Below are 1,153,433 nucleotides of genomic sequence, written 5' to 3' on the forward strand. Positions count from 1 at the left end.
ATGGTCAGAACAGGAAACCAAAAGAAGACAACTCCAGAAATCAAACAAGTGTTCCGAAGGAATCCAAATCAAATCTTGATGGCACTACCTATAGATAAGGGTCTGGGGCATGGTAGTTGGGCTCACGGAATCAGTCAGGAGCACAAAGGACTCCAGCTGGCTCATTCCCGGGGTGGAATGGAGATCTGCAGGTGAGGTCCAATTCTGCCCAATCATTACACCCAACTGGGAGTGCCCTTATTTACAGGGAGAATATGGGAAGAAAGGGGACCTAGTCAGCACAAATGTCTGAAGGAAATTGGCCCAAATGCCGTGAGATGACCAAGAGCATGGTCACATCGGGATTCAAATCATGGATCCACCACTTATGTGACTTTGGAAAGCGATTTTACCTTCCCAAGTCTCCATCTTTTCGTACACAACATTGGAGATAACAGTAGCTACCACATAGTGTGATTGCAAAGATTAGCATTCCACGTACAAGAACGCTCCAGAGACCAGCTTTTAATACTTGACTCAAAACTTTCACTGTATACCTCCAACTTCTCCTGTTTTTATCTTTACCCTCTGACATTTACCTCCTACTTTAGGGCAATGCTTCTCCAATTTTATGTGCAACAGAATTACCTGTAAGGTTTGCCAAAAATGAACATCCTGAGGTCACAAACCCCAGGAACGATGATCTAGTACATGGCGGGACCCAGAAAACTTCATTTGAGCAGGTCTCCGAGTGGTTCCGATGTTGGCGTCCTTCACATTATAATTGAAAAAAAGGTTACGTTAGCTGTTCCTCACTCTGACTGCGAGCTTTCTCTGTCCCAGGTTTTTGGATACTGCTTCCTCAGAGCGGAATGGCCTTTTTTCACGGTTCTGCTGGTGAAATTTTTATTTATTCTTCAAGACTCCCTTCAAATGTTTTCTATTGTATGAGGTCTTCCTGGACTCCTCAAGGCAAAAGGGCTTTGCTGTCTCTACTCTGGTATTTGTTTACACATCTCATTCCCCACTTGACAGTGAATTCTTGTAGGGGAGGGACTGGGTGTTACTTATCTCTGTGTCTTCAACATAGAGAAAAGGCACTCTTTCAGTGTCTGGTAATTGAAATGACAATCCCAAACCTGTATTTTGGGGAAAATGATTGGAATCTCTCCCACCCTTGACTTTAAACTCCTCTATAAACCTGAACGGAGAATCAATACAAAGGTTCAGTCCAGAAGACAGTAAGGTCTGTCAAGCTGCAGAATGGGAAAAAATAATTTTTTTTTGCCCTAAATGTATGATATAAAAGACTGGGCATCTCTGTGGGGTACCAATCTCTAAGAAAACCGGTGCTAACACATCACTGCAATTAACCAGAAAAACAGTGCTCATTAACTCAGGTTCCCACCAGCCTCTCCTTTCATCACTGGCAAAACAGAATTTTGTTCTGCTTCTGCTAAAGTAGATAGCGCCCTTCAGTAGAAATAAAGACCTTCCTAGCCTCAACCTATCTCTGCTATTTTTGTGCATGAAACATGTTCCTCGGGCAATGACAGATCGCTAACAGCCTCTGAGTCCAGCCACCTGGCAATCACCCGAGCTCAGCAGTGACAGGCAGCCGACATTCTGAACCCAAAGAAGGCACGATGAGGTGCTCTTTCCAGGGAACACTGCTTCATCATTACATGCGTGTCGCAGACCTCTGCTGAGGAATGTGAATAAAAATTGCTCTCCAACTCTGGGCAACAAAAGAAGCCATGAAATGAAAGATGATTCAGAGTCAGTTGAAATGATAAATTTGGTAATACGGTCACATAAGGAGCTTTACAAGCTCATGAATTTAAAAAAGGAGTTTCAGTGCTAGAAGTCAAGAAAGTCACTCCCTTTGGTTGCGGGGGGTGGGGGGGCAGGGGGTGGCCACAACTAGCGGAGCCTGAGGGACTTCTGATGCTCCATTTCCTGGTCTGGGTGCTGAAAACATGGGTGTGTTCCCTTTGTTGGAATTCTTGGAGCTGTGCATTATGATCTATGTTGTGTGTGTGCTATATTTCAAGAAAGTGTACCTCCTCCTCCCAAATAGCATTTTTGTCCCCTTCCTTCACTAAATAAATGCTAAACAAATATGTAGAGAATAATCATCTGAAGGAGTGCCAGAATTATAACACGCCTCCAGGAGCCTTATATGTCTTAGTTCGGCCTGGGCATCAAGTGTGCATTTTTTTTTTAAAGATTTTATTTATTTATTTGACAGAGAGAGATCACAAGTAGACAGAGAGGCAAGCAGAATTAAAGGGGGGGGGGGAAGCAGGCTCGCTGCTGAGCAGAGAGCCCGATGTGGGGCTCAATCCCAGGACCCTGGGATCATGACCTGAGCTGAAGGCAGAGGCTTTAACTCACTGAGCCACCCAGGAGCCCCAGGTGTGCATCTTTACTCCCCGCAGTTCACGTCATTGTTCCAAAACCTAGCTTTCTTCTTCAGGGCCAAGGCCTCCTGCACACTTTTCCCACATAAGGTCCCCATCTCAGCTGCACATGGAAGGCTTCTCCAGAGCCACCATCCTGCCTCAGATTCGCTTCCTTGTGCATGTTGCCCGGCTTTGTCAGGTCTTGACGCCATCCTGAAGACGGTAAAATGAGCCAAGTGATTTCATCTCTCATGGCACACCTTGAGGACATTACTTGGGCACAAGCCAATGTACTGCTCACAGCTTGAGAGACGTTTTTTTCCCACGAGCTAGCTCACCTCCCCCTCTTTCACAAAGAACTTCCTCCATGGGAAAAGACACATCAGAGAATACAGAGCATTGTAGCAGTGGGAAATATGCTTGACATGGGAGATGCTGTCCCCACTCCCTCCTTCCCCACCCACTCCACACCGATGTGTCAACTCTAATTTCTTACTAATGCTTGGGTTTCACTTGAAGCTTTCTTTCCTTGCTCAGGCCCATCAACAAATACATCGAGGGAAAGAGAGAGCATCAAGAAAGACTGGCCTGGGTGTAAGCAATTCTTTGTTGCTGATTGGCCTTGAGCCGCTTGGAGAATTTGACTCCCTGAACTCTTTGACAGAAGTAGGTGCCCTGTAAGTATGTTTCCCTCCACTTGTGACTGGAACTAAAGGCAATGATGAGCCTCAATGGGCAGTATGTGTTTGTTGATTGACACTTGACTTCAAGACCAGCTGAGCATTCACACTCTCTTGGTTAATTCCACTGGTCTTTCTACTTGGTCAGTTTCATGACTCTGATCCAGGGATTCTGAACTAGAATCTCTACTCAACTAGACACAACTGTAGTACCAAAAGGCTTGTGCCAAAAGGTAGAGGGAGTAGATGCAAAGAATCACGCTTTCGTTGGTTTGTAACAGTGTCGTGGCCAGTGGATTTCAGGAAGTTTTTGTTTTGTGTTTCTCCAAACAATATCTTCAGAGATTTTGCCTTTCATTTTTCAAGCAGCTTTATAAATTTTGCATCTTTTATACTTAAAAAATTTTATAAAGTCTAATTTTTATGCAGTAAGATTGGTGGGATTGGACAACTCTATAGACTTATCCAAACCAAGGTGTAGAACATCTCCTGGAGAAATAAATCATGTCCTTTTGCAGTCACTTAAACTCCCCACCCCTGCAACAAATGCACACTCTTTCTGACTCCACCCTACCTTCTGATGGAACTTAGAGGAAATTATTATTCTGATTTGTCTCACCATAAATTAGTTTTGCCTTTATAAACCGGAGGCATACAATATGTCTTCTTCTGGGTCTGGGTGATTTCGTTCAACATGATGTTTCTTCAGGGTTGTCCGTGACATTGTTGGCATCAGAAGTTGGTTCCACATTATTCCTCTGTAGTATTCCATTGTATAAATACGTTGTAAGCTCATCAGCTCTCCTCTGTGGGTACTATCGGACTGCCTTCCATCTACAGATATTAGTAAGATGGCTATGGATACTGTTGTAAAAGTCTTGGTGCACTCATTTTTTTTCCATTTCTCTCGTGTAAGTAGACTTGTAGGACCATAAGCAGATATGTGGTAACTTTATAAACAACTTCCAAAATTTCTCCCAAGTGTTCTTACCATTTTACACGTTTATTAGCAATACCTAAGAGTTTCAATTGCTTCACATAGGGAATCGCCAATATTTTAATTTTACTTAGGCCCACATTGGCATTTTCACTTTTTATTATTTCAGCTCTCTTGATTTATGTGAAACGATATCCTTTTGTGGTGTCAGTGGGAAGGCCCCTATGATCTGTGATGCTGAGTGCTTTTTCTCGAGCTTATCGGCAATTTTTTCTTTTGTTACGGGTCTGTTCAAATCTTTTGACTATTTTTATAAATTGGGCTTTTTAAAAAATTTTGGGTTTTTAAGAATCTTATATATGCTCTGGATATAATCCTTTATCAAATGTATGTATTGCATAGATGTTTTTCCCATCTGTGGTTTGATAATTCATTTTTTTATCATGACCTTTGATGAATAAATTATTAATTTTCATGCAGTTTGACTTAGCAATTTCTTCTTCTTTTTTTTTTTTACACTTCTGTGATTATTTATTTATAATGAATTTCTAGAATAAAAGATTCTAGGGCAGAATACATGTTTTTTTTTGGTTTGTTTTGTTTTGTTTAAATTTTTTTTATTTAATTTCTTTTCAGTGTAACAGAATTCATTGTTTATACTCCACATCCAGTGCTCCATGCAATACATGCCCTCCATAATACCCACCACCAGGCTCCCCCAGCAATTTCTTCTATTATGATTAATGCTTGTTATACCTTGTTCAAGAAACCCTTTGCCTTTCCAATGGTGATGATACCCTCATGCATTTTCACAAAGAAGTTTTATATTTTGTTTTGACATTCAGGTCTATGATCCATATCAAATTAATTTTTGTGTATGATATGAAATGGAAAGTCAATTAATTTTGTATGGTATGAAATAGAAAGTCAAGATTAATTTTCCCCCAAACACTCAGCAGTTCAAAAGTTGTGTTCAAAGTCTAATTTTCTTATTAGAATGACTTGGTCCTTTGGTTGAAAATCAGTTGGCTTATAGAGTAAATCAGTCTTCTGTTCTGTTCTATTGATCTAGATCTGGACCCCCTTCAGTTCCACAGACTATGATCTCATTTCCTACAGAATAAGTCTTAAAATTGGCTAATGTAGAGGCACCTGTGTGGTTCAGTTGGTTAAATGTCAGCGCTTGGCTCAGGTCATGAATCCCAGAGTCCTGGAATTGAGTCCTACATGGGGCTCTCCACTCACTGCGGAGTCTGCTTTTCCCTCTATCCCTCCGCCCACTTTCACACTCTTCAAAAATAAATGAATAAATTTTTTTAAAAAAATTGGTTAATGTAAGTCTTCCAACTTTATTAAAATTGTTTTGGTTATTCCAAATCCCCTGGATTTCTATATTTATTTTAGATTTGGCTTGTCATTTTCTTTAAAAGGGTCAGCTGGATTTTTTAATAAAATTAGATTGAATTTATCATCAGTTTAGGGAGAATGGACAACTTTATATGTTGAGTCTACCCGCTTATAAAAATAATATTTCTTCTCATTTATTTAGGTTTCATTTGTCTTGACAATATTTTTTAGTTTTCCAAGTATAGAGATCTGGCACACCTTTCACTATATGTATTCCTACTTATTTAACTTTTTGGATGTTATCATGAGTAATGTCTTAAAGATTACATTTGCCAATTTTCTAGGCATAGGGTATGCCCTAGGCATAGTGACTTTGTATCCTGAAGCTTTGCTAAATTTACTTCTTAGTATTAATATTTATGCAGATTCCATTGCATTTTCTATGCACAAAATTGTTTTCATTGATAAGTTTGATTCCCTCCTCTGGAATCTTTACACTTTTTATTGCATTTACTTTTCTTACAGAATTGCCACAACTTCTAGAATATTACAAAATAAAAGTAAGAGCCGATGTTCTTGCCTTAATCTCCATCCTAGAGGAAAAGCATTTGGTGTCATTAGTTTGAAGAATAGCTCGCAATTAGATGGAAAAAGGTTTCTTCTATTTCCATTTGCTGATAGTTTTTGTCATGAATGGGTGTTGAATTTCATCTAGTGCACTTTCTGCATTTATTGAAATAATTGTTTTCTTTGTTCTCCTAATAAATTCACTCATTCAAATCACATTGATTTATTTTCACACATTAAACTAATTTTGCATTTCTGGATAAATCGTACTTGGTCATGAGTTTTATTTATTAATCATGACTTTTTGTGTGTTATTGGATTTTAACTGCTAATCTCTTATTAAGGATTATATACATATATCTGTATATAATTTTAAAGACTCTTTCTGAAAATACCAATACATCTTGAGCTCTGGTTATATTAACTATTTTTCTTTGATAATTTTTTTGATAATTTTTTTCATATGTTCCTTAATTTTAGATTTTCAGTGTTTCTTTATTTTAGATTTAATGCCAGACAACATGCATTAATAGAAACACTGAAGACCCAGACCAATTCTTCTACACCGAGAAGAGGGCATGTCTCCTCTTCTGTCAAACTTTTAGTGTAGAGCTTTGATCAGTAAACTTTGTAGTGGAGATGGGCAAGAGACCCTGTTGTTACTTTAGTTCTTCTGTCCTGATCCCAGCCTTCACCTCTTAGTGAAATCTTAGCGTATCTCACAGGTACACCTTGCAGTTCTTCTACTCTGCCTCCAGCAGAAGCCTAGAGACCCTTGTTGAGATTTCCATCAGCTTTCTACCCCTTCTGCAGCCTTTGACAGCTTCTGCCTTGCACTTAACAAAGGCGCCATGTATCTCGTATCTCCCAGGATTTTCTTGTCCCCACTCTTCAGTGTATCACCTTGTGTGCAGATGACAGCCCAATGATCTTTTACTCCTTTTTACATTCTAACAGGAAGCAAATGTTTAAAGGTGGTGGTAAAAAAAAAATCACTAGGTAAGTGAAATTCTATACCATGCATTAAAATACACACACACACACACACACACACACACACACACACACACACACACTGTCCATTCCCTAATTTCTCTTAACGCTTGCCCTACTCAGCCATCCACACCACTTCCTGTTGTCCGCCTCTGATAAGTCGGTGGCTCTCCATTAAGATGCTTTTGCTCCTCCCACCCCTCCAGGGGACACTTCTGATTGTTACAGCTGGGGAGAGAGTGCTATTGGCATACAGTGGGTGGAAACCAGGGTTGCTGTTAAACATCCAACAATGAATAGGACAGCCTTCAACAACAAAGAATTATCTGGTCCAAAATGCTAATGGTGCTGAAATTGAAAAACCCTCTTCTAAGGGAACATGAAAAAATGCCCACAGCAGGTTCAGTTTTCTCCTTCTTCTTCTCCTTCTCCTCCTACTCCTTCTTCTTCCTCTTCTTCTCCCCCTCCTCCTCCCCTTTCCCCTCCCCCTCCCTCTCCTCCTCCTTCTTCTTCTTCATCAGCATCATCAACAAATTCTGGTGGTTACCAAGCCGATCTCAAAGGAATGGAAGGAAAAGGAAGAATATATGTATTATCTTCCTAATCCTGGGAAGGCAGTGCCTTCCATTGCCCCATGTCCCCTCCCTGTGACGTACCATGGTAGTCTCTGGAATAAATGTCACTGAATGAATACGTGGATGGAAGAGAAGTATTGGTGCCACCTGGTATCTGATAGGACTCTTTTACAAAGCCTTTCCCTGAGCCCCCAGTCCTTGTCAAAGGACAAGGGGATTTGAAATGTGTGTCCCCAAAATTATAATATACAGTGATATTCTGCTTTTTGAAGTTAGCTAGTTCAGCCATTAATTATTTACTTTGGATATTCTTTCAAAACTATCCTTCCATTTCTACATTTGTGACTGGCCACTGCCATGGGACACTGTGCTCAGCCCTTGGGTAACACAGTGAGGACTGCATGGGCTTTGGCTCTGCAGGATCCTTCTCAGCATATGCTCCACAGAAAAGCACGAACCCCTGAGTCACCAAAGTCATGCTCATGATGGCTATTTTGAAGACATGGCCTCAAATTGGGTTTAAAAGTCTGAAAAGATGAAGTGAGAGAATTGAGTACGTTATAGTCTTGATGCATAAATTTAATTTGGGGCTTCTTGGGCGGCTCAGTCAGCTAAAAATCCTACTCTTGGTTTCCACTCAGATCACGATCTCAGGGTGGTGAGATTGAGCCCTGCCTTGGGCTCCGTGCTTATTCGGGAGTCTGCTTCCTCTCTCACTCTCACTCTCTCTCAAATAAATAAAACTATCTTAAAAAAATTTATATATGAAACTCAGTTTGTTTGTTTTTTTTTTAAGCAATTATCAGTAGAAAATTGTGTCTTCCAAAATCACTTTGGGGACAGGATGCAAGGCTTACAACCAATTTACCCAGACAGGGAAGTACTACGAGTTAGACTAATGTGGGTTACTGGCATTTATTTTTGTTATTTTTGCTCTAGTTGTCTGATGCAAATATTTGGATGGATGATTTATAACCATGCTTGAGTCCTGAGGCTTTTTCACTGAGGCTTGAGTAGTCAGTGAGGAAATGTTTTTTAAATATATTCCAATTCAAATGATTTAAATAAATTATGAGTGTATGTGTGGGCATGTATATCTGTGCTCTGCACTGTACAAGAGAGTCCCAGCAGCTTTCAGTTTTCCTTTAAAAAGCTTTCAGATTCATAAATTATGAAAACCTTGCGTGCGGATGGAATACAATTTCTTCATCTTTTTTGATAATCTTTTAAATTTTTTTCTCCTTAAATTTTCATTTGATTTTTTTTTTTTTTTTTCTGTAGATATCCTAGGTTTGGGAGATTTAGAACTCTTACTATGACCGGGGTCTTAAGAGTTCTGGTTGAACCAGGGGTAAGGATAGGGCATGACTAGATCCCAGGCACAGGTGTGTATCCGGAACACACACCTGGCTCCAAACCCACCCGAAGACAGGGCCCCAGCTCGTAGTCATACCTTCACATATCTGCCTCCCAGCTGGGTTACTGTGAATGAAGTCCTCTTAGAGACTTGAAGTTAAAGAGGGGAAACCCATCTCAGATGAAGAGGTCAGTCTGTGCAAAGAAGCACGGAAGGGTGAAAGGCAGTACCTAGTGACTTGCTTCTACGGGGCTCGGGCTCGGGAACTCGGCACTAGGCGTGTCCCAGGTGTGATTCACGAGCGGGGAATTTATTAAATTAGCTCAGGGAGGCCACAGACAGTATTTGCTATGCTAGTCTCACCCTTCGCTCAGCCGAGAGCCCAGCTTGCCAGACGGGACTGCGTGACTCTCAACTGGAAAGAAACGATCTGTAAACGAAAAGGCTGGAGACTTTGTGTACCTTGGTGTACGTGCTCTGTGCTCAATCAGAGGGGAATCTTTCCCTTTTTACTTCTCCCAAGATCTGGACTTAGGAATGCGGATCTCCTCACTAGGGAGTGAAGCCCAGATCCTTGGTCTCCTTTTCCCTCCCTACTGGTGTCTTTTCCTGCACTCCAGCAAAGGAGATGGGGGCAGCGGTGGGGGGGGGGGGGTGGTTGGGAATCTACCCTCCCAGCTGTTACTGTGAAATTATCATAAAGATAAGGTCAGCAGATACACGCTGAGTGCATATGGTGACTAATTGCGACTCCACGTCTTTTTGCTTCTTCACTAGGGAAGCGGTTAGGAAACCCAGGGACAGGGAGGACGGGTTATCTCACTCCTCTGGAGGAGGCCCTGTCTTTGTCTTTCTCGGTTCCCGGCACCCTAAGGGCAAGACCTCTGCCCGTGGGCTTGTCTGTCACTTTCTGGGTGGTAGGAGCCGGGCCAGCTCTGGGTGGGAGAGTCAGAGCTGAGGAGGGACCTTGTCAACATCCTGGAGGGTGTGCGGTAACAACGGCTCTCTCATTACACCTTGAAGATCCAAGCACGTAATTAGGATTTTGCTGGTAGAATTAGAGGTATTTCTTCTCTGAAGTGGTTTAAGAAAAAGGAATGGAAATGGGATCACTGGTTTTAGGGCTTTGATGTGAAGACAAGAATATCGCGAGATTCGATTCCCTTGCTGTCTTGAAAAACATGAGGAAGCATGATTTCTCAGCGATTAGCAACAGGGAGCCAGCCTGGAGGAGGCACACAGGGCTGTGTGGTTCACGGAAGCTAACTGAGCACCCTCTGAGACAGGCAGTGTGCAAGAATGTTCTGGGGAATCCCGATTGGACCCAGCCTTCAACCCTCATGTAGCTCAGAATCTACCTATCATAGAATTTAATGATTTATTCAGGCTCCTTGTTTCTTATGTAGTGTAGAAAACCATGCAGAGTCATATTGAGACACTAGATTTTTAATGGTTGGCATTATATCGAGCAGGCTAGATGCCACAGATCTGATAAGCTTTGCAGTTTGCTTTCTTTAAGATCTGGTTCACAATGAGCATATGTGTTAAACCCAGTTCAGCTCTTTGGCTCACGGGGCTGCTGCCTCGTGACCACCCGCCATTCCCAGCTACATCCAGAGAGCTGGTGACAGGGAACGGTGAAGTAGAACACGCGACAGCCAGTCCTCAGTCATTACGGGGCACCCTTCGCACCCAGCTCTGTAACCAGACGCTGAAGGTCAGAGGGACCTACTGAATTAAGCAATTCATCTGTAGTCTGCTCAGTGTGATTAGACAAATTGCAATGGAAAGTGTATATCCTGGAGAGGTACCAAGAACAACACATCCCAGGTGCTGGACAGCACATGGAGAGATGAGATCCCCACCCTTGAGAAGTTTCCATTCTCCATGGAACACTGATATTCCTTCCCCTTGCCCCCCAGAATACTGCAGATGATTTAATTGGCAAAGCAAGAGGAAGGCTCTGAAACCATGCAAACTATCCAGGAATGAAGAGGAAAGAAGGAAGAAGGGAGGTGAGGACTTTATTACTATCTCTGGCAAGAACTACTCATCCTTAAATTTCTGTGCTTCCCTTTGAGATAATGGTTTATTAGTTTTCATACAGTTTATAAAATGCAGAAAAAACATTGACTCATCAGCCTTCCCCATCTGTATTGTGTGGTTCGTCACAAGAGAGTAAGATCAAGATTTCTGCCTGATCAGTTCTATTTCCCCAATATTTGCTAAGTGACAGATGGTATTATTAATGCCAAGGGTGTGGTGATATGCCTTAAGAAGTGTGGGTCTGCTGGAGGAAATCCTCACGAGCAAACAGAATCACTGACATTAGACACAATGAAAATTTGCTAAAAATGGGCATGATGAGATGTAGAAAATTTCAACTGGCAGAATTCTTTTTGGAGAAAACAGTACAGATGAATTCTTTGGAGTAAGGAGATAGATTGCAAAAACATACTCAAGAACAATGGATGGTTTCAACAACACCTTAAGGGGAGAGTAGATCTCGTCAATGGAAAGACAATTTATTTTTCAAACACTATGGGGATATTGGTTATGTGCTTTCTGGGACTAGAAGCTGGGGAAGTGATGGGTATCTTTGCATGGTAGGGAGAAAAGAAACCTTCACTGTATGGGAAGCAGGGATTTGGAAGGGAAAGGTGAGCTGTCTACCAGGCAGGAGCACGGGAGGGTGTAATGGTCACATGACACTGTCAGCATGGCTTTGCTGTGGGTGATTGAGATATAAATTGTCCCCCATCTACAGGCCTTGCAGAGGAATCTTCAGTAAAATAGAAGATGGTTAATATGGCCTCATGTATTTTTTTTGAAGAACTGGAAACCCCACTTAAAGTTCTGTCTGGATTGGTGGGAGGAGACGGTGAAAAATGAGCCTGCATGGACTTCCCAATCGCTAATGACCTCCCACGTTGTCAATTGTCTCAGCTGTAGAAACAGGCTCCCAACTGGTCTCACTCTCCCAGCCTTGCTCTCCAACGGCCTTTTCTCCCCCACCTAGTCCAAATGGTCCTTTTAAAACATAAGTCAGATTGCATCCAGCCTCTGTTCAATATTCTATAATAGCATCCATTTCCTTTAAAACAAACCCACTTTCCTAATCATGCCGATGTGTCCCCACTTGACAGGTCCTTGGCTCCTTGCTGCTCTCCTCGTTCTTACCCTCCCTCCTGCAGTCTCATTTTCTTCCCCTTGTCATTTGAACACTTGAAGCCCTTTTTTTCATTCAATGTTTACTTTGCTGCAATGGTCTTCCTACAGAAGTTCACCTAACTCATCTTCCCTTTCTTTAATGTCTTTTCTCAAGGGTCATCATCTTTGTTGGTAACATCCCTGTTTCCCCTTTTTACTGAGCATTCCTTCACTGTCACCCCCATCCCTGATCCGCCACTCTTTAACTTACAGAATTTATATGTTTGTTTATGATTTGCCCCCACCTCCTGTTAGAGTGTAAATCTGATGGGGGCATGGGCTTTGTCAGCAATGTCATGCTATGTCTCCAAAGCCTCCAATGGTGCCTGGCACAGGGAAGGTAACTAATGAGGAAGTATTGAAGGGATGGATGGAAGGATGGATGGATGGATGGATGGATGGAAGGATGGATGTATGGATGGATGAGGTTGTACAGGGAGAGACTTTAGAGTACGAAGAGAAACCTGAAAGAGTGAAAACCTCACCCGCAACTAGAGTTTCCTTCAAGGATTCATAACAACTGCGGTGGGAGATTATTTCTAAATAGTCTTTGTCCATTTTCTTTTATTTTTGGCTTGGTATGTGATACATCAGTGATGTGCTTTCTTTTATCAAATAAGCCTTTCTCAGGGAGGCATAAGGGAGAGGGTGGGTCAGAGGATGCAGGAGTGGCATCTAGACAATGGAACTCCTGGCCAGGCATCCCTGGAAAGGCAATGCAGGCAAGTGTGTCTCCACAAGGCCTGCTTATCCTTCTGTGCTTGGGATTCAGGTAGCTCTCTCCTCAGGTGCCTGACTAAGGTTCTTTAGGCTGGGAGCATAGAGAAGAAATTGTAGTTGTGATAACTCCTGAAGCAGAGCAGAGAATGAGGGAGAGGGAGAGGAAAAAAGGAAAGAAAGTAAGTGGAATTAAGAAAGGATTTTGGAATAAGTATGACATACTTAAAAAAAAAAAAAAAGCAGCCAGGTGGGCTGGTAATGTGGACCTAGAATTCACTCATTTTTTTTCTGCCCTGGGGGATGCTCCTAGCTCCCTTCTCTCTTGCTCCTCCTATTTTGTATCCCCAGCTAGGAGAAAAAGCACAGCCGTGGCTTGGACCACCTTTTCTTTTTTAGGATCGAAGATACTTGGGCTACAAAATAAATTGTGAAGAATAAGGTACTACAAATGACATATGTGACCATGATAATAATGTCTACCGGTTGTTGAGTACCTCTACTTGCTCAAATAAATAGAAGGTCCTTTTCATCAGTTACCCCCGTTCTTACACAGCATTGTAAACTGGAGATGATCCCCATTGTACTTCTGAAGAAACTGAGGCTTGAGAAACAGAAAGTAAATCTAGACCTTTGGCAGCTTAGGGTTGATAGTCCAAGCAGTAATGAATTGAAAGAGAGTAGAAAGCCATCCAGAACAAGATTCTAATTATCTTTGACAATTGTAAGAGTGCACGACACTGTACCTCAACAAATGTTTGGCAGACTGGAGCTAAGGGATTAAATGAAAATGTCAAAGATTGATGAGAACAGACAGGGTAGCAACAGGAAAGGCTCATGTGCCTACATCATCCCCTCCAACCTCACCCCAACCCCCATGTCAGAATGACAATATTATTGGATAAAAATGCAAATTTTTAAACACTAAGGGAGTTATTTCTTTGGGGGTAGGAAGGTCAAGTGTTAGGGCTGCAAAGGAGACCTTACACAGCAAGCTTTGGAGCAGTTGCTGGGGAAAAGAAGGATGTAAGAGACCATCTTGAGGGTGTTGTGAAGAAGCAAAGATCTGCTCTGAAATCAACTCTTGATTACCATTATTAGGGGCTCAGAGGGGAGGAGGAAACAACCAACCCAAAACCCAATATCAAAGCCTCTTCTTCGTTTTCTTCAGGAGACCTGTTTGGGAGACTGTTGAAAAGTGGCTGATTTCATCATTTGCTTTTTGCTTTCCTTCTCTCTCCTCTCCATTTCCTAATATGAGAATGGACAGACAGACAGAGCCCTGATCACTCTAAGATTTTTTATCACAGAATGACCAGGATTTGGTTGCTTGCAGATTGGGGAGCTTATTTTCCAGTTTTTTGGTGTGTGGCTGAAAGCTGTCTGACCTATCAGGGACCACAGAAGAAGCTAGCTAATTCGTCCATTAAAAGATTTGTCAGCTAAGCAGCTCCCCACACAAGAGCTGCCTTAGGCTTCAGGGCAAAGAAGCCAAAATAAACATCAGTGGGGCCCATGGGTTTGGGTCACTGGGATAAAAGGAAAGGAAATTTCTAAGGTGCCTGGCTTGTGTTATCTCTTCCCAGGCTGCTGCTCTTGGCGTTGACTGCTGTGAGGCCCAGTGACCCCAGGCAGTTCCTGGTTGAGAGAAGATCATTCACTCACCCCTTCCTTCTTTCAGTTCTTCCAGCCATGTGTTCATCCATTCATTCATCAACCTCAGCTGGCTTCCTCTGGAGCTCTCAGGGGTGGGTCTGGAGGGCGTTGAGAGCGACACTGAAGGGTCTCAGGGGACCTGGACTACAATCAGAATTGCTGTGACTTTGAATATTTTAACCAAAGACATGCTTTGGCTAAAATACCCGATAAGTCCTTGGCAGGTGGTGATGAATAAGCCAGAAAGCCATAACGTCTGAGGCCTGAGTTTTCACCCATTTGAGTTCTAGCCCACTGAAGTGTCACCACCTCTATCTGTCTGCCTTCCGCTCGGTGGTCAGCTTCTGGAGCTCTCGTGTCCCAGCACCCAGTGCAGTTCTTGGCAAACAGTAGGAGCTTAACAAATATTTGTTGAGTAAATTGAATGAGATGGGGCAGGTTCCCATGATGTCAGCCCATGAGGTCTTTTTCAAGAGGTAGGTGTACTCAGAGGTTTCTCTGGAGCATTCTAGAAGGGCGAGGGAGTACCTTGGGGGCAGGGACTGCCTCTCATTCATCCCTGTATCTGGAGTGCTGTGTTTGCTTAAGGAATGAGTAAATGTCTGTATTGCTCAAGGGGTGGGCATGTAAAAATCTATGGGGAGAGTTGCACCCTATCCTCAGCCTGGAAGGTCCTCAGGCCAACAACAAAGGGATGGGCCAGACGGATGCCTGACTGTTGCTACGCCAGAGGGACCTGAATGGGGGCACTTTCTACAGGCCATGCTTTCAGTTTGTAAGCTCTTAACAACCGCTCAAAAATTCAAGGAGGTGGCTTGGGATGGGAGGCAATGGGCAAGGCCCTGGTACCCAGTTTGGGGACACAAATAACAAGAGCCAGAAGGAATGGCTTTAGCAGTAGTACATTGTTTTGACTGTAGGAAAACCACCCAGGAAACGCATGCCCTACTTTTGATAACTACAAAAACAGGAAATGAACAAAAGCGATGACAAGATGAAGGAATGAGTAGGTCAACAGGGGAAAAAAAAAAAAAAGTAAGGCTCATAAATGTACCATGGCTTTACCTTTCTTAAGACCATTCATAAAAATAAATTCAATGTGGATTGGCATTTAATATGAAAGCTAAAAACAGATTTGAAAGTTAGAAGAAAATAGAAGAGAATCACTGGTACCCGATCTTAGAAGGGAAACCATTTCTAACCACAAAGGCAAAAACAGAAAGCCAATTACAAAAGACCAACTTACATGCATTAAATTAGAATACACACAGAAAATTTTAAGGCCTTCTTTAAGGCTTCATTTCCATATTAAACACAATAAATGTATGACTCTTGAAATCAGAAAAAAATAAAAGTGTGTGTCTAATAATTAAACCAAAATGAAAAAAATAGGCGTTTGTTCCATAACATCTCACACCAGCCCAAATACCACCCTTACCCCACCCCACCCCTGCTTGCCACTTAGGTTGACTTTATGCTTGTTAAATTTCTAATCTGGCTTCAAAAACTTGCATGAATACATCTGTGGAGGGAAGGTAGAGAAAGCAAACAGTGTGATTTTTTTCTGGTCTTGGAACACATGAAGGAATGATCTGCAGTATGGGAGGTCCCTTCTCTCCTTATCCACTGTCCCAGTACTTTTGTCTTGAGAGACATCACTCTTTCACTGGACCTAAAGCTTCCCCTCTTCAATTCAACATACATTTCTTCCTCTTCCTTAGCATGGCATTCCAAACTTCTCACGGCAGATTCCAGGTACCCATATTTCCAGCCCCATCTCTCATCTGGGACACACACATACCATGCTTCATCTAGCATTGTTATACTTGGGACATCTATGACATGCGACACTTTCACATTGTTCTCTCTAGATGGATTTTTTTTTTCTCTTTTCCACCTAACAAACACCACTTATTCTTTAAGAATCAAATCAAACATGATTTCAAGCATTATTAACCTCCTCTCCCCTCCACTGTCACAACAGACTACCCACATACCCTTGTCTGGCTTTATCACATTGAGTCCACTAGCATGTATAGCTTTATGCCCCTGATCCCACCACAGGCTCCTTGAGGGCATAAACCATGTCTAATTCCTGTCTCATACAGCTTCATATCCATAACTTTCCTTATGGTGCCAGAGACAGAGTGTTTGTTTGATAATGAATGAATGAATGAATGAATTATATTATAAGTGGTAAAATACAAACTAGTTTTAGTTTCTTAAGGCAAAGTATCAAGTTTGGCCTATAGGGTAAATAATTTCCCCTTTAAGCCATATTTGTTGTGTGTTTTATTTTTCAGCTTCTTCTGTATTGGAACCTGATATGTTGAGTCTGAAACACAAGATTTTACCATCAAGTGTCCATAAAGAAGGTCAAGGAAAATTCTAGCTTCTGGATTCTACTTCTTCTTATACATTTATTTATTATTTTTAAAGATTTTATTTATTTATTTGACAGACAGAGATCACAAGTAGGCAGAGAGAGAGGGAGAAGCAGGCTCCCCACTGAGCAGAGAGCCCGAAGCAGGCCTCGATTCCAGGACCCTGGGATCATGACCTGAGCTGAAGGCAGAGGTTTAACCCACTGAGCCATCCGGGTGCCCCTCTTCCTATATATTTAAAGGTTTAAGTGTTTCAAGTTATTTGTAAGTGAATAATGAGATCCTAGAGCCTGCACATATCTGTCCAGATTGGTATGTTTATTCCTATGACAATGACTCTATTATTTCATAGTTGCAGACAGCAACCCAAAAGCTCCTGGAGCAGGCATCATGTTTTCAGTGATTAACTTATTGACTTGACCACAGAAACTGGACCACTGTATGCTGACAGGCCACTAGTTTTCTTCCTTTCTGGAAGGCCATGTGGGAAGGCCAGTCGGAAGTTCTTGCAAGTCTAGGGGCATTTGAGGTGGAGGGCTAGGCAGAAAGTGTCCATTTATTAATTGGTGATCGACAGGTGAATTTATTGCGAGTTAACCCAAGCCCCATACACTATCATCTGTTCTCTCAGGGTCAGTGTTCACAATAGCCTTGCATCACACAGTATTATGATTATTTTTAATGATTATTATCATTATTATTTACAGGTAATGAAAGAGAGCCTATGAGAACTTAAGTCCTCTGCCACAGCTCATGGAACTAGTAAATCAGACAGCGACACAGACCAAACTCTGCAGATTCCAAGCCTTCTTCTCTTTGCTAGGCCTGGTATCTCCTAGCAATAGAAATTTGGTAGGTCATCAGGAGTGACCTGTTTTGTTTTGTTTTTGTTTTTATCAGAGTCCTTCCAGGGCTCCTTACAACACAGCACTCCCAATGAAAGAGCACGCCCTCTGGATTTCCAGGGCGTTCCTTAGCCTGGGAGAGAGCCTGCAGGAGATGGCGTGAGCCAGTGCCAATCCCATTGGGGGTGACCTGTCCTATTCTGCCAATGACTCAAGGGCTTCCATTTTTCTCCATAGCCAGATTTTCCAACTGCCCCATTGTCATAGCCTTTCTGCTGCTTTCGAAAGTTCCTTATTTTCGTTTGTTTCTTCCCTTTTTGCTTATTTGGGCAGGAACGAGGAAGGGCCATGCACATCCAGACACCCCAGGTGGCTCAGAAGTGGTCAAGTGACCCCTTTCCTTGCAAAGGCCTTCCGGGCAGAGATTGGTGACATGACAGCTGACATGATCTCGCCTACCTTCTGACAAATAAACAGAGGAGGAGTTTTTATTAGTAACCAGGACAAAAGAGCAAACAGAGAAGCAGCAGTAAGTGAAGAACTCACCACAAAAGGCTTCTGCAGTCACACAGCCCCACTGGTCTTCAACCTGGGAGACTCTAGAACTCATCCTTGAAGCTATTACCGGCAATTACCGGCAACCAAATCTCACCTGCTCAGCCGAAGGCCATAAAGATGGTTCCCAGCACAGCCAGGAAGAACCTAGGGTTTGTGTCCGGACCTTGGTCCCACACCCCTCACGTCAGCAGGGTTGTGGGGTATGTCCATTGCCAGCTGATAAGGGCTTTCCTGTGTCACTCTCCTATGGGGACAATTTGCCTTTTGACACGTGGAATGGGGAATCTGTCATTACTAATTTAGGGTTGAATGTTTATTTCCTCTTGGGTGGTTCTCTTCCATACATCTTTTTCTTCCCAATTAGGATTGATGAATTATTTAACCAAGCAAGACCTTGAAGGGATCTCTTCCATCCAGACACCTTCTCAGATAAGCTCCTGTTGCCGGTGCCTGTTTTACTCAGGTAGGTTGCTTCTGGAGGGATTCAGACAACACTGAGAGATTCACGGGTCATTTGGACTCAAAGGAACTCAAATGGCAACAATAGTATTGATAATGACTAGTGTGTCCTTGCTATAGGCCAAGACTTTTGCTAAATTTTTACGTTTTACTATTTTTTTGAAAACTTGGAAGAGCTCCAATGATCTCAACTTAAAGGAGAAATGAGCTGAAACAAAGGGTGGTAAAAACTTTCCCAAGTCCACTTTTTTTATGGCCCCTTCTGGCAGAATCACGGTGTCATCCTTCCTCACGCTGTCCTGCCCTCCTTAAGTGAAGCAGGGTCACACAGAGGGTGACTAGCCCTCTTGCTTCCATTGTTAGTGGCCTGAATGAAGTCCGTAAGTCTCTGAGAGTCAAAGCAATGAAGGTGTATATCTAGAATGATGGATCTTAAGGTTGCTATTTAGAAGTTAGGGAAGGGGCACCTAGGTGGCTTAGTTGGTTAAGTTTCTGACTCTTGACTTTGGCTCAGGTCATGATCTCAGGGTCCTGGGATCAAGCCCCACCTTGAGCTCCATGCTGAGTGAGAGGTCTGCTTGACATTCTCTCTTCTCTTCTGCCTCCCCCAATCCCATTTGCGCACATGCTTTCTCATTCTCTCTAGGAAAGAAAAGAAGAAAGAAGAAAGAAAGATGGAAGGAAGGAAGGAAGGATGGATAGAAGGAAGGAAGAAGGGAGGAAGGGAAGAAGGGAGGAAGGGAGAAGGAACCCAAAAAGCAGGGGCCAGAGGAGGCCATGTCCTTGCAGAGGGCAGGAACAGTGTGTTTCAAGAGGAGGTTCAAGGGTTCATGAGCAGCAGCAGGTGTGGAAGGAGATGGAGAAAAGAGGATGGGAGTTTTAAGAAGAATTTCTCAGGGTTGTGAATTAGACCTCCTTCCTTGAAAGTGTCTCAAGGGATACAGTAATAATTGCAATTACTGTTACATTTTTATTGGTGGGCACGCAGTGTTTCTGAGTGGACTGGCAAATCAGGAACAGACCACATGGAGCCCTAATTCTCAGATGGGTTGCACATCCATTTTTTTAAGCATGTATTGACAGGTGTATTGTCCTAAGGATGTAAAGATAATAAGGTAAGAGTTTTAAGATTAAGAATCTCACCAATGAGTGTCTACCCTTCTGTCTGGAATGACTGTTCGACCTTTGTCTTTCTTGGCTGTGTGCTCATTGTATCTGCACCCAAGAGGAAACAAAACAAAGTCAAGGTCTTGGGAGCTTGGGCTTGGGAGGGGTGGACTGTAACTCACAATGCCGGAAGTGACCCAAAAGGCAACTTAATTCAAACATTTCGTTTGACAAATAAGAAACCTGAAGCCCAGAGGATGAAGTGGCTGCCCAGGCTCTTGGTGCAACAGGACCCCAACAGAGACCAGAGACCCCTGACTGTCTCTTCTCACTGTGGGCTCTCGGGTGTTACTAGGATGAATCTGGGGCCCTCAGCCTGCAATTCCATCTCACTTACCCTTTTTTTTGGAGTGGACAAGACTTGTCAGGGACTGCAAGAGGGGCTGTATGGAAGCTGGAGGCCAGAGGGCCCTTCCACATTGCCATGGTAAATGTCTGTGATGCAAGTCACAGCTCTGGCCCAAGCAAGTCTTCCCAGCTGCTCTCAAGTCTTGTTTCCCCTGGGATTCTGGTCTTGACACCACTTCCAAGAAGGTCGGAGGACTCTGGTCATTCAGTTTTACCTTTCACTGAGGGGAGAGGGTGAGAGGGCTATGAGACCCTGTTCTTTTCTGGAGGGTGTTGACTTCCTGCCTCTCTCCACAACCTCATAGATGGGAGGCCCACACATCAGAGATAAATTAATACTTGGAAAGATCAAAGGTTCATCAGGAAGGCAATTCATTCCAGTGATCTATCAGCTGTTTGGGGTTGTCTAGGTGGGGAAAGAGATGACAGTTCTGCTTGAGGGACCACAAATATGCTGCACACGTGGCAGCATTGGAGCCACGGAGGAGGCTGGGAGGCTGGATGGGCCTCAGCCTTGTCACTTGTTAATGGTGTCAGCCATCCCAGCACCTGATTCCCTTGCTTGTTTGTCAAATGGGGAGGAGACATTCTCCTGGGCCTAATGTTATGAGGACTAATCTTTCTCTCTCAGCCCAGTGGAGAGCCAGCCATCCTCCCATGGAGTAGCTCGGTCCCTGAAATTCACTGTCAAGACAGGGGAAGAATTAGGGTGGGGACAAATTTTTGTGTCTCCAATGAGTCCTCAAGGCTCTGGGTCTGCCATCGTCTGGAGGCTGGAAGGGCAAGTGGGTGCTTCCTCAATTTCTCTCAGACACACAGAGGCCCCAGAGCTCTGAAGTGGGGTGTTGTCTTAGAGATGCTGTGCCCTGGGGTCTGTGGACACCCCCCAGTAGGCCAGTGTAAATGACTGTGTTCCTGACCTTGCCAGTTCCTCTCCCAGAAATGTAAGCCATGCCATGAATTTACTGGGTGATCTTGAATGAGCCCCTCGACATCTCTGGGCCTTGGTTTCCCCATCTATCAGTAATGATCTCTGTCCAACCATAACTGACCCTATGTTTTCTAAAGTGTGGTTTGTGCCAACCCCTGCTCCACTTCCTATCAGACTTCTGGGGACATCTGTCTAAAATATGTGTTCCTGGATCTCATGCCAAGGAATGCCAATTTAATGGCATTGGGGTTGGCACAGGTATCTGCATTGTTAACAGACCCCAAAGGTGACATTCTAATGCCTTTCACTTCCATAAATTCATGTCCTGGTAGCAAACTGAGCCATTGCATGTAGTACTGGATCACGTCACTCACAGTGTTGATTTGCAAGTATTTTCATCACATAACACAGCCTACTTTGATCATGCAAGCTCCAGGACAACCAACATTTTAGTCTTTTTTTTCTCCTTTTTCAAAATTTCCCTACAGTGCAGATTGATTAGAATGGAGTGGAAAGGAACTTTCTAGGGTGACAGAAATATGAGGGGTAGAGGTTACTCTGGTGTATTCATTTGTCAAAGACCTGAATTATAACACGGAGAATTTGAATTTCACCGTATCTACGTTGTACCTCAATTAAATAAATTAAATCAATTAACATTGAAAAGAGCAACAAAAATGTTGACTCAAAAGTCCCATATAGTTAACACAGAGGCTGCCAGCATGAATCAGAAATGCCTCGGCAACGTTTGAAAAGGCTCTGCGGCCAACAGTTTCTTTCTAAACTGAGCCCTTTCCCACCCTGACCACCAAAGGGACGGCAAAGCCAATCGTAGGGTTAGCCCTTAGAGTGGGGACCGGCAGGGACTCTGGAGTGACTCAGGGGAGCTTGTGGAGAAGGAGGAGTGTCCTGTCCACATCAAGAGGGCCTGAGGCATATGCAATCAGCCCCAGCTTCTGTCCTCTGCCTCTCCTGCCACAGTTACCAGGATGAAGCTGTGAAGGCTGCCCAGCTTCATTCCAGACATTTCTCTGGGGCTGCTTTCCTACATGAAAATGTGCATTCTTTCCTTCCTTCAGTCCACACCGAGCATCCCCGGAGCAATTACCGGGCTGGGTGCCACAGTCGCTAAAATGAGCAAGAAGCTGTGTTGGTCCTCAAGCCCTCACAGTCCAGGGGTTCAGGCTGGGAAACGTGCAATCTGAGGGCAGGATGCGGGGACACCTGGGGGGCTCAGTCGGTGAAGTGTCTGTTCAGCTCAGGTCATGATCCCAGGGATCTGGGATGGAGTCCCCCATTGTTGGTGGGGAAGGGTCCCTGCTCAGCAGGGAGTCGGCTTCTCCCTCTCCTCCTGCCCAAGCACGCCCCCACCACCTCACGCGCCGGCTTGTGCTTCATCTTGCAAGCTCTCTCTCTCAAATAAATAAATAAAAATCTTAAAACAAAAAAATCTGAGGGCAGGATGTGACCCATGCTCACAGGTCGTCTGAGCCTTGACCCCAGAGGAGGAACTCGTCACCAAGGGTGACGCCTGGGGCACAGAGGAAGGGATTAATGGTGAACCAGGAGGGTGTTCTGGAGAGGGAGATGGCATCGTTTAGCTGGGGGAGTGGTGAAAAGGGAGGCCTGGGAAGGGGCTACATCACAGATTTTCTCTGAGTTTGGACTTTATGCTGAAGGTGCCAAGCCATTGGTTGTTGTTTTGTTTTTGAGGGTTTTGTTGTTGTTGTTATTGTTGTTTGTTTGTTTGTTTTTATTTCCTTCCCCTTTTAACCTAAGGGAACACAGAGTAAATTTCTGCCACTCTGGTCTCCACCCCACAGTGAACGACCCTGAACTCTGACAGCTGGACCTCATCCTTGGGGTCCTCTTCCTTCACCACTTCTCTTCCAGTCATGAGGAAACCCAGAAGCACAGCTTGTGGACCTCAGGTTCTCCAAACTCCAGCTGAATATCCAAATCTTGATCTTCTATGACTGTACCTGGGACTCTTATACCTCGTGTGACTTCCACTCTGGCTTGTTAAATAACCGGTTCCACCAATTTCACCAGCGGGAATGCACGGACCATCTCATTCATCCCAAGGTGTCCTGTCTGGTAACCTTGACAACACCAAAGAGAGCTGGGGAGAAGAACATTTCCAAAAGTATAAAGTCAATGCCATTGCTGGTACGTATTCAGTCACCCAGTCCTTTATCTGGAGACTCATCTGTTCCTGTTAAACACAATCGGGGGACACCTGGGTGGCTCAGAGGGTTAAAGTTTTTGCTTCCAGCTCAGGTCATGACCCAGGGTCCTGGGATCAAGCCCCACATAGGGCTCTCTGCTAGGCAGGGAGCCCGCTTCCTCCTCTTCTCTCTCTGCCTGCCTCTCTGCCTACTTGTGATCTTTCTCTCTGTCAAATAAATAAATAAAATTAAAACACACACACACACACACAATTGGGACAAGCCTAGCATTTTCCATTTCCAGCCCAGGGCAGATGAAAAGCAGCAGCTCACAGTGAGGGCAAGATCCAGTTCCAGAGCAAGCAGGTGAAAGGGAGAATTTAAAAGGCACAACCACCTGCAGCAAAGGAAGAAGAGAGAGAGAGAAAAGTTCTCATAATTCCCTTTGGGGGAGCGTGGTGGGGGGGGCATTTTTTCCAGTAGCAAACATTTTCACTGTTGCAATGAAACAATTCTTTTAACAGCCACCATGTAAAGGCTACTCAGGTTTGCTGGGCTCTGTTTAATAAGGCAGGGACAGGTACAATAGACATCAGAAAAAATACCATGAAAATGATTATAATATAAAAATGTTAGTGTTTCAGGGAACACATTTCAGTTATCTGGGAATTCCATTTGTGGGGACTGCGTCACTCTCCGGTGGTACAAATGAATGAAGCATTTCCGTGTTTGTAAATTACATCCAGGGACTCTCCGGTCATGGACCCACAACAGGCTTTACAGGTAACCTTACAAACAGAACTCTAAGCCTTTCTTTTCCCACAGTATCAGCCTGCTTCCGTGCATAACAAAGTGCTTTAAAAAAGGACTCCTTTACCCCTTTTTAAGATAGCAGGCAGTGAAACTCCCTGGTTCCGACTCAAGAGTCTTTTCCAAACTTGCAAGAGCAGGAAGACGCCATTTCCCCTCTGCCTCTTAGACGGGCACTGGGAATGGTGGTTGTTCCCGTGCACAGCACTCCCTGTTCTTCAGTCTGGGGACCAATGAATCATATAGGTCAGATGCAGTCCACAGCCGGCAAGATTCTGCTACCATCAATAAAACTTTGCGCAGGAGAGCTTTTGGGGCAGTGTTTGGTGGAGGTGAGATTTTGACCCCCTCAAGGCTGGGTTTTGTGATCCTTGGTTGAAAGCATCCAGGCTTGAAAGACATGGTTGGGTGGAGCTCTTAGGAAAAAATTTAGGAGCTATCATTTAGGTTTTTGATAATACTTCACGCTGGCGAAAAGCTCTCAAATTCAATTTCCTGCAGCAATTATTCTTTTCAATTTACAAAATGGTTTCGAATGTACTACCTTATCCCTTACATTCTGACCAATGTTTCCCAAAACTCCTTTCTTCTGACACTGGCTCCTTAGTTAGGGGGGAAAAAAAATAGTACGCAGTCAGAGGAATAGCCGGTCCGGGTTTCTGTTAACTAAGTTAATGAAATTAACTCATTGCGTAACTTGGGGTTTTCTGACATCCCCTTTTCCTGAAAAATTAGCAAAACCAAAAGGGGAAGATAAAAGCATTATTTTCTTTCTTCACATTTCACTGGTATTTTCCGAATCTCGGCGGTGCTGCTCCTGAAAAAGGGTTTGGTTGGGGAGGTCCAAACTCTTGTGCTGGCTCGAGTCAGGGTTTGGGGTTACTTGTGTTCGGTGACACCCCACGTTTTCCTACCTTGCTTTGAATGAAATCCTAGCGGCCTGAACAGGGACGAACACAAGGCCATCGACCAAGAGAACTACGCTCAGGCCATTTATTACTTCCAGTTTTGCCTTCCTGGGCTACAGCATGAGACTAACAAGCCCTCCCCACCCCCACCCCCCACCCCCACCGCTCACCCACCTCCACCTGGCCTGGCTCACAGTTGGTGTGTGGGCAGTGGGAAAGTGCACAAGAAGCATTTTTTTTTTTTTTTTAGATTTTATTTATTCATTTGACAGACGGAGACTACAAGTAGGCAGAGAGGCAGGCAGAGAGAGAGGAGGAAGCAGGCTTCTGGCTCAGCAGACAGCCCAACGTGGGGCTCCATCCCAGGACCTTGAGATCATGACCTGAGCCAAAGGTAGAGGCTTTAACCCACTGAGCCACCCAGGCACCCCAGACGAGAAGCACTTTTAAAGGACAGACCTTTACATGGCACAAGATTGTATTATCCCTGGAACAGAACAGCCTATTTCTAGCTCTTTGGGAAATGGTGACAGTGAACTTCCAAACCAGAAAACCCGTGGAGGTCATCCATGTGGTTTCTGGTTAAACTGTCAAGTTCCGTGCTTCTTATCATTTTATTCGAAAGCAGATCTCTTGAGAAAGAGTTGGCATGATTCGAATTATTGGACGCATTGCCTTAGACATCACACCCCACCTCGGGGGCGGGGAGGTGCTGTCAGAAGCAAGTGTAAGGAGAGTATCAGGAAGGTCCCCCGACATTTACTCCTCACCTGGCATATTTTCTCTGTTCAGGTTTTCTGATTTCAGTGTGTTTGCAAAAGGCTAGTGAGACAGCCAGCTGCTTCTGGCAGAAACTCCTATGGGCATCTCTGCAATCAGACCCATTGTGCACAGTGGTATATTTGGTCATAGTTCTTGTCCCTGTGCAAATCGCAGTTGCTAACATACTCCCAGCAGGGCAGAGAGGGTCTGTGGGGTGAATTTAGCCTTCCTGGCACCCAGAACCTGGAGAGGCTGCAGATTTGGGTGGATGCTTTCCTTTGCCCTATTTGTCCGCCTCTCACCTGCTTTACCAGCCAGCTGGCATTTCCACCGACTCCCTGGTGTTGACTGGAACTGGGGATGTGTTTGGCTTTTCACAGGCTGTAAGTAATTATTAACTCTGTGGGGGAGGTTATCGTTTTAGGTGCATAACATCGCAGGGGGCTTTGAGATGCCGCAGTCTGATAAGACCTTCAGAGGCTGTTCTCCTGGGGGGTTCCTGGGAACCCGCAGATGGTGCCATGGCCCCACACTAGGACTGACCCAGTTTCCTGAGGAGGAAGTGCTTTGTGCTGGAGGGCAGGGAGCGCGTTCCATCCCCAGCCTGGCTCCCCGATCTCATACCAGGAACCCGAAGCAGTAAAATCCTTTAAACAACAAGGTTTGGGTTTCGCATAAAGCTGTCTGGTTTGGTGAAAGCAAGCAGCCGGTTCACATACAGTTTGGACCTTTCCTCTGCATTGCCCAAGAGCACCTTTCAGGCTGTCGTGCCACCTGTTTGTGACGGAGAGAAGACTGGTTCCAGAAAGGTGCCCACAGTCCCTGGGGGGGGGGACCATAAATTGAGAGTTCTCTTGGGGCGGATACCTTGTGACAGGGAGACAGGAGACTGGCCAGCGGATCACAAGGAGAGGGAGATGTGGACCAGGCAAGAACGAAAGTGAGACAGCTGCCCGCCGCTCTTGCCCTCGAGGAGTGAGAGCTCCAGCACGGGGACCACACCTTTGCCCACGGAGCAGTACCAAAATGTCTTGCTTCATCCCCAGCTGTGAATGTCACATGCAGTCTGAGAGAGACAATCAGGACTTAACCCTTTCCCAGGAAGCCCGGTGCCCGCCAATGTACGTGGCACTTTGCAACTACAAGCAGACACCCTTGTTTAGTTAACAGCCACTTGCTCAGGATTTCTAAGCATTCCGTGCTAAATGATATGAAAGCCAGTATACCAGTGATAGACACTCGTGGGAAACTGGCTCACCCTTTTCTCTGGCCTAGGCCCCACACTGTGCATCAGTTGCCCCTTCTGGTCAGTTCTCCACCCACCTCCGCAGCTGCTCAGGGGCCTTCTGAGCAGCCTCCACCTCCAATCAAAGCCTGCTCACAGGAAGAGAGCCTAAACTAAGTCCATTCACACTAAAAAGGCCAGTATGTTACCGCTTCCAGTGATACTGGCACGATTATTATCCTTACCGGGAGAAAGAAGCTTCAGCCAAAGGAAAACATATCTAACTGTAAAGTTTTGAGAATAGAGGAACAAGTACTTATTGAGTGTCTACTCTATCCCTGGTATGCGACAACACAATCTAGTTTAATCTGTAAAACAACTCTCTGAGGAGGCAGTTTTCTATTCATTTCCTCAAGGAGTAAAATATGAGTAACCTCTTTAAGGGTACATAATGGCTTCAACCTGAAATGGCTTCTGGATTTCATTGTTAGGTCTCTAGTTCATTAGGATCCAGGTTTCTGGAAGAACCTCAGAGCTGCTACGGGGAAAGGGGAAGCTGAGTAAGTGAGAATGAAGAATAGAGGCGTTTCCCCTCAGCTTTGGCCAGAGCAGCATCATGTGCATACATTTTAAATCTTGAATTTCAGGAAAGTTTCTGCATTGAGAGTTCAACTAAAATATAAAATTTGAAAATAACTTATTTGGCAAAGTGGCACTTTCTGAAGGGATTGAGGCAGGGATGTACATAGCTATATTCCCTTTTTAAGCCATCACCCTGGGCCGGTGTGGAGAACGGATTCAGCCTAGAACTAGTTGTGCCGAGGGCAGGCATGGAGGACCTGAACTAAGGCTTATGAGGTTTGCAAAGACAAGAGGACAGATGTGAGAGATGCCAAGGAGATTGGCTTTCCAGCCCCTGGTGACTCCAAGCCTGGTGTTTGGACCAGTGGCCTCGGCACCACTTGGGAGATGGGGAGAAAGGCAGGCTCCACTCCCCCAGAGCAACTTCTTTCAAGATATGTCTCCAAAGACAAAGGAAACAAAAGCGAAGATGAACTTTTGGGACTTCATCAAGATCAAAAGCTTCTGCAGCAAAGGAAACAGTCAAGAAAACAAAGAGGCAACCCACGGAATGGGAGAAGATATTTGCAAATGACAGTACAGACAAAAGGTTGATATCCAGGATCTATAATGAACTCCTCAAACTCAACACACACAAAACAGACAATCATATCAAAAAATGGGCAGAAGATATGGACAGACACTTCTCCAATGAAGACATACAAATGGCTATAAGACACATGAAAAAATGTTCATCATCACTAGCCATCAGGGAGATTCAAATTAAAACTACATTGAGATATCACCTTACACCAGTTAGAATGGCCAAAATTAGCAAGACAGGAAACATGTGTTGGAGTGGATGTGGAGAAAGGGGAACCCTCTTCCACTGTTGGTGGGAATGCAGGTTGGTGCAGCCTCTTTGGAGAACAGTGTGGAGATTCCTCAAGAAATTAAAAATAGAACTACCCTATGACCCTGCCATTGCACTCCTGGGTATTTACCCCAAAGATACAGATGTCGTGAAAAGAAAGGCCATCTATACCCCAATGTTTATAGCAGCAATGGCCACGGTCACCAAACTGTGGAAAGAACCAAGATGTCCTTCAACGGATGAATGGATAAGGAAGATGTGGTCCATATACACTATGGAGTATTATGCCTCCATCAGAAAGGACGGATATCCAACTTTTGTAGCAACATGGATGGGACTGGAAGAGATTATGCTGAGTGAAATAAGTCAAGCAGAGAGAGTCAATTATCATATGGTTTCACTTATTTGTGGAGCATAACAAATAGCATGGAGGACATGGGGAGATAGAGAGGAGAAGGGAGTTGGGGGAAATTGGAAGGGGAAGTGAACCATGAGAGACTACGGACTCTGAAAAACAATCTGAGGGGTTTGAAGGGGCAGGGGGTGGGATGTTTGGGTACCAGGTGGTGGGTATTATAGAGGGCACAGATTGCATGGAGCACTGGGTGTGGTGAAAAAATAATGATACTGTTATGCTGAAAATAAATAAATTAAAAAAAAAAAAGGAAACAGAATCTGCATTTTGACTGGATTACCCAGGTGATCCCTATGCCCCCTTCAAGTGTTAGAAGCACTGCTTTAGGATTGTTTGCTTTGCAAGGGGAAATGAGGAAAGACTAAAGATGACTTTGACCTTCTGTTCAGGCATCCCAAATCTGGGGAATGTTAGAAGAGCAATTCACCTCAGCAGCCCAGTTAGAGCAAGGGCTTCGGGTACCAAGACCTCTATTTAACTGAGCTGGCATGGAATGACCCTAGTTAAGGACCCAGTTGCTCTCTTCCCATATTCTTCCTTTCTCTGCAGGTACAGATTTCTTCAGGAATCAGGACCATCTCTCCAGATTTGAAGTATGCTACTGCACTAGTTCATAGTAAACCTTTGATGCCTAGACTCTTCTTGACTTTTTTTTAATTCTCCCCCCACATTTCCTTGTCCAGTGTTTTTTTTGTTTTTTTTTGTTTTTTTTTTTTTTTTTGCTCTGGGCTTGCTAATTTAAACTCAAATGCCGGTGGCCAGGTATCATACATCTTCAAAGAAATATTTCAGTGTTCTCTGAGTCTTAATACACTGCCGTGAGAGAGGAGACTACTTGAAGCATGGAGTTAATGGGGTCACATTTGGGGGCACAGGGGTCTTTAAGACCTGCTAACCTAGACGGCCCCATCTCCCGTGGCTCCTCTACAGATAACTTGTACTCCTGAAATTCTTGATCTCAAGGGACTATGTTCATTCCTACTTGGAATGCAATTCCCCAGCTTTCCGGCAGGCTCTGGGCTGAGATAGGTACCCCCCACCTGTGTGGTCTCCTTGGGCGTATCTCCTTCAGGGTGTGCTATCACACTATGCCTTGTTGATTTACCTGTCCCTCCCACCCTTGATTCTGTGTCTTTTCATCTTTACACCCTCAAAGCATAGCAGAGTGCCTAGCTCATACCGGAGGCACAATAAATATTTGTTAAATGAGTCAATGAAAGAATGTGTGACTGTGGATGAGGCTGGTTTGGGGGGTAGGATAGATCTGGGGAGTCAGAACTGTAGTTCATTGAACCATTTGGGGTTAGACTCATGATCTTCTTGACCTATGCTAAGGTCAGGAGCTACTCTGTATTCTTACATGGGTTTTTGAACATCTCTGAATTACTCTTAATATCCTCATGGGCCCTTCTGGTGAACAATAATCTAGAACATTCTTCCCCACCTTAAATTTACAAGCAAACATCAAAACCTGCTGCTCGGTTATTTTGCCTAAGAAACACATACCTCTGACTTTGAAGTGGGTTTGGGTTTGCTCACTTATTTTTACTTTTATGGGTGTTTTATTCTTAGTTGCAGAGGTATTTTTAGTAAGTTTTTACTCATTGAACACTTACAGCCCAAGAAACAATAGGCTTGCTTAAGTTGACCCTGGCCAACTCTGTTTGTGGGGGAATTCCTGGCCTTAATAAGTGATGCACTCCTACCCAGTCTAGCTACCCCAAACAAATTCCAGGACAATACAAAGAATGTCAAGAATAGCCAAGCAAGAAAATACTTCTGTTGCAGCTTCAAGCTTCGAGGATGCATTCCTCCCCACCTTAACTAAAGAATCTCCCCACAGAAGGAGGAAACAAAAATCCCTGGGAGCCAAGAATGACAGAGTGTGTGTCTACATGAATGGACACTATTTTGTGTTTTGTTGTCACTATTGTCATCAATGATCCTCTGTTGTTGCGCAAAGACCATAATATTATCTTGATGGGCAAGCTGGCATTTTCATTTATCTTGTAATTATTCTCTACTAACAATCCTCTGAACATAGTCTACCAATCCTTTTTTCTCTGCCTTTCATTCTTTATCCTAATACCTCTGAAATGTAGTGCTCATTCTGCATGCTCCCAACCTCCATGGTGGCCATTTCTTCTTCAAGGTTCCATTTTCCCATAGCTCCACTCAAGGTTACAGAGTCCTATGTGGACATAATTGCTCTTTTCTGGTCACTACCGCATGTATATTACATAAGAGCATCAAGAGTATCTTTGGAAATGAACCCCAAGCTTATTTTGAGCTGTTTCTTTCCTGTGCTATGGTAACATCAATTGGCTTATTACATATCACAGATGAGCCACCCATATGGACAAAGATCATTCTCTTGCCCTCCAGCAGAAGGACGGCAGCGGGCTCCTCTTCCAACGTTGGAGAGAAATGCCTTGATTTCATGTTCCGATCATCAAAGTTAGATGGCATGCACATGGTCAAGACTCAGACAATGTGAAGATGAGTGGAGGTCCTGGAAATGATGCCGGCTGAGAAGAGAGAAGCACCAAAGGCCTCCTTTGCCTCTTTTCAACATTTCTTAGAGCCAGTCCCAACTTGATACACTACTTCTAATTTAAGAGACTTCACTGGATTTCCTCTTGTGTCTGCCATAGTTTTGTTGATCCCCAAAACAATATTGTTTCAACTCTAACAGCATTTTTGACTAGGCAGAAAATTGACTAATGCAGGCAAAGTATACTTGAAATGATTAATATTTTTTCAAGTTTCTATGTTGCATGTCTAAGGTTAAAATGAAAGATTCAGAATCCATTGTCAATGGAACTTACCACTGCCATCTAACCAAAAACATTGACCAAACTAGCTTTTGATATGCAAATGGGTGCCTGGCTCTGGCACCATCATGGGAAAGCAACAACTTTTCACTATGCGAACAATTTATATGTTCTATGAAATAGCCAAGGAAAGAAAGAAAGAAGAAAAGCAAGAAACGAAAAGAAAGAAAAAGAAAGGAAGAAAAGAAAACTGAAACACCATGTCCAAACTAAAAATGCTTTCATCGATCTTAGTGACAATAAGAGATTTTTCTTTTTTAACATCTCTGGAATGGACAAGAGAACATAGGGGTAAACTGTGTTTAAAGTCCCATACAGCAGGAGGCTTTCAGCTCAGGTTATGATCTCAGGGTGATGAGATGGAGCCCTGCATTGGGCTCCCCACTCAAAGGCATCTGCTTGTGATTCTTTCTTTCTCTCTTCCTCTGCCCCTCCCCCTACAGGCACACAGGCTCTCTCTCAAAAAAAAAAAAAAAAAGTCCCATATTGCAGGGAATATTATTTTAGGTTCTAATTCAGTTATTTTATTTCCTTTCTTCTTCTTCTTTATGTATTTAGTTGGGTGTTTTTTTTTTTTTTTTTTTTTGGTTTTTGCTTTGTTTTTGTTTTGTTTTGTTTTGTATGTGCATGTTTTGTGTTTTGCTCTCTGGAAGATGACAAATTGTATAGTTCAGTGACATAAATTACCTGAACAATTTACTGGAGAAGTTCTTGGCAGAAAAGGCCTGCTAGCGCCTGTGTTCCCTTCCTTGCTGCTGTGGGAACGCTATGTACCCTCCAGAGCCTGGGGCGGCCTGATTGGGCTCTATTATTTTCATATGCACAGTCTGCTGCTGAGAGGCTTAAGAAGCAGGGCACATTGTCCTACTCTGTCTAAGAAGGGTCGGGCCAGACCTTATTATTGCCCCTTCTGTTCTGCTCCTCTGCCTCCAGTAATGCTCAGGATTTGGTAATTCAGGGAAAAGGCGATGCCAGTTATGCCTCTGGACAGCTATGACATAATTGCTGTCCAAGGCATGCCAGGATTTTATAAATTCCAGCCTGTGATCGGTTCCTACCCTGAAGAATGTGTTCTGATGGTGTCTACCAGTGCTGGCATATCTACAAATAAGATCTAAGCACCATTGTTAATCATCTGGCACCTTTTAAAAAGACAGGATCGTCGTGCTGTCTAGCTTTTGGTGCTATTATGGTCTGATATGCAATTGCGAGACGTGTTAGTGCTTTCCTCTATTGGCTCCAAATCAGGGATGATCAAAATGTTTGCAGATCAGGGCTCAGCCAGACCCTTGAGCTGCAAAGGCTCCTTTAACCTGGCCCGAAAGTGGTGGCTCCCCAGTCTCTCCAGGCTTACCCAAGCTTTCATACTTCTTCTGGAGGGCACAGGTATAAATACATTAAATGTATCCAGAAGACAGCAAGTGTACATAAAATAGTCTCAACTTTAGGTGGTAGTGAGCCTTACTGATTCAAGATATCCTCGGCCAGAGAATGAAATGGGATGGGCCACCTTTTTCCTTCTCTTTCCTTTCTCACATTCCAAAGGTGAGTTTGGTGCTGCCCAAACACCAGACATAGAACGTGCCCAACCCCAAAAGAAGAGCCAGTTAAAACCATCAGTTTCTCCCCTGAGGTGGTCACCCAGTCCCTAAGTTCCCATGTCTGGGGTTAACACCTGTATCCCCTGTGTGTTGTTGAACACCTGACTTTCTGCACCTGCTGAAGGCTTGGGCATGTCTTCCTCATGATCGCCAATGCTAACCCTCGCAACCCGGCTCACATCTGGGTAGTGGAAACAGCTCCTAATCCGTGTACCTGCATTCAGCCTTTCTCTCTACCCGCCGCCGCCATGACTGCCAGAATGAGCATCCACAGGTGCTCTTGGCAGTGCCATTTGGTGACACAGTACAAGGTTTTGGCAATTACCTTAGACGTCCAACAACAGGCTTTATTGTAACATTTCTCCTTCCTCTCTTATTTCTCCTCAACACTGCCCATTTCCAACTCAGACAATGTGCTTGTTTTTCACTTCACAAGACTGGCTAGATATTTGCCCTGAAGGCATTGTTCAAATCTTTCCACTAATCTGGGACTCTCTCTCTCCTACTCTCCTTGCTCCTCTCAAGACCCGAGTTTGTTATCCAGGAGCCCACTGTTGTTAACCAGGGGCTCTCTCGGGTGGCCTCTTCACTCTGCTTCCTCTGTTCCCTGGAAGGTTTTAGTCTATTGATGCTTCAGTCAATAGCAAATCATTTTGACCTGATGATCTTTCGTTTTATAATGACTCACAAGGCACTCCTGGTATTTGGAGCGTACCTGCACCAAACCCTCCCCAACCCACCTACATCACAGAAAAGTTTTTGAAGTCAGGAGCATGTCTCCTCTTGTTTGGATGCCGTCCCCCCAACAAAGTCATGTATCTATTCAGCATTCTTTCAACAAATGCCCATCAGCATATAAGGGCTGCAGGCATAAGGTGTGAGGAAGACAGACCCAGTCCTTGGCCTTAAGAGCCAGTGTGGAGTGGGCTTATAGAGCCAATATCCTGGGACATAAAAGGAAACAAGGCATATATTTTCCGAAGGAAGAAAAAAAGCATATGTGATAACTTCATGAATGGTGGCAAGAGAGTTGGGAGAATCACATCTAATGATATATTTCATGACACAATGATGTAGGTGAAGAATACCAAGGCAGGTGGTGAACACAGCCCATCTGCCAGATTCTGCAGACTTTCTACGTCCTCTCGAAATAGTAGGACCAGTCTTCAGGGGTTTCTGGAAGTATTCTATATCTTGGTCTGCGTGATGGCTACACAGGTGTATACATAGATAAAAATGCATCAAGCTGTCCTTATTTCATAACTCCATAAAAAAGGTCTTGTGTGTCTGTGTATGCTTAAAGAAAAACGGCGAGAAGGAAAGCAAAGTGAAACACCTGACTGCTGGTGTGACCTCTTATTCCCATAAAAATACTCCCAGATCAGTCCTGCCTGGATCCCAAGGACACAAGCTGGAGATGTTTTTTGGCCATAAAGTGCAGAGCCACCCAAATGGGTTCTTGATGCATTCCATGGGAGCCTTGGAGGGAGTCAATGTTCTCACATGCTGGAGGATTAGTACTGAACCTGAAGATCAGGGCAACGTTTCTGAACTCTGGCAGCACATTAGGACCACCTGAGCATTCTTAACAAAACCCCAGTGCCTGGACCCCGCCCTCTGAGACTCTGATTCAGTTGGCCTTGGATGGGCCTCCTGTACCACTATTTTTAAAAAGGTGCCATTTTTAATGTGCAACAAGAATTCCTAATCCCTAGTCAATCCCATGTCTTCTTCAGAGCGTTAAGGAAATGGGATTTCACAAAGTTTAAGTGATTTGCCTCAAGCAGTGCTCCTGGGTACACGTCTCAATTATCGGAAGAGCTTGTGGAGTGTATCCATGCCTGAGAAGAACCACTGGCTCAAGGTTACAAAGGACTGAGTGGTCAGAGCCAGGAATCCTATCCAAGTGCTTTGATTCTTAACCTCTAGTTTGTTCCACTTCATCTCCCCTAAAGGGAGACATCATTATTGGCAAAAGCTTTTGAAATAAAAATTGTAGCTATGGCTTTAATCTCAATTTGAACTCATTAGAGCAACCCCACTGACTGGAAACATTAGAAGCAATCTAGGAAGGTGGAATTCACTCTTTAAAATCCTTCTTGATGGGAATAAACAATGCCAATGGCTCTCCTAGGTCTTAGTTCTCACTTCGCTTCTCACCAGCCTCCCCCTTCCCAGCCCCCACTGATAGATTCTGTCGGCTCAGTTAATACATTTGACATAACACACTTTGTGCCATCACTCTGGCACACCTCCACATTAAAACACAGTAACTCGAGAAATCAGAAAAATGAGGTGGGGATAGTTAGAAAAAGACTAATGTAGAAGCTGATGTATCTTGAAACATCTGAGAAAGAGCATTAATGAGATCTTCACAAGCTAACTTAAAACTTCCAGCAATAAATGAGCTGCCCAACGAAAATGACTTCCCAACTCTATAACGATAACTTGAAATCTTCAAGCAGTTGCTTAAGACATTGACTACAATGTCTGTTTTTAATTCGCTAGTGAGATCAGCATCTAGAAGCAAATGCGAAAGACTTTCTCAGAAATCCATCAATCAGATGAGTTGAAAATAGCTCATCTCCCTACAGCTTTTTATCAGTGCCTTCCTTTGAGGTAATCAAGGCCATTTCTGCCTTCACATGTGATGATGCTCTTTTCTCCATTTTATCACTTTCATCTGGATAGTGATGTACATTTTTGCGAGGGGATCATTATGTTTTTAACAAGGGTACAGAGTACATTCAAACATGAAAGAAAGATTCCTCTATTAGACTGTGTCAGTGTGGTTGGACAAGTGCATGTTAGATGAGAGATTGGTTTAGATCAGATCTAGCTTGTCTTCAGGGCTGGCAAATGTAGAAAATAAGGTCTGGTGGAGCCCTGGTGCCGAGTAGCACTGAATTCAGCTGCAATCTGGCATGGGGAGGACAGCACGGGGATTTTTCCAGATGCTCTCATCCTTCCTTTCTTTTTCTTAGTAAATTTTTTAAAATTTTAATTTCAGTGTAGTTAACATACAGTATTATCCTAGTTTCAGGTGTACAGTCTAGAGATTCAACAACTCTATACGTGACTCAGTGTTCATCATATAAAGTGCCCTCTTAATTCCCTTCATCTGTTTCATCCACCTCCCATCCACTGCCCCTCTGGGAACCACCAGTTTGTTCTCTCTTAAAGAGTCTGCTTTGTGGTTTGTCTTTTTTCATTTGTTGGTTTGTTTGATTTATTAAATTCCACATGTGAGTTAAATTATAGGGTATTTGTCTTTCTCAGGCTTATTTCACTGAGCATTATATTTTCTAGCCCCATCCAGGTTGTGGCAAATGGCAAGATTTCATTCTTTTTTTTTTTTTTTAAGATTTTATTTATATATTTATTTGAGAAGGAGAGCAGAGGGAGGAGCAGAAGGAGAGGGACAAGCAGATTCTGTGCTGTGCATGGAGCCGGATGAGGGGTTAAATCCCAGGACCTTGAGATCATGATCTGAGCTGAAACTGAGTCAGATGCTTTAACTGACTGAGTGACCCAGATGCCCCAAGATTTCGTTCTTTTTTTTTAATGACTGAGTAATATTCCAATGTGTGTGTATGTGTATGTGTATGTGTATGTGTATGTGTATGTGTGTGTACATGTGTGCATGTGTGTGTGTGTACCACCTCTTCTTTATCCATTCATCTATCGGTGGACATTTGGGTTGCTTCCATAATTTGGTTATTGCAAATAATAATGCTGTAAATATACTGGGTATATTTACTGGCATGTATATACTATACTATAAATATACTGGGTATATTTACTGGCATGTATCCTTTCAAATTAGGGTTTTGATCTTCTTTGGGTAAATCCTGGGTCATGAAGTTACTGGGGCATAGGGTAGCTCTATTTTCAATTTTCTAAACCTCCATACTGTTTTCCAGAGTGGCTGCACCATCTTGCATTCCCACCAATGGAGCACAAGGATTTTTCTTTCTCTGCATCCTTGTCAACACCTGTTGTCATGTTTTTTTTCTGACTTAGAGGAAGTGTTGCTTCACAGATATTCAATAAATGTTTGTTCATCCATTCATTCATTCATCCAACCAATTATCATAAAGTTGCCAACTGTTTAACAAGTGCTGCTAGGTGTTAGAGTATACATGTGAATAAAACACAGTTCATGACTATAAAGTTTTTATGGATTCCTTACTGAATGAATGAATATAAGGAGGAAAGGGGAAAAAAAAGTGTTTTCAAGGGGCACCTGGGTGGCTCAGTTAGTTAAGAGTCTGACTCTTGATTTTGGTTCATGTCATGATCTCAGGGTTGTGAGATCAAACCCTGTGTCAGGGTTCCACACTCAGCATGGAGTCTGCTTGAGATTCTCTCTCTCCCTCTGCCTCAGGCCCTCCCCCTGCTCTAAATAAATAAATAAATAAAATCTTCTAAAAACCAGCAACAAAAAAAGTGTCTAGGGGAATAACAATACTAGAACAGTGTTAAGAAAGTATGAAGTTTTGAATCAGGCAGATGCTGGTTCAAATCTAAAAATCCCTTCTTATCAGCTCTTCATGCCTAATGTCAAGAATTCAGAGTAACAGAAGCATTTGGTCAAGAATACTTTGGGATCCTTTGAGAATCAAAATGCAAAATAAGACTAGACGTGACAGATTTATTGAAGAAAACACCTGTGAAGGGAAAGGAAGGAGGAAGAAGGAATATGTAGGAAGATGCCTCAGACCATGATGCAGGTCTGATTCCTGGGAAGCAGAAAGGGAAGGGAGGAGGGTTGGATAAAGAGAATCTGAGATTCCAGTGCAGTTGCAAGAAAGTTTTAGCCGAGTTGATGGGAGTCTTTGAGCTAAAGTCACTCATTGGAGGAAGCCTGCATCTTATGGAGGAAGCCTTGGCATCTATGCTTAGCCATTACAGAATAGCAATTTACTTGAAGTGTGGCTTCTGAGAATGTGGTCACGGATCCAGAGGGTAGCATGGATCTGGGGTTGCTGTTCACTTATGCCATTTCCACAGCATGACATCCAAGTAGCCCATGACTATCATAGTCGTTTTCACTGGAAAAATAAAAAAGAAAATTCAATTAATGTTTGGCTAAATCAAGAGTTGAGAAGATTTAAAAAAGAAAGAGAGAGAGAGAAGATAGTAAATCTTACAAGCTTTGTGGCCATACAACTCTTTTGCAGTTAAGAGAAGCCATAGACATTATGTTAATTTGGAGGTGTTCCAATAAAACTTTATTTACAAAAACAAGCAGGAGGACTGTTGGACTGTGGAGCATAGTTTGTGGATACCTGGTTTGCGTGGATAAGGTACTATTTCCTCACATTATGTCTAGAGATAAGATTGCAGGTGATGCTTCAGGGACTCAGCATGACATAAGACTTTTCCATCTTTTGCTCTTTTATTTTCAGCATCATTTTAAGGCTATCAGCTGATTTTCAACAGAAATATTCTCAGCAGTTTTAAAGATAGCAAATGACTTCTCAAGGGATGCCTATCCCTTATATAAGGGAGGAAATGACATCTTCTAAATTCCCTAGCAACAATGAACTCATTAATTAATCACAGATTTATTGAGCAGTTACTTCAGATCAGGTATTATTCTAGGTGTTCCCATAGTTAACAAAATAGAACAACTCTGTCCAAATGAAGCTGACATCCTAGTGGAGATGGAGGGGGTGATGGAGGATAAACAAGATAAGTAAAATATGTAGTAGTAGATGGTAGGAGATGCTATGGACAAAATAAAGCCAGGAAAAGGGAAGGATACTCCATGTGGTGGCAGTAAGGAGAAATTGCATTTTAAGTGAGGTGGATCAAAAAAGATGTCATTGAGTGGGTAATATTTGCAGAAAGATAAGGTAGTGTTAAATTATGAAAATAAATTATGGAAAAATTTTCCAGGGGAGGGGAATCTATCCAGTGCAATGTTCTAATGCCAGATCTATGTAGCTGGAGTAGAGAGAAAGGGGAGAGGGGGAGACTTGAAGAAAAACAGGTCAGGAGGCCAGGTCACGTGGTGGGGACTTCTGGGGCTCTGTGATGACTTTGGCTTCTATTCCGAGGGAGATGAGAAGCCATGGGACCATTGTGAGCTGAGGGAAGAACACAATTTACATATTAACAGAGCCACTGTGGACGCTGTATTGCGACTACATGGAAGGAAGCGGCAAGATGGAAGCATGGCGTCCCATTAGGAGGCTTCAAAGCTAAGAGTTGCTGGTGATTTGGAGCAGCACAGCAGCAGCAGAGGTAAGGAGAAGCCTAGAGTTGCAGAATCTGTGGATTGACTGGATATGGACGGACCGTGAGAGGAAGAGGAAGCAGTGATGACTAAGCTGGCAGACTTGCACACTGGGGACACTAGGGTTGACATTTAGTTAGATGGCGAACACGGAGCAGGCAGAGACACTGGAAAGGCCAAGAGGATGAGTTGGACCAGTTGGACTGAGAATCTTATCAGCTCACTGGCTAAAGATGCTGAATAGGCAGTTGGTTATGTAAGTCTCTGCATTTAGACTTGAAGTCTACCCTGGGAATCTTCCGCAGATGCTTCCCTATCATTGCCTGGAATTTTGTCATATAGGCAGCTTATCCCTAGCTGCAGGGAAAGTAGAGATGTCCATGTTCACCTTTTCCATCTTCCACAGAGAAAGATAGCAAGAGAGAAAGGGATTGGTATTTCAATGAGCAACATCTGACTTATTGTCTCTTAGCTCTTTCTATCAGGGATAATGAAATCTACTTTACATGATTATGGCAACAACTCACCAGAGCTAATCTATAGAAGGCTCCGGGCATACATAATGTGTTCTTTAAATACCCGAGTTCCCCTCCCTTCCCTTCCCTTCCAGTGACCTGAGATGTCCTGGTAAGTTGTTAACTCTGTCAATAATACTTATTTTTGGACTTCCTCATTTAATGAAGCAGTGACACCACTATTTTTATAATCACTGCTGTGGCAGAAGAAAGGAACTTTTCCTTCCCCATGTTTCCGCCCCCCACAGCCACATACTTTCAAGAGCTGGATCGGTGAAGCTGGTTTTCTTCCTCTCAGTGACTCTTCCTTCTCATTTCTCAGAGGGTTTCGTTTTCACTTTTACGTTTTAGTTTCTGTGCGTAATGATGGTCAGAGAATCTACAAATTCTTAGTAATGATCAACCATCATGAGACAGGCACAACTCTCCCCCAGTCTGAGACTTGATTGAAGAGTGTCTGGGAAGAACATTCACAAATAAAAAGAAGTCCAAAGCAACATGAAGGGTGTCTCGTTCAAGGCCAGGTGGAGGCATGTGTTCGGGCCACTTGGTGGGACAAAGTCAGAGCGAACCCAATGGCTGTCAGAGGAAAATAACTCTAGAGACATTATTCTCCACTCCCACATCTGGCAGAAAACTATGTAGGAGCATTCCGAAGCCCTGTGTCAGCCTTATCTGTCCATTTTATATTTGCTTTATATCCCTTTCTCTCTCCCAGTGCAGGGAGAAGGCAAAATGTTTGTGTGTGTTTCTACCTATACAGGATGGCCATAAAGTCTTGACTCTAAAATAATATCGTTTTATCCTTTACTGTAGTGTGATAACAGTAAATCTTTTACAATGTGTTTGTCTGCTTTTCCAGACTTTGTGGCCACCGTGTGTGTGTGTGTGTGTGTGTGTGTGTGTGTGTGTGTGTGTGCGTGTACACGTACACATGCATGTGTGTGTTATGTATTGGTTACTAGGGCTGCCCTAACAAAATACCACAGAGTGGACGGCTTACACAACAAAAATTTATTTTTTCACAATTCTTGGAGGCTAGAAGTCTGAGATCAAACCTTCAGCAGGGTTGGTTTCTTCTGAGAGCTCTCTCTTTGTTTTACAGATGGCTGCCTTCTCCCGTGTTCCCATACAGTCTCCCCTCTGTGCATTGACTGTGTCCTAATCTCTTCTTTTAAGAACACAAGTCATAGTGTGTTAGGATCCATCCTTGTGGTTTCATTTTAACTTAATCATCTCTTCAAATATAGGTACATTCTGAGGTACTGAGGGTTAGGACCTCAAGATATGAATCCTGGAGCTACATAATATACAGCTCATAACGGTATATATTTATATGTAAATATAAAATGTTACATATAAAATACATATATAAAGCACATATTATGTCTTATATAATGCATTATATTTATACCTTTTATACATATACATACATGTATCTGTGCACATGCATTATACACACAAAGATTTTGAGATATTGTCCAATTTGTGCTTGAAACTTCCTCCTGTCTGTAGAAATGCCAGTCCCCTGACTGCCTAGGGCAGCTTTCCCCTGTAACTGTAGATGTCTGCCAGAGGCTCATTGTCCAGATCTGTTAATCTTTATAAGATGCTCTGAAGGGCAGGATACCTTAACCTTCTAACCTCACCATGCCTGTTAAGTAGGAAAGACGGTGCTCTGCTCCTGGGGCAACTTCACCTGTGGTGTTCATGAGCAGAATCTCAAAGTAGAAAAGCCTCTTGGATGGGGGATAAAGGGAGGGGGGTGGGGTGCGTGCTCCCTGCTTTTGTTTCCCTAAAATTCCTTTAGCAGCAGGCAGGAAAAGTGACCACAGCAGGGTAGGCTTCTGTTTAGGCTGAGGAAGCAGGGAGCCAGCCAAAGACCAGGAAAAGACCCATGCTTCTGGGTTAAAGATAAACTGAAAAGGTATTTTAAGAGCTAGCTGTTGGTCCAGTGGGAACAATAGATAAGTTAAAGGCCTGGGTATTAAGCCAATTTCATCTCTGAGTAATATTTTTTAGGAAACTATGAATGACATTGAGATTGGCAACCATTGTTCACTTGAAAGGAGATTTTTCAAGAATCTTGACTTTTCCCGTGATGTATGGTCAAAATGGGGAGAAGAAGCTAAGATTTCCCTGCCGCTCAACTTCAGTCCTTTGGGGTTGACTTCTCTACTTGTCAGTTACAGATTGGTCAATTTTATTTTCAATCATGTATAGGCACTAATTTGTCCAATTTCTTTACTACTCAAATTAACAAGTCTGGACCAGCAAAGTTCACACCTCCTGGGAGTTGTGAGACATAGAGTCTCTGGCCCCTCCCAGACCTACAGAATCAGAATCTGCATTTTAAAAAGATCCCCAGTTGATCTCTATTCATATTTAAGTTTAAGAAACAGCGGTCTAAGGGCCTAACATCCTAGTTGCAACCTTTTCTGGAAGGTAGAGACCATATACAAAAGTATAATACTCTATTAGGAAACATTTCCTATAGTACCCCATCTTGAGTAGGCAATAAACAACCGGTGTGCTCTGATGATCGACAGGTGATCATTAATAGAAGAAACAAGTGAACAGTAAGAGATGTTCTTTCAAGACTCCAACAAACTGACACCTGCCTATTCCTTGGTACATTGGTAACTTTATTATTCATCTAATTACAGTATTTTTATGCTGTGTTATCTTGAGTCACTTACTTGACCTTCTGTGACTTAGTTTCTCTTCTACAAAATGGGGTTTAAAATTATACTTATCAGGGCGCCTGGGTGGCTCAGTGGTTAAGACTCTGTTGGGCTCAGGTCATGTTCTCAGGGTCCTGGGATAGAGCCCAGCATTGGGCTATCTGCTCAGCAGGGAGCCTGCTTCCTCCTCTCTCATCATCTCTCTGCCTACTTGTGATCTCTCCCTCTCTGTCAAATAAATAAATAAAAGCCTTATAAATAAATAAGTTTATACCTGTGAAGCACTCATATTGGCATATTGTATCTGGCATATGGTAAGAGCCAAATAAGTGTTAGTTAAAAATACAATACAGCAGGACCTGTATAAATGTTTATGTCTCAAAATCTTCCCATGTGTGAATTGTTATGATTTTTTTTAATGTATTATCTGGTTTCTCCCTATATATTTGCATACTACTTTTCCTGTTGTTCTTTAGGTTTCTTGAAGGAAGGAATAAAAGACGGTTACCATCTTCCCATAAAAGTATATAGCACAGTGCTCAGCACACAGTAGACTCTTAGTTTTGCAGAACTATGTATGTTCAGGTGCACAACCATTTTGAGAGTGAGAGCTGATTTGACTAGTTTGATGTTTTTCCACTGCATTGATGACAACATTGGCTATAGTTCACATATTCATTCATTCCCTCATTTGACAAAGGTTTGAGCACCTACTGTGGTCTAGATTCTGTCCTAGGTGTTCAAGATATGCAGGAACAGATCTTTTAAAAATTCTTTGAGGAGTTTTGCTCTAAAGAGAAGCAGAGAAACTAGGTATTCATGAAGGGAGAAGGGGGGTGGGCAAGAGAAGTTAAAAAATGGATGATGTGGGGCGCCTGGGTGGCTCAGTGGGTTAAAGCCTCTGCCTTCGGCTCAAGTCATGATCCCAGAGTCCTGGGATGGAGCCCCACATCGGGCTCTCTGCTCGGCAGGGAGCCTGCTTTCTCCTCTCTCTCTGCCTGCCTCTCTGCCTACTTGTGATCTCTGTCTGTCAAATAAATAAATAAACAAAATCTTAAAAAAAAATGGATGATGTTACAGCATGTGCATACTCATGGAAATTGAGACAAGATGATGAGAGAGAGATAGGGGGGCAGTTCCTTCCTTGGGATAACAAGAGAGGATGAGCTCTAATGCACCAGTGTTGCAACTGACCTTGGCTGGCAGCAATGACAACTTCACCATAAAGAAAGGAGAGAAAGCAGAAATACATGGATGGCACAGATGCTGGGTAGATGTGACAAGAGGGAGAATGGGGAATTTCTCATCTAATTGTTACTTAAAAAAAAAAGTGACATAGGAAACAAGGTAGGTATCAGCTCTATCAGGAGACAGTCAAGGGGAGAAATTGGAATTTTCAGGAGAGAGAAGGTGGGCAGTAGTCCTTAAGGACAGCGGGAGAAGTAATAGGGTCTGCACACACAGAATACCTGCCCGATAGTGGTAAGGTCCATTGTCCACTGTGGTCATGAGTTTAAGGGAAGACCAGGAAGCACATTGGCGTGTTTTTCTTTGGTCCCTTCTAGCTCCCCGGGTGCAGGTGTGGAATAGGCCAAGAGCTGCTCCTCACCAGATTGTACTCATGATTTGGCACCACAAGTACATAGCCACTGGAAAGACTAGATGCGCCAGTTCCTTAGGAAACTCACAGAACAAGTACCCTGGATATGAATTATTTGCATAATAAGAAATCATTTACTCCCAAGGACTATGCCATATCCCCTGGTATTATTCTGTTTGTGTTGGGTTTTTATATTCCTCTTATCAAAGGCTTTCATTTCTGGAGAAGTGACTGATATTCCCATAATCTTTCACCTGTATAATTCCTTGCCTTCACTTGGACCCCACTTGGACCCCAAGTTTACCTATGCCTTCTTATGACCCTTAAAATATAGTGACCTTATTTAGTACCTCTGCCTTAGAATGGGCAACCCACAACTGGAAATGTGTTTGCTCTGCTGACTCAGTAGTTTGTTGAACAGCCTGAAAGCATTAATGCAGCTCTTTCCGGGATTTGGGGTATCTCTTCTATGTCAGGACCTTGCTTTTTTCTTTTACATTCAGAATGGAAATTTTTTTTTTCTTACAGATAGATTTGTGTCACCCAAATTTCCTTTTTCATCCCTTCCTCCATGTCAACTTACGTTATTACCCAACTTCCATGATTGTCCTTTACCTGAAACAGCAAGGCTCCAGAATAGCTCTTAAAACTTTGCTGCCCCAACAAGGAGGAAATAATGAGCTTTTTTCTCTTGAAAATCTTTTGTAACCTCCTGTGGTGAGTGCAGGGGTTGCTCTGTGCATTCTCAATTCTCTCTGGCTCCTGGGCCACTCTAGGGCAATGGGAAGCTGACTGTGCTCTGGTCACTAAATTGTCCTTGACTTGGGGGTTGCATTGTGCTCTCTAATGTAAGCATTGTTGGCTGCATATTTCTTACCATGCACAGGTGCAAAAAGTACCCAGGGGGCTTCCCCACAGCTCTGGATCATGCATATCCTTCCCTTGATTACATTCTGTACCCTCTTCACACCTCCCCTCCCTCGAGTCTTCCCTGATAATGCCAGGGTAGGGACATTCTGTTCCAAGCTCATTAGTCAAGAATGTTACCAGACTGCCCTGAAGATTTTTTTTTTCCTCCCTGGTGTGGGTTCTCCCCAGTTCTGCAGGAAATCTGAAAATCATGCTGTCTTTATACTGAATTCAACTCAGGATCACATTTCCTCACCTGTGCCCGGGCATTATAGAGATGTTCTCTTAAGACCCCAACAAACTGACAAAGATGTTCAAATTAACAGTTCTTCTGCATGTGGAAGAATTCGATGACTCCCTGGGATAGTCATTCCTGAACTCGTTCTTCCAAATGGTGCAGCTTTTGGCTTCAACTTGCTGGGAAGAATAGCCCTTCTGAAACACTAAGAGCAGGGTAACATTTGTGTCTGCCTACAGCCACTTTGTGGGGATCTCTGGGAAAGCTAGAGAGCCAAGCATTTGATTCATGAATATTTATCAAGTGCCTACTATGTGGCAGGTGCTGTACTTTGAGAATCACAGAAGTGATTCTAAAATTTTGCCACATTTCAGAATCTCCTGACAAGCTTAAAAATAATACTGATGCTTATGTTAAAGCCCATATCAAATAAATCAAATCAAGACAGCAGAATTTTTTGAAGCTCCTAGCAGATTTTTGGGACACCTGTGTGGCTCAGTAGGTTAAGCATCTGCTTTTGGCTTAGGTCATGATCCGAGGGGCCCTGGGATCAAGTCCCTGTCTGCTTCTCACTCTCCTTCTGCTCCCCACCCCTCACCCCATGCTCTCTCTCTCTCTTTCTCTCTCAAATAGATAAATAAAAGAAAAAGAAAAAAGCTCCTAGCCAATTCCAATGTGCAGTCAGGGTTGGAACCAGTGTTTTTGACAGTGCTCTTCAGCTTTAATATGAAAATGAGACCCCGGGACATTTTGTTAAAAATGCAGAATTTGATTCAGTAGGCCAGGGTAGGGCCTGGGCTTCTACATTTTCTTAAAGTTCCTCGGAAATACTGATGCTGCTGGTCTGCAGACCACACTTTGAGTAGCAAGCAATAAAGTTCCTTTATCCCTTGATGTGTCAAACTTTCCTGCCCTTGAGTCTTCACGTAGGCTCTTCCTTTTTCTCTGAAATCACCTCTCTGGAAATCCCCAGAAAAATGCTTTCTCATCTTTTGGTCCTTCAGGTTTCCCCTGACCACCCAATAGAGAGTAATCTCTACCTTCTTTCTCCATATATCTCTATTTCTTGTTTTCTCAAGGGTTCTTCTGACACTAGTGCAAGTGCCAAGAAGCCAGGAGCCACCTCCATTTTGTTCTAGACAAATTATATTCAGCATTTAGTGGATGTCTAACACAGAAAAAGCAGCTGATAAATGCTTGTTGAATGAATGACAACAGGGGTGCCTGGACAATTTCACCTATTTTTCTATTTCAGGTGAGACAAGAAGAAGTGAGAATAGTCCAGCCTTTTCTGTGAAATAGAAGAGAGTATCTTTGAGCATGTCTTATCTGGCCCTTTAAAAAAAAAAAAAAAAAAGAAAGAAAGAACTTTGACTAAAAAAGTATGGGCAATCTCAAGAAACTCAAGAGCCATTCCTAAAAACAGAGCTTGAGGAAAAACACTAGGACAACCTCTTGCATTGCTTAGTGAATACCTTCAAAACGCTAAATCATCAGTTTGACAGTATTATCTTTTCAGGTCACTGCAGCTCACTAAGATAGCACCGAGTTGAATAATCAACAGGGAAATACCATAAACATCTCAGAAACTGAAGTGACCTTGGGGCTGGTTCATTACTAAACTAAGATCATATCAGAGCCCTTAATTCACCATAGGCAGTCTCATCCTTGCCATATCTGGGCTTAAGATGGCAAGTAGACTGAGAATCACATGTAACTCCTCATTTCAGATTTAACTTGTGAAAAATAGAAATTTGTATTGCTTTCTCATGGATGGTGCAGTGGTCAGAGATAGTACCAAGGCTGTGGGTGCCCCCATATAAAGGACCGTGGAAAGTCAAAGTAAAGTTATTTGATAGGATTAAGAGATACAAAATTTATCCAGTCTCACAAAATGGGAGGAGAGGGCTATTACTCTTGAGAGAACTAAGGCACAAAAGAACTAATTATTTACTTGAAGTTGTTCAGCAACGGGATAGAGGAATAGGACCAAGTCATCTGTCTTCCCAATGGAAGCCGGTCTACTCAGTGACACAGTTTCCCTCTTCCTAAATTCATGACACAAAAGATTTATGTATTATGTTTTCTTTAATTTTTCTGAATGGGGCACTACAGAATCTCAGCCTTTTTCAAGCATACAGATTCTAAGGGTAATGAATTTTTGTATTTGCCTTTAGTGTTTATTTAGTTTTTCATTTTGAAAAAGTTGACTGTTACCATTGACCTTTTCCTTCATACTGAGAATGCCCATGGGCTGTGTATGCTGGTGAGTGTTTGTTAGTGACGCTACCTTTCTACATTATAGAAAAATAAACAGGGAAATGCCCAGAAGGAGCTGAAGTAGTATTTAGGGACAGGACACAGGACACATTCCATCTATGAGTCTCGTGATACTGCCTGAATCAGTGCCACAGTATTATTTAGTCTGATCCCCATGTGGAAAAGGAAACTTTTGGTAGGATTGTCCATCTCTCGTGCACATTTCCAAGGTCTGAATGTCTCTAAAATGCATGGAACTGAAATATTTTGTGTAATTACAGCCTGTAGAGGCCTCTACAGCAAAAGATATAAATCAGTAGGAGTACGTGTATTCCAAGGGAAGTTTCTCTGTTTGTCCTTCAGCCATTCAGTTCTAAATTCTATGAGAAGAGAATGAAATTCATTCTGTTGTGGGCTCCAGGAAATCTTTGGAGAACAAGCATGTGATCAGCATACATCTCACATTGCTAGCAAAGCTGAAGAAGCTGCCTTGAGAGATTATAGAAATCATAGGATCTCAGCCCTGGATACCAAGTGGATGGGTCTCACCTAAGTAGAGAACATCCTCTAGGCCTGGTGAAGAACAAAGAGCTCAGAACTTTGGGGAAAGTTTTTCTTTGTTGGATTTAATTTTAAAACACGTCTTCCTTAATTTAAGCCTATGTCTGTATCACTCTATCTTCTACACATCTATCATAGTTCTCACCTCTTAAGCAATATATGTAAGATCAATTCTTTTTCTGGCCATTTTACATCCTTTATAGGAATGGTTTTATTTATAAGTTTAAAAATGAAAATGTCTTTCCAACAATAATCCTTTGAACATTTAAACAAAGATATGAAGACCTGTCTTACTTAATGTCCTCTACTACACTTGAAATGAAAATGATTGATTGTTATGTATGGCTCTAGGCCCCTCATGCCAGATGGTCTTCATGCACTCATTTATTCACCAGGCAATCACATATTCATACAATACACCGTATTGTATGAAATATACAGAGTGCAGGAGGACCATTATTTACCTGTGCCTTCAAGAAAGTAGGTTTATTGGGGGTTAGTTTCTTTTTTTATTTTTTTTAAAGATTTTATTTATTTATTTATTTGACAGACAGAGATTACAAGCAGATAGAGAGGCAGGCAGAGAGCCTGAGCAGAGAGCCTGATGCGGGGCTTGATCCCAGGACCCTGAGATCATGACTTGAGCTGAAGGCAGAGGCTTAACCTACTGAGCCACCCACGCGTTCCAGGTGTTTCTTTATTAGCATCTTTTTCACATAGTGATCTGCCTCTAGCTAAGTCCATCTACTTCTGTCTGTGTCTGGGAAGATGTTTGTCAAAAGATTCATGATAAATATCTTCAAATTCGTGTTAAAATGGTCTTGAGAGAGAGTGGAACTATACCACACAATAGATAGTTTAAAGAGACAGGTAACTAGAAGGAAACATAGACAAGAAACTAGAGTCTAAAACAGGTAGTGAATTGTCTTGTGAGTAGCAACTTTCCCTTCACTAGAATCTTCTCAGATGTTGTCAAGGGGCATCCTGCCACTAACACCAAACTAGAGAATTTGATTTAATTACTGGAGTTGTGATTTCAACTGTCTTTAGACTTCTCCACTTTTTTCTCCCAATTATTTGGCTTTGTTTTGTTTTGTTTTGTTTTTAAACATTTCATTTATTTGACAGACAGAGATCACAAGTAGGCAGAGAGGCAGGCAGAGAGAGCGGGAGGAAGCAGCCTCCCCTGCTGAGCAGAGAGCCCCGATGTGTGGCTTGGCTTTGTTTTTAAGGAGTGTAGAGAATAAACCCTCCCTCTGCTGAACTGCTGAAAACTAGCCCACGCTTTGCCCCATGGAGCCATCCATGCATGACCCAGGCAAAGGTTGTATCATTTACCCAGTTCCAGGCATGGCTCAAAGAGCTTCACATGCATTTAATCTCACTATTCTCCTAACAGTTTTATAGTTTTAGCCTCTGCATTTAGGTGTTTCATCCATTTTGAATCAGTTTTTGTATGTGGTGTGAGGTAAGGGTCCAACTTTATTCTTGTGCATGTAGATATCCAGTTTTCTCAGTATCAGTTGTTGAAGAGATTTCTTTTCCCCATTGAATGGTCTTGGCACCCTTGTCAAAAATCATTTGACCTTATATTCCAGGGATTATTTTTAGGCTTTCTACTTGATTCCATTGCTTTAAATGTCTGTCTTTATGCCACTACCATGCTCTTTTGATTACTGTAGCTCTGGGGTTAAGTTTTGAAATTAAGAAGTGTGAGACCTCCAACTTCATTCTTTTTCAAAATTGTTTTGGCTATTTGGGGTCCCCGGAGGGTCCATAAGAGTTTTAGGATAAATTTTTCTATTTCTGCAAAAAATGCCAGTAGGATTTTGATGGGAATAACATTGAATTTGTGGGTCATTTTAATATCATTATGTCTTCTGATCCATGAACACAGGATATCCTTCCATTTATTTGTGTCTTTAATTTCTTTCAACAATGTTTTATAGTTTTTAGTGTACAAGTCTTTTCTTCATCCTTGGTTAAGTTTATTCTTCTGTGTTTTATTCTTCTTGATGCTATTGTAAATGGAATTGTTTTCTAATCTTTCCATTAATAACCCATTTTATAGATGATGACACTGGGGCACAGAGACATTAAGTCACCTGTTCCATGAGTAGTAGTACTGACAGGACCACCAAATTGTGAAATCAGGATTTGAACTCAGTTTGCTTGATCCCAGAGTTGACTTCTTCAGTGCCCCACTGCACTGTCGTTGCAGAAATAGGAATGGACCTTCAAGGGCTCTCAAGATGGTGATTTACAGTGGAAAAGCAGGATTTCTGTGGTTTCTGACCACTCCTCCCTGTCCTTCCTTCACCCTTCCAAACTCTCTTTCCAACAGTTCATTGCAAAAGGGAGACAAATTGTAAACAAGAGACCTTCAACTTTCAAACTTTAGAAGCTTGATGAAGATTTATAGCCCATTCTCTTTAGAGTGCCCCTTTTCCTTCCTTAGCTGGACTGTGAATAATTCTTATCTACTTATGTGTTCTTATTTTTTTTTACAGTTTACTCCAATTTCCCAGAATAATTTCAATAAATGATTAGAAACTGGTTTGAACACATAGCAATAAATTTTTTTAATGAGCTTTGTAGTAAAGCCTTTGTCATTTTCCTTATTATGGATTTGTCTGGATTGAACAAGGATCCCTTTGTATAACCAACCTCAATAAACCAATACACCAAAGAGAGGCTTCATTTATCTCTGGTACAGTAGCACTAACCTAATTCAGGTGGCTGACTTGAATTAGTATGATAATCTCTCTCACAAACCCAGATATCAAAGGCTTGAAAATACATGTGGAAATACCCCAATGTTTCACCTGTTTTATTAGGGCCATGTTCGAAGAACTCAATGGAGAGCCCCCAGATGAAAGTACTGGAAAAATGTCTATTCTGTAACATCCTCTATGCAATCAAATGAGGAAATAATGGAGAAAAGGGTGGTGATTCTTCATTCCTTTGTCTCTCTTTCCATCCAAATAACCACCAAATTCTACCCATCCTTATTCCTACATATCTCTCCAGTCCATTCACTCCCTATTCCCACTGCCACTGTCTTCGATCAGGCTCCCATTCTCATTGCCCCAGATTGTTACTGCAGTGTCCTCACTGGACCTCTACTTTCAGTCTCCCCCCAGGGTGATCCTCCAGAAAATAAGTCTCATCAATGGATCTCCTCACCTGAAAACACTTGATTTTAAGTCATCCCTCTTTCTTTTTCTTACCCCTTCCTCTATCATACTACTTTATTTCTTCTTCTCTAGCTAGACTTGTATATTTTAGGACATGCTATTCTCTCTTTCTGGAGCACTAGCCTTGCTTATCTTATATATCAGTCCAGGTCCACGCAGGAAAATGAAAACCACTGTAGTTTAGACAGAAAGAAATTTAGTAGAAGGCATTGGTCACATAGATAACTGAAGAACTGAGAAAGCAAGCAGAAGAGGTGATACAATGCCAACTGCCAAAACAGGAAATAGTTACCATTCTTTGGCCTGGAGGGATAAAGAGAGAGAATGGTGTTATTTGATCCCAAGGTCAGATAGACACTAAACTCAGAGTAGAAGCTGGAGCCATGGAGAGAGAGGGTATCTTATGAGAACTGGAGCCATTGAGAAGATGCAGCCATTGCTTGAGACCCTAATGAAAGAAAAAGGAAGAAGGGACAAATACCCAGCCTTTTTTCTCCTCACATCATCCAGAATCCCACAGTGCTTCTCATTGGCTGAATTTACATTGAAGCTATAAAAGAAGAGTCTGAGTCCTTCCTATACACAGCAAGAAAGAGAAGGGTAGGAAAGTGATCTGTATATTTAACTAATTCCGTCTTTTCAGAATTCAACTTAAATGTCATTTCTTCTGGAATATTTTTCCTGATGCTGTCATGATATCCAATTATGGCCCTCTCTTTAAATTAATTTTATTATTCTTACCTTTTACTTTTTAATATTTTTACCTTTTAACGTTTTATTATTATTACCTTTTATTATAGATGCTCATGTCATTATTGATTTCTGATTTAATCCATGAGGTCTTTCGGAATATCCGTAGTCCCAATAACATAGTTTCATAATAATAAATATTGGTTAAATGAGAAAATGATTTTGGTAATTGCTTTCCCTAGAAATTGTACCAGTTTGCACTGGCCAAAACAATAAAAGTGCTTATTTTTGACATCTTCACCAGACTGTATGCAAGTAAACTGCTTGATCCTTGTGGACCTGAGAGTTGAAAATTGTATGTCAATGAAATTTATATTTGCATTCTTTTTATTGCAAGTGAAGATAAGCATCTTTTCATACATCTAAGAATCTACAGTGACTATTTATATCTTTTGTCTTTTTTTCCATTTGGTTGTTGATCTTGGTAATACTGATTTATAGGAGTTTATATATTAGGAGAATTAGCCCTTTGCCTCATGTGAGCTATGAATGCTTTTTCTTAACTTATTATTCATTATGAGACTTGGGTTCTTATGGTTTTACCATATAAAAATTTTCTGATTTGTTAATATTTTCCTTTAAGGGTTTGAATTCAATATGGCTTTTGACTTACACTTAGGTCTTCCCTAAAGGATTATATTTTTTTAAACTCCCAATTTTCTTTTAATATTTTACCATTTTATTATAAAAATTTTTATGCTTAAATCTGTGATCAGTCTGAAATTTATTTCGATATATGGTAAAAGACTTGGATAAAGCTTTATTTTTTCCCCTAAATATATTTTTAGTTGTCAAAACAACATTGCTTAATATTTTTTTCCTCACAAACACAAAAGGTTAGTTTTATCACATACTAAACATGGATGTCTCTTTGGGTTTGTTTCTGTACTTTCCATTATGATCCACTGATTTGTCTATTGATGCAACAGTTCCATAATGATTTAATAACTATACATTGAATTTTGATTGCAATATTCAGATGTTCTGGTTAAATGCCTATTGAAAATGTATGACAAATAATGAATCAGAAATAATAGTAGTGACAAAGTTTCCTGTTAGAGATTCCAAACTAAACCATGAAGAGACATATAAAATTAAATAAGCAAGACTTCTGCATTCAGTTTGCATATAGGCTAATCTTTCCACTGCAAGAAAATCTGGATCAATTACAAACACATTGTATTTTTTTTTTTTAAGATTTTATTTATTTATTTGACAGACAAGATCACAAGCAGGCAGAGAGGCAGGCAGAGAGAGAGAGAGAGGAGGGAGCAGGCTCCCTGCTGAGCAGAGAGCCCGATGCGGGACTCGATCCCAGGACTCTGAGATCATGACCTGAGCCGAAGGCAGCAGCTTAACCCACTGAGCCACCCAGGCGCCCCAACACATTGTATTTTTAAAGATGCCAGGATACTGCAGAAACTAGAAGGACTGGATATACTAATTTTTAGTAAAGACAAAATGTTTCTGAGGAACATTGATATCATTCAGACATCTTTTTTTTTTTTTTTTTTAAACCTTAGGGGCATTTGTTAACTATGAGCGTAGCTTCGGCATTGGGTTTACCCAAGCAAAGAGACTCTAGTGGAATGAAAACCAGCAAAGCTGCAGCAGTCATGAAGAGTTGGTGTGACAGGATGAAAACTCACAGGGACCTAAATGCACCATCAGATTCCCATAGAAATTTTCCTTGGTTCTGGTGTTATGTGGAAGACAGGGGATCTAAGATGGAAGATTCTAAAAGGCAGAATAAAACCTCTCTCAGACTTGTGTGCTTGGGAACCAAAAAAAAATTCTAGGATAACATTGACTTCGATACATAGCCACTCTCCCCCTCAAGATACCTTCCAGAGTGTGAATACACATGGATATGAAGCTGCCTATTCGATCCCTTGATCTTTCAGTACTGAGGAGATGGAGACTCTTCAGGCTTTCAGTCAGAAGATCAGATATCCATGCCCTAAGGGCAGAATTAAACCAGAGAGAGATAATTCTCACTACATTTCAACCCAACAGGGCCCCAGCTCAATTTCTGATTGAACCGAGTTGTTCAGAACCTCACCTTGTTTGCCCAGCAGAGAAGAAAAGGAATATCCTCTGTTGTAAGAAAACATCTTGTAGAATGGTCCTTTAGTACACAATATCTGGAGAAAAATTAAAAGTTATTAGTCATGCAAAGAAATAAAACTGGCTGATAAACAACAGAAAAATAATATAATAGCTATAGACCCACAGATGATCAATGTATTGGAGTTAGCAGATGAAGGCTTTAGTAAAACTGTGATTACTATGCTAAAGAAAACAGAGCAGGAAGAACAAAGTAGATCAAAGTGTGGATAATTTTAATAGATAAATCAAATCTACAAAAAAGAAATTAAGTGGATATTTTAAAACTGAAAAACAGGATAAACATAAAGAGAACCTCAACAAGGCAAATTGTAGTCAGATTGCTTAAAATCAAAGTCTTAAAAATATCCAGAGGAAAAATAAGCACATTACCTTTACAGGAACAACAGTAACACTGAGAGCTCTATCTCAACAGTAGTGATTAAAGCCAGAGGTAAGTAAATAATACTTTTTAAGGACTGAAAAAAATTAAGAACTAATTCATATCCAGTAAAAACATATCATTTATATCCAGTAAGAACATCCTCAAAAATTAAGGTGGAATACATATGTTTTCAAAGGCAGAGTTAGAGAATTAGTTTAAAACAGACTATACTAAAGGAAAAACTAAAGAACATATAACCAAATCCTTCAGATTAAAAAAGTGATTCCAGATGGAAACATAGAAATATTGGAGGAAATAAAGAATAGTATAATGGGAAAAATATAAACAAATGCTAACCATATAAAAGAATAATCTTAATGTCTAGTGAAACAAATTATATGCAGAACTCGAAATGCATGGCAATGGTAACACAACAGTGATTGGAAGTAAACGGAACATAAAGACTCCTACCAATGTCAGGAAAGTAGTAGAAGTAGTAATTTATATTAGTACTATAATAAGCTGAGAATGCCTATTATAATCACTAACAGAATAATAAGGTAATTTAAAACTAACAAGTTAATAGAAGGAAAAATTAAGTAATAAAAAAACTGACTACCTCAAAAGAAAGTAAGAAAAGAAGAACAAAATAGAAATATAAATAAGCCAAATGGAAAACAAAAGGTAGCCAATACATACTGTAATGTATCCACGATTACATAAAATATAAATGAACAAAAAGTTCCTAGTAAAAGAATATTTTTGTTAGACTCAAAAAAAAAATATGATACTCAGAAGAGCCTAAGTTTGAAGTAAAAGAATAGAAAAAGATACACAATATAAGCATCAATCAAAAGAAAGTTGGTAAATCTGTACTAATATCAGATGTTATATTTTAAGATAAAAAAACATTACTAAAGATAGAGGGACACTTCACCATGATAGTGCCAAATCAATCAGGAAGAAATCACAACACATTGATACATCAGTATAAAAACATTCTTCAAAATACATAAAGCAAAAGTGAAAAACACAAATCTAAAATCATAGTGGGATACTAAAGATCCTCTTTTAGTACACAATAGAAAAAACAAAAAAATCAGTAAAGATATAGATTATGTGGATAAGAATATTAACTAAACTGATTTAATTGACAATAGAGAATATTGCATTGAAAAGTGATTAACACTTTTAAGGGCACAAGTACATTTTCTGAAACTGACCATATGCTGGGTTATAAAGAAAGCATCAACAAATTTCGAAAGATTGAAACCATTCAGTTTGTTTCTTCACTATAATGGAATTAAACCAGACGTCAATAACAAAAGGATAAATAGAAAAATCTAAATGCATGGAAATTAAACATATGTTTTGAAATTATTCATGAGTTAGAGAAAAGATCTAAATGAAATTATAAAACATGTTAAATGAATAGTAATAAAGACACAACACAGCAAACTTACAGAAATCCAGCTAAAGCAGTTAGTGGAGGAAAAGAACTCCCTGAAGGACATATATGAGGGGAAAACATGAAAATTTAAGTTTCTATCTCAAGAAACTATAAAAAGAATAGCAAATCAAAGATTAGGGAATTTGAGGAAAATAAATAAAAGAGATACTAATGAATAAGAATAAAACAGGAAAGAAACAAACAACCGAGAAAATCAACAAAGCCAAAATTGGTTCTTTGAGAAAAACCAAAAATACTCTAGAATTAACAAACCCATAATAAAAATGATCAAGTAAAAGAAAACACAAATTGCTACTGTCAGTGATGAGAAAGAAACACTACTTTAGATCTAGAGACAGCCAAAAAATAAGAAAATGTTATATACAATTTTACTAAAATAATGTGTTAATTTAAATGAAATATATAAAAATCCTCAAAAAATAAAACTTATATAAGAACAAAGAGAAAATATGAATGTTACATACCTATTGGAAAGATTGAATTCTTTATTAAAAACCATCTCACAAGAAAACCCAGGCCCAGATGGCTTCGTCTTTGAATTTCTCAAAATATTAAGGATGAAATAATACTATTTTTCACATAGTATTCCAGGGAGTTAAAAAAAAAAAAAAGAAAGAAAGAAAAGAAAAAGAAAAGGAAGAGTAAGGAAAGCTTTCTTAGAATGCAAAGAATATCTTAACTGAAACAGAAAAAAAGATAAATAGGGTTTTATCAAAATGTAAACTCTGTTCAGCACAAGAAACACTAAGAAAGTGAATACCAAGGCAGCATCCAAGAAGAAAATATTCACAATACATACATCTGACAAAGGTCATGTATTTTATCCAGAACATTATTTTAAATGAAGTCACCTAGGGCTCTTACTGTTCCCTGCCAGCCAGGTCCAATAGGCATAACGACACCAAATATCTGTGCCAGCATGATGTTTGGAGGCCTACCAGGTATCAGGTTCCTTCTGGACGATATTATGACAAATAACAGAATTGACACTGCCCAAAGCAAAACAGTTAAACTGCAGTATACTCCTTGTTTCTTCCATGTGAATACAAATGATTTCTTCTGGAGCTCTAGATGAATTCATAAACACAAACATGCCCAAAGGTGAGAGAAGATAACCGCAACATTTCAGGGCCTTGAATGTATTGGTGAAGTCTCCAGGGGTCTAGTTTTGGGGACACTTGGGATATCCCTTTACACTACTCACCAAAGAAAAAAAGCACAAGATGGACAGTTCTCTTTGAATTATAAAGGCAGAATATACCATATTTAAACATGCTGCTCCAATCCATTTATCAGCTAACCCACAAGGATATTAGTTTTGAATGGATCAGAAGAGAAGCCTCTGAAGCAGGTTCATGCCACATGGCAAGCTGTTCTGGCCATTGGGTCATAGGCTGCACCACAACCAACTGTATTAGAAACTGGTTCTTAGAAGTCACCGGAAAACCTTGAGAGAGCATTCAGAGAACAAGGTGTAAGTTTTAGAGTATGGGCATGTTCTCTTCTGCCAATAATTCTCCATTTGAAAAGTAGCTCCAGGGATGCCTGGGTGGCTCAGTTGGCTGAGTGGCTGCCTTCAGCTCAGGTCATGATTCCAGCGTCCTGGAATCGAGTCCTGCATCAGGCTCCTTGCTCAGCAGGGAGCCTGCTTCTCCCTCTGCCTCTGCCTGCCTCTCTGTCTGCCTGTGCTCACTCTCTCTGACAAATAAATAAATAAAATCTTAAAAAAAGAAAGAAAGAAAGAAAGAAAGAAAGAAAGAAAGAAAGAAAGAAAGAAAGAAAGAAAGAAAGAAAAGAAAAGAAAAAGTAGCTCCAGATTATGCCTGATCATGGGAAGTGAAATGACTCTGCAATTCTAACTTCTCTTAATGAAATGAGTATTATCTGATCCACTATGAATCCTAGCATCCCATTGTAAAAAGAAGATGGTATACACAAAACTGGACCTGAGTAGGTCCAGAAAACACAAGTACAGTGTATAAGAGAACAACACAGACTCACATAGCAGCTGTTCCTACTACTTCGTAGTAGTAGGGTCTGCCTTGACCCAGTCCCATGCCACATGGAAGATTCTTATGACCAGGCAATGAAGGAGGAGATAATGTGAGCCTGGTTTACAGATGTTATCCACACAGCATCTACCTTATAGTCTTATGTGGGGCTCTCCTTGAATAGTAGGGGTGTAGGGACAGTCCCCCAGAGGTCCTAACTTCGTACACTATATTTAGTTGCCCACTTTGCGTGGAAGGAGGGATGATTTTCTATGGATCTACATTAATTCATGGAAGGTGCCGAGGAGCTGACCTGCTGGATAGGGACTTGTAAAATTGACTATTTTATTCCGGAAATTCTGTGGGGGGTGGGACTAGGAAGTGGATGAGCTTTTGGAATGGGCATACAGTATGTAAATATTTGTGTCCCACATAAATGTCCGGACAGTATCCACTTCAGAGACTTTCAATAATCAAGTTGTCAAGACAAGTCACTTTGTGGATCTCAGTCTGCCTTTTTCTCCCACCATCCTGCATTGATGAACACTGGGGGCAGGAAGGGTTAAGCTTGGAACTTGGTGGATTCACTGGGACATCTCTGAGTGCTGCTCTCTTGCCCAAACCTCTGGTAAAAGGAAAACCATGACAACCCAATAAGCATAGGATGGCCAAACACTCATAGCCTATAGAAATGAAGGTCCAGCTATACCCTCATAGAGAACCATGCCAGGCCAAGATGAGTGTAGGGAAATTTGTGATGGGTGGTAAAACAAGGTTTGTCTGATTATACATTTAGTCTTGTGACCATCTAAGTAAGTAGAACTACACTTTGTATTAGTTGATTCTTTTTGCTCCTGCTATCTTATACCTTACATGGAGAGGACTAAGAGTGACTAATGTTTTAAGTTTTTGAAGGCAGTGTGACTGAGTTTATCCTGAAAGGATACAACATTTGATCGGATTTTGTGTGTCTCCTGTGTTGGGAATCATAATAGTTTTCATCCAAAGTATAAGAACAGATGCCAAGGGGCAAAGACGTGGACTGAATATTTTCTTTGGCCCATTGAACCTACTCTCCATCCTTCTCCAATTTACTCCGTGTCCAAAAAATCCACTTTTTTTAAAAATAAAGATTTTATTTATTTATTTGACAGATAGAGCTCACACAAGTAGGCAGAGAGGCAGGCAGAGAGAGAGGGGGAAGCAGGCTCCCTGCTGAGCAGAGAGCCCCAAGCGGGGCTCGATCCAAGGACCCTGGGATCATGACCTGGGCTGAAGGCAGAGGCTTAACCCACTGAGCCATCCAGGCGCCCCCAGAAAATCCACTTTTATGGATTATATTAATGGGCATTTTCACTTGCCTTCTTGTTGGGTTTGACCAAAAGAAGTCCCAAGCAGGGATCTAGACGGCAAGAGCAGAGAGAGAATTCAGGGTATTTATTTCTCTAGTTACCATCCTGGAGGTGGGTCACATCATTCTATTTAAGGATTAGTTCCTAATGGAGACCTTCTGGCTTCTGGTAACTACTCCTTCTTTGACTCCTTCAGGTTTAGTAGTGGGAATAGCACTACCCCTTGCTGACTTCCCTAAACCCTACACATACCTTTGTAATGGGCTCTCTACTAAATTCCCCTTAATTACTCATTTGGGTGTGCCATATTTTCCACTTGATGTACTATCATTTTATATCTCCTCTTTAAAACCCTTCTTATTCATGCATTCCTAATATTAACAGATGACATTACCACCTACCCAGTTATCCAAGACAAATATCCATGTAAATAACATCCTGGTGTGTTCTTTTCTCCTCAGTCCTCATGGCTCATTCACAACCAACTCTTCTTCAACATTTTTTTAGGGGCATCTGAGTGGCTCAGTTGGTTAACCGTCCAATTCTTGGTTGAGGCTCAGGTCATGGTCCTGAAGTTATGGTATCTCCCTCTCTGGGCCTCCTCCCTGCTTGCTTACATGCTCTCTCTCTCTCACTGTCTCAAATAAATAAATAAATAAATAATCTTTTACACTTACCATGCCTACTGCTACAGCTTTACAACTCAATACTTGCAAGTCTTCTAATATAAATTCCCTTTTTAAAAATTAACATATAATGTATTATTAGCCCCAGGGGTACAGGTCAGTGAATCACCAGGTTTACACACTTCGCAGCACTCACCATAGCACATAGCTTCCCCAATGTCCATAACCCCACTCCCCTCTCCCTCCCCCACTCCCCTTGGTGACCCTCAGTTTGTTTTGTGAGATTAAGATTCTCTTATAGTTTGTCTCCCTCCCAATCCCATCTTGTTTCATTTATTCTTTTCCTACACCCCAAACCTCCCACGTTGCATCTAACTTCCTCATATCAGGGAGATCATAAGATAATTGTCTTTCTCTGATTGACTTATTCAACCCAGCATAATACCCTCAAGTTCCATCCACGTCATCGCAAATGGCAAGATTTCATTTCTTTTGATGACTGCATAGTATATCCATTCATCTGTTGATGGACATTTAGGTTCTTTCCATAGTTTGGCTATTGTGGACTTTGCTTCTATAAACATTTGGGTGCATGTGCCCCTTCAGATCACTTTATTTGTATCTTTAGGGTAAATATCCAGTAGTGCAATTGCTGGGTCATAGGGTAGCTCCATTTTCAACTTTTTGAGGAACCTCCATGCTGTTTTCCAGAGTGGTTACACCAGCCTGCATCCCCACCAACAGTGTAAGAGGATTCCCCTTTCTCTGCATCCTCACCAGCATCTGTCATTTCCTGACTTGTTAATTTTAGCAATTCTGACTGATGTGAGATGTTATCTCATTGTGGTTTTGATTTGTATCTGCCTGATGCTGAGTGATGTGGAGCACTTTTTCATGTGTCTGTTGGCCATCTGGATGTTTTCTTTGCAAAAATGTCTGCCCATTTCCTGATTGGATTATTTGTTCTTTGGGTGTTGAGTTTGATAAGTTCTTTATAGATTTTGGATACTAGCCCTTTATCTGATATGTCATTTGCAAATCTCTTCTCCCATTCTGTCAGTTGTCTTTTGGTTTTGTATAACTTCCCTTTTGAGTTCTCTGCCTACCTATCCATCCTACATGCTATTGCTTTTCAAAAATGCGTAATCGAGCACATCCCATTACTGCTTAAACCTTTTGATGTTGCTTCCTCATTCACAGTCTCAGTCCAAAGCCCTGAGAATGATATGGAGGTTCTTCAAGCTCTAGAGCTCCCTATTTCTCTCTTCTTTGCCTCACACAGTTTGCTTTGGACATACTGAATTGTCTGACTTTCTGAGAACTGATTAGGCTTGTTCGTGTCATCATGCCTTTGTGCATACTGATTATTCTGCTTGGCAGGCCCTTCTTGATCTTGTCTACCTGGGAAATATGAAATCATTTTTTTAAGACACGACTCAAATATCACCTTCTGTAGGTACACTTTCTTTTTTTCTTTCCTCTTTTTTAAATTAACATATAATGTATAATTTGTTTCAGGGGTACAGGTCTGTGATTCATCAGTATTACACAATACATAGCACTCACCACAACACATACCCTCCCCAGTGTCCATCACCCAGCCACCCACCCCTCCCAACCCCCTTCCCTCTAGCAACCCTCTCAGTTTATTTCCTGAGATTAAGAATCTCTTGTGGTTTGTCTCCCTCTCCAGTTTTATCTCTTTTCATTTTTCCTTCCATTCCCTTATGATCCTTTGTCTTGTTTCTCAAATTCCTCTTATCAGTAAGATCATATGATAACTGTCTTTCTCTACAAAATAAGTCACTTACACTTTCTTGACTTACTTGAAAATCATGTAACATTTATTTTCTTACTTTACATTAACTCCTTTAGTAAATATTTATAAACACCTAATACCACATACTTAATCTATCATCAGAGATATAGTGCTGAATGAAATATGGTCCCTATTCTCTTGGAGCCGGTAATCTAGCAGAGAGATAAAGATAAATAAAAACAGGTAAATATATAGTATATACATTTGTGATTCAGGCTAGGAATAACATCAAGTAAGTTGAGAAGCTTGGAATTCCCATAAGGAAGGCTATTTTATAGAGGATCATCAGGGCAGGTCTCATGGATAAGGTGATATTTGAACAAGGGCCAGAATGAAATAAGACAGCAAGCCTTGTGGGTAACTGAAAGAACACTGTGCTAGGCAGAGAACCCTACGATCTCAAAAGTCCAGTGGCAAGTATGCACTTAACCTTTCAAAGGATCAGCGAGGTGGCCAGTGGAGCAGAAAGCTATGAGTGAGGTAGAGAATTGCAGGACATGAGATGAAAGAGCTCTAAAACTTGGAAGAATATTCGATTTTTCTCAAGGAATGATGGGAAGATGTTGGGGAGTTTTAAATGGGAATATTAATGTGATCTGACAGAGTCATTTTTTAAAATGATTCTGTGGGCACCTGGGTGGTGCAGGGGGTTCAGCGTCCAACTCTTGATTTCTGCTCAGGACATGATTTCAGGGTCATGAGATCAAGCTCCCAATTAAGCCCTGCTTCAAGCTCCATGCTCAGCATGGAGCTTGCTTAAGATTCTCTCTCTCCCTCTCTCTCTCTGCCCCTCCCCACTCTCTTTCTCTTCAAAAACAAAAAGAAAATTCTGCTGGCAGTAATCTGTAACTCAGCTAGGGCAGAGTCAAAGAGGTCAGATAGGAGGCTGTTGTAGTGATCCAGAAGGTGGTGGTGATATAAACCAGGGTAGTGGCAGTGGATGTGATGAGAGATGCTTAAATTCAAGATATAGCCTGCAAGGAGAGCCAATAGATATACTGAGGGATTAGATGTGAAGGAGGCACACACATACACACACACAGAAAGAGAGAGAGAAGAGAGTTAAGAATGACTTCAAGGTTTTTGCTTCAGCAGCTGAGAAGGTGGGTTTGCTCTTTCCTGCCCTGTGGAGTCCAGCAGCAGGTGCAGCTCCTCGTGGGGTGGGAGGGAGAGGCAGATGAGGAGTATGTATTAAATTCAAGCTATACACTAGACGTCTCTGCGGAGATCTCAAGTAGACAGCTGGATATATATGCCCGGAGTCAGAGGGGTGGGATAAAGATCTACTTATGATCTACTTAGTTCTCTGTAATAATACCCATGACATCCTGTTGGATTTCTTTTGTTTGCACATTTGCACCCCTAAGTAAACCATAGGCCTTCTAAGTAAACCATAAGCTCCTTAAGGCCAGCAACTATGTCTGATTCAACTTTGTGTGCATAGCAGCTAGACCAATGCTTAATAAATACATATTGAATAACATGAATGTGTGCATGACCCTCCTTTGGCCTCCTCTTCTTCTGCCTTGCATACCTGTTCTCCTAATTCTCATCCCCGTGGAGGAAGAGATACTCTGGACACATCTATTTACTCTTAACACCCAGTACACCATATATATTTGCTACGTTGAATTAATTATCCTGTACTCTATTTACACCTGTATTTTGGATACACTTTTGGATTAACAAGCACAATTATAATTTTGAGATGAGCTTCTCATCTCAATACCTCTCCCATCTCTAGTCACCTTTTCAGTGTCAGGCAAAACTCAACATAAGTGGGAAAAAATAAAGGAATTTATCCCATAGTCAAATACAATTGACTTTAGCATGCTCAACTCTTATCTCTATTAATATATTCCTCCACTTTGTGGTGTCCTATAATTTTAAAGACCTTTTGCACACATTTTTTCCTATAATTCTTAAAACCAATACATCACCAGTGAGGACACTACTTGCCAAGTACTGCACTCTTATTGAATGACAGGGCTTAGATTCAAACCTGTTGTTCTTGTTTGTTTGTTTTTGTGGGGTTTTGTGTGTGTGCATAATTCTAATTTCCAGACTCCTTTCCTCACACCATTTTATCTTCCTGGTGGTCTCTATATTTTTAGCACAAAATGTTGAGTTTTGAAACTCAGTTTTCTACTGAAGACTATTGCAAGATGTGAGGAGGAAGAAAGATAAGTGTTGGTGAAGATGTGGAGAAATTAACCGTCATGCACCATTGGTGGGAATGCACACTGCTGCAGCCACTTTGGAAAACAGTATGGCGGCTCCTCAAAGAAACAAAAATAGAACTATCATCTGATCCAAGAAACCCAGTCTGGGGTATTTATCTCCAAGGGATCCCAAAGAGATACGTTCACTCCCGTGTTCATTACTGTGCTATTCACAATAGTCAAGTTGTAAAAACAACCTAAATGTCCACATATGGATGAATGAATAAAGAAAATGTCTCTCTCACACACACACACACACACACACACACACACACACACACACACACACGAAGATTATTCAGCCATTAAAAAAAAAAGAAGAAGAAGAGGGGCGCCTGGGTGGCTCAGTGGGTTAAGCCTCTACCTTCGGCTCAGGTCATGATCCCAGGGGCCTGGGATCGTGTCCCGAATCGGGCTCTCTGCTCAGCAGGGAGCCTGCTTCTCCTCATCTCTCTCTCTGTCTGTCTCTCTGCCTATTTGTGACCTCTCTCTCTGTCAAATAAATAAATAAAATCTTTAAAAAAAGAAAAAAGAAGAAGAAGAAAATTCTGTCACATACTACATGGGTGAACTTGGGAGGACATTATGCTAAGTGAAACAAGCCTGTCACAGAAGGACAAAGAAGACACGATTCCTTTTATATGAGTCTCCAAAATGGTTAGAATCAGAACAAGAGAGAGTAGCGTGGTGATTGCCAGGGCCTGGCAGGAGATGGAAATGGTGGGGGTAGGGGAAGTTGCTGTTCAAATGAGTACAAAGTTTCACTAATATAATATGACTAAGTTCTAGAAATCTGTTGTACAACATTCTTACTTAACAGCAGCATGTTGTGCACTTAAAATTTTGTTAAAAGCGTCTCTCTTCAGTGGTGTTCTTTCCACAATGCAAGAAATTGGAGATGATCTGTTGCCTAGAAGAGAGAAGATAGGCTGCCACTGTGCTGGCAAGATGTTGAAAAGGTCACACTGATTGGCAACGCAGGTCGTAGGCATTTACCTTAGCAGTGGGGTGACCCTGGTGCAGACCCTGTCTTGTGAAGAAAAGGACACTTTATGGTCATAATTGGTGATTTCTGTTTGCGCATTTTCAGTTGTCACTTTTTTATTTTTATTTTTTTAACACAGAGAGAGAGAGAGATCTCAAGTAGGCAGAGAGGCGGCAGAGAGAGAGAGAGGAGGAAGCAGGCTCCCCGCTGAGCAGCAAGCCTGATGAGGTGCTCGATCCCAGGACCCTGAGATCATAATCTGTACCAAAGGCAATGGTTTAACCCACTGAGCCATGCAGGTGCCACTTTTCAAGGCAAGTCCTGAAATAGAAGACAAGCTTCTGCTTGCTGAGTTCTATACTCCAAAATGTGAAGCAAATGTCATGTTTTCTCCTCATTTTACAGTTTCATTTTGCTCTCTCTTGCAGGGACCTCTGCATCTTCCCTGCCCAGCCAAAGTTCCTTGACATTCCTTCCATCAATATTTCTGTTTCATATCTAGAACAAGCTCTGGAAAAGAGGTGAGGTTAACACCATGACCTTCTCCTTGTCTCAGACACCTGTGTGTTCAGACCCAACATATGGAGTATTTCTGTCTCTTTTAAATTCCCCGTCATGCCAGACAGACATCAAAGGAGACCATCTGGATCGTTTACAAGATGCAGACAACATACCATCCACATAGGACATGGATATAGCGAATGTTGAAACACCCAGACCTTCCCCCTTCTCTCTGAGGGGGTCCTTCGTGAGTGTTTTCACTCTCTGAGGCGAGGAAGACACAAAGGGGTCTCTGTGTAAAGCGTGACCAGCCTTCACACATCTGGAATGCTCCCACGATCTGTCTGCACCAAGTTTCTGGAGGAGGACCAACAGACCCTGGCAATGTACCTCGTGCTACCAGGGCACGTCACAGACTCTGTCCTAGGACATGGGCTGAGCTGTCTGCTGCCACTGCCACAGCCTTACTCCACTAGGTTGATGGAGATGTGTCCACTGACTCCCAACACATCCTTCTTCTCCTGCTGCTCCCTAGGCTGGTCTGGGTTCGGGATGTGACACCAAATCATTCTGGGAGCTGGGTCCCTGGTTGCAGTTACATGGGCACCCACTCTCCCCCACTCCACCCCTTCCCCCGTTCTTCATGGGCATGGGCGTGTCCACATTTGACAGCCAACTGGCCAGTCCGAATGATGTCATCTGCCTTGTTGTCAGTGTTATGCTTCTGTCTGATAGTTTGCCTCACTGGCTCCTTTCACTGACCTGTTCAGGTCAAGGTCATTTAGAAAGTACAGAGCTGAAAGAACATGCACCGTTAGGAAACCTCTGCATTTTCACAAAAAAGCCTTCATTCAATTTTCCCTTCTCCTGGAGCCTTGGTTATTGAGGTCAGGCTAGGAATGGTGTTCGTTATGAGGCAGCCTCAGTATCTATAATCACGTGATCGATGTTTACATGCTTTCATGGACCAAGCTCAAATATAGAACTATACATTTCTACTGCCGTGTTCATTCGATGTGCCAGTATTTCGTGGAGATCCCGGGGTGGCAAGTTATTTTTATCTCGGTTTTTACAGAATATAAAAATTCTATGCATCTGATGACAACTTGTCTTTTTTTAAAAAAACTATTTAATTATTTGACACAGAGAGAGAGAAAGTGAGAGAGAGCATGAGAGGAGAGAAGTTCAGAGGGAGAAGCAGACTCCCTGTGGAGTTGGGAGCCGGTTGTGGGACTCAATCCTAGGACTCTGGGATCATGACCTGAGCGGAAGGTAGTTGTTCAACCAACTGAGCAACCCAGGTGCCTCCAATAACAAATTATCTTAGTCCTCTCTTTAACTTTTATGGGTATGACCAGTTCTCACTTCGGTCAGTATAAAAATTTTTTGAGGGGCATCTGGTTGGCTCAAATGGTTAAGCGTCTGCCTTCATCTCAATTCATGATCTCCAGGTCCTGGGATCGAGCCCCAAGTCCAGCTCCCAACTCAGCGGGGAGCCTGCTTCTCCTTCTCCACTGACTCTCCCCCTGCCTGTTCTCTCTGCCTGTCTCTCTCTCAAATGAATAAATAAAATCTTCCAAAAAAAAAAAAAAACTATTTTGGAAGCAATAAAGAGAGAAGGAGGTGTTATAAATTGTTGGGACCTTTGTAAATTATGCTCTGTAGTAGCGGGCCACACACTAACAAGAATTTAGGTCCTGTCATGGTCTCTTTCTTTATAACTGGTCAAAAAAAAGAATTCTGTACTGTTATGGTTCTCCAAACTGCGTTTTTAAACTTACTCTGACTTTTAGGAAAGCCCTCTTCTGGTTTCTTTCAGGACCTGTACCTTCGTCCCAGAGGAAATTTGAGGAAAAACAAGCTTGTGATTCTACTAGCTCTGAGAATTCACCAAAGGAGGTGGTGGGACACACAGCCTCCTTGCAGAATGCTAACTCATATGTATTTTGAAGAATCCAGTGTAACCAGGAGTATTTTTCAGTTGGCCCCCTTTAAATTTTTTTGGAAGATTTTATTTATTCATCTGACAGAGACAGATCACAAGAAGGCAGAGAGAGAGAGAGGAGGAAGCAGACCCCCCGCTGAGCAGAGAGTCTACATGGGACCCAATCCCTTGACCCTGGGACCACGACCCTAGCTAAAGGCAGAGGCCCAACCCACTGAGCCACCCAGGCACCCTAAATTTGTTTTTTTTTTTTTTTTTAAGTGCATTCAAATTTGTATACTTATTCCAGAGCATGTGGAAGGCAAGAGCCTGCTGGGTTGAGCTGGGGTCTTTAAAATGACCAAGGACTCCTCACTGTTCCACGCACACTACTCCATGAGAGGAACAGTTCTCTGGGAGAGAATTATTTCCATTTCCACTCTACTGAGGGGCTAAGACAAAAAGTAAATGTCCTCAGAACAAAATGCAAATGTGAAAGAATCATAAAAAAACAAAGACACGAAACATTGAGGAGATGCCATTGTAACTTCTTCAACGTTTAAAGTTAGAACCATGGAAAATCAAACTCCAATGGAAATATCTTAGATTTCTGCCCTAAGTTTCTACCAAAGGGAATTTATCTATTTGCTGGTATATCATCCATTCTTTGGATGTTTATAGCTATTATTTTTTTAAGGATTTTATTTATTTGTTCGGGAAAGAGAGAGAGCATGAGTGGAGGGAGGGATAGAGGGAGAAGCAGACTCTCCACCGAGCAGGGAGATGTGGGGCTCTATCCCAGGAGCCTGGGAATCATGACCTGAGCTCTAGTCAGACGCTTAACTGCCTGAGCCCCCCAGGTGCTCCCACAGCCATTCTTAACACATTATCCTAGTTAATTAATTTTTGACCTATTTGAAAGGAGCTAAGATTGTCCTACGGAGATTACAGAATTCAATTTTGCCTTCATTAGAGATTAAGATAACTGGATTATTTCAGTATATCAAACAAATCTATTATAGATGTTCTCTCTGAAACACACTCTGTCCCACAAATATACACATAGATTCCTGCACATACAAGCCATGTATACACGTGATCTACACATAAACGTGCACTATTTCAGGAGCTGGCAGTAGGGAAATTTAGTTCTCCCCAGAATATGCCTTGTGCTATACACATAGCCCTTGTACTAAAGCCTATATGTTAGTCGTTCAGTTGAAGGGATTGAGGACAGGAGTGTCATTTTAGGAATCTGTACCAGTGTATGATTAAGATGGACTGCTTAAGGGGCGCCTGGGTGGCTCAGTGGGTTAAAGCCTCTGCCTTCGGCTCAGGTCATGATCCCGGAGTCCTGGGATCGAGCCCCACATCGGACTCTCTGCTCAGCGGGGAGCCTGCTTCCTCCTCTCTCTCTGCCTGCCTTTCTGCCTCCTTGTGATCTCTGTCTGTCAAATTAATAAAATCTTTAAAAAAAAAAAAAAGATGGACTGCTTAAAAGACACAATAGAAGATCTTTTGTTGTGAAGAGCAAACAGGCATCATTTAGTTTGCTTCACTGACTTTCTGGGGATGTCCTTACTTGGCACTGAATAGAATCTGATTTGCAACATTTGGAAATTTACTTCCCCCTATCAGGGCTTCCCTCTTATTGTTGCTGGCTCCCAGTATGCCCCCTAGGGTTAATATAAGTAGGTGTACTGAGGGCATATTATTATTTATTATTCTTTTTAAAAATTATTTAAATTCAATTTAGTTAACATATAGTGTATTATTATTTGTTTCAGAGGTAGAATTTAGTGATTCATCATTCGCATAGAACACCCCGTGCTCTATGCCATGAGGTGCCCTCCTTAATGCCCATCACCTAGTTACCCCATCCTTGCCCACCTCTCCTCCAGCAACCCTCAGTTTGTTTACTATTCTAAGATTTGTATACTATTACAATTTCCATTCTACTATTAGAAAATGAACTATTGGAGAAATTGAAGATTAGAGAGGTTAACCCGGCCTCAGTCTTAAGGTCAGAGAATAGTATGACTTTGCGTCTGTTGGACCCAAGATATATGCTTTGAACCCCTGTGTTAGGTTGTCTCCAGAGTTCTGAAATCTAGCTGGGACTGAAGGGGCCATCTGTTCCCATCCCAAAGTTAAATTAAAAGGAAAAGAGATAAAAGCTTACTTATTCGTTAGCTTTCTCTACTGGCCTATCTTTCTAGAATAACTAGAGTAAATTGTCTTACAGAAAACCCTAATTAAAAGTTGTAGCACCCTGAGGCTCATAAGGATTATGATAAATAACAGCAATAAAACAGAAATCTATGGCTCAGCCCCCATCCAGAGATAACTAGAATCACAACTGCCTTACCAAACTTTGCTTGGAAGAGGTTTCCATGTCCTTCCACCACTCAAGATGGCTCCTTCTTTCGTTCCTTCATGTTGGTCTCTGGAATTCAGCTTTCTCTTGTGTTCCCACTCACAGCCAGCCATCAGGTTGGCAGTGTTTTCTCTCAGCTTCCACATCGGCAATGATGTTGCTATGACCCTCATAGCTTTTCTGTTCAGCTCCCTGAACTGGATGGATACTACTCTCGTACTTTGGCTCCTGGGACACCAAGCTGTATTGTGTTCCTAGCTTCTCACTGTACTTTCAGCAATTCAACACCTCTATTTCCCATTCTTTATGGGAAAATCAGGACATCTAGTCCTCAAGTCACAAAACTCATCTTCCTTGGAAGTAGGTGCAGTCACCAAGCCAATGCCAGTCACCTGGCCTCTCCCTTAGGACCCAGGCCCAGATGTTAAGGAGTGGCCTCTTTCCTGGGACAGCTCTGCTGCTGCGCTTCAGCCCTTAGCCTTGGCATGTCTACTGGGGTCCCTTGGTCCTTTAGAAAGGTCCAGACATGCCTGAACTCGTGGTGTTCACATGATTTAGGCCCTTGCTCTGGGAACTTTGCCTCCTCCTTTTTTTTTGTTCCTGGGTTCTCATTTCAGTGATCCTCTATCAGATCTTAGCCCTCCAAAGCCCAGCTCTGAAACCATACTCTGAAAGTCCTCAGCTTTACCCATCCAACTCCCAACCAATATGGTACCCCCATTTTTCTGTGACTAGTGTTGATATATACTATTATCCTTTTCTAGGACACAATTTCCTCTCACTAGGTTGAACGAAGTCATATACATGCCTGTACTGAAGGTCCACTAGGCAACTGTTCCAGGAAACTCTTTTGTTCCTATCCAGAGGGCTCCAAGGTGGGATAGTCATACCATCCTTGGTGAGCAAGACAGTCTTGGCAACAGAGCAAGAAAATATTGAACTACTATTTTCATTTATGTTTTACCAGAAGAGTAGTAAAGTGCAAACTTTATAGTCTCTGCTCTGTGTCTTGACATGGTTGCCCTTTGTTCACATGACAAAGGATGACATATCACCCATGGACCATGAGGGATCCCAAGAGAAAGTTCTACTGAAGGCTTGCTAGTCACTTGGTAGCTGGTTGTCAGCATAGCGGCACATATTGCCATTTGTTGCCTGATTTAGTGGATTACAGTTGTTTTCTGGATTTATTAAATGAAATCTCACAATATGATTAAAGGCATACAAAAATGGCTGGAAGAGATGGCTGATTGATAATATTAATAATGTTGACAAAAAGGAAAATGTAGTGAGGCTGACTCTTTTGAGTCCCATATAAGCTTTCATTGGCCAAAGTAGGTGCTAAAAACAATGGCTATTTAATCCAATATCAAATAAGAAGTCATTTAAACTCATTATGATTTAAACTCATTATGATTAAGAATGAATCTCCTTTAAGGATGTATCTCCGTCGTTTAAAATATCGACCATTGTAACTAGAAAGACATTTAAAAATATCATTCAAAGTGACATTAATATTTTAAGTGGGAGATAAAAACTATTTGATATCATTAATATGCAGAAGATAAAACTATAAACAAAATAGTACCAAATGAAATAAAAATTACTTTCAAAGTATTTAATTTTTATCTTATTCTTTTAAAATGTGTTCTTTATAGTTGTCCTATATGGTATAGATATAAATGCATAATTTATAAATGATGAACTGTGTATATATAGATGCATTTATTTAGTATTTTTATAGTGATAGGAATAAATGACCGAAAAATCCACTAGAGATGGTAACTGTGAGAGGAGAAGGAAAGAACATCCTGCCCCAATGCAAACTTGTATTAAGAACATTTCAAAATTCTTGGACAATGAGTAAAAATGAATTAATTTTCCTTATTTGTCCTCTCATGATTTTCTCTTAAGAATTCTTCTAATTTCAATGGCATCTCCATTTTGTTTTTTCCCTTTTAAGTGGAAATGCCAGGGCTGACCTCATCTTAATATCATAATACTGTAAAAATAAGGCCAAGCACATTACATCCCTGTTCCACACCTTCTTCTGCTTACTTCCCATCAACACCCCCACGATGGCCTTCAAAGCCCTATGAGCTCCCTTCCTTCTTCTCCCCTTCCAACCTCATTGATTAAAATTGTCCCTGCCCTCACCGGCCCTCCCCTTGCTCTTCACGCATATACCATTTAACTACTGTCATTTTATAATACACAGAAGGGTAGGTTTGTTTGCTTAAGGACTACAACTCCTTGGAAGGGACAAATACTATCATTTAGATGCATCATATTTGAGAAGAGGACAAAAGTTTCATCAGAAATGATTTGGGCTTTCCACATAGAAAATATTTAATTTTGGAGACCTGTGCATTTTTAAAATTCCAAGAATGTATTTAGAGGAAATCTCTTTTGACAAATTTATTTCTTGGAATATTAAAAGGACTCTGTGGAGAAAATGCTTCATAAGTATCTAAGCATTTTCTGACAGAGTCCTTTCAGGGGGTAAGTTCATGAATGCAGGACTGAAAATACTATAGATTCAAAGAAAATAATTTCATTGATTCTCTATTGCCACAAAAAAAGTACCCAGAAGGAAACTAATCTATGGAATCATCGAGATACTAGATCTTTGGAAAAATTTAATTACAAAGGTACCCTAAAATAATTTAGGGCATAATAGGATTGGGTGAATCCACTGAAGGAAAAAAAAAAAGAGAGAGATTTTATGGATAAAAGAGATTTTATGGATAACAGGACAGAAGAGGAAAAGCATTGGGGTAACATCAACTTGAGAAGGCAGTGTGCACTGGGAACATACAAAATAATCCTTGTATCTTTTGGAAGTGGGCAGAAGTCAGGGGATGGCTAAGGCCTTTCTGCAGAAATGTAATCAGAATTATTGCCAATCTACACAGAAAACGTTCACTTGAAGCGGACCTGCTGACCAGCTTCAATACCTTCTTCTTTCAGGGATCAATCTCATTCTGGCCCAAAGATACTGGAGGAAATAAGAACTCATGAGGATGATGGTGCCTCCCAGTTATTTCCTCTGCTCTGTTGGTCCTACTCTTTTATCAGCAAGAAAGGCCTTCAGGAAAGAGGTCATACACTAGTTATCACCAGTTACACACTCAGCTTGCAGGACATTCCTGAAGCCACATATTTCCAGGGCTAGCTGAGATACTGCAAAAATGAACCAAATAGTTACATTTTGTCTGACCTACAAAGACCCTGCACAGACATCTTATTCTTCAGCAGCTCCTGCAAAGTCAAGTTATCAAGAGCTCTGTTGAATAATTGGCCTCGCTTTTGTTTCTGACTTTTCTCAGGTAGAGACACGAGTTAGAGGACATACAATCTATTCTGATAGCTCAGTGGGGCAGACAGAATTCAGCTATTTAGGATAATTGGATGGACTAAGTTTTTAAAATGTAATGTTGCCAGGGCACCTGGGTGGCTCAGTCAGTTTAGCATCTGCCTTTGGCTCGGGGTCCTGGGGTCTTGGGGTCCTGGGATCGAACTCCAGTTGAGCTCCCTGCTCAGCAGGGAACCTGCTTCTCCTTCTCTGTGTGTGTGTGCACTCTCTCTCTCTTTCTCCTCTTCTCTCTAAAATAAATAAGTAAAATCTTTACAAAATAAAAAGAAGGGCATGTGTTGTGATGAGCCCTGGGTGTTATATGCAAATAATGAATCACTGAACACTACATCAAAAGCTAATGATGTACTACTATATGTTGGCTAACTGAACATAATTTTTTAAAAAGAAGAAAAAAGAAAAAAAATAAATAAATAAAAAGTAAAATGGCTTCATGATTCTGGGGCAGGATTTCCTCTACATTCTTTTTCAATGGAGAAATCGGACCTTTTTAAATGGTAATAATTAATTGTTCTATTTGGGCATTTGCTACGTGGGAAGAACTTTCTTGGTGATTTTAAGATCCTTGACACCAAAGGCTTTCCCTAACTCACCTTTTCTGTCCTCACAAAATTGTATTTTCCCATGATAGATGATCAGTCAAGTTTTCTTAAATGAATGGGTCAGTCAATAAATGAAAGACTGAATTATAAATAAGTATCAGAGACATACTCTCTGTCTTTAAAAGTCTTAAAATGTAGGTGAGACAATACACGATCTGAGGGAAACATTGAATGAGTCAGTAGAGACCAAACATGTGGTCCAGATGGTATCTTCTAAGGGATTCCAGTGGTGGAAAGGCCTCTTGGCAGGAGCTGGATTTGAACTGCATGTGGAAAGATGAGCAGAATTTTGACAACCAGAACAGATATTAGAGTATTCCTGACAGGGGAATGTTGGGGAGAAAGACGTAGAGATGGAGATATACTAGGTATGCTCTGGGCAGAGTGAAGAGATAAGATTAACAGAGGAAGGAGGTTTAGAATGCTAAAGAAAGGCACTTAGACTTTATCCTGTAGACAGCCTCGAACTGTTCAGTTATAAAATTCATCTTATAGACTCTAGGGCTGATACTAGAGAGACACATTTAGGAGAGATAGAGCCACAGATAAATGCCACACAAGTGACAGGCACTCTGATGACTGTGTGAGTTAGGGTATGGTGGTTGGTTCTATGTCAGCTAAGAACACAGGGCTGTTGAGGACAAGCCTGTCTCTCAAGCTGGACAGCTTCCACTGTGCTCAGATAGAGAAAGAGAACAATGCCCGTGTGAAGAAAGGCCCCAGATGTGCTACCCCGGGGCCCACCTTCGGCCATCCATCTCATTGTCCGGCGTTTTCCCAGGAGAGTTGAAATCCTACCCGACACACTGGCCACTGGATAGCCTCCAGCAGCACTCATGACTTGCATTCCCCAAGGGCTCCAAATCTATCCTGAGTTGTGCAGGAAACTTGTAAATTATTTTCAAAAATTTTTTAAAAAATCATAGGGAAAATTCATTGTATCCCTTCACACTTAACATATAACATCAACATTGTCTCTTCTTCAATCAAAATATCTGATGGAAAATAACTAAGATTTCTTTATATTTTAGTGACTGTGAAAATTAAAATGAAGTCCACATGCAGAAGTATTTTCATCGTTTTGACCCCCCTTTGGGGAGTAATGAGAGCCGATAAGTAACTTGTTTCACTGGGGCCATGCAGAGAATTATAACAATGTTTTAAGCATGAGTTATAAAGACATGTACTTTTTCTGAAATCTGTAACGACAGTCTTATAATTTTCAAGTAGGAAGAGACTATATTTAAGTTTGTTTGGGTTTGCAGAGGTGGTACTTCTGTCCTTGCTAAAAATGTAACTTGCTTTAAAAGTAAACTTCAGGGGGCACCTTGGGTAGCTCAGTCAGTTAAGCATCTGATTCTTGGTTTCAGTTCAGGTCATGATCTCAGGGTTGTAGGATCAAGGCCCATGTCAGGCTCTGCAGTCTGCTTGTCCCTCTGCTCCTCACCCTACTCTCTCTCTCTCTCATTTAAAAAAAAAACAAAAAACAAAAAACAAAAAAACCCACCTTAAAAAAAGTAAACTTCAAAAAAAGAGTCCATTGAGTCCATTCAGAATTTTAATGGTGGGGGGATGGGTGTGGGGCGGTTAGGGAGCTTTTTTTCCTGCTAAGATAATCTGAAAACTTTCCCTGTTGTGCTGTTGAGTCTCACAACTTTGTGGACTAAGAGAGCATCATGACCTTGGATAGCCACCATTGTAGAAAAATCTAAGCATGACAGAACTTAGCATTCATGACTTTGGTAGCTTAGAGAGATGAAACCTGAGGAGCCTGCCTGCCCTCACAGGATGCTAATGGAGACAACGTGACTTTCACATCTCCAGTGAGGTTTGGTGTTTGTAAATATGTCCAGCCCTGGAATAAATCCCACTTGGTCATGGTGAATGATCCTTTTAATGTACTGTTGAATCCTAGTATTTTGGCTAGTATTTTGGTGAGAGTTTTCGCATTTGTGTTCATCAAGGATATTGGTCTATAGCTCTCTTTTTTGATGGGATCCTTGTCTGGTTTTGGGATCAAGGTGATGCTGGCCTCATTAAATGAGTTTGGAAGTTTTCCTTCCATTTCTGTTTTTTGGAACAGTTTCAGGAAAATAGGAATTAGTTCTTCTTTCAGTGTTTGGTAGAAGTCCCCCGGGAAGCCGTCTGGCCCTGGGCTTTTGTTTGTTTGGAGATTTTTGATGACTGTTTCAATCTCCTTACTGGTTATGGGTCTATTCAGGCTTTCTATTTCTTCCTGGTTCAGTTGTGGTAGTTTATATGTCTCTAGGAGAGCATCCATTTCTTCCAGATTGTTGAATTTGTTGGCGTAGAGTTGCTCATAGTATGTTCTTATTGGTGTTAGTTGTGATCTCTCTTCTTTCATTCATGATTTTATTTATTTGGGTCCTTTCTCTTTTGTTTTTGATAAGTCTGGCCAGGGGTTTATCAATCTTATTAATTCTTTCAAAGAACCAGCTCCTAGTTTTGTTGACTTGTTCTATTGTTTTTTTGGTTTCTATTTCATTGATTTTTGCTCTGATCGTTATGATTTCTCCTCTCCTGCTGGGTTTAGGGTTTCTTTCTTGTTCTTTCTCCAGCTATGTCCAGAGTTACATGCTTTAACCAGAAACTAGTAAAAATAGAATAAAATAAAATAAAGTAGTGTACCTTAAAACTGCATTCTCAGGTGGTTCAGATCGACTATTCTTCTTGTCCTCAGGAGACCCTACATCTAGAACCACAGAAGCAACTTCTGTTTGTAACTGACCTTGCCTGAGAACCACGTTTGCAACAGCATGATCTCCCCACTAGTGTTTTCACCTGACTTTTTCTTAGCTTTTCCATATTTCTCCTGTCTGGACTCAGATACGGGTCTCCCCTAACCTTTGACATTTCACCTTTGATCCCTTCTTCTTCCCCACTCTGACCTCTGGTAACTCCAAGTGCCGTGAATCTATTACCTTGGCTACCTGAACTCCTGACACCTGACTCACACTTGCATGAATCCAGGAGTACCCGCTGGTACAGCTGACAGATTTGCTAGTCTTGACCTTGACTTTGATTTTTCTCGCCAAACTGCCATTCTGAGACACTAAACGGCTGTAAGATCTCATTAAGGAGGTTTGTGGAGTCACTTCCTTGGGAAGTTTTCATAAGAAAAGCTGAATAAACTTACGTAGGTATATGAGTCTAGCCTTGGACTCAGAGGCATCCTTATAAGTCTGCGGTCCTTATCAACATGACTGTTCTAACCCCACACGGGCCATGCTGAAAAGAAAGGGTTTCTGTAGGTTACTAGAAAATGCTAACAGTCTCTCTCAGTTTCAATTTCAGGTCCTTCTCATGGGAGATGTGTCCTGTATGTGTGGATGTTAAGTCACAGAATCCCTAAAGAAATGTGGAATTATGACAATAAACCTGCAGCAAGAACCGCAAACACAAAGAACTTGATTTTGCCCCAAATCATTAAATATTTCTGGTAAGAAATTTAAATTGACATCCTTTATCACTTACTTCACCTTTGGAGAGATTTCTGAACACTCGGAGGCACCTTTATTGAAATGGTTGTGGTAGGGGCTCCTGGGTGGCTCAATGGGTTAAAGCCTCTGCCTTCAGCTCAGGTCATGATCCCAGGGTCCTGAAATCGAGCCCTACATTGGGCCTTCTGCTCAGCAGGGAGCTTGCTTCCCCCCTCTCTCTTTCTGCCTGCCTCTTTGCCTACTTGTGATCTCTGCCTGTCAAATAAATAAATAAAATCTTAAAAAAAAAAAAAAAAAGAAATGACTATGGCTTGCTTTCTGTTCAAGGGATTGGAAAAAAAAAAAAAAAAAGTCAGGGCTCTCTGAATTAAGCCTCCCCATATCCATCTGGGGGAAGGAGATAGCTGTGAAGCCTTCTACGGAGGGAGTCTGGCCCAGAAAGGTGCAAGATGAGAGCATGTCTTAAAAACATAGAGCAAGATGACGTCAGGCATCCAAGAGTCTGGGAAGAATGAGGCCCTGCTAGGCTGCCCCATATGAAGACACTGTGGGACATGTGGGACCCCAAGGAGAAACAATGAGGCAGATTGACAGGATGAAGCTGAAGGAAGCCTTTCTCTTTCTCCTGGGGTGTTGGCTTAGCATCCAGGATTGCTAGGCCCGGGGCCCTGCCTGCCTTCCTTGCTGGACATTTTCCATTGTGCCCACCCAGGAATAGAAATCAGCACACAAAGGGACTGAACAAACAGGAGCCCCAGACGCTCAGCCCTGGGAGCCATCTTCAGGCAATTCATCTCACTTCCAGCTGTCCAGTGTTTTCCGATGGGAGCAGAAATCCTAACTGACACGGGGCCACCAGACAGCCCACGCTGGGCATTTCCCTCGGCAGCTCTAATTCCCCGGGGTCTTTACAGGGGTCCTGACCCAGAAATGCATCTCAATAGGTAAGAAGTTAAAAAAACACAAACAAACAGGGGAAACTACCGGGTGATAAAACATTCTTGAGTTCGGGGGAACTCAGAACGGGTATTTGGAGCACAATTCAAGCTTGGGCCAGCCAGCTCTGTTCATGCTGATAAGTCATTTTGGGAAAAACAAATGAATTCATATCTGATAAACCAGCACATTGATAATACCAAATTCCTTTTGCTTTTCTAAGGCTCTATCAGGGAGGGGGCAGATAAATTCCTGCTGTACGAGGACCGAGGAAGGTAAGATTTAACCACGGGTGCGACACAATGGAGTGTTTCTCAGTTCAATTGGTTTTGCAGGGACTCGGGTGATAAATGGCCTTCCTCCCAGATAGTTAGGACATACCTTCATGCCCCCATACCTGCTGGCAGCTGATAGACTCTGTTTCGAGAGTGATCTGTGGTTCCAATCATAAATCAGCTAAGCGGATCTCAGGGGAGATTTTTTTTTAATGGCTCCGGGGGGTAGGTCAGGCGCCGTCTAAATGGTACTTCCCATTGCACACACACACGTGTATACACACATTCATAAAAGTTCTTCTCCTTGTTTGTTGTCTCCTCATCCTTACCTAGGCAATGGGTGACCCTGGAGAAAAATAGGGTTAATAAATTAGAGATTGGGATTATGCTGAATGAAATAAGTCAAGCAGAGAGAGTCAATTATATGGTTTCACTTACTTGTGCAGCATAAGGAATAACACGGAGGACATGGGGAGATGGAGAAAAGGGAGTTGGGGGAAATCGGAGGGGGAGACGAACCATGAGAGACTATGGACTCTGAGAAACAAACTGAGGGTTTGGGGGGTAGGGGGTGGGGAGATGGGGAAAGCTGATGGTGGGTATTATGGAGGGCTCGTATTGCGTGGAGCACTGGATGTGGTGCATAAACAATGAATTTTGGAACACTGAAAAAAAATTAGGTTAAATTAAATTTAACCTAAATATTAATATTTAGGCTAAATATTAATAAATTGAAGATTGGGCTGGATTCTGAATGGTAGCTCTTGTAAAATGCCTTCTGATTCCGCATCTGGTCTTAGCAGTGACGTATATGTGTATTTACTCTTTGTGATGGTAAATGGTGGAACATAGACAAGTAAAAAATGCCCAGATACTCTGGTGACTGCTAGCAAGTTATACACGAAGTAGGTAGGGATACCGGAAGAACAAGTGCTGATTCTTTCTGGGTAAGTTAAGGATGAATTTATACAAAAGATCTTGAAAAATGGTTAGGACATCAGCAGACAAAAATTCTTTTCTGAGTACCCCTAGTACAACATAACCACGCTCAAATCCCCATTCATTCATTTATTCACCAGAAATACCTACACAAGCACTTGGGATATAATGGTTAATAAGGCGGACGTCCTTGTTTCCATCACACTGTGATGTAATTATTTAAGGACTACGATTGTAACACAGTCTGAGGCAATAGAAAGGACTAGGCAGGAGGGGCAGCTTGCTTTAGCAGCACGTCGCAGAAGGACGAAGACGTTCCAGGCGGCCTCTCCTTTGGCTCTTCCTCACTAAAGGTAAAGTGCTCCCTTGTTTTCCCTGCAATTTATCAAGCTTATTCCTTGGAGAATAGTCCCTTAAAAGAAACTTCTGATGTCATTTGGTCAAAATATTCAGAGTCAAGGCTACATCCATCTTCCTGCTTTGTTCCCTGAAGTCCAAATTAAAGGGTCTTCCTTACAATACAGATTTGATTTTGTTTTCCATCACCAAGCAGGGGCCTGGGCAGACAGCTCCCTGTACTTGTCCTTCAGAGATAGTCCTCAGAGTCCCAGAGGCAGTCCTGCCTGCTGGTCCGCGCTGAGAGGCAGACGTTGCCTCTCTCTTACGAGCAGACACTCCATATGAGACCGTGGGGGCCGCTGCCTCTCTGAGCCTCAGTTTCCCTTTCCTTCTAAAAAATTGAAATTCAGTTAACTCTAAGGTTCTTTTCTACCCTCATACATTCAGAATCTCCTTCTCTGTCTATTTATTAGGAGAGAAATCTCTGGAATCAATGGTGCTTTTGCATCATTAGAGGGCAGACTTCCCTTGGAGTAGGAAACGAAGAAACGTTTTGAGAAATTAAAATATTTATTTCATGTGCAGCAGTGGCTTCTTCTCTTGGTGAGCATCAGAGAGTGAAGGACGGGGGAAGACAGTGGAAGTGAGGAAGCTGTCAATCAAATCCTTGGGGTACAGTGTACCGTGTGGAACTGCAGGTCCCATTACTCGGCCATGAAATCAGCTCATCACGTTAGAAATAGCGTTAAAATTAAAATGAAGTAGGGGCCTCTGAGTGGCTTGGTCGGTGAAGCGTATATGACTCTTGGTTTCAGCTCATGAGACCGAGCCCGGTCTCGGGCTCTGAGCTCAGCGAGGAGTCTGCTTGTCATTCTCTTGCTCCCTCTCTCTCTCTGCCTCAGAACGTACACTCTTTTCATCTCATAAGATTCCTTAGTTAGTTTGGATCTTTGTAGTCTTTGTTATTGGCTTTAAAGTTAGACCTGCACCCAGGTCCCAATCCCACCATTCCAGAGGAGTGTGACTCTAGGGAAATAATTTAGCCTGTTTCTGTCTGGTTGCCTTATCTTTTAAAAATGAGAATAATGGGGCACCTGGGTGGCTCAGTGGTTAAAGCCTCTGCCTTCAGCTCAGGTCATGGTCTCAGGGTCCTGGGATGGAGCCCCGCATTGGGCTCTCTGCTCAGCGGGGAGCCTGCATCTTCCTCCCTCTCTGCCTGCCTCTCTTACTACTTGTGATCTCTGTCTATCAAATGAATAAATAAGATATTTTTTAAAAATGAGGATAATTGTACCTTGCACACAGGGTTGTTGAGTTGTTTTTACTCTATTAGCTAATGTATGTAAAGGTTAGCCCAGTCCCCAGCACATAGTAAGCTTTCAAAAAATTATAGTTCTCATAGTTAAAAGAGAATTAAACAGTTTTCCTTCTTAATTTAGGAAGCCTAAGTGCAGAAAAAGCCATGTGATGACTGATAAACCGATGCAGAGATCCACCTTCTAGAAGCTGCCTCCCTGCCCTCACCCGGGCCCCGAGAAACCGGGTATTAGGTGACAGTCATAAATTAGCATTCACAGCAAAGAACAAAAACTGATCTCAGCTCATATGCACCTCCTTCAAATTGCTCCTTTAATCTGGCTAAGAGACCATATCATTTCTGGGCTGTTTTCCAGTTGAAAAACTAAAGAACACGATGTTCCTATTTAGGGTGAGTAAGTTGGCTGTTGACTTGGGACAATTCACTGCCCTGAATGGGATCTAACTTCTCAACTCGGCATCAGGACATGATCCTGAAGCGGGGCATTAAATGTCGTGTCTACACTCGGTAGCTTTTAGAGTGCTGGTGACAGAGGAATCCCGTAGGGGTAATATAGTTGTTTTCTGAGAATCCAAGTCTTGTTATTCGTGAATATCACCAATTGGAGGTGATGAAATTCATGGGACATTCACAAAACATGGAATATCTTTTATCTTCAGCCCATCTTGTGCCCTATCTGTGGCCAACAATCTCAGCTGACCCAGACTTGGTCCTTTCTAGAAACTGAGCTCACAGTCTTCCAAGTTACTGGAGCTGGTGGGCAGATTGATGGTTTATCTGACACATGACAGAGTTATATAATTTTCAGTTGTAAGACAGGACAGAGATCATCTAAAATAAATCCTTCATTTTACATTGAGGAGACAAAGCCAGAGGTATGAGATTCTCTGCTTAATTTTTTCACTCAGTGTGTGGCTCAGGACCTGCACTCAGACATTCTGTCTCCAAGCCCGGTACCCGTCCCACTGCATTCTAGATTCCCAACAATGGGTATGAAATAAAGGCAGTTCAAGGTCATGGCAGGACTACTTAGAGTGGCCTTCACAAAGCAGGCCGTCAATTCTCCATCAGCCTGGCCATGAGACAGACTTTCCAGGAAAGGCAGGAAACGAGGCTTTCTGACACCCAGCATCTCATATTTCTAAAGAACAAAAAAAGACAGACTCCCTTTCTGAAGGGCATTTGACTATATGTTTCAAAAGCTTTGTGAATATTCATGACTTTTAGCTTAATGATTTCACTCCTAGAAATTAATCATGAAGCAAGATCCTAGATAAGATCATAGAGTTAGCTACCAGGATGACATGACATTGTTTTTATAATAAGATCTTGGACCCAGGAGAATTGTTTAAATAAAGATGATATACGTATATACCATCATTTATTTTATAACCAAAAACGTTCTAACTTTTAGAAAGTAACATCTAATAACCTGGGGGAAATGTTCTTTATGTAACAGCTTCAGAAAACAGTGTGTGCAGAATGATTCTAATTCTGTAACAACAATCTATATTTATACCTCTGTTTGTTTAAAATAAGGACTCAGATTAGATATTTCAATATATCAAGAATAGGTGGTAAAATGACTGAGCCATTAATATTTTTGTCTTTGGGTTTTGTTGTATTTTCCAAAATTTTGAACATGGACACACATCATTTTTGTAATGAGACAAAATTACTTACAGTCTGATTTCTTTCTTTACTGTGCTTCTGGAGTAGTCCCAACAAGCTAAAGATGTAGGGTGCCACTCTAGACCATAAGTGGGGGTACAGTGGTGAGAACAGGGAAGGAACAGACTCTGCAGATATATTATAGCTAGTGTATATACCCTTTGGGTATATGGCAAACTTCATCAGACACAAGATATTTTTAAAGATTTTTATTTTTTAATGCTTTTTTCTAGACTACTTGAAGGTAATTGGTCTGAAACTTTTTTTTTCTTTTCTTTTTTCTCTTTTTTTTTTTTTTTTTTTTTTTTTTTTAAGATCAGGCTCCAATCAGCTCAGTCAGCTTAACATCCTACTCTTGATTTCGGCTCAAATCATGATCTCAGGGTCTTGAGATTGAGCCCCGCATTGGGCTCCATACTCAGTGGGGACTCTGCTTGAGATTCCCCCTCTCCTTTTGTCCCTTCTCTCTGCTCTTTCCCTCACATTCTCTCTCAAATAAATCTAAAAAACAAAAACAAAAACAAACAAGCAAAAAAAAAAAAAAAAAAAACCAATTTGGGAGGGAAAACCCCATGACCTAACCTTTCTATCTAATTCCACTTTCTATTGGTTATATAAAATTGGTAAGAAACAAAATAAAACACATTGTAGCAAACTGTTTGCTGGCAATAAATAAGAATCACTTACTGTATATGAAGAAACTATGTATATGAAGAAACTTGAGCCTTATCCACAGGATCTCAAGCTATAAAGCCATGTTCCATAAACTTAAAATTAACCTCCTAATGTTACTATCTTGTTAGTATGTTGCAGATTACTTACAGAGAACAGATGTATTAATGGTACATGCCACCTGGGGGTTTTACCATCCAAGCACATTTGGGGATTTATATCTACTTTAGCAGATATGGGTGAGTGGGTGAGTCATATTTGAACCAGAACACAAATACCTCAGTTTAGGAATTGGGAAATTATAGGCCAAAAATAAATTGGATACAAAAATGTATCACTATGCACTATAAGGCCAATGAAATAAACTACATCAAACCACATTGGCAGTAACGAAGCTAGACCAAGAGCAATTTGTCACTGAAAAGCAAAAAATGACAGCTATTGAACACTGCCTCCAACCAAAACAAAAATGTGAGGCACTGATTTGAAAGTCACCTTCTCAAAATTTATGGAATTCCAAATGTCAGCTTGTACCTCTACACCATAGGGCATGCAGCCACACAGTTCCATCCTTTGGTAGAATATGAGAGAAATTAGAGTACTCAGTAAGTCCAATAATAGATTATTCTTGGTTTATGGTTGTGAAGTTTGTGTAACTTTTTTTTTTAAAGGATTTTTTTTTTTAAGATTCTATCCATTTACTTGAGAGAGTGTGAGCAAATGAGAGAGAGAGAGAGAGAGAGAGAGAGAGAGAGAGAGAGCGCACATGACATGGGGAAAGGTAGAGGGAGAGGGAGAAGCAGGCCCCCCATTGAGCAGGGAGCCAATGTAGGGCTGGATCCCAGGACCCTGGGATCATGACATGAGCCAAAGGCAGATGCCTTAACTGACTGAGCCCCCCAGGTACCCCCAGTTTGTGTAAATTTATAATTTCCTTAGCAGATTGGTTCTATGTACAATGGAACTCAGCAGCCTTGCTCCGCTCCTGCCTGCAGGCGTATAGGAAAGGACTCTCATTTTATTTATTTTATTTTTAAAAAGATTTTACTTATTTATTTGTCAGAGAAAGAGCACAAGCAGGGGAGCAGCAAGCAGAGCAGGCAGAAAGAGAAGCAGGCTCTGCACTGAGCAGGGAACCTGAGGTGGGGCTCGATTTTAGGACCCTGAGATCATGACCTGAGCCAAAGGCAGCTGCTTAACTGTCTGAGCCACCAGGCACCCCAGGATTCTCATTTTAGAATCACCATTCTGTCCGAGGGTCACCACTGCACCAAGTTAGTCATGTAGATTACCATGAGACTACAGAAGTTTTGATCAATGTGAAGTATAGAAATGAGTGAGAATCTGGGTGCCTGGGTGGCTCAGTGGGTTAAGCCTCTGCCTTCAACTCAGGTCACGATCTCAGAGTCCTGGGATCGAGCTCCGCAGCAGACTCTCTGCTCAGCAAGGAGTCCGCTTCCCCCTCTCTCTGTGCCTGCTTCTCTGCCTACTTGTGATCTCTCTCTCTCTATCAAATAAATAGAAATGAGTGAGAATCTAATACCTGGGTTCACCCCGGGCCTCTGAATTTTGACCCCAGGAGTCAGGGGGCAGAGAAAGAGGCTTCTTCTAGAAAGAAAATGCAGACGGCTTTTCTGTTTTCTGTTTGATCTTGCCTCCTTTCCTGTTCAAGTTCTGAGTAGTCACAAAAGAGAAGAAGATTTTTTTGGTTGTTTTTAAACAAGCTGTCTCTCATCTCTAGAATTACTTCCCTTTTCCATCACTGTGCACCCTTGTTCTGCAGAAATAAAGGCAGGGGTGGGGCTTTGGAATTTTAAAAACAAAGACAAGAAATTGGAACCTCTGTAATAGCCTCCACCTTCAGGGAGTGAGTGATCATGAGACCATTCCCGACCGACCCAAAAAGAAAACCCAGGGAACCTCACCACAAGACAGGCACTGTGAGGCCTGGGCCTTCCGAGGGTTGGAGAATTCGCTGGGATTCGTGGAATGGGTGGAGGGTGTGAATTCCAGCAACTGAAAGAGCTTTGCTTAACCCCCTCCCTTTCAAAATGGTTTGGCTTGTCAGATGTGATTTGGTCCTGACGATTTACATGTCTCCCTCCAGGGGCAGAGGATAATGGAACAGTAGCAGTGGTCTGGAGGCCTCACGATCATCCAGGCATCGGGAGGACACCGTGTGCAGGCTCCTGCATGTGTGCCCCATGGCCAGACTCTGAGGCTACCCAGGGCTTGCAGACTTGGGGGCGCCCCTGGTCGCCACTGCCGGGTGCAGAGGCCCCGCAATTGCTGAGGCCGCCCTGTCAGAACAAGTCAGGTCTTGGCACCTTGGGTCTGGGTGAGGCTTGTCTCCCGGCCCCTCCCTCCTGCTGTCTGCTCTGCTGTGTGGCCTCTTTGAGCTTCTCAAGGTTTCTGGACTCTTCCTACCAACCCCCATACTCAGAAAAAGTGCTGATCTTTGCCTGAGGAATGAAAATCGGCTGAGGTTGACCACTACCTTTCTTTCAAAGCTGTGTATTTAAGATCTATTTATTTCAACAAGAAAGAGAGAATGCACACATAGAGGGGCAGGGCGGGGGGAGAAGGGAAGACACAGGCTCCCCCCTGAATGAGGAGTCCGTTGGGCGCTGGAGCCCATGACCCTGAGATCATGACCAGAACTGAAGCCCAGAGTGTGTCGCTTAACCGACTGAGCCACCCAGGAGTCCCTGACCACACTGCCTTTATGAATGCAGTTGTCATTCTCACATTTTCCTCCAGTGGTGCAGACAGGGTCTGTCCCCTGGCAGAGATGGAGTGGTACTTGGGGGACTAGAAGGGCTTCTCAGGTTCCTACACATCCCAGAACTACTCCTTCGTCAGAGAAGTTCTGCTCCTGAGGGAATGATTGAAAGGGGCAAACTCAAGCTGGAAACAGTCACTGGCTATTGCTAGCTGTCAGAGGACTTCCAACAAAGAATTTAGATTTTTTTTTTTTTCCTCTCAGGAAAGAAATTGCTCCTATCCAGAAGTGCCTCTGCCATGTCTTTACTTACACTTCCCTGGTTATAGGGAAGCACTGGGTAAATGGCCTAAATGAGCTGTGCCTCAGTTTGCCTCATCTGTAAAACAGGGATAACAAAACAGTATTATCTTTTAGGAGAACTAAATGTGATAGTCGGTGTGAGGAGGCATTTGGAAGAATCCTTGACACAGAAATCACACCTGGGCGCCATCACTGTTCGCCTCTGAGGCGTGAGGGGTTAAGACTTAGCACCTAACTTTGGAATAGGGCCCAAAGGTGGGGTTGTTGTTTTGTTTGTTTCTAAACTGAAAGGACAAAAGTTAAGCAGCAGGACACCTTTTCTCACTTTGTGCATTTGGGGACTCACGTGACAGGGGCTCATCGCCAGGAAGCGTCTTTGCCCTCGAAGTGGCTCTCGGTCAGTCAGACGGAGCACACGGGCCCACAGTTCCATCTTCTTCCCTTAGCTCCTCTGACGCAACTCCTTAATTGTCTGGTTTGGCTCACCCCATACTTCTGTCTGTTAATTTTGCTTTGTGTCACCTGTCAACCACTGTCCAAAACCAAGAACTAAGTTCTCTCTCAGCAAGCACGCAATACTGAGAGAAAAAGAAAGAGAGAAAAGGCAGGGAAAGTCTTGAGCATATGCTCAGTTGGGTAATGTAAGCTGCATCCACAAAATCCAAATAAACCAATGCACATTTCCATCAACAGCTGCTTTGGCTGTTGGGTGTCCTGGTACAGATCACACAGAAATTGTGTGTGTCTATGTCTGTCTATCCTGCCAGATTCAGCTTCTTCTGGCTTCCAGGGTCCTCTGTGTATCCCTCAAGCCAACACGGGAGGTTCTAGGGATATGTTTTCTGCTTAGCCAGTGGCATACCTCCCCTCTGGTTACTGAGACTAGTCAGGGAAGGCCGAGATGAGGGTTTCTTTCTGCAGATATACTAGTGGGAAGGACAGGCTCACCTAGCATCTGAGAAAAGAGGCCAGGCATGGCTGTGTCTTCTGGAGCCTACGGCAGCCTGGAGATCCGCCCTGCATGAATCTCTGCTCTGATGCCTGTGATTGATGCGGTCACTTCTCTGTCCGTCCCTTAGCTAGGGCTGTGCTAACAAAATCGCATGGGCTGGTGGCTTATAAACAACAGGATTCACTTCTCACTGTTCTAGAGATGGGGAGGTCCACGATCAAGGTGTTGGCACATGCTGTATCTGGTGGAAGCCTCCTTCTGGGTTGCAGACAGCCGACTTCTTGTCGGAAGGCGATGGGAAGAATGCTAGCGAGCTTGCCGGCCTCTTCTTATTAGGAGACTCCTAATGAGGGCTCCATCCTTGTGATCTGATTGCCTCCCATAGGTTCCACGTCCAGATGCCATCACACTGGGATTAGGCTTCCACTGCCTTAATTCTGGGGGACACAAACCTTCAGTCTGTTGCAGTGTCTCATCCACACCCTTCTGAGCTCTCTATCTCCACTCCCACTAACCAGGCAGGACACAGGATGGCTGCCTCAGGGACATTTGTTGGAAAGACTCACAGGGCAGCTTGCATAGCCCTGGCCGCTCACCCAAGCATGGCAGCAGCCCTGCTTTCTTCTCGCCACTCTTCCTGTGCCTAAAAAGGATGAGGACCAGTCGACAACACTGCTTACCATCCAAGTCCTAGTGGGACCCTTTCCAACGTGGTTAGGACATTGGATCCAACAGCATGAGCATCAGAATTTGAAACAAGGTGATTTTTATTCTCACCCTTGTGACAAACTAGCAACAAACATGCCAAGGCCTGGGACAGAGAAAGTCAGGTCTCTAAGAGGAGTCAGCCAATATTCCCAGTTCTGTGACTCTGTCCGACTCGCTTTGTAGGCTACAGCCAAATCTCTTATCCCCAGTACCTATCTAAGCAATTGCACCCTCTCACCAGTGAGAAAAGGACAGAAAGATTCACCCTAAGACAAAGAAAAGCTCCAAAGGTGCAAATCAGAACTTCCAGAAGTCACCTGGACAGAGCTCTGTGTTTTTGTCATTTTATTTAATCTCAGCATTTTTGGTTCAGGGTTGTCTCCACTCCACAAGACAAGGAGAGAAGAGACAGACAAGCAATCTACAAGGGAAGAAAGCCAAGAGGAAAGAGAGATGTGATGAGAAGGTTGGTGAGCAGTTAGTTGATCTAAAAGTAAGGGTCAAGCACTGAAATACTGTTTTACTAAGTAAATAATCTCCTGTATCTCCTATCGGACTCTTGGTCTGCTTTGTCTTTACCCCAGTCTCAGGCATCTGGGTGGCTCAGTGAGTTAAGCACTGCCTTTGGCTCAAGTCATGATCCCAGAGTCCTGAGATCGAGTCCCATATCAGGTTCCTTGCTTGGTGGAAAGACTGTTTTTCCCTCTGCCTGCTGCTCCCCTTGCTTGTACTCTCTCTCTCTCTCTCTGTATCAAATAAATAAAATCTTAAAAAAAAAGAACCTTCTATTAAAAACAAAACAAAACAAACCCGTCCCTTCGGGGATGGAGAAAGAAAGGCTATGAGCACAGGAAGTCATCCCTAAGTGCAGTCCTCCCTTCCTGCACCTGGCCGCACACCTCTCCCCCACAGCTCCTGGTGAAAAGCCACTTGCTGTCGCACCTGCCACACGGTAGCAACGCTGGCTCATGGAAACAGGAGTCCACAGGGGCCTCAGACCAACTTATTAACCTTTATATTTGAGGGTCCAGCCCCTACTCTGTTTAACAAATATTATTCAGAAAGAGCTGAAACATTTCCTGTGACGAAACACAGTGAAACAAATAATTCTGCTATTTGCCTAGTTGATTAAAAATCCTTAAGTTAGGGGCATCTGAGTGGCTCTGTCAGTGAAGCAGCTGACTCTGGATGCCATCTCAGGTCATGATCTCAGGGTCCTGGGATCGATCCCTGGGTAGGGCTCTGTGCTCAGCAGGGAGCCTGCTTCTCTCCCTCTCTCTGCCCCTCCCCAGCTTAAATAAATTTTTAAAAAATCCTGAAACTAGAAACATGTGTAACGTACTCTCCTTCTCTTCCTGTGATCATCGAGAGTAAACGACAAGCTTCACTAGAACTAGAGCAAGAAGGACCACGTGCAGTGCCTACTCGGACATACTGGCAAGAAGGCACACCATCGAGGGGCCGTATTATTGTGGCTCAGCAGGTCCTTCCTTGATAGGGTTAGAGGCCAGAGGTTGGCTATCAGGTCAACCCCCCAGCAAATTGCACAGGAAGCACTGAGGTCTTCTTGTTATAAATGAGCTGTGAGCCCACAAAATAGAAGAGGGGACCTTGATGCTTTAGCACCATACAGGTATCAAAACCAAAATTTATCCTGGTTTGAGAGTTTCTCTCTCCCGGGCTCAGTTTTTCCACTTTTAGCTTTCCTGACACATTGTCATCAAAGAGTTATGGTTGGAACAAGAGTCCTCTAGGCAGATTATTAGCCAAAACAACAACGACAACAACAACAAAAACTCTTACAGTTTTTAACACATCGGACATCCACCTTATTTCAAATGGCTTAAAATGAATAGAGGAAGTAGGATGGGCTCGAACTAGACAATATCCTCATCATTGTCCCTACAGTTTCACCATGACCCTGGCAGCTCCCCATCCCCTTCCTGCCCGGTGCCCTTCCCTTCTGTACACCCCGGACAGGCTTCCCCCTCGATTGGAAAGTTTGCTTTATGCCTCTCCGCGTTGACAAAGGACCTATTTTAGTACCTGTTTTCACGAACCAGTAGAAACCCAAAGAGGATTTTCCCTTTCATGAGACGTTAACTGCTTCTTTGCCTTTTGCCAGTTCAGTTTTCGAGACCTTCGTAGAAACGCTCTACTTTCAGACAGTGGGGGAACCTGGGTTCTTCTTCTTCTTGTGCTTTGGCAGCCTCTGCTCTGCTCAGAAAGGCATGCGAAATGACTGCTGGTGGAACCGCTCTCCATTGTTAGGGAGACAATAAAAGGATGTCTGATAAGGATCTTACGACAGATTTTTCTCCAGCTGAAGCATATTGGCGGCACAACTTTCCAAATTTGCTTTCTACCTGTGACTCCACGGAGCTAGCTCAGACCCCTTGCCAAGAGAGGACATTGTTCCTTCATTTCTAGAGGCTGCAAACACTTCACTGCATTGTTGCAGACATTGTCTTAGAACCGACTGGTTCACACATGACTGATTGGAGGCTATAAATCTCTGGTCCTTCAGAGGATTTCTGAAGCATCTCAGTGTTTCAGGAAAATCTATTTGATTGAGAAACATGGGAGCAGGTACCATGGAGTCTGTGTTCAAGAAGGAGTAGATCTGAATGCACCTGTGAGAAAAACTTGGATTCTTTTCTAAAAGGGAGATGGAAAGTGATACTTTGCTTTATGGAATAGTCACAAACAGAGGATGGAAATTTTTCAACTATTTGTCTTTCACTGGATGTTTTCAACAGAGGCTCAGTAACCATTTCCAAGTACAGTCCAGAGGGGTTTGTTAATGTGGGTTGGGAACTACACGGCATAACTTTTCAATGTCAACTCTAAGATCCAATCTTTCTATGGATTCCTTTAAATAAGAATATCCTGGGGCCCCTGGGTGGCTCAGTCAGTTAAGCATCCAACTCTTGATTTCAGCTCAGGTCATGATCTCAAGGTCGTGAGATCAAGCCCCGTGATGGGCTCTGTGCTCAGCTCAGAGTCTGCTTGTGATTCTCTCTCCCCCTCTCTCTCTTCCCCTTGTGCTGATGCTCTCTCTATCTCCCTAAAATGAATAAATAAATCTTAAAGTGAGTAAGAGCATCCATATGTATTTAACATATGATTTAATTAAAGAACTTTCAAGTTATATGCCAAATTGTAGGAATGTCTGTTGGGTGAAACAAAACCCTTGTTTAAGATCTTCTATTCAACTGTATTTACTGTATGTGTGCTGCCCTGAAGGCAGGGTACGTGGCAAGCATTTTGGAACATTAAGAAGTTAAATATCTGAAGGGAAATATCTATTGAAGAAACAAGTCATAGGTAGATAGAAAATTAATTTTAAAATACCAAATGGTTGCCAGAAACTCTTGATAAGCAATGTGGGGGTTTATATCCAGGAGAGAATGTTCCAGACTGCAACGCTGAGGAAATCTTTCATTAAGGAAGTAGTATCTGACCTGTCCCCTTTGAAATTGTTTACCTCTGTTCTCACTGCCTCCATTTAACTGTATATTTGTGGTTAATCAGAAATCAGTCCAGAATAATAGTTCCAGTTGTTGCTTCCTATGCGTCTCAGAGAATGACAAAAGTAAACAGAAACATGAGAGAAAACCCAGAAGTCGATTTGCAGGACAGCTAGAATGTAAAAAGGTAAATGGGATGGGAGGACAAAGTTGTTTATTGACAACCCATATCAATGATTTAACATCTTGGTTTCATTCATTCAGTTTACGCAGAAGTATTTTCAGCATCATAGTCACCACAATAAAAAGAAACAGCTGGAAGCAAATTAACTGCCTCAAACCCTCTAGGTCAGTATCAACAAAGCCACCATGATTGCAACACTTTGAAATTGTTGAGAATAGCTAGTGTGGCCCTTTCTAACACAGTGTGAATAATAAGGAAGCATTTCAAGAATTGGACTGAAGTTCTGTATTTTGTAACATTTGGTAAACATAAGGCGCCTTCATTTTCTGTTCACCATATGCGCCATCTTTTCTATTAGCACCAAATTCCAGTGACCCTTAAGTCATCCAGATTCAGTGACAGAGCATGACTAAGATTCTGTTACTCTTAAATAGATGAATAAAATTCTATTTAATCTCATACATTTTTTGAAGAAGATTTCTCCTTCTTGAAAACATTTTTAATAGTATGAAGTATTGTTTAGAATCCAGATATTTGTTATAAACTCGTTTCATTTAGAATAGTAATTTTCACTTGGCCTATTAATTACTTTAAGCATTTTTTTTTTAGAATTAATAAAATAAGCTTTCCACTTACTTAATCTGTTCTTTAAGTAACTGGGTTTCAGTAGCTTTCTTTGTCCTGATATTTTGGACAAGGCAGAAAGAAGCAAAATGAACAGATAAGCACCCAACTTCATACACTTGGGGAAAATTAAACAGATGAAAGTTATCTGTAGAGTGTGCACTCAGCCTGGTGCTAATTACTCCTTTGTGTATAAAGAAGTGAGCCTTGGTCCAGACCCTCAAAGTGCCTCCCATTTTGCTGGGGAAAGAACACTCCTACAAGTGACCAATTAGGCAATAAGATCTAACTTGAGTGATTCACAATGATGATATTTAGGGTTGGAGATACATAAATGGAATCAGACCCCTAAGGGGATGTGTAGGAGAAAGTAGGACCTGACATAGTCTTTGAAACAGATTCCATTCTGAACAGCCTTGAGGGCAACAATCATTGGAAAGAGGCCATTCTGTTCATGGTCGGTGAAAAATGATCACTTAATCAAACAAACAGAATCCAGAATTAAAAACAAACCAACAAAAGAACCTTCCTGACTGGAGTGGAGATAATCTTGGGAGAATAGCAGACACAGGTGAATCCATAGTTACCATGTGGCCAAGTATACATGGGCTTTGAAATTTAGGCAGAAACGTCTACAGTGATAAGATGGATGCTTGACTCTGGTACAATCTTGAGGAACACCGGAGAACCCCCAGCTGGACAAGCTATTTCACAACTAGTATAGAATGGTGTGGTTTCATTTTTAGTTAGTGTATAGACGTAAGTTAGGAGATAACATTATTTCATGGTAAGTGGTGTTTCTAAGTAGTGTTTCATTTTCAGCTTGTTGGTTTAACCCCATCCTGTGTTTTGACGTCCAGTGATTGCTGATGATGGTTTTCTAGGCTAATTCGAAAAGACATTAGAAGTCAAAGAGCCATTCACCCATTTGAAGTCTGATGGCTAGCTTTGTACTTTGTTTTTAAGGAAGGCTTATGCTTGGGGCTCTAGTATGTTACATATATTTATTACATCCAGATATGGCAACTGTTGAGTAGAATAACTGGGAACACACACCTTAGAATAAGAGTAAGATTAAATTGAATTGAGACACCTGGGTGGCTCAGTGGGTTAAGCCTCTGCCTTTGGCTCGGGTCATGGTCTCGGGCTGCATGGGGCTCTCTGCTCAGCAGGGAGCCTGCTTCCCCCTCTCTCTCTGCCTGCTTCTCTGCCTACCTGTGATCTCTCTCTCTGTCAAATAAATAAATAAAATCTTTTTAAAAAAAAGATTAAATTGAATCCCAGCTCCACCTCTCACCAGTATATGACTTTCAAGTTGTTTTATGTACCTGTGCCTTAGTTTTCTCATATACAAAATGGGAAGAGGATGGTGAGAATAATGGCAGTAATAATAATAATACCCACTTCATGGAATTAAATGTATATTTTTCTATGTGTTTATGTATGGATGTATGTATGTATATATGTATCTACCTATCTATCATCTAGCTAGCTAGGTAGATTTTGGAATAGTACTTGAACAGAAGAAGCCACCAGTTGGTATTAGCTATGATTATTTTATAGTAGCAAACATATCCCAAATATTATACTATAATTAAATGTATAAGCATTTTATTTTATTTTTTGTATCTTTTATTTTATTTATTGTATCTACAAAGATCACTCTAAAATCTAGATATTGTATTTAAGAATTTGAGAACCACAGAGCCAAAAACAGGAAGCAATTATAGTTTTTGTTTAAAAAGTGACATGATGAAAATAATTTTGGGGGAAGATTAGTTATTTTCCTTCCCTTTTCAATGTATTTTCACTGTCTATATTTTTCCTAAACAACCTTATCCATCCCCATGGCTTTATTGATGTTGTTCCTTATATGCTGACATCCAAATTCTTATCTCCAAACCTGACCTTTTCCTCTAATTTCTAACCTGTCTATTGAATGGCCTCCTAGAAATCTATTACTCATTCAGAGATCTCAGGGGACAATGTTTCAAACTCAGGTGTTGTCTGAATCTGTCATGTTGATAGACTCCAATACACTGGTTCTCAGAATGTAATCCCCTATCAACAGCAGCAGCAGCAGCAGCAGCAGCAGCAACACCAGAGAACATGCTGGAAATACAAATTCTTGGGCCCTACACCAGACCTCTTGAATCAGGAATTTGGGGATGGATGGGTGGAAGGAAAGGCAACAATTTGTTTTAATGAGCTCAGGTGAGCTTGATGCATGTTGGAGTTTGAGAACTATTGGTCTAAAACTAAGGTTTATACTTTGTTCTTCACCTAATTTATGACCTACTCTTCACATAAATGGTTGTTTTTCAAGTAGGAAAGATGACTCTGGTGACCTAAAAGGAGCGTGAGTAGAAGGGACAAGCCCTGATCACCAAGGAAACAGCACTCATGAGAGCCTCACCTGGCGCAGCACAGTAGACCGCCTCATGGCTAAAGCAAGAATATTCTAGGTTCCATTCTCTCAGGTCTACTAGTATTAGCTCCCTCTTTCTAACTCTTCCCTCTTAATAAGCTTTGATATTCTTAGTGGAATTTCTGAAAATTCAACTTAAATTGTTATGATTGTAAATCTTTTTAAAAGAGTTGAGAAAGGTGTCTTACTCGCCAAAGTTAAAATAATTTATCTAGATTTTCTGAATCATGAGATTTTGTGTCCCTTAAGAACAACTTTTAATGTCTAAAAATTGTTGATAGATGGGGGGATTGTTTATATAATTAAGGAAATTATATCCATGGAATTTCCCCCAAATTCATTTCCGTGTATCTGGAAATAGTTTTACATTAAATAAGCGTGAAAATTAAATCATAAGGTGAAAACTTTTTTAAAAAGATTTTATTCACTTGTTTATTTGAGGTGGAGAGTAGGAAAGGATACAGAGGGAGAAGCAGACTCCTCATGGAGCAGGGACTCCAGTGTGGGGCTCTGATGCCAGGACGGACCCTGGGATTATGACATGAACTGAAGACAGATATTTGACTGAGCCAACCAAGTGCCCCATGAGGTGAAAAAAATTTAAATATTTTATGTTTAATATTTGTGACTAAAAAAAAAAAATGATATCACAGATATTCTAGAGTTTCCCGATTTGTCTATTGATTCTTTTAGATGCCATTCTTCGTAAGGCATTCACCAAATGGTTTTCTCTTTGGAACAAAAATATAAGAACTCAAGACCTCTCCTGTTTTTAAATGCAGGCTCTTAGTAGGGCAGGTGGAATATTTTTCAAAAAGAATATAAGGATTCAGTTAATTAAAATTTAAAGCAAATTATACTTTATCTTCCAATAGTCAGAAGAAAGAGAAATAACCAAAGGTGGGTTTCAAGTCAATCTGTAATTTAGCACAATCAAATTTCCAAAAGCATTTATTCTAGTGCATTTAGGAAGTTTGTGGGGGAGATTACAAAGCTTTTATTCTTATTTATTTAGTTTTTAATTTATTAAGTCTTCACTATGACCCATGCATTTGTTTGCTATTGATTATAAAAAATGAATTAGACACTATTTCTGCTTTCACGGAATGCATTATCTAGAGAGGAACTGAGATTATAAAATTTCATATGGGTTTAAACAGAAAGCTAAATAATGGCAGAGAAAATTGATGTTTCCTAATGTGTATCAATATGTAATATTTGAAACAATATGTAATCTTAAAAAATATAGCTAGATAATTAAGAATCAACAGACTTTATGAAAAGCAACAACAAAAAAACAAGTAGTGATAAGAATAAATGCTACAAATGATATATAGCACAAATGACAGAAAAAAGATAAGAGAAGAGAAATAGAAAGTGTTTCCTTTTTGCATTTTACTGTGATAGTGATTGGAGATAACATTGCATTTTAGATTATGAATACAATTCTCTGACAAAAAGAAAAATTCAGAAAACAAAAGTATTAAAAATATTGTTAAATAAGAAGAAGCAAAGAAGGGCAGAAGAAAATAGGAAGATAAAGAAATTAAAATTAAGAAAACTAATGCGACTTCAAAGATGAATTTAATAGGTCCAACATCTGGTTAATAAAAATTCCAAAATAAAAGAGAGAGGGAAGGAGAAGGGGGGAGAGAGAGAGAGAAGGAAAGAGAAAGAAATCGGGGGTGGGGGGAGGAAGAGAGAAAATTCGAGAGAGGGAGGGAGGGAGAGAATGAAAGAAAGAAATGATCTAAGAACTAAAAGTTGTAATATCGTAATATCATCAATCTTCAGATTAAGTGCTGGACTAAAAATGAAAAAAAAAAAAAAAAAAAACAGCAAAACCAGACACGTTATGTTAAAATCCCAAAGTAGTTTAGATAATAAGATGGTCTAGAATTCTGCATTCTGAATCTTCAGAAATGCAAAGATTTAGAAAGTTTCACACCCATGCACCATAACTGTAAAAGTTGTGTGAGAATAAACTAGCAATACAGGAGAAGAATACACAAAAATATCATGGAGTTGAAGAAAAGGGGAGCTAATTTGAGTGTACAAAAGAATTACTGGGAGGTAACCATGCAGCAGACAAAGAAAACATCAGGTCCAAGTTCCAACATGAATATCTGTTCATCTGAAAAAAAAGATCATTTCAAAATGAAAATACTGTGCATTTAATTTCATGATGCAATTAATAAGTTGTAATGTCTCATTCATATAATAGAGGTGACTTATATTTCTATTCTCAACAAAACAGGGCAAAAATGACTATTAAAAACTATAGGAAGAACCAATAAACTAATTATAATCTAAATATGAAGCTAACAAACATTCGCATGGTTTAGAGGAATTCAAGTGTGGTGAAAAAGATTCACATATGGTGAAAGAAAAGAGGTTTCATTTATTCTTTTTTTTTAATTTTTTATTTTTTATAAACATATATTTTTATCCCCAGGGGTACAGGTCTGTGAATCACCAGGTTTACACACTTCACAGCACTCACCAAAGCACATACCCTCCCCAATGTCCATAACCCCACCCCCTTCTCCCAACCCCCCTCCTCCCAGCAACTCCTCCTCCTCCTCCTCCTCCTCCTCCTCCTCCTTCTTCTTCTTCTCCTCCTCCTCCTCCTCCTCCTCCTCTTTCTCCTCCTCCTCCTCCTCTTCCTCCTCCTTCTTCTTTCTTCTTCCTCTTCCTCTATCAATTATTGTTTCTCTTATTTCTGGTGTTTTATGGTTTGTGTGCTAGACATTGTTTATGAAAAATTACAGAATTAATTTGAGTCCTAGGACAATGTTATGTCTTTCTAGAGAGGATTTGTGTCTACTTCTGAGGGACTGAGATGTTTCCAGAGCTGAATTTCAGTTTCATCCTATTTCTGGCTCACTGCTTTTCCTACAGTGTGGCCCTTCAGAGTCACAAGTTAAAGTCCCAGTGGTTTACCAGGGCTCATCCACCTTGTAAGTCCTTGTTCAAGTCCTAATTCTTCACTTTACAAACTGGTGATTTAAGATATAGTGCTTAATGTTGATGCAACTGAAAGTAGAGGCTTTACACATATTAAAGTCATAAAAATAGTAGATGAATCTAAAAAAATAACAAAAATCTACCTGAAAAAATTTAGGACCTTCAGGGAAATAGGAAAAAGTATAAGAGCTAAATCCTCCTCTTTAATAGCAGTGGTCAAAAAATAATGCTGAACAGTGACAAACCAAGCTTACTTAGAAATGTGGCAATATCATATGATCTCCCTGATATGAGGAAGTGGTGATGCAACATGGGGGCTTAAGTGGGTACGAGAAGAATAAATGAAAAAAAATGGGATTGGGAGGGAGACAAACCATAAGTGACTCTTAATCTCACAAAACAAACTGAGGGTTGCTGGGGGGAGGGGGTTTGGGAGAAGGGGGTGGGATTATGGACATTGGGGAGGGTATGTGCTTTGGTGAGTGCTGTGAAGTGTGTAAACCTGGTGATTCACAGACCTGTACCCCTGGGGATAAAAATATATGTTTATAAAAAATAAAAAATTATAAAAAAAAAAAGAAATGTGGCAATAAACAACAGATCTAAATGCAAAAGGTTATCTCTTGGGAATAGAACCAAGGATCAGAGGAATTGGTGGAGAACCTTTTCTTTTCACTTAGATCCACTCTAAAATGTTCAACGAAAAAAAATGCTAATTCTGGGGAATTCAATAAAAGTTTTACAGAGATAGAACATTTTTCATTTTAATGGATAATTTGCTTTCTCCCCCTTCGTCATAGAAAAGTTGTGGTCATTTTAACCAGAAGGAGTGGTTTGGAAAACGACATAGACATTCACAGTTCCTATTTTAGGAATGGCAGAACATCCTGTAGATTGGAGCATGCAAATGAAGGATGGGAGAAGTAGGAAATGAGGCATACAACTGAGTTAGGGGCCAAAGCATAAATGGCCTTAGAAGCTCTCAAAGTTTTTCTCCAAAGTTTTTCATTTAAAAGTGTAGGAGGATACTGGAAGCAAAGCAATGTGAAGTGGAGGACACAGTGAAAAGCAGGTAATTCTTCAGGTATTTCATAAAAAGAGGTATTTCATTAAGAAGGTTCTTGTCTGGTGTATGCTATTGTACGTGGTAGAGGAACTCAATTTGTTGATTGCTTTGGCACAGTAACCTCAAGAAGATTCGGTAGGATGACTTATGTAAGACCCTCTACTCCAGTCATACTCTCTAAAGAAAGAAATCTTTTAAATTGTGTTGGGTCTCGATGTCTTTTTGAAACATTGCCTTCATTCACATTTACCCTAGATAACCACTCTTGTTATTCTCTAAAGTATGTACAAACCATTTTAACTTGGCATGCGATGGATAAACATCCACACCACAGTAGCAAAGAATAATACTCATTTTGATTATCATAAGCTCCGTGAAGGTCTAATGGGTCCTTCCAATTACAAATAACTTGAGATATTCTCTATTGTCAGGAAGGGGAACTAGGGAAGGGCTTGTGTATTTAAAAGCCCTCTTTTAAAATAGGATATTAATTTACAGAAATGGTGTCATGTGTACTAAAGCCTTTAGGTTTACTAAGAATTTGTGCAGCATGAAGGGGAAGAATTGATGGAGACACTATCAATATGTGTAAATCTCATTTTTTAAAAATTAAATTTATTTATTTTCAGCATAACAGTATTCATTATTTTTTCATCACACCCAGTGCTCCATGCAATCCGTGACCTCTATAATACCCACCACCTGGTACCCCAACTTCCCACCCCCTGCCACTTCAAACCCCTCAGATTGTTTTTCAGAGTCCATAGACTCTCATGATTCACCTCCCCATCCAATTTCCCCCAACTCCCTTCTCCTCTCTAACTCCCCATGTCCTCCATGTTATTTGTTATGCTCCACAAATAAGTGACACCATATGATAACTGACTCTCTCTGCTTGACTTATTTCACTCAGCATAATCTCTTCCAGTCCCATCCATGTTGCTACAAAAGTTGGGTATTCGTCCTTTCTGATGGAGGCATCATACTCCAGAGTGTATATGAACCACATCTTCCTTATTCTTTCGTCCGTTGAAGGGCATCTTGGTTCTTTCCATAGTTTGGCGACCGTGGCCATTGCTGCTATAAACATTGGGGTACAGATGGCCCTTCTTTACACTACATCTGTATCTTTGGGGTAAATACCCAGGAGTGCAATTGCAGGGTCATAGGGAAGTTCTATTTTTAATTTAATCTCCACACTGTTCTCTTAAAAGACTTTATTTATTTATTTGATAGAGAGAGTGAGAGAGAGCATGAGAGGGAAGAAGATCAGAGGGAGAAGCAGACTCCCTGCAGAGCCGGGAGCCAATGTAGGACTTGATCCAGGGACTCTGGGATCATGATCTGAGCTGAAGGCAGTCACTTAACCAACTGAGCCACCCAGGTGCCCTAAATCTCGTGTTTTAAAAGGCTGAGAGGCAAGAGTATGTATGTGTCCTTTTCTTGATTTGCAATGACAGTGGATGTGTGGTCTCACTTTTTCATCTAATTAACTGAGCGTTCAAAGGCTTATAAACAAAGATGCCAGAATCCAAAGTAAGGCAAAGCAAGGCCACAGATGCTAGGCTAGTTGCACAACAACTATTGATAGCACATAAGGGTGGATGCCTTTTAACAGCCGGGCTAACTGCCACCCAGATTCTTTCAGGACAATAACAGGAGATGATTGAGGACATCTCTGGACCAATACCTATTATCACAACTCTTCAGTGAACCAAGATCAGTGACTATGTCTTGTATCATATATCTTCATTTTGTATTGGGTTGGATTGTTCCCTCCCCCTCAAAAAAAAAAAAAAAAAAAAGATATGTTAAAGTCTAAACCTCTAGCACCTCGGAATGTGATCTTGTTTGGAAACAGGGTTTTTGCAGATGTGATTAGTTACAATGAAATCACATTGGGGTAGACTGGGTTCTTAATTCATATGACCAGTGTTCTTATGAGGAGACAAGGCAGGGAGAAGACATGAGAAGACAAACACAGAGACTGGAGTGATGCAACCACAAGCCAAGGGATGCCTGATGGTGCCAGACACTAGAAGAAGCTAGAAAGGAGGCTTGAAACAGAGCATGACTCAGCTGTCACCTTGATTTCAAACTCCCCTCATCCAAAACTGTGAAACCAGAGGTTTACATTGTTTTAAGCCACCCAGTTTGTTTTACTTTTTGGGACACCCATTGGAAACTAATACACCACTAATAATCCCCAAATGCAGATACACTAGAATATGAAAATTAATCTCTCAATTAAATTCAGCAACTTCGTTATAATGACTGAATATTTTGATCTCAATATCCATTAAATATTTTTATTAAAGTATTTTTAAATGTCTCCCCAAAGGACCACATAATCTTCTGTCTTATGAATGCAGTCATTTATTTTATTATTTCTCTGTGAGGTATTTAAATTATTTTGTTTTCATCCTTTTTTTTTTTTCTTCTTTTCTAAATACAGTTATCATAAACACCTGGTATGGAGGTATTTGCCTACTTCTTTGATTCTTATTTTAGGATGTATATGAAGACATAGAATTACTAGATCAAAGGCACAAACTTTTTGGTATTCTTAATACATGTAATCAAACTGTTTCCCATAAATATTGTAGCAATTTATTACTTGCACAGGACACTAAAAAAAAAAGAAAAAGAAAAGAAAAGAGAGATCCATTTTCAGAGCTATATCCCAGCATTCATATTTTTCACTGAAAATTAATCTCTGCTAATTTGGCTAGTAAGGGATTTATTGTTTCAGTTTTGATTATCTTGAATACTGCAGTAGGACTCCCCCCATGATGATTAACTCTTGTACTTCTATGACACTTTCTACTCTTGTTCTTCATTCTTTTTTTAATAGAGCCTTTGTGTGACATCTACTTCTTCTTTGTATATGGAATATATTAATATTATTCAGTGTCCTCAGTTATAACATGAAGGCAAGAATAAGTCCTCTCTAAAGTTGCAGTAAAAACTAGATATGATGAATTAACCAAGTACCAGGCACCTAATAGGCTCCTAAAAGGAGGGATGATTTATCATAATTTCACATGAAGGTAAAATGAAATGACCTGCATATACTCTCCCTTGCTCTCCCAGGCTTAGTAGCATGGTTACTTTGACTTTTCAAGTAAATTTAATTCCCCTTTGTGTAAAACCCTTGGTCGTTTTCTATTTCAGCCTCGTAGTCTTTGTTAAGGTTGAACTGAGGTGGGGGAATAAGCTGTTCTGAGGACTCACTGTGGGGAAAAGCACGGAAACATGGAATGCATTGTGTGAAATATGGTCGAAGGCTCTACACTCAGACCACTTGTGTTCCGATCCTGATTTTGTATGTTGGTAAGAGGGTGTCTTTGGACAACTAAATTAATCATTTTATACCTCAGTTTCCTCTTCTGAAAATGGGGATTAATAATTAAACTATCTCAGATTACTATGAAGGTTAAATAAGCTCTATTAGTTGTGGATTTCTGCACACCACCTTACCCCAAATCCAGCTACTTGAAACAATACTAAACACTTATTATCCCATATAGTTTCTATGGGTCAGGAATTCAGGGGTGATTTAGCTAGGTGCTTCTAGTTCGAGGTCTCCCAGGGAGTTATGGTCCACATGTCATCTGAGGTAGTAGTCTTATAGGCTTGACTAAGGCTGGAGGATCTGATTCCAGAATAATCATTCATGTGGCTGACAAGTCATTGCTAGCCCATGGCAGGAGGTCTGAGCTCCTTCCCACATGAATCTCTTTCCAAGGTTGCTTGAGCGTCCTAACAACATGGCAGCTGGCTTCTAAATGATCCCAAAAAAGAAAGCAAGGAGGAAGATATAATGTCCTTTTGGCCAAATAATGAAAGTCTCTTATTGTTACTTCTGCCAGTCTCAGATGTAACCTACACTCAAGGAAAGAGATTCAGTCCCCACCTTTGGAAAAGAAGAGGAACAAAGAATCTGTGGACTTATTTTAAAACAACCATATGCCTTAATGCATGTTCTATGTGTAGCTGGGATGGAAAATAGGAAGAACTCAAAAGATATAGCCACTGTATCATCATAATCATCATTGTTATCCATAGCACTGTCATTAAGGAGCTTCAAATTGTTTTATAGTGGTGCCTTTTGAGTGTATCTGAGGCATAGTAGAAAATGAGTCTGTAAGATACACCAGAGATAGATCAAAAAGGGATAAGTAGGTCATAATACAGCACTTGAATTTTTCCAATCAGTCTTAGTTTTCAAACTGGGCTACTCCCAGGACACACAGGATAGGCACAAGGGACAAGTACTACTTAAAGCAATAGGATAAACACATCATAGCTACTGAAGTGCTATTTTATTTGGAGAAAAAAAAGTAATACTAAAAAGAAATAAGCTACCAAGTCATGAAAAGACACAGGGGTAACTTAAATGTATATTACTAATAATATTACATAGTATTACATAGTAATATTATATATTACTTTTGAGATTGGAAGAGGCCAATCCCAAAAGTCTCCATACTGCATGATTCCAACTAGATGACATTCTGGAAAAGGAAAAACTACAGATACAGTAAAGAGATCAGTAGTTGCCAAGGGTTAGGAAGGAGGAAGGGATGAATAGCAGAGCATAGGGGATTTTTAGGGCAGTGAAACCATTCTGTATGATACTCTAATGGTGGGTATAGGTCATGACATATTTGTCAAAACCTACAGAATGTATAACACTAAGAGTGAACCCTCATGGAAACTATGGACTCTGGGAATAATGATGTGTCTCTCTACCTTCTGTTAAATTTTACTGTGAATCTAAAACAGCTCTAAAAATACGTGTGCTTGAAAAAAAAAAAAAGTAGATGTATTGGAAAATAGATTGCAAAGTTGCTTCGATTTTTAAAAATAGAACAGTAGGCAAGTAGAATATTGGCCTTCTGATAGATTGCTTTGGATTATACCCCCTGATCCTGAGTAAATAATTTACTTTACTTTCAATCTGGGGTAGCTTAAGGGAGAAATTAAATCACTCTGTAAGCTGATGAGGAATCACTGAAGGATCTTTGGCAGGGTAAGAACTTGGTTTTTTCAAAATGTACCTCATTCAAGAATATTGAAGAAATGTTTAATAAAAGAAAGGTGGTAAATGTTTGTGTTAATCCAACAGATATTAAAGGTGTTACAAAGCCTTAATAATTAAGCATTTAAAAAACTAGGACTAGAATAATGAGATGATCCATTTATAAGAGTAATTGGTCCAGAAATAGATGCTGGTATATGCCCAAAACCCCAATATATAACTAAGAAGGCATTACCAGTGAATGGGGGAAGGTGTGGATTCAGTGCATGTCAAGAGAAAATGGACTCTTTGGGAAAAAATTTAAGCCCTAGCCTCATTTTGCTTTATATGCTAAAATAAATTCCAGACAGGTGGGATAAATGTAATTTACTTGCTCTATGGATGGAAAGGGATTTCTAAATAGAAAAGCATTAGGTTTACTTGGTTAGGTTTATTCCTAGGTATCTTATGGTTTTGGATGCAATTGTAAATGGGATTGACTCCTTAATATCTCTTTCTTCTGTCTTGCTGTTGTTGTAGAGAAATGCAACTGATTTCTGTGCATTGATTTTATATCCTGACACTTTACTGAATTCCTGTATAAGTTCTAGCAGTTTTGGAGTGGAGTCTTTTGGGTTTTCCACATATAGTATCATATCATCTGCGAAGAGTGATAATTTGACTTCTTCTTTGCCGATTTGGATGCCTTTAATTTCCTTTTGTTGTCTGATTGCTGAGGCTAGGACCTCTAGTACTATGTTGAATAGCAGTGGTGATAATGGACATCCCTGCCGTGTTCCTGACCTTAGTGGAAAAGCTTTCAGTTTTTCTCCATTGAGAATGATATTTGCGGTGGGTTTTTCATAGATGGCTTTGATGATATTGAGGTATGTGCCCTCTATCCCTACACTTTGAAGAGTTTTGATCAGGAAGGGATGCTGTACTTTGTCAAATGCTTTTTCAGCATCTATTGAAAGTATCATATGGTTCTTGTTCTTTCTTTTATTGATGTGTTGTAAACCTGGTGATTCACAGACCCGTACCCCTGGGGATAAAAATATATGTTTATAAAAAAAAAAAAAAAAAAAAAAAGAAAGGACAAATACCCAACTTTTGTAGCAACATGGACGGGACTGGAAGAGATTATTATGCTGAGTGAAATAAGTCAAGCAGAGAGAGTCAATTATCATATGGTTTCACTTATTTGTGGAGCATAACAAATAGTATGGAGGACATGGGAAGTTAGAGAGGAGAAGGGAGTTGGGGGAAATTGGAAGGGGAGGTGAACCATGAGAGACTATGGACTCTGAAAAACAATCTGAGGGTTTTGAAGGGGTGGGGGGTGGGAGGTTGGGGTACTAGGTGGTGGGTATTATAAAGGGCACGAATTGCATGGAGCACTGGGTGTGGTGAAAAATAATGAATACTGTTATGCTGAAAATAAAAAATAAATTAAAAAAAAAAAAAAAAAAAAAGAAAAGCATTAGGGCTCACTAGGGGAAATAAATGAATGGATGTATCTAAGCAAGTATTAAACCTTTGTATAACACAATAAAATTTCTAAAACAAACCTCAAATACTGATGGGTAACATTCGTCATATACCAGTGCCAAACACCATGCATAGAGCTTCTTCTGAATTACTTATCCTTAATCCTCACAAAAAACACCAATCCCCAGTATTATTACCTGCACTTAACAAGTAAGGAAAGCCAGAGTACAAGGAGCGATAGCAGTAGTTTGCAATTCTGGATGCACATTGGACTCTATAGAAGGCTTAACAAAACCCCACACCTAGCCCCCATCCAAGTACAATCTAATTAGCATCTCTGAGAGTGGTAAGTGGGCATCCAATGCTTTGCCCAAAGTTACACAGCAGAGACAGGGCCAAGGTCTTTCTTCCTCTTAAAATCTGGGCTTTTTCTATACCAAGAGAAGGATTTCTTTAAAATATAAACAGCTAGTTCTCAAAGATCGTAAAACCTAAACAAAGACTTAAAGCAGAAAACATTTTAGATATGATCATATGTTTTTTAACCCAACTGCAACATGGACTTCCTGTGTTTTGCAGTATTGGGAAAGAAAGAAAGAAGGAAGGAAAGAAGAAAGGAAGAAAAGAAGAAAGAAAGAATGAAAGAAAGAAAGAAAGAAAGAAAGAAAGAAAGAAAGAAAGAAAGAAAGGCAAACCAAAATAACCAAAGGGCTGGAATGGATGATCTTCTGAGAACTCCTTCAAAGCTGTGGGCCACAAAAAAGAATAGAAAGTGTAGGAAATGACTAGGGGAAGGATAGCATTTTGATGGTCTAATAACTTTGAAACAATTGGCAATGCAGGCACAACATGTAGGATGTCTGAATGAATCTACTTTCTTTGGCTTATTATTGCCATTGTACTTTCTCCATCAAGCAATCTAAAACAACGTGCATGAGCAACTTTATTGCATCATTTTTTAAGAGTACAGATTTTGAAAACAAATTACCTAATTTAGTTCCCAAATATACTCTCTACAGCTCTACAATATTACTTTTATTAACTACTCCATGACTCAGTTTCCCCAACTGTAAAATAAGAATAATTTTAGTATCATCTTAATGCTGCATAACAAATAACCTGAAATACTAATAGCTTAGGGCATCTTTTATGGTTTTTCTGCAGAAGCAGCTTGGATTGGTGTTTCCAACACAGGTTTCTTTAATTGAGGGCTGTGGTCACATGATGGCTCAATTAGGACTAGAGGACCCATTTCCAAGGTGCTTTGCTCACATGAATGACAAAATGGTGCTTACTGTTGGTTTCTGTCCCCAGAGTCCTCTCTCCTGGACTGCTTGGGAGTCCACCATGGCATACTATCTGATTTTCTCCAAAGCAAGCAACCCAAGAGACCAAGGTGAAACTTGTAATGCATTTCATAACTTAGCCTTAAGGTCATATGCCATCACTCCCAGAATATTTCACTGGTCACACAGATCGACCCTGATTCAATGTGGGAGTAGACTACACCCTTGACCAATAAGCAAGGATCCCTTGGGATCATTTTGAAGGTATCTACTGTAAGTAACTAGTTTTATACACTTGTTGCCATTGTAAGCAGCTAATTTATAGGCTTTATATATTATCTGTTAGATATATATCCACTTAGAATAGAGCTTAGGCCAGTAACTTAGAACACACTTAGACCAGGGCATATTATATTGTGTGTGTGTGTATCTTACATTTAGAATAAAGCTTAGACTATAGTATTATATAACTAAATCAGAAATTCTGAGGGTAAGTTTAGGCATTAGTATTCGTAGTTCAAAAATCACCTCAAGTGATTCTAATATGCAACCAGTTTTGAGTATCCTGACTATATCCCCATACTTAGCTTCATTATGATAATCAACCCTGAAGCCCTAGTAAAGAGGTTTTCTACCTTGGCTGCCCAGTGGAATCATCTGGAGAGCTTTTTTTTTTTTTTTTTTAAAGATTTTATTTATTTATTTGACAGAGGGAGATCACAAGTAGGCAGAGAGGCAGGCAGAGAGAGAGAGAGAGAGAGAGAGGGAAGCAGGCTCCCCGCTGAGCAGAGAACCCGATGCGGGACTCGATCCCAGGACCCTGAGATCGTGACCCGAGCCGAAGCCAGCAGCTTACCCCACTGAGCCACCCAGGAGCCCCCATCTGGAGAGCTTTAGCAAATCTAGATACCCAGACTACATAGTGGTCCGATTATGTTAGAATCTCTGCAGCATGGGACTCAAGCATCAACATTTTTTAAAGCTTCCTAGGCCATTCCAGTGCATTCCAGTTAGAGACCCTCATTCCCATTATTTAACTTAGATGATTATATTCCAATCTCCCCATTTACTCAGTGAGCTGAACTCTATCTCAGCATTTAAGTCCTGGAGACCTAATTTCACTTGTTGAAAACAAAGGGAAGACCTTTGACTCACCCTAATGTGTTGGGAATGCTGAAGATGGGTGGGAATGTGCAGCATGGCGCCAGTTGCTCTCTGTCTGCGCTCTGTGTGTCTGGAGAATCTGAGCCTCTAGCATGTCAGCCAGGCTCCTTTGGCCAGAAATTGCCTTCATGCAAGAGTAGAAACCTTCTAGGCATGTGATTGCTGGGCCAGGAAAATGTCACCCATTGCCAGAGAAAAACCAGCCTTCCACAAAATTAGAGTGAATGGCACATGAAACCAATTTAGCCCAAGTGGTTGGAGAGGCATCAGAAGCATTGTGAGATGGCCATTCTAGAAACAATGCCTAAAAGATGCACCTGGTAGTGTTTATAGGCACTGATCAGGCACAAAACATGCCTCCAATTCAAAAACATGGAGCTGCCTATTTGCTGCTCTATGAGTCTGCTTTTGTAAATGAGCATTAATTAGCATGGCACAGAAAACAGTCAATTATAATATGGGGAAGACAAACAAGAGAGCAAATGGCAGCTGTAGTTGGGCAAGAAGGATACTAGGTGAATGGCAATTTCTAGTGAATGATACCATCAAACCAGACATAGAAAACTTGTGTTCTGGAAAAGGCAACCCTTTTTGCAAATATTTGGGATTGAGAGAAGCTCTCAACAAACTGTGCTCATAGCTTTCCCCCCACACTTAAACCTATGTTTGTTTTAAGTAAAGCTTAATCCATGTGTTTTTGATTCCTTTACACATAACTCATCAGTCTTTATTTTGAAAAAAAAAAAAAGGCATTTTAATATCCAAGATGCCTTTGTCTTTTAGCCTTTTAAAAGGATTTTCCTTCTTTGAAAGGGGGGCTCTAAGAGCATGTTTGCCAAGTTTAGAGCCCACTCAACTTTTGTGAATGCAGAATTTTGTCACTGTTCAGGATTTAAATTTCTCCACATTTGCCAAAAATGTGACTTCCTGTTTGCTTTTAATATCCAAATCCCCTTTTTAAGTTGAGCTTTAATTTGAGCTCTAAATGAAGTCTTAATATAGTGGATTTGTCCATCCATAGATTCTTTTTCTCTCTCTAGTGTGGAGTTGATTGATGTAATGGTCTTTCTGACCCTTGAGAACAATTTTTATTTGTGTTGCCTATTAATATAAGAAAAATATTTCTTATCAAGAATCTCAAAGCTGACTTGAAAACATGAGCACAGAGCTATGATAACATCAGTCTCCAAATACTTACAATGAATGCAGTCTTGATTCGGAAGAATAAGGAAATGAGAAGTAAGATTGTAAAAGAAGAGTGTATGGATCTAAAGGAAGCCAAATGGGCCATTTGGACCCCAATAACTATTTTCTTATCTGTCTGCTAAGAAAACTAGTTGGCGGGGGGGGGGGCACTAGAAACAACTAGAAAACTAGTTGGTTAAGTGTCTACCTTCGGCTCAGGCCATGACCCCAGGGTCCTGGGATCATGCCCCATATTGGGCTCCCTGCTTAGTGGGAAACCTGTTTCTCTCTTTCCCATTCCTCCTGCTTGTGTTCCCTTTCTCACTTGTCTTCTCTCTGTCAACTAACTAAATAAATAAATAAAATCTTAAAAAAAAAAAAACTAGTTAGGTGTTCCTATTTTTAAATTTTTGAGAAACAACTGAGTATTTACCCAAAGAAAATGGAAACACCAATTTGAAAAGATATATGCACAATTATATTTATTGTAGTGTTATCTACAATAGCCAAGATATAAGAGCAACTCACATGTCCACCAATAGATGAGTGGACAAAGAAGATGTGGTATGTATGTATGTATATGTGTATGTGTGTATATATATATATAATGGAATATTACTCAGCCACAAAAAAGAATGAAATCTTGCCATTTATGACAACATAGATGGACCTAGAAGATATTATGCCAAGTGAACTAAGTCAGAGGAAGACAAATACTTATGATTTCATTTATATGTGCAATCCAAGAAATAAATGAATAAACACAAACACCAGACTCTTAAATACAGGGAACAAACTGGTGGTTGCCAGGGTGGATGGGAGTGGAGGAATGAGTAAAATAGGTAAAAGGGATTAAGAGATACAAACTTCCAGTAACAAAGTAAATAAGCCACTGAATGAAAAGTACAGCATAGGCAATATAATCAATTATATTGTAATAACTCTGTGTGGTGGCAGATAGTGACTACATTAGTGGTGAGCATTGAGTAATGTATAGAACTGTGGAATCACTATGTTGTACACCTGAAAGTAATATAACATTCTATGTTGATTATACTTCAATAAGAAGGAAGCAAGGAAGTAAAGAAAGAAAGAAAGAAAGAGAAAAAGAGGAAGGGAGGGAGGGAGAGAATGGAAGGAAGGAAGGAAGGAAGAAAAAGAAAAAGAAAGAAAGGCAGATATCTCTGTTTTACATCCTCTGTTTCTTACAAGGAGAGGAAAAGAGAACTGACCAAAGTTGGGTTGAAATAATGCAAATCAACTGATAAAGACTAAATGAATGTTAGTCAGCTATTCAGATGTATTTATATCTATATAATACTGTATGCTTTGTTATTTGGAATATCTTTTTTGTTTCTTTCTTAAATTTTTAATTATAGATGCTTGGTTCAGACAAACAGAAAGAGGAAGGAAATAAAGCTCAAGAAAGCTGTAATCAACTATCATCAATAAGCAGGGATAAATATTAATTTCCTCGATGCTGGAAACTGACCTCTAATTTAACACTCAGATGAGTAATTTGGATCAACGCCATATTTTATACTGATTGTTATTCGGTAATGCAGGACATTTGTATAGGAAATGGAAGTCATAGTTCTTGCCCTTGAAGAACTTGCATTAAGAAGAGTTTATAAAATTTCATTATCAAATATAAACCACAAAAATAAAGGATTAATCCACAGCAATGACAGGTGTTCAAGCAACTTAGTACTTGGGGAGGTGAAGAAGACAGAATGTGAGCAGAGAGACTTGAATGACCAGATCAGGGAGACACACAGCACTTTGATTGTCAGTACACCACAGGAAAGAGTAAGCATGATTTTCCACATAGTAAAAATTCATTTTTGAAAAAAAAAAAAAAAGTATGGTCAAAACATTCCATTTTATACAAGTAGTCTCAAGTTTGATATTCAAAGAGAAGATGGGGGACCTGAGTGGTTCAGTTAGGTAAGCAACTGGCTTTGGATCAGATAACGATCTCCGGGTCCTGGGATCAGACCCCAAATCAGGCTGCCTGCTCAGTGAGGAGCCTGTTTCTCACTCTCCCTCTGAACCCCCAACCCCCTGCCCTGCTCATGCTTTCTCATGCCGTCTCTCCCTTTCTAATTAATTAATTATTTATTTAAAAAAATAAAGAGAAAACAATTGAATAATGCAGTGTGGAGGGACATACCTTAATAATTACTTTTGACAGTTTGAGTTTATTTTCTGTAACAAGGTCACATCTACTATACCTTACTAATATAACCAATTGGATCAAAGCATTTGTTATTATAATAATCCATTTTAAGTGAATATTACAAAGACCATTCTTCAAAATGGTTATATATTTGATATGTAAACACATTTTCTTATTTTATTTTATTATATTTTGACTGTGCAGACATTTTATCTCAGGGCTGGATTTTTAAAATGCCAATGATTGGGACATCTCGGTGGCTCAATCCATTAAGCAGCTGCCTTTGGCTCAGGTCATGATGCCAAGGTCCTGGGATTGAGTACCACATCAGGCTCCTTGTTTAGTGGGAGCCTGCTTCTCCCTCTGCCTGCTGCTCCCCCAGCTTGTACACATTCTCTCTCTGACAAATAAATAAATAAAATCTTTTTAAAAGTGTCAATGATTAATGTAAACTGCAATTGCCTCTTGAAGATTATACAACTTTTTTATTAATCAGAAAGAAAAATCAAACATTTTTTAAAAAAGATTTTATTTATTTATTTGACAGAGAGAGATCACAGGTAGGTAGAGAGGCAGGCAGAGAGAGAGAGAGAGAGAGAGAAGCAGGCTTCCCGCCGAGCAGAGAGCCCCATGCGGGACTCGATCCCAGGACCCTGAGATCATGACCTGAGCCGAAGGCAGCGGCCCAACCCACTGAGCCACCCAGGCGCCCGAAAAATCAAACATTTTTAAGGGAAGATTTGAATTTGTTTTCTTTGGGTAGTTTACCTTAATGCAGTTTGTCTCTCAGTGCCCCCCCACACACTTTTTTTTTTTTAAGTAGGTCTATCATTACTTCTCAGAAAAAAGAAGTATGAGATGATTCAAGAGTGAATGCTTGAAGAGGACATTTGGACTCCATAGTTATAAAAACTATTATTCCTTGGTTTCTGGGAAAATAGCAAAGTAGCAAGCATGAGTATCTGTCTCCCCTCCTAGACAAATACTGTCTGATGTAACTACTTTGGTACTCGGGAGTCTATTGAAGGCTTGCAACTTTCAGGGGAAGACTCGGATGGTAAATTACGGTTTTGATCAATTTCAGCCCTTAGCACAGTAGCCTCTACCTCTCCTCCACCTCCAGCTCTGTTAGGCAGCTGTGCATGTGTTCCAGGAGCAGCTCCTAGGAACCAGGGTGGGTATACTAATCAGGGTTCTCCAGAAAATCAGAATCAATAGGTTATCATCAAACTTTCAAAAGACAAAAGCAAGGAGAGAAACTTGACAACAGGAAAAGAAAGGTGACTCACTACCTATAAGTGATCTTTAGTAAGTTTAGCCAGTCAGCAGATTTCTCAACAGAAACTTTGGAGACCGGAAGAAAGTGAGCAGATATATTCAAAGTGCTAAAAGGAAAAACAAAAACAAAAACAAACTATCAATCAAAGAATTCTGTATCTGACAAAACTGTCCTTCAAAAACAAGGGAGAATTAAGACATTCCCAGGTAACCAAATGCGGGGGAGTTTGTTATCACTAGACCAGCCCTGCAAGAATGCTTGAGGGAATCCTGCAAGTTACAGTGAAAGTAACTCAGAGTTATATGAAGAAATAAAGTCAATACACAATACTCACTGAAAGTCAATACACCAGCAATTATAAAATCTCACAATATTGCAACAATAATTTATAACTCCTCTTTTTGTTTCTACATAATTTAAGAAACTAGTACATTTTAAAAATTTCTGGTTTGAAAGTTAAGATTTTGTTGCTTTGGTTTGTAACTATACATTTTGTCTTCTACATAATTTAAGAGATGAGTGCATTTAAAAGAATCATTAATTTATGTTTGGGGGTACCCAATGTGTAAAGATGCAATTTAGTGGCATTGACAACTAAAAGAGGGGGTGGAGTTGTAATGGAGCAGAGTTTTTGTGGTTTATTGAAATTAAACTGGTATAAATTCAAACCAGAGTGTAAGTAACCACATGCCCATGTAACCACAGAGAAAATCGCTATAAAGTATACACAAAAGAAAATAAAAGGGGAATTTAAATGTTTTGTTATTAAAAAATAAACTAAACACAAAAGAAGACTAATGCAGGACATGGGAGATGAAAAAGCTATAAGATGTGGGAAACAAACAGTAAAATGACAGAAATGAGCCTGTTGTTATCAGTAATTACATTAAATGCAAGTAAATTAAACTCTCCAAACAAAAGACAGAGATTGGCAGAATGAATAAATAAACCAGGCACGAAAAGACAAATAGTGAATGATTCCACTTTTGTGAGGCAATTAGTCAAGTCATAGAGATAGAGAGTAGAATGGTGTTTGCCAGAGGCTGGGGATAGGGGATCGAGTAAGGAGTTATTGTTTAAGGGTATAGAGTTTCAGTTTTACAGGATAAGAAAAGTTCTGGAGATGGATGGTGGTGATGATGGTACAAAATTAAGAATTTTCTTTAAAGATTTTATTTATTTATTTGACAGACAGAGATCACAAGCAGGCAGAGAGGCAGGCAGAGAGAGAGGAGGAAGCAGGCTCCCTGCTCAGCAGAGAGCCCGATGTGGGGCTTGATCCCAGGACCCTGGGATCATGACCTGAGCAGAAGGCAGAGGCTTAACCCACGGAGCCACCCAGGCGCCCCAAGAATTTTTTTTTTAGGATTTTATTTATTTATTTGACAGACATCACAAGTAGCAGGCAGAGAGAGGCAGGGAAGCAGGCTCCCGCCGAGCAGAGAACCCTATGTGGGGCTCAATCCCAGGATCCTGGGACTATGACTTGAGCTGAAGGCAGAGACTTTAACCCACTGAGCCACCCAGGTGCCCCAAAATTAAGTATGTTTTTAACACTACTGGACTGTATACTTAACAATGGTAAAGATGGTAAATTTCATGCTATGTATATTTTGCCCCAATCAAAAGATGAAATATAAAGGAAACATTATTTCTAAATAATCTGTTGCAGTTTAAATTCTGCATTTCTGGCCAAGACCAGGGAAGTAGATACATCTGGCTTAAAGCACTGAATAGTGAAAAATGTCATCTGAGATGTGCTTGGTTTCTCTGGGCCTTTACTCATATTACCCACTGCTGTCACTTACGGTGTCAGCTGTACCTTCACTGAAAGCCAACATACACCTGGTGCTAAGGGCTCATTGGTGGGCAAAGTTTCATTCCCAAGAGAATGAAATGATTTACTTAGTTTTTCCTTAATCAAATAAGTATTGAAGGAATATTGCACCACATCGAAGTCCCAACAATAATTTTGGCTAAGTCTAGAACATTTCAATTGCTCTATTCCCTTGTAGAAATGGCATATAAAATCATCATATAATAGGAGACATGTTGCAAAGTGCTCTCCAGAATTATAAGTTAAAGTGAAATCCATGTTTTAAACCAAGTCAGTAGTGTTTTGAACTTATTGTGATCCCAAAGCAATTCAATTTCTAGCTTTACTCAGTGAATTTATGTGGGTCATTTAACACCACTGAGCCTTTCCTGGAAGAAAAACGTCGATAATTCCCGCCCTTCTGTGGCAGGCAGTGTTGACTTAACATCTCATCCTCTTTTCCCCTTGTCTGCCTCTTCTATAGTCTTTCAAAGTTAAATATTAATTTTTCAGCAAATCTTGTAGCTAGGGATGGCTGTGTCATGAAACAAAGCAATATAAGTAGAGAGGTAAGTACCCAATGAGATACAAGTAGATGCTTCCTGAAGTAGAGTAGAAAATTCTGGAAGGGGCACCTGGGTGGCTCAGTGGGTTAAAGCCTCTGCCTTCAGCTCAGGTCATGATCTCAGGGTCCTGGGATCAAGCCTGCATCAGGCTCTCTGCTTGCAGGAGCCTGCTTCCCCCTCTCTCTCTCACTGCCTGCCTCTCTGCCCACTTCTGGTCTCTATCTGTCAAATAAATAAATAAAATCTTTAAAAAAAAATTCTGGAAAACATTGGCTTTCCAGATAGAATAGCACAGACTCAGTTGGGGTCACTTCTCATCCTAATTTTCTCCCCTCTTCTTTGAGTAAAGCTGTGGTATCTAAAATGTGACAACCATGCTGTGATGATAATGTGACTAGCAGATGACAAAATCCAATGTGCTAAAGGTAGCCATGAAAAATAGAGTGTGAACCCTGGAAGAAATACTGAACCACTGAATTGACTTCAGCAAGAGGTAACTTCCCAATTTCCTGTTTTGTAAGGAAAATACCTTGTACCTTCAATTTATTTAGACCTCTGTTAGTCAACGATTGTTTTTCTTGCAACCAAATGCATTACTATGTGGTGACTTTTTCTACCCAAATCCTTACAATTGTAAATCATCATATATATATATATATACATATATCATTTATATCATACATTTATATCATACATATATATATAAATCCTTACAATTGTAAGGATTTCACACAGAAATGATATCAAATGATTGTTTTACATTATTAATTTCATATTTCAATTTTACATACGAATAAACTGGGACTCAAAATGATAAGTGACAGAGTCCCACTAACCAGGGTCCGCAAGTTGCACTTTCTCCTCCTCCTCCTCTTCCTCTTCCTCCCCCCTCCCCTCCCTCCTTCTTCTGTTTCTTCTTCTTCTACTCCTCCTCCCCCTCCACTTCCCCCCTCTTCTTCCTCCTCCCCCTTTTCCTTTTCCTTTTCCTTTTCCTCTTCTTCTCCTTCTCCTCCTCCTTCTCTTCCTCTTCCTCCATCTCCTCCTCCTCCCCTTCTCCTCCTACTTCTTCTTCTTCTGGACTAGAAAAAAGACTTTATTGTAAGTAGAACAAGATAAACAAAACACTCATATTGGCCCACACTCAAGATTGGGGAACAGCCTCATTAACAGAAACCCACTCCCCATCCCCAACTTTTATTCTGTTCCTTTCCCTTTGTATTTAGATAGCTGAACTTGTGTTCTTTTAGAACAAGATTGGACTGAAGGTACCTCACCATTTTATGGGTCAGAAAGCTAAAATAGTTACCTAATAATTAATATTTTGAAGGGTTTGAAAATTCTAATTGTTCCAATACATTGCCCAGGTTTTTCAACTCAGATATAATTAGTATTTATATATTAAAAGGCATGGGTTGTTATACTGATCTATTTAGTTTTTGAACTAACCAATGAGTGATCTCTAACTGCATGTCTTAAGATCATGCTATGCCTCACATCCCTTTGAAGCATGCAGAGTGTATTAAAGCATTTTGTAAATGGTGATGTTCTTATAACACCTCTAAACATTGGTCTAGTCCTTTAACATACTCAGTGTGTTTTCAAACATTTCATCAACTTTGATTCTCAGAGCAACCCAGTGAGGCAAATATTGTTATATCCCTGGGTTGCATCATTAGTGTCAATATTTCCCTTCAGTACTTTCATGACCTCTATTGTTGCTCAGCTCAGTATTTCTGCCATCACAATGAACAATTCCCAGTTACTGTCCTTTTTTTCTCTATGGATTCAAGCTCTTTCTTTGCTTCATGTTCCTGTCTTGGTCTCTCTCTACACATCCCTTGTAAAATTCTACTTTAATTCAGCAGGGCACTTAACCACAACATCAGCACAGACTTCAGCTTGGCTGAGGCCAACGAGCTCTTGAAAATCTCACTAAACATGCTGTCTACATTGCCAAATTCACTTATTTTTTTAAAAAAAATGTTTATATTAGGCATGAAATGTGATTACAGCCAGTCCTGGTCAGAGATGACTTTTAGAAAGGTGGTGCCTTCCATTTTGAAGGACCTTCAGCCCAGTTTTTTCCCTACTAAGCGTGTGTATGTACAAGAGCTTCTTTGCCTCATTTGAGCTAAACCAGTAATGTCTGCCTCCTGCACATACCCCACCTACCCCAACACAGCTGGTGACTATAAAGTGATACCAAATGAAAAAAAAAATACCAGTTTGTTGAAACAGATTGTATGAATAAAATAAGGCAGTTCAGTGCAGATAGGAAGCTAGGAAGTTACTCTACCTACTATCTCTCCTATGAAGTCTTTGCTATTCCAGGCATGGCCTCTGGACCAGCATCATTAGCATTACCTGGGAGTTGGTTAAACTGCACGCCCTACCACAGACCTACCGTATGAAAATCTAAATTTTAACAAAAGCCTCTGGGGTTGTGTGGGTATGCTGAGGTTTCAGAAGAGTTCTGTGAAGAGTCACCTATCACAGAGGTGCACCTGTTACGGATGACCACAAACCAGGTTTTGGTAGAGTATGCATTTTTGCCATCTCTCTCTCTCTCTCAGTATTTTTTTTAAAAGATTTTATTTATTTATTTATTTATTTGTTTGTTTGTTTGTTTATTTATTTGACAGAGAGAGGGAGAGAGAGAGAGCACAAGTAGGCAGAGAGGCAGGCATGGGGGAGAGGGTGGAAAGCAGGCTCCCTGCTGAGCATAGAGCCCGATACAGGGCTTGATCCCAGGACCCTGAGTTCACAACCTGAGCCAAAGGCAGAAGCTTAACCCACTGAGTCACCCAGGTGCCCCTCTCTCAGTATTTTTTAAATTAGTTCCAGAGGTAGAATTTAGTGATTCATCAGTTGCGTCTAATACCCAGTTCTCATTACCTCATACGTGCCCTCCTTAAGGCCCTTCCCCCAATTATCCCTTTCTCATACCTACCTCCCCTGCAGCAATCCTCAGTTTGTTTCCTTGAGTTCAGCATCTCATGGTATTCCACCCTCTCCATTTTCATTTTATTTTTTCATTCCCTTCCCTTATGTTCATCTGTTTTGTTTCTTAAATTCCAAATATTGCCATGTCTTTTTTTTTTAACTACTTTTTAGTGTACTAGAATTCATTGCTTATGCACTACACCCAGTGCTCCATGCAATACGTTTCCTCCACAATACTCACCATCAGGCCGGCCCAACTTCCCACCCCCGCCCCTTCAAAACCCTCAGATTGTTTTTCAGAGTCTGTAGTCTCTCATGCTTCATCTCCCCTTCCAATTTCCCTCAACTCCCTTCTCCTCTCCATCTCCCCATGTCTCACGTGTTATTTCTTTTTTTTTTAAGATTTTATTTATTATTTATTTGACAGAGAGATCACCAGTAGGCAGAGAGGCAGGCAGAGGGAGAGAGAGGGAAGCAGATTATCTGCAGAGCAGAGAGCCCAGTGCAGGACTCCATCCCAGGACCCTGAGATCGTGACCTGAGCTGAAGGCAGAGGCTTAACCCACTGAGCCACCCAGGTGCCCCCTCTGTGTTATTTCTTACACTCCACAAATAAGTGAAACCTATGATAATTGGCTTTCTCTGATTGACTTGTTTCACTTAGCATAATCTCTTCCAGTCCTGTCCATGTTGATACAAAAGTTGGGTATTGGGGCACCTGGGTGGCTCAGTGGGTTAAAGCCTCTGCTTTCAGCTCGGGTCATGGTCCTGGGGTCCTGGGATCGAGCCCCACATCGGGCTCTCTGCTCAGCGGGGAGCCTGCTCCCCGCCCCCCACCCCCGCCTGCCTCTCTGCGTACTTGTGATCTCTGTCTGTCAAATAAATAAATAAAATATTTTTTTTAAAAAAAGTTGGGTATTCATCATTTCTGATGGAGGCATAATACTCCATAGTGTATATGGACCACATCTTCCTTATCCATTCATCCATTGAAGGGCATCTTGGTTCTTTCCACAGTTTGGCGACTGTGGCCATTGCTGCTATGAACATTGGGGTACAGATGGCCCTTCTTTTCACTACATCTGTATTTTGGGGGTAAATACCCAGTAGTGCAATTGCAGAGTAATAGGGAAGTTCTATTTTTCATTTCTTGAGGAATCTCCACACTGTTCTCCAAAGAGGCTGCACCAATTTGCATTCCCACCAACAATGTAAGAGGGATCCCCTTTCTCCACATCCTTTCCAACACATGTTGTTTCCTGTCTTGTTAATTTTGGCCATTCTAACTGGTGTAAGTGGTATCTCAATGTGGTTTTATTTTGAATCTCCCTGATGGCTAGTGATGATGAACATTTTTTCATGTGTCTGATAGCCATTTATATGTCTTCATTGGAGAAGTGTCTGTTCATGTCTTCTGCCCATTTTTTGACATGATGATCTGTTTTGTGTGTGTTGAGTTTGACAAGTTCTTTATAGATCCTGGATATCAGCCTTTTATCTGTACTGTCATTTGCAAATATCTTCTCTTATTTCGTGGGTTGCCTCTCTGTTTTGTTGACTGTTTCCTTTGCTGTGCAGAATCTTTTGATCTTGATGAAGTCCCAAAAGTTCATTTTCACATTTTCTTCCTTTGCCTTTGGAGACATATCTTGAATTTCCATGCTCTTGTATTGGAAGAATAAACATTGTTAAAATGTCTATACTGCCTAGAACAATCTATACTTTCAATGCCATTCCAATCAAAATTCCACCGGCATTTTTCAAAGAGCTGGAGCAAATAATACTAAAATTTGTGTGGAACCTGAAGAGACCCCAAATTGCTAAGGAAATGTTGAAAAAGAAAAACAAAACTGGTGGCATCACATTGCCTGATTTCAAGCATTACTACAAAGCTGTGATCACCAAGACAGCATGGTACTGGCATAAAAACAGACACATAGACCAGTGGAACAGAGTAGAGAACCCAGATATGGACCCTCAACTCTATGGTCAAATAATCTTCAACAAAGCAGGAAAAAATATACAGTGGAAAAAGTCTCTTCAATAAATGGTGCTGGGAAAATTGGACAGCTATATGTGGAAGAATGAAACTTGACCATTCTCTTACACTGTACATGAAGATAAACTCAAAATGGATAAAAGACCTCAACATGAGACAGGAATCCATCAGAACATAGAGAACATAGGCAATAACCTCTTCGATATCTGCCATGTCTTTTATATCTTGCTTTTGGTACCTGAAGAATCATAGTGACCAAAAGTGCACATTCCTTGCCCCACTTTATTTTACTACTCCAAAGTATAAATTGGTCTACTAATGTGGCTTTATATTGAGTGGTTCAAATGTGTCCACATGGAGCACCAGTGAACATCTCATTATCGTATGTTTTCTCTGGTTAGATTTGGACTGAAATTCATACTAAATTCCTGAGATCTTATTGATCCTCAAGTTCCACTCCAACTTATAAAGTCAGCTGAATAGAATATGTGAAAGCACGCAGTGCATATAATAGAGAGGTGTGCCCAAAAAATGTCGTCATATTTTTGTTTCATGAATTTTGTGATATTGTTGTTTGTATTTGGAGATCCACATTTAGAGGATGCTGATGGGGATGGAGGGAGAAATATGGACTGTGACATTTTTTTAATAATTCTTTAAACAGTTATGTACAAATCTTCTCCTAGATTCCCACATTGGCCCCATGATAAGCATATTAAGATGAAAGAGACCCAAGATGAACTCTCCCAAGAAGATGAACTCTCCTGAAGTTGCAGATGGTCACATAGAGGCAGGGCCCTGCACAGCAGGACTTCAAAGGCACCAGTCTACGTGGATGCTGCTGTCAGGAGATGGACCTGCAGCCACCTAAGGAGTGGGTGACCATTCGTGCATAGTGAATAAGGCAGAAAAAAGCTCAGAGAGCACTGTGAATGGAGTAGCTGATGCCTATGGAATGAAGTGTGTGTGTGTGTGCACACAAATGGTGTGAGTGTGTGATGGATCTGTGTAAGGTGTATATGTGTGAGTGTGATTGGCATGTGGGAGTGAGTGAGGTGGTGTATATGTGTATATGAGTGTGTGAGGCATGTGCACAACTCGTGTGTGTGTTGGAGGAAGAGGTAGGAAGTCTGGCTATAGACAGAACTTCTGGAGGTAAATCAGATTCATTCAGGTGATACCTGAGCTATCTGTGAATTCAAATTCAGTAAGGCTTTCTTACCATCCTCCATTGAAATGACACTTGGTGAATTCTCCCTGTCTTTATCACCACCAAACATAATGATCATGTCCTAGTCTTCACCGCATTCAATCCCACTGAATTCCCATCCTAATAAATGGTTCCTGCTTCGCATAGATGCTCAGACTGTAAACCTAGGTATTATTCTAGACTTTCTCTCATGTTCCCTATTAGTTCTGCCTTAAAAATACACTAGAATCTGAACACTTCTCACAACCCTTGTTGTAACAAAATTGGTACAGCTTTGGCAACAGCTGGAGGTGGGTGAGAGGAGGCTTTGGGCCGCTGGGTGACTCTGGTTTCACATAATGAGAGAAATAACATTGTTTAGAGGTAAGATGATTCATTTAGTCCTGGAAATTTTGAATTTGAGGTACCAATGGAGCATCTAGTTTGAGATGTCTGATAAGCAGCTGATACCATGTGCCTGGAGCAAAGAGTAGGAAATTCAAGATTTGGATGATGGCAGTTGGTGGTTGGAGTCATGGGGGAAAATGGGATCATTCCATAGGCAGTCCAGGGGTGAGCAAGAAAAAGCAATCAGCTACTGCAGAGTCCTGAAGTACCAATCCTCACTGCTGCTTCGTGTGGCCACTCCATGGCCACATGAATTTCACTCCCAGAGCAATGAATGTAGATTGAGCCTGATGTAGGTCATGACGGTAGCAGGTTATAGGGCCATTAGAATTACCTTGAATCCTCTGTATCCCAGAAAATGCCCCATTTATGCTTCTACCCACCTGACATGATAGCTGAGTGATCTGCTTCTTCACATTGTGATATATAACAGAAGGATCATTCATCAATGTCATGGCAATGGCTGTCTCCTCATGGCCTATTCACCTCTGCAATCCCCACACATGTGACTCCAGAGTCTACCACTCTGCAGAAGCTGTTTTCTGAAGGCTTTTGTTCACACAGTCATAATACCTGTAGTGTACTTTCCATGGTCGTCTTTCCTTTGCTGTTTCTGACATTTGACACTGTTAATCACATCCCTTGCTCTGAAGCCCTCTCTTGTCCCTGAGAAGTTAATAATGATCATTCTTTCTCCTTCCCTCATTCTAGATCTTTTCCTATGCGTTCTTTCCAAATTGTAGAATTTGGCCTTCCCTTCTTTAGTTTCATGCTTTCTCTTTGGGATCTCAGTCAAATCTCCCACAGCTACATAATCTCCAAATCTGTCACTCTACCTCTGACCGCACTTCTCCCCCCACAACCCTGACATGTCTCACAAGCTTATGAGCTTTCTGTTTCTAACAGCCTTCTGAACAGTACCATTGGATGTCATACTTCATGACCATGACACCAACATATTCTGAAGCTGAACTCACCATCTTTACCCACAACACTAGCTCCTTTTCTGGATTTGCTTATTTTCATCCAAGGGGAATCAATGTGCTGAACTACAAAATTATCTTTTTTAAAAAAATATTTTATTCATATATTCGAGAAAGAGAAGAGATATCGAGAAAGGGGGAAGGAGAAAGAGAGAGAGAGATTGAGAGAGAGAAACAGTGGGGGAGAAGGACAGAGCCAGTGGGACTCTCCTGGGATCGCGATCTGAGCCGAAGGCAGATGTTCAACTGCCTGAGCCACCCAGGCACCCCAGGAACTGCAAAGTTATCTTGAATATTTCACTATCTCTCATGTATTTAAATAACCAGCCACTAAAACACATAAGTTCTTCCTTTTTAATGCCTTTTAGGTCCATCTCCCCCTTTTTCTGTCATTGCTATCACTTTGGCCCAAGCCTTTAATGGTCCATGCTTAATCAGATTGGGATGGGAGGATGAGTACAGGCTCTGGAGCTGGGCCATTTACATTGGACTTCCAGCTCTACTCCACTATGACATGCTGGACAAGTCAGACCATCTCTGTGTGTCTCCATTCCTTCTCCACCAAAAGGACATAATAATGACATCCATTTTATCCATTTGTCAAAGGATTAAATTAGCTGGTGAATGTCACACACTTAGAATAATCCTGTCAGACTGTAATGATACACTGTGATCAGCATTGGCCATTATTATTATTTTCATCAGTCTTTGCATAGCTCACTAACTGGTCTTCCCAGTACATCACCACAATGTTCCTAAGATACTTTTGTCATTCCTTCTTACCAGGGGTCTATAATGATTGGTGTTTCCTTCCATTTATTTACAGGATAAACTGTTCTATTTGTCTTTCAACATCCTCTATAACCTGGTTATAGAGGGTGACCACCTTATTTCTTGCCACTCCTAAATATCAGCTGAACTTCATTCAACTTTCATTTGAAACACAGTATGTGGAGAGATTTGGAGGAGTGAGGAAAGAGAGAAGCACGTATTACTTTTTACCAATCTAGTTTAGCTTCTAATCTAGTTTCCAATCCCAGCTCTGTGTGACCTGGAACAAGTAATTAATCTCTCTTTGCCTCAGTCTCTTTATCTGCAAAAGCTTGGGAGTAATAGTGTTCTGAGTATGAAATGTAAGGATATGTGTTAACTGTTCAAGTCCTCTTTGGAATTATTCTACATATAAAGAAAATACATTATTTAAATGAAGTATCATAAATGGGATGTAAAAAAGGCAGTTGAAATGGGTGCACATGGAAAGTTTACAGAATACTTGAAAGTTATGCAGGTTTTAGGAATGTATGTGAGGAGTTGACCTAAATCAGTCTAGTTCATTCCCTTCTTTTGGCTTAGTTAAAACTGCTACTTCCGTACTCATCTTAACCCTCTCTGCCTTCCTATCTTTAAAAAAAAAAATGTATTCCCAATATAGTCAGTGTACAGTGTTATATTGGAATCATGTGTACAATAGAGTGATTCAACAATTCTGCGCATTTCTCAGTTCTCCCCATGAAGAATGTACCCTTAAGCCCCTCCACCTCTTCCCCTCATCCCCCACACTTACCTCCCCTCTGGGAATCTGCCTCCCATCTCAAACGTCTACCTCCGTTCCTTACCTTTGCAAGATGTCTCTTTTCAACTCAGAGTTGTCTTTCTTCCTTATACTTACAACACATATTGTCTAGACTGTTAATTTGGAATTTACTATGAAGGGCCCTTTATTGTTAGTTCAATTTTTCTGTTTGCATGTTTAATTTATCAAGCCAAACTATCTGTGCTTCTTGAGCACAGAAACGATGTCTTCAAACTCCCTCAGCATGTAGTACAGGCTTCTGTAAATAGCAGTCCTTCAAGTTTGTGTTTTTAATTAAAAGATTTTATTTATTTATTGGATACAGAGAGAGAGAGTGCGTGTGCTCACAGGCAGGGGGATCAGCAGGCAGAGGGAGAGGGAGAAGAAGACTCCTGCTAAGCAGGGAGCCCCATGAGGAGCCCAGTCTCAGGACCGTGGGATCATGACCCTGGTTTATCAACTGTGCCACCCAGGGGCCCCAGTTTGTGTTTTTAATTTAATTTGCTGTGTACAAAGAAACATTTGAAAGGAACATTTGCCATGCTGATCTGTCATGTTATATGAATTCTGTAGACTCAGGATGTCTCTCCTTTTCTGTAGAGGAAGTATTAACTACCCTCAGGCCTTTTGAAGCCAATGGGGCAAAAGCTGCACTCACGCCATTTCCAGCCCCATGCTCTTCTATATAAGTTCAGTGTAGTTTGATGTAGGTCGTTTGCAAAATCTGGTTGTTCCATACAGTAATTGCAACTGCTTTCTCTCTGGTGGGAGCATTTAAAGCAGGCTCTGAAGAAAATAAGATCCAGCAAGTCTTACAATAAATAATGCATTAAAGCATTTTTGAAACAATCCCTAGAAACAGCCAGCCCTTTCCTCATCTGGCAACTTTGATTTGGATTTATACGAATTTTATTAGTTTAAAATAAGACGTATTCATAGACCCTTAACTTACCACATTATTTATTTCAAAGTGCAAACCACATCGATCTTGATGTATTATAAGTAATCCTATTATAATACTTAGGTGGTTGCCTGAGCTAACTCAGGCTTTCTGTCCAAATACATTATAAAAACAACCCCTTGTTCGATAAATGCTTAAATGTTGACATTGGTGCTGTGGGCCACAGTCCCAGTATAGCCCGTTAGGGAGGCTGTTCCTGACACGCTTTAGAGATTTATTCTGTAATGAGGTTCAACAGTCATTTTAAAGAGCACAGAGCCATGCAAGGAAATTTGGATCTACAGATTAAGGAACTTCAGCACAATTCCTGTTTCCCATGCCTTATAACTCAGCCCGAGCAAGGACTAGATTACTGGTATAATCTCATGGGCTGATCCATCAGTTGAGTTTACCTGCTATTTGGAGAGGTAACAAGACTAGCATTAGTGGATCAGTAATTCTATGAAAGTGGTACTCATCCTGGGGCGCCTGGGTGGCTCAGTCGATTGAGCATCCGACTCAGGATTTCAGCTTAGTCATGACCACAAGGTCATGAGGTCAAGCCCCGAGTTGCTCCTGCTCAGTGTGGAGTCTGCTTGAGATTCTCCCTCTGCCTCTTCTCTCACTCACGCGCTCTCTAAACAAACAAATAAAATCGTTAAAAAAAACAGTGCTTATGCTAATTTATAGAGCAGTGTACTGAGCATTTTATATGATGCTATCTCGTTCTACCATCATAGTGGTCCTTACAAGGAAGGTGGAAGACTGAAGTCAGGTAAGTGACCTAGTAGTTAAGTGTCAGGGATATTATTTGAACATAGGTCTAGCTAGCTACAAAGTTTCTTAGGCCACATATTATATTGCGTAAATGAGGATGTTTTCTGGTGTTGTAAATGTTTTGGTGGCTGAGTCTGAATTACTGGGGGAAATGAATCTATATGGTTTGACAAGTTATTTATTTTGAAGAAGATATTTCAGTAACATCTAATAACAACAGAGAATTTCACCACACGGTGGAATGACTGTATAAATCTTTGAAACTGATTTTAGAAAGCTCTGACTGTATCGATTAAATTTCTATGTATGGGGGCGCCTGGGTGGCTCAGTGAGTTAAAGCCTCTGCCTTCAGCTCGGATCATGATCTCAGGGTCCTGGGATGCAGCCCCACCTCGGGCTCTCTGCTCAGCAGGGAACCTGCTTCCTCCTCCTCCTCTCTCTCTCTGTCTGTCTCTCTGCCTACTTTTGATCTGTGTCTGTCAAATAAATAAATAAATAAATAAAATTTCTATGTAAGTTTATCACTTATAGATCTTTTTAAAAAATAATGTTTTCCAGGCATTTACATTATATTTAATCAATTATAGGTTATTCTCAAATAATACAGTACCAATAATATATTATACTTTCCTCTATTTTTGTGTTATTATTGTCATACATTCTATATGCTGTATGATATAAATCCATGGTAGAATGCTATTATTTTTCACTTAGTAACATCTTTTAGAGTGATGAGAAATAAATAAAAGATGTCTTTTATACTAGTCTTCATTTTAACCATTTCTTGAAGTCTTCATTTTCTTGTTTAGACCCAAATTTCTGCTATAATATTCATTTTGCTTAAATAATGTTCCTTAACATTTCTTGTAATCCAGGTTTGTTGAAGATTTTCTCTCAAATTTTGTTTGCTTGAACAAGTCTATTTTCATTTTTTCTTTTAAGATTTTATCTATTTATTTGACAGACAGAGAGAGGGAGATCACAAGCAGGCTGAGAGGCGGGGGTGGGGGGAACAGGATCCCCACTGAGCAGAGATCTTGATGTGGGGCTCCATCCCAGGACCCTGAGATCATGACCTGAGCTGAAGGCAGAGGCTCAACCCACTGAGCCACCTATAGGCATCCCCATTTTTTTTCTTTTTCTTTTTCTTTTTTTTTTAAGAGACAGAGATCAAAGGCGTGAGCAGAGGGAATCCCAAGCAGACTCCCCAGTGAATGCAGAACCTGATGCAGGGCTCAGTGTCATGATCCCGAGATCATGATCTGAGCCAAAATCAAGAGTCAGTTGCTCTTAACTGACTGAGCTACTCAGGCACCCCTATTTTACCTTCAGGTTTGAAAGATATTTTCACTGAATGAAGAATTTTAGATCGACTTTTTTTTTTTTTTTCCCTTTCAAGTTTTTAAAGAAGTCACTTCACTATTTCCTGGCTTGCAAGGTTTCTGACAGGGAGTCTCTGGTAATTATTATCTTTGGTCCTATGTTTGTAATGTGTCTTTTTTCTCTGGCTGCCTTCAGATGTGCTTCTTATCTTTGGTTTTCAGAAGTTTGCACTTGATGTATTTAGCTATGTATGTCTGTTCATGACGCTTGGTGATTAATCTGCCTGCAGTTCATTGAGATTTTTGGATTTGTAGCTTAAAGCCTTTTGGTATTTTTGCAAAAGCTCCAGCTATTATTTCCTCAGCCAATGTCCACATTATATCTCTTTGGAGGAGCCTGTTTCTCCTTAGATTTGAGGCCTGCTGCTTGTCTTGAAATCTAGCTCCCTGGGGACTCAAGGGAAAGTCTGATATTATAGTTTACCTAGGTTGTTCTTATTATCAGAGAAGAAGCAGCATTGTTTCTTAGAAGGAAGTGGAATTCTCCTTATTGGACACATAAAATAAGTCTTATTGGTATATGAAACTGTCAAACTTATGAAGGGTTTGAGATTTTATCCTACTTGCAAGTTAACTAGGTAGGCTGCCTCTGTTTTATGGATTCTGACAATAGACACAGGACTCCTGACTTAGACAAAGGTCAGTTTTTTACTCATAGCAATAAGGGCAAGCAGAATATCACCCTGCCCATTCTGCAAGCATTAATTCCCATAGAGCAATAAGCAGAGGGCCAGATGATTTCTGCCCGTGAGATGGGTTGTGTTACAGGGGAGACCTGATTTTAAGGAAACCAAATATCTTATAATGGATAGTAAGTAGGTGTGCCCTTTGCCATAAAGGACACACTGTTTCTTGCTTTTTTGCTGTACAAATACCCTTGAAGATATAGTCCAAAACAAAAGGAGTTAGTACCTCTGTTTCTAAGATACACACAAATGCAAGAGACCTATGGGGAATTTTCTCCCCAGAGAGGTAGTATCTCATGAATTGATCTGTTTTCTCAATCCACATTCTCAATCCAATGTATCAGTAACTCAATTATGTATTTTGTCTCACAGAGAATCTATTTTCATTCATTTCGGTGATTTTATTGGGGATCTCTCACGTACCAGCAAATGGACAAGATGCCAAAAATATTATACTGGACAAAATATATATGGTCTCTATTTCCCCAAGCTGATAAATAGGATAAGTGGAGTTTTGCAGGGTTTTAAAATCCTGAAAGCCTAGAAAGTCCTAAAGGGCTAAACTATGGGGTGGGGTGGGGTTGGGGGAGAGAGTTCAATATTCAGACCATAATTTCACACGAATGCCACTTACATCTCTAACTGGACATAATTGCTCATCCCCATTGCAATTTTAATATTTATGTGAATATTAATTTTATGTGTGCATTATATGTGCAATTTTAATTTTAATGTGAAGTTTTTAAAAGCAAGAACTGCATTTTATTATGTGGTGCTTTGGTGTAACTTCTCATAGACTTTATCACCACATAAGAGACATGAGAACTTTCTGTGCAAATTTACCTTTTAAAGGTGTTTCCTAAGCCTCACATGTTATTTCATTAGAAAATGATCCTGAAGTGCCTGGGTGGCTCAGTCAGTTAAGTCTCTGCCTTTGGCTTAGGTCATGATCTCAGAGCCCTGGGACCAAGACCCAGGGTCCAGCTCCCTGCTCAGTGAGGAGTATGTTTCTTCCCAGCCTCTGCCCTTCCCCGGCTTGTGCTCACTTTCTCTCTCTCTCTCTCTCAAACAAATAGAGTCTTTAAAAAAAAAAAAAAGAAAATTATACTTCACCCCACTCTTTTTTTTAGAAGATTTTATTTATTTATTTGAGAGAGAGAGCACAAGCAGGGGAGAGGGGGTAGAGGAAGAAGGAGAAGCAGACTCCCTGCTAAGCAAGGAGTCAGATGTGGGGCTCTATCCCAGGACCCTGAGATCACGACCTGAGCCAAAGGCAGTCACAACCAACTGAGCCACTCTGGCACCCCCATCCTGCTTTTCAATAGCATGGTAAAATATCCACACAATTTTTACCTGGATGTTGGCCACATCAAAAAGCTTTGAATCATTAGGCATAACATGCAAATTCTGATATTTTATCACCAGCAACCTTTATACTTCATAGAACAGATATGCTGCTTCCTATTTCTGTACATGAAGGTGAGAGATAAAATTGAAGGAAGTTTGGATTTGCAAATGACTTGGAACCACATCTTGAACGTGATTTTTTAGCACATGTCCTTTCAAAACAGATATAAAATATAGTCTTTTTTTTCTTTGTTTTCAATTGCCAGGAATAAGAAATATGATGACATTTCATTTCTGACAAAACATCACAGACTTACCTATTTTCCCCAAATAATGCCTTTAACTTAGTCAAAGCCAGCCAATGTGTTTTTTTGGAATTCCCCCCTAAATTTTTAAATTCTGTAAATGTGTGCATGTGTATATCAATATATGTATGCACATGATTTAAATTATATTCTTTATTCATTCATGCTCAATTTGTATGTTTTGATTAGATGTTTCTCTGCCTGAGGTATCTTGTCAATACAACAGTATAAGTGCAGACCTTTGAACCTAGGAGTTATGTTTTACCAGCACTCAACTGTAGAAGGGCCAAAGTCTACCTCTCAACTCTGTGTGTGCTGCTTGATTTAAATGTGAAACTTGGCACTGAGTGTCCTCCTGTGCCTGGTTATTATTCTTGGAATGCAAAAGGTACATGTTTTTGCAATTCTCTAAGGAACTCCTCTATAGTTTTTCCAGAACTGAAGTCAGGTTTCGCTTCCAGGCTATGTTCCAAGTCCTAAAATCCATTTTTTAGCAGCTCTCAGACAAACGGGGTGCTATTTTTGAAATCCATATGGGCTTTCCTGTCTGCTAGGGTCTATTTAATGGTCTCCATTACTACTACAGAAATACACTTGGTGCATTTGAGCTTCCCTCGTTGCATAGAGGACTCTAATTTCCATCCAAAACACTGAAGCCGACCTGGGAAGGAAAGGGAGAGCAAACTCATTTGTAAGTGAACTTTAGTCAGCATTTCTGAACTTCCACGGATTCCATTTCAACATCTATTGGGAACTTCAGGCGTTAGCAATAGTAAGAGTATGATGCCTCCAACGACCCGTGCAGCCTGGGAGAAGGAAATAAGAAATGAAATAGACATAGGCACACGTTAGGAGGTTTACAGCTGGTAAATTCTTAAAAGGGTATGTGTAGATTAAGGTTTGGGGAATGAAATTGCATTTTAAAGGCTATAGCGGAGCATATGGGAACAGAAGTCTAAGTAAGTAAAAAATCTTCTGAAGCTAAGGGCTCATTTGGTGTCCGTTTTAGAATTCCTTGTTTTTGGAACTCTGACCTTACCTATCTGAAAATCATGCATCCTGGAACTCCTCCCATTAAGAACATAACCCAGAATCACAAAATAAGCCAAAGATGTTGCTGTAGGCTAAAATCGACATCTCCGTGTTCGTGTGCTAAAGCCGGGGAACTTGACTCTGAGATGAGCCCCACGTCAAGATCCATTTATTCATAGTTCATGCGCAATTCTAAAAACTACTATTCATCTTTTGCTTGTGAAATTTGGCTAGGGCCATCATAACAACTGTCACAGACTGATGAAACAAAAGATGGATGAAACAAAAGAAATTCGTTTTCTCAGTTCTGGAAACTGGGAAGCCTAAGATCTAAGTTGGGCAGGGTTGATTCCATTCCTCGGTCTCTCTCCTTGACTTGCAGATGGCAGTTTTAAAATTTATTTTAAAAGCTCAGGTAAGTTCATTGAAAAGCACAAAAGTGATGTAAGCATCTTTTCTCTCTCAGCAAGTCCTGGATCATCTTGATATACCTGCAGAATTTTTACAGAGCAAAAGTGGAGTGTTCATCAAATAGAAGCAGTGGTTTGTCATAGAATGACAAATAAAAGTGTAAGTCCTAACGGTGTCACTTGAACATCACACTTAAACTCTCTTAAGTATTTGTTTTCTCATTAGTATCATGAGAATAAAATTATTTGTGCAGATACCAGAGATAAGAAAGCCATATGTGGGTAAGTGCTTCAGAAACTGATAAGCATTCTACCAGGAATAAGTTCTTAGGTCCTGTAAGAAGGCATAACAATGTGTACACAAGTAAATAAGAGCTAGACTTACATGCCAAAGGATCGAGGATGGATCTGTTAAATTTTTAATGAAGCATATCCTTAGTTCTCTTGACAACTTTTTTTTTTTAAGATTTATTTATTTATTTATTTGACAGAGAGAGATCACAAGTAGGCAGAGAGGCAGGCAGAGAGAGAGAGGAAGGGAAGCAGGCTCCCTGCTGAGCAGAGAGCCTGATGTGGGACTCAATCCCAGGACCCCGAGACCATGACCTGAGCCGAAGGCAGCGGCTTAACCCACTGAGCCACCCAGGCACCCCTAGACAACTTATTTTTAATAATAAAAAAACTAAGTCAATTTCTAAGAGTGCCTTAAGGTTTTATTGCAAAGAACTTTCTTAAGACAAGAATGGCTAAAATAACCAAAAATGTCCTTCTGACTATATCTCCCGTATTCGAATTCAAGAAATAAAAGATGTAAGAAATAATATGATATAAGAGAAAGAGTTCTGCTCTTAAATAAAAGGAATTGGATTCTGATCAGAACTTTGTAATGACCTTGAACTCCTGTTTGTTTTTCTGGGTCAGTTTCCACATATTTAAAATAGAGGAATAGAACCAGAGGGTTTCCTTGGTGTCTTCCAACTGGAAAATTTATGAAGAGCCCTTTCTACTTCCTTTGTTCTCACTTCATAGAATTAAGAAAGATCTAAAAGAGATGGTCTCTACTTACTTATCAATTAATTCCCTTTCCCATGCCCCCCCACAGTTCGTGGAGATAAGAAGAGCAAGGATATGCATGACCAGGAAGCCTGGTCTCCTTCTCCTCAACCACCTGCCATGGCAACCTTGACTCTGTGAATCTGTTAGAAGTCTGTTCCTGTGTAGAGACTTCCAGGACAACACATGATTGTCATGTCTAAATCTCATAATGGGTAGGTTGGTATTTTAAGCTGCTAACTCCTCCTGAGCAAGGCACCACCAGACTCTGCCCTACTCTGTCAGGAGTGTGGTAATTTCTGCCATTCAGAAGAAACCAAATACACTGACAGGTCACAGCGTGTATATAGTGTCAAATCAAATGTGCCTTTAAATGCTGTCAATAATGTCATCACTATAGGAAGCCCAGCGCTCTCAGATTTCTCCGTGTCCTAAGTCCTAAGAAGAAAGCCTTTGCCTTAGATGGAAGCACACCCCAGAGCCCCTCTTTGCTTAAAGACAATAAGAACCTATCACACATTAAAAATAAATTCTTCAGGGACACGTGGGTGGTTCCACAGGTAAAGCATCGGTCTTTGGCTCAGGTCATGATCTTGGGGACCTGCTTAGCAGGAGTCTGCTTCTCCCTCTCGCTGCATCTCCCCATGCTTGTACTCTCTTTGTCTCTCTCAGACAAAGAAAATGTAAATACATGCATATGTACATATTCTTTAATGTCTTTATTTAAACCAGTTAAGGACTGGTTAGAAATGATTATACATGCATATGTACATATTCTTTAATGTCTTTATTTAAACCAGTTAAGGACTGGTTAGAAATGATTAGAGAAGCAAGCACTTTCTCGGGCTGTAAGTGATACAGGGTTGCACATGAGAAGACAAACTTCACTGGATTCATGATCTAAGACAGAAAGAGCAGTGTGAAGTACTAATACCAGGGACTTAGGAAATAGGGCCATGCTTCTGCAGCAGAGCATTGAGGGATACAGACTTTGAACTCCCAAAGACAATATATATCAGCAACCAAACTCATTATTTGCCACCCTTCAAACCAATTCTTCTAAGTCACCCAAGCGAAAACACAATCTCCCCTCCCATACCTAATGAGTAACTAAGACCTACTGATTCCATCTCCTAAGTATTTCTGAAATCCATTCTGTTCTCCTGTTTCAAATACTATTACCCTAGTTAAATGTCTCTGTCTGCCTCTTGTCTTACCAACCTCTACATCATCTTTTACACAGCCAACAGATTTATCTAAATAAAATACAAATTCCACTGTATCCTTCCTTTGCCTAAAGACCCTAAATAACTCCTCAATTTCTTCCATAGAATGTCAGCCTTCTCAGAGGGTATATAAGGCCTTCTGTCCCTGAATCTCCCCTTTGATATGACCATTTTTCTTACTTCCTTTAGAACATATCAATTCTAATTCATGTGTACTTCTTTACACATTGCTTTAATACACTTTATCTTAGGAAAGCAACATAAATGTTGATCATTTGATAACACAGGTACCTTATAATAATTTTATTGATTCTCTGGAACAAATTATGAATAAGTTTAAGTGGTAAGAGCCATTCACTAAATTGGGGATCTAGGTTTTGTTTTGTTTTGTTTTTAACAATGAAGATAAAACCCCAGATTTAAAAAAGATAACAGCAACCTTCATAAGCCAAGGGGAACCTGCTCTCCATTGTTTATAGCAGCAATGTCTGCAATAGCCAAACTATGGAAAGACATAGAATGTCCATTGACAGATGAATGGATAAATAAGATGTCATATATATATATATATATATATATATATATATATACACACACACACGTATTTTTTTTAAGATTTTATTCATTTATTTGACAGAGAGCACAAGTAGGCAGAGAAGCAGGCAGAGAGAGAGGGAGAAGCGGGCTCCCTGCTGAGCAGAGAGCCCGATGTGGGACTCGATCCCAGGACCTTGGGATCATGACCTGAGCTGAAGGCAGAGGCTTAACCCATTGAGCCACCCAGGTGCCCCCACGTATATTTTTGTATATATGCACACATATATATTTATATATCTTATATATTCATATATATATATATATACATATATATATATATATATAAAAAATGGAACATTACACAGCCATCAAAACATGAAATCTTGCCATTTGCAACGACATGGAGGAAATTAGCAGGTATTATGTTAAGCAAAACAAGTCAATCAGGGAAAGACAATTATCATATGATCTCACTGATATGCAGAATCTAAGAAACAAGGTAGAGGGATCACAGGGGTAGAGGAAAAAAATGAAACAAGTCAAAAACAGAGGGAGACAAATTATAAGAGACTTTTAATCTTACGTAACAAACTGAGGGTTGCTGGAGGGGAGAGGAGTGAAGGCATGAGGTAGCTGGTGATGGACACTGGGGAGGGTATGTGCTGTGGTGAGCACTGGGTGTTGTGTAAGACCGATGAATCACAGACCTCTATACCTGAAATGAATAATTCATTATATGATAATTTTTTTAAAAAAATCCAGGGCACCTGAGTGGCTCAGTCAGTTAAGCATCTGCCTCTTGGTCAGGTCATGATCCAGAGTCATGGGATCCAGTCCTGCATTAGGATCCCTGCTCAATGGGAAATCTGCTTCTCCCTTGGCCCTTCCCCTGGGTTCATGATCGCTCTTGCTCTCTCTGTCTCTCTCTCTCTCTCTCTCTCTCTCTCTCACACACACACACACACACACACACACACACACTAAATAAATAAATAACTTAAATTCCTAAAGGAAAAAAAATAAATAAATTGGCTTACAGAATACAAATTTAGAAATAGTGGGGGAGATAACATAATAGTCTTTTGATAAGACTTGTTTAGTGCAAAGCATCTCTCCCCATAGGAATAAACTAATATTGAGGTAGGATGAGGGAGGGGGTGGAAGGAACATGAGCCACTGTCCATGGTCCTGATACAAAAATACATACCATGACTTGGTGGTTCTTTGTGGTCCATGTGCCTCCTTCCCCATTCCTATCATCCTGTTGCATCCAAGAGTTATATCAGTACTGCTAGTTGTAGTTACTTTTGAGTGAATCAGCATTTTAAATGAGCACTGTTGTAGGTTGTATTCCCTTAAAACACAAGCTGAAGTCTTAACCCTTAGAACCTATGACTCAGACCCTATTTGGACATAGGATATTTGCAGATGTAATCAAGTTAATGTGAGGTCATACTGGATTAATAGGTATCAATATAAGAAGAGGGAAATTTGAATATAGATACACAGTGGGGAAGGCCATGTAAAGACAGAAGCGGAAATTGCAGTGATAGATCTGTGAGTTAAGGAACGCCAAGGATTCCCAGCAATGGGAAACTAGAGAAGGGAAGGAAGGATTCCTCTGCTAGAGCAATCAGAGAGAGCATGACCCTTGATTTCAGACTTTGAGCTTCCAGAACTGTGAGAGAATAGATTTCTGTCATTTTAAACAACCAGTCAGTGGTAATTTGTTAGGGCAGTCCTGGGGAACTTATACAAGTACATTATAGATACTCTTGAAGTACTTTATTTTGCCGTTACTTTATAGTCCCAAGTCTTAACTAATTACCTTTCTTCAAGCTCTAGGTTTGGCATACTCATTAGGCTATATAAAGGATAATAGTGCTCCGGGCTGAAATACGATCATGGCTACAAGTGAGGGAGATCACACTGTCAACACTGAGTTAAGCTTGAGGTCTCAATTCCATGATACTTCTCTATTTCTGCTTCCATTCAGGTGACAGGGCAAATGTATCTTTCACTTAAAGGAAGAAAATAGCTCCATATTGTTCAAAGTTAGAGGTGTTTCATGGGTAATTTATAGAGATGTTGCTTTCCTACTTTTCTCTTTTGGATCTTTACTGGTTCAGTATTTCTCTGAACATTAGCAGTGATTAATATGTCCACTTACTGTTTTAAGACATTGTTAGGTAAAAGAAAAATTGGAATTATATGTCAAAATATCTATTTTCTTAGATCTCTTTTGCACAAGAGGACACGCTGGTGAAGAAGTTGCCAGTCAGAGAGGGTGGCATGGTGGACATCGCTTGCTTTGCAAACTGTAAACGTTCGTTGTGAATTGGTTCCTCCTGACTACTGTGATCTAAGTTATTTTCTCCCCATGCATATATTCAGTGACCAATAAGGTTATCTGGACTATTCTTCTGCCTACAAATGCCATTTTGTTGTTGATGAGAACACAGAAGAATGCCTTCTTCCGTATTGTCTCATCTGGGGTATGTGGATATGACCAGGGTATGTGTGCTCAGTACTCTGTCTGCTGATGTTATCAAGATATCCTATAGTGCATACTGTTGAAGAGTTTCCTGTTCCCGCAGAACAGAACAACCAGAGTTTTCAAACAATGTGCTTGGGGTCGATGGTGCTGACAGGCTGCACGTTAACTCAGAAGGAGCCTTTGGCATGTTTGGCAAAATGACATCCAATTCATAGATTGTTTTCCTTCTTTTCTTTTCAAGGGAGTGATCTTTTCTCTTTGTAATCTTCCTATAGATTTCAAAACATACTGTATCCCACTGTAAACACAGGCTCTAGGGGAGGGCTTCCTGAATTGGATTTTCTGGGGTGAATTTTGGGACTGATATCTAAATATGTAATATAGACAAATTGACGTCACCAGAGTTGCCTTCAGGTTGTGGCATTAGTTTATGAAAATTTGAAACACAATTAGAACTTCTGTGGGATTCATTTATTTTATTTTGTCATTTGCCGATAGATAGAGTGAAACGAAGAACTTTATTTCAAAATTGTTTTCACTGGTGCTAATTGAGGTAAGAAGTGTCATGAAGATAATTGGCTTTAACTTGTGAGATGTTAATCCAGAATCTCGCCCTTCATTTTGGCCTCTGTGAATAAGTGAAATTATTATTATTTTCTGCCCAAAACTGTTTGCCAAGTGAATTAATGATTACTTAATAAAACTATTCTTATGGTTCTTGTTTGAGTGTGGTGTTACTCTTGACCACTGTAAGACTGTGTCTTTTGGATTAAGCCAAAAGATTCAGGTGACTTAAAAGCAGTAAATTCTATTCTTAACAGTCATCCGCCTAAAACAAACAAACAAAAAACTTACTATGGCATTTTTCTGCTCAAAAATCTTTGTATTATTGATTCAACTATTGAAATACTTTGTCACTTACATCTCCCTCTGATTGTTCCCATTTTTCAAACACACAGCAGAATGCATAGCATATTATGTTACACAAATGACTGTTCCCAGAGTGAATACAATTTGTGTGCCTATGACACGGCCCATGCTCTCTCTGTGAGGACACAAATAAGAAAATGGATCCTGTCTAAGTTCCAGAAAAGTTGAAAACTAGCTTACTTTAGTTAGTAATGATAGAGCTAGCAAATAAGCTTAGCATGGGGTTGATACTTAGAAGCTTCTCATATGATTTGGATATTGAATTTTAGCAGGACGTTTGAAAAATCTTATAATATACTTACAGACAAGATGCAGAGTGACTGGGGCACAAACTACTTTACAGTTAAGATGCATTAAAATTAATAGAAACCTCCTAACAAGGTACCTATAGGTCCCACCTAGATCTGTGTTAGTCAGGACTCCTGTGAAGTTGTGAACTCAGTTTTGCAGACAGTGACTATATGGAATGTACCCAGAGAAGAGAGACTAAAATGGTGATAAGAGTCAAACTTGGGGGGCGGGTAAGGGGAGGAGGAGGGAGAGGAGAAGAAGAAGGGCTTTCTTTATTGTATTGAACACATTCTAAGAAGAGAGTTGGGGGGTGAATTCCTTCTTGTTGGAGTGTTCAGAGTCTGTATGATAACCTGCATTATCTGTGTTGCCTTTCTACCCAGCATCTACTGGCTTGCCCTTTGCTATCTGCTAGAGGTTCTAGGCACAAGCAAGTGGGAAATCATATAAGGAGGGGGGATAATTTTAAAGACTAATTTAAAGACTAATTCTGATCTACCTCATGGGTTTGTAATTCAATCTTCTTGAAAGAGTTTGCTCATTTATTTCTAATGTGGATGTGTTCATTTATTTCAGCCAGTTGTACCTCCAAAATTGTATCTTTTAACACCATATCAGTTACTTCTACCCAATCACATGGTTATAGACTTAAGAAGAGTGCTCATTCTCTTAAGCTTGGAAATCATAAATGAGTTTTAATTTCTCCAAACCAAACACACACTGTTTTCAAATGGGGAATTATACTCTCTGAAGAGAATAAAGCTAAAGTGCAAGAATGCATCATTTTCTATTTTCAGAGATAAGATGAAAACTCAACTTACATATAATTCCTGCAAGAAATATATAAATGACCCTGTGAAAAGCACAGGGAGTCCCAGTGGAACACTGAATCTAAGTTATAGCACCATGAAGCTGTGTTAGTGTAATTTATATACCACTAATGATACTTAGATGAATTTCATTAATATTAAAAAGTAAATTGTTGCTATCTCTGTGTAGATAAACTATAATTCTTTGGTGGCTTTTGAAAACTATTCTGGGTGCAAAATGGGAACTATCATGGGAATTGAGATTCTGCACATAAAAATTAATGTGCATAAATCAACCACTGTAGGCCAGCTCATATTATTGTTTAGTGCAACATACATTAATAAATTAAAGCCGCATAGATCAAACTAATAGACTAAAGAGAGCTAACATGGTTTTTGTTGAAAGTTTTTGTTTTGTTTTGTTTTTTGTTTTTTGGTTTTTTTTTTTTACTCAGCTTTATTAAATGCAGTAAGAAAGAAGATTCTAAGACACGGTTGAAATTAGGAGTCATTCAAGTCTAAAGGAATGTATGTCATTAGTTTATTTCTGGACAACAAATTTGACTTACAAATGTAACATGTATTTTCAAAGATTTGAGAACCTTATCCAGAAATCAAGATAAATTCATCAATGTGTTTTGGTTATCAATTAAATAAGATGGGTATAATATAGGTGAATTTTCTCTATAACAGAAAAATTGATCATATTTTCCCCTCAAATAGGAGTTGATTGAAAAATCTCTTGAGACAGCCCTTCGCTGACAAGTTGACTTTTCCAAAGTATTTTAAAAGACTTTGAGATTTGGTGAGTGAGGTATCTCAAGTGCCTCAGGTAAGAAGAATCACCCTCAACTATGAACAGATAAAGCAACTTATGTATTAACCTGTCCAACCTACCGTGCAAATATGTCAGTCATTTCCTGAGAAAGAAAGCATTTGAAATAGGAATAAAAAATTTTTGTGAGCATTATATAAACCTATTAGATCTACATCCATGTATCCTTTGTCTCGACTTCCTCACACTTTAATAAAAGTTATTTTAATCAAATCAAAAGAAGAATTTGATCTTGCTTTCCTAAGTGCCTCGGAACTAGAAGGGGCTCATTTTGAGCCTTTCAAATATGTGTAATGCTCTTCCAAATTCAAAAGTGATCTTGAATTTAGAGAAGCTAAATAGTTTCCCCAAGGGGTACAAAGATGATAAGTGACAGAGCTTGGACTCAAACCCAAGTGATATGTTTAGAAATACTGGCTTTGTTTTTCTCAAGACACCACTGTCTCTTCTGGGAAAACCTTTCCATCCTATTTGCTGACCTCATTCCCTCCCTTTCCCTTCTAAGTACCAGAGTTCTTTGGGGCCCCGGACCACGCCTTCTTCTTTCAGTATGCTCTTCATCTGGATGATCTTTCCCAGATGCACAAATACCACCTGAATGATGACAATTCCCAATTTCCATCCCTACGTGAAATATCTCTTCTGAGTTCTAGATTCCAAATGTCTTACAGTCAACTTCATATTAAAATTTCAAAAGACTGCCTTCTCCACAAACCAAAATGGACCATCTCCAATTTTTCCATCTCAATAAGTGGCACCTCCACCCAAGTGTTGGCTCATGACTTGGATTCACCTGTGCCCCCCACAACCTACTTCCTAACTATGTTCTGTTGAAATCTTTCTTACATATCCCTTGGGTCCCTTCCCTTCTCTCCATCTCCTGGTGGCTCCTGAATCAGAAAAGTCAAGTTGATTTAATGTCATCATCACAAAAAGGAAAGAAAAGTGTAGTGTGTTCCACTTCTTGTTTTTTGGAAAACTATGGTCATGTATTCACTCATTTCTATAAGAATTTGCCATCCTTGGGGCACCTGGGTGACTCAGTCATTAAGCATCTGCCTTTGGCTCAGGTCATAATCCCAGGGTCCTGGGATCCCAGAGCCCTGCAGGGAGTTCCGCAGGAAGCGGGCTTCTCTACCAGCTTGTGTTTCCTCTCTTGCTGTCTCTCTCTTTTTGTCAAATAAATAAATAAATCTTTAAAAAAAAAAAAAAAGGAAAGAAAGAACCTGCCATACTTGCTTTAACAAATTTTGAACTGTCTTTAATTTCATCAAGGTAAAAATAATTTCAGAGTTTTTTCCTCATCTCAATGCCTCTTTTTCTCCCTTTCCTATGTGGCATGTTTTATGTTTTCTAGAAACCCTTCCAATCCTCACTGGAGTCTTCTTTGCTTAATTACTCCTTCAATAGCCTCCCTTTTTGACTAGACAGTCCTCAAATCCTGGTTACTTAGGGACTGTGTTTTTATTATTGTTAATGACATTTGAACACATTTTGTATAATAAGACATGTGAAAACACTTTGTTTTAGGGTTTTCCTTATTTTAAAAATATTCTAGAACAGACTTATTTTATTCTAGATAAGTGAGAAAAAAGAAGAGATGTATTAGCAGTTCTAAGCCCTGAGATTTTGCCATAGGAGGAATACACTATAATGAAGTTTTTGAAAATATCACCTAAGCCATCAAACACCAGTTCTCACTCTGCGTTAGCTGAGCTGACTAACTTTAAAGCAGACTTAGAGTACCTGTGACACTTTGGAAAGAGATTTTTAAATAATTGCAATTCTGTTTCAAGGATTGTTTGTTTTTATAATTTCCAGAAATAAATAGCCAAGAGGCCAGTTTCTGAGAATGTAAAACAAGGCTGAACAGGGATTCATTCAAGGTCTTCAGGTATAGTCTTACAGTTCTGGAAATTGACAGGAATCACAAAGTTAAAAAAATAGATTTTTGTAGATCCTTTATATACAACAGCATTTCTAACAAAGTTCTCATTAAGCCTACTTCTTATCTATTGGTAGTTAATTATAGTCCTACGTTACTGCATAACAAAATGTGTGTTCAAAATAAGGCAGTAGGAATTTTTTTTTCTTTTAAAGGAAAAGTCATGAGATTTAAGAATCAAAATCATTGAACCAGAAAGATATAAAATTAATATTGTCAGACTCAGTCTAACGAAAGTAGAACAGAACTCATGGGTTTGGAACTCAAAGTCCTGCTTTGCCACTCTCTAGAAAATTGATCACTTTCTAGAAATTGACCATATTGTTTTCACTTCTTCCTTCATCTGTAAAATAGAGATCTATTTTTAATTCAGTAACCATTCATTGAGCATTCGTTATGTGCCAACAACTATCTTGGATTGGGATGAGGGGTGGTTATGGAGAGGCAGTGATAAAAAAAAAATAATAAAAACAGACAAGCAGGGCACCTGGGTGGCTCAGTTGGTTGAGCATCTGCCTTCGGCTCAGGTCATGATCCTGGCATCCAGGGATCAAGTCCCACATCGGGTTCCCGGCTCGGCGGGGAGTCTGCTTCTCCCTCTGACCCTCTCCCCTCTCATGCTCTCTTCCTTTCTCTCTCTCTCTCTCTCTCTCTCTCTCTCTCCAATAAATAAATAAATATTTTTTAAAAAACAGACAAGCAGACAAATAATGTTTCCTATTTCCCAGAAGCTTAGTTTATTGGTGGGAAATATTAAACAGATAACCAAGGAAATAAGTATGTACTACGGTTGTGGTTAGAACTATGAATTAACAGGAATGCAAGCTCGTGCAGCCACTCTGGAAAACAGCATGGAGGTTCCTCAAAATGTTGAAAATAGAACTGCCCTATGACCCAGCAATTGCACTATTGGGTATTTACCCTAAAGATACAAATGCAGTGGTCCAAAGGGGCACGTGCACCCGAATGTTTATAGCAGCAATGTCCACAATAGCCAAACTATGGAAAGAACCTAGATGTCCATCAACAGATGAATGGATCAAGAAGATGTGGTACATATACACAATGGAATACTATGCAGCCATCAAAAGAAATGAAATCTTGCCATTTGCGACAACATGGATGGAACTAGAGCGTATCATGCTTAGCGAAATAAGTCAAGCAGAGAAAGACAACTATCATATGATCTCCCTGATATGAGGAAGTGGTGATGCAACATGGAGGCTTAAGTGGGTAGGAGAAGAATAAATGAAACAAGATGGGATTGGGAGGGAGACAAACCATAAGTGACTCTTAATCTCACAAAACAAACTGAGGGTTGCTGGGGGGAGGGGGTTTGGGAGAAGGGAGTGGGATTATGGACATTGGGGAGGGTATGTGCTTTGGTGAGTGCTGTGAAGTGTGTAAACCTGGTGATTCACAGACCTGTACCCCTGGGGATAAAAATATATGTTTATAAAAAATAAAAAATTAGAACTATGAATTAACAGAACGGGGCGCTATGAGAACCCATTATGGGGTTAACCTTTTATAGTACGGTATTAATAATAATGTCTGCGAGGGGGTGAATAATGGCCCACCAAGATGCCTATATCCTCATCCCCAGAACCACTGAATGCTATTGGCAAAGATTTTGCAAATATGATTGAGTTAAGGATCTGAAGATTTCCAGAATTATCCAGATAAGCCCTAAATGCAATCATGAGCCTCCTCATTGGAAGGAGGCCGTGTGACCACTGAGGCAGAGAATGGAGTTCTATCATAGCTGAGGAAGCCTGGAGCCACCGGAGGATAGAAAAGGCAAGGAACCGATTCTCCCTCAGAACTTCTGCCGGGAATAACCCTCCTGGCTTCTTGGTTTCAGTCCAATGAAATGGATTTCATACTTCAGGCCTCTGAAATGATGAATTAATACATTTGTGTTGTTTTAAATTTGTGGTAATTCATTACAGCAGCCTTAGCAAACTCACCCAGTTCCCATGTCACAGGGCATGCCAGGAGCAGGCACAGTGCCTAAAATATTGTAAATTCTGTTTTTATTCATTGCCGTTATTATCTAAACCACCCAAGTTAGGGGGAACCTGTCCTATCTTTACTGACCTCTCCCAAAAGAAGATGCCCTTGCTCCTCAGAGAGAAGGAGAGTTTGACTAGCCATTTCACTTAGCGGACATTTAGAATTTGTTGTGTGCAAAATGTTCTGGGGGGTTTGGTTGGCTATGTTGTTGTAAAGAGAAAATATTCTCTACGACATTATTTTTTTTCTTTCAGCATTTTAGTCTAGGCTTTGCCACAATGCTTATATTTATATTTCAATGTATTCAAGTTTACATGTCTGTATCACTAAGGGTGGGGGCCTTCTGAAATCTGGCTCTGTGTTCCCAGAATATAGTGTCTGGCAGGCAGTAGGTTCTTTGTTGTGAATGATGAATTGACGGGCTGACTGGCTGAACAGACGCATACTTTCCAGTTCATCTCATTAAATGGTGGTCCAGGGTGGAGGAAGAGAACCACAAGCAAACGTAACCATGAGTGTCTTTTGGGAATGTACACGGATGTGCATAGGGAAGACTGCAACCAGACTTCTGTGCAGCCTAGGGAAGGCACTGAACCCCCAGTTTCCATTTTCTTCTCTAATAAGAATCAGATAAAATAAAAGAAGGGGTTGTAGTGGTTTAGACAGTTTAGTCATACCAAAGGTATTTATTGAATACTTTGGCCAGACACTATTTGAGGATTTAGGAATATAGCTATGAAAACAATAAGATCTTTTATTTCACGGGACCTAAATAGAGTAGGGGAAGACAGGGGATAAACAGACACAAACATGTTAGGTAGTGCTAGTGATTTGACAATAATTAAGCAGGATGGTATGATAGATTTTCACTAAAACCACAACAGGAAAGAAGAGAGAGCAATGAAATGATCTGGAGAGAATGGTTTGAAGTTGAGTGAGAACCCAGTGCATATAGGCTTTATGATGATAAAAGCCTTTGTGTTTGCATAGTGGAAAGAAAGCAAGTGTGGCTGGAGGCACGAGACAGAGATAAGGTGTCTATGGCCAGACCATGCAGGGTCATAAAGAACAACAAAGGGAGCTTGTAGAATTTTTTTTTTATGTTTTATTTTATTTTATTTTTTTGAGCACTGAGGGGTCTGAGTAGGGCACTGTCTTCACTTAGGCTATTTGTTTTTCAAGATCACATTTTGGAAGGGTGGACCACAATGAGAGCAAAACACCAGATTGGACCCCCTTGCAAAAGTCCAGATGGGAAAGGATCCTGATAGCTTGCATTAGTGGGGAGCAGTCAGATGGCAGGAACAGGACAAATCCAAAACCTCTTTCGGCCACCAAGTTGACAGGACTTCTTTCTCTGTTTATTGGTCAGAGGGATGAAAGAAGGAGGATTCAAGAACAACTCTTTGGTTTTTTCTTCAGTGACTGGGTGAATTGTGGGAAATTTACTAATATGAGGGAAAATGAGAGAGAAGTCAGGGTGCAGGGTGGAAATCGGGATTTCTGTTTTGAGATTCCTGTCAAACGTTTCATGGAATGTCAAATGGGCAGTCAGATATGTAATGTGCGTTCAGAATCAGTCAGGATAGGAGACAACATCTGGGAATTAAAAATATGCAGATGATATATTGGTCTCCTAGAGCTTCAGTAACAAATTTCTCCATTCTGAATGGTTTAAAGCAACAGAAGTTTATTGTCTCATGGTTCTGAAGGCTAGAAATCTCAGATCAAGTTGCTGGTAAGGCCATGTTCTCTCAAGGCTCTAGAGGATAATCTCTCCTGTATCTTTCCCTGCTAACATTCCTTAGCTTGAAGCTGTATAAATCCAGTCTCTGCCTCTGTTGCCACCTGGCACTCTTCTCCCTACCCATCTGTGTCCAAAGCTCCCTCTTCTTATAAGGGCACCAAGCAATGGATTAAAGCCCACTTTAATGGCCTCATCTTAACTTGATTACATCTGCAAAGACCCTACTTCCAAATAAGGTCACATTCCCAGGGACTGGGGAAAAGGGCTTCAAAAAGTTGTGGGGAGGAATAGAATTCAACCCACAACAGATGATCTTTGCACTTTGATTTTTAATGAGATCCCTTGGGAGAAGATTATATAGAAAAGAGGTCCACAGATCTGGTCCTGGGGTGCTCCAACATTTAGAGGCTTAACAGCAGAGGGAGAAGCCTGGGATGGAGGCAGAGAGAAATCAGAAGAGTCTGGGGTCCTAAAAGATGAGGGATGAGTATTTTTAGGGGGATAGCAATGAAAGATCTTTGCTATTCAAAAATACTAGATCATGGGATATTCTGTGCTACTGGAATTTGATTTTCCAATAGAGAGCAGTCAGTGGAGGGAGCGACATCTTCTGAAAGTCAATAAAGGGCTAAAACTGACCTTTGACTGGAAGGGGAGTACATTGTCCTCCACAGCACCTCCTTTGACAATCTCTGATCTTGAACAGACTTGCTAGATCCACAGGCAGGAAGCTTGAGATATGATGATGAAAAGGAGCAATGGTTCTTTTTGGAACCCTCCAATTTTCTCCCTAGTGAGTGAAGCAAAGCTATTCACTGAGAGTGAGTCAGGAAGAGGGAGAGTAGACACGAAGCAGTGGAGGGAGGTGTGAAATGCATTTTGGAGAATAGGAAAGGGACATTACTAAAGACATGTACTAGAATTGATGAAAGATAGCTTCTAGTGCGGGTTCTGTGATTCGAACCCATGATAGTTGTACACACGCACACACACAGGCTTACATCCTTGTTCTCCTACATCTTGTTCTTACATCCTTGATTTGTAAGCTTAACTCACGTATTAAGGATATTGGTATTGGGCGATTGCATGTTGTTATACTTTTTACAGCCTCTTGTTTGGTCATTGATTTCATTATGACTTTTTGGTTTTAATTTTTCTTGTGGTCCAATCTCACACTCCTTTGTGACTTTTCCCCTTATTCTTATGCATAGGAAGTCCTTCCTTTAGAAGAGCATTACAGCTGTCTTTTCTTCATGTTAAGCTGCCACCATCTCTAAGACTTTCTTAATTTAAGATTCTCTTTTCCATTGTCATGCTCATCCTGGTCCTGATCCCCAGCCACATCTACCGCTGAGTGTTGAGCAACTGACCTGCACAACACCAGGTTGTACACTTGACGAGTGCGGAAAAGACACAGAACCCAGACCTCAAACTAATAATCAAGTATGTTAAGCTCCTAATTTTTCCTTTAATTAAATATTCAACATTCTCATACAGATTCCAAAAAATTTTGGCTAAGAGTCAGTGGAGTTTGGAGTTGGCAAAAAATAAAAAATATAAAGGAATAAGTAGAAAGACGAAACATCCAGGGCCTTTGTGGAGATTTGTTCTTTTTCACCATGACAGCTTGCTGTCAGATACCCAGAGCAGAGAAAAAAAAGCTCTTGGAGAAGATTTAGTGGCTAAGAGAAAACTCTCCATCTTACTCTGGTGAATGTCCCAGGGCAGGGAAGGGCATTTGGCTCTCGAGGTTTGAGGGGTTCTCCAGGGATTTTTTTTTTTAGGGCCTAAATAAGGGCCTACGGTGTCCCTCATCACACTTCACTTCATCTAGCCAACATGAGTTCTGTCACTCCTGGCTTGGGAAAAGCAGGTCTGCCCTTGGGCAACTTTAAGTTCAATGCTAAAGAAAGAAAGTGGAAGCAAGTCAGCATGAAGCCTATTGCCTGGACATGGGCAGGTTGCATTCTCACCAGGTTGGGAAGAAACAGGCGGATGCCTCCCTCCAGTATAGGGAGTCAGGAAACAGCAATTAGTTATTGAGCACCGAGTCTGTACCAGGCATCGTTGTAGAAATGGGAACTCATGCTGGTGTCACCGAGTTTGCATGAAGTGGACGCTCCTTCTTTCAAAAGGGAAACTAACTGCTCCATAGTTTGCAGGCTGGGGACATGGATTCCTTAAGCACTTAATTCTTCTTGTAAATATCTACACCAACGTACACTAACTGTTTCATAATTATATTTACCCTACATCCAGCCATTTGTCTTTACTCATCTTCTACTACTACTATTACTACTACTAATCACTCTCCCTTTCTCATTCATTAGACAGGTGGCATCGAGATCATTAGAGACAATGTGCCTTCCGTGGTGTCATCAGAATTGCTTTTGCTTCTGTGTCCCTTTGCTCTACCCCTTCTCCTTCTACTCTTCATCTCCCTTTCCTCTCTCTTTCCATGTGCGCCCATTTCTCTCTCTCTCTCTCTCTCTCTTTCTCACACACACACAAACAAACAGAGAACACATCTCACACCTGGCTTTCAAACACTGGGGACACTCTTCACCATGTTACTGACAAAACGCAGGACTCCTGCTCTCTTTTTTTTGCAGATTTAGTGACTACAGAGTGTTCATGTCTATTGTCACGTACAATTTTCTTTATTTTGTGGGGTAATTGAAGTGGAGTCATGACTCAACCCTTACCGAAACACCACATTGTGAGGCTGACAGATTTGGAAAATACTGGAACTCCTACCCTAACCAAAGCTGTCTTTCTGGTCTCATTCTATTATTCCTCCCATCAGCTGCTGTCCGTGCTTGGAGACTCCTTTTCCTACTTAATTTCATTGCGTGACTCAATGTAATGAGAAGCCTAAGTGAACTGCAGATTAGGAATTAAAAAAAAAAAATAGTGCTCTGTCTTCAGAGCAAATTAGTTAAAAAGTAAAGGGATTCTTACATCAGAATTTCTGCATGCAAAACACTGGGGGAAAATCACACAGAGCTAAGGGAAATGAAATGATTTTGGACTCACTGGATTATAATTGATCCGTGCATATGTTGATCAATTTTAAGTGGTTTTAATTAATGCTAATGTGGTCATAAAAGTAGTACATTTTTAAAAAATTTTTCTCTTGATTAAACCCCATTGTTTGCCTTATCACTTCCCTGGGCCTCCATTTTTCATAAAGAACAAATTGAGATCTTTAGAAGTTAAACACTTAGTGTAATTTCAGGATACAGTGCGATCTGGAATGGCATTTGCAGCTTCCGGTATGTAGAACTGGAAATCCCAGATCAAAGGGGACATCTGCTCAGACTCCCTCTGTCTCGTCCTGCTAGTCAGGTGCCATGTCTACAGCAATCGCCCAGTGGGTATCACCACCCTGACTGCCTGCTTGCAAAGAGGGTTCTCACTTTAGGTTTTTTTTTTTTTTTTTTCCTTGCCATGCAGGATTATACCTTTTTCTTCTCATCCAGAATACCAACTAATTATTTGTGACTTTTACCTCTTTGCTCTCCCCTGTCACTCTCTCTCCCTCCCTCTCCTTCCTCCTTCCCATGGCCCATCTCTCCTCATTAGGGAATGGGGTCATTCTAACCAGGCCCCAGAGACACTGAGTCTCTGACCTAATTCTTTGATGACAGCATCTTGATTTTGCCTTGCCATCTTTTTTTTTTTTTTTAAAGATTTTATTTATTTATTTGACAGAGAGAAATCACAAGTAGACGGAGAGGCAGGCAGAGAGAGAGAGAGAGGGAAGCAGGCTCCCTGCTGAGCAGAGAGCCCGATGTGGGACTCGATCCCAGGACCCTGAGATCATGACCCGAGCCGAAGGCAGCAGCTTAACCCACTGAGCCACTCAGGCGCCCTGCCTTGCCATCTTCTTGGGTACTTCAGAGAAGTATCTTTTGAATTTGCTGGAAACCTGATATTTTCACTATAGTTATGTGCTCTCAATTCCATGAAAAGTGCTAAGTTGTTGCCTGGACTGAGTGGCGGCTTTTGGGAGCTCCGTGTTATTCTGTATCCCACCTGACTGCACCTTGCACTGCACTCCTCTGGGCTCAGAGGCTGCACTTTTTTCTTGACACTGGAAGAGAAGGTCCCTAACTGACAGGATTCAGGATTCAGGATTCAGGATTCCGAAGGATTCCACCCTGTACCACAGGCCAGTGACGTCACTCATCACATTCCTAATTCTCTCCGGGTTCATCCCGATGGCTGTTAGCTTTTTTTCTGGTACCCGGTCCCACTGAGCAGACCCTGGCTTCATAGCCTGCCTCACCAGAGTCCATACTGTGCCGCTTGGCCTCCGGACCCCGATGGCCACATACTGACTCTCAGATCTCTGTAGTCCTTTTGTGGCTCCATTGATGGCTCTCAGCAGGCCAGACAGTTATTTGTCTTGTCCTGTGGTTTTGAGCTGAAAGAAATAGCCTCTAAGCAGTCAGGCAGCATGGAGCCTTGCTCTTCTGTGAAGCAGAGATCTCACTCCTTACATGGCGTTTCCCTGCTCCTGATTTCAAATGCTCCTCAAATGGATGGCACACAGCCCTTTCTATGGAACCTAGTCTATTAGCGGGGCCTGGAGCAGAGAACATTAGCTCTTTCTTGCCTGCTAAATGATCAAGACTCATGCACAGGTCCTTACTTTGGTAAGTTTTAATTCAGTCTCCTCTGGAAACTCATTGTGGTGGGCACAAGTAACGTTCTCTCATAGGGTAAAATATTGTCCGTATTTCCTAGGGCAAGAAGATGGAATCCTTATTTCATGCATGTAAATGTTCTAATAAATACCTACAGTAAAGCACACACACACACACACACACACACACACACACACAATATTTAGCACTGTCAAGATTGGACACACACTCTGAAACACTCACTCCCACATGCGCCCATGTGACCACAGCAGTGAAATGTTAGGCTTATTCTCAAGGCAGCCATTTTGAATTCAGTCAGATTTCTTTTTTGAAAACTGAATTTTGAGTTTTAGATGCTGCTTTGTCATGCCTTCACCAAACTCCCTGCATAGACAGATTTATTTCAAGTCTTGATATAGTTTATGTGATCCCAGCTATTTATTCTAGACATACCTGAGTCTCTTTGCTTGCTATGCTATCACTTGTTCACCTGGGAAATCTCAACTACAACTCCAGACTTACTGTCTAGTCTAGGATGATTTCCCTTAGATTCCCACCCAAACAAGTGGTTCTGCTCTCCTTGTTCTATAATCATATAGCACTTGGTACATTCTCAAATATTTTGATATAGGGTCATAACTATTTGACACAATTGTCTCCAAACTATACTGTGAGCTGCTCAGAAGAAGATGCTGTGCTCACTCAACTCTAGGACATGGTAGTGCTCCCCCGCCCCCCCAGAATATGGCAGACCCTGAGTAAATTTCCACTGACATACAAATGGTCGACATGTATATAAAAAGGTGCTTAAAATCACTAGTCATTAGGGACATGCAAATCAAAACCGCAATAACATATCACTTCACACCTGTTAGGTTGGCCACCATCAAGAAGACCAGAGATAACAAGGGTTGACCCTTACACACTGTGGGTGGGAATGTAAAGTGGTGCAGCCATTGTGGAAAATAGCAGGGATTCCTCAAACCATTAAAGACTGTGGGGCACTTGGGTGGCTCAGACAGTTAAGTGTTTGACTTCGACTCAAGTCATGATTTAAAGGTTCTGAGATAGAGCCCTGCCTGGGACTCCATGCTCAGCAGGGAGTCTGCTTCTCCTTCTCCCTCTGACCCTTCCCCTGCTCATGTTCTCTCCTCTCTCTCTTTCTCTCAAAAAAATAAATTTTAAAAAGAAAAATTAAAGACTGAACTACCATGTGATCCAGCAGTCCCACTCCTAGGTATATACTCAAAAGAACCAAAGTCAGTATCTTAAAGCAGTATCTGCACATTCACATTCACTGGAGCATTACTCACGATAGCCAAGATATGGGAACAGCCAAAGTGTCCTTTGATATATGAGTGGATAAAGACAATATGTATATATGAAACTGGGAGGTATTATCCAAGCTAAGTGAAATAAACCAAAGACAAATACTGCTTGGTATTATTTACATGTGGAATCTTAAAAAAAAAAAAAAAAAAAAAAACCCTGATCTCATAGAAGCAGAGAATAAAATGGTGGTTGCCAGAGTCTAGGAGAGGGGAAATGGGGTGATGTAGGTCAAAGGATACAAATCTCCTGTTATAAGAAGAACAAGTCCTAAAGATCTAATGGGCAGCATGGTGACTACAGTTAATAATGTGATATCGTACACTTGGAAGTTGCTGCAAGTCGATCGTAAACATTCTTACCACACACTCACACAAGACCATTATGTGAGGTGATGGATGTGTTAGTTACCTTAATCGTGGTGTAATCTTTCCATAATAAATATCAAATCATCACAGGGTATACTTTAAATATGTACAATTGTGTTCATCCAAATAAAGCATAAAATAACTAAATAAGTTCCACAGAATGGCTGGCTAGATGAAGGAATAATCTCCAAGTGATTTGCCACTTCAGTCATGCCCTCATACAGTCAAGAGCCATGTGGGTCAAAACCCAAAGCAATAAATGGCGGGCACATGTGGACCCAGCCTAAGGAGCTCTGTGGTTAGAATCCTCCCGGGAGGATCCAGTGCTTTTCTCAGTAAATGATTTTGCTCCTCCCAACACTGTTGCTTCATCATGCCAACATATTCCAGGATCCCGTTAGATTTGATTAATTAATTAGTCTCTGTTCTCTTTTAAGCTTTCCATAAAGTTTTCTGTGGAGAACTCAGTGGCCTCGTCTCTACGGTTTTCTTTCCCTCCACAGCTGGTTGGGGAGTTTCTTTCAGAGGGAAATCTAAGGCCTTTTCTGTCAGTGTGGAGGTTCTGGTGAGGTGGTTGTTTGTGAGGTGAGGACTAAGGACGCTTAGTCATCTGTACATAAACCATGTTCTCTTCTGTCATTTCAGCGTAGGAGCCAATGAAGACATCTTCATCTTCTTAGTAAGTGACAGATAATCTCTCTCTCTGTGTGCGTGTTTTTCTGCCTCTAGCTTGGAGCCAAATGTTGGCTCACACTGAAAAGAATGATGTGTGTTTGTTTGTTTTGCTATTAACTCTATTTTGATATATGGCATAGTTTTGTAATTCAAATTGTCACCCCTGGCACTTTCTACCACATGTGTATTTTCTTTCTCCCCATTTATTGTTATGTTGGCTGTTTCTCTGTGTAATATGCGCTGTGTGGCCTCCGTGTGGAACTCCATTTACTTGGTCATTAGGAAAATTCAGGTTTGGCTAAAGTTTACCATTGCCGTCTATGAATATGAGGCTTTCTAAATAAACATCAAAAGCAAAAGAGTTTCAAGAAATGGTGCATCCACTTAAGGGAAGAAGACGTAGTCATTATATGAAAGCAAATGAATCCTGCTAACCAGATGCCAGTCTCTTCCATCATGAACAAAACTTCTATCTGGAAACACCTTGCTAATTTATGTGCATGTCTTTATGTAGGTAAAAATAATAAAAAAGCATCTTTATGTTTCTATAAGCTTATGAATTTATGTTTTTTTTCCTCCTTCTATCAATCCAAGTGAGAGCCTTGTTCACCTTAAAAATAAAAGTCAGCTGTTTTAGCAGCAAAATGGGTTTATTCGGGCATAATAAAGAGTTGCCACTCAGGACATGCAAAGTATGGCTAAGCCATAGACAGGTCCAACAAACAAAGGAGAGGACAGTTATTTCATGGCAGAGGAAGCTGGGAGGGATTGTTTTGAACAAAATTCCTTTGGAGGAGAACAAGAATTCAGGGAGAAGATGGTTTCTCACTGGCTGAGTTGTAGGCGGTCAACCTCTTGTAGAAGAAACCATGTACGTCTTTCCCTGTGGGGTCCTGTAACTGATGATTCTTTCTTGTTGAGGATTCTTCTGGTGGGGTCTGTAATGGACACTTCCTCTTGTAACTGACTCGGAGCAGTGCAGCTCCCCCATCTTGCTTCCCCTACTAGCCTCCCCATCCATCCTACTCTGTTAGTGAGGTCTCCCTTCATTAATTTCCACAGCTTCTGCAGTCTGTAGAAGGGAACTGAAAGACCAGAACAGAGGGACAAACACAGAGCTTTCTCCACTTCCATTGGGTATTCTGCATGTCTCCATGTCCTTTTTCTTTCTTTCTTTTTTTTAATTAGAGAATTTCTCTAGGATTGCAGCAGAGATTCCAGAAGTGTGCTGGGAAAGAAGGTAAGAGCTGGCAAACTTTTTCTACAAAACACATTACAGTAAATATTTTAGATAGTGAGGCCCATATACTCTGTCTTCCATACAGTGTCTTCCTCATGGCTTTGTTTCTTCACTCGCACACCAAGTAGTACTTCAAAAGTATAAAAGCCCTTCTTAACTCATGAGGTCATGCAAAAACAGACACTGGCTGGACTTGGCCCACAGGCAGTACGTTGCAACACCCCAGGAAGAGAGGATTGCTTGCTCCTTAAGGACGCTTATAATTATGTGTGTGGTGTGTGTGTGTGTGTGTGTGTGTGTGTGTGTGTGTGTGTATGTGTTTGGGGAAGGGATTTGGATGATGGTCTTTGAAAGCCTGGAAACTTTTTTTCTTTTTAGCTTATGAAATATTTTAGTTTTTTACTGCTTAAGTCAGATTCTTCTAGTGACCCAAACTAGCTACTTTAAATGCTTTTCACAACAAAGTTGGGTAAATGCATGCTCATCCGTAAATGAGTTGAAAGAACACATTCATAACCATTTTTGAATCAACACATCCATCTAGAAATGTATATTGATGAACACAGTTCTAATATCACAATCCAGCAAAAAAACACAATAAAGCTATTTATGTTCATTGCCCTCCAAACTCTTTCTTTATATGTGTTCCTATTATATGTACACATACAAAAATGTATGCTTGTGTGTAGAGCTAGACCTATAAATATGAACAAATTCAGACATTTTCATATTTCAGAATCATTTCCTATCCTTCTATTTTCATTTAATATAAATCTTTTTTTGATGTAATCACTGAGCTTTTGTAAACGTAATTTCAAATTACTAAGCAACGTTCTGTCTTACCAAAATACCATCGTGCATTCAACTTTTTTTCTACCGGGTTTTTTTTTTTGCTATAGTATTTAATACTGCAAGGAACAGTTTCATGTCTGCAATATTTGGGGGTGCTTTTTAGAAACTGGCAGTTTTGTCTTCTTGAATGAGAGCCAAAGATTTCACTCATATGTAAGTAGTGAAAAGCATAAAACAACCACATTAGAGTTTCTTAAAAATTTATGTGAATAAACAAAAGCAGTACAAGAGTTTACTTCTTCCCCGGAAGGAACTAATTGCAAAGAATCTACGTGTCCGTCTTACTCGGCAAGATATGCCAAGTTCTTCGTGGTACTGGTTCACCCAGTTTATCGTTCCATTCTCCAAATTCTTTTTTCCGCTTGACTGAACCTCCCCATTCTCCAGGAGTCCCTGAGGCCTGTACTGTGCACAAGGTGTGTGGGGAAACCAGAACTTGACTGCTTAGTGCTACTTTTAAAAGGAGTAATTTCTGTTAGCAATTCAAGCTAGAGTAGGCCACAAATCTCAGGTTACAGGGAAATAAAGATGATTTGAAACATAAAATTCAACTTAGTGGAAAAGGTGAGGTGTTTGCTTTTATACTGTCCACTCCAGCTGAATTAGTTTTGAGCTCTGCAGATAGAAATGCAGAGAGTGAAGCTTCTATTAACAGAGGGTCTGATATTGAGTGTTGGCAAGGAAAAGTTTTGATGAAAAACACCATATTTTAACTACTTGGTATTTGTTAGAGAAGCTCGAAAGATAAGAGCTAGTCCAATTGCTTATCCACCATAAGGAGTGCTGCAAATCATTAAGCTAATGAGTCACAGTTAAAACCGAGAGAGTGTCTGAATTCAAAATAGGGATAGTATTCTCTTTACCTAAAAAAGTTATATACACAGCAAAAGGAATAAAAGTGAGCATTCCCTTCAAGTAGGGACAATTGGCTGACTGATGATAGCCAGAGACCTAAAGGGGCCCCTCAGTGGCTCCATGGCTTAAACATCAAACTCTTGACCTCAGCTCAGGTCTTGATCTCGAGTTTGTGAGTTCAAGCCCTGCACTGGGCTCAAAGTGACCAACTGTGTTGCCAATAAGTCAAGAAGGATCATGATGGAGAATTGGTGACTGAATTTAGTGGTGCAGAGGTTTGCCTGCAGTTTCAGTGAAGTGATGGCCTATGAGCCTGTCCAGAGTTAGTTTAAGAAAGAGTAAGAGGAGAGGAGCTGGACACCAGGAAAGCAGACAGTTTTAAGGAGATTTCCTGCTAAAAGGGACAAGAAATGGCCTAGTAGCTGCCGGGGGAATGGGATATTGATAGAAAATCTGAGTTTCACACTGGGCATGGAGCCTACCTGAATCAAAAGTAAATAGAGCCTTTCCTGAATGATTAGGTGGGTTCATTTAGAGGACCTTTTCAGGGATGATTCCATCTTCTGTCCAAAAAAATCCCCTTCACACAAAGGCAATTACAGGGTGCTTCGGGACCCCAGGGGGAGGGAGGTGGTCCTTAAAACCAAGTCTCTAATTCTTACTTAGCCTGCCATACTCTTCCATTCTCCATCTTCACTCCACTCTATGGTGTCCGAAGCAATTCTGAAACATGAGTGTCTATCACCAAGGCTCAAAAAGAGTATGTGACTTATCCAGGGGTCCTTCACCCAAACACTAGGGCAACTAGACTCTGAATCTTAGATTTATTTTCAAAAAACCTTACATGTGGCAGGAACTGAAACAACCTGCCACTTTTCCTTGTCCAAAGACTCTCGTCATTGACACCATGTCATTCTACCGGAACAGATATTCTTCTGGTTTAATCAATCTCAATAATAAGAAAAACATGGAGAATTTGTGGTCATTCACAATGGTACCTTTTACGTGCTGACTCTAACCTTTGTGAAAACTCAGCAAGGTAGAGATTCTTCTTTTCAGTCCACAGTTTATAGGAATGTGTGGTTCAGAGCAGTTAAATAACTTAAGTCCCACCATTAGTAATGGGACACCTGGCATTCAAACCCAGGGCTCTAGAGGCAGCTCTCTCTCTTTTCTTTTTTTCTAGAAATAACTGTTCATATTACAATTTCCCTCAAGGAGCAACACATTCACACCTTCTACAGAAATTGTTTACCTGGCTGAAAATGCAAAGATATTGGCCATTAATTATTGATAGCAAATCTGAGTTGACGGTGGAAAGGACAGAGCTCGGAAGACTGGATGTGCCTTGGAGGGGAGGAGGGCATTGACAGCATTGTCAAAGGCACAAGGATAGCGTGTGTCCTAGGCAAGGTACGTAGTTCCTCTTGACGTCATATTTTCCTCATTTGTAGACATAGCAATTCCTACCACCCAGGGCTTTCATGAAGAAGGGGAAAAAAAGAAGTTGTGATGCATCAAACATAATCTGTGTTTACCTGAAAATTTTGCTTCCAGCCAGCCCTCTGTCTGAAGAGAATCTATTTTTCACTACTAAATCTTTGTTATGAAAACAAAGCAAAAAAAAAGATTGAAAAACTTTTTCTTGGTCCCATTCCCCCACAGCTACGAGGCCATTTCTTGTCCCGTTTAGCAAGAAATCTCCTTAAAACAGCTGTCTGCTCTCCTGGTGTCCAGCTCCTCTCCTCTTACTCTTTCTTAAACTAACTCTGGACAGGTTCACAGGCCATCACTTTGCTGAAACTGCAGTCAGGTCTCTGGGCCACTAAATTCAATCGCCAATTCTCCATCATGATCTTGCTTGACTTATTGGTGATGCAGGTGGTCACTTCTTTCTTCTTGATTCATTTTTTACTTAGTTTACAAGATGTACTATTGTCCTGGTTTTTCTCTTACCCAACTGGCTACTCTTCCCCTATCTTTTTTGCTGCTTTATCTCCTCATTCCCAGACACCAAATGTTGGACTGTTCAGGGCATCCATCATCATTTTTTCCCCTCTAGGTATTAAATCCATGGTAATCATGGATTTAAACATCATCTATATGGTGACAACTTCAATTATATAAGCCCAGACCTGGCTTTCTCCTAAGCCCCAGCTTCACTGAGCCAATTGCCTACTGGCCATCTCCTTTTGGATGTGTAATTGGCTTTTCAAATTCAACCATGCCTAAAACTAAAATTTGGAAGCCACCCTCACCCCATCTGAAGAAATCTGCTTTATCTAGAGACTTCCCCATCACAGGGGAGGTAACTCATTTTTCCAGTTGCTCGAAGCCAAAACCTTGGAGTCACCTTCACTCTTCACTCTCTCATACCTCACTTCTGATCCTTCAGGAAATCCTATCTCCACACTGTATGGGCTCTGACCCCTTCTCTCTACTTCCACTGCTGCCATCCTGGTTTGAACTCCCTCATCCCTCAGCAAGTTCATAGCCTCCTGAATTCCACTTTTGATCCTTCATGGAAGGCAGAGTGATCTGTTAAAATGTGAGATCAGCACATCACTCCTTTCATCTACTATTTGCAGTATCTCCATTGCCTGAGGAATAAAAGCCAAAGTCCACCAAGTGGTCTGCTTGACCCAATGTCCTGTGAACCCTGTTCCTTCCCAGTCTCCATTTCCTGCTATTCTTTCCCTCTATCCCACCTGCCCTCCTCCCTATTTTTGGAAACCAGACATACTCTGTGTTTGCAGTTTTGCTATAGCTCTTCTTGTGCCTGGAACACTCTTCCCCCAGATATGTATATGCTTAACTCCCTCACCTCCTTCCAAGCTTCATGCTAATGTCACCTGTTCCATGAGAAGAGACCTTCCTATTTCATACCTCATGTTACTCCCCATGGGCACTCCCATTCTTCCTAATACTGATCTACATCTTTTATTCCCCATAACAATGACCATATTTTAAGCATTCTGTGTAATGTACTGATTAATTATGTTCATTATGTATTTGTTTCCACCCACTAGAATGTAAGTTCCTTGAGTACAGAAATGCTTATCTGTGTTACCACTAGTGCTTAGAATAGTGGCCCCACAAAGTAGACACTTAATAACTATTTCCTGAATGAGTGATTGAATGAATGAACTGAAATGAACCAAATCTGATTCAAGGACAGGGAAGGCATGTCCTGTGCATTGGTCTCTGAGAAAGTTATAGGTGCAAAGCAGAGAATCTACCAGTAACCACCCTCTCACACTATCCCAAGGGAGAGGTGTGAGTTTCTCAAAGAAAAGTTTAGCTTCTCAATTATAATAAAAATGTATACCAGCTACTTGGAAACAGAAATCAGAAGAAGTCAGTTAATGTAGACTTTCATTCCTAGAAATGGATTTTTTTTTTAATTTAAACAAGTGTGTATGCACACTTGTTGATTCACTGGTCAGTGAATCAACATTTGAATTCAAATCTTGTTCTTAAAAAAGTAAAGATCTGAGAGTCAGATTCCTGTTAAGAAATTCCCTGTTTTCCAAAGTATGTTCCTAGAACCCCAAGCCTGGGAGACATTTAGTAAAAGAAATGTCCCTGGGTCCAGAAAGATAATAAATGGACTCAGTGGAGTGTGAGAGCTGGCTCATAGTGGCTCCTAAGAGTCAAATATACACAACTCTTCTCAACTTCACACTGGTACCATGAACTCTTCTGGACTGGGAGTATTTACACCATGGGAATAGGCAATTAGCAATAAGCAGATGCTACAAATCAGACATTGTTCTTTCTGATCAGATTTAAATAAAATTTAAATAAGAGAGTCCATTGTTAAACATGTACCACCACAAAAAATCTATATTTGTGTATTAAAATCACAGAGATGTCTATGGGAAACATCAATGTAATATTGTCTTCTATTTTTACTGAATGTGCATCACTGTGGTATCAGTTCTTATTTGTTTTTTTTTTTGGGGGGGGGGTTGCTAACCATGGAACATAGATAAGTGTTTTAGTAAAACATACTTTATTAAATGCTGGGATAGTGGACATTGTGTGGAATTTTTGAGCTTAAAAAAATAGGTTATCAAATGTGTAATCTTGGGCAAAATATTTCTTCACATGAAGTGAGGAAAATATCTAACTGGCTAGATTTGTGAAAGACTGAAAATGAAAACAAAGATGTAATGGTTCCTGACATTTATTAGGTACTTAAAAAATGTTAAATCGGGGCAGCTGTGTAGCTCAGTTGGTTAAGTGTCTGCCTTTGGCTCAGGTCATAATCTCGGGGTCCTGGGATTGAGCCCTGCATCAGGCTCATGCTGCTCAGCAGGGAACCAGCTTCTCCCTCTCCCTCTACTGCTCCCTCTTGCAAATGCTCTCTCTCAAACAAATAAATAAAATCTTTTGAAAAATGTTAAATTTTCTTTTCCAAGTCCCCAGCCTGGTTTCTGGGAAATGTACAATAATGCTAAAGACCCTTCCTCTTGTGAGAATGAGATTAGCGTCCAGAATCCTATTTCTCACCACAGAAACAGACATACAAATTCAGAATGAAGAATAAGAAGTGTCTTGTTTCACCATTTTATTTGTAATGATATCTTAAAAGACATTTAGGTATCCTGGACTTAAATTTAGACTTTGATTCATCATAAAGTAGTTTGTGTGATTATTTAAAAAAAAACATAAATCTTACCATAAAATTTCAGTTTTTGTTTTGTCCTTTTGGACCACATTCTCTAGCCCTTTTACTTTTTTTTTTTCCTGATAATTTTTCTTAGAGCTAAGAATCATGGAAACATCTTCCAATTTTATTTCTTTAAGACAGATTATTCCATTCCAAATTCTAAGTAATGGCTTTGGATCCAAAAAGCTTCAGGTAAGAGTGAGTTGTTTTTACATCTGATAGTTATTCTTTTTCCTGGTAAACAAATTGTTCTTCATATGCTGAGTGGGTATTTCATAACACACTTTAAAACATTCTTAGGTAAATAACTTGGACTCTCTTATTTATTACGAAGACCAAATGGGTGATTATAGAGGTTTCTAGGAAACGTCACTTCCCAAACAATCCCAGTACTGATCCCAGCTCAAGCAATTGTTTCTTGCCAAAGTCAACTTGCCCCATACCAAATGGTATCAAACAAAACTCCAATGACTTTCATCAGAATAATGCAGATATTCCAAATGATGTTTCCAAACAAATCATAAAAAAATCCTCCTATGTGCAAATTGGAGACACAGCAGATTATGTAAGGGGGAAAAAAAAGGTTTATTTTCTGAAACAGTATTTCCCATGGGACTCTTAGGACATATCTTGGCTGCAACCTGTCACATGATTTTTCCCTGAGCATCACTCTGCAGACTGGGGGGAGGCTGAGTGAGTGGGAAGGTCACACTCAAGCAAATGGAAGATCCCCTTGGCACTAGTCACCACAGAGCTCTTACAGAAATTGAGACGGAAATGCAGGTGTGTAGGAAGTCCTAACAATCCACGACAATCTTAAAGACCTTCTTCCTGGTCTTCAGTTGAGTCATGAAATAATAATCTCCAGAAACACAAAGTGGGGGGTACCTGGGTGGCTCAGTCAGTTAAGCATCAGCCTTCAGCTCAGATCATGATCTCCATGTCCTGGGATTGAGTCCTACATCAGGATCCCTGCTCATCAGGGTGCCTGCTTATCCCTCTGCCCCTCCTCACAGCTTATGCTCTTATACACACTCTCTCTCTCAAATAAGTAAATAAAATATTTAAAAAATAAAAAAATAAAGAAACACAAAATGGTTAGCAGTAGCCATCTTGTGCATTGCAAAGACTTACCTTCCCCATTATCTCTAGGTATGAATGATCTTTGGGATCTCTACAGGGGTGCATACACTTCAGTGCAGAGGGAAGCAGGGACATTCAAGAGGAACCATCTGCAAAAGACCTTCAAGGAGCACCAGATATAATCTGATTATACGGTGCAATTTTGCCACAGCCAAAATTCTTGCCTCCCGAAATGGTCATTTTGAATTCCACTCAATGCAAAAGCAAAGGAGAGATTTTGCCAAGAAGAGATAAGAGCTGGAACACAGACGTGAATAAGCTATGTAACTAACAACAACAAAAATTAAGCCGTTCTAGAAAATTAATTAATGAATTAAATAAAACAAAAATTAAGCTGTTCTTTCTTCTGTGCACCCTTGTTCATATTTGCCAGTATTGCCACGAAGGACAATTAATTTTGTATGTGAAAAAATATTTTCAGTCCTTGTTTTAATTCTTAGTAAAAGTGAATGTTTTTCCATGTTGGTGAACTAGTTATAGTTCAACCTTTAAAAATTTTATTTGGGTCCTTTGCATATTTTAATTGTGCTTTCATCAATATTTCTTATATTCTTTATGTGAACTCTTTATAAAGTGACCCTTTAATTATTGAATATCTGAATTTGAAACACCCCTGAATTTTTGTTATATTTTGTACAAAGAGAAGTTTAACATTTTTATATAGTCATATCTACCACACTTTTCCTTTCTAATATTTTTCTCTCACACCTAATCTTGTACATTTTTTCCTACTTTGCAATTTGCTAGAGACACTCTGATTTCCCTCTAGTTCTCTAAAGTTTAACTTATATTTAATTGCTGAGCACATCTGGAATTTATTCTAATCCATTGTGTGAGTTAGAATCTCAACTGATAGTTTTTTCAAAAGATTTTGTTTATTTACTTGAGAGAGAGAGCATGAGTTGGGGTGGGGAGGAGCAGAGACAGAGGTAGAAGCAGGCTCCCCACTGAGCAGGAAACCAGACATGGGGCTTGATCCCAGGATGCTGGGATCATGACCTAAGCCGAAGACTGGAGCTTACCTGACTGATCTACCCAGGTACACCTCAACTGTTATTTTTTTTTAAGATTTTATTTATTTATTTGACAGACAGAGATCACAAGTAGGCAGAGAGGCAGGCAGAGAGAGGAGGAAGCAGGCTCCCCGCTGAGCAGAGAGCCCGATGTGGGGCTCGATCCCAGGACCCTTGGATCATGACCAGAGCCGAAGGCAGAGGCTTTAACCCACTGAGCCACCCAGGCGCCCCTCAACTGGTATTTTTAATTAACAATTTAACTATCCTAATATTTACCAAATAATCCTTCTCTCCCCATTGATTTGTGGACCTTAGCAAGATGGTCTTGCTAACCAAGTAGTTTTGGGCAAGTCCCTTTATTCTTTTGGAATTCAGTTTGCTCATCTGTGAGGTAGGGGTAATGATGTCCAATTGCCCAGATCATCGCGAAGATGAAGTGGGAAAAGACAAGTCAAGCGTGGAACACAGTCCTCATGACATAAGTGGAGCCAGCTAGCAGTATGAATAATACTCCTGCTCCTTCTTTGAGAAAGGCAAATTTCTGACAGTGTCTCCAGGCTCCAACCCTACACAGTCTTTTCCTTACTCTTGCCCACCCTGGTCATTCTCTGACCTCCTCTCTTCCCCTTAGCTCACCCCATTCTCCACAGCACTTGCCATCCTGATATATTTTATGTATTTCCTTATTGTTGTCCACCCCCCAGCCTCGCACGAAGCCAAAAGCTCCATGGGATCAGGGCTTTCAGCTGTATTTTTTATTAGTGTGTCCCCAGAGCCAGCAATGGTGTTCGGCACTCCATAAATTACTGTCGAATGAACAAATTATTAGACTTTTGCGGTTATGTTATTTGCTTCAACTTAGGGTGGGGAGGGATTATCCAACTGACAATAAAAGATGCAGGGGAAGAAGAAAGCAGAAGGAGGAGCAAATTGAACCTTCTTCAGGAAGACATTTCATTGAAGCACCTGTTCAGAAGCCCTTGCTAGGAAGCGTGCCCCTTATTCTCATCCCTGCCGTTGCTTATGTGAGGGTGGTTGGGGGGCTCAGTCATTAAGCATCTTCCTTCAGCTCAGGTCATGATCCAGGGTCCTGGGATTGAGCTCCACATTGGACTCCCCATTTGGCAGGGAGTCTGCTTTTTCCTCTCCCTTTACTCCTCCCCTTGCTAGTGCTCGTTCTCTCTCTCTCTCTCTCTCAGATAGATTGATTGATTGTTTTGCTTGAGTGCCTACCCTCAGAGAAAGGGGACTCTTGAGAACCAAACTGCCAAACTTAACTGGTGAGGAAGAGCAAAAAAAGAAGGAATGACCGTTCAATGGGAGAGCATTGTCTCAGTCTGCACTGTCTGGGAGACCGACTGAGTAATGTGCATTCCTAGTTAATACCTGAGCAGTAAGGCGTTCGTCTTGGTTTGCTAGATGCCATAAGACTGAAAAGCCTGGAACTTAATACTCAGCCATCCAAAGTAGCACAGTTTTAAAACAAACCCCATTCTTCAGTGTTACCTATCTTTCTCTACACTGAAAAACAAAACAAAGTGTTTGAAAACTGCAAGTTGCACTGATCGTTTTGAGGTTATCATTTCATGACATTCTCTGCACGACTATTGGGAAAATTGCATTTGCTGCTAGTTTTCTATGTCTGCAACCAGATGAAGGCTCCAGAGATGTCAAGGCATTTCATTCTAATCTTCTTCCTCTTTATGTTCTTGCATTTACTTGACAGAATTGTAGTAATCTCCTATACTGTATGAGCTCTACTACCAAAAACCTTTCAAATAAGCTCTTATCCACCAAACTCATGGACACAGGTTTCTGAAGGGGCAGTTTTACTTTGACTTTGCCTTAACTTTTCCCAAGCCTATATAATCTTCTTTAATATATATCCCATTTCTGTTCCTCCTTCTTCCAAATGATTCCAAGTAGAACGCCTTCACTTTTTTCCAGGTGGCCATGTCCTTGGAGGACTAGACAAGCCTTAACTTCAGGAAGAGCATGAGGAGGGGTTGACTTCATTGTTGGCAGCTACAACTTTTCCATGACCCTCTTGGACATGATGCAGCCCCCGGCTAGAGAAAGCATTTTGCTATTGCCCTGGTAACCTCCTGACTCAGAACTTCTAGCCCCTCGCAGAAGTCCTCAAATAGCTGAAGCCAATGTAACCACTACCAGGATGCCCCGCCTTGGCCCAGGTTTGCTAACGGAGCACCCAACCGCAATGAGTTTTTGGATGATGGTGAGACAACTAGGGATTGCTTGCCCATGCATGAAGAAGCAGGCATCTCGAAATCAGGATGCCTTCCCTGGTACAACCATGGATGACTCAGTTGAGATGGATTTGGAGACAACACTTGCGAAGATTTTATAAATCAGCCAGCAGCATCGTGCCCCTTTTACACAGAGGTTCTCTGTGTCATATGGATTGATGTAAGTTGGCTCTGTCCTTTAAAAATTGTAACATGACCTAACCAAGTCTTTGTTCAATCAGTGTTCACAGTGAGTGCCTAGTTTTTTATAATTTAGGTTCTGTCTCTACCTTTGACTCCTCATGGTCCAGAGCCGGGTTGGTATTTGTTAGTATAACCAGTCAACGGACATTTCCTGGATCTCCTGGTCTTTGGCTGCTCGTCTCAGTTTTGTGATTGTTGTGAAGGACATGAAAGAATTACAAAATACTGTCTCAGGGTCAGGAAGGCTGTACCAAATTATTCCCATCAGGATGATGAATTAGTGGTGGAGAAGTGTCCCCGAGGCCTATTTGTATATTAATTTGCATGGAAGGGAAGCGCCTTTGAGGAGGAGGTTTGCACAAGAAAGCTTGGAGTTCGAGGCGAGGAAAAGCATAGGCCTCTCTGTCAGCCTGGCCCATGGAGTAAAAACTGAAGACAGAAGCTGAAGGGGGGTGTGCTTTGAGAGACACAGATTATCATGCAGAGCTGCTCTGAGGCGTCAGTGACAAAGGACAGCACAAAATGGGACAGGGATAAAATGAGAAGAGGAACATTCTCCTTACATATGAGCAGGATGAGAAGGGCACAGGGTGGGTGCCCACAGGCCTGCAAATGGGGGACATTTGGGATTTCTACTCTGGCAGTGTTTCCAGCTGTTAATGGGCTCCAGCAGGGATGGATGTGATGTGGGTCAATGTGGACCCTTGGTGACCACACATGAGAACCACAGAGGAATCCCAAAACTAAGTGGGAGAGACTTAGGTGAGGGCCTCACTAGGCAAGTAAGTGCTGTGAGCCAGTAAATCTTACCTATTATTCACCATTACCTTATTTGTACCCACACGTTGGAGATAGATTTCCTGACCTGATTTTTGGAGCCTCTCCCACATTTATGAAGCAAATGTCAGTGAGGCAGTTCCTTCTAGGACATGGCTAGTCCAAGACAGAGCAGACTGAATGGGAATAAAGAAGAGACTTAGAGCTCAGGTCAGGCCTAAGAAAGAGGGGTGAATGATGTGAATGTCATTTTCCATTTATCTTCTCCTTGCCCTCGTTAGGAGATTTTGATTACTAAAATGACTTCAGAGGGTTATAAACCCCTAGACTGACAGAAAACAAGGAGCAGAGAAAACATTCTAATGGAGCTGAAGTAACATTGGTCAAGGGGACCATTGCTCCCATGTAGAACACCATGTTTACTTGGAGGGGAGCTCTCCCATTGACCACACACACTGCTGAGTTTTGCCTCTCTCTCCTGCTGGCTCTGTAAAGCAAAGGTGACCTGACTGACTGCTGTGTGAGCCAGGCAAGTAATGAAATGGAGACTAAGTTAATACTCGTCACTCTTAATTATCAACAGCTGCTTATGAGCATATCTCTTCTTATCAACTGATCGCCAAGTGAAGAAAGCTCTCACCTTTTTAAATAAGTGTTGCTATCTATATACTCTGCTCCCCTTTATTATCTGACATTTGATCCAAATCCTCCTTACATTAATATGATGATCAGAAACCTGGAAAAAGATCTGGAACTAGTCATCTCCTATTGATTGTGACTTCCACACGCTGGAAAATGCCTGGAATTGTCTTTTGCTGGCATGTCGCTTGCTTTTAGAAAATTTGTTGTAAGAAGATTAAAGCCAACGTGCAAGAAAGAACTAGTTACATCTTCCCCCATTTCCCTCTATTAACTCCTGATAAAGCTGGTTTTATGGGTATTTCATTACAGAGTTTTAGGGATTAAAAAGTCAATCGTTAAACTGATGTATCCATTCTTCTCTGAACTATGATTTGAAATACAAGAATAGATTTCATTTACAGGTAAGATCTCAAAGGAAATCTTTTATGTCTGGTTGGTTATTAAGAGCACCTACTCAAAATGAAATTATTTTACATAGATCCATGTGTCAGAAACCATGAAGGATCTAAGATTTGACCTTATTTAGAAGTTAACAAATTAGCTTGCCCTCGTTTTGGAGATGCTGGCCCCAGCCATGAGACTCCTGAGTCAGAGACAAAAAACTTTTGGCTCGCAGCAATAACATTCAAAGGGAGGCAGGTGACATCTGTACACACACACTGGGTTGCATTACAAGATAGGAAACTTGAGCTTAGGGAACCAGAATCTCTTGCTATAAACCTGCCTGTCCTTTGCCCCAGAGAGAGAGACACTCTTTCTATCTTCAAAGGTAATTCACCACACAAAAAGCTCTGAAAGGGTTACTCATAACAAAGGTAGTCAATATCTCTACTTAAAAAATGAGCAGAATAAGATATCCACTGAAAATTGTCTCCTAGCCATATACGCATCTTTTAAAAAAGTGAATGTTAATGTCATGTTGAGTTATAGAAATGAAATGTAAGAGACACCTAAAATAATTTTGAATTATGAGTGCATAATTTAATTATGAATTTTACTTTATATTACATAATCTTTATATATATGATGTTCATAAGATTCGCTTCCCAGGTAATGTTTTCATAAGTATAAACATAGAGTGATGAAAATAATATAAAAGAAGTTACTAAAGTGAGAGATTTCTATTTAGATTAAGGTCATTGATAGAGTTATTATCAGGTAGAAGACCAACTAGAGGGAGATCTTTGCAAGATTTATTCCATTACAAGACCATGAGAGGAGGAGAAAGTTTTCTTTTAAAAGTGTTCATTGGAATGGAAAGACTCCAATATAAATGAGTAATCAAAAGGAAGGTTATTTGTTCTCCTTTCCAGGAAGGAAGCTCTTGAGCTTGGCATTGAGCAACTGGGGGACACAGCTGGATGGCAGGAGGTAGTCCAAAGTCTATATGATGGCAAAGGTTACCTGAGGAATGCAGGATGCAAAAAGGAATTGGTCCAATTCAGATCCTTCCAGTAACAGATAAGTACTAGTTGACTAGTTTTTGTTTTTGTTTTTGTTTTAATTACCAGAAATACTTGATTCCTGAAATGCAAGTTCTTATCCTCTCTTTCACTTTTCTTACTCATTATAATTTCCCCATCCCAACTTAGGGAAGATCATAATTCTATAACCCCAGATATGCGGAGTTTACTCAGATGCCAAAAGCTTCAGTGGCTTATGTTTCCACTCTCCGGAACTTGATAGAACTTTAAAGACTGACTAGTTTATTGAAACTAAACAGAATTTGATGTCATCCATTTGTTTACTGAGACAAATATGCACCTCCTTGGTTTCTGACATTTGTCGGTCTATGATGACATTACTATTGACCTGTGTGAATAATCTTACACAATATAATTGAAACGTGCAAGGAAGCTGTCCCTTACAATTTTCCCCTAACTCAGTGGCCAAAAACAAACAAACAAAGAAAAAAATATATAGTGTGGCATCAAAGTACATAAGAGTTTGTAAATGGGATTTGGCCCCCCAAGAAATGATAAAAGTATCGATTCCAGAGACCAATTGTCTAAGTCCCAAACATGGCTGTACAACTTACAAGCAAGGTAACCATGGGCAGCTTATTTTGTCTGCCTATGCCCCAGTTCCCCCTACCATGAAACAGACCCTAATAGTTTTTACCAGAGGAGGTTGCAAGAAGGCTATATGACTTCATATGTGAACACCTGCAGGACAATGCCTGGCACAGAGGAAGCACTTTATAAGTGGTTGCTCTTATTATCTCAGAAACAGCATTTTCTCGTTCTTCTTCTTCTTCTTCTTCTTCTTCTTCTTCTTCTTCTTCTTTTTGTTTTCTTTTTTCAGAAGTCTTGGTAAAGCTAAAAATATTTATATCAACTCGACTTTTGTGAGCATGGGATCAGACACGTGGTAAGCATTCAGTTACTCTGTGTTGGCTAAATTATATGACTACCTCAATCAATGATGCTCACACTTTAATCTCTTTATTATCCTCATTTAATCACAGAATCTAATCATTATATCAAAAATTCCATGAAAGGGAGCTAGAGAATAATCCTCAGCCTAAGCCAGTGCCTGTGGGAATACGCTATGCTCTTGCCTTTGTCAACACTGATTTCCTCCCTCCTTCGAACAGTCCGAAGGAATTTCAGTGAGTGCCCGTCTGCCTGTTTCTCTCTTGTGATGCTGAACCATCATGGCAGCCGTCGGGATAGATGAAGACGGATCTATGCCCCAAGCTCTAATGGATAATTAAGGTGAAGTAAAATATACCCAGTCACATCATGTCCTCTGAGATGATACGGGATGAAAAATAAAATTATATGCAATTTGACTACTCTGCAGTCTGATATTTAAAATTCAGAGTCATGGCATTCCATCCGTATCTTAATCCACAGATTTTACCCTCCATCACCTTTGGGTGAAATCTATTTGTAGTGGCATTTGGTCAGAAAGCTCTTGAGCAGAAAGGGCTGTCTGTAGGGTGTGTTTTATTTTTAATTCCATGTAATTACTCAAGTTGTGTTAGTTCACTGCCTGATTGAGTGTAGACTGAGGTAACCTGACAGATATTTTCCAACATGTCTTGGCAATTGCCTCGTGCCCCACCAAAGGCTTCACTGTGAAGAAAAACCCAGTGTAACTTGGTCCCATTTGGAGGGCACTCAGTTTTGGGAATTGCGGTGGTGGAGTTTTGAGGCATCAAGGACTCTAGGAGAAGAGGGTGGATAGAGGCTCAGTACCAGAAAGTATCACACATCTCAAAGAAATTTTCACAGTTATAGCAGCACTACTGTTCCTATTGGAATGTGAAGGAATCATGTTCTTCTTCAGAAAAATAAACCCGTTGGAAAAAGCCAGCTCCTGATATTGAACTGACTTGGAAGGAGGGGGCACAAGGTCTGTAGTTTAGGTTTATTTTAATAATAGTTCCAGAAAGCCTCCACCACAGAGTAAATGGAAGAAAAAATGTTAAAGGAGACTATTCTATGCTGAATTGTCTCTCTTCCCTCCTCCCCCAGATTCATATGTTGAAACCCTAATCCCAAGTGTCTCAGAACGTGACCATATTTGGAGATAGGGTCTTTAAAGGGTAATTAAGTTAAAATGAGGTCATCAGGGTGGGCCCTAATCCAACAGGACTGGTGCCCTTATAAGAAGAGGGAATTCAGACACAGACACGTAAAGAAGGAAGATGAGAAAACACAGAGAGAAGACAGCCATCCACAAGCCAAGCAGAGCAGCCTCAGAAGAAACCAACTCTGCTAGCACCTTCCTCTCAGACTTTGAGCCTCCATAACCAAGAAAATAAATTTCTGTTGTCTAAGCCCCTTGGTCAGTGGTAATTATTTCTGGCAGCTCTAGCAAACTAATACAGAGACAGAAGAACAAAGTCATCGTAGAGAAGTGGGGGTCAATCCTGCCGTAAGGGTCATGAGGAGGGTGGAAATTTCTGATAAAAATGAGTAGTGCAGGGGCGCCTGGGTGGCTCAGTGGGTTAAGCCTCTGCCTTCAGCTCCGGTCATGATCTCAGGGTCCTGGGATCAAGCCCCGCATCGGGCTCTCTGCTCAGCAGGGAGCCTGCTTCCCTCTCTCTTTCTCTGCCTGCCTCTCTGCCTACTTGTGATCTCTCTCTCTGTCAAATAAATAAATAAAATCTTTTAAAAAAAAATGAATAGTGCAATGTTTTCATACGCAAATCCTGCAATGGAATTTTTCAGTCTTTCTGAACAGAAATTCTGAAAAGAATCTTCCAGAACCTTGGTTTACTCATCTTTCAAATGGGTCGTATGATCCCTCCAGCAACCATGGGGATTTTTATGTCTTTTTTTTTTTTTAACATGAATCTAGCCCAAAGGGGGGAAAAATTAATGAATAAATCAGTGATTCTAGGAACAGAGAGCAAAGGAGTTCTCCCTCTTCAGGGAGCTTACAACAGTTTGCTAGAAGATACTTTGCATGGACAAAGAAATACAAGGAGGAGGTGGGTAAGTGCAGAGCAGTCAACAGAGTGTGGGCTTTGAAGTTCTGGGAAGAAGAGATCTGGGATGATCATGGAAGGAAGACATGAAATTGACTTACTCTTTGAAAGTTGAGTGGTGACTGGATACAAACAAAAAAAGACAGATATGTCTCAAGTAAAAGCGAAGAGGTAAACAATGCAATGTATGTTTCAGGGACAATAAGAAGAACCACTCGCCCATGTAGAGCCTTGTTCACACTGGAGAGAACACCTTTGGGTGCTTGTGTTGTAGGATAGTTCTTCATGAGCCATGACCTTAAGAAGGCAGTAAGGTAATTTGACTAGTGGTGGGAGGCAGAAAGAATTCTTCCAACTATTACAATCAGTCTGGGCTATTATGAATTTTATTAGAGCTAGTGAATGTCTCATCTTTCTGACCTAGAAAAAGAAACCTCACGATTCTATCTCACCCCACTGACACTTTAGAGAGTGCATTATAGTTACCTATGCTCCATTTAAGAAGAAAAGATTTGCAAAAGAAGTGAATGAATAAACATGATTCCAAGCGGAATGCTTCCAGAGCTTTAAAATACCAGTTTCATTCCAATAGTATTCTGATGATGAATCTTGGTAATCTTGTCATCAAAATAGAAATCTGGATGATTGCCACTTGGCATTGCCCTTAGGCCTACTTAATCCATTCTGTATGTCTTTGAAAGCAATGACTGTGTTTTACAAATTAAGCTTTTAATTCAGATTGACCTTTACTGTAGTAATCCAAATGATTACATTTTATTATACTGTCAATTTCCTACGAATGCAATCAACAGATAGTTGTTGAACTCCTAGCATGCACAGAATTAGCTTTAGGGAAGAAATAACCCTAAAATAATTGCTGGTGATGCAGCGTGATGTCTATGTTTTCTGTTAACACCATGGATGGCTCCAAAACCCTGGCAGTAGATGACTGCTTTATTCAAATTGAGACAGGAATTGGTGGAGAAGTTGGGATTTTGAACATGATGAAAGAGATCAAGTCATAGATTTATTGAAGATGATATTACATGGAGAAATCTGTCATCTCTGCCACTCACTAGCATCTGTACCAATGAGGAACAGGAAAGGAGAGTGAAGGTAAAATCTAGATCAGTTACATGTGGCTCCTTATTAACCATCTGGACTAGAGCTTCATGGGTGTGGCTGTTGAAGGAAGTTTTGATGGAAAAAGCATAGGGATAGGAGAGAGTAATAAGTATTAACAGAAGGACAGAAGCTCCCAGTCTAGAGTTTGGCTTTACCTTTAAGGGTAATGGAGGGTCTTTGGTGTCCTCAGAGTAGAGGTCTAACAAGATGTGAATTACATTTGGAGAAAATTATTTTAGCAGTCATTTTCAGCATGCATCTCAAGAAGCAAGAAGGCAGGCTAGATGAGATTTTGATCATTTGAATGAGAGCTGATTATAAACTGTTGTCAACAAGAGAGGTGCTGGGGAAGAAGGGAAGACTACAGACAATGTTGACCTATAGAACAGAACAACCAAATGTGGAGAAAAGTAAAATAAGGAGACCAGGGTGGCTGAAACCTAGTTGACATGAAGCTTAGAGAGGCTGCCTGTAGAACAAGCTGTTTCAAAGGTTATTTAGGACAACTTCCAAGGATCAGGATGAGAAAAACAATCAGCTAGTGTCCTAAGTATTGTTGCTTATGTCTTACTATGGTTGTGGGAGAGTATGTGTGCCTTTGACACATGCATGAATTGATCAGAGCTAAAGTTCCTGACTTCCTTCTCATAAAGAGGCTAATGAGCCACAGAACTGTCATTGAACATCATCCTGAATAGCTATGGCTTTATGTCCCACAGTCTTCAAAATCAAATCTTGCTACCAAGTCCCACCTTAAGTTGAGTAAAACTGGATGCTTCCTTTGCATTTGTGAGGGTTCACACTGCCTACCATGCATGGTTTGAAGTCATGCCACCAGATTAGGCTGCCAAGTGAAGAGCTATTTTTAAAGGTAAAAATAATAATAAGGATGATGATGAAAAATAAATACATGCTCCAGGAGGAGTATGCCAACTTGGGAGTATGTCCCCTCAACCTTTCACCGCTAGACAAGAGTTTTAAAAATTCCTCTTCGCTCTAAGCATTAAGGTGGCAGATGTAGTGGGAAAAGAAGGAGAACACAATTAGAGAAGATCTCGCTTGTCATTTGTAGGTCTAAGATCTTAGGAAAGGACACAGACTTGGATTCTGTAAAATGAGATTCTACTCGTGAGGCTTCTCAGAAGTTTCTTCCTATGGTCTATGCGCTAAATGACAGCCGTCATTACTGATCTTGTCATTGTTGTTGTTGCTACTCTGACGACACCATTGCCCTGCCACAAACATGTGCTCTGTGACTTTGCTTAAGTGTTTCCTGCACTGAGGTGGGAGAGCATAAATTCTCGGGCTTGTCTAAGGGTTTGGCCTTTTCCCGATTCTAACTTTGGGTCATTTTATTTTTATGGAAGATCAGGGAAGGAGCAGATTTATTTCACGGACTACAGAATGCTTTCAATGACAGCCGTCTTTCGACAGGAAAATTTGGTTGAGAGCACGCCACTTCAGATGGAACGGCGTGGATGGTGGCGTGGAGTGGGGTTTAATCCACAGAGCTTTGTAATGATCAATAACGAGAGACTAAGGGCACCTGGGTGGCTCAGTGGGTTAAGCCACTGCCTTCGGCTCAGGTCATGATCTCAGGGTCCTGGGATCGAGTCCCGCATCGGGCTCTCTGCTCAGCAGGGAGCCTGCTTCTCTCTCTCTCTCTCTGCCTGCCTCTCCATCTACTTGTGATTTCTCTCTGTCAAATAAATAAATAAAATCTTTTAAAAAAATGACAGACTGCGATAAAAACATACTCAGGCTTCCCATGTGTTTTATGGATTTGGACTGAAACCAAGAACCTACTTTCTCAGATTAGGGAGTCCCATTTGGGTTCTCAGGCTCTTTTTCTTAAAAACTTTCCAGCTTGGTCATCAAGCCATATGCCACCTATGGATAGCAGGTCTCCTTTCAGATAAGCAGTCTACAAGCTGCTATTTGGGGCAGAAATCCACGTTCTGGGTAATAGGTCTGGTGCCTGTAGGAACCCTCCCTGTGCTCCAGTGTGCTGGCCTCACCTCACTTCTCTGACTAAATCTACATTCCCAGCTGAAGTGCCTGCCTCCTGGAGAGAAGTTGGGTGTGCGCTTCCGGCTCCCTCGGGGACTTGGTGACCTTTGATGAGCCACAGATACATTTTGTGCCTTAGAGACAAGTCACTCCCCATTACCACCCTCTGACAGGGGCTGTCAGAATTGGAAAGCTCTGGAAGATTCTCGAAATGCAGACCTAAAATAGTCATTATAATTAATAATAGTAATTAACTTTCATCATAGGTGAGTCATCTATACCTTCAAGTTCCAGTGATAATTTGTTTCAGAGTCACCCCTTAGCATTTCTTTCCTTACTCAGGCTCACTCATCATAAAAGGCAAGTTATATTTTAATCTTATTTTTTCCAGCTTTATGGAAATGTAATTGACAAACAGTGTATAGATTTAAGGGGGACACTGCTATAGGTATGCATTGCAAAATGATAACTATAATCAAGCTAATTAACAACCCAATCCATCCCCTCACATAGTTACAGTGTGTGTGTGTGTGTGTGTGTGTGTGTGTGTGTGTGTGTGTGTAGAGAACATTTGGGATCTACTCTCTTAGCAAATTTCAGGTGTACAATATAGTATTGTTAACTAGAGTCACCGCGCTGAAATGAAGTCTCCAAAACTTATTTATCCTTTATAACGGAAACGTTGTGTCTACCGTGTGACCACCATCTTCCCATGTCTCCCATTCTCCAGCTCCTGGCAACCACCATTCCAGGGTACATTTTAAGGAAAATATTCTTAGCTTTAGAAAGCAGCAGAGAGAAGTATTCCTACCATATATTTAATACATGTGGATGGCTGCTCTTAGCCAAGTAATTTTTTTCCTTTAAACCACAATGAAAAAATAAAGGGGTGAATGTTTTTTAAAGTCATCGAGAATTCTGTAATTATGTCAATACTGGTATTTTTGCTTTTAAATTCCTTCGGTGCTCGACAGGGCAGCTTATCTCTGTGAAATGTTTCCTTCTTTCTCTGTCCAATAACAAATGGATAGGAAGTTCAAGCATTTGCACTTTTTCTTTGAAGCAATGGCCCTAAACCGGCCAAGCTGTTCCATCAGCTACAATTTTTATTTCCCCCTGATAAAGTTTTAGGTCTGGGCTCATGAACAAGACACATAACTATCAATAACCACCTTCTCAGCAGACAGAGGCAGAGTTGGTTTGTTAAAGGAGAATAAGCCACTCTCCTGGCCTTTCTTCCCGCAACACATTGCCCAATTACTTCACATTCTTTGAGTGCAAAATAAACACAAAAAGTCTGTTGAGATACTGCGGTGGTTATTTATTTTTCAAATGTAATAAGAAAGTGGGGAGGGATGACCTTTTCTCAGGATAGGAAACAAAATTAGACCTGACAGTGATACATTATCGATTTTCACAACTACAAAAATATTCCAGAAAGCAAGGGGGTTCCCTGTGCATTCAGGGGACGGGCCAAGCTCGCCTGCGAAGTCATAAAACCCAAGTCCTTGTAAGTTAGGGCTAAGTTAATTTTCCGTTGACTTGCAGAGTTTCATTGGCTCCGGTTAGTTTCATAAGCATGCATAATCTTGTCCACTTTCTTCCTCCTCAAATGCAGCTACCTGTCCCTGACCATGATTCTCTTCTTGACGCAGGTAAAAAGAGCATGGGGACTCTGAAAATGGGTTTAGCTGAGGGACGTGCCATGGTAAATTTGCTTCTTGAAGCAGAGTCAAATAACTTTACCTTCCTATTATTTCCATCTCTTGTACAAAAGCCACAAATACAGCTTCTCTTACCCTACAGTGTTATAACCACGAAAATGCAAGGTCAAGTTGAAAGACAACTGTATGTACATATACATACCAGCCCCCTCCCCCCACCCAGAAAGAAAACCTATCAAGGGTGCAGGGAGGAAACATGGAGTTTTCAGACCCTTTTCTTTTTCTCTCATCACAATCTTGCATTTGGTTTAAGTGGCTGTGCCCTCAGCCAGAGCCCTATTCTGTATAAGCTGGGGGCGGTCAGGGCCAGCAACAGGTGAAGATTCAGAAGCACAAGGTTATCTAGAGTTGAAGAAAAAGATTTCTTTTTTCTAAGATTTAAAAGTTCTTTTTCTAAGAAATAAAATCTTTCCTAAGATTTTATTTATGTATCTCTCTTTGAGAGAGCTCAAGCCTGGAGCAGAAGTAGAGGGAGAGGAAGAAGCAGACTCCCCACTGAGCAGGAAGCCCGAGGCGGGGCTCCATCCCAGCACCCTGGGATCATGGCCTGAACTGAAGGCAGATTCTTAACCGACTGAGTCACCCAGGTGTCCCCCCAAAAATATATTTCTAGACCTTGTATGGACAATGCAAATTCTAGCAAAGGGAGAAAGTAATAAAACCAGCTACATACAGCTCTCCTCTCAGAGCGTAAAGGACTAGAGATCATTGTTTGTTTGGTTTTTTGTTTGTTTGTTTGTTTTTATTTATTTGACAGACAGCGATCCCAAGTAGGCAGAGAGGCAGGCAGAGAGAGAGGAGGAAGCAGGCTCCCCATTGAGCAGAGAGCCCGATGTGGGCCTCGATCCCAGGACCCTTGGATCATGACCTGAACTGAAGGCAGAGGCTTAACCCACTGAGCCACCCAGGTGCCCTGTTGTCTTGTTTTGTTTTATAAGGGGGATAGATGCCAGGGAGAGGGATGATCACTGATTTCCAGACTTTTCAAACCCACAACACTGGGAGAGTTCTCTCTCTGGGTGCAGTTGGGTGATGAGAAGATGAAGCCCTGCCATCGCCACTCTCTTTGTGGGGAGCTTTGGCAGCAGGCAATCTGCTGTGCCTATTCAAGCTTCGTGAACACTGGTTTGGAAGAAAGGAAACTGGTAAAAGCGGGAAGTGTGAGACATCGCATAGAGTGTTACAGCCGAAGCCTGTAAAGCCAAGACATGTGCAGGCTAGAGTCAGATCTTCAGGATGAAGGTTTGGGTTTTCATGGCCCAGGTGTTGGATTTCGATATTGGGGCCATCCAGGCTGACGGTAGCTCTGGGAGAAGCTACAAGGAACACGCCCCAGTCCAGATCCCTCCAGATCCACTACTACTGCTTCCCAACCATTCCCATCACGAAGATCTCCTGGACATCATCAGCAATAGCAGGAAATCAGGATAATATTTTGAGGATTAAGCTCTCGTGCTTTTAAAAATCCAGATAGCCCATTTCCTTGTGTTAATAAATACAGGTTTTCCACGGGTTTCCCTCAGTTTTATCTCCCTCTCCAACTCCTTTCTTGTCTCATAATCGTGTGAGGCCAGGTCTCTGGATAATTTCAGAGATGAGCAAAGGTTTTCTGGGATGATGGCTACAATGCCCCATTCTCTCTGGGAATAGATTATACAGTTTTTTTTCTAATTAATTTTTTATTTTTTATAAATATATATTTTTATCCCCAGGGGTACAAGTGTGTGAATCACCAGGTTTATACACTTCACAGCACTCACATTAGAAAGTCTAGTTTCTGGTTGTGCATTTGTGCCTGTGCTTTAGATTTCAAGGTTGTGGCTGCTTTCCTTTCCAAGTGAGATTTTTCTGGTTGCTCAAACGGCCTGATACCCTCGCTTAAAATTTCAGTGCATAAATTTCTTTGTTTTTTTTTTTAAATATTATTTATTTCTTTGACAGAGAGAGAGAGAGAGAGAGAGAGAGAGAGATCACAAGTAGGCAGAGAAGCAGGCAGAGAGAGAGGGAGAAGCAGGCTCCCCGCTGAACAGAGAGCCCTATGCGGGGCTCGATCCCAGGACTCAGGGATCATGACCTGAGCTGAAGGCAGAGGCTTAACCCATTGAGCCACCCAGGTGCCCCCACAGTGCATAAATTTCCGTCCGTTGCCACCACAAGTAAACAACTCCCCTCCTCCCCCTGAGCGAGGCACTTCATCTGTCAGTCATTGCAAATTAGCATGTGGGACAGGGTGACACCAAGACAAAATATCCTGTTAGACCCTGTGGTTCACCTTCTCCCTCAGGGCTTTGTTGTTTTTCTTTCACTTTTTGGTCCTAGATAAAGCATTTGAGAAACTCTTGATGGGAGAATAAATATTATAGTGGTAACGACATTCTTTTCTGGGAAGGAAACAGCCAATAAAAATCCACCAAAATGTTTCAGTCAGAAAGCAGCAACGTGTTTTCCAGCTCTGAAGCAACTGAGCTGTCTGCACACTGGAGCCATCCTCCCTTTTTACTGAAAGACAGCTGTCAATGGGCAAAGAACTGTTCCAACTTTCTGTTAGAACATGGTCTTTTCTCACACAATGGCTCCTTGACCTTCTGAGGGAAATCTCTAGTTAGATGGCTGGGCACATTCCAAGTGAGGATTTGTTACGTAGCAGGGAGAGAATAGCCCTGTTGTCAGTTCTTAGTGGAATATAAATCATTCCAGAGAGGACCGAAAGAAAAAAAAAGTTCTTTTTTAGTCTTTGGTCATAAGTTTTACACACAACCATCTTTCTAACAGGTCTTCTGAGATATGAGCCTAACAAGGCTTTCCTTCTTGGTTAAACCAGACACCACCAGAAGATGGAAGGGGTACTCAGAGACAGACCTATTTCTCTCCACTCTGTTCCCCTTCTCTCTCCTGAGGAGAGGTTCCAAGGAGACAAGTATGCTAGAGATACAGATAAAAGCAAGTTTCCTAGGAGTGTTCCTTGAGGACCCAGAGATCTCAAATAGACTTTGCTAAAGTGAAAGATCACTCAGAGGAAAGGTCCTCATACCCAAGACTATACACTCCTCTGAGACTTTTGTTAAGGGATAGAACCTAACTCAATTTCGCTTAGCAAAAGAAAAGCAAAGTAAAGAGATAAAAAACTTATAGGAAATCCAGATACGATTGGATCTTGGATTTGAAGGCTGTCCTCAGCCATGCTCATGCCTGATCTACTCCTACACTCACAAGTCCCTCACAACCCCAAGTGTACACGCAGCTGTGAAATTGTGATCTCAGAGGAAAAAGATGCCATTCTCTTCTAATAGTTCTGGCAAGGGTCATGAGAAGGCTCAGATGAACTTGGGTTGGATCTCCTTCCCATCCCCCAATCAGTCTTTGTGGCCTTCCAAATGGATGGCCGGAATTGAGCAAGAGTCCATTCCTAAGACTAGTGGGGAGTCAGACCAAGGTGGGAACTTAGCAATCACCTGAACCACTTTGCACTGAGAGGTATTATTATAGACTAAGGGAGAGCTGGTTCCCTGAGGAGGTATCAGAAATACAGAAAAACATATATTCACTGCACATATGCGAAGACCCTAATGGGGCACTCATTGAAAGACATCGTATACTTCTCAGCACTGGGAAAAGTCGAGGGTTCTGGATGAGGCTTACATAAGTCATATGTCAGTTATAGGGTGGAGCTGTGGATTCAATTTCGAGCAATTTCATGTACTTTGCTGGATAAGATTGTGGACTCGGGAGGTGCCTGGGTGGCTCAGTTGGTTAAGCATCAGACTCTTGATTTCAGCTCAGGTCATGATCTGGATGGTGAAAACAAGCCTTGGGTTGGGCTCCACGTGTATGGAGCCTTCTTGGGGTTCTGTCTCTCCCTCTCCCTCTGCCTTTCTTCCCCAGGCCTGTGTACTTTCTCTCTCTCTCTTTCTCTAAAGAAATTAAAAAAAAAAAAAAAAACTGTGAACTAGGTTTATTAAGTATTTATTCTTCCCAAACCGTCTGATCCTGATGTCCCACACCTGAGTAATGACATAAGCATGTTACCCCTCATTCTTTCTCTAAATGACTCACCCTATGATTTAAACCCTGAAAAACTTCAGGGAAATTGATGATTAATAGGAACTAAAATAAGTGTTGTTACCAGACAAGGCAGGTATGTTTCAAGAGAAGCTATCCCTTCACCTTGCAGCTTCCAGACTTTGAGATTTTCGTAGATTGTCAAAATGAGAGAAAGAGCACCATTGAGAAAGCAGAGGTGAGGAGAGGGAGAGAAGTGGGGAGGAAAGAGGAAGGGAGAAGAAGGGAAGGGAATGGGAAAAATTAAGGATGTGTTTAGGATGTTTAAGCATTTTATTTTGGTAAGTTAAGGATCTTAAAAATAGCCGCAATAACACTACTATTTGATGTCACCAAAATGTAATAAAGGAAAGGATATTTTAATGCCAAGAAATTTGGAAAGGGTTTAGTTTTATAGTCAAAGAAAACTCTTTAAATTTTAAAAACCACAACTTGTTGGGAAAACTCACTGAAATGTCCTGAATTAGCCAGAAATCATTTAGTGCTTCATCCCAATGCGGTCCTTGATAAAGATTAGTATTTGAGAACCTCGGTGTTATCCCAAAGAGGTTAATGGAGGGAGTTTGGGGGCTGTGGCTCATCCATGAGAGAATTTTATGGCCACCATGCCCTCATACCAGGAAAATAAATAACTCCTCTTTCTATCAAGACCTGGCTTTGGTTTAAGCCTTGGATTCTGGCAGAATTTACACATAACAGAATCATCCTTGATAAGGACCTTTTATCACTCAGCACAACCTGCTCTTTCCACAGAAGGGGAAACTGAGGCTCAGGAGGAACAGAGACTTGGCTGAGACCACACTCCACAGATAAATCCCATAGCTAAGGTAGAACTTGCACAAACCAGGACTCCGTTGGCATTCAGACTGAAGGCAAAGAGAAGGGAGAAGGGTGGGAACCTGAAGATGAACACATCCTGGGTGGGCCCAGTAGAAGAATGGGTGGAGATGACCACAGGTGACTGGGAGGACTCTGGACCAGCAGGTGGAGCACTTCAGCAAAAGAGAATATTGTGGAGGGAGGGAGCCCTGCCTGGCCATCTGGGGACTTGTGTCTGAGGTGTAGCAGTGAAGACGGTGTGGACCATATTTCGGGCCTGGCAGTTTCCAGGCCAACCCCATGATGTCTAAGCAAGACACTTCTCTGGGGAACACTGGATTCCAAGGCTGATTATCAAGATGGGAGTTTGCGCCCCCTGAAGGACAGTTCAGGGTAAGGGTCCTTGTAGCAACAGCAAGGCTGATGTGATTGGCTTCAGAACACCAGGCCCGTGGGTGGGACAAGGTAATTCTGAAATGAAGATTAGAATGTTAACAGCAGAAGGAATGTTTTACGTTGTACATGTGCAATTGCGGGGGCAGGGAGGGAAGAAATCTGTAGGATTGTTTTCCCAGTAAAATGGCTGTTATCTTTAATATCTTCCTGTCTCTTGAACTCCATTGTTGACAAAGAGAAGCACGTTTCAAGCACAGAGTGAGAAAAGGCGTGGTCCCATGTGGGGGGTCGGGGGGCATTTGAATGAGACCGTGAAATCACAAGCCATTTAGAAAGAAAAAGAGACAGTTTTGGTGAAACCATGGAGAAAGCTCTCTTAGGAGAGCTGGAAATGAGCAGAGAGTAGAGAAGCAAATTTTCACAAAGCGTTCTCAAATACAAAAAAAAAAAAAAAAAATCCCAGCATAAAGCATGGGAAGAGGGAGGATATCGTTAAGCATGATGGAAATCCGGATGGACATTCAACCTTGCAGCTAATTCTCAGATTTGAAATCCGGTAGATCTATGGAACCCTGCCATATGTACTAAGGGACACCAAGGACATTAGGCCTAAAACCAAAAGAGGTGGTCTAAACCTTGGGAATAGGAATAATTTAACTTTTTGAGAGACTTTAAAAGGGAAAGCTCAGACTGAACCCCAAGGATCCTTCAAATCCAGTGGGCATAAACCCCACCAAGACCAAACCCAGTAGGAAATGCTTAAAATTCTCTCATGCTGTGAGATGATAGGAAGCTATACCTCAGGATTCCTTCACATCTACTCATGCCATCTCCAAACAGATTCAGGGGGGCCCTGGGGAGTGGGGTCAGAAAGCGGGACCCCACCCACCCCTTTCTCCCGGAACACAGCTGTGCCCTGCCTATGGGAAATCGTTGGTGAAAATATTAGCCATCGAAACAAATGAAATATCCTTGTGACATTAATAATTAAATGTTTCATATCTTCTACGACAAAAACAATGCTCGGAGCACGGCATTACTGGAAGTTCATGAAATGAACCCTCTTTTTTGGGTCACTGTTTACTACAATCCTGATTGTTTCAGAAAGAAAACTTTATGAAAGGAAATCAAGAGCGTTTCTCCAACTCCACGGGTACGGCAATAACAGGAAACAAAACTCCTATTTCTGTAGTTTGCCAGATAAGAACTGAATAGTAGATTTTTTTGAAGGCATGTGGCAAATACTGTTAGCGACATATAAATTACTGTCTGTTGCATGGTCTTGGCTGGGTGACTTACATTGTAGCTTCTATTTCTGGTGGGGGAGACACAGGCATTTGTCATTACTCCAGAAAATGGTAAAAAAATGACAAGTTGGCAGAAGAGAGATTTTTGCTAAGAGAGCAGAGCCGCGTTAGCTCTGGTCATCCGGTAGAACCACTCTGCGGGAGAACATTCTAGATAGTGAATCTGAAACAGGGCAAAAGCCAATTCACGGAGCAGTTGGAGCTCATTTTTAAGGGACTCCAAAGATACTGCAGTTCAGATGCTCTTTAAGAGTAGAAGAAAAAAGTGGCACCTCGTGGCCTCGTGGTCATTCCTTTGACTATGCAAGAACAGGCCTTTCTTCAGTTCAGCCCAGGGCATATTTGCTTATTACATATTTTAAAATTCGAGTACAATAGCCAGCTGGTCTATTGCAATATTACTTCCCCAAACTTTTCTCAAGTTATGTTGTAACAGCAAACATAATTAGGGAGGTATGCGTGTTTCATTTTAAAGTTTATCATCTCCAGTGGTTTTTAAAAAGACAGGAAATTGAGGTCAGAAAGCCAATGGGTCATTTAAGACACAAATCTCCCAAAACACACTCGCTAAGCATATATTGATATCGAAATAGGTACATTGAGGGATTTTTTTTTTTTTTAGGTGATAACACAGAAGTTCTTTTTTGTCATGGTTTTCAGCTTCTTAATCATGACAACTGAAGATCAGTTTCCTTGTTTGCTCAGACATCATTGATACCATCCATGGTGGACAAGGCAGAGAGTCTTAAAGGATTTTTAATATGGGGTTACATCAACAATTGTGAAATGTTACTAAGACCATTTGTTACAACCATTTGAGAACTGTAAAAATATAGCTCAATGCACTAAAATCCCATCCCCAAATTCAGATTCAGTCACTGCTTACATTTTGCAATATTTTGCTGTATTTTGCTATACACCTACTTTCTGTCTTTACTAGACCACTTTTTTTTTTTTTAAGATTTTATTTATTTGACAGATAGCGATCACAAGTAGGCAGAGAGGCAAGCAGAGAGAGAGGAGGAAACAGACTTCCTGCTGAGCAGAGAGCCCAATGCGGAGCTCGATCCCAGGACCCTGAGATCATGACCCGAGCTGAAGGCAGAGGCTTAACCCACTGAGCTACCCAGGCGCCCCTTTACTGGATCACTTCTATCCACAATTTCACAACCTGCTTTTCTCTCACTCACTTTCATGTCATGAGCGAGCTCCTATGCTCTTAAAATTCGATGCAAAGATCACCTTTATAAATGGGTTTGTTTTATATGGATAGGCCAGAACTGACACACTAAAGTTGTTTGCAGTGTTTCTTATTATCAATAATTTTATGTAAAACATCCTTGAAAATATATCCATTTCCCTATTACTTAGGATTTCCTCAAGATCCTTAGGAGTAAAATTACAAGTTCAAAGATATAAATGTTTAGAACTCTTGATACATATTGCCAAATAGGAATAATAGAAAGTAGCATCAATTTATACCCTCAATGGAAATTGAAGTAAGCAAGAAAAATGTATTTCGTTTTCTTCAATTTGATCATGGTTCTATTAAAATGTATACTGCAGTAAACAGAGCATTTATTAAGAGCAAACTCCTAAGATATTTTTGTTTAAGATAAATTAAAGGAGGAAGACATGTTTACATCTTTAAATTACTGGTAAAGACCAGGGATTTAAAAATATATTCAGAATTTATAGCAGAGGCAACATCATAGGCAATTTTTTACGTTTCCTTTTTAAGAATAAAAATAATCCCTGATATTTGCCACCTGCTTGACATTTTGCAAATACTCTCAGAAGTGGTGCCTTATGAATCCCCACGAACTTCAGCAAATACTGAAATAATTCAGGCCTAGCAGAAACCCTTAAGCGCAATCACATTTTAAAGATATCACAAAATTGTCTTGCACTTAAAGTGGATTTTTCTCATTTGTCTTAAAATTTTAGTTCCCAAGAATGATTTCTGCTCTAGGTAAAGAATAAATTCTATGGCCTGGTTCTTTCACTTCCAAGCAGCCGGTGGAGGATAGCAGGTCTATGAAGCAGGCTGACTCTGTGTGTGTGTGTGTGTGTGTGTGTGTGTGTATGCCTACAGGCCTTTCCATCACCGGGAAGTGAAATGAGGGGAAAAGAGAAATCACTGCAGCATCCTGAACACACCATGCATTTCCCTACCACTGAGTCTTCTCACCTGCTGTTCTCTTTAGCCTGGAGCCCCCTGCCCATAATATCATCAGTTCTATGCCTCCTTCCCCCCGCAAGGTCTTTGCTCAAATGATATAATCTCAGCTGGGCTTCCCTGCATGGTCCTACTTAGAATTGCAATCACCATCATCCCTCCCCAGCCCCTACCCTCAAAGGTCACTCTCTGTTCCTTTTCCTACATAGAACTTGTTACCACGATTTTTGTTTTTTATTATTATCGTTATGCCCAATTATGACAACACTATAGGAAGTAAGTAAACTCCTCTGAATATGTATTCTGAGAGTCTCCAAATAAGTTTGAATAATGCTAGGTAATCCCTATCTTCATTGGGATTCAGATTATGTTACTACATATTATGTATTAATAAATTAGAAGGTCTACAATAGAGAAAACTGTTCAACTTTATTTTGGCTTTAATCTCTCATTTGCATTTAATCAAGCATTACCCAAAAGATGCTTTGCTTTTGTACACGACACATGTTGTCACCGTGTTAAGATGGGGATGCCTGTAAATGCCCTTTCTTAACTTAGAGGACACATGAGTTTTCTCCACTTCTCAGAGAAGGGAGCTGAGCCTCGGAGAAGCATGAGAACTTACACAAGGTCACACAGAGAACAAATACAAGTGTAGTGATCCTAACCCTGCGCCACCCGATTCAGGAGGCTGACTTTATCATCACCTCACTCCACAAGGCCCTCTGTCACCTAATTTGGTTATGACGACTGCATATAAAGATGACAAGACAGCAACACAGCTGCACTTCCAGAATTGTTGAAAACTCAAACACAACTGGAAAATGGACTTGAGATACGATTGCATCTTGTGAACCCGAAAGAAACACATTACATGAACTCTAGGTGCCCGGCCATGGCTTGGGGCTATCAATGATTTTTTTTTTTCTTTCTCACATGTATGAGGCAGGGGCAAATAAGAGTAAGGCCATTATCTAAAACCTAGAAATGGTATAATTCACCTACAAAGAGTGAGTCCCAGGACTCACAGATCATGACCTGAACCAGAATCAAGAGTCAGACACTTAACTGACTGAGACACCCAGGCACCCCTCACCCACAAAGATTTAAAAAGAGAATCAAATTAGAGGCACCTGGGTGGCTCAGTGAATTAAAGCCTCTGCCTTCAGCCCAGGTCATGATCCCAGGGTCCTGGGATCGAGCCCCGCATCAGGCTCTCTGCTCCTCGGGGAGTCTGCTTCCCCCTCTCTCTCTCTGCCTGCCTCTCTGTCTACTTGTGATCTCTCTGTCAAATAAATAAATATTTTTTTTAAATAGAGAATCAAATTAAAATCAGTGAATTAGAAATACATTGATAAAAAATGAAACCCTGAAGCTCTTTTTTTTTTTTTTTGTCAGAGAGAACTCTGAAAACTTTCAGAGGTCTGGATGAGAAAAGAAACACCAAGCTTCAAAAAACAAGAAAGAAAGAAAGAAAGAAGGAAAGAAATAAAGAAAAAAGAAAAGAAAAGAACAAACAAACAAACAAAATAACCCCATAGATCTCTGCTGATCTCTGCTGTTCCTTAACCAGGGTGAGCCTATTAGACAGAAATCCCAGCTAGGAAGGATGGCTTGCTCACACATAGTGGCTCGTCTGTTTGGAAGATGTGCTTATTTGGTTTCTGAATCAGCCAGAAATTTCATATTATGTAACTAGTGAGCCTTCTGAAAGCCTGACAAAATGAGGCGTGGGGCTCAGAGTTGAACAGTGAGTACTCAGGTTTTTGCTGTTGTCGGAAATTTTATAGCTCGTTGGAAGGGAAAGAGAAGAAAGTCCGTGGTAAGTAGGGAAATCGTGTTTGAAGCTCATGTCTTTATTATTAATCCCCCAGAAAAGGATTTGCAAGTTAGGATGGGCAAAAGGAACAGGAAACCCCAGATGAGCTGAGAGGCCAGAGAAACATCACAGTTGTAAATTACACTTGGTGTCAGGACCAATCATCTCAATTTGAGTACACTGGAAACCGTTAATGGGCCGTTCGTCTGGAGTGCTATCTGTGCCATCTGAGCTAAACAAGACTGGAAGAGGCGTCGTAAAGATTAGGCCACATATCCATCTAGCTCAGTTTGTTTTGCATATTGTGTCCTTTGTATGCTCCACGGTGCCCCTCAATTCACTGCACCAAAATAGGAACTGGTCAGATCATCACTTTTTTAAAAATCTGAGCCATGATACATGGACGCAGGTACTTGTCCCAGCCCCTAGCTGACCGACGTGGCTCCTCTTGAGACATCTTGTGTCTGATTACTTCATCGTTTGTTTCTGGTTGTTAAGATTGTGGACATGTTAGATCGAAGCAGGGATCCTCAGGCACGCTTCTGTGCAGGGACACAGCGACAGAAGTCAAGTTATTACGGGTGGTAACGCCGATTACAAGAAAGGACATGAAACGTGGCTCCTCAATCAGTATGCTGAGTCCTATCAGTGCAGAGGGGAGGACACCCCGCAAGAACCTGCTGTCTCTTGTTGTCTGTAGCAAAGTTCTCTTCTGTCTCCTCACACCCAGCGTGGCACCCCTAGAATACTTGCAGGAGAAAGGACTTCTTTATATTCCGGGGTGTTTTTCTGGGATAATAGCATGCACATCTCTAAAATGTCACTCTTTCAAAGATAATTAAGGATTTGGGCTTTGCCAAAAATGCATGTGAAGCAGGCTTTGCGACGTCAAACTTAGGGGTTTGCAAGATGCCAAGTATCTATGTTTAGGGCAATTTGTACACATTTTGGACAAGGCGGAACTATTTATTTTGAAATTAAAATGTCTCCAAGCAACCATGCATTACAAAACACTTGAGAAAAGCCTTCTGGCAATGGCTAAGGAGCATTTTCCATATGTATGAATAAGCATGTGGAGATAATGGGCATGAAAACCCATTTCCAACTTCTGACAGTTCTTGTGCCTGATCCTACCTTAGAAAGAAGTAACAGGAATGGGGCTGCACGCACTGGCTTGTTCTACACAACATCTTCAGAGAGCCAGCTCTGCGTGTGTGTGTATGCGTGTGTGTGTGTGTGCATGTGCGTGTGTGATATAATTCTATATGATGTAAACTGCAAGAGCAATGCTCAAGTTTACCTTGAAGATGTATATTTCCATGTTCATTTTTTTCAAGTCGTTAACCTACTAGGAAAAGCATCCTTTAGGCTAAACGCTTTTTGTTCTTTCTCTATATTATTGGCACAAATGGAAATGCTTATTTGAGAATATCTATCAGATTCCACAATGGGATGAACAGGTGGGAAGAGAAGTCACAGAGCAGGAAAATCATCATTATTATTTATTTATTAGTATATTTACCTGATACTTGCAGGTGGCATTTCTAGAACTTCATGTTTCTAGGGGATAGGCAAATGAAGATTAGATAATATCATCTCTCCATTACAGGGAGTCACGAAGCTAGGAAATACAACACTCTTGAGACTCTCTTGTAAGGGCAACTGTTGTTAGGGCAACTCTTAGTCAACTGGCGGGACTTAGCTTTCAAGGTTAACCTCTGGTTTGTCAGTGCCTCAGAGAATTGTTTTATCTTTGAGATTCTTTTTTTTTTTTTTTTTTATCTGTCTGTCCATCAACCTTTATTTGCCAAGGGACTGTCTTCTAAAACAGTGTCTTGGCAGCATTCTGTGTGTCTTGCCAACCAGAAAATAATTGCTCAGTTAAATATAATTCAAGTTTTATGCCTCAGCAAATCTTCTAGAATCTCCCAAATAAATACTCCATTAAATGCTGAAATCCTTGCTGAGCTCCGTCCATCCTTATTGAGAGCCTGCTACTTCTATCTCCTTATGTTCTGAGTTTAAGCAAATTCCAACTGTGATCTGTCTCTCCATGGAGGTCTGACCACGGGGGCCGTGTTCGCTCACGATACCACCATGAAGATTCCAATTCTCCAACAGTTCTTTTCCTCATTGCAAACTAAAACGTGGGACAGATAGAAATGATAGTCCACACTGGCTGATTTGAGTCTGTCCGCTCTCGCTGTATTAACACAATCTGGTCAGAAGCCACCGGCTGAGCACAGATTCGGGTCCAGGGTGCGTGATTTCTCCAAGGCTCTCTTGGGCTGCTGTTCTGCTTCCCAGGAGGCAATTTTCAGATAGTTCTAAATTCTGTTCTAAATTCCTACAGTCCTCTTTGTACTTTCGTTCTACAAAAGCTTAGAAGCTGTGGGAGCAAAAGCTTTGTGAAATTGCAGGTGGGCATTGGGGAAATTTGGGTGATAATCATGGGGAGGGAAGAGTTGCTTCGAAGGCAAACTAGGAGCACAAGGTCAGGCAAGGATAGATTCCATATCCTTCTATAGAGTGTCCACGACGTTGCCGGCATACCAGTGTGAAGGAAGAAGGAAAGCTTCCACACAAGGGAATGTTTATCCAATGATAGCCAAATTTTGGAGGATGAGGAAAATAACAGTTCCCTATCTATATTAACTTGGATTTGTCTCTACCCTTTATCATTAATCACTGCTCCAAACAAAGTTAATGGGAATGTTATGGCTCAGTTTCTGTGGACTGGGGAAGCTTATCAATGGGGCTGCCACTTCCTAGCTACTTGTGGAATTTATCTGTTTAAATGAGTTCACTCAGGGATGTCACGAACGTTATAAATTCTGTCCTGCTGGGATGATGAAATATGAAAAAATATCCACACATGTTTAGGAAAAAAGAAAGAGAAAATAAAAAGGTATTTCCTAAAATCCAACTTCCTTCTTCCATTCTGCCATGAAGACTTAAAAGAACATTTATCATTACACACAGTAATACATGTCAGGGGAGCTTAGTTATATTTTAAACCCACATAGTTCACAACTTTGTAATTGCTCAAGGACACACCCCTTTGAGAAAGAATATTATAAAAGGGCATGCACAATAAATTGGTAGGATATTGAGAAGTTGTTTTCTTGGATTAAATCCACCCAAATGGCTTGCTGTCTACCCAAGACATGCATTCAGTCATACAGATGCACAAGGTTATTTTATGATGTTGTCCAAATTGTGAGTTGCTGCTACTTAAAAGCCCTTAGTTCCTACAACCAAGAAATATGGCCGCATCAGAAACACTGTAGTTGAGTTACAAAGGTCTGTAAATTTCTTGCCCAAGATGATACGGAAAACTGGTTATAGAACCAATCCTTCCCATTAAAGATACAAGCACTAAGATCAGTAGAGTGCCCTGTATTTCAATTAATGATGTCTTTGAGCAGCAAGCGGGAACTGCAAATGGTCTTGAGAGAGGAGCAGCATTACCAACAGAGCATCCACGAGCTCTCCTGTTTGTCTTTGCTAAACTCTGCTATTTGCCTGATTATGGTACTGAAAGCCCAGGTGGTTTTAGTCATGTATACGCAGTAGCGTGAAAGAATTAGGCAGGAGGGAAAGACCCCTCGCTAAAGAATGTCACATACCCAGTCTTCCTGTAAAGTTGAGGAAGGATTTTAATTTTAAAAGCCACCATGTGGTTTTGATTTGTATTTCCCGGATGCCGAGTGATATGGAGCACTTTTTCATGTGTCTGTTGGCCATCTGGATGTCTTCTTTACAGAAATGTCTGTTCATGTCCTCTGCCCATTTCTTGATTGGATTATTTGTTCTTTGGGTGTTGAGTTTGCTAAGTTCTTTATAGATTCTGGACACTAGTCCTTTATCTGATATGTCGTTTGCAAATATCTTCTCCCATTCTGTCAGTTGTCTTTTGATTTTGTTAACTGTTTCCTTTGCTGTGCAAAAGCTTTTGATCTTGATGAAATCCCAATAGTTCATTTTTTCCCTTGCTTCCCTTGCCTTTTGCGATGTTCCTAGGAAGATGTTGCTGCGGCAGAGGTCGAAGAGGTTGCTGCCTGTGTTCTCCTCAAGGATTTTGATGGATTCCTTTCGCACATTGAGGTCCTTCATCCATTTTGCGTCTATTTTTGTGTGTGGTGTAAGGAAATGGTCCAATTTCATTTTTCTACATGTGGCTGTCCAGTTTTCCCAGCACCATTTATTGAAGAGGCTGTCTTTTTTCCATTGGACATTCTTTCCTGCTTTGTCGAAGATGAGTTGACCATAGATTTGAGGGTCTATTTCTGGGCTCTCTATTCTGTTCCATTGATCTATGTGTCTGTTTTTGTGCCAGTACCATGCTGTCTTGATGATGACAGCTTTGTAATAGAGCTTGAAGTCCGGAATTGTGATGCCACCAACGTTGGCTTTCTTTTTCAATATCCCTTTGGCTATTCGAGGTCTTTTCTGGTTCCATATAAATTTTAGCATTATTTGTTCCATTTCTTTGAAAAAGATGGATGGTACTTTGATAGGAATTGCATTAAATGTGTAGATTGCTTTAGGTAGCATAGACATTTTCACAATATTTATTCTTCCAATCCAGGAGCATGGAACATTTTTCCATTTCTTTGTGTCTTCCTCAATTTCTTTCATGAGTACTTTATAGTTTTCTGAGTATAGATTCTGTGTCTCTTTGGTTAGGTTTATTCCTAGGTATCTTATGGTTTTGGATGCAATTGTAAATGGGATTGACTCCTTAAGATATCACCTCACACCAGTCAGAATGGCTAAAATCAACAAGTCAGGAAATGACAGATGCTGGCGAGGATGTGGAGAAAGGGGAACCCTCCTACATTGTTGGTGGGAATGCAAGCTGGTGCAGCCACTCTGGAAAACAGCATGGAGCTTCCTCAAAATGTTGAAAATAGAACTGCCCTATGACCCAGCAATTGCACTATTGGGTATTTACCCTAAAGATACAAATGTAGTGATCCAAAGGGGCACATGCACCCAAATGTTTATAGCAGCAATGTCCACAATAGCCAAACTATGGAAAGAACCTAGATGTCCATCAACAGATGAATGGATCAAGAAGATGTGGTATATATACACAATGGAATACTATGCAGCCATCAAAAGAAATGAAATCTTGCCATTTGCGACAACATGGATGGAACTAGAGCGAATCATGCTTAGCGAAATAAGTCAAGCAGAGAAAGACAACTATCATATGATCTCCCTGATATGAGGAAGTGGTGATGCAACATGGAGGCTTAAGTGGGTAGGAGAAGAATAAATGAAACAAGATGGGATTGGGAGGGAGACAAACCATAAGTGACTCTTAATCTCACAAAACAAACTGAGGCTTGCTGGGGGGAGGGGGTTTGGGAGAAGAGGGTGGGATTATGGACATTGGGGAGGGTATGTGCTTTGGTGAGTGCTGTGAAGTGTGTAAACCTGGTGATTCACAGACCTGTACCCCTGGGGATAAAAATATATGTTTATAAAAAATAAAAATTAAAAAAAAAAAAAAAAGAAAAAGAAACCCCTGGGGAGTTTCAACATAAAAAAAAATAAATAAATAAAAGCCACCATGTGATGTTTAGATTTGAGTCTCTTCAATACACTAAATTAAGGCTTACAGAGGGAGTGTGTGATCGAATTAGCTAAATTTCACAAATCTTGAGGGGGTCTACCGAAAACTGACTGAATCGACATCTCTAGGCAGATAATGGTCTTTCTTCCCTTCAATCCAAGACTTTATTTCCACATCATTCACCAAAAGGTTGCATGTTCTTTGTGCATTAGAACTGATTTTATTAGAATTGGAATTTTTTTTTAAGATTTTATTTTTTTGACAGAGAGTGAGAGAGTGCACAAGCAGGGGGAGCAGCAGGCAGAAGGAGAGGAAGAAGCAGGCTCTCCGCTGAGCAGAGAGCCTGACGTGGGGCTCAATCCTAGGACCCTGTGATCATGACCTGAGCTAAAGGCAGATGCTTAACAACTGAGCCACCCATGTGCCCTAGACTTTGCTTTAAGAAACACTCTCCTGATAACCAAGACACTAAAAGATCCTTTAATGTAAGAAATATTTCTAATAATTTTGCTAGGATGCTAAAAATAAATGACATTTTCTTTCTCTTTCTAGTGCTGTGGGTGTTGGGCTAACAGAAAGCTTCTACTCATAGCTCAGAAATCTTGGGGATGTTGTTTCAGTTTTTTGAGGTTTAGTTTCCTCATGTCTACAAACAAGGTTAGTGATTCTTACCATCCAGTGTAGTCATGACAATTAAATTAGATAAACTCTAAACATTGCTTTGTTTCTAGATTACAGTCAGTCCTCAGTATAAATTCTCCCTATAATTCATTCAGCTCCAACTAGATTTTAGGGTTCTTTGGTCCTATGGTAATCAACTGTATTTATCATTAATGAATTCAATCATCAAAACCTGATGCAAATTGTTCATGATAAAATATAAGTTTGCTTATTGTAACCATAATATCAAAAGCATTAGATTAAATATGCTTTATTCATTTTATTTTTCCAATGATACAGTAATTAACCAACACCTCTTCAAATTCTAATGTACATATTAAGTCCATGGCAGGAAGATTTTCTAAAAGGATATGACATTTAAGCAAGAAGTAAGAGATGGTAAGGCTTTTTCACTCAAAATCAAAATAAAATCATGATTTTATTCTTCTGTCTTTGCATGAGACATAGGCTCTTTTTCCAAATCCATTGGTAGGAGCTGGGCAGGGTTCTGAGCAGAGGAAGAAGTATGAGCAAATGTATCAATAGCTCAAGACCCAGATCCAGTACTATTTCCTTCAGCAACTGTTTGGTTATCATATTTGGTGAATGCAAGGACTGCTAGATTCAGGACACCCTTCTATGGAGACAAAGAAGACACGTGAGTCCTTCAACAGGTTTACAGCCTAAAATGAAGAGTCAGAAATCTAATACTATAGATGCTAAATGAGGAGATTTGGATGCCATAGAGGGGACCCAAATGGCCAATTCAATTTTGTCAAGGTGGTACATTCCAGAAAATACTTTCTGTAGCTGGAGCCATGAGCCTGATCCTTATACACAAGTATTTTGTATGCATAAGCAGATGTTCAACAAGTAAAGTGGATGGGGATGATGATGGATAGGGATAGGCCTCAGAGAGGGACCTCATAAATGAAAGCACAGAAGCGTGAAGCCTCCTGGCTTGTACAGAGCTATAGGAATGTGAGTGGGCCTGACGCAGAGGGGTGAGGCAAGAGGTAAGTTGGGATAAGTAGGAGATGTCAAATCCTCATGGTTTTCTGTTTATTCGACGAAGTTGGATTGTCCCTAAGGTAGTGGAGAGCCATTGAAAATTTTCAATGAAAGCAAATGAGAAGATAGAAAATAGAAGATGGACATTCAAAAAAAAAAAAAAAATCTCCGGAAGGAAGCAAGAGGATGGAGGAAGGCTAGATTGGTTGTAGAGTCCAGATGGGAGACTACTTCAATCCTCCAGGCTAGAAAGCAGCTAACACTCTTTCTTGAAGTCCTAATGTGCTGATTGTCAGTGCCATTCATCTTACCACCAGGTTGTCCTTTTATGTCACTCAGTGGAGTTTTCTTTCTACAACTACATTTAAAAGTATTGCACCTCTGACATATCTTGAATTGTTTTTTAGTATCTCCCCTTTTTTTTAAATTTTTTTAATTTTTTATTTTTTATAAACATATATTTTTATCCCCAGAGGTACAGGTCTGTGAATCACCAGGTTTACACACTTCACAGCACTCACCAAAGCACATACCCTCCCCAATGTCCATAATCCCACCCCCTTCTCCCAAACCCCCTCCCCCCAGCAACCCTCAGTTTGTTTTGTGAGATTAAGAGTCACTTTTGGTTTGTCTCCTTCCCAATCCCATCTTGTTAACTGTCTCCAACATCTTAATACGTACACACAGCTCCCAGGACAGTGATACAAACAAAGATGGGCAGACCATGCTTTTAATTGACAGATTCCACTGTTCTCCAGATAGATATAATCACTACCACAAGGTCAACCTCAGTGAAGGTCATAAACACACATAAGCTGCTGAAAGGTATCTGAAGGCTAATGCAACAGATAGAGAGTTGAAATTTGTGTGTCTTTGGTTATTTATTTAATAAAACTTAGAGGATTTGCATATAAAAATGCTAGGGTACCCTCATATAGTACTGTAATTTTAATTTTGCTGAATATATGAGATGATTTTGTCCTCCACGCATAGCCTTTATAGCCCACACCTTGAAAGTTGAATTTTCTTAGAGCCTTATCCAACTCGGTGGAATTTTCATTCAAAAGGATCCATTCATTTTTTTTTAAAGATTTTATTTATTTGACAGAGATCACAAGTAGGTAGAGAGGCAGCCAGAGAGAGAGAGGAAGGGAAGTTGGCTCCCCGCTGAGCAGAGAGCCTGATGAGGGGCTCTATCCCAGGACCCTGAGATCATGACCTGAGCCAAAGGCAGAGGCTTTAACCCACTAAGCCACCCAGGCGTCCCCATCTATTCATTTTTAACCAGACCTTTTTCTGTAAGCACAAATCAGCCTTCACTGAATGCATTATCTTGGCTGATAAATGATTACATTGTAGGTGTATTAGAAACAACACACACAACACACAATTTAGGTGTGGTGACATTTTGTGGATGATTGGAAGGTTATAGGAAGGAAGAAAACTCCTTTTAAGGTATCTCACAATTCTCGGTTTTAAAATTCATGGAATTGGGGTCACCTGGGTGGTTCAGTCGGTTAAGCATCTGCCTTTGGCTCAGGTCATGACCCTGGGATTCTGGGATCAAGCCCCACCTTAGGGTCCCTGCTCAGAGGGGAGCCTGGTTCCCCCTCTGCCCTTCCCCCAATTCAAGCACTCTGTCTTGCATGTGCACACTGTCTCCCTCTCTCAAATAAATAAATAAAATCTTTTTAAAAATCCATGGAATTGGGGGATTATGTAGTATAAGACAAGATAACAAGCTTCCACTTTGAAATCAATTTTTCCCTATGTCTAGGTTTAGTTTTTAGATTTATATGGATACGGGTATGTTCAGATACGAGAAATTTTAGTTCATTCAGCAAGAATCCCACTATTCTATGGACATGTCTGGGCTTTTTTTTTTTTTTTTAGAAGGGAAAGGGACAGGATAGAAAAGGTAAAGGAAGAAGGAGGACGAGAAGAAGAAGTAGAGGAGTAGGAGAAGGAGGGAGGAGAAAGGGATAGAAGAAATGATGGCGGAAAGTGAAAGAGTTGGAGAGTAACTCCTGGGCAGGAGAAAGGAAATCTGAGACAGAGGCATCAGAAGAAAATGAAGAAGGAAGACTGCATGGGAATCCATGACATTGCAAGTTTCCCTCATGGCCGTCCCCACCTTTGTCTGGTGTGTGCTATTGCACTAGAGTGGTGAGAAGATGAATACTCCCTTTCTCACACTCCTAGCAGCTGAAGTTTCTGGATACAATCTAAGTTCTGCACTGGAGAAAGGCTTGAATCTAGCACTGGCCAAGTGGGGAGCCAGGAAGCATCAGGTTAGGAATCTACTTTTCTGACAGAGTTTTCATTGGGGATATCAGGTTCTGGAGCCAGGCATTCCAATGGTGGCTCCTTCATCCCCTAGGTAGCTCAGAACATGTGACCCTGGAGATGGTGACAGTCTCAGCCCTGGGTTGCTGATAAATTTAAGAAAATGGTTTCCTAGTTCCCAAGCGTTTTGATTATGGTAGAAATGGAACCAGCTCTTCCAGTATCTGATTTTCTGTGTTGAATCTCTTACTGCTTAAAATAGCTAGAGTGTTTCTGTTATCTGTAACTGAAACCTGGTTGATACACATCATTTTTATGCAGTGACCCCGAGGAATCCAAGAAAGAAAATTTGGGAATAACTCCTTTAGGAAATAAAACTTCATTTCATCATTATCAACTTAGACAACTTATTGGTATTGGTAAATATCATCCATTTCACTATTCAAATGTCACCTCATTCTCATCATCAACTGTCCTCTCAATGGCCTCTAATACTGGGATTTAAAAAAAGAGAGAGACTTTTGAACAAAGCGCCTGAAGAATTCTCATTGGCCCTCATCTGATGAGCATTCACTGACTGCTAAATAACATGAAATTCAAAGAAACTGACATTTTTCATTTCTCACTAAATTGAGTAGAAATTAGAAATACACAGGAAAGACTTATAAAGACAAGCACAAACAAGTAAAAGATGGAAGCATCGCAGAGGAAATGGAAAGAAGTTGAAAGGAGATATGAGATCATATTGCCCCAAATATCATCCAATTTATAATGCAGAGACAGCCAAAAAAGAAAACGAAAAAGAAAAACCAAAACAGACTATGCTCAGAGACAAAATATAAAAATCTGTTATCAGTTTGGAGCTTAAAAGCATATGATGCAATGAAGTAAAGACATCTTACAACACAAATGGTGAAGGCAAATGAACCATGGTAAGTTCTTTAAACTTGGACGGGTCACCCTTGAAACAAATGAACACTCACAGAAATAATCAAGTGCGTGTCCTTCCCACCATGTGTAATTCATCAATGGAAGCTGGACTGACACCAAAGAGCCTGAGTAATAATTCTCTAATTGAGTAAATAGGAAATAATGGAAGTACTTCTGGAGTTTGCTTAGATTAGGTGGCATAAGGACACACTGGTTGAATGACCTGAATTTTCAGAAACAGATGATCACTTGACAATAAATTATAAGCCACATGAAAAATGTTCCCACCACTTTTTCACATAGCCTACCCAGTGTGGCCTCTAAATTAAGTTCGCGAGTTTTTGTTGTCCCTCCCTTCTTGGCTTTACAGTAAAGTTCAAAGCAACAGCCCTGCCTATAACCGCAACACCATTTAATAGAGTGTTGTTGTTTTATGTCCTCTACTTTGAACTCAAAGAACAGAGAGATGATAGATAGATAGATAGATAGATAGATAGATAGATAGATTATAGATAGATAGATGGGTGACACAATTTTCCAACACATCTTACTATGTGAAAAATCAGTTTGTAGAATAATACATAAGAGATAATGCTATTCAAAAAACAAACAGCTGTTGTGTGTATGTGTGTAGGTTTGTGTAACACATGTAATAGTAGACTGAAAGACTGTATGGATGCATAATTAACATTTAATAGTAACATCCCTAGGAGGAGAGGTTAGGATGGGAAATATCTGAGGGGGATGTAAGAAGGTTGCAATATTCTTGGACTCCCTGTCCACCTAGATGTGATCATCATCATCATCACACTCCTTCCATATTGCCTTCTTCGTAACTTTAGAATTTGTCTATTTTGAGAAATGGCTGTCCCCACCTTAACTTCCTCAGCTTAGGCAGCCAATATCTCCCACTTCAGCTTCGAGCTCTTCTAGTTTTGCTTACACATACCATCCTGCTACAACACTAAATCCATACTAACGCCTTGACCACAATTCCTTTTAAAATCTTTGAGTTTGATGATTAGGTATTATATGATTGCATTTTGACACAAATATATTTTCAGTGTAGATAATTCAGGTATCAAATTAACCAAATAGTTTCTTTTTGTCCTCCCCCTCTTCACTTTCCTATACATTCTCTATCCTAAATCCCACTTCCCTCCACAGAGAAACTGGAAGTGATTTATCATGCATTTCTCCAGTGTCCTTCCATGCTTTTTTTTTTTTTTTAAGATTTTATTTATTTGACATAGATCACAAGTAGGCAGAGAGGCAGGCAGAGAGAGAGGAAGGGAAGCAGACTTCCTGCTGAGCAGAGAGCCCGATGCAGAGCTCGATCCTAGGACCCTGGGAACATGACCTGAGCTGAAGGCAGAGGCTTTAACCCACTGAGCCACCCAGGCGTCCCTCCTTCCATGCTTCTTCACATACACTTCCATTCACCTTTCTCTTTGTAGTTTTTGCAAAAATGTGATTGACCATATATATTCTTCTGCAGCTTTAGTTTTCCCTTAATAATTTTTCTTCGAGAGTTTTCCATTTAGGTATATAATGTCTACCCTATTCTGTTTAACTGCTGCAAAATATTTCATAGAATGGATATATTATAATAGACATTCAAGCTTATTTCAGTTCCATGCCTGATTTTATCTTTTAACTGTTTTTCATTATGATGGCAATATATGACATTTGCTTATTGTTTGAATTAGTAATTCTAGAAACGTTAAACATCTTCTATGTTTTTGTCTGATATCCCTCTTCTGTCTTTTGACAAATACATATTTTTGTTCATTTTAATAGATTTTTAAAAATTGTTTCATATGAATTCTATTATAGATGGATCAATTGATTGATCACTCTTTCATCTAATATAGCTTCTGGATTTTTTCTCTGTCTCAGTCTGTCTTCACCACAGATCTAAAAATTACTCAAAATTATATTTTGATAATCCACTGGGAATTCTTATTGGTATATGTGAAGAAAACTACAATCTTTTCTTTTTTTCTTCAAACTGATAGGCCATGGTCAAAGACCATTTATTGCATAATTGATCTTTCTTCCAATGATGTGAAACCATTTCACAAGAAACCACAGCCCCACACACATATGGTCTGATTCTGGCCTCTCTGTATATAAATTTTTTCATATATATACTAATACATTTTTGTGTTTTAATATCACTCTGTTTTAATTTTCATAGCTTCATGATATGTTTTTACATCTAAGAAGACAAGTCTCCTTTTCTTTAAAGAAATTCTCGTTTTTTTATTACTATTTTTTATTATGTTTAGCTAGCCATTGTACATAGTACATCATTAGTTTTGATATAGCGTTCAGTGATTCACTAGTTACGTGTAACACCCAGTACTCATCACAACACATGCCTGCCTTAGTTATTTTCACAAATTTTATTTGTCATATTAAATTGAGAACTTATCAAGTATCATGAAGTATCCTGTTGAGATTTCCATTGGGGTTATATTAATTTCATGGGATAATTTGGGGAGAAATAGTTATTTTGCAACACTGAATCTCCTTGCCCAAGAACATGGGTAATTATTTCAGTCTTTAAATATCTTTCACTACATTTTTATGGTTTTGTTTTATATGGATTCTTGTATATTTCTTGGATTTGTTACGCCTTCTGGTTTTATTTTTGCTATGGCAGTTGGATTTTTGTTTGTTTCTTTCTTTCCAAAACATTTTCTAATCAGTCATTTCTGCTAGTGAGGAAATTTTTAAATTTATGTTTTCATTTTTCAGTCTATCTCCTTTCTAGTGTTACACTTTTGTTATTCCTTTTCTAACTGCTTTCATTTTAGAGTTCTTGCTTGGGCTCCTTTGAGTTCTCTGGTTCTGGTGAGGCCAGGATGGTGGCAATAGTGAGCCACTGACTGTGAGAGCCCTGTCCTTTTGGTTTTTTTTTAAACTATATTGAGGAATATTGACAAGCAATTATATATATTTAAAGCACACAATGTGACAATCTGATATACCTACACATTGTAGAATGATTACCCAATCAAGCTAATTAACATATCTGTCACCTCAAGAGTTGACCTAAAGTGATTGTGTGTGTGTGTGTGTGTGTGTGTGTGTGTGTGTGTGTGGTGAGAATGGTTAGGGTCTATTCTCAACAATGTTCCATAGTCTGGACTGTATTGTTCACTGTAGTCACTATGGAAAACACGATCGTGTTTTCTCAAGAAAAAAATTTAACTGAACTACCATATGATCCAGCGATTCCACTCCCGAGTATATACCCAGAATAATTGAAATCAGGATTTCAAAAACATATCTGTACCCTCATGTTCATTGAAGCATTAGTCATACTATCCAAGATATGGAAACAACCTAACTGTCCTTCCATGGATGAATCTATTAAAAAATGGGATATATATTATGTATACTATACAATATATTGTAGTGGAATATTATTCAGCCATAAAAAGGAAGAAAAATCCTGCCATTTGCAACTACATGGGTGAATCTTGAGGGCATTTTGTTAAGTGAGATTAAGGCAGGAAGAGAAAGAGAGTCCTTCCCCTGAGGGGGCAATATCTTCCTGTAATGTTGCTCCACCTCCTAATGTTGCTCCTAGTCTACAGTCCTGAGTATAGAGTGTCTACCCTCTCTGGTCCAGTGTTAGGCATACACCATGACCATCCATGTGCAGCCCAGATGAGGATGCAAGAGATGGGAAGACCGCACTCCAGCCCCTTCAACTACAGCCCCCATGTGAGCTCCGTGATGCCTCTTCTCCAGGTCCTGTGATTCCAACTTATGAACTCTAGTCTGGACACAAGGGAGTATATTAGTTTTTTTTTTATATTTTTTATCTTCCAGAGATTCCCCAAAATCTCACATCCACCAATGGTACTGTTTCTTGTTTTCTAATGTTATTATTGATTTATTCTTCTGTTGTCATCTTTTTGACTGGTAATAAATAGAGGTTGAATTAAGCTCATCTCCTGATCACCAGAATGATTTCCTCCAGATGTACAATTCATCATTTCCCTTGTCCCCCTAAAACATGCCAGTGAGTCTTTGGCTCCCTCCTCTTCTTCTCAGGACCCTCCATCATTCAGAGCGTGCCACCTGTCCAGCCTCTTTTCTAATCACCTTTTCCCTCCAGCCCAGATCTCATTTTCAACCTGGACAGATGCTGAATCTTTGTGTCCCCCAAACCCTCTCTCACCAGTCCTGGCTGCCTGTTACCCCTCCCACTCTTCATTAGTTTTGTCCATTTTGTCAGTTAGATCAGAACTAAGAGGGCTTTTCTTGACCTCCAAACTTAGGTTAGATGTCTCACATCTCTTCTTCCATGGTACCCTCTGCTTATTCCTGCCACTGCATTTGTCACACTGTATGGCAATCTGCTTTTTACTTGTTCTCTACCTCTTTAGCCTGTATTTTATGTGAGGGGCAGAGATAGCAATTTGCACATCACCGTAAACAACCTGATGGAAGGAACTGCCATCGATTGCTATCTCCAGAATTTCTACAACTTAATACCATGCCTTAAACATAGCTATTGTTAAAAGGAAGAGCTTCAGAGTGAGTCAGACTTAGATTCCAAATCTGATCTGTCATTACTAGTTCTGTGCAGGGCTGGTTACATAACTGGGGTGGAGGAAGGGGGAGGCAGGGCAAAATAAAAATGTGAGCCTTGACGGGGTGAAGAAATCAGTCTCTCTTCCCATAGGCCGAACTCCCCAACCCACAGCTGATGGGCAATCTCCAAGGGATTACAGCCTCCTTGTTGGGATAGAATTGAAACCTGGACTGGGGACAGGTCAGTGGCTCTTGCTATCACCTACAAAATGTGGCAAACTGGCACTTCTTGTAGGTGATAGTTGTCAGCCCAGGACAGAGACCACTCTTGCCTTGCCTGTTTCAAGGACTCTGACCCTCCCTGTGCACACGCCCAACCCGCCGGAGGCTAACAGTCACGGTGGAGTGTGGGTTTGTCCTGCAGACAGTCACTGCTCTGTCATAGTGTGGAGCCAATGGCAGGGATGGGAGGAGAGAAGAAGGCCAGTGGCTTTGTGATAGGCAATAACAAGCGAGACCATTTCTTTTTTTTGTTTTAATTTATTTTTTATTTACTTTCAGCATAACAGTATTCATTATTTTTGCACCACACCCAGTGCTCCATGCAATCCGTGCCCTCTATAATACCCACCACCTGGTACCCTGACCTGCCACCCCCCACCCCTTCAAAACCCTCGGATTGTTTTTCAGAGTCCATAGTCTCTCATGATTCACCTCCCCTTCCAATTTCCCCCAACTCCCTTCTCCTCTCTAACACCCCATGTCCTCCATGCTATTTGTTATGCTCCACAAATAAGTGAAACCATATGATAATTGACTCTCTCTGCTTGGCTTATTTCATTCAGCATAATCTCTTCCAGTCCTGTCCATCAACTCCCGGTGTGCACTCTATTGTCTCCTTGGACCTCACTTTTTTTTTTTTAAGATTTTATTTATTTATTTGACAGACAGAGATCGTAAGTAGGCAGAGAGGCAGGCACAGAGAGAGGAGGAAGCAGGCTCCCCGCTGAGCAGAGAGCTCGATGCAGGGCTCGATCCCAGGACCCTGGGATCATGACCTGAGCCGAAGGCAGAGGCTTTAACCCACTGAGCCACACAGGCGCCCCTGGACCTCACTTTAAAAATAGAAATTTATGGGGCACCTGGGTGGCTCAGTGGGTTAAGCCGCTGCCTTCGGCTCAGGTCATGATCTCAGGGTCCTGGGATCGAGTCCCGCATCGGGCTCTCTGCTCAGCAGGGAGCCTGCTTCCTCCTCTTTCTCTGCCTGCCTCTCTGCCTACTTGTGATCTCTCTCTGTCAAATAAATAAATAAAATCTTTAAAAAAAAAAATAAAATAAAAATAGAAATTTATGAAGGACACATATTGCATGGAGCACTGGGTGTGATGCATAAATAATGAATTCTGGAATTCTAAAAAGAAATTTAATAAAATTAAAAAAAATAAAACAGAAATTCAATGGTAAAATAATTAAAATGTCAAGAGGATACAGTAGAACTTTGACCCAGGGAGAAGGGGGCCCTGCATGCGGGTTACAAGCCCAGGAAGCTGGCCCTGAGTCTGTGACCTAAGAGTTCACCTAAATTCTGAGTCTCAGTGTTTTCACCTGAGAAATCGACATGATAAAACCTACCTCATCAGATTTTAGTAAGCCTTAAAGAAGTAATGTCCCCAGAGCTCAGAGCACAGCACTTGGATACCTTTATGGGAAGTTCAAGATCTCCTCTTTGGAAGGACATAGTACAATTTTTTAAAGGACTCTTTTGGTAATGCTTAAGATGTTTCAGTTTCCAGAGTCATTAGCCCTTTTCATCACAAATCCTTTTCTTAATCCTTAACCCTTTTGGGTTCAATTACGAAGTGGGAGGACATGGCCACAGGATAATTTCCTATTGTAGTTCACCACGCATATACCTCAGAGCTGCTCCTGATTGTCCTCAGATTCTTAAATAATTCTGTTTCCTGAGCTCCACCGTCAGAATACCTGGAGATAAGATCCAGGAATATATGTTTTTTTGCAAATCTTCCAGGTGATTTATACACACACAGATTTTTTTTCTCTGTATTTCCTTATGGTGTTTTCTCCCTTTCAAGGTAAACTTACATATATGGAATGGGTAGATTTTAAATGCACATTCACGAACTTGACAGATGGATCCATCCAATGCAGTCTGAACCCCTATCAAGATATAGAATATGCCATGGACTGAACATTTCTGTTCTCCCCAGGTCTATACTTTGAAGCCACAATCCCCAAGTGTTGGTATTGGGAGGTGGATGCATTGAGAAGTAATTAGGTTATAAGGGAGAGCCTCTTTCAATGGTATTAACTTCCTGGGAAGAGAGCATACAAGAGGAATCATGTCTCTCTTGTCCCCGTGAAAACACAGGAAGGTGACTCTCTGAAAGCCAGGAATCTGGCCCTCAATGGCACCAGGTCTGCCAGGGCTTCAATCTTGGACTTCTAAGCCTCCAGAATTTTGAGAAGTAAATATTCCTTGTGTTAAAAAGAAAGCCCAAGCAAGCCTCTTGTCCCCAGGACAGGAAACCAGGACTCCATTGCAATTTCCACTTTCCCAGCAGTGGCATTTTGAACCAATCAAGCTTGAATTTTCTGGTCAATTCCAATGAGGTAATCTGTCACATGGGTTCTCCCCAACCCTCCAGAGGAAGATAAGGAAACCTTGTCTCCTTCCCGCTAAGAGAAGACACCTTGCTGAAATAATCCCTTCTTTTCTTTTGCCAAGAACTTCTTGTCCCATCCTCTTTCTGGGGTAAAAGAATAATCAAACAAACAAACAAAAAACAAAAACCTTCTCATTTTTTTACAACTTTTCAGAGCATCTCTCTACTTGCCAGTAGGGATGCTGCCTCATTCACGATTCACTTTGTAAAGCCAATTAGGTCTTCAGATTTACTCAGTTGAATTTGTCTTATTTAACAGTGTTTAAGCCACCCCGTCTGTGGTATTTTTATGACAGTAGCCTGAACTGACTAAGACAGGATACTACCATCACTCCAGTAAGCTTCCACCTGCCCCTTCCCAGTAGAGAGACATGCTCAGCCTCCCAGAGGTAATCACTATTTACATTTCTTTCCAACATAGATTTCTTGGTCTGTTTCAGAACTTCACATAAGGGAATCATTTATTTATTACCTACACTTTTCTGTAAAATTTCTTTTATTCAGCATGTTTCTGAGATCCAACCACAACGTTGTATGTATCAGGCGTTTATCCCTTCTTCTTGCTGAACACTACAGAAATTATATGAATTCCTTTCATTATGTGAATACGCTGCCTTTTATTCATTCATTACCCTGCTGGTAGACACAAGTGCTGCTTCCAGTTTAAAGCTATTATGAACAAAGTTGCCATGAACGGTTTTGGACAAGCCTTTTTGTGGACGTAGATTCTTATCTTTCTTGGGTGAATACTTAGAAGTGGAACTGTTAGGTGGTACAGTGGAGTGCAGATTTAGTTTGACAAGAAAATGCCCACTCTTTTACACATAGTGGTTGTGCTATTTTAGACCTCACCAGCAGAGTTTGAGAGTGCCAGTTGCTTCTCAACCTCACCGACATTCAGTGTTGTCAATCCGTTAAACTTAATTTTAACCATTCTCGTCAGTATTTAGTGATATCTCATTGTGGTTGTAACTTCCATTTTCCTGATGACCATTGATTTGGAGCACTATTTGCAGATACTAATTGGCCATTCATGCATCTTCTTTCATAAAGTGTCTATTTCAATCTTTTGCCATATTTTGAATTAGGTCCTCTGTCTGTTTTATTATTGAGTTATAGTTCTTTATATATGCACGATGCTGGACAGTCTTCATCAGCTACGTCTTACAAATCATTTCTTCCATTCTAAGCTGTCTTTTCTTTTAATGGTGTCTTTTGAAGAGCAGAGTTTTTAAAAGTTGATGGAGTTCAACTTAATACTTTGTTCCCATATGGTTAATGCCTTCTCCCACACCAGCCAGGTCTGTATTTGCTCATCTTCTCCGAACTCCCAACCTAACTGTGCTTGGGAAACGGCTCTCCCCTATTTCCGTTCCTCCCCACCCTGTGATACCACTCTTGAAGCTCTCTGCTCAAATGACCTCTGCACAATGACATCGAGGTGGTGGATTCAGTAGGCACTATTAAAGGAAAGTCTGTGCATGACCCCATCCTTTGGCAATCTTTATTATTTGAAGAAAAAGATGGCAGCTCTCATTTCCTGTTGTTCACATTTTCCAGAGACAACAAGTCCTCACTATGCTAAAAATTCCTGACAGTATCGAGCTTCAGACCACGATCTCAAATCTTCAGAACTGGGAACTCACGGTGAAAGGAGAAGAGTAAGCTCAGCATGACTGTAGTGATCTCCTCGGGCTGTTTTGTTTTATTATTTTATTTTGTTTTATTTTATTTTAGATCTCTGTATTTAGAAACAACCATCTGGAGCTGTCACTGCACTTGACATGGAGTTCTGGAGTGAGGTAACCCTCATTGATGGGAAAAAACAGATACGGAGAGAAGGCACCTTGCCTAAGGCCACTGTGGAGAGCTTGGAACAGAAGCCAGGCCCCTATCAGGAGGTCCCAGTCGCCTCTAAAATTCCACGATCAGAACAGGCAGAACACAAAAGAGAAACCCACTGAGGAGAGGAAATGTTTTCCCACAAAAGCAATTTCCTCCAATTTGTATTTCAGCAACAAATTTGTTTCCAGTTTCAGATGCCACTATTCAAAACTGACCTGTTGCCTTTCAACTATAATAGAGGCTCTCTCATTCTTCGGTGATTTGCTTGTAAATATTTATCAATATGACTTGGCCCTTAGCCCCCTTTCTCTGACTTTATGTCGGGGACCCCCCAGCCCTTGCCAACACTTCTCAAGCCTTGATTACTGTTGTGTCTTTCACGTGGATCGACGTGTTTTCTCATGTGATTTATGAACTGTTATAAACATTTACAGCTGAACTGTCAACGTGGATAAATAAAACACTGTACATTTTTATAGTTCAGTCATCTTTATTGTGCTTTTCATACTTTTGCATAGGTCTAGAAGATTTGTGTTATCTCAACAAAGTGAAGCAACAGATTAGATCAGTTTTACTATGTTACTCAGCACCAGTTGTGCTAAAAACCTGGAGCTGTCCCCTTCCTAGAGTTATGTGCTTTTTTTTTTTTCATTAGAATCTGGTTTATTAATGACAGAGAGAAAGGCTTGATTAAAATTTCAGTCTTCCTCTCATTGACAACTACAGTTGTCTAAACAGTGGTTTCAAAACTTCAGCCGACATCAGAATTCTCTGGAGAACTCGTTAAAACATAGCTTTCTGGGCCCCACCTCCAGAAGCTCTGATCCAGGTGATCTGGATTGGGGCCCAGAAATGTGCATTTCTGACGAGTCCCATTTGGTTCTTTCAGCCGAAGAACCAAGGATATTCCGTTTTCAGTGATTTCCAGCAAGTGATCACCTTACTACCATATTCTGAGCAATGCAGACTACCAAGGCTTTGTCTTCATGGATAGCAGGGCTTGCCTCATGCAAAATTAGAGAGTAAGTGACCCTCACATAAACAAAGACACATCTCTAGGTATATCAGGGGACCAGCAGGCATCCTGCCTAGTCTCGGTGGCCTCCGCCTATGCTGGGTCTCTCCCCTTTGGGAAGGTCTGTGAGAAATGCTCTAATGTGTTATTTTCTTCCTCTACATCACTACCTCTTTCTAGTCAGCTGCTTTTTTTAAACTTCTTCTGCAGAGATATGTTAATCAGGAGGACTCGCTTCTCATTTGATCTTACCCTCCACATCCCCATCTGTTTTAGATAGACTCCTACCCACACTTCAAGGCTCAGCTGAAAGCTCACACCCCCACCCCCATGACACACAGAGGGACTCCCAGCACCTCTCTGTGGTCTGGGAGCATTATGATCAAATATCTCACTTAACACATGGCCTGCCTTTTTCTGGTTCCATGTTCTTCCCTTTCTATGAAACTCAGGCTCTTCTAGACAGAGCAGTATCTTTGTTGTGTCTCTTGCCCTGCAAAGCCACCCTCAATAAATGAAGGAAAGCAAGCAAGATGGGAAGAAGGAGGAAGAGAGGATGTTCTGTTCTCAGGACACATACATCATTGATTGTAGAGAAGGGGGGATGGATTTTGTGTGGTTGGGGAAAGCAGTGAGGGCTGCTACCTACTGTGACATAGCAAAAGCTTGGGTCTCACATCAACAACAATGGAATCAGCCACTTGAATGGTTGTGCCATCGGTCAAGGACATGGATCCAGCCCAGTGAGAGGAGGAAGGTGGAATGCGTCGCCGGTGCCCTCGTGGTTCTTAAGGCTCTTTGACAGAGAGGATGCTGATGCGATGACAGTGGCGGGGGCTGGGGGCAGCGGGAGGTTATTTGAGGCCTGAAGGACTTTGAGACTCAGGAAGGATATGGGATGAGATAAAAGCAAAGTCCAGAATAATATTTGCAAATAGAGTAACTCATCATTGGCACACTATAGGTCAGACACTCTTTTCTAGAGTTAAATATACAATGGAATTGGTTGGTTGAACTGAGAGTTATTTAATAAATTAAAGTAATATATATTTGTGTTTTTGTCATGTGTGGCTAGCATTAGACTTTCCTTTAATATAAGAAAGAAGAAGAAAGGAAGGAAGGAAAGAGAGAGACTCTTTAATTTATCTTCAACATCTAGCAATATCCAAATGACGAATGGATTCATTCATACAATATGTCTTTTTGTGGGGCACCTGACTGGGTCACTCAGTACAGCATGAGACTCTTGATCTCGGGGTTGTGAATTCAAGCCCCATGTTGGGCATTAAGCTTAATTTTTTTAAAAAGATTTTATTTATTTATTTGACAGAAAGAGATCACAAGTAGACAGAGAGGTAGGCAGAGAGAGAGAGAGGGAAGCAGGCTCCCTGCTGAGCAGAGAGCCCGATGCGGGCCTTGATCCCAGGACCCTGAGATCATGACCTGAGCCGAAGGCAGCAGCTTAACCCACTGAGCCACCCAGGCGCCCTAAGCTTAATTTTTTAAAAACACACACACACACACACACACACACACACACACACACACACACACACTTTTTGCTCCTTCCAAAAACAGTTTCAAAATATTCCTTCATAGTTCTACTGTGGAAAACAGTTTGGCAGTGTCTTGCCAAAGCTAAACACAGTCTTACCATACAATCTAGCAAGCCAGCAATCATACCTCTAAGTATCTACTCACATGAATTGAAAATGTACACCCACATAAAAACCCGCACACAAATGTTTAAAGCAACTTTATTCATAGTTGCTAAAAATAGGAAATAACCAAGGTGTCCTTCAGCAGGTAAATGGATTAAAAAAATACCATATTACATGCATACAGCAGATTATTATTTGGTAGTATATTTAATAGAAATAAGCTATCAAGCCATGAAACATAGAAAGACATGGAGGAACTGTATACATATATTGCTAAGTGACAGAAACCAGGGTAAAAAGTCTCCATACCATATGTTTAAGACAATACAACCTTCTAAAGAAGAAACACTGTGAGAAGATGCGTGGTTGCCAGGGGTTGAGGGGTGGGGGAGAGAGACATGAATGGTTAGAACAGGAAGGATCTTCAGAGCAGGGAAATGACTCTGTATGATACTGTAATGGTAGACAGGTGTTGTTATGCACTTGTCAAAACCCGGAGAATGTGCAACACCAAGAGTGACCCTAAAGTAAACAGTGGACTTTAGCTAATAATAATGGATCCGTATTGGCTTATTGGCTTACCAATGATAACCAATATATCACAACCATATAATGTGTTGGTAATAAAATGAATACAGGAGAGAGAGGGGTTTATGGGATCCATCTGTGCTTTCTGCTCAATTTTTCTCTAAACGTAAAACTGCTCTAAAACATTAAACCCGGGAGGGGGAGAAAAGAAAAAAAGAAAGAGCAGACTAATTCCATACCACTCCAAGGATCAAACTTAGGTGTAAGGAAGACCTTGCTTAAAATCAAAGTTGATAAATATAAGAGTGGGTTGTTTTCATTGGTAGGAGTCATTGGTAGGATCATGCTGCAATTCTCTGCCTCCCCAGAATGATGACTGGTGGAAGCAAGTGATACTTCAGTTAGGTTAGAACATTGGAGTAGACAGTATCTAAGATTACCTGCAAGTTTGATATCTCATGATGCTACAGAGAAGTAACCACAAGTATAATGAGCGCTGTAGAGAACAAATTAAAGTCAGGATGACACATTTCCCCAAAGTAGGGGCTAAAGAAAGCAAGCAAAGCATGTGAAATGTCTGTAATTCTGAGTAGTGGTCCTTGGCCAATAATGAGTGAGGTGGACAGGAAGAAATGAGGAGTGGTGTTTTATTGACTTTGTTTCTTTTCTGGAAATTGTATTAAGTGCACGAGATGACATAAGATACTGACAGCAGCAGACTCTTCCCTCCCCTGGATTTCCCAAAGAGCATGATCACATAGAAATGTATGTGTGTACATACACACGCCAAAGACGAGTGGCTTGAGTCATGCTAATGGGTTCGTCCATTAAATGGTTAATTTGTTTTATGAAACATCGATACCAACCTTCAAAAATACTCCAGAAATCAGAGGATAGACACCCTTGGGATAAGAGCCTCTAAACTTATTTGTCCCCTATCTGGAAATTTTTACGATTCCCCTTTCTCCCCTATAAGGGAAACTGTAAGCAGGTTTTGTAAATGCACCTGGATAAAAGCCCCTCTGTAGTCACTTATGTGTTGTCCTCTATAACATTAAAAGAAATTCCAGGTTCCTGTCTGCAGAGCTGCTGTTGCCAGGGAAACAGAGCCTCGTCAGAATGCAGCTGCTCGAAGTCTCAGTGCTCCAGTTACTGGTTCTTTTGATTGGTGGACACACATGAATCTCTTTCTAAGAAAGTCAATTTCTTCATCTGCATCCATTGCACAAACATATCTGTCACCTGGGTCCAGGCAGAATACTGTATCTTGCCTGTTGAGACCTTGCTCATGGAGAGAGGGAACACAATGTCAGAGGATGGGCTGTTCCATCCTACATCCACACAAAGAGCAGATGGTACCAAGGGTCCTCTCTACTCCACTTTCCTATGAGCTCTGCAGAGACTAACAGAGCTTGAATATTTGTTTCGGATAACCAGGCATTCCATCTTCCATGAGGGCATTATGATAGTCTATGAGATGGGTAAATTCAACATGAGCAGACTTTCCAACTAGACCTGACACTAACATTATCTAAATATTTAAAGTTGAGACCACTCATCTGAATTCCCTGGCACTCAGCCTTTACTGGAAGGTCTTCCAGCCTAACTTCTTACTGTAATTTCAGGTTGGTTCCAACTCAAACAACTTACCTGAATTATTTCTAGGAAGTATGTGGAGTGATGCCAACTGTGTTTGGGCTATTTTGAGCTTGATAAAAATCCAAATGAGATATTAACCCATTTGTATAATCTTGAGTCCCTATGTATACTGATTCAATAATCCAGCAGGCCAATATTTTTCATGCGGATATGCCTCAGAGAACCATCTCTATCCAACTTTTTTTTTTTCTTTTTGTTTGTTTCAATTTTTGTTTGCATCAATTTTATTGAAGAGAAGTGATGACTTTCTTATTTATTCTATGGAGGATGATAGAACAAACATGTTAATATGCTCATCCAAGAGAAATCTGAAATGGGGTAATTTTCAAAGTGTCTTCTTTAGGAGGGTAACAAAGATGTGGGGACCGTCTAATTATGAAGGCTCATTTCATATGCAACATGTAGTTTTAAAGCAAAAGATCTTGAAATTTTACTCCTAGGAAAGCTTCATGCCTTTTCTTTATATTGTCCTTCTGTTTCCTTATGTGTGCTAGTAATATTTCCATATTTTTTTACTCATAGCATTTATGTAAATATTCTATCCTTATATTTTAGTTTTAAACTAGTCTCTCAAGAGTTCTGATTTTTCCTAATTATTCCCACTAACTTACCACTGAAATTCCAAAGAAAATTCCAGGATTTTTGTTTGTTTTTAGCTTTTCTCTTGATAGTGTCTTGCTCGAAAAATAGCATCATTTCAAATGAAATGCATTTTATTTCATTAAGTCTGAAGGAGGCATTCACTTCCCCTGATAGGCAAATTCAGGTTCAGTTGGATTCAGGTAGCCCACGTAACCGAGGGATTTGGGATGTGACCTCTTCTGAACATATATCCCATATTCTCATAGCTAGGGCCATTTTCCTGGTCATTCAGCAGCTTCAAAATGATTGTTTAAAGCAAGATAATGTGCCTGTGTGGCACAGTAGATGGTGTAAAGCCATAACCTAGAAGACTGACTTTAAACCTTGACAGAAACATTCCTTTTGCAGTAAAATAAACAGTTTTCTCTTCTCCTAGATAAGGTGCAGTAATTTTTTTGATTAATCCATATGGTTTGTCCTCTTGCTTCGGAAACCACTGAAGGCAACAATTTTCCAGCTCCCTTCCTCGAAGTTTTCATTATCAATAAATGCCTGTGATATCAGCTGAGATTGCTTAGCCCACACATCCGGCCTATATCTTAATTGCAATAACTTCTTGTCACACACAGCCAACTCAGTTGATGTATGGAAACACTGGATTTTTTTTCTCTCCTCCCTATCCTCCCCACTGGACCTCCAGCCCCCTTCTCTCCATTCCCCATTCCCAACCTCACGGAGCCCGGAAAGTCTTGCGGCATTCCTGAGAAGTTACATAAGACACCAGAAGTAGATAACATTGTATGTTTCTAGAGTTGAAAATGCAGAATGTTTATGCCTGTAGGGAGAGAAGAATGAAAGAATGTCTTTTTCAGGAATCCTATCTGAAATGACTGGAGTCTGAGAAGTGTTTCTGTTGGTGTAAAAATGTTGTTTGAGGACTTTGGGTGTTCTTGAAAACCTAGTCAATGGCAAGTTCTTTGTTCCTTAAGAATACATAACCAGGACCTAAGAGTCCAGGTTATAGCCAGCAGGGCTGAGATGTCTAAACTTTCGCTGGAAGCAGGTGGAATGGAAGTAGATCTTCAGATCTAAGAACAGTATCTTTGTGCCGAGACCCAGTCTTCTTTTAATGGTATAGAAGGACCAATGGGATGGAGGACGCGAGTGTTGGCTCAGCATGAAACAAAGATTTCATGCCAAGGTTCTCCCTTTGGCATTTGATCACCTTGCTAATGGCTAGCTTGTAGTTACAGTCGGGTCTGTCTGACACACAGTTTTAATCTTAGCAGCCTTTCCCATCTGGCATAAGAAACGCCTTCTCTGAGAACCAAAAAGACTATGCTGTAATTCAAAGGAGGAGATCATGTAGTTGGCTAATGGGAGCACTGAAAGAAGAGGTTTCATGTGTAAACGTATTTGCCTGAATCAATATGCCACACAGAATTGGTTCTTCCAAGGCCTCCTGACCTTGCCCTTCCCTTTGGTGTGGTCAGTAGCACATACACAGCCCCATGGCTGATTCCAACACACTGCAACCGTCTCCAAGACAACACTGATCTAAGGTCATCTCGGTGCTGCCCAATTTCCAGGAAACTTCTGGGGCGCTCTGTTCTTTGTGGTCTGGCATCGGGATGGAAAGTTTCACCTGAACACAAGTGGAGGCTGGTTGGCTCCTACAGACTCTGCATTCTTTTCTCCAGTGGGTCGGATTTGTGAACAAGGCTTGGCCCCACCTATAGTGTAAATATTTTTGAAAGGCTCATAGAGTGTAGACATGACCTCTGCGCAATGCGCCTACCACCCATCTAGATAAGTAACAACAGAAGGGAAAAGCAGGGAGTATCTCCACTCCTTTCCTTAAAATGGAAATGACTTGGGGAAAAGGAGTAAATGAAAGAGAACCATAATGATACAAAAATGTTCAGGCTAGTTTCTTTCTTCTGTCCTGCTTGGCCCCTGCTGTTGTTTCTTTACCATCCTGCTGAATTTATCTATATTATGCTTTGCGGTAAGGTATGCCACAGTGCGATCGGGGATTGCTTAATATAATTGAAATAAAGTGCAGCATTTACCAAGGAGTCTCCTCATAGCAATGATGACCCCTTGTTTTATTTTACATATTGAGGTATGATGGGCCAACAGTGAAGCTGTGCTCATTCAATGTATACATCTTGATGAGTTTAAGATAAAAATTCCCTTTGTTTTAAATATTGTCTCAACTAGTTCTTTCTTGCATGAGTGCTTTTACCTAATGTCACTGAAGCTATTCATTCTTGCATGCATTCACCAGAAGTCTATAGAACCCAGCTAAGCAGGAGACATTGTGCAAAGTCATGTGACAGGCAAAGATGCCATTGTGATGCCATTGTTGTGAGCTGTGGAACACAAGAGGAAGTGATGCCATTGTGATGCCGTGGAACACAAGAGGAAGCAATTGCCACATCAGATGGATATTCCAGCGTAATGGCCTCCAAGGGATGATCCTGAGCACAAGGTAACCAAACGCTCAACCTGGTCAAATTATTAACCCCTTTGTGTTTCAGGTTTCCCATCTGTAACAGGGGGACAAAACTAGTATTTCCCATGGAGGTGTCCGATGAATTAGGTCTGGGTTTCAAGTAACTCAAGTCTTTTACTTGTAACTCATCCTTCGCCCAGGAATTTCAAGGAGATGACCCATTTGCTCACTGAGTTGCGGTCACTCCCAATGCTGAATGGGAAGGAAAGGGAAGTTAGGTTTTCTTCATCTGTTAGGACTGACTCTCTCTACAGCTTCCATCACTTTGTAGGGTTATGTTAGACAAGGATGTGGCAAGTCCCGCCCGGCTGGGTAGACACAAACGTCCATCACCCAGGCCTTGGGCAAAGTGTGGCTCACCAAACCTCCAGACATTTCAGAAGGCATAAGAATGCGACCATTCAACTGTAGCGTGCTTGATGTCCAGGCAGACTCAATGGCACAGAGAGCAGCTGTGATTCACACAACCAACAAGAGCCACGGTCCCTTGGGCAAAGAGGATGCTCTATCCCAGGGCTCCAACCCAAGTCACTACATCTCAACAGAGTAGCTTACATGGAGGAGGATCTCTGGATGAGGACTTGGGTCTTAGTTGTTGCCATCTGAATAAAACAAAGAATTGAAGCTGGTTAAACTCTTTCAAAGACATTATCACTAGCTGTGAGAAACTGCCATATTGAGACTAAAATTGTCACTTGACCTGGAAGATCACGGTAGGGTGAAGAGGTTTGGGAAGGTGGAATTTGGTGGGGTGATGCCGCTTATCTAAGAGACAGATTTACAACATATCTCCACTTCGGTGACATTACAGACACTAAAGAAACTCTTAAGTGAAAAAGTTCATAATCCAACTGATACCAAAGAGCCAAAATCAAGGGAAACAAGGTGATATAAGTAAAATAAGCATGCACACAGATGCAAAGGAAACTCATCACTCTTCACAATCACCTCTGAAATAGATGTTATCCCCTTCTTACAGATGCGCAAACTCAGGCCTAAAAAGACGAAGAGGTTTGCACAAGGTCATCCCAAATCACCTGTCTCTGGCTTTACAACCCGGACACTCAATCTTGTGATATTCCTTCACGTCAAAGATTACTTACGTCACATGCACCACTTCCAAAAAGGGGAGACATTCAAGACTTCTTTCAGCTCTGCAGCCTGAATCATAATATAATATTACCTAATGTCAAGGGATGTCTAGGGATGTCTAATGTCTAGAGCAAAGACTGGAAAACTGTAGCCCATAGTCCAAATCCAGTCTTCTGTCTTCCTTTGCAAATAAAATTTTATTGGCACTCATGCCTTTATGTGTTGTCCATGGGTATGTTCAAGCTACAATGGTGGAGGAAAGTAGCTACAGCAAAAACCCTATCCTCTGAAAAATGGAAAATACCTACTGTCTGGCCATTTACAGATGCATATAAAAGGGTTAATATGAAATCAATCCATCTCCCTATGTATTATACTCAATATTTTCCAGTGCTTATAATCTTTTTTTTTCAGTGCTTATAATCTTAACTGAGATTTCTTCCAACTTCTTAAAGTGTCAAATAAATCATAACTCAAGGCTACTTGATGCAGTTTTAGGGTTAAGTATATTTTATACCACTCAAATCCATGTCAGATAAACTTAGTATAATTCTCTTGGGCAAAACATCCTACTCCCCAAACTGGATAAATAAAATCTTGACATGAAAGTACTCTACAGTCTCTAGGCTATAGCTCAAATTGCTACAGTAAAAGGTACATGCTGGTTGTGGACTCAGCAAATTTACTCGTATGAAAACATGGTTTAGACTTTAATTTTGCTTTACCACCCCCCACTTGCACAATTTGATTTCTGTCATTTGCTGTGGTTTTATAAGCCATGTATCTTTCCTTTTTACCTTATGAGCATTTGCATTCTTCTACATCATAACCATACAACGAGTAAAAGAAAATTTTTCCTATCTTTTCTATTTTTTTTTCTTTTTCTACTGATTCATTTGCATTAGCTTCCAAACATGCTTTTATTTTCTCTCATCTTAAAAAAAAAAAAAATCCATCTCTTGACTAAACTTCTTCTCTATGGTCCTACTTGCTAACGTTTCTTTAAAGTATAACTCTTTCAGAACCTTCTTCAAATTCTTTCTTCCCTTTCAACCTCCTCCAAGCAGGCTTTTGTCTTCCCCACTCCCATTCCAACTACCAGCAGTCAGCAATGACCTTGTTGTTAAATCTCTACTCAGCTCTCATTCTTTGTACCACCTGACTTAATAACCAACAGCAAGCTGATGTACTTGCTTGCTCTATTCTTCTTCTTCTTCTTTTTTAAAGTTTCATTTATTTATTTGACAGACAGAGATTACAAGTAGGCAGAGAGGCAGGCAGAGAGAGAGGGGGAAGCAGGCTCCCCACTGAGCAGAGAGCCCAATGTGGGACTCCATCCCAGGACCCTGGGATCGTGACCTGAGCCAAAGGCAGAGGCTTTAACCCACTGAGCCACCCAGGCGCCCCTCTATTCTTCTTGATATACCTTCTGTCCTTGGCTTCCAGGAATCAGACTTTCTTAGGATCTTGAGTTTTGCCCTGGTTCATACCTAGAACTGTGCCTGTGCCTGACACATCATTGTGCCCAGTAAATACATGTTTAAATAAAGGAGAATGGGACACTTCAAGTCATCTGCATCACAAAATAAACTCACACCACTGCTTACAGGATACTATCAAACGTTGTTTGAAAGCTTGTTAAAAAAAAAAAAATGCTTATCCAAAATCCAAATGATCACATTCCACTGCAAAAATTTCAAGTACTGTTAACAAAATAGCTATTCTTCATCTATCTCTCTATGTTATCTATAGAATGACTTCCTTTAAGGTGTTTAAAGAAACTGTAAAAGTTTTTATTGATAGGGCAATGACAGTATTTTATTCTTCTGAGAATACTGCCCATTTTGGGGAAAGAGTTATAAATATGAGTAGATCATTGACTGAAAAGCATGGTCTGACATCTTTCTTCTTTACTTACCATTGTGTTTGACAGAAGTTGTAAGAAGATCCTTGGGACTCTATCAGTGACAGATAATGTTGGAGTGTCCTGTCAGTAAGGCCATTTGAGGATATCATTAGGATCAGCATGACGCATTATCTGGTCAGATAATACGTGACACATAATAGCGAAACCTTCTCTCCCTACCCCACTCCCTGTGACATAGAAGATAAGCTCATTGTGGGTACTTTGGAATGGAACGAAATTGGGGGGAAAAAAAGTTGCTTTTGGTTTAATAAGTATTTTTTATTCAATAAGACTCTCCCAGATCACAATGCTTTTATGTGATAAATAGAAATTAAGAATCCAGACCCTCACGGTTATTCAAAACAGCCCTTGCGAAAACTGAAAACGATTTTACTGAGTCTCCGCACGTTTAAGGAGACGAAAAGCACGTATCATGAGAGCTCTGTAAACAAAGTGTGACAGTGACGCAGGGATTGTGATGCACGGGGCTTCCTCTGGGTGGGTGACACGCCACCAAGACGAATGGCATTCCAGCCACTCAGTTGGCCAACGTCAAAGATTATTAACCAATTTCCGTCCTGTTCCTTTTTTTTTTTTTTTTTATGGGTTTTAATGACCAGGCGAGATTTCACTGTTTAATATTTAAACAAATGTTTTTATGTGGAGACAATAAAGCCACTGTTGAGACTGGGTAGAACTGTTTAACATTCTCCAGTATGGCTGACTGCCATTCCCGCTGGAGTAAACGGCCTAAGTTGATTTCTAGAAGTGCTCAGAAATTAAAACTCTTTTTTGGTGACACATGGGAATGGAATCTCCTTGAGTGGCACACACAGCATACCAGGTGTGTGTGGTCTGCCCTGCAGGGTGAGTTCCTCTATTGTTCCGGCTCTTTCAGCAGAACATGATTTGGTTAGCATAGCTTGTCTTGGCTGAACGAACTGGCTTGCCTCCATGTGCTGCTTCTTCTCTGCGTTAACTCTTATCAAATTGCTGATGGCCCTTTACATCCCCCTTGTTAATTACCCACCACCAAATGCAGGAGGGTGGTGGGCTTCTGTTTTGAGATTCAATAACCCTCAGTGGTATGATGACCTCGAATGAACCATTGAGGTAAGCTTACTTAATGTCTGAGTGTATGTCACATGAGGCAGGACCTCTCTCAAAAGCCACTTTGACCTATTTAAACAGTAGTACTTTTTTTTTTTTTTCCCTCAGAGTTAGGTGTTATAATGTTTGGATTGTAGCAAGAAGGCTAACTTTACAAAATGTTCAGGATCTTTTAAGTGCCTGAAGAAACTGCGATGGACAACTCCCCTGATGATCTTTGATGACACCCCCAAGGAGGTATTTTCTCTTTTAAGGTTGAGTGTGGGTGGGACAGGCTTCAAATCATGTCACTATGCCTGTGGGTATACAACCCTCAAAATACTGAAGTTGTTCATTCTCCTTGTACCCATCATGTTTGAACTAGTTTTGGGGGGCGAGGGGCTTGGAATTTTTTGTTTTTGTTTTTGTCATTGTTGTTGCTGTTTTGCCTGGATGAGAATAGGGTCCAAGATAAAAGCCAGCAATTAGAAATAATAATATAAACCAACTAGTGTTACAACAACAGCAACAAGACAGGGACCAAATAGAACTTAAGAAAAGTTTGTTGATTTCTATTGTTTAAACTTGCCTTCCTTAATAAAAATCCTTATACATCTCCAATGTAAAAAATAGAATCATTTGAATATTATTGTGTATAAATTCTAAAGCTTCCATAATACACTGTCTGATAGATAAGATGATTCCTCCAATCCAACACGCATAGAATATACATTAGAGAACACACTTTCCCAAAAGGGGCATGAATTGGTATAAATTCATCCACATTCTCTCACCTAGCTCTCCTACTCTCACAATTTTAGAAGTGGCTGCCTGGATCCAGAAGACCATTTAAATCCACCGGGCCAAAGGGAGAAGTGCTTCTCAAATCTGTCAGATCAGAAGTATTACTTGGGGCATTTGTTAAAAATATAAATTCCCTTCACACTTTACCCTACCCCTCACTTCAGATTGTCTCATTAGATACAGATTGGAGCCCAAGAATATGGATTGTTAATAAGTAAATTATGACCTCACCAACTAAAGATGTCACAGTTTCATGGCTTAATATATTCAAAGGGAGTGAACAGGCAAAACTGGAAAAGAACTCAGATATTAAAAAATATATATAAAGAATATAAATGAGGGGCTCCTGGGTGGCTCAGTGGGTTAAGCCTCTGTCTTGGGCTCAGGTCATGATCTCAGGGTCCTGGGATTGAGCCCCGCATCAGGCTCTCTGCTCAGCAGGGAGCCTGCTTCCCCCTCTCTCTCTGCCTGCCTTTCTGCCTGCTTGTGATCTCTCTCTCTCTCTCTGTGTCAAACAAATAAATAAAATCTTTTTAGAAAATAAGAATATAAAAAGAGAAAGAAAGTTAAGCACAACAATATTCAGAAATAAGGAGTGATTAGAAACTTAGGATATGAGAATATGAGAAAAAAAATACAGACACAAAGACAGAGATACAGAGAGAGAGACTGGTTTTCAGAAAAGTCTGTTTTCTCACATCTGCTCTGAATTAGTCTTGGACTTGTATCCAAGATCAAGGTCCCTTGTTCTCATGACAGTGCTCTACTCAATAGCCCCTCTCTTTTCTGTGGGTAATATTAGACACCTGGAAGCTAATTAGCACTAGGTGAAGTTTTGTTATTAATGTGCTTATTTTTGAAATAGAAATCATTATGGAAAATAAGTAGGAGTAGAAGATGTGTTGGAATCACTGCCATTAGCTGGGCATCAGCTATGTTCTGCAAACTAGCCTCCTGCTCTAACATTTCATTGATCTTCACAACTCTTTGAGAGAGGTTTTATTACCATTTTATTTATAAGGAAACAAAGTCTCAGAAAAGTGGTTTATTGACAGTCATATCATCTAGCAGTGACACCTGGAGTCTGAACCCTGGCACATCTCTTTCTCGTATATCCTATGTTCGTGGGACAGTAAGCTTTGGATTACGGGGCAAGAACTTAAGACTCACTTCCTAGGTTGTCTGATAATTCATTGTGTGTATTTAGATCCGTGTTTACGTTCCCTTGTGCCTTGGTTTCTGTATCTTCGAGTCTGCAGTCAACTTTTCTGTTACTTGGTCAAATAGAGTCTGTTCAAGTTAAGTACGGGGTTCCTACTCGGATTCTACATCTGGTGTGAAATTGGGAGGAACATATTTGAAATCTTTTGGTATCAGAATGGCAGCAGTGGTTCACAAGTGAAGGAGCCCATTATAGCAGCAGTTCAAGGAACTATTCCCTTGGACCATCTGATAAGTTACTATTGCCTTTGGACTTTGTCTCCTACTTATCAGCTTGAAAAATTCTGACCAAAGGGCCTGAGTGAAGCTACTATCTAAATAAAGCATTCTGTTCCAACTGGCAAAAGGCAAACATGATCTCCCAAACACTCTTGTCTAAAAGTAACCGTTCTCTAATGAGTTGCTGTTTTTATTAAATATTTTGTAGAGCTGATTCATCTTCTTGGATTATAGGAGACACAAACATAACGCAATGTGCTTTTCCTATGCAGAAGCTATTTGCAGCTCTGTAACAAGTCCCGAGTGAATGTCTGAAAATCAGGCATGTTTGTAGAGATTTAAAGAGGTTTGCACAAAGCTTTGAAAGAATTAAAAATAAGCATTTTTGAACGATCACTCCCATCCAAAGGACAGTGCTCCCTGGTGTCAAGGCGTATCCTTTGCAAGAAGGAGCTGGGGGTATGAAAAAGAACATGAAATTAATGTTAAGAAAACAGATGTCCAGAGCCTTAGGGACTAGCAATGCAATTCCTGAGCAAGAAAGCTATAAAGTGCAAATGAGTCCAGGAAGGAAATGTGATAATGTGGGGGAGTGATTATCTATTGGGTAGGTCCTAGGTCTATAGGGGTTTCATATTTTCAGCAACTACTCAGTGATGGCACCAAGAACATATTTGTGTTCGATAAGTTGATAGGTGACCCCAGGCTGACCCAGAGAAAATTAAAATTCAGAATGCCTTCATTCAAGAAGGGGGAGAAACTTGGTGAAAAATTTAAGGATATTTTCCAGACAATGCAAACATTACAGAAAATAACATGGCAGGAGAGAGATGTTTGGAGTTTACAATGACCTCTATGTTAATCTCTAAGTTACCAGTACACAACTACAGTAATATTTCCAAAGAAGCATGTAGGATGTACAATAGTTATCTGAAAAAGGAGTATACAGTGGGTTCCCTTTTCTCTAGTTAGTAAAGCAAGTGACAAAAAGGAGAAAATAGGAGAGAACTACAGAATGGGTGATTCAGGTCAACAAAGGGAATGAGATTTGCAATAAAGCGAACCCTTCAATACCAGAATATCTGGTTAAAGATGTAATTATCATCCTTATTATCACTTTCTTGAGGTCTTTAAAAATCAGAGACTTTCTTGTGCAACCAGGACAAGGTGCATGGTGTTAGGACGACCAACACAAATTGCATCTAGGTAGATGATTCTTTAAGGCTCCCTTGGTCTGTTGCTTCCGTGGACATCAGGAGAGGAAAGCGCAGGCTGTTCAAAACTTCCCTGGGGCTCCTGCTCTCATCCCGGACCCAGAAAGCTCTCAGGATAACCAGGGTTAGGCTGTGCTGGCTTTTCATCCCTCTGTGTTAAATGACTCTGAAGTTGGAGCACATCCCTGTTTCTTCCCACTCTATCCCCCAAAATGGAAACGGATGAGTTCATTTTCTCCTGCCCTGAACCAGCTCTGACTTTGCTAGCTCATGTTCTTGAATTTAGTTGTCTCACATACCAGACTGAGGTGAAGAGGCAAAAAAAAAAAAGAGAAGGATAAAAGAAGAGAAAGCACCGACAGTGCCAAGAGGATGGCTGGGGATGTGAGCCTTGGTTTAATTTCCATTTGCACATTATCTTGAACAGCACTCAACATCAGTTAAAATGCTATCTTGACTCTGGAAATGTAGCTTCAATGCAAATTCCTCAGTCTCTCTCTTCCCATTCACTTGCTACCCTAACACTAGAAACTCTGCACCTTCTAGTTCTTTGCCTTATTGAAGAAGTGGTCTCTGATTAAAGAATCAAAGTCATCTTGAGTTATGAGACTTTAGAGGAAGAGTATCTAGTCTAATAACTTTATTTTACAAATTAGCAAATAAAGACCCGGGGGGTGGAAATGACGAGACCAAAACCACCCTCCCCTGCTTTACAGTCAAGATTGTGGTCTCTCTCTTTTTTTAAAAAATATTTTATTTGTTTATTTGAGAGAGAAAGAGAGAATGAGTGGTAGGGAGGGGTAGAGGGAGAGAGAGAGAGAAGCAGACTCCCCACAGAGCTGGGAGCCGGATGCAGGACTCGATCCCAAGACCCAGAGATCATGACCTGAGCTGAAAGCAGACATTTAACTGACTGAGCCACCCAAGTGCCCCAAGACTGTGGGCTTCTTGGGAGCAAAACATTCATCCACTACTTCCTGTCATATGCTCAGAACTTGGCACTATATAACTTAGAACTATAGCCATGCATATAGTAGAAACTCAACATGTATTTATTGAATGAATAAATGAATGATTCTGATGCCCTTTCTCGTGTTCTTCCCAGTCAAACACACATTTTGGTCCTAAAAAAAAAAAAGCCAAAAAGCTTTTTGAGGACCAATTTAGCTCATTTCACCCCACCTCAAGCCCTGAAATGACCTAATATTTTATCTTGGAATGTTCCACTTTGTTTCCAAAAATTCTTAGTATGCTGTAGTGTAGTTTGACTTAATTCTGTTTTCACAAAAAAAAAAAATGTGGCTAAGTGAGCCGTTCACAAATGCCCCATTGTTATCACCAGACTCAAATTTTCACCAACAAAAAACTGGTGAAATATTAAAATATTAAATCTTAGCTGTTTTGATTCTCAAACTTTCTCCTACTCTTTACAACTGAGGGAATTCTTTTACCTTAGTTTATGGTAGAAGTAAATAGAGTACAATAAGCCGTATGTAAGTAAATCTCACTATATAAATATTGGTATTAGAAAATCTGATTTCTTAAGTCAAGCAGAGAAAGACAACTATCATATGATCTCCCTGATATGAGGAAGTGGTGATGCAACATGGGGGCTTAAGTGGGTAGAAGAAGAATCAATGAAACAAGATGGAATTGGGAGGGAGACAAACCATAAGTGACTCTTAATCTCACAAAACAAACTGAGGGTTGCTGCGGGGAGGGGGGTTGGAAGAAGGGGGTGGGGTTATGGACATTGGGGAGGGTATGTGCTTTGGTGAGTGCTGTGAAGTGTGTAAACCTGGTGATTCACAGACCTGTACCCCTGGGGATAAAAATATATGTTTGTAAAAAATAAAAAAAAAAATACACAATAAGAAAAAAGAAAGAAAATCTGATTTCTACTAAATTCTACTCTGTAACTAATAATACATTCTATGTTCACTAAACTGAATTTAAATTTAAAAATTTGAAAAAAAAAAGAAAAGCTGATTTCAAAACAGATGCATTACCTGGAAGGCCAATTCTTTGTAGTACTGAGAGATTTGCCGTAAGAGTCCTTTCAGTACTGGTCTAGGGTGTAAACGTGGTTCAGATTACATGCAACTTTTTAGGAACATATCTATTGTGCAAGAGAGGTAACTACTGATACAACCACAGGATAGACAAAGCAGCCAGCTGAGGTGGCGTGTTTTAGGACTGACAAGGGTATTAGGAGCCAGAGTTCCCAAAGCCCTGTAAAGCATGTGGACTCTTTCAAGCTCTGGACATCAGAGAAAACCTAAAAACTACCATACTTGAAACTTCTTGCTCACAGCCAGCTAAGTCTAGAGATGAGAGATGAAGAAGAACAGGAAGAGAACATTTTAACCCTTACTGGAACGTCCAATGCCCTAGCCCTGGCTAACTTTGACTGACACATAAAAAATGCTAACACTCTGGCATACAGTACAACAAAATAGAGAAATCAAATGTACATGAGAAAAGGGATAAGAATAGAAACACAGAGAGAGAAGCTAACCCAACAAAATGTACCATAATGTATATTATTATAGGAGATGTGGTTGTTGATTCCTCCCTTTTTGGCAGTCTGTGAGAAAAAGAGAACCGATCAATTATATAACTCGTTGTCTCCCTAAGATTTTTGTTAAATGCTCAGGAAAGCACACCAGATGGAAATTTGTCTCCTAAGTCCTCATAAGGGAAACACTGGGTACATAATAAATAACATCCCTAATGATAAACTTGCCATAGACCAGTGGTTTTCAAACTTCAGAGCTCATCAGAATCAACTGGAAGACATAAAACACGGATTTCCAGTGCTACTCTCCAAGTTTCCAGTGCAGCACACCTGAAGTGGGGCCAAGCATTTGTATTTTTATTATTCTCCTGGGTGATAGCCATGCTGCTGGTCCAGAATCGCATTACAAAAACCACTGCTGTTGGCACAAGGCCAAATTTGCCAGGTCCTCTTCCTGAAACTTCTTTCTATAGAGACTGATGACAATGCTTAGTTGAGCAGTTACCTGGGATTAGGGCAAGGAAGTCCAGACACGTTCCGTCTGCAGGTCCAGCCCACAAGGGGAGGGACCAGTGGAGAGAGGTAATGGCTGTACTATTTATCAGTTAGTATATTTTCTATATCGTTCCTTTATTATTTATTTATTTATTTATTTAAGATGGAGAGAGAGAGAGAGAGAGCGAGCACAAGCAGGGAGAGCAGCAGGCAGAAGGAGAGGGAGAAGAAGACTCCCCATGGGGCAGGGAGCCCAATGCAAGGCTCCATCGCAGGAACCCTGAGATCATGACCTGAGCCAAAGGCAGGCACTTAACAGACTGAGCTACCCAGGTGCCCCACCATATCATTCCTTAATGCAGAACAGTCCTGTTGGTTTATTCACTGGAGCTCTCAACAAACATACAGATTTCTTCCTTACTCATCAAATTGCTCTGCAACCCAGAGTAGAAAGATCTCTGCCTGTAGGAACACAACCATCATGTGTCAGCGATTGTAAGAACAATCTTTTCTGATTGAAGGCTGCCTCTTAAGAAACTTTTGCACCTCTATTACTCATTCTTTCCATGCACCCCTTTCATCATTCATCCATTATTCATCAACTTTTTAAGACTGAGATTCCTCAAATTCTATCAGCCATGTCTAATGTTTTCTTGTATCTCTACATCAGAAGATATAGTGCTTGTAAAATGGGCACTCAGTTATCAGCGTGCTGAACAAAATGCTTAAAAAGAAAACTGTACGAAACCAGGTTATCTGACAACTCATGTCACCAGAGATTCTCCTCAGCAACCCTAGCATACCTTCTTTCTCATAAAGAAGGACTCTTGTAGATTGACTATATTCCACTGCGGGGAGAAAAAAAAAAAAAAAAAGTATGTTTAAAAAAAAATGTGATTTGATTGACAGTGTGAAAAATTCATGGTATGGTTATTCCCTCTGAAATAGGATTTTTTTTCCTGTATTTTAAAGCTAAGTTCATTCATCGATTCAACAAATAGCCTGAACATTTTCTATGTATAAAGTAAAAGCAAAGAGTATGCTCTTAAGTAGGGAGCACAGATACATAACCCATCAATGTGACCCATACAAGACTAGAAGTGCACATGAAGTAGGCTGGGGCAGCAAAGAAAATAATCAGCTTGGAGGTGGCAGAGTGTGGATGTAGAAGCTTATCATCTCTGACTGAGGTGGCAGAAAGCATACAGAGGGTAGCAGAACGTTTTAGGAAAACAGGACGCATACTGTTAGGAATTGGCATGCCTTTTACTATAAGAGATGAAGTGAGCAAATTAACCCATCAATCAACTGTGACCAAGGGAGGCATGAAGAACAGGACAGAGGTGACACACACCGTGGCATGTTTTGAGAGGAGCCAGAGATACCCTGCCACCAATTGCCATGGTCCTGACATTCCACTATTAAAAAGCCATTCCCATACATCTTAAACACTTTCTAAGTCCTCAGATAAAATGCCATTTCTCCTAAGAGTCTCTCTCAACCCTGGTGACACTATGGACATTTTTAGCTAGGTAATTCTTGGCTGTGAGGGACTTTCTAATACATTGTAGGATGTTTAGCAGTATCTCTGATCTCTACCCCCTAAATGTCAGTGGCAGCCCACTCCTTAATCATGACAATTAAAATGTTCCTCCAGACATGGCCAAATGTCCCCTGGGAGACACCACCACCTCCCACTGAAGACCACTGTTCTAGAAAGTGTAACACTTCAGGCTGCGATCAGCTTTATTCTCCTTCTCATGATCAAAGAGACTTCCTCCCCCCAACGTAGCTACTGTGCAGCTAAAAGAGAAGTGACTGACCAATTAAGAAGCAGGATGACAATTGCTCAACAATCTTGTTGGCTATACCAGCTCTGGTTGTCAATGGGGTGACAGAGGTCACCACCAAATGAAATCTATGAATCAAACTATTTGAGCAAAGGAGAAACCTTGAGAGAAAGAGGGGAGGCAAATTAGAGTATGAAAAATCAAAATGGCCCAATTTTATAAGAGCTTGGAGAAGAGTGTCTAAATTGAATCTTTTCTGTTTAGTTATATCATACATCAGAAAGAAATTTAACTGATGATTTATTGATTGACCAAGAGTCTAAAAAGTACATAATTATCACTGATACATAATTAATAATCAATTATGAAAAAACAATGTCCTTCACACATACACAGTTTTTAAGATCCTTTTCACATATGACCTTTTCCAAAAATTGGCAATACATTCTAATGTTTCAAAAATCAAAACAATCTAAAAAGGATAAGTGTGAAAAATCTCATTTCTACCTTTGTCCCTTCCACGCACTTCGTCCTCACTGTAGATAACAATTTTTTAGTTTCTTTGATATCCTTTGAGAATTTTGTCATGAAAATATAAGAATATACAAATATATATTCATATTTTCCTGTTCCTTATACAAAAAATACCATGCTACAATTCTGTTCTGCAGTTGTTTTTTTTTTTTTTTTTTTAAACTTTTTTCCACTTAACCTCTTGGAGAATTCCATACAGAGAACTTTCTCATCATTTGTTTTTTATACCTACATTGTCTTCCATACATGGATACAGCACCATTCGTGTAAATAGTTCCCTATTAATGAAGTCCTGGATTGTTTCCAGTTATTTTCTGTTGCATGCAATGCTGCAATAATTATCCTGAGGCATGCATTGTTTTTGCACTACCTTCATCTAATCCCGATATCAGACTTTATTCCTCTTCTGTGTGTGGTAAGAAAAAACAAAATGCACAATCTTAACCATATTTAAGTATACAGCTCAGTAGTGTTGAATATATTTACATTATTGTGAAACAGATCTCTGGAAATGTTTCATCTTGCAGAACTAACACTCCATATCTATTAAACACTGAGTTCCCTTCTTTTGCCCCTGACCCCAGCCTCCGGTAACTACTTCTACTTTCTATTTATACGAATTTCACTATACCTTAGATCCTGCATGTATGTGGGATCTTACAGTTTTTGTGTTTTTATAACTGGGTTGTTTCCCTTAGTAGAATGTCCTCCAGGTTCATCCAGGTTGTAGCCTGTGACAGGATTTCCTTTCTTTTTAAGGCTGCATAGGATTCTATTGTGTATATACTATATTTTGCTTATCCATTCATCCATTCATAGACCCTGGGCTACTTCCATTCATAGTTATTGTAGATAGTGCTGCTATGAACATGAGTGTGCAAAGATCTCTTCAAGACCCTGCTTTCAATTATTTTGGTTATATACCCAGAAGTGAGATTGCTGGATCATATGATGATTCTATTTTTAAATTTCTGAAGCACCACCATATTGTTTTCCATAGTGATTACACCACTTTACTTCCCCACCAGTGGTGCACACGGGCTAAGTTTAATGCTTAAATACTCTAAAGATGGTGTATTATATATGCAGAAACCAAGACAAGCTGCAGCCTCACAGATAATACAACTCCAATATGCCTAAGAACCTCTTGACATAGCCCAGGGTCCTGTATTATCCTATATTGTATTAAAATTCCAAGTGAAGCAAAAATGCAAATGTTATTTTCTGTCATCAGTAAGCTTGATCATCTCTGTTAGAGTCTCTGTAATAATTTTAGCCAAAAGATTTTTCTACCCTTTGAAGGAATAAGCTTCCCCCTTGTTCCTCAATTCTGCTACTGGTCCCCCCAGCAGCACTTGACATAGAAGATGAATATACTGCTTCATTGGTTGTTATTTAAGCAGGTTATATTCAGCCTCCATTACACATAAACTAATTGAAATCTTGAACTTGGAATCAGCATGATGCCCCATTGGCCTAGCATTAGGGAAAGAGTCCCGAATGACTAATACAGTAACCCGGCTAGACGTGTTTGCTAACCCAAAAAGCTGTGATCTCTGGGCCAGGCACGTGGGGCCAGAGGAAGAACTAACTCTTGGCTGTATTAGTGGATTTTTCCACCAAAGAATTATTGCAGGAAGACGGGTCACAAAGTCAAAGCATATATTACTGAGCAGGGAATACCATCAGAGGCAAAAACAAATACCAGCAGGAAAAAAGGAAAGCCTGGCCCACTCTCCCTCACACGTCTCACCTCAAAGATGTTGGTAGTTGGAAGCTGTTTCAATAATGATATCTCAAACTGATGACAATGCTCTCTAGAACTGTCCTTGTGATCTGGCTGTTTTATGTTTCATAAAATATCCAGTGAAGAAAAGGAAGGTCATTGCCATGGGGAAGGATATGACAGAATGTTGTCCAGCACAACTAATCCTTTTCCTGCTCTACATATGCCTCAGATCAGCTTTCAAGGGTTTTATGCTCTAATTGTCAAGGAGCTTGCTGTTAATGATAAAATAATAATCTCTGACACTGGGGTGCATGTATCAACATTTAAGAAAAACATGGTTTTTATACATGAATGGCATAGCTAATAATCAGTTGGCAAGTACTGGAACCTGACATATCAAAGCAAACTAGAAATCCACCCACCTGTAGGAGACACTGAGGAGAGGTGCCTGTCTTAGACTTGGCATTGGATGGAAGGGGAAAGAATCCTCCCTAAAGAATCTATAACCACACTTTGGAACATATGTAGGTTTGTTTCTCAATTTTGCACTTCCTGTTTGTTGCAAAGAAATCTGAATCCAGTCCAGTCCCTGGGGAATAAGCCTTGACGTCCAATTTCCTTCTATTTTCCAGTGATCAAACTCTGAATCTGATCATGAATAATCTTATCACTTTTCTTGACACTCAAATTTATTATATAATATAAATATTTCCAGAAAGCAGTAACACATGAAGATATTATTATCCAGATATCTATTGTAATTCTATTCTTAACTATTTACATAGCTAAAGCACTTAACTCTTGAGTCTCAGAATTCACCATTTCTAGAAGATTGAAACAAGTAAAGGAATGAAAAGTAAATGGAATTAATATGTTTGAGCCAACTGTCTACTCTACTAAAATGATATATTTTTAAAGATTTTATTTGTTTATTTGTCAGAGAGAGAGAGAGAGAGCACAACCAGGGGAGGGGGCAGAGGGAGAAGCAGGCTCCACACTAAGCAGGGAGCTGGATGTGGGATTCAATCCCAGGACCCTGGGGTCATGACCTGAGCTGAAGGCAGAGGCTTAACTGACTACCAGGTGTCCCTATTAAAATGATTTCTTATTTATTTCCCATAAAATGCTAAGTTGTGCTTATTGTCCCTATCAAGAGTATTGCTAAGTTATAGGAGAGGAAACTGAAGCATTAAGTAACTTGCCCAAAGTCATGAGAAGTAAACGATGGCAATTGGCCAAGTAGGAGTCAATCCCTGATAAGCCCAAATGCTTTACTTTACTACTGTACTGTACATACTGCCTCATTCCAATATTTCCAGTACACACATTCTATTTTTATGCAAGAATTTAAAAATCAGAACCAGTTTTCTGTTCTACAGTTAATAAAATGTCCTTCATATTATATATATATATGTTATACATATATTCATATATATGTTATGCATATATTTATATATGCATGTATATGTATGTGTGTGTGTATATATATATTCTTATGGTTAATTTCCTCCCAGTATAAAAAAGCTTGCACAACTTATTCCCATTCAAAAATTAATGTCTCCCTGCCTCTCAAATTCTTCATATCAGAGAGATTATATGGTAATTGTCTTTCTCTGATTGACTTATTTTGCTTAGCATAAGGGCGGGGGGTCTGGGGGGTAGGGGAAAAAATGAAACAAGATGGAATCAGGAGGGAGACAAACCATAAGAGACTCTTAATCTCAGGGAACAAACTGAGGGTTTCTGGGGCTTAGGGGGTAGGGATGGGGTGGCTGGGTGATGGAAATTGGGGAGGGTATGTGCTATGGTGAGAGCTGTGAAATGTGTAAGCCTGATGATTCACAGACCTGTACCACTGGGGCAAATAATACATAATATGTTCATAAATAAATAAATAAAATTAAAATATATAAAAACAGAAAAAAATAATGTCTCACTGTGAAGAAAAGCATCTGAAAGTAATTGTGACTGGCTTTGGGGGGAAAAAAGAAATTATACATTCATTTCTGAATACTTTAGAAGGCCTATGTTCTGGGGCCTATGCATGATTAGTGAACAAGTTATATAAGAAAACTGCTCCTTTGAAGCATACATTATAACAGAGAAATGCATAAAATAAGTAGAAAAATAAGAATAACTGTAAGAAAAGGTAATTGCTAAAGATGTTGAAAAATGGAATAAAGAACGACTGATAGGACAGAGTTGCTGTGCTGGGGAATTCAGAAGAAAATCGGTCTTTAATGTGGATTTGCTCCCCAAGTTCAGACTTGAGTTTGGATCCAAAGCATCTAAATTCAAAATGTGTTTTAAGGTACCTCTAGGTCACCAGTGTTTCAGTCACCTCACAAAATCAAGTGAAAATAATCTAAGCAGAAATCCACTTCCAACACTGAGCATAAACTATTTCCCGAGATAACGTTCTACAGAACATGAACTCACAGTTAAAAAGCACAAAATGCCCACATAAGGAAAAAGATGTCTTCAATGGAAGCCAGCAGAAACAATATATAGAAGAATCAGATGAGCCAATATTTCTGATATTGGAATTTTTCAATAAAAATACCTAGTAAGTTTAAAAAATAAAATAAATATTAACAAATAAATGTCTATAAATTACCAAATTTGAAAAAGAAAAAAATCTCTGAGAAGCAAAAACTGTAACAATTGAAATTTAAACTGAGAGGATGAGTTAAAGAGCATATTATACCAAACGGAAGAAAGAATTAATGAACTGGAAAATAGACTTAAAGAATTTACCCAGAATTCAGCATATTGGGTGAAGAGAGAAAATATGAAAGAGAGTTTAAGAGGCACAGAGAAGAGAAGTCTAATACCAAACAAGCATTGCAAAAATGGAGAGAAATGAGAAAAAAAAGAGGAAGGGAAAGGAAATATTTGAATAGGGAATAACAGAATTTTTCAAAATTGTAGAAAGTTAAGATTTTAGAGTTAAGAAATCCTATGCAAGATAAATAAAATACATCTACAATTAGACTTATCTTAGTAAAACCAAAAAATACTGAAGACTAAGTAATAATCTAAAATTTATCTGAAAAAAAACATATTACTGACAAATTAGCAATGATCTGACTAATTGATATCTCAAAAGCAATAATTACTTACCTAAGACTATATGCCCAGAAAAACTATTTAATAACAATATTTTTAGAAGAAATTAAAATGAGAAAAACATTTCATTAATAATGATATTTTTAGGGAAAAATATCATAAAAGAATTTTCCACCAATAACCTTTACTAAAGAAAAGTATCAAGAAAGTCCTTTAGCCAGAATAATCTCATATGGAATGTCTGCAATGCAAGAAGGAATGAATGAGTAAAAATATTAGTAAAGTATATGAGCAACTTATACAAACAGCAATTGTATAAAATAACTAATATTTTCTAACGGTTAAAATACACGAGAGAACAAAAACATAGTGCACCAATGGTATATAAGAAAGGAGAAATTGTTTGGGATTAAGGTGCTATTAGAGTCTATAATGTTGAGTAGCAGGGTAAAGGTAATGATCAACTTTATGTATTAGTCAGGGTTCTCCTGAGAAGTGAGCAAATAGGATATTTATTATAGGCATTGATTCACATAATTACGGAAGCTGAGATATGCCTCAGTCTGCTATCTGCAAGTGGGAGATCAGGAAACTTGGTGGTATCATTCAGTCCAAGTCCAAAGTCCTAAAAATCAGAGAAGTCAATGATGTCTGTCTCAATCTTAGTCCAAAGGCTTGAGAACTGGAGAACACTGATGTCCCAGAGCAGAAGATAGATGTCCCAACTCCAATGGGGAAAGCAAATTCATCCTTCCTCTGCCTTTTTGTTCTGTTTGAGCCCTCCACACTGCCCACCCACACTGGGAAGAAAAATCTACCTTATTCAGTTCACCAATTCAAAAACTAATCTCTTTTGAAAAGATCCTTATAGACAAACTCAGAAATAATGTTGTGCCAGTTCTTTGGGGATCTCTAAGCCCCATCAAACTGACATATAAAATTAACCATCACAGTTTAAAATGTAAGTTAAGTAGCATGGTAAAATGTAAGTTAAGTAGCATGGTAAAATTTTTGTGAAAAGAAGGACAGAAGCAAAATGGAGTAGTAATAGACCTAAATATTGTGGGGTCCCAGGAGTTCAGCTAGATAGTTGTCAAACCATTCTGAACACCTACAAACTCAACAGGAGATTGAAGAGAAGAAGAGAAGCAATTCTAGAAACAGAAAAGTGACCACTTTCTGGAAGGTAGGACATGCGGAGAAGTGAATCCAAAGCAATCTATGAGAAGAGACCGTGATGGGCGGGGTCGTCTCCCGGCAAGCGATGGAGCAGTGGAGCACAAAATCAGGACATTTAGAAGTCTGCTCCACTGAGGGACATCACTCCAGAGGCTAAGCAGGGGATGGAGCACTCACAGGGACAGTGTAGTCTCAGGACCCTCGGAGTCACAGAAAGACTGGGATGTCTGAGTGTGGCAGAGCTCCCAGTTATATAAGTGGGGAAGCTGGCCTCAGAGATGGAGCCAAGGACTGGGATCTCAGTTTGGGATTACCTTAAACTGTGATCTGTGGCAAGTCAACCCTCTGTTCTTCGAGTAAGGACCTCTCAAGGGGCAGATCTCCAGAGACTTATGGGAGCAAGCTGCAGGAATCTGCTGAGACTTCAAACAGGGTCATGCACCAGAGATAGAAACGCTCAGTCCCAGGCTGGGTGAGCATGGAGCATGGCTGGAGACCAGGGAGACAAGAGGGATTAACTGCTTTTCTCTGGGGGCACACTGAGGAGGGGGCCCTGAGCTCTTGGCTCCTCTGGGCCAGAGATTGGGAGGCTGCCATCTTCATTCCTTTTCTCCAAAGCTCTACAGAGAGCATTCAGGGAACAAAAGCTCTGACAGTAAACCAGAGCAGATAAATTAGCCTTGACCCCTGGCAAGGGTGGTACAATTCCACCTCAGGCAAAGACATTTGAGAATCACAGCAATAGGCCCCTCCACCAGAATATCAGTAAGAACACCCAGCCAAGACTAAGTTCACTGATCAATGAGAACTGCAAAACTTCAGAGCTATGTCAGTACAGCATAAAGAATTCATGGCTTTTTTCCCATGACTCTTTAGTCTTTCAAAGTTAAATTTTTTTAATTTTTTATTATTCCATTTTTTAAATTTTTCTTTCCTATTTTAGCATTTTTTAATAATTTTATCTTATCAATAACTTTTTAAAAATCTTTTTAAATTTTCATTGCTATAGTCATATTCTATCCCTTCATTTTATTTAACATTTTTTAAAATATTTTATTTATTTATTTGACAGAGATTACAAGTAGGCAGAGAGGCAGGCAGAGAGAGGAGGAAGCAGGCTCCCTGCTGAGCAGAGAGCCCGACGTGGGGCTCGATCCCAGGATGCTGGGATCATGACCTGAGCCGAAGGCAGAGGCTTTAGCCCACTGAGCCACCCAGGTGCCCCTATTTAACATTTTTTTAATACATACAGGTTTTTCTTTCTTTAAAATTTAGAATCTTTCTTCTAATAGATCAAAATGTACCTAAAATCTAGCACGTGACTTTGTTCTAGTCTCCCAGCCTGGTCACATTCTTTCCTCTTTTTATTTTTCTTTTTTCAACCAACTTCTTATCTTATCAATTCTTCTTTTAGAATTGCCTTTAATTTTCATCCTTACAGTCATATTCTATCCCTTCATCATGTTTACCCTTATTGGGGTGTGTGTGTGTGTGTGTGTGTGTGTGTGTGTGTGTGTATTTGTTGTTGTTGTCATTGTTCTTTAAAATTTTGGGAGGCAGTTTCTTCTATTAGACCAAAATACACCCAAAATCAAGTATGTGGCTCTGTTCAATTCATCAGTCCTATATATTTCTCCTTGTCCTTCTCCTTCTCCTTCTTCCTCCTCCTCCTCCTCCTCCTCTTCTTCTTCTTCTTCTTTCTTCTCCCTCAGTTTTGGGTCTCTTCCAATTTGGTTAGTGCATATTTTTCTGGGGTCATTGCTACCCTTTTAGATTTTGTTCTCTCATTCATCTATTCTTACCTGAATAAAATGACAAGGATGAAAAACTCACCTCAAATAAAAAAAAAAAAAAAAAACAGAAGGCAGTACCAACAACTAGGGACCTAATCAGTATGGACATTAGTAAGATGTCAGAACTAGAGTTCAGAATGACAATTATCAAGATGCTAGCTGGGCTAATCAAAAGAAATGAAATCTTGCCATTTGCGACGACGTGGATGGAACTAGAGGGTATCATGCTTAGCAAAATAAGTCAAGCGGAGAAAGACAACTATCATATGATCTCCCTGATATGAGGAAGTGGAGATGCAAAATGGGGGGTTAAGAGGGTAGGAGAAGAATAAATGAAACAAGATGGGATTGGGAGGGAGACAAACCATAAGAGAATCTTAATCTCACAAAACAAACTAAATGTCACCAGGGGGAGTGGGGGAGGGAGAGTGGGGTGGGGTTATGGACATTGGGGAAGCTATGTGCTATGTTGAGTGCTGCGAAGTGTGTAAACCTGGCGATTCACATACCCGTACCACGGGGGATAAAAGTATATTACATGTTTATAAAAAATAAAAAATTTTTTTTAAAAAGATGCTAGCTGGGCTAGAAAAAAGCATGGAATATATCAGAGAATCCCCTCATGGGAAAATAAAATCTCTTTATGGAGAAATAAAAGAACTAAAATCTAACCAAGTTGAAATTTAAAAAGCTATTAATGAGGTATAATCAAAAATGAAGGTTCTTACTGCTAGGATAAATGAGGCAGAAGAGAGAATTAGTGATATAGAAGACCAGATGGTGGGGAATAAAGAATCTGAGAAAAAAAGAGATAAATAACTACTGGACCATGAGGGAGAATTCAAGAGATAAGTGATACCATAAGACAAAACAATAATAGAATAATTGGGATCCTGCAAGAAGAAAGAGAGGATTGGGGGTGCCTGGATGGCTCAGTAGGTTAAGCCTCTGCCTTCAGCTCAGGTCGTGATCTCAGGGTCTTGGGATCGAGCCCCACATCAGGCTCTCTGCTCAGCAGGGAGCCTGCTTCTCCCTCTCTCTCTCTCTCTCTCTCTCCCTCTCTCTCTGCCTACTTGTGATCTCTCTGTCAAATAAATAAATTAATTTAAAAAAAAAAAGAAAGTGAGAGAAAAGCAGAAGGTATATTGGAGCAAATTATAGCAGAGAATCTCCCTAATTTGACAAAGGGAGCAAACATCAAAATCCAGGAAGCACAGAGAATCCTCAAAATCAATAAAAATCTGTCCAAATCTTATCATCTAGTAGTAAAATGTATGAGTCTCAGGGACAAAGAGAAAATCCTGAAAGCAGCTTGGGACAAGAGGTCTGTAACATACAACAGTAGAAATATTAAATTGGCAGCAGACCTATCCACAGAGACCTGGCAAGCCAGAAAGGGCTGGCATGATATATTCAGAGCACTAAATGAGAAAAATATGCAGCTAAGACACTATATCCAACTAGGCTGTCATTGAAAATAGGAGATAAAAAGCTTCCATGATGAACAGAAACTAAAAGAATTTGCAAATAGCAAACCAGCCCTACAGGAAACATTGAAAGGGGTCCTCTAAGCAGACAGCCTAAAAGTAACAGACCAGAAAGGAACAGAGACAATATACAGTAATAGTTACCTTACAGGCAATACAATGGCACTAAATTCATAACTTTCAATAGTTACCTTGAATGTAAATGGACTAAATGTCCCAATTAAAAGATAAAGGGTATCAGAATTGATTTAAAAAAATAGTAAGACCCATCGATATGCTGTCTGCAAAAAACTCATTTTAGACCCAAAGACACCTCCAGATTTAAAGTGATGGGGTGGAAAACAATATACCATGCTAATGGACATCAAGAGAAAACTGGGATGGCAATCCTTACATCAGATCAATTAGATTTTAAGCAAAAGACTATAATAAGAGATAAGGAATGACACTATATCATATTTAAAGGGTCTGTCCAACAAGAAGGTCTAACAATTTTAAATATCTATGCCCCTAACATGGGAGCAGACAATTACATAAACCAATTAATAACAAAAAAAATTTAAAAAAAATAAAAAATAAAAATAAAATAAATAATAAATAATAAATAAAATAAATAAAAAATAATAAAATAATAAAAAAAACACATGGACAATAACAGAATAATACTACGGGACTTCAACACCTGCTTCACTGAAATGGACAGGTCATCTAAGCAAAAGATCAAAAAGGAAATAAAAACTTTAATAGACATACTGGGCCAGATGGACATCACAGATATATTTAGAACATTCCATCCCAAAGCAACAGAATACAGATTCTTCTCTAGTGCACATGGAATAGTTTCCAGAATAGATCACATCCTGGGTCACAAATCAGGTCTCAACTAGTATCAAAAGATTGGGATCATTTTCTGCATATTTTCAGACCACAACGCTTTGAAACTAGAACTCAACCACAAGAAGAAAGTTGGAAAGTACTCAAATACATGGAAGCTAAAGAGCATCCTACTAAAGAATGAATGGGTCAACCAGAAATTAAAGAAGAATTTTAAAAATTCATGGAAACAAATGAAAATGAAAACACAACTGTTCAAAATCTTTGGGACACAGCAAAAGCGGTCCTCAGAGGAAGGTATATAGCAAACAAGCCTTTCTCAAGAAACAAGAAAGGTCTCAAGTACACAACCTAACCCTACACCTAAAGGAGCTGGAGAAAGGACAACAAAGAAAGTCTAAATCCAGAAGAAGAGAAATTAAAAAGATCAGAGCAGAAATCAATGAAATAGAAACCAAAAGAACAGTAGAAAAAAATCAATGAAACTAAGAGATGGTTCTCTAAAAGAGTTAATAAGATTGAAACTCCCTTGGCCAGACTTATCCAAAAGAAAAGAGAAAGGACCCAAATGACAAAATCATGAATGAAAGAGGAGAGATCACAAGCAACACCAAAGAAATACAAACATTTATAAGAACATAATATGAGCAACTATACACCAGCAAATCTGACAATCTGGAAGAAATGGACACATTCCTAGAGACATATAAATTACCAAAACTGAACCAGGAAAAAAAATAGAAAACCTTAACAGACCTATACCTAGTAAGGAGATTGAAGCAGTCATCAAAAATCTCCCAACAAACAAGAGCTCCGGCCCAGATGGCTTCCCAGGGGAATTCTAACAAACATTTAAAAAAGAATTAATAGCTATTCTCCTGAAACTGTTCCAAAAAATAGAAATCAAAAAATAGAAAACTTCCAAACTCATTTTATGAGGCCAGCATTACCTTGATCCCAAAACCAGACAAAGACCCCATCAAAAAGGAGTATTACAAACCAATATTCTTGATGAACATGGATGCAAAAATTCTCATCAAAATACTAGCCAATAGGATCCAACAGTTCATTAAAAGAATTAGTCACCACGACAAAGTGGGATTTATTCCTCGGCTGCAAGTTTGGTTCAACATCCACAAATCAATCAATGTGATACATTAATAAAAGAAAGAAAAAGAACCACATTATACTCTCAATAGATACTGAAAAAACATTTGATAAAGTGCAGCATCATTTCTTGATCAAAACTCTTCACAGTGTAGGGATAGAGGGAACATACCTCAATATCATAAAAGCCATCTATGAAAAACCCACTGTGAATATCATTCTCAATGGGAAAAAACTGACAGCTTTTCTCCTAAGGTCAGGAACACGGTAGGGCTGTCCACTATCACCACTGTTATACAACATAGTACTAGAAGTCCCAGCCTCAGCAATCAGACAACAAAAAGAAATTAAAGGCATCCAAATCGGCAAAGAAGTCAAACTATCAATCTTTGCAGATGATATGATACTTTATGTGGAAAACCCAAAAGACTCCACTCCAAAACTTCTAGAACTCATACAGGAATTCAGTAAAGTGTCAAGATATAAAATCAATGCATAGAAATTAGTTGCATTTCTATACACCAACAGCAAGACAAAAGAAAGAAAAATTAAGGAGTCAATCCCATTTATAATTGCACCCCAAACCATAAGATACCTAGGAATAAACCTAACCAAAAGGGCAAAGAATCTGTACTCAAAAAAATATAAAGTACTCATGAGAGAAATTGAGGAAGTTACAAAGAAATGGAAAAACATTCCATGCCCATGGATTGGAAGAATAAATATTGTGAAAATGTCTATGCTACCTAAAACAATCTACACATTTAATGCAATCCCTATCAAAAGACCATCAACTTTTTGCAAAGAAATGGAATAAATAATCCTAAAATTTATATGGAACCAGAAAAGACCCCAAATATCCAGAGGAATGTTGAAAAAGAAAACCAAAGTTGGTGGCATCACAATTCCAGACTTTAAGCTCTATTACAAAGCTGTAATCATCAAGACAGCATGGTACTGGCACAAAAACAGACATATAGATCAATGGAACAGAACAGAGAGCCCATAAATGGATCCTCACCTCTATGGTCAACTAATCTTTGACAAAGCAGGAAAGAATGTCCAATGGAAAAAAGTCTCTTCAAATGGTGTTGGGAAAAATTGGACAGCCACATGCAGAAGAATGAAACGGGACCATTTCCTTAACACCACACACAAAAATAGACTCAAAATGGATGAAAGAGGGGCACCTGGGTGGCTCAGTGGGTTAAAGCCTCTGCCTTTGGCTAGGGTTATGGTCCCAGGGTCCTGGGTTTGAGCCCCGCATCGGGCTCTCTGCTCGGCAGGGAGCCTGCTTCCTCCTCTCTCTCTCTCTCTGCCTGCCTCTCTGCCTACTTGTGATCTCTCTCTGTCAAATAAATAAATAAAATCTTCAAAAAAAATAGATGAAAGACCAGCATGAGACAGGAATCCATCAAAACCCTTGAGGACAACACATGCAGCAACCTCTTTTATCTCAACCATAGCAACTTCTTGCTAGAAACATCGCCAAAGGCAAGGGAAGCAAGGGCAAAAATGAACTATTGAGACTTCATCAAGATAAAAATCTTTTGTACAGCAAAGGAAACAGTCAACAAAACCAAAGACAACTGACATATGGGAGAAGAGATTTGCAAATTACATATTTGATAAAATGCTAGTATCCAAAGTCTATAAAAAAACTTCTCAAACTCAACACCCAAAGAATAATCCAATCAAGAAATGGGCAGAAGACATGAATAGACATTTCTGCAAAGAAGACATCCAAATGGCCAACAGACACATGAAAAAGTGCTCAACATCACTTGGCATCAGGGAAATACAAATCAAAACCACAGTGAGATATCACCTCACACCAGTCAGAGTGGCTAAAATTAACAAGTCAGAAAATGACAGATTTTGGCAAGGATGTGGAGAAAGGGGAACCCTCCTACACTTACCATTGGTGGAAATCCAAGTGGGTGCAGCCACTCTGGAAAACAGTATGGAGGCTCCTCAAAAAGTTGAAAATAGAGTTACCCTAGGACCCAGCAATCACACTACTGGGTATTTACCCTAAAGATACAAATGTAGTGATCCGAAGAGGCACTTGCACCCAAATGTTCATAGCAGCAATGTCCACAATAGTCAAACTATGGAAAGAACTTAGATGTCCATCAACAGATAAATGGATAAAGATGTCCTATACACGTATACAGTGAAATACTATGCAGCCATCAAAAAACCGAACTCTTGCCATTTGCAACAACATGGATGGAAGCTAGAGGGTATTATGCTAAGTGAAATAAGTTAATCAGAGAAAGACAATTATCATATGATCTCTCTGATATGAGAAATTCGAGAGGCAGGTTGGGGGGGGTCATGTGGGTAGGGAAGGAAAAAATGAAACAAGATGGGGTCAGGGAGGGAGACAAACCACAAGAGACTCTTAATTTCAGGAAACAAACTGAGGATTGCTGCGGTGGAGGGAGGGTAGGGATAGGGTGGCTGGGTTATGGACACTGGGGAGGTTATATGCTATGGTGAGTGTTGTGAATTGTGTAAGCCTGATGATTCACAGAACTGTACCCATGAAACAATACATTATATGTTAATTTAAAAATTTATAGTAACTACTAATGAAAAAGAAACTGAGTTTATAATTTAAAATCAGTAGAGATGTAAAAGATGGGATGAAAGGAAAAATTTTAAATAATTTCTAAGACAAAAAGGAGAAGAGATAAATTTACTCAGAAATTTAGAAAACGGGAAGAAATAAGTATGGTAGAAATAATTCCATATATATAAATAATCACCATAAATATGTACAAACTAAATTTAGCCACCAAATAGCAAAGATAGTTACATTATATTTAAGAGATTCACTTCTGTGCTATTAATAAGAGATACACATAAATTATAATGCAGAAAATTTGAGAATTAAAAACAAATATTAGCCAAAAGAAACCCAGCATCACTATATTTATATCAATCCAATATACTTTACAGCAAGAAATACTGGAGATACAGTCACTATATAATAGTGATAAAATGCTTAAAATAGGATAAAAATAAGATAAAATGTTTAGTTCACCAGGAGGATGACATATGTAGCATATCACTAACATAAAAAGTAAAAATCAACAGAACCACAAGAAGTAGAGAAATTCACCAGCCTCCTTCTTTCCACTTGATAAGTTTATAGATTTTGAATAACACAATTAACACATTCAGTATAAGAGAGATATTTAGAACATTGCACTCAAAACATACTTTTTAAACATAAAAAAGCACACAAACAAACAAAAACAGCTTTTTTAAAGTCTGACCCATGATATGCTTATATCATAAAAACAACAAATCTCAAAATCTAGTATCATACAGACATATTTCTCTGCCCATAATATAGCAAGATTATAAATTAAATAAAAATATAATTGGCAATATTCCACATATCTGGATTTTTTAAAAAATATTTTATTTATTTATTTGACAGAGATCTCAAGTAGGCAGAGAGGCAGGCAGAGATAGGAGGAAGCAGGCTCCCTGCTGAGCAGAGGGAGCCCCGATGCGGGGCTTGATCCCAGGACCCTGAGATCATGACCTGAGCCAAAGGCACAGGCTTTAACCCACTGAGCCACCCAGGCACCCCTGGATTTTTTTTTTTTTAAGTAGGCTCCACATCCAACATGGAGCCCAATGCAGGGTGGGAACACATTACCCTGAGATCAAGACCTGAGCCGAGCTCAAGAGTCAGACGCTCAATCGGCTGAGCCAGCCAGGTGCCCCTCATATCTGGAATTTTTAAAAAAGAAAAACAGAGCTCAAAATCTGAGTCACAAAAGAAATAATAATGAAAGGAAAAAATGAGAACTACCCAATACCCAAAATACCACATATCAAAACATGAGTGATACTGAAAAAGAAATACTTATAAGGATAGAGCTTAAATCTTTGTATTAGAAAATGTTAAAAGCTGAATTTTAAAATAACAAGCATCCAACTTAAGAAATTAAGGACACGCAGCAGAAAAAGTATAAAAGAAAGGAATGATGAAGCTAAATTTGTAACATACAAGGTAGAGATAATAGAGGATTAACAAGCCAAAATTTCATTCCGTGTAAATACTAATAAAATTAACCACATCTGGGCTGAACTGATCAAGAAAAAAAAATACAGCTTAAAAAAATATGTTGTTGAAACTGACTCAATAAAAATGTTTTACAAAGTTGAAATAAACTAGCCACTGAAGATATTGAATCAGTTACTTAAAATCATAAACAACTGAGAAAATAATAAGTGTATTAATATTGATAATGTAAATCACTTCAGCCAATTTATAAAGGAAAGGATTTGGAACAGAGTATACACCTTTACAAAAACACTGAAAAGGGCTAGCCTAGGTTTGGCAAACATTTTCTGTAAAGGACCAGATAGTAAGTAATTTAGGCTTTATGAATCATATATAACCTCTGTCACATATTATTTTTTGTTTTGAATTTTTATTTTTGACACCACCTCAAAAATGTTAAAACCATTTTTAGCTCATGGATTAGACAAAAAAAAGGCCATGAATTTGGCCTACAAGCTCTAGTTTGCCAGGCCCTGATCTAAGATGAACATTCTGGAATGACCACTAGAAGTAAGTGGTTCATTGCCCACATTTAGGATAATTGCTAACTCTTCACTTTGCTTCATGGGTTTTTTTTGTTTGTTTTGTTTTGTTTTAAAGAGTGAGAGAGTATGGGCTACAGAGAGGCAGAGGGAGAGGGATAGACAGAATCTTAAGCAGGTTCCATAACCAACATGCAGCCAGTGGTGGGGGCACGATCTCACAACCCTGAATCATGACCTAAACCAAAACCAAGAATCAGACACTTAACCCACTGAGCCACCCAGGCACCCCTGCTTCATGCTCTTTAAAATTAAGATCACTTCATAGTCTATCCTCAGGAAAAGTTAATTAGGGAAATAAAGTGTCCTCAAAACTCCACAGAACTCCTTTTTTGCACAACTGAAGTCAACGTGAACTAAAATTGAAATATATATTCCTATTTTCCTGCAGTTCTAATAAATTATGTTCTTCTTTTTCCCTGTGTTTATTTATTAATATACATGTTTACAATATATTTAAAAAGTTATGTTTATATAACTATGTAGACATAAGTTTTGACTACTATAAATTAATATTACATATTTATAGCTAATTATGAAAATATATTAAATATTTATTTATGTTACTCTATTTTACCAAAGCTGTCAACTCTATCTGAGCCTTCCAAGGTTATTGGCTGCTTACAATCACATGCATTTATTGATTTGCTTGTCACTTTCTTGTCACACTACTGAGAGTGTCATTTGTTAACTAAATGGCACAATTAAAGGCATTTTGGAAAGAATGAGACAAATAAATTCAATAAATAAAATTTGAATCCTAAGAAAGTATATAAAGCATATTTATAGAAAAATCATCACTTCACTGTGTTCAGGCTACAATATATGCTACTAAAATCATAATTAATAATATTGTATTGAAATTGGATGCCTGGAATATACATCAAGGAATAGTGTCCCTCCATAGGTCAGTTCTTTTCTATTTATTCACTTTTGCCTCTACCTAGCATGTCCTGAATAGGTCTCAATGCAATGGTAGTTCTAGTATATATAGAATTTCTAGCCCAATTAAAAGAACTTCTCTCTCATATTTTTATATCTTTAAATAAATGTTAACAATTTCTGTATAACAAATTAGGCTGCTGGTTGAGAACCATGATCTTTCAACTCTCCCTAGCCTACCACCTCTTTATTATATATTCTTTTTTTTTTTTTAAGATTTTATTTATTTATTTGTCGGAGACAAAGAGAGCACACAAGTAGGGAAAGCCACAGGCAGAGGAAGAGGGAAAAGCAGACCCCTGCTGAGCAGGGAACACAATGTGGGGCTCCATCCCAGGGTCCTGGGATCATGACCTAAGCTGAAGGTAGAGCCTTAACCAAATGAGCCATTCAGGCATCCCTCTTTGGTATATATTCTTATTGGCCCCATTTTCAAAGGGATTTTGTGTGCATGTTTGCACTGAAAGCAAGGACACATCCCTGGAACAGCTATAATATAGTGGACAGAGCCACCAAAAATTTCCCTGAGGTCAAAAAGAGATTAAATGACATTCTTTCCCTGAGTTCTCAGCTGGAGAGAAAGAACAAAACAACCTGTTCATTGCCATCTATAGAAATTTGGATCTAATCAAGGACTGAATATTAATCATGTTTTTACAGGAAGAGCAACACCAGGAAGCTCTTCTAGCTGAAAAAAAAAAAAAATGAGAATGAAAATAAAGCAGCACACTTCACAGACCTGAGAGTTCTGAAAATGACTCATCCAGGAATCATGTCAGGAATGCCTGGTTGTTACCAGATGGCAGGTTTGGGTGTCAGACTGGATTCTTGAGATCTAGGTTAGGAACAGAGTTCCTCCTTTAGACCATACCTTACCTTAAACTTGAGACCCCAGCCAATATCCAGATGAGATTGAGCATTGCAGGGACACGGGGATAATGCTCTGTTCTTAGTGGTTAGCTGACGTGTGTAAGAAACAGATTTGTCTCAGTTCTCTTCTCTGCAAATAGCAGCTTTACCTGTCTTAGTGGGATTTTAACTTAATGTAAGCACATTTCTAGAATACATACACACGTGGGTGGCAATTCAATTTATACACTTATAGACTTAAATACAAGTGTATATACGTATACACTTACACACTTACATATACACGTATACACTTACTGCCTTATGATGTTTCACATTTAATTTCCAATACAATTTAAACTCATATCATTTGATTTTTCATTTGTTCTCTTAACTACCACAGCCAGCTATAAACTCATTGAGAACAGGGATCATGCTTTTTATTCTTTTGTGATTCCCATCTCGATTGATCTGGAATTCAAACACATTCTGAATTTCAAAGGAATTTAAAAATCCACTCATGAAAGAAATTGAAGAAGACACAAAAAGATGGAAAAGCATTCCATGCTCATAGATTGGAAGAATAAACGTTGTTAAAATGTCTATACTGCCCAGAGCAATCTATACTTTCAATGCCATACTGATCAAAATTCCATGGGTATTTTTCAAAGTTCTGGAATAAAAAATGCTAAAATTTGTATGGAACCAAAAGAGACCCCGAATTGCTAAGGAAATGTTGAAAAAGAAAAACAAAATTGGGGGCATCATGTGCCTGATTTCAAGCTTTACTACAAAGCTGTGATTACCAAGACAGCATGGTACTGGCACAAAAGCAGACACATAGACCAGTGGAACTGAGTACAGAGCCCAGACATGGAACCGCAACTCTATGGTCAAAAAGCTTCGGCAAAGCAGAAAAAAATATCCAGTGGAAAAAAGACAGTCTCTTCAATAAATGGTGCTGGGAAAATTGGACAACTGTGTATAGAAGAATCAAACTTGACTATTCTCTTACACCATTCACAAAGATAAACTTGAAATGCATAAAAGACCTCAATGTGAGGCAGTAATCTATCAAAATCCTAGAGGAGAACATAGGAAGTAACCTCTTCGACATTGGCTACAGCAACTTCTTTTAAGATAAGTCTCCAAAAACAAAGGAAAGAAAAGAAAAAATGAACTTTTGGGACTTCATCAAGATAAAAAAAAACTTCTGCACAGCAAAGGAAACAGTCAACAAAACAAAGGCAACCCACGGAATGGGAGAAGATATTCGCAAATGACAGTACAGACAATGGGCTGATATCCAAGATCTATAAATCAAAATCAATACACACAAAACAGATAATCACATCAAAACATGGGCAGACGACATGAACAGACACTTCTCCAATGAAGACATACAAATGGCTAACAGACACATGAAAAAATGTTCATCATCACTAGCCATCAGGGAGATTCAAACCAAAACCACATTGAGATATCAGTTAGAATGACCAAAATCAACAAGACAGGAAACAACAAGTGTTGGCGAGAATGTGGAGAAAGAGGAACCCTCTTATATTGTCAGTGGGAATGCAGTTGGTGCAGCCACTTTGGAACAGTGTGGAGATTCCTTAAGAAATTAAAAATAGAGCTACCCTATGACCCTACAATTGCACTACTGGGTATTTACCCCAAAGACACAGAGGTATTGAAAAGAAGGACCATCTGTACTCCAATGTTCATAGCAGCAATAGCCACAGTTGCCAAACTGTGGAAAGAGCCAAGATGCCCTTCAACAGATGAATGGATAAAGAAGATTTGGTCCATATATAGTATGGAGTATTATGCCTTCCTCAGAAAGGATGAATACCCAACTTTTGTATCAACGTGGACGGGACCGGAGGAGATTATGCGGAATGAAATAAGTCAAGCAGAGACAGTCAATTATCATATGGTTTCACTTACTTGTGGAGCATAAGGAATAACATAGAGGACATTAGGAGAAGGAGAGGATAAGTGAGTTGGGGGAAATTGGAGGAGGAGATGAAGCATGAGAGACTGTGGACTCTGAGAAACAAACTGAGGGTTTTGGAAGGAAGGGGGGTGGGGGATGGGTGAGCCTGGTGGTGGGTATTAAGGAGGGCACGGATTACATGGAGCACTGGGTGTGGTGCATAAACAAGGAATCTTGGAACACTGAAAAAATAAAATTTAAAAAAAACTTGTAAAAAAATTTAAAAAATACAAAAATACAAAATAAATCCGTGTAATATTCGTCTTATGAAGGAACATCATGAACTTAAAAAAAAAAATCAAGATAAAACATTTCCCAGAAGCTTATCTTGTTATTGGAAACAAAAGACAAAATCCTATTGGATGGGCAATGCCATTGTTGGTCTCTACGTTGTTCTCACAGATGTGCTGGGCACAGAATGCTTCTTCCTGGGACACAAACATGGGTGATGCTGTCCTCTGATTTTCCTTACCATTGGGTACTACCACTGAGCTAAAAAAAAAAAAAAAAAAAAAAACCAACTACTTAAAAATTCACCTACATATAAAGTGATCAATCAGCATTGTTATTGAGGGACTATTGTGTTTATGGACTATTTTTTCAGAAGTGAGTATGTGTTATAAAATCAAAAACAGAACATTAAAACACCAAAACTAGAAGTCAGTCTGATGGGCTAATATGATGTGGGGTGTATTTTTTTTTTCCAAATAAACTTTAAGATTAAGCTCTTCAAGCACACATGTGTGTTGGGGGCAGGGGGGATCTTGCTAATTTAACTCTTCTAAACACAAGGATCTTGACCCTAATGAATCAGGTAGGCACTACTGAGTTGAACAATACCATAGAGCAGTGTTTTCCAAACTACATTCCTGGATACACCAGTTTCTGGCAAGAACTCTCTAAGTGTTCAATGAAAACAGTGATTAAGTAAGTTTGGGAAATAGTGCCTACTCTATCACCCACTTGAATAATTCCCAATGCCTGTAATCATAGTAATGATTCTGAGAAGTCCTTCTGTTTAAGAAAGCTTTGCTCAGCTTTGTTTAACTCAGTGTTTCCCAAACTAAGTCACTTAGAGACTACCACCCCCTTTTATTTTGGATGATTTATTAACATTTCAAAGGACACTCGTGTTTCAGGGAGCACCATTCAGAAAAAGTTCCCTAAGGAGTTTATTCTTTATTTCAATTCTTTTTGAGGACAATAAAAGGATTAGTTGAAAAAAACCACACCTGCTCTCCATAATGAGAAGTCTGCATGCAGTTCACTCTGCAGAAGTGCATTGGTAGCATGGCTAACCACTCCTTCCTATGAAGCAGGGAATAATCTCAGCCCCGTGGGTGGGGTAAAGGAATCCTTGCTATTCTTCCTAACCATCTTTTCTCCTTCTGTCTCCTATTCAAAATCGTGTTTGTGTGTGTGTGTGTGTGTGTGTGTGTGTGTGTGTTTTCATGTGCGCGTGCGCGCGTGTGTCTCTCTGTCTGTTGGAGCATTTATTTCTTGTTTCTCACCCCATGTCACTAAATGTAGAGAAGTTATTCATATCTTGTTGAGTAACCACAGAAATAATTTGTTGCTTATTGCTGAATTTTTGAGTCTTTACATCTTGCCTGTAATTCTTTCTGAAAGATCAACATTCTGTCATATTTGGGAGAAAACAAGAAAGATAAAAATTTACTACCTGGTCTCCTGATAATTGCTTCTTTTTCCTAGAATATTCTGTGATCATTGATAACGCATGTCTTCAAATTCTTCCCTCCACTGGCGTCATTGCGTCACTTCACAAACACGTTCAAGTCTTCTCCAGGCTAATCAGACAAAGTCTCTTGAAACTCTTGGTTACAGCATGATTCCTCATTCTAGTCTCAGCCAAATTTCTAGGACAATGTCACTTTGACTCCATCTGTTAGCAACTCCTATTTACTCTTTAGCCCTCTGCCACCTAGTTTATATACTCCATTCTTTCCCAATCTGTTTTACTGATACGGTTCTAAGAACACGTGTCATCAGGTCTCTCTTACTATCTTGCTCAATCCTTCTGATGCAACTGGCCCATGAACTGGAGTCTTCATGAACTTTCTACTCTCAGTTTTAGTTACACAGCCTTCTTGGTGATTCTCATTCTTGGCCACTTTGTGGGATTCTCTGTGGCCATCCAACCCTAACTTTGTGGTTCCCTGGTATCTGTCCTTGCTCACTCTCCTCACTGTATTTGTTTTTTCTGGGGAATGTATTCCATTCTCAAAGATTTAGCCACCACTTGTTTGCTGATGATTTGTAATTATCTATCTCCACCATGAATATCTTCCCTATACATCAGACTCACATAATCAGATATCTCCCATCTGATTTTTATTAAATAAAATATTAATATTTTTATTAAATAAAATATTTAACAACATGTTCCACATGAGCTCACACTTAGTAGAACTTTACATCCCCTCCTACCACTTCCCAAAGATTTGTTCTTCCAAATGTAATCCTTACTACAGTTGGTAGCAACAGTATAGTCTTGGTCATGCCAGAAAGAAACCTGTGTCACACCTCCATGTAGTCAACCTCTTCTTTTTTCTTGCCCTCACTTGCAATATCCAAGAGTAACTTGGTCCTTTCAATTCTGTTGCATTACCATGTGGGATGGCCCCTGAATTCGTTGTCTCCCTCATTCAAGTTTATTGGCCACAGAGCTGCTAAGATCATGACAAGTCATGGGTCTGCTTCATGCCTACCCACCAAAAAGTGGAAAGCTATTGTCTACAGTACCGGTTTCCTTCCCGTGGCCTCTCAATTCTTTGCTTTGTCAACTGCTTATCTCTGGATTTTCTTCAGATACCTCCAAAAAAATTAACATAACACAGCAGAAACAGATAGGAGAACACTTAGGCCAGACACTAGAGCGATTTGCCGAAGTGTAAAGCAATGCCTCTTTCCTCACTAAACTTGATTCTTGTTTTGGAAAATATAGTTGCTTTTCATAAAACCAGGTTATTTATATTAACATGTAATAAATTTAGTAATGTTACTTTGAAATAAATGAATAAATATTCCAGATGCCTCAGTTGTAATTTCTTTTTTTTTTTTTTTTTAGATTTTATTTATTTATTTGACAGAAATCACAAGTAGGCAGAGAGGCAGACAGAGAGAGGGGGGGGGAAGCAGGCTCCCTGACAAACAAAGAGCCCAATGCAGGGCTCGACCCCAGGAACCCAGGTTCATGACCTGAGCCAAAGGCAGAAGTTTTAACCCACTGAGCCACCCAGGCGCCCCTTCCGTTGTAATTTCTAACAGTAGACATGGGGTGAAGCAACCTGCGTTAAGTCAAGTTCTTTAGGGCCCCCAAGCATATTTAAGAGGACAAAGGATCTACATGTTACAACATAAGTTTCTTAGCAAGCAGATGTTTGCTCACTTAGGTACTTTATTTATTTATTTATACATTTATTTATTTATATTTTTTAAAGATTTTATTTATTTATTTGAGAGAGACAGAAAGACAGAAGGAACACAAGCAGGAGCAAGGGGGAGGGAGAGGGAGAAGCACACTCACCATCTAGCAAGGAGCCCCCCTCTGGGCTCGATCCCACAACCCTGAGATCATGACCTTAGCTGAAATCTAGTCAGACAGCTTAGCGGACTGATATACCCAGGCACCCCCTAGAGTTTTATTTATGCAGTTCACTTGAAATGGGAAGGAAACACGTGTCCTTTGTTTCAGCATCGAAACTGTGCCTAGTCCAGTGTCTGAGACACAGTAAGCACTCAGGATTTGCTGAATGGATGAGTGAGTGAATACGTGTATGGAATGGATGACTGATAGTCATAAATTAGGAGAATTTGAGACAGATCCAACTTTGGGTGCAACTGGAAGAAAGTCAGCCACAAAAACTGAAAGCTTCTTTGCAAATCAGCTATTGCCCTGTCTTTGATTTGTGGAGAGTTATTGGTTATCTTGAAGCACTGAGCCAGGAACTGGGAAATATAAAAGTGAATAAAATACAATACATTTCTCAAGGGTTGACAATTCTTTGGGAAAGATAAACAAAAACAAGTTTTTTTCAGCATAACTGGAGCACAGGAAAGGAAAAACTTAATCCAGACTGGAGTTTGAGGAATCCTTTCTCAAGGAGGTGACCCCAGAATTGACTAGATCAGATGTAGATCAGAAGTAACATTACCATTAATGCATTAAATAGGTGAGTGAAGGGCGCCTGGATGGTTCAGTAGGTTAAGCATCCGTCTTTGGTTAAGGTCATGATCCCAGGGTACTGGGATTGAGCCTTGAGTTGGGCTCCCCACTTGGCAAGCCAGCTGCTTCTCTCTCTCCCTCCACTCCTCCCCCTGATTGTATTATCTCTTTCTCTTAAATAAATAAATAAAATATTAAAAAATAAATAAATATTTCTCTCTTCCTTTCCCGCTTGGCTCTTTCTCTTGTTCACTCTCTTTCTCAAATAAATAAATAAAATCTTTTTTTTTTTTTTTTAAATCACTCTAGTTGCTACCTGAGGAATGAAGAATGAATGGGAGAGTAAAATTTTAAAAAGGAAGACCGTTTAGAGAGTTCTTGCAGCATTCAGGTAAAAGTAGTTTAGCCGAGGGTAGAAATGGAAAGATTTGAGATCTATGTGGAAATAAATGAACAAGTTTTGGTGGTAAGTTGGAAGTGGGGATTGGAAGCAAATGTAGGCGTCAAGAATTTATCCTACATTTTTAGGTGAGCAATCAGGTAGGTGGCAGGATCTTTTATTGAGAAAGATGTCTTCAGGAAAGTAAACATATAAGGTGCGGAGAAGAGGGCAGAAATCAAGAATCAAATAATTTTGGACATTACATTTTTAATTCCAGTGGGACATTCAAGTAGACATAGGTGAAAGTTGGCCTTTGTATATACACGGCTGAACTCAGAAAAAGATGACTGACCAAAAAGGTTGATGTCAGTCATTAGCACATAGATAACATATAGGAAAATAAAGTTCAAAATATTTCCTTTTGCCTCTTCTTTCATCTAAAAATGCTGATATAATTCTTACCTTTCCCATTCCATGTTGTGATATAAAAAAATGTTCGAAATTGGCTTCCAACTTTAAAAAAATTTGAAAGACTTGATATCTCCCATTCTATGGCAACTTCAATAAATGATTATACTGCATCTTTTGAAAAATTAAATTTTCAGTTTTTCTGGATAGGACTCGTACTACAGAGTTGTGGTATCCCACAGGGTTTGAGAGTAGATCACTCCTGGGAAAATTAAATTATTTTGCAAGTATATGAATGAGGTCAGTTATTATTTATATTAGCCCCATAGTGAAAGAATTTATAAAGTTAGGAACCTGTCTGATTGGTCAAACATTATGCTCTGATGTTTCGTTCGAAAAGTTTGGATTTGGGATACCAAATTTTCTTGCGCAGGTAAGACCTGAATTTTGTTTTCAGAGCTAATATTATTATTTTCTCTATGGCAAAAAGCCTACAGGACTAAATCAACATTATTTCATTAATGATGGGTGGATCTCTTCCCACTTTTATATTTGAAGTTAAAACTGAAATGCTTAGGTCATTAATCTTTGTACTCCCAAGTTCGTGTACGAACTCATGCCTGTGGAATTCTTTGATTGAAGCAGCGATGTCAGGAATTTTAGAGAAAACTCTAATAAATCTCCCAAAGGCTTATTACCTCTCCAATCAGTACATGTAACACTTAATAAAACAAAGTAGCTGTGATTTGCTAACCAAACTTAACCCCGAAGATGGAGATGGAAGGCATGCATGCATGAAAAAACTTGTCAGATTACATTTTTTTTAAGTTTTTAACTCCAGTTAGTTAACATACAGGGTATATTAATTTTAGGTGTTGGTTATGTATTTTACACACTAGTTTCCAAATGCTACTAGACACGGGGATCTTAACACAATGACATATTATGAAATTCTTTCATCAATCTTTTGAAGATTTTGGAAAAAAATATTATGATTCTGGTTAAGCATGTAAATTATATGTACATGTATATGTGTATATATATGTGTGTTTATATATGCGCATACATGCATGGATGTGTATATTCATATGTGTAGGTATATATGGATATGTCTCTGGGTAGGTGTATACATAAAGAAAGGATAGATAACAAACTACTGGTATGGATTTCCTCTGAAGAAGGGTGTGGGAACATTGAGGGCATGAAATGAGCTTTCATGTCTATTCCATGTTTGTCCATAATATTTTAATCTTCCACCATGTGAGTGTATTTGCATTCTTGGATAATTTAACAAGAAATAGAGGCGGGGCACCTGGGTGGCTCCGTGGGTTAAGCCTCTGCCTTTGGCTCAGGTCATGATCTCGGGGTCTTGGGATCAAGCCTTGCATTGGGCTCTCTGCTCAGCAGGGAGCCTGCTTCCCTACCCTCCCCTATCTCTGCCTGCCTCTGCCTAATTGTGATCTCTCTCTCTGTCAAATAAATAAAATCTTAAAAAATTTAAAAAAAAAAAGAAATAGAGGAAAAAGAAAAAAAATTAATTAATTTAATATTTTATTTACAAAGCAGGAGGATAAAGAAAAAGAATGAAGAGATGACAATAAGAAAATGGAACTATGACAAAAGTGTTCAGATTTGCTTCATCAACTTATTTCAAATCTGCAAAAATTGATGTGAAGATTTGGACTTTTTTTAATGTAACCAGCTGAACTTTGGTTAGACCAAATGTTCCCAGTAGCAACTGGTTGGTTATAAACAAATTAACCTTTCTCTATTGATTAGGTGTAAAGAGCGATCCACCAGATCCAAGAGCTCATCCTTCTCTGTGCTCTGCCCCCCATCTCCATTGCTGTTGCCCACAGAGATCCTTCAGCAGATGAGTCATTACCAACATTGTGCTGTTGGTCTCTGTTTTAGGCTCCTGCTATTTAGATGGTTGACCTTGGCTGAGATCCTTATTCTTTTTGTTTTTATTAAGTTCTTTTTTTTTTTAAAGATTTTTAAATTTATTTTAGAGAGAGAGAAAGAGAGAATGCACATGAGCTGGGGGAGGGATAAAAGGAGAGGGAGAGGCAAAGCATCTCGAAAAGACTCCTTTCTGAGCATCCGGGGACCTGACGCTGGACTCAGTCTCATGACCCTGAGATCATGACTTGAGCTGAATCCAAGAGTCAGACACTTAACTGACAGAGGCGCCAAGGTGTCCCTTTGTTAATTTCTTTTTAAAAACAAGCTTCTGTGTGCTGCTCTTCTTTTCCCTTGGGAATGGTCATCCCAATCCTCATGAATCATGAAGTCATTCCTTTAATCCTCATGAGTACCTGTTCAAGATGCAACTCTTAGGAGAAGGAACCACGAGCAGCTTCTCGCAGAGAAGCAAAACCTTCTAACTCCTTGGGGGGAATTTCTCTGTTATATCCACCCTGCCCTCTAACACTTGCAGATCCCCCTAGGAGTACATATATTATGGAAATGCTTGGAGAAATTCCCCCAAGCCTTGAGCAGACCCTTGTTACCAAGAATACAGTGATATTTGAATGAACAAATTTTGAGGGGCTGGAATGGAAGTGGGTTTCATTACTGACAACAAACTGCCCTGTTATTCCTTTCTCTCCTTCTGCTCATGCCCTATATTCCTCCTTTCTCTTTTCCCTCTTTCCTTCCTTTATAACCTTCTCTTTGTCTTACGCCCAGTACCAAGGAGTCTTTGCTTTCAGAAGGCTGTCTCCCCAGGGCATGTGTGAGTTCCTGAGAAGGAAGTGTCAGTAGGCCACCCTGGCATTGCAGCTCAGAATGAGGCAAGACGCTCCTAGCAGGGGAGGGCCTGTGCTCTGAGCAATGAGCTAGAATGCTAGATTTCATCTGTCAGCCAGCCTCAGTGACTTGAAGGAAGTCCAAGTCCAAGTACTGTCCAGGACTGCCAACCGACCTTATCCTCCATTCCTTGCCAAGGGCAGGGGGAAGATCCTAACTCACACTTCAGGCAGGAATAGGGCTGCTTGTTTGCCCCAGATACTAAGAACAAAAGCATTTGAAAATGCCTTAAAGTTGCCCAATTATCATATCCCATTTTGTTAACTGCTTCTACCTCTGCTCCCAAAAATAAAGGAAGAAAGAGAGCTCTGTTTTCTCCTTAGGGTCAAAAAACATTGTATATTCTATGGTGAGAAGTAACAGCGAGTACAATAGACTGTTCAGTCTTCCTGAATACTGGGGGCTAGTTTTCAACATTTCCTTATTTTTTTTTTTCTAAGATGTATTCATTTGAGAGAGAGAACACAAGTGGGATAGGCCGAGGAAGAGAGAGTCTGAAGCAGATGCCACACCCAGCGCAGAGCTCAGTACGGGCTCGATCTCATGACCCTGAGATCATGATCTGAGCCAAACTAAGAGTTGGCCACTTAGCCAAGTGAGCCACCCAGGTGCCCCTGGTTTTAAGTGTTTCTGTGGGAGAAACTGATTCATCAGAGAAAGAATAAGATCTTACCCATTTTAGTGTATTTTCGGATAAAACTGCACAGAATTTTAGGTTGACGAACTGAGATGCATTATTTCTTCAAGGCAAACATGTCTTAGGTGTCCTCTGCCAAAAGCCCGTAGACAGAATCATTCTCTGACATTATTTGCCTCATATAAGTGACTTGATATAATCAGTTATTGAGCGTGGAATTAAAATTTTCGGAAACAAATTTTCCATTTGATGTGTTTCTTGGTAAGGATGAGCTATTGAACAAAAAGTTTTTGATATTTGACTCCTACAAATTTCCAAAATGTGCACATGAAAGATTCTGAAGATATAGGCAAGGTTATTTCATTGTCACTGAAGCCACAGACTTAAAAAACTTCTACTGAACAGAGATGACAGAATTGTCTCAAATGAAGAAACAAAGTAAAAAGAATTTAGATTAATCATCTTAACCCTACTTTGGATTTTAAGTCCAGGACCTTAATTTCAGGGCAATTCTTACCCTCCGTTTATTACATTAAGAGTCCAGAATCACTTGTCAGTCTGGGAAACCTACCCAGAAATATCCAACAAGTTTTACTTCTCACCAAGCAGAAGCGTTGGCTTTGCTTAGAAGTTTGAGGACCCTTTCCCAGTTTTAGGTACATGTCGAGGCATTGGGAAGCGTGCTCATCCCGCAGGCAACCTAGAGCATAATATTTTCTTCCTCCAGGTCCTTTAATGACTTTGGATTTACACTACACCAGCATATAGCACCCTAGCCTTGCTGATTTTTAATGACTCAACAGGTTCAGACTCATAGCAAAGAATTTTAGAGCCATCGCCCAGGCCTGAATCAGCGAGGACTAAATCCAATTCACCACTTTGCAGTGATATTTGTTTATTCTTGTTCCAAATGTGGCTCAAAAAAAAAAAAAAAAAAAAAAAAAAAAAAAACAAAGCCCAGCGAACCTTGGTACAATGTGTTAGCCTGCAAATAGTAAGTATTTTAGTGAAACTGTATAGACCTGGTCATCGTGCCATTTCAAGGGTTGGACTTGGTTTATCTGAAGTGACCAAGAGAATCATAAGTGAGTCATGATGATTATTTATTGTTCCCCAAGACAAAAAAATGAGTTCTAGCCAAAGCCTTGCAGGAAGAAAAAAAAAAAAAAGATGATATACCAGAATATTCATAATCCTTCTATTGTGCCCAGTTTCAATGATCTGTCAGTCTGTTTATGGAAGCCCTTTGGATGAAGCCCAAATCTGTGCTCATTGGCAGGCATTATCTCAGGCAGCCTTAGCTTCATGAATCTCCACCTAATCTTTTACACTGAGGGTGAGGTGGCTCTAATCTGATTATTGATACATCACCACTTATTCTGTGACTCATCCACTTTCCTGAAGTGGGTATAATAAATGCCAAAAAGCTGGAAGTAGTTCTTCTCTTCTTTAAGTCTCAGAATTACAATGTATGCTTGTGCCTTGAGGTCCAACCGATAAGTCTTTCCAAATTTCAACACCTCTAGAGGATGTCGTCTCACCCTTTGATTTTGTAAAGATGATCCTACCCACGGCTGGGGGGAAATCCCTAAGAAGATGTCAGGTGGCTGGGAGGCAGAGAGGTGACTTCTGTCTCAGCCCCAGCAGGACACCTACTGTCCCCAACTGTGGGAGGCAATGCACTCCCTGTTTTTATAGTATAACCATGATTATATGACCAACCCATGATTTTCAAAGGGTGCCCTGCTTTTGCCTTAAGGACAAATTTTTAAAAAACAACAAAGAGACATCTGTTTGTTCCTTACCTCTTGGAAAGAATTAAAGACAAGTCTGATAAAAAGTGCCACAGGCTGTAAACAGTGGAAAGCTTTTGCTTTTGTGTGGGTTGAGGTGGTTCAATGTTGCCGGAAAACCTGATAATTCTTCCTCCCTGCCTATATTAGAAGAAACGCCCCTCTGTGGTAGGCTTTTTTCAAGAGGGCTGGGTCTGCCTCCGAACACAAATCAACTACTTCAGGAAACTGTGGGTGATGTTCTGGCTGTTTATCGAGGAGACTGGAAACAACTCTTATAAGGTATTTGGAGACAGTTGACTGTTACAGGTCAGGATCACAGCTGTACAAATGGTTCTTCAAAAACCATGACTTCAATGAGGTATTTCTGATGGTTGCAGTAAGAGATGCCTTATTGTGGCCTTTTGTGGGACAATTTATTTGCTAGTCATGAAAACTCTCATAGAGCTTGTCCAGAGTTTACCCCCACTCCCCCACGCTCCCACCCCTGAGACGATCTATTTTTCTTCAACTGGGGTAAAATGGACTTCTTAGAAAGCCATTAAGAAGCTTCAACTGTCAATAATGAATAAGGGAATAACCCATACTTCAACTGAAGTTTGGTTGTTTTCACAAGCAGGTAACTTACTAAAGCAAGCATCTTGGCCACTGCACACAAAACATAGTTCAATAGTGAAAATGATGGATTAAAATACTGATACTTGAGCATATTGTGTGTTGTTATCCTTATGAGGGACTGATTTGCACTCGAGTCTGTTAGTATTCAAGTGGGACCTCCCTTACTACTTTATCCATATTTGTCTTTTAGGCCTTAATCTTCTTTGATTTGTGACCAAGTCATGCCTGTGCTCATGATCTACCCCCTTCCCAGAAAGTCATTCCCATGTTAGCCGGACACAGATCTGAATTCCTTTTTCTTACTCACTATTACTCCAGCAATAATACATACTCTTGTTAAGTCAATTCTTAATGAGTAAAAGCAGATACTGTTCTAAGAATATTTCCTTTCTTCTAAATAGGAAGGCACACGTTCATACATAGATGAATATGTTGGTTACTATCGGTGACATCGGGACTGAGAATGTCCTTGCTCCTATTTCTGGTTTAAATGATATTTAAATTCTATTAGGGAAATTTTGCTATTATAGGTCTTCAAGAATTTCAAAAGAAGAGACAGAAAGAGCGAGACTGCCTGATTTCTGGAAACACTTTGACGTTTCTCCCATATTTACAGCTTAACTCCTTATTGGTGTTTAAGCTTGTTTTCTTTTAAAAGAGAAGTCAACATGGGGGGTTAAGGGGGTAGGAGAAGAAAAAATGAAACAAGATGGGATTGGGAGGGAGACAAACCATAAGTGACTCAATCTCACAAAACAAACTGAGGGTTGCTGGGGGGAGGGGGTTGGGAGAAGGGGGTGGGGTTATGGACATGGGGGAGGGTATGTGCTATGGTGAGTGCTATGAAGTGTGTAAACCTGGCGATTCACAGACCTGTATCCTGGGGGATAAAAATATATTAAATGTTTATAAAAAATAAAAAATCAATCAATCAATCAATCAATCAATCAAAGAGAAGTCAGTCCAGGTGTCTGGGTGGCTCAGTCAGTTAAGCGTCTACCTTGAGTTCAGATCACCATCTCAGGGGCCTGGGTGTCGGGCTCCCTGCTCAGCAGGGTGTCTGCTTCTCCCTCTCCCTCTGCTCCTCCCCTCTGCTCATGCTCTGTTCCTCTTTCTCTCTTTCTTTCAAATAAGTAAATAAAATTTTAAAAAGTAATAAAAGAGAAGTCAGTCACTGTTCCTCTTTAAAAATTCTCAAAAATCCTATAAAAATACTATATGTACTTAATAATGAATTAATAATAATAATTGAAACTTCAGATCTGAGCTATATCAGAGATACTCCAAAAATCTAAACTAAAATTTCACTTTATTGAATTGGTGTCTCTTCTACCAGGCAGAATGAAATTTTCCAGAAGTAATATAATCTATAATTCGTATAACATTGTGGATAGAAATACAACCTAAAATAATTTTCTTTCTACCTCCCGGCTTTCAAGGAGAAATGCCCTCAAAATGCTGGAAATGGAACTCATATTGATCACGCAGACTTTCTGACCTACTGCTTCCAACAGTTGGACAGAATTTTTGCCCTATTCAGACAGACACCTTGTTAAAAAAAAAAAAAGTCCAAGTACTTTTTGATCTAACTTTAAAAAGCATTGTCAGTGTCAAGAACACGGAGACTGTAGACTGTGAGTTGTTTATTATGCTAGAAGGAGCCTTCTGGGTCGTATTGTTTGTATGTTATGAAGCAACATTGTATGCCTGCGGTCCCTTTGGGACCCTCATGAAAAGGAGGTATTTTATCTCCCCGCTTATGCCCGTAAATGAATTCTGCAAAATAAATACAATATATAAAGACAAGTCTGGCTCCAGAGTCATCTGTCTTGCCTCCCTTCGGCTATAGAGGAAGTTACTCATGCTTATCAGAGGCCCAAATTTTGTGTGCCATTATTAGGTCGTGGGCATTATGGCAAGAGGACACCATTAAATGGCTTTAGCAATAAGGTGTGTCCCAGTCAACTGGCTCCAGGAAAAGTGCTCCTTCCTTTATCCACAAGGTAGAGGAACTTCTTTGAATAAAAACAGAAGTCAGATCCTTTGAGAACGGGCATCAGATTGTTAGTTCATATGGGGAAGGTGGTTAAATACATTAATTTAAAAATATATTTCGAATCTATGGCACTGAAATTTGGAGAACTGGACTTCATGTTATTTTATTAATTTAAATCAATGTGGAATTACTTGCCTCCCATGAGGAAACCAAATATGCAGGAATTTAGCCACTTGACAAAACCATGACCCCATTACGAGCCAGACAATGAAAAAGGACAATGGAGAAGGAAAGTCAAGTTGAAATTATATTGCTTCATGACTGAACCATGTCATTTATTTCCTGATCCTGACTCACAGCCTCTTCCGCCCATGTACATCAGTTTTGTCCAATTCTTTCCTATTTCTCCAAATTCTTCAGAACATTGGTGTTTGCCGTCTGTCGTCAGTGCAATTGCATTGTTGGGGTTAGATAAAATTGCTTCAAAGCCACAAACATCCAGACTCAGATCCTGACTCCGCTTACTTGCTAGCTGTGTGGCCTCAGACCAGAACTTTCTAAGAACTTGTTTGCTTAATAAATGATTATAGATTTTGTAAAGTAGCTATATAACATCTAAAACAATAATTTCATAGAAATGAGGTTATAAAACTCGATCATAATTCTCAGATATGTTTTGAGAAAAGCAACTCATTGAAAATACTTGTGCTACTTTCTTTTTTTTTTTAAGATAAAGGATTAAACTGGGGAGTATTTTGTATTTTGTTAATTACCATTCTAAGACTTATAACACGTGCTATGTATAATATAGTAGCAAAATTAAAGGTTTAATTTTTACCCACAGATTTTGAACTGACCCTTGATGCTCATATGAAAATATTGATCAGATATTACTGACTTTAATTAAAATGTAGAAATAGAAATAATTTTTGAGTTTTATTTGGTTTTACTGAGATATAATTGACATGCAATATTATGTTAGTTTCAGGAATACAAATATCAGCTGGTATTTGTAAATGCAGCAAAATAATACCACAATAAGTCTACTTTAACATCCATCACCATATATAGTTACAATTCTTTCCTTTTTTCTTGTGATGACAACTTTTAAGATCTACTCTCCTAGCAACTATGCAGCTTAGCAAATATATAATGCAGTATTACGTATCATCCCCATGCTGTATATTACATCCCCATTACTTATTTTAAAAATAATTTTAAGTTATAGATCTTAGAAAAATCAAGCATGGGTGTCTATGGAAACATGACTGAGAGTTTTATAAGTTTCTCTTTTCTGTATTTTTCTTCTAAGGAATCCTCAGAAGCTTAAAATACCTTTGTCAATATTTTGTTCAGTACCGATCATATATTAAATCTGCTAAAAACTTTAACTTACAATGTCAGCTCAATGTCATGCAGAAGCCTGAAGAATCAAGATTGATTCAGCAGGTGCCAATTTTATACACTAAGGCATATATAGCAAATCTGGAAAATGAATCTTGGGATTTTCCATGGAGGTTAAGGTGGTCTATTTTGGCCTATTTCCCCCTTAATATCATCTCAAAGTGTAAATTAGAACCTGTCAAGTACCAAATACAACTGGAATAGAATTGCCCAACAGCGATGTCAAACTCCGGGAGAGGAACAGTCTTAAACCCAGTACTTGAAGGTGTAACATCAGTGTTTTTTCTTCCTATTACTGATTGGAGAAACTAGACGGCTAACAATTAAGATTTCCCATCCTCGTTCAATAGAAGAGAAAAATACTATGGAAAGAACCCCTTATGACTCTGGTCAGTATCCACCAGCTCCCTCTCCACGGATTCGCATTAAGTCTGCATCCTAAAAAGTGGAAAACAGTTCACCCTACTGTATGTAAATAATATGGGCATCTATTTTGATTCCTTCGGCGTCTTAAAAACATATCTGGGTCTGGATGTGTGTGTGCTCGAAACTGCAAATCGTCAACTTTGTTGTTGACATATGGCGTTTGTAGGGTTTGATTCGGGCTTGCCTTTAAAAAAAAAAAAAAAAAAAAAAAAGTTTTCTTAAAACTGTATGCCTTTATCAGAAGCCGCCCCTGGGTTATTTACAAGCGCCATGGTTACAGTCCTGCTAGACTGATGATATTCACATGCAGGAAACAATGCAAGGAAAACAGGATCTGAACGGCTCCGACCGCACTAGCCCAAGAATTCCAGGAAGTGATTGTACTTTATGAAACCGTCTGTGCTTCGCTAGATTGTCTATAGCTTTTAAGGTCAAGTCCTATCACACTGGGTTTGCAATGCCCTTTGTAACCACGCGCAGTGTTTATGAAGCTGAGTACATGCTGTATTGTTTACCGGGCCGTGGGGTTTAAAGGTGTGATATCCCGGTCTGCTGTTCAGGATGGCACTGGGAATCGATCACGGGCGTTTCTGACACAGCCTTGGGATCGGTTCAAAGAGTCACTAGCAACGGGGACCACGCGACAGCCCAGCGCATGGAGAAAGTCACGAAGCCCGCAGGCTCTGACGGGAGAGATGCGTGAGGGGTAGAAGATAAATGTGGGGAGAACGCTGAGTTTATGTTCTAAGATTTCTGCGCTTCCTGCCGAGGCCGGGCAGTCATTCCTCGCGGGGAGAAAAGGGCTGGTGTACAGTATTCCAAGAGTGCGGAAAGGAGCCAGAGACGACAATGGAATTTACTTCTTCGTAAGAGAGCTGGGAGGCAGCCAGGAATTCCAGGCCTCGCTCTCGGGTTCTTTGATTTCTCTGCAGCGCATAATGACCAGAGATGCCTTGTGCCGCTGGGCTCGGCTGCTGGAGCCTGACAGTGGACACTGATGTGGGAAACAAAGGCAAAAGAAAATGAATGTCCTTACTACTCACAGCCCGTTGACAAGTCCTCGAGACAGGCAGAGTGACCTTCCTCTGAGAGCTCAGCTGCCTGGAGGTTGACCCTTTGGTAAGGCCAAAGGCGATCTTAACTTTATCCTAACCACACCCTCTCCCCCTGGATCCTGTAAGTCTCCTTTAAAAACTCCTAAAAACTCCTTTAGAAATTTCCTTTATCTCTACCCCCCCAAAGATACATGTTAACAATCCTCTTCCAAGCAGAGGGCCCACCAATATACATCTGAAGGTTCTCATGACTGAGTTTTGGCTAACCAGTCATAAATGACCTTTTCCAAACAATAGCTAGCCCCTTCAGGATCCTGGAAACCTTGCTTCCAAAATACCTTGGAGAATTGTGCTGTCCCTAAACCCCTCCGAACTTGAACGCATATAATCAGTCACCTGTCAAAACCCCAGCGCAGTTCTTTCTGCCCACGGGTCCTGTCCCCGGGGTTTAATAAAATTACTTCTTTTGCACCAAAGACATCTCAAGCATTCTTTCTTGGCTGTCAGCTCCTAACCCCAACATCTTCCTACATCAGACCTACCAAATCTCTTTGCAGCCACCGGACTAGACAGGACTGACCAGACCCCTGCTGGCTACCTCCCCAAGAAGGACATTGGAGCTAAGTCGAACAGGCAATAACCCACAGCCTTTGTTAAGGATGCTGTAGCAATTGAGTCATCTGGGCCTGCATCCTTTTAGTTAGGAGAATCCGCTGCTACCCAGGCTTAAGAGAAGTGACTTTCTGGAGATGTGCACATGCTATGCGCCAAAGTCATGGCCCCTTCGGTGTAAACGTGACAGGGGTAAACAATACGTGGACTGAATGAACCTTAGTGGGTGATTTTCAAATCAATCAATGTGAACCTAATGGAGTCTATTAGTTTGTAAGTTAAGTGACTTGCCAGCAGGTGCCGTTCCCTCGAGGATGGAAAATAAATGGACTACAGTGACGCACTCTCCATCCAGCCCAGCACTCTGCAGCCCACTATGTATCTGGTTTCACAATGGAGGGTTATATTTTGTTAAATGTATTTACTTTATTTTTTAAAGTTATGGGCATCTTGAAGTTCATCTTTAAATTATTGTGTACGCCGTGGAGAAAACTGAACAGTTCTCTTTAAGCCTTTTAGTAAAACTTACTTCTTTCAAGTAGGTTCATAAAAGAGCCACTGCTGGGGCACCTGGGTGGCTCAGTGGGTTAAGCCTCTGCCTTCAGCTCAGGTTATGATCCCAGGGTCCTGGGATCGAGCCCTGCATCGGGCTTTCTGCTCTTCAGGGAGCCTGCTTCCCCCTCTCTCTGCCTGCCTCTCTGCTTACTTGTGATCTCTCTCTCTGTAAAATAAATAAATACAAATCTTTAAAAAAAGGGGGGGGGGCTGTTGGATGTACTAGTGAGCATAACTGCCCCATAAATGGTTGCCAGTTACTGTTCAAAACACACAAAAGTAAATAAAAATTTAAAACACCACTCATCAGGTAACAGTATGGTAGAAAGCACCAGATTAGGAGTCCTGTGATCTTCATTCTGGTTTTGGATTGGGCACTAACCACCTGGCAATTTCACTTCTGCTGTTTCCAGGCATTGGGACAATCGGTCCCCGGACCTTTGTCTGTTCAGCTGCAAATGGAGGAGCTTTGATTACGTGATCTGTAAGGGCTTCTCTAGAGAGAGAGGATCTGAACCTGTGGCCTCCAGGGAAGAATCTACAGAGAGGGAGGGTGGAGGCTTCCTGGAGGAAGAAGGGAAAGACACCTATGGGAAAAAGAACCAAGGTACCAAAACTTGAGGATTAATCCTGCCGTAAGAAGAAAATAATACTTACTACTTTACATTTGCATAGCACTTTCAAAAAAGTGACTCCACACACACCCTCCACATTTATTAAATCCTCAGAAAAATCCTGAATTTGACATGACAATTTTCAATTCACAAATAAGTAAGAAAGCTTAATTTTGCTGAAGGTACATAGTATTGAAGGCTTGCATTAAAAAAAAAAAAAATCAAAAAAAAAAAAAAAAGAAAGAAAACACACACACACAAAAAAAAAACGAAAATCAAGTTGTCAGGCTCCAAGACCAGGGATCCTTAAACAGTCTAAATAAAAGCACAGTGGTACCTAATGGGGAAGAATTTCAACTGAGAGCATTTCTATTCTTGGCTCTTGCTATATCATGTTTAGTTTTCTTGATGTTTTATGTGACAAAATGCAAAAGGCCATTCATTGGCCCTTTGTAGGAACATCTTCTGATTTTAACTGTGCTAATTTTATTTTTCACCCCTATTAAGATGAGCATACATAGAAAAGAGAAGGAATTATGAAGTTGTGTATTTGAGGCATATCTTGGTTAAGAGAAATACATAGAGATTATGAAAACATATCTTTGTGCCCTAAATGCTTTCAGTACATTGTCAGATTATTTAAATATATGTTAATTACTGTATTATTCAATATTTATGCAGTTAGAGCTAATTAAACATTAAATACTATATATACAATACAAAATATGTGAGGTTCAAAAAAGCAGTTACTATAGGGAAAAATATAGTTTGCAATTCTTATATTGGAAAAAGAGGAAAGACTTGAAATTAATGAGCTCAATACCCATTCTAAGAAATTAAAAAGGAGGGGCACTTGGGTGGTTCAGCGGGTTAAAGCCTCTGCCTTCAGCTCAGATCATGATCCCAGGGTCCTGGGATGGAGCCCCACATCGGGCCCTCTGCTCTGCAGGGAGTCTGCTTCCCTTCCTCTCTCTCTGCCTGCCTCTCTCTCTACTTGTAATCTCTGTCTGTCAAATAAATAAATAAAATCTTTAAAAAAAAAAAGATATTAAAAAGGAACAACAGAAAAAAAAAACAAAGAAAAAAGAAGGGAAGGGGTAAGAGGAAGAAGTACTGAAACAAATAAAACAGAGGGTAAAAATTCATATAAATATTCAAAAAGCTGAAGGTTGTTTGCAAAGACAAAATTCTGGTAATTTAATCAAGGAAAAAAGAGTATGCAAACAAATAGCATAGGCATAAAAAGGGAGAAATATTATTCCCACAGATGTTTAAAAAGAAATAAGAAAATATTATGAACAACTTTAGGCTAATAAGTTTGTAAACCGATGAAATATATGAATTTGTAAGAAACTTAACTTCTAAAAATTGCTCAAGAGGAAACAGAAATCCCCTACAAATTAGAATTGTACTTGAATCTGTCATTTAAAATCTCACAAAGCAAATGCCATGCCAGATAATTTTGCTTGTGAATTCTACAAACACATCATATACAAACTCTTCCAGAGACTAGAAAAAGATGGAATGCTTCCCAGCATATTTCATGAGACTTGTACAAGCTCAGTACAAAAACTCAGTACAAAAAAGAAGAGCAAGGAAAATTACAGGTTGGGATTATTGTCATGTACTATATTAACAAGTTAAAGGCGATAAGCCATATTACACCCAGAGCAGCAAAAAGTTGTCCAATGAAATTCAATAACCACTCACGTTAAAACTTTTGGCAAAGTAAGAATAGAAGAGAATGTCTTTAATTTGATGAAGAAGATCTGTAAAACTCCAGAACAGACATCATCTATAAGAGTAAAAATTTGAAACTTTCTTGTGAAATCATGAGGAAAACAAGGATGACACTACCACCACTTCCTTTCCACATTGTCATGAATTCCCAGCCACCATGGTAAAACATAAATAATTAATTTAACCAATCAATCAATCAATCAATCAAGAATTCAAGAATTCAAAAGCCCAAGAATTGTAAAGAGAGACACAAATCTCTTGTTATTAATAGGTGATAGGAAAACCCTAAGAGAAAACCCAATAAAATTAGTAACAAAACAGTTAACAAAAAAAATTCATTTCTAGCTGTGTCCAGATACAAAATGGAATTTAGAATACCTTCTACAAAAGCAAGGGGTACCTCGCTGGCTCAGTCAGTAGAGTATGCACCTCTTGTTCCAGGGGTCAAGCCCCACATTGGGTGTAGACATTAGTTAAAAATAAAATCTGTAAAAAAATAAATAAATGAAATGAAAAAAGAAAATACCTTCTATGAAAGCAATAAATGATATAAAGTACATAAATACATAGGAATTAATCAAACAAAAGGTAAACAAGGCATGTTTGATTAGAAAGTTTTTCAAAATTCATTTAAGAACTCAACCAATGGAAAAATACACCATGTTCTTAGATACAAAGAGTGGTATGGTAAAGTTCTCCTCAAATGGATCTGAATAGTAAATATGATTACAGTAACAATTTCTAAAAGTTTACTCGTGGAATTTAACTAGCTGATTTTGACATTTATATAACAGAATAAAAGGATAATGGACGGCCAATGTGCTCCCAGAGAAGGAAAATAAGAAGAAGGAATTTATGCTCTTAGATTTACAGACTCATGTAAAACTATACCAGTTAGGATACTAACAATGTGATGTTGCACACTAATTAACAAGTAGACCAAAGGAACAAAATACAGAGCTTAGAAACAAACCCAGAGATACACAGAAACTTGATTTATGATAGAGATGGTATTTTAGAATAAATCAATAAATGATTAAGAATGAATCAATAAAATTGATTCAATAAAACCTACTTTCAAAAATTTTTTAAGACTTTTTTTTAAGTAGTCTCTACACCCAAAAAGGAGCTGGAACTCACAACCCCAAGATCAAGAGTCGCAGACTTCACCAACTGAGCCAGCCAGGGGCCCCCTACCTCCAATTTTTTAAAACTGAAATTTCACCCCCTTTTCACACTATAAACAAAAATCAAATTCCAAGAGGATGAAAGAAATAAATGTGAAAATCAAAAATATAAAATCCAAACAGAATGTAAGAAGTCACTATAAACAGAACTTAAAATTCACAAAGAACCAGATTGAAGAATTCAATGACTTTAAAATTAAGAATTTTTCTTTGTCCAATGAGCCCACCAAGAGAGTAAAAATAATCAGCTATGGAGTGAGAAAATAAAATTACCTCACATATAATTTGTAAAAGTAAATAAACTCCACATAGTTAAAATTTTTGCCTATCACCATTCTTGCTTTGATTAAGAGCTTGAATCAATTAATAAAAAAAAGAGAAACAACGCAATAGGAAAATGGGCAAAAGACCCAAAAACTAATTCCAAAGAAAAGGAAACACACAGGGCCTGTAATAAACACTGAAAAGATTCTCCGCATCTTCGGTAATCAGAGAAATGCAAAGGCAAGGTCACAATGAGATTTCATTCCACATTTACCAGACTGAAGAAAGAAAAGAAAGTATTTGGACATTAGCATGTGTTAAAGAGGATGTTGAGCAATGGGAACTCTCATCTACATCTGGTGGGGGGGTTAAAAATGTGCACTACTCTCTGGAACACTGTTTGGAATTGCCTAGAAATCTGAGCGTTCATCTTTTGTGACCCAGCAATCCCCTTCCGGTTCACTCAGAGGCTCTCCAATGTAAGCGTCAGGAGACAAGTACCTGAAAATCCTTACCAGTGCTCTTTGCAATAGTCCCAAACTAGACGGCATGCAAATGTCAATCAAAATCAGAAGAAATAAAGCAGAATGGACAGACTCAAATGTGCATCCAAAGCAGAATAAATGAATTTGTCTGACGGAATGCTACACAACAGTGAAAAACAGGGAGTTCCAGACACAATCCTCAACAAGGATGCATTCCTAAAACATAATTTTGAACAAAAGGGGGTAGTCCCAGAGAAGTAGAAATACAACATTTCCTCTATATAAATTCCCCCCCAAAGTCAAAACTAACTATAATTTGTTTAGGGATGTACACACAAGTGTTAAAATTACATATATATATTACATATATATATATATACATATACATATATAATATTAATATAAATACATATAAAGCTGTACACACATATACACACACACACATTTTTTTTTTTTTAAAGCAGAGAATGATTAATGCAAAATTCAAGATCCTGGTTACCTCTGACAAGGGCAGGGAAAGCGATTGTTGGGTTCACATGGAAGGATTTAAACTACAGGTTAGGTTCTATTGCTAAAGCTGGGTGGCACGTAGTAGGTATTCATTTTATGGTAATCCTTTATAGTACGGAAACATTTTAGGCACTTTTGTGTATGGACGAGACACCCCATCGTAGAAATAAATAAATCTGTGCTTACCACAGTGTTCATGTCCAACAGCAGCTCAAATATCTCATTCTTTGCCACCGGATTACTTGAGGAGGAAATGTTTCAAAGGCCCTGTCTTATAGTTAATGAATGTAATGATGAGTTCGAAGGGTTGGATGAATGTGGCGATAGACAGTGAGGGGCCCTGGCTGCCCAGGATGGGCGTGAAAGGGATGAAGACAGGAATTTTGTGGGGAGCATGGCCAACATGCTTGACAGACTTACTAATTTCGCCTGACTCGGTCCCTGCTGGCAGAGCTGTCCCAAGCTGGAAATCCCACATCCGTCACCACTTCCCTGGTGATATTAGTTGTTCATGTGAATTCTGAATAATGGAAGGCTGAATTTGCATCACAAAATAGAAGGAAATGGAAAACAAAGACTGAGCCCAAGAAGTGCAACACGAGGGCTGGGGTTTCTCCCTAAATTTCCCTTCCACATGTGTTGATGTTCTCCTCAGTTAAGTATTTGAAAAGCACATCACATTTCTTGTTTTCCTTTCCCCCTAGAAAAGAACACTTTGTTCCCCTACAAGAAAGAATGGCAGTGTTTTCTTCCTTTCTTACATGACAGCAGCATCTCACACGAGAAGGGAGAGAGCTTACCTAGGGACACATAAATGTGTGTAAAACTAAAAAGGAAAGAGCTAGGAATAACAAAAGTAAAGTGGCCATTTACCTCTGGCAAGGGTGGTGTGATCACGGAGATTTACCAGGTCAGGAGGGTGATTCTAACGCATGGGTCATATTCTCTTTCTGAATCTGGCTGAAAAATGCATGACCTTTCCTTTTACTATTATCCTTTAAATTATGCATAAATATTTTATAACCTCTTTTCTGCACCTTATAAGTGCACAGTACCCATTTATATGCTTTATTTTACCTGAAGTTCTATTTAGCTACCCCCCGCAAAAAGCAGAGCTAAAAACAAGAGGGCCCCCACAGAACAGGGACCAGAACCAAGCATGCCAGTGTGAGAGAGATTTTTCATGGACACCTGGTACTCCTTTCAGGCTTCAGACTTTTAAATACACACTTTTAATAGGAGAAACTTTAAATGGTTTCCTCCTGACCCCTGACAAATCACAAGCATTTGTTGGGATGCTATGGGTCGAGTGAAAAGGGAAAGGAATACCGGAAGGGGAGAAGCCACGGAGTTTGCAAGCCAGTTGGCCTGCCCGAAGCGAGTCGAGAAGGATTTGGAAAGCAGCATGTCAATAGCTAGAGAGTACCGCTGAGTCAGCTAGTCAGCTGCCGGAAAGTAGCGTGAGTGTATGTACCAGTTTGCTTCCTGGGGCCCCAGGTATGTCTTCTGTCCCAGAATAATCATTACCAGCATGGACTTTCGTGGTCAAAACCATCCCACTGGATTATGTGTCCATCCCATATATAAAGGAAAAGATGTTACTGGTGCAGGGGGAAGAAACGGGCTCATAAAGGAAGACCTAGTAAAAAGGGAGACTCTGGAGCTTAGAAGCTAGGCTCTAACTGGCAAAACAGAATGGAGAAAACTTTTAAAAGAAATTGAGAAACTGACACGAGGAATTTGAGAGACAGGCTGGGGGTCCGTGGGGGGTTAGGGAGAGAAAAAGGAAACAAGATGGGATCTGGAGGGAGACAAACCATAAGAGACTCTTAATCTCAAGAAACAAACTGAGGGTTGCTGGGGGGTGGGGGTGTAGGGAGAGGGTGGCTGGGTGATGGACATTGGGGAGGGCATGGGCTATGGTGAGTGCTGAGAAGTGTGTAAGACTGATGATTCACAGACCTGTACCCCTGGGGCAAATAATACATTATATGTTAATTAAAAAAAGAAATAGAGAGAGAGAAAAGGAAAAGGAGAAGAAAGAAGGGAATTAGTTGTGAATTTGCTTAAATCTGTATGAAAAAGAAATCCACACGTGAAGAACAGGAACAGACTCTATATTTTTAAATTTTTTTTATTATGTTCAGGTAGTCAGCATATTGTACATCATGAGTTTTTGATGTAGTGTTCAATGATTCATTAGGTGCATATAACACCCAGTGCTCATCACAACACGTGCCCTCCCTAATACCCATCACCCAGTTACCCCATCCCCCACCTCCCTCCCTTCTGAAACCCTCAGTTTGTTTCCCAGAGACAAACCATGAGAGACTCTGGACTTGGGGAAACAAACTGAGAAACAGAATCCTAAATACTGAGAACAAGGTGGCGGCTGCTGGCGGAGAGGTAGGGGGATGAACAAAATAGGTGAAGGGGAACTAAGAGCTACCAAGTTCCAGCCCTAAAATAAGCAAGTCACAGAGAGGAGAGTACAGCATAAGGAATATAGTCGATAAGACCATGATGATTCTGTGTGGGACAGAGGGTCATTGGACCTGTGGTGGGCATTCCGTAATGTCCAGACTTGCTCAATCACGATGTCATTCACCTGAAACTAATATAACGTCGTGTGTCAACTGTACTTCAATAAATATAAATAAACAAACAAATGAATAGGAGAAAAAAGAAATGCCCGGGATAGTTGCTGTGATTTCCTTGACCAACGTTTCTTCTGCTTTGAGGGTCTACAGAGCACGCCTGGGCTTCTTTTCCCCTCAGTCCTCTCTCCTTCTGAGAGGAGTGAAAGACACGCGGGAACCGGAGGAATCCACATGGACTTAGAGATTAGGAAGGGGCTCCTTTCAAGCCGTCCATCGTGCCTGTGGAAGAAGGCTGGAAGCTTCCTACCCGTTCCCATTTTGGAGTTGGTGACCTGTGTTCTTCTATTCCCCCCACACACATTCTTGTGGCTTTGTTAGTTCTAACAAAGAACGCTGGAATCTATGAGCTTTCCTCTTTTGACCCTTTTGGCTGAATTTATCAGCATTCTCTAATGTTATTAACAAAAGAAATTTTTAGGTGGGATGACCACAGAAGGCTGAAACCAGACCCTCCCAAGCATGTGGCAACCCTGCAAAGGGGTCCTAGGAGGCTCTTTCTCCCTCACGTGGTCTCGGCTCGTAAGTCATTGTTCTGGAAACCTTGTCCAGAGAGGACCAAGTCACAAAGTTTCTGTTTTGTTTTTTTCTTTTAAAAATCTCAGTTTGCTTACAACCATACAGTGAATAATAGCACATAGCAGCCGGGCGGGGAGGAGGTGGGCATGAAGAGATAAAGCAGGGTAAGGAGGAGTGGGCAGAAATGATAAAAGATCACCTAGAAACTGGAAAACTACACATTATTATTAGTACTTTCGTTTTTCTTCCTTCATCTTGTCTTTCTAAACAGTGGCCTCATTGGGACAGATGAGCTCTGACAGGGGTCCCACGTGCAACACTTCTGTGGATTTGTGGACGAGGAGATGAGGAACAGGACCAGGTAGGAAAGTCTTCAGGGGGAAAGAAATTCAAAGGAGTGGGTTTCAGTATCCCTCAGACAAACCCAGCCTGGAGTATATCTCTGCCTCCAGAAACCCCAGGAAAAATAAATGGTAGAGTTACTAGAATATCAGCGATTTAATTTGACTCAGAAAAATGAGTAGAAAGAAAGGCCTAGGTCTCAGCTTTGGAGTCAGACTCTCCTAGGAGGAAAAAAAAAATGGTGTTTTCTAACTCATTCATTTATTTAATTATTCAAAATGAATAACAGCAATAAAATCATGGCCAGCTACAAGGGGAAACTTTGTTGCTTTCAGGTAGGCTAAACTCTGAGTTTAGCATTTCTTGAGTTTAAGAGGATCACTCAGAATTAGTCTAAAATGCTCGCAATGTATTTAAGAAAGATCCTTGCCAGAGAAAGGACTCATACTACAAAAGCTTGAGCAAATTAATGCCAATTCTAATGGGCCAGTAAACATTATCAGTAATATCTTCATTTCTCTTCGTTTAAAGGCTGTCTCTTTTTCTACATGTACAACTAAGTTCTCTTTTAGTTTCTACTTAAAAACAGAGAGGAATCAAGATTCATATGTTAGACTATCCCCGGACTCTTCATAGCAAAAGGAGTATTTACCTAGTATTGAGAATTATGAACATAAAGGAGAATGACAAAACAATCTGCCAAAATTCCTCCCTATTGACACTGACTCTAATAAATGTCATAGTAATAAAGATTGGGGAAGTGGAGCTTTTCAGTAAAGGAAAAGGTATCAACAGAGTTTCACTTGGAACAGGGAACAGAGGCATGTAACTTGTGTTTTAGAGTGTAGATGTCCACTATGTACATACTTATTTGATCCTCATTAAGTCACTGTACCAAGTATTTCTCCCCCCCCCCCCCACTTCTTTTTCAAATAGTGGGTGAGGTCCGCTCTTTCCCAGAATGGAAAAGGTGGTGATGGCAACTTCCTCTCAAAAAACTCACTGAGCCACTTAGCCTCTTAGCTGAGATGCCAAGGAGAAGCCACGCAGAAAGAAAGCTTCCAAGTATCGGGAGGGGACTTTTCTCTTGAACATTCAAGCTCATTTGCCTCTCTAGACAATTTTCAGTGTCTCTTCTTTTTAAAGCAAATACACCTGGGAGAAGTCTTCATTTTAAGTGTTGTTGATGTCTGGACTGATTTTGAAGTGATGTCTTGGTAGAAATCAGTGCATAGTCAGCTGAGAACAAGGATGACTCAGAAGGGAGGAAAATGGTGTGTGTGGAAGTGAAGGTGGAAGAGAAATGGTGAAGACTCAGGAGACAGAAAATGATAAAGGAGAAGAGGGGAGGAGACAAGAAGAAAGATTAATTTCTTTGATCTAAAAACTTTTATCTGAACCGGCTCTGGTCATTGTGGGAATTAGCTCACACAATACCATGCAATACCCAGTCATCTGGCAAACCTTTATGGAACACCTGGTATGTTCCAGACACTCAATTCAAGTCGAGGGATTCAAGACTGACCAAGACAGAGAGAAGACTTCTACTGCAGACTACATCCCAGAGGGCCTTACATCTAAATTGAGCTTTGAGGAATGAATGAGCACTCACAAGAGAGGCAGGTAGCCATACATGGTCATTTGTGACTTCCGGTTCAAAAGGACCATCAAACATGGCTTGCAATTCTTTGACTTTTCCCAAGAGTCTCTACACTTTATCTCCTGGAGCTTTCGGTAGCCCCCTATCTACTTACTGTCAGGAGACAATGAAGGCGCCTATTTCTCAGAGAAAAAGGAACCACCGTTCATGAAATTCTTCAGTTTCTCTCCATCATTACTCAAATATATACCCCCATATCCACCTCCTCACCTTGTCTACAGAAAAATGTATTCATCCCGCCTTCCTTGAAGCAACCAAGTCTTTCTTCAATCACTGAGACCTGCACCTTTTATAGCTCTTCTGCAACCTACGATGCCACTGTCTCCCTCCTCTCTCGTGCCTTTGTCTTATTTCTTAGCCCTAGCTCAGCATGAAAAATGCTCAGCTTTTCCACCTCTTAAAACCAAACACACATACACGCACAGACATGCACACACACATACTCACAAATGTTCGTTAAAAAAATTCCCACCTGGATTTCCCCTCCCTGTACTTCTATCACTTTCTTCATCTTCTCATTTACAAACCAACGAATCCTTGATGATTCTCAGCCTAATTAACATTTCTGCGCTACTAGACGTTACTGTCTCTTCCTTCTTGGAAGGCTCTCCTTTCTAAAATATTAACTTCTTTCCACTTCTCTTACCCATCTAATTATTCCTTCTAGATACCTTATCATTCTTGATCCTTTAAATAGTGTAGTCCCCGGAGTCCGGATCTTGATCTGCTTCTTGTTCCATTCGCTCTCCCAAGTAATTTTGTTCGTTTTTAGGGCTTATCCTCTCTGACTTCCCAAGCCCAACCAACAGTAATTTCTATTAGAACTTCCTTCCTTGTATTTATCAATCCCAACCTGTTCTCTGCATCCAACCTACTGCCATCATTCAATGCTGACCGTCCTCACCTCTCACCTTGTTTACAATTAAAGCCTCTTAATGCATCTCTGCCTCAATTCTGGTGACCCTCCAATTCTTCTTCCATGGTTTGCCAGAGTGATCTTCCTAAATGATGAATCTTAGTTTGCTCCCCCTGCTTAAACACTGGAGTGGCTCCTCATTATCTTCAGGATAAAGTTCATATCCTTATGAATACTCTCATAATGACGCAGAGACTCGTTTAAGATCAGTCCCAATCTACTTTTCTAATCTCTCTTCCCCCTCTTTATACCAAACACACACTTGGGGATTTTTTTTTTTTTATTTACTTATTTTAGAGAGAGAGAGCAAGTGTGAGAGCACAAGTGGGGGGAACAGCAGAGGGAGAGGGACCTCCCTCTGAACTGAGCAGGAACCCCCCCCCACCCCACCCCGTGACCTGGGGCTCAATCCCAGGACTGCGGGACCATGATCTGAACTGAAGGCAGACATGTAACCGATTGAGTCATCCAGGTACCCCACTTGGGAAAATTTTTAATCACCCTTCAACCATGCCATGATTTTTCACACCTTCTGCCTTTGCTTCTGCTTAAATTTGAGCCTGGAATATCTTTCCTAAATTTCTTCACATGGAACAGTTATACTTATTCTACAAAATACAAAAAAATAATAATAATTACATCCTCTGCAAAGCATTTCTTGTTATTCCTCCTTACTCCCTTCACTGTACAAAAACACATCTCCTAGGCAAACTTAGTTACTGTATCTTCTTTTCTCCTATACTCTTTAATCCATTCCACTGTTTATGGCCCTTACCAACCAGATGATTTCATGGTCATGTAACTCTGTTTCTCCTGGGAAATCAAGGACCTAACCCATCAGGGCAAGGACAGCTAATGTCACAACTGGAACAATGATCTAGAACACTTAAGCTAAGTGAGCCATCTCCTATGCTATGGTGTCTGGTTAGTATCATCCTGCTGGAGGGAAAAGTAGATCTGATAATTTCTGAGAGTCTCTGTCTGGCCTATCATGATTTTTTGAATAGCTTCTTTCACCACTGCAATCCACATAGCTGATGCCTTTGTTTTCTAAAAGCTGCTGTGTGAACAATGGCAAGAAAAACAGCATCTCCCTTAACCACGTCATTGGCACCATTATTGAAGGTGACATCTTGATAGCGTTCAGGCTTCTTCTCCTTCCCAAATGCCTGGAGAAGCAGAATGACATTTTTAGGGCTGTCCCATAGACCGGATCATTTTGAGGAGAGTCACTCACAGTGGTAGGTGGTTTGCTCTGGTGAACAGAGTAGTAGAAATGAATGTATTGTGTGTCATTGACCTCTTAGCTCAACAGAACTTCTTTAATACCAACCCAAATATGAGGGTGCTTCTAAAGTCTGAAGAACTTTTGCTTTTATAAAATGGTAATTGACATGGAGATGTAGTTACAAACCTCATGAGATAATTTAGTCTAATTGTAGGTATTGAAAAACCCACTGAGCACCTACCATGCAGCAGTTATGTGAAATATAAACAGGTGACTGTGCAAATCGCACAATCTGTCAAGAATTTAAGTTCCATGAATAAATTCTTAGATAAAATTCTTTTAAGCAATTGTTTTAGAATATCAAGTGGAAGTTGTGGACTCCCTGAACAATATGTGATCCATACAAAATGGTAGGAGTTCAACTTTGAAAATTTGCCCTGGAGTGAAGGTTGTGAAAAGATTTGGTCTGAAAGTTGGAAGGAGCTTTAGTCTCCTATTATAGCACCTCTGGATCTGCTTCCATGACTCAGAGAAGACAGCCCTTTGGTGCCTCACATTCACCAATACAGTATGCATAAAACACCTGCTTCACAAAAAGTATGATATGCAGAATGGTAGTCACCTTGGTTCTCAGGAGAAGCCACACACTATAAGGCCAAGGTATTTTCATATGTATTGTATATGATTCATTCATATGTATTCGATCATCTGTATTGTATATGATTCATTCATTCAGCAATAGCCACTGAGCAATAACTATATGTCAAGCACTATTCCAAGTGTGGGGGTGATGAAAGAACAGAAAAGACCAAAAAAAAAAAAAAATCCCTTCATTGTAAGAGCCAACATTTAGGGGAGGGAGAGAAGAGCAAACAAACAAAAGAAATAAATCACATACTGGAAGACGGTAGGTTGTATGGAGAAAAATGAAACAGGGAGAAGGAGCAGGGAAGTCTAGGGTTGGTGCTGGATTCCAGTTTTGATTGAATGGTGATGCTCTGGGAAGACCCTGCGGAGAGCGACAGTTGAAAAGAACTTGAGGAGGGAAAAGAGATGAGTTGCCAACATGGAGATATCTGGAGGAAGAACATCTGGGACAGAGGACACACAGGTGTGAAGGATCTGGGATGAGAACATGACTCTGTGTTCAAGGAATGCTGGAAAGGCCAAAGTAGCCACTTGGTGGGAGAAAGACCAGAGAGTTAGCAGGAGGCCAGATGCTTTGCTTCTCTGAGGCAGAAGGGGAGCCACTGGGAGACTTTAATCAGAAGAGAAACATAGTCTGATTGGCATCGTAAAGTTATTCCTCTGGCTGCTGTTTTGAGAATAAATGTGTGGGAAGGTCCCCGTGTCATCAGCTGTGACAGTAATGCAGTCAGTGGTGAGCGCAGGAAGGTCACCATGGAGGCCATGAGAGATGGTCAGACTGAGTATGTTATAGGCAGAGACCACAGGATTTCCTACTGGAATGAACTTGGGAGTGACGGATAGAAAGGAGTCAAGTTGACAGCATGACAGTTGTCCTGGCAAATGACAGAATAGGTTACAGGCTATTGTCATTCCACTGGTGTGACACTAGTTCAACCTCAGGGAACTTAAGGCAAGTAACTTAACAAGATCTCTTCTTCCACATTTGTATATATATATCTTTCCAAATGATAAAAATGTGAATACCCAATTGAGAAGTTTCAAAGACTTTGACTGGAAGAAGCTATATAATAACTCTTTATTATACAATTATTTTATATAGATTTTATCATATATATGTGTATATATATGTATGTGTATTGTATATATATACATGTATATAGATATAGATATAGACACAGACATATACTTTAAAATGCTCACTTAATCCTAACAAAATATATATGGTATATGGTATAAAAACAAGATCCACAAGAAAGGGGCAATCTGGTGTTATTACCCAGGTTTTACAAATGATGAAACCAAGACCCTAAGAAACGATCATGCAACTAGGATCCAGTTCTGATTCCTTCTCCAGAGAACTTCTACCATGAACACAACTCTCAGATCACATGAAACTTACGCATGTTACTTTTATAACAAGAGCAATGATTTCTATGTGAAATGGCTCTTGGGTTTTAACAATGAATGAATCCCTCATATAGAGAATATAGACTGCTATTAGAAGATACAATATATGACCAGGCAGGGTTTTTATTTTTCCCCTTAAATCCTATTTCCCCATCCTTCAAGTTAGAGAGTCATTAATCTGCTGCTTTGTCGTTCCATATGTATTAAAGCTAAACTGTGAATATTGACTTGAAATGCAAATGCTGTTTTAACACCTTTCCAGCAAATACTACGTCTTGTACTAATGCTAGAGAAAGTGAGATCAGTAGATTGTGGAGCTCAGTTTTTTCTCCTTTCCAACTGTCTCTACTCACTATCCGAGAATGTTCTCAAGGCAGCAAGTCAGGCTAGAAGAGAAAGTTTTTAACAATTTGTATTTCCTCTGCTGTGGGGCAAAGAAAACCTTAAATGTCGGTTTTATAGTCTTCTGTACTCTCAAGGGAATTTAGGTATGCAGAGCTTTGGCTGAGATAGGAAAGGAACAGCTCAGAGGTGGGGGCTGCTGCTTAAAATGTTCCTTTGTTTCATTTTTTTCCTGTTATTGTATATGAAACTTTGAAACCATCCTGACTTTCCATTCCAGAGCCACAGGCCGGCACAGGTGCCAATTGCCAGGACTGCTTGATGAGGGGCATACATAGTTGCTGGCTTTCATGGGGCTCAGAGTGAAAGCAGATGGGATTTCATGAAGTTTTACTATGAGATGAAGAAGTTTGCCTATCAGGGTCTGCCTGGATAGCTCAGCCGGCTAAGCATCCGCCTCATGACTTTGGCTCAGGTCACACTCTTAGGGTCCTGAGATCAGCCCAACGGGGTGTGGGGGGTCTATGATCAGTGGGGAGTCTGCTTGAGATTCTTTCCCTCTGCCCCTGCCCCCACTCACAGGCACTCTCTCCCTCTCTCAAATAAATAAATAAAGGTGTTGGTCTGTAAGGGTAAGCTGTAATCCTTTGTCACCATTGGGTGAAAGGTGTTCTGTAAGGAGATTCAGCAAGGGAGATCTCCAGGTTAGATACAAACAAGCATAAAGCAGGGTACTAGTAGCCTCCAGAATTAAGTGGAAACTGAAGGCTATGGATTCTAAACTCAAGCTGGGTTCATTTGCCTTGTAAGCTGGGCAAATTGTCTAAATTCTCTCTGCCTCCATGTCTTCATCTACAGGGTAGGGCATGCTACCGGGCCCGGTGTTCTGTAAATACACAGAGATATCATCATTTCTTGGAAGATAAGTGTTCTGTTGAGCCAACAGGGCTCTCTTTTCTGCAGAGCAGGGTGTGACTCAGGGCTCCTGGGTCTCACTCCAAAGCGCCAAAGACATTCTCGTAAGATGCTACCGACAAGGCACTTTGTCAGAACTGTGCGGAACTTCGGGAAGATCTGTTTTCCTGTTCTTTCGGATACATTGCTCTGAAGTGATAAACTTATAGAGCTGCTGGGCTGCTGACCGCTTCTGCCATGCTGAACAGCAAATTCCACTTTAACTTGCTAGGCTTATTTCCCACAATCTCACCGATCCCACCTCTGCTCTCGAAACACCACGCACGCTCCCGCGGCCCATGCCTCCTTACATTGGTCATTTGCCTGACCCACCCCTATGATTTGAGGGATGTCAAAAAGCTTTCTGCTGCACATTTATGCACCCCTAAACCCTTCTCCTGTCATAACACTGAAACCTTTTATGAAAATGGGACGGAAAGCAGAAGAGTCAAACCTATTCCATTGTGCAAATAGCATCAGACTGGCGTCAAAAGTGTGGGTGCGGGGTTTGAATCCCAGCGCTGTCCCTCACTAGCTGTGTGAGGTCTCCGAGGTTCAGTTTCATCCTCTGAAATGGAGACAGTGACACACTGGGACTCACAGGGTTTGTTGTAGGAAGTATGGGTGATAATGATGCCAAGGGCTTACAAGTGTGCCTGATACATAATAAACACACCATAAACACAGCTTTTATTATTACCGGTTCGCCCACCTCCAGCCAGTAGAGGAAAGTAAACAGTGTTGGGTGAACAGACAGAGCAAACCCTATATTCACACCAACCACTTTTGCATGTTCAGCTTAATTTTTATTTTACTCCTGTTGATGGTAAATTTTGAGGGCCAGCAAGAGCTGCCTTATCTGGTAGACAAAGACCCGTCCAATCACTCTGTTGCTAATGACTGGAGTGACCTCTAGTGGTACCTTTATCATACTAAAGGAAAAACTAAAACACCAAAATTAAAGGCCACTACTTAGCTACCATCAGCTTTTCCTATTCTGCTTGTAAGCCCAAAATTCACAAATTGCTTAAGTGGAAACTAATGTAGCATTTAATTGGGTTGGCTGATTTCATAATGAAAATGTTAATGTCCACAGAGTCCTTTCAACAGTCCGTTCTAAATATCACCACACCCTCGCTGCCATTCTGGTCTGTTTCCATTACTGCTAAGCCAAAGGAGTCAGCCATTCATTGACATTCAGTTAGAATGGGTCGGTTGCTTCCCCTGTGCCTCACACCGTGCTAGACAAAAAGGAACATATAAAGATGAAAAATGGCCAGGCTTTGGCTCTCAAGGAGCTCCTTAGTGAGTGAAGGAATTGGGGGATAATTTGAGGGGGAAGTACTAAAACAGTGTCTGCTTCTCAGAATGTACTAAAGGAGGTGTCAGCACAAAGAACTGCCACTATTTGGTGCTTTCTGGGATTGTAGACAACCTTTATTTTTCTGATAGGGGAAGAAAACAGACCCCCTTTGAACAAAGAAAGCAGAATAAAACATGTGTATTTATTGGGATACAAGAGCATTTCCTCCCACAGGCTGAGAAGTATTGGCTGACAGTAGAGTCAGGTAGCAAAAGAGAAAAGTACACTGCTATGTTGTTGTTGTTGTTGTTGTTGTTGTTGTTGCAAATCCATATTAAATAAAGCAAAGTCAAACTTCAAAAATCATTCCAAGAAATCATTCTAAAGCTGTTTTGTTACTAGCAATCATATCCCACTTATTTTCTGGATAATTCTTCTTTCAAATAAACTTACTCCCTTGTATAAAAGCAATGCATTAAGTAGGCAAGTAAAGATGATAACTTCCTATGCCTTTATATCAATTTTCATGTAACTCAGTTCACAAGTCAGGAAAATATTTTGTCAGATCCTATTTTATCCCATAGAAGATGGGTAATGTACATCTAATCTTAAAGAAGTAGGATTCCCAAAGAGAATGTTAGTGGTCTGATAGAACTTCCATCCTTCAGTCATTTTTATTTGCTGTCTGAAGCTAAGGAATATTTTTAGATACACACGAGAAGTGTAATTTTCTCTTCTTTCTCTACTCCCTCTCCATGAAGACGTTCATGATATCTCATTGACAAGCTAATAGCCCTATAAAGAACTATTCAGACTTGGCAGAAATTGAGAAATTATTCAAACCAGATTCAACCTAAAAGCCACAGAAAGAATTCGCAAAACTCCAAATTTCCCCTTGTAACAACTTCATTTGACAATAGTAGGGTGAGAACTCACTCCAGATACAATGTCACAGGAATTTCCCTGAAATATTCAGTTTGAGCATTGAGAATTCCATTCCACTTTTGTTTCAGGGTTTCTATTTAGTCTCACTTATGTTCATTCTTAAGTCCTGAGAAGACAGACCTAGCCAATCAGGAGCACATAAAAAGTTTTATTTGTTGATTTGATTTTATTTATGCTTTCTTTATTCTTTATTTCCATTCTTCTCTGTTATTTACTATTTATTCTATTGATGGTTTGTCTTATTCATCCTTAGTTGGGCCTCAGTTTATTTTTTTTAAGAGTTCATTTATTTATTTGAGAGAGAGAGCAGAGCAAGAGAGAGAGAGAAAGAGTATGAGAGGGGGTTAAGAGGTAGAGGGAGAGGGAGAAGCAGACTCCCCACTGAGCAGGGAACCCAATGTGGGGCTCAGTCCTGGGACCCTGAGATCATGACCTAAGCCAAAGACAGACGTTTAACCAACTGAGCCACCCAGGCAACCCTGGTCCTCAGTTTAAATATTCATTTTTTAAAAATATTTTATTTATTTATTTAACAGAGAGAGAGAGAGAGAGGGATCACAAGCAGAGAGAAAGGTGGAGGCGTTGGGGAGAGAGCAGGCTCCCAGCTGAGCAGGGAGCCCGATGCGGGGCCCAATCCCAAGACCCTGAGACCATGACCTGAGCCCAAGGCAGAGGCTTAACCCACTAAGCCACCCAGGTGCCCCTAAATAAGCTTTAAGACGTTCAACAACATGTACTGTGCCTGATTAGGAGCTGGAATGGGTTGGAACCTGCAGTTGCTATAGGAATATTACGAGAGAGATTTATAGGAAAAAACCCAAGTTGAAAATAATAACATGACCTGCCCTTGGAAAGTCTTTGATTTCTCACTGTCAAATTTCATTGACTCATTTCTTTATTTGCTTTACATTTACAGTGATATTTACAAACTAATAGTCCTTCGTAGGCAATGGATATCCTTAGCCAACACTGAGTGGTGATCTGCACGCAGTTAAACAGCCTCTCCTTCTCTAAGCGTTTGTACTAAGCATTGGGCTGACCTTAAGTTTGTTTGCTATATCACTTTTAGTTATTTGAACTTAAATATTGCCACTTGAAACAAAGATCAGCACATGTCTAAAACAAATAAAAGAGGTGAGTTGGCAGCACAGATTGAAAAATAACTTTTCATGCTAACTGGGAAAAGCTATGACTTCTGGATATCTAGTTTTGACTCCAGAGAAATAATAAAATGAGATAAGGTCTTCATTAGAAAAGTGCTAGGGGCTTACTGGGTGCCTACCTCTGCTCTGGGAGGTTTAAAAGTATGTAGCTGTAGCTTGCAGAAGCCTCAAAATTATTAGGAGATAATTATAATCATGCCTTTGAAACTTTGCAAGCTAGTGTGTTCTTTCATACCATTCCGTTTTATCCACTTAGCTTTTGCTGCTTGTCCCTTGGAGTATCAGTGACAGGTTTGAGCTACCCACCCCCACCACCCACCCTTTGGCTACTTGTTTATCTCAGCAGTCTGCTGCCACCTAGCGTCCAGGATAGAGAGGCACGCATTAAATCCGATTTGGTGAGGGACAGAGCCGCTGGACCCTCCGGAGAGAGCACACTTTGCAGAAGCCAGCCTCTCTGATTGTTTTGATAATGGCTCTCAGGATAATCCAATAACGCGGTCAGATAAGATTCGACTCCCATTAATTCGTGCCTCACAATAAGAATGAAAGGGGGTGGGGGGCCACTGGAAACAGTTCCAGTCTCAATTTATATTGGAAAACCACCTTCACATTTTCAAGCAACTGAGTTTCCAAGCTCATTAAGTTCCTTATGAGACCTCTTCCTGCGCCAGCCTTACCACATCAGTTTCACGAACACATTCACAAAAGAACCGGTAGGTTTCAGAGGGATTTCCACGGAGTGAGGACAGCCGCTTTCCAGAATGCTTCTGGAGACTAGGTCCCAGCACAAGAGAAATTTCTCTTTTTTTTTGCCTACACGCTTTAATCTTTCATTTATATCCAGGTACAAATGGAAGGCATATTATTTCTGCAAGTCTGCTTATCACTAGGGTATGACAAACAGCGTTCCACATCCACTTTCCTTTCCAAGCCTGTTCCGCTTATAGCTGTTCTGAAGAATAGACTTCATTTTGGGAAGTGAACACACAGTGCCGTTATATAAAGTCTGATTGATGGGAGTTAAGGTGGGCAGGAGTTATCAAAATCTGAAAATGAGGCGTTTGAAGGGGAAGGAATGTATTATCATTAAAGAGGTGGGAGAATAGGATTGCCAGCTCTGGCTGAATGATGGTTTGGAAGCACCAGCCTTTGTCGGAGATCCTCACGCCTGAGCCCGGCATCTGCGAGGACTCGCTCTGCTGGGCTGACCTTCTCACGCTTCATTAAAGACATTTGTCGGGAAAAGTCCTCAATCTGGTCACAAGCAGAGACTTGTTTGGACACCTCTCTATATGTCCCACTAGACTAAAATACTAAAACTTACAAAAGAATGACCTCAGCACCTCAGAGCCAAAAATGAGGCCATCAGGAAGAGGGAGAAAAATTCAGCCTCACTATGAAATTGATTCCAACTCTCTCTCCTTTCTCATCTGTCCCCTTCCTCCCTACTATGTCACAATGCTCATACTTGCCCACTCCTGTTCTCCCTCATACACACCCACAGGTCCTCACACATTTATCTCTCCTCCTCCTTTTCTGCAAGAAATATATGCCATGGAATCACTTTCCCGGTAGTGGAGCAACCATCGCAATATTTAAAACCCTCAGCTATACATTTTCTTGCCACTCATTAAATTTCCTGATTGATTGCCAATCTTTCTCAACCATCTCCCATATGGATATAAGCTTAAAAGGCTGGAGCATAACACAGGGTCTGTGAATAGAGCAAACATAAAATCTTTACTTTCCTAACTCTGAATATTTTCCTTTAAACAGTTCCATATTAGCAAAGGTGAGACCCCTTTTCTGTTTCGGCCATTAAGTTATTGGTCACCTGAAGGAAGGCTGGATTTTGGATGAAGAATTTGTTCTGGCCACAGTGGCTCTGTTGTGTCCCTGTATGTCAAGGATAAAGATATTCTTAATGAACATTGAAATGTATGTTACAGATGAGAAAAGTTCTGAGATGATAAGCAATAATGCAAATTGCATGTATATGTGATAGATACAGACCCACAGACACAGGAGACGTTGCTTATAGATTATATGCAGTAGAGATGCTCTGCCAGAAACAATACTCTTGATTTAAATACTAGGCAAAGAAAGGCTCTTTTTTTGGTGCGCAAAAGCCATCCTGAAATATACTTTTCCAGTGCAGAACTTAAGTTATCAATTGCTAATATTCATAAACCTGATGGTCATAAAATGTCTGTCCTTCGTTTTAAAAAAACACCGATGGACACCCACCTTGTTACATAAAGAAGGCTAACGGCCCTTTTTGCACACTCTTCTACTAACATAACAGAAAATATCCATCAATTGTCTATTGGTGTGCCCTTGGTAGGATATTAAGAAAAATTTCTTCTGCAAAAGGATGGAAAACAAAAACCTTGAGCAGTGAAAGATTGCACATTCCAAGAAGGTTAGCTAATTTCCTTCAGTGGAGCATAGTGAAAGGACCTGTGGACAGTGTGTTGCTGTGCTTAATCTGGAAAAAAAAAAAAAAAGAGAGAAAAGGCATCACCATATCTTTTGGCATCCAGATCTAAAAGTCACTGAGCTAAATGGTAATTTTGAGCAACTTCGAAATGATCATCAATATTGTCTGCTATTTTAAACAATAAAAACTTTCTCTTTTTACCTCCAGCTATCTTACATTTTAATGACACAGACTCAAAATAGCACAATGCATACTTCTAGGTTGTGATCATTAAAATGCTTCATGTGTCGACCGCTAGCCACAAATAATCAACTTGAGAAAATAAACGAAACTAAAAGCCTTTCTTATTCATGTAACCATTTCTGGACTTTTCCCCCCAACCTTCTTCTCCTTCTTGCTCAAGCAAAGATAGCCCAAACAAACACAATCCAGCTCTTTGCCCAAGCCTTTCGATTTAAGCCTGCATAAATCAGACTAGAAGTGACCTTATTTCTTGTTTCACCAAAAGGGAGTTGTGACATATCTAAACTTCCCCCTGGGGAAGAGAAATAGGATAGGCCAGAAAGACAAATCATAAGCCTGTAAGTCAAGGTTTATCATAGAGAAACAACAGGAAATATCTATGAGGTTGTTTACAGCTTGTCAAGCTAACTTAATATAAGGCTGCATAATGTGACTTACCGTGACAATAGTTTCAACTCTGGAATTTCCTTCCACTGTAGTCAATTTTATGGTGCCCTTGAACCAGGGAAGCAGCATGGTGTGCGGTGAGGGGAAGACACAAGCTTTGCTGATAGACAGACTGAAGTGCGAATCCCCAAACAGCCATCTGGCTTTGACAATGTCTTATTGAATCCGAAATTCTTAATGGTAAAATGAGTATAAGAATGTATACCACACATTACTGTGTGAAGATCTAGAAGACAAAATACAAAAAGTCCCTGGAAAACATTTTTAACCATTTTTTAGAAGATTTTCTTTCTTTCTTTCTTTCTTTCTTTCTTTCTTTCTTTCTTTCTTTCTTTCTTTCTTTCGAAGAGAGAGAGCACTAGCAGGGAGGGGCAAAAGGAGGGGGAGAAGCAGACTCCCCGCTGAGCAGGGAGCAGGGTTCCATCCGAGGACCCTGAGATCATGACCTGAGCCAAGGGCAGAAGCTTAACGGACTGAACCACGCACTAAGCCACTCAGGCTTTAACCATTATTGAGAGGATTATGGGCGTCAAGCTATAGAAGAGAGAACAGGGAGAATCTTGTCCAGGACACAGGTAGAAAAAGGCTGCAAATCAGGAGAAACCAAATACCTCTTTAATAAAAAGTTGACTTAAGATCGAACCAGCAAAGTGAGCCAGGGAAACCAGGTGACAGAGACTTTGTGGAGGTATCTAGCGGATACCTGTCCCAAACCGGAACTACTCCACTCCATCCCAACTCAGATTCACCACGCTCCCAAAAGGCCCTCGCAGAAAAAGGCACTGGGAAGAGTACTGCTCGTGGGAAGCGTCATTCTGCAATCAGGAGGCTAACATCAACCTCGTCAATGGCCGAGCAGCCTGGGCAAATGCTAATTTTCCTCACCCATGGGGCACATGCTAAGTTGGCGTATTCAAAATTTCATCTATTATTCAGTCTACATCAAGCGCTGTTATTTGGAGGTGGTTTTGCTACACTGTAGACTTAGGAAGTGAAATGTATCATTCAGAAGAAATTCGCAGCTAAGGCCTTTCATCTTAATTTGGCATTATTGTTACAGATGCAAAGGTGGTGCTGCCTTTTCAGCAAGAGCTGGAGGAAGGTGCTTCTGCATAGATCTCGGCAATCGCGGAAGATCTGGGAGCGTCAGCGCTAAGCCTGTGCGCCGCGGCGTAACAGCCCCGCAGAACAGTGCGGCTGGACTTGTTCCAAATACGTCACAACACAGATTTGCAGCAGGAGTCAGAAATTTAAAAACCCATCTGACTAGGTTTGCTCCTGGAAGTGTTTGTTAATTTACTTCTGCAAACACCTCTCAAGTATCTTTTCATGACAGCCACTGTATACACATTATTTAGATTTTCAGTTGTCTTGCCCAGAACTCTAAAAATATGCAAAAATTATTTTGTGTATATCTCAAAAAACATATTTTCCACTGGATAAAAAGGGAACACACCAAGTTTCAAAACTCCAAAGAAGGGAAGATTATTGCAGAACCCTGCCAATATTCACAGCAGTATGATTAGAAATAAATCTTGGATAGGCAAAGATCTCTTGGATAAGACAAAAAAAAAAAAAAAAAAAAAAAGTCCTACCAAGAAAGAAAAAAAATTGACAAATTGGACTTTATCAAAACTAAAAACATCTTATTATCAAAAGACTCCACTAAAAAAAAATGAACGGATATACTACAGACTGAGAGAAAATCATTTCCGTACATTGGTCAGATGAAGAAGGACACATATCCTGAATATATAAAAAATTACCACAATCACTAAATTTTTGAAAATGCAACAAATATTAGCAAAAGTCTTAAATATTTAAATATACATTCTACAAGAAGACATACAAGTAGGCAAAAAGCACATGAAAAAGCTTTCACCATCATTAGTCATCAGTAACATGGAATTTAAAACCAATAAAATACCACTTTTTGCTCACCAGAATAGCTGAAATGAAAACCTTTGACAACACCAGGTGTTGGCAGGAGTGTGAAGCATCTGGAATGCTCAGACTGCTGGCGGAAGTGTAAGATGATAAACTATTCCAGAGAACTGTTTAACTTCCAGCAATTCCCCTCATATGTATTGACACAGAGGAATGATAACATATGTCCACAAATAGCCTGACTGGGTACAAAAATATTCATAGCAGCTTTATTCATAATAGCCCAAAGCTGAAACACCCCCCACCCCGAGTCCCTTCACAGGAACATGGATGTGCAAATTGTGGCATATTTATATGATAGAACAATCTCCCATAATGAAAAGGACAGAGCTACTGATAAGCACAACAATCTGGTTAAGTTTCAAAAGCATCATACTGGGAAGGACCTGGGTGGCTCAGTCGCTTAAGCATCCTACTCTTGATTTTAGTTCGGGTCATGATCTCAGGGTCATGAGATCAAGCCCCAAGTGGGGCTTTGTGATCCGTGGGGAGTTTGCTTGAGATTCTCTCTCTTCCTCTCCCTCTGCCCCCCTTTCTCTCAAAAATACACAAATAAATCTTTTTTAAAAGTGTGTCATACTGAATGACAGAAGCCAAACACAAATGCCACATACAGTAGGACTCCATGTATACAAAGTCCAAATTCAGACAACACTAATCTATGGTCATCGAAATCAGGTAGTCGCAGAGACGAAAACTTGGACGTAACAGAATACAGAAAATTCAACCACCCAAAGGCATTAGACAGCAACTAAATCAGTCACATACTGGGAGGTGGGTGGCACTGGGACAAAGACAAAAAAAACTGGGTAAGTTTTATGCTTGTGTGGCTTTTAGCCTGAGGGCAGTGAGCCACATCTTTGTCGTGCAGAAGAGCTAAAACTCAAATATGCGCACACCACATTGCCAGCTTGAAGAACAAGATGCAGAGGTTGGGTTAGCCAGTGAGGCTGGGAAGGGAGAAGATAATCCCCCCAAAAAAGAGAGACCAAGAGAGTCTCACGTACTACAAATACACTTTATCCAAACCTTTCCCTGGGTCCCAAACCATGGGTCCATGTGGCAGATTTCTAGCAGCTCAGCTAAGGCTAAAAGAACTGAACTAGAATTTCAGCTCCCACCCACAGCTTCCAGTGTAAGTTCAATCAAGTTGTCTGTCCAACAGTAAAAATTAATATTTTTACAGAAACATTAGAATCCAAGGTGCTTATAACATATCAGTTGTCCAGAATATAATCCAAAATCATTCCATCAAGAAAGAGGGAATGTTATCTATACTCAGGAAAAGACAATCTGTAGACACTGACTTCGAGATGGTCCAATACTGAAATCAGCAGACAAGAATTTAAAGCAGCTATGACAGTCATGCTAAAGTCTATGAGAATGTTCATAGGGAAGGAAAACTTGGGAAATACCGAAGAGAAATGGAAACTAGAAAAAAAAAAAAAAAGAACCAAATGACAATCCCAGACTTGAAAAAAATGAAATATCTGGAATAAAAAAATTCAACAGATGAGCTAAACAGCAGATGGGAAATTATGGAAGAATTGTTGACCTTGAAGACAAAGAAACAGAAATTCTCCAATCTGAGTAAGAGAAAAATAGATTGAAAATAATATATACATAAGGCCTCAGAAGCACTTGGGGCAATATCAAGAGACATAAAAGATTTCTTAGAGTCCATGAAGAATAAAGAGAGAATGAGTCCCCCTGGATGAATTATTTGAAGAATTAATAGTTGAAATTTTCCCATATTTGGTGAAAATTTACAGAAAAATCTATATTCAAAAATCTCAGCCAACCTTGAGTCTAAGAGATAGAATAAGGGGCTTAGTGTACACATATTTCAATTGTTTTCTATTTTTTCATAGAAAGTAATCTAAAAACTCATCAAAACAAACGCTGACCTCTGTAAATGATATTGTCCCTTAACAGATCAATTGTTAATACATAGTCTAATCTGGGACAATACAAAGTGGATATTCAAGCTTCGGGCATTCACTGAAAGGTATTCAACATCTTTATGATTCCGGCTTGTGGAGAGAAAGTGTGGTCCAGGGAAAAGGCAGCTGATGATTTGCATTATCTGATATACGGTCTACTCCCCAATAATCTGTTAATTTATCAGTCCTTCTGTCACTCAGTGAAAGTTCTTCATCGTATCTCATATATAAATAGATACATGTCTGAGGAAAACAAGAATGAATGATGGGAGACAGGACGCCATGCACAGCAACATGCTCCCCACTCTTGTCGTGCTGGATCTGGTCTTCATCGGCAGGAGTGTGGCTTACAAGAAAGCCTAAACTTTCAGCACTATATTTGAGCATAGGATGATAAAAAATACCGTTCATAAATTTAGTTGTCCTACCTCTGTCACTAACTCATTGCATGACTGTAAGCGAGTCCCTAAATTTACTCAAAACTCAATTTCTTCTCTACCATATGAAGAAGTTAAGAAAAGAATTTTCTCCCTCAAGCCCCTTTTGTGCTTAACAGTTGTTGTCCTCACTGACATCTTTTGAAAGGGACAATAATTCTGTAGTTCCAGGGACTCAACCAGGATACCGGGTCAACCAAACTTGTCCGGTATTTTTCTCTCTGATCAAAGTCTAGGATCTACTTTCAGTCAGCCCCACGTGAACCCGGCAGATTTTGAACATATGCAGATAAGCATCACAAACTCTGAACAAGTGTTCTTGTTTTAAAAAGGGAACTGACACGAGCAACTAGGTGGGGTTTTAAAAGAGATGAAAATCCCCAAAGAAAGTTAATGTGCTATGATTAAGTTCGTACAGAACTGACATCACCTAGGGGAAAGGGAAAACCACCTACAATAAAATGTTATGCCTGTCCCTGTTTTCAAGTTCCTCCCACACGTCTACTGCTTCTGTTGAAACTTGTAATTGCTAAAGTACTTTTGTAACACAAAAAGAGCTATAGTTCTAAAAGGGACTGTTGGCCCCCAAAATCAGCTCCACTGTCTGAGGAAATTAAATTGTGTTTGGTCATTTCTTTCCTGGACATTTAATAACATTACTGTGGTCAGGGTGCCCAGGAGAAGGGCACTTTCTATTAATTATAGACAGAGATCAAATGTTCCACTAATTTTTAAATATTTCTTTTTTGAAAAGAAAGAACTGGATGGTATCAAGGCACGATGGCAGAAATAAAAGCAAAGATTTAGCGACTGGCAAAAAAAAAAAGTGCATCTACTCTCAACTGATAAAGCATACAAGTTATTGTAAAAAGCTCACCTAATTCAAGTTTCTTTAAAGACAAAGAAGTTGTTTTCAGAGTCAATACAAACTATACCAAAATCTCCATGTGAACATACAAAATCGACTTTAGCCTAACTTTCTGAATACATAGAGATGAGCTGATGATCAATTATGTAACCTAAGAACTATCAGGGAGGCTCTGATTTGCACCATTCTCCCTCTCCTTCTGGCTCTCCATAGGTAGAGTTAACACCGAAGCAATATCTATTTCAGGAAATACTGAAATCTGTTGTTTTATAATTAACAAATGGGGCAGGCTTTTTCTGAAACTTTTGTCTGGGCGGCCGGAATTGCTGGCTGCCGCTAAGTTTATGACCATTTTTTTTTTTTAAAGGCAAGAATTCTATCAGTTCAAAATTATAATTCAGAAATCATTTATGTTCAGGCCAAAAACCACAAGAGATCGCAGTGTTATCCAAACTCTGCTCCCAGAAACTGCTCGAGATCTATAGAGATGCATCTAGAATTTTGTCCTCGTCAAGTTAAACAGAGCAGCTTAACCTGTTTCTTTAAAAAAAAAAAAAAAATTGACTCTCTCTGCTTGACTTTTTTCACTCAGCATAATCACTGGGTGTGGTGTATAAACAATGAATTTTGGAATACTGAAAAAAAAAAACTTTTACAAAAAAGAAAAAAGAATAAAACAAAATGGATGAAAATCATGGATTTTATCCAACTCCCTCTTTTTAAAATTGAGCAAACTGAAGCTCAAAAACATGCAGCGGCCTTTTATAAGGTAGCTCAGCTAGGGGATTTGGACAAGTGACAGTGATGAGACCAATAAATACGAGAGAGAAGGAGAGAGGAAGAGAAAGAAGAGGAGCTGGGACACTGTCCCGTGGTGGTACGCCATTTTTCTTGGTTACTTTGGGTAAATGTCACCTCCATGTCATACCTCATGTCTCTTGTGTTCATGTTTGTCATCACCACTTTAGTTCAGGCCTTACTTGTTCACACTGGAACTGGACTGTGTCTCCCTCCCTTCAGCCTCATCCAGAATCTTCTTCCTCCAATCCATTATACCCCCTTGCTACTAGGCTTCCTCCTGACTGTGTTTTTGCCCTGATGAGAGATGCCCAGTGGCTTCCCATTGTCTTCTGCTGTGCTTCCCAGCCTGCAGTCCCGGACCAGCAGCATCAGTGCTACCTGAGAATTATTAGAAATGCAGTTCCTGGGCCCAAACCCAGGTTTGCTGGATCCAATACTCCAAGGTTGAGGCCCCATAATCTGCGTCTCTTCAAGCCCTCCAGGTGATTCTGATGTACACTCGGATCCAAGGATCCTAGTCTAGAGAATAAACTCCAAACCCTGTGCTAGTGTTCAAGATTGTGTATCATCTGTTTCCAACCAACTTCCCATCTTTATCTTCTATTGCTTCCCAATATGGAACCCATGTACCATTCCACTGTACCATTCCTTTGACCCAACAGATGACTGAACTTTTCCTACTTCCCCGCCTTTCCTCACTCTGTTGCATGAGCCAGAAGTCTCTTTCATGCTCATCTGTATCTGTTGAAGGCCAACTAATTTTTCAAAGCCAACCTCAACCGAACCTTGCAACATCCACATAGTGGTATAGCTTCTCCTTATTCTGAATGTCTGCAACACTTTCCCCCTTCTTTGGTTTCCTATATCCTCACTGAAATATAATTATTTGTGCATATATCTTGTCAGGGTTCCTAGATGATTTAAACCCTGGAGGCCCAAGGCTGTGTTCATTAGTGGTTTGTATCTTACCATGCCTATCATATTGTACACATTTAGTAAATATTTGGTAAATATAAGAATAAAGACTTCTTGAGACCAGGAACCATATCCTCCTTGGCATCGAGCACAAGGTACTTAGTATGTTTATTCCTTGAATGAGAAACTGAAGAATAGCAGTTTGCTTCAAAGGTCTGGTGTCTGACTTACAGAAACATTTTTTGCACATCTTCTTTATAACAATACATTATTTTAAAAAATACAGTATGGCCAAAGTACAAGCAGCTGGGAATTCAAAAGATCTGAATTCTAGACCAGCTACTTGCTAGTATATAACTTTATATAAACCAGCTATCTTTTCTGGGTTTAAATTTCCTCCTTTTTTAAAATGAAAATTTTAGACAATACGTTTTTTAAAGCTCTTCTGTTTAAAATCTATAATTTTAACAAAACAGCATAGTGTAATGTAAAGAGCATTTGATCACTGGACACTAACAGTCCTTCTGTGATAACCATTCTGTTAGGCACTAGAAGTAAATTTCGAGTACCAGATCTGGCCCTGTAAATGACTAGCTTTTTATATTAGTCAAACTCCTGAACTGATTTGGAACTTCAATTCCTCATTTATAAAATTGGATTTTACTATGTAACTTTCATTGTGCCACAGCATCTGAAAGAGAAAAAAGAATCACCTGGAGGGCTGATGAAATACAGATTATGGGGCCCCAACCCTGGTGTATTGGATTCAGCAAGCCTGTGGTTGGGCCCAAGGAACTGCATTTCTAATAGTTCTCAGGTAGCACTGATGCTGCTGGTCCGGGACTGCAGGCTGGGAAGCACAGCAGAAGACAATGGGAAGCCACTGGGCATCTCTCATCAGGGCAACAGTCAGGAGGAAACCTGGTAGCAAGGGGGTAAAATGGATTGGAGGAAGAAGATTCCGGATGAGGCTGAAGGGAGAGAGACACAGTCTAGTCCCAGTGTGAACAAGTAAGGCCTGAACTAAGGTGGTGGCAACACACATGAACACAAGAGACATGAGGTATGACAAGAGACATGAGTAACCAAGAAAAATGGCGTACCACCACGGGACAGTGTCCCAGCTCCTCTTCTTTCTCTTGCTCTCTCCTTCTCGTATTTATTGGTCTCATCACTGTCACTTGTCCAAATCCCCTAGCTGAGCTACCTTATAAAAAGCCGCTGCATGTCTTTGAGCATCAGTTTGCTCAACCTTAAATAGAGGGAGTTAGATAAAATCCATGATTTTCATCCATTTTGTTTTATTCTTTTTTTCTTTTTTATAAAAGTTTTTATTTAGTATTTATTTAAGAGAGAGAGAGAGAGAGCACAAGCTGGGGGAGCAGCAGAGGAAGAGGGAGAAGCAGACTCCCCACTGAGCAGGGAGCCTGATGGGGCTCGACTCTAGGACTCTGGGATCATGACCTGAGCTGAAGGCATATGTTTAACTGACTGAGCCACCCCAGTACCCCAGAGCATCTCTTTTTTTTGCAGTTGTTCTTATTACTACACTCACTCAGCCTTGTGCTGCGGCCATTAGGCCAATCTTTCTAAAAGATTGTTCCACTTCACCCCCCATATTTTATCTTATGTTCATATAAGATGTTTAATAAATGCCTGTTGAGTTTAATTGGGAGGAGTACATGTTTTCTTTCACCTCACTGTAAGATTCAATAATTCAGTGAAGACATGACTCCAGAGTTTTCTTTCAAAAAACATTAAAACCTTAAAAATAGTGAAAGAACACAACTTCAAACGTTGCTGTCTCATTGAAAAGTCTTTAGGTCATAAAAGGGATGGTGGGGCTTTCGTTTTTTTGGAGCACTTCAAGCCTGACACTTTATTACAGCAGAATCCATCCACAGTGACAAGGTCAAATTCATGTGGACTGGGGTAATACCAGACAAAGAAAAAGGAACTAGGAAACAATCTGGAAAATCAACAAAGCAGAAAGGCTGGAAGAGCTCAACAGTCTGTATCAAGGATGGTAGCTGCAGGATGTTCTCAAATTTTTCAATGACCTTTTCTGAGGATAATGATGTGGTCAAATACATAGCATATGGACCACACTGAAACTGACCAAGAGGTAGATATGTTCTCTTTCTCAGATTATGCCTGAAGAAGGAAGTATTCCAGTGGGATTCTTTCCAATCAGCTCCTGGGGAAAGAATTCTACCTTCTGAAATGACATAAGAGAGAAGCTAGCCTTTCAAATCTTTGGATGGAAAGAGCAAGTTAGGGTGGGCATGAAGTCTCCCAGGACCCTCTCATAATGTAACCAAAATGCAACCCACTTTTTTCCCCAGACCATAGGCTGAAAAACAAAGAGGTAACACAGAAGGGAGAAAAGTATGATTACCCAGAAAATTCTGATTATCAGGTGGTTGTATGTCCATTAATAGTGAGACAATTTTTACTTTGAGGCTGTAGTATGCTAAGGCCAAAAAGACCCTAAATGAATATGAATGGAAAGCTCCTAAGCCACCCCCCACTGTAGAGGGAAGGTTGTCCTGAGGCTGACCGAACAAGAATTTCAAAGAGAATCTGGTCATCAGATCCAGGCGATGTGATTTCCCAAGTAGCCAAATTGTTAACTTTTTCAGTGGTGTAAGTGGTATCTGGGCAGTGAGAAAGCTGAAGGTAGAAAAGTCAGCAAAATCATCAACCCCCATTTCTCTGGCCCAGAAGGCATCACATTCCACATTACTGAGACCTCCAAATTTGGGATGCACTGTGAGACAGAAGGAAGAAAAGACACATGCATCTGTATCTACTAAGTGTCTTTTGCATTTCTCATTTGATGCTTTGAGTTAAAAAAGAAAATCTAGAACTCTTTCCAGCTCGTCACACTTAACAATCCTTGAAATAAAACCCAGCCCAGTGGTCTGGTCTCACTCAGAAACCCAAGCTCCTCAAAAAGAGCATAGATTGACATGTCTGGCATTTTGCAGATTGGGTTGATGTGGTGGAATGTATTTTTGTTCTCAAATAGTCACTGTACCTACTTTGGTTGAATTAACCTACCCATCTCATTGACAAGAGGCTTGACTGTGTGGCTGGCTTTAGCTAGTGCAATATGAGCAGAAATGATACTTCAAGCAGAACTTTCAAGAGTCAGTGTGTGGTTCTGCCCGCTCTCCTGTCCCTCTGCTGAGATCAAAGAGTTTCATGTTGGTACCACCCCTCCAAAATGAAGAGATTGGGAAGAAGAACCATAACAAACATGTAATACATATGAATTTGAACAGTAAATTTTTGTGACTATGAGTCGCTAAGTAGAGGGGTCATTTGTTACCACAGAATAGCTTCGTCTGTACTGACTGGTACACTCATGTTAAGTCATGGAAGTTCCTGGCTGTAGGAAAAGCCCACCAGGCTTCTTTCCCAGTAAATAGCTGGTACATGTATAAAGGTGCTATACCCAATATTTTATCATGCTGAAATTTTATGTATTTATATTTTACAGTTTGGGTTTAGATGGTCTTATCTTGTCTAGAAGGGTGGTGACTGATAACCATATGCACCTGCATTCTCTCATCTATCAGCCTTCATTCGACCTTAATTCATTAATAGACAATTTCCCTTAAAGCCAACATCTGAAAATGTGCAACTATTCTTGAAAATCTGTACTAATTGAAATGTGAGTGTTTCCCTCTGTCTGTAATCTCAGTTTTAGAAGCTTCTATTGTCATTGTTTGGAAGCTGCCTGGAGAAAAGTAGGCAAAAGTCATATTATTTTGACCTTTCCAGTGCTCAAAGAAGATACAGTTGGTACGAGCCAAAGTATGGTCCATACTATAAAATCAAATGCATTTTCTCTCCTGACCAGGTGAAGAGTTGTTACCACAGATACTGGCTAGAGTGCAGAGGATTTTCTGCTCTTAAGAAATGACAGGGAGAAAAAAAGGAGAGGGGGTGCCTGGGTGGCTCAGTGGGTTAAGTTGGTCTTTGGCTCAAGTCATGATCTCAGGGTCCTGGGATCAAGTCCCACATCATGCTCTCTGCTCAGCAGGGAGCCTGCTTCCCCCTCTCTCTCTGCCTGCTTCTCTGCCTACTTGTGATATATCTGTCAAATAAATAGATAAAAACTTTTTTTAAAAAAAGAATTTTCTTTATTCCAGAACTACACTTTAAAGTTTAAAGATGAAATTTTCCCATGGATTAGTGTACACATTAATTTTTTCTATCATAAAATTAAATTCACTTACTCTTCCAAATTAGAATCAGCCAGTTGTCATTGATGTCAGATCGAACAATTTTTGCACTTTAATTGGTGGGGTGAGTCCATTTACATTTAATGTAATTACTGATGTGCTAGGTTTGCATCTTATATCATCTCATTTGTTTTCTATATAGTCTTCCTTTTACTGTTTTCTTCTTCCCTCCCTGTCTTCTTTGGGTTAATTATGTATCTTTTAGTAGTTGTTTCTGTCTCTTCTGTTGGCTTTTCTGTTATATCTATTTGTAATAATTTTCTAGTGATTCTTCTAAGGATTTTAATACACATCTTTAACTTGCCTCTGAAATAAAAGCATCACTACAATTCAGGTTACTTTGAATTAATACTATACCACTTTACATACAATTCGAGAACGTTAAAACAATATCATTCTATTTATATGCTCCTTTGCGTTACCTTATTGTTACATATTTTATTTTTAAATATTTAAACCTCACAGTACATTTACCACTTTTGCTATTAACATCATTAAATTAATTTAAGGAAAGAAATAAAAAACACTTTTATATTTACATATTTATCCAATATTCTTTAGTCTTTCTTAGAGAATGGATGTTCAATTTGCAATCATGTCAGAAGTTTCCCTTAGCATTTCTTATAATGTAGGTCTGCCGGCAACAAATTATTCCAATTTGGGTTTATCTAAAAATGTCTTTACTTTGCCTTAGTTAAAAAAAAAAAATAGCGAGGGCCACCTAGGTGGCTCAGTCAGTTGGGTCTCTGCCTTCAGTACAGGTCATGATCCTGGAGTCCCAGGATTAAGCCCCATATTGGGGGCTCGGTGGGGAGTCTGCTTCTCCCTCTCCTTTTGTCCCTCACCTGCTTGTGCTCTCACTCTCTCTCTCTTTCCTTCTCAAATAAATCAATAAAATCTTTTTATAAAGCCCATGTTTATTATCTCACAATCTGTGGTTCAGAAATTTGAGCATGACATAGCTAGGTCTTACATTCTGCAGTTGCTCACAAGGCTGAAATCAAGGTATCAATCCAGGGTCTATGGTGTCCTCTGAAGGTTTGACTGGGGAAGGATATGCTTCCATATTCACTCAATAGTTGTTTGCAGCATTTGGTTTCCCACAGGCTAGTACAAAGGAACTTGGTTCCTCATTGGTGGTTTGCAGAGGCCACCAACATTTTCTTGCCACAGGGGTCTCTTCATTATGGTAGCTTGCTTCATCAAACTCAAGAAAGCAATAAAGTCTGCCAGTAAGACAGAAAGTAGAGTCTTCTGTAACCTAGTCACTGAATAACACCCATTCAATGTTGTCATAGTCTATTGAGTAGGAGCCTATTACTCAAAGAGAGGGGATTACACAATACCAGTCATACCAAGATGTGGAGACAATTGGAGATCATCTTAGAAGCTGCCCACAACATAGCAAGATAATTTTTCAATTTTTACAGATCGAATTCAATTTTAGAGATTTAACTAAAAATGTGATAGAAATCTTTTGAGAATATGGAGGGAGAGGAAAGGAAACATAAGAGAATTAAAATTCACCATCTACCATGCAGACAATCCATAAACAATATCTAATAGACATCAACCAGAGGATAGTAACACAAACATAGCACTTAGGAACACAAAAGTAAATACCAAGATAATTTCCAAAAAGTTAACATTCATTGTCTCTAGGGAGAGGATGCAGCTGGAGACAGCTGGTATTGGTTTTGTTTTTTTTCCAAAACATTAAGCAAAGACTTGATGTTTCTCAAGTAAATCTAAATGGATGAAATTTTGACCACTAAAGGAGAACTTGGATTTCAGAATTTAAAAACAAACTTTTTTATGACTTCCTTCACTTCATGATTTTTTTTCTTGTCAGTTGCATTAACTTTTATCTCCTAACACATAAAATATATTGCCAGATATTCATTGTTATTTCTAGTTTTTCCTTTGGGAAGTACAGCAGGCTTTATTTAAAGTCTATATTTGTAAAAGAAAAAAAGAAAGAAAGAGAGAAAGAAAGAAAGAAAGAGAAAGTTTTATTTGTGTGTGAGAGAGAGAAAGAGAAAAGAGGGAAGAGCATTGAGTCCTTGATCAACATAACAGTGAAAACATTTCAGTGTCTTACGAGAGTTGTAGGCAAGCCTGGGACCTATACGGGACCTATACGACTGCCCACCCCCCCACCACCAAAAAAAAAGATGGAAGGATTTCTGAGTGCAGGGAAGGAAGAGGTGTATGTATATAAGGTGTTTCAGGTGTGAGAACATTAATTTATGCCACTAACTAAGCACTTTTCTTTTAAAACCAGAATCTACCCATTCTTTTCCACCTTCTCTTTCTAGTACCTGTATGTTCTATGACATCTTTATTTATCCACATTTTAGTAAGAAATTGAAAAATATTTTAGTGAAATTGAAGAACAGTAAGAGTGAGGTAATCTCCTGGACAAAGATAGCTTTCAATGACAGGGGGAAAAATAAGAAACATGTGAGGTGCTTGGGTGACTAAGCATTTGCCCTTGGCTCAGGTAGTGATCCCAGGGTCCTGGAATTGAGCCTCATGTTGGGCTTCCTGCTCATCAGAGAGCCTGCTTCTCCCTCTCACTCTACCTGATGCTCCTCCTGCTTGTGCCCTCTCTCTCTTTCTCTCTGTGCATGTCAAATAAATAAATAAAATATTTTAAAAAGAAAAAAAATTGAGAAACACGTGGATAGCCCACACATCCTGCCACTCTTTGCTATGGCCAGGGACGTGGTCACTAGGTACTATGAATGAAGAAATATTGCACATGAATATTTTAAAATGTTTGACATTTCCTCATGAAAACACAAGACTCTTCTCAAATAGGTCCCTCTTTAGAGACAGTTGCCACATCTTCAATGGCATTCATGAAGTGGTCTTTCCTTTCTTTGTAATTAAAAAAAGACTTTCCTTAGATTAAAAAGAGAGAGGTTTGCAAATCTAATTGCTATCTTTTGTAGCAACACTAAGAGTCTTGAAGACTCTTGAATACACTAAGAGCCACCCTATTTGCTTTGTACACAAAGACTTTTACATGGTTCCTTTTCTTGTAATCATTCATCAGTTCTTTATAAAGATGACAAGAATATATTTTTTTCTTTATTTCTGACAGGACTTTTAATTATTCCTAATAGCATCTGAGGGAGAATTTTTATTTGTATGTGGATCTTCGTATTTACTAGATTTTTTAAAAATGTTCTTGACCTTGAAGGACTTTTGGATTTAGGCTGAAATTTTAATTCAGACTTATCTGTGGCCACTGTTACATTAGATTTTTTGAATGTCTGCATTGCAAGCCATCCTTTGAGATAGGGGCCCAACTACCTTCTGTGTAAGAACACCGAGGTAAAGTCCTTTGCTCAAGGTCACATGGCTATCTAGTGCCAGCATCCGGAGGAAGCTCTGCTCTCATTACAGACTCCTAGTCTATGTTCATTCCACTGTGCTTACAATTCTTTCACTATTTCCTCAGTAAATAAATAGAATTGGGCTTTGTTTTGTTTTAGGGGGGTTATAAATATTCCCTTCTGCCGCTACCTGAGAAATTAAACATATGTCCACACACTTACCTACTAACCTTCACAGCAGCACTATCCATAGTAGCCAAAAAGCGAAAACAATCCAAATGTCCATCAATTGATGAATAGATGAACAATATATGCATATTCATACTCAGCAATAAAAAAGAATAAAATACTGACACCTGCTACCACTTGGATAAACCCTGAAACCATTATGCTAAGTAAAAGAAGTCAGCCACAGGAGTTCATATGATTTCATGTACATGAAATGTCCAGAATGGGCAAATCTATAGAGACATAAAATGAATTCACGGATGCATAGAGTTTAGGGAGATGGGCAGGAAGGCTTGAGGGTGACAGGTAAGAGGTGTGGGATTTCTTTCTGAAGGAATGACAGTGTTTTACAATTGATTGTGACGACGGCATTACATAATGCCCTAAATACACTGGAAGTCACTGAATTACACACTATAAATGGGTGAAGCATGGAATATAAATTATACCTCAGTACATTTGTTAAAAATATGCCTTTGTTGATGCTCACTTTAAAGAGAATTTAGATTTATATCATTAAGATGAGAAGAAATATCAACAGCATCCATAGATATAAATTAGGGGCCAAAAAAAAAAAAAACCCAGATGGCTCAGAACTAAAAAAAAAAAACAATATATTTTGGTTTCTTGTGCTTTACCTTATGCATTAGATCTTCACGGTAAGCTGCACTAAGAAAAAATTTGAATACCTATTTAGCTGTCTGTGATAGCTCACTCAGTCTGCAGATAGGCACCACCTACCTGCTGTCAAAAACTGGTGCAGCACACTGGGGGTAAAATGATAAACAAAAAACTAAATCTCACTCAGGGAGTTCCTGGTGAAGGTTCTGATTTTTTTTAGAAAAGAAAAGAAAAAAAATAGTAATTCAAAAGGGTACATGCACCCTGATGTTTACAGCAGCACTATCAACAGTAGCCAAATTATGGAAAGAGACCAAATGTCCATCAACTGATGAATGGATAAAGAAGATGTGGTACATGGGAGCCTGGGTGGTTCAGTGGGTTAAAGCCTCTGCCTTCAGCTCAGGTCATGATCTCAAGGTCCTGGGACTGAGTCCTGCATCGGGCTCTCTTCTCGGCGAGGAGCCTGCTTTCCTTCCTCTCTCTCTGCCTGCTTGTGATCTCTGTCTGTCAAATAAATGGATGAAATCTTTAAAAAAAAAAAAAAAGAAGAAGAAGAAGAAGAAAGAGATGTGGTACACACACACACACACACACACACACAGTGGAATATTATGCAGCCATAAAAACAAATGAAATCTTGCCATTGCAAGAGATGGATGCTAACCTGAATAAGTTAGCCAGAGAAAGAAAATTCCACACAATTTCACTCATCTGTGGAATTTAAGAAACAAAACAAGTGATCAGAGAGGGGAAAAAAGGGGAGAGGCAAACCAAGAAACAGACTCTTAACTATAGAGAAGAAACTGTTGGTTGCCAGAAGGAAAAGGGGGAGGAGGATTGGGGAAACAGGAGAAAGGGATGAAGAGGACACTTGTCATGATGGGCACTGGGTAATGTCTGAAAGTGATGAATCACTGCATTGTACACCTGAAATTAATATTACCCTGTATGTTAACTACCTGTAACTTAAATGAAAACTTAAGTGCAAAAAAACCTGAAGAGTTAGCATTTATTGAACATATTCTGCGTGTCAAACACCATTTGAGTCATTGTGCGTCAGTTTAAAGTTATACTAAGTCGAAAAATATCACACAGCTGATATTGGTTGGCTATTAAGGTCACTGAAGTCATTAAATTATTCAGTTGACATCTATTTCAAAAATAAAGTCATTCACTGTCTTATTTCTCTCTCAGTCTCAGAAACCTATTTAACAAATGATAATCAAAGTATAGTTTATAATACCAAATTTGTTCAAATCTCAAAAGCAATTAATGATTTAGCAAGATGATGACCTTGTGATCGCAGTTCATTAAGGTCCAAAGCATGAACAGGGGGCATGAACAGGGGAAGGGGCAAAGCGAGAGGGAGAAGCAGCCTCCTGCGGAGCAGGGAGCTGGAGTTGGGGCTCTATTCCAGGACCCTGGGATCAAGACCTGAAATGGAGGCGGATGCTTCACTGACTGAGCCACCCAGATGCCCCTCATGCCACGTTTTCCAAAGTCCATTCAAGGAACACTTGGCAAGAGCCTGCTAGGCTCCAGGCACAGTTGTCGGACACCTTCTTGAGCAAGCTACCTTTTGCAAAGCCAGGCTCCGTGCAGCGTGGCTGCCTGCAGTTCAGGCAGAAATCCCCCAAACTCTCCAGATTATGTTGCCATTGTCAGAAGGCAGGAGGCCAGCTCAGCCTCAGATTATTTCTCAGATCATTTGCCTCGAGTGGTTAAAAGGTTAACATTTCCTTATATGGCAGTTGGAAAACCTCTTTTCCTTTGATTTCCTGGGGTGTGACACAGTTTACTACTAGTCCCTATCTTCTTGTCTGAGGTTCTGAGCTCAGGCAGATATTTGTAAAGCACTTTGTTCTCAGGAGAAAGATCACACTTAGAAAGGTAAGTATAACCCACATCACTGCCCCAGGGACAAATGTCACTCGCCAAGCCCCTGCCTTCACCTGCCCTAGTACCCACAGAGCACATAATAAAGAGAAACTCACTTTTCAAGCTCAAATACAAACGAATAAAGGAACTCTTGTGCCTGAGGGCTTCTTGGAAGGTGTGTGAAATAAAGTAGAAAGCAGTGGTTAGTCTTGCAAATCCTTCGAAAAGTCATCAGACCACAAGATTCGTGAGAATCCACAAACTGACGTTGGCCTTACACAGGCTTACAGATTATGCTCATGGCTGTCCATACACTGCCTTTGTCAATGTTTTTCCTTTTTCTGCGCTCTTGAACTGGACATAAAATGAATCAAGAAGATAACTGACTGCTCTTTGGACCTTAATGAACTGTAATCACAAGGTCATCATCTTGCTAAATCATTAATTGCTTTTGAGATTTGAACAAATTTGGTATTATAAACTATACTTTGATTATCATTTGTTAAATAGGTTTCTGAGACTGAGAGAGAAATAAGACAGTGAATGACTTTATTTATGAAATAGATGTCAACTGAATAATTTAATGACTTCAGTGACCTTAATAGCCAACCAATATTAGCTGTGTGATATTTTTCGACTTAGTATAACTTTAAACTGACGCACAATGACTCAAATGGTGTTTGACACGCAGAATATGTTCAATAAATGCTAACTCTTCAGGTTTTTTTGCACTTAAGTTTTCATTTAGTTACAGGTAGTTAACATACAGGGTAATATTAATTTCAGGTGTACAATGCAGTGATTCATCACTTTCAGACATTACCCAGTGCCCATCACGACAAGTGTCCTCTTCATCCCTTTCTCCTGTTTCCCCAATCCTCCTCCCCCCTTTCCTTCTGGCAACCAACAGTTTCTTCTCTATAGTTAAGAGTCTGTTTCTCGGTTTGCCTCTCCCCTTTTTTCCCCTCTGTGATCACATGTTTTGTTTCTTAAATTCCACAGATGAGTGAAATTGTGTGGAATTTTCTTTCTCTGAGTGACTTATTCGGGTTAGCATACATCTCTTGCAATGGCAAGATTTCATTTGTTTTTATGGCTGCATAATATTCCACTGTGTGTGTGTGTGTGTACCACATCTCTTTCTTCTTCTTCTTCTTTTTTTTTTTAAAGATTTCATCCATTTATTTGACAGACAGAGATCACAAGCAGGCAGAGAGAGAGGAAGGGAAGCAGGGCTTCCCGCTGAGCAGAGAGCCTGATGCAGGGCTTGATCCCAGGACCCTGACATCACAACCCGAGCAGAAGGCAGAGGCTTTAACCCACTGAGCCATCCACGCGCCCCAAATAAATAAATCTTTTAAAAAAAGAAAAGGAAAAAATAATGCCTCCTGAATCTGTGGCATAAACACAGAACGATCACTATTAAGCACGCTACATAAGACAGTGTCTGGATTAATCATCACTGTGGCCATAATAGGGATTTGTTAGCTGCATGAGTTCACTGGAGATGGATTGGAGCGAATCAACCTATGAATGGATTTGGAAACTTTTTTTTTTTTTTTTAAAGATTTTATTCCTTTATTTGACAGAGAGAGATCACAAGCAGGCAGAGAGGCAGGCAGAGAGAGAGGAGGAAGCAGGCTCCCTGCTGAGCAGAGAGCATGATGTGGGACTTCATCCCAGGACCCTGAGATCATGACCTGAGCCAAAGACAGAGGCTTAACCCACTGAGCTACCCAGGCGCCCTGGTAAACTTTTTTAAAAGTGTGGGTGCATACAAACACACACACATAAATTAATAATATATGTTTAACTTGATCAATCAATAATGAACGAAAATTTACAACTGGGATTTTAATTAAAGCTACTTTTAAATTAATTGATTATGGGGCACCTGGGCGGCTCAGTCGGACTCTTGATTTCAGCTCAGGTCGTGATGTCAGGGCCGTGGGACCGAGCCCCCCCAGTGAGCTGCAGGCTGACTGAGGGGTCTGCTTGGGATTCTCTACCTCCCTCTCCATCTCTCTGAGCCCCTCCCCCATCGCTCACACACTCATGCACTCTCTCTCTAAAAATATGAAATAGAAGAAAAGAAAAAAAATTTTTAAAAGAAAAAAAAATCTAAAACTTTCCTTGCTAGCTATCAGCTGGATTGGAACCAGAGATAATGTACAAATAAGACAGCAAGGACCGGCTATGGCCATGAGTGGCCTCTGGTGTCAGGCATCAACACCCTTGAGAAATGGCCACTTCAGGGTTCGGGGGCACCAGGAAGGCAGCAATAGCCCAATAGGACCTTGACTGGCATCTATGGCGCAGGTGCCATTGTTATCACTGGTAAGAAGCTAGCAGGCAATGAGGGAACCAGAGGGTGCCGGCTCGGGAAGGTCTGTGTTTAAGGGGTTGTCGCTGTCATAGGGACCCTAGGTCACAGGGCGCAATTAAAGAGGAGAGGTGATTTCTGCAGAGCAAAGAAAGAGTGTTTTGTTACAACTGTGGCATTATTTTTTGACCAGATCACTGTCGCCGGGGGCGGGGGGGGGTACAGAAGAGTTCTGTTCACCTTCCAAAAGGCTAATATTTTTAGTACTTTTAAAAGCCAATTATGAAAATCCATATGTAATTATAAAATAATGTCATGTTATTCTAATCCTGTAGTATAGTGCCAACAAGAAAAATAAAAACCAGAAATTAACTGCAGTAAACTTTCCTGTAGGTTCCTGAGTGATACTGAGACTGTAATTTTTAAACTAGCCTTTATATGGGAGAAGTCTAAATAGTCTGGTTTTTCATTTGTTTTTGCTGCCATGATTATTTCAAATATGTTACCACAACCAGTCTATGTTAAGAGAATATTTACATTATAAATAATGAAATATATCTATGGCTTGTCTTTCATACCTGATAATACAGATAATACACTGTTTCTACCTACCCTGAATTAGAATTTAAGTGCCTGAAGACATGATTTCATTTTTTTCATTTTTCTTAAACTTGTCAGTAAACTTGTTTTTACATTAATCACGGTATTTAAATGCCTTTCTCTTGAGTCATGCTTAACAGAAAGATAAACAGGCTTGGCTTTAGATAAAATTGTAAAAAAGGCAACATTTCTTGGCATGCCTCTAGTTTACCCAATCTGTTCTCTTAACCTTCCTCAACCCTATCGCCCACTTTCCCTCCTATCGTCCAGAGCAAACTGTGTCAATTTCATTTACTTGATTTAACCCCTCAAAATCTGTCTTAGAAACACTACTGCAATTACTTACCATCTCCTCCTTTTATCAAAAGGTATCAAAAATAGCAACTGAATTTTAACAAGAAACCATGCTTAGGCTTCTCCCATCAAGGTAGCCTTAATCCTCTGAGTGCATTGGGTCTGTCTGCATATGCGAAATCTCAAGAAACATCTGCTGGTCCTACTTCTCGAATGTAACTATTAATAGTACCTCATTTGAAACATTTTATATGAAAACAAACATGGCTATATAAATTCAGATTGCAAAGTACCAAGAATTGCAAAGACAAAACAGGAGACTGAGGAAATCTTACTATTGTGATAGGCTATCTGACCAAAAGCCCCCAAAGCCATTCATTTCCCTGTTATTTGGTCTGCTGTTCTTCCGCCATCGGGCAGGCATCTGTAGAAAAATTTAAGTAGCACAGGCTCTGGCCAAAGGAATGAAGTCCTAATGTATAATTATTCCAGTAGCATCCATCTAGAGAGATCCCAGAAATCAGCAAGAGGATGACAACTCTTAAATAGTAGAAGTCAATTGAATTTCCAACATGTACTACCTGTGTGACCTTGGGCAAATCACTAAACCTCTCTGAGTAAATCTCCCCATCTGTAAATTGAAAATGATGGCTCCCAGTTCCTTTTTTTTCCCCCCTACAAGAACTGGTGAAGCTCAAGGAAGGCAAATGTGAAACACTTTATAAGTTATAATATTCCACATAAAGGTAAGTGACTCTTGTTTCTATTTTTGCTCTATTACTTGCTTTGTAGAAATACTCATAGGCCCTCTCTGAAGCCTGGATCCCATTCCTGCAGCCGAGACCTACCCTGCCCACTAGCTGCCTGCTGGTCTCCTCTTCCGGTGTGGTACCCTTCTGGACTTCTGAACTCAAGTTGAGAACTGCCTAGGGTAGAGTGTCCGCATGTGGTCATAAATAATTATCCTTGTATATTCTGATTTTATGCAGAAATAGAAAAACATGTCTATGTTTCAAAGAATCTGTGCATGATTTTGCTCACATCCCTCCTCCACCTGAAGGATCTGTAGGAGCTTGTGAGGAATGCAGAATTGGTTCTGGTGATGCCTACATCCGAGGTGGAAGGAGCTTGAGAAATCACACTCCTTTCTTTGGAATCAAGATTACATCTATCTTTGGTTTATTTCCCATCTGTGCTGGTAAATCTTTTGGGGAGAGACAGATATATAGCTCAAGATTTGAGGCCGTCAATTAGGTATTTATAAAAATAGAAAAATGTCTTAATCTGACCTTGGAATTCCTGGTAGTGGGGTTGGAGACAGAGAATGCCACTTCCCTCAAGGAAGGCAAGCCAGACGTACACACAGAGAAGTACGCAGGGTCTCTCAGTCTTAGAAGATAGCCCCCAAATGCAACTGTTTGGTAGGGACAAGATCTCTTTCAATGGCTACCCTGTTCTCCTTGGTGTGTGGACCACTGGGAACCTGAATCTACCCTCGGGCTTTATCTACAAAGAGAAACACAAAACCCGTGAGCCCTTTAAATCTCCAAGAAAAGTACCTCTTGGGAAAAGGTCGGCTGGCAACCAGAAATTTAAAGTGTGCTTCCCTAGAGATTTTTCCAGATAACATAAGCTGATATATTCTGCTCAAGTTTGAGAGTGAGCACATCTGGCTTCTAAATTCCAGTCCTCCCACCATGATTGTACAACTGGTAGACGGGGCCAGGTTCCGGCCCAGCTGGCATGCGAGGCTTTGGCTGAGGCAGGAGAGGCAAACGAACATTCCAAGGGGATGGGAACGATCCCATATCTAATCTTTCCTTCAGCTTGGAACGTGTTCATTCAAATTCCGCAAACTTAATTTTAGGACACGTGACCCCTATTTATTGTTTTTCTTTTCCATTAAGAGAGATCATTTTCTTCCTCATTCTTCTACTTTTTATTTATTTTATTTAACACAACATGTGCTCATTTCCAGAGAACCCAGACAGATACAAAGAAGACAACATAAAGAAGTATTGTGAGCTTGTTGAAATAGTCCTTTCAAGGCTTTTAGCTATGCATATGCATGTGTTTGAAAACCAGAATCATAACATATAGAGTCACTGATCATTTGCATTTCTTCTTTAAACTACACATGTTCTTTGCCCACATTTTTAAGGAGCCCTGGTTGCCTTTTTTTCTGATTGATTTCAAAACTCTATTTATATGTTAAAAAGAGTAACATCTTATAAATGTAGCAATTTTGTGCCTGGTTTATTCTTATGGTTAGAACTCATTCATTGTTTTAGGTAAAAGTAACCATAATTTTCTGAGTGGCAAAAGTAAAACAGATCACTGTGGGGAAAAAAATAGCAAATATCAGTAAGTAAAAAAAGAACACATTGAGGGGGAAAGCTCACATTAATCTACACCTTGAGATAACCACTATTAGTATTTGGTATGAATCTTTCTCAATATGTGTATCTATACGTACATAATATTTCTTTCTATTGTATTTACCTCAACGTTGTCGTCTGTTACTTTTATTTTTGACTTGGCTATGTCCCTTTACTTAAGACCTGTGGCTTAAGAGCTCCACCTAATTGTATTCTAAATTTTTTCTCTTCTAATTTGAGAGATGTATTGTGGCCGTTAAAACCATTTACTTTGGGGCGCCTGGGTGGCTCAGTGGGTTAATGCCTCTGCCTTCAGCTCTGGTCATAATCCCAGGATCCTGGGATTGAGACCCACATTGGGCTCTCTGCTCCTTGGGGAGTCGGCTTCCTCCTCTCTCCCTCTGCTTGCCTCTCTGCCTACTTGTGATCTCTGTCTGTCAATCAAAGAAATAAAATATTAAAAAAAAAAAAAAAAAAGAAAACCATTTACTTTATCACATGTTCTGTTTGGTTTATTACCAAATGGTCTGTTCTCGTTCTGTCTCTCTTTTCTTCTATTCTTTCTTTTTTATAGTTTTTTTTTTACTTTATTTTTATATATAGCCTGTTTATGGTTTTTTTTAAAGATTTTATTTATTTATTTGATAGACAGAGATCACAAGTAGGCAGAAATGTAGGCAGAGAGAGAGGAAGGGAAGCAAAGCCTCTGCCTTTGGCTCACTGAGCCACTCAGGCGCCCCCAGTTTATGTTTTATTAGTGATCAATTTTTTTATGTCAATACTACTCAATAATTTACTTAATGATGAGTGTTTTAATATTATACAGTTTTCCTGCTAAGAACTTCTGGGAGGACCTGGGTGGCTCAGTGGTTTAAGCCTCTGCCTTCAGCTCAGGTCATGACCTCAGGGTCCTGGATCGTGTCCTACATTGGGCTCCAAGCTCAGCAGGGAGTCTTCTTGTTCTTCTGCCTCTGCTCCTCCCCCAACCCCAGCTTGTGCTCTCTCTCTCTCTCAAATAAATAAAATCTTTAAAAAAAATTCTAATCATTGTATCAGGCTGTATGTGCATATTTATGCTAGAAGTATCTCTATTAATTAGTTTCCATGGTCATGCTCATTTCTTGTTTCACATAACCTATACATTTTCCAGTTCTCCATTTTGGTTTCTCATTTGGCTCACTGGACTAGCTGACATCTCCCATCACCTTTGCACATAAAATATCTGCAGAGAGTCTTCACTCGTCAGTACACAATGAGCCCTTGTCATCTTCAGGCTGCAGTGTTCAGGAAATTTTCTTCTTTCTTAATTATTGCTCTGGGCTCATCAACCCTATTGCTCTGGAATTCTACATAAATGTGAACCTAATTACATTCTGCATTCCTCACTTCTCCTTTTCCTCTCTCATTTTTATCTCTAGAATTTTTGCCTTAATTTCAGGAAAAATTCTTGAGTTTCTCTTCTACTTCAGAAATTTTATATTTTCAGTATCCAATCTACTCTTCATTGTATACATCATGGCTTTTATTAGACACTTGTGTTTTTCATCTCTCTCTACCACTCTGATTTTAGAACTTCATGACTACCTATTTTGGATTCATATATGCAAATTCATTTAAGGCACTTTAATAAGACAGTCAGAATCATTGAATTTTCTTTTCCTACTGTTTCTTGAGGCAAATTTATTTCAGAGGGAAGCATTTGCTTTGATTCTCCAGAGCAGTTCTTTATATCAGGTTAAAGCATAGAAAATAGCTAGTATTCCAGGCTTTCTTTATTTATAAAATGGCAACTTTATATAGCTTCACCTACAAGAAATATTTTCTTTTTTTAGGAATTTAGGACTTAATCTTCCACAAGCAAGCTGTAGCTGCCCAGATTGACTTAGAGTCAAGTCAAAGTTAAGATGGGTTTGTGAAAGATTTGTGGTTTTGTTACTATTCTTCAAGTCCATTTAAGTGGGAAGATTAAGTATCATTCTTGAGATGAACCTGGATTGCTGTTTGAGCTGTCTAGAGGGCTGGGTAAGGAGGGAGGGCAGTTAGCATCACAAATAGTTCCAGCTGTCAACTTTGTCCATGTAATTTCCATATGCAAGGGTGGATACTGCAGAGCAGAAAACCCCACATCTCCTTAGGGCTGCTTAGTCGTCCTTTCTCTTTTTAGCAATCATGGTAGACCAAAACAATGGCTCTTTCCTGCTATATACATTGCCAGATTTGGCAACCAAAAATAAAAGGTCTCAGTTAAGTTTAAATAAACAACAAATAATTAGTAGTATTAGTATGCCCTATGTAATATTTGGGACCTGTTATACTAAAATTATTTGTTGTTACTGCAAATCAATGCCACAGTGAAGTATCACCTTCTATCTGTCAGAATGGCTAGAATCAAAAAGACAGGAAATAACAATTACTGTCCAGGATGCAGAGAAAAAGGAATCTTTGTACTCTGTTGGTGGGAATGTAAATTGGTGCATCCACTATGGAAAACAGTATGGAGGTTTCTCAAATAGTTAAAAATAGAGCTCCCCTGAAATCCAGTAAATTTGCTACTGGGTAAATTTACCCAAGGAAAATGAAAACACTAATTCCAAAAGATGCATGTACCCTAACATGTATTGCAAACTTATTTACAATAGATAAGATATGGAAGCAACCCAAGTGTCCATCAATAGATGAATGGATAAAGAAGTGGTATGTGAATGTGTGTGTGTGTGTGTGTGTGTGTGTGTGTGTGTGTGTATTACTCAGCCTTGAAAAGGATGAACTCTTGCCAACATGGATGGACATAGAGGGTATTATGCTAAGAGAAATAAGTCAGACAGAGAAAGACAAAAACCATATTACTTCACTTATATGTGAAATCTAAAAAACAAAACGAATGAATAAACAAAAAGGTAGAAACAGACCCATAAATACAGAAAAAAATCTTGAGGGTGGCCAGTTGAGGGTGGGGTGGAGAGGTGAGCAAAGTTGGTAAAGGGGAATGGAAGATACAGGTTAGAATGAATGAATCACAGGGTACGGTACAACATGGGAAATATAGTCAATGGTATTACAATAGTGCTTTATCATGACAGACAGTATACTTCAATTAAAAAAATATTCATTTATTCATTGTTTATCTGAAGTTCAAATTTAATTGTTCATTCTGTATTTTATCTGGCCACTTACTGCTCAGCCTAGTCACAGCATTAAATTCTTTTTGACACAACCAGGCAGTCGGTAAATCAACTGGAGTTGACATGTGTGTTGATGTCCATTTGACATCTTATAATGGAGCTTCACTGGAGGGGTACGAATTTTGCCAAAGAGACCATACTTGTCTCTAATACTTGCATTTCTGAGTGTTTGGATGCTTGCTGGGGTCTCTTGGGATCTCCTCCACACGTGACCAGGAACACTGCTGTAATGGAGGAATGGCATGGGTCACTCTCTATAGCTCTCATCAATGTGGGTCCACCTTACCACCTCTCCCACAAATTCCTCAGATGTTATAGAATGTCAGTAGTGTCCTTCTCTGGTTTCCAATGGAAATGCAAATTTCTACTAATTATTTCAAAGGGATTTGGGGAGAGAATATTAGAAGACTGTGATATAGTCATCTTACCACCTAACCTAGAAAGTCAGAATAAATTTCTTTAACTGAAGCAAAACAAGTTTTTGTACATGGTCAATGGGCATATTCCACCATGAACTTTAATAATCATGTACACCTGATTGTGAAACTTATCCATAGAATGGCCAATGTTTTCATGAACTGATTGTTCTCACTATAAAATAGAGACTTTTTAGAAAAGGTAATCTTGAAAGAAATTGCCTCTTGCTCCCTAGTTTGAGTATGGAGCAATGTGCAGACAGTAAGACTTGCTAATTGAATAGTGTGAAATATAACTCTTTCGCATGATGAATGAAACCTTGGAAATACCACATTAAGATAATTTCTTATTTCAATGCACACTGACCAAACTTTAAATGAGAATCCACTGAGAATGAAAATCAAAGCATTTAGACAGCACATCCAAAATGATCATAGGTGGCCTCGCTCCTTCTCTGCCATTATCTCTTCCTCTCTGTGGGTGACACATAATAGAAGAACAACATTCTGTAGCATTAAGCCAGATTTCAGCCTCACTATTATAATCATATGCACATCCATAATTCATGTCATATTCTTGCTTAACTCATGGAGATTATAAGGAAAGCATTCCTCTGGAGAATTTACTTGTGACTCAACTTTTATGGATATTCCCTTCTAGAAAAAGAAGATCTTGGTCTTGATAGTCAGGATTGATGCCTTCATTTGGAATTTTTTGTAAATACTAAGGCCGCTGGCCAAATCTATTACGATGCTCTAAATACAATAGGAAACAAGTTTGATTCATTTTCAATTCAAAAATTATGTTGTTGATAATGCCCAACTACTCCTGCAGTAAGAAGATTTTTTTTTTTTATTTAATTGAGGTGTAGTTGACCCACAATGTTACATTAGCTAGTTACATTAGTTTCAAGGGTACAACATAAAACACAGTGACTCAACAAATCTATACAGTGTATTATGTTCACCACAAGTGTAGATACCATCTGCCACCATGCAACACTATCACAATACCATGGGCCATAGTCCCCATGCTGTATCTTTTATTCCCATGATTTATGCATTCCATAACTGGAAACCTGTTCCTCCCACTCCCCTTCACCCATTTTGCCCATCTCTCTGGCAACCACCAGTTTGTTCTCTGTATTTAAGAGTATGTTTCTGCTTTTTTTTAGAAGGTTACTTTTCTTTTTTGGTATAGAAATAGCTTTGATGCTTTATTTTAAGTTTCATACATAATGCATATTCAAAGTAAAAATCAAAAAGTATAAAATGATATAAAGAATATATGAAAAAATACCCTTAATTCCCACACTGTAAGATAAACTTGACCATTATGTTGGTGTATCTTTCTGGACTTCTAGTTGTTTATAGTTAGAAATATCAATGTGAACATATAGATGAGTACAAAACCACAATCAGAATGTTGACTTTATTTTAGGTAATACGTGCTTCAGCACTTTGTTTGAATTCCTTTTTAATTATAAAAGCCACCCTATAAAGTAGGTACTGTTAGCATTCCCAATTTAGAGATGAAGAAATTCTGAGGACAAATTAGTCAGCTAGTCCAAAGCCACATGGTAGCAAGTGTTGAAGCCAGAATCCAAAATGTAGCAGATTTACTCCAGAGCCAAAGACAAGCTAATGCATTTTTCACCTAACAGTATATCACTGATAACCTTTTCACATTAATACATATCCAAGCACATATATCCTTTTGTGAAGGCGGAGTATGCCTTTAGATCGTTGTGCCTCGGTTTACATAAATTATCTCTTCATGGTGGAGTTTAGTTTGGTTCTTTTTTTTTTTTTTTCCACGTCTATAGTAATACTCTGAAGAGGACCCTGGCTAATCTTCCTGACCACTTATTTAGGATAAATTCCTAAAGTTGAGAGTTTGATTCAATTTTGTATACACATTGACAAAATGCATTTTCTAAAGTTTAAACCCACCTCCATTCTTGCCAACTGTGCACAAGAGTAACTTTTCTCCACACTACCTCCACAGAGAAAAATCCTTAAAACCTCACAATCCAAGACGCTTTGAAAACAAAATCTCTTTCCTTAGTGAGTCTTTCCATTAAGTCCAACTACTTTAAAGACAATGTACTTCGTCTATTGGACCAATGTGTCCGCAGAAAACAGTTCCAGCATCCAATCACCCGGTCACGGCCAGTAGGCGGTGCTCACACACAGACTAGAAAGCTCTCTGGGGTCACATTCACTCTGATGCACAGGGCATCGTTCACACCAGCTCAGACTCTTGCACAAGACATCATGGCCTGCTTACTCGAAACTTATGTAAGAGTTTGTACAGTCATCTCTAAAATTCAGATTTTTCTTTTTGTTGTTATTCTTCTTACACCAATGCCTTGACAGGAGTGATGTTAGCAATGTCCTGATATCCTTCCCATTAAGAGGTCTGTATCCACAAGCAATAATAGCTCACTAGGACCCATTCCTGTGAGCTTTCAAGCATCTGATTCTTAAAAATGCATCAACCAGGTGTCACCTCTCACTTCTTTATCTATACTTCTTGTCTATAAGTAGAGGTATACACCAAAACACTACCTAATGTTCTGTCTTTTCCTTATTTCACTTGGATTCAACTTTCACATATTTCTTATTAAAAATAGGGCCAAATATTTGTCATTGCAAGCCTGAAGTGGATAAATTTCTCTATACTTTCCTTCCGACTAGAGTTCAGTTTCTTTCTTTTTTTAATGTCATTGTATTTCAAACTATCATGCTGCCTTATACTTAATATAAGCACATTTCTGACTCCTCTATGATTTGGTGGCTTATACCTTGAAAAGCAGAATTTAAATGGAAAGATTGAAAACTGTGACCTCATACACAAAAATATGTCTGAATATTCAAAATTTCAGAAATAAAACAGATAAACATATGGAAAGGGGGAATAAAAGAAAAAGAGAGAGAGAGAGAGAAACAAGCCATAAGAGACTCTTAACAATAGAGAACAAATTGAAGGTCAATGGAGGGAGGTGGGTGGGGGAGGGGCTAGCTGGGTGATGGGGATTAAGGAGGGCACTTGTTATGATGAGCACTGGGTGTTGTGTGTGAGTGATGAATCACTGAATTCTACTCCCGAAATCAATACTGCACTGTATGTTAAGTAGCTAGAATTTTTTTTTTAAGATTTTATTTATTTATTTGACAGCCAGAGATCACAAGTAGGCAGAGAGGCAGGCAGAGAGAGAGAGGAAGGGAATGCAGGCTCCCTGCTGAGCAGAGAGCCCGATGCGGGGTTCGATCCCAGGACCCTGAGACCATGACCATAACCCACTGAGCCACCCAGGCGCCCCAAGTAACTAGAATTTAAATAAAAAATTTTTTTTAAATATATCAGAAAACAATTTGAGGAAATTATTTACAACAAATATGATCCACAGATGGTGATGTCCTTAAGAGATGAAAAGTTTGTAAATGTCTATTAAAAATATTAAAGCCCTAACAAAAAAAAATAGTGAACTTGAACAGAATTTACAGAACTACAAGAATGTATTTCAAGAAAATATTTAATCTAGTTATGACAAAAGTACAAATTAAAATGATCTTGTCCAAATTAGCAAAGAGTAATTCAATGTTAATAATGATGGTTAGGACATGGCAAAGGTCAAAGTTACACCTCACACATGGTTAGTAAAAGTATATAGCCATTCTAGAAAGAAATTTTATAACTTATAGCAAAAACATTAAAAATATTTATATCCTTTGACCAGTAATATGTCTATGGAAATTATTGTAAACCAAGTCAAACATGATATATGTAAAGTTCTTTCTGCCATTATTTATTCCAACAAAATACTATACACCACTAAATATCCAAAAATGCAGCATAATTTTTATATATGTGTTTTTAACATACATAGGCAGGACAAATATAGGAATAAAATATATCTTATCTTTGATATTTTCTCTGGATGAAAGTGATAGTTTTTATTTTTAATTTGTACTTTTTTGTTTCTGACACTTCATAGAGGAAATTGCATTACTTTTATTTTTTTTATTTTTTATTTTATTTATTTATTTTTTTATTATGCCCTTGGATTTTTTTTATTTGCATTACTTTTATAACCAGAAAAAAATATAGCTTTCCTCATAGATCAACATCATTGAGGTATAATTTCTGTACAATACAGAATATATAATTTAAGGATAGAATTAGCTGAGTTTTGAAAAATGGCATTCTAATGTGACAATCATAATCAAGATACAGAACATTTGCATTTTTTCAAATAAGTTCTATGCCCAGCCTGGGGCTTGAACTCACAATCCTAAGATCAGGGATCACCTACTCTACTGACTGAATGAAACTGGTGCCCCAAGACAGAGAGTATTTGCGGTCAAATCTTCCCACTTTCATCCCCAACAACCTCTGGCTGGTATTCTGTCACCATAACTCAGTTTAGCCTCTCAAAAGTCTCATGTAAATAGAATCAGTATTCTGTCTTCTTTGTTTTTCTTCTTCCCCGCAGCATAATTTTTTGAGATTTAAACATGATGATATGTATACCCTTACCTTGTTTCTTTTTACTATTGAGGAGTATTGATTTCAAAGATATACAACAATTTGTTTATCAAATCAACTAATGAAGGATATTTGGGTTGTTTCCAGTGTGGAGTTATTATAAATAAATCTTCTAATTACATTGGCATAAAAGTCTGTGAACATATGCTTTAGTTTTTCTTGAGTAAATACCTTGGAGCAGATTTTCTGGATAACATTGTAAGTATTTATTTTTTACAAAAACTGCGGGGGCGCCTAGGTGGCTCAGTCAGTTAAGTGTCTGCCTTTTGCTCTGGTCATGATCTCAGGGTCCTGGGATCGAGTCCTGCATCAGGCTCTCTGCTCGTGGGGAGCCTGCCTGTCCTTCTCCTCTAACCATCTCTTTATATCTCTCAAATGAATAAATAAAATCTTTAAACAAAAAATTTAAAAAGTGCAAAGCAATGTTTCTAAGTATTTATACCAGTTTATCCTCCCAACAGCCCTGCCTGAGAGCTTCAAATGTCCTATACCCTCACCAACATTTGTTATTATCAGTCTTTTAAATTTCAGCCATTCTAGTGGTAAGGGGGATCTTTTATTTCCCTGATTATTAATGATTCTTAGTCTCTGTTCATATGCTCATTGGCCATCTGTAGACCTTCTTTTGTGAATAGTCTGTTCAAATTTTTTCCTAATTTTAAATGGGATGTTTGAAAACGGATTATTGAGTTGCAAGAATTCTTAGTATGTTCTAAGTAAAACTCTTTTGTCAAATGTGTGTATTGTAAATATTGTTCCGTTTGCGACCTGCCTTCTTAACAATGTCTTTCGAAAAGCACTTTTGGATTTTAGTGACATACAGTTTTTCAGTGTTCTTTCTTTTATGGATTCTGTTTTTGGAGTCATGTGTAAGACATAGATATATGGACACAGAAGCCACCTAATACCTAATTGGAGGAAATTTCTCTTGAATTTCAGTCACTCCTCTAACAAACAAAGAACATGAACAAGTTCCTTAACTTCTCTAAGCCGTCATTTCTTCACCTACAGAATAGGTATTTTTGTACTGTTTCAAGGATGGGTTTGATCATTTAATGTGACAAGAGCTTAAAATGTCGAGAGCAGCAGCTGACACAGGTGAGGAAAACAAGACAGGTCGGTGTGTCTTTAATGACTTTGGCCTGTGATGGCCTTTAAACAACAGTCAGCTAGGGGTATATTAGAATGCATTTACCCTTGGGATTTCTAACTGTAGTTTTGCATTTCTAGCCATCTGATTTTCATTTTAATCCTGTCACTTAATGATTTGATGACTGTTTGATGAATCATCAAACTTCTCTGGGCTGCAGTGTCTTCTTCTGAAACATGAGGTCACTAATCATTCTTTACAGTCACTTCCATCAAGAGCCTGTGAATAACCATCCTTTCATCAGGAATTGAAGTAGCAAGATAAAAGAAGAATATAATATTTTTTCTTTTTTGGGATATCTGAAAGTGAAAAGACAGTCTTGCAGCTACTGAAGTAATGAGTGCCTTCTAGCACTTTCTCCTGGTCCAGAATAATAAAAATTAAAAGGTAAAACATCTTAAAGCAAAGAGGCACATCTTTTTGTCCTGTGAACTGGTTTCACTAAGACCCAAGTTTCGAAAGTGAAGGGAAATTCAGTGATCTTAGGAAATCTGGCTACAAATAGGAATTTTGGAATTTTACATCCAAAGAACCACAGGGTCACTATATTTATTACTTTGTAGCCTCATACACAAACATTAGCATCAAATGTACCGACTGCACACAAACTTTTCACAATGAAGGTATATTTTTATCATGTTTTCTCATATTTTTTTAAATTTCAGATTCATCACTTCTATATTTTGAAATATTTTATTAATATGACTTCAAATATTAAATGATGGTAGCATGCTTGATTCATCAAAACCTTTATAAGTGATGGTAGGGTATCTGATTGATAGGAGACAGAGAAAGCCAGGTTAACTTGATGGAATTCTTCCTACTGAGGAAGCTTAGTTGTATATTATGGTAAATTAACTGCATTCTTGACCCTTTCTTATGCCCATACCTAAGTCAAGTGACTTCAGAGTTCTTCCTCTAAAGCACGAGTATTTCTCCATCCCGTGTGCCTCCCTTTGACCTTTAGGATAAGTGGAAGTGACAGTCAGCTAGTTCTGAGCCTACGCCTCAAGGAGCTTTGCACGTGGCAGCTTGCTGTCTCATCTCTTGTTTTCCCATCATCCCCATGACAACCTGCCTTGGCTAGTCTGCCAGAAAATGAGACACATATTGACAGAGCTGAGTAGCTCATCATCTCAGCCACTGCCAGGCTGGATCAGCCAACCTCCAGCAGGTGAGTGAGCTCAGTCAAGATCAGCAGAGACTCTTGGTTAACCCAAAGCTGACCCCTCATGATATACAGTTATCACTGTGCCACAACAAAGCTGTGCGGTTGTTATATAGGCAACTGAAACAATTATCATGAGCTTTCTTGCACATAACAGATCATATCTATTATGCTTTTAAATACATTGAAAACAAAACCCCCAATTGTTTTTGTTTCCTCGAATACCTCGGGAAGCCTGGGTGCTCCAGCTAACAGACAGACCCTCTTCTAGATGTGTGATCACAGACATTGTACAAACCCTATATTACACATTTAACACAAAGCAGGAATAGCTGCCTTCCAATGCTGACATGCTGGCTTGTAGTCTCAAAAGTCAATTTCTAAGTGAAATCCACAGAGCCAATAAATCTGGATTCAACTTAAATATGTGCAGGTATGTGTAAATACATATGTGTGCTTATATCACCCATACACGTCCTTATTAAGTGTCTCAAAACATTTTTTTAAATCACACACCCATCTGCAAAGAAAACTTTAGTAAATTCTAAGAAGTACAATTACACGGATTACTTTTCCCCATCTCATTACATTAACACCAGAAATTTATTATAAAAAGGTTCAACCAAAGCATTGAATTACTTTTAAAACTCTCCTAAAATATTTTTATGCCAAGCTGGAGATAATTCTCACCCATTATTAGCTAATGAGGAATCTATACTTCCTAAACATAATAGTTTTCGTCTAACATCAGACAGCTCATCCTCCTCCATGAGGAATACTTGATTTATCACCGTAATATCAGAAGCAAACAAAATGTACAAGGGCACCACCATTATTTATCTGGATTCTAGAAGTAAGACACCACACATTCAAATAAACAAAAGAAGATATCAGTATTAGAAAAAACACATTAGTCATTACTTGAAAGTAACACCATTTTCAATGGGACCCATTCAGGATACAGATAAAAAAAAAACATCTGAAGTCATAAAAAGTTAAGTAAGGTAGCTGGTTAAAGCACAGACAAAAATAAGTTGACATCAGATAACCCAGCAGAACATTTCAATTCCTATCACTGGGCACTGATTAAAATCACCTTTTTAACTGAAGAATAACTTAGAGGAATACAACCTCAGATTTGGAGATGATAGAGAGATGATAGGTAGATAGAAAGATAGATATGCATATATATGCCAGCATATATAGATATGAATCCTTATATAACTTTAGAATTATCATATTATTTGTGCCTATTTTTACTGTTGGTTAATCTGATGAAGACTAGTAGAATTTAGGCAGGGCACAGAAATGAAATGAAATGAAAAGTGGTTACATTTTATTGTAATTTATTCTTATGCATACTATATCATGCATATCATCAACTAAGTAAGTGCTATAAATTGTTATCAACCTTTCAGTTTATACTGCAAAGTCATTTGTACTGTGGTTGTAAAAACCCACACTTGTATAATTATTTCAAGTAGTCAGTAATACCAGAAAGTACTAGAAAGCACCACACTTATTTTTAAACCTGCCTATAGCTATTGTAAGCACACGCATACACTCTCTGTTTACTCTGTGTGAGGGAAATGTTATTTTTCTTCTGGTCCCCATTCTCTTCACATGAGTTTTATGCTTGGGTGGCATAAAAATCATTTCTAAGTGAAAAGTAATTCAACTTTGCAATCTGACTTCCAAAAATGCTTGAGTAATGTAGGTGAAGGTGGTCAGATTGTTGCAACAAGACCACAGGTAGATGGATGGAAGTTCATCTTCTGTTCCTCCTTCAGCCTACTGTCTAAGAGAGGTGCTAATGAACACCAAAATGACCATATCCTTAATACAACCAGAAAAGCAAAAAGAGAATCAGAATCAATATAGCCTGTTCTTGAAAATCTAAGTGTCTTCTAGGCTCTAAAGACAATCCAATACAAAGTAACAGATATCAATTATTATGTCACAAACAAAAAATAATACTGAAAAGCTGATCAATCTCACTAACAATGAGAAGTGAAAATTAAGATGAGCTATAATTTTTGTCAAGTAGATTGGAAGAACTGTAAAAGACCGATAATATTCAGAGCCAGCAATACAGTTGGGATATGACATTTTCATCCAATGCTGGTGGGCAAATAAATTGGTACAACCTTGTACAGGATAGTTTTGTCTGTATGTCATAGAAAAACCCAATGAGGGGCATGTGGATGGCTCAGCCAGTTGAGCGTTGAACTCCTGGTTTTGGCTTGGGTGGTGATTTCAGGGTCCTGAGATCTAGCCCCACATCCGGCTCCATTCAGAGTCTGCTTGAGACATTCTCTCCCTCTCCCTCTGTCCCACCCCTGCTCTCTCTCTCTCTCTATCTATATCAAACAAATAAATAAGTCTAAAAAAAAGAAGAAGGGCGGGGTGCCTGGGTGGCTGAGTCAACTAAGCAGCTACCTTTGGATCAGGTCATGATCTCGGGGTCTTGGGATCAAGCCCCACATGCGACTCCCTCCTGAGCAGGGAGTCCGCTTATCTTCACCCTCTGCCCTCCCCCTGCTCTCTCTCTCTCAAAATAAATAACTCTTAAAAAAAAAAAAAAAGATACATAATGTCCACCTTTCCTGACAGAAAATAACTGTTGAATGGGGCATGAACTTGTGGCAGCTATACTTTTATGTGTGATATTTTAGTAGTATTTGCCAAAATTTAAAAGTGTAAGTCTAGAACAGTGTAATATTTCTTCCAGGAATTTAGGCTAGACATACTTCCAGAAATACTGTGGAAAGATACAGGCCCCCTTGTAGGTACTTCTGGGAGTATTTCTATATGTGTACATGTATGTGCATCTATATATCTTTACACAGTACTTCTGGAAATACATGTAATCATACCAGCATCAGTAATAAAAAATTGGAAATAATATATAACTTAAATGTCAGTTAATTCATGTTAAAAACTTAGTATAGTACCAGGTACAATATGTGCTAAGGGAATATTTAATGTTGTTTTGGGTTTGGGTGTAAATCTTTTGTTCTGTGGTTTGTTTTTTTTTTTAAATCTCCATCAATGTAAGATTAAAACAATTGCAGACATCCATATATTGGAATACCTTGCTGCAATCAAAAAGAACAACTAGGTTTATATTTGCTGACATTGAAAGATGTACAAGATATATTTATTGTTCAGAAAAGAATACTTCAAGTTTCTTAATAGTATTTGTAGCATCATCTTATTTTTCTTCAAAAAGACAAGGAAAATAAAGCTGAGAATATAACTGGGAATGAGTTTCAGCTTCAATATTGTCATTTTTTTCAAACAACACATAAATATTAGTATTTTATTCTTCGGCGTGATTTTTGATGTCCTCTTTGTTTTCAGTTGCTTAATATGATGGGTGTAGATAAGATGTGTTTTATATTTAACCTGCTTAGAGTTCTCAACACCTCTTGAATATATAGTTTGATACCTTTCATCAGTTAAGAATTCTCAGCCACTTCTCTTCAAATAATATGAACATCCCATTCTCTTTCTTTCCTCTTCTGGCACACCAGTCACACAAGTTAGACCTTATTATCATATTTTCTATGTCTCTTTTACTCTTTTCTGTATTTTCTATCCTTTTACTTCTTTGGGCTCCAGTTTGAATATTCTCTTCTATCTTACCTTCAGGGTTACTTATTCTGTCTTTAGCCATTTGCAATCTCCTGTAAAACCAACTAATAAGTTTGCAGATTACATTTTTCAGTTCTGGAATCTCCATTTAATTCTTTTTAGGGTTTACCCAGAATTCTTATTTTTTTATTTTAATGCATTAAACATATATTATGTATTTTGAAGTCCCTGATAACTCCATTATTTGAATCTGGGTATTTATTTTCCCATTTTTCTCTTGATTTTTCATCAAGTATTATCCTTTCACTGACTAGAGCCAAATATTCCCTATGAAATACTGTAGAGGTGTTTTGAAACTCTAGATAATATTACCTTTCTCCAGAGAAAATGTAATTTAGGTTCTGGCAGGCAGCTTTGCTAGACATATAGCCATCCAAGATTCACTTTTTTGATTAGGAATTGAGATTATCTAAAGTTGGACTTAATTCTCTATAAGAAATGTTCTATTTCGGGACGCCTGGGTGGCTCAGTTGGTTAAGCAGCTGCCTTCAGCTCAGGTCATGATCCCAGCGTCCTGGGGATCGAGTCCCACATCAGGCTCCTTGCTCCGCAGGGATCCTGCTTCTCCCCCTGACTCTGCCTGCCACTCTGTCTGCCTGTGCTTGCTCTCGCTCACTCTCTGACAAATAAATAAATAAAATCTTAAAAAAAAAAAAAAGAAAGAAAGAAAGAAATGTTCTAGTTCCAGTATCCCAGCCCCCCTCCCTTTACCTTCACCTTGGAGAATCCCAACCAAAAGTCTGGGGCTTTTGTGAACCAGCTCCCTCATATTGGTGAACCTTGAATTCCAATTTTTATAACCTCATGCCTGTTGACAGCTCTGTTCAGCTTCCCAGCCTTTTGACATAGCTTATTGTTTTAAGAATTGGCAAAGCTCTGAAAGACCAACTCTCTGATTCTGTGCTTAGTTTGTTTGTTTGTTTTTTCTGTGGGGAGGATGGTTCCTGGAGTACACAAATCTTTGCTCTCCAGTTTTTCTATCTATTCTCAAAGAAGGTTTGTTAGAAACAAGTTAATACACCGTTGGCAAATTATAAATCACAAGCAATTTTTTTTAACTAAAAGGAAGAAAAAAAGAGAAAACTCCATTACAACAAATCACTCTTTGAGTTAATATCTGATATTTATATAAAATGAGACTGAGAAGTTTTAAACAAGAACTCTACATTTAGAGTTTATATTCTAGGAATTTGAACCCTAGAAAATGTGAGGGGAACTGCTAAGTGTGTAAGGTATAAAAAATGGGAAACTGATTGTCTTTGGGCTGCTCCTTAAGATTAATCCTATTGGAAACTGAGATCTATTAAAAAGTGCCAAAGTGACCAAACAGTAGGAAAGAATGAAACATCCAGGTTAAAATGTTAACATGAAGCCAGACCATTAATACTATTAAGATAGCTATTGAATACTACTTTTTTCTTAACTGTATATCTGGCAGTCTATCAATGTTAGCTAATATAAGCAAGCAAAAAAAAAAATTAATGTAAAACAATTATCAGCAACAACCAAGCAAAACAAAAAAGACAACCAAGAAACTGAAAACGTTTTTGTGACTCCACATCTCCTGACTCCATACCCACCTGTCCAAGTCATGTCAAAGAATAAAATGTTATAAAATCCTGGAAATTCCAAATAATACCCGTTTCCCATTTAGGTATGCCCAGACTCCCAGTAAACAGATAAATCAAGAAAAATTCAAGGGAAAAAATTGTTCATATAAGCATTATGAACAGTCTGATTATTAATTCATACTGTGTGGACAGAGGGGTTTACCTTAACCATAAATAGAAGAAAAAGAACAACAATAAAAGAAGTCATGAACTGAGGGACAGACAAAAATTTACCGTCAGGGCCTCATGCCACAGAAAGGCTTTAAAAGAATATAAAGGCATAAAGCAAGGATGCAGTTAAAATAATACAACCACATAATAAGAGGGAATGGGAAAATTCTTTCCAGCCAAGGAAACAAATGGACAACAAAAAGCTCTCCATTACCTAGCTAATAATAAATAAATTAGAAACCTTAAGGAGCAGATTAACCATGGCTGAAAATTAAATTACTGACAAGGACAAAAGCCTTTGAGATAATTATAATAAATGCTGAGGAAATGGGCAAACAGATAAGATAATTAGAAAGAAGATAATAGATACAAAAGATAGATAAACATCATCTATCATCAAGATAGTTCCTATTCCTGAGGTAGAAAACAACAAACAAAATAACCAAAAAAAAAAAAAAAAAGTTTAAAGATGTAATAGGTCCAGGTAATTTTCTGTTATCCTAATGTCCAACCATAACCACAGAGAATAATAATAACACTTAGAATAATAATAACTTTAGAGAGAACAAAGAAGAAAAAGGGTAACACAATTTGGGAATCTGAAAAGCAAATGGACCAATGGTAACAAATCTGGCAAATACAAGAAAGCCAAATCTTAAGCCATCAAGAGAGCTGAGGCTCAACACAGTTTGGTTTATAGAAATCTCACAAGGTGTAGGAGCTGGCAGCCTCAGATCCCTTTAGGATTGTGGATAAAAGAAAAAGATGCCAGGGGCACCTGGGTGGTTCAGTGGGTTAAAGCTTCTGCCTTTGGCTCAGGTCATGATTCCAGGATCCTGGGATCAAGCCCTGCATCGGGCTCTCTGCTCAGCCGGGAGTCTGCTTCCGCCCCCCTCTCTGCCTGCCTCTCTGCCTACTTGTGATCTCTGTCTGTCAAATAAAAATAAATAAATAAAATAAAATCTTAAAAAGAAAAAAAAGAGAGAGATGCCAAACTGAGTGAGTTTTTCTCAAAGAAGTTAGCTTCTTAGTATCCTTACTCATCTCATTCTAAGCCTTGGGATTTATTATCTGGATATTTAGATTCAGTGGCTATATGCACACTGATTTCTAACTGCAGAGACCACCACTAACCAAGTTCTCCCAACTGGAACATTCCCCAGAATGATGGTATTTGGATATTTATGCTCCAAGTAGAAGGAGAGATTTGGGACACTAAGCAGTTCAAGAGGATGTATTTAAAGACACCGATATTTGGGGATTCTCAACAAAAAGGCCATTAAGGTTACCCTGCAATGAAGCTTAAGCACAACAAACCCAACCCATGAACTCAGTGCTTCTAGTTAGCTTTAGTAACTCATCTTAATCATAAACAAACAACCCAGAACTATAGGAACTAAAGGAAAACCTCTAACATGGGAAAAGCAAAACAAACAAACCAACAACAACAGGAAAAGAAAAAAGAGCAACCCAAGTTAGAAAAAACTGGAAAAACTATGTACAAAAAAAAAAAAAAAAAAAACCCTTTAAAGATGGCATACCTTATCGGAGATAAGGAAAATTAATGCATCCTTGAAACAAGATTAGAGGAGATTTCAAAGAAGCAAAAAGCTTTTAGAAACATAAAATGCATAAAATTCAAATGCAAAGACAAAATTCAATAGACAATTTGGAAAATATAAGTGAAAAATTTCTCCATAAAATAGTGCAAAAGGACAAGAGATTAAGAAAGAAGGTAAGAAAATCAGAAAACTAATCCACGATTCTAACACTATAATAAAAGTCACTTCAGAGACATAAAGACAAGTGAGCAGAGGAAGTCATCAATAAAATGACTTAAGAAAATATCCCAGAACAAAGGTCCCTGGGTGGCTCCGTTGTTTAAGTGTCCAACTCTCAATTTTGGCACAGGCCATGATCTCATGGGTTCTGGGATCGAGCTCCGCATTGGGTTCCACATTCAGCAGGGAGTCTGCTTGAAATATTCTCTCCCTCTACCCCTCCCCATCCTCTCTGTCTTCACAAATACATAAATTCTTAAAAAAAAAAAAAGAACAGAAAATATTCCGAAGAGAAGGACATACATCACCAAATAAAAATTGTATGTTATGAAAAGACAAATAACCTCATATAAAAATGGTCTTCCAAAGAAGATATACAAATGATAAACACATACATGAAAAAGTCTCAACATTATTGGCTATCAGGCAGATGCAAATCAAAACCACAGTGAGATACCACTCAGAAGTCTGGGAAAAATAAAAAAAAAAAAAAACAAAACAAAACAGGTGATACATGTATAGGCAGGGATATGGAGAAATTGGAACCCTCATACATTGCTGGTGGGAATGCAAAATAATGTAACTCCTTTGGAAAATAATCTAACAGTTCCTCAAAAGAATAAATATAGAGTTACTGCATGACCCAGAAATTCTGCTCCTGGTATATACACAAGAGAATAGAAAACATATGTCTACACAAACTCTTGTACATAAACTATAAATCCTTCACACTAGCTAAACTATGGGAAAACTCAAATACCCATCAGTTGATGAATAGCTAAACAAATTGTGATATAAATGTACAATGGAATATTATTCTGCAATGAAAATAAGGGAGGGGTGCTGGGTGGCTCGGTAGGTTAAAGCCTCTGCCTAGGGTTCAGGTCATGATCTCAGAGTCCTGGGACTGAGTCCTGTGTTGGGCTCTCTGCTCAGCAGGAGACTGCTTCCTCCTCTCTCTCTGCCTGCTTCTCTGCCTACTTGTGATCTCCATATGTCAAATAAATAAATAAAATCTTAAAAAAAAGAAAAGAAAAGAAGGGAAATAATGATACATGCTACAAAATGAATGTATCTTGAAAACATTATGTTAAGTAAAAGAAGTCATTCAGGAAAAGTTATATAACTGTATGAATTCATTTATCTGAAATGTCCAGAAAAGGCAAATCCACAGAGCCATAAAGGTAGATTAGCAATGCCTAGAACTGGGAGTTCAGGTTGGAGTTAGTGCTGATAGCTATAGGGTTTCATTTGGGAGGAAATACAAATATTTCAAATTTGATTATGGTAATAATGGCACAATTCTTTGAATATACTAAATAACATTTAGTTGTATACTTTAAATAGGTGAATTGAACGATAGGTAAACTGTATCTCAGTAAGTTGTTTATATGCAAACTGTATTTAATTTAAAACATTCAAAAAATAATTGGTTGGGTTTCCAGTATAATGGATGAGAATAGATGCAACCAAGGTATTTTGTTGCCACATTTCAGAATATCAAGGACTGAAAGAAGATTCTACAGACTTCCAATGGAGGAAAAATTAAATAATAAGAATCAGAAGTCTGAATGGCATCACACTTCTCAACAGCAACCAGAACCATGAAAAAGTGCAGCAATGCTCTCAATATTCTGATGGTAAATATCTCCATTCTAGAATTCTAGTTCACCAAACTGTGATCAAGCATGCAGGTAAGATAAAGATATTTCTGGGATAAAATAGCTCAAAAAGGTAACCTTGTACACCATACAGTGAGAAGCTTCTAGAGGATACGCTCCTTGGAATGAGCATATCAACTAAGAAGATGACAAGGGATAGGGAAATGGGCCATCCAATGTCACAGAGAGGAAAAAGGAATTCCCAAGGAAAAGGGAAATCTCAAATGATGGTTATGCTCTAGGTCAAAAGGCAACAATCCAGTCTGAAGAAGCAAGACGAGCACCAAATATACAAAAAGCAAGTCTTCACCCAGAGCCCTACTGCCATCTAACCCAAAATGCCTGGATGTGTCTACTCCAGATGTTTACATGTTTTTGGATTGTGTAGCCACGTGTTGTAGCAATTTCTGCTCTTCCATCAATGTTCCAACATTAGATCATCTAAAGACACTCATTTCAAATCACAGAAGTGCCCTTCATTCCCTTTACTTGGGAGCTAAAAGTAAGCCATGATGAGATGTGTTCATCAGAGTATCCATGATTATGCTGGGTAACAAATTAACTGTCAGGCTTTGGGGACCTCTCAATCTCATACTACATGTCCAATGTGCCTTGGGATGGGTATCCTGATCCCATAGTTACTGAGCACCCAGGCTTATATTAATAAACTCTTAATTCTATTTTTTTAAACATTTTGTTTATTTATTTGATAGACAGTTCAAAAGCAGGCAGAGAGGCAGGCAGAGAGAGAGGAGAGGAAGCAGGCTCCATCCCAGGACCCTGAGATCATGATCTGAGCTGAAGGCAGAGGCCTAACACACTGAGCCACCCAGGCTCCCCCACTCTGATTCTTAACATCTTGTTCTCACAGTTGCTGTGGAGGGTCAAAAGTCGGTTTAGGAAACACTCCTCAACCACTCCCAGAAACAAGATACATCTCCCATACTTCCAGCACATTGGCAAGAGCGAGAAAAATGACCCTACTCTAACCACAATGGTTTTAGGAAATGTGGCAGACCACACGAATATATGGCGAGCCATAAATATCTCTATGTACAAACTGGGATGTAAAAATTACAAAGTAGCCTAATCTCTCTGACCATATTTTTGTCAGATATCCAGAACCTGGTTCACAGTCCGTGCCTGCCAGATACCCACCTTGGTAAGCCCTGAGTTTTCCAGAATTCAGTTGTGACCTTGTCCACTTGTTTCCCCAGAGGAGGCAGTTGTTAATTCTAGGGAAGCTGAAGCTAGAATGTGAAACAGAATGTTCAGTTAATATTTTCTTCATCAATGAGCTCTTTCCTAAGATCACGAGGTTTGTATTTGCTCTCCGATTTTCAAAAATAAGAGCAGGCAGATAAAGAGAAAGAGAATTGTTAACACAAAAAAGTCAGAATAGTGGTTATCTCTGGTGGAGAGAAGAGCAATATGGCTGAGAAAATGAAAAACTAACAGATTCTATTTCTTAATCTGGGTAGTAAGTGCTGGGTACATAGGCCTTTGTTTTATTAATGTTCTTAAATTAAATCTCAATCTGTCTATCCATCTACTACCTCTCCAGGCTACCTGTTTGTGTGTCCAGTTTCCTGTTGTGCAATAAGGATTAGCATTGACTAAAGAAAGATTTGACCCTTGACTAGCTCCTAAGAAATAACCCCTAGCCCTTCCAATGCCTTTTCTGGAAAGAGTGTGTGTTTATTATCTAGAGGCCTTAGACGTGCGATATCAGCTTGACTTCTGGAGAGGCTGGAGATAAAGGTCAGCCATGTGGGCAGTGAGCCAGGCCTGTGTGCCTGGCCATAGTGAAATCCAGGATTCCAGGGCATGGTGGAGCTTTCCTGTTTGACCATATTCCATGCACGTTGGCACACAGTGTCAGTGGGATTGGTGGACACTGATTGCATGACTCCCCCGGAAGAGGACAAGGAAGCTCTTGCCTGGTCTGGGATGTTGTCCTTTGCTGATTTTAATCTGAATCCTTTTGCTGAAACTAGTAAGTAACTGTTTTGCTACATTCTTTTTTTTTTTTTAAGATTTTATTTATTTATTTGACATAGAGAGAGAGAGATCACAAGTAGGCAGAGAGTCAGGCAGAGAGAGGAAGGGAAGCAGGCTCCTGCTGAGCAGAGATCCTGACACGGGGCTTGATCCCAGAACCCTGGGATCATGACCCGAGCTGAAGGTGGAGGCTTTAACCCACTGAGCCACCCAGGTGCCCCTGTTTTGCTACATTCTGTGAATTCTTCTGATGAAGATGGTCTTGGAGACCCTGGAACTATACCTCGATGTAAGAGAGTCTTCACAATTAGTTTTTTAAATATAATAGAGGAAAATTTCTCTAAATATAGAAAGAATTAAATCTGCAGAACACAGAGACATTTTGTCTTCTGTAAAAGATGCATTTTAATAGATCTACATCAAGACATGTCACAAAGAAGTTCCTGGACATTAAGTATAATGAGAGAAAAGAAATCTTTAGTCATCCAGACGAAATGCAGTTTACTTACAGAGACAAGAAATAACTGCTGCTGAATTCCAGGGGAAAATATAAAAGCATTTATAAAAATCTGAAAATGCAGTACTGAAGAATATAATACCTTACATGTATGCTCAAGCTTTAACTAACAGATCAACATTCTTACTCAGGAAACGATCATGAGGTAGAGTGCCCATAGGCCCTTGCTGAAAACAGTTACTCCAAAGCAAAATTGTGCAATCGAATATGAATCAAAATGAATAAAAATCTCCAAAAGGGAGACATAGGACTATACTGGTGAGCACTGAACACTGAATTCATTTTTTGGGGAACCTGGTTAAACAACTGTTGCAGGGGCGCCTGGATAGTTCAGTCCGTTCAACCAGCCAACTCTTGATCTTAGACCTTGATCTTGGGGTCCTGAGTTCAAGCCCCGTGCTGGGCTCCGTGCTGGGCTTGGAGCCTTCTTAAAACAAAGCAAAACACAACAAAAAACAACTGTTGGAATCATGAGTGTAGAACAGAATGTAGATGTTAAACTCTTAGCTAAATAAAAATAATAAAATAGAAGTCAGGATGTGATTGGGAAGAAGGTGGGAGGGAGGGGGAGAAGACATGATAAACTCCTCTGCCTTTCCTAGCAGAAAGCTACAGAATTTTTTCAAAAATGGACATAACCCAAAAACATGACTCCATCTCTGATAGTTTTCATAACCAACTTTCCTTAAAATAAACCTATATAATTGAGCTAATATAAAAATAACTGACATTTATGAATCACTAGATTCTAGGCACTGTTCTAAATGTTTTCTTTATATTATCTCTTCTTAGCCTCACAGCATCCTATGATTTAGGTACCATAAATCCTATTTTACAGATGAGAAATCTGAGGCACAGAGAATGTTAAGTAACTTGCCCAAGTTCCCACAGAAAGTTAAGGGGTGGATGCTGGAAGTAGTATTTTTCATGTATGGAAACAGTTCTGTACAGTTTGACTTCAGTTTTTTTTTCTTCCTTATGTTCAGTTGTAATTAAATTTGAAGTCATACTTAATATAATATGCATAGCATAATCTCGTATTTTACAAAAATGTATTACTTTTATCTAGCTATTTTTCTACCTACATTTTTTTCTGTTCTGACTACTTTTAGTTGACAAAAACAAGCTCTACATAAGTGCATAGAAAAATGTTCAGGATATAGTCAATAATATTTCAATAACATCGTATGGTGACAGATGGTGACTGCACAACAGGAAAAGGAAAAAAATGTGGAGGAACGTTGCTCATCTAATATTAGAGAAGGTATGTATTTCAGAGAGTTTAATTTGGGGTAATATTTTGCTCTCTGCTCTCTAATTATCTATATTGTTTGAATTTATTTAATTAATAAGGTCTATAAAATTAATAAAACACTCTTTTAAAATGTATCTTCTAATTTGGGGTGAAAAAACATCATGCTTCTATTGCACCAATACCATGAAATTTTGAGCAGCTGTTAGAAGTGTTGGCATATGGGAGCATGGATGGGCTGGTCAAGCATTGAACTCTTGGTTTGAGCTCCAGCCCTGCTCTCAGGGTCATGAGATCAAGCCCAGCATCGGGCTCTGCGTAGCACAAGAGTCTACTTGAGATTCTCTTCCTCTCCTTCTCCCCCACTCCCCTTCTACCATAAAAAAATAAATGAATAAAATATTTTTTTTTAAGTGCCAGTGTTGATTAAGACTTATGGATATTGGATAGGTAAGCTTATTTTTGTAAAAACTGTCAATTTGCAATACAACGTGAAGAATGCAGTTAGTGATGTAAAATCAAATATGGTGTGTGTGTGTGTGTGTGTGTGTACATGTGGTGAGTCAGACACACTGAAGTTCTTCAAGATATTAGCAGGAGTTGTATCTGAATGTTAGAATTTGAGATCATTTTTACTCTATATTGTTGTCAGAGCTGACCAAATCATTAATCATAAACACCCCAATTTCTATTAAAATAAAACAAAACAAAAATGAAATTAAATGAAATAAATTAAAACAAAATAAAATAAAATTGGGGGAAATTAAAAAATTAAAATTTGGGGAATGGTAAAGACAAAGGTAAAGGACATTTGTACTTGTCCCTCAGAGCGGTTCCCTGATTTCTCTACTCTGACTGGCAAACATGTGGGTGTTCGGTTTTTTTCCACAATTTTTTTCCTCTGCTCATGATTGCCTAAAACCTTGTTCTTGATTATCCTCTTTAAGATACACGACAGCAGGAGCTGTTCTGTATTGAGTCATTTTGCTGGGGAGGGGAAGAAAAAGCTCCAGGGCCATCTGAATGACATGAAAGAAATTGATTATATTTCTGACCTGTTGCTGCTTGATTAGGTGACTCTGACCAGCTGCGGCAAGATTGCCCGAGCTGGTGATTCTGCTTAGGGAACAGGTTGTTCTCCATCCTCTGCTAGGCTGATTTAGCCCTCTACTACTTAAAATGTGGTTTCTGGCACAACAAGGCAGTCCTCAACCCAGGAGCTTACGAGAAGCACAGAGCCTTGGGTCTCACCTCAGGCCTACTTCTTCAAGATCCCAGGGGATTCCCAGGCACATTAAAGCCTTAAAATTGCAGATTCCGGGGCGCCTGGGTGGCTCAGTGGGTTAAGCCGCTGCCTTCAGCTCGGGTCATGATCTCAGGGTCCTCGGATCGAGTCCCATATCGGGCTCTCTGCTCAGCAGGGAGCCTGCTTCCCTCTCTCTCTCTCTCTGCCTGCCTCTCTACCTACTTGCGATCTCTCTCTGTCAAATAAATAAATAAAATCTTTTAAAAAATTGCAGATTCCAAGAACATCATGTTTCTGATTCTCTCTGATGCTTGGTCAAATGTGCACCTGCAACCAGGTCAGACACTCACAGAAGATGAAATGAAAATACCCGCATTCCACAGAGGAGAAAACTGGGGCAAAGAGTAAGGCCTTTCGGAGGAAGAAGAAAGCCAGGCTCCTCCTGCAACCGCACCCTGAACACACAAACCTGCTCCCGGACTTACAAAACCACCACCCAGAGATCGAAACTGGCACCTAGTTAAGATACCCGAAGACGAGTAACGCTCACGTGAATTAAGGACTGCATTACTTGAATACTCTGTTGTCTCTTCAGGGAGCTGGTTTCCAAGCTCTTGGTATCCTGGAGGGCATATAATAAAACGCTGTGTTTTTAACCTAGTAAAAAATAAATTAGGGGCCCCTGGCTGGTTGGTGAAGCAAATGACTCTTGAACTTACCACTCAGGGCTGTAAGTTCGAGCCTCATGCTGGGTGTAGAGATTCCTTAAAAATTTAAAAAAAAAAATTTTTTTTTAAAAAGGGAGGAGGAAGAAAATAGATGACCACAAAGCTAAAATAAAATTAAGACAGGTGAGCCTGGGTGCTCAGTGGGTTAAAGTCTGCCTTCAGCTCAGGTCATGATCTCAGGGTCCTGGGATCGAGCCCCGCATCGGGCTCTCTGCTCAGCGGGGAGCCTGCTTCCCTCTCTCTCTCTCTCTGCCTGCTACTCTGCCTACTTGTGATCTCTCTCACTCTCTCTCTCTGTCAAATAAATAAATAAAATCTTTAAAAAGAATACTTAGAGCTTGACAAAGGTCAATGCCAGTTCAAGGTAAATCCAGGATTTGCATTCAGGTCTTTTGGTTGCTCCTCGGTGTTCTTTCTGCCTCCTTCCCCATCTTGCTTTTCTACTTGTTTACCTTTTAGCTGATCCTCTACATCCAAGTAGTGACCCTATGGGAAATGATGATCATCTCAAGAACTACTAAATGGTAACTGGAAAAGAGTCATCACCCTTTGCTCTTTGTTAAAATGATCAGAGTAATCGATGCTTTGTGAAAATGATGAAAGTATGTTGAATAAGCTTCGTGTTGAAACACCAAATTTAGGAAAAAGACAAGAAAAAAATTTGCAAAGAGCAACAAAAAAACTAAAAATCATGGGTTACCTGGGAATAAACTTAATAAATTCCATGTAATTGTAGTTAAAACTCTAGCAACATGTTTTTCGGAGTTCATAGGACAAGTCTAAACTTCACTTGGAATTGGAAAGAAAGGAAAACAACCAGTAAAATTCTGAAAGAGAAGAGTAAATGAGACTTGCCTCCAAGAGATTTCAGCATTTACCATAAAGATATTGTGAATGAATCAGTATCTTCCTGGTGAATTTAATTTCTAGTTTAAATCACATATTAAAGATATTTTTATAACATTGAGTCTTTCTGGCTAAGAAAAAGAATGTGTCTCCCTTTCTTGATACATGCCCCTTTGTAGCAGCTTATCATATTTTTTTGTCTATTTATATCTTGTTAAATTTATTTCTAAGTATTTTATGTGAATTATAGTTGTTGCTTTGTTGCCCTCACTGTGTTGCTGTTATTATGAATTGATCTTTTCCAACAATTTATTTTCCATTCTTTATAAAAAGGCAATTCCTGTGATTAGGAATTGACTGTCTAGAAGTACTCAGAAATTAAAGATATAAAGTGATGTCTCACTGCAGCATGCCTTCAAATACTGAAAATGGGGTCTGACAAGCAAATTCTGTTCTATCCATACAATGGCATACTGCGGAGTCATTTTTTAAATGACATGGTTATATAATGAGTTGTCATGGGCCACTGTCCAAGATATAGCATTAAGGAAAAGGGAGTTTTAAAACAGCATGTTAAATATACCATCTTATTTTCTAAATTACACATGCCTACAGTGTTTGTATTTTCAATAAAAGCTCATATTATTTTGTAATTAGAAGAATTTAAAATGGGACATCTTTAATACCATGCAGTTTATTACAAGCATTGTGGTTAACTCGAGAGAAATAAATCAAAGCAGTTTAAGAAAGAGATGTGAAAATCAAAACATTAAAAACATCATGATCCCAAGATCTTGCCCCAAATAGTATTAATATTAAAATGCATATGTTGTGACATTTTCCCACTCTGACTTGTAAGCATATTACACAGAGTTTACTAACTGTGAACATGCTGCCCAATAATATCCTATTGTATGATGTCCCATAAAGTACTTAGTCTTTCCCTTATATTTCGAAAATTAAGTTGCTTCAGTTTTCTCCATCCTAAAGAACAGTATGATATGGACCTTCAAGCAAATAGTAACATTTATTAAATTTTAATTTCAATTAACATGACTTTTATATTAAATGTCTCAAGTTGAGATCACTGCTATGCGCATCATAATTTTATTTATAGCCATATACCATCAGTAGGATCACCACTTGAGAATTTAAAAATTCAAAGCTGCTTATTTGGATATTTCATGGACACAAAAGAGTTATTTTATTCACTTTCTGATTGCCTTTTGTCTGGAATGCTTTATGTACTTGATACTCAAAGTAACTTAGCAGGGTGGAAATTGCCTTGGACACAAAGGTCAGCTGTCAGTTCTTTCTGTGGGTGTTTTGAGGCAAGGATCCAAAAATGACTTATACTAGCTCATAAGGGAAAGTCCACAATGTTCTTTTATTTTATTTGTAAACCACCACTTAATTGACAATAAAAATTAAGTAAAGAAAACATTTACTTGAGTTAGTAGAGTACACTATTATTAAATACCGCTGGTGAAAACAGTCAGTCATTCCCCATGCTTTGCCAGTGTGAGAATTTAAATGCCTTTAAAGGAGAAAAATCAGACTACAGCACGTTGAACCAACTATGCAATTCTACCAGATTTTCCAGGAAATAAAGTTCACAATGTTTATTTCAGAAGGTACATGATCTCTAAGGCTGCACTCTCAACCTGCCATTAATAATTCGATTTGTCCAATTGCTACAGATAAGGAGCATATTGCTTGGGAAGTTGTAACTGCTTCTCTTTCTCACCTGTACAACATTCGTGAGGTGAGTTCAGAGTTGTTCTTTATAACTTCACTTTACTAATGAGGAAGTGACCCCAAAGAATGGAAGTCTCTCACCCAAAGTGATGCCACCCAGATATGTTCTATTTGAAGTTGGGGATTCTCCATGGAATGCAGGTTCTGACTGATTTGTCTGGAAAACCAAATCCTCATTAAACAGATTGCTTTCAAAAATCAAAACGATTATGTAAATTTCCAACCAGTTCAAAATGATATAAGCGTTCAAGAAGTCATTAAATGGCATTTAAATGTGAATTTTACATCTAAGGTAGATGAAAGTCTAGTCTGCTTTTATGGAGAAGAGGTGAGATTTATTGGGAATGGCATGAGCGAGCTTTCTGGGTGGATGATGATATTCTAGAGAGGTTACAGGACTGGACAGATAGGTGATAAAGTGAGTTCGGTAAAATTTAACGGTAGAATCTTGGTGCATTTTCAGTGTTTGTTATAAAAATCTTTCAACCTCTCTGCATGGTTGAATATTTCCTGCATGTTATAAAAATACAATAAAATGTGAAGGAGAAAAGGCATGGAGTTTTAACCCAAAATATGTTAGAAACCCATGTCTAGGCAGACAAATCACTTATATTTACTGGAGAAACTCAGTTTGAAAGGATGCACACAAATTCTATCTGAGAGAGGTATTTGGAACCTGATGACATCTCTTAAGAAAATACTGACTTGTCCAAATTGCATTCTAACTTCAGTAAAATGAAAACTCAGATTATGGATTCTTTTCTGGGTATTTGAGAAGTATATTTTGTGTTCAGAATACTTTGTTATTAATAGATTTCTTTATCATTCATGTTGTAGCAGCTGAATAGACATTTCTAAGTGTTTCTTTTTTCAGATAACTATAGAGATTTAATTGCTCTTTTAGTGTCTTTTCAAATGTTTCCACTATTAGGACAACCTGGAAAGCAAGCAAGGCAAATTTTTAGCAATCTGGCATGTCTGGAATAGCCTTGCCATTGAGCTCACTTGCATTGCTCTTTTTCCGGTGCAGTGGGGAAAAGAACTTCCTGTTCAAAGGCCACACGCTCCCGCGGCAGCTGCCTGCGTCAGCCGGCTTCACCTCCATTGTTTTCCTCCATTCTGTGTGTTTTCTGATTTCACAGCTCAACGAGAGAAGGCAAAAATAGACAACAAAAGACCCCTAAAAAGCCCAAGTGTCGTTCTCAAGGAAAACAATTGGGGACAATTGTCTTAAAAGAAAATATACTTGAAATAAGTCAATCAGAGAAAGACAACTATCATATGGTTTCACTCATATGTGGACCATAAGGAATAGTGCGGAGGATCATCAGAGAAGGGAGGGAAAACTGAACAGGAAGAAATCAGAGAGGAAGACAAACCATGAGAGACTCTGGACTCTGGGAAACAAATCGAGGGTTACAGAAGGGGGGGTGGAGGGATGGGGTGACTAGGGGATGGGCGCTAAGGAGGGCAGGTGATCTGATGAGCACTGCGTGTTATACACAACTAATGAATCACTGAACACTACATCAAAAACTAGGGATGTACTATATGTTGGCTAATGGAACTTAATAAAAAAAAAGGATCTGTAGCAATCTTTTTAAATGACCTTAATAATGTAGCAGCTTTGCTTTTCTAAAAATGATGGATGGATGGAAGATGTGTGTTTTCTCTCGTTGGCTCTACCAGGCACATATGTGTTCATCCTTAGTAAAGGCAGTCACTGCCCTTTATTCTTTCTGAAAACTCTGGGCTGTCAGAAAACCCACCTTTGTTATGTTTCTCCTACTATAGAAGATGTGGGTGAGTTCTGCCTGCTTGCTTGTTGACGATATTAAAACGTGTGAGCAATTCTTTGTTGATATTTATACACTGCTCAAGGCTCTTTCTCATTTTTAAATGCTTCACCAGGTTTACTGCCTTTCTGTCACTTAGTGGTGGGAGCTAAACCCTGTCTTAACGACCATTTATATATTAATACTCTTCATAATAGTTCTACTGAATTTTTAACAACTTCTAGAAACCTGAGCGTATCTGCAAAAGTTCCTTACTAAATTATTGAATAACAGTGATAAGAAGCACATTTATTATGATAGGATTAGTTTTTCCTGGGAGAGATATTCAGGTTATTGGCACAAAAATATGTGAAACAGAAGTAACAGGGGCTGCTGGCTCTTTCCCATGACCCCAAAGAGAGGGATGCCAGAGAAGTAAGAGAAAGCTAGAAACCTAACACAGAAATGGAGGGAAATCTCTGGCGAGAGAGGAGCAGAGGCCTTGTTGCCATGTATGGGGCAGAAATAGCAGTGAGGCTCTGCGGCAGAGGATAGGGAACTAGGTGGGGAGTGTGTTTCATTGTGTTCTTTTCTCTCCCCCCATTAATTTATTGGCTGCCCTTGTAGAATGAAAAACTTTAGTTCTAGTCTAACGTCGAGTTGAGGATTACGCAACGTCAGAGAAATCCTGGAACGTGGCACAGATACAGAGCCCAGAGAAGGGTCAGGAACGTTGAATCTAGTGTGGTTTAGAGTTATGGATAGAAAGATAAGATGAGATCATATTGCAGAATTCTTTGGGAACCGGAAGGAAGATTTTATTTTGTTGTTGCTATTGTTTTCTGGGTTGGTTTGTTTGTTTATTTTCTTTACTGGTGGCAAAAGGGAGCCACTGAATATTTTTGAGAATCCTATTCTGGTGGCAGAGTGTATACGATGGTTGGGAAGATGGATAGACAGGAGATACGGGGAAATGTTGTTTAAATATCTAGGCCAAAGAGAAATAAATACCTAAAGCCTTAATAAATACCTAAAGCCTTAATACCTAAAGCTTAATAGCTATGAGAATAGGAAGGGAAGAACTGATTTGAGGACTGTTACCAATGTAGAAGAAATAACCTGGCAAGTGATTGTCCTGATAGAGAAGTTGGAAGAAGTTAAGGGGCTTGAGAAACAGGAGGCCAATAAAAATGGCCATGAAAATAAAGGAATCAAAGGAAGATAGAAATTGTTTTGTAAGAGTTTGAGGTTGGGGCACCTGGATGGCTTAGTTGGTTAAGTGTCCAACTCTTGATTTCAGCTCAGGTCATGATCTCAGGGTCATGGGTTGAGCACTGCATCAGCCTCCATTCTGAGCATGGAGTCTGCTTGGGATTCTCTCTCTCCCTCTCCTCCCACCTCCTCCCCCCATTAATACTGTCTTTTTCTTTCAAATAAGTAAATCTTAAAAAAGAGAGAGAGAGATGGAGAGAGAGTCTGAGGTTGAAAATCTAATGTAGTTAGATTTAGTACTGCCAAACAAGGATGTCAGATAGAAAAGCAAAGAAGGTTTTGAATGTCCCTATGACATTCAGGTTAGGGGTATAATTTGGGGAATCTTCTGCCTAAATCAGGAGGACAACTAAAGCTCTACAAGTCTATTTGTTCTCCAGGAAGAATGTAGACAAGAAAGCAGAGATGAGGTGGGATGGAGTTGGAGGTCTTGATTTAATTGCTTATTTTTTGAGTTTTCTTCCATATCCTCCAACAGATTTTATAAATGCAATTGCTGATGGATGAGTTTATAGCAAAACAAGCCTCTCTTCTGCAATATACTGGTTTTCCCCTTCTCATATGCTCACTTTTTAATCCTTTGCCTATTAGACCAGCTAATGTCAAGCTAATTAAAGTGGGTAGCCACAGAGAATTCTGCAGTAGATCTGAATTTTGAATAAATACCTTTAAGGATTCAGGCACACACACAAACACAAGTATAGCAAGCATTGTGTTAGGAGCTGGGATGTATGAGGGACCCTGAGCTTTGAGAAACCTCTAGTTTAATGAGGAAGCTTTCAATCATGTAGGGGGGAAATGCTAAAGCAGAACTGAAGGGGGTTGATGAATGAATGGGTAGCCAGATCTCATTATTTAGATAATGATTTGACATTTTTCTTTTAATGAGTTTGGTGGTGATGCAAAAGGGGTGGGAAGACAAATAGTAGCTTGTAGGTTGAGCGGGATAAAAGAAAAAATAATGTTTATAATGATGAGAAAACAATGTTTTTAATGATTACCCAGAAGAAAGGGGCCCAGGAGAAAGGGATCTGGAAATTTATATGACAGAGAGGATAACTGGAAGTGTGGGGTCAGAAGTAGGCACAAGAAGATGGGGCTGGAGAGTCAGCCCAACGCTGAACTTCAGTCTTTTTTTTTTTTTGAAGAGGAAGGGAAACTGTGGAAAATAATTTGAGGGTGAAGGAAGAAAGTTGAAGTAGCAGACATTGGATAGCCAATTAATAATACTGCTGGACTTAAAAAATAAGGAATCTTTAATATGCAAGTAAAAATATCAAGGGGAAAAGAATCAGACTGGGTCTCAGACTTTGCCACAAAAATTTTCCCCCAAAATCCTTGATGCAAGGGAACATGACTCAAGAATTATATACCCACTCAAGCTCTCTTTCATATATAATGACATAAATACTTTGGAACATGCAAAGAACTCAGGGGCTATATAGTCCCAGACATACTACATAAAATGAATTAAATGATGGAGTAAGAGAAGCGAATAAAAAGTGTGTTTGAAAAGCCACTGACACGTAAATGAAAATTTTTATACTATACCTAAGGTACATTTAGAGTTAAATCCAACTTTGTTTTCTGGCCCAGAAAACTACATGCAAAAAAATTTACTTCTTTGGAAAAGATGAGTTCCAGACTAATTTTTAAGTAAAATTTGTGAAACTCATTCTGAGATTGGAGACTCCCTGGCTGTAACACCAAAAATAGATTGTAAGATTATTGAGTTAATATATAATTGATGCAATATATTACTCCAATTTCCAACCTTACTCTTAGCAAGGGGATGAACTATTATAACAAGATAGAAGTTTGACTTAAATAAGACTATGTTGAAATTTGTCCTTAAAAAAATTTTTAAGCCTCCTAGTCCATGTTTCAGGAAATCTCTTACCTTATGTGTTTTCCTGAGAGGCCAAGTCACCCCCCGGGGAGGGCAGGAAACATAGGGGTCTACTGGGGATAGCTTGAGCCCCTAACCAAGGCTGGAGCCATCAAATGTAGCCACTAGAGACTGAATGAGGAGCTAAAGATGAAAAGATGGACCTGTGGGGAGTTACTGTGGTGAGCAAGCATCAGAGGCAAGAGCTGCATTGCCTTTCCAGGACCCATCCACCCCTCCGGGGCTGGGGCAGGAGGGTCCCAACCCAACAGACTGTTTAGTGCAGATAGTAGCGATGTCCCCACCTGACTCGTTGCAGGCCTCATTTGCAGTGACACGGTGGCCTTGGCCCTAATTCTGACCTCCTGCCCAGCGACCCTTTTACCTGCCCCAGGGACCCTGGATATTCACAGAATATAAAGAATATTATATTCTTTATATTAATATAAATTAATAAATTTAATATTTATAAAATTATTATAAATAATAATAAATTTATTATTATAAATTTAATAAATTAATAATATTCATATATGTATTCTTTCATGTATAAGCATGTGGAATACATGCTTATACATAGAGCATAGGCGGAAAATTCTAGAATTAAAATACCATACCATTTCACTTAACACAACTTTCCAGTTGCACTTCCTGTTTTTACCAGCTCTGCAGGCTGGATGACTTATCGCCTAAACTTGTCCCCTTTCAAGTTCCTGTTACTCCTTGCCTGGGATGACATTTTCTTTCTCTCCCATGACTTCAGCTTATTAAAGACTTATTCCCCCTTAGAAAATGAAAAATGAAACCAAGGGAGCCAACTGCTTCAGTGTCCGTGGCCACACGGACGTGGTGAGTCAGGAGAGAAGCCCATTTTGTACCTCTGATGGGTGGTAGCTTCCTGCTGGTTCCTTAGTGCTGAGAGCACTGGCCATCTCTCAGAGAGCAAGGTGAGCCGGCTTATGACTTGAACTGAGTATACTTGCCCCCTGCCTAGAGTTGAAGGGGAGAAGACATCTTTCCATTCAATTGTGTGAGTCTCTCCCTAGGGTGTTTCCTACAACTTTTCCCCTCTTTTCTCATGGCGATTCCCTCTCCAAAGTGCCACCCCTAAATAAGAACTTGTACTTCACTAACTGATGATACTGGAATGAGCAAGAGATTAAGTCACCTTTTTTTTCAAATAACTACATTTTTTTAAAGATTTTATTTACTTATTTGACAGAGATCACAAGTAGGCAGAGAGGCAGGCGGAGGGGGCGGGGGAAGAAGGCTCCCTGCTGAGCAGAGAGCGCAATGTGGGGCTCAATCCCAGGACCCTGGGATCATGACCTGAGCCAAAGGCAGAGGCTTTAACCCACTGAGACACCCAGGCGTCCCTCAAATAACTACATTTTTCACTGCTGTTTATGTGTCTTACTACACACAGAAGAGGACCTGCATTAGATGGGGCTCCAGAGTCCATTTCTACTAGCTAGATGGAACTCTTGCTGTACTCGAGTTCCCGTTTAAATGCCAGGCCTTCCTTAATGCATTGCCTAAACCCTTGCCTGCCCATTTCACATCCTGATTACCTTCAATTCCTTCCTTTGCGTTGCCTCTTCAGTTGGTGCTTCTCTTAAAGCAATCACACTTACAATCAGATGCAATGGCAAATGCAATGTATTCTTTCATATCTTTCCTAGTCTTTCCTCTTTCTGATCCTTTAAGTTCCCTAAAGAAACTAACAACCAAACATGGTCATAGATTTGGTCATTCAGCAATCACTAACGGAGTGTTCCATTAGTTCGGGCATTGCACTTTGCTTTGATCATCCAAAGATGAAAGCAACAGATTCTGACCTCAAGGAATTCAAAATCTAGTGAGAGAGAGAGATGGAAACATCACAAGCCATTATCGTCCGTTTAGGCAAAAAAGAAACATGCAAGTTATGGGATCTCCTAGGATCCCATACCAGATCGGTTTGGGGAGCAGGAAGGATAGAACTGCAAAAACACTTTGTAAGGAGGTAGGACTTGAAGTCATTCCTAAAGCATGAGAATATCAAAATGGTGGGGAGGAACAGAAAAAAGACTTTCCAGGTAGAGGAACAGTGTGAGCAAAAGCAGAAAAGTGCAAAGTAATCGGTGTGTGCAGAACACAAGGATTTCAGTGACCTTCACGTGTGAAAGACAGAGGGGAGACTTGAGGGGGTGCAGGGACCAGATGGCAGAGGGACACACAGAGGGAGCGTATTAAGGAGATTTATTTTCTGTGGGAGAAGAAGAAGGAGGGAGGAGTCAAGGCTGCTCCCACATTTTGTTGCCTAGGAGAGACTGCCGACCTAGAGGAAACACAAGGAGCCCATGAAGATGAGGATGTCGGTATGGGACCAGTGGAGTTTAGCTGTAGTGGAGTTGATGCCCAGCTGGAAGTTAGAGCATTAGCTGTACCCTCACTTAATAAATGGTTGAATGTCAGAAGAAAATTCTGTGCTAGACAGATCCAGCAGGTTGCTGTAGACATGAGAATGGGCATTACTGTAGAGAGATAATGAGAGGAGAAAAAAAAATACCAGGTTGGTGCTAGAATAAGGTATCACCAGCTGTAACGACCTGCAAGAAACAAAGCCTTCCACAGGACATGGAGACAAAGTGGTCAGAGCTGCATGGGGGAAGCAGAAGAGCAGAGATTCGAAGTGAAGGGAGTGGGCTACCATGCACAACCAGATAAGGAGAGAACACATGCCCTAAATCTGACAACATGTCAGTGTGCAGGGATGCAGGCTAGGAGCCAGATCTCAGAAGGCTGAGCAGTAGTGCCTGCGAGGCGTGAAAGTGGGAAGATCAGCAAAGGCAATTCTTTCAAGAAGCTCAGCTGGTGAGGGCTGGAAAATGAATGGAGGATAGAGAGGGCCAGAAGTCTTGGCAGTTTATACATAGTTTAAGATGGCGGGTCCACATTAGCATGCAGCCTCCCCTGAGCACAATTGTCATCGCCATCCTTTGATCCCTGACCTTCAGCCTACCCTCAGGTCAAGGGACAAGGTCATGGGCAGGTGTTCTCAAGATGGATCAAGCTGGCAAACCAATGTGCATGGTTAAGCAGGGGTCTAGCGAAACTGACTGAAATAGACAGCCTAAGCATGTGTACATTTTAAGTTTTCTTCAGTCAATGTTACTGATAGGATGAATTATGAGGCTGATGGCCTCGGTTCTCCGCTAAGACATTTCCCACAGGAAGTTTTCCATGAAAACCAGGCAGAGAGGCAATTAGAGAAAACATGGGCTCTAGAAAAAGGCTTTAGGGTCTGTCTCCCAGTATCTGCCTACCGCTCTCTCCATGGACTCCTCATGCTACTGTTCATTCCTTCACCACCCTATTTTGAGACCGATTCACAGATGCTGTCACACCAATGAAGGTTCCGTGGTAAAAGTCATTTTCTCTGCTTCAGTCTAGCTTGTTCTGACCAGCATTCATAAAGAACATTGCCAAGTGATAGCTTGAAGACACCCATCACAGCAGACTGGGTTTTGTTTCATTTTTTAATTGCCAGGTTTGCAAACACAGTAGGAGGTCACTGGGACTATGTTCTATCAACTTCGAAATCCAGGGTTTTAAAACTCTGAAACAAAGGCCAAGACCCTTTGGGAGAAACTAGCTGGGCAAGACTATCCTCTCTCTTTCTTACTCTGACAAGTGGGCTGCCTGTCCAGCAGGGATCCTTCTCGGTTGCTTTCTGTGGATAGCGACAGAAGCTAGCCTGAAGCAGGAAGTGGGTGGGAAGGTTTTGTCTACACTGGAAGCAGAGGCAGTTTCTCAGAGTCCTTTCCTCCTATGTTTGCTTTCTTAATGATCAGCATACCCTCTTGTTTCAAGAATGCATTCTCCAGTTTCTCCATTTAGTTTGTAGACTTAACCTTTCTAATCAGCTGGAGGCGTTACTTGACTTCTCAGTAACCTACTTCTCATCACCAGAGGGACTGCAGGCAGAGAAAGTGACAACTCTGAATGGCCTTCATGTGCTAACTGATGAAGAAATACAGAAAATTTTCTATGTAAAATACATGCAATTTGTGTCTCAAGGGAGAGAGGACACTTTGAAATTTGCTGATTTTTTTTCCCCTTTGGTTGGCTCAAGTCCACAGGTGTTAAGAAGGAGAAGAAATGTCAGTCCCTCTGGTTTTCATTCCTGGAGCAACAAAGAACAGCAGGGCTCCCAGCAGGGTCTCCTGGCACATCAGGTCGGGCTGTGTAGAGACTCATTACCAGACAAACACCACCAGAGCCAGCCCTGCCACAAATAAAGGTGTACAAGCAAAGATGAAATCGTGGCCATTCCCCACCCCCAGACACACACACTCCCCACTTGCACCCCAAATCCCAGCTGTCTCAACCCAGATTGGGTTACTAGATGCAAAAAACAAAAACAAACAAACAAAAAAAAAACTGTTTTAACGTACAATGCCAGCAGTAACAGGACTCCAGGAACCAGTGTCCAATACAGGACACTCAACTCTGTGTGAAGACATGTTGGAAAGCCAGAGATGTTACCAAAGACCAGAAACATACAGGAAGGGGGACCTGGGTGGTTAAGCCTCCAACTCTTGGTTTCAGCTCAGGTCCTGATCTCAGGGTCCTGAGATAGAGCCCTATGTTGGGCTCCATACTCAGCCTGGAGTCTACTTGAAGATTCTCTCTCTCCCTCTCCATCTCCCCCCTCTTGTTCCCTCTCTCTCTCTCTCTCTCTCTCTCAAATAAATAACTAAATCTTTAAAGACACATACACACACAGGGAAGAGTGTGAGGCAGGAGAGAGCTGATGTGAGGGAACAAAGGAGCAGCATGGATGAAAATGAGGACAGGAATAGGGAGGGAGTACAAAAAGGTAGGGGTCTGCATGGAAGATGAGCAGGAATTGGAAGGAAATACACATGAGGACAGCTTTGGAGAGAAAGTCCCCAATTTACAATAGTCCAGTCTTGGGTACCTGGTTAATGAGTTAGTGATGGGTAATAGTTAACGAATCGTAACACTGCCTTTTGAAGAATTTTAAAATGCAATAGTAAATGGCAGAAAAAAATGTACATTCTAATTTTTTAAAGAAATCAGAAAAAAAGTAATAATGGGGACTAGGAGATCTTATCTTGCTTCCAGCTCTTGTGAACCTGAATGTCACACAGCTCCCCAAGTCTACTGCTGTCGCTTCATTTCTGTTTGTGATCCATTAAGTGACTTGAACCGTTCTAATTATATGTCATAAGAGGCAATGAAGCCATTATATAATATAGCCCATTTGTATTTTTTCTCCTCCATAGCTTCAGAACACAGAAATTGATTTTTTTTTTTTTAAGTGAAGTCAATTTACCTAGTTGTGTCCCTCTGGTGACATCATTCTACAGAACCCTAGTTCTACCTGTTTTCTTACCCATCCTCCCAAACTTTATTCTAGTCAAGGTCCCAGAAGGCAAGAATAAGAGAGAGACAAGAAAGAAATAGGAAGAAACACTTCTAACTCCAATGCCTGTTGCTAGAGGGCAATTCTGGAGGCCAGGAGAGCACTTGGGAAAATACTGCAGGATTCCAGGAAATGAGTGATGATGATCTACGTGACGGTGGCAGAGACAGCAGAGAGAAGCTGACACATTGAGAAATACTTAGGAGATAACTTTAAGGAATAACTGGTTTGGGACAAGAAAGAGGAAATGAGAGATTGATGGTTTGAGCAAACTGAAGAATATGGTGCTTGCTACTGACCAGGAAACAAGGAGGAGAAGGAGGCTATCTGGAATAAGAAGATTAATTCCATTATGAATACTGAATATGGGGGGACCTGAAAGACATCCAAATGGGGTGACCTAACTGGCGACTGAATATATGCCTCTGAGGCTCAGAGGCAGGTCATCGCTGGAAATACAGGTTTGGGAGTTAAGAGGATTTAGGTGGCAATGGCAGCTGTCAGATTATGTGCAAACTCCAAGAGGGACCACAGGGAATCCATAGAGTTAGAAGAGCAAAGGGTTATGGGAAACCCCAATTGAGAGACCAATAGAAAGAGAAGCCTAGAAAACTGTAAAAGTGGGGTAAGAGAAGTAGGGAAAAAAAAAAAAAACCTAGAGGAAATTAATTGCTAGAATGAAAACTGAAGTAACAGTACATTTCAAGAGTGTCTGAAAGATGGTATCAAGGCACACAGAAGACTAGCTTCAGGATCTTCCTAGATTCTCCGTATAAAAGGAGCTAGAGAAACTAAGTAACAAAACCAAAACATATGGGAGCCCGTAGAAGAACTCTCAGTGACAAGACATCTTTACAAACTCCAAATACAAGAGAGTGACAACAAACCATCAACAGTGACAAAACCCATGTGATTCCAGCATCTGTGTGAGAGAACGCAGATGGAAGCAACAGGGCACCCGCCAGACCTGAAAATAGGAGAACCCCAATAGCACCACCAGGAATTCACTGGAAAGTCGAGTGGGCCAGTTTGGGAACAGGAGCTGAGCCAGGCAAGGGTTTCCTTACTCTGAATCTCTTTATTTTTAAAGTGAAGACACTAACAATAAGAAGGCCTCAAGCAGTTGGGTAGCCTCTGTACTCTGAACCCTTGAAACTGAATTTCAGGGCTCCTCGTGGGACAGGCTCCAGACAGGAGGAGTGAAATCAAAATTGAGCACATGAAAGAGAAGTCTAGCTCAAAGTGGGGGAGGGGAACAGAGACAAGAAATCTTAGACAAGCCACCTACATTTTGTCACACCATGAGAGAATGACCAGAGAGTTCTGTGAAGTTAGAAAAGCTATCAGAACCAACCTCCTTCTAAACGTCCAGAAAAATTAAATTGCCATAAAAAGTTATCAAGTCCAAATTTTTCACAAAGTTTCTAGAAGACAAAAAAAGAGCAGAATAATATCCTGTACAAAATAAAAGACATGCCAAACAATATGTTCAAAATAGATTAAAATGACTGCATACATAAAGTGAGCTAAAGGATATGAAGAAAACTACACAAGACACGAAGTTCAACATGTATTAGAATCAGTAACAGAACTCAAAAAGAATTAGGAATGAAAGAGTATGTGGAATCCCTATACTGTACACTTGAAACTAATGTAACATTGTACGTCAACTATACTGAAATAAAAAATTGTTTAAAAAGAAATGAAAAATTTATTTTAGAAAAGAGAAGTTAAAAGGCACAACAGTAAATAAACACCATAGATAATGCCTTGAGAAATAAAAAATGAAAAGGTACAAATGCTTTAACTCAAAAGAAATGAAGACATTTTTAAAGGACTCAAGAGAAAATGACAAGTTTTGAAGACAGATAGAGATGACCTAATAAACAAATAACTCCAAAAAAGAACAAGAAAACCAAATCAAAGGAATAGAACACCCAAAGCTTAAATTCAAGAGAATGTTTCTAAAATTAAAAAATATGTATATTTGAAGCTACATATTGAAAGAGGACAAGAGCCTATCTATCCAAAACATATTCTAGGAAAAGTCTGAACTGCAGAGAGATTTATAGAGAAAGAAAATTAGATAATCATCAGACTTTTTGACCCCACAACTTTGTACCAGATGAATATAATGTGAAATACTTTAGATATTTAAAGATGGTGATTATGAACTAAGGATTTTATATCCAGCAAAACAGACCATCAAATAGAAAGGTATAGAACAGTTGTTATCACTAAGAAAGAACAACAGTATTCCTACAATCCCTTCCAAAAGAATCTACTAGAGAGCAAGCTTTGAATAATCAAATAACTAGAAAGACATGACATGAAGACAGGTGATGAGCAATAAATTTACAGCATGGTGTAAGACCAAGACTAAAGAGGGTTCAAAGGGAGACAGTTTAGTATTTCACAGCTGCATGATCTGACAATGTAGATATGGTACTGTCACTATCTGATATGTATAAGGGTATTGGCATATGCAAACAATATTTTTAATTTACTTTAGTTATTGTAATTGATGCTAGTAACATTAGTATTACCATTCTGAGAATGTTGTATGTATAATATGAGGATAGTAAGGTTTCTGAATCTTGGCACTATTGACACTTTGGATCAAATAAGTTTTTGTTGTGAGGGCCAGTCCTGTGCACTGAGGGTGTTTAGCAGCACCCCTGACTCCTAGATACCAGTAGCACCAAAATCCCTTCACTCTAATTGCGATAACCCAAAATTTCTCCAGACATTGCTCAATGTCCCCTGAAGGAGGAAAAAAAATCACACCTAGTTGAGAACCACTTGGAGAAAGCAAATGAGAAATCATGGGATATGCTCATTTGAATTCATCCCCCGAGTCCTTGTAAACCAAGATTCTTGGCATAGAGGGAAAGAAATACAGGTTGCATAACATACAGTGAGGACACAGAGAGAGATAATATACAGCATTCATGTTTTAGTCTTGAAATATTACTTCCCATTAAGAGAAATCAGAGTTTGGAGAAATGGCTGGATCTAGATCTGGGGCAGGAAATGATTCTGGAGTACCCTGACATACCAGATATCGGTGAAGAAATTAAAGACAACCAAGGTCATGTTAAAAACACTCAGGATCTAACTTGAAAAGTTAGATCACTGACCAAAGTTCAAGCAATTAGACTTCAACAAAGATAAGGATTATAATTGATTAGAAATCACTAATTATGTTTAAATGTGTGAGTTCATAATAATATCTTAAAAACAATCATTGGTTATCGTCAGAAGATGATAGGGAACCAAGTAATTATTTTGAAAACTTATAAATAAAAAATATGAATCAAGACTTTACCCAGACTTTTCATAATTAACCAAATAGTGGATGAGAGAAAGTTCTCTGTAATAGGTTTTCAAAAATCAATTCAAAAGAAATGATAGATTAGAATGTCATCATTTTGCGAGCTCCTACAATTTAATAGATCTAGACATTGAGAATCAATGGCCGTTAACAGCACAAAAAGATAAACAACCAGACGTAATGTGTCTCCTGAAAAGAGGATACACTACCACTTATAGTCTTGCCAAAGACATCAAACTTGACTTTTATTAAGTGTCTGGGCCCAGATGCCAATTTACAAGAAATAAAGGGGATGGAGGAACATGTTCCTTAGGAGAATAGCCAACAGCAAAATTCAGACTGTGGAAAAATATGCAACAAAATGGCCAGCATTTTTTTAAATTGTAAGGGAAAGAAAAGAATGCAAAAGGAAAGTAAATGAAAAGAGACCTAAGTGCTACATCAAATATTTTCAAATGGGAAATAAGCTGTAGTGTCTACACTACCATAAGGACACACACATGAGAGATAAAACCATAGGAAAGTATAAGGAAGTTATTAATACAAAAGTCAGGTTGGAGTTTACTTATGAGAAGATGAACTTCTGAGGTGGCAGCACAGTTTCGATTTCTTGGCCTGAGTGATGCTCACCAGAGTGGTTCATATATAATAATTCACTAGTTTATGCATTTCTTCTCCATGATCTTGTGCATCTATTTTGTTTTATGATGAAGAGATTAGAAGAGAGAAAGAGGGAAGGAATAGGTCTCAAAAAGGAGTATGTCTAAATCTTCTCAATTTTGTGACAAGAAAGTCAATTTTTGCCTTATTGAGGCTGTTTCTCTGAAGTGAGAGAGACGCAGAACAGACTGGAGTAGAGCAAGGAAGGGGGTAAGGAGGGATAAGGGAAACATAAGCACAGGCAACCCTATAAGAAATGTGGCTTTGGGATGCCTGGGTGGTGTAGTCAGTCAAGTGTCCGACTCTTGGTTTCGGCTCAGGTCCTGATCTCAGGGTCATGAAATCGAGCCCTGCATCAGGCTCCACAGTAAGTTCAGAGCCTGCTTGAGATTCTCTTTCTCTCTCTCTCCTCTGCCCCTCCCACACTTGCTCTCTCTTTCTCTCCCTCTCTCTCACTAAAATAAACAAATAAATTTTCTAAAAAAAAAAAAAAAGAAAGGAAAAGAAACAAGAGATTTAGCAATGGAGAGAGTGGTGAGCCTAGAAAGGAGAGAGAGATGTGCTTAAATGCTGGTGGACAGCAGTAAGCAGAGAAGGGGAGATTGAAGAGACAGCTGAGAGACAGCCAGGAACAAAATCTTGAAGATCTGATATCAAATAAATCATAACAGAGAGAAACCATTTTAAAAATGGAATAAAATCTAGAAGTCTATAGTGATTTAATTGATTGATTAAGGAGGGGAAAGGAAAGCTCTTTCAGTAATACATCAGTTAATAAACATGAAGGAATGATAGAGCAGGAAAATGGGCAGTTTTCAACAGGATGGGAATAATAGGAGGCTGGACTTTATATTGACATAGCCTCAAATTATCTCCCCACAAATCACTTATTCATCACAAAGAGAAAAATAATAACTTTTCAGTAGAGAAATACGACAGATACCTTACGCAAGTCAATATTACCAATACTGGAATAACATGACCTCATGTACCTCCTGATACAATGCTCCAAAGAAGATACAACATTATGTTGGTTCTATTCCTTCCAGAAATGAATGGCCTGAACTCTAATCATGAGAAAAAAAAAATCCAAATTAAAGGACATTCTAAAAACACGTGGGTCTTTATAAAATTGTCGAGGTCACGGAAGACCAAAAAATGCATGAATAACTGTTCAAGATTAAGGAGACTAAAGAGATAGGACAACTCAATGCAAGAGTCATCTGGAATTAGATTCAAGAACAGGAAAAGAAAATAGTTATAAAGAACATAATTAGGGAAAGTGATAGAATATGAACATGGGCCAGGGATTCAATAAGAGTATCATTGTCAATGTTAAACTTCAGGATTTTATCACTGCACTATGGTTACGTCAGACCGTGTCACTGTTCCTAGGAAATACACCGAGTGGTATTTAGGAGGTAAGAAATTGGCTTTCTCTCCAACATAACTGAAATTATTCTTTATGAATTGAGACCGACAGAGGAGCAGATAGGGCAAAATATAAACAAGGGTGAATCTGGATACAGAGTATGTGGATTTTCCTGTGCCATTCCTGCAACAACGCTGTAAGTTTGAAATTACATCAAAATAGAAGAGGGGAGAGGACGGGGCGCCTGGGTGGCTCAGTGGGTTAAGCGTCTGCCTTCATCTCAGGTCATGATCTCAGGGTCCTGAGACCAAGCTCCACATCAGGCTCTGCTCAGCAGAGAGCCTGCTTCCCCCTCCCTCTCTCTGCCTGCCTCTCTGTCTACTTGTGATCTCTGTCTGTCAAATAAATAAATAAAATCTTAAAAAAAAAAAAAACTTAGTGACTTTCATGATAATAAAAGCCCAACTTTAAAAAAAAAAAAAAAGAGGGGAGAGGAGGATTGATTGATTGATGAAGGTCACTAAGGAGATGAAAGGGGACAGGATTTAAAGCACATGCGGAGGGAAGAGCTCTAGATTGGAGAAGGGACACTGACTGTCTCCGTGGCAAAAGGAGGAAGAGCGGAAAGATGGCGTCTAGAGTCATTTTCTGCGTTGGTCGAGGGGAGGGAGAATAAAATGATCATCTAACTAGCAAGGGAAAAAGTCTTCATATTACTCTCATCCAGTTTTGAAAATTGATGGAGTGAGTGTGAGCTTAGAGCAGAAGGATCATTTACTTAGCAGAGTGTGTCCATCAAACATTGGGTATACAAAGAAAGGTAGGCACACAAGCCCACTCCCGTGTAGCCAAGGAGAGAGACTGGGAGAAGTAGAGGAAGAAATCAAATAATGTGGGAGGATCTCAGCCTCACCATTATGGGGACAGAGTAGTTCCGATGAGAGTAAGGCACTTCTCCACTGCCCAAGCTAGGCTTCCTGTTTCTAGTCCTGCTTATGCTTTTCCCCTAAGTCAGTTTTCACAGGATGAGCCCTTGGGCTATTTTTAAACTAAGGCATAAAATGTGTTCTACCTGTAAATTGTTCACATAACTGTTTGTCTTAGCCATTGCTCAAATTTAAAAGCTATTTGTGGAAAGATGATATCCTACAGCAAATAATGAAATATTCAAGTTATAAACCCATCTCTGTAAGTACAGAACAGCATTACTTTCATGGTTTTCTGTTAAAATACACCAAAGAGACCAATAGTCAAGATATATGCAATGCACTTTTATTGAAAAGTGGGGTTTTCCTCCTTCAATGGCTCACAGTTTTCACCATTACCTCTCTTCAGCTTGTTAGAGTAAGGATTTGGTCAACTAAAAGATACACCATAAAGACTTAAAAATAAATAAGAATTTGGGAGAAGGGGGTGGGATTATGGACATTGGGGAGGGTATGTGCTTTGGTGAGTGCTGTGAAGTGTGTAAACCTGGTGATTCACAGACCTGTACCCCTGGGGATAAAAAATATATGTTTATAAAAAATAAAAAATTAATAAAAGAAAAAAAATAAATAAATAAGAATTTGACTTTCAGAGATATTTCTACTCTTACAATGGTAATACTATTCAAGTACAAAGTTTAAATATACTATTCTTTACACATGGGAGAATATAAGGCCATTAGATTTTTTTTTAAGATTTTATTTATTTATTTGATAGACAGAGATCACAAGTAGGCAGAGAGGCAGGCAGAGAGAGAGGAAGAAGCAGGCTCCCTGCCGAGCAGAGAGCCCGATGCGGGGCTCAAGTCCGGGACCCTGAGATCATGACCTGAGCCGAAGGCCGAGGCTTTAACTCACTGAGCCACCCAGGTGCCCCAGAATTTTTTTTTTTAAATAAATGACCATTTACCCATTCAAATGAAGAAAAAGCCTATTTGTATTATTTTGGATGTTGAAAAATTGATTGGATGACTGAATCTCTCATTCTGTGCGTCTCTCTTATTTTCAGTCCTCTGATAAGATTGCTCAGAAAGTTTGACAAATGACACCAGCTGCCAGAAACGAGAAGTTGACACCACACAGCTGAACTTAGGCTCCCCAGAGATGGTGCGGTACCCAGCTGGGAGGGTGAGGCATCCCTGCTCTATTGTGTTCAATGCAAGTGGAGAAATGGATCTCATATAGCTCATTTTATCCACCAGGAGTGGGCTTAAAGGAAAAAGGAGGACATATTTACTCAAACACTGAAATCAAGCATAAATTACATACAACAGAGACAAGATAATGTGTCAGGGATGCTCTAAGAGCACATTGATTTACAACCATTAAAACCGGACCATATCTAAGAACAAACATACATTTTATAGACAGTCCTTTCCATAAGCCATCTAAAAGGCAAATACCGGGGCGCCTGAGTGGCTCAGTGGGTTAAAGCCTCTGCCTTCGGCTTGGGTCCTGATCCCCGGGTTCTGGGCTCGAGCCCCACATCAGGCTCTCTGCTCAGCGGGGAGCCTGCTTCCTCCTCTCTCTCTGTCTACCTCTCTGCTTACTTGTGATCTCTGTCTGTCAAATAAATAAATAAAATCTTTTAAAAAATAAAATGAAATAAAAGGCAAATACCTAGCAAATACTATAATGCTTTACTCGTTCATTCTGTAGACAGTATTATGTTCGAGGTCCTGTGTTAGAAACTGAGGATCAGAAAAGAATGAGAGAGTCCTTATTCCAAAAATCTCATAGTCTAGAATGAGATTATATCATCATCATCATCATCATCTTCATCACAGAAAATACACACAATAAAAACATGGCCCTAGCATTATGGGAATATGAGAGAGGGAAACGTAAGCAATCTGTTAACATAATCTTTAGGAACTGCTGTAGGAGTATTGAAAGATGAGATAAATCAGACTTACACAGGGAGAGAAGGGTGGTCAAAAGGAAGAGTAGTACATCTAAGGGCATGGAGACACCAGAAAGCAAAAGGCCTTTAGAAACCAGGATTTTGGTCTGGGGACAACACATGTGGAAATACAATGGTGTATGACAATTGCTGAAAGAAAAAATCTGGGGACCTCTATCTCACACTGGGAAGTTTGAACTGCATCCTGAAGAAAGACTTTCCAAACACCACTGTTGCTGGGGAGAGCAAAAATGTTCCTGTTTTGAATGTTTTACATTGACTTCTCAATTTAAGAGTGTTTAAGGTAGACGATTATAACAGGAAATGGATTTTAAATGACCTAAGTTTACAGTCACAAACTACATTTAAGAGACAGATTGACCCAGCAAGGATGATCTGTTATTGAGTTTTAGCACGCAAATATCCATTGCAACCACTTACTGGAGTGCTCTAGCTTGACTTCTTCTCTTCCTTAAAATTGTTGCTATGATCGTCCCCCTCTGGATTTTTAAATAATTTTTCTGTTTTTCTATTGATGTGTTAACTGTCCTGTTTCCTAACAGTCTCTTCTGGGACCACTCAAGTCGTCTCTCTCCAGGTACCAGAAGATAATTTCCCAGCAGGGTGATGTAAAGAGAATTACATTGTTTGAATCAATGCCAGTGAGCAGTGTAAAAACTGAAAAGTCCTGCAACACACCTGTGTCAGGAGAAACTGACCCATTTCAATTGCACATGAATCTCTTGCCCTCTCCATGGTGATGGCCCAGTCATGTTTGAAGTTTGGTTTTGTCTTAGACTCATGATGCCTTGAAAAAGAGACTCTGTCTGACTATAGTTTTCTCCCCGTCCAAAAGATGACACTAGTTTCTACTCAAAAAGCTGTTAGTAATAATTTCTACCCTAACAACTATGCGTTTTTCTGATGTGATTTCTGTGCACCCTCTTTTGGCTCCCCAAAAGAGTCTTGTAGTGAATTTTATTTCATATATTTGAAATTTTTTAAACCTATGCAAATAATCATTGTGTTTTGCAAACTTCCGAGATTAGAAAAAAAAAATTGTTTATAGAGATGGGGAAAGCTCATTTTACGCTCAAAAAACAACATTTGCAATTGCTCTCAGGAATCAGTTTGCAGAAAATTTCAGAGGCCCATGTGGCTACTTCTGGTATATCTGAGAGATGAGGCTGAAGCAGGAGGTGGTTTTGTTTCCTGCAGTAAGAAAGGGGCCAGAAACACATCCTAAAGTCTGGATGGGCGTTAGAGAAGGATCTCAGGCAAGTGAATGACATGCTCAATTCGAATTTTAAAGATTCATTCTAGCATCATTGAGGGGAATAGGTTGAGAGAGGAATACCTTGGATCCCAGAGGCCATTCGAAACCTTTTCAAATAACTGAAGCCAAAAATGATGAAATAGCAAGAACGGAGGGTATAAAAGACACTCATGAGGAGGGAGAATTGACAGGACTTAGTGACTGGCTGGATGTTGCTGGATAGAGAAAATACAAGGATTTAGGATGACTCGCAGCTTTCTGGATAAGATTTCCTGAATGACGGTATGCTATTTACAAAAAAAGACTACAGGAGAAAGAACTGGTAGGACATGCATCATGGTAACAGCTAAAATTTATTCAGTGCTTTTTCGCTCTTTATTTTGTGCCAAACTTCTCGCATCACATTATGTCAAAGGGCGTGATGAGTTTGAGAGGTCTGTGCTGTTCCGGAGAATATCCTCACTGGCAGCACCAGGAGGATATGAATCTGCAGCTCAAAAGGTCTAGTTCCTTTGGAGATCCCAATTCAAAAGGCATGATAGTGGTAATAACAGCTAACATTTATTGAGTGTTTGCCACATACCAAGTACTGTTCCAAGTACCACATGTACATAACCCATGCAATTCTCACAATGTTCATATGAGATAGGAACTATAATGAATACTTTTCATAAAAGAGGTCTAACAAGAAACATTAGTTGACTTGCCCAAGGTCACAAAGACGGTAAATGGCTGAGCCACAATCTGAATCAGAAACGAGATCCTTAATTCCTAACCCTTAAGGTTGAAGACCCAAAGAAAGTTGCAAAAGTAAGAGCCCTGAACCACTCTTGGGTTCCTTGGATAGTGGATTCACTCTGCTACATTATCACCTCCGTGGTTCCATTCCACAGTCCAGGGAACAAATAGGTATTTCTCGAGGGAGTTAAGGTTAAAAAACTGGATTTGAAAATTCTTCTTTGTGTGATTTTAGGCAAGTAACTTTATATCTGTGAGCTTCAATTTTTTTTTTCAATCTGTCAAAGTTGTATAATACCACCCAAAAGAATTTTTCTGAGAATGAAAAGAAAAGAACTTATTTGAAAGTGGATCATAGAGTGAAGAGGCACTAAGAGTCTACCAGACATTCAACTCTCTTCAATCTGCAGTAGTCCATTCCCTTCTGAAAGAAGCCACCCATCGTCATCTCAAAATTCCAGTGAACAGACAAAGCTAGAGGTAGAAGAGGCATACTATAGAATAGACTTCCTTTACATCTTCTCAGTGAAGTTATATTCAAGTGAGAAAATCAGCAATGCTTTTTATCTACCCTATTGGAAGAACTGGAGTGAGCATGTGTTCTAACTATGCCTGTGTTCTAAGTTAAAGAGTATTTTGGATGTGCTTTGGTGAGTGCTGTGAAGTGTGTAAACCTGGTGATTCACAGACCTGTACCCCTGGGGATAAAAATATATGTTTATAAAAAATAAAAATTAAAAAAAAAAAGAAAACACAGTGAAATAAAGTTGTTTTTAAAACCTTAAAAAAAAATAAAGAGTATTTTGGGATATTAAACTTCTCAGACCAGTATTTTTTGTCCTTAAACTGACATAATAATTTACCAGCTATTAAACCATCTGTAGCTATTTTGTGTCCTCATATCATCGCTGGGAGTATTACCGCTGTCGTTCAAGTTTTAAAAACCTTGAGCTTTATGACTTTACACATTTTCTTGACTATAAGTGCAGTTTTCTTGTATCTTGAAAATAAAATATTTTCTGTAGACGCACAACTCTAATTGTTTTTATTGAGCAAATGTTTAAGCTTCTCAAGGACAGGGAGAGTGTCTTGCAATTCTTTCACACCATCTGTAGGTACCTAAGATAGTTTGGAGAACTTAACAAGCAGCTATTGAATACCAAAATACAGACATTCTATAAAGCATTTCATAAGAGTCATTCCACTGGTAGGTCACTTTTGAGATTACAGCGACACTTTTAATTATAGCCTATCTGGGCATTTGGAAAAATCTTATTAGGATCAGTGCATAACACATTCTGCGATAATCAAGAACTCCTAGGCTTTTGGAGATCCTGTTTTACATCACTGGAGCTACCCTGCCAATGAATAAGCTAGACACTTGAGAAAATTTGCAGAACTATTTAAAAATACATGGTTTAAGTCTTTCTCCCTTCTTGGAGTCGGGCATAATCCATTTGATTAAATTATAACCCAACATAAGTAGTACTTAAGAATCAGTCAATACTTCCTTCTTCTCAACCTGATTTCCAAGGCAGAGGCATAAAATTCCCATCATACTCTATAATTTAGGTATTAATCTTTGACTCATCCTTGACATTCTACTTACACCTACACAAAGTCTTTCAGTCTCACAAAATGCCACTGTTTCAAGGTTTAGCAAATTGAGGCAAACAGCTCTTTACTGCTAAAAGAAAACTCTCTCTCCTTCTCCTGACTTTTTGCCCCCTCCCCCTCCCCCAAACTACTTTAGCACAAGATATGTTTTTATCCTATCTCTGCTAACTTCAAAAAACTGTTGTATAAGTTCTCTAAGTTCATTGAAACTCTTGAAAGTTAAGAGCTTAATAAGAACTCAAAGGTTGGGGCACCTGGCTGGCTCAGTTGGTTAAGTTTCTGCCTTCAGCTCAGGTCATGATCCCAGGGTCCTGGGATGGAGCCCCATGTTGAGTTAGGCTCCCTGCTCAATGGGAGTCCGTTTCTCTCCCTACCCCCTCTGCAACTCGTGCTCTCTTTCTCTCTCTTTCACTTGCTCTTTTTCTCAAATAAATAAAATCGTAAAAAAAAAAAAAAAAAAAAAAATTCAAAGGTTTCCTAAAGAATATGCTATGTTTTTGTCATTGATGATACCGTCCAGAAATTACCTTCACACCATTCTGCTGCACAGCAACTAAGGCTTCTATTATTAATACATTCCCAGCATTATGTTCTCATTATAAAAAATCCTATTATATTTGATTGAATTTAGATTTCTGCTTCCCCTTAAGACTTCTTAGCACAATGATTCTTTTCCCTAGCCATACATTAGAATCACCTGGGGAGCGTTTAAAATACCGATGCCTGGGCCTTACCCCAGAACAAATAAATCAAAAACTCTAGGGGTAAAGTCTGAGCTTGGGTATATTTTTAAAGTGATGATTTTTTTTTTTTTTCAATGTGCAGTCAGGGTTTAAACTACTATTTCAGTAATTCAGGGGAGACTTAAGTTGGGTCTAGCCAGGGCTGCCCAGTTACCTTCTAAGGATAACCCAAGGCAAGACCCTGATCACCTCTATTATAGGAAGCCGGCATTTAAACTTTATTTTTTAAAAGGTTTTCTTATTTATTTTTAGAGAAAGGGAGTGAGTGAGCACAAGTGGAGGAGGAGCAGAGGGAGAGGAACAAGCAGACTCTGCGCTGAGCGGGGGGCCCAAAGTGGGGCTCCATTCCAGGACCCTGAGATCATGACCTGAGGCAAAATCAGGGGTCAGATGCTTAACCAGCTGAGCCACCCAGGTGCTCCCCAGGCATTTGAATTTTAATGTGCTTAGAGGTCACCTGTGAATCTAAGCAAAATACAGATTCTGATTCAGTGGGTCGGGGGTGAAACTTGAGATTCTGCATTCCTGACCAGCGGCCAGGTACAAATCCGGCTCAGGGGAACACCTTATCTCTTAAGTGACCACCTTTGTTTGCACTGCTTCGCCTTCCATATATACTGGTTGAGAATTCATATCCAGAAGTGGGACCTCTCCCTTTGGACCCAAATCTCTTACTTCCTTTTAAACATCCACCTTTGAATATTCGTGAGATACTTGAAATTCAAAGAGACCCTAACTGAAATTCACTGTCTTAGGACAAGTCGTCATCATACCTTGCCTGGATTTTGTCAAAAGCCTCTTAACAAGATTCCCTGACTCTTGTCAAGAGACTAAAACCAGAACAAATAAATCCATCACAATGTGGCTCCTGCTTACCTCTTCATCCTCTTCTGCCAACATCCAAACCTGTCCTCTAGGGGAATCCCTTCATCTTCTCATTCCTCCTGAAATAAGCGAGGCTTTTTTCCCTCACTTACATGCCTTTCTGGGCTCCCCCTTCTGCCTAAGACCCCACTGCCCCATTGTATCATCTCGCTTAACTGCTAATCAGCTGTGAACTTAGGTCAAACAAATCTGCTCTTAAGCACTCTATAGGCCAAGACAGGTTGGTCACATTCCCTCTTCCATGTCGCCATTAAAGCACTCCAACCTCTGAATTGTAATTACTGTTTGTAACATTTCCTTTACCAAACTAGAGCCACCATACCACTTCTGCCCTGAGAACTCTGTTTCTTTGTTGTTCTTTTTAACCACGAGTCCTTTTGAATCAACTAAAGAAATGGCAGAGTGAATGGGAAACACTAAATTGTCACCAATGTTGCCCCCTTTGACTCTCTTAAAAGAGCTCAGGTTTTGTTTGCCTTACCCTTTTGTTCAAAAAGCATTTTTTTATTTCTTTAAGTTCAGATTGATTGCTTAGCTGTACTAGAGAGCAACGGAGTTAAGAGATAGCGATTTAGCAAACAGAAAAAATAAATACTCATGTATTAGGATGAATTCAAATGCATAAATGGAGGTTCTTATGAGGTTAATGTGGTTGCTTGCCTCTATACCTTCATTTCACAGTTAGTCTCAGATAAAAGCTCATCATCATAAAAGCAACTCAAGATCCTTCCCCAAAAAAGGTGAGGCAGTTTCAAGGGTATTCTTATTGTAGCATGCTTTACATAGCTTTTCAGGCACTGCAGTTTGAAGAAAGCCAAATTTCCAAGCTAAATTCTATAAGTGGAAATTGGAGACTATGGTTAAGTGAACAGAAATAGAATTGACAACCTAAATGCGTCAACATCCATGAGAAGTGACATCAGCAGGTTTGGTGTGCTATTGCTTTTTTTTTTCCCCCCTAAGGTGAGTAGGTGTTTAAAACTTTTAAATGTTTAGAAAGTGTTCTCTTCAGCTTATTTTTCTTTATGTAATTTTTTTTTTTAACAAGAAAGAAGTTCTTTGCAAGGATTAGAAGATATGTTAGCACCAACAAATGTAAAATTATGTATCTGGCTAAAAACAAGGACATCCAAAAAGACTACAGACCAATCTCCTAAGAAATATAATTTGGGGGTTATTATCATGATGCCAAATAATCAGAAAAGGCCTCTGCACCTTGGATCTGATCACAAGTATCTACAGAGCTGCCTGCCGTGGAGTATTATCACCACTTGGCTGTTCGTGGACCATTTGATGAGTTTCCTTGCTGACAACCAAAGAGTTCCTTAATGAAATTTTTAAGAGGCTAGAAGAGCAGATAAATTTAAAGTTTCAAGCACCAAAAGATGAAAATCTTTCCAGGCAATCTCTTCTATCATTTGGAATAAGTTTGTTGATGTTATTACCTTTAAAATGAATTTGTGAGCCCAGAAAAGAATATTTAGGCTGTTCTATCAAAATATTTTACCTCTACTGGTGAAAGGCAATCAGTAAAACTCTTGAGGAAGCAAAGTTAATCCCTCCATTCTCTTTGTACCCTAAGTGCCATGTACATGTCTTTATTATAGGACATTCATGTTTATTGTATTTGGGATCTATTTACTTCAGTAGACTGGGAATTCTTTGAATGCAGGGATTTTATTTTTTCTGGATGGTTAGCACCCTACCAGTGTCAGATGCTTTTGCAGACCAAAAGTGGTTCAGTACCAGCAATTTCATATTGTTTAACCTGATAATTGCTCAATATTTGATGAATGAATACTCAATCAATTACTTCACATTAATATTCCATTTAGCAGGATTAGATTTCTCAAAAGGAAAGTCAGCATCTTTTCCATAACTTTCATGTTTTACAGTATTTATAAAATGATAGGAAGTACCAGTTAGTCAACTGCTGGCTTGATACTGTGGGGTTGCCCAGTTATTATTGCAATTAATTCAGCCCTAATAGAAACCAAATAAGACCTCTGCACCTCATTTTACTCTGATAAATGAATTAAAATTTTGTAGATCTTTTGAATAGGAGAATGTTTGTTTCTAGAAACAATTTTTCATTGAGTGTGTGCATGTTTATATGCTATATATATATATCACTCTCTCTATATAGATTTTTCTCAACATTTTTTAAGAGCAGACAAAAAACTAAACTGGAAAAAATTAGCTCTGGAAAGTTTAAGTGAGCTTAAAGAACATACCTCCTTCTGAAGACAACTTTAGAGAAATTCAAGCCAGTCAACAAGCTAAAGGATACCAAGGTCAAATTAAATTGGATAGAGCCATATTTTTCTTAATTGCATTGCCCAAGTGATGATATGAGAAATTCTTTACACCACTTAACAATATATGTCAACAATTGCTCCTTCTGTGAAACAAGATAACCACATAAACATTCCAAAGGATCATTTTTACTTTTTGATGGATGTTTCTATCCCATTTAAATGATATGTTGGCTTTGAAGCCACTCTAATTTAGCTTAATATCTCAAATAGACTTTCCTATCTATATCTGTATTTATACCTATATCTATATCTATCTATCTATTCCCTTTTTTTAAAGCCAGTTTACTTCCAGTATTAATATTCAAAATGACTTGCTACTATGAAAAATAATTAGAGCAAGAACTGCTGCTCCTCTAATGTAGAAGTCTACAATAGGCTGTCCATATTTAAGAGTAAGAAAGATATGGGGCACCTGGCTGGCTTAGTTGATTAAGCCACTGCCTTTGGCTCAGGTCATGATTCCAGGGTCTTGGGATTGAGCCCTGTGTTGGGCTTCTTGCTCAGCAGGGAATTGGTTTCTCCCTCTCTCCCTGCCCCTTCGCCCACTTACGCTCTCTTTCTCCCTCTCTATCCTCAAATAAATAAATAAAATCTTTTTAAAAAGAGAGAGAGTAACAAAGATACTGTATTTTTAATATATAACCCATTATATATTACATTATGGAAAAGATACATTCCATATATGGAAAAGATACATTAATATATAATGTATTTTTCATATATATTTTCAATATATATGAAAATACCACTGGATTGGGTTAAGTACTTAAAAGTCAGCCTTTCAATCTCCCAGAACATTAACTGAAATGTATGAGGTGGGAAAATGAACATTAAAATCAATGAACTCTTGGGGCACCTGCGTGGCTCAGTCAGTTCAGCATTGAACTCTTGACTTCAGCTCAGGTCATGATCTCAGAGTCTGGGATCAAGCTGGTGTTAGGCTCCATGCTCAACAGGGAGTCTGCTGAGATTCTTTCCCTCTGCCATTCTCCCTGCTCTCCCCCTCTTTTTCTCTCTCTAAAATAAATAAATCTCTTTTTTTAAGTTTTAAAAAAATAACTTTTCTTTAAGTTAAAGAAAAACTTTCTTTTTTGCACTGTTGGTGGGAATATAAAATGGTACAGCCACTATGGCAGTTCCTCAGAAAAATTAAAAATAGAACTCCCATATGACCAGTATTTCTACTTCTGGGCATAAGCCCTAAAGAATTTAAAGCAGAACCTGAAGAGGTATTTGTAAACCCACATTCTCAGCAGCATTATTCACAATTGCCAGAAGGTAGAAGCAACCCATGTGACCATTAGTAGATGACTAGATAAACGAAATGTGGTATATCCATAAATGGAATATTATTCAGCCTTAGAAAGGAAGAAAATACTGGCACATGCCATAACATGGATGAACTTTGAAGATGTTATGTTGAATGAAATAAGCCAGTCACAAAAATACAAATATAGTATGATTCCAACTATACATGGTACTTAGAAAAGTTGAATTTGTATAGACAGAAAGTAGAAGGGTGGTGGCCAAAGACTGGGGAGAGCAAGAAATGAGGAGTTATTATTTAGTGGGCACAGGGCTTCAGTTTTGTGAAATTGTTTTAAAGATAGGTGATGGTGATGGTTCACAAAAATATAGGTGTACTTAATGCCACTAAACACTACACTTTAAAATTGTGAGATAGTAAATATCATGTTATGCATACTATATAACCATTTAAAATTTTTTTTATTTAAAAAAAAAAAAGCATCACCAAAAGGCATTACCCATTCTCTTGATCAGAATAGACACACACAACCACACGTGGGTAGCACAATGGATATTCTGAATAATGACAGAATAGTTAATGATACTGGGCAGGGCACCCAAACATCTGTGCTTTTGCTTGGGCTCTGTGACTTACCAGTGCAGACAAGTCCATTCAGTTCTTCGGTTCTGCATTGACTCCTTCTGTAAAATGAAGTCATAATCCCATTCCTGATTTCCATACAATGTTGTCATGAGAATCAAATTAACTTTTTTTTTAAAGATTTTATTTATTTATTTGAGAGAGAGGCAGTGAGAGAGAGCATGAGTGAGAAGAAGGTCAGAGAGAGAAGCAGACTCCCCGTGGAGCTGGGAGCCCGATGCAGAACTCGATCTCGGGACTCCAGGATCATGTCCTGAGCCGAAGGCAGTCGTCCAAACAATCGAGCCACCCAGGCGTCCCAAATGATGACTTTTCAACTGAAAAATCCATGTCAAATTGGAAGGTGGATAGCGTCCAACAAAGGGTTTTTATGCCAGGAGTCTCTATCTGTTAATAAATGGAGAGGTTTAAAATGGTGGACAATCTGAAGAAGGCCTAGTGGACACTCCTTTTCCCTTGGCTGAATGGTCATATGGAGAATTCTACCTTAAACCTACCTTGGTTTTACTACTTAAGAACCTATTTCTTGTGTAACCACAGGTAAGTTACATGATCTTTTTGCACTTTGGCTTTCTCATCTGTTTAATGAGAATAACAATCAATAATTACCTTGGGGGTTGAGATCTACCTTCAGGTAGATCACAGTGCTTAAAACAGTTCACCTGGTTGTCAACAAATTTAGCAACAGACCATTACCTCTCTACATACCCTATGGCATTGGTTCTCAAATTTTAATGTGCACATGAATTTCTTGAAAAACTTGTTAGAATGCAGATTCTGAGACAGTAGGTCTGGGATGGGGCCCAAGATTATAAGGTTCCCACACACCCAAGTAATGCTGATGCTGCTTATCCAGGGACACATTTTGATTGGAAGATGCTAGACTATGGGTCTCACAATGTGATTTGCTTCTCAATATTCTGGTCTTAGTTTATCATCAATCAATCAGTGAGTCAGAAAGTTTAATCAGGCCTCAGTTCTATTCACTTCAGTTCTGAAAATTCCAGACTCTTGAGCAATAGATACTTTAGATCTACAGATTCAAACCATTTAACATCTCCATCTTACATGAGAGGGAAAGAAAAGCCCAGAGATCATGAGTTCTGTGCCTTTCATCACAGAGCAATAGATTTAGGATCAACATCCAGGGTTCTTAGTTCCCAGTCCTTACACTTTCCAGGAATACAATGACTGATGACAGAGTCTTAACCCAACACACCCCCATAGACATACATCCTCTTCGAAGAAGTTTAGGAGACTGAGGGACAATGATTGGCCTCTAGAAAGAAGCCAGTGGCATATCCTACTTCATTCTGTTCCAAAATGTTCTTCTGAACCCTCCCAAAGGAACAGAAATGAATGACTAATCCACATTTTGTGAGTATATTAAAAATCTAAAGAAATTTTATGTAAAACATCCCAGACCATTTCCACCCTGAAAATAAAATTTTCCTTGGAAATTTAAAAAACACTCAGCCAGAATTCATTCTGTGTTTCACTTTTGGATCTTTGAATTTCAGGCTTCAGGGTCTTACTCTTTAAAACAGAACCACTCAGGTCCTCCTTGAAGAACAGACCATAATGACAGCCAACACCTAGGGCCTATGAGACAGTTGATGCAGAGGGGGACTTTCTCTACACCCATGACTAACCACTCCAGCTTCCTGAGAATGTGTTATAAATGTTCCCAGAGCTGTGCTGCAGCCCAGTGGGTGCTTTCTTGGCTCTGTCTCACCACATATGTTATCTTCATGGTAGCTGCTCCCAAAAAGGGTTGTAACTCAAGGGAATCTCTTCACAGATTCATGTCTGGCTTTAAAACAAGGAGCTCTCAAACCTGTCAAATCAGGGAAGCAGACGGTATCTCTATTTTGGGGTACATTTTCCCTCTGGGTGTGTAAAGGTTTCCTTCGGGAGGACTCTTCCCTTTTACACTCATGGGTTTGACGCTTGCACGTTGGAAACAAACTCTATGTCTGAAAAAGACACAAAACCTTGTCAAGGTGTATAATTCAGTGAAATTCAGGTTGGATCCATAGGGAGGGGATAGCAGTGGAGCGGGGCAGGGGTACACGATGCACAGCTTAATATACACAGCATGTAGCATTAGTTGAATACTTCTGTTGGTTGCCATAGGAATGAGAAGACTTTTGATTTTAAATTATAGCTCCTCTGGAGCTATGTTAAAAATGTGACTGTGGATTCTTGCTGTTTACAGCTAGGAGCTTTTTAAATCAAGGATTCTTATTTAAAAAAAAAAAATGCAGCCCAAATGTTTACCCTGCCAAAGGAGGTTACATTAACCTGAAAAAAAATGTCACTCCCAAGGCCCTGTCAGCTAAAGAACATGGACTTCTTCCAACTACCTTGGGCATCACAACTTCCAAACTAGTGAAAAACAATGTGATCCTGGTATTTTTCTTCCAGAAGGGATTTGTGAAATACATAAAAACTGGTGGTAATGCACCCAAGGCAGTTGTCATTAGATTGTCATGGGATGGGTGGGGGTGGGGGTGGGGAGGGGCTGCAGGGGAATATTTTTTTTAAAAAAAACGAGCAATTGATCTAAAACCAATAGTCCTTGAAATCATTTTTTAAAGATTTTATTTATCTGAAAGAGAGTGAGCCCAAGTGGTGGGGGAGGGGCCGAGGGAGAGGGAGAAGCAGGCTCCCTGGACTTGGGGCTCAATCCCAGGACCCTGGGATCTTTACTTGAGCCAAAGGTAGACACTTAACTGATTGAGCCACCCAGGGAGCCTTGAAATCATTTTCTAAAATGGTTTGATAAAACAGTGGTAGCCCTTCTGTGTCTGGCTCCTCCATCAGTTGACCCCCTCATCATCATAATCACTAATTCAAAGCTCTGACATGGATGACCAATCTGTAATTTTAGGGTTAAACACTGTGCTAAGTTTGATTAGTGTCCACTCCTCACTTCTCCCGCCATCAACTAGATGCTGGATTTTTTTTCATCTAACTTGAAAAGCCATGGACAAATTAAATACGTTAAAAGTTGTGTATTTGGGGGGCACCGGGGTGGCTCAGTGGGTTAAAGCCTCTGCCTTTGGCTCAGGTCATGATCTCAGGGTCCTGGGATTGAACCCCACATCGGGCTCTCTGCTCAGCAGGGAGCCTGCTTCCTTCTCTCTCTCTCTCTCTGCCTGCCTCTCTGCCTACTTGTGATCTCTGTCAAATAAATCTTTAAAAAAAATTGTGCATTTTATGTAAAGCTTCCCAACTGGCATGCCAAGTTGTTGCTCCCAAAACCGGGATGACTGAGCCCCCAAAGTTGACTGCCCTAAACACATCTACTCGTTTACACATATGATCATTTTCAAGGTATGCCTTAATATGAAAAAAGTTGAGAGAATCTAAGTTTTGCTAACTTGTACTCTCCTTGAGAAAAGAAATTGATCTAGTTTATTACTGTATTCCGAAGAATTCATGTATTGCCTGGCACATAATGATAATAAACAATTATCCTCAATTAAATAATTATGAATAAATGAATAGTGATACATTTAAACCAGACTACATGTCTGGACCTGCACCTGGAAAAAGAGAAAATTTTGGTGTTGAGCTATTTATTATGCAATGGATAAAAGGCGTATTCTGCTCCAAGTATCTATATATGTCATTTAATTTGGCTGAGGAAAGAGATGAGTTTATAAAAAAAGAGTGGCCAAAATTCTGCTATAGTTTGTAATTCCCTGTTGTAGGAAAAGAAAAGCAGAGTGGTAGAAAGAAAACAGCTGCCCTTTGGTGAGGATAAGTTGGCAGGAGTTCTAGATGTTTCCTCCTTTGCATGGCTCTCCAGAAAAAGAATACACATGGATGAGCTCATCAAGTCCACCAGATCTCTGCTGGGGAAGATAATTATAATAACTAACACTCTGGGGCACTTGCTATGGGCCAGGTACCATTCTAGATGCATCTAGAGGTAATATTTCAACTAATACATGAGATAGATATGGTTGGGGTGCATGGAATGGGAAGCCTTACTTTCACAACTCCTTACATTTCTAAGCTATTGAAGAAGTATTTTAAAGTAATACCTAACCTAAATATTTCCTGTGTGCCAGATTCTCTATTGTCTACATAGGTTATCTCATTTGATTCTTATTTTTATTTTTATTCTACAGAGCTGGAAAATGAGGCCTGGAGAGGTTAGCTTGCTTAGTTAACAAGTAGCGAAACCTGGATTCCCAAGCCAATATTTTTAACTACATTACTGCATTGTCTCCTGAATGATTGGAAAACATTTCTTTGGTGTTTATTATATAGCAATGAGTAGTTGAGGCTAATTACGACCATTTTTTTTCCAGGTCTAATAATGTTTGTGAAAAATTAAAGAGTAAATAGCTCTAAGTTTCTCTTCATTTCAGAAGCAAGCACCCACCTACCATCACTCCTCTTTCTAAGCATCATGGCGGAGGTGGATCTTCTGTTATCTCCAATCCACTAGGAACAAGGAATGCTGATTTGGAAACCTAATACCTGTGAGATGATGTTCCTCAGTGTCTTTGGGTGACAGATTCCCAAAGACATTTATCTCGGAAGACAAACCACGAGTTGTGTCATGAATAATAATATTTGTTATGCAAACACCCTTGCACATATGCATAAGGAAAACACTTAGTATTAATATTTAAGTACATAGACCTTGTTGTAGAATGTGTCAGTATATTAAAAACCTAAAAGGGATGAAATAGTTAACCAAAGTTCCTTTGATTTATACAGTTTTTGTTTGGTTTTTGACCTTGGCATTTCAGAAGAAAAAAAAAGGAAGTTCAAAATTATCACGTGTCTAAAGTCGTTCTGATCATTTTCTTCTTCTGTGTCTGTATATCTCTACCTCTGTCTGTCTGCCTGCCCTTCTTTTTCTAATCTCTACTTCTACTTGTACATTTGTCTATCTACCTATCTAACCCATCTATCTATTGCTAATCCTCGGTCTGCATAGTAGTGTGGCATTTTCAAAATGACATTGAAATAACCTAAAAATGACTTATCCTGTTTTGTTATAATTCAAACTCACTCTTTGTGGGTTCTCACTGCTATATTCAATCTTATTCTCCTAATGTGCTTTGGACATTCAGGAGCCACATCTTCTGTCCCGTCTGTAAGACTGATGCCCTCAGAGATCACTACTCTTTCTTCCTTAAACACATCGTGGGATATTTTCAAATTGCTTGTCTGGATTTTCAGGAAGACTAGGAAAAATGCAGTTGAACTTGTGATTAATTTTTCCCCCTCCAGAAAAGTGGAAAACAAATTACACACACACTTTACCCATAAAGAATTGAGGACAATGTGATTTTCTTGCCAGGATGAATGAAGTCAAATATCATTATAATACATCTTCAAATTCATTTTTTTTAAAGATTTTATTTATTTATTTGACAGAGAGAAATCACAAGTAGATGGAGAGGCAGGCAGAGAGAGAGAGAGAGGGAAGCAGGCTCCCTGCCGAGCAGAGAGCCCGATGCGGGACTCGATCCCAGGACCCTGAGATCATGACCTGAGCTGAAGGCAGCAGCTTAACCCACTGAGCCACCCAGGCACCCCCAAATTCATGTTTAAATAAAGCTACTATTGTCAGTGCATTTCTCCCCAGTAGCTGTCCATTTTCAAGGCTTCATAGTTAAGGGTTTGAGAGTCACAGTAAATAGAGTTGCTTGACGATTCCTTTCCCTACTCAAGATCTCTTCATTTACCTATTTCCAGATCAATTAGATAAACATTAAGATAGAAACATAATGCATGAGTATTCTTTCTGTCAAGCCAAGATATTTCTGTATTATAAATCAACTTACTAGAATCCAGTTGGCAAAAGAGTACAATGTCATTTTCAATTATTGCTCTTTTCAACTCTGTGAATGAGCCCTTCTATAAGTATTTAAAGAGGGGAAAGAATATTTTCAGAAGTGGGCAGCAAGTGGAGCTAAAGGCTTCATTTTTCTTGGCTCTGGTCTCCATCACATTGGCCAAAACCACCTCTCTTCTATTGTGGCTTTCTCCAATGCAGCCCAGAAAAGGAGACTGTGGATTTTGTTTTGAAGAATTTTCCTGCTGAAAATGGGCCAAGAAGGGACCATTTTGACATGGTGTTCTTAAATAGGATTTAGAAGTCTGTCTACTGTGCAAATGAAGATGTTTACAGATTTAATGCCCATCTCTGCCAGCCTAATGCAGGCTTACCTCGTTATATTGCACTTGCTTTATTGCATGTTACAGACACCGTGTTTTTTACAAAGTGAAGATTTCTGGCAACAATACATCGAGCAGGTGTATTGGCTCCATTTTCCCCACAGTATTTGTTCACTCATTTCCTGTCTCTGGGTTACATTTTGGTAATCCTTACAATATTTCAAACTTTATTATTACTACTGTTATTATATTTGTTATGGTGATTGGTGATCAGTGATCTTTGATGCTGAGATTGTAATTGTTATGGGACATCACAATCCACATCCATATAAGATAACGAGTCAAATCAAATAAATGTAGTGGGTGCTCTGACTGTGCCACCAACTGGCCGTTGTCCCATTTCTCTCCCTCTCTTTGGATCTCCCTATTCCCTGAGACAACAATATTAAAATGAGGCCAATTAATAATTTTACAGTCGTCTCTGAGTGTCCAAGTGGAAGAGAGTCGCACATCTCTCACTTTAAACCAAAGGCTAGAAATTATTACACTTGGAGAGGACAAAAGCCTTGACAAAAGTCAGGATAGGCTGAAAGCTAGGTCTCTTGCAATTCAGTTGAGCACCCCACTTTTGGTCTCAAGCTCAGGTCTTGATCCCAGGGTCATGGATTCAGGCCCTGCATTGGGTTTCATGTTGGGTGTAGAGCCTACTTAAAAAAAAAAAAAAAGTGTTACTCCAGCGAACACACGAATGATAAGAAAGCAAAACGGGTCCAATGCTGCATAGAGAAAGTTCCAAAGGCCTGGATAAAAGATCAAACCACACATTCCCTTAAGCCAAAGCCTCACTCTCTTCAATTCGATGAAGGCTGAGACTGCAGAAGAGAAGTTGAAGCTAGAAGGGGTTGGTTCATGAGGTTTAAGAAAATAAACTATTTCCATAATAGAAAAGTGTAAACTGAAGCCGCAGGTTCTGAGGGAGAAGCTGCAGCAAGTTCTCCAGAAGATGGAGCTGAGAGAGTCAATGAAGGCGGCTGCACTAAGCAACTGAATTTGAATGTAGATGAAGCAGCCTTCTGTTGGAGGAAGTTGCCATCCAGGACTTCCATAGCTCAAGAGGACAAGTCAATGCCTGGCTTCAAAGCTTCAAAGGACAGGCTGACTCTCTGGTTAGAGGCTAATGCAACTGCTGACTTCACACTGAAGCCAATGCTCATGTACCGTAACAAAAATCCCAGGGCCCTTAAAAATGATGCTGAATCAACTCTGCCCGTGCTTTACAAGTGGAACAACAAAGCTTGGATGACAGCACATCTGTTTACAACATGGTTGGCTGAATATTTTAAGCTCACTGCTGAGATCTACTGCTCAGGAAAAAAAAAAAAAAAAAAAGATTCCTTTCAAAATATGATTGCTCAGTGACAATGTACCTGGTCATCCTAGAGCTCTGAGGGAGATGTACAGCCAGGCTAATGTTTTCACACCTGTTAACACAACATGCATTATGCAGTCCATAGATCAAGGAGTCACTTTAACTTTCACGTCTTTTTATTTAAAAAAAAAAATATATATATATATATACACTTTGTAAGGCTACAGTTGGCATAGATAGTGAGTCTTCTGATGGATATGGGCAAAGTCAATCGAAAGCCCTCTGGATGCCATTAAGAACATTTGTGATTCATGAGAAGAGGTCAAAATATTAGGATGAACAGGAATTTGGAAGGAGTTGATTCCCACTCTCATGCATGACTTTGAGGGGTTCAGGATGTCAGTGGAGGAAGACATTGCAGATGTGGTGGAAACAGCGAAAGAGCTAGAGTGAGCGGTGAGCCCGAGGATAAGACTGAATTGCTCTCACCTCATCAGTGCCTGAACAGATGAGGAGGTGTTTCTTACAAGTGAGCAAAGAAAGTAGTCTCTTGAGATGGAATTTACTCCTGGTGAGGATGCTGTGAAGACTGTCGAACGACAGCAATGGATTAAGAATCTTACATAAACTTAGTCAATCAAGCAGCAGCAGGGTTGGAGAGGATTGGCTCCAATTTGGAAAGATGTTCTACTGTGGGTAAAATGCTTATCCAACAGCATCACAAGCTACAGAGAAATCGTTCATGGGAGGAAGACTCAATCGATGTGGCAAACTTCATTGTTGTCTTATTTTCAGAACTAGCCCCAATCAGCTCACCTTTAGCAACCATCAACATGGAGGCAAGACCTTCCATCGGCAAAAAGATTGCAAACTCTGTGAAAGCTCAGATGATGGTTAACATTGTTTAGCACTGACGTATCTTTAAATTAAGATATGTATATTGGGTTTCTTTTAGACATAATGTTATTATATACTGAATAAACTATAATATAGTGTAAACAATACTGGGAAACCAAAAATTCACTTGCCTTGCTATATTGTGATATTTTCTTCATTGCAGTAATCTGAAACTGACCCTGCACTATCTCCAAGGTATGCCTATACCTGGCACCTTATACATGAGGGAGATCTCAAAACATGACTACATGTTTACATAGAATACAGTTAGGCTCCTCTCCCTGTGAAACTTTGTCTTCCCCAGTCTACCTTTCTGGCCCTCGTGGCCTTCTTTAGCTTTCCAACTATCATCAAAACCTTCTCACAAGAAAAGTCTGGAAATTCATTTACTTTAAAGTAAAAGTAACCGATGATGGCTTAAAGTGTTTCGTCTCAGGAAGAGTTCAATATGGATAAAACCTCACATAAAATCTTTGCAGTCTCCTACCACTGAATGACAATCCTTAGTGAGCAGGGAAGGTGAGACTGCTTTTGAGGGATGGTTGAGAGAGTGCATTGCCAAGCAGAGAGAAACCACAGCTACGGCAACATATTCTGAGATCAACTATTTGCAGAAATAGATGAATATACTATTTTCTACACTTGTTTAGTGAGGTAGCACTTAACCAAAGATTTTCAACCTAGGGACCCGACCAAGGAATCCAAAATGCTCCAACACTTTAAGAGATGGTCTAATATTTTAAAATTATAGTTGGGTTTGTTGGGGAAAGAGAAACTTACCCAAGATTTCATGCCGAGAAAAGGCAGAACTTCATATAGTTCAACACAAATACAAAATATTGTCGACTAGAGAGCTCTAGAATACAGTGAAGCAACTAAACAAGTAAAATTATAAAATTGTCAATAACACAAAACTCTTCATCTCTTAGTAAAGAGTAAACCCAGACTGATGGAAGTCAATGCAATGATACCGAAAGAACAAAAAAAAAAAACAGTTGTCTACTTACAAATCATATAACCTCCTTTACCAAAATGTCTGGGTCTTACGCCATCCAATAGAATAAATAACTATACCCCCAAAATAAACTAATACAAGCTGATATCTTTCTTGGTCTCCAGATTCCATCTTTATTATTTTTTAAAGATATTATTTGTTTATTTAACAGAGAGAAAGATTGCAAGTAGGCAGAGAGGTAGACAGAGAGAGAGGGAGAAGCAGGCTCCCCACTGAGCAGAGAGCCCGATGCAGGGCTCGATCCCAGAACCCTAAGACCATGACCTGAGCCGAAGGCAGAGGCTTAACCCACTGAGCCACCCAGGTGCCCCTCCAGATTCCATCTTGAAATATACCTCCATTTTGAATAAATCAAATACCGCTTTTCTTTGTATATAGAACATTCATACACACATGCTCTTGTCACCAAAGTGAACAAAAAGTATACATATCTGTGCCATGTCATGTAGTTGTAATAATCCTAATTATTTCTTTCAGTCTTACGGTTCCAAACTTCCATATTATGACGCATTGGTGTAAAAGATATAACTCTACTTTAGCTTCTTTTAAAATAATTTTTTATTTCTTGCTTACTCGGATATGTTAACATTATCTGAGTTAACTTTTTGAGCTGATGTCTTAAAGATGATTTGGGCAGAATTGTTCAGTGCTACATAAGTGCTAGTCTGAATCCTTGCTCTAATCTTGCCTTCTGGTTCTATTGTACCTCAGAACAATGGACCATTATAAATGTTGCTTTTGAGCAGATTAAAGTTACAAAACAGAGCTGAGCTGATCAGTTTGTGGCATTGGCTTTTAAACATTACAGTGCTTCCCACCTTTAAAAATAATTCCTCACCCAGATATTCCTACATGTAATCTATATCTATGCTTTCAGAGAGTAAAAGCATTTTTTGAAAATCTATTTCAGAAGCTGGTCATATTATGTTAAAAAAAAAAAACCAGTTGTTAATTATTTAGTAAAATGAAGTTCTCATTTTGCAAGTTAAGAAATATCCCCTTCCCAAATATATTTCTTTCTCTAAATTGAAATTTCCTCTCTGAGTTTTCTTAAATCATAGCCCTTTCATACTGCATGTACATTTTGTAAGACACTTCAAATTTACCTTTCTTGGTTAAGCTTCCAGAAATGATTTACTTCCAGAACCACCCCCCAAACTCTGAGAATCAACTCTATTTTTCAGATTTCCCATTTATCATCTCTGTCTTCAATCACACATTTATCTGTGCTCACCTAAATGTTTGGTGTTTGTCAAGCAGCAGTAGATTGGGCATTCTCTCTCCCCATCTCTCTCTCTCTCTCTCTCTCTCTCTCTCACTTATGAGTCATTACAATTTCAGCAGATTCACAATAGAGAGTTCAGAACCTGTCGCCCACACCTCACTGTAAAAGAAACCAGAAGACAGCTTTCTCCTCTTGCAAATGTCAAGTGTTCTCGCATGTCTCCATTGGAGGCTGAATAGAAATGTAACCTTAGAAAAGTAAGTCCTTGGGTCTGGGGCAAAGCTTTGTGTATTCTATTCCAAAGTGGACTTTCCCTACAAGAACATAGAATTGGTAGTTTTAGTTTCCTTTCATCAGGCTTAACTCAGCAGCCCGAGCTTGGTATCTGATTTGTCCTGATTGGGTGGGAGAGCCCACAAGACAGACAGCAGGAGATTTTCCGGTTCGTCTCAAAAGCAGCTGGAAGAACTGTGTCTATGGGAAGCCGGAAGTGTGGTGGTCTTCCATCCAAGACTTCTCAAATGTATCTTCTTTTTTCTTAACAATCCAACACACCACACACCGTGCCACGCTTATTAACTAATTCTTCTTGGTCAACAAAGGGTCAAAACCCCATCAGGCTTGCATTTGGCTCTCATTATGCCTTTCAGGAGCACATCTCCAAGTATTGTGTCTAAAAGTCCTTTCGGAGGTTTGCTAGGAAGGATATCCCACCAGAATAAGCTCAGGTATCTAACCAAAGTTTCCTTTTGCTGTTGGGTTTATTTTGTTACATTCAGACAGAAAAAAAAAAAAATGCATTTAGACAGATTGGCATGATTTGGGCTGGAGCTTTGACCAAGCAATCAGAGGCAGGAAGGGGAAGAAAGGCCAGAGGAGAGGTAGGGGTTGAAATCAGATGTTCATTTTATATTTCACTCCAGAAAACAGCTCAGGATTATAATTACCCACCTTGTTTTGCAGCTCAGAATAAAAGTGGCGTTGCACCAACCCCTACCCAAGCAGCCATCATGATTAGAAAGTACTCCACACCTTGGAGAACTGAGGAGACATGAGCATAATTTTAAATGCAAATTAAACTGAGGGGGTAGCAGAGAGAACACATAAAAGACAGTAAAACAAAACCTTTCAATTTTCTTAAATTAGCAGTCTAATGTGTTCTAAAGAGCAGCTCCACTCAGATCTCCTCTTAGGGGTTGCATTTCATCATAATATAAAATGGGCCAATCCATCACTTGCCTCTGCTCAGTGCTCTCGAATTGAGATTGAAGGGAAAATTAGAAGCTGTTCATTTGGGCTCCCGTGCTCAGCAGCATCGCACAGCGTCATCAGGAGCTCTGGGTGTCCTGCTGCAAGAGGCCAACAAGTGCGTGAGTATCTGCTAACTTCAAGACTCTTCCTTTCCTGTCTCATTTCTGGCCACCTTTCTTTTCTAGGGGGTGGGGGTACAGCTCCCAAAAGAGCATGTTATAATGCATTTTTTAAAAGCTGGGAGATTTCAGGCAGCTTTTTCAGCTTCTTCCAGCGACTGAGTCGCAGAAGGAAAGAGAGTTATTTTCAGCCGAGACGCTGGTGACTGATCTATGTATTAATTATAACAGGGGAACATTTAACATATGCTAAGCTCAAACGGCCATTCCCTGCAACCCGTAGCCAGCATCAGGGTAGGAAGTGGGTGCCCCCCCCCAACAATTTCTAGACAACTTTTCGATCCTATTAATGGTTTAATCATGTAATTCGGTTGCAATTGCAAATCGAAGTGTGACTTGGGGCTATAAACATAAATTAGTAAAGCCAAAACCCGTTTTTCAATGACGATGACACTTCTCTGCGTAAGAGACGGAATGGGTGATGGGGAATGGACCACATGATGGTTACATGTAGATTTTGATGGTGATGATTTTGTGCCCAAGTTTTATACGGGAAACTGGTCATTTTCTTCCTTTAGAGTGGAGGATACAAAGAGGCTGAGACTGGCGTCACCTTCTGTTGCTAAGGTAACATGCTCTGGCTATTTTATGTGATAAAGGAGGTCTACTGGACTGTATACATTATTCATCGCTGTTCTAATCAAACAATCAAAATTGTTTACTTTCATCGGGAATTTAGTAAGATCAAAGACACTCCAGCTGAAAATCTTCTTGGTTTTACTGCCGGCAGTTAGTCCTTGATTTTTTTTTTTTTTCCTCTTGCAGTAAGTATGATTTGCTCTTGGGATTACCTTTGGGAATTTTTTAAAGTTTCCTCTTACCAGATTTGGGTTCTTAAATTAAAATATTCACTGTTAGAAAGAGGAACGAATTGGATTAGCCTTCTGAGCTCAATTTGAATGACTTGGTCTTATGAATTCTTTCCAAAAACATCCTGCAGAAAGAGAGATACTTCATTTGTGCAAGTATCAGGGAGAGGTTACATATGCTAAAAAGAACCCAGCTGGCTGAATGCTTTTTAATAAGTGCATCAGCTTCCTGACAGGCCAGTGCATGATGACATCCTGGGGATCCTTGTCCCCCAAACCAGGATTCTTTCTCAAAAGCAGCCTGGGTCACGGGCAAGCAGGTGATGATCCTGGAGCACTTTATAAAATGTGCTGAAGGGAAGCGCCAAAAGGGAAGGAATCCAAGGCATTTTTATAGCAAACATGTCAGCATGTGTCATAAATGCACGGCACCTCTAAGTGGAGGCTCGGATTCCCAGGCGATTCTCCCCGTTCTAAGGGAATTGGAACTCCCTGGACCGAGGATCAGTTCAGAACGCTGACACTTAACAGAGCCATTCCTCAGACAGATCTTTTCAAAACGGATAGCATATGAATTTAACAGCCTATTTTTCCAGTTAATAAATAACAAGGAAAAACTGGTATGTTATTTCTCTTTAGCTTGAATCATCTGGATTTTTTTTTTTCTGAGTAGAATATATTTCCTTTAATGAATGTTGATTAAATGTTGCATGTTCTCTTACAGTAGAAGAGCTATGTTGAGGGTGGGTTTAGAACTGGAACTCTCAAATGAGGGAGGATCATAATGGGATATTTCTTATTCCAAAATTGTTAATATGTATATATTATTATAATATATAACAAATATAATACATTGTATATATATATATATTTATACACACACACACACAGACATGGTTTTAAACATCTATTTGACAGTCTAAAATATTGTGAATTTTTTTTTCCTTTTCCATAGGCACACAAGTGACTATTTTGTCTTGAAACTCTGCTTTGAGAACATCAAGGATGGATTATCCCAAAATGGATTATTTTCTGGATGTCGAGTCTGCTCATAGACTCTTGGATGTTGAGTCAGCTCAAAGATTCTTCTACAGTCAAGGAGCTCAAGGTAATACAATGGGAGCAAGAGAGGAAAGTCCTCTCGGATGCATGTTGGTTTTATACTGACAGCTGGCTGTCTACTGCAGCAGCTGTAGCTCTACTGCAGAGGGTCGGTAATTGGGATTACTAAATCAAAAACGAATCTCTACCAAACTGTTGCTGAAATTGAGGCAGGCACGTAATAGAATGGATAAACGCAAACTTCTTGGATGTGGTTTTAAAAAAAAAGAAAAGAAAAAAGCATCCTAGCCAACTTTTGACATAAATGCCCCTAGGACAACTAGGTTAGAAAATGATTTCCCACTTCCTTGCACCCAAGGCATAGGTATCCAGAAAGGTATCTGGAATGCTTCCCCACCTCTGCCCCACCCCAGGAAAGGTTAAGTTTGCAGCCACTACACTTGAGGAGATCTAGGGCACCCTGACCTGTCTGACTAAACTCCAGGTGGGTTAGGGGCTCCCAAGATCAGCTTTGTGCTTCTAGAGCTGCCTTATCTGTTTTAGATAAACTCTGTTACTGCTCTGAGAATTAGCAGAGCACCCAGAGAGCAGTAAGAAGCATGCCTGTTGTGAAGTATGTATGTTTGATATGTGCATTTTTATTGATATTTTAATTTTATTGATATGTGCATATTACAAGATGGTCAGCGAGGCTCTGGTTGGCTGGCTTTTCCTGTTCCGCGATGCATTGAGGATATTTTGCGAGTGCATTGGAAAGAAGCTGGAGTGTCTTATGGGATCTCCTGATAGGCAGGAGATTTTTAAAAAAAACATATTTTCTCTTTTCCACGGAATGTTTAGGGTGTTCAGTCAAGGCTCTCTGATAATGGGCATCTCCTGCACAGTATAGGGGATACACTGAAGAGAAAGCCGATGACCGTATTCTTAAAGAGAAAAGTAGTCAAATTCTTGGAAGTCGTAAGGCAGAACTGAGAAGGAGTGCTGTTTGGGGACTCTCACTGTTAGGTGGTGACAGGTACTTCACATGGGGCACTGATGAAATCTGCTTTGGCTTTCCCAGAGGTCTCCTCTGCATTGGTTTTACCTCACTGGTAAGCCGATTTCCCATGGCAACCTCGAGGGTTTTCAAGCCTCCTTCTCTGGTTCCATTTTCCTGGGTATGATCCAGGCTTCTTAAAGCCAGGAGGGGCTGGACAATGATCTGGTTGATTTGCTCGGGTCAGTGTGCTCATCAGCAGAACTTAAATTAGCAAAAGTGATAGAACAGCTAATTCTCCCTGTGTCTCTGGTTGTACGTAGTCAGCAAATGCTCCTCTCAGCCACCTACAGAGACATGAATATGTTACTCAAGTAGGAGACAAGGGAGAGACTGGCCAGAACCTCCAGCCTCCTCTGAGTCTGCAAGTAAGAAGATGCTAGAAGTAGATGGAGAAAAGGGGCTGAGGCTCAGTCCCCATCTCCAGACCCGTGTTTCAACATCACCACGCCTGATGCGTTCAGTCTGAGCGGGACAATAATGTTCAGTGGTGGGGTCACCTACCTGAGCTGCGTAATCATCAGCAGAGAAAGGGAGTCGAGTTCATTCACAGTATTAAAGATGCCCACTTTGCCTGGCAGTTGAAGCTTTTCAGAAGCCTGTGGGCTCCGGGCTTCCACGGAAGGAAAGCAGGCAGGGTGTGGGAGGCTCTGAGGACTCAAAGCAGCCTGGTGGTTGTCAGCAGATGGAGTTTGGGGGTGGAGTGGTCAGAATTGTCACCATCCGTGACTGTGGTTTAGACAGCAGAGCTGGAATGATTAGAAAATGCAGGGGAGGTGGCAGCATAAGCCATTGGAGCTCCTGAGAGCACGTTCATTTTAAGGTAATCGAACGGCGTTCCAGTCAAAGGATCTTGAATTCGTAGTAAGGTGGAGGGGTCCCTAAACATCATCTATTTCGATTTTTTAAAACCTCAGCCTTCCTGAATCAGCTACCCAGGTGTACAGCCGAGGAGTTTGCATTTTAAGCAAGAGCCCCGGTGATGATTACCTAGCAGCACATCAGTCTAGGGGCCCACACTGAAGGACCGGTCCACCCAATCCAGTTTCTCTCCTGCCTTCCTGGCACAGGAACCCTTTCCTCTGCATTAGAGACAGGATCACCCAGTGGTTGCAGACCCTGGACCCTGACTGCCGGGGTTCAAATCGCGGGTCTGCCACGGTGAACCTGGACAAGCTCAACTCCCCCTGAAAAAGACAGAAGAAACCACAACAATGCCCAGTTTCTCAGCTGCTAAGAGCCTTAATGAAGTAAGATTTAAAGTGCTGAAACTGTCTGCCACATAGATGCTACACATCAGCAAATCAATAAAACATCCCTGGCAAAATGCTATCCCCTCCTCTTTTTGAAATTTCATAAGGAAGCCACTGCCAAACAAGAACACAGCCTGAAAGGAGCGTAATCTCCTATTTTTAGCAAAAAAGAAAGAAAGAAAATTAAATTTTCCATGAATTATAAAACACGGTGATGATTTTCTTGTCACATCAAAACCCAACTCCAGGCAAAATTGAAAAGTAGTGAGTTTGTCTTGGTATTCCCTATCCACCTGGTCCTTCTTTTCACATGACAAGTGAGGATCTTCCCACTTCTCCATATGCCTTCCCCAGAGCTGGACCACGTAGGACCGGTGAACCCCCGTCTCCTCTCCAGGAACTCTGCTGCCACGGCAATACGGGGCTTTTCACTACACCACCCCAGGTGTAGTGACACGTAGTCACTACTAGTGACTCACTTGGTATAGACTCCCTAGAATTTCCCCGACAACCAGTTCCTGGGCCTGATAAAGGGCTCGGGTGAGTGGACAGAGGCCTGAGGACCACGGCCTGCTGCCCTCCCTTGCAGAAACAGGTGTATGTGTTTGAGTAGAGATTCTGAGCACCAGTGAAAAGGGGGCAGCTTGGGAGCCAGCTCTTGGGAAAGGCATTTGAGGCAATTAGGGCTTCGTGCTCCGGATGAAACACCGCACACAGCAGCTCTCTTCCTGGCCAACCCAGCCCAGGGACAGGTGCATGGTAGATTAAGTAACCCCGATCCGACACCCGCTTCTAAAAGGTCTAACTGGGAGCACAGAGTGGAGCTGAGCACCCAGAATTTGGGTGACCAGGGATTTGATCCACTCAACTGGAGGGTGATGATTGCCTTTTTGAGTTGACCATTCTCAAAGTCATGGTGATACCATTGTAGACTGATCAAGGGTTCTTGCAGGTGTAAATACTCTTGCAGGGGGAAGCAAGAACATCTCAGTTTTATTTTTCCATAGTACCATCCTTATATCAGTTTTGTTTACAAGTTCATAAACTTCTTAGAAACCAAACCCTTTTCTATTAATGACATCCAAAATGTCATTAATTCCACGATACTGGAATTATAATGCTTTTAATCCCATCACAGTTATTTTTCTATTCTTTTTGGAAAGTGGCAAAGGCCTGCCTCTAAGTAGAAGATATTTTTAGCTAGTCAAAGCCAGAGAAGTCCCAGAAGGTGAAAAAGAAGGACAAAAGCCATCCGGTCTATTGCAGGACAGATTCTTCTGAAAGTCCCAGAGGATTTCAAGTCAGTCATTGGCTCTGTGGACCTTCATTTTTCTTCAGTTTGGTCCTGAGGTAGGGAAGCACCCCTCTGGGGACTCTGTTTTGGAAAGCATGATGTGTTGCAGAGAGCAGAAAAAAATCCAAGGTCACCCTGTTCATTATCCATCAGTGAAGGAAGCTCTCCCAATTAATCTGTGAGTGCTTCGTCAACAGGAAAAGCTGCTTACCTAGAGGGAAGTCCGTGAAGGTCTCCATTAACTCAAAAGAATTCTTGAGGTTGCAGATACATACGGCATAGAGATCAGCCATGTCCTGACAACATGGAACTTGAGTTCTCCCATCTTCCAGGTTTCTATGATGACGCACACACACTACTTTTGTCCCTGTCATTTTTTTACTGAACAATTGCATTGGAAGGGAAGGATCACAAAACTAGCGTCGTAGGATTTTCAGGTTGAAAGGGACATTGTATACATGGGTGATTCTCCTGGCTGCTCCTGGAACCAAGCGAAATGGAATTTGTGAGGAACAGACCCAGATCCCAGGACTGCATTACCAAAGAGCCACTGGGCTACTAGGATGAACGCCGGAGGTTGAGAACCACTGTTATGGATCGTTAATCACATGCTATTGAGAGGGTGGTCCTGAACTAGCACCATGGGCTTCATCTCGGGGCTAATTAGAGATGCAGAATCTCAGGCACCCTAAACCTAGAGAAGCAGAACCTGCATTTGAACAAGATTTCCAGGCAATTTATGTTAGTTCAAGAAACAATGACTGAATCCAGAGCATCTTAGAAACACCTGGCGAGATTTTATGAACTCAGGACTGGAGTCCCGCAACAGAACAATTAAATCAGAATCTTTGGTAGTGAGCCTTGTACTTGGGAATCGTTTTAATTGTTCCTGGTGATTCAAATGTGCAACCAGGACTCAGATCTACTGACCTCTTGTTTTAGTGAAGGAGGTTTTAGCACATCGTGCAGCTATTCTTGCCTGAGGATCTTTCTCTATCTAGGTCCTTCCCTTAAATAAATCTTCAGCATTGGAAAGGTGCAAATGGACTTTTTTTAAAAAAAGGACTGGGCTATGTATGGGTGCTACCATGTTCATATTCACTGTATCCATTAATCCTCAAAGAAACTTTAGGAAAGAGGAATTATGATGCTTATTTCACGGATTAGGAAAGCAGCATGGCCAGGATTTGAATTACAGTATTTCTGACTCCAATGATCCCATAGGCAGTGAAGGAAACATTCATGACCAAATCACACTCCTGGCTATGATGAAGCTCAAGGTGGTTCTGCCACGTGCCCAGATCACACAGTTTCCAGAGAGATGGTGGCCACACATACCTACGACCTCCTTGCTACACTAAGTTTCTTTTCTCCAAGACCATCAAAAAATTTAGACAATTAAATTTCCTTCCAAGAGGAAAATACATTAAAAGGCAGCCAAATGACTAAAGTCACTAGGCAATCAAATTTATGAATCCTGTTCACAATTTCCCCTCTTTTATCCTTTAACATAATTCTTGGCATTGGAACTAGGAACTATACTCATTACATCATAGAGCATCTTCTCTGTCTTGTCCAACAAAGGGAAATGCTACTTTTGACAACTGATGGATGCCACAGTTAGCAGCTAAAGTCTCTTCAATTTGCATTTGGAAATGGAGAGGAATTCATTTAAACCCTCTCTCTCAAATATTTCCTCCACCTTTTGCCCATCCTGTGAAATCTGTCAGAACTGCTATCTCTTCAATCTTCAGCTTTGAATTAAATGTACTCTAAACCTAAACTCTAAATCTCTGGGACTTCTGACATGGCCCCAAGAGACAAGAACATTTGGTTACAACTCAATTCGTTGCAAATCATTGACAATAGTCATCAGCACAAAATGTACTCATGCTATTTCCTTTCCTGTGCTTCATACAAGACCCAACCCAGTGTCAACTCTCTGTGAAGCCTTGCCTGACTTTTCTAGGCCTTTTTTTCCACTGCGTTCTATTCATGCCTACATTATAGCCTTTGTCATATTGTGTTATTCAACTTTCACCACTTACTAGCTGCATGAACTTACATAAATGATTTCATATCTCTGAGCATCATCAAAATGGACATAACCCTAGCTTCAAATTCATAGGGATTTTTGAGAATTAATGGGGGTGTGCTTATAAAGTGTTCAGTACACTATTTATTATTATTGATTAATCATTGGTGCTTTTGTTTAATTATTACTGGTGTCTGTTACCTACCTAGAGAGTGGTGATCTCCCTAAATACCATTTTCTGGGTGCCTAGTATCATCCTTGGTATAGAGTAGGAGAATTAAGATGTAGTAAATGTCTCTGTTGAACTCAAGGAATGGGAATGCTTAAATCTCCATTACAAAGAGATACTCAGGATTCAGGGAAAGAACTAAAGAACTCTTGACAATTGAATATCTGGAAAATAGAAACTTCTAGGACCTTTAAAGAATTCAAATCTTTAGTTGAAAATAAGAGGCTGCTGAAGGCCAAAGGGAGAGAAGGTAAAAAACAATTTTCAAATACATACAGGTGTAAGAAATGAAGAACGTTATCAACTTTGCTAGATCTCCCATAAAACAGAAGTAATTTAAAAAGCAAAAGCAAAAAGAAAATACAGCAGGAGAGATTTTGTGTACCGTTGAGGAGCATTAACCTTTTAAATAGATTTACAGGTCCCCTGGACTTGTTCTTAAAAGAGCTCTTTAATATATGAGTCTGTGATGACTGAGTTTTTATTCTACCTAAAAGTAGAATTATGGAATAGGTGACCAGTCTACGTTTGCTCTGCTGAACTTAAGTGACATTAGTTCAAAAGCTGTTCAGAACAGGTTCAAGAAACTATCTCTGAGCTATCTCTCAGCTGAGATACATTTTCCCTTCCTTCCTGAGATCCTTACTGCCTGATCCAGTACTTACATTCTGTGGTTGACTAACCCCAAACCAGCCTCCTTCACACCCCTGCTTCTGGACAGACCCAATGGAAGGTGGCTGGAGATACCCACCTAATCCCAGGCTGGAGACACCCACTTTGAGAACCACTCCCTGGAAGCCTGTCCATGGTGCTTCTAGGAATCATGCTGAGTAAATGCCGGTTGTCTTCCTTCTTCTGGTTTGTCCCCTGAGACCTTCATGTCATGGTTTTAGATGTGGCTTATAATGGGACCTACAGGTCAAATTTGCTCCTTAAGGACTGAGGTAGAAACAGTAATTGCAAAGCAGCCTCATCCTCAAGTGTGGCATGATTGCCAACTGGTTATGACCTTTTCCTCTCACCAGGCTGATGCCTCCCTATTGGCTCCTCAGAGTCCTGCTAGGACCAACAGAGCTCATCGGCCACATCCACCCATGTCCTCACGGGTATGTCCTGACCAAGTAGGATACATGGAACTTCCAGACCCTGGTCTCTGACAAGTGCTTCAGAACCACTTCACATATTGTTTCTAGCCTTACTTTCATGGCACTCAAGTCCTCACCCTCAACAAATACTTGCTTTTTATCTTTTTTTTTCCCCTTTCCTCTAAAATTCTATCCAGGAAGCAGCGTGCTGTGCTTCACTCATGGATGACAAGCTAACTACCAAGCCTTCCCTCCTAACTTCCCACACACTCCATTTTAGACCTCTAATTGCTCACACGCAGGCTCTCCAAACCTGTGTTTAATACAAGGCACACTCTGTGTGAAGGAGAGGGTGAAGGCAGATTAAGAGAAAAAAATATTGTGGAGATAGCCAGCCTGCCAATTCCATCCATAGGTAGATAACCGTAAAAACTGAACTCCATTTCTGGAGTACACCACTGGAACTGGGCAATTCTCAGTACACCGAGGGCCAACAATTTACCTGCACTCAGTTTTCCCAAGTTCTTTGTGCCTTTGCTCCCAGCAAGCATCTGCTTGGCCATGATTCAAGGCTCATAATAAAGTAGGATATGGGGACAAGAGGAAGAGAGAGGAAAGACGAGAGGATAAGAAACAGAAAGGGGGAAAAATGATATGAAAATACAATGAGATAATTGCAATCGATTAATAACTCCTACTTGCACATAAAGCACATGAAAGAGTGGATTATAGATTCAGCTCACACACAGCCAGCATCAGCCATGACTCAATTAGCATAAACAAATCACAGGTGCTTGGGAAGGAATTCTCATTTTCCCAAAGAAATCTGTTTCCCTAAAAACTTTCAGTACCACCCTCTGGGACTAAGCTGGCAGAAGCCAGGATGGGGAGACTAGCACATTAAAATCAGTTCATGGCTAATACCATTTTTAATATTTTAAAGAATATTTCGGTAAACAATTAGACCCATATGGTCATGCAAACCACAGAATGAATATTGGTATTAAATAGTACTTCTGAAAGCTTAGGACTGAACAGAGAGATTATGTTGGAGATCTGCGTATCTTTTTTCAGTTATAAAAGCAAAGCAAGAGTAACATTAAAGTATTTGGCCAAAAAATGGGAAGGAAAATCAACCCTACACAACTACCATTGACCCTCAGAACAATAGAGGGGTTGGGGCACCTACCACCCATGTGGTCAAAAATCATTCTACAACTTTGATTTCCCCAAAACTTAACTGCTAATAGCCTACTCTTGACTAAAAGACTTACCATTGATAAACTATTAATTAACACATATTTTGTATGATATATGTATTATATATTGCATTCTTACCACACAGAAGAAAAGATTGTTAAAATAATCATAAGGAAAAGAAAATACATTAATATAGTATTGTACTCTATTTATCAAAAAAATCTGCTGGTGACTGGACAAGTGCATTTGAAACTCACATTCAAGGGGCAACTATGCGTATGTGTTATGAATATCTTCTGCCAGTCTATGCCTGGCTTTTTTTTTTTACTTTCTTAGTGGTATATTTTAATAACTAGAAGTCTTTAATTTTGACAAAATCTGTTTTTTTTCCTATTATGGTTAGTCCTTTAACAAATCTTTGCCATCCCGAATGGTATAAAGATATTTTTCTCTGGTGTCGTTTTTTTAAAGCCTTATGTTCTTAGTTTTCACATTGAATTATGCCGTGGTCTGTCTTAAATGAATTTCCAAATAATATGGGGTAGAGGAGGGATTGTCTTTATTCAAGTATTCTTATTGCAACTGACATTCTGAAATGTGATCATTGACAATAGAATATTTTATTCACCTCTCTTTTCTCTAGTGCTTTCTCCTTTCCCCCATATTCTTTATAGGCTTTATGTTAGCCAGATCAAAAGTGACTTCTCATAGATGTGGTTTATAAATCTGGGAGTTTGTCCTTTACATGAAATTTGAGTTAGGAAAATTGATGTTCCACTTTTACGTTACTCTCAAAAGACTGAAGAATTCCCAAACAGGACTTTTTCTTGAAAACTGATTATCTAAATGGCATAAAATAACCAAAAGTCGAATACAGTTCTTTGTTTATAATTGTTAATGTCGGTATACCAATTCTATAACTACTGAAATTAGAAATAATTAAATTTATTATTCTGACATGTACTATTATTTAAAATGTTTTTGCATATTTAAGGTATTCTAGATATTACCTATTCTAATATTTCTACTACCTATCTATTTCCCTATTATTCAACTACCAGAAAGTTCTCAAGCCTATTTCTATACAAGAAATTATGTTCACAATCAAATAATTTGCAGCACTTTACTTTCATTTTATATATATATGTATATATATAATATTGCTTATTTTGAAATTATATGTAATTTCAACATACAAAGCACATTCATTCAGTTGGCCATTTTCACAAATATTTATTGAGCACTTACAGAGTGCCAAATGCTATCTACATGTGACTTCAGCAGTCAACAGAATGGACAAAAACCCATCTTTATGGAGCTTACATTTTAAGTAGATTTTTTACTTTGATTTATATCCCAAATATTTACCTTTCTTTAAAATTGAATATTCAGATATTAATAATACATCCGAATTATTTGCAGTAGCTAATTATATGTCCATTAAATTGTGTGCCCTCCTTTTCATAGTAAAGAGTTCTTTTGAGAAATCGCTGCCCAGCCCGAATTATACTTCCTAGACCCCCTCATACCTTTCGAAGCACCTACAATCAGTTTTTGCCAATGGAATGACAACAGAATTAGTATGTCACTTCCAAGCCAAGGTATTTTAGAAGTGGATGCACCTTCTCCATGCTCTTTTTTGGTTTTAATTTAAAATCAATTTAGTTAACTTATAGAGTATTATTGGTTTCAGGGGTAGAATTCAGTGGTTCATCAGTTGCATACAACACCCAGTGCTCATTCCATCAGGTGCCCTCCTGAATGCCCGTCCCCCACTTACCCCATCCCCCACCCACCTCCCCTCCAGTAACCTACTCAGTTTGTTTCCTAGAGTTAAGAGTCTCTTATGGTTTGGTCTCCATGTTGGTTTTGGTTTGGGGTTTTTTTGTTTTTGTTTTTTTTTTTTTTTTTTTTGCCTTTTGCTGGCTGGATGCAGATGACTCAAGGCCCTAGAGGATGGCAGAGCACAGAGGGAAAGTGCTAATCATAGCTTCACTTTAGACAGAAACGGGGGGTATCTCAGGATCAGTAACTCAGACTTCAGTGTGAACAAAAAAATACATTTACTGTGTGAAGCCACTGGAGTGTAAGGTTTATTTGATAAATAAGCATGGCCATAACAAATATCCTTGCTTTGTTCATATGGAAGACTGTTACTCTGAGTAGGTATAAGGTTTATCTGAGAATAGGGGAGGCTGGGTGGCTCAGTCATTAAGAGTCTGCCTCCAGCTCAGATCATGATCCCAGGGTCCTGGAATTGAGCCCCACATCGGGCTCCTTGCTCAGCTGGAAACCTGCTTTTCCTTCTCCCTCTGTCTGCCACTCCCCCTACTTGTGAGCTCTCCCTCTGTCAAACAGATAAATAAAATTTAAAAAAATAATAATGTTTATCTGAGAATAGAACCATTATCCTTTATCTAGTACAATTTCAGTAGTTAATCAGATGGACAAAAACCCATCTTTATGGAGCTTACATTTTAAGTAGATTTTTTACTTTGATTTATATCCCAAATATAAAGAGTTGCCCCAAAAAAAGTGAACCTGAAGGGGGCTGTCAGCTAGGAAGCCTCCCAAAGAGCAAGGCCGACACTTAAGAGGAATTTTTTTATTTTTTAATACTGAGGCCAACACAAAATTAAATGCATCCCTTAGCACTCAGTGACTTAAAGAAAAAAGTTGTAAAAGAAAGTGGGAGTAAGTTTGAGGACTGTGTGGCTCATGAGCCAAATTTGCATAGTTACAATATCAAGTGGGTAGTATTTTTTTTTTTAAAGATTTTATTTATTTACTTGAGAGAGAGACAGAGAGAGCATGAGCGAGGAGAAGGTCAGAGAGAGAAGCAGACTCCCCATGGAGCTGGGAGCCCCATGCGGGACTCGATCCTGGGACTCCAGGATCATGACCTGAGCTGAAGGCAGTCGTCCAACCAACGGAGCCACCCAGGCGTCCCTCAAGTGGGTACTATTAGAATTCTGATAAAAGAAGGCTGAGGAATGCGGGGGCATATGGTACAAGAAAACCATGTCCTTCCTCATTCTCTATGGTAATGAGTATAAACTGGGTCAAAAGATAATATATGTATGCTTTATATGCTCCTATAGGAACAGAATTTGTTGCCTCTGTGGGAGTTGAACCAGTGACTAGAAACAGAAGTGGGAGGGAGATATTTTTTTATTCTTTCACTACCTGAGGAATAATTACCTATTTAAAAATACATTTAAAAAAAAATGCAATGTAGCTTATGAGAATTCATTAGTATCAGGGAAGATACAGTTTTACTGGATTTCAACAAAATCCATTACGAAAATTGGTGGATGGAAATGCAAGACTTGACACTATCATTTAGCAAGTAGCCTCAATGATATCCTTCCCCTAAAACTTATGAAGTTTCCTGGGTTTTCACCTATAACAGATATTAAAATCAGTTGAAATAAACTGAACTTAGAAGTAACCCTCTGAGGCACGATATTGTAAAGGGATCAGTCAAGATGCTTTCACATGTTGAAGCACATTCAGTTTTTTTGCTTCATCGAGAAGTTTATGTTGCATCATAATATATGATATATATTATGATATATATATGATATTCCAAACTTTTAATCAAATAAACAAATATTCTGATTTATCTTTAATTCATCTGTTAACTATCTCATTTGTGTATATTTTATAGCATATATAAAATATTCATATAGTACTATACTGATTCATAGATTAAGAAGTACCTTCTTGGGAATGCAGGCCTCAGTAAGCTCCTGCTGGTGGGTTGCTGAGTCTGAGTTTGGAGACATCTGAATCTGCCACAGAAGCTCAGAAGAGCCTCTCTGATGGGAGTGGTCAGATCAAGCCTGTTTCAGAAGCATGGTTTGAGCTGAGAATTGAAGGCTGATAGCATTTAAATGCGAGTAAAACAATCTGAGGGTTTTGAAGGGGTGGGGGGTGGGAAGTTGGGGTACTAGGTGGTGGGTATTATAAAGGGCACGAATTGCATGGAGCACTGGGTGTGGTGAAAAATAATGAATACTGTTATGCTGAAAATAAAAAATAAATTAAAAAAAAATGCGAGTTAGGATGAGGAGAAAGAAGGATATTTTATAAAGCAAGAAGACACAGAGGGAACTGACAAGGCTTGTTCAGGCCACTAAAGCAAGTCTCCAAGTGGGGTCCGTTTACAACAGCATCACTGAACCCATTGTTTAAAAGGTCTTCTCCAGACCTATTAAATCAAATATTCTGGTGTAGGAGTGTAAAAATACTCATTTTGATCAAGCTCCTCATAATTTTTAGGCTTACCAAAATTTGAAGATATCTAATCTAATTTCATGAAAATACACTGGAGGGCATGTAAATTTGTATTGCAAATAGAGACATTATGTGGGAGAAAAAAAAAAAAAAAAAAGCAGTGGTTAATCCCATAAAAGGAAACTGAGCAATGGCTACTTTGACGTATTCATCACAGATGGGTCTGCTGTATGACCAATACTTAATTCAGTTTACAATATTGGCATTCCATGGAATCCTGAGCACTCTGCTGTTACATAATAAAGAGAACTGAAAAGTTTCAACACTCTTCCTTTTTTGAATGTTGGATAGTTCTATTGTTTAATTACCTTTGAACTCTACAAAAAGCCCAGAAAGGCAATAACATTGGCTGCCATATTTGTTTCCCGCCAGCTTATCCTAAAGCCAAGTTTAATATACTTCCCAAACTGGTCTTTAAATGTTTCAGTTGTTGAAAAGCCTCCTTGTGTCATTAACTGCTCTTAGCCCCTGTATATTCTAAGGCACTTCTGAATTTCACATCTGACCACTAATACAAATATAAGGTAGGAAGATGAAAAAAAAAAAAAAAAGATGAATTCCTAGACTCCTATTTTCCACAAGTTGTTTCCAGAACAATGTGTGGAACTCATGGTAATCACATTAATATTTAATATAATCTGACTATAATTTTGCCTCAAAACATTTTATTCCATTTTATTCCGTGGTATTATGATACATTTGTGATCTTGGTGCATATTATTGCCACTTTGCAACAAAAGGCTTGTATTCTTATTTTCCTTCTGTGGAGAAAAGATGCAAGACCCGTTCTAGGCTACCTTAAAATGAAACCCTGGTATCAGTTGATGTGCATTAGAATTACAATAAAAACACAGTGCCAACTTAAATTGTGTGTGCTTTCCTTACATTTCTCACTCCAAAAGGGAGAATATTTGACAGAACACTTCAGTTTTTAAAAAGTAAAATACTATCAGACCACTTAGGTAGCTCTGTCCATTAAATGTCCAACTCTTGATCTCAGCCGAGCAGAAAGTGTACTTAAAAAAATAAAAACAAAGAAATATAATATGACTTAGGTGCCACAGCAAAATGCAGAGCTATGAAAGCATATTTAAGGTGCATGGGTACCAGTTTGAAAGATGAATAAGAATAAGGCCACGTAGAGAAAATAATCTTCTAGATAAAGGGGTTAGTGAAATACAATTGACCCTTGAATGAAGCAGGGGTTACGGGTGTGAATCCTGTGCACAGCTGAAAATCTGCATGTAACTTTGACTCCCCCCAAACAAAACTATTAATAGTCTATGTTGACCAGAACCCTTACTGATAACATAAACAGTTATAACACATCATATATTATACATGGATTATATACTGTATTCTTACAATAAAGTAGGCTAGAGAAAACAAAATACTCTTAAGAAAGACATAAGGAAAATACATTTACAGTATTTTACTATAGTTATTAAAAAAAAAATCCACTGCAGGTGGACCTGTATTGTTCAAAGGTCAGCTGTGTTTTAATTTTTTATACTAATTTTTGGTCATTCTCATAACTGTTCAAATTTTTGCAAAGTTACATTGTGGCACATACAAAACCAGGGTTATGAATGAATTTTTTTCCAGGACTGGCTGAAGAATATCATGTTTTAGGGCTTGGGGTTAAGGGAAACAGATCTGATTTCAACACTATGATTTCCACATCATAGCTTGTGACATGAGACAAGTTATTTAATCTCTTTTTTACCTGGCTTTTCCCTTTCGAATGTAAATGAGAATAAGAGTTCTTCACCCAAAGAGTTATTTTGAGGATTAAGTGAAAAAAAAAATGCATTTCACAAACTATGGTCCAATAGATTTGCAGATAGTACTTATGAACTCTTGTACGGTAATAATGTATTTTCTTTCATGATGTTTTTAAAAAAATGTAAATTAAAGAAATTTAGTGAAAATATAATGCTGTAAAATTAGAATTCACACTTAGGAACTATTGCTTAGAGCAAAGGGAAAGAAGTAGACCAACTGAAGTCCATTTAAGGAAAAACGTGAAGTAAATAATCAACACTTTGATGGAATAAAATCCATCAAAGTGTTAGAGTGACTAACGTTTAGAAACACTGAACAAATAAACACAAAACACTAAGCAAAATGCCAAGTACCTAATATACACTTAGTAAGCTTTAGCTCCTGTGTTAATTACACTTCACTTTGGTCAAGCCTCTGTAGAAATTGGCAGGGCCTCCCATTCCCCAGGAGACCTCCCGCCCTGCCCCATGTCTGGTCTTCTCTGCCACCATTTATTCCTAATTCAGATTTCTAAGCCCTTTGAAAATCTGAGACAGTCCGAAAACACAAGAACAAGTAAAAGCAACAGAATTTTGACTTTTAAAAAAAATCGAGTTGCTAAAAGTCTCCAAAGAATTTTCTTTATGGTCGGACTGCTGGGAGTTTTTGTCCTTCAAATTCTCTCAAAGCATTAGCTCCACTGTACTGATTTCCTCTGGATTTACAGCAAACTCTTGTTGATCAGCTGGTGGCTTCCATGTGGTGACTGACATAAGTCAGGATTTACCGAGGAATGAGAAAATTGCTTTGGGAAAATCCACTTTAAATCATTGTTCTCTTCCTCTCTTTGCTTTGTTTTGAAACAAAACACAGTGATGTGAAGAAAGTGACATCGGAGACACAGAAGTTAATTCTGACCCTGCCATTAAACAGCCATGGGACCAGCTTTACACGTGGCTGATCTCTATGAACCTTTGTTTCCCAGGTTGCAAAATTATAATAATGCCTGCAATATTCTTGTTCCAAGGATAAAATGACACAAAGTAATGACTTTAGGGTAGTAGATTCTCAGTTGAGATAGTAGATTCTCAGTAAGTATTTGTTTAAGGAATGATAAACTGCACACAATAAGGAAAGGAAAGAACATTCATGGAGTAAGTTCCGTGTCTTCAAGAAGCTCAGCGACCATATATATAATATAGTACAAAGGACTATAACAGAAGCAAACACAGGATCTGAAAGGGGAAAGAAAGAATGCAGAGAATTCTTTGTGAAGGACTTGATGCCTCAGTTCCATCCAAGAATTACCACAATAGTGGGATATTCCCTCCGGAAAAAAACTGTATAGGTCTTTCCAGAAACAGTTCAGTATGGCTGGATCAAAAAAAAAAAAAAATACAAGAAGGTGAAGGTGACATCTGAGATCAGAGAAAAAACAGAGTTCAAGGATAAGGACCTTGCATAGGAGATTAAGAAAACTGGAATCTGTAGGAAACACAGAACATTGGAAGGACTTCTAAAGCTGGGACAGTTTCTAGGCCAGTTTATTCCAAATCTTGTTAGATATCAGAAACATATACTATACAGCCCTGGCTCAGATGCATTGATCAGAATTTTAGGGAGTCAGGTGTGGCAATCTGGATTTTTTTCTGTCTTTACAAGGTTGTTTTGCCTTCTTTTTGCAGCTCCCAGATGCTTTGATGTAAATAGTATGGAGTCAAGAATTTGAGAACCACTGACTAGTCTAATTCTTTTAAAGTTCTTTTCCTAAAATTTTATTTATTTCTTGGGGGGGGGTTGTGAGGGGAGGGGCAGAGGGAGAAGGAGACTCCCCACTGAGCAGGGAGACCCACACAAGGCTCCATCCTAGGACTGTGAGATCTTGACTTGAGCTGAAGGCAGACGCTTAACTGACTGAGCCACTCAGATGCCCCTAATACTTTACTTTTCTAGATGAGAAGAAGGGAGCCAAGAGAGGTAAATGAACTGAACGGACTAAAAATCCAATGTTATATTCATTTAGATTCACTCTGTTGACCACTAACCACGTATTGGGAATTCAAACTCAAAACAGACAAATCCATTGGCTTCAAGGAGTTAATCATCTAATATAGGGACAGATAAATAAATAAATGATTTCAGACCCAAAGGTAAATGCTGGGAGAATATATACACTGTGAGTTTTTTAAGCACAGAGGAGGGTTCCCACATCAAACAGATATGGTAGTGTACACATGTGTGGGGGGGAGAAAGGGTAGATGTGTTCCCACATTAGCATCCAAGGTGAGATGGTGGTTAATCAGCTTTTGACCTGGATTTACCTCGGAGAAAAAAAGAACACTCAGAGCAATGCAAAATGGCTTGTGATAAAGCATGGACACATTAGGAATATGATACATTAGGGGAACATGTTTCAGAGTGAAAGGTATATTGGAAATGTAGGGCAGGGCAAGAGCCTGGATGAGTAGGCAGTAACCAAGGCATGAAGTGTACCTAGTTAATGATGCTTAACTAAGAAATCCCAAGCCTGATAAGGAACGCACTAAGAATCTAACACAGAGGGGGGCTGTTGTGAGATCTGTTTGTATCAAGACTACAGATATGGAAGACGGACTGGAAGGAGTAAGATCAGAAGCACAGAAAGAGAAGCACTTGCACTGATCCCAACAAAAAGTAAAGACTGTGAAAACAGAACTGACATAGCAAGGGAGAGGGATCTTGGAGTATTAACAAAGTTCTTTCCAGATTTTGTGGTGGTAGTGTGAACAGAAAGTCAGAGAGGGGCACTTCCAATGATCCCCAGATGTTTTATGTGGACCCACTGGGTAGATGAGAAAGCTGTTCACTGAGAGAGAGAATATAGGAGGAAAATCAAGAGGGAGGGGAGAAAACGATAAATCCAATTTAGAATATACTGAATTTGGAAACCCTGTAGAATACCCAAGCATAGATTACCAGTAGAGAGTAAGTTCTACAGGCTTAAGACTTGATAGATCTTAGAAAACAATCCAAAATATTCTACATGCCTATGTAATTCCTAAAATCATGTCACTAACTGTTTTACATCTGTCTCTAAATATGGAGTTCTACTGGGCCTTTAATTTTCCTTTCGTGTTTTCTTGGAGGACTGGGAAATGGCATAAAGCAAACATTTATTTTGTAAATTAAAAGTTTTCGCTCTAAGCACAGTATTTTCTCTCTAGCACTAGCACTAGTACTTAAAATTAATAGGCCATTTGAAATATTTACATAAACCGAATGTTTGAAGTTACCAATTATTATCTCAAATTCTGGCTTGTGTTTTCATAAGAAGCAAATTTTGAGTTAATGCAAGATCATCTAAAGAAAACAGGTTTCTTTTTTTGTTTTTTGTTTTTTTTTTTTAAATCTCAGCACAGTTCAATCTCTTTACAGAATTGTAGGCTCTAACCGAATGTTGCAAAAGAAGGGGAAAAAGAGATTCAGCTACAGCTGGTAAAAATAGACCTCACTCTCTTTTGAATCTACACAGTAACATCTTTTGTTACATTTAGTTAATTACGTACTATTTGATCGGTGACAGGCAGAGAAAAAAACGAGATGACTTAGCCCAATTCAGTTCTTGTCTCTGAAAAGCAAGACCAACACTCCAAACATTATCTGCCAAGACTGATTCTGACATTAGTCCCCTAGCCTGTGCTCAATCATCTGGGCGTGCACACAGAAACTGCAAAAGGAAATGAGAAGGGGAAGACGACTCACATTTCATGTGCCAGGGGCTTAGTATTTATTTCCTCGTTTAGGCCCAGAAAGGGAAGTTTGTAGAAGTACTTGTTTATTATTCTCATTTTACAGATGAAGTAATCCATGTTTCCAATAATAAAGTAAGTTCCCAAGCCCCTATACAGCTATTAACAATGGAGCTAGGATTAGGATCTTGAATCTTTTGATTCTTCCTATTACATCTCATGGTCCTGTATTACACCGGTGACCATGGCAATTCTAAGAAATATGTGTGAGCATATATGATTCATGTATTTCCACATATTCAAAGCATAAGATGCAAATGTGGCATTGAAAGCATCTTATGTAATTATACTCTTAGATTCAACTTTTTCAAGTGATTTTCATCTTTATTTCTTTGAAAAACTATCACTATGGTATGATGAATCATCTCAGTCCTTTAGGTTGAGTTATCCTAAGCCCTCATGGGAACTTCTTTTTCTCAAAATTCATTTCTCCCTCTCACCACCAACATAACACATAATAATTATAGAAATTTTAGAAAATAAAAACAAACAACAAAACACAACAAAACTCTCTGCATCATCTAAAAATAAGGGCTCTTTACAACCTGTGAATATTCTTACATTCTTTTAACACACATGAGCGCGCACGCTTAAACACATACTTATTCTTTTAACCTTAAGCAAGCTCCTCGGCTTTATTACCTTTAATTTTCTCTGTCTGAATTTAAAACACAAATAAATTCTTCACCTCTTGGTGTGGTTGATTCTAACAAATGTAGGAAACAATAAGACACACTTTGGGCTAAGAAACAGAGGTCAACCATGCTTTGTTTTTGCAGAAAGGGTGACTTTGCCAGCTGGGTTAACATTCCTGGCTCTGTTCTGCCATTATTTACTAGACAGAGTCTCTGACTAATACCCTGTGATCTGATCACTGTCATCAGGCCATCTGTAGACACAACAGAATGCAAATAAAATATCTACTGAATCTATATTGGGCAAGCCTTCCTCTTCGACACACGCATTTAGGAAATACTGTGTTTTTCACCTTCCGCCACCACAATATGTTTTTATTTCTATTACAACTAGATGTAGTACTTCATTACATACCACGAGCAAGTGCCCAGACCTAATATCTCATTTAACAGTATAACACCTACAATTATTGAACATTAGAACTAAAAGGGACTTAATTCAACTGGCTCATTTTACAGGTGATAAAACTGAGGCTCAGGGGAGAAAAGCAAAGCAAAATGTGTTCAGTAAATACCTGAAAGATACCAGAACTTATGAGTGTTTATTTCATTCAAAATCCCATTGTTGGAACATTGTTACCCGCCTACCATTTGTCAGGCTGTGTGCTAGCTGTTTTACATTTATTACATAACGTTTTATCCTCCCAAGGCCCAGTAAGAGTTTCTTTCCTATAGGAAATTAAAACTCAGCAAGATCACACAACTCTAAAGATGTAGGGCCATGATTCCAACGTGAGTGTTTCTGACTCTGCTTTCCCCCATGATAACCTAACTTTCTGGAAAGAGGGGACATTGAATCAGACACCTAGACAGTACGAGAGCAGAAACTAGAACCTAGTCCTCTACTAGCTAGACCAATTCCCTTGTCTCTACCTCTCGGTATTGTACATGGGGCTTAAATGGGATTAAAGCCCGTGGTATTTGCCTCTAAGATCACTTCGCAAGTGACCAAGCCCAGCAGTTTGCCACTCAGACATAGAGCCCAGGATACATCACCCTTGTATACAATGAACAAGAATTAGAAATATTAGAACCTTTAGGTTTCAAATTGTGTCATTAATTATAGCAACTCTATTGAAAATTGACCATGTAGAAAATACAAAATTAAAATAAAGAAGGCTTAGCATCACCTGTACTATTAAACAAGATTGGAAAAGTGACTTGTATATCTGAACCAGGCATGTTCAACATTTAAGTAATAGAAAGCTATTTCGGTGTATGCCCAACTCAGTTCAACATACAAAGCCTGAAACACATTTTCCTTTTCTGCATCTAGCATGCGTTAGCACCCAGCCCCCAGCCGCTCTGCACAGTATCTACTTTAAGAAGCTGAGAGGAAAGGAAGCAATGAACATTTGTTGCCCGCCTACCATTTGTCAGGCTGTGTGTTAGGTGTTTTACATTTATTACATAATGTTTTATCCTCCCAAGGCCCAGTGAGAGTTTATTTTATCTCTAGTTTACATATAAAGAAACTAAAGCTTGGAGAGCTCACTAACTTTTTCCCAAGACCTAATAAGCATTAAGCTTGGGAATTATGCCAAGGTTTAATTGCACAGTGACAGGCTTACTTGGAGCTGTCCGGTAATAATAGTTTTAAAATAATATATGTTTATTGGGAGTTTTCTTTGCCAAAGACGATAGGTATTGCATGCTTGAATCCTCATAGCAACCCTAAGCCAAAGCTAAATGTAAGTCCTACCTCATAGTTGCACAAAGGGTAAGTGATTTGCATGAAATTGTACTACTTTTATTTTTAAAAAAGCTTATTTAAGTTCACTTTAGTTAACATATTCTGCATTATTCGTTTCAGAGGCAGAATTCAGTGATTCACCAATTGCATACAACACCCAGTGCTCATTGCTTCAATTGCCTTTTTTAATGCCCATCACCCAGTTAACCCATCCCCCCACGAACCTTCCCTCCAGCTATCCTCAGTTTGTTCCCTATATAGTTAAGAGTCTACAACTTTTAGGTAGGGAACTTTAGCGCCAAGTCAAGAGAGCCAACCGCAAAGCCTGTGCTTGCTAACCTTTATTTCATTTGTCTGAAAGGAAAATAATATCCACATCATTGTGTTTATATAGTCATACAAAGTGAAAATTAAGCGTATCATCGGTAGACAAAGATAAAGAAAGAGGAAGATACTACATTCTCACAGTGGTGCTGGATTGGGGATGGGAATAGAAACTTTCCAGCCATAGAGGATGGGCAGAGTTTAGACAGGCAAAGATGGGGAGGAGAAGAAGAAGAAAAAAGATTTTCCCGTGGAAAGATGTGTACCGTCACTTGATAACGTTTTCTTAATTTGTGTTTGCTCTTGTGTCTTAAAACCTGCTCCCTGATCCATGAAAGCCGTTGAGATTAGGGTTTTCTGGTAGACACGGATGGCATCTAGTGTGCGTGATTGATGCTCTAAGTCCACTGAGAAGCCCTGTGTATTGTATTACTTGCTTAGTGCTGGGTATCAAATTACCCCAAACCTTCAAGGCTTAGAACAACTAATGTTTATCATCTCACCATTTGCATAGGTCAGGAATTCAACAGCGTCTTAGTCCAGAAGTTCTGGCTCAGGACCTGGGGTGTAGTCTGGAGGGATGTTGGCCAGGCAGCTTAAGGCTGCAGTCACCCGGATGGGGGAGGAGTTAAGATGGCAGAGGAGGGGCTAAGATGACGGAGGAGGGGCTAAGGTGGAGGAGGAGGAGCTAAAGTGGAGGAGGAGGGGCTAAGATGGTGGGGGAGGGGCTAAGATGGTGGAGGAGCGGGAGAACCCTGAGCTAGTCTCCTCCCTTGGTAGGACACAGCTAGATAGTTATCAAACTATTCTGAACCCCCAAGAAGTCAGTCTGCAAGCAAAACCTGCAAGTCGACAAGTAGAAAAGCGACCACCTTTTGGAAGGTAGGAGGTCTGGAAGTGCAGCGGCCGCAGGGAGGGAGCCTGCTTGCGAGGCTAGGGCGCAAAGTATCACAAGCCATGGAGCGCAAAAGCTGAACTTTTTAAAAAAAGTTCCCTACTGTGTAGGACAGGCTGGATTAAAGGTGCTCAGGTGGCGAAGAAGGGCAGAATCCCAGGAGCGGCAGGGTGGTCTGAGGATGTCCCGGGCGGCAGGAAGAACGGGGAGGGAGGCTGGGGGGGACTAAGATGCTGCACTGCTCCGAAGCATAGGAGCTGGGAAGCCAGTGGAGAGCCGGGTCTTGGTGCGGGCTTGCTGGTGCAAACTGGGGTGGTGGGGCCGATTTCCTGGGTCAGCAGGCAAGTGCGGCGAGACCCTCTCCCGAAGGCTCCGGGGTTCCCTGGCATTTGGAGTTTAGAAACTCGGTCACGCACCTAAGATTAAAAAAAAAAAAAAAAAAAATTCTTACACACAGGCAGGTGACTACAGATAGGAACTGGGGAAACAAATAGGGTGATTGATTGCTTTTCTTGGAGTGCTGAAGAGTAGGGGCCCGGAGAGCAGGGCGCCGCCATATTCTTCCTGCCCTATTCTCTTTCCCCATCAGTGCTGAAAGCCTTCAGGGAGCAAAACAGCGCCACCTAGTGGAAGCCGAAGCAGCTTACAGCAAGCCCTGCCTCCCTGCATCCTGAGGGCACACTTCCACAGGGGCAAGTCCACCTGAGATTCCGCTGACCAGGCCCCTCCTCCAGAATCAGCACAAACAACTCACTAGCGCCAACTTCACCGATTATAGAGCACTCAAAGCTTCAGCCCTAGGGAAAATAGGTTGAGCATCCTTTGTACTTTTGCTCTTTATTACTTTATTTTTATTATTTTTTTCATTTTCTTATATTTTCCAATTCCTTTTTACTTTTTTCTTATTAATTTTTAAAATTTTTATACATATATACTTTTCATACATATTCTTAAAATTTTTGTCTACTTTCATTTTATTTTTTGACTGTCAGATTGAAATCTTTTTTTCTCTCTTTTTAGATTTTATTTATTTATTTGACAAGGAGAGACACAGAGAGAGAGGTAATACAAGCAGGGTGAGTGGGAGAGGGAGAAGCAAGCTTCCTCATGAGCAGGGAGCCTGATGAGGGATGCAGGACTGGATCCCAGGACTCTGAGCTCATGACCTGGGCCAAAGGTAAACGCTTAAGCCACCCAGGCGCCCGTAGAATCCAAATTCTTTTAACAAGAAAACCAAAACACACCCAGGAATGAGTGGGAGTTTTTCTGTTTTGTGTTTTTGTTTTTCTTGTTTTGGTTTTTTTTTTTTTTTTTCTCCTTTGTGGTTTGTTTTTGTTTTGGGGGGCTTGGGGGATTGTTGTTTTTGTTGTTCTTTTTTGTTCTTTTTTCTTTTTCTTCTTTTCTTTTCTGGACAAAATGATGAGATGGAGGAATTCACCCTAAAAGAAGGAACATGAGGTAGAACTCATTGATTAAATCCAATACAGACTGCAGTAAGATGTCTGAACTAGAATTTAAAACAATAAGTATAAGAATACTAGCTGGGCTTCAGAAAAGCATTGAAGACACTAGAGAAGCCCTTAATTTAGTCAGGTCAAAATTAAAAACGCTGTAACAGAGATGCAAACACAACTGGAGGCCATAGAAATAGGATGGACCGAGCAGAAGAGCACATCAGTGGTATAGAAGATAAATTATGGAAAATAATGAAGCTGAAATGATGAGGGAAATAAAGGTAATGGACCACAAAGGTAGACTTAGACAATTCAGTGACTTAGTAACACATAATAACATTTGTAACATAGGAGTCCCAGAAGATAAGAGATAAGGGGGCAGAAAGTTTATTTGAACAAATTATAGCTGGAAACTTCCCTAATCTGGGGTAGGACACAGACATAAAATCCAGGAAGCACAGAGAACTCCCATTGCATTCAGCAAAAGCCAGCCATCATCAAGGCATATCATAGTCAAATTCACAAAAGACACAAATAAGGAAAGGATCCTGAAAGCAGCAAGGGAAAAAAGGACCTTAACCTACAAGGGAAGACAGATCAGGTTTGCAGGGAATCTGTTTACAGAGACTTGGCTGGCCAGAAAGGAGTGGAAGGAAATATTCAGCCTGCTGAATGAGAAAAATATGAACCAAGAATTCTTTATCCACCAAGACTGTCATTCAGAATAGAAGGAGGGCTAACTAACAGGTTTCCTGACAAACAAAAACTAAAGGAGTTCATGATTATTAAACCAGCTTTGCAAGAAATTTTAAGGGAGACTCTTAGAGTGGAGATAAAAAGACAAAAAACAACAAAAGCTAGAAAGGAACAGAGAACATCACCAGAAACACCAACTTTACAGGTAACACAAAGGCACTAAATTCATATCTTTCAATAATCACTCCAAATGTAAATGGACTAAATGCTCTAATAAAAAGACATTGGGTATTAGAATGGATAAAAAAGAAGACCCATTTATATACTGCCTACAGGAGACTCATTTTAGACCTAAAGACATCTGCAGATTGAAAGTGAGGGGATGGAGAACCATCTATCATGCTAATGGACATCAAAAGAAAACCAGAGTAGCCATACCATACCTATACCAGACAAACTAGATTTTAAAACAAGACTGTAACAAGAGATAAAGAAGGGCATTATATCATAATTAAGGTGTCTATACCTCAAGAGGTTATAACAATTGAAAATATTTATCCCCCCGAACTTGGGAGCATCCAAATATATAAATCAATTGATAACAAACATAAATAAGCACATTGATGATAATACAAATAGTAGCAGGGGACCTTAACACACCACCTACAGCAATGGACAGATCATCTAGGTGGAAAATCAACAAGGAAACAGTGGCTTTGAATAACATACTGGACCTGATGGTCTTAACAGATAGATCCAGAATGAATTCGAAAACAGCGGACTACATGCTCTTTTCAGATGCACATGGTACATGCTCCAGAACAGATCACACAGGGTCACAAATCAGGTCTCAACAAATACAAAAAGATTGGGATCATACCGTGCATATTTTCAGTCCACACTTCTATGAAACTTGATATTGGCCATAAGAAAAAAATTGGAAAAACCTCAAGTACATGGAGATAAAAGAACATCCTACTAAGGAATGAATGGGTCAACCAGGAAATTAAAGAGTAATTTAAAAATACATGGAAGCAAATGAAAATGAAAGCAGAATAGCCCCAAACCTTTGGGATGCAGCAAAAGCAGCCCTAAGAGGAAAGAATTTTGCAGTGCAGGACTACCTGAAGAAGCAAGAAAAATCTCAAATACACGACCTAACTTTACACCTAGATGAGTTAGAAAAGGAGAAAATAAAGCCTAAAGCCAGGAGAGGAAGGGAAATAATAAAGATTAGAGCAGAAATAAGTGATATAGAAACAAAACAAAACAAAAAAAAAACAGTAGAACAGATTAATGAAACTAAAAGCTTGTTCTTCAGGGCGCCTGGGTGGCTCAGTGGGTTAAGCCGCTGCCTTCGGCTCAGGTCATGATCTCAGTCCCGCATCGGGCTCTCTGCTCAGCAGGGAGCCTGCTTCCTCCTCTCTCTCTCTGCCTGCCTCTCTGCCTACTTGTGATCTCTGTCTGTCAAATAAATAAATAAAATCTTAAAAAAAAAAATTAAAAGCTTGTTCTTCAGAAGAATTAATAAAAATAATAAACTGCTAGCCAGACTTACCAAAAAAAAAAAAAGAGAAAGGACCCAAATAGATAAAATCACAAGTGATAGAGGAGACATCACAATCAACAACACAGAAATACAAATAATTATAAGAAAATGAGAAATTATATGCCAACAAACTGGGCAACCTGGAAGAAATGAACAAATTCTTAGATAGCTATAAACTACCAAAATTGGAACAGGAAGAAATAGGAAGATTAAGCACACCCATAACCAGCAAAGATATTGAATCAGTAATCAAAAATCTCCCAACAAACAAAAGTCCTGGGCTGGATGACTTCCCAAGGGAATTCTATCAGACAAAGAGTTAATACCTATTCTTCTCTAACTGTTTCAAAAAAATGGAAATGGAAGGAAAACTTCCAAACTCATTCTACTATGCCAACATTACCTTGATTCCAAAACTAGACAAAGACTGCACTGAAAAGGAGAATTACAGGCCAATATCCCTGATGAACTTGGATGCAAAAATTCTCAACAAAATATTAGCAAAGTGCACTCAACAGTACATTAAAAGAATTATTCACCATGATCAAGTGGGATTTATTCCTGGGCAGCAGGCATGATTTAATATTTGCAAATTAATCAATGTGATATATCATATTTTTTTTAAAAAAAAGAAAAGTAAGAACTATATGATCCTGTAAAAAGCTGCAGAAAAAGAATTTGACAAAATACAGCATCCTTACCTGATAAAATCCTCAATAAAGTAGGGATAAGTAGAACATACCACAACATTGTAGGAGCCATATACAAAAGACCAACAGCAATATTACCCTCAATGGGGAAAAACTGAGAGCCTTTCCCCTATAGCCAGGAACAAGACAAGGATGTCCACTCTGACCATTACTATTTAACATAATACCAGAAGTCTTAGTCTCAACAATCAAACAACAAAAAGAAATAGAAGGCATCCAAATTAGCAAACTTTCACTATTTACAGATGACATGATATTCTATGTAGAAAACCTGAAAGACCAGACCAAAAAATTGCCAGAACTCATACATGAATTCAGCAAAGTCTCAAGATACAAAATCAATGTGCAGAAATCTGTTGCATTTCTGTACACCAATAACAAAGCAGCAAAAAAAAAAGAAATCAAGAAATTGATCCCATTTGCAACTATACCAAAACCAATAAGGTACCTAGGAATAAATCTAACTAAAGAAGCAAAAGATATATAGTCTAAAATTATAGAACACTGAGGTGCCTGGGTGGCTCAGTGGGTTAAGCCTCTCCTTTGGCTCAGGTCATGATGTCAGGGTCCTGGACTCAAGCCCCACATCAGGCTCTCTGCTCAGCAGGGAACCTGCTTCTCCCTCTTTCTCTCTCTCTGCCTGCCTCTCTGCCTAGTTGTGATTTCTGTCTGTGTCAAATAAATAAATAAAATCTAAAAAAAAAAAAATAAAATTATAGAACACTTATGAAAGAAATTGAAGAGGGCTCAGAAATGGAAAAGCATCCCATGCTCATTGATTGGAAGAACAAACACTGTTAAATTGTCTATACTACCCAAAGCAAACTACACATTTAGAGCAATCCCCATAAAAATATCACCAGCATTTTTCCCAATCAGAAAAACAATCCTAAAATTTTTGTAGAACCAAAACCCAAATAGCCAAAGAAATTCTGAAAAAGAAAAAAAAAAAACTGGAGGTATCATGATTTTGGATTTTAAGCTATATTGCAAAACTGTAATCATCAAGACAGTATGGTATTGGCACAAAAACAGACACATAGATCAATGGAACAGAATAGAGAACCCAGAAATGGACACCAAACTATGTCAACGGATCTTCGACAAAGCAGGAAATATCCTATGGAAAAAAGACAGTCTCTTCAACAAATGGTGTTGGGAAAACTGGATAGCAACATGCACAAGAATGAAACTGGACCCCTTTTTTACACCGTAGACAAAAATAAATTCAAAATAGATGAAAGATCTTTTTTTTTTTTTAGATTTTATTTATTTATTTGACAGACAGAGATTACAAGTAGGCAGAGAGGCATTCAGAGAGAGGAGGAAGCAGGCTCCCTGCTGAGCAGAGAGCCCGATGCGGGGCTCGATCCCAGGACTCTGGGATCATGACCTGAGCCGAAAGCAGAGGCCTTAACCCACTGAGCCACCCAGGCGCCCCTAGATGAAAGATCTTAATGTGAGACAGGAAACCATCAAAATCCTAGGGGAGACCACAGGCAGAAACCTCTTTGACCTCAGATGTAGTAACTTCTAGACATGTCACAACAGACAAGGGAAACAAAAGCAAAAATGAACTATTGGGATTTCATCAAGATAAAAAGCTTCTTCACAGCAAAGGAAATCAACATAACTACAGAATGGGGTTCCTACAGAATGGGAGAAGATATTTGCGGATGATGAACCTGATGAAGGATTAGTATCCAAAATTTACAAGGACTTCACCAAATTCATTATCCAAAAAACAAATAACCCAGCTAAGAAATGGACAGAGATATGAAGAGACACTTAAAAAAAATACAGATGGCTAATAAACAATGAAAAGATGCTCAACATCACTAATCATCAGGGAAACACAAATCAAAACCATGATGAGATACCACCTCACACATTTTAGACTGGCTAAAATTAACAACACAGGAAATAACAGATGTTGGTGAGGATGCAGAGAAAGGGGAATCCTCTTGCATTGTTCATTGGAATGCAAACTGGTGCTGCCACTCTAGAAAACAGTATGGAATTTCCTCAAAATGTAAAAATAGAGCTACCCTATGACCCAGCAATTGCACTAGTATATACTCAAAGGGTACAGAAATACAGATTCAAAGGGATACATGCACCCCAATGTTTCTAGCAACTTTATCAATAATAGCCAAACTATGGAGAGAGCCCAAATGTCCATCGACTAATGAATAGATAAGTACACACACACACACACACACACACACACACACGTGCGCGAATATTACTCAGCCATCAAAAAGACTGAGCTCTTGCCATTTGCCATGATATGAATGGAGGTAGAGTCTACTACACTAAGTGAAGTGAGTCAGAGAATGGCAAATACTATATGATTTCACTTATATGTGGAATTTGAGAAAGAAATCAGGAATACATGGGAAGGGGGAAAAGAAAAAAGGGGAGAGGGAAACAAGCCATAAGGGGCTTTTAACAGTAGAGAAAAAATTGTGTTGTTGGAGGGAGGTGTGTGGCAGGTGGACTAGATGAGTGATAGAGATAAAAAAGGGCACTTGTTGGGAAGAGCACTGGGTATTGTATATAGTGATGAGTCACCAAGTTACGTAACAGAAACCAATATCGCTCTATATGTTAACCACCTAAAATTTAAAACAAAACAAAAGTACCCCCCCCCAAAAGGCTGCAATCATCAAAAGGCTTGACTAGGGCTTCCAAGGTGGCTCACTCAGAAGTCTCAGTCCTTGCGACATGAGCCTCTCCATAGGCTTCTTGCATGGTTTCTCCCATAACATTCCAGCTGGCTTCTTTCAGAGCAAGAGACCCAAAGATAAAGCAAGGTAGAAGCCATATCATTTGGGAATGATACACCATCACTTCAAGCATATTCTAGTAGTCACAGAGACCAACCTTGTTATGGGAGGGGACTTACACAAGGGTATGAATACTAGGAGTTGGGGAACATTGAGGGCTATCTTGGAGGCTGGTTATCACAACACACAGGAAGTTTTACAAGAGCAGAAAAATCTCAAAAGTAGTGAAAAACATGGCAGATGTTGCTAATATGTCTCAAGTGATTTTAGAATTAGGTATAATTTCACACACACACACACACACACATACAAGTGTAGTCCCTCTGGATAAAAAGCCACTTCTGCCAGTGTTCAAGTAGCTATTAAATTGTCTTGCATCCATCTTTATCCCATTATTAACTCAAGGAAAGCTAGATATTAAAGCTTTAAAAGAAGAGTCAGACAAAGTCGATATTAGACCCATATTATTAGAGGAAACAGTGCTGGCCTGAATGCAAGGCATGGAACCATCTCTTTAAGAGGCCACCACCTTTGGAGATTGCTGTGAACTTCAGAATTCCATAGTTCTATTCACATTGATAAATCTGAATTAGAACCGGTAAACACTGTGGAGCTGGAATTCTAGGTAGCAGTTATAAAAGCAAGGCAGTCACCCCCTCTCCTTCATGGGCCCCACAAAATTAGCCAGAAAGAAAAGAGGATTCATACCAGAACTTTGTGGAGTGGATAGCTCATTTAATGGTAACTTTAGACAGAGCTAAGATGTACTAATAATAATTCCACAGATTCTGGATTTTCTAGCAAAGTATGCATATTTATAGAAAAGAACAAATGTCTCAGCAGCTACTTACTAAATTTAGTTACAAGAAAAATCCCAAAAGTCTCCTTTTGGGATATTTTTGTAAAATCTATTTAAAATATATGTTACTAATGCAAACTTCTAAGGTTGACATTGCAGTTAATAACACTGATCCTTATTTACATTTTGTATTTTCTACATGAATGATTTTGAATGACATCACTGCATTTAGTGACATCTTATTTATTTATTTGTTTGTTTTTAGAGAAGGAGGGGGAGAGAGAGGGGCTGGAAGAGAGGTAGAGGGACAGTGAGAGGGTCTTAAGTAGACTTCATGCCCAGCATGGAGCCCGAGGAGGGGCTCGATCTCACAACACAGAGATCATGATCCATGCCAAAATCAAGAGTTGAATGCTTAAGCAACTGAGCCATCCAGGTGCCCTGGTATTATACTCATTTTGGGTGAGGAGGTTCTTGGATTTTTGACTCGTGTTAGATATGCAAAATACTGACATACATACTTCCTCTATACAGCCCGGGTTCTTCTTCTGCTGGAGTCCTTTATCAATCAGTCATTTAACTTTTAAAAATTTAAAGTTTTAAACAAAAATTCAAAGAACTCTAGCATAACTGCAGGACAGATTATCCTTTATGGTCGATACTGTATTTATCTACACCCTGTGTGAATAACTAAAAATGATAATTTTTCAGAAAGATTGAAAGTAAGGATGTCACATCATCACTAGCCCTTGGACACTCTCCTAAGTAGAAAGAAATGTGTTTGCTAGTAACTTCTAAATCTTATTAGAAAAAACTTACAGAAAAGTTGCAAAAACAAAATAGTAAAAAGCATACTTACTTACCTTTACTCAGATTCACCTATTGATAATATTTTACCCCATTTGCTTAGCCTTTGTTCTCTTGCCTCTATCTTTCTATCAACCAGTTGCTTGATCTATCCAGAGAGGAATGCCAAAGAGTATATTACTATTGAGAGAGGGAGGGGGGCAAAAAGGAGAGGGAGAGAGAATATTTACATGCAGTTGTGTGTGTGTTTGTCTATGTATATATGTACATACATATTTTTTTCTGAAGCCATCATGGTTCTTTATCCCTAATATGTTACTGTGTATTTCCTAAGAATAAGAATGGGATAGCCTCTTTCATGACCACAGCATAGCTGTCAACTGCAGTACATTTAAGGTTGATAATTTATATATTTTTAAAATTTTTGTTCAAATTCCAGTTAGTTAACATGCAGTGTGATATTGGTCTCAGGTGCATAATATAGTGACTGAACACTTCACATCACCTGGTTCTCATCACAAGTGGCTTCAATCTCCATCACCTACTTCACACATTCCCCCGCCCCCACCTCCCTTCTGGTAGCTGTCAATTTGTTCTCTAGAGTTAATAATCTCTTTCTTGGTTTGACTCTATTTTTTCCCCTCCTTTGTTCATTTTCTTTTGTTTCTTAAATTCCACATATGAGTGAGATCATATGGTATTTGTCTCTCTCTGACTAATTTATTTTACTTAACATAATGCCCTCTAGGTTCATCCACATCATTGCAAATGGCAAGATTTCATTCTTTTTATGGTTGAATAATGGTCCCTTGTATAAATATACACACTTTCTTTATCCATTCATCAGTCTCTAGACGCTTGGACTATTTCTATAATTTGGATACTGCACATTATGCTTCTATGAATATCAGGGTACATGTATCCCTTTGAATCTGTATTCTTATATTCCTTGGGTAAACATCTAACAGTGCAATTGCTGGATTATAGAGTAGCTCTATTTTTAACTTTTTGAGGAAACTCCATACTGTTTTCCAGAGTGGCCACACCAACTTTCACTCCCACCAACAGTATAAGAGGATTTCCTTACTCTGCATCCTTGTCAGCACCCGTTGTTTCTTGTGTTGGTTTTAGCCATTCTGACAGGTATGAGTTGATATCTTATCACCGTTTTGATTTGTAATTCTCTGATGAGCAGTGATGTTGAGCATAATTTTATGTGTCTCTTAGCCATCTGGAAACCTTCCTTGGAAAAGTGTCTATTCACATCTTCTGCCCATTTCTTAACCATATTATTTGATTTTTGGGTGTTGTTTGGTGAATTCTTTATAGATTTTCAATACCAACCCTTTATCAGGTATGTCATTGCAAATATCTTCTCCCGTTCCATAGGCTGCCTTTTAGTTTTGTTGATTGTTTCCTTCACTGTGCAGAAGCTTTTTATTTTGAGAAAGTCCCAGTCATTTACTTTTGCTTTTGTCTCCCTTGCCTCAGGAGACATAACAAGAAAGAATTTGCTATAGCCATGTCAGAGAGGTTACTGCCTGTATTCTCCTCTAAGACTTTTATGGCTTAATGGCTCAAATTTAGGTCTTTAATACATTTTAAATTTATTTTCGTGTATGTTGTAAGTAAGTGGTCCAGTTTCATTCTTCTGCATGTTGTTACCCACTTTCCCCAACACCAGTTGTTGAAGAGACTGTCTTTCCCATTGGCCAGTCTTTCCTGCTTTGTTGAAGATTAATTGACCATATAGTTGTGGGTTCTTTTTTGAGTTTCCTGTTCTCTTTCATTGGTCTGTGTGTCTATTTTGTGCTGGTGCCATGCTGTTTTCATCACTACAGCTTTGTAATATAACTTGAAGTCTGGAACTGTGATGCCTCCAGCTTTGCTTTGCTTTTTCACAATTGCTTTGGCTATATGGGATCTTTTGTGGTTCCATACAAATTGTAGGATTGTTTGTTCTGGCTCTGTGAAAAATGCTTTTGGCATTTTGATAGGAATTTCATTGAATCTGTAGTTTCCTTTGGGTCATATACACATTATAATAATATTTTTTTTCTTCCAGTCTATGAGCATGGAGTGCTTTTCAGTTCTTTATGTCATCATTAATTTTTTTCATCAGTGTTTTATAGTTTTCAGAGTACAGGTCTTTCACCTCTTTAACACTGATAATTTAATCTGCTCTTTGAATTTCAATTTTCTCAACTGACCCCAGAAAGTCCTTTATAGCACCTTTTCCCTGCAAGACAGGATCTGGAATCAGTTCAGTCTAAGATCTGGCTCCAGTGCAGAGCTCAGTCTAGAGTCAGATATCTTTTACCTGGAAATTTTCAAAGCCTTAATTTGCCTTTTAGAACATTGGCAATTTTTTTTAGCAGTACAGTTCCCCTTCTTTTTTAATAAACACTTCCTACTTTTGAGGTTGTCTGATATTTCCCCATCATTCTACTCAGGTTATGCATTCTAGGCTGGAACACTCCAAGAGTAATGTCATGTTCACTAGGTGTCACATCTGGAGGCACTCAATGTCCATTTGTCCCTCTGTGGTGATGGTAATTTTGATTGCTCAGCCAAGGTGTTTTCCAATTTCTCTCTTAAAACTAATAAAACTGTGGGAGAAATTTTAAGATCATGAAAATAACATCATCAAATTTTCCCCCTACACTTAGCATCTATTATGGATCCTTGCTTGTTCTTGATTTTTTTTTTCTTGCTTGATCTTTCTTACAATGGCTGCAAAACAATGATTTTGTAACTCCTGCATTCCTTCTGAACTGATGTGTCAGCTCTCCACATTCTACTGGAAGCCAAAGTCCTCCCCTTTCCTACATTTACTTATCTAGTTATTTATCCAATTAGTATCAGTTTTATCCACTTATCTATTTATTATTAGGGCTCATGAATACCCAGGATTAGTAATTTATTATTCATTAGTGAACTTAATTGTTTTTTGTGCTCACACTGTTCCAGATTTGGCCAGTGCAACCCCCTTCAAGCTGGTTCCTGTGTTGTAACATACCCCTTAATTTGAAGGAATGCTGCCTTGTTTCTGGCATAACAGGAAGCCTACTCTCATCGTTCCTTCGTTATTCCTTACATGCATTTCCAATCTGGTTATTTGTTGTTGTTTTTCATGCAGCACAGGACACTGGGAATAGAATACTTAAAAGAGCATGGTTATAAAAGACAGATATGATATAGACTAAAACTAAAGCTGAGACAGGAAAAATAAAACAACCCTACAGAATTTGGGGGTAGTGGAAAGATAATCACAAAGATGGCCCAAGTTATTAGGAAACTATTTAATCAGATCAAATTAAGTTGTTATTAATAGTGTGGTTTTGTAAATATTTGGTGCTTAAATGTGATGATTATATTTATTTGTGCATATTAATAAGCTAGACGATTTTTTTTAATTTAAAAAAGAGCTTGTGCTTTTATTTTTAAATTGATAATAGTTGGTATCAAATAACTACAATACTCCACATACCATAATATTCTTCAAGATATATTTTTATATAATAATATAAATGTTTTATTTCTAGAAGTGTAGTAAATGGTGACTAGCAAATTTTTATTAAATTGAGCACAATTCTGTGAGCTGAGAGCTTTCTAAAATTTAGAAATAAATCTGCAAATATTCATACAATGTATAGAACTGGCTTATTTTGTCTAACATTATACTTAAGAGATTCATCTGTCTTGTTGCTTATAGAGATAATTTGTTCTTTTTCATTTCCAACTAGTATGACTCTGTAATGAAGATATTAAAATCATTTTTGTATATTTTGCTTTTGATGGCCATTTGGGTTATTTCCAGTTTGGGGCTATTATGGATACATTTACTATGGACATACATGTCCATGTCATAAGACATTTGTGTGTTTACCTGTATTTATGTATAATGTGTGTAAATGGCTTTCCAGAGTGGTTTTACAAGGTTGCATTCCTACCAGCTTTCATGAGAGCTCCAGTTCTCCCACATCCTCACCAAAACTTGGCATTGAATGACTTTAAAGTCTTAGCCAGATTGACAGATGTATAATGACATGTCATTGAGCTCTTTATTTGAATTTACTTTTAAGTAATGATGTTGAGCATCTTTTCTTATGCTTATTGGACATTTGGATTTTCCTTTGTGAGAAGTGCCTATTCAAGTCTTTTGCCCATTACAAAAATATACATATCAAATTGTGTTGTCTGTCTTTTCTTTATTGTTTATAAATATATTCTAGTTACAAGTCCTGGGCGCCTGGGTGGCTCAGTGGGTTAAAGCCTCTGCCTTCAGCTCAGGTCATGATCCCAGGGTCCTGGGATCGAGCCCCACATCAGGCTCTCTGCTCAGCAGGGAGCCTGCTTCCTCCTCTCTCTCTCTGTCTGCCTCTCCGCCTACTTGTGATCTCTGTCTGTTAAATAAATAAAATCTTTAAAAACAAACAAACAAACAAAATCTAGTTACAAGTCCTGTGTCATCCACAAATCTGAAAATATCTTCTCCCATTCTGTGGCTTGCCTTTCAACTCCCCTAATGATGCCTCTCTTTATTTTTTAAAGATTTTATTTAATTTTTAAAAGATTTTATGTATATATTTGAGAGAGAAAGATAGCACAAGCAGGGGAGGAGCAGAGGGAGAAGTAGACTCCCTACAGACTAAAGAGTCTGATGGGGTGGGCTCCATCCTAGGACCCTTGGATCATGACCCAAGGATGCTTAACTGACTGAGCCACCCAGGTACCCCTAAGATTTTATTTTTAAAGTAATTTCCACACTCAGTATAGGGCTGGACCTCACAATCCTGAGATTTATAACATGCTTCACCCACTGAGCTAGCCAGGAACCCATGTCTTTTCTTTATTTAAGAACACCACCTGTAGGCAAATAATACATTATATGTTAACTAAAAAAAAAAAAAAATAAAGATAAAAAAATTGCATGTAGTTTATTTTTACTAAGTTGTTGAATATGTGAGCATAAAGATGTTTGTAGTATTCTTTTATTATTCTTTTAATAAATATAGGATCTATAGTTATTATGTCTATTTGATTTCTGATATTGGTAATTTGTATGCTCTTTATTTTTATCTTTGTTATGCTTGTTAAAAGTTAATCAATTTTATTTCTTTTTTTTTGAAGAATGAGCTTTTTGTTTCATTTACTTTTTAATTGTTTCCATATTTTCAATTGCACTGACTTCTGATCTTATCTTTATTAGTTCCTTCCTTCTACTTATTTTAGATTTATTTTCCTCTTTTCCTAAGTTCTTGAGGTAGGGTTATTGATATGAGAATTTCCTTTTCTCTTATATGGACATTTAGTGCTATAAATTCCCCTATCAACATTGTTTTAACTGCATCCCACATATTTTGGTATGTTACATTTTTAATTCTGTCTTGTGATGAATGAAAGTTCTTAACATTAGTAGCATCAACATGCCTGCTCATTCTTTTATTGTTAGTGCTTTTCATGTCCTATTTAAAAATCTTTGCTTCTGGGGCACCTGGGTGATTTAGTTTTAAGCGTCTGCCTTCAGCTCAGGTCATGATCCCAGGGTCCTGGAATTGAGCCCCGCATCAGGCTCCCTGCTCAATGGGGAGCCTGCTTCTCCCTCTCCCACTCCCCCTGCTTGTGTTCCCTCTCTTGCTGTCTCTGTCAAATAAATGAATAAAATCTTCTTAAATTTTTTTTTTTTACTTTGGTCATAAAATATACTTCTGTGAAAAGATTTTCTTCTAGAAACCTTATTGCTTCCCTTTCACACTTAGGTTCATGATCCATTTGGAATTGAATTTGTGTATGGTGTGAGATAGGGATCAAGGTTTGTTTTCCATCATATGAATATCTAAGTGATCAAGCAATATTCATTGAAAAGTCCATCTTTCCCTCACAAAACTGCAGTGAGACTCTTGTCATAATCAGGTGACTGTTTATATATGGGTCTATTAAATTCTCTGTTCTCTTCCATTTGTCTAGTTATCCTACTTTGTTTTTGAATTCTATACCTTTATATCTTGATATACCTTTATGTCTTGATATCTTCTACTGTAAATCCCCCAGCTATTTCCTTATTTGTCATGATAAAGCTAATCTTATCCCTTTGTATTTTCATTTAAATTTTAGAATCAGTTTGCCACTTTAAAATAAAAAAGCTTGAATTTTAACTGGAATTCCATTGACTCTATAGACCAATTTGAAAACTGATGCCTTTACAAAGTGTGTCTTTTAATCCATGAGCATGAGAATGGTTTAGTCATCCCTCCTCATTTATTTACTCTTCTTAATTTCTTTTTTTGAATATTTTGTAGTTTTTCATGTAGAGGTCCTGCTCACCTTTTGTGAGATTTATTCATAGGTATTTGATGGTAATGATACTATTGTAAATGGTTCTTTTTAAAGTAAATTTCTAATTTTGTCAATGTGTTGAAACAAGATTGATGTTTTATACTGCTATTACATCAGTGATGTTGTCAAATTCACTTATTATTTCTAATAGTCTGGATTCTTATAGATTCTGTGTGTATACTATCATAACATATATAACTAATCAGAATTTTATTCTTGTTTCAAATCATTATATCTTTCTAACTTCTTTTTTTTTAATATAATTTTTTATTTTTTATAAACATATATTTTTATCCCTAGGGGTACAGGTCTGTGAATCACCAGGTTTACACACTTCACAGCACTCACCAAAGCACATACCCTCCCCAATGTCCATAATCCCACCCTCTTCTCCCAAACCCCCTCCCCCCAGCAACCCTCAGTTTGTTTTGTGAGATTAAGAGTCACTTATGGTTTGTCTCCCTCCCAATCCCATCTTGTTTCATTTATTCTTCTCGTACCCACTTAAGCACCCATGTTGCATCACCACTTCCTCATATCAGGGAGATCATATGATAGTTGTCTTTCTCTGCTTGACTTATTTCGCTAAGCATGATACGCTCTAGTTCTATCCATGTTGTCGCAAATGGCAAGATTTCATTTCTTTTGATGGCTGCATAGTATTCCATTGTGTATATATACCACATCTTCTTGATCCATTCATCTGTTGATGGACATCTAGGTTCTTTTCTTTTACTTAAGTCACTGCATTGACCAAGACCTCCAGTGTAATGTTGACAACAAGTGGTGAGAATGGACAAAGTTAGGAGCCTTTTGAAAATCTAGGTACCCAGGTCTCATCCCCTCAAAATTTAGTAGGTCCAGGTTGGGGGCCTTGAAAATCTACATTTTAACAAATATTCTAAGTGTTATCAATGTACGGGTGTCCTAGAAATACACTTTATTTATAATATTTTTAAAGCTTCAATCACCTGAAGAGTTTTCTTGATTAGGATGGAATATTGCTCTCTTCTTTCTTCCTTCTCTTCCCACTTTCATCTTCTTCCATGCTAGTGATAGATGTATAAAATGTTACTCTTTCAAGCACCCTATTTTGCTGCTTCTCTTTCCTGTCTCTAGGTCTCGATATAACATGCATGTATGGGTCTTCAGTGTTAAAGTGTTGACTGGCTTTAGAAAAGAAAAAAAAATCCTCCTCCTGCATCAGCAGTTCTACTAAAAAAGAAACAATCTTTTTTAAAAAGTATATTCAAAAGTTGTTGAGATCACAGTTGAATTCAGTTCTTTCTATATACACACCCACACATGCATACACACAAACAATCATATGGGTGTTGTCACATGATAGAAACAGTATGAGGAAAAAAAAACAGATTCCAAAAGATGCACAGTTGTATAAAATAAAACTTGAATAATACGAAATCACTTGAGAGAAATATGGGTACCATGTGGTTTCCTAAATATGGCTCATTCCAAATCAAAGGAACAATGTATTTTCTTAGATTAAGAGACAAAATATGCCATGGATGTTCATGGAAGGAAGAAGAGATAGAAAAATAGCTGCAAATATCCTAGAGTATTAGAGCTGGACAGGGCCTTAAGATCCCATTAGCTGACCCCACCGTTCCTACAGCTGAGGTGACAGATCTAACCTGGTAAAGTGAGTGACTTGCCAGTGTTACTTGGTGAGGTAGTGGTAGTACTGGGCGCAGCACCCAGCTTCCCAGATTCCACACAAGAGCTTCCTGCCTGATGTCCCTCAGATAGTTTATGATAAGAGATCATATATATGGAAGGAATCCTAGAGAATAAAGAATGTGGATACATCGGAACAAACCTACTGAAGTGAGTCCTTCATGCGGGATAAGAGGGAGCTACATGAATGGGATCAATTTTGTGAACAAATTATAAGAAAGATGTGAGAAGGTAGGCAAGGTGAAAAGGGAATGGGAAAAACTAGGTAAGATAAAGAAAAGAGTAAATTAAGGAAGTAAAAAAAATGGAAGAGAACAGTCAGAAATAAAAACACAATAAAATAATTCAAGAACATGTAGATAGACATAGTATCTTTATGTCGTTTTTGCCAAAAGTGTATCTATCTAGAATTACTTCAGTAATAAAATGTCCATAATGAAATTGTATGAAGATACATTGAGATTCCTTTAAAGAAAGGTACACCTAAAGTAATGGCAACGTTAAGTTCTTAAACTTCTAAAATGCCGAAATAAGATCTAGAAATCTAAAGATATACTTCTCTATATCAAGAATCGTGAAATGTTGGGGTGCCTTGGTAGCCCAGTGGGTTAAAGCCTCTGCCTTTGGCTTGGGTCATGATCCCGGGATTCTGGGATTGAGCCCTGCATCGCATTGGGTTGTCTGCTCAGCTTCCCCCACCTCCCTGCCTGCCTCTCTGCCTACTTGTGATCTTTCTGTCAAATAAATAAAATCTTAAAAAAAAAAAAACCCAAAACCCATGAAATGTAAAATCAAAGAAACACAGGGAAAGATAAAGCTAGGTGTTTCTTCAAATGACTCTATTGGGCTTTGTTTTTAAGACATGGTTGAAGAATGAAAATACAAGGGGATGGAGAATGGCTCCTATATTGAACATTCAAGTGGTGCTGCCTTAATTCAAAGACAGATAGAGTTTTTACAGTATTCAGAATTGTTGGACTTAATTTCCTTACTTCCGTACTTCCTTAAAAGCCTGAACCTAAATGTTACAATCATAATATTGGTTTACACCCTGACTAGCCATGTAAAAACATTAACCTTCATGGTTCATTTGATGAGCCAAAGGTTCCTATTGTGCCTCCTGGGAGAGGAGGCATCCATTTTTAATTCATGTTTCACAGAGATAAACGGGACATAATCATGAGCCAAATGTCATAGAAAAGTGAATTTTAAGTGTGGCTAGTCAACCAAATACATATACTTAGCAAGTCAATATACTGATTCAGGACACAGGATTTAAAATCAGGCAGATACGGGTTTGGTCCCCAGTTCACTCCTTGCTACTCATTACTTATGTAACAACTACGTCCTTCTCTTTTCTGCTACGTCCTCTCCCTTCTTCTATTAAAAAAAAAAAATCTACTGAGCATTTACTATGTACTGGGTTCATGCCATAGACTAGTGGACCAGTTATCTGACATTGTTGAGGGAGAACATGGGAAGTTTATAGGGAAGAAATTTGTGGTGTGTGACACAAGCAAATGTGTAGATGCAGAAGTGAGCCAGACTGGGACAAATCTGAGCAGACTGGAAGCAAATAATGGGCGATGCGTTTGGAAAAACATGTTAAAATCAGGTTGTGAAGGGCTCTGCATGCCAGGATAAGCAATTTCAAATTAACTATGCAGATAATTGGCAAACAATTAGACACTGAATGGTTCAGGGGGAAGTCTAGTGCAGAAAGCCAAAGGAGGAGACTTCTTCAACTACAGTTTACTATGTACTAAAAAGCAGACAAGAAAGAAATGGATTTAACTGTTAAATGGATATGATGACCTTTAAAATAACTTTGTTTGGCCGGTGGGGATGGAAACCAGTAGTGGGGATGAAAGAGGGGATTGGGGGTTAAGACATGGAGACTGTGGGACAAGAGATCCACAGGAAGCTTAAGCGGAATGGGAAGGAAATAGTCTTGTAGAGATTGAGGAAGCAGTGAGGCCAAGGGCAGTTGTATTTTTCCTAAGATGAAGAGTTACTAGCTATGTGTGTAGTGCAGAGAGACTGAAGATTCTAGGGAGCAAGAGTTTGAACTGACAGCCAAAGTGCGGAGGGAAGTCTGGCAGAGCTGGGCCAGCTTCCCTTCTTCCTCTGAGATTCAAGGGTATGACTCGACCCTGACATCTCCTTTGTAGCAGGGAGGGAATCAAGGCAACGTTTATCTGTGTACTCCAGGTGAGCTCTTACTAGAAAGGAGAGTGGCAACATCAGGCCATAAAAAGACCAAGTGACTGAGGCTGTGGAAAGACAAACATCAAAGAGTTTAGCCCATCAATAGATTCAGTAGGAGCATCAAACCATTCTGATTCACCTTTCTACTTCCTTCTGTGCTGTGTAATGTGGGAAGTTTGCAGTGCAAACATTCAAAGAAATGTAAAGTGCCCTTGATCTTCACCTCAATGGCACAGGGCTATAGAGACTACAGGTCCAATGCAAAGACCACTATTTGTCCCCTAAGTCCCCAAATAAAGAGAAAGTTAAAGGGTAAAACAAATGGATATTTTTGTAGACATAAACACATCCTAGAAGTTAGCGATTGTAAAAGAGGGTCACTCAGCTCTGTGGGAATATGCCTAGTGTACATTCAAAGCATCAACTCTGAAAACTTTATTGCCAAACTGCTCCCAGACTTGTCTATACTTCTTTTCCTCTACTTTCCACCTCCAGGGTTCAAGGGGGCTTCTGAGGATTGCAGATCTAGTTGCATCTTAATTTGAGCTCCCGGTTGGGAAAGAGGGACTGGAGGGGTACCCCGAATGCAGTGCCCTCCTCTGTGACCACCAGGGGCTGGTACTCCAGCAATAATAATTCCACGCAAGGAAAGCTTAAGTTGGTACAACTGGCCAGGCGCCCTCAGTCTCGAGGATCCTGTGGGTTAAGGAGACCCTAGTGTGCACTTGAAGAGCAGAGTAAGTGCGTTTGGCGGGAGAGGGCACAGTGCTGACTGGGCATCTTTGCTTTGGAGTCTTCCCTTTCGCATCAGCCTATCTGTGCCAACAGCTGAAAACTGGGGCTGCGGGCAGGAGGCGGGGTGTCAGTCGGGAACACTGACCCGTTGGCCCCGTGGCTGCAAGAGGAGTTAGGGGAGCCCTGGGAGCAAGCCAGTGATAGCCTGATCTCTGCTCCAGTCCACAAATCCTTAACGGATTTTCTTTCTCTCCCTTCACCCTTTTCTCTCCTTTGCTCTTTCTTTCTCGCTCCCTCTTTTTTTTTTTTCCTTTTTCCCCTCTTTTCCCCCTCCCTCCCCGTCCCCTTCCCTTCCTCTCCCATCCCCCTCTCCCCTCCCCCTCCCCGTGTGTGAGCCTCTTCCTTTCCCCTCCTCCCCTTTTCCGCCTCTCTCCTTCTCTCTCTCCATCTCCTTCTCCCTCTCAGCTCGCCGGGCGACCCTGCTCCTGCCTCCCACATTAATGGCGGCATCTTCGGAGGATGATATAGACCGGCGGCCCATCAGAAGAGTCCGCTCCAAGAGCGACACGCCGTACCTCGCCGAAGCCAGGATCTCCTTCAACCTAGGGGCAGGTAAGGACGACCCTCTCGCCGTACACTCTCCTGCACCTCGCTTCCTCGCCTCCCTTTCCTCCGGCTGGCTCAGCCCCCTGCCCCTCCTTGGGTGTCCCCCTCCCGGCAGTGCCCTCCCTCCAGCCCCCCTTCCTACCCAGCCAGGCTCCGGGCTCGCTCAGTCGCTCTTTGTGTCGCCGGTATTCCGAGGGGTGTGTATGTGTGTGTGTGTTGCGGAGGTGGGGGAGGGTAGCGCGTGGAGCCCTACATCCGCCCAGGAGTCACACGCGGGCTTTCCCCTTTCATGAGGAGAAGAAAGTGTTGTCAGTGATAACAATGATCTTAGGAATCACCAAGGCTGTCTGGGGATGCGAGTGCACTGGCTGTGGGCGGAAGGTCTGGCAAGGCTCTGCTGGTGAGGTTTGCTGGCAGGGCTACTACAGGGTGGAACTTGTTGGTGACATTCAGACTGGTGATTTTGCTGGTTTGATACCACTGCTGCGGTGGGGGCTATGGAGAGGGTTGACAGCTAGGAACAGGACCTTATCCTTTCCCCCAAGCAGTTTGAGAACAACCTTGGGGGTGATAATAATAATAATAGGTCCATAGGCTACATGATAGGTGATTTGATTCTGTCCGTGGTACTTGTGCCCAAAGTGACCCAGATGGAATGAAGTGACACAAAGGACAACTGAGGTAAAGGAGGAAGAGAGATGGGAGGGAGGAGGATAGAGAGGGTGGGAGGAAGGAACAGAAAGAGGGAAGAAGAAGAAGGGGCAGTAGAAAGGACTGAGGGATTCAGAAAATCAAATTGCTTCAGTTGAGACCTCTCTGGGTACCTGATAAGCAGCACCCAGTGTCTGCTGTCCGCTCTGCTGCAGCTGCTCCAGATTTGCAGGCAGACCTCACTCTCTGTTACTAGTAGATGGTCATTATCACTGGGAGGAAGTTGTTCACCACTAACTTCATACTGCTGCCTTTTCTGAATGCCTCCTGAGCTCCACCCCCCACTCCACCCCCACCCCCAGCTTGTGTTTCTTCCTTTCTGAAATCCCTTAGTGTTCCAGTAATTCCAGTGCAAAAAGTGTGAGGGCATTTTCTCGGAGACCCTCCCTCAAGATAGGGTTGAAAACCAGATAATACCATTTTCCTTAGCAAACTAAATCTTGGAAATGGAACTGAATCAAAGTATGTGTTTGTGCGCGTGTGTTGGAGCAAAGGGGACCTTCAAATGATAAATACTGTATACACTATTGAGAAGTTTGGACAAAAGATTAAAATTCTGATTAGAGAAACAGGATGTGGTGTCCAAGTGACCATATCTTCACGAATGGAAGAATGGCAACAGAAAGTACCAAAGTGGCTATGGCTCTTGGAGTATTATTTTCCTGTCTCGGTGATTTGGGGTTTTGATCGTATGTTCCTTGTCACTCCTAAAATGTTTTCCTCTGGCTTTAGGGCTGAGGAAATGAGGTCTTTAGTGGGGGCAGTTTTGGCCATTTTTGTGCTTTGCTGTAGTAGCCTGTGGTCTCATTATGGAACTGTTAATCCTTCACTTGTATGTTCCACATTCAGGATGTGGTTGTGAGGGGTCTTCAGAAGGACTGAGAAGAGTTTCTTTTAAGATTGGGATTGTTTTCTCACTGAGAAATATTAGAAATATTACCATTGACCCCTTTGCTACCAAACACTGGTATATTCCTTAGGGTCTAATGCTTATTAGGACCGGAGAAAAATGGCTGGAGGGGCAGTTAGTAAAAGTTGTTTACCTTGTTTTACTTACAACAAAACAATAACATAAAATACTAAAAGAGAGCTTCAAGTTTCAGCCACTCCTGATTTGGGTTGAGCCATTTTGCCACCAGATTAAACCCAGTGACTTGCAATCTTTTATTCTGGTTGAATTACTCTGGAGGCCAATTAAATGCCTGGACTTTTCAGACAAGACTTGTCTCCCTATAATCTGGGAATAAACAAGTCCAACAGTCCCTCCTATATGTCCCTTAGAATTACCCCCCAAAAGCAAAATTAAGAAAGACACCAGCAAGAAAGAGAAATGCCATGCAGGGGATGTTGGAAAGAAGCAGCTTTGGGCTGTGTTCTGCGGTTAGGGGAGCTGTCCTCTGTCTGTGGTACTGAAACGAGGGACTGTGTGACATGACTGTAAGCAAGATATGCGGGGGAGGGGTGCCCGTCCCTCCAAGTGATGGAATCCCAGGGAAAACACAGAAGATCTAGCCACCAAAAACTTTTCTATCCCTGCCCACCTACATTTACTGCCTATTTACTATGCCTGGTGTCTACTGCTCCTCTGCTCAAATCAAGCAGTTCTGCTCTAATTTTGTGCAGGCTGCTCACTCCCGGTGCTTTGTTTATTTTCCAGCTGGTTTCTGGTTGCTTTTCTGACATAGTAAGATCTACTCACAGATGTGCCTTTCCCCCGCGTTTAAAAGTAATTGTAACCCCTGGTTTAAAAAGCAAACAGCCTTGTTTATTTCCTTGAGCAGCAAGTTGTAATTAAACTATTAGTGTCGTTATCAGCGTTACTGAACAGAGGAGCCTGCACACTTTGGATAAATTACATAATTTGGGCATAGAGAGAATTTTGTTTGTCTTTTAACAACAATTTACAAACAATTAAGCAAGGAAGCTTTACTCTGCTCTTTATTCCCACTCCTCTTCTACCCCTCAAGTAGTCACTCATTGTTTATTCTTTCCAGAAAAATTCCTTATTGCTTTAAACTATTTATGTTTAATATTTGCTTTCTCACACCTATTCATTATATGTAAACCCATGTTTAATATTTTAGAGGTTTAGTAATGCTTCATGGAATAAATATACATATATTCATTTTATTTGGCTATCACAAAATCATTTTGGATACCAACACCCTTAAACTAATCTATATAGTTGCCAAATAAAGTAGACTGGGCATTTTGAATACTAATTAAATACTTAAGCATCCTTTCAACTATATCTTGTCCCTGAGGGCACTTAATAATATCATTTCAGAAATAACTCCACAGCTTGAGTGAAGGATATACTCATTCACCTACAGTCCCATGTCAGTCAAAGAATAGCACCAAAATGTGGGTCTTAAATCATTTTATGAAGATGCAAATTTCAAGTTTCAGCCTAAACTGCCGGAGTATAGAACAGAAATTTTCAGAACCGTGACTTCCATTTTTTTCTAAAGGAGCCTCTTTTGTAGGTTTTTAGCTTCTATTCAGCACGTAGTATATTATGCTAATATTGATAATGATTGTTTACTGAAAATAGTATAAATGCCAGAGAAAATTAAGCCAATGTATCTGCTAAAACTTACCCAGACACATCAGACCTCATTTAAAACATTGAAAGAGGGTTTTTTTTTTTTCCCTGAGAAATTAAAATGTGTTATAAGGACATCGTGTAACAGAAGAATATGTTCACACTATTAGTAGCAAGTGTTTCTAATTGTGTTCTCACTTAGTAATGAACATCACTGACATCTAGCTTGTGAGAACTTACCCTGCCTTATGAGGTCATTCATTCACTGCATTGAAGTGAATGCAGTGAAGTTGCATCTTATCTGATGAATATTTTCCTATAAGCTAGTGTGTTTCTTTAATCTTTATATTGAGAGCACATAGAAGAGTATTTGACACATAGAAGGTGCTGAAACTGGAAAGTTCTCTGCAATTACATACTAAGGTGAATGGATGTGTTATGGTAAATAGAAGATTTAAGCAGACCAAAAATTACTTTGAGGATGTCAAAAGAAGGAAGGCTAGTCACCCTGATGATGATTTAGGATTGTTTAAAACCCAAAACCAATATTGAGCCACGACTGAGAACAGTAAGAACTTCTCTAATCATAAGGAAGTTTAACCTATGTTGACATTTCAGAATTGCTTCTGTGTGGAGTAGATTTTAAGTTAATAGCATGGTCAGCCTCAGAATACCTATCCTCCTTAGGAGGTCAAGATCTGTTTTAGTTTCGATGTCACCCAAGAATAGCTGTTTCTGACTTCTACTGCTTTTCCACTCTTTTAGGCACAGAGGATAAAGGCAGTCCAAATTGGCTTGTTCTGGCTACTTCTAAGAATGGGTGGGTCAGGGGTCCCTGGGTGGCTCAGTGGGTTAAAGCTTCTGCCTTCTACTCAGGTCATGATCCCAGAGTTCTGGGATCAGAGCCCCACATAGGGCTCTCTGCTCAGCAGGGAGCCTGCTTCCTCCTCTCTCTCTGCCTGCTTCTCTGCCTACTTGTGATCTCTGTCTGTCAAATAAATAAATAAAATCTTAAAAAAAAAAAAAAAGAATGGGTGGGTCAACTAGATTAAGTTATAAACTGGATTCAGGGGGTTCTCTTTTCTGCCTTTCTTGAGGAGGAAGTCTTTATCTCTTAAATTATGAAAACCTGTGATACTGAAAAGTGACAGCCCAGAATGTGCCATCATCACATAGCAATGAGAACTGTCCCTAGGCAAACTGTGAATATTGTCATACTCAACCAAGATTGTTTTACCAATATGAAGGTCTTGGCAATCATCTTCCTTTACTCTTTCAGTGAAGAGTGCCAGTGTCTCTTTCATTTCTTAAAAAAATTATTTATTTATTTATTTATTTATTTTACCGATTTCAAATTGAAGGCTGATCATATGGGTCTGGCTTTAATTTGGTGGTCGGTCCCAAAATCTCCTTGGAAGTATTGCTTCTAAAAAGTAGGAAGGGAGGGAGGGAGGGAGAGAAGGAGGAAGGTCGGAAAGCAGGAAGGAAATACTGCTTCTCACGTTCAGTAGCCACATTCCAAATGGATGACCATGTAGTTGACCAGAAACCTCTTTTATGAAACTTTCTGAGGTTCTGCCCTCCTTCTTTACTGTTATTAAAGCTAACCAACTTGGTAATCTCATTATGTAATACATTCAGATGGTACTGATGAAACTGCTTCAGGCAATATAAATAATATAAACAAAGTTAAGGAAAGTAAATAATTAACAACATGAGAATATGGGAAGCCCTTGGCTGTTAATATTTAACGTGGCTGCTTATCATGTCATCATTTAAACAGCAATCCATATGTTTATGAGACAATTCAAGTACAAAATCTGTGTCACATGGTTAAATTTTCTTGGGATCTCTGGTCTGGGCATTATTCAATTTTTTTTTTTAAACATCTAAGTATTATATTTACTATTATCTAACCACTAAATGATAAGTTACTTGTTTAGTTTGTCTATAAAAGATATATATTTTTATTTTTATGGAAGACCATGGAGATGTATTTTATATGGAAAGTATGAGTCAAGAGACAGAAAAGCTTGATTTTAATATATCTGCATCTGATAGCATGGGCAAGTCATTTAATTTTTCTAGGCTTGATTCATTCAGCCCTAAGATGAGGGATCTAGATTTTTTTTTTTAAGATTTTATTTATTTATTTGACAGAGAGAGATCACAAGTAGGCAGAGAGGCAGGCAGAGACAGGAGGAAACAGGCTCCCTGCTGAGCAGAGCCAGAGGCCAGCCTCCATCCCAGGACCCTGAGATCATGACCCCAGCTAAAGGCAGAAGCTTAGCCCACTGAGCCACCCAGGCACCCTAGGTTTTAAGACTGCTAAAGTCTCATCCAACCTAAAGATTTCCTATGAATACCTGGTACTTCTAGCTCTAGCTGTACTACTAGATATACACTATACCACTGATTTTTATATGCTATCTTATTTATGGTATAAAACATACAGTGGAATAGCATAATTATAGCAATAATTAAAAATATTTAATTACAGCTAAGTTATGAAAATAAGCTTAATTTAAAGAAGAATTGATAAATATTAATAATCAATATTCTTAATAATGTGCTAGGAGGCACATTTACATTAATCATCTTAATTAAAATGTTTTAAATTTGAATATTTAGGGATTCGAGTCTTTAACATTGTTGATGCTTTATAAATAATATCTATTGAATGATTGAATAGGTATTGGAGGAATCATGGCAGTAAATGAAAAGTGAGAAAACGAAATATAAACCCAGTCTCCCAATTGGCATTAGCCTGTCCTCTTTTATAATTAAAATGAATAGGGTATATACGATCTATATTTTCCCTTTATCCTTTTAAATTACTAGGGAAGGTAAATATATCCCTTTGGAATTCAGATAGAATAACCCTAACTTCTAGATACTAAGTGTAAAACTAGGTCATGGATTACAAAGAATTTTTTTTTTCTTTTTCTTTCCCAGCATATATGGTGACAGGAGCAAATAAATTGTTGGTTAGAATAGGTGCAAAAAAATGTATTTCATGCATATGTTTCATTGCCAACCAAAAATGTTTTAATATAACACGTGGAGTTACTCCTTGATATATGCAACTTCGGTTCGTGATTATTTATTATACAAGCAGGCATTAAGACCCAAGTGGAAGCAGAAGATAGTTTGTAGAGCTATTTTTCTTTTTGGCTTGATAAGGTGAAAAAAGGGACATGTATTATAGCCAATGTATTATGTCATGTAAACAGAAGAGGCCCTGAAAGAACTATTAATAGAGATAATATTTCCTCATTGTGTGATACAAGAATTCTAGCATTTTCCCCCTTTGTTTCATCACTGTCCCCATCCACTTTGGTCGGTGATAAAGTGGATGTGATTTCAGGAGGAAAAAAAGTGAGCCATGTTGACATCTTAATTGCTTTAATTTACAAGTCTTTTATATAATGTAAGATAGTTAAATAAAAGACAAAATCAATTTAATGGCCTTATTGAATGATGATGGATTGGTGTGACTTTCTACAGGTTGTTGAAGGACAACAGGAATAGTCACACTACTAGTTATTTAACATTTATAAAGACAAGTGTTCTGTAAAAGCCTGTAGCTTTCTTATTGATCTTTTCTACCACATCTCTATACCCTAAACTAACAATTTAGGAACAGTGTCTTTGAATAGTTAACATTTGGGCTGTAATTGTAGTCACGAGAATTCAAAGTACATCTTGGTTTTGAAACTATACTGAACATTATCAATATGATTATTTGCCATTTATAGACATAGAGATCCCATTATTTCTGGATCTCTACCAAACATATGATAGCAAGTTGGTTTAATACTCAACCATGGTGTAAACAAAGTATAGAAAGAGCTTCATTGTGCTTGAATTTATCCCTATTCCATTTGAGACCTGTGCTTTGTGGGGGAGGTGGAAGAAGGTAAGAAGAAATAATAATATAATAATACTTATTCATTCGACAGATATTGAGGAGTTGAATATGTATTAGACCATGTTTTAGACACTTGGGAAACATTAGTGATCAAAACAAACAACATCTAACCCTCATAATTTTTAACTTCTAAAAGTGGGTTATGGACAATAAACAATATAATAATTACATACATTGCATAGTATTCTATAAGTTAAGTGTTAGGGCAGAAGCAAATAAAGCAAGTTAAGAGTGTAAGGCACATGGAGGCAAAGAAAGGGATGGATTGCAGGATAGGCAACACTGAGAAGAAGGAACGAGAACCAAGTTCTCAGAAATAGGTGAAAAAATGAGCAAAAAGCCAGTATGGGTGGAGGACAGGGCAAGAGAGAGCTCAGGGAGAGCAAATGGAAAGCCTCTTTATCTGGACTGTTCCTGATATGTTCAAGACCTGGCAAGGAGCCCAGGCTCTCTGGAGAGGAAATTTGTGAGGGAACAGGGGACAGATTACACAGGATCTGGCGGGCCACTGCCGGGCTTTGACTCTCCTCTTAGTGACATGTGGGATGGTGCAGGGATTTAAGCATAAGAGTAACATGATCTGAGAAAAATCTTAAAAAGGATTACGGGGGGGGGGGCACCTGGGTGACTCAGTGGGTTAAAGCCTCTGCCTTCGGCTCAGGTCATGATCCCAGGGTCCTGGTATCAAGCCCCATATCGGGCTCTCTGCTCAGCGGGGAGCCTGCTTCCTCCTCTCTCTCTCTCTGCCTGCCTCTCTGCCTACTTGTGATCTCCGTCTGTCAAATAAATAAATAAAATCTTAAAAAATAAGGGGGGGGATCACTGGGACTGCTGTGGTGTGAGCAGACTCTTGTGGGGCAGTGAGGAAGCAGGGAAGCTAATTTGGAAGCTTTTACAGTAACCCAGAGAAATAGTGGTGGCTCAGCAATGACATACAGCAGGAACAGTGAGAATTGGTCAGATTTGTATGTATTTCAAGGGATAGCCAACAAGCTTTCATGATGGATTCAGTGAGGGTTGTAAGAGAAGGAAAGGACCAAGAAGTCCCTCAAAGGTTTGGCCTGAACAACTACAGGATAAAAGAGCCATTTTGGAGCATGGGGGAATGGTCAGAAGTTCAATTGCAGAGAGGTCAGATGTGAGATGCCTTCTAGACATCCCAGTGGAGCTATCAAATGGGCAGTTAGACAAGCCTAAGGCTAAACATGAGGTCTGGCTCAGAAATACATATTTAAGTTGTCTGCATATACAAAGTGTTTATTAACAACTACTGTGCCAAGGGCTTTATTAGCATTTGCTCATTTATATCCCATAATGACCCTATGAGATTGGCATGGTTATTACAATCCTTATTTTATCCACTTAGAAACTAAGTCACAAAGAGGTCAAATAACTCAGCAATGAAGATGTAGATAATTAGGGGAATAAGGTGAAGAATTGGAATTTGGGTCATCTTTTTAATATGACTCCAAACCCATATTCTTAGTGGCCGGGATTTCTTATAAGAGAGCAAGCTTATGTCAGCTTTGCCATACGGTCACACTTTAAGTTGAACATGGCTAAGGGAAAAAAAGAGATAGAAGTAAAAATGCATCCTAGCTCAGTATTTTAAAAATATTTGGCTAGAACTCACTAAGAAATGCATTTAGGGGCGCCTGGGTGGCACAGTAGGTTAAGCATCTGGCTCTTGGTTTCAGCTCTGGTCGTGATCTTGGGGTCATGATGTCGAGCCCCATGTTGGGCTCTTTGGTAAGTATGCAGCCTGCTTGAGATTCTCTCTCTCCTTCCCCATGCGCCCCTCCCTGCTTGCACTCTCTCTCTTTAAAAAAAAAAAAAGAAAGGGAAAAATGTGCTTTATATCACCTCAATACACACATGCATATTTAAAATTAGAATAAAATATTCCTGAAAATATTCCTAATAGATGCAAATATACTATGCTGTTTTCGATATTATCCTATCCTATCCCTTCCCACTTCATTTCATTCCAACATAGCCTAGTTACAAAAATGCTAGTTACAACCCATCTAAATGATTTTACCAACAGTCTAAAAATCATTTCTTTATTGGTCGTTTACCAGATGCTATTTCTGCACTCAGAAACAGTATTTGCAAGGAAATCCTCAAAGAATGTGGTACATTCATTTTCTTAACTGGAAATGAATCAAGGTGAAAAAGAAAAACCCCAGAGTCAAGGCCAACTTAGCTATTGGGTACAGTAGGCACAGAGTTCAGGCTCACAATACTTTTCAAGGCCCACAAAAATGTTTTAATTTCTTGTAAAGTCAAGAGAAAAAAAAATGAATATAATCCAGCCTGGTTTATATTTGTCTTTATACCAACATAGTAATAAAATACAGTATTTATTTATTTATTTGTGGTGAAAGGGGCAAAAATGCCTAGGAGCCACGGAAGTCACAATGCAGCCCTACAGAATACAAAGAGGAACAGTCCTTTCTTTTCCAAGGTAGTCTAGTGGTTGTGTGGATATACTTTTGAAACTATGCTTCTTTGTTTCAAACCCACACTCTGTCACTTACTAGCTTTCTGTTCCCTCACCTTTCAACCTCCTCTGATCTCAGTTTTCTCACCTATAATATGGAATTAATAATGGTGACAATCTTGGAGGGTTTTTGTTGTTGTTTTTGAAGAGCAGATAATTTTATTACATGTGAAAGGCTTAGAATAATACTTGGCATATAGTGAGTATTCAATACACAAGTGGAGGGCACTCATCTTTGTTCAATTCTTCCAAGATACTACAAAACAGAAAAGAATGAGAAGAATGAAAAGAAAAAGAAAAAAGGAAGTTGCCCATCTAGTTACCATATCTTATAGGACCAAATGAGCTACAAATTCAGGAACTTCCACATAAGGAACAAATTTTTTTAGCTAAATTTTACATCTATTCAGTGCTTCTTGTCTGGAGTATTGAATGAATATGACAGGCCCAGAATGAGAAAGGAAGTCACCGTCCGACTCTAAAAGTTAAGGAAATGTACATTTAATGTCTATCCTCTGACTGAAGTTGAGTGGATCAACCTTGAAATATCTTTTACAAATGGCCACTTGGAAATGACTATTCCAGTAGAATAACTACTGGAATTTCCAGTGATCCCCTGAACATGGAAGAGGTGTTTTGTGGAAAGGGTGGGGGGGAGCAGAGAAAGGGATATAAGGAGAAGAAAGGAGGAAGGCAAAGAGGGAAGGGGAAAAGAAAGAGAATACAACTTTTTAGTTTGAGAAGTCTTCAGTGTTGGCCAGGTGAACATCAAAAAATCACAGAATCTTAACTTTTGAGAGCCAGGAGAAGCATCTTCTCTCTCCAGAGTCATGGGCACAAGTGTTCTGTGACAGGTTTGGAGATTTGTTGATCTCAAAATCTGAGTCTGCTACTGAAGGGCTGAATCATCTCTGAATCTTTGAAACCTATAACATGGGAATAACAGTCTGCCTCATTTTTGTTGATACTTTAAGGACCAAACATGAAAATGTTTTGCCAAGAGCCAAGTACTATGCAAAGGCAAGAAACAGATGTGGTCTGGGTGAATGAGATAGCTTTAAATGTCTGGCTGTGCCACAAATAAGGCATGGGAATGAAAATGTGAAAACCAGACTAATTCTACTTAAAATGTTGCCTTTGCCATAGCCAAAAATTCAACACAGCCTAATAGCCCCAAAAGACTGACTATAGCATCTACTGACTTATAAATGCAGGTGACCTTCATGCCTCCACTGTCAGCTCTCATCAGGGAATGACATGTGGCTGCCTTAGGATATTATTATCAACCCATAAGAGAAAAAGTGCTTGAATTTTTACTCTGCTGCACTCTAGAACCACTGGCCATGTGGGGCACCAGTCCAATTTGGCCATAGGCAGACACTCAGCCCAATAACTAAGTACACTCCTCTTTCCCAATCTCCCCTCCCATTTTCTTCATGCTCTACTCCTTCCCCCAACTGACTGCCCTGATTATTTGTTTTGACCTTAAACAACACACCCAAAGCTTTCAAGGCCAGTTCTTCATTTCTGAGAGGAAGAGGCTCAAACGTCCCCAGTGTATCTGTGGAAGTCTAGGGCTGTTCACTACCTCCCACTCAAACCGTAGAATTATACAGTTTGCACAGCTGTGAAGCCAGCTGTCCTGTGTTCCCTCCAGATCACCCTCCGTGCTGCCTTCCAGCAACATCTTTGCTGTTTCTGGACATGATGCTGGCTGCAATCAGCGAGGAAGCAACTATTTCAGTAAGAAAAGTGACTTCCACCACCAGTTTTGGTAAAGGACTCAGAGACACCTCACATGTAAGGCAGATTCACAGTTCTAGGAACAGTTTCTCCATGTTCAGTGCATTCCGCTGAATAGGACAGGCAAAAACAAAATTAGGAGTGGATGGGTTCTTATTTTTATTTGTTCTTCTTGTCTTTGTTTCACCATTTGGAGGAATTTCATTCATATAAAAGCAAAAACTTTCAGCGGATGTCTGGGTCTGGAGCTATGATGGGCAAAGCAGACCACACCAAATTGTGGCTTATCACAGATTCCCCATTATATATAATTTATGATACCACATAATCTTCATGAGTGTATTTTATTGCATTTTGACATTAAAAGATATTTGCTGAATAGGCTTTAAGCAAATTAGAGGCTTGATACACTGTTATAATTTTGCAAAATTCAAAATGACAAAGTCTTTTTTCAAATTGTAAAAGAACTGAAATATTTTTCCTTTGTCCTCTCATATTAAGAGTTCATTTTAAATGTGCAGACATAAATCGTTAGTGTGGTTTCTGATGTTTTAGCCAAAGGTGTTTCTTACAGTCTGTGTACCACTGACTCCTCACCACAAAAGTCTTCCCCACTTTCTGAAGCAACCAGGCAGCACAGTTAGTGCGCCCTTCATTTGCTGTTTAGTTGATTTGAAAGTTCTTCATTGTCATTCAAAGTCTATTCATATGTTTGCCCCTAGAGTACAGGCAATATTTTTTCTGGTATCTTAAGAACATTGGTATTTTTAGAAATAAAAAGATTTGCCTTTATTTTTCATGTCTATTGAGATCTGAGTCAAAATATGTCATCTTGTCTTGTGAAATAGCTACCGCATACATAGACGTGTGTGTTAAGTCGAAGACCAACTAGACCCATCCATAAAAATCACACCAGGTCAACCCCAAATAAGCTCAAATCAGCCTTAAACTCACTTCATTGGCCTCTCTGTTACAGCTCATATAATATGATCTGTAGGAACAATTTCTGCTGTAAAGTTACCTCATAAAGAAATATATCATCTACAGTCCTTTCATAAACCCAATTATAGGAGCAATTCAAGAGAGTTACAGCTACTAGGATCTGCGTTCTATCTCCTCCCTGGTTCCACTTATTAAGGACATTGAAGTAGAAATATTGAGGTGGAAAGGAAACAATGACTGAATTTAGCCAACACAAAAAAAGACCGGTGTAATCACTCAGTCAGGTATTACTTCAGTTCTTATATTGCCATGTTGCAAGTTTCATTTATTATAGGTGATTTCTCCAGAGAAAATCTATCAGTAGGTCCCTTGTCCACAAATATGAATATATTTTCTTTTTAAAAATATATGTTCAATGTCTCATTGACTTATTTTTTTTTAAGATTATTTGTTTGAGAAAGAAAGAGAGCGCATGCGCAAGTGAGAGGAAGGGCAGAGGGGTAGAATCTTTAAGCAGACTCCCCCACTGAGCACAGAGCCTGTACGGTGACCGTGACACGCGCCAAAACCAAGAGTCTGTCGCTTAACTGACTGAGCTACCCAGGTGCCTCTCTCACTGTCCTATTTACTCAAAATTGTATAGGTTTTATCCAAAAGGGTTAACACTATTTAATTTAAATCTCATCACCATAGTACTTGGATAACTAAGATCTTTGGTGGCAAGTGGCAGAGAAAAATAGAAGAATAGTGATCAATGAGACATCATTAATAATTGATAAAATATATTATTGAGGCAAAAGAAGTCCAGTTGTGAAAGATGTGATTCCTTTTCATCATTTAACATGGCTCAGACCAGGAGGTATTCGTACTGGATTTGTTATTCTACACCAAACTGAAATGGTGGTACCAGTTTTGAAAGGAAATCATATCGGTTATAATAAAAAGGCATAGAAAGGGACCAAGGAGAGAAGCGGATGTTAGTCAAATTAAAGCTTTTCTACAGACAAGATTCATCATTCAGAACTGGAGAAAAATGAGAAGCATCTTATGGTTATCTGTACATTGATTCAAATATTTGGTGTATTTACTGCCACTGGACACGTAGACTCAGCAACAACGGTGTATATTAAAGTGGATGTAATTTTCTTCCCAGTCGCTGGTTCTCAGAGGACTTTATTCTCTGTCAATCTCTACAAACCTCAAATACGGTCCAATAACCACAATGAATCTTGAGAGCATTTTAGTGTCTCTTCTAAATTATCACTGGTTTCCTCTCTCTCGTGCTTGCTCTTCAGTGACGCTCAAGAAAAAGAATTGTGTTATTTATGTGGGTTCATAAAAATATAATTTTTCTCCACGAGTCCTCAGTTTTTATAAATCTGTTGCTGAGGTTCACGGATTTTCCTCCCCTGAGGGGGAGAATGGTTCCAAGTCTTAAGGCCACCTAATCTCTCCCAATACATTCCCAGCTATGCCTAGTGTGAGGACCTTACTGTGGTGAAGGTCTAGAGACTGTACAGTTGGAAGCAGACCAAAGAGGCGTGAGGGCAACTAAAAGACAGAGCTGTAGTCTTCCTAGGGATTAATTGCCAAGAGGGCCCACTGGCTTGTAATATACGATCATACATGGAAGGAGAAAAATGTTTGGAGATGATTGACTCATGTGGGAGCTTTGGTTAGGTAAAGGTGTTATATGACTCTTTGACTACTCTTGAACTATTGCATATAAAGGGAGAAACACAAGTATGTCAGACAGACTGAAGTATGAATTCTGACTCTCTTGGGCGAGTTTATTATCTTTATGAATTTCTGATTACTTACCTATAAAATGGGCATATTCATTTCCCAGGGTTGTAAGAATGACTTGAAGGGAGGATATAAAGTACCTGGCATAGTTGGTGCTCAATAAACACCTCTCGAACCATTCAACCAAGAAGCATGTTCAGTTTATTAACATAAAAAATCTCGATATTATATCACAGTGACAATTAATAGATTAGCCAAAGTCCCCTTATAAAACCCGGACAAAATTTTAAGAAAAGAATGAATGACTTGTTTATTGTGACTTATTTCATTAAATATCCATATAACAAATATTCACCAAAGGCCTGCTACATGCTTGATGTAGATTTAACAGTTTCTTCGACAAGTAAATCCATTAGTAGGAATATCAACATCCACCAGACTCCTAGTTTTTTGAGGGAAGGGACCACATCTGCCTTATTCACCCCTGAATTCTCAGTGTCTAACACAGAGCATAGACCATAATAGATGCTCAGAAAGAACTTGGAATGAAAAGAAATGTTATCATGGCAATGGTCATGTTGCTCGCAGTCCATCTTTAATACCAGACTTGTTGGATTTCTTCATTTTTTTTCAAAGGACTTCATTTAAAATTTTTTTTCATTTTTATGTTTTTATTGAGAAGTAATTGACATACAACATTGAGGAGGTTTATGGTCTACACATGTTGATGAAATTTTTTTAAGAGCAATTTTATGTTAATAGCAAAATGGAAAGGAAGGTACAGAGAGTTTCCCTCCACCCCTGCCCCCGCACATGGAGAGCCTCCCCCACAACCACACCCTCCACAAGAGTGGGACATTTATCGTAATTGATGAACCTACACTGACATGTCACTATCACCTAAAGTCCATAGTTGACCTTAGGTTTCACTCTTGGTGTTCAACTTTCTGTGGGTTAGTCAAATGTATACTGGCATGGACCCATCATTTACTATCATACAGCATATTTTCACTGTCTTAAAAATCCTCTGTGATCTGCTGCTTATTCATTTCTCTCCCTATCCCCCATCCCTAGCAACCACTAACCTTTTTACTGTCCTTATTGTTTTGCCTTTCCTAGAATGTCAAAAGATTGGAATTGTACAGTTTGTAACCTTTTCAGATTGGCTTCTTTCACATATATTTAAGGTGGTATGGGTATAACATTTTTTCATGTATCTTCATGGCCTGCTGGTCCATTTCTTTTTATCACTGAATAGCATTCCATTGTCTGGATGGATCACAGTTTATTTATCCATTCACCTCCTACTGAAGGACATCTTGATTACTTCCAAGTTTTGGCAATTATGAATAAAGCTGCTATAAACATCCATGTGCAGGTTTTGTGTGGACATAAGTTTTCAACTCTTTTGGATAAATACCAAGGAGCATGATTGTTGGATCATATGGTAAGAGTATGTTGTGTTTTGCACAAAATCGCCAAACTGTTTTCAAAAGTGGCCGTACCATTTTCCATTCCCACCAGCAATGAATGAGAGTTCCTTCTCTTCACTTTTTAGTAATATCTATAGACATCTTCAGACATCTGATCCTTCTTTCCTTCTGACAATTTCCTTAAGCAGAAGTTTTAGAGCAAGGACACATTTAACCTCTCAGAGTGGTGTACAAGCCAGGCAGGCCTCTCAGGATTGCTGTGTTCACCTCTTCAGCCCTGCTCTCTGGGAGGGTCCGGAGATAGGATATTCTCTAGAGTTGGTGTCTAGGGCCTAAGAAACATGGTTTTCATTCTTAGTACATTATAGTTGCAGAAGCACTAGCAGTGAAACAATTAACTTTTCTTCAACAATATTCAGTTGATGGTCTCATCCCAAGCGATTCCCTAGACATGAAGGAAGTTTGAAAGTGCAGTTCCAGGGGCACCTGGATATCTCAGTAGGTTAAGCCTCTGCCTCTGAGACCATGATCTCAGAGTCCCAGGATCCCAGGATCGAGCCCCACGTCAGGCTCTCTGCTCAGCAGGAAGCCCGCTTTCCCATTCTTTCTGCCTGCCTCTCTGCCTACTCTCTGATCTCTCTCTGTCAAATAAATAAATAAAATCTTTAAAAAAAAGACAAAAGAAAGTGCAGTTTTAGCAAAAGAGACTAGCTGTTACTTCTCCCATGCATCACAACTAGGGATACCCTTAATTTTGCCCATTTTGAAAATGCCAAAGAAGAAATAAAGCACGTACAACCAACCATAATGTGTTTCTCGTCATTGACTTGGCAGGTTTTTTGGTTATTGTTTTTTTCTTTTTGAGCTGAACTGTAGGAACTGACATCATTGTGACAAGATCATGGGAGTCTACCATTTAATATAGCTCTGAAAACTAGAGCTAAATTTAATAAAATAAACCTCACTGAACTAGAGATAACATGCCTCTGTGTTGGATACTACCCTACATCTCTTAAGTCCTTAGAGTATAAGCTTGGACGCAGAGGAACTTTTTTTTTTTTTTTTAAAGATTTTACTTATTATTTATTTTACAGACAGAGATCACAAGTAGGCAGAGAGGTGGGCAGAGAGAGAGGAAGGAAAGCAGGCTCCCCAGAGAGCTCTCCCCAGGAGCAGAGCGCCTGATGCGGGCTCGATCCTGGGATCCTAGGATCCTGCGATCATGACTTGAGCTGAAGGCAGAGGCTTCAACCCACTGAGCCACCCAGGTGCCCCCAGAACTTTTAAAAATTCTGCTATAATACTCAGTCTGCCTTAAAACTCAGAGTGGGAAATTACTGAAATATTTAAAGAACTGAGCTTAGAGAAAGCTTAGAGATTACCTGTTCCCATTAACCCATTTTACAAAATGAGGAAATTGTGTCCTAGAGAACCTGCTGGTCCCCAAGAAGAGAAGAAAAGAAAGGGAAAAAGAAAGTCTTCAGAATCTAGACGTTCAAAAGCAGCCCAGGGGTGTCCTGGCCACCAGTACATAGAGATTCTTTTGAGCCAGTGAAGCACATCTCTTCCCACCTTCACGGTCAGTGGTATCACGTCAATGGCTTGACATCAGCTATAGAGTGAGAATTTACCCATGAAAATCAGCAAACACTACTATAAATCAGAACATTTTTTTGAGAGCGGGCACATCATGGCTCAATTCACAGAGTCGAGCCCGATAGTTAACAGACATATTCTGAGCACCATCTAAGCATATACGTAAGTGGTTTAGGCATGTTTTATTAGATGCTAAAAATATCAAAGGGAAAGCATCAGAATGGTTTCACTTGACCAACTTAATTTGACAACTTAACATTCTAATGTTTATTTACTTCAAAGGATCTAGAAACGTGTTGATAGATAAAATTACTTTATTATTGCTTTACTGGTATTTTAATATGGCAAAATCAATACAGCTAAGGTGCAGGATATAAGCATGTTTTTGGAAAATATGCTTTCATCTTCAGAATAGACATAAAACATAAAAATGTGTGATACAACTAAACAGTTTCTCATAGAAAATGTTTTATCATCTTACATTTTATTTTGGACACTTAGGAAGATGAAAGTAGATTTCTTTCTGCAGTCCATTCAATAATAAGATGAGGTTGGCCAGTGTTCCAACATATTATGCAGCATTTCCACATTTCCCAGCTAATACTACTATCCTGCATTCTATCATACATGTTATCATACATTCCTCTATTTGGAATACAGCTTCAATCAAATAGATAGATGGTGAGTCAGTTGCGATATCCCCATCCCAGCCTTGCCTACTGGAAAGGTGCATCTTGAAGCAAGAAGTCAACAGCTCTTTAGACTTCTCCTGGCCTATCCGTCCTTAGAACAATTGCTAATCTCCATCAGAGTGAAAAAAGTCATTACATGTCGGCTTTCCAAAGACAGCCTTTTTTTTTTTTTAAAGATTTTATTTATTTATTTGACAGACAGAGATCACAAGTAGGCCGAGAGGCAGGCAGAGAGACAGAGAGAGAGGGAAGCAGGCTTCCTGCGGAGCAGGGAGCCTGATGCGGGGCTCTATCCCAGGACCCTGAGATCATGACCCGAGCCGAAGGCAGCAGCCCAAACCACTGAGCCACCCAGGCGCCCCCAAAGACAGCCTTTTAAAATTATATTTCAGTTTTGGCAAGTCACATGTGTTTTTCAAGCAGTGGAGAGAAAGGTTTTTTGTTTTCTGAGTAGTTGTTAACTTAGAGTAAATGCAGCGGTAGATGAAATCAGGGTCCCAGGGGAGCACCTGACTTGCTAGAGGGAATTTGAACAGCCTTGTCTGCACTCTTCTTTCCTTTTAAACTGTGGCTCAATGACAATCATAAAGGAGTGCATGTGCCTACACTAAGAAACCAAATTAGAACTTTGCATTTATGCATGAGGGCAGTACAGGGTAATAAATGAGAATATTTCCTCTCTTGGTGTGTTTTAAAGGTCATTTCTGGGCATTCTGACATATAGAGACACGTATAAAGGGATTCAGAATGAGAGGTCATTAACTGAGAAAATAGCCTAAGGATGGAGAATTCTAGGAAGAATGGTAAGACAAACTTAAAAGGCATTAATAAATCCTGTTTCAATTACTTTAACATATTCTAGCTGAATAACATGAATAAGCTGAAAATGTTATTGTATGTGGCCCAAATATTATCACATAATTGGGCTTGGCATTTTCCTTTGATGTAGAGTGACACCTGGTGCATTGGGACAATAGATTTGTCAATAGGGAAGTGAAGTTACCTGATTTTGACAACTTTGATGTGACTTGATACAACAGTGTCTCTTTCTGTAAGGACAATTACTTAGCATGCTATCAAACCCTTTTTAGGGAACAGATTCTGGGAAGAACAATAACTCCATCAAACCCCCATCAAGCAAAAGATCCTGAGAAAAGAATGGATTTTACTTCCTTAAGGTCTTGGTAGTTGATAAACTAGACTAGAAGGCCAGAAATTTTCTTTTCATTTACTTTCTCTTTTTGAGAAAAGAATGAGTTCCAGTCTTAGCTTGGGTCGGGGTATATGGGTTAGACTCCGAGCTATGGAGTCTTGTCTGTGGGGTAACATCTCACCTCCGGGCCTCGTTAAGTCTGAGATCTTCATTAGTTGCTGAACCCCTCTATGTCTTTCTTCTTTCTCAGTAAATTAGGGATAATAATAGCACCTATTTTGCTGTCATGGGGATTAGATAGAGCAATCCATACAAAGTTCTTAGAAGAGTTTCTGATACATACTAAGTGCTCAGCAAATGTTCGCTGGTATTCCTAGTGGACACTGCTGGCTAGGTAAACCCAGGATGCTAATAAGCTTTAGAGACTCAGCACCTGTTGGGAGCCACAGAGACAGGGTGAGCGGAGCCAGCTGGTTTAGCTATGTGGTCCCCTCTGCCAGTCCCTGTTTTGCTTTTGCTCCCCTTCTGCACAGATCTGCAGAAGAAAACCTCTTTCACCCCCCTGGCTTAAGTCTTGGCGGAAGCAGCCTGTCCCGAAGCCATCATTCAGGCTGTGACTAAGCAGATTCAGGATTCAAGCCTCTTTTGGATAACTCGATTTATGGGGTTAAGTATTAAACTCAGCAGGCAGGTAAAAGATGTGATATACCAGTGTTTAGTCACTTACAGAGCTAACTGCTTGAGATGATTATGCAATCCGAAATGCCACAAGACGTGGGAAGCAGGGTATGAGTCAGTGAAGACTTAGATCCTCTCGCCCTTTCATTTGGAAAGCCTCCTTGGTGTGTCTTCCCACTGTGGGAATTCTTAAGCTTGGTCTCACAATTAACCCAAATGGCGAGAGTGGAACCAGAGTTCCAGATCCTAACAGCTGTTTTACATCCTACCTCTGCTTGGTGTCCTCTGCCTCCGGACCCTGGTTAAGCAAGCCCCTGTCCAAAGCCTGATTCGGTTTGGACAGAATGGCGGTACACACACAGGTGATTCGAGGCAAAGTGGTGGCAGATCATAGTCATGGCATAATCAAAGATCACTGGACAAAGACAGTGACCCGCCCTGCCTGTGAGAGCCAGGGGATCTTGACTGAGGAGGGCACTAGGGCAGATCCTCAGAGGATGAGTCTGATTTTTCCAATGGAGGAAACCATAGGGATAGGGTTAACCATAGGGATAGGGTTTCAGGAATTGAAGGGCATTCTAATCAGAAGAAACTGCACAAAAGGCATCTGGCATTTAGGTTGCTCTGGCTCACTTCACTTATATTCCTTAAGAAATATGCATGTATGGTCTGTAATGCACCGAACTGACTATGAACGTCTCTGCCATTGGGGAGGGAAGACAGAGAAGAAAGTCATGGAAGGTGACTGTGATATAGCGTAAGTTCTCTACCAGCAGAAAATAGGGGTCCCCCCCAGCAGAGCCTTGGGATCCAGTGGGAGTTCATGGTGGAGGCTCACAGTGGAGGTGGTGCTGGAACAGGGCTTTGGGAATGAGAGGCATCCCCCAGGAAGGCAGAAGAAGGGGTATGTGAAGGTATGACGGTCAAAGGGCATGCAAACTCTCAAGAGCAGGAAAACCAGAGAACATGTGTTAGTAGGGACCTCCAGAGGAGACGGGGGAGGGGGCCGGACAGCACAGACCTTGTATGCTACTCAGGGACAGGGGGGCCGATGGACTGGAGAAGGCCCATCCTGGGGACAGGGAGGTGCTTAGTTTCTCTGAAGCATTTGGCAAGACCTGAGAGAGGCCTGAGCTGGGGCAGGAATAGCAAGGATGGAAAACTGATTTAGAATCAAAATCCTTTAAAAAAGTAAAACAGGACCTAGTAACCATGGACTCTGAAGGGTTAGGGGGAAGGGGATGAGGACCCAATTTCTTCCTTGGCTAACTAAATTCTACTGGCCAGTTCAAGGAACAGAGAATGGGGCACAGATTCTCAGGACAGGTTAATGAGCTTATCCGTAGATTGATGGGTGTAGGGGGGTGCCTGCGCAGCCACCCAGGGGAAGATGCATCCAGAAGAAAATACATGAGTCAGGAGCTAGGGAGAAAGACTCCTAGTTACTAAAATCATAGGTAGCTAAGACCTCCTAGGTCAGAGATTCTCGTGCAGGGTATCATCAGGGATTATGTTGTGTTCAACTATAGGTACCCTCAACATTGCTTTTAGGTGTACAATGTAGAGATCTGATGTATGTACTTAATACAAAATGATCATCATAATACCTTTAGCTAACATCCCATCACCAGCCTTTTCTTTTCTTTTTTTTTTTTTTTTGAGTATAGTTGACACATGATGTGACTTTAGTTTCAGGTATACAATGTAGCGATTCAGCTTCTCTGTAGGTCATGCTATGCTCGTGACAAGTGTAGCTACCTTTTGTCACCGTACACCTCTGTTGCATATCACTGACTCTTCCCTATTCTGTGCCTTTTATTCCCATGACTCAGTCATTCCATAACTGGAAGTCTGTATCTCCCTCTCCCCTTCACCCATTTTACCCATGACCCCTCCCCTCTGGCACCCATCTGTCTGTTCTCTGTATTTATAGGTCTGACTCTGTTTTCTGTTTGTTTGTTTGTTTATTCGCTCCTTTTGTTCTTTAGAGTCCACATCTGAGTGAAATCCTATTTCACTTCGCATAATACCTTCTAGGTATTATCTATCCATACTGTCACAAATGGCGAGACCATCCTTTTTTATAGCCTGGTTATATTCCATTGTGGAGATACATACCGCCTCTTCTTTATTGGAAGCAGGCTGCTTCCTTATCTTGGCTCTTGTAAATAATACTGCAGTTCACATCGGGGTGCAGATATCTTTTTAAATGAGCATTTTCATTTTCTTTGGGTAAATACCCAAATGTGGAATTACTGGATTATATGCTATTTCTATTTTTAATTTCTTGAAGAAACTCCATACAGTTTTTCAAAGTGGTTGCACCAACTCACATTCCCATAAAAGACCCCGAACAGCCATCAACATTCTTTTTTCTATTTGCCATGAGTTGTCATAACATACATTAGGAAGTCCTAAGCCAGGGAAACCACAGTGAGAGAAGAGGATTGGGAGCAGACTCCCAGCAGACAGTCATTTCATTTTTTTATTTATTTTATATATTTCTTAAAGATTTTATTTATTTATTTGACATAGCGAGAGAGAAATCACAAGCAGGCAGAGAGGCAGGCAGAGAAAGAGGGGGAGTCAGGCTCCCTGCTGAGCAGAGAACCTAATGTGGGACTCGATCCCAGAACCCTGGGATCACGACCTGAGCTGAAGACAGAGGCTTTAACCCACTGAGCCACCCAGGTGCCCCTGGACCTCCATTTTAAAGGGTGTGGAGAATAGGAGTCAGCACTAGCAGGTGAGGAGGAACAGAAGGACCGTGAGGGAAACAACAGCAAGCCAGAGGAAAAAGGGTTTTCTAGGGAAGTACAGTGGCCGGTGGCCTTCATTCAAGGACATTTCCCTGTGAAAGAAAGGTGAGAACAGTACCCTAGCTAGCTAGCATGGGACAGGCCTCAGAAGAGGTTTTGTTTGGTTTTTCAGTTAAGCACAGAGGTGTGGCTAATCTGATTTCCCTAGTTAGGTTACAAGCTCCCCGAAGAAGCAACCGTGTTTCCTATAGCTCTGGGCACAGTCTTGATGCTAATTCAGGGCATGAAGATCCACATACTGATTTTGGTCACAGAATTATTCAAACAGCATTAGCGGTGTGCACAGAAATTTAAAATGTCACTTCTTAATGCTTTTAGAAATATGTGAATATACACATTTCATAAGGGGAGAAAGCAGAGTTTGTGATGTTAACTAATAATAATGAATCCTTTAAAAATATTGTGATTCAGTAGACACTTATCCTCTTGCTCTGGAGGTTTTCTTTTATTTAGACTTATTTTAAAGTGCAACAAGATATTTTGTGCCTGCCTTTCTCTGCACACCGGCCTTTCTCCTACATTCATCTGTTAAGTAACATTTTCTCTACCACAGTGCTCAGACCATATGTTCCCCTTCTGTAGTGTTTTGACTTTTTTTTGGTGGGGTAAATGGTACTTGGAGTGAGTCTCATCATTCTCAAATACCAAGCAAATACACTAATGAGGCTTAAAAATGAAATCAGCTCTTTCCGGGAAGAACTCATTGATCAAACGTATCCCCCTACCCTCGCTCCTAAGTTGAAAGGTATATGTTGGCTTAGACTGGGGAGAGCTTGCTCCCCAAAACACGAGAGTCCACATTTAAAGTTTCTGTTTGTACTAGGATGTGTCATTTGAGCTCAGGAAAGTGTTAGAAAGGATTACAAATTGTAGCAAACGGACCCTTAATTTCAACTCCCACCTTTAAGCTTGTACCAAATCCAGTAGGATTTCCAGACACTTAATATAAAGATGCAATATGGATGTGATAAGAAGGAGACCTTTAAATCAGAAAATATGCCCCTCAGAATAATGAAACGAATAAAGCAGTCTGACGAACTGACGGAACACACGGCAGATGCCTCCCTTTAATAGAGGTTTGAAAGGAGTCATTAGTGGGCCGTGATTTCTGTGGTTTCTGTGTGCATTTTCCTGAAGTGAAATTGGGGCCAGATACAAGAAGATGTTTAGATCTCCAAATACAAAGACGGGTTATCTCAGCCAAATTCCAATTCATGCCGAGATTTCTCAATAGTGTGCAAGAAATCAAGTTACATGTTCAGGAGTTGACCTTTAACGTGTGCAGGGGTTGTGCATGCCTGTGTTTTATACCAGCTCAGTCTTTTCCGAGCACCATGACAAGTGGTTCTATTCTTCCCAACTGTCCAGTTGGGAAATGTCCAATTACTAGATTTTGTCCAGTACTAGAATTTGTACCATCTAGCCTCACCTGATTCACTAGTGTATTTTACAGACTTACACAATTTGTCACCTCCTTAGAGGGATAGGACATGTAATATTATTAATTCTATTACCTTGTTTAAAATTAGATACTAAAAAAAACCCACCACATTTCAAACTAGTCTTAAGAAGCACATACAGCAGAACGAGAATGAAGGCTGTCAGTTCAAGTCATGTCTCGATTCTAATATTAAACCTCAGATTTCACAGATCTCATAATATCTGAGCTGTGACTATTTGCTTCAGGCATCAACGTGATATTTAAAAAAAATTTTTTTTCAACCACATGGACATTTCGCTTTGCCAGAATATTTACTTCTCACATAATGCTTAAAAATATCGAACTTTAACTAAAACATCCAATTTTGTCGCATTCCAAGAGTCAGATATCTCTTTTTTATCTGATGCAGTCCTCTTTCCTTCTTTACGTTTCTAGGCTCCTGCCTACTTGTCTCCCATTTTGTGTTGGTTGGTTGGTTGATGGATTGATTGATTGATTGATTGGTTCATTGATTAAGTAATCAGTTTGACTGCCCAGGAAATGCATTCTAAACACAAAAACCATTTTTTTCTCTTAGAATTTTTGTTTACAGTTTTCACTCTGGGTAGTTAAAGAGTGTAGATACAGATGTAAAGAAGAGAAGGCAGTGGTGGGTAAAAAGAAATGTTCTCAACTGAAAGATGAGAGAGTTCATAAAAATGTAAAATATGTGGCAGTGGGCCTGGGTGGCTCAGTCAGTTAATCATCCGACTCTTGATTTTGGCTCAGGTTATGATCTCAGGGTGGTGAGATTGAGTGTCAGATTGGGCTCACACTCAGCCCCGGGAGTCTACTTGGGATAATCTGCCTCCTCCTCTCCCTCCACCCCTCCCTGTGCTCGCTCATACTCGCTCTCTCGTTCTCTCTCTCCAAAATAAATAAAATATATAGCAATCATGTCTCTTCTGGATGAAACAGATACGTGTTTTTTTGCATGGGAACTCTGTATTTCATACTGACATATGTATTTGGTATTATTAGCTCTCTTTGCCCATGACATTCATGATTAATGTTTGCATAACCCCCTAGAATTTACAAAGTGCTCTCAGCTCTTATCTTCTCAATGGGAAGGTAAGCCCCTTCAGACCTAGGGGCACGTTTGTGGTTTCCCAACTCTTCGCAGATTTGAATATATGCAAACCAATGCATCTTTACACGTCTAGGTATCTGTGGGATATTTAAATGCAGTACCACAGCTACAGACACTCATCTATTACGGGCAATAGTCCGTTTTCAGTAGAAGCAGGAAGAAAGAGGTCCAGGCTTTGGCATCTGAGCTGGCTTAGCTCCCAAAAAGTAAAACCATTTCCCAATAATGTCAGTGAAGATGTTGCGAAGAAGTTCCTGAGCTGCTTTGAGAGTGAGTATGCAGCTGAAGGACCCATGACTTTCTATTATCTCTCCAAGGAGACTCCCCACTTGCGAGGTGCTGAAGAGATAGGGGCACCCTATGAGGCCCGCCCCAGGCCCTACTAGCCAGAGTAGCCTATTAAAAGGATGAGCAAGGGAAAGGTTCAGGGACTCACAGTTTTCTCTCTCCAGGACTCACCTCATCTCTGTTCATCCTTATGACACATTAATTCCCCAGGGACTCCCACACTGTATCACATCTTACTCAGTTTTTCAGATAACCTGCTTCCTAATACTTGTAGCCCTATGATAAATCAATGTTCTGCTCCCCCAGAACACCCTTAATGAAATGACATCTCCTATTTTTTTTTAAAATGTTAAAATAAGTATCTTAATTTTTTTTTTGACATTTATTTAGAGGAAGTTGGGTCTGGCCATCTGTTGCCACATAGTTAACCAGTAATGTAGTAAATACAATATGAGGACATAAATCTATTTCTATTCACTGAACTCATTAATCATGGGGCCTAATGTGACTGCAGAGCACCACTCACCTCTTTAATTTGTATTATAGTGATCAAGGTTAATCCTGGGTTACTGCATTTATTTCCGAGTATCAAATGTCAAATTAAAATGAAATTTAACATGGTGGGCTTTTAAAAATCCATTGTGGTGGAGAAAATATGCAAATTCGTGTGAGATGCAAAATGGTTTGAAATGCAATTTGTACATATGGGAATCCAGGAGCAGGTGGTTTTCTTTTGCTCTTCCCCTAGTAAATTTTTTAGAAGCTTGGTATTTTAAGATCTGAGGGTCCAAGATTCTCTCCTGCCAATAGTTTTGACTGGAGTATACTGTACCATCAGGCTTTGCCTACCTCCAAATCTGATAGAAGACAAGAGATTCTCAACCATTCTCATAGATTCTTGGGGCAGGAAACCGTCATTATTTATGTTAAAATCTAAAATGAAAACTAAATAATTAAAAATAATTACTTCATTCAACAGTTATTTATTGAGCACTCTCTCTATGCCAGGCATTGTGCTTAGAAACGGAAAGACGATGATGAACGTTGTAGTATTAGTCCCTATTCTCATGGCTCTTAATAGTCATAAATGTCACCTGGGTCTGAACATTCAAGTGATGTTTGAGAATTTTTTAAAAGACTTTATTTAGTTGAGAGAGAGAGTGCACAAGGTGGGGTGGGGGGCAGGGGGTGGGAGAAGCAGACTCTCCAAGATGAGCAGGAAACCCAATGCGGAGATTAGGACCTGAGCCAAATCCAAGAGACTGACACTCAATGGGCTGAGCCACCCAGAAGCCCCATGATGTCTAATTTTTTTTTAAATTGGAGTGGCTGGGTGGTCCAGTCTGTTAAGCATTTGCTTTTGGCTCAGGTCATGATCCCAAGGTCCTAGGGTCGAGCCCCATGTCAGGCTCCCTGCTTGGTGGGGAACTTGCTTTTCCCTCTCCCTATGCCACTCCCCCTGCTTGTGTTCTCTCTCTCTCAAATAAATAAAATCTTAAGAAATAAAAGTTTTTAAATTAAGAAAGACCATTGTCTAAGGACATTTTTTCTTTAAAATGCATATACACCCTTTTAACCAAACATGAGGCTATTTTCCTACATCTTTTGGCTATAAATGTTTACTTTTTTCTTTTAACTATACATATCCACGTCAACAGAAGAAAGTATTGGTTATATAGCCAACACTGTCTTTATTTTCCTTTTTCTGTTTATTATAGATTGAAGGAAAAAAGGGAGACTTTCTTCTGTTGTCTTAACACACTCCTCATTACCATTTATAAATTTAAGTTAGTTCAGAATAAGAAAATAATCTTTCTACTTCTGCAGAAAAAGCTGACTGTGGGAAGCTTGACTCAGTACTGGCAGCAGCCTCTGGGAAAGCAGGTGCCTGACCATGGTAACCAGGTGCTAACGTGTTGCGGTCTTGGCCCTCTGCGCACGCCTGTCCTGCAGAGGTCTCCATGGTGCTTCGATAAGCATCAGAAAGCAGTTGTCACCAGGTAGATGGGGGCTTAGGTTCTAGGGAAAATCAGAAGCACCTTGTGCATATTATCTTGATTCTATTACTCCGTTTTCACATTTGGAGTTTCACATTTCCTGAGTAAAATCTTGCTCAACTCTATAATAGTTTTTTAAACAAAAACAGACATATTTTTTAAGGTTTATTTTTATTTTCAGGAGTCATTCATACCATCTTCCCTGACTTAAGAACCCAAGAAACCTCAAATATTAGTTCTATAACCAAATTGGTCTTTACCTTCTTCTTGCCCACTCACATGTTGAGGAAAAAAGACGTTGGACTGTAGAGTAAGAGGGAAGATTCCTTAGATTCTTTCTTCTAAAGGAAGAAAACTAGATAGGGTCCTTTGCAAGACACAGCTTGTTACAGAATATCATCTTTGATACATAGACGTTATGATCCATCCATCTCCCACAAAATAGCCAGTTAGCTGCCAGAGTGGTCATTTTCATTCATGATTTAGTAAAAACACTCACGTTTAAGTTTAGAAATTGCTGATGTGCACACAGCATTCGTGTTTAATATCCATTGACTGGCAGAAGTGATGAAGAATTGAGTAATACTCAAGCATTATTTTGTACTTTATTCAACACAATTTGCATATGTCAGATGGATAAGAGCATGGATCTGTCTGAGATTTATTCAGACTATAGTTAATAACTGGTCCATGCCCACGGAGGGGATGACTCCTTGTAATAACTCTGGGGTCCCACAGCAGCTCAAAAGGCATGGGTGTGGCATGGAAAGGAGAAGTGGTTTCTCTAGGTTGAATAATATACAGATCCCTTTTAAAAGAAAAAAAAAATATTACTGGGCCCCTGGAATTGCAAACCTGGTTATAAATTCCTTAATACTCAGAGCCCTTGTCTAACCATAAAATCAAAACAAATTAACAATCAAATACAAGCTACAAAATCAATTAAAATCAAATTAACGAAACTAATTTAATGTGGCCAAACATGTTGTTTGGCTGAAATTAAATTACCACTCAAAATGTGAATATGGTATTGACCCTTACAGCAGTGGGGCTTCTTCTGATTTCAGCATGTCTATATATTTCAAGTACCAGGAGATAATTTTCTGGTTGAACACAGTAAAGCCTTCATTTCTTTTGTGGATTTACATGGTGCAAATAAATTATTTACTTGTAAGTCTATCTTAGAGTCTGCAATGGTATTACTTGTCACTATTGCAAAAGAGATATTAATTTTTTAGATTGTCATCTGTATAAAAACACCAAATCAAATCAATTCCTGCAGAGAATTTGCAGAATCTTAAAAATGTGTTCAAGCACTCCCCTACCCCATTCCCAATGACCATGGATACCAGCTTGAAACCCCTAGAAGACAGTAAACTTTGTCCTGAACCTATGCTTTGTCAAAGGGTAGTCTCTATAATAACACCAAGGCTTGAAATTTAATGTTATATTACAAAACATGTAAATACCCAGCTCAATAGTCCCACGGAGAATATTGCAGGTTCACTACTAACCTATATTGTTCCTCTGTGCAAATTAAAAAAAGATGCCCCACCCAGCAGACCCAACCCTAAACTGGCGTTCTTGGCTTAGCCCACAGAGGGCAGGCAGCATCTCAGCTAGACTTGTCCCCTGGTTCTTGCCCTCCTGCTGACAACCTGTGCATCTGTACATGGCACACCCGGGTTATTAAGAAGTTAAGCAAGCAAGATTCTTCTCCGTAATTTTGTTTTCCAAAGAAAGAAATCCTGACTCTCAAACTGACTCACTAGTTAAGTTAAACCTCTTTGTAATGTCATATTTACTTCAGTTAATTAAAGCAAATGCACTGGGAGATGCTCCATGTAGTTTCCCTCAGGAAATTATTCCTGGTGACCTCATCTTAAATAAAAGACACTTTTTACCCATGAGTTCCATTTCCACTTACTTCATTAATTTCATTGCATTTTCCCCATTTACTATAATTGTCCAAGTAATCAAACCCTAATTTTAAGTCTCCCAACACCTTTTTGATCTCTCTTTTTTTTTTTTTTGTAAAGGTGATTTCCTTGCTATATGTAATATTTTGATTTACAAGAAATGTAAATGACCAAAATTTATGATGATCATAAATTCAGATGACCAAAATATATTCCTCATATATAATTTGATCTTAGTCCATGGTTCCTGGCTCATGGCTCCTAAAACACTTAGAATTTCCTGCAATGAGAGTGGTAAAGGTGTCTTTTCTTATTTTGATGAGGTGACCTTTGGAAAGCCCTTGGGTAACATAAGGATGGAGATTGATTGCCTGGAGAACCAATCATGTGATGCAGAGCTGGACTTCAGTCCCACCTCCCACTCCTGGGAGAGGAGCTAGGCTGGAGATTGAGTCAATCAATGGCCAATGATTTAATCAGTCATGCCTATATGATGAAGCCCCCATAAAAACTCAAAAGAACTGGGTGCCTGGGTGGTGCAGTCACTTAAGCAGCCAACCCTTGGTTTTGGCTCAGATTGTGATCTCAGGGTGATGAGATCAAGCCCCAAGAGGGGTTCCATGCTGAACCCCTAAAGTATTTCTCTCCCTCTTCCTCTGCTCCTTCCCTTCCTCACGCATGCTCTCAAGTAAGTAAATCTTAAAAATAAACAAATTTTAAAAATCTTAAAAGGACTTTGTTCAAAGAGCTTCCAGTTTGTAGAACAGGTGGGAATTTGGGGAGAGTAGTGAGCCTGGGAAGGGCATGGAAAGCTCCAGCCTCTTCCCCATATATCTTGCCTTATGCATATCTTCTGTCCAAATGTTCAGCTGTATCTTTGTCCTATGCTTTTATAATAAGCTGGTATTCTGGAAGGAAAAATGTTTCTCTGAGTTCTGTGAGCCACTCTAACAAATTAATCTAACCCAAAGAAGGGGTCATGGGGAACCTCTGGTTACCTGGCTTTCAACTGGTCTGAAATGTTGCGGCCGGGAGCAGTCTTATAGGGATTGAGCCCTTAGCCTGCAAGATCTGATGCCATCTGCAGGTAGATAGTGTCAAAACTGCCTTGAATTGCGGGACAAGCATTTGGTATACAAGCATTGCTTGTTGCTGGGGGCCATCCCCCAATCCACATTGGAATTGGTGATGGGAGCCACAAATTTACTGTATGATGGGGACTAGAAAGTAGCATTTTCACTGTGAGAGCATTTCTCAGCAGTAGTGTGTGTATATATATATATATATATATACACGCACATATGTATATATATATGCTATATATACACACACTATATATATACACACTATATATATACACACACTATATATACTTGTTTACTATATATAATGTGTGTGCATATATATATATGTATATATATATATACATATATATAGCTTAGTTTAAAAATATAGTGTTCCTTTCATATAGATAGAGCATTTTGAATAGAAATATATCATGGAGAATTATGTAATACTGCTATCCTGAATGTTGCTCACTGAGCTTTCAAATGCTGTGTACAGGTCATTTCCCAATGTGAGCATTATTGAGAACATCAGCTTGCATTCCCTTCCTGCTCTAACCCAGAGAGAAGGGAGGGGGAGAAAAACTTACCAAGAACCTGTGGCAGGGAACTGAGATGACACCTGGGGGTCGAAAACCAAGACATTTAGAAGGATTTAGAGTCTCAGGAATCTGAGTGTATTTTCGTAGTTTTGTATTGTTGTTGTTTACAATCTTTGACAGTTATATGCATAGTAAGAGTCTAGTATCTAGGAGAGCAATGGAAACATTCCAGTGGGGGTGGGGTGGGGAGAGAGGGAGAGAGAGGGGAGGAGAAGAGAGAGAGAGGCCGTTCCATTCTGTGTGGGTGTGTGCACAGATCCAAGCATATTCCAGAATCAACTTTATACATGGGCATCAGGGTCTGATATATAGAAAGAGATAATTGCTGTTCCGCCATCGTGAGTTTATATAGTAAATCCTTTCTTCTCTACATTTCGTACACAGCAGAATTATGCAGAGGCAGTTTTACTTAGTGGATTATGACCATTTATCACAGAGTAAATCTTTGCCAGATCCCTGCAAAAGGAACAGAGCACTAGAAACTGCCTGCGACCCAAAGAATCAAAGCCTTGAGTGCGTCCCTCACCCCTCTGTTTGCCTGCCCAATGACCTCCTCTGGACCAGCCAGTCAACAACTGCATGCCCAAGGCAAGTCCTTTTCTAGGCTGCCTTCCCGGTGTTTGCATATATTCATTCAAGCTGCCTTAAGGTCATCTAAGCACCTTGAAGCAAAAGTTATGGAACATGGGGCGCCTTTCGGCTCAGGTCATGATCTCAGGGTCCTGGGATCGAGTCCCGCATCGGGCTCTCTGCTCAGCAGGGAGCCTGCTTCCTCCTCTCTCTCTCTCTGCCTGCCTCTCTGCCTACTTGTGATCTCTCTCTGTCAAATAAATAAATAAAAATCTTTAAAAAAAAAAGTTATGGAACATGATCACCAAAACATCTGCAAATCTTAAAGGGGTGTTTTCTAAAATACTACAGAGCAAACTGACCCTGCCTCATCCCCGTCATCCCCTATGGGATAAATGGTTTTGGAGGATAGAGGAACTGGGCAGAGAATGGGGAAAAACATATTTTGGCTTTATCTCCTTCCCCCTCCTCTACAGAAGGGCACTTAGCACAGTTTGTCACTCACGTGACTCTCAGGCAAACTGTTGGGAGCCACTCATGAACAACTGAAGTTCTTCATTAGAGCCATCGATGTAGAGGCTCCCATTCCTTGTCACTTCCCTGGAGGAGACAGCAGAGCTTGAAGGGTGCAAATTAATGAATTCCTCAATATGTTGGAGTCCGTCCTATGCTTTTTACATGGCCTTGGAGACTAGTAGTGCTGGGTCTTCCCTCCTTATCTCCCACATTCTGCCTCTAGGATGATCCTGTCTTCACTGGAGTGCTTTGTTCCATGATATCTTCAGGGTAGAGAGTCCAGTCCCCTTGTGCACCTGCTGTTGATGAGAAAGTTGATGATTGTTCCTTCACGAGTAACATTCATTCCACCCAGTAGATGAGCCTCTAGTGACAAAACCATTTTCAAAGCAGCAATCACTCTAATAAACAAGTGTTTACTGTCTTCAAATGTTTGGCAGGCTGTATATTTTCCAAACAGGCCCATAAGGGCTCTAGGATTGCCCTATTCAAAAGAACACTTGACTATCAGGCATGTTCACTGTTAGCTAGGCTTTTCATTTGGAAGGAACAGAAAAGTTCAATTTGGTAATCTCAGTTGATGGGAGATTGTTTTAATGAAAAGCATAGCTATTGGGAAATAGACGCTTCATGGCAATCCAAAATCAATCACTGTCTACACCTCTTCATGGTGGGCCCTCCAGGACCCGCGCAGTTCTTCCCATCTCATTGCCATTTCAGCAACAAGTGTTCATGACTTCTGGGCAACTCTACTTCTTCCTGGAGCAGGTTGAGCAGTAAATTCTCAGTATTTTTCTCCCATTACCAAAATCCCAAGTGAAAGAATGCATTTGTCCTAACAAATGAATATTTACTCTGTTGGGGTTGACCTCTCATAGGAATCTGGTCAAGTTAAGTGTTGGTAGTCCCCTTCTTGGTCCAGTTCGTGAGATCTGGATTTTTATTTTAAAGATTTTATTTTTTTTTATTTATAACAGAGAGAGGGAACACAAGGAGGGGGAATGGGAGAGGGAGAAGCAGGCTTCCCACGAAGCAGGGAACCCGATGCAGAACTTGATCCCAGGACCCTGGGATCATGACCTGAGCTGAAGTCATACACTTAACCACTGAGCCACCCATGTACCCCAGATCTGGATATTAAAAATGGCACAAACATGAGCCCTGCACAAGGCATTTCTTAGGACAGCTTTCTCCTGCAAGGCATGTGCCTGCTCCGTTCTCTTCAGAGAGCATGTTAGAGATGGCCTGCAGCATGACTGAGCCTTCCAGTATAACGTCAGGGCATAATGATGTAGAAAAGATGTTAGGGTTTGAAGCCAATGGCCAAGAAATAATTCTTGAGATATCTTTGGTGCAAAAAGGTGATTTTATTAAAGTATAGGGACAGAACCCGTGGGCAGAAAGAACTGCACTGGGGTCATGAGGAGTGGCCCATTATATACTTTTGAAGTTGAGGGGGTTTGGGAGAGTATAAGTCTTTAAGGAATTTTGGAAGCAAGGTTTCCAGGACCTTGAGGATTCTAGCTATTGTTAGGAAAAGGCTATTTATTACTGTCTATTAGAACCTTAGCCATGAGACTCTTCAGTTATATATTGGTGGGGCCTATGCTTGGGAGATGATTGCCAACATGTATCTTGGGCGGTTAGAGACAAAGGAAGTTTCCAAAGGAATTTTTATATGTTAATGTAGACTTACAGGATCCTGGGGGTCGGGCTAACATTGCCTTTTGCCCTTAGCAAAGTATTAAGAACAAGGCAGCTGAGTTCCTAGAGGAAGGTCACTCTGTTGGTTTCAAGGACTTGTCAGTGGGCTCTAACTAGTAAGGAAATTTAATAATTTTTCTTCTGCTTTTGTTTCCCACATCAATAACATGACTGTATTCCCAAGGACAGATATAATCAGCTTGTGTTTCCAATCCAGTTTCTAAGACTATTTCATATTTGCCTATAGATTTGGTGGGCTTTTTTGTTTTGTTTTTAGAGAGGGAGCGTAGGGAGAGGGGCAGAAGAAGAGAGAGAGAGAAAATCTCAAGCGGGCTCCATGCCCACAGGGCTCCGTCTCACAACCCCGAGATCACAACCTGAGCCTAATTCTAGAGTCCGATGCTTAACCGATTGAGCCACCCAGATGCCACTGCCTATAGATTTGTAATATTAAGGATATGGCTAAGGTTTTCATAAAAATACTGACTGAAAAGCATGAATCTTTTCCACCTCAGTCTTTAGGGTTTTGCTTTTCATGAACTTGGATTGTGACGGCATAAGGTATAGTTATAGGGAAGGTAACAGTAACAACTTACAAGAACTGAAAGATGTGTTTGGCCTTTAAGGAAGGTTAGAAGAGGCTGGATGGTGGCCAGCCGTCGAATTTAGAGAGAGGACCTTCTATTAATTAGGCAGGCAGAGTAACAGAAGAACAGGATTCTGGAGAGCATCTGGATGATAAGAAGTGAAGGGCTGTGTAGCTATCCAAAAGAAGAATTATCCAGTAGACACAGGCATTCTCTGAGTGCCTTTCCTTTCCTGAAATACATAGCCAGCTGGAAACTCAACTGGGAGATAGGGAGGGGGAGAAAAAGAAATATTTGTGTTTAGCCTGCATCATCTTTGGATTCAGATATTTATGATGCTCGGCTCTGGGTGTTCCTCACGAGCTGTGGCCCACTGTGCTGAGTGTAGCTGTGTGTTAGGCAGGACAGATGAAATACATTCAGTTCTGGTGATTCACAGACCTGTACCCCTGGGGATAAAAATATATGTTTATAAAAAATAAAAAGTTAAAAAAAAAAAAAAGAAATACATTCAGTTCACGGGCATCGCCAGCTGTGCCATTGATTGGAAAGCCAAGGCTGTCAGCAGTCTGGGGCTTTACCTGTGTGTCGTCTGTGTCATATCAGGAGCCCTGGTCTCAGGGGTGTTGTCTTGTCTTCTTCCTGCACCCCTTGCCCAGGTGGTCTGCAGCAAATGCACAGATTCGCTTGTGTTGGGCCTCCAGGCAGGCAGCTCGGAATACTCCGTGTGGAGGTCAGGTGCCTCATACTCACAAAAATCAGACCTACCCCAAGTTAGTGTTGGTTCAAAGTATAAGAGTTAAATTGAGTAATATTAATTTCTTAAATGTGCTTATTTAAAGACAGATTCTTTGCTTTCTTTGTGCTTCCAAATTCATGGGACACAACTGAGGGGCCGTTTCGATAACAAAACAATAGGGAATGTGAATGGGCTTTGCCTATGGCCTTGGTACGGGTGAGAGAACCTTTTACTTCAAATTTACTTTTAAATTTCTTTGGTTATAGTCCAAACCACATGGAATTTTCAGTGTAATAAAAGTATATTTATAGAGTGTCATCATGTGCTTGTTGCTTTGATAAGCAAATCTGCAGCAGATTCCGAAATAGCATTTTTCAGCCTCAAGGAGCTTTTGATCAAATTACGGAGAAAGGCAATCATAAAAGCCACGGTGGTCATAGCAATGAGCATTTATTGCATGTTAAGAGGCTTTAAATGCCTTTCCAGCCACATACAAAAATATTATAAATTATTGTCTCATTTTCACGAAGGAAAATATTGAGCCAGTGGAATCTTGTATCTGGTTTTGAATCTTATAGCTGGTTACTTAGGCTTTCCTCTTAACCAGATACAAGATTTAAATTTAGGTTTACTGAATTTAAGTCTGCATATTTCTATTATATCATGTTAAATGAATAAAATAAATAATAAGTGAAATAATAAAGAACAGCTATACCAGTAATTGCTCTAGAAATTCAGAGAAGGAGAAGATCAACACAAGAGACCAGTTAGGCCCATATTTGCTTGATAGCCTTTATAGGAGATAGTGTTAGAATGCATACACACACACAATGATGTCTACACACTCACACACACATATGCATGGTGGTACATACCTAGATACACACTCACACACACACACACAATGATGTAAAGGCATGCACACATATTATAGAGAGAACGAGAAAGCAAACATTAAACTCCTTCTAGGAGTTGATAGTCTAGGAAGAAATATAGGACATCACCATGAGAACAATGCATTTCATTAGCGCTGACACGTTGACCAGCACTGAGTTTTACCCACTGTAATCGCACATGTTGCTGTCAGATAGAAGAGGCTCCTGTGTCCGCCCTCCTCCTCTGTCTCCATAGGCTAATAAAAGCGTATCCGTTAGGTTAACGTGTAAGGGTAGGAATAGTTCTTTCTTGTTTTGCTCAGGAAGGAAGCCTCAGATGGCTGTTACGTCTTATTCCTGGCTGTCTCAAAGCCATGCACAGGAGTGACACAGGGGTGACTAATCACCGCAGACCTGACAGACTGGTCTTTGGCACTGGGATCAGTGGGAAAACAGAAGGGAGGCTCAGGATTCTTCTCTTGGGTGGAAGCAAAAGTATTTTTACAATGCCTTGAGTCAAAACTCTCTGGTATCATAAAACTAATTTAGAAGTTTCTTAGGGTCTGGGTGCTGAAAGCCGGCCTGAGGTCCCAGGTACCAGAGGCCCTCTGATACACTTCGTTGAGTCTTTTTCCTTTGCCCATATAGTTTTATTCATTTATTTCTTTTATATTATACATATTACATCATTTATATCATATTCATTAATCATCCACCATGGCTTTACTTATTTATTCATTCATTTAATAAATATTTACTGGGTTGCCCACTTTGTGCGAGTTGATGAGGCACAGTTCACTGACTACACTCACCCAATTGCTGACGTCTGTTCTGACATCCCTGAAGAGAATTCCTTCTGGACAAGATAATCCTTCAAAGGGCATCATGCAAATAGCAGCGTAGTAGATTTGCAATTTTAAAATGACTACTCAGTCATTTTAAGAAAACTTAAAAACTTTTCTTCTGAGTGCAGTTTTCCCCTGCCTTTGGGTATTCAAAAAATACCAACATGGTGATGAGAGATTCTGTCTGTTTTTCCCCAGTAAATGAGACCTTTGTCATAATAGTCTGTCTACACACCCTTTATTGTTTTGAATATAACACAAGGTTCAAATATAAAGGAATGTGACCGGTTTTTTTTTTTTTAAGATTTTATTTATTTATTTATTTGAGAGAAAGAAAGAAAGCACAAGCAGGCAGAGGCAAAGAGAGAAGCAGGCTCCCCACTGAGCAAGGAGCCTGATGCAGGACTCGATCCCACGACCCAGGGATCATGAACTGAGCAAAAGGCAGCAGCTTAACCAACTGAGCCACCCAGGCACCCCTGTGACTGGTTTTCTTACGCTACTTACAAGTCGATGGTAATCCAAAACCAGGAGCTTCTAATTTTTTTCGTACGCACATGAGCGTGTGCATGAGTGTGTGTGTGTGTTAGACCAATGCCAGTGTTATAAATGAACAGCTTCTTCAAGAGATTCTTTAGAATAGAAAAATAATTCCTGCCACAAATTCTGATAGTTTGTTGATAATCAATTTCAAAGCATCAGATACAAGCATCAGTACAGTCCAAAGTGTGATGTTTGCTATAGAATTGGACCTAAGGTTCAGAAACCAGTATTCAAGTAAGAATAGAAGAGAAAAAATTAAATTACCTGTTTCTGGAAAGTATCAGTTGTTAGTGGTTGTACATATGTGCTTTGGGGTTGCTCAGGATCGGTATTAACTGACAGCTTCCCTTGCACACTATTGGAAGTAGTTAAGTGTCAAGGAAGCTAGCCGTCTGGAAATTGCGATTTTGAAGTTGAGTTCAAAGTGACAGCTGTTTCCAGAGGACAAGAGCAAAGCCCTTCAATGCCCACAGTCAACAATCTTGATAAAAGTAGTCATTTTGTTTGTTTCCTCTCCTTTAAAAACACTTAGCCAAGCCTCAGTGTCAGAAAAAAAATGGATACTTAAAATTATGGCCATATACAAAAATATTCCATCTATAAAATTACATGTTTTATAACTACCAAGTTAAATCACCTCTGGTAGTGAATTTTGGGAAACAGAAGGGGGCGTGGGGCAGACATCAGCTCTGACTTCTATAACTAAGGGAAAATTATAAGTTTTATCTCAATTCAGAAAGGTTGGGAATGAGCTGTCAAGCAATGGGTGATGTACTCTGCCAAGGAAAATATTTCACTTAGTGAAACAGTTGAAAGGTGGAATTGTTTTCCAACTGACTGAAAAAAAGATGATTTGAATGGACAGCTCTCATAGAATATTTGAATAGGACGGAGCTTGGCGATCACCCTTTCATCTTACAGTTGAGACAACTGTGAGGGAGAAAGCTTGAGGCTTAGTTCAGGGTTGATGGTAAACTTGGAGGCAAAGCCAGAACCACTCCTCAGTTTCTTTCTACTAATAATGTTGTCTTTTTAAATTTGAACTTTATTATTATTGTTGTTATTATTACTGTAGTTTAGAACTTAGTAGGTATTTATTTTTTTTTTAAAGATTTTATTTATTTATTTGACAGATAGAGATCACAAGCAGGCAGAGAGGCAGGCAGAGAGAGGGGAAGGGAAGCAGGCTCCCCGCTGAGCAGAGAGCCCGATGCGGGGCTCCATCCCAGGACCCCAGGATCATGACCTGAGCCGAAGTCAGAGGCTTTAGCCCACTGAGCCACCCAGGTGCCCCCTCAGTAGTATTTAAAAGCAGGTATAAAGCATAAGAATTTCGAATGTTGACTACAAGTCTACACAGTTACTTTTCTCTGTAGAAAAACACTTCCTTTAAAAAAGAGACCAGTATCTTCCCATGAATGTGAAAGGCAGAAGGGTCTTTCGAGGGGCAAATCTCACATATTCACAGTCAAGACTGGAAAAGTTCTGGTCCTGTGCAGTGGTTTCCCAGAACACTGATGAAAGGAACAGTCGAAGATGTATAGGGGGAGTTTATTGCACCCTGCCTTCACACAATGGCCAAGAGGGCTGTAAGGAAGACCTCCGTTTGTTTCTGATTTATAGTCCGGCTCCTCCAACAAGCTGGCAGATACAGCTCAGAATCAATGTCCTACGAGGCTGAGATCAAATGCTAAGTCACAGATCTCCTCTGCAAAGGATTCTGGCAGGAACAGGGCTAGCGCATTGACCCTATAGAGTACTGGGGTTTTTACCAGGTGCATTGCTCTACCCAGAGCAACCTTTCTAGACAGAAGCCAGCATTCAGCATCTCAGCATCTCAGAACAAGTAAGGGAGCAAACAGTAGAAACTGTGGCTTCCACCTCTGCCCTGGCCTGAGCCTGGGGATTCAAGAGGGCCCTTGAGTCCATTAACAGCAGACTCAGGAAAACTAAATGAGAGAAAATGAGCATTGCCAAAGCCACAGCCTCCCTCTCCAAGTTCCCTGTTGTATCAGCTGGTGTAACTAGTCACCATATTTTCAGATTGCACCAGTTAGCAAGATGTGGGCTTTGCAGAAATGAAACCTCATCTATTCGTTCCAGCAGAGAAAATCTAGGAGACCACAGGCAAGAGAGGCATGTTATCTTGTGAGAGTTATTTTTAAGGATTTTGAATGACCTAGCAATGATGTACAAAGTCATGTATTTTTTAAAGATTTTTTTAAAAAAGATTATTTATTTGAGAGCAACAGAGAGAGAGGGAGAGCATGAGCAGGAGTGAGAAACAGAGGGAGAGAGAGAAGCAGACTCTCCAGTGAGTAGGGAGCCTGATGCGGAACTCAGTTCTAGGACCCCAAGATCATGACCCAAGCCAACGGCAGCAGATGCTTAAGCAACTGAGCCACCCAGACACCCCATGACTTATATTATTTATCTTGAAGTGAGAGAGCAAGTGAGAGGAACAGGGGAAAGGGAGAGAATATCAAACACATTCCCTGTTAAGCACAGAGCCCCATTCAGGGCTCCATGTCAGGACCCTGTGATCATAATGCAAGGTGAAACCAAGAGTCAGGTGCTTAACCAACTGCAGTACCCACTTGCCCCCAAAGTCACATATTTTTAATGAGGACCTCATAGAGTGATGGAGAGGAAGTAACTACAACAAATGAGAGAATTTCATCAGGACTCTGAGGTTACATTAGGCTCTAATTTTCTATGAAGTTGCATTTCATGTTGAGACACTGTTATGATTTTGAGGTGGAATAAGTTACTAATATTCATTCACATTTGTTATTATTCTTACCTATCAAAATATTAATAAAGTGAGGAGTTACTTACCAGACAACATCAATTAATCTGATAGAGAACAGTGGCCAAGGCCTTGTTGGGTGCCCATCATGGGCACCATATTCTAGTGTTCATTTATAACAGGGCCAAACAAATTTAAAACATTGTCTCCGCCTTCCAGCAGCTAATAAATTTAGAAACAGATGAGACATGTGAAAGTAGAGTACAGGTGAGGCAGAATTTGAGTAAGTGCTGATCTGACACCACAGAACATAAAGGCTTAAGTACGTCTTCGAGGACAAGAGGGAGGATACGAGTTGAACTTTGAAAGGAAAACAGGAAGGGAAGAAGCAAGAGTATTTGGAGAAGAAACGAGGAAGTCACTCAGCTGAAGGGCTATATCTCCTCCTTACATGTTGAGGTTCTTTGGAAGAGAAAAACCACCATTTCTTTGTTCTTCTTTGCTAATATTCACTCTCCCCAATTTCTCTGTTCTCTTTTGCTCTTAAATTACCTGGGTTTGCATGTCTTCCTTACTTATTTCCCTTATTGCTTTTGCTGAGACCACTAATGCCTTCCATCCTGTTAAATCTGAAGGTCAAGTCTTGTCGTTCTAGACAGATCAGCATCTTCAGTGATGGTAGCTCCCACTCCACTTCCACTGGCAAACTTCCCTCACATGCCTGACATACCTGGCTTCCGGGCTGCCCTTTCTCCTACTTTCCCTCTGGAGTCACTGATAATTTACTCCTGGTCTCCCTTCAAAGCCCCGGATCGTTCAACATTGGACTGCCTCAGGGCTAGGCCCTTGGTCCTCTCCTCCATCTGCACCAGCTCCCTTGGTTGTCTCCTCTGGCCTCCTGATTCTCAATACCGCAGAAACAGAGAGAACTTCCAAATGTGTGTTCTGAGCCCAGACACCTCTTTCAAACTCTGTAGTCATGTATCTAACTACTCTTTGACATTTGTACGTGAATGTCCAACATATGTCCAAAACTGAACTCCTCATCTGTGGCCATTAAAATGTGCCCTACGGGGGCGCCTGGGTGGCTCAGTGGGTTAAGCCTCTGCCTTCAGCTCCGGTCATGATCTCAGGGTCCTGGGATCGAGCCCCGCATCAGGCTCTCTGTTCAGCGGGCAGCCTACTTCTCCCTCTCTCTCTGCCTGCCTCTCTGCCTACTTGTGACCTCTTTCTTTCTGTCAAATAAATAAATAAAATCTTTAAAAAAAAATGTGCCCTATGCTCACCCTTTTAGTTGAGGTCGATGGCTACTACTGTCTTCCTGTTTGCTTAGTCTAAAACCCTGAAGTCATTCCTTTTTTCTTTTCTCTTCTTTTTTTTTTTTTTTTTGAGAGAAAGAGAAAGAAAATGTGCACAAGCACATGGGTGTGGGGTGTTGGGGTTGGGGAGGCAGGGGAGGGGGTAGGAAGGGAGAAAGAGAGAATCTTAAGCGGTCTCCATGCTCAGCTAGTGCCCAACGAGGGGCTCAGTCTCATGACCCCTGAGATCATGACCTTAGCCGAAGTCAAGAGTCAGACGTTAAAGAGGCTCAGCCACCCAAGTGTTTTTTGACTCTTTCTTTCTATGACCACGTACATCTGGAAATATTTTTAAACATTCTAGCACCTGACTGCATCTTGGCACTTCCACTTGTACCGCTCTGGTTCATGCCATGTATCTCTCTTGGTTCATTCCAATGACCTTCAAATAAATCCACATTCCTACTTTTTTCCATTAGAAATCTATTCTCACTGACAGCTGAGGGAAAAAAAAATTTAAAAAAAAATTTTTTTTAAAGAAATCTATTCCCAAAACAGAAGCCGAAGTGGTCTTCTAAAATGAAAGGCCATATCACTCATCTGCTAAAAAGCTCTTATGGGTTCCCAGTCTCACTTGAAGTAAAAGCCAAAATCCCTACAACAACCGCCAGGGCCTTCATGGTCAGGGTTCCTGTCACCTCTCCCCTTGTTCCCTAGAATTGTCCTGCTCACTCGCTTTCATCCAGCCACAGTGATTTCCCCTCTTTTTTGGAACACATCAGGTAGGCTTGTACCTCACTGCCTTTTTGCTGTTCCCTGCACCTGGAAGCTGCCCCCCAGATACCTCACCTCCTTCAAGTACCTGCTCAAGGGTCCTTCATCTCAGCAAAGCCCCCCAACTCCTCCGTTTTATATCACAAACTACTTGTCCAGTCCCAGTTTATATCGTTCCTCATCTGTGCCCCTGAGAAAATGTAAGCTCCATAAGACCAGTGATCCTCGTCTGTTTTATTTAATGAGAAAGACCACAAAGCATATGCCCAGCATGTGTACACCGAAGGAAGGAGCAGAGACTGGCCACGGCCAACTTAAGAGAAGGAGGGTATTATTGGATGTGTCTGGGATGGTTCAAAAAAGCTCAAGAAAAATGATGAACTTTGCTTTGATAAAGACTGGAATCCATCTCCTCAGGTTCCCGCATCAGGCTAAATTATGATCTCCATTTGGATCAAGGTCCAAATTGCCAAAGAGAGTCCTGATTGGCTCACATTGGTCATCTTGGCCAGGGAAAGCTGGGCAACTTGAGGGACCATTCTATCCAAACTGGCTCCCCCCGAGAAAGAACAATTCCTCTCTTTAAAATCAGTGAGCTGTTATTTCTTAAAGGGAGAGTGGACAATCAGCAAACACAATAGACAGCCTGTTCAGTAGTCATTCAGCCAGCACTGACTGGGGGCTACTCACAGTGGGCGCATGGGAGGGACAGACACATAAGCAAATATATGCAGTAAAATAGGCTATCCTCTGCAGCGAAAGAGAAAAGCGACCCACTGCTTCCCTCTGCAGTGAGGGAGAAGAGAGGCGCGTGGACCTTTTTAGAGGCTGCGTGAGATGTGTCATTCGAGAAAAACTGAGCATTTCATCCTTCAGTCCCGTCACCTATGGTTGCTAAAGCCATGCCAGCTTTGAGCCTCTTTCCTGGCAGTTTGAGGTACTTCTCATGTTCTCTGCTTGGGATGGAGGAATAGATTTAAGGAATCAGATCAACTCCAATAGCCAGAAATGAACAAGACCCCAGGAACTTGTGACTCATCTCACTTCCTCCGCAAATGAAGTGACCCGAGCAAAGCTTTACAGTGAAGTATGAACAGGGTGTCCTTGGGGAGAAGTGAGGGACCAGACCTTTGGCAAAGCAGGTGCTCGCTCAGCAACCTTAGGAAAGAGGCAGGAGGCCAGCAGAGCACAATGGCTGAATGCATTGGCAGGCAGGACTGGAAGCCGCCTGCTTGGGAGAATTTCTTCACCTCCCTAAGACTTCCTAAGATTCGTCTTTGGAAGAGGAGAAAATGTACCAGAGCCATAAGGCTTCATTCAGAAGATCAAATGAGGGCATGAGCTCCCGTGCGTAGTACAACCAGCACAGCGCCCCATCCCAAATAAGCAGCCGCCGTGTTTGCATTTTCAGTGAACGTTTGCTGAACACCTATGTGTCCAGCCTCTGTTCTAAGAGCAGCAATGGCCAACACAGAAAATAGTGCTTCTTTCCTGGGAGTTACCCCATGGTGAGAAAAGTAGATAGTAAATGCATCATGGGTTTTATAACCTGCAGATGGTGATAGTGTCGTGAAGAAAAATAAAGGCAAGGCAGATGGAAGGTAAAGAGGCAGAGCGGAGATGGACACTATGTTACTATAAAGGGTGGGCAAGGAAGGCTTCCCTGATTATGACATTTGAACAGAGACCCAAAAGGGATGTTAATATACAGGTGTATATGTAAGTAAGTATATGAAAGTAGGTGAGTAGGTGCAGGCATTTATTTAAATGCTCGTATTTTCATGTATATGCTTACACATTCAAGTATTTGCATTATAGATTACAGTTAGAAATCAGGGAATAATGAGTTCTGACATCATCCTGAAGAAACTAAATCTTCAGGGTGATTTTTATTACTGAGAAAATTCAAATACTCAAAAATTCAGATGCTGCAGACACCACATTCATGCCCACTAATTTAAAGCTACCTGTAATTGTGCAAATTTCAGTGTTTGTGTCTTAGAAATTAGTCTATTATGATCATGTTCGTCTATTTTTTTGTTCAAAATCCTGGAAATATAGCATGAGGCTAGGATTCTTTTGAACTGGGAGGCTTTTTAAGCACCATTAAAATGGAATTTAGGATTTAAGGACATTACATAGAGCTACTGTAACGTTCTTGAGCTTGATTTCCCCACTATATTTGTTCCTTAAATAAAAGCTTTTTTCAGGGAGCAATCATCAAAGGAATTCTGAAGCTTTTCTATCTTGACTACACCTACGTGTTTGCTATTTTTGGCAAGCTCCCTCCTCCGTCAAAAACATGCTTAGATTTTAGATTTTTCTTGCTTCTAGTGAAGTTCACGAGATTTGTCATTTTATCTTCAAAGTTGTTTTTTTCTCCCTCAGGTCATTATCAACTCTTGCCTCATGGTAAAAAGAGAGCGAGAAAGAGAGAGGGAGAAAGAAAGAGAAAGGAGAAGATGATTATTAAGGATCATTCACAGCCAGTGCTTCAGCCTGCACTGCTCTATTTCCCAAGTGCTCTGATAGGAGATTATTAAGGCGGTATTTCAGGAGTGTTTTAGAATTCAAATTGAACATATGTCAAGTGTTTCCTTGTGTGACAGTTAGCAACCATTCCCACCAGTACTGTTCTAGGGTTTTATTGGGTTATAAAATCTTGTGACTCCAAAGCTCTGTATATATATATTTTTTCCTGTATTCAGGTTTGTTATTTTTTCCTGTGATTGGCACTTTTTAAAGAAAGCCATTTGGCAGGGGACAAGGGTTAACTGAAAGGGACAGGCAGGACGGCAGCTCCTCTTTTTCTCCGTCCCTCTTGTATAGCAGGCGAGCATAAGGAAAATGTAATGGGCTATTCATTATTTGAAAAGAAATGCAAAGTCACACAGAGAAGCAAATTTTTATGAACCTTTGGGCTGGAAGACACTTACTGCCTCAAATTCTGATTATATTGATTAAGAACCCAAACCCAGATAGGTGGAATGGCTTTTTAAAGCTAATTTAGTGGTAGAAGCTGCATCAGAATCCAAGATTTGTCGTTATCAACCCAGGGGTGTTTCAGCCATAACATTCTATTATCTAAAGTCGAGAGGAAAATGTATGGTGTAAATCAGCTTTTCCAAGACATACTCCCATTTCTGTTTTCTTTAATGGGGCACTGAATTTCCCATGCAATCAATATCATTTTCCCAAAGCTTCCTCCGCAACTACCCTATGGCAGTTAGCAATTTGAGTGAGAATTCAGTGTGAATTCGTATGAACTCTGAATAAATGTAATCCAAGAAACATTTACTGTACATCAAGAGAATGCTGGGCCCCATGCTAAGTCCTGGAGATACAAAGAGAAATAAGATGGAAAAGGCAGAGTTTGAAGTCAGAGAGCCTTGGCTTAAATCCTGGTTCAACCACTCAGCAGCTGTGTGGCCTTGGAAAAATAAGTTAACCTCTCTGAGCTTCATCTCACTTGGCCTACTTCTGAGGACAAAATGAAACACGCCACTTTGTAAAATGCCTAGTCTGCTTCACCCACAGTAGACCCTCCCATATCCCCCTCTTTAACTCACAGATCAATCAACATAGGAAGAGACCAAACTGTGAACAGATGACAGTGATAGAATTTGGTAAACCTGCCAGGAGTGACTGCGGAAGCGTAGAGGACTTCCCTGGGTCGCCCTATAAGGTGTCTCAGGGGAGCAGGAGAGGTATTTGAATAGGGAAACCATTTGCCCAGCAGACAGGGATAAGGAAGAAAATTCGAAACCAAGGGAACTGCCCAAACAGATCACAAGCCTGAATGTGTAGGGCATAGAATGACACTGTTCGATAGAAATAAATGAAGCTAAGTTTTCTTTTCTTTAAATTTAATTTTATTTTTTCAATGTTCCAAAATTCCATGTTTATGTACCACACCCAGTGCTCCATGCAATACATGCCCTCCTTAATACCTGGGTATTAAGAAGCTAAATTTTCTAGTAGCCACACTTCTTAAAAAAGGATTTATTTATTTTTTTATTAATTTTTTATTTTTTATAAACATATATTTTTATCCCCAGGGGTACAGGTCTGTGAATCTTAAAAAAGGATTTATTATTTACTTATTTGAGAGAGAGAGAGAGCACATGTGGGAGAAGGGCACAGAGAGAGAGAGAGAGAGAGAAGCAGACTCTGCCTTGAGCATGGAGCCCAACACAGGGCTCAATTTCATGACCCCAAGATCATGTCCTGAGCCGAAATCAAGAGTCAGCCACTTAACCGATGCTGTAGCAGTCACGTTTTTTAAAGGAGAAAAATGGAAATGAATTTTGAGACTCTATTTTACTTAGATATACATCTGAAGTGGTATGTATCAACTTGTCCTCCATATAAAAAATTAATGCGCTATTCTACATACTTTTCCTCATACTGAGCATTTGAAATGCGGAGTTTATTTTCACTCACAGCACACCTGAATTCATACCAGACACACCTGAAGTACACAATAGCCTCATGTGGCTGGTGGTTCCCCTAGTGGACAACATAGATACAGAGCGGCAGTGTGTGGGTAGGAAGGAGCTGGGGGTTAAAGAGGAAGGCAGGGACTGGGTGTCAGGGGGCCTTGCGGGCCTTATGGAAATGAACTTGACATTTTTAAGTAGGTGAGTTATATAATCACATCTGTAACTTACAAAGATCACTCTGGGAGAGAGGGAGCTTGAAGGAAGGACCAGCCCTTAGGAGGTTGTCACGAATAATCTAAGTAGACTATTCCTTCTCAGACTTCAATGTGCACATGTCTAATCTGAGGATCTTATTAAAATAGATTCTAATTCTAGGTCTCGGTTGGGGCCCGAGAGTCTGCCTTTCTAACAGGATCCCGCAGGTGATTCTCATGCTGCTGGTTCACGAATTGCTCTTTGCGTAGCAAGGATCTAGAATAAAAAACTACAAAATAATGTAAAGGATTATTTTGCCTATCAAGAAGGAAGGACCTTTAGTTAATAATGAAAATGCAAACAAATGACACAATTCTTTACTGTCCAGAACTAACTACTTAGTGCTGAGCCCCTTTTGAAGTGATCCCTTCTCTGGGAACTCACTGTTGTCAATTAAGGATGTGAATGACAACCATTATCTTGCATTTCAATTTTGTTAACCTTTCCAGGAAGCTCATTAATTCATGTTAAAAGGATAAAGACATTTGGAGCACAAACTGCCTGTGATTTAATGGTCCCAGGGAAGAACATTTCGATTCCAGCAAATAAGTTGGAAACCACAGGACTGTAACAAAAGTGCCCACATAAAGGTTGGATGTATGATAAATAGGTCCTAGTGTTTGACACAGATAATGTGTTATCAGTGATGAGGCAGCAGAAGTCAGGGAAAGGAAATGACAAAACCGGCAAATTTTTCATTGTGTCCGTATACATTAAGTAATTTGGGAGAGATAAGTTGACCAATATGGAGAATAACGTCATGGTTTTTCAAGTTTATTTTATTTTATATACTTTATACCTCCACTTTTTAGAGGGTGAAAGTAAATTAGCCCATTGTGCTGACTTTTTTCTCTTTCTTTCCTTTTCTTTTCATTTCATTCTTTTCTTCTTTTCGTTTTTTGGTAATAGAGAATTTTCTTCAGGGAAAATTCCTGATAGACATTTTGTCTTCTCTTAATCGGAATTTATATTTTAGGACAATGAATCTTCGAGTTCATGGAGAAACACAAGTTATTATTTTTGGAATTCCTTAAAGGTTCCCAAATGATTCTTGGCCATTTGGTGAAGTTAAGTAAATAAAGAATTAATGTGTTAAATTAGAATTCTAACATATACATCTACGTTCCTTGGGAATGCAAAGAGGTAAGCTGCATAACTTACTTAAACTTTTCCAAGACCAACAAAACTGATTTGTTTTCTTAATCAAGAAATTGAAAGAAGTCAGAAGGAAGTGGGGGGAAACCAGTATTTGGTAGATATTTATATTAGGAAGACTTAATTGCTGTTATTTCTAAATATATGCATTTTCTTATGTAATATTTTGAGTGCCCTCTGACTTAAGTAAGAATGTGTGTGCTTTTTGGTTTAGAGTTGTTAGATGTAAAACCCAATTCACGTCCAAACAATTAGGGCAAGAAAGCATTTTCCTTCTGCCAGTGTGTTCTACTCGGAAGATAGCTTGATGCCCAGGACTGTTACATTGCTATCTCTTGAGATCTAGTGGCTGTGCCTCTCCCCTGCCCTTGCCTGAGGGCTGGCACAGTGACCTCATAGCTGTGCTGGATACAGCAAAATGGGTCCTTAAGATGCCTCTGCAGAATGAACCATGGCATCTGGATGCCTTGATTTCCAGGCACATGGGACTCAGTCAATAACTAATTTTCTTCCAAACTTTGATTTCTAGATTCCCAACATACCCCTAGGCATTGGTGTCCGGAGTTTCCACAAACATTGGTGTCCAGAGTCTCCACTAAAGTGGAGAAGTACAGTGAGAGGAATAGTCTAGGGTAAATGAAGGTAGACTCATAAAAAATCATAATCATAAATCATAAATCATAATCATAATCATAAATCATGATCATAAAAAAGAGAACGCTAGTAGCTTATGGCAAAGGAACAGTGGGACACTTTGAAGGCTAGAGTCCATGGGCAAGTTTGAAGCAGAAACAAGAGACACCAATATCTATCTTTGCCCTATGTGTTCCAGACCCTGGGCTGACACCTCTGCAAAATTCTCAGGTACTCTGCACACCAGCACCAAAGGGCAGTTATTGTCATTTCTACTTTATAGAAGAGAATAATGAGCCTCAGAAATACTAATTAAGTTACTCAAGGACACAAAAGTTTCAGTGGAAGAGCCTAACTTCTTGAGGGTTTTCAGAAAGAGTAGACCTCCTGCTTTCTAAGTAGGGGAATGGTGACTTGTCCTGCATACTTTGGATAGTCACCTAAGAGGTCAACGTTTTGCAAAAGAAGCTGTCCTCATTGCTGGCTAATTTCCAAAGCACACCTTCTATTGTCTTGTAAATTTTGATGGAGAAGTTGCATCTGTACCCTGGCCCAGTGTTAGAACAAATTCTCATAATTTCAAAAGGTCAACAGTGTACAGCTCTTTCCTAAATCAGTATGGTAGTGTATGGGCTCCCTGTTTTTTCAGTCTGGTTGGTTGATCATTCCAAAGAGAATTCTGCCAGTTCTGCTTAAAAGAATATTCAGATTCTTTCCACTTTAAAACCGTTCTCCTTTCTTTCCTTTGTGATGATCTCCAGGTGGCAACTTAGAGCATTTCATTGATTTAAGATTATGTCAAATTGCAAAAGGGCTGAGTGACACCTTCTAAATGCCATACTCTGCCATAGTCACTTTGGGGAAAAGCAAAATCCATTTTTAAAATCTGATCTTTCTTGGGAACATGTTTGGTACATGTGATTCACTTCAGTTTTGCTTCAGGCATCTGCATAAAAGTTTTACAAAAGGATCTCCACCAGTGTGAAAGTTCATCATGAGGCATGGAAAGAATGCTTTACAAATGCCACAGTGTGAAGAAAGGTGAAGCCAGGCATCAAGCTGGGTCACCCTAGAGATAGCTCATGGAAAGAGTTCATCTTCGTGGCTTTTTATTTAATAGAATACCACCCAAATCAAAATGCATATGTAAATGAGACATTCTTATCTTTTGAAGTTAGAACAAGTTATTAGGTCTTCAAAATATTAGATATTTTTCCCACAATTTCTTTTCTGGATGAAAAAAAAGCTATGTTGTCTTCTTGCTATAATAAGAAAAGCATCTCTTCATACACTCTACATATCTCTAATAACAACATTTGGATAGATTTCCCAAGAAATAAAAAAAGCTAACTATATTATTTGGAGGAGTGAATACAAAGGCCATTAAGAAGGTGCCTTCAGAGGCACGTGGGTGGCTCAGTCGATTAAGCGTTCAACTGTTGATTTCAGCTCTAGTCAAGATCTCAGGGTCCTGCGATTGATCTGCACATGAGCCTCCCTGCTTGGTGGGAACTGCTTGTGTTCCACTTCTCCCTGTGTCTCTCTCTGTCAAATAAATAAAGTCTGAAAAAAAAGGGGGGGGTAAAAAAAAGTCTTAAAAAAAGTAATAGAAGACACCTACATCTTGCAACTCAGATTCATTGCTAGAAACGGACATGTCACAAATTTCTGATGTGTCGGTAATCTCGGTGGTTCTGGCCAAGCTGTATGTCCATGTGGTTAGACATTTTGATCATCTGGTGTTGATAATGTTTTCATCATGAGATAACTTAAGTTTAATATGACCTTGAAAATAAAGGAAAGGGGCTTTTAATAGAATTTTTCATGGAAAAACTTTTATTCAAGTGGTCATTTATACTGAAAGACACAGAAGAGCTTTAGGTAAAGATGATGCTGTTAATAACAGCAGTAATAACTCGGAACTCATTATGTCCTAGGGCTAGTGTATGTTATTCTATGTTACAGTTCACTAAAATATTTTCACTTACCTTATTTACTTTAGTCTTTCCATCGACACTATTTGCGGGTTTTTAAATCTTATTCCCATTTGATTGATGAAGATACTGATACCAAAATAAAAAACAGACACAACAGTAGACCCCAGGCCTCTGACCTCCAATACCATAGGATTACTCCATTGAGAAGGAACAAATAGTCGTATAAGCAAGAAGCAGTGACAAAGAAAAATTGTAAACTCCTTAACCTTACCATCTCTATGCTAGATGTTTACCCTTCTTCTTGGTTAGAATGAGTGTTGGGATATAAATCCCTAGAGTTAATTTTTTTTTAAAATCCAGAGATTGGCATTCCATATGTGCAGAAGAAAACATCTCAAAGACTGGGCACCTCACCAAAAAACTACAGCCCAAGAACAATGGTAAGCAAGCCACACATGCAAGAGACACACTTGATCCTTTGGCATTTTGTGCCTTTTACATACTTTTTCTAACCTCCAGTTCAATAAATTGATTTTATGTCTCCTTGTATGCCATTGTCCTTTCTCTTAAAGTCAGAGTGATTCCCTAATTTTAATATGTGCAGTTCATAACATAGAAAGTCATAACAACAAAAGAGAGGTGTGTGATCTAGAAAATTTTGAGTTAAAGAAGTTTAAAAGTCTATTTGAATTAGCTCATTTTTTCAGGGCCCCTTTTCAATTTCTAAATGGTGAGCTGTGTAATAAATCTTTGAATGCTATATTTTTAAAATAAGGTGAAGTTATCAGGAAGATAATACACAGTAATCATGGACTGGGGTTTGTTAGGGCACATTTTTTGTATTTTTTTTTGTATTCAGCATACTCAGATTTTTGTATTCAGCGTATTCAAGCTTAAGGCAAATGTGATGTGTGCCTTAAGTTAATATTGTATTGGTAAAGTGATTTGGAGAAAGATTTTGACCTTGTTGATATATTTTGACAATAGTCAAGAGGGGAGGCACTAAAAAGACTGGAAGGATGGGTACAAATGAATTATGGGCAAACAATCTAATATGGCAGTAAAATTCAATTGCGCAAGTCAAGTCAATGAGAGGGACAAGGGGGTCACAGGACTGAGGGTCCGTCCGGTCAGTGCTGTGAACACCACATGCCCCCCTTGAAGCTGACGTTAGCAGACTTCCACTGCTCAACCAGGTATGACTTGAGCATCTCATTTTCGTAAAGAAGGTAGGCAAAGGAGAACAAGTTCAGAAAGGGGCCACAAAAATAATTCTGAGGGTTCAGTTGTAAGAATAAAAATTTAAAAGAACAGAATATCCTCACTGCTTGGCTGACAGCTCTGCTAGGGCCTGGATGGCAGAAGGGGGAGGAATTAATTGCAAAGTAGGAGCTAAGAAGTCTGTAGAAGTTTGGGAAGGAAGCATTTAGCAGAACCCTGGAACTTTAAAGCTGTAAGGATCACAGAGATCATCTAGAGATTTGGTTGGAATTAATGAGGCTAAATTAAGCTGGGGAGATGAGATAAAAAGTAAGAAAAACCTTCTGCAAACGAGAACTACTTATTAATGCTTTAACTCTTGCTCAGTTCTTCCTTCATATCACAGGGCCCTAGAATAGGATATTCCCTTGGAACATTTAAGCCAATACCTTTACTAATATGAATGGAGGATTAAACCACCAAGAAGTTACTTAATAAGTTGTTGTCAGATCCAGTCTTTTGATATCCAGTTAGCATTACTTATACCACACTGATAGCCACATCTGATTCAGATTTATGGAGTTGCATAGAGAGCTGTAATTTCTAGGTGCTGGTGTTATCATTTAACCTCACACAACCCTTTAAATTTATATACCCTTTGAATCATAGGAAATGGAGCTATATATTATATAATTAAACTTACATAGCCAGTTAATGCCAAAGATGATGAGTAATACTAACTTCTACCTATGCTCTTCTATTTCTAGCCTAACTTATTTATTGAAGAAAAAATAAGTATTATTTACTCTTTATTAGTTTGTAGTCCTCATTAGCAATTTATGATAGTGTAAAATAAAAAAGAAAAGAAGCCTTAGGAACAAAAAGCTACATGCAAAATTAATCATTTTTATGTTCTGGCAAATGGACTATATAACTAGGCAAAAGAGAAGTTGAACAAGAAGCTAATTTTAAAAAGAAAAGATGTATCTACAAGTAACAAAAGAAGAGCAGTTTTAAAGATGACTGGCCTGATCCAAGTGATCCTAAGAAATCTGGAAAACACTGACTCCTGACTTCATTAAATCTAAAATGCTATCAATCATAGGATATACCATTATTTTATCTGCCATGCAAAAAGAGAAAACCAATTAAACTGTGACACACTGCTGTCTTATGTCATCAATTATAAGATGCATCTTGCTTTCTGAAATGTTTAAGTGTTTCTTAAAATGCACATAGTAGAATCAATGAAATACTCTTATCTTAAGCTTAAACCCATAGCAATTGATTAGGTCTCTAAACTCAACATTGACTGTCTTCCCCGGGAAAGCCCTTGACACCCAAGATCCTCATCGCTATCATTTTATCCTGAGAGGAGAAATTTTAAAGTGACTGTGAGTTTGGGGGTTTATTCTCCCTTTTTAAGAGAAAATTGGTTTTTAATTCATTCTCTGTTCTTAGGTGAGAGAGGAGAAAATAAAAGCCTTATGTGAAGATCACTTATCTGTGTGGCTTTTCACGGAGGAGAAGACACATTCCATTAGACAGTGAAGATGAGCGTGCGTGTTAAAATATCAGGCTGCCCTTTCAAAGCTTGTGCATTCACTTGTGAACTGCTACCGAGCTGCACTGTCTTATCTGTGCTCTTCGGTCTCATTACCTTTTTTTTTTTTTTTTAATTTTTTAATTTTTTTATGAACATATAATGTATTATTAGCCCCAAGGGTACAGGTCTGTGAATCACCAGGTTTACACACTTCACAGCACTCACCATAGCACATACCCTCCGCAGTGTCCATAGCCCCACCCCCCTGTCCCTACTCCCCTCCCCCCGCAACTCTCAGTTTGTTTTGTGAGATTAAGAGTCTCTTATGGTTTGTCTCCCTCCCGATCCCATCTTGTTTCATTTATTCTTTTCCTACCCCCAAACCCGCCACGTTGCCTCTCCACTTCTTCATATCAGGGAGATCATATGATAGTTGTCTTTGTCCTATTGACTTATTTCGGTAAGCACAATACCCTCTAGTTCCATCCACGTCGTGGCAAATGTCAAGAGCGCAGGGATCTGCGGGATTTGGAGAATGGTCTCATTATCTTATCACTTCTCTGTGTGTCCTCTTTCGGGAAAGTCTTTGTGTCAGTTCTGCTGCGCTTAGTGACCCACAGAAGTCTGGTACCTTTGAGCCAAGCAAGGAAACTAATCAGGACCTAAGGACCGGGAGCAGCTGGGAGCAATTTAGACCTGAGATTGGTCTGTTCTAGGTCTCCGCTTCCACACTCGCACCCGACCAGCCCACCACCCTTCAGGGGGAAGTGGGGAAGGAGGAGGCTGACTAGAGTGCATGGGGAGTTTACACTTGAGCTTCAAGTCTAAAATGAGTTTCAATAAATAGGAAAAAGAAACACATTACTGTCTATCCATACTAAAACATGCTAGGAGCATTGGGAGTGCCACCATACTCTTTTCTAAATTTCTCTAAGCTGTGCTCTAATTCAGTTTCCCAGTTTAGACACTACTGACCTTTGGGGACAGATAATGATTTGTTGGAAGGGGTGGGAGCCGCGCTGGGTAGTGTAGGATGTTTACCTGCATCACTGGGTTTCAGATGCAGGCAGCACTGCCCGCCCCCCTCCAATTGCAACAACCAAAAATCTCTCCATCGCCAATGTGCTCCAGAAGGCAAAATTACCTCCCCACCTCTCTCCATATGAGAACCTCTGCTCTAACGTCTCCAGAAAGAATAACTGCAGGGAATGGAGTAAAACTCCAAATAATAACAAATGAGCAATTGCTCCTCCACAGAGGGCTAAAAAGAATTCCTTATTCTAGAATTGGCCAAAGTCAAGCAGAGAGGGGGAAAAAATGATTACCATCACTTGCAGAATATTGTTTGGAACTGCCTTGTTGTCTCTTCACCTTCTTTTGGAATAATGTCCATTGAATTATATGCCAGTTGAATTATGTGATGATTCTCATATTTAGCTCAGAGAAAACAACTCTGCATTTTATTCAGTGACCTCTAAGAAGCGCTTTGAAGTCTGACTTACGTTTATATATCTTTCAAAATTCTTTTGTCTCATCAATTTTCCCAAGTTCTTCCTGTATGTTCTGTCTTGCTTGGAATGACTGAGGCGCTGACAGCCTAGGAAATGAGAAAACATAGTGCATGAGTTTAAATACCTGAAAGGAGAGAATTCACTGAAATCAGATTTATTTGAAAGATGATGATTGGTTCCATTATACAATGATCTTTGCTGTATGAAATCATTTCTTATAGAAATTTTAATAAATATTATTTTATTAAGTATTATTTTTTGTCACTTAGGAGTAGACATCAATTGACCACACTAGTATGAAAATACACATTCTAAAAAAATGAATAATCATTAACCCATAGAAATTTATTCAGAAACTTTACTGTAATTTACATGGTTTTTGCTACAGACTTGCTCAGTAACAGCAATGACTACCTCCTGTGCTGTTTGGAATCTCACCTCTCTTATCCTCAGCATATGTGTTGCAAAAGAATTTTCTTTTTTGGTTACATGTGGGTTGTTTGGGATTGGGCTTTTAACATTTTTTGGTAACGTCTGGGGCAAAAATTTATCAAACTCTCTTATTAGTTAAGTCAGAAAACTTCAGAAGAAATGACTCATCTGTACTCTTGAAAATATCACACTTGGAAACCATCAATTAACACAGTATGGAATTTACTTAACAATGCTTTTTGAGGTGTCAAACTCTTCAACTCCTTTGTAAAATAAATCTCTTCTTAAGTGATCTGGTTTACTTGAGGTCAAAGGACCACAAGGACTTCACTTTTCTAGAAGCATGAGGTATGTATGTATGTGTGTATCCAATTCTGGCTCACATTCTCTCAGCCTCAAATAGTCCTCTTTAGCCTCAACAGCCTCTACATGGTCACCTCCCTTCATGCCTCATTCCCTGCTCTGGTCCGCCATGACATGCTCAGAAAGACACTAATGGCAGATCATCAACTTGAATGGCCTCCTGTTTGCTTCCTTACATTGTAGTAGTGTTTGCTGCTGTTAACCACAGTTCTGTCATGGAACTTCTGTCCATTGGCTTTATAAGGCCGCTTTCTTCTCCTCTTCCTACTCCCCAGATGCCAATGTTGTAGTTTCCTCTTCCTCCTCCCTAATCATATCTATCTCTGCATTGTAGACTTGATCCAGTTCTCCTTCTCTACTGTGTCTTAGAAATCCTACCCAGCCTCAGGGCTAGTGTATACCTCCCAAATATATAGATTTGGAGTTCGCACTCTGGGTTTAAAATCTAACTGGGCCTCAGTTTCCAATAGCTGTACCAGTAGGTCCACCATGCTGTCATGTGCGTAGGGTCCCATTCTAGACTCATGGCATCACCGTTGCCTTTGCCATCACCACACTTGAATCTAGAAAAAAGCTTTCATGTCCCCCTTTTTTTTCCCTCATGCCACACATTGTATCAGTGGCAAACCAGGTAAGAGGGATTGTTATGATGTCTCTGCTGTCCCCTCCCTCGTTTTTCAGTCTCACATCCTGGTTCAGGTCCTTGTGCCTTCTCTTGCAGCACCTGTCCTGTTTTCTCCTTCTGATCTGTTCTACACACTGCTGCTAGAGCTTCTCTCTTTATAAAGAATGATTTCTTCCAAAGAATGGAACAGTTTCCCAAGTTCAGAAACTTGTAGTGGTCCCTCTGATGATGCAATGCCTTCTACTTTCTGACCTCAACCTACTTATAACTGCGATGTCCCACATGCCAGTTAACCCAGACAACTCCCTGTCCCCTGAATATGGTCCACTTGCTTGTCTCTGTGCTCTCATCCTGATCCCCAGGTGTCCTCTCAGAACCCACACATCAGCGGCGCCTGAGAATTTGCTAGAAAAGCAGATTCGGGCCAACCTCAGATCTGCTGACTGAGAAACTCTGAAGAGAAGTCCCAGCAATCTGTGTTTTAATAAGCCCTTCAGGTGATTCTGATGTGTGCTAGCATTTGCAAACTCGAAATGCTTTTTCCTGTCCTTTCTGCTAAAATTTGCTCACATTTTTTTGAAAAATTGCTTATTGATTGAATTGATATGAGGTGTGTCTATGAGGTTGTCTCTGATTCCCTGCTCTGCTCCTACATCGGCCTCTGTCTTTATCATGCCATTTACAAGGTTCTTCCTTATTTCCCACTTATATGCACCTGTTGGGTCACCCCTGGTAGATGTTATGCTCAAGGATAAGGAGGGCGTGTGTGTGTGTGTGTGTGTGTGTGTGTGTGTGTGTGTGTTTGACTTTGTTTTATCCCCTCTCTTGGTATTTTGTCATTTGCTCTACATTGTTAAGAAATAGAATTGAAAGCAATAAATAAAACTTTCCTAATTTGTGAGTGATGTCATTCATCAGAATCTGGAAGGTTATCAGAAGCAATGAAATAGCACTTAAAATTTGGGAGAATAGCTTTAATCTTTTAATAAAATAAATCCAGTTTTTATTCTCACATGCTCTTCTATTAGGAGGGGCCTGTCTGATATTGTGGTATTGACTTCAGAACATTTTGATGGTCTGATCTCTGGAAAAAAAATTCTAACACCCAATAACATCACAGAGACAGGAAGTGATGTTTTCAGAATGCAAAGTCCATAGTACTATCGCAGTTGGCATGGTTGTTTTATCCAAAGGTGTGTCTAGAAACAAAGAAAGCCTTTTCCCAGACAGGTATGAAATTTAAGTTTTAAAACCAGTGCGCCTACATTTACCCAATTGTCCTGCAGCTGTGATTTGAACTCTTATCATTCCATTTTGAACTGCTGATATTTATTGATTCATTTGAGTATTATTTGGTTATAATATAAAACCAAGTCATGATCATATGCACATATGTTTGATATAAAATAATCTTACAAGTCCAGTTTTCTTAGGGAGCAAACTGGGAGGAGGGGTGAAGGGCAGAGAAATGAAAGGCAGAAAGAATAGGGTGTGGGTGTGTCACACTGGTGAGAGTAACCAATCTGTAATTTCAAATGTAGCCATAAAGTGCAAAAACCTTGCTTTAATTGATTTCTTTGCTTGAGATTGGGTAGGCAATTAAAGTTGCGACCAATTCATGTTTCTCGTGATTGGCCATAAAGAATTTAAGGTAATGAGTTCTAAATTAGGAAACTCACAGAGAATCTACTCTATACTCAGCACCTAGAAAATGGCACCTTCGCTCTTAAAATCTCCCAGAAGGAAGATACAGCAGCCTCGTTTGACAAATGAAGTTGCCTCTGCAGGGGAGGCTAAGACCCTTGTCCAAGATCTACAGGCTGCATTGAGGAAACTCACTCAGACTTGAGCCTGAACACTATTGGGGGCCCTCGAAAGATGAAGGTCGGTGGTGCTCAACCTTCAGGTGCTTGCTGTCCTTTTGAATTCTAGACATTTTGGCAGGCATTTAAAGAAATGAAGAGACCGGGAACAACTCACATCAGTGCTAGCTGTAGGGTAAACCCTTCCCCAGGAAGCAGTGGCTGCGTGTACATGCGAGCATCCTCAGCTCTCCGGCTTTTATTGGTGACTTGCTCCTCTCTATGCCCTGTGGACCGTGAGCAGAGCTGTGGGTGGCTCTCTCTGCACATCTGGATCCAAGAGGCCCATCTCCGCCCTCCAGTGAGGGGACTTCGCTTTGTTGGAGCTTGAAGTTAACCACACATTTCACCTCTACACTTTGTGACATATCCTCTCAACTCAACCTGACAGTCATTGTGGAATATTCCGTTATAACAAAAATAAGCTTTACACGTGGCTAAAAATTTGGCAGCACATGTGACAGGATTGCAATACTCAGAGGCCCCCTGGAAGATATCATCTCGCATCTTTTGTATGATTATATGGTGGAATATAAAGGCTTGGTCTATCGTATAACAGAAACGTGAACAGAAAATTTTAAATGATGCTAATTGGATTCTTAAAAGCCTCTTAAAAATTATGACTTCTGCCATTCATAGCATGCTTTAATACTAGAAATTATCTTTTATAGAGTATAATTTCATCAAACAATGCATTTTTTAATAAATAAGGTCTCCATGATACATTTTCATTAGTAAGTTCTATAAATTCAATCTTTAAAATGATTAACATACTTCAAAATCCCTGAAAAAAAAAATGACTGTCCTTAAAAAACATAGCCAGGAGGACATGTATTTTCAGAATCTTGAATTTGTTTGCATGATAACTGCAATTACAAATCTGGAGTTTTTAATCTAGCAATCAGATGACAAGATGAGCAATTACCATTCCATGCTTAACTATTTTTATGATGACTTTTTTTCCCAAAGCAGCTGTTGTAGTTAAAAACGCAAAGATTCTTATTTTTTCTTCCCATGCTACAGTATTTTAGCAAACAAATCTCTGTTTTCCAAAACATAAAGAGTCTGATTCTGAAGATGATGTAACACATGTGTACTTTCATAGAGTTTCCAGTGCTTAATGATCTTGTAGATGTGGGCTTTTATTTTTTTTTAACCTCACAGAATGCTTAATGCAGAATGGCTATCCAATGAGTAGTTCATGAATGGGCGAGTGAATGAGTAATATTTGGATTATTTAACTGTATCTTTCTAAAAGTGATTGTGTGTGTGTCTATGTGTTAGCAACTGGTAAAGAAAACCCAAAATATTTATTGATGCTATTTTCTTTTCTTCCTTGACTGGCTGATGACATTAAAGAGGTAGATAATGTTCTCTGGAGAATTTCAAACAAGAGACACAAGTGTGCATTAGAGAGTTTGAGTCTCTGTGTTAATTACAATGTCAACTCAACAAAATACAAGAGAATGAGAAAGAGAGGATGATGGATAAATAAATAGATAAATACCATGATCAATGCTGATTTCAGATATTTTGTTTTCCCAGCAGACTGTTTTGGTTAGAACCGAGACATGTAGAATCTTATCAAAGAGCAGGCAGAAACTCTGATAAAAAATCTCACCCCAACCCAGTCTTAGTGAATCCATCTAAAAAGATGCTTCCTTTATAACACCTTCACTATTCATCACAGGCATTGCTTGTTGTTTCCCTGTCTCTGTGTCTTACACTTACTTGCATCCTTTCTATTATAACTTGTTATGCTGACCTCCCCCCAAAATATTTTTTGGCTGTTCTCCCAATAGCCTTACTGTAGCTTTAATGGATAAGACCAAGTTTTAATAATCCTGGCACCTGCTGTGACTGGCATGTTTTTACCCAATGGAAGCTGTTGAGTTTGATTGAGGGAGGGTAATTGTATAACATACTCATACCTCAGCTGCTGTTACTTTGAGAAGATTTACAGTTTTTTTTTTCTGGATTCCCACAAAACTTTATTAATATCTGCAATACTTACTATGTTGCAATTATTCCCCATGTTGCAATTTATCCTTTTACTTATTCTATTTAATCATCTGGTAAGATGTGAACATCTCAAGCTCAAAACAAGGGTTGTGTTTAGTCATTTTTATATCCCAAGCTGAGACAAACATCTGGCACATAGAACTCACTGAATAAAGATATATTGAATTATTAATATTATTAATATAATAGTATTTATCAAAAATAGCAATATTATTCATAATACTAACAAATACCACCTATTGAGAGACTGTGTACTATGTTCTGCTAGGTATTTTTCAAGTTATCTTATAGTTTATTGAGTGAATTTATTAACTTCACTACTTGTATTAGGTTTCCTCATTTATAAAAAAGAACATGGCTAGATAATTTTTAATATCTCTTCCAAATTATATGTTTGTAGGAATTTATTTTCCTGTTGACTTCCATTCTAGGACTGGGATGTGTTCTTTTTTTTTTTTAATTAATTTTTATTTTTTATAAACATATATTTTTATCCCCAGGGGTACAGGTCTGTGAATCACCAGGTTTACACACTTCACAGCACTCACCAAAGCACATACCCTCCCCAATGTCCATAATCCCACCCCCTTCTCCCAAACCCCCTCCCCCCAGCAACACTCAGTTTGTTTTGTGAGATTAAAAGTCACTTGTATAATCTGAAGAACTCAAATTTTCCACTTGGGCTTCAGGACTGTTTCTGTAATTTTAATAGGTTTGGTTTTAATGTATACACCAGGTCATCCTGGAAACAGAGCTCACAGTGTAGAACTTGGCCATTCCTGTTTGTAGGAACTTTTTTCTTAGTTTCTCCGTGACGTCTCAAAGTAGAGCTCTGTAGCAAGTTCTGACCCATATAATGAGTCAACATATTCGTGACAAGCAGGTAACTTTTCCATTATAACTTTGTGTGCAAAAAAAAACATTTTGCCGCCCACATAGTTCCAAATATGACATTAATGTGATTCATTGTAATCTCATGTGCAGAAACTAGTTTCTTGAGAGCAATTACTAACCTATACAACAGAATTCTTAATCGGTCTCTGAAATCTTAGTACCGTTATTCAGTCCATGGGCACATTTAAAAATACACTTTCAAGGGTGCCTGGGTGTCTTGGTTGGCTGGGGGTCCAGCTCTTGGTTTTGGCTCAGTCTTGATCTCATGGCTTGTGAGATCCAGCCCTGAGTCGGGCTCTGTACTCAGCCGAATTCTGCTTGAGATTCTCTCCCGCTGCCCCTCCTCACTCTCTCTCCCTCTCTCTCTCAAATAAATAAATAAATCTTTTATATTTTCAAATTTTAAAAATTTGTGGAAAATAAATTTTCATCGCATTTTAGTAGAATTATTCATCAATACCCATCAAAAGTACTTGCATTTAATTTGTTTCAGCAATTCTGCTCATAAAAATTTATCCTGACAGGGCAATTTTATAGGTGCCAAAAGATATGGCTATAAAATTCATGATATTAGGGTTACCAAAACCACTAACAATTAGAAACCACCATGATATACAAGAATAATGGTTAAACTACATTAAACTGGTACAGTAGAATAAAAGGAAGGTATTTTAAATGACATAGAAATATTTTCATGAGTTATGATAAAGGTTAAAACATCAGGTTGCAAAACTATGCAGGCTCAACCCCTTTTTGAAATATAATAACTAGATGAGAAAAAGGGAGAGAACATCTCTCAGTATTGCTGCCGCGTCTTTAGGTAAAAAAATGATCATGGTTTCTACTGTCTTATTTGTAGCTATATGTACTTTCTGACTCTCTGTAAGATTGCTTTAGCAGTAAGGCAAATAAAAGCTATCACTGATATTTGCAGAGATTCTTTCACATGGCATTAATAATAACAATTACCCTAGTGTAGGAATAGCAGATACTCCATACTCAAGAGACTCCACTCACAAATTTCAGCACTTTGCCCTAAGTAACCTTGCTGGAACCTCATTTTTTCTCCATCCTGGGCTCTTAATTATCCATTAACCCAAGCTAGCATGATAAGTGAAACCTGTTCACCAATTCTATTCTATCAAATAAAACAAAACAGAACAAAACTCTTATCCCTGGGATTGAGATTCTCTTGTTGCATTCCAGTGTTTTATGTAATAGTGTTTTAATTTCTCCACTCAAAAAAACTTATCTTTCCTTCCAAGGAAGTAATGTAGACTAATAAAATGGTAGATGGGAGGCCAGATGTCTTTCTTGGAGAAAAAAAATTAATGCTTTAAATAAGCTTCATAGTTCAATTGTTCATACAAGATCAGATACGGATGGAAAGGCCTCTGGATTAGAACTTTTCCTTTTATCTCCCCCCCAAAATATTTCAAACTTTATCTTTTGTGGATAGCAAATCATGTGATTTGACTATTCTTCCAACTGATGGTTAGAACAATAAATATGTTTTAACATAATTCTTCTTGGTATTAATGTCCAATGCCTCACCCTTGTGAGGAAAGTGGTCTAGGACCCTAAAACTAGTGGATGGAAATATAGAATAAATGAACTGAATTTACTTAAAACCTTTATCAAGGCAGCCCACTTCCATTGCCTGGCTAGTCATCTTCACTTGTCAAGAAGTCCCTTATAGGGATGCCTGGGTGGCTCAGTTGGTTGGACAACTGCCTTCGGCTCAGGTCATGATCCCGGAGTCCCGGGATCGAGTCCCGCATCGGGCTCCCAGCTGCATGGGGAGTCTGCTTCTCCCTCTGACCTTCTCGCTCATGCTCTCTCTCACTGTCTCGCTCTCAAATAAATAAAAATAAAATCTTAAAAAAAAATGTAGTATATTCAGTTTGGGTGGGTATGGGGCAGAGCTAGTCAAGTGAAATCTATCTAGGTTAAAAACAAAATCGTTCCTCTCTTTTCATAACGTACACTCATCTCAAAATCTACGTGTTTTTAAACTCATTTTTTCCACTGGTAATTAATTAAAAGGGGGGAACAAAGTTGCTCTCTATTTTATGACAATTTAGCATTTGATCTTTCATCTCCTTTTCTCCCCAGAATAATTCCTATTCCTCTTCCTGAAGACGATACCTCTTTCTTACTCCCAGGCATTTATAAACACGCTCTCACTGAATTTCACTTAAGATCTGTGTGATGCTCCTTTGGCTTTCAAAAACCGGAGACACACTTGGGTTCTCTCTGTGCATTGCGTTTCTCGTAAAAAAAAATCTCTAAAAGGTCTTAGCAGCTGCAGAACTGGAAGGCTGTTCCCTCTGTCAGGAAGTGACAGTGGCTTGCATTCCAACATCTTCTCTGAGGTGACCCAAGAGCAACCACCCTGGCGTGCCCTGCTCACCCCTCAGTGTTCTTGGCCCCACTTCTCTCACTAAGTATGGTCTTCCTCCTCTGCCGCTGGTGACATCTTGCTTCCCCCTTCCCCTGTCATGGCTTCTGCTTGCTTTTCTCTCTGTGCTTCTTTGTTCTGCTCTGCTCTATTGTATGTCACCCCTCTGTGTGTCTCATTCAGACTCCTCAACAAAGAGCCTCTTTGTCCATCAGTCACCCCCTCATACCACGTGGAGAACCCTCAGGAAGCAGCAGGCTTCTTAGGCTGCTGCCCGGACTGTAAATGGCTGCCTTTGTGTCAGGTGTCCATCTTCCTGCCTATCAGCTGTGTCTGTGTTCCAGAAACTCCTCAGAAATGGCCATGGATTCAGCACGTGTTTCTTCCACCACGTGTCTGGTAGCTCAGTGTCCTAGATTATCCTGCGAGCTACAAGGTGGTAAGGCACTGAACGTAATACGGAGAGGCTTCATTGCTTGTTTCCTGTCGTTCAGAGATGGGGGGTTTCAGAAATCATGGGAGGAAGGAAGTGTCATAGTTTGAGAAAATGTTGAAAAATGTAGGGGGCTCACAATTTGCCTAGTCACATGAATCTTTGAAATAAATAAACACAAGATCCGGCCCTGGGTTTATTTAAAATCATTACATAGGGACGCCTGGGTGGCTCATTGGGTTAAAGCCTCTGCCTTCAGCTCGGGTCATGATCTCAGGGTCCTGGAATGGAGCCCCACATCGGGCTCTCGGCTCAGCAGGGAGCCTGCTTCCTCCTCTCTCTCTCTGCCTGCCTCTCTGCCTGCTTGTGATCTCTACCTGTCAAATAAATAAATAAAATCTTTAAAAAAATCAAATAAAATCATTACATAAAATGCATCCTGATTTATAGATGGTTATGCCGGAGAATATTGTCTCATTACTGAAAAGAACTGGTAGGTTTCAATAATTTGACTTGTTCAAAGTTTATACGGGTTTTTTTGACAAGAAACATTCCCTGTCTTGACATGGGTGGTGGTTACAAGGGTATGTACAAACGGGAAAAAAATCCTTATGCTGGACACTTAAGCTTAGTGTACCTGATGCATTCTATCTGATTTTACTTGGCATTTGCTCTCCTTCCATTTGAAGGACATTGCATGATTTCCTTCTTCTTTGCCATCCCTATCGTGGTCAAATCTTCCCCAGCTTGAAGCTCTAGCTTAAACAGACCCTGCACTGCTCCATCTTCTCTTCCTGTCATTCTGCCCCACATCCGTCACCTTTTCTGAAGTACTTCTGATCTGCTTCTGTCTTCGTCAGGTACACTTACTTCAGAAACTCATGTCTTTCTGTTACTGCTTACTTAGCAGTACACTTCCTGAAGGCAGGCATCATCCTTCATTTTGCCTTTATGTCTCCATGGCAGCCAGCGCAGGACTTAACTCATAGTAGGATTTCACTAAGGACATGACTCCAGGGGGCACCTGTGTGGCTCAGTCAGTAAGCATCTGCCTTTGGCTCAGGTCACGATCCCAGGGTCCTGGGATCGAATCCCTTGTCAGGCTCCCTGCTCAGTAGGAGGTCTGCTTCTCCCTCTCCTTCTATCTCTCCCCCTAGCTCCTGTTCTTTCTCTCTCCCTCTCTCAAATAAATAAAATAAAATCTTTTAAAAAAAAAAAAAAGGTGGACATGACTCCAGGAATGTCAGAAATGCCAGGAACCATAGAGACCCAAGGCCCTTTATTTTTTTCTGAAGGAGATAGCTGATACACAGGGTGTGTGTGTGTAGGGAAAGACGAACCAGCACGAATTTTTTTGTTATTAATAAAAAATTTTACATTTTTTTTACTTATGTTAAATGCGTAGACATAAGATGAAATCAACCATTTTTAAAGAGAGTGAATGATAGGCCTCTTTTTTAAAAAATATTTTATTTATTTATTTGACAGACAGAGGTGACAAGTAGGCAGAGAAGCAGGCAGAGAGAGGAGGAAGCAGGCTCCCTGCTGAGCAGAGAGTCTCACATGGGGCTCGATTCTAGGACCCTGGGATCATGATCTGAGCCAAAGGCAGAGGCTTTAACCCACTGAGCCAACCAGGCGCCGCCAAAATCAACCATTTTTAAAGTCTAAAAATTCCTTCACTGTATTGTGCACCTACCACCTCTATCTGGTTCCCGCACATTTTCATCAGCCTAAAAGAAAACCCTGTACCCATTAAGCAGGCTCCTCTGCTTCTTCCCCATCCCCGGCTCCTGGCAACGGCTAATCTGCTTTCTGTCTCCATGGATTCGCCTATTCTGGACATTTCATATAAACGGAATTATACAATATGTGGCCTTTTGTGTCTGGCTTCTTTCATTTAGCATAATGGTTTCGAGGCTCATCTGCCAGGCATCGTGTATCAGGGTTTCATTGCTTTGCGTGGCTCAAACACTAGCGTTTTTGAGCATGAACAAAGTAGCAGATACCGTGCCAGCTACTTTCCATATGTAACCCCATGTAGTCCCCCGTAGCAGCCCTGAGAAACAAATAGTATTATCTTGATTTTACAGATCTGAATACTAAGGTTCAAAGAAGTGACGTCTCTAGCCCGACTTTGGAAAGCGAGCCAACCAGCCCATCTGGTCTGGGATCCACATTCCTGACCCAAGTGTCCCTCTTGCTAGAATCCTTACCTCACATCTGGGTCTGTCTGTGCATTCCCTGCTGACATATTAGTGACACAGCCTGACATTTCGGAGTGGGCCACCCAGACCCTTGTCTATGGACAAACAAGACCCTTGTCTTGTTTGAAATCACCTGTTAGTTCTCAATACAGATACTGAAATGAAACTTCACGGAAATGTCCATTGCTCTCTAGTGGCGGGTAAAGTTTCAGCCCATTGAAACCTGAAAGCAATTTTCCATCAGTGCCTGGGGATCACCAGAAAAGGAGGTCTCCTCCAGCTTTGTTTAAACTGCTGAGAAGAGGGGGTGTTTTGAATATGCATGAACATCACTGAGGCAGCAACAGCAGAGGTGAATTTTAATAATTAATTCATTAGGCCAATTTATTTCTCTAATTGGTGGTGAAGCTTTGTCAACTAGGAGATAGTAAAAACAATTAAAATTAAAAAAAAAAACTTAAAACTTAGTGGAGTTTGAGTATTAATGATGCACAGAGAGATGAAAGCAGACAGGAGGCCCTAATTATTTCTCAAATAAGTGTTTAAATATTTACAAATTGCATTTCAATGAAACTCATTTTTATTTTTATAGGCGTGTGCTTATCTCCATTTGGGCTGGGATATTGGTTCCAAAAAAACAAGTCCCGAGGGACCCTTCACAGTTGGAGGGTAGCATTCTTAACCTTGCGTTCATGAACTGCTCCAAGGGGTCAGGGAACACCCTGAAATTAACTGGAAAATGTTCCATGTGCGCATTTTTCTGAGATGGGAATGCAGAGCTTTTTGTCAGATTCTCAGTCTAGGAACCACTACTTCACAGCTTTCTCCCTGAGACCCCTCTGGGACCCTAACTTTCTCTGTGATGGGAAGAGGGGCTTCTATCATCCCAAAGACCCTGATGGCCAGCCCTTTAGCTGGGACATGGAGCCCAGCCTCGGAGAGGCTGTCCCTCTACACCTTCCACCTGTCCCTATTTTACTAGTAAACCAAACCAAACCAAACCAAACCAAACCAGAGACTGCAGCAAACAGAGGGGCCCGCTAGGTGAAGGTTAACACTGGAACGGGGCAGCTACCGGAGATAGTTTTCTGCAGAAATCAAGAGTGAGCAGAGCCTTGTAACTCAAAGTGTAGCCCATGGACAAGCAGCAGCATCCCCACCGCCCGCCCTGAGTTTGTTAGAAATGTAAAATCTCAGGCCCCACCCAGATCAGCTGGATCAGAATTTAGCTGGCTGCCCTGGGATTCCTAGACCCAGCAGAGTTTAAGAAACACTGGTCAGGCTGATGTGCTCATCTGGACACCACTCTCCATTCTCAGCATGGCTCCTTGTCCTCCATCTCCTGTAGGAAGCCACATCCTCCCTCATCGCCCTGATTCTAGCTCCTGCTGGTCCCTGAGGTCAGTTCAGGAAGCTGCAGTTTCTACTGCCTGTGATGTCCCCTCCAGCCCCTGTCTGGTGCACAAACTCCTGTGACTGCCTTTCCTTGGTGGTGCTGTGATAGGAGGAGAGAAGGGGGGAGCCTGGGGGGCTCAGTTGGTGAAGTGTCCTGCTCTTGATTTCAGCTCAGGTCATGATCTTACGGTCATGAGATTGAGCCCCACATTGGGCTACACGCTGGCTGTGAAGCCTGTTTAAGATGCTCTCTCTCCATCCCTCTGCCCTTCCCTCTGCTCACTCTTGCACACGTGCGTGCTCTCTTTGTCTCTCAAATAAATAAATAAATAGAAGAAGAAGAGAGAAATGAATTGGGAGATTCAGTTCTCCAATCACTTCTCCATGGGCCATACAACCATGAGCAGGTCATGGCCTCCTGGGCCTTGTTTCTTCATCTTCAACCTTCACAGGGTTGTGGTAAGGATCAAAGATGCTGAAAAGCATATTGTGCCTGGTTCCCAAACTGTTTCTTTTATTTTTTTAAAGTCACTTTATTGAGGTATGTGTGACATGCAAAAATATATTCCTGTTCAATGTGTCCAACTTATAAGTTTGGGGACAGGCACCCATGAAGCCATCACCACCAACCAGGCCATATATAGATATATCCATCACCTTCAAAAGTCTTCCCCTACGTCCTTTTTATTATTATCACTGTTATTCTTGTATTATTATTATTATTATTATTATTATTATTATTATTATTATTTTATCATGGTAAGAACATGTAATGTAGGGTCTACTTTCCTGGCAAATTTAAAGTGTACACTACAGCATCGTTGGCTGTTGGCACTGCTCTGTGTGATACATCTCCAGAACTTACTCAGCTCTCTGGAAAGGCAATGAATTGGGAGCTAGGGAGTATGCTTTTCTTTTCTTCTTCTTCTCTTTTTTTTTTTTTTTTTTTTTTAAGATTTTATTTATGTATTTGTCAGAGACGGAAAGAGCAGGCAAACAGGGGGAGTGGCAGACAGAGCAGGGAGTAGGCTCCCCACTGAGCAGGGAGCCTGATGTGGTACTCGATCCTTGAGCCCTGGGATGACCTAAGGGTGACCTGGGATGACCTGAGCTGAAGGCAGATGCCCAACCAATTGAGCCACCCAAGCATCCCAATGAGTCTGCTTTTCTTGTAGCTGATCAGGCTCTGACTAGTTTTGTGTGAGAGTCTCCTCCTCTTCATCTCCTGGCTTATAAAATGAGACTTTGACCTCCATGCTGTCATATCTTTCCTGACCCTGTCATTTTGTGTATTACCTCGAGGAGGAAGCCATCACCCACCAGATGTTCTACAAATGATGAAAAAGGCTACACTGTAGAGTCAAATGCTTGAAGGGTATCCCTCGGGACAAATACATGTTCACTGTTCCACTTCCACAAACATTAATCCCACCACCACCACCCCCTCGCTTAGTGATTCAGAGTTACTGTGACCACTTTATGCAACCCAGAGCCCAAATCTTGGTCCTTTGTGAGATAGGCTTCATTGGGTTCGCCTCAAAACACAACGCACTTCACACGCATTGAGCAGAGTTGCAAATGCCTTCGTGACAAAACGAAAAGATTAATTTTTGAATTTCAGTACTTGGTGTTTATCTATCTTGGTGCCAACTGCCATTGTCATGACACAGTCTCCCATGCAGACAATTATAAAATCACGCTGAAGGAATCCGTTCTAATTGTTTTGCTTTGAGTTATAATTCAATGAAGAGGCATCGCGTATGTAATTAGGGCACCACGCTTTGTTTGAAGTTTCAGCCATTCTTTGGCTTCCTGTAGATATGGCTCTTTCTCACCAAACCATCTCAAGGAGCACCCCCGCAAAGCCAAGGAAGTATAAGGAATGGCTTCGGTGGTGGCCAGAATTCCTTTTCCCTTTATTCTAGGCCCCAGGGCTGCTCCCGTGTCCCCCACCGTCTACCCACAATTCCCTTCTCCACTGGCAGCTTCACGTTTTGGTATTTCCTCTACTCGCATCTTCTTACATCAAACTCCACCTGTTTTAATCATTCCCTCAGAAGCCGGATCACTGCTGCTGACAAGCAAATTAATCTGTTCCCCAGGATTGAATAGTGGGCGCTAGTGAAGTTGCTTTTTGTGCTTTACCAATGGAAAAGGAAGACAATAATCATTCTCCTCTTTTCACTGAGCATTACTGACAGTTGTGTAGGAGGGGAAGGAGTGATGAGAGAACAGCCCCTTAACTCTACCTTCTCCCAGATTAAGTCAAACTGGAGAAATCCCAGCTCACACCCAAAAAAGGGGGACCAAGTACAGGCTTAGGGGGAAGTTAAAAGAGAGAGCTGATTCATTGTCCTTCAGTTACTTTTTACTTCTACGTTTTGTCCCTTTGTCTCTTTTCTGCCCTAGACAGCTTCCATGACCTAACTGGACACATAAGAGGATGCAGAGCCTTTCCACAAGAAATTAATGGTGTTTACGAAGTTTGATTCCCTTTTCCTCATGCATGCTCGTCTCCCAGGGGAGCAAAGCTCAGTTTGCAAGGGGAAGAATATTTCCAATGGGGACAAGAGCAAGTTAACCCAGCACAGCTCTTCACCCCTGAGGGTGGACCCTTCCTGGATATGTAAATAACAGCAGTACATGAATATTATTAAATTCTAGAACCTTCCAACAATGCTACTTTGAATAGCTTCCTTTCAACTCAGAGTTGGAACTCAGCAAATGGTTCTTAATTTAAATGAACATTGGCATTAACTTGAAGAGGCTGTCAACCTCTCTCATTAATATCCTGATGATACCTGATCTATTCAAAAGAGGTACAAACCACTCACCCTTTTATGAGAGCTGTTTTACCAGACCCATTCTTTTTGAGGCTCAAAGAATGGATGTCATCTCTTAAACATTTTTATTCCTCTCTTAATCTGAGGTTCTCTCTAAGGAAAATTCAGTCATTCCCTTTAGCCTTTTAGATTTATGTAATTAAACCCTGTGGGTGTGTATCTTGGGTTTCATATCAGGGAGCGACAAAGCCTGATTAGTCTCACTCCCCAGGGACAAGTCACTAGTCTGAGACAGGTTTCTTCTTATTTTTGAGGGCCTCGTATTGTTCGACATCCTGATTTAGAGACCTCTATCACTTGTGCTGTTATCCCGCAAATTATATCTGACACTTTTTGTCTGTCTTCACAACTTTAAAGTATCTTACAGTGTTTCAGCAGCAGGAAATCTTGTTTCCATCTGCGTAAATTGCAATAGCCCAGGCTTAGAAGAGAGGCTTTGATATTTTTTTTCCTTCTGCTTTGAAGAATCTTTCCAATTTTATTAACAGACCAGGATAGTCAGAAGGATGTGGTAACAAGTGTCAAAAGACATCGTGAATTACCTATTTCAAGAACGAAGATCGTGTTATCAGAACAGTATTTACATTGGGGTAGGCTGTGTAATGGAGTTTTTATGGCTTAGCTGTGAGAGACCCACTGGGGTTAGCTGTGAGAAAGGAGAAAACCACTTTGGTGACTCAGAAGGACGCTCATAATTTATACTGAGGAAGAAGATAGAGAGGACAAATAAGGCAGTGTGTGAGTGTGTGTGTGTGTGTGTATGCATGCACACATGTGTGTGTGGTACATGCGTGTAGTGGCAGAATATTTACAGTGGTAGTATGGCTTCCCTGATTGGCAGGGAAGTGTGAGTTTAGTCATACTTGTGTAGTGATCCTAAGATGATACTTTTTATAAACCTTTACTGCCTTCTGGTATTTTTAGTGAGTGGTGGGAGAAAAGATTGACAAAGGAGACTTTGACCAAGGAAATGGTGAAAACAAAATTATAAAGCAGGTGAAGTTTCTGCCTCTGTTTCCCTTTTCTGCAACCTTTTTACTGCTCTCCATACCTCCTTCAGAATTTTCCATCCATTAAATCCTGGGAAAATAGTTTTAAACTTATTCATAGCAATACTAAATGGCTTGATAGTTCATAAAGTGAAATGGTTAAAGGTTGGAAAGATCTGGGGTTGAATCCTGGCTCTGCCACTTACTGTAGAATCTTGGACAAGTTCATCTCTGAGACTCAGTTTCTTATACTCAAAAACAGGAAGAATCAAACCTTCCCAGTGAATTGCTATGATTGAGTAAGGTAGTGCTTTAAGGCACTGAGCGTAGGAGCTGGGACACGGTAAATGCCTACAAATGATAGCTTTTGTTATTGTTGTATTACATCACCCCAAAGGGAGAAAAGAGATTTCAAATCTTGGGGCATTTTTCTAACTCTTAAGTAGGAAGACTTTCATTATATTTTTCAGGAAAGATAAATACTGAAATCAAACCACTTTCTATTAGGAAGGGGGACTCTATGTATCACACAGTATCACCACTAATTCAAAATAAGCAAATGTTTAATTTATTTTTTTATCTTTATTCAGGTATAGTTGACACATAAAATTGTATAATAGTTAAAGTGTGCATCATAGGAATTTAATACATGCATACATTGGGCAAGAATTTCCCCAATCTAAGTAGTTAATATACCCATCACCTTACATATTCATCTTTTTTATGTACGAGACCCTTTAAGTTCTACTTTGTCAGAAAATTTCAATGATATAATTCAGCATTAGCAACTGTAGTCACCATGTTTCGCATTCACTCTTCAGACTTTATTCATCTCTGACTCGTTTTGTACCTTTTTACCAACTTCTCTGTGTTGTTCCCAACACCCCTAGCACCAGATGAGCACTCTTCTATCCTGTTTCAATGAGTTAACCTTTTTTTAAAAAAATTAGATTCTACATATAAGTGATACCATGCAGTATTTGTCTTTCTCTGTCTGACCTATTTCACTTACTGTAATGCCCCCAAGGTCCATCCGTATCGTCTCAAATGGCAGGATTCCTTGCTTTCTCTTGGCTGAATAATAACCCATTATATATGTATACCACCACATCTTCTCTACCCATTCATCTGTTGATGGACACGTAGGTTGTTTCAGTGTCTTCGTTTTTGTGAATAGTGTTGTGATGAAGATGGGCGTACAGATACCTCTTCAATTTCCTTTAGATATACACCCAAAAGTGGGATGGCTGGTCATACAATATTTCTTAATTTAATTTTTAGCAGAACCTGCATTCTTTTTTCCCTAATGGCTGAACCAGTTTACATTCCCACTGTCAGGATACAAGGCTTTCCTTTCTTCACATCCTTGCCAACGTTTGTTATCTCCTGATTGTGAATGAGAGCCTTTCTAACAGGTCTGAGGTAATACATCATTGTGGTTTTTGACTTGGATCTCCCTGACAGTTAGTAATGTAGAGCACCTTTTCATGTACTTGTTAGTGATTTGTATGTCTTCTTTAGAAAAATGTCTACTCAGTTCCTGTACTCATTTTTTAATTCTGTCATTTGGGTTTTTTGTTTTGTTTTGTTTTGCTTTTGAAATATATGCGTTCTCTATATATCCTAGATATTAACTCCGTATCAGACATGTGATTTGAAAACATTTTCTCCCTTCCATAGGCTGCCTTTTCATTTTGTTTCTTTTGTTATGCAGAGGTATTTTAGTTTTATATAGCCCTACTTGTTTAATTTTGCTTTTGTTTTCAAATCCAAAAAATCATTGCCAAGACCAATGTCAAGAAGCTTACCCTCTATGTTTTGTTCTAGGAGTTCTATGGCTTCAGGTCTTATATTCAAGTCTTTAACCCATTTTGAATTGATTTTTGTGTGTGGTGTGAGATAGGGTTCCAGTGTCACTTTCACATGTGGCTGTCCAGTTTTCCCAACACCATTCCTTGAAAAGATTATCTTTTCCTCATCATATATTTTTGGCTCCTTTGTCCTGTATTAATCAATCATGCATGCCTAGGTTTATTTCTGGGTTATGTATTCTGTTGTGTTGATCTATGTGTGTATTTTGTGCAAGTACCACACTCTCTAGTTTACTATGGATCTGTAATATAGTTTGAAATCAGGAAGTGTGATACCGCTAGGTTTGTCCTTCTTTCTCAGGATTGCTGTAGTTATTCAGGATCTTTTGTGCTTTGATACAATCTTAGAATTGCTTTTTCTCTTTCTGTGAAAATGTCATTGGAATTTTTACAGGAACTGTATCAGATCTGTAGATTGCTTTGGATAGGATGGATACTTTAAGTAAATGTTTATTTTTAAGTTATTTTGTTTTGGGGGAGTGTAAGAATATATCATTTAGTATTTACTATGCAACACACCATCCCAAAACTTAGCCTAAAATGACATTTATTATTTCTCGTGATTCTGAGTTTTCTTTTAATCTGATTGTTTCTTTTAATCTGAGCTGGTGCTGCTGGTCTAGAGGTCAAGGATGGTCTCACTCACATGTCTGGAGACTCCTCTGAGACAGGTGAGGTTGGCCTGGCTGGAGCTTGTGTTATCCTCCAGGAGGCTAACCTGAGCTTTTGGCACTATGGCAAAGGAGTTCCCCGCAGCTAGAAAGGGCGGATCCTCAAAAGCAAGCACTTTCAACCTCTGTTTGCTGATTAGTCAAAGCATATCCCATGGCTGATGAAGATCGAAGAATTAGAGCACCCACCACTGATGGGAGTTACTACAAACTCCCTAATACAGGGGTTTTAGGCTAGCCAGTCCTTCTAATCTCCACACACAGCCCTAAAGAGAGTTCTTCGAGTATTCTGTGGTGAGTCTACAGCTTTGTTCCCATAAAGAAATGGAGGTCTTTTGGAAAAGTGCAATACTTTTTAGAGCACAGAATTATCACCTACATCTAATTCTTGGTCTTTCAATCACTACTAGGTTTCCCAGTAAGAAAATATTTGGAAGTGACTTGAAAATGTGAAAGGGACAAGGAAAAGTAAGCCATTGTTACCATTTTTCAAGACTAGATAGGGTGGCTTTTCTTAAACTATATTTGTCCCTCTTTTTGGGGGGGTGGTGCTTGGTTTCGGGTTTTTTTTGTTGTTGTTCCAGAGAATGCTCATACAGACAGTTCTCATATTTTAACAATTCAGCTTCTGTTCTAATCCTTGATATGTATTTTTTAAGTTTGAAATAATAAAGAATTCAGATTTTAAATGAAATGCTTGGCTCTTTGATTTCACATTAATTTCCATTTTCTCTTGCCAAAATAGAAGCTATGCTTTTGTAAATCTCCGTGTAGAGTAACCCTACTATAAGGACATGGAACTTGAAGATAAAAGATCAGATGAGAACAAGAGAGAAGGAATGGAGAAGAAAGAGATGCAAGGGAGGAATAGAGGGAAATAGCAGAAAGCATCTCTTTGCTCTAAAACAAGCTCCTACATCCTTAGAAATGTTGAAAATACGTGTTTGTGGGGCGCCTGGATGGCTGAGTTGGTTAAGCCTCTGCCTACAGCTCTGGTCATGATCCCAGGGTCCTAGGATTGAGCTCCGTATCAGCATCCTTCCTCAACAGAGAGTCTGCTTCTCCCTCTCACCCTCCCCCCTCTCATGCTCTCTCTCTCACTCCCTCTCAATAAATAAATAAATAAAATCTTTAAAATAAATTTAAAAAAAATAAAATCTTTAAATAAATAAAATCTTTTTAAAAAAGTGTTTGTGGGGCACCTGGTTGGCTCAGTGGGTTAAAGCCTCTGCCTTCACCTCAGGTCATGATCCCAGGGTCCTGGGATCGAGCCCTGCATCAGGCTCTCTGCTCAGCAGGAAACCTGCTTCCTTCTCTCTCTCTGCCAACTTGTGATCTTTGTCTGTCAAATAAATAAATAAATAAATAATCTTTTAAAAAAAAAAGTGTGGATAATGTTATGACAGAGTGAGTATTCAATCATGTATGTCACACATTTTACAAACAAGGAAAGGAGGGGCATCTGGTTGTCGCAGTCAGTAGAGTGTGTGACTCTTGATCCCAAGGTTGTGGGTTCAAGCCCCATGCTGGGTATAAAGATTACTTAAAAATAAAAACTTAAAAAAAAATTGAAAGGGAGGTTAATTAAAGGGCTAAAGTTCATCCAAGTTGATCCACAGTTGAACCCAGATCTGATTTCACTGTGTCTTGGTAAGTGATGTTTAGGAAAGTGAAAATGCCTTGAGAGAAACTTCTGGAGAAATTAATTTTACTTGTAAGCCACGTGAGGGGATCATAGTTGATGTAGATCCCTCTGGCTTCAAGTCAAGTAAGATAGAATTAAGAAGCGAACAAGGACAGTCTATTTCAGGTCATGCTATGCTGTGGGAGCTCGGAGGACTATTGTAGGGCTCTGGCTTGAATAACATGAAGGACAGGGACCTCACTGTGGCTGCAGAGCAGAGGTCTGTGGTTTTGCAAGTCATTGGACTCCTATCAACTAAATGTCAGAGGTGTGTGTTTCCAGGGAACAAGATGTGAGCAGAAACTGAAAACTAATCTGAAGCTCTTAACTGGATTTTGGCCCCTGGATTTGCAGTGAGATCCCAGCAGGGAAGACCTGAATAACTGTGGGTTTCCAAGAACCAGAGACCTAGTGGTAAGCCACAAGGAGCCAGCCAGTCACCCTGGTTGGGGAGCCACCAGGGAGAGATATCAAGTGAATGAGGGCTGGGGGACAGCCAGGTGAGAGGCCTTTTAACACTCCGCAGAGCTTGCCATGAGAGACAGTTGATTTGGAAACTCTGCTTCAACCAGAAGAAACCAATGCCAGTCCACAACAGAGCTGAGCAACGAAGACATTCCCTGAGTATCTGTCTCTTCTTTCCTGGCCTTTCCAGAGTCTTGGAGGAGCAGGGGCATCTAGGGAGTATGGGCTAAAGCAATAAGGAGGGCAGAAGCTCAAGTAAGGAGAGAAATGAAGGAGACTGCCTCTTTCCCAGGGTAGGTATCTAGCCTACGGCAGTCCTGACCCACAGCTCCGACTTCCACTAATGCTCAGTATGGGGATAATAAGCCAAACTGGGCATGTGAATTACCTGGTTGACACTGTTTCAAGGTCTAAAGTGAGAAAAGGATTGTTTTGTTTTGTTTTGTTTTGTTTTGTTTTGTTTTTCTCTCTCAAGAGGTAGCTGGCATTAGACCACAGAGGGGGTTTTCCAGAAAGTTTATGGTAAGGAAAAAGTCTTTTGATTTACCTTTTAAGTACTCCTTATACAATGACATTGGGTCAGGAACATGAGTGGCTTAGCAGTGGCAACAGATAAACCTTATGGTGCCTTGGTAATAGATTTACTGAAAACACCGTGGTCATGGTCTTAGTGTCCCAGCAGCAAGGGTTGCTTATCCAGCAAGGCCACATCAAAAAGCCTGACCATCTGTGGATATCACCTAATTCTGAAGCTTTGCCATCTACCATCACCCACATAAACTTGGGCAAGCTACTTATATTCTCTATATTTAGATTTCTAATTTCACAAAATGGGAGGAATACTTCATCTTTTCATGAGATTTTAGAAGGCAGTAAATAGGTTCATTTATTTCAAGAAACTCGAAGAGTGAATGAAGGACAGACACATGGGGAACCCTAAATTTGGTACTTCCAGTGACCTTTATTAAAATCCATACAGTGAATCCAAAAAAGTTAATTTGAAAACATCCATTTATTAAGTGCATGATGAGTTTAAGAAAAATAAAATATAAGAAACATTCCAGCAGTTCCATTCCCAATAAAAGATGCATGGAATTTTTTGAGTGAAACGATAAAGAAAATTTTGTTAACTATACTCTGCTGGTTATTATGCACACACCAAGCCTGCCTTTGGATCTGGGTAGATCTGTCCTGTTGGTTTTCATATGGATCAGAGATCTGTATAAAATATGGAAGCCCTGGAAGTGAGCTGACCTACTTCCATGTTTGGAACACAGTGTTGTATTGAATTACATGAATTGATTTTTAGAAAATCCCTCTCTCGGTTGGAGCTTCAGATTCATTCTCTATTTTGCCTCTGTCTGTGGTTTCATCTGTTATTGTAATAGAGCAGAAGTCGTTTCCTACCACTTCAGAAGCTGGTACTTAGGGTTCATTCATTTCATCCATTTTCTTGCCTTATTTTGCAGACAAATAGAAGCTAAAATTCGTTAGCTGTTAGGGGTCATTTGCTGCTTCATTGGGGTATGACTACATTTTGATTTTACGCATTCCTGAATTTTTTTTTTCATGATTTTCCTTCCAAGAGAAGGGAAATTCTGTCATCTGCCTGATGTGCCTAATGGGATTATACATCTGCACACCATTAAGGAAGAGAGAAGCCACTTAAATACTTTTCATTTTCAATCTACTGCTCTAGAAGAATAAGGCTTAAGGATGGATTTCAGAAGGTTTGGAAAGGAGCAGTGAAGGCAGAGATGGAGACGAGCAGGAAAACAGATAATGCTCGTTCCTAGCTCTATTTGCATGGCACCCTTAATCCCTTCTCTGTCCTGTAATAGTGGGATCTATTAATACACTTGGGTCTTGAAGTTTCTGAAGATTAACATTAATATACATGGTCTAACTGTGTGTTTGGATCTAACACCTAGCATAGTGGTCAAGAGAGCATGAGTTCTGGAACCAGAGTACCTGGGCTTGATTCTGGGCTCCGTTCTTACTTCCATCTCCCCGTGACTTTGGGCAGGTAACTTCTGCTCCCCATGCTCAGGTTTCCACATCTATGGAATGAGCGCAAAAGAAATGAAGTTAATATATTGAAGGGATTTGGAAGAATTGATGACATTATTAGCTACTACTAGTTATTCCTCTGCTCTTACTTCTGAATGAAGTGATAGCTGTTTAGTATTGTTTCTCCATTTTATTTAGAAACAGATGAGCGTTTTACAAATGGAATAGAAAAATGACAGAAAAGTACCAGTTTGTGTTAGTACTGCCATCTCTTTAAGAAGTTTTGAAAAATCATGGGCTAGAAGTAATAAGTCCTATCATTCTTGTTTTTCACATGGCACATACACTTTCTGCATCCAAAAAAAAAGCAATGAACCTCAGCCTATGTGCTGCCTTTTTCCTTCCCCAGTGACTTCCCTCTGATTTTAATCTTTGTGCTCTTTTTAAAAGATTTTATTTATTTATTTATTTATTTATTTATTTATTTGACAGAGAGATAGAGAGAGCACGTGCGCGCGAGCATGAGAGGGAGTGGTCAGAGGGAGAAGCCGACTCCATGCTGAGCAGGGAACCTGATGTGGGACTCAGTCCTGAGACTCAGGATCATGACCTAAGCCAAAGGGAGTAGCGCAACCAGCTGAGCCAAGCGGGCACCCTATGCTGCCGCTTTTAAGCAAAGATATGCATGTGCCCCATCTTACATCAGGACCTTTTGTGAAAGAAACTACCCAGAGTCAGCCTCAGGATCACCTGTCTATTAATAGCAAAAGAATAACCTAACCTCTCTATCAAAATGGATGTCCAAGTTAGATTATTTATTTTATATTTTTAAAATATTATTTATTTTAGAGAGAGAACATGAGCATGGGGGGTGGGATGGGGTGGGGGGGACGGAGGAGGAGCAAAGGGAAAGAGAGACTCTCAAGCGGACTTCTCGCTGAGCGTGGAGCCCAGTGCGGGGCTTGATCTTACAACTTTGAGATCATGACCTGAGCCAAAACCAAGAGTTGGATGTGCAACTGACTGAGCTAATCAGGTGCCCCTAGACTTTTTAGTTTAGGAAAAAGATTGGATTTAACACAGGAGGGACACATTAGGAGTAAATAGCAACCAGAAATGAAAGATCCCTGTGTTCTGCGATGTGTAGCCACCATCACATGGAGCAGCTAGGAAGTTCCTCTTTGCTGAGAATACTCGCCTATTGAGCATATACACAAAAATCCTTCTTAACTAGTTAGTCAGGACCCAAGGATCTGTTGTCTTTCAGTTCTGGGTCTTTTGGGATCATTGACCCCAAGTAGTTAGGAAGCTAAATCGCAAAGGTGTAACCTTTAGGCGAACTGGGCATTTCAGCCCTGATCATCTCTTGAGAGACTCCTGGTCATTTTGCTTCCTCCTAGCTACTTCTTGCTTGCTCGTGCTTTCTGCCTTTCCAGATATACTTCTCAGAATTTCTTGCTGTCTCCATTTTTGCTCCTTTCTTCATCATGGGATCCTTTGCATGTTTTGCTGTGTCACTGTCATCTGCTGTGTCATTGCCTTGTTCATCTTTACCTTGTTATGAAATGAAGGTTTCTAAACTCATGATTACTCTGATAACCTCTCCATTTATTAGGAGGGTAAGCATTCAAAATAAAGAGCAGAAAGAGAAAGGAAAATTTTTAAGAGGAGACTTTATTCCACAATATTAAGTTTACATTAATAATGGGATTTTTTTCTAGATTAGTTTTCTTTGAACTTTAATTAATAATCTTAATGATTGGGAGTGTTTCTCAGTATGGCTCTATACATTCATTTATACTACAAGGCTCTATAATGCTGAAAATAATTTCTTCTAAGGACTAACTCCAAAAATTCAAACACTTCACTGATTGAGTTAGAAACAGGAGAGCCAACAAACTGTACATTTATTTCATCTTTTGTTTTTAGAGAGTTTATTTTTATGTGATCTCTACACCCTAAGTGGGGCTCAAACTCATGAGCCCAAGGTCAAGAGTCTCACTGTTGCTCTAACTGAGCCATCCAGGAACCCTTCATCTTTTTTTTTTTAATTGATGTATTTGCCATTTTTTCCCCAAATAAATTGAACATTCATAAAGATACATACCCTCCAATAAGATAGCTTGAATTTAAAGTTGTGACAACCCCTTTCCCACAATAAAAGAAGAAGAAAAAAATTAAAAATATAGTTGATCTCAGGGTCATGAGTTTAAGCCCCATGTTGTGCTCTGCCCTGGGCATGGAGCCTACTTAAGAAAAATAAAAATAAAAAGTAAAGTTAGAGGCAGTATAGAGCTCAAGAGGCTAAACATGTATATCTTCATGGCCCAAGCCTCTTCTTTGGAGGAGTTCACCTGGTTGACTAGAAAAATGGAAACAATCAAATTTAGTAATAGTTCCTCAATTTGCAGATAACTTTTAACTGAGAGAGAGTCTCTTCTGTGGGGACCCAAGTGTAGCCTATTTGCTGCTTACTATTCATTCTCTTTGCCATTCAAATAGACGGTCTTCAAATGACTGTGACATATCTATAGTCTATCCTTGAATCTTCTCTAATTTATTTCTTAAATACATAATTTATAATCTTTATTACTTTAATATTAACAACAAAAGTCACTTGCAATCCATCTCAAACATGCTGTGCTAAAGAACTTCCAGGTTTGCACAGTGCTCAAGGTCCATAAATCAATGTAAAGGAAACAATAGCTCAGGTTAAGGACAATTAATCTTGAAACAAAGGTTAAGCAGGGATTTCTCTCTCCTGCAACTCCTCATGAAGATGAACAAGCACACTTTGATTGCTTAGATGCCTTTCTCCATGACATCCTGAAAGAAGTATTAGGAAATTCCACTGGATTAATCATCTTAACAGCCTTGAAAATTCCTCCTCAAGTTTTCTTTTTCTTTTTTTAAAGATTTTTAAAATTTATTTGACAGAGAGAGAGAGAGAGATCGCAAGTAGGCAGAGAGACGGGGCGGGGGTGGGGGGAAGCAGGCTCCCCACCAAGCAGAGAGCTCGATATGGGGCTCTATCCCAGGACCCTGAGATCATGACGAGGGCTGAAGGCAGAGGCTTAACCCAAGAAGCCACCCAAGGTGCCCCATCTCCTCAAGTTTTCTTGAAAGAACTTTTCTTGTCTTTTGCTTAATCTTTAGATACAAGGGCTATCCAGATACATGCTAGAACTTCACTGCATAAACGTGGAAGCAAGTTCACTCGATTGTATTTAATGTAGGACCGGGTTTCATAAACACTTTTGAGTCGCATACCCTTGAGAAGACGATGAAAGTTATAGACTCCTTCCCCATAATGATGCACAAAGTTTTATAATATTGAATGTGACATATCATTTCAGAGATTTATAGACCTTCTAGAACCTATACAGAAGCCCTCTACCCCAAAGATGCCATTTATTCTAACTTAAATAACTTGACTTTGGTTATTTTAAGGCATATACACATAAATGAAAGCCTATATAAATAGTACATTTTGTTCTGGGACTTTACTAGACATGACCATGGTGTCAATGTCGAGAGACAGACTGGGAAGTGTTTTCATTCACATAAAAGGCAACATAAGTCCCCAAACAGATGCAGATCTAATTTACTAAAATTAACAGAACCTGCTGTTTATGACTGAGATATTCCTGGAGCTGCCAAATATTAATATTTCTATTGAAATAAAAGCCAGCTTAAAAGAAAAGAGTCCCTTCTCATGAGAAGACTGGACATTGGCAGGTGTACCAATGATATTTAAAAAGGCTGAAGTGAATTCTAATATAACCTACCAACCACATTATATGACAACATAAAAATGAAAAGAGCTTTCTTTTCTGACTTAAGAGAGGGAGGGAGTCTTGAAATAAATAGAATATTTAGGAGCTATTATGATTTGATATTTGGGCCTTTTCAATGCTCATTAGTCACTTTGGTTTTTAGCAATTGTTTAATGTCTCTCTTTTCCAAAAGAAAATGTAATTTGGGGATGTGATTGTCAGGTTAATCCAGAGCTAGAATTATCTATACAAAGAAGTAGCTGTGGGCTTTGATTACTTTGCTAACCTTAACCAATCACAGTTGGCTTAGTGGGTAGGCAATAAAATTGTCATTCTATCATTTTCCTCATATGACGTCAATTAACCAAAAGGTTATTTATAGGTCAAGAAATTCTCAGCTTAATGTGGAACATTATGCTTCTCTGTTCTCTCACTAGTTAGGAATTGCCACTGATTTTTGCAGTTCCCTACTTAAATGCTACTAGAATTGATACTGTACATTTTCTACAGGGTGTATATATGTATTCGGCATGAAAACATGACACATGCAAACCCAGAAAATGAAGCAAATTACACTGCATGAAAGGGAATAAAATTATGAGGATGTATTCTTATTATATGAAACTAACTATAAGAAGTAGATTATCAAAAGTGTTCTATGGTGGAGTTTCTTTTGTTGTTTTTTTTTTAAATCAGTAACGATTGGTATTTTAGTATTAATTTAAATTCACATTTGAGCACTTTTGAAAGTGTAATATTTTTGTAAAAACAGAGAAGGAAATATGTGAGAATTTAATTGTAATTTTTTGTAATTATAACTTTCTCTGGGTGAGGAGGATTATGGATGATTTATATTCCCCACTGTTTCTTTATCTTTTTTTTCTAATTTTTCTGTAATAAAATACAGTGCTCTTTTAATGAGCAAAAAGCAAAAAAAAAAGAAACTTCATTTTGCGGGGAAATAATGCTCTCATTGTAAAAAAAGAAATGTGGGCCTTTTTAAAAAGCAGTGAGGAAGAGAAGCAAGACATATTTTGAACCCTTTGGCCAAGAGGAGTCATTGCAGAGATGAGGAAAGGCAGTGCCTGTTTTGAAGGATTGTGAGTGGGGTGTCTCAAAAAGAAGAAGTAAAAATCAAAATCTTGAGGCTAAAGAAAAAATTCTTTCTAGTAGTGAAAAGAACTATTTACGTGAAGTTGTGTCTTAGCCTAATAGACCCATAGGGGACTCTTAGAAGGTTTAATAGAAGAGTATGGGGACACATTGTAGCCTTAAATGCAAGACCAGGGAGTTTTGTGCTTGATTTAGGAGATGGGAGTTCACCTGAAAGCAGTTGAGTAGGTGAGTGATGAGATTAGTGCTGTAGTTGAGAAAAATTAATCTGCAAACCAGGTAAATGGCTTGAGGAAAAGAGTAACAGTAGAATGGGTAACAGTAAAATGGCCCAGATGTGACATTGAATTGGGTTCCAGTTTCATGAGTGGAATGGATGAGTGAGATAATAGAAGATTGTAAGAGAAAATTAGAGGTGTCTTTAATTCCCTTCATCCAAGACACACCATTTATTCAGTTCACAGCTGAGTCTAAAAACCAAAAATGAGCTAAAAACTCTACTCAGGTTGAAGACCCAGCTGACTCAACTCCCAGAATCTTACTCTATTCTCCTCACTGTTGCCCTCAAAATAGGATTCAAGTATAGGGGGGAAAAATCTGTGAGAGAAGACATTGATAATAAAATATTTATTTCTTTAAGTCTCTGCTTTATGGAATCAGCATAGTTAAAGCTCACATTGATAATGTCTATACTGAACTTGTAAATAAAAATGATGACTTGATAGAGAGAGAAAGAAAGAGAAAGAACCAAAGAACATGGAGTTTAGACCACCAATCTATTATCAGCTAGCAATAGCATATGATAAATGAAGATTCACTTCAACTAAGACATTAACATTTTAAAATGTTGAGTTATGCAAACCTGAGCATATGAAATTATGGAAGAATTCTGATTTGAGAAAAAGAAAATAAAGTTGAAATGCCTTCATATTTTCTGGTTTAAAATCCATTACCTAACAGGTAGTAAGCACTTAATAAATGCCCACTAAAAGACTGGGTAAATGAACAAATAAATAAATACATATTAAATCATGGTGCAGTTTTTAAAGCCATATAAATGCATGGGGATATTATATTTATAGTTTATAGACATTAGGTTTGTCTGGAAATAGGGAGTGTCATGGTACCAAAATGAGGAAAATTATCCAGAAAGGTACCCTCACTCAGGACCTCAGGTATATATTGTGCCCTGTACTTTGGTGACCTAGAGCAAGGGATGACATCCTTATAGTAGGAGGAAATTTTATCTATTATTTCATAACTAAGTAACTGCAATTTAAGTCATCCTTGGATTCAAAGACCTAAAGCATGGATCAGATAGATGTCAGTCCCCTTGTTTAAATTCACATTGGACATATAAGGTGTGGTTTACTTTGAAGTGTTTCTTTCCTCTTTAAGAGGAGACTTTGGCCAGTCTGGAATTATTCTATGTTCTGTTACATTCCTTGGTAGAGATAACAAGAATGACAACTATGATGTGATTTAAAACCATCAGTGTTTAGCTCATACAGTAATTATATTTAATCCTCTGGGCAAATTGAACAACCTAGAAGAAACAGGTAAATTCCAAGAAATGTACAACATACAAAGATTGAATCATGAAAAAAAAAAAACATAGAAAATCTGAACAGACTAATAATTAGTAAGGAAATTGCGTCAGTAATCACAAATCTCCCAACCAAGTAAAGCCTAGGACCAGACAGTTTCACTGGAAAATTCTACCAAACATTTAAAGAATTAACACCAATCCTTCTCAAACTCTTCCAAAAAAATTGAAGAGGAGAGACTACTCTCAAACTCATTTTATGAAGCCAGCATTACCCTGATACCAAAGCCTGATAAAGACACTACAAGAAAAGAAAACTATAGGCCAATATCCCTGATGAATATAGGTGTAAAAATTCTCAAGAAACTACTAGCAAACCAAATTCAACAGCACATTTAAAGCATCATTCAGCATAATCAAGTGGGATTCATCCCTGGGACGCAAGGATGGTTTAATATATGCAGATCTCTTTAGGTATTTAAAGAAAGTCAAGGTCAAGTCCAAGAGTTGGAAAACTTGCTTCTCTTGGATATGGTCTTGGTCATTTGTGGCACACACCATTTTAATGATTTCTTAAAATAGCTGCTGTGTTTTGATTTAGGAGAAGAAAGGGATCTTACACCATGTAATCTAGACACCTTCCTTGTTTTTTCAAGGAAACAACATACCTGAAAAAGTGAATGAGTCAGCAGTCTAGGGCAATGCTCGTTTCTGTCAGAAACGTGGTGAAACATGGGCTTTTCTCCTTACATGCCTTGAAGAAAGCACTTTGAAATTATGGGATATAACATTTGTTAAGGGAAGAACAGTTAGAAATAACACATCATATCAACTAGGGGTCTGAGACAAAATCCACACTGTATAACCTATAATTGAATTGTATGCTCACATATGTTTAGTTTTAGAGTAATGGGCTTGTTGCCAGTTCAACACATTTTTCACATTCTGGTGTGAATGTAAGGAAAGTTCATCATAGTCCAGTTATGGATGTAGAACAGTAAACACTGAAAAATAATTCATGGCTATAGCATTCCTTGAACAGTTAGATAATTTATCTCTTGTAAACAGGAAGCACTTCTGGGGTTTTTCAATCTGGCTCTGGTAACTGGCAGCAAATAAATACTTTAAGGAGATAAGAATTTATCATATGAAAGTTGAACTCTCAAAGCAAGCAAAATTGAAATGCTTGTATTTAGTGTAATGCTTAAGATTTCATTTACTGTGTTGCTTGTTTCAAAGTTCTCTGCCTCATGAGATAACTTAGTTTCAGATCTTTAGACTACTACTGGGAAGAGAATCCTACCTTCCATGTCCCTCATCATTTGTTCTCTTTGTGTTATCAGGAACATAGAAATACAGGGGCATATAGAAGATTGGCAAATTCCTGTGTATGCTACATGCCAAAGTACCTTCTTGAGCCAGGAAACTTGACCTCTTTTCCATCAAGATCAATTAAAGTCTTAGAAAATATGAGGTACTTGATGTATAAAGAGTCTTTCTGAGATTCTCCTAAAGTAAACTGTAGTTTTAGATGATCAACTATAGTGTGATCCCAAGGGCAAATTCTGGATTAGCAGTGAGCCTGAATATGGTGAGAAAGACAAGATAAGAAGAGATGTAGTTCTGGAGCCCGTTAATTATTTGTTCTTGATGAAGTTATTTACCCATGACAGCTCCCTGACTCCTCATCTATTAAGTGGCTTCTGAGGTCCCTTCTACCTCAAAAATACTATGACCCACATGCTGTTTGTTTCTTTGCTTCTTTTTCTCCATGAAAGCTGGGCCCATCTGAGTTATCTTTTTGATATATTAGATAACCACTGCTCTAGAAACCTCTGTACCATAATCTTTTGATATATTAGATAACCACTGCTCTAGAAACCTCTGTACCATAATCTGAATCCGTCATTCTCTCCATCCTCCATCATGTTTGGAAATACCATCTCTCTTACCTGAATTATTTACTGGTCTCCTGCTTGTCACTCTTGCACACACACACACACACCACTTCACACACACAATCTGTTCTCCACGTGACAGGCAGAGTGAGCACTTCTAAGTGTAAATCCTTTAATGGCCCGTTAGGAACTTGAAATAAAATCTCAACCCCTTAGCCTGCCTTAGAAAACCCTGCGTGGTCTGGCCTCTGCTTCCCTGTCATCCTTCGCTTGCCCTTACTCACCATACTCTGTTGCTCTGGCTTTTTTTCTGCCCCTCACACACGCTGAGCTCACTCCCACCTTAGGGCTTTTGACCTAATAGCTGCCTTTACCTGCAATAGTCTTCCTTAATTGATCATCACGATGGATGCCCAAGGTGGAGACCTTCTTGTGACTTGCGGTTTGGTAGTTGCCTTCCTTGGAGAGCTTCCCTGAACCCCTATCCCGACATGTCCTCCGATCACTTTGCACCCAGTCATCCTGCTTTAGCCCCACCACAGCACAAATGAATACACATTTACTTGAATGCATATTCACCTGTTTACTGATTTTATTCCCACCCAAAAATGTTTGAAGAGATTTTGCCTATTTTTTTCCATTGATGTAGCACTAGAACAGTGCCCAGTACATAGTAAGTGCTCAATAAAATTTTTTTAAAATAGCTATTTTTTAAAGACTTTAGAAAAGAATAAAAATATGTTCCATTCAATGAAATAAACTGGTTTCATCAACTCTAGAATCTGAGTGACATAATAGGTCCATAAATATTAGTAGAAATGTCTCAACCTTGTGCCCTGGAGAGACCTGAGCCAGTGAAGTATGGTTCTAGAAACCGAAATTTCTACAGATTATTGGGCAGAGTTAACTGGGTTTAAATTAATGAAGAGAAAATAAATAAATTAGTGGAGAGAAATGATGGTATTAACCCCAAAGACATTAAAATAGAGGATGTGGGACATCTTCATATAGCTTACACCTTTAAATTACACACAGCTATCCATAAAATAAGCAATCAAGAATAAACCAAATGTAAAACATATCTGTTTCTGACGAAATTCACACAGATTCAAATATGGCCAGAGCACACATAAGTCCAGATAACTAGCAGTGGGGGGGTGGGGGTGGGAAAAATATTAGCAATTCAAACAAAATATAATAGTAAGATAGTTTATCCTTGTTTTGGGGATGTGATGGTTAAGCCATAAAGAAATGAGATTAGAATAATGAAATTCTGAATGTAAATAGTTCTGTTCATATTGTCTTCAGAATGATAAAGCTTTCCTCCTTTGTAGGCAAATAGATCAAATCAAGCTCCTGATGGTGACTTGTCTCTGAGCAGTTGCTGGGACAACTTAGAATGTCCCGGAACAGAGTGATGGGTCATCCTCAAGAGGAAGCATCTGCAAACTTGCAAATATTCCCTTCCCAAAGATGAATGTTTGATCCCCAAAAGAGTGAAATGCTCTGCTTTTGCCTCACAACTGGTTAGCAATGAGGGGAATTCAGAAAAGGAGGAGAGTAGTCAAAAAACCTTTGAGGATGATAGGAAACTGGGGCCTGGAAGAAATGTGAAGGGGTGATGGGAGGGGGGGTAGCGAGGCAAACCCAGAGGGAGGGAGCACACTAGACCTCTGTAGGAATGTGTTCTGAGAGTAATGGCAAGCCTGAAGTAAGTACTCATCTGTGGGACGAGTAAGGAGTCCGATGGGGTACATGGAGTTATGAAGGTGTTTCTTCCTTTCCAGCCCATCCCAGGCATCTGGGCAGAGGAAGACGAGACATTTCTGGAGATGCCTGTGTCAGAATGTGGGATGGAGTGTAGCACAGGGGAGGTACGGAGTGCTCCCTAGTCCTGTCTCCAGGCCACCCGTGCAGCGTGGCAGGACAAAGGGAAGGAACATTGTTTTTATTTTTATTTTTATTTTTTTAAAATATTTTATTTATTTATTTGACAGACAGAGATCACAAATAGGCAGAGAGGCAGGCAGAGAGAGAGAGATGGAAGCAGGCTCCCTGCTGAGCAGAGAGCCCGATGCGGGGCTCCGTCCCAGGACCCTGACATCAGGAGACCTGAGCCAAAGGCAGAAGCTTTAACCCACTGAGCCCACCCAGGTGCCCCAGGAACATTGTTTTTAAACATTTGTTTATTGGCTTTAATTTTATGTACTTGTTTCTTAGTACATTTTTATCATTCAAAATTCAAAAGCTTCAAAAGCCTACACATATGAAGCAATCTTTCCCAGCAACTAATGGTATATATATTATTAGATATCCCTTGTGAAAGATACTTCAAAAAAAAAAGTATTTGATTGAATAGTAATGTACTATGTCTTATATGGTGGTGTATTTTTTTTTTTTTTTACCATAGTTTCAGTAAAGTAAGACAGACATTACTGTTTCTATTCTGCTGACAGGACAACAGGGAGAAGTTAAGTAACTTTTTGGTGGAAATATCCGGATTAACATCCAACTGGGTGTGGGGAAACACAAAGGAAACAAAAGAGTTAAAGATAACCATAAATGAAATTTCCCATATACTTTTTCATGCTTTTTTTTGAATAACTACAAAGAAGAAAGTTTTCAATTCCTTTGAGGCAAGAAAATTTTAAATCATTAGTGTGTCTACATTGTTTCTTTATAAAATTCTATTAAAAATAATGGCCTTCTATTTAATACCACAAAAGCGACAATAATCATGGTCTTGGTGCTGGTGAATTAAGTACCAGGGCCTTTGTTCAGTTTGAATTACTTTCTGGAACTTACCAGGAAGCCATCAAACTCACCTGACTTCTAAAGGCATCTGAAAATACGCCCACAACAACTTAAAATATTAAGGTAATATTAATTCCCTGACTCTGATTTTTAGTTCCTTTCTCTTTCTCTCGCCTGCCAAAATTTTTTTTCAGTTTCAGTTTCAGCATACATCATGATAAAAGGCACTCTTTTTTTTTTTTTTTTTTTTTTTTTAAAGAGAGAGAAAGCACACCAGCAGTTTGGGTGGCAGACTGTATGTCCAGCGTGGAGCCTGATGTAGGGCTCAATCTCATGATCCTGAGATCATGACCTGAGTCCAAATCAAGACTTAGTCACTCAACTGATTGAGCCATGCAGGTGCCCTGTAAAGGTGCTCTTTTTTTACTGACCACGCACTATATCTGAATTTTTTTGGTAGCACAGTTTAGTGAATTTATAAAAGCAAAGCCAAAATCCTGATTTCTCTCGAACTTGAATTGTCAGGTTTTTTCTCTTTCATCTATCCCTTTTCTGGAAGCCAGTAACATCAGTCCAGCAGGAAGGATTTTAGACTGAATAAAAAAGTGAAACATCTCCAGCAATACTTAGCAAACTGAAAGGTGAAGAGGCATCCTCAAATATTAATGAAGCTATCGTCTTTGCAAAATTTCCAGAACAAATGCAATCAAGAATGATCAAAAAATATACCATGTATCCCAATGAGGCATTCATTTGGCTTTCACGTCCAGCGCTAGAAATGATAGTTGAAATACTTCCTGTGTAATATAGCTAGAGCCTAATTTACATACTCTGAAAATCATTGTCTTTTAGTTTCAGAGAAGAAAGAATTGTTCCAAGAAAGCAAGTACCTCCTCAGTAATTCACTTATAATTGGAAATATATAAAATTACTTCAAATACTAGCTGCGCTCACAAGCTTCTCCAGGGAGCCAGGAGTTTCTAAATGGCATTATCTCATCAGCCCGATTGGTTCCTAATGTGATGAATAAAGGGAGCAGATATTGAAAATCTTTTTCATTCTACTTATGAAAAATCAAAGACAAGCAAGGAACACCATTTATTCGACTTAGTACAGTTGGCCCAAATTAAGCGATAAGACAAACCATAAAAATTTCTTTCTATGAATTACAACCGTACTTCAAAGTAGCTGAGGCAAGTAACTTAACAACTTCAAGCATCAGCTTTTTCCCTATAAAAATGGGGATAAAGGCCTTTTTCACAGAATTATGTGAGTACTGTAGAGTTATATATGTGAAAGTAACAATCTGTTTGGAGCTGCTTAACAATACTATTTCACTTGTGGCTTAAAGCAACACCCATTTATTATCTCACAGTTTCTGCAGTCAGGAGTTCAGGCACAGCTTTGCTGGGGCTCACACAGCTGTAATCAATGTGTTGGCCAGGGCCACAGTCTCCCTGTAGGCCCAACTGAGGAAGAATCCATTTCCAAGCTCATGTGACTGTTGGCAAAATTCAATTCCTTATACCTGTAGCTGTGAAGAACTTGGATTTTTACTGACCATAGGTTGGAGGATGCTCAGTTCCTAGAGGCCACATGGGCCACCCAAATAAGGCCACCTGCTTATCAAACCAGAAAGGAGGAGATTCTCCTTCTGTTACATAATCATAGAAGTAACTTCCCATCACCGTGGCTATCTTTTGTTGAATAAAAGCAAGTCACATTTTCTGCCCACATTCAAGAGGAAGGGATCCCACAAGGGTGGAAAAACAAGAAGAAAAGAATCATGGGTTCACCCTCGGGTCTGCCCACCATAGTGTGTGATACCCAATTCCTTCTTTTTCTACCTTATCAATCCTTTCTTTTGTTGGTCTCTATGTAAGAAGAGCATGACCCCTGCTGTCCATCAAAATCTTCTCTGTCTAGGTAGTTGTACTTTAGAGTTCCCTAAATATAAAATAGAAAAAGACAACTTGCAGTGGAAAATATTGAAACTGGTGTTTTATAACAAGTTAAAGCGTGTTTTGTAAATTTACTAGTTAGGTAAAATTTCATTAAAATAGAAGGCCTTTTGTTTTCTCTTGTTGTGTCATGCTTTTGATGCATTTTTGTTGGATTGTGTCCAAAAAATAATTGCAAAACAAAATCCTTGAGTATAGAAGCCCTCATGAAACACAGACACTACAAAATAATTTTGCTAACTAGATTATAAGTGGTTGCGGATTTTGTTCCCCTCAGTATGATTAAAAATAGCCACAAGCCCCAACATGGGACGGAAGGGCACCAGTGGCAGTTTTGGTCATCGTAGGCAGTTTGGCCATGTTTTGTATGTCCTACCTGTGTCTCCAGTGTCTGGGTTTTCTGAGGACAAGGTCTTTCAAAGATGGTAGGGATTTGAATGATTCTAAGGCTGCTGCTGGTGATGATAACAATGATGGTGACAGCTAGCTAACATTCACTTTTATTACATGTGTTATTACACGCCAGTTATTCTGACATGCTTCGTATATGCAATCTAATACAACCCCATGAGAAAAGAACTGTTACGTTTCCTATTTCACAAATGTGGAAACAAAGCCTTAGAGAGATTTGAGTCATATCGCAGGCAATCTTCAGCCTCCCAACTTGATCCCAATGTCTGATGCAGTTTATGAAAATGCAGAATACTGGTCACGAACACATCAAAATGTGTACAAAATGGACAGAGAGTCCATCCATATCCCCAGGTACATACCTCATTAAATTAAAATGAACAAAGAACAGCTGGATATATTCCAAGTGCCCACCTGGGCCAGATGTGGTGAGGTTGGGCTGTGCAAGAGGAAAAATGAAAGTCTGTGGCAAGAAGGCAGAAATGTAGGTGTAATCGTGCTACAAAGCAAGAACAGAGGATCCTGACCATATGTATGTAGCTCTGTCAGCAGAGATCGCTCGCAACCCCCCAGCAAAAGAGTTACATATCGATGAGAAATCATGAGCATAATTTTTATGTGGGTATCCCATAAGAGACTTCATAGAGATCCAGTTATCATATCTCACTAACTAAAAATTATTTTCAGACATTTATATTCTGTTCTCTTTTGATGTTAATTCCTTCAAGAATGCATTGTATAGATCTTTATAGAAATTTCTCTAAAAAATGCAGAACGTCTGATTTCAGTCAAGCCAATATTTTGGCATGTCTTATCTGTTTTCTTTAAACACTGGGCGTTCATTCCATTAGCTTGCTCTATCATACTCACAAGCTAAACATAACAGAGAAAAAGCTTCCATCCACGAGAAGGAAGCTGGTGGAGCCCATGTCCAGGGAATCCCTTGTAGAAACAGACTTCCAGACACTTGAACATGGAAAGAGACCTTCTCCACACCTCTCATTGGACCTGCTTCCTCATGCACACAGAGGAGCACCAGTGCTTCATAGCAGGGGAGATTTCTGGGGCCATTATATAATGAAGCTCCAAGAGGAGTTCTGTGTATTAATGAGTAACTTAGACATGGATTTTCTATACCCACCCTGATATTTTCTATTCTTTTTCTTTAAGATGGACTTATTTATTTATTTGAGAGAGAGGGCACAAGCGTGGGGAGGGCCAGAGGGAGAGCAAGAGAATCTCAGATGGACCCCCACAGTGGATATAGTCCTATGTGGGGCTCCCGTCTCAAGACCTTGAGACCTGAGCTGAAATCAAGAGTCAGGAGCTTAACCCACTGAGCCGCCTAGGCTCCCCGCACACCCATGTTTTCCGTATCAGCACATTTTTCACCATCTCTGCAAATAAATAAATAAATAAAGTGCAAAAGTTTATATCCTCTACCCTAAACTTATGTGTCTCCTCAAGTAGTGACCATTTCTTCTTGCTTTTCTATTTAATGTCCAGAGGTGTTACCAATGCTTTACAGAATAGTGCTAGGCATGAAGGAAGCATTTACTAAAATCTTGTTGCATTGAGCTGGTAAGGAAGTAACTCTGCAGATTCAGTGCTGCACTGACTGAGTGGGTGACATGGTCGTCTCTCGGCCATGTTCACACAGGACTTTGGGGACACTAGGCTACCCTGGCTAAATGAGAATGAGTTGCAGTGAGAAATATGATATGAATTAACTTCACTGCTTTCCCGTCTATTGCGTAGTAGGCACTGCAATAAACTCTTTATATACTTACTTCTTTCAGGGCTCCTGGGTGGCTCAGTCAGTTAAGCTTCTGACTTTGGCTCAGGTCGTGATCTCTAGGTCCTGGAGCCCAACGTCAAGCTCCCTGCTTAGCGGGGAGTCTGCTTCTCCTTCTCCCCCTGCCCCTCCTCCAGCTTGTGCATTCTGTCTCAAGTAAATAAAATCTTTAAAACATATATATATATACTTCTTTAAATTTGCACAACTTTTTAAGGCATGAGGCAAGGAAACTGAGATTTGGAGAAATTGACACAGTCAAGGTCAGACATTTAATATGTTGTCAGATGGAGCTCTGACTCCAAGGCCATGTTCTTTCCATCAGACCAATGTGGTGCTTGCTTCTTTTTCTCACTTGCTGTACAGTGACATCATCCTACTAAAACTAAAGAGCATGCCCCTATAATATTTGCACTAGGGTGGTAGGAGAGGCCACAACCTTGAACTTGCTAAATTCTGGGACGCTGCTAAGATCAAAGCAAGTGGGTCTTCAGAGTTTCTCCACTCTGTACACTTCCAGTTACTAAGGAGAAGAACACAATATATATAAATTGAGCATCAGATAGCAAGATTCTCCCTTTTGTTATATCACTAGGAAAATAACCGTAATTCTTAAGATGCTGATGACTAGATTAAAATAAAATTTCTGGGGGCGCCTGGGTGGCTCAGTGGGTTAAAGCCTCTTCCTTCAGCTTAGGTCATGACCCCAGGGTCCTGGGATCAAGCCCCACATCAGGCTCGCTGCTCAGCAGGGAGCCTGTTTCCCCAGCTCTCTCTCTGCCTGCCTCTCTGCCTACTTGCGATCTCTATCTGTCAAATAAATAAATAAAATCTTTAAAAAAAATAAAATTTCTGTCATGTTTGAGTAGAAATGTTCATCAAACAGAATAGTTTTGTATTTCAGTGTTTACTGGAGCCATTCAGCTATCAAAAAAGGAGACTAGAGGGGTACCTGGCTGGCTCAATTGGTTAAGCATTTGCCTTTGGCTCAGGTCATAATCCCAGGGTCCTGGGACTGAGCCTGGCGTCGGACTCCTGGCTCTGTGCCGAGTCTCCTTCTCCCTCTGCCCCTCCCCCCTACTCTCTCTCTCTCTCTGTAAATCAAATAAATAAATAAATATCATTTTAAAAAGAGAGACTAGAACTGATAGTTTTAAAAAGAAGTAAAATAAGTACTCTGGAGGCAGTTGGGTGGCTCAGTTGGCTAAGCAACTGTCTTTAGCTAGGTCATGATACTTGGGTCCTGGGATCCAGCCCTGGGTGGGGAATCCTTGCTCAGCAGAGAGCGTGCTTCTCCCTCTCCCTCTGCTCGTGCGCTCTCTCTCTCTCTCTCTCTGTCATATAAATACAATAATTTAAAAAAATATATTTTTTAAATAAGTACTCTGTTTAAAGAATTACATAGAGTTGGCCAGAAAAAAGTGCTGCAAGCATTTCAATTTTACACTGAAATTCATTTTGATAAGTATCCTGCTTTGTTTGTGTATCTCTTGTGGGAATCGTTAGGCACCGACAATGTTCTTTTCTACTGATTTTATCACTTAATTAAGCAGCTTACTTCAGTTGCCTGAGGCCTTCTTACACCTTTATTTTAAAAATAAAAAAGTACTCTTTAGAACTGCTTGTTATTATCTTGACAATCTACTTTAGTTTTATGGCCTTATATAAAGCAATCATGAGTGGTTATTTTTATGCCATTGGAAATAAAGAGTTTTATTTTATGATAACCACACAACACTATTTTTGCTACTTAATAAGAGGCATAGATAAATGAAATAGATAAAAATATGTGTGCAAGATAACAGTGAGGGAGAAACTGTATTGACTATGAAAAGTGCTGCTTATCCAGTGTTCTGTCCTTAAAATTGTAATTGAAAAATTTCAGAAAGCAACCAGATGCTTAATTTGCATTATTCAGGTATAGTTAACTTAATTATTTAAAGCATAATTTCATGTCTTGTCTCAGTATTATATACTACATAGAAAACCTTGACATTTTGTCCATGTTACTAAGAAAAATAGATTATAAGAAGTGTGTCATATTTTCTTGTAATAACAAGATTGCAAGTGAGAGCCTGTATGAACTTGACCAACAGCCCAATGTCATAAATTCCTGATGATCCATTTAAAGGAAAGTGTACAATTTCAAGTCTTAAAAATTATTTTAAATAATAAAACAATTTTTAGCAAGTGTATTTAAATAGTAAAGGTATTTTTTCTAAATTTTGCAAAAAATCAACATGAATACACTGTTAATTACTGATTATTTAAGGAATTTCAATGTACCCTAAGGCACGTACATCTAGCACATAATTATACTTATCTTCTGGGTAACAATCTGACTTACCACCCCTTCCTGTGCTATCTGAAATAAGCATAAGAATATTCAAGTTGTTGGGGTGCCTGGGTGGCTCAGTGGGTTAAGTCGTCTGCCTTTGGCTCAGGTCATGATCTCAGGGTCCTGGGATCGAGCCCCATATCGGACTCTCTGCTCAGAAGGAAGCCTGCTTCCCCCCACCTCCCTGCCTGCCTCTCTGCCTACTCTCTCCCTGTCAAATAAATAAATAAAATCTTTTATTAAAAAAAAAAAGGAATATTCAAGTTGCTTTTTTGTCATTTATGTAGAAAGACTTTAAGGTGATATTTTGATGGTCAAAGTATCTTGAAATTGGAACCAGTGGCACCCTTCTCTCTTGTTAAAAACCCTAGAGCAAGGAGAATATGCAAAACTTCCCCTTCCTAGCTAAGAGCGGTAATCAATTTGAGTCGATTTTTGAAGAAATTAAAATAAATGTCACTTATGTAACTCTGCTAAGGACTTTAGCTCTGGGAGTTTGGACAGCAGAAACCTCACCCATCTAGCCTTTGATTGATCTCCTTGTCATTGTTCCCGTTTTAGTGATAACTGCAGGGGAGCCTGGAAGAAAAGAGGAAACACAAGCAGGTAGCCTTAGCGTTGGTGATGATGTTAAAAGGTTGGGAAGGTAGCAGGTGGGGAAAGCAGAGCAAGGGGACTGGAGGCTAGCAGTTACACACACACACACACATTTACATAGAAATACCTATTTCTTTTGAAGCTGAGGGGTAAACCGGTTGCTTGGAAACCATTGATTCCTTATAAGCGATGTGTTAAAACATGCATCATAAATTGACAACTGTTCCCACTGCCAATGAGAGTAAGGTCAAGGATTATTGTCCTACATGAGCAGATATTCAAAGCATGGTTTGTAAACACCTGACATTGAGTGAAGGAGATAATCCAGGTAACAGACCTCATACTGAATATGAGGATACCTTGGCAACCAATCAATAAAGTTCCTTTTGCCTTTCATTCACAACAGGTCAGTTCAATATTTGTATTTGTATAAAATGTTTTATATGGCCATAAATGCCGTTTATTTCTTTGAATAAATACACTGTAGTAGAAACAAAGTATGTTTTAAAGTCAAGTAGCTATGGGTCTGAACTTCAGTTCTGTCCTTGCCAGCTGTGTGACCTTGTGCAAAGTGGTTGATGTCTCTGAATCCCAGATCCCTCTTACATTAAATGAAGTTAAAAATTCAACTCTAAGAATCAACCACCCAGCTATGAGGATCTGTGCTCATGTGTAAGTGCACAGGTCTTGGTGCTCTAGGTGATGCTACAGGCATCGTCCTCAGCACTGGGGCCAGTCGGGGAGCGTACAGACCAGGTCCTTGCACTTCAGAGTTTCTGAATCGGTCTTCGGGCTCAATAAACGGTAGAATGTATTAATAGAGGCGAAACACTGGAACACAGGGTGAAGGGAAATACTAGATGGGATATCGGTCTTGTAGAGTCTACGGGTTGATAAATGTTCATGTCTAAGAGAGAGATCTTGAATGTTAAGATTTTTTTTTTAGAAAGCGAGAATTGCATGAGAAATTGGGGGATGGGTGCACAGGAAGGGAAAGAAAGACGGTGAGGGAGAATCTTCAGCAGGCTCCACGTCCAGTCAGGAGCTGACATGGGACTCGATCTCACAACCCTGGGGTCCACATTACCCCAGTGGAAATCCAGAGTCTGACACCCACCTGGCTGAGCCATCCGGGTGCCCCTTCAATGTGAAGATCTTTAATGCTGTCTTAAATGCTACGATGATTCAAGAAATATTTAAGGAAAGAAATAAATATGAGAGATAGGGAGAAAAAAGCCACAGCAGAAGATACCACTAGAGAAACCAGGGAAGAGGTGCCTTGGAGGAGAGATCAGGACCTCAGTTAAAGGATCTGCAGGACTGGAAGAGAAACCTCTCCTCCCATGTCAGCCTTCTAATGGTGGAAATAAGTAAGTGCTGTGAAAGCTTGAGTGGTAACAGGCTACCACTAGTGATCTGGTTGTGCAAAGAGTTACTTTGTTGCAGGTCTCCCAGGTAGAAGATTTTGAAGACATAAGTGAAATAAACCATAATGGTGTATGTATGAGGACCTCTGTGTTTGTGCGCATAGCTACGTACAACAGCATCTGGGTGTTACAGTCTGCATTTTCCAAAACTGTTTTTTTTTTTTTTTAATTTACAATGTGCTTATGTGCCTGGTGCAGTTATAAATCCCTGCATGATCTGTATGAGGGAAAGTGAGGAAATGCCCTAAGTTATTTTGGCCTCTTTTCTTCTTCACCAGATTCCATGACAGGTAGCTGTTACCCATCGCATATGCTACCAGGTCTTTTGTGAATCCTTCCCCCACTCTCTCGTGTGCATTTCAGTCCCGGCTGCCAGGTGCTTGCTCATTCTTCTGCAGGGAGAAAGGAATGGAGTGCAAAGATGGCACCGCAAAAAACCCCTTAATGCTGAGTGTTCCTTGTGCATCAGATGGCAGTGTTGTCATCCGTGGTACAGCAGGCATCTCCCCTCTAGGATTACTATTTCTGTTCGGCACGGAGACACTCTCATGCGCTGAGATTATTATCATATATATGGCTTTTGTGTGCTGTTTACCAAAAAAATACTCCTGAAAGAAGATAACTCCTGAGGTTAATGCTTCTATTTAGTATGCTCCCTGCAGGTCGGAGTACCCAGTCTCTGTGCTTTATGAAGTTCCTTCTGTGGGCTCAGAGAGAGAATTGTTCACACACATCCCTGCAGCGCACGTTCTCTTATTCCTTTCAAAAGGCCATTTGTCTTACCAAACGGCAGTGTTCTCTTAGATTCGCCGAAATTAACTTTGACTTCTTTATTTAAAAGAGCTCTTGTGTCGCCTTTAAAATTTCCTCTGACAAAGAAAGCAACTCGCTAGGAGCCGACCTCATGCACCTGCTAAACATCTATGCCTCTCTTCCCCACCATAAACTGCAGTCAAGGCCAGGAGGTGAACAGCTGAAAATGTACTTTGTTTGCAGATAGCAAAAGTGAGAACTGTGGAAAGGAGAGAACTGACCCCCATTTTGAAACCATTTCTTAAAAAACAAAAACCCTCAGTTCTAAACACTGTGGAATAAACAGCCTGATTTGGGAGGATGATTTTAGCCCTCGTGTTGATACGTGACTGTTGATCAGCATGCCTGGTGGACTGTCTGGCGGTAGGAAGAACTTAATATATATCTGGCAAGGGAATGGATTGATAAATGTTCATGTCTGAGAGAGAGATCTTGAATGTTAAGATTTTTTTTTAGAGAGAGAGAAATTGCATGTGAGTTGGGGATGGGTGTGCAGGAAGAGATACAGAGACGGGGAGGGAGAATCTTCAGCAGGCTCCACGTCCAGTGAGGAGCTGACATGGGACTCGAACTCACAACCCTGAGGCCATGACCCCAGTGGAAATCCGGATTCTGACGCCCAACTGGCTGAGCCATCCGGGTACCCCTTCAATGTTAAGATCTTAAATGCTATGGAAATGGGAAACTTTGGTTGGGAAACTTTACTTTACTTTGATGCATCATGCCAGATACTCTTCTTAGGATTACACTACAGATGTCCTTCAACACAGTGACAGCCCTAAAGACTCCACTTTTACGAGTCACATTCCCTTTCATATTTAAGGATCCCTACTCCTAGGTAAGTGCGACTTATGGGAGGGTGCTCTTTTGCAACAAAGCTTTGGGTAGACCCTGAGTCTAAGATTTGAAGCAGAAGGCATGCACTGGTGTCACTGAATCATCAAAATCAAATTTCTTACACGTAGATGGAGCAGGAGTTTTGGACGCCTTATTAGGCTTTTCAGTTATATGTTTGCTTGTTAACCTTTGAAATGTTGTCAAAAGATAAACGGAGGCATGTTAAAATTTTTAAGAGTCTGTGTGAACAAAAACCGATTTCAAATGGGACAGCACCATACCAGAAGTGGTTAGGAGCACTCTGTAACAGAGAACCAGGGACAAGACTTCTATAGAGGAGAGTGGGCAGCAGAGCGAGGATGTCATTTGATTGGTGAAACTTTCAAGGGTTGCGTCATTTGAGAAAGCCCCATTGGTGGTTTATGATTGGTTGTTCTTAGATTTCAATTTCTTAACCTTGAGGCGTTTTAGGCTTGAGTTTGAGTTTGCTTACATAGGCTGCTTAAGGCAATAAAGCCACCTTTTTCTAAAGGCCTCCTTTAATTAATTCAACAGTATTAACCCTGAAGAAACTTTATAACTATAGAAATTTAAAATGCTATCCCTTGGGGCACCTGGGTGGCTCAGTCGGTTAAGCATTTGCTTTCAGTTCAGTCATGATCCCAGGGTCCTGGAACTGAGTCCTGTATTAGGCTCCCTGCTCAGCGGAGACACTGCTTCTCTCTCTCCCTCTGCCTCTCCCCCTGCTAATGCTCGATCTCCCTTTCTCTCTCTTTCTCTCTCTCTTTCAAATAAATATATAAAATCTTTTTTTAAAAATGCTATCACCTGGAGCACTTGCCTGGCTCAGTTGGTTAATTGTCTAACTCCTCATCTCAACTCAGGTCTTGATCTCAGGGTCATGGGTTCAAACTTCACAGTGGGCTCCATGCTGGACCTGGAACCTGCTTAAAATTTTTTTAAAAAATTAAAATAAATATTATCACCTTAATCCAATTATGAATGCTCTTTTTGCCTATTTCTCTTTGGCCTTCTTTCCATAGCCTTGGAGAATTTGGGATAATTCCAGTTATAGTTTAAGAACCACTCAGCAGCCTGCCTTTTTTTTTTTTTAAAGATAATGTTCTATCATAAACATTTTTTTAATTTAATTTATTTTTTTAATTAACATATAATGTTTTATTAGCCCCAGAGGTACAGGTCTGTGAATCGCCAGGTTTACACACTTCACAGCACTCATCATAGCACATACCCTCCCCAATTTCCATAGTAGCATCACCCTCTCCCTGCCCTCCTCTCCCCGGCAACCCTGTTTGTTTTGTGAGATTAAGAGTCTCTTATGGTTTATCATAAACATTTTAAGTTGCTGCATAGTCTTTACACTTGTTGGGAATTCTACAACCTGTATAATGACATTCGATAACTTCCCTTTTAATGTCAGTATTCTGGGGGGCCCCTGGATGGCTCAGCTGGTTAGGCTTAGTGTCTGCCTTTGGCTCAAGTCATGATCACGGAGTCCCCAGATAGAGCCCTGCAGGATTGAGCCCCGTGTAGGGCTCCCTGCTTAACAGGGAGTCCACTTCTCCCTCTGCCTCTCCTCACCTCCCCCTCCCCCACTCATGTTCTCTCTCTCTCTCTCTCTCTCTTTCACATAAATAACTAAAATATTTTTTTAAAAATTTAGAAAACAAACAAAACAACAGCAACAATCATCAGTGCTCTGTGTTTGTGTGTTAGCAGGTATAGATCAATGGAGCACTCTGAATTGATCATATATACAAATATATTAACAGGTACAGAGAGATATGAGTAAATTATAGCCCCTCAACTATTTGTAAATCAAACACTCAGCAGCCTCATCTTATGACAAGATGAGAACCAAGCCAGATAACACAAAGGTCTTCAATTTTCATCATATTTAGCACTTTACCATTCTCATTGAGAACCTATTACTCTTATTTCCCATGCAATTCTAACACACTCAGTTATTGATATTGATGTTGGTATTAATACTGATATTGATAATGGAAAGGACCTCTTAGCCCAGAGAGAAGCAGAAAAAATATGAAAACAGCCATAAAACTTTTGAGAACAATGAGAGCAGCCATCTAAGACCATCTAGTAAGAAAGAAAAAATTATAAAGTGCATCTCAAGATATTTCAGTGGTACAATATTCCAGTAATAAACTATTTTGAAAGTGTTGCTTTATGTGAAGAAGACTCTATTTCCAAATGCAGGCAAATAGCCAATATGTTTGGTGATATTTCCATCTAAAATTGATTTTTAAAAAACCGAAGAGAGGGCTTAAAGGAGCAAAACAACATTCCTCAAAATTTACCCCTGTAAAGCCATTTATTCCTCAATGATACCATTTGATGGAGGTTTTAAAGTATTCGCAATTTCCTACATACTATTTTTACTGAGAGGGTACTAAGGTACCTTCTTACCCTTACCTTTACTGAGAAGGTACTAAGGTACTTTCTTACCCTACATGGTGAAGAGGGTATTTCCTGGGAAAGACGACAGCTGATCATTGGGTGATGTTAATATAGATGCGTGTTACACATAAGGAATAGCAGTATAATAAATAATCCATAATAATACAGTATTACCCTTGCAATAGTGCACCACCTGGATTTTCGTGAACCCACCCACAACTTTAGGCTGGATCAGTAGCACATCCGGGTTATAAACAGAATCGAGTTAACCAACCACATGGAGATTAGGACTGTGTGTTCACATCTCAACCTTTAATTCTCAGAAATAATAACCTACAGATAGAAGATCAAGCCATGCCCATTTTTTCTGTTTATAGTCTTACCAATATACCTCTATGTATGTACATGTATTTTAAATATACAAGATTTTACACAGACAAAAATAGACATAAGGTCAGTTGTCTCATGTTTCTTTCTTCCCACTATTGTCTCTTCTCAAGCTCCTTTAGGCTCCACTGGACTGGATCAAGGCACCAATTCATTTCTATTAAAAATCCAGTGCAACTGGTGGAGACATTTATTTGGAAATTTTATAGCAGTTCACTTAGAAAGGAGGGTGGTAGTGGAGTTTGATAAAAGGTTTCTCAAGACAATAGATTTGCAACATGCCTGAGGACTAACTTACTTTAAATGACATTTAATAGCTCGTATTGCACATCCTGATAAACATTTCAGTGTAACTGATCCCTTTGAAAACAAGACATGGGAACTTGAGCAGACATGAGGAAAATGGCTAGGTTTCTGGTTCTGAACTTATTTTCAAATGGCTTTCTGCAGTCAGAGAACACTAAATAAACTCCCCTGAGAAATGCACCTCAATTTAAAGGAAGCGAATCTTTTTCATTTTTCCCCCCTTTTTTAAAGAAAGCTGGATTAACAGCTGAAAAATCAAAAGGCATTCATGAGCGCCACTAAAATGCCCAGGAAATGGAGACTTTTTTTCTTTTTTTACATTTCTCAAAGCACACTTAATCTGACCGCCTCTAATTATCAATGATTATTCTATCTAGAATTTCAAAGACAGGCAATATTCTTCCTTACTACAATTCAAATGACTTTGCAAACGGTGCCTTGTTCACTCTGCACAATGCAACAACCTACAATGGTTGAGGTGGGTCCCACTCCTCCCCAGCAGGAGTCCCCCAGGGTGTTAGATGCTAGTTTCTAGGTTTATGAGCAATAAAGACACTCCCTGGGGGGGGTGTGAGAGAATGGAGGAATTAGGAAAACCTCACCCCTCCTTGGGATTTCAGAGGACTTGGCCAAAGAGCCACTATGTACTTAGGTTTCGGTGTGGTGGGGGCCTATGTAGGTGTTCAAGTCACCCAGTTCTATAGGCACCTCCCTGTAAGAGCATTTGCACCTGCTGGGAAGGGGAGGGGCCCTGAGCTGGAGGAGCAGTGGGGTAAAGAAGATGATGGGTGGTCTGTGACCCCTCATGGAGACAGCCCACAGGCAAAGCCCAGTGGAGATAGGGATTTTGAGTCAGATCCGAAGAGAAAGAATGTAATCAACAGCACCCATCATTGCAGCTGGCAGATTATAGACTGTGAGCATGAGGGAGAGGTAGTCTTTGGACTTCTAGAAAGGACAGGGGGTTGCTTACTCGAAGGCCAGGACTCCATGCGAGCAGGAAGGCAGAAGCCCATGGGATTTGAGATTTTGCTGTTGCTGAGACCCCAGTGCTCTGCCAGAGCCAGTGAGGCCTGGGAGAGTTCAGATGGCATCAGCTATGCCACCAATAGTTATGTTCATAAATATAGTCATGGTATTTAACAGCTTCCCTGTCCTCAGATTATCAGACAATAATGGCAAAAAACTCTTCCCTCTTCTGTCCGTAGGACTTCTATGAATATTTGAAATCCGAAACAAAAATACTCAGTCCTTGGCCACAAAATTACATTAAGAGGTTGAAGTTTCCAAGAAATAAATACATGTATATTTCTTGAAATTAATGGTATCAAGTGTTTCATCCCTGAGATGTCCCTGGTGACTTCTTTCTATAAAAATCAGTGCCTGCTTCTTTTTCCTGGACTAGCTTTGAGATCTAGGGAACATCATGTCTTCTGTGTCCCTTGTCCCAGGATGTCACGGGATTTGACTGCCAGGGCTGGAAGTGGGAGTGTTGAGGATTCATTTTGATTTTGCTTCACTCAAATTTTACTTCATCTCTACTGCCCCTTCTTATCCCCATGCCTGCCCCACACTGGATCTCCTTCCTCCTTCTCAACTTTGGGAAGCTGCTAGAATAATGTGCTTCTTCCTCTGCATTCACTGCAGCTACTGCTGACAGATGCTTGCACTTTTCCCCACCAAATTCATATACAGATGCAAAATTCTTCCCAACCTGTGCTCCTGGCAGCCACCACTGGTAAATCAACTTTGCATACGCAATGAACTAGATTTGCCATTTCTCCTATATGACATTGCCTGGAGAAGAGAAACTTCATCACTTGTCCTTCCTTTAGCAGAAAATCTCTTTCTACCGTATTTGAATTGCCCAGGGACCTCGAGCTTTATTCAGCATCTGCATTAGTTTCCATGAGCTGCTATAATAAAATACCAAAACCTGAGTGACTTAAAACAATAGAAATTTATTGTTTCATAGTTCAGGAGGCTGGCAGTCTGAAGTGAAGCTGTCAGCAGGACCGTGATCTCTCTGACACCTGTGAGGGGTTGGGGTGTGACGGGAAGGTCCCTCTTTGCCTCTTCCAGCTAGTAAACTATTTGCCAACAATCCTTGACATTCCTTGGCCTGTAGATACATCACTGAAGCCACATTGTGACCTTCCTTTGTGTCTGTCGGGGTCATAATTTTACCTTCTTATAAGGATACCAGCTGGGACACCTGGGTGGCTCAGTGGGTTAAAGCCTCTGCCTTTAGCTCAGGTCATGATCGCGGGGTCCTGGGATCCAGCTCCACATGGGACTCTGCTCAGCGGGGAGCAGAGTCTCTCTCTCTCTGCCTACCTCTCTGCCTACTTGTGATCTCTGTTTGTCAAATAAATAAATAAATAATCTTGAAAAAAAATAAGGATACCAGTCATATCAGCTTAGGACCCATCCTAAAAACTTAACGTTAAATTCCTTAAATCTGCAAAGATCCTATTTCCAAATAAAGTCACGTTCTGAAGAGCTGGAATTTAGGACTTCAACATATCTGTTTTCTTGGGGGGGCGGGCATCATTAAACCCACAACAGTATTCTAGTGCCCTGTTTTCATACATCCATAGAGAATAATTCTTCCCAATTTCATGAAAGTTTGTGTGTTCACACATCTAAAACATTCTACCTTACCCAGCTTCCACAAACTGGGATATGATCATCCCACACTCATGCTTAGGCAATAGAGTCACGGAAACATGCTCCTGAATGGACCGATCAATGAGAACACTTACCATGTACCAGGGAGGTGGGTGCTGAGCAGGAGATGAAAAGGGTGTAAGATGAGCTTTGGACTTCAAACAGCCTATTTCAAGAAATGCTTGAGAGATGATGCATAGATGGAGATTTAAATACCAATCTAGGACATTAATAAGACAACACAAGGAAACAAGAGTATTGTTGGGAATAGCGGTGAATTGAATGGCCTTAGAAGACATTATTGCAAGGAAATACAAGAATACCTAAATCCTACAATTAGTCAACACCCTGCAAGTTTCCTAAAGAAGGCAGATATAAGTAATAACAGTCTAATGCAATAAAAATTCCATTTTATCATTAATTAACACATACCTAATAACTCATAATGCAGAGTGGTGGTAAAGATGGGTTGAACACAGCAACTGAGTAGAACTATATTCTTCACATAGCTCTACTTTGCTTTTCCAAATCACTTTAATAATCTGACAGAGCCCACTTACTTATTCTAAAGCTTTTTGAATTTAAACCCTAAATTTTCTTCAAAAAGGAGAATCATAAACAATTATGCAGTGCTGTGCTGAAGGTTCCATCCCTTGTCCTGCATATCGGAAGCTTCAGTCCTACTGCTTAAGAGCATCATTTATGAGTTTCATTATGTGGTAATAAGTACTGAGGTCCTAAAGGGAAATTCTCATGAAGTGAATTGAAAGTATCAATGACCCAACTATGTCCAAGCAATGACCCATAGCTGGGGTGATTTATATTCTTCTCACTTCCTCCCACCCTACCCTGTAAAAATAAACATAACTAACAAAAGAAAATAATAAAAATCTCACAAAAGGAAATCAGAAACTCAGAAAAATCTGAACTAGAGGGTATTATGCTAAGCGAAATGAGTCAACCTGAGAAAGACAATTATATGATCTCACTGCTATCTGGAATTTGAGAAACAAGGCAGAAGATCATAGGAGAAGAGAGGGAAAAAAATGAAACAAGATGAAACCAGAGAGGGAGACAAAGCATGAGAGACTCTTAATCTCCGGAAACAAACGGAGGGTTGCTGGAGTGGAGAAGGGTGAGAGGGATGGGGTGGCTGGGGGATGTGTTGTCATGAATGCTATGTATTGTCTAAGACTGATGAATCACAGACCTGTATCCCTGGTGACCTAAGAAAGATATGATATACAAAACTTCTAGAACTTACTTTTGGAATACAAATTCCTTATCCATCTGCATTAAAATAGCAACAATCTCTAGAAATCATATACTCTTGGATCTGAAGAGGACCAAGCGGTAACTAAATGCATCGCCTTGCTTTGACAGCACTGGACATAAAGCATTTTACACAGAGGGGTTGTAACCTCTGCCCTAGAACCTCTAGGCAGGAAATGGTCTTGGTCTCTGTTAGAAACCTTTTTTATCATATCACAGCCTGAATCATCAATAATTCATCCTTACTTCTAACCAAGTTTTCAGCAATGCACATTGCACAGGACACATATTAAGGACATATATTAAGCACCTACTAGATGTAAAAAAAAAAAAAGAAAGAAAGAAAGAAAGAAAAAGAAAAGAAAAAACCCAGTGCATTTTAGAATATATAAAAAATCAAATAAGAAACAATCCTAGCACTTGAAGTGTTTGGTCAGTTGCAAAAATGGCACATCTATGGCGAGGGTATCACCACTATCCTTGTTCCTTACAGACATTATTCATTTACCACATTTTACCCCCACTAGTGGACAGAGTTTCAGAATCCTCAATATAACATCTAGGTAGGCAAAAGACATTGATCAAATTTGGCAGAAGAGAGGAGATTGATTTGTTGTTGTTTTTAAGATTTTTTAAAAAATTTATTTATTTGACAGAGAGAGACGCAGCAAGAGAGGGAACACAAGCAGGGCGAGTGGGAGAGAGAGAAGCAGGATCCCGCTGAGCAGGGAGCCTGATGCATGGCTTGATCCCAGGACCCTGGGATCATGACCTGAGGCGAAGGCAGATGCTTAACCGACTGAGCTACTCAGGTGCACAAAGGAGATTGATTTGGTTGGCATATCACCAAGAACAACTCTAGATATGTATAGAAGTATATTTTTACAGGCTAAGTAGAGATTCCAATAATGTGCTAAGAGAATGAAAAGAAAACAATTTATGCTGAATGATTGAAGCAGAGAAGGCTTCATGGAGGAGAGTATTGAAATAAGACTTTACAGAATGACTGTGATGTCGGTGGGAGCAAGTTTAGAGCATGAACGTTCCTGACTGGGACAACCCAGGAATAAAGGCACATCGTGTACATATGTGGAACTCTATGTATTGACAATTCCACATGACCAGGTCCAGGAGTCAATATAAATTGGGAACAAAAGTGACTTAGAGTCGCGTTATTAAAGACCTTCAGTGTCGTAGGAAATTTAATTTTTCTTCTGTGGTAATGGAAGTATGTGGGGGGGGGGGAGAAAATAACCAAGTATTCAATTCCTTTAAAGTAGAACCATAAATATCAGAATTAGCCATTTCTCCAAAGAGCTGCCAAGCATGGGGAGCCCCCAAAATCCACTGAAAGTTTTGTCATGGAAAATGTATATGTTTCGTTTCATTTCCTCAGATGTAGGGTAGTAGGCCAGGCTAATAGGATGTATTTTTGGTTGACCCGCTTGTCTTAGAGGGTATCTGTACCTTGTTAGCATTTTCCTTGTTTCTAGCAAATCCTGATAGAACGCTTTGTTGTCTACCCAGTGAAGTGTCGGTGTGTGATGAATGGCTTTTGTCCAGGGACTTCCCGAATACCTTATTTTTTGAAATTTGGCTCTGAATCTGAAAATGACACAAGACCAATCTGACATGAGAATGAATGGGAATACAAGCTAGGAATTTATCATTTTGGTTACTTCCTGGCAGAGTGGCTTACAGTCAATTCCTGATCTCTCTTAATTCTGGAGCTGTACAGCCCAGAGCGTAGTAAGCCTTGAAATTAATAGTTACAATCAAAAGCTGCTAAACTAGATAAGAGTGTGACTAAAGGCAGTATATATTTTTAATGATGATGGTTTTAAGGGAGACTTCTAGAGGAAAAGCTCAGCTAATCTGAATTCAACTACTGCCCTATCTTCTTGGGTCCCCAGGGAAGAATCTCTTCAGCGCATTAGGTCACTGTCTATTTAATTCCAGAAATTCACTCTTTCTCGAATTATCTAAAGGATAACTGCAGGAACCAAAACAAATCTCTCTTTGTGATCAGCTGCATATACAAGAGCCCTGTGGATACTAAGAATCCTACTTCCTGCTGCATCTTACTCTAATGATGACCAGGACTGACTGTCGAAATCCTAAATTCCTCCCACTTTGGCTACTTTGCCTCAACTAATTTTTGGAAGCCCCAGAGAAAGGGCAAGTAATCTGCCCTTAGATTGTATCTCAACAAAACTCTGGTGTTTGCTTGAGAAACAAGCCAGGAGCACAATGAGCGTTCAGTTCACTTCTTTGTCAGGACTACAGACCGAGAATGTGCTCTCCTGCGCAATGGGACCAAGAAAAGAACTCTGTGGTATTAATGAAATCTCAGAATCCTTCTCCACTTATGAAAATGGAGGCCTCCTGTTGTTCATTCTCTGTTGAAACTAGAGATTACTCTCTTCGCGGAATATTGTGTTTCAAACAGACTCAAGGAGCCAACTAAGAAAAATATAATTCCCAAACAGAACCTAGAAAGCAATCTCTTGTTCTCAGTAAGTAGCTCTGTGTATGAAGTTGAACAAATGCTGACTTTATTCACAGAATATTTGTATTTATTTTTCCTATTAGCTATTTCCTGCCTGCGGGCCACAATTAGATGGTAATTCATGGCTTAGATAAAAATTAGGTCAAGTGTTATCTGAAGAAAAATATCTATAAATTATAGTTGCAGCACTTAAAACCAAATTAACATAGTTGCATGCTCATTAAAAAAACAATAGTAACAATTTCCTAGGCAGAAATAGTCCTCAACTGGTGATAAAAATAATCATGCCGAATCAACTAATAGTATGAGTTTATGGTTTGGGTGGTTTTTTTTAGTATCACCAAAGCCTGTGGCCATATCTTTTAGCCTTTTACCAGGGTTAATGCCTCTCAAGACTAGCTATGATTCTATCACTCTTAAGACATGAGATTCATGGGGCACCTGGGTGGCTCAGTGGGTTAAGCCTCTGCCTTCGGCTTGGGTCATGGTCTCAGGGTCCTGGGATCGAGCCCCGCATCAGACTCTCTGCTCAGCAGGGAGACTGCTTCCTCCTCTCTCTCTGTCTGCCTCTCTGCCTACTTGTGATCTCTGTATGTAAAATAAATAAATCTTTAAAAAAACAACAACAACAAAAAAAAAGACATGAGATTCAATCACCCTGCTTCAGCCAAACTCTGTGGACACAAAATAAGGGCTTTCTAGTCACAAGATCTAGGGTTAAGTCCTGAATTCACCATTGATTTACTGCCATCTTGGTCAGGTCACTGCAGTCATTCAACAGACTAGCACTGAATGCTTCTTCTATGCCAACTCCTCTTCTGGGCACTTGGGAGGCCAGGATTAAGAGATACAGCCTGATCTCAACAAATTTTACTGTAGAGTGGCAAAATAGACATGCAGTATGAGAGTTGAAATAATGGAGGTTATGGAAGTTGGTATGGAAGGCATATAATGAGTTTAGAAAGGACTGGAAAGACTTTTAAAAGGGACCTTACAGTAATACTGATGAATTTTCTTTTTTTCTTTCTTTTTTTTTTTTTTTAACTGATGAATTTTCTAAGTCTGCATGTAACCCTTCTCATTACAGAAATTCTCTTTGGTCAGGGTCCCAGTGCCTATGAGGCTTGGGGAGGCCAACACATGGCTGATCATATCCTGAGAAGGCTGAAGTATAAACATCACAAAACCTGTTAATCTACAGGTACATATATAAATTCCCAGGGGATTGTATAATCACAACTGAAGCCTTACTTCCTCATCTCTCAGCAGGGCAATAATGATAATATCAATATGTTCCTTAGGTAATTAAGTATGTGGCTAAGTTTGGAGATCCAAGTTCAGGTATCAAAGTACCCATCGAGTGTTGAAACCACTGAGTTCTAAGTGCTTTACATGCATTCTTTTAGGGAGCCCTTCATCTGCATTAGGATGTAAATATTACTATGACAATTTAATCAAGGAGGAAACTGAGATTCAGAGAACCTAAATAACTCATTCAAGATCACACAACTAATAAGCCTCCCAGCCAACTTTTGAAGCTGGCTTATTCTAAATCCTGTGGTATTAGGCTCCAAGTTGACAAATTCCTATGAAATAATAATAAAAAAAAAATCTGTAAGAACTTTAGCAAATGGAAACACCTTTACAAGAATGATTTAATAAGATGTGACAAGAAACAAGAGGTAGCTAATGAAAATAATTGCTGGTTTTAGACTCTACCATCACAAGTTACTGGATTTTTTTTTATTATTATTATTTTTGCCACCTACACATACTTGTTGCCTATTGAAATATATAGCACTTGGTATATAGCCATGAAGGAGCTGTTCCCAAGCTACTCTGTATCAGTGAATGATACTTATAAGCAGTGTGCGTATGACATATGCATTACAAATATAGGAATTTATAGCTTTTCCTTCCTGTTCTATACTTATCAGTAAGTCTTTGCCATGGCTTGTATATTTCAAGTGTATTTCAGGAATTCCATATTGTACTAGGGGTGTGTACTAAATGATACTTAAATTTGATATGATGGTGGATTTTATGTAGACAGAAGTCCAGAGGCATTGAGAAAAGATCGCAATCTAGGGTTTTTTGGTGTTTTCTGTTTGTTTGTTTAACAGTTTGTTTACAGCAGCAGCAAATATATACTTCAAGACTCCTGTGTGCAAAGTTCAGTCTTAGGGAAAAAGGCTACGAGTTAGACCGTCAGCCAAGGAGCCTGCTTTTCCCATGAATGCTAACTGAGCTCTCCCCTTGATTATGGATGGTGCCTCATTAACCATATCTTTGTACCCTTGCCCAGAACCAATATGTTCACCATCATTAACCAATAGGGACTCTAATACATAAGGACAACAGATGTTAATTCTCAATGCACAAAAAATTCTCCAGGGAGAACCTTTTAAACGTTGCTGGTATTACTAGACACAGGGATTTTAGGGCTAGGAGGCTCCAACATCCACAAGGCACCACTGGGTTTTCTGTAAGAATTCTCAACTGTGGGTTCAAAATGGCATCTGAAGTGCACCATTGTTCCAAGGTTATGATGTAAGGATTGCTTGACAATTATAAGATTAATTGCTAGTGTATGACATAAACTGTACCACTTTTGTTGGGCAAGGCAGGCAGCATTATAAAGTAGATTTACAGTTTTAGACCACTTTCAGACTGTTGTTACCCTGAGCATGTGGTCCACAGACAGAATGCCATTGCAGGGCTGTGCCTTTCCTCCCCAGACATCGCACACACTCTTGATATGCTGGTGACTGAAAGCTATTTCCTCAATAAATTAGAAACGAATTTTCAAAATGTAAGCATTTTTGTTTGTGTGGGCATTTAAAAATAAAGTCAGTGGACACAATCCCTTCTCATGTTGAACCTCTTGAGCTTTAAAGGACTTGCCTGATAGGCAAATGTTGTGATTCTGATTTCTTAAAGAGAAAGTTCCCCTGAAGAGGCTGAAAAATGGTCACCCGGCTCTCCTGTTCAGAAGATTAAAGGCAGCATGTGTTAGGATCTGCAAATCTGCATCTCACTTAGACCACACGCAGGTCCTATTAAACAAACACATGCAGATAATAACAGCAACTCCCAGTCTTTCCTCGGCTAGGACAGTTAATACACGACGATCAATTTGAAACGTGCATGTTAACCGTGTGTTCTAATGAAATACATATTGAGTTGAAAAGAAGAAAGAGAAGCTGAGCAAACACTTTCCGCAGGGACTTCTCATCATGGCACTATTATAGACAAAGGGGTTATCTGCTGTAAGAGGAGTAAGCATATTGGAAGAGCATAGGAGCTTTGTGTTCTATGCAAAGGATGGGCTCTTTGTTTTACTCACGTCAGCTATGAAAATCCAGTTTACACCAGTTCTTCTTCTTGGTCGTTTTCTTTAGCGTTTCTTTAAACCCATAATTAGTCATACTCTCCAGTCTACAAATCATAAGTGGGAGATCTAACCTCATCATTTCTGGCAAGCTAGAAATCAGTTGCACATTTTGAGCAGAGCCCAATACTGGCCCTACACCACAAAAGCTAATTTTGATTATATCAGACTTAATTAACATTTGAAATAAATAGTATGTACATATAAACACATATTTGTAAATATACATAAACATGTATGTATATATATATATTTTACATAAACTTTACACATACATATATACATAGTTCTTGACACATACAAATATATATACTGTTATGTAATATATACTAATATATAATATAGTATATAATATATTGTATAGATAAATATATAAATAAATGTAAATAAATATATTTATTTTATGATTTATATACTAATATATAATATAGTATATAAATATATAAATAAATGAAAATAAATATATTTATTTTATGATTTATAGATAATATATATTTATATTATGAATTATTATATAGTTATATTATCTACAAATTGTTATACATATTAGATATTTATATATATAAAATATACATACATAAATCTTGGTAAAATGTTATATCAAGAATTATTTATATGTTGGTGGAGGTGAAGGTGAGAGGAATTGACAGGTCAATCAGATATAGTGGCATCATAGCCAGGTCAGCTGGAAAGCACTAGAACAGGGAGAATATAAGGAAAGAGGAAATGCATGTCTGCTGTCCTTATCAGGGTCACTAGCACAGACGGAGTAACGACACTTAGGGCAGTTGTGCTTACTGTTGCAGAGCCATAGCTCACTCATTCCAAGATGGAAGCAGAGTGGTCGGTGTCCTCTTACCACTCCTTCAGCTGTTGAGAAGTCCAAGCCAACACATTTGCTGAATTACCACACACCACAAGGTCATGATGCACTCAGCAGGGTTGAGAAAAAGGAATAAAGGAAATTGAAAAGGTTTCACTCTGTTTTATATGCCTGAACAATTGAGGGCCTTCTAGGGATCAAGAATATCTCTGTGTGCTTTCCATTACCAGCTAATCAGAGCAAGCTGGGATAGAAATGAACTCATACCTAGCAGTGGCCAGGAGAGCCTGGTGTACTTGGAATGACTGTGTTGTAGTGGACAGAACAATGGTCTCTGCTTTGGAAGACATGGATTCCATCCTTACCAGCTGTGTCTCTGAGCAAGGCATATCAAATTCCAGAAACCCAATTTTTCTCCATTAAATGGGCACTCTTAATAAGCCATGAAAGGGCTTCGTGAACTCTAAAGTTTGAAAATTACAGCATCATTTATTAACCAATAGTGGTGATAGAGAAGTTATGAAGTTGGAATGTTTATTGTACGTATTAGTCATCTTGGACTGCTATAAAATACCATAAACTGGGTGGCTTAAACAGCAGACATGCATTTCTCACAGTTCTAGAGGCTGGGAAGTCCAAGATCAAGGTGCCTACGGGTTTGGTTCCTGGTGACAGCTCTCTTCTTGGTGTGCAGATGGCCACCTTCTTGGTGTGTCTTCACATGATGGATAGAAAGATCTCTGGCCTTTCCTCTCCTTATAAGTCATGAAGCCCATCATAAGAGTCCTAGCCTCATGATCTCATCTAAACCTGGTTACCTCCCATAATAGTCCCCTCAAACATCATCACACTGGGGTTAAGGCTTCTGTGAATTTTGGAGGGATACAAACATTCAGTCCATAACACTGAAATAGTGAGATAACCATTGTTTTATTAACCCAACAGATAAAAGTTAATGATCGGAGATTATGAAATGTCTGTAATGAGTTCTTCCCATTTGAAAGACCAGAGCCCCAAAGAGGATCTGACCACAGAAAGACAGCCAGGTAGGGCATCCTTAGGAAATAAGGGTGTCTTTTATATGATGTTTAGAAAGTCAGGTTTGAATAATCAGTGTTTCATCTTATAATATAAAATGATAATTGATTTGGTGTTTACCCTCTTCACAAAATGTATTTATGTTTCCCCAGCTTTTAAAATAATAGAATATCTTCGATGTGACATTAAAATCAACACAAAGCTCAGCTGACTCTGCAGAATTGCAGGGATAGTCATGTGTTCATTCAGTTCATCTGTTCATTCAGTTCAAGGAAGGTGGCTTCAGTAGCAATTCATGATGTATAAGACTCATTGTAGCAAGCTTAGGCAAGGTAAGTGGGGAGCAGAGAAGACAGTCCTGAGTTTCATGCATGATGCTAAGGGGTCATGAATTTAGTACCATGTGAAATATTTTCTGTTGGTGGTGGTATCCAAGATTCTTACTTGTCTGCCCTTGACATAGAGCAGTAATGTAAAAGGTAGGCTCAATGCCTGAACTCTTTGGGTGTCTTAAACCTGAGTGTTTATCTCAAGTAAGGAAGATAGAGTTTGGGTACATTAATTTACAGTTTCTCAAATGTTTGCTGCCTGTCTGATAGAGTCTCATCTCTGCATTATGTGATTCAGTTGGTCTGGGGTGGAACCTGAGAATTTATCTCACAAGTTCCCGGTGATTTCAGTGCTGCTGGTTCAAAAGGGTGGTGATCTTTCAAATTTCTAATTCAAATTAAGAATGGAATTACACCTCCACACTGAGTCTTCCCTTCTAAGAAATAGTTCCTTCAGCTAATTTGTCTTTTGGAAAGATCAGATGAAAACTCAAGCAATAAACATGGAGAGCTCCACAGACTAGCATGTAGGACTTGGTTTCGATTAAGGGTTTCCTCAGTAGCTTAAAGGATTTCAGATTTGATTTCTATAGCTCAGCATGTTATAATCAACTGCCTTCTTTGTTCTTGATTTTCTGCTTTGTGTCATCGATTGAATATTCTTCCTCTCTATCTACACAACTGAATTTGGCATATTAGTGTCATCGTGTTAGTGCTACCTAGGGGTACGAAGTAGGGGGAGAATTGGTAGAAGGTCAAGTGAACAGTGCAGCCCAGTTTGCCCATGTGCTGGTCCAAGCTTTTAAAACTGAAAGTTCCCTCATTCTAGCAAAATCCTCAGCCTGGGCAAACCAGGAGTCTTTGTGACTCACTCTAGCAGAAGGACGGCTTGCCAATGACTTTGGGGGAAGGGTGGAGAAAGAGAAGGATAATGACTACTGATCATGCCATTCATACACTGCGGCTTCAGGATGGCGAAATCCTTGGACAGTGATGGCATCATGAGAGCAGGAAAATATCTTTCAATACTTAGGAGTTGATTTGACAAATACAACAAGTTCATACCTGCTGTTCATACCTGTCCGGTGGGAGGCTAGTGTTGAAATACCGTATAACTGCATCATGGGTCCACATATATGAGATAAACTCTCCTCACCAAGCCCTTTTCATGTTCAGTTGCCCATTCTTTTCACTCTCTCTGCTGGGCACCTTATGTACACTTTTCTCATAGGCACTGTGCTAATTGCTCAGTAGTCAGAAGCTGTCCTAAAGGTCATTGTGGAAGCTTCCTCAGTATCTGCTTATCAGTGCAATTCAAATATTATAGTTAGCAAAGCTGTAAAACTAAAGGTTTTAACTTCTTGATTTTTCAGGGCAGTCCCACTTCCAGAGGGTTTGTTACATTGTCCCAGCAAGTATCCTTGGCCTCATTGGGTTTTGTGGATGAATTTTTGGCTTGCGAAGTTTGATGTTATATATTCTTCCAGCTGTAAAGCCTTATAATTCTGTCCCCCGCAAAATGCAAATGATCCAAAATCAAGTTCAGTGGGAGAACCTGAACTTTTGGTCCTTTCTTTTCTCTAAGAAAGGCACTCCCCTCCAACAGGAACAGCTGAAGAGGACTCTGAGTTCCTCTCTTTCTGACTCAAAGAAGGATACAGGAAGGAGAAACACAACTCTTTCAATTATGTCTTACACCATCTGTGAATAAGCATGGTACCCAGCAATTCTCAGCCTAAGCAACAGTTTTGGGGATGAACCATTATGATAAACAATATCAAAGAGTTTATACTTTCACTTTCCTTAAGTAATTCAAGCTGATGGTAGTGTTTGTGATTGCAGACTTAAAGCTTCTCACTTCCTCTCATCCAGAACAAATGGTACATCAAGTGAGCAGATTTCCTGTGCTATAGAACCCAAGTTTTTCCTGGTAAAGGAAAGAAGTTAGACAAATATTTTGGTTGTATTTTAAACTTCTTCACTCTCAGGCTGTCTTAACCTCTTCTCTCTGTCCACCCCTCCATCTACAACCTGAGTGAAGGATTGGTTCCTTACATGGGGTGCCTGGGTGGCTCACTTGGTTAACCCTCTGACTTAATTTCAACTTAGGTCATGACCTCAGGATTGTGAGATTGAACCTCATGTTGGGCTCTGTGCTCAATAGGGAGTGTCTCCCTCTGCCTCTCTCTTCCATTGCATGTGCACACACACAAACGCACTCTGTCTCAAATAAATAAATAAATAAATCTTAAAAAAAAAAAAAAAAAAAAAAGGACTGGTACCTTATATCCCTGAAATTCTCTCATTGCTTCCTCTCTCCCTAAAAGAGAATGGAAAAGTTTCAAGAATTCTCCCCCCTACAGCCCAGCACTGCTATTCTTTATGTCAGAAAGAACTGGTGCCTAAAAAGCTCAGCCTGCACAATCCTCTTTCCTCCCACACACATGCCAGTTTTTGCAGGTTGAGATGGGGTAATTGAGAAGGCGTATTCAGAATGTTCCATTTATGTTCCCGAAGGTTAAGGAGCCTCCGCAGGTCGCCTGACTTCCCTGTGCAAATAAAACATTATGCAAGTTGTCTTGCTGAAAAGAAACTCGGTGTTTCTGTGGCAGAAAAGAAACACCAACAATAAATGGGAGGTGTTTTCTGCAGAGTCGTATGCTAGGGGGCTAAGAGGTCCGTAGGTGCCAAACTAGTCTTTCTGTGTTTTACTGCTGTTGAACTAAAAAATAAAGCTTTCAAATGAAACACATGGTCCCTTATGGGCTAGTGGGCTAGAGTCCCACTTTGCAAAATGCTTTCATTTCTCCTCCTGTTGTGTTCACTAAGCCTTGGGCTTAGCTAATGGTTAGGAACTGGTGGTGGAGAGAGAGAAGGAGACAGAGAAGAGTGAAAAAAAAAAAAAGAAAGGTATAGACACAGAGAGAGAGAGAGAGGAGAAGGGAGAGACAAAGAAGTAGATACAAATGTCCTCTCTTCTGGGGACAACGCGTAGCCTCTGTGGGGACAGCCTTCCCAGGCAGACTAATCATGCTGTAAATCTGAAAGCAGCTCAGAACCTGTAAGTAAGTAACAGGCTGGAGAATCACAGAATTTAAGGGGGTGGTAAGTAGTCTCGTTAAACCACCAGCCTTTACAGATGAAACAAGAGGAGAATCCAGAAAAGAATGCACAGCTTCTCTGAGCTCGCATAGTTAATTATCAAGAGTGTAATTTTAAGACTGCTAAGCTGCTTCAGGCACTGGTGAAAACAAACAGCTATGCCCCCAGCAAAGTGGGTGTTGCAGCGTATTCGGACAAGAGTCTTTTTTGACCACTAGCCTGGTCATTTGTACGGCTGGTACTCTGGTCTATTCTGTTCCAAGGTCAGGATCCAAATCCAGGTCATGTGACTCCATACTCTCTGACCGGAACGGCAGTTTATACCTCTTCTGTCTGCTAGAGTCTTCAGTGCCTGCTGCTTCAAGGGGCAAGAGGAATACCACACCTCACTGGGTTCATTGCAGACTGGAAATCACAGCACCTAGCTGGTCAGATTCTTTTTTTTTTTTTTTTTTAAGATTTAATTTATTTATTTGAGAGGGAGAGAGAGAGAGCAGGAGCCAGGAGGAGAGGAACAAACTGGCTTGATCCCAGGACCCTGGGATCATGACCTGAGCTGAAGGCAGACCCTTAAAACAGATTAACCCCCATCCAGGCACCCATGGTCAGATTCTTTTCAAGGATTAAATGTAAAGTCATTTATCAGATACTTGGTGAGCCCTTCCTATTTGCCACACTCTCGCAAGGGCTTAATGTGTACTAATTCATTTCCCCTCATAGTTACAATAATGATTTCAATTCATTTACTGACCCACTTCACAGGGTGAGGAGACTGAGGTCCAGATAGGGCAACTGACTGGCCCCGCCTATTAATTAATTCAGTATTCAACAAATTACTTTAAATGGAAGATTTAGAATTCTTCTAACTCCAGCAACCTGACCTGAGAAACCCAGCCCATTATCACAGCCCTATTCCAACACATGGCATATAGCAGCTTTTTATGAAATACAAATTCTTTTCCATTATCAATGATAAGAATTTCGGAGCCATAGTGACCTGGATTGCAAGATAGGGAGAGAGAGATCTACAGGTTGGAGGGTGTTGTTTTCCTTCCTTTTGTCTCCTGTTAAATTTAAGTCAATTTTTGGAGGGAGGAAGGAAGGAATGGGGAAGGAAAGTGCACTATTCATATGTGTAAAGCTATGGGATAGTCGGAGACAAGTATGGGATGTGGCCACTTTGTTTCCAGAGGAGCATTGTCACACACAACCACACTAATTAACGGTCTCATCTCAACTCATATATTTGGTGAGAATTCGAAGTTCAGATACTGACCAGTGCGTGGGAGGGCCCCTCTAACGCCATAGCTCTATGTTTCCTTCAGGAATGATAACTGTCTCTCTCTCTCTCTGGTTTTGGGTTTTTGGTTTTTTGTTTTGGTTTGGCTTCTTTTGGTTTGGTTTGTTTGTTTGTTTTTTAGCTTGTCTTTCATTATCCTATCTGAACTTATACTCTAAAGATGGATTCTCTATGAAAAGACACCTCTGAAGATGTCAAATTCAGTAGAGAAGTGGAGGAGAGAACATGAGAAGCAAGGAGAGGGTAGGAGACGTGCTGCAGTCTATCAGTTTGTGTAGATCAATATCATGATGTATAAATCAAGAGCTTCCATCATTTTCACCAAAATAGCATCAAGCATGGATAGTGGATATGCTGAATAGAAACACAAAATGGAAGAGGAAGAAAGAAAAGAGTGAGGGAAGGAAACAGAGAAGAAAGTTCTCACATGCCTTCTTAACACCCTGAATAAGAAAAAGGCATGTCTTTGTCTTTTCCCAGAGGACCATTCAGGGAGCCAGAAACAGTTTACAAGAACGTATGGACCGTTGAAGAAATGCCTAGGATCCAGACCCTGGGCAGGCATTCTACTCATTTAGAACAAAGAGAAATGGTATCTGCTGGCAGTCCCTTCACTAAAAGCCAGGAACCTTAACTCTATCCATAGATCCACTCCATAGAACCTTTTATAGGTAAGAGTAGTCTACTACTTGCCCACTGGTAAGTGCCAGGTCTTGGGTAACTTGCCCTCATTAATTCTCTTTGTGATTAACAGGGAGGGTCCAGCATACTCCCCTCTTATCCAATTCTCTTCTCACTGCCATCCTTCTAATCTGTATCCACCTCCGGGCCATGATTGTGCTTCAGGTGTAACTCAGAGCCATGAAAGAGACTCGCAGGGTTCCCAGCCTAGAGCTGACAGTGCTTCCCCAAGGCATGCCGAATGAAGAACAAATTTTATATGACATTCAAGTCGCTCTAGCAACAATCTCCACCTAATAGCCCAGCCCCATTTCCCAACCCTGCATCATGTACCTAACAATCTAGTTCTGCCTCATATTCACTGGACCTCTACTGAATAGTCCAGCCCTATCTTAACCCTTTGTACCTCTCCCTGATGGTTCAGCTTTATCCCCAACACACTGAACCTCTACCTTCTTGTTTAGCCCTTCTGCCCACTCTCGTACTGCAGTGATGGTCCTACTGCAGTTCTACATGATGGTCCAGCCCTAACTTCCACCGCTTAAACTCTACCTGAGTTTCAGCCCTACGCCCTACATTCCAACAGAACTGAGCTCTTAACTGTGGAGGAAACACATCCTCCTTTCTGCCAACCGTGGTGTCCTCGTAAATGTTTACTCTGCCTCAATGACCTTCATACTCTGTATTCTTGAAATTTTACCACCTGTGTGAGATCTTTTTGGATCAGAATTTCTTCTTTCATCTTCTCTGTCCACAACTTTTTTCATTTGTGTTCCTTAGAGTGCTTAGCACATTCTAGTTTTCGTAATATGCACTCATAAATATATTGCCTCAACCAGAGATTGTAAAGGCAAGGAATTGGGATACAATGCCTCAGATCCTTTTAACAAATAGTCCCTGAGCTCGTCTTCTGTGTCAGGCATGGTCCAAGTAGATAGGGTTAGAAGGTGACCAAGACATGGCTTTATAAGACCTTATTTTGTAGCCTGATAATTTATATGCTCCTACAGTGCCTGGCTAAGTGCCAGTAATAGGTCCTCATTACATTCTGTCAAAAAGAATGAAAGAGGAAAGCAAATTAGTTGGCTGAATGATCACTATAGCTGAATAGGGACACAGTAACAAAAAAACCACCACCACCACCACCACAACAACAACAAACCACTCCAATGCTTCCCAGGCACCAACAACATCTCTAATTGGCTCAAAGAAAACATGCACATTTTCCTCAATATGTCAGAGATGTTGGCAGCCCATGTAGGTGTAATAACACATTGCTCTGTCAATTCAGAGATTCTTTGATGCGCTCATTTCAGGGAAATGTGTCTCTTGGTTGGAATGCTTTTATTTATTTTTTATCCCTTTCTTTCAGATGGTTGCTACACAACCTGATATTCAGTTCATCTAAATGGAAGATTCATTAATGTATGATTACATGTTTCATCAAAGGGGATTTTATCAAGCCCCTTTTTGGAGAGGAATTGGGTAGAATGATTTTTATTAGAAAATGTCAGCCTCTGGAAAGTCCCAAATTATAATTATCCAGAAAACACCGGAGCCTGATTCCTTTGGAGTTTTATTTGAAGGGTCTACAGCAGGTACCTGCACAGTGGCACACATACACACACCCACGTACATTCTCCTCTGTCTCTTCCTTTGCATATGGAAGAACATCAAGTCTCCCCTTCTGAGTACAGCAAAATTCCATAACTCATAAAATATAAGATATGTAATCCTCATAACACATACAGCCCCCTACCACACACTTCATTTCCATCTAGCAGTAAAGAACCACACACACTCATTCCATGACAGGAGTCCTTAGACTGGCATGATCTAGAAAGCTGACTTCTTTCAGGTTCTAAAAGTCTTCATCCAAGTGATAATTTTTTAAAAATCAACTCTCTCTAAAAAACAAGTGCTAACATCAGTGTATGAGGAAAATTAGTTAGTTCTCAGACCCAGGAATGAAGATTATTATCTTGGGAATAACACTTTAGCTATCATCTATAATGAACGAACTTAGGCTTTGTGATTTAGGAGAAGTCACAAAGTCTCAGGAGGCCATCAGTAAATGTGTGGTTGAAACATAGAAAGACCCAAAGCTAGTCAACCCAGGGAGGAGGAATCAAAGGCATGTGAATGGTAACTATAAAAGTTGAAACCTAAGAAGGAGGAAAGGCTTTCCAACAGAATGGCCTGCTGGATCCAAAGGAGGGGGACAGATAAAAACAATTTGCCAGTATTTATCCAAAACTATGAGCTATTAGATGTCGGTGTGTGGATCTGGAGATCAGACACCTGACTCATTGGGTATTTGCATGTCTCAGACCCTTTCCCCAAATGCCTCAGTGATCTTCACTGGGTTCAAATGTTCTAATTACTGAACAAATAGCTTTTTAAAGTTGGTTTATTCTCATCAAGACCCCAAAAGAGATCCTCACGTTGCACTTGGTTTATAAGTTTTTAGGGTCTCTTTTAATTCACATCATTCATCCCCTCTTTCATCTTGCCACTCACTGTGGAAGTGATCAGGTCATTTGATCTGTAGAATTCCCCACAATGTAGATGTAGGTCATTTCATCCCCATGGTGTCATTTAACATGTTTCTTTATTCCTTATATTTCCTGTAAACTGCCTTGCTTAGATCTAAGTTCCATTATTTGCCAAAGATACATCATGGATGTCATAACATTGGTTGTTCTGCTTTTAGTGAGGTGAAGGTTGATTAATGGGCTTGGGTGTTGTCAGCCTGATCCATCCATTCTGAAGTTCTTCATCAATCTTATACCTAAATATTTTAACAGCCATTGATGATTGTTGCTTAGATTTCTATTTTATAAGAGGTTGCAATGGTTCTTTTATAATTCTTTATAATTTCATTGCTTCTGCCTGGGTGGCTCAGTCAGTTAAGCATCCAACTCTTAGTTTCAGCTCAGGTCATGATCTCAGGGTTGTGAAATCAAGCCTCAGGTTGGGCTCCATGCTGGGCATGGAGTCTGCTTAAGATTCTTTCTCTCCCTCTCCCTCTGCCTATCCACCCCCCACCCTGCTCTCTAAAAAAAAGAAAGAAAGAAAGAGAGAGAGAGAGAAAGAAAGAAAAGAAATAAAACATCAAACATTTGGTTACTCTGAAGTACAGTGTGTATGTGAAAGGCAGGATAGATGATTGATTATTTTTCCCTTTATTTACACATTTTCAGAATAATGAGTTGATGACCAGTGAGTTTTTGCTCCATTAGGAGCACATGGGTTTTAAAACAATAAATGTGCTCAATCCTTTATAGTCATTATTCCTTTTGATGCTCTAGTTATTACATTTTTAACAAGTCGGAGCCCCATCAAGTTTGTTCCTAAACCTTTGGAAATGGCTTCAGTACCTCCTGATGGCATCCTTCCTTTCTGACATAATCAGATGTTTCTAGTTCATCTTGTGCACGTCGTATCCTAGACCTGGAATCAGCCATCTCTCCGAGGAGCCCTCATTCCTTTCTCATGGGAAAGAAGTTTTCATATTTAAAAACCTGGATGTTAGAGCTGCTTATTGGTATCATCCTTTCCTTGTCTCTCAGCATCATCATTATACAAAGCTAGGAAATTCACAAGGATATTGTGGGTACATCCAAACAAAACTGATCCGCTCAAGGTGCATACTATAGTATTTGTTCGCAAAATATGACAAGGGTAGCTTGGATTTGTTTTAAAATATCCTAAGTTTTTGTTTTTTTTTTTTAAAGTAGAGGGATGAAAAAAGAAGCTTAGAAAATGTTAAAAGTGGATGATGGGTATGTGGAAGTTTTTTATATTATAAATTCCACTTTAACTGGATGTTTGAAAATCTCCATAATGAAAAGTTTAAGAAAAGGGTGATCTCTCTCTCTCTCTCTCTCTCACACACACACACACTCACCCCTACCATTTCACACCTTCTTTCTGATTCCGTGTACGTAAAGCAACCTTTTCATTATTCAATTCCCCTGGTATTCTCATACAAGTCAGAAGAAAGTAGGGGAAACAGGATGTGAGCATTTTAGTCCCTATAAAGGGGAATCCCTGAATATACATTAATGAATTGTGAGCCTGGTTTGTTTCAATACTCTGGCTTTTGTATTTCAGTGCTTTCCTGCCATGTCACCAAGATACCCCTGAAGCTCTTCATCATTTTTGTTCTTCACTGTGGTCCTCAGCCATGCTGGACCCAGGTAATTCCTCCCAAGGGCAGACAGGGACCAAATCTTTGCGTTCAGTGCCTGGCTGTATCCCAATTGTGCAGCTCATCTCAATGCATTTTTCTGTTTAAGTCTAAATATATTTCTTAAAGTAAGACCAGTTTAGATCAGAGATGAAAACAATTATAAATACGTATTCACTACAACTCTGCCACGGTTCTGGGCACCTAGGCAACAGATAGGCAAACATTAATAAAACACAGCCCCTGCTGTCAAGGAAATAACATCTTACGGGAAAGACATGTACACAAGTAAGAGTATACAGAATCTGTAAGTAGGAAAAGAGTTTCAATGTTAAGCACAAGTGCTGCATTAGACAATCAAGGAAAGGGCTTTTGAAATGCAAAGAAGGACCGGTTAATTCTGAAGGAGTGCAGACAGGAAGCCCAGAGAAGAGGTCATAGGTGAAATGGGCCTTGAAATATGAGTGGGGATTCCATGGACACAAAGAGGCTGGAATCGAGCGAAGAGAAGGAGGCATTTAGGGAGAGAGAAGTGGATGTCCAGAGGTGGAGGAGTGAAGGGGCAGAGAAGGGTCATAAGGGGAAGAACCTTTGTAACAGGAACATTGTAAACCTGTGACTCTCAGCCCCACAGGCCAAGTCCAGCCTGCACCGGGTGTCTGAAAGAACATGCCCTCCGTGTTTTCAGATTGTCTGTGGCTGTTCCTGGACCGTCATGGCTGAGTGGAGTGGCTGTGGGCAAACCTTGAAATGCTTACTCTCTGATCCTTTGCAGAAGGATTTCGCCTGTCTCTGCTCTAGAACAATGCTTCTCAAACTTTAGTGTGCACAGAAGTCATCTCACAACCTCATCGAAATGCAGATTCTGATTTAATAGGTCTGAATAAACCTAAAGTTCTGAATTCCTAAGAAGCTCCGAGCTGATGCTAGTGTTGCTAGACAGCTCAGCTTGCTCGGAGTAGCAGACAGATAGAGGAACTCTGGATTCTCGGGGTCTGTTCTTCCAGAACGACATGGAAGAAAGAGTTTTGTTTGTTTGCTTGTTTTTCTAAAGTTCACCGAGATGCAAAGCCTTGTTTTAGTAACCACATTTAAAGCTTTTAAAAAAAGAGTTTTATAAATGCCAAATGGCCACAAATCAGGTCTCTCTCTTTCCTCAAAAGAAGGCTTATACCAGAGTCACTATATGCTCTTCATTCATTCTCAAAATGTCTCCATTTCTCTTCCATTAAGTTAAGGACCTCCTAACCGGTAGGTTCCCTAAGCCCCCCACCCCGTCACTGTATCGCTCCCAAGCCACCACCACGTACCTCTCTCCCTTAGCTGCAATAATTTGATGATGAAACACATTTCCAAAGTATCCAATGTTAAGTACCCAACCGAAAGGACCCTTTGCAAAACAAAAGAGCAAATCCAGCTGGGACTCTCTTTGAACCATAACAAATGTGAAATATTGCCAAAAGTAAGAACAGTCACTTGAGTGACTTCAAATATGTTCTGCTTATTTCAGCTTGCTGATATGAGGGTTGGATCTGTGAATAATTCCTTCCCTCTCCTCTATTTTTTAAATTTTATTTTTGTTTTGAGAGAGAGAGAGAGTGTGTGTGTGTGTGTGTGTGTGCACATGTATGGGGGGCAGGGGAAAGGCAGAGGGAGAGAGGGAATCTCAAGCATGGACCCCACTGAGGGGCTCAATCTCACAACCCTGAGATCATGACCTGAGCCAATATCAAGAGAGGGACTCTTAACCAACCGAGCCTCTTAACCTCTTAACTCTTAACCTCCTCCCCTTTATTTTTAAGTAGAGGATTAGAACTAAGATTTGGCAAATATTGAATCTGAAAGAATATTTAAAATCCTCTGGTATTCAAATGTATTTTTTCCTGGCAAAGAACTTTCTATTTCTGTACCTCCCCCCCTCAAAAAAACACTTATGTGAAGGACCAAACTTGAAGGACACTTTGCAAATCAATAGCTCTAAAAAAAATAACATTTAGATGAGCTAACTCCAAGTGACTCAGAAAACATATGGATTGAATTCCCACCAAAACTTTATACAGGGACTATATATTTAATTTGTTTATCAGAGTGCGTGTTACAATTTATCTGAAAAAAAAAAAAATCTCTTCCTCATCATGGCTCCATAGTGTTCTTGGTTCTTCTGGAACCCTGACCCAAGAGCCAAGGGTGAGCGTCCCCACTCAACTACTAACTCAGTTGTGTTTGGCAAGTCACTGAAACTTACTGCCTTCATCCAGTTTCGTGCCTGCTGAGGCCCATTCAGCCCTAAGAGCAGAACTGGGTGGATTTGCCCAAGATCTCCCAGAACCAAGAGTCAAGTCAGCCTTCTGACCGCACAGCAAGGGCTTTCTTCAACATTCTGTTCTGTGCTGCTCCTAAGAATAAAACTCATCCATTTCTTGCCTTGTTCTGGAGAGATTGGAAATGGAAGCTTCCAGTCCCATCTGAAGGAGTATGACCCCCAGTGCTATTCAGTTGCTATCCTGTTTTGGGGGCCAACATTGGAAATCGATCACTTTTGTGGAGATGGGTATAGGCCCCCAGGCAGCAATGGAGATTTTTAAGTTCAGATCAATGGAGAATTTTGTAGGTAAGCATAGCTTTCATTGTCCCATGTTTCAGGCTTTTCTGAGAGGGACTATGGAGGCCAAATGTGCCCTCACAATGACACACACCTTAGAGGTTGCTTGTGAATTACCTGTGCTCTGTTTATAAGTGTGGAACGAGGAAGACCAGGGACCCTGTGGGGAATGATCAGGAGTAGCCCCCTCCACGTGTATGTTTCAGCCAAACGTTGTAATAAAGCTAGGGATATTAAAACGTGAATGGGAAGCCTGAAACAATTTATACCCCATCTGATGAAGGCTTTGAGAATGTTTTCTACACCATTTCTCAATGGTCACCAAATGAAAAGGGCAAAGGGGTATGAGCAAGTGCAGGCGAGCTCATCACCTCTGCAAGCAGATTTGGTTCAATAGGCTTGTGGCAGAAGGTGCCCTCTGCATGGCCTGGGGCTTATTAAGCAGGACAAAGGCTGATTTCCCCCACACTTTCAGCGGGGCCCCCTATACAAGGAAGGCATCTTCCCGTGCTGCTTACAAAGTGCCTGGCACTGTTCTAAACTAAAGATACATATGAATTTTGTAATCTTTTAATCGTCCAACGGTGTCTTATTTACAGTAGTAGCTATACCTGCACCTGTGTGGTTATTATGTGTGTGGTTATTATGATACCCATTTTCCAGATCAGGAGACTGAGGTGAGAAGCAGGGTAAGAGACTCATCCAAGCTGATAACACAGCTAGTAGACTTCAGAGTTAGAATTCTGCCCTAATAAGAAAACAGTCCTCTAAGCTTCAGATTCTAACTGCCTTTGGGAACGAACACACATCACCGTCTTCTCGGGGAGCACCCGTGAGACGGGGCGTGCATATACATAATCGGTGCAGTCCGACTAAAGAGGCCCGCCTGGGACCCAGAAATAGTGATCTCAAAATTTGTCTCAAGAAAAATACCCCAAGCCTGAAGCATCCTTAGGCAAGGCTCACAAGCAAACCTTCAGTGTCAAGATCAAGAGCGTACCACAGGCTCTTGAAATGTGAAACGTGAATGTGTAATGACTCGCACGTATTCATGTTGTATGATTATCATGCCTATCATGTGTCATGTTTTGGGGTTTATGAGGCTGTTTCCTTCTGAAGCTCAGCAGAGGAAATCAAAGGCTTGGATGTCAATTTAGGTGAAGGTAGACTAGTTTTCAAACTCAGGCATCGTCTGGAAGAAAATACCAGTAAACCATGTGCAATGGAATAATCCACACTATCCAGTCCTAATCAGCCGGGAAGAGACCACACCTCCCGTGTACCAGACCATCCCACATGCAGCAGAACTGAAGTGCACAGAGTCCTGATGTCTGGCCCTTTCCTCCTCAGCTTTGGCCCACACTCTGTTTCAGGGCACAGAACTCTGGCTGGTTCCTGGGTGTCCCCTGGGGCTTCACACTTGTGTGGCTTTGCACTGGCTCTCACTTCTTCTTGGAATGACCTTCTTGCTGGTTACCTGGCAAACTATTCCTCGTTCGTGGGATGCCTTACATCACCACGCTGTGCCACTTTCACTCTTTCCCTCCAAACCTCGCGTCCTCGGTCAGCCATCCCGCTACACTGCCCACCCGCCCAGCAGAGCAGTTTGGGTATAGCGCCAAGAATTCAGACTTTGGAGTCAGACAGAGGTTTCTCCCACCCAGATCCATTCATTCTCCAGCATTCGCTGATTCTTCTTCAGGTGGGGACGGTCAGAGTACCTATCTCAGAGTGGGGAGAGATCACATGATATATACTCATGGAAACCTTTAGAAATTCCCATTATGTGTTTCCGACTCACATCCTGTTGGACTGTAGTGGTCTCTTTAGTGACTGTTGCTTTCTGAAGCCTACCATACCTTTGCACCTGTGATTCCCGAGCACTTGGGAGAGTGGCCAGGGAGGAGACTTCAATGAATATGTATCAAATGAAAGGATGAGTAAATACGAAGGCAGCAGAGGATCTCAGGACCTTATCTAATGTTTTACCATGTGCATTAGGACCTCCTCCATAAATCAAAATTTGATGATCCCCACAAAATCATAGATGCTTGAAATATCAGTGAATTAAGACAATAATAAGCTCCTATAGATTTATTGATCCCAACACATGGATGGATGAACTTTCTTATGGATGAACTTCGGGAAGAACTCTGCGGCTCATCAGGGGCTCGCCGAAATGATTCAACCCCTCTATTGGAGAGAGGGAAATTGAAATGGAAATTAAGTATTTCCAAGGTCACGGAACCAATGGGCAGTAGAGCCAGAAGAAGAAAGTAAATCCCTTGAGTCCCTGGTGTCTGCCATGAGGGGTTTGCCATCGTGCAGGGAAGCCTAGCTCACACATGGAAAAGTGGGAAAGAAATACCCCACTGTGTATGCCCAAGGGCTGAGTGGTGAGCCAGCATCTCCAAGTGCAGCTGGAGTTCAGCCTGCTAATGGGGTTGCCCTGGGGATTATTGAGTTGGCCTCGGAGAATTGAATCACTTCTGAAATATTTAGAGCACCTGTGTGCTGTTCAGCCTCATTAAGTTGTCCCATCCCCCTCTTAACTTCCCTGGGCCCTTAAAGTGTTATATATTATACTTTGGAAACGTCTGAAACGGGAGGAGGTGAATAAAAGGGGATGAGACAGATTCAGATGCACTGTTTTCAGTGGACTTATTTGGAATTTATGGCTCCGTGCAATCAATCTTTCATCCACTTAAAAATTCACCTCTGCCTCTTCTTGTATCAACAGCGTTGAGATGACACGTGTAGCAGCAGGGGGTTGTTAATAGTCTGGAGATGCAGTGCGGTGGCTCACAGTTTCAATATTTTAATACGTTCCTGCTTGCAGTCATGTTTTTCAAGCAGGTTAACATTGCTCAAACGTAGAGCAGATTACAGAGACATGGCCGAAAGCAGTGACAATTCTAGGAAGCTGTGGCAATCGTCCGAGCAAGAAACTTGGACTATGAGTTTGAAACAAAGCAGAGATGAGCGCGGGGGGGGGGGGCAGATGGAGAGAGGAGAGACCTGGGAGGGGTTAAGGTCTCTGAGGAGAGAGCCAGGGTCTGTCTTGCTCAGCTGAATGTGGAAATTGAGAAATAAGATTAAGTAAAGAACAATGTCATTGTCCAAGGCCACTCGGCCAGTTCAGGTGTAGCACCCTGCAGCAAAATCTTGAGAATCAGCCAACCAGGAGGCTCTCAGAGACTCCTGGGCTCCTGTTTGCATTCTCCTCCCACTTTTCCCAAGTGCCCAGAATCCTCTGGAATCTTCCAGAATCCTCCAGAAGCTTCAAGGTTCAATTTTTTTTTAAAGATTTTATTTATTTATCTGACAGAGAGAGAGAGATCACAAGTAGGAAGAGAGGCAGTCAGAGAGAGGGGGAAGCAGGCTCCCCGCTGAGCAGAGAGCCCCATGTGGGGGTCAATCCCAGGACCCTGAGACCATGACCCAAGCTGAAGGCAGAGGGGCTTAACCCACTGAGCCAACCAGGCGCCCCAAAGGCTCATGTTTTAATTATTCCTTTCCTCTTAGTTTCCTTCAAACCTAATCTGTGACCCTTCCCTCAGGACCTTTGTGCCCCAGTCAGACTAACTCAGGGCTAAATCAACATCACACAATAATATCAAGAGCCAACATTTACTCAGTGCCACATATTTTACATTTATCATCTTTATTGGATCCTCACAAGAACTCTCTGAAGCCCGTAATATTATCATCCCCATTTTTCAGATGCTAAAATCAGACAGTGCAGAGGCAACATGTCAGGATTTGAAGGTAACCATTCTGACTCCTGGACCTCACCCCAGTATCACACCTCTCTCACAAACAGGCGGTGAACCTAGCCCACCATGGCAGTTCTTCTCTTCTTACGTGGGTATTTTTCCCCAACCTTACAGGAGCCAGAAGACTGTCATGTATGTATTTATTGATGTGAATGGGTCATTAATGGAAGGATATTCATTGAGGCCACATTATTTCCCAAATACCTCACTAAGCTAGGGTGCAAACAGCTAACATTTACTGATTGTGTACCGTCTACTAGGTTTGCTACACACTTATGTGCAATCAGTTATTTAAACTTGACAACAACAACTTTGAGTAGGTGTAGTCATCATCAACTCCAGTTTATTGATGAGGAAACAGAACTCGAGTTCACACGACCACTCAGGGACAGAAATGGGGTTCAAACTCTGAGACTGTCATCTACAGGTTACACTTTTAGCTACTATGCTCTGCAGGAAGACAGGTGGGCTCATGTTTAAGTTGAGGAAATGTATGCATGATCAAGACTCAAAAAAAGAATGGATCCCCTAGTAACAGATGATGTGTGTTTTCATGGCCTAAGTGAATGGGGAGCACATCCCTGAGAAGAGGAACAGAGATTAAGCAAGATTTGAGTAAGCAAAAAGAAAAGGTCCAGGCATTGCAGACGTGGAGGTCAAGATGAAGGTCACGGTGAGAAAATGCTAAGGGTAAAAGCAACATCGATTTATTGATGTCAGAGATTTCATGTTGGGGAAGGGAAGAGGTGAGTGAGTTGTGATTCAGAAGGAAATTTACAGTCTCCTTTATCAGGCTAGGAAATAAGGTCTTTTTCCTGTAGATATTTTTTTTAAAAAAAGGAAGAAAAGAAAGAAAAAGGCGGACTGAAGGCTTTGATCTCGGGGGAACACTGAGCCTCAGTTTCACCATCTGTGTAACAGGACTGTTACTGCCACCTTGCAGGCAGCATGAGCCAAGCACTGAGCCTGCAAGAGTGCGCATTTGCACCGAAGGGTAGTTATTCGTCCCCTCTGCGAGTCACAACAAGGAGCTGCATGAGATGGGAGACCCTTTAGGGACAGAAAGGACACTAGGACTGTCACCGATGGACTGAACATCGGCAAAGAAGACGACGATATGTGCCAGGTAATGGCGTCAGTTTCTAGCCTAGAAAGTAGGGAAGGCAGAAATGAGAGCGAACCAGCTCTTGTGGGGAGCACGGTCGCAAAGTTTGGTTGTCGACAAGCTGTACCCGCAGTGACAGTAATAACAGCCAGGAAGCAGTGGAAGAGAGGGAATGGGAGCTCTTTCAAGTCCTGAACTGCCCCCCTGAGTTCGGAGTCCTCTGTGTAAATGTCATGTACGTCCTTTTTGCACTCACCAGACACTACTTCCCCAGCGATGCCCATGGCTTCTTTACCACTCAGCGCTCAGCTCAAACGTCACCCCCTAAGAGGAGCCATCCCTGACCTCCCTAAGATAAGACAGTGGCCCCCCACGCTCTCCAGCCCTTCGTCTTGTTTTCAAGAAATGTCTGTTGTTCACAGTCTGCCTCCCCAGGGCAACAGGGAAAGGGTCCTTTTCCCCGCTGGGTCCAGAGCCCAGAAGAGGGTCTGGGACATAGCAGGACCAGTAGCTTGAGCAAATGGTCTCGAGCAGTGTTAAAGGCAATAAACATAAATGCATTTGAATAAGTGAAACTATAATGTTGAATTTAGGCAGAGAATGAGGGAGAAGAGCAGAAGCTACAATCCAGCTCCTTGGAAACATCCAAGGTGCGGGGAACAGGACGGAGATGAGGAGCAAAAATGAGATCAGAGACGTGGGAAAAGAGGCAAGATGCAGAAGTGTCCTGAAGTCCAAGGGCAGACGGTGTATCAGAAAGAAGGTGGGGGAGAAAAAGATGAAGGGAGGGAAGGAAGCAAGAAGGAAGAAGGAAGAGAGGAAGAAAGAGAAAAAAATCCAACATGGCCAAGTGCTACAGAGACAGGAGGGAAACTAAAATCTAATAAGGAAGCATTTGCTGGGGGAGGGGGCTCCTCTGGGCCCGTGAGCTCCAGCCCGAGAGAAGGATGATGGAGGGAGAGAGGTACCGCTCCCTGCAAGCCCTGGAAATCTTGAAATGGGGTGGTTGAGAAGTAAGACGGTAGTTCAAGGGGAGAAGAATGTAAGAGAGAGTAGGTCCTCTGTAGGAGAGAATTCGGCATGACAAGGAGGAGACCCAAAGTGCTCCAGAAAAGGGATATACTAAGGAGAGGATGGATGTCTGTCCTCAATGGGAGGCCAACGGATGAGCAGGTTCATGACATCGGCGACCAGAATCCACAGAATGACTTTGTGATGACTTGTGACCACATTACCGTAGGGTCGTAACCTCAAACCTAAGAAGAGAAATTCAAGAGTACATGAAAACAGATACTAATGCCTTTGCCACAGGGAAAGATCTTTACATCTGCTTAAAATCAACTTAGGTGCAAAATGGAGCATCTAACGCAAATGGAGAACATTAGAGAAAGATGACAATAGTGAAAATAGAAGAAGGAGAGAGAAGTATTCGGGCTCTTGTGGCCGTATCGGCCAACCCCCTGGTTGAAGCAAGACCCTTACCCCAGCAGCCAACCCGGGAAAATGGGGTGCTCCCGGTCTCTTGCCTTCCTGGTGAAGTTTTCAGTAGAATAAGAAGGTGCTGAGGGCACTTAGAAGTATGTTATAAATGAATCTGAGCTGATATAGTAACGCTTGAAAGTGATTTTATTATCCCAGATGTAACAAGACAGCTTTGTGCACACCCATTGAGAGGTGATTAATGGGTCTCCTGGAACCTCACGCAAAGGCCTTTGAAAGCACCTGTTTGGAGGAGGCATTGGACCAGCAGGAGGCTTAATGACTCTAGCGGGATACTGCTGCCAACAGCAGGGTCCACACAGGTTCCCCAAGTGATAAATCAGATTTACGGAGATGGCGCTTGGCAGGGGGACCCCCGCCCCAGCCCCTGCCTAAGGGGGAGCCTGGTCCATGGCACACAGCCTAAATATATCAAAACAAGAACATCAAGCTTTAAAAAAAAAAAAAAAAGTTATAAGATTAAAAAAAAAAAAAAATCACACAGCAGAGAAGAAGAAATGAAGACATGCCCCAAACCCCAGGCCCCGAGGGAGTTGCCTTCCCCAAGTTTCATGCTCTCTGGAGATGGGCTGGTCCTCTTGTGTCCTCCTCCCATCCCAAGTGACAGCTGGGGCAGGTTGGTGAAGCTGAGGCCTGGAGTTGATGGACTCCTATTTCTCTTCCTTTTTCTGTCTTCCTGCATATCACCATGCTCTTTTCGCTTGCACTTTCCTTTGGTTTCATCAAGTACTGTCCGGTTAAGAATATAGGACACACACGCTTTCATCTCTGCACACACACACAAACACACACACACACACACACACGCCAACAGGCACACATTCCCACAGCAGATCATAAGGGCAGGACCTACTCCAAACCCTTTTTATCTTCCAGTACCTGGCACAGTGCTCTGTGCAGTAAATCTTTATGGATTTTATTTCCATTTTCATTTCTTTTTGTACATTTGTAAATTAGCACAAACTTTCATTAAAGAAATTATATATACCCAGAGATGAGCACTGTGACTTATTCCAGAAAAATCACAGCATTAGACTGTTGAGTTCTTAGGATTTCTTACACCTTAACATGGCACCAGTATGCCATTCATTCATTCATTCATTCATTCCCCACTGAAGCCCTATCATTCCCGGGTACTGTGCACACTGTACACACACATACACACAGATCCCTTCTCTCTAGTGACTCAGTTTTATAAAAGAAATACTAATCATAAGTAATTACTGGATGGCTTAACATATTCTAATAAGAGTGCCAGATAAAGGGACCACTGGGCTGTCCTGGATAATCAAACAGTGATCAGAGTACCTTTTTTTTTTTTTTTGAAGATTTGTTTATTTTCGAGAGAGAGCAGTGGGGAGGGCCAGAAGGAGAGAGAGAGAGAGAGAGAATCTCAAGCAGACTTGGTGTTAAGTGCAGAGCCCAACTTGGGACTCGCTCTTATGACCCAGAAATCACGACCTGAGCTGAAACCAAGAGTCAGTCACTTAATGGGATGACCCACCCAGGCATGGCGGAGTAGGGTTCTGAAGGATGAATAGGAGCTTCTGTACTGTGGAAAGCCCTCGTGAGGTCTAGTGATTCTAACATCATCCCCTTGGGACTCACCTGGAGACAGTGCACATCCAAGGGCATGGCTAAGGTTTGCTCAAATCTACAGATTGAAGTAAGGTTACCACACCCACCTTTCTGTGGCATGCAGGAAGGGTTCCTGGACTCTCCCTGAGTCCAGACCAGACAGAAATACGGTGAAGAGACACTCATATCTGACTCCATGTTCCTCAGGTGCCTTTTGAGAGGGTTGTGTTGGGAGGGCTACCCACAAGCATCTGTCCAAATCCCTTGCAGGTTCTCGAAATGCTGAGGGATTTATTAATTCGGTCATTTTTATGTAGACATTTATCACTTGACCCCTTTAAAGGGAAGTGCCTGCATGTCTTTGATCAGAGAATTCCCATTATCTGGAAAATTGCTTTTCTAGTAAGGTAGGACAGGGGATGTTGGAGACTTGGCCTGTTTATTTCACTTTGAAGTTTTAAATTGTAGTCTGGCTTTAGAAATGGCAGAGCTCCATTTTCTTTCTGTCTCTGTGCCACTCCCTTCAAAGGGTTCATTTTATGAATCATTTCACCAGAAAGATGTTTGAGCATGTCCCTCACTGTGACACAGCCACTTCTGTGGCTTTATTCTGAGGGAAGATAGTGCTCATTATCTACACTCTGACGACATGAAGAACGAGTGAGGCTCTCATCTGGTGACAAGAATACAGGAAGTAGGGTATAAGAACACAACTGACCATTTAAAACCCTGTCCAAGGAAGCTTAATGAAATGAAAACGAGTTCTCCGATTCTACTGTGACTGTACAATATTGGATCGTTGTTGCATTGTGATGAAACAAATCACAGGAATGTATAGTCCTCACATTAAATTTTTTGTCCTATTGCTAAAAAACACATTCAAATGGCAAAAACTTACACATTCCTGAAAATGAAGAAAAATGCTTGCAAGTTAAAAAGGCACTCTTAGGGGCACCTGGGTGGCTCAGTGGGTTAAGCCTCTGCCTTTGGCTCAGGTCATGATCCCAGGGTCCTGGGATCGAGCCCTGTTTGTGCTCTCTGCTCAGCAGGGAGCCTGCTTCCCCCTCTCTCTCTGCCTGCTACTCTGCCTACCTGTGGTCTCTCTCTCTGTGTGTGTCAAATAAATAAATAAAATCTTTATTTTAAAAAAAGGACACTCTTAGTACTTAGCAATTCCCATATTAAAGACAAGTATCTCAATAATAGTTTCTAATATTATAAACGTCCTTACTGAATGCTTTTGGCACTAACCACTTTAAATACTTTTTTTTTATGTTAAAACTCTTGGGAGGTAGTATTTTTCTGCCCATTTCACAGATGAATAACTGAGAGAAGTAGGCCGAGGAAGGAACTTCCACAGGGCCATGCAGAATTTCGGCTCTCGAAGGCTACACCTACGATTCCCCCAACAGTGCTTTGCTGGGGAAGCAAAGGAGAAAGAGGAAAGATGGCTAGCCAGCCTTCCTCAGGGAACTGAAATCCTAGCTTTAAAGTTAAGTGAGCCATTGAGGCCAAAAGCCATAACAGTATAGGGCTCCAGTTACCAGGATGAATTGCAAACAACATGGATCCAAGCAGACAACCCAAAGAGAGAGCTGGGGAACAGCTTCCGACAGTGCTTGGTGTAGAGGGAGGGGGCAGGGCGGAGGGGTGAGCGGACACTTGCTCAGTCATTATTCATATCTGGTGCTTGCCCTGCTGGGGTGAGTCACCATTCTGAGGCAGGGGGGAACTTAAGGAAGGCAGAGCCAAATAATGCTTTAGCTGTCACTTAAAAACAAACAAAAAAACCAGTAGAGGGAGGAATAAGGGAATGTAGATCATGAGGCCAAAGAGTCTGGTTCCAAGCATGGCGTCCCGAAGGGAGTCTGTTGGTTTCAGAGCAGTGTGCGGAGCCATGGGATAAGATGGCTTCTTCTCTTTCACCTTCGCCTTTACGTTCTCCTTCTCTTTTTATGAGCAGGAGACTTTTCCGCCAGCCACATGCAGTCCCACTCAGTCGGCCAGCACCAGGATGTCCCCTTTTCCTCTAGCTTGCCAGCCCTCCTGAGTTTGGGGAGTCAGGGCCTCTCCTGAGCCCGCCGAACTCAACACCACCTGTCCCCCTCCTCTTAGGGTTCTCGGCTCCTTTGACCACGCACCAACAGGGGAATAGATGGGACTTGCGTGCCAGGACACGGGTGCCTGAGAACCGTAGGGAGGATGGCTAACAGTATTAGAAGCTTTATAAATCCCTGCTTTCGGGGCGCCTGGGGGGCTCAGTCGGGTAAGCATCAGACTCTTGATTTCAGCTCAGGGCATGATCTCAGGGTCATGAGATCGAGCCCCACATCAAACTGTGCTCAGCAGGGAGTCTGCTTCTCTCTCTCTCTCTCTCCTCTTGGCCTTCCCCCTGCTCGCTCGCTCGCTCGCTCTCTCAAATAAATACCTCTTTAAAAAATAATAATAATAATAGGTCACTACTTTCTGCTGAGTCCTCTGAACTGTGACATGCAGCTCACAAGCTCTTCTGTTCTTCCTTCCCCTCCGAATCTTCCTGGCCAGCACCAGACTGTCAGCCAAGCTAAATGCCCAGTCTTCCTCCTCCAATCCATCACTGACCCCTGCCATCCACCAGCGCCCACCCATGGAATATCACCTTTCAGTCACAGAAGCAGTAATCCCCCAGGGGCTTCACATAGCCACATGTACCAACAAGAACTAGTAGAGTCCATTGTGTGCCAGACATCATTCTAGGAGCCGGGGACGCAAAGACGGGTACAGCGCTATTCCCAATCTTAAGAAACATGGCATTTAGTAGAAAAGTTTTAAACAGAAATCCAAATTTTTTTTAATTTTTTAAAAGATATTTATTTATTTATTTATTTGAGAGAGAGACAGAGAATGAGAATGAGTGGAGAAAGGTCAGTAGGAGAAGCAGACTCTCCGTCGAGCAGGGAGCCGGAGGCGGGACTTGATCCGGAGACTCCAGGATCATGACCTGAGCGGAAGGCAGTCGTCCAACCAACTGAGCCACCCAGGTGCCCCCAGAAATCCAAATTTTGATAAACTATATCTAGACTAGCATTTTATAATTAATCATAAATGTCAAAAAACCTAAGATCATTAGAAAGGAATCGTATTTAACTCTTTCTAAAGGCCATGCGTTGAGTAATACAGTTTTGATAAGTAAAGTATGTTTTTATTTTTATTTTAAGATCACTTTATTTATTCATTGGGAGCGAGAGAGAGTGAGAGCAAGGGCAAGAGCAGGGATGAGCGGCAGAGGGAGAGGGAGAAGGGCTCGATCCCAGGACCCTGGGATCATGACCTGAGCCTGAAGGCAGATGCTTAATGACTGAGCCACCCAGGAGCCCAAAAAAGTATGTTTTTAATTAGATTTTCCCTCTACGAAATAAACCCTTCTGCTAGTTAGAAAATGCACCCATGCAGAATGACTTTGTATTAGCTCTGCTGCGGTAACAGCTCCAACATTTCAATACTTTGCAACATTTGCTTCTCACTCGTGTGATGTGTGGGCTCTCTCGCCAGCTATGGTTCTGTCCTATGTGTCTCTATTTCAGAACTCATGCTGGAGGGATCTCTCTGGTGCAAACCAGTCTAATGAGAGGAAAACAGCAGGTGGGGGAACATACAATGCCTCTTCTAGCTTTGGCCTCATGAGATGTATGTTGTACTCAATCATATTTCATTGTCCACAGCAGGTCACATCAAGGTCAAAGACATCAAGTGTCTTTCGCACAGACAAAGGGTGTGGAAAGCAGATAGTTACTGGATTCCAGTACCTTCAGAAAGTCTCTGTGACTCGCTGTATCTATATTTCTATCTCTATCTATCACAACGACTTTTAATGATCAAATGCATACCAGCCAGGGCATGCTTGGAGAATTACAAATGTCAAGAAATTGTGATGCTTGGAATAAATGTTAATCTGACACCAGGGTTCCAGAACTCTTCCACTTTGTACGTTGGAGGCCTGGAAAGAAATCGAAGTGGTTTTGTCAGCCTTCTCTCAAATTTCTGGGACATCTGGGAGCAGATGGCAGCGAGTAAGATTTACTGATGAGCCAAACAGGCTTCCTTTAGCCAGTGTTTTAGCGTTACCCAGTGCCATTTTGATGCATCTAAAGTTCTTTTTTTCACCAATGCATTCTTTTAATAAATCAGATAACTGAAAGATAGACTTGAAATATGATTACAGCAAAACTCTTGTAATTCAGTTTCTCTTTCTCTCTCTCTCTCTTTTTTTTTTTTTTTTGTGGCTCAGTTTCTTTCTTTCTTTCTTTCTTTCTTTCTTTTTTTTGTAGTTCCATTTCTTTTTTTTTTTAAGATTTTATTTATTTGATATAGAGCATGAGAGAGAGAGAGAGAGAGATCACTAGAAGGGGTGAGAGGCAGAGGGAGAAACAGGCTCCCCGCTGAGCAGGGAGCCCGACTCGGGGCTCGATCCCAGAACCCTCAGATCATGACCGGAGCCGAAGACAGATGCTCAACCAACTGAGCCACCCAGATGCCCCACAATTTCTCTCTCTCTCTCTCTCTTTTTTTTTTTAAATGTTAACTATTCCCAGACTAGCAGAGCTTAATTAGAGGTGAGCTTTGTTGGGGGGAATCTTACAAACACGTGGTCCCACCTATGAAGGTCCCTCTTGCCAGTTTCTCTGCCTTCATTGCTACCACCGCGTCCAAGTCCCCTCAGATCACCTGGGATCCTGCCCCACTCCCCGGACCGCCCTCCCACTTACGCCCTCCTCGCCTGCTTTTCTCAGTAGGCAGCCTGCGTGAGCCCTTGAAATCAGACATCAGGCGGTGTAACCTCCTCTTCCCCAAAGCTGCAAGGGCTCCCTTTTCATTCAGAGCAGTCCCCTGCGATCGCCTACAAGGTCCTTCCTGGTCTGGGCCCCGATACCCCCATGTCCTTCTCCCTCCTCCTTCACTCACTCTGCTCCGGCTTCATTGCCCTCCTTTTCCGTGGAACCAGATACGCTGCCATCTTAGGGCCTTCGCTCCAGGCATCCTCTTCCTTTTGCCTGAAATGTTCTTCCCCTGGACATCTGCTTGGTCGGGTCCCTCACTTACTCAAGTATGGCCGTCCCATGTGTGACCAGGAAAATGGCCCCAACACTTGGGGTCCTTCTGACCCTGCTCTCTGCTCGTTCTTTTTACAAATAGCACTTTGTCACCAATAAACTTTCATAATAATTTGCCTACTCTCTTTACTGTTCAAAAGCTGTCTTCCACTCTCTCTCCTAAGCTTATGAGTCCAACTGCCTTTGTCTCTTCTGTTCGCTGTTCTATCGCAGCCACCAACAATGATGTGGACGTTCAGCAAGTCCTTAAATGACAAAGGGCATACCTATCTTCCTTCCTTTGCCATAGAACATTGAAAGACTTTTGTAGATGACTGGTTCACTTCCTTCATCGTTTTACTTTTTAAACAAAAAATTATTTTAAAAATCATTTTGCACTCTACATATGCAACTAGAAGCCTTCCTTCCTCAGGTTTGAGTAAAGAACACTTTCCAAAGTGGTACCAATTTCCCCCTGGAAAAAGCAAAAATCAGCATTTCCAATATCATCGTGTGACACTTGGGTGATCAGTATGGAGAACTAGGCACTGCCCCTTCCGTTTACGGATCGTGTTATTGAGCTCAAGAGGGTGGCAATGATGTTCCTTGTCATTTAATCCATACCTTACCCCTAATCTTTTTAAGTGCCCTTCTTCCCCTGGGTTCCTCAAATGTGAGCTGAATGCCAAAGTCAATGGAGACTCCCCTAACAATTTGATTTTATTACAAAAATGATGGTGTCCTTACATGGCTTGAGAAACGGATGCATTTTCATGAAGAAAGAAAGAACTGAAATTTCAGGGTGCTACCTAAGTTAGAGCCTTCTGATGGACAAACCTAATAACTCCTGCCTTTCATCCTGTAATTACACCGCTCTCAAAAAGCCTTCCTGGTTCCCCTGTTCCTCCTACAAAGTTCCTGAAAGGCCTGATGCTCCTGTTACAGAATTTGTGCCCCCCTGACCACATTTTTCAGAGTCTGTATAAACATGCAACCCGTCCTTGATTGGATTATAAAACTGAGACAAAAAGAATCTGGTTTTACCAAACGCCTTTCAGGATTTGGCACATAAATAATAGTTAACCCCCAAATCAAACTGGGCGTGAATTCCATCCACCTGCTGGCTGTGTAACCCTCAGCAGGCCACTTACTCCCTAAGTGTCATCTGTAAAAAGGGCATAACAATAGACCTGCTTTTTAGGGTGTTGGGAGGATCAAATGAGATAATACCCACAGGGCTTCTGTTAGCTCTTCCACCATCACGCCCAAGTAGAATTCAGTGTCTGCATGAGAAACACGTTTTTCCTATAAAACTACTAGCTTATTAAATGAGTATGCTAAAAATTCATATTGAATATATGAATGTTGTAGTGCTCCCCAGGAACCCTCAACCTGTCCCAACAAAGTCCTGAAAAATGGAACTCCTCTTCCATTGTCACCCAAAGGATGGGAGCGGGCACGAAGTTTTGCTTACTTTGCACCATCTTGTCAAAGTGAATAGTCTTTGCCAAAGGAGCACATTAGAGAAAATGGTCCTCATGGTAAAAACTGAAAAGCCTGGGACAGTGTCCAGCTCATTTATGATTTAATATATTTAATGTGAGCTTCACCTTATGCAAATAATATGCTACACATGCATAACTTCTCTTGCCTGGATAGTGGCTCTTCAAATCTGGATGGAATTAGGAGAGAAATGCTCTGGGTCTGTCAGAAGGAAGCAGTGAGACATACACACCCATATGGATTTATAGTTACGTGGGAGGTTTGGGGACTTGGTTGCAAAATCCTCATATGCAGAGCCCACTTTGGTGATGAAAATAATACGGTCTCTTACAACGTTTCGTTTTCTTTGACTGTATCTTGAGTTAATGGCAAAGCAGAGCAGAAGCGATGGTCGTCACCATCTCAGACATATTCTTCCTTTTCAGGGTAGTGTGACTAATCGAAGTTCTTCCTTCTGCTTGGTCAGATATGAGGCGCTGAGACATCATCATGACCTGTGTCCTCAAGGAATCCACAATGGGGGTGGAGTTGGGGGAACTACCAGCACTGAGTAGGACAAGTTTTACGAGTCAAGTGAATGGCAATAGCAAAGGAGAGTAGGTTTCATTAGAAGGCTGTTTAGGGACGGGTGATGGGCTATGAGGAAGAAACAGGCTTTGGAACCAGGCTTTGAGGTAATGCTAGGATTTCTTAAGCCAAAGAAGGAGGATAGAGGCTTCCAGAGGGTTAAGAGGGAGAGGAAAACGTACTGAGTCTTGACACTCAGAGGCCAGTAATGTGGCTAAAAATGGGACTGGAAAGGAAGGGAAATCCCATTATTCCAGCCTCTCTATACGCTGACCGCTTTATAAACACGATCACCCCAACTCCTCCCGTAGGCGCCGCTGGACAGGTGAGAATGCCAGGAGCTCAAAAGGGAACAGAGTCCTGTGCAAAGTTGGAGCCAAACTCAGGGCTGTCTGACTCCAGCGCCTGTAATCTTTGCATCCAATGCTATGAATTAAAATCCAAAATCAGAGTCAAGGAGAGCAGCAAATTTTCAATAAACACTCATTCGTCAGCAGGAGACTATTGCTGCCTAAGATTCTCCTGCCCACCCTACGGCTCCAGATTCTCGACAGAGATTGCTACCGCAATAATAACAACAGAATAGCTGGAAAATTTGTGAAGCAGCAAGATACATCGTAAACGAGCTAGCTAATCCGTGGACGGTTCTAGGTCCATGCATGCTAGCTCTGTGACCCTTTCATTGTTAGATGTATGACTTTAAGAACTTGCATTTGGGGACCACCGTCTCTCCCCCTGGTGGCCCGCTGTGCCCCTGGGCCTCTTCAGCTGCACCGTGGAAACATCAGTCACTTGGAACCAACATTTCAACCCCCTGGCTACGGAGCAGGGTCAAGGGACGGAGGCTCCGCAGGTGGGAGATAGCCTGCGCCCTCAGCCCCCTGTAATGGCGATTTGCACCCGGCACATCTTCCATTCCTGACCTGTGGGGTTTTTTCTTGAAATTCCCTACTTCACTTTTTAAACTCTATCGCCATCTCGCGGCTACTTTTAATATTGCATGTGAGTGATTCCCCACAGGTTAACCCGCCTTGTGATCACGCTGTCGCTTACCAACGAACTTTTTGAGCCCCTGTCTCGGGTCCTCGCATAGAAAATCAAGCTGATGAAGAGGAAGAAAGCCCAAGAGTATTATTGTAATTACGACTGAATATGCTTTAAACCTCACCAGTCAGGTTTGCTTTGCCAGGTTGCTGTTGACCTTGTGCAGCTTCTAGCTGATGTTGCAGCCAGCGGCGCTGTCCCCCACCCCATGACAGGGAGACAAGTCCTACTCTCTGACAAGTCAGAGAGCTATGGAGCATCCGAGAAACGGAATGGAATATCTATCTTACATACACAAAATTACATGAATGACAAGTGCCCAGAGTAGGAAAAGAATCCAAAAAGTGAAAGTTAAAATTGTCTTTCATTGCATCACAACGAGATAACTGTTGAGATAGTTATTTTGATGTTATTTTGATGTATATCATCCATGTTTTTATGCATCTGTGTCACAAAAGTGGTATCATTCTATGCGTGTTCTTTTTAAACTTCCTTTCAGAAAGCTGTGAAAACCTCTTCCTTGTTTGCTGCTAGAGTCCTGGAGTCTAGAACCTAGAGCCTAGACCCTGAAGGGTCCTCTGAAAGTAGCTGTTAAATACGTCTTACACTGTTGGGGGGAACACAAACTGGTGCAGCCACTCTGGAGAGCAGTACGGAGGTTCCTCAAAAAGTTAAAGATAGAACTACCCCATGACCCAGCTATTGCACTACTAGACATTTACCGAAAGAATGCTGATTCAAAAAGATACTAGCCCCCTAGGTTTCTTGCAGCATTATTTGTAGTAGCCAAGGTATGGAAGCAACCCAAGCATCCACTGATAAATGAACAGATCATGATGTGGTATATGTGTCAATGGAATATTACTCGGCCATCAAAAAGAATGCAGTCTTGTCATTGGCAACCATATGGATGGAGCTAGAGGGTATTGTGCTAAGTGAAACAGAGAAAGACAAATGCCCTATGATTTCAGTCATGTGGAATTTAAGTAACAAAACAGATGAACATATGGAAAGGAAAAAAGAGGGGGAAGAAAACCATAAGAGACTTTTTTTTCAGGTTTTATTTATTTATTTGAAAGACAGAGATCACAAGTAGGCAGAGAGGCAGGCGGGGTGTGGGGGGCTCGATCCCAGGACCCTGGGATCATGACCTGAGCCAAAAGCAGAGGCTTTAACCCACTGAGCCCCCCAGGAGCCCCCCATAGAGACTCTTAATGGTAGAGAACAAACTGAGGGTTGATGGAAGGGGTGGGTTGGATGGGTGACGGGCATTAAAGAGGGCATTTGCTGTCTTGAGCACTGGGTGTCCTATCCCAGTGATGAATCACTACATTCTACGCTTGAAACACTGTACGTTAACTAACTAGAATTTAAATAAAAACTTGGAAAAGAAAAAAGAAACCTAAAAAATGGAAATAGTTGTTAAATGAATATGAATAAGCAATGTGCATAATTGCTTTAAATACCTGCCTACAATTTCACTTTGGGGATATCCTCTATTCAACTCACCTACTCTCATCCGATATCAGGATTCTTTCTACTTTATGATTAACAAAACTACAAAAAGCGAAGACAGTGGAGTTGTGTGAGTTTTACCGTTTAGTGTCACAGTAGAGGGGTCCCTCTGTCAACCTGGTGATTAGAAGCCAGCCACAGCAATGTTAGTGACCTCTTGCCAGATAAAACACAAGCTCTGATATAGGAGATTGCCGTGTTTGTGCAAATTTTATGCATCAGAACAAGACCAATGTGACATCCTCTCCCTCAGAACTGTAATCTGTGATCCTCAGGTCTGTCTGCAAGTTAGAATCACGTGGGGAAATTTTAGAACTAGGGAGGCCCTGGGTCCCCGCCCCCCAGAGATTCTGACTTAACTGGTCTCCGGGGCGGGGGGGGGGGGGTCTCACTCACATTATTTTCCAGAATTCCAGGGTAAGTCGAAGTGCAGCCAGGGTAGAGAAACTCTACTTTCTATGGAGTTACCCCCAGATTTCATGTCAGGGAGATCCTCCCAAGAGGGGAAACAGCCCCGGTAAAGAAGCCCTTCTTGAGTGTGCGTGGTCAGGATGAACATACTATCCTAGCTGCTTAGACACTCTGCATCCTCAGGCTAATTGGAACCCCTCAGGGCTATTTCTGGGAATTAACAACGTAAGTAATGCGAGCAGAGGGACCATCTATGTAGACAACTTGCCAATACCGTAATGACTGTACATAGAGCACCCCTGATCCTTGTGCACACAAAGCCAGGATGATGTCTCTCTCTGTTCTAATACAGCAAACCCATTAGCAGCCATTATCCTTATAACCAGGCGCAGGTATTAAAACGGGCTCCAGTTGCCCGGTGGAGGAAATTGACTTTGGAACTACATATATGCTTTGTCATTGGTTGAGCACCATTTGGGAGATTGATGAAGGAGCTTCTCCCGGATTCTTCAGACTGGGAGAATCATATTCCTTCGAGAATTCCTTAGCCTGATTACTGTTTGCTCTCCTTTCGCATGTTCCAGACGTCTGAGCAATGCCGTCTGAACGGAGCATGCCCAGATCCCTTACCCCGCAACCCGCCACCCCCCAAGGTGCAATTAAATGCTTCACATGGGACCAAAATGCCAGACAGTCCCATGGGCCCGAAAGGAGCTCAGGCATTGGATGTAGTCCCTGCTCCCCAGGAGATTCTAGTTAAAAATAAAAGTAAACAACAGAAAAACGTTCTCGAGTGCCAAAAACAGCTCTAGCCATATTTCTTTGGGGAATAAAACGTCTCATTTTTAAAACTGCAGTGAAGTGACAGTTCCTTATATGTTTCTCTTCCCACGCAATTGGTTTTGATCTGTGCGGTTCTTTTTCGTCTTTTGAGTATCGCGGCTGCAATTTTGGGAGGGCTTGGCTTGGCGGGGGGGATCCCTGGAGAACGAGAAAGGTCAGGTTTGCGTCTTTCTCCAGTGTGTTAAGGGCAGAATTCGAAGTGAAGGAACCAAAAGTTCTATGAAGTCTTCTTGATGTAGAGGTTTAAGTTCCCAGCGTGCCCGCCTGAGAGCAGTTTGCGGTGACGATGAATTCCGTCTCCATCTGCTCCCTGGGTCAGCAGCAGGTGTAGAAACGTTGGCTTCCAACGTTCGCAAATCGAGATGATCACATACGTTCTTTTAGGAGACCTTTCTGAAAGCACACCTGATTTAAATGGATAGTAAAAGGATCATCATCAAACCCTTGGTTTCAGTGTCCCTTTGTTACATAAGGGACATGGAAAATAGTTCACGACCTCTCTTGCCAGAATATTTCCATTGGCATTAAACGTGCCCGGTTCCTCCCAGGCAGGAAAATAAAGCCTCCTTCAATCCCACTCCCTGTTATGATTGCCAGGGGCTGTCACCCAAACACACACACACATACACGTGCGTGTGTACACACACACATGTGCATGCATACACACATATCACGTGTGTGCGTACACACACGCACAGGTCAGCTCACTGTTAGTGTCCTTTTCCCCACTTACACTTACTTATATCCTCTCTCTGGCTTCGGCCTCTATCACTCCACTGAAATCTCTCCAGCCAAAAGGACAAAAATGTGTTTGTTCCAAAACAAACTTTGGAACTTTGCCGTCTTTACCTCACTTGACTTTTCGGGTAGTGTTTAGCTCTGTGGGTATCTCTCTCCTCGACACGCCATTTTCCTTGACTTCAGGACACCTCATTCTCTCGGGATCTTTCTCCTACTTCTCTGGCCATTCCTGGGTCCTTTTTTGCCTCCTTGGTTCCCCTACACCTTGTGGTTAGGCCCTGCCCTGCTCTCAACCCTTCCCTCTGCTCTCTGTAGCGTCTCCGCCGTGGGACCCACCCAATTCCACGCTTCCAAATACCAGCTGTGAACTCTCGAAACTACTCCCACCCCGATCCCCTAATCGTTCTCCTGAACCCTGAAACCACGTGCCCAGCGGACCCCACAATCGCAGCACGTCCGGAGCTCAGCCCTAACACTCACCCTCAGCAACTTCCATGTTCTCACGTCTATGACAAAGGCAACATATATTCTGTGTGTCTCCAGGAGGCCAGAGCCCCTGTGCCAAACCAGAAACCTGGCCATCACTCTGGAGGACCGAGCCACTACATCCATCAAATCTACTTCCTAAATGTCTCAGACACGTCACCACTTTCAATCTTGGCTACGGTCTCCGTCCCTTCTGGCTGCTAGGACAGATGACCCATATGTGTAACTTATCAACAACGGAAATGTATCTCTCAGAATTCTGGAGGCTGGCGAGTCCAAGGTCACGGTGCCGGCAGATTTCTGTCTGGTGAGAACCTGCTTCCTGGTCCACACTACAGCCGTTCATGACAAAAGGAGATGAGGAAGCTCTCTGGGATCTGCTTTATAAGGGCATGGATCCCATTCACAAGGGTCGCACCCTCACCCAAAGACTTCCACCTCTAAACGTCATTGAATCGAAGATTAGCTTTCAACATCTGAGTCTGGGTCAGGGATCAACCAGAGAAGGGACACGAACATTCAGCCGAGAGGGGCTTCTATGGGTTTACTCAGGCAGCCTGCATGGTCCTTCACAGGGATCCAACACCCCCCCACCCTGACAAGGCACACTGACCCACTCTCCCCGCTCCAGCCAGAACTCTGTCTATACTGCAATCCTTCCCTGCTGTCAGGACCTCCCGTCACTTTCCGCATACGCCGCCTCAGCATGGGCTCCGTAAGGTTCCCTCTGCCCTCCCCTCCTCACCTTTCCACCCTTCCATGTCCGCCAGCTCCCCTGCACAGCACAGGACTGGGGTGCCTGCCTTGCTGTGTCCGACCCCGAGCCCTTTGCATATGCTGCTCCCTGGGCTTGAATCACACCTCCCACCCAGCTACCCCACTGTTTTGCCTCATCATCATCTACATATCCTCATACAGCCTCCCCAGAAAAACCTTCTGGAGCCCCTCGAGGCTGCGAGGGTGGCTTCTTATCTTCTCCCAGAGCACCTGTGTGTACTTCTAACCCATCACCCATTACAGCACACTGAAACAGCCCATGTATATGTCTGTTACCTTCTTGCTCTAAAGAAGATTGTAAATTCCATAATGGCAGAGTCTGAATCTTATTCATCACATGCTCACAACATCTGTCAATTACCTGGCAAACAGTAAGTGATGAATAGACATCAAATGAATAAATGCAGCATGATTTTACTTTTCTAGTACAGGGATAGTATGGGGGAATAGGAATGGAAGCAATCACTTTAAGGCACTGAAGTCATAAAATCACCCCCAGAAGGAAGATAACAAGCCCTTTACCTATCAGCCTAGTTAATGGGATCTTTAGTCATATCTGCATGCCATAAACTGTTTAAGTAGTCCAACTAGTATGGTTCTTTTAATTTGTCCAAGAGAATCGCTTCTCGGCCTTTTGGCTAAGATCAAGTGTAATTTGTCCAAGGGAATGAAACTAAAATGGAAAGGTGTTATCTGTATGCAGATACCTGCAAGTGTTCCTAAAATTCTGATATTCACGTTTTTTTTATTTTGCAGTTTTTAAAATTATGTTCCGTTAGCCACTGTGTAGTACATCATTCTTTTTGTTTTTTAAGATTTTCTTTATTTATTTCACAGAGAGAGATCACAAGTAGGCAGAGAGGCAGGCAGAGAGAGAGAGGAAGGGAAGCAGTCTCCCTGCTGAGCAGAGAGCCCGATGTGGAGCTTGATCCCAGGACCCTGAGATCATGACCTGAGCCGAAGGCAGAGGCTTTAACCCACTGAGCCACCCAGGCGCCCCCATCATTAGTTTTTGATGTGGCATTCAATGATCCATTAGTTACGTATAACACCCAATGCTCTTCACAACACATGCCCTCCTTAACAGCCATCGCCCTGCTAACCCCTCCCCTCACCCCCTTCTTTCTGAGACCCTCAGTTCGTTTCCCCGGGTCCATAGTCTCATGGTTCATCTCCCTTTCTGAATTCTCCCCCTTCGGATGTCCCTCCCTTCCCTTCCCTTCCCTGTACCTCGTAGAAGGAGCCGCTAACATTTCCTTGTTCTCCGATCAACACGCGTTTGCCTGCGCCCTCTTCTGGATGAATGAAGAATAGCTTAAATGTGAAAAAAAAAAAATTCTCTAAGAAATGTTTTGGGACCAACCCTACAGGGTATTCTGGGTTCAGATCAATTCAGATTTTCCAGAGGAGAAAGAGTAGTTGAAAACCCAGGAGGCAAGTGTGTGATGTCGCCACTGGTCAAGAAACTGCAGTGCCACACCTGCGCATTGATGGGATGGGAGGTCCAGGCCCTGTGATGGGGTCTTGCGTCCCTCCAGCGGAGAACTTGAACGGGCTTCCTGGTGGCATTGCCTATCCCCCCAGAACATGCAGTCCAGCCCCCTTCTAGACCAGACCAGGGGACCACCTCTGCCCACTGCTTCTCTTTAAGACCTGGGTGCCAGATTTAGCAGATATTTGGCAAATATTTTCTTTTCTCTGGAAACCCTATCTCTGACGCACCAGCCACCCCGGCGCTGGTCTGACGCTGCCTTGCCTCACTGTGTCAACTCACAGGTTTTTCTTCTTCAAGTTAATTAGTCTCTTCAATTGCTTGAATTATTTTTTTAAGAAATATTTTTGATCATTTTTTATTTGTATTAAGCCCTTCCCCATTCTTTGTTTTTACTTCGTTGTTTTACTTTCTACTAATTATTTTTGACTACTTCCTTTTCCCTCATAATTTTTTTTCTAAGCTGATAATATCATCCAGTGATTTATTTTTATTTTAGCCTTACTTTTACTCCCACTCGTGTTTTCACTGAAAGCTTTCAGTTTCTTGGTCAATTAAATTATTTGCACTTTTGTATCCTCATCTCTTATTTTTTAATATTTTGCCAATTCTTTTCTATTAAAGTCCACTTTCTGGAGTTTGGCTCTTGGCTGTGAATTAGTCTTTGTTTTATTTTTACTTTATCTACCCTCCCCTCATTCATTATTCCTGACTCCTGTGTGTGTGTGTGTGTGTGTGTGTGTGTGTGTGTGTGTGTGTTTTATTTTAATTTGACATTTTACTTGACATTTAAGCCTTTTTGGCTACTTCTTTTATTATTCAGACAAATATTATCTTTTGATTTTATTTTTAAGTTGTTTTTTTTTTCCTCTTATTTTACAAAGAGCAATTCAAGAGATACACTGAGAAACACAATGGGCAGGATGGCGTGCACTTTGAAGGTGAGCACGAGACTCCCCTTCATCCCCAGGGTGGGCCCTCCCTGGAGAGAAGATCAGAGCAGCAGGGGCCCCTGCTGGTTGCTCTCCTTCCCTTAGTTTCCTCATGAGCAAAGAAATAAAAAACATTGAGTCAGGAAGTGAGTTAAGGAATGGGATCTTGGATACTGCTTTCTGCCTATAATAGTCATTTTGCAAGAGTATGTATATATCCGCACCGAAAACATTCTTATAGATAACTTCAAAGGGACAGCTGCTCTTGGCCTTGATGGAAAGTGAAGTTCAGGAGGCCTGTGGACAAGAGATTCCTCTTATATCCTCTCTAGAAGATGGTAATTATGTTAAGAAGGCAGGAAAGAAGGAAGAAAGGAAGGAAGGAAAAGAAAAACGAATCCAAAGGGGGGAAAAGGAGGAACGGAAGGAGGGGAAAAAATGAAAAGGAAATTTCAGGAGTTTTTGTATCAATCTCCTTTTTGCACAACCTAAGACAGGAAAGATAATCTAGACCTTAGAAAGACTAAAGTCTCCAGAAATTCACCTCCAATGTGCCTGTTGGCACACAGTGGTTTTCAACAAAGCGGCAGGGATGGGTGGGGGCATTTTTGTCCTTCACAGGGGGCGTTTGGCAATGCCTGGAGACAGTGTTGGTTATCCCAACTGGGGGGGGGGGGGCGTGCCACTGGCGTTTAGGGGATAAAAGCCAAGAATGCGCCCAGGGCCCTATAATGCACAGGACAGTCCCCAGACACAACAGACGTTACCCAGCCCAAAATGTGAACAAAGCTGAGTTTAGAAACCCTGCTGTAATAGCAGGTTTCTTAATAATCTTCCTGTCACTCCCATTCAGTAACCTCTTCCCAAAGATCCCCTCTGGCGAGCACAGTTTCAGCTCCATCAACCAGAGTCCAAGATGTCCTTATCTGTCTCTTATTTCTCTACAAATTACTTCTCCACACATCTTCCATGGGTTGAGGCACTCAGACCTCGGTTTTCTCTGCCCAGAGTACTGCTTCTTCCTTTGGGGCCCTAATTCAGTCAGTCAGCTCTCCCTGAGAAGGCAGGTCTGGCCTGTGGAACATGCAGCTTCTCACTAGACAGGATGGACAATCCACACTTTGACCAGAGCCACAGAAGCCCGTGTCACCCATCCCAGCAGGTCACTACGAGCAGCCCAGGCAGAGAGAACTCTGGGCTTCCTGAGGACCATAGCTCCATGTTTCCAGACCCAGCAGGTTCCCCGTGACTGCTTGTCTCTGCAAGCTCTGCATGCCCTGAACAGAGCCCCCGTAGCTCTTTCAGCTTACAGGTTTGAGGCAAAGAGAGGTGAGGAGCTATGGATGAGGGGAAGCAGGCATCCACCCTGAAGAACATGGGTTCTGGAACAAGAGCCCCTGCGCTCAACCCTCAGCCTTAATCACTGGTCATTGCCTTCATCACTCTGTGCCTTGGTTCCTTATGTAAAATGGGGCTATCTTCAAGAGCTGCTGTGAGGATCAAATGAATCAGGATAAGGAAAGCCGTTGGCGCAGTGCCAGACACAACTACCTGGTAAAGGAGGGTGTGGTTAAAGAAGAGCCAGGCCACGAACCCACAGCCAAGAAGCAAACGTTCTGGCCGCCAGAACGGCCCTTAGCTAGCATTGCTACGATTGAATCAACCAGAGGGTCAGCATGACCAGAAGTGACCTTTCTCTCAGAGGTTAAGTGAAAACTTAAACAGATTTCACTTCCTTACAAGGGCAAGGGGACTCGACTCCGTCCTACTTCACGTTAATTCTGTTTCTTCCTTGCTATTTAAGAATGCGTACAGCGAGTACCGTTCTCCAAGCTTCCCTGTTGGCTGGTTCTCAGCTCCTTCTCCTTTGCCCCAGGGGAGTTCTCGGCCTTCCCCGGTAGAACTCTGTACGTAATTATTAGGAAATACAAGTGAAATGGGGTTTTAATTATTTTATTAAAGATAAGAAATACGGCTCTACCCTTGAAGTCATAGAAAATAAAATGGTTTTTAAATCACTGGCCATAGTAGTATTTTTCCACCAACTGAGTTTCAAAATATGGGAAACGCCCAGGGTAAATTAAGAAAGATTTTGGCCTATTAACATTCCTAAACAGTTCTAAATAGATCAAGAATCCAGCTGTAATATCCATGGATTTTTGGTTCCTTCTTATTTCCTGATAGTACCACATGTTTTATAATGTAACATCTTTTTAAGGGGGTAACTTTCTGAAAACTTAAAATCCTGTCTTTAACCTTCAAAAATATTTTTTTAATTAAATTTATTTATTTTCAGCATAACAGTATTTATTATTTTTTCACCACACCCAGTGCTCCATGCAATCTGTGCCCTCTATAATACCCACCACCTGGTACCCCAACCTCCCACCCCCCCACCACTTCATTCCCCTCAGATTGTTTTTCAGAGTCCATGGTCTCTCATGATTCACCTCCCCTTCCAATTTCCCCCAACTCCCTTCTCCTCTCCAACTCCCTATGTCCTCCATGATATTTGTTATGCTCCACAAGTAAGTGAAACCATATGATGATTGACTCTTTTTAAATGGGAAGTTTGTTTATCACTTTAGCAGAATACTTACATCCATCTTAAGATTGAGGGGATAATCAAGCCTTTCTTTCTCATATCCCAGTACATACTGGAGAATCTGGAACAGAGAAGACATTTCTTTTATGTTTGTCGAATGAGTAAAACATGCATATGAATTCATAAATGAACTATAGAAGCTATTTGAATTTTAATTTTTGCTTTGGGTTGTTTGTTAGTTTGTCTGTTTAACTGGCTTCTTTTATGGAAGCTACTCCCAACAATAGTTTCCCTGGCATGAGAATCACATCTGACATTACGCCTTTCCGTCTTTATCTCCTGACATCTCTTTGACCTGGGGAAGGATAAATAGTTCATTATCTGTAGAGCAAGCCAATTATATACCCAGAGGTCACTGACCAGGTCTAAGTCCAGAGTAATCAGCCTCCCATCCAACCAGCCCAGTATAAGGATCCTAGAAAGGACACGGTCTGGCTACTGAGAGAGAGCTGGCTCCCAACCAGGTTCTGCTGTTTCCTAAGCCCCTGGAGCCTCAATCTTGTGTATGAACCAGAACAACTGAGGTTTTGTTGAGATGATAGATGTCCATGTCTGGCATACAATGAGTCCCTGTACATAGGCTATGTGTTAGGTCCTGATCCCAGTCACTTCTGTAGAAAAAATGGGAAAGCCAACCGGATAGGAGAAAGTGGTCCTGCCTGTTAGCTAATTCCATAGTTCTCAATCCTTGGCTAAATGTTGACATCACCTACTGAACCTTTGAAAAACTCTGATGTTTCATACCCATCCTCAGAGAGCCCGATCTAAATGGGAATGAGGTATCTATATGGTCCTACAGTTGCCCCAGAGGATTCTAGGGGACCATCCAGGGCTGAGAGCTACTGACCTGACAGGTGTGTACAATCGTGTCCCTGGACTCTGGTAGGTCATAAGTTTGGTGATAAAGAACCACTGAAGTACATTTTTATTTGAGTGCACGTTCTTGTCCTTAAACTCTATTTAATTGGGTGTGTTGGATATCTTTTAAGTAAGATCTTCGATGCTGATTCTAAAGTCTCCCTCCCAAAGCGTGGTGTCTAATCCGCACTCATAAAATGAAGAATTTATCACATAGTAATTTACATAATAAATTATTACATCATTTATTGAACATCATCTATGTGCCAGGAACTGTGTATTCTTCTGGGATCCAGAAATGAGCATGACACAATCGTTGCATCAAGTTGCTCCCAGTCTAACGGAGGAACAGTGACAGTTTAATGTGACATGTGACCCCATATGGGTACGTACTGGAGAAAAGTCGCTAACCCAGGCTCTGGAGAAAGAGAGCCTTAGAGCACATCCAAAGCAGGTGATGATAAGGGTAGATAGGAATTACCTGCCCAGAGACAGAATGTTGGGTGAGTGGGAAGGAGTTTGCCAATTTCATATGATAAACATATGACTTAATATTGTTTCATCTTCAAAGTATTAGGGTAAGCCTGTAGTTACCTAACTTACATTGAAGATTTTATTCGGATAATAGGGGTTTAGACTGTTCCTACCTGGCAACTTCTTAATAATTAAATTCCCCAGGAAATATGTGTGATAATACCCTGACATAGTATGTTAAAGAAGTTGGATAATTAACGGCTAATATCATTTCTGTCTTTTTAAGTTCTACAACACAGTTAAAATTAATTTGCAAGCTTCCCTTTTCTCTCCCTTTTCCATATTTAATAGACTAGTTAAGGTAGGCTTTTTTTGCCTGTCATTGTCTGTATATAAGATAGAAGAGTGGAAATGTCAGTCGTGTTCCAAGTAAAATAATTCCCAGAGAGTTGGCCTGTTGACAGCTCTGGTTTTAACCACGTAGTCAGATTGATTTAAAAATATATTACTCCTTATGTTCAGTGGTTTTCAACCATAGACTATTGAATTTTAAGAGGGACATCAAAGCATTGCAGAATTGACATTTGACTTAAATTCTACATAAACGTGGTGTTCCAGTGTTCTCACCTCCCATTATCATCTAGTTAAACTACACAGGGGTTGACTTTTTCCCCTTCCAAAAACTTTATGTTTAAAGATGCTTTCTGATCTTAAAATGGAAAGTGCTATTGATGATCAACTAAAATATTTCCTTCTGTCAGATAATCTGTATATCATAGCTTTGAGTTCAACTCAGGATATCTAATTCGTCAGTATTCTTTCCTTTCAAATCTAAACTTTATAAAAAGAAGATTTTATTGGCTCAAGGAGTAGTAATAGGGGAGAACGAATGCAGACCCTCAACTGATGTGATTAAGCCTCTAGCTGGGTCTCCTCGTCTCTCAGTTATGTTGCCTTCATTCTCTGGTAGGTTCTGTCTCCGCACAGGGGAAGCTGGGCTCTGACAGACCCAAAGCCCCAAGAGAATATAGCTCATGGTCTCTGAAAAGGAAACTGTCAGGGAACCAACCTTTCAAGTCCCAAAAAGAACTCTAATTGGCCCTCGCTGGCCACTCTGGACCAATTGGGCCACTCTGGAACAATCACTCTGTCTGGAGACATGAGCTTTTCTGATTGACCCTTGGCTCCACCACTGATGGACAGGCCCACCAGAACCACAAGAAGAGGGGAAGATCAGTCCCCATGACATAGAAATCGGGGGCAGACGAATTAAGAGATGAGCATTACCAGGAGGAGTGTTATTATAGCGTTTCTCTTGTCCCTCCCTCAAAATTGCAATATTTCCACTAAGCAAAAAATGAAGATCCAATAGAAAAATTAACTATTAGATAGTTGGCTGCTCTTCCCTTTTGAAAATTCATTCAACTACTGACACATTTCCCTTCTGTGAGCCATGGACTGTTTCTGCAACATCACAAAATTCTCTGTGGTGATTCAGCTGCCTGAGAAAATTCTTAGTAGCTCCTACAACTAGTATCTCAGAAAAAGAATTACAGTTTAATAAAATACAAATAACATTAGCCAAACCTGTTTAGCCTGAGTTTGTTATTTCTCCAGGGAAGATGGGGAAGAAGGAGATAGGCGGAAAATTACAAGCAATTTCATTTTTGTGCTCTTCACCATATAAGACTTCTGTGAGGAGTTGATAGCGTATTTGTATTCCTATATCGTGATTTGGGCTGAAAGGTGTTGTGTTTCCTGGCACTCAGATACACTCTAACAGGATAGAATGACCTTAGAAAGGTCACTAACGATGGTCCTCAGTTCTGAAAGTTCAGGAACTGTTTTTCCCTAATTCATTCAAGCATTATCAATATCTCCAAGTCAGGCTAATACCAAACTTACAGAAGAATCTGAGAAACTCCTTGAAACCTCCCTGCGTGTATATTTCCATAGTGACCAGACCCTCCTAATTCCATCTTCTTAATATGCTCCCCATTCTCAACCCGTTTTCCCCTCTGCCTCTGCACACACAGACTCTTACCGTCTCTCATCTAGACTGTGGTTCTACTCTCTGATATCCTGACTCAATCCTCCCCCATCCTTAATCAATTCTTTATATTGAGGTCAATATCCACATTCAGAATGTAAATCTTGAGCTGAACTCCCAATCCTGGAACCCTGGGACAGAGTAAGTAGGTCTGCAATTAATATTTGAAATGGTAGTTCGAAGGGAGGGGAGAGCCAGTGATTTTTCTCTCTTTCAGAGGATATTTCTAGAAGAAGCCAAATTGTAACCTCCAAGTTGCTTGGCGAACATGACAGATTATGAAGATCTGTTACTAGAAACCCCTTCATGGCCGGTGGTGTCAAGCTAGGCCAGTTTGATGCATCCCTGTCCACTTTATGGGTAAATTGCTTCTGTAAGCCAGCTGGTTCGAGAATCTTCTCAGGGCTGAACAAAGGAAATTCTCGATTTCTCTATTCTCAATTCGTTTTTGTTTTTTTTTTTTAAATCTTCTTGCTTACTCTCTCCCTTTTGCTGATATAGTCATTTTTTAGAAATGGTAATGAGGGACGCCCGGGTGGTTTAGTCATGTGGGCATCTGACTCTTGATTTTGGCTCTAGTCATGACCTCGGGTTCATGAGTTTGAGCCCCACGTCTGGCTCCGTGCTAGGTGTGGAACCTTCTTGGGATTCTGCCTCTCTCTCTCCTTTCTCCCTCCCTGCTCCTGCACATGTGCTCTCTAAATAAATAAGTAAGTACGAAAGTAAGTAAAATGGTAATGAAACCAGTAGGCTCCAGTTGGACACTCTTCTTCCAGATTTAGGCCTAAGAGATTATTTTGAGGAGATAAAATAATAGATTAGATTAGAGAGAGAGAGAGAGACAATAATATTTAAAATATACATACTTTGGGGTGCTGGGTGGCTCAGTGGGTTAAGCCTCTGCCCTCAGCTCTGGTTATGATCTCAGGGTCCTGGGATCGAGCCCCGCATTGGGCTCTCTGCTCAGCGGGGAGCCTGCTTCCCCCTCCCTCTCTGCCTGCCTCTCTGCCTACTTGTCATCTCTCTCTCTCTCTCTCTGTCAAATAAATAAATAAATAAATAAATAAAATCTTTAAATATATATATATATATATACTCTGCTTCTCGTCTTCATATCTGGATTTCAACTAGTTTAGCTAGTAGACCCCCTGACACACTTATGTTATACTGCCCAAAATAGTCTCTGAACTCTGCTATGTTTATTTATATTTAATAAGTATTTATTAATGGCGGCATCATGAGGAAAGAAGTACTAAGCACCCCAAATCACCGCATGAAGGAGTATGTTAACTAGTACCGCATAGAACCATTCAGAAATTTGGCACCAGGGGGAACACTCCAGGTACCTCCTAAAATCAGAGCCGTCCTAACCTATCTTGCCAGCAGCTCCCATGCATAAGCCTTTCCATACTGACCCTTCCATAGCAGTTTCTGTTGAGTGATTTCTCTGAACACTAAGTGGGCATCTCCAGCAGGTCAGACTAAGGTCACACTGATAGGGGGTGACACAAAGGGGCCGCATGTTCCTAGGGGACAACAAGTATGAACAGAATATGAAATGCCACCTCCTGACGGAGTACCTTGCCTGGGGACCCGGCAAAGGCAGTGTTCTGAGATGTGTTTCTCCCGTACGGCAGCAGCCTTTTTCTAGACGGACTAGAAAGATGGGAAAACGCTGTTAGTGTTCTGTTCAGTCACGCCACCGTGAACTTGGCTCAGAAAGCCAGTTTCTCTGTCCTGAGCCCAGTCTGACGGGCCTTGCCTGATCTGCAGCCTAAATGAGTGGTTACGCACACGACGTTTCATCATCATCTTTAAGAGGATCCTTTCACACGGACGTGAGTCCGGTTTCCTCTGGGGTTTATTTAGATAATAAGAAATCACACTCATGAGGAGACTGCGTAACATACACCTAATCTGGGGCCATGCAAGGATTGGCAGCTGCAGTAAAACCTGGAGTTTATAAAGAGAGGGGAAATGATCAGTTAGCTTTGTGCCGGCATAATGACCCAGCATCTCAGGTCCTCTTACCATTTTCTCTCTCCCACAGTGATGCAGGAAAAATAACAACGAAACAAAAATACGGATAATCCATACATAAAATCATGTAATTTATGAAATCTTGAGTGGTGATGGGCCTTTAGAAATGTCACAGCAGGGGTGCCTGGGTGGCTCAGTGGGCTAAGTGTGTCTGCCTTCAGCGCGGGTCAGGATCTCAGGGTCCTGAGATGGACTCTGGCATTGGGCTCCCTGCTCTGCAGACAGCCTGCTTCTCCCTCTCCCTCTGCCCCTCCCTCCCACTCTTGCGCACATGCTCCCTCTCTCTCAAGTAAAAAAAAACTTTCTTAAAAAATGCCACTGTAAAAATTCCTATTTTTCTCAAAATGTGCAGCTAACTCTTAGCAAAAACCAAAAAGGCCCAATCAAACTTGGGGATGAATCCAGACTATAAGTGAAAATAAAAACCGTAACAACAATCTCACGGCCACCTTAAGGTGAAAGGAAGAAAGTGGAAACTTCTTTTCGATTCCACCCTTAAGAATCACGAGGACATATCCAGTAACATGCAATAATAATACCATTTGCCAGGATCAGATTCTTAAATGCTGAAGTATGTTACAAACCTTCCTGGAACGATGTCATACATTCAGTAACTGTCTTTGTAAAAACAAGTGTCGATAATCTTTAACATTCAGTAATTAGTATCAAGCATCTGAGGATAGTGATACAAGGAAATCTAGGTCCTGACATTTTTTTTTTAAAGATTTTATTTATTTCTTTGAGAGAGAGAGAGAGCAAGAGCATGCGTGGTGGTGGGGAGAGCAGAGAGAGAGGGAGAAGCAGACTCTCCACTGACATGGACTTGACATGGGGCTCAATCCCAGGACCCCGAGATCATGACCTGAGCTGAAGGCAGAGGACTTAACTGACTGAGCCACCCTGGTGCCCTGGCCCTGACAAGTTTATTTAGATTTTTTGGGTAGGTTTTTTGTTTGTTTGTTTATTTGTTTGTTTTGTTTTGAGATACAGAAAGCTAGGATGATAGAACATGGATGCCATGTTTTAATTATTCTATCATAACACAGAACGACAACCAGTGCGGTCATCCACGTGATACTCGAGTAATTCCTACAAAATCTCCAGCTTAGCCCGCATAACCCAGCGATCAGATACTACCTGTTTCAAGAGACAGCTGATTCTCCCTTTGCACAGCTGACAATTAGGACATTCTTCCTTATATGATTTCTGTCTCTCTATACCCTCCATGCGTTGATCACACTTCCCGCCCACAGCGAGGCAGAACAAGTCCAGACTCTTTTCCATAGGACCACATTTCATATACTTCAGGACACTTGCCAGCTCCCTTCTATCTTCTCTTCTTCAGACCAAAATTTTTCTTTTTCAAAAACAGAATTTAACCATCCTATAGAGACTGACTATTACAGATCAGGGTCCTAGTGAGAAATGGGACATAGGGGTCGGCGGCTCTCTTGAACAGCTCAGGGTTTAATGAAGGAGACAACAGACGATCAGAATGGATAAAAATGAGATAAACACAGATGCACTGGTGAAAAAGATGTTGTGTGGCACGTAAGGTGGAGGGGAGGATCTTCCTGGGAGAATCAAGGAAGACATGGCAGAGGAGGTGATGTTCAAGCTGAGTCTTAACAGGCAGGTAAGAATGGGCAGACTATTATGGGATGGGGCTTGGCCCGGAAGAGACCTGACTGCCTCTCTACCGAGAGGGAACGCGAGCAAATGCAACTGTGGGTAGCGGAGGCACTGAGTCAGGAAGAGTATGCCCAGGCGACTGCAAGGCAGCCAGGCACCGGCTGTGGGGTGAAAATGGTACATGATCATGGGAAGCAGCATCTCCAAGGGCCTCATAGGTTTGCTTGGCAACATGAGAACCATTTATTCGACAGGTGGCAAAGAGCCACTGAAAGATCTCAAGCAGAGAAATGACACTGTCAGATTTGCATTTTAGTCAAATGGGTCAGATGAGGATGCAGGGAAGAGAAGGGACCGTGACACAAGGGAAGCAGCAAGAAGCAGCGGATGTTGCTATCCTTAGGCAATAGAAACCAAGAGGCAACTTGGGGGCGGACTGTCGTGCAGGTAACATTCTCACCAGCCCCTGGTAACTGCCTGAATGTCAGTGAAACACATGGTCAGGGAGAATTTTATTTTTTAATTATTTTTCTTAAAAACTTCATCTTTTTCAACCATTACATGCCACGTGGTTTTCCATATCCACACCATTCTGTCTTCTTTCTTGATATGGATGGAATCTGGTGTCCCTTCTACCATAATTTAATTGCAACCTATTCTTCCCCACAGGGTAATGGTCCTGAAGTAATAGCAATGTCCCTGTCTCCATCGCGGTGTCAGCTTAAATTGCAATGAGGTCACGTCCCACGCTATCAGGAACTATTATCATAATAGCTATGGATTCCTTTATTTGCAGATGCTGAGTTGTGAGATGTAGAATTCTGTGCAAGAGTAATTAGTTTTAAATTTATTTTTGCAATCATGTTAAGCGAACGTGGAAGCGAATTTAAAAATACGAAGAGCATGGCATTGAACCTGACGCGATGTCTTCATAATAGGCAGATTAAAGAGACCATTATTACCAGTAGCTGAAAACAAACCTTGCTCCTGTGCAACAGCTGCACTGCAGATCCAGTGACCCATCCATCTGCCCCAAGTTCAATGACCGTTCAGTGCATTTGCCGTGTGTCTTCATGAGATTCGCTCCGAAAATGGACTGATCCCCAAAGCAAGAGGAGGGCATCCCAGTGGTCCCGCTGCGACTTGGAACCTGCAACATTCCCACAGACATCACCAAAGCAGATTCACAATTTCCCTAGAAGACGTGCTCGGTAGCATCTACAGTCACCACTCCTACCTGGTCGTGGCCAGGCCTCCCACAATTCCCCAACTTTTAGTAAAACACACAAGCACTCACAGTCACGCTAGAGTGCCTCACCCTAGATCCGGGTTGCACTCCGTATCCAGCCCGCCTGCCTCTGGCAAGCTGTCCAGCCCTTCTCCTGGTCATGGCAGGGAGTGCCGCAGACAAGGGCTGCTTCATCTCTCTTGGCCCAGCTTCTGATTATGCACCATCTGCTCTTCAACTCTGTATCAGTTCCAGCGCCCGCCAGCCTTTGTACCAAACACGGAGGGGCCCTGGCAGGTCAAGTGCGGCGTGGGGGCCAGGGGCGGGCAGACTCCCCCTTGCCTGTCCTCCTAGACCCGCTCTGTACTGCTAACAGAGATGGTCAGGGGCAAAAAACGTGCTGAGCAAAATGCTTGCAATACTAAGCCATCTGCTAGAGGGCAACATACGTTAAATAATAATGTAGCTGTTTTTCTGTGGGATGACACAGGGTTTTGTAGTTCAAAACCAAGGTCCATTTTTTTTGTTTAAAAAAAAAAAAAATTCCACGGTGTCCAAAGTCATCATAGCTGAAAAACAATAGCCTCTGAGTTCTTGCTATTTTTCAAGGGATTTATATGGACACTTTATTACTGCTTTTGTCCCCTTTCCAGATTCACAAAACGACCTGCCATGATTCAGGGCAGCTAACCTTCTCCGCCACCCACTGTAAAACCCTCTCTTGAAAGCTCTATTAACTTGACTACCTGAAGACCAACAGTAGAGAGGGGAAGGTCGCAGGAAAATGCAGGATCGAGGACAAGGAGACATTTTGTGATGGTTGTCTCTCTCCCACAGCTTTTAACCTCCGGAGATGACAGGGGCAGGCATTGAGGGGACCTCGTGTCAAAACTAAGCAGAGGATCCAATATTTCAGTATTTATAGTGCACAGCTTGTGTTATCCAAAGAGAGAGGCAGTGGTTTGGTTCTGAAAAGGTTTTGTCAGCTGCCAATGTTTGCACACATCTATAAAGTCAGGATATGCCCCTATAAGAAAAAACATGTGCGAGGTACAAACCCATCTCCCACTCCCTCCATTCCACTCCCCTGCCTTATCTAATAAATAGCTTATGTCTTGCCCTTATGCATTAAGAAATGACAATCTTTTAGCTGGCATTTAGATCCGTCAAAAATACGTTCCAAGGATGTATCCGTCCTACTTAAAAGGCTTTCTATCTGTCCCCTCCATCCCCAGGAAGCATAGTTTAACTTATCAGATTAGATACTGAGTTTCCTACAGAAAAACCCAATATAGACTTATGACCAAAACATAAAAATCAGATGGCTCCATCTGATCGGGGCACCGAAGGTGATTTCCCAGGTCTCAGTGGAAAGAGATTGCGCAGAATACAGAACAGCCCAGGACCCACGGGTTGGTTCATCAGGGGACTTGTCTATGAAGCTGGGTGCCAGGCAAACTGACTGTGAGCTCTCACTGTGTCCCTGAGGCACTTACAATATCAAAACCACATGCAAATTTTAGTGCTCAAAATCCCGACACCCTCTTGCAAAAAGTCCGAGAGCCGTATGCCAGTCAGACACCGGGCAGCTTCGAACATGATAAGATTGATCAAACACTATCATCTTCCGCCCAGAGATCATATTGCCCCAGGAATTGCCTGAATGCTTAAGATGGCTCTCAGATCAGGTCAGGGCTCCCAGGTGACTCCCCATCCACTCCGCATGCCCTCGGGTGCAAGGGAACACCTAAGAACTAGAATTCTTTTCTTTTTTCCCTCCAGGAAGAAAAGGTCGTAATACTCCAGGTATCCCTTGATAATATTTCACTCTTGGCCAACGGGAAGTGTTCCCAGAGGTGACATCCTTGTATCCTACCCATTTGACACTCTTAGGGTAATTCCTGAGAATATCTGGAATTTCTAGTAAGTTCTGAAGGCAACCTGATTCTGCTGAATGGTCTGAGACCTCTTGTTATGTCCTTCCTCGACTTCTGCTAGTTCTCCTACCTCCGGGGCTGCCCCTCTTCCCTCTTTCTCTGACACCTTCACTCTGCTCGGTCCTCAAACTTAGGAAAATTTGAGGACTCCATTCTTGGTCTTTCTTGACCCCGGAAGACTTTTCATGTCTTCCCTGGTGACTACGTCCGATCCCACATTCATGCTGGAGACACCTGTGTCCCCACTCCGAGTTCCAGATTCCTGTCCCAATCGCCTGTTTGATTTCTCCACCGGAAGGTCCCGCAAGCACCTTCAACGCAACAGTTGGCCAATGCGAATTCATCGTCTTTACCGCCAAAAGATGTTCGTACTCCTCCATCTCAGTTAGGACTTCCATACTCTCCGTTGCTCAGCTAGCTGGTTCCAACCCGGATACAGAAACCTCACCGTGACTGAAATTAGGAAGCTTAATATAAGAAGTGTTAAACTATGCTGGAGGCTAGCTATAAAGAGGGATCTCAAGGGCAGTCTCGGGCTGTGGGACAGCACCCAAGGAAGGACAAATTTGGAAATGGGTCTTGCCCCCCAGGGTTGGCATTCAGATCTCACTGGGAAGGCATGCTCGTGGTCCCCTGGATGATGGAGGTGTTGGCCGGGTATCCAGGCATGAGCTCGTTGACAGACAGAGCGGCAAGCCCTGACCCTCTGGAGTTCAGAGGAGCCCAGGCTGGTGAGTGGGTACAGAGGGCGTCGGGACCCCACTGTGTGTATGAGGTCTGGAGTGTGTTGCATCTGCAAAGGGAGGGCAGGGCTACGGTAATATGGCACCAGGCCCCGCCAGAGCTGCTAGACATGCAGCAAGAGCAACATAAAGCACAAAGCAGCACACCAAACAGGGAAGCTCCTTCTTCCTGTCTGCCCCGCCAGCGCCCCCTGCTGACACGGAAGGAGGACTGCTTGAAGACTCGGAGTCATTCTGGCAAGACTGTCCAGAACAGGGAATCCAGGGCTGAGCAGTGGTGAGTCGATGGCTGGCACCGTTGCCTCCACTAAGCTCCTCACACTGAGTGACCAGATCTTGCTAAGCCCTTAGCACATGTCCTGCAACACAGATCCATCCTCCTTTGCCCCTGCCACCTCTACCTTGGATTTATCCTCTTCTCAGCTATCAGGTAGGTGGTGACCTCAGCCTTGTGACTGGTCTTCCTGCCTCCAGTCCCCTCACTGCACACTACCAAGTATCTTCCTAAAATAACAAAATTATCTTTATTATATATGCCCTTGCTTGAAAACCTCTATTGGCTGGCTAATTGGCTGATGCAAGAGGTTAATAACAGAAAAAAAAAAAAAAAGTGTGTGGGGGTGGGGGCATGAAACCACGTGGGAGTCTCTGTACTATCTGCTCATTTTTCTATGAGCCTAAAACTGCTCTAAAAAATAAAATAAAATCTTTATAACTTTTAAAGAGAAAACCTCCGCTGTGGCTCCCCTTTGCCAACCTCCTTCTCTTGGGATCATGTTATTCTCAACCTTCATGTCCGCGTGGCCTCTTTCCACTTCTCACTACACTGAGTTTCTTACACCGAGCCCCAAACTTTCCACCGCTGTCCTCCCAAACAAGGCATTGCCTTTGTGTGGAGTACCCTTGGCTGCTTTTGTCCACGGGAAAATCCCCGCCACCCTGCAAGTCCCAACTTTCCACAAAGCGTTTCCTGATAACCAAACAAGCCAGCTGCTTCTTTCTCTCTGCTCTCATTTTATTTCCTAACGTGCAATATTTTAAATTACCCATGTACATGTCAAGCTTTGTCATCAATTGTAACGAATGTGTTGCCACGTCTCTACACTTGAGAAAGCAATGGCATTTAGGGAGTCGGGATCCCTCTCTTGTTGGGGGTGGGGCGGGGAAGAGATCAAAATAAACGTGCTAGGCATTCCTAGAGACACACCCTTAAGGAAAGTATAAGGCTGACAGTCAGTACATTTACGAGTGCTAACTCAAAGTAATTAATAACTAATAATCCTCAGGAAAACTGGTTACTTCGGGGCCTGGGCTCCTGAGAAGAATAGATTGTCAAACTGGTAAACAATTACTGGGGGTTTTTGCCTTTTTTTAAGGATTTTGTTTATTTATTTGACAGAGAGAGGGAGCGAGCATAGAAGCAGGGGGAGCAGCAGTGGTAGGGGGAGAAGCAGGCTCCCCACTGAACAGGGAAACTGACACAGGACTCGAACCCAGGACTCTGGGATCAGGACTTGAGCCAAAGGCAGATGCTTAAATGACTGAGCCACCCAGGTGCCCATTCTTTTGCTTTCAACATATCAGCATTGGAGGCACATTGTAGCACGTCACCTGCGGTAACTCGGAATTCGGATGGATTCTGGCTAGTCTAAGGGCACTACTAGCTTTCATAGCAAGGAGCAGCAAAGGATGCCGAGGTTACATCTGTGATTCTAACTAGGCTTCCGTTTAATAAGGAGTTAGTGTGCCAGACTTCTAGCTCTGCGCTGCATCCTGGTCCTCTTTGACTTACAACTCACATTGACTTAATCAATTCCTTCTTCCGTGACTGGGGACAGTTCTTTGAGAAGTACACCAGATTACTCTTTTCAGAACAGCCTCTTCGTTAGTGGAAGTGCTGTGGAATGTCTCAAGGGGACTGGCAGTGTAGACTGGGGTTTCCATTAGCCAGCCATTATACCTAGGTGCCATTGAACGGGGCAGGTTGGATCCTAGCTCCAGACCTACAGCTTTTCAGCTTGACCCTACCGAGGGGCTTAGACCATATCAGAATCATCCGGGTTTATTTCGAGTTTGCAACGTTTGGTCAGCTCCAAAGAGAGAGCCACAAATGAAAACCAAGATGTGGGTGTTGCCCCTTGGTTTCCACAGTGGTCCTCACTCACTGAGCTGGGCTCGGGAACTCAGGACTCAGGAATTACTCTTCTCTTCTGAAGATACCACTAAAAATAGAATCAAATTTATTCCTCGTGGCAAGCAAACCTAACTATAAAACACCATTCTGCCTTCTAGAACATGAAGCTTCAGCACCACCCATAATGATAGGAAACAAGTCCAATGACAAGAATCGGTCTCCCCCTGGGCAAAGTAGATCACCTTTATAAATTGGTCCCCACAAGAAGTCATAAAGTGGTTTCCCCCCATATAGGACCCATCCGCAGTCTTAGAAAGAGGGCTGGCCGTTTGGCCTGCATGCAAATTAGCTGCCATACTTTCCTGCTCATCAGGGAGCTGTCACAGAAAATCAAGGAAAACACTGGGCTGGCATTTTAGAATTCCCATTACAACCACGCAGTCCAGAATTCCTATTCAGGCTATAGCCTCTGTAATCACGCACATGTATCCATACCTCAGATTGCAAACACGGTTTGTTTTATACATGATTTCGTCTCCACTTAGTGGAAGGTGAGCCCAAATATTGACAGTGCATCTAGAATGATGTTTGTTGACATTGCTGCTGCCACTGTACATAAAATTAGCCTTGCTTTGTGAGAGCTGTCACAGCTATCAGTGCTACATTTGCATACAGAGGTCGTCTGGTTGTATTTTTCAATAGTCATTCATTTGATGTGATGTCGTTCTGAGCATAAAACGTGTTCTATGTCAGAAGTGAGCATGCCCCCTAAGTCTGGACTTCTAGTATAAAATCACTCACCAGTGCCAAAAGCCGTTAGGACATGTCGACATGTCATTAAATATAAAGATAGAAGCAAAAAGACCTTAACCAGGGCCATTTAAGTGGGCCAGGTGTCAAGTTTCCGAAGACTGTTAGAATTTAATTTGCATCTAGGGTAGAAATGACCATTCTTCCAGGTCACTTGAAATTCAACTTTTACCTTTTAGTCATCAGCCAGAAGCTTAAAAAAAAAAAAAAAAAAGAATTTCAAAGAGTCTTTGATTCTAAAATGCCATTGTTTTGTAGGGGCTCAACACTCAAGACTTCTAATGCAAAAAAGAAACAGCCACATTGGGTGTGTGCATCACTAAGATAATCTTTACGATCTAGAAGTTGTGTTTTAGACTCGAGGAAATAAGATAAATGGTTCACCAGGGTGCCTTACAAAACTTTGAGTTAACTTTCTTCACACACAAAGTGGTGGCTCATTTTTCCGCTGTGACACTCCCCGTGGCTTCTAGCTGATACGTCTGGCATCCCTCACTGCAGTCACTGAGACGTTTGGAAGTCCAATAAACCGTCATTTTATGTGTGCAGCAATAATGCCCTTGAATCTGTACTGTACTTGAAGTCAGTTTTTTTGTTTGTTTTTTTGACAGAGTGAGATCACCAGCAGACAGAGAGGCAGGCAGAGAGGGTGGGGCGTGGGAGGGAAGCAGGCTCCCGGCTGAGCAGAGAACCTGATGTGGGTCTTGATCCCAGGACCCTGGGATCATGACCTGAGCCGAAGACAGAGGCTTTAACCCACTGAGCCACCCAGGCACCCCTTTGAAGTCAGTTTTATCTCTGCTGGACTCTGATCTCTTTAAGGAGAGACCCCCCCCAAGTCTTTTGCATATTTTAGTTTCATTCCTATTCTGTGCCTGATGTTATAGAAACACTGGGATATATTATCCCATGGACCTGGATACCACAGTTCACTTATCACATTGACAAAATCACTTCTGGACCTCAGCCTCTGTTGGCTTTCCATCTTCAAAATATCGTAATAGGTAATAGTTACCTTGAAAGAGAATTGTTTCAAAAGGAGAGACAGAGAAATTAACATGGGGATAATTTTCCTGAAATACAGTACTCACTGTTAACATTATGATTGTTACTATTACTATTAACAGATAAATATCAGCTCAGATGTTGGCTGAAATTTTCCAAATGAACTTAAATGCATGATAAACGAAGAGAGAATTAAAGAAAACAAAACTTGTTTCTGTCTCGTTTCCAAATTACATGACAAGGAATGTAATGCAGCATAAAGCTTTTTATACTCATAAACCAGTGTAAAAAAAAATATGCCAGTATGTTGTATTAAATTCAAAATCCACATTATTGAGGGTGATGTTGAGTATTTCAGGCCATTTGCAACTGTGAAACTTCAGCTGGTCCCTTCTTCCCCAATTTGAGTCACTCTAGGCTAACAGAGAGATGAAGAGCTTTTCCAAGGCTGTCACCTGAAAGAAACTGCCAGTGAGTCTGCATTTTCCAAGATGATAATGTATATTTCTCATTATCTCTTCATTAATGGTAATCCATGCATTATCAAGCTTTTACTCTTCGTGTTTCTATTTTCCCTGCCTGGCACTAAAAGGAAGGGCTGAATGTAATGACGAAGTAAGTTTGTATCTGCATTATAATTAACAAGTGGCAGGGGTGCCCGGGGAGGGGGGTACGCAGTTGGTTAAGTGTCTGGCTCTTGATCCTCAGCTCAGGTCTTGATCTCAGGGTTTTAAGTTCAAGCCTCTCGTTGGGCATGTGCCCAGAGTGGAGCCTATTTAAAAAATAATAATTATAATAATAAACAAGTTGCAGAATTACAGTGAAAGTGAAAGGCCTGTTGTTATACAAGTGTTTCTGGGAAACACTTGTCGCATTCCCAGAAACAGGAGCAGGCCAAGGGGAAGTAGGAGCAAAATAAACGGAAGGAAGAAAGTAGCTACAAGGTGATGGGCCTTCCTGTGTCATGTTAACTGTTTGGGAGGGGAGACGGAGGACTTATACCTTGAAGTCCAAGGGACCTGAAAATAGTATCCCTAATACTAATGGCTACCCTTTTTTAGTAATCCGCTGTATTTCAGAAGCTGTGCAGAATATTTTACTGATCCTTAAAGCCTTTTGTGTTTGACATTGGATTTGTCATTCTGAATTTGGTGCTACTAACTAGCAGTGTTTTAGAGACCAGGCTTAAGGAAGTGAAGGACCTTGTTCAAGGTCCAGAGCCAGGATGAGAGATGCAGATGAGGTACCCAGGCTGCAACATTTGAGGAAGCGTTTGTTCTCAGATGCAAGTACAGAGCTGACCCTGGACAGTGAGTGCCTTCTCAAATGTTGTACCCCAGGAACCTCCTTGCTCTACCCTACTCCCCACCCTGCCAGGATCCCACAACTAAAAAAAAAAAAAAAAAAAAGCATCTTCGAGGTAACACGTCAGTTAAGTGTCAGACTCTTGATTTCAGCTCAGGTCATGATCCCAGGGTCTTGGGATTGACCCCTGCATCAGGCTCCCTATTCAGGGGGGAGTCTGCTTCCTCCTCTCTCTTTGCCCCTCCCCCCCACCTAAAATGAATAAAACAAAGCTTTAAAAAAAAAAAAAAAAAGAAAGAAAATGGTCAAAGAAGACTTTAGATCCAATCCAAAGTTCATTTTTGACCACTCTGTTAGGTAATCATGTTCAGCTTTCTGGAAAATAAATTCAACAAGTAAAGGCCCAGGGTTAGGTATGCAGGGCACACAGATTAAAAAGGCAGTCCGTGTCTTCAAGACTACAAGGCTGGCATGCTAAGAGTTGTTGACATCCCAGCCAAGCTAGGAGAGAAGAAGAAAGGGAGGAAGAACCAGGCACTGCCCTTCATGGCAGTATGGTCTGGCTCTGGGGCCAGCAGCCATCATGGGAAGGGCACTGAATCTTACACTCTCCGAGTCTTACTTCCACATCTGCAGGTTGGGAATGCTAGCACCTGGGCTATCTATCGCACAAAGTCACAAAGATGATGAGTATCAAAAAGCAAGGGTTTTGTGGGACTATCGAGCAGAGAACAAATATGAGCTCCTTTTAGAAGGAATGATGTACACAACAATGAATTTGGAGTTGGAATCCCCAAATTTGAATTCTGGCTTTGCCTTTTCATGCTCAGTAGGACCTCACAGAGGAGTCTTCTTGTGAGATCTTGCTTCCTCATTCATTAAATGAGGAAATCTGATTCAGAATCCTCAAAGCATTTCATAATTATGGGATCAGAGTATTGAAAGAAATGTTGAGTAAAAGTTTGTAACATCATTTGTCGTCTCGTCTTCTTGTACATAGATTTGTACACATTCGCTGCTGCTGGCTCCAAGAGACTACTGTGCAAACATATTAATGATGCCACATAGGGCAATAAATAAAAATAATAAGAAGTAAATTTTAGGTAACCATAAGGAACAACATCATAACAATCCATTTATTCAAGAAATATTTGTGGAGCACCATGATATGCAGACTTGAATCCTTAGCCCCAGAATCGAAGCCCCCAGTGCTATCTGCTTTGTTACAATCTCTCCCAAGCTACCATGGGACACAGCGGATTCACAGAAAAATCAGGAGGCTGTGGAGATGGCTGACCGAGGTTCAGATTCTGACTGTGCCACTAACTAGCTCTGTGGCAACTGCTGGGTATCTGTCAACCTCTCTGGGCCCCAGTACCCCAGGGTTTAAATAGAGCTGATGCTTCTTCAGAGGGTCCCATGAGGGTTCATGGAGATTATGGAGATCCTTACACATAGCAGGTGCTCCGTAAACTAGCTACGAACCAGAACTCTGGTGAGTGATCAGAGCCAGCAACTGCATCCTGGAGAACACTGCAGGCACGGGGATTTACAGGTTTTGCTCTTCTCTGTCTCAGCCATAGATTCTTGAAGCTTCTCCCAGGCAGCATGACCCTCAGATCTAAATGACCTTGTGCAGGGGCTTTACTGTAAAAGGAGTGAGTGTCTATACATCCTTCTCATATATGAATTCCTAAATGCACAGCTGGATGTATCTTCTGGCATGTCAGTGCCTCCCCCTCCCCAACCCAGCAAATGTGTACTCTGCCTCCTGGACTTACAGGTGGTGAGAACAACACGTTAGGAAGAATTTTATACTTGGAATCCAGAGCCCAGCATCTGAATGATCTCATCTCTTTGAGCTTTTGTTTCTTCATTGGTAAAATGGGAACAATTGCACATGCTGCCCTTTGCAAAGTTTTGGTTAACTGAATAAGATGCTCTTAAAACAGAAGACTATGGTGTTGTACAAAGGTAAAGATCCATTGCAGGGTACAGGGCTGGCACCCAGGGAACAGGAAATCAAGAGCATGTGAGTTAGCCTCTGCAGAGCTAGCATCACTACTAGAAAAATAAAGCAGAGTTCACACTCTAACATCAGTAACCTGGAAATTATCTGCAGCTCCACTGAAATTTACTCTACACTTTGAGACCAAAAATAAAGACAACACTGCCTTAGAAGTCAGGTCCATAGTACTTAAAAGGAATGGTCCCTCCTCCTACAGCCCTACCCTGGTCCCAAGACTCCACATTGAATGTTGGAGTAAACTGATAGAACATCATTCATCTTTAAAATATTTACTGAATATTCCCTACAAGCAGCACACGGTGGGAGATTACAAAGATAAAGTCAGAAACTGAGTCTTCTTTCATAGATCTATTTCCCCGAAGCTAAGAATGTTTAAAGAGAATTCCAGCAGCTTAAAATTTAATGCAAAGGGGACTAAGAATATTCTAAAATTATAAAAGATTCAGTGGATCTAAGGTATGATGGACAGGTCCTTATCAAAGGTCATGGACATGAATCTACTCCAAAATTGGCTCTCTTTCAATAATCGATTGTAGAAAAGAAGCATGACTAAGGTTTTGCCTTGAAAAATTAATACATATAGCTGTTTCATCCTATATCTAGCAACATTTAGGATGGAATACCCTTATGCAGTAACTCATAAAACAAATGCAAAAAAGAACGTGTTACTTAAAATAACTTTGCAACAAGTATTACAATAGCACAGTACAACATCCCGGACATCATGTCTGGCTTCTGCAGGATGGCGCAGGATAGAATTGCATTTACAAAATCAGAGGAAGACTTCCTGCATTTTCCCCACATCATTCTCATGACGCTGAAAGTATTCCAGTGGAAGCGTCTATCACGTCATTAACCCGGCCATTTTTTTTTTTCTCTTTTCAGTCCCTAACCGATCTCTTAGAAGCTCATGTTTCACTGGCTTTACAGTTCTCTGTACTCATAGTCACTCTTTTCCTGGAACCATACATTCCTCCCAAGATCTGCTGTTTTTCTTTACAGTCGATTTACACTGTGTTGTCGGAGAACAGGAATGATCAGCAAGAAACAGGTCTTCCAGGACAGGCTGGAACTGAAGATGGGTAGTGGGAAGAGGTGATATGGTGATGACTTATTTTTTATAAGTGGACCATTTGTACGTGATGTACTTACCTTATAATGAGACTTCGCTTCTCTAAACAACTCTATAAATGTGGAAGTTTGGATGACGAGCAGTCTCTCTTGGTGATAAAGGTTTTAAAATAAACTCTCCACATCAAACCTCTAATTTATTCATTCAATCCTGAATGATACGATCACCAAATATAAATTGTTTCTTTATTTTTTGGCAACATTTTAGATTTATATAAATAATTTGCCCTTCAAACTAAATTGACCTATATTATAGATTGTTGAGACTATGTGTTCTAGATAATATATGTGTATGTAGATAAGCTACATATTTTATCTTGATACATATACACACATATTTTATCTGGATATAAATATAGCCAGGTACAGATATGGATGGATGGATGGATGGATGATGGATGGATGGATGATGGGTGGATGGATGGATGGATGGATGATGGATGGATAATGGATGGAAGATGGATGGATGGATGGATGGATGGATGGATGGATGATGGATGGATGGATGATGGGTGGATGATGGATGGGTGGATGGATGGAAGATGGATGGATGGATGGATGGATGGATGGATGATGGATGGATAATGGATGGATGGATGATGATGGATGATGGATGGATGGATGATGGGTGGATGGATGATGGATGGATGATGGATGGAAGATGGGTGGATGGATGATGGATGGATGATGGATGGAAGATGGATGGATGGATGGATGGATGGATGATGGATGGATGATGGATGGAAGATGGATGGATGGATGGATGGATGGATGGATGGATGATGGGTGGATGGATGATGGGTGGATGGATGATGGATGGATGATGGATGGATGATGGATGGAAGATGGATGGATGGATGGATGGATGGATGGATAATGGATGGATGGATGATGATGGATGATGGATGGATAATGGGTGGATGATGGATGGGTGGATGGATGGAAGATGGATGGATGGATGGATGATGGATGGATAATGGATGGATGGATGATGATGGATGATGGATGGATGGATGGATGGATGGATGATGGGTGGATGATGGATGATGCATGGATGGATGATGGATGGATGGATGATGGATGGATGGATGATGGATGGATGGATGATGAATGGATGGATGATGGATGGATGATTGATGGATGGATGATGGATGGATGGATGGATGATGGATGGATGATGGATGAATGATGGACGGATGGATAGACAGAGACATAGATATGAGTATAGGTGTTGTATAAGTATGAGGTATGAGGTGTTATGTCAGTATGAGGATAAAAATAGAGATAAATGTATGTGTGAATGTATATGCACATAACCAGTATGTAGATTCATAACTATGTTTAGGTTATTTAAACCACATACAAATAAAAATACAAGTTTTACTATTGTGTTTCAATAAACAACCACACCAAACTGCTCAATCTCCCATTAGCACGGATTTGCCAAGCTTCTGACAATGCTCTAATTTCCATGAATTTTTAATGATATGTAAAATGAGATGAAAAGTCTTAAATTACAGTAAGTAATTGTATTTCGCAGTTGCTTACACTCATTTAGGCCCATCTTAAAAATGCATAAGTGCTTTTCCCTATGATTTGTATCACAAGTTGATGAACATAATGGAAATAGACATTTTCAAGTCATTTCTTTTTGCATTACCCTTCCGCACCTACCATTTCTGATAGAAATCATGGGCGAGCAGCTCATTATGCCGGCAGGGACCGTTTCTCTGGTATTGGTTCTCTTTCAGATTCATCCCCTAAATTGCCTGTTTATCTTGGCAGATGCTTTGCTAGCAGTAGCTGCTGATAGAGACACACAGCAGATGCCTTTTGTATTTTATATACAGTCAAATATCTCGTAGGGCATTCGTGATGCAAATTTCAAGCTCAAGTAGCTCCCAATAATTGTGTCACCTTTTACTGAGGGCTCCAGTGACCTGTTGATACAACACAGTTATGTTGTGACACCAGCCGCAGGTTGAAAGTTAAAACTTTTGTCTTTTTCCTCTAAATTATAAATAGATTTGCATAAACACGACAACAGCCAATTGACAATCGACCAGTATCCAGAGCCAGTTGCTCAAGACTCTGGGGAGGCCAGTGCAGAAGGCCTATACAAGGTAGTAACTCCCCTAGAAGAATATAAATGCAAACAAAATGAATCTAATGCCCGTTACTCTGTTGCATGCTAGGTGGGATGAACAGTCCTCCAAGTCAACCGTTGTCAGTGTTTCAGACCCCATAGCTCGTCTCATTAAAGCTATGGACTCTGTCAAAGGCCATGCATACACACAGAAAAAGTGGAATAAAATGTCAAAAAATTCGCATACCTCTAGGTTAGGATCCTCTGTTCTGAGAGGAAAAATTCCCACATCCTAGAGTCATTTTGAACATTGCATCAGATGATGTACATAAAACTAGCACATCAAGTGGAATTTGGCAGGTGTGCAATAGATATTGGTACATTTCCCCCACCCCCCTTAATTTTTGGAATTCATATTTTATTTTGAAAGTCCTAGATTTGGCTGATGACTGTTCCCACTAGAACACTGCATAAAAATAACAGCTTACCTTGAAATTGCATTGATATTATAGAAAGCCCAGAATTGAACATCAAAGGTAAACAAAAATGTCTTGAGGACACCTCTTTCTCTCTTACCCAAAAAGGGGTCTCCCCTTTCTCTGCTATCCAAAGCAGAAATATCTAATGCAGTTCTAGGAGCCTCTCCCTCATACATCTCTGAACCCATCCTAATGAACCATATATCTTTTTTGTTTCTTCACGAATCTCTTTGAAAAAATAGTCTATGTTCCTTCCTCCACTTTCTTCCCTTAAACTCAACATGGCATCCACTCTATAGCGTTGCTTCTGATTTTACGTCACTGTTGGAACTTCTTTGGTTAGATCCCCAGGAACTCCTCAATGCTACCTCTCAGACATACTGTTACAACTTTCTGCAGCAAGGGGTGCCTGGGTGGCTCAGTGGGTTAAAGCCTCTGCCTTCGGCTCAGGTCATGATCCCAGGGTCCTGGGATGGAGCCCCACATCGGGCTCTCTGACCAGCAGGGATCCAGCCTCCCCACCACCACCACCGCCACCACCCCCCCCCCCGCCTCTCTGCCTACTTGTGATCTCTGCCTATCAAATAAATAAATAAAATCTTAAAAAAAAAAAAAAGAATTTTCTGCAGCTATTAGCCCCATTGGCCTAACTTCTTCTTCTAGAATTATGGTTGCCCTCCATGTCCTTCACTCCTACCCCCGTCTCTCCTGGATCTTCTCTACTAAACTGGGTTCTCTTTCTTTGCCTGTTGTCTTCCTGTCTAGTCCGTTATTGGCTTTTCCCAAATACAGTCTTGGATCTTCTTTTCTTTTTATATACACTCCCCAACAGTTTTCATCCATTCCCATTGCTTCCGTTCTGTCCTATACACTGATAACTCCCAGATCGGTGCCCTGATCCTCACCTGAATTCCACATGCATATCTGTATTTGGATATACCACAAAATACCTGCATTTTGATATACCTTAAAATCTGTGTTCCCTCAAACGCAAGCCCTTGCCTATCACACCTATTCCCTATCCTGATAGGCAACATCAGGACTCACCCTTGACTCACATTTCTTTATTTTTTTTTAAGATTTTATTTATCTATTTGACAGAGAGAGAGAGAGAGAGATCATAAGTAGCCAGAGACACAGGCAGAGAGAGGAGAAAGCAGGCTCCCCGCAGAGCAGAGAGCCCAATGTGGGGCTCAATCCCAGGACTCTGGGATCATGACCTTAGCCGAAGGCAGAGGCTTTAACCCACTGAACCATCCAGGCGCCCACATTTCTTATCTCCATAGAGAGATGTCCAGCAAGTCCCGAGGAGTCTTCCTTTGTAGCACTTCTGGCATTGGCTGCTTCTCCATCACAACCTGCTTTGGGCCCTCGTTCCTCTTATCAGGATTTGTAGAATGGCCTTCCCTCTCCACTGTCTGTTTACAAACCCATATCACAAATGTCCAGCAGGCACTGAGCTCAAACAGAGCTGGTCTCACTACTTATAGACAAAACACCAAACTCCTTTGTGTGGCATTCACAGCTCTTCACACTCGGGTCCCAGAGCTTTCCAGCCAACCCCTTTCATGGCTCTGTGACTTGGTTTTGCTGCTCTTTCTGGCAAATTGTGCAAGCCTTGTTAAATCTAGTCATTGCTTAAGATAGAGCTTAGATGCCACCTTCCCTGTATGGATTTATTTTACTTTGTCCACCCCAAGGACAATAATCACAATTTTGCCAGTGCAGCTGGCATAGCTCACGTCACATACGGTCATTATGCACAGTTGTTCAGATTGTTCGGTGAGCGGGGACACCTGGCCAAGAGAACAGGGTCTGAAATCCAGTCCACTGGGAGAGGGAGCATCTGTTTTTCTGACTCACATAAAGGTGCAGTGTAGGCAAGTGGTGACCCATTGTCAAACAGAACTTCAGTTTCAAGCTCTTCAGTGCCTCTTATGGTCTAGACTATGAGCTTTTGAGGGCCGTTCTCCTTGGCCTTTTTAGCCTCAGGGCCAAGTGCATGTTCCTGCACTGACTCGCAAAAATCCATGAAATTTGAGAGATCAATGATAACAACAACATTAAGCTGATCAACATGTTCAATCCCTATTATGCTATAGGAATGATGCTGAGTGTTTTTGCACCAATAATATCACCATAAGCCTATGAAGAAGGTACTATTATTACTTCTGTGGTACAGATCATAGAACTGGGGCTCAAAGAAGCTCAGTTATTTCCTTCAATTCCACAGCCAGGATTTGAATCCAGTCCTCCTAAATCCAGAGCCTGGGTCCCTAAACACGGTGACCAGTAGAATAGGCACAGGCAGGTGCACACCAGAAAGGCCCTCGCATGCCCATGATGATTAAACCTGGGATTCAGGACCATCTGAGAATGTCAAGTTTGCAGAAAATAGTCTGATGAGAGAACAAACCCAGAGGTATCCTGTGAGTCCACCTGCAGAAGAGAGATGTAACCTTTCTGCACAGGGAAGGGGCAAGTTCAATTCCCACTCTCTCTTGGAGGTCTGAAAGGAACCATCCTCCCAGAATTAGGCTGTCTCTCCTCCCACTACTGCCTGCCAGTGTCTCCTGCTCTGTCTCCCACCTCCAGCACCGATCTCCCTTTTATCTGCAATAAACCTCAGCTGGCTTTCCAGGGGTGTCACATCCAGGGGTGGTGGAAGCTGTGGAGCCCTGTGGCAGGCTAAGTCCAGGGGGGACAGTAGAGCCAGCCATCATGGCCCGTCCCCATGCCCCACTGTGTCAGCCAGGATTCATGAACACATTGAACGGGAGAAGGACAGACACCTGCTGTTGGATGAATGATCCTCTTTAAACGGCCGCAGGAAAAGGGCGAGATCACTTTCCAGAGAGTTTTTACTATGTGTGTTAAAAATCATGATTGGTCCCTCCTGGAAGGCTGCCGAGCAGAGCCCCCACAAAGCCTGGTTCATCTAGCTTCCATCCTGCTACCTCCCACCAAAACTGCTTGAAATTAACCCCCAGGATTCTAGGTAGACCAACAAACCCGGGCATGGCAGGGATTTGTTTTTCCTTTATTTCTTCAGAATCCTGGTTAAATTTCCACCTTTCCCTCAAAGCCTGCTGCAGCCCTCGAGAATGGCTTCCTCCTCCGAGCAGTAGAGCGGTTGTGACTGTCCCACTCATTGGGAAAGTTGGGTTCCGTTCATTTTTCCAGTCACGAGCCCTGAGGTGGTCCTCTGTGCCAGGCACTGTGGCAGGGACCCGGAGAGACAAAGCCCCGCCCACATCCTTAAGGGAGAGCCCAGTGAAATGGGCAGGACACACAGGGAGGAAAACCCTCTCACTAGAACCATCTCACTAGGTTTCTCTAACGAAGAGAGGTAGAGGCACCAGAAGAGAGCGGCACTGACGTGTAGACCCATCCGAAGGCAGGACCAAAGGAGGACTGAGCAGAGGAAGCGCACACGAATCTTGAAGAAAAAGAGGGAGAAGTCAGGGAGCTTCAGGCAAAAGCTCCTTAAATCACAATGTCTAAGTGTGGCTGCAACACTGTGGTACTTTTTAAAAGATCCCCAAGGAGACTCCGGTATGTAGCAAAGTCTTAGAAGCACCACTCTGGAGAAATGCCCTAAGCCAAGCAGAGCTGCTGCATCGGGAAATGAGGCCCCTGCTAGTCATGTGCCGCCCCCCCGCATCCCCCATCCCAGCTCTTTCTGCCCCTGAGGCAGCTGGCAGCCTAAGAGTGGATGACTAGCCCTTGTGGACAAAAAGCTGGCCCCCTTGCCTACAGGTGGGACCATCTCCGTGGACCAGTTCATGCTTTAAGCTTCCCCGTGGGATCAGACTGAAGTCAGACTCCGGCGGAGACCCCATCCTTGCTTTGAGCCCCTGCCCTAATGTCCCCTGCTCACCCTTCCTCCTGACAGCATCACCCAGCAAGTGACATGCACCTGTGTCATTGTCCCGGCTCTGCTCCGGGGACCTGACTGCAGATTCCCCAGTCTTCCCAACTATTCCTTTTGGACACTCAATGTGGAGCGAATGGTAGTAATGGTAGTAAAATGTCCCAGCCAGAGGACACACGGGCTCTAGAATATTATCTGTAACCATGCATCGTCCCTTGATTGGAAGAGCGTGGGGGACAGTGGCTCACCCTGAGGAGGCTGAAGACCCACCGTGGCTCTCAGACTTGAAACACACAAATCCAAAGAACAAATGACTCACAGTCCCATAGCCACACCACACGAACTGCTGCCGATCTTACCTCTTTGAGGACTACTTATTCACAGCCAAAGCGCACCACTTCTTCACTGTGTCTTCTTAGTTTAGAAAAACACATGCAGGATCCCCAGATGATACTCTTGAATGACATCTCACGCACTGGCCGCCACTGAGACTGCTCCTTCACTCTGGCTTGTCAGAAGTGATCGTTTTGATTTCATATAAATGCCTTCATGGCACTTCTCGACTAAGTAATCATTGTTTTAAATGTTGATGCAAATGACAAGGTCTTTTGAGTCACCAACACAGTACTGTCTCCCTTTAATTTGGGGGGGGCACTTTTTTTAAAAGTCTATTTATTTATTTGAGAGAGAGAGCACGTGCTCAAGAGAGAGAGGAGGAGAGAGAGAGAGAGAGACCATGAGCCAGGGGGAGCAGAGGGATAAGAAGACTCCCCACTGAGCAGGGAGCCTGATGCGGGACTCGGGCCTAGGACCCTGGGATCTTGACCTGAGCAGATGCTCAACCGACTGAGACACCCAGGAGCCCCAGCACTTTCTTTAAAAAAAAAAAAAAAAAAAAAATATATATATATATATATATATATATATATATATATATATATAATTTTTAAGTAAGCTCTACACCCAACAAAGAGTTCAAACTCACACCCCAAGGTCAAGAATTGCACACTCTACCAACTGAGCCAATCAGACATCCCAATTTTTTGCACTGCCTTTTAACAAAACATTTTATCCCTAAAATCCTGCAAGTAAAAGACTTTTTAATCTGTTGGTTAAACCTGCAAACACACCCTTTGAACAGAGCTTTTTGTGTGTGTCTGGAGAACCTCTTTGCGGACTGTAGGAAAAGAAAGAGGACTGCCAAATTGCTGACAATTGGTCTTCCAACAATTATTCAGGTATCTGATGATCGGTGTTTTTGCCTGGATTGTTCTAACAGCATCTGTATATCAGCATGGCCAGTCACATTCGTCCTTGCATTGTCTTAGACAATTGCCCTAAGTGGTGAGTCGCTATAAAAGAGAGCACAACCAGATCTGGTTGGAAGGGGTGGAAGTAGATGCAACTTCAAAGCCCATTCTAGGTCCGAGAAAGGTTTTATTGGTACCAAGATTCTAGAAATTTGAGCTGAGTCTTAAGTCCAGAAAGAACACATGCAAAGGACAACCATACAGCCCATTGTATTCGTTAAGATAAAAGCTCAGCTGCTATAACAAAGAAGTCCCCAAATACAGTCGCTTTAACAAGATAGAAATTTGGTTTTCTTGAACATAACAGCCTAGAAAGGAGGGGCCCAGGGCTGGCAAGTTGGCTTCCCGCATTGTTCTAGCCATTGTCACTTCTCAGAGAGCGGGAAGGGTAGAAAGGAAGTTGGGGGAAGCACTTTCCTCTTTAAAGAAGACAACCCCAGGGCACCTGGGTGGCTCAGTGGGTTAAGCCTCTGCCTTCAGCTCAGGTCATGATCTCAGGGTCCTGGGATCAAGCCCCACATCAGGCTCTCTGCTCAGTAGGGAGCCTGCTTCCCCTCTTCTCTCTGCCTGCCTCTCTGCCTACTTGTGATCTCTCTCTCTCTCTCTCTCTCTCTCTCTCTCTCTGTCAAATAAAAAAATTTAAAAAATAAAAAAGAAGAAGAAGAGTCACAACACATGCGTCACTTTGACTCATCTCATTTTGGCCTCAACTTAGTGTCACGGTCAAACCTAACTGCACGGAAGTTTGGCAAATACGGTTTTGAGCACCGTGGCTCTGTGCCCAGCTAAACTCGGGAGGTTCTCTTACTGGAAGAAAGGAGTCAGCAGTCTCAACTGCAGCAAGTTAATATAAATGTCCAGGGACCCCCAAAAAATCCAGCAGAAGATTGGGGGTGGAGTCAGAGTAAATATATACCTCAGGGCCATGCACATTGTAAACACTGAGTATATATTTAAAGGTTGGATTGATAAGTGAATGAGTAAATGGATGAATGAAAAGAAATTATTTGTGTCAGCACCCAGAGACTCCAGTTAAATAGGTGGTATATTCACAAAGCAGAATTCACATAAACAGATTCCCATAAGCATGCAAGACCTAAGGATGTGCCCGCTGACCTGCCCTTGTATACGTCCTGCTAAGTGCAGGCAAGCCAAGGTTGGCAGGTGTAGGCTGAGAAACAGAGGGAAAGACCTAGCAGTCATTTCACCACCACAGATGTTCTCAGCATCTCACAGCTGGGAGACTCAGCCAGCTGGGACCAGGGCCACAATGCTGGCATTCCAACATCACTCAGACAATAGCAGTCTTCTGCTCTCTATGGAATCTCTTTCTCTGTAAATCAGTGCTTCTCAGAGTATGGTTCCCAGAGCGGCTATATCAGCATTATCTGGAAACTTGTAGAAAAGTAAATCCTGGAGCACCACTCCAGTCGCACTGAATCAGAAATTCTTAGAGTAGGCGCTTCCAGATGATTCTGATGCCTGTTCAAGTTTGAGAATCACAACTCTAAACACTTCTTTCCTTCAATTACCTGTTGCCTCTTACTGATTAAGTGTCTTCCAAGAAAGACAAGGTAGCCCCCCAAGGTTTGGCCTGGATCTCACCTGGAGTTCTAGATCCTGTTCTGGAATCCTAGTCTAGGAAGGATGTTCAAAAAAACTCTTACTCATCTGTTTATCTTTATGGTAGTAAATATGCAAATTATCCAAGACAACAATTGTAACCAGCACTATGCCCAGACATCTCTGAGGATGTGAATTCTAAGTGCTCCTTATTAGTTCGTTCCACTGTGTAATAAGCATATAAAACAAGGCATTTTTCCTTTTTTGTTTTTTAATAACCAAACTCCTCATTATAATGCAAGCCCATTTATTCTTTTTTTCTGATTTTCTTTTTTTTTTTCTTAAGATTTTTATTTATTTATTATTTGACACAGAGAGAGAGACAGTGGGAGAGGGAACACAAGCAGGGGCCATGGGAGAGGGAGAAGCAGGCCTCCAGCCAAGCAGGGAGCCTGACACAAGGCTCGATTCCAGGACCCTGGAATCATGACCTGAGTCAAAGGCAGATGCTTAACAACTGAGCCACCCCAGCCCTCTAAGCTCATTTATTCTTAAATAATCTTTCCAAGAGTCCTCCAAACTTTGGTCAATCTACTTACCTTCTGTACACTCAAAGACTACTTTACATCATTGCTTATTCTTCTCCCTTCTAAGCTAAACGATTTCAATTTTTTCAACAATAAATGCCTTTTTAAAATATAATTCCAAATGATCTTGATGGTTCCTGCTATGGTCTGAATGTTTGTGTCTCCCGAAATTCATATGTTGAAATCCTAACTCCCAAAGATGATGACATCTTTTTAAATCACAAAGTGAAATCCTCATGATGGGATTGGTGCTTAGAAAAGACCCCATAGAACTCCGAAGCCCCTTTCACTGCCTAAAGATACAAAAAGAAGTCTACGACCTGGAAGAGGGCCCTCACGTGACCTTGCTGGTTCCCCGATCTCAGACTTTTCATCTCCAGAACTGTGAGAAATAAACTTCTGTTCCGCGTAAGCCACCCAGTCTATGGCATTTTGTTATAGTAACCCAAAAGGACTTAGATGGTTCCCAAACACTTTATCAATATTATCTCATTATAACCCTAAGAAATGGAGGAAACCCTAAGACATTTTATCCCATTTTTACATATGAAGAAACTGGAATTCAGTAAGGTTGAACTACCTGCCTAGGGTTTCAGAGTGTAGAAATGCCTGGACCCACATCTGCAAAGAGAGACACATTACCCTGGCTCTTATTTATCTAACAATATGGCTGGCATTTAAGGTATTCCAGATTTCGGTTAAGTAATGGTTTCATATTTTTCTTAAGGTTGGAAATTCGATTGTAAGTTATAAGCTGGAAGTGTCCTACAACTAAAGGGCCCCTGGGGGGCTCACTCAGTTAAGCATCTGACTCTTGTTTTCAGCTCAGGTCATGATCTCAGGGTTGTAAGATCCAGCCTCGAGTCAGGCCCCACACTCACCCCAGAGTCTGCTTGAGATTCTCTCTTCTGCCTCTGCCTCACCTGTGCTCTCACTCTCTCTCTGAACTAAATAAATAAATCTTAAAAAAAATAAATAAATAAAGAGATGTCCTACAAATAACATAGGAATTAAAATGTTCATGGGAAATGACATTTTATTTAAGGAAAGTAGGTGTTCTAAAGGGATATTTCAAAAGGCAGTGATCAAGTCGTCATAATTTGAGACTCTCAATGCCATAAAAACTAAGGGAAAAGAGAAGACAAAAGTAGCAAAGAAACCCATTACAATTGATGACTGTAATGGACCTTCTCCAACATAATTCTCTTTATCTTCAAGGGGATGAGCCCCCAAAGCATCCAAGTGCCTTCTTTCTCAAATTACTACATGGACAATCTCCACTATATCCCCAGCACTAGAGGAAGACTTTGCCCATGGTCTATGTCCACCATGTACTTGTGGAATAAATAAACAGTTGGTTCTTCATCTTTGCGCAAGAGTAGAGAAATCAGAGTCAGATGGAGTTCCACAGCTGTCTGTCCCTGGAGACATGCTAGTCCGTGCTCTTTGTTTCCAGATGAACGACTGGAGACCCTAAGTTATGTAGCTTCTCCAAGGTCCTACAGAGGGATATTGGTAGAATTGAAACTAAAAGTCAGTTTCCCTACGTGGGTTATACATGTGTCAAACTCTTCAAACTGACACTTTAGATTTGTGCATTTCACTATGTGTAAGTTATGTATTTTTAAAATCTTGTGTTTCCAACTCCTTTTTTTTTTTTCCTGTCATTTCTCTTCCTTTATAGTTCCCTGCTATAGGATGAATCAGGGAAAAAGTAGCTGATATAGTTCTGCGACAAACAGCCTACCCAAGGTCAGACTTTGAATTTCCATGGAACACATTATAAAATCTCAGTACACAATGAAGGCTTGACATCCCAACGTCAACTTTGTTTATTTTGCCAAAGAAGGAAATTAAAAGATTAAAAACCTTACTATTTAGAATCACCTTCATTTCATAAAACAAAGGGAATATTGACGTTTTACTAGGAAGGGCATAATCTTGGAATAAAGACAATATTCCCCACCCCAAAAAGGACTGTTTCTGTTATGGGCTTATAAAGATTCTTAATGGAGCAGCACAGACCAACATCTGGAACTCTTAGGCCAGGTCAGTAAGAACCAACAAATGAGGTTCGGTGCTGGGATATTAAATACCTGACTGTGGGTAGAGATAGCTTTCCACCTTCTGACCTGGGCTCACAGCTTCATGTCTCATATATTCTCACCAGGTCCAGACATTTTTCATTCTGGGGAGGGTATGGATGAAGCAAGAGTGGGACCCGTGGTGCCACCGGTGGTGACCTCCTCAACTAGACTTCGTGTATTGCTGGACATAGGAATCACACACTTCTTGAGAGAGCTCCTACATAAACTACATTAGCCCACCCCTGCTGGGGCCCCAGCTGTAGCTGCACAGGTCTCTACCTGGAATGAGTGCTGCTCAAGGAGACTTTACGGGGCATTTACAGTCTGATCTATATAAAAAAGAAAACTCTGAATTGGTGTGCATTGTTTATCGGTTCTTAGAGCTACAAGTACCACAGTAACAAAGTACCACAAAGTAGGTGCCTTGAAACAGCAGAAATTTATTCTCTTACAGTTCTGGAAGCTCAAGGTCCAAAAGTGGGGTATCAGCAGGATGGTGCTTCCTCTGAAGTCTTCGGGGCAGAGTCCTTCCTTGCTTCCTCTAGCTTCTGGGGGAGTCTGCAAGCCTTGCATTTCCTGACTTGCAGATGCATCCCTCCAGTCCAGGCACCCTCCTCCTCAGCCTTCTCCGCTGGGAAGTCGTCCCATCATCTTTCCTCCCTACGTGCTTGGCTCTTGCTCTCTTCTCTTTCCAGAGGTCACCAACCAAACAGGATTAATTCTATCTGCAGAGATCCTATTTCTTTCTTTCTTTTTTTTTTTTTTAATTTATTTATTTGTCAGGCAGAGATCACAAGTAGGCAGAGAGACAGGCAGAGAGAGAGGAAGGAAAGCAGGCTCCCCGCTGAGCAGAGAGCCCGACGCGGGGCTCGATCCCAGGACCCTGGGATCATGACCCGAGCCAAAGGCAGAGGCTTTAACCCACTGAGCCACCCAGGCACCCTGAGATCCTATTTCTAAATAAGGTCACATTCACAGGTACCAGGGCTTAGAACTATCTTTTGGGAGTCCACAGTTCAACCCATGGCATTGCATAAGATTTACTCCATGGCTCTTTGAGGAAGATTTCAGATCTGTATCAGTTTCCCCTGAGACCCTGACATAGCACGAATTTACTCATCCCATGGGGTTGAAACTCTAATTAATAGCTGGCTGCTGGTCACCTTGTATGTGTTTGTAGTGCTTTCTGAGGGAACTCAAGATGTACAAAACCCCATCCCTACTTTCAGTCCCTGCTCTACCCTTCACCAGATACGGACCCCTTCTGTGCCTCAGTTCCTCGGTCCATAAAACAGGGGTAACAACAGCACCTTGCTCGTAGCATTGTTAGGAGGATTACAGGAGAAAATAGATACTATGTGAGCCATAGCAAAGGTTCAATAAATGCTACTGGTTGCTACAATCTGATGTGTACACAAAATATACCCATGCTTTAGAGAATACATCAGAACCAAAGGCCCAATGTAACTTAGAGCCACTGATGTTGCAAGTTCAGTCAAAGGAAGGATTAATGTCTTCCTTATGGTCTGCATGTTTTTGTGCGTGGTTGGGTAGATGTGGTAACTCCACACATGTGCATGTTTGGATCTAGTGTGATAAGGGAACAGTAATCTGGAGAATGGGTATCTTTCCTAGGACTGAGAAAAGAATTTAGGACCTGGTGTTCCTCATTTGATTTCCATCTAACCACGTGGTTTCTGCAAAGCCTCAAGGACAAACTCTGTTCCGTGTTCAGCCCTGCATTCATGGTGGCTTGTGTGAAATGAGACAGACTCCTAAAAAATCTCTTGACCTATGCATGGAGCTGGGAGGTCACCCCATGGCTGAGCAATGTATTCTTAGTCTGCCTGAGAACAGATTATCCTTGGACCATAATCTTTTTACAACCTGCTCAAACTCCCTGTTCACTGAGGCCTTTGATCAAGGCCACTGCCTGGTGCTTTCAGACTGAGCACCAGAGAAAATGAGATCAATTGACAATTATGGTTCCCTTTAAAGAATTATGCATATTTGCAGCAAGGAATGACTACTGAGTTAGCACCAAAACAAGACAAAAACCCATCTGAAACCCTTCTGTGCTTTGAGGATTTTTATACTTCAGAATAGCTTGAAAGCATTTTCCATAGCCAGGCTCTCTTTATTCAGAATGAAAGTAATGTGTCTGGAGCTACTCTAGCCACTTCCCGACTTATATTTACATTGCTATAATACTAATTGTAATATTAATTGATTAATCTAGCCCAAGGCACTCAAGTGTCTGCACACAGAATTGGAATGTAATTGCAACAATAAAGAGATCAAACGAGGTTAATTAAAACATAAAAAGTGACAAATGCTAAGTCAGAAAGTCCTTTGTATGCACTGAAAAGTGTGCCACTTGTTTATAAGGTATTGTTTGCAGATTCTTAAGGAAGGAGGTCAAGGCAGAATAAATTTGATGATCTGTTTACACACAGATCTCAAATAAAAGTAGTTGCACGAGGACTGATTGCAGTACAATTGTACATCCAAGCACATATTCCACAGGGCAATTTTCACGTGTGTCTTTATAGAAGACCTAACATTGAACTGGCATCAATGCCACTTTCACATTTCTCCTAGAGCTACAAACTTGGAGGACAATAGCCTCTACAGGGAACATGACCAGAGGAGGACAAGGCAGGGAAATGGAAGAAAGGCAAGAATGAACTCCTTTGAAGTTTAGGCATGTAAATTGCATTCGTCACATGGAAAAGGAGGAAAAGGGACAGAGGGGTAGGACTGGGCTTAGCCACGGCAGAACAAATTGCTTTCACGTTCAAGGGCCACTGCGGGTCAGGGGTGACATTGTATCTCAGACCCAATTTTTGTCCAGCTTCTCCTCTTATCGACTGTAAAAGAGTCTAAGAACTCATCATTTCAAAGCCATTATGTGCACTACTTTCTAAAACTTAAGATTTCTGTTCTTCATCATTTAAGTAACAATCTCTGGCCCTGATATTATTTTATTTATTTATTTATTTTTAAATATCTTGCTCAGCCCATGCAGTCTCTTAGCTCCTGCAGAGCCAGGAATGAAATGAGATGGGGACTTCACTGATCTCAACAATTTCAGATCTTTTTTTCTTAAGACTTTATTTATTTATGAGAGAGAGAGAGTACAAGCAAAAGATAGGGGGCAGAGGGAGAAGCAGGCTTCCCGCTGAGCAGGGATCCCGACGTGGGTCTCCATCCCAGGACCCCGGGATCATGACCTGAGCCAAAAGCTGATGCTTAAGTGACTGAGCCCCCCAGGCTGCCCAAAAATTTCAGATCTTTTTCTGCCCAGCTACCTGTGTGTGTTGGGCCAACTGTATGGATTCACAGAGGATCGTAAACCTGTACCCACGACCAACATCAATATCATATGTCATCACCACCACCCTGCTCTCATCACCAAGGAAGGTTCTTGGAGTTAATGCAGTCATTCGTTGATTCAACACTCAACGCATTTATTGAGTGACTTATATCAGTGAGCCAAAGTCCCTGATCTCACAGAGCTTATGTTCCAGTGGAGGGAGACAGAGAACAAACAACTAACAAGGGAATGTGTCATATCATGTCAAACGATGATAAGAGTCAGGAAAGTAAATAAATCAGGAAAGGGTCTCGAGAGTGATTAGGGTAGGGATGCTATTTCAGAGCGTGACCAGGAGAAAGCTCCCAGACTGGGCACTGAACAGAGACGGCAAAATCAGCATGAACGTGCCTCACTTCAATATTCCTTAAATAGACTCATGAACTCAAGTCTTATGGGAATGAGATGCAAAAGGTAAAAACAGAATCCTCTCTCAGTCATTCCGGGAGAATAATCGGAAGAGCTAGATTTTTACTGAGCACCTCACAGGTATGAATTTCATCCCCCAGAACCTTTAGCCCCGGCACCTTTGTAAGGTGGGAATTAGGATTACTCTCCTTTTGCCAACGTGGTTATTCACTCACCAAAGTTTACCCAGCAAGTGGATAGTGAGGCTGGGTTGTAACTCCAGGTCCCTGTGGGGTTTTTTTATTTTTATTTTTCCGAGCAACTAGTGTACGATACATGGCACATTGTTAAGGATACCATTTGAGGACTTTTAACATATGTCTATACTCATGAATCCATCAGCACCACAGAGACCACAGACCTATACCACATGCCTCCTTATAATCCTACCACCTGTTCCCCACTCAGCCCCTGAGCTGCTTTCCATCATTTCAGGTCAACTTGCATTTTCTGCAGTTTTATAGAAGCGACATCCTACAAAGTGAACCAGAGTCTTTCTCATTTGGCTCCTTTCGCTCTGCATGATTATTTTCTGATTCATCCACACTGTTGTGAGTCTCAGCAGTTCAAACCTTTTTTTTGCTGAGTTGTGTTGCGTTGAGTAGACGTACCATAACTTGTTTATCCATTCACCTGCTGGTGAACACTGGCGCTGTGTCCACGTTAAGGCTATTGCCCAAATCAGCTGCTGTGAACATTTGTGCACAGATCTTTGTATCAGACCCTCATTCTTAGTCATTACCTAATGAGCATCTCTAAAAAAACAAGATAAAGAGAACGCATAGCAGCTGCTTTGTGTGGCAAAACCACTCTAAACTGGAACCAAGACCACCAGCCGCCAAAAGCTGGGACCCCTTCCCAATCTGAGGTAATGAGTAGCCACCAAAAAATGCCATTGTAAAGCTTTTCATTCAGCTGTCACTTGGTTTCTCCATAATCTAAGGAGAGATGGCCTTAGATAACCTGGCCCACAAGTCCCCCATTGGCACTCTCTCTCCTACATTTACCAACAAACGTATAACTGTCGACAAGTCCCTCAACATCCCCGGGATTCCTTCCTCATCAGTCAAAATGGCAGCCAAATTCTAGGTCAACTCATTGGCTCGTTCCAATGAGAGGAAAGCAGGAGATTATCTGCATGGTTGCATATTCTGGGCCCACCCTGCTCCTCAATACTGCTACACCCTCCCGGGATCCTGGATCCTGGCAGATCAGAGCCATGTGCTACGGCAAGAAGCACGTCAGAACACCAAGGCCCCGGGAGTGGGGGTGCCCAAGGTGCCCCTGCCACTCACAGGCAGAAGGTAGTCCAAATCCAGGCTTCCCAATGTCGAGGACAGACCCCTCCCTCTTACACTAAACTGCTGCTTGTTGATTCAAGTTTTATCTCCAGCAAATGTCCTGAATTACGGGCATGCATTGTCTCTCCTGTTCTAGAATGAATTAGGGTGGCTGTCACCTGTCTTGGGACGCTGATACAGTTTGTGATCAAATCGCAGATGCCTAAGTCCTCGGGACACAGAGTAACACCTTGCTAGCTAGGTAGATCCTACATGACAGGAAATGCTTTGAGGGGAGAGAAGCTGTAATGCGAGAGACACATAAATGATTCATCCTCCCCCTCCCCCTGCTGTTAATTTAAGTTATAATTACCTAAACTTTAAAAATAAAACCTGAAGAGCATCGCTGTCTCTGCCCCACGACAGCAAAACACACCCCATTGCATCAACTGAAATCACACATTTAACAACTGCTGTTTTAGGTCTCTACTAATTAAGGAACGATTCTTAGTACATGCATTCCCACCGCAATTAAATAACCCACGGCGTAGGATGGAACCGTTCAGGCTTCTTAAAGCTGCTTTTGCTCTCTTGCTGTTAAAAAAGATGAATTTCTCCTAGAGACCCAGGTTGTAAGAGGCTTGTGTTTTAACTCATGAAAACCTCAATATATTGGTTTAGAGGGACTTCTTTAGAGCAACTTAAATTATCGGGTAGCAGGCTGGACGTTTCTCTTTAGGATGCTGAAATATTCAGTGGAGATAAAACTGCTTTACCAGAGCTCAGTTTAGAATTCATAATACATGTCAAACCTTGAGTGGAAAGAAGCATAATTTTTCTGAGGGTTTTATAGCTCGGAAGCTATGTACTGCCAACCAGTGACGAAATGTGCCTTAATAGCCTCCCTGTGTCTTATCCTACGTGCAGCTCATGCTGGCTTTGCCCTGGAAAAAGCAAACAGGTTAGAGATTTTGATGTTGATGGTCGTGTTTAATGAAACCCTAAGTGTTATGCTGGTTTACACCATCTCAGTTTCTCAGCCTGTCATGGGTAGATCCATTCCAATGTCTTCACCCGCCTGTCCCTCTGTGTGTATCATCTGGACAGAGACACTTGCTGTCTGCTCATCTCAGGTGCTAAGACAGAAACACTGGGACAGACCTAAATGATTCTGACAACCTTCACCCAAGACAAGGGTAGCTTCAAAATGTCTGTGTAGATTGGCCTTAGGGATTTCAATATGGCTGAAAGAGGAAGCTGGAGGCTTGGCCTTTGAGAGGCATTTGCATAGCAAACATATAGTCTTTGTTGGAGGTTATGTTTATTGGACTCCCTGTAGCACCAATTCCATGTGAACAATCATTTGCAACTGGTCAGGTTCATGGCCAAGGCAACTTATCCATGTCACTTCACCTACAGAAAGTCCTCAGGCCCCGGTACTTTTAGATAAGCCTTTGGCTGGTAAAAGGCTACACCAGACCAGCAGTAAATACCCCTTTAAGAACGACCCCCAGAGTAGTGACGAATTAGTGATGAGTGCATGATAATTAACCAACTTCCTATATCGTGTCTGTCCCTTGGCCTGTCGCATGGGGTATTCTTTGGGACCTTTTGTTATGACCTAAATCAACTCTGTAAAGTAGATGAAGGGTCTTCCCTGAATATTACAGTGGCGAAGAGTAGCAAGCAGAAAACCATGGCATGTGAAGGCTGACAGAAAGAAAAGAGATGGGGGGCTAGTCCCCCAACAAACACACGGCTCCAAAATCTTTCCTCGGCATGAAGCCCTTACCACTAGACACCCTTCCCTCTCTCACTGCTTCCTGTCTCTCCACTTGGACCTGGCTCTCTCACCTGAGGGGGGGAGGGGGCGGAAAGTCCTTCAAAGTTTAACACCGGGATTCCAGGAAGCTGCAGTGTTGTGAGTTACGGGTGCGTGTCACAGCAGGTGTGAGTCAGGGATGCAGCATCACATGAACCGAGAGCGGATTAGAAGCCAGAAACAAGTGCACAAGCAAAGGCATATGCAATCTGATGTTTGTAGGGCTGAAGGTATTCACTGGTATAGAAAAGCACGCCAAGTAGACTGAACTGTTACAGGGCATTGTAAGTGGTGTAGGGCTTGCACTCAGGATGCCGCGGATGGACCTGAATTAATAAACATAAAATTTCTAATACACTCAGAGTTTTGGGGTATTTCCTTTTGGAGAAGTGCCTCACCAATGTGTGCATACATTTAAGCAGGCAACACCAGATTCGTGAACTCACCTGGGCTGCCCACAGCTACCCTCACCCACAAAGTGATTAAACGAGAATCATCCGTGAGGGAATATCTTCCCATATTCATGGACACTGTATCTCCAATGCCAGATTCCATCCTTTAGGAAATGAGATATTCCAACACAAAATAAGGAGAGAAGGAAGGGAAGAAAAGAAGAAAGAAAGGAAGGAAGGGGCAGGGAGGTTCATAAACCCCAAAATGACCCAAGGTAATTCCCATTAAACATGTTACACATTTAGTTATAATTAGGTGACTTCTATGTGCCCGGCCCTGTACTCCTTAAAGACCCCGGGGACATCAAGAGGTATGAATACAATCCAAGCTTACATTTCTTCCGCATTTATTAGCCAACTGATAACAGTAAGTCTTTTCAAAACATGGGCCTCTTGAAAGTAACCACAACCCTATGTTATCATTGTAGCTAGTTCCCCCATTTACGAATGATGAAACTTTTAGACGTTAAGTAACTAGTTTAAGATCACACGTTGATAAATGCCAGGCCTGGTACTGAAAGTCGCATAATCCTACTTCAGTGCCCAGGTGCTTAGCCACAGAGATCTGCTGAAGAAAACAGCCTCAGAGCTAGTAGAGGGAAGAGTAACCTCACATAAATTTTCCTGACCCATCGTGAGATAAGCAAGCACATTCCAGTGCTTGATAGCTTTATCATTAAGGCATTTCAGCAAGTATAGATTTTCCCCTACCAACCATATTCAACCTTTGTGTAATCCTGGTAATAGTCAATAAAAAGTATACGTGCACCTAAATAAGTTAAATATGAATTTCCATGTGACTCAGCAAGTCTACTGCTGGGTGGATACCCAGAAAAATTGAAAATGAGCGTTCAAACAAAACCTTGTACAGAAATGTTCATAGCAGCATTATTTACGGTGGCCAAAAGGTAGAAACACTCCAGATGTCCGTCAAATGATGAATGGGTAAACCAAATGTAGCATATAGTGGAATATTATTCACCCATAAAAAAGAGTGAAATACTATTACAGCTACAACATGGCTGAGTCTTGAAAACATGCAAAAGGAAAGAAGCCAGACACAAAAGGCCACATATTATACAATCCTGTTTATATTAAACATCCAAAATATGGAAATCCATAGGGGCAGAAAACAGATTAGTGGTTGTCAAGGGCTGGTGGGGAGGGAGATATAGGGAGTGACTGCTTCTTGGGTATAGGACTTCCATTTCGGTTGATGAAAATATGGCACTAGGTGACGGTATGGTTACAAAACATCATGAATGTACTAAATGACACTGAATTACACAGTTTGAAATGGATAAAATGCTGAATCTTATTTTATATGCATTTCACCCCAACTTTTTAAAAAAAAAGCAGTGGGGTATCTCGGTGGCTCATTCGGCTGTCTGACTTGATTTGAGCTCAGGTCAAGAACTCAAGGTCATGGAATCGAGCCCTTCATTGGGCTCCCCCTATGCCCTAAGCCCTGCTTACACTGTCTCTTAAAAAAAAAAAAAGAAGAAGAAGAAGAAGAAGAAGAAGAATGGATTTGGGGTAAGAGATTACTTGATGCATTTGTAGGGGTTACATATTCTCTAACCTCGAAGAATCAAGATCTGCTACTGTCTGATAAAATTAGTTAATTAATTCCTGTTTTTCCGTGACCACGATGGAATCTCTGCTTTGGTGTATCTAATCCAATAACTTCTCCACTGGTGGTTGAATTGATGCCAGTCAATGTGTGATGACTTGCAGAGGTTATAAAACATTTGGGGGCTCAGCAGTTCTGAAAGACATGTGTACATTTCTATTTTTTATTATATTTAAGAATTTACGATACTATAACTCTGTAGACCTTGGATGCATCCAGCTTTTGAATTGTCTTGCTTTTGCCGGAACAGTGGGAAAACAACTGATAAAAAGATGATTGTTCTCCATATTTAGATCCTAGGTCATTTTATGGATTATTAACTTTGCCAAACTGCATGTGGGATTAATTGGAAACAATTGGAATATTCTCACTACATTGCACCACTTCCTTTCGTTAATTAAGAGACATTACCCTCTGTTCTACAGATGACAAAAGGGATGGCTCTTCTTTGATGACCAGGCGGCAGCCATAGAAAGAAAGGCAGTAATTGCTATGTGTCTGAGAACCAAGGAGGTGATAGAGGGCAGGAATTCCAATATGGCGGCTTCAGGAAGAGCTGCAGAGTCCAACATCTGGGCTCTTAGGTTCACCCAATGCTAAGCATCTGATTCAATCTGCCCAATTAAACTTTTACCTCTCTGTTTGCTAGGTCACAAAAACAAGCTGACTAATAGCGGAAAAACGTGTTAAAGGGAATTAAACAACAATGGAGTTAAGGAAGAAAGTCACCTCACCATTCACAATGGCATATCTATATTTAATTTTTAATTAAAAAATTAATAGGAAATAAAATTAATAAAATACCTATATGCACTCTTAGCAATAAACCTTTTTATTTTTTTAATTTTTTTAAAGATTTTATTTACTTATTTGTCAGAGAGAGAGAGAGAGAGAGAGCACAAGCAAGCAGAGTGGCAGGCAGAGGTGGAGAGAGAAGCAGGCTCCCTGCCAAGCAAGGACCCCAATGCGGGACTCGATCCTAGGACCCTGGGATCATGACCTGGGCGGAAGGCAGCAGCTTAACTGACTAGCCACCCAGGCATCCCAGCTAGAAAGCTTTTTTAAAAAAAATACTCCTTTATTTTGAATTTAAGAATGTTGGGAATGGAGTGAGTGTGTATATGTGTATCTGAGCTTCAACTGATCATATCTGTGATCAGATTACCACAAGGGAAATAGCAATTCAACAAACATTTATTGAACATGCACTTTGGAAGCTAGATATGGTAAGAGGACAGAGGAAGATTCTGGGGGTGGGGATGAAAAGGATTTCAAAGACTTCGTGTGGGCTTTAAGTTGAGATATTTTCTGGTCCCTCAGTCAGCCCGTGTCCTCTCTGATTTGGGGACCTGTACATACGCGTTGATCCTGCCCACATCACACTTTCCATTTCTGCCCCTCGTTTCTATCTGGCTAATTCCCATGTTTCCTTCAACTTCCCATATAAAGCCACTTCTTCCAGGAAACCCTCCCAAACCATCCCCCAGACTGATCAAGTCCTAACCCTATGCACTGCTGCAATTCTATTTCCCCCAAGATAGCTCTTACCATATTTTGTGGTTGTGGTCTGTTTACCTGTCTACCCTTCAGGCAGAATGATAAGCTTCATGACAGCAGGTGCCAAATCCATCTTGCTTTCTATTGTTCTCCCCATACATTCTCCAGTGTCTGGCAGGGTGTTAAATACATATTTGCCAGGGTGCCTGCGTGGCTCAGTGGGTTAAAGTCTCTGCCTTCGGCTCAGGTCGTGATCCTGGGGTCCTGGGATTGAGCCCCGCATCAGGCTCTCTGCTCAGCGGGGAACCTGCTTCCCCCTCTCTCTCTCTGCCTGCCTCTCTGCCTACTTGTGATCTCGGTCTGTTAAAAAAAAAAAAAAATATATTTGTCAAGAGAATGAATAACAGACAAGGCAGGAATGAATGAAGGCAGAGGATTTGTACATATCAGTGTTTCCCAAATTATAGTTAATAAACTCTAGTTCCTAAGGGCTTCCAGAAAAAGAGGAATCCAACATTCATAAAAAATCAGATTAAACAAAGCTAGCCAGTTTATTTGCTGCAGGATTTCTCAGAGCATCTGAAATGCCAGTGTGCATACAGCCTCCAAGGGGAAGGGAAATAGAGTATATACAGCATCACCCAGTACTGTATTGACCACAGCTCTTTTTTTTCAATAGAGCATTTCCTAAGACCAGTATTCTGAAGAGAATGTGGTAAATGGTGCAAAACATGGAGACTAAGGGAAGTGCGTTGTCTGATGAGATGCTTGTTTTTTTTCAAAAGTAGCCCGAGAGTAAGTAGGGTCGTGGAAAGGAAGAGAAGAATTGCAACATGGTGTCCAACACGATAGAGGACTCAGAGATCTAGAAAGACTTTATAGACAATGAGATAAGCCAGTGGATTTTAAATGGCAGTCCCCTAGATTACTAATAAATTTTGTAACACTTCCAACTTTTAAATAAAAGTAATCAGGCCCATAAATTACCACATGGCCAGAGAAGCTCTTTCTCGCTGGATGCTGACTGTGGCTCTTTCTGCTGTGCTGTTTGGATCAGGATGGACCCAGAGGGTATCATACTAAGTGAAGTAAGTCAGACAGAGAAAGACAAATACGGTGTGATTTCACTCATGTGGAATTTAAGCAAAAAACAAACAAACGAAAACAGAAACAGAATCGCAAACACAGAGGACAAACTGGTGGTCGCCAGAGGGGAGATGGGTAGGGGGATGGGTAAAACAGGTGAAGGGGATTAAGAGGTACAAGCTTCCAGTTATAAAATAAATAAGTCAGTGGGATGAAAAGTACAGCATAAGGAATAGAGTCCATAATACTGTAATAACATTGTGCGGCGGCAGATGGTAACCACACGTACTGTGGTGAGCACTGAAGAATGCATAGAATTGTTAAATCGCTGTTGTACATCTGAAGCCAATATAACATCGTATGTTAGCTTTACTCCAATCATATAAAAATTTAAAGACATCCTGCCTAACCCAACATTCTACTCCAGCTTCCCAAGTATAACCCAAAGAAACATTCATTCCTGTTACTTTTTTTCTGTAATGACACTAGTTGCCTTGTGACTTTCATATCAGTTAATGCTTACTACATTGGGTTCTGCAGAGGAAGGATAAAAAGGCATGGTAAAGAGGCGCCTGGGGGAGCTCAGTCAGTTAAGGGTCTGCCTTTGCATCAGGTCATGGTCCTGGGATCGAGTTCCACATGGCTTCTTGCTCAGCAGGGAGCCTGCTTCTTTCTCTCCCTCTGCTGCTCCCCCTACTTGTGCTCACTCTCTCTCTCTGTCAAATAAATAAAATAAAATCTAAAAAAAAAAAAAAGGAAGCGGAAAAACTTTTTTCTTTCAAATTTTGAATGAGTGATGAATTAATGGCTTGGTGGGGAGTATCAAAATAGACATAATTAGAAAATTTAAAAGCACAATTATGGAAGCCAGACACGTCTGGGCTTACATCCTGACTCCAGAGCCTACCAGTTACATGACCTTTCGGAAAACAGATGTATAGATTGCTGTATGCCATGGCGAGCCCTCTCTGTACATTAATTCATTTCACCCTCACGATGACCCTAAGGAAAGGATGAATCTGAGAAAAGTTTAAGCAAATGAAGTATGTTGCAAGTGAGAGAGTCAGATTCAAATCTCAGGTTATTTAACGACAAGGCCAGTTCCTTTCCACCAGCCCAAAAACTTCACGAGGACAGACAGGACATCTACTTTGCTCATGTTTGTACCCGAGTCTCACACAGAGTAAGCTGTTAATAACTGTCTGTTGAATGACCAAATGAATATATGAATGTATGAGTGACTAAGCAAATTATAATGCTGTTTTCAATATACTTTCTCTTTTTGATCCTTCTTTTTTTCTTCTGTTGGCTCATTGTACATACTTGAAGCCTGAACTGAATGGGTCAGCCATCTTAGGGATAGTTTTTTGTTTTGTTTTGTTTTGTTTTAAGATTTTATTTATTTATTTGACAGACAGAGAACACAAGTAGGCAGAAAGGTAGGCAGAGAGAGAGGAGGAAGCAGGCACCCTGCCGAGCAGAGAGCCCGATTCGGGGCTGGATACCAGGTCCCCAAGATCCTGACCTGAGCCGAAGGCAGAGGCTTAACCCATTGAGCCACCCAGGTGTCCCAGGGATAGATAGTTCTTGATCAAAACAGATCTTTGCCTCCAGGATATTTAGCCATTAGTAGCAATGATGACTGTGATCGTTGAGAACATTGAGGCTAAGGTGATAGCTGATTGTGGGGGAGCTGTCCCATGCAGCTAAGATTGACTGGATGGTTTGAAATAATTCCTTATGATTGTGATAATTAGCATGAAGGCTGAGAAGTATAGTTGTACAAAGTATGGGTCAAAGGGAAAGTGTCTAAATGGAAGGAAGTGTGATTATATAAAGAAAGGGGTTAATTCCAACCAACTCTAAGCCTTGGGAGCAAACTCCATCTTAATGGATGGGAGAGGGTTTCTGGTAATGGTGTCGGCATTGGTGGTGGAGGTTGGGACAAAGACTATCTCAGATGGGTCTACCCTATGTCAGTTTGATGTTAGGTACTTAACCAGAATCACCTCATTTCTCCTGACAAAAATCCTACAACTTAGTCATTATTTTTGTCACCTCTTTTTTAGACATATGGATTTAGTAAAGATCACACGGCTAAATAACAGGGCCAATTTAAACCCTGGTCCTCCCCAAATCCGAGGCCTGAGCTTTGAACCCGATGCTACTGTGCTTTGGAGAATGTCATGGAAGCCATATTTCTCTTCCCATTAGGCTTTGTTGTGTGTTCAACATCTGCATTTCTCACTGATGTCGGTCAGGAATTCAGGAAGGGCTCAGCTGGGTGATTCTGGTTCTGGTCTCTGATGAGGTCAAGGCCAGGCAGTGACTGTGGGGGCTGGGGTCGGAGCATCTGGGAACTCTTTCCATGGTGCCTCTACTCCGGCTAGGCTGGGCTTCCTCGTGGGATGGCAGCCGCGGAGAAGTCACGTGCTCACTTGCCAGCCGAAAGCTTCAAGAGTAACTCTTCCAACTAGTGAGATGGAAGCTACATTGCCCTTTATGACCTAGCTTCTGTAGGCCCACGGAATTATTTCTACCACCCTGGCTACAAGCATGCGCCAAGCCCTCCCCTCCACCCAGAGCCACAGGAAGAGGAACTAGATTCTGCCCCCTGACCAGGAAGTGGCAAGGTTCTTAGGAGTGAGTGGGATGGGAGATAGATACAGTTGTGTCCCGCTTTGGAAACTGGAATCTACAGCGTGGAGATCTGGGGGTAGGGGATGGGTAAGAACGAAGCCCCACACGTGCAATACTTACCACTCGCCAGAGGCCTCTTATAACCCACGCCAAGGAACTTCATAAAGGGGCATTGTAATCTCTTCCCATTTTAGACCTCAGGAAACAGAAGCCCAGAAAGGTACCTGGCCAATGTCATTCACACCTGCTATACACCAGGCCACCTGACAGATGCTTTTTTACCAACACCACTTCCCACTTACCCTCAGGTTATTACTAACACCATTGCTCGCAGGAGGAAGCAGAGGCGAACTAGCTACCCACCCACCCCACCCACCCCACACCCCCCCCCCCCCCGGGGAGCAGGCTGCAGAACCAGAATTCAACCCCAGGTTTCTCCCCAATCTATTCTCCACTTTTTAAAAACCTCATTCCTTTGCCCTATTCAGTCCACTGTGTCTCTCCTCTCCCTGCTCATGTCTTTCTTGGGTCTCAGCCCCTTTTGGATTCATGTTGTCATGTAACTTCCACATGGTGCTTTGGAGAGAATGAAAGGAACCTTCGAAACCACCTGCCCTCTGGGGAACTGCCCATCTCTATTGTTCTCTCAAGGCTGTGATAGAGACATTGTGCTGAGCTGGCCGAAAGGCAGTCTGAAAGATGCCTTCGGAGACTGGCAGTCGCACTGCCTTGGCAGAGAGTGAGGCATTAACCGCTGTCATATAGATGATGCCCGAGGCCTCGGATCATTTTCCTGTCAGACTCTGCCTTCCTTCTGGGAAGCTCCGTGAGAAGCAGCCGCCTTTGCTCTAACAAGAATCTTTCGACCTCATGCCTTTCTTGTTTATGGTATCCCAGGCCTTCCGAGAGAGAGCAGAAACAGGCTGGTCTAAGTTTAGCAACCTTGGTGAGCTTAATATGGCTTTGGCAAGAAGATCTCGACACAGAGTCTTAGTTAGGTGGCCAAGAATATCAAGGGACAAAATAAACTCATTTTATTTTATTTTTTTTTATATTTGTACTCATCTTGTCTCTTTTTTATTTTATTTTGTTTTGTTTTATTTTAATTCTGGTTAACGTATGGTGTAATATTGGTTTCAAGTGTAGACTGTAGTGATACAGCACTTCTGGTCCCATCGCAACAAGTCACAACCATACCCGAAGGCACCCAGATAATCCAACTAAAAATTAAACACGTTTTAGAAAGAATCAATGGAAAGGGAGACGGAGGAAGAAAGAAAATGAAGAGGGAAGAAGGGAGGAAGGAAGGAGACAGGTTGGGGAAGCCAACCCGCTCACCATCTGACTGCGTACCAACCCCAACTTGGGTAGAAAGAAGTGAGGTAGGAAAAGAAGCGTTCACATGGGCCCTGCCATCTCGCGAACTCCCCCATGCCATCTTCAGGGCTTTGCTACTATCATGTGATAGCCGATTATACTTAGTATTAAGCACAAGGGGTGCTTGTGTGGGGCTGTCAGTTGAACGTCCGACTTCTTGATGTCAGCTCAGGTTATGATCTGAGGGTCGTACTCCGCGGGGAATCTGCTTGACATTCTCTCTCCCTCTGCTCTTCCCTCCACTGGCTCATGCTCTCTCAAATAAATAAATCTTAAAAATATATTAAGAATAAACTATTGCATTAATGGACACAGACCTCGGGCAATCCTAGACAGGATCTCCTGTAGCACACATAATAACCCACAATATACTTAATCTGCTTTTTATAGATAACGAAATGGAGGCTCACCGCACCTCCCCCTGCAGAGGCAGCCCTGCTCCGTGCACGGTGTTGTAAATCCAGCAGGTGGTGGCAAGGGCTGACCTGGAGTGGCATATAGATTGAGTCCAAGAGTGTGTTAAATTTTCCCAAGGCTCAGTCACTCTTCCAGCCCTGAGCCAGGCCCCCAGCACGACCCTCCTCTGACTCTGAGGGTGTCCAGGCTACAGAGCCTCCAGAAACGGCATAAGTAATAGCTTTTCTGTTGACAGTAAGTCTATTACCCTGTTTATGTGGAGGGAAATACGTATTTATTATTCGAAGCCCAAGTGTATTTTCTCTTCATTTCATTTAAATGAGAATTTATTAATCCCTTAGTACACGCACTGCCATTTATTTAGTGATGTTGTGGAAACAAAAGTAATAAAACAATATTAATAAACTCGAGCAACTGACCACATAGTGGGAAAACAAGACATCACCCCAGAACCGAGTGAGCACGACCCATGGGCACCCGTGGTCAACCCATTCCGCAGCCCTTCCATTTTTCTTTCTTAGTTAGACTTTATCTTTTAATTAATTAATTTTAAAGATTTTATTTATTTATTTGTGAGAGAGAGTACGAGCAGGGGGGAAGGCAGAGGGATAGGGAGAAGCAGAGTCCCGACTGAGCAGGGCTCCATCCCAGGAGCCCCAAGACCATGCCCAGAGCCCGAAGGCAGCCCCTTAAATGGCTGAACCACCCAGGTGCTCCCAATAGACCTTATTTATTTAGAACAGTTTTGGATTCACAGCAAAACTGAGCAGAAAGGACAGAACGTTCCCATAGACCCCCCCCAACCCTGCCCATGCACACGCATAGCCTCCCCCATTATCAGCATCTGAGCCCAGAGTGTTGCATTTGTTTCTGATGCATCAACACTGACGTGTTACTACAGTAACTACCTTGACACATCATTGTCACCCAAAGTCTGTCGTTTCCAAGAGGGTTCACTCTTGGTGTTACACATTCTGTGGCTTTGGATGAATGTATGATGATACATGTTCACAGTACAGGGCCACACAGAGAAGTTCCACTGCCCCCAGAATCTCTCTGTGTTCCATGTGCTCATTCCTGCCACACACAACACAAACACACACACACACACACACACACACACACACACACACACCCCTCCCTAGCCCTCAACAAGTCTTTTTACTGTCAACACGGTTTTGCCTTTTCTAAAACACCGTACAGTTGAAATCGTATAATATGGAGCCTTTTCAGATTGGTTTCTTTTACTTAGTGATAGACACTTGAGTTTCCTCCATGACTTCATAGCTCACTTCTTTATTCATTTGCTTTTGAAGATTTTATTTATTTATTTATTTGTGTATTTATTTGAGAGAGAGCACAAGCAGCGGTAAAAGCAGAAGCAGACTCCATGCTGAGCAGAGCCCGAGGTGGGGCTCAATCCCAGAACCCTGAGATCATAACCTGAGCCACAGTTGAAGAGTCGGACACCTCATCAGTGGAGCCACCTGGGTGCCCCATTCATAGCTCATTTCGTTTTCAAGCTGAATAATTTTCTCTTGTCTGGATGTACCAAGTTTATTTATCCATGTACTTCCTGAAGGACATCGTGGTTGCTCTCAAGTTCTGGCAATTCTGCATAAACCTGTCACAAACAACCATGTGCAGGTTTTAGTGTGGACAAAAGCTTTCAAGCCTTTTGGGTAAATACCAGTGGGTGCAATTGGTAGATTCCATGGCAGAAGTTTATTCTTTAAGAAACCACCAAACTGTCTTCCAGAGTGGCTGGACTGTTCTGCACTCCGACCAGCGATGTTGGCGGATTCCATCATCCACCAGCGAGGATCGTGGTTCCCCATCCTCACCAACTTTCGGTGTTGGTCTTTCTACTTTTTAAAGCCCCCCCCTAAACTGAATTATGTGGAAATGACTAGAGATCCAGAAATGAGGCCAGAAAGGATTCTGGGCAACAAAACTGAGGGTCACATCCCGTGATGTCCATATGGTAGGTTTCTCAGCCCTTCCTCAAAGCCATTGTATTCTTACTCTGTACAAAATATTATTGAGTTAGGTTTCTTGCTTTCCCAACCCATTAAGAATTAGAAGCTTTCATAGAGAGAGACAATAAACTATAAAACAAGACACATGCATTTGCCTGGTTAATAAATAAGTTAACAAACGGGTTTGTCATCCCTCATTCTTTAGGGTCATAACTGCACATCAACTTCTCATAAATGGTATTTATAAGAATGACCTTAAAATGATGCAGGCCCTCCCGATGTTTACAGCAGCATGATCAACAATAGTCAACTTAGGGGAAAAGCCCAAATGTCCATCCACTGATGAATGAATAAGGAAGATGTGAGGTGTATATATAATATACGCAATGGAATATTACTCAGCCCTCAAAAAGAATGAGATCTTGCCACCTACAACAACAAGGATGAAACTAGAGCATATTGTGCTAAGTGAAATAAGTCAGTCAGAGAAAGACAAAAGCCATATAACTTCATTCATATATGGAATTTAAGAAACAAAACAAATGAACATAAGAGAGGGGAGAAAAGAGGGGCAAACCATGAAGCAGACTCTTAACTGTAGAGAACAAACTGAGGGTTGCTGGAGGGGAAGTAGGTGGAGGGAAATGGGCTCCATAGGTGATGGGGATTAAGGATGGGCACTAGTGATGAGTACCAGGTATTGTATGTAAATGTGGAAGTGACTAAATTTTATACCTGAAACTAATATTACAATGTATGTTAACTAGAATTTTAATAAAATCTTGAAAAAAAAAGAATACTTTAAAACACTTGTTGGAAGAAGTAAATGGTATTCAAGATGCCACAGCTGTTAAAAATTGAGAAGTCCCAGATTTGTGCTTGCAGATTTGCGGTTGAAATTACATGAAATGTATGCAAAACTTACTTAACACCGTGCCTGGCACATAGTAGAGCTAATACTATTGGCTGCTATGTAGTGATGATAATGGTGATGATGTACCAAGTGGCTCAACAATAAGAAGGAAGGACTTGAAAAGGGAAGGGTTTTGGAATTCACCCAGCATTTATTGAGATCCTACTATGTCCCAAAGCAAATTCAAAGGTAAACAGTATGTTGTTCCTCTCCTTGAGGAAATACTCCTCTAGCATGTCACATAGTTACAACAGAATGTGATAAATGTTGTACACATCTACGTATAAAAGTAGAGTGATAACACAGTGGAGAGGGTGGTTAATTTGGACTACAAGATTAAGAAAACCTACAGTAAATGCTAGAGCTAGGCTCAAAGGATTTGGTTGTTTGGTAAGGGATAGGCCTTTTAAGATAGGACATTCCTGGCAGAGGAACAGACTAAACAAAGGCAAGTTGTCCTGGAAATCATGGCACAGTCGAGAGTATAGATCAGGCTACAATCAAAGAAAACATAGCCAGGAGATGGGCCAGAAAGTTCCCTAAAGGTCAGTTTATGATTACATAAGGTATCACGGCAGAGAGTATGGGCTTTATCTGGAAGGCAACAGGTTGCTATTAAAAGTTTTAAGCGGGACGCCTGGGTGGCTCAGTTGGTTAAGCGGCTGCCTTCGGCTTGGGTCATGATCCCAGCGTCTTGGGATCTAGTCCCACATCGGGCTCCTTGCTCGGTGGGAAGCCTGCTTCTCCCTCTGCCTCTGCCTGCCTCTCTATCTGCCTGTGCTCACTCTCTCTGAGAAAAAAAAAAAAAAAATTAAAAGTTTTAAGCTGGGTGGATCAATCGGTTAAGCCCCTGCCTTTGTCTGGGGTCATGATCCCAAGGTCCTGGGATTGAGGCCTGTATCCCTGCTCAGCCAGGAGCCTACTTCTCCCTCTGCCTGCTGCTCCCCCTGCTTGTGTTCTCTTGCTCTCCCTCTCTCTCTGACAAATAAATAAATGAAATCTTTTTTTTTTTTTTAAAGGGTTTAAGCCGACAAGCTACATGATTAAATGTTTGCTTTCACCGTGAACTCACACTGAAGGCAGGATGGAAATCACCTGAATGGGGAGAGAGTGGAGGCAGGGAGCCCAGGCAGAGGCTCTCGGGATCTGCTGGGAGATAACACAGGTCCTAGAATTGGAGAAGAGGTGACAGGTAGACTCTACGGACTTAGTGGTCTACTGGAGGGGCTCAAAGGAGCAGAGGAAGGTGTAGGAAGTTCAGTCAAACATGATTCTGAGGTCCCTAACTTGGGTGTTTGGGACAACTCGATGAAGGAAATTTTTATAAACCTGTGATTTAGTTTTTAATCTTCTCTATTTTCCCGCGACATGAAAGGAGCTGAGTCTTTAATGCCATTTCTTTTTTTTTTTTTTTACATTAAAAAAAAATTTTTTTTTATGGGGCACCTGGGTGGCTCAGTCGGTTAAGCGTCTGCCTTTGGCTCAGGTTGGGATCTCAGGGTCCTGGGATTAAGCCCTGCATTGGGCTCCCTGTTCAGTGAAGAGTTTGCTTCTCTCTTTCCCTCTCCCATGTGCTCTCTTTCTATCTCAAATAAATAAATAAAATCTTTAATCTTGGGGCGCCTGGGTGGCTCAGTGGGTTAAGCCGCTGCCTTCGGCTTGGGTCATGATCTCAGGGTCCTGGGATCAAGTCCCGCATCGGGCTCTCAGCTCAGCAGGGAGCCTGCTTCCCTCTCTCTCTCTCTCTGCCTGCCTCTCCATCTACTTGTGATTTCTCTCTGTCAAATAAATAAATAAAATCTTTAAAAATAAATAAATAAATAAATTTATTTAGTTATTTAAAAAAATCTTTGATCTTAAAGAGCAAGGTGCCAGCCTTGGGATTGGATTCCAGGACCACAAGATCATGACCTGAGGTGAAGGCAGATGCTTAACCAACTGAGCCACCCAGGCATTCCAATACCATTTCAATTCCAAGCTTATTTGCTATTTTCTTACTCTGCCAAAGAGAATACCACTTGATTTATGCCATAAGGCCAGAACCATATGAATGCAATTTATTTTTCTAAAAGTTTCAAATTCCAAGCCCCATATGACCAAATATAGTCCGAGGTGGGAACATCCAATGTGGCCAGGTGTGGCCATATGTGGCCACTGAGCACCTGAAACAGGGCTGCTCCTAAGTGAGGTGGGTTGTAGGTATATAATGCATATAATTATATCAGGTTTCAGAGACTTAGTATGAAGAAAAGAATACAAAATAATTTGCAAATAATTTCATGGTCATTACCTATTGAAATAATATTTTGGATATATTGGATTAAATAAAATATATTGCCAAAATTAATTCCACTTTTTTTTTAAATCCAACAACTAGGAAATTTTAAATTACGTATGGGGCTCACATATTTTTACTGAACGGTGCTGGTCTAGGAAATTCAATTTTTGTGGCATCAATATTTAATGATTGTGTATGGACCAAGGGTTTATTTTATATTATTGCTTTTCTTCCCATTCGTGGAGAGGGTCTCACCACCTGATAGTTTCTATTATCTTACTATGTATCCTTATTTTCATTAAGACAGAAGCAGTTACCATAGCAACTGTGGCAACATACTGTATTTACTACACCTAGAAGGGGTGAAATAAACAGACATCAATCTGTCATTCAGGTATACACATTTATATATTTTTTTCACGTGTCTGGGTCTTTGCAGAACTGAGCGCTGAGAGAAGGAAAACTGACTTGTAATTCCTGCCTGTGGCACTGGCTTCTTTGGGTCTGTATAAGGACATTAATGATGCCGTGCCCACTTCAGAGGGCTATGTGGATAGACACTTAACAACGGACATTGAAAGTTATTCTTAGGGCCTAGTATCTGTATAACGTCCACACAGTTTAATATAGTAATGGTATCTAATATTACCTCCAGAGCTGGGGCGGGCAGGGAGGAGAGAGGTCAGACTAGGATAAACCAAAAAAGGGTGATCAGTGTTAATATTTGTTCCCATAGACTTTAGCAGTCCTTTCTAGGTACAAGGCTCCCTGGCTGGGAAAAGACTGGGAGTCGAGGGACACCACCACCCCCTCCCTCGGAAACAGGTCATCCTGTCTTTGACATGGGCAGAGCAAACAGGTTGGAAAAAAACAGGTTTTTTATGTTGATCATTCTGTCTCATGACGCTTTAGGTGTTAGGCTCATTTATGCCGTCTGAGTTTCTCAAAGAGCCTCTCGTTCGTGGGCCAATTCTGTTTTAACATATTTGCCCCTCCATAAATATCTCAGAGATGACACAGATGCTGAGAAAGGGAAATTGGGATAGACTGAGATGATTCTTATCACCTTCACCCAGGACAATGCTGGCTTCAAGATATCCAGAGATTTGCCTTAAGGATTTCAATCTGGTAGAAAGTAGAGGCTGGTGAATTGGCTTTTCAGAAGTGTTTGCCTAGCAAGCTTGTGGCTTTCAGGTGGATGCTTCTTCCAGGCCGCTGGGGGAATGTTTATGAGGATCACGGTCAGGTGTAGGAAGGGGGTTGGCTAAAGACCCCCTCAACCCAATTTACCCCTTTGGCATTTCAGGGAACTTAGATGTGTGGCGAAAGTAGTAAACACTCCAGATTTTAGAGCTCGTTTGCACAGGTGTTCGAAATCTATGCACTCTGTCATTTGAAAACTCATTCAGTCATACATCACATCTGTGCCACCCTAAAAGAAGATCAAGGAAAGTGCTACAGTTACATCTTGAGATGTTGCATGTTCAGAAATCTCTGCTAACTCAGCATTGGCATTTAGGAGGTCCTCTACCCAAGAATCAAACCAAAGGAAAATCAAAATGCACTGTGAAGCCGCAGCACACCTCTCCCCTGACTGAAGTTTCAGAAAAGGTTACTTGTCAGTGGTGTTTGCAGCTTCTCCCTCTCTGCCTTCCCCCTTCAGTGCAGGGGGAGGGGGAGGCGGGTGGGGGGGTCGGGAGGGGAGTGTGGTTTCCTGATCAGAACTCAAAAGGCACAGTTTGAATTATATAATGGAGCGGCTGTGAGTCAGGTGACAGGCTCACTGAGTAACTCCCTGCAGAAGGAGACACACTGCATGTTAAAAAGCTCAACAAATACTTTAAAAAATAAAAAACAAAAAGCCCAGGCTGTGAGTTCCAGACTTCCAAGCTGCAGTTTTCTCTGAATTTCCTCCAAGCTGAAACAGCTGGGGTGGGGGTGGGGGAGGTTGGCTGGGTCTGGAGACTCTCTTGCTCACAAGCCAACAGTGCAGGTCGGGGGTCCGGCTGAATCACCAGGTTACTTTCTGTTTCATTTCAAAATGTTCCCTGCTTCTGGAATTGGTTGCCTCCAATGTCAAGGAAAATGCATGACTCCTAGGAGACTCCAGCCAGGCTTTTAAGAACTGGGGCTCTGTGAAGGTAAGAGGCATCCTCGTCCTGCCTACCCAGGGCTGCTGCCCCTCGGTGGTCTGCGAGCCCCAGGAGGAATCTGCCAACTTGTTCTGGGATCTGAATGAGGCCAGAGAAACCATCTGTGGAGGGGTTTTTAAGGTTAGCAAAGGGGTAAGGTGGATCCTTCCCGCCCAGATGGGAGGCCAGCCCGTCCACGGTGAGTGGAAGCGGTCCCCAGCTCCTGAGGGCTCCCTTCCCTCCCCCGTTCTGTCCTACGGAGGAGTTGGTCAGCAGTCAGGGACTTGGCACTGGCTGGCCCGGGGCCGGGAAGAAAGGCGAAGGGGCTGCCTGGCACCGAAGGGCTGATTGGGTGTGTGCAGCGTGTGTATTTCAGAGCCTGACCCTTGAGAGTGGGTTCAGTCTAAGACCGCACTGCTATTAGAAAGCCAGAAAACAGACCCAGAGAGGAGGATACTTGTGGGAGCACAGAGCCTTGGGAAATCTGTAAGGTAGGCATTTGCGTTTTAAATAAGTTTATTGCTTTCCGTGCATTTGTTACTTGGATTTTGTATCGGTTTTATGTTTGATTGGGTTTAAGGAATTTTTGCCTTTTGGAGCTGCCAGTCTGAATTGATCCGGTTTTTCAGTCTCTGGACCCGGTTCTTGGGATGTCTTGGAGCCCACTGGTGTATAGGAAGTGGATGCCTGGAAGTCAGAGGACACGGTGGGAAACTGGCGAGCAAGCGATGTTTTTCACTTGCAAATCTCACTGCAGTGGAGGCTTGCCCTGGACTGAGCTGAGGCAGGCAGCACTTTGGAACCTCAGGAAGTTTCTGACTTAAAGAGACAGGGAAGGGAAAATCGGGTCAGCAGTTGTTATTTGCAGGGGAGGTGGGCGCAGGGAAAAGTTGTGGCTGTTGAAAGAGAAAGCCGATCGGGGAAACAGAAGGATAAATACAGATTTTGTGAGATCCCATGGCGGGCTGTGGCATTTTGAGGTTTGAGGTGTGACAATAAAAATCAATATGGCAACTGATAACAGCTCACTGGGCACGAATAAGAAAACTACAACGGATTCTTTTTCTCCCTGACTCCCAGAAACCTTGGGAAATAGGCAAAGCGTTAGTTTCCGAGTCCCTTTCTAATTGCTATTCTTTTTTGGCCACACTGAGGTGCTCTAAACAAAATATGGTGATGTTAGAACCAAAGGGAAAACGTGCTGTGAAGTGTGTGTGTGTGTCTAAGAAGGGATATTCAGGTTTCCTGCTGCCCCTCTCCCCTTCCCCACCTTACTCCCAGTTTTTGGCAAATTGTGCGAGCCAATGTGCCCGAATAGAAACAATTCCTTTGAGTGGTACAGGGATCACTGTGAAAGGATGTGTGGATTTCACAGTAAATATGAACCTGACTCAGGGGTTCTTAAATCCTGGAGACCACAGACCCCCTTTAGAAACAGAAAAGATATTGTTGATCATGAACTTTCCAGAGACCTCTCTCTCCTGTGGCCCTCTCACTTGCCATCTCTTCTGGTGTTCAACAGACACAACCGAATGATGACAACAGAGCCAAAAGGCATAACATCGTGAGGTTTCTAATTAAAGCCCACGCTTGGAATATAGAGAGCGCAGTATTATAAATATTCCTAATAGAAGAGGCAGCTCCGCAGGTCACGCCAGTCCCCCGAGAAAGCACAGCTTCCATAATGAATGTCAGCCCAGTGAGTTCCTTTTATCCAGATATCCAGCCGTTGAGGTGGATGGAAAACCTGCATTTCTGCACTTCAATAAGATAATGAGGACTGAGATTGATAAGGACGACCTCCAGTCACCGTAAGATCTGTCAGGGCCTTTCAGACCACCGAAAACAATGGCATGCTCCGTCTCGTTTTACCTTTACAGGAAATCTACGACCCTTGTGTAGCCCCTTATGGGCTCACCTCTGTATTACTCTCGCAGTCTCCTAACATAGGGATTTAATGCCTCCCATCACACAAACTTCTGAGCATACACTATAAAGTCCAAAACCAGCCATATAATTAATTTACCTTCGAGTGCATTGCCTTACACTCCAACTCACTAAAGTTTCGCAACCTGCGGAAATTGTGGTGCCTACATTTTCTACCCCCAAGAAACGGGACTTGTGGCTTCACAAAGGATTTTTATGTTACTTTCAGGATGAGGCACAGTCTGGGAAATGCAGTTGGGATACAAGGTACCACGTGTGGAGGTCCATTTCTGGGACGGTTCAATAGTTCACGGGACAGCCGGTCAGAAGATGGGAGATAGGAAGGCTTTTGTGAAAATCCAGTCCTTGGGGAAATGTGGATACTTTGTTCCAAAGCTTAACTCTTTTGCGTTCAGGCTGACTTGGGGTTGCGTTCCTGTTTTCCCACCTATTTAATCAGTGACGTTGGGTAAGCTTCTTGACCTTTCTCAGCCTGGTTTTTCATCCGTAAAATTGAATCGTAACGGTACTTACCTCGTTGGTTGTCTGGGAAGTAAATAAAATTATGTATTAGTAGAACAGCTCCTAATACAATTCTGGCATAAATAGCATCTAATAAACAGTAGCTGCTATTATTATGATGATTTGTGCTATTTAATGACCACAAAATAGTTGAAAATGGGGCCATTTTTTTTTTCCTTTTATTATCCCAGAGAGTAAGGAGTAATGTTTTGCAACTTTAGAACAGCATCCGGGATCCTCAGAATGTTCTGGAATGAAGTTATTAGCATGTATATTCCTCTGGGTGACGAGGCATCATTGCCGCATGCTTCCCACAGAAGAATATTGCACTGGTGTAAGCCACGTGCGACATCAGTGGCTGCATGGGGGCAGGAATACTGGTCTCCAGACTCACTGTGCCCTTCTGGCTAGCCACAGGGCTCTTGATCTCACGGGGGACCACGCCGGTGTGGAGGCAAAAAAGGCAAAGAAAACCTTGTCTCTAGAGAGTCTCAAATACCTTCCGGTCCTTGGCGTTTCGTGCAGCAGACTTGGTTTTCCCCGCTTCAGCATGCTAGTAGTTGTGGCGCTGCTTGGTTTTTTCCTAAATTGCTGGGCTCAGACACCCTACAGGTGGTCTGCCCATGGGATCAGCTCATGCAGATGGGTGACTGTCCCAGTGGGGACAGCAGGAAATCTACTACCCTCGTGTAGCCCCTTCCAGGCTCACCTCTGTATTACTCTCGCAGTCTCCTAACATAGGGATTTAATGCCTCCCATCACACAAACTTCTGAGCATACGCTATAAAGTCCAAAACCAGCCATATAATTAATCTAAAGAAGAAAGATGTCAAAAGGCCTTGAGTTTTGCATTCCACGGGTATTCTGCATCCTGTAGAATTCAGCACCCATAGCTATAGGAGCATGCTAAGAGAGGGATTTCATAAAAGGTGATCTAGGAAGAGCCTGGACTTTTCAAGAAAATGAACTGAATAAAAATTGCCCCCTCCCAACACACACACACAAGGGCACAGTGAAGAATGGTATAGAGTGTCTTCTTTTAAGAAATGCACCACAACAGGGGTGCCTGGGTGGCTCAGTTGGTTGAGCGATTGTTTGCTTGGGCTCAGGTCATGATCCCAGAGTCCTGGGATGGAGCCCCACATCGGGCTCCCTGCTCAGTGGGCAGCCTGCTTCTCCCTCTCCCTCTGCGGCTCTGCCTGCTTGTGCTCTCTCTCTCTCTGTCAAATCAATAAATAAAATCTTAAAAAGAAAAGAAATGCTCCACAACAAAAGCCTAAAATGAAGAGAAACAGAAGCAAAAATCCAGTAGAATTACATATACGTCACAAGATTCAAAAATAAAGAAGCAAATTTTGAAATGTGAAAACGCTCCAAAGTTGGAAATATGATAATGTGAAGGAAAAAGATAAAGGAGCAGAATGTGGGAGAAACCACAAAGAGCCCTGTAGCTCTCTGAGTCAGCCCTGTAGCAGGAGTCAGTCACTCCTCACTGATAAAATGGGAACAGTAGTCCCTACCCTCCTCCAAGGGTTACTGAGAGACACAAATGAGAGACTGTGTCAGAATTGGGGAGATTGACCAGAACCTTAGAATATTCCTTCAACACTGTTGAAACCTTGAACTTTAGTTGGGCCTGTCAGTAGGTGTTTTTTGTTTTTTGTTTTTTAAGATTTTATTTATTATTTAATAGAGAGAGACACAGTGAGAGAAGGAACACAAGCAGGGGGAGTGAGAGAGGGAGAAGCAGGCTTCCCGCAGAGCAGGGAACCTGATGTGGGCCTCGATCCCAGGACCTTGGGATCATGACCTGAGCCGAAGGCAGACACTTAATGACTGAGCCACCCAGTGCCCCTGTCAGTAGGTTTTAATAACTATTTAGGATTAAAGAAAATTGACCAAAAAAAGGAAGATTATATGTATTACTAAAAAACGGGATTTTCAGGGTACCTGGGTAGCTCAATCAGTTAAGCATCCGACTCCTGATTTCAGCTCAGGTCATGGTTGTTGTGAGATCGAGCCCCACGTCGGGTGGGCTGTGAATTAGGTGTGCAGTCTGCTTAAGATTCTCTCTCCCCCTCTGCCCCTTTCCTGCATGCATGTGCTCTCTCAGAGTCTCCCTAAAATAATAAATAAACCTTTAAAAAAAAAAACCCCACAGGTGTTTTTCTGTATTACTAAGAAGAAAATCACTTTGGATAATCTATAGCTAATGAATATCCAATAACTACTATATATTAGTTTGCTAGAGCAGTCATAACACAATACCTCAGACTAAGTGGCCTAAACAGCAGAAACTTATTTTCTGATTGCTCGGGAGGCTAGAAGTCCAAGGTCATGGTGTTGGCAGAGCTGGTTTCTCCTGAGCCCTCTCTCCTTGGCTTGATGATGGCCACCTTCTCTCTGTGTCCTCACATGTGAGTGTGTTCAACCTCTGTGTACACACATCCCTGGGGTCTCTTCCTCGTCTGATAAGGACACCAGTCCAGTGAGATTTGGGGTCCACACATATGACCTCATTTACCTTGTTCACCTCCCCATAGTCTCTATCTCCAAATATAGTCCCATTCTGAGGTACTGAGGGGGTTAGAGCTTTACCATATGGATTGGTGGGGGGGGGACACAATTCAGCCCATAACATCTGCCAATTAATAAAGCTCATTAAAAGGTATGTTCTTGTTTTAGAAATTTATCAGGTCCCTAAAGGAAAATGCTATCTCCATAAAGGAACAACGAAGTCTCCAGATTGCCATGGAGAGACATCACGGAAAGTGGTCGGGTAGACCCATTTCTGACTTCCTTCCACGTGTTCTGTCAAAGAACTAGCAGACTGGTCCCTGTCACAGTCGTGTCTCCGTGGTGACAGCTGTTCTTGGAGGATGGCTTTCACATGGTTTGGAATCAGATGCTCCTCTGAGGTCCAAAGGATTGTGGTATTTCACTGGCTCATTTCTCACTTCCTTTGAATATTCTGTCTCTTCAAGGAAGTCGAGGATTGGTCCTTCCATCCAGGGTCCTGCCATGTTCAGTGCGATCACCCACACTTTTCCCCATTTCTTCAGTCGGTTCACAGCAGTGTGAACAGTGATGTTCAGGGACATGGTTGCCAGAAATACACACACTTGCACGCGTATATGCATGCACACACGCACATTTATTCATTCCCGAAACAGAATTCGTGAGTAGAGAGGAAGGTGTGATGTGAGTGATATTTGTACATCATTTTCTTTCTGAATATCAGGCCTTTGATTTTAGAGAAATTGATATGGGGTCCAGCGCATGGCTGAGGTGTCCTCACAAATTTGAGAGGACCCGGGGAACGGATGCCTCTTCTCCCTTCACAGGCATGAAAAGGCTGGAAAGGGGAAGCGGGTGATTCGCAGGTGTTTGTACATGAGTGAACATGCTCCCTGCCTTCCTGTGGCCTCTTACTGCTCACAGCCACACCGTTAGGAGACCGTCTGCACACTAAGGTAGGGCACATCCCAGTCAGATCCAAACAGGAGACATGAGGAGATCATGCAAGCAAGGCTTACCTTGATTTTCTTTTTAAAACAACTGGCGGAGGGGCTCCTGGGTGGCTCAGTGGGTTAAAGCCTCTGCCATTCGGCTGAGGTCATGATCCCAGGATCCTGGGATCAAGTCCCGCATCGGGGCTCTCTGCTCCGGGGGGAGCCTTCTCCGCCCCCCTCTCTCTGCCTGCCTCTCTGCCTACTTGTGATCTCTCTCTCTCTCTCTCTGTCAAATAAATAAATAAATAATCTTAAAAAAAAAAAACTGGTGGTGGCAAAAAATTCTATTAGAAGGAACAAAGAAGCACATATTTAGTAACTTGTAAAACACTCTGTCATGTCCTTTTGCATTAAAAACAAGGTATACCTCGCCTTCAGTTCAGGTCATGATCCCAGTGTTCTGGGATCAAGCCCCCCATGTCTGGCTCTCTGCTCAGTGGGGAGCCTCCTTCTCCCTCTCCCTCTGCCTGCTGCTCTGCCTGCTTGTGCTCTCCCTTTGTGTCACATAAATAAATAAAATCTTTTTAAAAAATAAGGTATGCCTCCATGCCCAAGGGGAAAGAATTGGTTCCGCGAGCATCATGATCATACTTTCTGAGCCAGCTCCCCATGCTGTCTGAGCACAAAAAACACACTCCATTCTTGGTGCACAATTCTTCCCTCTACCAGGATCCATTTCAAAGGCAGGGGAAGGAATGTGTTATGCACCAAATTAGTTTGCCCAACCTTCAAGCTGTTCGAATGCAATGTTCTCTCCAAGTGTCAGGTGCTCTTGTCTGGGTTATTAGAAAGAGGCTGTTGAAACTATGATGCAATTTAGAATATGTCCGAGCCTGAATTACTTAGCACTGACTTGAAGGTTTGTGACTTGCCTGAAAAAGGATCTGGAGCCTGAAAAGGTTTAAGAAGGCCCAGTCAGGAACACGCCATTAGACTTCAAGAAAAACGAATACCAGTTCCCTTTGGCTTTCAGATAAATTAGGAATATAAATTAGGAACTCTTATTTAAGCTGGTTTGAACAAACTTAACATGTACAACTTCCATAAACATGAAAAAACATGTACAACTTCCTAAATAAAAATGTGGGGCTTTTTAATATAAAGCAAGAAAAAAAAATTACTACCTTGGTCTTTTATTGTCGTTGTTGTTGTTGTCGTCGTCGTTGTTGTTGTTGTTGTTGTTGTTATTGTTGTTGTATTTAATCAGTAAGCACTTACTGTCTACTGAACTAAGAACAAAGTGTTGTGCAAACAGTTTTGCAGGGGAAGAAAAGATGAATCAGATCTGCCTTATCTAGAGAAAACAACATGTACATAAAAGTTTTGTGAAGATACAGAAAATGACAGCTTCATGAGAACAAAAAGAAATTGAAGTTGAAAAACAGGAGATATTAATTCCAGCCAGAGAGGGCTTTAGGGATGTTTTTAACAAAGGTCTTGAGGGATGACTAGGTCTATTTTAGCAAGGAGTGGGAGGAGCGGGAGTAAGCAGGAAGCAAAACCATCCATGAGGCAGGTGAGCAGGCCAGTTTGTGGGAGGAGCAGGTGAAAAGAAACCAGATGTACATATATTGGAAAGTATTTGAATATCAAGCAGAGAAGGATATGGTGGGAGCTTAAAAGTATGCATAGGATGGGGTGAATGGAGAGAGAAGATGAGTGTGAAAATCAGTTACAATGTTATTGCAAGAGGCAGAACCAAGCAATGGTCAATAACTCAATAATAATGATAATAAAACTAACAACAACTAGCTCTCACTTGCTGAGTGCCTAGTAATTATAGAACATTTCCCTTAGATGATAGCTTTCACCCACCCAGCAGACCTGGGAAGTAGTTACAAATAGACTCAATCTTCCTTATTCATGGGTTCTGCATTTGCAGTTTTGCTTATTCACAGAAATTTATTTGTAGCCCCAAGATCAATACTCATGATACTTTCACAGTCATTCATGGGCATGTTCAGAACAGCAAAAGATTTCCAACTGAAATCAAAGAGGGCCGTGCTCTGCCATCTTGTTTTGGCTCTCAGACTGTCAACATGTGTTGTTTTCACGGTCAATTTAGTCTAACATTTTTCCACTTTTTTTTTTTCTTTTTGTTGGTGACTTTGCTATTTAAAATGGTCCCCAAGTGTAGTGCTGAAATGTTCTCTTGCGCTCTTAAGCACAAGAAGGCTGTGGTGTGCTTATGGAGAAAATACGTTAGGTAAGTTTTGTTCGGGAATGAGTTAGAGGGCTGTTGGCCAACTTCAAGGTTAATGAATCAATAATATATACTAAATAAGATGTCTTCAAACAGACACACACTTAAGATGAAGTACAAATTGATCGGTTGGTGGAAACATTGTGAAACCTTAGCCTCTATTTCCCTGAGGAGCAACGGTTCCGTGTTCGCTGGTTCAGTGTTCACAATGACTTTATTGAAGAGGGCTACTTGGATGCTGAGAATCCTATAGCACTCTCCTTTGCACAGAGGAGTAAGCTAAGGCTAGAAGAGATGAGGACCTTGCCCGAAGCCAAACAGCGGGCATAAACGCAGGGTACCAGAATGGCATGTTAACAGGCAATGACATATATTTGTAATGACATAACAAGGGTCTGGATCAAGGAATAGCGATAAAAATAAAGAATGGAGAAGAGGAGGTAAATTGCAAGTGGCTTAGGCAGTATCATCAACAGCCACTGATAGCACATGGAAGGCAAAGAGGAATAGGGGTCTAGAAGGACTCTGAAGTCAGAAGGAAGTGGCGGACTGTTGGCCGGTTGCAGGAAGGGTAAGCGGCAGGTTTAGCAGTGCTTAAGGGCTGGGCTTTGAAGACAGAAATGCCAGTCGTTATCTTCTGAGTTCTCATATATCCCAGGTGCTACTGAGAGGCTCTACCCGAGCAATCTCATTGCATCCTTACAACAGCCCCGAGACAGTGACTCTGATGCCCATTTTACAGATGAGGAGAGTGAGGCTCAAAGAGATTAAAGTAACTGGATTATGGGCACCTTGCTTAAACACAAAACAAGAAACTCAAACCCCGGCAGAGTGACCCTGCAGATTGTAATAACAGAGGGAATTTGGGGGTTTGAGATCTTGGAAGAAGAGGGGCATTAATGTAAGTGATACCCTGTCCTGTTCTCGAGTTTCTTGTTTTTAATTGTATTTTTTCCAGTGTTTTTTTCTTTTCACCACATGTTTTCGTGTTTTTGTTCAAATTCTTCTGTCCCACAGGAATGTTGTTTTCTCTCCTAGCATTTAGGTTTCTTCTCTTTTCTTCCTTTTTTCTTTCTTGATGGTACAAAAGGATAACTAAAATTATTTAATAGCTGGGATGCCTGGGTGGCTCAGTAGGTTAAGCGTCTGACTCTTGATTTGGGCTCAGGTCATGATCTCAGGGTTGTGAGACAGGAGTCCCACACCGGGGTCTATGCGGGACATGGAACCTGTTCTTAATTCTCTCTCTGTGGGACACTTGGGTGGCTCAGTCGGTTACGTGTCTGCCTTCGGCTTGGGTCATGATCCTGGGGTCCTGGGATCGAGCCCCAAGTTGGGAATCCTTGCTCAGCAGGAAGCCTGCTTCTCCCCCTGCTTGTGCTCTCTCTCTCTCTTTCTGACAAATCAATACTTAAAATCTTAAAAAAAGAAAAAGAAAAGATTCTTTCTCCTCCCCCTCCCCACCCTCAAGTGTGTGCTCACTCGCTAGCTCTCTCTCAAAAAAATTATTTAACATTTACAAGATTTGAACATGTTACATTGTGTTTGTCATGTTTCATAAAAACATTTGAAGATTTCAAGGTTTCCAAGAATGTAATACATGTTACTTAGCAACAATTATTCCCCTAATCACTTCTGCATTTCACTTTAATAGGTGTATGGTTTATTGGCAAATGTGTTCATTAAGAGAGGAAAACATGATTATGCTATTTGTGTGTTAAATGTGTATAACCTGACATAAAAGACGCAGTCCCTGTTTTGCATTTCATCTCAGATATCAATTATCTTTGAGCTTTTTTAAAGCTATGAAGTCTCTAGGTTTCCCAAATCCATATCCCTGAGATTTATTTGTCTATGTCCTGGAGATACTGAGAAATTAAATATTCCCCCAACACTTAGGTATTAAGCATTATTTCCACAGGACTCCCAGTAGTACTGTGCCTGGGGAAGGAATCGTTTTCAAATACGGAGGGAATCTCAGCTAAAAAGTGCCAGAGCTGTTTATTATATTCAGAAACATACCAGCGATATATAGTAGGGGAAAAAAAATTCCCATCAGAATCTTGGGCTCCGTGCTTCTTTCTGCAAAACCCCTCCAAGATGTCCAGAAGGCGAGTGTTCTTTCTGGCCACACAAAAGGGGCTCTCCAGAGCAGTGGCATTTCATCAAAACACCTCTGCCCACGGAGTTGAAATGCCGGTGGTTGTGAGAGCAGTTAGCTTGCATCTCTGCAGGCAAGCAGAAAAGAGTTCACCTACAAGGGACTGTCTATTCTTTGAAATAACCCAAGTATGAAACCGTTCCCTTATAAATTAAAAAGAAACCTCTTGAACTATCCTGAAGTCAAAAGAGAGAGTTGGCAATGCGTCTGCTAACACTCCTGGGTCCTCATTCAGCTCTAAGTAACTGTTAGGTGAATCGAGTCTGCATTTGTAGAGAGGTCTGGTAAAGCAGGGACAAAGGCTAAGGCAAACCCTGACGAATCTTTGTCCTCTTCTTAAACTGCTGCAGCATGAAAGGGAACTGGGAAAAGTGAAGCCATGTTGGTTTGATTCAACAAACACCTGAAAGCATCTTTCAAATATTCTGGATGGAATCAAGTCCAATGTGTGTTTTGCCAAGCCCAAGCGAAATTCACTCCATGTGTTTCTGATTCATTTATAGTTTAATCAGCAAAATACTGCTTTGCAAGGACTAGTTATGTCCAAGAAACCTTTTATGAGCTGTTTTAAAACATTGTCTTGAAAACAGGAAGCACTGTTTTGCCAAAAGCTAACAGATGTATGGGCAGAGGTTCTAGATTTGGTTGTGGAGACAGAGCCCTGGAAACAGATCTCCAAATCTGGCAGAGCCAACCTTAGGATGCCTTTGGGGGAATCTGGGCTGTGTGTCTGTCTCCACTCACTGGAATTACAGAAAGCCTTCAGGGAAAATAACCCAAGGGGCAGGTGACCACTGGCTTCCATGATTTCCGCTCAAACTCGTTCCCATTCTCGCACTTTCGCATCCTTTCCCTACGTTCGGTTTGCTAAGTGATAAGTCAAGAGATGACTTCTCTGCTGAAATCTTGCTAGTATTGTAACCCTTAAAAACCTAAGGTAGAATTTCATCACTGAGCTTAGAAAACAGTAGCCTCAAAGGAGCCAATGACTTCAGGAATAGGAAAAATACATTTTTTTTCTTTTTCTTTTTTATTTTTTTTAATTAAATGAACTAAAATTGTCAAAAGTGAAGCCTCTTAAACTTGCTTTTACATAAAGTAATGTTTATGTCATTTTCTTTCTCATTGCTCTTTATTGGGGGGTTTTAAAGTAAGTTCCCCCATCCGCTTCACCTGGGAAATTGTTAGAAAATTCTCTGCGCCCACTTTACATCTGTGTCCATGTGCATCAGAATCATGAAGCCCCCATCCCTAGATTTTCTGATTCTGTAGGCCTGGCGGTGACCTGAGAGCCTGTATTTCTAACAAGTCCTCCACATGGTCTGCTGGTCCCAGGACCACACGTGGAAAACCACTGTTCTAGACCCTTCCCAGTTCTTACCCCTGGCCTGCAGTTGAGTGGCAGGGAGGTGGGTGCAAAAGCACAGATAGAAGTGATGCACCATTCCAGATACATCTACTAATGGTCACCTGGGGATATGTTTTGATGATTTCGCAAGGATGCAGTCTTGAAATTCCTGTGGACCATTATGCATGACCAAAGAAATGAAGTAGTTTACATAATTCTTGGAAGCATTGTGTAAATCTGGCCTCCACAGAGATTTAGTTGATGAAATAGTACTGCCAACCCAACGTATATAAATCCCTTCACATCTTTAGAGACCTTCGTGAATTAGACTTTAGGCTTTAAAATTACATAAAAGTAACTAAATTCATCTGGTGACAGAAAATGACAGGTGTCATTGAAATGATAAAGGACTTTTATTGCATGGATCCTACATGAGGAGTATTGGGTATGTAATAAGAAGCCGTCCTTGATGAGAATTATGTAATAACCACTAATGGGCTGTACTGATCCTCAGGCAAACCATGAAACTAGAGCTCATTGAGAGCATTTCATCAGAGGGTTCTGAGGGCGCGCTGCTTTTTGATGATCTGACAATACAAAGAACTTATAGAACCTTCTATTTAAAAAAAAAAAATGTATTAGAATCACCTGGGAATCTTGCCAGTAGGCGTATTTTGGTTCAGTGGGTATGGATGGAGCTGGGCCCCTGGTACTTCATTTCTCATGGTCTGCCCAGGAACGCTCCTGCTGCTGGACCATGAACCACACTCGGAGAAGTGAGGTTCTAGAATGGTGGCTCATGGCCCTGGGAAACCTTGAATAGATTAAATCAAATATTCTGGGTGGAGCGTGGAACATCGGTATTTTTAAAGCACCCCAGGCATTTCTAATGTTCATCCAATATGGGGGAGCTCTGGCCTGGGAGAGCAGTGGTTGCAAGCCTTAGGCTGCCTCTCTCCAAATCAGATGTGTTGCCTAAGTTCCCAGTGAGTATTCCATTGCAATGAACTCACACTTGACTTCTCCAGTAAGTGGCTTAAGTGCCTATTTCTAGGTTGCTGATAAAGGAAGGAGCCAAATGCTTTGGATTCCAGAATTGTTGGCTACTAAGTCGACATTCGGCTATGAAAACTTAGTGACACACCACATATTCTCTGCCTTGTCACCGAACTTCTCCCTGTTTACTCCTTCATGTGAGTTGCAGATATAACTGGGTACAACCAACATTGACACTCAGATAAAAAATGCTTGATATGCTCAAGAACTTAGACACATAGTTGAGAACTCAGAATCCTGTGCGCATACACATACACAAATCGAGAGAAAAAAATTGCCTGAAAAATGTTAAGAGTAGATGTGACAATCCACTTGTCTCTGGTGTAAAATAAATACAATATTACTTCTGTGGAACATCTGATTCTGCTTATAACTGCGCCCTAGTGGACCTTGTTAGATGACTTACTCACAGAAGCACCCCAAAGTAGCTGCTTATGCTGTCTGCAATTGGCATAATTAAGTATCGTACACCTAAATATTGGAATATTTAATTCTAAATAGCAGCCTGATGTAATTATCTCAGTTTTAGACCACCTGAAGAGGAACTCTCTTTCTCACAATAATTAGCCAACAGTGGCGGTTACTTCTTCAGTTTGCTCCTAATTCCTGATAATAAAACTATGGCAAGATAGAAAAGAACATATTTCTATTTATTCTGGCAGAGGAATGCAGACCCCATTTGTCTAATAATGGTATCCAGTATTTAAATATTAAATCCCAAAGAAAGAGACTTAAATGCACAGCATATTTTGGAAGTTAAATTTAATCCACCAAAAAGCCATTCTTATCCACGCACCCTGCTTCTTTTTGCTAGTAGTATTACAACAGGCTGTAAAGAATTGGGAGTTTTGGATGCCATGTGAATGTTTCCCATTTTATGCCATGGGTCGTTCATAGGCATGAATCTAAACTGACCAAAACCAGCCTCACTGTGGCAATGGTCTTCTCAACTATATCTCGGGGAATCGCAACTGTAGAGCGTGATCAGTAGAATGATCACAACAGACATGGCGGAACAGTCACGAAGAGTGACTTCTTGTTCTTCAGGGCAGTACACTATTGGGCACCCCCAGTACACTTGGAGTTAATTTAATCCTTGGGCATACGAGGGTGAGCAACCCAAGCAGCCAGTGCTGGAGGAAATGCGTTAGGAACTCTTTTGCTGGTTTTATCTCTGATTTTGTCTTCACCCAGCCCTGGAACACCTGAAATGCTTCTCTTGGCCTTTTTACCCATCTACGTTTACCTGCATTCTTGTCAATACTTAGCCTTCAGGCTTTCCTACTGTCTTGGGCATGGCCACCCTATGGCTTATAACATCCCCCACTACTCCAGGGAGAAACTTATTGCCCAGCCTGATCCCCTGAGAAGCCAGTCCCACTCTGACAACCTCAGTCAGGCCCATTCAGCTACAATTACAGCAGACCACCTAGGAGCCTGGGGCAAGCAAAAGGTCATGGCTTTGGCACTCAGATTACTGAAGACACCTGTGTGGCGTGAAGGGGCCAGAAAGGGCGTACGAAACACGCTGCATGCCCTGGGGGGGGGGGCTGATGGCCTCCCTTGGAAGGGAAGCAGGCTCCCTGCTGAGCAGAGAGCCCGATGCGGGACTCGATCCCAGGACCCTGAGATCATGACCTGAGCCGAAGGCAGCGGCTTAACCCACTGAGCCACCCAGGCGCCCCTGGACTTCAGATCCATCTATATTCATCTCTGGAGTCACTGGGCCTCTCACCCCTCAGACTAGAGTTTTGGAGGTGGGGGCCGAGGGGGAGGAGTGAAGAGGGGAGATTTTAAACTTGTACATTCTTGAGAAGTCGTGATTTGAAAATGTACCATTTGAATTTCAGTTCCCTTTAATACTGAAAGTTCTGACCAACAAAACCCACTTTCCTGCAGAGGCTCTTCCAGGTAAACCCAGTCTGTCATTTTTGAGAAAGAAAAGAAGCTGATGTGGAATTTTGAAGCGATGGCCAGTAAGCTCGTGGGTGTCTGTTTGCTTATATAGTGAAATTTTCTTGTTGAAGCAAGGGAGGACCACATTTGGAATTCATCTGCGGGAACACTGTCTAACATCCTGTCCTTGGCAATCACTGGGATAGGCTCTATAATTCTAATAGTTAATGGTTGTTTTCAGCTTTTGGTGATTGATCAGATGCCTTAAGATAAATGATTATTCAATAAGGAAAGGGCCACAGCAAAAGAAAAGAAAATTGCTATAAAAATTAAAAACAACACAAATAATAATGGAGGATGGGCAGTCACAGACCAGGTGGAAACAATACCAAGAATCAGGGCAAGAAGAGTGGTAAGAATTGCATTAAGTAAGAATTAGAAGGTCATCCTCAGAGCCTAAAGGTTAGATCCATTGAGGAAGTCAGGCAAGCACCAAAAGGTAGCCCAAGTAGATGGGAATTCGAAAAGCCCAATAGATTATCCAGACAGAAATGGATGCCCAAACTGGTACAGAATGCCAGCAATAAGACAAATGTAAGGACCCTAGGCCAGTTCTTCTGATAGTTCTTATTTGAACAAACTGGGAGAAAACCAGTTTCAAAATATTGATTTCAGGATTTGTCACAGATCTATTAAAATCTCCAGAAGTGGGACGTATGAATGGGAACATCACTTAAATATCCACGAGGTGATTGACATGCACACTGAGAGCTGAGAATCAATCAGTAGCCTTCTCTGGTGCTTTCTGTTGGGACGAGACTTAGTTCTAGGGATGGACATTCTATGGCTGCACTGTGCAGCATGGTGCCCAGCAGCCACATGTGGCTAAGCGAGACTTGAAATGTGCCTATTCCAAATTGCAATGTGTTAAATATACACTGAATTTTGAAGACTTAGCAGATAGAGAAAGAACAGAGAACATCTCATTTATAATTTTTATATTGTTTACATGTACTAGTACCTTTGATATTATATGTGTAATACACACACACACACATACACCTTGGGTTAGAGAATATATTTTTTGAAAATTAATTTTACCTGTTTCTTTGTACTTTTTAAATACAACTACTAGAATACTTTAAATTACACTTGTGGGTAACATTATATTTCTGTGCTATCCTTGGACCTGTGACTAAAAAAGCAAAGTTAGGGGCGCCTGGGTGGCTCAGTGGGTTAAGCCACTGCCTTCGGCTCAGGTCATGATCTCAGGGTCCTGGGATCGAGTCCCGCATCGGGCTCTCTGCTCCACAGGGAGCCTGCTTCCTCCTCTCTCTCTCTGCCTGCCTCTCTGCCTACTTGTGATCTCTCTCTGTCAAATAAAAAAATAAAATCTTTAAAAAAAAAAATAAAAATAAAAAAAATAAAAAAGCAAAGTTATACTCTATGTAGTCCAAGAAGCAGTGAGAAGATCATAGAAATGAAGGACTTTTTTAAAAATTAGGGTTTACTTATTTGGTTGTGTTAGATACTGTTGGTTTAAAATTAATTGTACTTTTTATGTTTGTTGTTGTTTGTAGTTCAGTAGATACCTTCTGCACAAAGGTTCAAACCTTACTCAGTAGAGATTTAGGAATGAAAGAGCCCCCCTGACCTACCCCAGGTGGAAATATTCCCCAGATTAAGTAGGACCCTGCTATGCAAGTCATTCAGTCCTCTTTTGTCCAGAAATTAGTGGAGGAAAAGTAAATGCTATATAATGCTATGTATTTCTTGATCTATAACACATTTGCATACACCCCTCCCGCCAGATATCCACTAGTAATACGCAGGTGACAGATGACTTCAGATAATGTCTGATATATCAGCCTTAGTTTAGCTTCCCCGAATGTAGCAAACAAGAAGTGTGAACTCGTTCAAATTGGAGACGTTTTTTAATCCATCCCATTGATAAATATCTATAGCACCAAGTACCATGCATGATCCTAAGGATACAGTGATGGGTAAGATAGGTTACAGGTCCTCCTTTCTCCAGGTTTGCGGGGAAGGCAGAGAAGCAGGTAGCTGTTACGTAGCATGATGAGCTCTGGAATCAGGAGCTGAGAAATTGTTGTGTGAGGGCACCTGGGTGGCTCAGTGCATTAAGCCTCTGCCTTTGCCTCAGGTCGTGATCCCAGGGTCCTGGGATCGAGCCCCACACTGGGCTCTTCGCTCAGTGGGGAGCCTGCTTCTCCGCTCCGCGCGCCACCCCCCCCCCGCCTGCCTCTCTGCCTACTTTTGATCTCTCTGTCAAATAAATAAATAAATTTTTTTTTTAAATTACGGCATGGAGGCACCTAAGACTTCCGGAAAAGCGCAGTGTCTCCTTTGAACCCTGAAGGATGTATGGATGTTGTTCATTCAGGCAGAGGGGCATGTGTATTGGTAGTGTTGGAGGCAGGGAGGTATAAACTGTGAAAACTCAGAGAACTGAAAATAATTCTGTGCTGCTGTCATAGCAGGGAGACAGGTAAGGTGTGAGCCTGGAGGAGTAAAAATGAGCCAGCAAAACAGCTTGGTTATATCGTATGGTTATAGCAAGTGGCCAGAAAAGGGAGATCTGTAGAGGCAGAACATTGATTCATGGTTGCGTAGGGGCTAGGGTGAGAATTAGGAGTCACGGCACCGGTCTCCTTTTTCAGATGTTGGAAATGTTCAAAAGTTCGACTGCAGCAAGGGTTGTCCAACTCGGCAAATATGCTGAAGTTCATTGACCTGTCCACTGAAGATGGGTGAATGTGACAGCGTGTAAGTTATGTCTCAATAGAGCCGTCGGAATAAAAAAAGGCATCTTCTAACCCCTGCTGAGGAGGGAGGTTTTGATGCTCTCCCCATTGAGGCAAGAATGTATGCGTGATCCAGATTCCTGCACATGCATTTTAGAAAGCAGGGAACATACCCACCCCACAACCCCTGCTGTGTAAGGCTCAGGTGAGGGGGAAGAGAACTGACCTCGACTGAGCGTCTATGGTATGACAAAAAACACTGCGTAGACACATTATGTGTGTCATTCATTTAAATCCCACCACAGCCTACTGATACTATCTGGATGGCTTATTGCTGTCGCGATAGAGCTGCAGTTCTATTGGATCTGAAATACGGACAAGCCCTGCTTGACCTATGAGACATGTACGGCTCAGGGAGAAGTCACCTGCCCAGAAGCACCCAGACAGCAAGTGGCAGAGGTGGGATTGGAGCTCAGGAGATATCTGATTGATCTAAGCCTTCCTCTTTCTGCTCAGCCTGCCTTTCTTAGCTTGGGCGAATGAGCGTGCACGGCCTGGAGCTGAACAGCTGGGTAGATTGCCCGGCAGAAGTACTCACGCACACCCCTTGTGTTAATTTCCCACGGAAGTACTCACACATACCCCTTAATTTCCCGTGGCTGCTGGAACAAGTCACCACACACTGAGTGGCTTAAAGCAATGCAAGTATTTTCTTTCTGGGGCTCAGAAGGCTCCTTCTAGAGGCTCTGAGGGAGAATCCATTTTCTTGCCTCTCAAAACCACCTACACCGCTTGGCTTGCGGTTCTTTCTTTGCAATGGGATTACTCCAATCTCTGCTTTAGCCATCATGTCTCCTTCTCCTTGGACCTGACCCTCTTTTATCTTTCTTACAAGGACCCTTGTCCTTTACATGGGGCCCATGGGGATAATCCAGGATCATTTCTTTATCTCAAGAGCCTTAATTTCCGCACGTCTACAGAGTTCCTTGGGTTCTGTACCATGACATCTTCACAGGTGGGGGAACTGGAATGTGGACATCTTTGTGGGGGCCATTGTTCAGCCTACCAACCCCTGACTGGAAAGGAGAAACCCACTTTTGAAAGGAGTCTCAGCATAAATGTAGTCCTCTGTGTTTTGATCTTGAACATAAACTCAGAAGTTTCTCTTTATAACCCAAATCAAGACTAAAATCAAATATTATTTGTCTCCCATTTTAAAATGTCCTCCTCTTGGGACGCCTGGGTGGCTCAGTTGGTTAAGCAGCTGCCTTCGGCTCAGGTCATGATCCCTGCGTCCTGGGATCGAGTCCCACATCGGGCTCCTTGCTCCGCAGGGAGCCTGCTTCTCCCTCTGACTCTGCCTTCCACTCTGTCTGCCTCTGCTCGCTCTTGCTCGCTCTCTCTCTGACAAATAAATAAATAAAATCTTTTAAAAAAAAAATGTCCTCCTCTTGAAATGTGAGAGGAATAAAATAAGTTAAAAACTTGATGTGCCATGAAAAATATCATTTTCCTTTGATGGTATTATTATTAGTTGATAAATCGCAGGCTGGCTTTCATATGCCAAGTCCTCAGATCTCACACCGGAAGAATGCAGAAGTTAGGACAAATGAGAACCAACACACATGTAAAATAATATTTATATTGCTCAAAAGCTGTTTTGAGGCATCCTTTCTCTTCTATAGCATCACTTAAGGCGACTCTGCGCTACATAAAACACTGTTTAAATAGGCGGGTGTCATCTTTTTTAAAGGTTCTGTGGTGTCTGTTTTGCTCTAGGTTTACCTCCTAGAGCAACAGCTGTAAATTGCCAAAGTCCGGCCCTAAACTACAACAGAAGATGAAAAACAACCCAAAGGCCATGAGGCGCCTTGAATCTGCTGACTGAAAGCATAATATGGAGAAAGAGACTTTGTTATTTAAGGATTCAGAGCTCAGAGGGGTTCTTCTTCTGAAGGTGGAGACCTTATCCTACATACAGGGTATCTATATAGATATATGCATTTTAAAATACACATTCAAAATATTAAATGGTAAGAGTTTGGGAGTTGGAGAGGATAGAATGTTCCCTTAGCTCTTATGTAGAATTCTACTGTATATTCTTGTCTCTTTGACCAATGACAATAGTACCTTTCCCCAGTAACTCCTGTCACCTTCACAGAATAGTTCACCCTCTTCATTTTTTGTTGTCTTACACTCAGCCTACCAGTATGGACTTTCTTTAATCTTTAGTTTGAGTCCCATGTCTGACTTCTGCTAAAAGTAGTGTTTTCATTTAAAAAAAAAAAAAAAATGCCCTAGGTGGCTAACCAGATTCAGTCTCACAGTGTAGAATGCTGGGGACTCAGGGACCCTGCTTTCTGCCATGAACTGCTGCTGTGACCTGGGAGTCAGTCTGTCTGGATCCCCTGTGTTTCCACGTGAAGTTCAAGCCGGCCAGGATTGTGCCGTAAGACTGCGAGGTGCCTTTCAGCTCCAATATCTTATAAGCTCAGAACATTTAGGGGCTATGGGAACTGTGTGTTGGATCTTAGTTTGGGGCTTCCGAGAAGCTGACCTAGGAATAGATACAATTTTGTGTGTCAGTAGCTTATTTGGAAGGCACACTCAGGAAATACTGGCAGAGGTTTGGGGAGATAAGACAGGAAAAGAGCAGGAAGGCCATCAAGAGAGCATTATCAATCCAGTCACCACGGTGTGCAGCGAGCCTCCACGTTATAGGTGTTTATTTATTCACACGCTCCTCCGTCATGGGTTGATTGCTGCTTTGGTGGGGGGGGGGGGCGGGGTGGGTGTCGCCTCTCCAGTACTTATCACTCCTTTACTCCTACAATCAGGAAAAAAAAAAAAACGCCTTCTGTATAGAGTTGCAGGTGTTCCCTGTAAGCCTTCTAATTATGAAAGTGAGTGTCAATGGGATACGGGCGGGGTGCTGACTGCATCTGTTAACATGTGTGTGAGAGAGGCAGGGAAGGACGGGAAATGAATGGCCAATTAGGAAATGAGAGAGCGGTGGTCTGATATTTTGATTTCTTTTCAACTTGCCACAAAGGTTCCAGAGATGACAAGGCATTGGTCTAAGGTGTTTAACAGCGTGTACATGCTACCTTCACAGTCGGTGTAGACAAGAAAATAAATTCTTAGCTCAGTGTCGAAGAAGAGTTTACAAAAATGACCAGAGTGAAATCCTGACCTGTATGTTAGTAAATTATGGATGGTCTATGTGACTTACACAGAAATGCTCTAAAAACACCATTCTGCAAAAATCCATAATGCAATATTCTCTCATGACCTGTTCTTCAGGAAAATGACATTAAAGTGTCATAATGCTATGACATTTTAACTAACGGAGAGTTCACGTTTAGTTGCTTGGTATGGAAGGTTCGCTTTGGCTAGGAGCCTTCCCTTTCGTGCTTGGGTCTTTTTTTTTTTCACGCATAGCCAGTGCGATGTGTAAAATGGGCCAGTTGTTTCCATGATCATCGGCTGCTCCTTGAAAGGCTTCGGTATTCAGGGATGGTCTTAGAAATAAGTGGGGTGGGAGGAATGGGATAATTAAGTTCATTTCCCCCTCCTGAACTTCACTCCTGAGGACTCAACTTGCCAAGGTCTATGAAATATACAAGAGGCTTTAGCAGTCAGTCACTAGGGAAGGAGGAGACAGAGAGGGAAGGAGACGCTAACCAAGGAGCTCTACACTTCAGTCATTTTGTGCTTCAAGACAGGAGAGCAGGATCGTGGACTTTTCCATTTCCTCTGAGAGGTGGCATGCTAACAGCATGTTGAAGAATTTAATAAAGCCAAGTCTAGGTGTAACTCCTTTAGGAGACCATCAAACTGGCGTAAAAAGGGAGCTCCTTGGGTGAATAGGAAATAGGATTTGACTTACATGCAACTTAGATCTTAGAATAAGAACAAGACTTTCCAGAGCATCTAAGTTGACCCTGTTATTGGACTTTAGAGAGAAAAGAAGACCTTGAAAGTTTCGGACATTTGTCCACCAGGGCCAGAGAGCTTAAGGATTCAAGAGTCTGGTGCTCTTTCTACCCCATCACATGGCTATATAGCCCCTCCGCCTTTCCTCCCCCCTCTCTCCCTCTCCTTCCCTCCCCCTCCCTGCTCTGTCCCTTCTTCCTTCTTTCCCCGCCCCCTCTCTCTCTTTCTCAAAACAAGAAGTTCATTTAAACAAGAAAACATCTGATTTGAAAGGACCACTCTCAAGGATTCATTTCTTTTACCTCATGCCTACATATAATAGCTTCCCACACAGCCTCCGCAAAAGTTGTGAAGTTGCTTTTGGCTTTACAATGAGACAAGCAAAACACTGAAATCCCTCAGTCAAATAAGGTTTGCGAGGGTTTGCGTTGTGGTTGTTTGTTTAACACGGAGAACAAAATCGTTTACCGTTCTGTAAGGATGGATATTGAATGAGCCTGTCACTAATAGAGAAAGAGGGTGTTTACCCAGAAACTGTCATTTTCCCGATAGTCTCTAGTTGGTCTCCACTTTGACCAGCATACCATAGACCACTTAGTGTTCTTTGTTTTTTTTTTGTTTTGTTTTGTTTTAAAGATTTTTATTTATTTATTTGACAGAGAGAGATCACAACTAGGCAGAGAGGCAGGCAGAGAGAGAGGGGGAAGCAGGCTCCCTGCTGAGCAGAGAGCCCGATGTGGGGCTCGATCCCAGGACCCTGGGATTATGACCTGAGCCGAAGGCAGAGGCTTTAACCCACTGAGCCACCCAGGCGCCCCTTGTTTTGGTTTTTTTTCAAGAAACATTTCTGTGTCCTCTGTCCTGCTTCTGTCAGCTTCTCTTTGCCTGACTCAACTCCAGTGTAGTTGTCATTTAACACTTCTGCACCTCAGAAGCATCCAACTCTTGATTTCAGCTCAGGTCGTGATTTCAGGGTGGTGGGATAGAGCCCTGTGCGGGGCTCCCTGCTCAATGGGAGTCTGCTTGAGTTTCTCTCCCTCTCTCTTTTTACCCCTTCCCCTGTTTGTGCATGCACACACACGCTCTCTCTCTCAAATAAATAAATCTTAAAGAAAACACACACACACACACACACACAAGCAAAACTTGCTTCTCATTCCAAGGATGACTCTGCTCTCTGAATGGTTCCTTGATATCTGCATAGGAATGAAATCACCTTTGCAGTCAGCCAGATTTATCAGCCACAGTAAAGAGACAGTTCTCTTCACGATATACAGAAATGTTCAGCCTCACTGCTGGTAAAATGATAACATCATTATGACATCATGATCCAATTGCAGAGGGTGGTTTTGTGTCGTAGCGAAAGGAAGGTGGGAAAAGTCCAAGCCCTCGACAAAGTTGCTCATCGAACAGGGTGGAAACACTGGTGATCCAAAAAGCCTGCAGAAAAAAATCACAAATTGTGTGTGAGTGCGTACGTACAAAACAGATGGCAAATACCGGAAGGGTTTATTATTTTGCTTCTGCCACTCTCTTTGCCCCTGTGCACCAATCCCCCTGTGCCTTTAAGGGACCAAGCCATCGGGAGGAGGATTCACAATCCCCCGCCCTTCACCCTGCACCAACCCAGGGCCAAGTGCAGCAGGCAAGTTCCATAGAAGCATGTCCTGTGGGCCCCGCAGGGCGGGCAGTGCTTTGCGCCTGGTGACCTCTCTTCTTGTTCTCACACTTTGTTTGGACTACACCTTTGCTCTCTTCCCCATGGCTGCCTGTCCAGGTGTGGGTGTGACCCGCCCCAGGATCACGAGCTGACCCTCTGAACCAGAAGCTTCGTTCCCTAGGAACACTTGGTTTGGTCTTTCGTATGATGCTGCTCTCGGGCATTCTTCGTACTGTTGCTGTTCCAATTATCGGACCATTTTACGCCGCAGACTCTTCAAGGGAATGAGCTTTCCTGGGGCTGCGGGACATGGTGCCTTGCCTTTCCTTAGCAGGAACCCAATAAGCATTGGGTTGCATGCGTGGAAGAGTTATGGGGTGGCATTGTGGTACGTTTGGAGTCCCGTTTCGGAGTCACAGACAGAATGCCTTCTCTGTGCGGGTGTGGCGAGGAGAGGAGGTTGCAGTGGGCAGGTTTTTAAAAGCTGCTCACTGCATGTGTATGAACACTGTGGCTTTAGTTTCTATCCCCTAATCCTTAGACAAATTCTTTTTACCGTTTCCTAGAGACACAGGGTGCAGACCAAAGATAAAGACAGCCGGGAGAGAGATAGCCTGGCTGTTATTTATATGCCCTTAGAAAATCGTTCCTTCGTCTTATTTTAACGTTTCAGAAATTCCCTTGGAGAACTGAGTCTGCCTACACAGTTTCTGTATAATTGAACTTGGGCATCAATATTCATAGCCCCGCCTACTCTTCCTCCTGTTTTGGGGGCTGGGTGCAGATGATAGGGATGTCTGGGGATGTGCTTCCATTCGCTGTGACATAAACCTGGCCCGCCTTCCCCCAGGTTTACCGGTAGAAATGTTCAGCAAAGAGGGTTACACATCCGAAGTGTTAGGGCGTGCAGCCGACCACAGGGCCGTCCAGGAAACAGTGCCTTTGGTTTCTCTTGCCGCAGCAGCTACATTTTGGAAGGCGGTGTGAATGCCGGCCTTTTCCATGGGCTCCTGTGGCTCATTTTGGAATTGCCAGCTTGCAATTTTTCAGAGCAGGTTCTGTGAATGTAATAGTGTGAGGTACTACTGCAGAAAAGTAATCCAAGGGAGGCTGAAGACCATCCCATAAAAACTCTTCTGCATCTCTGCCTCTCTTGCGAAGCAAACTGATGTTAACTCTCATTAGCCAAATGTCTTCTTTTTCCTTAAAGATTTATTTATTTTTAAAGAGCGAGAGAGAGCATGCGTAAGTGGGAGAAGTAGAGGGAGGGGGTCAGGGAAACTCAAGCAGACTCTGTGCTCAGAGCAGAGCCCAGCGTGGGGCTCGATCCCACGACCCCTAACCAGGATGGGAGGTGAAGTCAAGGGTCAGACGCTTAACAGATTGTGCCACCCAGGGGCCCTCAGCCAAATGTCTTACTGTGATGCTTGCCATGGGACTTGTTAGGTCCTACCTCGAATAGGAAGAAAACCGTTAGGCTAAAGAAATAGCAAATATGTCCGTTCTTTCTTCTGCTGGAATGTGAGCCATCTGAGAAAAACTTATGTCAGGAAGACTTCTAGATTTGTAGGAGAAATTCCACAGAGCATCCCCAAAGATAAGCACTGCACTTTTCATTGTATTTAACTTCTAGACATTTTCGCCCTGGTGTAAGGATGAGTTTTTCAGTTCAGAATCTGACGATGGGACCACTGTCTTGAGCTATGCTCATTCCCAGCCATCAGAAGGGCACCTTGTGACCAGTGAGCTGATTGAACTAGAAAGTTCCAGGGCAGGGACTCTTCAAGGTACAAACCATATGTAAGTGGGATGTTGTACCAGGCAGATGAATTATGGGCCTCAGCTTATCTTGACGTACATATTTTATATATATTTCTTATTTTTTGTATTTTACTCCCAGAGTCTTCTTCAGGCCAAACTAAGAAGCCAGCTACTTGAATCCTGTCACATTGTTCCCATTCCCAGAACCCACTTTCCTGCATTATTTTTCTTTCCAAATCCCAGGAAGCCTCTTCTCCTAATTGTCTTTAGGAAGAGAGTCAATGTTTGCCTATTGACTGGAAATCCCAGAACTGAAACTGAGGTAAACTGTGAGTTTTGCATTTCCCCTAACAGGCAGGTCCCCACAGTCCCATTTTTTAAAAATAGATTTTTATTTATTTATTTGACAGAAAGAGATCACAAGTAGGCAGAGAGGCAGGCATAGAGAGAGAGGAGGAAGCAGGCTCCCCGCTGAGCAGAAAGCCCGATGCGGGGCTCCATCCCAGGACCCTGGGATCATGACCTGAGCCGAAGGCAGAGGCTTTAACCCACTGAGCCACCCAGGCGCCCCCCACATTCCTATTAAGGGACTTAACAGGGATATGGCTTTGCCGGTGTAACTTCCCCTGAATAAACGGGCCTCTGCTTGCTACACACCTGCAGCTTTTGCAACACCACACACCTGATATTCTTCTACCTGGAGCTGCCCAAGTTCCAATTCCCCAAGCCAACTTTTGCCAGCTATGGCAAAATGGAAAAAAAAAAAAATCCTTTTTTTTTTCGTTCATTCCCCTGAGGTATGAATGATGACCCCTCTACTATTTGTCAGTTATTTACTCATTATAAAGATTAATCTAAGGACATCTGGGTAACTCAGAGGGTTAAGTCTCTGCCTTTGGCTCAGGTCATGATCTCAGGGTCCTGGGATCGAGCCCTGCATCGGGCTTTCTGCTCAGCGGGGAGCCTGCTTCCCCCTTTCTCTCTGCCTGCCTCTCTGCCTACTTGTGAGCTCTCTGTCAAATAAATAAATAAATAAACCTCTAAAAAAAAAAAAAAAAGATTAATCTACCTTGAGCTCCCTGTGTAGGTTTGCTCTCAAGAGACAATTTACCTTTATAGAAAACACTAGACTTGAAATCAACCAACCTGAGTCCAAAATCTAGTTTTCATCACTGTTAGAGCCTCTCTTTTCTCATCTGTCCAGTGGCTCAGTTCCTGACCTTCAAAAGATGTTCTTCCTAACTCCAGTTAATGAGTGTATGTTCGCAATAACTATGTAATTGGTGATGTGACGTTCAATGTAAATGAAAGGGTCTTTTAATGTCTTCTTCTAAAGACATTAGCTTCTAAAGCTAAGACCCCTTAGCATCTGGGTGGTGCAGTTCGTTGGGCATCCAACTCTTGATTTTGGCTCAGATCGTGATCTCAGGGTTGTGAGATTGAGCTCTGCATTGGGCTCTGCGCTGGGCGTGGAGTCTGCTTGAGGTTCTCTCTCTCCCTTTCCCTTGGTCCCCACCCTCAAATAAATAAATAAATCTTTTTTTTTAAAAAGCCACACTTAAAAATTTAGTGTAGGTTGAGTTGAGAGGGCCAAAAGGACAGGCATGATGGTAATGGGGAGAAGAAGGAAGATTCCGGAAACATGTCACGTCAGGACTGAACGAATATGGACAGTTCTAACCTCAAGAACTTACATCATTGTTCGCTTCTAAGCTCCCCCCTCTGGTGTTTCCCAAGAGGGTGTCTTACAATGTGATTTTGTCATCTCATAGATACTAACCAGGTTATATCTTTTACTTACAGAATATTAGCTAACATTGATTTCTAGGTATTTTTTCATATGATTGCTGGGGGAAAAATAGGGTAATGTTGCTTACATAGCTAATGTTTCTTACATAGCTAATGTTTCATAAGAAAGCAGCAAAACTTCCAGTTCTGGATCAATAATACTGGAGTGCCCACTGACAATGGTTTCAGAACGTGTGCTTCATAAATAGGAAGGCTGTGTAGATTTTTATAGCACACTCATGGAAATGTAAGAACAGAATTTGACCACGAGTGTATAACTACAATAGTCACTTTGGGATTGAAACATCTGATGAACAAGTTTTGGAATGAGTTTTGTGCTTAGCAAAAGCCAGATTGTCCCTTAAGTTAACATCATCTAAACCATGGTATTCCACTGGTGTATGTGATGAAAATTCATCCAACTGAGGCCACCTATGTTACATTTTCATTAATTCAACACGAGGTATGTCAGTATTACCATTGTTCTAAGTTGATATGTTAAGAAGCATTTTGAATAATACTCTATATAATTTCTCTGATTCATACCTGATGGGCTATAAATTGTTTCAATAATCCAAATTTTCCTTCGGCTCAGATTTCCTCTACAGGCAAAATTTTAAGCCTGAGGTCTTATCTCCAAATGAGATATTAACCTGCAGAGACTGAATATCTGACTTCATGGGCTCAATGCAGCAGATATAGATTTAAAATTGATTGAGAGTGGCTACAGTAGGACCTCCTATATTCTAGTAAGTGGTTCCCTTAATTTTCATTCCAACGAAAAACCAAGTTCATTTGTATTTAAATGTGGCTGCTGTTTATATGGGGCATGCTGCTTCATCAGAAGTCTGTAAAGCACTGCAAATTAAATTATAAATGTCTATATATTTATGAAAACTGAATGAAAATTTTCAGTTTATGAAAAATGTTATTGTGTATGTGTGTACATACATAAAATTCTGACCTTAAAAACTTACATCATTGCTTACTTTTTTTAAAAGATTTTATTTATTTATTTGACAGAGATCACAAGTAGGCAGAGAGGCAGCCGGAGAGAGAGAGGATAACAGGCTTCCTGTGAGCAGAGAGCCCAATGCGGGGCTTGATCCCAGGACCCTGAGATCATGACCTGAGCTGAAGGCAGAGGCTTAACCCACTGAGCCACCCAGGCGCCCTTCATTGCTTACTTTTAAACTATCCCTCTGGAGTTCTGAAAAATAGTACCTTTCAATTTTATTTTGTTATTTCCTAAACACTAACCAGGTTATAGCTTTCATTTATAGACTATTAGCTAAGACAAATTTCTAAATATTTTTGTACATATCAATATGTATTTATGTATGCATTTATGTATATGAGGTTAATAGCATTTTTCATAAAAGCTAAAACTCAGAAACAGCCCAATGTCCATCAAGAATAGAATGGATAAATTATAATCATAATAGCATACCAGTAAAAGTAGCAAACTACAATTGTATAAATAAATCCCACAAACATTGTATTGAGTGAAAGAAACTAGAATAGATATTGTATGGTTCAATTTACACAAAGTTCAAAAACATACACAATTAAATTATACTGTTAGGAACAACTTAGTTACTCCGAAATGGGGAGGAGGATGTGGTTCGTGATTGGGAGGGAGCATGGTGGGGACTTACCTTGATCTGGGTAATGTCTGCGCGTATGTTCCTGGAACCTCGTTCACAATGACGTATATGTTGGTACATTGTGGAGTTGGATATTGGATTGTCTAGAACTATTCCAGACCTATTATTTCTAGTGGGGCAATATTTTTATCATAAAAGATGGGATATTCTGGAAACATAGGTACAAATTGACCAGTTTTGTGGAGTACTATGTGCTTATTACTGTGGCCTTAAAAATAACATATAAGTATCGTTTCATCTTCTCACCAGATGAGAAGCCTAAGTAATATGGATACATTCATTATTCACTTAGCATTCTTTTAAATACGGGCTCTGTGCGGGCAGATGTGGTACCTATAGGGATGGATAAAAATTCCCCTTGCCCTCAGAGAGCTCCCAGTCTTGTTGGGGTAATGGACGGGCAAGCATAATGCCCCCATAGCCTGTGTACAAGATGCCAGGTGCATGACACCAGTAAATTAGAAACCCTTGGAAGACTGAGTTGGGAGAGGAGGATTAATCCTACCTATGAGGATGGAATTTAAGGACGGCTTCACGGATGAGGTGATATTTGGATAGTTCTTGAGTCATGCTCATTTGAGAAGACCGAGTAGGATAATACAGCTTAGGAGGAATAGTGTAAGTAAAGGCCAAGACAAGTGAAAATGCATGGTTTAGTGGAAAGCACAGCTGAAGGACACTCCCAAGATGCTAATGGGGTTGCCTTGGGACAGTAGATTTTTCCTTCTTTATATAAGACCCTGACTACACATTTCCTACAATAAGAATGTACTATACTCACAATCAGAAAAAAATACATATGTATATATGCTTTTTAAAGGAATGTAGTTTGGAATGTTAACCATCACTGCCAGTAATCCATTATGAATAGGTAAAGAATGATCCAGAATCTTAAAGATTTGGATTTTATTCTGTAGGTAAATGGGAGATAACAAAGGCCTGTTTATAGAAGAGTGACATCAATTGCAACAACTAGAGATAACTCCGAACAGTATTTGATTCAGCTCCAAAATGTGTTAACATATGCACTAGGTCAGAGAAGGCAACAGCGGTGTGGACCAGAATGTGAATGATAGGCTTCATGGAAAGACATGGGATTGGAGCTCCTCCTGGAAAGATCTGTACTATTTAAATCAAGGAAAAAACAGGGGAGAGGACATTTTAGGCTGAAGCAAAGTGTGAGCAAAAGGACAGATGTTTCTATTTGGAAATAATGAGATATTAAGATGAATAGGTGAAATCGGGAGAGGTTAAGACAGCTTCCAGTTCCAGAAGGGAGGTTTTGGACTTTCCCGCAGAAGCCAGGGGAGATTTTCAAGCAGAAGAATGATGGGATAAAAATAGTTCTTGAGCAAATAAAGCTCATTCAGCAGCAGTGCTCAGGGAGATGCGGTGATAGAAGCATTAACATCTCCATGTGGGGTGAGCCGGTAGAAGGAATAGGAACGGAGCAGCAGAGGTAGCACATTACAAAATTAAAAAGTCAGCTGAGTGAGTGGGTGAAGACTGGCCAGGGACTGAAGGAGAGGAAAGAGTTAATGGTTCTTCCACTGTAGAACAGAATTCCAGAGTCCTGAGGATAGCCATAAATGGCCGTAGAACCCCGTTGAAGTGGAAGCATCAACACCGGTCCCCATTATGAAGGCATACATTTTTCCAGCAACGGGGCTGGGTTGGACTAGCCACTCATTCTCCTGCTGAGGCTCCTCTGTGACCCTCACGGGGCATTTATGAAAGGGTTGGTTAGCCTATAGTCGTGAAAAAGAGCAAGGCAGTCTGATAACAGGAGCATCGCCTCTATCACTAATCTTGTGCCTACCATGTAACAGCCCACTAAGGTAATCAATGGGAAAGGACACTGGAAGTAAAAGGGTTTGGGCTCCATTGCAGTATACCTTGGTAGGCAAAAGACAGGGGGAATAAAGACACCATTTCCTTCAGAGCTTCTTAAAACATGGAGAAACTGTCATAAACAATTACAAATTAAATAGTCTTCATCTAGCCTGATTGCTGTAGATGACCTAGATCATCTCAACGTATTATGTGCCACAAAGTCCCATCACACAGATCACCAATTACCACGGGAAGATAGCAAAAGGGTGTGAAAAGTCCTTGGATGCCATGTTAAATATTCATAATGAAGTATCGAAGCAGAAGGTTCCCTTTGATCCTTGGTTACAAAATTATCCACAAGGCTAGTAGGGGTGGTGCATTATGAACGCATGTGAACAACATGTCCATCAAACTATCCTGGAAAGCCACCACCAAGATGCGAAACGATAATATTTGCAAAGTACTTAAACAAGCTTTTAATTCCTTGATCTTACTTCTTCGCTGCATAGAATACATTTTTCTTCTTTTTGTATCAGAAATCCTAAAAGACTGCTGAGAGTTTAACCAGTTTGGCTGCCATTGTGGTAACAAATGGTTAGCAGGAAAAACTCCGAGTTGGTCAAGAAAGTCATGTTTGAATTTGGAGGACAGGGATGCATCCGTTAACCAGTCTGTCTTGCTTTCTTTTCCTACAAAGTGAAAGAGCCTCCCCATCTCCCAGGGTTTTTGAGAGGATCAAAGGGATAATGGATGTGAAAGCAGGGTTCAAATATGAGATCCTGTCAGTGTGACTAGCATGCGAAGTTCCCATACATTTTTGAACTTTGCAGAGCCCGCTCGGGAATATCGATCCCCTAGAACAATGTGCTTCTTGTTCAGCCTGCTGCTGCCACAGAGGTCTAAAAAGGAAAGCACTGTTTTTAACCACGCGTATGAATATTTAACACGGCATCACACTGCGTGGCATAGAGCTTTGCCGTCCTCTACATGGTAATTAGCAATCCATGTCTGGGATATACTACATGAGGTGACTTCCAGGTGGACAAGCTGTTCTTTCATTCATTTTCCAAACATCATTGCTATTCCGTGTGTACAGGCCCTGCAGACAGAAGGAAACATAAGATATAATTGCTCTCCACGGTCTCGAAGTCTACAGGGGGAGGGAGAGAGAGCCACATATTCACATAGTCACGTGGGAGCTGAGGCCTGAAGAAAATGTTGTAGGAGCACAGGGTAAAGAGTGAACAACTCTGCCTCTGTAGCTCTGTAAGACAATTATATGGTTTCACTCAGATGAGCGGCAGGCCTGGCAAACCAACTAGGTAGGATATTGGAGTCGTGGGCTGTCTACAGCAATGTAACCTCAGGGCTCCTGACTGAGGCCCTACACTTCTCAGCCCCTCACCCATCCAACATTTTTTTTAAATTTTTAATGATTTTATTTATTTATTTGACAGACAGAGATCACAAATAGGCAGAGAGGCAGGCAGAGAGAGGGGTTAGCAGGCTCCCCATGGAGCAGAGAGCCCGATGTGGGGCTCGATCCCAGGACACTGGGAATATGACCTGAGCGGAAGGCAGACGCTTTAACCCACTGAGCCACCCAGGTGCCCCTGGAAGCATTTTTCTGGAAGTTTTCTAAGGCCTTGTTAGGTGCCTGGGACCGGAGGGAAGGCAGCCATCTGAGTTGGGGGAGCCCTGGACCCAGACCAGAACCCTTGTGGGCCCTGGACCACTGTTTCTCCTCTTAGGGATCGTCTCCAACCCTCCAATTCCATCCCACCCAGTGCCTGGCATGCAAGGTTGATCAGATGTCCCAGGGAGCTCAGCGTTCCCTCCATGGGTTGGTTGTGGGCCATGGAGTCCAGGAGGGTAGACTGCCTAGCAGATTCAGCTGATTGTTCCCAATCTGGCCAGCATGCTAGTGTGTGTGTGTGTGTGTGTGTGTGTGTGTGTGTAAATCAGGTGACATGCTGATTTGGGTGGACTCAAATAGTTTTGTAGACAAGGACTCTGCACAGGGATAACTGTGGTTTGTAGAACAGTAGTATGTGTCTTCCCAGGACTAACCCACACTGGAAAACTCTCCACTTACAGAGCTAACTGGGCAGTCAGTCCTCAGTAATTGTAACAACTCACTCCATTATGACAGAAAGAGTGAAACTGGACCATTACCTTACACCAGATGCAAAAATTAACTCAAAGTAGATTAAAAACTTGAACGTAAGACCTGAAACCATAAAACTCCTGGAAGAAAACCTAGGCATAAGCTCCTTGGCATAGGTCTTGGTGATGATTTTTTAAATGACACTGATAGCAAGGACAAGTAACAAAGAAATAAACAAGTGGGACTCTATCAAACTAAAAAGCTTCTGCATAGCAAAGGCAACCATCAACCAAATGGAAGGACAACCTACTGAATGGGAAAAAATATTTGCAAATCAATTTGTACCTAATAAAATACAAATAATCCAAAACATATAAAGAATTCATACAACTCAGTAGCAAGAAAACAATTCAATTTAAAAAACAATGGACAGATTACCCTACATTTGCATCAACATGGATGGAACCGGAGGAGTTTATGCTAAGTGAAATAAGTCAAGCAGGGAAAGACAATTATATGGTTTCACTTATTTGTGGAACATAAGGAATAGCATGGAAGACATTAGGAGAAGGAAGGGGAAAATGAAGGGGGAGATTTCGAGGGGGCGAGGAACCGTGAGAGAGTATGGACTCTGGGAAACAAACTAAGGGTTTTGTGGGGGTGTGGGGAGATGGGTGAGCCCGGTGATGGGTATTAAGGAGGGCAAGGATTGCCTGGATCACTGGGTGTTATATGCAAACAATGAATCATGGAACTCTAAAAAAATTAAATTAAAAATAAAATCTGTGCTCTAGACAAGTTAAAAAAAAAATGGGGGAGAACACCTGAATAGGCCTTTTGCTAAAGAAGACATACAGTTGGTCAACAGGTTCGTGAAAAGATGCTCTACATCAGGGAAATGCACATCAGGACTGTAATGAGATATCCTCTCACACCCACCAAAATGGCTAAAATCAACAACACACGCAACAACAAATGTTGGCGAGGATGTGGAGAAAAAGGAACCCTCGTGTACTGCTGGTGAGAATGTAAACTGGTGCAGCCACTGTCGGAATCAATACGGAGGTTCCTCAAAAAATTTAAAATAGAACTAACATATGATCCAGCAATTCCACTTCTGGGTATTTTTCCAAAGAAAATGAAAACACTAATTCAAAAGATCTATGCACTCCATGTTTGTCACAGTATATCTGCAATAGCCAAGACATGGAAACAACTTAAGTGTCCACTGAGGGATAGATGGACAAAGAAGATGTGGTGTGTGTCTGTATGTATTATACACATGTGAGGGAATATTACTCAGCCATAAAGAAAGAATGGAATCTTGCTATGTGACAACATGGATGGACCTTCAGGGCATTCTGCTAAGTGAAATAAGTCAGACAGAGAAAGACAAATACAGCACGATCTCCCATATGTGTGGCTCTGAAAAATAATCAAATAAAAACTAAGCTCATAGACACAGAGAACAGATGAGTGGTTCTCATCTGAGCTCCAGTAGTATCTAGAGACCCCAGATCAACCTTCTGAGCAGAAAAGACACATGTTCCTGCTTGATTTCCACCTAAAAAAAAAAAAAAAAAAAAAAAAAAAAAAAAAAAAATCTGCCAACAGAATGTTTTTCTGAGAAGCCAGCAATACAGAAAAGTAGTCGTCTGCCGTTTTTTTCTGATTTCATTAAAATATTCCCTTCTGCTCCTTGGTTTATTCTCTGACACAGTTCTTTCCTATATCTTTTTCTTCCTCTTAAAAAAAAAAAAAAATCACACAAAAAACGGTAAGTGAAGAACTCAAACTCCGTCCTCAGCATTTTATTGCCATCTGGAGGTGGCTGGCCTCTGAGCAATAAGCCTGAGAGTCGGATGGGTGACCAGGCCCGTTCTCTGGAGCGGCCGGCCCAGGATGGTGAAAACTGAGAAGGAGACGGACTTTATTGACTTAGATTAAACTATCCTGTTGGGGCTGGGGGCAGGGAATCACATGGACATGACTTTCTGAGCAGACCTCAATAAGGGCTTGCTCAGGATCTCAGGTAATGAAAATATCAAGTAATCAGTTGTAAACCTTGTAAATTTCACACCCCATGCAAAGCCTTGCTCAGTTGTGGCAATGACACAACTGTGTGTGTGCGAGCATGCCTGTGTGTTTTGCTATTATGAAAGGTCTTTTGATCCTAATTAGTATCTGCTATTTTTTTGGTGCAAGTATAATTAGCATATGCTATTATGTTTCAGATGTACAGTATAATGACTCCACGATTCTACACACTTCCAGTGCTCATAGCAATAAATGTACTTTTAATCCCCTCCACTTACTTCATCCATCCCCCACCCACCTCCTCTCTGACAACTGCCAGTTTGTTCTCTTGTTCTCTGTATTTGAGAGTCTGGTCTTTTGTCTTTTTTTTTTTTTTTTGGTCTGTTTGTTTTGCTTCTTAAATTCCACATATGAGCTATTTTTTTTACATCCAAAATCTGCTGACAACACTCACATTATTATTTACTGTGTCCAGAAGGTAAACCGCTGACTTAAAGGAAGGTGAGCAAAAGGACAAGTCCTAGGTTAATAAAAGACAAGACTCTCCTTCCCTCTTTCTCCCTCCTCCTAGTTCCCTGCCCGAATCCCTCAGTGATAGATGTTGAAGGACAAATCAGAGCACCTTCCTCTTGCACTGCAAGCACCTTGAAAATGAAGCATCCCGGTGTTTTTAAGAAATTGAAGATCTAGAAAGATGTTAATTAAATTGTCAAAAAGCTTCTTGCCTCATTTCAGTGCTCTGCATAACTAGGTAGCCAGAAACTATATATAGCATCAGAGTGCTATTCTTGGCTCTTAATATAGTTTTAATTATTTAATTTACACAATGTTTCAGTAAGGGAGAAAACTAGTTGCAGACTGGGTCAGATCAGGTACCACAGAAATCTTCAAGGGTCTCTCTCCAATCCTCCTTCTTTGACACATCTCCTGTCTATGTCTTGGAAATATTCTACATCATTCTGCAAATGACAAGTTGTAGGGAACTTTTTAGTAGCTATCAAACTCATCTATGTTAAAGTTATCATCCATCCATCCATCCATCCATCCATCCAGTATTTACCAAGCTCCTGTGTACCAAGTGCCAGGACTATGCTAGAAGCTAAGGAAGCAGAGTTGAGTGGAATGATAGGTAATAAACTGTGGTTCTTGCTTTAGCGATGTTTACTGACAGTGAGGGAGACAAACATTCAGAGACACAATTAGAGGGACTTTCAGCAATACTGACAACTAAAGTGACATTCCCAAGGGTGCCTGGCCTGGGTATACACCCTAGACACTGAGGGCTAGAGTTCCAATGCCCAATTTAGGGATAAGAAATGTGGCCTTGACCTTGCTTAAAGCAATGAGCAAAGACCCTCCTTACAGGAAGTTTCCTTAAGGGTCTTCCCACAGTTAATCCTGAATTGGGACAATTAAAAACAAAAAGGAAATTTTTTTTTTCTGTAAAGTCAGGGAAGTAGCGAGGAGCCTTAAGTTCTAGGGATCTGGGTATAAGCAGGAATGCCCCTAGGATAAATCAAAACTGCAAACCTGTCCCACTCTTTATATTAGGGTTTCAAGAATTTATACTGCTAATAAGATTTGGGAATCCCAGTGCTGAAAGTGAACATTTTTTCCTCCTGGGCCATTGGAATCACAGGGATACTGATAGAAGCAAATGAAAAATCTATACAGAATGAAAACCATCCATTGAGCATAAATTCACAGTGAAAAACCCAGAGTCATGTGAAGAGATAAACCATAAGAAGGAGAGTCTGTAGATACAACAAAGGAAGAACTAGAAATAGGAGACAAATCTAGAGATTATAAAATATGGATGCTTACAATAATAGAATTTTAAAAATAGAAGCCATCATGAAAGAACAGACAACTATGAAAAATAGATGTTGTATTTCAATTACAACATCTAGAAATGAAAAATTTAGTTTTGGAAACTATAAGAAGTTGGATTCAATAGCAGAATAGACACAGCTGAAGAGAGACTCGGTGAACTGGACAATCTAAGGAAGTCACTTATAATGAAGCCTAGAGAAATAATAATTAAAATATGCTGTATTAAGAGATATGGAAAATAATAACAATAAGGTGATGTAGGACTTGTAAGAAAGGTTACTACAGAGTTAACCCAAGGACTTGTAAGAAAGGTTACTACAGAGTTAACCCAAGGAAGAAGGTAAATGAAAGAACTTAATGGGCAGGAAAACCAAGATACCATAAAAGACTCAAAAACAAAACAAAGCTAGTGTTTGGAAAACAGTAATAAAATAGTCAAATTTCTGGCAAGATTCATCGAGAACAAAGCTAAAGTAAGAACATACAAAGAATATTAGTGGAGGATTTTTAACAGAAAATTTTAAAATGTCTTAAGGGAGTATTATGATCAAGTTTATGTCAGTAAATTTGAAACCTTAGGTAAAATGAGGAATTTTCTAGATAAACTGTAAATTACCAGTTATCAACCAATAGACAACTGAAATCTCTACAGTTTCTAAAGAAATTGAATCCATAATAATAATAATTTTTTAAAAGTCTGCGAACTAGAAATCAATAGTATTAGAAGTTTTTGCTGGTGAGTTTTAATGAGCATTCAAGAGGTTATCTTTAGGGGAACCCAGGTGGCTCAGTTGGTTGAGCATCTGACTCTTGATTTCAGCTCAGGTCATGATCCCAGGGTTGTGCAGTTAAGCCCCACATCAGACTCCACACTGAGCATGGAGACTGCTTAAGATTCTCTCTCACTTCTCCCCACCCCTGCTCACACTCTCTGCTCTCTCTCTCACTAAAAAACCAAAACAATGAAAAAAAAGGGATTATCTTTAAGTTATAAAACCTGTTCTACAGAATAAAGATGTCACCTCCATCTTACACAATTTCAAAAGGAAGGAATACAACCCTGAGCAAGGACCATATAAGGCAGAAATTTATCAATGTAAGCACAAAAATACTAAATATTTGAAAACAAAGCCAGCAAGCTAGTAAGATACTAAAGCCAGTTAGAATTATGTCAAGAATGTGAGGTTGGTTTAACCTAGGAATTCTATTTAGAATTTCACCAAATAATTTATCAAAGAAAAAGAAAACAATGATTATCTCAAGAGATACATAAAAACCATTCTATATAACTCAATACATTGGAGTAAAACAAAAGTAGCTTTATAAATCAATGAGGAAAGAATGTGCTGTACAATAAACAGTAATCAGGAAAAAAGTGCCTCTCCATATAGAAAAAGAAACAAAGTGGGGTTTCTAGCTCACATGTATAAAAACAAACTCCAGATAGATTAATTACCTAAATATGTAAAGCAAACCCTTAAAACTATTTTTTAAAAAAGATTTTATTTATTTATTTGAGAGAGAGACCGTGAAAGAGAGCATGAGCAAGGAGAAGGTCAGAGGGAGAAGCAGACTCCCCATGCAGCTGGGAGTCCGATGCGGGACTCGATCCCGGAACTCCAGGATCATGACCTGAGGTGAAAGCAGTCGTCCAACCAACTGAGCCACCCAGGTGCCCCAAAGCCTTAAAACTATTAAAAGAAAACATAAGTGACAGTTGTATAACCTCATCATGGGAAAGAATTTTTTTAATAAAGATTTTATTTATTTATTTATTTGACAGAGATCACAAGGAGGCAGAGAGGCAGGCAGAGAGAGGGGGGGGAAGCAGGCTCCCTGCTGAGCAGAGAGCCCGATTCGGGGCTCAATCCCAGAACCCTGAGATCATGACCTGAGCTGAAGGCAGAGGCTTAACCCACTGAGCCACCCAGCCCCCCCCCCCAGCTTTTTTAAGGCTCATGCCCAGAGTGGAGCCCAACCTGGGTCTTGAACACATAACCCTGAGATCCAGACTTTAGTTGAGCTCAAGAGTCATATGCCTAACCAAGTAAGCCATCCAGGGGCCCTAAGAATTTCTTTAAAAGTCTAAAAGCAGAGCACAACTTTAACGACCGATAACAATGGACAGAAATAGGAGCAAGCAGTTTGCCGAAGAAATTAAATACCTAATAGGTAATCAGGATAAAGCAATTAAATCACACCCAGAATACTGAGAAACAAACTGACTTTGCATAATACCAAGTGGTGGTGAGGTGGAAAGGGAAACTTTCAGACACTATTGATGGAATGATGTAACTGTTACAGTCACCTTGAGAGCTGCCAATATCCAGTTAAACTAAAGATGGGCATATACTATGGCAGGGCTACTCAAATTTTACCTTCCTTAGAGAGATTATTATTTATACAAGACAACTTTACCAGGATGCTCACTGAAGAATTCCTTGGAATTACCCTAAAGTTAGATCCCAACTAACTAGCCCTCCATGAGGGAATCTGGAAATAAATTATGATATGATTCTTTATCAGAATACCAAGACAGCAGAAAACATGAGTGGACCCAATTCACACAACTCAGCATGCAATAATCTTAAAATACAACATTGCCTTCAATATAGAATGTTAGGAAATGATTCATTTTTAAAAGATTTTATTTATTTATTTGACAAAGAGATCACCAGTGGGCAGAGAGAGGGAAAGAGAGAGAGAAAGAGAAGCAGGCTCCCTGCTGAGCAGAGAGTCCGATGCAGGGCTCGATCTCAGGACCCTGAGATGATGATCTGAGCCAAAGACATGATGTCAGTTGTGAGTTGGTCATGTGCAACTGTCAAAAACTAATCTTAGTTTTGCCAATGCCCACCTTGGGAGTTCACTCTACATGAGTATAACGACGGGTAATAGTTCTCAAACCATGTATTAAGGGTTCTGAACAGCTCATAGTTGACCTGAGCCACCCAGGTGCCCTTAGAAAATGATTCTTCTTTTTTTTTAATTTTTTTATAAACATATAATGTATTTTTATCCCTAGGGATACAGGTCTGTGAATCGCCAGGTTTACACTCTTCACAGCACTCACCACAGCACATACCCTCCCCAATGTGAAAATGATTCTTAAAACGTGATACCGCTTATGTACGTTTGAAACCGCAAAGCGGGAATATGCAATGCTTGCAAACACATATACATATACTAAGAGAAGAAGAATATCAATGGGATATACACACATCAACATCAGGGGAGTTGTTGTTTTCTGGGAAAGGGGGTGAGAAAAGAAGTGAGGGTTGGTGAATCCTCACCATTCACCCACTGGAGAAAAGAAGTGAGAATTAGATTTCACTAAATCTTTAAGTTGTAGTCCTTTGTATTCTTTTTAAAGCACTAATGCAACTAGAACCAATGTTGACATTTTTAAATCTGAATGGCACGTGACTAGTTGTATTCACTGTCTTTTTCTGTGTCTTTGAAATATATTAAAATAATATTTACAGAATGTGACATTCCATGGCCAGTTAGTAGCTGGTTCCTGGGTGGTTCTGGGGACTGAGAGCAGGTAGCCCTGTCCACCCCAAGCGTGCTAAGGGAACCTTCCAAAATGGCACTCTTGATGCTGTGATACGGATGAGAAAGAGGCTCCTGGGAGAGGAGAGAAGAAGGGGAAGATCTTCCAGATGAGGAAGCAGCACATGGGAAGCCATGAGAAGGCATCGGGCTTGGGGACGGGGAGTCACTTCAAGTCACCATGAAGTGGTGGGGGAGACGCAAGCAGTGGATGTGGCCGCAGAGGAAGATTTGGCCTGTCTTGGCTGGAGGTGAAGATTTGATATCTCAGGAGACTTAAATATTCCCGGAAAGCTTATATTTCTATCTAGAATGTCATTTCCCTCTTCCAACACTTTTTTATGTTTCTTTCCTCCCGAGACCTTCTTCTAGAGGTAATGTATCAACTATTAGAGTCAAAGATTGCATTTTTGGAAAGATCATCTTAGCAATCATCTACCAGTCCAATCCCCTCATTTTATCCCCCAGAGAATCTATGGATCACTTTGACGGCAGGCCACTCTGAAGGTTTTATCTTTGCAATCCAAGTCAATTCAGTTGGCTTTCTGGGAGAATCGATTCCTAGAAAAGATTTGTAAAGGAGTTAGGGGGAAAGGCTGTGTCCACAGACAGTTCATGGTTCGTTGGTAGAAAATATCATGAAAGTAACACTGTGAAATATGCGTATGGGTGTTTAATGTATTATACATGATTTTAACGGGTTCTTTTTTTTAAAGATTTTATTTATTTATTTATTTGACAGAGAGAGCTCGAGCACAAGCAGGAGGAGGGGTAGGCAGAGGCTGAGGGAGAAGTAGGCGCCCTGAGGAGCAGGGAGCCTGATGCGGGACTCGATCCCAAGACCCTGGGATCAGGACCTGAACTGAAGGCAGACGCTTAACTGACTGAGCCACCCCAGCATCCCTTACTGTGTTCTTAATTGTAAAAATGAATTTATGTTTTGAAGAGTGAGATGGGGGTGTCATCTGACCCCATCTCTGGCTCTGGGGACTTTTATCACAAATGAGAAAAGAATTAAGATGAAGAACGCATATCACCACCACTTGGGATTACCATTATTTTGTTTCTCGTTATTCTGGGTGTGATTTAATTACCCTATCCTGATTATCTATTAGATATTCAGATTTCTTCTGCAAACCGCTTGCTCCTATTTCTGTCCGTTGTTACCAGTTGTTAAAGTTGTGCTCTGCTTTTAGACTTTTAAAGGAATTCTTAGGGCCCCTGGTGGCTTACTTGGTTAGGCATAAGGCTTGGTCACCGTGTGCACAAGATGGAGTTATGAGGTCTCTCCATCGATGAGGGGAAAGGAGTCAAGTCCAAGTGGCAGGGAGGAATGACTGACCTGGAAAGGAGAAACAGTTTGCACAAGGAAATGAAGAGAAAGATTTGGAGCCAGACTGTCAGGTTTCAAAATATGACCCTACACATTGCAAATCGATTTGACTCCTGCCTTTCCCCCAGCACCACCACCTGCACTAGCTCAGGTAAACACAGTCAAGTCTTTTTCAAGGACTCTCTGTTATGTTCTGAAATTTAGTTTTTAACTCAACTCCACCTCTTCAGAAAAATGCAGCAGCTGGACGCGATAACTCGAATACATAGTGCCCCCTCCCTTTGGGGAGGTGCTCTCTTGCCTGTGGTCTGCTCTTTTCCTTCTCATTTTGGTTGGAAAGCTTTGTGTTTCCTGATCCTCCGGTCATGCTTGAGCCGTAAGTAAATGAAAATGTCCAGGAAGAAGTCCTCTCGTTTATAAGAGGGCCGTCACTGGAGGTCTGGGTCCCCATGACAGGGGCAGATGATTGGGGGCGTGGCCGGCAGGTGATTGGGGGCATGGTGACTTCAGTCTTGATTTGCAGATCAGGATTCCATTGATTCCTTCATTCCTTCCTCCAACAATTAGCAATCTAAAGAGTTCTGGGCAGTCTCTTCATGTTATCAAACTTATCCTTGTATTTATAATGAACAACCCGAACTATTTAGTGTCTTGGAATGGACACTTTTCTTCCTGCATTACCGATCCTGTCCCTCTTTTATTTTTACTTATCTGAAAGAGAAAGAGAGCTCGATCCTCCACCCTGGCCGCTGAGCAGGGAGCAGGAGGCGGGGTTTGATTCTGGGACTCCCAGGATCATGACCTGAGCCAAACACAGACACTTAACCAACTGAGCCACCCAGGCACCCCTCTTGTCCCTCTTATATGGTTTTGAGCTAAGGTCATGTTAGAGAACCCAGAAGTACAGTGCTCATCTCTGTTAGCAAACACAGTGTCCCAGGTTAAGGCAAAAATGCCTGCTATGTTAGCCCAGCCATCCAGTTTCTTTCTTGACTTGGCAAAATGCCAGCATGCACTAGAAAACATTTTATACATTTCTGCTCATGCTCATCCTCACTTGTAAATATTTATTCATAGCAGAATAGCTCAGTTCTGTTTCTAGTCCACCATTACTACACGTGGACGTATCTGTGTCTCTCATTATTTACATGTTTAACAAAACCCAAAGAAAAATGTAAGCAGAAACTTACATTACAGTACTGTGATTGATCATGGCTCTCTATTGCCCTTGTATTTCCAAGCCCAGGAACAGAAACAAAGCCTGTCTCTGTTTCAAAGGCTACCAAGGACTGACATAATGTCAGTTGTGGGTTGATCATGTGCAACTGTCAAAATCTAAGCTTAGTTTTGCCAATGCCCGCCTTGGGAGTTCACTGTACATGAATATAACGATGGGTTATAGTTCCCAAACCATGTATTAAGGGTTCTGAACAGCTCACAGTTGACTTAATATGCGCCACTTAAGAAAAATAAGCAGATCCTAATATACAGACATGCCCTGTGTGGGCTCATGGACATATTAGCCAGAAAGCTTTATGAGTCATGCTCGTAATTCGTACACACTAATGCCTTCAGCATGTCTGAGAACTTTTGACTTTTGGAATAGCAGGTTTCAGCTGTGGAGCAGAGTCCGCATTTTTCTCTTGCAAGCAAAACAGCAATGTTTTATTTTTAAGGTTGTGATCATGATTTAGAAGCCTGGAAGGCATTTCTTTGCCTTCAAGGAATTGACAGATCTGGGAAGGCATGGTTGTTTTCTTGAAAGCAGGAACTTGGGGTACCTGGGTGGCTCAGTCAGTTAAGCATCACACTCCTGATTTTGACTCAGGTCATGATCTCAGGATTGTGCGATCAAAGTCGTGCAGGGCTCTGTGCTCAACACAGAGTCTGCTTCAGTTTCTCTCTCTCCCTCTGCTTCCCCGCCCCCAACCTCACGAGGGCTTACACACTCTCAATCAATCAATCAATCAATCAATCAAATCTTTTTAAAAGAAGAAGAAGAAATCAGGGGATCTTAACCTGGGCTCTAGGTGTCCCCTGACATACTGCCAATTTTGGAAAAGGAAGAGAATCTGGAAAAGAGACTTCACTAAGCTAAAGTTTTTGGCCAGATTTACTTTAAATAGTTTCTATTCATTATGTTTGGTATTATAGAAAAATATGTTGATTTGATGTTTGTAGATTCTGGATGTTTCCTTTGTCTTCTATCATAACCCACATGTCCTCTAGGAGTTGATAATTTTCATCAAGAGCTTAATAAGTCTTTTTTTTTTTTTTTTTACCTCCTGTATTGCAAGGAAAAAAGGGCATGTGTTACAATGTTTTTAAACATAAATTACAAAATTTGTGAATGAAAGAGTATTCATTTGGGTACTTTTTTTTTTTAATCCAGAAAATGGAAAAAGTAGATTGACTTCCAGTGTAAATGGGCAGATCTTAATGAATATAGCAAGCCTGTCCTTCATCTTTAAGAAGTCCTCCAGGAATATCTTCCTGGGTTGGCTTAGAAGGATATTTTTACCTTCACTACAGCTTCTTTCCTGGGGGCACATTTCTGGACAGCAGCATGATACAGGGGAGAGTGACTGTGTCTAAATGGTGAATGGCTTGCATTCCTTGCAGATCTGGGCTCTGCCTTGTTCACAAGCTACAGCTTTGTGCAAATTCTTTCATTTCCCTGGATCCTTTGTCAGTGTTTGGAACACCTCACATCTTGGAATCGTGGTAAGGATTACCTGAGAGTTTTTAAATTAAAAATAGAAGACATGTATAATATATACAGTATTATTTAAGATTTAATTTCAATATATAATAGTTCATGTATTTTTTTATTGCATATATTTTATAAATAAGTACGTAAATAAAACCATTAGTGTATTTATTAGGAAAAAGCCCAGCAGAGTTTCACAAACACTATGGAAACTCACCAAGGGATGTGTCGTCTCTACCTCCCCCTACAATGGACTTTTTCCCTGCAGACTCATCACGGTGACCCCGAGTGGGTTTTTAGAGGATATCTTCATCTCTATATACAAGAGTATCTGCTCTTCTATTCTTAAATTCCAATAGCACATTCTGTGAGATCTCTCTTCAGACTCTTCTTAGCTTTTTCATGTAGCCTTCCCATCCTGTAAATAATGTTCCTTTCCCACATAACATGGCTACAAACTCTTGTTAGAATAATTTGTGCGGAAATAATAGGTATCACGGAGGAGAAGCTCTACTGACATATAATGTGTAAAAATAAATACAGTTCCTCTTCAGCAAGTCTTCTCTACTGTAAACACACACACACACACACACACACACACAGAAACAGTTTTGGAAACTCACTAGATCACAGGATCTTGGCGTTTTGGAAAGAGAAAAATTGTCTTGTTGGAAGCAGATATAGGCCTTTGATCATTCGTTTTGCAAGTCTTAGAGCGTATTGTAACATTTCCCTCAGTGAATTAGACCATCTTACTTACTTTCCGTGGAAGGAATAATTTGCATGTCATACATTTATACACCTGCAGTATCCACTTAAAAACTCCCCATTGCTGGCAACTCACAGCTACTCACACCGCAATTATGTTTCTTGTATAACTAAAGTTCTCACACTTGGAAATAAAAGGGGGGGGGGGCAGAGGGTCAATTTGCATTTCTCGCCAATGTCACATTATCCTATTACCTTGTTCCTGCACCTGCTCTGTACAAACACAATTGTGATTCGGTCCTAGTGACCAATTATCATTAGCAGATCCTGAGCTATTGTCAGACAGTCCTGAGGGGCTCAGCACACTGTGGATATAATCCCAGCCCTAAAAGGATACCATCAGTGAGGATCAGCCGCAGTCTGTTTCAAGATGTAAATGGCAGGAATCTGCCCATATGGATGTTGGGTGAGAACCTGTACATCCTATTTTTACCCTGTCCTCTTTACCCCCAGGAAGCTCTGCTCTACCCGGCAAGCAAGGCTTCTGGGTCCCAAGCGGGTATCCTGATAACCCTTCTTGGTTGTATTTCACGAACCTGTATGTTTCTGTCCCCAAATAGTGCTGAGGGTCCTCTGAAGGAAAACACCTAGCACCTAGCACCTCTGTGTGTCAGTGGGAAAAGTATGCTTTGCAGTTTAACATAGTTTGGCTCAGATTTCTAACTGGCAAAATGCTAACTGTGTAACCTGTGAAATTTACTTAATCTTATCCAGCTTCTGCTCCCTGAAGCATAAAATAGAAATAATAGTTCCATTTTATGATGTTGGTGTGATAGCTAAATAAAGGGATAGATAATATACAAACACACACACACACAAATACATCTCTCACCCACATTTGTCTTTGTTGTACTAATCTTGATAGGCTAGATTACTCTTCAGTTAAATCCACACTGAAATCTCAGCAGCTTAGAACAGCGCAAGTTCATTTCTCATACTGCATGGCCCTTGTGGGTCGGCAGGTAGGGTCGGCTGACTTCAGAACACAAAAGAAAGCAGCAGCTGCTCTCTCGAACTTCAGTTCATCACTCCAAGGTTCGAATAGGCCACCCGGTTCCATCTGTTACCCTCAAGGGAGTTGCATGTGTAAATTGCAATCCTACCGTGGACTTGAAGAGAGCGAATCAGAAATATTTGGAGAATAATACTAATGTCACCATGTATGTCTTACAAAAATGAGTCAGTTCTTTGTATATGAATTTTCTCATTAACAATACATTGTGGAAATGTGTTGCCTGAAGAATTCTTCCAGGCCGATTTGTTAAGATGGAACTCATTTAGTGGCATCATGCTTTAAACATACCATAATTTATGCTGCCATTTTTTTACCAGCGGACTTCTTTACTTTATTGCAATATAAATACACTTAATGGGATCTCTGGGTTCAGGTGCTTTTATTCTGTAAGATAAATATCCAAAAGTGTCTCAATTGCCCAAATCAACCTGTTTCTAAAAAGAAACACAAGGCTGTGTTTACATGGTTATAATTGTCATTTTTTAAAAGATTTTATTTATTTATTTGACAGACAGAGATCACAAGCAGGCAGAGAGGCAGGCAGAGAGAGAGAGAGGGAAGCAGGCTCCCCACTGAGCAGAGAGCCTGATGCGGGACTCGATCCCAGGACCTGAGCCGAAGGCAGTGGCTTAACCCACTGAGCCACACAGGCGCCCCTATAAAGGTCATTTAATATGGGACTTATGATCTGGAGCAAAATGTAAAGAAACAGACTACTTTGGAACAATAGACTTCTCACTTACTCATCTTTAACAATTCTTGGAGTGCCTTGGTAGCTCAGTAGGTTAAGTGTCTGACTTTAGCTCAGGTTATGATCTCAGAGTCCTGGGATGGAGCCCTGCACCGGCTCCCTGCTCAACGAGGAGCCTGCTTCCCCCTCTCTCTCTGCGTGCTACCCCCCATCCCACCACTGCTCATGAATTTTCTCTCTCTCTCTGTGTCTCAATTAAATAAAATCTTAAAAAAACAAAAACCTAATGTTTGACAATTCTCAACCTCTACCTATTACATCCTGTCTTCCCCTGGATATTAATAGAAATACCTGACCCCAAATTTTAAAATATAGACTGAAAGCCTTCCTTGGGTATCAGCAATATAGACTGTAAAGATGCTTGACATAATACCTTGCCAAACACTCCCACCAGAGTGATCTCTCCATCCCAGCCACAAAGATTAGATGCACTCTGACCTCAGTCGAAGGTCCTCTTCTTTGGACTTGAGAACTAGACCACCCAGGGCAATGCAGAAAGAGAAAGAAACATTGCCAGGTAACACTGTAAATCAAGCTGTAACTGTTGTCCTTCAAATCCCCTCTGTCGCCACCTGTTTGGTCTCAATGCTTCCAATCTTCCCTTCTCATCGGGTTGCTATCTCCTAAGTGTTTGTAGAACACTTTGCACAGAACAACCCCTTAGTAAGCATAATTACCACAAGCCTAGAAGGAAAATTGCTCTTTATTCAATTCTTTTTTGGGGGGTGGGAAGAGCAAACCCTGGCTAAAACAAAACAAAAATCCCACAAACACACACACACTCACACATATGCATACAAACTGCTTACGCCATTGAGATGTCTTAACTATATTTTGAAGAACTCAAGTTCTAGAAACAGACATCTGAAATCGATTTTTCAAAGCACCTGTCCATGGACTGCTCTCTGGCTCTTGTACCAAAAAACCTGCCAGGTTAGATTAAGAAATAATAAGGGAGAAGCTAAATCCAAGAGAATGTTTGCTTTGGGCTCCAATACACATTCTTTTTATTTATTTATTTATTTATTTGTTTGTTTATTTATTTGACAGAGAGAAATCACAAGTAGATGGAGAGGCAGGCAGAGAGAGAGAGAGGGAAGCAGGCTCCCTGCTGAGCAGAGAGCCCGATGCGGGACTCGATTCCAGGACCCCAAGATCATGACCTGAGCTGAAGGCAGCGGCTTAACCCACTGAGCCACCCAGGCGCCCCTCCAATACACATTCTTAAGAAGAACATCGTGGGAGAAACCCTTCTTGTAAAAGGAGAATAAAAGTTTGCCAATTGTGCAGCTGCTTTCTAACGTTTCTCTGCAGGAGTGACATTCAAAATATTTAATAAGTGGACTTGCAAGAGTTGGAAAGGATACTGCCCCTGTTAGAACAGCCAGCCATCAACAATGCCTACAGCCCTACCCGGGCAGAGGGCTGGGTCTGAGCTCTCCGCACACGTCACGTGTTGCCTGAAGAATTCTCACTGGCCTCCCGTAGCCAGCTCCGCTCATGTCTCCTTGTTCAGCAAACAAATGCATTCTACTAAATATAAAAAAAAAAAAGCCAGAAAGCTCTATCCCCTTCTTGATGAAAGTCTCCTTCCATTCCAGCATCTGTAAAAACAGGAGCAGAAACCACACACACACACACACACACACACACACAGTAGCAGGAGTGGAGCACAGTGCTGTGTCGTAAACCATTTGGAAGTCATTTTTAACCCTGTTCTTAAATATGTATTTGGTAGATTAGCTTACAGCTCTGGTTTTAACACAGCACACATTTAGATCAAACTTAGAAAAAAATAGATGTTTTTCTTAAATTAGAAATATAACATACTGCTAATATTTAAGGAGTAGATTAATTTTCTAGGGCTGCTGTCAAAAATTAGCACAAAGTTGGAGGCTTAAAGCAGCAGATTCTTATCCTCCTGCAGATCTGGAGACCACAAGTCTGATTTTAAGGGGTGGGCTGGGGCCATGCCCCCTGGGAGATTATACTCCTCACCTTCTTCCAGCTTCTGGGGACTGGATTCAGGATCCACCCAGATAATCCAGGATGATCTCCTCGTTACTAGATCCTTATCTTCAGGGCACCTGGGTGGCTCAGTGGGTTAAGTGTCTGACTCTTGGTTTCAGCTCAGGTTATGATCTCAGGTTGTGAGATCAAGCCCCGTGTCGGGCTCCACAGTGAGCATGGAGCCTGCTTAAGATTCTTTCTCTCCCTGTCTCTGCACGCGTGCCCCCCACCATTCAGCATACGTGCTCTCCCTCTCTTAAAAAAAAAAAAAAAAGAAAGAGAAACAAGATCCTTAACTTCATTATGTCTGCAAAGAAACTTTTCCAAATAAAGATATTTTCACATGTTCCAGGGATTTGAGATGGATATACCTTTTGGCAGGCCACCATTTAGCCCAGTACACGGATGATAGGAACAAGAAAGGAGATAGACATGGGTGCCTACCTGGCTTAGTTTATAGAGCATATGACTTATCTGGGAGTTGTAAGTTTGTGCCCCATGTTGGGTATTGAGATTACTTAAAAATAAAATCCTTTAACAAAAAAAAAAAAAAAAAGAAAGAAAGAAAGAAAGAAAAGAAAGGAAACAGAAGCAGAAAAAACAATGTATTGGATAGCTTGAGTATAAATTGAAGAGAAAAATGGCAAGGAAGAAAAAATGTCAATCTTTTTATACATCCAACATGTGTAATATGTGTAGTAGTTTTACTTAAGCACACCTCTCTTTTGAGTCTTTCCACTGCTTTGCCTTATACTGGCATTAATATTTTGTATTTTTAGTCTATCTTTTTCATAAGAGTTAAAGCACTTTATGAGCATTTCCAAATGTCTACCCTTTGACTTTGACTTCCCTTAAGCCCAATAACTGTTGAGCATTAAAAGTACGGTAGTCAGAGACAAGCAGGAAGCAGAACAAAATCTGAGTTCGAAGTTGATCGCACACGGTTTCTACCATTTGACCTTGGGGAATTTTAAGGTCTGTAGCTGTCTTCACATCATCATCATGGTGGTATCTTCTGGAAAGCCCAATTTTCCCATACTGCCTTGCTGGGTGTAACACTCCTGCCAGGCTAAAGATCATCGTAGACCTCCACCCACCTATCACATCACCATGAACTCCTTTTAGCCTATGACCTTGCATGTTCTCCACATGGCTATGACCTTGACCCCCACTCTTCTACCCCCAACTGCCTAAGGCTGACTTGCCCAGGGGCCTCTTACTTCACCAGCTCTATCTCTTCTACTTTAATCAGCCTTGATGCATGGCTCCCACTCAGATAGTAAATGCCTATTTCTCCCCGGCTGCTCCTAGCTATAAATTTGCACATATTTCAGCTGGGTGGGTTCTGTTATTTATTTTATTTTTTAAGATTTTATTTATTTATTTATTTAGAGAAAGCATAGGGGGAGGGGCAGAAGGAGAAAGAGAATCTCCAACAGACTCCCTGCTGAGTGCAGAGCCAAGGACACGGGGCTCCATCTCATGACCTTGAGATCATGACCTGAGCTGAAATCAAGAGTCGGACGCTTCACCAGCTGACCCACCCAGGCGCTCCGATTCTGTTATCCTTATATGTCCTTTCATTGAGTGCATGCTCTCTCCTACTGAATTTTAAGCTCTGTGGGATCTGGGGTCCTATCTGCTATTTACTTTGGAAGCAGAATGTGTGTTCCACTGGTAGGCGATTAATACTATTACAGGGCTGATGCCTTGGGGATGCTTCTCAAAACTTAAAATCCTTCCGAATCACCTGGAAGTCTTGCTAAAAGGCAGGATCTGGAGGACAGCTTGAGATGCTTCATTCTCCCAAGCTCCCAGGTGACCAGGATCAGCTGGTCTGTGGAATTGTACTTTGAGTAGCAGCTCTTAGGGCCGCAAACAAGTTTTAAGAAGCGATCTACCAGTTACATGTATCCTAAAGAAGGGATGGGAACGAGACTGCCATGCAGCTAAGTGACACTGAGAGTGACCCCAGGGGAGTCTTTCCCACTTGGATCACGTGGGTAAAAATCCCACGCAAGCTCCATGAGGCCCAGCGTTGAGAACCTCTGTTTGGGGGACTATGATGCTCAGCGCTTTCCTTCCCTTCAGTGTTTCCCTCCTTCCTTTCCAAATTGTGAAATCCCATCAAAAAAAAAAAAAAAAGCTTTCTTCAAGAATGCTGTCAGATTATATGGGCACGAAAAAAAAAAAAGTGCTGTCAGATAGCCAGTTTCTTTCATTATCCATCCAGGGAGAGGGTTCTCCATAGCAGCACTAGAGCTGAGCCGTCATGGCAAGGATCACAATTAACAGGTGTGTCTTCTGGAAGGCCACACACCCAGCCCCCGTATAAGGTATCTCTTGGCATTGGGAGCTATAGGGACGTTCTAGTCATGGGTATCAGAGGAAGGTTTCACTGAGGTAGCATTCAAGGTAGGGAAGAGGGGCAAGGAAAGAAAAGGCAGTGCTGGGAGCCACTGGACACATCCTTCTTCCAAACTGCTGCCGGCACGGAGGTTTATGCCATCCTTATCTTTTCTCCCCCAGCCTTCTGTTGTGGCAATCAGAGGTAGTCTCCTCGGCTTCCCAGTTCCTCCTGAGACACTAAGATTCCTACAGCTTCTAAGACCAGCCTGGTCTAATAGAACTTTCGGTGATGATGAAAATACTCCACCATCTGCCCTAACACAGTTGCCACCAGGTCCGTGTGACTGTCGGGCATGTGACCTGTGGCGGGTTCAAGGGAGGGACTGAAATGGAATTTTATTTAATTTTTATCAATTTAAGTATAAATAGCCACAGGTGGCCCATTAGAAGCTGCAGACTCAGAAAAGCAGTTTAAGAAGATGGATCATCAACCAAGGGAATAGCACTCAGAGGTCTACCTTCGTCTTTTTAATTTGAATAAAGAGCCCCCATAACAGTGGGCATCGCCTTTAATATTTGAGCCAAGCTGGTGGTTGTGTCCGTGTTCTCTGTGCTACGCCACTTGGCCAATTAAAATAGAGACCCCCAGAGCCTGTAGGTCTGGTTTAGTATTCAGTGAGTGCATAAAAGATTGCAGTGGGCTTAGTTGTTTTAATAGGACCATTTGGAGTTTATGGGGGTCTCTTGTTCTGACCTGTGAGGCACACAGTACGGGGTGGGGGGGGAGGCATGCAATTTTAAAAAGTCATTTAAGAAGAGATGTGTGCATATTTTTTTTTGAAGATCTTATTTATTTGAGAGAGTGTGTGCGCATGAGTCAGGGTCAGAGGAAGAGGGAAAAGCAAACTTCCCACTAAGCAGGTAGCCCAATGTGGGGCTCTGAGATCACAATCTGAGCCAAAGGCAGACGCTTAACTAACTGAGCACCCCCCCCACCCCAGGAGCCCTGAGATGTGTGTTTTGTTTTGTTTTTCAGGAGATACTTAAGAAGTGATACAGTTGGGGGAGGGATCTTAGGATTTGAAAAAGAGAACAACAAATGTTTGCCTATAACACAAGGCAGTATTTTCCATCATAGACTCCACCAGCATTACAAATGGGGACTCTGCCATCTCTCAGATAAGGCTTATAATTAGCCAGGGACCGAGTGACATAAATCTGCCATGGGAAGATACAGCGAGATTTACCTGTGGCTGGTTTGGCTGGTAATCTGGTTGAATAGGGAGGGGTTCCTGAACGCCCCAGTGGGCACTGGGAGAGTGTAATTAAAGAGAGCACAACTCCAACAAGTGAATTCCACGTGAATTTCAGTCTCTGTCATCTACCCCAGAGGAGGGTATGACACTGGACACTCAACGTCCCTAACTACACCACAGAGAACAAACAATGTGATTTGGGCAGAACATTTTGCCAATGAGAAGTGGTATCCAATACACAGTGGCAGAATGGCAGTGACCAGAAGCTTATTATTATACATTAATTTAATATCCCCAGTGGACTATTGACCATTTCACCTATGAGGGGAACCGTACATGTAGAGTTGGCCCAGTTGGAAAAGAGACGAGCAGTGACTTGCCCTTCATAGAAGTATCAGTCATGGGGTGTTATGAAATTAATTTGGGGTAATTTTCTAGAAACAACTAGCAGTGATAGTGCATCAGTTAACTGACTCTATTTCAGTGGGCTGCAAAAAAAAAAAAAAGGCAAAGTTGTGGCTCATAAGGAATGAGGTGTGGTGAGGAGAAAGAGACTTGGTGTTAGACACACCAGGCTGTGAGCACCTGTTTGACCATTTATGCTTTGCATCAAGATCACCTGGGGGGAGCTTGTTAAAGCTACAGATTCCTGGCCCTACACTTCCTACAAAACCAGAATCCCAGTGTTAGCCCCCCCCCCATCTCTATTTTTAAAATAAGCACCCAGGGTGGTTGTGATTTGAGGCTTCTCCAAGCCTTAGTTCTCTGAAAGGTGATGTAGGATTCGCAATATCTGAGTCCAGATTACTGTAATAGAGTGTAATTTATTTTTTTAAGTGCACAACAAAAAAAGGCTCAACTTGTAGCTGTTATTGCCATGGGTCTGCCTTATTTTAAGGCACTGTTCTGTCTTTGGAAAGCTCGATAGATGTCATTCGCCTGGCTGAACCTTATTCACCGTGCTAAGACAGCTGAGGAACCTTCAGTCAAATTAGACAGGGTCTGAGAGTTGCAAGTTGTTTTTTCTGAAGATTGCTAAAAGCAGTCTTTTCTGTTCTTTGTTATTCTAACTTTTTTTTTTTTTAAAGATTTTATTTATTTACTTGTCAGAGAGAGAGCACAAGCAGGGTGAGCAGGAGGCAGAGGGAGAAGTAGGCTGAGCAGGGAGCCCGATGTGGGACTCGATCCGAGGACCCCGGGGACCACCACCTGAGCCGAAGGCAGGCACCTAACCAACTGAGCCACCCAGGGGTCCCTCCTTGTCACTCTTAAGTTTTAACAACACTGGTGGAAGGCCCCCTTCACGTTGGGGAATTTTTGTGGAGGGTGAAAAAATCAATTATGCCCTAACAGGTTGCCGGTTCCAGTGAAAAGTCAAGGGCTGTGGGCTGCACGCACCGGAGAACGGTAATTTGTTCTGGCCCGCGAGAGAGGCGCTTGCACGCCCGAGGGTTCGAGCGCAGCTGCCTTCGGTGTGGCCCATCTTGCTTTCATTGGGCACCGCGAGGCTTGAAAAAAAGGGGGAGGGGGAGCCTGGCGTGCTGCCCCGAAGCTCCAGAGGGAGTGAAGGTAGCTGCAAAACCCAGCAGGCGCAAATCGCCCGTGCTGAGATTTACGGAGGGTGGGGCTGCCGGGGGAGACGGTGCACGTGAGGCCGCGGGAGGGGTGGGCTCGCCGCGGCTCAGGTGCGACCGAGGAGTGCCTCCCAGAAGCCCTCCTCCGGCCGCGGGGATCGGATTCGCGAGGGCCGCGAGGGCGGCGAGGTCAAGACCCCTTCCGCGCCTTCCCCTGACCCGCCCCGCGGCGGTCGCGATGCCGTAGAGACGCGGGTGCGGGGCCGAGCGGGGGCATGCTGGCCCCGGCGGCGGGGCGCGGGTGGCAGCGCGCGGGGGCCCCAGCGGCGCCCGGCCCGGGGCGCTCGGGGGCCGGATGGCAGAGCCCACGCGCGCCGCGGAGCTGGGGAGGTTTGCGCTTCGCTCGCCGCGCTGCAGGGAGGGCGCGGTGCCAGCAGCGAGCGCCCAGAGACCCAAAAAGAAAGCTTTTTATTTGCTGAAGATGAAGCCCCTGAAGGAGCCCGCCCCCAACAACAACAACGTGTCCTTTGTGATCCATTGTCAACTAGGCAAGGAGATCAAACACATTTGCAGCAACTGCAGTCGGGGGGAGGACGCCCGGGACGGTGAGTGCCGGGGCGCGTCGGGGCGGCGGCGAGCGCGGGAGGCGGGGAGGTGGCGCGGCTGGTCCCCAGTTTGGGGGCGCCGCCAGCGTCTCCTCCTGGAGAACTGCGGGGACATCCGCCGGGCCGGCACTTTGCGGAGTGCTGCCAAGAACCAAACCCGGACCGCATCCGAGGATATACCATTGATGTATTTGCTCCCTCAAATGAAGGGTTTGAAACAGTTAAATGGCCAGCTCTGGGATTTTCTCCAGGGAAGGTGGGGTTTGGGGAAGGGGGGGGGGGGTGTCAGGGGTCGCGGTATTAGCTTGAAGAAGGTGGTTACACCTGCTTTCTTAGCTTTCTGGGCTTCTTGGCTCTTCTCCCTCCGGTCCCCGCGTTACGATGGGCTTTGCTGGGCTGTGTGACAGATGTGGGGTTCCGATGGGTTCACTTTGGAGAGGCGGTTTGGCCACGGTCACAGCGCCCAGCGCCCTGGAGACTTGTGGAGTTGTTGAATGATTTCTGGTTAGAGTAAAACATGGCTGTGATTTTTGGAGCGCAGCTGCCGGCCCCTCTTGGAACGCTGCCTAATGGGCAAAATGTTGGGAGGTGGGGGAGGGGCTTGCGGAGGCTTCTTCCAGGTGAGCGGGTGCGTGTGTGAGCCCAGGAGCTACGCCCCCCCCCCGCCCCCCACAACACACATTGGATCTGAAGCGGGGTGGTGAAAGGGTGCCAGGCTGCCAGCGACTCTGGTCTGAAGGAGCCAAGAACAAGGGACAGCTCGGCGTGGACCAGGCTTAAGCCTCTGCAGATGTGGGCACGCCTGTGTATTTCGCTGGAGCCTCCGGCCCGGTTCCGAAGCAGCTCTCGGAGCCGGCTCCCGAGGGCCAGTGAAGGTAGCAGAAAAGTTTTAGGCGGCAGATTTGGCAGAGCAAGCATTAGCTCCTAACCAGCCAGAAGCTCATGGCCTGGCCGACCCTCCCACCTGCTTGGGCAAGAATATTTTCCCAGCAACCAGGAGGGTTTGGCGGCTTCCCTTTGGAAAAACTGATATTAACTAGGGTTGGTCTGTTTTCTGTGGGCCTCTGAAGGGCACAATAGTGAAGTGAGGGTGCCTTGACGCATGTCTTATTGAAATTAGAGTCCTGCCAGTGTGATTATACTTTTCTTTGATTAAACTGTAAGAGAACTTATGGGGGATGATACCAGGCATCCAGGAGAAACATCAGAGCTATAGTAGGGCACCCTAGTGCTGCTTTGGTTCCCAGATGGGGAGGACACCCTTTGATGGGAAGCACACACTTACGGACATGTGTTTGGTCCTTTGGTTACTGAATAAACCCATGACACTCCTGCAATATACATAGATGAACGGGGTGAGGCAAAGCCAGACTTCTACCACGGAATGTAATGGAGCATGAGATGCGGGCTAAAATACTTATTAAATGAATCACTCTGTTGACTGTAGTGCTGCCCACGTGGGCTGCTTGCACAGCCTGGGGAGTTTATTTAAATTAGGAGCTCTAAACGCTGCTACCATAGGGAAAGGTCTGTGTCTGCTCTCAAGGATGTGGTTATGCACACGGTCACTAGTAAATGTGTTGGCGTACACAGTTGTGGGGGCCATGCAGGCATAGATTTTCTCCACCAGCGTAGATCTCTGCTGGTAACCTGCATCGTCTCTCCAGTCCCCCACACTCTGGAACGTCTTAAAGAGCCACGCATGGATGTTCACATATCCTCTGATGCGACTAAAGTATTTAATTCAGAGGATTCTGGTATAGGGGAGACCTCAGACTCCGCTCATCTTGCCTTCCTTGTGTGTGGTGCACTCCCTTGAGTCCGTGAACTAGAATGAGGTCAGCAGTTGAACCCTTCTCCTTGCAAGGCCAGAGCCCAGAGCTGTACCGCCGACCGTCAAAGGCAAGGAAGTTCAAATTTCACTTCTGCAAAGATTAACCTTGCCTGATGGTTTGTTAGGAGTGAGTGTTCTGTTAGATGCGTTCTCTAGTCGCTATTTCCAATTCCAATTCTAATTCTTTTCTGTTTGCCAGGAGACCCAGCTCTTAGGAAGGAAATGTGCAGTAAAGACTGTAGTCACGTAAGTAGATCTGGTAGGGCTCCACGGAGGAGGAGGTTTCTTCCATCGGGTTTGGCACCATCAGTGTGTCTGGTCTTTTGGCACTGAGGACATTTAGTGGCAACCAAGGAAAATTCTGGTCCAGCCGGAAAGCCTTCTCTTGAAAGTTGACACAGGCAGAATTTTATAGAGGCCTTGCTCACGGACATTCTCCATTTCTTTATATATAACGAACAGATTTAAACAGATTTAAAAGCAAATTTTAATAGCATGCAGTGGTAGAGGCAACCTATAAAAAAAAATTGGGCTAACATAGAATACACCTTAAAAGAAAAAAATATTCCTGGCTAGTTGAACATATATTAAAGGTGAAATTACATTTTAGCAATTTGCATTTTACTTAAGAGTTAAAAAAAAAAAAAAAGTTCCTGGTATCCATTAGCTAATATTAAAGATGTTTTGCTGACCTTATTTTTTTTAAGATTTTTTTCTTTATTTATCTGACAGAGATCACAAGTAGGCAGAGAGGCAGGCAGAGAGAGAGGAGGAAGCAGGCTCCCTGCAGAGCAGGGAGCCCGATGTGGGGCTCGATCCCAGGACCCTGGGATCATGACCTGAGCCACCCAGGTGCCCCTTGCTGACCTTATTTTAAGCAATCCTCTCTTTTTAAAAAGGTTATAAAATGCAGTTCACCATTAATGGTCAAAGATAGGTTTGTTGCTTTCATTTTTGCTGTTTTGGTTACTTTCCTGAAACCATGTTCAAATCGGGAAACAAAGTTTCTATAGCAATTAGGTGCTAAAGGCCAAGTACACAGAGCAAGGTCAGGGTAGAATAAAAATTCAGACCCTTGGCTGTCTTTAAAATCACAGTGCTTTCCACTATGTCATCAAATTGTTAAAGTGTCACCTACACTGAATATAGAAAATTAGGAACAGTGATCTGCATGTGTTATATACAGGTGCAGTCTTCTTAATAGGCCAGGTTTATTAGGATATAGAATTAGAAGAAATTGAAGAATTCCTGAGTACACTTAAATTTTTTTCATCTGCCTTATCTACTTGACAGAGAAGCTGGAATTGGTAGGACCAGAGAGAAGAACTTTTAGCCAGGTGGATAAGAAGTAATGTACATTGTAAAGCTACAAGAAACATGGCGAAATCATCATAGGACTTCCATTGAAAGTCAATACAAGAATCGGGTTTAATTTACAAATAGTTAAAAAATCAACTTCAGGGAGGAATCTAGTCTAGAAGGCAGAGTATTTCTGGGTATACTTTTACACATTTTCTATTATCATTTGAGTTCCTTTTAAGTCTATTAATAGTGAGGGATTATCATAGGAATTATAACATTAATCATTAGTAAGATGTAATTTCAAGTAACTGTAATAAAAATAAGAACTTTTAACATTTTAAAACAGTTTAGAAATATTTTGAAGCCTGTCTTGTGGCCTATTTTACAAGTAATCAAATGATAAATAGACTTAGAAATAAGACCTATTGATTACAGCTGCTACTCAACACCTTTCACGTGTGATTAATCAATATGTCAAGGTTGCCTTCATTTTACTAAATATGATTTCTATTCAAATATTCATACAGAAATTCACAAATCCATGGATTCACTAGATACATTTCCAAGTTTCATTTTAGGATCACAAATACCATGGTTTCTCATGAATTTCAGTGCAAACTCTCAGAGTGACAACAATTTGTCCTTGTACTTCCTGTTAATGACTATAAGGTTCATTCAGCAAGCCAGCCCTTTGGAAGAGCATGCCTTTTGGGTTCCTGTGGGTCAAACCCCTCATCTTGCAGAGGAGAAAAGGGAGATGTGTCATGGTTAGGCGAGCAGTTCTCTATGACCTAAGCACCACTTGGTGTCAGGGCTCTTAACAAGACCCTGTCTCTTTGAGAAGGAAGCAGTTTCCAGTCTGGGACAGGATTCTGGCTGCTCCACTTGCTGGGTGACTATAGAAGACCACAATATTTACTTCTGTGGGGAACTGTGTGGATTAAATGAAATAATTGGCACAAACATTTAGTATAGTGCTGGGTGAGAGAAGGTGCTCAAGAAATGCTAGCTGTGATTACTATCATTTGTATCATTAACCACCGAGTCCAATTTTGTCTTGGGTTTTTCCTCCTGCTCTCCTGTGCTGCTTGGACTTCTCCTTGGGTTGGGTCCAAAATAAAAGCACTCATTTCTACTCTATATTTAACAGTTAAAACCCATACATTTTTTAAAAAAGATTTTATTTATTTAGCAGAGAGAGAGATCACAAGTAGGCAGAGAGGCAGGCAGAGAGAGAGAGAGGAGGAAACAGGCTCCCTGCCGAGCAGAGAGCCCGATGTGGAACTCGATCCCAGGACCCCGGGATCATGACCTGAGCTGAACGCAGAGGCTTAACCCACTGAGCCACCCAGGTACCCAAAACCCATACATTTTTAAAAATATTTTATTTATTTGAGAGAGAGGGAGAGGGAGAAGTAGGCTCCCCGCTGAGCTAGGAGCCCTATGTGGGACTCGATCCCATGACCCCGCAATCATGACCTGAACCAAAGGCAGACGCTTCACCGACTGAGCCACCTGGGCACCCCTAAAACCCATATTTCTAATAAGGCAAGTAAAAGTGAGACCAGGGAAGAGCCCCTTCAGCATTGCACAGGTCAAAAGTATTTTGTTGTTTTAAAGCTTCAATGATCACAACCAGCAGGTCTAGGTAAAGGACTTGTGTGTGGATCTAAATTTATAATGACTAAGCATTTTTTGGTCCATTGAGTTGTCAAAAAAAAAAAAAAAAAAATGGGCAAGAGGAAATCCATTTGGTTCTCCGGGAGGAAGGCCAAGAGCTCAGAGAAGTAGAAGCTGGAGAGTTCTATGGGCAGGGCCCGGTGGACACTCAGACAAAGGGACAGCTCTGGAGGACTTGGCCTGAAGCAAGGGATAGAGGCTGAAAAGTGCTTCTTTAAGGTCAGGAGAGGCTAGGAAATGCTCTGACCCAACCAGAGTGTAGGAGTTATGTGTCACCCCCAGAGGAAGAGCACTTGCTCAAGCTATAGGGAAGAGAGGTGAGGGCCCCCTCGGCTGAGGGGTGGATATCAACAGGTACCACAGCCATTTGTTACCTTTGAAGAGCCAGGACTTTAGTGAAAGCAGCAGCGAGTAAACTGTCGGATTATCCGAGGAAGCCGTGAACTGTGTGAGTAAAGCAGGAGGGCTTCCTAGAGGAGGTGATGTATTTGAAATCGGACAGCACAGAGGAGTCCTTTTGGTCAGGGAAAAACCGTACACAAACAACTGAAGCCATTAAGAGAGCACGGCTTGTTTGGGAAAGGGGAGAAGTTCAGCAGGTAGAATTTGTGAAATGTCAGAGGGGCAGAAAATGACATGACTTCTCTGGGAAACCTGTCAAGGCAATTCATTTTTCTTCCAGCAGTATGTTTTTGAAGCATTTTATATGTGCCAAGTTAAGTATGAGGAATATAAAAATCAGAAAGACTTTATGGTCTTTGCCCTCAAATACCATATAAAGGAGTACCAGGATTTGGGTAGATAAGTGCGAATGCAGAAGTTTTAAAAGTATTTGAGAGAGAAAGGTATTGTCTTAGAGGCAGAAAGGAGAGCGTGGTCAGTCCCCCCTTGGGCATGAGAGAGGTTAGGAAAACCCTCGTACAGCTGGTGGAGTTTGGATCCCACCATGGGATCCCAGAGGCTGCACAGGGCTTTCCTGTTTGCTTGTTTGTTTTAAAGACTTCATTCATTCATTCATTCGTTGATTGAGAGTGCATGCAAGCAGGGGGAGGGGCAGAGGGTTGAGGCAAGGGAATAGCAAGCAGACTCCCCGCTGAGCATGGAGCCCTACACAGGGCTCCATCCCAGGACCCTGAGGTCATGACCTGAGCCAAAACCAAGAGTCGGGCAAGAGTGGGACATTCTGTCAGCTGAGCCACCCGGGCACACCTGCCCACGGGATTTTTTTTTTTTTAATTTATTTGACAGACAGAGATCACAAGTAGGCAGAGAGGAAGGAAAGCAGGCTCCCTGCTGAGCAGAGCACCCAATGTGGGGCTCAATCCCAGGACCCTGGGATCATGACCTGAGCCGAAAGCAGAGGCTTTAACCCACTGAGCCACCTGGGCGCCCCTGCCCACGGGATTTTAAGCAGAGGTGGTGTGAATGAGTTTCCTTTGTAAAACTGTCTTTATGGAAAATTGTAAACCTACACAAAAGTAGCAAGAAAAGGGCCCTAAGCCCCTCTAAATTTATCAGCCTCATTGCCCCGCTCCTGTATCGACTGAAGCACATGTGGGAGGGCTTTGTGACCATGCTGCCTGCAGTGTCTAGGCATATTTCAAAACCTTAAGCAGCCTGAGGGTCAAAAGACCAAGATTCTGTGATTCTCTTACCGACTCCTATAAAGCCCCAGGAACACCAGCAATTCCAAGTCTGCTGATCTTATTTTTAGCAAAGCTTTGAACTTCTATGTGATTTCACTAATAATTTCCCCTTCCATTTTAATATCTTATGCTTTACAGATGACATCTACAAATACTTCGTTTGGGAGAGGAGAGGCTAAAAATACTTGTAAAATCTATAGCTTGAAATATACCCATGTGTCTAAGGAGATAAAAAGGATTAATGGAGAAGATATGTGCATAAAACCGTATTGGTGAGGGGAGGGCTCGAGACTTGCTTATTATGCCCAAAACATTCATTTCTTCAGTTTGCTAATCCATATGAATGGCAAAAATGTCTAGGGTTTCCGGAGCTGTATAGAGGTTTTGGTTTTGTTAAGAGAGAGCGAGGGAGTTTGCACCAGCAGGGAATGGGCAGAGAGAGAGAGAGAGAGGGGGAGAGAATCTTCAGCAGGCTCCTCACTCAGCGTGGAGCCCAGCATAGGGCTGGATCTCATGACCCTGAAATCATGACTCAAGTCAAAACGATGAGTCAGTCACTTGACCGCCTGAGCCGCCCAGGGTCCCCAGGTGTTTAGAGTTTTAAGCCCTGTCTGAATGAAAGGAAGGGGAGTGATGAGCTAAGTGAGCTGGTTAGGAGTTGCCTCTGGTGGCTTCAAGCTCTGTGCCAACGAGGTTTTGTGATGAAATCATTGTTGCAGTCCAAGGACCTGGGAAAGGAGAAGGGATGAGCTTCCCGTCGACCAGAAGGTCAATAGGGGAGAAAAGGCCGGAGAGGCAGAAACCACAAAGTTCTGGGTAAGGGAACATGGAGCTAAACCAGAATCCGGTGGTTGGATTGGAAACAAGGACATGAGCAGTCGAGCCCACTCAGCCAGAGTGCTAGCGGCAGACCACATGGCGGGGTTTGTAGTCCTCCCATTTCTCCATCTGAGGCCAGAGGGAAGCTAGAACACGGTAATTCGTGTATTCACATAACAAGTCGTGGACGGCGGCAGTGAACTTGACCTGCAAAATTAAGAATGCGTTTCTGCTCTGGGAAGAACCTGTGGTCTAGCAAGGGATGTTGCTGTGGGGAGGTAGAGGCTAAGGGTGCTACAGGCACACAGGTGGGGCCCCCATTTCTTGAGAGTGAAGGCCAGCGAGGTCCGATGGGAGGAGATGGCACGGGAGCTCGGCGGCGGTGGGTGAACAGTGCTGGTCGGGTGGCGATGCCTGATGGAAGCTGTGCCTCTGGCAGGACCAAGAGCAGAGTCAGAAGCCAGGCCAGGGGCCCAAGGAGAGGGCCTCAGTTGTAAACTGCTCAGGACAAGGGTCTGTCTTCTCTCTGCTCTTCACTGCTCTAGCTCTAGTACCTAGAACAGTGCACAGTTACTAGGCAGTTAAAGTGTTCAATCTAAGAATATACATGTTATTTTATTAATTTTTTTGTCTATTTGATGAATATATGTTAAAGTGACTGTAGGGATAGTTGTTTGATACGACGGGAGTGGAACATGCATAGGAGGGTAGACTGGAGCCTGGAGAAATGAGGAGAGGTCCATCAGGAAGGGTCTTGCCTATCGTGCCCAGGAGCTGGGACATGTGCTATCATAGGAGGCACGAGGCCTTGGAAGATTTTAACAACTTAGAAATTTTTATTTTTCCTTTTATTTATTTACTTTTTGACAGAGGAAGAAAGGGGAGGAGTGGGGAAGAAGGAGAGGGAGAGAGAATCCCAAGAAAGCTCCATGCCCAACACAGAGCCTGACTCAGGGCTCGATCGCACGACCCCGAGATCATGACCTGAGCCAAAATCTAGAGACAGCACTTAACCTACTGAGCCACCCTGGTGCCCCTTAAAATTTTTTTTATATTTACTTTTTTTTTTTTTAATTTCAAGCCATAATTGACAAAACAATTGTAAGCTCCTTAAAGTGCATGTTGTGATGATTTGATATACATTGATGAAAAGAGTCCCTCCATCCTGTTAACACATCGTCACCCTCTGTATTTTCCTTTTTTTTTTTTTTTGTGAGAACGTTAACTTCCACTCTCCTTAGTACATTTCAGTGATACAACATGGTGTTGTCACCTGTGGTCATCATGTTTTACACATTAGCTCCTCAGACCGTAGTTATCTTCTGGATGAAGAGTTCACACCCTTTTACTAACCTCTCCCTGTGCTCCTCCCTCCGCCACCCCCCCCCCCGCCCCGTCCCTGCGTACCGCTTTTCTAGTCTGTGTCTATCAATTTCACTTTTTAAATGTTTTTTAAAAATTAAGGATCTTATTTATTCATTAGAGGGAGAGAGTGGGCAAGCAAGGGGAGGGGCAGAAGGGAGAGGGAGAAGCAGGCTTCCCGCTGAGCAGGGATCTGCAAGGGGGGCTCTATCCCAGGATCCTGGGGTCATGACCTGAACTGAAGGCAGACACTTAACCTACAGAGCCACCCAGGCGCCCTACAGTTGTCCTTTTTTAAAAACACATTGCTACCTAGAAGCGATACCATGCAGTATTTGTCTGTCTTTGCCTGCTGTAGTTCACTTAGCAGACTGCTCTCAAGATAGCATCTATGTTGCTGCAAATGGCAGGGTATCCTTTCTTTTGGCGGAATAGTGTTCCAGTGTGTATATATACCATATCTTGATCCATTCATCCATTGATTAGGTTGTTTCCAACTCATGGGTGTCATGGATAATGCTGCATTGAACGTGGGTGTGCAAATATCTCTTCAATACTCTGTCTGTATTTCCTGTGAAAATACACCCAGAAGATGGATCACATGGTAATTCTATTTTTAATTTATTGAGGAACCTTCGTACTGTTTTTTCTGTAATAACTGTGTCACTGTAAATTCCCACCAATAGTACACAAGGGTTGCCTTTCTCTAGACCCTCACCGACACTTGTTACTTACTTGTTTGGTTAAGATAATAGCCATTTTAACAGGTGTGAGGCGATCTTTCGTTGTGGTTTTGGTTTGCGTAGTCCTGTTGAGTGATGATCTTTTCACACCTTTTCATGTAAAAAGATGTTGGCAATTTGGAGTCTTTCTTAGAAAGACTGTCCATTCAGATGCTCTGCTCATTTTTGAATTGGATTGTTTGCTTTTTTGCCATTGAGTTGTATGAATTGTTACGTATTTTGGATATTAACCCCTCATTGGAATAATGATAATATTTTTAAAGATTGCCTTTTTCATTTTGCTGGTGGCTTCCATTGCTGTGCAAAAGCTTTTTTTTTTTTAAGTTTGATATAGTCCTAGTAGTTTTTTTTTTTTCCTGTTTTTTTGTTTTGTTTTGTTTTTGGTGACAAATCCAACAAAATCACCACCAAGATCCATATCAAGGAACTTATTTCCTATCTTTTCTTCTGGGAGTTTTCTGGATTTAGGACTTCCACTCAAGTCTTTAATGCATTTTGAGTTGATTTTTTGTGTGAGATAAGACTATGGGAGTTTCATCCTTTTGTATGTGGCTGTCGAGGTTTCCCAACACCATTTCTTGAAAAGATGATCATTTCTTCTGTTGAATATTCTTGGCTCCCTCGTCCTAATTAACCATATATGCATGCTTTTTTTTTTTTTTTTGGTGTGCTCACTATTCTGTTCCATTAATCTGTATAGCTGCTTTTGTGCCAGTACCATACTGTTTTGATTACTACAGCTTGGTAACATAGTTTGAAATCAAGAGGTGTGATGCCTCCTGCCTTTTTTTTTTTTTTTTTTTTTAAGATCTATTTGTTTTAGAGAGAGTGGGAGTGTGGAAAGGAGCAAAGGGAGAGAGAGAATCCTCAAACAGACTCCCCACAGAGCACAGAGCCCAACACAGGGCTTGATCCGAAGACCCTGAGATCACGACCTGAGCTGAAATCAAGAGTCAGTCGCTTAACTGACTGAGCCACTTAGGTGCCCCGCCTCATGCCTTTTCTTAAGAATGCTTTGGCTAGGGGTGCCTGGGTGGCTCAGTGGGTTAAAGCCTCTGCCTTTGGCTTGGGTCATGATCTCAGGGTCCTGGGATTGAGCCCTGCATCGGGCATTCTGTTTGACCTGGAATCTGCTTCCTCCTCTCTGCTTCCTCCTCTCTCTCTTTCTCTGCCTGCCTCTCCACCTACTTGAGATCTCTGTCGGTCAAATAAATAAACATACCTCGTTTAAAAAAAAAAAAAAAAAAGAATGCTTTGGCTATTTGATATCTTTTGTGGTTCCATACAAATCTGAGGATTTTTTTTTCTATTTCTATGGAAAATGTCATTTCTATTTTAATGGAAAAGTCTCAGTGGCTTTGCTGAGATGTAATCCACACACCATATAGTTCATCCATTTAAAGTATATAATTCAGTGGGTGTTAGTATATTCACTGAGTTCTACATCCATCACCAGAAGGAGTGTCAGAACATTCTCATTACCCAAAAAAGAAACCCTGCCCCCCCATCTTCAAGCCTAGCCCTGTAATCCTCCTATCCTCTACTAACCCTAGACAACCGATAGACTTTTTGTTTCCGCAGACTTCCCTAGTCTGTGCATTTCTTGTCAGCAGAATCATAACATGGGACCGGGTGCCTGTTGTCATTCACTTAGCTTCATGGGTTCAAGGTCCTTCTCCGCTGCAGAGTCTGTGTCAGTACTTCCTTGCTAAATCACGGTGTGGATGCAACACATTTTGCTTATCCATTACATAGCTGATGGACAGTTAGGTCTCTACTTTGTGGCTATTATGAATAATACTGCTGTGAGCATTCACGTACAAGTTTTAGTGTAGACGTAATTCTCATTTCTCCTGAGTGTGTACCGGGAGTAGAATTCCTAGAATTCCTGGATCACGGAGTAATATTGTTTCACCATCTGAGGAACCGTCAGACATTTTTTCAAAATGTCTGCACCCTTGGACCTTTCCACCAGCAATGACCACATGAAGGTCCCATTTCTCTACATCCTTTCTAAAACTTGTTACCTGTGTTTTTGAGTATAACCTCCCGAGAGGAGGTTAAAAAGTGAGAAGGTTCTGGATTGGTGGTCAAGAAGAGAGTGATTGCAGCCCATTGAAGGGAGCGGATAAGGTTTTTTTCAGAAAACCTAGACACCTTACGTAAATATATTTCTATTACACTTTGTAATTAGCACGCTATTTCCTTGTGATCATCACAATAGCTTTTCGGGGTTGGAATGACTATTGTGACCAAGTTAGAGAAGAGGGAGCTGAGAACCAAACTGCTCGTGGCTCCCGGCATGTCGCAAGCCAAGGCCACTGTCCCCTGCCTCTTCCTCTGGAGCCATCTTGGCAGCCATGTCGGCTGCTTCTGAGATGTGAACCTCTGAGAGGAGACTGGGTCGTCTGGTCAGCGAAATTCAGCTTCCAGAGAAATTCAGCTTTGTAAAGTGATTGATTTAATGTGAAAAGGACTCTTCAGGAAAACCTGGGCTAAAACCAACACCCATAGCAAAGTGTTAATTCATTAAAAAGGGCAAGAGGAGATTATGTCCCAGAGAGTGTTTGGCGAGCATTAGGAAGTATTGGGGACTTGGGTCGCCTTCATCCTGCCTTTCTTCCACTTGTAAAATGAATTTACTTGTCTTCCCTGAAGATGTTGCTGAGGTGCCCGAAACTGGGCTCCATCAAATGTTGGTAAGATTCGGCTCATGAGCTCTCTGCCTGTTTGTGTGTGTTGAGAAGGTATTTTTTGTTTGTTTTTACGACTTCAAGAGGCTGACTAGAATCAAAGGATGACTGATATTTAGCGACATAGACACTCCAGTGAAACTCAAGTGTCGGTGTGTATAAATAAAGTTTTATTGGCACACAGCCATGCACAGTCATTTGTGTACAGACCAAGGCAGCAGCTGCAGAGCTGAGTACTTGAAACAGAGACCCATAAAACCTCAAATACTTACTCTCTGACCCTTATCAGGAAGTTTGCCAACCCCTGACTGCATCAGAGTTCCTGTGATGAGAAGTTGCACATCCTAACCATATCGGCACCGTATCTTAGTTAAGATCCGGGGGACCCTCTCCTGTCCACAGGGCTCTCCTGAGCTGCAGTTCTGGTCTTTATCAAGGGCCACTTGATATCCTAGAGTGTCCAGAGGGACAGATTTAAAGTGGAAATCCACCTAAAAAGGAACAGCTGGTGGAAATTGGGCTTGTGGATTATCTCTGCTCCTTACACCCACCCTGACCTTTATGCGGGCTTCAGGCTGCCACATTTTACAAAGGGAAAGGATTTCAAATCCCCACCTAAGAGCTCACCATCTTGACTCTCGGTTATTGTTTCAGTGTGAACTTTAGAATAATCGCCTCTGCTATTTTGGCACATGGAGATTTGCCTCCACAGTAATTATTTTGCAACCCACAAAAGTAATTATAAAATCAAGTAATTATCTTCCAAACAAGCTGTAGCCTCAGCCGTGGTTCTTGGAGGGGGAAGGGAGTTCCCATTCTTTCATTTTCATTTTTAGGGGGGTCACATTCTGTTCTCCCCTTGTTCCCCCTCCCCCCCCACCTTACCTCTGTTCTTGTGTTATTTTAAGTGCAACAGCTCCTTTTGATGCAACCTCTTCAAAACCATAGCCCTGCTCCAAGTTTATGAGCAGAGGGACAGAGAAGCAAGCAAGAAAAGGGAAAAGCAAAGCCTGATTTCATTCTTTGGGCAACAGGAAATAAAATTGCAGAAGGAAAGATCAGCCCACCAGACTACGTTACTGGTTGGTTTGAATTATTGACAGCTGCGCTGTAGTGAGGCCCCCAGATTCTGAAGGTGTTCTCAGTAAGGGCTGGCACGAAGGGAGGGATGAAATCTGCCGCACAGTTAGCGACCATCCGTCTCCAACAGGCTGGACACATACCAAATTTGGTTATTTCTTGAGAGACTTAGAGTCTGTTTATGAGTGTTTGTCTGACATGAGTGGCAGACACCATACAGAACATTTATCTATACGTTTGGAAATCGGCACCTGTCTGATACACTGAGCTACTTGCGTATAATGAAACCGATCTCAGTGACCGGGAACCATCACAGATCGGCTACCCATTCAAGAATAGCCCTCTGCAAATTTCAGTAACTCACTAATTTGTAACTTTCTTTGCCAACCTACTAAAAAAGTCAAACATGCCACAGCCGGGAACTCATCCCCCAAAAGAACACACAGTGAACCTTTTGGCTCACCCAGAGCACTCATGTTGTCACATCCAGAATTAATAGCATGGTGCCGTTTCCTACCAGCCGTGGTATGAATTATTCATGCACTATTAAGCAGCCTGTGGTCAGAACACCACAACCCAAAGTAAAACTGAATACAAAAGAAGAGGTCTTAATATTTGCAGCTGGAAGAGCCTTTTGCAGTGAAAATAGAAATTAAGTGTCTGACTCTTGGTTGCAGCTCAGGTCTTGGTGTCAGGTTCCCCCAAGATCACGGCCCTACACGCAGTGGGGAGTCTGCTTAAAGGTTCTTCCTGCTCTCACAGATTTACTAGTGCACGCTCTATCTCGAATAAGTAAATCTTTTCTAAAAATATTTTTATTTTAAGATTTTGTTTATTTGACAGATCACAAGTAGGCATAGAGAGAGGAGGAAGAAGGCTCCCCGCTGAGCAGAGAGCCCAATTTGGGTTCCACTGCAGGACCATGACCTGAGCTGAAGGCAGAGGTCTTAACCCACTGAGCCACCCCGGAGCTCCTCAAATAAGTAAATCTTTAACAAGCTAGAAAGAAAGAAAGAACTATTAGACCCCTCCCATCCTTGTCCGGGATCTTTGAGATTGAATCATGATGTGTATGTAGATTTCTTGTGCTAGGACCGTAGAAATAGCTTGGAATACCTGGTGAAATTAGTAATTTTTGGACTGCACATCTGTGTTAACTTTTCAAGGTTTTTTTTTTTTTTTAAGATTTTATTTATTTCTTTGACAGAGATCACAAGTAGGCAGAGAGGCAGGCAGAGAGAGAGGAGGAAGCCGACTCCCTGCTGAGCAGACAGCCTGATGTGGGGCTCCATCCCAGGACCCTGCGATCATGACCTGAGCTGAAGGCAGAGGCTTTAACCCACTGAGCCACCCAGGTGCCCCAACTTTTCAAGTTTTTCTGGAAGGCAGAAGAGGCAAACATATATAAAAAGGAATATCTCTATTCAAGAAATGAAAAAAAAAAAAAAAAACAATGAAAAGAGAGATCCTTTGGAAGAAAACTTACAAGTATCTTGGAAGACCCCATATATAAGACAGATGAAAGGAAGGCTCCTCTCTCTGCCCTCCCTTAGTGCCCTAGAATCCGAGAGAATTTTAGAACCACAGTTAAATTGTTGTCACTGCATTATACTTAGATGAGATACAACGGACTGCAGAGTGATGGCTGCGTTTTTAGAGTATAAACATCTGGCCTAACAAGGGATTACACCCTAACTTTTAATTAGGTGGAGATGATGAAACCTCCACTACAGCAGCTGTGATATAAATAAGGTATAACCAAATAGGTTATGAGGGGAATGTGTGTGTGTGTGTGTGTGTGTATACACGTGCACACGCGTGTGTGAGAGAGAGTGTGAGCGTGCTATAGATGTGTACCTTAAGGTCAAGTTAGCTTTGGGAAAATGTACAAATTGGCTGAAGAATTACATCCTATATAAATGAGTAGGAATATAACATTTTTAGATTCAGATCATTTTGGTAGGAAGGTTTAATCTCACACCAACATTAATAATCACCTCTTTAAAAAAAAAAGCTGCTTCAAATGAGCTAGGTTCTGGTGGACAGTCCCTTTTGCTCCTGTCCTTATGTTGTCGATGGTCCTGAAACTGACCACTGGATTTGGGAACAAGTGTTGAAGACCAAACCGGAATGGCATTTAGCATTTTAGCCGTAAGTGTGACAGATGGGGGAGTGTGTGTTCCTAGCTCAAAGTCCATAATTCACGGCGAGTGAAATGGCACAAATTTACGTTGAAAAACCTCCTAGCCTAAATTACAGTAGGATTTCACTGGGAGGATTTCCACCATGATTTTGGAAAGCAGACACGGCTTATTTTTATTGCAAAATCCTAAGAGTGCGATTCCTGGCAGTGTTAACCAGAGAGAAGGAATTAGCAGCCTCCAGGGGAGGGTTAGGAAAACAGAGCACCCTCTGGGAATCAGCTCCTGCATCCCTGTTCCAAAAGCCTCAGCAGAAACTGGCCTCTGACCAGTCACTCGGGCCCGACCTCTCTTTTCCTTCTTGCGAAAGGGGGTGACGAGTGGGAGGACGGCAGAGGGTCTTGAGGACCTCCAGGAGGCATCTGGACCATTCTCAAAAATAAACACAGGGCTGTGTTGTGTTTTATACCCACAGCGCAGGCTTGCCTTGCACATTCGGAAGGGGGGAAGGAGATGGCGTTTCTCTTTTCTCTTAGTCCTCTCCCCTCTGTTCGTTGGTGACAGTGGGCAGAAGACCAGAGGACCCGACAGGCTGTGTGACTGTGTGACTGAATGACCGCTGTTCTATTGCAAGGTGAACGAGCGGAGGGGTCCCCTGAGCGAGGTGGACAGATGGCGGCATTGTTGCTGCTACACTGCTTCCGGCTGCGTGTGGCCCCCTCTGAGGCGGGGGGTCGGGAGGCTGGGGGAGGGGGTCACTCAGAGCCTCAGCTGAGCCCTTCTCAGCCTGGGCAGGTCACTCGGAAGAGCAATTTCCTGAAGGGTGACCGAGAGACCGAGTACCAGGCCCGTGGCCAGTCCTCCTACTCAAAAGACCAAAGCTGCACATTCTCCTGCAAGGGTGGGTGGGCTGAGGTCCTCTGGGAAGTACAGATTCTCTTCAGAATGCATAGTGCTCTGCTTTAGCCATAGAAAACACAGAGTTTTAAAAATGAATGACTAGGTCTTTGACTTGGAAATACAAGGTGTTGGGGTGGAGGAGGGAGTGGTCTCTAAGTAGGTGGTAAATTTGGGGGACTCTGAACCTCCACCTTTGGTCTTGATTTGCTCCCTTTCTTTGTTTCCTTATGGGTGTTCAGGGCCCTAATCTGTTGGGTTCTTCTCCAAACTCAAGTTTAAATTCACTTGCCTTACTGCTTTGTGGGAAAGCAATTTTTTGCCTGGCATCTAAATAGGTTGAGGTCTGGACTGTTATAATCAGTCCAAGGTAATAAGGCAGAAAAGACGAATTCTTTCCATTTCCATTTGAAAATACGTTCGGCCCTGATTCTGGGGTCTGTGCCATTCCAGCAAAGGCTTAAAGTTAAAGGGGGCTGTGGCATGCTTCTCTGCTATTTCGTGTCCCAAAGCGGCTCTGATTACAGTGTGAGAAACTTTATAATTCAAGTTCTACAGTTCAAGGTTGAGATGTTTGTCAACGTTACTGAGATGTTTTCCGGAATGTGTTCCGCGTAACACTTGCTCTTTAGGATGGTAATAGATGGTATGTGAAAAATTTCAAGATCAAACTAATTTGAACAATGGGGCTAAAGCAAAGTTAAGTAGCTTGTTTTAATCTCTGAGCCCGTGGTATGCCCATGCGCGTGGGGGAAGGTTCACGAATGATGTGTATATACTCATTGACCCAGATTTATCCAAATGAGCAGTGTTTTTTGTTTCTGGGGGGTGGGGAGAGCATCACAAGGGATGAACGCCCCAGAGGAAAATTAATGTGCTATTTCAGAATCCTCCCGTATAAAAGACCAGATTGGCTGAATAGGTTTCCTACTTGGAGACATTTGGAATCCAACGGAACTGTGAGGTTCGTTCATGAATATTTCCTTCCACCAGAAGCTGTTAGCACTAAACTTTGACATAGTGACCGAAAGGAAATATGTTTGCCGAACATACTGATTCAGTGATTTTTTTTTTTCTGGCTGAAAGAGCTCTGAAGGCAACTTTATTCTCAAGTCAGGCTCTAGAGCCCTACGGCAGGGCTGAGACTTCCAGAAACTTGTGGTCTCCACCTGAAGAATATTTTAGGTCCGTGTTACTCGGCTACAGGACTGTTGACATTCTGGACTGCACGATTCTTTGTTGAGGATGGACGATTCTGTGCCTTGTAGCATATTCAGGAATATCCCTGGTCCCTACCCATGAAATGTCAGCAGCCTTAAAAATATACCTGAGATTTTATTTAGTCGGGTATTGTAAGGGGACAGACCCGGAGTTAACTGCCTTTGAATGAAAAGTTTATTTCTTCCAACATGTAAGAGGTTGGCACACATGCATTCCTATACTGGGATTGGTCCTGAGGCAGAAAGACCAAGGGGAGAGCCTAGCTCAGAGCCTTTATTGTGTGTGTGTGTGTGTGTGTGTGTGTGTGTGTTTTACAGGGAGGGAATGTGCAAGTCAGGATAGGCAAGGTTGAGGGGTGCCTGGGTAGCCTAGTGGGTTAAGCTTCTCTCTTCAGCTCGGGTCATGATCTCGATCCTAGGATGGAGCCCTGCATTGAGCTCCCTTCTCAACAGGGAGCCTGTTCTCCCTCTCCCTCTGCCCTTTCGTGCATGCTTTCTCGCTCTCCCTCTCTTCCTCTCACTTGTTCTCTCTCAAATAAAATCTTATTTAAAAAAAAAAAAAAGATGGGCAAGGTTGAGCAAGTGTAGGGTTGGACAGTCTGAATCGCATTGATTGGCTCAGAGCTGGTCTCTGGTGATCAGGTACCCAGCCCTGGCATGATTTAGGCCAGAGCAAATATTAACTTGGTGCATGAGAATTAGATAAAGGAGGTGTTTGGCGTATACGTTTTGGATTGGTTGGTTTGCATATGAGCAACATGGCAGCAGGCAGGTTAATTACAATCTCCAGGAAATCTCCAGCTCTTGGAGGGGCGCTCTCTCTTAGAGCCTAGATAGATGTCAGAGCATCATAAAATACAAAAAAAATATAAAAGCCACGATTGTTACAGCTACCTCCCAGTTACAACAAACGAAAATGTCTCCAGACATTGTCAAATGCCCCCCCCCAAAGGGTGGGCAGTGGGGATCACCCCTAGGGTTAGGAACCATGGATTAAGAAGCAAGGTGGGTAGTGCCAACCCTGAGTGATCTCACCAAAGCAAGAGAGCAATGTGGACTCCAGTCCAGGAGAAGGCTTTGTGTGAAGGGGTGATTTGGACTGGTAGGAGTCAGGAAGGAAGATGTCCTGGGTAGGGGGAGTCACATGGCCTCGAACAAAGGGAGGGGGGGAGACTATACTGATGTTCGGATGTTAACAATGACATCTTGTTCACTTGCTGCACGCCAAGCCCTGTGCCAGCGATGGGAATTATCTACTTCGTCTTCCCAAAAGAGGAGTGGTATTTATCTCATCTTGACAGAAAAGGAGACTGAGACCCAGGGATTAAGCAGCACGCTGGGTCACACCGAAGATACGTGCCAGTGTTAGGATCTGAAATCAGGTCTCTGTGTTAGAAGTAACATCACGTAAGGCTGAAGGATATTCCATTACAGCCCAAAGTGTCTAGACTTAAAGTTTTGTGGTACCTACAACAGGGGCAGATTGCTCAGCAGGGGACCAGTATGATGGAGAGGGCATCCTGGCTCCTCTGGCAGTCATGGCCCCCAGTAGGCACGGGGGAGCTGGTCGCCGGGGGGCCAGGGTGCTGCGGGGCTGGGTGAGACCAGGGATGATCCTTGCTTGGCCAAGGCAGGTGACAGTAGGATTGGTGCCAGAGGGTCATCAGAGAGGTTTCTAGACAACAGGAAATAAAGGCTGAAGAAATGACTAGAAGATTATACTTCACTGGGTCTAAGACAAAAGCCTAGCAGAATGGGGATCTCCCCCTCCTCCCCACCGGGGAAGGGCCTCGGTGTAACAGGGAAGTAGCAGAGTGTGCTAGAATCTGGGCTCACCCAAAGAAGTTGAATTTTAGTTCATTTCCATGCCTCGTTTTTGATTTTCAGACTTGCACCTTCATTTCACACTCTTAGGAGCCAAGTACGGCTCCTCTGGACTTGACGTACAGGAACTTGCTTATTCTAGTGGCCTCTGAAGATCAAGGCTCAGGGAGGTACAGTAACTTGCCCCAAATCTGCCTTCAGCGTCATGCCCTTAAGTACCAAGCTGTGCAACCTCCTAAACACATTATTAATGCTCAGCTGCTGGGCACTTCTGACCACTTCCTTTCCAATCGTTGCTGGGCACACTTACACACCTCTTGCCTTTCTCATCTATGGAATGAAGGAGCTGAGCTTGTAAATCTTTTCGGCTCTGCCTTCTGTGTCTATGAATAATAATTCCACTAACTGAGCCGATGACCCATAATTCTATTACTCAACAGGGTAGAGACCTTTTCAGGGGTCTTCTCTTTGAGCCCTTGGGTGACTTGGGGAAAGATTCTCCTCTGGGATCCTAGCCCCTGAGCATGGTTCACAGAAAGCCATTCTGCTACGTATGTACCTCAGTGTCCCCTGCTCGCTTGTGAGCTCCTTGAGGGCAAGATGAGGTTTTATTCGTGTTTGTATTCCTGGCACATAGCTTGTTCCCAGCAGAAAATCAATACTTGTTTTGTTTTTGCTTTTTTAATGATTGCAGACTGTGAGGGAATCATATTTAGTAAGTTTCCCTTGCGAAACATTAGCGTCATTCAGGAAAACTCTTTATGGAAGAAGAGGGGAGTCATTAGGCCTTAGCATGGCTACAAACACAGAGGTAGGGAGTTATGTTGGAAGGAAATGAAGCTTCCTAGCCAGGTTTCATGAGGGCAAAGGACTTCCAAGGCCCAAATGTATGGAGCACAAGGTCAAGTTGATGTTACTTCCTATCGAAGAGTTTGGACAGGCGTTGGCAGACCTTCTCTGTAAAGGGCCGGATAGTAAACATTTTAGGCTCTCACCATATGGTCTCTGTTGCAGCTAATCAATTCTGTTGTAGCTCCAAAGCAGCCATAGGCAATATATAAATGAAAAACCATGGCAGCGTTCCAATAAGATTGTATTTACAAAGACAGGCAGCCAGCCGGATTTGAACTAAGGGGTCATGTTTTGCCAAACCCTGATGTCGACTTCTCAAGTGCGACAGAACAGGCCACGTAGGCCAGCCCCTTGACAACTGTGTGGCCTTCATCAGAGTGAGCCTCAGTTTCTCCATCTATAAAATGGTGACTCTCACAGCACCCAGGGCTGCATTGGGATTAAATGAGAGGACCTAAAGCATTTGGCACTGACTTCACCCTAGCATCCAGCAAGCACACAGAAGTGGTGGCTATTGGTGTTGTTATAAGTAGTACATGACCCCTCATGCCTTTTTCCTTCTTGCTTTTCATTAAATGAAATCACCCGTCAAATGTTTTATTATCAGACTCCTTTTTTGCCTTTATACTTCTTGAGTTCGAAGAAGGATAAGGAAAATACCTGAATTCCTACAATTAGTATAAAATTCACTTGCAGTAATTCACACAGTGATTGGGATGTAGTACCGAGTATGTGATAGCCAAGAGCATGAGGAAGAAGTTGAAAAACATAGGGTGGTAAAATGAAGACTATAAGAAAGTCCCTAACGACTTAGAAATCTCGTGAAATTTCCATTGAATAGGAATTCTGATGGAGAGATTTTTTTTTTTTTTTAGCATTTAGAGCTAAAACTACATGAGTTAGTGGGGTTTTTTGTTTTGTTTTGCTTTAACATTTGCAGTCAATTAATGGCTTGGCTGTGTTTATCCATGATTTCCTAAAGTGGAATCCATTGCTCATAAACCAGGAACTTTAAAACCAGTCATGGCATTTGCTTTTCAAAATGATCTGTTTATATTCTAGCTGAAACAGGATAAGTCACACATGCAAAACAGCTGTCTGTCGGTCATGAAGAACAGACTGTGTTCTACTTCTGGGGAACACTCGTTAAGAGCAGTCATTGTGCTGGGCCGATGCTTGTACGGGAATATATACAAGAGGTGGAAGCAGAACTTACCCAACCGGGCCTGACTTCTTTCAAGACCTGTGTGTCAAGGTTTAGAGAACAGGGTTTCTCAACGTTGGCACTACTGACGTTCTGGGCCAGCTAGTTCTTCATTATGAGAAGTCGTTCTGTGTTGGTATACGTGTAGCATCCTGACCTGTCCCCACCGCATACCAGGAACAACCCCCACCATGTCACACCCCAGTGTGACAACCAAAAGTATCTCCAGATTCTGCGGAATGTCTTCCCCTGGTTGAGAACCACTGGTGTAGACTGCAGATTCAGTAATGCCTCGAGATCCCCTATTCCAACATTTCTAAGCAAAGATAATTTATCCTATGGAAACATGCGAGTGGCATTTGGTAGGATGTCCTGATTTCAGACAGCCTCCCCTGCTGACCCAACTTGGAAATCCCCCCTCAAACTACCCCCACCCCCACCGGGGTTGATTTTCTTAAATTTGAAAACAGGGTGTGGTATTCTCTATGCAGTGTTTGTCTTGTTTGGGCCCGAATGTCTGAATATGTTTATTGTGTCCCCTCTCACTTTCCGTCTTGATGAATTTTGCTTAGACAAATAGTGGATGCGCTTTATGCTGGTTAACAAAGTTGAGTGTCCTTAATTATCGAAGAGTGATGCTAAGTCCACTATTAGTTTAACTGAAGAAAATTTCACTTAAAACTGTAATAAAAGGCAGAGCAATACAATTTTTTGGTCTCCTCTGTTTCCCATTCTGCTGCTAAGATAAAGATTTTTGGTGGCTTTCCTGTGTTGCATGACTGTTGAAGGGTTTAGTAAGGTGTTACATTATATGGGACTGGGAAGGGCTGGCGTCTTGAAGTGCACAAGAGGAGTCTGTTTACCTGTTTACTGGAACACTTTCCAGGTAAATGCTGGTACATCAGCTATATTACCAGAAGCAGATTGATTTATCTTTAGAGCTTTCTGTTAAACGGATCTATACCATTGTTTATAAAATAAGGTTGATATTACTCGTGTCTTTAGAACAAGTACCAGAAATTACCAGTTTTCTTTTTAACCAACCTTTGCACAAAGGATATATTGGTAGCAAGAAAAAATGAAATTGAAGTTTACTTTTTAGTAGATCTTACAGGAGGCACTCCATGGGAACGTGGCTGTATATTAAATCCATAATAAGATAAGTTATAGGGGATATTGAGAAAAGTGTCGCTATTTAAATTGCATCTTGAAAATGTTTATGCTAGGACATATATATAGCTTTCTGTATCACTATTCTGAGACTCACAGAATTTACCAACTTAATGAAATACCACATTTTCCACACTGGGGAGAATATGTTAATATACTATTTCACCTAATGCCATAGAATAATTACCCATGGAGAGATTTTTTTTCTGATATTATATAGCCTGGGAATAACTTCACCAAATTATTCCTGGGCTATTCTGTATTTACCATTTATTAAGGAGGTTCGCTTTACACTGAACAGTAATACCTTGAAAAGTAATTGTGGCCCATAGTATTGGATATTTTTAGAACGTTGGTTTTCCTGAGACATAATTACTTTAAGCTCAACCTATTTTGTACTGAATCTGCTTATAGATAAGAATCTGCCTTTGTTTCCCCCTATTTTATAGCACCGACGAAATGACCAAATAGCTCTTAATTTTAAGCTCTCAGTCCTGGGCAGGTCATGGCCACGCAGTAGAAGAGATCTTGTTGTGTGTTGTTAAAACATTATTTTCTAGGTTCTTCCTATTAGTGTGTACAGAAAATCCCTTGTGCCTTGGATATTTGTGATATTTACTAACTCTGTTATGAGTTTTTTTTTTTAAGAATTTATTTATTTATTTGACAGAGATCACAAGTAGGCAGAGAGGCAGACAGAGAGAGAGAGGGAAGCAGGCTCCCCACTGAGCAGAGAGCCTGATGCGGAACTCAATCCCAGGACCCTGGGATCATGACCTGAGCCAAAGGCAGTGGCTTAACCCACTGAGCCACCCAGGCACCCCTGTTAAGAGTTTTTATACTGTTTGAGAATATAGGAGATGAGATGAATCCAATACTTTTGTTATTGTATTAGAGTCTTGGTCAAAACTTCCAGCAGGAGCAAGTCTCAATTTTATGCAACCTTTTTTTTCTTTTTTAAGATTTTATTCATCCATTTGACAGAGATCACAAATAGGCATAGAGGCAGGCAGAGAGAGAAGGAGTGGAAGCAGGCTCCCCGCTGAGCAGAGAGCCCGATGCGGGGCTCGATCCCAGGACCCTGAGATCCTGACCTGAGCCGAAGGCAGAGGCTTTAACCCACTGAGCCACCCAGGCGCCCCAATTTTATGTAACTTTCTTTCCTGAATATCATGAAAAGGAAGCCAACTTCTTCCTTTCCTTCTCTTTTCCTGTACTTCAATTTTTCTTGAGAATGCTATGGTTTTCATCTTAACTCGCAACTACATTTGTAAGGAGAAAAATCTGGAGGACAGCCACTGATTAGCTAAAAGTTTCTGCACAGGAGCATGGAGACCGCATTGGTGCATATTCTTGTTAGAGACACAGCCTGTAGATCCATTACTAAATGCTCCCTCACCCCGCAACCGAAGTCCAATTGAAAATCCAAATTAGAGGGGCGCCTGGGTGGCTCAGGTCGTGATCTCAGAGTCCCGGGATGGAGCCCCGCATCAGGCTCTCTGCTCGGCAGGGAGCCTGCTTCTCCCTCTCTCTCTGCCTGCTTCTCTGTCTACTTGTGATCTCTCTCTGTCAAATAAATAAAATCTTTAAAAAGAAAAAAAAAGAAATCAAATTAGGAATAACACAAAATCTTCCAACTATCTAACATGAGACTTTTTCACGTCCGCACAATCTTTACCATTGCTTCTTGGCAGGGAACAAATTAGGAGGAATGAGGTGAGGCTGTCCTTCCTTCTTTCTAACTCCAGCTAAATTGCAGACACGTGACTTTGAAGTTATGCAATCACTGCAACCACTGGACCTGTTCTAGGTTAGGACAGTAGTCAGGACAGCTACTGTTAGAACAGTACCACACAAAACCCATTATTGCCAGTTTTATAGACAAATGGTCCTGCGTGGGCCCATTCTGTTAGAATGTACTATCCCATGGTTGGTTCTTTCTGCAAATAGCCATCCCTAGCAGTTATCGGCAACGAGACAAAAACATTCTTTGAAGATCATCATATAACGCTGTTTGTTTTCAGCTGTTTATTCTAGTCGGTGGGCCTCAGAACCAGAGAGGCAAACGCATTGTATGGTACTGACTTGATTTCTCAGAATTCAGAAGCTTCATTGGTGCCATTTGGACTGCAACCTAAAAGTTGCTGCAACTTTTACAGTATGATTGTTCTGGATGAGAACTTTCCTAGTGCTGTACAGAGCTGACTCGCCTTCTTCCTGTCCTGCACAGTGCCCTAAACAAAGTGCTAGATTGTCGTTTTTAGTAAAATGTCTACATACCGTCTACTGAATATAATCGAGCAAAACAGCACAAACTTGTCTTTTAAAAAATCTGAAGAATTGTTTTCTCTAGAGCTTCTCTGAACCAGTAGATAATTTTGTGTGTGTATATCACGATATTGTACTTTTTGAAGAGCAGAAACTCATCTTGGTCCAATTCCCAAAGCTGCACACAAAGCAGATGTTTAATCAATGTTTGTTGAACTCAGTTCATGAAAGGCGGTTTGTTGGGGAAACTAATTTTTAGTAAAGGTCCTTAATATAGAATATCCCCCCCCAAAACCATTTCCCCTCATATTTTATCTTAGAAGTTCAGTTACTTCTCTCTTGGTGAGCTGAGAGCCCAAATGAACAGCTACTGTTTCTCCCCACAGCGGCTATGGGGCTGATGTCTCCAGATAATTAAAAAAAAAAATTCCTTTTGTTCACTTTGGGGTGGTGGTTGCCTCTGGGTGTGACACAGAAGTCTTCCTTGCCAGACTTAAATTTTTTGACGGTGTCTTCTCCCCTTACAAAGAAGGATTCCCTTAACCTGGCTTGCCCTCCTCAGTTGAATCTTTCTCAAATCTGCTCAATTCCACAACTGCACATAATTTTTAAGTAAGCATCAAAGAGAAGAGTTATATTTGCATGTGAGCCAGTATAAATGGCAAAAATGTACTTTTCTGGGTAGCAGAAAGCCAGGAAATCAAGAAATTACCATCACTGTTTCTTGAAGGATAGTTCAACAAATATCAAATGTTGTGAGAAAATCTATGAAAATATTGACTTCATGGGGCCTGATTCCTTTCTGCTTAATGGATCTATACCAGATCTCAGGCAATTTCCATTTAAATACGTGCCCCTAAAGCCTTTGGAGTGTTCAGAGTGTTTGCTTTGTGGGCTGCATGAGGACATCGTGAATATATTTGAATTCCTCTTTGCCTTTTTAGTCAACTTAGCTATAAGATTAAAATCCAAATTATTTTCCCCAAGACAAAAAAATTAACTGTAGCTATGTCTTATTAGACCAGCCTGTGGGCTCTGTTGTTTTTTATTAGTCTATAAAGCACTAGGCATCCATTTTTCATGAGTGCCCATTTAAATCCTACAGAATAAAGATGGTTTTGGCATCCAACTAAATTTGAACTTATTTGGTATCTACCCTCTTCTCATAAAGAGCCCCCTGATGTCCCCTCCACTTTTTAGATGGGGGTTTGTCTCCTTTCAGAATACAAATATTCCAGAAAAGTTCTAAGTGGTTTTTGTTTTGTTTTGTTTTAACCCAGCAAACCATTTTAGTGCATTGTTGTTTCTGTTTAAATAATTCTTAAAATTCCACTTTAAAATGCAAGAAAATTGCTAGCTAAAAATTATAACTAGTGGAATAACAAGGTGATGTTTTTAAAAGATTTTATGAATTTATAGGGGTGCCTGGGTGGCTCAGTTGGCTAAGTCTCTGACTTTGGTTCAGATCATGGTCTCAGGGTGCTGGGATTGGGCCCCGTGTCGGGCTCCCCGCTCAGCAGAAAGTCTGCTTGTCTCTCTGTCCCTCCCCCTGTTTGTGCTCATTCACTCACATTCAAATGAATGAATCTTTTTAAAAAATGTATGAATTTAGGGGCACCTGGGTGGCTCAGTGGGTTGAAGCTTCTGCCTTCGGCTCAGGTCAGGATCCTGGTATCCTGGGATCGAGCCCCGCATCGGGCTCTCTGCTCAGCGGGGAGCCTGCTTCCTCCTCTCTCTCTGCCTGCCTCTCTGACTACTTGTGATCTCTGTCTGTCAAATAAATAAATAAAATCTTTAAAAAAAATGTATGAATTTATAATAATAATATTTAGTTCTTAACTAAGACCAGGAGCCGTACTGAGCATTTAAGTGCGTTATCTTATTGTAATACAACAACTGTATAAAGAACATATTATTCTCATTTTAAGTTATTTGCTTGTTTATTTTTTATTCCCATTTTAAAGTGAAATTTGCCTTAGGTCATGAGGCTCATGTCTATCTGTTCCAAAACTGAGCTCTTACACGGTACTGCACGTGGACCCCAGGGATAGCCTCTGGTAGGAGAGGTAACATTCGAAGTTGTCAGTAATTTCTTTAAGCCCTGTACATTCAATCACAGCTACACTAAGTACCATTTGTAGATCTGTTAGATTTAAACACAAGTGTGATATTCACATTACAATGATGGCAACATGCTTTTCATAAAATCGTAATAGCTACTCTGCTCCATACTGTGCTAAATGCTTTCACATACATTCATTCTTCAATAATATTCTTCATTCATTCTTCATAACTGTGTAAGTGGTAAGTTTTATTTGCCTTATGGTGCAAAGGTAGACACTGAGGCTTTGCATATGGCTTAGAGACTGCAGAGATGGGATTGAATTCAACCCTATCCCTTCACCCCATATCAGAAAATAAAATTATAGAGAGAAGATCATTTAACTGTAGGGTACAAGGAGGACCTCTATTGGGAAGGAACTTCCCGATCCTGTGCCTGTGTGTAGATGGGTACGTTGATATGTAAGCAAACTTCTTTTACAAAAGCCTAACTATTCTATACATAATGTGTGGCCGCTTACTGTCTTTTTAACAGCAACCATGACAGTTTTCATGTCTGTAAGTAGAGCTGTCCAACATCATTTATAATGGCACATAGTCTACATTCGATTGCTGTCCCTTAGTTTAGTTAATCCCTCCAGGTTGGATAGTTGAGTTACTTTTTGTGCTATTAAAATACAAATGAAGTTGAATTTGTGATGTTGAATTTGACTGTTCAAACTTGACAGCAAGTCACTGGCTATGGCATGAGGGTCTATGGCATGGGGACAGGCTTCTGTGAACACTTATGTTGCAGCAAAAAACGGTTCAATCATTGGATTGGGCATAACCCTTATAATTAGGACACCTCTTTCAAGAAATACGACAGCCTCTCATCTTTCCTTTGCATGTTAGAAAATTTTCCCTGCGTCTGTTCTTACCTGTGACTTGGAGGTAGATACCATCTCCTGTCCCATAACCTCACCTCCAGCAAGGCTTCTCCCTAGAAGTACATAAATAAAGGATGAATCTTACCTGTACTTGATCATCCAAACCTTGCACATTCCGGGAGATTGGAAATATTGTACCTACCCAAGTCAGAGCTTAAGAAACCTGCATTCATTTATTCATTCGAAAATATTTCATGATCATTTCCTGTGTGTCATGAATGGTCCTGACCCATCAATCTAGGACTTGTCAATGAGGATGCTTTGCCTGCCGTGAGAGAGGACCATGTGCATTTTGACCTTAAAGGTCATTAAAGGACCTTAAACATGAACTTGTGAGCAGGGCTGGTTCTAGGCCTGATTCCATGGCACCATGATTCTGTGTGTTGTCTTCCTTTACTTCTGGACTCCAACCTCAGACACAGTGATCGGGGCAGAAACAGGACTGTCTCTTGTTGGCTGTTTCTAAGAGCAAGAAGACTGTTCTTGGAAGCCCCGCCACCTACAGGCCTCCCTTACAGATCTCACTGGTCAGATGTGGACACCTACCCACTCTTAATTACTGACCAGAGATCTGCCCACTGGTGGTGAGGGTAGGGTCAGATTCTGGGTAGTTCATGGTCCTATAGAGAAAATGGAAATAACTGAGCACAATCTGGGTGGAGGAAGGAGGATGCACAGAAAGGGGCTTGACACTCTCTATTAAAGAGGAAGCTGGCATCATGAAGTGATGCAAATCATCGTCCCAGCAGAGGGAATGGCAGGTGCAAAGGCCTTGAGGCAGAAATGTGTTTCTTGTTGCGTTTAAAGAACAGGAAGATGAGCAGGGCTGGAGCCAGTGAGTGGGACAGGTCATAGCCCTCTGAGTTGATGTGACATCCCCAGGTCCTTAGCCTGAAAGCAGGATGATTCACCGGCGGCTTTAGAGCAGAGCAATGGCATGTTTGTGAGTGGTTGTGTGAAGGACTTGGAGATGAGTAGTAGGAGTAAGAATGGAAGTTGGAGGGGCACCTGGGTGGCTCAGCTGGTTGAACAGCCAGCTCTTGGTTTTGGCCCAGGTCGTGATCTCAGGACCATGAGACTGAACCCGCGTTGAGCTCCATGTTCAGTGGAGAGTCTGTTAGAAGATTCTTTCCCTCTGGCTCCCTTCCGTGTGCATGGGCCTGTGCGCCTGCACTTGCTGGTGCTTGCGTGCTCGCTCTCTCTCTCTCTCTCTCTCTGTCATAAATTAGAAATCAATCTATCAATCAATGTATCTTAAAAAAAAAAAAAAGAATGGAAGTTGGTGATGCAGAAAACTGGTCTACCCTGAGTAGAGAAGTAGAGAGAATTGGGAAATATGGAAGAATTAGTTTTGACCACTCTTGGTGATGAATTGGATCTGGAGGAGGGGATGGAAGAGACAGTGTCAAAAACGACTTGTGGGTTTCTGTCTGAGCGTTTAGAAAACTGACCTTGCCATTCCTAAAGAAATGATCAGACTGGGGCACCTGGGTGGTTTAGTCGGTTGAGCATCTGACTTCGGCTCAGGTCATGATCTCAGGGTCCTAGGACTGAGCCCCACGCTGGGCTCCCTGCTCAGTGGAGAGCCTGCTTCTCCCCCCCTGTCCTCCATGCTCATGCTCAAGCATGCGTTCTCTCTCAAATAAATCTTACAAAAAAAAAAAAAGTGATCAGAGTAAGGGCAAAATCAGTCACTTTCAATAAAGTGAATTTGAAGTTCCCATAAAGTATTATTCAGAAATTAGAGTAGCCTTAATAGCAGGACGGTTCAGACACCATCCAAAACCTTCTCTTTGTATGAAACCATCACATTTTCGCAGTAACCCAATGAAGCGGATGCTGTTGTTATCCCCATTTTACAAATGTGGTAACTGAGACCCAAAGAAGTTAAGTAATTGGGCCAGAGTCCATACAGCTTGTAAGTTGTTTTAAATCAGAACAGCCTTCTAGGCCAGAAGCTTACATTTAGAAATATTCAGCTTATCCATGTTCAAGCCACAGGAGTGAATGAAGTTGTCTAGGGAGAGTTGAGCTATGGGAATTTCCATGATTAAATCAAAGTCTGATAGACACACAAAAACTATAGAGGAGAATGGGAAGAAGGAAAAGGAGAAGGTCTTCCTATAGGTTGCCTTAAAAAAAAAAAAACCCACAACAAATGTTAAATTGTTAAAAAACAAAAATATCTGACTCCTAACAAATGGGTTATAAAAGGTTCCTAACTTCTGCCAGAGAGTGTGTGGAACATGGACCTGTTACATCAGCACCGGAAGTTCTGCCCCTTACAAACTATAGTTTCTATAAACTTCTGCAAGTCACTCCTTTGCATTAGGATTAGGTTCAACTGCATGAAACAAAATCATAATAACTTAAGATAGGAGTTTATTTCTCTCTCATGGAAAAATGCAGAGGCAGACGGTTCAAACCTGTCACGTGTAATGGCTCCACGAAAGTCTTAAGGACCTAGGTGCCACCTGGCTTACTGCTCCTTCATTACTAGGAGGTGACCCTTGTCCTCATAGTGGCTGCCAAGTTCCCACCATCACAGCTTTGCTCTAGAAAACTGGGTGAAGGGAAAAGCAGATCAAAGAAATGGCACATCCCTTCACTTTAACAAACTTGGCAGAAGTCCTAACACTTCAGCTTACAGCTCAGTGGTCAAAGGTTGGTAATATTTCCGCACCTACCCTCAGAGGAGGCTACGAAACAGTCATTCAGCTGGGCAGAAAATCAAGAAGCTTTCACTAAAGAGAAGAAAGAATGGATATTGGCAGGCAACCAGACATCCTTGCCACTGTCAATTTGCTCTTTTGTAAAATAAGGATTACCATATTGGCTTTACCTCTTCTGTTGGTTTGTTGTAGGGATCGAATAATACAATGGGCAAGTGTTTGATAAGCGATAAAACATGGCCGTTGACTCCTCTTGCACACAGTAGGCGTTTATATTTTGAATGAGAAAATCGGAAAAAGTTAAGATTTTCCACTAATGTGTAGCTGCAAAAAGGCAAGAAATGTGAATTGGAAAGACAGGATATTTTTCTTCAATTTTTGCCTTTCAATGAGAAGGCAATTTCAGAGCAACCAAGACTGATATTTGATTAGCTCTGCAGTAAAATGTCTCATCAGTTTTGCCAACTCAGGCACTGTCTGAGGAAGGCAGGAGAATTATCTACAGCAGTTGTCTCATTAACCCACCTGGTCCTTCCCCTTCTGACTTCCTGGTAACATGATGAGGATTCTAGGTCTGCACTGAGGGGAATGGCTCTGTGGTTAGGAAACTAGTTGCCCTCGAGGCAAAGTGTAGCCCGTGACTGTGCCTGGAGATTCTCAAAGCAGAAGAAATTCATTTCCCTGTGAATTCCTGACTGCCCTAGATTTATTTTATCTGGGAATGTTAATATTCTTTTTAAGTTTTGAGTTTGTCTCCAGAAAGATGATGCTTTTGCCTTTAATAACGACCTTTAAAGATTGTTCTGTCCCACCGAGCAAAGTATTTCTGTTACCTCTCATTCATTATACAGGTGCTTTGTATGTTCCATATCCATTTCCCTTTGCTCTCCGAGTGGAATGGTACTTGCTTTGGGATGGTACTTTCCATTTTAGGATTTCAAAGGGTAGGAGCTTCATCTTCTACTTCCTTCACTCCCCTGTCCCATCACTCAAGTGGTACAATGAATGTGTAACAAATACTTGCGGGGTTAATGCACCATAACCTCATGGGCTCATGGGCTGTGAGCGAATCTCCCAAAAGTGCCCATGGGGACAGAGAGGAGGTCAGAGGCCCGAACTTGGCCCATTTCTTGGGAATCTCTGTTTTTACCTTCCTTGACCTGAGGCCTTCTCATCTGACACCTGGAAACTTTGGAAAGGGGACAGGGACTAGCACAATCAGGGCTAATTTAGTTGTGACAAGTTTTATTATGTCCCCTCAAAGAAAAACTGGAAATATGCTTTATCAATTAAAAGACCGAATTATAAGTAAAATGTTCTAACTCACCGTTTAATTTCTGCAACGTGGGGACGTTTCCCAGTTGGAACCAGGGCTGTTCAGTTAGTTTCATTGCTGCTCTGTAGCATTTGATGGTTATTAGCTGTGCTTTCTGGAGCCCTCCAGCGAAGACCCAGCAGCCGGCCTCCCTCGCACACTGTCAGACGAGATGAACCAATAGTACATTCAGACAGAGCATAACCACAGAACCTATCAACACCCTAGATTTGGAGTCAGGAGATGTTTAATGAGAACACACTAAGTGCCAGTTATTAGTCTAGAGTTTTCATGTGTTCATATAAGGATTCTACAATCAGAGAAGTAGATATGATCGTTCCTTTGCTCTTAAAGAAGTGCCATTCTGAGATCAATAAATGAACGTGCCCGTACCCACAGAGATAATTGATGATTGGCACGTAGACCTCAGTGTTCACAGTTCAAATTCTAGGCTCTGAGGTCAGTATTTCATCATTAAATAAGAATTTTAAAATACACTCCTAATTCGATGTGAATTCAGAACTTCTTAAGGAGAAAAATTAATTGATGACTTCCCCTGCTGAGACCTCTTTAGAAATTGAACATCTTTCTTAGGGCACCTGGGGGGCTCAGTGGGTTGGGCCTCTGTCTTCGGTCATGATCTCAGGGTCCTGGGATCGAGCCCTGCGTTGGGCTCTCTGCTTGGTGGGAGCCTGCTTCCCCCGCTCCCTCTACCTGCCTCTCTGCCTACTTATGATCTCTCTCTATTAAATAAATAAATAAATTCTTAAATTATTTTTAAAAAAAAGAAATTGAACATCTTTCTTACAGAAGAATAATGAAAGGGCCCCAAAGGAATTATTGACAGGACAAAAAGAATAGGACATTTACCTCTGAAAAAAGACTAATGGAGCTCAATTTCTGTGTTCTGAAACAAGGAAAATTAAAAGTTCCTCACGAAGACCTCAAATAATACATCAGTGGTTTCTTTCTTTTCTGAATAATAGTTCAGGCAGACCCAAGTTGGAACGATGGATGGCAAAAACACACAAATTATACACACAGGGGAAAGAGAGCGAGGCTGTTTTAGCAAGGACCCGCATTCCTGCGAAAATATTTTCTCCAGGAGCATAGTTTAGATTTCACACAGTCACTATGCAAATGACAAACGGCGCTGAAAAACTGGTCTGTGAACTAATGGGAGATAAACGAGGAAACTGTTATGTCATCCGAGAAAGAAAATGAGAAATCTGAGCTTAAAAGCAGGTAGACTCAGGCAATGATGCCTCCGTGGGATCTGAGGTCTTCACAAGGTGCTCTGTCATTTCTTGTTCAATAGGTAACCCAGGGGCCCTTATTATGAGATCTTGGAATGAGCTTGGGTTGGGGGTGGGGAGGGAAGGCTGAGGAGTGTGTTAACCTTGACAGTATCATGGGAGAAGAGACTCTTTGAAAAAGTTGAATTTAAAAATGTATACACTGCTTGGTCTTGTACATCCTCAAACCATCCACGAGGTTTGGGGTGTGAGAAATGACTGACCCCTTTCTAGACTGAGGAGCTCTGAGCCCCTTTAACTGCCTGTCTGAGTTCGTGGATTCTGGGCAAGTCCCCTGAGGCCTCTGCATCTAACTCCCTGCACCTGTAGAAGGGGTCAAAAAAAGACACTGCCTTGGCATTTTGGAAATGATGCCCCATGGAATGCTGGTCTGTTTTGAGAGCTCAGTGTGTCCCACTTGGGAACACCAAGCAGCCATATTTGTGGTTAAATTAAGTTTGGGAACCAAAGCGTTAGTGTTTATAAGGTTTTTTGTTTTTTAAGATTTTATTTATTTATTTAACAGAGATCACAAGTAGGCAGAGAGGCAGGCAGAAAGCAGGCTCCCCATCAAGCAGAGAGCCTGATGTGGGGCTCTATCCCAGGACCCTGGGATCATGACCTCAGCCAAAGGCAGAGGCTTAACCTACTGAGCCACCCAGGTGCCCCAAAGTTTATAAGGTTTATTGCAGACCTTCTCAGAGCCTTAAAAAGGTTAAAATGTGATTCTTTGAGAATATGGTATGTTAGCCATAATTGCAGAGCAACAACATTGGGAAATTTGATACCCTTCCTACATAATGGAAATGTTACGAAGATCTAATGAGGTAATAAATGGAAAAGCATTTGGAAAGAGGGGCTCCTGGCAGGCTCAGTCGGTGGAGTGTGTGACTCTTTATCTCTGGATTGGGAGTTTGAGCCCTAGGTTGAGTGTAGAGATTACTTAATTTTTTAAAAAGCACCTATTAAGAATAAAGCACTATATGAACATTAGACATGTTTAAAGACTTCAGATTCTTTGAGGGTTTTGGCACTGACTAACATCACTGAAGTGATCTTCCTCCTTACCAACCTGAAGGCTGTGGATTTAATTGGGAAGGGTGTTAGATTCTAGGCTTTGGTAGGAATGCCATAGTATGTTTTCTGCAGTGTGATTCTTAGACTGCTCACACCGAAATTACCTGGGCTGCTTATTAGTGCCTTCGTGTTACTGGTTCAGATCAGTGACCAGGGATCAAAAGTTTTAGCAGATACTTGAGTTGATTCTTACCTGCACTGAAGTTTGAGATGCATAGCCTGGAGGGTCTTGGCATAGAGTTCAAAGTCTGCAAACTTCACATAATTCCTTAGTGGTAAAGTGGTAAGGAACTTCACACCTTTCTGGCCAGGTGGTCTGCCTGAAACTAGAGGAAACTTTTTATTTTTAGATAACTTTTATCGAGTCTCCAGTCTATGCCCCCAAAGGGTGTGTTTAGTACACACCTGCTCATCCTTACAAGTCAATAGTATTCCTAGGTTGTGGGAAAGCAAGCGGAGAGGACTTCCTGAAAGTTACATAGTGAATTTGTTAGAGCCCTTTAGTGAGAGGTAAGAGAGAACCCAACCCACTTAGGCTTAAGTTAAAAAGAGAATGTATTGTTGAAGATAATGTCCACTGTTAGAATGCTTTCAGGAAGGGCTGGATCCAGGAGCCCAAATGATGCCATGAAGTCTAAGTTTCACCTGAGCCATCCATCCTTCAGTTCTTTTCTTTTCTGTTGTTTCAATTCTCAGACAGGCTCTCCCTTCAAGGTGGCAAGAATATTCCCAGCAGCTTCATGCTGTAGAGCAAGGGTTGGCAAACTATAGTTCAAACGGCTGGCCACCTGGTTTTATCAATAAAACAGTATTGAACATAGCCATGCCCATTTGTGTATATTTGTGGCTGTTTTCATGCCCCAGGAAGTTAAGTATTTGCAACAGAGTTGTACGGCCCATAAAGCCTAAAATATTTAGGATTTGCCTTTACGGAAAGGGTTTGCTGACCCCTGCAGGAGAAGCCAGGTTTTGTTGAGGTTTGATTTTGAATCTGTGGGAGGCACTACTTACTTATTTCTAGATTATCAGACCCTAGAGTCTGATGTTTTAAGATAAAGAATCAGGGTGCCCAGGTAGCTCAGTCAGTTAAGCGTCTGCCTTTGGCTCAGGTCATGATCTCATGTTCTGGAACTGAGTCCTGCATGGGGCTAGCTGCTCAGTAGGACCCTGCTTCTCCTTCTCCCTCTGCTCCTTCCCCCAGGGGTTTCCTCTCTCTCTCTCCCTCAAATAAATAAATAAAATATTTTTCAAAAATGAACAATGAACCTACATTACTTAAAGATTGTTGCTTTGGATTAACACAAGACTTGGGAGTTCATTTACAGTTTAAATAAGTTCCATTCCCAACACAAATATATTCTATTGATTAAAAAAACAATAGAACATTCTGTAAGTTTTTGTAGTCCTTGCGGGCTTTGGTGGGTGAAGGTTAGATTCCCATTAGATGAAACAGGAATTTTGTATTGAATGTCTCAGGAAGAACTTGGTTTATAACATCTATTATCTCGATAAGTAAAACAACACAGATATGCATAAATTTAAATTTTAAAAAACATTGCCCCCACCTGTCCGGTCTGTTAGCAGTGCTCTTTGTTCGTTGACTGCCTGTGGTCATGGAACGCCAATATCCTCTCCACACAGTGCTTAGAAAATAGGAAGTATTTGACATAATAGGATTGTTCCCTCTCAAAGCATTGGAAATTACCATTGTGGCTTAGAGATTCTTTTCATATTAATGAAGTCTGAGTGAAGGTTTTTAAGTTTACGTCCCCTGCTTTGACCAGGCTTAGAGAGAGCCTGTCTAATGGGCAATCCCAGTTGAAACAGCGTGTCTATTAATAGCCCCAGCTGAGCCCAGAATTGAGGCTCATTGCCTGGTCTCATCGAGGCCCAGTGCCTGGTCATTCAGTCCCTGACTGAATGGCTAGGGGCAGGGGTGGGGCCGCGGAGAGTGCAGCATTCTGATTGGCCCACGCTTGGTCACGTGCCCACCTCCCCGTTTCAGGAGTGAGGTCATCCTTTCCTGAACCACCAGGACTGGAAGTGGAGAAAGATGACTCCAGAGGAAAAGCAGGACCTTTTTGCCACCTGCTGGGAGGCCAAAAAAGAACTCCGACCCACCCATAGCCCCTTAAGTGGTGGGTTCAGGATCTGGACCCACATCCTCCTGGTTTTAAAACTAACATTCTTTCCACTGTATACAACATACAGCTTTTGCTGAATGAAGCAGATCTGACCCTATCCCAGGCCAGACTCTGGTCCCTACTGAGTTCCTAATCGCAGCCCATGGTGTGGGTGCAGAGTAGACAAGGTCCTTATGGTTCTACAGGTCCTGCTGACCTGGGATGGGTCTCCTGCACACAGGGATGCATGTATTTTATGACCTCTCAGGCTAGGGCGGACAACTGGTGTTTTCTCTTGCTGGAGTAGGATCCATTTCTATTGGCATCTGTTTCGTAAGTGGCCTTTTCAAAAAGAGCCTCATGTCCATGCTTCTCCCAGGAGCCCTCCTGTAACTCCAGCAGGACAAAAGAGCCGCGCTTTCCTAGAGTGGGCAGGCGTTCCTGAAAACAGACAAGGCTTAATTAATAGCAGGTGTTTCTTCTAAGCATCCTGTCTTTGTGGCCATTAGTTCCTCCTCCATTTCCCCGAGGGTAAGACGGGGATGATGATAATTGCACTGCCTCGTGAGATTAGTGTGGGGTCCAGAAGACACTACCACCAGTGGCTTGGTCGGTGCCTGGCACAGACTCAGTGAGTAAAAAGGGGTGGGTGTTTCGTCGCTGTCCTCGTCATCCTTGTCAATGACGAAGGAAGCACCATCCTGTGTGGGATCTCCCTTCCTGGTGTTGGGAAACTGGCCACCCTCTTACCGGTGAGCCGAGTTCCATACACTACATTAGTCTGGCCGCCGAGCCTCCTTCTGCTATAATGGCCTGTACATCTTGAGCCAGTTCAGTTGCTCCCTTTGCTCTCCTTACAAGTCAGTGCATCTTAGGGCCCTGGATTTAGGGCCATGCTGATATTCCTCTAGGATTTCACTTACTGCTTTAAGAGAAGACAAGCAGAAAGACTCCGGCCATCTTTGATCCCATAGGATCCATGCATTCCCTCTCTCCCAGCCCTCCGCATACCGGCACGGTGTCCTTGTGTCCTTTAGCCAAGGTGGCTGTAAAGGATGGTCTCAGTCTGTTCAGTGTTCAAGGAAGTGAGGAGCCCATACGTGCATCCTTTGGGCTCTGCTCCCGGCAGTGGGGGGACCTCCCTCCTCCCAGGCAGAAATCTCCGGAGCCAGAAGAAAAGGAGAGAGTTGGCCAAGTGCCTGAGCAGATAGGCTGAGAAGGATGGGCCCAAGTGTATGCTTCTCCCACCACGTCCCGACCCTCAGGAGAGCATCACACTGGTACATCCTTTATTGGTTCTTACATGGTGAAGAATCCTCTTTTTGTAGCAACAAGACTGAGAAGCAGCTCTCAGCACGGACATCTACATGTCCCTGCAGAGGCACCATGGCCAAGACTCAGATGTCATGATGGTGTCTGAGGGTTGTGTCCAAACTGTAAGTGTGGCTTCCCATATGGTGTACTTAGTGGCACCCAGGCAGAGAAGGCAGCTCTTTGTCCCTCCTCACTGGGGCCTGCGACACTCACAGCAACTTTGGATTGAGATGGACGAATCGTTTGTTAAAGGCAGCTGTACCTCCATGAACACAAGGCTGGGCCTGTATCGGGTTCATATACCTCAGTTCCATCCATCTTTGACGGATGGTAAGGGACGGGGAAGAAGGGGGTGCTCAAAGGGTTGGAAGACTGGGTAAGGGCAGTGAAGGTCAAAGGAAGGGCGGAGCGAGTGGATGGGTGAGAATACCTGAGACCCTTGTACTCAGCCATACTAATACCATTGGGGTTTCGGGCATCATGTTTGCATTTGCACTGAACCCGTTAGTGGCCCCGTGGTCAGTGGGCAGTGCTGTCTTATCTGCCACCTCCTTATAGACTGATAGGCGTTCTTCAAACCAGGTAACCTGTCCTGGGCCAAAAGAGCCTCCGTGGGCCCCCACGGCCCCCTCCTCAGCAGCCCACCCCTTGTCCCCTCGACCCCCTCCTCTCCATCTTCTTCCCACTCCTCAACTCATGCACAGGACAGGAGCTCCTGATTTTTAGAATAAAAACATGTCTGTCCTTTGTTTTGTTTTAAACATACTTCACAGTTAATACAGATCAGTCCTAGGTGGGACCAACGCTCTCCAGAGAGTTCTGGCCTCCCTAAGACCATGTGGTGTAACTTCAGGAGTGAAAAGGGGAACATAGAGGCCTCTCTCCCGTGGAAGCCCAGTCATCCTTCATTTTCCTGCCCCAACGTATCTCTGTAAAATGGAAAGTGTCTCTCTCAAAGCGGGGAAGCCACAGGCGTGGAGCATTTCCTGCGCGCCTGGGTACCTGTGTGCTGTCAGTCTGCTTTTGTGAGGGAAGGTAAGGCCACCAGCGGCAGAGAGGCCACACCGGGTTCCCCTGCGTCGCTGACCAACCAGCCGACCTCACCCCCATCCCGAGCTTCGCCGCCACTCCCAGGATGTGAGATGGGGTGAAAACTTAACCCCTTCAGGAAGCTGGAAGGAGAAGTGAATGTTCTCCATAAACTTCCTATTTCAGATTCCTAGGTGGACTAGTCTAGTCTCAACTCTGGGCTGAGAGGCAGGTATCCAGTTGGTGAGAGTCTTAGGTCCTCCAAAAGCCTAAGGAGCACTTGGCACCTGGAGAGATTTGTGGGGGTGGGGGCGCGGGGGGACGCCTTGGCCTCTGGCTCTGTTGATGACTGGGCGCCACAGAGCCGAAGCACGGTGCCATCCTCTCTCCCTCCTGGACTTCTCAGGGGACCATTGTAGGACCCTTTCCGGGACACCAAAGTTGGTCCTTCCTCTAGATAAGCCTTGAAGGCCAGGCCACCATGAGAGTGAGAATGGTAAGGGTGCCGACTTAGGTCCTCCCCCGCCCCAGCCCACACTCCCACGGCATGCTCTAAGAACCCACCAGAAGCCACCCCAGGCTGCCAGAAGGGGTGGGCTTCAGGGCACACGCAGACACAGGGGTCTGGACTCTGGTCTTTTGAATCCCGCCTCACTGAAGTCTCTTCCCTCCTGCTTTTCTCAAGGGACAGGAAAATCACGTCCCAACCATTTCCCCCATCTCCCCCACCGCCCCCCAAGCAGAGTGAATTCCAGACTGCCTAGTCACTTGAACAGCATTTACCTGGTTGGAAGTGCTGGGAAGACCCACCCCCACCCCTCCCCAGAGCTCCACTGGCCAGCAGAGCTCAGAAGCTCAGCTGTCTGGCCTCCTGCCTTTTGGTTCAGTCTTCTGTCCTGGCAGTCGACATTTGAGCTGAGTCATGTCTAAATGAACAGTTTCTCCAGACACCTGTCTCCTCTCTCTGCGGCACGAGGAAGCCGCCTTTGAGAGCCGTGGGCTTGGGCCTAGTAGCCTTTTCATGGACTGTTTCAAAAGAAGGCTGTTCTTGGGGGAGCCTGGGTGGCTCAGTGGGTTGGGCCGCTGCCTTTGGCTCAGGTCGTGATCTCAGGGTCCTGGGATCGAGCCCCGCATCGGGCTCTCTGCTCAGCAGGGAGCCTACTTCCCCCTCTCTCTCTGCCTGCCTCTCTGCCTGCTTGTGATCTCTGTCAAATAAATAAAATCTTTAAAAAAAAGAAGGTTGTTCTTTCTGGTCTAGGTGCCCTTCCCTTCCACTCCTGTGAGGTGGGACACACTTGAGGCTGAGCCTGGTTTTACTTTCTGTTGCTCTTCTTCCTATCCTTAGTGTGGAGTGCCAATCCTCACTCGTAAACCCTCCAATTTCATTATCTGGTGGCGAAGCAGCCAGGTTGGGAGACAGCCCCTCTCGTCAAATGAATTGGGGAAAAACGTAATGTGGATGATTAAAATATAAATCAATTAGAGTAATCCAGTCTGCTCAATAATCTGTACTTAAGAGCTAAACATCTTGAATTTAATAATGTACTTATTAAAGATCCATTTAACTCTGGGGCTATAATTATGCCTTTATAATGCTCTGTCAGCTTCTTGCCACTCTAGGTTTTTTTTTTTAAAAGGCACTCCTAATTTCTTATAATTATTTTAATGTAATTTTGGAATAATTTTTATTCATTTTTTTTTTTAAGTTGGATCATGAAACAGCTTTTTGGTCCTGGTGGTGCATTTTTCTTAAGACAACTAGCGATACTGATTTTATACTTTTCTTTTTTTAAAAAAGATTTTATTTATTTATTTGACAGAGAGAGATCACAAGTAGAAGGGCAGGCAGAGAGAGAGAGGGAAGCAGGCTCCCCGCTGAGCAGAGAACCCGATGCAGGACTCGATCCCAGGACCCTGAGATCATGACCTGAGCCAAAAGCAGCGGCTTAACCCACTGAGCCACCCAGGCGCCCCCTGATTTTATACTTTTCAAGAAGTATCTGAATGAACAGAACCCGGTGTCCTCATTCATTCACTTTTTAGCAAACTTACTGGATGTCAACTGTGAGCGCAAAACTCAGTATCAATCCTAACTCCTGTCCTGATTTTTTTTTGAAGGATTCAGCATATAATTTCTTCCTTTATCAAACTTTTAGAAATTTTTTAAGATTTTTTTAATGTATTTATCTGAGAGAGAATGAGTGAGAGAGAGCATGAGAGAGGAGAAGGTCAGAGGGAGAAGCAGACTCCCCAAGGAGCTGGGAGCCCGATGCGGGACTCGATCCTGCAAGTCCCGGATCATGACCTGAGCCAAAGGCAGTCACTCAACCAACTGAGCCACCCAGGCGCCCCTCTTCCTTTATCAAACTTTTAATAGAAAATGTTTCAGGTTGGCCAAAGTTAGAGACGTCTCAAACTGGATACTTTAAAAATTTTACCTTTCATGTCTTAGACCAGAGACGCAAAAGAAAGAAACATGGAAACTCTCCCAACCCCACGCAGATACCGAGATATGCACAAACTTGTGCGTGGACTTTCAGTGGTGTGATGGCCCCATGAAGACTGTTGGGATCTGTAGGGACTGCTGTTTAGAGAGGTACTAGCAGATGATTGAGTCAGCCACTCAGAGGTTCTTGAGACCCAGGCAGGAAATGAGAAGCTTCTCCTGTAAGTTGTGGGAAGCCACAGAAAGCCGTTGGGAAAAGCAGGCTTCTGGAAGTATAATCCTACAGTAGTATAAAATACAGGTTTGAAGGCCAGACAGAGGCTGAGGTTTGGAATGGAGGTTTGGGGACTTAAATCTGGATAAGCCTCACTTGGGTTATAAACGAAGGTGAGAAATGGGAATAAGGCAGTGAGTTTGAAAGAGAAAGCGATCGTGTGAAAACTGGGTCACTAGATGGTCCTGACTTCCTTCCTGGACTCAAAACCCCCGTGGTTTTGCCACAGTTCTCACATCTGTCTCTCCCCCATGGAGACTCAGCTACTGAGCACCTTTGAAGAAGCCCCTAATCCAAGCAATGGATACCATTTATTCACTAATTTTTTTAGAAGATTTTGAAAGCTTTTTTTTTAAAAAAAATTTTTTTAATAAAAACTATTTCTTTTAAATAAATGCCATTAAATCTTTTTAATAAATACCATGTAATAAATGCCATGTATTTATTTTTTTTTAAAGATTTTATTTATTTGAGAGAGAGTGAGCATGCACGTGAGAGAGAAAGAGAGAGCACGAGGTGAGGGAGAAGGAGAAGCAGGCCCCCCACTGAGCCAGGAGCCCGATGCGGGGCTCGATCCCAGGACCCTGAGCCAAAGGCAGAGGCTTAACCACTGAGCCACTCAGGGGCTCCACTTAAGAGAATTTTGGTCACAACTTTTGTTTATTCTTTTTATTGTTTAAAGCACTTTCATGTAAAGAGAGGAACTTCCAGGTTCAGCGTGGTTGAGGCTATTTGCTTGTTGCCTTTGGTTGCTTCTCCTTCCTCACTGTAGCTGGTTTTCTTCCCTTCTCTCCTCCGCCCCTCTGCAGTCGATACTCAACTCAGAGTCTCCTCATTGGGTCCCTTCCTCCCCTCAGCCCCCAGTCACCCACTGGACTCATCTCCCCGAGGCCCCATCGGATGTGTGACACTTGGGCTCAGGGACCTCTGTCCACACTTTCAGAATAGAGTCTCCCGGTGACTAACCATAGTTCAGTTCGGAATAGAGTCTCCCGGTGACTAACGCCTGCCTATGCGGTTTTGATCCCACCACCTCCTCTTCTCCCCGGAAGCTCAGCCCCCCTTCCCCTCTGCTGGCAGCCCGGCCCACCGTCCACATCCAGCCTCTCCTCCCACATCTGGGCAGATTTCCCTTCATTTGTTCTCTCCGTTGCCCTAAAATGTGAAATCCCGCTTCCAAAGATACTTCTCAGAAAAACTGCATTCTTTGGCTCCAAAGCCCTTGTCATGGAACTACCTCCCATCCTCTGTGCTGCTTTCTTTTCTAATCAGTTTTTTTCTTTTTTTAAAAGATTTTATTTATGTATTTGACAGAGATCACAAGTAGGCAGAGAGGCAGGCAGGAGGTGGCGGGGGGGTGGTGGTGGGACACAGGCTCCCCGCTGAGCAGAGAGCCCGATGCAGGGCTCGATCCTAAGACCCTGAGATCATGACCTGAGCGGAAGGCAGAGGCTTTAACCCACTGAGCCACCCAGGCGCCCCTAATCAAAGTCTTTTTTAAAAAATGGAAAGTCTTGGGGGCATCTGGGTGGCTCAGTAGGTTAAGTGTCCGACTCTTGAACTCAGCTCAGGTCTTGATCTCGGGGTGGTGAGTTCAAGCTCTGCTGAAAATAAAAGGGGCGGTAGGCGAGGGAGGTCTTCACTTTCTCTCCAGTCATGAAACACTAAAACTTCAGCCAGTGCCGCTTCCTTGTCCTTCCTCACGTTGATCTGGAAAGTTGCCGAGAGCCCGTGATTCTGCCACCTGGCTGGATCTCGTCGTCTGCCAGGCCCCTTCATGCCCTGCCTGCGTTCTAGTCACTTCCCCTTCAGAGGATTGCAGTGGCCTCTCGTTACTCTCTGCCACCTGTGTCTTCCAGTTCAAGCTCCCATTGCTGTTTCAGTGCTAGTCCTAGAAATAAATCTGTGTTTTCTCCATCACGCTCATTAACACGAAGCTCGTCCCCCACCCAGACACTCTCGATCTCCTCCACTGTGTTCTACTTTCTCTTTAACACCCCCCCCCCAAACACGCTTCTTCAAACACAGTGCACAGTTGACTTAGTTGTCCTGTGTGTTACCGGCTCTGCCCCCTGCCCTCCCAGCCAAAGAAAGCTCCATGAGTTGGGGTTCTTAGCTGTTCTGTTTGCTGACCTAATTCAAGCCTCTGGTACATGGTGAGCACTCAGTACATATCTGTTGCCTGTCATAATGTCCATGCCTGTCTTCACATTCTCGTCCTTTCCTCTCTGGTTGTAGAATAAAACCCAGACGCCTGATAGAAACTTCCCGAAGCTTGCCTACTGGCCCTCCAGACTCCTCCAACCCCCGTCCCTCACCGTGGCTCTCCATCTCACGTAGCTTAAGTGATGCTCACGATCTGATGGGTTTCTGGACGGGCCGTGGTCTTTCAGCCTTCTCTGTTTCTTTGGGGTCCGTTCTCTTTCCAGAGATCTGCGTCTCTGTCTTTCCTACATGGGGGGAACAGTTCCTCCTTTTTCAAAGTCTGGCCAAAAATGTCCCCTCCTCTGGGTCTCCTCCAGGGTTGAGAAGAATTAGTCTCCCTCTCCCTTAGGCTTCCTTTGAATTCTGTATGGTCACTCCTGGTGTGCAGGGGAGACCCCGGGTCTCCTCCCCTGACTCTGCCCTGTCACATCTGGGGCTGCTGGGTATCTGCCCCAGAAACGATCGCGGTGTCTGTAGGATGTCACGTAGTCACTTACTGCGGGGGTTGAAGGGAGGAGCTGCTGCGCATTGGACCACATAGTCAAAGGTTTGAGGACCGTCACCATGCAATATGTCCAGATTGTCGCCGCCCTCACCCCCACACCTGTGCCTGCCCCATGTTCCCTGTTTCCATCTGTGAGGGCTGTCACTCCGCTGACCTGAATCTGGACACTGGGAGTGATCCCCCTCCTCTCCCTCAGGTCACCCAACTAGGGCTCGTTGACTTTGTTCCCAGACATCTCCCAAATCTTCCCTTCATCCTGCTGTTGGGAGCCTTTGCCAGCCCGTCATCTCTGTCACCAAGCACACTGCCTGGCACATGGGGGCAGGTGCCATAGATCTATTTCTTGAATCGGTGAGTCTCTGAGTTCAGACCACTTGAGGCAACAACAGGCAGATGACCAGGCTGTGAGATCGAGCTCCTGAGAAAGCCCTAATGTTGCAAAAGTCTGGGCAATTCTTCTGGAGATGGCGTTAGAGGCCCAACAGAGTGGTTTGGGGTCAGTACCACAGCTCGTGATGTAACCGGACTTTCTAGAACAGTGAATCTCTCTCCCCCTCCTGATTTTGCTGAGGGGGTTACTTTTTTCTAATTACCTCTGTCCTAAAAATTCAAATCCAGGTATATGTCCCTCACTGGGATATGTAAATTCTCACATAAGTGAGATAAGGGTTTGTTTGCTTACAAGTGATGAAAGAGGTCAGGGCGATTGTGACCGCTAAGGAAGGCTCCACCAGACGTGCTGAGTTTGAAGGTCTTCATGCCCTCACACATGGGGTTACTGGGATTAGTCCAGATGTGCCCTCAAGTCCCTTCCAGCTTCCAACTTCTAAGAATAATACTATTATTATAGCAAAATGACAGGAACAAGAAAACTTAGAGTTGTAAAGTCTCATGAAGGGTGAGCGATTCTAAAATCAGCCTCGGGTGGGGACACTCCCTCGACTGATTCGGGTGCTGCTTTGGGGCTGGGCAAAGCAGGAAGGAAAGTCGTGGGTGGTGGAGGCATTGGCTTTGGAACAGACAGTTGATAAATGTTTTCTCCCTCCTCTTTTCTCAGCAGATGGTGGGGTAGTGATTGCATCTGCCAAGTCTTATCTGAGATCTCGCTGGACTACTAGTTACCCAGATGGTCACTTGACTCCTCTGATGCCCTCTTCCTGCCTCCCTGGGGAATCTTGATGTGTCGAGAGGGTTCTGTTCCTCCTTTTTGCCCTCCCCCTCAGGTCTAAGTTGAGGGCTGGGTACATGTGGGGTGCTCTGGGTCCATAGGGTTTGGCTGACTGTCTCCAGGCTGTAGAACACATTGGTGTGACTTCCATTCCAAAAGGCAAAAAAGAGAAATGGAACTTCGATCATGTGGTTTCTGTGATCTGTAACCATGGAAAACGTCGGCCATCTGCGAGGATCCCATTTTAACACTTTTTTCCTCCCTCTCTCTTTCCACCTCTTTCTCGGGGGGAAAAACAGCTGAGGAAGTGGAGAGGCTGGCGGCCATGCGTTCCGACTCCCTTGTCCCAGGCACACACACCCCTCCCATCCGGAGGAGAAGTAAGTTCGCCAACCTGGGAAGGATCTTCAAGCCTTGGAAGTGGAGAAAGAAGAAAAGCGAGAAGTTCAAGCACACATCCGCAGGTAAGATGATTGCTTCCCTCGTTCCTCTTTGGGAGCTGGTGGACTTGAACTCTGTATGTTAATTAGAATTTAATTACTGTAAATGATCTGAACTGAAGTGGGGGGAATCGAGCCTGAGGATTGCTCTTGTGTCAAATAAATCTTGGGTGCACTTGAAAATGGCTTTCAGATCCCGCGTGTTTCCTTGTATCTCTGGCTTTTTGTTGTGTTTTGATCTGCCGCTTGTGTTCAATCTATAAATATCTGAGCTTAGAATTCCACCTTTTCTGTGATTGAATGCTTTTATTCCACCACTGACAACTCATTTCTTATTATTCAGCCCCCCCCCCCCCACTTCTTGGTGAAGATCAACACAGAGCAGAGAGTAAGTTAGATATGGTCTTTGGCAGAGGAGACGAGGTTATTCTATGGAGGAGAAATCCTGAATGAACGATTGTTGGACATGGCAGGAAGACGCTGCAAAATGAAATCTGAGCATCCCTGTAAGGGCAGGGACAATGCTACAGCTCATGGCTTACGTGGGCAGCAGAAGAATTGGAAGAAAGTCAGCCTAGCTGACAGGTGAAGAGCTTAGATTGTGGGGTCAGACTGTGTAGGTTCAAGTCCCAGCTCTGATACTTGGTAGTTATATGACCTTGCTCAGTTTTTTTAAAATCTCTGTACCTCAGCTTTCCCATCTGTAAAATAGAGCTAAGAACAGTACAGGATTTAAAATTGTGAGTTTATGTGGCAGGCTGTGTGGATCTATTTTAAATGAGTAGGAGTGTGCAGAGGGAAGTGTATAAGGAAAGAGGTCTGATTTACCTCTGTGGGGTTTGAGAGAAGATGATGGAATAGCGATGCAGATGCTTTTGGTTTGTTTTGTTCTGATTTGGCTCATTAAATGCTCAGGTCATTCCAGGCCTACACGCCAGGGCTTTCCTCTGCTCCGTCCTCTTTTTTTTTTTTTTTTTTTAAGATTTTGTTCATCTATTTGAGAGAGAGAGAGAGAGATCACAAGTAGGCAGAGAGTCAGGCAGAGATTCCTGATGCGGGGCTTGATCCCAGGACCCTGAGATCATGACCTAAGCCGAAGGCAGAGGCTTAACCCACTGAGCCACCCAGGCGCCCCTGCTCCGTCCTCTTTATCCTCGAAAACTCAAGCCGCCCTCTCTCCCCCTGAGAATCATCACCTCTTCTGTTTCTTGGTCCCTCCCCCCTTCTTCACCCCCAATTAACCATGAAGTAGGAGATGGGGCCGCTGGTTGTACCTGAACTTGAGTCCACAAATCTGGAAATTTTATTTTATTTTTCAAAAGATCGGCTTATTTGAGAGAGAGAGAAGGGGGAGGAGCAGAAGGAGAGAGACAAGGAGACTCCCCGACGAGCAGGGAGCCCCATGTGGAGCTCAATCCCAGGACCCTGGGATCATGACCTGAGCCAAAGGCAGATACGTAACCGACTGAGCCCCCCAGGTACCCCAAGATTTGGGAATTTTAGTGCTAATTGCTGTGGGGAATGAAAGTGAATAGCAAACATGGGAAAGCTGCAGAAAGTCTTGATATCTTAAATAGTTCTCATGGACACCGCCAGCTGATGTTTCCCGACTCTTCCTTTGCTGGAAGTCCCAGGGTCCTGTTGCTATAACCTGTTAATTCTTGAGATGGGAACACACCTCCAAATTCGAGAAATCTCAAAATTGTCATCCGGGGGACTGCGTCCCTGCACCTGACTGCATTCTGCAGCCTCGGGGTCATTGTCCAGGTGTAATGCAACCTGCAGGCCTTCCATGTGTTTCTAGAAGCTGCGGAGATATTGACATGGGAACCAAACCTTAGAGGGATGATGGCTCTGTATACCCCCACCCGGAGTGAAACTACATCATTGTCTCCGGAGAAATATTAAATATGTCCTTTAGACAAAGGTGTAAGACACTTGAAGAATGAAAAAGGAAGTGTTCTGTGAACCCTGGAAGAAAGAACAAAGTTTCAGGGCGCCTGGCTGGCTCAGTCGGTTGAGCCTTGATTTCAGCTCAGGTCACGATCTCAGGGTGGTGGGATTGAGCCCACGTCAGGCTTCAAGTTCAGCAGGAAGTCTGAGATTCTCTCCCTCTGCCCCTCACCGTACACGCTCTGTCTCCCTCCCTCCCACCCTCTCATAAGTCTTTAAAAAAAAATTTTTTTTTCCATGAGGTCCCTAACAATGGTCTTCCTGACTCTGCTGTGGAAAATGGCTTATAATGACCCAAATACTTATTTAACTATGGCTGTTCATCAGCACGAATCCGTGAATGATGGTGTGGCTGATGCCTTGCTCCCGGCTAATCGGGACCTTTTTCTGTCTGTTTGGGAAGACCTTGAGATAAAGCTCACATCCTTCTTGCGTGGGAAGATAAGTGTGCTGACTTCTTCTAGATGTTGGAAAACTAGTCCTTGGACAGATGCAAATACAGGGCCATCAGACGACATGTGGATTGTTAAGAGTTTAGACACTGATTTTCTTTCAAAGTCTTTGGGGAAAAAAATTAAAACATGTGACAGGCAAAGTTGCATTTTGAATCATTCTTATCGTTAACTATTCTTAGCAAGCTCTTGTGACCTCTTAGGCCTAACAGATTAATTTGGCAGTTGAATGTGATATTTGAATATAGATTTGGGATTTTTTTTGTTGGTTTTTTTGTTTGTTTGTTTTTTGTATTTTTAAGGGACATTCAGCTCCTGAAGCAGAAAAGGTTGAGGATATACTACAGAATATCTTTATATACAGATAGATGGAGGGATGCTTGAACTTATTGAAACAATTCTGTTTTTTTTAAAGAAGTCAATGGTTTGTACTAGAGTATCCTTTGTATTTAACTGGATTCAGAATATTATTCCTTATTTTTAGAGAAATGTATGGTGCCAGTTCTTAGCCCAAAGGAGAAAAAAAAATGGACAATGCAAGGGTGTTTGACATGATAAATTGTATATATATTCAAGTAAAACTTTGAAACTATCCTATGCATTGATAAGAGGCAAATATTACATACACAAGAGGATTGTTTGATTATGGGGTTGTTCATGGTTGGCCAGTTTTAGCTGGTGTGCATATATCCATCTTCTCTGTGGGTGTAATGCCCTTTCATATGTAAAATAAGGTCCACAGTTTTAAATACAAAGACTGAGTCCATGTATCCATTTATAGTATGCAGTTGTAACTTCTTTTTAAACACATGAAAGGACAACGCATGCTTGCCTGTTTGTATTTCCACAGTGAGTTCCACTACAGTGTGCCATCATTAGCTAGTTTTCCTGTAACTCAAGTTACGGGTCAGGGCTGTCTGGGTATATACCACGTCTTCAGAGATACGCCCAGAAATACTGCTTCGTAAATTGCATAACAATAAGCAAACTATGTGGGAAATTTATAATCTCCACGCGTCCCTCAGTTTTGGCATCAACAACTGTATGTGTTTTTCAACTCTCTCCCCATCCGTATCTCGGGCTGCTCATACAACCTTCCTATGCCAGGTCGAAGGCCAGTGTCCTGACAAGGCCTGCAGCAGTAAGCCCCCAAGACTGAGCTCCAGATGGTGGCAATAACCCTGGAGGAGAAAACAGCCCCGCATCGCATCGTAGCCGTAGGGAAACAACAGTGATGGCTAGAAGGTAAAATAGCAGGTTCGCCAGGACGTGATCTTTACAAGCTCTCTGGCCTGCCCTCCGGGGCCGGGCCCGGGGCCTGCGAAACAGCCAGCCTGACACGCCCAGCTTCCTGCGTGGCATCGGCAGCACACCCCCACAGCTGCTCGGGGAACAAAGACAAATGATAACATCCCCTCCAAATTAGAACAGGCAGCGCCTCCCCAAAATAGTCCCCTGCAACCCTCTTCTCCAAATTCCTTGAAAATGAGGACTGTATTTATAGAAAAATAGAACTGGCAGGAATAAACCATGAAGATGCCACTGAGTTATGCTTTTATTTCCTCTTTGACAGAAAATCAGAAGCGGTAGGGGGTTGGCCCTGGAGATCTGCAACGTGCCAACATTCCCTTTGTGCTTCTAAACATTTCCGCATACCTAAGGCCATGAGCAACGCGATATTTTTAAAAATTTAAAAAAAAAAAAAAAAAAGCCTACCCATGCTGAAACTGGACCCGTTCTGAGGATGTATAACTGTGACGAAAACCAGACCTTGCTGGTGACCTTGTGGTGTGCACAGAGTAGTGGGGAGGCAGGCAATTAAAACACAAGAATACAGGCAGGATCACAATCGTGACAAGGGCAGTGACGGAAAGGTACTTGGAAAAATGAGGACACTAGATGCAGTCTGAGAGATCAGAGTAACGGTCCCGAGGAAGAAAAGTTTGAACTGAATTCTGGCGGAGGAGTAACATATAGAAAATGAGCCCCCCAGGCAGTAAAACAGCTTGTGCAAAGGCCCTGTGGTAGGAAAAAATTAGGGATGAACAGGCTGGGAAGGCAAGGAAGCTAGCAGCTATAGAGTGGAGAGTTGGACTATGGTATCAGCCGAGGCTGGAGAGGTCACCAAAGGCTGGACCCTCACTGGGCCTTCATTCTGCACAGCAGATTAGACAAGGGTATGAGTGATTCCAGGAAGACTGGTTAGGCCATATGCAGGTTATGATGACTTGGACTAATATTTGCTGGTAGAAATGGATGCATTTGAGAGATGTTATAAGGAGTAAGTGAGAGGACTTAATGTCCAGTTGGGTTTAAGAGGGAGAGAGATAAGTGTCACATTTGACACTCTAGGGCTGGTTTACAGTATATGGTGTGGCCTTTCCTGAGACAAGCATTTTGGAAGAGTGGCGGGCTTGGAGGAGTCAGGGAAGGATGGGGTTGTGGGGGAGGGGGGAGGGGAGGGGAGAAATAATTTCCATTTCAGGTGTGGATTGGAGTTGATTTTGTGGTATCCAAAGCTGGGAGTTGAATATATGGGGTGCAAAAAAGGGGTCTGGACTGGGTGCATCGATCTTGGGTCTTTGTTTACCCACATTAGAGTGATGACCATGTGGGAATTGGGCTAGGGAACAAGTATAGAATGGAAAGAATGGAAAGAAAAGAGGAAGACTCTCATCACTAGAGACTAGACAGAGGAGGATAAACTCATAAAGGAGATCGAAAGGCCGTGACTTTTCCTGCAGGATTTATTTCATTCAGCGTTATACACTCTGGTTCCTTCCATGTTGCTGCAACATGGCAGGATCTCATTCTTTTTGTGGCTGAGTAATATTCCACGTTTTCTTTTTCCATTCACCTGTGGGTGGACACCTGGGCTGTTCTCCTCATTTGGCTCTTGTGGATCCTGCTGCAATAAACTTAGAGGTACATATATCTTTTCAACTTAGTGTTTTTATTTTCTTTGGGTAACTGCCCAGTAGTGGAATTGCAGGATCCCAGGGCAGTTCTATTTTTCATTTTTCGAGGAAGCTCCATGCTGTTTTCCACGGTGGCTGCTCCCACTTGCCTTCCCCCCAGCAGTGCGTGAGGGGTATTTTTTTTTTCCTACATCCTCACTAATATGTGTTAACATCTTGGGTTGATTGCTTGCTTTATTTTATCCCCTCTGGCAGGTGTAAAGGGATGTCTCGTGGTTTTGACTTGCATTTCCCTGGGGATTAATGTTGAGCTTCCTGTGTCTGTTCGTCATCTGTATGTCTTCTTCGGAAAGATGTCTACTGAGGTCCTCCACCCGTTTTTTGTTTTGTTGTTGTTGTTGTTGTTGTTGTTTTTATTTGTCAGAGAGAGAGAGCGAGCACATGCAGACAGAATGGCAGGAAGAGACAGAGAGAGAAGCAGGCTCCCTGCTGAGTAAGGAGCCCGATGTGGGACTCGATCCCAGGAACGCTGGGATCATGACCTGAGCTGAAGGCAGCCGCTTAACCAACTGAGCCACCCAGGCGTCCCCTCCACCCGTTTTTTTAATTGATGGTCTCAAGCGGGTGGGAGGGGCGATGGGTGAAACAGGCAAAGGGGATTAAGAGAACACTCACCACGATGATCGCTGAGAAATGTGTAGAATTGTTGAATCCTTACATGCTACACCTACAAGTAGTAGAACACTATATTATTAATTATATTTCATTTTTAAAAAAGAGAAAAAAAAGCAGTAGCCAGAGAGGTAGGAGGAACACGGGAAGAATGTCGTGTGATAGGAGCCAAGAAGGGAAAATGTTTCAGGGAGGGTGCGGCGAACCACGTTCAGTATGGAGAAGCCAAGTGCAATACAGAAAAACAATCCTTGGAGCTCACTGATGACTTAGCAGAAGCTGTCTGGTGGATTATTGGGGATCGATGCCAGATTAGCGTGGAGTGAGGAATTAGTAGGAAATGGGGGGAAATGGGAATAAGGGTTTGGAGGAGTCTGGCTGGGAAGTGGCGGAAAGATGCAAAATGGGATGGACGCTGGAGGAGGTAGGCACGACTCCAAGGACGCGTGCGTGTGCTTTGATCCCAGGGGGCTGTGTGCCTTCTGACTTGTCATTGTCATCGTACGATGGAAGCGACAGAAGTGACGGGCCAGGGTGAGGGATCCAGTAGCGAGGGAGAGTGGGAAGATCTATGAGAGGGGAGAGGGGGTAAGGTGCTGAGAAGCCAGGGGTGGGTGCGAGGTAAGACGCAGATAGTAGGGCTCCTGTCAGAGAGGGAATGAAAGAGTTGGACAGCGGAGAGCCTGGCTGCAGGGAGAGGGAGAATCGAGTATGACTTTATCTGACAGCTGAGCTTTTCCACGTCGTAAGTCAGCTCATCGCTTGGTGGGGGGACGCCAGGAGTGGGACCTGCAGAGCGAACCCAGTTTCAGATTGATGATTACGACACCACAGGGCACTTGCGACTTTTTCCAGTGGCCTCGGTCATCCCAGTATAACTCTGGATAAAGCAGACAGTTGGGTCCTATTGGCAGTGGGGGGGAAGGAGGATTTGGCCAGATGGATTAAAAAGTGGGGGCAGGGGGCAGGGGAGCAGAGAAGGTTAGCACATTTGTATCCATTTCTTGGGGCTGGTGTAACCAATCCCCACAAATTTAGTGGCTTAGAACCATGGGAATTTATTCTCTCATGGTTCTGAAGGCCCAAAGCCCAGAATCAAGGTGTTGGCAGTGTTGGCTCCTCCCGGACCCTGAGGGGAAGTGTTTCGGAAGTCTCTCCTGATTCCTGGTGGCTGCTGGGCTATCCTTAGCATTCTTTGGCTTGTGGCTACAATGCTCTAATCTCGGCGTCTGTCTGCACGTGGCCTTTCCCTTGTGTCTCTCTATGTTGCCAGACTCCCTCTCCTTTCTCCGGTAAGGACAGTGCTCATTGGATGCAGGGTCTGCCCTATATCCAGGATCATCTTGTTCAGAGATCTTTCACTGAGTACATCTGCAAACACCTGATTTCCAAGTAAGGTCACACAGGTACGCTCTTAGGGCTTGAACTTATCCCTTTGTGGGGATACAGTTTAATCCACTACAATACTGACTTTAAATTGGATTTTAAAAAGGAAAGGTCCAGTGAATTGAGCACAATTAGAAAAGTCGATAGACTTGAGGTTCCAAAGGAGTCCAAGGCTTTTAGAACCGTCGGCGGGTCTGGTAGCCAGAAGCAAGCTAGGGGTGCAGGGGGCACCTAGGAACACAGCCACGTGTCACATTAGTGATTTTCAAAGCAGAGACAAAACACAGACTACAACCATGGCAGTGGGTGGCTGAGGTAGAGAAGTTAGGAAGTCACTAAAAACTGGTAAGCGATCCCATCCACGAACAGAGCCACACGTGCCTTATTTGCCAAACTGTGTGCCGATTTCATTTGCTCTCTTCTGTCAAGTAACAAAAGGAACTCTTTGGTTTTATCATTGAACTCATTCCTGAATTAACATTTTCTTGGAAAGCTTCTCTATTTCCCTTTTCCAAATGGAGAGGTTCCCGTTCATCATGTCTTTAAAGTACCACTCCCCGTGTGATTCATAGAAAGTCACAGGTCACCTTTTGAACATTCACTCCAGCTGTTAGAACACCCCCCCTAATATCCTGGTGGGATAAGGGGACAGCTTTGAAATAGGACTCACTGATGACCTGTTCCCCTGGGACACGCCAGGGGACTCCTGAACCATGGCATTGGTTAGTGTCGGTAGATCGGTGTCAGCTCCACCTAACGGCCAGCTATCAAGAAAGGCCAGGCCTGAATACACTGGGGGGCTCCCCTCGTGTTCATGATGGGGTCCAGGAAATAGCCTGCGTGCTTTTGCCCAGCATTCTGTCCAGCGTGATACCAGTGTCATGGCATGGGTAGGCAGGACACGTGCAGAAGCTCTCATGAGCCTAAGAGCGGGGAATGGAGCCCTGCTGCCCTTCTGCTCACCCCAGATCTCCCAATGGGACGAGAGCCAACCCTGTGAGCTAACCACTGTATCTAGTTGCCGGCTGCCCCTCTCCCTCAGGCCCAGACTCTGCTTCCTTCACTTCCTACATTGATGCACCCAGACTCACTAATGACTTGAGCAGCCACTCCTTTCTAGGAATGCCTTCCTGGGAAGCCCATGTCTCTGGAATTGTGGCTTTCCAAATAATTGTTGCATCTTGGTTAAGGGAAACTGTCTGTATTGGATTCTGCCTTTGGATGTGGTGTGATGGGCTTCGGAGCCCTTCAGAAAGAGCCCGCGGCTGATATCCAGGGTGGGTGGCTAGCATGCAAACCCCACATTGCCAGTTCCTCGCTACTAGGAACTCCTAGCATGTCCTGTGATGAGGGGAGGCTATATGCACTTCTTAGAGAAAGAGAAACCTTGAGGTTTTCGGGGAGGCTCATGTTGGCATCCTTTTGGATTGAAGGATTGAAGATCACTGTTGATAAGTGGAATCATTGCTTCTCTATCCAGCACAAGACCAGCTCTGCCCAGGGTAAAGGCCCTGAGGATCATCACTGGCACAGCTCTGGACCCAGAGTTTGTGTTTTTCCCACTCAGGCAGAGCGGTGAAATTGATTCATTGCAAACACTGGTGCTCGTGAACAGCCACGCGTGTACCTGAGAGGGCTGGTGTGCGCCTCTGTGCCCTAACTCTAGTGTTGCCTTGGATTGGATTCCCCTTTTCAAACTAACAAAGTAATATTTGCTCCTTGGGCAGAATTTAGGTTTTCAAACCTCTATAAGCCACAGAATGTTCAGTAAGGACATCAGCTTGGCATGTCATGTTTGTTCATGCACCAAGCACCGCCATTATCTCCAAAACTATAATGAGAACATCCATGGCTCCTGCCTCCCAGAGGTTATGGTCTTGAGGGCAAGATAGATAAAAAAGCCAGCAATTACAGTGAAGTATCCGTGATATTAGAGGAGACCCCCAGGGGCTCCAAGAACTCAAATTAGACAAACCCAACTGAGTTTACAGGTTAGCAGGAAAGACTCCTAGAGAAGTGGATGTTTAACCAAGGTGTTAGGCAATGAACATGAGGGAGTCCTCTCACCTGGTGGGAAGAACAGAGCCTAGGAGAGTCTGGAGAAGAGAGAAGGAGAGCTTGCCAATCCACAGCTTAAAAGGAAGACTGTGGTCTGAGGAGGATTGTTGGGGAAGAAACAGAGTAGTAAGAGTTGAAGAAGAAAAGGTAGGCAGGGATCTGCTCATTATGAAGGGCCTTACGAGGTCTGTTAGGGAGCCTGGACTTTATCCCAGTGCAGCATCCTATGGAAGCTGTCAGAAGATACTCCTTTTAAAAGATCATTCTTCCAGCACAGGAAAAGTTTGGAGTGTGACCAAACTTCATTTTCAAGTTTATAATCTAACCACGTCTGTGTATTTGTGGAATGAGAGAAAACTGGGATACAGTTTCGGGGACATCTTCTTGTGATCACGGAATCCAATGGGATATTGAGTATTCCTGTTGATTTCATTCCCAAGGAAACTGTTGGTGGAAGGTTGTGGGTGGTTGACGACGATGCGGGGACAGATGATGATAGCGCAGACTAAAATAGTGACATCAGGCCATGAAGACTGAGAAATCTTTAGGAGAGAGAATGAGCATAACTTGAATACAGATTGGTTGTGGAGGGTGAGAGAGAGGTAGAGAACCACTGAACAGGTAGTGGGTGGAGGTACCACTCACCCCCTCAGGGACACTGAAGACAAGTGGGTTGGTGGAGGAAATGATTCATTTGGGGGTATGCTGGCTTTCCTGTGTTTCTGAGATGCCCCAGATATTGGTTGTAGAGAACTGGGATCAGGAAAGATCTGGCTGAAAATGCGGATCTGAACGTCGTGAGTGCCTGTGGGTTCATTTGAAGCCATGTGATGGAAACTCCAAGGAGAAAATATGAAGTGGGAAGCAAGCTATGGCCTCAGGAGCAGCACCTTGAGGACCACAGATCTCTAAACTATGTGCCCAGGCAGTGGGGCCGTTGGGGAGACCAATTAGACTTACTAGAGAGCTAGGAAAGGGATGGGTGGTGTCACCTGTGCAGAACAGGAGAAAGTTCAGGAAAGGATATGGTTCCACTCTAGTGGGTCCTAATAGGATGGTAAGGAATTGAGACATAGCCCGTGTGTTTAGAGGCCACTCATCATTTGTGTCCTTAGGAGAACAGTTTTGGGGAAGCCTTCTGGCTGGGAATTAAGAAGCATATGAGGGCACCTGGGTGGCTCAGTGGGTTAAGCCGCTGCCTTCAGCTCAGGTCATGATCTCAGGGTCCTGGGATCGAGTCCTGCATCGGGCTCTCTGCTCAGCAGGGAGCCTGCTTCCTCCTCTCTCTCTCTGCCTGCCTCTCTGCCTACTTGTGATCTCTGTCAAATAAATAAATAAAATCTTAAAAAAAAAAAAGAAGCATATGATTGAGGTATGAAGGAGAGAAGAAGAAGTAGACTTCTTTTAAGAAGCTTGGCCAGGAGGGAGAAAGAAAGATGGTAGTGCCCGAAATGGGAACTGAGCTAGAGGGGAGGTGTTTTTTAAGATTGACTTGATTGTGTCAAGATGCAAAGTTTGCCTTAAGGTGGCTTTGGCATTCCAAGGGAAATAGAAGCAACAGCAGAGTGACTGTGAAGCCAAATGAATATATTTCCACACATTTTTCCGTAATGACATTTCTTGCGACTAGGAAAAACAAACATGCAAATAATTGAGCACTATTTAGCATGCATCTGATTTTAATAAGGAGTCATCAAATCAAGCTGTCTAGCCTTCAGCATCTGGCTAGATCACACATTCTCTTTGGATAACTGGATCCTTCCGTTTCTTTTAAGAAATAAGCCAAGCACGAACATGCAAAGAATATTCTTATTTGCATCTCCATCATGACCCAACCCAACATCTAGGGGTTGGAAGGCAAAGTAGACTTAATTGCCCAGTTTAAAAAAAAAAATGTCTGCTACAGCCTAAAGACTCTGGAAATCGGTACCTCCAGGGAGCTGGGATGGTGAATATGTCCTTGTTTCCTCTCAGGGTGACCTTCCTCCATCACTATAACAGGCTATAACATCTTTAACAACAGAGACACTGCCTTTTCCCCCTTGTCTCCTGGGATTGAGCAAACACCTGACATAGTAGGTTCCTAGTAAGTTCATATGGAACTGAAAGTCAGAGAGACCAGCCAGCTGTATGAGCTCCTCTGTTTCCCAAGATCTGAAAGCGGAGAAGTGAGGGCATTTACTGAAGCACAGAACACAAGGTCCCCACCTTCAAGAGACTTGCCATCTTTCATGATTGTTTTTCAGTTTTTCAGAATTGTACACAAGTCTGGTTCCGTGACATTGTGTGTTTAACTTCAGGTTATTGGGGCAGCACTGTCTTTTGGGGTTATCTCTTGCTCTGTAACAAAACACCGCCCAAGGTTGTAGTAGAGGAAGGCAACAATTTGATGGTCTTCTGTGACCTGATGATTGCCTGAGCTCAGCTGGGTGGTTCTTCAGCCAGTCTCTCTCGGGATCTCCTATGTCTGCAGACAGCTGGGGTTGGGGTCACCAGGAGGCTCCGTGTGGTGCAGGGCAAGCTGGACCCCTCCTTTCTTCCATGTATTCTCAGTACCATTCCATGTGGTCTCTCCAGCGGGATAGCTCGGGACCTCTAAGAGGGCAATGGGACAAGATGCCAGTTCTTTTAAGACTCAGTCCAGAATTGGCCCAGTATGTCATTCATGGTTTTCTCTTGGTTAAAAGAAGTCACGGGACCAGCCCAGACTTGTTTTGGGGGCAGACTAAACAAGGGTGTGTGCGCTAGGAGCATAGTTGATTGGGTACCATCTATAGAAGCCGACTATACCATTGTTCAGGGTGTAACAAGGCTACAGGTGTGGCTCGTTCTCTGCTTTCCAGGTTGAATGTGCTTCACCAATTCTTTGTCGAGAACAATGATAACAGTCATTCTTATGCCTTCTGTGCATGTGAAATACACTTGACCCTTTCCGTGCCTTAGGAACCCTCACTGCACAGCAGACCTCCACGCTATTGATAACTTAATTTGGCAGGTGAAGAACCCAAGGTCTGAAGGGGCTAGATAATTTCTAGTTAGAAATGGCAGACCTGAAATTCGAACATCGCCTGTAGTCCTGTCACTTGTATTGTGTTTCTGGTCCATGAGTATGGAGCCTCGTGATTCAGATGTTTTCACACCCATAGTCCGTCTGCACTTCACAGTGATGTCCTAGAACAGTTTCCTTTGCTGACACGTCCCTGTAAAGCCAGCTTGTGAAGGAAGAGAAGGTCATCGATGAACACTGACCCTGGAGGTCACAGTGTGAGTCCTTTTCGAATGCCCTTCAAGGCAGCAGCTAATAGCTTGCTCATCTCTTTGTGTGTCTCACGCTGTCTAGTTCAATGCCATGTCCATGGCACATGCTTTCCATGTATTGAATGGCCAAGAAACAGTAAACTGATACGGGCTCCGGACATATACCATTTGAAACCACTGCATTTGTCTATTCAGCAGAACATGACGTGTTCTGTGTGCTGTGTGGCGTCTTATGTGTGTAAGTTAGGCGAGTGGACAGTGATCACACGGGCCTCTGGAGTGGTTGCTGGATTTACAACTAGACGTTTGCAGCACAATTCTGAAAGGACATCAGCCTTTTTTTTTTTTTTTTAAAGATTTTATTTATTTATTTGTCATAGAGAAGCGAGAGCAAGCACAGGCAGACAGAGTGGCAGGCAGAGGCAGAGGGAGAAGCAGGCTCCCCGCCAAGCAAGGAGCCCGATGTGGGACTCGATCCCAGGACGCTGGGATCATGACCTGAGCCGAAGGCAGCCGCTTAACCAACTGAGCCACCCAGGCGTCCCTGAAAGGACATCAGCCTTACGGCGTTGATCATGAGATGTGTGGTTGGCCCACCGACTTCGACTACAGGCAAAAGTTCGGTGTGGCAGGAGGTAGAGGACCATGGCTGGAATAGACCAAGCAGCCCACGTGCCACGTGACCTTGGGCAAGTTGTTTGTACTGTGTGTGCTCAGTCCCCTTGCCTAAAACAGGAATGAAACTGGCACCTCATAAAGTTGTGAGGATTGAAGAAGACGCTTGGGTGGCTCAGTTGATTAAGCGTCTGCCTTGGGCTCAGGTCATGATCTCAGGGTGCTGGGATCGAGCCCCGAATTGGGCTCCATGCTCAGCAGGGAGCCTGCTGCTCCCTCTGCTTACGCTTTCTCTCTCTCTCCCTCTGACAAATAAAATCTTAAAAAAAAAGGAATTTTAGAAAGCTCTTAGAACAGTACCTCATGCATAATACATCATATATAAGCTTTATCTATCGTGACTCTTTTTTATAGAAATGCATTAAAAAATAAGCATCGAGGGGTCCTGGGTGGCTTAGTTGGTTAAGCAACTGCCTTTGGCTCTGGTCATGATCCCAGGGTTCTGGGATCAAGCCCCACATCAGGCTTCTTGCTCAGTGGAGAGCCTGCTTCTCCCTTTCCCCCTGCCTGCCTCTCTCCCTGCTTGTGCTCTCTCTCTGTGTCAAATAAACTCTTTAAAAAAGAAAAAAAAGCCATCATAGAGTAAGGAAAGACTTATTTCATAGTCTTTGGGCATGATGTATGTATAAAGTGACAATTCTGATGAGCTTCTCTTAGATTTAGGTCCTGGGTGTAGGAGCCTGCTTTCAGACACATTGCATAATTGCACAGAGCTGGAGCTTATCCCACGTTTTCCTAGGTACCAATGAGTATTTCCTCCTCTCTATGAATTTACAAAGACGTGAACAAACACAATGGCTTCTGCGGAAATGCGCCATCCTGTTTCTCCTTTGGCAACCTCATCGGCAAAAAAAAAATGAGTGATTTATAAAAAGGTGATCTTGGGTGGGGTGGAACAATGTGGGTGTAGTCTCCTTTGGAAAATCAGAGCTCTGTGGCCGGTCGGATTGGTCAAAAAATAGAGAAAGCGGTAAACAAGATGACCATATACTTTATTTTCCAAACCTGGCCGTTTCTGACCACACCGTGGGAGACCATCCCTTCCTGGAGCAGGACAGGAAGCCTGCAACAGGCCTGTGCCGGGCAAAGAGGGGGCAGGGTCACCCTGTACCACTCCGTAGAAGACGACCAGGCCAGAAGCCACAGTGAGGCAGTTCCATTCTACAAACTGAAAAAGGGTGCCGGTTAACTCGCAAGAGAAAGTAGAAGGGATCGTTTGGAACCGAGACTCCTAAGAACACAAAAAGGCGCTCAACTGCCTGTCATTTCAGCCAAATGAACTCGTGGTGGTTGGTTCCGGTAGCAGCCTTGACGAACTGAGTGTCTTGGTTCCCAGCCCTCAGTCTCTGTGTGTGTCTTCCCTCCCACTGATCAGAAATTGATCAGAAATTCACTTCCTTCCGGTAGGAATTCATTCTATCGTCTTCAACACGTCTCTCACTCTCTGAGGTCCTGGCCCACGCCTGTCACCTGCCTGCAGGCCAGCATGTGTGTTGTTCCCCTGGCCTTGGACAGCCCTCCTATGCAACACCCTCTTCTCTCTTTCCTCCTCTTCCCTAACTCTACTCCTCCTCTCATTCTTTCCTCCGCTTTTCTTCTGAGAGCCCCTTGTTTATCCTCTCTGGAGCTCCGAAGTCTCCTGAGTTCATTAAGTTCCCAGATGTCTGCTGGCGGAACTCCACCATTGAATTCAGAAATTCGGTTCTGTAAAGATCTCTACCCCGAGGCCAGTGCTCTGTAGGACCTTCCCACCAGCACCCAAATAAGTACGCGCACACCAGATGCCTCCTTTCCGCCCTCATAGGCTTCCCTTCCCAAAGCTCCCTGACGCTATGAAATGAATCCTCATTCACTCTGGGAACACCTCAGAATCATACCTCCGTTTTAGGTCCTTAACCAGTTCTGATTATAGACATGCCCTTTCTGTTCTCCACAACCATTTTAATACAGAAGTTCACCTGAGTCACCTGGGTTTCCCCCAAAATTTTGGGCCTTCTCCCTTTGCTTCACTGTAAGCATCATCCTAACACGCTGGCATGACTAATAACAGTGCTAATCACTGCTGGTCATGAATGGCCCATTGGTGAGCACTGAGTGATAAATACCGAAGTAGATATAATGTAGCTCTTATTGCCTCTCCGGTCTTTTTTTTTTTTTTTTTTGAAGATTTATTTATTTCTTGGACAGACAGAGATCTCAAGTAGGCAGAGAGGCGGATGGGGAGGTGGGGAAGCAGGCTCCCCGCTGAGTAGAGAGCCTGATGCGGGACTCCATCCCAGGATCCTGAGATCATGACCTGAGCCAAAGGCAGAGGCTTTAACCCGTTGAGCCACCCAGGTGCCCCTGCCTCTCCAGTCTTATGAGTCCATCACTGCTAACATCTGTTTCATAGAGGAGGCTAATGAGACTTAGGAAGGGTGAATAACTAGCCGAGGATCACTTGGCTGCTTAATGGTAAAACCCTAAAGGACTCGAATGCAAGCCTCTGTCTTACTTCAAAGTCTCCTGGGCTTTGCTTGGAAATGTCACTGTTCCACGTGACTTGAAAGCCTAAAGAGTGAAAAGGTTAAGACGTATGTATATCTGGGTTAAGCAGCTGTTAAACATACTTGAATCCAGTGTGATTCTCCATAAGAAACAAATTAATTCTGGAAATAAGACTTGATGATTTCAGCGAGTAACGCCGGCATTCCCGAAGCCAATGAAAATACCTACATAATGTATGTTAACTTGTCTCTTTAAAAAATGAGTTCTTATGCTCGGTTGATTTCCTTGTTGGTTTCCTTGTTAAGTTGTGGAAGTTACAGGGAAGATGTGAGGCAATTAAAATTTGGGACTTGACAAAAGAAATCATCAAGTAACCTTAATAGGAGAAGTAGACCGTGAGCCAACACATGAATCAAATGGTTTTTTGAAGGTCAGTTTTAAAGGTCTGCCTCCTCCTTTTTGTTAGCCCAAGGGAGAGTGGGATCAGGGGCAGTGTGTGAATATGAAATGTGTGAGATATTAATGAAATCACACGGATGAAAGAAAGTGTTGTGTACCATGCACCTGCCCAGAGGGGCAGTTTGACCTAGAGGAGGAGGACGGGGGTGCTGACCCCAAAATGCCTGGGGGGACCTTCGCTCTAAACACAGTGAGTTCTAATGAAGCGGCATTGTGAGGGGTCTTTGTGGGGAAGTCAGGGAGCAGGGTTCCTGATGGTCAGACTCAGATGCAATTTTGGCATAGAAGACTGTTGTAATGTTTCGTCTATTTTTGTCCTCAAGCGAGTGTGAGTTTCTGAAGAGGATAAATGTCTCCTCTGTGGCATAGCAACATTTCTGTGTCCGCGGAAAAGCTGCTCCATTCCACCTCGCTCGGCTTAAACTTCCCTAGCTTCTGGGGAGCTGTGAGATGCTCGGAGATTGTGGGAAGCTGCTTGCTACCGCTGCAAAGCGTTGTCAGAGAAGCCCCTGGAAAGGGCTGATAAACGCTTCTCGGCACACAGGAAAGGGTCGTTTAAGGCGTGGTTAGAGCACCATGCTAATTACATTTCCAGGCGTTTCTGTGAAGATTGTATGAAGCAGCTGGGAACTGTAATATTCTACAACCTCATTTTACAATACTCTGTCCCTGTAGAGAAGGAAAAAAAAAAGTTATACCATTTATCCACCATAGCACAAAACTCTATATCACGCATGGACAACTGGAAAGATTCACTACCGGAAGATCTGTCATTACCATGAGGAGTAATTCTCACCTGCCTCGTGATTGACTGAAACAGCATTCGATAGGTCTGGGTCAGGTAGATGTTTACCAAGAGTCTGGTGATCATGTGCCTTCCCACACAGCCAGAGTCACACTGGTTTGTAGTGGAAAGGCTAGTGGACTCTTGTCTGTTAAATTCCAATCCTGGGGGGTGCACCTGGGTGGCTCAGTAGGTTAGGCAGCTGCCTTCAGCTCAGGTCATGATCTCAGGATCCTGGGATGGAGCCCCACATTGGGCTCCCTGCTCAGTGGGGCGTCTGCTTCTCCCTCTTCCTCTGCCAGCAGCTCCCCATGCTTGTGCTCTCTCTCTGTCAGATAAATAAAATCTTAATAAAAATAAACAAATTCTAATCATAATATATCATGAAGTCTCTCTAGATAGAAAATTCACCCTTCATCCTGACACCCTCACAAATGACGATCCTTTATGCCTATTCCCTTGCATCCTTTCGTAATCATTTTACGTAGAGGAAAGCAAATCATGCATATCATTTATCTCCCTCTTAATTTTTTAGTGCAGCGGTACGTTGTAGTAGAATGCTTGGCTCCTAGTCAGCCGAGTCCCCTGCCTGTAACACATTCCAGGGGGTGCGTGCGGTTATAAATAGCCTGCCGCTAACATCTGTGTACTAGCGTTTCCTTCTACGTACTTTTTTCTTTAGGCTAGAGACTGATTCAGAAGCACACCGGGGGTGAATATCTTCGTTTAGCCCTTGCTTTCCAGAAAGGCTGTGATGTGGTACAGGTAGTAAGGACTTCACGCTCCTGGGATTGCACAGTGAAACGTGGGGTTAAGTTATAAATGTGGTCAGCGAGAAATCACGCAGGGAAGAGGGGGACTCTTTCTAGGATATGCCAACATTGGACAGTCTGTCTAGATTGGCCTCAGCGAAATCATGACCGTTGGCCTCTATTTGGACAGATTTCTCCTGTTGTGGCTTATTTTAAACTCCCAGTGTGAATGTTGCAGCCCACATGTAGTCTGTTTTTCCCCATCAAAATACCTGTACTGTAGGGAGAACTTTAGTAAGAGCCAGCGAGAAGAGAACTGGATGTCATTCCAGTATAAACCAGCAGAAAGCACAAAAGACATTATTTACAGATGGTCCCTGATCATAGGATTGACAAGAACAAAATTAAATACTTGAAGAAACAGTTGAATGTTTCATGATAGCTCTTTAGTTAAGGAGAATTATATGAAAATTGGAATTTCTTCAATTAGTAAAAATTTTTAAAAGATTTTTATTTGAGAGAGAGATAGCAAGAGAGAACATGAGCAGGGAGGATTTCCGGTTGCACCACCCGGGCCGCTACTTTGCCTTGGGCTACTGGCTGCGTTGGCCTGGCCGGGAGCAGCCCCCCGGGTGATGCTACTTGCCACCTACTTTCTGGAACTGTCTCCGCTGGAGGCCGAGGCTGCAGGATGGGAGCCCGGTCGGCGCGCAGCTGCGGCGCTGAGCCTGGCGCACCGCTTGCTCGAAGGGGCGGGCTCCAGCCTCCAGCCCGCGCTTTACAGCCCCTCAGAGCTGCGCCCGCTCGAGCCGTGCATGGCCCGCGCCGCGCTCCGAGGCCCGCTCCCGGCCGTGCCGACGTCTTTCTCAAGGACACGCGGCCCCAGCGCCAGGGCACCAGCCTCGCCGCCGGCCGCCTGCTCCGCCGCCCCCAGCCCGAGCCTCCCTGAGCTCGGGGACCCCAGCAAAAAAGACTGTCCGTGTGTATCCGTTTTACACGTCAGTAAAGGAGGTGTAGGGGGTTTTGTTTTGTTTAAAAAGAGAGAGAGAGAGAGAGGAACAGGGTCCCCACTGAGCAAGGAGCCTAATGCGGGACTTGATCCTAGGACTCTGGAATCATGACCTGAGCTGAAGGCAGGCGCTCAATGGACAGAGCCACCAGGTGCCCCTCGTCGGTGAATATTACATGAAAATTGGAATTTCTTCAATTAGTCATCGAATCTTTATTGAAGAAGACAGAGTGAGGGCTGGAAGCCACAAGGAACAGCCACAGTCAGGGCATGGACCATCAATGTTGAGGCAAAGGTAGCAACCATATGAGGGGAGGTTTAGAAGGGACTAGGTCACAGCCGCTTTTTGTACATATCAGGGCTGCCAGACGGTATCCTACAGACGGAGGGTCACCCATAAAAGTTTTTTTTTTTTTTTTTTAAGATTTTATTTATTTATTTGACAGAGAGAGTTCACAGTAGACAGATAGGCAGGCAGAGAGAGAGAGGGAAGCAGGCTCCCTGCTGAGCAGAGATCCCCATGCGGGACTCGATCCCAGGATCCTGAGATCACGACCTGAGCCGAAGGCAGCGGCTTAACCCACTGAGCCACCCAGGCGCCCACCCATAAAAGTTTTAAGCAGGAAAGTAGCAGAGATCCTATTTTGAATTCAAAAATAAATTGGGCAAAGGACATGAACTAGCAAACTGAAGAACACACATGTCCCATAAATATAAAAAAAGATCTCCCCCTCACTCATACTTAAACACAAATTGAAACTAGTGAGATACTGTTTTTCATGTTCTACTTTGGCAAAAGTAAAAGAAATTGATCACTATACGGTGTCAGCTAGTAAGTAGAGGAGGAAACAGCTGCTTTCATACCATGTTGGTGGAAGGGTGAATGAATGCAAGCTGTTTTAGAGGACAATTTTGGCAAGAGTAACCAAAAAGAATTTTAAGATTTAAATTTTTTTTTTAAAGCTGGCAATTTTTTAAAAAAGATAATTATTTATTTATTTTTATTTTTAAAGATTTTTATTTATTTGACAGAGATCACAAGTAGGCAGAGAGGCAGGCAGGGGTACGGGGAAGCAGGCTCCTTGCTGAGCAGAGAGCCCAATGCGGGGCTGGATCCCAGGACCCTGGGATCATGACCTGAACTGAAGGCAGAGGCTTTAACCCACTCAGCCACCCAGGCGCCCCAAAGATTTTTATTTTTAAGTAATCTGTAAACCCAACATGGGGCTTCAACTCACAACCCTGAAATCAAGAATCACACGTTCCACTGACTGAACAAGCCAGGCACCCCACGAGTAACCAAAAAAGTTTTTTTTTTTATGATTTTATTTAGTTTAGAGCGTGCACATATATGGGCAGCGGGGGAGGGGCAGAGTGAGAGAGAATCTCCAGCCGACTCTGCACTGAGCAAGGAGCCCAGCACAGGGCCCCGATCCCACGACCCTGAGACAGGACCTGAGCTGAAATCAAGACTCAGAGGCTTAGTTGACTGAGCCATCCACCAAAATTTTAAAAGCCCTTACCTTTGACTTTGCAGTTCATCAACGTAGCAATGGACAGGAAGGCAAGGAAAGATTCTAGAACAGGAAAAGATGCTGCAGAGTTAGAGACCCAAAGAAGGGCATGCCCGGAAGTCATAGATTTCCAGTAATTTAACCTACATGTATGTGTGCAGAATTATAGTAAGATAGATGTGCAAGGTTGCTTTTTACAGATTGTTTATAATATTAGAAAACTGGAAACAAGACAAATGACATCAGTTGGGACTGGTTACATAAATCATGGTCTTTCTACACAATGGAGTACCAACAGAGCCACAAAAACACAAGGTAGATTTATATCTCCAGATATTGAGAGAACTTTAAGATGTACGGCTTTATGCATGTCTGTTTATTTCTTGACTTCGACATTCCCCCTTATTTTATTTTTATTTTTTTATTAAATATTTTATTTATTTATTTATTTGAAAGAAAGCACAAGCAGGGGGTAGGATCAGAAGGAGAGGGACAAGCAGCCTCTCAGCGGAGCAGGGAGCCCAATGGGAGGCTTGATCCTAGGGACCCTGAGATCATGACCCAAGCTGAACGCAGGCACTTAACCAACTGAGCCACCCAGGCACTCCCCACCCCTTATTTTTTTAAACAAAAATTGTATATATTTAAGGTATGCAACATGATGGCTTGATATATATATATATATATATGTAGTAAAATAATTATTCTAGTCAAACCAGTTAATGTATCTGCCCACATACCATTTTATGTGTGTGATGAGAACACCTGAAATCTCTTAGCAAATTTCCAATACTCCAAACAGTGTTATTAACCAAAGGACAGATTGTATATACACCTCTTGGTTTCTGAGTAAAAAAAAAAAAAAAAAAAAATTCGCAAAAATGTAGATGAAATATTTAAGAGTATAGTGGTTTATATTTATTAAATATACTCCTATATTTAAGAGTATAGGGAGTAGAACTGGATAGTAGACAAAGGAGGAAGGCTTGGCATTTCATCATATTCCTTTTTTTGTGGCTGAAGGATTGCTATAGGTATTTGTTGCTTTTATACAAAATAATCAGAAGAAACGTTCTCCCATACATACATACTTTCTCCCATACAGACATGCCATGTGTGGATTATAGCCACAAGTGATCTTTGCCTAATTTAATGTTAGTGTACCAACACATGTATTATTTATGTGTCATTAACTCACCCAGGCTTTTCTCATTTATTAACTCTTGTTAATCATCACAAATCCATGTAATGCAGGAGCTATTTTATTCCCATTTTGCAGATGAGGGAACGGAGACACAAGAGAGGATAAGCAATTTGCCCTGAGATCACACTGCTATAAAAAGGCAACGCCAAGATTTGAACTCTAGAAGCCTGATGTTTGCCAGCACCAAAACAGAAAGCTGTGTCCTAGAGTAAGGTCTTGGGAAAAATCCATATACCGTTACTTGTTACTGATTTGAATTTCTTTTTGTTAGTCACCAAATGGTTTTCGTAACAGGCTGACATGGTTTCTGGCCTCTGCTCCAACAGGCACCTCTTTTTCAGATGCAGAAATTGTCTAGCCTTCATCTGTCCACAATGAGACCATTTATAAAAGGTGGGAACTGGCTCTTAAATAAGCTCCTCTTTTTTCTTTACTAACCCCAGTTCTGCTTTCTGAACAGAAAATCGAGAGTTATCCTTTCCAGGCGTGCTGTGAGCCCAGTAGTGTCTGGCCAGCACACATTCGTATCTGTCTTCTGTCCTCCAAAGCTGCGGGCTCCCAGCCTGGGCTGCCTGCCTGCCCCATAGCAGAGCACTTTATAGCTCAAGGTCATATGCCAAGGGAGCTTTCTGCTCGCTGACTCCCTACATCAAGCTTAGAAAACAAAATACCGCTAAGTCAAGCTAGATCCAAGGCCGGGGTGGCTATCTGAATGCAGCTAAGAATTTCACTGTTTTCAGATTCATGTCAGAGAAATAATAGTGTTTGATCAGATAAACCGTCTTAGCAATGGAGTATTTGGAGAGAAGAAAAAAAAAACACCATAAAGGAGCATCTCTTTCTGTCTGATGCTACTTTAGTGGCTCACAGTGCCCCATTGTTTAGCTCAGGTTTCTCTGGCAAATTCTTTTGTTCAACACATGCTTACCCAGATCTGCGAAAGAACAATGAGAGCTAAATAAGACAGAGTCTGCCCACACTGAAACAGACTAATGGAAGAAATCAACCTGGCAGGCGGTAATTACAAGGCTGTGAGATAAGAGATCGGGAGGTAGACACAGGGTGCTTTGGAAGCACATAAGGAGTGAGGCCTTGATTGTCTGAATTTGGTCCTGACTGTGAATTACCGCACAGAGAAAATGACCGCAAGTCTCTGCTGGGAAATACAGGCCCCTCCCCTGTGCATGCATGGCTCGGAGACCCACGGGGCTCCCAGGAAGACCAGCACCCATGGTTGTATGAAGACACGGGGTCGGATGCAGCCTGCTGGGGTGTTCACGCCTTCCAGTGGTTCCACATTCAGTCTTCCGCTAGCTCTGTGAGCATCACATTGTATTTCCTCAATGTTAAGCCCCGAGGCAGGCCCTTGGACACAAAGATGAGAAATAGAGTCATGGCGCCTGGGTGGCTCAGTTGGTGAGGCCTCCTGCTCTTGATTTTGGCACAGGTCGTGATCTCAGGGTGGTGAGATCGAGCCCTGTTTGGGGCTCCACGGTGTACAAGGAGGCTGTTTGAGATTCTGTCTCCTCTTCCTCTGCCCTACCCCACCTCTCTTTCCTACTCTCTTAAAAAAAAAAAAGAAAGAAAGATTGATTGATTCAGTACCCCCTCCCCTTGGAGACTTGAGTCTGGACCATTGGGGGCAGGAGCAGAGCAGAAGAGCAAAGAAAACACTGTGAGGTTCTGAGGGGCCTTTGGAACTCACGTTCAAGGTCAGCAAGGGAGGAGAGACAGGAAGGAATGTGGCAAAGGTACGGATTGAAGGAGAAGCATGTCCATAAGAAACTATGAAAGAAACCTCAGTAGCTTAAGGGTGGATTCACGTAGGTGTTCTGAGAGATGTTTTGAGAGGTCGCAGAACACTGCTATGTCCCTCAGCTTCCACAAAAGTGACTGTAAAAACAGTAGCAGATGAGAACCGTTGCAAGCCTCACCTGCCACGTACCTTTCTAAATACGGTTGGTGCACTACCTTGTTTAATTTTCACCATAGACACATGGGATTTTGCTTGTGTGGAAACTGCAAGTGCAGAGAAGTTCGAGATCTTGCCGATGTCCCCTCGTCGCAAGTAAAGGAGCCGCCGGGTTGGATCTGGTGCATTGCCCAGCAGAGCCCCCAGACTCAACCACAGCATCACATCTACGGTCCTTCAACCATAAAAGGTTGACACATACGGTTAGGGGAGAGGCTATTCCCCCCACAGAGCAAATGGGACAAACAGAGCACCAAGGCGGGAAATCAGAAGTGTGTTCTAGAAGTTTGGAGCATGGGTTAAGAGTAGGCAAGTGACGGGATATGAGGATGAGATCGTGGAAAGCAGTGAAGACTGCAGAGTTGGACTTTTCTTCCCTTGGAGCCTTCTGACAAAGGAGGGGACATCATCACAGCTGGCCTTTGGGTGACTCATTGGCAGTTCCAGATAGAACTGATGGGAGCAGTGGAGAGCCTGGCAGGGGGAAGCTAGTTCGAAGGCTCTTGTAACCATCTAGCAAGAGATAATTGGAGCTGCAGGGGGTGGTAGCATCGGGAATGAAAAGGAGGAGAGAGAGAGAGATGAGAGACATGGAAAAGGTAGAGGTGACAGGACCCAGGAGATGAGATATGGGGCGAAGGAGAAAGCAAAGATAACTCCGAGATGTTGACCCCGGGTGACCCACGATGGATGGTGCTTTTGTAACAGGAGTGGGTAAGAGTTGAATGTAGGAGATGAGAAGAGAGAAGGCATTTGTTTTTGACAGCGCCTTCATGACCCGAGCGTATCCAGAAAGTTCTTGTCATGCGATGGAGGGGAGGCCCTCTGCTGGGAGTGCAGGCCACCCAGGCTGGGTTCTGTCTTGTCTTGAGAAGAAGGGGGACAGGGAACCGTCTTAACCCTGTGAGTCAGTTGTAGTTGTTTTCTCCGGCTGCCATAATCAAGTATCACAAACTGAGAAGCTTGAATACAAGATGTAACCCTTCACAGTTCTGGAGGCTGGGAGCCAGAGATCCAGGTATCGGCGGGGTGGGTTCCTTCCAAGAGCTCAGGGAGAGTCTGTTTCATGCCTCTCGCCCAGCTTCCGGTCATTCGCTGATAACCTTTGCCCCTCCTTGGCTGGTAGATCCGTTACCCCCATCTCTGCCTCAACTTCACACACGGCATTTTCCCTGTATGAGTACCTGTGTCCAAACTTCCTGTCTTGATAAGGACTCTGGTCATATTGATCTAGAGGTCAATCCTGCCTCTAACGTGACCTCATCCTAATCAAAGTCATTACATCTTTAATGGCCTCGTTCCAAATTAAGTCACCTTTAGAGATGGTGGGAGTTAGGACTTCAACGTGTGAATTTGTGGAGGTGGGGAATATAATTCAATCCATAACAGGGAATGAGATGAAGGCCTTCTTGCTCTCCAAAGCTAGCCAGGTTTTTCTTCTTGGGCATCTTCCAGAGGTTTGTGAGCAAGCCATGATTGGCCTAAAGGATTTTACCACATCTGTAAGGGTTGAGGTCTGTTACAACTCATTAATTTGCAAACCTTAATTAGCAAAAGAATGCCAGTAACTTCTCCCAAATACTACTCCATAGAAAGTCGCTGCCTAACCAGGAGCTATTGGGAGGTGGCAGGGGTGGGGGGGACGTATTGCTAGAGAGCTCTCCCTTTGAAATAGCTGTTTGAGAGAAAGAACAGGTGCAGACCAGAGCCAGAGCTAGGAATCCCCAGGATATTCAGGTATAAATAGAGTCCCACATTCAGTTCCCCCAAAGGGAGGGACTGGTGCCCGTTTTGTCCTGCTTTGGACATCAAGCTTTGTCAATAAAAATAGTTCACAATTTGAACTGAATTTTTTTTCTTCTTGGAAAATGAATTCTACGAGATTGTGGGAGAGAGAGACAAGCCTCTGAAAATCTTTGTTGGAAAGGTATCTGACTTTTTTTTTTTTTTTCCAGATTCACCCTCCTCCTCATAGGCTTATGGGCTCTTACACCCAAGTCAGATCAGGGAAAAACACATCTGGGTCAAAACGCAGAGTCCTTCTCTAGGAAGAGGAAATGTCAGCTCCGAGAGACCTGAGCCGCCTATGTCAGATGGCTGTAGGTTTGGGCAGCCCAGAGATGGGCAGACGCCCATGAATGAATCACAGAGAGCCCTGTCCTGGGTGTTTATAATTCGGATCCAGTGCTTCCCGAAATCGCTTTTCGGTGGTTTTCCATTTCTGTGTGGGTAAATTTACATTTACACCCCATTTATATGGTTTGCCAGAGCTTGAGGCTGATAGCTTAAACTTTTCCCTTCACTTCCAATTTTCATTGCCCTCCCAATCTCGGTAGCCCTGAAAACGAGCTTTTCTGAGCTCCTCATTAATTTTTCACTCCTCTCCCTGCGGGAGAACGCACAGATGCCCAGCACTAGATTGCAGGCCAAAGAACGCTTGGCAAGCGCCCGCCGCCCCCAGCAGTAGATTTCAGAAACATGCCTCCAGGGATTTTGACAAGCGAAGTGCCCAGGGCCTGCTCGCACTGTAATTATGGGGTTTCCATTAGACCTTGAGAAAGTCGCACCGCGTCCCAGTATCAGGGTGTGCCGTGCTTTGCTCCTTCTGTTTTTAACTGGGTTTCACATTAGGGGTAGCAGCGCGCTACACTAGCAAGATCACTGGTCTAGCTACCACTAGCTGTGTGACCATAGACAAGTGAGTTCACCTCTCGGAACCTTATCTTTTCATCTTTAAAACAGGAGGCTTAGACGATACCAACTCCAAGAGTCTGTTATATCGAACACCCCTCTCATTTTGACAGCGGACAGGCATTCTTTTCAACAAGTGTAAAGAAAAGCCATTGAATGGGGTTCCCTCAGTGTCCCTGTTTCTGTGGCCAAGAGCAGGATCTATTTGTTGGAAGGCTGAAAAATTCACTCCCACCCAGCTTCATGTAAGACACATGGCCCGAAGAAATATTCCCAGGGGAACAGCTCCATTGTCTGGTCTCAGTCATGACATGGGAGACCATCTCCTGGCCTTTGCTGCCTTCCTTCCCACATACAGCCATCATTCCTGATTAAAACTTCCCTTAAGAAATGCATCCAGTCTTCTAAAAAGTTATTTCAAGTGCTGGAGTTTGGGGTTCGGTAGGACAAGCGTGGGCCGGAGACCTCTGCAACGAGCCTACAGTCTCCGTGTGCTTGAACTTGCTCAGCTGGCACAATTAACCCTGCTGAAATTTTTACCCAAATGTCTTTATTGGAAGTGGGGTGTCTGCAGGGTCTCACACGGATCAGGATTTCAGGATGCCGAATTAAATCCGTGGTTCACGTGACTTCCTTCTGCAGAATCCTCTAAAATGAATTCACCTTCTGAATATGTAGGTGTTCTTCCAAGAACTGATCGTTCAAATGCTCAGTGAATAAAATAGGATAAAAGCTGATGTCCATCATCCTGCACGACGTATATCTGATGTCCAGAAGCAATTATCCTGGGAACAAACTCTTGACCAGGCACCAGGGCTGCTGTCTGTGAAAGCTGAATTCCCTTCCATTGTCCTTAAGGATGATAAACAATGTCACTAAAAGGACACTGTAAGAAGCAAACCTGGTGCGAAAGAAGAGGAGGAAGTATTAGAGATTAAGTAGTGCAATAAGGTGAGAAATGTCCCCACCTAGACTTTATGTCATCCTAGGTTCGAAATTTTTGTAAAAGAAAAAAAGTTTTTAATGGCTCGCTTCCCTGACTAATAGAAAATGAGAAGAATTTTCAGGCTGAGCTTAAAAATGAATTCATTCATTTTTCAAAATTCGTTTTGAGCTTAAAAATGGAACATTTTTAGAAAAATACAGCAAGCCCTTGGAGTACATAGTTTGTTGCATCAGCGTGAACTGAGAAATATGTTGACCAGACAACAGATTATTTCTTCATCTGAGCAGAGAGTGGTACAGAATGCAATATTTAAAACACCAGGTAAGAAATTCCTAAAAATATTTCTCTTTTTGATGTACCCAGAAGAGTACTGGAAAATAAAATAGGGGATTATAGCAATAATTATTTTGAGTGAAGCTCTGAAAGGACTCAAGTCCTTGGCATAACCCCATTTTCTTTCTCAAATTGGATTCTGCCCCTAGACTAAGTCCCCGAGAGCTCTGTTTCTCATGCATAACGGGAAGGGTTCAGAATAGATGGTCTCTGAGGTCTCTGCCAGTTCTAATATTCTTTGGTTTTAAATCAACACATATGGGAAAAACATGTCAAATTTTATTAAGTAAGTTTTCAGCTGCATTCAGATATAGTAACAGCAGAAATGATAGACACAATATTTACCCTTTCTGTTAGCAAAATCTCTCTTTGCAGAACACCCTCAGCCAAGCTGGGCTCCAGGTTATAACTGTTTGAAAAGGCTGTATGATGTTATCTGGAAACTAGTTTAAATAAGCCGAGAGGAAATATGGTTTGCCCTTTTAAATGCTGTGGCGGTAGGGCTTCCCTTCCAAGGAATTTAGGAATGGAAGAACATTCTTGTCTTGCTTCTTGTCATTGCTAGTTCATCTCCTAGTTTGATTAATAATTCAGAGAATTGCCGGTAAGCTCAAGTCAGTCTTACAGCACTTTTCCTGTGAGCCAGAGCACATGTTAAGACTTAAAGAGTAAGAACACTTACGTGCCAGGAAGGGACAGTCAGGTCTAGGCACAGACTTTTGGGAATAGCTTTAAACTTCCCTGTGTCAGGCATTCAACCCTGTTCTTCCTCCTACCTCTGTTTATCCTAAGATTTGCGTCCCTTTTTCTTCTTTCCTTATGAGTCTGAGTCACTAATGGCTCTCAAAGGCATCACTTTGCTCAAAGTCATTAACACTGGAGATGACTGACCATGAAAATTATATCTTCAGTGCCCTGAGGGGAAATACTATTAACCAACAATTTTGTGCTCTGGTAAGACACTGTTCCAGTGGGGGGGGGGGGGGGATGTTTTTAGCAATAAAAATCTTGAAGTGTTTACCATGAAAAGATGGTCCCAAAAAGAAATGGAAAAGAATATGATTCAGGAGGAAGGATCTAGAACCCGTAATAAAGGAGTACAATGCAGAAAGCAATAATGAGAAAAGAAATGGGCAAGATTTTATTAATATTAGCAAGTGCTGATTATTTAAAAATAATGTCATAAGCAATTGGGGAGTTAACTATATGAAGGTCGAAACAGTGTACTACACAACAACATACGAACTAGGAGAGGGTGATCTGAGTAAAGTCATTCTAAACTCACTCTATTATTCTGGAGGTGGGAATTAGGAATTCAATTGGGATTTTGTAAGTCAAGTAAGCATATTAAATAGTTAAGGCAAACCCCTAAAAGAATAGAAGTAAAATGAATAAACCAGTGAAGAGGGAAAAGAAGAAAAGAAACCTCATTACCCTAAGAGAAGATCATAAAGAAGGAAAGAAGACAGGAAAATTATGATAACTAGCACAGAAAAAGAGTAGAAATAAATCCAAATACATCAGTGATTACAATGAACCTAAATGCTCTATATACTGCCATTTACGAGATTGAGGTTGCTAAAAAATATATAACAAAAATCCAGTTTAAGCTACTTATGAAATATACCTAAAACATAAGGATATAGAGAAGTTTAGTATATGTGCTGCCAAAGCGAGCACAGGATATAGAGTAAATAACAGAATGAGATTGCTGGTCATGTACTAAGGGTATGCCGACTCTTCTAAGAAATGGCCATGTTGTTTTCAGTGTGATCGAACTTCTGCTTTCTTTGTGCTCTCATCAGCACTTGGTGTTGTCCATTTTTTTAATCTTAGCCGTTCTAATACGTATGAGTGGTGTCTCCTTGTGGTTTAAATTTGTATTTCCCTAATGATTAAGGATGTTGAGCATCTGCTCATATGCTAATGTGCTATTTTTATTTGTTTCAAATCTTTTGACAATTTTTTCAAAAATTGGGTTTTTCTGTTACTGAGTTTCAGACTGTCATATATCCTGGATAAATACTACATGTAGGAGTTTCAAAATCACTCTTCTAAAAAATGAAAATGATAAGCCTAGGTGGTTATTTCGCCAAATTCTACCATACTGTCAAAGAACAAATTATTCTAGAACACAGAAAATGAGAGAAATCTCCCCCATTCTGTTGTATAACTACAATACCAAAAAGACAGCATGAGAAAGGAAAATCTACAGATCAACTTTACTTGTAAACATAGATTAAATATTATCAAACTAAATCCAGTAATTGGGGGAGGGGAAATCATATCTAAGTGGGGCTTATCCTTCCAAGAACAGGTTAACATTAGAAAATGTATTAGTGTAATTTACCCTATGACCATATTAAGGAGAAATTCCTGTATTTATCTCAAAAGAAGAAAAAGCATTTGATGAAATTTAACATCCACTCATGATATTAAGGAAGAAAAATGCAGCAAATTACAAGTGAGGGCAGACATCTTAATTACCTGGTGGGGTGTAGCTGCAAAATGTACCATGTTGAATGGGGAAGCGCTAGACACATCCTTTCTGGAGGAAAGCTAAAAGAGAAGTGTTCACTCTTACTATTTCTGTTTACCACCATCTGGAGGTCCTACCCAGAAGAATTAGATCTAGTGATTTCTATAGAGAGAGTACCGGAGAATCCACAGAGAACTTAGAACTAATACGGAAGCGGGATACCTGGTTGGCTCAGTCAGTAGACCATGCAACTCTTGATCTCAAGGTCATGAGTTTGAGCCCCACATTGGGTATGGAGCCTACTTTAAAACAACAACAACTAATATATAAGGTCTGGCAAGATGGTTGAATACAAGATTAATGTGTATTAAAAAATCAGCAGCCATATGTAATAGAGAAAAGTAATAAGAAAACGTGTAACGGTAATTGGTAAGATTTTATTCTTGACAGGCCAAAACAACAACTCAGAGCAATGACTGTAGTAACCATAGTTGATTTTCTGTTTTACTCCTAAAGGACTTAACTGCTTTCATAGCCACTGGATGAAATCTGATTCTCCCTATATCTTCCAAGTTCTGTACAAATACCTGTTCCCAGTGGTCTGTCTCCTCTGTGTGTATATATTGATCCACTTAATTTTTTCCCCAAACATTTATAAAGGAGCCTCTATGTTTCTGGCACTTACCTTTATCAAGCACCCATTTATCCTGTTTCCTTTTTTAGATCTGGAAAGTTTGCCTCTACTCGTGCTCTCCATGGCCCTCTCCGAATGCAGATCAAGTCGTCTTTGTTTCAGTTCCCATTTCAGGATATAACATTTTTTTTTTTCCCCTAACCTTGCGCACCTTTGATTCTAAACTTCTTGGATATCAGAGAATTGTCCCCATGGTAATCTTGGAAAAAGCCTTCTAAGGTCAGCTTCAACATTTAAATGACTTTTCCTGTGGGAAAACAGAGGGTATAGTGCAGTACACAATAAAATATTTTCTCATGTGCTCTCAAGAGCAGGGACAGCATGTCATTATTCAACTTTGTATCCTGTAACAAAGAGTCTTACCGAGAGAGATGCTGATCATATTTTTTAATGGATTATACAAAACCTCAAAGGTCCAGAAAAAAGAGTGATTCATTTTAGATATTCCATGAGCAATGGGAAGGTGTGCCTTCATTCCCTCCAACTCCTTTACCTTCTCTGTCATTTTGCAATCAATCATAAAGCAAACTACTGTAGGCCTTCCACTAACATTTGTTGGACCTGAACAAAAGCACAAATACATGCATTCTCCCCTTGGCTTCCTCTTCCCACCCTAGGCCCATTCCCCACCACAAAGGGCCTCTGGGGCAGGAGTGTGGACACCCACTACTCAGACTCTCTCTTCTGAAAGCTCTTGGCCATCTGGGCAAGAAATTCAGCGGTCCCAAGTACCCAATGCCCAGAATGTAGTTTAAAACTGGGTGCAGGGCGCCTGGGTGGCTCAGTGGGTTAAAGCCTCTGCCTTCGGCTCAGGTCATGATCTCAGGGTCCTGAGATCGAGTCCCGCATCGGGCTCTCTGCTCAGCGGGGAGCCTGCTTCCCACTCTCTCTCTGCCTGTCTCTCTGCCTACCTGTGATCTCTCTCTGTCAAATAAATAAATAAAATCTTAAAAATAAATAAATAAATAAAATAAAATAAATAAAAAAGATTTTAAAAAAATTTAAAAAAAAATTAAACTGGGTGCAGAATTCAGGGTGTACCCTTGACCTAGACATCTTACTCTAAATGTGGAGGGTCAGAGTAGAGGGTAAGTGTCCTCTTAGGTACCAGGCACAGGGCAGTCTTTGTCTGCTGTGTGGGAAGCCAGGAATATCTCAGCTCATTTTCCTGAAGAATTCTGACTTAATATACTATCATCTTTTAGGCAAAATGATAACATGTAAGAATTTCAAGAGACCCTTGAAACCGTCTTATCCAAACTTTTTATTAACTGAGGAAACCAAGGCCCTAGAAATGGACCGACTTGCCAGTGATCCGGTGACAAGGTCCTCATTAGACAACTAATGAAAAACCAAGTCTCCAGAGCCCAGATAATACTTCCCATTATAATTCTTCCAGCTCTGTCTGTATTCAGTGCCTGCCACGGTAGCTCCCAGTGCTCTGAGAAGAGGAGGAAAATAGCTCTGAGAAATAGCTCTTCTTTCATTCATTTATGTTATTCTTTCAGTAAATATTTATCGGATGGTTGCTATGTACTGGGTCCTGCGCCAGGCACTAGGGCAGGAGGTGAACAAGGCACCTGTGATCCCTGTTCTTGCATATTTTCCTGTCTAATGGGAAATCCTTGGGAGGGCAGAGCAGTGGGTCAAAGAGCTAAGCCAAGAATGTGGGCGGCCCTAACACAGCAGGAAGCAGAAAGGAGCGCTAGCTCTTAGCAAGCCTTGGTGGAGATGCTCGGTGCCTTGCTGCTGGGCGGCTGAGGAATAATGTTTTTCATCTTGGGGAGAACAAAGTGAACTATAGCCTGACGGGATTCAGGTGAAGGAGTGACATTTACATATTCTAAGAATCTTCTAGAATAGGAAATAGACACCTAGAGGAGATAGTGAAATATTCTTATCTGATCATCTTCAAAGCAGACCCCCACCTCCCACCCCATGGGGTGGTTTAACCATGATCTTGTTTGTGTCTGGGAGTGATGAATTCCGGAACCTCCATTTGCCTTTATATGGTTGGCAGAGTGCTTAGCAATATGTAGCCTAATTTGTATCTAATATGTATCTAATTTGTTATTTAGGAACTGGCCCTACAGTGTTTAAAACTGATGTTAGGTTTTGTGAACTATGGGTAAGATCTAAGTCCAAGGCACCTAGTTTTTATTGTACCTTTTAGTGGATTAATGCTGAATTACAAGGAAGAGGCATCTTCTCAGCCAGCCGTGTCATTTTATTTGTATTGTTTTTGCAACAACTTTTTTTATTTTTTATTTTTAACTAGTCATGAGTATTTTATTTAAAAACATTTTTAGGGGTGCCTGGGTAGTTCAGTCAGTTGAGCAGCTGCCTTCGGCCCAGGTCATGACCTTGGGGTTCTGGGATCCAGCCCCACAGGAGGCTTCTTGCTTAGCAGGGAGCCTGCTTCTTCCTCTGCCTGCTGCTCCCCCTGCTTGTGCTTTTTCACTCTATCTCTCTCTGTGTGTCAAATAAATAATAATCTAAAAGATAATAAAAAAATAATAAAGTTCGGGGGTGCCTGGGTGGCTCAGTGGGTTAAGCCTCTGTCTTCAGCTCAGGTTATGATCCCAGGGTTTGGAATCTCAAGCCCCACATCTGGGCTCTCTGCTCAGCAGGGAGCCTGTTTCCTCCTCCCTCTCTGCCTGCCTCTTTGCCAACTTATGATCTCTGTTAAATAGATAAACAAAATATTTTTTAAAAATAAATAAGATTTTTTAAAAATGAAATTAAAAAAATAATATTTTTACACATGCATAGCTGACATATAATGTTACATTAGATTTACGTATATGACATAGTGAGTTAACAACTCTATGTGTTTTGCTATACTCACTGCCCGATTGTAGCTACCATCTGTTATCATACATTATTATAATACCATCCACTGTATTTCCTATGCTGTACTTTTAATTCCCCAATTTATTCACTGTAGACTTTGTAAGTCTGTATCTCCCACTCCCCTTCACCCATTTTATCCAGCCCCCAACCCCTACTCTCTGGCAGCCATCAGTTTGTTGTCCTTACTTATAGATCTGATTTTGTTCTTTTTTTTTTTTTTAAGATTTATTTATTTAATTGACAGAGATCACAAGTAGGCAGAGAGGCAGGCAGAGGAGAGAGGGAGAAGCAGGCTTCCCACTGAGCAGAGAGCCTGATGCAGGGCTTGATCCCAAGACCCTGAGATCATGACCCGAGCTGAAGGCAGAGGCTCTAACCCACCGAGCCACCCAGGAGCCCCAGATTTTGTTCTTGATTCATTTGTTTTTGGTTTTTGTTTTTTAGATTCCACATGAGTAAAATCATAAAGCTTTGATCTTTCTGAGTCTGATTTATTTCACTTAGCATAATACCTTCTAGGTCCATCTGTGTTGTTGCACATGGCACGATCTCCTCCTCCTTTATGGTTGTGTAATATTCAAGTGTGTTTGGGGTGGGGGGGGAGACACACCACATCTTACTTATACATTTATCTATTGATGGACACATAGGTTGTTTCCATATCTTGGCTATTGTAAAAATATTGCGGTAAACACAGGGGTGCATATATCTTTTGAAATTAGTATTTTCATTTTCTTAGGGTAAATGCCCAGTAGTGGAATTATTGGCTCATGTGGTATTTCTGTTTTTCAGTTTCTTGGGGGACCTCCATACTGTTTTCCACGGTGGCTGCACCAATTTCCATTTCCACCAGCAGCACATGAGGGTTCTTTTTTCTCCACATCATTGCCAACACTTGTTATTTCTTGTTTCTTTTTTTTTTATTTTAGCCATTCTGACCGGTGTGCAGTGATATCTCATTGTGGTTTGGATTTGCATTTCCGTGATGATGAGTGATGATGAGCGTATTTTCATGTGTCCGTTTTGTAATCAGATTGTTTTGGGGTTGTTAGGTTGTATAAGTCCTTTATATATTTTGGATATGTACCCCTTACTGAATATGTCATTTGCAAATATCTTCTTCCCTTTATTAGCTTTTTCGTTTTGTTCATGGTTTCCTTCACTGTGCAGAAGATTTTTATTTTGGTGTCGTCCCAGTGGTTTAGTTTTGCTTTTGTTTCTCTTGCTTTAGGAGACAGATCTAGAAAAATGTTGTTAAGGCCAATATCAGAGGGATTACTGCCTGTGTTCTCTTCTGAGATTTTTATCACATTCAGGTCTTTAATCAGTTTTGAGTTCTTTTTTGTATATGGCTTTAGGAAGTGGTCCAGTTTCATTCGTATGTTGAAATCCTAACCCCTCAGTGTCACTGGATTTGGAGGTGAGACCTCCAGTTAAAGATAAACGAGGTCATAAGGGAGAGGTCCTAATCTAAGGGGACGGGTGTCCTTGCAAGAAGAGACACCAGAGAGCTTGAATGCCTTGTCCCCCTACACAAAAGGAACAGGTCATGTGAGCACATAGTGAGAAGGCCGCCACCGGTCAACCCAGAGAAATCTCAGGATGAAACCTGTCTCGCCAGCACCTTGATCTTGGACTTCCCAGCGTCCAGAACTGGGAGAAATACGTTCTGTTGGTTAAAACAGCCTATCTCTGGTATTTCATTATCGCAGCCCTGAGACCCTTCCCAATTCCAACGTCACTTATAAGAGAGGAAGCAGAGTTAAGGATATGGCACCATTAGTGACCTCTTAATTCATAAGACAGACCAGTAAACTAAAAACAGAACATACTATCTTTTATTTTTTTTTTTAAGATTTTATTTATTTATTTGACAGACAGAGACCACAGGTAGGCAGAGAGAGGGGAAGGGAAGCAGGCTCCCCGCCGAGCAGAAAGCCCGACGCAGGACTCGATCCCAGGACCCTGGGATCATGACCCGAGCTGAAGGCAGAGGCTTTAACCCACTGAGCCACCCAGGCGCCCACAGAATATACTATCTTTTAGTATGAGGGATTTAAATTACGTGTCAGTGGTGGTCTTTTTCACCATCGTTGACACTGGCTCACTTTCAGTGATGCTCTGTTGGTCCGCAGGGCACAAGTAGTAAAACAGACATAGTCTCTGCTTTTGAGGAATTTTTTGTTGACTTCAGTCATCTAACCAAAAGGTTGTGGATTCCCCACAATATCCTAACTTCACTGTGGCATTCCCATGAGGTCCTAGGGAGACTGAAAAAATAAACCTACCCATAAGGGGAAGATGAAAGCAAAGAGTGGGAGAAGGAACATGACCTTGAACTTAATTCAGAGATACAATTTGTACTCATCTTTAACAACTAAAGTGGATTGTTTTGACGTTCTCGGTTTTATCGAAGATTCCTAAAACAGGCTAAGTTATCAAGAAGAAGAATTGGGCTTTGATCCCTTGGCCTGTCACATGTCATGTCTCTGTGTTATGTCCTGTAGGTATAAGAAGTCAAGCAGATAGGAACAGTTGCTGTTTTCGAAACCCAGAAGGTAGAAGGGCGGTCTCTCTTGATCTGTGTGTCATTTCTTTTAACTGCATGCTTTCCGGTTGCTAGCGTCTGAAATGATCACAGCTGGGAATGACATGCTTTTCCTTTGTGGTTCCTACTTTCTTTTTTTTTTTAAGATTTTACTTATTTATTTATTTGACCGAGAGAGATCACAAGTAGGCAGAGAGGCAGGCAGAGAGAGAGAGGGAAGCAGGCTCCCTGCTGAGCAGAGAGATGCAGGGCCTCGATCCCAGGACCCTGAGATCATGACCTGAGCCCAAGACAGAGGCTTAACCCACTGAGCCACCCAGGCTCTCTCTGTCAAATGAAAAAATAAAATCTTAAAAAAAAAAAAAAAAAAAAAAAAAAGAAGGATGTATGTTGTAGGAAAGAGAGTGTGTGCAAAGTCTGGAGCTGGGATAAAACCCAGGGAATTGACGCTGGTGGGAAAATTCTTGGTTTTTTAGTTGTTTCTGAAATATTTTGATTTGAGGTATAAGTGAGGATTGAAGCAGTTTTGTTCTTTAAGCAAAGCTTTTGTGAGTATTGCTTTTAGGGAAGGTCTGTCTATGAAGAGGTGCCAGGAAAAATAACAAGTAAAGATTGGATCTCTTCTATGAATAGTTTCTAGAAGCACGTGGCTTCTCCTACTGGTCACTCGTGACCACCGGCGTGCTGAGAAGGTCTTGTATTGTATCTGAGCTCCAAAAGAAAAACAAAGTTAGTGTAGAAAGGCAGGGGAGCACAAGATTTTAGATGGCTGGGGGAGAGCTCATCTGATATTTAAAAAGAAAAAAAAAAAAAAAGAAAGAAAAAAGGCTCTGGCTTTTCACTGGTAAGCATTTATAATGTAGAGAGAAAATAATTAGAAACTGAATTTCCCATCAATGCAAACTTAGATGCCAGGTATACACCATTTTCCAGAACTAAGCTAATCCCTTTCAACCTAGATGGTTCCAAATATGGTCTGTTTGAGCTCTCTTGAGCTCTGCTTGTATTCTAGGTAAGGAATAATGTTTATAAATCTCCAAGTGGTCTACTGGATGATAACTTTATATGTTTTCCAGGGAGACTGGAAAGCCTTAAACCAATTAAAGATGGGTTTATTTCCAAGAAAGTATTAGCTGTGTTGATGCAAATTCATCTCTGCCTTGTCCTCCCTAATTCTTCTTCCCTTCTCTCATCCTCCTGCCCCTGCTGTCCCCAGCAATGGTAGAAAGGAGAGATTGTACTCTAAAGTAATTGGGTGTGGGGCGCCTGTGTGGCTCAGTGGGTTAAAGCCTCTGCCTTCAGCTCGGGTCGTGATCCCGGGATCCTGGATCGAGCCCCGGGTCGGGCTCTCTGCTCGGCGGGGAGCCTGCTTCCCCTCCTCTCTCTCTGCCTGCTTGTGATCTCTCGGTGCTAAATAAATAAAATCTTTAAAAATAAAAAATCAAAATAAAATAACTTGGTGTAACTTATTGTTAATTTTACACTCTATCATGAGTTATTTGTAGTACTATCCCACAATTTGATTTTCTTGGGTATTAGAGCAGAGGAAAGCTCTTTTACTTTTGAGCTTTAAGAACCCACACACCTTTCTACCAGGAAACTGGTTTAAGGCTGAAGAATGTCCCTGGGCCCTGAGGAGTTCAGAGCCAGACTCCCCTCCAACCGCGGGGGATTGCCCTACTGAAAACGTAAACCCGGCGGCCTCACCTGGGTCCTCAGTTCCGCTCTAGTCACCATAATCTCTTTTCCAGAACGTTCACGTCCTCACTGTCCTCAGTGACTCTACTTTTCTCCAGCACCTCAGTGCTTCCCCCCTGACTCCTACCATCTCCACACACAATTTTACCGTAGGAGCCTGGTGCAGACAGCAGCAGCCCTATGGCGAAAATGCTCCCAGCTTCCGGCCCTCTACCCGTTCTCTGTCTCCTCCTGCTCCCCTGGAAGAAGGTCCCTCTGCCTTCTAATGATCTGTCTGGACCCAACTTTCCCACCTAGATAGAACCTCTTTCTCTCATAGGTTCCGTTTGCACTTGCTACTAACTCTTGCCCCTATGCAAAGATGCTGCCGTGCCTTCCATGTTCAGAAACTCTGCCCGGACCCTGCTGCTTGGGATGCTGTCCTTTGCTGTCCTGTACCTGCTCCCTGGAGGTCCCATCCCTTCTCATGACTTCCAGTTTTACTTTTCCTTAACATCCCGAGGACTTTCCCCCAGCAGACCAGTTCCTCTTCTTACATAAGGCATTTGGTCTGGAGTGTTGGGGTTGAGAGCCGATGGCCAAGAAAGAATTCTCAAGATGCCTTTGGTGCAAAAAGGTGGTTTTATGATGGGGACAGGAACTGGCATGGGCAGAAATTGCTGCCTGGGGCCATGAGGAGTGGCTGATTGTGTAAGATTTTCTCTCCTGTGGTGGGAGGGTGATGTCAGGGTTCCAGGAAATTTAATCTGTAGGTTTCTGGAAGTTTGGCTATTGATAAGATTGCTTTTTCCCTCATAAATCATTAAGACAGTTATAACCTGATAGTACCTCATGTCCTGCATGACTGTGATCTCTAGCCATTAACCACTTGGTTTTCCTCTAACAAAACATTAATGTTAAGGCAGTTGCATGTTCCTGGAGGACTGTCCATCTGCTGTCCCAAGGACTTGTCAGTGGGCTGTAAGTCGTAAGGAGATTGAATTCTCCATCTGCCTTTGTTTCCCACATCATAAGGACCAGCCCCTCTTCTCTTGGCTTTGGTTTCATGCATCTCCTGCTTTTGTTTTTTTCCCCAGTGCCTAACCATAATAGTCTGTGCAGCTTGGATCCTGAGCTCCTCTGTACCCCATCTCTAAAACATCTTCATCATAAACTTGGCTCCATGTATCCCCTACGTGCTGAAACACCCCAAGTTTAGATTTCTATCCACTTTCATCCAGATTTTCTCCTAAGGTCCAGACTCACACTTGGTATCTCCAGTCTGTCTTATAAGGACCTCATATCCATCATGGCCAAAATCGGGCTCATTATCATCTACCTCCGCAAACCATACCCTCTCCTGTGCCTCCTTCTGCCATCCTCACTCTTACTCAAGGTGAAAACAGTGTGATTCTGAGTACCTCCCTGTCTATCACATTGGGTCTTGAAATCCTATTTATTTGTTGGACGTTTTCACTTTTCTCTAGTTACCATGACTCTTTCCTAAGCCAACCTCCATGGTCTCTTGTCAGGACTATGGCAATAGCCTCCTCTGGCCTCCTTACATTCACTTTGGCACCTTGCTGTCCGTTCTCTGCCCTGATGCAACAGCCAACATTGGGGAATGTTGGGGAACAGTCATATTCCCCCTTTAAAATATTTGCAAAGCTTCCAGCTTATACAGTCCAGAATCCTTGACACATTCCACAAGGCCCTGCTTGAGCTAGCACTGCCTGAAACCCACCTGCCATACCAGCCACCCTCCCCGACGTAGTTGCTCCAGCCACACAGCCTTTCCTGTGCTTGTACTTCCCACTCCATGGCTCTGACGCATGTCCTCCAAGTCTTCAACTCGTAAGTCTTCAGACTTGTCCAAATATCCCTTGCTCAGATATTCCCCAGTTTAAATCAGACACCCCTGCCATAGTCCTTCACCATGCCTTTGTGTTTCCGTAGAACAACTCTCAATTCACCACCCTGCATCTCCTCTTCTGATCATCAGACATCTTTCACCCACAGCAGACAGCCACTGTGGGGGGGCCTTCCTCTGTGCAGTCCTAGATGCCCTAGATGCTGCTGGCACATGAGAGGTGCCCAGTGGTCGTTGCTGAATGAATCAGTGAGTGACAGATAAATAGAAACATCTCCTGAAACTGACCTAGAGCTCTGGTGGCTCAGGCTGGCTTCTTCAGTGCTGCTGGTGATAGGACAGGCCCTATTCCCTCGTGTGCAGCAGCTTCTGGGGTAGAACAATGAGTGTTCCTGCTGCCCATCAAAAAATCACTCCTAATGGTAATGCTCTGTGTATATATATGAACCCTTTTACCTTCTGCCTCTGAAGACTGTTTAAGAATTTCGAAGTAGAAAGGTAACTCATCTGCTAAAATCCAATTGTATTGAACTAGTAACATGACATTAGCTTGGAATGTTTCAACAAGAGCAATTCATGCTTGAACACAACTTTTCAGTTTACACTTTACTGTGATAGTTTATAGTTGCCTTTTTTTTTTTAAGCTGGAAAGGAAACAGAATACACATTTGAAAGTTAGTCCCTACCCTATTGAAAATCCTCTATAATTTCTTTTTTTTTAATTTTTTTTAAAGATTTTATTTATTTATTTGACAGAGGTCACAAGTAAGCAGAGAGGTAGGCAGAGAGAGAGGGGGAAGCAGACTCCCCACTAAGCAGAGAGACCGATACGGGGCTCGATCCCAGGACCCTGGTATCATGACCTGAGCCAAAGGCAGAGGCTTTAACCCACTGAGCCACCCAGGCACCCCAAAAGTCCTCAATTGCTGTCAGGAAGGGTGGCTGTCTGATTTGGTGTCACAGCCAGGGTAAGTGTTCCTCTGCTCGATTGCGTAACAGTCAGTAATACTCAAATACACAAACATGGATGGTGCTGTGAAACCCTCTTGGTGAAGGAAGGAATAACAAAATGGAGGAAAGGAAGTTATACACTATCACCAAAGACTGAAGAAGCTGGAAGCCATACTATTATACAAGGCTGATCACCAGCAGAAAGTCTCATTCTCTTTTGAATAACTAAGGAATGTCATGAAAATTTCAAATCATTTCCATTCGAATCTTCTTTCCACCTGTCTCACGTTACGCAACGATTTGAGTCAAGGTACGTCTTGAAACCTCTGAACAATCACATTCAACATCACAGGCTCTCAGAATAACATTTTTTTTCCCCGGATTTGCAGAAGAGAATTACCAGACTCCAATGAAGACCCGGCCAACTGTTTAATTTCCAACCCTGGATTGTGATCAGTGGTTTGCCTGTGGTAGATGTGTCACGAAACCACAGACATATACCATTCTGTCAATGAATGAAGAAGAAAATGCTCCTTTGAGCTTTCCCCAACAGACCTCCAGAATTCCGTGTCCCTATTCACGATTATGCCTATTATGTTTATTCATTTATCCCTCCTCTACCCTTTAATGACATTCTTGATATTCCTATTTCCCACAGTCTTAAATCCCAAATTGTGAACGAGCTGGTTGGTTGGTATTTTAATATAATTGCCTTCACCAAGGTGTGTGATAATCAGCTTCAGGAAACCCTCCACGGAAATGAACTAATCAATCGACAAGCACTTACCGCACAACCCTGAGCTGTGAGGAAGGGTTCTCTAGGAGATGAAAAGATTGATGCTCGAGCCCTGTTCATACCTCCCCAGGTACTTGGTGAGGCTCAGGTAATTGGGATAAAGGAAAGGGCAGAGACAAGAGGTGAAGAGATGTCCCAGATTGCAAATGTAATGACCTGAGTTTATTTCTCCCGGTTCTTCTCTTGTATATCCGAATCTTTTGAAGTTCTTGTTAAAACTCGTGTTCCTGCCCACTGCACCCCGCCCCCCCCACACACACAGTCCTCCAGAGATTCTGACTCAGTAAATCCTAGATAAGTCCCAACCATTTTCATTTTTAGAAGCTTCCTAGCGATGCCGCTGCTAGCAGCCTGACCACCCTCGGAGTGGAAATGGTGGAGCTGGCATAGCCCAGCCAGCCAACAGCGGGAACTGGGTTAGCCTACCCAATAACAGCGGGAACTGGGTTAGCCCAGCCAACAGTGGGAAGAGCTGACCCATAATTTCCCTCACCTCCCTCCTTGGCCACTTTTACAATAAACCTGTGTTAAGAACTAAGAAATGACAGTGGAACCTTTAGTCATGGAACTCACAGCATCAAAATGTGATGGGCACGGAACTCAAGACACGATATTCGGTGGTGACTGTCTTCCACCATGGGTGCAGGCGGCACTTAGGCTGATGGGGGTAGAAACTTACAGAAGCTACATTGTGTCTCCACAATCCGAAGAGGTAGGAAAGGACAAGACCTTACGGAAGAGAAAAAAACTTAACTTTTTCAGTAAGAATGTTCTTCACCCTCTCAGGGGTACAGCTCTGGAATGCTGCTTAAAATCAACAAAGAGCACCCCCCCCACTCCTTCCTTGGGTAAAGTCTGATGCTTGCAGTGCTGGATTTCACTGGGGGCTTCTTGCTGCCCTTAGGCAAACATCCCACCAGGTTTCCAGGAGGTCCCCTCCCACTGGACACTCACTCTCTCGATATCCCGGAGAGCCTCTGAAATCTTTTTCCACCAGCGAGAGCATGCTTGTCAGAATTTGGCTAACTGGGAAAACATTTGTATTGTTGACCCAGATTTTTGTATTGTTGACCCAGAGTTGCACCCCTGCAATTAGAATCGCACTTTGCTTTGTTTTCCCTGAGGGGGAAGCAGTTGCCAAGTCTTTAACAATCAGCTTCTAACAAGCCCTGTGGAAGGAGCAATCGATTGGGCTGGAGGAGAAACAATACAATTAAGTTTCCGACTAATCATCAGAGTTCAACTTTGACCCAATTGTTCCAGGGATTCATTAAAACCCCTCCACTTGGCTTGGAGTAAGGGAGTTTCCGGGGGCGTTGGGAGAGGGTCATTGCCAATGTGAAAAACAAAAACAAAAACAAAAAACCATGGTTTAGCAATTTGGAATATTTTCTTACTCTCACGGGATCAAAACAAAAATGAGCAAACATTGTAAATCTCCACAGAAGTTTCCGCAATTAGAAATGAAAGACAGAGGGGCGCCTGGGTGGCTCAGTCATTGGGCTTCTGCCTTCTGCTGAGGTCATGATCTCAGGGTCTTGGGACTGAGCCCCGCATCGGGCTCCCTGCTTGGCGGGATGCCTGCTTTCCCTCTTCCGTTCCCCCTGCTTGTGTTCCTGCTCTAGCTGTCTGTCTCTCAAATAAATAAATAAAATCTTAAAAAAAAAAAAAAAAAAGAAAGAAAAAGAAATGAAAGGCAGGGAGAATTTTCATATTTAACAGCATAGCCTGTTCATTTACAACCATTACACTATAAATTATGTGTATCTTTTGTTGGTGTGTGTGTGTGGTGTGCTTGGGAACATTGCAGAGCAATGAAGGCTGTTGCTACATCTGTTGCAGGTACCTAGCTCCACTGGGTACAACCTCAAAGATGTGTAGGATTGTGTTGGGAGAAAAAAACCGTTTCTATGTATATCTGCTTTTAGCAGCAAAATCTGTTATTTTGAAAAGCTCACAAAACATCCTGGCGTAATCGCAGTGTAGACTGTGATGAAAATGGAATTGAAATGCCAATTGAGTATTGATGTTGCATCATGCATTTTGCATATGCAAGTCATGCCTTTTAAAATAATCTCCAAAGTGACAGATGGACAGAAGTCTTCTGCCTCCATTCTGACCAATCAACCTCTAACCAAACAGGTCGCTTCTTAAAGGAGCTTCTGACCTTTACTTCATTCTTCGCAGTGTAAGGCAGTCCAAACTGGTTTATTACTTCACTAAGAGGCTCCGCTTGGCCAGGCTCAAATGCGATTGGAATTTGTCTTATGACGCCATCAAAGCAAAAAGAGATACTTTTCCACTTACTTCCACCTATTAAGGTTTATCACAAATACAACTTGGAAGCATTCTAAATAAATAAATTACTTTGCCCTGTTGGAAAAAGTGCCATGCTGTTAATTTTATTGTTTTTCTGGCAAGCACGTTACTGTTAAGCAGTAGATATAAATGGAGGTTTATTATAAGCTAGACATGACTGCTGCTGAACACAAAATCTATACCAGCTTTAGATCTAGGAAGACAGATTTGAGTTGTCTTCCAAGGAAAAACAGGAGAGTCGCACTAAGCCCTAACAGTGGTTTGTTAATTGTGAGAGTTGGCAGATATTCTCCACAGTGCTGGAATGGTGACTGTATTCCTTGGGAATAAGAAATCACAGTAGCAGTAACAGATGTGACAAATTTGCACCATTGTCATTACTTTGCCATCATCCCAGTACCTGCAGTAACGTCTTTAAATGAACCTTTCCTCTTTCCGAAACTGTGTGTTTTTAAAAATGTAAACAACGTTAATATGGGGTAGAAATGTTTCTTTGCTTTGAACTTTTAAATTGCAACTGATTGCAGACCTATAGAAAATTTGCACATGTAGCATAGAGTCTCTCCAGACCCTACACCTTGCTTCCGCTAATGTTGACATCTTACACAACCATAGGACATGATCAAGGGCGGGCTGTTAATGTCGGTACCACATTATCAACTAAACCACAGACTTTATTCACATTTCACCTATTTTTCCTTTTTTTATTTTTCTTTTCTTTTCTGGATCCCATCTAGGACCTCAAGTTAAGCTTTTTGGTTTTTTAAAGATTTTATTTATTTATTTGATAGAGAACACAAGCAGTCAGAGAGGAGGCAGAGAGAGAGGAGAAGGCAGGTTCCCCTCTGAGCAGAGAGCCCGATGCGGGCCTCGATCCCAGGACCCTGAGACCATGACCTGAGCCGAAGGCAGAGGCTTTAACCCGCTGAGCCACCCAGGCGCCCCTCAAGTTAAGTTTTATAAACATTTCTTCTTAGTACCCTATAGTCTGTAACAATGCATCACATAAACTGTTTCTTAAAACAAAATTTTGGGGGTATTTGTGAAATGTAAAAGGTCATGTGTGTTTTGGGAGGTGGAATGGCAGTTGAACAGGAGACTCTTGGAATGCTTGTTTGCTTGAAAAATTTTAAGGAGTCCTTCCCAATACATTAATAATCTATGACAATCTAGTCTTATTCAATACACTTTACTAATTCAGATTCACAGGAAAAACCGCACAGATTTGGTTAAAAACAAAGGCTGAATATTCATTTTAAAATCTGACATTTTAAAAATCGATGGGGTTTTAGTCCATTCATTTTTATAAAACTCTCCATTGATGTAGATTTTTCATTCTAATTGTTGTCTAGGAGATCTTATTGAGTATGAAAGGCAAATTTATAATTAATGTAAGTATTATTTGTAATTTGTAGATTCTTTTAACTTCATAAATAATTCTATTCCTTAAATATCCTCCCCAGGAAGGATCTTATTTTTTTTTTCTTTTTTCCTTCACTATTAAAAAAAAAAAAAATTGGCTAAGCAAAGATAAATCGCAGCTGGAATCCTGCCTAGATTCTATAGATTTCAATTGAGTGTGACTCAAATTAATAAGTTGTACGAGAAACTTAACGTTGTTACCAGAATATGATTTTGGAGAGCAGTTGAATGATATATTAACTAATCTATTCTCAGTACCGTGGTCCTTCTGGGTTAAAAAGAGCAGGAATGGGGTGGCTCAGAGGGTTAAAGCCTCTGCCTTCAGTTCAGGTCATGATCCCAGGGTCCTGGGATCCATCCGTGCATCAGGCTCTCTGCTCAGCAGGCAGCCTGCTTCCCCCTCTCTCTGCCTACTTGTGATCTGTCTGTCAAATAAATAAATAAAATCTTTAAAAAAAAAAAAAAAGAGGAATTTTCTATGCTTCACCTCTCTTTACAAATGACTGTTGAAGACACACACACACACACACCCCAGCTCCACAAACATTGTTTCTTTTTCTCCTTCTGTTTGAGCTCTGCTTTATTTGTTGTGTAGTTCACTTGTGACACTAAGCCCCTAGAGTGAGCTCAGACCCTACAAGTGAAAGGTCACAGACCGCAAGACCACCCCAGCTTCAGACGCCTGCTACAAGGGTCTCCTGCACATTTCATTGAGTCCCTACAAATCCCGGGCTTCCCATCTCGGCTCGGTAATTTTTGGAAAGACCCCTCCAGAACTCTGGAAAGCACTCAGACTTACAGCTACTGTTTTATTATAAAGGACACAGATGAGAAGCAACCACAGGAATAAAAGAAGCATAGTGTGGGGTCTGGGCAGGGTCCTGAATGAGGAGTTCATACATGCTCTCCTCTTGGAATCAGGGCATGTCACCCTTCCACGCCCCGTCAGTGTATTCAACCAACCAGAAAGCTCCGCTGAAGGGCATTTGTATGAGAGTTTCATTATGCTGAACATTGGCCCCTGGACTGAACTCAGTTTCTAGCCCTCTCCTCCCTCCCCAGAACTAGGAAGTTTATGCTCAGATCTGGTGGCTCAAAGCCCCAATCCCCTCATCACTGGGTCTTTCCAGCCTGACCATCCTGAAATTATCTGGAGACCCACAATCAGTTATCTCATTAGCATAAACTTTCTGGGCCAGCCAGGAATAACAAAGACATGCCTGTGACTCAGGAAATTGCAGGGATACAGTCTTTCCCTCAGGACAAAGGCCAAATTCTTTGGGTGTTTTTCTTCTTTAATTTTTTTTCTTTCTTAGAGTAAAAAACAGGATATTGCATACTGTTTGGAAAATAGGAAAAGTATCAGGAGGGAAATAAAAAGTATACATAATCCTACACAGTGATAACACTACAAAGAATACTCTGGCATATGATTTTAGCAGTAGTTTTGCTCTGCATTTTAAACAATGTTGAAGCATAGTTTATAGATTTTGTTTTCATAATTTGTGAAATTTATCCCTAAATATTTGGTGTTTGGATGCTGTTGTACATAGTATTTTAAGAAACTTTATTCCCCAACTACTTTTTTTTTTTTTTGTAGAAATGTAGTTACATTCTGTATATTGACATTGTCCTTAGAATTTGCCAATTATGTGGTCATGTTGCCTGCATATAAAGTTTTACTTCTTCCTTTCCAACCTGCATTTTTCCTTTCTTTTCCTTTCCTTTCCTTCCATTTTCCATTTTCCCTTTTCTTTTTTCCATTTCCTTGTCCTGTCCTGTCCGGCTTCATTGTGCTGGTCACTGAAGATTTTTTGGGGGGGACGGGGGGATGATTCCACTTTTTTTTATTAACATATAATGTATTATTTGTTTCAGGGGTGCAGGTGTGTGAATCATCAGTCTTACACAATTCACAGCACTCACCACAACACATACTTGCCCCAGTGTCCATCATCCAGTCACCCCATCCTTCCCACCCCCTACACTCAGCAACCCTCAGTTTGTTTCCTGAGATTAAGAATCTCTTATGGTTTGTCTCCCTCTCTGGTTTCATCTTGTTTCATTTTTCCCTCCCTTCCCCTATGATCTTCTGTCTTGTTTCTCAAATTCTTCATATCAGGGAGATCATATGACAATTGTCTTTCTCTGATTGACTTATTTTGCTCAGCATCATACCCTCTAGTTCCATCCACGTCATTGCAAATGGCAAGATTTCATTTTTTTATGGCTGCATAACATTCCATCATTCATATATGTGTATCTGTCTGTCTGTCTGTCTATCTATCTCACATTTTCTTTATCCATTTGTCTGTTGAAGGACATCTAGGCTCTTTCCATAGTTTGGCTGTTATGGACATTGCTGCTATAAATATTGGGGTGCATGTTTCCCTTCGAATCACTACTGTTGTATCTTTGGGGTAATACCCTTGTACAATTGGTGGGTTGGAGGATAGCTCTATTTTCAACTTTCTGAGGAACCTCCATACTGTTTTCCAGAGTGGCTGCACCAGCTTGCATTCCCATCAACAGGGTAGGAGAGTTCCCCTTTCTCTGTATCCTCACCAACATCTGTCATTTCCTAACTTGTTAATTTTAGCCATTCTGACTGGCATGAGGTGGCATCTCATTGAGGTTTTGATTTGTATTTCCCTGATATTGAGAGAGGTTGAGGACTTTTTCATGTGTCTGTTGGCCATTTAGATATTTTTTTTTAAAGATTTTATTTATTAATTTGACAGAGAGAAATCACAAGTAGACGGAGAGGCAGCCAGAGAGAGAGAGAGAGAGAGGGAAGCAGGCTCTCTGCTGAGCAGAGAGCCCGATGTGGGACTCGATCCCAGAACTCTGAGATCATGACCTGAGCCGAAGGCAGCGGCTTAACCCACTGAGCCACCCAGGCGCCCCGGCCATTTAGATATTTTTAAAAGCATTTTATAATACAATATAGTATTAAATAGAAATAGTGGGAGGTATATGACTTTGCCCCGCATTCCTGATCTTAGGGTAAATGTGTCCTGGCTTTCACTATTAAGTATGATGTTAACATTTTTTACCTTTTATGATTATTTTTTCCTTTTTACTGTTAGTGTGTTGGAAAACAGTTGGATTACTTTTGAATGTAATACCAGCCTTGCATTTTCTGGGATAAATATCATTTGGTCATGTTGTATTATACCATATATATATATTGCTGGATTTCTTAAGGATTTTCATGTCTATAATCATGGGTCTGTAATATTTCTGTAATGTCTTTGTTTGTTTTTCCCATCAGGGTCAAATCGAACTTAGGAGCTTAGGAAAACTATCTTTCCCTCCTCTGTTGTGAATGAGTCTGTGTAAAATTGTTATTCTTTCTTCTATAAATATTTTATGGAACTCAGCAGTAAAGGCATTTGAACCTGGAGTTTTCTTTGTAGAACAGGTTTTAATTTCAAATTCAGTGTCTTTAATAGATACAGGACTATTTTCAATTTCTCTTTCTTCTGGTATCTAATTTATAATGATTTGTCTTCCAGGCAAGCTATTATTTCATAGAAGTAGTTGAATTATTGACCGAAAGTTTTTCACAATATTTGCTTATAATCCTTTTTAGTGTCTATTGTATCTGTAGTGATGTCCCTCAGTTTTACTTTCATTCCTGATATTGACAATTTAAAAAATTCTTGATTGGTTTGGTTAGGGGGTTATCGATTATACTGATCTTTTCAAAAATCAACGTTTAATTTTATTGTTTTTGCTTCATTTTTGCTCATTTTCTTTCTCACTAATACCCAGTCTTTATTATTTTCTTTCCTGTACTTTTGTTCAATTCAGTTTTGCTTCTCCAGTTCCTTTAAAGTGGGAAGCCTCTATCATTGATTTTTTTCCCCCCAGAATATAAGCATTTAAAGTTTTAAGAGTTTTGCTGTAAAGACTTTTTCAGCCACATCCCACAGACTTCATAAACTATATTTTCAATATAATCTGGTTCCAAGTATTATCTAATATGTCTTATGATTTCTTTTTGAACCCATCTCTTACATACACTGGTATTGTCTACTTTTGTAATAAGTTACTATATAAAAAATAGGGGCTTCTGGGTGGCTCAGTCATTAAGTATCTGCCTTCAGCTCAAGTCATGATCCCAGGGTCCTTGGATTGAGCCCACACTGGACTCCTTACTCAGCAGGAGAACTGCTTCTCCTTCTTCTACTCCCCCTGCTTGTATTCCCTCTCTCTCTCTGTCAAATAAATAAAATCTTCTTTAAAAATAATAAATAAGGGGAGGAGTCAAGATGGCGGAGAAGTAGCAAGCTGAGACTGCTTCAGCTAGCCGAAGATTAGCTAGATAGCTTATCTAAAGATTGCAAACACCTGAAAATCCATCGGCAGACCGAAGAGAAGAAGAACGGCAATTCTGGAAACAGAAAAACAACCGCTTTCTGAAAGGTAGGACCGGCGGAGAAGTGAATCCAAAGCGACGGGAAGATAGACCCCGGGGGGAGGGGCCGGCTCCCGGCAAGCGGCGGAGCAACCGCGCACAAAATCAGGACTTTTAAAAGTCTGTTCCGCTGAGGGACATCGCTCCAGAGGCTAAACCGGGGCGAAGCCCACGCGGGGTCAGCGTGGCCTCAGGTCCCGCAGGGTCACAGAAGGATCGGGGGTGTCTGAGTGTCGCAGAGCTTGCGGGTATTGTAACGGGAAAGCCGGCTACAGAAACAGAGCCGACAGTAAGCTCGCAGCTCGGTGTTACCTTGAACCGATTGCAGGCTCGGTGAGCTGGGAGCGCGGCCGGAGGGCAGGCAGACGGGAATAACTGGGCGCTGTTCTCTGAGGGCGCACTGAGGAGTGGGGCCCTGGGCTCTCGGCTCTTCCGGGCCGGAGACCAGGAGGCCGCCATTTGTGTTCCCGTCCTCCGGAACTCTACGGAAAGCGCTCAGGGAACAAAAGCTCCTGAAAGCAAACCCGAGCGGATTACTCACCCCGGCCCCGGGTAAGGGCGGTTTAATTCCGCCTGGGGCAAAGACACTTGAGAATCACTACAACAGGCCCCTCCCCCAGAAGAGCAACAAGAAATCCAGCCGAGACCAAGTTCACTTACCAAGGAGTGCGGTTTCAATACCAAGGAGAGCAGCAGAATTCCAGAGGAGGAGAAAGCCAAGCACGGAACTCATGGCTTTTTTCCTGTGATTTTTTTTTAGTCTTGCAGTTAATTTAATTTTTTCTTTTTCATTTATTTTTTTTTTCTTTTTCTTCTCGCCTTCGGGTAAAAAAAATTTTTTTTTTAACTGTTACCTTTTTCTTTTTTAACGATTTTTTACTAGTTTATCTAATATATATATTTTTTCTTTTTTACATTTTTCTCAGGTGTTTTCTTTTTTTAAAAAAATTTTTTTTCTTTTCTTTTTTTTTTTTTCTTTCTTTCTTTTTGAACCTCTTTTTATCCCCTTTCTCCCCACTCACGATTTTGGATCTCTTCTAATTTAGTTAAAGCATATTTTTCTGGGGTTGTTGCCACCCTTTTAGTATTTTACTTGCCCCTTCATTTACTCTTATCTGGCCAAAATGACAAGACGTAAAAATTCAACGCAAAAAAAAGAACAAGAGGCAGTACCGAAGGCTAGGGACCTAATCAATACAGACATCGGTAATATGTCAGATCTAGAGTTCAGAATGACAATTCTCAAGGTTCTAGCCGGGCTCGAAAAAGGCATGGAAGATATTAGAGAAACCCTCTCGAGAGATATAAAAGCCCTTTCTGGAGAAATAAAAGAACTAAAATCTAACCAAGTTGAAATAAAAAAAGCTATTAATGAGGTGCAATCAAAAATGGAGGCTCTCACTGCTAGGATAAATGAGGCAGAAGAAAGAATTAGTGATATAGAAGACCAAATGACAGAGAATAAAGAAGCTGAGCAAAAGAGGGACAAACAGCTACTGGACCACGAGGGGAGAATTCGAGAATTAAGTGACACCATAAGACGAAACAACATTAGAATAATTGGGATTCCAGAAGAAGAAGAAAGAGAGAGGGGAGCAGAAGGTATACTGGAGAGAATTATTGGGGAGAATTTCCCCAATATGGCAAAGGGAACGAGCATCAAAATTCAGGAGGTTCAGAGAACGCCCCTCAAAATCAATAAGAATAGGCCCACACCCCGTCACCTAATAGTAAAATTTACAAGTCTCAGTGACAAAGAGAAAATCCTGAAAGCAGCCCGGGAAAAGAAGTCTGTAACATACAATGGTAAAAATATTAGATTGGCAGCTGACTTATCCACAGAGACCTGGCAGGCCAGAAAGAGCTGGCATGATATTTTTAGAGCACTAAACGAGAAAAACATGCAGCCCAGAATACTATATCCAGGTAGGCTATCATTGAAAATAGAAGGAGAGATTAAAAGCTTCCAGGACAAACAACAACTGAAAGAATTTGCAAATACCAAACCAGCTCTACAGGAAATCTTGAAAGGGGTCCTCTAAGCAAAGAGAGAGCCTACAAGTGGTAGATCAGAAAGGAACAGAGACCATATACAATAACAGTCACCTTACAGGCAATACAATGGCACTAAATTCATATCTCTCAATAGTTACCCTGAATGTGAATGGGCTAAATGCCCCTGTCAAAAGACACAGGGTATCAGAATGGATAAAAAAACAAAACCCATCTATATGTTGCCTCCAAGAAACTCATTTTAAGCCCGAAGACACCTCCAGATTTAAAGTGAGGGGGTGGAAAAGAATTTACCATGCTAATGGACATCAGAAGAAAGCAGGAGTGGCAATCCTTATATCAGATCAATTAGATTTTAAGCCAAAGACTATAATAAGAGATGAGGAAGGACACTATATCATACTCAAAGGGTCTGTCCAACAAGAAGATTTAACAATTTTAAATATCTATGCCCCCAACGTGGGAGCAGCCAACTATATAAACCAATTAATAACAAAATCAAAGAAACACATCAACAACAATACAATAATAGTAGGGGACTTTAACACTCCCCTCACTGAAATGGACAGGTCATCCAAGCAAAAGATCAGCAAGGAAATAAAGGCCTTAAACGACACACTGGACCAGATGGACATCACAGATATATTCAGAACATTTCATCCCAAAGCAACAGAATACACATTCTTCTCTAGTGCACATGGAACATTCTCCAGAATAGATCACATCCTCGGTCCTAAATCAGGACTCAACCGGTATCAAAAGATTGGGATCATTCCCTGCATATTTTCAGACCACAATGCTCTAAAGCTAGAACTCAACCACAAAAGGAAGTTTGGAAAGAACCCAAATACATGGAGACTAAACAGTATCCTTCTAAAGAATGAATGGGTCAACCGGGAAATTAAAGAAGAATTGAAAAAAATCATGGAAACAAATGATAATGAAAATACAACAGTTCAAAATCTGTGGGACACAATAAAGGCAGTCCTGAGAGGAAAATATATAGCGGTACAAGCCTTTCTCAAGAAACAAGAAAGGTCTCAGGTACACAACCTAACCCTACACCTAAAGGAGCTGGAGAAAGAACAAGAAAGAAACCCTAAGCCCAGCAGGAGAAGAGAAATCATAAAGATCAGAGCAGAAATCAATGAAATAGAAACCAAAAAAACAATAGAAAAAATCAACGAAAGTAGGAGCTGGTTCTTTGAAAGAATTAATAAAATTGAGAAACCCCTGGCCCGACTTATCAAAAAGAAAAGAGAAAGGACCCAAATAAATAAAATCATGAATGAAAGAGGAGAGATCACAACTAACACCAAAGAAATACAAACTATTATAAGAACATACTATGAGCAACTCTACGGCAATAAATTTGACAATCTGGAAGAAATGGATGCATTCCTAGAAACATATAAACTACCACAACTGAACCAGGAAGAAATAGAAAGCCTGAACAGACCCATAACCAGTAAGGAGATTGAAACAGTCATTAAAAATCTCCAAACAAACAAAAGCCCAGGGCCAGATGGCTTCCCGGGGGAATTCTACCAAACATTTAAAGAAGAACTAATTCCTATTCTCCTGAAACTGTTCCAAAAAATAGAAATGGAAGGAAAACTTCCAAACTCATTTTATGAGGCCAGCATCACCTTGATCCCAAAACCAGACAAGGATCCCACCAAAAAAGAGAGCTATAGACCGATATCCTTGATGAACACAGATGCGAAAATACTCAACAAAATACTAGCCAATAGGATTCAACAGTACATTAAAAAGATTATTCACCACGACCAAGTGGGATTTATTCCAGGGCTGCAAGGTTGGTTCAACATCCACAAATCAGTCAATGTGATACAACACATCAATAAAAGAAAGAACAAGAACCATATGATACTTTCAATAGATGCTGAAAAAGCATTTGACAAAGTACAGCATCCCTTCCTGATCAAAACTCTTCAAAGTGTAGGGATAGAGGGCACATACCTCAATATCATCAAAGCCATCTATGAAAAACCCACCGCAAATATCATTCTCAATGGAGAAAAACTGAAAGCTTTTCCACTAAGGTCAGGAACACGGCAGGGATGTCCATTATCACCACTGCTATTCAACATAGTACTAGAGGTCCTAGCCTCAGCAATCAGACAACAAAAGGAAATTAAAGGCATCCAAATCGGCAAAGAAGAAGTCAAATTATCACTCTTCGCAGATGATATGATACTATATGTGGAAAACCCAAAAGACTCCACTCCAAAACTGCTAGAACTTATACAGGAATTCAGTAAAGTGTCAGGATATAAAATCAATGCACAGAAATCAGTTGCATTTCTCTACACCAACAGCAAGACAGAAGAAAGAGATATTAAGGAGTCAATCCCATTTACAATTGCATCCAAAACCATAAGATACCTAGGAATAAACCTAACCAAAGAGACACAGAATCTATACTCAGAAAACTATAAAGTACTCATGAAAGAAATTGAGGAAGACACAAAGAAATGGAAAAATGTTCCATGCTCCTGGATTGGAAGAATAAATATTATGAAAATGTCTATGCTACCTAAAGCAATCTACACATTTAATGCAATTCCTATCAAAGTACCATCCATCTTTTTCAAAGAAATGGAACAAATAATGCTAAAATTTATATGGAACCAGAAAAGACCTCGAATAGCCAAAGGGATATTGAAAAAGAAAGCCAACGTTGGTGGCATCACAATTCCGGACTTCAAGCTCTATTACAAAGCTGTCATCATCAAGACAGCATGGTACTGGCACAAAAACAGACACATAGATCAATGGAACAGAATAGAGAGCCCAGAAATAGACCCTCAAATCTATGGTCAACTCATCTTCGACAAAGCAGGAAAGAATGTCCAATGGAAAAAAGACAGCCTCTTCAATAAATGGTGCTGGGAAAATTGGACAGCCACATGTAGAAAAATGAAATTGGACCATTTCCTTACACCACACACAAAAATAGACTCAAAATGGATGAAGGACCTCAATGTGCGAAAGGAATCCATCAAAATCCTTGAGGAGAACACAGGCAGCAACCTCTTCGACCTCTGCCACATCAACATCTTCCTAGGAACAACGCAAAAGGCAAGGGAAGCAAGGGCAAAAATGAACTATTGGGATTTCATCAAGATCAAAAGCTTTTGCACAGCAAAGGAAACAGTTAACAAAATCAAAAGACAACTGACAGAACGGGAGAAGATATTTGCAAACGACATATCAGATAAAGGACTAGTGTCCAGAATCTATAAAGAACTTATCAAACTCAACACCCAAAGAACAAATAATCCAATCAAGAAATGGGCAGAGGACATGAACAGACATTTCTGCAAAGAAGACATCCAGATGGCCAACAGACACATGAAAAAGTGCTCCATATCACTCGGCATCAGGGAAATACAAATCAAAACCACAATGAGATATCACCTCACACCAGTCAGAATGGCTAAAATCAACAAGTCAGGAAATGACAGATGCTGGCGAGGATGTGGAGAAAGGGGAACCCTCCTACACTGTTGGTGGGAATGCAAGCTGGTGCAGCCACTCTGGAAAACAGCATGGAGGTTCCTCAGAATGTTGAAAATAGAACTGCCCTATGACCCAGCAATTGCACTACTGGGTATATATCCTAAAGATACAAATGTAGTGATCCAAAGGGGCACATGCACCCGAATGTTTATAGCAGCAATGTCCACAATAGCCAAACTATGGAAAGAACCTAGATGTCCATCCACAGATGAATGGATCAAGAAGATGTGGTATATATACACAATGGAATACTATGCAGCCATCAAAAGAAATGAAGTCTTGCCATTTGCGACAACATGGATGGAACTAGAGCGTATCATGCTTAGCGAAATAAGTCAAGCAGAGAAAGACAACTATCATATGATCTCCCTGATATGAGGAAGTGGTGATGCAACATGGAGGCTTAAGTGGGTAGGAGAAGAATAAATGAAACAAGATGGGATTGGGAGGGAGACAAACCATAAGTGAGTCTTAATCTCACAAAACAAACTGAGGGTTGCTGGGGGGAGGGGGTTTGGGAGAAGGGGGTGGGGCTATGGACATTGGGGAGGGTATGTGCTTTGGTGAGTGCTGTGAAGTGTGTAAACCTGGTGATTCACAGACCTGTACCCCTGGGGATAAAAATATATGTTTATAAAAAATAAAAAGTTAAAAAAAAATAATAATAATAAATAAAAGTAAAAAAAAATTAGTTTTTGACTTCTGATTTAATATCACTGTAGTCACAGAGCATATTCAGAATGGTTTTAACTATTTTACATTTATCAAGATTTATAGTACAGCATATAGAATATCTGGATCAGTGTTTGTTTTTGTTTGTTTTAAGTTTTAATTTATTCATTTGGGAGAGAGACAACAGGAGCAGGAGGGACAGACAGAGGGAAAAAGTAGGCTCCCCGCTGAGCCGGGAGTCTGACTTGGGGCTCACTCCCAGGCCACAGAGATAACCAGAGCTGAAAGCAGATGCTTAGCCACCTGAGCCAGCCAGAAGCCCCTCTGGGTCAATGTTTTATGTGCCCTAAAAAGAAGTATATTTTGCAGTTTGGGGGTCAAGTATCCTATAAATGGCATTTAGGTCAAGCTGATTGATAAGGTTCAAATTTTGTATACTGTAAATATGTTTAGTTTACCTTTCTAGCAAATACTGCAAAAGGAACATTAAAATTTCCAAGTAAAATTATGAATTTGTATATTTCTCCTTTCCATACTGTCAGTTTTTAATGAATGTATTTTGGAACTCTGTTGTTCAGGATTGTTACACAGCTCTTCTGCAAAAATTGACTTATTTTATAATGTAATGGCCTTCTTTTTATCTGGCACTATTCCTTGACATGAAGGTTATTTTGCCTGAAGCTAATATAGCAATTCCAGCTTCCAAGCATTAGTGTCTGAATAGGTTATCTTTCTTCTGCCCTTTTACTTGTAGCCAGTCTATATGTATGTATGTATTTATTTGTTACACTTTTTGAACATGTATTGGGTTTTATTAAGCAATTCGTGAATTGGGCAGTGCCCCATCTAGCAAGTAGAGAAATTCTCTCTATGTCTTTATATTAAAATGTGCTTTGTTTATAGTAGACAGCATATAGTTGGGTCCCTGCATTTTAGGGTATTTTTTCATGTAATTATCAATGTGGTTGCATTTAATCTACATTCTTTCTACTTGTCTTGTCTGTTCTTTGTTCCATTTTTCTACATTCCCTGCCTTCTTTTGGACTAATTGTTTAATCATTTGTTTATTAGCTATATTCTCTTGTTTTACTTATTGATTTCATTTATTTCTCTGGGATTTACTATACTCACTTTTATTTTTTCACAGTCTATCTTTACTTAATATGGTGCCACTTTATATGTAATGTAAGAACCTTTACACAAAAACTTTCATTTCCCTTCTCAGTCCTTGTGCTAGTCTTAAAATATGCTGTATTTCTATATACAGTATAAAACTCACAAGGCATTTTTATTACTTTTTTATAGTTACATTTTAAATAAATTAAAAACTGAGATTAAGAAGTTGTTCCACTTTGTTACTCTTTATTCTTTTGTGTAAATCTGAGTTTTAGCTGATAAAATTTTCTTTGGCCTAGAAAAACTCCCTTACTATGTCTTATAGGGTTCAGGCTTGCAGGAGATGAATTTGCACATCTTTATTTATCTGAAAAAAATTTTTTTTTAATCTTCAATTTTCTGGGATATTTTCTCTGGGCATAGAGTAATAGGTGATGGGTTCATTTTTCCTTTTGCAATTTAAAGCTATTATTCCGCTGTCTTCTAGACTGCCTTATTTCTGATAAGAAGTCAGATCACATTTTTGTTCACTTTTATGTAATTAATATGTCTTTTTTACTGGTTATTTTTTAAAGACTTTCTTCTTCTTAATTAGAATAATTGGTTATGGTGTCACTTTTTAAGTATTTCTCTTTCTTGAAGTTTATTAAGCTTTTTGGATCTGTGGTTCTATTTTTATAGCTTTCTTTTTTCTTTACTAAATTTGGAAGAATTTAAGTTATTTTTACAAAAATGTTCTGCTCCTTCCCTTCACACTTGTCATTTGAACTCAACTTACATGTGTATTAGGACATTTCATATTGTTCCATAGTATTCCTAGGCTCTGCTCATTTTTTTCAGCATTTTCTCATCTAGTTTTTCAGTTTGGATAGTTTCTATGTCTTCATAAAAAGACATAGAAAACATGAACTTGAAACTTGAACTATGTCTTCAAGTTCACCATTCTTTTCTTCTAAATTGTCTGATCTCCTTTTAATCCCATCCAGTGAAACTTTTAATTCAGGTATAGTATTTTTCAGCTCTATGGGTCTTTGTTAGTTTTTTCTTATATCTTAAAATTTTCTCAATTTTTCTTATGTTTTTTACTTTTCAATCCTTAGCCATAAATAAAATATTTTTAAGTCCTTGCTTGCAAATTCCATAATACCTGTTATTTCTGGATCTGTTTCTATTGATTGGTTTTCCTTCTAATTATAGTTTACAATATCCTTTTTCATTTACCTAGTAGTTTTTTATTTTAAGATTTTATTTATTTATTTGACAGAGAGAGATCACAAATGGGTGGGGTGGGGGGAGGGGGAAGCAGGCTCCCTGCCAAACAGAGAGCCCGATGCAGGACTCGATCCCAGGACCCTCAGACCACAACCTGAGCCAAAGGCAGAGGCTTAACCCAATGAATCACACAGGTGCCCCTACCTAGTAGTTTTTCATTAAATACAGACCACTATGGTGTGATGTTGGTGACTGTCTGGATTTTGTTTTATTCCATTATAGAGTACTGAGTTTTGTTCTAGCTAACAATTGCTATTTGCATGATCCTTCCAAAGGTTGCTTTGTAAGTTTGTTTTGAGTGGGTCCACTTTTAGGATGAGTGTAGCCCACCTACTAAGTCCCTCTGGAGTCTCTACAGAATGCAGGTGTTCAGCGAATTTTCTCTATTCTTAACAGTCAGAGTTTGAATGAGTCTGGCTTTCTGTAGTCTTTCTTCCCCTGGAAGTTGTGTTTGCTTGAAAGCTTCAAATCTTAGTTAAAAACTCTAAAGGATTTCTGTTCTCATATCCCAGCTGCCTCAGCCTCCCTGTTGCCACCAGTCTGTCTCTTCAGTTCAACAGGACTATTAAGCTTTACTTGAAACCCATATTTCTGTTTCACACTCTGTAAAGTGTCTTCAGACAGAAAGCTGGGGAGATCATAGGGCTCCCCTCATTTGTTTTCCTTTTCTCATAGATCACAGTCATGTCCTGCTTGTCTGTACTGTCCAAAAACAGTTGTCTTCTAAGTTTTATCTTCACTCTTAGTTTTTTACAGTCAAAGGCAAATCTGGTTACTCTGTCATAGCTGGAAACTGAAATTCTGCCCTTCCTGCAAAGTTCTGCACCATACTTTTTTCTTTTGCTCTCTCAGTCTTTTAAGTGTTTTCCATGCTCTTCAGAAATTCTCCTTTAAATGACTGGAGAACAGTCCTTTGAATAGATATACCATCATTTGCATAAGAATTCCCCATAATTTACATAAGCACATAGACCCCAGTTGTGCATTAATATTAATGTACTTTTTTTTATTATTTCTATAGGATAAAATGAAATTACCGTGTCAAAGGAAATATACATTTGCATGGTTCTTTGCACAAATTACCAAGTTGCCATCCAGAAAGATTATTTTAGTTTAAACCCAGCAACACTATATGAAAGTATGCATATCTCCATGACCTTGCTAGTACTGGATATTAAAATATTTTTAAATATCCAATTTAAGTAAAAACTGATATATTATTGTTGGAATATCATTTTTCTAGAGGTTCATTTTTATTTTTTCAGCACTTGAGTTTGTATAACATCTATTGGCTGTTCACATTTGTTTATTGAAAACCTATTAACTTAAAATATGTATATGTTTTAAAATATCAATAATGGAGTAGTTCTTACAATAAAAACAGTCATTCCCTGTCCCATACTCCATCGTGCCAGTTTCACTGCTCACAGAAAGCAAGTTTTAACTCTAGATTTCTAACTTAGATCTTATAGTGTTATCATCTCAGTTACCAAATTCAATATTTATTCTTTACTTCCTACTGCTTTAGGTTAGATTCTTAATCCTCTACACCCCTTTCCCCATCCTTCTAGTATCCTTATATGGTTAAATCGGTAAACAGTACTTACATCTGTGGGACTCTGTAATGACCTTCTCTGCAGAGATGCTAGTGTGTTATTACAATTCTCATTCTTGCAGAGCATTTTTTCTCTTCCTAAAGTGTTAAGCGTTTCTTTGTTGTTGTTTTTTTTTCTTTCTGTAGTATCTTGCTTAAAACAATTTTATTTTTTAGCTCTGGCATTTTATATTTGTTGAGTGCCCTCATTTGCTATAAGACTGCCTTATTTTCACCTTCCTGTTTTAAGTATAGGATGTTTACTGTCTAGATCATCATCTTTTTCATCAGGAGACTTCTTTACCTGTTCTCTGCCTTCCTCTCACTGTTTTCCAGATTCCATATCTTTACTCTGCTTTTTGATAGCTTTGCTGCAGCACTTTCTAAAGGAACTGTAAAGAACCTCACACACATTTAAAAAAAATTTTTTTAAAGATTTTATTTATTTAACAGAGAGATACAGCAAGAGAGGGAACACAAGCAGGGGGAGTGGGGGAGAGAGAAGCAGGCTTCCTGCCAAGCAGGGAGCCGACACAATTTGTTTTATTAAACATGGAATTCCAGGTTCAAGTTAGTTTTTATGAAAATCTGAGGATATTATTATTTTGTAGCACTGAATAATTTTGAGAAGTTGAATGCATTCTGATTTTTATGCTTTGGGGTATGGCCTTTCATTCTTTGGAATATCTGGAGATAGTGACTTTATTTTTTTTTTTAGGATTTTATTTATTTATTTGACAGATAGAGTTCACAAGTAGGCAGAGAAGCAGGCAGAGAGAGAGAGAGAGGAGGAAGCAGGCTCCCTGATGAGCAGAGAGCTCGATGTGGGGCTTGATCCCAGGACCCTGGGATCATGACTTGAGCTGAAAGCAGAGGCTTTAACCCACTGAGCCACCCAAGAGCCCCGAGATAGTGACTTTATTATTGATGTTCAAGAATCTCCTGATTGTGCACCTTGATATTCATTGTGCATGGCATCCAGCTGACAGTTTCAATCTAAAGACCCTTGTCTTTCAGCTCTGGGAACTTCTCTTACATTATTTCTTTTAAAACTTTACTCCCTTTGACTTTCTTTGCTCTCTCATTCTGGAAATTTTGTCAGTTAAATGTTAGAGTTCACTGAGGAATTCTATCTCTTTACTCTCTTATTTTCCATCTTTTGTCCTTTGTTTCTAATGTCTTAGATAGTTCTTTGACTTTGTATTCTAACTCATACACGTACAACTTCATTTGTTTTGCTAATCATTTTTTATTTTCAAGAGCTCTTTCCTGCTTTCTGTTTCTTTTTCATAGCATACAGTTTCTCTTTACTCAAAGATATTTTATGGTATTCTTTCTTGTTGGTCTTTGTATTATCTGTTTCTCCTAAGACCAATTATTAATTTCTGATTTATTTGTCATGGTATCTCTCTTTCATATAGAAGTTTTCCCTCACATTCCAAGTGGCCACAGGCTATGAATTTATATTTAAGAGTGAGACTTTGAGACTTCGATTTCCAACTATATTTTTTTAAGGACTTTATTTATTTATTTAGAGGGAGAGAGTGAGAGAGAGCATGAGAGGGGAGAAGGTCAGAGAGAGAAGCAGACTTCCTGCAGAGCTGGGAGCCTGATGTGGGACTTGATCCCGGGACTCCAGGATCATGACCTGAGCCAAAGGCAGTGGCTTAACCAACTGAGCCACCCAGGTGCCCTCCAGCTGAATTTTGAACTAAATTCTCTGAAGGGCTCTCCTGCAAAAAGAACACAAAACCAATAAGATCTTAGATGAATCCTATATAGCACATGCTGAGTTTTCAGGAAGTGACAAAAATCTTGAGTTTCCCCTCCCTCCATAAAGCAACCACTGCAGTCAGCCTTATGCTGATACCTGGGCAGAATCTGTTGAGTGCAATGTAAAAAATGAAAAAAAAAAAAAAACAAAAAAAAACAAAAAACAAAAAAACAAAAAAACAAAACCAAACTGGTCAAAGGCAGCAACTAAAAGATACATTTAAAAATTTCTGTTAAGGGATGCCTGCAGGTGGCTCATTGGTTAAGTGTCCTACTCTTGCTTTCAGCTCAAGTCATAATCTCAGAGTTGTGAGATCAACCCCATGCCTGGCTCTCTGCTCAGTACAGAGTCTGCTTGAGGTTCTCCCCCTGCTTGTGCTTACTTCCCCTCTCTCTAAAATAAATAAATAAATAATTTGAAAATAAAAATATCTGTTAAATGTGAAACTTGCAAACATGTATTTAAATAGCTCATGGGCAAAAGAATAAATTATAATATAGTTGATTAAATTATAATTTGACTAGTTATAAATTAAATTATAATTAAAATACCTAGAACAAAAATAAATTAAACACTACATATTAAAACATTTGGAATGCAGGGAAGTTCATAGCTTTAAGTGTTCATATAGAAGAGAATAGGAATTAAAATATCCAGTTTAAGAAACTGAGTGAAAGAATAGCAAAATAAATCAAAGAAAGTGGCAGGAAGGAGATTCCAAAGATACAGAGACAGAAATTAATAAAATAGAAAAGTTAGTAATGTAGGGGATCAATAAATAGAACCACCAGATGAGAAGAAAAATTATATAAATGAAATGAATGAGGGGCAATGTTTAAAAGGGTAATGAGAATACAGTATACATCTTTATGAAGATAAGCCCTAAAATGTAGATGAAATGAATTCAGGAAAAAAAAAAAACTGATTCAAGAATAAAAGCATGAATAAATCTATAACCATTAAATAAGATGACTCAATAGATAAAAATCTTTCCACAAAGAATACATCAAAGATTTTTAAAGCAAGTTTTACCAGACTTTCAAGAAACAGATTATTATAAATTTAACAGATCATTATAAACTTTCCTTTCTCTTCACGAGCAGGGAAAAAGGACGGATACATGCTACCTGATTCTGCTGGGTCCAGTTCATAATTCACACTAACAAATTACAGGATAAAATACATGTGATTAGTCCACTTGACACAGAAAAAATTGTGGCATGAAATTTAACATCTACTCATGATTAACAACAAGAAAAACACTAGAAAGGGAGCTTCCTTACATTAATAAACCATAACAACAGCAACAAAAACAGGACCAAATAAACAGGAGTAAGCATCATTTTTATTTATTAAAGTAAGCATCTTTTTTTTTTGATAAGCATCATTTTTAATGCTGAAATGTTAAAAAGCATTTAAAATCAGGAACAAAAATGCCCACTACCCAGGTTTTTATTTCATCATTTTACCAGGGGAGCACCTTAGTGGCACAGTTCGTTAAGCCTCTGGCTCGGTTTTGGCTCAGGTCCTGATCTTGGTGTCGTGAGATCGAGCCCCACGTCAGGCTCTGTGCTCAGCATGAAGTCCATTTGAGATTCTCTCTCCTTCTCCCTCTGCCCTTCCTACTCCTGTTTTCTCTCTCAAATAAATAAATCTTTAAAAAAAAAAAAACAAGATTGGAAGGGAAGTTTGCAGATTATATGAACTTAGATAAATATACATCCTACAGACTAGTTACTAAAAAAAATGACCAGGATAAGCTCTAAGTAACCACATTCCAACTGGATAAAAAGCAATAAAACTATATGGATTTTTGGAAAGACAGAAATACTAAGAAAATCCGAAAAGGGAAGTCATAGATCTGCACAAACATTTTGCTCTCAGCCATGCAGGGCACAGATTTCTGATCCAACAAGTAGCTGAGTGCTAGGCCCAGGTTGCCTGTACCCTTCAGGCTTGGCTTCTGTGCCCCCCAGTTCCCAGAAGCTGGGATGCCCTGATGGCTTCACTTTCTCCCTCTTCCCTCTGCCAGGAGCTATTTTAATTGCTCCCATGTGTTGGCTCAAGCACAGAAGGACTACAGTTATTTTCTTTCCAAAAACTCTGTGTTCCCTTGAGACCTGAGTTCCTCAAGTCTCTAGAGTGGAGAAGCCATCAGGTCTGAGTTCGTCCCTAGAGCTGTTATGGGTACATTCGCAGGACTAAGTGCTTGGTCTTTTCAGGTACAGGTGCTCCCTCCTGACCTGATCTGGGGCATCTAGTTAAATGTTCCCTCTAGTCCCCCAGGAAATGTTATTCTGTTAGAGGATGAGAGTATCCGGATACCAAAAGTATTAAGAAGTAGCAGGAAGGGGTGCCTGGGTGGCTCAGTGGGTTAAACTTCTTCTTTTGGCTCAGGTCCTGATCCCAGGGTCCTGGGATGGAGCCCTGCATTGGGCTCTCTGCTCAGCTGGCAGCCTGCTTCCCTTCCTCTCTCTCTGCCTGCTTCTCTCCCTACTTGTGATCTCTGTCTGTCAAATAAATAAATAAAAATCTTACAGAACCCTCATAGCTTCTCCTGTGAGGAAGGTACTATTTTGGTACCTACTTTACATCTGAAAAATAAAAACTGAGCTTAGGGAGACTGAAACACACACACACACACACACGTATACACATACGCATGCGCACGCACACACACACACACGTAAGATAATTCAGGGACTAAGGAATAAGGCTAGAATTCAAACTGGTCTCTCTGACTCCAGGGCCAGACCTGGCAACTAAGCTAGATTGCCTCTGGAGTAAGACCAGTGCCCTCATCTTACAGACGAGAGACTATAGGATCTTGATGGAGGTTTGTTCCTCTTTCAGTCCTTATAGCTAAGTGTGCTAATGATGTGGGACAGGTTTAGCTCAGAATTATTTTTTACTGCTAGAGAACTGTTTGGTTGAAGACCTAGGTTTCTCTTTAATTGTCTTACCACTACTTGATCTAACATAAAATGACCTCCCTAAAGCCATACAGCTGGTGGAAGGTAGAACTGAGAACTGCCCCTCACCCCATCATACACACACAGGTATCAGGCTTTATGGCAGTGAATCCCCCCCCCCCACACACACACACATAAACACAAAAGGACTCCCTTCTGAAGCTATACCTTCTTCTTCCTTCTATTGGTGCCTTAGTTTGGGTTAGCCTGAAAGCAGAGCCTGAGGCAAGGGTTTGGATGCAGGTGGTTTATTTGGGAGGTGATCTCAGGAAACAGGAATGAAGCAGAGTAAATCAGGGAGAAAGAGAAGCCAGTTCAGGTTGCCACTATAAGTGATGGGAGCTCCCGTCCCTGCTGCTTAAATCCATGCCTTTCCGAGCTGTACTTGCACTTGGGCTAGGTGTAAAAGGGCTTGGAGCAGGTAATTGGAAAATGCAGACGCATGCTGCATGCCTGAGAAGGGGTGGTTTCAATGGTAGTGGGGTTTAGCTCTGCAGGTAGGAGTGAATTCAGAGTTAGGCCTAAGGGATATGAACCCACTACCAGTGAAGTGTTCACCAAGCACAGTGGCAAAACAGCAGGTGCAAAGCGATTTCTCAACTAAGTTTGACTATCCTTCTGCTTCACAGAAATAGGAGATTTGCTGGGGTAACATGGAGCTGTCAGGGTATGTGATTTGATGGCCCCCCATGGTGGATGTGCTATGGCCAGACCTCCTCCTTGACACATGAGCTCTCCACTTTTTCCTTTCAAAACGGTGCTCAAATTACCTGCTTTAATAAAAGTTCTGGACAAATAAGATCAACAAGAGATAATCCTTAAAGCTCCCGTTCCTCATTGCTATTCTCGAGGAAGCTACTCTTGAGGATAACGCTTAAGTAGATTCAAATTGGAGAGATGGGCTCTAAATTAGCCCATTTTTACAAACCCAGCGCTCTGTGGAGTCTGGTGGCTGCATTCAGAATGACAAGTACAAGCTGCTCATACCCCAAGACAGGCCAAGAAGGGAGAGGCATCACATCCAAGTGCAATTATGAAACGAGAGTCACATGACATAAGCACAAGACTTCTCAAGTGCACCGTTTTTGTCCTTAAAAAAGAAAAAACAGTAGCCAACATTCATAGAGCACTGATTTGAGAAATCCGAAAGATTTCTTTGGGTGGCTACAGAGAAGGGCTCTTTATAATGAGCGATGCATTCAACTGAGAATACCTTTTTGTAAGTATATTTTTGCAGCTTAAGGAGGTGAAAATATTGATACTTTGTTGAACTGTAACTTCTGAAGAGGAGGGAATCATGAGAGAACTTTCAGCCTGCTCTTGGCATTATCTCCTTGTATCCCGTGACCGCCGATCAAGTAATGACAGGTGTATTATCCCCATTGTCAGAGGAGGAAACTGAGGCACACAGAGGTTAAATGACCTGTCCCAGGTCACACTTCTGGCAGGTGACAAGTTTTTTTATTTAGACCTGCTGCTTTCGCTTTTCAGAGTGTCAGAGCTGGCCCGTGGACGTCAAGTGCTCGACAGCCTCTTAGTTTACTCAAAACTGGGGCTAGACTACACTGGCCCAGTTATTTGCTGACTGGGCCTTGGGCCCTCAGAACCTTGAAACCCAATGTGACAAGGTCACAGTGCCCCATAGGAGGAAGTTGGCCGCCATGTTGTTTCTCTGCTCGGCAGGGAGCCTGCTTCCCCCCTCCCTCTGCCTGTCTCTCTGCCTACTTGTGATCTCGCTCTGTCAAATAAATAAATAAAATCTTTAAAAAAAAAAAAAAAAAGCCACCAGTCAATCAGAGTGGTGAAGACAAGTGTTTCATGAAGGGAGGTATTTGCAAAGGGACCTCCAAAAGCTGAAGGTGCTGGAAGGCTGAAGGGATAGGGCCACAAGTCCAGCTCCTTGAGAAAGGGTTTATAAAGGCCATTTTGAAGCGTGTCTTGGGGGCCTCAAGACTGATAGATCTCCCTAACCTCTCTTCCCCTAAAACCTGTTTTTGTGGCCCTAGAGGCTGAGAGTACAGGCTGAGGGACTTCTGGGAGGAGAATGTTTGAGAACAGGTGTTGTCAATCATTTCTCCAGGGCAGATCAAGGAGCTTAAGCCTAGAGGGTGTGCTTAAGGCTGTGGTTAAACCAAGGGAAAGACTGGGGTGGGGGTGGGGGAGGGCGGCTGTGTTCTAGAAGGCTTCAGGTCATAGAGGAGTCGTTGCGGTAGGATGGTCCAAGATAGCCTTAGTCTGGTTCCTCCTTACTCTAGTGTCTGCATACTCGACCCCAGCAAGGTGCCATGTTTAATGGATTTTGGGTTTGATTCCAGTTGACCTTTTTTCATCTTATGTGTGGTCTGGGTTTTTTTGTTTTGTTTTGTTTTATTTTTTTAAATTTGGCCTCTTCCTCAGTACTGATGTCATGTTGGATGTGTTTGTGCAATGGATGTCTATGAATAATCTTGGAAGACTTGTTTGTTTTTAATATATTTTTTAAAGATTTTATTTATTTATTTATTTGACAGAGACAGAGAGAGAGAGATCACAAGTAGGCAGCCAGGCAGGCGGGGGTTGGGGGGAGCAGGCTCCCCGTCCAGCAGAGAGCCTGATGCAGGGCTCGATCCCAGGACCCTGAGATCATGACCTGGGCCAAAGACAGAAGCTTAACCCACTGAGCCACCCAGGCACCCCAATCTTGGAAAACTGTTAATAGAGGGTAGGAGATATCCAAATACATCCTTAACTCTTTAAAAGCCACAGTTTGAATCCCAGTCAATATCTCACTTGCTCTACTCAACCAAACAAGTATTGATTCGGCATCTGTTTTGTGCTCTGTTAGCACATATTGCAAGTTTCACAAAAAAAACGCTCTTTGGTCAGAAGGATGGGATATACTTGAACGTGTGTGTATTTGAGCTCCTACCGAGCTAGGTTTTTGAATCAGTGTGTAACATAATGTTCCGTAATTCGCCCCATAAGCTTAGCCCACGTATCTCCTAACACTTTCTTTTTCCTTTATGTTCAGTAGTGATTGTAGTGCCGTATCCTTCTGTTACCCTCTGGGTATTGTCATCTTTTTTTAACCACCTTCTTTTCTTTTTTATTCATTCTCACGGCACCTAGCACAGAATTCTGCACCTGGTAAGCATCAACAGATGTCTCAGATAAATGAATGCACACCGTAGCCTCTCTGTTCAACTCATCACTTTTACGAGCATGAGGATAATTTTAAATATTCATGTTGAATGTAAAATCTGCTATCACTCTCTTCCTTAAACCAACGTGTGGTCCTCTGGGCTGGTGCCAGAAGCTATGTGGCCTCAAACAAACAATTCAATATTCAGTCCTTTCCTACCCGTGCATTAAAACTTTACAGGAAGAATTTCAGACCTTTCTAAAATGAAGAAGGGAACTGAACTGAATGTGTTGACAGATTTTCTGTCTTATCCATTTTTACTGCCCAGAAGCCTCTAGGCTACATGGATGTGCGTGAAGAATTATACATGCCCCCCCAAGTTATGCTCAGGTGCTGGGGCTCCCCTCCCGTGTTTCGGAGAGGCCAGAATGGAGGCTTTGGTTTTGGGGAAGCAAAGTAATCAAAAAGCCACTTGCCTGAGATTTTTACCCAAGTAGGGATGGTCTATTAAATAGCATCTTTTTCCTACGCCTCCATGAGGTCACTGCTCTGATGTGTGCCCCAAGAACCCTTCTAAGAGGGGCAGTACCACACACGGGAAAGAGCCTACCACCCTTGGAGCTAGAACCTCTGGGGTTTTGCACCTCTGCCCAACCACATTTTAGACTCATTGTTTTTAAGACTTACTTATTTATTTGAGAGAGCATAAGAGCATGTGCAAGCACGGGGAGGGACAGAGGAAGAAGGAAAGAGAGAATTTTAAGCATGATCCATGCCCAGCATGGAGCCCAATGTGGGACTCCATCCCAGGACCCTGAGACCATGACCGGAGCCGAAATTAAGGGTCAGACCCTTAACCAACTGAGCCACCCGGGAGCCCCTAGACTTGTTCTTTGAAACCACTCCTGCAGCACTGAAACTTGGTTGCTTCATCTGTAAAATGCTAAGCAGAGTACTTACAGTGCTAAGTCCTAGTGAGGGTACCTAGCCTCCACGATAGGCCCTGAACAAGCATTTCTTCTCCCCTTATTAAGGGTTCCATTTTCAGGCTTTCTCGGTTTTTTCCTAATTCCTAAGGAACAGTGTAGCTTTTGTGGATTTTTTTGTTTGTTTGTTTTACATCACTTCTTTTTTTCCCCCAAGTGTATTTTTCAGATGGTAGAAGATAGAAAATAAGACTTGCTCATGAGGAGGAAAGCATCTCTTCCAGAGAAATTCCAGTGTTAGTGTGTTTGTGAGAACCCATGAGATTCGTTTAAGCTTGCAACACTTGTCGGTGGGGGGGGGCACCTGGGTGGCTCATTCAGTTAAGCATCTGCCTTCCGCTCAGGTCATGATCCCAGGGTTCTGGGATCGAGCCCCACATTGGGCTCTCTGCTCAGCCAGGAGTTTGCTGCTCACTCTGCCTCTACCTTCAACCTCCCAACTCCCAACCCCCCACCCCCGCTCATGTACAGACTCTCTCTCTCTTATTTTGGGGGGGGGGGGAGATGACCGATTTCATGATAACCAGTCACTTAGAACACCACAGTCCTCATGTGGAGCTTTTTTTCAGCGCTAAAGTGAAGGTTCCCCAAGTTAGAAGAAATTGATGCTATGAGAGGCACAGGGACTGGCTCCCTGCTGCACCCCCCCCCCCCCCCCGGCATTCAGGACATGTCCTGGTGCAGGACAGGCACAGGAGAAAGAGTCTGTCCGTTCCCCCCTTCCCCCCATCCCCTGCCTTTAGCTTGCCTCACAGAGCCACGTGCATTTCTGTCCTTTTTCCTTCCAAGGAGAAGGTTCCCACCCCGCGGATGCTGAAGGATCCGCCCTCTTGATCTCAAACACCACTCCTTAAGCTACAGGAACACTTCCAGCACATGGAGGTTTCTGTGAAAACCTGGCACTTTCCTTCTCTCCTGCTCACTATTGCTTGAGTCACCTCGGAGGGATCCAAACTTGGAGAGAGAAACTCGAGTGGCAAGGAAGTGTGCCAGAGAGTTTCCAATGCATGGAGGCAGCTGAGCCAAACCTTGGCCCTGCTTGCGGACTTGCACGCTGAAGACGCACCCTCGCAGGAAGGTCATGTCCACTTGTGCTGCGAGATACCTGATAGAGGGGCCCGAGGTCGCGTGGCCCATCTCTCATCTCAGCTTCTGGTTCCTCTTGATTTTGGAAGTGCCTTTGCCCCTTTCTCCCTGGGGAGAACACTTCCCCTGGGCCGTGTCTCAAGCGTACAAGTACAAATCTTTTTTTTTTCTTTCCTTAAGGTTCTATTTATTTGAGAGGGAGAAAGACAAAGATAGTGACAGAAAGCAAGAGGGAGGAAATGAACACTAGCAGGGAACCCCTCAGGGGACTCAATTCCAGGACCTTGGGATGGTAACCTAAGCGGAAGGCAGATGCTTCACCGACCGAGCCACCCAGGCGCCCGCCCCTCGGTCATACAAATCTTTTAGGAATTGTTACCATATAGAAAGAGTAAATGCAGAAATGTGCTAGAGGACTTCCTCCAGCCCTGCAATCCAGTTTCCTAAACAAACCTCCTCTTCTCGCCTCACTCCTTTGCTCCCTTCCTAAAAGGAGAACAATCCGTTGGAACAAACTAGGAATAGCGAAGACGCGGCAAACTTGAACCATGAGGCGCCCCGCGGGGTGTTGCAAACCCACGCTGCTGAGGTCCCATGTGTGGGCACGGAGAGTTAATGGGAAAATGATGACCTTGAAGGAACTCGGTGCACACTCAAGAAGGTCTGGCCACCGAAGCATGGTGCTGGCCTGCTTCCATCCTCATGGGGGGAGAAGGGGGGCCAGGAGCCAGAGCCAGAGCACGGGGAGGGTCGCAGTTAGAAGAAGGCACTACGTAGGGAGCCTTGGTTTTCTTTCTTACAGCAAGCCTCCAAGCACAGCACCTTGTTTCTTCTGTAGACAGCTGTGTTCATCTCCGCATTTAATATTGCGGCACCAGGAGGACAATCCGCCTTCCCATCACCACCCAGTTCTGTGGAACTGGGAAGCCCAGGGTTGGAAGAGAGACAAGGCATTACCCCTAAGGAATAAGCAGCCCTTGTTGCTGATGGCATTTCCAAGTGTCTGTTAGCCCTTTTTGGAGAAAACTTTCCCGGCATTGTGGCATTGGTGACGCCGTGCCCCTCCACATTTTTATAATTCAGCTGAGTGGCCGACAGTTGAACAGCGTGAGAAAGACCAAGTACTTTCTAATCTAAAGGGTGTGGGTCTGTGATAGATGGGTATGCGGACTGCGGCTGCACAAGGCAGGACCAGATATGTGTGTAAGGCAGGCGGGGGTGCTCAGAGCGGGGTGGCGTTGCCTGAGGCTTTGGGCAGCCCCAGGAAAGAATTTCTACCTAGTTCAAGGTGGATGTTTTCCCAATGGGGGAGCAATGCAGCAGAGAAGCCCAGGGTGTGGGGGAGCCTGACAGGGGCGATGGTGTAGCACCTAGCGGTCAAGGGCACCGCTCCAGAGCCAGACTCCCAGTTCTGCCGCTGAAGAGCTGGGTGATCTGGGGAAGGTGACTTAATCACTCTGTGCTTCTGTGTTCTCAGTGAAACGGAAATCATTGTACCTCCTTCACGGGATTCTTGTGTAGTAAGCTCTACTATAGACGGTAAATCCTGTATTATTGATCCTGTGATATGTAATCATTAGGTAAAATTTATAATACTATGTATAGTATTATAACTGTATAATGTATGTTATAATTTATAACATAGCTATTAGCTATTATGATAGCTGTCATAATATATGTGTTATAATTTGAGGCTCAGTGGCATAGGGTCTACTATGTCAATTTAGTGACTGTCGGTCAATTTATTTGGTAAATGCTGGGGAGGCTCAACAGAGGCTCAGTATATTTTACATGATCTGACGTGTTTTCTAGAAGATAACTCTGGCAACAGGGTGAAGGTGGGGAGGGTAGAGGTGAGGCTGGCCGCAGGAAGGCCCAGCAGACACCTCCTCCCATCAGGACGGATTGCTGGAAGGGCCGCCACCAGGGCCACGGAGGCCTGCATGGGCAGCCGGGCCGTGTAAGAAGTGACGGAGATCATATAAACCAGATTTTACAGCGAATTGACGAGGAAACAGGAGAGTGTGCATTCAGATGTCTGTCATACAGCATCAAGCCCAGAGCTCCTATGGGCTTTTTAAATGCATGGATTTACACACGTGTGTGTTTGTGTGTGTGTGTGTGTCCACATGCAGAGTCTTGTATGAAACATTGCAGGCAGAATGGTGGCCGGCCACGCGTTCACGGTGTGCTTGCCCATTTGTCCCCGTGTGATACAGAAACAATCTGTTCCTCAGCCCCGCGGCCACCAGCCCTCACACAGGATTCATCACTGTGTTGGGGTACTTGCCAGCACTCTCTAAACAGCGAACAGTTGGATAACAAAATCCCTTTCAAAAAAGTCACTTTTCAGGGTTTCAGTAGAGAAGGATTCTATTGTTTCCATCCAGGTGTTTTGTGTGTTCACAAGTTTTTAATTAGGGGTGCTGATTAAACCCCCCAATACATCTTCAGCTCATATATGTAATTAGATGAAGTATAATAACTCCCCCGAAATAGGGGTGGATGTGGGGGGGCTCCCTCCACACCTGATCGAGATGAGCTTAGTAATTGTCATAGAAACAAAGCTGTTAAAATACCCATGCTCTCAGCACTGGCTCGCATGGTAGGACATCGTGACGATGTCAAATGACCTATACATTGTTCTACCCAAATACAGGACTTTGAGAGATGTGCTAAACTTGTTTATCAGAGTTGTGTATGAGTTAGAGTGATGGGGGCACTTGGGTGGTTCAGTGGGTTAAAGCCTCTGCCTTCAGCTCAGGTCGTGATCTCAGGGTCCTGGGATCGAGCCCCGCATCGGGCTCTCTGTTCAGCAGGGAGCCTGCTTCCTCCTCTCTCTCTGCCTGCCCCTCTGCCTACTTGTGATCTCTGTCTGTCAAATAAATAAGAAAAATCTTCTTAAAAATCTTTTTTAAAAAATTAGAGGGATGGTTATTGAAAGTGGGGGTTGAGCAGGTGAGGCTTTGTTGTACTGACTTTTAAATACTTAAAACCTTCCCTATTCTTTCGTTTTTTAAGGAGAATTGAACTTTTGGAAATGGGAAAATACTGTTGAGAACCGTTGCCTAGAGAATATGTGGTGTGATTTTAGGGCCACCGGACCACTGACCCACCACTAGATTGACTCCATCAGTTAAGGTCATTGCCTTTAGTCTGTTTAATGAAGAAGGGTGGCCGGTGAGTTTACAAATAGCCACTGGACAGTAGTGCATTTCTGGTGTCTCTGGTTGGTGTCATTTTGCTTAATTAGGAGTCATCTTAAAAGCCAGAGGCAAAGTTTGGGCCTCTGAGGAAATGGCTCATGGGATGAATTTTGAAGAAGTAACACAAAGGAAGGATCAAGAACTTTGCAAACTTCCCACGGAGTGTGGCTCGCAGAACTTGGAAGGAGGAAAGGGTCCTTAAAATGTGAAAGAATCATTTAGATGCTGAAGACAAACGTTTCTTCTTTAATTTTACCTAAAGTCAGGTCAGCCGGGATCCAGCTCCCGGGGGTGGATAATTGTTTACAAGAGAATTTTATTGCTTTTTTCTTCTCGGACTGGCCAGGATACCACTGGGCTCCTATGGGAACATTGGATCCTTTCAAAATAAGAATGTTTTAAAGACATTGAGGGAATCCAAATCTGCTTATTTTTACAATTGGAAGAATAGTGAGTACTGAGTGGGGTTATCACAGGAATATAAATGAAGGTCAAGAAGCAGAAGGAAGAGAGAAGCTTAATGGATTGTCCTTTTCTCTCAACCATGTGCAAAGTGTTGAACGTGGAAAGGCAGATCATGGTTATGTTTCTCTTAAAATGAGAACTGGAAGGGCACTTAAATTTAGATCCTATAGTCAGCTCTGCTGGGGAAAATGAAAGTCATTAACATCCTCCATCAAATTGTCAGACATCTGTCCGTCTTGTTGTTAACCTCCGAAATTTAGACCAGGGCCTCAGTGTCCATAACCATTCCTCTAAAACAAATAAAATCACACCACGTTGAAGTAAAAAACGGTTTTAAATTGTACGCTGCAGATGCTGGCCCCATCACACCTGTTTCGTTACCTGTGGCCCCAGCCAGGTGGAGGGCACTCGCACAAGGGCCATCAAAGTAGTGGATGGTCTGAAGGCAGGGGCGAGGGAGCTAAGACACCCCTGAGAAATTCTGGTGAAAACTGCTGGTTTTTAGATTGAAGAAAATGAATTTTGACCTGAGGTCAGATAGCGCAGGTCTCAAAGGGGCAAGGGAGGTTGCCATCCGGAGTTGAGGAGAGGGACAGGTCCTGCTGTATGCAAATGACCCAAGGAGACAGAATGCCCCCCCCACCCCCAGTATCCAAAAGGCTGAGTAAGACCCTCATCGGAAAGATCCAAGGGATCTTGGGGTCTTGAACCATCGAGAGCTGACTCATGAGCAGTGACACACCCCCTGTGCAAGTCTGCCTCTCTGCAGTGTCTTAACCAGAAGCATACCCCTGGGACCTCAGGCTGGTGGATGCTGGGACTGGGCCGCCTCTCTGACCAACTTGGGAGAACCACAGAGCATGACTTTGCATACCATGGTGTTCCCTGAGCAGTGGTGTTTCCTGGGGTTCTGGTCATTAAAAGCAGTTTTAATGTCTGTTTCCATTTATTTTCTTAAATGAATCCGTGAAATAGTTGTATCAGTGAGTTCCCTATCAAATGAAACCATCTGAAAGCCTTCAAGCATGCATGTGCGGGCTCATTATGCTCAGTCACTGGATAAGCTTATAGTTTACCCTGCATACCTGTGGGCATTGTGGCTATGAAGACAGTTCAAAACTGATTTTATTCTGAGTTCTCTATTGTTTTCTTTATATCTCTAAAGGCCTTAATCCAAAGGCCTTTAGAGATATAATTTGTATATAGATAGATTTGTATCTAGATAGAATTTCTATCGTCAACTTGGGTGGCCATAACAGAAGACCACAGACTGGGGTCTTCAACAACAGAAATTGATTTTCTCACAGTTCTAGAGGCCGGAAGCCCAAGATCGGGGTCCTAGCACGGTCATGTTCTGGTGAGGACTCCCTTTCTAACTTGTAGACGGCTGCCTTCTCGGTGTGTCCTCCCAGGGTGGAGAGAAAGACATATCTCCTTGGTGTTTACCATATAGGAATGTAATTACCCACATAACTTATAGAAAGAATTTAAAGTGGCTTATATGTATGAAAATACAGACAGATGAATCTCTGATCTTTTGTGTACAGATGATTCATTATGTTTGAATGGTGTGACATTGTTTCTCTACACTAGTCTTGGCCTCGTCTTTGCACTGAGTGATCTACGTAAATTAGGGCTTGGTGATTTGGGGCCATATGTGCATTCTTTTATGTTTGACCGAAGATGACATTACTCAGAGGTAGAGACTCTTTCTCCCTCACTCTCTAAATGGTAGATGACTTTAGCTGACAGCTACTAGAAATTTTAACTGCCACTGGCCTTCAGGAACCTCCATTTAGATGAACCCTGGCTTGATGGGCATTATGTTGGGGAATTAGAATTGTCTTCTGGCTTCCTCACTTCCAAAGTTATTCTGAACTTTGAAAATACATGTCAGTCATTGAAGAGCTTAGAAAACAGGAACATCAATACACCTTTATTAAATTGTTAATTTCCTTGATTGATACTTTTAATCAGGCACTAGCACACAGTGTTATAGCTCTATAGGTAATCAGGTCTCCGTGTGATTGATGTCAGCTCACATCATTATGGAAATATCATAATGCTTCATTAAGCATTAGGAAATTAGGTGTTCTGTATGAGTGATTTCACCAAAAGATTATCTCTTCTGAATGTCTTAGAGAATTTTTAAATCCATCTCAATAGTAGTCTCTTGAAAATCTATGCTTTCCCATTTCTCCTTAGAGTAATGCAAACCTAATTTTATGTTTTCTTGATGCTTCAGGGCTCTTATTAAAACAGTTTTTTTTTTACTATTGCCATACACTGAATGACGATGCTCATAGGGGCTAATAAAGGGTGTAGAACAACTTAGCCTGTTTCTTTAAAACCCCTCCCCCATCTCCATTTCTGGAAGCGTACTACTTCTACCAGCCTGCCTCTTGCTTTGTGATTTATGTTTCCAATCTGGAAAGGGCTAGGAAACCAGAGTACCAAAGCCCATTTAAATTGTTAACTACAATTAAAGTAAACTAGCTAGGTGTGGGAATTTGGGAGCTCTCAAAATGATTAACGGCATGAGTTTTAATGCGTGGATTTGTGCCATCCTTTCTACTGTCTGCGTTGCTTTTCTGGCTTCTGGCTAGCTAGCTAGCTAGCAACCTGAACTGCAGTTTAGATAAGGGAATGCTGTAGTGACTTCAAGCTCTGGAAAGTATTTCAAACTAATTCCTGGAGTCAAATGGAGGGCAGCAATGGTTGACTGTATTTCAAGTCATTAGTAAAAGTGAAATCCCTCTAATTTTAAGTACATCAACATAAAGAACAATTATTAGCTGAGTTTCAGAATCCTACTCCCATCGGATCATCTGTCTTCCAGTGGTTTCTTTAAATGACACCGATATGGAAGACTTCATTCTTTAGCTTCAGCTCACTGTTGGCAGGACTTTTATTTTTCTTGCATAATTTTGTTGAGCAGCCACGAGCTCAACTCCATTGAGGCAAATTAAAATTTTAACGGAACCTTCTCATTAACCCGTAACATGAGGCTTGAAAGGGGGTTAATCACCTCATCTGAAAATTCATCCAACCTGTACTTTTAGGTGCATTTTAAAGTAACTTTTTAGGTGCATTCTAAATTAACAGAGCCTGGTATAGGTCTGTCCGCACGCCCCTCCCCCAACTGAAATTATGACATTCTCATGAGATCTTTTATAAGCTGGAATGGCATAAAGCAAAGAACTAGTTACAGTTGACCCTTGAACAACAGGGAGTGAGGGGCACTGACCACCCCCCACACAGGCAGTCAGAAATCCACTTATGACTTTCAACTCCCCAAACACTTCACCACAAATAACCTACTACTGACTGGGAGCCTTACCTGTAAAATGAACAGTCGATTAACACACATTTTGTATGTCATATATATTATAAACTGTATTCTTACAACACGGTAAGCTAGAAAAAAGAATGTGATTGAGAAAATCCTAAGGAAGAGAAAATACATTTATAGGGCTCTACTATGAGTAGACCTATGAAGTTCAAACTCAGGTTATTCAAGGGTCACCTGTACCATTAATATACCATTAATTTATATATTAACATTTTTGAGCATTCCTGGAACCCCAAAGTAACCTCTTTAGGCTTTTATGAAACCTTGGGACCCACCTTGCTAACGGACACACAAAATGAACGCAGTATAAACACAGTTCAAAACTAGGGCAGCTTAATGCTAAGAAGCTGGGTGTAGTTCCTGGGGAAGGCGCTTGGTGGCGCCACTCTTGCTGCCCAGGGTGTACGTGGCCGCTGTTTAATACCTTGCCGCAAAGCATGTTAAACGCTGTTTTCACTTTTGGCTTTTTAATTTAATTTAAATTTTTTTTTAAGTGAAAATTATCTTTGGATTTCTCTCCGTTAACAAAAACAGGTACTAACGCAGATCTTTCCTAAAAACGAAGTGACCTAATGCGAAATTTCAAAAAGCAAGGGATACTTATATGCTTTAAATGAAGACAGTCCTATAAAATTCCCATCTCAAATTTGTAAGCTGAGACTTGGATTTTTTAAAATCCTTCTTTCCTTCACAGATCTCTTTCTTCGGGGTCCTGGTAGTGGAATAAAAAAAAAAAATTCTCTATCTCTGAATAAGTCCATGTTTATAAAGACAATGTTCATAAATAGGGTACCCATGTAAGTTTGGAGGGTGTCATTGCCTTATTTGAAAAATTAAGCTGCCTTTCCTCAGCTGTGCAAATTAGGAAATGACAGTAACTTTGAAATGAACATGGAATACGGTAAAAATTACGAATGACATAGTAAATCCCACTAATTGTGTCATTCAAACACTGGCTACACAACTTTGTGTGACATAGAGTACCTGTAGGAGACAGGATAGTAGTACCACTTACATATGGTGTTCAGAATACCAAGAATTTGACAAAGCCCAGCTTCAAGCAGCTTTGTTTTCTCCCCTCTAACTTATGCTAAAGATTTTGCCTCCAGCCTCCTCACCGCAGTTGTCTCTGAGGCTCAGTGATTTCCCTTCTGTTGCTTCCCATTTAATTTCAACTCCCTAGGAAGCCCCTCCCCTCTCTGTTCATTGTGTACTGAACTCTGGTTGTCTCTTTGCTTCTGATTTCTTGTCAGTTCTCCGATTATGTATATTCGGTTGACAACGTTTTCACTTGGATACCCCCACCTCATTCAAAAGATCATGCCAGCTCTTCTATCCCACCCCAGCCCAAAGCAGACACTTTCCCCAAACTTACCATCATGATGGGGGCATGACTCAAGTTCAACGCAGAAAAGAATTTAATTTAGGAAATTAGGTGCTTTTATCACTAGAAGAATGAAAACGTAACAAAGTTATCTGAATACATAGCAGTGGGTACGTAATCAGAGTCAGGTTGGTACAGAGCGTAAACTCAGATACAGGGCTGAAGATTTAAGTGCATGATTGCAATCCCTAGCAAAAATCCTTGGGTGGGGGGTAGGGAAGGATATCTGTGGCAAAAGTGAAAGAAACAGGAGAATCTGAGTCGCTATAAATAAAAGGTTCAAGAATAAAATTGAGAAAGGGACCAAGTTACTATAACTGAGGTTGCATATCAGAATATTCAAGCGTTTGCCCTGATTTTTAATACCAGATTAGGAACGTATTCTCCACTCTATCCCAAAGCCTCACTGCATGCCTAGAACACAGGATGTGCTAAAACCAAAACAACTTGTCAGAAGAAAGTATGGATGAAATCCACAGAGGAAGTACTCAGAATTTACTCGTTGAAGCAACAGGCAGTTGAGATCTAGTTGTCCTTCGGGGATCGTAGGAAATCCTGTCCTCAAGACGGAGGGCATGAGAGCCCTGGCAGAATCTGTCTACATTAGGAATGAGTCTTGACGTTGAGATAGAGCCCATCTACTGAGATCTGTTCCTGGTATTTCTCTGAAACTAACTTTAGTCATGCGATGTAGATGCTATGTTTAATTTCTAGAACTCTCAGTCCAGAACAAGGCTTACTTTAAAAAAATTTCTTCAGTTAGGCAAACTTCCTGGATCCTCTCCTGCTTCGGGAGCTTTGTACTATCACTTTACTATCACTTCATGAAATTTGATTGCCTCGCACCACTAAAAAAGCAAAACAAATCTTCAGTTAGTGTTTCCCCATTTCACGGCTCGTTCAAATTTTTGAGAAATTTTGCCTTCACTTAATTTGATAACGTGTGGCGCTCTGCTTTTAAAATAATAATTTCAGTATCTTAAAAGTCTTCTCAGCTTGTTACACCTGTTGGGTCAACCTGTTAAATAGTTTAAAGGATTTATCTCATCAGTGATATGAGTGAATGCAAGACATAAAACCTCCTGTTCCTTTAATGATACAGAAAAGAGCTTTCACAAAGCCAGTTTAGGAAGAGAAGCTTGAACTCAGATGTCATTCAAAATTTGAGCCTTGTCATATTTTCTAATCTTTTTTTTTCCAAATCCTTTTCAAGAACCATTTTAAGGAAAATAGTGCATTAGACAACAACCCACCTCAGGAAAAGAAATCCAAATAGCTTCTTGCCACATGACTGAAATAGACATGAAACTTTGAAGACTGACTCACATCCCAGGAATCTGGTTCTTATATCAGATGCTCATGTACTAACCCTGTAACTCAGAAAGGGTTGCGGTAAGTTGGTGGGGGTACTTGTTGAGACCTTAGTTATAGTTCTGATTAACTAGAGGAACTTCCTGACCTCTGTGATCATGGAGCTGAGCTCTGCCTTTCCGGCCCAAGTAGTACCTGCCTGCACCTGCCAGGGACTCCTCCCAGCTCTCTCTATCCCATCACTTGGTTCTCAGCGAATCAGCCGTCTCAGGGACCCATGGCCTCATGTAGACCAAGGTCAAGGTCTCGACCACCTCTGCATCCTTTACATGGTATATACTTAGCACATGTCTATTCATGAAGTTGTGATCTGCAAGACAGTGACAACTGTATTTATTTTATTATGGGGTACTAAGTATCCTTGGGAAGCACTAGAGGAAAATGAGCAGTTAAGAGTGCTGAGATAATCAGTGGAAAATCTTTTGTGTCCAGGATGTCCAAGCTTAAGCCTGGAAACCGGAAGGATTCAATTTTGGTTTGATTTTTGTTCAGTTCTGGGCTTTTTGTTTGTTTTAGTAAATACGGAAGATAAGAAGCAAATTTTCAAAGTGTACCTAGAAATCAGGTGAATGGAATGGGCCTGCGACCTAGAGCTAGTCAGCATCTTACCTATGAAAATATTTAGTATTTGGTGATCAAGTTAGTGAATGACCAAAGGAGTGAACTAGCTTTGGACACAGCCATCGTAGATCAGAAATTTTCACATAAAATGGTACATTCAAGAGTTGCCTCACTGGTAGATTTAAACTGATTGGATTAAGTCATCTGTATATCTTCTCTCTTCCTCTTTGGTACAAAATAAAATTAAAATAACTCTTGGGTTTCTATAGTCATTTAATTCCTATGGTATGTGTCTTTACTACTTATATTGTACTAAAATGTGGTGATACGACACAGGGGCCCCCTGTCCTCGTGGACCGGAAATAGGAGTGGGTGAGTCTGTTTCCGTTGTCTTTCACCTAAGCAAAGAGGCCTCTCTCTCCAGAAATTGAAACACAGAAGGCAGACTACCAGGTGGTAGGAGAAAAAATTTGTCTCTTGGTCTCACCTCTGAAGCATTAGTCAGAGAGTCTGCTGGGCCTCCTGGGACTGAAAGGGGTGATCTGCTAAGGAAAATAAGAGAGTTTCATCTTTCACAGCGTCTGAGCATTAAAGGTGGAACAGTGTCCCTTGAAAGTAATAATAAGTAGTAATCACTGTCAAAAAGAAACAAAGCTGGACACTATGGCAGTAAGACAGATTTTATTACTTACTAGTGCCTTGGAGGAGAGACCCCAGTGTACCCCGAGCTCATCTCCATGGAAACAGAAGGCAGGAGGCCTTATAAACCCTGGGATGTGCTGAGGGAAAGATAATAAAGGACCTTATGGACTGTGAGTAGGCCATCTGTGTCTGCTGACTGGGTCTTAATGAAGTTAGGCTCCTTCCCTCCACAGAGATTGGGAGACAGAGGCTTTATTTGTTTGTTTGTTTGTGAGAGAGAGTGTGACTGAGGTGCGATCGGGGCTGGGGAGGGCGGGGGCAGAGGAAGAGGGAGAGAAGGAATCTTAAGCAGGACCCATGCCCAGTGCAGAGCCTGATGCAAGGATTCAATCTCATGAGCCTGAGATCATGACCTGAGCTGAAACCAAGAGTTTGAGACTTAACCAACTGAGCCACCCAGGCACCCCAGAGGCTCTGTCTTTGTTGATGTTTAAATTTCTAAGGAATAACCTCCTTAAGAAAGACACTTGGGTTATGGAAGTTACATAAACATCTCCAAGGAACAGAGAAAGGATTTTCTATTTAAGTTTTCTGAAGTAAATGCTCTAAGAAAAGAGAGCTCAGGGCCTTCTGTCAGATGTTGGCCAGAACAAACAGTTCTCTTGGCAGCCTTGAGCTTTCTCAGACCCCTGAAAATGGGGCTAGAATCCTCACCATCCTAGGAACATGACCTTGAGCTCCCAGAGAGTATGTTAGTGTTTTCTCAATCTCTTATGGATCATTTGTATTAAAAATTGAGTTCTTATAGACCATGATTGAAGGTTAGTCAAGAAGAAGGCTCAGAAGCACCTCAGTAGAGTTTAGTCAAGGAGAGTCATTGTCTCCACTTTGGGAGAAACTCCAAAGGGAAAACAGGATGTATGTCAGAGGAACATTCACGAGGCCACCCCCTAAGAAGGAGCACTTCCTTCTGTGTTTACCTTGAGGCCTCTAGTTATGTTAATAAGGAAAATGTTATTTTCTTAGATAACAGAATTTGTTAAGTGACTTGTGACTAAGGGTACAATTTCTACCAGAGATTTTCTTCTTCATAAAATCAAACATTAGCTTTTAAGGCAGTTAAAATTTTAAAGTTACGGTGATTTTCACCTATCATAAGCTTTGTTAGATCAAGGATCAAAAGCACGAATGTGACATGGGCCATTCAATGCATTTTTCCATGAAGGCCACAGTTTTATACTTAGTTTTAAAAGAAATCATGTCAAGAGGATTTGCTTTGTTACTTGTCTTTCTTCTTCTTTCTTTTTTTTTCTTTTTTTTTTTTTTTGGTCACAGGAGTTGAAGGTTTTTCCTCCTCCTCCAACTTGTGAGAAAACTCTATTTTTTTTATAAAGATTTTATTTATTTCAGAAAGAGTGAAGGAGGGAGTGAGTGAGCAGGGAAAGAGCAGGAGAGGGAATCTCAAGCAAACCCCATGCTAAACATGGTGTTGGACACAGGCTTAGTTCCAGGACCATGAGATCATGACCTGAGCCAAAATCAAGAGTCAGCCGCCCAACTGACTGAGCCACCCAAGCACCCTGAAAACTCTAATTTTTAAAAAATATTTTATTTATTTATTTTAGATCACAAGTAGGCAGAGAGTTGGGGAAGCAGGCTCCCCACGGAGCAGAGAGCCCAACACGGGGCTCAATCTCAGGACTCTGAGATCATGACCTGAGCTGAAGGCAGAGGCTTAACCCACTGAGCCACCCAGATGCCCCCAAAACCCTAATTTTTTTAAAAGATTTTATTTATTTATTTGACAGAGATAGATCACAAGGAGGCAGAGAGGCAGGCAGAGAGAGAGAGAGAGAGGAGGAAGCAGGCTCCCTGCTGAGCAGAGAGCCCTATGCAAGACTTGATCCCAGGACCCTGAGATCAATGACCTGAGCCCAAGGCAGTGGCTTAACCCACTGAGCCACCCAGGTGCCCCGAAAACCCTAATTTTTAAAGCAGGCTTCAGCAAATTTTGATACAGAGGCCAAATCCATCTCCCAGCCTGTTTTATAAATAAAGTTTTATTGGAACACAGCCCTACTCCTCCATTTGCACACTATCTGTAGCTACTGTGTGTAGAGCTGAGCAGTTTCCTCAGAGACCACGGCTCTCTACCCCCTTGCAGAAAAAGTTTGCCAACACCCACTCTATGTACTCACAAATTCTTTCTTCCATTGTAAATATGTTTTCTATCTATTCGAAACATGGGGCAGGAAGGCTTACAGAATCCAGACTGATACTTTTGGACTCCATTGTATGTCCCTTCAACTTCCCAAATTTTCATTTGAGAGATTCAACTTGAATGCACATCCTTGTTTTAAGTCCCAGCACAGCGTCAAGAAAGAGGCCAAGTGCATACCAAGCAGCCAGGTTTCCTCAAAAACTAGGACCTTTGGCTCACCTATTTAAAGACCTTCACACACACTGGAGGGAGATGTACTTATCCTCTGACGTTTCAGTCCTTCCCTAATTGTGGAAATGCAAGGGTAAGTGTCTACGTTGGAAATAAAATAAAAACCGCAATAATAACAAAACCTTGTTTCTCTGAAAAACTGTAGAACCCTTCCTCTTAACTTATTTAACCTTTCCATAAAATTCATCCCCAGTGTTCCTCTATAGAGAAATCAAGTCTTGTAATCCCAAAGGGTCAAAGGAGGTCTTGAGTTTCTGATAGAATTTCTGTGACTTTAGTTGAAGAATCAGCAACTTGTAGAGACATTTAAGCTCATCACCAAATATCCTGTCTCTAGATTTCCACAATTTCCCTCTGTGAGTTTTGACATCTTAAAACAAAGCTCATCACTGCACACCCATTAGGATGGCTATTATCAAAAAAGAAAAAAAAGGAGAAAGAGAACCTAGAAACTAACAAGTGTTGAAAGAATCTGGAGACATTGAAAATCTTGTGAATTGTTGATGGGAATATAAAATGTTTCCACCATGGAAAACAGTGCAGTGCTTGCTCAGAAAATTAAAAGTAAAATTACCATATGATCCAGCAATGCCACTTCTGGTATATATCCAAAAGAACTGAAGCAGGATCTCAAAGAGAAATGTGTACTCTCATGTTCGTATGAAACACTATTCGTAATGGCCAAGAGGCTAAGTAACCCAAGTGTCCATCAACAGATGAATGGATAAAAGAAATGTGGTATAGACATACATTGGAATATTATTCATCCTTAAAAAGGGAGGAGACGTTGTCACATCCTACAGGATAGGTGAACCTTGTTGACATCATGCTAAGTAAAAGAAGTCAGTCCCCCCAAAAGATGAGATACTCAGGACACCAGTGGCTCAGTCGGTTAAGCATCTGCCTTCAGCTCAGGTCATGATCCCAGGGTCCTGGGATCAAGTCAGTCATTGGGCTCCTGCTCAGTGGAGAATCTGCTTCTCCCTCTATCCTCCCCCCGCTGCTCATGGTCTCTCTCTGTCTTATCTCTCTCTTTCTCAAATAAATAATCTTAAAAAAAAATTAATGAGCTACCCAGAGCAGTCAGATTCATAGAGAAAGTAGAATAGTGACTGCCAGAGGAATGGGGAGTTGTTTCATGGGTACAGAATTTCAGTTGCACAGGATGAAAAAGTTCTGAAGATCTGTTGCCCAACAATGTGGATTTAAGGCTACTGAACTTCTGCTTAGGAGTAAGAAAAATGCCAGATTTTCTGTTGTGTGTTATTATACTCCTGGTGTTAATAACACTAAGCTGATGGCATCACCGAGCTCAGAGCTTTGACACAACACATGACAGAGTCTGGACAGCTTCTGTTTAGAGTCTGTCTTCGTGGTTCTGCAGCAGTTTGTTTATTTACCTCGTTCTGCCGGGTGACAGGCTATTTTAATAAGGGAAGCAAAGGAGTTGGTTGATCTGTTCTCATCACTTGTTCTTGTAATATTGCGTGAGTACATCCTTGGGTGAGATTTTCTATTAACCCGATGACGAGGCCAGCACGGCACCTCTTATGGGGTTGCCAGGAAGGAAGAAAATGGGCCAATGATGGACATTTGCCTTTGGAATGCTGCTGAGATCAACTGCGTTCCCCTCTGCACCCCAGCCCAGACCTTTGCTCACATCAGCCCATCCCTGGGACTCGATCCCTACCATTGGGCAACTGCCAGACAGGATTCTGGAACAAAGTTCCATTCAGGATGTCCTAAATAATCCATCTCAAGCAAATGAGAGGAACTGGATTCTTCCGTTTTTATTCATGAAGGCAGGATTGTACCTTTGTAGGCTTCTACTGCACATGCTACAGTTATTTGAAAGGAAGTGCAGAAGTACCCATCAGAGACAAAACGCACACGTGGCTGTCACAAAAGACAAGCTGAGAGGCTGAGCATTCGTTTAAGGGAGCGACGTGCTGCCTGCCACGTCTCCCTGCCTTGTCCTAGCTGTGAGGACTGATGGCATTCCGTAGGAACGAGCAGCACCTCGAGGAGAGCTTCAAGGAGCATTCTGCTTCCAGCCTTTCTTTTCTATTGCATATGTTATGAGATCTCTTCTTTTTGCGGTGGTTGTGTTTTTCCGTTTTTCCAATTGCTGTTATGACAAGTGTTGACTTACCAGCCTGCTATTTAACTATTCTGGGATTTCTTTTTTCAAGGATAACATCTAGGTCCCAACAGTTAATTCCAGCCCCCGCCCCCATACAGAAAAACAATTCACTTCAATTCTTTGAAAATAATGGCTATTTCACCATAGTGGTGGTGGCGGTGGCGGTGTTAAGATTTTATTTATTTGCCAGACAGAAAAAGAGCACAGGCAGAGGGAGAAGCAGGTTCCACAATGAGCAAGGAGTCCAATGTAGGATTTGATCCCAGGACCCTGGGATCATGACCTGAGCCAAAGGCAGACACTTAGTAGACTGAGCCACCCAGGCAGTTTTTAACATTTGGCAAAAGCCTGAAGTACAGTCGAACCCAGTCCCTCTTTTCTGGGTGAAGCATCTTACCTATCATGCAAGAAAAGATTGAGACAGAAATGAAAAAAATGTTTTGTCTGCAGACTAGGAAGGGACGTTCCTAAATTGTTTCGGACTTTTTCTTAGATTTGGAAGATTTTGTTTAATTACAAGAAATTATTATGCATTTTTTTCTTCATGAGCATTTCTGTTCCCTTTTGATGTAAAAGTCTCCATATAACTATTTCAATATGCACATCAAAATCCATGCCATATCTTTGCATGCTTTCCTACATAATCCTCTCAACCTGAACTGGTGATTCACACCTTCTGAACCTTTGTTTACACATCAGAGTGTGAAATTATACATGGATGTGTGACTTTGTATTTCCTCTGGCCGGGTGAAGTTTTTCCAGTAAGGAAAGTGTGGCAATAGTGACAGTCACATGGTTTATCAGTTTTATTCCCAGAGGCAATGTGGTGAGTACCTGAAACCTGATTCAATGATAAGTAAATAATGGCTGAATTTAATAAAATGATTTAAGACATAATCATAGTTTTTACAAGCTGCAGAATTCTGTCTGGGATATAGCAAAAATTTTGTTCTTCTGTTTATGCACAGTAGCCCATCTCTACAGGTTTGTGCATTCATAGGCTGGACGAGTTGTGAGAAGTATTCCTCGTTCTTGAAGGCACAGATGGGCGGTGTAATGGCAACATATAAGTAATGTAATGTAATGTACATGTAAGTAAGTGTTCATACGGCTTGGGTTGGAGTCCATCTTTGCGCTTTGGGCAAGATTCTGAACATCTTCCTTTTCTAGGTGATGGAGACAGTAGTACCGACCTTGTAGAGCTGAGCTGAGATTTCCATGAACTACTGCATGGAAAGCAAGTAGAGCAGCTCCTAATGCATAGTTAAGTGTTACCATGGCAACAGAAGGGAGAAATCGGGTCTTCAACTCAAAATGTCCCTTTTGGGCAATGTATCTGTCTGAGTTAGATGTCTGACATAACTATGCATAACTGTAATTGTTTTTAAAGATTGATTTATTGGGGCATGTGGGTGGCTCAGTCATTAAGCATCTGCCTTCGGCTTAGGTCATGATCCGGGGGTCTTGGGATTGAGCCCCGCGTCGGGCTCCCTGCTCAGCAGGAAGCCTGCTTGTCCCTCTCTCACTCCCCCTGCTTGTGTTCCCTCTCTCACTGTCTCTCTCTTCTCTCTCTGTCAAATAAATAAAATCTTAAAAATTTTTTTTTAATTTTAGAGAGTGTGAGTGGGGGGAGGGGCAGAGGGAGATGGAGAGAGAATCCTAAGCAGACTCGCCACTGAGTGGGGAACCCAACATGTGACTTCTTCTCACCGTCCCTGAGATCATGACCTGAGCCGAAATCGAGAGTCAGATGCTTAACCCACTGAGCCACCTGGGTACCGCTGCCTGGGTAAAATTTTTAAAAACTTTGCTCCAAATTATTAGCTGACTTGTGTTCTGACTGTAGGTAAAAAGCACAAATAAAAACTCATTATCTAATGCTGCTGTCTTTCTCTGATTTATGAAGCGCCAGAGAAGTGAGATTGTAAAGCTTAAATGTCTTAATACTGCCTGGTTTTTGTTTTTGTTTTAAAGATTTTTATTTATTTATTTGACAGAGAGATCACAAGTAGGCAGAGAGGCAGGCAGAGAGAGAGAGGGAGGAGGAAACAGGCTCCCCGCTGAGCAGAAAGCCCCATGCGGGACTCGATCCCAGGACCCTAAGACCATGACCTGAGCCGAAGGCAGCAGCTTAACCCACTGAGCCACCCAGGCACCCTGCCTGGTTTTTTTTGAAGACTTCATTCAGCAGCGTTGATCTGACCCAGGGTAGAAAAACAAGCAGTGGAGCAGGCAAGCTGATTTGCATTAAGTTGGCACCACAGAACATTTGGAACAAGGGCCCTATTATCTCGTAGGTAACAGGTGGTAGCTGGGGTATTAAGCTCTTTCTGGGCATGATTTCAGATTTCCGTTCTTCAGTGCCTTGGGCAGTCCCCTTCTATCACAGAGTGATCAATAATAATTAGGTGTCTGGAATGAAATGCAATACGGTATTATGCTTCCTACATCTGGAAGGAGAAACTCACTTAACCAGCCCTAAATCAGTGCATTCTCTCTTTATTCCTGGGGGGCAGCGTTCGAGGCTGCAGAGAACACGGTGGAGATGTGAACTCTTGCTTGGTGCCCCATCGCACAAAAAAAATTAGCTGTTATGACACACGTTGCTGCAAGTAACAGAAGCAAGCCTTGAAACACCGAGTCTTGATTTCTGACATAAACGCTTTCATCACGTTGCATTCTCTATCACGGGAGGGCCACCTGTTTCACATTTAATAAAAATGGCTGTCACCATAGGTGATCTATAGGGGAGGGGACAGGCGAAGGTTGTCAGTGGAGCTCAACGTAAATTGTTTTTCAGATCTTACAGCTTATTAAATCATGTTCTAGCATGTTCCTGTCCTAGGGGGCCAATCAAAGAACAAGGAATTACTTCTTTTGTGCCTCGTCGGTCTCAGAAGAGAAAACTGATACTTATTCCATTAGAATTCGATCTGAAGTTTTCCTGGGCAGATTGGGGCTCACGGAGCCAGAACATGGAAACTTACCTCTGCACGGACCCAGGAGTGCTGAGGCCTGATCCCTGCAAGGTGACTTCCCCTCGGTTGCTCCTTCCTTGTCATTCACTGCATCCAGAATCCTTGCTGCTGTAAAATCACCCACAACGTCCTGCCCCCACAACTCCCAGTCCCTGCCCGGTTCCCTGGAGACCTCCAAGCATTGAGAACAGCCCTTCCACACTCTGGTCTGACCTATTTGAAGAAATGACCAGGAAAAGATGTGCAGCCTCTCTTGCCTAATAATCGCCCTTCCTTTCATTAACCAGAGAGAGTCTGCAGGCCGACGGCACGATTTCATTTTCTGGTGGCTGAGTTTTTTTATTCTCCTTCAGAGACCATTGGAGCAGTGCAAAAGGAAGCAGCGTTACTGAGAAGGCCCTTTTACTGTTTTATTTTGGAAAATAAAATACGTTCACAAAATGCATTAAGTGGAGCGTTGATGTACAGTGTAACAGGTGGTTATAAAGCCAGTTCTGTATAACCCCTGGCCACGGCAGGAAAGGTACTGACAGCCCGCGGAAGCCCCTCGGTGTGCTTCTTTCTTTCTTTTCTTTTTTCTTTTCTTTTCTTTCCTTCTTCCTTCCTTCCTTCTTTCATTTTTTCTTATCTTTTTCTTCCTTCTTTCCTTCCTTTCTTCCTTCCTTCCTTCCTTTTTAAGATTTTATTTATGTATGGGGGGGAGGGGAAAGAGAGAGAGAGAGAATCCCAAGCCAATTTGGGACACCCCAAGTGTCCTTGGTGTCCTTGGCACAGCCAGCCGGGCGCACAGCGTGGGGCTCAGTTCAGGACCCTGAGATCATGATCTGAGCCGAAATCAACAGTCGGACACTAAACCGACTGAGCCACCCGGGCGCCCCCTTGACATATACCTTTCTGATTGCAGTCCTCCTCCCCGCCAAAGGTAGACCCTGACTCAGTTGATGCTGTGATTGTATCCTTGCTTTGTATTTGTAGTGTTCAAGGTGGGCGAGGCTTCTCTGCAACATAGTTGACTCTTGCCTGTTTTTGAACTTTATGTAAATGGAATCACAGGATGCGTGTTTTGTCTTGCTCTTTATCTCTTACTGGTAAGATTCATCCCTTTTGTGTGTTGACTTTTTATTTTGAAAAATTTATAAGAGAAATTGGGAGGATTATATAGCAGTATTTTAATATAATTATTGGATTGCCACCTAATAGTTACAGAGATTTGGCCATATTTGTTGCTTTTTTTCCCCCTCTTGAAGTGTTTTAAAGTTAATTACAGACTTTTTTTTAAGGGGGGCATGGGAGGGGCAGAGGGAGAGAGAGAATCTCAAGCATGGACCCCTATGAGGAGCTCGATCTCAGGACCCCGAAATCATGGCCTGAGCTGCATCGAAGTCGGACGCTTAACCGACTGAGCCACCCAGGCGTCCCGATTACATTTCTAATAACGCATCTCTGAAAAATAAGGGAAATGTCCTGTGTAACCACATGACCCTTATCCTATCTAGCAGAACTAATAATAATTCCCTAATATCATCTAATACCCCGTCCACATTCAGGCGTTAACAGCTGACCCCAAAACACTTTTCTAGCTGGTTTGTTCAAACCAAGATGCATAAAGAATTTTTGAAGAGGTTTTAACCATGCAACTTGCAGCGGAGAATGAGTGGGTGATCCTGCCTTTTTCCCCATACACTTAATCAGTGGGTAGAGCTCTCGTGGGACCTGGCTGCAGGCCTGTCACCCATGGGAATGAGGAAAACGAATCACCTCATCTCTGATAATGACATGGTCCTCCTCTTTTGCTCTATGACTCCGGAGGAAATTGCACTGTCTGAATTGCTTTCAGGAAGAAGCGTCTGATACCAATTATGTCAAAGTCAAAAATGTTATTTGGGGCAGATACTCTGCAGTACTGGTCTGCTCAAGGTTAAACAAGTCTAGTTATACTTATCTGGGGGAACGCATTCATGCGGGGGTAGCCTATCTGGGAAGCTCGCTTCCAGGACCCCAGGAGGACAGGCAGATGGTTGGCTGGTCCCTTGGTTTGATTGGGATCTTCTTGGTCAGCCACTTGGTATTTCAAGGCTTTGGGTTTTTGGTTGTGTTTGATTCCTTTGCCAGAAACCTCTTTAGGAAGGAGCTCGGCCCTCTGTGACCCTGCTAAGGTAAGACAGGCTGACCTCCCTGATTCCTTTTTTAATGGAAGAACACCACATTTGTCCCATGTGATCTGGTATTTATTTAGATCAGCATTTCACAGAAGATTTTCCTCAGAATGCAAGTCCCATAGTCTCCATAAAAGGACTGTATTGTCCAGTGAATTTGGGAAAAACACCAGCTTCAACAGAGTTAAGCTGGTTTCCTTACTGTGTGTCCTTTTGTGCTAATGAACAAATCACCAAATTATTGTTCTCACAGCTTTTTCCTCAGAGCATCTCTGGAGGTTACTGTTCTGCAGAACAGACTTTAGAAAATGCTGATTTGGGGGACTTGGATAGAATCATGAGCAATAACAAATAAACAGTCTCACCTACCTCATGGGTCATAAAGTCTTTATCCAAGCTAGCTGCGTGGCGTTACACAAAAACAGCATCCGGGTTACCATGTTGGAGAGAGGAACTTTGTTCCTCTTGGACTTCTGCTCATCCTGGAACCTTGGGGAAATCAGGATCTGTGCGTGTAACAAGGACAGTTACTTAAATTCTATCTTACAGATGGAATTTCCTCATGGTTTGGACTTTTAAAGGGAAAAAATTCCGTACTGGTCAACCTCTCTGATTTTGAGGATCACGTGACCTTAATTGCTAATTTTTTTTTTAAGAGTTTTTAAAATTTTATTTATTTATTTTAGAGTGCACGCGCGCACATCTGTGTGTATATGCGTGCGTACACGTGTGGCGGGAGGAGACCAGAGGGGAAGGGAGAGGGAGGAGGAAAGAATCTCAAGCAGACTCCACACCAGGCACAGAACCCATGCAGGGCTCCATCTCACAGGCCCTGAGATCACGATCAGAGTCAGAATCAAGACTTAAACGCTTAAGCAACTGAGCCATCCGGAGGTCCTGCCAATTTTTTTTTTTTAATTTTGTTCTTAATGGGCAATTCAATAAGCTTTCTTCAGGTGACCAAATAATCAAACCTTGCCTCATTATTCTGTATTTGGTAAAATGTTTGGATATTCCTAGGACTGGAACGTCTTTGATACTAGCACAGTGTCTGGTGTTCCTTCCAATTGCTTCTAGACTAATGAGACTTCTTGAATACATTGGTCATACCATTCTATCTGAAACGAGACATGTAGAGGTGCGTTCACTTCTACTTTCCCTTCTTTTTCAGCGTAGCCCTTAGATCGACAACCTCGTTGGCTTTGCTCATGAATTTCCTTATGAAGGAACTGATCAGCATTTACTAGATGGCATTTACCATCTAGTTTTTCAAAATGGAAGATTTCCAGATTTATCCTACTTCTTCTTCCTTGCCTTTCTTCCCTTTTATATATTTAATATATTATACATATTTTATGTATTTCATCTTCATCTTTAAAAAAGGAAAGTATTTCACATGAAGATCATGTGAATGTGGATTGATTATTTAGGGCTGAGTTTCCCAGGCTATAGTTGTATTAGATCAACAATCCCCGGTGTTCATAAGTCACATGGGAAGCAGGGGTATGTTCTAGGCTCTCAAGGTTCATTCCGTTTGTCACTTGTAGATTTCTAGGCTAAATTCACGGTCTCTGGGGTTGTAAAATTTCAAAGGGATGAAAGCCACTGATTTTAAGTACAAGTTGACTATTTTAACAACCGAAAGAGTAAGACTCTGCAGTAAGCCGCTGCAAATTTCATCATTGCTCAATTGTTTTTCCCACTTCAAATGTCTAGCTTCTCGAGAATGTAATTTTAAGGCAGCTGAGCAGAGAATTCAACAGAGACAGATTATCCTAGAGTATGAGCTGAACAAGTTCCTGCACTGCTACTCTAAGTAGAACCAAGTAACTTGTTCCTGCATCAATACTGCTTCTCCCACCTCATGTTTTTTTTAAGATTTTATTTATTTATTTGACAGAGATCACAAGCAGGCAGAGAGGCAGGTGGGGGGCAGGCTCCCCACTGAGCAGAAAACCCAATGCCGGGCCCGATCCCAAGACTCTGAAATCATGACCTGAGCCAAAGGCAGAGGCTTTAACCCACTGAGCCACCCAGGCGCCCCAACCACCTCATTTTTTTTTTTTTTAATAAAAAAGCAGTACTTAAAAATTACGAAACATAGTTGTTGTTTTTTTCTATACTGGGAGCATATTAAAAAAGTGCACTGCCCGTGAAGCACCTGAGTGGCTCAGTCGGTTAAGCTCTCGGCTCTTGGTTTCTGCTCAGGTGGTGATCCTAAGGTCATGGGATCAAGCCCCACGTGGGGCTCCAAGCTCAGAGGGGAGTCTGCTTAAGATTCTCTCCCTCTGCCCCTCCCTCCCACTCTCTCTTTCTCTAATAAATAAATCTTTTTTAAAAAAGAATGTGCTACCCAGAAATTGTACCTTGAGTGACATATTCTAGAAAAACTCTTCCACCTGTTCACATGCATGCCAGAAAAAAATGTATTTACAGCACGAATGTTTGCCCCAAAGTTGAAATAACTTAAATTTCCTTCAGTTGCAGATGGGTAGACAAATTATGACACTTCTGCTCCATGTCATGGTATGTAGTGTTCAAAGAGAATGAGGCATTTCTGTAGTGCTGATGGGGAGACCTTTAAGGTATATTGATTTTTGAGGGGGAAGAAAGAGCTATAATATGAGCAGAATGATCCCATTTATGTTTTTAAAAACTGCATTTATGCATAGTGGGGGGTTGAGTGGGAAGCAGAACGGGGGGGGGGGGTGAAGAGAGGAACAGAAGTAAAATATCAAAGGAAAGCAGCAGTGAGATTTGGGGAGTTGTGCCGAGGGAAGGAAGGGTGGTGTAAAAAGGACTTTCTTTTCAGTGTTATTTCTCGAATTGTTTACAGGGAAATATTTTCATAAATGAAATAAAAGCATATATGTGTGGGTGGTGCACAGGCACAAAAAATAAAAAGAGAATGTGCCAGTTACGTTAAAGATTTTCTTTATTTGAGGGGGATGGGCAGAGGGAGGAGGAGAGGGAAAGGGAAGGAGAGAGATTCTCCAGCAAAGTCTGAGCGCGGAGCTCAACTCGGGGCTCGATCTCACGACCCTAAGATTATGACCCGAGCCGAAATCCAGAGTCCTATGCTTAATCAATGGAGCCCCCCGGGTGCCCTGAGAATGTGCCAGTTATTTTTAACAAATTCATCCAATTGGGGCATTCACTAGGAAAAGCAGTCTGCCCAAGATGTCAGTTCTAAGTTCGTCAGTGTCGGAGAACATGGGATTCCTTGGCTTGGAACACACCTTTGTGGAGGGCAGATGCTGGGGACCTGGTTGCTGGTAAGGGTGGCGTAGCTTGCAGTGCTGGCTCGGAAGGGCTCCCAGAAACACTTGGACGGGAACCACTCCGTCGTTAGCGTTGCTCTCTGGGCTTTAGTGGAAGTCCCTGCCAGGGCTCCGTTCTTCACCAGACTCTGCCTTTCTCAAGCATTTGCTCATAATGGAACAGACTTCCGAACAAGAGGTTGGAACGTAAAGCTGTAGGAAATACCCCTAGTTTTTCCTTTGTGACAAACCCCTGCCGAGGACAGGTGTGTTTTAAGATGTAGGTCTTGCTAATATTTAAGCACGGTGAGGCCAACAGATCAGGAGATGCCTGCCATTAAAAAGATGGTTTGGGGATGCCTCGGTGACTCGGTGGGTTAAGTGTCCGACTCCTGGTTTCAGCTAAAGTTATGATCTCAGGGTCTTGGGATCGAGCCCCGTGTCGAGCTCCCCACTCAGCCCAGAGTCCGCCCATCCCCCTCCCTCTCAGTCTGCTTCTGTCTCCACTCGGGCTCTCTCTCTGTCTCTCTCTCTCTCAAATAAATAAGTAAAATCTTTGAAAATTTTTTTTAAAAAGATGGTTTGTTACACTCACAGAGTCCAAGAGAAAGGGTCATGCCATGCCACGGAGGGCCATGTGGGGAAGCATCGGGGTTGGTCAGGAGGCAGAGAGTGGGAGGAAAATGAGAAAAATGTGGGTGAGAGCCTGCAGCGCGTTTCCCACAGGCAAGAATGGACAGTGGAAGCAAGATGGCCTGGCTGGTTTGAATCATCTCAGCAGGCTCCAGGGCATGAGACTATTTCCAGTTGTCTGGCCCCCAGGCCTGGGCTGATGAGGGCAGGTGGATAGTGGCCTGTAGAGTAGGAGCCCCATGAAGGAGGTGGTTGGGGGTAAGGGCTCTGGGTCAGGTGGTTTGATCGTGAAAGGTAGGTTCACGGGCTAGCCGGGTGCTGCCTGCGGTATTTGGCTAACCCCGGGAGAGGCAGCCTCCCTGGGATTAGCAAGACCCTCAAGAGTCACCTGAAACTAACATAACATGGTATGTAGACTATATTTAAATTTTTAAAAAGGAAAAATACAGAAAGTAAAAAGATAAGATTAATAAGCAGTGATAGAGATGCGAGAATAATTATGCATCTCAAAGTTTTCTGTGTGGCTTTTATATTCAGGCTGAGTTTGGAGGCAAGCTTTGGAGGTCTTCCTTGGACATCCTAACCTTTGATTATGGTTTCAGGAGGGGGGGTGCATTTGGGGGCTATTTTTGGTCTAGTAATTGAGAAATCTCCTATTTATTTCAGGCAAGAGGGGTATGGGAAACTACCTTTTGTACATTTGGATCTACTCAACTAATTCTTTGTCAGTCTATAAAAGCAAATCAGTAATGTTTGCCCCCTTTCCTCTTCAGGCTGTCTCTGGGCATAGAATTTTAGATCAGATGTCCCTGTAGTAGACTTTTGCACATTTGCTGGCTTATGCGATTTTGTTTTTGATGTTTCCCTTGCTACAAGACCACCTCGAACTCTTATGACAGTGTTCTGCATTTACTGCAGCCTAGAAAATGGGTTCTTTTCTAAAGATCCACTGTCTGAGCTGTACTTTCATTTTGGAGGGGAATTAGGTTCTGTTCTTTTCCTATTTTGGTTCTGTTTAGAGATTTAGAAAAATGTTTTTTAGGAATTTACCTCTATATGTTAAATTCCTAACCCTTTGATTTTAACATTGTGCTCTTGTTTACAGTGGCCTAACATTTATTTAATTGTCTGTTTAGAGATACTGTTTTTGTTTTAACTGATGTTTTTTCCATTAGGGGAATTTTTCTCTCATGGTCACTTTTTTTCATGTCCTAACAACTTATGGAGTTGTCGCTTACATACCATACAAGTAACTCATTGAAGGCATATAACTTGATGATTCCGGTAAATTTAAAGAGTTTTATAGCCATCACCGCTGTCCAGTTTTATAACCAAAATGTTTACTCCAGAACATTCCCATGTGTGGTCTCTCAGATTTCTTACTGTCTTGTGCTTTAATAACTCAGTAACATTTGAGTGATCCCTGTGTTTTATATTTTCTTGTTTTAAAAGAAGCCTTAACTTTTTCTTTCATATAAAAATATTACTTTTTTTTTTTTTTAAAGAGAATGAGTGAGAGCCGGGGGAGGGGCAGAGGGAGAGGGAGAGAAAGAATCTTAAGCAGGCTCCACGCCCAGCTCAGAGCCCGAGGCAGGGCTTGATCTCATGACCCTGAGATCATGACCTGAACAGAAATCAGCAGTCAGACGTTCAACTGACTGAGCCACCCACGTGCCCCTAAAAATACTACTTTTTACCACACATCTAACAAGACTGTTTTTCAGTTTTCTTTTTTTAAAAGGTGGTTGACTTTGTGCTGTTAACTTCCATTTCCTGCGTCCCAAAGGCAAGCATTGCCCAGTGAATCAGCTCACGGTCATGCCGTGGACCTCCGTTTCTCTGACCTATTCCTGCTATCCTTTGGGAAGCTGGGGTACCTGTTACACCTTCTGTCTTCCCCTGATGTGTTGCTCCTCTTCCTTTGACTTTAACTTTTTGTTATTTCTTCTGTTTTTCTTTTTTTTATCTTACCCAAAGCCAAACTTGTTGGAGAGGGCAGATCGGACCTCGTCTTGGTCAGTGGACAGGAAACCATTATGTTTTCTTTCCCCTACATCAAGCCCTCTCCCCTGCCCAGTGTTTGGTAGTTCAGTAGTAGACCAGGTCAGAGGATCTCAGTGGTCCTTCTGTTCTAAACAGCCCACTTAACTTTACTTCCCAGAGCAGTGGTGAGCTTGTCTTTGTCCGAGGTTAAACTTTGCTCTAACTTTGGAAGGGCTGCTGAAAATAAGACTGGAAAGCAGACATCACATATATCTTGTTAAAAGAGTAAGTAAAGAGTGCCCCAGAAGAAAGACTCTCCTAAGAATAGTGTAATTATGCCATTGCACCATGACCTACAGACCCACGTAAACTACTAATAAGATCACCTTCCATTTTTAGAGCCTTGTACGTTAGATTATATTTAGAGCCTGTGCATATCATAACAGTCGTCACGACAATGTGGAATGGAAAAAAAAAAACCCACCAGGCATTAATATCTCTTTCTCCTCTGCCACTTACTGCTGTTTGACGCCGAGCAAGTCAGTTTTGCAGGGTCTCAGGTACCTCTGAGAAATGGGAATGATACTACTTAACAGAATGTGGTGAGGATTGAATTAAATAACATGCTATGCCCCCCTTCTCAAAATGATTGTGTATCCCCGGTCAACACAGGGTTCTGTGCTAGGAGATGGACAAAGCCATAGGATAAAAGAGCCATCTCTTCCCAGAATGTCAATTCAACTTGGAAATTGGTTGGGGGTGGGTATCGTCTTGTTTGAAGAAGAGCAGATCTATTATGGGAGCTCCACCTCAGTTCTTTTGTTGAAAAAGATTTCATTTAAGAGAGAGAGAGAGAGAGCATGAGCAGGGGCGGAGGGGAGGAAGGGCAGAGAGAGAGAAAGCAGACTCCCCACTGAGCGGGAAGCCTGATGGTGGCCTCGATCAAGGACCCCGGGATCATCACCTGAGCCAAAGGCAGACGCTTAACTGACTGAGCCATCCAGGCGCCTTGCCACCTTAATTCTTAAGGAAAAACTCAGTACAGTAAAGAAATGGCATGCTTGGGTCAGCCAGCTCAGTCCTGTCCTTGGAGCCTCTGGTATTACGGCTTTGCCATTAGGAGTGTTGCCATGGAAAAGTTCGAGAAACACTGATATCTGTAATAGTTTACCACAGTCCATGCCGGTATAGCACAGTCTTAGTTAATCCTTGTTTTAGAAAGTATGCAACCACATTCCCCAGCATATACTTGACATCTCCTCTTAAGCACAGCTAACGCTGGGCTCCACATCTTCCCTACAAACCTGATTGTCAACCCACATCCCCCACTGAGTTCTCAACACCAATGTCCATTCAGCTGTTCATCTGGGTCCAAGCGACCATCATCTCTTGCCTAGACTGGGAAGCCCCTAGAACCCGCCCTCCTCCAATGCATCCTCCACGGTGAAGTGGAAATGGTTTATTCCCATTGTCCTTAGAACAGTGTGGTCCATGAGGCCCTGCCGGGCCCAGCCCCCATCCCTCTGGCCACATCTCGAGTCCTTCTCCATCTGGTGTTGGTGGCTGTAGTGACACTGGGGGCTCTCTCTCACCAAGGACACCATGACAACTCCATCCGGAGTCACTGCCCTGTTTTCTACGTCTGGAGTGTCTCCCTCAGCCCCTACCTGACTGTCCTTGAGGTAATACATATTCATCTCTCAAACTCAAACTTGTGGGTCCCCTCCTCAGAAAAGCCTTTTCTCATGACCCTGTAGGGGAGATTACTGATCAGATGTCTGGTAGAACATGTCCTTTTCTTTTTTTTTTTTTTTTTGAAGATTTTATTTATTTATTTGACAGAGATCACAAGTAGGCATAGAGGCAAGCAGAGAGAGAAAGAGAGAAGCAGGTTCCCCACTGAGCAGAGCCCAAGGCAGAGGCTTAACCCACTGAGCCACCCAGGTGCCCCTGAACATGTCCCTTTCTTTTAGCAGGATTTACCTGGATTTGTAATCACACGTTAGCTAACACTGTTTGACGCCTGTCTGAACCACATATTAGTCTGTCAGCTCTGCGAGAGTAGGGGCTGTCAGAGTGCCTTTCACCATGGGCAGAGGGTCTGTCCTTGTTGGACAAGTGTGGGGAGCCCGCGGCGGTCCGCATGGCTGAGTGGCTGGCCGGGGAGCGCCCACGTTCTGCTGAAACTTGACATTTCCGGCTGCCAAGCCCGTGGCTTTGCCCAACTTGCTGTGGATTCTTCCTCCAGTGCTGGGCCTTAGGTCTTCCCACTTCTGTCTGTGGCTCTTGACAAGCCCCTGAGAAACCTCATTTTGATTAAGGGAAATCCATCCAATCTGTGATTCAATGCAGGATTGGCAAAGCACCTCCTCTGTGTGCTTTCTGGGTGGCTTAATGCCACCCACAAGATCTGTTAGCAAAGTCCTTGCTTAACTTTGCCTGTCCAGTCTCTTCCTACTGTGCCACCAAACCCATCTTTGCTTAAACGTGTTACAGGATTTGTGTCCCCCTTGGTGCCTACAGTTGCTGGTCCCGCCGCTTCCAAGAATGAAGAGGTAGACAGGATGAAGGGTGGCAGGCAGCAAAGCAAACTTACTGAGCAGGCATCTAAAGTTCCTGGAGAGGGAGGGGGCCAGAGCGGGCTGCCCTCAGAGTTTCCAAGTTTAGCGGGTTTTGTGAGCTCTTTCACGGAACCGTCTTCAGCAATCGGTGTGCTGAGTCGTGCCAACAAGGGCTTTGGTCACATATCTGTGTACCTATCAGGCTAATGCTCTGTGCTGATGCTCTTTCTTTGCTGACATCTGGGGGCTTAGGTCTTAGCTGCCCCTTGCCTGTGATATTGACAAATGCTTTGTGGTTCATTGCCTTCTTGGAGGACGTTTTGCAGCCGTCATTTCTGCAAAGGCAGCAGAGCAGAAAGTCGCTGAGTTCCTGTCCAAGCTGCACATCAGGATGTTAGTGCTGTTTGATCTTAGCTGTCCTGACTCCATATTTTCTTCTTTTTTCTTTTTTTTTAAATTAATTTATTTATTTTCAGAAAAACAGTATTCATTATTTTTTCACCACACCCAGTGCTCCATGCAGTCTGTGCCCTCTTTAATACCCACCACCTGGTACCCCAAACTCCCACCTCCCCGCCACTTCAAACCCCTCAGATTGTTTTTCAGAGTCCATAGTCTCTCATGATTCACTTCCCCTTCCAATTTACCCCAACTCCCTTCTCCTCTCTAACACCCCTTGTCCTCCATGATATTTGTTATGCTCCACAAATAAGTGAAACCATATGATAATTGACTCTTTCTGCTTGACTTATTTCACTCAGCATAATCTCTTCCAGTCCCGTCCATGTTGCTACAAAAGTTGGGTATTCGTCCTTTCTGATGGAGACATAATACTCCATAGTGTATATGGACCACATCTTCCTTATCCATTCATCCGTTGAAGGGCATCTTCTCTCTCTTTTTTTTTTTTCTTATTCTTTTCTTTTGTCTCTAGTTTGGGTGGGGAATCCTGATTGCTCAGAAGTGTTCCAGGGTGCACCTTGACTGCACCACAGTCGATACATCCAGCTACATCTGTTCAGTCATCTCCCACCAAAATGACTAGGAGGAGGAATGCCCAACAGAAGAAAAATACAGAGGATGGGCCTTCTGCAACAGAGCTAACAGCTATCGACATAGACAATATGTCGGAAAGAGAATTCAGGCTAACAATTATCCAGGCAATAGCAAGGTTGGAGAAAGCCATGGATGACCAAACGGAATTGATTAGGGCCGAACTGAAAGCGACCAGACAGGATGTTCACAATGTTAGGGCAGAGCTTAAAGCTACCAGGGAGGAGGTTCAAAATCAAAAGCTTCTGACTCCATATTTTCTTGTTGGGGACCCTGACCGTGAGTCCCTAACTGCCCACCCCTCTGAAAGCAGACAGAACTTTGTAACAGACTGCAAGCAGTTCTCTCTCCCTTCTCTGGGCGTTCCTCTTCTGCACAGAGGACAGCCTTCTGCCCTCCTGCCCCCCACCATGTCATGTCATTTAGTACATTTAGTATGAATCCTAAAACTCCTACAGCCCCCCGCCCAAGCACCATTCCAGTGATTCCCACACCCACCTTCACGGTTCGACCTCCGAATAACCCTTCTGACCGCACTTCTGTGGGTGTATGTCTATGTATCCGTTTTACTATTAATGTGTTCTCAGGAAGCTCTGTGGGAGAGCAGCCCAACCTCAGATTTATTTGGCTGCCTCACACCACTGAATTCATTATAAGTTAAGAGAGAGTTAGAATATTTTTTAAAATAGTAAGTCCCCAAAATATATAAAATGCGATTTTCAACCTTGATATGACTGACAAGAACCCAGAGTTTTTCACGACAATATAGATGTCCAGGTCCCAGCCTGGACTTGACTAAATCAGAGAAGCTGGGGCTGAGGCATCAGTGTTTTCTCAGACGGGCAAAGTGACTTGACCAAGGTCACTCAGCTAGTCCCTGTTTCCTCGCTTGCTTTCTAGTGCTCACTTGTATTTTTCGGACTAAATTCTCCTGAGGGGTGTGTGTGTGTGTGTGTAATCTGTGTTTGAATTTGTCTGCATAAAAGTTTCTTTATTTTATAAATGGCTCCCCCCTCCCCAGAATAGCCGTGCATGCAAAGCATGTGGAGATTTTCAAGCTGACAAAAGCAACCAAAATAATCTGTTCCCTCCTGTTCACGTGGAAACAAATGTCAGCCGTTGGGGTGGCTCGCTCACACTCACTTCCGTGGGCTCTGCTGACTTCCTCCACCTTACCTCGAGCCACAGGCCTGCCCTTGGTGCTGCCACTCACTTTTCCACTCCTGGGCTCTGTTTTCACTCAAGTCACCCTCTGTCATGGCCCCTGGGCTGAGAGAAGCCCCCCTCTCCCCTTCTCCAGCACCACCTGCCTGAGCATTTGGCTCAGAGGCACAGCTGGGTCCCCGTGGAGGTGCATTTCATAACTGGGGAGCTCACCCCTGACTTGTCTGCTCGGCTTTGGACCCCAAGAGAGGAAAGCAGTGGACGCCTGTCCCACGGGGGTCCCCAACTCCCTGCCCCAACCCCTCATCTCTCAATCCAGAGAGCTTTGTGGGAGATATTTGCATACCATTTTTTTTTAATAGCTGGGAAGCAACATAATCCTCCGTGAGACCCCATCTATGCGAACGACATAATTAAATGCCACTTACAAGGGAATGGCAGACTCAGGATGCTTTGCGGAGATTGGAGTTAGCACTTGCTCGGTTGAATCCCGGCGGCTCTTGTCGGTAGTTCTGTTACACTGACAAGTTGTTGAATTTCTCGGGGCTGTGGTTTACTCCGCCATCAGGCAGGGTGAGGTGAAATGAGACAGAAGCGTCTGCCTTATAGGTAGTTTGAAGATCATTTTGAAGATTAAAAGAAATAATCTGATGAAAATGGGTATGGGATTTCACTAACATTAATAACATGTAATTTACCGAAGACTTTTCTGTGTGTTACTTTGTAATACATGTTAACATGTGATTCCTTTGCAAAGCTCTTGGTTGCCGACTCACACCTGCTTCTCTGTGTTTTGCTTGTAGCCCTGGAAAGGAAAATATCAATGAGGCAAAGCAGAGAGGAGCTGATAAAACGAGGGGTCCTGAAGGAAATCTATGATAAAGGTAAGGGGGACTGGCCCCTCCGCAGGGCCCGGAAAGCTGTGTGTGGAGTGTGTGTGCACGTTTCTTGGAATTGGATTCTGTTTTCCACATCACCTTCTCAGGATTTGAACCTTTAAAACTCCAGACAGTTTTGGAGAGAGGAGAATTTTGCAGACCACGCCAGAGCTGTGGGTGTCCTTTTAGAAGAGAGAAATCAAGCTCCTTTCTTCCCAGTCTTGGAATCAGACCACCGGGGGCAGTGTGGAGTTGGGGGGCTGCAGGAAAAGTGTGCGGGTCCTGGTCGGGAGCCTGTTTGTGTTCAAGTACACACAGCTGGGGCCAAGTTAATGGCCCAGTCTCTTTCTGGCACTGGGGGCTCCCAAAACAAAGGTTAAAAATCTACAGGCATCTGGAATTTCCTTAACAGATTTTTTTTTTCTGGCCTTCTGTCTCCCCACAATAAAAGAAGTCAACATGGAGGAAGTTATAAAATAGAACTGTGCACATAAGATATTTCAAATGGTAGCATTGACTGGGAAGCTGCAGATGGTTTGTGAAAATGTGCACCAGTGAATGGATGCCCTGTTTGAATGCTCTGTCTTTTGCTTATTGAACTACTCTTTAGTACAAACGTACGCAGAGGTTTCAATAGTAGATTAAGTATTCTTCATTTTTGTTTTTTAAGAGTTTCGATGCTTTATTGTTTTATTTTTAAAAACTATTTATTTGGGAGAGAGGGAGAGAGAGCACGAGAGGAGAGAGGTCAGTGGGAGAAGCAGACTCCCCGCCGAGCAAGGATCTTGATGTGGGACTCGATCCCACGACTCGAGGATCATGACCTGAACTGAAGGCAGTCACTTAACCAACGGAGCCACTCAGGTGCCGGAGAGTTTTGCTATTTTGAATTAGGCTTTCTCTCCTTCCTGCTCTCCCCAGCTACCCTCTCCCCCCTCTCTCCTCCCCTCCCCCTGGCCCTCCCCCTCTCCCCCTTCCCTCCCCCCTGCACTCTTCTCTCCTTCTCTTTCTTCTCTCCCCCTCCTCTTTGCTCCACTTCCTTTCCCCCTCCCTCTCTCCTCCCCCCTCCTCTTCCCTCTCCTTCCCCCCCTTCCCCACTCCTCCCCCCTCCCCTCCTCTCCCCCCTTCCCTCTTTCCCTTCCAGTGTGCAGGTTAAGGCCCTCTATGAACTGACACACTGTCCTCGTCCATCTTGATGCAGTTGCCGCCAGTAATTGTCTGTTTCAAGTCTTACCGTTCTGGGAAGCGGGTGTTATTCGCTGGCCCAGGTGATGAAAGCACGTATTCTACTGTAGAGATTCATCGTGCCAGTTCAGGCAACCCTGTAATTCTGCGTTGACCACGTTTCTGGGAATCTTCTGCAGGCCTGACTTGTAGTCTGATAGAAAAAGGCAGGCTGGGGTGTCTGGGTGGCTCAGTGGGTTAAAGCCTCCGCCTCCGGCTCAGGTCATGATCTCAGGGTCCTGGGATCGAGCCCTCCATCGGGCTCTCTGCTCAGGGGAGCCTTCTTCCCTTCCTTTCTCTCTGCCTGCCTCTCTGCCTACTTGTGTTCTCTATCAAATAAATACATAAAATCTAAAAAGAAAGAAAGAAGGAAAGGAAAGGAAAAAGAAATGAGAAAGGCAGGCTGTGTTTCTTACTTGGGTATCCCCCACCCCCCAGGTTCCGCCGCTATCAGTGACTTGGTCCTTAAGCCTGGGGCACGTGTATCCATTCCTGTCACGGGCCTTCCGGCGGGCACTCCTCAAGGACTTTTTCTTAGCTCTGATGTCCACCCCAAGGCGGAAGAGGCCCTGCCCTGCCCTACGTGGCAGGGATGCTGGAGGGATGGCGTGAAGTTGTGCTATTTGGGACTACCGGCTAGAACTCGCAGGGCCCCCTGAGGCCAAGAAATCCCTTCTGTGAGCCCCTTCCTCCTTCCACCTGGGTAAGGCCTTTCCAGATTAGCATTCTTTGGTTGATTAAACTCCTCCGGGAAGAGGTGTCCACAACATCATCCCATTTCTCCCATGTCTTGCTTTCTATCCAAGCCCCAGACCTCCCCTGCATGGACCTGAAGTCTTCCCGCCTCCTCCTTAGCACGGCAGAGGTGGTCGGTGTCCCACTGCGGATATCAGACTGCGTAGTAAGCATCTACTTGCTCCCATCACATTTAAAGCCTGCTCTGATCCAGTGAAACGATCTCTTCCCCCTCCCTCCTGTCTTCTTGCAACCTTTCTAGCTCTTACTCTAAACCTTCTGGAACATTCTAGAAAACACATTTGACCATAGCATTTATTATTTCCATTCCAGCTCATAACTGGGTTGAGGTCAGGATTGTCCAAGTAACTCCTGACTTACCCAGAGAAGTCATAGGTTACTAGAGCAAAAGCCTCATTTTCTAGAGACAGAAATTGGGAGGACGGGGCTGCAAGCAATTCCCAGCTGCTTTATTTCGTGCGCTCAGTAACTGGCTGGGGACGAAGGGACAAGTTGAGCTCCCACTTGTCACCACATTCCCGGACTTCCTTGTCTTTTTGCTGTCACTCTCTGTGCTTTTCTGCTCAGTTGTCGGCCGCCTTTCCTTGCTAGTAACTCTCCTCCAGAACACGGTCCTCAGAGGCTCCTGCCGGGTCTCCCCAGCCTCACGTAATGCTTCAGATAGAGAAGCCTCACAAAAATGTTTGTTGTTTGAATGATGGGAAGAGGAGAAGAGGCGAGGGACTAAAATCAGAAATCCGTTACACAGAGCGCTCGCAGAACTTTGTATTGGCTACGGGCTTTTCTGATAGAAAGCATACATTTGAGGGGCGCCTGGGCGGCTCTGTCAGTTAAGCGTCCGACTCTTGAATTCAGCCCAGGTCACAGTCTCAGGGTCTTGGGACCAAGATGCTCAACAGGGAGTCTGCTTGAGATTCTCTCTCCTTCCTTCCCCCTGGTTCATGCATTCTCGCTCACTCTCCCTCTCTCTCTCAAATAAATTTTTAAGAAAGCACCCATTTGTACCACTTTGGATATTAATCATGTTACCTTATATCAGCTGTGAGGAACATGGGCCCTGGCATCCGATTACTTGGGTTCAACACCAGTTCCACTACAACTAGCTGTGCAACTTCAGTCAGGTTGCTTACCTTCTCTGTGCTTCTGTTTCTTTATCGTAAAGTGTGTTTAATGTCATAATGAGGTTTACACGGGATAACATATGGACGGGTGTTTGCTGGGGCTGAGTAACAGAACAGAAATGTCCTTCCTGGTCTGGAGGCCAGGAGTCCGAGATCATGATGTCAGCAGGATTGATCTCTGGAGAAGTCTCTCTGCTTGGCTTGCAGATGGCTGCCTTCTCGCTGTGTCCACCCCTGGTCTTTCCTCCAGGCGCACACACTCCTGGTGTCCCTTCCTCTTCCTAGAAGGACATCGGCCCTATTGGATTGGGGTGCCACCCTTACGAGCTCATTGAACCTTAAATATCTCCTTCAAGGCCCTTCCTCCAAATATAGTCACAATGGCTGGGGGGTGGGATTCAACAGAGGAATTTGGGAAGTGGGGAGGATACAGCTGAGTCCTTAACGACATGTCACAGAGAATAGTGGCTGTCACCCCATAAATTCTCAAGACGTGACAGCACACCCTTATTAGTAGTCATCCTCCGCCTTTACAGGTGTCAAGAGCCTTTTCATGCCTCACCATCACTCAGTGGGCCCAAGAGTTCAGAAGGAACATCACTGCCTACTTTTATCCGAGGTGCGAGGATCTGCGACCCTGTCTTAGCCATGGCCCCCATGGCCCGACATGAACCCCACCACCACCCCGATTCAGATTCCCTCCTGTACCCTCACTTAGGTTTTCCCGTCCTCCTCCTCCTCCCCTTTCTAGGACAACCCCCCTCTCACTGTAGCTGGGATTCTGGTGGGTAAAAAAACACATAAAGCACCTGGCAAAGGGACTTTTTCATTGTTTTCCAAGTTGCGTGTTTCCAAGAGGCGTTTCAGAGATCGGGAACAATTGTGCCCTGTTGCCTGGCTGGTAATTCCTCATTCTGTGCCTTCCCCAGCCTTAGCACACACAACTGTGATGGCATCAGCCCGCCAGCGTGCTGGAAAGCTGCTTATCTGTAGTAGGTAGCTTTCCTCCTCCAACTTCTTTACATGATCGATTTTGCATCATAATACCCCACTTGTTCATAGAAAGTATAAAGGTAAACTGTAGGGAGACGAGCTTTATCAATATTTGGGCTGGGTGAACTCAGAATTGATGAGATTTTTATTACTCTGACAGTTCTCCTCAAAATTCTTTGTATTTTTCTTAGCAGTTTACAAAGCCCAAACTGGGACATACATTCAAATCAAGCAAAATGAGGGATTGGGTGGAAGAGAAAAGTGAGAAAAGTGTCTCAAATATCTATAGGAACAAGGTTGGAAAACCTTCATTTAATGAATGCATTAGAAGTAGGGAGCACAAGGCACTGACTAGCTTTTGGGTTTTTTGGTTTTTTTTTTTTTATTGATTTCCGTGTAGAACCCATAATCTTAGAGTCCAGAAGAGCCTTTAGATAAAAGTTTTAAAATCCAAGAAAACAGTTTATTCTCTGGGTATATGGAGACCATGGGAGAATGCAGGACATGTTGAAGACTCCGTAAAAAGAAAACTTTTCACTGTTAGTCATGATGTAGTCGGGACACGAAATCATAAATTATTTTAATCCCATTTTCAAAAGTTGCCAGAATGTGGGTACAGCATGTTTAGGAAGAACACAACGTAAACATTCCTTTATCATCCGAAATTGTAAAAATGTAAAAACCAACTAGTGGTGGAAAATACTCTGTAATTTGATAATTTTATTTTTTTAACTATTTATTTCCCAATCTTGTGGTCTGTGTGCTTGAATCAGAACGTAAGGGTTCTCGTAGACTCACATTCATTTCTTCATTCAACAAATCGGTACTCAGTGCCCTCTCTGTGCCTGGTGGTACCCTAGGTGTTGAGTTACAACGATAACCAAAAGAGCAAAACCTTCACCTTCTCAGAGTTTCTATTCTACTAAAGGAAATGGGAAATAATTAAGCCTGTGACATGTTGTCAAGGAGCGATAAACCCTATGAAGAAAAACAAAGCAGTGGGGTAAAAAAAGACAAAGCCATAAGTGGAGCCATGATTTTAGAGAAATGCAATCCTGGAGAACTTCTGGAGGAGGTGATACTTACACAGAAATTAAGTGATCCGTGGCTGAAACGGGGGCATGGGTCCTTTCACTAACTTCCAAAAGAACTTTAACTCAGTGTGTACCTTTTAAATTCAAGCCTCTGTACTGCATTTGCCTCTCTCTCTCAGTTCTCTGCAAATCAGAGCACATCACCCTCCACCCCTGCTCAGAGCCTGCAATGGCTCCCTATCTCACTAGGAGATACTCCAAGTTCCTGTGACAGCGTGTGAAGCCCTCTGTGATTTTCACTCCAGCCCTTAAGTTTGCTTTGACCTCCCTGGCCATACCTCCTCATAACTTCCTCTTTTTTTTTTTTTTTTTAAGAATTTTACTTATTTATTGGACAGCACGAGAGAGAGAAAGAGTGTACAAGCATGGGGAGCAGCAGAAGGAGAGGGAGAAGTAGGCCCCCCGCTAAGCAGGAAGCCTCATGTGGGCCTCGATCCCAGGACCCTGGGATCATGACCTGAGCTGAAGGCAGACACTTACGAAGACCACCCAGATGCCCCTCATAACTTCCTCTCGGTGACATATCTCCAGCTCTGCTTTCCAGCCGTTGAGATTGGCCTTGGCCACTCCCTCTCCTGGAATCCTCTTCCCCCAGATGTCCATCCACACAACTCACTCTCTTTTCTAGTCTTTGCTCCAAGGTCACCTTCTCGATGCGTCTTACCCTGAAACGGCCAGACTTGACATTGCTGCTTCCTTCCGAGTCCTCCGTCCCCTTCCCCAGCTGTTTTCTTTCTTTTTTTAGTTTCTGTCTCTTCTCACCTTCAAACAGGCTCTATAAATTCTCTATTTATTGTGTTACCCTGTCTCTCTCCCGTCTCCCTCCCCCGCTGAAACTGACACTCCATCACACAGAGTGGGATCTTGGCCTGGTTGTTCAGGGATGCAGCCCAAGAGCCTCCAACAGTGGCTGAGACAGAGTCGATATTCAGCAAACGTTTACTGAGAGAAGCACATGTGCAAACCAGAGGCTCGCTGTTTATGTGCCTGTGTTGGTGAACTTCCTTGTTCTCTGCCCCGCCCCCCGCCCGTTTATTCAGCCGTCATGGGCCATGGAACTTCATTGCCAGTTATTTAAGTAGGCGATATCATTATTATGTGTATGTTTAATTAGATGGATGCTAAATACTCTCCTTTCAAATAGCGGTTTTGAAGTGTTAAGGAGAAAAGTACCCTGAAAACAGTGCGTGGTTTGGCCATTAGTGAAATAGCCATATTTCTCCAAGTTAGCAAGAATCTCAAGAGGTCAGCTGGCAAAGCTATTGTCATTTTTCCAGCATAGAGATTAAGGAGCGGAAGCCCCGTGAGGTTATTGCCTTGTCGATGGATACGCAGCCACCAGCGAGCGTGGATGCTTAAATCCCCTGCTAAGCCTGTGTGTCCTCCATTTGGGATTTATGGGAACACAGGAAACCTTTGTCACATGTTGCCAGTGTGGCTATTGGCATTGTAGCAAATCCACTCCACAAATAAACATAATGCTAGATTTGAAGAATATCAGGGTTAACGGTGGCAATCATGCTGCATCGTCCATAGAGGGTGGATGTGTGTAATTCACATGGATGTCGATATCAGGGATCAGGAGGGCAGGAGTGGGAAGGGAGACCATCTCTCTGCTGTGGGATGACACGATATCACCGCTGCCTGGGACTCCGTTCCACACCCTGAAGGGGAGCTGGCACATTCGAGAATTGTAGCTGGGGCCTGGCAGCTCTCGCAGGAGCCTCCTGAGCAGTCCCACTGAGACCCCGGGAAGGAGAGAGTCCACAGAAGAGGGAAGAAGAGCTGGGAGTGGGTCAGCGTGGAACAGCCTGGGCGCCGGTGAGCAACCTCCCTTTCCACCGCGTGCTGGGAGTTAGAGACCGCATTCCATGGCAAACAGTAAAGTGCACTGAGGTGTGCTTTTTGCCTTAATTGAGTGAGAGCAACATTTTGAAAGGTGTTCTTTTTAATTAGAAGCACGGACAGAAGCTCCCTGAAATGGACAATTCTCTTATGGATGAGGCTGCAGTTTCCTTTCTCTGGCATTCAAGAGAAAAAGAAGAAGTAGGAAAAAATAAATTAAAAAAGCTTGATATTTAAATTAAAAGGTCATTCTATTTTAAAAATTAAAATAAATATTCCCCAGGGTATCAAAGGAGATGAACGTAGTAGGCGCAGACCTTCTTAAGCCCCGTTGTTTAGCTGGTACCCCCAGTGTGTAGATGTGTAGACTTGTCTAGTTGGAGTTTGTGGGAAATGCTTTTCACAGTCTTTACCGGGCACGATTGCTTTGTCATATGTTTTCTGCTGTTTCTGATGCATTACCTAGAAATGCCCTCTTCCGAAAGCTGTGGGATAGAGTAGCTGCGTGGAAATAGAGTGTGTATCTTGAGCATCAGCGACGTCTAGCCACTTCGTGAAGCATCTCGGAGTCTAATACAAGGGATTGCCCTGGTGAGGTAGTTGGAAAGTGCTTTAAACAATAAAGAGAATAAATGAAGTTGTGATCAAAAGTCTCTTAAGCGGAGCACCTGAGTAGCTCCATGGGTTAAGCGTCTGCCTTCAGCTCATGTCATGATCTCAGGGTCCTGGGATCAAGCTCCATGTCAGGTTCCTTGCTCAGCCTGCTTCCCCCTTTCTCTCTCTGCCTGCCTCTCTGCCTACTTGTGATCTCTATGTCAAATAAATAAAAAATCTTTAAAAAAAAAAAAAGTCTTTTAAGCTACATGGTTTGTTTGTTTTTTTTTTAAGATTTTATTTATTCATTTGACAGAGACCACAAGTAGGCAGAGAGTCAGACAGAGAGGGAAGCAGGCTCCCCACCAAGCAGAGAGCCCAATGCGGGACTCGATCCCAGGACCCCCCCAAGACCACGACCCAAGCTGAAGGCAGTAGCCCAACCCACTGAGCCACCCAGGCACCCCTACATGGTTCTTTAAAAAAAAAAAATCACCATTCCAAGCCAAACAATAACTGAAATTATTGTTATAGCCGTGAGTGAGCATCCCCAGTCAATTTCCTCCTCTCTTGCGTACTTGTTGGACACCTGTTCTGTTGCAGGCATCATCCTGGGCTCTGGGAATACTAAGCTGGGACAAGCCAGGCCTCCCTAGCTGATGGAACCCACAGTCCTGGGAATTAGGGTTCAGGCACTCTGCAGTTATGACGGGGAAAGTATGGAATGTCGGGGGCACATGGAAGCAGCGCCCACCCACTCAGAAAATCTGATGTGTGATGAGAATTATTCCAGAGAAGCTAGACAGGTTGGAGGAATGTCAGAAGGGGAAGAACTAGCCCACGTGGAGGCACCGAGTTGGGGAAAAGGAAGAGAGTGTGTGTGTGTTCAGTGTGTCTCTACGGTGAGGGGATACTGGGGCGGATCATAGAGGCAGGAAAACTATTCTCGTTGTTTATTCTTTATCGTGAGAGCAGTGACAGGCTGTGGAAGGGTTTTCTGAACGATCAGATTTGCAGCCTCATTGCTCTGCCTACAGAGAAGAACATGGAAGGAGAGGCCAGGACCTGAGTCTGGGAGTTAGGATAGTAGACCATTGATGGGATTCAGTGACATGATGGGGGGGTAGTAGGAATGGCGGGAGGCTGGAGAAAGGACAGACTGGAGAATTAGAGTCAAGAGAGCCCTGGGACTGCTAACATTTGGGGAAGAAGAGGGGAGAGTACAGACATGGCAGATACTCAGGATTCTGGCTTAGGTGACCGGGTGGACAGATAGCGAGGCCGTTCACTGAGCCGATGACTCAAAACAGGTGAGCCCATGACACAAAACATTGCCATGGTTTGACCACACTGAATCTGAGATACTCAGTTGTCTACACAGACCACTAAGTATACAGATCTGGAGCTCAGGAGAGAGAACAGGGTTGGAAGTGCAGGTCTGGAAGAGCCTTTGTGTAAATGGTCATTAAGCCAACACGAGCTGATGGTAGTTCTCAGAGAGGGTGTAGAATGGGAACCTAAATGGTCCTGGTAGAAAACCCCATGGAACCCCACACTAAATGTTCTAGGAGTAAAGCAAAAATGGTCTGGGAAGAGGAAGAAGCCCTCAGAGACTGAGAAGTGGACAGAAAACTAGGAAGTAAACTGGAAATGTGTATCGGAATGGAAGCCAAGACCAGGAGCAGTGGTTTGGGGAAAAAGTAGAGTGTCAAATATAGACACATTGTGTGAGATACGGACCAAGAGGTGTCCTTTGGATTATCTGTATGATGCTTCGTTGTAGGCTTTTAAATTACCTGTGAAGCCAATGTGTGATCAGCAGGATATAAGTTAAAAGGCTCGGGTTTCAGGTCACAAAGACTTAACTCAAGAAGGGGGAAGCAATAAGCAAATTTAGACCAGTTATCTCTTGTGTTCTCTCCTCTATAGTATTCCAAATGCCTCGTTTCCAAATGCCTCGAGCAACGGTTGGGGTTTCTTTTTTTTTTTTTTCTTCTATTTGACGTCACTTTTTTTTTTTTAATTTATTTTTTATTTATTTTCGGCATAACAGTATTCATTATTTTTTCACCACACCCAGTGCTCCATGCAATCTGTGCCCTCTCTAATACCCACCACCTGGTACTCCAACCTCCCACCCCTCCCCGCCACTTCAAACCCCTCAGATTGTTTTTCAAAGTCCATAGTCTCTCATGGTTCACCTCCCCTTCCAATTTACCCCAACTCCCTTCTCCTCTCTAACTCCCCATGTCCTCCATGATATTTGTTATGCTCCACAAATAAGTGAAACCATATTATAATTGACTCTCTCTGCTTGACTGATTTCACTCAGCATAATCTCTTCCAGTCCCATCCATGTTGCTACAAAAGTTGGGTATTCGTCCTTTCTGATGGAGGCATAATACTCCATAGTGTATATGGACCACATCTTCCTTATCCATTCGTCTGTTGAAGGGCATCTTGGTTCTTTCCACAGTTTGGCGACTGTGGCCATTGCTGCTATAAACATTGGGGTAGAGATGGCCCTTCTTTTCACTACATCTGTATCTTTGGGGTAAATACGGTTAGAGTTTCTCAATGCTTATTTAATATTTATCTCCTGAGTCACTGAGTGAATGAATGACTCTCATATAGTAAAGGCTACTGGCAGGACAGCTCCAGGGTTGGTTAGTTCTTTGGTTCACGAACATGGCTAAGGGATACCATTGTCAGGCTCCAGCCCTTCATGGTAACAAGACGGCTGCAGGAATCCCGGCATCACATGCACACACCATATCCAGAGGAAAGAGAGAGGGCTATCTCTTGTTGGTATCTCTTTCCAAAAGCAAGCAAACCTTCTCCCCAAAGCTTCTCCACAATCACTCCCATTTTTCATTGAGCCGAATTTTAGGAGATAACCACAAGACGTCTTGTTGCCCTAATTTTGATGGAGGTTTCCATAGCCAAAGTTTTACAGGCAGTCAACTCCCATGGGCTGCTGCCTCGTAGGAGTTATCCTTGGGAGACCCATCTCACCATACCACCCTTTCCAGCTGCCAGTCCAGGCAGGGAAGGCTACCATGGGCGTGGGGGCATCACGGCCGCCCACCCCCCGTGGCCGCAGCCTAGCATGCTTGCTCACTCGACAGTCCTTGGTCTCCACTGACGTTTGCAATGCCAAGGCCAGCCAAACTTTGGAGGGCTAGTAGCTAGCCTTCTTTAAGTCAGGAAAGCTCATCATGCTTAGAAAACCCCTCCTGACTTGCTGAGGACTTGGCTAGATTTAGATAGGTAAGCGGGGCTTTTGACGTGAACTCCCATGTAAATATCTTGTAAAACAGCACTCTGCTAGGAGCTCCACACCTAGGATTCTGGTTCCATCCCTCTCGTCTTCCGTGTATACAAGGCACAGGGCAGCTTTCCATCTCCCGGGACTCTGCTTTCAGAATAAAAGCAACCCCAGGACCTTGACTGCCCACACCAGCAAAGCCTTGCTTTCCTTCCTTCCTCGCTTGCGGTGCCCAGTCCTTATCTTGCTTGATTGAAGGCATCTGTTAACCAACCATCGGGGTCCTCCTAGTGTCTCAGGGAATACCCACAGGGTGGCTTGTTCTTCAGCTCCATTCTGCCCTTGCTTGGCCTCTTATAGGGTGGTTGGGAAGATCCAAGGACGGGGTCCAGGTTGACCTTTTAAGCCCTTGCCTGCTCAATAAAATTGGCGGTGCTCTCCACCAGACTTCTGTCCTGTACTGCTTTTCTGCTCTTCTTAGATGCCTGCCTTCCCTTGCCTGCCTCCCCTTCCCTGTTCCCTTTCCCCTGAGCCTGGGCTGTCCCTGGTGCCCCCCGGGAGAGCGGAGATTCCAGTGTGAGACCTCAGGACTCCGCAGGTGTGCCCGCCGCGTCGCTCTGCTGCTGTCCTCTGCCTGTGCGCTGGAGCACATCTTCGCTCCCCAGGTCTCTCTTAATTTCTCGGAGGGAAATATTATCCACTAAATTGCCCGCTTACCGTGATGTCACCCAGGTTAGCCACACCCTCTCAGCCTCCCAGTTCCAGAAATGTGTCCCCGTTTTCACGTTCATCGGTGCCACGATGGTGATTTTCAAGTCCGTTGTGAGCAGTGCCGTCCAGTAGAATTTTTGGCCGTGACAGAAATGTTCTGTCATCATCTATGTTTGCCACCCCGGCAGCCTGTAGCTAGCCTCACGTGCTTGTTGAGCACCTCAAGTGTGGCTAGCGTGACTGAGGGGGTCTGCATTTAAAATTTTATTTAGTTTTAACTAATAAATCACCACCTGAGGCTATTGGAGAACCCAGCTAGAGAAACAGAGTTGCTTACCTCTGTCCCTGTCACTGCTCTCTAACCCCGACTCTAGCCATTGAGTATTTTTTTTTTTTTTAATCTTGGATACCAGCTTCAGCTGGGCGACCCTAATAACTGTGCAAGGGCCCTAGCACAATGATGCAGGGTGATTCCGTGAGAGTCACATGATCTCATAATCGCACAGGGAGAAGCTGTGACATCCCATTCATTTCATATTTGGTCCCTGCCCCAGTTGCATTTTTTATATTAAAATGCGCAGGAATAGCAAGATGGCAAATCCTCTTCGAACGACAAACCTTGGAGCGGAGTCATCATTGGAAATCATGGTCAGAGCCTTCATACTTAGGATAGATGATGTAAGAACGATTGGCCTTCAGTGTGATGATGGGGGGACAGGCAGAGCTGTTCCCAGGACGGATGAAAGAAATAGCTCTGGGAAGGAGACACCACTGTTGGATGCACTGGGGCGTTTGCGGGCCCTGCAAGCAGCCAAGAGTCCACATGAGCGATGATTTGTTGACCCTCGGGTCCAGTAGAGGCAGGAAATGCTGATAAATCCAGCAGAAAACAGCTGCAGGGAAGTGTAGCCGAAACAGGCTCCCCAAGGTCAACGGCATTTTTGTGACAGGAAGTCATTGCACCTCACATATTTAACAGCTTTGGCAAAGGCTTCTTAGTAATGTCAAAATAGGATGTGAAATCCAGAGCAGTAGCAATGCTAAAAAAGGTGAGGTGATTCTCCAAACACAAAAACATGGGCCGCTCCATTCCATGTAAGAAATCATCCCAAGTGTTGGAGTATCGGCTAAATTCTGATACTGAACTACAACTTGTACAGATTTTTAAGGTATTAGGCTCAAAAGGACTCTGAGCTACACAGATGCTTGTATCAGACAGAAAGGAACCCCAGGGCTCTTGCACAGTTGTTCCTCTGTATCTGCTGGTCAGAAAAATCCAAAGACTTGTAGCTGCAAATCAAGTGGGAGATCTCTAACTTGTAGATTCCCAAAATTGTCTGTGTCTGCCTCAAATCCTGATGGTGCAGAGACACACAGACACACCCGCAGTGACTTTTTCGCAGTGGAAAACAAAGCCCACCAGAAAAACAGAGAAAGAGAGAGACTGTTGGGGTTTTTTGTTTTGCTTTTGCAAAGAAGATGCTCACTTCAGGTCTTTTTAAACACTCGGGAATCAAATGCATTCGTTCGCCAACCAGGCAATATTTGAGAGGAATTGTATTGCTTTCTGTGTATGCTTAAAATTCTACAAAATGTTATCTGTAGCACCATTTAGTTTAATTGCATCCATTGCCTGAACTCAGGCAAATGGAAGAAAATATCTCCCACAAAATCTGACCCATGCCAGAGAGCCATTTCCAACTCAGGTTTAAAGCTTTTAACCTTTTCAGTGATGCCCTTAGATAAGTTCTTTCTTAGTTCACTGTTGCTCGGCTGATCATTTGACTATGAGAGCAGCTAGTGGCCTTGACTAGTGATTGAAAAGGTTATCGGGATTAATGGACGCTTTGCCAAACGGTATATTGCAGCTCAAGTGACAGCTTTGTAGGTTTCAAAACAATGACTCCGTCACCTGCAGGAGTGGATTTTTTTTCCTGCTCTAGTGGAAAAAGTGGCAAGAAAAAAAAGTCAATGAAGCCTTTGCTTCGTGCCTTACTAATCTTAGGACAACCCCTACCAGAGGAATACTTTCTTGGGCAATTACCTTCCGCTGTAACTCATCCGCCCCCCAGTGGAGGCGCCCTTCTTTGGTCAAAGAGCCTGTCTGGGGAGCTAAACTGAGAACATAGAACGGGCTGAATAGTAAGTAGCTCTTGTCTCAAGGGAAACAGGAGTGAGCCAGTGTTGGCAGCAGGCTCGTTCTCACAATGAGAACGGTTTGCTATAACCCAGGTGGCTTTGCTTTTTGTTTTGCTTTAATTGTAGCCATTGGGGATCACCGATGAGTCTAAGATTGACACATGAAGCCTGCTTATATACTCTTTGTTCTTTACGGTGGAAGCCTCAGTATAGCCAAGATTTCATGACGTCATTCACCCTTCTCTGCTGCAAGGACTTAGCAGGGATGTAATTTGGGTTTTAACTCTATCGTCTACAGGTCTTACTTATAAAGGATTTCTATACGGCTCTTTCACCATCCTTGAGGAAGCAAAATCTCAAAATAAGTCATTTTAGATGGGATCACATGCTCTCAGCACTTCCGAGCTCATTACCTGCCAATTGTGTAACTTTACACAAGTTATTGAAACCATCTGGTGTTCGCTTTCCTTTTTACAGGGAAGGGGATTTTTGTACCAACTCCACAGAATTCTTTTATGTATATATTAAATGAACAAGAACCTGGCTCAGATAAATTCCCATCATGTTGTTTAAGGGATTGTTACTAATTTATAGAAAATGTCCAGCATTGTGCCTGGCACTCCAAAATGCTTAAAAATATTTTTCTGACCGTCCCTTTCACTGTCCCAATATTTTTTCTCCTTGTCTTTCTACTGAATATAGAGGCTTTGTAGGTAAAGCACAGGCTTCTAGTACTATGCTAAAACTTTACTTAACCGTTTTTTCTTAATAAAAATATAGCACTTTAGGGGCGCCTGGGTGACTCAGTGGGCTAAAGCCTCTGCCTTTGGCTCAGGTCATGATCTCAGGGTCCTGGGATTAAGCCCCGCATCGGGCTCTCTGCTCAGTGGGGAACCTGCTTCCTCCTCTCTCTCTACCTGCCTCTCTGCCTACTTGTGATCTCTGTCTGTCAAATAATAAATAAAATCTTTACAAAATATATAGCACTTTATTGGCAAACAATAAACCTGAAACCCATCAATGTATTTCCCGGTTCTCACCATAGGCTCAAATAGAGCAAGTCAGACAAGAAAAAGCCTAAATGAAACATGATTTGCTGTTTCAGCTTCTCTGTTATTTCATGCTTGTTTGTAAGATTGTTTTTGTTGTTTGTTTGTTTGTTTGTTTCTGGGGGGGGAGGGTAGTTATCCTTATTTCTTCCCACTGTCCTGCACATAGTACTTCGATCTTTCAGAAGTTGGGTATTATCCAACACAGCCCTTTTTTGTTTTCAAGGGACAAAAACTGAAGTCCCAAAAGTTCAGTAACTTGTTGCCAACCAATGATGGCAAAAACAAGAACACCGCTCTCCCTACGCTGAGAGTCTGGGCTCTTTCCACCACACCTGCTGTTTCTTTCTTCCTACCCAGCCCTCCCGAGAATGAGTTGGGGGGCTCACCAGTGCTCTCCTGTCCGAGGACACACACAGAGCATGGTTTAAACACCATCCTATCTGTCACCTTCTGTTTCTTTTTTACCTGAGATCAAAAAGGCATTCTCTTCTCCTGAGACTCCAGACTCCTAAGGATTGGAAGCGTCTAATATTAGCGCTCTTGGTAAAGGCTAGTCTGGAGGAAGTCATTGACAACAACTTTCTATTCGTGCCCTCCCCCCAAGCCCGGACCTCACATTAGCTCCCCAAGAAGAAGGTCTAAGTGCTGGATCAACACTGGTCCAAGGTGAGGAGCAAAAATGCAGAGTACACCCCCAGTGGATAGATTTGCTCTACCCTGTAGAGCAACAGGGACCTAGTGATGCGGTCGGTCACTACAGAGAAGGGTAGGAAGCCAGGCCAAAAAATAAAAAATAAAAAAATTGAGGACTTAGGGAAAATCAGTGCCTCTCCAAGTAATCAGAGAGGTGAGGAAGAGGTTTTCCTCCAAAAAAGAACTATTATTCATTTAATATAATATATATATATTTTTTATTTAATATAACAGCAGCACACAAATGCTTATGTTGTTGTCTTGTTTGTTTTACAAATGGAAGCATCTTTCCAGAAAAAAAGTTAATGATTATTAAATTCACTTACATCTCGCCAAATGTACTTCGGGACTTTGCCAGCCTGCAGGCGGATTTCATTTTGATGTGATCCCGATCCACAGGTACACACGGCTCTCCGTTCTGCCCTTGTACTTGACATCAATTCAGACACATTTTTGTTTTTCCAGACACATTTTTTTAATGTCTGGGCACTGCCCACATGGTCACTTTGTTTGCATTTCTTTCATTCCCGGCAAGGCTCTGCATTTGCCAAGGGGCACCCGGGACGCTTGGCTTTCATTTGTTTGTACACATACTCTTCGGACTCGCAATAGTTTGTCTTAGCTACGTTTGCTCCTGTCTCCCCACGACGCTGCTCTTTTTCTTACATTTGTCATATAGCATTTTATTTTGCAAATTAAAAACCAAAAAGTTTCATGAGTAAGCCAAAACTCACCATCTGGCTTCCCTCTGATGCAATCTGAATAAATAAATATGTGTGTGCACACTTTACTGTTTCTTTTGGTTCACGTGAAATATTGCCATAATGGTGCATGTTTAGGTGTGAAGCAATACTTTATACTCGTCGTCAACTATCATTTATTTAGCTGAAGATGTCTTATCCAACTAGAAATGCATTTTAATTTTTTTTAAGATTTTATTTTTTTATTTGACAGAGACACAGTGAGAGAGGGAACACAAGCGGGGGGATGGGAGAGGGAGAAGCAGGCTCCTGCTGAGCAGGGAGTCCAATGTGGGGCTCAAACCCAGGACCCTGGGATAATGGCCTGAGCCAACAGATGCTTAACGACGGAGCCACCCAGGCACCCCTAGAAATCCATTTTTAAACATAGGTGTTAATATAATCCACATGCATACCCTTGAAAAATCAGATTGGGGGGCAAGCTTAAGTTTATATTAAAGTATTTTTTCAGGGGTGCCCGGGTGGCTCAGTCAGTTAAACACCTGCCTCCAGGTAAGGTCATGATCTCAGGGTTCTGGGATCCAGCCCCACATGCGTGGGGGAGAGAGTCCCTGCTCAGCGGGGAGGCTGCTTCTCTCTCTCCCTCTGCTTTTCCCCCTGCTTGTGCTTTCTCTCTCTCTCAAATAATTAAATAAAATCTTTAAAAATATATATATATATTTTTTTCAGAATTAAAATTGATACTTTCTTGTCTTCAACTTCAAAGCGCCATGAACCATGAGCCCTCTCAGAACACAGTATCTTTTGTGCGATTTTTCATGTTATGTAATGTAGATGTTGTTCCACGGCTTTCCGTGACGACCTAAAAAAATTCCTGTTGTCCATTCGCCATGTGACCTTCATGTATTAAAAAAACAATTTCAGTTAAAGCTTAAGCTTTGAGAAAAGCTCATTGATCAGAAGGTGTCCGTTGCCCTAAACCAGAGAATATTCCTAAAGCAAAACAATAATCGAGGAAAATTAAAACAAAAAAGCCCTCAAATATAGGCACAAAGGTGACACCCGATTCTAGGGAGATAGCTGCCACTCCCAAATAAACCAAAAACAAAACTTTTCTTAATGTATCTTTTGAGCCAGTCCTCTGGACCGCAACTGTTATGTTATTCATACTTTCAGAACATTACAGAAAATTCCATGCGATAACAAAATCTTCCTCAAGTGCGTGGTCTCCTGTGTGCAGAGCGCAAGTCTTCCGTCTGACTTGGGCTCTCAGGATGTTACTTCCCACTTTTGCTGCTTTTCCCACCTCTCACACTAATTCCTCCCCATGTCTGTGTTTCTGCGTTTCTTCCTCTGTGTTGCCTGTGTCTTCCCTTAGCACTTGGCGTCATGCCTGGCTTGTGGGAGGGGTGGCAGGGTGGGCTGTGGTAAAGCTCCAGGGCGTGGAGGATAGGAGACCGGGTGGGAGTTTCTACAAGTTTCAGAAGGTGCTGAAAGCAAACGTGGTCCTACCCACGAGACCGTGGTGAGAGCGTGCGGTTTCTGGGTCGTGATGCCTCTTGTTAATTACAGGCTCTCGACAGATGTTTGCCCGCTGAATGAGTGAATTCGCCATCACCTTTCCCTTCACTCCCCTTGATTTGGTTGTTAACATGACTCTACCAACATCTTCATTTCTTACGTCTCACGAGAAGAGGGAATAAGGCTGGCACAGTTTCCAGGACCAGTTCTATAGCTTAGATCCATTGCTTTCTACGTCTCATTATTTAAAATTTATGACCCTGACTTGCGCTCACTTCCGCATCATGTTCTCAATCATGTCTGCGACCTGATTTTATCTTGTTAAATATGTCTGCATCTGGCTCACATTTTAATTTTCTGCTCTCCCCTACGGCTCTCCCCAACCCCGTATGCCTTTGTGACAAGTTCATATTCACGATCCCTGGTTAGACAATGCAACCTCCTGCTTTCTTGTCCTCTTTGAGGTTTAAACCTACTACTGTGTTCCCCGTTAGCTCCATAAACAGCATTTCCTATCCCAGACCTCATCAGGACTAGGCACAGTTGACATTCCATATTCTCTTGCATCTCTGATTCCTAATGTCCAATCCAGTGGTCTTAAATTGTGGAACTCTGACCAGCCAAAGCAGCTCAAGCATCCCCCAAGAACTTGCTAGCCAGGGCGCCTTGGTGGCTCAGTGAGTTAAAGCCTCTGCCTTCGGCTCAGGTCATTTTCCCAGGGTCCTGGGATTGAGCCCCGCATCGGGATCTTTGCTCAGCAGGGAGCCTGCTTCCCCCTCTCTCTCTGCCTGACTCTCTACCTACTTGTGATCTCTGTCTGTCAAATAAATAAATAAAATCTTAAAAAAAAAAAAAAAAAAAAAAGAACTTGCTAGCCATGCATATTCTCTGTCCCAACCCAAAACCACCGGCACAGAAACTCGGGGGGTGGAACCAAGCCCCACTGCAGGGAGTTGTGATGCCCACTGCAGCCCGAGAAACATCGTCTCAGTTCCTCGGACCTCCAGAGTCTTCCCCCTTCTTCCTGTTCCCGCTACTCCTTCCTACTACCGGTAGTTTTGAAAACTATTCCAAATCATTTTAGAAGATCATGTAAAACATCCAAATAATTTCCAATATTATATAGGGCAATATTATTTCTAATATTATTTCTAATATAATTTCTGATATTAGTATAAAAAGCAAACTCTTTCTCATCTGCAATAACAAGACAGTGATGATCTTGATAGATGAACGTATAATTAGTCCATGAGACTCCCCTTCATCGGGAAGGTTAAGTTCTTTCTAAAAAAAAAAAAAAGTAAAACAGGTTTTTTAATAATTTGAATTAAAATGCCAATAAAGAAGCTGATAAACTATGCTTTTTATATACTCTTCAAATTCATCGGATTTGGAATGACCAGACATTGGGAATCCCCAGCTGATTTCTTGGCTTGATGATGCATAAATGGGGTCAGTTACATTACTATTTCCGCTTTTGTGTATGTCTGAAAATGTCACAAGAATTTAAAACAGCAGCTACTTAACAGTGGCAACACCACTGTAGCCCCATGTTAAATGAATTCAAAACAGGTGGTCTTCCATTTTTTTTTTAAGATTTTATTTATTTGACACAGAAATCACAAGTAGGCAGAGAGGCAGGCAGAGAGAGAGGAGGAAGCAGGCCTCCACTGAGCAGAGAGCCCGATGTGGGGCTCGATCCCAGGACTCCGAGATCATGACTTGAGCTGAAGGCAGAGGCTTAATCCACTGAGTCACTCAGGCGCCCTGATGGTCTTCACTTTTGTCACGATTGTTTTTGGTCATAAATGATATAATAATGGATTTGTCATCTTTGTTGATTGGTTTCAGTTTATTTCCACTAGATTAGGGTGTGTGTGTGTGTGTGTGTGTGTGTGTGTACACATATATATGTAGGTAGATAAGTAGGTAAAATATGGTTATCAAGGTCAATATTGAAGAAATGATCAAAAGCTAAGAAATTCATGTGGTCTGTGCATTGCTGCTGTGTAAATAGAGAAACCCTTCACAGAACAATTTTCCAAGATTCAAGTATATGTCACTTAGATTTTGAAATGCTAATACACGTAAGTTTTGTCTATTGGAATTTCTCCTAAAAGGGGAGGATTCTAATTTCAGAAAAGGCATTATGCAGGGAGGTGATGGGCAGAACCTCCTTTTTTCATTATATCATAAAACACAAGAAACCCTTTTATGAGCAGCCATAGGAAGATAGCTAACTAAAATTCAGTTATTCATCCAATATAATTAAGATTATAATTATGCAAATTATAATGTTTATAATAGTAAAACAATACATAAAATCTGATGCCTAGTAAGATCACAACAATATGTACCCACAAATAAACTGTTATGCTGTCTTACCCTTTTTTCTTCATTTTTATTTTTCTAGTGGGAATGTATTTTTAGAAATTATGACAGTGGAATTCCCAAGATTGTTTCCTCTCCAAACAATCTTTGGACTTAGCAAAGTTACGTTTAATCTACAGGGAGCTAAATTTTTTGAGAGTTCCTCTGTCTCTCGGACGGCTTCTCCATCATTAGCAAAGCCACCAGCACTAAGCTAGCCACCTTGACGAAACCAAGATTCATAAATTAAGTATCCAACTACACTTGTATCTTTACCCCAGTCCTGCTTCTCAGATACTTTTTTTTTTAAAGATTTATTTATTTATTTGACAGGCAAAGATCACAGGTAGGCAGAGAGGCAGGCAGAGAGAGAGGAGGAAGCAGGCTCCCCGCCGAGCAGAGAGCCCGATGTGGGGCTCGAACCCAGGACCCTGGGATCATGACCTGAGCCGAAGGCAGTGGCTTTAACCCATTGAGCCACCCAGGCACCCACTTCTCGGATACATTTTACCTGTCCAAAAGTACAACAGTCATTTGATTCTGCTGGTACCCCGAAGAACCAGAACTTGGCACGGGGCCTTGAAAGCCCCCTCCTCTTCGGGTTGTCTTAACTGGGACATTTATTACACCAGAAACATCAAAAACCAAAGTGGTTTCCTAGGGATGTGTTAAACGGAGTGGCAGCGGCATCATTGTTCCACCAACTGGGAACATGAAGTGTTGGTGCTTCCCATGGCATCACCCACGAGAACATGCTAAATTCAAGCATGTTGAGGGGACTAGGGACTGTCCCCAAGGGGACTGCAATGCAATAACACACCACTGCAGCCCTTTCCTCCTGAAGACTTTTGGTTTGGCTGTGTACCTAGAGTTCATACTGCTCTTCTTCTCTTATCAACAAGGAGTAGTAATCATTTTGTTAATTGCAATTGTACTAACTATCATGCCATTTCAGGCACACAGAAGGACCAAATTAAAAAAATGGGGAGAGGGCACCTGGGTGGCTCGGTGTGTTAAAGCCTCTGTCTTCAGCTCGGGCCATGATCTCAGGGTCCTAGGATCAAGCCCCAAGTCGGGCTCTCTGCTTAGCAGGAAGCCTGCTTCTCCCTCACTCTCTGCCTGCCTCTATGCCTACTTGTGATCTGTGTCTGTCAAATAAATAAATAAATAAAATTTTTGTAAAAGAAAGAAAAAAATGGGGAGGGGCCACCTGGGTGGCTCGGTGGGTTAAAGGCTCTACCTTTGGCTCGGGTCGTGGTCTCGGCGTCCTGGGATTGAGCCCCACATCAGGCTCTCTGCTCAGCGGGGAGCCTGCTTCCCCCTCTCTCTCTCTGCCTGCCTCTCTGCCTACTTGTGTTCTCTCTCTCTGTGTCAAATAAATTAAATCTTTTTTAAAAAATAAAAAATAAAAAATAATTTAAAAGAAAAGAAAAAAAATGGGGAGAAAACCACAATCTAACAGTGTGACAGTGCTTTCTGTCATCTGCCTCAGATGATTCTTTGGTATCTCTTCTGGTTTTTTCTGGGTTTATACAAGATTCAGGTCAAATAGCCTATGTCCTTGAACCATATGCCGTCGAAAGCCTGTTGGTGTGTAGGTAACTCTGTTGAGCATTTCATAAGGCCAGTTCCAACTGGGGAAACTGGGGAGGGACGGAGCTGGCAGAGCCCCCTTTTACCACCACATACTGTTGTGATGAAATTAAAGCCTTGGGAGGCGCATCGCACAAGAAAAGGATTATTTATACAAGGTCTACTTTGGGAGTCATTTCCCTGTTTCATTTTTCTACAAGTAAATCCTCTTTCTTCCGGTTGTAAGGCACGTGATTGCTTTGCCGGGTTCTGTGTTTCTGACTAAGCATAACGTAGGAGTCTTTCCTCTGGATATTTATTCATCTTCCCGGAACAGCTTTCCATCCTCTTTAAAAATTAATTTGACTTTAATGTCTCATTATTTAGGACTCCCCTGGGCTAGAATGAGATCACCCTGGGGGAGTTTTGATTTGACAAATGGCCATTGTGTGGGAGCCTTTGATCCTCTCCTGGGGTGCTAACTAGCTGCCTGCCCCTGGCTTTGAGGAGCTTTAAGCAAGATCAAAGTCTGCTCCCCTCCAGGCGTGATCACTGGTGGACGCTGGGAGAATCCTGGCACTTACTTCCCAGCATCCTTAGGATGCCGCAGCCCTCGGCTGTGGTCTGAAGCCCCCTGTGAGTGGTCAGTGCTCATAAGGTTTGCAGAAGGCGGGACCCTCCAGTGCCAGTGAGGCGTGGCCCCTGTTGTTAGGAGGGGGGCGGGCCGGGGGGGGGTTCGAACTCCTAAACATTTATCTGCCTGGAGAAACTGGATCCTGGCGGGAAGAAAAAAGACAAAAAGAGGATGAATTTTTCCTAGAGCCTTAGAGAACCATGCTTCTGGTGTTTGTTGAGTGTTATGAAGCCCTTGGCTCCCCAAGGTAGACATTTCTACTCCTGGTTTTCCAATCCCTGAGGCCTGCTCAGTTTTTCCAGTTTTCCAAAATTAGAAAGAAAGGTTCATTTTAATTCACTTTTGTTTTTAAAAAAAAAAAAAAAGTACAAAATAGGCGGTTTTGGTTAGAAAGATGGAGAGTAAAGCAGGCAATTTGCTAGAGGTCACTGGAAATTGCCACCCTCGGGGTCAGATGCCTTATGTCTAAAAATAAAACAAGTGTCTGAAAAGCGAAAGAACAAGGGCAGATTTTACAGACTGACCTTGATAAAGATTGTTCAAAAACATCTAGATTCAGTTAGCCGACGATAAATGTCATCCTTCCCTGGAAGGTGGGCGCTGTCTAACTGTGCCGTCTCCTTCTCGCGCCCACAGACGGGGAGCTCTCCATATCGAACGAAGATGATTCGCTGGAAAACGGACAGTCCCTGAGCTCCAGCCAACTGTCTCTGCCAGCCCTATCCGAAATGGAGCCGGTCCCCATGCCCAGGGATCCCTGCTCATACGAGGTGCTCCAGCCTTCAGACATCATGGATGGGACAGGTAAAGCCCCCGGCCGAGTTGCCTGTGGCATTCGGGACCTGTAGCCTGGCGGGACTTGAACTTCTGTTTGGCACCACCCCGAGCCTCTGAATCTCCTGGAAATGGGAATGAAATTGTCCAATCAGGACATATTTACACCTAGTGTGCCACAGTGTTTCAAAAAGATATTTTGTAATCTTAATGTCTTTAAAGAAGACGTGCCCTGTGTTTGTACTGTGGGGGATTTAAAATGTTATTGGTGTTTTGTTTTCCCCTAGAACCCATTTCTGTTAAGCTAAGGAATCCTGTACTTCTTCTATACCATACCTAACTCACGTGTTCGTAAAACCCTAGCATGGCCCTTAAGCCCAGCCTCCGCATACCAGCTAATGGTTGGATCGATTTAGCAAATTGTATCCGTTTACCGCACACAATCGATGTGTTGATTGGCTATTAAATTGTCTACACTCTCCCGGTTAACGTGAATGCTGCTGATAGGTGATGTGGGGCGCCATTGGACTGTCACGACTTCTTTGGTCCAAAGCCCTCCGAATGGTCAGTACTCACTCCCTCAGAAGGTTTGCAGAAGTGGGGTCAGGGGTGTCTTCCCAATAGCTAGTAAGGAGCGATCCTTGTTCTCAAGAAGCAAGCCAGCTTGGGGGAGGGACCTTCTGGGATCTCCAGAGTGTGGGGAGAAAGGCCACATCCCTTTTTCCACACCATATGCCAAGTCTGCAGCAGCAGAGCTCCGGTGGGAGGACGGGAGAGCCGGGTCACACAGCCCGTGCCATACTCCTCCTTGGGACCTAGTGTGTCATTTCTCCGATGCTGATGATAGTGGGGTCCCTTGGGAGAGGGGAGAGAACAGTGCTCACGAAGGCCTTGATGCTACAGGGAACACTGCAACCCAGATCAGGGAGGAGGAAGAGGTTAGGGGAGAGTCACTGGAGTCATTCCTGTCAGAGCAGGGATGAGAGGAAGGAGGCGGCGCGTTGGAGTTGCATTCTCCCCGAGGCTGAGAAGACGATTCTAGCGAAAGCAGTGAATTGTGTTTCTCATTCCGGCCTTTCTTGGGATGTTGGATCGCGCAGATTTGACCGTTAGAGGGAGATCTGTCATCCCAGCGAACCCAGAGTTGCAGGCTCGCTGGCCAGGCCGTCCCCCGCCCCCACTCCGGGACAGCTCTTAACTAGAGCCAGTCGGGGTCTCCCGTGGTGGGAAGGAAGAGCCAGACCCAGTGCGGAGCAAAGAGAAGTGGGGGAAAGCAAGCAGAAAAACCATCATTCTGGCCAGAGAGAGGAGAGAGGAAGCAGGGAGACAGAAAGGCATTGTCTTGGTGCATCCTCTGTCTGGTCAAGGTTTATAGGGACCCCTAAATCGGTAAGGTGCCTGTTGACAGCCTCTGCCCAGCTCCGCTGGTGAGCAGCCACCCCACGCGTGTGGGGACACCCGGCCTGGTATCAGCCTCCGGGGGCTCCTTCGTGACTTCATGTCCCAGACCCGGGGAGACCCAGTGGGCAAAAAGCAAGACCCCAGCATCTTCTCTGTCTCGCTCTGGACAAAGGGCCAATGGGCCCAAGGGAAGATGCCAGCCTTGGGTGCTGGTTTGGTTTGGATGGGGGCCCTTTGTCCCTGGCCCTCTGCACCTGCCATCGGTCGATTGTTGCTGTGGTCCCATGAGTCACGTTTTAGAGCCCTCACAGGTGTAGTAGGAATGCCAAGACGGAAGTGGTTAAGCTTGGGATAGTTTGGAGAAAATGTCCTCTTCCCTTTCCCCCCCTCCCCCTCCGACCTCTCCCTTACTGCCTCAGCCTCCCTGATGTGTCCTCCACCCACACCCCCTTCTTTCCTGGATTTCTAGAGGCCTCTCTCTCACTCGCCCCACGTGCACGGCGACCGGAAGCAGTGGGCGCTGTGCTGTGTCGCCGACCCACACCCCCGCCCTGTGTGCTCCCGCTGGCCCCACCTGCGCTGCCTTTGTGTAATGTCTCCTGTGTGTCGTGTGGTTGTCCCCTCAGTGTCTGAAGAGAGTCCCTCTGCCAGTGAGTCTGGAGTCCTCCTGTCCCAAGATCCTTCAGCCAAACCAGTCCTGCTACTGCCCCCCAAAAAACCTGCTGCTTTCTCTGGAGACCATGAGGAGACCCCAGTGAAGCAGCTGTCCCTTCTCAAGCAACCCCCCGCCCTGCCTCCCAAACCCACTGCCAGGATTGCCAACCACTTAACAGGTGAGTCGAGACGTCTTCTGGGGGCGAGCCGCCCTGCCTTCCCTTCAAGGGATAACCTCTCACGCTCTTTTTCTCTCTATCAGCCCTGTTGCACCTCTCCCTGAGGCTGCTCTGTGGGACGTTTGGTCGTTTCCATGTGCGTCTTGGTACACGCAGTCGTGACCTGGGTTTGTGTGTTTTTGTCAAGAAGCGTTCGATACGCACCTGCCAGCCACATGCCGAGAACCTCTGTTGTGTGTATCTGTAAATATGTACCTTGATATTTGTGTGACCGACTCAGGATTATTGGCCCATCAGGGTGAATTAGATTCAGTGTCAAAGTCTTTGCAAAGATGAAGAGTCGTACCTTGTTCCCTTTGTCATAAGTTTGCCAAAGATTTAGAGTTTTTGTCTTTAAATTATTGATCTGAAGCCCAGAGTATTTCCTCTATTAAAATTCATGTCTGTGCTCTTTATTCTGTTTTTTAAAAAAGAGAGAGAGAGAGAGACAATCTGCAGAGTATCGTGGGAAATACTTTTAAAAGAAGAGTAAGTTTTGTCCTAAAGTGATTTTTACGTTCTCACGTTGAATGCTCGGGCACACACCCACCGCCCTTAGACGGGGCATCTGGTGAAATGGTACTTCACCGCCCATGAACCGGGTACTGCTTTCTGATTTAACGTTGTAGTTTCATTAAAGAGCAAACAGGGGCGCCTGGGTGGCTCAGTGGGTTAAGCCTCTGCCTTCGGCTCAGGTCATGATCCCAGGGTCCTGGGATCGAGCCCCGCATCAGGCTCTCTGCTCAGTGGGGAGCCTGCTTCCCTTCCTCTCTCTCTGTCTACTTGTGATCTCTGTCAAATAAATAAATAAAATCTTTAAAAAGAAAAAAAAAGAGTAAAGATTTCAGGGGGTGTTTCTCCAACCTCGATCAGCCGCCTTTTTATAGTGGGCTTGGTATTTTCGTTAACAGTTTCTAATTTATTTTTGTGAGATGTGACGAGGATGGGGTGGGGCAGAGTAGTCCCCTCCGTTATAGCAGAAAAGCTGAAGTTTGAGAAAAATCAGCGCCTTTAGCTGGGCTGGCAGGAGCCGTGCAGTGGAGACACGCTCACACCCGACGCTTCCTAGTACCTTGTCTAGGGACTGCTGTCGCCGTGACAGAAGGATGTCTCCCACGTGGTGCTGAGTTTTACTCGAGTCCAACTTAAACACAAGATTGAGTCGAGCTACTTATCCACATGTGTGTCCATCCAAGTCTGATGTCTGTGGTTCCAAAGAAAACATTTCGACCTAAAGAAACTGTTCTGGGGCGCCTGGGTGGCCCAGTTGGTTGGGCATCTGCCTTCAGCTCAGATCATGATCCTGGAGCCCCAGGATCGTGCCCTGTGTCAGGGCCCCCCACTCAGCGGAGAGCTTGCTTCTCCCTCTGCCCCTCATCCTGCTCATGCTCCCTTTCTCTCTTTCTCAAATAAATAAATAAAATCAATCAATCAATCAGTCAAGGAACCATTCAATACATTAATAACACTTCAGTCCAGTGCCCCAAAATGTAAATGCATAGAAAACCATGGAGGAGAAAGTGGCCTCACAAACCGGCCTCTGAGAGATAACCACTGTCCGTTTGTCTGTCTAACGAAGGTCAAATACCTGCTACTCGTAGTCTCTTCTCAGCGGCTTTTTTGCACGCAGTGGTATCTGGTGAACAGATTCTCATGTCCGCAAATACTCCCCAACACGCTTTGGTTAGCTGCCCAGTGTGAAGTCGGACTGACCTGTGTGGCCCCCTGTGGGCTCTCCCATCTTCTGTCACCGCAGGCAATGTCCCCAACAGCACACATTGCTTAAGAAGCATCGGTATTATTCCTAATTTTGTTCTAGAATTAGAGTTGCTTGTTCTAATTCTAGAAATCAATTACGTACCTTGGAAGAGCTTTGGCTTTTGAAGGCTGTGAGGCCAAATTTCTCTGAAGATTAAATATTGCAAAATAAACTCCCATATGTAGTTCCTATTCATTTGTCACACATGTGCCAAGTATCAACACAGATGCAAATAAATCACAGTTTAATATATAAATTTTACATATATATTTTTGTATGTTATCTATATTATGTATACATACAGAATAGAGTACCAAAATAGTGTTAGCAGCGTCACTTAGAGTTCCGGGCAATCTTTTTTTTTTTTTTTAAAGTTTATCTATTTGACAGAGAGATCACAAGTAGGCAGAGAGGCAAGCAGAAAGAGAGGGGGAAGCAGGCTCCCCACTGAGCAGAGAGCCTGACATGAGGCTCGATCCCAGGACCCTGGGATCATGACCTGAGCCGAAGGCAGAGGCTTTAACCCACTTTAACCCAATGAGCCACCCAAGCGCCCCATTCCATGCAATCTGATAAAAGAGCATGGAAGGGCTGAAGCTTGAGCTGACCCTTCAGGCATAAGGGGTGTGTATAATAGAGAATGAGGGGAGAACATTCCAGAAGGGATGGCCCTGGTCAGAGGCCCAGAGATGGCCTTGTGTTGGGTCCGTGACAGGGTGGCCGCGCTGGGGCAGGGGGTCCGTCTCAGGATGGATTGAGAAAGCGTTCACTAGGTAAGGCGTATGAGGATCTAGATTATGTTCCTGGGGCAGTAGAGAACCTTTGGAGGTTTTTGAGCAGTGGAGTGATGTGATGACAACTAGCCTTTCAAAGATGTTCCTGGGTCCCTGTGTAGAGTGAGCAGAAAGAGAAGGCGGACGCCTCCAAAGGCCAGCCCTATGCCTCATCCTCCAGAATCACTAGTTGAACTTGAATAATCTGTACCAGGGAGACTCTGGGAAAAGCTCCTCTTGTGTCTAAAATATGAGCTAACAAGCCTCTCCGGCTGATCACGCTGGGGAGACCGAACAGAACAATAGAAAAGACATTTGAAAAGAATAATTGACAGAATTTCTCAGCCGACAATGTCCTCTATTTGATCTAGTTATCTAATGAATGAAGGCACACTTCATTCATTCCCAGCGTCAGCTGTGAGCCGTGAGCTTGGGCAGCCCTGTGTCCTCAGGACTCTTGGTGTATGAGAGACTTGGGGTATGTGAATTAGCCCAGTCTCTGGCTTCCCCTGTCCTTTTCCAAGGAGAGTGGACTTACCAACGCTCTCTGAACCTCACCTCTATACAGATTGAATCAAACGGATCAAAATAGCTGAGAGCTAATAGTCCTTACTTGATGTATCTGGTGGCTCCTAAAACAAGAGGAAGATAAGACATTGGAGGCATCCACGGGCTACAGGCCTGGTGCTATCCTTTTGGGTTTAAACCCAATTAGACATGCTTAATTTCTGGAAGTGAACCATCAGTCACGATGAACTCGCATCTCCGTGAGGCAGCTACGTTAACCCTGTCGTGTTACTAATTACTCCAGAGACAGCTGGACTCTGTCAGAAGAAATTAATAAACGAGGAATTCTAGAACTCTGAATTGAGACACATAAGTTTTAGCATGTCCTCTCTCACTTGGTTGTCCCGTTGACATTTTTGGAAGGAAACGCAGGACAGTTGGAAAGACACCAAGCATGATTAACGGAGAGTGACAGCAGTTAATGGTCCAGTAGGTCCAGTAGAGGAAGCATGAGCCTGAGCTGGGGCCACATCCAAGTACACAGGCAGAGACAAGCAGAAACATCTCTGCTTTGGCATATGCGTGTACTTTATCAGGAAAACCGTTATGAACTTGGAGACCATCTCGTGAATTTTCTCTGTTCGCCAGCAAGTAAAGAGAAGCTTACTTGCTCTCCCAAACAGTCTTTCGTCTTCTCTTGTCATCGACCTGTTCTCCAGCAGCGGCCTACACAATCGCAGGTCATAGAGGAGCATCACATTCCCTTCCTTACATTCTGGAAGTTGATTCCGTAATGCTAATGATCTGAGGTGAATGATTCTCAAAATGCGTCTCTCTTGGGATGATGGGGGACCCCAGAGGAAAAGGGTTGATTGGAAAAAAAAAAAAAAAAAAAGGGTTGATTAAAGTGGGAGAGCGGGGGAACCACAGTCTCCTGTCTTTCTAAGTCTTCATCAGTCACCTCTCCAGCCATGCTGGCTCCAGGAGTCCGGTGTGACACACTGCATGACTAATCCATGCCTCTGGATATGGTACCTGTGATTAGGCACCCCGCAGGGGCTGATTGAATGAATAATCAACTCCCGTGAGAGTGGGATTTCTCAGTCTGCCGTTCACACTTGGGTGATAATAATGGCAGCTGCCATTTTTTTGAGAATTTGACGGCGTATCGTTTAATCCTATGGAGACGATGCTATTATCATTATTCTCTCTTTTTCCTAGAGGAGGAAAAGGAAATTCAGATAAGTTAAATAACTCAGTCGTGGTTACAGAGCTAATAAGTGCCAGAGATGGACCCAGTTTGTTTTACTCCAGGGTTCTTACTCATAACCATTAGTTTCTACCACCCTCATGAAGATAATCTATTCTTAAAATTCAAAACAATGGAATCATGAGCTTTCTTTGGACTTTTTTGGCCTTGTGTGTTTCAATCTGTTTTTAGAAAATTGGCTTCGGGTAGCACCCAGGTGGCTCAGTCGGTTAAGGACTCAACTCTTGAATTCAGCTCAGGGCATGACTTCAGGGTCTTGAGATCAAGCCCCGTGTTGGGCTCCATGCTGAGCATGGAACCTGCTTAAGATTCTTTGTCACTTTCCCTCTGGTCCTCCAGCATACCTCTCCACAACGGCTTGCACACTCTCTTTCTCTCTCCCTGTCTCTCTTTCTCAAAAATAAAGAGATTAAATTTGTAAAAAGGAAATTGGCTTCTTTATTTGCGTAAGTCAAAGACAAAAATGTATTCAGTCTTTCAAAAATAAGTAATATTCTCAAGACACTTGATTATGAAGAGGAGGACCTGAAAGCAGTCGGGTTGGGTTTGGAAGAACATGCTAGAAATAGTCTGTGAAAATCAAGAACAGGGCGAATCCCATGGGAAGGATTTGGCTGCAATTAGAGTCCAGCAATTTGAAAAGAAAAGGAAATGTTGGGGCGCCTGAGGGGCTCAGTTAAGCATCCTGCTCTTGGCTTGGGCTCAGTTCACGATCTCAGGGTTATGAGATCGAGTCCAGAGTCAGTATGGAGCCTGCTTGAGATTCTCTCTCTCTCACTTACTTTGCCCCTTTTCCCCTTACTTTGCTCTCCCTCTTTCTCTTTCTCTCTCCAAAATAAATAAATGAATCTTTAAAAGAAAGAAAGAAAAGAAGTGTTGCTGATCCTTTAAAAATAAGTCCTTCTGCAAATGTGAATCTGAATCTGCCCAGGGTTTCTTTGTCTTTAGACTTGAACTACAAGGAATTTCTGTTGGTTGGCGGCTAGTTTCAACATTCCAAAGTTTTTACACCTGCAGACTTACCCAGGCACACAGCATCCATGCTCTGTGGTACTTCTCAGCCTCCTACATGTCTAATGAGAATCTTCTATCCATAGTTCATCACACCCAAACCAACATTTCTGCTTATACTGTCTCTCGAGTTTGGTGGACACTGTTCATGGTCATCACATTCTGATCTGTGATTTTGTTGTTCCTCTCTGGCTCTCTCACTGTGTGTCCGCATTTCTCACCTTCCTTGTTCTCCACCTGCAGCCTCCTCTCCAATCCCACAAAATCATCTACCCCTCCCCCATCCTTACTTTCTACTCTGAAAATGCAAGAAAACTGGTAACTGAACCACAGTGACCTTGGACCTCATCTCTGCCTTCAAATGGAAAACATGAACTATAACCCAGAAGTTTCAGAAAGAGGTTCAGGGTTCGTAGCCCTCCAGGTAGCTGATACCTTGAAGGAATGGGAAATATACCAGAATACTCTTTATCCCTAATTTTCTGTATTGTTCCAGTCTTGATTTCCCTTTCTTAAAATGCAGAAATTCTTTCTTAGTGCAAGGAGGACCCTCTTTTAAGATCATTTTTAGAGGGCGCTCTCTGCTCTCACCTCTGTGACCAGCATAAAGATGACAACAAAACACATTTTTATGGCACTTGTTATGTTGGAGATGGAATTCACTTGGCACTTTTTTTCTTGTATGGTAAAAACATTAAATTTACCTTCTTAACAGATGATGAGTGAGCAATTCAGGAACGTTGACTAGATTCACGTTGTTTGTTGTGCAAGAAAGTTCCAGAACCTTTTCATCTTGCAAAAATGAAGCTCTGTACCTATTAAATGACTCCCCTTTTTCTTCTCCGCCCCCTTCGCCCCTGAAAACCACCACTATACACTTCTTATTTCTAGGATTTGAGGCCTCTCAGATAAGTGGGATGGTACAGTGTTTGTCTTTTTATCAGAGGCTTACTTCACTTTGCATCATGCCCTCAAGGTCCATCGGTGCCCTAGCTGTGATTGGACTTCCTTCCTTCATAAGGCTGGGTGGCACTCCTGTTTTGAGGGCCCACCCCGTGCAAGGCCCACCACCAGCCTTGATATAATTTATAAGCAGTGTTCCCCCATCAGCTATAGGGCTGGTAGGCAATTAGAAGCTACAGAAAATGGTTCATATGAAGACGTATAAAATGGTTCTCAAGAAATACAAACAGCAGGAGACCACATCTTTTTTTTTTTTTAAGATTTTATTTATTTATTTGGCAGAGATCACAAGTAGGCAGAGAGGCAGGCAGGGTGGGGGGGCAGGCTCTCTGCTGAGCAGAAAGCCCGATGCGGGGCTTGATCCCAGGACCCTGAGATCATGACCTGAGCCAAAGGCAGAGGCCTAACCCACTGAGCCACTCAGGTACCCCCCAAATCCTTTTGCAAATTCAGAAGAAGCATCATAAAGGAGGAGGGATGTCAAACTTAAAGAGGAATCCCATTTTGAAGGTCACAGAGGGGAAAGAAGGCTGTGATACGGGAGGCAGAGTTCATGGAGGTACCTGACATGAGTCACAGTATGTTCAGGAACTAGCCAACAGCCCAGCTTGGCAGAGGGGCAGGATTCGTGGGGAGAGGTCATCAAAGGTCAGGCCAGCCGTGGGTTGAAGGGGAACTGTCAAGAGCCTCGAATGCCAGAGTGAAGGATTTAACTTTAGAGGAGGAGTGGGTACGTTTTTAGACCTTTAGCAACAGTGGCTTAATTTCCACCCAGCTTGTCTCCTTGATGCTCTTGTGGATTTGAGGGACAGCGATGTTGGGGGCTGGATGCACGCTAGAAATATAAAGGAAATGGGGGCGTGGCCATTGTCAACCAGAAATTGCAAAGGACACCAAGCTGCTGCCCTTGGTTCTTCTCTTGGACGTTGTGTCAGAGTCCTGGGGGCAGTTTCCTGAGAGTGGGGGTGGTGTCAGCCCTGGTCCCTGCTGTGTCCTCAGCTAGCACCGAGCAGCCCCAGAACAGGAGGGCTTGTGAGCGCGAGACCACCACCCCCACCCCCCCAGCAGAGGCATTGAAGGAGGAGCTCGGTAATCACTGCCCAGGTGTTTGCAGCAGGATACTTGCGCTCGGGTTCGGAGTTGTGCTGGAAATGAAATCAGATCCTCATGCTCTGGAGAGCTTGAAGGAGCCCCGATACCCAGAGGGAAACCCCCCTCCCTTATTAGAGTAACAGAACATGACCGTCATGCATCAGTCATACTTGTGGTGCAGACCGGGGTGTTGGAGAGCGTGCTGGGAAGGTCAAGAGAAAATGGCGATGCTTGGAGTCCGCCAGGTGCCGGCAGTTGGACCACCGGCCGCCATCCCCGTACATGTAAGAGCTAGGAGCGCGTCCTCCAACACCGAAGAAGGGTCGTGCATCAGGTAGATGCAAGACTGGAGATGAATTGTAACCATCCTTTTTCCCCCTTTGTGATATCTAAGGATCCGGCTTGAATTTACTCATTTCACCCTCAATGTTCTACCTCTTCATAGCTCCATAAGGTCTATGTCACATTTCACTTCTTTAAAGATATTATTTATTTGACAGAGACAGAGATGGAGCATGAGCTGGGGGAGGGGCAGAGGCAGAGGGAGAAGCAAACTCCCGCTGAGCAGGGAGCCCGATGATGCAGGAATCGATCCTGGGACCCCCTGGGGTCATGACCTGAGCCGAAGGCAGATGCTTAACCACCTGAGCCACCTTGGTGCCCCAATGTAGTATTTCATTTTATATCACCTAAATTAACTACTTTCAGACAGCCTCGATCTGTCCCTTGGTCCAGTGGTCTGAGAGCAGACGAGTATGTTCATTCTTCCCTCCCTGACTCCGTGACACTGCCCGGACTCTCCCAGCCTTCCCACGGATAGTCGCAGCCATCCTCCCGCTGGTCACCGTTGGGTCCAAGCTTCTTGCGGCTGTCCATCTCTAGAACCTTCTCCCGGTCCTTTGTGTTTGTCTTGCAGAAGCCCTAGCGTCTGTTGAACGCTGCTCCCCTCCCCCGGTCTCCCTGGGGGCAGTCACGCTCATCCTCCTCATTTCGAAGTTAAACCACATAATGTGCTTCTGCGCCGATGATTTATCATCTCCAACAAAACGCTGATCTCAACGGGCGTTTGTTGTCAGGATATGGGGACACCTAGAGTTGTGACTCCTGAAGAGCACTTTCCTACTATGAATAATGTGTAATTTTACTTCCAAAAAAAAAAAAAATTTAACTGCATGCCCCACAAAGATGACAGGTGACCCAGTGGTGTCCCCACCCGCTGTCCAGCACCCCCGTCCCCGTGAGGCATAGCCCTCTCTCCTTGTTGTCGTCATCTGCCCAGATAGTCTTTGGAAGGGGGTAATTTTAAAACAAAACTTTTCGTTGTGGAAAGTGACTCAGAAACGAAGTTAGGTGCTGCTGACATGTGTGCTCTCCTGGGCCTCAGTTTGTAGGATTCTGGGAGGTCTCAGGACGTGTTTGTCCCAGACATCAGGTGGTCATCAATTTCCACGTGCCGGCCTGGCTTGAGGGGAGGAAAGCCAGCTTAGGGCATGGAACGCAAGTCACTTCTTTGTTACTCGTTTCCGTCCGAACTGTCCCTCTCACCACAAGGGGTCGATCGACCCATTTGGCCTTTTCCAGGCATCAGACCAGCAAACTGAGAACCCCCGGGATGGTCTGAAGGAATTGACAGAACTCATGCGAGCGCCTGTGTTTGCAGCCAGGGGGAATCTGGTTCCGGGCTTTGGCGGCTCTGGACTATTGTTTAAGTTCTAAGTACGCCTCCTAGAGGTTCCTTACGTTCTCGGGTGGCGTGCCGGGCCTGTAAAAGGAGATCAGGGATGCTAACCCACCGAAACGAGGTGGCAAATGGCTGAGAAGCTGTTGCAGCACCTCTGCTCATTAAGACACTAAGTGCTGTTTTCACTGACAAGTGCTCAGATTACAAATGGGCTTCGACAGCGGGTGCTAATGCAGAAAGGTAGAGGGAGGAGAGAGGCTAAGGGGTGTGCACCTCAGCCCAGACTTCTTCTGTTAGGGACTGCAGGCTTACGGCGCAGGAATGGACTAGAGAAGTAATCTGGAGTTTTCCATCCCTTGTCTGAAGTCATAAGCCAGAGCTGTGTCATGTTTGGGTTTTATGGCTCTGTGACACTCACAGTTTGAGTTTATTTTCCTTGTTCTCTGGAACGGGCTGTTTCTGCTTTTGCCACTCCATCAATATGAGACAGTTTTATGAATATACTGCATCTCGATCTGTCTGGCTGCGGAGGGACTCATGCATTTCACAAGCAGAGAGCTTTGTGGCTCCCCACTCCCAGGACTAGCCATGGTCATCATTATAGATGCAAGAGGTAGAGCGTGTCCTCCAACAATCCATAAATACCTCGCATCCCATAGACACAAGGCTATTTTATTCAGTGGGGTGCTGTCGAGTCAAAGGAGATGTTTTTGAATCCCTGGATTTTTAGGGGTTAAAGAGTCTGAATCCCCAGAACAGATTCACTGGCTTTCCCAAGCCATGGAACAGCAGAGAATCTAGGTTCTGTCATTCCCAGTCCTGGGTTTTTTTCCACTAGCCCTCCATGCTGATGCAGGGTGCCACACTTTAGAAGAATGCCCCAAAATATGGGTGGCTTCATCTTTTTCTCTTCCAGCAGCACTTTGCTGCAAGCAAGGAAGGCTGCCGAGACCATCCTCGGGAAGCTGTCTTTCCCGTTATTGCATTCGCTTTCAGCCGGTTTTTCACCTCCTTACCTAAAACCACCGTAGACTAAACCACCGGCACTCCCATCCGCTGTCTTGGCTTCTCGCGTCCCTCCCCAGACAGGAAGCATCAGGCTAGCTACGCTCACAGGGGCCGCAAGAGTCCCGGGGGTAACCGGCCAGAGGGATGTCGTGCTGGGCCGATTGCAAAACGTTGTCCACATCCTCTTGTCTGACCCTCACGACAGCCTGTGGCAGAGGCTGAGAATTTATTAATTTTTCAGATGCGTGAAGACTCCATTTGTTGAAGTTCTTTTGCACATCAAGGAATCAAGAGCTAAACTGGTGGGATTTTGTACTCGGGCCCTCCACTGACCTGTTTGGGGACTTCATAAATTTATAAAAAGGTGCCCTTTGGGAGAATGAGTCACAGAAGTCTGCCCCTTTCTCTGGGGTGACTCAGGACCCTGCCAGGACAGACCAGACACTGGATTTCAGCCCACTGGTCCCCATGGAGAAGCTGTGTAGACATCAATCCATTTACTTCTCATAACAGACCTGTAAAGTGGGTTATCCTCCCTTTCTACAGATGAGCAAACCGAGGCTCAGGAAGGTTGATGTCGTAGGGCAAGTGATAGAGCTTCTTGGTCTCAGAACTGGGATTAAACCCCAGCTTTTGTGAGATCTAACCTAGTGGTGATTTCACAGGCGTCATCCTGCAACAGAGGCCCCCCACAGGCCCTGTTCAGTCCTCAGAGAGCAAGCACCGGAGCTGAATCTCCTCCAGAAGGCCGTGGGCACTGGTCATTTTGCACGAGGGAGCGGCCTCTTCACCAAGGAGTGGTCCTGGGAGGATAGCTTCTCAGAGTCGATGGTGCAGGGCTCCCTGGGTCTTGGTCAAGAGGCACATTCTCTTTCAGAAGGCCTGGGCTGGGGCTCCTGGGTGGCTCAGTGGGTTAAAGCCTCTGCCGGGGTCCTTGGATCGAGCCCCACATCGGGCTCTCTGCTTAGCGGGGAGCCTGCTTCCCTCTCTCTCTGCCTGCCTCTCTGCCTACTTGTGATCCCTGTCTGTCAAATAAATAAATAAAATCTTTAAAAAAAAAAAAAAGGCCTGGGCTGGGCCCTGGGATTCTGCATTTCTGACACACTCCCAAGAGGCTCTGGGGCAGCTGGTCCTGGACCACACTTGGATTATCAGAGCCTTAGGGGAAGAGAAAGTGGTCGTTAAGTCCTGCCTCTTCCCATGGCTCTGAAGACGTGATGAGAAAGAAATCAGCAGCTGCTTACGAGGCATATACTGTGTGCATGGCCCAGCTCCTTGTTAGCGAACAGGAGGAGAACAGCTGCACCCAGTGCCGTAAAGTTAAAGGATCACTTACACCTACTGTGGATAAAAACCGGGAACAAGTCAAGAGAAATGAAATGGATTAGATCAACTGTATATGTGATGCTGTTGACAAAGGGAAGTACAGGGCCGGTGAGAGCCCAGTGGTGGCCCCTTCACCTTGGGGAGGATGGACGGGCTTCCTAAGGAAGTCATTCCCATGGTGATGACAATGACCGCAACCAGAAATACAGCTGCCGTCCATTTATAACGGAGTGCCAGGCACGGTGCCACACAGTGTGTGTACTTTATCTTACGTGGTCTGTGTGCTAGGTCTGTACGTGTTCATTCATCCCCATTTCACAGATTGGAAAACAGAATCAAAGAGATCAGGCAGTTGCTGTTGCTAACGGAGGTGCATGAGTGTGTGATTTCAGGGTTCCTGTTCTGTGTCTAGCAGGACAGACTCTGGTAATGATTTTGTGCCACTTAACCCGGTAATGACGTGAGGCACTTTCTCAGCGTGGTCTCCACCAAGGGCACAGTGATCTGGGAGCTTCTCTATGAAACAAGATCCCGGACCCTGTCGTAAGCCTCCTGAATCTAAATTTCTCAGCTGGAGGATCAGGACTTTGCCTCTTCAGACCTCCTCGATGACGCTGGTTGGTGAGAACTTGGCACCTTGGAGAGAAATGGTTGGGACCTGCCGTCCATTCCCAATCCATTCACCTCCATCTATCGTCCTTGTTACAAAAATGTCCGTGCCTCGTTAAGTGGAAATAACTATTGGGTGTATGTTTCCTTGTTTGCTTAATACATGCATACAGCACGCATAGGACATGGGAAAATCAGCAAGAAGGAAACAAGAGGGCTCTAATGCACGGAATCAAGTCATCAGGAAAAGCTAAACATCTGATTAAGTATTTATTACTTGAGACAAAATTGTGAAAAAAGCTCTTTAGGCAAACTTGTCTGAAATGTCCTTAAAGTATTCTAAGGCAAATAAAACAGAAAAAAGAAATTCACCCACAAGGATAGAAGAAATCTTTTCATGCACAAAGTGTGCATCCATAAGTGATTTTTATAAATATAAAATTAAATTGGAAATGCCATTAGACAAATTGGTTTTAAGACAAGTCCCTTAATTGCAGATGTTAGATTTTAGGCAAAGGTAGTCATTAGATGAATAGATCTTAGATGGTGTAGCTTTGTAAATTGGTTTCCTGCAAATTAGTGTTTTAGTTTTTATATGTGGGGGGCATAGAAATAGAACTTGGAGACCGTGCCGCTGACCACTCAGGGCGGATGTGGGCTCAGGGGCTGGGTGGAACCAAGGCATCGTATCTTCTCCTTGGGCGCTATACTCCAAGCAGGTTGGCACCCCCAGGTTGCCCCCGATTCTTTCCTCTTACCCCTGAGTATGGTGAGCACCTGGAAAGCATATAAAATCCAAATGCCTGGCCCCAAGACTCTCCTTCAGTAGGTCAGAGGTGAAGGCCAGGAATACAAACTTCTAGCAAGCATCGGGGGGCTGTCGCGGGTTGTTCAAGAACTCTCTTAAGAATTAGTGCTTTTGCCGCTGCCTTCGGCTCGGGTCATGATCTCAGAGTCCTGGGATCGAGCCCCTCATCGGGCTCTCTGCTCGGCGGGGGGCCTGCTTCCTCCTCTCTCTGCCTGCCTCTCTGCCTGCTTGTGATCTCTGTCAAATAAATAAATAAAATCTTTAAAAAAAAAAAGAATTAGTGCTTTTGGGAGGGTGCCTGGATGGCTCAGTGGGTTAAAGCTTCTGCCTTCGGCTCAGGTCATGACGCCAGGGTCCTGGGATCGAGCCCCAGATCAGGCTCTTTGCTTGGCGAGGAGCCTGCTTCCCCCTCTCTCTCTGCCTGCCTCTCTGCCTACTTGTGATCTTTTTTATATCAAATAAATAAATCTTTAAAAAAAATTAGCGCTCTTGGGACACCTGGGTGGTTCAGTCAGGTGAGCATCTGACTCTGATTTCAGCACAGGTCTTAATCTCAGGGTCGTGAGTTCAGTCCTGCATCATTGGGCTCTGTGCTAGATGAGGCATCTACTTAAAAAAAAGAAAAAGGAATTAGCGCTCTTTTTTGTTTTGTTTTCAGAGAACAGGACAAGAGTAAGAGGTTGAGTGGTTTTCAGACATCACTTTTAAAAGACGCAAATGTGGGACCCCTGAGTGGTTCAGTCGTTAAGCTTCTGCCTTCAGCTCAGGTCACGGTCCCAGGATCCTGGGATCAAGCTCCGAGTCAGGCTCCCTACTTAGCCGGGAAGCCTGCTTCTTTCTTCCCCCAGCTTGTGTTCCCTTTCTTGCTGTCTCTCTCTCTCTCTGTCAAATAAATAAATAAAATCTTTAAAAAAGAGAAAAAAGACATAAAGCTGGCATCCGCCCACCATCCTGCATAGAATCCCTGGAGAGGGGGTTGTCTGCATCAGCCCGAGGCTAACACACCTCTGGGCTTTGCTGTGCTCCACTCTGTGCACCCTGTAGGGAGGGCAGAAGCGGGCGTAGGAGGGGCCACCCAAATGCAGCTGGCCTTGACCAGGAGCAGGAAAGGCTGCAAGGGGGAGTCGGTCTTTAGTTGTGCTTTGAAGGGTGAATGCAATTCTGATTATCGGGAAGGGAGGGTGTTGAAGGGGGCCAGTGTGACAAAGGCCATGAGAAAGGAGCATGGTTACTGGGAAACCCAGTGAGGAAGCCGTCTGCCCAGAGTGGCCAGGGAGATGCAGGGTGGAGGCACCTGCCGGTGCTGGGAGGGGCTAGATGGCCCGCAGCCCTGCCGGGCAGGGAGTGCTTGGGGGACCTCCAGCGTGACGTGTGCTGGGGGAAAATGTCTGGTACAGGGCGCAGATGGATTAGAAGGGTGGACCGTGTTACCCACCCTACAAGAGGAGATGAGGTCCCAGACTGGTACTCAAGGGGGCAGAGAACACAGAAGTTTGCAAAGGACAAAGATAAAGTGACAAACTCGGAATGGCAGACGGGGTAGAGAAGGCTCCAGATCTGTTATGATCAATCACTTGGTATTAAGATATCATAAAGATATAAAAATAGACACTGAGCGTTACTAAAGATCTGGGCTGCCTAGACTCCCCTCCTTTGTCTACCATGTTGGAGAAAGGCAGGGATTACAGAGCTAATTCGCGGAAAGCCAATAATTCCACATTTTAACCTTTTCCCCAATTTCCTTCCTTTTTACCAAATCTACTGAGCTTAAAGGCTATTTTAAGTAATTCTTCATTTCCTACTCCTATTTAATTGATGACCATATACAGTGAAACAACCAGAAAAGAAACATGGGCAGAAAAAGAGAAAGGGGTCCTCTAGGACCCCAATATCTTTTTTCTCAAGCAATGAAAGTAACCATGTCCATTAATGTGGTCATTACCTCCTTGCCTGTTTCAGTAGAATTTCTAGTGTCCTCTTGGCCATTTTCCTAGCAAAGAAACCAAGTACACTTTGCTGCAGAAGTGGTGGCAGGAAGCATGGTGGCTGAGTGTGTGCAGGAAGGTGTAGCTTAGCAAGATGGTAGAACCCAAGGTCCTCACTGTTCCTTCCGAGGGAAATGGTTCCATGCTGCCCTCTTGGCTCTGTTTCCTTCTGTCCAAGCGACTGAGCGCCTACCTGCCTTAGATAGAACACAAAGGAAGGAATAATGGGTAAACGTTCCTGGATAGAAACCCTTAACATGTCCAGACACATTGCATTTGCTAGGGTTGTGCAAAGCCTTCCAAGGGCCAAGGGAGTGGACCCTTCAGTAGCAGGAAGTGGACACAGGAGGTGGGTTTCTGCCCCTTGGTCACTTTCAAGAGAGCACCATTGGTCATGCACTTGAACATGGTTAGATTACCTTGTGTCCTGTGCATGGGGGATGGTGACAAATGGGATGATTGTAGAGGGACGTTAGGGAGCCCTGTGGTTGACACTGGTTGGCGTTCTGGCATTGGTGGGCAAGCCGATCAGGCCCCCTGGAATGATTGGGCTTTCATGTTTGTCTGCTGTAGGAGCCATAATTCAGTGTCCACACACCCGCAGCTGCGTAGTCCTAAAGTTGTTTTTCATTTTATGCTCATGTCCCTTAGAGAGGTAGGAGAGCATCTATTTCTGGGGGAAGGTGCGAATTCATCCTACCACAGAGTGTTAGAACATCAGCTCGTTCTCTAAACATGTGAGCCCCTCGCTGTGGGAGCGGGACACCATACAGGACGCTAAGAAGAGAGTGACACGCAATTTGAGGTCCTGGTTCTCCAGCAGAGGGCAGACAGCTGTGCAACCAGGAGGTGCCATTCAGTCCTCAGAGCCCAGGGGCATCTCATCATCCGCAAAAGTGAGATGATACTATGTCTACATGCCAGGGTCGCTGTGAGGATCGAGGTGAAGAGCATTTAGCATCTGGCACGGGGTTAGGGGCGGCTAGAGTGCTGTCCGCCATCACTGTTGCCCCCACTGCTGTGGGCACCGACCCACCTCACACCCACAGGAGGCCCACTGGGTGCGGAATGGAAGGAGCAATGTGAGAATCCAGGAGGGCTTCTCGGAGGAGGTCATTTTTGAGTTGCATCTTGAGGGGAGAGGAGGAATGGGCCCGGAAGACAAAACAGAGAGGAATACTCCAAACGGAGGAGGGAAGGCGGCAGAGGCCCAGGGGTGTGGGAACGTCAGATAGTTTGGGGAACACGGAAGTTCTGTGGGAAGGAGAGGCCTCGCCCGCGCACCTCTCAGGTTTCTCTCTGAGGCAGGAACAGCGTTCTGCTGAGGGAGGGGAGCCTTGAGGAGACCAGGGAGGACCACGCAGCCCATGCGGAGAGTGTGAGGGACAACGGCCACCCCGTGGGACTTAGGGGAGGGCGGAGACTGAATTGGGGCGGGGGGCAGCAAATAAGGAAAATGCACAGGAGAAAAGCAGTGAGTGTCATAGGAGACTCTGATCTAAGGCTTTTCAGATAGGCTAGCAGGAGGTCAGGAGGTAAAGTGTGGCCATAGAGAGCTAACCAGCACGCGGACCTTGGATGGTGTGTCAGGAAGATGGGGTTTATTTCTAGGCCATCAGTGGGGTTTAAATGAAGGTGGGACAGCAGATTGGTGCCCTTGGGACGTCACTTTGGTAGAACTGAGGGGAAATGAAACTGAAGAAGGCCACACTTGAAGTAGACAGATGGATGGAGAGAAGTCTAAGTCCTCAAGGAGCAGGACACAGAACCTGTGGTTCTCCCCATGTGGACACCAGGTGTGAAGGGGAGAGCACTCGGACGCGGCCGTCCAGCCTTCCCCAGCCCTTCCGTGACCCCTCCTGGCCGAGCTTCTCCCAGGCCAGCCTATAGCCCACAGGACTGAACCCTGCCCCCCACTGGTGCTAGATCATTTTTCAGGAATTTGCAAGGTTGTCCCAAAGATGGCCCGAGGACTGCTCTGTCCTGCAGCTCCCCTGAGTTTGAGCATCTCTGGGAAGCTTCAGAGCCAGTGTCCTGAGACCTAGGGGTGCTGGGTGCGTGGAGGTCACACCAGGGCCTAGGAGTACTTGTTGGAGCCTTTCTACGGTTTGAACAACCCAACTGTGGCTGCCACGTGAGTGGGCCAACCAGTCCCGCCACCGAGCTCAGATCTCACGGAGGTCCTGTGTGGACAGGGGGAGATGAGCGACACAGCACACAGACACAGAAGCGTTGCCTCCACGTGGGGCATCCAAGTCCGCTGTGTGACTGCGAGTCCTCATAAAGCATCACACTCAGGTGACTGGGGAGGGCATTAAGGCTAGCACCAGGGACGTCACTTGTGGAGGTTCACTCTGTTTATGGATCTGAAGTAGAACTGGCTTCTAGTCCCGTGCCTGTTAGAGTGTGCCAGCGGAGACGATATTTTCACAGGACAGTGACAAAGCTGTAGACATCATAGTGTACCCTAGAACAGGTCTCTTTGAAGTTCGATGGGCTTCCATGAACAGAAGGATGTGCTGTGTTCGTTCCCCCTTCCTGCTGCCGGTGAGCCTTACTTAGCCTGACAGCTATGTGACAGATATCGCTAATGCCTGCCTGGGTCCCTAAGGCCCGCTTTCAGCAATGTGTGCTCATTGAGTAGCACCTACCCCACTGGTGTCTTCAGCTGGTGCATTTCGTCTCCGGGCCCACGCCCGTGCCCACAGTCCCAGGGTGGGCGCCCATGCAATGGTCCAGGCTTCTGCCCGTGCCCCCAAACTCATGGCTGCCTCTCGCCCTCCTTTTGCTGCAGATCCTGGCGCCCCTGTGAAATTGCCTTGTCTGCCAGTGAAACTGTCACCGCCGCTACCTCCAAAGAAAGTCATGATCTGCATGCCTGTCGGGGGGCCAGACCTCTCCCTGGCGTCCTATGCCGCCCAGAAGAGTGGCCAGCAGAGTGGGGCCCAGCACCACCACACGGTTCTGCCATCCCAGATCCAACACCAGCTGCAGTACGGCAGTCTCGGCCCACACCTCCCCTCCACCACCGGCTCCCTCCCCATGCACCCCTCCGGCTGCAGGATGATTGAGGAGCTGAACAAAACGCTGGCCATGACCATGCAGAGGCTGGAAAGGTACTTGGTGGGGGAGGGGAGGGGCCTTGTCTGGGGGGCGTGGTTAGGGGATCTGACGGTGACTCAGGGATGCAAAGACCAGGCAGGGTAAGGGCTCGTCCTCGCTAGGGGAAAAGTTCGAAAGTAAAATCAGACCAAACACTGAATGTCAAGGAAAGTGTGGAAGAAGAAAAAAGTCGTGTTGCCTATTGCCAAACTATAGAACAATCACATCTATCAAAAAGAAAAAGTAACATATAGTATACATGCGTGTACTATATAAATAGCATAATATGTATAAATGTACTAATATGTGTGAATATATTAATATATTTAATATAGATTTTAATTATAAATATTTGATATAAATTAAGTACTTGATATAAATATATTAATATATATATTTACACGTAAGTATATCTAAATACATAAATTTATGTAAAGAATAACGTGTGTTATATATATAACATATAGGCTTCTATAAGTCTTAACGTTTTTTGAAAGCTTATACATGTAATTATTAATAGTGGTTACCCCCCAGGTGAGGAGATGGACGAGAAATTCTTTTATATTTCATACCTTTCTATACTGCTTTTTTACTTCGTGTGTATTGTTTTTATGACACAAAAAGACAGGGGCTCCTGGGAGGTTCAGTGGGTCAAGTGTCCAGCTCTTAATCTCGTCTCAAGTCACACTCTCAGGGCCGTGAGTTGGAGCCCCAGATAGGGCTCTGCGCTCAGCGGGAGTCAGCTTGAGATGCTCTCCCTCCCCCTCGGACTCCCCCTTCCCCTGCTCAGGCCTGTGCTTTCTCTCTCTCAAAGAAAGGAAAAAGGCAGTTTGAATGTAAATAAGAAAAGAGGAGAGTCGGCAGGAGGGTGGTGGAAAAGCAGTGTGACGGGAGAAGTGGAAGGCATGCTCCTGTTCTTGCTGATAAGGACGCGGAGGGCTGAAGCCTGATTACTGGCCATCAGTGTGTAGCCACACCTGACACAGCCCCTTCTTCAGCCAGAATCCCCTCCAGTAGCCCTGCCGGGGGATCTGGAAAGAGGACCCGAAGGACCCGGTCTGAAATGTTCGTGCCTCTGCGTGTATGCAAATACCACCCCACTCCTCCCGGATTTCCCAGTGTGATTCCAAGGCATGTTGCTTGCCCTAATTGCCTAGCATAACAAGAAGTGGTGCAATCCGCCCACCGTGCAAGATGTGTCTGAGCTTGGGACCCCGAGTGCCTGTCCCGGAGTAATGACAGCTGCTAGCTGGGTCCTGCCAGTGGGAAAGTTGCAGTCCGGCGGGGAGCCTGCTAGGCACCAGGCAGAGAGCCAGAGGCAGGATGGACGCGGTCAGGAGCTTTCTGTGATCGTTTCCCGACTCTCCGCCAACGACTCTGTGTTTGGGCTTTAAGTGATTCCAAGGGAAGTAGCTGTTGCTAGGATTCTGACTTGATCACGCGTTCATATCCACCCTTGCTGGACAAAGCTTTCTTTGGCCCCTTGGCATCCTTCTTAACTACTGTTACCGTTGATAAAGAAAGTAGTCATTTTAAATGTGGATGGTACTTTTTAGTCTTTGATATATCTTCATTATCATCTTAATCCTCACGTGACCTAGGGAGACTGAGTAAGTAGAAAAACTAAGGAAGGCAACGTCAGTTCCCCAATGCCAGCTTCGCGAGAGGGCTCTGCAGACGGCTGGTTGCCCACCTGTAACCCTATCGGTACAGAAACTGAGGCCAAGTGTTTAGATGCTTTTATAGCGATTTGACAGTATGATTTTATGTCTGTTGAATCTGATAATAAAAAGGGCTTCATTTTTGGGGGTTTTTACATTTTACAAAAGCATCAGTTTGTGATAGATTGAAAATTAAAATAGATAAATACACTGACCAGCCAGCCAACAAAATGGGTCCTTCCTCAGAGATGCTTTGAAAAGCACCGTCCTAGGTAGTAAGTCAAAGGGTCATGTCCTCAGGCCTGGGGCTTCCTCCTGAAGACAGCTCATAGTCTGCCTGATCCCCGTTCTCCATACCCGCGGTCTGCCTACCAAGTCTTTGTATCTCCCAGGAGCTTTAATCAATCGAAAAAGATCCTCGAGGGAGCGTGGTCGTTGCTAAATGTGTTTCTACTAAAATAAGCCAGTTTAGCGAGTTGGTTGTTGTTGTTGTTTTTTTTTTAAAGATTTTATTTATTTATTTGACAGAGAGAGATCACAAGTAGGCAGAGAGGCAGGCAGAGAGAGAGAGAGGGAAGCAGGTTCCCTGCTGAGCAGAGAGCCCGATGCAGGCCTCGATCCCAGGACCCCGAGATCATGACCTGAGCCGAAGGCAGCAGCTTAACCCACTGAGCCACCCAGGTGCCCTAAAATAAGCCATTTTAAAAGGTTCAGTGGGAAGTCCTAACCAACAGGGGACACACCGTTCTTCAGTTCGGGAATTTCTGTGTATATTTGTAAAATATTTCAGCCGCGTGTCGACCAGAGGGTAAGTTTGCTGGACCTAAACCAGGTCGGGTTCTTTATTGAAATGAATCAGAGAGAACAGATGAGATTATGGGAAGAGGGGCCAGGAAGGGGAAGAGTCTGCTGTTGGCAGCTAAGGCCATCCCCTGTGCTTCTTGTCACCCCCGGGCTCTCACTTCCTCCTGTCTCCCTCCCTCCCACCTTAGGTCAAGGACAGGGTTGTTCTGATAGACCAGCCAGGACGTAGGGAGTTAACGTGGACATCACTCGAACAAGATCACCCTCCAGAGAGAGAGAGAGAGAGGTCTCTTCTTCCCAAACAAATGAAGATGGAGAGATTTTTTCTGAGCGTCCCCAGGACTTCCAGGAGTCCTGGACAGATCTGAAGCAATGGGGGGGTCACAGGCCCCCTCTCACCAGCGCGGGCTCTGCCGCTATCTTTCTGTCTTTGGTGACGCTACCTTCTTTCAGCTGCCTCCAAATGCTCTCTGTTGCCTGTCAACATGATTTCATTCTTGGTCTCACCAAGCTTAACACAGAAAAAAGAATCCTTTCTCTCTTCTGGCAATGTCCAGTGTCCCCCAGAAAACACGGCAAGTGGGAAGAAACATTCCCGAGCGCTTAGGTGAGCCGGCCACGAAGCCCCCGAGGTCTAATGGAATGTCACCTGCCGGCCTTGGTGCATTCCTGCGGTCGGCTCCTGATGAAACACTGTTAAGTCCCGTGAAAACCAGAAGAAGAATTAAGGAGCATTAATGCCGGGCTTTGGGCCATAAATCTGAACAAATAGACGTGTTATGGAAGGGGCCATAGACAGTATCCAGGCAAGCAGCCCGCTGCCTGTTGCATCCTTCCTCACCATTAGCCTTCCTCTCCTTGCACCAGCAGGAGCCTCCCAAGGCCCCCAGAGAGACCACCCCCCTTGTCAGGAAGGTCTGATCATCACCGGGTTTCTTCTAGTACGTTACAAGTTTTACTTCTCCTAACTCAGAGCCCTTCCGTTCTGTTTCTAGTCTTCCTTTCCTGTGAAAAGTTTCCATATCGTCAAAGGTCTCTACTGGTGGCTTTATTGAGGGCTTCTCTCTCTCTTCTACACTAAATAATCCCAAGTTCTTCATAATAACCATTTATCGAGATGGTCTGTAGACCCATTACTATCTTGCTCACGTTCTCCCAAGGACACTCCATCTGTTCTGATCTGTGTGAACAAGTTCTTTTTTTTTTTTTTTAATTTAAGTTTTACTTAGTTAACATACCAGGCAATGTTGGTTTCGGGAGTAGAATTCAGTGATTCATGACTAGGTACAACACCCAGTGCTCATCACAACGGGCGCCCTCCTTACTGCCCATCCCCCACCCCTTCCCTCCATCAACCCCTGTTTGTTCTCCATCATTCAGAGTCTCCTTTGGTTTGTTTTCCTCTCTTCTTCCCCTCCCTTTCCCATATGTTCCTCTGTTTTCTTAAATAAACTTCACGCATAAATGAGATCATAAGGTATTTGTCTTTCTCTGACTTCACTCAGCCACCGTAATGCCCTCTAGCTCCATCCATGTTGTTGCAAATAGCAAGGTGGCCTCTTTGATGGCCGAGTAATAGTCCACCGTAGATACACTCCACCTCTTCTTTATCCCCTCATTAGTCGGTGGACATTTGGGTCCTCGCCACAGTTCGGCTGTTGCTGATAATGATACTATAGACAGGAGTAATTTCTTAATCACTGCTCTAACCTGGGCTTCCTCCATGACGCAACAATGCGACATGTTCCATCATAACACGTTACATGTTACTGACATGGTCAGGTACAGCGTTGGCTCACCACTTGTGGGGGAGGGGTGCAGGAGGAGGGAGCTAGAGATGAAGCTGAAGCAAACTTGAAGAGTGCCATATGGATCCAAAGTCGCAGGACAGCCCCCGGCAGGACAGCCACCTGGAGGGGACCCCCGCATCACGGGGGTGATGTCAGCCAAAGGCACCACTTCTTTTTGCCTTCGATTCCTCGTCTGTAAACCAGGGGGAATGACCCCGCCACCAGCCTCATTAGGGTTGTTTGCGAAGAGCAAGTGTCTTCTTTTGTCCAAATCCATCATCTTATCGCATGGCACGCAGTGAAAATGTCCAAGAAACCATGGTGAATGTTCCACCAGATTACATAAAAACCCACCCTCGTGCCCCTGAAAGTACGTTACAAATAGGTTCGATTCGTCTTAGCGAAGATTTTGTTTGTATCCGTTTCCTGAAATGACATGGTCTTCGTTTTTTCCTTCCCTGATGATTCATGTCTTTTTTTTTTTTTCATAAACATATATTTTTATCCCCAGGGGTACAGGTCTGTGAATCACCAGGTTTACACACTTCACAGCCCTCACCAAAGCACATACCCTCCCCAATGTCCATAATCCCACCCCCTTCTCCCAACCCCCCTCCCCCCAGCAACCCTCAGTTTGTTTTGTGAGATTAAGAGTCACTTATGGTTTGTCTCCTTCCCAATCCCATCTTGTTTCATTTATTTTTCTCCTACCCACTTAAGCCCCCATGTTGCATCACCACTTCCTCATATCAGGGAGATCATATGATAGTTGTCTTTCTCTGCTTGACTTATTTCGCTAAGCATGATACGCTCTAGTTCCATCCATGTTGTCGCAAATGGCAAGATTTCATTTCTTTTGATGGCTGCATAGTATTCCATTGTGTATATATACCACATCTTCTTGATCCATTCATCTGTTGATGGACATCTAGGTTCTTTCCATAGTTTGGCTATTGTGGACATTGCTGCTATAAACATTCGGGTGCACGTGCTCCTTTGGATCACTACGTTTGTATCTTTAGGATATATACCCAGTAGTGCAATTGCTGGGTCATAAGGCAGTTCTATTTTCAACATTTTGAGGAACCTCCATGCTGTTTTCCAGAGTGGCTGCACCAGCTTGCATTCCCACCAACAGTGTAGGAGGGTTCCCCTTTCTCCGCATCCTCGCCAGCATCTGTCATTTCCTGACTTGCTGATTTTAGCCATTCTGACTGGTGTGAGGTGATCTCTCATTTCATGTCTTTTTTGAAAGTGACATTTTCTCATTTCAGGTATCATGCCATTTCTAATATCTGCAGTAAGCTCTGTGATCTAATTGACATAAATCTTGGGATTCAAACTTAAAATCCCAATCAGCCACTAATTTTCTTTCTCATCTTAGTTCATCCATTCCCTGTGCTGCGGCTTCCCTGTTGGTAAAAGGAAGATGGGATCTGTGTCCCTGTTGACCCTGAAGGAATTTGGGGAAGATTTTTGAGTGAATACACTTTAAAGGAGTCCCTCTTAGTTAAGGAAAAGGGAAATTCATCCCTCTGGTCCCTCAGGCCAGAAATCTTGCGGTCGCCCTTGGTACCCTTCTTTTTCTGGCACCTCATGTCTGAGGGGTTGGCAAATCCTGTTAGGTCTACACGGAGAATGTGTCTCAGTGATGAGCCACTTCCCACCCAGTGGCCTGACCCCATCGTCCCTGCTGCCTGGTCTCCTGCCTCCACTCCTGCCCTTTAATCAGACAGACAACACGTAACAAAAATCAGGTCTTGACAGCCTTAGTCTGCTAGGACCGCCACAGCACAGTACCACAGACTGGGCAGCCTAAACAGCAGGAATTTATGTTCTCACAGAGCTCTGGACGCTCAAAGTCCAAGATCTGACTGTCAGCAGGAATGGTTTCCTCTGAGGCCTCTCTCCTTGGCTTGTAGACACTTCTCCCTGGGTCCTCTCGTGGTCTTCCCTCTGTGTGTGTTTGTGTCCTAATCTCCTGCTCTTAAAAAATCACCATTTAGTTAGAACCCCACCCCAACGACCTCCTCTTGCTCAGTCGCTCCTTTAAAGACACTGTCAGGGGCGCGTGGGTGGCTCAGCCTGTTAAGTGGTTGCCTTCGGTTCAGGTCATGATCCCAGGGTCCTGGGATCGAGTCCCGCATCAGACTCCCTGCTCAGTGAGGAACCTGCTTCTCCCTCTCCCACTCTTGTGTTCCCTCTCTCGCTGTCTCTCTCTCTCTCTGTGTCAAATAAATAAATTCTTTTTTAAAAACAAAAATAAAAAAATAAAGACCCTGTCTCCAGAGGCTGTCCACATTGCGAGGTACTGGGATTAGGAATCAAACACATGAGTTTTGAGGGGGACGCGATAACCCATAATCATGTCTGTGCCCAGAATGCTTCTTTGGCCTTCCAGCCCGCTTACGAGTGAAAAGCAAAGAAGGCCAGCATGGCGCGGACCCCTGTCATCTCCCTGACTGGTTCTCCGCGCTGCCCACCCTCGCGCACCACAAAGGCCTCTCGCTGTTCTCGTCGCCTGGGACATGCCGGGTGCCCTCGGACAAAGGGCCTTTGTGCTGACTGTTCCCTCGCTCTAGACTGTTCTTCCCTCACACACACTCAGGCCTCCCTCCCTCACCTCCCTGGGGTCTGTCCTCGGCTGTCACCTCCTCAGGGAGACCCTCCCTGATCTCCCTACTTGACATTAGAACCCTTCTCCCAACACAGCGTGTTCGCCAAGCCCCACCCCTTTATTCTTTTTTGGAGCTTTTTCCCCATCTAACAGCCCATATTGATGGCTTTTCATTTTGCTTATTGCTCTTCTCACCTAATAGAATATATTGTCCACAGAGGTGAGAACTGTTTGGTTCAGGCTTGTATGCTGAGCACCTAGAATGGGGCTTGGCTTACAGTCACGATAGATGCTTAATAAATGTCCGAGTGAATAAACCACCGTGTGAATGAGTGAACGAACGAACAAATGAATGAATGTAGAGTCCTGGGTAGCCGCTGTGCTTGGGTTCTTAATCTACTCCCTGCCGAAAATATTTAGAGTGAACCTGATTGATGGTCTTTGTCCCTGTTGAACTTTGTGTTCTCGCAACACACGCGTTGTATAAATTTTAATGATGGCGGCAAAAACGGGTCTTTAACCCTTTGTGTTTTTCTCATGATCCCGACATGTGGAACACTCCCTGTCTGGAACGCACTCTCCTCTCCTCTCCTCTGCCACGCACCCCGTCTTCGTTTGCAGAGCAGAATTCTACTTGTTTTTCAAGAAACACCATGTCCTCCTGACCCCTTCTCAGATCCCCAGGGGAAGGTCTGCCTCCTTCTGGGCTGTGTCTGTCTGGCCCAATGTTGCGTGTATGTATATTTTCTCTTAGATGGGGGCGGGGACCAGCCTTGTCTTCCCATTCAACATCCTCGTTCCATCCTGGGTGGGACCTGCCATGTAGCAAATACTCAGTAAACATTTATTAAACGAATGCTATTAAGTTCTTCTGAGCATCAAATAGAAAGGTTTTTTTTTTTTTAAAGATCTTATTTATTTGAGAGAGAATGAATGAGAGAGAGAGAAAGCATGAGAAGTGGGAGGGTCAGGGGAGAAGCAGACTCCCTGCTGAGCAGAGAGCCCGACGTGGGACTCGATCCTGGGACTCCAGGATCATGACCTGAGCCGAAGGCAGAGGCTTTACCCCACTGAAAGGTATTTCAATCTAACATTTAATATTTCCTTAGAAATTCCCTTAACTGTAGAATCAAGCTTTAGTCGTGGGTACACTCCCCAGCCGGTTGTTGAGCTGTGTGAATTCTGTTTTTATAGATACTAGAAAAAAGGAAAAATGTCTTCCTTTAAAGTTGCACATCGATCTTTGCTTACCACACTGAGTAATAGCAGACTTGAGTTTAAGATCCTGTAATGTTGATGATGAACTCTACCCCCTGAAGTTCGTTGTACCTTCATTTAATTCTCCGACACCATATTCGTTGTAGACGATGAAATGGGGGAAGTGACCATCCTTGGCTCTCCTAGCAAACTAGGGAGGTGTAGGGTTTCATAGTGGATCATGCAGCTGTCTCCAGTATCCTCCAACTAAGACTAAAAGTTAACTTCCAGAATTTTAGGAATTTACAGAGATCTGAAAAATAAGCACAAGTAGGTGAAAGGTGGGGGAGGGGGGCATCCTGACTAGCGTATTAGCATGGAAGGAGTAATTGAAATCTCTGCATTGGAACTAAAAAAGCAAAAAAATCCACATTTTGTTCCCATTATTCCTCATGTATATCAATAATTGATATATATAATTGATATATCAATATATTGATATATAATTGATATTTTAATTAATATATATATAACGTATTATTAGCCCCAGAGGTACAGGTCTGTGAATCGCCAGGTTTACACACTTCACAGCACTCACCATAGCACATACCCTCCCCAATGCCCATAGTCTGACCACCCAATAATTAATGTTCTTATTTTTTTTAAGATTTTATTTATTTATTTGACAGAGAGAGATCACAAGTAGACAGAGAGGCAGGCAGAGAGAGAGAGGGAAGCAGGCTCCCTGCTGAGCAGAGAGCCTGATGTGGGACTCGATCCCAGGACCCTGAGATCATGACCTGAGCCAAAGGCAGCGACTTAACCCACTGAGCCACCCAGGTGCCCCCAATAATTGATGTTCTTAATACCATTTTATTTTTCACCCACTGAGTTTTGGCTTAGGAAATTTTAAGCAGACATTCAGCCCTACAGAGGATACATTTGCTTACTACACATGGGTCTCAAAGTGGACAGATAAATGTATCTCTGATAAATTCACTTTTCCTCTACCTTTTCCTACCCCTGAGTCCCTCAACAGCTAGAACAGGAAAGTTCTGACACTTAAAAAGGAAGGTACCTGTGTTTCCTTAGCATCTGTAAGATCAGTCAGCAGTTTTTTAGTGAGTGCCTTTCCTGGACCAGGCTGTGTGCTGGACCCTGGGGATACAGCAGTGAACCAGGTTTGGAGGGCTCCTGCCCCAGGGATGCAGACTCTGCCGGCAGCATACACCGGGGGAGTCAGGGCTGGAGGACGGCATACAGTAGGGGGTCAGCTCGGTAGGTGGGATTCAGGGTGGGCTTCTCTGGAGAGCTGCATCTCAGCTGAAATCCAAAAGATGAGGATGATCAGATGAAGAGGGAGAAGAGAAATGAGCAAACATTCTAGGCAGATTCGAGGAAGGAGTGATAGACTGTCTCCAAGTGGTTGGTGAGATTTTTATGAAAAGGCAGGAAGCTGGTAGTCACTCCCCAAGTCTGTAGAAGACCAACCATTGAGAATGAGAGAAATAACACAAGATTGTAATCCGACATACAGAAGAACCCAGGAACCGCTGGAGAGGGTCCGGGAGGTCTTTGAGGCGGCTAGACTAACAGCTGGCTCAGATGTTTCACTTGTGTGTTTCATAAAGGAAAACCAACAGGGGAGATCGTCTGCTCGGGACCTGTCCAACTCAGTAACCTCGTGCGAGATAGGTTGAAGTAGGTTGTTAACTCGACTGTGACTGTTTCTGGAAATAGAATAGCTTTTCCTCTTCCGGGATATTAGTCGTACATCTGTGTTAACAAATCCAGACCAGTGATGGTCAACCAGATGCAGGAAAGTTTCCAAAACCAACTTGAACTCTTTGTAATATTTACTGAATACTGCATGCCAAGTGTTGTGGTAGACCCACAATTAATAACACCACTGGTCTTTCTTAATCATATTATTCCATAATTACTTTTAGACCTTCCAAAGAGCACAGTTCATTTATAATCCTAGTATAAATACATTCCATGGTAACAACTGCTTTTTTTCACGTGGCCTCTGGGGCCATAGGAAATTCTAAAGAATAATTCCTGGTCATGAATTAGATGATTTCCAAGGTTTCTCGTCGCCATAACAATCTCATTATTGGGTTGGCTTGTGCTAAGAACGCTTCTGTCTGCAAATCAGTGTTTGGTGGTGATAAGCCTTGGTGCCTTGGTGGCCTGGCAAGAATGAAACCAAAGACCCAAATGTCATTGGCTTGTGTAGTAGCATCTGTTCAAAGCAGCTCAGGGTTTTGTTCATGTCTGTGAACCCACATACGTACTTAAATGAAACGCGTTTCCACAGAAGGATCCTCTTTCTTGTATCAGTGACCATTTGTCCTTGACCTCTTGAGGCCAGAACGTCAATTTCTTACTTTAGGTCACTTCTTTGATGGTGATGCATGTATTTAGCTCTAAGTGGCTGCAGGTTGATATTGTTTTATAATGTGACTGTTACTTCCAGTGCTGTGATGCGACTTCAGTGCAAGGTGATGTCACCATGAGCAGGACAGATCTTCCCCACTAAGGTGATGAGCAAACTGCTCAGGGGTGGGTTAAAATGAGACTGTACACACCACTAACATCTTTTGAAGTCTTAAGAGGATGAAAAAAGGCAGCATATTTTCAAAAGAAGGAGAATCTGCTCCTGAATTCCTATATGCATCGGTAGAAAACCTGCTCTTGCCCAATGCGTGACTGTTGATTTTTGATCGTCTCAGAACCGTTGTCCAGAAAGATTTTTCAGGCCAAAAATAACCAAAACACCAAAGGAAGCGTTTTTAATAAATTCATGGATAATATCCGTAACGACTGGTTTATGATGAATGGTTCCTGCTTAAGCGCACCCCTAGTTAAAACAACCATCATCTTGGGACACCTGGGTGGCTCAGCTGGTTTAGCGACTGCCTTGGGCTCTGTTCATGACCCATGAGTCCCGGGATCAAGTCCCGCATCGGGCTCCTGCCTCAGCGGGGAGTCTGCTTCTCCCTCTGACTCTCCATGCTCTTGTGCCCTATCTCTTATTCTCTCTCTCTGATAAATAAAATCTTATATATAAAAATAAAATAAAACAGCAACCACCAACATTGACATTTACGGAGCACACTGCACCAGCACTGAGAAAGCCTGTGAGGTGGGCAGCTGGGTTCCTCCATTTAACTGGAGAAGCCCAACCTAGATGTCCAGCGAGTGAGGGGCCCTGCTGGTCTCAAACACAGGTCTCCTTGCCGTGCATCCTGCCTCCTGGCACCACCACCCAGCCAAGCATGATCTAAGCATGGCCGTGCTGGTGTGGAGGGCTGAAGTTCTGGGAGGAAGCCACCAACTGCTGGGCTCCTCTATCAGAGCTGGAGAGGGCCGTGGGTCACACTCTGTGTGTCTTACGGTTTTATGTCTCATCCCATCCTCAGACAGGACTTCAGTAACGTGGGTCCCTGGCCCTTGGAAAGGGCAGAGGAAGGGTTATGAATGAATTAATTTAAATTCATCACCACTACTGGGAAAAAAAAAAATCTCAAAATGCATTCTCGACTCAGGAAGGCTCGGTGCTCTGCTCTATATAGAGAAGAGCATAGTTTCCTGCTGACTAGAGTCCAAGAGAAAAACAAAAGCTCTAATGTTGAGTTTCTTATCTTAGAAGGCCATAATAAAATACACAGTGCGTGCCTGCTGGCCTCAAATGAGGCTGATTAACTGTTTTCTTGGATCTCAGTGCTTATTTCTGTCATTCTTCAGCCTCAGGCACTGTAGTTCGTAGCATAATTTCTCACACATTTTTGGTCTCCAAGAAGAAAATTGTTCTCTCTCCCCTCTGAAAACTCTCTTTATAACTCGTGCGCATCCCATCACAAAAGCTGTTCCCCTGGAAGTTTCATTTCATTTTCAGTGTTATATTTGTAGATAATAAAGTTCCTCTGTCCTCTGAGGAAATTAATGTCTTTTTAAAAACTTTAACAAGCAGTGCCTCTGAAATCCGCAGCCAGAAAGCAGTATCTCTTTATTACACGTCTTTCTTTAGAAAGGATGACGAAATGGTGCTCAGGTTTTTTTCAAGAAAGATTAGGATTTAAAATAGTGATTTTTAATTTCAAAAATTGGCCCCAATTTCCTAAAAGAGTATCAGAGGGGTTTGATAACCTATAATCCCCCACCCGTGGTTGAGGCCCAGGGCCCTGCCTTGCCTCTGTTACCACGTGACAGAGTGTGATGCTACAAAGCTCTCTTGGAAAGAGACCAACTGCTGTCCTGAACCTGGATTGTGGTAGATGTTTTGGCATTCATTTCTCTATGAATTATTAAAAGTAAACTGCCTCTCCCTCACTAGTAGTAACCATGATAGGTTATAAGATAGTTGCTTAATTTTCAAAGTCGAGGGCTTCCTTAGAAACATGCAACTATTTCAATGGTAGGAATATGGCGGAGGGGAGGGGGTTGGAAATCTGAGGGGCACCTTTGTGCTCTCAATCTGTGTGTCTCCTACTTGGCTTAGTCATGTCTAAAAGGAGAGTTGAATTTTCCAAAGAGAACACTTGCTAAATGTTTTTCTTGATGGAGACAGGACTGAGGGAGCGTATAAAGCTTTTCACATCTATGATATGTCATGGTAAAGAAGAGAGTTTAGAATGTATGCTTTTACAGATTTACGACTGCCCTTTTACTCTCAAGCTTTTCAGAATTTTTCTGTTTTTACTGCGTCTATTCTAAGTGGTAGCCATCCTGTTTCAGGTATATTTTTCTTTATTCTTCCCTGTTGGTTCATTTTTTTCCACAAAGGAAATTATCCTTTTTGGTCAGTGAGGACAAAACAGACTCCACATCCTCGTGGGCTTACCTTTTAGGGGGAGGAGACCCCATGAATGTGTAAAGTGTGGTGAAATGCGGAGGGGGTACGGAGGAAAAATAAGGCGGGGAAATGAGGAGTTGATGGGGAGACTTTTCTGTCCTCCATAAAATAGGTTATTAATGTGGCCACAGTAAATGCACGCGGTTCCCCCTTTTCAGTGCCAACCCTCCATGATTCACAGTTGGATTTTTCAGCCTACTAATTAGGGTCTCCCCTCTCTCGTACCCTGTTCTGTCTGTGCATCCACTCACCACCAGCCCTGTGCTATGCACGCTAAGACCATTATACTACCTGAATCTAGAATTCAAACCTGCCTCTCTGTTCCATAATGGCCTCTAGCCTTGGGGCTCTTCAAAGCCAAGTTCATAGCAAAAAAGCAGTTGGGTTCTGTGAGCATCTATTGTCCTTGCTTTGTGCCAATTGCATTTCTTAGCACGTCCGTGTACCAGAAAATCCTAGTCATCGAGGCTTCTCTGGGAGAAGGCAGCATGGTTGGTGGAAAGGACACCGGCTCTGCAGTGAGAAGACCCAAAGCTACTTGCCTGCTGTCATCACAACCACCCTTCCCTCATGTTCTCAGAAGCATAGCGCCCTCCTCTGTAAAATCAAGATAATAGCAGTACCCTTCCTCACACTGCACATTCTGGTGGAGAGTCCATGAGAAGATAAACATTTTCAAAACACTCTTATAGGACCCTTAAAGGACCCCGTGTGTTAGCTATTGTAGTAGCTTTGAAAGAAGCCCACCTCCTTCACCCTGTGCCCTGGAGCTCCTGGTCTATGTAATTAGTAGAATGGAAATACTCCAAAATGGCACAGCGATCCCACGTCTCGTGAATATCATGGAATGCTCATCCCTGCGATATTTGCTGGGAAAATTACATCATCCGGAGCTAGTTAGATGGAGAACAGAATCTCCTCTTTCTCCTTCCCCTGAAGAATAACGCCTGTGGCGTTTATTTAAATCCATTGTAGTACGTCCTATAAGAAGAAATCTTCTAGACTCCATCTCGCCCAACTACCTTACCTTACAAGATGGCCTAACTCTGGGCAGTCTTATTGGAAGTAGCCTGACAGGTTGTGAATGTAGAATTGGAAAATGCAATGACCTTAATTAAGCTCTTGCACCTGTTCCATGCTCCCGCAGTCCTGAGATGGAGGGTACCGTGGGTACCATGGCATCCTTCCTAGCAGAAACCTCTGTGCCTTATCTATTTGGGTTATTTTCTTAGGGAAAAACTTTCGGTTGCAATTTCCAAAACCTTAATTTTCCCCTTCATTAGGCTATTTTCTATACAACAGCAAGACTGCAAAGGTCACAGGGTGGTTATTTTCGTGAATTCAACGGTGGGAAAACACAGGGTGGCCTAGCCTGATTCCAGGGGACGTCAGTTCAAATATTTGACTGACTTTTCCATCCGTTCCAAAAACATGCACACAAATGGGGCTGGGAGATGAGGAGCATTGATAATCAGCCTCTGTCTGCGACGCTCATGGTCAGTGGGGCGGGGAGGAGGTGCTCAGACTTGTAATCATCACATAATGCGACAGATGCCATAACAGAGCTGGGAGCCAAGCTGGAAGCACAGGGAAGGGCCTGGTGTCCGTTGGAAAAATCGGAAAAGGCTGCTCGGAAGAACTGGGATCTGAGCCATCCCTGAAGACTGGGGGATGTCCCAGGCCAAACTCTGAGAGGATAGTTCCGAGCCTGAGCGAGGGCAGGAGCAGAGAGAGGAGACAAGAAGTCTCCCAGGGTGTCTGGGAAGCAGCAAGTGGCCCCGTGCAGCTGGAACGCTGGGCATACGGTGAAGAAAGGAGACAGACCAGATTGACAGAAATGTGGAGCCATCGTGTGATTTGCCCCCGTGTCCATGCGGGAGGGGCTGGAGATCATCAGGCTGACAGTGAGACCCTTCAAAGGTCTTAACGGGGAGAATGACACGATCAGATCTGTTTGACAGCCGTAGAGAGGGCGGAGAAGGGAAGGTTCTGGAAGAAGAGAGAGTTCAGAGCCATACCAGGGATTCTGCTTCTGCGTGGGCGCAGGTATTGTGACATCAGTAAGAGATGAGGTTCTGCAGTCCCTCCTGCCTGAGTCCAGTCGTGTCTGCACCGCTCCAGCTGTGACCTTGGCCATGTGCCTCGCTTTTCCTCTCCGAGACAAGGGGATAAGAGTAGTACCTCTCCAAAAGGGCTGTTGTCGGGCTTTCCTGAACCGATGCATGGCATGGGATGAGCAATTACAATGTTAATGTTTGTCCTCTTTGCGTGCGGCAGTGCAGTAAGAGTCAAGGAAGGCTGGGTGAGAGGCTTGGGGTTTACCTGCAGTTTTCATTCCCAGTCAGCTACTGGGGAGAGGAACAGTGAGCTCAAGCCGCAGGCAGCGAGCTCCGTTTGAATTCCAAGCAAACTCAGGGCTTCATCCCCAGGAGTTTTGGTGCGAATGATCCAGAATGGATCGTATTACATGAGTCAGCTTTTCCTCGGGGAGTGTGACAAGTACTCCGGAAGGCATGGTGACTCAGGCCACCAGAGTGTCATTTTGGAGATCACTGACCCGGGCAGCAAGGGGAGGACAGCCGGTGTGCTCAAGAGTGCGCTGGGAGCTCTCGCTTCAGTGGGGAAGCCGCTCGGGGACGGGAGCAGGGGAGCCAAGAATTGACTCGGCGGAAGCCAGACATCAGTGGATCCTCAGATCCCCTGAGAATCCGCCTGAAACATAACAAGTCAGGCACTCAGGAGAAAAGATCTGGAAGGTTCCTAATCCAGGGAAAGCCGCAGATTCCCGACAGTCAATGCCAAGGTTGCTTCGGGAGACACTCAGATGGCACAACACTGGGGAAGAAGCACGGAGTGAAACTGTCACGGATATTCTAGGCCAGTGTCTCCCAAAGGGGCAGTTCGGCCCCCGCAGGACATTTGGCAATGTCTGGTGATATTTCCGGTCACGGCAGTTGGAGGACGTACTGCTGGTCTCTGGTGGGGAGAGCCTAGGGATGCTTGCTGAACAACCTGCAAAGCACAGGACAGACCTGCACCCGGAAGAACCATCTAGCCCAGATGTTCATCACGCTGAAGTTGGCAAAACCTGGTCTAGGCCATTATTTAACCAAAATGTGATACATGCAGTTGTTGGTAGTCCACAAGTTCCGTGCAGAACTTTCTATAACTAGGTGGCTCAGTGTGTTAAGCCTCTGCCTTCAGCTCAGGTCATGATCTCAGGGTCCTGGGATCGAGCCCCGCATCGGGCTCTCTGCTCAGCAGGGAGCCGGCTTCCTCCTCTCTCTCTGCCTGCCTCTCTGCCTACTTGTGATCTCTGTCTGTCGAATAAATAAATAACCTTTAAAAAAAAAGTGTTAATTATCGTACTTATTTTAACAGAAGTTATAAACACATAGAATAATTAGTGCAGAAGACCTAGGATGACAGAGATCATGCTTAAGATGAGGCCACAATGGTGTTTGTTCCTTTAAACACTGACTTAAAGACACAAAGCCGAAAATAGCAGCACGCACACACAAAGGTGAGCGTGGGCGTGAGGGCAGTTAGGAAAGATCAGTTTAAGCCAGAGGTCAGAAAACTCAGTTGTTTCTCTGTTGACTATATTCCCCGTGCTGTACCTTCATGCCCGTGACTACTTCATTCCCTAAGTGGAGGCCTGTGTCTCCCTCTCCCCTTTGTGCTTGTGCCCAGCCCCCCCATGCCCTCTGGCAGCCGTCAGTGTGTTCTATGTATGTATGGGTCTGGTTTTGTTTGCTTCTTTATTTTGGTTTTTAGATTTCCCATGTACGTACAACCACGTAGCATCCGTCTTTCTCCTTCTGACTTAGTTCACTTAGCGTCATACCCTCTATGTCCATCCATGGTGTTGCAAATGGCAAAAAATATCTCATTCTTTTTTATGGTCGCACGATATTCCGTTGTATCTACTACATTCTCTTTATCCACTCATCCGTCGGGGGCACCTGGTTGCTTCCCTGTCTTGGTTAGTGTAAATAATAATGCAATCAACATAGGGGTGCATGTATCTTTTCAAAATAGTGTTTCCATTTTCTTCCTGTAAATACCCAGTAGTGGAATTCCTAGATCGTAAGTAATTCTGTTTTTAATTTTTTGAGGAACCTCCCTCCTGCACCCGCTTGCATTCCCACCAACTGTGGACAAGGGTTCCATTTTCTCCACATCCGCCCCAGCACTTATTATTACTATTTTTGGCCATTTCTTGTCTTTTTTGATGCTAGCCATGCCAACGCGTGAGGTAATATTGTGGTTTCGACCTGCATTTCTCTGATGATGAGCGATGTCGAGCATCTTTTCATCTGTCTGTTGACCATCTGGATGTCGTCTTTGGAAAAATGTCTACTTGGGTCCTCTGCCCATATTTTAATTGGATTATTTGGGGTTTTGGTACTGAGTTGTATAAGTTCTTCAAATGTTTTGGATATTAACACCTTATTGGATCGGCTTCTGCATGTGTCTTCTCCCATTCAATTGGTTACCTTTTTGTTTGACGGATGGTTTCCTTTGCTGTGCCAAAATCTTTTTATTCTGGTGTAGTCCCAGTAGTTTAATTTTGCTCTTGTTTCTGCTGCCTTAAGAGGCATAGCTAGAAAAATGTTGCAAAGGCCAAAGGGAGTCCTGCCTGTGCACTCTTCTGGGATTTTTACGATATCAGGTCTCACAATTAGGTCTCTAACCCATTTTGAGCTTATGTTTGTGTATGGTGTAAGAAACTGGTCCAGTTCCGTTCTTTTGCATGTCGCTGTCCAGTTTTCCCAGCAGCGTTTATCAAAGAGATGGTCTTTTCTCCATTGTATATTCTTGCCTCCTTTGTTGTAGATGAACTGACTGCATAAGCATGGGTTTATTTCTGGGCTCCCTGTCCTGTTCTGTGGATCTATGTGTCTGTTTTTGTGCCAATACCCTACAGCCTTATAGTATATCTTGAAATCTGGGATTATGATCCCTCCAGCTTTGTTCTGCTTCCTCAAGATTACCTTGGCTTTTCGGAATCTTCCATGGTTCCATATAAATTTCAGAAAACATTTTCTGAGAGTTGAGATAGTTAGGATTTGAGGCTCCGTTGCAATGCCTCAACTCTGCCACGTTGGAGCAAAAGAGACTAAGACAGTCAACACGACGAGGTCAACAGATGAGTCAACAGAGGAATCGTCCAATGAGTCCGTTCACCATCCTGATGATTACAATGCAATGTCTGAGCCGAATCCTCTAAACTCGGTGCCCAAGGGCAGCCTGATGGTGGCAAGGTCAAACACTGTTACCTACCCTGGTTAGTAAGATTTAAAATACTTATATAAAGTAATAATACTCTCCTTTACACATTGCCTCCACCTTGCATGTGTACAGTGAGTGCGGTTTGTGACTAATCAAAGTACACAGTCTTACCAGTATCCCAATTCAATTTTTAGGTATAGCATATTGAAACAGGATGGGCTCAAGTTCCAGCTCCCTTCTTTACTACCTGTGTCCTCACGAGCCTATTCATTGTCCTCCAAGAGCCTCAATTTCCTGCTTAATCAAATGAGGATAACGACATTTCTCCTGCAGAGTTGTCATAAAGATGAAATGAGATGTTGGATATAGAAGTTTCTAGAACAAAAAAAAAAAAAAGAAGTTTCTAGAACAGCAGACAACACAACCAATAAACGTTCCCTTTTTTCATTCCCTCCATGCCTGCTCTGTCCCAGTTCTTCTGCCTATTTGATAAAGAGGCCCTTTATGTCATTAAGCCATTGACGAAAGTGCCCGCCAAGTCAGGGGCACCCACAGGACGGCAGGACACACATCACAAGCACCTCCCTGAACTTAAAAAAAAAAAAAAATTCTTAATACTCTGTGAAAATGATTTGCCAGCCCCTTAGAAAAGCACCTAAATCTCAGGGATTCCAGTCCATATTCACTCAGAAAAATAATCAAAGATGACTGAGCGTCTGCTCTGTGTCAGGAACAGTGGTGGGCATCTGCTCCAATGCTACAAACAACAGTAAGACCCGGTCCCTGACCCTCCGGGAGGCTCCGGCTTGGTTGAGGACAGGAGGCAGCAAGCGAACAGATGTTCACAACGTTCACAATGGTGGAGTCTCTGGAGAACACGGGCAGAAGCTTGGCCTGGGACAGAGGATTGACAGATAAATTGAAATCAGCACAGCGAGGGAGGGAGGGAGCACATTCCCAGCTGATGCCTGTAACGCCTTGTTGCCTGGGACCAAGGGGTACGTGGCATGGGGACATTCCATCGCTGGGAAGGGGGCCTTGAGCGTGGGTTTAATAATAGGGGTCAGCTTGTGCAGGGGGTTGCGCGTCCTGCTGTGCGGGAACTGTTCCTCGTAGGACGATGGCTTTTACTTCCCTTCAACAGTGAGACCTTTCCTGGAGAGCAGATCTGCTAAGTGACAACTCCATTAGAGAAAACCAGCCTTTCCTAAGACTGATACTTGGCGAGGTGTCCCCCTTCCTGCCTGCAGCCATGCGGGTGGAGGCCAAATGTAATCAGGCACTACGTTCACGTTCACGTCGATTTAGTTCTTGGCCTTGACTAGTACAGCTCATAAGGCGTTAACGGAATTTCCTATTTGTGTCACTCTCGGAGCACTGGTTCTGTGGACTGGGTGGGTCTTCCGAGTTCTCATGGGCGAAGGAACGAGGTCTGGGTTTTAGCAAGTTGCCCTGACAATGGTGTGAATCGTCCAAGGCCGAGAGTGTCTAGAATCCCCTTGGAAGGTCGCTGCTATCAGTAACAGGACAGGGCCTCATTCATGAGCACACCCACGGGCCCCTCCTGGGCACCAGCCCTGCTGTAAAAGTAGGATTACCCGATTTTGCCCCAGGAGACGGGGGCTCAGAGAGGTTAATTACATCATTGGCCCAATGTGAAGATTTGATAGTACGTGGCAAAACGTGCACTCCGATCTGTGTCTTGACCCCTCAGACCGAGGTCCCATAATAACCTTTCCAGCCTGCGCTCAGCTGACTCGTCTCCTCTCGCCGTTGGAGACAAGTCTTGGCTCACCCGTTACCCGATGGGTGGGATTATCTGGGCGTTTGTCCTTCACCCCGCGCCTTCCCTGACGTACAGTTGGCAGCCGGCAAATATTTACGCATCAGACCCTCTTGGCGGATCCACCTGGCTTCCCGGGAAATGCGTTTTTTGTCCTTGTGGTAAATCAGACCTTCTCTCCCCTGCTCGAGTCGTACTTGAGGCGGATGATATGCTTGGCCCGGCGAGGCCTTCAGGTGTGTCTGTGGAGCCGCGGTGGCAGGTGTGAGCCATCCATCAGGCCACCACAGCCTTGTGGAACAGGGGCCCGGTCATGGTGATCAGCGAATGCCTGCTGATCACCTCAAGGCCTCACTCTGGCCCTGTGTCTGGGAAGGAGGACAAACCACCCCCTCCTGTTTACCCCAGCCTCGCTGTGAGGCTGATTTTTCTTCTTTCTTTGCATACTGTTCCTCCTTTCTCTGTCCTCTTGAGACCGTGTGGAACCTTCTAGCTTAAGGAATTCCTATGCTCTCTCGTGTCTAATTTTGTTTGTTTGTTTCTTTGTTTTGGGGCTCCAAAGAGTCTTCCGGCCACCCAGGAACATCTAGGGCTACGTTCCACGCCTCACTCCTACCTGTCCCATCCCCAGCTCTGTGGCTTGGTTTTGTTAGTTAAACTATCCGGGAGAGGAGAAGACAGGGGGTGACGCAAGCGTGGGCTGGCCGTGCAGCGAGATTTGTCCCTCTCCCGTGTCTACTTCCCTTCGTTCTCGGTGTAGGAATCTGAGTGCACCTGGAAGGCAGCTTCTGCCTTGCGGAAGAGAGGGCCACCTGATCGGGGGGACGGTAAGTCCCCATCAGCCAGCTGTCCTTTCTGGCACCCCTCGCACGCTCCCCCCACCTGCCCTCACTGCCCTTGATACGGAATCCGGCGGGAAGTGGACCCGTCACATGGGTCATGGCTCATAAGATGCTCTGTTTTTGTAACTCTGGGTCGTACTCTTGCTCAGCCGTCGAAGGGTTTTTAAGTTGATTGAGCTCATTGCCTAGAAGCTCAGAGCTCGTAATGTGTTAACTAGATTTTCCATTTGTGTCACCGCAGAGTTATGTGCCAAACACACAGACAAAAACAGCTCTTTGGAAACAATGGGAGGAAGAAAGTTAATTGAATTTAAATTAGACACGGCGATAATTTGAAGTGTAATGAACGTTTCAGAGGAGACTATCATACACTCATATGTCACGAGGAAAAGTTTTCTTTTGGATAAGATACGCTAATGTAAAACGTATTGATACATAGTGTCACCTAACCTCCCCCGCCCCTCCCTTGTGAATGTCAGACACTCTGGGATGGGAAAATGCAGCGAGTCACCTATGCTTAGAAATTCCTTAAGTGGAAGATATAAGTGCCATTTGCAGTTAGCCTGAAGAAGAATTATAAAATTTCAGTGTGTTTCTGCCTCCATTTTCCTTGCTCGACTTCATTTAGAGCCTGTCATAAAAAGAATTCTAAATTGCTAGAGGGGACCTAGGAGAGACTCTGTTTAAAAAATATATATATATATGATGATAATAATAGTAATAATAATGTTTTCTTTATTTTTGAGACATGTTTTCTAGTTTCCCTATAGTGCATTTATATGGCTTTTAAAATGAAGCAAACCATTTTTAATTAAAATGTATTTTTTTACATCTGAGTTGTTTCACCTTAAGAGGTAAAACCAGGAACATCATCATCATTGCCTTCTGGAAAATTAACCTACAAAAAAATCTAGACTGACATGACCTGTGGCAGCTAAGAGTCTGATACAGTCCTTGGGAGAGAAATCCCTCCAACTTCTCCATGACCCCATCCACCACGATGGTCACACACGTGTCTCCAGCCTTAGGGCCCCCTCTCTGCTCTTTTTCTGCCTCTCCATCCATGACATGTCGAACAGTTTATCCCACCCCTGCCCCACCAGCTCTGCTGTGTAGCTTTGAAAGCCAGAACCTCGGGCATTATCTTTCTTTTTTGGATCTTGGACTCTGCTCTCCAGTGAGTGCTTTTACTCCTCGCATGAAACGTGGGTGGCCAACAAACACTCCTTTGACATTTGTAGATGTTGGTCTTAACCATAAATGTTCCTGGAATTCAAATTCATTTTTAAAAAATTCTGGTTTTTTTAATTGTGACAAATGCACCAGAACCCCTCCCCCCCCCAAAAAATTTAGCATCATAACCATTTTCAAGTTGCATTTGAGAGGATTGAGTACGTCCACACGGATGTGTGAACTTTACCCCCCAATGATCCCTCGGGAAGCTCTGCTGCCCTGAAAGGTTTCGCCGTGAGATGGGAAAGGAGGTATCAATTGCCCAGTGGACCCTTTGTCTCCTAGGATGGAGCAGGTGACTTTTAGAAAGATCCTGCTGCGTTTATGAGGCATTGGGCGACATTAACATCCTCTCTCCCGCTCCTCTCCCAACAGCTCCGAGCAGCGGGTCCCCTGTTCCACTTCTTACCACAGCTCCGGTTTGCATTCGGGTGACGGTGTCTCCAAGGCGGGACCTCTGGGCCTTCCGGAGATAAGACAAGTGCCAACTGTTGTGATTGAATGTGATGACAATAAAGAAAATGTGCCTCATGAATCAGACTACGAAGACTCTTCTTGCCTGTACACGAGAGAAGAGGAGGAGGAGGAGGACGAGGATGACGACAGCTCGCTGTACACCAGTGCGTACACCGCGGCGTGCCGCCAAACGAGGGGGGTGCTCAGCGGGGAGACCTGCCCCTGCTGCCCCATGCTCTGGCTTCCAGTCTGGGCAAAGGTCACAGGGCAGCTCAGTTAGGAAAATGAAAGGGGCCAAGGTCCTCCAGACATCACAGCACCAAAAAATTGCAACGCCGTGTGGCCACGTCTCATCTCTTGGTTGACTTTTTCTGTCTTTGATTCCCTTCCTGGGGAATCCAACCCCCTTCCTCAAAAAAAAAAAAAAGGGAAGGAGGGACCCTAAAACTCAGTTCCAGTCTGCAGAATTCTCAAAGTACTGACCGTTGTGTATGCAACAAATCATTTTTTAACCCACATCCACAACTCTAGAAGGCTTGACTTTAACTTTCGTATTTAAGGACTTTACATGTGTGCAGGCATGAGGGAAATCATGAAAAAGTAAAGTTCAAAATCTGGTGTAAAAATAATTAATTTTAGTTCAGTGATTACAGACTGATTATTTGGTCAACAATTATTTTTTTTTTAAGATTTTATTTATTTAGGGATGCCTGAGTGGCTTGGTTGGGCTGCTGCCTTCAGTTCATGTCATGATCTCAGGGGTCCTGGGATTGAGTCCCGCGTCAGGAACCTGTTTCTTCCCCGGCCTGCCACTCCTCCTGCTTGTGTTCTCTCTCTGTCTCTCTGGCAAATAAATAAATAAAATCTTCTAAAATTTTTTTTGTATTTATTTGGAGAGTAAGTGCAAGCAGGGGAGGGGCAGAGGGAGAGAGCGTCTTAAGCAGACTCCATGCAGAGTTTGGAGCCCAAAGTGGGACTCGATCCCACGACCCTGAGATCTGGACCACAGCAGAAACCAAGAGTCAGACACTTAACTGTCTGAGCCACCGACGTGCCCCTATTTGGTCAACTTTTTCATGAATTTACATAATAACCACCTTATGCTGAGTATATACTGTGTGCCTGAGAATGCGCTGAGATTTTATTCTGTTCCGTGCATCTCACAACACCCAGAGACGTGGATGCTGTCGTCCCGTTTCACAGACAAGGGAAGAACGTGGAGAGGAAAGGGACGGGCCCAGAGCCTCACATCTAAGGGGCAGCGCTGGGATGGGACGCCGACTAGGTCTCCTTCCAAGGCCCTTGTTCTAAAACCAGTGGAGGCAGAGAGAAGCCTGGCACTAGAATAAAATCCGAAGGAATCCCTCCCCCGCCACATGCTACTTCCCAGTCTCTCCCTCTTGCTTTGCCGGTGCCAGGCTTCAGATCGCTGGCTAAACTGGAGAGCTCGGGAGAGGCCTGGTCAACAAGCAATGAATGAGATGATCAAAATAACGTCGAGGAGAGAGACCCATAGAGGGGCCACCAAAGCCCAAGGGACCCACGACCAGGACCCACACTCAGCCTCCGCTCCCCGTTTCCCACCCGGAGAATTGAACGTTTCCCGGCCTCGGCCTCACTGACATTCAAGCAGAAAATTCTTCCTTGTGGGGGCTGCCCTGTGCATTGCAGGGTGTTCAACAGCCCCCCTGGCCTCTGCCCACTAGATGCCAGGAACACCCCCCCCCACCACACCCCAGTTTTGACACGCACAAAGTATCCCTAGACTCGCCCAAGGGTTTCTGGGCAGAGGGCAGGGGGTGCAGAATCATCCCTGCTTGAGAACTGCGGATTTCTCCCAGACGTCAGAAAGCCCCACTCTCTGTTCAATCCCAGAGTGTTGCTGTTTCCGTGACCTCGCTTCCGCTGCAGCCCCAAACGCACCCCGCTTCGCCCAGCCGTCCCTCCCTTCGCACACCCCCAGCTCCGCTCCAGCTGGCCTCTTGTCTCCCGAGATGGCTGGGCTCGCCTGTCCTCTCTGAGCCTTCCCCCTGCAGATGGCCTCCAGCTGCTGCCTGTTTCGGGTGACCCCAGTCCCACGGGTGCCAACCCCTCCTCTTTGAAACTCCCTATAGCCGCCGCCCCCCCCCCAAGGCCCGTGGCCACCCTCTGCCTTGTGTTCAGTTGCACTCCACAGCCCGGCCAGCCCTCCTTTGTGATGTTGCCTGCCTGCTGGGGTTCCTGGGGAGCAGAGAGCCCATCAGAGCCTCCCCGTGTGCCCCTCACATGCCTAGGACAGCGCTAGGGATAAAGAACATGCTGGTCGCGGGAGCTCTATCAGTGAACGCTCTGAGTAAGGCCTTCGCCACCCCCAGGAGTAAAGCCCCTGGTGTCTGCCTGCCTGCTTTTCACCTCGGGGCCCACTGCTGGCCACGTGGAGCCCGGGCAGCTGGGGGTCAGCATTAAGGGCTTGTTTCTCCCTCCCGCAGCCTCCCTGGCCATGAAGGTGTGCAGGAAGGACTCCTTAGCCATCAAACTCAGCAACAGGCCCTCCAAGCGGGAGCTCGAAGAAAAGAACATCCTTCCCAGGCAGACGGACGAGGAGAGGCTGGAGCTGAGACAGCAGATCGGCACCAAGCTCACCAGGTAGGACAGCGCGACGGGCCGTCCCGTGGACCCGAGTAGAGCTCGCTCTCCATCCCCGGGTTGGTCTCCCGGTGTCTTCCTGCAGGGAATGTCGCTGTAAAACGTTCCGGGTCTCTTCCCACCGTTGCTCTTATAGTCCCTTCCCCTTCACGCAGCCACATCTTGGAAATTTTCCTTGAATAAAAGCTCTGGGAGAAGCCAAAGGGCAGGTTTCCGGGGAGAATAACCACCTGGAAAAAAGCAGTGGCCAGGATGACCCACATATACACGGGCGTTGTGGTTTGGTGAAGTTCATTGCCGTCAGAGAAGCACGATGTCCGCTGTGCTGTGTGACCGGATGAGGCCTATGGGGATCGTGCCTCGTCAGCACCCTGTGAGCCTTCCTGAGTGGTTGGCTTTATGTGCAGTTAGGACAGACCGGCTTCGGGCATGGTGTCCTATGAACGCATTGAACACCGGACGCATGTGTTTAGAACCTCAGGCACGTGTGCGTGGTATTAGCCAACATTCGCGGAGCACTTACCCTTTGCCTGCCATTCTTCCAAAATTTTACATGTAGTAGATCATTTCCTCTTGGAGCCTCCCTGTGAAATGGGCATTCGTGTGCCCATTTCACAGAGGAGGACCCCGGGTGTAGAGCCCTGTAGTGACCGCCTTCCTTCTGCGCCAAATGACTCTGGAGCGCCCCCTCCTGACCAACAGTGTTACGCCCCCTCCCCTCTGGTCTAACCGCTGTCACAAGGAGCCCGTCCTTGGTGACAGGCACTGTGACAAGGTTTGGAGCTGCTCTCTGCCTCTTTTTAGTGGGACAGCCTCAAGTAAGTCACTTGTTCTCTCTGCCTCTGTTTCCGCATTTGTAAAATGGGAGTTGTAAGGCTTCAGAAACATAAGGAAAGCATTTCAAGCCATCCCCAGTCCATAGTAACCACTCCGTTACGCTCCCAGCAACCCCAGGCAGGGGCTTTCATTATCTTCCCAAGTACAGGTGACGAACGTCGTGCCTCGAGAGCTCCCAGAGGTGTAGATGGCGTCCAGCAGCGCCCTGGTGTCCTCCCCTCCCCCCGACTTAGACCCTCACCAAGGGGCCCCTTCTGTCCCTCAGTTAACTTGGTTTTGTCCTGGAGGACGCTGTTTTGATGGTACCAGCCAGTGTAAACGTTCAGCACAGACGGATGATTAGATCTCGTGTTATGCAGACTTTAGAGCCCTAGAACGACGATCTCTACCCTCCTGTTGCACGCGCACACACACACACTCATGGGACATGGTGACGTGTCCACACTTCAGTGATCCATATCTCTCTTCTGACTATGGTGACGGCTACTTAAGCAGCGTCCTGGAGAGCCTGTCCCATTGTTGGGCGGTTAAGCACTCTTCCTTCTATGGGCCAAATCTGTCCCGCAGCTCTTCCCCGCGGTCCCGTCCTCTTCCTCCAACCAGGACTCAGAGCCGCATCACTATTGCCATGCCTCTCGGAGACAGTGACCCTCCTCTCCCAGGATCAAACCCGATCTCCTTTCTGGGCACGGGCTGGGTGGGTATAGCTTTGGGCTGCTTCTAGAACCTGCCTGCTCAGTTTTAAACCTGACACAAAAAGGGCTGTCTTTTAGGGGGTGAGGGAAAAGAGCAGGAGCCGCTCCTTGACCCCAACCATCTTCTCCAAGTGCGGCTCCCCGCACCCTTGGTCAGGCTTCTCTCCCCTTCATTCCTGCTTCCCCAGCTTTGCTATAGAACAAGCAGAGCCCCAAGTATGTGAGGGCGAAATGGAAGAATTCTCGGTGGGAAGTGAGCTGAGGGAGTGGGGTCAATGGGGAGAGAAGGAAAGACGGGACATGCAGAAAGCAGGCTCGGACTGGCCTCCTGGCTTATCCGTTGTAGAGCTGTTCCACCTGGAGGTAACTGACAAAACAGGCCACTGATGTCCCAGGACAGACTCCTGAAAGGGAGATGGTACCCAGCTTCTCATGCCTGAACCCCCATTCCCATAGTGCCGCCACGACTGGCTGGCAGTGGCGGGGACAAGACCGCAGGTGGGAAGAGATAGACCATGCACGCGCCGGAAGAAACTCTCCACGTTTGAAGCCTCATCTCAACCCTTCCTCTTCTAACAACCTTCAACTCTGCTTGGAAAATTCCAAAAATCTACTGGTTACTGTTCCCAAATCTCTTGCACCCCGGTCATGGCCTGGGGGAGAAGGAGGGGTGTCGGGAGGGCCGTGTTGGGCACATTCAAGGCGTTTGAGCTGGCTTACATCCTTGGTCCGAATTCCCCTTGTCTTTGTTCAGTCTTCCAGCTAGAGAGTTTACTCCCTCAGGGCCAGACCCCAGACGTCTCCAGCCGGACTGTAGAAAGTGGGTCTGAAAGAGAGGATGTCGAAGTGTTTAGCGGGTTGTCCAGGTAGTACAGATCTCAGTGAGTCAGATGGGTGGGCCAAGTCCCCGTCTCACGGTCTTCTTTGAGATAATGCAGCCATTGATCACACCCAAGGAGTTTTCAGGACGATTCTCTTTGGAATGAGAGCCTAGCTCTATGCTCGCAGCCACTCATTATCCTGAAGTCAGGGCCACACGGAGGGGACATGTGAGAAGCAGAAGATGATGGTGCAGGGCTGGTCATAGGGTAGGAAACTTGGGTTCTCACTCTGGTTCTGCGTGTTCCCGAGCACGCACTGGCCCTGGGCCTTCACTTCCCAACCCGAGGGGATTAGATTAGGTCATCTGATGACCTTGTGCTATCGGTGAGCTTTATTACCAAAAAATAGTAGCTAATAGAATGTAGGAATCTGCGTTAGAGTTTGAGGCTACGGGGCTGTGGCATTCTTTGGCTCTCGGAGGTCGGATAATCGTGCTGGAAATCTTACATGCTTTGAAAAAGCACGCAGCGAAGTCTGCTGTGTTCCAGGAATGACAAGTAAGACACAAAACATAATTTTAGCCTGGCAGTTTTAATAGTATAAAAAAAAGCCAAACAAACAATGCAGCATTCCAAGAATAATCCCAGCTCGGGGGGTGAGAAGCAGAAGTGCCCAGTAAAACAATGTCAAGCATTAAGGCAGAGTTTCTCCATAAGAATGCACACACATGGTGCTTCCAGAAATATGTTCTCATTGATGCCATCAGGCACACTGTCCAAAACCTCAATCAGTGAGTCATCTGGATGTTTTGACAGTAAATAACTGTTTCCGTCAGTTGCCAGATGAGAAATGCCGGCTGCCCTTGAGACATGAACATGGTCACCTGGGTACACGTTGCTTTGCGCCTTATGTATACAGACTCAGGGTGGGTGCAGAGAACCAAGGGTGAGCGAGCCCATCCACTGGACGGCGGGGGTTGGGGGAGAAAGGTAACAGAATGTCTATTTTTAAATTTATTCTGTATCATTCTTCTTAAGCTGATTGCCCATGTGTATTACCGCCCACATGGTGTAGGAAAGCAAGGGCCCTAGGAGGTAGCTAACAGAAAGAGGGTAGGGGGGTGGGGGAGGTGGGGGGTGACTGCCTAGATTTTCTTGATGGACTTCTCAAAAAGCGTGCAGCCCACAGATCTAAGGGCCCCTCTCAAGCTAGATGAGGAGGACTTTTCATCTCTGGTGACCTCGGGTCCGTGGAAGTGTACAAGCTCAGGGCAGTCTCTCACCCCCCCCCATCTCGGGAGTCCCCCCGAGTGCAAGACCCCACTGCTTCCCCTCTGGGTCTCCTCTCCGGGCCCTTCAACCTGAACCCTAGGAGTGGTCAGCCTGATCTGCCCTCTGCCCCTTCTCTACTTTGCAGCCTGGGGCTCGGACCGTCCCAGAAAGTGAAATTGCCCCCAAAGGCTAGAGCACAGGGCGCCTGGGAATGGGACTCCCAGGGACTGAGGAGAAGCGTGATGCCCCAAAATAGCGAGCTATCATCTCCCAGACACCCTCTAGGTCAATTGTCCTGTGAGTCACTACACTGCTTCTTTGTTTGTTTGAAGATTTTATTTATTTATTTGACAGAGAGAGAGAGGTCACAAGTAGGCAGAGAGGCAGGCGGTGGGGGGGGGGGGGAGCAGGCTCCCTGCTGAGCAGAGAGCCCAATGCGGGCCTCGATCCCAGGACCCAGGGATCACGACCTGAGCCGAAGGCAGAGGCTTAACCCACTGAGCCACCCAGGCGCCAGGGACTGCTTGTTTTAAAGGGAGGAGCTAAGATGCCAGAACATGGCCTGTGCACTTAGGCCTTTCCCTGGGGAGCAGCCAGCTTTCCAGACCTAGCCAGCTCTGCCCTCTCCCACCAAGACCCTCTCCTCCGGGCCCTCCAGTGCCCTCCAGAACGTTCAGATCAGACAGGGGAGCAGAAGCCTGGGAAGGAAAATCAAACGGCAGGCGCCTCGTAGCGCATGAGGGAGCATGTAATCTAGACACACACAGGCGTGAGGACTGAGGCCGTGTGCTTCCCTGACACACTCGTTCCTTGAACACACCTGTTCTCACTTTCACTATCAGCCTCCCCCCACCCCGCCCCCATCTTCTTTGCAGTCAGGATTGACCAGTCTTCCTCCACACCCTCCGAGCTAGAGAGAGCATGCCCTGACCTGTAATTGGAGAATCTCTGTGGGGAAGCTCTTGGAAGCCTTGCTCGGCTTGGGGAAGGATATCTTTCCTTGTGATGTCCTCTCTCTGCACCAGACACATCCCGGGGACTTGGACATACGATTTTTGGGGAGACATGACTCAGCCCATAGCATCTGGGGAGATGCAAAGTGGGTCGAACTAGGAAAAGGGCCAGAACCTCAAAGGCGTGTCGGGGCCAGCCAGATAGTGAACAGAAGTGAGGCGGGAGTTTCTAAGATTGTGAACAGAGAGTGCTGGGAACCGGAGCAGTGTGGGAAGTCCACCCTTATCTACTTATCTAAAGGCAATGGTGCTGTTCCACGTAGGCACCTGTTGTTTTGCAGACATGAAGGACTAGTTTTTCAGATCCTCTGAAAAAAAATCTGGATTTTTTTTTTTTTAAGCAAAAGTTCCAAATTTGTAAAACATGGCACAGAGCAAGCAGAATATATTTATGGACTAAATTCAGCCCAAGGACCACATCGCAGCCTGGGTGCCTGGTTTTGATCTAAGACCTGGAAGCTATCATTTCGCTTCTGTGGACCGTAGCCCTACATTCTCGGGGGGGGGGGGGTGCATGGAGATCTCGGGGAGAGAGCTGAGAAAGGAGTATTACTGGATATTGTAAACATAAATGTTGGGGGGGCGCCTGGGTGACTCAGTTAAGTGTCTGCCTTCAGCTCAGGTCACGATCTCAGAGTCCTGGGATGGAACCCCAGTGTCCGGCTCTGCACTCAGCAGGCAGCCTGCTTCTCCCTCTACCCCTCCCCTCTGCTTGTGCGTGTGTTCGCTCGTGCTCGCTCTCTTGCAAATGAATAAGTAAAATCTTTAAAAATAAGTAAATAAATAAACGTGAGAGTGCTGCATGTGTCTACCTGTAGCAATTTGGATTAACCTCTTACAGAATCCAAATTCATTTGAATGTAGCTATTTATGTGGATTAATCATTAAAGCAATCTAGCACGTTCCTATAAAGGAGCGCATGGTCTCAGGAATTCAGGCAGAGGACTGCAGACGGCCACTTGACTTTGGACTGGGCTGCCCGCGGCTGCTGCTTTTCCTCAGTGTCCGTGAGTCTAGGAATCAGGAGGATCTCAGATTAAAGCACCTGCCGGTCCTTGATAGTTTGAACATACATTTCAAACATGAAAACCAGCGTTAAGTGGCATGTCCAGATCAGAAGTAGGACCCTCCTTGGACAAGGACGAAAATTCTGCCTCTCCCCCTCATCAGGGACGGTTTCTTCCCATCACTTAGCAAGCCGTTGTCTTTGTGGGGGCAGGAGGCAGCGAACCAGATGGGGCCCCTGGGAAAACGTCAGTCCTGCCCATCCCCCTGGAACCTGGGATGTGATCCGCGCTTATGCAGAATGTCGTAACGTGGTGGAGAGAAAGAGTAGGCTAGATCCGTATTTTATGCTGCCAAGTGCTTCACAACTGAAGTCACCATAAGCAGAATATAAAGTCATATGTACCGAGGATTAGGTCCGGTTCAAGGCAGAAAATTGAAATCCATTTTTTATGCTCACGGCACAAGCAATAAAAGACAATAATTCCGGCTTCTAACTGTAGCTCGGGTGCTGCTTATGATTCGGGAAAATCGCTACCCTAAGTCTGATGCACCAGCACCTCCTTCCAAGGTGGCCCACGGCATCTCCTCCCCTCCCCCCACCAAAATCTAAGGACCCATGCTAAGTGGGAGCCAGCATCTCCCCGGGCCAGGTAATTGCTGCTGCTGCTGCTGGAATAACACTCAGAGGTCTATAAATTCGGTTCAACTTTGCCTTCGTAGCTCTGGACACGAGCCACTGAGAGTCACCACGCCAACAAGAGAGGGAGGGAAACAGACCTGAGAGCAGTGTAGGAGCTTCCTTGTGGATCTGGCCCTTGCAGCCAGCTCCAGCATGGTCATCCCTTGCATCTGGGCCTTGGCGGCGGCAGTGGTGGTGCTGGCACAGAGCCCAGCCCGGAGGGAACCCAAGAGGGAGGGCATGAGACTGCAGCTTCCCAGCCGGGCTTTGTGGCTGGGCTAGTGGGCTTTCTCTGTGCATTCCAAGACCACCCCTAAAGCAAACTGCAATGGGGTACGCGTCGCCACACTGACACTAAGTGGACGTGGTTCTTTGTGCGGCATTTGCATAGCAAACGCATAGACCCGTCCAGTCGCTCAGATGCTTGACATCTCCCATTAACTCGCAGCACAAAATAGAAAATCCTTTTTAAAAGCCTTTTTAAAAGAAAGGCTGACATCTCGTGAAAGGTGCTGAGTCGGGGCTACAGGACGGTCTGATGGAAAAGGGGCAACCCCATTTCGCATTTCGTTGTTAATGAAAGCTGTGAAGGCTGTCCTGGGGAGGTTTGACGGAGGCTTCTTGGGCAGAGGCGGGGGCATGCAACTTCAAGAGCTCAGGGATGGAGGTTGTGGCCTTGGGGCTTGAGCCACACCCATCATGGGACCCGAGGCCCCTGACCTGTCGCCACGCCTTGCAGGGATGTAGGGGCCCCTGCTCTCCCACCCCTGCCTCCAGCTTTAAGAAATGTGGTGAAGGCAGAGTCACCCAGACGGAGTTTTGGAGCCCTGACCATGCGCACGGGGTGCATGAGGTGCGCGTGGTGCGCGGGGGAGTGTGCGTGCACGTATGCACGTTCAGGAAGCAAGGCATCGTGGTTTGCAAGCCTTGCGTGGGCTGTCAAGGAACAAAGCCACATCTCGCCAGCTGCCCCAGTGCTGCGGGTGTGTGACCTGCAGTCGTCCTGGCTGCCCGTGTCAGGCTACATTTTAAGTTGTTAAACGCCCTTTTAGTTCTTCAGTGGTTCTTGTCCTGATTGTTAGGGGGGGTAATCTGCAAGGATTATTCTTGTTTGTTGTTCGTTTTAGCAGATAGCAGAAAGAAAGGCCCTGTTTCTTGGGCTATTTGGCTAAGTAAGAGAAGACTCAGCCTGTCTCCATGGAGAGATAACCTGTCAGGGCAGTGGTCCCTGACATAAGATCATCTAAGACTCCAGAGGCCTTTCTGTGGATAACATACTTTCCCCCTCAGGACCTCAGCTGGCCATCTTCACCTCCACCCAGCAAGGGGGCTGCTTTTGGGGTCCCTTCTTGTAGAGGAAGAAACTAATAACCCTAGAAACGATAGGGAGCAAAGAGAAAAAGCCGTCCCAAATCCCAGACAGACTTCCCTATCTGAAGCAGACAAGCCGAGAAAAAAGTTTCATTTGGTTTTGTTTTTATGGTGAACAGATTGTCCATCCCAGGGGCCTGTGGTTGGACAAGGATTGTGTGGGGCAGCGGCAGAGTGCTAGACCAGGGGCTCCGCCTTGTGTGTGCACATGTCCTGCAGAGGGAGAGGTAAACCATGGAGGGAAGAAGGGATAGGAGATTTTCTTCCATCTTGGGCTTAACTGGGCTTTTTCTTGCATTTCAATAGCACTGCCCAAGCAATAGGAAGAGCTACAACATTTGACACAGAGGGTTGCGTCTGGAGACGCTCCTGCCTGACGAAATGTGAGAAGCAAGGGCATCTAGTGGGGAGGGCACGGGGGTTCCTACTGTGTGGTCCGTAGGTCAGCAGCATGAGCATCACTTGAGAACCTGCTGAAATGCATATTTCCAGGCCCCGCCGAGACTCTGAATCAGAATTTCTGAGGATGGGACCCAGGAACCTTCATTTTAACAAGTGTGATTCTGATACACACTGCTGTTTGGGAAGCAGGGGTCTTGTAGACAGAGCACTCCAGCCTTTGAAGCCTGTGAACCTTAGATTGAAAGCTCTGTCCTCCATTGACTGAGTGTGTTCCTGTCCAGCCTCAGTTTCCACCGTAAGATGGGCTCCCACTCAAGGTCATCAAGCGCTCTAGATGAGTAATTCTCCCACTTATAGTAGATAGTAAACACTGGTTGCTTCCCTCTCGCTGTGAATTTGAGTGTTAGATTATACGAGACTCTTACTACTCAGAATAAGTAAGGCTATTCACTAACAGGTGAATCCTAAATCTTAATGGCTTGAGGCAGTAATGGTTTATTTTTCACGGAGGAAAGCCTAATGCAGATCAGACGGCCTCTCCATCATGTAGCCATCACACGCTTCTGGAACACACGGCTCCGGCATCTCCACAGCAAGGGAAGAGGGGAGAGAAGAGATACACACGTTGCTTCCGCTCATGAGCCACTAATCAGAACTCAGCTCCTGACCCCAATCCAGCTTCAGGAGAGGCTAGAAAAGGAGAAGGAGCAGCTGGACTATTTGATGAGCACAGTGGCTTAGCCACAGCTACACGGAGCCAGCATCTGTCGCGGGCCTTCTGTATTGGATGGTTGTTCTGGTCATGGCCCCAGTCATATAAAAGGGACCATCACAGGGGCGCCTGGGTGGCTCAGTGGGTTAAAGCCTCTGCCTACAGCTCAGGTCATGATCTCAGGGTCCTGGGATACAGCCCCACATCGGGCTCTCTGCTCAGCAGGGAACCTGCTTCCTCTCTCTCTGCCTGCCTCTCTGCCTACTTGTGATCTCTGTCAAATGAACAAAATAAAATAAAATCTTTAAAAAATGTATTTTTTAAAAAGGGGACCATCATATCTGAAACAGATGTGATTAAAAGACTTCTCAGAAATTGTGGAATATACATTCAGTGCAATATTGTTTGGCCTTTAAAAAAGGAAAAAAAAAAAAAAGGAAATCCTTCCATTTACAACACCATAGTTGAACCTGGAAGACGTTTTGCCAAGTGAAATAAGCCAGACATGGGAAGACAAATACTGCATGAACTCACTCGTAAGTGGAATCTCTCTCTCTCTCTCTTTTTTTAAATAGAGCCTGAGCAGGGTTTGGGGGACAGAGAGAGAGGAAGAGAGAAAACCTTAGACAGGCTCCCACCCAGTGCAGATGTAGGGCTCGATCCCATGACCCCAAGATCACGACCTGAGCCAAAATCAAGAGTAGGATGCTCAACCAGCCAAGCCACCCAGGAGCCCAAATCTTAAAAATCAAAAACAATCAAACTCCGAGTGGCAGAGAGTAGAATGGCAATTACCAGAAGCTGGGGAGTAGGGGGCAAAGGAGAGGAATCACTCAAAAGGTACAAACATTCAGTCAAAAGATGACTAAGTTCTGGCACACGAGGAACGGGGTGGTGACTCGAGTTGATAGTAACACGTTATATACCGTCCTGACCCCAGAGGGCAGATCTCGCGTGATCTCAGCACACACCGAAAAAACGGTGCCTTGTGAGGGGAGGTGCTGGACGTGTTAATTAGTTTGAGATAATCCTTTCACAAGGTATATGTCTATCAAAACCTCAGGCTGTACCTTTTAAGTATATACAGTTTTCAAGTGTGCAAAACAAAACAGAAGGAAGGAGGCAGCCAGTTGGCAGTTAGAAGGAAGAGAGCATGGTCTCCTTGAGGGGCGGGGACATATGAAGGGTCTTACCCCCTCTGTGCTGGGGCGAGTGTCCCTGTGTGCCTCAGTGAATGAATTGCTGCAGAGGTCCGGCTCAGTAAAGCAACTCAACCAAAATCAGAAGAATCGCAGTTAGAGGAAAAAAGAGACCCCAGATAAACACCCCCTCCATGTAAAGAAAAAAATGACTTAAGCAGAAACAGGAGATCGTGGAAGGGAGCAGTGGGCCTTGAGCTGAACAAGCTTGTTTTCTGTGGGTCCAAGGTCAGCTTCCTAGAGTCACACGTCACTCATGGAGATCGTGGAATCTCAGCTCCCAACAGATTGAGTCTGTCTTAAGTACTGACTAAGCACCTGCTATGTACATGGTCCAGTACTAAGAGCCACTTAAAATGTAGCTGGAGAGGGGCACCTGGGTGGCTCAGTCCGTTAAGCGTCTGCCTTCGGTTCTGGTCATGCTCTCAGGGTCCCTGGGACCGAGCCCCACATTGGGCTCTCTGCTCAGCGGGGAGCCTGCTTCTCTCTGCCTCTCTGCTACTTGCGATTCTGTCTCTCTCTGTCAAATAAATAAATAAAATATTTTTTAAAATGAAGCTGGATAATCATCCCTCTACAAGAACTAAGACAAGCTCGTCAAGGCATACTCATTGTCGTCAGGTTTACTCTGGGAAAGAGATGCTAAGAGCGAGTTCTGTGGGGAAAAGGGTGGGGCCTTCTGGAGCACTTTTTTTTTTTTTTAAAGATTTTATTTATTTATTTGACAGAGAGAAATTACAAGTACACTGAGAGGCAGGCAGAGAGAGAGAGGAGGAAGCAGGCTCCCTGCTGAGCAGAGAGCCCGATGCGGGACTCGATCCCAGGACCCTGAGATCATGACCTCAGCCGAAGGCAGCGGCTTAACCCACTGAGCCACCCAGGCGCCCCAAGCACTTTTTTTTTTTTAATTGGTTTGAATCTCTTTTAGACTATTAATCTGCCCATTTTTTCCCTTTAAAATAGTCCCAAAAGATAGGGGCTGAGCAGGGATAACGTAAACATTGAATCATCCAAACATTTGACTCAGAGTCTTTTTGTCCGAAACCAGCATGTTAACTGGAACAACTCAAACTTGAGTTGTCAAAGCACTTTTCCTGCGATGTGTTCTTTTTTTTCACCTTAAATCTTTTGATCCCCTTAAAACCAAAGGATGTGTCATTTCTATCATACTGTTATCCAGGAAAAGATCTCTCCAAGCCATTTGTAAGCTTACCAGGAGGCAATAAATAAACGGAGTTAAATCATCGTGAGAAACGCTCAAAGCATCTTTCAATCTCCAGGTGGAAGAGAATTGTGTTGCATGGAATTCTGCCTCGAAAGCTAGCCTAGTGCTTCCAAATTGGCTTATTCATTTTTTTTTTCCTTTCACTATGGGCTCTGTGGCTGTATCTTGAGACTCTGGTTTCTTCACTTACTTCGCGGTGGCGTCTTCCCGATCTGAAAAAGTAATAGATTTAGAGTACTTTAGTGCCCCGTGGACACTGTCACTGCCTAGAACACCTGTAGTTTTATAGATAAGAAATCTGAGCTGGAAAGAAATTAAGCTGCTAACCAAGTTCACAGCGTTACCTGCCCACACTAGGATTTTAAGCCACTTTCCCTGCCCCCAGTCGGTGCTAAAAATTAATATACTTGCAGCTAACATTACACTGCATGTAAACTAACTGGAAGTTAAATAAACACTGTAAAAAAAAAAAATTCACCTCCCTCAAAAAAGGGAGAAACATATTCACTTCTCGCCAGAAGACACAGGCCAGTGATTTGATTTGAAGCCTGACAAGTCATACGGTTCATTATTTCCCTCAATTTGTGCCTGAAAGAAAAAGGTCTTGAATTTGAGTTAAATTCAAATTTTGAATTAAATCTTTGAGGATCATTTTCAGTAACCAGAAGGCCCGTGGAAAAGGGGCATTGGTGGGTTCTTTTCATGGGCACGGTTCCCTCCTCCGCTCAGAGAGCAAAACATTTAAATCAAATGCCCAAAAAAGAGCTGTGCCCCTGTCGTACGAGTTCACATGTGGTCAGGTCTCCTCCGTCCTTTTGAAACCTGAGCAGGGACTTTGAAAGATTCATCGGCTGGTGCCTGGGCTTGGAGTTCGCCCATTCTCGTAGCTGTATCACTCAAAGGAATGACGCTCTTCATCCTTAAGGTTAACTTGTCCCTTGTTTCAGTGGCGAAGTTGGCATTTCCGGTCTCCAGAACGTATGCCGTGCTCTTTCTCCCTCGCCCGCCAAAATGGGCTTCGGGTTTGATTAAATGCGATTTTTCTGCAGCTCCCATGGAGAGCTGGCCCACACTCGGCCCCGAAAACCTAAGAAGCAGAGCTGGATGACAGCCGAGAAGTGTGTGGTGCAGTTGCTCTTCCTGCATCCCCGCACATCTTCACTTACTGGCAAAAATACCTCTCCGAGCGCGTGCAAAATGCTAATAAGAGTAATTCGTTTTATTTATCTTCATTATGTTCATTTCACAATGCAAAGATTTTTATAATACCCTTGGAAATTGCATATACGCTCACTAAATAGACAGACTATGAACAGAAAAAAAATGATCCTAAGCTACAAACCCAGGAAAATCGCTTTTCCCTCTAATTCTAAAGGCAATTCCTTTGAAATATCAGTGAATATGCTTCTATTTTAGGAAGTGGGATCATGAAAATTTTATGTCCTTTGCCGATCGAATCATTAAAACGATAGTTCTTCAAAACAGGAAGCCTTGTTGGTTCCTTTGGAAAAAAAGAATGTAGGCAGACAGACAAATAAATAGTGCCTGCTGACAGATGATCACTGTGTCGCAAAGAGTTTTTAACTATCTGAAATCCTCCCCTCTTTTTGACTTATGACTTTCTTCCTTTTGTTCAGGGTCCTATTGTAACTCACCAGGCTCCCTCCTAAAAGGTGCTAAGCTAGACGGTTGCATCTTCTTGTGTATTAACGGACCTCGCGGGAGATGCCCTCCTGAATTTCCTGACCGGATGTTTCTGCCACCATCCCCAGAAGCGGCCTGTGTCCCACAAAAGGGGAGCCCTCTGCACACCCCGCTTAGTGACCTGGTGCTGCCTTGGTTCTCCTGGAAGCTGGGCGGGCAGCTGCGGCTCAGAGCCTGTGTTCTGAACCCAGCACCTCTATGGAGCAGCAGCCCCGCCCACCCCTGGCTCACAGGGGTCACCTTGTCCTCTTTCTTGACAGTCCTTGACGAGCAGAGTCATTTGGGACCACGACCTGTGAAATCCGATTCTCACTCCACGCTCCCCAAGCAGTGTGACCAGGATACACTCAGGCGGTTTCCACGAAGGGGCTGTAAACCTATATGGCTTAGTCCAGGCAAAAACTAAATAAGCTGCCTCTTTTTTTTTTTTTTTTTAAGGCTATATGTAATCTCAGATTCAGAGTACTTAAAAAATTAGTGGAAAATTGTCAGAAATTTATATCATAGGTTGCATGATAGCTGCTTAATAATTAATAAGAGAATGTCAAGGTACATGGGGCACCTGGCTGGCTCAGTCGGTTAAGCATCTGACTCTTGGTTTTGGCTCAGGTCGTGATCTCAGGGTCGTGGGACTGAGCCCCAGGTTGGGCTCTGTGCCCAGTGGGGAGTCTGCCTGAGATTCTGTCTCCCTCTGCCCCTTCCCCCGACTCATGCTCGCTCGCTCTCTTTCTCTGTCTCAAATAAATAAAATCTTTGAGGACAAAAAAGAATATCAAGATACATATACAGAACATTTTCCTTTAAACACTAATCATTTCCATAAAAGTTTTCAAACTGCCCATTTGACAACAAGCTTGATTCCAAGGGACATTCTGATCTCCCTCATGTACGTCACAGTCGTCATCCTGTAGAGTTGGTAACAGGGCCTGAAGGCCACGGACGCTGTGCGACGAAAGGAACCTTCCTGGAAGGATGTCGGTGAAGGGGTGGGGCAAACAGTCCTATTACGGAAAGCGAGTCTTTTCACTGCCACAAGTGGGAGAACCCCCAGCCACGCCGCCACCACTCTGATCGCACTGGAGCCGCCGAGACTGACCCCCATGCGGGCCGGAGCTTGAAAAGGGGCCAGGAGTCCGGAAGCCACAGCGGAGGCTGAGAGCTTGGGATGGAGACAGTGAAAAACACGGTGCAGTTGTCCACGTAACGTGCCACGTAAGGAAAGATGATGCATCTTTCAGGTGATGTGATGGACGTCTTTCAGATATTTTATTTTTAAAGATTTATTTATTTATTGCAGAGTCCCTGACACAGGGTTTGATCTCACAACCATGAGGTCACGACCCGAGCCAAAACCAAGAGTCGGAGGCTCAATGGATTGAGGCACCCAGGCGCCCCCAGACACGGTGTGGTGCAGAGGTTAGGGTGGTGAGGAGGACACCAGGACGGGGCTCGGCTTCCATTCTGACGTGCTGGGGGACCCAGCGTATGGCCTCTGTCTTACGGAGTCAAGAACCACACAGCACGTGACTCAAGAAGCGCCCCCTCTTGCTCTGCATCGAGGAACCAGGATCGTCCGCGTGGGTCCACTAAGCAGCGCAGGTGCTGCGGTTCCGCTGGTTGACCTTCTGGGACAGTTTCCAGGCACCGGTGACCCCGCGGCAAGGGCCACAACCTGCAGCCTAGGGGCCAATGCCCGCCTGTTGGTACATCAGCCCTGGGGAGCGTGACGGTGACGGCGACCGCATGGTCCACCGCGCCTGTAGGAAGTGCAGAAACGCAGGCTCTCCCCAGCACAGGGAGAAATTGTGATTCTCTTCCCAGGAAGAGGTTTCTCTCTGTGCTAATTTCTCTAAGCAGAATGGCCGCCTTTGCTTTTACTGATCAGTCCCAGCGTGAAGCACCGTATTGTTTTTACAAATTATACTGGGCACACAGTCCATTCTTTAAAATTGGACTTATTACCTGAGCAATTAGGAAGGCTGCTTCAAGGACAGCCAGGCACCCGCATAAGCGGCACAGCTGGGCTGTTGGCCGGCGGAGGAGGCACTAGCTCTACAGGCAGATGAGAAGGGAATCCTTTTTTTTTTTTTTTTAAAGATTGTATTTATTTATTTGAGAGAGAGAGAGTGCGCTCAAGCAGGGGGAGCTGCAGAGGGAGAGGGAGCGGACTCCTCGATCAGCAGAGAGCCCGATGCGGGGCTCGATCCCAGGACCCTGGGACCCTGACCTGAGCCAAAGGCAGACGCTTAACCACTGAGCCACCAGGCGCCCTAAGAGGGAGTCTGCTTAGCACAAGGTGTGTGATGTCCTCAAGGAGGAAGGCCACGCGCCATGCCAGGCAGGGCCAGCTGGGAAAGGAGGACCAGCAGGAGTGACGAGTGTCGTCTTGTTCTTGCTGTTGGAGCTGGATCCGAGCCCCAGGACCAGGTGTGACCATGTGAGGAAGAGGGTCACAAGGAGGCAAAGCCCGACACTGACGCGTGATTCCTGGAGCGCAGGGCAGGCCTGAGCCCGAAGCTCTAACCTAAACCGAGCATCACGCAGATGCGGGGAGAGGTCGTGGTGGCCGTTCCAGCAAATCACAGAACTGCAGGCGTGTGGCGTGTGTGGAAAATGGAGGTGACCAGAGCCTGACAGATCCTCCGTACAATAATGCATGAGAACGTGTACTTCTCACACACACACACACACACACACACCACCCGGGAGAGCCCGGCTCCTGACTAGAGACGCCCGTGCTGAGAAGGGTCTGGTGCTTTGCTGTGGCCGGTGGTTTCCCGTCCCTTTCCCGCCGTGAATGCCAGAGGGAGGCCTTCCAGGGCTCTGAGAGGCCAAGCGCTCCCCCGTGGGTGGGACTGTGCCTTCAGACGGCCTGACTCTCAGTTGCCTCTGGTTAAAGACCTAATGGTCATGGGGCACCTGGGTGGCTCAGTCAGTTAAGCATCAGACTCTGGGTTTTAGCTCAGGTCATGATCTCAGAGTCATGAGATCGAGCCCTGTGTCGCCTCCACGCTGAGTGTGGAGTCTGCTTGCAATTCTCTCTCTCTCTCTCTCTCTGTCACTCCCTCTGCCCCTCCCACATTAAAAAAAAATAAGACACAGCAGTCAGGATACTCTTATGGGGGAAGACACCAATCCAGAGGGAATGTTCCACCAGCAGCCATTTCCCTCAGGATGGAGGTGGGTGTTTCTCTGACACCTCAGGAGTTGGTGTTGCTTGTGGTCCTGTGAGGGACAGTGCACTCATGGCCCAAGGCTGCTAATGGAGTCTGCCCGGTTTCCCTGGGCTCCTCCTGGGACATGACAGCCCTAAGACGCTGCCTGTCCCAGTCCCGGGCAGTGGGGCCATGGTCACCCGTGATTCCCCTCCTGTCTCCCACATCGCGCGTACATGCAGGAGAGTGAGGGTGTGTGTGACGTAGGTGCTGTGGACCTCGTGCGACCAGATGTCGGGACATAAAGCAAAAGAGCCAAAGGGAGGGAAAAGAGCTTAGACTCTCATTCACCAGGCTGGGAGCTAAAAGTCCCTTGCTACGTCCATGCTATGAGTTCAGTCAATTTGGGGGAATATATTTAAGGGAGGATAGTCTCTTCTGTCAAGGAATCTCCCAAAACATTGGGTAGATAAGGCCAAGAAAGTGGAGAGAAATCACGTCTGTTTGTTTTCCCTATAATCAAGGCAGAATCTATTCGAAGCATCCCTGTCTCTCCATCCATGTTATTCCTCTTCCCTTTCCCATATAAATAGATCCTTTCCCAGACAGATAAAGCCACCCCATTCACCTTTCCTGGTCCTTTTCCAACTAAAAAGTTCTCCAAAGAAGGCAAAACTGCAAATCCAGACTAGTTAGGCATTCCTAAAGTCCACCATGCTGCCGGACAGAAAAAGTATGTGTGGGGAGAGGATTGTGGGGTGCGGAGGGGGGCGGCTTTGGTCTTTTTTGGTGCATCACATGTGTAGAAAGATAGACTCTGTGAAAGATTGTCCTGCCACAGGAAAGCGCGCACAGTTTAATGAGAGTGATTGCATTCAATACTCCTCCTTCGGGCTACAGGGCTGTTGGTTTAAAAGTGAAGATTTATAGGACACCTGAGTGGCTCAGTCAATTGAGCGTCTAACTCTTGATTTCGGCTCAGGTCATGGTCTCAGGGTTGTGGGGTCGAACCCCACATCAGGCTCCCTGCTCAGCGGGGAGTTTGCTTGGTTCTCTCTCCCTCTGTCCTTGCTCCATTACACATCTCTCTCTCTCTTATATAAATCTTTATTTAAAATGAAGTTTTTCATTTCAGTTGGGGAGTGATGGTTCAGGAAGGAGTAGGGCGTTGAGGGACTTTTAATGAAAGAGGACTGTAGGAAACTTGGCCAAATAAGGTGATCAAAACCCCCTCCACACCGGCGTCTGAGACTCATGAGGGGTTTTGCGTGTCCTTCTCCAGGTTTCTAAACACCATGGGATCTCATCTGAACCCGAGTTGTTGTTGTTTCTAGAAATAGGAGCTCGTGGGAGGCAGCGGGAGGACATTGGCTGGACCCCCACTGAGGGAAAAGGGGATTCCTGCTTCCTGTCTCCCAGCTTCTGCCCACCTTGTGCCTTCAGAACCCCCCTCGAGGAGTGCTGATGGCCCTGAGATATTGGACCATTCGTGGTGAATATGAAAAAAGCATGAACCACACATATTCTGTGGCTCCTAGGAGCAATCTGGGTGGGAGGGAGCAACGCGGGACCTACATCCCCCTTTATCCTTGCCTTGCTTCAGAAAGTCACCATGGGTTGTGGATGTTGTTTATTGAGGCCCAGCAAAGCAGAGGCATTTGCCTTTTTAAATGAGTGGGTGAATGAGTGTGTGAATAAATCAAGTATATACTCTTACGCCCTTTTCGTGTTGTCTGGGCTGTATGCGTGGACCTACCCGTGATACTGTCCATGACAATCACTCAACAGTGACACCCAGAGCCTCCTCTCTTCATTAGAATCACTCTTTGTCCTTGCCTTGATGGTCTGTGTCCCTCAAAAATAATATTCTTCAGAGAGTAATGGGAGTAAGTCAGGTGTTTTGCTGAGACTCGGATAGTTGTGGGTATGTTTGGCGAACATGTCCTGAGTCCCCCAGAGGTCAACTTTCTTGCACGGGATCAGCTCCAAGGACACGAACACCCGTGCCCTCACACTGGGCGGGCATCCATTCGCAGTCAAGCAACAAGTGCTGTCGAGTGGCTTTCCTAGCAGTGAAGGCAAGAGCCCTCAGTGAAGGGGATGAGGCATAAAAAGAAGAGCATGGCCAATGCCGTTTGATAATGATAATGACAGGACATGTTAAAAACTAACTGGAGACTCCCAGAAAAGATTGGAGAAGATGGGTTTTTGTGATATGGGGAATATTGTGTGGAAGTCATCTGAAAATTTTCCTTGGCTTAGTCCTCTTGGTTAGACCACTGTGTGTCGTTCGAGCTTCTACCGTTAAAGAGAAATGGCACAATGACAGTCTTATCAAGTGACCATTATCTGTCACTCTCTCCATCCCCAGATTTGTTATGTGTGACAACCAAAGCAGGCGTCTCCTTCCCCTCTGGTTTTCCACAACCTGAACAACTTCATCAAAAAGGAAGACTTTCCATAGCATGATTTTTCCATCCATATTCCACCAGGAAACATAGGGCTCACAAAGTATGATAACTTGAGGAGTTATGGACAGCAGGACTCGTCATAAAGATGTGGGCAAGCTTCAGAATCCTTCTCAACACAGCTCCTGGCAGCTTCTGTCAGCCAGCCAGAGGTGACAGATGAGATGACTGTCTTTTTCACTGGGATTCATGTAGATGGCTGTTGCATCTTCTCTAAGAACCAATAGACTGTGTATCTATTAAGATGGCCAATGGAAGGGGCGCCTGGGTGGCTCAGTTGGTTAAGCGGCTGCCTTCGGCTCGGGTCATGATCCCAGGGTCCTGGGATCGAGTCCCACGTCAGGCTCCTTGCTCAACGGGGAGCCTGCTTCTGCCTCTGCCTGCCTTTCTGTCTGCCTGTGCTCATTCGCTCTCTCTCCCTCTATCTCTGACAAATAAATAAAATCTAAAAAAAAAAAAAAAAAAAAAGATGGCCAATGGAAGGCCTAGACCAATATCTGGTATGTAATGACTGGACAGACAGAAGGATCCACTCATGCATGGATGGACAGATGGCTGGACAGATAAAATTAAGCTAAAGGTGACCAGATCTCCTCAGCTACTTAATGTGGTAGAACAGTGGACTTCTTTAAATTCCCTCATTCCTTATCTTTTGCTATCACATTGTTGTAGCCTTTGTTTTGATTGATTCCTCATGTCAAGATGGCCATGTTGAAATGAGTCTATTCTTTGGTTGACTCTTTAGCTATCTTAACTCCTATTGTAACAACTCAGATACTCTTTCAACGTGAAATCTTCCTGATTGCTAAGGTGCGGTTTATGTCTAATAATACCAGTTACACTGGAGTATTCACTATGTAGGCTGCTGATTTGGGGTTTTTTGTTGTTGTTGTTGTTAGATTTGTCTTTAAAGATTTGTCTTTAACCTCTAGACCCAGTGTGGGGGCTTGAACTTACAACCCCAAGGTCAAGAGTCATGCACTCTACTGAGTCAGCCACATGACCCTAGACTCTCAGTTTTGGTACCATTTGGGGTTCTTTTTAAATGGGTCTGATGCATAACAAAACACACAGTCCCCTTGTTCGTTCCAAACAGATCTCAACTCCAACATTATTTCAGTGTTTTCTCTGGTTTTTACCTCACGCTACCTGAGCTTGACCATGGGACCTCACAATGGAGCCACAGCCACGTGGGCAAAGCCAAAAACACTTCTTTCTTAAGAGGATCCTACTTATCTATTTGAGGTCAGAGACTCTTGTCAAGTTACCACAATAAAATTTCATGCCTCCTACTTACTTTTAAAAGGGATTTTTTTTTTAACCTTTCATTCAGTCCTCTCTGCATTTCTGGGCAGCAGGCAGGCTAGCTTGTGGTTACGACCACCTGTCTGATGGTGGGACTTGGAGCACAGGTACAGTGCCATAACATGCCCAAGCGACCTTGCAGTTAATGGTGGAGCCAGGCCAGGAGGCAGGCTCTGGACCCCAGTCCATTTTCTTCTCTCTTGGCTCTTTCCATGCTAGAACGAGGCTATCTGTTAATAGCTTGCAGGGAATGAGGAGGAGGAAGAAAATTGAAAACTCTTGACTGAAATTCCTGGAAAGAGTTGGGTTCATGGATTAGTAATGTTAAGAGTTGTTCTGCCTTCTTGGTGGAGAGAAAGGATAGCCAGGCAGAGCCCTGAGGCATAAAAGCAAACCTGCTGTCCACTCTTCCCAGAGGAACCTCTTCGGTGGCTGGGCCACTGCTGTGTAGGGCCCAGAGTTCTGGCCATCTCATGGCACAATTCTTGAAGCACTATTCATTGATTGAGTCATCAAAAATCTGTGGAGCCCCTCCTGCGTGTCGGGCGCTGTCCTAAATCTAGAAACAGATGAATAAGGCATGATTTGCCTGTGAAGTATTCCTGGTCTGGTTGCAAAGGTGGTCATAGTGGGAAGCATGGCTGTCGGGGTGAGGCCATGATCAAGATGGGGGAGCCCAGCAGGGGGCGCTCCTAGCTCTACTGGTTGCATCAGAGGAGGCCCTGCCTCTTCTCCAGACTGGGGATGTGTGCTGGGTTCTCAGGAGGAACAAGGAAGAGTGAAAGCCAGAAGCTCTGGGGGCCTTTCACACTCACGCCGCAGGGCGCGGGGAGGGGTGAATGGGAGTTTTATTCTTAGTGCAGTGTCACCCCTGAAGGCTGTTAGCGGAGGAGGCAGTCTCGCTGGGGCCTCCCTGACCTCCCTCTTCCTTTGCCCATTCTGAGCACCAGAAGTCTAGGCAATCTGCCTGCAGAGACGGGCATCCGGAGGGCCCCTTGGCTCTGCCACACAGGCACGAGAGGCTGGGGCGTGGGGAGAAGGCCGGCTCCTCCAAGGCCCCCACCTGACAGAGGGCAGACCCATGCTGGGTACACACAGGGCTGCTTCTGAAGCAGGACAGGGCACCCCTCGGGCTCTCCCCAGGCGTGCCACCCACTGGAGAGCAGGAGCTAAGGGTGTGGAAGAAGGCATAAGGGCGCTGAAAACCAGGGGAGAAGAAGCTTCGAGAAGTCACTGTAGGCAAAGGCACCACTTGACAGAGAAAGGTCAGGTAAAACAAGGGCTCTGTAAAACCACCAGATTTGGCAGTGAATCCTCAGTGACCTTGGCAGGAGCTGATTCCTGATTCGTCACTGTTGTCCCACAGCCTGGTTTGTCCTGTGTCCTGAGGGACAGGCGTGTGCAGGGTGAGACGTTGAGCGAGATGCTGGCAGTGGCCTCTCCAGTTGTGACAGCCATGAATGTCTGCAGACGTTGCCACAGGTCCCCTGGGGCCAGAGCTGTCCAGTGGAGAACCAGGGCAGTAGAACGGTGTGGACAGAAGCCCTAGCTTCTGTCATGCTGGGTTACTACGACCTCACACCGGAACCACTCTCTGGAGAGGTCGGGCAGCCGAGAGCAGGCTGGAGGAGGGGGTCCACTGGGGGAGGGGACGGCGGAAGAGGAGGGTAGTTTGTTTTGCTTTGCTTCTAACAGAGAACACATGTGCTTGCCCTAGGGAAAGAACTAGAAGAGAGGGAAGGGTTAAAGACAAGGGACAGTCAGGGGGCAATATGCCTTTAATGAGTTCACGAATATGAGACGTCTCCAGTTACCAGACTCTGTGCCAGGCGCTGTGGATGCCACGCTGAGCCAAGGAGGGCTCCCTTGTTCAAAACTAAAAATTTCACAATGGCAGCAGAGCCTTGGAACCCAAGCGCGGGCCCTTTGCGGTGGGGCCCCTGTGCAGCCGCCCAGGACTGTGCTCGTGAGATGACCCTCACGAGGTAAGGGGGCCGGGTGGCCCCATGTCGCAGAACTCAAGCCCCGGGGTCCAGTGGGCAGGCCAGGCCATGACAAGAAGGACAAGCATTATGGGAAGTAAGGGACTGTTGTCACCCACGGTGGGGGCACCTTCACCGAAAGGTTAGCGACCACAGGGAGTCATGTCTAAGGTTGAAGCTGTGAGTTTGAGGATTGCCCCCAGTTTGCCGGACGAAGAGGAAGAGCTAGTGTGCGTCGCTATAAGGAAAGACACGTGAATCTAGAAGAAACCAGGAAGACGTAGTTATGTCTGAAGGACAGAGTGTAGGGGGATTCTTGGCAAGTGTAGCGATCACAAACTCTCCCCTAGGGCCCTGGGTGTTTGACTCCTTCCTGCAGCCCTAGGAGGGCACGTGTAGAATCACAAGTGGGGAGTCGCGTGATAAGGTTTCCCTTTAGAAAGACCATCCCGTCTGGGCTGGAGGAGGGCCCGAGTGGGATGGGCTGCCGCAGCCCGGAGAGACGCTACAGCGTGGTATTGGCTGCTGAGGGTCAAGTGCAGATCATGGGGAGGCAAAGCTCTCAGGACAGGAGGAGAAGACAGATGAATTCATTTAGGACCTCGTGAGTTTGACAGCCTGTAGGAGTATAAGTTAGGCGGTCTAGAACTCAAAACTATGACTGGAGGTGTAGATTTTTGGAGTCGTCGAGGTAGCTGTGAACTGATATCATGACTCTGGGTGAGATCTTCCCAGGAGCATGTGTGGCATCAGGACAGGCAGGATCTGGGTGAAAAAACTACTGAAAGCACCTGTTTTGTTCTCTGTGGTCTCCTAACACCTGGGTTTGTAGCGATGACCAAGGCCACACAGAAACAGCCCACCTATATAGAAGTGACATGTTCTCTGGAAAGATTCCGAAGGAAGGGCCGTAACTCAGTGTGTCTCCCTTTCCCTTAGTCCCACCAGGCCTGTCTCCACTCGTTCCCTTTCCCAGCCGGGGCAGCAGCTGGGAAGCCCGTCTCCTGCTGCCTTAGGACGAGTCCTTCCTATTTCTCTTCCCATCTGTCTGGAAGGGCCGTTCCCGCCCCCTGGGGCTGAGATCCAGAAGACCACAGTCAATTCTGCTTTGCTTTTTCCCTGAAATGCAGATACATCTTTCAGAGATCCCAACCTTAAAATGAGGGCCCTCCAAACAATACACGGTTGCGAACGCTGACGAAAGCCGTGACCTTGCCTTTCTGATGCCAGCAGAAGGCTCGTTAGCAACTTGGGGCAGAAGGAATGCTCGCAGCGTCAGGAATCAGACCAGCCAGACCCACAGGGCTTCTGTCAGGCCTCTCCTGCTCTGCTTCTCATCTAAATCATCCTGCATCCGCACTTTCTCACAGGCTCCTTTTCATCGAGGCCGAGACTGAAGTGCCGTTTGCTTCCGGTTTAAGCCAACCCTGTCTGTCACGCTCCTTGCAAGCAAGGAGAAAAGCCTTAGTTTATGTGGCTGCTTCTTGCGGTCACCAGCACAGACTCGTTCAGACGGATACTACACAAAATCCACTTCTGGACTGGGCAAGAACCTGGCAGGCTCCTAGGTGGTCACCGATGGCACAGGGCATTTAAAAAGGAGCTCCGTGGTTTTCCACTGGGCAGCTGGTGCAGGTCAGTTAGCGGAGGTAAAAAGTAAAAAGTGTGAACCTCCCCAGAGCCCCCTACCCCTGCGTTTCTCTCATCCAGCCAGGCTTCGGGAAGGATCTTCCATCCTTGTTGCATTTTCTACCCTCTGTTCTCAACTCTCTCCAGCCTGGCTCCCCTCCCCCGCGCCCCCAGCAGAGCTCTGGGCAGCTTGGGTCTCCAGCCCGAGGGTGCTGATCCCCTGGGCCGTTTGCCAGGCTCGCCTGACCTCTCGGTAGCACTCGGCACCCAATGTGGGCCATGTCTGTCTTCCCACCTCACTGCCGGCTGCATCCTGCCGGTGTCCTCCTGCCCTTGAACCCTGCCCTCCGCCGACTCCCGGCAGGCTCGTGGTGCGCGTCTGAGCGGTGAATAGAGGGATTCCGGGAGCTTCCAGCCCCAGCCCCTGCCTCCTCAGGCTGCGCTCTGTTGGACTCTCGGCTTCACATCTCCGTATTACAGACCCGCTACAGACTTCTCTCCCGGGCCTCGACCTCTCCTGTCCGCGGAGCACGTGCCTGCGGCCGCCCTGCTTCATCTCCCCACTTGAACGTTCCGGTACCATTCCGACTCCGCAGATCCAAAGTCAGACTCTCGGTTCCCTTCCACCCTTCCCATCCTCCTCCAAAACCCCCGCCTCCCTTCCTGCGTGCCCGTCTCCGTGAACGGCCTTGCCAAGCATCCGACGGTCGAAGCTGTGAAACCTCAGACAGACAGACAGAACTTCCGCACACCTGCTTCTCCCCGCTCTGTCCACCTACGCGACGTCTCCGTGGTCGGTCAGCTGGGCTTCCTAAGAACGTGCCCGTCAGCCGCTGCAGCCCAGCCCGGGGCTCCCTCCTCCCTGAGCTGGAGCCTCCTGTGGCTTCTTCCCAAACTGCCCCTTGTGTCCCCCTACACCCGCAGTGCACTGGCCAAGGAGGTCCGTTGTAAATCTGAAACATTCACTCACCCTTGCCCTCACCGGTTTGAATATGTGAGTGCTCTCGTGGCTCCACATTGCTCCTTGAGAAAAGGTCAGAATCCTGGCCGTGGTCCTCACGGGCCACGCGGCCTGGCCGCTGCCTGTCCTCCAGCGCCCTTCCTCCGCTCGCTGTCTCTGCTCCAACACGTGGCTCTCTCCGTCCGTCCTTCCCATCGGGGCCACCGCGTCGCTTCCCCCGGAACCCCTCTTCTGGCCTAATTTGATCGGACGCGAGAATCCCCGCCCAGACGCCCCCGATGGCAGCCATTCACTGAACTTACAATTCACACTTGCTTCGTGACGACCCGAACGACGGCTCCCCCAGAGCCCAGCACAGAACCTGGCATGGAGCTGGCCGTCCACCAATAATTTGTAAAATGAACAAACGCATTCATTTAAATATTTGATTATGTATTTTTTTCTATTTTATTGATTTTTCTCTCCCTCCCTCCCCACGCGTGTTCCATAAATGAATTCACACTTGGATGGGACCGAGGATCTTGCCACTGTTTCTAAGAACCATGCCCGCACGCGACAAGGGTGATGTCATCTCCGCCGATTACATTACTCTCTGTTATATGCAGCGAAGTCCCCAATAGCCTGTTCGTGGAAAGTAGGTTCAGAGCAGAGCCGGCACTAGACCCCAGATCCCCTAACTCCTGAGCTGTTTGTGCTTTGCCCTAACGATGCCGGAGTATGATTTTCCTGCCCGATCTCACTTTCAAAGCCGAAGCACCTCCTCACCGCACGTGTCCTCTGGGAGGGAGGGCTTAGCTCCATTTGGTCACTGGGATCGGCCTCAGTGTTCTCAGACCCTTTTAGGAGACATTATACATAAACAGGAGCCTCCCTTGAAAGCATGTGTGTTTGACTCTCGGGCCGCCCAGCTAACAGAATTTGCTCTGCCTGTAGTTCAGTCTCTCGTCCTTTTGTCCCCCTCCAAACGTGACCCATCAGAAAAAACAAAAACAAAAAAGCCAGGGCAGAACCAGCAACGGGTCTGGTGACGGGATCAGGGGGCTTCTCAGCACAGCCGGTGGGGAACGTTCTGCAGATCCTTCTGGGCACAGGACTTCTGGGATACAAGCTCTACCTTAAATCAGGAGCTTTTTCAAAACCTACTGACCCACAGCTTTGGTGGCATCCAGAGCCCAAGCCCCAACAAGGGGTCCCATAAAGCTGAGTGCATGTCCCTACAAACCAAGTGAGGATTCTGGAGGCAGATGGAAAGGTGAGGTAGAGCCCCCAAGCAGCTCGCTCTGAGCGGAGTCTGCATTCCAGAGCGATGACACAGTTTCCTCCCGGGGTCTGACGGTGCTATTTTAGGAAAGACTTTGAGACTCCAGAGTCCCAATTTAGAGCCTCCAATATTGCAAATCACCAGATATACAGCAGGCCCCTTGTCAATGGGAAGAAACAGCATCTTCATGGGACATTCCGAAGAGAAAATGACTAGCGAACATGACCTTGTTCTTATAAACTGAACTACGCTTTGGAATACAATTGCCAGCCGTTTCCAGGGTGCTGTTGACGTCACCAGCCGGTGTCTGACCGGAAATCCTGGGGCCTCGAAGCCCGTGTCCTGCCCAGAGCATCTGTGGTGATGCGGTTGGGCTCTCAAGGATCCAGGGCAGGAAGAAGAACTGTGGGCGACAGGAAGTGTTCAGTGTCAACCGTCTGCACTCGGTGGCCATGGACTTTGTGTTTTCACTCCGGATCTCCTGAGGTTCTGTGGTGTAAACGCCTTGCCCACCAGACGCACCGGTGCCGAAACTCAGGGAGGAAGCGCGGCGTGTGCTCCTGGGGCAGCGCCCCTCACGTCCCAGTGCAGGCCCCGTAGGAGCCCCAGACCCCTTCCACAACCTTCTCCCACGGTGTGTGGCTCATCCCTGGAGCTCTATCTGCCCAGACCGGCTTGTACTACTTCGCGGGGCCCTGCCCGCTCTCTGGTGACTTCTGCCAGGCCTTGGGGCCACCAGCATCGGTCCCCGCCCCCCACTGTTGCATCACGGCCCAGGGACGCCCCTGCTATGATGTCGCACTTGCTGCGGCCCCACGACTTGCCGGCCTTGGGAGTAGCCCTTATGTTCCTGCTCCTTTGTCCTGCCCCGTCTAAGGCGGCTCTGGTGGGGATGGGTGGGGACAAGAAGAAGAGCATCTATTGTTCGCGGACAAGCCTCCCTGTCTCGCGTCTCCCCGGGGCCATGAGCCTCTTTATGTCCTCCCTGGTTCTGCACAAACATGGCAAGAAGCGAGCTCTTGCCCTGGGGCTTGGGGGCGGGGGAGGCAGAGGCCACACTCCCCGAAGCGAGGAGGCCACCTGAAAGAAAGGGACCTCTGTGACCAGAAGCATCCACGGGCCCGGAGGCCCCAGAGGCCCCAGAGGAGCGGGGCTGGGGAGGGGCCGAGGATGGGAGGAAGGAGGAGGGTCAGCCTGGCGTGACGTGACGCCGGGTGCCTTTCCTGGGGTTGAAATTGAGGAACCGAGGAGGCGGCGGTGGTCAGAGTCGGTCTCGCAGCGCACAGGATGGGGCAAGAGCTCCCGCCACTCACTCCGTCTCATGCGTCTACCAGGGCCGGGGAGATTAATGACCCAAGGAGGATATGATATGGTCCAAAAACTTTTCCTGGATTTTTTCCGCAGGCGGCTGAGCCAGAGGCCAACAGCAGAGGAATTGGAGCAGAGGAACATTCTGAAACGTAAGTGACTCAGCCCGTGGTGGTCGCTGATGCTGTGTGGTGGCTTTGGGTCCTGTGCAGGGTGCGGGCCACAAGGTCTTTCCCTTGGGCCTGTGTGGAAACGCCTGAGAACGGCTCTGATGGCTGATGAGGGACCTGGTGTGTGAGAGCATCCTGGGCGGCCTCCCCGTGGAGGAGACAAACCCGAGCCCACTGGGCCCATTGGAAGTTTCCTGGCCCACAAGGACCCCCTTCTCCTCTGTGGGCTGTGAAGTCAGAGAAGCTGCAATATTAGAGCCAGTGAACTCACTCAATGACGGTGGGCAGAATCCGGGTCACCTTCAAGCCAGAATTGACTTAAAAACCACAAATACTGCATCGAGGGCTAAAATAAGGCAGACGGCCGTGTGAAAGCGGGGGCTGGAAACCTGACTTTCCGCGGCGGCCGGCTGCTGCTGCTAGCCCCCCTCTCCCTTTGAACATTAAAAGTAGAGTCTAGGAAAGCATTTCCAAGTGAGAATGCTTCACGTCCCCCTCTCAGGACTCCGGCAGCTGGGCCATGGCCAGCCGGCCGAGTGCTGTCCCCCGAGAGTGCCTCGCCGTCACTCTGGCCAGGGGGAGGGACAATGAAGGAGCAGAGATACTCGAATAGAAAGCGGGAATCCACTTGGTGCATCTGAGGGTCACCAGGGCTGCCCCATGGGGGGACAGAGGGGGAGATGTTCAATGACTGACAAAGCAGAACTGTCTGCCCACGTCTGTCCCTTCATTACCACTCATCAAAGCTCTCAAGATGGGTCAACAAACAGTATTTCTAGTTCAACTCGTGACCCTTTCTCCCCACACACATCCACTTCTAATTTCTCTCTAGAGAAGAGAAACTCACGCTATACAGAGTTTCCCGGGAACGCCATCCCCTGGGCTCGCAGGTGCGCAGAGACACGTCCACACGCGCACACGCGCGCACACACACACACACACAATCACATGAAACATCAGTCTGAGGGGCTGGATATTTCCACTGAGACCAAACTAAAACGTTCTGGATCTTCCTTTTCTACTCGTCCCGACTGTGGTCTGGGGACTTGGTCAGTTTTGAATGGTTTTGCTGAGGGTGAGCTGCCGCATTTCCCCTGGGGAGGGCTGGGCGGAGCGGGGTGGCCCAGCGAGGCGGGCCTCGGTCTGCCTCCCGCCTCCCGGCCCCAGACGGGCTGCCTCCTCCTCAGCTCTCAGCGGGCGCGGTGTTCGGGACTGGCCTCCTCAGTGCTGCCTGCATCTCACATAACTCCTAGGTCTCTAGGAATGTGTGTGTATATTTCTTTTTTTTTTTTTTTTAAGATTTTATTTGACAGACTGAGATCACAAGTAGGCAGAGAGAGAAAGGAAAGCAGGCTCCCCGCTGAGCAGAGAGCCCGATGCGGGGCTCGATCCCAGGACCCTGGGATGATGACCTGAGCCAAAGGCAGAGGCTTTAACCCACTGAGCCACCCAGGCGCCCCTGTATATTTCTTTCTAACCAAGAGGAGTCCTTAGCAGTTTCAAAGCTTCCTATGCTGTAAAAGGGATGAGAAGTTTTTCAGGTGATTTCCACGGCCGGGGAAGCGTGTGGCCTGCGTGAGATCTCCCTTTCTGCCCCAATCGGAGCCCTGATCCACTGTAACCTTTCTGTTGTTGGAGAGAAAGAAAAGCAGGTGGCCCAGGTGTCCATGTATCCCAGAAGCAGGGGATCGCGCAGACGTTCTTCCATCCCCACTACCTCTTCACGCCCGCACCTACCCAACAGGCGTCTGTAGTTTTCTGGAGGAATCTTGGTACAGGGGCTGTGCTGTGTGGGGGCCCCAGCCTGCCCCCAGCCAGAGAGGCTGCAGCTCTGGAGGACCGTTCAAGTCTCAGAAACCAGTGCTTCTCTCGGCAAGGGCTCGGGTTGGGGAAGCAGCAGGTCGAGCCTGTTCCATGCCCAGCTCCCTGGGAGCCCACAGGCGGGTGCCTCATCTGGAAAGAGACTCAGATGTCAGAGGCGGCCACTTGCGGCGTCTAGTAAGTCTGCGGGGCTTAGGGTCAGGCAACCCAAGCGGGGACTTGAGGACATTGTTCCCAGGGTCCCCTTTTGTTCTAGTCCCTCTTCCTTCTTACCCATGCAAATAGCCAAATTAAAGAACTGCCTGACCAAGTTCAAGCAGGTTGATCATTTCAGTTTTGAAACTTTTCAGAAATGAACATCTATTTCCCATTAACTCTTTCTCCCTTGGGTTCTAGAACATTGTTTTTTCCTAAGATTTTTTTTTTTTTTAATCTCCCTTCTATGGAACCAGAAACTTCATGGCATGAGAAAACCCCCTCACACAAATTATCCTGAGCCTGACTTTCTGAGCTGTAAGTCACTCGAGGAACTGTCTGTGTGAGGGGTGCTGGGGAGAGGGAGGTCGTGTCTCTGCAGCCGAGCCTGGAGGGTCTGAGGCCGCCTCCCAGCCCCCCTGCCGGCCCCCAGGGGCAGTGCTGGCTTTGTCCAGCGGCCAATGAGACACTGTGCACATTCGAGCACATAATGAGCGCACTCTGATGGTGGCGGCAGGAGACGACATCACGGCCCTTTCCTGGCCTCTCTTCCCACTTGTCTAATGGGGTTGTCTCGGTGCCCTCTGCCCGAGAATTCATGACCCTGAGTTTGTAAATGGCTTTGAACTAAAGGTATAGATTCCAGCGGTGGTCACATGTGGCCCCGCCCCGCCCCACAGGGGGACCCTAGAAACACACATGGGCGAGGGCAGCTCCGCGCTGGCTCGGGGCTCTGGGGGGGCTTGTGGGGTGAGGATGCCCCGATGGGAGTCTGAGGCCAGGACCCGGGAGTGAGGAGGAGGGGCCGGCCCCACGCGACACATGCTGGGGGAAGAGGCCGCTTATTCCAGCAAGCCAAAAAGGAGCTTGGCTGTCTAACAAGTTAGCGGGTAGCGTCGCGGCGTGTGACGAGCCACTTAACTCCCTTGGCTTTTACATCCTCGTTTACATTTAGATGTGGCGGCCTCTTGGGCCCCTCGAGACCCTACTGTCTATCGAGCCCACACATGGTAAGGGAGAGCCCCCGCCCCAGCGGCCCCCTGGGTCCTCACCCTCCAGGCTTCCGTCCCCCTGGCCACCTGTAGATGGCGCCCGTCTGCGGTCTCCCTTCTTTCTGCTGGAGTCGTTCATACTAAGATGTTAACGGCTGGCTCGTTTTTGTGAGTTTTTATCCAAGAGAAACTTGCGTTTTTAAAGGGAACGCTGGGCGAGAGATAAGATCTTTAAGTCCAGAGGAAGGACCTCTCTCTTGTATGGGGGAGGGACCCCTATAGGGCTTGCTGCACTAGGGTCCTCTGGTGATGACAGCCCACTGTAGGATGTGGACATTTCTGATGTCCCCGTATAAGATCCTGAACCTCCCCCCGCCACCCCCGCCCAGGGAGTCATAGCAGTCAAATTGTTCACCTGGGGCTGTCACTGAGGGCCTGAGTTCAGCTCTAACCTGCCATTGTCCCTCCCAGTGGGAAGTGTGGCCACCTTCAGGGTGTGTGGCCTCTGGCTGTGGTGGTTGTTGCCAGGGCTGGCAAGGAGGAGCCGGGTGGGACCCACTTCTATGCACAGGGGCTTCCCTCTTTTAAAGACCTGTCCTTATCCTGAGATGACCGAATCTCAAGGGTGTGCTCCTTTGATGAATTACGAAACATAATTTAACAATAGTAATTTCAAAATGAAAGTCTAAGTGCCCAGGGTGGTCTGAAGGCCACCTCGAGGGAGATTGCTTTCATTAACGTCCTTCTAAAGTCAGGGGTGAGAAGCAGAGACCCTCCTTGACACGGTTGGATGGACAGTATTAGGCTTAGACCCATGCCTCCATCCCAGAGCACAGGAGGAAAGTGACGTACCCACAGCCGCCCGCTTCGCTCACAAGGAGAAATAAGCCCACACGTCCTGGCCTCCATCTCTCTGCTCCATTCCCCAGACCCTCTTACCTACGGCTCTTTAAACATCTGATGAGTAATCCGCCCACACATTAAGCTGAGAACGTTTAGACTCCGAGGTCTTCTATCCCGAGACACTCTTTAAAAAGTCTAAATGCAGGCAATTGTGTCCCACACTCTGGCCTCCCACCTGCTCTGTGGACTTCTTGGAAGATTCAAAGAATTAATGGAATCAGGGCTTGCGAAAGGTGAGCGTATTTTGGAATTCCTCCACGCAGTCGGGGCTGCGTTTGGCGTTAGCCGTGCCTTATTTTGTTTCTGCAGCAAGTGGGAGGCGCCCCCACGGGCCAGCCTCTTCCCCTGTCCCCACAGAGCACGAGACACGAGGCCACATCACAATGAGTCCCCGTCCATCTGTCGCTGGGAGGCCCAGGGCACAGTTGAACAGGCCCAGGACTTGTCTAAAGCAGGGAACCTCACTTCTCCCCAGACGCCCGCCGCCCCCCAACAGCACCCCCCACCCCCACTTGTAGGACCTATGTCCTTGTGCCGAAACCACACGTCCCAGCCCGGCATTTCTCCTGAGGACTTGAAACCTCCCCACATGGCATAAAGAAAGCGAAGTGAGAAGGCCAGCCAGCTCACCATCCATGTGAAAGTGCAGGCCGTTGGGGAAGCATCCCACAGGCAGGAGGGTGGCCAGGGAAGAGGACAGGAGCTCACGACCCCATTTCCCAAGGGGCTCGGGGCTCGGCCTAGAGCCCACAGACTTTCAGAGGATACACTTGTGTGCGACACTGTTCCCCAGAACCAAAAGCTTATCCCCTGTTTCTTGCAGCTCGGAATGAACAGGAGGAACAAGAGGAGAAGAGAGAGATCAAGAGGAGGTTAACTCGAAAGGTGAGCGGCTTTTCCAGGTGGGCGCTGGGACAGGTCAGGGTGGGCCCCGGTGGCGGTGCCGCTGGAAGCCCTCTCCATGGTCCTGCTCCCCGGGCGTGAGAGCGAGCGGCTCTGCACGCAGCAGCTCCTGTCCCGGGGACGGTGGTCAGCTCAGGGTCAGGACCTGCCGTCCTTCCGGCTGGTGACATTCTGTTGCCGGACTTTGTGGCACCCACCCCCCTCAGACAGCTTGACGGCCAGTGCCTTATACTTTCAATCACAGAGAATATTTTGTTTTTTAAAAATTCACCACATTCCCTAAAAAATCACCACCCCAAGCTTTGGAAATTCATTGTCAAAATCAGTAGTTCAAATATAATGCAGTCATGTGCCTGAGAGTTTCCCTTGCCTCTGAGACTACTGCTTACCTACTGGCTGAGAACCGAATGACTGCATTATGCCAAGTCCAATTTGAATTACTGATTAGGAAAATGCCAAAAGTACTGATAAATTTACCGAAGATGTTTGAAAAGCACTTCAGGCCATAAGGCTAGAATTTTTATGTACTTTAACCCCAAAAATAGATGGCCTGGCAGCTCAAAGTAGACCCAGAAATGGATCTAATTCTGTATGAGTGGCCCTAATAACAGACTCTTATTTGAACCTGTTCTTGGATGGCGATGAGGAGTTTAATTAATTGATAGCACGTAAGACATAATACTATCTTCTGTCTGACTAAAGTGTTTTTAATCAGCCTCCTACAGTGACCATCTTGAGAGAAAAATACTGAATTCTTCGAGACAGTTAAGAGATCCATTAAAATTAATTTTTAAAGGTTTATTCATGGATTTTGTCTCCCTAGAAATATTACATAAAGGAAGAAATTCAGAGATTCTAAAACACCATACCACTTACTAGGGTGATGATTTGTGTCTCTCGGACTTTCTCTCCCTTGGGGCAACCCAAACATCTGGTGATGAGCCAGATGGCTCCCCAGTCATCAGGAGTAGGAGAAACAAGTTCCTGAAGGGCCAGGTGATGGGCTGCACCCCCTCGGTGGGGACCTCGAAAGAGAGCTAGGTGACCTTCATCTGGGTGCCCTCACCCAAGGCACAGGCTGATTTTCCGAGTCCCTCAGAGCCCCGGTCCTTGGGCGCAGGGCATCCCCCTTCCTGAGCCTGGGCAGTGAGAGGGTCTGGGCAAGGGGCCCAAGCTTAAGGGTGCCCTTGAAATGACCAGGGTATCCAGAGCAGGCTGGTAATGACCCCTCCTTTCTCATACAGAAAAGCCTAGACATTCAGAAAAAAAACTTCAAATTGTCAACAGGTTCACTGGGGTTGATTGCTGGGCCCAGAAATTGCCCTGAACTTGAGGGGTTTCTTGCTATAAACTCGTAATAGGAAAATACTGAAGCATATGCTTCGTTCTTACAGAAAATCAGCGAACGGTATCACTTGGCAGCAGAGCAAGGGAAGGGGGGGGGCTGCGAGGGATAGGCGCCCCCAGAGAGCCCCTCGCTTTTGCAGGGCTCCAAGAGAGAACTGGCTTGTCTTCCTCCCCAGGAGGAAAACTGCCTGAGAATGTCAGCACCTGCCTTCCCCGGGACTAGCTCCGGGAATGGAAAATAGTGAGTTTAAGGGAAGGGAGAACAGTTTTTTATGGGAGAGGCTGGAAGGAGCTTCTACCTCTGTTCTTGCTAGAGCTGACGGGAGCCTGCCCGCAGGTAGCGGATTCTGTAAGGCCTCCCGGCCCCAGCCTGGTGCTTCCCCTCCGGATCCTCGAGCGTAGCGAGACCGCATGCCAGTGGTGGCGGCCACTATTCCGTTACCCGCCACCCGAGGATTTCCTCAGTACGGTCCCATTTACTTTTAATGTACTGCTGAGAAAAATGGACCCCAGAAACGGATGCTGACCGCAACACACCATTCTTTTTCTTCAGCCAAATTGAGACTAACCTAAAAATGACAGGCTCTGTCTTTTAAGGGATGCCATCCTACTGCTTCCAGAAAGGATGCTCGCTGGCTGCACGAATGGGTGGGCAGAAGGAAGGAGGGAGGGAAAGACGGAGGGGAGGAGGGGCGTGCACGCGCGTCCACTTGTACTAATAGTGGGATTTGGGTCTCAAGTAGTTTACTCTAAAGTACCTGGTTTCAAGTGATATTTCTGCCATAGATTAGAACACAAGTTGACCAACCCCTTCTGCCAGCCCACCATCCCCGGAAACCTGACTTGAGCCCCAAAGATCATTTCCTCATCGTCTGAGGAAGGAGGTCCATCAGCCAGCAGCCCGACGCCCCTCTGGGCACCGAGGAGCGGGGGCACAAGCTGGTGCTCAGGGGAGTGGGCAGGGGGGGTGGTCACTGGGTAGCTGGCCTCCAAGCTGCCTGAGACGCTCCCAGGGAAAGACGCTCCCTCAGAGCACATGGGTACAGCGCCCTATTGATTTGGAGAGATGCTGTCTAGAGTCTCCGTGGGACTCAGGCATGACAAATAGTCCCTGACCTTTAGATCTAACATTCCGTCTTTCTGTTCACTCTGGACTTCGCTGTCCAGTCTATTAGTAAAATATCCAGATCGTGATTTCCAGAAAACACAACTAGAAATTTCATGCTTAGCCTTGTCCTGGTCACGGTGCACTTAGAAATTAACGCTGTTTGTCTAGCACCCCGTGGTACATCTTGCCCAAGAAAAGCAAGGGATTTCGAGTGGGTGTCCTGTAGCGGGGAAAATACGGAATCGGTGAACGTTTGTACTTTCACGATAGTGCAGAAGCTGCTAAAGAAAGAGCGACGGTGTCCCTCCAGAAGAAGTCAACTTAGAGGCAGGAAATGAGAATAGAAAGGTCAGCCTGATGCTGTGCAAGTACAGAGGGAGGGTGCCAGCCACGGTGCCAGGGAGAAGGTCTTCTGCGTGGTGCAGCCCAGCCCTGCAGACCCATCCCATGGGCCTGGCCCCCGGCTTCCCTAGCACAAACCCAGCCTTGCTCTGCATGTGGGGACCGGCTTTTCAACGTGAACTTCTCGGGGAGCAGGGTCCCCTCGGACCTCCTCAGTGGTGCCTGAACACCCCTGAATCTGCGTGGTGTTTGCATGTACACCCTCTGTGTCTCACACACACATGCACACACATGCAAACTGATTTACAGACTCAGCCTGCAGAGCGCACTCAATCTGACACGTGGTCGTGCACTTACAAAACCAAAGTGGGACAAGAGTGTGGGGGTAAGATGTCACCTGCTGGGAGAAGGGACACAGGTGTGGGAAGACGCGCACCCACGCAGGCGGCCAAGTGGCTTGTAAGAGGCGCTGCGGTGTCGCTAAGGGACTGTCTGGCTGTCCGTCCGGATCAGCCGGTAGGCAGGTGCCACCAAGGAAAACCAGGCTCGTCTCTCTCAGGGTCCTGGGAAAGGCCCAGGCGTCTGAAGCCCTAGGTCCCTAGCCGCGGCCCGTCCCTCACTTGCCAGGGGAGGTGCTGGTGGCCTCTCACCGTCCCCTGGAAAGTCACAGGCCAGGCCGTCTAAGCTGCTCTGGCTGACGGGGCCCATCTCTCCTTCCCTGCAGCTCAGCCAAAGACCCACAGTGGAAGAACTTCGAGAAAGAAAGATCCTCATCCGTTTCAGCGACTACGTGGAGGTGGCAGACGCTCAGGACTACGACCGCAGGGCCGACAAGCCGTGGACCCGCCTCACCGCCGCCGACAAAGTAAGCAGAGAGCGAGGGGTGGGGTGCTGGGTCCTCGTGCCTCAGTTTCCCCTGCGTGGGCTTTCCCGCCTGCTGCCAAGAGCCCGCAGCGAGAGCAGCAGCGGAGCCGAGGTCCCGGGGTCCCTAGGGGAGTGCGGAGTGGCCGCGGGGCCTGCGGAAGGCGCTGCTCCCCCAGCTCCTTCCCCCCGGGGCCCCAGGCTCTCTGCGGAGCGGGGCGCTCACTGAGCTGCCTCGCCCTGCCTCGGGGAAGGCACAAGACAGTCCCGTGACAGCACGTGACAGGGCGGCCAGAGGCCAGGCAGCCTGGGAGGCTGGGCCCAGAGGAGCAGAGTAGCGCCCATGCGGGCACACAACGGTCCACGAGCGCGGGGCCCCACACTCAGCGCAGACCTTCTGGGAAGGGGACCCTGTCCTCGGCACCCGCCAAGGCTCACACAGCCAGACAGAGACCAGCTCACTGTGTCTGCCGTTATTACAACCGCACAGTAGAAACGGGACAGATCACAGACGGCAAAACCTGCCTCGCTGCGCTGCCCCCTCGTCCATTTGGAAAACAAAGAGTAACCTGACGTTGAGTTTGTTTTATAGGAAATAGCGGCATCATTCTTGGGGTGCCTGGGTGGCTCAGTCGGTTAGGCACCTTCAGGTCTTGATCTTGGGATGGTGGGTGCAGGCCCCTCCGGGAGGGACACCTCATTCTTACCTGTCCGCTGGACCACGTATCACAATGAACCTCTGCTTCGTAACCCTTTGTGACTCTAGTCCAGTCATCCTGAGGGACTGGAGAGCTAAGGGCATTAAAAAAAAAAAAAAGTCTAAATTAATGACTACATCCAATGTGCAAGAGACACCGGGGGCCTCTCTTGAAGAGTCCTGCCTTCGTCCCCTGAAGTCCCAGGGCCAGTGGCTTTTATAAGAAAGCGAGGTCCTCCGCAGCAACACTCTGGCCTCGGACCGATCGCAGGGAGCGTGAAGGCAGGCAAGCTGCTACACTTGGGTGGGAATGGTGGGGCCCGAGGCAGACTTTCCAGAAGGGTTTCCCACGTGGCAGGTCTCCTGCACAGGTCCTGGTGAACGGCAGCCTCTGCCCTCCTTTTAAACGTAGCACCCTTCTCTTCCCTGTGCAGGCAGCTGTGGCGGGGGACCCCAGGGACTGGACCCACCATCCACTAGACACACACAGACCCAAAGACCCAGTCCCCAGGTAGTTGTGTCATGTAAACAGGAATGGAGGAAGGGACCTTGCCCTTTGGTTCACCCTCGGACCGCAGTGTGCTTGCTGACCAAGGATGAGGGGGATCAGAATTCAGGGGACAGGACAGCGTGACCCCACGCACGTGCCGAAACTGTGCGGAGCAGGCAGAGAGGGAACCTTCTACTTCTGCACAGGCTGCTTCCGCAGAGGAATAGGAAGTGGTGCCCCGAGGCTGATAAACAGGCACATGGGGCACCCGCCTTCTCTGGGGGGAGCCCGGCTGACCCCACCTAAAGAATTTCAGCCCCCGGGGAGGAAGTGATGCCAGCGACCTTCTGTCCCACTCAGTCCTCACCACTCCTGGCCGTCTGATGCCCTCCCCTCGGCCACAGCTCCTCTCTGTGGGCAGTGCTGGAAGGAGGTGGCCGTTCACTCATAGCCCATGACCTTGGTCATGGCACAGATGTCCTCAGTCAACAGAGCTGTAAACGAGTGAGTGCTTTGGAATCAAAGTGGGGCGATCACCTATTCCCTTGATTTGAGGAATGTGACCCACACCTTCTAGAAAGATCCATCTTGAGGTGTCCCGTGCTTGTGGTGAGCTCAAAGTGTTTACCTAAGGAAGACGAGAGGTTGACCTTTAAATGTGCCCTTAAGACCCCGGGCGTGTGGGGCAGATCTGTGCGGCCTACATGGCGGTGCTCGTGGAGAGAGGAAGACTTGTTTGGGCAATATGCCAGATCTCACCATTTGTCATTTACATTTAGCGAGAGGGGGATACTTAGTAGGTTCTGGGGGATTTTTTTTTCCCGTCCCAGTGAAGAGTTCATTTTCCGTACTTTGTGTCTTATGGCTTTGTCCAAGAAAAGAGAACGTAAAGACGAACTCCTTTCTGTCTGCCTCTGCTGCATACTCACGGGCCTCTCTCCATTCCAGGCTGCCATCCGGAAGGAGCTCAATGAATTTAAAAGCACTGAAATGGAAGTTCATGAGTTGAGTAGACATTTAACAAGGTTAGTGTTATCGAGGGGTCCTTGATCCGCTTTTCCAGCTCACGCTGTAATACTGGCTTCCAGACTGAAACTCCCCCATCTGCCGCTGGGTCGCAGGAGGGGGCGCAGGTGTGGGGGGGTGAGAGGTCAGCGTGAAGTTCCCCTGCGGTTCTGAAGCTCGGGGATGGAGCACGACAGCCCAGGTTAAGTGGAACCTTCGGAAAAGTCTAGATTTTAGATTATCCAAACGAAAGACCTGATTCAAGATCTTAAGTGCTAGAGCCACCAGTAATGCCAGACGGGTCTTTATGGAAACTGGAGCTGAGAAGAAAAAACCACTGACAGTTTATAGCCAAACCTGGGCAACAATGCCAAATCCCTATGGCACTTCCAAGGTGGGTTCGCTCCCGTGATTCCATGTCCCCCTGTCCACCTTTGGGGAAACGAGCACAGAGAGATTCAAGGGGCTGATAAAAGGCCACGTGGCTAGTGACAGTGTCATCAACTCCGTTCTTATGACTCATACCGAACAGTGCCTAGGTGACCATTTTAGAGAAACAGAATGTACCAGCTCTGTAGTGCGTGGACTTGGGGACACAGGTTGGCCACTCCACCCAGCTGCGGGCCAGCAGGGCCGTCCAGTGGGACCCCCAGGAGCTCTGGAGTAAACCACTCAGAATCAAAGGTGAACCCCATGGGCCCCAAGGGCTGGAGGAGTGCTGCGGGCGTGTGCCCTCGGGTGGAGGTTTAACCAGATTCAGCCCAGCACTTGCGAGCAATGGGGCATCTGAAAATGGGAAGCTCAGACCAGGGAATCTGGCTCCTTTAATAGCCTCTCAGTCTTGATCTAATTATTTGTTTTCCCAGGTTTCACCGACCTTAACAGTCAAATTCCTCCTGAGTGCTATGCTGTCTTCAAAACATAAATTTATAAGAACCATAAGTGCTGGTATTTATTCACTTCCCCATTATGATGTAAATCTTCTGAACTGCCTTTTTTTAAAAAAGAAGAAGAAAAATAAAAGGAAACGTGATCAGGATTCTCTTTGCGAAAATGCGATGGTCACCGCTTGGCGGTCAGAGCCACTGGCGCGACCGCGGATACTGAGGTCCCCAGCGGGCCAGACGGAAGATGGCCTCTCCAACCAGGCCCGGCGGGCCAGCCTCCTTGAGGCTCGTTTAGGCCCCAGCGAACCTCGTCCCCTGGAGTGTGTGTCACCTGGGTCCAAAGAAAGCCAAGGCAGTGGGTTTGGCCTGGAACGGACTGTGCAAAGCAAACGGTCAGGTGGACCTTCTAGACTTGGCCAGATACACTGGCTCTAGGCGTGGCGTCCGGCTCGGGGGCCGCTGCGGGGGAGCACTAGCCTCGGTGGCCCCCGTCCCTTCTCTCTCTTCAGCCATCATCCAGACAGAGAACAAAAGGGAAGATGCTTTTCTGGGGGAGTCTGTGGTTGACCGTCGGTCCCCAGAGTGTGTGTGCCCCAGGTGTGGAAGGCCACCACGGAGCGCCTAGCCTGTCCCCGCAGACTAAGCTTAGCTGCCTTCTAGGGAGCTCTGGTTTAGAAGGGGAAAGCGGTCATCTGCTCAGTTCAAGTGAACTGACCCATCAGTGTCAAAAAAGCCCAATGTCGCGGGTGATCTGACGCACATGGCCACCGCTGTGGTGCTCCTATGGTACTCGTGCGTCCGAGGGTAAGGACCCTGTTGAGGACAGAAAGGCTGGGGGTACGAGACTGCTTGGCTGGTGTTCCTCATTTTCTCTGTGCACCCTGGGGCCGGGGACTGTGTGGCCTGGACATAGTGAAGAGCCTCCGAGTCTAGGACCCGTGCATGCCAGCCAGAGCTGCTTGCAGGACTGGCGTCCGGCCACAGATGGATGGGTCCTCCAGAACCGTTCGATGGCCTTCTAGTCTCCTTTCTTTGCACTGACGAGTTTCTGCAGAAGAGCTTCAGGGTTTGGCACATGGCAGAACCGCGCCAACACCAGCCACGCCTGCCCACGCTGTACCTTCCCACTCCGCTCTGGAGAGACCCCTTCCTCTCCCTCATGGTGCTGGTAAGGCTGATTGGAGGTGTAGCTCTCACTGTCCCATGCGCTTGGGACCACAGAAGACAGTGCTCTTTTGACAGAGGGACACCGAAGATAGGATGTGCAGTGAGGAAGGACAGTCCCCAAGCCCCAACAACTATCTTAACGAGGCCCGTTGCAGCTTCTTCTGTTTTCCTTCCTGACAGACCTCGTAGGGCCCTCGGCCCCACAGCTCTGCCTGGCCTTCTGGAGTGGTCTCCCAGTTACCGCCATCTCTCCAGGTAATGGCTCGCTCCCCTCCACATGGGCCCAAGAGTTAGTTGCCAGATTGGCCTTCACAAAAAAGGAGTTACCCAATTCCCACCCCCAAAACGTGTGGGAAGCGTTACTCTGGGGACCCACACCCCTCCGGGAGGCCATTCATTTCGCTTCCGGCAGGCATTCATGGCTCCAACAGCTGGCATTGAAGCCAGGAGCTGGGCCTATTTTGGGGGGGAGCTCAGGGCAGTTCTTGAGGCGGTGCCCACTGTCCACTTTCCGCGTAGCACTTGGAGTGAGCACGCCACTGCCCTGCCCCACGAGGGGCACCATCACTAGATGCTTTTCTCTTTGAATGTTGAGTCTGAGTAGTTGACTGCCGTGGGAAGGTATCGTTCAGGGAAAACACGGTCGGGATTTTAGTGTGGCTGTAAACACAGCCTTCCCGAAAGGCTTACTGACGATTGAATGTGCAAATGGTATGACGAAAGATGTCTTTTGGGCTCTTTCGTTTGACTTCTTGATAGCAGGCATTGTTCCAGGCAGAAGTGCCTGCCTTGCCAGGATTCGAGTCCGAGCTTCCTGGAACTCCCAGCTGGCCTCGTGCGGCTCCCAGGGCCCTGGTGTGCTGGTCAGGCCTTTGCCGGGCCCAGGAGCGAGTCCTAAGGGAACTCCTTGCCTGGACTCCTCCTTCGAAGGCCAGCGGCTTCTCTGCTGGCTTCCGTTCTTGGGCCTCTGAGGCCCAAGGAACGTGACGCCCAAATCAATTCCCCTGTGGCCAGCCAGCAGCCCAGGTATCCTGCCCGAAGTGCCCTCCTGTTGCAGTCCACGTTGAGCACGGAAGACAGGGAACACAATTTCCACTTCCGTTCCTGCAGAGCACCCTCTTTGAGAAGTTAGTTGCGGGAATTAGGGGTGAACCTTCCACACCCCTGAGATCTCGCCCGCCACCATCAAAGCGGGCTACTTCAAGCCCAGTTTAGGGGGCTCGGCCACCTCAGTGGGCCACAGGATGGGGCATCTGCTGTCTCTTTCCTGCCGTGAAATCTTGAGGTCTTTACAGAAATCTATCCAAATTTCTCTTCTGCCGTAGCGTTAGGACAACTGGAAGATATTACAAAAAAAAAAAAAAAAAGGTGAGATAGGCTGGATGGTTTTAAATGCATCCCTTTTCTTAAAAAGCTGCAGTTCTCAAAGGTCTTGTGCATATACGTCCCCAATGGAGCCTTTTGTCATTTGGATTAGCATGAGAGGAAACGTGAAATCTCTCAAATCTAAAGGTTTCCCTCTCGAAATCAGACATTGCCCCTACGCACCCCCACCATCTGTGACGGAAGGGACTGCCATCGGCCTACTTGCTCTTTCAAAATTGCTGATCTTTTCCTCTCCAAAGGCCCTCAAAGCCCTGTAAAACTTTTAAAACTTTAGCCTTTATGTCAAATTAGAGAAACCAAACAATGTGATGGTAGATGTGATAAAAACCTGAGTTTATTTTTCTCCCGCTTATGAACGTGTATTTATATTTGCCGAATGAATATCGTGGTGTGTGCTTCAATGAATGGGATGTCAGGCTCTCCCTGTGCACGGCGGTGGGTGGAGGTCACCTTAAATGACTTTTTCTTCCCATCTGTCTGTCAATCCCCAAACTAGTTGCTTTTTCCAGTTGCTTCCCGGGTGTCTGTACATAGTTTGTCTTTGTATAGGAGCGCTCTCCTGTGTTCGAATTTAACAGATGATGGCTGTATGAGGAAGACCATGTAAACAGAATACAAACTAAACTGGATCTCTATGGCCTAGGTTTTGTACATACAGAAACTGCATGGTATTTAAATTATTGTTTGTCTCTGATGATGTATGCAGTTTCTTTAAAAACAAATCAAAAAAAAAAAAAAAGTCTAAAAAAAAACCATTTCTTGACTCCTGTGTGTTTTTTGGCTGAGGACAGGGTTTGGGAGGAAGGCAGGTCAGTCCATCAGCAAACAGTAGGAGTTCTGGAGACAGAAAACCACCTCCTGTATGGGCTGGTACCCGGTGGCGGGGGCGGGGGCGGGGGCAGGGGAGGCTGACTGCACAAAAATTTGAGTTCTTCGACTTTGAAAGATACAGCGCCCAACTGTCTGTTCTTGAATAATCGTGAATAAGGAATATAAATTAACTGTTAAATCCCTCAGAGTCATCTCTGCAATGTCCGATATCAGCTCTGTGAAGCAGCAAGGGGGGGTCACTGCCCCCAAAGCAAAAGCCCGAAACTACCTGGTTTTTGAGTACGTACTTACCTCTCTCTCCAGGAGAAGTCTTATGTATTTGTAAAGCTCAGAGCTTTATCACTTAACTTTCCGGTCGTCATTTGTCTTTTCAAAGGTTCTGGGGGGAGCGAGAGGGCCTTCAGTGCTTGCTGGCTGCATTTTAGGTGTGGGGGGTTACTGGACATCGTGTGTTGGGCCCGGCAGCAGAAGAGGAGCCTACCGCAGTCCTGCCGCCGCGCACCACTCCTAGGAATCGCGCTGGAGGTCTCAAAGCACAGATGTCAACCCGGGAAGTCTGCGTGGGCCTGAGATTTCTGCATGTCTAGCTAGCTGTCAGGACATCTGATGCTGCTGGCCCAGGAATCCTGCTGCTGAGTAGCGAGGGCGTGAAAGAACGAAGGGAACTGCTTTTCCCTCACCTGGGAGTTTCCAGGCTCAGAAGAGCCTAGTGGCCACATGCACTGCTTATTTCTCTATAAGCAGAGGCCACAAAGCCCCCATGGGGGTTGTTGGCCTTCAGCAGTATGGTGCCAGGGGGTGCACGCTCTCCCCTGTGCTGGCAGATGGGCCCCGTAGCAAGAGTCGCAATATCAGAGACAGCCAGCAGTGACAGGTTTTCAGGGTTCAGGCTGAGAGCTTTGCCCCCCATTCTGCTCACCCCAGAGCTCTCTGACTTGAATACATCTCATTGGCAAAACCACACTACAGTTACCCAAGGGAGTGAGAGACCTCTAAAAAAAAAAAGCTTTGGTATCACCCTAATAGGCTCCTGCAAGAGCAAAGGAAACTGACCATCCTGAGGGAGCCCTCTCTGAAGTAAACAAAGGTTATGGCTACACATTCCCCATAGGTAGAGGCTGCCACTGTGTCTGTCCATCCATTAGATCTGGTTCGTCATCCTCAGACAAGTGGTGGCTGTCTCACAACACATAACTGAGCAATGTGGCCAAGTCTCTCACTCACTCACTCACTCTAGGCCTCAACTTTCTCATCTGGCAAATGGGAATACAGATGTCCTATGCTATCAACTAGCACAGCAGCTTTCTACAACTTGGGCTTATCTGAGTTTTAAGACAATAAGCCCTTAGGAAAGAGTAAGCTTTAAACAAGTCCTGCCAGGGCAGTCTCTTGGAGAACAGTTTGGATTCCTCTCCTTCAGACCACCTGCAAGTCTGACACACATGCCTGCCCCCACTCCTTGCCTTAGGTTGGCCTCCTGGAGGTCCTGCTGGTGGTGCGACCTGCCCCCTCCCCCATGTGCCCTTGGGGGGCTCATCCCGAAGCTGGTATCAATCAGACTGCCCTGTGCTGTCCTGCCTCCCCTTCATCCCTGCAAACCACCTGGGAGACGGCGGGGGGCCTGCTGTCTTTACTACACCAACTTTGGGGCTGCATCAGTGATGTGCTCACACCTGATCACTGATTGAAAGGACAGGTTTGGCACCAGAAACACTCTCTAACTGGCTCCCTACAGGTCCTCAGCACTCCGCTGGCCTCAGACAAACCACAAATCTATACAGCTCAGATCTACCCTGAGCTCCTGGCCTGGGTTTCCAAATGTCACAAAGCAGCAGTGTAGCACAGATGTTAGGAACATAAGGTGCTGCCCCATAGCAGGACACCCTGGGACCTCCTGCCCCACCAGGTCACACCCTGTAGGGAGCCCCTGAGGACCTGAGGGCTTCACCTGCCTTGACTAGGCCACCCTCTTCCCATGCAAAGCATTCTGGGACCCTCCAGCCCACATCGCACTGCAGCCGCAGCTACTCACCAGGGTACCCTCTACAGGGAGTCCCCCGATGTGGGACTCGATCCCAGGACGCTGGGATCATGACCTGAGCCGAAGGCAGCTGCTTAACCAACTGAGCCACCCAGGCGTCCCAAGATTGATTAATCTTCAGCCAGACTCATCAAGAAGAGAGAGGACCCATATAAATCAGAAATGAAAAGAGAACTACACAAATACAAAGGATTATAAGAAACTACTACAAAACATGGCATTCCAACAAACTAGGCAAACTAGAAGAAATGGGTAAATTCCTAGAATTATACAACCTTCCAAAACCAAATTAGGAAGAAATAGGAAATCTTAATAGAACAATTAGTAGTAACAAAATTAAACTGTAATCAAAAACCTCCAATCAAACAAAAGTCCGGGACCAGATGGATTCACAAGTGAATTTATCCTCTATTCCAAAAAACAGAAAAGGAAGGAGGGGCACATGGGTGACTCAGTCAGTTGAGTATCTGACTCTTGATCTCAGGGTCGTGAGTTCAGCCCCTTATTGGGCTCCATGTTGGGCATGGAGCCTACTTAAAAATGGAGAGGGGGGGAAAAAAAAGCAGAAGAGGAAGGAATGCTTCCATATACATTCTACAAGGCCAGCATCACCCTGGTACCAAAACAAAAGACACTGTTTAAAAAACAAAACTATAGGCTAATTTCCCTGATGAACATAGATGTAAAAATCCTAAACAAAATATTAACAAACCACACTCCACAATACATGGAAAAATCATTCACCATGATCAAGCGAGATTTATTCTGGGGATACGAGCATGGTTCAATATTTCTAAGTCAATCAACACAATATACCACATTAACACCAGAAAGGGTAAAAATGATACGATCATCTCAATTGATGCACAAAAAGCATCTGACAAAATTCAACATCCATTCATGATAAAAACTCTCAACAAAGTGCATTTAGAGAGAACATACTTCAATACAATAACGGCCATATATGAAAACCCACAGCTAACATCATACGCAATGGTGAGAAACAGAGAGCTTTTCCTCTAAGATCAGGAACAAGGATGCCTACTTTCACCACTTTTATTCAACACAGTACTAGAAGTCCAAGCCACAGCAATCAGATAAGAAATAAAAGGTATCTAAATTAGTAAGGAAGAAATAAAACCATCACCATTTGCAGATTATATACTATACACAGAAAATCCTAAAGACTCTACTAAAAATTATTAGAAATAATAAATGAATTCAGTAAAATTATAGGATACAAAGTTAATATACAGAAATTTGTTGCCTTTCTATGCACTAATAATAAAGCGGCAGAAATTTTAAAAAGCTATTCCACTGGGGCACCTGGATGGCTCAGTTAAGTGTCCAACTTTTGATTTCTGCTCAGGTCATGACTTCAGGGTCATGGGATTGAGCCCTGCATCAGCCTCCATGCTCAGTCTGAAGTCTGCTCCAGAAACACTCTCTCTCCCTCTGCCCCTCTGCTCCTGCTCACTCATGTCCTCTCTCTAAAATAAGTAAAAAGAAATTCCATTTACAATTTTACAAAAAAGAATAAAGTACCTATAAATAAAGTTAACCAAAGAGATGTACTCTGAAAACTATGAAACACTGATGAAAGAAATTAAAAATGACACAAATAAATGGGAAGACATACCATGCTCGTGAATTAAAACGATAGTTCAAATGTCCATACTACCCAAAACAATATATACCAAAACAATCCCTACCAAAATGCCAGTACTATTTTTCCAGAACTAGAAAAAATAATCCTAAAACTTAACTGCAAAAGATCCCGAAGAGCCAAAGCTATCTTGAGAACAACAGGAGGTATCACAATCCCAGATTTTAATATATACTCCAAAGCTGTAATTAATTCAAGACAGTATGGTAATGCCACAAAAACACATCTAGATCGATGGAAGAGAATAGAGAAGCCAGAAATAATCTCATGCTTATAATGGTCAATTAACCCATAAGAATATACAGACAGTCTCTTCAGTAAATGGTTAAATGGTGGTGGGAAAGTTGACACCTACATGCAAAAGAATGAAACTGGCTCACTTTCTTATATATCCTACACAATAATAAACTCAATAATGGATAAAAGACCTAAATGCAAGGCCTGAAACCATAAAACTCCTAGAAGAAAACACAGGCAGTTATCTCTGACATCAGCCTAGCAACATTTTCATAGCTAAGTCTTCTCAGGCAAGGGACTGCACCAAAATATAAAGTGTACAAAGAAACATTAACAAAAGAAAGCAACCTACTGAATGGGAGAAGATATGAGCAAATGATAAGCCGAATAAGGGGTTAATATCCAAAATATATAAAGAACTTACATAACACCCCCCCCAAAAAAAAAAATCTTAGGAAAAAATAATCAGAGAGAGGTGCCTGGGTGGCTTATCAGTTAAGCCTCCAACTCCTAATTTCGGCTCAGGTCATGATCTTAGAGCCCTGAAATAGAGCCCCGTGTCAGGCTCCGCACTCAGTATGGAGTCTGCTTGAGATTCTCTCTATCCCTCTCCCCCTGGCCCTGCTTGGTCTCTAATAAATAATTTTTTTAAAAAATTAAGCAGACGATCTGAATAGACATTTTTCTGAAGAAGACAGCCAATGTCCAAGAGACACATGAGAAAATGCTCAACAGCATTAATCACGAGGAAACAAAAATCAAACCACAATGAGGTATCACCTCACACTGGTCAGAATGGCTAGTATCAAAAACACAAGAAATAAGCCTTGGTGGAAAATGTGGAGAAAATGGAACCCTAACATAGTGAGGAACTAGTGTTTCCATTTTCTTCGGGTAGATACCCAGCAGTGGAATTACCAGATCATGCAGTGGTTCCTTTTTTTTTTTTTTTTTTTTTTTTTGAGAAGCCTCCATACTGTTTTCCACAGTGCCTGCACCACTTTACATTCCCACCAACACTACGTGAGGGTTCCACAGGGAATGTTCTCAGTGGCTGTAATGGTGCTGTGTGGGGACAGTTGGGGAGCTACACTTGTGGTGAGCACAGCAAAACACACAGAGCTCTCCAGTCACTGTGCTGCATACCTGAAACTAATGCAACATTGCGTGTTGACTATACCTCAATAAAAAAGAAAGAAAGAAGAAAACAACATGGTATGGAGCCCAGGAGCTCGGGGGGTCTAATTCTGGCACTACCTGTTCCTGGCTGTGTCAGGCAAGTGACTTACACTGTGCTGGGCAAGTTAAACTGTGCCTCGGTTTTCACATCTGTAAAATGGGAATGAAGGCACCTATTTTTAGTAAAAGGGAAAAGATTTATGCGATCTGAAGAGAAACCAGAGTATAAGGCGCCTATTTTATAGGGCTCTTAGGAGGATGAAGTAAAACATGGATAAGGTGCTTAGAACACTGCCTGACATACAGTCAGCTCTCACCAAATGTTTTAGCGGGCATGCTTGACGCGTGTCTCCCAAGCTCCACAAATTCAGTATGTCCCAGACTTTTGCTTTCATATTTTCAAGCCCTGCCCCTCTGCTCCAAACCTGCTCCTCCCCTTCCTTCCTTTTCCAGTGAAGTGTCATCATCCAGAAGTCACTTTCTCTTTTCCACTCCCCGCTGATCATAAACACCTGCCAATGAGTTCTAGACGCTCTTCCACTGCTCTTTAATTAAGGCCCTCACCTCTCGCCGGGATGATCAGAGCCACGCTCTCCTTGCCTTGACCTCTCCCGGTCCGCAGTCCTCTATCCAGATACAGACCTGCTCGCACCCCTCTCCTGCCTGATGTCTGCCGGCCCCCCTGCCTTACTGGTGAGACCTCAATCTCCCACACACAGGCCTTGCTGCTGGTGTGGCCCATCCCCCACCTCACCCTCCTGCTGGGAAGCCCCAGAGCAGACTCCAGAGCGGGCCCCTGTGGCCTATGTGGCCCTGGAGCCCAGCAGGCTGGCTGGTGAGCTGGTGATGGGGCCATGCTGCGGTGATCACCTCAGGGACAACAAAGGGGCTTCGGGGACTGTGCGCCCAAGCTTCCTTGACTGGAGGAGTCCCTGGAGGCCTCACTTAGGGGACCCTGGGTGCTAGCGAGGACAGAGCAGTCCCACAAAAACAAAACAGTCTAAACAGAGAACTGTACCTGACATGTGGCCAGCGTCTCACAGAGACCGTGTGGGCACTTCGTTCCCACTGATGCCACCACACGCAGCTCCCGGACATGCTGACTACATACCAGTGCTGTGCTACACCATTTTCATGGAGCATTTTATTCATTCCTTACGACATTCCTGGTGGTTTCCAAACTGGGTCTGGCTCTAAAGCCTTGCTCTTAACCTCGCTGCTAGGTCAACACCCGTGCTGCCTCCCGCCGCTCTCTCGGACTCTCAGCTGCCGTCCACCTCTGCCAGTCGCCTGTCTTAAGTGATCATGTCATCTCCTAACATGGGAAGACCACGGGTCAGGAAAGACATCCAGGTCTCTCCAAGCCCGTGTGCGGCTCCCACCAGGGGCACCCTCACCCACCAACCATGTGGCAGTCGGGCCGTTTTTATGACTTCCTGCACAGGAACTCACATTGAGCCAGGCGCTGGCACGGCACGGGTCCCACCTGGGGCTGTGGCGAGGGCAGGAAGAGAAGAGCACACCTGACACTGAATCAGTCCTGGGCATGCAATCTGTCCCTATTATTTGGTAAAAGGGGGGGGGGGGTCTGCTCACTGTGTGCCATTAATTTTTTCTTTAATTTATTTGATAGACAAGTAGGCAGAGAGGCATGCAGAGAGAGAAAGGAAGGGAAGCAGGCTCCCCGCCGAGCAGAAAGCCCGATGCGGGGCTCGATCCCGGAACCCTGGGATCATGACCTGAGCCTAAGGCAGAGGCTTTAACCCACTGAGCCACCCAGGCGCCCCCTGTGCCATTAATTTTTTTTAAATGTTCCTTATTTCAGCATAAAAGGCCATGATCATATTTCCATGCGGCAACACCCCAGATGAAGGCAAAGAGCCTTTTTAGACGTGAATTAATGCATTTGTTTGCAGAAAAGACAGGAAGAATAAACCACGAAAGCACAGTTTAACGGATTCTCTTCTAGCTTGGACAAACCAGTTACAATGCAGGGTATAGGAGCTGGAATCCCACAGGCCGGCCTCTCCCCGCCTCTGCAGCAGGTCAGGACCGAGCCTCGCCATCTCCAAGGCTCGGTCTCCTGCGTGGTGACATCACTGCCATTGTTCTTTTACTAAAAAAAGAAAAACAAAAACAACAGACAGACTGGAAGGGAGGGAGAAGATTCAGTCTGTTCCTTAATTACCAACCCGGAGTGGGATGGCTGTCACTGACACCTCATTCATGGGGGGTTTCGAGGTCCCCGGGAGGCTGTGTCTTTATGAAGCCTATGATTTCACAGCACCCCCTCCCAGAGGAGGGCGAATTTCTTCAGCTAAGCAGATAAAAAGCCTATCACACGCTGGCAAAGCCTATTATCTCGGAAAGTGCCCCCCATGAATAGAAGCTGGGTAAGGAGCCTTTATCCCAGCATCCCAGTGGGCAGTGCATGTGCAGAAGCTGGGGCTTTTTGCCTTCGTTCGGCCCTGAGCCTCACAGAAGGATAAGCCCCAGCCAGGACGCTGGCTCTACATACATAGGACGCCGGTCCTATGGTTAAAACAGCAAAACCATCACCAGCCTGGAGGCTGGCTTTGTTCACATTCTGTGCTGCCTTATTGCGGGGTAGGGGGACAGTTTTCTAAGTTACCATTAAAATGCTTATGGTCATCCCCAGCAGCCCCCGGCTCACCCCACCGCAGAACACCCACCCACCCGGCGCCCAAGAGACTATTGCTGCCAGTTAACGCTTCAGGGTTTTCAACTTGGTTCTGTCGGCCCCAAAGTAGGCAAGATAAACTCCTATGTTGGCCTCCCTTCTTCCTAGAAAAGCACGTATAGCCCCACACTGATGTGGAGGTGACAGCTGCTTCCGAGGATGGGAACTTGGGGCTGTCGCTGTGCGCCGCATACCCTCCTGCCCCACTGACACGCACACAGACCTCTTCTGTTCAAAACCCCAGCTATGGAGGCTCCTGGCAGCACAGTGGGTAGAGCATGTGACCCGTGATCTCAGGGTCTGAGTTCAAGCTCCACGTTGGGTGTAGAAATGACTTAAATAAAACTTAAAAAAAAAAAAAAAAAGGGAAGGGGGGAGCATTTGAAAGTACATACGGTACTGGTTACCTTTAGTCTTCCTGAACCAGGAAACGTACCTGTGTGTAATGTGTTTACTCAGACAAACCTATTTCAATTATATCAAAATTGAAAATCTAGAGACAGACCACAATAAGGAAATGTGGGCATTTTTCAGGCCATCTAGCAGCGGGTCAGAAAAACGGAGCCCCATGGGGCCAAGCAGAGAGAGGTTCCTATTTCAGGCCTCTGCCCATCACCTACCCCAGCCCCCAGTCCTCAGGCTGGGAGGTAACCACGACTCTTGATAGTTTCAGTTCATTGTAAAGACATGGTTTTGCCCTCCAGGAACCAGCTAGCTCTGCATGAGTGAAAAACAGTACAGGTGCAGAACGTAAGTCATTCAAGTGGGAAAGAGGGGGAAGGACACAGAGAGAGGACTTTGGGTTTGGACGGTTGTAGAGAGAAATCTGAAGCAAAACAGAAAAGGTCTTTGATTTGGACAGAAAAGGTGTGGACCGTTCTGCTGTGGTTGCAAATCTTTCGCTGTAGGCCACTGTCAACAGGAGAGAGCAGACGCTGAGGGCTGGCCACTGGTCCATTTGAACGGCTGGGAGCAAGAAGCCGGAGAGCAGCATTTGGGTTTCAGCATTAAACCAATGAGGGGAGTCGAGATGTTGCCGGAGCCTGGAGCCACCTCCCAGGCCCCAGCTCTGAGCTCCTGAGCCGGTGCAGGGAAGAAGGCACGTTTCTCAACTCCCATTAGAGAGCGGTTTGGGTTCCACCCTTTCCTGTGAACAAAGTCACAGGGGCAGAACATTGATGGGGACAAGGGCACTCAGTCCAACCCCTTCCAGTTACAGCAGAAGCAGCCGCACTCTACTGCCCTCGACACACCCAGGTGGGCAACCCTGAAGGAAGACCCAGGTGGTGCACCCCTGCCTCCCGCTAAGCTCCAGCCTGCAGCCCCTCACTGCGCACATCAGTACTGGTCACTGCTGCCAGGCTGACCTTTGTGTCCTCACACCATCACCCTGAGACCCATCCCCCGCAACCCCAGCTGCCATTAGTTCTGCATCCGGCACCATACTGGACACTTTCAGCTCCCATTCCCATTTTACAGACAAGGAGACAGAGGCTTAAAAGAACAGGATCATGCAGCTAGGGAGTGGCAGAGCCTAGCTGAGAACCCCAGGCTTCTAGCTCTCAACCCAGTTCCCTCGCCCCTACATTGACCAGCAAATGCCACAAAGGTTCTCAGAAAGATGCTTAGGACACCGATTTAAACCTGTGGCTAAGCTGCTGAACTGCATCTACTCTAGTAGCCTCAGCACTGCATTCAGCAGCCTTCACATAACAGGAAACCCAAATAGTGGCCAAAACAACTGCTTGTTTCTATAAAGGAAGTCTGGAGCTAAGCAAGGAAAAGCTTGTGACATCATCAAATGTGCCGCAACTCCGTTTTTCCGCCCCACCATCCTCCTCATGCTTTCCATCCTTGTGGTTGCCTCATGTTCCAACATGGCCGCTGGAGTTCCCGGCATTATGTATGTGTTCCAGACATGAAGTTCAGAGGAAAGTTTACCTACCCACTGAGCAAATTCTCTTTAAATAAACACCTTTCCTGGAAGGCCTACCTAATGCCTTTGCATTTCATTGGCAGTCAGGGTTAAGCCCTGTACTAGGTGACATCTATGTTCCCTAAATCCTTGCTACTCAAACTGAGGTCCCCAAGGACCTCAGCACCCGGGGGGCACATGAGAAATTCAAGAACCTCAGCCCCTTACCACAGAACTAAACCAGAATCTGCATTTTAACAAAGGCACCAGTGGATTCCTTTGCACGTTAAACTTTAAGAAGCCTCGTTCAAAAGGCATGATTTCAAGAACATGTAATGGGTCTGTAATCTCCTAAAATCCTCATCTCGGGAAGCAGCCTTCTCTAAGACATTTCATTCTTTAAGGAGACTGAGAATAACAATGCCATCTCTCTGAGAAGAACATACAGTTAAACAGTTATCACCGGTGACACAATAACATGTAATGTTTACTGAGACCTCACTCTGCGCCCGGCACGCATCTTCTTGCACCTAATCCTACCAGTTCTGTAAGGTGGTTACTGCCGCCCGCATCCTTCCCATGTTACAGATAAGGACAGAGTGCCACCCCACCCAACCACAAAGCATCAACAAGGGGACACGTGGACAATGTTTTATCCAAATGAAGGAACCTGAAGCATGGGAAAACAGTCGGGGCAGGGTTGGAGGACGAGGCGGTAGCTTGGGGAAGTACACTTCAGCCAGGAGGCTGCTCGGTTCTCTGCGGTGACCTCGTATAGCCCCTGGAGCGCTGGACCCCTCAGCTCCCTGACCGGTGTGCTGGGGAGGGGAGTGTGGAACCAGACGGCTCGCTAGCTCTCATCTAGCTCCCACATTCCTCAGGGCTACATGTGCCTGCCCTGTGATCTTGAAATCAGTCGGCCCTAGCGGCCCCACGCCCCCACCAACCCTATGTAGCTTCACCCAACTGCCGCCACGTCTGGCAGCGGCCCAGCTCTGTCTACAGACCCAGATTGCAGGATACCCCGCGGGGACCAGACAGCCTCCCAAGCAGTCAGAGGCAAATAAAACCCTGCTGCCAGCCACTCCTCACCCAGCCCTCCCACTTGCCTCAGGTCATGGGAAGGAGCTGGGTGAAGCTGATTTTCTGCAGAGTTCCAGAATAAATTAGACTTGATAATGTTCACAGACACCTAGCCAAAGAAGACAGGGTTTGCCAAAGCTCCAGTGGGTTATTCCCACTCTGCCCGCCCCATCTGAAAGGACTGGCTGTTCCACCCTTCAGCTGGTTGACAGGAGCCAGAAATGAGGGGTGACGAGAAAGCCACTCAGACTTCGTTCAAGGCAGGAGGCGCCTGGTGCCCCTCCTGGCACCTTTGCAGGGTACGTATCCAGCTAACAGATTTGCTAAATGGAGTGGAAAGCTTTTCAGAGTGGCCTCTCCGTTCAGAGCGGACACCGTAATGATGTCCCTCCTCACCAGCCCGACATGGCCACGTGAGCCCTCCATTCCCACGGCTAACGATGACCGGACCGTGCCAGAGCCCAGCGGGACCACAGCCTCTTTCTCACAGTCTGACAAACGGGAACCAAGAAACTGTCTCCAGAGGCTGCACCCACGACAAAGCAGCCCAGGGTCTTGCAGTAAGGCATCTTCTGCCAGAGCAATCTGGACAGCAGAGGGAGAGAACACAGCAGACGCACGGCATAGGTTAAAGTGAGGTGTCTAAGAGCCAGGCTCTTTAGTCTCGTCCCAGATCTAGCCAGCCCTGAGCCTGCTGGGTCCTGAGCCTCACCCTGCACCCTAGAAAAAAGGTCTCTAAGCAAGCTAGCTCCAGATGATTCCATTACATGTCACCACGGAAGTCTTAACACTGAGGTGGGCATTCATGTACTCCAGCGCATATTCATGGCGAGACCGAGCCGGCTGGGATGTGCTTTGGCTTCTGAGCGAAAGGAAAAGAGAGTAGAGACCCGATCTCTACTCTCAAGATCACGGGCCTCAACCAACGTATTATATGTGGTGAAAAGAACACAGAGTACCAGGAAGGAAACAAGCCTGAGGCAACAGGAAAGAGGCAGAGAGCTGGGAGAGCTTCCTGGAGGAGGGGCTGCTTGAGCGGAACTTCAGAGACAGAGCGCTGCAGCAGGGAGAGGACATTCCTGGCAAAGATGAGTGCAAGTCCACAGAAGGGCAGGCTGGCATGGTTTGGGGAGAAAACACGCACGAGGAGCGAGCTGTACTAGATATGCTAGGGGTCAGGGAAAGGGAACAAGACACGGGCCTCAAGAGGCTTGCAGTTTAGAGGGAAGCCACATGGAAAGTCTAGTACAAGTCCAAGACTAGCTCTAACAAGAGCCTTCCCAACTACCACAAAATGACTGGTGCCTGCAACGGACAGGGGCTGAGGGGCAGTCCCGTTCAGTTCGTTCCAGCTTCCCAGTCCGGGCAGAGCAGAGTTCGGCCCTGCAGTGCTGTGTTGATTTGAACAGGCAGTGCCTGGCTGCGTCCTTGGAAACGATGCTATCAAAAATACTCAGTACAGAACTCCAGATTTCTTTTTTTTTTTTTAAGATTTTATTTATTTATTTGACAGAGAGAGATCACAGTAGGAAGAGAGGCAGGCAGAGAGAGGGGAAGGGAAGGAAGCAGGCCCCTGCTGAGCAGAGAGCCCAATGCGGGACTCGATCCCAGGACCCTGAGATCATGACCTGAGCCGAAGGCAGTGGCTTAACCCACTGAGCCACCCAGGCGCCCAGAACTCCAGATTTCTGAAGTCACTTTCTCATTCGCGAGCATACAGCAGGGTAGGGCATGTAATAGGATCACCACCATCTGACGATAGGGAAGCAAATGCAAACCTAGCGAGGCCCCCAGGGTCACAGAACTAGTGAGTGCAGCAAAAGCTCAGGCCCCTCCGCGGCAGCCCAGCCCTCCTCCCACTAAGGGAACAAGAACCCCACGTGTCAGAGTAATCCTAACCCGGCTCTGGAGCTCAGAGGCCAACCCATGTTACCTCGTCCTCGGTGGGGCAGCTCAGGGGAGCTAAGAGGTACTCTTTAAGACCAAGAGAACACAATACAGACGTGTTTAGTTTAGTATTTGTCTCCCCCACATGATCACAGTAAGCTCGAAGAGGGCAGCCGCCATAGGACTTGCTCAGCAACTAAGCTCAGTAGCTGGTCTGTAATTAGGAGTGTTCAGACTGATTTCACGACTCAATGAGAATGACTAACAGAGCGAAGGAACCAAACCAAAAGGGGAGAAATGGGAGGCGGGGGACAGAGGCTGGCCATGGCAGTGAGCACAGCTTTCTCCTAGGCGGAAGTGAACTGTCCAAAGCTCTCCTCCTCCTCCTCCTTGCCGCCTCCCTCACAAACCTCCAGGGCATTGGTGCAGAGGGCAGGTGGAGGAGAGAGACGCCAGAACTACACAGGGTAGGCGGCTCTTGCTAACTGCAGGGACGGGGCGGGCAGAGGCTGGTGTGTGTGTGTGGTCCCCGGTGAGTGTGTGCACAAGCTCTTGGTAAACAACACAGTCGTGCCTACGTTGCAGGTGTGATCTTGAGGTCTGAACACTAAGCTCCACTGTGATATTCTGTTTGGAGTTCTGCTCAGTCAGGACAAGTTTCTGGAAGGATTTTTCCAATACTCTTCTTGGATGACTTTCTCCAGCTTCCTCCTGTGATTGCCCTACAGGAAAACCAGCTCCCAGGAGTGAGGTGAGAACTGTCACCTCACCTGGCCACTAACTGTCCGCTTACTTTTTAACCCCATGACACAAGGCTGAAAGAAACCGAAGACAGGAGCCACTGAGGAAAGCAGTAAAAAGGATGGTGCCCCCACCCCACCCTGTGGTCCTCCAGGAAAATTCCTAACTTCCTCCCGTTCTCATCACCCCTCTTCCTTCACCCTCTCCGCCCTCCCAAACTGGCGCCAACACTAGGTAAGCAACAGCTGACCTAGAGAGGTGTGGCCCGTGCCAAGAACCACAAGCAGTTTCATTTGGCACAGAGTCTAAAGGAGAAACAGCTCTTTGTTTCATCCACCAGAGAGAATGCCACCAGCTCCTGCTACAAAAACTCCCACAGTCCCCTCTCTTGTCAAGGCAGGGAGAAGTGTCCTCTGGCCCTCCCAAACCCAGAACATCTAGTTAAAGACAAGAGCTGCGGATGCTGTGTGACCACAGGCAGATGCAAACCGCAGAGCCAGCCGCGTAGCCTACCCCTCCCAAAGGCTGCCCCCGGCTGCGGAAGTCAGGACCCATGTCCTGCCTGAAATCTCACAGCACTGGCAGAGGCTGTCACTCTGAGCAAGAGACTCGTCCAGGCATATATGCTCTATTTTTACCCTCCTCACCCTCACGGACTTCCCTCCTGAGTCTTCCCTCTTAGGGAGAAAAAAAAAATACACTTGATCTTAGCCAAAAGGCCGAGAAGCGATAGGGAGAAAAAATAAATAAATCCCCACAGTGAGGAAGTGATGACTACACAACAGGGAACAGGTCAGAGCCAAGGGAGGACTCTTAATTCCATACAGGGCGGGCCTACACCTCACACTCACAGCGAGAGAGGATGGAGGCCCTCAGGGCTCTTCCTCCACATCATGTGATTTGAGGCTGGCCCCATGATTTTCAGGCTAACTTTCCATTATCAAAAAAAAAAAAAAAAAAGCACCTGATTCTAATGAACCCTGACCCATTTGCTGAAGTAACCTCAGACACACGCCCACAAGCCTGTGTGCACGCAATCCATCCATTCCATCTGTTATGAGACAGAAGCCACACATGCCTCAACCTTCCTGGGCTCCCAGTAGCTCGTGGCAGAGCAGATCTGGAGCTTTTCCATCGTGTTTATTAACACACTGTAAGAAATGAATGAATGAATGAATAAATGAGCTAAAAAAAAAAAAAAAAAAGACAACACTGTGGATGGGAAGGACTAAAACTGAATTTAATAATGTTAAATCCCAATCTTCCAAGGGAGAGGGAAAGCCCATAGATTAGCCCTAACAGTTTCCGCTGTAACAAAAACCCTGAGCTGTAACATGGAAGAGAAATTCTGCAGCAGCCTAGCAAAATGTTTGAATCTTGGGACTATGGGGGTATTTTTATCAGGTGTTGTGCTTCTCACCAAATCAAAATGAAATCAGATCCTCACCTATCCTGCCACTGTCCTCCCAGGGGGCCTCCAAAACCCTCTGCTGAAATGGAGCTGTTTGGTTGTCTAAGAAAGAGAACTCTCGATGGTGTCAGACTGACTCACTTTAAAAGAAAATCCCCAAACCTCCCCACCCCAGTCCTTTGCCATACAGGTCTGACCAACCTGGATTCGGCAGACTATTTCTGTTCCCATCCCTTCACAGGATGGTAAAAGTCATCCCTTCAGCTCCTCTGGACTCTCCCCAAAGTTGTGAAGAGGTATGCCAGCCCACTAGGGTTCTTCCTGCCCAAGCATCCCAGGAACCCCCTCTTCGCCTCTGCCTCCCGCACTCGCTCTGTGGTGTGCCAGTCCTCTCCCAGAATTCAGGAGTAAGCATGAGAACATACCTTGAAACTACACTCTTGTTGAGAGGTTGCTAATTCTTCATTTCCTCTTTCTCTGGAGTTGAGATTTACTATCACTTGACTTTATAATCTGTAGTTTACTAAAAAGCTGTACGAACAATACATGGCTCATAAATTAAATAGAAGTAAAATTATTTTTGTTTTAGAACTTCTCTGAATTTCACATATCGCCCAGATCACCAAAGAGCAGACAATTGGAGCAGGAATTCCTTCTTACAGGTTTTCTCTTCTGTCTCCAACTGGCTGGAAAATTCTTCAGGGGCAGAGCCAATTGCTGAATAAATAAATGTAGAGCAGTAAATGCAGACAGCATTTTGCTTTAAAAGTTTTCTTCTGGGGGCACCTGGGTGGCTCAGTGGGTTAAACCTCTTGCCTTCAGCTCAGGTCATGATCTCAGGGTCCTGAGACTGAGCCCTGCATCGGGCTCTCTGCTCAGCGGTGAGCCTGCTTCCCCCGCTCTCTGCCTGCCTCTCTGCCTACTTGTGATCTCCGTCAAGTAAATAAATAAAATCTTTTAAAAAAAAGTTTTCTTCTGGGTGCATTCTTTTGCTTTAAAAATGAAATACTCTTGGATATGTTACTTATACAGAAGTACCAGCTGGCTTCAACAATTCCATTCACTCTGAATTCTTTGTCAACAGTTATTTTACATATTAGGGAGGGAAAGGATTCTCCAAACTCTAACTGCATAATTTCAAGGTCTCCCTCCTCTTCTAGGGGTGGCTTGGGTAGAGAACCAACTCACCACTCAGGCTTCTGCAGGTCCGACAGCTGAATCAGTCTTGAACAAAGTGCCTCCTCTCAATCACCGGTCTCAAAGCCTACAACTGTCCAATCAACAGTAACCATTATGTGGCACAACAGGGCCCAGGGGCATTAGCTATTAGCCTTAGCCTGCCAGTTCTCCCATTCCAATGCTGGGTGGCAGGGTGCTCCTAGAGCCCACCCAACATTTAATGACTCATCAGGAAAAAGCATGAGTCTGGCAAGACATCCGCAAGTATTCTCTCTGGTGAGAGATAGGTAGATAAATGCAGGTAGGTAAAAGCAGGTAAATGCAGACGTATTTTGTTCAATAATTTTCATTCTGACTGACACAGAAAAAAAAAAAATGTAAGGCTTTTATTGAAACCTATTTGGCAAGATGAAGCCTCAGAAAGCAGACAGCTTAAACAAGCACTGCATCAAGGAGAGAGCCGACTTGGAGTTGTCAACAAAAGGAAGTTGTTCTTTATTCCAGAAATAGTCTTAGAAAGGAACGAGCATGGTGCTAATTAGAGAGGAGTGGGGCAGGCTTGCCTATCAAAGCACCCACCCTCCCTGGTCGATGTGTGGAGAATGGGGAGGTACTGTTGGAATAACCCTTTTAACGGCTGTTCAGAGCTGAGTTCTGTACTTCTGTGTAACTACAAGTTGCCGCTCCAAACACAACGTCACCAAGTATCTTAAATAACCTTACTGGGGGAAAAAATGATGCTTTGAGCACCAAAGCAAGAACAGCCTTTTCCGTGAGTGTAGCAGGCGGTGTCCCTGCTGAGGGTGGCCCCGCAGGCCACGTGCGCCGGAAGCCATCAGGCTGAGTGCACAGGGGTCCCACAGTGCTTGTGCCACAAGTCAATGGCCTTGCTCACTATCGCGTCCGAGCTGTCCTGGGGAATCTGCAGACAAGCAAAGCAGTCTTCATGAAACCGCAAGTATGTATAACTTCCTTGTCTCCCTCGTTCGCTGTGCCATAGCACTTATGTGGCCCCCACCCCATCAGAGTTCTCACGACTTGGCAGGGCAGAAAGCAATCGTGCGAAAGGCCGCAGCCCGGATCTCTGTTTTGCTGGCCACGGAGGACACGCCAAGGAGCTCTGGTCAGACTGCCCGGGTTTCAAGCCTGCGCTTTCCCATGTGCTCCTGGGCAGGCTACCCAGGCTACCGGAGTTCAGATCCCAGCTCTAAAATGAGGCAGATGAAGCCGCTCTTCCTAGGGCTGTTTGGGATTCCGTGGGAGACCCAGTGAAGAAGACTTGGCGGGGCCCTGCCACTGTCAGCCGGGAACAGAGGACTCTTGTATTCACCTCACATTCACTGGTACTTACTATTTACTGAGCCACTATTCAAATGTTAATAGTGACCAATTAAAAAGAAGAGATTCTGGGTCCAGTGAAATTCATCCCGGCATAAATCTCCTCTACCTCTCTCCTGGTTAAGGGTACTCTAAGATACTCAGAGATTCATTTAGACCTTTCCCTGCACGCACTAAGTATACACTTACGCACATTAACAAACCCAACTGGGATTCTGCCAGAGATAGTAACACCAATGAAAGGGTTTACAAAATCCCCAAAATACCAAGCTTCCTTTTTCCACTAAGAAGGATTATTCGACCTCACATGACAGATCTCACCTCTTCCTTTTCTCAGCAAGCCTCCTGGTGGTCAGGCGATAAGACTGTGGTCTAAACACACACACTCCCGATAACAGTCTCACTACTCAGCCCGTCATCCCACACAGAAAGGATGCAAATTATAACCCACAGACCAACTTTAAGCTAAATTTTTCCAAGGGGAAAAAGGGTTTCTTTTAAGGTAAAAATATCAGAGAAAGAATGCAGTAGGAAAATCTGGCTTGCTAAACGGACTTCCTTTCTAGATTCAAAATCAAATTTTAAAAAAGAACACTTACATTTTCCAGAAACTTTGTTATCTTCTCTGCACTGTTCAGAGCCATTACTTTTATTTTAAAGGTCAATAAAATTTCCACAGCTACAAAAACTAGGATCTTACAGGATCCACTTACAACTTTATCCCAAACCCTACAAAAAAAAAAAAAAAAAAAGATATAATAAAATTGAGTTTGAATTTTGTTTAGCTAAACATCTCAAATTATAAAATTAAATCAAATTACTCCTTTTGAGTCTAAACTTCAGAGAAAAGCTATAATGAAATAATCATCAGAAAAGCAAAAACACAACAAATCAGCTATTTGAAACATATTTCACAATCAGCACTGCAAGGGAAAAACGAATGATCACTAAAGAGTACTTGCTCTTTAAGGATCTACCAGACACCCATTCCCTAATGTTTTAAACCTGACATTTAAGGGAAGGAAAGTCTTAGACCAAAGTGTCATTTTATTAATATTGTGTAATATTAATCTAATCATTAAGTACTAAGGAATAACAAAAGCAGCATATGAAATGAGATCAATGCAATTTCATTTTCCAGTGGCTCAAATTCCTAAAACTTCTCTAGAACTAAAGGAACTAGGAGGTGCCTGGGTGGCTCAGTGGGTTAAGCACCAGACTTCGGCTCAGGTCATGATCTCAGGGCCCCGGGATCAAGTCCCGCATCAGGCTCCCTACACAGCAAGAAAGCCTCCTCATGCCCACTCTCACTCTAAAAGTAAAAATTTTTTTAAAAAGAGCTTAAGAGGCTAGTTAGGAATCTGCAACCACTCTAAAAAAACCTATTCTGATCATTCCTATTCCCTTAGTGTTGCACTCTATGTGCTTAGTCATGCACTGTCTTGTGCTGTTTTCTGCATGTCACCTTTCTTCCCAACTACCTCATACAGTCTTGGGGTAGAGGGAGGAGCAGGACTCTGAGATGCCAGCAATACGTCTGAAATGAATGAAAGCAGAGTGTGAGTCTCTGATCTCTCTGCCTGCCTTTAGCTACTTTAAAGATGTCACGACAGAACTAAGAAATAGGAAGACTTCCTCCAGATCAGGATCTGCCACATTTCTGGAAAAGCCTAGACCAATAGAAGCTCCTGGAGACGGCTTCAGACTGAGGGCCTTCAAGTTTTCTAATTGCATATTCTAATCTTTCTAGCATCAACATTAATTTGTATTCATGTTACATTAACATTACTAATATTCTGGCATTTCTAAGTGCATAAATAAGTCGAATCAAGTTGCTCTGTCACCTGCCAGGGAAGTTAGCTTCAAATTACTGGTATTAATCTAAAGTAGATTCATACACTGAAGGACAAGCACATGAGAAACTAGGATCCTTCTGTGCCTTCAGGCCTCTGGCCATCTCTGGAAGTGATACTTGCCTCTGTAAACTGGATTCAGGCAAGCACCCCGCGAAGCACCTCTTGAACCAGAGATCGTAAGGAAGTTTGGACAGTGCAGAACATGTCTTCAGATGACTCAGCAAACGGCTGTCTTCCAGATTCAAGTATTGTTCAAAAGCCTTTGGCTAATGATTAAACAGGAAGAGAGATTACTCGTTTCCTCTGACATAACATTACCCAATCTCACAGCCTGCGATGAATAAGACGAATTGAATGTACATGCTGAATGCAGCAAGTGCTAGAAAACAAAACTTCAGACTCCTCCAAGTCATGAGTGACGCAAAGTTCCTAGGTCAGCACCGACCAGAGCAACCAGCGAGGTGGGACTGAGGGGTTTTCCAGGCCAGGAGCCAGCAAAACCGAACTCTTGTTCCCCCTAACAGCACTAACAAGGTTCCACAGCCAAAGCAAAAGTCCAAAGCAAAATTCAATTGTTCTGGGGAACTAAGAAAGGCCTGTGACACTCCTGGCTGCTCCAGAACAGTACATGATACACTGGGAGAAGGGGAAAGAGTTAGACCAAAGAAACAGAGTGGGATTCAAGTGGGGAGAGGGAGTCCAGAAGAATGCAACAAAAAGAGCTGGATATGAAAAGGGCCCACCAGTCCAGAGCACACCTATGCCAAGCACTACTGGGCACCACGCCAAAGACACCCCTACGACGGAGACATCCAGAGAAGGCACTCGGTACCACAAGTGCAGGAGAAGTCTCAGGAGGCAGAGAAATCACATGGGGGGCACAAAGCACCTGGGTTCCATCTGGTAGCCTCTCCCATGAAAGGTTAAGCAGCAGCCAACTCCAGAAGTCTGGGAGAGCTAACCAAGACAGCACCAGACCAGCCAAACCTGCCTGGCACAAGCTGCTATATCTAGGGTCCATTGGCCAAGAACGGTGCCTGGGAGTCAAACCCTGAAGTCTGTATTCCCTATTCAGAAAAACACAATGACATCCCATATCACCTAAGCAAATGCAAATGTTTCTTTTACTAAATTTCTGCATCTCTCCCAAAGAGGTAATTCCTAACTCTTAGAATGTTCGCTATAGCCAAACCCTATGCTACATACAGAAGAGTAAATGAAAACATACTGACATAATGTCCCCACCTTCAGGGAGCATACAATCTGCTTGAGACAAACTTGTAATAAAGCTCTCGTGGGGTAAGCACCTGATGTTGGACACATCGAGGTGGGAATCCGAACCCAGGCCTTATAAGGCCACGATTTCCTGGAGAGGTGACATCTGAGCCGGCTTACACAGAATAACGGGAACCAGCCAGGCAGGGAGGCCCACAGATTAATATTGGGCCCAGTTTTCCCCTCTTTCAAGGAGCTCTAATTTTTTCTGTTAAACCGACTTTCCTACACTATTAAATAATTCCTAGAGCTTCTCAAGAATACTCCACATAGCTCTCAAAAACAGGAAATTTTCTCCAAAGTCCAAGTTGTCAAAGGGCTCTTGATCTCACCTTTCACCTCTAAAACCCTATGTAGAATTCTGGTTGGTTCTGCCAGTGGAATGTTTTTTCACAAACTGACATGGGTAAACACACACACACACACACACATATATATATTATGTTTCATAGCAAAGAAAATCTCACCCCAAACTCAATACAAATAACAAGTAAGATACAGATGAGTGTGGGACACCTGGATGGCTCAGCCTCTGCCTTCGGCTCAGGTTGTGATCCCAGAGTCCTGGAATCAAGTCCTGCATTGGGTTCTCTGCTCAGCGGGGAGCCTGCTTCCCCATCTCTCTCTCTGCCTGCCTCTCTGCCTACTTGTGAACTCTGTCAAATAAATAAATAAATAAATAAATAAATAATCTTTATATATATACATATATATGTATATATATAAAATTGCTGAATAACCAAGTGAATATCATGAATTAAATGAAATGTTGAAGTATGCTAATCAACATCTTGATAATCACTCAATGTACATCTTCCTTCCATTCTTAAATTTTTCTAAATCTTTTTTCCTGATTTATAACATGTTCATTTTAAGAAATCTCAAAAATGCAGTAAGGAATAAAGAAAGATATAAAAAGCCCTTAAACTCCTACTACCCAAAGATAACTACTGATAATATACAGGCTGCATAGCACCTAACTGTTTTCCAGTATACATTACATTACACCTCACATCAGGCTCCCTGTTCAGTGGGGAGCCTGTTTCTCCCACTGCAGCTCCCCTGCTTGTGCTCTCTGTGTCAAACAAATAAAATCTTAAAACAAACAAAAAAAGAACCAAAACAGATGAACATGCGGTGAAAGAGGGAGGCAAACCAAGAAACAGAATCTTAACTCCAGAGAACTGGCGGTTCCCAGAAGGGAACTGAGGGGATGGCGGAAACAGGCAATAGGGATTAAGAGTACAGTTACCATGAGGGGCCCTGAGTAACATATGGAACTGCTGAATCACTATACTGCACACCTGAAACTAATACAACACTGTATGTGAGCTATATCAGAATTAAAATTTTAAAAATCAATAAAAAAAATTTCACCCTTAAAAAAAAAGAAAAAGCCAAACTGAAGTTATCATCTCTCTCTCACCTATCAGACTGGCAAAAATAATACACCATGTTGGCAAGAGAAACTGTACGAAAACTTATCTCATTCTCTGGTTGAGAGGATGAGATCTATGAAGGGGAATTTGGAAATATCTAGCAAAATAACATATGCCTTTACCCTTTGATCCAGTCAACCTATTTCTAGAAAATATATCCCCCGAATATACTGGTAAGTCAATGAAAAGGTATATGCACAAAGCTATTAATCCGTAACACCGTGTCTAATAACAAAAGACTGGAAACATCCTAAGTGGCCAATAGAGAACAGGTGGATTAAACAAAAGCGTATACACAGAGTGGAGTAATATGAAGCTGTGAAAAGGAATAAGGAATGGCTCTCTATACAGCTGACCCTTGAAAAGGAGTTCAAACTACATGGGCCCATTGGTATGTAAATGTTTTAAAGATAAATGTATATTTTCTTCCTTATCATTTTCTTAATAACATTTTTTTCTAGGTTCCTTTATTATAGGAATATGGTAATACCTAAAGCACACAAAATATATAATATGTGTTAATAGATTGTTTATGTTCTTGGTAAGGCTTCTAGTCAACAGTAGGGTACAGTAGTTAAAGTTTCTAGGGAGTCAAAAGTTATACGTGATTTCCAACAGGGTGGCGGCTTAGCATCCCTAACTTCAGCACTGTTCAAGAGACAACTGTATTACTTATGGCATGATTTCTAGCATGTATCAGGTGAAAACACCAGGGTAGAGAAAAATGTGTTATCATATGCTATTACTAAATCTAAGAAAGATAGTGAATATAAATATATAATGTATATATACTTTTCTAGTGGAAAGAGATAATATTTACATTGCGTTTAAGTTTTAGTATACAGCAAATGGTAGATGAGATTATATTTTACAGCTAAACTTTTAGGTTATTTCCAATATTTCCATGACTCTCAAATTCTTACTTTATGAAGAAAACATAACAGAAGGCAAAACTTGACAAAAAGAGACTTAAGCACTCTGAGAGGAATTAATATTGAACTTAGGAAGAGGCTGTTAATAGTGTTTATTTAAAAAACATAAACCAAAAAAAAAAAAACCTTTTTAGGATAGCTTTTAAAAAGCAGATGAATGGCAATGAAAGAAAGTTCACTCACTTTAATGATTAAACACAATTAAGCCCAAGATGGCTTAAAGATGGTCTCCTCTGGAAAGAGATTAACCAGAGAGGCCGTCCAGGAGACAGTATGAAGTTGGATTCTATTCTTGCCAAAGACAGGACTCATCAGAGAGCAACATTTCCTAAAGCTTATAAGGAGAGGAGAAGCTGTGATGTAACCCTATCAATCAGAATATAATGACATAATAAATGTGTCACCACCAGAGTCTCATCTTCTTGTCCTGCCAAAAACCCATTACTGCCCATTACATGTATATTTCCCTAGGATGATAAAACAAGCTATGCTTTGTGATAACCAATTTCGTTGGTAAAAACACAAAAACTTGAAAATGATAGACAAGATTATAAAAACTCTAACAAGAAGCTAGGAAGAAGAGATCCACTAACCACAGTAATAAAAATGTTATGGGAAACTAAGAACAGCTTAAAGAGAAATGTTCACGTAAATCAGTAAATCAAATAGCAACAAAAAGGAAACTTAACTTTTCTTACATATTCTAAAGAACTTTAAAAAAATAACTTCAGGGGCGCCTGGGTGGCTCAGTGGGTAAAGCCTCTGCCTCCAGCTCAGGTCATGATCCCAGGGTCCTGGGATTGAGCCCCGCATCGGGCTCTCTGCTCAGCGGGGAGCCTGTTTCCCCCTCTCTCTCTACCTGCCTCTCTGCTTACTTGTGATCTGTCAAATAAATAAAATCTTTAAAAAATAATAAAAATAAAAATAAAAAATAACTTCATAACTATTTAAAACTATGTGCTAAGTACTATAATGTCCATATTAAAATAAACCTCTTGGGGCACCTGGGTGGCTCAGTGGGTAAAGCCTCTGCCTCCAGCTCAGGTCATGGTCTCAGGGTCCTGGGATGGAGCCCCGCATCGGGCTCTCTGTTTGGCAGGGAGCCTGCTTTCTCCTCTCTCTGCCTGCCTCTCTGCCTACTTGTGATTTCTCTCTGTCAAATAAAATCTTTTAAAAAATAAATAAAAATAAATAAATTAATTAAACCTTTTTTAAAGATGAAGAAATTAAGGTTTGGGGGCATTTAGTATTTTGCTGATTGAAAATTCATTTCTAAAAAGAAACTGGAGTTGAAGCAAAGCCAAGGCACTTTTGAAACAGCAATAATATGAAGGAATTTTCCTTACCACCTACCAAAACATATGAGGAAGCTATATTAAATAAATTATATGGTACTGGCCCAGGAATATACAAATAGCTTGATGGGGGAAAAGCCCAGAAAGAGATACAAATATATACAGAAATCTAGTATATGATTAGATTTCAAATCTGTGAAAAAAAGAATAAACCGAAAGATAGTGCTACGTGGTAGGTAGTTCTACTGCTTACTACCGTGTGACCTTGGGCAAATTACTTAACTGTTCTGTGCTTCAGTTTCCTCGTCTATAAAAACAAAGAGGTGTGCTAAAATTAAGTTTTCATTAAAAAGTAAACTGCCGGGGCGCCTGGGTGGCTCAGTGGGTTAAGCCGCTGCCTTCGGCTCAGGTCATGATCTCAGGGTCCTGGGATCGAGTCCCGCATCGGGCTCTCTGCTCCGTGGGAGCCTGCTTCCTCCTCTCTCTCTGCCTGCCTCTCTACCTACTTGTGATCTCCGTCTGTCAAATAAATAAAATCTTTAAAAAAAAAAAAAAAAAAAAAGTAAACTGCCTGGCATGAAGCATGAGCTTAATAACATCAAACCAAAAGGGGAAGACTAGGAGGCTGACTGAAGGTTTATTACAGTTAACAAAGAAACAAGGTCAAACTTGTGTCAATACCAAACATACACAAATCCCTCACAAATTAAAGAACTCAATTTTAAAATGTTTCAATATAGACGCATGTGGGTGGCTCAGTTAAGCCTTTGACTCTCGATTTTGGCTCAGGTCATGATCAAGGTTATGGGATCGAACTCCACTTTTGGCTCCATGCTGGCTGTAGAGTCTGCTTAAGATGCTCTCTCCCTGGGACGCCTGGGTGGCTCAGTTGGTTAAGCCTCTGCCTTCGGCTCAGGTCACGATCCCAGACTCCTGGGATCAAGTCCCACATCGGGCTCCTTGCTCAGCAGAAAGCCTGCTTCTCCCTCTGCCTCTGCCTGCCATTCTGTCTGCCTGTGCTCGCTCTCCCTCTCTCTCTCTGACAAATAAATAAAATCTTAAAAAAAAAAAAAAAAAAAGATGCTCTCTCCCTTTGCCCTCCCACCCAACCCCCACTCCTTCTTGCTTGAGCGCACTCTCCCCTCTCTAAAAAACATTTTTTTAAACATATTAAAATAAATAAAATGTTTAAACATTAAAAGTTAGAGGAAAGTTTTTTTTTAAACCTGCGTTTTATTTTGGAGTTAGAAAGGTTTTCCTAACTCCAAAAAACAAAATATTGACAGATCTGATTAAATCAGAGCTTTAAAAATCTCTATACAACATACAGGGAGAAAAGACTGCCAACATATGCAACACAGGATTAATATCCCGAATATATCAAGAGTTCTTACAAATAAAGATGCAAACAAGATAGAGAGGTGGACAAATAGAAATCACCAACAAATATATGCAAAGCTGCTCAGCTTCACTAGAAAATAAGGATATGTAAACTAAACTAAGATACCACTTTCACTATCAGATTAACAAAAATTTAAGAAATTGATACTATCAAGTATTGGCAATGGAGTGGAAAATAGAAAATCTTATCTGTTGGGGGAAGCAAAATCAGTATGCCTTCCGGGTGAGCAGCCTGGCAATTAAAAACTTTAAATACATCTCCTTTCAATGGAGCAATCCCCTAAAAGGGACCTGCCCTGCAGAAACACTCAAGTATATAGAAAGGCTCAGGCAGAAAGGCAAGCAGACTGTCAACGTGGAGCTGGCATATTAAAACATGGTAGAATTCTTAACAGGAAATAATATGAACACACATTTAAGAGGGGAAAAAACGTAGTTCTAAAGGAGTAGCTCTCAACCCTAGCCACATTTCAGAATCACCTGAAGCTTTTTTTTTTTTTTTTAAGATTTCGTCTATTTATTTGAGAGAGACAGAGATCACAAGTAGGCAGAGTCAGGCAGAGAGAGTGGGGGAAGTGGGCTCCCCGCCGAGCAGAGAGCCCCATGCGGGGCTCAATCCCAGGACCCTGAGATCATGACCCAAGCTGAAGGTAGAGACTTAACCCACTGAGCCACCCAGGCGCCCCAACCTGAAACTTTTTTAAAAAAATAGAATTCTGGGCCCCACCTACCCCCAGAGATTCTGACTTAATGGGTTTGGGTGGAGGAAAGGCAATGATAATTTGTTAAAAGTTCCCAGGTGGTTCTAACAGAAGTCAGGGTGGAATACTACTGATCTGCACGGACTTGGAAAGTGCTCCAAGACATCGAGATTTTTAAAAAAAACTGTCGAGCTGTATCAGTGATCTCATATTTATGGGGTTTTTAAAGTTATATATACAAAAAATATAAGTCATCAAATGCATGTATGTGTATTGTGTACACATGTGCATGTATATATATGTATATATGTGTAGATGTGGCTGGATTCCACCCAACCTAATGTACATAAGACAGGCTAGGATATACACCCAGCTAAGGACAGTGTTGACTTCTAAGAAAGTGGGGGATGAGGATGTACAGATCTATAGGAACACTGGATTCATTCAGACTAATACTCCAAGAATATACTTATGACTTGTGTTATCAAAAATAAAGGATTCTTTAAAAAATAAAGAGTTCTTCAAATAATGCAATCAAGAAACAGGCAGAGGACATGAAGAGACATTTCTACAGACACATGAAAAAGTGCTCCACATCACTCGGCATCAGGGAAATACAAATCAAAACCACAATGAGATATCACCTCACACCAGTCAGAATGGCTAAAATTACCAAGTCAGGAAATGACAGATGCTGGTAAGGATGCTGAGAAAAGGGAACCCTGCTACACTGTTGGTAGGAGTGCAAGCTGGTGCAGCCACTCTGGAAAACAGCACGGAGATTCCTCAGAAAGTTGAAAATAGAGCCACCCTACGACCCAGCAATTGCGCTACTAGGTATTTACCCTAAAGATACAAATGTAGTGATCCGAAGGGCAAGTGAACCCCAATGTTTATAGCAGCAATGTCCACAACAGCCAAACTATGGGAAGAACCTAGATGTCCATCAACAGATGAATGGATAAAGAAGATGTGGTATATATACACAATGGAATACTAAGCAGCCATCAAAAGAAATGAAATCTTGCCATTTGTGATGACTTGGATGGAACTAGAGGGTATTATGCTTAGCGAAATAAGTCAATTAGATAACAATTATCATATGAAATCCCAGATACGAGGAAGTTGAGAGGCAACGTGGGGTGTTGGGGGGTAGGAAAGGAATAAATGAAACAAGATAGGATCGGGAGAGAGACAAACCGTAAGAGACTCTTAATCTCACAAAACAAACTGAAGTTTGCCGGGGGCAGGGAGAGGGTGGTTGGGTTATGGACATTGGGGAGGGTATGTGCTATGGTGAGTGCTGTGAAGTATGTAAACCTTGCGATGCACAGACCCGTACCCCTGGGGCTAATAATACATTGCATGTTAATAAAAAATTTTAAAATTTTTAAAAAAAGGAGTTCTTTAAACATAAACTAGCAAAATGCTACAGAATTTCCTTCAATACTAAATAAGAAAAGCTAATTAAATCATGGTATAATCTGGACCTCTTGATCTAATTAATTAAGCAAATAACATTATGCTTCCATCGCCAAGCTTGTCTTTATTGAAATCAACTAAGTGGATTAAATTTTAAAGTTCTGAAAATCAAATTTTACATAATTGAAATCTATAAAACACTCCTGTATCAGTGCTCTACCTACAAAGCTAGAGTCCTCCTGCCAACCGCCCTGGTGACTGCAGTTATTAGCACAGGGATCCTCAGGGCTCCATCGAACTTCATCGGCGCCCCTCACCTGGCCCCGAAGCCACACTCTCAGTTACTGCTCTCAAGAGAATTTCCAAATGAAACAATTCAACAATTTAAGAAAAAAGACATTCATTTTTAAAGGAGAGAAATAAAGGGAAAAAACGAGAAAAACAGAACGGCAAGGAACCACAGGCTTCTGCTGAGGAAGCAGGTGCCACGCCGCTCTCTGTACTCCCAAGTCAGAGCATGGCAGCCCCCCAGCAGGCTGCCTCCCTCGCAGTCGTTCACCTCTCCTTCACTAACAGAATCTGAGTTTAAAGATCACAACATGTCTGGCTAAAACAAAGCCACACCCCCATTTCCCAGCCTCTGCTGCAGACAGAGGTGGCCAGGGGCCACAGTCCTGCCACTAACAGATAGGCACAAGGAAAGTCTGTCCAAGGGAGACACTTTTGCCTGGCTGTTCCTTCCACTCCTTCACTTTTGTCTTTGCCCTTCCCTTCCTACCTGCCTAGAACACAGAGGTCATGGCTGTCACTCCAGCATCCAGCTGTGAACAAAAGAGGAAGGATCACACCTAAAAATGCTGGCCCGAAAGGACAGGAGCCTGGGTCCCCACTGACACCGTGGCACTGTGGCACCAGCTCTGGACTGCCTTACCTCTAGATTTTTGGTTACATGAGAGAAAAAAATAAAGCTTCAGACACTTGGGCTTTCCATTACATACAGCCAAATTCAAACCTTAACTAATTCAGAGGCAATTCTAGATAAAGCCAGTAGATTCTAGACCAGGATAAGGAAAGGAGCAGGGGCTGCCAACTGTGGCAATGCAGCAGGCCAAACCCAGCCACCACCATTCTTGCATGCACTGTCAGCAGCCGCTTCTGTGCAATAGTAGCAGAGCTGAGTGTTTGCAAGAGAGACACAGAGACCATCTGGCCCACCAACCTGGACATATTTACTACTTGATCTTTTATGGAAAATACTTGTTGGCTCTTACCATAGAGGGTCCACTCGTAACTGTAGCAGCACCAGGAAGCAAGGATATTTCCCCATCACCACTACTCACCCTACACCCCAAGAGCCAAAAAGAGCATCGCTTACCAGCTGGGGTAAAGACTCTCGGTACTTGTTTTTTAACTGGTTCACGAAGGATCGGATAATCCAATAACAGTCGACACTATCCTCTACCATCTCTTCCACGGCTTTGGCAATGGCGAGAAACACCTCATCTTCTGGCTCCTAAAAAAGACAGTAAATCTCTGGTAAAGGGAGGGAGCCAGCAGAAGAGAGGAATACATATTTCTCGCATAAAAATGAGAGCTTACCCCCTAACTTTTGAAGACACCGCATTAATAAATCAAAGTAGAACCAAAAAGCACTCAGTCTGCCGCTAAAGAGAAGACCAGGGCAGAGAAAGGGGTGGGTAACCAAAGAAATCTATTTGGATCAGTAGTGCTTACGAATGTCCAGGTTTTAGACTCGTCAGATTTTTCCACCACTTAAGGTCATCAAAGAAAACATAAATCATAAGCGAGGTGCAAACTCTCTCCACCCAAAAGTATTCCCGAGGCTAAAAGAGAATTTCTTTCAAAAGTGTGTGATAAACATCACAAAGAAATGGAGACATTTACAAAATACGGTAATTTACAAAAGTTCAATGATTCCAAAAGGACTAATAAAGCATCTTCTTAAAAAAAAAAAAAAAAAAGCATTTTATTTCAAAGCATTCATACATACCTTTAGAATTTTGTCTTAAGCACCTGATAAGTTAAAATATCCCTAGAATCAGAATTTTAGGAATCAGAAGAATGGCATTTCTCAAACCTTGTGTCAACACTCAGAATATGAACAGAAACCCTCAAGTAACTTTCAACAAAGTAATCTTACAAAAACTAGAATCTACATGGGAATCCATTTTGTTTTCAAACACCATATCTCACACAAAATTACATTTTCAGGGGCACACAGGTGACTCAGCCAATTAAGTGCCCAACTCTTGATTTCAACTCAGGTCATGATCTCAGGGTCACAGGATCAAGTTCCACATTGGGCATGGAGCCTGCTTGGGATTCTCTCCCTCTCCCTGTGCCCCTCCCCCAGCTCACGCACATGCACACATGCAGAAGCGGTCTCTCTCTTTTAAGAAAAAAAAAAGAAAAAAACCATTACATTTTCATCTAGGATTTAAAAGCTGAAGGACTTTGGGGTAAAAAAAGGAAACTTAAAAGTATCTGTCTCCCTTAAAAGCTCAAATTAAATCAAGATTCCTATTTTTAAAAAGCATTTCATTTTAGGCCTCCATTCAACTTAATATTCTATAAAATGTCCAAGAGTAACAGAACCACAACAGGAAACAAACTGAGGGTTGCTGGAGGGGAGGGGGTAGAAGGATGGTAACTGAGTGAAGGACATTAAGGAGGGCACGTGATGTACTGAGCACCAGGTGTTGTACGCAACTGATGAATCACTAAATTCTACCCCTGAAACCAGTAATACACTGTATGTTAAATTCAATTCCAATATGAATTTTTTTTAAAAAAGTAACAGAATCACAGAAAATACATTTTTCTAAACATTAGTTACTGTATCAGAGGAAGAGAGAGAAGGAAGAAAAGGGAAAGACCATCTCCCTTCTTGGACGCCCTGCCCATACTGGGCACTGTGCTGGGTACTCCTGAACGTGGCCTCTCACTGGCTCCACAACAGTCTGAGAAGCAGGGAAGACAACCAACATCCTTGACTACGTTCCCAGCCGTGTGGAGAGCTGTCACACACTCTGCTATGTACTAATACTAATGAGGCTGAGTGGGGCTTAATGACTGGGGGGTTATGAAGTGGCAGAGCCAAAGCCAACACTTTGATGGCACATGTGCCCAAGACGAGGAGAAGGTGTCTGGGCGGGAGTATGGTAAGCCAAGTAGGGATGAGGTGAAAACCATAACCTATCATTTAGATTTCTTGAACTAACAGGTAATCTAAACCAATTTAATACGTCATTTAAAAACTTGCAGAGTATCACCAACTGCACTCTGCCGGAGATAAGCAGAATTTATTTATTTTCAGGGTCAGTCTCTCTTGATAAACGTAATATGAGTGGACCACCTCAGATCTGTCCATGGGAGCCACACCATTCACTTCAAAAGCAAGAGCAAGTCAAAACTCTAAGTGCTATATGGGTAGGTTGCCAACTGCAATAAAAGTTTCGGGGCGCCTGGGTGGCTCAGTCAGTTAAGTAACCTGCCTTTGGCTTGGGTCATGACCCTGGGATCCTGGGATCGAGCCCCCCATTGGGCTCCCTGCTCAGGGGGGAGTCTGCTTCTCCCTCTCCCTCTGCCCCTACCCCCAGCTCATGCTCTAATAAATGTAGTCTTTAAAAAAAACAATTTTTATAGAATAGCACAGCTTGCAGATAAATCCTGATACTGAGCAATCACTGTTTCAGCCACATACACAAAAAGTTAAAATTCCTATAATGAACATTAAACTGCAGAAAAATAGCCAAAGCTCAAGAGCTATAATCACTCATTTGCCTGAACTTCCGTTCTCCCCTTTACGAGCAACAAGTAGTCCAAGTAAACAGAGTTAAGGGTTTGTAGAACAGGAAAAGTTTAAAAACAGGTTGGGCCCTGTCGGGCTGAGGCCAAGGACAGTCAAGGCAAAGGAGGTGGCCCACTGGGTCTGTAGGCAAGGGCCAAGAGGTAGCTGGCACTACTACTTACAACCAGAGGAATGAGCAAAGAAGTGACTGTACTGAGGGGAGCCTTCTCGTATTTGCCACTGTCAGACAGGAAGGGGCAAACACAGAAGGGTGAGGGCAAGAAGAACCTGTGGTGCTGGACTGCGATCAGAGGGATCAGCGTGAGTGGAGGCTTTTTCACACTCAGAGATAAAGAGACAGATAAACAGACATAGGTATGTCTGTGAATGTACACGATTCTATGTATTTACAGAATGTATATGTATTTCCTAGCTCTGCTGACAGGCCCTACAAGCAACACCACACCAGAACCAACATGCACATCTAGTTCCTTGTTCTTGGTTTCTAAAGACCAAACTTTATTAAAAACAGAAATGGCTGATTTTAGGATCGAGGCAGAAAAGGTACAAGATGGCTATGGAAATGTTCAAGGATGGGAAGTTGTTATATAAAGACACAGAGGAGAGCCACTGAATGTTTCTAAAGTGGGGCACCTGGGTGGCTCAGTCATTAAGCATCTGGCTTCAGCTCAGATCATGATCCTGGGGTCCTGGGATCAAGCCCTGCGTCAGGCTCCCAGCTCCATAGAGGAGCCTGCTTCTCCCTCTGCCTGCTGCTTTCCCTGCTTGTACACTCTCAAATGAATCAAAATCTGAAAGAAGGAAAGAAAAAAAGAAGGAAAAGGAGAAGAAAAGTTGGTTTCTCAGGCAAAATATGATGCTAAGGCCAGCAGGACAGAACAGTCTAGAGTTGAACCAAGTGTCAAACTAAAGTACCACTAACCAGTGGAAAGGAGGGACTTCGAGGCAACTTCCCAGACTCCAGCTGATACATGCGGAGATAGACTTCAACCTGAGGTGTGGCATCACTGACAAAGCGAACAACTTCCAGGGCATGAAGGACATCACAGTACTGCTCCTTGCGATACATCATCACCTGGGCATGGGACTCATGGTGCGGAGGCAGGATCCCTACACGGAGACCGAGGGGGGAAGAAAAATGGGCAAAGTACTGAGACACAGACCCAAGTGAAAGACTGCCCAGCACAGTGAGACTGGAATCACATGGAGAGTTAGTTATCATACAGATTCTCTTTTACAAGTTTGCTCTATAAAACAATCTTGAATTTTAAGTACTACCAATATTTGAATGTCATCTGCATCACTGATATTTAAGAGAAATGAAAGGGCATCATAAAGCCCCTGAATAAGTGTACCATCCAAACAATAACCACATCAATTACCATAATGAACTCGCTCAATTTATGATTGCTGGCCCGGGGCCTCCCTTGGCTCCTACAGACACATCTCCAGGTTTTGCACTTGGCCCCTGCTATAGACCAAATTGTTTTCCCCCAAAACTCATATACTAAAGCCCCAAACCCAGTGTTCCAATTGGAGATAAGGCCAATAAGGAGTGATTAAGGGTAAATGAGGTTGTGATCCAACAGAACTGGAGCCCTTTTGCGAAAAGGAAGACCTCCCGGAGTCTGCAGTCTCACTCGCTCTGCAATGTGGGGACAGAGTGGGCAGGTGACCATCCTCAAACCAAGAAGGGAAGCCTACAGCACCAACAACCAAACCAGCCAGCACCTGGATCCTGGACTTCTCAGCCTCCAGAACCATGAGGATATAAAGTACTGTTGAAGCCATCCAGTCCGGGGTATTTAGTGACAACAACTCATCAAATCCTTCTCTTCCACAACAAGCAAACTAGCCTAGCTTCAGGACACAGAAATCTCTCATTTTCGCTGATGAAGCCACCTTACATTACATTTTTTTTTTTTAAGATTTTATTTATTTGTCAGAGGGAGAGAGAGCGAGCACAGGCAGAGTGGCAGGCAGAGGCAGAGGGAGAAGCAGGCTCCCTTGCCAAGCAAGGAGCCCGATGTGGGACTCGATCCCAGGACGCTGGGATCATGACCTGAGCCGAAGGCAACTGCTTAACCAACTGAGCCACCCAGGCGTCCCCTTACATTACATTTTGATGCCATTTTATGCTCATTAACCCATCTAAACCTGTTTACCCAGGAGGCTTTGGGGCAAAAATCTAATTTTTTTTTTTTTTAAACAAACAAATGGCATGGAAAAAGCCCAGTGTAAAGAGAACAGGACAGGCTTTCGTCTAGTCCCAGGTCTGATGACACCAGGACTCTCACGAATTTCTCTCTGGAAACTTGTTTCCTCAGCTGTCAGAGGTGGGAAATGGAATGGATCATGTTCTTTGTACAACACTAGCCCCAAAAGTCTGCATGAGAAAAAGGGTATGAAGGACCAAACAGATTTGCAAAATGTGACAATGAATTTTCAAGGCTCTAAGTTCTGCTATAAAGGAAAGCATCTTAGGGGCACCTAGGTGGCTCAGCTGGTTGAGCGCCCAACTCTTGATTTCAGCTCAGGTCATGATGTCAGGCTCCACACTCAGCACAGAGTCTACTTGGGATTCTCTCTCTCCCTTTCCCCACCTCTGCCTGCCCACACGTGCACATGCGTGTTCTCGCTCTCTAAAATGAATAAATAAAATCTTCTTTAAAAACCCTCTTATTTATTCCAGCCTCATTAAATTTAGCAAGACTGTATAGGAACACGGACTCGAGTCAAAGCTCCTGAGGTGGAACTCTAGCTCTACAATTAACTGGCTGGATGATGGTCAGCAGTTTAGTCTCCCTATGCCTTAGCTTCTCCATCTGAAAAATGAGGCTAATAATCCGTATCTCAGTTGCTGTAATGACTAAAAAATTAATATACATAAAGTACCTAGGAAGTACACAACACATACTAAGCTAGTGTAAGTGTAAACTATACATATGACTAAGGATCACTCCTTGGTATAGAGCACCACAGATCCAGTATTCTAAAGAATATTCTGGAAAACAGAAGTTGGATGAGCTCAAAAGACTTAAGCTAACATGATGCCATGTTACCATTAGAACGTAACTCACCTAAATGTTCTCTGTCCTGACAAAGTTTTATCTACTTTAGCTTTGCGGTTCTGTGCCAGGCTTCTGGAAAACCCAAGGGAATACACTAAAACGTCCTCCAAATCTGGGCTAGTAAAGATTAAACAGTTGTAATTCAACCCTCCTCGTACTATTAGAGGCAGCACAGTGTTTCCCATGTTAAGCCTCAAAGTAAGAGCTAGTTCTAAAACACTTCTTTCCAATATTTACCTAAAATATATCAGGAAGCAGACCTGACAAGGTCCCTGAGTAATCAACACCTGTGCTGGGAAGAGTTAGCTTGTCTCCTACACAGCATGGCAGCTCCAAATCCCTAGTGTCTTTACTACAAAATAACAAAGACTTACCTGATAAAGACAAGTGGGAAAAACAGACATGATAAATGAAGTCTAGGCACTTACAAAGTGTCACAAAGTACAACTGTACATCTCCCATGAATCCACTGCTATTATTAACTCTTAAGACATAGTATTTCCAGGGCACCTCCGTGGCTCAGTGGGTTAAGCCTCTGCCTTTTTCAGCTCAGGTCATGACCTCAGGGTCCTGGGATCGAGCCCCACATCGGGCTCTCTGCTCGGCAGGGAACCTGCTTTCCTCTCTTTCTACCTGCCTCTCTGTCTACTTGTGATCTCTGTCTGTCAAATACATAAAAATCTTTAAAAAAAAAAAAAAAAAAAAAAAAAGACATAGTATTTCCCCAACAGAAATAGAAAGAATTGACACTTTACCTAAAAGACATCCCTGGAAGGCTTTTTTTTTTTTTTTTTTTTTTTTTTTTTTATGGCCACCAGAAACACCAAGATTAAAGAAAAAAATGTTCAGGGAAAAACTAAAATAGTTCATACTTGCTCTCTAGACACGAACTGGACGGTGGCCCACCAGAAGCACAAATGCACAAAGACTGCCGGAACGCACAAAAAAAGGGGATCATACAGTGCTTCCTAATATGGACTGTACTCCCCCCACTGCCTCCACATTACATCATCAGACTCAGGACTACAGATTTCTCAAGTCCTGAAAATACATTTTGGAAAGAAAATGAGGTCTACCGTCTCTCCTACTTCAAATGGACTCTACCAGCCTAAGCTCAAATCCTAGCTCTGCCACTTGCAGACTGCCGGGCCTCAGGAAAATTATCTAGCCTGCGGTCTTTGTCCTCATCTGTAAAACTGGGATATTAATACCTATCTCACAGCAGAATTCTAGGAGTACTCTCATTTTTTTCAAAGAAAGGAAGAAAAGGGGCATGGTAATAGCTGGACGTTTTATGCATCAGCAGGCTCAGCCATCATAGGAAAAAAATCCTTGGCTCAAAAGGATGCTGTCAGTCCCTTGTGGCACCTGATACACTTTTTCTTCTACAGAAACTGAGCAGGTTCCTTTCTTCTTCTCCCTCAGCCACTCATCACTGAAATGTATCCATCTGTGCTTTCTAGGAAGTAAAAACTCTTCTGTTTCTTTCTGAGAGCACTCATTAGGAAGCTAGACCTCTGCAGCTGGGGATCACAGCGATAACGTATTGAGAGCTTCGACCTCAGTCTAATTTAGCTCAATAACCTCATTTTACAGGTGCAAAAGCCGAGACTTAGAGGGGTCTTCCTCGGGGTTACTGAGGTGATGGTAAAGGCCAGATCAGTTTCTTCTCCAATACGATGCTCTTCCCACAGTTAGTTTCAGCAACACACGTTACCTTCCCTTCTGTCATGACTAAACTGACATTCTTAGAGTCCTACTGAATGTACGGCTATTGAAGTCACCTTCATAAACATACACGTTCACGGTGAGCAGTAATTCAGTCTCCTGAGAGTAGACCTGATATTCAGTAAAGGGCCTAAAAATCCTCTTTTTTCTGACTGTTAAGATGGCGAATATCCCCTCATTCAACACTTTTGAAGAGAAGCCTTCCAACCATTGATCTCATACCTAGAAGCACCTTCCATACCAGCGCACGGTACATGGACGGGAGAGGGAACCTCTGACTGAAAGTACAAAGTTTCTCAATATCTAGACAAAGAAAAAAAAAATTAGTTAGAAGCTTTTTATGCTGATCACAAGAAAGTGCATTTCGATTTTTAAAAATTGAAGTAGAGTAACATTTCTTCAGAAAAATTCTACTCTAGTCAGTGAATCTGGGAAATGCAATGCTGGTCTGATTTCTAGCCCAGGTGTTCCTCCAACTAGCTATTTAAAAACAATCAGTGCCTCAAGGCGTAGGTGATGCTTTCTGCATATATTACTACCTTTCCTACAACAGGAGCAGTAGGTACTATTTATAGAATTTATTTCATTTAATCCATACTAAAAGCTTTGTTGGGCGCAGCAATTGGGGCACTTAGGTGGTTCAGTCGGTTAAGCATCCAATTCTTGATTTCAGCTCAGGCTGTGATCTCAGGGATGTGGGATCAAACCCGGAGTCAGGCTCCCTGCTCACCGGGGAGTCTGCTTCTCTTCCACCCCTCCTCTTCGCCCATGTTTTCTCTCTCGCTCTCAAATAAATGAAGATTTCTCTTAAAAAAAAAAAAAAAATGCAGAAACTGAAGCTCCAAGCAATTAAGTGACTTCAGTTAGTATACCTAGTGAGTGGCATGGTCAGCCCTCAAATCTCTACATTTTCCAGCAAACCATACTCAACTGTCTTGGACCTCGGATCCCCCTACTTGTGAATAATTCCAGACATACTTTAAACACAGACTGTCTAGTGAGGATCAAAGATCAGATAGGAAATGGTTTGGAAATCTTAAAAGCATTCTACACATACAAAATTTTTATCTATTGTTCAGTTTATTTTACTCAAGTCAACAGAACAGACCTTATTATTACTACAAAGAAACTAAAATGCCAATAAATAACACAGTCCCAGTATTTCCATAGAGGAAAAATCATGGCCAAGAGTTGTTGTGAATTTACCCAGAAGCTAGTAACACCTCTGAAAACTGAGGAAAAGAAATACATGGGAAATATGAGGGAAAAAAACACCATTGACTTCCTGAGACCTTTCAAAGACATCTGACTTGGCCTTGGCAAAATATAAGCTTGAAAAATCCATAACTTCTCCCAAAATACACTATTCACCTGGAACTAAAAAAATACATCAGGTAACAAATACTTCTGAATGTCTTTTAAGACAGCATTTCTTTCTGGACAGCTGGGATGACTAAAACCCAACCACCTTAATTCAGCTTGTAAAACTCACCCAGCCGGTCATCTTTTAGGAGAATTTCCAAGGATTTCTTTTCTTCAACTCCACGAAACCCCACTTTCTCATAATATACTGAACGGAAGTTTCTCTGAGAGTCCTCAGTCATGATTCATTCTTGGGAGAGAGAGAGAGATCAGAGAGGGGGAAAGAGTGAGCTTAAAAACAGAGAATGAAGAATTGGGACTTTCCCCAATGATTTTCTGCAACTTCTCCATGAATTCAATATACTAAAACAAACGGGCTGCCCTTGCATAGGAGTCAACATTAAATATCTCCTTTTAAACAACTACCACCACCTCACCTATGCTCCTTGGCCAAAAACCAACCCATAAAACTAAAGTCCTCTGAGCTGTTAGATTTCCTACGGTGCAGGGACTAGAATCACTATTTATGGGAGTTCCTAGCCATTGCACACACTCAAAGAAAAAACAATTAGTGAAATATGAAGACAGACAAGATGTCACGCAAAAGGGGTTACCAAACAGTATCCACTGGGATTCTTTGCTTTACAATTATTCTGCATTAAAAAATTATACTATATGCTAAAATGTTGGCAAGGACTTCTCTTTAGGGAACAGGATTCCAGGGGACTTAAATCTTTTGCTTCGCCATTATTTTTGAACGGGCATTTTATAAAATGAAAAACCAAGCTATCAAGTAAAAGGCAGTAAGTAAGTTCCTCACTTTAAACACAATATTATCGAATACAATTACCAAAATTCAGAACCCACCACAGATTAACAGCAGTAAATTGTAAAGGAGAAGAGGGGCAGGAACATTAGCCTGTCCTCCAGTGATGCCATAAAGCTGGAGAAGGAATCAGGACTTAAAATGTGGCATCAGAATTCAAAAAGTTCAGTGGTCTCTGGTTCTTTCCCAATGAACTTCATAAAACAGAGTTCATAAAATTCAGTTCGTCATCAGGAAAAGGTCAAATCGGGTTGGCATTTTAAGAACAAAATGTAACACATTTTTCAGGAAGTACTGCACAGCTTGACTCAAATGCTTAAAACCTCGAAGCAAAAGAAAAAAAATATGTAACATATATATACACAAACCCCAGGTTTTAGAAATCCTGAGCAGTTCCGGACAGCCACGGTCTTATTGAAAAGATACGCTCTGAGCCCCTTCCGTCACAGGAAAGAGGAGGAATGGTTTAAAATGAGAAATTCTCAAGAATTCTGAGCTTTGAGGACCAAACGTTTTTTTTTTTTTAAACCCCAAATCATAGCACTAAAACGCTAAACGAATTCGGGGACTCATTTAAAAGCGGCCGCCCAACAGCTGCAGGGGGGTGCGACGCCCGCTGCCTAAGAACGGGCCATTCTCGGGTTGCACGACAGCGGCACACGGGTCCTGGAGGAAACTCGGTCAGCGACACTCCGGCCCCAGAGCGTCCACCTCAGGAAATGCAAACGACCCCAGGTCCCGTTCTCCCTATCACGCTTCACCTCTAAGTAGTGGAAACCACACCCGGGTTGACACTAAGCGGAAACCAGGCCCAGCGCGCTGACCCGCCAGCGGGCAGGAGGGCGACGTGAGGGCCGCCAAGGACACGAACGCGCCCCCACGCTGGCCCCGCCAGCGCCCGGGAAGCCCGCGACCCACAGCCACTGCTGCCGCCGCCGCCGCCGCCGTCGCCGGACGTGACGTTGAGTACCCGCCCGAGGGGCGGTGCCGAGAGTGCGCGTGCGTACAGAGCATGCGCGGAAGCTCCTCTCGCGCTGGGAGACCGGGACTGTTTAAAGAGCCGAAACGTCTGTGGTGGGAGGCTCAGGTCCTTGTACCGCGACGCACGCCTCCGGCGTCCGTTTTCTAACTCCTCCGGTCCACCTCTGGTCCGGAGGATCTCTCTACCCTCTTATTCCCTCTGTCCTGGCGGTTATTGTTTGGGACGCTCAATCCTCCAGGGTTGTAAGGTCCCCGCCTGTGGGAGACCTTGGAGCCCAGGACGATGTCCCCCCCACCCCCCACCCAAGCTATCTGTCTGCAGTGGAAGACTCCTGTTTTGATTCTTTATTCCCTTTTTATTCTTTCAGTGTGCGGAAACAAGTGAAGACCAAGCACATCACAAATGCAAAGGCAGTTTATTCCGAACTTGCTATGCAGGAGAGCCACCCTCCGTTGAGTTCTGGCAGAAGATCAGAGGCAGATGGAGGAGTGGGAACGGCTGATCGGCTGATCGGCTGATCGAGGGGGAAAGGCAGTGCTTCAGGCATGCCCTCACCGAAGGCTACGGGCACGGGAAAGCTGTAGGGAGACTAATTAGAAATGGGGCATCCTGTGTGATCCCAGCGATTGTCAGTTAGCCATGTGAGGCTTTCTCTGGTTGATCCTAAGTTGGGACAAAAATTAGGGAACCTGTCAGTTATTAATCAAGACCTGGCCATTTGGGTCCAATTGTTAGGGTCATTTATTGTTTAACTTACTGGGTTGTTTCTAAAGCTAGCAGTCGGGCTTCCTGCAAGTCTGACTTAACAGCAGGCAACCTTCCTAGAGTGATTATTATAGATAAGGCATTGGTTCTCTCTCTGGGTTGCGGCAGGTTGTGGGTCAGAGTTCTATTTTTATATATAGTTGGGCCACTGTATATTCAGATTAAACACTATAAAAGTAAATTTTGAAATGTGAAGTCTGAAAAAAAGATATACTAAACACAAGCCCCATCCTATTAGATTCAGCAGACATAAAAACTACTCTGTAAAATGGCTGTTAAAGCTTATAAACATTTTCAGTTTCTCTGCTTACCTTGTCAAAGACCAGCACTGGTCCTGGGGACACCCCCTCTGAGCAGCACTGCCTGGGTGGGTTTTTAAACCAACACAGCTTGAGAGGAACCTCCTAGAAAAAGTCAGCTCAGCGATGGATGCTGCCTCCTTAAAAACCCAAATGTGTATGGAAGAGACCACACAGAGACCAAGCTCTAGAGGGAAAACTTGGAATCAGTAGTACAGAAGTCAGTCCAGTTATAGTGTCAGGAAGTTTGTGGTAGCATAGCTCGGTAGAACTTTAAGAGAAGCTAGTAGTGGTGGTTAAACTCAGACACTTATGGTCTTCCCAAACCCCCACCCCCCCCCCATCATCACCACCTTTATTTAGTTCGTCAGTTCTGGGGTACTAAGCCTTGCTTAGGCAGTGTTTCTTCACATTGGGAAGAATTCTTCAAGTTCTAGCTTTCAAGGATTCCCTTAGCCTCATTTGCTTCATCTGAACCTTGACCAGTCACTGATGTTTACAATGTCCTTTTTTTAAATCTTTGAAATAGAGCTAATCACGGTGACGGCATCACAGGTATTGGAACTCTTAAATGAGAAAGCGTAAGCTGCTTGGCACAGCGCTTCGGCACAGCAAGGATATATGTGAATCAGCTGCAAATAGCTTAAGGGTGACCATATGGTTCTTTAACTGCCTTTCCCTGTGCTTTTTGGTGAGCTGAGAAGCAGTACTTGGAAGCTTCTCTAGGAAGTAAGTCTCCTGGAGACCGTACTTAACACTGCAGCCGGAGTGACCCTTTCAAAATGTCCTTTTGACAGCTTCCTCAGAGTAGAAACCAAAATCTTTTCATTATGTGCCTTCTTCCCTCAACCTCGTCTACTCTTAGGGACCCTCTTGTCTTAGTACCTTCTCGTGTTTGTTCTCTGCCTGAAATGCCATTTCCTCAGACAGCCGCATGATCTGTTTCCTCACCTTAAGTTTGGTCATATGTTTCCTCCTCTAACCACCCTACCGAAAGTTGCAAATTCATTGCCCCCGAGTCCCAACCTCCTCCCACACTCTACGTTTCCTTTCTTCCGCAGCACTGATGACCTCACACGCTAGGTAATCCACATCTTCTAGTTGTTAATGGAGTTCATTCTCCCACCAGAATGTCAGTTCCAAAAGGTCCGGAACAAGCACTACTTAACATAGTACGTGCCCAATGCATACTTGGCTAAGGGAATGAAAAGAGAACCCACACACTGAATGGACGGCCCTTCTTTCATTCTTAGCGTTGTACGTTTGGGCTGTGAGGTGTCAGAAGACATTATTAGCCACAACACAGAACACAGAGTGGAGCAGGCAAGTGTGATGTTGTGATTCATAATAAGAAATACGTATTTGGTCTTCATCCCTATGGCTGGCTCACAGTCCTGAAAACCCTTGAAATGTCCCAGGTGTTGAGAGTGAAAAAGATATCCTGTGTTATGTTAATGAGGTGACTGTTGGACCACACCTGAGGGTGGGGGCTGGTTGCAAGGAGAATCAACCAGGTCATTAAAGGGTTGGAGCTTTGGTCTGCCCTGACCTCTGACCTCCAGGAAGGTTAGAGAGGCTGGAGGTGTAATCAGTCCTCAATGGCCAACGATTTAATCAATCATGCCTGTATAATGAAGCGTCCATTGGAACCCCTAAGAGGAAGGGGTTAGCAGGCAATAAAATTTTCATGGAATTTAATTGAAATACAAATTTTATTTTTTTAAGATTTATTTATTTGGGAGAGACAGAGAGAGACAGATAGTGAGAGAGAACACAAGTCGTGAGGCAAGGGAGAAGCTGGCTCCCACTGAGCAGGGAGCCCGACCGACATAGGGCTCAATCCCAGGACCCCAGGATCATGACCTGAGCCAAAAGCAGATGCTTAACCAAATGAGCCATCCAGATGCCTCTGAAATATGAATTTTAAAAGTCCCAGGTGCTCTTCATTTTGAACACATACACCTTGCTGCCCCTTTGCGGCAGGCTTCACTCCTTACTGTCTTGTAACCTGACTGCCCTCTGGTGGTTAACTTTTCTTACTAAATTATGGCAATAATAGTATAGGAGTCCATGGTTCTCAAGGTTGAAAGGGATTCAAAGTCAGCCAGTCCCATTAAATGGGGTGGCCAGAGCTGGATTTCAGGGTATGAAGACAGAAGAATATGTATAGGAATGCCGTCACAGCTTTCATATTTTAAGAATTCACTTTTGGTGGGAGAGTAGTTACCAAATATCACTGACCTCAGCCCCTTCCCCTCTTTTTTCAAGTAATAAAGAGATGCAGACCCAGTGAGGTTACAGCTCTGAGACAACGGTCTTCATTTGGAGTAGCAATTAAAATTAATATAATAAAAATCCATTACAGCATGATTGGTAACTATATACATTCAGGTAATGGAGGTGTCAGATCACAACTTTAAAACATCTGAAGAGAAACGAATCTAGATGTTTCCAGAAGTTCATTTTCTCCTTCGTATCCATCATTTGGCAAAGAAGTGTCTCCCTCGGACCTGAGTTGGCTCAATCAAGTAGGCAGATACCAGCTGTGGGAATCTGGAGACTCCCCTTTTCTGACCAATCATAGCAGCTCTAGACTTCTCCCCACTCTGGCCCACAATTGTAAGAGATGCATAAAAAGTTAAGGGGAGAGGGGCCCCTCTTGATTGGAAAGTTGACCACAATATAGAGACCCTCTATGCCTGGCCTGAGCTCTGGGGTAATTAGATCTGAGGGATCCCATGCACTTGCCTACTTTCCACTAGTAAGTTTTTCCTCATAAAACCTTATTTTATACCTGCATCATTTAACCCTACTGGTGTCTTCATGACCCATTTTTATGAAGAGTAACGATACACAGATGTGTCCTACTGGATGCCACATTAGTTAACCTGTCAAAACTAGGAGTATATATATTATGTAGATGTGATTACAGGCTTCAATACTATCCCTATGGTTACATCTCTGGGTTACCTCGTGCTTAAGGAGTCATTTAACAAATAATGAATCCATTAACCACTTTGGCCCTGTCTGATATTTTGCATAAATCTTTGACCCTTCTCATGTCAAGACCGCAATGAAAGTCAGCAAGGTTAAAACGAAAACATCATTTTCAGTGAAACTAGGGAAAAAAAATGTAAAATAAGTGAAGGAATTTCCCAGACAGTGGAGATTAAGTGGGGCACATGTAGGAGAAAGACTCTGTGAGTTCCGGGTCAGTTTCAGTTGGTCAATTTCTTATTCTCATAATGGGTCAGGTTTTCTTCCTTCTTTGTATGCCTGGGAACCTGTCTACGGATGCCAGACTTTCAATTTTTTGGGTGCTGAATATAATTGTATCCCCTAATTATTCCTGAGCTTTGTTCTAGAATGCATTTCCGTTATTTTGAAACAGCTTGACGCTTTTGGGTTTTGCTTTCAGGATTTGCTAGGTGGATCCAGAGGCACGGTTATTCTGGGACTAATTATTTCCTACTTCTGAGTACCCTACCTAATGCTCCATGGGTTATGCAGTTTCCCAATCTGTTTGGTAGGAAAAGGCACTAATTTCCCCAACCCAGCATATACTGTTCTCTCTGATCCTTTTGGATGATTCTTTCCCTGACCTCAGGTTGTCCCGTTTCATACCTGCAACAATCAGCACTCTCCTGGAAACTTAAAGGGAACCCTGAGTAGATCTCTGGAGCTTGCGTCTGCAGTTCTTTCCTCTCCAGTACTCTGTCCTGTAACCTCTGGCCACCCTGCTTTCCCCAGTCTCCCAACCCTGTATCCTCAAATCAAGGAGTCCACCAGGCTCTACCTGGGCTCCCCCTCACTGTAGCACAGCTTAGACACTCTCTGGAGGCAGTAAGCTGGAGTAATATCATAGGTCATTCCTCATTTGCTTACCCCCTTTTGTGGAATCACTGTCTGTTGTTGCCTGATACCCAAGATCTTGAAAACTACTGCTTCATATACTTTGTCCAGTTTTTTGTTATTGTTTCAAGTGAGAGAAGCATCTGTCCTTGTTATGCTGCATCCTGATTTTAAAAAGGTTCAGGGGCACCTGGGTGTCTCAGTCGCTTAAGCATCTGACTCTTGCTCTCAGCTCAGGTCTTGATCACAGGGTTGTGAGTTCAAGCCCCACACCGGACTCCACGCTGGGGGTGGAGTTTACACTAAAAAAAAAAATAAAATAAAAAGAATAAGTTAAAAAAAGCAGGGTTCCATTATCATTTTTTTTTAATGTATTTATTTGACAAAGAGAAATCACAAGTAGATGGAGAGGCAGGCAGAGAGAGAGAGGGAAGCAGGCTCCCTGCCGAGCAGAGAGCCCGATGCGGGACTCGATCCCAGGACCTTGAGATCATGACCTGAGCCGAAGGCAGCGGCTTAACCCACTGAGCCACCCAGGAGCCCCTCCATTATCATTTTTTAAATGATAAAATTAAAACTAATTAATTTTATCATTTTAGTTTTAATTTTATCATTTTTTATTTGTTTTTGGTTCTTTTTTGTAAAGATTTTATTTATTTATTTGGCAGAGAGAGATCACAAGTAGGTAGAGAGGCAGGCAGAGAGAGAGGAAAGGAAGCAGGCCCCCTGCCAAGCAGAGAGCCCAACGCGGGACTCAATCCCAGGACCCCGAGACCATGACCCGAGCCGAAAGCAGCGGCCTAACCCAATGATAAAATTAAAACTAATTAAAATTAGTATCATTTTCTTTATTAATTCCACACATTTCAACAAAACATTTTGTCAGGGGAAAAAAATAATAAGAAATTTACGCAAGTAACAACCCACTTAAAAAAAGAAACCTGAGCAGTACATGAGAAATGCCATAGAAGTTGTAGTGGGGTTTCCTAGAATGGAAAGAGAAGACACTGTGGAAGGAACAGCATTTGAGATGAGGAGTAAAGACTTTGTAGAAGAACATATTTGACAGGAGATATGGCACTCACTGAACCACAAAGGAAATGATGAGGTCTATTTGGAGAATGGAAATCAGCCTGTGGCCGCTGTGGGGGTGTCATGAGAGTTAAGGCTGGAGAGAAGGAAGGTCAGATATGGATAGCTGAAGGAACCTGGACCAAGAACCCTCTGGGGAGCGGTAACTCAGATCAGAGGGAAGGAAGCCTTAGAACAGTGGATCTCAAAGACCTGTGAGGGGGGAGACACCTGGAGGCAGGAGGGTACCTCAGGAGGCACTAAAGGCCATCACAGAGGGAGGGACGGGTTTGGACAGCTGAGAGGGTATGAGAAGTCGTAGCTAACTTGGAACTCAAATCGGAATCTGGGATATGGTGGCCTGAACATGACAAAGTCAGCAAGGAGCAGGTTTGAAAACTGGCCATGTTCCATCACAAACTAGCTAAACGGGAGGTGACCAAGATCAGCATTCAAGGACAATGTCCAGATGCTGTTATAGACGGTACACCCACAAAACAATACCAAACGAGGATGTTACAGGCACTTTAAAATGAATTCATGGGGGTGCCTGGGTGGCTCAGTGGGTTGAAGCATCTGCCTTCAGCTCAGGTCTTGATCCGAGGGTCCGGGATTGAGCCCCGAATAGGGCTCTCTGCTCAGCAGGGAGCCTGCTTCCCTTCCTCTCTCTCTGCTTCTCTCTCTGCTTACTTGTGATCTCGGTCTGTTAAATAAATACATTTTCTAAAAAATGAATTCATGGATAGTCAATCAAATCCTGAACAAAGTACCCATTGGTAATTCCCTCCACGTGGGGTTAGATTTTTGTCCCGGCTTCCGGCCCCAGAAACTGTTTGGTGTAATTCTCAACAGCAGCAGCAGAGGGCAGCAAGTGTAGGTGGTTGGGATATTCCTCACAAGGCGCTGGGAGGACTTGGGATTCAGCCTTCCTCAATAGCAGATGTTTCCAGAGGCTGGGGAAGAGAGGACTGCCCCTGCTTGCCGCTTGCTGGGTAAACCGCAGATCCATCGTCTTGTAGTTGGAAATGCTGAGCAAGGCAGGGAAAAGAGTAACAGCTAAATTTATTGAATGCCTACTATTTTAAGAGCTATGTGTATATGATGCCATTTAATTATCTTAACAACCTGAAGAAGTTGGTATTATTATTATCATCTACGTTTTACAGGAAATGAGTTCAAGTGGATACAACTTGTAGATGATTGAGACCGGGTTCCAGAGTCTACATATTTAAACTTTACATGTATTACCTCTCCAGGAAGAGTTATTGTTATTAGGGGGTGTGTGTGTGTGTGTGTGTGTGTGTGCATAGAGAGATTTGGTTAGTTTACATTTGGTGTAAGATGGGTAACTTGTAGGTTTTTGTAATTTTCTTTTAAATCAAGACACTCTAAAGCAGAAACAAGATATTTTGGTTTGTGGGAACAGCCCCTTAAAATGTGGTCTCCTGACTATTGGTCGTCGGTGAACTATTATGGATCTGCAGCAAGGAAAGTACAGAAATTCAGAGCAACCATTTAGACACTCTTGTAGGTACCTGACAATAACTTTATGCCTATTGAATCTAATAATAAAAATCAGAGGCTCGTATTTTATATGTCTTTTATTTCATTTTTCTAGTAATTCATATTTATTATATTTGAGAAAAGTTAAGTCCACAACAGATTGGAATTTTCATTTTTGGGAAGCTGGTTCTGGGGCTCCTGGGTGGCTCAGTCATTGGTGAAACATCTGACTCGTGATTTCGGCTCAGGTCATGATCTCAGGGTTGTGAGACTGAGCCCTGCATTAAGCTCCACACGAGGCGTGGAATCTGCTTGAGATTCTCTCTCTTCTGCTCCCTTGGTTCCTCCCCACCCTCTCAAAATATAAAAATTTTAAAAAGCTGGTTCTTCACCACAAGATTGCTTGAAAGCACTGCAGTCGAGTTTATAACACAGACAGAAGAGTCTAGAGGGTTTTATTTATTTTTTTTTAAAGATTTTATTTATTTGACAGACAGAGATCAGAAATAGGCAGAGAGAGAGAGAGAGGAGGAAGCAGGCTCTACGCGGAGTGGACAGCCCGATGCGGGGCTCGATCCCAGGACCCCGGGATCACGACCCAAGCCAAAGGCAGAGGCTTTAACCCACTGAGCCACCCAGGCGCCCAGAGTCTAGAGGGTTTTAGATAGGTTCCTTTTACAGGGGAAATGAGCAGCCAGCACAGTTATTACAACATGTAGGTGCTACTCCTCTAAAACCCCTATTGCTCCACTGATGGCCAGGATTAAAATAGAGAGAAGGGGAGAAAGTTGTAGGGGAAGAGAAAAATGAAGACAGAGAGAAAGAGGAAGGAAACGTCTTGATAAAGCTTCAAGAGCAGGATCCTTTTCCCTTCTCAGCCAAATCACTGCAATGAGCACAGGAAAAGCACATTATGAACAAACAGATGGAATATGGAATAATTGCTTAAAAACATGTTCCTAGGTAGTGCACGTACGTTTGATCTAGCAAAGGATTCTGAGACCCATGTAACCAGCCAGGCTTCCGCCTCGATTCATTCCCAGTCACTTACCTTAAAAAAAAAAAAAAAAAAACACCTGATTTTCAGTTGAGAGATGAGCCCTTGGCCTCCCTGCAGCTTTAGCATAAAAAAATTGCAATTTAAGAATGCAGAAGAAAAAGGTTTACAAGTGACATTTCTCAAAGAAAAACAAAAATTAAACAAAAAAGAACTTGCCAAAGCATAAGTAAAATAGGAGTGGAGTTTGTGAGGGTAAAGGAGGAAAAAAATTCATAAAGAGCCATTCTAGGTTTGGTGCAATTGTTTTCCTTCTCTGAGCAAATAAAGAGGAAATGCTTAGCAGTGCCCTGATTCAGGAGTACCGGCTTAGCAGCACACACAGAGCAGACATACATCCATGTAATATGATTTGCAAGCTCCAGAGAGTAGGATTTGAAACAAGAGCTAGATGGGCCCGGGGGTGTTGCAAGCGTTCATTCTCTTTAGCAAACACTTTGATTCACCACTACTACGCACCAGGCAATGGGAACACATGTCCCTACCCTCAAGGAGCTTACCGTCTGCTGAAAGGGACACAGAAGAATCCAGAAAATCATAGAGATAAGGGATGCTTTAATGCATACACGAGGTGGTAGAGAAGGGTCAGAGGAGACTGCATCCGCCCAGGGAAAGAGGGGCAGGGCAGAACCAGCAATAGTCAGAAAGGTGAATGGGGAGGTGTTTTGATCATGTTGGGGATTGAGAAGTCAGGTCTTTGAGTGAAGTGGGTGTCAGCCGAGGAGTGATAAGATCTGACTCATATTTTATTAAAAACAACAACAAACAGGGACACCTGGGTGGCTGAGTCTGTTAAGTGTCAGCCTTTGGCTCAGGTCATGATCCCGGAGTCCCAGGATCAAGCCCCAGGATCCGGCTCCCAGCTCAGCGGGGAGTCTACGTCTCCCTCTGCCCCTCCCCCACATGTACTCACACGCACGCACATGTGCGTGCACGCACGTGGGCACTCTCCCTCTCTTTCTCAAATAAATAAATGAAATCTCAAAAAGAAAAAAAAAACCACACACACATTTGCTGCTACTCTGAGAATAGACTTCAAAGGGGCATATGGGTAGAAACAGGGATATCTGTTAAGAGCCGTTGCAGAAATTCAAGCAAGGGATTATACTAACCCTGGGTTTAGCTTCCTTAAATGTGATGTTTTAACATCTTCCCTACATGTATATGCCAGACACACCTCATTCTGGACAACCCGCACGACGACCCCGGACAAGCAACTTAATTTCTGTTTTACCTATAAAGAGCGATCTTGATAATAATGGTACTTAAACCTATAAGGCCATCGTGAGGATCAAATGAGTTAAACTAAATAGAGGATTTGGAACAGTAGCTGCTGCATATAAATGAATTGTGAGCACTATATAATATTAGTCGGTATTTTTAATATTCCTTTTCCCCTACTCTCCTTCTTAAAATTCTCTTAATTGGATTAAGAAAAAGAGGATATGTCTGTTTCTATGTGAGGACAGTTGAAGCTGGGTCTTTAGGAAGTGACTGAAATCAAAAGTCAAGTGTGGCGGCAGCTGAGAACTGGAAGGTAGTTCTACGTGGGTCAGCATGGAGAAGCCTCCGGCAGGGACGTCACAGGCCGTCAGAAACAAGACTGGATTTCTCAACCTTGCCTGCAGGTGGGTGTGGCCATGAGACTAAGTCCCCGGCCGAAGGAGGTGACAGGGATGCTAAGTGCGAAATTTGGGGTTATGTCCTCAAAGAGAAGGGACATGTTCCCTTATTTCCTTTTTCCCGCTGGCTGGAATGACCCATCTAGAACCACCCAGACAAAAGCAACTTCCTAGGAAAGAGGGAACCACCAGATAAAGAAGCCAGGACGCTAACAATTTAGCAGAGAACACCCGCCACTCCAGCTTTCGCTGTTACTAGAGAGAAAAAGACCCTTATCTTGCCTAAGCCTCTGTTTTTTAGACTCTGTTGGGTGCAGCCAAACTTATATTCAAATGAATACAGTCTTCCAGAAAAATACACCCTCAAGACCGCTGCTTTGAATGCCATAAAACCAATGGTGGGGGGGGGGTGCTGGGTGACTCAGTCAGTCAAGCTGTAGATTCTTGATCTCAGCTCAAGTCATGATCTCGGGGTCTTGAGATCAAGCTCTGAGTCAGACTTCTTGCTCAGCATGGAGTCTACTTGAGATTCTCTCACTCTATCTCTGTTCTTCGGAAAGATAATAAATCGCTAAAATAAATACATCTTCAAAAACAACAACAAAAAAAAACTATTTAGGGGCACCTGGGTGGCTCGGTGGGTTAAAGCCTCTGCCTTGGGCTCGGGTCATGATCCCAGGGTCCTGGGATCCAGCCGCGCATCGGGCTCTCTGCTCAGCAGGGAGCCTGCTTCCTCCTCTCTCTGACTGCCTCTCTGCCTACTTGTGATCTCTGTCTGTCAAGTAAATAAATAAAACCTTTGAAAAAAAACAAATTAAAATAAATTTAAAAAAAAAACAATTTGGACAGAGATGTAAACATACATAAAGGTGCCAGCTTCACATCTGTAAGAAAGTACAGCTGCAGAGAGGGGACTGGAGCTTTGTCAGCTGCGAGAAATAGGCTTAGCCAGATCCACCCCCCACCCCCACAGCCTCGGAATCCTGTTAGGTTATTGTGAACCTACTCCTCTCCATCTCCGTGAAGCCTTTACTCTCATTATTCCACGCTAATCCCAGCCATTTTGCCATCACCCCACCCCCAAAATGCCTGAAATGCCATCTGATCTCTCAGCTCTTAACCTTGACACAGTTTCCCTAAATTTCAAACCAGAGGCAACTCGACTCTGGTCTCTTCGAAGGATTTTTCTCAACACACCCCTCCTCTATAACCTCACACTTTCCAGGATTGGATTCTCCAGATGTGTGGTTCCCAGGAGGACCCTAAAACCATTTCCGGAGCCCAGAGACAGCTTACTCAAGGTAAGTTTACCCTTTCTCCCTCATCCCACAGACGTTTACTAAGTTCTATTTCTTTGCGGGGGGCGGGGGGAATCATACTGTGGGTGGGCCTCTGTAACTGGCACCAGAGGGAAAAAGAGTGAAATCTGGCTGGCATGCAGCACAGGTGTTTGGAGGTTCACTTCTGTCTGCAGGATCCAAGACAGTATGTGTGACACGGGTAAGGAGAAGGGAGTACGTGATTGGGATTGGAATAGGATTTCATGGGGTTGGCGTAGGATTGCAACACAATATGAAGAATTAACGGTCTAATTTTAAACAGGTGGGTGATAGGTAGCCAGAAAGGAAAGCTAACTTAGGATTTAGGACATTTCTAGAAATCGACATGCTGGTACACTTTAATGCTATCTTTTTTATAAAATAAATCGCATTGCAGACCTGGGGTCAAATTAATGTTCTATTGGTTTATCAAGACAGTCCAATGGGAAGCCAGAAGGATCTGATTTATTTATTTATTTAAGATTTTATTTATTTGACAGAGAGAAAAAGCACAAGTAGGGGGAGCTGCAGAGAGAGAGGGAGAAGCAGGGTCCCCAGTGAGCAGCTAGCCCCGCACATGGGACTGGATCCCAGGACCCTGAGAGCATGACCTGAGCCAAAGGCAGATGCTGATCCAGACGCCTGGGGATCTGATTATTTTTATCAAACAATACAGAGCCACATTTTGCCAGCTGTAGATTGCAAAGAGCCCTCTTTGCTTTAGATCACCGGGACGCTTTCTCTTGGGTGTGGGCTCTCAAATGTTGCATGGAGCTCTGTGTGGGGCCCTTCTCCTCAGTGCCAGATCAATAGAAGATTCTTAATACTGATTGGATGAGTGAAGGTGTAAGTTAGAGGTAGGAAAGCATCCACAGCACTGGAATTTCACAGCGTGATCTGCTGTCTATACCGATGTTGATTTGGCTACTATGTCTATCACTTGCTATCTGCATCACCCTTGGCAAGTTGGCTTATGAATGTGGGATATGTAAGAGGGTTAACTAACAATAGCGAGGATGGTTGTAGGAGTAAATGAAAGCACTGTCACACTTGTCATGCTTCCCTGGCTGAACAGAGCTCTCTACCTTTTCTGCCAACTCCATGGACAAAGCTCTTGCCCTCCTACCTCTGCTTCCTTCTAGATTCATCTTTTCTAGCTAATCACTATACACCTATGCACACTATGCACAGCCTGCGGTGCCACACCTTCCTGCTGTGCCACGCCTCCCAGCGGTGCCACGCCTCCATGTGCCACACCCACTTCCATCCACGTCCTGCTTCTGCCCTAGCAGCCCCGAGTGCGCCGCCAGCTGGTGTTTTGGCCCCGTCTGGAGTCCCCCAGCCACCCATCAAGCCGCCAGGCAGGACCCACCTGCCCCTTCCCTCAGTCCATCCCACATGGGCTAATCAGTGCGAGGCAAGAGCCCTCAAAACCTTGTAAAAAAAAAAAGGAGTGCGGATGGACAAAGCGACCATGCCCACCTATGCCCTATGCCCAACCATGCCCTCCCTAAACCCGCTCCTTTTTAAATGGGTGCCATATTGAAAAGGATCTGATCCCTCAAGTATCGTTCCGGCAAAATCAATAAACTGCTTTCTTGTACGGTATTTGTACTTTCGTGCGGGTACGTCAGGAACCAGTAGGGCGATGTTTCAGGTATAAACAATAGGACAGAAGAGAGAAATCCGAGCCTCAAGCCGTCCCAGGACCCTCCAATCATACCAGCTGGACCAGTTTATTTCACCGGAAGGCAGGTTCTATTCACAGTGGAATTGTACAATGAGCTTGTTGCCTAAGTAACCCTGAAAAGCTGTCTCATGACGCACATATTATAAAACCAAAAGGTCGAGGAAGTGGTCTTGGAGACTACTCTGTCTCATCAGGGTTTAAGAATAGAAGTTAACGGGCACGTGGGTGGCTCAGTGGGTTAAGCCTCTGCCTTTGGCTCAGGTCATGATCCCAGAGTCCTGGGATCGAGCCCCACATCCTGCTCTCTGCTCAGCGGGGAGCCTGCGTCTCTGCCTATTTGTGATCTCTGTCAAATAAATAAATAAATTAAATCTATTAAAAAAAAAAAGAATAGAAGTTAAAACACCCTCTCAGTTGGAAACAAGATGACTCAAAGAACCAGCCCAACACTTGAACAGCGCGCAAAAACCCCTTCAGAGGTAATGGCAGTGAGCAGTCCAAGCATTCATGCGCGGATCTGCACAGGTTGTCCCTGAGAATTTCTAGGTGGCATGATGAGCAGAGCAGTAGTCTCAGCAGCAGCAAGGAGAGAAAACGCAAAAGTAAATAAAAGACACCTGTCTAGATCAGAACACCCAATAAACAACCAAGGCTCTCCTTTACAGCCAGCTGCACTGAGTCTCCGAAATTCAAGCCGACAGAGGGCTGGGGTTTTGGCAGCTGCGCCGCTCACTGGCTGTGGGAGGGGCCTTTCCTGCACATCTCTTTTGGGCTCCACTCATATTTGTCAACACTGGAAAAACACAGTGTTGCATGGAGAAAGAGAGAGAGAGAGTTGCATCCTAGAGTCAAGTCAATCTTGGCAATTCTAAGCCCAAGACCAGTTCTGACATTTAAAAAGCCCTTAGAATCTGAGATTATCAGCTGGCTCTCTGACTTAAGAAAAGGAAGGAATTATTATCGCGCTTCTGATTTGGAGTGAGGCAGTTGAAGCAAAGGACATCAGAGGAATTCATTTTCCCGAAGCCTTGTAGCCAATAAGGCGGGGGGCGGGGTCGGGGGCTGAGTTAGGAGTCCCAGCTCCCCCCTTTGGCAGGGTTCTGTCTTATATCCTGTTGCCTCGCAGGCTGATGCATTACAAACAATATTTCCCTTCTGTGCCGGGAAGAGGCGGTGGGGAAGAAACGGGGTTACTCACCAGGCTGCAAAGTCTGCCAAGTGGTTCTTCAACCTTGGGGGTCTGTTAGCTCTTCACAAGAAGAGCTGTGATTGCGCCCCTTGGCAGATGAGACCCATCGGAGTCTCAGGGGTGGAGCCAGGACCTACTTAGTTTCTAAAAACTCTCAGGTGAGGCTGTTCTAGAACCCTGACTCTTCATGGGAGACAGATGGAAGACGGAGCCTCGCCGGGAGCCAAGCCCGCACTCACACTCACCTGGAGGGCTCACCGGGCGCAGCCTCCAGTGTTCCCCATGCGTGTGGGGTGGGAATGAGAATTTGCATTTCTGCTGAGCGAAGATCGCCACTCAGGCAACACTGATCTAGAGAGGATTTTTCTAACTCAGCTTGCCTATCCCACGCCTGACCGTCTGTCATACCCCCTGGAGAGGACCTGGGGTGCACAGCTGGGCAACAGGGTAGTTCTGATTCAGAATCGGGGTAAAAAGGATTACAGAGCTCCTATCGTCCTCGTGCTGTTTCTTAGGTGTCCTCCGAGCCCAAAAAAGTTGCCAGCTAGCCACCCAGAATTTAAAAAGGGAATTGAAAGTTGATCGTATTTCTTTTCTTAGCTGCAAGTAAAGTTTCTCTTTTTTTTTTTTTTAAAGATTTTATTTATTTATTTGAAAGACGGAGATCACAAGTAGGCAGAGAGGCAGGCAGAGAGAGAGAGAGAGGGAAGCAGGCTTCCTGCGGAGCAGGGAGCCCGATGCGGGGCTCGATCCCAGGACCCCGAGATCATGACCCGAGCCAAAGGCAGCAGCCCAAACCACTGAGCCACCCAGGTGCCCCTGCAAGTAAAGTCTCTTGAAACTTATTGTTGATTTTCAGCAAACAGCTCTAAAAAGGCTACATTACTAATGGTCTATTACCAGGCCTGGTGGCAAGCCAGCAACCCAGAGCAAGCAAAGCAGCATGCCAGGAGATCTGGGCTCCCTTTGACCTCGGTGGGGCTTGTCCAGACTCCTTGACTTCACCTTATAGGGTAATGGCCAGGACTTAAGTCACAGAATGAGGGCTGAGAACACGCTGCTGTCAGAGGAAAGGCAGCGGTGAAATGAAAACACAAAAGCTGTGGCAGCTCCATCGGTCTCTGAAAGTGACCACCACTCTCTGCTGCTGCCCAGATTCTGCGTCTTCCAGATGAGCTGTGCCTGGGCTAGGCTGGTCCACCTTGGAAGGAATGGTGGTGAGTCCGTCATACTCCAGTAGAGGGGGCAATGGGGTAGCATTCTCCAATGCATGGTCCACGTAGGTGATGCAGGGGGAGAGGGCTACCTCATGATGTCAGAAAGACCTTAGGGGCTCGGAACCCACCTCCAAGAAAGAATTCTTGAGATGTCTTTGGTGCAAAAAGGTGATTTTAGGAAAGCACAGGGACAGGACCCATGGGCAAAAAGAGCAGCATTAGGGTCATGAGGAGTGGCCCATTATATACTTTCAAGTTGGGAGGGGGTTCCGGAGACCGTGTGTCTCTAAGGAATTTTGGGAACAAGGTTTCCAGGATCTTTTTTTTTTTTTTAAAGATTTTATTTATTTATTTGACAGACAAAGAGGAAGGCAGAGAGAGAGGGGGAAGCAGGCTCCCTGCTGAGCTGGGAGCACCAATGTGGGACTCGATCCCAGGACTCTGGGATCATGACCTGAGCCGAAGGCAGAAGCTTTAAACCACTGAGCCACCCAGGTGCCCCGGTTTCCAGGATCTTGAGGGGGCTATCTGTTGTTGGGAAAAGGTCCTTTATTACCATCTAATAAACCCTGAGACCCTTCCAATATATATTGGTGGGTCATCTGCTTGAGGGATGATCGCCAACTTGTATCTTGGGCGGTTAGAGATAGAGGAAGTTCCCAAAGGAATTTTATATATTATAGCAGACTTACAGGATCCTGGGGTGGGAGGGTCAGACTAAGATTGCCTTTTGCCCTTAGCAAAGTATTAACACTGAGGCAGCTGAGTCACTAGAGAAGGTCACTCTGCCTGTTTCAAGGACTTGTCAGTGGGCTGTAGGTAGTAAGGAAATTCAAATTTTCTTTTGTCTTTGTTTCCCACATCATGTGATGAGCCATTCCAGAGAAGTGGCTATTAATTACCAGGCAGGAAGGAGAAAATTGGAAAGCACCTCCAATGAATGTATACCTTCACAGCCACGCCTCACCAAACCAGAGATCCCTTCTGCGAAATGTTGAGGGATCCAGTGGCAGGGTGTAACTTAACACTCTAGGGAGTGACAAGTCAGTGAGGAAGTTCTAATCACCAACACAGTCACCGCCTTGTGTGGGGCCTTACTGATTGGATTTGGACAAACCCACAGAGCCAAGCTACTCAAATGTGGGAGATATTGAGACTTCTAAACCTGAGATTTGGGGGCACCTGGGTGGGTCAGTCTGTTAAGCATCTGCCTTCAGCTCAGGTCATGATCCCAAGGTCCTGGGATCGAGTCCCACATTGGGCTCCCAGCTCAGCAGGGAGTCTGCTTCTCTGTCTGCCCCTACCCCTGCTCCTGCTCTCTCTCTCTGTCAAATAAATTAAAAAAAATTTTTTTTTAAATAATAAATAAACCTGAGATTTCAAGTGAATCCTTAGCAGAGAGAGATAAGAATTGGGGTACCATGGGGCGCTGGGTGGCTCAGTGGGTTAAAGCCTCTGCCTTCGGCTCAGGTCATGATCCCAGGGTCCTGGGATCGAGCCCCGCACCGGGCTCTCTGCTCAGCGAGGAGCCTGCTTCCCCCTCTTTCTGCCTGCCTCTCTGCCTACTTGTGATCTCTGTCTGTCAAATAAATAAATATAATCTTTAAAAAAAAAAGAATTGGGGGTACGAGTCAGTGCCAGGTCACTAAGGCCTTTCTGGCAAGGGTCTAAGTTGGCGCCCTGAATCAGTCTGTGGCCAAGGCAATACTTGCCCTTGACTTCTCCCTGTGGCACAGACCAGCTGAGGCTCTGGGGGAATCTGTCTGGCAAGGGTTGAAGGTCTCACGATGCTGTACTGTGGACCAGCTTTTGGGCCCTATGCTCTGAGCTGCTCCAGAGTCCGTGGATCAGTGGAAGTGCGTTAAACCACCTGGTGTGGAATTTCAGGGGATTTAACTTATCTGAGCACGTTGCTTGTGAAAAGGCTTTTTCCAAGCCCTTTAGCTGGGTCAAGGACACCCACAGGCCAGTTAAAGAAAGTACAAGGAGGCTTTAGCACAGACTTTTGGGGTTGTTTGTGACAACGATGGGGCTTGAATTGTCTCACAAGCTCTGGCCTAATTTCTGCAAAGCTTTCAACACTGAGGATGAAAGGCATTCCAGAGCTGAAAGGATTCTGTCCTCTGGAGTGGGAGGACTGAGGACTGCCGTGGTAAGGCCAGCTCTGTGCTGACTTCTGACAGGCTTAGGAGAGAACCCTTTCATGACACTTAACATTCTGTGTTAACAAGCACCTCCAGAGAGGATCTCATCTTTTTCCATAAAGAAATTCAGATCCTCATTCTGCTTTTAGTTTCTCCAGAACACAAGGGCTCTGAATGGTGGCCAAGAGGTAAGTGAGAGCCGGTGTCCCCAAAATATCAGGCTAGCTGACCTGATCATGGATAGAAAGGAGGGAGCTGGTATTGTAGCTCTATTACCTGGGGAACTTAAAAAATTTTTTTTTAATTTTAGCAAAATAGCCAAAACATAAAATTTACCAATATACGCATGTTGAATGAAGCATATAGTTCAGTGAGTGGCACTTGGCGCGTTCATGCCACTGTACAACCATCACCACCGTCTGTCTCTGGTTTTAAATTTTTTTAATTAGAACTGTTTACAAAGCCATTCAAGAGAATGAGATCAGTCTTCTATGCTGAGGTGGAAAGATGTGAAAAATACTTTTAAGAGAAAGAGCCAGACGCGGAGCAGCGGGTATGGTATGTATAAGGCCGGTGGGTACGCTCAGATAACTTCAGGGAGATTGTGGGTGGGGGTTACCTCAGATCACAGTGATGGCCTGGTGGGCTTGGGCTTGGAAGCTGAGGAGAGGTGAGAGACTTGTGTTTGAGTTGGGGGGGAGGTTAAATGGCGGATTCCTAAGTGGTGGGTGTGGCCCAGGGGCCCCCGGAAGGAAATGGGAGACAGGGTAAAATGGCCGACGTCCGAATCCTTAAAGACTTCAGGTCTGGGGGATTTGCAAATAGGAAGAGCAACAAGAAAGGAGGGTGGGGTCCAAGATACACTTGGGGTCTGGTGCTCTTTTTACACAGCGGTTGGTCCTGAAAATTCTCCAGCGAATGCCAACAGTGGGATAGCTCCGAACAACCCTAGAAGTGAATCAGCCAGACTTCTTAAGGTTCCTGTAAGAACTCCCCCTTCATTGCTTCTCGTCTGCTATCCTCCTCCTCATCCAAGCTGTTCTCAGAGCACAGATCAGGCCTGCCAGCCACAGAGGAACCGTGTTTCAGATACCTCACGTAACAGTTCCTTGTCTCCAGGATCTTCTATATCTTAAGTGCATAGCTCTGGTCTTTCATCTCTTTTCCCCCATTGTCTGCTGCTACCCTGGGCATGAACAACCCACTTTGCTCTGGCCCTCCATTCCCCGGGCTGCCCCCCCCATCACTTCCAGCTCCTCCTCTTTTCTCTCTCCCCATCACTTCCCTCCCACTTGCTTCCAAAGTGATTCATGTAGTGGACTCCCCAGCCAGACTGCTTCAGAGCTCTTCCCTCCAGGACAGCTCTCTCTTCCATTTCATGGCAGCGACCTGAATGTCCAGTCCAGACTCAGCCTGCCTATTGAAGGGTGCCTGACTGACCTCTCCAGGCTCCCCTGTTCGCTCCCATGTCCCAAACAAGCAGCCTCAGAAGGCTTAGAGGGACAGTGGGGCTCTGGTCTTGCTCTCCCGCAGCCTCGTCGTCTCACTGGCTGTAATGCGTTCCTGGTCCTGGACTTTGAGGAGTCCGGAGTGATTTCTCATCCTGAAGGCAGCCTCCAACAGCCCTGGTCTGGCTTCCAATGTAGACCACTTCATGCTCTCTAGAAGGGCGTTGGCGACTTGGAGTTCAAGACTGAGGACTGCCTAGTGCCTTGTGGGCTGTGGACATGGTTTCTGCATCAGCTGTAGCCACACAAGGCCCTTTTAGGGTTCCTCCCTCCTGATGGCCAGGATGAAAGGGTCAAAGACCATTTTGGGGGACATGCCTACGTCTATGACCAGATTGCAATTCTGGGATCGAGCCCCATCAGTGTACTAACCATTGACCAAGAAAGGAATCAATCTAGAGCTGCCCAGGAAGGGGTCCTAAGAATTATTTAGGCTTTCATTTTTACGTGTGGCTAAAGAGAGAGGGTTTGTCTTGATACAAGGTGATCAGAGCCTGTGTACGAGCAGGAGAGGAAGCTGTTCCCATAATTTGAATGATGTTTTAGAGGAGACCCAACAACCAACTTGGATGGGGGGAGCCCCTCTTGTAGACCTGTGGTTGGCCCCCTTAAGCTATGCCACAAAGTTGTCAGAGTTCAAGTACTCGCTCAGAAATATAGCCAGCAGAGGGAGATGCTAAAATTGGAATCGGAGGAAGCCTGGACTTGGACTTGAATGAACAAGGCAAAGGATTTTGAATATTGTGTATCAGCTTTTTTGTAGAGTTTTTGGCCTAAGGCGGCTGTAACGCTGTCTATCTGAATGTGAGTTGGCCCAAACTCTCTGAAGTGGAATCTTTTTCATCGTTGTCTTACGCAGCCTTCTAGTGCCGGGTGGGGTAGAGGTACTGCTGCCAAGTGCACATGCCTACTGCCTAGGAATATCCAAGCAAAGGAATCTTTTCTTTCTTTTTTTCTTTTCTTTTTTTTTTTTTTTAAGATTTTATTTATTTATTTGGCAGAGAGAAAGGGGGAAGCAGGCTCCCCACCAAACAGAGAGCCCGAAGTGGGGCTCGAGCCCAGGACCCCGGGATCATGACCTGAGCTGAAGGCAGAGGCTTAATCCACTGAGCCACCCAGTGCCCCAAAGGGATCTTTTCTGCTTAGGCAAGATTAAGGTAGGTGTGGGTTAATAAAGGAGGAGCTTACTATGTGCAAGTGAGGCAAAATGATTTTTTTCCCAATTTCAATACAGAATTCTGCATCCTTTGGCTATAGGTGTTATTCATTGTCGTAACAGTTGTGACAATCATTTTATTTTTTCAGACTGAACCACCCAGACTTGTCACAATGTGTGTTAAAAATGCACAAGATAAAAGCAGCAGGAGAGAAGAGAAACAGGAAGATGGTTGTATGCATCTATGTGCGGTGCGGTGGCGGTGGCAGGTGCGGGTAGAGGTGGGTGGGCACAGGTGGACACACAGGTTTCTCTTCCTCTGACCAGCAACCAATCAGAAGGATTTGCATTATGACTGCATATGTTCTTTTTTTTTTTTTTTAAAGATTTTATTTATTTATTTGACAGACAGAGATCACAAGCAGGCAGATAAGCAGGCAGAGAGAGAGGAGGAAGCAGGCTCCCTGCTGAGCAGAGAGCCTGATGCGGGGCTCGATCCCAGGACCCTGGGATCATGACCTGAGCCGAAGGCAGAGGTTTTAACCCACTGAGCCACCCAGGCGCCCCTGCATCTGTTTTTTTAAAGCACAATGGAGAGATGCTGAAAGCCAGGCTAATCACATCCTGTGATTTCCTAGGCGGTAGTGTAATCCCTGGTTTACAAAACAAGAAATGGGCTCGAGGGGCGCCTGGGTGGCTCAGTGGGTTGGGCCGCTGCCTTTGGCTCGGGTCATGGTCCCAGAGTCCTGGAATCGAGTCCCGCATCGGGCTCTCTGCTCAGCAGGGAGCCTGCTTCCCCCTCTCTCTCTGCCTGCCTCTCTGCCTACTTGTGATTTCTCTCTCTGTCAAATACATAAATAAAATCTTAAAAAAAAAAAAAAAAAGAAATGGGCTTGAATGGAAAGATACAAAACCATGAGATTTCAAATCTGGGAAGGCACAAATGGCTCCTGAGTTGCAAACGTACACAAGTGCTAAGCCAAGTGCAGTCTCCCATCAGGGTCGATTGTCAGAGCACTCCGGCGCTCAGAGGACCAGATCCCATGGCAACCATGGATCCCTTCTATCTGGGCAGATGGCACTTGTAGCTTTGACAAAGCACTCACCCTTACTGCCTTCTTTGGAACAGCTCCTAGCTGGACTAGAGTGTCATAAAATGTAAGTGTTGCATGTGTGCTTGTAATAATCCATGTAGATTCAGGGCTTTGTTTTATCATCTGAATAGACAGACTGCATTCTGAAGTCACTAATGTCAGGACCTGGTCATGAAGGAGTGAATAACGAGGGTGTAGCTTTGTGCCATAATGTCTAATTCTTAACCGTTTCTAAGTGATGGGAAAGCATGGACCAGAAGAACTACCTAGGTGGAGAGAGATGGAAAGACAGCAGAGGATGGAAATACCAGCTCATCCATGAGGAATCTCACTTCATGCAAATTTGAAATCCGGCTGAGCTCGGTCCAAGACAATGGCCCTTTAAGGCTGCTGACAAGGAAGTTAGCAAAGATGCACTTGTCAACAATGAGATGAGCTTGTTAGAGTGTCTTTCGGAGCTTGGTGGGAGGTATTAGGTTAAGGTATAAAAATAGCAAAGAATTCTAAGATTTGCTCCCCCATTCTCAAGTTTGTACTGTCATCTTGTCTGGACGAACATTTCACATACACATGAACACACACAGCCCCTCCCCATCTGCTGGCCTCTCCCCTCCATTTCCACTTTTCCAAAGTGAGGTTTTGAACCAGATTGTTCTAAAGAACTCCGGTTCTTCTAAAGTTCGGTGAAGCTGCAGGACTGTGGATTCCCACTGTTCAGCTTCGTGGATGCTGACACGTGAAATGCCTCCCCCAACACACACACACACACACACACACACACACACACACACACCCCAGATGTCTCATCATTCCCAGACACATTCTTGCTTTGGGTCCCACAGATTAGCCAGGTACCGAACCCATGAGCTACAGCCCCTGGGTCTAAGAAACAGGAGAACAGCTGGAATTGTCTCTTCTCTTCCATCTTTATTTGCTACTTTCACATCTTTATCCCACCAAGATAAATTGGAGAGGGCAGCAAAAGGCCACGTGCAAGGTGGCACGGGTCAGCCGGCTGAATGAAGCCAACTAAGCACAGTCCCCTGAGCACCGCAGAGGTAACAGCAGGCATCTGCTCCTGGGTCTGGAGATCAGACTGTGTGGCCCAAGGGCCCAGTAGGGAAGGTCATGTCCCACAGTAGGTTTGGCCTTAGAAACACTAAAAACAGTTGCATTCATTGTCCTTTTCTTTCTTTCTCTTTTTTTTTTTTGCTTGAATAATAATAAAAAAAGAAAACCAAAACCTTCTATAATTTATAAGCTATTTTTTTGCTATCTACATTATATATAAAATATAGACTCTTTACTTTATAACACACATCTTTTTCCTTTGATAAATAACTCTTTAAAATATCTAGTATACATGCCTTGACTTTTATATATAAGTTTGGTTTTATACATATACATACATATATATACTCATGTTTGTAAAACACAATAAATACATACTCAACAATGACAACCAAACAAATGTAATTTTGGTTAAAAAAAGAAGAAAAAAAGAAGTAGAAGTACTGTAAAAGCACCAGGCAGCCAACAGAAAGCCACAATCGCTAGAAACTTCTCCCTCCCCTGGGCAAGGCACAGGGCACAATACTACCTATGTATAGATATGTTTGGATGCCTGAAGGAGGGGTGGGAGCAAAGGAGCTGGTCAGGTCACTCGCTTTTGTTTTGTTGCTTAACCTGGGATTAGACTAGAATCACAAGTAAGTCATGACGCTTGTAAGGAGAAGTCATAGGGCTCATTCAACCACTTAGCCCTTGTGGCAGCTGCAGCGGACGGCAGAGATGGGGACAGAGGATGAGAGAGACAGCCGGACGCCAGGGTAACTCTGCAGGCCCGGCCCCCACCAGCCCAGGTGAGCTTTGGATGCTGCACTTTGCGTAGAGCTGTTGCAAAGGATGCGGTCTTGTCATTACTCACTGCTGGTTTAAACAAAAGAAAAAAGAATACAACAACAGATTTGAGGCTATTCAGTAATGCAACCCTTCAGTGGTGCAACAGAGCTAGTCACTTCGGAGGCCCTCTCAAGGGCTCCAGCAGATAGGGACTGGGACACGGGGAAGAGAAAGGCCAGTTGGCCACCGCCTTCCACAGCTAATGGATATGGTCACTCAGATACGACAGTGAAACAGCAGCACAGGAGGCCTACGCTCCTCTTGTGGGAGGTTCTGGGAGGCTGACTCGGTCAGGGTTGTTCCCTGAGACTCAGAGGACTGCCGTTGGCCCGCTTCTCTGCCTAGGTTCAGGTAGGCCCGGTGGGTGTGCCGTCTACTGGTCAGGACAGATGCCACACTGCAGACACACACAGCTGTCCTGTCATTGCCCTCCTCCCTGTCCCCAACAGAAACCTGAAATGTGGGGCTCTGATAGATTCTTTTTAATGAGCTCCTCACTGTCATGCTCTGGAAACTTCGGGGCTTTGGTGGCCAAAGGAAGGAGGCAGCAGGTGAAGCACGTGTCCTCGACCACCAAGGGCTGGATCTGTATCTCAGAGAGGAGTGGGCAGGGCAGGGGGGCTACCTTAGCATTGCTGGCCTCAGGAAATCCCGAAGAGGGGACATCAAGACGTGTGTCCCCCATCCTTGCCAAATAGAATACAAACTACAGATAACTGTTCACGTGACAGTCACAATGGGGAATTTAAAACAGCTAGTTTCTGAGTATATTCAAGACATAACTGAGTTGCTAAAAAAAAAAAAAAAAAAAAAAAAAAAGGATTCAGCCACCGTAGCTCAGGGAATATGGTTGTTTGCAGGTCTGAGTCCTAATCTCCACTCACAGGACCTCAGACGGGTTCCTGTACCTCTCCGCCTCCCTGTCCCCATCGGAGAGCTCTGAGGGTGCCGTGTGTGGTGGGGTGGGACTTGCAAGTGGGGCTTCGAGTCCTGGTTCTACCTCTAGGAAGCAGTGTGACCTCTGCCATCACTTAACCTCTAATAAAATAAAGGATGTGAAGACCCGGGGCTCTGCGGTCCCTTTGGATGTCACCAGGCCTGCTTCCTTCCCAGGATGTCCCCTTCCTGCCCAGCATGCTTAAATCTACCCCCCACTCCCACTGGAAGAAAAGCAATGCCATCGGAGACCAACTCTATGCCCCAGCTCAAACTCCACAGCTGGGCTAGGAGACAAGAAGAAGAGAGTAGAGAGTGTAGAGGTATGAATACAATGGGCAGATAAATCAGAGTCACAAACGAACTCTAGAAGCCCCACTCCCTGAGAAGACATTTTTCCTATTATTAGACCACCCAGAGCAAAACCCAAGGCCACCTATAATAGCGGGCCAATGACCTCCTGAAAGGTCCCAACTCTGCGGTTTGCCGCTTCACCTCCAATCAGAATCAACTTAGGAAGTCGATTTTCAAAGAAGCAAAGTGCCAGTTCCATTTTGGAAGGGGAAGAAAAATCGACTAAGGATCCTTCTGGCACAACATCAAAGGTGGCATCCTGCTCCCCAGGGGGGGTGTGGACCATTGTCGGTGGGGGGGAACCCTGTGCAGGTCACCTTCAGCCTGAGTCACGGAGTCTCCGCAGGACTTGGGAGGAGCCCCTCCTCCTGTTCAGCGAGGAGCGCTCGCTGCCTGGCGAGAACAGAAGTACCAACCTTTCTTCTCGGGAGGCAGCATGGTTTGGAGAAGAAAAGTTTTGGATCCAGGGGACTCCACTTCTGCTTAATGCTTGTGTGATTGTGGGCAAGCTACCCTTCCCACAAGAGCCTCAATTTTCTCATGCATATCGTGGGGAGAACACCCAATACCACAAGGGGTTGGGGGGGGGGATTCAATGAGATGATTTACCTAAAATACCCTGCACACAGGGGATGATGGAGAAATGGTGCACAGAACGAGCTTGGGATGGCTCTCTGCTGATACAGAAGGAGTCTGGGAGAAGCTTGTCTTGGAGCAGAGTCAGCCAAGACTGTCCCTAGAGTTCAGATACAGCGGACACACAGGTGTTTGCCGCCAGGCAGGGAGGGAGCATAGGTGGCACCTGGCACCGTCCCCTCCATTGAGAGAAGAAGTCACACAAAAGCAGACAGTGGTCATGGACTCAAGGACACTCAAGAGAATGCAAATTTTCCAAGTAAGCCCAGAGCATTCGAAACACTTGTGAATACCAGGTAAGGACCACTGACCCCCATCCTCTCTTAACCAGTAGCACAGGCAGCCAGTGGAGTCAGCCCATATTTCCAAGACCAGAGGCATCTCTGGTGGGATGAAGGGAACAGATCAAGCAACAGGGACTAAACGTGAAGACCCTAAAATGGTGCCTGCCTTACAAGGGATCTTTGAAACACCATCATCAGAGCAGAAAGGGGCTGGATTGCTGCTGGGGCCCCCTGCTGCGTCACAGCCGCCTGATGGTACCCAGTCCCGAGTGTGCTAGGAGGGAGGCTTAGGCGAATGCCTGACTTCTCAGCTTCCCATTGTGGCTCCCAATCAAGGCTTTTGCAAGTGGTAGTACAGGGGGGGAAAGGAGCACGAAAGAAGGATCATAAATTCATTTCCGAGAATTTTCTTATTTAAAAATGAACTACTTCGGTCTTTTCTTCCTCTCCTTCCTTCATCTACCTACGACATGCATTTCAGTAGATAAAATGTGAGTACTTACTAAAATATTTTTCATGCTTCTTTTAAAGAATATGTATTTTCTTTCTATATACCCTGGCCCCAAATGAGAATTTTTTGTTTTAGACACTGAATATTTATCACAGAACTCAGAAGCCTTTGGGAAAACAAAACAAAACAACACACAAAAAAACTTCCCGAGTCTTTTGGTTAAGTACAGAAACATAAAATGGAAACCCTTGGAATAGCTCTACTTACATTAGAAACGACTTAGGAAAATGAGACCCATAGAGTCGTCTAGTTTCTTCTCCCTTCGTCCTTAATCACAGCCTTTCCGGCTAGATAGAAAAAAAAAAAAAATCCTTCCTACTCAGTGTCTACAAACGTAATTTATCCAGAGGGCGATTTAGGAGAACTTGAACTCCAACAGTCCACCACACGGCCTTCTGCTCAAACTCTGACTGGGACTCCTCTGTTCTCCTAAATCTCTAGCTTTGAACTGACAGCTGCAAAAGCTACAAAGTCGTGATGTCAGGGACCGCCATGTACCCCAGACAGTGTCAGCTGACTAACCCAGCCAGGTTGCAGTCAGCCCCGGAAGCAGGGTGACTCTTTCCAGGAAGGCAAGCCTTCCTCCTCCTGCTGGAAAATGACCAACACATGCCCTCAGGGGCAGCTGGGTGATACAGTGTATAGACCCTGGGAGGAAGGCAAAGGGCTACTCTGTTCATTTTCAGATTCTGCCCCCTTGGAGCCTGGGGTGAGAGTGGAGGGCCCTCACGGCCCCTTAAATTCCTTTCCAGTTCTACCACCAGCCCACCTCAGCTCTGTGCCAGAGACAACTGTTGGATTTCTGTGACCTGCAAACAAAAGCCACGTAGATTTGCAAGTAATGGTCTTGGCATCCAAGCCTGACAAGTGTCCAACGGGGGATGAAAAATTAAGATAAGATGAATCCCCCATTTCCAAATGGGGTGTTTCTTTCGAGAAAGGTCTACATTTTTAAGCACGGTTTGAGGGACACGTGGTGGTGGTGGTGGTGCATGTGTGCACGTGTGTGTGTGCGCATGTGCATGTCTGTGTAACTTCAGTTGTTCCCTTTGGAACACTCCAAGCCGTCTACCATTTCCAGTAAAAGCTCTGGAAGCAGAGAGTAACAAGACGAGAGAGAAACAGAGACCAAGGAAAGGAAGAATACATTTTTTTTTCCAACATGAACCTTCACAGTCCTACCTGAAGATACACCCCTGAGGGCTCTAAAACCCCGTTTTAGAAACACTGAGCATTATGTGCCTGGTTGGTCTTTTTTTAATACCAATTCAAAAACTTGCATGTGTCAGCCTCTTGAAAGCAAAGGTCAAAGCTAAGGAAAATAGCCTTGACTTTCCCCACTCTCCCAACCCAGGGAAGAAGATTATTATCTGCATGGAACTGAAGTCTTCCCTTTTGAATCCACAAAGCTGGGTGAACCCACTGCAACCCCGGAGGCCCCAGGATGGGAATCTGTGGTCAAACCCACTCCTGCCGTGCCTTTGACCCTGCCAGAGAGCCCGGTGGAAGGACATTTCAGTAGCATTATCCCCCTACACTCAGTTCCACTGCAGCCAAAGTGGCGGTATAAGGTGGCTCCTTGCAATTTTCTAATTGTTGACAAACCCACAGAGCTACTGTATTCTCTGCCTCCTCTGTCTCCAGGCCCTGAGTGCTCTGGTGCTCTCCTTCTGGCTCACTTGCTGTTCCTGGCCCTCCCTTACCCCATCTCAGGCCAGGCCAAGGGCAATGAACCAATGAGGAAGACACTCCCTTCTGCTTCCTATGAGCAACACCAATCAATCAAGATCGCTGTTGGCTTTGCTACCAAGTGCTCTTTCCTCCAGACATTTTAAGTGGCTTCCTGGAATTTGAAGGTTCTCATTAGCCCGCTGCACCCCTACTTCTCCCCAGACTAACAGGCTTCTGCAGACAGATGGGGACTTGGAGGGGGTGGGGTTGGAAGCCCGCTGGGGCTGACCTTGCCACTGGATGGCAGGAGCATGTGGCTCGCCAAGGAGGCCAAGGTGAAGGAGTGGATGAGCTGAGGAGGAAAGCACCCCCTCTCTGCTTCTCATAGTCAAGGGCAACGGAAGCTGCTAAGCCTCCTCCCCCTTTACGAAAGGCCCGGCAGGCATGATGTCAGGAATAGCAGCCCCCACACCCCACGCCCCGAATACTCCTGGCCACTATTGGCTCAGCCCGCCAGCAGTCTTCTTCAGTACCCCTCACCCGGGCTGGGGGTTCACCCCCCTCAATGCCACTTACTCACACTGACCCCCGCCACCTTCCCGCCCTGCACTCCTTGAGGCCACCTCTGCCCGCGCCCCTCGCCTGCCTTCCCCCACTCCGGGCTCCACGCCCAAGACCTGCGTCCGCCTAAGTCCCCAGTCCTGGGCTAACAGTACAGGGACATCCGGCTGCGGCGCATGGCCTCGCTGATCAGGTAGGCGGGGCTCAGCTCGGGCTCCTCGGTCATGATGGCAATGTTCTGCCACTCGCCCGTCTGGCTGGACCGCTTGATGGTGTCCACCACACACAGGGCGTACAGGCAGTCATCGAAGGTGGCGGCCATGGTGAGCGGCCGCCCGTCCCACGTGCGCCGGTCGTCCTGGTCCTGGAAGGCCTGGCGCACGGCCTGCATCATCTTGATGGTGCCGCGCAGGTAGGGCGCCGGGATGTCGCTGAAGGCCTTCTCGGGCAGCAGGGAGTTGCTGACGGGCGTGGCGTCCTGTAGCAGCAGCTCCTGCTCCGCCGCGCTATTGCGCTGCCCGTACAGGTCCGTGCCCGCCGCCAGCAGGCGCCCGGCTGAGCCCACCACGGTCACGTCCTGCTTGAACTCGCCGGGCACGTTGAAGTTGAGGGTGACGGTGCAGCACACGCCACCCTCCAGCACCATCTGGAAGGTGCAGAAGTCGTCGCTGGTGATCTGGCGGATGCCCTTGATGTGGTCGGTCTGCTTCACGAAGGTCTTGAGCAGCCCGTGGACCTTGACGGCCTTCTGGCCGGTGAGGAAGGTGAGCAGGTCGATGATGTAGGTGCCCACCGAGTGCAGGCCGCCGCCGCCCATCAGGTCGTCGCAGCTCCAGTTGTACTTCTTGCCCAGCAGGCTGCCGCTGTGCACCTGCACCTCGCACACCAGCAGCTCGCCCACGTAGCCCTCCTCGATGAGCTGCTTCATGCGCACGAAGGCCGGCAGGAAGCGCAGCACGTTGCCCATGATGCTCATGAGCTTGGGGTAGTAGTGCGCGGCCGACATCATGCGGAAGGCGTCCAGCGGCGTGGCGGTGCGGTCGCAGATGACGTTCTTGCCGATGCCTGCGGGCAGGAGGAGAAGACAGGCCGTGAGCGCGCGGGGTGCGCAGCGGGAGGGGGCGCAAGGTGCGCAGCAGGATGGGGCGTAGCATGCACAGCGGGAGGGGGCGCGGCGGCCCACGGGCGCTAATCCTCGGGGTAGACCAGGCCCGATGCGAGGATCCCCCTTACGACCCAGACTATTTTGTGGCACCGGTTACTTAGGCAAAAGTTACACCATCTATATTACATTTATAATACAACCTATACATAATTATCTTCATATTTCAGTGGAATGACTTTAGCATGAAACCACGGATCTAAATACTGACTCACTGTAATATATTTAAAGGGCCTGTATTTTGGAGAGGTTTTTAAATGTTTGCCAGTATATAACAGAAAACGCTTCGTTTCATGTTTCATGTCTGTAAGTCTATAACATTTCATACACGAGTATATTTTACTTGTAAAAATACTGATAATTTAACATTTAAATATAAAATGTAAGTTCTATTGAGGTATACAATATCATCTTTTTTTTTTAAGATTTTATTTATTTATTTGACAGACAGAGATCACAAGTAGGCAGAGAGGCAGGCAGAGGAGGAAGCAGACTCCCCGCTGTGCAGAAAGCCCGATGTGGGGCTCGATCTCAAGACCCTGGGACCATGACCCGAGCTGAAGGCAGAGACTTTAACCCACTGAGCCACCTGGGCACCCCCACAAATCATCCTTTTACATATAAAATGTTTTGTTAAAAATTATCTTCCATATGAGATGTTTTATAGCTTCATTTTATATGTAAAACATAACGTATTAAAAATGTACTATTAGAAATGTCATATATAGGGAAGAGAAGAGTGTCTCTCTGTCTGGATAGAACCAGAATAGGCAAGCGTAAGTCATAGCCAAGGCCAGTCTGGTTAAATACGAGGAAGAATTTCTTAATGATATCCTCCGAGGTCTAAGCTTTTAGCTCTCTCCCCTACAACCACAAACAAAGGATTATATTTTAAGTATTATCCTGCTTGTTTATTTTGCATTATGGATTAGGGCTGGCAGTGGTCGGAGATACTTCTGTTTACTGTTTTCGCACTCTTGGGGAAGAGTGGGTATCCCCTGTTTCTGAGGGGTGGGCAGCGACTGGTTCCTCCCAGACCTCCATCTGGCTCATGGTGGGGTTTGGTGCTTTTGCCCAATGCAGCTGAAGCCAAATAACAATTAGGCTTATGTGATGACTGTACTGGGTGCATAAATTACAGGTAGATTCAAGCCCTTTGGGAGACTGAGTGATTCTGGGCCTGAAGAAAACAAAGGATCAAAGGAAAGAAGAGTGACAGGCAATGAGAGAGGGATTTATTCTGTAGAAGCCAAGAGTGAGGGAAGAAAATCAACTCAGCCAAACCTGTAGAGACAGCCAAGTGGAACTTAATAATAATGATAATATTAATAATAATAGAATTACACCGACTTTGTTAGTAAGTCAGATTACACAGATTTTGTTAGTAAGTCAGATTAATGGTTGCTAGGTGGAAATACTTGGAGAGCTTCTGAGTCAGGCCACGTGTCCCTGCCTGTGGCTGGTCTCTCTTGTCGAGTCACGTTTAGCACTTGGACCCTCTACTGGGGACCTGTCCATTCCGGCCACTGATGGGGGAGATCCCCAGGGAAATAGAGCAATGAGACACGCACTCCTATCCCAGTTGTCCTGACTATGGGCATTCAACTTGAGACAACCCAGGAAATCTCACAACAAGCTAAGCTGACATCAGGTTCTGTGGGGGTCCTGCAACTGTGGGTGTCTGTCCAGGGGAAGTGCGTGGACAAGGCCACGGTCTGCCCCCGTGGTGGAAGAACTAGCCAAACAATAGACGTGGCCAGAACAGATTGTAGAAAACAAATACGATTGATGGTTGTCAATTTCCACACACACATTTAATTCCGGCCCTGAATGAAAGGCCCGGAAGCCACACGATGACCACATCTCCTTGCCTTTTCCACGTTGGCAGAGCTGGCTGGTTTTTCTGGTGACCATGAACGATCAGTAAGAAGCTCCTTTAACTCTTAGCAACAAGCTGAGGACTAAGGCTCTGGGAGAGGGACGAGGAAGCTTTGGTTTATGTTACCAAATGTGCCACGAGCTTGCGAAACACAGTGTTCTGATAACATGATCCCGAAGGCATTAGGCTCATGTAACAGCAGCTCACGCTGGCAGGAGCAAATTTACATGTAAACGGATTGGTAGGTCATTGCAGGGACAGGTGACTAATGCTGCCAAAGTATGCCTCGCACCTGCTGGGTATGGGCTGTGGCCTCTCCTATACCCTACCTCAAGGTACCCCCAAACCAGGACCCTGCCTGTCATCTTCTTAGTACATTCTGTCATCTTAGTGGCACATGAGTAAAAGTTTCTTATTTTTCTATTATACTCCCAATTTTTTATTTTATTTTTTTATTTGAGAGAGAGAGAGAGCGCAAAAGTGTGGGTGGCAGGGGTCGGGGGAAGGACAAGCACATTCCCCGCTGAGCAGGGAGCCTGACACAGGGCTCCATCCCAGGACCCTGAGATCAGACCTGAGCCTGAAGTCTGAGACTTAGCTGACTGAGCCACCCATGTGCCTTTTTTCTATCATTAAAAAAAACCCATAAAATAGCCAAAGAAAAAATAGGGGAAATTAATTGACTTCCCATCCACACACCCAAAGCCATCACTAAATGGGTAATTTCTTGCAGCAGCATAGATGAAACAATTCTGTGGAAAACTCCTTCTCCAGGGGCGCCTGGGTGGCTCAGTGGGTTAAGCCGCTGCCTTCAGCTCAGGTCGTGATCTCGGGGTCCTGGGATCGAGTCCCGCATCGGGCTCTCTGCTCAGCAGGGAGCCTGCTTCCTCCTCTCTCTCTCTCTCTGCCTGCCTCTATGCCTACTTGTGATCTCTCTCTCAAATAAATAAATAAAAAATCTTTAAAAAAAAAAAAAGAAAAAGAAAAGAAAACTCCTTCTCCAGAAAATACACTACGAACAGACACAGAAACGCCTCTCCCCTTCTGAAACTCACGCATGGCTCCGCCGACGTCCTGAGATAAAGTCTATCTTCTGTTAGGCTATTTAAATATGTTGTGGCTTCACGCTACACGATGAAGTCCTCAAAGACAAAGCCTGGCTCTCATTTCTTAAGCCACTGCTGTGCCCACGGTACCCAGTGGACATCGTGGCCTCGCCCCACCTCACGGCCCACAGTCTTTAGCAATAGCCACACTTCCCAGAGGGGTGTCAGCAACGTCTCGACTCGCCATACCTACAAAGCACAAAGGAGACCTCTAGGAATCTACCAGAAAGAAAGAAGCTAAAATGTAAGCACGGCAGCCCGAAGAGGCTTCTCACTGAATTATTTATTAAAGCAAAAAGCTTGGAACAATGCAAATGCCCAATGACAGAAGAATGGTAAGGAAGCCGCATAATGGGATAATTGTGGAGCCGCTGAACGTGATGCTAATGGAGACTTTCTGATGGTAGGCGAGAGGATTATGATGTCATGTTCCGTGAAAAGGGGCTCTATTCATAGACATACTATGATCTGTACTGTCTCTTAAACATACAAAAGAAGGGAAAATCTGGAAGGGAACACCTCAAAATGTTTACAATTGTTAATTCATTCGTAGGATTATGACTGATTTGTATTTTCTTCACTAGGCTTTTCTGTATTTTCTAAGTTTCTCCTTTTATGGTCAGAAAAAATGTTTGCTTTTCTTTTTTCTTTTAGAGACTGTATTTATTTATTTGAGAGGGAGAGAGAGCATGCATTAGGTGGAGGAAGGGGCTGAGGGCCAGGGACAAGCAGACACTGCACCAAGCGGGGAGCCCGAAGGGGGGCTCGATCCCAGGACCCCAAGTTCATGATTCCAGTTGAAGTCAGATGCTCAACTGACAGAGCCACCCCAGGTGCACCGTAGCTTTCCTGTCTTAAACCTGAAGGAGACATGAAGACCTTTGAAGGATGGTGCCGACGTGATGGCCGAGGGCCCTCCAAGGTCTAGAGTGGCAGGCAGGTGCGAGAGCCAGCGGACCTGTCCCAGCACCCCCTGCCCCAGTAGGCTGGTGAGAGCTCCGCTGACCCTCAGTTGTGAATGCTTCAGAGGCTCAGGCTACATTGCTATGTCTTCTGGTTCCATTTCCTCAGGACTTCAAAGCTATGGACTCTCTTCAGAAGATGCAATTCAAACATACACACAAAACTATACCCATACCCCAAGCCCGGGTTCAGTTCCCTCAGGTTCCAAGGAGCAGGCCTCTCCATCATAAACTGTACAGCAACTTCTTTTTAAAGTATGTATGTATGTATTTTTATTTTTTAAGTAGGCTCTGTGCCCAACATGGGGCTCGAACCCACAACCCCCAGATGAAGAGTCCCATGCTCTACCAAGTGAGTCAGGCGCCCCATACAGTAATTTCTTGAAGGCTTTATGACAAACTTTTAAAAATGAGATAACACTTCCAGTCTTAAAAGAAACCCAAAATGCAGAGCTAACAGACCCTTCACTGATTTGTGGAGCAAATTCCTTTTCTCTCTATTCTGGACACTCTTACCTTAACCCTTCCCCTTGGTGGGGCTTCTACTAAGCACCCTCTGGAGCTCCCCAACATCCTCAGGTCCTCTTTCCCAGCTTCTCCCCACCAAAATGCCCAGAACCTGAAGCTCCAAAGTCCTTAACAAGACAAGAACAAAGGGCTTAGGCTAAAGAAATAGAATTCTTTTTTTTTTTTTTTTATTGTTTGCTTATTTGGTTTTTCTGATTTTTGTTTTATTTCAGTTTTACTGAGGTATAATTGGCATATTGTAAGATCTTTATTTTTAAAAAGGATTTTACTTATTTATTTTAGGAAGGCGGGGGCCCGAGGGAGAGAGAGAATCTCAAGCAGACTCCCTACTGAGCACAGAGCCTGACCTGGGGCTCGATCCCACAACCCTGAGATCACGACCTGAGCTGAAACCAAAAGTTGGGCACTTAACCCACTGAGCCACGCAGGTGCCACTGAAATTGAAAGATACTTAAGGTGTACACTGTGGCTATCTGATGTAGTTATGCATTGTGAAGTTATTTCCACCCTCTGTTTAATTAACCTCTCTTACTTTTTTTGTGTGTCAGAGAACATTTAGGTTCTACCCTTTTAGCAGATTTCAATTACATGATACAATGTTATCAGCTGTAAACACCGTGTTTATATGCGATCCACAGACCTTATTCATCTTATAGTGGAAAGTCTGTGCTTAAAGGAATTCAGTTCAGGTTGTAGACTTCTAGTCATCACAGTGTGAGAGAGAGAGAGAGAGAGAAAGAGTGTGTGTGTGTGTGTGTGTGTGTGTGTGTGTGTGTAAGTACATGAGTGTGGCACAGAGCATCCCCTCACCTAACACCACAAACAGTGTAAAGGGAACTTAGATCATCTGGGTATAGGGTTCACACACCCAAAAATCCCGGGTGCGTTAGGTGCCACGGAACATAGGCTGGGATTTCTTCCAAAGAAAGCAGTTCAGTACCTGCTTTCCAAATTGCCTCTGCCAGCCTGGGCTTCAGTCGGGCTGTCCAGAAAATACCAGGCTCTTCGGTGTCTTTGTGATTTTCAGGTGTCTTAGCACAGTGCTTTTCTTGCTACCCCTGGGAAAGGGCTAGAATAGGCTCTTTAGAGAACAACCTTTCTCTGTCTTGTGCTGAAAAGAAATTAACAAGTGGGGACCAAAGCCTACACTCCTCCCCTACGGAAGGTAAATAGAGACCTCGGGGCGACAAGAGCTGAAAGCCTCTGTTTCTCAGGAGAGAACCCTAGGAGAGCCCTGCCTGCCCCCAAACAGCCATGACCGATTGCTAATGGGAAACCACGAGGGGAGAGCAGGACCCTGATCTCCGCTCTGCAGACCCTGAGAGGAGACAGTGTGTGTTCTCACTCCTGGGAGGACTTTACCCAAAGACCAAACATGCTCCCTTAGGAGTTGATACTCTCTTGCGGCAAGCGGTGGTGTCCTCCTTCTAAGGCAAAAGATCCACGGCTCTGGCGCCCCCAACCCTCTTAAGAAAACCCTGCCTTGGGGGGATCAAGATAATTGAGGACTTGAAACAGACAGCTTCAATTTCACTCTTAATACACGGACCGTGGAGAATGAAAAGCAGAAAAGAATGCTACGTGGCTGGGGAAGAAAGAGTGTTGTATGTTTTGCCAAGCCCCAAAATGCTTCTCAAGCTCCAGAGGGTTTCGGTTCGACCCAACGGTGTTCACGATGGTGCAGGGGAAAAGCGGGATCTTGCCGGGCATTTGGGGCTGCAGTGGAAGCGGTCACCCTGGCGCTGCTCCCCACCTCCCCTGCCCCGGGAAGTGATCTGAGCCATTACAGCATCACCCCGTGCTTAGCTCTCTCCCCCGAGGGATCTGCCCCTGCACCCAGAAATGGATGCCTTGGAATCCTGCCACATCCGTCAAGGCAGAGCACTGTGACTCTGGGTGGGTGGCAGAGAACACATCGGGGCTGGCCTGGCATGTGAGAAAGTCTTCACAGCCCGCCTCCACGACAGACCACCTCTCTTTTTGCATGAAGACAAAAGGTCGAAGCTGGTCTTTTGGGGATTGAGAGGAGCCTAATACGCCCCCCGCCCCCAGAATGTACCACTTTGGCATGTGGATTATTTCAAGACTGAAGACAATCAGACTCAAGAAGAGATTTTACCTCCCCCTTAACTGCCTGAAAGAATTTAGCTAGAGGGGCTGTACCAGGAAGAGAGAGCTATTGCCAGAGATAACTTTTTATAGCAGAAAGACTTATCTGCGTGGCCCTGGCAAACACTGCTTTATCAAACATTTGTCCTCTTTCATCTTCCCGTGAAATAGCTTCATCCTCCCCCTTGAAGCCCCAGACCCTGTGCCCTCTCCTTAGCTCGGTTATGATCTATAACCCTCAACGACTTGTGTGCCAGGGGGTCTCATGTTTCTATAGGGGCTCCCGTATGCAAGAAATCTGCTTTTCTCCCGTTACTCTGTCATTTAATTTTTAGCCAACCAAGAAACTTAGAAGGGAAGAGGGGAGAATGTTGCCTGCCCCTTACAGCACCTTTGGGCTGGAACAAACTTCATTTTTCAAGTGAGAACCCCTAGTCAGCAAATCAAGTGAGAGCTGCCTTGTCTCTAAAATGGTGGGACTAAGACCTTCTCACCCCTATCACGGAGCTGATGCAGGGGAGAAAATGAGATCAATGGGAAAATTCTGGAGGGTGAAAGCGCCCCGTGCAAGGCTGCTCTTTGTCAGAAGCTTTTAAAATGAAATAATTCCAGAAGGAGCTTTACTGCCCTCCCGAGAGCTCTCATGGGGAAATGGGAAATTGGCTCCCTCCACAGCCTACAGACTCTGTTCTCTGTAATGAGGGGTCAGTGCTGCCCATAGTTTCCCACTGGCAGACCCTAAGTCACCTTCAGGTCCCTGCGCCTCCCATCCCCTAAGCTCAAGGTCTCCTAGCTAGGGCTGGGTACGCGCCCAAATCTCTTTCCAGAGACCAGAGCTTTTGCAAGGGGCTGATACTCCCTCCAGATGATCCCCGAAGGAACAGGGACAAAGGACTTCCCGCTGACACCTTGAGGGAAAGAGCTGTGCTGTCTGCTGTCCCAAAGAACAGCTGCCCTTTCCTGCCCTTGATCAAGTAGGTTATCCCCTGGACACCTGGGGTACAGCTGCCACCTGGCCACCCAGAGACCAGAGCCATCCCCCAGCATAATCAGCTGAAACTTCAAAGCCCGCCTCCCTGCCAGCACATTTCCAATTACACACTCCTTTATCTAATCGATGGTGGAAATCTATGAGGCCCATGTTACTTTCCCATCAGTTCCTCCCAATTATTCCACTTGTGTTGACAGCTCCTTATCTTCTGAAAGCCCACATGGCTGCTGGTCCTACTGGCGGGCTCCCAGCTGTTCTGGCAGATTGGCAGAATTCCCACAAGAAGCCCCATCAGATATAGCTTCCTAGTTTTTCCTGTCATTCACAGAAGGTAGAGAAGATTTCTCTGCCATTCAAGCAGGGAACTCATTATTTTCATATATACTCCACTGTGTCAACATTTCTGTGCTAGGTACTGGGACTGAAAAATGAGTAAGATACACCAATAGAGCTCTCGGTCTAGTACAAAAGACCAACCAGAAATGAGGGATTACAGTATATTATAGATTACAGGATCTAACAGAGGGATAAGCAGTGAGAGCAGGAAGAAGGGCTGCCTGACTGATCTGGGAGTGGTAGAAAGCACTGCTGGAGAGGTGACATTTGAGCAAGGTTCTGAGGTATGTGTAAGAGTTTACCTGAGGGACACCCGGGTGATTCGATCAGTTAAGCCCCTGACATTAGATTTCAGCTCAAGCCATGATCTTGGGGTCGTAAAATCAAGCCCCGTGTCAGGCTCCCTGCTCAGGACTGAATTTGCTTCTCTCTCTGTCCTTCAGAGTCCCCCTCCCCCAACTTGCACACATACACTTTCTCAAATAAATTTTTTAAAAAAAGAATTTACCGAATGAATATTCAGAAGCTTCGGGTCCCATTTAGAAAGTGGTTGAAAACAAGAGTGTTGAACCTAGGATCTGAGAAACCATGTGTATGTACCCTGATGTTTAATTTTCTGAGAGATTCATTAGGCTCGGTCATGATCTCAGGGTCCTGGGATCGAGCCCTGCATCTGGCTCTCTGCTCAGCAGGGAGCCTGCTTCCCTTCCTCTCCCTCTGCCTGCTTCTCTGCCTACTTGTGATCTCTGTCTGTAAAATAAATAAATAAAATCTTAAAAAAAAAAAAAGATTTTATGATCAAGGGGAGATCCAGCAGAAATGCAGCAGAGGGAAAGCAAAAAGGAAGGCAGAGCACAGACAAATGTCGGGTTTTAGTGGAACTAAGAACCCGAGCACACTGGGCCACTCGTAACCATTCCTTCCCCTCTCCCGTGGGTTTCACTCACTCCCTGCAACCTGCCTTTAGTCCAGCCCTGTCTCAGCTCCTACTCATCCTTCCCTTTATTCCCTAGGGGTTGGCACGGTCTCCCTCTCCAACCTCCCGCCCATCCCCCATACACATGTGCTTTTTTAAAGCTGAGAATGTTTCTTTCAGCACCAGCAGGGATGACCTGTCTAAACCCCACTCTGTGGCCTCTGGCCCTTCTTCCATATAAATTGGGAGGAGAGCCCCTTTGGAGAAACCTCTCATCGTCAATCCTCATGAGGACTGGGAAGCAATTTCCCAACTCAAACTACTGATCTGATCTGTTTATAATAACAATGACATACTTTAAATCTCTCTCTCTCTCTCTCTCTCTCTCTTTTTTTTTTTTTTGGTTTGAGAGAGAGAAAGAGAAAGAGAGAAAGCATGAGTGGAGGGAGGGGTTGAGGGAGAGAATCTCAGGCAGACTCCCCACTGAGTGCAGAGCTGGACCCAGGGCTCGATCTCACAACCCTGAGATCATGACCTGAGCCGAAACCAAGGGTCGCTTAACTGACTGAGCCACCAGATGCCTCAAAGACATAATTTCAAATACTAACCACAACAAGCTACTGAGTACTTATGTCAGAAGAGGCTAAGCATTTTCCACATCCTTCCATTTTTGTAGGGTACCCAACCTCAGGAGGCAGGTACTAATATCGTCCCCATCTTGCAGATGTGGAAACTGAGCCTCGAAGAGGGGTAACAACTTGCCCACATTTCTGCAAGTCAGTGACCGGGAGAGCTGGGATTTGAACCCCGACTGCTGGGCCTCAGAGAAAACCTGGCCTTTCCTTTTACACTCCTACTGCCTTCTGAACACTCCTGTCCTAAGTCTGACTCGGTGGTTCTCCTCTCTGAACTGTATGCCATACCCAGAGGTGACATCCACCTCCCCAACGCGTTCTCCCAATGCCGCCAGGCAACAAGCGCCCGTGCCCACGTGTGCAGCGCCTGTAACACACAGTACCTGAAGGAGGGCTCCAGGGAGAACCGTGCAAACACCAGGGCACTGGGGGGAGGGTGCCCACTGGCCTCCTGGATGACAGCCAAAAGCCCCAGAGCACCACAATTAAGTTTCCATTCTAATTCCAAACCTGACATGGAAATGCGTCAAGGGAGACTCTCCTTCGGTTCCCATCCCCACCCCTCCACCGCTGTCAAGGCCCCTAATACCACTGGTGGGCTCTGAAAGAGATGAATGGACCAGAGAAAGGAAATCAGCACAGCTAATACAGATGAGACTTGAGATCTAACTGTCCAAGTGCTTTTCTATATCCAACTGGCCCCTCAAGGCCAGCTTCTATCATACCAGTGCTTTCTATGGGTCCCTCCCGCCCAACCACCGCCACTCAGGACTGTTGTCTAAAGCCTCCTTTTGCAATGAAATCTCAACCAGGAGTTGGATTCTCTCAGACTGTTCCATGTGGACTCCGTCATCTAGTCAATGAGCCCATAACAGCGGGGACATCCAGAGCAGGGACTGTGCTCCCGAAACACGTTTCATTGATTGGTCAATCCTACACACCTGCGTCCCTCTCAGCCTGTACGTGTTGAGAGTGAACATGGTGTTGGGAAGTCACTCGCCAGCCCCTTCCAGCCCGGGCATTCCCCCGGAGAGAAAAGCTGCCATTCTTAACCCAGAGGAGACAGCAGGGAGGGGGGCAGAAGTCAGACACCCTCTAGGCTGGTGGCAGGCCTCCTGGGAGGTGGGCCTGAGGTGGCCCTTACCTGCCTGTGGGTGACACACACAGACCCCCCCATGGGAGTTCAGAGGCCTGGGGCTGTGGTAGTGGCTGCAATGGTCAGAGACCTGAGGACAGAGGAAAACAGCCAGGCTGTGGGGTCACCAGTGGAGGCCTACTGTGCTGGCCCCAAGAAGCCCAAGGACACCCATTACCTCTCAGTGCGCATGGTTCTGGGGAGCTGCCCGGAACTGCCCCTCTGAAGCCTGCACCACTCTTCCACACCTGAACAAGCCAGAATTCATAGGATACCACCTGATGCAGGGGCACAGCCACGTCCTGCAGGGGATGAGGACACGGGGCAGAATGCTGAGCTGGGTCACCAGAGTCATCACGAAGAGACTGAGCTACTCAAACTGTAAGTGATTGGGCTTGGTGAGTCGACTGGATTGCACTATATTTCCATTCCTTACCCATGCATCCGGCAGGATGGTGGGGGGCCTAGAAGGATATCAAAGTAAGTGTGAATTTTCATCACATATCCCAAAGCAGGGGGAAGGCCCACATTATCTCCCAAAGCCCCTCTACAGTCCTCTCCAAGACCTCAGTACCAAATTATTGATTTCTGAGTCAATGCTTTCCAGAGGAATATAGACTATCCTCACTGTGCATACAGAATGCAAGACAAGAGACGAGGGGCACCTGGGTGGCTCAGTCAGCTAAGTGTCTGTCTTCAGCTCTGGTCACGAACCCAGGGTCCTGGGATCAAGCCCCATGATGGTCTGGCTCCCTAGTCGGGAGGGAGACTGACCTTTCCTCTCTCTCTACAGCTCCCCTTGCTTATGCTCTCTCTTTCTGTCTGTCAAATAAATACAATCTTAAAAAAAAAAAACAACCTTGTAGGGCAACTACTCAAACAAACCAAAAAGGAGGAAACTCTCCATTCAAGACAAAATCTCCAGTGAAGGCATCATAGTCAGAGACCCTCAGCCAGTGACGTGTGTGTGTGTTTGTGTTTTGAATTAGGGTATTTCACACAGCTCAAGTTTTTGGCCTCTCTTAAACAACAGAAAGATCCAGAAACATTGGGTTTCTTTCCCCCAGAGCCTACTGCATGACAACAACCAGCTGGAGAGAAATAGTGCCTTCCAAAGTTGGACGGTGCGTCTATCTCCAGTCGACCACAGTCCCCGCCCGTCCCCAGTGAAAGGCTGTGTCCGTTTTCTATTCGTGCCCTAACAAACTACCGCAAACAGAGCAGCCGAACCCAACACCCATGCACTGTCCTTCAGTGCCCTGGGTCAGAATTCCGATGGGCTCCCCTGGGTCTCTGCTCAGGGGTTCGCAAAGCCACTCTGGGGAAGAAGGTGTTCCTCACGTTCACAGGGTTGCTGGCTGAGCTCAGAGCTTTGGAGCTAAGGACCTAAGAGTCTCTGATGGTTTCCTTGTGGCTGCTCAGCTTCTAGAAGGCCCTGTGTTCCTGAGGTGCAGTGCTACATTCAGGCCAGTGGTAGTATCTACAAGTGGGTCCTTCAGCTGGAATGTCTCTGACTTCCTCCTTTGCCACCAGCTAGTGAGAATGCTGTGTCTTTAAAGGGTTCCTATTATTACGTGAGGGCCTACCCAGGTCATTTCCCTTTGGCCGTATAACTAATTACAGGAGGGACACAGGGGAGCAAAGGTCATCACAAATGCCACCACTGCACTCCATCGGTGTGCTTGTGAGCTCTAGGAAAGAAAGTCCTGCCAGCAGGAGAATTCTCAAGTCCTCTGGCGACCACCTAAAGCTCCTCAGACATGTGTTGACGTTCCTTTCAAATCAGCCTTTGTTTCTGTGTTCTTTCGGTAACTTTTACCGCATCAAAAAGAAAGCCTCAGTGAGGTACTCTGGGCTTGAAAATCCTATTATTAGTCTCCTTGTTACCACGGAGATTGTGTCCCCAATTCAGGGCTCCCTCTAGGCAGATGCAATAGGAACAGGGCCAGCAGGGTGGCGGCTGGGGTCTCCGGGGGGCCAAAATGAGTGCACGGCAGGGAAGGGGAGCTGAAATTGTCACGGACCCACCAGGTGCCCGCGGGCCCCGCGAAGCCTCATGCTGGCCCCTTATCTCCGTTTGTCCAGAATAGGTCGTGGAGGCTCAGAGAGATTAGGATGGCCCAGGACCGCAGACAGATGGCAGGTCCCCACTGCAAATTCAGCTCTGTGTTCCCAACACCCTCAGTTTTCCACTTATCACCTAAGGAACCATGATGGGTGGAAGGAGAGAAGTAGTCTCACACCTGGGGGCCTCACTGGACCTGGGCACAGAGTCCACGCGGGTTGTGGGGAGGCACTGGAGGCGGGGGCGGGCCAAGGCCCGTGCCTGAAGGGTAAGAGCTAGAAGCAAAGAGCTGGAGGCTCCACGCTGAACCACAATGGTGACTGGCCCGGTGAGCCAAGCATCCAGCTGCTCCACATCTGTGCAGCGAGTGGCCTGGGGGCCGCTGCAAAGAGGACGATCAGGAAGGAGGGAGGCTGGGGAAACAGGTCATGGTGGGGACAGGGTGCCCACAGCTGAACACAGGAAGCCCTGCACCGGCCACCGCCCTCTGCACACAGGCAGCCGCCAGCTTGGCAGAAGGAATGGGGCAGAAAGGCACTTGCCACACAATCTACTTCCAACAAGCAAAGGGGCAGCAGAAGGACAGTGGGGGCCACACTACAGCTCCCCATGGGCTCACCCCACTGCCAGGGCGGACAGGGACAACCAGCCAGGAGACCATCTTCAGTTCTAAGTCATGGCTCCTGCTGATGTAGACAGACAACAGCAATCAACCTCCCGCCCCCCGCATCAACACCCAGGTCTAGGGCTCCTAGACAATGTGTTGGGGTTATCGCGAACAAACCACTTCCCTGGACACTTTCACCTCCATCAGCTCTGCTTCTTAGAGCAGGTCTGTGACAAGACGTGGGAAGCGGTGGGAAGGTGGTGATGGTTAGAAACAGAGAGGTGACTTCTAATTAGGGGAGTGTTTGGGGGCGGGGTGGGTAGTGGGGACTTGTTGCTTTCAGGGGCCACCTAGCCTCTGAATCTCCTTGCTCTATCTGGGAAATGCTTCACCATGGCAAGTCTTGGTGGATGGTAGAACTTCTCCCCTCCCGTGGAAGCTAAGCCAGGGGCATGCTTTCCTGGCAGCCTTGGCAGCAAATGCATGGGCACACGCCTGGGTTTGGCCAACCAGGGACGCTGCCTGGGTTCGGATCATAAGGAAGAAGGAGAATGGAGAATTCATCCTGGCGGTGGGGATGGTAATATCCAGTTTCCAAGGGCTGCTGTGGCCATGATTCCAAAGACGCAAGCAACATCGAGAAAGCAACAGGGTCCGTCGATATTGACTGGGTTCTCTGGTGTGACTCAGATGGGAACTCTAGATGCCAAGTCTTCCTTTGGTCCTCTTCTTTTCCAAGCCTACTTCCCCCAGCTTGACTCACATTTCTGTGATGAACTAATCTCCTTTCAAGAAATTCTATACTGCTAAAATCAGTCAGGTAGTTTCTCTGGTTGGCCATCAAAATGCTTCTCCAGGACAAGGTTAATAAGCTTTCTGGATCCCTCTTTGAAAAGATTGATTTGAGCGCAGAGGAAACACTGAGTGCCTGTTAATAAAGCATCCTGAGATCCAGCCTGATTTATTGGAAAGGGAAGTGGAACGAGGGTCCGGTGATGTGTTTTAAAGTTCTGACTCCAGCATGTGGAGTTGTGTGACCCACGCCGTTGGACGTCGAGAAAACCGGGTTCCTGTATCTATAAAACTGGAACAGTAACATTTTCAAAAGACTGCTTTGAGGATGAAATGACATATGGGCAACTGTCTGGCCACATAAAGAGTGCTCGAATGTCTACTGAAATCAACAATGGATCCCACTAAAAACTGCTCCTATCAGCCCCTAGAGCTACAAGAATTAACACGTTGGGAAGGAGGGACATCAGTGCATGGTAGTGTGGGGCTGGCCAGGGACCAAGACTTGAAATCGAAATGGGTTCAGTCTGGCTCTGCCACCAATTCACGGTGCGAAAGCCTTCTTAGAAATGGCAGCTTTAAAAGACCGCTGACGGCACGGCAGAGTTGGACATAGTGAAGTCTGCCGCAAGGAAGAGCCTATTACAAGAAGAAAGTTACTGCTTGACCTGCGGTAGCAAAACAGAAAGCCTGAAAACCAAACCCTACAGCATCGCTCTCTGTCTGGAACCTGGGGTCTGTCTGGGCTGGTACTAGGTGCTCATGTGATTGAGAACAAAATGCAGAACCCACAGGCACCAGTGGGGATCCTGATTTATTCCCTCACCCTAGGCAGGGGCTTCTGTTGGCACTGCTGGCTGCATGGGCTGGTGACAGGGAGTCAAGGCAGGGAAAATGCAAGGCAAAGGCAGGCTGAGACATTTAGCTGTGCACCTTATTAGCGGCTCCCACTAGTTCAGGTAGCGAATGAGAAGCCCTCCCTCCTGAGAGCCAAACCTCCCCCCTTGGCAGCGGCTGATACTTTGACAGATCTGGGCTAACAATGTGGCTGGGGGGTGGGGGTGGGGGAGTGGGGGAAGGGCAGTTTACCCAGCACCTCACAGAACACAGAGAATAGGGCTTTCCTGAGAAGCCCAGAAACCATCAACTTCTTCCCTCCGACAGCCTGTTCTCTTAAAGGGACAGCACTTAGTTTTTCATTCCGAGAGCAGAAGCCAACCCTCTGTGCACACCTGAGGACAGTTTCAGCAAGCCCGGTCTGATGAGGCTGAAAGCTGGAAACTGCTCACTGGGAGGGGAGACCAGTCATATGGCCCCAGGCGCTGGCTAGGGGCGAGTCTAGAGTTTTTTTTTTTTTTTTTTTTTTTACAACAATTTGCAAACAATGTGGACTCTTTTTAAGCAAAGAATCCTAGTAGGCAGGAACTCCCAGAAAACTGGGCACACCTAGGTCTGTGTTTGCCCCAGTGATACTAGCGGAAAACCTGAGAAACTAAAAAGCCCTTGGCTTGCTTTGTGAAGTTGGGTGGCAGCAGCCCCATTTTACAGATGAAGAAATGCACTAAATCTTGTCCTTAATACTGTGAGGCCTTGGAGAAGGCTGGGATACAGACACATAAGTGAGAAAGGCTCTAAAGTTTCCAGCCCCAAGGGAAAGAGACCCAGCAAGGCTGTAATGGTTTAGATACATCCCGAGGACACCCCAGCATGGAAGGGACTCTTTGCTCCCCAGAGAGGGGTCTGCAGACGCACAGTGCTGGGCCAAGTCTGGCTTGAGCACAGGACTTGGGGCAAGTATTGGGGTGGGGGGGAGATGCCCAGATGTCTTAGACCCCGTGGATGCCCTAACGGTATATACCCACAGATACAGAGAATGAGGATAGAGACCAGGCTTGGTGTGCTACGTGCCACACTGGGGACGGGGTGTCCGTGCCCGGGGAAGCCGTTCTTGGGCCTTTCAACCCCTCTGAGAGCAGAGAGCCAGCCTCTTGCCAAGGGCCTCCCTGTGGCTTGGCCCCTTCCCTCTTGGTAGGATGCCGACCTCTACCTGTGTCCTCGCCCACCCTCCCAGCACCAGCACCTCCTCCTGAGAAAAGCGTCTGATGCTCACACTGAAGTCTAACGGCACCCCAGGAGCAAGAAGAGGAGAACTAACTCTGATTTGCAGAAGTGTTACTACGTACCAAACGGGGTTACACTCCTCCCAATGACCCTGGGAGCTCACTGCCATTCCCACAAACCATGCAGAGTCAGTACCCAGATTCACAGGCTAGTGAATGACAGAGCTGGGATTCAAATCCACACATTCTGGCTCTGTGTATCTAGGGCTCAGTTTTGAATAACACGTTGCAATTCTAAAAGCAATGTGACAGGCAGTAAAACAGGACTCCGAAGGAATCAAGTTGTAATCACAGATTTTCATGGAACCTTTTGTTCAACCACAAAAACTTCTTAAAGGCCTCCTGGGAAAGAGATGGGAGGGAGTGCTCCTCCCTCTACGTGATCTTGTTATTTTTCACAACTAGTTTCTGTGCTTTAGAATCACGGTTCCCAGTCCGAATGCCTCGGCACCCAAGGCACGCAGGGGGTCCCACAGGGAACTCTCAGGGGCACTGCGGTGTACTTTAACCGTTCAAGGGAACACAAACTAGGCATCTACGGGACATGACAGGAACCACTAGCTCAAGGAAATTCAGTTACAATATTGGACTGCACAACATTCCTTTCAATAACGCAGCTTGGTTTTGGGCAATAGCCGTGATGAAAACACGAGTACCAGGCAAAAATCCAGGTCGGACAGAAAATGAGACTGGTCGTATTTTGACTCCAAGGTTTGAGAAGTTGTGTAGTATCCAACAGGCACACATTACAATTTGTTCTGAGTATTTAAGAATGAAATACAAATGTTCTCATTTTTCCCGTTTGTGTTAATTATTTCCCAAGTATCCTGCATGTTAGAACACAAGTACTTATTAATTGGATTTACTCAATTGTTAGGTCTTTCTGTTGTCCTTGGAACACCATGAAAAAGTGCTGAGGCACTAAAGATATTGTGCATGGAGAATGTTGGGGAACTTTTGTTCTAGAACATTCTAGGAACTCCCTCCTCTCACCCATAACTATAAGATCTTAAAAGGTAAGAGCCACATTGTACTGGTCAATACTTTGATTTTTCCCTCAGCAACATACCTGGCTTGCTCTAGATACTTTTTAGCACTAGTTCATAACCAGCAATAAAAGACTGAACCTGACCATGAGAAGCCCTTAAACATCCGGAAAGGTCCAGTGAGGTGTGAATGATTATGGGGTGATTACACTCCAGCTCAGAGGTCCCACCTGCTGGGAGTCAGAGATGCATAAAGCCCCTGCTGGGTCCTGGCAAATAAATACCATTTTCTGCCTTTCAGGTGCAAAGTTAAATCATGAACGGCCATTTTAGGGTTTGAATACAAATAGAGTTTCCATATAAACCACTTCAAACTCTTCCGAAAAGGAGACTTCTTTGCCTGTGAGGTTGGGATTCTGTTTTATTTTACTTTATTATTTTACTAATAATTACTTAATAATGATTAATTAGGTGATTATTTTATTTATTTTATTAAGCTGAATCTATTATGGTGTCATGGATCTACATCATTCCCTCCAGTCTCAAAAGACAGACCCCCACCCCAGGAAGAAGGGGCCCTCTGCACACAGGAGAGGGTCAGAGCTGAAGGGCAGCAGCAGAGTTCAAGTGCAGGCCCCCATGGCTCTTCCACGCCCCACCCTCCCCCAACCTAGTTTCTCAGGGCTAGAACTCTCCAGAGCAGGAGTTGCTCGCCTGCTTCTCTGTCTGCTGACCAGGAGATAAACTGGTCGCTTAGCAACAGCTGCATCCCACTGCCAGAGCAGAGCTGTGGGTCCAGGGAGAGGCAGACATTCTAATCTCTGGCATGTGCCAATCTTCTGTGTGTGGGTATCTTGAGAGGGGGCAGGCAGAGGTGGACCCACCCAGGCACCTGGTCCCAAGGGGCTCTAATCCTAACAATCATCCACAGGTGAGACCAGCACCGAAAAGCATGACTAGAAACTTCGAAAGAGGGGCACTCAGTGGGTTAAAGCCTCTGCCTTCGGCTCAGGTCATGATCCCAGGGTCCTGGGATCAAGCCCCACATCGGGCTCTCTGCTCAGCAGGGAGCCTGCTTCTCCCTCTCTCTCTGCCTGCCTCTCGGCCTACTTGTGATCTCTGTCTGACAAATTAATAAATAAAATCTTAAAAAAAAAAAAAGAAACTTCGAAAGAGTTCATGGGACTGTCCTTAAAATGGTCCCCCGCCAGCCAGAGTCAGCGGAAGCACCACTCACCCAGCAGAATCCCCTCTCTGCCATCCACTTGCCTGCCATGGGGCTCTTCTCCCCACACACCTCTCGTTCTGCTGCTCTCCCTGGTGGTTTTCAAGAGGCCAAGAGGCAGCATTCACCTCTAGTGAGCAGAGGCTGAGTCATCAGTATCTACAGGCATGAATCGGATGACAGGGGTCAAGGCTTTCTGTGGACCTCTGTTCCCACAGCCCAGCCCCCACTCTGCCACTCTGTCTATTTTCTCATCTCCAAAGGGAGGGGACGGGGCTAAAGCAGCATTTCTGAAAGTGTTTCTAAGGAACTCCAGTCCTACTGGGTGTTCAGTGCTGGGCCATACACCTGAGAAGGACTCCAAGCCCAAAAAGTTTGGGAAGTGCTTGTTAAAAATGTTAAAATGTTTCTGTTCTGTGTTCCACCCGCCATTGCCAGCCTCGAACACATTCCTCAAAGTCCTAGGGGAGAGTAGACGTGCCAATGACCCCCTTCACCTCATAGGATTCTGTGTGTTTTGATGGTTTTCTTAAAGCAATTTGAAGCAACAGTCCCAAAGGCGCACACACACACTGAGGTCGCCAGCACCCTCTCCATTAAAAAAAAAGTTTCTCCAATATACTACTTCTTTGAATCTTTAAAGCTTACATGAATCTCCAAGGAATCAACAGAGTGGCACAGTCCCCAAATTATCTGACCATTCCCTTTTACGATAAAGCATGTTCGAGAGAAGAGGGACCACCATTCCAGAAGGCACAATTCAGGGAAGGTGAGGATATGAAAGCATTTCGAAACACGTGGGGAAGCCCATGCTATCCACCCTCTAGCGCACACACACCTTTAGGCTGAAGGAGTAGACAAGGAAGAAATATATATGGAAAACTGCTCAGAAAAAACAACCTCAGCACACTGTAAAATCCAAATAGAGGAGCTTTTGACAACTGTGGCTATGCAACCCATTTTCTTGAGGTCCGCAGTGTCAACAGTGTGTCTTTAAAAATGTCCAGCACCCTTTCCCATCTATGGCACCATTCATCTTTTCCAAACGTTGATACAGTGTGCGCGCGCACATACACCCCTCTCCCGTTTAGAGACTTAATCTGCCACTGCCCATTGCACGTCCTTTGAGACGTTGCACACGGCCATGATTTATCTCTTCGAAGGGCTTCTCGACTTCCCCGCTCCGAAGTGCTCAAGTTCCAGCAGGTTCAGCCCCACCGTGCACCTTCCCACCTCCGACCTTGGCTCCTTCCTCTGCAGTCTTTACTGTGCACACCCCCCAGCCAAGGTCCAGCTGCAGTCCCACTTCCCCTGGGATATCGTCCCTGAGGATGCTGAGCCTCGGGTAGCTCCCCTTCTCAAATACTTGCTACCTGAGTCAGTTATACTTTCTGAGCCTTTTTATATAAACATCTGGAATTTGGTCCTATTTCCACATACGCTATTAGAGCTTCAAACCACCTGCGAATTCCATAACTGTGAGCAAGCTCTCCCAGACTTTCGGAACTTCCATTTATTTTTGGTGTATATAGAAAGGGAGAACGATAGTATTTACAAAGATTGTTATGGGGGCGCCTGGGTGTGGTTCTGTCAGTTAAGTGTCTGCCTTCGGCTCGGGTCATGATCTCAAGGTCCTGGGATCGAGTCCCGCCTCAGGCTCCCTGCTTCTCCCTCTGCCTGCCGCTCCCCCTGCTTGTGCATACTCGCTCGCGTTCTCTCTCTGACAAATAATAAAATCCTTTTTCAAAATAAGTAAAATCTTTAAAAAAAAAAAAAAGGTGGTTATGATGACGAAATGAGGTAATGCATGAAAGCCACTTAGCACGGCACCCAGCACAGTCAGTGCTTGCTGAGCGGCAGGCTTTATTAACCAGAGGTGAGCCCCTTTAGAATAATCAGGACCATATCCTATCTATTTCTTGGCGTCCTCTGATGGCCTACCCTGATGGCCATCTTCCACAAACTGTTGCTTGAAATTAACCCAACAAGGGAGGAACAACATCCAGAGGAGGGAATGTTGAAAGCATAAGGACTGTAGTTTTTAAGGATATAAAAGGGATGGGGCACCTGGGTGGCTCAGTGGGTTAAAGCCTCTGCCTTCGGCTCAGGTCATGGTCCCAGAGTCCTGGGATTGAGTCCCGCACGGGCTCTCTGCTCAACGGGGAGCCTGCTTCCCCCTCTCTCTCTGCCTGCTTCTCTGCCTACTTGTGATCTCTGTCTGTCAAATAAATAAATAAAATCTTTAAAATAAATAAATAAATAAACTTAAAAAAAAAAAAAAAAGTGATGTGGCACCTGGGTGGCTCAGTGGGTTAAGCCTCTGCCTTCGGCTCAGGTCACGATCTCAGGGTCCTGGGATTGAGACCCGTATCAGACTCCCTGCTCAATGGGGAGTCTGCTTCTTCCTCTCCCGCTCTGTCAAATAAATAAATAAAATCTTAAAAATAAATAAACCTAAAAAATATAGAAAATAAAAAATAAACATTGCTCAAAGCAACTTTTTTTTTTTTTTTTGGTGGGGAACTATTACTTATTTATTCAGACTCTGCAAACAGTACCTTATTTTCCTTCCCCAATTTCTCCTTCTCCTTCTTTTCTTTTTTAAGACTCTATTTATTTATTTGAGACAGAAAGGGAAAGAGAGGGAGAGAGAGGGAGGGAGAGGGAGAAGCAGACTCTCCGTGGAGCAGGGAGCCCAAGGGGGGGCTCACTCTGAGGACCCTGGGATCATGACCTGAGCCAAAGGCAGACACTTAATGACTCAGCCACCCAGAAATAAGTTATTTCTTTATTCTTAAAGAAATAACTTAACAGGAGTTTGCTAGCTTGTTAATAAATAAACATGTAGCCTGTATTGAAAAGATTTACTTTGCCATTTAATATTACCTTTCTCGTGACTTTAAGTTTTGCGTTTCACACGAAAAATAAAGTCCTTCTACATGACAGAGAAGTTAGAAAGAAAAAGATGCAGAACCAAGTACACAGTACACTTACCACTTGTATATTAAAAAGAAAACAAGTATATTTGCTTGTATTTCTGTCAAGTATCTCCAAAAGAAAACACGGATAACCAGGAACATTGGTTCTTCTCTCCCCGCACAGGAGATGGAGGCCTCACAGCCCAGGATGGAAGGGGCGCTTTTCGGTGTATCTGCTTTTGGACTCAGGACTTTGAGCCAGGTGACTACACTCTTAATTCTAAAATAAATAGATAAAATTATAGCTTTTATCCAAAAAGAAAAAGAAAAAAAAAAAAAAAACCAGGGGCACCTGGGTGGCTCAGTCGGTTAAGTGTCCAGCTGTTTCAGCTCAGGTCATGCTTTAGGGTCATGGGAGCGAGCCCTGAGTCAGCCTCTGTGCTCAGCACAGAGTCTGCTTCTCCCTCCCCCTCCCCCGCTCCTGTGCATGCCCCCTGCCTCCTTCTCAAATGAATAAATAAATAAAATCTTTGGGGGAAAAAAAAAGGGAAAAAATAACCCCATAATGCCCTTTGAATGGAAGTGGGGCACTGAGTTTCAGAAGGGAAGGTCAGGACACATTCAACAAGGAATGGGCATCTCCAGCCCTGGGATGGCGTGGCCTTGGGCATGGCCCTCTGCCAAGTGGCAGTGGATACACGATAACGAGCCTATGAATCACCTGATAAAACTCCCATATCACGGCCCTGCCTCTGATAGGGAAATCTAGTTTTTCCTTATAATACAGTAGATTCAGGAATTATCCAGAAATGCAGATGTTGCCTGGTCATGGGATGCTTGGCTTAGAAGCTGGACAGACGCCAGACCTATCCCCTGGCAGCTCTGCAAACTCGGACAAGAGACGTGGCCGCTCAGGGCCGTGGCTTCCTCCCCTCACATGTGGACAGGACGATCCCAAGGAGTGCCCAAGCAAGACTGCTGTGACATGACCAGCTGCCAGCACTCACTCGCCCAGAAGCCACCATGGGGGGAGGCTTGACGAGCTCCCCGGCCTTCGCTTCCCTGCAAAAGAAACCTTCTTGGCATAATACTGCTACCCGCCAATCCCACTCAAGGGAGTTCCCAGCCACGAGCAAGGAGATCTGGGGACCTTTCCCAGGGAGGTCCCACTTAGGCTTGCATAGTTATCCCTGGTCCCCGGGGGCCCAGGGCAAGTCCAGGCTCAGCTTGGGGTTCGTTTATTCTGGGAAAGTCTTGATCTTGGGTTGAAACATGCCAGACACGGAGCCTGGGCTTCAGAGAGGCCCAGGGAAGGTAGTACAAGAATCCTAGCACGCCCTTCCGCAGGACCTTTTCTAAACTTGCAGATGTAGGTTCCAGAGTTTGGGAGCCTGGGGAACAGCATTTATATGATCACTTAGTACATATAAGCACATCTATGTGTCATTAGTATACACATACATAGTACGTACAAGTACCCTTGAGGTCACCCAACATGAAAACTCCACAGAGACACAGTATCGTCCTACTTCTATGGAGCGCATCAGAAATCCTCCAAATGAGTATAGGCATCATTTATTGAGTACCGACTGTTTGCCGGGCACTGTGCTATGTGCTTGACCTTCGATCTTCCCTGCGAAATGAGATTACTGCATCCAACTTACAGAAAAGGAAGGCGAAGCTCATATATTTAACACTTAACCTGCGAGGGGTCACAGAGCCAACCGCTAGATCAGGATTTGAACTCAGGTCCAAGCACCCACCTGCTTTCCCATGCACCTCTCAAAGCAAGTGCCACACTGAGTGTCTGAGAGCTGGACCAGCAGCACCATGACCTACAGGACAAGTGGCCTTTCCTAGGAGCGGGTGCCGAAGATTCTGTGTCCCCTAGTGTGGCAGGCTGAATGTCAACATCCTAATCCCCAGGATCCATGAATGTTCCCTTATAGGATCGCAAAAGGGACTCTGCAGATGGGATTAAGTTAAGGATCTTGAAATGGGGAGATTATCCTGGATTAGCCAGACAGGATCAATGTCATCACGCAAGTGACGCCTTCTTCCTTAGAAGGAGGAGGAATGAATCAGAATGAGTAAAAGAGGATATGTCACGGGAGCAAGAGGCTGGAGTGACGTGAGAAAGTGTGCACCAAGGAGTACAGCCATGGCGGCTTCTAGAAGCTCGAAAGGTAAGTGGATTATATCCTGAAGCTTCCAGAAGGAACACAACCTTGCCAGCACCTTGAATTTGGACTTCCTGCCTCCAGAACTGCTCAGAGGATAAATCTGTGTGGCTTGAAGCCACTAAGTCTGTGAGAATTTGTTAGAGCAGCTTCAGGAATCTCACACACATGCTTCCTGTCCAAGGGAGGGATACTCACTGCCCAGGGAGACGCAAAGGCTCCTGGGAGCAGCGATCAGGGTGCAGAGATTCACTGGAGGACCACCCCCTTCTGAGCCACAGAGAGGCCCAGTTGGAGACCAGGGTGCAGAGAAGGACAAGGGCAGCCCCAATGGTCACTTGGGGAGCTCACAGCAGTGACTGGTGCTCCTGGGACCCCACAGAGGTAGGACTACAAGGAAAGGGAGGTGAGGGTTCTGGCTCCTCCCTCTCTGCCTGAGGACGGTCATGTGCTATGAGGACCTATGTACGCGTTCACTGCATAGCTTCTCACTTCCCCTGTCGCTCTATTATCCCGGGGGCAAGCACCACCCTATCCCCAAAAGGTGGGAGCCAGTGTGGGATCATGAGACCCAGAGGCAGACTTAAAGGGAGACCTGGGGACTCTGGGACCACCTAGTGGGGCAAACATTCGCCTCCAGCTACTTCCATGTCAGAAGCCAGCACAAAACGGGAGAGTGGGGGGAACAGGCGATCTATTTGGCCAAATACCAACTCAGTCATAGGAGTTAGGAGAAGACAGTGGTGTCCAGAATGACACATGGCCCACGGGGCATCTCGCTGCAGTGTCCCTTGACTTGATGATTTGGGGAGGGGACAAACATGTTCCTATAAAACATATTTTATATTAAAATGAACACAAGCATAGTTGAGGGTGAGCACAAATTTTGCGGTAACTTTTAGAAGAAGCAATTTCTGACGACAGGCCACGTCCTTAGATACTCTGACTCCTCAAGTATGCATGTTCCCTTTTCTTTGTTCTTAACAAATATGTCAGAAGAAAGTCTGACAAGTGATGTTTAGGGAAAAGTGCCAACATTGGAGTCTTCCCAACTCTGTGACTGCTGGCGTGGCCAGCGGCTAGCTGTATCATGCTAGTTACATAACATATATTATGTTATGTATCTCATACATAACGCATATAGTATATTTAAAATATATACTATGCATTATATAACGTTCTATGTTATATAACACAGGATCTACACACATATATGTATTTAACATATATATTACGTTAGTCACATCTCTAGGCCCATTTCCTCGCCTGTACAATAGAAACAAGAGCTCATACCAGTTTTGATGAAGGCGCTTCCCTGCCCTCAGAAAGGAAGTAATTCAGGATCCCAAAGCCTAGAGGCAGAAGGGAGCTCTGCGGAGAAGGGTCCCCTCTCAGCCACCGGCTCAGCTGACCAGGAGCCTCGGTGAGGGGCCTTTCCCTCCAGTCAGGGCTCAGGCCAGCCCGCGGCTGCCACCAAGCATATTGTGCCCCAGGACAGGAAACAGAGAGGGGCATTTGGGGAAGCAGGGTTGTTTTTGGAAGCCTTGCAATTGACACAGATGCCACGAACACCAGTCCACTCCACTCATCCTCTGTCTCTCTTAGCATAAAGCACGAGCCAGTGAACAGTGATGCTGGGCAGTGAGAAGAGACAGCCGGACAAGCACTTTGGGAAACAGGCATTATTCTTTGTAATGTAAAACATGTATCTACCCCGAAGCCCAGAAATTCCACTCCTAGAAATGTACCTGGAGAGAAATGAAAACATGGGTCTATACAGAAGACCGGAATATGAAGGCCCAACGTGGTTTTCTTTTCAGTGGCCCCAAACTGGAGACCACTCCGTGTCCCTTAGTAGATGAGGGGACCAAGACATTACGACAGACCCAGACAATAGACTGTAGCCAACCATAAAAAGCAATAAATTTGCCAGACACGCAACAATACAGAGAAATCTCGAAAATAGTGTGCTGAGGGAAAGAAGCCATACGCAAAGGAGCACATGCTCTAGGACTCCATTTACACTAATCAGGAGAACGGAAGAAAGTAAGCCGCCATGACAGAAAGCGCATGCGTGGACACCTGCGCTGGGGCTGGGCCTGGGGTTCAGGGCGGGGAGTGTGGGCCGGAAGGTCACACAGGAAACTTCTTGGAAAAACAGGAACATTCTGTATTTTGAGATTGGGGTGGTGTTACACACACACACACACACACACACACACACGTATACATATATATGTATTTTTTCATCTATATAGATGCACACATACATTTGTTAAAATTCATCCAACTACACACTAAAAATGAGTGTACTTTATTATATGTAAATTATACCTTAATAAAGTAAATAGAAAAAAAAAACTGAGACACAGAAGGAGGAGGGCGAGACAGGGAGGCGAGGGGGGGGAATGGAGAAGGTGGGGGGCGGGGGGGGGGAGAGGTGTCTAATGTCTTCGAGGACACGTTGGACCACGTGCCATTTCTCTTTCTCCTGAAATCCCCCACACAATTGTTCACACGCTCCCTAAGACACCGAGTTTCATCCCGGAGGGATTATAATCTATGAAACCATGGGAATACAGATTTTTTGTTTTTCAAGGAGAGACCTCCAGCCTTCTGACCCACTAAAGGAAGAGAGTAGCGACTTTCTGGCAGACAGATGCACGCCGCAGAGAGGACACCGCACAAACCTTCCTGGGGAGCCAGGCCCAGCCACGCCTGGGTCGATACGAAGCTGGCACACAACCCGCACTTGGGAGGCAGAAAAAAGTTAACCTTGTGTTTATCACTCAGCAAGTGGTGTTGCCCTGAGATTCCTGAGCGTCTTCCTCCTTGCCCAGGACCCTTCTCTGCCTCCCCACTGTCCAGCAGCCTGAAGGCTTCACCGCTAGACGGCCAAGACCTTACTCCAGCTCCAAGATGGCTTCCGTAATGACAGCTTGGTGCCTTGGCCATACTAGGTGGGGAAATATTTCAAACACCTTCCTCCTCCGGAACAATATAAATGAGGAATAATCTACAAGCATATGGTGATTAAAAAGAGTATGCATTTTGTCAGAACACAGAATGCAGTGATGTCAATGGAAAAAAACCACAAAACTGGGATTTTTTTAGTCCCATGCCATGTAAAAAACTCTTAAGGTTTTTTTTTCCCCCCCTACTTGTAAGCTCTGCTTTGACCCTAATTGCAGACTTGTATCTCGCTTCCAGATCAATATTTTAAATGAAGGGAAGAGGAGGAATCTTGGAAGAATGGACAGAAGACCACATCTGGTGACAGGAGGCCAGTGGTGAGGTGTGGGAGTAGGAGAGGCCCTGAGGAAACAGAGCCCCCCTCTTCTGTGGGACCAGGGGAATCCAGCTCTCCACCCTATTAAATAGAGTGAGATGAGCGACAGCCTCTCTCGGTCAGTCCTCACAATAACTAGTCATTGATGCTCAAGTATTGGGGGTGCAGAGAGACAACAATGGCCTTCTGTCCATTATCTTTAGCAAGGATTAATTCTCCTTAGTAGGTCCCTGGAGAGCCAACACACACTTGGGCAGACCAGGGGCCTTCCTGCTGAAGAAAATAATTTCAGGTTTCAAATTTCTTTATATGGACTAGGAATCCATTGAATGAGGATTGCCTGACTACAGAGGTCAGTTTTGTTTTTTGTTTGTTTTTTTTTTTTTAAAGATTATAAGATTATTTATTTATTTATTTGACAGAGAGAGAGATCACAAGTAGGCAGAGAGGCAGGCAGAGAGAGAGAGAGAGAGAGAGAGGAGGAAGCAGGCTCCCTGCTGAGCAGAGAGCCCGATGCGGGACTCGATCCCAGGACCCTGAGATCATGACCTGAGCCGAAGGCAGCAGCTTAACCCACTGAGCCACCCAGGCGCCCTGCAGAGGTCAGTTTTATAAGAGGTCATAGACTCACTGTGCCTTAATAATATAAATTCGAATCGTCAGGCATAAAAAAAGGAAAATAGGGCTGTCGGGACGTAAAGGAGATATGACCCACAGAACTTCAGGTACAAGAGGAAGGCTTGTTTGGATCCGGAATTGAGAAGGCTGACCACTGTCCTAGCCTTCTACAGATGATCAAAGAAATCTGAATCTGAACTGTGTAGCAGATGAGAGCAGGGAATTTTGTTAATTGTGATGGGTCCAATAGTGGCATGGTGGCTATTGAGAAAGGAAAAAAAGGAAGCAGTGGGAGGAAGGAAAGGAAGGAGGAAAAAAGAAGGAAAGAAAGAGACCACTGGATGCTAGCTTGGATCCAAAGCCGTCGTATTGTTAAGATGCACTGGTGCCCAAGTTGATCTACAGATTCAATATAATTTCCACCCAAATTCCAGCTGCCTTTTAATTTTTTTTTTATAGAAAAATGGTCAATTGATTTTCCACTGGGGTGCCAAGATCATTCAACGGGGAAACAGTAGTTTTTCCAACAAGCGATACTAAGACAATTAGAGATCTCCATGAAAGAAACTGGACCTTTGGTTTACACCATATGCAAAAATTAACTCAAAAATGGATCAAAGATCTAAATGTAAGAACTAAAAATAGAAAACTTTTAGAAGAAAACACAGGAGTAAAATCTCGAGACCTTGCATTAGAAGATTTTGGCAGGAGGATCTGAAATAGACGGGCTGGAAGCCTCATTTCTGCCAGTTTCTTGCTAAGCCCAAGTGGACAGTTTAGATTTCCCGGAGCCTCAATGAGAATGAAGAAACAATCATCCTCACAGGATTGTCAGAAGGGACTATAGGAGGCGACGCTCCCCTGACAGCTCCCAGAATGTGAACTCAATGTAAGTTAACTCATGCGGGCATGTCCTCAGTAAAAGAACATGTAAGCTGCTATAAGTGGACTTGGGTACTAAATTTAAAATAATGTCATGTCAAGATTTAAAAAAGAAATTCCAATTTACAAAGCTTGGTTTGAATTGTTTGCAAGGGGTAGTTTTCATGGGCTCTGAAGTGTAAACCAGTTTGTTCTCAAGTATTTAAGGCCCCAAGAATAGCATGCAGGAGTCCTCTGGGCCAAATTCCACCTGAAGACACTGCTTATGGAGCACCTAGTGTTTTGAAATTGGGAACTGAGTTGCTTTTACGTAGGTTACCTTGCTCCAGTGAACCACAAGCCCCACCATTCCCTATTGTGTAACCTCGAGCCTATTCCACTTGGTCATATCCTTATCTGGTTCCTGAAGGTGACTGTCTTTCTTGACTTTATCTCAAATGCTGGGAAATATCTTTATTGGTGAACCAACTTTCTTCCTACAAAGGTGTAAAGAGCCCTTTTTCTTTTAGAGGCTTTTCAGGTTTAAGAACGTTTTTTAAGTTCTTTTTTAATAACTTCAATAATGTAAAATACAAAGTTCCAAAATATCTGAAAAGATAACACCTTGCACCATCCTTGCACCAATAGAAATGTAACAAGAAATGCAAGCCATGGGCGCCTGGGTGGCTCAGTGGGTTAAGCCGCTGCCTTCGGCTCAGGTCATGATCTCAGGGTCCTGGGATCGAGTCCCGCATCGGGCTCTCTGCTCGGCAGGGAGCCTGCTTCCTCCTCTCTCTCTCTCTGCCTACTTGTAATCTCTCTCTGTCAAATAAATAAATAAAATCTTAAAAAAAGAAATGCAAGCCATGTGTGTAATTTTGAATTTTCTAGTAGCCATATGAAAAATGTAAAAAGAAACGGAATTCATTTTCATAATACATTTCAATAGATTTTTTAGCCTAATATATCTAAAATAGTATCAACATATAATTGGTATAAAAATTTGACATATTTTATTTTTTTTAAGAGTTTATTTATTTGCTAGAGAGAGAACACAAGCAGGGGAAGCAGCAGGCAGAGGGAGAGGGAGAGCAGGCTTCCCGCTGAGCAAGGAGCCCAACGTGGGACTCGATCCCAAGACCCTGGGATCATGACCCAAGCTGAAGGCAGACCCTTAACAGACTGAGCCATGCAGGTGCCCCATGAGGTATTTTATATTTTTTCCAACTAAGTCTTTGAAGTCTGGTGCATGTTTTAGACTTTTATCTCCGTTTGGAATGGCCACATTTCGCGTGCTCAATAACTACGTGTGGCCAGGGCCTCCCAAACTGGACAGGGAGAGAGAGACAACCTATGATAAACCATGCACCCGGAGACCTTCAAGGGACAATGGCTTCTACAGGAAAACAACAGCTATGTTGGAAAGTACTGAAGTGGCGGCTTCTGGGGCTTTGGTGGTCTTGGTGGTAACAATGGTCACATGGAAGCTTCAGACAAGGGACACTGAGACCACGTTATTCCAGTGCAGAGGGGGAGGGGAAGATACTTGGGGCTTCAACTTGTGCTGTTTTTTCTCCTTCTATCCTTTGTACTCCATGTGTATGGGGGATTGGTGAGATTGGGCAGGGGAAAAAGCAGCAAACAAAAAAGAATAGAGAGTGGGGTTGACAGACCACCATTCCTGATACTTACCTCTGCTTCCAGTCCTGCCCCCCACCCCCAGTCCTCAGTAGTTCACAGAGTCCCCACCCCAGGCGGTTGCCGGTGGGAATTTTTCCTGCCACTCCTGAGTTCCCCTCCCCAACTTCTGAGGCAGCCTTCCCGATCTCCCAAGAACAGGCCTTCTGCTTCTGCTATTCAAGGAATATTATGTTCTCCCAACTGTGATATTTTGGGCCTTTTTGGCAGGAGGTGGGATGGGCAGGGGTGGAAATAACTCACGAATGTTCTTTGAACAAGGAACCAGTGAAGTACAGACATCTGGCTCCGGGATTTTGTTGGCTCCAGGGATGTCACCGTAAACCCACTAACACTAATTGCTTTCACGTCTGCTCCCATCTCTAGTGGAAATAAAATGCCTCTCCAGCTAATGGAAAATGAAATGCCCATTGGCTGTTTGTTTGCCACATTATGTAAGAGGTCTCTGTACCACCACTCCTTGCCCCCGCCCCCAAGACGAAACCCTCCAGAGGGCCTCTTGCACGAAGGCCACAAGGCTCCACACATACAGGATGAACAAGGTCAGAAAGGACACTGGCGTTCCTGCTGGGCCTGTGGAAGCCTTTCATCCTAGCCTAACCGGCTGAGAAGGGATGCCAGGAAAGGGAAGGAATCTGTTTGTTTTTAATTCATGCTTCCAGGCAGATTTCGGATCTCCTTACTTGACCTTAAGGACACCGATCTGAACCTCAACTTCCGAATTCAGTTTGCCTGCCAAAGAAGGGAAAGTATAGGTCCAGCAAAAACTGGGGTTTCGGGGCATGGCTCTCCACCCACTGGGCCTACAGAGCCATCCTTTAAAATGATTTACTGTTCAGTTACTGGGTAGCCTTCTGGAAAGCCCTGTTCAGGTTGGCTGCCTGTGTTTACCCCCATGTTAGCATTTAACACAGAATGCAGAAACGAGTGCTTTATCTCCCCACGGACTACTGGTAGGACTGCGTCTTAAACATCACTCTATTTCCAGGGTCTAGTGGCAAATCATAAGTATAGCAGAGACCCTTAGCTGTCTCTCCCCACCCCCCAATGGTTGTAGTAACAAAACCATGAGTTGTTAGCTGGGCACACAGTTGGTAAGAATAAAAACTACATTTCCCAGTATGCTTTACAGTTAAGTGTGGCCCTGTGACTAAGTTCTGGCCAATAGGGTATCAGTAGAAGTGTGATGTGAAAACTTCCCATGGTGCCATTCGACATTTCCCCTCTTCCTGGGTGGATCCTCACAGGGAGGGAGGCCACATGGGCAAGTGGGCAAGGACCACACCCTAGGGAGCGTGGAAAAACAAGATGGAGGACCCTGGCTCTTAGATAACATGGAGCTGCCAGACCGCTTTCAGAGGGACTGGCACTTGAGAAAGAAATCATTATTTCAGATCTGAAATTATATGCTGAGGATTTATTTGTTGAGGAGGGCAAAGGAGAACACCCCTAAAATAAATAATGATCCCACGGTGATGGTTATTTTATGGGTCAGCTTGAATGCACCAGGGAGAACCCAGACATTTACTCAAACATTATTCTGGGTGGATCTGGGAGGGTGTTTCTGATGAGACTGACGTCAGAATTGATAGACTGAGTGGAGCAGATTGTCCTCCCTGATGAATGTGGGCCTTATAAAATCAGCTGATGGCCTGGCAGGGAAAAAAAAACAAAAGGCTGAGTAAGAGGGAGCTCCACTTTAACTGCCTTCGGACTTGAACTGAAATAATGGATCTTCTTGGGTCTCAAACCTGTTGGCTTTGGACTAGAACTTATACTCCAGGCTTTCCCGGTCCTCAGGCCTTCCAACTTGGACTGAACTATGCCATGTGCTCCTCTGGGTTTGCAACGCGCTGCCTGCAGATCTTGGGACTTCTCAGCCTCTGTAACTGTGTAACCCAATTCTTTTATCCCTGGCAACCATGGGTCCAGCTAAAAGTTAAGGGTTTTGTTACTAGAGAAGAAGGTGGGAACTGATTACGGGGAGGGGAGGGATAGCCAGGGGTCTGTGCTGTACCTGTGATTTCCAGGACCTGTGCTAGGTGCTGGAGATGGTGGTGTGTAAGCTGCAAGCTTGACAATGGTCAGTGGGGAGACAGACAAGGGATTGTGCAATCCTACCATACTATATGATATATCTCTCCCAGTCTCTGTCTGTCTGTCTCTCTCTCTCATTGGATCTGTTTTTCTGGATAACCTTGACTAATACACTCACTATTTGGCCTTCCTTCTGGAGAGTCAGCCTCTGGCTCTTACTGATAAAGAATCTTACACCCCTCACTATGCTATATAACTTCTTGGGCTTGCAAAGTTTTATCTTTCTCATCACGTTCTTTGGTCCTCACCTCCCTCTATATGTTGTCTACCCCATGCCTGGATGCAGAGCAGTACCTCTTGACCACACTGACTTAGATACTTGGAATAAAGATCATACTCAAAACAAAGCCCTTTGTCATGTCTCCTTGGAATGCTTTTGAAACACTCTGCTACAATGGCTGAGAAAATTGTCCCAAAGGCCAGGTTCAAAGGGCTGATCTTAGAATAGAAACCTTCTTCAAAGCAGAGACTGGGTTTTGAATAAATACCTCCTGCATAGCTATGAAGTTTTATGTAGCAAACTTCGGGGAAAATTAAGAGCAAACGGGGCTCAAAGGAGCAAGCTATCATCACCGGGTTTAGTCTAATGGCTTTTCCTGAGTCACTCAATTTCATCAGGAGAGAGCTGCAAACACAAACCCTCTGTTTAACGTAGATGGTGGCTCTAACCCAATGTAACCTCCTTCCTCATATGCATCCAACCGACTATCTGCGATTGCCCAACCAAAGAGCATTAAGTTCGCAGAATATCTCTTCTTGGGTCAGCTCCCAAAGGATGGGAGCACTTGGCTTTGCTCCCAGAAAAACTGTGATTTGGCAGAGATATGTGAGAAATGCGCCCTTCCCTACAGACCACTGCAGACGAGAGAGCAGAGAGCGGCCAAGAGCCCTTCAAAGTAGCGCTCTTCCCGCCCTGTGGAGAGTGTTTAGGAACTGACACATTCTCTCTCCAGCTCAGGAAATAACCGCCTGATCAGAACACAATTGAACATGACCTTGGGCCCAGCTGTGGCAGGCGGAGGTTAATTTCTTTTCCTGCTTAGGGCAGGACCCCTTTCCAATTGTCTCGCTTTGCCTAATTAAATTTTCTGCACAATGTAGCAAGTGCCTTATCTTGGGTAGTGAGGCAAAAGCTTCCTCTTGTTCCTCCTTGTGGTTTGAAGTAGAAGTTTGATAAAGGGCACGTTTTGCTTTAAAAAAAAAAGAAAAAAAAAACACAGCCTTAATTATGAGGAGAAAGTACTTTTTCTACCGATGGCTGCTAGTCCCATAAAAATTATATTCACCTGGGAAGACCTCCCCAGGTGACCCAGGAGGGGATGAAAGATAGAGCGGCCGTGTGAAAGGAGCGCAGGCAACCAATTTAGGACCTAAAAGAAAGTAGGCCAGTGGGTCGAAATAAAATCCAGCCACAGGTGAACAAAAGATTTAATAAACAGGAGATAATCTGATGCTGGCACAGTCTCTGGGTCCTCTCCCCCTCTGCGTTTTCATGGTCAATGATACTCCATGCTCACCTGGTTAAAACAGCTCTGTAGGGGGCACCTGGGTGGCTCAGGTCATGATCCCAGGGGTCCTGGGATCGAGCCCCACATTAGGCTCCCTGCTCAGCAGGAAGCCTGCTTCTCCCTCTCCCACTCCCCCTGCTTGTGTTTCCTCTCTGTCTCTCTGTCAAATAAATAAATACAACCTTTAAAAACAAACAAACAAACAAGCAAACAAAACCCCAGCTCTGTAAAGGGAAACAAGTGGGCTGATCTATTTGCTTACTTATATACTCATTTATTTTGGAATGGCTTTCTTGCTCTTTGCAGGAAAGATACATGCTCACTTTCTTTTCTTTATTAAGAAACTCAGAAAAATCTCAAATGGAAAATGAAACTTGAAATCCCACCCCCTGTCAAACATGAATCGGTAAGTTCGGGGACAGTCACCTAGTTACTTCTTCGTGCACACACGCGTCGAGGACGGTGGATAGATCTGGCGGTGGAGAGGACAGTACCTGGAGTCCACCACACACCTCCACACACCACCACACACCTCCACACACCACCACACACCTCCACACACCACCACACACCATCTTTCATAAAGAGGATTCCAGTCTTTAAACGTCACAGAAGAAAAAGAAACGGGAATGGAACAGAATCTGCTCGCTTTCTGCAATCATTCAGGTTTGTGGCGGGGCTCTCTTCTGAAGGCAGAGTGAGTGTCCTAGGCCAGCTAAGGTAAATGACTTCAGAAAAGCAGATAACAGAGGAAAGTAAAGCCCCAGTCCCTGAGTGATTTGAAAATGTTTTCCTTGGCATTCTGGAGAGATGCCTTCAGTTGAGATAAGAGGGGGCAAGCTACTCTGGCCCAGGGCCCAGGCTCCCACAAGGCGTCTGGCTCCCCCAGATCTCGACAGATTATGCGACATCCACCTAGCACCGGGTAATTCCAGAAGACAACAAGGAAGGTGGAAGGAAGGGTGTTAATCACCGAATGTGCTGACAGGAGACAAGTGGGAAGCCCGTTTGAAGGCTCAGAATTCGTGTCAGGGCCACTCCCAGGATAGGCCGAGAGAGGCCTGAGCAGTTTGGATCCACGAAGACTAAGAAGGAAGAAGAGGGTAGGAGGAAAAGGTGTCCTGCAGCCTTGACACTGAGAACCAAAGCCTCACCCCAAACCCCAACCCTCCCCCTCTGCCTTGGGCAACTGAGGCCACATAATTATCGACACCGCCAAGCAGTTGAACTTTCCAGGAGACAGTGGGGAAATGCTTTCAAAGTAACCAGGACCTACCGCCTACCTAACCACCCAGTAAAGCCTTAAGATCTGGGCAGGAAGAGCCCAAGGCCCTACAAAGAGCCCAGCGAGTCTGTCCCATCCTGCGAGCCTGCTGTCTCGGTATCACAGCCCGTCGAGGGAAGGGGCAGCAGAAGGAAGGCTCCAGGCGAAGTCACACCTTGGATCAGAGAAGGCAGCTGTGAAAACAGCGGGCTCCAGCCTTGATGGAATCCAGCCGAAGGCTGTGCGGCCTGCCCCCACTAGGACCCAGGGAGGACTCCCACAGACACCAGCTGCCCGCCTGCCCGAAGCTGTAACGTGTGGCCTGTGCGCCTTTCGGACACACAACGGAGGGTCACCCAGAGGCCTCTCCTTCCCTGCCTAGAGAGGTAGGCGGCTGACCCGCAGATGGAGGCCTGCTGTCCCAGTCTGTGAGGGGATCCAGGCACGGGGATGAAAGGGTACCTCCAGATTTCCTTCTCTTGGTGAGCTGGGATCAGGCCTCTTCCCAACCTGACTGGTGACATGACTTCCAGGGAGACATGTGAACAAGGACTTTCCCCTAAAGGCCACATGGAGAGGCTCAGGGCATGAGCTTCAGAATCAGGCTGCCCAGCTCAGTTTTGGTTCTGGCCCTTCCTAGCTATTGGAATCAAAGTACCCAAGTTCCCTGTGCCTCTCTTTCCCCCTCTGGGAGATGAGGAACATACTAGAAGCTACCTTAGAGCCTCTGCTGAGGAGATGGTGCACACCGAGTGCCCGAAAAATTCCAACAAATAGTAAGGCCCATGCGGCCCAGCATGACCTCTTACCACATTAACCCGTGTTATGGGTTACACTGTATCCCTGAAAATCCCTACGTTGAGGTCCTAACCCCCAGGACCTCAGAATGTGACTATATTTAGAGATAAGGTCCTTAAAGAGGCAATTAAGGTAAAAGAATTCTTGGAGGTGGGCCCTAATCCGGGATGACCGCCATCCTTATAAGAAGAGATTAGGACAGGGGCACCTGGGTGGCTCAGTGGATTAAGTTGCTGCCTTCGGCTCAGGTCATGATCTCAGGGTCCTGGGATCAAGCCCCGCATCGGGCTCTCTGCTCAGCAGGGAGCCTGCGTCCCTCCCACCACACCCCACCCCTGCCTGACTCTCTGCCTACTGGTTATCTCTCTCTCTCTGTCAAATAAATAAAAAAAATCTAAAAAAAAAAAAAAAAAAAAAGAAGAGATTAGGACACAGGCAGATACGGAGGGAAGACCACGTGAGGACACAGGGAGAAAATCACCATCTGCAGGCCAATGAGAGAGGCCTCCGAAAAAACCAGCCCTGCTGACACCTTGATCTTGGACGTCTAGCCTCCAGAACGGTCAATTCTTGAAGCCCTACAGGGCGTGGGACTTAGTTAGAACCACCGGAACAGACGGACACACACAAAGGTTGCCTGTTAGCTTAGCAGAGCAGATGTCCACCCAGGATGAACCCAAATCCAAGCAGAACCACGATCACATCTGATGGGTGATTTTGGTTATAAAATATTTCAGGTATTTTTATCACCCATCCCTCTTCACATGTGTTAGTCCTAGCCTAGTGGAGCCAAACCTTGGACGGTAAGAGAATCAGCCTCTGGCTACAGAAATCAGCGAGGGCATGTCTGCTCTCTGGCTGCCTCGTCTTGCCTTCCCTTCTGGGCTTACGCAGAGCTCAGTGCTCCGTGGGCTCTGGCACCATCCCCTCCTTCCTTCGAAGGATGGAAGTTGTGCCCACCAAGTAAAGTGAAGGGGTAAAAGGGGCTCCTCTGAGCGGGGCCATCACGAGACCCTCAGCAGAGACATTCTGTGGGATCCTGTCTGCTTCAGATGGTGTGTGCACCTGGGGCCAGGACAGGGCTGCTGTGACCACTACGACGCTCACTGCGTGCTTGGCACCGCTCAGCCCTTCAAGTGGCATCGCAAGAAACCCAGAGAAATCTGACGTGCGAAAGAAGCTGTACCAGAACCTCAAGTAGACCCACCCCCTTGGCTCTGTCACGCAGTTAGCCTCTGCCTCCCTGTCCCCCTGGAGGGTCTGCATCCCATGCTAATGTGACATTCTCTTTTGGGAAGGCTGCTGGTCACACAACTTGGTGGAGTCTTTGCCTGTGGTGCCCTGACCCTTTCACGCCCACTCGGGTACCAGGAGGAAAGAACAGAAGTGACCTACTGGTCTTCAAAGTCTGCCTTGAAAGGGCACTTGGGTGGCTCAGTTGGTTGAGCCACTGCCATCATCTCCGGTCATGATCCTGGAGTCCCACGATCGAGTCCCGCATCGGGCTCCCTGCTCAGCAAGGGTCTGCTTCTCCCGCTGACCTTCCCCCCATCATGCTCGCTCTCTCTCATTCTCTCTCTCAAATAAATAAACAAAGTCTTTAAAAAAAATCTGCCTGGGGACGGGCACCAGAGGCTTAGGTCCCCCACTTGCTCAGGGGTTGTTTAGCCTGTCACTGGCCCCCATGCTCTCCCCTGTCGCCAAGGGACGTGAACATAGCCACGGTCAGCAGGTGCAATAAGCAGTAAGTATGTACTCCTCGTACAGAATAATCAAAAGAAGAGGTCTGATCCAAGAATAACCAATAAAATCCTTTCTAATGCAAGGTGACCCATGTGGCACTGAACTCGGGAAGGGCAGGGAGCTCCCAGATGGCTGTAATTTTGCTCCTTACTCCCCTCGCTTGAGGTAAGCCAAGGGTGAGGCAAGCTGAAAAGAATGTCTAAGCATTCTTTGGCCAAAAGGGGAAAAAACCCAAACAAACACCCTCCCCCCGCCCACCACCACTCTGAACCCTGTTATTGCTTCTTCCCTCCACGGCCACACCAGCTACCACCCTCTGGCTCGTCGGCCAGCCTGTGCTCCCTCTCAAATGAGCATACGTGCCAATCAGCCCCCGGCAAAGCAGAAACACCCTGGCAGTTCAAACCCCAAAGGGCTCGATCTCTGAGCTCAACTGGGTTCGGTCTTCTGAACAGATTGCTGAGAACAGCAGTCACCTCAAGAATGACACAGCACAAAAGTACCCCACATAAAGAGGCCAATGTAAAATGCACAAGATGGCCAAGTCCCTGACAAGTCTCCCAAAAGTTGGGTTTCTCGAGTCTACAGGTAAGGGCTTTAATTGCGATCTAAAGCAAATTTTACCCATCGAAGATGGCCACTTACGAGGCGGCTGCCCGGTCCCCTCGCCAGGCTAAGTAAGGGGCATTACATCACTTCTAAGCTCCTATGAACACGCCAACTGCTCTGGGGAAACTGGAGAAAAACCAAGCATGGGCCTTCTTCCTTACCACCCTGCCATCCACAGGGAAGAAAAGATGTGTATATTTGGAAATGACTCGAGATAGCAGTACAGTCCCACTGGATGGAACACCAGATGGTGTGACATGGGGGCTGTGAGCACTAGAAGGGTCCAGAGAGGGCCAGAGGCAGCCAGCCCCACCGCACGCCCAACCAACTGCAGGAAACTGGACTTAAGAGTCCAAGAGCTGAGCTGTTGGTCTTCAACAGAAAGGGCGATGTGTTGGGTAGCTTGGGATGATCATGGCGGACACTGGTGGGGCCCGCTGCCTTAGTGCAGAGCTTAAGAGAGCAAGTCTGAGTGTCACTTGGCTAGGCTTCCATTCTGGGCACCTCACCTGCTGAGTGTGTAGCCCCAGGACCCTCACATGACGTCTCTGGGCCTCCATGGCCCTGTCTGTACAGTGGACACCAACAAAGAGTGCTGACGTCATCGAGTTGTGGGAAGCGCTTCAGCACAGCGTGTGGGAATTCGCTTGGCAAACATCAGCTGTTATTATAACAGGCCTGAACTTCTAAGGGGATGAGCAGCACGCAGCAAGCTGTTCAGTCCGAGTCAAAGGACACACTATGTAGCAGAAGGTAAATGCTTAACATTTTTAATTCATTATTTTTAGGGGGGTGGGAGGGGCAGAGCGAGACAGAGAATCTCAAGCAGGCTCCACACCCAACATGGAGCCCGACACAGATCTCCCGACCCCGAGATCATGACCCGAGCCCAAAGTCAAGAGCTGGACCTTGAACCGACAGAGCCACCCAGGCACCCCCGGAATGGAAATGCAAACATGATCTTCCTGGGTGAGGGTAGCGGAGGTGCTAGGTTCCCTGGAGCATGGCATCTGTCAGAAGAGCCTGTAACTCAAAGTCAAGGCCGTGTAACCCCAGCTCATGGGGTGGCCAGTCACAGTAATGGCTTGCTGGGTGATGAGCCCAAGCAGGGAGCAAGAAGCCTGCACTGGAGAGAAAGCCCATCAGGGATGATGTCCCAGAACACCCTGCGGCAAGGAACGGGCCGGCGCTCTGCTGGCAGGACTCCCTCTCACCCCGCGCTGCTTACATTCAGATCATTCCCCAGCACTGATGGCCTTTCTGGTGAGAACACTTAAGATATTCCTCAGAAGCTAGGCCCAAACAACCAACTCTTCTCCGGTCCCAGTAATGCTGGTTCCCTCCCCTTCTTTCACCAGTTCCAGAACTTGAACAACCCTGGTCTCCTCAGGAGACAGCTTGAGAAGATGCTTGACCGTGAACAACACGGACGGCCTCTCTCTGCCAGCCAGTTTGCCCTGCCCTTCCACAAGCTGAGTGCCTTCAACACCGACATCCCGTCTGATGGGGGCAAGAGGAAGGGCCCCGTCCTTGGGAAAATGGACATGGTATCGCCGAGTCACCCACGTCCCCCACCACCCCCCGGCCTTGGCTGCTCAAGCTCCCAGGACATAACAAGTTCCCAGGACGTAGAGGCTCCTGGGCGGGCAGCTGCCAACCTCGGATGCTGTCCCACCCCTCCTCTTCCCTCCAGGTGAGGCTGTCCAGGTCCTGGATTCAAGGGGAACCCAGGCTTAACTTCCACAGACCCCCTGGCTCTGGATTCAACGGCTGGGCAAGCTGACCTATTGGATGGATCACTTCCTCATCAGATGGCTCTCTGCTTGGAGCCCTGGAAATGGCCAAGTTCTCGAAATCAAGAACACAAAGCACATAGTTTCGAGCTTGCACATGAAGGCCATTCGCCTACCTACTCATTAGCACCATTATCTGTGCGGCTATAATGATTAGTGCCCAGTTTCCTATTCATTCACTCAACAAACATTGACCATGTTTTTCTAGCACCAACCATGCACCAGGCACACAGTGGTAGAAGACAGACATGGTCCTCAGCCCTCGTGGAATTTAGGGTCTACCGGGAGAGACAGCCAACAAACAAGCAAACCAAGAAATATCATGTCAGGGTATAGGAGTTCTATGAAGGAATTAAAGGGAATTTGTGACAGAGGGAGCTCACTTTGGTTACAGTGGGCAGGGAGGTCCTCTCTGTAGTGACATTTAAGCCTAGACTTTAAGGACGAGAAATAAACTAGCCACATGGAGAGAAGAGGCAGAAGGAGCAGCACACAGGAAGAGCGTGGGGTAGAACAAAGCTTGATGGGTCTGAGAAATGAAGGAAGTCGGTAGGGTTTGGGGCGCCATCATGAAAGGGACCATGTCACATGTAAGGTGGGAGAGTGGGGCTGGGGGGTAGGCCATGGAAGGGAGCTTGATTTTTATCCTAAGGGAAGCCTCAGAATGGTGTTAATCAAGAAATGGTACCTCATATAGACGTATCTATGCCTTCACAAGCACTTCTGCACATGGTGGGCTGTGCACCATGAATTTCACCAGCATTATCCAGGCGTGGCTACCAGCGACGGGCGCTAGGGTGATGGCCGCGGAGACAAAGAGAAGTGGACAGATTTGAGAAGTCCACGCTGACAGAATGAATGGGGCCCAGGGAAGACATCAGCACCATCAATGCCGCCAGCTTCTCCAACTGTGCCACCACCCTCGTCGTCACCCCCAGCCACGATCATCAGTCACCCAAAGAACAAGATTAAATCAACAAGTCGATTTCCTTATAAAGCACCTACATGCTCCTGTACTTGGAGAGACACGGAGTTCCATAACGAGCGCATATATGAGGTCATTCTGGGCCCCAGAGTCCTCTGGTAATCCATGCTTGGGTACTCTGCCTTTACTGACTTCCAAGGGCTGAGTCTTGGAAGTCAGCATCCAAAAGAACCTAACAATTGTTGAATGGTCCCATGGATTCAAGTCAGCGCCACTTGGAGCAAAAGCAGGGAGGTAGCCTAAAGATGCCAAGTACCAGTGCTGTTGACCGACGCAGGGGTGCCGCGGGGATGGCCGGCATCCTAGCACGAAGGGGGCGTCCCTTGGTGTGTCGCACAGAAGCCCAGAACGATGTCAGGCTCAAAGAGCAACCAAGTCCTGAGCCTGGGGACAGCGTCTCATAAATGCAGCGGGGAGGGGCACCTGGGCGGCTCAGTGGGTTAAACCTCTGCCTTCGGCTCAGGTCATGATCTCAGGGTCCTGAGATCCAGCCCCGCATCCGGCTCTCTGCTCAGCGGGGAGCCTGCTTCCCCCCCCACCCTCTCTGCCTGCCTCTCTGCCTACTTGTGATCTCTCTGTCAAATAAATAAATAAAATATTTTTAAAAAATGCAGCGGGGAAAGAATTGCTAGAATACGGGTTCTTTTAGCCACACCGTGCATAACGCTATCAGCAGCCACATCATCGTAGTTGAAACAGGAACAAAGGCCTGTCCTGGGAACCTGCTGGGAAACCTTTCTGATGAAAGAGTTTGCTCCACCCCTCGGCGCAGAGCACACCCTCGAAAGTAAGAAAGAATGCATTCCAGAATGCTCCAGAAAACGTGGACCTTTTTCAGCAACATAAGGATGAAGTTCACAGTGGGCAGCAGACACCTGAGGAAAAGGACACAAAGTAAGAGGGAACAGGGAACTTTCTGAAGGTGGGTGCCTTGGGTCTCCCATCCTGCCCCCCAACCTGGAAGAACATGCTGACTTGTAGGTAAGAAGAAAGGCATCAGGCTTACCGGACCTGGCCATCAGCCCCAGACCTGGCTTCAGCCAGCCATTCACCTACTCAGTAAAACCTTACCCCAAAGCCTCTGCAGGGTAACAAAACGGAGAATGGACGCTCCCCACCCCCCAATGAGGCTAGAACTGGAGGAAGAGCCCGATCTTGGGTGGGTAACTGTGCCATCCATGGTCCATGACCATCCTGAAATGCAAAATTCAACCAAGACACACAGTCTGGTTCACGCAGGGCTGATGAAACTAGGTCCTTCAGCGGGGTACGAAGTTGTCGCAGGAGATTCTCTGGGCAAGGAAGAGGTTTACTTTCCCATCCCACCCTTCTAGCTCGCTCGTCTTTGACGCAAGTCAGGAAGCCTCGGATATCTTGAAAATACTGAATGCAGAGGGCGCAGAGAAGCTTGCCCTGAATTCAGACTGGGGCCGCCACATGCAGGAATCTCTCTCCCGAAGCCCAAAAGATGGGCTTCCTCGGTCGTCTCTGCTCTTTATTTCTTACTCCATTCCTACTTTGAAGCGTGAAATGTGACAGCTGAAAGGCAGCTTAGAAGTCGAGCCATCTAGAACTCACGGTGAAGCTTGAGAAGCCGTTCCAGAGCAGATGGACGCTCGCACGCACACATCTGGCACAGACGGAATGAAAACCAAGGTCTCCCAAGCCCTGGCCGAGCAAGAAGAGCCTTCCTGTTACACTGGGAAACGTTTCTCAGGCCCTTTTGCTAACATTGTCAGTAACACAAAGCCCCAGAAGGAAGTCAAACGCGCATAGAAGGCACAGACCTGCAGAATGTAGCCTAACAATCGTCTGTTCTGTGCTTCCTGCTCACCCTGTGTGGCTTGGGAGCGACAGCAGGTGGTTCCTGGTTTTGTGGCTTTTTTCCCCTCAAGTTCCCCACCCAGCAGAAGGCTTGGCACAGAGGAAAAGGAGCAGATGGCGCTTGCTCAAGGCCAGGCTGTCATGTTGGACTTCTCGGGTATTTCCTGTAGAAAGAAAGGAGTTGTGCCAGTTCGAGGGGTGAGTGAGTGTCTTTCCAAAGGAGATGGTTGGGATTGGAACCTAGAGATCAAGATTCCAAAAAAGGAAACAGACTGTTTTAAGGGCTCTTCCTTTTTCCCCGTGGGAGGGAAGGGTGCCAGAGAGCTGCCCCTGCCTCTACTGGCCAGAACTCTACTCCCAAGGGATGGAGTGAAGGCAAAGACACCTGACCTCCCGACAGGCGTCGGGCCACGCCTGCATGTCCGCAGCTACCACCACCCTCTCCCACCCGAAATCTGTCAGTAGCGGCTGATCGTCTCGCCTCACCCCTGCCAATGGGCTAAACCAGAGCTGGAGCCCGGCTCTTAAAATGGGACCTCAGATCACATCACCCTCCTGCTAGCCACCCGCCGATGGCTTTGCGCTTGCTGAACAGAGAACCCCGAATCCTCACTGTGGCTTACGGAGCTGTCCTCCATCAGCCTCTCCTCCTGCGCAGCCCCACACCACGGCTCCTCTGCCTTCTCCCCCGTCACGCAGTCCCTCCTGGCCCACCTGCCTCCCCCTTATTGGGGAATAAGGCAATGCATGTCCACCCTTTCTGGGTTCACTGTGGCTTCTGCCTGGAACTTTCCACCTGGGCACGTCCCCAGACGTTCTCACTGTCTGGCTGCCTTCAATTCTCTGGTCACATGCCCCATCTTCAGACAGCCCTTCTCTGACCACCCCAGGAAGCCAGCGCCCCCCCATCGACCTCTGTCCTCTCCCTCCTCTGCCTTCCACAGGGCTGCCATCATCCCTTCTGTGTTTCTCTTTCCCCCACTGAAAGGTGGGTAACCTTCACGCAGGCAGCACTCGGTCGGTTTGCTACCCTGTTCCCAGTGACAACGGCTAAGACAGACGAGGCATTCCATACATACTTGTTGGCTTGCGCGGACCTGAACCCATCCATGCCTTTAAACCCGGTCTAGAAGAAGAAAACTTGACTTCCACTGGAAAACCCAAGGCCAACGGGTACACAAAGGCTTATTTCCAAATACATATTCTCCTATTTGTCCACATAGCCCTGGTTTTTTCCTTTTTGTTTTTGTTTGTGAGGTCTATGCCCATTGTGGGGTTCAAACGCAGTATCTGTGATCGCCAGTCGCACGTTCTACCAACTGAGCCAACCAGGCGTCCCCACATAGCCCTGTGTGTGAAGGGCGACAACCAAGCCTCGGGGCATGCCACACAGAGCCAGGCAGAGAGAACAAGAAGAGGGCTCAGCAGCAGCCTCCCCAGAGGGAGAGGACCTCCTCCAGCTCAGAGCCCAAGGGTGGCCCTGACCCCTGACTCTCCCAGGAAGAACCCCTCCCATCTCCTTCCGAAGAGACAGTTAACTCAAAAGTGGAATGCTATGGAAGTTCAGTGGAAGAGAAACGAAGAGCAAGGCTAAAAACTCATGCACCAAGCCGGCCCCAGGGCGCTCCTGAAAATATCCCAACTCCACGGGAATAAAGGCAGAGTTTACCCTGCTAACGTCACATCTCATGGAGACCTAGGAAACGAGCTGTTTGTTATCTTTTCTTCTAAGTCTCTGTCTCTCTCTCTTTTTAAAGATTTTATCTATTTGAAAGCAAGCACATGCACAAGTGTGGGGAGAGGCAGAAGGATAGGGAGAAGCAGGCTCCCAACTGAGCATAGAGCCTGACTCGGGGTTTGATCCCCAGATCCTGAGATCATAACTTGAGCAGAAGGCAGAGGCTTAACCAACTGAGCCACCCAGGTGTCCCTGTACTCCTAATTCTTCTCCTTCTGCTTCTTCTTCTTTTTTTTTTTTTTAAAGATTTTATTTACTTATTTGACAGAAAAACACAGCAAGAGAGGGAACACAAGCAGGGGGAGTGGGAGAGGGAAGAGCAGGCTTCCTGCTGAGTGACTTGGGGCTCGATCCCACGACCCTGAGATCATGATCAGAGCTGAAGGCAGACACTTAACTGAGCCACGCAGGCGCCCCTTTCTAATTCTTTAGAATAAACTCAGTTAGGTAGTCATCTTATCCCTCTGAACTTCTATGCGTGTACAAGTCTGATGCCTCTTCTTCATCAGAGGACCATTTTTCCAGAGTCTTCAGGAGGCAGTTAAGCACAGGCGCGATCCTCCCTTGGGCGTGGGTCGAATACGGCACTGAGACGACACTGCCCGTGTTCCAAGTGATTTTTCTTTTTTTAAGATTTTATTTATTACTTATTTGACAGACAGGGATCACAAGTAGTCAGAGAGGCAGGCAGAGAGAGAGGGAAGCAGGCTCCCCGCTGAGCAGAGAGCCCGATGCAGGGCTCCATCCCAGGACCCTGAGATCATGACCTGAACTGAAAGCAGAGGCTTAACCCACTGAGCCACCCAGATGCCTCCCAAGTGATTTTTTTAAAATTCCGCACCCAGTCACTGAGCTTAGAGAAATCCACTAGAAACAGGATGTCATAAATCAGGCAAAAAGTTATATGCTAAGATAGTCATCTAAGCACATTTATAATAGAAAAAAAGCTGGAAACAGCCTAAATATCTCAAAATAAGAATGGTTACGTGTGCAAAATTCTTAGCCCAGTGCTTGGCACACAGTGAGTGTCCAACAAGGGGTAGAGATGACATTTTTATTGTGAGTAACGAAAGAAAGTGTGGTATGCTATATGATGGGTGATTTCTTAAGCTTTTCTCCCCTATTGGAATGGCCACATGCATATCAAAATCTAAGTGAAAGAGATACTTGAATAATCACCTTTCCACGGCAGACTGTATGTCTGCCTTATTGTCCGGCAAAGCGCCACCCATCTTTCTCTACCACCCCAACCCCTGTATTTGACAGGGGCACAAAAGGCATGTGCCACTCTCAAGACCTGTCTTCTCTACCCCAACTGCTGCTTTAACTTGAGAGGCAGAGGGAAAACATCATCCTATAACCCGATCAGCATTCCCAGCATCTCTCTTGTTTTGGGCCTTGGCTGGGATGCACGGAGGCAGGGGCGCCTCACAGATCAGCCTGGAAGACTCTCCCATCTAAAGAGGGTCTCTAGAAGCTCACAGAACCATTTGCTGGGCAAGGGTACCCCTCCTCCAGGGCTGTCAATCAAACAAACACAGCAACGGCAGGGGACAGAAGACCGCTGGTTTCTTCCTCTAGGAAAGACCAAGGGGCAAAATCTTGACTTATGAGCTACAGTTCCTTAGAGGGGAAATGCATCCAAGGGATGGATACTAGGGATTGGCTGGGGTCCTTCCCCTTTCTCACTGCTAGGCACACGTCCAGGCGCGCGCATGCACGCGCGCGCGTACACACACACACACACTTCCTTGCCCCCACAGACATGCCAACCACACACACACACAAGCATGCAAACATACCATGCACAAATACACACACACACACACACACAAACACACATGATCGTCCTCCCTCTCTGCTAATGAGGCCCTCCTCCAATTCAGGCTGCAGTTCAATCCTTGCATTCTAGTGACAGCACAAAGAACCAGAAGCTTTGTGTTTGTGATGCTGGGAAAACCCCAGGTGGTACAACAGGCCCGGTGGAATGCATCCTGCAGGGCTAGATTCTTAGGAAAGACTAAGTCTGCAGGTCTCAGAAGGGTGTGGCCAGAAGAGACTGGAGAGACAGCCCACCCTGCAGGCAAGGACTCTGAGGTCTGCCGCGGGGTGCTGGTGTCCCCGAGATGCTGCTGCCCAGAGCCTTTTCTCCCCGGCAAACCCCGACCTTCCTCCGCCCACTTCCCCTTCAAGACGATTTCTTCCTTCACAATAACGCCTCTGCAGGACAGGTGCAGACGCTTCTTCTTCTCGAAAAGGAGAGAGGCTTACGTGTCTACACTTTGACCCTCTGCGAGCAAGTCACTCGCAGTCTCGGGTACATGAGAAGAAGGGGAAGAAAGAAAGAGAAAGGAAAGCCACGTTCCTTTGGACTCAGATCATTTCCATTTTAGTAGGAAGCATGTGTTCACCCAGATACCAGTGGGCTGGTTCCTTTGTTTAAACAAAAGGCTTTCCTGAAAGCCGCAGGGAACCAGAGGGCAGGGATTCTGCACAGGAATTTTCTCTTCATGAAAAGCAGGAGGTTCTCTGGGGGGAATGCCTTCCTCTAGTTTGACAATTCTGGAAAGCCAGCTAGCAGAGTAGACTGGGAATGTGTGTGCCCAATGATTTTGCCCAATGAAGTGTTTAAATTAAATTAAATTAAATTAAAATTTTTTGTTTATTTTATTTTAATTTCTCTCTCCAAGGAAATGTTTTAAATCCACCTTTACTTTAGTTGGTTATTCCTTCTACATCTAATGCTGTTCAAAATACAGATTTTCCAGGGATGGGGCACATATGTGGGGATGAACGTGGCCCCCACGAAGTGTGGCATGTCACAGGGCGCCCTGACTCCCCTTTACAGCTAGCTGGCTTGCTCAAAGCTTTCTTGAAAACCAGCCAGGTGGATCCCTCTGAAAGTCTGTTTCACTTCCAAAAGAAAATAATAGAATGAAACCCCGGAGAACATCACATTTGAGAATAAATGTCAAGTGCCCAGCATTGTACCAGGCAGATAAAAAGCAACTGAAATACCAGACCCCCTCGCTCGAGGGGGCTCCGCTGAGACCAGATTCCTCTTGACCGCTGACGGATACTCCTGAGAAACAGGCCGGGTCCATCTCCTGAGCACCTGCTCTGTTCACTAGGCTGGCTGCCCTCTGCACCTGTCCTGTGTCCCCCCCGCTGCGAATAGAGTGAAGCCCACTTTATCACACTGAGGACGATGCTGGGGTGCTCAGGTTAGGAGGTCAAGGTCACCCAGTAAGCAGCTCAATAAACAACCCCCCACACCACTAGCTCAGCTTCTTCGCATGCAACAAGAACTCACAACAGACAGATGTGGGATTTCTGCTCCCTGGGAGGCTGAATGAATTCGCTGCTGGCATTCTGCAGGTGCCAAGGCGGGCGAGCAGAAGAGCGACTTCCTTGGGGCCCAGAAGCAGAGGTCAGGGTGGACTGGCAATGCAGGCCTCTGGCAAGGGACGACTCAGTTCGCGGCGAGCAGCATGGGGACTGGGAGATAAGGACCAGAGCACAGAGAGCTTTGAGAATGAATGGCTCGCTGGGGCGAGAACTCAGCCCTCGTTCCAGAAGGTTGGGGTTCGAGTCTCAGCTCTTTCTCTTATTTCCTGTGTCTTAGGGCAGGTTATTTAATGCCTCTGGGCCTCAGTTTTCTCCCCCACGAGGCAGGAATATGACAGTATTTCTTATGCGGTTGTTGTGATGAGCAAGACTATGGGAAAGCATTTTCAGAAAACACAGGAAGTTGGAAACGGTCCTGATGTGGTGTGGTGGGAACCCACAGAACAAACTCAAGGTCACAGAGGCTCACAACACACCGAGTTCTTCCAGTCTGACTCAATCATCTTGAAGTTGCATTTTCAAGATCATGCAGAGTCTGTCCAGAACCCAGGACCACGTGTCCGGTACACAGACCAAGCCTCTGTAGGGAGAATGTGTGTGCAGGAGGGTTTACCTTTCAGCAAAGTCCAGTAAGTGTGCAAAAACCCAAAGTGACAAAGTGAGAGGCTCAGGGGAGATCACAGACGTGAGCAAACTGAAGAGTTTAAAAGCACGATTTTTTTTTAAAAGTACGGCCGGTAGCAAACTTCTCTGATGCTTTTGGGACACCCAGTTCGTGTAAGGCTGTCACACCCACATTTCATAAATGCCACTGTTGCATCTGGCCATAAAGGAGAGTTTATGGCACTGTCTGCTATTGCTGGAGCTCTCCTTGGTCTGTGCATATCCGGGATGCCGGGGGGGGGGGGACCCCACTGGGCACCTCTCCATGGTGAGCAGGACCCAGGACACCAGACTGAGCTTCCTAACCCTGAGGCCCCCGAGCCTGGGAAGAAACTGCCAAAAGAGAAAAATGACCAGTCCCTGACAGCAAGCTGCTGACTGCTCCCTTTTCTAAGGGCTCATAGCTGGGCGGAGCTTCACCGACCCAGTCAACGTTCAAGGACAGGCAGGCCCAGGAGCCCTGAGCATCTCATGGGTGGAAAAGTCCACTAGTTACTTCTTTCTATCAACCGTCTTTGAAGGCCACCTCCCTCTTCTTCTTGGCATTAGAAAATACAAGGAGGAAAGCCAGCCCACGTGCGGTGTCCGCGTCCCTTCTGGCTTCCCACCTCACGTTCAACTGCCCTTGCTCTGGTCCCTGCGCCTCTTTTGACGAAAGGAGAGCCTGGCTCTGGCTCGGTCCAGGGTGACAACCCGTCACCCAGCAGAGTGAAAACTGGGGGGCCGGGGAGGAAGTGGGGAAGGGTGTGTGAGCAGAGACGGGGGAGGTGCCCCTCAAAGCCCGACCGCCGGCCATGGAAACGCAAACTTGACGTTTTCATTTTCCTGTCACCTCGTCGCATCGGGCACCCTGGGTGACTGCGCCAGCTTCTCTTTCCACCAGCTCGTACACCCAGCACAGGAAAGACGACCTCAAGAAAAACAACAAAGCTGCAAGCATTCACGTCATGAGAATGTTTCAGGCGCTTCCCCAACTAACGCACAAAGAACTTTCTCCGAGGGAGTCCCCCAGCCCACGCCCCTCCCCAGGGCGATGGGAATTCTCTGCACCTCCACGCTTCCTGTCCGTGACCTTCCATCAGGAGCAGGGGACTCTGCTTTTTCAGTTGCTCTAATAATAAGGTCTGCTAAGGACTGTATGAGGTGTTAATTCCTGCCTTTCTCTCCAGCCTTGTTAAAAAGTACCGTGTTGGGCATCTATTTTCTTGACCACCCAAGATAGTGGGAATTAATATCTTAATTAGCACCAAAGTCCCTGAACGTGCGATGCCAGGCTGCTAGAAAGTCACACAAGGACTCCAACAACATGAGCTCAGGCAGATATCTACAAAGACGCACTCCCGGGAGAAATCAAGGCAGGTGGGAATCCGCTAGTTCCACCACAGAGAGAAAACTAGGGGCATCTCGCTGGCCTCAGCTCCCTGCCCGGAAGGGATACAGTGGGTCACAGGGAAGACCGTGTCCCCTGTGTGGCAGGTGTTGGCGCTGTCGAAGGGCTGTGTGGCCCCAATGTGGTAGGGTGGCCACCCTCAGGACTTGGTTCCTTGTCATCAACCAAGACATTCTGCCAACTTGTTGCTCCTTCAAGAACTGCCAATGGCTTATTTAACACAAAGGAAGCCGCTTTTGGAAACTGTGAGTTCCTTGGTGCCCTCAGGCAGGAAGGGCTAAGGGTCTGGCTGGCCAAGCATTTGAGTGGTCACTCAAGCACCACTGATGTAAAAAGCTTCACCAGAAACGTAGTCAGGGGGTGCCCTGGGCCTCTGGGCCCAGCTCAGACACTAGGATTTCTAAAACACTCTTTGCCTGGGACTTTCTGGAAGCACCAAACCAGACAACATCACAGTGTGTCATGAAATCAGTTGGCTGGATTAGTGAAGATCACCTTTCTTAAAGAATACAACAGAAAATAGAGCGTATTGCATGTAATAAGGGGGTACCATCTTACAACACCTGTCTTGTATGTTCAGATATTTATACATTATATGATATATATATATATGTATCATGTCTACATTATATATACAGACCCATGGGTATACTGTTTGGCCAACTGTATTTTTCAAATGTGATCACAGGACTTCTGGTCTCACATAGTCTCTCAGAACCTTGCCACTTCCTGATGAACAGTTAGTCCATAGCCCTGCCCTTGAATTTAGGTGGGTCTTTGCAAGTGCGGCAATGAAAGCAAAACTGCAGAAAGACACCATGGGACCTCCAAGGATCAGTGCTAGAAGGTGACTTGGCTTCTGGAGGACTCACGCTCTCCCCCGGGGATGCTCTCTTACAGAACCCAGCCACCCTGCTGCGGGAAGACTGAGCCGCGCTCCACTGTTTCTGCCAGGAGTCCCAGCTGAGGTCCCAGCAAAGAGCCAGTGTCAACTACTGGACAGATGAGTGAGGGAGCCTTCTGGTGACTTCAGCCTCCTGCCCTCATTAGAGCCGTCCAGATGATGCGTGATGAGCAGCGGTGAGCTCTTCCAACCAACCCTGCCCAGATGACAGACTTAAGAGCTCAAAATATGACTGGTATTGTTCCAGGCCACTAAGTGTTGGGACAGCCCATCATGCAGCAGCAGAGAAGCAGAAACCAGTGGGCTGCAATGCAACATGGAAGCTCTCTCTTCACTGTGGGTCATGTTCAAGAAGTCTGGGAAACAATGAACTAGACCGTCTGTGCGGGCAAAACTCAAATGCATACACTTATTTTTCTTAATCACTTACTCACTCTGTAAATGTTCGCTGCACCTGGTACTACGCTGGGCATATTATGAACTATGAGTTCAGTTTCCACAGCACCCCCAAGGGAGCCTACCTCGAAACTCAAAGCTTGGGGTAACGATTGATGGCTGCCGCCCGGGCTTCCAACGGCCCGTTTCATGGAAAAAGTAACCCTCTCCGCCCTTGACCTTCGTGAACGCGGACATGAAGGTCATGTTTCCTTAGCAGGATCTTCGCTCTACTCTCTCGAGGGGCTTCTCACTCGTCAGCGACTCAGCCCCAGCCTGTCCCTCTGCACACCAGGGGGGCTTCCGAACCCACCCCGAGCGGCCAGATGTCAAACAAGACACTACAGGTTCAACCGCATGTATCAGTGAAGGGACAGGAGGCAGCCAGGGCCACACAACCAGCGACTGAGCAGACCTCGTCCTCGCTAAGGGATGTTCCAAGGAGAGAAGACTCTTAGGAAGACAACAGAGGAGGGAGACACGGTGCGACTCCTGTCTCTGGTCAACTCTGACACTTCTGCCGCAGGGAAGCTTCAGGGAAGCGTCCCCACCCCGGTCCCTCCACCTTGGTCTGGGCCAGCACAGGCCACTGCAGTGAGATATCATGGTCCAGGAGGCGCAAACAACGGGCATTGCTCACAGTTCTGGAGGCTGGGGTCTGAGAACAGCGAAGGGAGTCCCTGAGGGGGAGCCTCCTCCTGATTTGCAGACGGCCACCTGCTCCCCTATCCTCACACGGAGGAGAGAGATCATCTCTCTAGGGGCTCCTCTCCAGAAAGGCACTAATCCCATCATGGCGGCTTCACCACCCTCAGGACTGCACCTAAACCGAATCATTTCCCTCAAGCCCCAATGCCAGATCCCATCACAATGGGGGGGGGAGGGGGTGGTTAGGGCATCAAGGTAAGAATGGGGGGGACATAACATTCAGTCCGTGTCAGGACACCCGTCCACGTGGTCGTCTGTTCCTGTGGTTCCACACACGTCAACGACCCATGTGTGCATCCCCAGCCATAGGGGCTGTTCCGGGAGTGGGCAGCACATAGGACCGTGAGACCTCTACCTCCTGCATAGCTCTCCATCTCACACCCTGATGGTGCAGCCTCTCAGCCTGGTCCTGACAGAAGGCAGAAGACCTTGATGAACAAAGCAGCCATCTGCCCCCAACCCACTTCCTCTCAGCATCTCTGGTCATAAAACACTTCCTGTCAAGTGTCCCTGGTCATATGAGCAAGTGAATTAGAAATGTTTACCCTTTGCTCACCTAGCCCTGGTCTATGTCATCAGTGTGGGACAACGTCCTGGCCTGCTTCTAATGGGGGTTTTCAACAGCAGCGGCATGAGGGACACTTTGTGTGGGATCATTGTCTGTGGGTGGCATGACTGTCCCATGCCCTATAGGGTATCACAGCAGCATCTCCGGCTTCTACTCACTAGAAGCAAGTAACACGTCACCAGCTGGGACAACCACATCTATCTCCACACATGGCCAAATGTTCCTGGGGGGCGAAGTCTCCTCCAGCTGAAGACCACTGGCTTGACCCACAGGGGGGCTTCCAGTGGTGGGGGTAGGGGAAGCCCATAGGGGTTTTCCACAGGTTATCCACTCTTTCTGTCCCCTTCCACCCACCTCACGTCACATTTTCTCTCTTCGGTGAGTTTCCACTGCCCGTACCCATGCTGCCCGTGGCTTTTCCTCCCACGCTGCTGCCACAAGGGTCGGCAAGCCCCTCCATCAGGGCTCTATGGGTTCTTTCGTCTGCACAGCATCGCCTGTTCCAGAGCCTAACGATGTCATCTGTAGGCCATTTGTTCAGAAAAACATTTTCAGAACCTTCTGGAACAGCCTCTCCAAGTTCTTAAATACAAGAGAAAGCGAGGAGACACCTGGGAGGGACCAGGTCCTGGCAGAGCCCGGAAGTCCTGGACATGGCGCAGGGTATCACAGAAACACAGAAGTCCAGTGCCCAACCTTGGGCTCAGGCATGAGGGAGACACAGAAGGAGGTAACATCCCACCCCGCCCCCCACCAGAAGCAATGTCTGAGCCACATCTTAAAAGCCCAGGAGGAATCAGCTAGGCAGATGGAGTGAGGAAGGCATTCCCTGAAGACAGGATGGAGGGAAGCACAGTAGGTTCTCAGAAGAGCAGGCTGAAGGCCAATGTATGGCAGAAGCATTGGAAAGAAGCAGCAAGACAAATGTGGTTGGGGACCCAGAAGCTTCCAGAATCTGCCAAGTGCTCAGCCAGCATCTGATGCACTTCAACAGGCCACCTGTGCCCACGAAGGTCACCATGCAAACTCACACATCCTAAGAGGCACGTCCCCAGCTCTGCACCCCTGGGGCTACCTCAGAGCTGCTCCTTTCTAGAGCTTTCTCCCTGGAGCACATCCAAGCAGAGGCTGTCCTGCACTCGCGACCCCCACCCCACCCCCGCTACTTCTTCTAAGAGGTTGGGGGCCTAAAATCTCAGGCATAATGGTGATCTCTATTTACCTACCTGGGAAAGGGGTGCTAAGAAAGAAAAATTGAGCAACTAAACTCAAACACAGGAACAGAGAACTCTAGAAGAAGGCGTTCTGGAGTTATAAAATGAGGATTACAGAAGGAGTGCCCTCTATCCTCTGCTCCCTGATCAGCAGGGAGTCTGCTTATCCCTCTGAACCTCCCCCTTTCATTCTCTCTCTCTCTCTCTCAAATAAATAAATAAATGTTTTTTAAAAAAATAAATAAAAAATAAAAATAATCTAAATGGGATCATGCTGTAACGTCTATTTCACACCCTTAATTTTTCACCTAATATCCTGGAGATCTTTCCATATCCACAGATACTTACCTAAATCATGGCACTATGGGTTGCAAATTACACTGTGTTCCTAGAGTACAATACACACGATCCATTTCCCTCCACGTATACACTTAGGATGCTTCCAGTTACTCAATATTATAACTAATGCTGTAATAAGTGTTTGTGCTAAAACAGCTAAATGAATCCCCAGAGGTAGAACTGCAGGGGTGAAGGGTAGGCGTGATTTTAACTTCACTCTTGCTGCACTCCTTGGCCCACGGTCACTGTGTGGCTTTCTTTTCTCCATCTATACATCTGGAAACTATTGATGGGCTCTCCGTTCACTCCCGTAAAAGGTTTGGCAAGCCTGAGAAAGACAAAGTGGGGTCATTTAAGGTTACGTTTGGTAAAAGGCACCGTGTTTGTGCAAAATCCCAACAGAACTGTTGTCTGGGGCCAGACACGAGGCTGGGCTGCGGGCGGGTCCAACAAGCACCCACCTCAGTGGCCCTGGATGCCTGGAGGCCAAGGAACAGGTCCGTCCATGTCCAGGATGGCCTTTTGCTTTCCTCCTAAAATCAGTTTCAAAGAAAAAAAAGGTGCTCTCCTGAGTGAGGTAGAGGAAAGGGAAGCCCAACCCAAAGGCACTGGGTGTTAATGAGGGCAGTGATAAAAAGTAAGAAGAGTTCCAGCCTCTATGGCTGGAGGGGAAAACCCCAAGAAGATGCAAGGAGGTTGGATTTCTGTTGCTTTTTCCCTTGTCCTTGCTCCATTTCTGAGTTCCCACAGTGATATGCCAAGCCTCACCCAAGATTTATCTTTGAAAATGTCCTTCCTCTAACCATGGCAAATGTGGGAAGATGGAAAGGGCCTCTCTCGCCTCTACAAGCCGTATTCATTCATTCATTCATTCATTCATTCATTCATCCATCCATCCACCCATCCATTCATTCATTCAGAGAGAGTGGGAGCACAGGCACAGGGAGAGGGGGAGGGAGAATCTCAAGCAGGCTCCCTGTGGAGCATAGAGCCCAACACAGGTTCAATCCCAGGACCCTGAGATCATGACCTGAGCTGAAATCAAGAGTCGGATGTTCAGCTAAATGAGCCACCCAGGCGCCCCTCTACAGCCACTTGTAGCTCTTTTCCCACCCGCCCTCGAACGCAGTGTCGACCAATAGATCCTTCTGCGGCGATGACATCGTGCTCTCTGCACTGTCCCCATGGGAGCCGCTGGCCACATGGGCCCCACTGAGCACCTGCAAAGAACTGAATTGTCATTTTCTTTTAATTAACTTAAATGGAAATCGTCCCACGTGGCTGGTGACTGCTGTCTCGAGAAGAGCTGCTGTCATGGCTTTTAAAGTGCAGACACCCTTTGAGCCCAAATCTCTCTTGATTGACTCACTGAACACGACAAGCTCTCCAGCTATCACGTAATAGAGGGATGTACAGAAGTGAATACATCGCGGGCCAAAACATTGACCGTGACCTCTAGCAGTCCCTGCTTCTGTCTGGACAGGGTCGCATCACTGGTACACCTGAGCCTGGGAGGGGAAAGATGCTCCCCTCCTCCTTCATTCAGCAAACACCTATGACATCCGTGCTGGGCTGGGCTCTGGGGTGGCAGAGGCATAAGATGCTGGGGGAGAGCACGGGAGGGAGAGGAGGAGGAAGATGTATACATGTGCAGAGACAACTCAAACCACACAAACCACGTGCTGGGCATCCTGGCCGTCCTTTCCCATGGGTCGTTTCACTGATTTAGCTTCACAGAGAAGACCAGTGCCAAGTGACGAAGTGACATGATAACAGGGGTAGTCGTGTTGTGCAGAGAACTCTGGGAGCCTCAAAGGCCATGTGACGAACTCAGCCTCTACCTCTGTTCCAAAGTGTGATTTTGCCGGTCTACACCAACAAGCCCCTCGCCGGGACCCACGCCCACACGTGCCCAGCCTATTAAAACCTAGACCAAAGCAACTGCACAGCACATTTATGGAAGAAGGGGCAGAAAAGAAAGCTATTTCGATGTAGAAGGCAAGAGCAATGAAAATGCTGAGGAACCAAGGATGCAAATTACCTTCTTTATAAAGAAACCTACTCGCGGGGCACCTGGGTGGCTCAGTGGGTTACGCTTCTGCCTTGGGCTCAGGTCATGGTCTCAGGGTCCTGGGATGGAGCCCCGCATTGACCTCTCTGCTCAGCAGGAGCCTGCTTCCTCCTCTCTCTGCCTGCCTCTCTCTGCCTACCTGCGATCTCTCTCCTTCAAATAAATAAATAAAATCTTCAAAAGAAAAGAAAACTACTTGCAATCATACAGACTCTTAATGTATCTTCGAACTTAAGACCCCTTCCCAAGACTGAGAAAACACAGTGCCGTCTATGGATATAAAATCATACCTTCCCAAAAACAAATGGAAAAGGTTTTAGTTTTAAGACACAAAGGACTTGGGATGCCTGGGTGGCTCAGTCAGTTCAGCGGCTGACTCTTGGTTTCGGCTCAGGTCATGATCTCAGGGTCGTGAGATCGAGCCCCGGGTCCAGCTCTGCGCTCAGTGGGGGGTCTGCTTGGGGCTCTCTTCCTTCTGGGCCTCCCCCAACTAGCACACACTTCCTCACGCGCACACACACACACACACTCTCTCTCTCTCAGACAAATAAATCTTAAGGAAATGCAAATGACTTGTCTCAACTAGTAATACATTAATATTAATTCTCTAACATTTTTTATAACATTTTACAGAGATTATATATAGCATTCGTCTATTAATCTACGTTACGGAACATATATATGATTTATGTTATTTCCCATCTTTACCACCCGCCGCCCAGCCACATGGACACCACTGCTCCCATTTGACAAATGAAGAAACTGAGGCTCAGGGGCCAGGTATTGACCTGGGCCCCTAACCCGACCTCCTGAGGTCTGAAGTTCATGCACTTGGGCTGTCCCTGGCCTCAGTGCTGTGCTCTGACTTCTATTTCACTCCAGCCACACGCAGCCCAGCACAGCGGTGGACATCCGGCCCCAAGCAGGTGTCCGTTAGACACCCCCGAACCAGCAAATCAGTGTCTGAGCAGGTGCTAAGGTGGGAGTCCCAGCTGGCCACGTCCTGAGAGCAGAATCGTTAGCCCAGACACAAGGTATTCGTTTTTTATCAGATATTTAAGGTGGCGACACAGACACCCATTAATACACTGCAAGTGGGTATGATTTTAGATCAGGGGACGAGCTTAGAAATCACAGACAAGGAGGCCAATGTGATTTGAGATCTACTGCCCAAACCTGACTCGAGTTTGGGTTTCTGGTCACACACTGAAACAGGCTGGAGTTGTGAGCAGCTCCCGTAACGTCGGGGCGAGAGGGCGGGCGGGTCAGAGAAGAAACAGTTGGAAATAAAAGACGGTGGGTCGCTGGGATGTGAGGGGGATTGGGTGCACCCACAGATCTGAAAAAGTCAGACGATGGTGGCACCCAGCCCCGAACAGGCCCGACCCAGAAGGGGCTCTGAGGCCCAGCCCTCCTTGACAGCTGCTGGGTTGGAGGCTCTCAGTCTGTCTGTCTGTCTCAACGGCATAAGCTATTACCCAGAGCCTTCTTTCACGGACATGAACAACATCACAGTTCTGCATTTCAGGCATTTTCTCTGCAGGCACGGAAGCTAAACTCGTGAGGGAGGGTGTTCTTTATTGAGCCCTTGCTATGCACCAGGCCCTTGGACCAAGCACCTGGCACGTATCACCTCTTTTTATATTCATGGGACCATCTACATTAGAGAGTATCATCCCCACGTGACAGAAAAGGGAACCCAGGTGCTGAACTAATAAATGTCTCCGCGGTCTGTCTTGAGCTGTTGTTCTCAACATGGTTATCCGCGCTACAGAGGGAGAGGAAGGATCCTTTACAAAATACCAGGGCCTGCCCTCCTCCCCCAGAGATTCTCATCATTCTGGCTCTAGGGTGTAGCCTGGGCGTCCAGAGCCTGGATGATTCTAAGGTTCAGTCAAGGCAGGACATCACCGCACTAAGGCGAGTCAATGGAGAAGGTAGGATTTGGACCCAGGTCTGACTGATTCCAGAGCCTGTGATAGAAACTGCTCATCTCAACGGCCCTCCGTGCTGGAATTGGGAGCATTAGGAGCTGCCAATCACTAGAAATTGTTACAGGAACGCCTAGCTAGAATAGTTCTTCAGACCCCAGGCTGCCCGGGTGCCCCTGAGGTTCCAGGTCTTTCGACCTAAGGGTTAATGTGAGTTCTCTGTGAACTGTGCCCAGACGGACTATCATCAATCCGTTTTCAGACGACTGCTCTCGGGCCCTGCCCCTGGGCAGCACCTCTCATTTCTAGAAAAGCAAGAGCGCAGCCGTCCTTCCCATTCCAGGACTGGCTTGGTCTCCTGGCAGCAATTTTGCTAACAAACGTTTTCAGAAATCAAAACCAGATATGTTTCCTATTAAATCAGAGAACTGCTTTCAACGTAAACAGTACTCGGGGCGTGATCCAAACATCCGCAGCCCATTTTGAGAAGTGCAGAGCCCTTTAATACTCGAAAAGAAGTGCTTTTGTCGCTGTCTTTCCAGACTTCGGCTTTGCCACAACGTCCCTGGAGCACACCTGTCCTGCTCTCCATCCCTCCTCCACTCTCTCCTCTTCCCTACTGTTCCCCCCTGAGGGGGGAGACAGAGCCACTACAATCATCTGGGTATTCAGACCCATGGGGACAAAAAGGATAGGGTTTGGCACAATTATTTCGTCCGCTAATCCAAGAGTAATCAGAGAACTGCAAAGAAATTCCACCACTCACATCTGCTGAGGCTAATAAGCATTTAACATTAAGTTCGGCTTCCCTGGCCCTCTCTACTAGCAAGGACAGAGCTGTGCTGAGACGCAGCCTTGACACCAAAGAGTAAGATGGAGGGCAAATGTGTTCGACGTAGGCTCATTGGGCAGGGGCTGGAAAGGGGTGCCTCTGTACCCCAGAGCCAACACTCCCCATCCATGTTCAAATGCCTTGACCTTGTTCATGGAGAAGCAGACAAGTCCACGGTGTCATGGAAACCACCAGACTTATCTCATCCACCATTTCTGTTTCTAACTAGCTGTGACCTCAGGCAAGCGTCCTAAAACCACTCGGGGTCCAAGTTTCTTTCTGAAAGGAGAAAATATTTGAACGGAGGCTTCTCTTCAATTTCATACTCTGGGCAAAGAATTTCTTAATCTTCTCAGCTTCACCGTTAAAATCAAGCTCCTCTAATTTGTAAGTGAGGCCCCTTCAGTGTAACTTGATTCTTAACAAACACCAGCACTCCCTTAACTGCACATTTGTGGTCAGGAACGGGGTAACAGACCAGCTCAGGCCCACGGTAGAGGGTTTTGGCAAAGAAACAGAGTTCAGCCTCTGGCAGAAGGAGATGTGGAAGAAGAGGGAGGAAAAAGTCCTTAGCTTTCAGGTAAAGGTGAGGGCTGGCAGGCTTTGAAGCCCGAAGCCCGCACATGCTTCCTACTCCTGTCTCCGGTAAAGGGCCAGGTTTCCTGATGCTCGCTAAGCACCCTGTCTCATATTTGTATGTGAGTATTCAGGGCCTAACGTGCATCTCAACGAAATCTAGACGCTGCCATGGCCATAATCTATTTAATGACAGTAATAATGTTTGCACTTGTTCTCAGCCCTTAATCTAAGGAAACCAAGATCCAACCCCACCTTTTCCTGTATGGAGATGGCCAGATAGTTCCCTTTAGGAAAACAAACTCTCCGTTTAACATTTTCCAGGGCCAGAGGCAAACAGATCTTGCCCTTTGGCCATGCCTGGCTTCTTCCCTCTCCAAGCCACAGTTCTGACACGGAGAGAAGATTCCTGCCACCCCAGAGGGAGTGAAAGTCAGCTGAGTCTCCCGTCACCGTTCCTGCTGACAAGCTTGCATTCCAAGGTACTAGATTCTCCCTTACTCCTGCAGCATCTAGAGACACACTCCGTAAGGGGACATCCTAATGACGTAGCTTAGAGCATGCACAGGTGTACTCAAATTCAAGTTTCATTTTTAAGAAGCCAGTAGCTTGTCCTGCTGGGCTGCACGGTATGTACTTCCAACCCCTCACCGTCCTAAGCCTCTGTGGCTGGACACCATAGTGCGGGTCTGATCTCTTAACAGAGCATCGTGTCAAGGAACCAGCCAGGCACGGCAGCCTTGATGAGAAGAAATGTACACAGTAGTAGACGGAAGGTGGGCGAGTGTCCGTCTGTTCAAGTGCAAAAGGGGGACGGTGATGCTTGCAGGGACCAGAAAGGACTAGCAAAGGGAGAGGGAGTTTGGACCTTCCACCTTGCCCTCGTTGCTAACAAAAAGAGCACCACCATCCTAACGAGGCTAGAAACTAAAGGTTAACAAAGTCGCAGCTCCGGGGACTGTAACAGAAGAGCGGACAGGCTTTGAAACAGTCACACCATTAAATGCAATTTATTTGAAATCGCCTTGAAACTCCCCAGCACGAGGCTATTCACCTGTGACTTCCAAAATCCAATCCTAAGAACCAGCGCTCCTGGGCTGACCCCAGAGAATGGCGCCAAAGCATCAAAATAGAGACCCGTATTTGTTAGAACCACAGGGGGCCAAGAGCAAGGTGATTAGTTTGACCACAGGAGGGCCCTGACCTCTCAGCTGGAGGTTCCAGCCGAAGGGAGGTCCGTCCTTCCGGAAAGGCCACTCAGCCAGGGAAGAGCTTGCATGTGCAGCCCCAGGAGGGGAAGGCTGAGCCCAGAGAGGTTGGGGGCCTGCCAGGTCCCAACAGGCCTGCTGCAGCCACCTGCTAATCCCAGAGTGACATTCTCAAGCAGTGTCAGCAGACACGTCCCCGAGATGGGCGGTGAATCACACGTATGGGCCGCATCTCCTCTTCCAAACACACATAGGCAGATGGCAGCCAGTTACGGCGTGGGGGCGGGGGCTGCAAGGAGAAAGGCATCCTAAGAAAGGAGGTCACCACGGTCCCACAAGTCCATCCTACTGACAGTGAAGACAGCTTTTATGAAGCTGGAAGCATGCCTGTGGGTCCCCCCCCTCTCTTTCCACCAGCCCGCAGCCACGTGTCCCTTGGCCTCACCAGACCCTTCTCGGCCCACCTGGACCTACAGCTGAAGTGACTTCCTGAATTCTAGACCCATCCGTTACAGGTGTCAAAGTTTATTGGCAAAAATTTCCTAATCTGAAGGGGAATGTTTAAGAGATGTTCGGGGGGAGCCTAGGTGCCCTCCTAGATGTTAAACAGATCACTATTTGACCATCATCACAAAAGAGCAAAGATTTAAGCTGGAAGGTGGACCCCAGACTCGGGAACTCAAACAGCGGAGAGGGAGGGGTGGGTCACAGCCCTGGGAGCTGGAAGCTCCACGCACGTCACCGGCAGCAGCTCGATGCCTTGTCTCCACGCGCCCAAGGATACAGAAAACCGTGCTTCAGCCATGTTCAACTAGAGTCCGTGTCTCAGGCCACGAAATCGCCATGAAATGTGCAGATGCTCAGAAGGGCCTCCAAGGGTCACCACGCCCTTCCTAAGACGCTCTCTTCTTAATGTTCTCGCTCCAGAGACAGCCCAAGCCTCTCTAAAGCAGGGGCTAATTTTCAACGCTGGAGCAGGAAGAGAGTGATCTTCTGCTCTTGGAGAGCAGGCACTCAAGTGACGCAGGCTGGTTGCAAGCAGAAAAGACAGCTGCACATAGCTTCAAATCCTAGGATTTGGGTTCTTGTGATCCATCAAAGATCTGACAGCCAAACGCAAGAGCTCAAACTCTTCACTACTTAGAGACGCACCGTTCTTGCTACTAAGGGTGCAGGACTCTACCTCCCCAGGACAGAACTTGTTTCCAAACACCAGGACAGAACTGGTTTCCAAACACAAGGCTTTCCTAAAGCATCCAGGAAAACGTACGTGGTTTCTTATGAAAGTTCATGGAAACAGACTAAAAATGTTAAGGTTAGGACCTTCCTTGCATTTCTTCCCAAATGACTTTCTTCCATCAGTCATTTTTCTCCCCCTAACTTGCATAAGACGACCTGGCTTTCCTACTTGATTCTGGGGAATCTATAACCTCCTCTGATGAAGAATCCTGAAGCCTGTCTCCAGACTTGCCCAGACGAGAAGCCACACCGGCCAAACCGTTTCAGAAAATTCCCTCCATTTTCTGAAACATCAGGCTGAGCCCAGAGTTCCTTGCTGATTTTTTACACAAGGGATCTGGTCTCTCTGCAGAGGGTACCACATCTGGATTCTACATGGGGCTGGTGAGAACCTTAGCGCTCGGGACGCCCTCCTCAGTCCACCGAAGCTTCTCTTTGAACAGGCAGCAGAATCCTGAACGTCTCTGCCGTGAATCAGCAGTGGGAGACCGCACAGGGCTCTGGGGTTTATCTTTACTTGCTCTGGGGCACTTCAAAGTCCAGGAGTGCCCAGAGTCCCCAAGCCCACGCCCAGGCATGGGAGGAGGACTCCCAGGACTCGGGGTACAGTCAGCCATACCCACGGCTACAATCGATCATAGCCAAAGAACAGGAAGCCAGACGAGCAAAGGGAAAAGACTCCCAGGGCAAAGTCTAGGGGAACCAGGCACAAGTTGTCAAGACTCCTTTCCCGGTGGAGTCGCACAGGGATATGCTGAATTCCTCCAGCAGCCACCAGTGACCGCAGGTGTGAAATGCCGTTCCCCAGGGAAGCCCAGGAGAGACTTTATGCTTAGGGTCCATACCGGAGGGCTGGTCAGCCACCTTTTGCCCGGAATTTCTACCCAAATTCCAGGCTTCCAGAAGGAAAGCAAGTGTTTGCTATCAACCATACTGTTTGGACTAACAGTTCGGGCACAGGGAACCATGCTTATCACTTAGGGAAAGTTTTATATCAGTGTAGGGAACTATTTACAGTCAAGCTCCCAGACGTCAGCCAAGGGTCAACCTCGTGAGCCAGTCTTTCTCAGGCTAACAGTCTTGGGTCTGCGCAACAAGTAAACCAAGACTCGGGCCAAGGTATGTGAATCCCAGACCGTAGCTGCCTTGCCTGGGATGCTGCTCGGTAAGGTGACCTGACACGCCTTGGTCTTAAGAGAGGCTCCCACTTACGGCTGGCTGGTTTGATAGAGAGGCCATCCTTTTCATCAGCTGTGAACGCTCACTCTTTATACACCCTTGACAACTCCTGCTAGAGACCCTAACGGACATCACAGAAATTTCTCAGAACCAAAAGACCCCTGAAAGAACATCTGGTCCATTCCCTCCAGGATACAGAGGAGGAAAGAGACCCAGAGGGAGGTTAAGTGATTTCTCTGGAATAAATCCAGACTTGAAAGCCCCTTTTCTTCTGCCAGATTCTCCTGGTCCCTGACACCAACCTGGCCCTAATCCATGGCCCTCAGCCATGGCCTCCGGACCGGAGAGGAGGGAAGAGACGAGAAACATGGAGTTCTGAGCCTAGGGAGCAGGCTGGCTCTGCAACTGGACCAGGAGGAGGTCAGGGAAGAGTGGCCAGCAGCTCAGTCATGGAGAGGTCATGGAGTATGCAGGGTCAAGTCCAGTGTAACTTTATAAATACTGGGTCACCAGGAAAGCCCTCCAAGTAGCTGTTAAAACAGTACTGGGATTGTGACCCCAGGGGCCCACCAATGTGAAGCCAGGAGCTTGGGGGGCAGGGTCAGCCAAAGGCCAAGCAGCTTGCCACGGCCCCAAGCGAATGGGTTGCACCATCACCCCAGGATAGCAGGAATGCCAGTCTGCAAAGGGAACAAAAGGCAACAGACCCAAGCAGTAAGAACCAAGGTCGAGGTAATGTTCACTCCAAAGAGGTACCAGATACTAGGCTGAGGTCAGCAAGACCAGGGATGCGGATCCAATCCACCACTGGAGAAAGGGCTCCTGCATGCTGTGTTTTCTGGAACCAGACCTCCAGTCCACACCAATTCTTCATTCCCCCAGGCAGAAGGGAGGTAGACACAGCATGTGGATTAAGTTGAAGAGATTCTAGATGAGTCTAGCTACTCTCCTCAATTGAGGAGTTACAGAGCCAGGTTTGGGCAGTTGTGGCTGTTTTCTAACATGGGGACTGGGAGACAAAAGGTCAAGGTCAGTGGTCCAACAAAGAGGCCCAGATTTCCTGCACCCCTGCTCCTAACCCCTCCTGAGGCTGAGCCCCAGCTCTGTCTGCAGCTCTAGGAGATACCTGGACCCAAATCATCCCTCAACCACCCACCCCAGCCCCCTTTCTGTCTATTCCTGGGGCTAGTTTCTAGGACCTCTGAGCAAAATGGACCCAAAACATACCAGTGGGACTGGCTGCCCCAAGCTTGCAGAGTTAGCTGGTCCGCCCTTTAGGACAAAGAAAGCCTGTGGGAATGTTCCCGATTAAAGGACCCTAAAGAGACAAGGGCTGGGGTGCCTGGGTGGCTCAGTGGGTTAAGCCTCTGCCTTCGGCTCAGGTCATGATCTCAGGGTCCTGGGATCAAGCCCCACATCGGGCTCTCTGCTCAGCGGGGAGCCTGCTTCCTCCTCTCTCTGCCTGCCTCTCTGCCTACTTGTGATCTCTTTGTCGAATAAATAAAATCTTAAAAAAAAAAAAAAAAAAAAGAGAGAGACAAGGGCTAAGGATGGTGGGGGCCAAGAGGGAAGAGGCCAGGTAAGAGGTCTACCTGCACTCAGCACTTTTCCCGCGCTGACCCTCCAGCTCAGAATCACACAGTGATTCAGCTGGGGGCCCTGGACCAAGAAAGCTGATTCTGAAAACCAATGCAAATCCCTTCAAAGCTTTTTTTTTTTTTTAATTTATTTATTTGACAGACAGAAATCACAAGTAGGCAGAGAGGCAGGCAGAGAGAGAGGAGGAAGCAGGGTCCCTGCTAAGCAGAGCCCGATGCGGGGTTCGATCCCAGGACCCTGAGATCATGACCTGAGCCGAAGGCAGCGGCTTTAACCCACTGAGCCACCCAGGCGCCCCCGCTTCAAAGCTTTGAAACTGCTCAGCTCCTCTGGACCTCAGTGTTCCTTGTCGGTAAAATATCTAATTGCACAGGCCCACCACCCCTTTTCCAAACTCTCTGGGGCCGGATGCAAATCAGGACTCCCAGGTTTCAGAAAGATAATACAGTGCATTTACTAGATGCTACACATCACCCCCAGCATTTTTCTCTGCTGAGAAATGTGTTGAGCATTCACATGATGTGCGGGAGAAAAACAAACCACAAACTGTCTCCCATCAGCCCAGCTTAGCTTCTGTGATCAAATGAGTTTACACAAGACCCAAGGAAAAAAATTCAATTTTCACACTTGGGTTTGTGTGTTTGGGCTTTTTGGTTTTATTTGTGTTCTGTTTTGCTTTTGGTTTTGGTGCATTCACAATTAAGGCTTACGGATCGTGGTCCTGTGTCTACATTGCCTGATTATTCTGAGGACGACACAGGTTAACCCAGGGGCAGCACTTGGCACAATGCCTGCTACCATTTATGATTACATCGATGTACATCGATGTACGTGTCTCTCACTCGGGCTGCAAGCTCCTTCAAAACCTGCAGATATAATCTTAGTTGTTTTTAAATTCACCTTAGCACCTAGGGAAGTGTCCTGCACACTGAGAGGCTTGAATAAATGTTTGCTAAATGCATACATCTAGTTTCAAAGGTAAATTTTTCTTGCCATTCCAAACTCAAGGGATCCTTGCAGATTCCCTGGAGAGGACAATTACGGGATCATGGGAGGATGCACCCATGTAGAAATCCAGGTGACAACACCCTGATTCCTTTCAGTGCGTCACTGCGAAGGATCCTTAACATAGTATGTCCTCAGATCTTTTTTTTTTTTTAAGATTTTATTTATTTATTTGACAGAGAGAGATCACAAGTAGGCAGAGAGGCAGGCAGAGAGGGAGAGGAGGAAGCAGGCTCCCTGCTGAGTAGAGAGCCTGATGCGGGACTCGATTCCAGAACCCTGGGATCATGACCTGAGCCGAAGCCAGCGGCTTTAACCCGCTGAGCCACCCAGGCGCCCCCCTCAGATCATTTTTTGTTTAAAGATTTTATTTATTTATTTGACAGGCAGAGATCACAAGTAGGCAGACAGGCAGGCAGAGAGAGAGAGGAGAAAGCAGGCTCCCCACCAAGCAGAGAGCCCGATGCGGGATCCCAGGACCCGGAGAACATGACCTGAGCTGAAGGCAGAGGCTTAACCCACTGAGACACCCAGGTGCCCTATTTCCTCAGATCTTAAAACACAAGTCAAATGGTGGAGCAGTGAGCAGCTTCCGTTTACTGAGAGCTACGATATGCCAAGTGTTTAAAGAACTTCATATGCATTAACTCTTTTGATCCCTCCAACATTTTTTTTTTTTAATTTGCCCATTTTACTGATATGGAAACGAGGCTGGTAACTTGCCTAAAAGATACACAGCTAGTAAGCGGCAGCTTCCAACCAGGCCATCAAACCCCACAACCTGTGCTCCCAGGACCCCCCACATAAGGTGAATACAAAAACCCTTTTGCCCAAATCTTCTGGGTTGAATTGCATTTCCCCCTCACCACCAGCCCTCCACAAAAGATGAAGTCCTGGCCCGCAGTCCTGGTGAATGTGACTTTATTTAGCAATGACATTTGCAGAGGATCAAGTTAAAATGGGGGAACTGGTGTCCTTATAAAGGGGGGAGATTGAGACACGGAGGGGACACACACACACATGAGGCGGAGACAGAGAGATGCTTCTACAAGCCAAGGAATGACAAAGCCCCCAGCAGCTCTGGGAGAGGCCTGGAAGGGACTGTCCCAACCCCTGGATTTCAGCCTTCTGGACTCCAGAACTCTAAGGAATTAATTTCTGTTGTTGAAGCCAGGCCACTGGAAATATTTTGTGAGGGCAAGCATCCGGCCAATACAAGAGATCTGCTGGAACCGGCAAAGCCAAGGTGTCCTGGCAGATGGTTTTGCAAAGGAGCAGACAGAGCACAGTAGTAACACACGCTTCCCGGAGCGACAGGCAAGTGACCCAGGGCCCCAAGGAGTGTTCTGTTCACTGGCGCATTGCCAAACCCTGCTTCCTGGCCTTTTGGGGACTACGGCTTTTAAAGCCAATCAAAAAGAAACCAAGAGAAGACACATTTCCATGCCGCCCCCGAGGTCCTTAGAATGAGCAACGCACAAGTCCCTAGAGCACGTGTGCTCTCACACATCACCCAGAAAGCAGAAACCTCCCTCCTCTCCGCGGCCTGCACGCACTGCTGGCATTCTCTACGGACCAGGAGCCGCTCATGACTCAGAAACAAGTGCTGATGGCCGGGGACTGAAGCCAGCTCTTCCTACCCCTTCCGTGGGCTGCATGTGGGAGACAGGAGCAGCCCCACGTGGGATGCCAGAGTAGGAGTCGGGGAGGTACGGGTGCGTGGCAAGGGTTGAGGGGGCGGACTTCAGACCCCAGGACCTTGGCTTCACCCTTTGGCTGTCACTCACAGAGAACCTCTGGCCGCCCCAACATGAAAAACCTCAAAGAGATTATAAATGCCTCAAGAGGAGATTTTATACCATCTGATGATGTGGCTCCCGCTGGAGTTTAGGGTTTAGTCATCTGAAGCCGTCTGATCTAAATCTCTCTGCTCGTGTGCCTGTCACATGGAGGCTCTGTGCACACACCCCGCCACCCCCAGGCTCCTGTACCCATGGGCGCCTAAGCAGAAAGCACGCGCTGGGCAGCCAGCAGGTACACCCCGAGAGGTGCACGCTGGGTCAGGTTTCTGACCCTATCTGGACTGAGTTTTACACTCAGGGTTACTGCTTTCAGAAGTCCCTATCACGCAATCACCTTGGTAATTCCAGACACCCAGCAGGGGTTTTGTTTCCCGAGAAGGAAGCCAAGCCCTGGCTCAATGCACAGAATGGTTTCAGACAGGGAGGGAACGGCCCTCTTGTCTCTGGGTCTGAATTTGGTGGTAGAAATACCGGAGAGGTGGACAGGTGTCACCTTAAAGAGTAAATCCTCCTTTTCTCTCCCCAGAGGATGGCAGCCTGACCAGGAGAGGTCTGGAACTGCAGGCAAAGGGAGTCACTAAGCAAGCTCCAGAGGGTCGAGAGGAACGAAGGCTTCTTACAGATTGGTTTAGCTTTTTAAAAGAAAAAAAAAATTGGGGCACCTGGGTGGCTCCGTGGGTTAAAACCTCTGCCTTCAGCTCAGGTCATGATCCTGGGGTCCTGGGATCGAGCCCCACATTAGGCTGTCTGCTCAGGAGGGAGCCTGCTTCCCCCTCTCTCTGCCTGCCTCTCTGCCTACTTGTGATCTCTCGCTCTCTCTGTCTCTGTCAAATAAATAAATAAATAAATCTTAAAAAAAAAAAAACAAGACACAAGGGACCTCAAAGACCCCGCATGGTACCCAGGAGGTGCTGAGCTAGGCCCCTCCCCCACTCTGGGGAACCTGGGCAGGGGAGCCTTCCCACGCCTCGCTGCTCCCATGACTCACAGGTGACTTGGTGGCCCACGTGGGAAAATCAAAGACAGGGCTTTCTATCATAAATTCGAGGCAAAGAGGCAGAGACCCAAGTACCCAACATGGAAAGTAGAAAGGACCACATGGGGGGAGCTTCCCCTTCCCAGACACGCTCCCTCCTGCCTCCCAACGCAGACTTGCCAAACGCAAAGGGGCACCTGCCAGGGACTGCAGGGGTGACCTGGACTCGCTGTGATTTTCTAGAGCCTAAAATGGAGGAATGCTCTCTAGAGTTCGACAGCCTGTAGAACCCTGCCCTGCGGACAGCAGGTGCTCAGTGTGGGGCATGACGACACCTAAGTCGGCCTCCAGCTGAGAGCCCGACGAGAAATGTATTTCTTAGCCGTCCCCAACTCGGAGTCTTCAGAAACTCTCTGAAGGACCGGTACAGAGAACAAATCCTACACCTGGGGAATGATAGGGCTGGGGCTGGATGACCACGTACTTGAAGCTTCTATGCCAGGTTCTTGATTATTAACTATTGGTGGGGAGCCCACCAAGCGTCAGCCACCATCTGTGCCACATTCCTGCATCCGGAGGTGAGTCAGAGTCCGCAAGACGCCCGTCACAGAGTTTGAAGCTGGACTCTAACTTACGTTCCTTGGAAGGAGCTGCCAGCCTCCTCTTGCAAGAAAAATGAATGTGGAGCGTTCACTGGCTCTGTTCTCCGTGCTCTTAAATCATTCACTTGGGCTGTTTCGACGACAGCCCTTGGTTGAAACCAGAAAGTGTTTTCCACCCAGGCAACGGCAGAGGCTCCAGATCCAATTCCCGGGGCTCAGACGGGGGTCAGTGGTTCAAAGGGATTTTCCCTCTTTCCCCCAGCCTACCCCATCCCACAAGCCTATCTTGGCTCACCCCCAAAGAAATTAAGAATCATTAAGATACAAGTCTAATTGATTGTTTCCTAGTGTCTTGGCCCTGTTCTCCCCAACCAGACTTTTTAAACCACTTTTGTGGGACACCTGGGTGGCTCAGTCAGTTAGGTGTCTGCTGTCTGCCCGGATCATGATCCCGGGGTTTCGGGATCGAGTCTAACATCAGGCTCCCTGCTCGGTGGGAAGCCTGCTTCTCCCTCTCTTTCTGTCTGCTGTTCCCCCTACTTTCTAGGACAGTCACTCTAGGAGCTTCCAGCCACTCTGGAAAAAGTCCAGCTACCCCTCAAATCTCATGGGGAGAGATGAGAGAAGGTGGTGGGAGCCGAGGAGCCAACCTGTTCCAGCCCCCGCTGGAGGACCTTGTCTTCTCTGCTCAGGTACCTGACTGCTGTGGGAGGGACCTTCGAGGAGACCCAGGCCCATCCACCACCAGACTGCATCCGCCTGAAGGACCCTGAGTGAGAACCATCTATGCGAGCCCCACTGCCCTCTAAGTTGATGAGCAAAGAAATGATTATTACCCCTGCTTCAGCCTCACCCCTCCCCCTCCCTCCACCTCCCATTCCCGCCATCTGTGGTATCCACGGTCCCACTGCCTGTGCTTTTTCCAGTGCCATCCTGCTCAGGACCACGGCGAGTCCCTCCTACTCAGCTGGCCTCCCTGCCTCCGGTGCCCACCACCCCCCAGGCTCTCCTGCCCTGTCATGGATGGGTCTTCCAAACGCAGGGCTCACGGGGTCCCTCCCCGCCGCCTGGGAGGCCCTCTGCTCCGCGGGTCAGCGCTGTTCTGTGTCCCAGCTTCGTCGCCGACCGTCGCTCCGCACGCCAGCCTAACTCAGGTTCCCCCAGGTCCCCTTCCCTGGACACACCATGACCGTCAGCTCATGCTGCCCCCTCCCCCGCACTAAGGCTTTGCTCCAATGTCAGGGCTTCCATAAGGGTCCCCTCCGGGCCCCGACACCCTGGCCCCTCCCCTCCCAGGCAAGTCCAGCTTCTCACTCAGTACCACAGCCTGTCCCCAAGGGACTGGGGTCTCACTGAGGACAGGACCCCCACTAGCTCTCCTTCTAACAGACTCCATAGCCAAGGCCAACTTTGGGAATCCCAGTGACCCTGGCACCCGAAGGAGAGTTTTCCCAGGAGAGAGGAAGCGATCACCCCTCAGGCCAGCACCAGAAACTGCCTTAGGTTTCATTCTCCGCCTTCCGAGGGGATGGGCCCCAAGGATGCCCATATCTGTGGGTGACAAGGTCGTCAGTGGCAATGAGTCGCATGTACCCCGGGACACTGCATATCATTTTGAGTCGTCAGGCTTGAAGTTGAGAGGCAGCCTGTAGTAGTGCGAGAGGCCACACGGCAGGTTCAAATTCTGACTCTGACCATTTTTGTTTGGTTCTGGGTTTGGGGTGGGTTTTTTTTTTTTTTTTTTTTAAGTCCTCTCTATACCCAGTGTGGGCCTTGAACTCACAACCCTGATATCAAGAGTCACACGCTTCACCAACTGAGCCAGCCAAGTGCCCCAATTTTGTTCTGTTTTTGCAGAACATCTCCTTTTGATTTCCCAACAACATTCTCCTTTTGATTTACTCAGCAAGGTAGGCAAGTTACGTCAGATTCCGCCCCCACACAGGCAACCTCTTTTGTTAAAAGTACAAATTCCTGCTGTATGTCAGACATCTCACATAATTCTTACCACCACACTCGGAGGAACTGAATTATCTTCACTTACAGATAGAAAAACAGAGAGGTTGAGTAACTTGCCCTGTGGTACACAGCGAGGAACGGCAGAGTCAGACCCCAAGCCAACCGTTAAGGCTATTAAATGGCTGTGCTGCCTCTCAGCTGACACACTGAGGGTGGCCTGCTGTGTCCCCAGGGGTGTGTTGGTGACTCGTCATGCCATCATCCCTGGCACGCGCAGATGGTGTAAGGGGCACACGGTGGCATCGCTCTACGGGGTGGGAAGGCTAATCCTCTGCCCTCTGGTTTTCTTGGTGGAGGCTGAGCCTGGCTTCTGTGTTGTGGGGGCAGAGGAAACGCAGCTGAAGGAGAAATGGGCGATGTGGAGGCAGAGGGCGGCAGGTCTGAGCTGACAGGAGTGGAAAGACAACGGGGGCGGGGGGAGGGGGGAGCTGCTCTGGCTCATTAGCCAACCCGTCTACACAGCAGTGGGAGCTGACTCAGGAGACCCAGGGCAGTTCAGAGGGCACAGTGGCGAGGGTCTGCGCAGGGCTGGACCTGGCAGGGGGGGCGGGGGCAGATGTCTCCCATCTCCTCTGAACCGGGGCATCCTTCTCCTTCCCCTGTGGCTCTCAACCACACACACACAAAACAAGAAAGAAACAAGACACAAAACAAACTGAGGGGGGCCGGGGGAAGGGGGTAGGGAGAGGGGGGTGGGGCTATGGACATTGGGCAGGGTATGTGCTACGGTGAGTGCTGTGAAGTGTGTAAACTTGGCGATTCACAAACCTGCACCCCTGGGGCTAATAATACATTATATGTTTATTAAAAATTTTAAAAAATTTTTAAAAAGAAAGAAAGAAACAAGATAAATGCTCCCAGCAGCCTGGGGCCCCCTAATTCCAATGGGGCTTGATAATTTGTTCCCGGCTTCTAAATATCCTAAAATTAGGGCCCTTCCTAGAATTTTCTATCCCTCTTTTAACCCCTCCCATCAGATTCAAAATGAATTGGAAGAACATCCCAGTCACTTCTGCCCTCCTCACAAACCCATGGGCTGCGAGCTTCTCACCCAGCTCAGCCCCAGTCCTGTCGGGACCAAGGCCCTGGGAGAAAAGTAAAATGGGCTGTGGCAGGCCCTGCCAAACCCCCCAGTCAAGGTTGACGCTTATTACTGGAGTTATTGGAGAGTCAGAGAGAGAGAGAGAGAGAGAGAAAGGGAGGAAGAAATCACCTCTTCTCCCAACCTTTGCCGGGTCCCATGATTTTCCCAGCTGGGACGTGAGGTCCGCGAAATTATGGATCTTTGAAAATTCCAACTCCTAGAATTTAAACAAACTGTCCTCCTCGAGCATAATCACTAGCTCTGTGATCCACATACAACAAAAATAACCCACAAGCCCACCCCTGATGGTGAACCCTCTGCACCCCAATTCCCACCCCAAGTCCTCCGGGCCGGTACGGCTGTCTGGACAGAGGCGGGGGCAAAGCAAAGCGCCTCGTGTTCGGGTCACAGAGACCATCCGAGGAGCTCAGCACATCTGTGAAGATGGGCCGACAAGATTTCATTAAGCAGAAAGCATCTCCCTTTTCAAACCGTCAAGTCACACGAGTGAGCAGTTAAGCAACTGTAAGGCAAGAAGGGAAGGGTTTCTTAAGGGGCATTTAAAAATGCAGAGCACCATTATCTCTCACACAGCCCAGGGGACTCAATTAACTGCAGGCCCCAGGTCAGCCGTCAGCCTGGCTTTGCAGAAAGGTGGAGCGGTGGTGGTAATCCCAGAGTCCAGCCTCCTCCTTGGGAAGAGATGTGGCATCAGAGGCCTGGGGGTGTGGGGCAGGGGCTCACTGCCATCTAGTTAGAAGTGGAGGCACGGCGGTACCCCAGGTCTGTCCTGCCTACCAAGGGAGCCACTAGCCAGACGCAGCTGCTTTACATTTCATTTCATTAAAACGGAATAAAATATAAAATCCACTTCCTCATTTGCCTAGCCACGTTTCACGTGCTCAAGAGACACACAGGGCCAGTGCTGGACGGTGCAGTACGGCACATTCCCATCCCCTCAGGAAGTTCTACGGGACAGTGAGGTTCCAGGTCCCGAGGCTCTCCGAGCCCTTTCCACCCCACCGGGGCCTGGCTCTCACCTTCCCTGCAGGTATCCACCCACCGAGCATCGTGAAATCGGTTCCGTGGGACAGAGCCAGCTTTCCTTCTTTGCGATAAAATAGAAGACAGTTGAAAAATCTCATAGTGAAATTGGCAAATTTCATTTGCCAATGAAATACAGGCTATGCCACGTCAGAAAACCTTTTTGGTTTTATGCAATTTCGTTGGTACACGTGCACGCATTATCTACATCTATGCATTTAGTTATATATCCGCTGGACCATAATGTAAAATGCATTCCCTCCTGCGGGTCCAAGTCAGAGAAAGTCAGACCCTCTCACTATAGTGTGATCCTGGTTTACAGATATTTGAATGCTTTTGCTCCCATGCATCTTCCCCTTTCCCAGATGACTCAAATCACAAGGCAGTGAGGCAGGGTGTCTGTTCCATAGCATCACACACGGGTTTTCCTCCAGACCCAATTTTTCCTGTTAATTTTATGTGTCAATTTGGCTAGGCCATGCTACCCAGCTACTTGGTCAAACATTATTCTGGATATTTCTGTGAAAGTATTTTTTTTTTTTTTTTAGGTGAGATTAACACTTAAATCAGCAGATGCTGACTAAAGCAGATTATGCTCCAGGATTTGGGTGAGCCTTGTCTAATCAGTTGAAGGTCTCAATAGAAAAAGACTAATATTCTCCCTTAAAGAGGGAATTCAGCCAGCAGACTGGCCTTTGAACTTGAACTCAGCGTCAACTCTTCCCTGAATCTCCAGCCTGCTGTGCTGCCCTGAAGACTTCAGACTTGTCAGCAACCACCATTGCATAAAACAATTTCTTAAAATAAATGTCTCTCTTTATACATACACACCCCTCCCTGGTTCTGTTTCTCTAAGAAACAGAAATTTCTCTGACTAACACACACTCCTATTCCATCCAGAGAAAGCCTGGTCGTTGTTCAAGGCTCTCTCAAATACTGCCTCCTCTGTGTAACACCCCTGATTTCCTGTTAGAGTAATTGTTGCTTCTGCTATGCTCATCTCAGGAGTATGCTCGTGCTACATTTTTGCAGATTATTGTACCGTGGACTGTGGTTGATGTTTAGATTCCAAACCTTGTTATGCAAAGCTTGGTCCATGAAAGGTGGCATCTGCATCGCCCAGAAACCTGTTAGAAATGCAGAATCTCAGATCCCCACCCCACCCCACCAATTCAGAATCTACATTTGAACAAGGTGCTTGGGTGAGTCCTATCACGTCACAAAGTTTGAGAAGCATTGTTTTAAGCAAAGCTCCTTAACTGCGAGGAGCATTAAAGGTTACCATCCACAGGGGCACCTGGGTGGCTCAGTGGGTTAAGCCGCTGCCTTCAGCTCAGGTCATGATCCCAGGGTCCTGGGATCGAGCCCCGCATCGGGCTCTCTGCTCAGCAGGGAGCCTGCTTCCTCCCCTCTCTCTGCCTGCCTCTCTGCCTGCTTGTGATCTCTCTCTGTCAAATAAATAAATAAAATCTTTAAAAAAAAAAAAAAAAGTTACCATCCATAGAGACTCATGGAGTTGGTCTGGGGTACAGCCCCGGGCAGCATCAGGATGTTAAAACCTTCCCAGCGGTAGGGGTTTCTGATGGGCAGCCAAGCTGGAGAACCACCCTAAACGCACCCCTCATTGTGTAAGAGGAAGTGAGACAACAAAGCCAGGAGTCTGGGTCAGGCCACACAGTGAGTTAGTATCAGGAACAGGACCCCACCAGGGTTTCCCATGTCCCTGAAAATGTTAACGAAAGAGAAGAAAGATCCATGTACCCTGTGGGCAAATTTAAAATGAAACCTGGATCATCCAACAGCCAGCTGACGAAGGACACAGTCATTACACCAAGCGTCTCCTTTGGAAAGAAGAACTGAAGGGATTCTCTATGAATTCAAAGAACCCCTCAGCTTAGGTTAGCTCTCCGAAACTCTTCCCATTTATGACTGTCAAAAATGAAGCCAAGGGTAAAATTAGTGCTGGGAAACAGGAGCCACCCGCACTCCCCGGTCTAGGGTGACCCAAAAATGTCCACGCCGACACACATCCTACCTCCACTGGCTCCTCCGTGTCGCGCCGGTCCCTGATCTCTGCTTACGTAACCCTTTTGACAGGTACAAGACGATGCTATTACCGAGCCTTCTTAGCTTTGTTGCCATATGGCGTGGATTCCCTAATCTGAGTTAGGAAATAAACACGCATTTCCCTGCAAGGCTCCCCCTGCGTATCTTTATGCTGACCTGGTCCTCTCAGTCCTCTGAGGCTTTCTCATCAGTGACAACAGGGTCGCCCACGTTCAGTCCCATCACATGCTCTCTGGGTAACGACCCACAGAGGGGCCCGACTTGGGGGGGTCCTGGCGTGGACACCAGCTACTCAAGTGTGACAAGGTGGCATTCTCTACTGTCAGCCACCCCCCCCGTCCCCCTTTGGCCTCCTGTAAACTGTCCCCAGGACAATTTCTGGCGTGGAGTTGGCAGAAATAAATATCCCTTTGACAGGAATGTCCCTACAGCTGCTGACAATGCAGTAGTTCTTTTTGGGCAAAACTGTATCTTTCCTTAGCGTGATGGAGCACAATCTGCTTAATGAGGCACCAGAGAGAAAGCTAACCCCCAACGCACACTGTGCGATAAATTTGTGCCCAGAAATTATACTGAACCCCACAGAACTACCAGCTTGGCAGCTGGTAGCCGCTACACATACAGATGTGTTCTCAGCAGTGACATTAGTAGGAGACACACACACACACACACACACACACACGCAGCTGGCAAGCAGCCTTCCCCTTAAACCATACCAGTCAACGCCACTTGGCCCCCAAAATGCATCTCTTCCCTTACAGATAAAGGGAAAGCTGCTTCCTGGTACAAAGGAAAGCTATGTTTGTGTAATAGATTAAAAAAGTGGGGGGGGGGGGCACCTGGGTGGCTCAGCGGGTTAAGCCTCTGCCTTCGGTTCAGGTCATGGTCTCGGGGTCCTGGGGTTGAGCCCTGCATCCGGCTCTCTGCTTAGTGGGGAGCCTGCTTCCTCCTCTCTCTCTGCCTGCCTCTCTGCCTACTTGTGATCTCTGTCTGTCAAATAAATAAATAAAATCTTTTAAAAAAATAAAAAATAAAAAATGGTCGGGGCGCCTGGGTGGCTCAGTTGGTTGAGCCACTGCCTTCGGCTGGAGTCATGATCCCAGGTTCCTGGGATCCAGCCCGGCGTCGGGCTCCCTGCTCAGTGGAGAGCCAGCCTCTCTCTCTCCCTCTGCCTGCCTCTCTGCCTACTTGCCTTTTCTATCTCTGTGTTAAATAAAATAAAAACATTTAAATTTAAAAAAAAAAAGTCAAGCTAATCAACAATCTGGCAGCAATAGTAATAAAACAAATGCTTAAAAATATTTAAGCAAACCAAATAATTTGGGCCCACGAGTGCCAAGCTTCTACAGTGAGTTCCCGGAGCAGCCAGACAAGCTGGGAACCAGCAGGGACTCTTCTAAACCGAGCATAGCGCCTACATTTTACAATTAAGAAGACAAAAGTCTCAGGGTGCCTGGGTGGCTCAGTAGGTTAAAGCCTCTGCATTCGGCTTGGGTCATGATCCCAGGGTCCTGGGATCGAGCCCCGCATCGGGCTCTCTGGTCCGTGGAGAGCCTGCTTCCTCCGCTCTCTCTGCCTGCCTCTCTGCCTACTTGTGATCTCTGTCAAATAAGTAAATAAAAAAATCTTTAAAAAAAAAAAAAAAAGAAAGAAAACAAAAGTCTAAGAGGTGAGGTCACTCGCCCAAGGTCACACAGCTAATTAGTTATGCTGTGGGGACAAGAACCACCTGTCCAGACTCCCAGGCCAACATTCATTCAGGTACACCCTACCACTGTCCAGAAAGAAGTTCCCGCAGAAGGTGAGGACTGTTCTCAGGCTCAGTGTTAAGGGTTGTGAAACAGCTTCCCAGCACAGCTTTGGCCAAAAAGAAAACTTCCTGCAAAGCAATGGGGGGACGACAAACGCAGCAATGGCATGGCTCCTATGTCCTTTAGGAAGCCTGAAGCTAACACGAGCGTCACCTCCCACCCCGGGGTCAAGTTCAGAAGGCAGAGGGAAAGGATAGGACCGCACCAGCCCTGTTCAGCCGTGTTCGGGTTTCGGCTGTATACGGTCAGAGTACAAATCAATTACCCTATAACCAGGAGGCTATGGCTTCTCCCCAAATTCCTATCCAGTTACTCCCTCTGCAAAACAGCAGAGCTGCTCGACCTTTATGTATCCGCTTCCCTTCCTGGAAGACTGCTTTTCCCCTTTGGCCAAGGCTGCACTAATTTTTCTCTGCCACAAATGTCTACACGTGCCTGGGGACAGCTGTCCCAGATTCATCCAGATCGCAGGATGTAAGAACCGGAGAGTCACCTCAACCAAATGATTTTCCTCCGTGCTATTGTTTCTTTCTTAAAAAAATAAATTAATTTTTTTCCATTAAGATAAAATTTTTAAAAATAATCCCACAAGCCCATGAGAACCATCATTAGGATTTTGGCTTATTATCTACCAGACTTCAATTTTCTGTGTGTGTGTGTGTGTGTGTGTGTGTGTGTGCGTGCTTTCAACAGGCTACCATCATGATATAGAAATATTTCTGTATCTTTCTTCTTTATCCATATCATAAAAAAATCCCCATAATGCTGTCTTCCCATACGTAATTTCAATGTCTGTTTAGTATTTCATCAGCTGTATTTGCTATACTTCCCTGTCTCCCTGCTGTGGATCTAGGTTTGTTTCCAGTGTTTCAGTAACACAAATAGGGCTTCACTGAACACTACTATGCGTGCAGGTCTCTGCGTAGTTATTACTGGGCGTTATTTCTTTAGGGCAGTTTCCCAGAAGTCAACCTCCCATACTACTCACTGTTGGAGAAACTTGGGCCCCAAATGACTCAATATCTGATAGGCTAAAAGGAACCCTCTCTGGAGACCGAGGTTTGATTAGCCGTGTGAACATCGAGAAGACACTCAATTCCCCTGAGTCGCAGCTTCCCTTGGGCCTCAGGAGCTGGGTCCCCACAAGGCCTGTCGCGGTGCTCTGCCCGCCAGGAGTGTTCCCGGTCTGCTGCTCCACAGAGCCTACCGTGCCCAAATGTCACCAAGCCGGTGTCCCTCCTGCCTCTCTGCTTTTCACTGCAGCTGCTCAGGAAAAGGACTTTGTCAGAGCCCGTCAGAGGACCAGATTTGTTGGGAGTACATGGAGGCTGGGCAGATCAAGTCCAAGGTGTGCAGAACGGGCCGTGGTATTGGCTGTTCCCCCCGCTGTGGTCCCTGGCGCTGCTCTCTGAATCCAGGTCAGCCGTGGAATTACACAGACCTTGCTGCATACTTGGGGGTGGTGACCGGAGGGTACTGTGACAATAATAAACACGTCCAGGCCGGTGCTTGGGGACGTCCCAGAAGCCAGTGTGTGGGGGAGGGAGGCAGCCTGTGTCTCTTACTGGGATTCTCCAGGACCGTAAAGAGGCCACTGTGTCTGTGACCACTGGTCACATCCCTAGTGGACGTCTGCAGGTAAACACCCCGCCCTTGACCCAGAGCAACCGGAACAAATGGAAAAATACAGCAGTCTGGTTTTAATCTTATCCTAGACAACAGTGAGCCATTTATCATTGGCCTCTTTTAAAAATGAGTTATGATCGGTAGAGAAGGGGAGACGGTTCCAGAGTATTTCCTCCGTCTTTCGGCACACAGCTCCTCCTGCTATTGTGCCCTCGGTCTGTGAAATCAGACGGCAACTCCAATGTACTCATGTTGTCCCCCATTTCGTATCTGGTCTGTGACGATCATGCAGCCTTCGTGCGTAAGCACCACACACTTTGTAGCTCGTTGTGCTTGCAAACCTTCACCCAGTTCTGATTCCGCCGCTCAGCCCGGCAGACCTGACGAAGTCAGCGCGTCACAGGAGCGAGGACACCACTGCAAAGACCTACGGTGATTGTACTTACTACCACGAGAGAAAGCCTCTGCCGATTTAAACTAGGACAGGCCAGCGACTGTAAGACATTCGGGGCTGTTAAAGTGTGAGAAAAGGTGCCTTAGAATCAATGATAAGGGCGCCTGCGTGGCTCAGTGGGTTAAGCCACTGCCTTTGGCTCAGGTCATGATCCTGGAGTCCTGGGATCGAGTCCCGCATCAGACTCCCTGCTCTGCAGGGAGTCTGCTTCTCCCGCTGACCTCTCTCTTCTCATTCTCTCTCTCTCCCTCCCTCTCAAATAAATAAATAAAATCTTAAAAAAAAAAAATCAACAATAAGCAGGGGGCACCTGGGTGGCTCCACTGGCTAAGCGTCTGTCCTCGACTCAGCTCCTGGATTGATCCCAGGCTCCTGGGATGGAGCCCCAAGTTGGGCTCCCTACTTAGTGGGGAGTCTGCTTCTCCCTCTCCCCCTCTCCTCCTCATGCAAGCTCTCTTTCTCTCTCTCAAATGAATAAGCAAAAAAATCTTTAAAAAAAGAATCAGTGCTCTGCGGGTTGCTGGGGGGGTGAGCGGGGTAGGAGAGGCTGGCTGGGGGATGGACCCTGGGGAGGGTATGTGCTATGGTGGGTGTAAGACTGACAATTCACAGACCTGTCCCCCTGAAGCAAATAATACATTGTATGTTAACAATTTTTTTTTAAGATTTTATTTATTTACTTGACAGACAGAGATCACAAGTAGGCAGAGAGGCAGAGAGAGAGGAGGAAGCAGGCTCCCTGCTGAGCAGAGAGCCCGATGTGGGGCTCGATCCCAGGACCCTGGGATCATGACCGGAGCCGAAAGCAGAGGCTTTAACCCACTGAGCCACCCAGGCGCCCCTGTATGTTAATAATTTTAAAAAGACCAAAAAAAATCAATGCTATGTGATATTTAACCTCTCTGCAGTTACACCTCTCACTTGTAAGACAAGGTGCTAAATGTCCACCTTGAAGTTTGGCTGTGAGGCGGGAATGAGAAGACACTGTACTGTGCCTAACTCCGGGCCTGGTATGGGGTGAGGGCTTGACACAATGACGGATCCTCTTCCCATTTCAAAAGTGATGGGTACTGGGGCGCCTGGATGGCTCCGTGGGTCAAGCATCTCACTCCTGATCTCAGAGTCATGAGTTCGAACCCCACGCTGGGCTCCATGGGCATGGAGCCCGCTTAAAAAAACAAAAACAAAAACAAAGGTAATAGGTCCCTATCCTGGAATTAAGAGGGGAAAAAAAGTGGTGGGTTAAGTTCCGGATAGACTATAAGCTCTTTCACAGAAGGTACCCTATCTTACACATCCCTGACCTCTTCTCCCCCGCCCCCCCGCCCACCATCCAGAATACCACCCTACACATTGCAGGCACCCAATTAATGGACGCTGACTACAACGGCTGAGCCAGTTTGAAAACCCAAGCCCGAGCAGGGGACTGCTGTCGGAAGACGAAGCGGATGCGACCCCACGGGCTGCCCAGCACCTGGAAGCAACAAGCACACCTGCTAGTGTCCTCGTCCTGAATGGGCTGCAGGGTCCGGAAGGGAGAAAAGCCAGTGTCAGTTGCTCAGGGCGCCTCCCCCCTACCCCGGCCCCCAGGTCAGGGAAGCACAAGCCACCACGTCTCAGTCCCACAGACACAACACCTCGGAGGCAGCCCTGGGCCTCTCAGGGAAAGCCAGGCAGCCTCCGTGCCCTGATGTGAACGGCTGTGCATATTAAGTCAGGCGACGTCCCCAGGGGCTCTACCCCTGTCCCCCAGGACTCTGAGAGCAGCACCGCTTGGAGTAAACAAATGTCCCACGTGGGCGGTGCTGAAAGGAGCAGGCGTTGAGACAAACAGAACCATGTGGCATTATTTTTCTTCCCCCTAAATGTGTGTACCTGCTGCTTTTTCCTCCTCGGGAGGGCCCCAGCTCGGTTGGGAAAGGGGAAGAGACGGAGCAGGGCAAAGAATCTCATTTTCCACCGCCCACTTTTGATTATTCATGTTCATGTGGGGGATGAGACGGGCTGCCGATGACAGACTTCAGGAACAATCCCCTCGAACCCCCACCTCGCCCTTGACCTCAGGCAGGCGCCATTCGGCTGAGGCGCACTGCGTATGCACGAGGCAAACTGGGTATGCACGGGGTGCATTGGGTATGCAAGGGGCCGCACCCTCACCAAGGCACACTCACGCCCCCCACCAGCTCGGATTAGCTGGGAGCGCCGCAGTCCCCCGTCCCAGGGCCCCCAAGCACTGCTCACACAAAGGGGTATTGCTTTCACAAAGTGAATGGGACCTGAAGGGGGAGGGGGACCCCCTCCCCCAAATAACTAGAAAATCAGAATTATTTGTTGAGGCTTCATGGGTTAGGACTCCTTCAACCTTCCCCCACGGATGCAGAGAAGGACAGGAGGCAACCAGGCAGAAACCCCATCTCCCCCAGTATCTTGACAGTAGAAGGGAAAGCAACCTTCCCATGAAGTCGGGCTTCCTCCCCAAAGCCAGCCCTCAGAAAGTCGCTGCAAGAGTGTTCTACGTTCTTGTGGGATTCCAATGCCTGCTGCGAGTCCCTTTTCTCCTGCCCTCCTGTGCTTCTCTCTGCTTGGAGCTCTTCACCGGCCGAAAGGAGGGAAAACCTCCCAAGGTCACTGGGAGGGCTAACGAAGCGTGTGCTGGGAGCCAAAAGCTGCATTCCTGCCCTGGCCTCACTCCAGCCTCATCGGTGCCATCTGCTGCCCAAAGCACCTGTGATGACCCCCAGGTGGGCAGGGGTATCATTTACCTGCTTCCTCACTGCCAACCTCTAATGGAGATTTCAGGAAACTTTCCACAGACAGCATGTGTCTTCCTTGTTAGAGTCCTTATTAATAAATCGAGAAGGTCATGCCCATACCATATTAAGCTGCTACCAATTACTCATGAGAGTCATTATCCACTGTAGACTATCGTCCCGTTCCGGGGAGAAAAGGAAATGCACCCAAAGGTTTGGATGTCTTAAGAATCCACATCTGGGGGCGCCTGGGTGGCTCAGTGGGTTAAGCCTCTGCCTTCGGCTCAGGTCATGATCTCAGGGTCCTGGGATCGAGACCCGCATCGGGCTCTCTGCTCAGCAGGGAGCCTGCTTCCCCCTCTCTCTCTGCCTGCCTCTCTGCCTACTTGTGATCTCTGTCTGTCAAATAAATAAATAAAATCTTAAAAAAAAAAAATAAAAGAATCCACATCTGGGGCGCTTGTGTGGATCAGCCGGTTAAGCATCCAACTCTTGGTTTTAGCTTGGGTCATGATCTCAGGGTCCTGGGATCAAGCCCACATCCCCTGCTCACGTGCTCTCTCTCTAAATAAATAAATAAAATCTTTAAAAAATAGAAGAAGAAGAAGAATCCACGTGTAGATCAAACATAAATGAGTGCTATGTTCATGGCTGAATCCCCAGTCTGGAGATCAGCACCGTGTGCTAGAACTTTCTGCAAAATTCTAGCAGCCTAGAACTTTCTGCCATGAGGGATATGTTCTGTGAGGCACTGTCCAACCTGGAAGCCACCAGCCAGCCATGTGTGAACTTTGAGCACTTGAAATGTGGCCAGGGCATCTGAGGAACTTCATGAATTGCTTATATTAGTTCTTTGTAGTGTGTGTAAATGTGAAGAGCCACACGCAAGAGTATAGCTAGCGGCTACTCGATCGCAAAGTACAGACCTAGACAGTGCCTGGTATACAGATGGTGCTCAGTAAGTGTCTGGTCGTGGGAAGAGTGAATGCAGTGAGTGGTTCACCACAGGAATGACAGCGAGAAGCAGGATTCTCGATTTTAGTGGGCACTCACTTTAAACAAACATCAGAGTCCGGTACTTTGATTGACTCTGCTTTACAGAGGAAGAAACTGAGGTTCAGAAGAGTTAAGTGGAGAGTCCATGGCCACACAGGATGTGGCAAGACCGGGACCCAGCCCCAAGTAGAGTGACCCAGTGGCCTCTTCAAAGTGGTCAACTTTGCCACTGATGAAAAAAAGCGTTCAGGAGCCTCCCTCTACTACAGGGCAACACCAAATTCAACAGGGGCCTTTTCCTTTTGAAATAAAGCAATGAAGATACGGTGTGTCACCTATGGCGATGTTTTATTCTTTCCTAAGATTTTATTTATTTATTTTTTTCATTTATTTGAGAGAGACAGAGAGCAAGTGCAGGGGCAGCGGAAGAGAGACAGAATCTCAAGCAGACTCCATGCTTACCGTGGAGCTCGATGCAGGGCTCGATCTGACGACCCTGAGATCGTGACCTGAGCTGAAACCAGGAGTCAGATGCTTAACTGACTGAGCTACCCAGGAGCCCCTGTGGAGATGTTTTAGATGTCTAGCTCATGCCGTCACCCCACAAGGCTCTGGTGACCAACTCCTGGATGCCAGGACAAGAGCTAACCATCCGTCCCACCACTGCAGCCTTTCCCTAAAACCATCTCCCCGGACAGCCAGCTACCCTGCGGGAGCCTCACAAGCACGGCAGCTCTGGCCTCCTGATGCCAACAAGCGCCTCCACACATCAAGCACTGAGTGTCCTTCTCCAAGGAGATCCTCTGATCCTTTCTCATGCCATGAATCACAGCCCCATTCCGGAACTGACCCTTGTACTATAAGGGGTTCCACTGTATCACAGGGGGACGCAAGTTTCCAAGTTTTCACTGCCATCGGACACAAACACAAAACCAGGAACGGAGCAGGCTCCCCCATCCTCAGCTGACCCCACTCTCCACCACAGCATGGTCCCCCGAGTCCGTCACACAGGGAGCTTTTGTCTTTACAGTGCTCTCGCTGAATGGATTTTTGTAACTCTTTTCACACCCTAAAAGGCGGCCATTTGTGCTCCTCTCAAGGGGGTTCTTTCCAATGATCCTCCAAGCTGTTTCCCTCACCTACCCCAGAGCTGTGTCATCTGTGACTGTCGCCATTTGGAACTGAGGGGAGAGAAAGATTTAAGTGGAACTTACTGCTGATGGCATGGGGGGTGATCTGCTGGCAAAATAATAATAATAATAATTCTAGATAAGAACAAATTTTTTTTTTAATTTTGGAGGTTTTTTTTAAAGATTTTATTTATTTATTTGACAAACAGAGATCACAAGTAGGCAGAGAGAGAGGAGGATGCAGGCTCCCTGCTGAGCAGAGAGCCTGATGCAGGGCTCAATCCCAGGACCCTGGGATCACGACCTGAGCAGAAGGCAGAGGCTTTAACCCACTGAGCTACCCAGGTGCCCCTAAATTTTGGACATTCTTAAAGTACCCTTTGTCCTAAGTGGTCAGTCATAGGATACACAATTTTCCTCAAAGTGTTGCTCCAGAACCAAGTGATGCCTTGGAAAGGACTTTATATCATAGAACTTTCTATTATCTTCCTTTACAATTATGTAACTATGACCCCCGCAAGCCCCCTTCTGGATTTAGTATAAGCCCCACCTCCTCCAGAAGGTCTTCCTGGACCATCTGGCCCTCAGAAATTCCTCTTTCCTCTGCTGTCAGGCAGGATCCATTATCTGCAAGGCCACCTCCTCAGGGACGCCTGCTGCCTGAGGAGCAGGGCCCCTGGGGACCCGTGTGGCCTTTCCTCACAGGCCCAGCGCATTTTATCTCTAACCTCAAACTCAAGTTCCCCACTCAGTGAAACACAGGCTCAGCAGTGAACTTTTTAACCAGCCTCTAGATCCAGCCCTTCTAGAAGACAACACAGCGATAATTCACCACCTATTACAGGACGACCCTGCCAGATCTCACTTCTGTGCAAGCCCCCCATTCACACATATAACACTTTTTGGGAGGGGAATTCTCTGCCTTATTGTTGGGTTTGTTGGTTGGTTTGTTCTGGGGTTTTTTTGTTTTCTGTTTTTTTCTCCTTCATTTTAGTACCTGTGTGGCTTGGCGTGGAGAAGCTACCCAGGTCTTGACAGACCCTGATTCCAATATTGATATTTGGGGCTAATCAATTGCCATAAGCAAATCCTTCTTGGCCTCACAGTATCACAATTCACTCTGTACTTAATCATGGACTTCACTGCGTTGTTGTGTGTTTGCATATGTTTATTTTGTGTCAAGAACAAAGACCGTATCTTACTATCTGGGGTATTGCTACCACAGCTAACAACAGTGCTACAGGCATTCAAAAACATTAATTAAATAAAAATAAATGAAGAAGAGAAACATTCTCTGGACACTGGGCAGAATAAGCGACCGAAGGATCCTGGACCACCTCGGATAATCTTCAAACTGGAAATGTCCCCAAAAGACCATTCAGCGCATCATCGGGGCCCACAGCAACGCCGGGGTCCCGGGCGTCAGTATCCGCTCACATGGCCGTCTCGCTTTTCTACATCATGAACCATTTCAGTGGATATTTGGCAAAGCTGATTTTACTTGGGCTGGAGAATTTGTTCAGCTGCATCTAGTTCCAAAATCAAAAACAAAGGGAAGTATTTGAAAACCCAACAGTCTACCCCTAACTTAACACCACAACAAAAATCACAAAACCAATGCTTACAACTCAGTAATAGGAAGACAACCTAATATAAAATTGCTCAAGAAATTGGAAGACCTATGACCGGCTAAGAAGCATACAGTAAGGTGCTCTACATCATTAGTTATTAGGGAAACGCAAATCAAAATCATGAGATCGCACAACATACTAACTATAATACTGACTGCACTCAAAAAAGGCTGACAATGGGGCACGTGGGTGGCTCAGTCCGTTGAGCATCTGCCTTCAGCTCAGGTCATGATCTCAGGGGCCTGGGACTGTGTCCCATGTTGGGAATCCCTGCTCAGCAGGGAGTCTCCCTCTCTCTCTGCCCATCCCCCACCTCCCACTTATGTTCTGTGTGTCTCAAATAAATAAAATCTTTTAAAAAAAATTTAAAAAGGTTGACAATACCAAGTGTTGGTGATAGTGTAGAGAAATTAGAATATTCCTACATTGGGGCGCCTGGGTGGCTCAGTCATATTCCTACATTGGGACGCCTGGGTGGCTCAGTCATTAAGGGTCTGCCTTCGCCAGGGTTCTGGGATCAAGCCCCATATTGGGCTCCCTGCTCAGTGGGAGGCCTGCTTCTCCCTCTCCCACTCCCCCTGCTTGTGTTCCATCTCTCACTGTGTCTCTCTCTGTCAAATAAATAAAGAAAATCTTTAAAAATAAAAAATAAATAAAAATAATAGAATATTCCTACATAGGTGGTAGGGATATATAATGGCACAGCTACTTCAATTTTTTTCATTTACTTGAGACAGAAAGAGAGGGAATGCATGAGCGGGGGGAGGGGCAGAGAGAGAGGAACAGTCTCCAGCAGATTTGGCACTGATCTTGACCCTGAGATCACAACCTGAGCTGAAACCAAGAGTTGGACAGGTACAGCTGCTTCAGAAAGCAGTTTGGCAGTTAGTTAAAAGGCCCGTTCTTAGAGATCTTTCCTCGAGAAGTGAAAGCCTGGGTCTACAAAAGACTTGGGTGTAAATGTTCACAGCAGCATTATTCATTACATTAAAAGCTGGAAACAATACAAACACCAAGCGAAATGGCGAACGGATAAACAAAACTGTGGTATGTCCATACAACAGAATATTACTTGGCAATAAAAAAGGAGTGGCTTTCTGACAGATGCAGCAATGTGGGTGAAGATCAAAAACATGCGAAGTGAAGGGCATCTGGATGGCTCAGTTGGTTAAGTGTCTGCCTTGGGCTCAAGTCATGATCTTGGGGTCTTGGAATCGAGCCCTGCCTTGGGCTCCTTGCGCAGTGGGAAGCCTGCCTCTCACTCTCTCTCTGCCTACTGTTGCCTCTGCTTGTGTTCTCACTGTCAAATAAATAAAATCTTTAAAAAAAAATGCTAAGTGAAAGAAGCCAGACACAAAAGACTACACGTTATGGGATTTCATTTATAAGAGATTTCTAGAAAAAGCAAAATGATAGGTATAGATCACACGCATGGTTGCCTGGGGCTTGGTACAGGAATCGGGGCTAGTTGCAAACTGACAGGAAGAAATTCTTGGGGATGTTGGGAGTATCCTAAAACTTTCTACAAGACTATATACATTTACTAGAAGTTAGTGAACCTCAAAGGGGAAACCTTATGCTCTATCAAATTTATCTTAATAAAGCAAAAAAGCAATGCAAAAGCTACACACCAACTTAACTGGGGCTTCAAAACTCTATGGCTTCAGTTTATAGATATTATGCTAGCTAAAAGAGCTTTTCGGTACCATAAAACCTATTATAGTTGGAAATTAGAAATTTTACAAACACGTCGTATCATTTTAATGGAAAGTTATTTTTTCTGAAATTTTTAAATAATCCACAGGGCATTAACAATTCTCAAGGTAAGTCTAAACTCCAAGGTGTCCCGGCTTGCTTAAACCTGAGAAGCCGGCTTCCCCAAAGCCCTGTTGACAGATGCAGAACTGGTCAGGTTAAAGGGTTCATGTGGGTCTTGGCAATGAAGATTTGAAAGCCTTTTCCCCCCAACAGCCCCCCTTGGTTGAGTCTGAACCCAGAAGATTTGTTTTGCCTTCAAGGTCTTCCTGCTTTAGAGGAAGATGCTCAGAAAGTACTCTCCGAGGGACCCACATGCACCAGCGGGGCTCAAGGGAGCAGCTTCCACGCCAGACCCACCCATCAGGTCCATCACTTCCCAGCTTGCCTGGCTGGGCGGACTTGATCCAGAAAAAACATGGATTCATCAAGGTTCTCCAGAGAAAATGAACCAGTAATGGGGTGGGGTGGGGTGGGGTGGGGGGATGTGTGGGGAGAGGGAGAGAGAGAGAGAGAGAGAAAGAGGGGGAGAAAGAGGAGGTAAGGAGGAAGGTGGGAGGAAGAGGGGGCTGGGGGGGGGAGACAGAGAGAAGGGGCAGGGAGGGAGAAGGTGGGGAGGGGGGAGCAGAAGAGGAGAGGGAAGGAGGGGGAGGGGTGGGGGTGAGGGAAGGGGAGGGATGGGGGCAGGGGAGGCTGAGGGGAAGGGGGGAGGGGGAGGGGAGGGGGAGAGAGACCATGCGTGGGCAAGTGAGAGCAAGGTAGGTTTCTTTTTAAGCAATTGGCTCACACAATTATGGGGCCCCGGCAAGTCCAAGATGAGCAAGGCCAGCAGGCTGGAGACCTAGGAAGGGCTGATGTTGCAGTTTCCAGTGTGAAGCGATCTGAAGGTAGAAATTCCTCTTCCCAGGACCTCCGTCTTACTCTTGACTCCTGACACCTTGGAGGCTACCCTAACGGGTCTCTGCCTCACCGCGGTCCTCGGCTGGCGGGCGAAGGCTGGGCAGGAGGGGCTGGACCATAGAACCACCTCACAAAGCCAGTTATGTGTATCTGCTTTCCCATCCCGTATTTTACCAACACGGACACCCTCAATGTAATAATAATGACGACAAGGCAGGCATCAGTTTATCGTCCCATACGTGTGCTCTTTCCACTGCTTTTTACCACGGCCATTATGCCAAGCGGCGAAATGCCAAGCGTGTATTTGAAGAAAGGATATAGAGAACCTACAAAGTCAAGAACGGTCTGTGTTTGCAGAATCTTCAAGCCAGTCTGTGGCCTCGGCATCAGTGCCTTCTAGGAGTGGAGCACTCCTAAGCCCTACGGCCCCGTTTCCCGCCAGTAGAGGGTCCCCATGGTGTTTTGTGATGACCCCCCCACGTGACCAGATAACCTCCAAGAGGACTGAGCCGAGAGAAAGCATCAGACGCGAGCAGGGACCACCGGGAGTGGGGGCTGGGCGGGGGTCTCTAAACCCATAATATTTGTATTTAGGAATTCTGTCCCAAACCCAGGGCCTGGTCTAAAGAAGGATGGGGGATGGGGCCCACACACAGAGTTCAGCGTTTGCAGGCACCTGCTCAGGCCTCCGCTACGTCCCTGCCCCTAAGCTCTGAGGAAGGCCTGCATTATTCCCACAGGTAATGGTACATCCTCACAGCAACACGGTGCACTCCTGGGAACACCATCAGTGCCTTCCACACCCCGGACCCAGGAAGCAAGTAAACCCCACATCTGAAGATTGGCTTAGGCGCATTCCCTTTAAAAAATAAAAAATTTTGGAAAAGGGGCATGTGGGTGGCTCAGTGGATTAAGCATCCAACACTGGGTTTCGGTTCAGGTCATGATTTCAGGGTCGTGGGATCGCGCCCCACATCAGGCGGGAAGCTGTTTGAGACTCTCTCCCTCTCTGTCCCTCTCTCCCTCCCCTTATTCTCTCTAAATAAAGAAATCTTTTGGGGCACCTGGGTGGCTCAGTGGGTTAAAGCCTCTGCCTTTGGCTCAGGTCATGATCTCAGGGTCCTGGGATCAAGCCCCATATCGGGCTCTCTGCTCAGCAGGGAGCCTGCTTCCTCCTCTCTCTCTCTGCCTGCCTCTCTGCCTACTTGTGATCTGTCTGTCTCTGTCAAGTAAATAAATAAAATCTTTTAAAAAATAAAGAAAAAAAGAAAGAAAGAAATCTTTTAATAAATACATAAAGAATTTTTAAAACCTTTTAACTGTATTTTCTGAATCTGGCAGAAGGGAATCATGTCTAATACATACAAAAACCAAATCTTCAAAAGTAACATTTGGAATAGGCTGAAGAATTGACCACCCTGAGGGGAAACAGAATGACATTTATGGAACTTATACAGATAGCGGGGTGGGGCAGGGTGGCTAAGTCTTTATACACCTCCTCTGATTGTAACTGTCATACCAATCTTGTATCATAGTATCTTTAGTTCCATTTTATTGATCAGAAGACTGAGGCTCAGCAGATGATTATACAGTTGTAACCTGCCAACCTTTTCTATCATCAGCAGGTCTGTCAATCACGACGCTGTCTACAGTGATGGGCTATGACCGCCCTCAATCAATATATGTAACTAATTGCCAGTGTATTTCTTTCTTGGTGAAACCCTTAAAACAGGCTATTTACTTCCACCATTTTTTTTTGTAAGAGAGCAAGCATTAGCATGAAAGGCAAAGGCAGAGGGAGAAGCAGGCTCGGGCCCGATGTGGGGCTGGATCCCACAGCCCTGAGATCAAGACCTAGGCCAAAGGCCGATGCTTAACCAACTGGGCCACCCAGGTGCCCCTACTTCCACTTTTTTTTGGGGGGGGGGTTCTTCCCCCGTTTTAGGATCAAAATGCCCAATCTCTTCCTATAGCTTCTTCTCACTCATACATTTTCAAAGCCAGATATCATCAGCAAAATAATCACTCAACTGCACCTAATTTCAATTAGATGAAATGAGATTGGTGATGCTTGACTTTTCCTAACAGTACACAGTCATCTCTGCCATTTACATAATGCCCCAGGGCTTCCTCAACCCTATTCCAAGCTGACAGACCAAAACCATTTCACTCAGTGCTCAGGGGCAGAAAGCCAGAGAGAAAAACACAATTCCCTCTTCCACACAGTCTTAGGAGAGAAATACATCCAGAAGAGAGGTCGAGGGGGAATTGGGATTCCAGAACGGTTACTACCACGTCCAAAGAGGACGTCTGATCATCTCCTCCCTACTGCTGCCTGTGTGGTCACCACGCCTGCCCAGCCCTGCTTCCTCCCTCCACGGGGGGGTCGGCAACCACGGAAAGTCTGCAGGAGGGCAGGAAAGGGCACAAAGGGCACAGTGCTCCAGGTCCTCAGCTAAGGATGCCGAACGTGACCGGGCAAGACGGATGTGCAGTCAATGCTCAAGGAAACTCAACGGCCTTATTTCCCATCCCAAAGGAGCCTGCCCCTCCCATGAAGAGGCTTCCCCCAGAGTCTGCGCTAAGGTCTCCAAATACTGGGGCAGGGAACATGAAGACAGACATCGTCACATCACACACTAAAGTCAACGAATTATTTTAACACAGTTCCCCAGCCAGGTTAATTATTCACAGCAGGGTTGGTCTTGTTTTCTCAAAGGCACAGAGCTACCACCACATCTCTGTGTCTGGCCGCCACCGCAGGCACATCACCTGGGAGCTAGAAAGAAATTCTAAACCCTGGGTCCCACCCTGGAATCAGCATTTTGACAAGACTCCTCAACCCAGGCCCCCTAGCCCTTCCCCCACCTTCACTCCCCACGGGGCAGAGGGGGTGAGTGCCTGTGTGAATGTCTGGGAGGCACTGGGCTAGGCAGGCAGCACAAAATGTTACTGATTGATGGACCCATCCAGCTGGTAATCTTTTGCCTTCCCCAAGCATTCATTCATTCATTCATTGGAAAGGCATTCATTCGTCATTTAGCAAATATTTATAGTGTGCCTACTGGGTGACTCAGCGCCTGGCACTGTCTAGGGGAGATAAGGCCACCCTGGTGAGCAAAGCAGGCACAGGCCCTACTTCAAAGAAATTTCTTTCCAGTTGGGGAGAGAAATAGCAAGTAAGGGAACAAGCAAACAAACGGAAAGAGGTCATCACTAACAGCGACAGCGCTACCAAGAACATGAAGCCACAGACAGCTTCTGCGCAGGGAAGGACATAGAACCACATACGTGTCTGTATGCCACTCACCTGCTGTATAGAGACTAGACCGGATAAGGAACAAGAGTGGACCTAGGGAGGCAGCGAGCAGGTGGCTCATTGCCCAGTCTAGGGGCTGGAGAACAAATCAGACTTGGGATTTGACTAACCCCTCACCCCCAAGGCTGGCTGGGAACTGAGCTGCACTGGAAACAAAGGTGAGTGAGCCCATCCTGGCTGCCTTCAGGCACGGGGCAATCAAGAGGCTTGCAGAGTGAGGCACACGAGGAAACCTACAAACAGCAGCGTCACTTCAGGAGCCAGTTCATTGGGCAACATCTTTGTTAAAGGAAATGAGCACATACTTTTTGACCAGCAGCTCACATATTTACCCTACAAGCACACTGGTGTGTGTGCAAAGGGAAATAGGTTCTAGGTTATTCATTACACATTTGGAGAAGCAAAACACTGGGAACAACCTAAATGCTGAGTAATAAGGAACTGGTTAAGTCAATTTTGATTTATCCACATAATGAAATACTACAGCAAAAAAATAACATGGATACTTCCCTATGCTGGTTTTTTTTTACATGAATATGGGTGTGTATGTGAGCGTATACATAAATTCTTCTCAAGATAATACTGTTGCATGACAAAAGCAAGCTATATAAGTGTGTATGAGATGTTACCAACTGTGTCAAAAAGCTTTAAAAAACGCCCAGACACCTATTTGCTAACACATACCTAGCAAAACCTTCCAAGGTTGACATTAAAAAAGCAAACAAAACAACAACAGAACAACCTGGCACTGCCTCTAGTTGAAGAACAGGGACTGGGGGTCACTTACCCCTCACTGTATGCTTTTATAGTATTTACCATTCGTAACACGTGGATATAGAACCTATTCCAAATAACTAAGTGAAATTTAAATTTTACCCAAATGCACTAAAATAGGTTCAAGAAAAGGCAGCTATTGGTGCTGCGAGCCCAGCAGGGTAGGTGAGGGGCGAGACTTCAGGGAGGAGGCAACCCTGGGGCCAAGTCTTGCAGGACGGACAGGCATCCATCACAAACACAAGGCAGAAGGTTCCAGACAGAGGCATGGACCTATAATCAAACAGGGTCCGTCTGAGGACACACCAGGAGTTCTGGGTTTAGCCGAAGCCCGTTAGGGTTCCAGAACGGCCAGCAGGACAGAAGCCGGGGCAAAGTTCATCACAGGCCAGCCCTTGCCAGTCAAGCCAAGAAGTCGAGACTCTTCCTAGAAGCGACGAAAGTGGGGGCACAGTGACACGATCGAGCCTGCGGTTCTTCAAGGAAAGGCTGGCAGTGGTGTGGAAGACAAAGGCAGGCGGCGGTGTGGAGGGGCAGGCGGGAACCTCGCTTCAGAGACCTAGGTAGGGGCCTCGTTCCTTCTACGGAGGAAGCGATGATGGAGAAAAAGGAACAGAGTCAAGAGAGAACAGATTCCACGCGTGGGGTAAACGGGAACAAAGGAGAACGCCAACGATCTCATCCGAGCTACTTGGATCTGACAGAAGGAACTAAGGCCAAGAAGCAAGTTTAGGGGATAGAAGAGCAAGAAAAGAGGCAGAAGGGTGGGTTCAAATCCCTAGCTGTCTGTGCCTGAGCAAGGCTGCTCAGCTCTCTGAATTTTAGTTTGCCTCATTTGTACAACGGGGCTAACGTCTATGCTAGGGGCCCATTCTCACAGTGAAGGGGAGTGTTTTATACAAGGCACTTGCCACATTGCCTGGCATGCGTTAAAATTGTACAAAAGGATGCAGAAAGTCTCTACCACAGAGAAATGCCTAGTTCACCAAAGGACGGATCTCAAGGGAATTTTTAGAAATTCAAGGAGGATGTCTATGTTTCTACTGACTCCAAGTGTTATTCCTCCATGGTCCCCAGACCATCCCTCACCTTGACACACCAGAGACCTGAGTGTGGATGGAGGGCCACAGACCACTTGCCATCGCTGGGCAAGCAACTCAAAGGCCAGGCTTTGGCCAAAAGAAGGACACTTCACTGGGGCCAGTCAACAGTGGCTTGTTTCAACACCAGGCAAACACCACCATCTATAAACCCCCAACGGCCAAACCAGCTCTGTAACTGTTCGGGTGTTTCACTTCCTCTGGTGTGTGTGTGTGTGTGTGTGTGTGTGTGTGTTGGACCTCTAACCATGACAGCCAAGCACACCAAGACGAAGCCCCAGCTGCAAACTTGCAGATACAATGTGAAAGAGAGGGACCTCTGGGCATTTTCCAGTGAAGACAACTGGGGAATGAGACAAAGCCCAGCCTCACCTAAATTCAATGCCCCCACCCCCAGCATTCTCTATAATCACGAAGTATCTCAAATTACCTGCAAAATCAGGTTTTTTAAAAAAAAGCCCCAAGACTTACTACAAAAATATAAACAAAACCCTAATCTTCAGTCATGATTATTAAACTAGGTCTATTTCTGAAGACCCTTGCTTGGTTTTCAAGAGGTAACCCATGTTAATCTTGTCAAGGAAAAAAAAAAGTCATAGGAATTTTTGAAAATAAGAACAGAAGTATCCAGAAATGTATTATTTGTGCCACTTCTCTCCAACCCAGAGCCCCCAAGAGATGGTCAGAAAACAGGAACATCCTTGTTCTCCAAATGGTCACTCTCCTGGAGATAGGCCTTACCAGTGCTGACCTGCAGGACTGTGCTGCCACAGTGGGGAAAAGCAGTGTTACAAGGTCTTTCTGATATAACCAGTCATTGGCTCTCTATAAAACAGAGCTCAGGACCGACCTGTTGGATACAAAGTGTTCTAACAGATTTATGCTATTTGGATGGTTATAAGCTATCTGATAATGCACAGATCCCCTGTAAACACAAAGGTGAGCAACCTAATACATAAGATTACATCAAACAGGAAAGTCAGAACCCAATGCCATTCAATTCAAGACCAAAGAAAATAAGGCACAAAGGTCAGAAACTTAATGAAATTAACATGAAAACAAACGGACAGCCTTGGGCAGCCTCTTAGGAATTCTATCAGAAGTCCCTGCTCAGAGTCAAGAGCAGAATGGCCTGATTAAAAAAAAAGTGGTTTTCTAGGAAGAAAGAGTTCTATCTTCCGGTCCTAGATCTCTGAAGATAGAATTGACATATAGGTACATTTCACCCACCCTAAATTCATGCCAGTTTAAAAAAAAATAAGACATGCCTTCCAAGATGACATAAATTACCATTGATTGGCTTGAGTACTGTCCCTGCTCGTGCCCTATTACTCTTCTTTAATGTCGTGTCCTGTGCCATAAGCTCTGTCTCTTTCCTCATCAATAAAAATTCCAGCTTTTAAGGTGGGTGTTCCATTTCCTGGGAGAGTAAGAAGTGAGCAGTATTCCTGAGACTGTCTTAGGTACGAACGTACAAAAACTGCTGGTGGACAAACTATGCGCTCCTGTTTCCTCCGGGCAGGGCAGGGACACCGATGCTCCTGAGTTCTGAGTGTTCAGACCGCTTGGGTTTGGTGGGGGGACCGGATGGCGAAGGGGCGGTGAAATCATTCCCAACCTGCTTGTCAACCTCAGGCCTGGGAACTTTCCTGATGGTTATTAAGGAGGGACTACAGCATGCTCCCACGTGAAACTGGCTGCGTTGGGCCTTTTCCCACACAAAACATCCCTGCCTCCGCAACTAGTGCGCCCATCGCCCCCCCCCCCCAAATTTAAGATCGATCATTTCAAACCCACGCGGAAGACAATCCCCAATTCCCCAGCTGCCACACTCGACAGTTCAATTCCCCCTGGTGGTTCTGTCAAACCGGTTGGTTACGGACCTAGGACCCCCCTGGCAGTCGTCCCCCACCCCCATCCAACCAGTCCCGCCATCCTCGCTTACGGCGAAGGCGGAATCATCCCGGTTGAACACCCCATTCTAATCTCACACCGAACTAAGAGCAGTAAGAAGCAAACCGGCCTAGCAGGGCGCCACAGCTGCTACCCGTCAGGTAGTCCACCGCCCCCAGGAATATCCGCCACACGTGTGGGGCCCCTCATTCGGGCGTTCCTGGGCCGCGCACTCGCCTCTCGCAGGCGCGCACCCACGCACACACTCGGGGCACTAACAGGCACAGCTGCGGACTTAGTTTTCTCTTCCTGAGCGCGGCTCCTGCCCAGTCCTCCGCAGCGGATCCGGCTCGTCGCCAGCCCCGGAACACACGCCTCCTCCAGCCTCCGCGCCACGCACGTGGGAAGGCGCGTCCAGGTGGTGCCAGAAGGGAGGAAAGAAGCGCAGAGGCAGGGAAGGCCGGGGATGAGGAAGGAGGGAGCTCCGAGTGGCATGTGGCATCTCAGGTCCCCGGGCCGGCGTGGATGCCTCGTAAGCCTCTGGGATGCAGAGGGGGCGAGGGCAGAAAAGCAGCAGGGGAGGGAAGGAGCTGGAGGGGAGAGGGAAGGGGGTCGCTCACCCAGGGTTTTGACAGCGATCTGCCTGGTGAGGGGCGGCGGCAGGTTGATGCACACCAAGTCCACGTCCTGATGCAGCAGCACCTCGTCAATGCGGCTGGTGTAGAAGGGGACGCTCATCTCCTTGGCCAGCTCCTCCGCTTCCTCTTGCGTGCGGCCCCACAGCGCCTTCACCGCGAAGCCCTCATCTTTCAGCAGCGGGATGATGACACGGGCCGTGAGGCTGGTGCCGAACACGCCCACCCCGGGAAGCATGGCTGCTCTGGTCCGCCGGGTTCTGCTTTAGCTCAGATCTCCAATCCAACGCGCTCACACACACACCCCTCTAGCCAGTCCTGCGCCCGGCTCGCCGCGGTGCGCCAGCCGCCCGTGCCCCGGGCAAGGCGCCCGGGTGCCGGGAGCGCACCGAGCTGCGGGCGGAGCAGGCTCGGGGCGCCTCAGTACGGCGTCTGCTGCAGTGTCCGCCACGCGGGGCTCTCGTCCCTCCCGGGGGCGGCGGCAGGGACCCCCGCGGGGCGCCCGAGGCCCCGAAGCCCCGCGGAGCCCCGGCTCAGGCGGCACCCCCGCCGCAGCGCCGGCCGGCTCGGCGAGCCCCGCCGCGGCCGCCCCATGGCCGGCTCATCCCCGCGTCCGCGCCTCCGCAGCTCCGGCGACCCGCTCTCTCCCGCGTGGTTTCCGCAGCCGGCGACTCGCACGCACGAGCCTCTACAGCCTGCCCGAGCACCGACCCGCGAGGCTGCGGGGTCCCCTTTCTCGCCCGCCCGCGGCTCGGAATGAAATAATCCAGCGGCCGCCAGGAGGCCGGCTAAGCACGCGGCTCGGAGGGCGCCGGGCGCGGATCTCGAGCTGCAGCGCGGCGCGGGCGGCCACGACCCGGCGCCAGCCTCCTCATTCTGCTGCCATGTTCGCTCACCGCGCGGCTCGGGCGGCCTCGGCCCCAGGCCGGCTCCGGCTCCGGGATCCCGCGGGGACGAGGGCGGAGTTGGGGAGTTTGGCTGTCAGCAGCCGGGGTGGTGCCGCACCGCCCCCGCCGCAGCGCCGCGCGCCATTGGCCGCGGCGCGCCGCCCCCGCCCCGCAGCCGCGGGCTCCCGGTGCGCGCCGCGCGGGGCCCAGGAACCCAGCCCGGCTCCTCCCCCCGCCCCGCCCCGAGCGCCCGCGGTCCCTCGGTGGCTTCCCTTTCTTCGCCCTCACCTCCTCCTTCCCTCCCTCGCCTCTTCCCAAACCCCGCCCCAAGCAGGCCAATAAATCCGTCAGGGCCCGGCGCGCCCTTCTGGGCGTGTCGTCAGTCCCTGGGAAGCGGCCAGTGGGCGACTCGTCCCCTGGGAGTCTGGGGGCGGGGGGCGGGCATCGAGGGGTGCGCGGCGGAGAGGGAGCTTTTCCTTCGTGCAGAGAACCACTGTAGGGACGCTTACCAGGCCCTCCCTCTGAATCCTTGCACTAACCTTAAGGTTATTGGTGCAACCCCTTTACCTGATGATGCAGTTGAGTCCCGGGAAAGGTAAGTGACTTACACAAGGTCACACGATAGGTAAGCCGCAGGCCTGACTTTGGAATCCAGGCATGGCTCCAGAGTTTGGGCGGTGAGCTGGAGAGTTCTCTCTCCCAAGCAAGCTTGCTCCAGTCCTGTGCCACCCCTCCCGCAGTGGGAGCACCGGCCGGTCGCCTTCCTCCCAGGCTTCTTAATAGGCTCTGCCTTCCCCGCGAGGCCAGCGCCTGAGCAGACGCTAGGTGTGGGGTCCCCAAGCGGCTGCGGCACGTGTGTGCATGTCTGGGTTTTGAGACGGAGAGGACGCCCTGGCCAGAAGAAACTGCGCCAGGTCACTCGACCTCTGGCTTTGGCTTCTTTCGCCGCTTGCCGCCCTACACCAACCCCCACCCATTCCCTAGCGTCCATCCCCACCCCCACCCTCTGCTCCTGCCTGGGCACGTGCCGGCGGGTAGGTAGTAAACCCTCAATAAGCACTTGCTAAATAAATGAATATTCACCGAATGTCCACTTTGTGCCGGCTTGGTGCCGGGATGCGGGACCCAAAGCTGAAAGGTACGGGACTTGGCTTCCAGCTCAAAGTCTCTTGAGAGGTCAGGGGTCCGGGCATGTTCCTCTCTTGTCTTCACTCAGCTTACCGTGGCACATGGTCTGCTTCAACACGGGAGTGGAAAACGTGATATCTGCAAGCATTTAAAACCGCTTGTAACAACTGGCAGTGGGGCGGGCGCGTGGAGAGAGCAGTATACCAAAGAGGCTCGTGTGTTGCAATGGGGGAAGGTGGCTGACCTCCGGGCGTTAGAAGAAAAGCACAGAGGACACTGAGTGCTCTGAGTGGCTGCCAGCGGCCTGGGAAGGTCTGAGACAAAAGGAGTATTGCCATCTGTACTGACAGGCTTCTTTTGAGCAGATGTTTTTGTTAAGAACAGAGGCAGGAACGCCTACAGGGGCAAAGGGTCCAGGCAGTGGTGTCAGATGCGAGGCACCATCCCCCTGCACAAGAGGCCAGGCCACATGTCAGCGATGGCAGCCGCTCATTTGGAGCTGGGGATGTGGCACTTGGCATTGGGGTTGGAACCAGAGCCAGAGTACCTGGAGTTCATTGTCCTCTGTCATTTGCTAGCCGTGGGACCTTAAGCAAATTACTTCCCCTTTTGGGGCCACCGTTCTATCTGCTAGGTCAGGGTAATAATGGCATATACAAAGGCTTTTGGGGGGCGCCTGGGTGGCTCAGTGGGTTAAGCCGCTGCCTTCGGCTCAGGTCATGATCTCAGAGTCCTGGGATCGAGGCCCGCATCGGGCTCTCTGCTCAGCAGAGAGCCTGCTTCCCTTTCTCTCTGACTGCCTCTCCATCTACTTGTGATTTCTCTCTGTCAAATAAATAAATAAAATCTTTTAAAAAAAAAAAAAAGGCGTTTGGAAGACTGTATTGACTATTTCTCTAAGGTCCTTAGCATAGAGTCTGGCACATAGTAAGCTCCAGATAAATGTTAAATAAATATGGAGAAGGTGTATTACCAACATCGGTTCTTGATAGGAGAGCCAATTATATGAGGGCAGTAATATCTAGGCAGGAAGAAGTAGCTGGTTTGTGTTCTTTTAAAGGGAACTCTACTCTTGGCTTTTATGTAAGTAAAAATAAACCTGTGTTTATTTTTAAGCAAACTGTGTATAAAACAAAATAAAATAAATCTGTATAATAGCGAAAGAAAATGATGACATTTGATTCTCATCGAATGCATAAAACAAACATCATCCCTATTTCATAGAAGACAAAACTAAATCCTGGCAGCAACTCATATGTATAGATCTAAAAGAAAAGGCTTAATTTCCCCCTTTCCCCCCAAACCCCCTAAACCATTTTCCCCCCAGTCATTCCCATCTCAACAAATGGCACTGCCGGCCCACTATTTGGCCAAAAACCGTGGAGGCATCCAGGGTCCTCTCTCACATACTCTCCATAATGGAGGCATCAGCAGGCCCTGTCTGCTCAGCTTGCAAAATGCATCGAGAGTCTGACAGCTTCCCTGCGTGGTGGGAACTCGGGGTCACCATCCTCACCGCCTAGACCACAACATTCACCTCTGCGCTGGTCACACTCCTTGCACACTTACTGCTTCCCCTGCAGTCCACACAGCAGCCAGGGTGAACTTTTTTTTTTTTTTTTTACAATGTTAGATGTTAAAATCTAACAATCTAATTTCTAGTCTTTAAAATATTAAAATATTTCTTTGACAGAGAGCAAGCACTAGCAGGAAAGGCAGAGAGAATCTCACGCAGACACCACACCGAGTGCAGAGCCCAACATGGGGCTTGATCTCACAACCATGAGATTAGGACCTGAGCCAAAACCAAGAGTTAGATGCTGAACCAACAATACAGCCCAGGTGTCCCAGACAGAGAGAACCTTTAAAAGATAAATCCTAACGTGTCCCCCCAGGCTTGACACCTACCAGTGAAAACGCCAATAGCCTCAGGATGGCCTGAAAAGCTCTTCCTGAGCTAACCCCTTGCCTTGGACACCTCTTCACTTAAAGCTTTCCACCCCACTGCCTGCATTCCAGCACAGTGGCCTCAAAACCTGTTTGTGTCTCAGGACCTTTGCACTTGCTGTTTCCTCTGCATGCACCCCTTCTACCCCGACATATCTACATGACTCACTCTCCCCCCTTTACTCAGGTCTCTGCTCCCATATCCCCTCCTCAGATTGCCTTGCCCAACCATCCTGGCTACAGTGACATCATTGTCACGTTTCATTCCTTTGTCTAGGTTTATTTTTCTTTATATCTCCTCTCACTGCCCCACAACATAATATATACCTGTTTATCTGTTTATCATCCATGTGCCTCAACAGATTATAAACTCATGGAGATCAGAAGTCTGTGTGTCTTGTTCACTTTTGAATCCCCAGTGCCTAAAATTGGATCTGGCACCTGCTAGACACTCAATATGCATTTGTTGAACAAATGTTTATATGTTCTTCTAATAACCATGTGATATTATGAAGAGCGTATGAGTTAATATTTATAAACTGCTTAGAACTGTGCCAAGTGCTATGTGCAAGAATGGTTTAGACCCTGGAGAACCAAGGCTGAGTAAGGCAGGGCACCTGCTTTCAGTTTGCTTATGCCTGGTAGCCTGCTGATTGGAGGCATGAACGGACAATGGCAATATAGTGTGGTTCATGCCATGGTAGGAAGCTCCAGGGGGTGATTTGGGAGCAGAGGAAGGCTTTGCAATCAGAATGGGAAGCCTCCAAAGACTTGCAGAGAGAGGAAAGCACTAGACCCAGGTTTTGAAAGACTTGCTGCAGTTGTTAGCTAGACTATAGTGGGGAGAAGTTTCTAGATTGGGGAGGCTAAAAATAGGCTAACTCAAGGTAGAAGGATTTGTGTGGAAGGGGCCAGAACATGATGGACAATCACTAAAAGATGTAAAGCAGACAGTGAACAGTTTTAAAGATTTTTTAAAAATTGTTTCAAGTAGTCTCTACACCCAAGGTGGGGCTTGAACTCACAACCCCAACTCACACACACACACACACACACACACACACAAGAGTTGCATGTTCTACCTACTAAGCCAGGCAGACACCCCCAGATTGGCATTTTAGAATCAGCACTCAGGCTCCATCATGGAGGGGAATTGCAAGGAGATGCACCCCACACAGCCCTGCAAGGGGACCACTGCAATACCCAGAGAGTGAAGGAAGGCACAGGCATGGGAGTAAAGATGCAGGCACTCTGCTATGACAAGATGATGGCTCCCTGGCCGAGTAGCTAATCGGACGTGGGAAGTGAGAAAAAGTTGACGTACCAGGTTGTGGTTGGTGGAGAGGCTGGCTATACATTTGTGTCTTACTGGTTCACAGTCCAGGGCACAGGAGGATGGCTCTTAGCATGCATGGATCCTGAGCTTCTGATAACATGGACCTTTGAACCCCAGTGCTTTTGCACATGATACTCTCACAGTTTATTCTTGGTGTTTATTCTTTCTTTCTTTCTTTTTTTTTTTTGTACCTGCACAAAGTTTATTTATTTCTTTCTTTTTGGGGCGTTTATTCTTCATGTTCTTTGTGTGAAACCCTCTGAAACCTGGAAACTTAATCCTGACACAATCTGACATCTTAGCCTTTTAAATGGTTCTAAAAATAAGCCTAAAAATTTCTTTCCCCTCATTCCGTGATTTATCTGCCGATCTCTACCATTTGCATTTGGGTGAAGATTTGAGGCCTATTTTAATGTCATTTAAGATGATCGTCATGTGACTCCAAGAAGAACATTCTCAACCTTTTTTTAGAAATAAAAATAGTGGGGATTCATATTTTTATTCACAGTCCTAGGATGATGATAAAATGGATTTTCTTCTCATATTAACTCAGCTTAATGATAATTTTATGTATTTTCATTGTACAAGTTACTTATACATATTATGGAAATTTCAGAAATAAGATTTAATCTCTCCAACCTTATGTAGCCACTGTAAATAATTTGGTTTGCTTCCACAATTTTAAAACTATTATATTGTTTTCATGAAAAATAAGAAAATCCCGCTATCTAGTTAAATTTGTTTATTCTTTTTCACACAATGTAGAAACAAGTTTTGATTATTTTTAGTAGAGTATCCATAAATACCCAACATCCCTATAAATCTTAATCCATTGTAGAATGAAATTCTACTTTTGGTAGAAATATAACTTTGCCAAATGACTGTCAAAGATCTTGGAGCAGTCCTACTAAGCAGCTCCAATATGCATAATGCTGAAATTTATTCCTGAACTTATCCTTAGTAGAGTTTTAAAAATTACCCATTAATGGTTCTACCTTCAACTCTTTGGGGAGGGGGTGTTTTTTATAATCACTACCATTTATTGAGTGCTTGCCACACATGAGGCTCTAAACTTTGCATGTATTCACTCCTCGCAGCTTTTGCTGTTAAGTACAATTATCCCCCTTATGACCAAGAAGGAAACTGCTACACACACACACACACAAAGTTAACGTGCCTGAGGTAGGTCATAAAGACAGGCATTTGACTGAAATCACCAGGCTCCAAAATCATAGTCTGTTACCACTAAGCCCCTGAACTTAGGGTAGATAACATAGCCTCTGCTTTCCTGGGACAGCACAGCCCTTGGCCTTCTGGAGATAAGACACATGCTGGCATTTCTCCTCTTTCTCCCCTTCCCCTGGCAAAGGTCAACAGGCTCCCTGAGCAGGGGTTCCCTTGAGCTGTGTCCAGGTCAGAAAAAGCAGTACTGAGCCTGTACTGTGCTCCTCGGGACAGGGGCATGGGACGGTTCTGTGACTGTCATCTCTCCCCTGGACTCCTGCCCTAGATTCTTAACATGGTAGACCCTCACACTCTTGCTGCCTCCCACCCCTAAGTAAGCAGAGAGAGCTTTATTTTTTTTTAATTTTTTAAAAAAAATTTATTTATTTGAGAGACAGAGCATGAGCAGGGGCAAAGGGAGGGGGGGAAGCAGGCCTCCCGCTGGCAGGGAGCCCTACATGCCTCTCCATCCCAGGAACCCTGGGATCATGACCTGAGCTGAAGGCAGAGGGAGGGTAAACTACTGAACCAACCACCCAGGCGCCCCTCAGAGCTTTAAAAAGCACTGGCCATTATAGGTCAATTACATATCTATATCTATATCTATGTATTATATATATAATTTTTAAGTTTAGGAAACATATCTATTATATATCTATTATATATAATAGATATTACATAATATATATTATAGATTATATCTATTATATATAATAGATATATATTATATATATCTATTATATATAATAGATATATATTTCCTAAACTTAAAAAATTACACATCAACTATACTTCAATTAAAATATTATGTGAGGGGCGCCTGGGTGGCTCAGTGGGTTAAGCCGCTGCCTTCCGCTCAGGTCATGATCTCAGGGTCCTGGGATCGAGTCCCACATCGGGCTCTCTGCTCAGCAGGGAGTCTGCTTCCTTCTCTCTCTCTGCCTGCCTCTCAGTGTACTTGTAATTTCTCTCTGTCAAATAAATAAATAAAATCTTAAAAAAAAATAAAATAAAAAAATAAAATAAAATATTATGTGAAAGAAACGAAAAAAAATAAAAGCATTGGCCATTTGATGAAACGCCTCCACTGCTTTCCTCTTGCACCTTCAATACAATCCAAACCCCTCAAAATGGCCTGGGGGACTCTCAGCTCTGTCCCTCGTTTACAGAAATCGGATTCTTGGGCCCAACATGGATAGAAAAGAGGCCGGGACGAACCATCAGCAGAGGCAAGGCTTTGTTGGGGCCACAGATGGAGCCAAAGGAAGACAACCAACACAGAGCTCTCAGGATAACTGCCCCCGCCCAACCAAGAGGAAGTCCTGCTTCGGTAGAGAAAGTTCTCGTTCAGGATCCCACAGGTCCAATAGGTTAAAGAGAGAAAGGAGGAAAAATACCTCATGCTGATTGGTTGGGAGGCTCTTGTGCTGATTGGTTGGGAGGACCTCGTGCTGACTGGTTGGGAGGGCCTCGTGCTGACTGGTTGGGAGGGCCTCGTGCTGATTGGTTGGGAGGCTCTCGTGCTGATTGGTTGGGAGGACCTCGTGCTGACTGGTTGGGAGGGCCTCGTGCTGATTGGTTGGGAGAGCCTCGTGCTGATTGGTTGGGAGGGCCTCGTGCTGATTGGTTGGGAGGGCCTCGTTCTGATTGGTCGATACTAGCAGAGGCTCAGGCAGTTTGGTGGTGCTTTTTGAAACCCCAGGCCCTCTGTTCTGAGTCTGGCTTGCATATGGGGCCGCATCCTGGCCCCATCCTGGTTCTTTTCTGTAAGAGAAGCGGTTGAACAATCTCAGTCAGCAGTTAAGTGCCCCAGGTGTGTAATGTCTGTCACCTGGCGCTTGCTGCCCTTCGTCCCTGTCTCACCTGCACCTCCCTTGACCGACACGGCTCATCCTCCAGCTGACGGTACGGCTTCTGTGTCAGTCGCGCCCGCCCCTCCTGTTGATTCCTCCTCCGTCTTGCCTGGTTCTCTCCGGCCTCCAGACACCTCACTTTCTGTTCCCTCTGCCGGGAATGCTGTCCTTCAGCCTTTCATTCACCTGCTGCCTTGTTCCTCAGGTTTTGGGGCTCATGGGGCATGTCTCGTCTTCCCCACTGTAGGCTGGTAGCTCTTCTTTGCAAGCCCCTTGGCTGCTTCCCAACACCACTGGGTTCATTGCGGCCGCAGCACTTCCACAGTCTGCCTGAGTTTGCTTTCTCCACCACTGCCTGTCTCCCCTGGCTGGAGTAGAAGCTCGGTGGGTCCAGGGGTCTCGTTGGTCTCCTTTATGGCTACTTTAGCCTGAAACAGTACTTGGTACCTCCCTGAGACACAGTTAAGTCCTTGTTGAAAGGATAAGTTAATCATGTAGGCGGTAAAACAATTTCTAATATCACATAATGGCATGGGAAAATGCTCAGGACACAGTGTCATGTTTAAAAAGCCAAGGGGCACCTGGGTGGCTCAGTTGGTTAAGCATGTCTGCCTTCGGCTCAGGTCACGATCCCAGGGTCCTGGAATCAAGCCCCACATCTGGCTCCCTGCTGGGGCGGGGAGTCTGCTTCTCCCTCTCTCTCCCCAATGTCCCCCCTGTTAGTGCTCTCTCACTCTCTGTTAGATAAATAAATAAAATCTTTCAAAAAAATAAAAGCCAAAACCATGTTGCATATATAATATTACAACTATGTCTTTTTGTCATTTTTATTGGTGTAAAATATACTAATATAAATTGTACTGTTTTAACTATTTTTAAGTATACAATTCCCCTCGTTGTGCATACAACTCTCTATTTTTAGGAAGAAATACCGTATGAAATGAAAAGAAAACCATTTTGCCCTACATTTCTGTACTTCCCTTGCATTTAGAATAAAGAAAAAAGGCATTTAAATGTTTAAATGAACAATTAGTTCTGGTCACATGCTCAGAAGTTTCTTTCATGCCCAACTCACACTCTGAGTCAATGAACCCAGGGAAGGAGGGAACCCAAATGCATCTAGCTGTTTTACTAGTCCTCTGAAATACCAAAAGTAATAGTCACCCAACTAGATTGTACAGCAACAGTTTGTTTGTTTGTTTGTTTGTTTGTTTCTGTGTCACTCACCAGGCCAAGAGAATTGGAGACACTGTTTAAAACACTATCACCAAATCCATGGCTCTTAGACTGTGGAAATGGTTTTAAAGTAAATACACAGGGGCTTGGACATCACTAGCTCCAGTGGCAAATACAGAACTTGCCTTCCTGACATTTGAAAATCCTCAGGGCACCTGTCCTCTTCCTACCCCCAGTCTCTCTGGGAGAACACTATGCTACAAAATGTTCTGCTGCCTTAGTTAGATGTGAAGACATAGGGGCAGATGATATAATTACTCTATAAATAAACAGAAAAAAACTATGGTGCTTTTTCTGGACAGATCAATAAGGATGTAGGAAAACTACTTAGCATCCCAAATCATTAACACGCTGCTTACACACACAGAGGAGCACACCAGAAGAATAACCCTCGTAACAGTCTGGCATAAAGTAAATATTATTGGAGAGAGAATAACACGGCCTTTGCAATTCAAATTAAGAACATTATTCCGCTCCCTCAATTTCTGGTTGAAAGAGAAGGCACATAAAACAATACATCCTCTGTTTTAAACATGTCTCTCCTATTTATTAATTAAGGCAATATACAGAACCCCAAATCAATCATTTCAACTATTCATATCTGGACAGTGAGTCCACGACATAGGCTTTGGCCCTGTAATTCTGTGTTCCAGTGGAGGACTACACAAAGGGCTGAGAGACCTAGGGCTTGTTCTTAGGTAGAGGTGATCAGGGGCAAAATGTGGCCTGGGAGAATGATGCTGGAGAGAACATGTCAATCATAATGAGAATAGAAGGGAACCAAAGCCATTCACTCATTCATTCATCCAAGGGTGATAGTAAACTTCTTGAACATCTGGTGTAGCATAGGCATCAGCCTGTCCAAACAAACACGGATATCCCTGAAGCACGGGCTTGACAGTCCCCTGCTAGATCAAGCATCAACACAGTATTCCTGGGTCATGGTCAGGCCTGGGAGAGCTGGGGGAGAGGTCAAGGCAGTGGGGTGGTAGAGCAGCCCCCACAGCTCAGAGCAGTGGCTGAACATTGCCACATGAAGTACAGCCTGTACTGGGTTTGTGCACAGCAGGTGCCCGCTCTGTCTGGGTCTGAATCGCTCCTTGGGAATATAGAGCTAGAAGACTCCATCGTGTGTCCCGTAGGATGCTCGTAGCTTTGTGCATCAGATAAGAAAACAGGTACTTGTGATGGAGTGTGGGCCAAGCAAAATCATGGAGGAAAACCACAGTTTTGTGGGAGTGACACACACGAACCTGGTGAGGGGTGGAGAGGAAGCAGAGGAGAGGTGGTGTGCAAGGTATGAGAAAGGAACTGGAAATGCTTCTTGCCTCAGTAAAATTAATTTTTGATCCTCTGTAGTAAGCAATGGACAGACAGTCCTCGTGGGAGCCATAGCCCCAATTTTCCTGGAATTCTTTTCACCCTTGGAATCTCTCACCAGCTATTGCTACCACCACAATAACTCAGCTGTCCTCCCCCGTCACCTCTTCCTCCACACCCATGCCACACACACTCACCTTTTGCTTTTTCGCTCCACACACAGCCAAGACATGACTCCAAGTTTTAAACAAAGGGCTAGGAGCAGGGGCAGAGGTCTAGGAGCTAATGGCTGGGAAATAATATCAGGTACAGCCTCAAACTTGAGAACATGGCTAACAAATTAAACCTATTTATCTTCAGCTTAGAGCCCCTCAAAGACCTTCCCTACCTTTCTCATATCTTGGTACACAGAGGAATAGTATTTCACAGCACACTGGGGGAAAATAAGGAACGTCTCGTGCAGCTGGGGTGACCTGTCTGTGGGCAGCTGGATCCCCTGAGGGAGGAGAGATCATCTTTCAAGTAGATTGAGAGATCCCTCCGGCCCACCCCTCTCCACAGGGATTGGGAAGTGCTTGCTGTGCCCCGACTGGAAGGATGTCATCAAGCCGCGGAGTGGCACTCGTAAATGGGCAAAATCACAATCAGAGAGAGAAGAGGAAGGTAAGATGGGGTCCCCATCTACCAAGGAGGAAAGCCTTGTCTACAAGAGTCCAAACTAAAAAAATTAGAGAGAAGTCCCCCCACCAAATTCCTGCCCCACTGAATACTGGTGACAATGTAGCTAGCTAAAAGAAAAATCCAGCTTCACAAGGGTTCACATGGAACTAAAAGAAAGGCTGGTTACAGAACCAAGACCTTGTCTAGCCACCCTTAGGTAGAACACCAACCTAGGGGACGCCTGGGTGGCTCAGTTGGTTAAGCAGCTGCCTTCAGCTCAGGTCATGATCCCAGCGTCCTGGGATCAAGTCCCACATCGGGCTCCTTGCTCCGCAGGGAGCCTGCTTCTCCCTCTGCCTCTGCCTTCCACTCTGTCTGCCTGTGCTCGCTCTCACTCTCTCTCTCTCTGACAAATAAATAAATAAAATCTTTAAAAAAAAAAAAAAAACACCAACCTAGGGCTAAGCTAAATGAATATCCAATTCACTTTAGTTCAATCCAATCTGATCTAATCAGATAATATCCCTGGTGAAAGAGCCTTGTCAGGCACAAAACAAGAAGGGCTCAGTTAACCAGGGGGCCATAACTCTGCTGTCTGAGCGGAGGCTACTCCCGTGTCACCTGCAGGATGACTGCAAGTGCAGAGCAGTGACACAGCTGGCATTTACACTGTCCTGACCTGTTCTGGCATTTCCGAGGGCAGGACTATTCCATTAGACCCTCCCCCGTCTGGGGGTCAGAAAGGGAGTTTGTTTTTCCAGGAGTACATAATTGCTGTTGTGTTTGGTTTCCCAGGATCCTACTCAGGTTCTGCTTCTGGAACCCTTCTTCCCTTCCTGACAAGATGAGGTTTCTTTTTTACTCTTCTTTTCCAAACAGTAAGTTATGTATTTATTAGTAAAACAATAATCATACATAGAAATAATAACAGACATTTAGAGAGAACCTTCACCCAACGAATACAGAATACATATTGTTTATAAGCCCACCCAGAAGGTTTCTACACTTGACCATTTGTTCAGCCTCACAGGAAATCACTACACATTCCAAAGGACTGATGTCATACAGATCATGACCTTTCACCACAATGCACTGAAAATAGAAACCAACAGTAGATGGGTATTCTCCCATCTGACATATATATACCTGACAGTGAAAAATATCATTCCAAATAATCTCAGAATTAAAAAAGAAACCATCATGAAAATGAAAAATATTTAGAAATGATACACGAAAAAAGCACACATATAAAAACACGTGACAGAGGTGCCTGCGTGGCTTAGTCAGTTAAATAGCTGTCCTCAGCTCAGGTCATGATCTCAGGGTCCTGAGATGGAGCCCCATGTTGGGCTCCTGGCTCAATGGGAACTTTGTGTCTCCCTCTCCCTCTGCCCCCCCGCCCCAGCTCATGCTCTCTGTCTCACTCTCTCAAATAAAAAAATAAATATATATATTTTTTAAAAGTATGAGGCACAGCTAAAATTGTGCTCAGGGGGAAATTTAAAGCTCAAATGCAGGGGCACCTGGGTAGCTCAGGTGGTTACACGTCTGCCTTCCACTCAGGTCATGATCTCCAGGTCCTGGGATGGAGCCCCATGGTGGACTCCTGGCTCAATGCGGAATCTGCTTCTCCCTCTCCCTCTGCCTGTGCCTCTCCCCCTGCCCATGCTCTCTGTTTCTCTCTCTCTCTTTCAAAATGAATAAATAAAATCTTTATAAATTAATTTTTAAAACAAAGCTCAAATGCATATTTTGGGATAACAACAAAGATTTGAAAGTTAATGAACTAACAATTCAACTGAATGATTGAGAAATAAAAGAATCTAGAAGAAAGGAGAAATTATTAGGAAACATGAATAATAGTATCTAAAACCAAGAATATCAGAATTATCAATAAGGCCCAAAGATCATTAATTAAAAGAATGATAAAACAGACAAATTTCTGGAAAGACTAATTAGAGAAAAAAAGGCAAAATAAACAATATGAGGGACAAAAATACCACAAACTTTTGCCTATAATCTTTAAAACATTCATGAAATGGACAACTTTATAGAAAAATATAAATTACAGAGTGATCCAAGAAGAAATAGAAAAACTGAATATAACAACCGCTATGAAAATAATTGAATGGCTAGTAAATATCTTTTCCCAAGAAAGGCTACAAGTTCAAGCATCTTGACAGGCAAGTTTAATTAAACCTTCTAGGGATGAGTAATTCTTTTTTTTTTTTTAATTTTTATTTGTTTATTTGACAGAGAGAGATCACAAGTAGGCAGAGAGGCAGGCAGAGAGAGAGGAAGAAGCAGGCTCCCTGCTGAGCAGAGAGCCCAATGTGGGGCTCGGTCCCAGGACCCTGGGATCATGACCCGAGCTGAAGGCAGAGGCTTTAACCCACTGAGCAACCCAGGTGCCCTGGGACGAGTAATTCTTATTTTAGTCAAACAGTTCCACATAGTGGAAGAAAGGGAAAAGATATGTAGTTCATTTTATGAGGTTACTATAGGTAGAAAAGTATTTTTTAAAACAAAAAAGAAAAGCATAGAGCAATATAATTTATAAATATGAATGCAAGAATTCTAGGGGTGCCTGGGTGGCTCAGTGGATTAAGCATCCAACTCTCGATTTCTGCTCAGGTCATAATCTCAGGGTCATGAGATCAAGCCCCACATCGGGGCTCTGCACTCAGCACAGAGTCTGTCTGAGAGTCCTTCTCCACTCCCTCTGCTCCTCCCCCTCCTTCAGTTCTTTCTCTCAAATTAAAAAGACAAAAAAACTTTAATAGAATTCTAAATAAAAAAGAAGCAAATCTAATTTTGCAGTATATTAAAATTGTCGTAATTAAGGTTATTCTGTAAAAATATATGACTCGACATCAGAAAAATGTATCAAATCACTATTAAATATTAAGATGTTAAGAGCAAGAAAACTACATGATTATCTCAAGAAATACAGAAAAGTGTCGGCAATAGAATTCAACATTCATTCATCTTAAAAAATAATAAAACTTTTGGGCGCCTGGGTGGCTCAGTGGGTTAAGCCGCTGCCTTCAGCTCAGGTCATGATCTCAGAGTCCTGGGATCGAGTCCCGCATCGGGCTCTCTGCTCAGCAGAGAGCCTGCTTCCCTCTCTCTCTCTCTGCCTGCCTCTCCATCTACTTGTGATTTCTCTCTGTCAAATAAATAAATAAAACCTTTAAAAAAAAAAATAATAATAAAACTTTTAACAAAAGATAGCAACTTCTTTAACCTGAGGAAATGTCCCCCCCCCCAAAAAAAACCCCTATAGTAATATCATAGTTAGTGATGAAACTTTAAACACATTCCTTTGAAGTCAAGGTACAAGTCAAAGTGCCCATTTTCAGCCCTACTGTCTGATATCGAACTGGAACTCCTTGCCAGTGAAAAGAGACAAGAAAAGAAGAGGCAAAAGACTCAGTGAGAAAGAGAGAAAATGCTCATCTTTTGCAAATTGTCTTCATTGGAAGTCCAAGAGAATCTGCAGGCAACCTATTAGAAAGAATAAGAGTTTGCTTCATAAAAGATCAACTTAAAAAAAAATAGCATTCCCTTATCCCATCAATGACCAATTAGAAAATTTGGTAGGAAAAAATTCTCATTTGCAATAGCAATAGAAATTATATTGACGCTATGGAGAATCTGGGTGGCTCAGTGGGTTAAGCCTTCGCCTTCAGCTCAGGTCATGATCTCAGGGTCCTGGGTTCGAGCCCAGCATCGGGCTTTCTGCTCAGTAGGGAGCCTGCTTCCCACCCACCCACCCTCCCGCCTCTCTGCCTACTTGTGACTCTCTCATCAAATAAATAAATAAAATCTTAAAAAAAAAAAAAAAAAGAAATTTTATTGACTCTAAGAATGAGTTAACCGAAGGAAAGTCAGGGCTTGGTGGGAAAGATACAAGAAGCCGTGTTGAGAGAGAAAGAAAAGCTGAACACAGGAACAAACAGAAAGTCTCAGTATTCTTCCCTTATTGAGTTTATAAGTTCAAAAAAGGTAATTTTGAGGGACGCCTGGGTGGCTCAGTTGGTTAAGCAGCTGCCTTCGGCTCAGGTCATGATCCCAGGGTCCTGGGATCGAGTCCCACATCGGGCTCCTTGCTCGGCAGGGAGCCTGCTTCTCCCTCTGCCTCTGCCTGCCTCTTTGTCTGCCTGTGCTTGCTCTCTCTCTCTCTTTCTCTGGCAAATAAATAAATAAAATCTTAAAAAAAAAAAAAAAGGTAATTTTGAGAAAGACAAGCAGCAATGGGGAAAGAGCTGTCTGTGTTATCTACTGATGTATAAAACACCTCTCCCAAACTCAGTGGCTTGCTACCATCATTCTGACTTTGCGGCCTCAGATGGGCTCAGCCGGGCAGGTCTGTTGTCCTCGGAGGGTCACGCAGGTGACCCTACCTGCAGCCAGCAGCTCAGCTCAGGTGGCTTGCGAAGATGGCGAGGCTCCTCTCTTTGTCTAGAGAATGTCAGAGCTTATCTCTGTCCACTGGGTCTCCCCCTGTAGGTCTCTCCAAGAGGGCCGCCAGACAGCTTACAGAATAGCTCAGCTCTCCAGAGCACAAAATAAAGGCTGACAGCCCAAGGTTTGCACCAGGAACTGGCCTAGCGTGACTTCTTCCTGACCCTAAGTTTAAAGCATGTCACTAAGCCAACCTAGATCTAAGAGGTGGTGACTCCACGGTCTCCATATTGTAGGTGTGGTTCACTGGTCCTGCAGGGACCTGCCGCATGTCAAGATTTATAAAGTATAGTGTTGTGCGCGACCAGATAAGTAAACCAGCAGATCAGAACAGAGAGGCTAGAAACAGGTATTAGCTTCTGAGGAACCTGACAAATGACAGAAGTGTCATTATAGAGAAGTAAGGAAAGGGTGGGCTTTTCAAAGTAAGTAGGGAGGGAATGAATGACTCATCATGTTGACGGGGGATTTCCACAAGTTCGTTGACATTTCTCCCCTCAAGATATGGAATGTAATTCCCGTCCACTGAGTTTGAGTTAGACTTCATGTATAGAAGTGGGCTCACTTCCAATGAATAGAATGAAATGGAAGTAACAGTGTGTGAGACCTTAGAAAATACATCCTAAAAGGCACTACAGCTCTCTGCTCGCTCACGCTTTGTCTTGAATGGATCACCGGCTCTGGGGGAAACGAGCCACCACATCAGGAGGACTCTTGGGCAACCTTGTGGAGAGGCCTCTGTGGGGAGAGACGGATGCTGCCAACAGCCATGTGAGTGAGTCATCTTGGAAGCACGGCCTTCACATGACTGTACCCCTGACCAACATCTGACACAGCCTCAGGAGAGACCCTGAGCCAGAACCGCCCAGTGGAGAGGCTCCCAGATTGCCGACGCTCAGAAATTGTTGAGATAATAAATGTTTGTGGTTCCAAGCTGCTAAGTTTGGAGTAATTTGTGATGCAGCAATAGGTAACCAACATACAATACCCCAAATGAAACAAAATTGGATCCTCGCACTTCACACACAAAATTTTAGAACTTTCTAGAAGATAATGTGGGACAATGTCTATGGCTATAGGAAAGATTTCTTAAAGCAGACACATACACACAAACACATGCCATAAAGGTAAAGACACTACCACCAAGATGAGAGGATAAAAGAAGGAAGAAGGTAATTTGCAACATTCAAAGAACCCCATCAAATAAACTGAGCAAAGACAAGCAGCCCAATAGAAAAATAAGTAACCCAGATACCCCTTAACCATCTCACTAGTAACCAGAGAAATGCAAATTAAACCAGGGTGAGAGTCTATTTCTAATCCCTCCCATTGATAGAAATTAACAAATCTAAAAATATCAAGGATGTGGGTGAGTGGAAATTCTCATACATTGCTGGGATATAAATTGTTACAGCCAGAGTGGAAAGAGGGTTGGCAGTAGGAAGTGGAACTGAATGTGTACATACATTATGATCTGACAATTCCACTCCTAGCCATTGAAGAGTTTCCAGAGAGAATCTCTGGCCCCATTCCACAAAAAGGCCCACCGTTAATTATTAGATAGTTATTGCTGGATCAGTTATGGTAGAGATTATTTGAAAAGCCCAAGTGTCCATTAATAGGATGGAGAAATATTAAAAATGGTATATTTAAACCAAATATATATTTTAGGGGCACCTGGGTGGCTCAGTGGGTTAAGCCTCTGCCTTCGGCTCAGGTCATGATCTCGGGGGGATGGACACCTGCATAAGGCTCTCTGCTCAGCAGGGAGCCTGATTCCCCCTTTCCTTCTGCCTGCCTCTCTGCCTACTTGTGATCTCTCTCTGTCAAATAAATAAATAAAATCTTGGGACGCCTGGGTGGCTCAGTTGGTTAAGCAGCTGCCTTCGGCTCAGGTCATGATCCCAGCGTCCTGGGATCGAGTCCCACATCTGGCTCCTTGCTCGGCAGGGAGCCTGCTTCTCCCTCTGCCTCTGCCTGCCTCTCTGTCTGCCTGTGCTCGCTCTCTCTCCCTCTCTCTCTGACAAATAAATAAATAAAATCTTTTTAAATAAATAAATAAAATCTTAAAAAAGATAAAAAACTTAAAAAAAAATAAACCAAATACTACACCAGAATAAAAGAATATGCTACAGAAACATATTGTTGATTAAAAGTACAATATTATTCTAATTTTATATCACACGCAAATAATTATCTTTTTATAGATATTTGTGTGATTTCAGTGTGTTTAGAAGAAATTGGAAGAACTCATAGTATAATATACTAGAACCAGAAGTAAATTAAACCTCAGTCAGATGGGGCACCTGAGTGACTCAGTGGGTTAAAGCCTCTGCCTTCGGCTCAGGTCATGATCCCAGGGTCCTGGGATTGAGCCCCGCATGGGGCTCTCTGCCCAGCAGGGAGTCTGCTTCCTCCTCTCTCTCTGCCTACTTGTGATCTCTGTCAAATAAAATAATTTCAAAAAAAAAAAAAAAGATTTTAAACCTCAGTCAGAGATTTAAAAAAAATAGATTGGGAGGACAGTTAATTTGTGGGTCAACTTGAATGGGCCACAGAGTGCCCAGATATTTGGTCAAACATTATTCTGAGTGTTTCTGTGAGGATATTTTTGGTTGAGATGAACATTTGAACTGGCAGACTGAGTAAAGCAGATTGCTCTCCTTAATCTGGTGGGCCTCATCCAATCAGTTGAAGGCCTGAGTAGAACAAAAAGGCTGGCTCTCTCTCAAATAAGAGAAAATACTTTCCTGCCTGTCTTCAAAGTGGGACTTCTGTATTTTATTGCCTTTGGACTTGAACAGAGACATGAGTTCTTCCTGAGTATCCAGCATATCAACTCACCCTACACTTTAAAAGCATCTGAAATACACTGCCAAGCTAACTTCCCTAACCTTTCCAGAGTTATAAAAAACCAATCTGTACTTCCACAAGCCCTTGTCAGCCCTGAAATATGGGCCCTCTAGGACTGCCTTGACCAATATCTTCTCTGTGGTTTATCCATTATCTCCAAGAAGGCTTTAGCTTCCTGGAATTTCTAATAAAATCCCCAAATCTTTGTTTAATAACATAGAGTTTTTGTTTGTGCCAATACCAAACTGAAAAATCTTAAATATGTATATATATATTCAAAAAATGGATGGATGTATACTGAGCTGATTAAACATACACATATATACATATACACATAGATGTATGGTGGTCTTAAATTCCCATTTCTCTTCAGACTAATGGAATCTCCTCTTGTTTGGGGAATCATGTATTTTAATTTCAAACACTCTTTGAAGGCACCCAGAAATGCCAACCAAATCCTGGTTCTTTTCGGAAATGAGATCTTCATTTCTGGAAGTCTCAGGATGTGCAAGGGGACAATGGTGGCATCTGTACCAGTTACCAGGGCTTGCATCTGTGGACCAGTGACCGCCGAGCACCTAGATTAAAGGCAGGAACTTGTCCCAGATCCCAGAGGTGGCATAGCCATGTTACTTAAGGATTTCCAAAGGCAGAAGCCCCAGTTACATTTTTTTATTAGCTGCTCAGGATTTCTTCCTTCTGTGGATGACTTTGGTTTTGAGTCATTTTCAACTTGCCAAAGATTGCACTTGGCTGAGGGCCCAGCGGGTGACCGGATCACTCCTGCAATACATTACAGAAACATCAATGAAGCCATATTTTCATTGTATGTCATAAAAAGTGTCTGTAGAATAGTTTAGAGTAACCACAGAGCAATCTTAAGATCTGTCCAGCCCCTAGGGGGGAAACAAGCCACCAGCTGAAAATCACGGCATTTATGTGGAACTCTCAGTCAAGAGTGTAGGACTTTTATTAGCAACATCTGAGATGGCGATTTGAAAGCCACAGTTTGGAAATAGAAGCTGTAGGTAGCCCCAGGGATGGCAGGGTAGGGATAACAGGTTTCCAAAGTCAGCAAGACCATATACACGTGGGCAGCAGGGTGACAAGAATCGAAAAACTCGGGGCGCCTGGGTGGCTCAGTGGGTTACGCCGCTGCCTTCGGCTCAGGTCATGATCTCAGGGTCCTGGGATCGAGTCCCGCATCGGGCTTTCTGCTCAGCGGGGAGCCTGCTTCCTCCTCTCTCTCTCTGCCTGCCTCTCTGCCTACTTGTGATCTCTCTCTGTCAAATAAATAAATAAAATCTTTAAAAAAAAAAAAAAAGAACTGAAAAACTCTGCTGTGACCTCTGATTCTTGGATCAGCTTCTCTAGCCAATGTTCTGCCAAGTAGAGCAGCAAACAGCTGCCCTGTTCCGCCAGCCAGAGGGGCAGAGAGAGAATGAGACAAGACCAAGGGGAACCCCGAGCCTCTCTCCACCTGGTGGGTTAATGTTGGCGGCTGGGGGTGATTGGCTTTCATCCAAGAACTCCACGAGTTGTTACTCCTTGTAGGAGCATGTCATTCATCAGTAAGGAAATTGAAATATACACAAAATCTTTTATCATCTGTACACTTGAAAATTTTCTCTGCCTAAGGAACCCTTGAGTGTCTCAGTCTGTTAAGTGTCTGCCTTCAGCTCAGGTCATGATCCCAGGGTCTTAGGATTGAGCCCCGTGTCGGGCTCCCTGTTCAACGGAGCGTCTGCTTCTCCTTCTCCCTCCCCCTACTTGTGCTTTCCCTCTCTCTCTCTCTCTGACAAATAAATAAGTAAAATCTTTAAAAAAAATTTTTTCTACGGAGAAGTTTGTGTTCCAATCCCATGTCAAGATTGTGTCAAGATTTAAAAAGCCATGGGGCACCTGGGTGGCTCAGTGGGTGAAGCCTCTGCCTTCGGCTCAGGTCATGATCTCAGGGTCCTGAGATCGAGTCCCGCATCGGGCTCTCTGCTCAGCGAGGAGCCTGCTTCCTCCTCTCTCTCTGCCTGCCTCTCCGCCTACTTGTGGTTTCTCTCTGTCAAATAAATACATAAAATCTTTAAAAAAAAGATTTAAAAATCCATGTTGCACTAGAAGAGTTGAGCTATTCAAATGTGAACTCTTCCTCTTTTTTTCTTTTTAACTAACAGAGAAGTGAATTTTTAAATGCACTATGAGAAAACTTCACTTCATCTGTAAAGACAACTATAAGAATCTACAATCAAGAGACCAACTGACTGACTACTTTTGTTCCAAACTTAACTGTTTAACTGATTGCATTCCGGGTACTTCAGATGGTTCAAATACTCACTTCCGTACTTTATAACGGAGGCTACCTTCCCATTAGATGAAGTCATGGGGATGAGATTTGGAAGAAAGGAATAGCTTTTTTCAGATTTAGTCTGCTCTCCCCAAATGTATTAAAATTCATGAGGTTTAGAATGCACTTATTAGCAATTTCTTGATTTTTAAAAACATGTTCACGCATCAAAGGTGGCTCGTGAATTATCACCGAGTACTTCTACCTGTGTGACCACTTCCCGAGTCAGTCAGTAGAACATTTCTGGCACCCTAGAAGCCCCCTCCAACCCCCACCAACACTGTCCCCTCGCGGCTCCCCACTGTGTACTACTCCCACATCTAAACAAGACTCGTTTTGCTAGTTTAAACATTTTTATACAACTGGAATGATATAATATGTATTCTTCTTTTGACATGTTTTGGGAAGTCACCCAGGGTATTCTGTGTAGTTGTAGTTCATTCTTTTTTTTTTTTTTTTTTCCCGTACAGCCAACATAGGGTTGTATTAGTTTCGGGTGTACAATATAGTGGTTCAAGAATTCTATACAACACTTGGTCTCATCACAAGTGCCCTCCTTAATCCCCATCACCTATGTCACCCATCCCCCACCCCCTCTCCTCCAACGGCCATCAGTTTGTTCTCTAGAGTGAAGAATCTGTTTGCTGGTTTGCTTCCCCCTGCCCTTTGCTCATTTATTTTGTTTCTTAAATTCCACATAGGAGTGAGATCATATGGTAGTTGTCTTTCTCTGACTTATTTCTCTTAGCATAATACACTCTAGTTCCATCCGTGTTGCTGGAAATGGTAAGATTTTATTCTTTTTTATGGCTGAATAATATTCCCGTGTGTGTGTGTGTGTATGTATGTGTGTAAAAATCTTCCTTATCCATTCATCTATCATTGGACACTTGGGCTTTTCCCATAATTTGGCGATCGTAGATAATGCTGCTATAAACATAGGGGTGCGTGAATCCCTTTGAATTAATGTCTTTGTATTTTGGGGGTAAATACTCAGTAGTATTTTACTGGATTGTAGGTTAATTCTATTTTTAATTTCTTGAGGCATCTCCATACTACTTTCCACAGTGGCTGCACCAGTTTACGTTCCCAACAACAGTGCACGAGCATTTTTTTTTCTCCACATCCTTACTGACACCTGTTATTTCTTGTGTTGTTGAGTTTAGCCATCCTGACAGGTGTGAGGTGATATCTCATTAAGTTCTGATTTGCATTTCCCCGATAATGAGTGATGTGGAGCATCTTTTCAAGTGTCTGTTGGCCATCTGGATCTCTTCTTTGGAGAAATGTCTATTTCTTCTGCCCATTTTTTAATTGGATTATTTGTTTTTTGGGTGTTGATTTTGTATAAGTTCTTAACATACTTTGGATACTAATCCTTTATCAGGTATGTCGTTTGCAAATATCTTCTCCCATTTGGTAAGTTGCCTTTTAGTTTTGTTGACTGTTTCCTTCGCTGTGCAGAAGTTTTTATTTTGATGAAGTCCCAGTAGTTTATTTTTGCTTTTGTTTCCCTTGCCTCAGGAGACCTATCTAGAAAAATGTTGTTACAGCCAATGTCAAACAGAGATCTTACTTCCTGTGCTCTCTTCTAGGAATTTTATGGTTTTAGTTCTCATATTTAGTTCTTTAATCCATTTTGAATTTATTTTTCTGTATGGTATAAGAATGTCATCTAGTTTCATTCTTTTGCGTGTGGCTGATATGTTTCATTCATTTGATTGCTACGTAATATTCCATGTGATGACTATACAATGACTTCTTCATTCACCCTACTGTTCGTGGATATTTGGGTTTGCTTACAATTTGAGATTGCTAGCAATTGTGCTGGTATAAACATTCTGGTATATGTCTTTTAGTACATATTTCTGCGTGGATTTCTGTCTTAATGTATACCCAGGAATGAATTGTTGGGTCATAGGTTATAGGAACACTCAATTTGGAGAAATAATGCCAAAGAGTTTTACAAAGTGGTTGTGAAGTTTCATTTATTTTGGCAGACACTTTTTTTCTATTTCTGGCAAGGGAAAGTTGAGTGAGTAGGATTTTTAATGTCTTCCAGGTTTCTTGGAACAAAATATCTTTTTTACAAACACTATTTGAATGAGTAAACTTTAAGGTAATTAAGGGTTCAGAGAATTAATTTCTTGCTAAACTACAGATATTTTTCTTGGTAACAAGTGTAAAAAGTACTTGGGGAAAAATACATTTTGGGATTTCCTTATTGCCAAAATATCTAAAAAGTAATTCCAGTCACTCAGTTTAGATAATCCACAGCGGGGTCAGCCAGCCTGAGTTGGTATCATCCTCGGGTTTTTAGTAAAATAAACAAAAAAATACAAAGAGAAGCTGGGATCCCTACTGTTAAATCAGTGTCATTCCTGTGAACTTAAGCAAATTAACAAACATTGTCTTTCTTTTTAAAAAAAAAAATATTTATTTGAGAGAGAGAGAGAGAGCACAAGCATGGGGGTCCACAGAGGGAGAGGGAGAAGCAGACTCCCCACTGAGCAGGGAACCTGATGCGGGACTTGATCTCAGGACCCTGGATCATGACCTGAGCTGAAGGCAGATGCTTAACTGACTGAGCCACTCAGTCACCCCACAAACATTTTCAATGGAAACCAACTACCGTAGTTGGAAATAGGGGGAAGTGTTTCCAAGAACATTAAAAAGATCATAAGCTGTTCCCACATCAGACATTGACAAGAGGGAAATTCAACCCAGGCTTACTCTTCAGCAGTTAAACCTTGATGAACCCCATGTGTGTCCAAGGGCTGTTATCACAACTTGGAATGCTCCCTCCTCACCCCAAACCAAACAAGCACACATGTTTCCTCCTCCAGGAAGCCCTCCCAGCTACCTGCTCACCGGGCTCTTTCTCATTTTAGGGAATCTCTTCCAAATACAGGGTTTCATTTAATCTTTGCAAAAGTTGCCAGTCAGTGCTATCCCCTTTTCTCGGACCAGGAAACCAAGGCTTCAAGAGGTCCAGTGGTTTGCTTGAGGTCAAAATCCTGCTACATGGCACAGCTGAGATTCAAAGTCACGTTTTGTCTCCTACCCACCCTCTCCCACTGTGTCCTAAAGCTCTCTCCTCTGTCAGCCTGCTGCATCTTTGAATTTATCACCTGTCCCCGTCATCATGGATCTATTTGCATAGCTCTCTGTCTTGATGTGAGGAACACTTGAAGACTTGTTTAAACACGGCTGTATATCCCCAGTCCTTAGCAATTGCCCGATAAACAGAAAGCACTCAAAAAGATTACTGAAAGAGGAGCCCCTGGGGGGCTCAGTCTTGATCTCACGGTTGCGAGTTCGAGTGTCCAGTTGGGCTCCATTCTGGGTGTGGAGACTACTTTAAAAAAAATGATAATAAATATATAAAAAATAAAAAATAGGGGATGCCTGGGTGGCTCAGTCCGTTAAGCAGCTGCCTTCGGCTCAGGTCATGATCTCGGGGTCCTGGGATCGGGTCCCGCATCGGGTTCCTTGCTCCTTCGGAGCCTGCTTCTCCCTCTGCCTCTGCCTGCCACTCCGCCTGCCTGTACTCTCTATCTCTCTGACAAATAAATAAATAAAATCTTAAAAAAAAAAAAGACTATATTAAAAAAATAATTAAAAAAATAAAAAATAAATTAAAATAAAAAGATGAATCCGTGCATATTAATCTTGCATTCCTTTTGGCTATCGCCTATAGACCCAACAGTGATTTACAGCGGCCTGACCGAGGAGGCGTCAAAGTATGTTCTGTCCAACCACAGAGGCCAGTGAGCTCTTCCTTCCCTTAGAGGGGCACTCATCCCTTCAGGGGGCTCCACCCTCGTTCATGATCTAATCTAAACCTAATAACCTTCCAGTAGGCCCCCTCCCACCTCTGGATACCATTCCATTGGGAGGTAGGACTTCAACATATGAATTAGGGGAAGATACAGGCATTCAGTCCATAATCGCTATTATAAACATTCAATTAATTGGAATATGTCAAGCCCTTCAGGGCATTCCTGGTACATAGGACACAGGGACACACCTAGGACAGGGGAAATTAGCCAAATTAGCAACAAAACCACTGTGAGAATAGAAAGAACTGTTACCAGTTCCCGGATATAAACCTAGGTGCCAGGCGCTATGATCTATGTGGGATCTACATTCACCACCCCAGCACTATGTGGAGGGAGAGTCTCCCATGTGTCATGTATGAGCAAGCAGAAACCTAGAGGGACGGGAACACTCACGCAAAGCCACCCAGCCAACCACACCAGCTACACCCCAGTTGTGCAGCTGTGGTGTGAGCCCTGGGGAGTCTGCCTCTGCGGTCCATGGTCTTTAGCAGTAAGACTGAGAAGGGGCACCTGGAGATGGCTTCAGGATGAGAGATGTAAGAAGAATCTTGAAAACTAAGTCCAGTATTAAGGGGTAGGAATTTCTGTGGTCCTCATTTTGGTATTTAAGGCTCAGTAGTGTGTTTTGGGCTAACTGCTTTGGCTGTGGCCGTGCTTCTCAACCCCAACACCACGGAGAGCTGTGTGGCTGTCCTGGGAAGGAGTGGATGCTTAGCAACATCCTTGACCGGTACCCACTAGACGCCAATAACACACAGCTCTCTCCCAGTCGTGACAATCAATGTCTCTGGATATTCCTCCCTTGGGGAGAAAAATCACCTGTGGTTGAGAGCCACTGATCCTGGGGCACCTGGGTGGCTCATCTGTTAAGCATCTGCCTTCAGCTCAGGTCAGGATCTCAGGGTCCTGGGATGGAGCCCTGCATTGGGCTCCCTGCTCAGCGGGAAGCCTGCTTCTCCCTCTCCTTCTGCCATTCCCCTGTTTGTGCTCTCTCTCAAATAAATAAATAAAATCTTTAAAAAGAGAGAGAGAACAACCGGTGTATGTATCTATGTGATCTCTGTAACTCAGTTGTCTTCCATGGAAAGCCAGGGATGCTTGATGCATGCTTTTGCATGGCACAAAGGAATGAGCCAAATCTGGAAATCTGGTGATTTGCTCCATAGAAATCTGTTGTCCTCATGGCTCCTTTATAGCTTTTCAAGCAGCTCTCCCCTTTATCCTTCCAATCTCACCTCTAATGTCACCTTTTCAGGGACGCTTTCTCCAGATCTAGACTTGCCGGGCTCTCCTTGTTTCCTTGCAACACACTGCTGCCCTCCGAGCCCTCTCATCTGCTCCTAGGCACCCGGCAGCGTGGCCACAGAGCATGCTAGAAACTCTCAATTTTCATCAGCACACGCCAATATGGCATGTTTAAGGTCACACAGCAAAGAAGGGACAAGCTAAAAGCCCAGTCCCAGGCTGGTGGAGCAGGTCCCCCGGGAGTGGTGGGGGGAGCAGAAGAGTGGATGCTGAGCAAGGCATAGGCAGGAGGATAGGCATCAGGGCAGAGTCCCTGTCTCAGGAGCAAAGTGGAGGAGAGTCAGTCAGAAGCCAGGGGCCAGCATGGTGGGAAGGGAGGAATGCGTGAGGGTGGGCGCCCCCAGAACCCGCCGGATGCCAACTGACAGCACGTGCCTATCCTGGACCAGCTGCTGGATCAGAGGATGCTAATATACTTCTAGCTCCGTGCAGGTTTGGGGGATGGGGCTGAGCTGCTGGAAGAGGAAGGCGGAGTTTACCCATCGCGTGGGCTCAGCTGAGTGGGTTTCCAGCTGCTGTGTTCACCGTCCCTTGGCGGGTCTGTCATGCACTTCATTCCTGATGTTGGCCATTAGCCCTGCTGCTGTGCCAGATCCTGTGATCAGCACGGAGGGTGCAAAGGGGAGCACAGCAGAGGCGGCCCCTGTCTCTCAACCCTGACCTGGTCATCACACGAGTAAGTGTTTAATTACAAGCTGTGAGGGGAGCTGAGAAGGAAAGGGACACAGTGTGCCATGAGAGCATCTAACAGAAGGACATCTCGTGTGAGGGCTGCGGAAGGTTTCTCTGAGAAGAGGATAACTGAGCTAAGATCTGAGAAGTGAATCAGAAGTAATCATGTTCCTCTGTGTGTGTGCACTGAGGTTAGGTGGGTGCTCCCGGGCTGAAGAGACAGCAGGACAAAGACTCTGTGAGAACGGAGAGCCACAAAACATACAGTTGAGCCCCATTTTTTAAAAAGGTAAAATGATTAGAAACAAAGAAAATAAAGCTAATGCTCTGTTCAATGTTCTCAATGGTGAAGGGTTCCCCGCCCAGCCCCCCACCCCGTATCCCCCAACCCCTTGACTGCAAAGCCTCCCTCCTAAAGGTGGAATCTTATAGGGGTGTCAGTCCGGAGTTTGATCTGAGAACATCCAGCAATTCAGTTTTTCCAGTTCATCTGGTCAATCCAAGTCAGGGGATTGACTCACATTGACCAATGTCATGGAAAACAGATGTATAAATCTGAGTGCCTCTGTATAATTTTGACATAAAAAAATGCATTGCCTAAGAAGTTGAAATATTCATGTCTGTTGGTCAGGGCGCTTTCTTCCCTGTAAAGTAGTCTACAAAGGAAAGCAGACACTGATCAGAAGGTTAATGGGTGAGCAGGAATTGGAATGAAGCCCACTGATCAAATAATCCATCTGTGACCATTTGATGCTCCATTTTCTGTATAGTTTCTGAGCCTCAAATCAGAACACAGGGCTTAACAAAGAACTCTAACCTGATTTGTGGTTGTGGTTGTCATTCACTCATGTAGCTGTCTTTAATGGCTCTTTACTATTTAATAATAATGTTAAATAATTATATAATAACATAATTGAGTAATTGTATTATTAATGTTATATTGTTCTATATTACATAATATATAAATAACATTTTGTTTTAAATTGAAAATAAAAACACCATTATTAGAGAGAATAAAATAACATAAAAGTAAATATAACACTTAGCAAAATATATAATATTTAATTATATATTTGTGTCATCATTTCTTTTAAAAGATTTTATTTATTTATTTGACAGAGAGAAAGAGATCACAAGTAGGCAGAGAGGCAGGCGGAGAGAGGGGGATGCAGGCTCCCTGCAGAGCAGAGAGCCCGATGTGGGGCTCGATCCCAGAACCCTGATATCATGACTTGAGTCAAGGCAGAGGTTTAATTCACTGAGTCACCCAGGCGCCCCTGTGTCATCATTTTTATAAAATATTTATCTATCCAAGTTGGCAGTTTGATTTTTTTGCTGGCACTTATTTTCTGCTAATACTCAGTTTTCTTAATTATTACATTTTTCTCTCAATTAAAAAAAAATCCTTTAAAAGTCTCAGTAATTAAAGAGATGTTTAGGGTTCCATTCATTATGTAAGACATTTTCAGTTCTTCAATATTATTCATCAGACCAGGAAGCAAAGACAGACAGTTCAGTGGCAATAAACAAGCTTAGCACCAGATATAGTTTCTAAATACCATTTTTTACTAAAAGAAACCAGGGCTCTTGGTGAAACAAGTGACTCAAGATCTGGCACAGGAATTCTTTGAGATAAGGCTACAATATGTTGTTATGCCCGAAATCAAAGTCACCATCAAAGGCTCTTGCAGTCATGGTGGAAGGGTACAGAAATTAACTTGAAGGGTCTCTCTCTCTGGCCATAGCTGGGTCAATCTGAACACCAAAGAATACTCATAATAGACTGAAACACATCCAATATAGAAAAACCCCATAGCTCATATAATGACAATTTTAAAACAAATTAGTGATTTCCTTTGGAGGTTGCTAGGAGACCAGCTCCAGACAGGCTGTTAAATAAAAGGAACAGATCTTTTCCTGCCTATTCTGAATAACCTGTATTTCAGGGTAACTGCGTTGTCATTGTCGGTATGGGAAATACCTTCTTTGTAGGAAGATCACAGCTAATAAAAGCAGCAGGAAGGACATAATTAGACAATCCTCATTCTCAAATCCCTATTGAGTTAATGGATCTAGGCCATGGACATCAATGGGTATGAAAGCCATTAGGTAAAAGGCTCATGGGGATTTGTATTACGGATATATCAGGCTGACAATATCTAGAACCATCAGTCAACTTAAAATCACTGAACACCAGACATCATATTTTTTCCTGATGTGATGCAGCAGGAATACACACTGCACTACCATTAAAGAACTGTTGCTAAATGAACATGAATCTAATCAAGATTCTGGATTTAACTCTAAGTCTTTTTCTTAGTCTCTGTTCACATAAAATATGGGGGTAAGAGGAATGTGTTGGGGTGCCTGGAGGCTCAGTTGGTTAGGTGTCTGCCTTTGGCTCAGGTCATGATCTCGGGGTCCTGGGATCCAGCCCCACAGGGGGCTCCCTGCTCAGCCGGGAGTCTGCTTCTCCCTCTCCTGCTCCCCTTGCTTGTACTCTCTCTCTCTCTCAACTAAATAAATAAAATCTTTAAAAAAAAAAAAAAAAAAGGACTATGTTAAGCGACACCAGGAGAAAACAATCAGTCAAATCTGGAATGTAAGGATTGCTATAGGACAAATGACCCAGTTTCTTTGACGAATGAATGGCATACACAGGAGGGGAAATGTAAGAAATTTAACATATATATTGAGTCCGTCATCAAGCTGCCATAATAAAACGCCATAGACTGAGTGGCATAAACAATGAAAACCTATTTTTCTCCAAGTTCCAGAGTCTGGAGGCCCAAGACCAGGGTGCCAACATGGTTGGATTCAGATGAGACCCCTCCTCCTGTCGTGCAGGTAACTACCGTTTTGCTGTGTGTTCATATACCTTTTCTCAGTGCATGCACATAGATACTCTGCCTATAAATCCTTAATCCCCCAGTTGGATGGGGATCCCACCTTTATGACTTCATTTAAACTTAATTCCCCAATCTCCGAATATAGTCACCCTGTGGACTAGGGCTTCAACATATGAATCTGGGTAGGGAGTGCACAATTCATTCTACAGCGCCTACCAACCAGAAGCCACGCATAGAACTTCCTTCCTTGAATCCTGATTGCAGCAGACCAACTGTAAAACACACTGATGGGACAGAAAAATTTTAACAACGCCTACTGGATACTAGATGAAGTTAAGGAATTATTGTTATTTTTTTGTAGACGTGACAAGGATGTTATGGGTGTTTTTAAAATAGATTCTTTATCTCTCAGAGATTACATACAGAAGTATGTAATTTTGAAGTTATGTAGAGTCTGGGATTGTTTTATTTATTTTTTTTAAAAAAGATTTTATTTATTTATTTGACAGAGAGAGATCACAAGTAGATGGAGAGGCAGGCAGAGAGAGAGGGAGAAAGAAGCAGGCTCCCTGCTGAGCAGAGAGCCCGATGTGGGACTCAATCCCAGGACCCTGAGACCATGACCTGAGCCGAAGGCAGCGGCTTTAACCCACTGAGCCACCCAGGCGCCCCTGGGATTGTTTTAAAATAACGTGTAGGGGTCAGGGATGGAATGAGGAAGGGAATATAGATAAATAATATTTCTTGGATGTATGCATAACTGTTGGGGCTGGATGATGGGCATTTAGGACTTTACTATACTATTCTCTCTATAATGATGTAAAGATTTTTCATAACAATAAAAAAACATTTTCAATGCAAAAGAGAGAGGGAGAGAGACTCAAGAAACACCCACCATTGTGCATCCACCACGCACAATGTATAGATCTTGTTAAACCCTTATTCAAACACACAAGTGATTAAAAAGACATCTTGAGACAGTTGGAGCAAATTGACCATGAACTGTATGTTAGGTGATATTCTAAATTATTGTTAATTTTGTTATGTGTAATTGTGAGTTTGGTTTTTTTTTTTTTTAAGGCCCTTACTGTTAGAGATACCTACTGAAGCATTAACAGGCTGTATGAGTCAGGATACTCCAGAGAAACAGAGCCAAATATAGATACAGATGTGGATAGATATTTCTTTTAAGGAATTTAGGAATTTTAAGGATGGCGACTGCAAAACCTGCACAGTAAGCTGGCAGTCTAGAGATCCAAAGAAGAACTGCAGTTTGAATCTCAACAGAGTCTCTCTACTGGCAGAATTCCCTTTTTCTTAGTCTTTGTTTTATGAAAGCCTTCAACTCATTGGATGAGGCCCACCCACGTTATGGAGCACAATCTGCTTTACTGAGTCTGCAGATTTAAATGTTATCCTCATCACCCCCCCCCCCAAATAAAATAAAACAAGACAACAACAACAAAAACCACCTTCACAAAAAATTCCAGAATAATATTTGACCAAATATCAGACATAATGGATGCTATGGACTAAATTGTGTTCCCCTGCCAAATCTACATGTTGAAACTCAAATCCCCTACTGCGACTACATTTGAAGATAGGAGGTAATTAAAGTTAAGTAAGATTGTAAGAGTGGGGCCCTGATCTAATAGGATCAGTGGCTTATAAGGTAGACAGGAAGAAGAGGTCATGTGAGCACATACCAAAATGGTGGCCATCTATAAGCCAACAGATGAGGGCTCCAAATGAAACCTACCTTGCACCTTGATCTCTGACGTCCAAACTCCAGAACTGTGAAAAATGGACTTGTGTTGTTCAAGCCCACCTGTGGTGTTTTACTATGGCAGCCCAAGATGATTGACACATAAAATTAACCAGCAGGCGAGCATCTCTCTGATTTGGAATTTGCTTTAAAATACTCAAAAAGTAAACAGGGAGAGTGATGAAAGGTGATTGGCCAAGTGTTGATAATTATTGATAATGATGGGTGTAAGGACCTATTTAACCAGAGGCTTCCATTAGAGTTAAACAACAACAACCTTGTTGTTGTTTAACTCTTAAACTGTCCCTGCTCCCTTCCCCCAGGGGACTGACTTAAAAACAAGTCCCGGAAACCAGCCCCAGGTAACAAAGCCCAGATACAAGGGTGGGTCAGGCCAGGTGGAGACATCCGATCAATGCAGGGGTTGCATACTGTCTCCCTAGCTACCAAGGAGTATGGGCCCCGCCCTTTGGGAGCCTTTTGGGCACCAATTCTAACCAAGGTGTGATAGGCTAGGTCAAATGTCTACTATAGGGTAAATTGTAACTCAATTGGTCACCTAGCATCACTGTACAGCTTTCTCTGTGTGTTACAATTTCCTTGGCCACCTGTGCGTGGCCAGGCCCGACCGCATGGCCTTTGCCCTGTGAAATAGAGAAGGGTCGCCTTCTCTTGTAAGAGGTGCGTCCCCGAATGTTCGGTCTGATTCTTGATGCTTGGAGTGGAATAAAACTTTGCTTGACCTTCGCTTTATATCAGTCTCGCTCCTTTAATCACAGACCCATTTTTGGGGGGGGCCCTAGCAATGGGTAAGTGGGGTTTCATTACATTATCACCTGAAATTTTCTATCTTAAATCATTTGTAAGAAATATTCATGAGACTGCCATGTTCCAACCCAATAACGACAGGAAGAATTCACACACCCTCTTTACACTTGGAAGACGAATGTTTTAATAATGAAATTATTTAAGTACTTTTGTCCAGCTCTGATCCGTAGCTTCCTTCTTCCTAGTCAACCAGCAAGTCCTCATTAAGGTATAACTGAAGAACACAGAGGCCATTAAAATGATCATCATATCGCATAGAGGGAAGAACATTGTCAAAAATTTGGGCAGAGGGGTGCCTGGGTGGCTCAGTAGACTAACATCTGACTTTGGCTCAGGTCATGATCCCTGGGTCCTGGGATCGGGCCCCTGCATCAGGATTCCTGCTCAGTGGCGGAGCGGGGTGGGGGGGAATGTGTGTGTGTGTGTCTGCCTCTCCCTCTGCCCCTCTCCCACCCATAAACTTTCTCTTTAAAATAAATATTTTTCAAAATCTTTTTTTTTTAGGGCACCTGGGTGGCTCAGTGGGTTAAGCCGCTACCTTCGGCTCAGGTCATGATCTCAGGGTCCTGGGATCGAGTCCCACATCGGGCTCTCTGCTTAGAGAGCCTGCTTCCCTCTCTCTCTCTGCCTGCCTCTCTGTCTACTTGTGATCTCTCTCTGTCAAATAAATAAATAAAATCTTTTAAAAAAAAATTTTTTTTTTAAATGGGTGGAGCGTGTCTTTTAGGGCTTTCTACAACTCAAACAGGAGCTGATAAGAGCCTTTGAGATTTGCCTTTCAAAGGTCTAGATAACCCGTCACATTATCATATAAATCCCCGTATTGAGATTTAAAATGCAAAGTGCTCTGCTCCTACAATTCTCATACTTGGCCTGGGGAAAGCTTCGAATATTTTCTTCTAAAATTGTATATAAATGCAAATATTCGCATACAGCTTCCTATTTCTGTTTTAGCTAAGTGGTGTCATCAGTGAAAAAGCCCCACCAGAACCAAAGTTGTTACTTAGGACCTTTGATTTTTCTTTAAGAACAGAAGCTTTCGGGGCGCCTGCCTACAGCACTGGGATCCCAGTGTCCTGGGATCAAGCCCTGCATCGGGCTCTCTGCTCAGTGGGGAGCCTGCTTCCTCCTCTCTCTCTGCCTGCCTTTCTGCCTACTTGTGATCTGTCTGTCAAATAAATAAATAAACATAAATAAATAAAATCTTAAAAAAAAAAAAAAAGAACAGAAGCTTTCTCACCTAATAATATAATGCACTCTTGAAGGTTGAAGCCTTTTTATTATGTAAAGCATAGGTATTTTCAGAAACCTCATACTCTATATTGAAATTTGCAAAATAAAAACATTAACATTTTTCAGCACAAGCAGAACTGGGTCAGAGAACCTGTTGAAGTGGACAGAAAGGAAGAGTCTCCCATCTGCTCTGTCTCCTGAATAATTCATCAGCGGGGCCCAAACAGGCTTGAAAAATGGGGACTCGTTGTAATTGTTTCCAAGTGAAAATGGAAATCGGGTGTTTAGGGGAGTTGTTTGCTGGGAAATCTTGTCCAGTAAAATGAGAGCCTTGCTCTCCTGGTACCCTGATTTGACATTCCGGACCTCTGACTGTCCTTTTCTGTCCAGAAAGGTATGGGCTGGGCAAGGAGAGAGCCAAGCTTCACTGGAGACCCGGGACACCCCGGGGGGGGGCACGACATCAACATGTCTGTGCTGCCAGGAGCCCCCGAGCAGCAGATCCAAAACGGTGTGTTTTAACTGGGGCTTGACCACAGGCAATGCCGGACGGGACACCACACCACCGTGCCTGCAGGTGTCTCTGCCAACTGGGTAAAACAAAAACAAAAACAAAACATCCTGGGAAGGGGGAGCAGGTCAGTCCGTCAGCGTCTAAAAATACCCAAGAAGGAGAACAGAGACAACCCATCACCCCAGGGCAGGCAAGCCAATGAAAGGCACAGAAGAGTGTGTTTGCCAGGAAAAGAAGAGGGCCGCCGGGGAGGAGAGGGGAGCCTGAGACGCAGAAAAGATGGATTTGGGTCACTCGAAGGCTGGCCCGACGGCCCTTAGGAGACAGACGCTGGGAGAGCCTCACAGCCTCTGGCTGCTGGCCAGGGGTAGCCTCTGCGGCCGGCCAAGGAGGCCAGCTTCAAGCACGCAGAGTCCTCGTGGGCCTCAGGCCACGCTGTAAGGAGTCAGCAAGTTCAAGGAGGAGCCTCCCGGGCCCTGTCCACACTGACCCCACGAGATTTTCCAAAATCACCTAGAGCAAGGAGAACTGGGTATGTTGTATAAGGATGATGGACCACCCAGAGTTCTGGGGATACGGGAGACAAAGTAACAAGCATCGCTCTGCGCCTTTTTACCAGAAAGGCCCCTGGAGGAAGGGCCCCTTTGGGGAGGGGGGGGTTCTAGTTGTTGGGCATCCCAAAAGTTGGCTGGTGTAGAGGGGCCCCACTCTAGAAGAAAGGCAAACACAAGTATCCGGTTGCACTGGGGCTCAGGGCCCCACGGTGGGGGGCGCTTTTCGGGGAACAGGCGGGGTTTCTGTAGCCCCCTCCAGCACTCTCCATTCCAGCCAGCCTCTCTCTCTCTCTCTCTCTCTCTCTCCTATTAGCAATAATCGCACCTCGGATAAACCTCATTGGCTACGATACTGCCACTGCGCAAAGCTGTCTCTCTCTCTCTCCTAATGGCGGAATATTCTATGACCACTCTGGGCCTTGCCCTGCCTTGTCACTCAGGTTTCCAAGCACACCCTCCCGTCAGCAGAGCAGTGCAGGCCTGGGGGTTCTGAAGCATCATGCTTCTGGAAAGCTGAAGAAAATATTGGCCTCTACCCCCTCCTACCCATCACAGCCTCCTCCATCACCACTATGCTACCTTCCTCTCTCCTTCCCTGGATAAAACTGTGTTCTGCACAAGTATCCGATGGGGAACTGACACACTCATTTGTCCTTGGGACCCGCCTGGGGACGTGGTAACCAGTAGACCAGAGCAAAGACCCACACATGGTGGGAAGGAATCTTCCACCGCGGAGTGGTCCAGACTACGTAACACACACACAGTGCTGTGGAATTCACGAAGACCTTTCCCACCCATGGTCACGTTTTAGTCTGTCAACTGTCAAGCAAAGCAAGTCTTATTAATTAACAATGAATAATTATTAATCTAAGTAGAACCTCAGACACGAAAAGCGAAGTGATAATTGCAGGAACACCCAGTTTCTCGGGGGCAGAACTAGAATTCCAATCTTGTCTTTTCCAAGTAAAATCCTTTCGCCAGTAAAATCCTAACACTAGCTACGATTTGTTCAGATATACTGAGTGTCATGTCCTCTCCTCGGTGCCTGACGCATTTAAAGGTCGTTAAACCTCAGGAACACCCTCTCAGAGAAGGTAATGCTAACATTGTACCCATTTGCAGGATGAGAAAAACAGAGGCACAGGGTGCCTGCGTGGCTCAGTGGGTTAAGCCTCTTCCATCGGCTCAGGTCATGATCCCAGGGTCCTGGGATCGAGCCCCGCAGCGGGCTCTCTGCTCAGCATGGAGCCTCCTCCCTCCTTGCCTGCCTCTCTGCCTACTTGTGATCTCTGTCAAATAAATAAATAAAGTCTTTAAAACAAAACAAAACAAACAAACAAAAAACAGAGGCACAAGGAGGCTATGTGGTTGCCTGAGGTCACAGGGCTACACCTCGCTATCTTACAGCTGCCTAAAATTTTGCTATTCCTGCTTCACTACAAATTAGAAACTCAGACGAGGAAAATGAAGTCATAAATAGAGAGGGACCCAAATAAAAAGTCTGGGGACTACAGAGCCAGCAGGTCGGCCCCTGGCAAGTGGTGCTCACCCAAGAGGTCAGCCCACAGGCAGTGGAGTGTACTTGCTTCTACTAAATCTGGGTCCGCAGGCAACACCGGCCCACCTGTTGCCTAAATGAGAGACAGGTTTAGTGCTGCTATCGGCCGGGGCTCCATCCAGGCAGGAAACAGACGGTGCCTACTCCCAAGTGTTTCACTGAAAAGAACTTAACAAAGACAGTGTTCGCAGAAGTGTGGGCAGAATGAGAGGAAGCAACAGGGGGGGATGAGGCCCCCAGGAACAACGAATGCCAAGAGTTGTGACAACTGCTAGGACATCGAGGACAAAGGGAGGGAAGGGGTATGCAGGGATGGCCGCAGCCAGGAGAGGGACAGCACGCGGGTAGCTGGGGGACGCAGCCCCTGGCAGCACTGCCTTGTCACCCTTCCGTCTTCTGTACGTGCCCCTCCTTGGGGCAGGGGCTTTGGCGAGGCTGTCCAGAGACAGCTCCCGGGCCAAGGTCAAGGTGGAGAAAGGGCAGTAGATGGAACGGTGAGGGAAGCGAGTGGGGAACACCCAGCAGGCAAGGGACACGCGTCATCCTGACCTGCCCACGCAACAGATGGAGCGAGGGCCGCAGTGTGAGCTCCTGTTGCCTCTACCGGAGCCAGTGTGGTCTGACGTGTGCTTTCTCCCGAAATGCAACCGTGCTAAGCAGACCACACGTCAACTGGAGCCTCTCGGTCAAGCCCTTCTTGTCCCAGGGGTTGGGCGGGGGCGAGTCTCCATCAGCGCCTAGATCCCTCCAGCACAGCCGGGTGACACGGGAAGGTCCCCTCCCGTCTACCCCAGCTTTATCAGGGACTTGTGGAGGCAACACCCCAGAGCGGGTTTTCTTCTCGGCGCCTGCCTTCCAACCCTTGGCTTCTTTCACTTTTTAAGTGATCAGTAGTAGTATCTAATTCGAGACGAAGGCAGCGGCAAGAGAGCAAACCAATTTCCAGAGCAGCTGTGCTCACCCAGTCCCCAGGGCGAGAGCGGGTGGTTGTCTCTGCAGGCAGAGGTGACGGGGGTCAGGGTGTACCTGCTGACGATCTCTCCCGGTGGGAAGGAAAGGGTGGGCGTGGCCCTCAGGGCTCCATCTGGTGGCCTGCAAAGAGGGGGAAGGGCTTTCTTCTGATGGGCAGGAGAACGTGGGGAGTAGAAGTGAACCTCCAAACAAAAAGCAACCTCCTGTGGTGCCTGGGTGGCTCAGTGGGTTAGGGCCTTTGCCTTTGGCTCTGGTCATGGTCCCAGAGTCCTGGGATCAAGCCCGGCATTGGGCTCTCTGCTCAGCGGGGAGCCTGCTTCCTTTTCTCTCTCTCTCTCTCTCTCTCTCTCTCTCATTCTCTCTCTCTGCCTACTTGTGATCTTTGTCTGTCAAGTAAATAAATAAAATCTTAAAAAAAAAAAAAAAAAGCAGCCTCCAAAGCCTGAAAACAAAATGCCCACAGTGGAGGGACTGGGGGTGGAGGATTGGGGGTCAAGGGGCACGGCCCCTCCCTGCACTTGGCTGGGTCCTTTGGAAGACCCAGAATCTCAAAGCTCCAGGGACAACTGCTCTGTAACCTTCGGGTGGGCAAGGAGCACAGGGGAGACTGAGAGAGGGGTTTTCATATTCAGTCTCTTGCTAGTGATGGAAATGCATTGTATGTACATAGTGAAGAGAGGGGGCTTCCTTCCCACCTGGTGGGGTCATCACTCAGCTTCATCTCCCATGGCACCTGGAAGATCAGAATCCTGACATTGTTTGACGAGAACAGCTCAGAAGAGCGATGATCTAGAATGGTAAGCTGGGATGAGGTTCGCCTTCACGGAGAAGCGGGTCACCGTCCACTGGAGTACGGAAAGAGGTCGAGAAAGGATGGTAAGTGGTTAGTCTTGATCTTTGGTGTCTAGAATACTTTCCCTTACTCACTGCTTTTACAAAGGGTCCTTCATAGCAACTGGGGACACAGTGGAGACAGAGCTCAAAAGGTCACCATAAAAATACCCCATGGTGTCATATATCTGGGCTCTTCTATCTCCAGCATTTTTCTCTTCACTGCCTGCCCATCAACCTGGGTGCTGGGGCTCTCTCCTCCCCCTCCCCCTCCGTACCCCAGCTGTCTTCAGGTCTGGCTGAAAAGTTAAATAAAATACACGGGTTTTGCACCAATGATGTGCCCAGCCAAGTTCAGGTCCTAAATGATTAAGAGCGTAAGGACCTCGTGATCCAGGAGCTTACCATTTGATCAGGTGAGACAGGAATAAGCATATAAACAAATCACCTCTGGTTGTGTGATAGGCTGCTTTGGTCTGCTGGGCAAAAGAAAGTGGCTTCATTCCAGTTGTGGGAAAGACTTCAGGGGTTTGTGACCGGTCGTTCAAGAAGGTCATCAAGGGCCAGTTCCGTCCGTCTCTCTGCTCTTCATTCTTGTTTTACCTTATCGCAACGCTGGAAGCAAGATGGCTGCAGCAATTCCAGGCTGACCAAGACCAGAGGGAGAAGAAGGTGTCTTCTCTTCCTGTGGCTCTCCCAGGAGAGAAAGGATAGCCTTCACAGACTTCCCCTCATCCTGGAAGCTGGAATTGGGTCACTTGCCCATTCTAGAACCCCAAACTCGCGGAGGGCGTAGGATTACCATTGGACCAAACAAGATGGAGTCTCTGCCCCAAGAGGGTATGTGGGAGGGTGACATCTGATCCAAAATTAGGGTTTTGTGAAAAGGAAAAAGAGGGGAACAAATTCTGGGGGTTGGCAGCCAACGGTGTTGACAAAATATATAAAAAGCATTAAAAATAAGATGGGATAATAAGACAGAGGGGTCAGGAAAGGCTGCCTTCGATCTCATTCCACTGCCACTGACTGGAAGTTTCCTAAGTCTTCCTAGATCTTCTGGCTGCCATCCTCCCCTCCCCCACTCCATGAACCCATTCTTCACTTTGCCTCGTTGGATCTGCCGAAAATGCACACTTACTCATATCTTCTTTTTTCTTAAAATATTCCTATAGCTCCTTATTTAGTATGGAATAAAAAAGACAAACTTTTTAGCGCAATGTGATAATTGAGTACTTTGAGTACTTGGCAGATGCAAGGCCCTGTCGCCCTAGGATGGAAATGCTATTAGAGCTTCACTGATGAGGCAATCAGGCCCTGAGATATTAGAGAACTTGTCCCTGCATTATTAGTTTCCCGTCACTGCTGTACCACATCACTGCAAACTTCGTGGTTGACAACAACACAAACATCTCTTACAGTTCTGGAGGCCAGAAGTCCGAAATCAGATTTCAAAATCAAGATATCTGCAAGAGCTACCTTCCTTCTGGAGACTCTAGGGAGACGCCCAATTTCTCCCACTTTTTCCCACCTACTTGAAGCTCCTGTGTTCCTTGCCACCTGTCCGTATCACTCAACCCATGCTTTCCTCCTCCTGCTTTTTGATTTCCTGCCTTCTCTCCTAAGGACCGTTGTGATGACGTCAGGCTCACTTGGATAACTCAGGATAATCTTCTTCGTCTCAAGATCCTTAGCTTAATCACACCTGCAAAAGCCCTTGCATCATGTAAGATAATACAGTCATGGGATATGGATATTAGGACAGGGCCATGTCAAGGGAGCCAAGACTGCTACCTCTCCCAAGGTCATATGACCAAGAAGCAGTAGAATCAAGGTTTCGACTCAGGCTCTTAAGTTTGCAGAACGAGTCATACCACCCTTCCCAATCTAGTTGTTTTGTCTTCCACCTGGAAACCCTCCCAGGGCTAATTGCCACTTAACCTTAGGACCTACCTCCCAGGGACCTCTTGCCAAGTCTTCTATGACAGCTTTCTTCCCCTACGCTTCTATCCCTGTACGCACCCTTCAGCTAGACTGGACGTCCCAGCTCTCTGAGCCCACACACCAAAGCTCACTACTTAAACTGTCATGTAGAATTCTATTAAAGTTGTAGGCTTCCCACAGAGCACGGGGAACGCAGGAGGTCTGGTTGATTGGTTGATTAGCTGATTGGTTGGTTGGTGGAAGGGTAAGACATCTGCAAGGAAAGAAGTAATTGTAAGAGCTAATAGACACAAGGAGAGGGGGCTTTGGGCAGTAGTACTGTGAAGACTGTTTTGGGGTAGGAAGACATTTGGGGGTTTGTAACACCTTATCCTTTCAAGACCCAGTAAGGATCCATGTGGACGTCTGAGAAAGAGGAAGGTGTGGGACCTCTGGAGCTGCTTTTGTTTTCTAGCTAAATCTTTAGGTAGGGAAGGAAGTGAGTTTCAGGGCAGAAGCTGGGCTGTAGCTGGGAGTGAGCTCAAGGTCATGCTGTTCCCCGCCCGCCCCCCCACCCCCTGCCCGGACAGGGCTGTGATGGGTGAGGCACAGAAGGGAAGATGGAAAGATTGTGCAATCCAGTGACAAACCTTGAACTACTCCCTAAGCTGTGACCATCCAGTTCCACAGAGTTTAGAGGTTGAAACCTGTGATTAATATGCCCCTCCCTCTCTCCCCCCAACGTAGCCCAACTAGTAAGTCTAAACTCATACTCTCTGGGTTCAGGTTTGTGTGCTTACCACTATACCAACTGTGTGTGTGTTTGTTTTTTTTAAAGATGTATTTGTTTGTCAGAGAGAGAGATACCGAGAGAGACAGAGAGCACAAGCAGGGGAGCGGCAGGCAGAAGGAGAAGCAGGCTCCCCAGTAAGCAAGGAACCCAATGCAGGATTTGATCCCGTGACCTTGGGGTCGGGACCTGAGCTGAAGGCAGATGTTTAGCCAACTGAGACATGCAGGCATCCCCAGTTGTGTTTTATTTTTTAAAGAAAGTAGTATCTGGGGACTTTGGAGCCTGGAGTTCGTGGGCAGACAGGTCCCAGATAGAAATAAAGTCTGGGAGAAAAGAGGGAGGAAGTTGGGGGGAGAACTAATTTCAAAACCAGGTCTCCCAAAGCCAAGCTCGGCACCATGCCCACACCCCTGTGTCAGGCCAACTCTTTGTCTCCTAAATGACTTTCCTTTTCAAAATTTGCAATGGTTCTTCATTGAGCAGTATCATGTTTACCAGAGAGAAAGGAAACTTCGATGTAAAGGAGTTTTATGCTATAATTCTAGCTAATTAGGTCTTATCAACAAGAGGCAGAACGACTTCTCACCCAAGAGGGCATATATATTTCTACTACATAATTTTACCAATGAGTTCAATCCATTAGGGGTTCCTAGATGGGCCTGTCTAATAGTCTGAATTATGTTTCTATCCAATAAATAACTACAAAACTCTCCAGTACTAGGAAAGCTGAAGAGTTTACCTCAGTTAACACAAATCAGGTCTCCCCGAAGCAAACATGCGTCTACTTTGTTGGATGATAAAGGAACTAGGACTTTATTTATTTATTTATTTATTTATTAAAGATTTTATTTATTTATTTGACAGACAGAGATCACAAGTAGGCAGAGAGGCAGGCAGAGAGAGAGAGAGAGAGTCTGAGCAGAGAGCCCGATGCGGGACTCGATCCCAGGACCCTGAGATCATGACCTGAGCCAAAGGCAGCGGCTTAACCCACTGAGCCACCCAGGCGCCCCAAACTAGGACTTTAGCTCTGATTTCCCCAGAAGAGGTGTCGATAGGTATCCACAGGGCTGGGTGAGCACATCACACTTCAGCCTTGCTCACCAGACCCTGGGCACGGGGCTAAGATCCACCAAGACCCCCATTGTGGCAGGGTATTGGCAGTTTTTCAAGAGGACTGAGACCACCCCGTAGGATGGGGCGGCCAGGATGTCGGTCACCTTTGAGCCTCTTTGTGGGGACTGAAGCAGACCGTCAGGGCTCCGTGAGTGAGTGGGGGTGAGCAGGCAGACACACAATCGAGGGGGGCTGCTTCTGAGAAGCTTGGCTGTGAGAAGAGGAGAGAGAACACTCTGGCTAGAAGGGCGGCACCTGTCCGCGCTCCTGACCTTCTGGGAAAGGCAGTGAGGAGGGAAGATGGGAACGTCCAGGGGCAAGAGACATTAAACACTGTATGTGGTGATCCCCTAGTCTGTGATTTGAAAGACTCTAGGGAGGTTCCAGGTCTCCCTAAACCACGGTCCCTGGCCGAGGTACCCTACTGCCCCTACTTTTCCTTTCCCTGTGGCAGGAGAACACTACAAATGTTCTTCTTTTTGTAAAATTTATTTTCTTGAGAAAGAACACAGGGAAGCAGAGGCAGGAGAGGAGCAGAAGGGAGAGACTCTCTGCTGAGTGCAGAGCCTGATGTGGGGGTCGACCTCCCAACCCTGAGATCATGACCTGAGCCGAAATCGAGAGTTGAATGTTTAACTGACTGAGCCACCCAAGTGCCCCTGAAGGGAATTGCTTCTAAACCAAGACTATCAAAGAGTACTTTCTGATCCTAACAAATGACCACACGGACATCCTTCCTGGTTCCTAATTTGGCATTTTGACACAATCTCCCATCTATTGGGGGAATAATTTATTATCTCCAGAAGCTGGCTGTAAACACTCACAACCATTTTTTCAATGATTGCTGTTGTGCGGTGAACACGCCTTGCCTGTTACCCAAAACCTACCACAGCGGGGTGTTCTCCATTGGTCCAGAAGGCAATCAAATCTGGGGCATTTAGGGGAGGACAAGGGACACTAAATGAAGGCTACCATGGTGTTTGTCTACTCAGGAGTAACCGAGAGAGGTCTGAGAAGAAGCCCAGCCCACACAGGCTGGCTGTGAAGTTAGGGGTTGGACACTTAGGGACTCCCCGTCCCTCAGCCAGTGACAAGAAACACATTTATCAGACACCAAGTGTATGCCAGGTGCTTTCCTAAACATCTGACACACGTCCCCTCCCAGCAACCTAGGAGACGGACACACTGTCTCTATTTAACTGACAAGGAAAGCAGCCTTCAAAGAGGTGAAGGCATTTATCAGGTGTCACAGGCTAGTAAATTCCTGAACCAAGATTGTGAGCCTGTGAGCCTGCCTTGACATTCCTACGCTTCCCTGTTCTCGCAGACGCGGATTAAACAAGTCTGGTCTAGCTGTTCGTTCTGAGATTAGGCGAGATAGTAACGAAAAGGACTGTGAAAACTTCAAAGAGAAAGAGCAAAGCCTCCTTCCTGGTCTTCTCTGGACACCTGCAGTGAGGACCTACTGTCCAACCTTAGCAGCAGCATCTATGCGCTCAGGGGGTCTTGGGGAGGCCCACGGCTTCAGGCTACTGACCAAGGGTGCTGCACCCATCAGGACCCAAGGCAAGGCTGGTCAGGGAAGGGAGCGTCTTGTCTCTGGTTACCACAACGTCATTTCCTCATCTCACCTGAGGAAGGATAGTAGATGGTGGTGAGCTGGCCAGCTAGTTCCCGAGGCCCCCGGGTGGGCAGAGGAGGGTCTGCTAGCCTAGAGTTCCCCCGGCTGCGGCTGCGTACTCAGGGATCTGGCTGGGAGGGGGAAGGCGTGTGTAGGTGTTTCGGCCAAGCCCTCTATAAAAGTTGTAGAATCAACCCCAGAACTCTCTCGGCCCAGCCCGTCGCATGACTGACTCATCATTCAGATCCTGCGGCTCAAACGTTTGTCCGTAAAGTAAACCCTTCCCATCACTCTGTTCTATTGTCTTCCTCTCTCTTCCTAAAAATTACCTTTTTGTTTGTTTATTTGGGGTATTATCCATTTTTCACACTCATTCCCCACCCCACCCCCCAAAAAAAGATTTGCTGTATTTGCCCGCACCTAAAATAGTACCTTGTACCTGACAGGTACTCGATGTGTTTGCTGGATGGATAGACGGACAGACGGATGGATGGATGAGACTGTAAATGGCGCTCCCCTGTATTTGGGCTGCTCGCCTGTGCTCAGGTCCAGGGACACTGTCTTTCACTGATGATATGGTGGTTCAGGACTTACAAGCTAAACCATGGTGCACGCAGGCTTCCCGGGAGAGGGGTTTTGCTTCCTAAAGCTTGCCGGTGGAAGGTACCACAATATGGCAGCTGGAGAATGGCAACGGCCCAGGTCTAGTGAGATATTCTTCGTCCTTGCTGGCACCGTAAGGGCTGGGCGGGAGAAGGGACTGGTCGGGAGGTAGCGATCCGTCATGGAAAGGCCGTGAATGCCCAGATGAGGAGTCTGGATGCATCTCAGAGGAAACAGGGAGCCCTCGAAGGCCAAGGCAATGCAAGCATCCTCAGTGTTTCTGGCTTCCAGTCGTGGGTATAAAGCAAGGTCGGCGAATAATGACATGTATGACGAAGCAGGATTCTTAGCCCTGAGCTCAGCCACTGGTCATCGCTGAGGTCACTCCTGTTCCAGACTCCCAGGGACTGGGCGAAGTGCTAGGAAACCAGGGACGCCAATAAACGATTTGGCTGCTGCTAAAAGAGACCACATTTCTTAACTATCAAGCCTATAGCAGGAGGTGCAAATAGATTATGCCTGTGAACTATGCCAGTGTCACAGATTTTTTTTTTTAAATTTATTTGAGAGAGAGACACAGAGAGAGAGAGGGAACGCAAGCAGGGGGAGTGGGAGAGGAAGAAGCTGGCTTGCCACTGAGCCTGGATGCGGGGCTTGATCCAGGACCTTGGGATCATGACCTGAGCTGAAGGCAGACGCTTAATGACTGAGCCACCCAGGGGTCCTGGTCACAGATTAAAAAAAAATGATTAATGGTCATTTTTAGTAACAATCATTAGTACTACATATTCTTTCCACTCTTTTTCAGTGTTGAGGTAATAATGTATCTGACTGTAGTGATTCTTAGCAACAGGAAACATTTCAGCCAGGCGATCAATTCAATGGCTATGTGTTATGCTTCCCATTTTTACTGAAATATGCCCAACCTATTTTGGGCTCTTCAAAATTGGAATCTGTTCCTAAAAATGTGGATGTTTTGTAAAGAGCCAAATAAGCATTTATTTATTTTTAAGCATTTATTTATTTCTTTTAGAGAGAGAGAGAGAGAGAGAGCTTGCAACCGAGGGGAGGGGCAGAGGGAGATTGAGAATCTCAAGCAGACTCCCCACAGAGCCTGACGCGGGGCTCAATCCCACAACCCTAAAATCGTGACCTGAGCAGAAACCAAGAGTCAGAGGCTTAACAGACTGAAGCATCCAGGTGCTCAGAGCCAAATAAGCATTTAAATTACATTAGTGAAAATTATTGTTACAGTATCTGAAATTCTCAATAAAAATGTGACAGTAATTCAACCATTTTTTTTTCTTTTCAGAGTATTCATTGTTTTTTTTTACCACACCCAGTGCTCCATGCAATCCGTGTCCTCTCTAATACCCACCACCTGGCTCCCCCAACCCCCCCCATGCCCCTTCAAAACCCTCAGATTGTTTTTCAGAGTCCATAGTCTCTCATGATTCACCTCCCCTTCCAATTTCCCTCAACTCCCTTCTCTCCATCTCCCCTTGTCCTCCATGCTATTTGTTATGCTCCACAAGTAAGTGAAACCATATGGTAATTGACTCTCTCTGCTTGACTTACTTCACTCAGCGTAATAAGGGTTAACTTGCTTCAAGTTTTGCTGACTTAAGTCCCTTTGATCTGCAGCAGAACTTAGAGATTTGCATGCAGACCACTGGCCTTGAGGACTGAAGGACCAGACCTTCCCAGGAGATACAGTGTGTCTGCATTCAAAACCAGCTGCCTGAGGCACCTGGGTGGTTCAGTCCTTAGGTGTCTGCCTTCGGCTGAGGTCATGATCCCAGCGTCCTGGCATCGAGCCCCATATTGGGCTCTCTGCTCAGGGGGAGCCTGCTTCTCCCTCTCCAGCTCTCCTGTGCTTGTGTTCCCTCTCTTGCTATTTCTCTGCCATAAATAAATAAAATATTAAAAAACCAAAAAAAAAACCAAAACAAAACAAACAAAAAAAAACAGCTGCCAGTGATGCCAGCACATCTGCTGATAGTCACATCCACATACACCTGACTGCATGGTCTCCCAGGCCTCCCCCACTCCCTCTTCCCGTGCCTTCCCGGTTAACCCTTTCCCCACCAGGGCCCCCCTCCAGAGGGAAGATGATCTTTGAGACACCAGTCCACCTTCTCCCCAGGATGCCAGTTTCCCTCTCTCTGGGAGGCAACTTTCCTTTCCCACCATTGCCGATCTCCTGAGTATTGATTTTCCATTGGTGAGCAGCCAAAACGGAGTTCAGAACTGGTTCTCTATCCAGTAACAAAAAAATGCCAGAAAACCTGTTTTTAGGGAGAGAGAGATACTGTACATTTGGAGAAAGACTGGATCCCATATGATAACCATTTGGAAAACTTAAAAGTCCTGAAACTTCATCACACGGAGGGCCAATTATATTCCAGGCCAAATGAATTCAAATTTCAGGGCGGGGGGTGGGGGGGGCGCTGGGCATCTATAGTTTTTAAAGCTCCCAGGGGTCCCCCAGGTGGTTTGTGGGCCTGGGGTAACGCCAAATATAGGATCACCTGGAGAGATTTCTTTTTTTTAAGGTTTTATTTATTTGAGAGAAAGTGAGCAAATGAGAGCGAGAGAGAGAGAGATCACGAAGAGGGAGCCAGATGGGGGGCTCCATCCCAGGACCCTGGGATCAGGACTTGAGCTGAAGGCAGAGGCTTAACCAGCTGAGCCACCCAGGCACCCCCTGGAGAGATTTTAAAGAATACTGATGCTGCGCCCCCTCTCTGGAGATTCTGACCTAACTGATCTGCAGAGGAGCCGTACACAGGTGAGTCTGCTGTATGGTCAGGATGGAGACTCTAGCAGAAAACTGCCTCCTTAATGAAATCAGTCCAGACCGGGGCACCTGGGTGGCTCCGTCCAAGCATCTGCCTTCGGCTCAGGTCATGACCTCAGGGTCCTGGGATCGAGCCCGGAGTTGGGCTCCCTTCTCATTGAAGCCTGCTTCTCGCTTTCCCACTCCCCCTGCTTATGTACTGCCCCCCCTCCCACCGTCAAATAAATAAATAAAATCTTTTACTAAAAAAATGTTAAACCAGACCAGTGAACCAATCTTGAATAGTCCCCCACATGCCCCCGTTTTCCACTGCTGCGTTCTGCAGTCAGCCATGACAGGGGAGGGTGAAACCACTTTTTCCCTCTGAATTTATACGTTGATTAAAACCAGTACCATCTGGGGTACCTCGGTGGCTCAGTGGGTTAAAGCCTCTGCCTTCGGCTCGGGTCATGATCTCAGGGTCCTGGGATCGAGTCCCACATCCGGCTCTCTGCTCAGTGGGGAGCCTGCTTCCTCCTCTCTCTCTGCCTGCCTCTCTGCCTACTTGTGATCTCTCTTTGTCAAATAAATAAATAAAATCTTAAAAAAAAAATCCTGATGCCTTGTCACAGGATATCACAGCCCAGTGATATTCCAGGCCTCTCCATCGTCGGAATTCCATAGAACTTCCCACTGGGCTCCCCCACCATTCACCTGTGGGACACTTAGCTAAGCCTGCAGTGAAATGGTGGCCCGAACAAGGCAGGCATGTAGCGATCTCCCAGTGGGAGGTTGTGGGTGAGGATGAATGAAGAGAAAGCTACACGGAGAGGGGGTGGGGGCAGAATTCTAGGACATTCCCACCACGTGAAGTAAAAGGAACGATTTATCAACCAACACGCCCGAGGCCCCCTAGGTGTTAGAGAAGTTAAGCAGTTGGGTGGATGGCCAGGTGTCTGTGAATCCAAAAACGGTTCATTCTTCTGAGTTGTGGGCGTCGTGTTGAAACAGGTCCACCGTTGGCTTATTCGAAAACTCTGGGACCACTATGCCTTGGAATTCAGAATTTCGGGAGCTTTGGGAAGGTATATAACTAATATTTCTGCGGCAAACGTGTTAATATTTTCACTGAAGGGGTCAAGACGCCTCAGGTCAGGCTGTAGCACCGAAGTTAGGGTTTTCTGAACTTCTGGGGTTTGGGGAGTTGCAGATAAGAAATCATGGAAATGAGGGGCGCCCGGGAGGCTCAGTCGGTTAAGCTGCCTTGGGGCTGGTCGGGATCTCAGGGTCCTGGGTCAAGTCCCGCATCGGGCTCCTTGCTCAGTGAGGAGGCCGCTTCTCCCCCTCTCCCCTGTTTGTACTCCATCTCTTGCTATCTCTCTTTCTCAAATAAAAAAAAAAATTTTTTAAGATTTTATTTATTTATTTGACAGAGAGATTACAAGTAGGCAAGAGAGGCAGGCAGGGAGAGAGAGGAGGAAGCAGGCTCTCTGTGGAGCCAAGAGCCCGATGTGGGGCTCGATCCCAGGACCCCGGGATCATGACCCGAGCCGAAGGCAGAAGCTTTAACCCACTGAGCCACCCAGGCGCCCCTCAAATAAATAAAATTTTTAAAAAACAAAAAAGTTGTAGAAATGAACATCAAAGGAAAGTAATGTATGTATGTAGTAAACATGTGTTGGGCGGTGTGTATTGAGGGAACTGAGACATTCTGCAAAGCTCTGGACACTCGTAAGCCTAAAAATAACCTTGCAAGATAAGTACTATTACTACTTCCATTCTCCAAATAGGGAAACTGAGGCACGGGTGGGTTAAGTAACTTGCCTAAAATCACCCATCCATTCATTTGTTCAGTCTCAGTTGTTTTTCTTTTTTTTTTTTTTAAGATTTTATTCATTTGTTTGAGAGAGAGAGAAGGAGAGAGTGCATGCAAGCAGGGGGAGGGGCCGAGGAAGAGGGAGAAGCAGACTGTGCAGAGCAGGGAGCGTAATGGGGGACTGGATCCCAGGACCCCAGGATCACGACCTGAATTAAGGCAGACGTTTAACTGACGGAGACACCCAGGCACCCCTGTTCAGTCTCCGTTTCAATTAAAATCTTACAGCTGAAAATGTTTAGAGAATACTTGCTTTTTTCTTACTGAATGGTGGAGTATTTCCAGAGTGACTGGGAGGCACTGGGCTTTAATCTGAAAGTTTTGGCTCTCTGCAGCTTTTTTTTTTTTAAAGATTTGATTTATTTATCTGACAGAGATCACAAGTAGGCAGAGGGGGGTCGGGGGTGGGGCAGGAAGCAGGCTCCCTGCCGAGCAGAGAGCCCAACACTGGGCTCAATCCCAGGACCCTGAGATCATGACCTGAGCCGAAGGCAGAGGCTTTAACCCACTGAGCCACCCAGGCGCCCTGGCTCTCTGCAGCTTTAAATACGCCTTTTCTTTGGTGTTATCTTGTTTTTGAGACAGTCAATCCACACAAAACAGCTGCAGGTTCTCCCCTCTGAGCTCCGTTAGAAGTCTTGGGAAATTCAAGGGAAAACTCATGGTTGACTCAATTCATTCATTTGCTGCTTGTTAAACACCCAAAAAGTACTGGCACTTTCCCAGAATTAGATCCACTCCTGATAAAGCAAAGCAGTGTGTGAACTTCTACTAAAGCAGTATTGTAAAGTCAAAGTCAGATGACTGAAGAAGGCTTTTCCTTAATAATGAGACTCCACGTGTAGATGCAGAGCTTGGCCAGGAGCCCTGTGTTCTGCCTCCTGCATGACTCAGTTTCCCCTGGAAACCTTTGCCTTCCTAAAATAATCTAACGAAATTCACAGGAGTGGTTTCCTGCTACCGAGCCTAATATATTTTGGGTTTTTTTTTAAAAGATTTTATTTATTGATTTGACAGAGAGAGACACAGTGAGAGAGGGAACACAAGCAGGGGGAGCAGCAGAGGGGGAGGCAGGCTTCCTGCTGAGCAGGCAGCCTGATGCAAGCCTCCATCCCAGGACCCTTGGATCATGGCCTGAGCCAAACTGAGCCACCCAGGCACTCCTCTGCCCCATATATTTTAGAATACACTTTAAATACTCTCAGTAATTGATTAGAAAAGCACCGATATTCCAATAATCATTGAAGTAGCAAGTCTTAAACTCACGATCGTTCAGCGTGCTGGAAGAACAATGTGCTTTTGTGGTTGGTGGTTAATTAACCTTCCACTTTTGCCCCTTTAGAACGTAACACTATGGTGCAAAACATACAAGTACCCCTAGCTGTCATGCATCTGTTTGGTGATTAACTGAATTTTATTATTTCAGAAAGTTAGAACATTTTGTTCTAATTTAATTTTCAGGACTTTTTCTTGAGGTTATGACAATGGCCCCAAATGGACTGTTGTTTATCCATAAATCTGTGGTTTTTTAAAGTATGATGCCATCTTAAGAGTAATTTCATTATGCTGGGGTAATGAAAATATCAAGATAATGAAATCCAGTGGAAAGAAAGGTTTATCTATAGAAATTCATTCAATGGGCAACTTTGAACAAATTTATTCTTAAATAAAATAGATAGATTAAATGCCCTATGCTGGGTTGGTTTGCCCTACAAGTCTGCCACTTTCTTCTTCATAAGGCTCCCCCTGGTGTTTCATAAAGTCCAACTTTACCCAATTCTTTTGAGTGCCTTTTTTTTTTTTTTTAAGATTTTATTTATTTGACAGAGATCACAAGTAGGCAGAGAGGCAGGCAGAGAGAGAGAGGAGGAAGCAGGCTCACTGCTGAGCAGAGAGCCCAATGTGGGACTCGATCCCAGGACCCTGGGATCATGACCTGAGCTGAAGACAGAGGCTTTAACC

The 1,153,433-nt window shown here is 43.3% G+C and overlaps 4 protein-coding genes and 7 long non-coding RNA genes across 26 annotated transcripts in view; 5 read left to right on the forward strand and 6 right to left on the reverse strand.

Annotated features, from left to right (window-relative positions):
- The first annotated feature begins 10,769 nt into the window (after window positions 1-10,769).
- Window positions 10,770-23,501, forward strand: LOC309864548. Of its 2 annotated transcripts, none has more exons than XR_014311601.1 (6): window positions 10,770-10,855; window positions 16,727-16,798; window positions 17,515-17,659; window positions 17,986-18,410; window positions 18,575-18,673; window positions 22,939-23,501. It is a non-coding gene; the product is annotated as an uncharacterized lncRNA (long non-coding RNA). The 2 variants fall into 2 exon arrangements; XR_014311602.1 differs by having other exon boundaries at window positions 17,986-18,359.
- A 14,427-nt stretch (window positions 23,502-37,928) lies between these two features.
- Window positions 37,929-90,449, reverse strand: LOC309864565. The gene is made up of 4 exons (XR_014311612.1): window positions 90,310-90,449; window positions 54,293-54,374; window positions 54,075-54,190; window positions 37,929-38,327 (listed from the first exon to the last, which is right to left on the reverse strand). It is a non-coding gene; the product is annotated as an uncharacterized lncRNA (long non-coding RNA).
- Window positions 90,450-212,210: 121,761 nt separating this feature from the next.
- LOC309864259 lies at window positions 212,211-214,223 on the forward strand. The gene is made up of 3 exons (XR_014311418.1): window positions 212,211-212,416; window positions 212,694-212,897; window positions 213,901-214,223. It is a non-coding gene; the product is annotated as an uncharacterized lncRNA (long non-coding RNA).
- A 160,646-nt stretch (window positions 214,224-374,869) lies between these two features.
- On the forward strand, window positions 374,870-937,620 carry PHACTR1 (phosphatase and actin regulator 1). 13 transcript variants are annotated; one of them, XM_082730196.1, is made up of 16 exons: window positions 374,870-374,991; window positions 375,570-375,618; window positions 376,816-376,968; window positions 418,759-418,905; window positions 725,165-725,329; window positions 827,180-827,260; window positions 850,179-850,346; window positions 852,344-852,550; window positions 870,176-870,497; window positions 892,879-893,123; window positions 895,428-895,584; window positions 922,688-922,743; window positions 927,496-927,557; window positions 931,097-931,237; window positions 933,369-933,445; window positions 934,292-937,620. In XM_082730196.1, exons 3-16 carry the CDS (start codon window positions 376,866-376,868, stop codon window positions 934,305-934,307), a joined length of 1,947 nt encoding a protein of 648 aa, XP_082586322.1. In that variant the 5' UTR covers window positions 374,870-374,991; window positions 375,570-375,618; window positions 376,816-376,865; the 3' UTR covers window positions 934,308-937,620. The 13 variants fall into 13 exon arrangements, with proteins under 13 accessions (XP_082586322.1, XP_082586328.1, XP_082586330.1 ...); XM_082730202.1 differs by lacking the exon at window positions 375,570-375,618; XM_082730204.1 differs by lacking the exon at window positions 852,344-852,550 and having other exon boundaries at window positions 374,880-374,991.
- A 16,472-nt stretch (window positions 937,621-954,092) lies between these two features.
- On the reverse strand, window positions 954,093-977,190 carry TBC1D7 (TBC1 domain family member 7). The gene is made up of 9 exons (XM_082730235.1): window positions 977,139-977,190; window positions 976,976-977,096; window positions 975,519-975,638; window positions 974,249-974,329; window positions 970,150-970,337; window positions 966,771-966,908; window positions 957,051-957,196; window positions 955,674-955,803; window positions 954,093-954,658 (listed from the first exon to the last, which is right to left on the reverse strand). Exons 3-9 carry the CDS (start codon window positions 975,628-975,630, stop codon window positions 954,572-954,574), a joined length of 882 nt encoding a protein of 293 aa, XP_082586361.1. The 5' UTR covers window positions 975,631-975,638; window positions 976,976-977,096; window positions 977,139-977,190; the 3' UTR covers window positions 954,093-954,571.
- A 15,428-nt stretch (window positions 977,191-992,618) lies between these two features.
- LOC309865492 lies at window positions 992,619-997,399 on the forward strand. The gene is made up of 3 exons (XR_014312135.1): window positions 992,619-992,780; window positions 995,374-995,482; window positions 995,816-997,399. It is a non-coding gene; the product is annotated as an uncharacterized lncRNA (long non-coding RNA).
- Window positions 997,400-999,589: 2,190 nt separating this feature from the next.
- On the reverse strand, window positions 999,590-1,102,867 carry GFOD1 (Gfo/Idh/MocA-like oxidoreductase domain containing 1). 3 transcript variants are annotated; one of them, XM_082730231.1, is made up of 2 exons: window positions 1,102,577-1,102,867; window positions 999,590-1,006,602 (listed from the first exon to the last, which is right to left on the reverse strand). In XM_082730231.1, exons 1-2 carry the CDS (start codon window positions 1,102,827-1,102,829, stop codon window positions 1,005,683-1,005,685), a joined length of 1,173 nt encoding a protein of 390 aa, XP_082586357.1. In that variant the 5' UTR covers window positions 1,102,830-1,102,867; the 3' UTR covers window positions 999,590-1,005,682. The 3 variants fall into 3 exon arrangements, with proteins under 3 accessions (XP_082586357.1, XP_082586359.1, XP_082586358.1); XM_082730233.1 differs by lacking the exon at window positions 1,102,577-1,102,867 and adding an exon at window positions 1,102,236-1,102,567; XM_082730232.1 differs by lacking the exon at window positions 1,102,577-1,102,867 and adding an exon at window positions 1,102,194-1,102,567.
- LOC309864581 lies at window positions 1,040,534-1,042,739 on the reverse strand. Its single transcript, XR_014311621.1, has 2 exons — window positions 1,040,813-1,042,739; window positions 1,040,534-1,040,772 (listed from the first exon to the last, which is right to left on the reverse strand). It is a non-coding gene; the product is annotated as an uncharacterized lncRNA (long non-coding RNA).
- On the reverse strand, window positions 1,057,510-1,061,117 carry LOC309864580. The gene is made up of 3 exons (XR_014311620.1): window positions 1,061,045-1,061,117; window positions 1,060,593-1,060,911; window positions 1,057,510-1,059,552 (listed from the first exon to the last, which is right to left on the reverse strand). It is a non-coding gene; the product is annotated as an uncharacterized lncRNA (long non-coding RNA).
- Window positions 1,088,724-1,153,433, forward strand: part of SIRT5 (sirtuin 5) — a 117,798-nt gene continuing 53,088 nt past the window's right edge. The window contains exon 1 of the mRNA XM_082730221.1: window positions 1,088,724-1,088,746. The gene's annotated coding sequence lies outside the window, so the exon portion shown is untranslated. The remainder of the gene's footprint in view (window positions 1,088,747-1,153,433) is intronic.
- LOC309864579 lies at window positions 1,091,735-1,102,176 on the reverse strand. Its single transcript, XR_014311619.1, has 2 exons — window positions 1,101,354-1,102,176; window positions 1,091,735-1,092,113 (listed from the first exon to the last, which is right to left on the reverse strand). It is a non-coding gene; the product is annotated as an uncharacterized lncRNA (long non-coding RNA).

This window comes from Mustela nivalis (genome assembly GCF_964662115.1).
Source record: "Mustela nivalis genome assembly, chromosome: 5".
NCBI classification, from domain to species: domain Eukaryota; kingdom Metazoa; phylum Chordata; class Mammalia; order Carnivora; family Mustelidae; genus Mustela; species Mustela nivalis.

What these genes read in the sequence shown, in the direction of transcription:
- PHACTR1 (XM_082730196.1), top strand. Translation starts at nt 376,866, where the DNA reads ATGGATTATCCCAAAATGGATTATTTTCTGGATGTCGAGTCTGCTCAT. An exon ending in GTTCAAGCACACATCCGCAG is followed by an intron (nt 725,330 to 827,179) that starts GTAAGATGATTG and finishes TTTTGCTTGTAG; the next exon opens with CCCTGGAAAGGAAAATATCA. An exon ending in GAAGGAAATCTATGATAAAG is followed by an intron (nt 827,261 to 850,178) that starts GTAAGGGGGACT and finishes TCGCGCCCACAG; the next exon opens with ACGGGGAGCTCTCCATATCG.
- TBC1D7 (XM_082730235.1), bottom strand. Translation starts at nt 975,630, where the DNA reads ATGACTGAGGACTCTCAGAGAAACTTCCGTTCAGTATATTATGAGAAA. An exon ending in GAGAGTCTTTACCCCAGCTG is followed by an intron (nt 957,197 to 966,770) that starts GTAAGCGATGCT and finishes TTTAATCATTAG; the next exon opens with CCAAAGGCTTTTGAACAATA. An exon ending in CCTGAATCCAGTTTACAGAG is followed by an intron (nt 955,804 to 957,050) that starts GCAAGTATCACT and finishes TTTTTTTTGTAG; the next exon opens with GGTTTGGGATAAAGTTGTAA.
- GFOD1 (XM_082730231.1), bottom strand. Translation starts at nt 1,102,829, where the DNA reads ATGCTTCCCGGGGTGGGCGTGTTCGGCACCAGCCTCACGGCCCGTGTC. An exon ending in GATCGCTGTCAAAACCCTGG is followed by an intron (nt 1,006,603 to 1,102,576) that starts GTGAGCGACCCC and finishes TCCTGCCCGCAG; the next exon opens with GCATCGGCAAGAACGTCATC.